This window comes from Lissotriton helveticus, chromosome 7 (genome assembly GCF_964261635.1).
Source record: "Lissotriton helveticus chromosome 7, aLisHel1.1, whole genome shotgun sequence".
Lineage (NCBI taxonomy): Eukaryota > Metazoa > Chordata > Amphibia > Caudata > Salamandridae > Lissotriton > Lissotriton helveticus.
The window spans coordinates 94369686-95523118 of NC_136068.1; the positions used below are offsets into that span (position 1 = coordinate 94369686).

At 45.7% G+C, this 1153433-nt stretch overlaps 1 protein-coding gene across 1 annotated transcript; it reads left to right on the plus strand.

Moving 5' to 3' along the window:
* The first annotated feature begins 170613 nt into the window (after nt 1-170613).
* CDH4 (cadherin 4) lies at nt 170614-918912 on the plus strand. The gene is made up of 14 exons (XM_078651582.1): nt 170614-170840; nt 296693-296869; nt 523287-523442; nt 537567-537711; nt 558102-558274; nt 722005-722142; nt 798473-798658; nt 818072-818325; nt 821270-821412; nt 848862-849092; nt 854011-854244; nt 869996-870135; nt 897517-897681; nt 915673-918912. Exons 1-14 carry the CDS (start codon nt 170634-170636, stop codon nt 915877-915879), a joined length of 2556 nt encoding a protein of 851 aa, XP_078507708.1. The 5' UTR covers nt 170614-170633; the 3' UTR covers nt 915880-918912.
* Nucleotides 918913-1153433: the final 234521 nt, after the last annotated feature.

The following is a 1153433-nucleotide window of genomic DNA, read 5'->3' on the forward strand; positions in this document are numbered from 1 at the left end:
ACTTCTACTTTCCAAGTATCTGGTATTAATCTAGTCATCAGTAAGGCAACTGTATTGGTTATGCTCAAGTTGGAGCCAGTGAACAGACAAGCGCTGGCAAAAAGGAGTGGGTATCACTTTTTGGACCTTTTAACTTCGTCAATGCAGTTTGTTGACGCTGCACAGCATCAGCAAAAGAAAAGAAAAAGAAGGCGCGGTAACGTGACCACTGTCATTCTGTAAGTGCCACCTTCAGAATTATGAGGGAATCACACAATGGTCGGAGAGAAGCGCATGAGGGAGAGACCAACATGAAGCACTGTGGCAGGGAAGTTTGGGGGAAGCCCACCAGAAAGAGAGCAGCACACGAGGGAGAGAGCACCATAGAGCATATAGAAAAAAGAGAGAAAGCAACTCACAAGGTAGAGAACAGCAAGGAGCACAGAGGGTATTTGAGAAGGGAGGAAGCACATGAGGTGGGAGAGGTGGAAAACACATGCACTTTCATTGAGAGCTTAACCAAAAAGAAAACAAAGTAGTTCCCTAACGCGACGGAAGAATGCAAGTCAGCTTATCAATGGATTGTTGAGATGCTTTACTCCAGGGAAGGGATAAACAAGACTATAAAGCGAGGCAGTGTTAAGCAGCTGTAGGTCTACTCAGCTCACAACAATGGGTTTCGCACAACCAGACATCTTGTGCTGCCTGGTACGTGAGACCTAAAAATGATAGCCAGAGATGGGGAGCAGTGCTTAATTTGAGCCAGTGGAATCTGGTGCTCAGGAACGGCACTTAATCATCAACACCAGCGCTTTTCATGAGCACCAGTTAAGAGCACTTTCATTTTTGGTGCACTCGGGGAGATGAAGTGATTTGCACAGAATCACAGGATAGTGAGCCCATGCCGAGACTTAAACCTGGATCCCCATCTCTGAAGTTGGCAGCTCTGGCCATTACGCCACATCCTAACACCTCCCCCCGCCTTCATGGTTGTTGCTTCTGTTTTAGGTGGTACTAACAGGAGGAATGGGTTGGTGCAAGCTGCCTCCTGAGGAGAGCCTATGGTTTTTACAAGTTAGCCACTGGAAGAACCTGATTTCAGGGTGGCACCCATATACACATATGCAACATGTAAACACATACTTGTCCACAATCACAAACTGAGAGAAAAAAAAACCCATGCATATATACCTGCATCATACCAGCACCCAGGCACTAGCTCACATGTAGACATTTTCTGTCTTACTCTTTTTGTAGAACTGGTGGCGACAAATTAATTTTTTTCTGCACAGTCGTCATTTTAGAGACCTGTCCCGGATAAAAAAGCGCGCCCTCTCCTGTGACACTGTCTATCTTGGCTGGTCCTGTCCTCGCTGCTTCCCCGCGCGCGCCTCCCTCGTGGCGCTCTCATCCGCTTCCCTGATTGGCTGGCTGCTCCCCTTCCCGCCTCCCCACGCTCCGGGCGACGCTCGGCTGAAGCACAGCGGGCCGGAGGCAAGGGACGGCTGGCTGGTAATGAGCTGGTATCTGCGCCGCCGTCGCACGTACGCGCGCGCTAACTGCGGCGAATAATGGATGTCACTCACTGGTCTGCAAACACGGCCCCGCGCGCGCGCTGTCCTCCCACGTGCCCGGAGGGAGCACGCGGCGCTCCCGCCTGTTTGTTTACTCTAGCTCGCGCCTGCTGCACTCAATCCTGTGTTCACAGTAACTCGCAGATGGACTTTAAGTTAAGGCAGTCACTGCGGATATAAACAGTCAGTGCCACAGGTTTCAGGGACACCAGCGCGAGCGCTTGGCACACCGAGCCTTCTCATTGGCTGGTGGACACACTCAAGGTTGGCATTCATTACGAGTGGCCTTTAGTACCATTTAGGGTGGAAACATCATTATCTGCCCCAGATGGAATAAAGAGAGAGACAGGAAGCAGAGGAGGGTATAATGAGGAAGAAAATGATGGAAAAACAGTGTAAAAGGGAGAAAGCAGAGTGAAAAAGAACCTGCCAGAGTGTGATATAGTGGCAAGGAGGGTAAAGTGTTGGAAGCAAAGGGGGGTATAATGAGGAAGAACATGATGGAAAAACAGTGCAAAAGGGAGAAAGCAGAGCGAAAAAAGAACCTGCAAGAGTGTGATGAAGTGGCAAGGAGGGTAAAGTGTTGGATGAAAGAGGCATAAGGTGGAATCAAAACAATACAGCCATCGTAGTCATCAGCCTCCATTTTCTGAATGTGGCGCCAACACGCTTCTGAGAAAAACTTTGGACTCCGGCACTTATTCTTTTACAAATTAAGCACTACCTGTCCCATCCTGGTAGATCAGATCTGGATCGCTCTTTAGACTCAACTTCCTGGTTCAGGAAAATAGCCCTGTTGTGGGTTCCCACAAGAGCGCAGACTCCCGAAACAAGGCCAACATTGAAGAACTTTAGTCGACTGTTGCAACACTGCCAAGAACAGAGCATCTTTACCAGATTCATCACGGTCACTTCACTCTCAACTTAGTGAATGCAATTGCAACTCTACTTCCAGGTTGTGCCACTAGTATATCTTATGGTAGAACATCTCTTTGACTGTTCTTACTGATTTAATAGACACCAGTGCTTTTTGAAATGCTTCTGGTCATTTGTTTATATCTATAGATACTGGAGATAAATGCAATTTCTCAGCATAATATTATTGGTCCTGAATAGTGACGTCTGTTTATGCAGCAAGCCTGCATGTAGACTTAAAGTAGAAATTAAGTTCCAGGTTCCAAGTCACTCCAAGAACATATCGTTTCTTACTACCAGGACTAATATGTATTAATTAATGAACATATTTGTCTGGTGGTTTATATAGCTTCACTGTTTTGCTTTTGGACAGCTGCAAAGTGCTTTGACAGACAGATGGGGCAGGCAAAGAAGCTGAAGAATAGATTGGGGGGGGACAAAAAAGGGGCAGGGGATTAAAGCACAGTTGCAGAAGGAAAAGGGACACCGCAGAGCTCTTCAGGATGCTGGAGTGAGTTGGGGAAGATGGATGGATTAAAAAATAAATAAAATACAGAGAGCAAGAAAGAGGATGAGGGAGAAATTGGCTAAAGAAGGGGTAAAAGAAAAAGGGACAGAGGGGGCTCAAAGAAAAGCTTGGGATCCTGAGAATAGGTGTAAGGGCTGGAGAAAAAAACAGACTTTGATGTTCAACATTGAGAAAGGGGAAGAAGGCATGCGCGTTGGAAGCAAAGGAGTGCAGAGTAGAACAAATGCTCCCTCTCTTCCAACAATCTAAAAGCTTCCTTCACTACCCAAAAACTAAAAGCTAACCTGCAGAGCAAGCGCTGTGGATAGAGTTGGACAAAGGGAGAAGCAGAGGGACGCCGGGTGCATACATTCTCGTTTACGCTTATACAGTGCTTGAAATGGAAAAATAGAAGTACTGGTACCCTGTACCAGAGTGCAGCACAAAAAGATGATGGACGGAATGTTGAACATTGTCAAACATTCACCCCCAGTCACAGACCTGGTTTAATCCATCGTTATTTTGCTCACCACGCCACCCCAGTTCAGACACAGCCATATGCAAATCAGTCTTGACCCTGTGCCGCCTCATAGGAACAGTCCAGACCGAACTGCCAGGCCATGTCTTCCCTGAACCGGAATCAAGCATCCTAGGACCGGTTTCGTGTTTTCAGCCCTCATCAGCCAGGATAGCTTGACTCCAGTGGCGTAGTGAGCACGGGGGGTCTGGGCATACCCATCCCACTTAGGGAGAAAATGCAGCACAAAAAGATGATGGACGGAATGTTGAACATTGTCAAACATTCACCCCCAGTCACCTTTGCTGCACATCAGATGTTGAATTTGAGGTCCTTATTGACAGAATGATTATTTGTTGATTTAAATGCTGCCGATTAGACGCACTACTTTGGTAAACACACTAATGAAGCAGGCTTATTGGTGAGGATGCGGATATTCCCCTCCTAGGCATAAGAACTGGTTGGCCATGCAAGAAGCTGGAACTTTGTGGGAACACATAACTATATTGCATGCCCATTCCCACCATGGAAAGACACATATATCACCTGCTACAGAAGGCACGTGTAAGTGTGCTTCCAGGATGTTACAGAGTATGTATCATCCCTTCGTCTTTCTCAACATCTGAGGATTTTTGTATATCTTCAAAGTGTCGGGTAAATCCTGTGGTCATAGAAGGAAGCCTGTGATTCAGAGATCTCTACGTTTTTACCTATTATTTGAAATATATTATGGTATGTTAGGTTTTGCTGTTCAATGTTAATTTATGCCATGTTATGACATGTTGTACCATGTCATGTCATGTCAAGAAATGTGCATGTGGATTACACTTATTGCCATTTGTACGGTATTGTAGTGTATTCATTTACAACCTCCTTTTGATCTTTTTGGCAAGTGTATGATGCTTGTTGGTGTTTGATTGTGTGGAATAGTGCAGTTTGTTGGATGTTAAGTTTAGCATCAGTTTGTGTAGGGTAATGCAGAAATGTTGTATGTCTGTCCAAGAATCTGTCAAAGGGCTTTTCCATCTTTAGGTGTGGGCGTAGCCAAGACCTTTTGTCTTACAAAAATGTTATAAAGAATAAGCCTATATACAGGGGTTTTCAGCCAGCTTTCGGCATCCATTGGTGTTTTGTGGTGTCATTCACATGTTTCTCCCACCCGCTACAGCTTACAGAATGACTCAATCCACTTCAGGCATTGACTTAGTTCACTGTGAGTGATGCATTCTGCTTTTTCACAAGAAGCACACCCACACCAAAAGTACCTATCTTCAGGAACATGGATTATAAATGCAAGGTGTGGTTTTTGAGACCAAATATATTTTTTAATTTAGCTGTTTATTATTTTTATATTGTCGCAGCTCTGCTAGCAATAAGGTTTTGACAAAAACTGTGACAAAACAAGCACTGGTGAAGCCGAAATGCTAGCAGCCAGTGCCTAAACTATTTGTTGTGCCAGTGCTTGTTTCTTTTGGTTGGGTGGTTGTCCATTGCTAAGCCGATGTAGAGTGTTCTTTAGAAACTGCACAATTCAGGACATGAACCATGTGTCTGCATTCCAATAACACAAAGTTAAGTCTTCAATGTGCAGGGAACTAGCAGAAACGCTGGAGGGTGTTCCCTCTCTTCCACCAGGGGCGGCCTTAGGCATGTGCATGCTGTTCACCTGCACAGGGCCACCAAACCCCAGGGGCCACCACGCCAATATATATCCTTAATATAATAATCCTCTGAGGATGGATACATATTTGCGTGGCGGCCCCTGGCAGGAATTTAGCGGCCTCCGGCTCTGTTCCACTTCCAAACACCCTGATCCCCCCCCCCCCCTCTTCACTGGCCTCCGCGCTCCCGCTCCGCCCCGCCCGGACCCCCTCTTCCGGGGCCCTCTACCTACGCTCCCTGCCCAGGCCGCCATGAGCCTAGAGCCGCCCCTGCTTCCACCATCAGACCCGCCAACTGAAACAGAAAATGTACTGTGTGAGAAGGGGGCGTGGCTTTGAAGTGGGCGGTGCCTCATGCTGAGAAGTACCTGAGAGCCATTTTTGCCCCCACCCCTAAACCTCCTTCGCCAAAAAAGAAAAAAAACGCTTTCTAAGGCTGGTGCTGATGCCCTGGGGTATTTTAACACCCTTTAATGGATGTCGGCAGTTCAATCCCTCCGAAAAGAAGCTGAAAATCCACCGCTTGCAGTGGTTTTCAATTAGTGTTCCATGGCATCTTGTTGTATCGGCTCCTCACCGGGTGACCATTTCAAGGAAGCCGATATCGTTTGTCACACGGTGGCACCGTGTGAGTTGGCAGGTATGCTCCATCCTCTCTACTAGTAAATATCGACGGATCGCTTCTCATGCAACTGTCTGCCTGAGTCTCTCCCTTGCCGTCCTTTTATCCCTTTCCTCATCTCTTCTGCTTAATTCAAGTGTGTCTTTTTGTCGGCTTGTTTCCAAGTGACTGAACCGAAATGCTGTCAGCCAGGGTGATAAGATTCATTTAACATCCGAAATGTAAAGTCACCCTATGAATGAAGATCGTGTAATCTCCCCCGGTGCTGCTACATTCACTCGTGTGTGCCTGGCAACCCCATGCAGGGGGAAAATGGATTTCATAATAGATGATATAGTGTCAAAATTACACTTCTGGAGATAACACATCTCTCTCTCTCTCTCTCTCTCTCTCTCTCTCTCTCTCTTTCCCTCTCTCTCTCTCTCTCTCTCTCTCTCTCTCGCTCTCTCGCTCTCTCTCTCTCTCTCTATCCATCTCTCTCTCTCTCTGCCTCTCTTTTTTTATTCTCTCCCTCATTTCTCTTTCTTTCTGTCTCTCGCCTCCTCTCCCTTCTTCTCTCTTCTGCCTCCATTCTTTCTTTTTCCCTCCCTCTCTGTTGCCTTTGAGCCTGTTCTTTCTGGCGCACTCTAGTTCCCATTTTCTTATTCTCTCTCCCACTTACATGCTCTATCTCCTGTACACTCTTTCTCATTCTCTCTTTACATCCCCTTCTAGGCCTCGCTGAACAGTGGTGTGAGAGGTATTGTATACAGTAAAAGACTTGGAGCCTGCCCATTACTTACTGTTTGCTGGCTTGATTGTCATTCTTTATAGCTGCCTCATAATTGCCACCATATGCCTCACGTCACTTCCTTTTATTTCTCCAGAGCATGGACCAAGTACTTATTGATTTCATTTGATTAGTGTCCTTCCGCTTTTCTTCTGCTGCTTGTGCTGTAATTCAGCGTACCACCATTTCCACTTTCATGATACACTTTTGGGTTGCTTTTAACTTCCGTCCTACAGGATTGTTTGTTGTTGACTTAATTTTGGGGGGAATTCAGCAATTCCGTTTACAGCCCAAAATAAATGGCAAGGATTATTAAAACATTTTGTGACTTTGTTTTATAGTTCGACTCTTCCTCTTATAGCACCAAACAAATGGCACAGAATAGTGTCTTTTTAAAGTGCCACAATTTTGGGCCAAAAGGGGGTGGTGATGGACGGAGCATCTGAACCAATCAAACACTCACACCCAGTCAACAGATCTGGGTTTAATCCATCACCGTTCTTTAGCCCACTCTGCCACCCCAGTTCAGACATGGCCATATGCAAATCAGTCTGACCCTGTGTCTCATGGGAACAGTCCAGCCCGAACTGCCAAGCCATGCCGTCCCTGGACCGGAAACAAGCTTCCGAGGACCGGTTTCTGGCATTTCAGCCGTCTTCAGTGGAATCATCAGCTGCAGGCATCTGCCGAGGATCACACATCTCAGGTGAATGCGCATTAAAACCATGGGCCGGATTCAGGTAGACATTTGTATAGGTAAGTCTGGAAGGATTTGATCTGATCTCTGTAGGTAAGGAGTTCCAAATTCTTGCAGCAAGACCGGAGAATGCACGGTTGTACGATCTTTTCTTTTTGAATCTTGGAGGATTCAGGAGAAAGGTGGACATACTTCTGAGGTTTTCTTCAGTCGCAAAGGGGCATCAATTGATGTACAAAAGTATGTGTTATTGTTCAAAATCTACTATGTCTATTCCCTGTGTCTCATGGGAACAGTCCAGCCCGAACTGCCAAGCCATGCCTTCCCTGGACTGGAAACAAGCTTCCGAGGACCGGTTTCTGTCATTTCAGCCGTCTTCAGCCCAGCTTGCTTGAATCCAGTGGCAAAGTGAGCAAGGGACTCACGTCTGAGCATACCCTGAACAAAGTGGTACAAAAGGGGGTGGTGATGGAGGGAGCATCTGAACCAATCAGAAACTCACACAAGCACAGGGTCAGACTGATTTGTATATGGCCATGTCTGAACTGGGGTGGCAGAGTGGGCTAAAGAACGGTGATGGATTAAACCAAGATCTGTTGACTGGGTGTGAGTGTTTGATTGGTTCAGATGCTCCGTCCTTCACCACCCCCTTTTGTACCACAATTTTGTGCAGCAGCGCTGCAGTTAATCCATTTGTCCTTCATACCTATGTCCTCTGTCTTATATGTATCCTCCCTCTTCTCTGTGCCTACAAAAGTATATATCTGTTTCAAGGGAATCGCTAAATGTGTTTAAGACACATTCGTACATTGCTGTCTGCAATTACCTAATAGTGAATTGCCAACATTTGTTATTAGATAATCAGAAACACATTGCTATGTACATTTGGCCCTTGGTTCTGAAAGTATTCTTCACTGATGACCCCAGTTCCTGCAGTTCAGTATAAAATCTGCTGTAACTTACCACAATTGGAAGATTGGAAAAGTGGGCACCAATTTGGAGCCGCTGGAGCAGCTATAGAAGCAATGTGTGTAACGATCTTACCGCCATCAACTCGTAAGACTTGCCGTCTGTTGTGGTTCAGTCGTGTATGTTGGCGGTTGTGGTGGGGGGAGATGGGGATGGATAGGATTGATGCGTTGAGTACGACACATTTGGTGAATCTAGCAGTGCACTGTTTGATTCTTAATTTTTTAAATATTTTGTTGAAATACCAATAAAAAATTTATAAAAGAAAAACATCTGCGGTATCTTTACGGAGCATGCCACGCGGAGACATCTGCGGCTTAAAAATCCTGAAATCTCAGGGTAACGCGCCAGGCAAAAGCATACAGGAATCGGGCAGGAACACCAGTTCCCATATATTATTTAACAAAATCCCAAAATCAGTATTATTTCTGTCTACAGAGTTACTGATACCCCAATATTGGTGGCTCTCTGGCAAGGGCTACACGGAGGAAACCACCCGGCTTGTAATGGGCTTCTTGGTGCTCTCATGCAGAATCCAAAGAGCCATTGCGTTTAACCTCCAGTGCCACAATAAAGCAAGTAGTTTCTGGCTGCAGGCTGCTCATAGGTGATTGATGGTGCTTCGTTGTTGACACGCCCTCTACTTCATGAGTACAGTTACTGAAGACCCACACACTCATCATCAGCTGTTACCCACAGGGCTGGGGCTAGGCATGGGCAGTCTGGCCAGCAACCTAGTGCCCGGCCCACCAACATGGGGCCCAGCACCAGTGCAACAGCTAGGCCGCAGCACACTGGTCTTCCCGTGACCCATGCCCGTCTAATTAAGAGAGGGGTGTCCCAATGCAATTGTGCCCAGGAAAGGGGCCCGCCATGGCCACCACCCTTTCCTGGGCCTTGCAGCCATGTAACCTAGGGGTCCCTCCTATTGGCTCAGTTGCAAGGAGACACATTCTGCAGGTTTGTCCCTCAATCAGGCCTCCAGCCCCCCAGCTGACCATAGAGAGCAGGTCCAGACTGGACTTAGCAGGCACCGGGCATTTCCCCGGTGGGCCGGAAGGGCGGGGCGGGTTTTGGACCAGTGGGGGCCATTTTTGTTACTGGGGGCCGGTTTTGCAGCAGCGCTGCAAAATCAGCCCCCAGAAATAAAAGCTCACACAGCAGCAGTGTTCCTGCAAGTACCATCCGCCCCTGACACCCCCTCTGCCGCCGATCGGACCTTATTGGCAGGGCTGGTTTGCGATCCCAGTCCGGCCTTGATAGAGACGCACCATTGGATACCCATTGTCCTGCAGTTTAATGCTCCAGCAGTCTCTCAGACGATAAGCAAACCTCACACCTTCAGCCTTCCATGAGCTGTAAGAGAGGAGCTTGCAGGTGAGCGAGAGGGAGGAGGCTGCAGCACAGGAGCGGTCTGCACGAAGCACCTTCTGGAGCAGGGTCATCTAGTGAGATGCAAACAGCCCTGAATGTGACACGTTGTATGCAAAGTAGAGGGGCCTCATATATTCCCTTTCTGGCCAGGACCCCCAAAATCCTAGAACCGTACCAGATTGAGTAAGTGTTTGAAGGACGCCTACTCTACTCCACAATGGCATCATTTCCATCCCCCAGACTGGACATTTTTGGAGGGAGCCTCCATTCCAGGGTGCTGATACAGTAAAGTTGTCCTGGTGGCTAGTGAAGTAAGGTCACATGTAAAACCCTCGGCCTTGTCCATAGGCTCTGCACAACAGCATCACAAAGTACCTGGCCAAAGAACAGGTGCTGGAGATTGACCTCCCAGAAATGTCATGCGCCACTACCATCAAGACACAGACATTATCAGGGAAGGTTCCTCGACTTTCAAGGCCCAGTGCTTTGGAACTCACTACTGGCCCATCCTCACCCGAGGTGGACTTCAGAAAATATCAAACATTCTCAACAGCCTACCTCTTTCACCCAGGATGAAGAGTTGAATCCCTGTGTGCCTTTTGGCTGTACCCCTGCCCTGGTTACAGAGGTGCTCCAAAACCACTGTTTTATTGGTCTAGACCTATGCAAAACCCAATAAGTTACATAAATATTCCATAAATGCTAAATTCTTGAATGCTACTAAACTCATAACTGCTGAATTAATTAAATATATTACTTGTTCACTCACTCGCACTTCACAAATATTGAAATTGGAGAACATTTTGCTTTTTTTTTTTTTTTTTGCTTTGTACTTTTTGTGTTTCAGGTTACGCTTAATCTTTATTCCTGTTAGGTGCATACTACCTAGGGTGCATACTACCTAGGATTTATAAGCTCCATGTTTCCTAGGATTTAATGACAGGTTCTGGTGTACTTCTGCAGCAGGTTTATGCATTCACACCATTCCCTTATCTTTTGATAAGTTGCTTTATAAGCCCTACAGCCCTCCAACAACTAGTCTGCCCGGGGATGTGATCACGTCGTCTAGGTGTCCAATGAGGTCAAAGTGGGATGGGTGGATTATCAAAATGCTTCCTTAACCCGTTTGTTGCTTGGAACGCTCTGCGCCAGTGCTGAACGTTCGAAGAAACGGGTGCAGCCGCGTCGGCCAACGGGCGTGCGCAGCACTGGCAAGGTAGTGCTCGCGACGACCGTTGGCCAACGGCAGCACTAAAGGGGTTAATTTACAGATTCAGATTTATGAATTACAGGAATTCACCAAACTTTCTAAAACAAAGCAGTCGCATGTTTCCAGGAGTAATTCTGGAAACATTTTGTGATTTCTCAATTATGTCTATACCAAGTCAATTCGTCATGTGCGGTTGCGCGTAGTGTACAATTTTGCATGTGAAAGTGCCTTAGTGTAAGTAGAAGTGCACTTTTTTTTTCTTCTACATGAGGAAAATATTTTTCCTCATGGAGAAACCCCTTCTCCTACACCTCACCAATATTGGGAGTGCTCCCTTCGCATTCTCACTCTTACACCCTTGACAGGAGTAAACTAGCAACTGTTTGCGGGGGTGGGGGTTACAGACAAGTTTGAAAATACCCACAAAATCTATATGTTCGTGTCTGTTCCAGCACAATCTATAGCACTGCTTAGACGCCTACTTCCCTCCTCAAAAAGTTGTTTACAAATGCTTCATATTAGACCACACTGGGACAATAGTGCCTGTTTTTATGGATTTACAAGTGCAACTTAACCTTTTCTGGATATCCTGCACTTGCAGATGGACTCCTTTGCTTGTGTAAATTTGACTTACATATGTCTGCGTCAATCCGGTCCATGGTTTTAATGCGCATTCACCTGAGATGTGTGATCCTCGGCAGATGCCTGCAGCTGATGATTCCTCTGAAGACGGCTGAAATGCCAGAAACCGGTCCTCGGAAGCTTGTTTCGGGTCCAGGGAAGGCTTGGCTTGGCAGTTCGGGCTGGGCTGATCCCATGAGGCACAGGGTCAAGACTGATTTGCATATGGCCATGTCTGAACTGGGGTGGCAGAGTGGGCTAAAGAACGGTGATGGATTAAACCCAGATCTGTTGACTGGGGTGAGTGTTTGATTGCTTCAGATGCTCCGTCCATCGCCACCCCCTTTTGTACCACGCTGATGATTCCTCAGGCACCTGACAGGAACCCGGCAGATGTAAACTTCTCGTATCAAATGACATTACAACTAATAGACACTTGGCCCAGTTGTGCCCAGCCTGACGCATTCCACTCATGTGCCTCGCGCGCAGGCTCCGCGGTAAATCAAGTCATGTTCCAGCCTAATTGGTTCCCAATCAGCATTTTTTCCTTGGTGGTGGAAGGTGCCCGAGCGCGTGAGAGACGGATAATGAAGGCCCCCTGCACAAAGCCTGCAGCGGTTCCAGGGGGACCACTCGATTATTAGCACATGATCTGGAATCCGTGTAGGGCCGTTCAACAATTTCAAAATTCATGTCGCCTGCCTGCTTCGCTATTTCATCAATTGGGTAATTTGGACGGCGTCCAGCTGGCACCGGCGCGCGCCTGTCTGCGCGGAGTCATTCCCCAAGTCTATTGGAAGGCCATGAATCCCGGCCACTGTCATGGCGTACAGTGAGGTCACCGACTTGGCAGAAAATGGCCGCCTGCCAGGCATAACATGAATGAACTCAACTTCCAGACAGGCGGTATCCTCCTATCAGAAACCACTGAGATGGACAGGACGGAGGCGTAACATGGGCTCCTGCAGCCCCCGTGGTGCAAGGGAGCCTCCAGGGCTTTAAGTGGGCCGGGTCTCACCGGTGCTGAGCACTTTTTTTTAAAGGAGGCATCGAAACGGGTCTCTATCGGGCTCTGTTTTGTGCCCTGGCACAGGCGGGCTCTGTTTTGTGCCCTGGCACAGGCGGTCCGTTTTTTCAGGATTGCAGTGGCAGCAGTCACATCAATGTGCGCATGCTCACACTGCTCACTTCTCACTAGTGGAGTTATGGCATAACGTCATGCCAGGTTAGTGTTGTAGGGGAAAGGAAATCCTTTAACCTGATCACTGGTGTGCGAATTCCGCCGCAGTGCTGAACATTCCGATCGCGGGCGTGGTCATGACGGCTCCCAGCTGTCCTCAGCACACGCCCACCGTGACTCATGATGGCCGGGAGCCGTCAACAGCGTCGAAGAGGTTAAAGAGAGTCCTTTTCTCTCTGGATTTGCCTTCTCTTTTTGAAACTCAGGACCAGTAACATCGTCGTTGTGTCACCAGGACTTTAAGTGGTAGCTTTTTCAATATTATATACAACAAACCATAGTTGCTGCTTATTTATCTTATGCAACTAATAACCACTGACAAAGCCAATAGTCCTGACTTGTTGTAGGTATGATTTTCCTTGTCGTATCATATATCTGAGTGCAATGACAGAAACAGCAAAATACAAGTTGGGCGGCACACTATGCTAAGCACAGATTTTTAGCTTACATGTTTTTAAGCCACGCCCTTAATTACATTGGCCACGCCCCTTTGAGAGACCCCTAGTTTTTTCATCCCACTTAAAGCCCTGGGAGACCCCAATCTTCAGCCTGAGGCCTATGAATTTCTATGAGATATTTGAGTCTCAAGTGCCTCTCAACACATCCTACAGGGGAGCCCCATCATTCTGTGTTACACTACTGGGACAGGAGCTGCCTCATAGCTGTTCATTACCCTCTCAAGGTATGAATCTGCAGAGAATAATTGATGAATATTTAATTATTGATAGATATACAATCCTTTTGAACTTCTGTAGCTGATTTGAAGTTCAAAGGTAACGCAGAGAAGCCCGGTGTTGGCCTTGGATGCAATGTGGATGTAAAAAGGGTAGAGCAAGCAAGGTAAATCTTGTTATTGTCCACCAGAATAATTTTCACCACTAGAGGGGGAAGTTGATTTAGACTGTAGGTCCTTACGGACTGGGCAATCTCCCCCTGTCCACTCGTCTGTCATTCATGGACAGATTTGAGGGTTGAAGACTTCCACTGTTCGAAATGTTGAGGTCACATCTTTACTACTAGAGGATTGACAGTGTGCACGTGAATGTTGAGGTCCTGTCCTGAGGCGGAAGCCGGGACTGCTGTACGAGTGAGCTATTGATTTTACTGCTTTTAAAGATTTAATTTTAAAGTGTAATTGTGTATTTTACCTGACTGATTTTAAAAAGACTCACATTTTAAAAAGCGAAGTTGTGCACCTCGATCTGAAGTTGATATTTAAACTTACCGATCGCTGACCGATCGTTCACTTGGGCATATTCTTAACCTCTCCTGTCCCGACCCATTAATCTTGCTCGCCCCTGCAGCCGATTAGGCGCTGCCGGGGCTTGAGCGCAAGCCGCCATATTAGGTGAGGAGCAGGCGAGCGGCACAGTGCTCGGCCCCTCCCACCTTTGACCAGATAAAAACGCCAGTTACGACCACGTGCACCGATTGACAGTGTGCACGTGAATGTTGAGGTCCTGAGGCGGAAGTCGGGACTGCTGTATGAGTGAGCTATTGATTTTACTGCTTTTAAATATTTAATTTTAAAGTGTAATTGTGTATTTTACCTGACTGCTTTTAAAAAGACTCACATTTTAAAAAGCGAAGTTGTGCACCTCGATCTGAAGTTGATATTTAAACTTACCGATCGCTGACCGATCGTTCACTTGGGCATATTCTTAACCTCTCCTGTCCCGACCCATTAATCTTGCTCGCCCCTGCAGCCGATTAGGCGCTGCCGGGGCTAGAGCGCAAGCCACCATATTAGTTGAGGAGCAGGCGAGCGGCACAGTGCTCGGCCCCTCCCACCTTTGACCAGATAAAAAACGGCAGTTACGACCACGTGCACCGATTGACAGTGTGCACGTGAATGTTGAGGTCCTGAGGCGGAAGCCGGGACTGCTGTACGAGTGAGCTATTGATTTTACTGCTTTTAAAGATTTAATTTTAAAGTGTAATTGTGTATTTTACCTGACTGCTTTTAAAAAGACTCACATTTTAAAAAGCGAAGTTGTGCACCTCGATCTGAAGTTGATATTTAAACTTACCAATCGCTGACCGATCGTTCACTTGGGCATATTCTTAACCTCTCCTGTCCCGACCCATTAATCTTGCTCGCCCCTGCAGCCGATTAGGCGCTGCCGGGGCTAGAGCGCAAGCCGCCATATTAGGTGAGGAGCAGGCGAGCGGCACAGTGCTCGGCCCCTCCCACCTTTACGGCCATAAAATGGACCCCCTCCGAGGAGGCGCAGCGGACGAGCGCAGCGGGCGCGTCGATGGCGCGCCGAAGACGCGCCAAAGACAAGCCCGTCTGCGCCCGTCCGCGACCTACCGGGACCTGGGGCGTTCCAGACTACCCGCCCTACCCACTACTCCAGGGCCGATCTCATGGCGTATAATAATATGGCACGGGGCCTTCTTCCGACTGAAACACTCAGTCGGCTTTGCAAGCTTGGCATCCTGATTAAGGGCTGCCACCTGTCAACCCCTCCATATAACCAGGTACAGGCTGACCCACCCCCTACCTTGCTCACGATTCTTTACTTAAATACCCGCTCTCTGGTAAAACACCAGGCTGACATTTTTCTGCTGTTAGACTCGGAGATGCCGGATATTTTACTACTATCAGAAACGTGGCTTACCCCTGACTCCGCCCCCGACATAATAGCGGCACTTCCACCTAACTATTATATCATCCAGGCAGACCGTGACACAGGGAAGGGGGGGGGGTCGCGGCAATTATCCGCACAGATTTGGTTGTTACTAACCTGACTTGCCTCACTTTAGTAAATACAGACAACCTAGTCTTAAAAATGACTACCTCCCACACGACTATACTCGGTGTCCTCCTTTATAGACCCCCCAACTCGATGCCATCATTTCCCATGGCCCTTAGCGACCAAATAGCTAATCTGTCACTCGACCATGCTAGAATTTTCATAGTAGGTGATTTTAACTACTGGTATAAAGACCCCTTGGAGGGCCCCCACTCGGCTGAGCTGAGTGACCTGATGTCCAACCTGAATTTCACTCAATTGGTGCTTTCCCCTACCCACCGCAAGGGCCACATCCTAGATCAGGTGTGGTCTAACACCACATGTGTTACTACTCCATCTATTCTGCCATGTTTATGGTCAGACCACCTAATCCTGAAATTCAACCTACGTATTACTCCTGCCAGGCCCACTGCGCCAGTCACCGGCGGGCGTGCAAGAAAGTGGAATGCAATGGACAAAACCGCTTTTTTACAAACACTAATACGGTTCCTCCTCTCCCTAGTGACATTAATGCCTCGGTATCTACTCTCTCAGATTGGCTACAAGCGGCTAGTAATCACCATGCTCCTTACAAAACCATCAGATTGGCCCAACGTGCCGACGCCAACAGATGGTTTTCCCCGACCTAAAAATCCGGAAATTGGCCCTGCGGCAGCTAGAACGCCAATGGCGCCACGAATACGATTCTGAGCTAAAAACAAAATACACCAGGGCCAGAAAGGAGTACATGAATGCCATCTCGGCCGCTAAGACGACCTACTTCTCCTCCCGTATCCTAGACTTCTCTAACAGATCTAAGGATATTTTTTCTATCTTCAACGAATTGACGAATTTGGACAATGTCCGCCCCAAGTAATCCCCACCCAGTCTCTATGCGACTCACTAAATACCTACTTTAGCAATAAAATAGCAGACATCAAGGCCAGCATTCCTCATTCTGGGTCCCCTGTCTCCACTGGCATGACAATTAAGACAAACCCGGCCATGCTTACCAACTTCCCGCCCATAACCCAGGACCAGTTTTTGGATCTCTTGTCGAGAGTTAAATCTGGCGCCCCATCAGACAACTGCCCCCCTCGTATCCTGAAAGAGTGCTTTTCCATCATTCCGGCCCCTGCCCTTACACTCTTGAACGACTCCCTGACTTCTGGTACAGTCCCTCTAGCATTTAAAGAAGCCACGGTTATACCACTCCTGAAAAAACCTGGGGCTGACCCAGCTTGTAAGGCTAACTACCGTCCCATTTCATTACTGCCATTTCTGGCAAAAGTCTTGGAGGCCCATGTGGCTAAATGCTTATCTAACTTCCTTGAGGAGTCTTTCTGCTTTGACCCCCATCAGGCTGGTTTCTGTCCAGCACACTCGACAGAGGCAGTTGTTACCACAGTCCTTGACACACTGCGGGACTGCGCCGACAGATGCTCCCCCCAGGCCCTGGTATTACTGGACCTGTCGGCAGCATTCGACACGGTCGATCATAACATCTTGATCGACCGTGTCGGACAAGCCGGCATACGGGACACAGCGGCCTGTTGGCTGAGGTCCTTCCTGGAGAACCGTACTCAAGCGGTGCGCCTTGGAGACCTAACCGGAGTCAAACAGTCCATCACGTGCGGAGTACCACAGGGCTCCTCCCTGTCACCTCACCTATTCAACCTGTATATACTCCCCCTGATCCAGACCCTTAGAGATGATCAGGTGAGGGTCTTCAACTACGCTGATGATTTACAGCTACTCTTCACGATTGACAATACGGCTGACTCCATCCTACACTTCCAGTCAACCATGAGATTCATTAAAACCTGGATGGACCAAAACCAGCTGAAACTAAACCCAGGAAAAACCGAGTTGGTCCTTACTGGGGACAGCGCTAGGCACTGGGGCCCTCACTATTGGCCACCAGAGCTGGGTGTAGTCCCGACACCCTCACCATCGGCTAAAACCCTTGGAGTTGTCGTGGACTGCGACCTCTCGCTAAAAGCACAAGTGAGCCAGGTGGTCTCTAGATGCTTTTTCCAACTAAAAAAAATCCGAAAGGTCCGGCGCTTACTCACGACGGAGGCAATCACCCAGGTTGTGATTGCTACTGTCATGTCCCACCTGGACTACGCCAATGCCATCTACCTGGGCCTCCCTAAATATCTATCTAAACGGCTACAGATGGTTCAGAATTACGCCGGGAGGCTAATCCTGAGTCAACCGAGGTGGCATGCAGCTACTCCCCTACTTAGGAAACTGCACTGGCTGCCGGTTTCCCAATGCTGTGCTTTTAAAGCAGGCTGTATGATCTTCAAATCCCTGTATTGCAAAAGCCCCAAATTCATTGATCAACTAATCACCAGATACGTCCCTTCCCGCAACCTCTGCTCTCTCCACCAAGGCCTCCTCCAGACACCATCCTTCAAACTCAAACGTGCTGGAGGCCGTAGGTTCGCGACACTTGCTCCTTGCCTGTGGAACACCTTCTCTCGGGAGATCCGGAACTGCCAAGATCTTCTCTCCTTCCGGAAAGCCTTGAAGACCTGGCTTTATGGACAAGCTTTTTAATAAACTCCCCACCTTTCATCTATGCTACTGTTGATCTCAGCGCCAAGAAACTAATCAGTGATAGTGCGCTTAAGAAATATTTTAATAACATAACATAACATAACATAACATAACATAACATTATCAACATATATCTTTTAGACACATAACCTCTTTCCATGGTGAAGTCGCTGATGGAAGAGTCTGCAAAGCACCATATACAAGTTCATACCTGCCAACTCACACGGTGCCACTATGTGACACACAATATCGGGTCCCATCACATCGTCTCCCGGTGATTAGCCAATAATACACGGTGGCAAGGAAAACAAGCTGAAAACTCCTGTAAATAGTGGTTTTCAGTTCGTTTTCTGAGGCTTTGAACAGCCAACGTCCATTAAAGGGTGTGAAAACACCCCAGGACTGTAAGACCAGCCTCAGCAAGCTTCTTTTTTATTTTTTTCAGGAGGAGGCGGCTTGGGTGCGGTTAAAAAGTGCCTCTTAAGTACTTCTTGACTCAAGGCCCGACCTTTCCAAGGCCCCGCCCCCTCCTCACACTGTAAGATTTTTGTTCAGGTTGGCAGGTATGCAAGTTACTTAAAATGTAAATGCTAACTCCTAATGTACCCCACCAAAGTATCTGTACCACATGTGGAGCTCCGAGATTTCAAACCGGGAGAGTGGAAATCGATTTTGAACAATAACACATACTTTTGTACATCAATTGATGCCACTTTGTGACTGAAGAAGGGATGTATGACATTACAACGCATACTTTTACAACGCATACCTTTACAACGCATTTTTTACAATGCAACATCCATTACAACGCATTCCATTACAACGAATATTTTAAAACTACCTTTACAAATCATTCCATTACAACGCATACTACCTTTACAACGCATACCATTACAACGCATAACATTACATTGCATGTATGGTAAGTATTGGATAGTGTAGGGGTAAAAATTACTATTCTAACTCCAGGGGGTGCAACAGTAGGGTAAGTGTTGGAAAGTGTAAGGGTACTATGTTTTGTAATGTTATGCGTTGTAATGGTATGCGTTGTAATGACATGCGTTGTAGTGGTATGTGTTGTAGTGTCATGCGTTGTAATGGTTGCGTTGTAATGGCATGCGATGTAATGGGTGTTGCGTTGTAAAAGTTTTGTTGTAATGGTAGTGCGTTGTAAAAGTTGTGGTGTAAAGACTGTTTCCCCTGAAGAAGAGTGGAAATGTTGGAGTGTCCTATTTATATGGCCAGATTCTCCACTGAATTTAGCCATTCCCCCACAGATCAGAGTATTTTCTGTTACCACCCAACTCCAAACCAGGTCCCGGGTCTTCTGCATTTCGCGTCTGTCTGATCGATACAGCTCAGCTCGATGAGCTGCGGGTCTGTATCTCACAGCCAGCAGTGACCTGGTTTCAAAATGGAATATTATGAAAGCAGATGAAATGTTTGCATTGATCATGGTGATTTTCATTTCCTTTCTTTATGGGTGAGTATCCAAAATAATGCTATTAGGATATTGATTCCTTGGATGTTTGCAGCGTATTGCTTCCTCGAGATCATTCATGGAATCGATAAGAACCTGGCAGTGCAAAGAAAGTTCCAGCAGCTGAGCTGGGAGGGCACCCGGCTCCAGTGTACCTGGTTTGGAGTTCATGGATAGTTGGCCTGTGAATCCTAAAGTTTGGCTTTGGGCTTCCACAGTCATGAAAACATAAGCCACAGTTGTAAGTAAAGGAGAGATAGGGCAGCATTGAGAGAGGATGGTCCTTGTATGTATGTATATGGTGTTTCTATAGGGCAGACCCAGCCAAAAGGCAGTGGAGCACTGTACATGGTTAAAGACAAGATTAAAGTCAACAATTAAGAGTAGAGGAAACTGGGTTGTGGATGGTTAATGTTTTGTGATGTTGTGTTCTTCTAAAGTAGAGCAGTGTTGAGACCATCCTGATGAATACAGGGATGGTGTTGCAGATCCTGGGTGCATGGATAGAAAAGGCCTGCTGTCTTGTTTTTGTCTTTTTTTACACTTCTTAGGCTGTGGTCGGGTGGTTTCTTTACTGTGGGTGTGCTGAGATCTATCAGAGATGGTGTGCTTGTCTGCGAGATAAGCTGGGGCGCCGGTTGTGATACCTTTGTAAATTATCTAGTTTTCTTTGAGGATGGTACAGGCAAAAGGGAGAAATAGAGTTCCATCAGGACAGGAGTGCTTCACCCAAAAATGATGGATTTTCCATCCACTCTCTTCTCGGTACACCCACCTCACCAAGATTGTAGTGGTACACAGTTTTCCCCATAGTGGTGCTCTGCAGTTGGGCAACACTTGCGGCAGACCAAACACAAAGGGCAATTGCTTCTGCACAGGGTTTTGGGGAAGCAGGTGAGTGGCGCTCAGGCAGGTAACCTTACAGGGTACTGACAGAATGAAGAACAAAAAGCCTATGGTGCTGCCATGTCAGAGGAAGACTCAAAACCCCTGAGTGAGGGAAGAGCTAATAGCCAATCGCCAGACAAACATGAACATATCCTGGGCACACGTGTATATTTAACAGTAAATACAATGTTGAAAATATGATACAGTCGACACCGGTGGTTTTCTTAAGGGTTTTTTATGTGGAGATGTTCATGAGAAAAACAACGCAAGCCGACACGTGTTTCGTCAACAGGTCAATGCCTGTGACTCTTCAGGGCTTAAATCGCGTCAAAAAGGTATCGAAGGGCCGGTGATAGTTTCAACCCGATGTACAGGTGCAGAAACAGCCGTGGTATGGCCGTCAGGGAATGGTAGGTCAAACGGACGGATACGTCCGTGTAAGTTTGGATCCTGCCGTTACTCGTCTCGCCGAAGGAGTGAATCGGAGCAAGGGGCAATGTCATCGGAGGAACCAATGCTTAATTTGAACCAGTAGTTGCCACTGGCCCTCATTTCTGGGGACTAACACTTCTTTTATGTGATCAGACATTTTCGGAGAGCAAGAGAGGGAAAATCACACAAAGAGGAAAGCAGGAGACAAGAAAGAAGGGAAACCGTCTCAAAGGGAGAAAGGAGGGACCTGCAAGAGTGAGATAAAGGGGAAGAGAGTGTCTGGAGTGGATTAATGAGGCATGAGGAGTATTGAAGACTACACAGCCTTGCTATTATGTGCACTGACATTTAATAGCGTCGTTCATCGGGCTTCTGAGCACAGCTTTGGGCCCAACACTAATTTATTTTACCAGTTATGCACTGGGGAGTTTCTCACGTCCACCTGTCTATCCAGTCTATTCTGTTTCAGTCCAACATGCCAGCTGTGGTGGTCCTGACCAGAAAAGGCGCAGAAATGTCTGACTCACGGTGTGAGCAAACTAACATTACTTTGGGGGAATTCGTTTTCTCTGAAAATGAACCCCTGATATAGGAATCTGTCTTTGGAAGAAAAAAAGAAGTTACCAAATGTCCGTTATGCCATCAAAGAATGTGAACTTAACTTCATAGGTTTTTTTTCGACTGGCAAGCAAATCCATGGAAAATCTCTGTATTGTGGGGTGGTTCGACACCCCCAAATAAGGTAATCCTAAGAAATTCGATGGTATTCCCTTGCACTGCTGGGCATGTGTAGCAATTCGTGAGGAATTCTGTGGATTCTTCAGGGTCGACGGCTCTCTGCCAAGTGATGTTTCAGTCAGGCAACCAGGCATTGGCATGGAACAGCTACATGTACATTCTATGGCTGATAGCTGCCAATGCTGGGCCATTCTGCAACCAATGGCTTGATGCCCTTGAAATCAACCGCAATTAGTGCCAGCAGCGCATAGGGGCGATGGCAAAGATTGGCCCTGGGCAGTATCACCGGGGCCAAATTCAATGCTTACTTCCTGTATTTTCTACTCTGTTTTTTTGCACTTTTATATAGCGCGAACTTGACCCAACGGTATTAGAGCGCTTTGCATGAGCACCAGTTACGTTACACAAGGACGCATTCATTTTTGGTAGGCACAGGGAGTTTAAGTGATTTGCCCAAAATCACAGAATGTTGAGCTGACACCAGAATCGAACCTGGTTCCCCAGCTCCAAAGTCGGCAGCTCAGGCTGTTAGGCCACATCCTCTCAGTAAACTGTCCAATAAGCTCCTAGCCACAGAATAGGAGACTGCAAAGGGGCTGAGGTTAGGACAGCCCCAGTTGGAGTTAATCGACGATTAACCGGTACTTGTTTTCGCTACAGCTATCCCTGGCTTATTCATGAATCAGCGGGCAAGTGCCGTGCCGCGACTGCAAGCGCTGCATTTATTCTAACTTTAGTGAGTTTAATTTGTGGGGACACTATTTCGCTAGCGTCATCATTATAAGTGACATGCACACTAACACATAGAGACACTGTACGTGGGTCCCACTGACAGTGCTGCTGATTGTTACATAACACTAAAAGCGAATGCAGACGTCTTTCAGACAGCCGCGGCCGGCAGTGGGAGTACCTGCAGGGCAGTGACGTGGGGAGGGGGAGGGTCAGGGTGGGGGGTAGTAATGTATGGATTACGGAGCTTCCCAGGTAAGTAAACATTTAAATAAATCAAACGAATTTCGTTTTGCATCACCAAATGCGATGCAGTGCGCGCAACAAAATTAGTTTTATTAATTTAAATGTTTACTTACCTGTAAAACTCCTTAATCCATACATTACTACCCCCACCCTGCCCCTCCCCCTCCCCACGTCACCGCCCTGCAGGTACTGCCACTGCCGGCCGCGGCTGCTTTCATACTAGGGGGTGGGGCTGAATTCTCAGGGGTGGGGCATGCTCTGACCAAGAGGAACATTTATCATGCCCCTAGGGACCAGAGACAAATATTATGCTGTGATTTTAGTGAAAGCAAACAGAAAGCAGGGAGGCCCTCTGTGATGGGCCGTCAGTATGTCTTTTTTCATTCATATCCTGTAGGGTAGGTGTCTTTTGTCCCATTTCCGATAGAACACACTGTCGATACTTTTACACCATTAGGGAGTCCCGGCTGCCCCTAGCATGTTGACCATCATATATGACATTGCATTTTTATAAAATGTATATTTATATCATTTAATATAACATTAAATATGTATGTTATTATTATTTTTATTATTTGTATTATTATTCATAGCATTCATAGAGGCAACGTTAATAATTATAACAAAGTGTAATATATTATATAGTAATATTAGTATATAATATTACATAGTGTCAAATCATATATATTATTGATATTTGTCTTGCTGCTATGAATGTTATTAATATGAGCAATAATAACAATACATGTTATTGTATATTCTATTATGTAATATAGTTATATAATTTTAAATAGCATTAAAGAATTATATTATTGTTAATATTCTTCATAGCATTCATAGAGGCAGCGATAATAATAACGTATATTATATTGTAATACAATTGTGGTATATTATAACATAATGTTAAATCAGATATTATTATTGCCACTATGAATTTTATTAATACCAGCAATAATAACAATACTTGTTAGGATGTATTCTGTTATGTAATATTGTTATATAATGTTATATAAAGTTAAATATGTGTATCACCATCATCAGTCACTGTGAATTCACGATAATAATCGCCAGATCTAGGAATGGCTCAGCGCAGTGACTGCGTAGAGCTTCACAGCCTGTCGATATTGTCAAGTCACTGAGCCTCCACCGTGGTACTGTCCTCAGCTTCAGGAGTCACATCACGCACAAGACCAGAGGAACTTGGTTTAAAGTGTCCCCAAGAAGCGAGTTACAGCCCTTCCATTCAGAAGGAAGCTTCTAAACAGCTGCCCAGACCCTGTTCCAGCGCCGGCAATGTTCTCTTGGCCAGAGACCACCGATATCTCAAAAAATGGTTATTTACACGATGGACTCCACCCCCAGACTTGAGACAGGACATATAGGAAGGAAATGACCAGAGGCCTGGCCTTCTCCTGCTGTGCTCCAAGGCTGTGGATCTCCATCCTAGTCCTAATCTACCAGACAGCTTCCCTCATACATCTGAGAAAAAAAAACAAGGCCATGTATATCAGGCAACAACGCGTCACTCTCTAACTTATCAGTGAACCGGCAGTGTGCAAGTGATCCGTAACCACAGTCCTGCCTTCACCTGTCCCTCCGCTCTCACAACATCCAGTATGTGCCCCCTCCTTTAACGTATGCTCCACCCACTCCCCGCTTCCCCCTTGAACCACCTCTTCTTCAGACCAGATCCAGCCACCCACCGTGCTGCTGCACACAGGCCTACTCATTTCACCCGCCATCTCCACAATCCCTCGTTCAATCTCCCCCTTGCTCCCCTCACCCAGATTTGCCATTCTCTCACTCCTGTTGCACCGTCACACTACTACTCCTGTGCTTGCTAATGCGCTGTCTGTGCTCTCCCCCACCCTCTCACTCTTACACCCCCAGTAGCACACCTTCTAGAACTCCTGATGTCTGTACCTCTCATCCTCAGTACAGTGATCTGCTGCTTTTAGTTAACTTTGATCTACACACATCCACATTACCCAACAGAATTGGTATTCATTTTGCCAGCCTTATTAGGAGCAACGGCCAAGCCAGTTTGAAAGATTTTGAGCTTGTAACCCATATAAGCACGAGAGAAAGTCCCAGAAGAGCCAAAGGCGGGTGTCTTAACAAGGATGCCAGTTGAGCACGAAGCCATTCGGCTCTGAGAGGAAGAGCGCCTCCAATGCCCCCTAACTTTCCTACATGCTTGTCAAAGACCATCCAGATACATTTTCTGTATCATACTTTGCTGTCACTCTGTTTCCCTCAACCTTCCCTTATGTCCCTTGTTATAAGTAGCTGCAGCTCCCGGCATGCAACGCGACCAAGCGAGAGGACGGGGACTGCAATTTCCTCGCTATGTCAGACAGCTTTCTTCCCAATTACTAGAGCTCCTTGTCTGGATCCTCCTGCTGTTTGATGAAGGACTCCTCGGTAAATTCTAGCATTCTGCAAGTGTGATAGGTGATATCTGAGCTCCATACTTAGTGCCTCAGTGAACCCAGTGGCTGCCAATTACTGTACGTCCTGCCTGTGCTTCGCTTCGATCGGCGTCGAGTATGGCGGCCATGATGGAGCAGGCGCAAGCATGGGGCCCGCGTCTTTGTACTGAATGCTGAACGTGCTGTGTATGCATATATAACTTTCTTTTTCCAATTCTATGTCCTGATTTATTTATTTTTAAGCACTTTTTCAGCACTGGACTTGAACCTGGATAGACGATCACTTTGTTTATCTTTGTGTTTTATATAGCGCCAACCTTTTACCACCTTGCTGCACCTGGGGATCACTGTAAACATATAGAATTTTTTTTTTTAAACAGAGGGTTTCTGAAAATACAGATATCCTCTGCAAAAATTTTATGTGCTATGATTTGTGTTTTCTGTATTTATTTTTGGTGATTAATAATGGAAAATTTCTAGAGTTTTCACAAATTCTGGAAAAGCGTGTTTATTAATATATATACATTTTGTTGACAAAAAAATATTTTTGGTAGACTGCGTTTTTTCAATTGTGACAAAATAAATGCACATACATTTCTATTATGACAGGACTGTCTTTAACAATAAGTGAGGCAAATAGGAATTTCAATTGATTATGTTTTGCACGTAAGCTGTGTGTGTGTGTGTGTGTCTCTGTGAGAGTCAGTAAAATCAAAAATTTGAATTAAGTCACCCGTAAAAACAGAAAAACAAATGAAGACCCTGCTCTGCCATTCATAAGACGGTTGAATGTAGGCTTACTGGACATCAAGCCCAGCAGGCGTGCGCTGCATGTGGTGGTCAGCAAAAACATGCCCCCACCGCATAAAAAACACGTGGGCCTAATAAGGCCCCAAGCCATGCAAGTATGCCCCTCCCTCCACCACAAAAGGATAGTTTGCAGGGACCCTAAGTTCAACATGAATGGGCCTCATGGGGGTGGGAAATAAAGTGCCACTAAGCTCCCACCTCAATCAAAATAATGATGTCCGCCTGGCCTAAAGCACGGCAGTCATGGTCCCCCGGAAGTAGGAAACAAACTGTAGGGACCCCATGCCTGGTAAGCATAGCACCTGTAGGTTGGTAAAAAAAAGGACCAACTTGACCTTGTCCCTTTAAAACATGCAGACCGTCTCTGATCCAAGCACAGCAGGCGTGGCCCCTTGGGGTGAGAAGCAAAGTGATAACATGCCTCCGCCTGAGCACAAAGGGAAAGTTTGCCTGGCCCCCAAGCTCAGCGGGAATTACTGAGGAGTGGGTGCCTGCGCACCTCGCCACACGCTGGGCTGGCTATTGCGGTTGCCTTCTGTGGTCCTTGGTGGAAAAGACGCAGTGATACCTCCACGGCCTTCTCTCGGCAATGTCTGCTTATTGCCCTATCACAGCGGGTATGTGTTGCGGCCATCTTGGAACAGCAGAATGGAACTCCATTGCACAGCACACCCGCCCCCTGGCATCGCCTCTTCTCCCTGATGGCCCCATCACAGTGAACATGTGCGGGCGCCATCTTGGAATGGTGTCACAAGAGGGAAAAAAAACTAGTTTCACAATTAAACCTAAAATGTTAATCTCTATTTATGCATGTTATAATTGGACATTTTGTGATTAAGTTGAAAACCATAAAGCACTGTAATCCAAAGCACGTGAGTGTTGCCTTTCGCTTCTCCCCCACCTCGAGTTCAAAGGTTATGAATGCAGTGGCAGGAAACAACAAGGTCAAAGGAGCCAAATTTGAACCTCATTGCCCGCCTTGTAGCCCCTCAGTAGCAAATAAGATTATTTTGAGGGGTGTAGGGTGGAACATAGGTTCTACTGTGAGGCGGCAATCAAAAGTCGAGGATTCACCTCTGAATTTGCTTTCATTTTGGTAAAACAGTGTCCTTGCAAAGATGGTAGTTTTGAAAGTCACTGAATACAACTTTATGTTGCACCAGTTTGCATTCCTACTGACCTACTTGCATTGTTTGTGTGCAATCAATGTGTGTCTTTTTTTTCTCTTTATGTGTCGTAGCCACTAGCAGTTGCTGGTTTTGCGAAGTGATGGGGAGAGGGGGGTCGAGGGGGTGGGGATACAACCTAAAAAAGACAAAAATATAAAAATATAAAATTACATCTACCTGCTCCGATGCCCGCCGCCTTCCTCCCAATCCTAGCCTCTGTCCAGTAACTGCTGCACACTGCGAATGCTCCCAAGGCCAATCCCAGCGCTGCTCTCATGCTGGGAATAATATTCCCAGAATGAGAGCAACGCTGGGATTGGGCTGGGCACCCTGGTTCGGCACTCAGACAGTGCCTGGGAGCCTGTGTTTGTTCTCCACCCGGCAGTTTAACACAGCTCGGGTAGGAGAAAGGTTAAGTGCGCATGACAGGCTGGCCCAACTGTCATGCGCACTAGCAGTGTCCGCCCCTCCTCCCTGGGATTGCATCTGCAGCTCAGTATGGATGGCCCCGCCCCTTCCTCAGCTTGCAACCTGCAGGACTAGAAATAACAATGTTTTATTATCATTTTATTTTGTCGTTTGCCGCTGCTGGCTTTCAGTGGGGGGGGGGGCGGGGGGGGCGCCCCTGTTCATAGCCACTTCTGAAAAATGTATGCGGAAAATGTTGGGGCGAATTCCTTCCTGTGGGGCCAGTGGCTGTTTCATTGCTTCTCAAATGGACTTCTGGGCACTGAGCTGAAATGCTTGTTCTTAAACTTCCTCCTTCCTATGTATGTCCATCCTGATATGGAGAGCAGGGGTGAGTGGAGATCCCAACAGGTCTGTTACTGCCCCCACAAGAATCCACCCAATCATGGTGGAGCGAGCAACGGTCAATAAGGGAGTAGCCAGAAAAAATGTACAAAAAAAACAACCCCTCCCTCCCCTGTCAGCCAAATGGAACGAAATGTCCTAGCAAAGTGAGCGATTCTGACCTGTTCCATTAAGGAGACAGTGGACATTGTTCCCCAGAGGAAAAAGCTTCAGAATGATGCATTTTACAGCATAATTTGGGAAGAATGTGGCCAAAAACTGCACATTTACCAGCATCGACGTCTTTCTTTGATGTATTCTTTCCTTTTTCTCTCTGCATCTTTCTTTCCTACTTTTCTTATTTATTTCTTCAGTTTTCATTCTCGTCTCATTCCGTTTTTCCATCTTTCTTTTGTTCTGTTCATTCTTCTTTCTCGTGTCTTTTGAGATTTCTGTACTTCTTTATATTCATGTGTAATTTCCCTTCCTGCTTTCCATCTTTCCTTTTCATATTCCCATTCGCACATTCTTGTTCCTTCCTTTCTTCTTATCATCCTCATGTCCTTCCTTTGCCCCTTCTTTCATCCTTCTTTCTTTTTACATTTCTTCAATTAGCTCATTCTTTCTTTTCTTTCATTCCATCGCCCTTCCACCCTTCTCCTATTTTTTCTTTCATTCTGTTTTCTGCTTTTGTTTCTTTCGCTCCTCATTTGTATTTTTTTCTTTTTTGTTCTTGCAACCACTTTTCCAAAATGTCAATCTTTTACCCCCTCCCATTCTTTTTCCCAGTCCATCTGTCTATACTTCCTTCCATTATTCGTTTGTGCTCAAGTTCCTTATCTACGTCCCTTTAAATTCCCTTCTTTCTTTTCTCATCTGCATTCTTCAGCACTTCCTTCAGGCTATTTCATTGTATTTGCCATCGAACTTATATCTTTTATATTCAAGACATTTCTCTTCCATTCTGTCACCATTTTAAGCTTTATTGAACACCTCCACCCTTTCCCCATTCCACAGTTGCATCACTGTAATTTGTTCTTCCGGAATTTATAGGTCGTTCCTTCTGCCTTGCAATGACCTGCAAGCCAGAGATGAAAGTTAAGAAGGGCCATGAAATAATTTGATGTGCACCAGGCACCCACGCTTTTGCTGGCATAGCGAGGACTTTGAACGCCATTGCTCCTCAAGCTAATTGAGACTATGTTTAAGATTGCGGCAGGAAGGAGGGTGCTGGCGTTGAATAGGCGATTGAGCTTCTAGGTGCATCCCCTCGTACCTTCCCCAAAATTAGAGATGCTGATGGATCCCATGTATTTACTCATACCTTGTGAGTGGTTTCCCCGGACACTCTAGCCCTAAGGGGACACCACCAAGCCAACCTCCATTTATATCTACCTTGCATATCAGCCTGGAATGTACTCCATGGATTAGTATATCTTGGGGAGCAACTCGACCCGGCGGTGGTGAACTACCGTCTCCAAGCGGCTGTGCGAATAGAAGATCTGCATAGCGGTAGCTCTACCATGGCTGATTTTTGACATGGCATGGCTGTCTCTTAAATGAGGAACATTGGCCGCCAGCCCCATGATGGGTGGTATTATGCTACACACTTAGGTGGAGAACCAGTTGCCCACAACTAATTATTCCAGTGAAGGTTTCAGCTGGCATCAAATGTTCACCTGTCTAGGTGCATGTGCCCCTGATTTGCACCTTCATACTAGAGGGGGCCTCTCTGCAAGTCAAGTGGAGCCCCCCCACCAGGCTCAATCAGGAGCTCTAGAGCCAGAGTGCTGTGCTGAGGGGGCCCCTGCAGCTTGGGGGGCCCCGGCACCCCGGGGGCTGCGGGGGCCTGTGTTACGCCCCTGCTTGCTACCCCTGGTCTCAGAGGTCATGGATGCTGTTGCACAGACAGAAAGTAAACAGGGCTGTCACATACCTGATTATTTTCTGTAGTGTCACTTCCTTGCCTTTCCCCTAAATTCTTAGTAACCCATAGGAGGCTGTTGAGGTGCTGATCCTGGCACAAGGGAAATGCTTAATTTGAGCCTGCGGTATCCCGTGCTCGGCACCAGCACTAAATTGCCAACACCGGCGCTTGTGACAGACTGCCACAAGGTAGCGCTGTCTGGTTAAATTAGAGATGACAACAACAACAGTTAATTATTAATTCAATGTACATTAAAAATGACTGTTACCTGTCGCCCAAGCCATTTTTATACCTTTGGGGGCCTGGAATAGCCTGGTTAGTAGGTGTGTTGTTACTATGATTAGCAGCATGACATGACAATGTATGATGGAAGGTGCAGTAGCCTCCTGCAGGAGGGGTCTTCCTGTAACGCGTAGGGGAGGGTAAAGGAGGCATTATGTTACTTTTGCACCCAAGTCCTACGTGAATCGCCCCCTTTGTATATTTTTCTTCCACACCCCTGACCCGGCCGAATTCTCTCCCACGGCCCTGGCTTTTCACAGAACTCCTGCAGATTTACAAGCTGCTCTATAGCGCCTTGAAAGCCTCTTCCCTGCGGGCGCTCTCCAGCGCTGCTTTATCTATAGATGCTCGACGTCTCGCCTCTTTGAAGTCGGGTGTTAGGCTAAAGCGGCGCCGTTTACTTTAGAGGCAGTTTCCAGGCAGCTGGAAATAACATGAAACCACAGGAACACAGTTTTTTTCTTTTCGCAGTGTTAGCTCCACAAAGCACCGAGGAGCAGGGGGCGCGCAGCTGTGAACTGCATCCCGGGGGTTACACAAAGGCCATCAGATCAGACATTACTACAGCCAGAACCCAGACAGCACCACCAGGGGGGGGGGGCGGAGGTGTGAGGAGGGGCCGACAAAACTCCAATCTGTTTATGAAATTACTGGAATAATACCCTTGCTGCCAGTAACTTTAAGAAAGTCAGATGTCTGTGCTGAATGTCCATTCCTCTGCGGGCCTGAAGGGGGCGTCTGGCAGCAAACCCTCCTCCGAGTATGCAGGGACCTTGAGAAGGATCAGAATCAAGTGGAACGACTTTCCTTTCTTGAAAAAACACTGAACTTGTGAGGACTCTCCCACTAAGACCAGGCCACAAGTCCTAGAAAAACAAAACAGAAGTGGGGGTACTCTTCATGTTAGGTAGTATCACAGGAAGTGACATCGCGGTGCCTGGCACTGCAGGAAGTGACATCACAGGAAGTGACATCATGGAGCCTGAAAGGTTCCTTTACCCAAGGATTGACAAACTAACTCTGCTGCCAGCCTACATCACCAGGCGTAATATTACATGTACAGCACATTTCCATGTTGATGTGATTGCTTTAGCTGCCTGGTGGTTAACACATTTGATGGAAAGATTTTTCTAGTCCTTGTTTTGACTTAAAGTAGCACACAGGGTTAATGCGCCTCCTGCAAAGCACATCATGTAACATGCAGATGGCGGTTTTTATTTAATGTAGATAGGTAAGTAGGTTACTGTTTTGAACACAGAGATACTTTTGTTACATGCAGTTGCATTGTAATCCTTCTAGTATAGAACAGAAAGCTATGAAGGATGATATGTGACTCGTACACCCAGTAACCCTCACTGTCTTAACCCCTCCCATGCACACAGCGCCCCTGTGCTCGTGACGAGCTCAGCTCGTCATGAGCCACGGTGGCCGTGTGCTCATGACGAGCTGAGCTCGTCACGGCCACACTCGTTTCTGTAGAACGCTCATACAGCAGGGGAATTAGCGGGAATTGAACCCTGGTCCCGGGCCAGACTTCTGCAGTAGGGTCTGCCGCTCTAACCATTGAGCCACGCTTCTCCACATTTCCTTGTTGGAGCTTGAACAGTACAACAATACATTCTGCAGGATGGAAGCTTACAAAACGGGTAGCGCAAGTGTGCCAGCGTACCACCCAGGAGGGCCTAGCTGGGTCCAGCGAGAGTATCAGGGTACTCGGATCCCAATTTCTTTTTTAATTTTACTCACTAGGGGGTCCCCTCTTGATTCATCCAAGAAATGCCTGGGGGTTAGTGTGGGCATTTAACATGTCAAGAGTGAAGTAATACGTGAAGCGATAAGCAGTGCATAACTGATGAATTTCATTGTTTCTTGGTTTTTTTAAACGTACGTTTTTGTTTTAGTTCAACACCTAACTATAGAGTCACTTTAACCTTTGTTTTTTCAGGGAATATTATGTTTTTTTAACATAACCTCAGATCTTATTACCATACCTAACTTTGTCACTTTAATCTTTTTGCATTGGAAAAAAAAAATATATATATATATATATATATATTTATATATATATATATATATATATATATATATATATATATATATATATACACACATATATATCCAACACCGGTCCAAACTTTCTTTGCAAAGAAGGCGCCAACTCCGTGAATAAATCCAAAGTAAGATCACTTTATTCCGAATTACAGCCCAAACGCGTTTCGGCGTTATTCAACCTCCTTGCTCACTACATACATTACATTGCATCAGCTAGGTTGTGTCCTGGTTAGGCATAACTCCCATTGTTTGTAACTACAGCACATTAAAGAACTGCATGGCTTAGACCATACATGCAGATACGCAGAATGATATGCTTTTTAATAACAATGTTGAGAGCGGGGGGGGGGGGGGGATCATGACCCACTCAAGGTTTAGCCTCTCCTGAGTCACGGACCCCCCCCCCCCCGCCTCCCCCCCCCACACACACACACACAATAGTATTACACTGCGCATCTGCACACATATTAAATACGTCTGTGTGTGATTTGTTTGATAGCGGTTTGTAATATTGCATGCTTGTGATATCTGTATTGCGTACAGGCATAGCATGCAAGGAGTTGCAAAAAGGAACAGTTAGAACTGCATAGGTCATGAGATATGTGAGCTTCAACGCTTTATGTCAAATTTTTGCTTGAATTTGCAGAAATGCAGGGCTGAAAAAAAAGCGATAAATGTATTTTAAGAAGAGAGGAAAAGATAGCGCCTTTTCCCTCCCACTGCTGAGCTAAGGACGTGAATACTGTCACTTCACTGGCTTTGGTGAATGGGAGACTCTGTGTCTGCTGAACAATGTGTAGAGATATCGAGGCACTTTGTTATATGACATTATCTTAAATGGGTGCTTATCCCTTGTTTCTAATGGCTTCTTGGTGCTTTTGGGTGTTTTGAAATCAGTTGATAGTTTATGTCAACCTCTGTGGGTTCCATCAGCTCCAACTGATTGTTACTTGTTCATCCCCCCACTTTTCAAACCCAGCCTTATGGAAATCAGTCTTGACCCTGCTCCCCATGCGAACAGTAAAGCCCAAGCTGCTAGGCTAGGTCCTCGCTGGGTCGGAAACAGGCATCCTGGGACTAGTTTCGGGATAACACCCTTTATTAGAGAGGCTTGCTTGAATCCAGTGGCATGGTGAGCACGGGACCCACGTCTGGGCATACTCGTCCCACTTGGGGTGACAAATACAAAAAGAAACATTGATGGACAGAATGCAGAACAACGTCAGACATTCCCCCTCAGTACAGGTTGTAAGCAGTGCATAAGCACCGAGTTTTATTCCCAAAACAAATGTAGGCTTTGATACTGTAAAACCACTTTTTGCATTTGCAAAAAGTTTTCATTTGTGAAAAGAATTACTCATGGAAACATTATTGTGTGGGTAAATCTGTTCGGGCTGGACTGTTCCCATGAGGCACAGGTTCAAGACTGATTTGCATATGGCCATGTCTGGACTGGGGTGGCTTGGTGAGCAAAATAACGATGGATTAAACCCAGATCTGTGACTGGGGGTGAATGTTTTGCATTGTGCAACATTCCGTCCATCATCTGGTGTGTTCTGGGGATCAGAATATACAGAAAAAAATCCCCATATTTGGTGGGTGTGTAAAGGAAGTGTCTGATCTGGAAAATATTTCCCTTGTGGAGAAATTAAAAATATTTTCACTTGTACAATTGCAACCTATGTTCAATATCATAAATAGGAATCCCTTTACAGTGGACTAAGTTAACTTCTAAGAGTAGTCCAGGAAATATTTGTAAATTGAAAAAAAAAATAGAAAACCTACTTGCATGTAAGGTAATAATCCCATGGTTACATGTTTCCAATTTGTTTGCTCAGAATTGGAAACTTGGTATCTTGACAAGCTAAACTCAGCAGTGGCCCTTGAGCGTAGAATCTCTTTTTCACTCTCCCAGACTCCAGAGGAGGTGAGATATTCAAAGGAACTGTTTTGTCTTTAGACAATCGCTCCTTTTCTTTCTGTAAAGATAAGAGTAACCAGCTGTCTAATCCCTTCCCAGTTCCAATGCCAAGAATTCAGGTCAGAAGCATCCTTACAAGTGCAGGCTTGGAGATGAGCAGCGTGTTCAAGTGAAACATCTCAGAACAGCTGGTCTCCTAAGCTGCTTTGCAGTAAATACTTCAGTTCTGCTCCACTGGACCTGGCTTAGGTGCTGATGATAAGAAGGACTAAGGCTTGGAAATGGCTGAAGGACTTGTGCCTGGCCAGCCGCTGCGAGTCGCTGCATGGAGTTTGCCGTCCATCACGCCCTTTGCCGCGCGGTTGCCTGGATGCAAATGTTGGCCAACGGATGTGGACTTCAGGCCATGGTCAACGGCGACTCGCAGAGTAATACAGATTTCCTAAAGAAAAGGGGTACTTGCCCCATATCATCCCTCCCCAAATTTACTGGTTTCTTAATAGGTATATTTTGTCATTTTTTATGCCTTTTTTACGTCTCCTCACCTAATTATCAATGTCTCTGTGCACATATTCGTCCCAATTTACCCTTTCCTTAGGAGTTTTAGAAATGCTCACATGCCCAAAAATGAAAATACAAGTAGACATCTGACTTTAAAATCCTCAGTGCAGCTTATTAGAGACTGACATATTATTGTAAGTATTTATTCAGCAACAGATCTAATATTTATGTAATATATACATACAAATGCACACTTCATTAAACAATATACTGGGCACGTTTTGCAAAGATTTTGCACACCTAATGTCCACACAAAAAGCAACTTGCAATCAAACATTCTGCATCTTGAATCGGAATTTCAGCATTTGTGGGATTTTATCTTTGTAAATTTAGATTTGGGTATAGAAATCAAGGAATGCGTAGGAGGGAGAATGTAAAATGGCATGTACGCTACAAAAACATAAGTTTGTGGGTATTAAATAAACATCTGTGGCAGATTCCTACCTTGTCAAAGGCAGAAGTAAATGCATTTCTATGAAGGAAACAGTAAAATACCACCGTCATTTTCATCTCTATTTTTTTAATTTTATTTTTTTATAAAGAATACAATCACAACCGCTGTTACAGGGTTTGCCAATAATGAGTAGTAGTCGTGTAAAAGAAAGTGTTTCTCCACAGGGGCATATTTTCCTGGTGAGAAGAAAAAAAGAAAAAGTTACAAGTGTAAATACATGCACATTTTTCACATAATGGAATGGCTTAGCTGACAAAATTATATTTGCCCTACCATGTTTAAATGTAAACCATCTGTCTGAGATGTATGTGCATATAGATGAAGAACAGAGTGAAAAAGTTAAACAGATATACGAAGTAGGTTTAAAAATTATGGGCCTGATTTAGAAATCGGAGTATGGTACTTACTCCATCAGGGCGACATTGTAAAATACATTTAGAGTTGCCTGCCTGCCCTGCAGACAACTCCTCTCATTGACAGGAATCACCGTCACAGTGGGTCTTGTCAATGAAGTAAAAGTTTGAGTACAGCCCCATCAAATGTGATGGTAGCCTTCCAAACTTTTAACTTGTTTTTGTTTCTTCAAAAATAAAATACTAATGCTGGATTTTGTTTTGAAAAACAAAAACTAATTACCCCACACCATGGGAGTTCTGACCCATGGTGGGCGGGACATTTAAATATTTTTTTACTGTTCCTTACCACCATGTTTTTTTTACCACTATAAAGAATTGTAAAAACTGCCCATTCGACCCTCCACTGTAAATCGGGAGGGTTGTAGAACGGCTAAGCCTCTGACAGCCCTTACTCCGTCTGGCCATCGAAGGAGTATGTCGGCCACGGCTCCGGAGTAGGCTCCTTCGCTTACAACTGTAAATCAGGTGGGCGAATCTTCAGTTTGGTGGAAATGGTCCTTCATGGCTATTACAACAGAGTACCCTCTCTGCCAAGCTCTAAATCTGCCCCAATGTCTTTGTACCTTTTTGCATATTTATGTGACTTTATGAATCGTTCAACAGAATCTTAATTATAAAAAAAACAAAAGCATTCAGCTGCTGTTTCTGGATGATACAGTGTGCTCGGTTCACAAAGACGTACTCTTCTAGTACTCCTGGTTTACTATTGAGTTTCAAGAGTAAGCCAAGGGTACTCTTGGCTTACTCCTGGAATTTAAAAGTAATCTAAGAAAAAGTCTTAGCAAAATCCTTGGGAATTAGGCAAAAATATGTATTTAATACATTTTGCATTTAGCTCAGGACCAGTATGAGAAAAAAATATTTGTCTTCATTATTTTGAAGAATATTTCTTACAGAAGATTGTATATAGTAGATGATGAGATCCATACACATAAAGGAAGTGGCCTTACTAGTGTTTTCTTAAAGCTGTAGGTCTTGCAATGTCTTTGCATATAACTTACGTGCTAGAGAAAATACTGAGCTATAAGGTGCGTGGGTAATTCAAACTGCACTTGTTGGAAACTTTGAAACGTTTCGTTTGGAATGCATGTAGTTGTAAAGCAACACTGAGTAACCTTCCATTTGAAAATCTATACATGCTAATGAAAAAAAACGTGAGGCCTTATTTACAGCTTGCGGATGGGTTACTCAGTCAAAACCCTTCGTCTGCCGTATCACAAGTGCCATGGTCTATAGTGCACTTATATCACGAAGAATGGGACATGTACCACATTTGTAACTAGGTATCCTGTCGGCCAGACTCTAAACAAGGCCATACGTTCTCACTCATATAGTTTAAAAATATCACATATGCAAACCAAATTCAAGTTGCTTCTTTCACAAAAGGTAACATGATGAGTCATTTGTAAGATATTTCTAAAGAATTTTATCATGCACATGTAAAGATGTTTTTAAAAGTGCTTTTTTACTTGCCTTGTCACTAATTTAGCACAGTAGATGTATTATTCTAACTCTAGTATTAGGCAGTATAGACGCTAGAGCCAAGGCATTGTCCAGGTAAGTAGCGGAACGATCAAAGTTTAAACTTTTTGATTTAAACAAAATACTTTTCAAACTCTGTGGCCTATTGGCAAATGCATTTTGGGAAATGTAAAGTAGTACTCCCGTTTACTCTTTTACGTACTCTTATATTTCTTTTAAATTGGTCTCCATGCATATAAAAAGTAAATATTCCAAGAATAGCCATATACAATTTGTACAGATAGAAAGTCCTTTGCTCTCTCTACGTTTTTTACTAACAGGGAGTTTGTTGTTCAGGATTAATCTACAAAGGCATGTTAGTACATAGGATTACTCCTGAGTTCCTAAACTGTTTTTAACCCTTTAACTGCTGCCGTCGACCGTTGGCCGTCGCGAGCACTACCTCGCTGGTGCTGCGAACATCCAACAGCTGACACGGCCCCGCCCATTCCGCGGAACCGCCGCACTGCGGTGAAATAACGGCCGCAGCTAAAGTGTTAAGATTCAGCCTCTAAATGTTTCAAACTCTTTGCCCCGTGCACACAAACTCCGCACAATGCAGCTAAGAGTGTGATTTTCTGCTACACTTGCTGTCGTCTAATTGAGGAATCTGTGATTGCTCCTCAACGCAGACCACAAAATGTCAGACCCTGCCATGACCCAGCTCTTGAAGAGCCAGCCTCCTTCTGCTGCTGGTGTCAGCAACAAGAATTGAGCTGATCATTCTGCATGTCCTCATTAACATGCCTGCCGGTGGGGCGATTCATCATATCATAATGAGTAATACTTCACCACTGGCTGCGCGTTGACCTTCCGCATCTGTTTTTTAATTGGTTGGAGAGTCCATTCTTCCGTAAAGGTTACTGGTCTGCAGCATGAGGTGACGAGAACTGACCAGCCAAACAAATTACAGAACATCTAAAGGTCATTGGCCGGTGGACCCACTGCTCTAATTCATAGCATCGCCAATCATCGCGGCGGCGGTGCCGCGATCTCGCGCTATCGAGGGTAATGGAAATGGACAAAGGCCCAGTGTGAACTCACTGGGGCGACAATGATTGTAATAGGGTGAGGACAAGGTGTGAATGTTGCTGCAAATTGAAAGCTGCACTATAGTAGCCCTCCCAGGGACCTCTCGCCAACGCTCGTCCTTCATTAGCCTCTCACTTCGCTCCTCTTCCAGTGTGTCAACCTCTAGAGCAGCCGGATTGTCTCTTTAGAGGATTCTCGAAGCGGTCTGTGACCCCTTTACCAGGCTGCAGCAGAGGATAGGAGAGACAGTGAGATTTAAGGGACGAGAGAAGCGGCTGAGAGAGAGAAAGGGCTTCTGTAGAAGTAAGAGAGTTCTGAAGTTGGAATAACCTACTCAACGGAGAACAGAGTAAGGCTTGTTGAATCGTTGACGCGATCATTCGATGTCGCTTCTATGACCGGCTCAAGTCATAGATGGAAAACAAACTCACACAATCGAAAATTCAAAGGAAGTGCTGGGTTCTTGGGCAAAGTTACTGCAATTCAATTAAAATAGCAAACTGTGGTCCGAGGAATGGGAGTTCAAGTTTGGGTTGTCCAAAGGACCATGTGAATCTTTGTTGGTGCTCCCCACAGGCTGATGTATCTGCCAAATGTATAGCCTGGGGTTCTATTGTTAATTTGGAGCAGACCCAGAGGGATATCAGAACAAGCACAAAGGTTCTAGCTACTGAATGATGTACATAGAATAAAACCACTCCAGAAATATGGCGCTTCGTCACCTAGGCGAACATTTGTAATAACGATTCAGTTTTATCGTAACGAAAACAAATGAATGGAAATGATGGGAAAGGTCAACATCGGGCTGATTGTGAAAATCTGTGACTGTTCTAGTCGGTTCTCTGGGTCTCCTACCTTCCTCCTCTGCCCTTCCAACTCCCTGCCTTCCACCCCTACCTTATTGAGTTGGTTTATCCCTACAGTTTATAATGTTAGTGAGTGTTTGTTGGCTTTTGAAGGAGCTTGGAGTGGCGGAATATAGATGCACTCTTACCTCGTAGGGTCGTACCTATCCCCCTAACTTACTGAGTTGGTACGTCCCGACAGTTTAGAATGTTAGTGAGTTTCCGCAGGCACTGCGAGGGAGCTTGGAGTGATGGAATAAAGATGTACGTTTACCTCGTAGTACTATTCCCCTACCTTATTGACTTGGTACGTCCCGACAGTTTCGAACGTGAGTGAGTGTACGTTGGTGCTGCGAGGGAGCTTGGAGTGGTGGAATATAGACGTACTCTTACCTTGTAGTGTCGTACCTATCCCTCTAACTTACTGAGTTGGTATGTCCCGCCAGTTTAGCATGTTAGTGAGTGTACGTTGGTGCTGCCATGAAATCCTTTGCAAGAGTCGTTTTCTCTCAGGATTTCTCTTCTCTTTTCGGAAGTCAGGATCAGCAACATTGTTGTGGTGTCACCAGGGCTTTAAGTGGAAGCGTTTTCAATGTTATATACAAGCCGTAGTTGCTGCTTATTTATCTTATGCAACTAACAACCGTTGACAAAGCCAATAGTCCTGATTTGTTGTAGGTATGATGTTACTTGTATCATATATCTGGATGCAATGACAGAAACAGCAAAATACCAGTCAGGCGGCACACTATGCTAAGCACAGATTTTTAGCTTGCATGTTTTAAGCCACGCCACTAATTACATTGGTCACTCCCCCTTGAGAGACCCCCCCCCCCCAGTTTTTTCATCCCACTTAAAGACTTAAAGCCCTGCCTATACCCTACCTCATTGAGTTGGTACGTCCCGACAGTTTAGAACGTTAGTGAGTGTTCACTGGCACTGCGAGGGAGTTTGGAGTGGTGGAATAAAGACGTACCATTACCTCGTAGTGTCGTACATGTTTTACACCAGTGACGCTTGTTCCGAGATACAGCGTGTAATGTGTGTAAAAAGCAGAGATGAGGTACTGATAGAAAGGTGTTAATGTGTCCACTGGCGCAAGTGAGAAAGGAGGGATCTACAGGCTGTGTTACAGTTAGAGTGCCCACGACACAAACGTAGGACAATATTATGAGGCAAGATTGGTCAAAGAAGGTATCAAGTTGAGCAAGGAAGTCAGATGTTGTGAGGTAAGACGCTGCCCTTCAGGAATCTGGACGGAGGTGAAGCAACTGACCTTTCTTCTAACTCCCAGCAGATAGGAGCGGTGTAGAGACATCGGAGCTGTTTGAAGATTTATAAAAATAGGAGCTGTCCCGAGATAAGTGTGTTGGTCAGAGACAGGAGCTGTTCAAAGATACGGGAACTATTCAGAGAGGAGCGATTCAGAGACACAGGAACTGTTTGAATATTTAGAAACCTCGCGTTGAAGTGCTGGTGCGGAGCTGTTTGAAGATTTGGAAACACAGGAACTGTCCACAGACACAGGTGCTGTTCGGATACATCGGAGCTCTCCAGAGATGCAAATGTTCTTCAGAGACCCCCAGAAGTTGTGGGACACCAGCTGCAGGGAATCCGGCGTGTCTGGTACCAGCAAAAGGACTGTGGGCCATATGTATGAAGCTCAAATGGGTTCGCAAACGCCGAAATTCGCAGAATTTTGGCGATTGCGAACTCATTTTCGCTAAATGGTATGTATGAAAGAATTTGGGTGCAAAATAAGGAATCGCAAAATTTACGATTCCTTATTTTGCGATCGCATTTGAAGAATCGCAAATTTTGCGATTCCTTAAATGCAATGTATGAAGCAAAAAAAATGTGCAAATTGACCTTAAGGAATCGCAAATTACCACCAACTTCAAGTTGGTGGTAATTTGCGAATTCCTTGAAAAATGCACTTTTTTGCATTTTTCAAAGTGCACTGTGGAGCACATACATGCCCTTAGGGCATGTATGTGCGCCACATGTACACACATGCTAATTTCAGGGGTGCAACAGGGTGTCCTTTGGACACCCCTGCACCCTTGAAATTATTCTCAATTTGCGATTTTCAAATTGCAAATCGCAAAATTGAGAATACCTTCCCATTCATTCCTATGGGCCTCCTGGCCCATAGAAATGAATGGGAAAGTATTCCTTAATTGCGATTTGCAATATGCGAATCGCAATTAAGGAATACTAAGAATTCGCAAAAAATTTGCGAATTTGTACATACATACCAATTTGCGATTCTGAAATAGCGATTTCTTAAAAATCGCTATTTCAGAATCGCAAATGGGTACTTTGATACATATGGCCCTGTATTTCTTACCATTGCCCTTACCCTGAGGGACAGTAGGGGACCCCAACAGTGGGTGCCTTTTAGCGGCTGCACACACTATATTCCCCTCAGTGAGTTGCTCCAGGACTTCGGACAGAAGTGTAAGGAGTCAGGGGTCAAAGGTTGCTAAGAAGCCGTGACCTGCGCAGGACTTCAGATGCTGCAGGAACATTTGCTCGTGTTCATGCAGTGCCCGTTCCTATCTCTAGGTTTTTTAAACTTCGCCAGCTTTGCAGTTCATAGTTCAAGCAAAATTAATTAAAATTGTGAGATGCTTGTCTGTACAATGAACGGACAGATGGAACAAACCTTTCAACAGTCTTCAGGAATGAGGAAGAGCTTTTTCAAAAGGTGTAGCGCCTCTAATGCCTTTCAGCTAGGTTTGCGCTATAGAAATGTCATATACAAGCCTACACACATAACTACATACACTGTTTTTTGACATTGCTCTGGACAACCCCAATCAACAGATGAAAACTGACTGTTCGGATGAGACATGGGATCGATGAAAATTTGACACCTCGTTTGGTAATGTTGCCTGCCAAGGGTATCAAGGGAGTGTGGCAGGATGACTGATATGGAGGGGTCATTGAATACCCATTAATTAATTAATTCATTCATTCATATTTATATACCAAGGAAAGGGAGATGGTGACATCAAGTCTGGGAAGTTTGGCAGATTCATCTGCATCATCCCAAATGCAAAAATCGCAATTTTAGAAATCGCTAAATTGCGATTATTTGCATTTAAGGAATCTCAAATTGAGATTCCTTAAATGCAATGCATGAAAGTTTTTAAAATAGCGAATTTGCTAACAGGGCACGCAAATTACCATGAAGTACAACTTCATGGTAATTTGCAAAAACTTTGAAAAATGCACTAATGTGCATTTTTCAAAGTTTCATGTTGCGCGCACACACATGCCCTAAGGGCATGTGTGTGCGCAACATATGTGCACATATCAATTTCAGGGGCGCAACAGGGTGTCCTTTGGATACCCCTGCACCCTTGAAATCGCAATCTCAATTTGCGAATCGCTAATTGCGATTCGCAAATTGAGATTGTCTTCCCATGAATGGGGAGGTATTCCTTAATTGCGAGTCGCAATTTGCGAGTCGCTATTAAGGAATTCTAAGAAATCGCTATTTTTTAAGTGATTTCTTGATGCATTCCATTTTGCTATTCCTTAATAGCGAATCGGTATTTTTCACTATTAAGGAATCGCAAATTGGGTTGTTGATGCATCTTGGGGATAGTTCACAAATCATGCAGAATGACTGCTCGTTTTTCTAAAATAGTGGTTGGAATATTATTTACTCCGTCTAAACGTGTTTGGCTAAATTATTGTGAGGCATAAATTACAGCCGTATCAAGGTTTCAGCGACTATGAGTGGCTTAAGGTCTGGTAGGAGCTTGGGAAAGTCTTTTGAGATGTTGGTGGCTGAAAGAACACCACTGATGAAGAATGAGACCTTAGCGGATTTGATCATAAGTTTGTAGGCTTGAAATAGTTATAGTTTTGCTTATTACCTTCAGCATCCCCGTAGGTAAACTATAAGTGTTTACAAATTGGGACAGTAGGAGATAAAGTGAGTAATACATAATGAAACATTTTGGTTGAATTCCATAGTTTAGATGAGAAACCAGTTCTCCACGGGAACTAACTGCTGACAAGAAATCCTTCAGACTACACTCGACAGATCAGGCCCACTCTGGCCAAAACCAGTGTTAGGTTGCTTGTGTTTCAGTTCTGACGAGATGACCTGGCTTGACAGTTTGGGTTGGACTATTCCTATTGGAGCAGGACCAAGACTGATTTGCATATAGTTGGGTTTAATCTGAGTTGGCATGGTGGCAAAAAACAATAGTTTAAAACGCTACCCTAGATCTGTTGCCAGTGATTAGACAAATTGCAAGCAGCCTCCCATCACCTTCTCTGTGTTTGATGTACCACCATAAGTGGGCTAGGGTGCCCAGAAGTGGGTCCCTGGCTTACTGTGCCACCAGAACCAAGCTACACCTGATTGGAGGGACCTATTCAGGGCAAGACCAATTTTGGGCTCTTGTGTTCTGGTTCTGAGTGGACCTGGCTTGGTAGTTTTGTGCTGGTTTGTTCTGGGAAACATCCATTACAACGCAGTCATTACATCTCATTGCTATTACAATGCAACTGCCTTTACATCGCATGCCATTACAACACATGCCATTACAACACATGTCACTACAACGCATGCCATTATAACGCATAACATTACAATGCGTGCCATTACAACTCATTATAAGGTAAGTAATGGGGATTGTTTTAGTTTTAGGGTGGGTATGGGTTTTGGGATAGATGGAAATTGTAATTTTTACCCTATAACTATCCAACACTTACCCTTCTGTTGCACTCACTGGAGTGGGAATAGTAGTTTTTACCCCTACATTATTCAACACTTTCCCTACTGTTGCCCTGGAAGTATTATGCGTTGTAATGGTATGCGTTATAATGGAATGCATTATAATGGTAGTTTTAAAAAATGCGTTGTATTGGCATGCGTTGTAAAATTATGCAATGTAATGGTAGATGCGATGTAAAAACCGCGGTGTAAAAACATGCATTGTAATTGTTTGCGTTGTAACGTCATATATTCGACTGTTCTACTTGGACTAGGACCAAGGTTGGTTTGCATACTGCTGGGTCTTATCTGAGGTGGCACGGTTGGCAAAAGAGCGATGGGTTGAAATGCTACCCGAGTGATTGGCAGTGGTTAGACAAATTGCAAGCTGTACGTTTGCTGTGAAGGGTTAATCTTTTCATCAATAGGACACAAAGCATCCGACTGACTAAAGATGGCCACTGACCACATTGCTTTCAGGACCGGACTTAGCGGGGAAGGGAGGTAAAGACAGAGAAAGAGGCATAATTAGAGAGAGAAGGAAACAGGGGAGAGGAAATGATAAAGATAGAAAGAGGAGAGAAAAAGAGGAAGGAGAGAGAAAAAACAAGAGGAGAGAAGGAGAAAAAGAAATGGCGAGAGAGCTGGTGGAGGAGAATAGAGAGAAATGGAAAAAGATGCAGAAACTGTAAGAGTGAAAGAGACAGCGAGAGAGAGGGATAAAAAGAGACACAGAGAGTGGCAGCCGTCGGACCCTGTAATCAGGCCTCCAAGCACCGCCATAAAGCCGGCGTTTATATTTCCTGTATGTGCAATTAGAGTTAACAAAGACGGATTGTTCCAGCTTTTCCAAAAACCAGTCCCCGCTCGTCTAGTACAGATGAGCCCTCCGTGTCCAGGCGGGATTCACGTGTTTTGTAAAGGAAACGTGAGAGTCGACATTTGTCAGCCATAATTATGCGAATAAAAGGCAATTGTTTTTGGCTTCTGAAGCCCTGGTAATTGCAGATCTTATAGCGCCTGCAAATCTACTTGTAGCACAGTGGGGTGAGCGGTGGCAGGCGGGAAAGTGATGTCTGCAGAGGAGTCCGGGGCTGTGGGGGAGGGGAAGGTACCAGGAGCTGTTCGTCGACACAGGGGCTCTTCAGAACAAGCATTGGCAACGCATCGCCTGGGGGGGGGGGGGGGGAGGGGGGTGTTGGCTTTTACAATTATTTTAAACATAGGTTCCTGTATATACATTGTATGTTCCAGAGAATTAAAGACTGAATTTAGCATTTGTAAAATCTCTTTGCTTTAGTGCACTTTTGAATTGTAACTCGAACTGACTTTACTAAATATTGGTAAAGCGAAGAGGTCTCCGCTCCAAAAGGCTGGGCTTTTGGTTTTTTCAGTATGATTTCAGTGTCGGTGATTTCTGGTTGTGTGAAGTTGTTCGTTATGGGGCACAATTGAGAGCTCAGTCGCTGAGGCTGAATTCAGTGTGATTCAGTGACCCATAATGGTATTCAGATGCATGCTCATCCATTCCTTGGCCTCGCTGCACTGAGCACATAGGGATGGTCACAGATACCACGGGATACACGCATTGGTCAGAGACTGTTCTGAAGATAGGAGCCTTTCAGATGCAGCTGAGCTGTTTGAAGATTTAGAAAAACAAGAGCTGTATTGCGATAAGTGTGTTGTCAAAGACACTGGAGCTGTTCGGAGACAAGAGAACTATTCGGACAGGAGCTGTACAGAGACCCGTGAGCTGTTTGAAGATTTAGAAACACCGGTGTTGTCCCGAAGTACATTCGTTGGTCGGAGACACAGGAGCTGTCCAGAGCCACCGGAGCTGTTTAAATGTTCAGAAAGAGGGAGCTGTCCAGAGATACAAGTGCTGTTCAGACACACAGGGGCTGTTCAGAAATACAGGCGCTTTTAAGAGACGCCAGAGCCGTTCCGAGATGGAAAAGCACCGAAGATGCCCCGAGACAGGGTGTGCTTCAGAGATGTAGGCGCTATTAAGAGACAGAGGAGCTGTTTGAAAATGCAGAAAGCTCGAGCTGTCCAGGGATGCAGGTGCTGATCACAGACACGAGAGCTGCCCTGATATACAGGAGCTGTTCTGATATACTAGAGCTGTCAAGAGACACGGGAGCTGTCTAGAATACGGGTGCTGATCAGAGACAGATCAGCTATCCACACATACAATGCTGCCAGAGACACGGGCTGTGCTCAGACACCAGAGCTATTATGGTATACAGACTCTGCCCTGATATACAGGAGCTGTTCTGCTATACAAGAACTGTCAGACAGAGGAGCTGTTTGAAAATACATAAAACTCGTGCTGTCCAGACATGCAGGCGTTATTCAGTGACCGAGGAGCTGTTTGAAAATGCAGAAAGCTCGAGCTGTCCAGAGATACAGGTACTGCTCACAGACACGAAAGCTGCCCTAATATACAGGAGCTGTTGTAATTTACAAGAGCGGTCCAGAGACACAGGAGCTGCGTAGAATACAGGTGCTGGACATAGACAGATCAGTGGCCACACACACAGATGCTGTCCAGAGTTACTGGTGCTGTGCACAGACACCAGAGCTGTCCTGATATGCTGGACCTGTTCTGATACACAAGAGCTGTCCGGAGACAAAGGAGCTGTTTAGGCACACAGGTGCAGGCCAGAGACCGATGAGTCGTCCACACAAACAAAGATACAGGTGCTGTGCATAGACACAAGAGCTGTCCTGGTATACAGTAGCTGCCTTGATATACAGGAGCTGTTCTGCTATACAGGAACTGGCCAGAGACACGGGAGCTATTAGAACACAGGTGCTGGCCAGAGACAGAACAGCTGTCCACACATACAGGTGCTGCCAGAGATAAAGCTGCTGTGCAGAGATACAGGTGTTGTGCACAGACATACAGGTGCTGTCCAGACATACAGGTGCTGTCCAGAGATACAGGTGCTGTCCAGTGATACAGGTGCTGTGCACAGACACCAGAGCTTTCCTGATATAAAGATGCTTCCCTTGGACACTAGTGGTGTTCTGAGAAACAGAGACACAGGCGCCAGACACCTCGGCTGTCCTCGGATGCCGGTGATGTCCAGAGCTGTATAGAGATTCTGGTGCAGTTTTGAGACGCACGAGTTCTCCAGGTGTGCCAGTGCGGCTCAGAGACACAGAGGCTGTTCAGAGATGCACAAGACGTCCAGAGATGCAGGTACTGGCCAGAGGCATCAAAGCCGCCAGTGACACAAGGTGATGTCCAGAAACAGAAGAGCTGTACGCAAATAGAAGCTGTGTATAGCTATGGATGACGTCTAGAGTTACTGGGACTATGCAACAATACTAGAGCTGCCCATTGGCCCTGCAGGTACCCAGAGAGGTCAAGGGGCACCGGAGATGTCTAGACATACCAGAGCTGTCAATAAATATTAGAGCCGCCCACTGAGGTACTTTTGAGCCGACCAGCGACACTGGCGCAAGGGCTTGAGCTGCTCAGGGGGGCGGGCGTTGTCAAGGGACACTGGAGGTATCCAGAGGTGCTGGCGTTGCTGAACCTATCCAGAGTTACTGGAACCATTGGAAGATACTGAAGTTTTCAAATAACAAAGGGTGCATCTAGGCCCTCTAGAGCCAACCACAGATGCCGGAGACCGCGAGCCATTTAAGGATATCTAGGGAGGCTAGAGCCTACCTGTGACACTGAAGCTACTGTGCAAAGTTACTGGAGCGATCCAGAGAAAAGGAGCTGCGCAGAGATACTGGGACCATCAATGGATACTAAAGTAAGTCAAGGATGCTGTGGTTGACTCGAGTATCCCTATACTAGAGTCAACCACAGATACCGAAGCTGTCCAAAGATACTGGCACTTTCCAGATAATAGGAGGTGTCTAGAGATGCTGCCATCGGTAATGGATACTATATCCTAGTATATAAATAATTAAGTGATCCTAGCACAAAATGTGCCCCAAAGTACAGCATAATTTGCCAATTTTGCCACATATTTTACTCAATCCTGCTGCATAATTTGGCCCTCCACTGCCACATAATTCCAGTGGCCCTGCTTTTTTGGATCTTGTTTAGAGGGCGGTGGTAAGGCAGTAGTGTGGTAGTCGAATTCCTAGCATATTTTACCCCTTTAATTCGTAAACGCATGAACGGCCGTTCACTTGGCTGTGGGATGGGGAACATCTTTTACAACGCAACTTTTACCCCGCACTACCATTACAACGCAACCATTACAACGCAGGTCATTACAACGACTTGCGCTGGAGGGCGCTGTAGGATAGGGAATAGCTTAATTTTCTATCCAACACCTTTCCTACTATCCACGGGGACTGGAGTTGGAATAGAAAATTAAACTATTCCACTATCCAACGCTCCCCAACGCAAGTCGTTGTAACGACTTGCGTTGTAAAAACTGCGCTGTAATGGCATGCGTGGTAAAAGCATGCGTTGTGATGTCATACAACCCAGGCATATCAAGGCTGAGAACCCTGCTCAGCAGAGACCCGCCTGGCTCCGCCGTCCAGGAAGGCGTCCGGCGCATGGATTTCGGTGTCATTTCCGGGCTCCGGTTGATGTCAGGAGATTCGACTTCCCGTCCGCTCGAGCCGCGTGTGCACATATTTATACCTGTTCCATAAACTGAGCTTCGCTCTCCCCGTCCCTGGCCACACGGCAGACATCGATTCACGGGGAAAAAGAAAATGAAACGCCGGCAAATCAGCATTGATCCGGAGAGAAGCCAGTCTCAGGGCTCCAGCCTGAACACAAGACTGCGCGGCGTGTGTTTGCCGATATGTTTCGTGGTTTGAGGGTTTCTGCAGCCAGACAAACAGGGGTCACGTGGTCAGAGCACTGGTACCTGAGGCCGAAAGGTGTCAAGGGGTGTAGCTTGCTCAGTAAGATTGGGGGAACGGGGGATTTTCTAACAATCGCACTCAAGCAGGGTGCATGAGAAGGGCTAAAGAGGCTGTGGAAAGGGAGACGAATGCAGATTGGTAAGAAGTGAGAGAAAACACAATATTTTGTAAAATAAATAACATTTTTGAAGACTTTTACAGCAGAGAGGGAGAGAGTGTGTGTGCGTTTTTATCTGCATGTATGGATTTCTGTTGAAATCCGACAGACACTTCCCCGTACCCAGCTGAAAGCACCTGAACCCGACTATTTACCAGAAAATGCATTTACTAGGGGGTGGGGGGGTAACACCCCAAACACCCCTTGAAGCTATGTCCCTCTGTACCTACCTGCATAGGCCCTTTCAGCCTGCGGGGTTCCCTACTCAGAAACAACCAATGGAGCATTCCAGCTTCTAAAGTCCTCTGCAGATATACATTTACTCATTTCAATGCAAATCCGGAGGCACAGGTTCACCCAGTATTCCATACCCTGCAAGTGATCACCCCAGACTATCCAGATTTCCACACCTTGCCAGTGATCACCCGCAGGGCCAACCTGTTCCCCATAACCCCGCAAGCCCATTCAGTATGTCATACCCCTGCAGGTAATCACTCCTAGTTCCACCTGCAATTCCATACGCCTGCAGGTAATCACTCCTAGGCCTACCCGCAATTCCATACGCCTGCAGGTAATCACCACTACATCTATGCAGTATTCCATACCCCAGCAAGTAATTCCAGTATCCTATATATATCTGTAAGTACCCCATGCACATCCCATACCCCTCAATGTAAGTATTCCCCAACCCAGTATGTACTCCATACTCCTGCGGGTGATAAATCTCACGCCATTCAGTATCCATATTGCTGAAGGTAACCACCGCCCCTCCCCCCCCAGGTCCTTCCAGTGTCCCATACCCCTGTAAATAATCCTCCCTAAGCCCATCCAGTACTGCATACATCTGTAGGTGATCCCCCCAGGCCGGTCTAACGTTGTTACAACGCATGCTTTTACTACGCTTGCCTTTACAGCGCAGGATTTACAACGCAAGTCGTTACAACGACTTGCGTTGGGGGGTGCTAGATAGTGAATAGTTTAATTTACTATTCCAACTCCAGTCCCCGTGGATAGTAGGGAAGGTGTTGGATAGTAAATTAAACTATTACCTATCCTAGAGCGCCCCCCAGCGCAATTCGTTGTAATGACTTGCGTTGAAAAACCTGCGTTGTAAAGGCACTGCGTGGTAAAATTTGCATCGTAAAGGATGTTTCCCCCCCAGGCCATCCAGTATTGCATACCTCTGTAGGCAACCACCCTAGGCCCATCCAGTATTGCATACCTCTGTAGGCAACCACCCTAGGCCCATCCAGTATTGCATACCTCTGTAGGCAACCACCCTAGGCCCATCCAGTATTGCATACCTCTGTAGGCAACCACCCTAGGCCCATCCAGTATTGCATACCTCTGTAAAGAATCCCCCTAGGCCCATCCAGTATCGCATACCTCTGTAGAGAATCCCCCGAGGCCCATCCAGCATTGCATACCTCTGTAGATAACCCCCTCAGGTAGTCATTTAAGACTCGGCCAGTAGTCTACACCCTTGCAGGTAAGCACTCCCGGGCCCATATCTCTAAAGGTAAGCACCCCCAGGCTCACCTTGTGGGTAGTATCAAATACCCCCTAAAGTTCTCCAGGACACTACAGTATCCCATACCCCTGTAGGTAAGCGCCCTCGGGCACACCTGGCATTCCACAGCCCATATAGCATTCAAATTCCTGCAGGAAATCACTTGCAGGCCTGTAAAACCTAGGGTCGGGGACAATCGATATTTGCCCGGCGGTATTGCCTCTGTAACCCACGAATTATTAATCAATGAAGAGGCAGGCGCTGGAGACTGGAAAGCAGGAAACAAGGTTTTATTCTCTCCGGAGGAGAACACAACAAAACAGACAGCAGGTATCGTCATGAGGTGCTCTAACCTCCCCTCCGAGGCCTGGCCCCTTATATACAGGTTTCATGGCTTTTATTACAGTTTACATATTCATGGCAATGCTTTGATGTACGGAAAGACATTCCCGGGATCTCCCCTACGGGCCCGTTCCCACACACATTTACAGTAGAAGTCCCCACCCCGGTCACAACAGGTGATGGTTATCGCGCAGCTGGATATTCCGCCGATTCATGGAATGTGGGAGGTTCGATTGGATCTCGAGGGGTGGGGGCTTTGATCAACTCGGGGGTCCCTTGATGAGGGAAGCTTCCTACTGTACGGAGAGGGGCGAGGAATAGTATCGGCAGAGCTAGGTGTTGGCCTGGGAGCAAGGAAGACAAACGGGCACAGGAAAAGGGGGTTTTTGTATCAAGGGGCCGGGGACTATAAAAAGAATGAAGGGAGGGGGTCGCGCTGGGAACAGGATGGGGCTTTGAGGCAGAGCTGCGCTGAAGAGGGGTTTATGACTCAAAAGCATGTGCGAGCGAGGGGGGGGGGGGTTGGTCAGCGTGCAGGCTTGGTGAGGGCGAAGGGCTATGTCGGGGGCCAGTGGCATGCAAAAGGGATGGTCCTGATCGAGGCACCTAAAATGGCGGGCGCGCACGACAAAAGTGTGGCAACAGGGGAAAAGGCAAGATGGCGCAGATAATGTTCACCAAACCGTACTAATTTTCCACAGTCCTCCCTTTAACATATTCAAGACATCTTGCTGATCTATTTCCTATTCAAGTCTATTATGGTGGGCATAAGAAAAAGCAGTAGGAACCCAGGTGAAGGAGTCGTAAACATTACATTTAAGATCTCTAGTTTTAGGAGGCGGGTCTATTGATAAACTTTGATAAACTTGTTTGCAGGAAAGTCACAGTAATGTAATACAAAAATGATTCTGTAGCGAGCAGTGAGTACATTGCATACAGGTTATTATATACGGGCTCCACATATATTTGGCTAGAGCATAATCAATACAATGGTGGCTGGGAAAGAAACGAGACGTAGCAGAAACGATGATTGAGGGTGTCAATGTTCGAAGTTAATGAGTTCTCAGTACTGTTTGTCGTCCTTTGTTGGCGCTGTGGAGCACCGGCGGTGGAGCTAAGGGTCCAGCTCTATTCTAGGTCCCGTGTTGCAGGGCACGACCTTTTCCTCGCGCTTCTGGTCAAAAAGGTCTTTTTCGCCCTGTGTCCTTTGGAGTCGATAGTCAAAAAGTTCAGATGGAAGAAGAGTGTAAAAATAGTCCATAGGGTAGGTCGGAGAAAAAGGGGGATGGAGCAAAGGCCAGACCGAGGACAGACTAGGGGAACGGAAAATTTCAGGTTGGCGGGCTCATGACCGAGTTTAGGGAGCGGGGACCTTTCGGCACACATTTGAACATCAGGCAGGGGCATCAGGTTAGCCCTTTCCTCTCACTTTGTCGGAAATAGTGCCTCGTCCTGCAGCTCCTTTCTGTCGCGGTCTCGCCTCAGCCAACGTCGCAGGTGTTCCAAGATCTGTAGTCAGGCCACGTGCTCCCACATCCGGTTCTTCTTTCCTCCGACAGTCGTACCCTTAAATGAGTTCGAAAAGACAGTCTTTAGAGAATTGGTAGAGGAAGGTAAACACATAAGTCTATTTCTCTTCCAGCTCCAGGCACGAAATGAAGACGTCCGTTATATTAAGATTCACAAGTAACATATAAATGGCCGGTGATGGGCCTATTGGATTTACTATGACTTTCCTTTACAACTATTTATTACAGTTTCGACAGTTCATCTGATGGAGACCCACCTTCGTAATACAAGCCTGACAAAGCTATACCGTTCTCTAGGGGTTCATATTTAAAAAGGGTGTTGTGAGCTATCAACAGGGTACTAATAGGTATCTCGCTGAGGGACGAACATAGGCTAAACATTTTTCATTTTATCAATGCATCCTGCCTTTCAACTAAACATTTTTGCTTTCCACAAGATTCATTGCAATGATTTTCTTCGTTTCGGTCTAATCTTTAACTTTGTAAACCATCATTCTGGTTCCTATGCAGTCTCTCACGGCCTGATTACTAAATTAGAACAGACAGGGGTCTCATGGGAAAATAGCTAGGGACATGGAAAACTGCGATGGGGGGGGACATCACCTTACTTTTTGGGTTATAAGGGTACTATCGGCAGAAGGCCACAGTTCAGTTGGTGAGCGTTCAGTGGCATTTCTCGAATTCCAAACTCTGAAATTTGCCTATCAAAAATCACTTCTAGGAACCACAGCTGGCCTGCGTTAGTTGCAAGTCGGCTCATCTTTTACAATCGGGGGTGGAGGATAGTTAAAAACTCTTATCTGGGGCAACTGAACACAATACTGGGTGCGTCCTGGGAAGATGGGAAGGTTTCGATTACCTTTACGGTTTGGGGATTGCGACAATTCGGAACGGGGAAGGTCGCGTTATCTGGGGCACTCTATTCCATCAGGGGAGCCGCTGACATGTAGTTCCCTTATTACGGGTCAGATTAGGGAACCTCAGTCGTCTTACCTGTCCTTTCCTTTATGGCCAAATCTCGGTTTCGTCGAAATATTTTTTCGGAAAGGAGAGGTGGTGACACAGCGTTAGGGTGATTGCATTAAAGACAAGTTTTGAGCAAATACTGGCGGTATTTGAAGCCAATTGGGTGGTGTGCTAGGGGCGGCGGTTTTGCCAATTTAGGTGCTAATCGCTCGGAAGAGTGGGAGTGTGAAGGAGAGAGAGAGAGAGAGAGAGAGAGAGAGAGAGAGTGCAACAGCAGGCTAAATAGTACACGTGCGACATGGAGAGTGGCAGTGTATTTAAGAAAGGCTATTTAGTGCATTACACAGCGAAGGGCATTTACGGGTCTGTGTTAGAATCGTGAAAGCATGCAGTTTGAGGCGGACGAGCATTAGACAGGGTAGAGGGGACATGCTTTGAGAAAAGGAAAAAGGGTACCACTGTGTCGCACTTTCTTGCATTCTTGGTCCTTCGACCAGTTGAGTCAACGCTTCAGTCACACACACACATTCTCTCAGAGTTTCGAACATACGTAACATGGGTTCATTCGTGCAGCATGGGTTAAGGGTGATCATTTTTCATCAGATCATACTAAATTTATGGGCTCGTTAGCTACGTGAGTAGGTTGTGGGTGTGCTTAGGTGCCACCTTGCGGCGCTAGTCTGCTTCGTGTATCAGACATGGCAAGGCTTCAGATCTTCGCCACACCTCGGCTGTGATCTCTGATGTAACCTGCAGAGGGAGGGAAAAGAGGGGAAGGGAGGGGGACAACATTCGCGCATATCAAATACATGGATTCAAGGGTCCTTTACTTACCTCATACCCGTCTTATCTCCTCGGGATAGAATCCCTGAGGTTGTGGTTTCTGGAGCCAGGGGGGGGGTGGGGGCAGTGTGTCCTTATGGGCTGTGAGTAGGAAAACGTTAGAGAATCAGAAGTACTTAGCGCGAAGTTTCTAGTTGGCAGGTGTATTTAACTATCGGGGTCCTTAAATCTCTTTCAACGCTGTGACGTTCTGAGGTTCTTCAGTTCTTAGGTCCGCTCTGTTCCCTAATACCTTTGAGCGTCGTACCTTGTAACATTTACATCGTTTTATTTTACCCTACTTTTACATTCCATCATTTATACCGTTTCGTTTTACCCATCCTCAGAAGTCGAGGTCTTTCTCCACGCGAGCGTTCATGAGTCAGTCGCATACCTTGAAGGCAGAGTATCGAGTCGTAGATCCGATCCTTCCTCCGGGGCTGGGCAACCATCTTCTAATAACCTTAAAGAGAGAGCAGAGTAGGGTGCACAGAAAAGAACTCTCCCGCCGATCCCACATTTTTAAATAAAGCATGCAGTACCCGTTCATAATTTCGAAAACCTTTATTTTGCAAAATCATTTCAGTACGTGGATTTATGAGGGTGCAATCGTATTTGGCCGGACACGGCAATGGCTAAAGTGCGTACGGTGGGGGGTGTTGCTTTGCAGCAATAAAAACATTAGAAAGTTTTATCAATTCATGTGTAGCAAACTAAAACGTCTATCAATTGGCTGGGGGGTTCGGGGGCATTTACTTCATAATTTAGAAGCATAGTCAGACTAATTGCAATCGGATTTCCTATATGCATACCGTGTGCGTGCGTCATAAGCGAGGTTATACATCAGCTATATATATATAAAAAATATAATACATTGTACATTTGTAATCATCATTTTAACGGGATCCTTTTTACATGTTCGTCGAGTGAGCTCTCCTTTCTTCCTGTCAAGTGTACAAAGGATCATATATGTCTTAGAACATCAAGTTTTGTATTAGTAAAAAGGAACACCACGAGGTGTTCGTAAGTTCCTATCGATACCGGCGCCATTTTGGGCGGGGCCGGGTTAGTCCGGAAGTAGCATCAGGAAAAAGTTTCCTACAACCGGCGGTTGGACCAGAGTCCTTTTCGGCAGTTCTAGAATTCATGCTAACAGAGGGAGTGGCAATGTCATGTTTATTTTGTTGGCGATCAAGGCAGTTGTCCCTTACCGGAAGCCTGCAGGAGCCGAGGGCTCCGCCGGGGACTTTTGTAGACTCTTCAAGGCTGCGGAGATGTTGTCGGAGGTGGGAGCTCGTGCTCCGGTGGGCAAGCGACCGAGTTACATTGCCGTTCAAAGTTACTCTAGCGGCCGAGGGCCGCCTTCCAGCGGGCCCAGACGCCAATTTGAGGCCCTGCAGCAGTCCCCTCTCGTCGAGTCTGCAAGAGTGGAAGAGACCTTTCTGAGGACAAATAGGGGATGGAACTCTGTGTTGTGGAAGCGGGACGTTCGGCTGGGGTGCGGCTGTGATGCCCCCACCTGGGGGGCGAGGGAGTCTCGTTCGCGCCGTCTCCTTCTCCTGGTGCACTCCATGCTGCTCTTTTTCATCGGCCTGCACGAAGGTCTCTCCACATCCGGTGCTCCCCAAGTCTCGTGCTCAGTGCTGTGGGAGTATGGCCACCTGCGGCGCACATTCGGTGCTGCACAAGTATCGGTGCAGCCATTGCATATTCAGTGCTCCGAAAATATGGGCACCATTGCACGTTCGGTGCTGCGCAAGTACTGGGGCGCCACCATGGTACGTTCGGTGCTACGCAGGTATTGGCACCGCCGCCTGGCTGAGGGAGTTCGGCGTTGGGCCGGGGGCTGGGAGACCTCCTATCTATGGAGGTGGGAGAGGCTCGTCCGCGTCGCCTCTCCCTCCCAGCCCAACTTGGACTAAATTCCATGGAGGTACGAACAGGACGTCCCGCCGTCCAGAGCTGCTGCGGCTGTCACGGAGGGGAAAAGAAAGAGGTGTCTCGTTCTTCTCTGGACCGGGCTTCCTTAGGTTATCGGCTGCAGCCGGACTCAGTTGGCCCCGGTCTCTGGCCATTGGTGGCCGGACCGGGAGGACATGTGGCGGGACTGCCTAAAATTATCCAGGGCCGCTGCGGCTGGGCCGAGGAGGCATGTGGCGGGACTACCGGCAACTACCCAGGGCCGCTGTGGCCGGACTCCGCTGGCCCCTGCCTCTCCTCCGGCTTCCCCATACGTTAAGATTTCCTGACCAAGTGTTGGCAGCAGGGCCCGCCTTATATGGGTTGCCGCCGGTTGGGCGTAGCCGTAACCCTGCCCTATTTTGGAAGGTTCCAGAATGGGGGGGGGGGGGGCAATGTTCTGTTGACTTTCATTTTCTACAGTTTACCATTCTTGTTTCTAGCGTTATTGTTTCTTGCTTGTTATGTTAAAAATAAAAGTTCGTGTTCATCAGTGGCTTACTGATTTCGTTTCCCATTCCTTTCTTTCCAGGTCGTTTCAAGCTAAATTTCTGTTAACAGAGTTTATGTAACACGAAAGCATGTGTAGTGGGATGACGCAGATTCATACATTACGTACACACAAACTCAGACGGGGAGACAGTAAAAGTATGACATACAAGATCCAAAGACAAGCATAAAAACAGTTATCGGCCATAATTATCTTTTTCCGTCCGTTAATTTAGGGCTAGGCTGGGTTCCCGTCTTTACATTGTCCGACCTAGGAAAACTCGAACATGTCGCTGAAATTGTTCTGGCGAAATCTGTGCCATCGGGCATAATCGAACGTGGTGGTTCTATCTGGTCTGTCCATGTGAGTCTGATTCTTCTTTGTCTCGCGCCTTTTCCCTTTCTGTCGGCCTGTTACTCCTGTCGGCCCTCTGTCCCTACTCACGCTCAGTAGAGTCGGGCATTGGGCTTTCCAGTGTCCGACATATCTACAAAAAGCACATTGGTCTGGCCCTAAGTCTGGCCGTCCTGTGCGTAGTGTCGGGGGATAACCTTCGGGTCGTGGTGTCCAGGGGTTGTCTTGTTGATATGTTCCTCTACCTGCTCTGTCCTCGTCTTTTTTCTGTCGTTGCATTGCCTCTTTTCGCCACATACCGAGACTGTCGAGCATAATAGGCGTTGTCTTATTATTACGAAGGGCTATTTCTAACGTTTCTATTTTATCAAGGTCGAAGGATCCTACCAGTGGCCACTGTTTGTCTTGACTTTCTTTGGTATACCTGTGCCACAATTTATTATAGGCTATGGTGACTAATCCATAATTTATGAACATGTCCTTATTAGGGGTACCTTCCAGCGGAGCTAGATGATCCACCTCTAATAAACGGTCCGGGCTGAACCAATTATCAATCAGTGGGGAGAAGACAGACATGACGGCTCGCAACGAGGGACAAAAAGTCAGCACTGCCTATCTTATCACTGTGTGCAAAGACTAGACAGAATATTTCTATTCTACGTTGTTTGCAGGCAGTGAATACCTCATGAACCAATAACAAAGAATAACCAATAACAAAGAACAACCAATAATAAAGAACAATCAATAATAAAGAATAACCAATAATAAAGAACAACCGATAATAAAGAACAACCAATAATAAATAACTAGAATAAAATCAATGGGGAGAGTAAGCAGGGGCGCAAAAGTCTGCGTCCTCTACCCTTTCACTATCCGTAAAGAGGAATCTGTTATTTCCTGTTTGCAGACAGAGAATCTCCAGAAGACAATCCGTGAACAGTAGTTCGGGGTCAAAGAACCCAGTTAATCAGTGTGGGAGAGGGAATCTCCTGAGAACCGTTAATAAATAATAGAATCAGTGGGGGAGAAAAATAGGCACGACGGCTGCGTTACCTATCCTTCACTGTTTGCAAAAGGGAAAGAGCCTACTGTTTCTCCGCGTGCAGTCAGTGAATCTCCAAATAAGTTTACCAAGAGTAATACTAGTATTTTCCGAACGATCAATCAATTATTTTGCAGTTTGTCGTGCTTACACGACCTTACCCGGACCGTATGGACAGTTTCTTGTCTTCCGAATCCAGCGCCCGTTCGTCCTCTTCTTCTCGTATTTCTCACGGCACTCCTAATGGTTCCCAGTCAGGACCGTAGATCACTCGAGAGAGGTCTGTTCGGAACTAGTGAAGTTCGGATGATCGGCTGCCAGACGAGGGTCTATTGGGCAAGAGCTCTCCCGATCGTTGCAGTCGTTCACTCTGTCGTCGGGACCTCTCCCACTGGATCCACGAGTCGCTGATGGGCCCCACGCTTGGGACGCCAATTGTAAAACCTAGGGTCGGGGACAATCGATATTTGCCCGGCGGTATTGCCTCTGTAACCCACGAATTATTAATCAATGAAGAGGCAGGCGCTGGAGACTGGAAAGCAGGAAACAAGGTTTTATTCTCTCCGGAGGAGAACACAACAAAACAGACAGCAGGTATCGTCATGAGGTGCTCTAACCTCCCCTCCGAGGCCTGGTCCCTTATATACAGGTTTCATGGCTTTTATTACAGTTTACATATTCATGGCAATGCTTTGATGTACGGAAAGACATTCCCGGGATCTCCCCTACGGGCCCGTTCCCACACACATTTACAGTAGAAGTCCCCACCCCGGTCACAACAGGTGATGGTTATCGCGCAGCTGGATATTCCGCCGATTCATGGAATGTGGGAGGTTCGATTGGATCTCGAGGGGTGGGGGCTTTGATCAACTCGGGGGTCCTTTGATGAGGGAAGCTTCCTACTGTACGGAGAGGGGCGAGGAATAGTATCGGCAGAGCTAGGTGTTGGCCTGGGAGCAAGGAAGACAAACGGGCACAGGAAAAGGGGGTTTTTGTATCAAGGGGCCGGGGACTATAAAAAGAATGAAGGGAGGGGTCGCGCTGGGAACAGGATGGGGCTTTGAGGCAGAGCTGCGCTGAAGAGGGGTTTATGACTCAAAAGCATGTGCGAGCGAGGGGGGGGGGTTGGTCAGCGTGCAGGCTTGGTGAGGGCGAAGGGCTATGTCGGGGGCCAGTGGCATGCAAAAGGGATGGTCCTGATCGAGGCACCTAAAATGGCGGGCGCGCACGACAAAAGTGTGGCATCAGGGGAAAAGGCAAGATGGCGCAGATAATGTTCACCAAACCGTACTAATTTTCCACAGGCCCATACAGTATTGCATACCCCTGCGGGTAATCACCCCTAGCGGTCCATAAAGTATTGGTAGTCAGTGCAGTGTGCACCTCCTGCTTCCACATCCTACGCATGCTGTGAACGTTCTTGAAATGGTTGTCTCAGAACACCAGATGGACTGCCATGCAAGCACTTATCACCAGCAGACTGAACTATGGCAAAGGTTTCTATGCCAGAATCTCCAAACAACTCCTAAACCTGCTCCAGAGCATCCAGAGCACAGCCATAAGACTCCTACTCGACCTTCCATGCTCCACAGACATCACACCATACCCCAGGAAGCCTCACTGGCACCCCGCTCACGAGCACGGCCAATTCAAACATGCCACACACACCTACAAAGGCATACACAACACAGGACCAGAATACCTCAACAGCCGCTTACACGTTCACCAACTCACCTGACACCTATGCTCAGATTCACTCTCTCACACACTCCTGCATCCATTAAAGCAAAACTGGAGGTCGCTCATTCTCCTACATCGGACCCTAGGCATGGAATGACCTCCCTCAACACATCAGAGCCTCCAACTCACTTATTGAGTTTCACAAAAAGCGGAAGCCCTGGCTCCTCATATAAGTACCTTGGGACCACTCACCTGCATACATGCCAAAGCGCCTGAATACACTTTCGGGTGATTAGTGCGCTATACAGATAAACATATCATAACATTCCATTCCCCTTCATCAACGTGGAGGTGTAGCCTCTGAATTCGGTTTTTCAGGGGACAGCCTTAGTTATTGGGTATTGTAAAATTAAGAGTGTAAGTACAAACCCTAATGGGTACGGCCCCTTGTCCACAGTTTGAGTTAAAAAAAAAATCAAGCGCAGGTTTTGAGTTTTTTCAAGGCCTTCAGTTAGGAAACAGTGGTTGAAGGAATATAATGATGCTCGGCCTTGGAGTTTTTGTCAATCTTGAGCTTAATGATGCTAGTTATGAAGATGTAGGGTTTATTGTCCTATCGGTATCGATACGCCGTTATCAGCATGCATGGTGGAGACACAAGTGCAGCGGTGGCTCCTCCGCTTAGTCGGAGGAGCTTTGCCCCACACGAAAAATAAAATGATAATATCATAGCGTTATTATAATTGTATTCTTACAGTACTGGCCCAGTTTTGTTTAAGGGGTGGTGCTTGGCTGGGTTGTCGATAGGCAGGGGGAGGAGTGGTATGTTCACTTAAGTGTGCATGATGATTTGGCCGTCGTCTCGGGCCGGCCAAACTGTCATGCACATTTTGCATGGTTTCCACCCACAGCCTGGGTGGAGAACATGCCCAGGCTCCCACAGCCTGTCTGAGCACCGAACCACAGCGCTCAGACCAAACAAGATGCTGCTTTCACCTGTATCGGGATTGGCTGGGAGAGTTTGCGAGCCTGGGTGCTTCCTGTTCCTTTCATCTGCGGAAGAAGAACAGAGGAGAGGCGGTGGCCAGGTAAGTGCAATTTTCTTCCTTTTCTTTTAACCCCCCGTCCTGCCCGACCACCACCACCCCATAGCAGCCGCCACTGCCCAAGTGTCCAATGTGGTCTGAAGGTTGGTCTGGCCTGCCCGCCACAAAGGGGCAAAACACGTGTGGTTGTGATCTTCTGGTGCAGAATAATCAAGAATAAAATAACTCATCCATCACATTTTCAGTCTAATCGTCATGTCTTTCTATTGTATATATTGATTTGTGATGCTATCACTTACTCTAATTGGACAATATAGCCAAATGAAAAAAATTCTTAGTGAAAGTATTCCTTACCCCTGCAGGTAACCCACAGTACTTAATACCTCTGCAAGTATCCCCGCAACCCCAGCAGGGTGGGGGCCAAGCTAAAGTACCTTGGCCTGAGAGCTCCTGACTGACTGCGGAGGGGGGCCCTCCATATACTTTGCAGGGGCGCCCCCTCAAGTTTCGTTACGCCACTGCAGAAGATACACCAGACTAGAACAGGAGGCAGGATGCCACACTGTCCTGCCTCTTCCTTTGTTTGTCCCTCTCGTAGGCCATAGATTCTTTGTTTTGATTGGACGGCTTATATCCTTCCATGTCTCTCAATAATGGAGTGCATGTGTTTTCCTGCTTTCTCTCCTGTGTGCTACTTCTGCCTCACATAACTGCCCCCAACACTCTCTGTATTGCTGAACCCAAGCTCGTCTGCTGGTTCCACTGCCCTCATGTGTCCCCCACGCCCTTAGTTGGCATGTATCTGCACCCCTTATAGCCCCCACCCACACAGTGTTGATGCATCGCCCCTCCCCGTCGTGTTATTTGTTTAATATATATATATAAAAAAAAAATCGGAGTGCGGGTAGCTGCAGCTCGCTGCTGGGTGCTCCTTTCCAAATAAGGTGCTTTAGTACCATTTTTTAGATTATTTTTTATTTTAGAGAAGTGTCTGTAAACTTAGAATGGGAAATTTTAAGGAAAAAAAAAGTGGTCGCCGCAGCGTCATGATGCATACATGTACACAAGTGATGACGCGTACGCATGTTTACATGACTGCGTTGTTTTTTTTCCTGTAGCTGTCCAACATCAGAAATCATCATTTCATCATTCATTCTGCCAATACTCTGCCTAAGCTTGTTTGCAGGGAAAAGACTAACATGCTGTCACCTATTAATCTATAAATAGATTAGTTGTGTTGATCCCCCCTGAGGGCTTGAGATGTCTACGCCTTCACGCTCTCTGTGATTTAAGTTGGTTTAACTGTGCTTACAGTAATAATATAATGATGGTGAGAGTCTAAAAAGCACACGTCACAGACTGAATTGCCTCTTGCGCTCAGTAATAAAAGAGACTAAATCCAACTCATCAGCACTTATTTTATTTCTCTGAAAATCAGGGTTGACCCTGTGTTATTTTAAGCTCTTTCTTCATATTTGAATCCATTTTCACTCAGATCTCTTCCGCAGGCCCTCTATACACTGTCTCTCACACACTCAGAAGGGGGAGAGGTAAAATCTCCCTACTCCGGCATCCCCAATCACATAGCTGTAACACACACTGAGGAGTAGCGAATAGTGATCCAAAGGTAACATATGCTATGTGAAAAAATACTGCCCTCAATCCCAAAATTGTGACATGCTCCATCATTGGGCTAGCTTACAATACACCCCTGTCCAGACCAACGCCTGGGGTGGAGCAACAGGAGGGGAAGACAATACAAACATGAAAAATATATTTATCAATGTGCATTGGGTTCATCGAAAGAAAAGTGCAGTGAAGGTTAAAACTAGCTCGGTGAGGTCTCTGTTCAACAATTTATTCCTGGATCTACCGGCTAGGTCTAAAAACATGAAGGATAGTGGTGATAGGAGATATTTAGGAGTTCCTGCAGCCCCTCCTTACTGCCAAAGTGTTGACATGTTTTTGCCGTGTTAAAAGTGCCCACAGTGTTGGGTGAAATCAGCATTCCTGAGGACCATTCAGATCCCAAATTATGTATTTTCCCTATGTATCTGGGTTGGGTCTCCATGGAATCTGTTGTTTCCAAGGGGAGGGTACCCCTCGATTATAGAGTTTCATCAAAACAATGCTAACATTGATGAGTAAATGGCAGAGACCCCCTGTAGTCAAACTTTTATCAAGGGAGGTGCTCTGCCCGGAAAATGTCCAGTTCTTGCCGTGAGGCAGTACTTTTTCACATAGCATGTGCCACCTTTGGATCACTAGTCGCTACTCCTCTGTATCCATACGCTGCAGCCCTCTAATATAGCCCTAGACACCTACATATCAGGCTTTACCTGCCATCAAAGGCCCACTTTCGGCTCAGGCCTTTAACAAGGGATTGGGACTTTAATGACCGGTAGAGCCCACTACGGAGGGCTCTAAGGCCATTAGAGGATTCTGCCCCTAGAGGGCACAATGTTCTTATTTGTAAAACAAATTCGAACCTGAAACTGAAACCTGAAATTTAAATCTCTGTGAAGCCTTTGTTCACGGCAACAGCTGGGAACAATCATTGGAATGTTGATGTTCCGGGCTTCTACCGGCCATTAGAAGCCTGGAGTACTCCATTGTCTTCAGTGGAGCGCTCAACATTCTAATATTCTGATTGCCCTTAAATAATATTTTGGGTAAACTTAAGGCCCCGTTTGGATATTCAGGATGTTTACTTTCTTGTCAGGCAGAACTTGCCATGCGGAACAGATCAATTCTAGCTCTGGTACAGTCTTGCATCCTTGTATGGTTGGGCTGCTCCGGCATCTAGTCTAGTCCCGGGAAGTCTCAGATAACTGCTGCTGCTCAGGGGTGCAACACAGGCCCCCCGCAGCCCTCACGGTGCGGGGGGCCCCTAGCTCCAAGGGGCCCCCTCGGCACTGAACTCTGGCCGGGAGAGCTCCTGATTGAGCCCGGAGGGGGCCCCCTAAGTACTGTGAAGGGAGGCCCTCTCACTTTTCGTTACCCCAGTGCTGCTGCTGCACCCGATGTCTCCATAAAAGAAGCTCTCGGACGTACCGCAGCCTCTCGCCTACAACTTACATTACTTCAGGAGATGGGGAGGGCTACCAGGAGCCTAACACACCCACAGTGAAGTGCTCAGGTCCCCTCCACCTGTAAGCTCTGGATGTACACACCAAAGCCAGGGCCAATCCATTTACGTATAAGTTCGGGGGGTGCAGGGATGCTACCATTACACAGAGTTACAAGACGCCAGTGCTTCATTTAAAATATATTTATACAAATGCAGGAAATCATGTTTATAAGTGTTTGAAGTCCCTGGTATTCCTTTTCCGAAACCACAGTATGGAGCCATAATTGAAAAAAACAGATAATATTTTCATTTAACACCAAGACTCCCAGGCTGAAAGAAATAGTTCCAAGTTCATTTATATTACTAAATCCCAAAACTGTACTACAGACAGCCTGGTGTGGTATTTGCCCACATCAGAAGAATTCCAACATGGTATCAGCTTTCCCTCTTAACCCCTTGACCGCGGCGAAAATTTCGCCGCGGTTCGGGTGATTTATGGCGTGGGCGTGGTTCGGACGGCCCCCGGCCGTCCTCCGCACACGCCCACCGTGACGTCGGACGGCCACCGGCCGTCCGACGCATGGAAGGGGTTAAAAATGTGCTTTCGGAGACCAACTCTGGCGGCTACATTCCAAGACCTAACCCTCTCAGGCGACTTGCTGCTTCACCGTCTAACGTACAACACTCTGGCCCCATTGAATGACATCCTTCACCGTGCAGCATGCCCCCCAATGGGCTGAAGAAGTCTGACTGCATCAGCTCAAGCCTGAAGCAGCTAGACAGGCTTCTCCTTCCAGCCCCCAATTTGAGCCGTAGTTGCAGTGGGGGGCTCAACCCCACTCCTTTTTAGGAACCGGCTGATATTTTTTTCCTTGTCAAATTTTAATCCAGGGCAAGAGAGAGAAAAACACAAAATGGCAGAAAGAAGGAGGCAGAGAAAGATGGAAACACCCAAAGGGGGAGAAAAGTGGTGAAAAAGAACACTCAAGAGTGATATAATGATACAGGTATATATACATATATATATACGTATATATACAGCCTGAATGATGGGGCCAAAAAGTCTGTTCGTAGAAGTTTCCACTATTTTTGCCTGTCCAAAGAGTCTTTGTCGCTGCATAATTTCATCAGCATCAAAAGCAAGTGCAAAATTACGTCCAACCACGTGGATATGTAGAGTGGAATTAGTAACCATAATTTAAATTTTATTGAAGAGTTTGATATATCGCAAACTAGTCATGAGAATATCAAGTATCGGAGCACTTTATATGAGCACAAGTTTAGTTACAGATGGACACATTCATTTTTGTTAGGCACGGGAAGATTACGTGATTTGCGCATAAGCACAGGATGTTGAGCGTCGTTGCTAATCAAAATTACACTTTGAGCTAGGAGGGGTAATCCATGGCGTGTCTATTAAAATCATCTACTTTCTAGGATTCTGGCACAACCTCAGTGGCTACCTTATCTGTGACCTAACCTCTCCGTTCTCTGTATTAACTTTCATGTGTATCCCATACCAGCTACATTTGGAACTGATCGGTAGTTTAATGTATCATTTACAGAGAGGCTGATAAAACATTGAGAAATTATCACTAGGAGTTATAAGGTGACTCCTTGAAGACATATTTGTTTAATTCTTTTTGGGGAAAAAAGGTGATTTTGGTGGGATAAAATTGGTGAGATATTTGTTCAAAATTCTGGTCCTCTTTGAAAGCTATTCAGAGATCTGTTTGTGGAAAAATGTGTGCAATACTCAGTTAGCACTCCTGTGACTCAGTCAATCCGCAGTGCGCTCACATCACAAGGTGATGGTAATCAGTAGAACATGGTGTGTGTTTATGTACTCCCCAAGGATCACATTCCAGCTTCTTCCATTGTACACACTTTTGGAAGTGTGAAAGGGATTTGACATTGTCCTAAAAAATTTAGAACATTGAAATATTGAGAGCTCTACTGAAGACAATGAAGTGACTCCGGGCTTATATTTGCTGGTGTAAGCCAGGTGCTCCGTAATTCCAATGTTTGACTTCATGTTTCTCCCTTTTTAATTTAGAACTTTCTACCCTCAATGGGTGGAATGTTCTAATAGCCTTATAACCTTTTGCCTCTGGCTATACCGGTTGTTTAAAGGTGGTCCCCGAGGTTGCAGCTCGGGCCTATAACTCGGGTTCAGGGCCTTTAACAACTGGTATAGCCCTCGTCAGCGGGCTATGAGGCTGTAATATAACTAAGGCTCCCTGATTTCCATTTTTACTGATTTTTACAGATACATACTTACAGAAAACATTGTGTTTCTTGCCTGTATTTATTTTTAAAAGTTGAAAAATACAGATAATTTGGCTTCTTTCGAATGACTTTCTGTGCCAAGATTAATGAATTTCAGGCCAATTGCTGTACATATTGGCAGCATGGGGAGTGAGAAAGCGGAATGAGATTTGCTTAATTTCCTGCATATCTCAGCAGGTATGTGTGCTATTATGCTAATTGCTTTTCATGTGGGTTTATTATTTTATTATATTTTGGCTGTGTAATGTGCTAAAACCAGAGAGGCGTCAAAGTTTGATTGCACGTTTATCCATTAAATACATGTGGAAATATACAAGATATCACCTCTTCTGTTCTCAAAATGCAAAATAAGTATGGATAAATACCAATAAGATGGCTAAAAAATAAATATGGATAAATACTGACGGAAATGTAAAAAAATACCATAAAACTGGGAGTCCTAAATATAATTGATCAAATTAGCTGGAAATCACCAGTGATATGCTCAGAAAAGAAAGCCTCATACCGAGATGAAATTTGCGGCATGCACTGTGAATTTTGGCAAAAGGACCAGAGAATATTCATGGATTGGTAAGGGTACAATAACCGCTTAGCCAGTGAATCTTTACCTGCCAATTAATACCCGTAGTTCCGGGTAAAGTACTCCAGTGAATGTTTATGTTAAGATACTGGATACACCTCTTTGAAGCTATATTTTTGGGACACCTCCAAATACATCCACAAATGCTAGCCTCATTACTGGAACTCAATGACCAAGTCCTGTCCTGCTCTATCCTGAACTTCAAAAACGATTGTCGTTTTATAGCTACGAAAACTGACAGTGATATGGTGCAAAACGTAACACCCCAACCAAGCTAGGTCAACAATATAGCCAGGGTGAACTGATGGCTTAGTGCATGAAAGTGATGACTTAGCCTGGGTAAGTTGATCTAAGGGCTCTGACATTAAGAACTTTCTTCCTGCCGTTCTACGAGATGAATATTGTCTTCAAAAATTCAGGAAAAGTTGTAAGACATATTCGTTCAATTAACTGCCTGTTTCTAGACCTGTGTCAATCTCTTGTGCTGCCCAGTGCATTACCTATCCAATGCTACTCTCCTCATTTGCTTTGATGGGGTTAAAAATTACAGATAAATAAATACATTAAGTATATTACACCGCTGCCAGATTATGCTGCGGGCCTAGCCAGACCACAACGGTGATCAAAAGAGAGTGCAATAATGACTGAGCCTTAGTAAACATGGCTAGAGTAGAATGATTATATTAACACACCCTAGTGGTGAGGGTAATAGAAACAAAATAGTTTTTTTCCCCACATTCATGGTTGGGTTAGGTACAACCTTTCACTAGAGAGTTTTCTTTACCCCTTCTCACATTGTCCTCTACCTCGGGCACAGTTTACTCACTAGCACAATTGACCACAACGTGGTCAATTGGAGTATTTTTTGTGATTAGTAGAGTAGAATGATGACTTAGTAAGAGGACATTGACGAAGGGGCCAAGTTGAAGGACTTGCACATAATACTTTGAGGTGGCCAGAGAAGTATGATGGTTCATCCAGAGTACACTGATGAAATGGCTGGAATAGAATGAGGGCTTAGCCAGAGTACATTGATGAAGCAGTAAGAGTAGAATGGCCTTCTCCTCTGGCCTGTTGATGAAGTGGCCAGAGGAGAATGATGACGCAGCCACAGTGGATTGATGATGTGATCAGAATGCACCAATGGGGTAGATAATACATTGGCGAGGTGGTCAGAGTATGTTGATGAATTAGCCGCTCACATTGTGCAAGTGGCGAGAGTACAATGATGAGCTGGCCATAGAATGCTGACCACCTACCTAAAGTATCCTGAATACCCCCCAAATTGCAATTTAGCAAAAAGAGAGCGCTCTCAGGTGAATCTATGCTGATAGTCTCTCTGACGAAGCTCGGGGATGGGGGGACGGGGGGGGATTCCTAATGTTTAAAGGGACTCTCACCCACTAAGGTTACCCCCAACTCTAATTACCTACAATATGGTATTAAATATTCTACATGCTCTGAACTTAGGCCATTCAGTTCTGTAACACCCCCAAAATACAGCCACTTGGATTCTGCCAGACTCATTGCTTGAAGCAGCACTATCCCCCTTTTTGCAACCACAATGCCACGTAAGCGTGCCCCGCGGGCCCTAGGGTGGGCATGCTCTATCGGCCCCGCGTCAAGTCCTGCCTACTCCAGCACTATGTGAGCTGTTTTTCTTTATCCTGCCTGGCTTTTCTCCTCGCGTTTGCCTTTTATCACTCCTCGGTGGCTTGTCTGGGAGCAGATTTGCGGCACTGCGTTTGATTCATTCTCCATTATTTATGCCCTGTTAATGTTTTGCTCAAATTGATGTGCACTCTGACAATTTACCAACAACAATAAGCAGAAAACGACCATAAACTGCACGGGGAGCTCGGCCTGTCAGGTTGCGCTCATTAGCATTAAAATCTAATTCAAGAGACCGAAGCTCAAGCGCGCTTTAAAATGCAAAGGAAGGAATAAACGCTCTCCGTGTGTGTGATCTCACTGCCACCTCTCCACAATCCATAGACCCGCCGTCTCAGCGTGACATCCCACCCAGAGAGCATCTCGGGAACTCTGCTAATTAGCATATTCCCCAACTCTGAAGAGAAAGGCTCGCTGAGCACGTTCGGAAGCCATTTTGAAAACACGACTACATTAATATTGGTGGTGATTCTAATCTGATCCTCTGCCGTACCCGTAGCAGCTTGTTGACACTGTTTATTATTAGCAGTTTGTTGACACCCTGTTTATTATTCTAGGCAAAGGGCCTTGGATGTTGCTGAGGCTGGTGTTTGTTGTGATGGCATCAGTTGCTACATACAACTGTCATAAACCATTTTCTATATTATCCTGTTTATGCTGTATATGTAGAATTCTTCAAGGGAATCAGTGAATTGTTTTGAATTTTTTGGTTGGCAAAAATACATTCTTCGAATCTATTGCTTCGAAAAACAAATGGCCACAAATTGTTTGCGAAAGGCAATCAGTTAACACTTTTGCTGCGGCGGCTATTCCGCCGCAGCGCTAAGGGGGTGGGGGGCCGCGCAGTGCTCACACGCTGGTGACGGAACCGCTCCGTCACCAGCCTCGGGTGAGCTGTGCTGATGACAGAGCGGTTCCGTCATGGCCCCGCCCGCTCAATAGAACGTGCCGCGCAGGCGTGAAATCGGTGCCGCGCAGGCGTGTCGGGCAAGCCATGATGGAACCGCTCCGTCATCAGCACAGCGCCACGCCACCGTGGCTGATGACGGAGCGGTTGCGTCATCAGCGTCGAAAAGGTTAAAGAAAAAGTCAATAACGAATGATAAAGATCAAATTCGTCATTGTAGAAAGGAAAAGTAGTAATGCGAATTGTGCGCTCGCTTAAAACAGTCATGCAAGACCTCAGCAAGCTACATTTCACTTTAAAAATGTATTTTGTATTACTTTGTGAGAATTCTTTTTTACATAATTTCACACACTTCTTGCTATGGAGCAAAATGAATGGTTTCCACTGACAGAGGAAAGTAGCAAAATCATAAAGGTGTGTACTAATAAGAGATAAAATGTGTCTTAAGGTCAAAAAATTAAAACCAGATATAATTTTATGTAAATACATATTTTCAAATACTTGATTTTTCAAACAAATTAAACTAAAAAAGTTTGTTTTTCAAACCATATGATTTGAACTATTCACACCGATTCTTTAAACTACGGCTCTGATTATCTTTACAAATCTCAATTACAAGTTGGCCCACTCTGATGTAATAATGAATGCATCCTGTAAAATTGTAACACTGAGGTGTTCAGAATTTCTCGGATGAGACAATCAAATTCTGTTAGATTTTCGCAGATACCATGTGGATCATGGTGGTTAATGCACCAAAATCCACATGTCTTGGTAAGTACTTGGTCTTTTTCCCTTTGTTAAATTCCAACAGACTTGACCTACTGATATTTAACACAGGGTGAAATCGTTATCGCACCTGGTAATTATCAGGTATATACCACAAAAGGTACAAAGTTCCCCGGGGGAAAGATAAATTGTGTGTGTGTTGAGGAGGAGAGCATAGGCAGGGAACAGGGTGTTCCCTTGTTGGAACTAGAAGACCTCACACACCCAGTCAGCTAGATGTCATGCTTCATCATTGGTCTCCTGCTCCTCGTCAGACTGGCGCTGCAATGTCCGACGGGCGCCAAATAGGCGCTCTTTGTTGGGGTTCTTTTGTTCCAGCCAATGGTTGAGTGCGTGTGAGGGGTCTGGTGAAGGTGTAGTCGTGAGGGATTAGTGAAATTAAAAGAAGGTGGGTCAGTCCACAAGGGTCTTTATTCATGTGGCTTACTCCCTTGATTAAAAAGGTGGGAGGGGAGATAGGGACTGTAAGGGGCACAGCGGACTACCTCAACCCTCTAATTAGGTCGACATGTTTCTTGCCCAACTGGCAATTCTTCAGGACCTCAGGTGCTCAGTACTACACGGTGATAAAAAACAACAAAGAAAAGATACAACCTCTCTGGGTCAGTAAGGTGGCAGGCCAGAAGGTCCTGCTCTAGCGGTGTGACCCAAGGAGGCCCCGCAGTCTGTTCCCGTGGGGCTGCACAATAAGGTACGATGCCTCTAGTGCGAGCAGCCAGGGCTCGAAAACCTACCCACACGCGTAGCGCTCCAAAGGTAGCGCGGAACAGCTGATGAAGCATAACATCTAGTTTACTGGGTGTGTGAGGTCTTCTAGTTCCAACAAGGGAACACCCTGTTCCCTGCCTATGCTCTCCTCCTCAACACACACACAATTTATCTTTCCCCCGGGGAACTTTGTACCTTTTGTGGTATATGGTTGACTAGACATGTACACTGGACCCCGTTAAATATTGTCCATATGTGTTTCCCATTTTTGTATTGAATAATCAGGTATAAACATGATACCACTTGTAATTGTGATCTGTGCGGAAACAATCCTCGATTTAATGGACCACTTGTAATCAGGCCGAAAGTCAAGTACGGATTGCCATGTTATGTTTCATAGTGCTGTTTACAAGCTAGAATTTCCAACTCCCTTCTCTCCTTTTATTACATCAGATGACCTCTCGACTTTCACCACAACTGGAACTATTATTCAACCAATATTTCAGTCAAAGGATTTCTCGAGGACACATTTCACTGATAACCACAATCTTGACCATCTCTTTGGTGTATTTATTTATTTATTTTTGTGTTCTATAGAGCGCGAACTTGACCCGTGAGGGTATCAGAGCACTTTACACTGTATACAGTGGCGAACAGACAAAAGTTTAAAGTGCAGAAATATGCAACATCAACAAGAAGGATGGCGAGGGGTCGGGGTGCTGAGAACATAGGGAAAAAGGGGATTCAGGTGTATGCTTACAATCTTTGGATCATGTTTCATCTTTGTACTGTAATGTTTGGCTTCAAGGCTTATAAAGTACCTGGACTTCTCTCTTGAACTCTGTTATTTTACAGAAGCTACAGCCTGTATTGTTTTGCCAGGGAAAGAGATACCTGCAAAAAGAACAGTTGATGGACGGAACAATGTCATACATTCACCCCAGTACAGAGATCTGGGCCTAAATCCATTGTTTTTTTGCTCACCATGCCATTCCAGTTTTAACCCAGCCATATGCAAATCAGTCTTGACCCTGCGCCCAATGGGAACAGTCCAGCCTGAACTGCCAAGCCAGGTCCTCCCTGGACTGGAAACAAGCATCCTGGGACCGGTTTCAAAACAAACTAGAACAAATCACCAGTTTCATTAGTATGTAGAACTACAAACCTAAAGTCACTGACGCCAGAACTTACATACAATATCTAAAGTCCAGGGTCCCCTGTTGACTGCAGGCTATGACTTGGTGTCATTGCAATCTCTGATAGAAATCCTGTAAAACAAGATAGTTCAGGCCCTTTCCTGGTTTTTGTTTCTAGATTGCTAGAAAGATTGTCTGCTTCCTTCTAGGTTTATCACCATTTGAAATAACAATGAGAAAGAAGTGGTTTGAGGTGGAAGAGATTGAATGCGAGAAGAACCTAAATGGAGTTAATGGTCCCTCTTGTCATGACCTTGGAGAGGAGGTGTTTCCAAACTCATACATGTTTATTTTCCACACTTGCTCTGAAACATATTAGTTGTGTGTGTGATAAAGTAAAGTCATGTTCTTGAAGCTATAGGGGGCTATGGACAGGCCTCAGTACTAACAAAGTTTCATGGTCTTTAAAAAGGTGATTTTTAAAGCCAATAAATTAATTTTGCGAAGAGAGATTGACAAGAGACAAATCACAGCCAATAGGGGTTTAACAATGTAATGCTGTGTAGTTGATGGTTCTGGTATTGACAGTAATATTTCTTTGCACATTCTTGGCCATGATCTGAATCCTTCCCTTTCTAGCTTTTTTGGCAGGGAAGGACAAAGGGGCGAAGCGATTGGACATCAAGATTTTCAGGAACCTTATGTTTTTCTTGTTTGCATTGCTCTAGTGGCAGGAGTACCTGGATGTAAAGCTACAGATTACTCCTCTAGGGATACTGCATTGTATTAAGTGATCAGAAAATATGCTTCTATCATGTCAATTTTTTCTTCACATCCATCACCTTCTGGGAAACCCAGAATAAGGTGTGTTGGCCCCACACTGAGGAAGGATTTAGGTGGTCACCGGGATTTAGCTGTCGATCACCACTTTACAAATGTACAACTTATCACCTAGGCGATGGAGACGGCTATAGTAGCACAAATAAAATTACCTACAATCTACTTTCTGTTCATCCCAAACGTGGGACCATCAACTCCTTGTAGAGATGTGGGATGCTCTTCAGAAATGGTCAATGTGGGCGGGCCAAGACAGCTAATATAGTTTGACTTGCCTATAGTACTTGATAATTTGGATCATCTTATTAAGTTGTAAGAGTCATCCTTTTTTCCATGGTTCCTCTTATCAGATTAATGTTGGCCTTCTTTTCTATAGATGGCCTCTCAAGATTTGATGTTCCTAAGATCTCTACCCTTTCACTGTGTTTATCAATTTTTGCATGGTCCTGTTTGAGATCAGCCTGAATTTTGGGAGCGTTGGGGTGGGTCCAGGACAGACGGTTCATCATGAGCAAGCATCCTTGGAAGGCCACCTCGGTTGTATGAGAGCCGAGCATGTGCACTCGGACTCCCAGCTTCGCTCTGCTACATAATCACCGGGTGCCTTTGTGAAGCTTCATAATACAAGTTAGTCATTGTACTACTTAAGCGAGGCATTGATTTCTAATTTAGAGCTAGAACACCCCACCTCAGCGACTGTTGCCGCTACTATATGAATCCAGCTATCAATGCGACAAACATTCTTGGTCTTTTATAGGATTCTTGATCAATATAGCATTAACTCAAGAGTTTAGTGCCTGTGTTTCATTGTATGTGGGAGTCATGAATTACGCGGCAGATCTTTATTCCTCCCTGTCTTTTATGCAGTTCAAGGCCATTAGACAGCGTACGATGGCGTACATCGTGTTGCGATGAATATGTAGGTACCTATTATGTTCGTCTGTGCTCGCTAAGTGCCATATTACAGCATTCAGCACGGCAAAACAATTGTGATATTAACAACTAGCTGGGCTTTATGCCTTGTCACTTCCTTGGAGTTTGACAGAGATGGTTCACTTAGGAAAATAAAGCAATTTAAATAACTAAGCGGCTGCAACCGTTCCAGAGTAGCGGTGTAGAACATAGGCCCACAACAGAACGATCCCTACCGGTTTTTCAGGATAACCACTGGGTGTGTAAGTAAGTTTCTTTTTTGAAAATTAGTATGCAGATTTATCTTATTTTGGAGAATTTCCATTAATCGGGCATGGATCAACCCCCCCTCCTCAACCCAGGTTGAAACCCCTGTGGTAGGGCATATTTGGCATCTCTAATGGATAAAAGACAGATGGATAATTTCATTACTCTGATTTGCCTTTCATCGCAGCAGTACGTACACTGGGATTACGTGAATGAGGTAGACAGGGAGGTACTGGCAGCATGAGAGCAGCATCAGAATTGACCTGAACTCACTCAATGTTCACTCCTGGGAGAAACTGGGAGCCTGTGCCTGCTGTCTCCAACTCAGCAACGTAGTTCAGGTTGGAGATAACTTTAGTGCGCATGTCGATTTGGCCGTCATGAGACGGCGGGCCAAACCCGCATGCACCCGGAAGGCAGTGTGTGCAACCACTCTCCTCAGTGCCTGTCATCCCCTATGGCTCCTTCCCCAAAGACTCAGCCAGAAAACAATAGAAAGCAATAATGAACCCTGGTTTATTATCATTTTCTTTTTCTTTTTTTTAGGCTGCTGACAGGGGTGGCGGCACTCCACCATAGCGGAGGAGCTGTCACTGTAGTACCTGCAATGCATATTTGGTTTGGCTAGAGTGAGGACTCATACAGTCTAATGTGATGAGTAAGCAGTGCGGCCCACAGGCCCGCCCTTTATTTTTTGCTTTGCACAAATTTGCCCTCTTTTCTGACTGTAAGTCATTCCTCCAGGCAGAGACCTGACTTATCTGCAGCACCTTCTTGCTCGGCACATGCGCAGTAAAGGCCTCTTTTTTTCTTAGGGTGTGACTGACAGTTTGCTGATCAATATCTAATGCTCATTGTATCCTAAAGTGCCATTGCTATTGTAACTCCTCCAACAACTAAAGCAAGTTGTAATTGTAATTTTAAACTGTATGTATATATATATATATATATATATATATATATATATATATATATATATATATATATATATATATATGTGTGTGTGTGTATATATATATATATATATATATATATATATATATATATATATATATGTGTGTGTGTGTATATATATATATATATATATATATATATATATATATATATATATATATGTATATAGGTGCGCGAGAACTTTTGCTCTGATCCGCCATGATTTGCCACTGAAGAAGGGAATAATAGGACTCCTGAAACGCGTTTGGCATATTATTACTGATGCATGACACTTGTCGGCTGCCTGTTTGCAAGTTCTCCATTAAACTTCGTGAACTACGATCTTCTTGCGGTTTTACTCCTATATAGCGCGTTTGCTACAACGGAGGAGGTGGCAAAGTGCTTTTTTCCCCATAGAGTTGTCTGTCCAATGACTCAAATAGAATTAGAAATATTTCTATTCACGTCTTTTGTAGAGTTCCTGTTACCATCGACAATAGTTTAATAGGTTAAATAGGTGCAAAGCAATTCATCACACACCTGTCCTAAAGCATGGAGTGTAGAATGGGCAGTGTTCATCATAGAGCAGCTGGCCATTGTAATCCGAAGTAGCCTGCCTTCAGATGACAAATCCTGCTGTCTGAAGGCATGTATGACTTTACACCACATGCAATTTCGAGGCATTCTTTTTTCACGCAATCATTACCCCAAATTCCCTAACGACGCATGGCTTTACCACGTATGGTAGGTTTATGTAAGGTTAAGTATATATCATTTTTATTGTTTAATGACTTAATATTTTTAGGGACGTCAAACCCCTATACATATGTATTAGAGAGAGTGGTGGTTGCCACTTTGTTGGCATAGTTACAACTTAGTTACCATATGAAGAGCATTTTTGGTTTGCAAAATATAACAGCAGTGCCACAAAAACGGGGAAACAAATTACACCAAATGTGGCAGAAAGCTAGATCTTGGCTCGGAAAGCATGATTTGTGTGATTTGTTGTAAATCCACTCAGTAGTTTTCCAGAAGTTTAAGTTTAAAATCTTTGTATATTTGGACCGTTGGGTTCATGGACTCTGAGTCCTGTGAGAATTGTGCAATCAGGCAGCCTCATAAAATAGAGCCATCTGATTGAGGGGGCTTTTTTTCTCTTTTGCCCAACTCACTCCTGTGGGAGTCATGGCTCCCTCTGGAACGAGTACTTTGATTGGCTAGCCATAAAATGAAAGAAATGTGGTGGTGGCCATTACAAGACTAAGTGACTTGGCCTGATTTAGATCTCGGCAGACGGGTTACTCCATCACAACGATGGCGGATATCCCGTCCCTGAAATATAAATCTAAAAGGATATAATGTAAATTATATTTCAGCAGACGGGATATCTGTCAGTATTTTGACAGGGTAACCCATCCGCCGAAATCGAAATCAGGCCCTTGGACCCCGTCCTGAAAAAGTTTTAAAAAGCAATATAAGGGCCATCTAGGAATAGCCCTTTTTCCATGATCCCACAGTTACTGTGTTGGATAGCGGTACAAATAGAAATAATTGCTCCTGTTTTGTTTTTTGTTTTTAATAGGGGAGGATGGTGCTCTGCCCTGAGCCGATTTCGGCCTCCTGGACCCCATAACCCTGGCTTGACAAAATTTAAAAGGTGAGGGGGCATGGGGCCCTCTTTCCCAATGCCTTAATGAGGCCCGGGACCCCCTTTACGGGGGCCATTTCCAGATTAGGGGAACGTCATGCAGCCCCCTACCCATGCCGCAGATCATCCCAGTGCACCCCACCCCCCATGGCCAGATCAACGCACTCTATGCCGGAATAAACAAAAACCTCACCCGCAAGCTAAACAACATCCAAAACACCGCTGCAAGACTGGCCCTCAACCTGCCAAGACACTGCCACATCTCCCAGCACTCACGCACACACTCAACTGGCTCCCTATCGAAGCTAGAGTCACCTTCAAGATGCTAACCCATGCTCACAAGGCCCTAAACGACACTGCATACCTGAACAGCCGACTCAAATTCCACGAACCCCAAAGGATCCTACATTCAGCCCAGCTCTCCTATGCCGTGGTCCCCCGCACCAGAAAGTCCAGACCCGGAGGCCGCTCCTTCTCCTTCCGTGCAGCTAGAGCCTGGAACAACCTTCCGCTCCACCTCAGACAGACAGCATCGCTCCCCATCTTCGCAAGAAACCTCAAAACCTGGCTCTTAGACAGACCCCCTCCTTGATGGACTGGAACCTGCGCCCCCCCCCCCCAAGCGCCTTGAGACCCTTATGGGTGAGTAGTCACGCTTAACAAACACCTGATTGATTGATTGATCGATCTAAGCAGTGTCCTGGGGACCCCTTCCCGCACTCTCCCAAGCAGAAAGCACATCTTTGCTCCCACCTGGAAAGGAACAGTGATATCAGCTGCTCCTGCCTGAATGGGAGCAAACGAGAATGATGCCGGCTGGCTCCTACCAGCCCTACAATGGGGTGCTTGCCGGAGAGCTGATTGGGGCCATGGGTCTCCCACTGCATCCCCCAACAAAGTGTGCATTTTGGGTTCCCTAGAAGGGCACCAGTGCACCCATTTAGAAAAACAAAATTGCTGGCTCCCAATCGCCTCAACATCGGGGTGCTTGCCGGAGAGCTGATTGGGGCCATGGGTCTCCCACTGCATCCCCCAACAAAGTGTGCATTTTGGGTTCCCTAGAAGGGCACCAGTGCACCCATTTAGAAAAACAAAATTGCTGGCTCCCAATCGCCTCAACATCGAAAAAAGGTGTGGTTACCCTGGGTGGGCACCAGGCCACTCACAAAAGTGTAAAAACTTTTTAAAACACACAAATAAAAAGAATAATAAATGAGCAGCGTACAGACATTTATTATTCCTTGGCCCTTGCAAGGGGTGCCCCATAATGCCCTGCACTGACTTTCTAATCTTTTTTCGAGCTTGGTGCTGTCGCTAGAAAGGGCAGCGGTATGGATAAGCATTTTTATCAATGTTGTAGGGGGGCTGCAGGGAGTGGAGCAGCCCCCCAGAAACTTAAAAAAAACACAGTAAGTCTCCTGGATCATTGAATCCATGACCTCCGGGAGAGCCTATCATATTTTTAAAGCACTCCAAGCTGAAGTTGTATTCTCATCAGCTGGAGTCCAGGCTCCTCTTGTAGTCAATTCTGTGGCTGCACTTAGTGGCCTGTGATAGGAAGTTCTTCAGTGAGTAAATAAGTAAAGGTATATTTGGATACACTTTTCATGACTACTGACGAAATCTTTTTGTGAAACACTGTTCTCTAAATGCAATAATTTAGCCTAATTTCTCAAAATAATTTTGAGCAAAGAACCCCACCCAATTCCCATGATTTGTGGGCTATCCTCAGTTCAAAATTAATATCACATTTTTCAGGGTTCTTTTAGGTCCCAGTCTGGCTTGGTTCCCATTGGCGGAAGAGGGAGCCCAGTACCACTCCCTGCCCACTGCCTGCTGGCATCTTCACCTACGTCTTACAGGCCTTGGGTCACAAATAGTAACACGTGGCCAATTGTATTGGAATGCTATCAAATCTTCATCTAATTTGCTTGGTGACCACATCAGTCACAATCTCCTTATTGATAATGCTATATTTCCCATTAATAGTTGGTCCAGGTGCAAAATGTACTGTGTATCAAATACCTGCCTTCAGAGACTTCCATGACATGTGGCTGTCATTGCTGCTGCCCTTTCTGTTGCTTGTCAAAAGGAAAGGAGCTCTGAGGCCTTCCTAAAATATAATGGCAGGCTGATCCAGGTCATCGCCGCACCATAGGAGAGACTCTTGCCTCCCCAACTAGCCTTCTTTATTCGGGGAACGGCGACTAGTCCTCCTTCGGCGGAACGCAGCTCTCTGCCCGGAACGTACCATTCAAAGCACTTAGTCAGAAAACCCGGGACAGTGCCGCTCAAATCCTTAAAAACCGTGCACAGTGCCTTGAATTGTGCTCGTTTTATAACCGGTAGCCAGTGCAATTGCCGGAGTCCGTCTCGGGCAGAGGCAAATCTAGGTATCCCAATTAGCAGTCTTGCCGCTGCATTTTGCACTGTCTGTAGTCTGCCCAGATGTTTTTTTTTACAAGTTAAGGTACAGACTATTGCAGTAATCGAGGCGGAACAAAATGAGGGCTGAGACAGCTATCCTGAAACCATCAGCTGGAAGGAGAAATTAAAAAAAAAAATGTATTTATTTATTTTTTACTCAGCAGCAAGATAGCCTTGAGTGTATGTACACTCTATAAATAGTAAATAAATAGCATAAATAAATTGCAAAAGCTTGCACAGTGATGCAGCTCTGAATCAAAGTCTGGAACGACTTCCTCCCCCAACAACTAAGACATAGTAAAATCCTTCATCAACCCGTGGAACTCAGCTGATGGAACCTCTTGGCCATAGCAGCGCCTGACGAAGTTGAGGCCATGGCTTTGGACCAGTGGCCCAGAGACCATGGCTCACTGGGGAGTGATTCAAGGCAGGAGCCAGGGCTGATTTTGTGCAAGTGCTATTGTGGGACTCTCAATAAAACGTATGTTCAGCTGAGCTGCATCCACTGTGTCTTACAGAAGAAAAACTGATCAGGCATGTCTTAAAAAGATTCACACTTTTTGCTTTGTACAGGTTTTTTTCCCTTACTAATTAGATGTTTGTGCCCGCGCCAGCTGTGACATACTCATACAGCTGTGCGACTCCCACTTTACCACTGTGAACAGAGCAGCAGGACAACTAGCAGTGGCGTGCCATTGGACTCCTTTTGTCGACAGTGAAGATCTTGGACATCTGTTGCCCAGAGCTGCAGCATAAACTATAGATTCCTCATCCAGTATGGGTGAAGAGAATAAATTGCAACCTTCATTTTAAAAAGTGGATTAGAAATATTGGTGTATTGAAAGACATAATGGCAATTGTCCCCAGACCACTAAGACCTATTTTGGAAATATTTTGAATAGACATTGACACTTTCATGAACAGTGGTTATATAAATGTAAAGCAATGCCACAGAACTCAAGAATTGAATATGTAAATACTAATTATCGGGCCAAACAAATGTGAACGTAGATTACAGGTACAATACATGTTAGCTGGGATTCACAATTAACACTAGGATAGAACAACAGCGATTCATTTAAATATTTGTTTTATTTTATTGGAGAATTTAAGGGTAAACATCCTTCACAACGCGGTCAAAACACCGTGGTGCCATTACGACGCGTCTTTTACAACGCAAGTCGTTACCACGACTTGCGCTGGAGGGCCCTGTAGACTAAGGAATAGTAGATTTACTATTCAAACACCTTCCCTACTGTACGTAGGCTGGAGTTGGAATAGTAAATCTTATTATTCCTAAGTCCAGCATCCTACAGCGCAAGTCGTGGTAACGACTTGCGTTGTAAAAGATGCATTGTGATGTACCGCAATCATTTTGATCGCGTTGTAACATCATACATCCAATTTAATTAGTGCAAACCTGACACTGAGGGTCAGTAGAGCACTTTACAGAGCAGGAGGATCTTATGCCACTAAGTGCCGGTTACAGAAGCATAGATGGATGTTTACGAATGGTCTTCGAGTAAGACTAAAGCCAATGTAGAAGGTGTATACAGATGTTCACATAGAAGAGAGCTGTCTGTATAATTAGGTGGGTCAGAATGTTAGAATATACTTCAGAAGGAAGTGAAGACATTTTTTTCTTCCTTGAAGGACTGAAGTATTTGGCCAGCCTAAGATGAATGGGTAGTTTGCTCTAGATGATGGTGGCATAGAAGGTGAAATCTTGCTTTTGTTTTGTTTTCTTTGTTTGCCACTGTTTCTCCAAGTTTCTGCTGAGCGTCATAAGGCTACGGCCAGGGAGGTGGCATTTGTCAGCTAGGTAGTTTGATTTGCAGATACATGTGGATTTGTAAATAATGCAAAGCAATTTGAACTGAAAGTATGGAGTTGTTTTGGCATAGTGTGACATGTTTTGGCCAATCAAAATGTGGAGGGTGAATTGATGACTATCTTTTACAGGTGAGTAATAAGTCTTTGAGGCCTATAAGCAGAGTATACTCTTCATCGATAAGCTAGAGAATGAGAGTGCACGCTATGGAGAGGAAGATGTACATTGTGAGGGCGGGTTTCATTCTTCGTAAGCGGTTTAGCTGGAATAAAGCCATCTCAGCTTCCTTTCTCATGTAGTCTATGATTGAAAGGCAACAATGACATTCAGGTTTGGATAGTATTTAGACTGCTTCTTCATTGCAGAGTTGCTTGTCATTTGTGTGATGCCCTGCTTGACCAGTAAGACCCCAGTAGGTTCCATATAGAGATGGTAGATCACTGGAAGAAAAGATGGCACCATGGGAAGTCCCTATTGGGCAGAATGTTATTAAAATTGGGAAGACTCCACCTGGATGTATTGTGGTTTACTAGCTAAGAAGAAGGTGAACCAGTAGAGCACTATTTGAGTTATGCCCATTTGTGTGGACAGTGTGTCATGTAGGAGTTTTTGGCAATCGAACCATTTTAAAGGCCACCGAGAGATCAAGGAGAGCCATAAGGGAGGGCTAACCTATGTCCAACATATTAAGAGGCACCATCATCAACCAGAATTGTGCCACGCCTGGAGCGAAACACCCATTGATATGTCTGAAGTATATTGTGGTCATTAATGTGCTCTGGAGATGAAGACGTGCATGTTCTTTGCAAGACTTCAGTGGAAAAAATGGAGGTAGGTTATGGTTTGGTAGTTGACATGGCCATCAAGGTGCGGGTGACCTTTTTAGGTCCTGCTACCTGACAGCTCAAGCTGTCTATTTGGAAAGGACCTATTGTGGCTTATCAAGAACTTACTGTGGGCTTACACACCGCCAATTGCTTATCATTGGTTGGCTTTACTGTCACTCTTTTGTTTCCTTTTTATTCCAACGCTTTCCTTCTCAACCTTGTTCCATCTTGCCTATGTCCCTACACTGAAGAGTATCCTCTTTAGCATCCATGGGCATGCATGATTTGTATCCTTCCACTGCTCACTTCTAGGGAACTCTTTTTTTTATTTTTGCTTATGCACGCCACGAGAGTGCAAGTGTTTTCCAGCTCCTTCCCGTGTGTGCTTCCCCTGTGCTCCATGCTGCCGTCTCTCTCTTGTTGCAAGCTCCCTTGTGTGCTTTTCACATGCCAAATTGTTTTTATCCTCGCCGCCTGCTGCTTTTTCACATGTGTACTTCTTCCCCACCACCGCTGTTGTCCACCCACTTGTGCTGCTTTTCCCCTCTCCTTGACCACTCAGATGCTCTTCCCTACCCTCTCCTCTATTGCCCCAGCCTCACCCTGTGTTCTTTCTTTTTTATTATTAAATATTGTTTTTTTTTACCATTATTATTTTTTGGGAGGGCCAGGCAGCAAATTGTTGCCCGGTCCCTCTTTCTTGAAAGAAGCACTATAGTGCTATTTCTATTTTATTTTTGATCTATTATGAGATAGAGTTTCGAATTTGTGAGGGGAGGTCATTGGAATGCTCGTGAAGGGGTGGTGATCACAACATACATGAGTGGACATTGTATTTGTTATTCTGTAACTCAGACTCATGCCCTTTGTCATAGTTTGTGTCAAGTCTGCATTCGTTTTCTGTGCCGTCTTCGTGTATCTTGTAGACAGTTGCGTTTTAGCCTTCTGTTTGTGTTCCCTGCTGTTGTATAATTTTCAGCCATTGCTCTGTCATCAGATTTTAGGCTAATGAGTCTCAGATTTAGAGCTCATCAGTAGAGCTAATTGTTTCTTATATCTTTCCTCCCTCTCCGAGTTTCTTTCTATGTACAATAATTAGGCCTGGGCGAAGCAATACGCTAGGCTCGCGTAGTTTGCGAAGTTTGCGGTACTTCGCACTACGCGAACTGCACGTAGCACAGTGCAAACACGCGTAGCGTAGTGCAGCGGTCCTTTTATGCTTGCTCGCGGTCCTCAACGTCAAGTTGGCGACAGCGAGCAAGCAAAATGACATGCCAGCGAGACTTTTTCCTTGTTCGCGATCAGCAACATCAAGTTGCTGATCGTGAGCGTGGAAAATAAACCTCTTGGCGAGATTTTCAACGCGGGGAGGTCAGGTTTCTCATTGCGAGTGGTTGTGTATGCTTACAACCGCTCGCGATGAGAAACTACCAGTCCGCGTTGAGAAAGCTGCAGCGCGAGTAGATTTTTACTCGAGCTGCAGCTTTCTCAACGCGTAAAACTACAACTCGCACTGTGCAAGATGCCGTTTTCAATGACTGCACAGTGCCGGATGCTTGTCTGCACTGTGCAATCATTGCGAACAAGCTACAACGCAGTAGCTCGCGTAGTGCAAAGTGCACTTCGTGTAGCTTCGCGACGCGCTACTTCACAAACTACGCCCAGCCCTAACAATAATGGGAAAATCAATGTTTGTGTTGAGAAGTTATAGAGTGACTGGTTTCTTGTTTTGGGTCACTGTTTTCCTGCTCAATAAAACATAGGCAAGCCAAGAGATTGATTGTGCAGCCTACTAAGTCTACTTTGGGTCAGTTAGTCTTGGAATTTTTTTTCGACTGAATAATGTTTCTTGACATGAAATTCACTGATAGACATGACTTTGATGCCTGTTAATTGGAGGTGTGTGGATAGCTTACTTCCATGGGCCAGGTCCTAGGTGTCAAATCTGTTTCTACCCTTGAGTATGGCTGAGTTAAGTGGATTGTTGTCATCCCTGTTAGATGCAGCAAAGAAGGCGGCATGAGCAGCAGCAATGGGCCATCTTTAGCGAGGCAAACAGTCAAGCCAGACTTTCTGAGTCTTCTCTACCGCTGTTTTTATCGTCTCCACTTCTGCAAATTGTGTTGATAGGATTATGGGGCATTTCATTGCATTGAAAGGGAAGGCCAGGCTAGAGCCAAGACTGTGTTAGGCCACTCTTATACAATGTGGGGGGTGTATGGAAAGGTCAGTCATTCTTCATGTACTGTTGGTGTTAGGATGATTTTCTGATAATGTTTCTCAGACAGGTAGGCTTGTTCCTATGATAATTTGGAGGCTTATTTGTGATATTTTGGTGTCTGTGATTGCCTTAGTTTGGATAGTGTGGGTGAGAGCACTTCTGATATAGTTGCTAGTTGAGGAGTGGTCCTCTAACAATGTACTAAGTCGTAGAATCCTTGGTTTAAGGCTTGCTATGCAGAAGGTGTTTGCTTTTTGGAGAAAGTTATGGGGTCTTGGGCACATATTTTTGGTAGTTTGACACATCTGCACTGCTTTTCACTTGTTTGACCCCTCAATGAAGGCCTCTAGGCGGGCTCTGTTATGGTTGTGGATCACGAGCTCTTACCTTGTGGAGTGATATTTGGTGCCATGTGGGGATATAGATATTCTTTAAGATTCTGTATTGCGCAGAATTCCTCATCAGAACTTGCCCTTTGATCCTTTCTTCTGCTCGGAATAGGTATTGCGTGATTAAGTGCTTAATTTGTAAAAAAAAAAAGTACGTGCCAGGGCCGTCGGCAGGAGGCCACTGTAACTTGCACCACTCGCTGCCCGTGAAAGCGCTGCCAATTACAGTACCTGTGTTTAAGTGTAACAATTCCGACTATTTGAGGCCCCTGAAACTGTAATAATGGCTTGAGCCACAGGTATTAGTGGTTTTTTACTGTATAAATAACTGTTGTTCAGCCATTCTCTAAAAAACCATAAATAGCGCCACCATGTGGCAGCTGTCTCAAGTGCCAGTATTGACAATTAAGTGCGGGTGCCGAGCACCTGATGTCACAGGCTGAAATTAAGGACTGGAGTGACTGGATTCTGAGCCACTCTGGTGAATTTGTGGCCACCACACTCTTCACCTGATGTCAGTAGATGAGCAGAGAGGTTGACTGTTGTTATGCAGGCCTGCCAACTTCAAAATAAATTTCACCGTGTAAGAAAAGGGCAAGACCCTGGAGGTTGCGGGAGTGGATTAAGAGTCACTTCTGCCCCCTATCCTGCCAAGTTCTCCTCCCACCCCAAAGTAAATAAAAGTTCTCTTAAGCGGCCGCTGATGTCCTCGGCGGTGCGGGTACCTTCATGGACTTCAGCCGCTCAAGGCCTTGGAAGACAAGCTGGAAACACACTCAGTGCAGTGGCTTACAGATCATCGTCTCTGCCACCATGTGATATCGGCTCCTTAATGTGTCATTGTGTCAAGGGAGCCAATATAGTGTGACACATTGTATTGTAATTGCATTTATATAGCGCCCCTGATGAGGCGTTGAAGCGCTTTTTTGGCGAGTAGCACGCTACTCCGGAACCCATAAAGGATTAGTGTTGAATTAGTATAGTGAAACATGAAAGTAATTTGAGTGGTGGATAGGTTAGTCAGTTATTTGTATTCATAAGGATAGCGGAGGGATAGAAGAGGGAAAAAGGTTTGCCTTTTTATAGTGCTGGTTACCCCTGATGGTGTGTTGAAGCACTTTTTTCGGCAAGTAGCACGCTACCCCGGAACCCAAAAAGGATTAGTGGTGAATTATGAAAGTAATTTGAGTGGTGGATATTAGTCAGTTATTTGGATTGAGAATGATAGCGGAAGGATAGAAGAGGGAAAAAAGGTTTGCATTTATATAGCACTTGTTACCCCTAATGGGGTGTTGAAGCACTTTCTTGACGAGTACATGGTGACACTATGTGTGTTCATTGGTCTGGTTGTGTTGAAACCTCTGGGTGAAATGTGTTCTGTGGTTCGGTGGAATACCATGGTGAGTTGATAACCCACTAAAGAAGTCACAGGTTTGTGACCAGGGTTTACCTATGTGCAGGGCTTTAAGTGGGATGAAAAAACTGGGGGCGTGGTCAGTGTAATTAAGGGTGCGGCTTAAAAACACGTAAACTAAAAATCTGCCTTTAGCATAGTGTGCCGCCTGACATGTATTTTGCTGTTTCTGTCATTGCATCCAGATATATAAAACAACGAGTAAAGTCATACATACAAGTCAGGACCATTGGCTTTGTCAATGGTTGCTAGTTGCATACGATAAATAAGCAGAAACTATGGCTTGGATATAATATTGAAAAAACTTCAACTTAAAGCCCTGGCGACACCACGACAGCTCTGCTGCTCCTGAGTTTCAAAAAGAGAATGGCAATCCAGAGAGAAAATGACTCTCTTTAAAGGATTTCCCTTCCTCTACAACCCTCACCTGGCATGACGTCATGCCATAGCTTCTCCACTAGTGAGAAGTGAGCAGTGTGAGCCGCGCACACTAGTGAGAAGTGAGCAGCGCACATCGATGTGCCTGCTGTCACTGCAGTCCAGGGAAAAAAACGGACTGCCTGTGCAAGGGCACAAAATAGAGCCTGATAGAGACCCGTTTCGAGGCCCCCTTAAAAAAACTGCCGGTGCTCAGACCCGGTGAGACCCGGCCCACTTAAAGCCCTGCCTATGTGTGAATTAAGATCCTGGGTAGGCAGATTGGAGGGTACAGCGTCCTGATGTTGAACGGCCAACAGGGTTTTAATGGTCCAAGATGCATCCATCGGATGCCTGTGTAGTTTGCTTTCCACATCAATCGTTCCGGTTAGCATTGGCCGCTTTGCTTGTACATCTGCTTGTTTGCTGAGCATAAAGCAATAAACACAATTAGCAGCATCTTTCCTTCCCGGTCTGCGGAAGATGGAGGAGCCTGCCCCGGAAACGCCGCTTTATCTTCTCAGCAGCCCTTCCGCGCTCCCTAGATGAGATCAATAGCCCAGGAAGGCGCGCGCGAGCCGAGGCGCCATTAGCAGCAAAACGCAGCCAACTGCTGTGATTACTTTCTCTTGGAATTGTTGGATGATAAACTGCCCTTTAATAGAACATTAACATTAATCTAAACAAGATTAGTGGTGCAGAGCATTGTGCGAATGGGCCCGCTCAATTAAAACAGATGCGCGCCTCCTGTATGGACGCCATGACACCCATGTGCAGAGACGCTTCGCCTTCCCGACACCCCCCGCGCGCGGCGGCGGCTGCCGAGAGCACATCATGGCCGCCTGTCCTCGGCTCGCCTGCAGGAACTCTTCAGTGGAGATTGTTACTGGCGATTTCTCTCCCAGTAATGCACAAAAAAGCTGTTTCTGGCCCTCTCTGATTATCTGCTTTGCAGTTCATTTCCAGCCCCTCGCCCGCTCTGACCCATTCATGGGAGGAGGGAGGGCGAGACAGACTGCCAGTGATATAGCCGGGTAATTAGAATAAGCAGTAAGCACCATTGTCTGTGTCCAAAAGCGGCGGGGAAAAAAAAATCTGAGGCTGCAATGATGAAATTAGCAATCAAAACATGCATCCTCGCATCTAAATATTGTGCTTGGGAAAATGGCTTTCCATTTGAAAGCAACATATAATCACACTTAAATATGTTTAGTTTTGATGCTTTTAATGAACATAGTGGCTGTGCTAGATGCCAAATCATCAGCACAGTGCAGAAGCCCTTTGCTTACCAATAAGGCAGGACCGCTCAAGTCACTAGAACTGTCCTCAAACAGCCACAAAAATATGCCACTTGTTTTGTCTATTCAGAAACAGTGAATTTCAAAAGGCTTTTGGGATTTTGAACGGGCTACATATAGGGCCAGACAGACTAAGAGGGCCATTAAGAGCCTGGCTGGGAACCTGCCAGGTCAGCAGGGATCTGCCAGAAATATCTGGAGACGCTTGTCTGCCTGGCAACGATCTCTATGGCAGCAGTGCGTCCTTTAAGGAAACCCGCCAAGTCAGCATGGGACCGCCTACCATATCTGGAGACCCCTGTCTGCCTGGTGGAGCTCTCTTTGGCAGTAGTGCGTCCCTTAAGGAATCCCGCCAAGTCAGCATGGGACCGCCTACCATATCTGGAGACCCCTGTCTGCCTGGTGGACCTCTCTTTGGCAGTAGTGCGTCCTTTAAAAAACCCGCCAAGTCAGCATGGGACCGCCTACCATATCTGGAGACCCCCGTCTGCCTGGTGGACCTCTCTTTGGCAGCAGTGCGTCCTTTAAGGAAACCAGCCAAGTCAGCATGGGACCGCCTACCATATCTGGAGACCCCTGTCTGCCTGGTGGAGCTCTCTTTGGCAGTAGTACATCCTCTAAGGAAACACGCCAATTCAGCATGGGACCGCCCACCATATCTGGAGACCCCTGTCTGCCAGGTGGAGCTCTCTTTGGCAGTAGTGCGTCCTTTAAGGAAACCCGCCAAGTCAGCATGTGGTCCGCCTACCATATCTGGAGACCCCTGTCTGCCTGGTGGAGCTCTCTTTGGCAGTAGTACATCCTCTAAGGAAACACGCCAATTCAGCATGGGATCGCCCACCATATCTGGAGACCCCTGTCTGCCAGCTGGAGCTCTCTTTGGCCTTAGTGCGTCCTTTAAGGAAACCCGCCAAGTCAGCATGGGACCGCCTACCATATCTGGAGACCCCTGTCTGCCTGGTGGAGCTCTCTTTGGCAGTAGTGTGTCCTTTAAGGAAACCCACCAAGTCAGCATGGGACCGCCCACCATATCTGGAGACCCCTGTCTGCCTAGAGGAGCTCTCTTAGGCAGTAGTGCGTCCTTTAAGGAAACCCGCCAAGTCAGCCGGGGACCGCCCACCATATCTGGAGACCCCTGTCTGCCTGGCAACGAGCTCTATGGCAGTAGTGCGTCCTTTAAGTAAACCCCCCAAGTCAGCATGAGACCGCCCACCATATCTGGAGACCCCTGTCTGCCTGGTGGAGCTCTCTGTAGCAGTAGTGCGTCCTTTAAGGAAACCCGCCAAGTCGGCTTGGGACCGCCAGCAATATCTGGAGACCCCTGTCTGCCTAGAGGAGCTCTCTTAGGCAGTAGTGCGTCCTTTAAGGAAACCCGCCAAGTCAGCCGGGGACCGCCCACCATATCTGGAGACCCCTGTCTGCCTGGCAACGATCTCTATGGCAGTAGTGCGTCCTTTAAGGAAACCCGCCAAGTCAGCATGGGACCGCCCACCATATCTGGAGACCCCTGTCTGCCTGGTGGAGCTCTCTTTGGCAGTAGTGCGTCCTTTAAGGAAACCCGCTAAGTCAGCATGGGACCGCCCACCATATCTGGAGACCCCTGTCTGCCTGGTGGAGCTCTCTTTGGCAGTAGTGCATTCACCAGTGAGACAGGGGCACTGTAAGTACAGCTGAATGCTGAGTGTGTTTTTTTTCCTCCTCCTTGGAAATTTTTGTTTTTCTCGACCATCCGCGAGTCAGAGTTTGAGAAAATCAGAAAAATAATCACTGGGGAGGCACTGTGGCCCAGCAGTCCAGTGGCTTTAGGGCCATCAGGTCATGGGTTCCCAATAGCAGGGCCAGCTGAATCTAGTGGTCCGTCGGCTAGACTGCTGACTTTGGTGCTGGAAACCAGGGTTCGAGCCTCGGGGTCTTGTCCACATCCTGTGATTCTGGGCAAATCACTTCATCTCCCCGTGCCTGAATGTGTAATGTAAATACGGTGCTCATGTAAAGCGCTCCAATACCTTCGGGTCGAGTTCGCACTATATAAATATGCAAAAAAAAAAAAACTCAGTCGTTCCCTAACCTGGGAATGGATTGGGGAAACCATTAAGTTCATGGGATGGGCGCCCTGACAATTTATGGTGCCCCATGAAGTTCTTTCAGACAGATATTTAGCCCATAATACACCAGGTTCCATTGCTTGGACGGAGGGTCGGAGAGGATCAGAAATGACTCAATCAATAGAGGAGAACCCGTAGTCCAAGGTTGAGGTACTCAGTGATGGATAAGTCAAAAAAACTGGGGCTTTAAATTCTGCTGGTGCTATTGGGCCAGACTATAATAGGCAGCGACAGCTAATAAATGTAGCTGGTGGCATTGCCTAAGCTGAGGTACCCGTGCGGACAAAAAGTGGAGCTGTGAATAAAGTAGGGTCCAGAATTCTAGGTTGAGATACAAGGGGACAGACGAAAAGAGAGTCCGTAAAGTTCTGCACTCACCAAATAATTGCACGTAGGGACAGAAAGTAGAGTGATAATGCAGGAGCCATAGCTGAAACTGAGGGGACAATGTGGACAAGAGTTGGAAAAGAAATAAAGTAGTGTCTCTGATCTAAGACTGAGGTTCCTACGGACGCAAAAAAAGGAGGTCTTTAAATATTGCAGGTTCTAAGGACCTTTACCAAGTAAAGAGAGAGGATGCTAAACGCAGAGGAGCCATGGACCAAAACTGAGAAACCTGTAAGAACATGAAGTGGGTTTATAAATCTAGCTGAAACCGCGGGAGCCCTAATTGTGAGAGATGAATTTCATTAGCTTGATCATGGTGTTTACCTTGCTCTAGTCACCAAGTGGATAAAAGTCAGTCAGTAAAAGTACGTTGATTAGACCGTAGGTCTCTAAACAGCATGATACATATTACAATAAATAATTTGTATAATATTTGGATAATACTCAATAACCATGGTGTACAAAAATAGTCATAGTGATCTCAAGATGGACGAGCTATTGGCCCTTCTCAGCCATTGCTGCGTTTATGCAGCCTGTAAGGTCATTGCACATTGGGGCAGATGTTCTTGCATCTCTACCCATGGTCCCTTTCACCGAAACTGGGATCTTGACCGGTGCTGCGGCACTTAACAGGACTAGTACATTGTAGGGGTGGTGGACAGGCGTTGCTTGTTCCAATTATGGGATAGCATGCCTTCTCTGAGACAAAATTAACTAAACTGACCACAGAATACTTTTAGTTTAGTAAGTAGACTCATTTTGCAGCAGCGGCCGGCACGGATCGGAGGTAGGGAGCGGGCGGGAGGGGTGGGGGATTCAGAAAGTTGGGGGGTAAGGGCAGGAGGGGGATGATGCGGGCTGAAGCGGGGAAAAATATATAAAGTAAAAACTTACCTTCTCGCCGCTTCCTCGCCTCCTAGTCCTCCCTCACTCTGCCTCAACAGGGAGCACACCCAGGCTCCCAGTCAGCCAATCACAACACTGCCTTAGCAGAGTTGTGATTGGTCTGAGCGCCATGTTTCGGCGCTCAGACGCTGACTGGGGGCCTGGATATATTCTCCACGTCGGCTGTAATGCAGCCTGCATGGAGAACATGTAAACTGGCAAAAAATGTATTGGGCTGCACGAGAGGGCCAGCCAAGCAGTCACTGCGCACTTTAGGAGGGTGCTACCACTCTTCCCTACCCCCTACCCTCCTTACGCAAAGCTGCGGGTGGAAGCAAGAGAAAAAAAATGATAATAACACAAGTTATTATCATTTATTTTCTCTTTGTCTCACTGCAAAAAAAGCAGTGGGGCGACACTCATCCGCTATTGTCCTTTTCGTAGCAAACCTCAGTGACACATGATGTGCATGACAATTCTGGTTACCTTTGTAAGAAGTTCGACTTACTGGGTCATGTGGTCCAGTCAGGAAGTACCTTTCACAGGAAGCGAACCAGTTGTCGTCTCATGGGTAACTTGTAACATCCCTCATCGGTCCCTGGTAAAAAGGTGTTAGAGGGAATGTTGCTGCGGTAAATGACCACACCTACCTGGTTCTCAGAAAGTTACTCGATGGATGTAAATGTTCATAGTCCACCTTGGACCATGACACCAGCCACTATCATACCTTTATTTTTTAATAGCTCCCTGACATTATCCAAGTGGAAGTCAACAGAATTTACAGAGAAGTGAGGGAAGGTAATGAACGATTTTAATACTCAGGTCTGCTTTAGTAACGAGGAGTCCCTTATTTGTGCTGCGGCGATGTCAGACATGACTCCGGCTCATATCTGCACACAGGGCCGGCTTTAGCACTGGTGGCGCCCGGTGCGACAATCATTTTCGGCGAACCCACACCCAATGACCACCTCCTCGGATTCTCTCACTACCACCGGGCAAAAGTGCCCGTCATCTCTAGGGGTGGGTGGAATTTGCATAATCGCGTTACTCAAATCTCTGCGAAATGGTAAAAAATCTCTGCGAACACGCAGAAATTCCGCTAACACGCGGAATTGCTTGTTCGCGATGCTTTTTTCCTGTTCGCAATTGCTGTTTGCGTGCTCGGGGGGAAATATCTCACGAACACGCATTTTGAGAACGCGAACAAGAAAAAAAATTCACGAAGTCACAGAACGCAGAAATTTGGGCAATTCTGCGTTCTCTGCGGAACGCGAAATTTCGCAAATTCTGCAAGCAGAACGGAATTTACCGCCCAGGCCTAGTCATCTCTCCAATTATAAATTATTGCTAAACACAGCCCCCCCCTGAGGTCAGCGCACCCTCCACGCACTCCCCTCCACAGGTCAGTGCCCAGTGCGGCCACACCAGTCGTACTGCCCTAAAGCCCTGTCTGCACATTACGACGTCCTAAATCTGAAAGACGCCGGCACAATACCGCCCACCGAGACCCCGCGAACCCTGAGACGCTTGGAAGTTGGAGCAAGCATCGTGCTGACACCAGTTTGATCTCCCTTCACCCAGGGCAGCCTCGACGGCGCCATTCTGCCGCAGACTACAAACCCGACAAGCTTCCTCGAGCCGTCTCTCGGCTCGCGTGCCAGGGCTGTGGTATTTCTTCCTTTTTTTCCCTCGTTGATTCATCTACGAACCTGTTTTAAGTTCTCTAACCTTTTCCTGGATTTCAGTGTACACGCTGGAGGAAAATGTCATGAAAATGACGTGACATTTTAAGCGCTGGGTGAAATCCCTCACGACTTCAATGGTTTGTTCATTTATTCATCTTTTAAGCCCTCTCCGCGCCGGGCTTACTTACTAAAGACCAAACATTTAAATCCTCTAAATAGCTATCTATGCACGAGCCAAGATTTGTGCAAGGGTGCCACGCAGCAAGCTCGATCTGAGCGGCAGGCGTAATGTAATGAGGGGTTAGCAACAAGCAGTGTCACCCAGGGATCACTTCCGGGGATTTCAAAGTGGTTGCTATTACAGAGGGAGCAGGGCTTAATTTGTAAAGAAATAAGTGCCAGGGCTCTCGTCAGGACTCAGGAGGCCATTGCAGCTTCCACCACACAATCCCATCGCTGCCAATGACAGTACCAACACAACTACTAATCATCACACTCGTACAAGCTTGACAACTCGGACTATTTCAGGCCCCCAAAGCTATAAGAATGACTTGGGCGGCAGGTAATAGTCATTTTTAATGTAGACTGAATTATTAATTAATTGTTGCTGTGGTAATCTCTAAATTAGACAGGCAGCGCCACCTTGTGGCAGACTGTCAAGCGCCGGTATTGACAATTAAGTGCTGGTGCGGAGCACTGTAAACCACCGGCTCAAATTAAGCACTGAGATAGAGATGGGGCAGGGGTGAGGGTGTTGCAGGAGTGCTATAGAATACAACCACACAGGAACATTCCTACAATTGTGGTCAGTAGAGGACAAAAATATGTAAGGTAGTTCTGCCCCCCGGGCCGGACTGACTGTAGAGGACATTGGGCGTTTGCCTGGGAGACTGGAAGGGCAGGGGTCAGTTCTGGAGCTGTGGGGGGCAGGGGCGTAACACATGCCCACGCATCCCCCGCAGTGTGGGGGGCCCTTAAGCTCAAGGGGGCCCCCTCAGCACTGCACTTCGGCCTGAGAGCTCCTAATAGAGTCCGGAGGGGGCCCCTCCACGTACCTGACAGGGGGGCCCCTCAATTATCGTTACGCCACTGGTGGGGGGCGGTTATGTTACTGGGGGACGGTTTTAGAGCGATGCTGCAATAATACCCTCCAGTAACAAAAGCAGCAGTGCTGGGGGCCGTTTTTGTTAAAGCAGAATTGCTTCACGCTTGTCCCCGGTGGGTGGGGGGGGCGGTCCCATAAAATTGCCAGGGCTGCTTTAGATTCCCGGTCCGGCCCTGGCCGCCACAGACAGCACCCCTGCTTGATAATAGGTGCTAATGAGTCAAGTGCATGGGCAAATAGCCACAACAACATATTACAAATGTCTGGAGCGCAAAAGATCAGTCCAGAGTATTGGGCATCCCGGCTGAAAAAGTAAGTTGCTGAGTTGAGAATCCATTAAAGTAGATTGAAGCTCAAACAGCCCTTGCTAAGGAATATCGCCAAAAGGGGCGGTAATGGAAAATTCACAGACCACACCCTTGATAAGGGGAGTCCTTGTGCCAAATCCATCGGTAATGTCAAGATTCACGTGTACTGCATGTGACGCCCCGCACATCAAAGTGGTGGCGTAATCATCAGAGCCACTCATCGGCATTTTGGGATGGTCTTCAAAGCCACACATCGGCGTGGAGAGGTGTGGTGCAGCGGCCAGTGCAGCTGCCTTCAGAGCACAGGGTTCACAGTTCGATCCCCGGCTCCGGCGGCAGCTCAGCCCAGCACTATGTAACTCTGGGCAATAGCTCACCTAGTTTCCACGATGCCCCCAGCGCCTTGAGACCCGTAAGGATGAGTAGTTCACGCTTTACAAAATACAACTACGCAAATATGTGGTGGCATAGTCTTCAGTCATGCATCTGCATGGTGGCATGGTATTTAGGGCTGTTTATCATTGTGGTGGTGTGATATTCAAAGCCAAACATCAGCATGGTGGGTTGATTTTCAAAGTCACCAATTGGCATGGCGGCATAGTCTTTAGATACTTATGAAAAGACTGTGCACCGGGTTCAGTGCTGATTAATAATAAAATAGCGCGTCAACTCTTGACATACAACCACATAATACACATTATCACAATTAAATTAGAAAAATATTTTTGATTTTATTGAATATTTTAGTATTTTTTTATAGATAAAAATTATGTATATCGATACATTCCGAAGGTACACAAGAGTGTAACGGATCCACCTCTAAGACCCATAGTAACAACGATAGGTTCAGCTACCGAGCCTTTAGCCAAATATATTGATGCCATTTTATGCGCCCACGTATCTCGGACCGCAGCCTTTGTGCAAGACACAAGGCATATTATCAATCTTGTGGAGAATATGACGTTTTGTCCGGAGACCCAATATTTAGTTACAATGGATATAGAGGCTCTTTATAGTAATATTCCTATTGATGGAGCCATAGCAGCTGCCCACTGGTTTATCCAGAATTATAACATTAAGTGCCCTACCCTGTTTGGTCAGCTTGGTTGTGTGGTGTTCAGAGCCACACATTAGTGTGGTGGTGTGGTCTTCAAAGCAACACACCTGGGTGGTGGTGTGATCCTCAGACCCACGCATTGGTATAGAACCATGGTCTTCAGAGGTCTTCAATGGGACGAGTGCCTGTTTCCAGACACCTCGCACAGAAAAAAACAGGAACCTTGAAGAGTGAGATAAAGGGGTAGTGAGTGTTTGGCAGTTGATTAAAGAGTCATGAGGTGGATTTAAGACTACCAGCCTTGGAATTTGGTGGAGCGATGCTTAACTGACCGGTTACAGGCTTCTGAACATGGTTTTGGGCACTTATACGGAGCACAGCAAGTTGTTGACATCCAGGCGGTTTCCGCCGTATTCAAACGGAGACACGAAGCTCCAGAAAGTACGGAGTCGCCTCACTTTTATCATGTCTATATCCAAGTGTAAGATCTAAATATAGAGAGTCCTGCGGGAGAGTGTTACACCCCAAGTTTATTTTTGAACTCCAGAAAGTACTGAGACGGAACACGAGTATTATGAACTTTGTCCCAAACCTATAATCAGCTTATAGAGCTATCCACAGGAGTGAGAGATATGTTCTTCTTGAATTTTTGTGCAATAGATGGTTCCCTGATGAAGGCAGTAATGCCGAAACGCGCTTAGTTTTCATCTACCGCTTGCCTCCATCAAGTTCTCCTCCACTGCTTGTCCTAATTATATGTCAAGTATTTGGAAATGAGTATTGATTGTATCAATGTGAGAATATATTTTTCTTTATTTTATGTTTGCATCTAATTTATCTATTCACTGATGTTGTTGTCAATTTTTGCGAATAGATATTCTTTGTAAACAAAATGTAGTCAAATGAACTAAAAAGAGATTTAAATAAACAAAAGTATATATTTCTTTAATAGCAGGTGTTTATTTATTGTATGGTATGTAATGTGGTTACTGTTTTATTGTACCTAGAATATCTTCATGTGAACATATAGAAGCTTGCTATTGGTTTCTTTACTTACTCAGAGTTCCGGGCACCTGCAGTCGTTCTTTCACAAATTAACCACTGGATGCAGCCTCTGGTCTATTTGGAGGGGACATATTGTTGACTTTCCTCAATACATGACACTCTCCACCCCCCTCTCCTTCTTGGCCCCACTCCCTTCAGAAGGTTCAGAGGGGTCAGAGGAGGGACAAAATCAAGTCTTGAATCACTGCACCTCTGGTGTGCATTTTGGGGTTTGGTGGGTGTATGTGGGCACTTATCATGAGAGGCCAAGAATATTCCCTGTTATTTCACTCCCCTGGAATGTACTGTTACCAGATCCATTCGAACTTTCGAGCAATTCGCAATAAGGTTTTGGTATTTTCCAAAAGGGAGGGACAGGTTGAGAGTGCAGTGATGAGATCACGCCTTCTATGTCGGATAACCACATGGTCAGCTTTCTTCCTATATGCCCGATATTTTAATGTCCTGGCCAAGGGAAGGGAGGCTTAAAAAAAATCGAAAAGTCCCCTTACCTGCCGGCCGGCTGCCTTTCCTCCACCCTCTTCTGTGAACCGGAAGTACACAGGCTCCCCTAGCCAATCACGACGTGACTATCGTCAGCATGTCAGCAGTTTTGTGATTGGTCTGAACCCCGTGGCTTGGCGCTCAGACAGGGAGTGGGAGCCTGTGCATGTTCACCACCCAGGCTGTGCAATACAGCCAGGTGGAGAACAAGCTAAGTGCGCATGACTATTTGACCGGAGCAAAACGGCCGACCAAACTGTCATGCACACTTAAGTGCATTCACCAGTTCTTCCGCTGCCCACCCCAAAACTAGCTTCAACGGGGTAAAATAAAATGGTAATAACATTGTGTTATTATCATTTTATTTTTCCTTTTTTATACTGCTGAAAAACAGTGGGGCAACGCTCCTCCACCTTAGCGGAGGAGCCGCCGCTGGTCCTGGCTGGTACAAAAAGTATTCAAATAAACTGAAGTTGGTATTTTTCCTGCATATTAGTACAACCTTCAAGCAGCAAATATAGGAACAAAGCACTAAAGCTGCATTAATGATCCTTGACTGATAATAAGAGTAATCAAAGACATGTTGCAAATGATTACAGATGATTTTATATAAAGTCATATTTAAGTATTATGTCTGGGCCTTTGCGGTCTCTTAGAAAATTAACAAATGGCAGATAGTCTTCTCTTGGAAAGGCGCCAATCCTACTTCTCTCACAGCACCTCTTCTGAGTATGTGGGGAGCAGTGTTTGGTAGTTGTGAGGGTGTAAACTGCAGAAAGTTGGTTGTCTTGATGCAGGGCCACGATCGCCTTCTGAATCAGTGCAAGATTAGTTGCAGTACCTAAGACGTATTTCATGGGGGTGGACAGATGTCTGGCCTCCAAAGGGCCAGGGCAAAGGGTTGGGCTGTTCCCTATCCAGAAACACCCTACGGTTTGCTACCTGTGTATGTGGTGACTGGCTAGTGTATGTCTATAGAGAGGTATAGGAAAGTGTCCTTTTGGTATGGTCACTCCCTCACTTTTTTCTCTAATGCTGATGGTTTTGATTCTGAAAGTGCACTGAAGCCCCAGTGTGAGTTCCCCGCTCCCTAAAATATAATGAGTGTGAATTGGTAACCCCCATTAGCATGGACGTTAACCCACTTTAACCTGGTAAATGTTACCAGTAGTACCCAGGACATGGGAGGTAAAGAGGTCACCAGGGCCTGCAGCACTGGTTGAGCCACCCTGAGTCACCCAAGTAAATAGACGACAGCAGGTCTGCCATTGCAGACTGCATGAGCAGTTCAAATAGCTCGATCCGTGAGTGGCAAGATCACAGTACCATTTTTAATATATGTCAGTCACTCCTAAGGTAGGCCTCCTGAGCCCAAGAGGCAGGATGTATTATATTAAAGTTGTGGTCATATAAGTTCATGCTTACATGTCCCAACAGTAGCCTTCTTCCATTAGAGGCTACTATAAGTGTTCAGGGTGGCTATGGGATAACATGGCTAGCAATTGGACACCGCCAGGTTGCCAGCACCATTATAGTCCCACAGAAAAGTGGCATCTTTGGTATCAAACCCAACCCTTTTCTAAGTCTGATTTAGTGTGACATGCACCTAGCTGGCTACCTTAGAGGTTGCCCCAGACTTTCCTCTGCCCTGGCTGACAACCCGCAGCTGCTGCCACAGAAACAGGAATCTGACCCCCTGCCAAGAGGTGTGAACTCTCTCAGAAGGATGAAACAAAGGCCTGTCTGGTTGGGAGGAGTCATATCCCTTCCTGGTAGGATGGCTAATGAAGTGGCACATCAAGCTGGTGAGCTTCAAAGCCTTTACTGCTCTGATCTGCAACCTTCCAGAGAAGAAAAAAGCCCGCCCCCTGCCCCAAGCACATTTGCAACCTGGGCAATGGAAAAATTAGGTAGTCAGAGGTGTACACACCCAGAAAGCTAGTTTCAAACCTTACGGTGGGTTACCTGCCCTGCACAGCAAAAGAATGGTTCTGCCATTTATTTTTAAAGTGAAAGTAGTAGGGACTTCTGGGTAGAAAAGGTGCCACCCTCTACAGAAGTGATCACTTCATAGGTGGATTAGCTGCTGGGATGAGTTGCCCATTGGCCACCGGAACCCACTCCCCTAATGCCCCTAAATCTAAGAGTTAAGGGGCTCCCTGGCACCAGAACCTCAAATCTGCGTGGATTGCAACTAAGGACAAAGAAGAGACCCATACGTACGACTTCAGGACCTGCACTAAGCAAAGGTGCAATACTCTGCACCTGTGGCAACCACCCTGCAACTGCAACAGCGGCTCTTCCTGGACCAGAGACTGGCTTCAAAGAAAGACAAGAGGAACCTCTCTGCAATCCAAAGATAACCTCAGAACTCCTTTGGACTAGAGATATTAGTCCCCTGCAACCCTCAGACAAATCGAACTCCCGGAACAAAGAATCACTGGCCATCGGGCCCATTGAGGGATCACACAAAAGTAAATGGTCTGGTGCATTGTGGTAAATTTAGTCCTGACCTCTGGCATGTTCCGGTGCTACTCTTCAGCCCGAACTCCAGGACGTCGACGTAACCGAACTATGTGTTTTCTACTAGCAAGGCTTGTTGGTGGCCAGTCAGGTTACTACTACTTTTACTTGATGCTGCACCTTGAAGGAACTCCACAACACCTTCAGCCCTATACCCCAGTGGCCGGTAGTTCAGCTTTTGTACCCCATATTGCAGTGTCATTCAAGCATCAAAACCAGCTTCTGTGTCTCCCGCATTCAGACCAGGGGCAGCCAGCCCCACTCTGGGCCCTACTAGCCAGGTACAATTCAACTGTCAGAGCCTTGTCCTGTGACCTGCATCACCTTAGCACCCAGTAGTTTCATTGGACTTGACCTGCAAGTGACCTAGTATCACTAGTGGGGTTTTTTCACTGACCGCAACATTATCATTTTGCAAGAGTTAAATGCACTGATTTATTTTTCCTTTTAAAATCCATAACTTCAGTTATACTCATCCGATTGTCTTCATGTTGATGTCTTAACTCATATATGCAAAGAATACTTTATTTTTTATAAATTGGTGTTAGTTTTCTTTCGAGGTGTGCCAATTACTTATTTTCCATGTTGGTACTCTGAAATGCTTAACATATGTTCCTCTAATAAAGCCTGGCTGCTCTGCGCCACACTACCAGGACTAGGTAATTATGTGTGTGTTAAATATCAGTTTTTTTAAGTTTGAGTTTCTATAACATCACTTTAACCTTTTGTCTTTTTCAGTGTCTTGTAATACATGTTAATAGATAACAACACCGTTCATGGTGGATGTATGTCATTACAACGCATGCTTTCACAACGCATGCCTTTTGTTTTACAACGCAAGTCGTTACAACGACTTGCATTGGGGGCGCTAGATAGTGAGAAGTTTAATTTACTATTCCAACTCCAGTCCCCGTGGATAGTAGGGAAGGTGTTGGATAGTAAATTAAACTATTCCCTATCCTAGAGCGCCCCCCAGCGCAAGTCGTTGTAATGACTTGCGTTGTAAGAGTTGCGTGGTAATGGTATGTCGTTGTAATAGTTGCGTTGTAATGGTTGTTCACCTTCATGGTCAGATGTAAGTTATAATTGCTTTAGGACACAAATTATAGTTACTAGGGATTTATTAGGGTGAATCCAAAGGACCTATTTGGGGTACTGTGAAGGTATTGCATAGTGAACCAGCCTCACTACATAATACCCCACTTTCTTACAAGAGGGATGTGTAGGAGGGGTGTGTGAGAGGCAGGACTGTGTCCTGAATCAGTGTTTGGCTTGCTCCAAGTGCATCAGTTATGCATGAGGGCGTATGTGGGTGAAGGAATGTAGTATTTTTCAAAGGAAATGGGAAGGGCAGTTGATGCAGAATCATCTTGTGAATCCGCTAAGGGTTGGTCACATCACTTGGTGTGTTGGCAGTGGATGGGTACGGTGAGGGGCAAAGCTGTGGAGTTGGCTGAGCACTGCCACTCCAACAGCACAACCCATCCCTCACATAAACTTACTTCAAGAAATGATAAGATGGAAAGTAAGCCTCAACCACAAACTAAAAGCAACTATGTAACCTTACATCTGGCAAAAGAATACACTTCAACAACAGTAAGGCTTATGATTTAGAAATGGACAACCATTCAACTTTGTGACACAAATTAAAAGGTAAAGTTCTATGGCACACTAACCCATACTCAAGATACTCCCTAAACAATTTATAAGATGGTCTGATCTTCACTGTGCAAAGAAATACACTCACCCCTTATTAATTCGATGAAAGAGAAACTTATAGGGTCATATGAAAGCCAAAAAGACTCCAGAAGTGCTAGAAATATAAACAAATGATGAATATGAGCAGTACAAATACTAATATTATAGCAGTAGGGAGGCCTGAAGAGTGGACAGGATCTTGTCCAGAATGAACCTATCATTTGGTCACATGACCGTGCATATATTGGCATGCAGTGTAGAGGCATATTGAGGTGGCTAAGCCTTGCGTTTCTGCTCTTCTGATGATCGCAGTGCCTTCAGTTCCTGCAGAACCTAGTGTTTCCATTTTGAAAGACTCTACTTCCATTGAAAATTGACGCCTCCCACGTTGAGCGCGTCTGAGCCGCCGCGCGGGTCATTTCTGCTGTAAGAGGATCGCTTGTTCTTCGAAGCGACGCGCACCTTGAGCAGGTGGTGGACTCCTCCGCTGCATGAACAAGAAAGCATCTGGGCGAGAAGGAGGCCCTGGGCCTGACACTTCGCTCCCAAGTGGCACCGCGCATTCATTAATCGACGTGGGAGTTGGTGGCGCCGACTTCTTTGAAGTCTTTAATCACATGTGCTGGTTCCCACCAGAATAGGATGAGAAAGATCTTGCTCAGTGCTTCTAAATGTCTGCGCGTGACTCATAGTCAACCCTGCCTTTTCTTTGTAAATGGTGTCATTACATTCTAAAGGGGATGTTCAGTCACATAATGAGCAGATGGCATTGAACCCCCATGTTCAGGTTCTGTCTTAAGGAGGCACTTAAGCTGCTGACCTCACGCGCCAACGTCCATGGGGAAAGCACTTGAAGCGGGGACATCTCATTGTGTTGACTTGTTTCGACATTGATCGGCCAACCCAGATTCACAGCATGCACGTTTCGCGTCTGTCTAAATGGGTTCAGGGGGTTGTAGTTTGCTGTGAAAAACTAATGTATCAAATGTGATGGTGGTTGCTGGTGGGGAGCACAGGGACTCATTTTTGAGGACCAGGACTGAATATTCCTCATCAGAGTTTGACCCAGAGCAAAAGCAATATGGGGACGCAGGAAACTGGACAAAGGGAGGGATAAAACATGGATGAAGATCAGGGCTCGAGTCGGGGTACCACGCGGGTGGACGGCGTACCCCATTTATTTTACCGGGAGCTTGATAACTATAAACTGCAACTGAGTGCAAGCCACCTTTCGTGACGTCACTTCCTGTCGTGACGTCAGCGTCCCCCCACTTCTTTTTTCAGGAATTGTGCCCTGATGAAGATGATGAACCTGAAAGATTAAGACAAAATAAAAGGGAGTATGGTGTGGTCGAAGGAAGAGGCGTGAAGTGGAATCGAGAGAGGCAGATTTGGCATTTGGCAAACCCAGCATCTATGTCATGCATTGCACTCTCCACTGCATAGAGTCCGCAGCACAGGCATATCAGGGCTGGAGAAGCAGATACCAGCAGACAACAAAGATGTTTTGGGTCAGGTAATTTGAAAGCATAATCTTTGTACGTACAGCACTCCAGACCTGCCATTCTTGAAATGAGTGTTACTATGTTAGGAGGGCAGTGGCCGCTGGCATTTAGGAAGAGTGGGCGGCGTGCAGATGGGCAGGGCCGGCTCTAGGCTCACGGAGGCCCTGAGCAGGGAGTGTAGGTAGGGGGCCCGAGGCCGCCAAATCCCTGCCAGGGGCCGCCACGCAAATATGTATCTAAGGATATATATTGGCGTGGCGGCCCCTGGGGTTTGGCGGCCCTGTGCAGTGCACAGCTTGCACATGCCTTGGGTGCATGCGAGGCGAGTGTAAATAAAAAGAAAAAATAACCACTTACCGAGCTTGCTGCACGGCTCGGAGTTCCTCCTCACTCCATGTTCTGGTCTGTCTCCTCAATTCCCCTAAGAAATCCTGGTGCTGTTCTCATGCTGGTAATCAGCATGAGAGCAGCGCCAGGATAGGATCGAGCGGGCTGTCTGGACGCTCCTTCTGGCACTGGAGGCCTGTGATTGGTCTCCACCCAGCAGTCTAAGAGAGCTGGGTCGAGAGCTTCAAAGTGCGCATGTCACTTTGGCTGGGTCAAGGCAGCTGGCCAATGTGATAGGTACACTTTCGAGCATCCAGGCAGCCACTGCCAACCAGCTGTTTTCTAAAGAGGTCCTCGAAACAGGTCTCTATCGGTCTCTGTTTTGTGCCCTGCCACAAGCGGTCCGTTTTTTTCCAGACTGCAGTGATAGCAGGCACATCATGTGCGTGTGCTCACAGTGCTCACTTCTCACTAGTGGAGAAGTTACAGCATGACGTCATGCCAGGTGAGCTGTAGATGAAGGGCAAGCCTTTAAAGAGAGTCATTTTCTCTCTGGATTTCCCTTCTCTTTTTGAAACTCAGGAGCAGCAACATTGTTATGATGTCACCAGGGCTTTAAGTGGGAGCTTTTTCAATATTATATATAACAAGCCACAGTTGCTGCTCATTTATCTTATGCAACTAACAACCATTGACAAAGCCAATAGTCCTGACTTGTTGTAGGTATGATGTTGCTTGTTGTATATATATCTAGATGCAATGACAGAAACGGCAAAATACAAGTTGGGCAGCACACTATCCTAAGCACAGATTTTAAGCTTATTTGTTTTTAAGCCATGCCCTTAATTACATTGGCCACGCCCCTTTGAGAGACTCCCCCAGTTTTTTCATCCCACTTAAGGCCCTGCAGAAGAGTACACACCCAGCATGTCTCTGGGGTCGGGGCTGGTGCTGCTGCAACATGCAAAATGGTAAAAAATAAAATGGCAATTAAATCTATTCATTGCCATTTTATTTTATTCTGCACCGCTCGCAGCGGGCGTGGGGGGGAGCGCTCCCCGTCCTCTTGAATAAACCGTCGCTGAAGGAGGGTGCTGGCGTCAAAAGGTCTGAGTATGGTGTCAGAAGAGTGGCTTTGAGCCTATCTCTACTTGCTCACCATGGAGGGGATGGGCAGGTTGAGGGTGCGGGCGTAGAGCCCAGCACTGTGCAAGCAGACCCCCACCCAATTCTCCCCCCCCAAAAAAAAAAAACTTCTGAGGTTGTACCCGACATCCTGAGGAAGTTATAATACCCCTAATGGAGACTGGCTACAGAGAGCTTCCACACGGTGAGCTGGTGGTGGAAACTTGCTCTCTGCAGGGATTTTAACCCCTTAACCGCGGCGGCAAATGCACCACGGTGCGGCGGTTTAGCGGAGTGGGCGGGGCCGCGTCGGCCAATGGACATTACAGCACTACGGAGGTAGTGCTTGTGACGGCCGTTGGCCGACGAACGCATCAAACGGGTTAAATTCCCTATGTGCAGAGAGGTATCATGTGACACACATTGGTGCTGTGTGAGTTGGCAGGTCTGACACTTTTCAACGTAATATTCGGGGTGTTCGAAATCCCCATAATTTGCTTCTGAGTAAATGCACAAACTTTCAGCAAAAATGAAGCAAATTCTGCATAATTACGCAAAATGCAAATCCTTCACTTTGCTCTATATTTTAGTGTGAAATGGTAAGAAAATACATTTAAACCTAAACACTGCAAACAGCAGCCGCGCACTTTCTGTTATGTGCGCTTGTAATAAATAGCCATTCGCTGTAAATTTTTACCAGGAAGGGCAAGCAATTACGTGCAGTATACATGCAGCATGGTTTAATTTCCGACATTTTTAGTAAACCAAGCATAATACTAGATTCCCAAAATTATAAATTGTACCCAGTCCTACTATACAACTACTGGCGGGCTTTTCTAATATTCTGCAGTTAATTAACATCCATATTTGCAAAGGTGGCGCGAAATAGAAAAACTTCTTTTCTTTGACACATTTCAATATGTGGAACTTTAAAACTCGTAAAAAATCGGCACTCGGCGTAATTGACCCAAAATGGAAAACGTTTCCTATTTCGCACAGTGGCCTGGCGCCGGAAATGTTTCACAATTCCAAAATGTCTACAGATCCCAAATCTTTGCTTCCTCGAGGAAAAAAAAACAGTTTGCACCTTGGAGTGTGAAACATATCGAATGTGAGATTATGAGTTTAGTGCGCTTTACAAACCTAATATTCATTCATTGCAGGGTCTTTAGTACATGAAAGAGCGCTCCCGTTTAGGGAGCTGAAATGTAGGCGGAAGTGACGTCACTTGTCGGGCAACCAGTGGTAGCTTCTTTGGTTACCTTGGACTGTCCCTACTAAGGACAGCCACAGCACTCAAGCTGTTGTATCATTTTTTTAACATCTTTTCATACAGCCTTATAGCCCGTCGTAGAGGGCTATACTGGCTATTAGAACATTGGAATGTTGGGAGCACCATTGAAAACAATGGAGTGCTCTGGGCTTATAATGGGTGGTATAAGCCTGGAGCTCCAACATTCCAATGTTTCTTTGTTCACAGCTCTGGCTGTGAACAAAGGCTTCAGGGAACCTGAGGGGATTCCAATCCCCTCACGCTCCCAAAAGGCTTTGTTTTTTATCTTAGAACATTCTGTCCTCTAGTGACAGAATGTTCTAATAGCCTTATAGCCCTTCGTATATGGGCTATACCGCTATTAAAGTCCCTCTCCCTTGTTAAAGGCCCCGAGCCGAAGAGGGCCTTTAATAGCCGGTATAGCCCTCTACGGCGGGTATAAGGCTATATTAAAGGCCCTCTCCAGCGTTAAAGCCTTTAACAAGGGAGAGGGACTTTAATAGCCGGTATAGCCCAGCTACGAAGGGCTATAAGGCTATTGGAACATTCTGCCATTAGAGGGCAGAATGTTCTAACAAAAAAAAACAAAGCCTTAAGGGAGCGTGAGGGGATTGGAATCCCCTCAGGGTCCTTGAAGCCTTTGTTCACAGCCAGAGCTGTGAACAAAGAATCATTGGAATGTTGGAGCTCCAGTCTTATACCAGCCATTATAAGCCCGGAGCACTCCATTGTTTTCAATGGAGCTCCCAACATTCCAATGTTCTAATTATATTTACAGCAGGGCAGTCATACATAAATAGCTTCCAGGGGCAGAGTCAGCACAAGCTTTGTACGGACCTACACGTGGCCAAGACCACAACTCCTAGCGGCTCTTAGCACCCTGAAGAGGAGAATTTCTCCGTGTAATCAGGAAAATGAATCTGTGATTACCTAAGCACATGAATACTGCACAAGTTGTGTAAGTACACTTCACTTTGCTTGTATTTGTCCTGACGAAAGCTCCACAGACCCGGCTGGGCCATAGGGAGCTGAAACATGTCGACTTTTATCAACCAACTGTATATGATAATCTAGTTACACGATTACCGAATATACCCGATTCTTTTAGCCAACAGTTCTCACCTTTTTGAATAAACTTGCCTGTGGTGTGCAACTGTTTTTTATCACTTCCCTCATAGTCTGACCTTGTGTTCCTTTACATTTGGAGGTACCACTTCTGATCTCTGGACACTTCTACACTTTTCCAGAGGTGCCTCGGGTGAGGCTGGCATACTTTTACCTTTGACCACCCGATGACTATGCCATGACGCTTGATGAGGGGCGGAAAAACAAATATACCGCATCGTCAAAATAATCTTCAGCGTCTATGAGGGTTGTCAATTTGAACCAATGGTTCGTGTAGATACAAGTGTCCCTTTCTCATTGATCAATCAAAATATTACCCCTGGGGAACTGAACGGGACAAGATTCCTCATCCCTCTTCTTTGATGAATGAATGATGAATGAATGAATACATAAATACACCACAGCAGTCTTATAAGTAATTAATGATCATAGACATTGCATTCGTATTGTTGGCTATGTCCTGTGTTGACAGTTCGACATTTGTCCCTCCCGGGGTACAATTAACACCTCCCCTCTGGGAATGGGGCATTACATTGACATGATTATGGGGGCAGTACAAGGACTCCCTCTGTAGGCATTCCACTTGCCCTAAACCCTCTCCCATTTCTTGGTTCAACCCCTACATTCACAAACCACCTTATCTGCTACCATACACCAATCCATGTCTCTCTTCCAATCTCTGAGAAGTGGGGCGGATGCAGCCCCTTTATACGGGCTATGTTGCGCTTAGCTATAATCAGGGCTCAAGTCGGGTTACCACGCGTGTGGACGGCGTCCCCCCCACTTATTTTACCGGGTGGACGCCGTCCCCCCTGCCAAACAGCTGGACTTCACTCTTTGGCCTCTCTGGGACGAGATCGGAGCCACCTTTCGTGACGTCACTGCCTGGTGTGACGTCGCTCCCGGTGACAGCGTCCCCCACTTCTTTTTTTAGGACTTGTGCCCTGGCTATAATCATGACCAAGGATACCCAAATTTAGTCTGTACGATGCAGGTTAGTGGCTTCTCATACATTGAATAGGCAACATTTAGCAGAGAGTGTCAAATTACTGCCTTATACGTTATTCATGCATGTCACAACGGATTCCCAAAAGGTCTGGATCACCAGACAGGTTCTGAAGAGATTTTGATATCAAGTTGTGTATATAATTGATGATGTTTTTCAAGAAATATGAGATGTTGAACTTAAAATAAATATAGCACAAAAATGTGATGTAAAAAATAGTGGTGTGTTATTTCAGACGCATGTCCACCACATAGATCTTTACCCAAAAAAGTGGTGGTAATACCACTTACAACTTCGCTTTACTCTCATGCGGAAGGCAGATTAGACGTCAGAAGGCGTGAGTGAGTAAAATATCTTATTCTTCCTAGAAAGTGGAAGACTGAGGCTGAGAATTGCCAGCTTTATCTTCTTGGTGGCAAACATATATATATGTTTTTAGTTGAGAAGTTTTAAAATTAAAATAAAATTTGAAGGAACCTAAACAAGATGAGAATTGTTCTGTTTTTGTGCCTGGTCTGTAAAAGATTGGGGTGGAACCATGTGATAAAACTGGACCTAAAAAAAAAAGAAATGATTGGAGTCGTGCTGCTTTTTTTGGGGGGTGGGGGTTTGTTTGGGTTACATCATGACTACACACCACAATGACAGCTGGTGTCCACTCCTAGACTTTCCCATTGCAAATAATTGCATGTAGGCGTTTCAGTGCAACTGACCAACTAAGACTACGTAGCCCAGAAAGCATTTCTGTTGGAAATGGAACCCTTGCACTGGGCACCAGCTATTTTGGCAACATGCCCCTAGATGCATCAAGCATCCATTTTGCGATTCCTTATTAGCGAAAAATAAGGATTCGCTAATAAGGAATAGCAAAATGCTATGCAAGAAGAAGTTGCTTAAAAAATAGCGATTTCCTAAAATTCCTTAATTGCGACTCGCAAATTGCGAGTCGCAATTAAGGAATACCTCCCCATTCATTCCTATGGGCCTAGAGGCCCGTAGGAATGAATGGGAAGACAATCTCAATTTGCGATTCTCAATTAGAGAATCGCAAATTGAAATTGCAATTTCAAGGGTGCCAGGGTGTCCAAAGGACACCCTGTTGCACCCCTGAAATCTGCATATGGGTACATATTGCACACACACATGCCCTAAGGGCATGTTTGTGTGTTAAATGGAACTTTTGAAAAATGCACTTTAGTGCATTTTTCAAAGTTTTTGCAAATTACCATGAAGTTCAACTTCATGGTAATTTGCTCCCCCTATTAGCAAAATCGCTAATTTTTTAACTTTAATGCATTGCATTTAAGGAATCTCAATTTGAGATTCCTTAAATGCAATAGCAATTTAAGTAATCGCAAATTTGCGATTTCTTAAATTGTGGTTTTTGCATTTGGGATGATGCAACCCAAATGCAAAAATACCGGTCACAAAGGGGCAGATTCTGAGAATCAGCCCCTTTGCGAGCGGATTTTAGCTTGATGCATCTGGGCCATGGTGTCATACCATAATGGTAACCTTAGATAGACGATTTCCATAAGTGTCATCCCATGGTGTCAAACTCCTCCAGCAAGACCGGCCTTTCAGAAGCAATGATGGCATGTGATTGGCCAGTCCTTCGGAGGCAATGATGACATGTGATTGGCCCTGCCCTTCGGATGCAATGATGACATGTGATTGGCCCAGCCCTTCGGATGCAATGATGACATGTGATTGGCCCAGCCTTTTGGAGGCAGACTTAGCATGCGTTTGGCCCAGTCCTTTAGAGTTAGAGATGGATTGTGATTGGGCTAGCCCTACCAGCCTTGCAGAGACCCAACGGTGTCGTGGCATGAGACGACTCTGACAGAGGTCTACTAACCTTTCAGAGGCAATAATGGTAAAATGCATGAGAGAGGAAACATGTAATATAGAAGAGCGTTGTGCATCTATATGGTGTGTTAACCCCTACCAAGATGCCTATAACAGAACTACATGTCCCAGAATGCAAAGACCTTTACCTAAAATGCCAGTACTGGCTGAAGATTTCTCACATGACAGGGTCAACGCAGCAGCCTTATGAAACATGGTGTGTTCTGGAATGTTCTATGGCTTGCATCCACAGGCCTTCCAGTGGCCTGTGGTGACAAAGCAGTGGGGCTTTGAAGGTTAATTCTTGTGGCAGGCTCCAGTGAAGCAGCTAACGCTTGCTGCAAAGAAACTGATGTTTCCTTGGCAGCCATGTGTTTCTGTGTCACTCTCGCGAGGGCTTCGGCTTCTTGCACGCTTTCCTCCTCACGCCCTTTTCCTTTAAGGCCTCTAATTAGCAGGAATTATGTGGAAGTAGAGGGGCCCAGGCAGTGCTTAATTTGTAAAAAAAAAAAAAAAAGTGCTAGGTTCCTCATCAGGAGTCCACTGCAACTTGCAGTCCATTGCCCCTGTCAGCACTGCCAATTACAGCATCAACACAGCTACTAACCATCACACTCCCACAAGTGTAACAATTCAGACTATGCGAGGCTCTCAAAGCTATAAGAATGCCTTGGGATGATCTGACGGGTATGAGGCATTTTTTGATGTATATTGAATTATTAAACAACTGTTCCTGTGCTCATCTGTAAATTAGGCAGACAGCGCCACCATGTGGCCGACTGTCATAAGCGCCAGTGCTGACAGTTAAGTGATGGTGCCGAGCACCGGACACCACTGGCTCAAATTATGCACTGGACCCAGATAAGCGGCTTGGTATTGTACAGTACCTGGGAGGAAGAAGAGATGGGAGCTCAACTGAGTGAGCCGAGAAACCTCTTCCCTTCAATAGAAACCAAATGAAATCGCTTGCCGGCGTGTACTTAGCTGGATACTATTTAGAGGACTCCCCGAAGTGCATTTAAGGTATTATTGTCCTGGTGCCTCGCAGATGGAAGCATTCTTTATCATTTGTGTCTTCACCTCTAAGAGACGGTTGTTATGGGCACACAGACCCATGGCGCGTGGGCAGAGGAGGGCAGTGCGTTCAGATACAGGCCACGCCCAGAAAGCATGTCAAGATATTCAGATACAGCGCTTGCGGGCATGTTATGCAAAGACATGCAGATGTTAGGCATGCAGGAAAACCTTGCCAAGATATTCACATGCAGACCATGCATGCAGATCAGGTCAGGATATTCAGATACAGAGCATGCAGGCAGATCATGTGAAGGCATTCAGATACAGGGCACAGGGTCAGATCATGTTTACATACATGACATGCAGGCAGATTTAAGTCAAGGTATTCAGATACAGGGTAAGCAGGTAGAACTTGTTGAGGCACTTGCAAATAGGGCACTGCCCATACTGGACCACTTAAAAGCATTTACTTATAGGGCATGGGGTCACAGTATGCCAAGGCATTTTTTAGATACAGGGCACAAGAGAAGTTCATGTCTGGGTACATACATGGAAGACACAACTGTAGTTTATGTTGGTGCTTTTACTTACAGGTTGATTGTGGAAAGGCACACACCTATAGGTTACACAGTCAGATCATATTAACCTCTTCGATGCTCATGACGGCTCCCGGCCGTCATGAGTCATGGTGGGCGTGTGCTGATGACGGCCGGGAGCCATCATGACCATGCCCGCGATTGGAATGTTCAGCACTGCGGCGGAATTCACGCCGCAGTGATGAGGTTAAGACATCCACCCAAAGGGCGCTACTCAAATCACGCCAATGCTTTTGTGTACATCTGAATGCACTCAGATGAGGGTGCAGCTATCCAAATGCTAACATGTAGGGCACATGGACTGGTCATGCCAAGGCATTCTCGAACAGGTTCTAGAGTCCATCATATCATCTGTCATATATATGTCTGTAATCTACAAATTCATCACATCTGGAAACCTCCACCAATCTAACACGCACAGGCACCATCAAGTAGTGCAAAAGAGAAAAGCAGAGAAAAAGGCTTCTCCATCTATGCACCCAGCATCTGGAACAACAGCCTCGAATGCATCAGGATCAGTTAAACCCTGCTCTGATTTAGGAAAGAGCTGAAGACGCACCTCTTTAAAGAACACTACGGGGCAGATGTACAAGCCCCTTGCGCCTCTTTTACGCCGCTGTTGCGTCACTTTTGTGACGCAGCGGCGGCGCAAAAGATGCGCCATGGTGCGGGGTATTTACAACGTGACGCATCTGGGAGATGCGTCACGTTGTGAAGCCCTGCGCCAGAAGGAGGCGTTCGGGCGTAGGGTGGGAGTTCCGGCGCAGGAACGCCTCCTAAGAGTGGCTGAGTGAAATCTACAAGATTTCACTCAGTCACTTTGGGGCCCATGCTGCGTCAAAACCCTGCGCCTGCTTGAAGCAGGCGTAAGGATTGATGCAGCATTAACAATATAGGGCCCCCCAGAGCATTGCTGGAGCTGCGACGTGCTTGCTACGCAACTCCAGCAATGCGCCGCCTTTACGGCACAGATGCGTGACGCATCTGTGCCGTCTTTGCACCATGGTGCGCCGCGTTGTAAATGTGGCGCATCAATGGTGGTGGAGGCATGGCGCACAATAAGTGGCGCATCCCTGCTGATATGCAGGGATGCGCCACTTATTGTAAATCTGACCCTACATCTTGACGCTGTGCGATTCTGCTTCTGCTCCCAGACCTCAGCCACCTGGCCAGTCACTCAGTTACTATTGGCCACATGTATCAATGTTCCCGTTTGCGAATTCTTAATTGCGAAAATTAAGGAATCGCAATTAAGAATTCGCAAACGGCTATGCATCAAGAAATTGCAATTTTTTTGCGATTTCTTAATTTTCCTTAATTGCGATTCACAATTAAGGAATCGCAAAATGAGAATGCAATTTCAAAGGTGCAGGGGGGATCCAAAGGACCCCCCCTGCACCCCTGAAATGTACCTTTAAGTACATTTTTCACACACACGTGCCCCAAGGGCACGTGTGTGTGTAAAATGAAACTTTAAAAAATGCACTTTTGTGCACTTTTGAAAGTTTTCGCAAATTACCATGAAGGTTAACTTCATGGTAATTTACCACTACCTATTTGCGATTTCGCAATTTAAAAAAAATCATGCATTGCATTTGAGAAATCGCAAAATTGCGATTTCTTAAATGCAATCGCAATTTAAGAAATAGCAAATAAATTGCGATTTCTTAAATTGCGAAAAAAGCAAAAAGCTTCATGCATCCCAAAAAGGGGATTTGCATTCGCAAACGACCGAATTTTGCGATTCGCACCGTTTGCGAATGCAAAAACCCTTGATGCATGTGCCCCTATGTCCTTTTCTCTGACCTGGATAGAAGCCCTTCCTCTGCTTCTATTAGCCATGTGCTTTGAGTTTTGAACAGGTGGTAAATAGGAGATGGAGGATCACTGCAGATAAGAGTAGAGCACGTGATTTAGGCCTGGGAACAGTGGACGCTGTTGATGGGCAGGGGGTCGTGCCATGCTCCGCCTCATATGTTTAAGCATTAGGTGAGGGTCAGACTATGTCACTGGCTGCAGCCCCTGCCCAGACAGGCATGTGTTTTTACCAAATGTGTTTCTGCACCCAATAAATTCAAGAACGACGTTCCCAAACCCGGTTTATATAATATAAACATAATAATACAAAGACATATGCACATCTGATATTTAAGTACATATCATCTGTTTTTTAACAATCCAAGCTGGCAGTCTGAACATTGATTGTCCTGGCAGTCACCACTGACAGCCTGGAGTTCCATTCAAAAGAAGCAGTGTTGTCTTTAGTTTTCTCCTTTTTAAAAATAAACCCAGACAGTGTTTTCCATTTTTATGTTTGTAGATTTATATAGCACGGCTTATCAGGCTTATCACCCGTGAGGGTATCCAGGCGCTGCTCATGGGCACGGTGATATTAAGTGATTTGCCCAGAATCACAGGATGTTGCGCCGACGCCGAGACACAAACCCAGATCCCCAGCTCCAGAGTCAGCCTCTCTGGCCGCTGCGCCACATCCTCCTCTATATGTAGTGATCCACAGATTTAGTGCCATAGATCTAATGGGGCGGTGTGTGGACTAAGGAGTGTCGGGGTGCAGAGTAGGACTGGATGTTTACATCAGCTTTACATTTGTTACTTATTATTAATCCAGATGTGATTGCTGAGATGATCCTGTTGTCATCTCTGGCATGGAGGGGGAAAAGGATGAAGATGAAGATTTGCTGGCAGTGGAGGACAATGTTATTAAAATTACAGATGTGTGGCAGCTGTTAGTGAGGGCCTTCTGCAGCAAGCTAAATGCAAGGGTTTGTTCTAATAGGTTGGCAGTGGTTAATTTGTCAAATAAAAAGTGCCGGGGCTCTCCTCAGGAGGCACTGCTAACAGGAGAAATATGCTGGTGCAAACTGCCTTCTGACTAGAGCCCCGGGACTTATTATTCCAGAGAGAACGTGGCCTAATGGCTAGAGCTGCCGATTTCGGCGCTGGGGAATGGGGTTTAAGTCTCGGCATGGCTCAACATCCTGTGATTCCGTGGAAAATCATATGCCTTCCAAATGAGTGTGTCCTTAACTGGTGCTATAAGCACCGGTGCTGAGGATTATGTGCCGGTGCTGAGCACCAGAAAGCACCTGCTCAAATTAAGCACTGGAGGTTGGTGAGTGTTACATGTTAGTATTTGGCTGCTGGAGAGAAGAAGGATGGAAGTGGACACTTGGGGGGGGGGGGGGAGGAAGGTTTATCTGGAGATGTGACAAGTTGCAGATCCAGAGTAAAAACTGGTAGGGTGACCCAGGTCTGGTGGCTCAGTCCACTAACACATCCACTGCTGGGGTGTGTGTGGTTGACTCCATAGACCCAAATTCAAATCCCAGTGGGTCAACTCAGCCGGTCATCTTTCTGAGGTTCATAAAATGAGCAGCATTGAGTTGGGTAACAATAAACAGCTGCTATCTTTCGAAAGTTCCAAGAATCCTCCCTGGTGAGCAGCATGCTCTTGAAACCCATGTTATGTTAGTAGCGATGGAATTGTCAGGATGGGTTGGGTCTTTCTATAAACCTTTGTGTCAAAGATGATTGCTGCGTGCCTAGATTGTGAAATGGGGCGGTGCCACTGCATAATGGCTGCAGGTTGGTGCTGGTGGGTAAGAAGCAAGGAGAAAAACGCCTGAAGGTATATGGCAAAGTTGGGGGAAGTAGTTGCATGCAGAGTGAATTTGGGGTACCTTGAGTAGTTTCAGGGCGCGTGCTATCTGCCATTCATGATGGTGACCTTGGGATATTTCTTGAAAACCTGGAAAAAATTCAAAGCCGTCTCAAAGTTAAACCGAGTTGTAATATCAGATAAAACTGTGGATTTTTGCAATGTTTTTAATATCAAAAAGACATAATCTTCATCATTTTTTTACACTATAGGTGAGCTAGCCACTGAAAGCTCGAGCCTGAAGCCTGGCTCTGTTCGAGCGTCTGTTGGAACATCAAGCCCAAAACTAGCCCTGCTTTCATGTGGCTTTTGCCTGCCTCCCCCCCTCTAATCAGGATGTGGTGTTATGGCCAGAGGTGCAGACTGAGGAACTGGGAAACCAGGTTCGAGTCTTGGCATCGGATCAACATCCTGTGATTCTGGGCAAATCACTTAACCCCTTGAACGCTCATGACGAGCTCAGCTCATCATGAGCCACGGTGCTCGTCGCTCGTCATGACCGTTGGAACACTCGCACGCTGGGCTAATTCCCCTGCTGTGCGAACGTTCTACACAAACGGGTGTGGTCATGACGAGCTCAGCTCGTCATGAGCACACAAGCACTGTGGCTCATGACGAGCTGAGCTCGTCATGAGCACAGGGGCGCTGTGCGCACAGCACAGCGCGGGAATGAGCCCCGCATGCAAGAGGTTTATCTTCCCGTGCCTATACACAATGTATGTGATCTTGTGTAGTGTAGCTAGTGCACATGTAAAGCTCTCCAATACCTTCTGGTCAAGTCTGTGCTATATTTTAAAATCTGCAGAAAAGTGCACTAAGAGGTAAAAACAAAATCTCAACATATGGAAATATAAATAGATACCCATTTTCTGGTGGAATTATACAAAGTAAAACCAGAAAACCTGTTAAATTGTGGCTTACCGCTCAAATTGTATGACCTTATGCAACTATTGAATTTCACCAAAACTCTTTTTTCTTCACTATAACGTATAAAATCACTTTCATATATGTGAGTTCAGACTGCCGGTATTACAACGCGATCACTACTTCTCACTTCAGTGCTTTAAAATGTGCCATATTAATTAATGTCAAAACTTCCACATGTTAAAAAAGGCACCTTTTTAAATTTGAAGAGACTTTATCATATCTTACATGGTATTTTTAGGGCTCAGCTCACGCACGGGCTCGAAGATAGGAGTCAGACCCTAGGCTCAGCCCTTCCTTTTAATTTGTTGGCTCGCCCACCACTATTTTACACAATTGTGATTTGACAAACCTTTTCACTTGGGATTATCACCCACAAGGAAAAGGCAAGAAAGGTGCGCACTAGCATACAAAATGTCGCTCTTCGTATATTGAGAAACAGGAGATGAGAGAGAACGACAAATGAAATTGTAGGCTTCAGTTTTAGACTTATTCTGTTACATGTATAATTTCAAGTGAAGGCATGCTATGCTGGACAGGGCGTAGGGAGTACTAAAATGGCCACCTCATTGCTCAGCACACATGCACTTGACTGTTAAAAACTTTGCACAACCCTACTACAGGGTAGAATCAATCAATTGAGGGCTCGTATAGCGCAGCTACTCACCTGTGAACTACTTTAACCCCTTGGCCGCGGCAGTAATTCCACTGCGGCGCTGGGGGGGAGGGAGGGTCGCACGGAGCCACCATGCTCGTGGCGGAACCACTCCGTCCCAAGCCACGGGCGCGCTGTGCTAGTGACAGAGTGGTTCCGTCACAGCCCCGCCTGCTCATCAATTCGGCCGCACAGGCGCGGAATTGATTCGGCGTGGGTGGAGTGGCCGCGGCGTGACGGAACCACTCCGTCACTAGCACAGCGCGCCCGTGGCTCGTGACGGAGTGGTTCCGTCACGAGCATGGAACGGGTTAAAGGGGCTATTCAGCAAATGATGTGACAGAAGTACTCAGAACCCCAAACAGACGTCATCAAACAAAAGAAAATTCTGGAACGCCTATTGTTCTTTATTAATGGTGATACCAGTCTGGGTGGAGAAAACAATTTTCCTTTGCTCTACACCGGATGGCCTTTTTAAGAATAGTGCACGGTAAATGCACTCTTATAATATACCACCCAGGGCAGCATGCTGCAATGGCCCGGGAGAAGATGGAAAGGCTGCCAGGGCTGGACTGGCCATAGCGGGCACCGGGCAATCCCCCGGTGCGCCGCACGGGTGGGGACCGGTTTTGGGCCCCTGGGGGCTGTTTTTGTTACAGGACCATTTTTTGCAAAATCGGCCCTGTATCATAATCAGCCGAAAACCGGCCCCGGCAAAGAGCTTAGCGCCACCTCCAACCCCCCGAGGCAGGGGTGGGGTGCGGGTGGGGGGAGGGGGTTGGCTGAGCACTTTGCCAGGGCCAGTTGTGGTTCCCAGTCCGGCCCTGAAGGCAGTAGGGCAGAATGCGCCCACGACACATCGCAGCATTGCTCATCCTGTCCGCTGATATCTATTTGAATAATTTGAATAATACTCCGAACAAGCGCGCGCTGAAAGCTCCCCGTGAGCTGCACATCAGCAGATGGCTTAATTTGAATGTGACTGCCTTTCACCGAAAAGAATTAGAAGAACAGAGAAGCCAGTCATTACCCATTAACAGTTCCAGCCTTCCAGTGCTTATTAGAGAATTGTAATGAGGAGAGGCCGGTAAATCTTCAGCCTGGGAGGTGGGAGGCCTGTGCTGCACCGGGAGCATCATTCACCACCCGACCCCGCTGTCCGCGTCGCCATTTGCTTTATTCTCAGGGTCTTTGCAAATGGATTCCGCAAATAGAATGGCGCTGCTGAGAAATATGGCGGGCGAGGAAAGTCTTTCATCTCTATGGTACACGTGCAGCCCACAACGAGGCACTGAGCAGGAAATGAATCTCAAAGAGGCCTGGCCTGGCGGTTGGGCCTGTAATGTATTCTCAACCGTTGACAAAAGCCGCCATTCAGGGGGCTAATCTGTGAGAGGCTCCGCTAAGGTTCCCACCACCTCAATGCGTCTGTGACTGGGGCTCTTGAATGCCTTTCCTTTTTGGTAAGGGCCGTGACCTCTCTTCACAGACTGGTGTCAGTCCATGGAAGAGGACGCGCTCCACACCCATGGGAATGCTCAGCACGTGCCGATACGTTTTGGGCCCAGGTCCCGCCTTTTTTACGTTGAGTCTTTTCAAACCGGTCCGCAACACAGTGTTGAGTGCCGGACTGAGAGCCGAAAGAAGTCCTGGCAAATTTTGTCGGACCAGCCCCCTCATTGCATGGTCAGTCTCAAGAAGCTCTTAGGGCTCGAGTCGGGGTACCACACGGATGGACGGCGTTCCTCCACTTATTTTACCGGGACGGTGTCCCCCCTGCCAAACAGCTGGACTTCACTCTTTGGCCTCTCTGGGACGAGGAGTTTGGCACCTTTCGTGACGTCACTTCCTGTTGTGACGTCACTTCCGGTGACATCGTCCCCCCACTTCTTTTTTAGGTCTCGCCTGTCGATGCGCATGCGCATCGAGCAAGCGAGAGTATTGCGACTTATCCACTCTTTATCCACACTGCAAGGAATCGTGGCGATTCCTTGCAGTGCCCGTGACTTTTAAGGTCAATGCGCATGCGCATTGAGCTTATGCGCATGCGCATTGACCTTAAAAGCGCGTGCACGTCCGTCTTTGTTTACCCGCTCCGCCCCCTCCCCTTCCCGCCGTCTCACATTTCGCAATGCCCTCCTAACAACACACACACCCTCTCCCCCGCTCCGCCCCCTCCCCGCCATGTCTGCCCCCTTCCCGCCGTCTCGCATTTCTCCTCCCCCCTCCCCTCTCTTCCCTCCTTAAAAACAACTTTATGAAAACCATCGACTTGCAAAGGTTTGTTGTTTCCATAAATATTATTCAGTTGCTAGAGTTTTTTTTACTTCAGCAGTTTGAATAACATATTTGCTTGTTATACAGAGCCAGGCTCCCCTTTTTCCACTCCCCTCCCCGGCCCCGCCCCTTCACCACATCCAGATTGGCCCCTTGCTACCACATCACACCCCTCGTGACACACCACTTCCTGGTATTCAACTTTGTCGACCGGCTCCACAGTAACCCTGCCGAAGCAACAACGGCCCTTGGATTGACTCCATGAGAGCTCCTCTACTGACTCAGGTACACAGCCCGCCGTGTTCTTTTACCCCCCCTCTCCTCGACCGTCCTCCACCAGTCCTTATCCTTAGCCTTTCCCCTCCCTTTCCTCTGCCAGGTATTCTACCACAACGCGTGGAACGCCGTACTGCGAAGCACCTGACGTCCACGGATGTGGCACCGATCGCCCGCGCTGTGCCTCCCGCTTTATTCAGGTATTTACACGCTCCCCCCAGCTCACCCGCCCGGCTTCACCAATGTTCCCTCGTCCCTCATTCCACTCCTTTATTCCCCCACTACAGATGTTGCCCATCCGACTGGAAGCACCTTAATTACTGATCTTCCGATCTACATTGTTTTTCCAGGTAACTCTGCCGCCTAAGCGCTTCATCTGGCCACTTCTCTTTCGCACTGCTCCGGTATGTCACCCCACCCGGTCCGACAACTTGGCCATGGTTTGAGCGCTTACTTCCAGATGCCGCCACACTGATACTATGCCTTACGCGAGTGAATCAGCCCCAGGATTTCGACATCCCTCCTCCTGCACTTTGACCTTACTAACCCACGGCTTTTGTACTTCCCATTCCTGGCCCCCACCTTGAAACTGTTCGTTGTCACCCTTAGTCTGACTTAATTGCACATCGCGAGTTCGGGTCCTTTGCCTCTCGCTATTCCGCCTCGGTATGTTCTTCTAGACTCACCTACCTGCCGGCTTCCTAGCCCATTACCATGACGTGATTGCAGACGTTGAGGCTACTCTCTTCATTCTGTTCTTCCCGCTTACTGCACAGCCACCGTGAGCTTCTTCGCCACTCTGTGTTTCACCCCTTCCCCCCACCTGGCCGCCCTTGCTCCCCTACCAATTGCCTACTCACCCAGATGCCCCAGAATTGACACACAACCTTATGTCCAGGCTCTTACTTCACCACCCTGGTAGTGTTCATGCCCCCTGCTCTTATGCGCAGCAGTCTCTTAGACGGCCCACCTAGGAGCCGCTCTATAGTCTTGCACGCACCTCCTACCCTCCCTCACCTCTTCTTTCCCTCCCACAGCACCCTCTAAACAACACAATCTTGTCCTGTAGACGATCCCAATTGACGAGGATCGAAACGTCGTCGACAACACAGCGCAAGACATGGCGCAGTTTTCCATGATGACTCATTTCAAATCAATAACTCTCTAAATTCTTTCACCTCTGTAATTCATTCTTGAGCCACTTTTTTCACTGTATATATTGACACTATCACTCACCTTGCGCCGCTCACGCTGTCCGTTTCTGTTACTTGCGTCGCCACCTATGTCACCTGCACATACCTGAGCACCAAGTACAATCGGGTTGTTTTTGATTTGTTCATACAGTGCTGCCATAACTGTATAATTGTTTATTTGTTCTTTTTTCCCTCCTCTTGTTTAACATATGATGAATAACAAATCAAGTCCTTAAATTGTTCTCAGTCTCCTTATTTCGGTACTAGTAATGCTTTTAGCATACATACTTAATTGTCTCCTAAATATTACCAGTTGGGATATTGTTTTTTTTCCTCTACCTGCCCTTCAGCTTGTCACGTGCGGCTTGTCATAAATAATATGACTAGCTGGCTTCCATCTTTTCCTCTGATAATATCGCGGCCCCTTTTGGACGAAGCGTCCACGCAGTTCATGGATAATTCAGTGGATTTCTTTTTGGGCCTAAATATTTTTTCCTGAGAATCGTAGGTAGAAACTGCTGTCCTATTTCAGAATACTCTGTCCGATGATCGACTGTGTCAAGTGAGCGCGGGAAAACTCGATGTGCCTTTTGTTAATTTACCCAAGCAGTCTATAGTTACGTTTGTTGTTATGACATGAGCTACATTTTTTAACAGCTTTAAAGTAGGCTACATTTTCGAAAGAAAGAGCTTAACTTCCGTATTGTAATAAGCCTGATTACAGATGATTTTACACACGCCACTCCATAATCTAAGCTTTTGCTTGACAATTGTTAGGGTGGAATTCTGTAAGAATGTAATGTGGAATAATCGTTTCCATTGTTACAGCACTGCAAAAAAACACAAGCGCTTTTTACTTATATACTGGCTTGTTAGCCAACGCCGTGGTTCTTGTTTGTCTACTTCAAAAGGATGGAATGCTAGGCAGGCCCTGTATGGATTTATACCTTTCACCTACAAATATTTGGAGAGAGCGTTTAAACAAACTATCTCGCATGCTATTACCATATGTTTTGGTAAACACACCACTGCAGCAAATTCTTTCAGTTCACTGCTGTGCTTAAAACAAAAACCTTATCATCACCGGAATGCACATAATAAAAGAGGGGCACCTTTTATTATAAGTGTGCACATAGACTTTTTTGTGCTAAGTGCAAATTGCAACTTTTCAATAAATATTTTACTCTGAGTGATAGAAGGGGCTCTGTTAGTAAAAAGCTGTTACGTACTTTAGGATGCAATTTAATCACTTGTTGAGTAACATTTTAAACCCCTCACCCTCCCTCACCCACCCTCACCCTCACTCACCTTCAACACCTCACCCTCACTCACCCTCAACGCCTCACCCTCACTCACCCTCAACACCTCACACTCACTCACCCTCACCCTCTCTCACCCTCTACCCTCACTCACCCTCAATACCTCACCCTCACTCTCACTCACCCTCAATACCTCACCCTCACTCTCACTCACCCTCACACTCACCCTCACTCACCCTCACCCTCACTCACCCTCACTCACCCTCACTCACCCTCACTCACCCTCACTCACCCTCACTCACCCTCACTCACCCTCACTCACCCTCACTCTCACTCACTCTCACTCACTCTCACTCACTCTCACTCACCCTCAACCCCTCACCCTCACTCACCCTCAACCCCTCACTCACCCACCCTCAACCCCTCACTCACCCTCACTCACCCTCAACCCCTCACCCTCACACAGTGCAATAGGTCTCGGAGCATTTGAGTTAGAGCTTTTAGAAATGTTTATGGCTTTTTTTTTTTAAATTCTTTAGCATTGGCTACAGGAAACAAAAATGCTAAAGATTTACAAAAAAACCCATAAACAATTCTAAAAGCACTAACTCTAATGCTGCGAGACCTATTGCATTTCCAATGCTTGTTTAGGACTTGTGCCCTGGCGCTGAGGTTTGTATTTTCATTGCATTGCACTGCTGGAATTACTGTGTCCCGTCCAAGCCTTTTGTGAGAGTGGGCCCGAAAGGTGAAACTCAGCCCCCTGGCCTGCAGCCTACCAGGGAAACGCCCGATGCCCGGTATGGCCAGTCCAGCCCTGGCTGAGTATGCCTTGTTAATGCCATGCACATACTGTTCCTCCTTTAGTCTCTGACCCCTGCTCACTATGTGTGCACGCTTTGCTTATGGAATTGCTGGACTGGTTGATCGCTCTTGAGGGTACTATTGGTTGGGGGCTGCAACTTGAGATTTGGCCATTAACGGTAATAGGACTGGCTGACAGAGATATTCCTAGCCAGGATACCCTCACGGGTGCAGGTGTGCTGCACAAATTAACATAACATAACATAGCCATACATGCCAACCGTCCCGATTCAGGCGGGAGACTACCGATTTCATAGCTAGTCTCCTGCCTCCCGATTCCTGTATGCAAAAACCCTAGTTCTGCAGACAGGGACTGGTCATGTTTGACTCGGAGTATGCATCGCCAGTAACCTGCTCCTGCAGGCCAGTGCACAACATTTTTTTGTAATACTGTTTCTTCCTGCTGTAGTGCTTTCTCTGTGCTCCTGAAAGGTAAAGGAAAAAAAACTATGGTGTCGATTAGGATGGCGGACGGACTTGCGTCCGTCCGCCACCCCCGAGGTGGAGGGACCGTCCGCAAGGGCAGCGGCGTTCCCTCCATGCCAATTAGGATGTGACCGCCACCCTGGCGGTCACATCCTGTATCTTTAACATTGTGGCGGGTGCTGCTTCAAACAGCACCCGCCACAATGTTAAAAATGCATGCATTGCATTTGCATGCACAAAGCGGCAGGCACCTGCAGGGGGTACCATAGGTACCCCCCATGTGCACCCCCACCCCCCCTTCACGCTGGGGGCCCGCAAGGGCCCCCCAGAAGCAAAGGTACACATGCTTCTCCACGGCGGAAAAACCGCTGCGGAAAAGCATGTTTACACACGCTTCCTAATTTGCAGACACCGCCACCAAATAGCGGTCTACACCCCGCGGATTAGCGGCGGACGGACCTGCCTTCCGCCGCTGATCCCACCGCCATCCTAATCTGGCGGGTGGTGTTGTCAGGGACCGCGGCGGTGAATCCGCATCCTCCGGGCCGGCACTTCCACCAGCCCGGAGGATGCGGATTCACCGCCATCATAATCGACCTCCATTTAGTCCCAGTACATGTCAATAGATCCGATTCAGGCATCAACGGAAGTCAATGAGAGAAATACATTCTCCCGATGTATTTATTTTTAAAAAATCACTCTGTCCTCTTCTAAAATGTTGGCATGTATGCATAACATGATATATAAAACCATTTGTTAAAGAATTGAAAGATTGGCCCTTGGATCTGCTTTTTTACAAACATTAATCCCTAGAAATCTAGCCCTATCTATATCCTGGAACAAAGTTGCGCTGTAAAATTGGCCGGAGCCGCACATTTGTATATTAGTGTGGTGACCTACTACATCTTGCATAGAGATTATGAAAATATAGATATACTGGTCTTCATAAAGGTTTTTACGAATTGTTCGAATCTTCCTCCTATGATCCTGTGCTGAGGAAAACACATTATAAAAGATTATACCACTGAAACATTGCATCGAAGATTTATTTAGATTATTGATAACACACTGGAAAACCCCTTCTGGATGGAAATAATATCCACAAATGTGCTCTGATGTAATTGCAGTGGAATCTCTACTTTTATTGCACAGTTTATATATGTGACAATTTGGTGTAGGATATCTGACATGTATTTTTTAGGGGTTTTCTTTTAGAACAAAAATATTTAAACAGTAAATTATTGCGAATAATCATTTGACGATTTCTGTGAATTGTAGTTTCCAACCCAATTTTTTAGGTGGGGGTTCCTTTTGGAAACACTGATTTTCCTTAGACACTCTGGTTAAGTGCAGGGCCTCTGTAATTAAGCAGCGATTGAGTACTAAATTTGGAGGCAGGTTTGTCTGAATTTTGAAGCAAGGAAATTGCAATAATGCGGCGCTATGTGACATATTGTCTGGCAGAATGATTTCACTATTTGACATTTTAACACACAGGACTATCTGGGCCAGAGCTTCACGTCATTGACACAAGTTCAACACCAGAATATATCAGTTACCAAATAAAATTTGTCAGTTAACCTTGGAAAATACATAAAAGTGACCACTTTCTGTGTAACAGATATACCAGGATTCTGTGCCTTCACGTGAACTGTTGACACATTTTAGCAGTTTTAATTATTTTTGTCCAACAGCATAAACATCCCTTCTGTGTTAGTGCTGCACCTAAGAGCAGGTTTTGGGTAGTTTCTGTAGGACATCGTATTTTGTGTGGCCACAGATACTGTCCTGCACAGAAAGGTATTCTCATTCAGAAGCGCAGTCTAACCTCCTCTCGAGTGAATTTAGTATGGGCTGTTGATGTTTACACCAAGGGACCATCTCCAGTAAGATAAATTTACTGTTTTATTATTAACCCCTTGCATGCTCGTGACGGAACCAGTCCGTCACGAGCCACGGTGGGGCTGTGCTGGTGACGGAATGGCTCCATCACGGCCCGGCCGCCGCGCAGGCGCGGCGCTGCTTTCGCACCTGCGCTGAGGGTTCTATTAGGCGGGCGGGGCCGTGACGGAACCATTCTGTCACAAGCACAGCGCCACCGCGGCTCGTGATGGAGTGGTTCCGTCACGAGCATGGCGGCGCCGCGCGGCCCCCCTCCGCATAGCGCCGCGGTGGAATTACCGCCGAGGTCAAGGGGTTAAACTGGACGCAGGATCAGGGCTCGAGTCGGGGTACCACGCGGGTGGACGGCGTCTCCCCACTTATTTTACCGGGGGACGCCGTCCCCCTGCCAAACAGCTGGACTTCACTCTTTGGCCTCTCTGGGACGAGGAGCTCGGCACCTTTCGTGACATCACTTCCTGTCCTGACGTCACTTCCGGTGACAGCGTCCCCCCACTTCTTTTTTTACGACTTGTGCCCTGCGCAGGATCACTGGTGTTATACAGTTCTGCAGCCATGGAGTCTTCTGCACATTTTTTGATTTACCGCACTAGCTACTTGTTCTTCCACTAGCTGAAATAATTTGCAGATTTCAATCCTAGAAATGTTTTGAGCTCAAGTGATCAAAAATTACTGAAAATAAGACACACTCAATGTTCTGTGTAGTGGCAAATGCTTTGCAGAGGTTACGTGGTCTAATTTTTGATTGTTGTAGGCCTCCATTAAGTTGGCACGAATTAAAAGAAACCTTATGCCGGACATGGTTAATGTGTGTTACAATTACATAATAGTGAAATGATAATGCCACGAAAATTTGCCTTTTCTTGCCACATAATTTAGTCAACCTCTACTTATAATTTGGTACTCCATTGCCACATAATTCCAGTGTCACACATAATAGTGAAAAGCTACTGCCACGGAAATGTGCCTTTTTCTTGCCACATAATTTAGTCAACCCCAACTCATAATTTCGTACTCCATTGCCGCATAATTCCAGTAGCACAGATTATAAGGTAGTCTACCTGCCATGTTGCATCTGTTCTCGAGTATGGTGCACTGTCCACCTAAATGGGGAGTGGACCATCCTCACTGCATCTCCGGTAAGTTTTCAAGCCGGGGCTCTTACAGGTGGTGTCTCCTGTAGGTTCAAATTGAAAGAGCGCACCTGTGAAACTCTCGGCAACCAATCTGTGCATTTTGTGATACCCATTTATGAGGCAATCCTAGAGATCAAACTGTAAGTAAAAATGGAATCCCATAGATCATATTGTATTGTAATTGCATTTATATAGCGCTTACTACCTCTGACGAGGCGTCGAAGTGCTTTTTCAGTAAGTAGCACGCTACTCCGAAACCCATAAAGCATTAGTGTTGAATTAGTATAGTGAAATATGAAAGTAACTTGAGTGATGGATAGGTTAGTCAGTTACTTGGATTCAGACGGAGAGCGGGGGGAAAGAAGAGGGAAAAAGGTTTGCATTTATATAGCACTTGTTACCCCTGATGAGGTGCTGAGGTGCTTTTTTTTATGAGTAGCACGCTACTCCGGAACCCATAAAGGATTAGTGGTGAATTAGTATAGTGAAATATGAGAGTAATTTGAGTGCTGGATATTAGTCAGTTATTTGGATTGAGAAGGATAGCGGAGGGATAGAAGAGGGAAAAAAGGTTTGCATTTATATGTTGCTTGTTACCCCTAGTGGGGTGTTGAAGCACTTTCCTGGTGAGTAGCATGCTACTCCGGAACCTATAAGGATTAGTGGTGAATTAGTATAGTGAAATATGTTGAGACAACTACATCAGTTCCCGCAGACCGAGACACAATCATTACCCAAAATGAGACGATGCCAAACGCACCAAGTGCTGGTCAGCCGGCGAGAATAGGCCTTTCAGAGGGTGATAGGGCCTCCCGTCTAGTCGGTTCAAGAGGAAAAGGGTATGATGCCACACAGGGCACAAGTCCTAAAAAAAAGAAGTGGGGGAGGCTGTCACCGGAAGTGATGTCACGGCCGGAAGTGACGTCACGGAAGGTGCAAGGGGCGGGAGCCGGTGGTGATTGGCACATGTGCTCTGGGCTGGGATACAGTGAGGGGGCTTGTAGAAGCGAGCGAAGTGATGGGGAGACGGGCACAGAGGAGGAGCAGGCGGGGGGCGGGGGTGGAAGGGTCACGGGTTCCTTGCAGGGAGGCATCTACCGAAGACACAGTGCAGCGTCAGACTGAGCTGCCCCTGTCTGACACCTCCTCCCCCGCTCAAAAGCGAAGGTGAGCAGCGTGCTGTGAGCTCCGATCTCGTCCCAAAGAGGCCAAAGAGTGAAGTCCAGCTGTTTAGGAGGGAGGAACGGCGTCCACCCGGTAAAATAAGTGGGGGGACGCCGTCCACCCGCGTGGTACCCCGACTCGAGCCCCGATGCCACATCTTTGTCTGGTGAGGGTCAAGAAAGGAACTCCACAATCCTAAAACCCCTTGCCACCCGGCCAGGCTTTTTGGGATATCTGACCTCTTGCACACCTTCTTCATACAGCATTCATGGAAAAGCACCCAAAATTGTCAATTTTTAAGGATAAGGCTCTGTTCTCTCAGAGGCCCTCAACATAGGCTGTAGGCGGACAGCGCCTCTATATTCCACTCATTGCACTTGGCACGCGGTCTCAAGATGGCTTCAAAAAGCCGCGCGCGCCTCCCCCTCCCCTCAGATGTTTCCAGGAGTTCAGAAATCTCAAAAAGCGAGCCGGCTCTGACTGCTGCGAGAGTGATGGCTGCTCCCACCGCCTGATCCTTTAGTAAGCATTCCATTCCTCTCTCGGAACCTAATAAAAGGGGGTCCCAGGCGGCCGCCGGAGTGCAGGCCTCGTCGGCGCGCGGAATATGATCCGGGGAAGCGTTTTCGCAGACTTCAGCTGCTCCTCAGATCACGGAGCTCCTGAGACCGGACTCTCTCCACCAGGCCCGCGCCTTTCATTTCAGGAAGGGGCCGTCCTGGGGCGCCGCCCGCGCATGCGCCCTGGCGCAGAGTGGGGTCGTTGGAGGCCGCGTGCTCACGCACGTGGCGTGGATAGACTGTCTGGCTTTAGTGTAAGATTCAGGCCAAGCCTGGCATGAATACACAGTCAGAGTCAGACTGGGACAGATAATAGACTTCTACACTAAAATAAATGTGGCCCTTATTAGACAATCAAATAGTCCAGGGCTTGAGTCGGGGTACCACGCGGGTGGACGGCGTCCCCCCACTTATTTTACAGGGAACTCGATAAATGGAGCCACACATTCACTATTTGGCCTCTTTGGGGCGAGATCGGAGCCCATTAAGAACGCTTCTCACGCGCTGACTTCTCTGATGCAATCGCATCTAAGGGGGGAACGAGGGGAGGCAATATGTCTGATGGTGCAAGCCACCTTTCGTGACGTCACTTCCTGTCGTGACGTCCCCGTCCCCCACTTCTGTTTTTTGGGACTTATGCCCTGCAAATAACTAACAAGAATATAACATTTCCAAATCTGTCAGTATTTTTAAACTCCTAAAGGTACGGTGTATTAATGTTTTGCAAGGTGTGTGAGACTGCATGCGTTTGCGATTGCTGCTGGCAATGTTTGTGGTCACATCAGGAAAGTCATGAGCAAAAAAAAAAGGGTCAGCAGCCTAACAACCCACAAACAACCAAAAAACCAGCCCAACTCCGACCTTTCAGACCAGCCGGTTGGGGTACTGCCAGGTTGCCCTATAGGGCAAACCGACCCAATATACAGGAGTCTGGACCACTTACGAATTACCTGCTGCCCACATTATAGCAAGCTAGGATTGGAAATACGAACAGCGTCCGAAAATATCCGGGCAGGACCACAGACATCACTACCGGGCTCCATTATTTCTTAAAATTGGACACAGATGTTGATTCTACGAAATTCCAGTCGTAGTGGAAGTAACAACATGCACCGTTTGACTTAGGGTAAATCACTCCAGGGATAGAGCCTGCCGATGATGTGTTGAGGCCATTATAGACAGCTGCCTTAAGGTGCCACCGCAAATGGCAACAAGAGGTCAACACATCATAACAATTGACCTCTTTTCCAGGGGATAGGGAGCACTCAAGTTCCAAAATGTAATTTTGCCTTCACTCTAAAAGCCTTATACTGGGGCTTTTACTTTAACTAATATTATGGTACACCCTTGTATAGGGATGAGTTAATTAGCTGTCAGGGAAGCTTGCGAGATGGCAGGGCATGTGTGGGCAGTGCAGTAGGGAACATAGCGGTAAAGCTATGAATGGAAAAGGGCAGAGACAGAAGTAGAGTAAATAGAAGAGAATAAGAGATGCAGAGAGAAAAGGAACGTGCTCAATATAAGATGTTCAGAAAATAGACAGAGGTGCCAGTGAGAGATCAGTGTGATGAGAACAAGAGGTGGCTTGGAAAGAGGGGATGTTTGAGTATAATAAGGGAAGAAAAATAGGGTGACCAGGCGTCCCGGTTTTGCCAGGACAGTCCCAGTTTTTAACCAGCTGTCTCAGCAAATTTCAAGAAATGTAGCTCATGTCCCATTTTTTGGAGAGGGTCGATAGAAAACAGTGGGAGGTGTTTTTATGTTTTACAAAGCAGGGATAGTTTGCAGTTGTTTCAAGAATGCAATTTAATTAACAGGCAAGCTACTAGGTTTAAAAATGGCATTGTGGTCTTACTGCCTGTTCTGTAATTCTCTGCTGAGGAGCGCGCTCATCGCTTGAAGTAAAATTATAGTCCTTCTTCTATTTTTGTGAAATGTTCCGGTTTTTGGCTTTAAAATTCTGGTCACCCTAAATTAAAAAGACAAAGGATAATAATATTAATTTGTAGCCATTAAAGAAGTCTTTCTACATCCTGTAAAAAATTGGTGGCGGAAGATCTATCAAATGTTTTGGCCTCTCGCCCCATGAAGGCCCGTGACAGCCCTGGTGCTCCCCTTCAGTCTTCTCTGAGATCAGCGCTCCACTTAATTTGTAAGTAAAATAAGTGCAGATTTTCAAAGTTTACCTTAGGAGCTAGCCATCATTGCTGCCAAATGCGTGTTGTTGCTGCTCTAAGTGCAACTGGTATGGCCAGACGTAGGTCCCATTCTCACTGTGCCACTGGAATCAAGGTGTACCTGTCTGATAAACCCGTAATAAGGACGAAACTTGTCCTGGGTTGCTTGTTTTCTGGTTCACAGGTGACCGGGCCTAGCAGTTCTGGCTGGACTGTTCCGAATGGAACAAGGTCAAGGCTGATTTGCAGATGGCTGGGTCCAAACCGAGGTGGCATGTTTGCCAAACAACAGTGAATTGAGATACGGCCTGAGTGATTGCCATAAGCTACGATCAATACAAGCATTCCATTTATTACCTTGTTGCAGTTGCTGCCAAATGCCCGGGCTGCAAAATTCAAAGGTTGCCTAGCCTAGATTCCACCTCATACCTCCTTCTTCCACCACCCCACACTTCCTGTCTCTTTATCTCAGTTATTGCAAAATCTTTTTTCATCCCCGCCGTCACTCTTGCCACTGTTTTGCCGTCTTTCCTTTCATCCTTCTTTCTCTCTTTTCTGCCTTCATTTGCCATTTTCGGGGTCAAAGTGAAGTAATGAAACATAAGCTCCTGGACCCAAAAATGACTGCGGGTGCCACCACCTACAACCACCCGCGCAAGCTGAGCAGCACATCAGTGTGATCTCACCTCTTCTATTTGCCCGTTCCCCGTGTACCCTTTCCGTCACTGTGGTCCCACCCTCTCAGCACGCCTATACCACCTTGGGCGACTACACTTTGTACCTTTTACCTGTCGGTGTACCATCGTCCTATAAGTGTGCCATCTCCTCTTGGGGTTCCTTTGGCAACCCATTGTGCTCTTACTATGACTAGTTGTGTGACCCTGCTATGCTAGTTTCACTGTCACACCTAATAATTATGTCCCCTTCCATTTACTGTAGTTTATCGTTTTAGTCTTCCCATAACCGCACAGCTTCCCTCATGCTCCTCCCTCTCATCGCTCATCAGTGTGGTGTCTCGAGACATCTGCCTGTATCTCAAAGTGGAAGACCCGCAGGGATTCTCGCCATCCATACCCATCAAACACTACAAACATCTTTGACAGGATCAAACACATTGTACTTTCACATTACTAACACATCGGTGAAATGTTGATAGGGAAACGTGTCAGAGACCTACATACCTGCCAACTTGCAGAACAATCTGACTGTGTGAGGAGGGGCGGGAATTGAAAGGGGTGGGGCCTCGTGCCGAGAAATACCTATCCATCACCACCCCCTTTTGTACCGCTTTGTTTGCCATAAGTTGGCAGGGTATGCTCAGACGTGAGTCCCTTGCTCACTTTGCCACTGGATTCAAGCAAGCCGGGCTGAAGACGGCTGAAATGCCAGAAACCGATCCTAGGAAGCTTGTTTCCGGTCCAGGGAAGGCATGGCTTGGCAGTTCGGGCTGGGCTGTTCCCATGAGGCACAGGGTCAGACTGATTTGCATATGGCCATGTCTGTACTGGGGTGGCAGAGTGGGCTAAAGAACGGTGATGGATCAAACCCAGATCTGTTGACTGGGTGTGAGTGTTTTATTGGTTCAGATGCTCCGTCCATCACCACCCCCTTTTATACCAAGAAATACCTATGAGGCACTTTTGAACCTGAACCTGCCCCCAAGCCCCCTCATACCCAAACAAAAAGCTTGCTGAGGCTGGTGCCGATCTCCTGGAGTGTTTTTAGACCCCTTAATGGGCTTCGGCAGTTCAAAGCCTCAGAAAACGAGCTTGAAAACCACTATTTACAGTGGTTTTCAGCTTCTTTTCCCTGCCACCTTGTGATATTGGCTCCTCACAGGGAGACCGTGAGATGGGAGACGATATTGTATGTCACAAGGTGGCACCGTGTGAGTTGAAAGCTACGATTCTACCTAAAATATCACTGGGAAAGTAGAGTTAGAACTAAAAGCTCACTGATGGAAGCCATATTTAAAAAATGACCCCTGTACCTCAGCAAGGACACCAAAGGTGGCATCACCTCAGATATTGAATGTAAACTGCAACAGACCAGAAGGGACGGAGAAAGTGTGCTTTCCGGGGAGGTTTACTGTGTGGAGATTGTGGACATGTACATCACTCCGATTCATTTCCATGTGCAAAATAGCGATTTGTTTTTTCTCATAAACTTCACATATTTCTTTGAAAACTATGCAAAAGTCACAAAGCTCTTTGTGAGTGGGGCTTTCACTTGAAGTGGGATTTTAGAAAGCATTTAGTATGCAAGAGCAATTTCTGTTTAGTCACGTGGGAGAAAAAAGCTAAGCAGTGTAGGCACACACACATGCAAAATGCTGACAAGTGACAACTGACATTTCTAAGAAAAAATTATACAATTGAGTAGGTGTTGTAAATTGGGAAACTCCGTGAGCAGGCTGATAATGGAGACATGTTCAAGAAAAGCTTGTCACACCTCAGCATCACTGATGATGTGCAGCATGTCTAATAAACAGGAAACAAGAAGCATATGTGGCTTGCTGTGCCGTTTTACAGGCACACGCGCCAAGCCTGCGCGTGCCAACGAAATAACTCAAGTGTATTTTTTTTTACCTTTTCGACGCTGATGACGGAACTGCTCTGTCATCAGCCGCGGTGGCACTGTGCTGATGACGGAGCGGTTCCGTCATGGCCCGCCCGACGCGCCGGCGCGGCGCTAATTTCGCACTTGCGCGGCACGTTCTATTGAGCGGGCGAGGCCATGACGGAACCGCTCCGTCATCAGCACAGCTCACCCGAGGCTGGTGACGGAGCGGTTCCGTCACCAGCATGTGAGCGCCGCACGCCCCGCCCCGCCCCCTTAGCGCTGCAGCGGAATAGCCGCCGCAGCGAAGGTGTTCACCAATCCTATTTAAGCCAAAAAGCAAAATAACAAGTAACACCTGTGGATGGGGAAAAGAATGTTGGTAGGGTAAGAAAGCAGGTGTGGGCAAACAACAAAGAGGGCGGGATCCCAGAGGTTGGGGAAGCAACGGGAAGGCAGTAGGGATGTAACATAGAGGGCAGGCGGAAGCAACATGATGGTGCTTGGTCGGATAAAACACAAAAAGGGCATGCGAGTGACACAAAATGGAGGGCATGTGGAGGGAAGTAAACAGAGATGGAGGATGGGTGGAAGCGAATAAATAAGGTAGCGCCACTTGGAGATCAAGGGTACAGGAGAACGGATCAGAGGGCAAAGCTGTATAAAAGTGAAAGTGTAAGTAAGAGCGGCTCAATGGACAAAGTTCTGAAAAGTTAAATTTTAATAATGTTATGAAAAGAAATGTGCTGAGAGAAGCGGGCAAACACGCCGAATGGTAAATACACACACATTCTCATTGAAAGTTTTTGAAAAATGAGTTGTATGTTTTTTAAATTATGATAATATTAACCCTAAAAATTGAAAGAGCATGTGAAATTATAGATGAAGTGGTTTCAAACTGATAGTGTCCAGGAGAAGTGGAACAACAAACCTGTAAAAAATTGGAAATTCACTGACAGCGGCTGCCGAATAAAGGTCTTCGAAATAGACCTTGTTTAATGTTACCCCATCGCCGCGGGGCTAATTCCCCCGCGGCGTGGGGGGGAGGGGGTGCCGCACAGGGTGCCGCGGTGCTGATGACGAGCTTGGCTCGTCATGCAGCACGGTGGCACAGTGCTGATGACTAGTTGAGCTCGTCATGGCCACGCCCGCTCAATGGAACTCCCAGCACAGCGGGGTAATTATCCCCGCGTGGGCGTTCCGCGGAGGTCATGACGAGCTTAGCTCGTCATCAGCACAGCGCCACCGTGCTGCATGACGAGCTCAGCTCGTCATCAGCACAGTGCCACAGTGCTGCATGACGGCCTCAGCTCGTCATCAGCACGCAAGAGGTTAATGTGTTGGAAGAAGAAGGAAGACAGAGAACCAGTGAAAATTGGGCACTCTTAGGGAGTGCTTTTTGCAAAGAAAAAAATAGTTCCCAAAAAGCAGACACTTGGGAAAAGATAATCTGAGCCAACCACAGAAATGGTAAAATTACTTTGCTCCTCAGGAGGGACAAAGACTACATGGAAGGGCTAAAATAAATAAAACCATTGAATAGTAAGCAAGAAAATAAGAGTGACAAAACAAAATGCCAATGGGAAACCAGGGGTTGAGTTGACTTCCAGGTCCACTATTGACTAGTCCACAATAGGTCTTTCTCAACCAGACCACCTACTGTCTGTCAGTCTTCGACCAAAAAAGAACAATATTGGATCAAGAATTGCTATATGCATAAGTCCCAGGACGTTTAACAATCCGGAGAGTCGTGATCAGAATGTTAGCTGGAATGGACATGACATTTAATGTTCAAAAAACCAAGAGCTGCAGTTTTCAGTCTAACCTGGAAACACCGGAAGCCGACTCCCTCTCCCAGTTCATACCTTGCCCAGGAGGCACTGTTGTTGCAACCCAGTGCTGTATCTTGAGTATCATCAGTGCTTAATTTGAGCCTGTGGTTTCTGGTGCTCAGCACCGACACTTAATCATCAACTCTGGCGCTTTTCATGAGAACCAGTTAAGGGCACGGCCGGACTGGCCATAACGGGCACCGGGCAATCCCCCGGTGCGCTGCACAGGTGAGAGCCGATTTTGGGCCCCTGAGGGCCGTTTTTGCAGCACAGCTGAAAAATCGGGCTGTACGAAAATCGGCCAAAAACCGCCCCTGGCAAAGAGCTCGGCGGCAAATCCAACCCCTCGAGTGGGGAGGGGGGGGGCAGCCGAGCACTTAGCCAGGGCCAGTTGTGGTTCCCAGTCCGGCCCAGGTTAAGGGCACATCCTTTTATGGCAGGCATTGCGAGATTAAGTAATTTGCCCAGAGTCACAGGATGTTGAGCCAACGCTGAGACTCGAAACCTGGTTCCCCAGCTCCGAAGTCGGCAGCTCTGGCTATTAGGCCACACCCTCTCACTTTCATGGTTTAAGGCAACTTTAATAGGAGAAATGGGCTGGTGTAAGCTGCCTCCTGACAAGAGCCCGACACGTATGTTTTATACTAATTAACCACTGCGTATCACATACAAAATACATTGGTTGCCATTCCCATTTCTGCTTCCTATTCTGTTGCAATTCACTAAATGACCCAATCAAATTAAGGACCTTGGTGAACAGTATTCTCAAGACTGGTGGTCAAACCCACTGCCCCACGACGATCCAGAGCCTGCCATACTCAGGAGAAACCTCCTTGCATACCTCTTCTCCAACATAAGCTCAAAATTTCCTCTACTCAGTGCTTATTGTATTGGAGTTAATAGCATCGAGATCGCTGGTGCTTGTTTTATCGACCTTCAGAGCATTAAGGCCGAGTTTGCTCCTCTGCCTGGACTTTTAGCAGTTGAGTTGCAGGCTGCACACGAATCTCAGATCACTCCGCTGTCTCAGGCCTCTTCCTTGCATGCCTTCATTCTCGTTTTTTAATGTTTTAATATTTAACTGCCAATGTATAATGTTCAAATGTTCTACATTTACGCGGCGGCAGTGCCTAATTTGTAAAACAAATAATACCAGGTCTCTCCTCTCACCAAGAGGCCTCTACAGCTTGCACCACCCATTGCCTCTGCCATGTTGCCAGTGATAGTAACAACACAACTAATAAGTTCTACAAGTGTGACAATTTAGGCTATTCCAGGCCCCAAAGCTATAAAAATGGCTTGGACGGCGGGTAATAGTAATTTTTAATGTATATTGAATTAATAATTAACTGTTGTGGTCAGCTATAAATTCACCAGACCGCATCACCTTGTGGCAGACTGTCACAAGCTGTTGACAATTAAGTGCCAGTGCCAAGCACCGGAAGGCACCAGCTCAAATTAAGCAGTGCATGGTGGTAATAAGCTTCCTAGAATGAATACCACCCTCACTAATAGTTTGTGGGCCTCCTCTCCTCCTCACCCTATCTAAAGCCCTGTAATTATTCATACATTCATTATCTCCTGTCCAACCAGTGTCATAGGCCCTAAAGCAAGGAAGGAAACAAGCCCCTGGCCCCTGTTTGAACTGTGAAACACATCAGTAATCAGGATTCACTAGTCCCTCCAGACCTCTGGGAGCTGGTGCCACTGCACCCGCTGCACCCATTGAAGCTGCACCCCAGTTGGGGTGATTCTTTTTCTCCTGTATATTTAAAAGAGCTCGGCCCCTTGTATGTTCCTTCTGCGGGTACAGTGCACGCGGCTGACATCTGTTTTTAATCTCACTTCTAGGAAATATTACCTTTTCGCCATTTTTTATGGCCATCTGGAGGTGAAGTGGAGATGGGGAGCGGGGAGAATGGAATACAATACTCTGTGACTTCATGCACGCGCCCTGGGATCATAGGCAGGCGCGGGGCTTCCCAGACAAGAAAGGCCTTGAGTCCTTTCCAGACATCGCACACCTGGCCAGCCCCTGGGGTCCCATCACTTGGACCACCTGAAATACAGATTAGCTTCCTGCAGATGGCGTGTGGACCCCGGCTCTCGCGAGGCCTGCACCGGAAGTCTCAACCGCTCCGCCAACACGGAGTGAAACCCAATCGCTGTTCGGCTCTCGCTGTCAAGGAACCGGTCCTATAGAGACATATAAAGTGTTCACAGGTTCAGATATCCTAAAAACAAAACAGAAAGAGACGGAGACAGTGGCGTGAGTCATAGATTCCACACTTCACCGTCCCCCTTTGAGGATGGTCCAGCCATAAGTGGCTGTCTTTGGAATGTGGTACACGTAGTGCGCCCCCGCATCTGCAAACCTCTGGAAATTCACTCTGGCAACCACTATAAAAAGAAGCATTGGCTAAGTCAATAGGTCGGTGCTAAATGAGCGACTGCATGTATGGTTAGCATATTAGAGCGAGATACACAGTAGGAAGGGAGGAGGAGTGGACAGATAGGGCTATAATTGCACGGAATGCAATTCAGTGCATGTGCTGGAGTTGGGGCGGAAGAACACTCCCAAACAGCCAATAACATGAGGTGAGAGATGACCACTGGGCTGAGCAAATGGATGATTGACAAAGTCTCGTGCCAACGTCTTGAAGAAGCTGGTCAAAGAATGAGAGCCTATAGTTGTAAAGGGGGACTTGAATATATATATATATATATATATATATATATATATATATATATATATATATATATATAATTTCCCAAAAAGTTGCCTTTATGCGGAGTGCACTCCCACAAGACGTGGAACACCCTCCCACTGAGCCTACGACAGACCCAAGACCTGCTGACCTTCAGGAGGCTACTCAAGACCTGGCTGTTCCATCAGTAGCGCCGCCCCCCAGCGCCTTGAGACCCTCGCGGGTATGTAGTGCGCTTTACAAGTGATTGATTGATTGATTAATATTCTGTAAAAGAACAACTTCAATGAATATAAAATACAGATAGCAGCATGCCTTGCCTGACGCGTTTCAAGCTCAAATGTTCTTTTTCAAAGGCAATGTTCATTCCATCGTTACTCCAATTGAAATTACCCCAATTAAATTCATCCTGCCCATGTGGGCCTCTCAAACTGCATCATGGGAATTGGAGTCCAAATTATACCATAGTGGGTCGGAAAATAATGAACTTGCTCACTTTTTAACTTTTTAAAATGCATGTTTTCTTTTCAGCTCTCCGGTATTCAGAAATTCCGAAGTTGTTCCAAAAATAACATCCCACTTGTTGCTCCCAGTGTGGCTGCTTTTCCTCTGCAGCTACGGACTTGTTACATCATTCTATATATATATATATATATATATATATATATATATATATATATATATATATATCCTCTTTGACCCTCTGGTTGGTACATAATCTACAGAAATTTAAAAGTGTCTTAGGCACTTAAGAGGCTTCACTAGCTCCCAGTGAACCAAAGGTTTAATTTCCAAGCTCTCTGATTTACTCAAAGCTTTTCATAGGCTTAGCTCTCAATGTATGTTGACTATATTCCAACCACACACTTCCTCAGACCACTGCCTTCCAGTTCTCAGTTTCAATGATTAATATGTAAAATAATAAGTTCCAGCACCCAAAGTTTTGCTCAGAAGTCCCCGGCCTGTGCTACAAATACTGGGGGTGCCTAATACTGAGTTTGCTTAGTCTTAATTCCACCTCTTGTCTCTTTCATCCACTACCAGACAATCTTTGCCTCTTTTTCTCTGTTTTGCAGGTTCTTTCTCATTCCTGTTATCTCCCTTTGTCGCCGTTTTCTGTCTCTATTCCTCTTTCATCCCCCCTTTTGTATTTTTCTCTTTTTTTACTCTGGTTGAAAGTCTAATGAGGAAAAATAGGTGCTGGTGCCCAAAGATCAGCCACCATGGCAACCACCAGCTCAAGTTAAGCACTGTCAAGTGCACATTGTGTGGTGATTTCTGTCTTGTCTCATCCACTGTGGAATTAACTCCCAATGGGGATTAGCCTGGTCAGCAATCAGAAATCCTACCGGAAAGTCAATAAGGACCATTTTTTTGTTAGCATGGCTTGTATTTTTTAGGCCTAGGAAGAATTTGGATGATACCGGAGTAATCGGTGTAATTTTGGTGAAAATCCTACCCAAGCATATTTAATGAGTGCGAACAGCTGTTCGCTATTTGTATTCTGTTGCACTTAGCACTGTTTCTTAACTCAAAATGTATTCTCGTATCCATTTAGGATTTTTTTGCATTAGGGAGTAGCACTAAACGCAAAAATACTCTTCTGCTGTAATTCGCGCGTAATCTTGCGCAATTCCCAGGTAATGCCACATGATTATGCGACACTTTATTATGTGAGTGACTACCACTCCTAGTGTTTTTTTTGTTTGGTTGGTTGTGTCTGCTCCATCTGTTTCAGTTTTGTCACTAGTGAATGGATTGCGAATAAGATGCTTCATACATAACCAACTCCACACTCACTCACTGTTATATCCAGTAGTTTCTGGCTGACTGGTGCGCATCGAAGCCAGTCAGAATCCACCATCCTACATTGGAAGAGTATGATACACGTGTCCAATAACCTGTGCTCGCCTTTGGGTAGCTTGGCATTGTGCAATCAGGCTTATCCTCAGGGCCCATGTTTAAAGTGTTGGCACAACACCACCCTCGCAACACACTGTGTACTCTACAAAAAGACTCCGCACCTTATGTATAAAACACTGGTCTTTGTATTATATACATTAAAATCAAAATGAGATACACATTGTATAACACTTTACAATTATATGCAATCGTCAAACTTTCCCATTAGCAGCAGAACCGCATGAACACATATGCCCTATTCAGAGGTATTCATCCAACACAACGTTCCCCAATATTGCATATCCCCAACTGGTGCAATGGTCAAGCAATCATAAGTCTTTGACTACACCTTGTGACCCAACCCCACAGTCACTCATCTACCCCAACTAATGACACACATTGCCCCTGCTGGCGCCACGTTCATGAGACATACGGAACCACCTAAAACGGAAAGAAACTGTTCCTTAGTTTTGTCCATCCGGATTAGACCTCCAGCTGCACCTGCACGAGTGTGAAATCGGCATTCCTCCCATAGGCAATAGTTTGTGACCAAGAAAGCTGGCATGCCCCCATGTCTGGAGAAATGTTCCCCCTTCAAGAGGAGGTGCGAGCTGCCGTAGATCCCAGCAGCCAGTCATAGGTGCCCACAAGGCACAACGCATACCCTCTGGCCCCTCACAATTTCCTCCACCATAAACTATCTTGTGGCGTGGGTCCAGGGTGATGGAGCCAGTGCCCTCAGATGGAGGCCGCGATGTCAGGCACTGTCCTTCTCCAGGTATGGAGATCAAAGACAGTCTCAGCTCAGATCCCGACCACCCCTTGGACACCACACACTCCGGATTGCAAGCTAGCATGGGTCCCCTGGTTGCAAGCACGGGTCCCTCAGACTATGCACGCTTTCCCCGCACTCCTCCAACTCCTCTCGTCCTGGCGCCTCAGGTGAGCTGCTGCTCTTTATGTGCATACTCCTCTGCACAGTGTGATGACAGTGTCCGGCAAGACTGTCCTTGTTCCTACCGACATTCACTTCCACCCATTTCCTCTGCATCCTGCGCGGTCCTTACGATCTCTTGGAAACTGGGAGATCCGTTGTGTCCCAGGGATCTCGTGGACACGAGACCAGCTGACCTGCCCTTGGAGAGTGCTTAGGGCCACAACAGTTGCCACTTAGCTGCAGGCCAGCAACGTCCAGGCAAAATCTACCAATTGATAGTCCCCTTCCTAGAGCACAACAAGTCCCATGCCACCACAAGTCTGCAGATAATCCAGTTGCAGTCCCTCCTACCTTAATAATTCCTCTTGTTGATTTTCCAGGGTGAATCAGCGTAGTATGGATCCAAATCCAAAAGCGTCTCTAATTTCTAAGGCCAGAGCCCCAGTAGTTATACCCACAATGGCCTTTTAGGATATGATCAGTTCAAAAGGTCCCCTTTGAAATGCACAGATCCTCTCTAAATGTTGCCCTGCCTGCCATTCTACCCTGGGAGGTGTGATCATTATCTTCAGCGGGGCCAAGACCCTGTGCCTTGGAATGTAGGTGTCAATTCCACCCCCTCGTATACGTCCCAGGAAGGCCCCGCAGAGTCAGAGGTCTGCGGCTTCCCTTGAGCCCCTAGTTTATGGCCGTCTATCGGGAATGCACAGATGTAGGTGTCCCCCAAGAACCCAAATGTGAATTGGAAACAAGCACGTAGGCACACAGAGCCATGAGAATCAAAATGCCCACTTTCGAAAAGTGACATATCCACATACGTAATGCCGGATCCACTCGCACTACCGGAGAGGATTCGCCATTCGCCAAACGAACTCATCAGTATCAAACACAATAACGCTACTATTCTGTGCGTAGGAAATACTGCTCAACAGCCTTTCCCTACATTCCCCCATGCTAATCCAATGCAAGAATCAAGCCCATTCATACTGAACACACCATCCGGTGCTATTCACGATCCCTTGCATGTAATGCCCATACGGGCGTGCCCTACATCTACCTGACACCGCACCCTGTCCCCAGGAAGAACTCTAATATAGCAAGAGGCATGCAAACCATGATACACAGCTTTCTAAATGCCAAACCGAGTAACGGTAACAAGGTAACACCAGGGCAACCAGTGGCACAATCAAGAAGCTCCCTCTGTGGATGGTACAACCAGTGCTGCAGACCCAGGGAGGAGCATTTGAGTTACATGACCTGGGTATGTCTTACCCCTTGACAGGGGACTTACAGCAAACTTGAATCAGCAAATGATGTATACACCAAATTCCAATATGTATATGACGAGCACAGCGCTTTGGCACTGAATGGCAGTGTCAAATGCTCTCAAAGTCCTAAGCTAGCAGGTTAAGGTCCAAACATGAGGTCGGAAGCCAAAACGGTCAGGGGAGACCAAGCCAAAAGATGCCAGGTCTAACACTGACTAACTCACTTGTAGACACCGGGTCACACATAGGGGCTTCTCTATGTCTACAAGAATAAGTTACGCCTGGTCACAGCAAGATCTGAATTAATCGGTTCATCTCTTTGCAGATAGTGCTTGCTGCCTCAATTTTGTAATATATATATATGTGTGTGTGTGTGTGTGTGTTTTCTACATACTTGAATTGTACTCATTTTATCAACCTAGAAAGGATGGATAGCTAAATCAGAATGAACTAAGAAACTACTGTTTGGATGTTGTTTTTAGCCACTGCTATTATAACCAGCTGAGATAGTTTCCTAGCTTACAGATGGGAGTAACCAAGCCAGCACTGGCCCTTTTCTGTTTTTTGTTTCTTTTCATACAGTCTAGGAAGCCACAAATGCTCTGCATGGCCTTTCTGTGCCTGTCCTCTTGGTCGTTATCTGCCGTCCTCGCCTGCTGTTCACTTGATTAGAGTATATCTAGGGTCAGCTCCTGCTTAAAGGCTTCAAACTCTCCTTTGGAAAACAGAAATAGTCTGACTGTCTCTCTTTGCTAAAAAGAGCAATTAAAAATGATGGAACTAAACTACTGCATTGCCTTAATGAGGGCTCCGGCCTCTTGCTCTGGAATGCTGAATTCAGCAAATCAGATAAGCTTCGCTGAACATCTCATCACCGTGAAGACAGAAAAGAGAAAACCAAACTAGTCTTATACTGTTTTTTTCTCGTTTTAAATGGTGAATGTTTATGGTTTGGGTTGCTGTCTAAATGAAGCAAACTTTCTACATTTACAGTATTAGCATGCCACAGTCGTCTTTTTAGAAATTGTTAAACAGGAAAAAAAAGAGATTTAACTTCATTTTGTTTTCATTTTTGTGTAATGAATGCATAAATTAAGCTCCATAAAAACAAAATAATTCTGAAAGGTCAGATAAAGTGCAGGACAGAGATCATGTGAGACTATCAGAAATTAGTTTCATTGAGACGTTTTTAAGGATTTGGTTCTTGTTGGTATATCTGCCTACCGCGTGGTTAGTTTCTTCTGTGGGTCTACAGAGGTTAGAACTATAGTGGTTTCACGTGAATGCATATGTTTTTGTAGCTTCATTTAATGCTTTGTGAACAGTGACAAGGAGCCCTTTCTGACCTACTTTACCCCTCTAATTTTATACAGAGGTGTCATGTGTGTATGTGCCTCTGGAAGAAGAGGCTGAGTGTCGCTGCAAAGGTGGTTAGTGACGTACCATCCTTCAAAACTGCCAAAGAACCCTAGTGCACATCAGAGATTTTAGCACCCCAAAAACAACCACCCAACTTCAGTAGTCTGGATTGTTGTCGATTCAAACCTTTGCCAAGATGGCGCCTGGGGTGAATCCAAAGATGGCACCTCTCCTCATCCCCATCTTTGTCACCTCACATAAACAACCCCCGCCTACTCACCTGGGCCGCCTTTCTCCCAATCAGTTGTACAAGACCAGTGCTAAGTGGGAGGTGAGAATCCTTAGGAGGGGATGGAGATGAGAGGAGAAGGAGATACCCTTCCCTGAACCGAGTGGTTCTGCCTCCTTTATCATACCCCGTTGGCCATGTCTGGCCCTTGGAATACAGGTGGCGTTACACCTGCACCCAGTGGACATAATGGCTGGTGGCTCACTACATTCCTTACCACTTTACAATGTCTGGAGAACCTTGTTTTTTTACTAGAAAAACTCTGAAAGAGCAACCTAATGAAACACATTAACAAATGTAGTATCTGAGCTGCTTGCTTGGCCTATGGTGGGACCGGAGATCAAGCCGTATCATTGTCGACAGGCGATAAAGTTTGTTGACTTTGTCGCGGGTCTTCACACTCTTCAGTTCCGAGCTCATAGTCTTGCCCGGTCTAGATCCATACACCACTTGAAGTTAATTAATCACTGCCCGCTCAATGCCTAGAGGTTCATTATCCAGCCACGCCTGGTGCGAAAAGTAATTAGTGCCCCCAAAATTGCCCCTGTGAATCCTTTATAAAAAACTTAATTCTCTGAACCTTTCTGGGCAGTGATTATGGTTCTTTTCACTGTGGAAACTGTCAAGAGCTCATGTTCATATGAGATTTAAGCTTCCAACATGGATGCCGATCACGGATTAATACCAGTTAAGGACACATTCTGACACATCCAGGTCACCAGGACACAGTCTGATGGTTTATTCTCTTCAAAGGTGACTAGCATGTTCAACCGCATCTTTCTTTCTTTCGTGACATGCTTTGATGTCCATTGGAACTGGTCTCCATTGAGGCACAGACAGGAGGGTATTCCTCAGTGGCCTACCAAAGAGCGATGTAGCCAGAGCACAGGAGATTGCGCAGTGGAGAGTGTTCCTGTAGATTCTCAGGAAATGGTGCATGGCACACTCCTCATCATTGCCTCTGTCAACCCTAATCCAGAAAGCTTTGTTCAGTGTCTTCATAAATTGATCCACTTTCCCATTGGCTTATTGAGTATGATTTTGCAAAAGTGTATCCCAGTTGTATCAAACAGTTCTGAAAGTCAGTACCTAGATTACCGTTGATATGCCATACGCGGCAATTATCTTCACTAAATTTTGGTTTCACATGCTCAAATTCAGTAGACATTACTATCTCCACCGCTGGATGCTTAGTTCAATAATCGGTTACCACAAGTGTTTGCCATCCATTTGGAAAAGCACAGAGGTATGCACTCACTAACATCCGAGGTTCATTGACTGGTCTTCTGTTATCACCGGATTGGAGCAGTCCTGATCACGGTTCAACTGGCAGAATCGACATGCCACAACTGTCTCTTAAACCATTCGATCCAAACCAAGAACCCAAACTTTCCTTCCCAGCCTTTGTTTTGTCTTTGCTATGCCTTGGTGCCCTTGATGGGCTAATGCCATCACCCTTCCTTGCACAATTAGAAGTTCTCTCAGAACTACTCCCTCTCTGTAATTTTAAGGTCATCTTGTACCCATCACAGTTAAGATAAAGTTTGTCGATATATGCGAACACACTTATGGGTGTTACCCACAAAGGTCTTCCAGATTCCATCATGCATGCCTTGCCTAACCTTCTGGAGGCAATAATCTTCAGTGGTTTCCTGCACTATTTCTTCCATCATCATGGCTCGTAGCCATGCGCCTAGGTGGACACATGGGTCATATGCCTCAGTCAAGTCCTCTCTCTCTCTTTCAATACCAGTTGGTCATCTGACAGATGCCGGGAGGAATAATCGGTAGGGTTCTCAGTCCCTGGTATGCTTATGACTGTGAAACGGTACTGTTGCATTATCGACCTCTTGATCCTTGGAGGAGGGCGATGAGATACGCCTTCAAACAAGTTAATCAGAGATTTGTGGACCATGTTGTAATCCCTGCAGGACAGGTACAGATGCAAGTGAGTGCCCCAGACTTGTAGGCCAAATCTTTCCTCTCAATTTGTGAATATCTGGACTCCATGTCAGTAAGGCCCTTGTTCTCAAATGTAGTGGATGCTCATACACCCGTTGTCTTCTGAACCAAAACAGCGCCTAGTCCCATTAGGATAACATATAATATAAGTTCACTGGGCATGTGTCAAAATTCATCATGGTGATACCATATTGGAGCGCATCCTTGACTCCGACTGGACCCATCGTGTGTATTCTTGGTCAGTGCTTGCAGCAGTTGGATTAAGATGGTCAGGCTATGAATACATTGACCACATTAGTAATTGTTCCATTCTCTGGAGTTTTCTATAGTCGCAAGGTTTGGATTTCTGACCCTTTGGCACTAAGGACTCAGTGTGCCAACCCGAATAGGAAAACCAGTTGAACTGCAATCCATGCACAACCCACTGAGCAATGTTTGCATAAGATGTGTTTCAGGTAACATACAGTCCCACGATACTAGATAAACATGGTTATTGGAATACCAAATCTTCTTTCTAAAATGAACCATACACTCAAGGATTATTAGAAAACAGAATGCACATTTTAAAATGTGAAAAATAATCTACTGCACGCAAAGTAAGCTGTTACCCCAATGAAGATAAAAATTAGGAAAGGAAGAAGGCTCATTAGTAAATTGTACTATAGAAAATACTCAAACATTTTTGCTCTGGGTTCTATAGCTCTAATACCTCAATTTACTACTAGTAAGTGCTATTCTAGGTCTAGCACATTAGTGGCACATTATTAATAAAAGCCTAAATCTGAGATTCAAAGATGGTTCACACCCGGGTACCTGATTCCAGCACAACAAGATCTATTTGCAGCTCAAAAGGCTCATAATAAGAACAATCAACAGCTTTGCCGGCTGAGACAGCTAGCAAAGGCTGGGTGTGTGTCTGGGTCTCTGTCTCCTGGTGTGAAGATTCTGTCTGATTCTTAACTCTCAAGAGCTAGTCTTTATAGATTATTCAAGGCTTAGTTTAAGACTTTTAGAATAACCAATCAACACCAGTGGTGTGATACCCTCTCAGCTATTTTCACTCTATCAGGCAGTGTTCGTCGTAGAAAGGAAACAAGTGTAACAAGTAGCTATCAACATTATAGAATCTCTATCGTTTCGTAATAATGATAAAAGATTAAAAAAAGATGAAAAACAATGACTAAATACAACAAATATATTTATGTAAGCTTGATTACCATATTTGCAGGAACAGAATCATATAAGAGAGAATTTGCAGTTGATTTAATCACATGTATTCACTTTTGATTATTAGTAAGTGCAGGTCATTCGCAGAAGGGGAATTCAGGCCTTAAAATAGGAAGACAAAGCATAACATCTACAACATCATGCCTAGAAAACCCCTAACCACCCTTCCCGAGGTGGGCTCGGGGGCTTTGCAGGTGCAATCTCACTTCTTTGAGTCAAGACGAACTCCTTCTCTGCAAAACACATATCCCCCAAAATTGGACATAACTAAAAAAAAACAAAAAAAATCTTTTGCCCCTACAAAGGTCAGATAATGTTTGCTGCATGGCCTTTAGTCGGTGGTGGTGTTCCTCTTTGGTCTTCAAAAATATCAGGATATCATCGCTTAAGTTCAATACCCCTATATGTCTAGACCACACTTTTGCCATAGCAGTGATCTCTTTACCACGTCACCTGTCTCCCGAAATGCTCTTAAATAGTTACTCAGCTTCCCCAAGCAGTTCTTCCATTGAGGCAGCACAGAAGCTGGATCTACCAGTTCACTCAATGGCAGCACAGATGGCGCACCTTGAGTCGGAGCTTGCCAGGGGGCACCAAGCCGGCGGCCCAGAATTGGACAGTGCCAGTCTTTGAAGCTTTACAGCAAACAAATGATGGATGGAATATTGACAATGCAAACATTCTCCCTCAGTCAAAAGATCTGGGTTAAATCCATCGTTCTTTTGCTCACCATGCCACCCCAGTTTAGAAGCTAGTCATCAGCTACAGTTCTCATGGATGAGTTGGTAAATCGGAGTAGCACTTCTTCCGATATGGCAGTATCCAGTCAAAATAGTTTAGGTTTCTCTTGAAAATATTATCTTCCCCTTCACAGAGGCATTATTTTATTTCTTGAATGGGCCCACAGCTTAGTGCCTTCTCCTCCTCTCTGATAACAAGCTTGACATGTGTTCTTCAGGGTGTGGCGGCAGTCACCTATCACTAGTAGGTGGATGGAGTGCGCATCTGAGCCGGTGTGCTGCACAGCAGATTGATTTTCCGCATGGGCCACCATCAGTATTTCATGCGACAGCGCTCCAGTCTCCGCTGTCGTGAACCTCACCAGCTTTGCTTCCCACCGCAACAACACCTTTGGTGGCTCAAAGCTCCACGCGCAGTCACGCGGCACCCGATGCCTTTGTCGGATTATCAGCAGTAGCAGCAGGTACATTCTCTATCTCAGAAGCGTAACACAAAATGATGGGGCCACCCTGCAAAATGTGATGAGGGACCCCGTCGTCTACCAGATCGAACAGATATTCATTGGTCTTGGGCTCTATGGGGGCCCACTGAAGGGTTGGGGCCCCCTGTACTGCGGGTGGCCTTCTCTTGACTTTCCTGAGCGTTTACCTATTTCTTAGTCCACCCCATTGCACCCCTTCTGCAAGGCATTTAATGGCATGGTTTTGTGTGGTGGGGGGTTCCCTCCAAAACAAGGAACACTAGGGGTCCCCCTGCATTGCGGGGGCCTCTTTTACACCCTTGCTCTAACTTCAGAACACAGGTCCAGGGTGCGGAGTGCGTTCACCATCCTTGTCGCTGGTGTGAGGTGACCAATGAGGTCATCAGGGTCAAGTCCTCCATCACAGGCACTTTGCTTTCTCAGGTCAACACTGGACCCCAATTGTCCATTCCCCAGTCATCATATCCCCGTACCCCGGCCATCGCGGGGCCTGTGTGTGCCAGGCAGCTCTCTACAGGGGTGAAAGAAGAACAAAACAATTCTGAGGAAGTAGATTTTTTTGGGAGCCTGTAGATATCAAACAGTCGGCCGCAACCTGGAATAAAAAAAACAATGATTTAAAAAAGTTTGATAAGTCTGCCTCTGAATGGTGGGCCCTGTGCCGAGCTTGCGTATGCCTAAGGCTGCTCTCAATGGGGCAATCCACAGTCACGTGAGGTGTGTACGGGTCAAATTAGAACCTCCACTTGGCACACGTCAAGACACACTTTAAGTTTTAATATGAAGGTGCAGTGTCGCACATGAGGGTTTCATGTGCCCACATTCACAAGCAAGGGTTTTAATACAAACACAGACACCATAACGTGCAGGTATACAGAGCGCGCGCGGGGACTCAGAAGGGTTTTATATGAACTTTCTGTGCCACTCAAAAGCAGTGCTGGAAATGGAAAACTGTACCCTGAAGCCTGTAACTTGGGGGTAGCAGAAAGGGGGTGGTGTCACAATGGGTGGTGCATGTCGAGGGGAATCTGACAGGCAATTCCTACATTTATTATTTGTAAACTTTGCCCCAAAGAAATTGGCATCAAGGGCACATTCGTAAATCTTTTTTCCGTAATTGATCAGAACCAGGCTGCATTTTAATATAATTTGCAGGCTTAAGGCACGTGCTGCAGAAATCTTTATGTACCCAGCAATTTCCAGGGTAAAATAACAAAAAGTTGTTAATGCACCTGAGCGACAGATCAGTGTGCAGTCGCATAACAGGGTTGACTCATCATACAATCAATTTCATGGAGCGTTAATGTGCCTGCTGCAAAGTGCAATGTACTTCATCACTGATTTGTATTTCAAGTAAATAGCTCAGTGGGTTGGTACTGATGCTGTTGGGAGCCTTGTGTTACCTCTTTCAGTTTCTGTATTATAGCAGAGTGAGTGAAAAACCGGCGTCCAGGAGCTGCATGCAAACTACTGGACATATGACCTGAACCTTTTTTACCTTAATCTTCCAGTATTCATATCATGATAAACTGATTCTTTTTGGTACTAAGAAAGACTTATTAGAACAGAGAACCCCAATCACTGAGGTCTGTAACACCACACATGTTAAGGCCTAACTCTGTGATGACATGTGACTCGTACACCTTGTAACCCTCATTGTCTTGCTATTATTTTTTATACTGACTCATACACATGTGTGATTCATTACTATGCCAAGGCGTGGACTTCTGCTCGCTGAGTTTATGGAGATTTTCCCACTCCGCAATCTCAGTAGCACGCAGCGTTCCATATGCGGAGGAGAGTTTTTTCCTCGCTCGCCTTGGTGAACGCGAGCGAGGAAAATCTTACTCCGGACCACCTCCAGGTGAGATTTCTCTAGTAGGGTGGTCGCGGATGGCCGCTACCGCTCCCGTTGAAAAACCTTCCATTCGCACTGAGGAAGGTCCCGCACGAGTAGAACTTCTACCCGAGTGGCAGAAAGAAGCACCGCCCTCTTGCGCTGAACATGGTGCAGTCCGCGCTGATTTTCCAGCGTGTGGCAAACTCCTTGCGCTGAAAATCAGTGTGAACGCTGCGACCTAATGCACTCCACCTCTTACGGAACTCCGTGTAGCGCGGCAGAGTTTTTGGGTCACTTTGCGGAGTTCCACGTAGCTGAAATTCGCGAACTCCGCCCAGGCCTAACATTACCTCTGTATAATATCTGTGACGTAAATCGATCTGACTCCCTATGTCAGGATGAGTAGCGCTATAAAAGAAAATAAAGAAAAATAAATGAGTAAGAACTATATAAATGGATATAGATATGTACATCTGACGTTCTTATAATGCATATCTCTGATATACTGGGGCTAGAATATCAAAAATGTGTCCCCAAATCATACTTTGTCCCTTCTGCACTTGTGAAGTGACAACAAGCTAAGCGCCTTTGCTTTCTCCGTAGCATTGGAATCAATGTGTAAAGCTTCAAGCTAGTTCCCAGCCAACATTTGAACAAAAAGTGTAACAATGGCCCTTTAAGTGAGGCATTTGTGTTGGGCCTAGCTGGAAGTGAAAATAAGAAACCTTGCACCCCCTGCAGGTTGCTGTTCTGAACGTAAAGCAGGAAAAGCGTAGGAGTTTGTCAAGGTGTTCGAGACTTGGTAAATGGCACAGGGGTCAAGTCAGCATACGTCACTAGGAGGCGGGGGGCGGGGGGGCTTGATCGTGGATTCCCCTGAATCTCCTTAATTTCCTCCACTGCTCATAATGGCTTCTTGTTCACACTCATTGTCCCAGTCTGGGAAATTTTAATATGTACGAAGCAAGTCACTTACGGGATTTTATTAAGCCCTCACAATATCACACTTGAGGGTTTAATAAGTGGTGTGTGAAATTGCGAAATTTTATCCTCGACTTATACATTCCATTTTCGCATTTTATGCTTATTATGTGAAACACATTTCCTCGGTAATGGCTTTTCAGATTGTACTCGGCGGATAGTTTACATACAAAAATCCCATGAGAAGCCGGCACAGGTGACAGTGGATTATGTTTTACCCCGTGGTACGCGTCACTTTCACTGTTCCCGCAAGACAGTTTCTACATGAACGAGCCTCCCTGGGGCCACGCACAAGTTACGCGTAAAAACATAAGCAAAGAAAAAAAAATGACATAAAAATTCACACAATCCAGCATTTGGGAATTGCACGAGATTTCACTCATGTAAAAATAAAGTATTGGGCTCAAGTTTAATATGCGCACACAGTGAAATCTGAGCCTATACAGAGATAGCCACACTTTAGGGTTCACAATGTGCTCAAATTGTCAGCCGTGAAGGTTTAACTTGACTACCCAAATCCACGTTTGAGAATGTACTAGTCACAGACTTTCACGTGTGAAGGTTTGGTGTACCCATGCATTGTCACACGTGACGGTTTCACGTGCACACAGAAGGTTACAGATGACGGTTTAACAGTAGAAAACTTAAAGTATCCAGACCCAACGGGCTCAAAATTGGCTTACGTGGCGTACCCCGCTAAAGCGCGGGAAAGGAGGCAACTCCTTTTTGTTAATTAACCCTCACACACCCTTTTGCTGTCATGCTTCATCATCGGGTTCACCCTGACTCCTAAAGGTCGGGTGGGCTAGATCATATTTCAGGGAGCGCTTAGGAGATGTAGGCCAAGAGGTCTAAAGATAAAAGTCCTACTACGTTCCCCAGGTATCCCTTTATTCACGGGGACGTATTGGATATTGAAATTAACCACATCCCTGCGGCGGCTATTCCGCCGCAGCGCTAAGGGGGCGGGGGGTCGCGCGGCGGGCCCATGCTGTTGACGGAAACGTTCCGTCACCAGCCGCGGTTGAGCTGTGCTCATGATGGAGCGGTTCAATGGAACGCCCATCGCAGGCGTGAAATCCGCGCCGCGCAGGCGCGGCGAGCGGGCCATGACGGAACCGCTCCGTCATCAGCACAGCACCACCGCGGCTGATGACGGAGCGGTTCCGTCATAAGCATGGAACGAGTTAATATATACAGGGGGTCATTGGGAGGTAATGGTCCTATGACCCTAAAGGTGTGCCAACATGTTTCCGCCCTTAGTCAATGGTATGTAAGGTTCCGGGCTTAGAGTGCAGTGCTATAGGGTAGAGTGGACTGGTGAAGAGTGCAGTGGTGCATAGTAGAGTAGAGTGCATTGGCATAGAGTCGAGTGGTGCAGAGTAGAGTGCAGTGGCGCAGTGTGGAGTCGCGTGGAGTGGGGTAAAGTAGAGTATGCACCGTGTCATAGCGCGCTGCCATTACAGAAAACACGCCTATAATTGTAATGACCATTACGTTTGCATAGACACAGTGTTTAACTGATAAAAGAATACAGCTCACAAACGATAATATGTGGAAATGTCATCATCTAGTGTATTGATTTGAGTTGATGGTGTTAAATTATTTGTTTAAACCACACTTCAGAATTACCAAATTTGCGCTTCATTTGTGCTTTTCGAAATCATATATATTCTGAACTTCTTTCTCAAGCACACCCCCAGCAGCCAGCGTGATTGTCACATAAATCCTCTCACTTTGAAGTCATAGAAAGAAAAGTAAACACCAAGCTCCCTCAGAAGACAGAGCCTGACATTTAAAATTGGTCTTTGAATGCTCAGCAAATGTGTAGCAGCGGCTGCTACCGGATGGGGCTGGTGGGGCCGGGGGGTTAATGTAATTAAAAAAAAAACATAACTTTAACGGCTGGCTGCCGCCTCTCCTCCGTGCTCATCCTCTTCATCTTCTTGTTCCGGCCGGAGGCAGCAGGAAGCATCCGGGCACACAGGCTCCCCTGGGCCCATTGCAACGCTGCAATGCAGCTTTGTGATTGGTCTGAGCGCCGTGGATTGGCGCTCAGACTGAAACAGGGAGCCTGTGCATATTCCTAACCAGGCTGTGTAATGCAGCCTGGTAAGAACATGCAAAGTGCGCATGAACTGTTAGGTCGGCCCAAGGGCCGGTAAACAGTTCATGCGCACTTAGGGAGTGCACACCACTCCTCCCCTGCTCTGGCCAGCCCCGCCCACCACTGAGTGCAATAGGGAAAATAAAATGCTAATAACGGTAAGTTATTATCATTTTATTTTTCCTTTTGAGCAGTGGCGTGACGCTCCTCCGCCTGCAAATGTGACAAGGTAAGAACAAGATTTACGGCCTGTTTGCAGAAATCCGGCACTAGTGGAAAAATACAGTAAATAGCCTCTGGGTAACAGAAGGGACAAACTCAAACTGGACGGCCTAAAACAAATAAAGTCAGCAAATAGAAAGCAAGCAAATGTGAGTTACAAACCACAAAGCCATTGGTAAGCAGTGGGTGGAATGCATTCCCAGGGAAGCAGTGGCATAACGAAAGTTGAGAGAGCCCCCCTGCAAGGTGCACTGATGGGCCCCCGCTCCGAATTGAATCCGAAGCTCTCAGGCCTGAGTGATGTGCTGAGGAGGCCCCATGCAGCTCGGGGGCAGCTCGCACCGTGGGGGCTGCAAGGGCCTGTGTTACACAGCTGCAGGGAAGCTACCCGAATGTCAGTAAGACGTCATTAGCAAACCAGATAGCTACGCTGTCTGCTAGACTTCGACCTAATGAGCACATGCAGAGTCATATGTAAGAATCTCACGTGTGCATAAGGAGTAGGCCTGGGCGGTAAATTCCGTTCTGCTCACAGAATTTGCGGAATTTGGGTAATTTTGTGTTCCGCGGAGAAGACAAAATTGCCCAAAATTCTGCGTTCCGCGACCTCGCAAAATTTTTTGCTTGTACACGTTCTCAAAATGCGTGTTCGCTATATATTTACCCCCGAGCACCCAAACAGCGATTGCGAACAGTAAAAAAGCATGGCGAACAAGCAATTCCGCGTGTTCGCGGAATTTCGCCGTGTTTGTGGAGATTTTTTACCGTTTTCCGGAGATTTGCGTAATGCGATTACGTAAATTCCGCCCACCCCTAATAAGGAGGCATGTGAAATGGAGTCATTTCTCGGTGCGTAGTCACAGGTGAAGGTTACACATTGACGAACACTGAAATACATGGCGTGAGGTTTTTACGGTGCGTACAGAAAGCCACGCATGAAGGTTTAATGTACCCAGGCAGAATGGAATGTAAGGCTGTAATGTAAGCACAGAGACACATGAGGTTAGCGTGCACACGCAAAGTCAAATTGACATGTGAAGGTTCAATAAACACACACATCGATTCAACTGAGGGCCCAACATGCAGAAGTATGAACTTGCATTGACATGTGGGGGCTCAGTATACAGACATTTTTTGACACTCGTCAGGGTTTAATATATATATGCACATTGATATGAGCGAAGATTCAGCATATGCATACACATTGACGCATCCTGGTGTAACTTGCTTTCCGTGTTCAGAAGCACTTCTGTGTATTGTACATCCCTAGGCAATTATACCTTTATGACTGTTGTAAATCTGTAGATATATTTGTCTTATCAGTACATCTTATTTCTGAACTCAGTGTAACAATCAACCAGAAAAAAACAATATCAGACAATTACTGTTTATGCCATGCGTTGAATTTCTCTATTTTATGTAACTGTTTTTTATGATTAAACATATGTATTTAGATGTCAATTAGATATATAGGACTTGATACGTGTCACAAACTGAATTTTAAACTTGTAATAAATTAATGTTTTTAATTAGAACAAACTGCTATTGTATTTTTCTGTTTGATTGTTACACTGAGTTCAGAAGTAAGATGTACTGATAAGACAAATATATCTACAGATTTACAACAGTCATAAAGTTATAATTGCCTTGGGGTTGTACAATACACTGTGTTAGTGCCCTGCCCTAGGAATTGTTGTATCAATTCGACAGGGGGTCCTTGTTATTTTTCACTAAACAGAAGCGCTTCTGTGCCACACCTATGGTTAGTAAGCGCTATACAAATGCTACAATACAACATATAAAAATAAACAAGAAAAGAGAGGTCAGATCAATCTCTGAAAACCACAAAAGACGGAGTCAAATAAGGTTCACACACCCACTTTGGGTGGGAAAGAAAGCCCTCACACACCGACCTAGTCAGTGTCATGCTTCATCATCGGGCCCCACCAAAGAGGCCGAGTGCCTCTTTGGTGTGCTGCGACGCCAGAAAGACTGCGGAGCTGGTTATGTGAGAAGGGCGTGCTATGAAATAAAGTAAAGGTTAATAGTGCCTAAAAAAGGGTATCCAAAAAGTAAAATTTTTAAAGTGATCCCTAAGGCACAGAACAAGGAGTATTATGTGTCTGAATTTAGCTGCCAAGGTATTAGGGTTGGTTAAATTCAGAAATACTAATATTAATAATTATCAGTCAACATGTTTCTGCCATATGGGTGGTTTTAATTTACCAAGGCATTCGTCAGGACTAAACCCCGGCGGTATGGACTCTCTAATCGCCCACCCTAACCTGGGGACGTGAAAGTGAAAATTAAAAAGGTGAAAAAGTGCTTAAAAAAGAAGAGCGGGTTGCTCATTCAAAAAATACTCCAGATTTAGGAGTGTTACAGCACCTGTAATGTGAAAGACATAGACAAACAGAAGACAAACATACATATTATTAATATCAGCCTTGCTGTTTAATCATAGTGCTCCATAATATGTGGCATATATGGTGTTCCCAAAGTAAACACTAATTTTTAACACCATCCGGATAGCCCCGAGGGGATGATAGCGAATAACTCTGGGAGGTGAAGTGCTAGAGGTGTCTATTTACAAGAATTAATCTAAAAAGGGTTAAAAACACGATCTGTGTACTCCTTATGAAGGGATCAATGGACCAAAAGGTCAGTGACCCCTCAAGATGGTATCTCAAACTAATATCTCACTTTAAAACGGGGCGCTACTTGCACCATGGGTCTCGGGAGGGGGGTTGGAGCGAACCTGGCACAACCTGGAAGGAAAAGAGGTATGGTTGGAAAATACCATGTACACGAGTAAACACTTAGCTTGATTTGCAGGATTTCGGCGATCTCGGCAGCGTGGTGTACTCACGCCCTCAGCGCTCTCAACCCGCCGTCAACCTAGTTGTGGCCTCAATACCGGACCCCGAAGATGACAAAACGGGGCCGGTTGCTGTGTGTTTAAAGGTTTCCATTGCCGCGCGTACTGCTCTTCCGGGTGGGCGTGTCCCGCCAAACCGAGGCTTGGAACACGCCCGCCCTACCTGGGGAGGCGCGGCCAGGATCCAGAACGAGGCTAGACTGCCATATCCAATCGGATCAGCGTGTATGCCGCCAGCATGATGTTATACATTGAATTGGGCATTAGTTCATTGAATGTGCATCTCGAGAAATCAGATATGATTGCAGAAATACTGTCTAGATAGACCATGATCCAATACAACATATGTCAGGGTTTAAAGTACATACAGTTTGGCACATGTAAATATTTAGTATGGACTAATATTTGCACATGTCAGAGCTCAATATAAAAAATAACATTTGTAATAAACTTCTCTTCACCAAGTCACCATCTGCTGACATTCAATAAGAAACTGAAAACGTAGTTATTCAAAAAATCAAGTTACAGTTGGTTTCAGTTTAAGAAACATGTGGACGTTCTCTAGTGCCAAGACACCATAGTGGGTATTTGCGAATACTTTAAAAATACATACCACAAAACATAGCATTACAGACATGTTCATACACATTGACGCGTGAAATTTCAATACACACACACATTAATACATGTGAGGGTTTAACATGCAAAGGCATTAACACACCAGGGACTTCATGTACCACATACTAACACATGAGTGTTTACTATGCACATATGACAGATGAGGTTTTAATAGACATATATGTTGATTACGGAGATATTAATATGCAAACACAGGCACATGTGAATGTGTACACATGTAAGCATGTGGAGATGGTTCACATACACACACGCTGTATTGGTGTTTATACAATGTGATTTTCACATTATAAAAGTGGTGAATGATGGATTTTGTTTTTACACAACACGTACGCATTATGTCATTCTCTTCCTAGCAACTTTGAAAATAAACTTTGAGTTTTTCCTGATTACAAAAAAAGCCTAAAATGCTGTTTATGTCATGAAGCGGCTTGAAGTCGTGACATTTGTAATGGGCAGAGTGTGCCTCTTTAGCCTATCATTCATCTACTCACTCATTCACCTATTGACAGTTCATCGTCCTGCTCTCTGAGCCCAACTGCCTCACTATAGCCTTATAGCCAGCCGTAGCAGGCTATACTGGCCATTAAAGACCCACTTCAGCTCGGGCCTTTAACAAGGGAGCAGGCCTTTAATGGCTGGTATAGACAAGCTACCGCGGGCTATACGACTATTAGAGCATTCCCCTTCTAGAGGGCAGAATGTTCTTACAAATAAAACAAAGGTCTCACAGAGCCAGAGGGGATTTAAATTTACCAGCCATTATAAGCCCAAGCTACTCCATTGTCTTCAATGGAACTCCCAACATTCCAGTGTTCTAATATATATTGATCCAATTTTCCCTCATCCATCTATCTACCCATTGATTCTTTCGTTATCCTGTCTCTTCCTCTATCCATCCTTTATCCAGTTTATTGGGTCCCAACCCCTCTGCACCCACCTCATGCTCTTTCCGCCATGTCCACTCCAGGGGCGGCTCCTCCATTAGTGCGGAGGAGCATTGCCCCACTGCTTTCTCGCAGTGCGGGAAGCAGAAACATGAATGGTAAAACTACCATTTTATGTTTCTGCTTCTCGCACTGCTAGAAAGCAGAAGTGTTTGGTTGGGGTTGGGTGGGAGGGTCTCCTGGAAAACAGGGAAGGAGTAGCTAGCCCAATGGTGTGGGCCCTAACTTTTAGGTCGGCCCTCTGGGGCCAACAAAACCAGTCATGCGCACTCTCTCTTTTCTCTATGTAGGCTGCATGCACCCAGGAATGTAAGTTTATTTAAAAAAAAATGTATTAGCCCACCCGTGAGTCATGCCAGCCGTGACTGGTCCACTGGATGAATTCCACTTTATTGGTTGAGCATGGATAACCATCAAACAAAACCATTGTTGGTAAGAACTAACCCTAGCTTGCTAGGCTTCCTTTGCTGTTCCCAGGCTCTGGGGTGATGGAGGAGGCAACAGTCTAAGGGTCCTATTCGGAAAGGCATTTTGGAGTATATAAAAACATACTCGAATAGTACTCTTTTACACATTGTTAGAAGGTGGTTCTGACACTATGGGCTGCCCGGATTTTTTGCTTTTTGAGCACCTAATTGTTGAGCTTTTACTGTGGGGGAGCCTCATCAGTTGGGACTCACCCACAGTGAACTCAGGATGTAAGAGACTGCATGGGGATTTTACTGGTGTCCCCCTGGCTTGACCAGGCCACTGCGTAGCAGCTGGAGTAAGGCACACCTGGCTGGTTACATGCAGGCACATGTGTACATGCGTGTGCACATGTTTAGGGGCTGCGCAGGGGAGATTCCCAGCGTGTGCAGTCCGGGAGCAGCTAGCCCCCCGTGATGAGGAAGAAGGGGGGCGGGGGAGCGCCATCGCGCACCCCCCGCCAAAAGGTGCCCAGGGGCCCGGGACTCCATCCCCGGGCCCTGAAGAAGTAAAGTCAGGGGAGCGCATAGACGGGGGTGGGCTCCCTGGGCTGCCCTCAGCCCAGCAATACACCTGGGGTGCCCGGGTGGAACGCGCACCCCGAACGGCCAAGAAAAGGGGCAGGGGCCCGGGTGTGACCGGGCCCGACAATGGGCATAAGCGGCCGGGGGTGGGCTCCCTGAGCCTTCTAATACACATGGGGTCCGGGCCCCCAACGTTTGAAGGACACGGCCGATGGCCCACGTCGTGGCTCTCCCCAACCCAGCAGAAAAGCCGCTACTATAATATTCATAAGGAGGAGCTGAAGGGCCCCATAATGCCTTGCCAGGCATGGGGAGCTCATCGTTTTGATGCCTGGTGGCCCCCCAGAGGAGGGAGTCTCCCTCAATTGTGTAAAGGTGCTAGGGGGAGCTGCTGGAGAAGCGCAGTCTCCGCCCCCGGCACAAAGAGACGTCACTCCCTAAGTTTCCTGGCGAGTTAAAAGGAATAACTCCTCAAGGGCTCACCCAGCATTTAACACCTTCTGGGCTGGAACTTTTGTTCTACAGCTGAGGGTGTATTGAGAAGTTCATCATGGAGTGAAGGGCTGATGTGGGGATGTCTGGAGAAGGGCATTTCCTGGAGGTGAAGAGGTGTAATTGCACCGAAATGCATGAACTAATGGTTATTTCCTTTAGAGGGACTGAAGTTCACAGTGTTTATTGTGAAGTTCTTGATAAAGGTGGTGTCATAAGCAAAGTGGGGTTATGTTGTCAGACATTCCTGGTAGGGTGGCTGGCTGTGTAAGCGTAATCCTGTGATTTCATCTGTGATGCCTTTAGGGGCTGTAATTGCAATGCATTCTAATGATACCCAAATGTACTATCTTTCTAAAGTGATGCTTATAAATGTATTCTTGCTACTGCGCTTAGGTGAAGAACCCAGACTGCTAGGCCTTAAGATGTAGAGTTGTATACTTCATGATCAGTAGGAAATGCTCAGTCAGGGTTGTGTGTCGCCAAGGCAGGATTACCTATTCTGAATGCTTGTTGAGAAACTGGGGGGGGCCTGGGTCGCCACTGGGATAGTGCCAGTGCGCAGGGCTTTCGCTCCAGGTTATGTTCAACTAACTGCATTGGGGGCAAGATGGTGTGCCTACATGGGAGTGGTGGTACTAGACCCCACACCCCTGCGCGAAGGGTGCAGATGTTATGCAATGTCACAAAGTAATTCCAACAGCTTATGTATATTTGTAAATTGGTCCATAGTATTGAGTAGCGTGTGTGTTTAATAAATGTACTCTTACTTTTATAAAGCAATGTACAGGCTGGACAATCGAATATTGAGTGCTATTTTACGCACCTGCAAATGGCGATTACTAGCCAACACCACTTCCCTTGAGTAAGCCTCAGACTGCTCTGCAACGCTACCCTCTGAGAGTCAGGCACTACAATTGGGTGTTTGGTTCCCAGTGAAGGACAAATGTATTCATGTTATTTGTGCAGGCCTCACAGATGCTGCCTCGTTTTCCAACACACGTCCTTACACATGTTTGTTCATCAGCCATGAAACTTCCAACTTCCTATTTATTAAAAGTGCAAGGAGGATACAGTCCCTTTCTATTTGTACTAATTGTATAGGAATATTCCCATTACTTTCCCATTTTAGATTTTCAATAATGCATGTAAGGGCGCATAAAAAATGCTATAGGAGTATGTTTTTACAAATTCCAAATGGCCTTTTTGAACAAGCTGCCAATTTTCCACTCTTTCCCCTTTGCCTGTCCTTACAGCAGCAAGCAGGACGCTCTCAGGGGATCACACCTGTGATGTCATAGTGATCATAAGGTCTGTGATCCTACCTTCCCTGTCCCTCATGGTGGATTATACCTGAGCCATCAGAGTCCAGTGGACACACGTGTAGCCAACGGAGGGTCTGCAGAAACACCAGTCTTTTCAACTGCAATAAAATGGAGATTCACCAAAATACTACTATGTTTAAATACAACGATCTACAGAAATGTCATCCTGTTTAACCCCACTCAACAACGATTTACCCAAAATACTGCTATATTTCATCACAACCAATAGAGGATCACTAGAAATACCACTCTGTTCAACCTTAACCAATAAAGATTCACCAAAAATACTGCTATGCTCAATCACAATCAATGGTCTATCTCTGAAAATACCATTTGGTTCACACCCAGCCAATGAACATGCACCATAAATACACTCTATGTGCAGTCACAGCCAATGGAGGATCTCTAGAAATAACATTCTGTTTCTGCACACTCAATGAATTGTAGTTTTACCATTTTATGTTTCTGCTTCTCGCAATGCGAGAAAGCAGTGGGGCGACGGTCCTCCACCCTGGTTGAAGAACCGCCTCTGGGCCTACCTTTATCCATAAGAAACGTTTCATAGTCAACCGCAACCAATGGTGGCTCTCTAGAAACAGGACCCTGTTAATCTACAGCCAATGAAGATTCACCAGAACTACTGCCATAGTCAATAACAGCCAAGGGAATATCTCCAGAAATGCTTCTGTGTTCAACTCCAGTCAATGGGGCCTGATAAAAAACACCTTACCATTCAACTATAGCAAACAGAAATCACCCTAGGCACTGCTCTGTTCAAAAGACAATGGAAGAGCTCTAGAAATACTACTCTTTTCACCCCCAGCCAGTGGAGACTCACCATGAATACCACTCTATTCAATCAAGCCAAAATAATGCTTTCCACAAATAACACAAATTACAACCCCAACAAATGGACCTTTGCCAGCAGTACCAAAGTTTCCAGCCTTAGCTAATGGAAGCTCACAGGAATTGCCAACCCATCTATCTAGAAGTTTGCTAAATACTCTATTCTTCATCCCAGCAAATGGAAGAGGGCCAAAACAAATGTCCTGTTTTATAGTTTTATAGACGGGTACACCATCACAAATGTGATGGATACCCTGTCCACCTTATAACATGTGCCATAGGATGCAATACACTTTTAATAAAGTAGACAAGTTATCCATCATTTTTGTGATGGAATAACGTGTCTTCCAAATTCTAAATCACGCCCAAAGTCCTGTATGAACCCAGTCTGTGAAGGTTCATCAGGAATACAGTGTGGATCAAACTGAGCCATTTAATGAGCTACAGGCATACCACCCAGAGTAATCTCAGCCAATGGAAGATCTACAGCAATGCCACCTTGTCCTACCTCAGTCAGTGGAAGAGCTTCAGAAATAACACTCTGTTCAATCTCGGCCAATAAAATATCTTCAAGAATACACCCTGTTCCTCCTCGACCAATGGAAGATATCCTGAAATACAACTTCGTTCTACCTCAGCCAATGGAAGTTCTCCCTATATGCCATCCTTCTCAACCTCCGTCAATAAACAACCTCCATAAATACCACTGTTCAACCTCAGCCAATGAAAGATCGACAGAAATACAACTCTGTTGAACGTCATCCTACGCCGGCGCTCATGCTCCTAGACACGGCTGAACAACGTCTCTAGACACACTTTAGCACACGCACTAGAAGGACAGGTGCCCAGTTCCATGTGTCAGTAGATAACCCACTGAATGTTTTTAGGTCTAGCCTAGGCAGCACTTGCGATGTCTCTGCGAGACGTGTTGCAATTAGGATATGGGATTTAAAAGCTACGCCCATTTTCAAGGACTTCCCCTGTTACATGTGTTGTTACTCAGAGCTTCTGAGCACTATTTCTTTCTTTAAGCTGCAGCACTGGAGGCCAGTGCTCGTGGCTTACAGAGCTCTGTTGTAAACAGGGCTGTAAATATTGTTCTTATCTTGCCACATTTGCTGTGCATTCAAAGACCGAGGTCTGTTTTGGCTGCAGCTGCCTCCTCCTCCCTCCTGCTTTGGAAACCCTATGGCTGATGTCTACTCTGGCTCAGCGCTCAACAAGCATTTGCAATGCAAAAGGTCTTGACTTTGCGAGAGTTTGAGCTATTGGCACTGTAAATGACAAAGCCTTTTATTTATGTGTTTTGAAAACCTGGAAGCGGTGTTTAATTTGCACTTTGTACTTATAGTTGTTGCTCACGAGAATCCAGGGCAGTAATTGCGCCTCTTTTACTGCCAGCCATGCTTCTCGTAGGACTATAAGTACAAAGTGGATGTTTACACACCGCTTGCATGTTTTCAAAATAAATAAAATACATTGTCATATACAGGGCACAAGTCCTATAAAAAGAAGTGGGGAACTGACCAAGTAAGACAATATGCAAATGATCTCATGACGTCACGACGTAGCGCTATAAAAGAAATAAAATAGTGCTATTTAAATTATTTGTGTAAATACTGGGACAGACTAACCCATCTGACAGTCTTATAGTGTCTGCATTCATGTACAGGGACAGAACAAAGGCAAAAGCATGCCTCTCTTAAGTAACTGTGAAGAGAAGGCAAGCTGGGTGCCTTTGTTTCCCTCTGTGGCATTTACATTTAAGTGTGTAGTTCCAGGCGGCCCCCAGTCAGCATGTACAAACAAAAGGAGGCCAGATGGCCGCTTAACTTCGGCCCAGCTAGAGGTGAAAAATGTCTCCCTCACTGATTGCACGTTGCTGCTGGGAATGGAAAACAGGCAACGTGCAGGTGCTGCTGAACGTGTCCTGGTGTTTGAAAATCACACCGGGACAAGTTCCGCATATTTTTGTGGGGCCCAACTTCTTGGCATGGGGGACGGCGTCCACCCTGTGAAAAGAGTGGGGGAACGCCGTGTACCTGCATGTACCCCCGACTCGAGCCCTGGTCATATACAATGCCAATAGCTCTAACTCTTGCAAATGTGAGACCTATTGCATTGCAAATGCTTGTTCTTTGAAGTTTATGGTTTGCTGTTCTGTATATATCATTATAAATCCAGGACTACAAATCCCAGAATGCCAAGAAGAACTTGGACTAGATAAACTATTTATAAATGGATCTGGGAGGCATAATCTGTAGTAATTTTGCAGTTGAGAGCACGGCGGGGGGGTGCCTACAGGAACTCGCTATGTAAGCGCGCCTCTACACTATCGGCCACATGCATCATTGTTGCCGTTAGCGATTTCCTAATTGCGAAAATTAAGGAATCGCAATTAAGAAATCGCAAACGGCTATGCATTAAGAAATCGCAAATTTTTTTGCGATTTCTTAAATTTCCTTGATTGCGATTCACAATTTGCGAATCGCAATTAAGGAATCCCTTCCCATTGATTCCTATGGGCCTAGAGGCCCATAGGAATGAATGGGAAGTCAGTTTCAATTTGCGATTCGCAATTTGCGAATCACAAATTGAAAATGCAATTTCAAGGGTGTAGCACCCCTGAAATATAACTTTAAGTGCATTTTTCATACACACATGCCCCAAAGGCATGTGTGTGTGTAAAATGAAAAGTGCATTTTTGAAAGTTTTCACAAATTACCATGAAGGTCAACTTCATGGTAATTTACCTCTCCCTATTTGCGAATTCGCAAATTTAAAAAGTTCATGCATTGCATTTAAGAAATCTCAAATTGCGATTTCTTAAATTGTGAAAAACATGATGCATCCCAAATTTGTCAATTGCATTCGCAAGCTGCCGAAAATTGCGATTCGCACCGTTTGCGAATGCAATTGAGAATGATGCATGTGCCCGTATGTATTGCACACGCCTTCGGAGTTTAAGGCACCAATCTCGACGGAGGGGCGTTCCGGAAGGAGGGAAAGTGTAAACTGAACGACCCGCTGTGCCAGTCAAGGCGTTATTTACATCTAGGCAAGCATCACGTTAAGACGAACAGCAAGAAAGCATCCACTTCATCAAGAGGAGGCTTTTTTCTTTCTTCAGGTTTCAGAATAAATAGTCATTACATCATGAGTAATGTGACAGCGGAACTGCTTAAGAGCGACCCCTCCCCCTTTAATTGTTCAGATCCCGCCATTTTTATAAATACGGAGTACGTTTATCTATGGCTTTCAGCAGCACGGCCCGTGACACCCGCTGACGAGGCCTCGAGATTTATTGCCGCTTTAGGTGACACTTTCCAGCAGCACACGTATATGAAAAGGCGTTAATGCGTCCCCGTCGGGGAGAGCTTTCTCTCTCTGCAGGCGCCGAGCAGTGCTCGGCTGAGCCGGTCTGAGGCGAGGGATGTTTTGGAGAGAGGTTTGCTTTGGTGAGAGGTTTCTTCTGGACAGAGGTTTGCCCTGAGAGGGGGCTGTCTGGAGAGGGAAGTGTTTTGGTGAGAGGTTTGTTCTGGACAGAGGGTTGCCAGGAGAGGGGTTTGTCTGGGAGAGTGGATTGTTTTGGAAAGAGGTCGGTATTGGTGAGAGGTTTGTTCTGGACAAAGGTTTGCTTTGAGAGGGGATGTCTTGGAGAGGAGATTGGTTTGAGAAACTTTTCTTATGGATAAAGGTAGCCCAGAGGTAGGGTGACCAACTGGCATGGGTGCAAATTCAGGATGGTCAGTGTGAAAATTCAGGACAAAGGGTCAAAATTCAGGACAGAAGGTCAAAATTCAGGGAACAAAATGTGGGACAAAATATAAGTTTTACAAACCAGATGAGGTAGCACAATAATATATAAGTAAGTAAATAGACAACCAAAATAAATGCAGGTAAAAATAAGTTTATATAAGGTTGAAACAAGCGTGCACTTCTCAATTTTTCAGTATGCGCGCAGCTTTGCAAAGCGGCATCGGCCCCTTGTGTTAATAATCATTAAATAGTATTTTTTTATTTGTATGTTGAAATCTGTCTTTTAAATGTACATTGAAAACGCTGTTAGTTATTTTAATTTTATTTTCTCCAGCATGGCGCCAAGACAAAAGCAGAATGCTTTGCCCTAGTCCCTTGCAGGAGAAGGCACCCCACATGCTGTCACTACAATTGGGCGCATTAGCACTTATAGAATGACAATCAGCTGCCATCTCAGACTGACAATGGGCCACTCCACAGTCCGCTGAAGGCAGCCTCTTCATTTTAAAAGATAATTGCGAGAGGCCCCGAGTGAAATCTTTTAAACTCATGGGGCCTCTCGCATGGGAAACAGCATTCCTTACTGAAATTTCCCATTTCGATTTTAGTATGTCTGTAATTAAAGGCTTCGTCCTAGTCAGTGGATAAAATATCAACTCTAAAAGTTCATTCAAAACATGGATGTAAATTCAAACATGTTTTATTTATTTATTTTATTTTCAAGAGTTTTTTTTTATATAGCGCTGGCTAGACCCGGAGGTATCAGAGCGCTTTACATGTACATCAGATCATAGTTACAGGTTACATCATAACAAAGGTTACATAGTTCTTAGAGCATGGCCACATAACTGGTAAGGTCGAGATAAACAATAAGCACAAATACGTAAGGGGAGAAGCAGGCAAGGTGAGAGATTCCTGGGAGGGGGGGTTGGAGCAGGGGAAGTAGACAGATAATGAAGGCGGGAAAGAGGAGGTTAGGGTGAGAGACATAGCATGGGAAGAGGAGGGGAAGGGTGACTGGTACACAAACCGGTAGACGAGTCAAGGCAACGTCCAAAGTCCAGTATGCTGTGATCCCAGGGGAAGTGGTATCCCTTCCCTATCTCTGTTGCGAGAGGCTCCCTTTGCGCAGTGGACTCTCTCAGAGAGGTCTCTGAGACTCCAAGGCCTATATACTGGATCCTTTCCCAGAAAGGGGAGAGGGAGTGCTTTGGCAAGGGGTGCCATACCATACCTCAAGTGTGAGTGGCTCCCTTGGCGCAGTGGACTCACTCAGCGGGTTCGCTGAGACTCCAGAGTATAAATATTGGATCTTTCCCCAACAAGGGGAGAAGGAGTGCTTAGTCAAAGGGCACAAAGGACAGGGGGCTAGGCAGAGTGGCAGGCAAGGGGAGAGAATTCGGGGGAGAGGGGATAGGAGCTAGGGACGAGACAATGAGGAGCATAAATGATAACAGCATTAAGAAGAATGTGGGTGGTCCTGGCCTACAAACAGATGTGTGCAAACATGTCTCTTGTATATTCTGCTACAACTTTATGAATATTTTCCTAACTTTTGGGCTTCACGTATTTGACCAGGTTTGGGAAGATTTGCAAATTAACAAATTGGAAGATAAAAATAAGGTAGGTGTAGGGTAGAACATTTCAGAAAAAAATACTATGCAAAGAATTTGTTAACCAAAATATTTTGGGAAAAATTTGTTGCAGGCCAAACCAAAGTAGGGTTTCGATCTGTTAATGTGTCTGACTACTTGGCCCTTACTTAGAGTTTATTGGATGTGATACGTCTTCAAAACATGATGGATATCCAGTATGCCATATTATAAGGGCTGTAGGCTATAATGCACATGTAATAGGGAGAACGGTACATCTGCCACGCTTGTGATGGAGTATCCTGTCTGCCAAACTATGAATAAGGCTTTTAGGGGCATATGTAGGTAATTTCCATTTTGCGATTCCCAAATAGCGATTTTTAAGGAATCGCTATTTGAGAATAGCAAAATGGAATGTAGATAAAAATCCGCAATTTTTTTGCGAATCTTTAACATTCCTTATTTGCGATTAGCAAATTGCGAATCGCAATTAAGGAATGAGTGTCCCATTCATTCCTAAGGCCCATAGGAATGAATGGGGATACATTCTCAAATTGCGATTTTCTGTGTGAAAATCGCAATTTGAGAATCGCAATTCCAAGGGTGCCAGGGTGTCCAAAGGACACCGGTTGCACCCCTGGAATGTGCTTGTAAGTACATGTGGCGCATATACATGCCCTAAGGACATGTCTGTGCGCCACATGGCACTTTGAATTTTTTAAAAAAATGCATTTTTGAAGGAAACCGTAAAATACCATCTACTTGAAGTAGGTGGTATTTTGCGATTCCTTATGCAAAAATCGCAATTTTTAAAGCACCCCTACATAGCATTTAAGGAATCGCAAACTTACGATTCCTTAAATGCTATTAGCAAAATAAGGAATCGCAATTTTTGCGATTCCTTATTTTGCTAAGTGGCACCTACATATCAAAATGCTGTTTGCTATTTGCAAATGCCGAAATTCTGCGAATTTTGGCGTTTGCAAATCGCAAACGGCTACCTACATATGCCCCTTAGTTTCCTATCCCTTTAAGCACTGGCCGCATTAAGCTTGTATTCTGTGATGGCAGTCATGGAGAAGCTTTCTCTTTTGATATAATCAGGCCTTCCCATCTTTTTCATTATGGTTGCGACTGCCACAGCTTGTTTGACAAAACCCTAATAAACACCTGGGAAGCTAGACTGGGCTTTCCTTCTTGCTGGTGTAGCGATTCATGATCAGCCTCCAAATCCACTGATTTGATTTAATACTCTGCATTTATTCGTTGTCGTCCTGCAGAGTTGAACCAAGCTATGATATCAAAGGAGAACCAAAGCGTGATATCAAAAGAATATCAGAACTTTGCAGATGTTTGCGGTGGAAAGGAGGCAGATGCCTTTCCACTGAGGATGGCTCACCTCTGCAGAACTGATTAAGAGTGAATTTTCAGATGCTGTTCACGAAGTTTTGGTTCTGCTTGGTGCTGTGCAATAGGTAATGTTTGAGCACTTTAATCAATTCAATTTCAATTTTGTTACTTTATTCGGTTAAACAGCAATAACCATAAAAGTACACAACATGACAATTCATTACAAAGTAGTATCATACATAATACATTATAAAAAGACAATTTTATCCTTAAAAGACTATTAAAATTCATCCATACAAATTGATTTACGTAATATAAGAACTTTTTTTAAAAATTCAGAGATAAGTGCAACAATTAATATTGTATCCATTCTCTGCAATTCTAAAAATGCTGGGCGGCATCGCATTAAATTCCTTTCCTTTAAAATTGGGATAATTAGTTTCCTACAGGGTAATGTATAAAATTTACAAAAAAATAAAATATGAATATCCGATTGGGCTGAAGAATCATCGCATGGGCACTCAACTAAATCATGGGACCAAGTATTCATAACAGGGAAACTCACGAGTCTAAAAAGAATATTTTACCTGAAACGTGTCAGGACAAACCTCTCATAGTTAGACATATTTAGAGTTAAATATGGCTGTAGTTTGCCCTGAGTTAATATCAGTTGGTGTAAACATACAGTCTTTTTCTTTACTTCCTCATTGACTCTTTTCTCTTCTAAGTACTCCATACATTGTTTTTGCAATATCTTTCTCAGGATATTAGCTATTGTGAGAGGATCATCATAGTAATTTTGGCAGTCAATTTCAGTAAGGAAACATTTCACATAGACAAGCCACTTGATCCTATTCACAGAACTTTAAACAATATTGTTGGTCTACGTTTGCTAAGGTTTTTTCTATCTATCCTTGCTTTTAAACCTGGTCTTTAGAGGAGGGCATATATACTATGATGAACTTACTCAAACACCCTTTATTAGTTACTCACTTAGAATGAGAGATCCCACTACTGTCCGGCAGTGATTGTATCAAGCGGCCAATTAAGATATTGTCAGATTGTCACAATTATATGTAGTAACTTGGTGAGGTCCAAGTCTAGCCCCGTCAGTGCGTGGTAGGTCATGTCCACAGGTTATTTCCTGGAGAGACATGGAGATGAAAAGGGCATCCCTTTTTTCAGCATCCAACTCGGTTGTGGCCTGTTGCTGTATCATGAATGATGCAGTGTTCTTTAAAGAGGTGTGGCTTCAACACTTTACTGAATTGGAGAAGGGCTGAGGTAACCCTGGTGGATACCTGGATGTCATTGCAAATCTGAGATGCATAGAAAAGGCTTTTTTCCGCTTTTCCACTTCTTAGTCTGCAGTCTGATGGTGTCCTGTCTGCAGGGGTTGCGAGAACCACGAGCGATGGTGAGCTTGTTTGCAAGATAAACAGGGGCGCAGGTCATGATGGCTCTGAAGAGGGTACAACAGGTTTCCTAGCAGTCAAGAGGAGTCAGTAGGCTTCCATTGCAGGAGCCACTTGTCATAGTTCCTTGCAGGTTTAGCTTGAGCCGAGATTAAACTAGGTCCAGGCAAGCTTTTTTTTAATGCAATCCTGATGCCAGTGGACTCCAGATTACCATAATTTATATACCCTTTGATGATTTTTGCCCTCTTATGCATGTGGTTTTTCTTGTGGAGGTTTGAGCAGAAAATGTCTAGGGGACCATGTATTGAGTAGGCCTGGGCGGTGAACTTTGCTCCGTTCACAGAGTTTGCAGAGTTTTCTGCACTCCGCGAAGCTCGTGGAGTGCAGAAAACTCCGCTTCGCGATGTGCAGCGGAGTTTTTTCCCGGCTCGCGATGGCAGACGGTAAGTTTGCGATTGCGAACGGTAAGTTTGTGAGCGCGAGCTGACGCTCGGGTAGAATTTCTACCAGAGCAGCAGGAATACCTGCACAAACTGCAGTTCGCACTGCACTCTGGAACTTTGCAGAGTTTTTTTGTAACTTTGCGGAGTTCCGCATAGCAAAACTACGCGAACTACGTCCAGGCCTGGTATTGAGGTTTGCATGCACTTTGCTAACAATGTCCACCTGGTGACCTTGGCCACTGTATTAAAAATACACTGAGATGCTTTGTTTGATTTGGGCAGCCAAGCTCATGCCTCATGCACATTTTTCAGACAGACAACTGCCAAGCAAGATTTGCTTAATGGAAACAATATTCCATGTGTCAATCATGTTTCTTACAGTTAGGCACCAGGAGTGTTTGGAAAACGCTTCAGAAATAAGCATGAAGGTTTGTCGTTGGAAAGAGAAGCAAATTCATGTTGCAGCGATACATTTCATGAAAGGGACCAGATGTGTCCTCTGCTCTGCGTAGAATGACTCACTCGAGGCTCTTATGGGGAGTAACGGGTACATTTGAGCTACATAATGCGCACACTGTGGATAAAAGGCTGCTCTTGAATTTGGAGTTCCAGAGGCGGCCTTAGGCATGTGCAAGCTGTGCACCTGCACAGGGTCACCAAACCCCAGAGGCCACCACTCCAATATACATGCTTAATATAATAATCCTCTGAGGATGGATACATATTTGCGTGGCGGCCCCTGGCAGGGATTTGGCAGCCTCTGGCTTTGTTCCACTTCCAAACACCTTTCTGAGCTCCGGGGGGCTCTGCCCCACCCGGACCCCCTCTTCTGGGGCCCCCTACCTACGGTCCCTGCTCAGGGCCGCCATAAGCCTAGAGCCGCCCCTGAGGGGACAAATGCATTTGAGGAAAAAGAGAGCAGCTGTGTCTTGCACCCAATGAAACGGCCCCAGAAGGTTCAGAAAAAAGGAAGGCTGGGAGAGGCTTTCATTGGATAGCCATGGGTTCGGAGGTACAATGCTAGAGACCTTATTCAATCTCCCGCGGAAAAAACCCTATTCAGGGCTATACATGGGGCGGTAATAGATGATTATCTTGCATTCCGAGGTCTGAAACTCAGAGAAGTGCCGTGATAGTGAATCGATTTAATACAATGGTGCATCATCCTCATTGTTTACGTAGCGGACCCACAAGGAGGTTTTTGTATAATTATTAGGTTTTGATAACTTCTATAGCCCATCCGCCCTAGGGGATCCTTCTGGGCTATAGATGAAGTGGAAGTTAAGCACCACTAGGTAATTAGCTTAAAGTAATTCGTGTGTGAGCCCTCAGAAGGATTCTGGTGGGGTTGGACCAATATTATGGGACTTTTTTTTATATTTTATTAGAAATGGGAACATCTGTTCACAATCCCACATGCTACGAAACTAAGTGGAAACCTGTATTTTAGGAATTAATTTTATATACTGCTTTTGTAGAAAGGATAATATATGTATTCAAACAAGATCTCAATCCACTATATCCTATCGATTGTTTTTCCACATTTTGCAAAAAATACTGTATTTAATTGTTCGGCTGAGCTGCATTTTAGATGTAAGTTAAATGAATGTACTTTGTTTGCTTATGTGAGTGAACAATATTCTGACAGCACATTCTTTTATCTGTCTTATTGTATCTCGGTTTTACGTTTTATGGCATCTTTTGTCAAATAAAGTTTAAATTATATATACACCGTACCCAGTTCTGTCAGTATTAGCAAGTGTGCAGTTACCATCTGGGATTTCATGGAAACAGAATTGAGCTCATGTACAGCATAGGTGAGCAATGCTGACTCGTGACGCCCAGAGGAATATGTGTTGTTATCCCGCAAGACATTACCCCGCATACCATCACCCCGCATTTTTTACAACGCAAGTGCAATTACTACGCAATACCATCACCCCGCAAACTTTCACTCCGCATATGACTTTACCATGCATGCCATTACAACACAAAGGCATGCGTGTTGAAGGCATAAACTGTGTAAAAGTGCTTTACCTATATATATATATATATATATATATATATATATATATATATATATATACATACATATATATATATATATATCAACACATATATATGTGTGTATATTACCCAAAATTGTTAAAAAAACTCATACCACCCCAATACCTATACACACTTAAATCTTAAATTACCCTTGGCACCCCAAAACCACCCTTTACCCTAAAATTACCCTGCACACCCCAAACCCACCCTGATCTCTAAAAATACCCCTGCACCCCAAATCCCTAAACCACCCTGACCCCAAAAAATACCCCTGCACCCCAAAACCCAAACAAACACAGAAAAGTAAAAATACCTCTGCACCCCAAATCCTAAACCCACCCTGTACCCTAAAAATACCCCTTCACCCCGAATTCTAAATGCACCCTGAACCCTAAAATTACCTCCTACACCCCTGCACCCCAAAACCCTAACCAACCCTGACCCCTAAAAATACCTCAAACCCCTAAACCCTAAAAATACCCCAGTACCCCAAAACCTAAACCCTAAAAATACCCCAGCACCCCAAAACACAAACATACACTTAATCCTAAAATTACCCCTAAAACATATACCCCTACACCCCAAACCCTATACTTACCTTATACTTATATATAAAAAAAATATGCTTTTACCATTCATGCATTTACAACTAATTTCGTTGTAAAAGCATGCGTGGTAAAAGCTTATAAAATCTAATGCCATGCGTTGTAATGGCTTTGCAGAGTATTGGTAGTTGCGTTGTCATGGTATGAGGGGTGATGGTATGTGAGGTAAAAGATTTGTTGTAATGGTTGTTTACCGTCCAGAGCCATGTCAGATTTACAAGATGTCGCAACGGAATACATTTCCTATGATTAATCTAAGAGGAATAATTTACATCGACAGTTATCATACACATCTGGCATGGATTCGGCTCTCCTGTGGCAATAGTGGCCGCCTTTGCTAAACACTCATGGCAGAAGGTCATGGAACATGGTAGACATGTTCAATGTGCATTGGAGGTCTTGGCTCACTGCTGGAAGTGAGATGCCTACTTCATATCTATTGATCATCAGGTCCAGTGCCAACTTCATCAACTTCTTCTCTGCTGTCTCTTTTCAGTGCGCTTCGACAGCTGCAACACCACCATGAGCATGGGGTTTGAGACGAACAACGCCGACTTCAAGGTGGGCCCTGATGGCACTGTGTTCGCTGTCCACCGAGTACATATCCCCTCCAAGCAAGCGGTGTTTCTGGTGGCCGCAGAGGCTGAGGACCACCAGACCCCTGAGAAGTGGGAGGTTGCAGTTCGACTATTGGTGGATGAGAAGAAATCAAACCATAGTGCTCATAAGGTAAGGGGCATCTTTACAGTTCGCGAATCCTCGTAGAGCTGTGTTTTGTCGTGTACTCATGTCTGTAGGTGGCATCCGCGGCCCGTGCAGGTAAGAGCCGTGGGGACCAGTGGGGGGATTTTCGAGAGAAAATTAAATAAATAATTCATTTTCCCTCGTCATCGTCTGTCGAAATCCCCCCCCATTGGGTCTCGCCACTCATACATGCATGGGGCGCGGCTGTTAGGTGGCGTTTGCAAAAGGCGCAAGATTGGTAACGGACAACAAAGCCAAAATGTAGATAGACAACAGGTGCTGAACAGTTATGTCGGACGTACCGCCCTGTTTCCACCCTGCTTGTATGTCTCTCAATTAGAAGTGTGCTAAGTTTATTTTCCCGCCATTGAAGTTATGCAAAGTTCTTGATTTTTCCCTTGATCAAGGTTGTGACGTAACCTGATTTAACTTTGTTTTATTCTGCATTGTAAGATAATTTTCACAGCATTGCAAAATAATTTTCACTCATCAACACAGCCAAAATTGTATGCAGATTATTTCTCAGCAAGCATATATTTTACAAAGATTTGTGCACAGTGGCAAATGTTTGCAGAGTTTGAAACCTTAAAAAATTATGACGTCTGCCATACAAATAACATTGGACAGACTGAAGAAAAAAAATAACTTTATGCGCCCAAGCCTCAAGCTGAGGCATGATGAGGTTATAATCTGAGCAGTGGCAGCTGCCACCGAGTAGCACGGGTGGGGCGGGTGTGTGGAGGGGGTAGAAAAATACATGTTATGTTATGTTAGGGTTTTTTTGTAAAGCGCACGTACGCCCGTGGGCTTCATGGCGCTGCTGAAGGAAGGAACATAACATAACAAATCTACTACGGATATGCTTGCTTATATAGCCAGGTCTTAAGAGAGAGCCTGAAAGTCAAAAGATCTGGGCTTTGCCTGAGAGTCAGCGGAAGAGAGTTCCACAAAACAGCAGCTAGGTGGTGAAAACAGCTACCACCCTGGCGTTTCCTGTTGTAAGAAGGAACAATCAAGAGGTCTTTATTGGAGGAGCGAAGATTCAAAATGGGCTTGTATCTGGTGACCAGCTGAGTGATGAACTGTGGCCCTGTCACATTAAAAAGCTGCTTACCTTATTGCCAGACCACTCACTCATGTCGTCCACTTCTGTTCCTGCTTGAAGCAGCAAGCACAACCAGGCTCCCCTAAACCGATACCATGCTGCCATGCAGCATTGTGATTGGTCTGAGCACCGTGGTTCGGATCTCAGAAATACAATGGGAGCCTGTGCATGTTCTTCACAAGGTTGTGTATTACATCCTGATGGGGAAAGTGCAAAGTGCGCATGACTGTTTGGCTGGGCCAAGACAGCCGGCCAAACATTCATGTGCACTTAAGTGCCTACCAGTCCTCCCCTTGCTGGCTGTGATGACAGCCAAGCCCCAACTTGTCAACCTGCCCAACAATGAAAAAATAAAATGATAATAACCTAATGTTGTTTTATTTTTCCTTTTTCCACTGCGCAAAATGCAGTGAGGCGGCGCACCTCCGGCTTAGCGGAGGAGCCGCCGCTGTATATGAGAGGCCTGGAGTCCCCAATGCACTGGTTAGATTACAACTCCTCAGTGGTTAATTTGTAAAAAAAAAAAAAAAGTGCTGCGGCTCTCGTCGGGAGGCAGCTTTTCTCCTGTTGGCGCCGACTCAAACAGGACCACCACCATGAAATGTCTTTAACTGGTGCTCGTGAACAGCGCCGGTGTTGATGATTACGTGCTGGTGCTGAGACCTGGAAACCACCACTGCAACTCCTAGCCTACAACTCAAGGCGTATTTGCATTTGAAGCACCGCGTGGTGATTAAAGAGGTTCTCATTTATATCTGTAATCTTTGACACAGGTTGTACTTTTAGCAGCTGCAGACACTTGTAGGAGGGGCAAGACCTTTCTCACCGCCCCCTATCCAGGCGCGCAACACCCATTGTGCTCACGGGGCTTCAGCCTCCCCCGTCGTGTGTGTTAGCCCGGTCTGATACAGCTTTGCGGGCTGGTGACTTTTCTAATTGCAGCCGCACCCGAGTACTTAACAGGTCTTTAAAAGATCATTTACTTGTAAATTAGGCGTTTGTTGTGTTTTCACCCCTTCTTTCAGTCACTCTGTCTATGGTTGGAAGAATTAGCCCCCCCCCTCCCGAAATATTTTTCAGCCCCCCCCCCCCGAAATTTGGCTCTAGTTGCCCGCCTGCCCCTATCCCTCCATCACTCTCTCTTCTGTTTATTTCTAGAGTATTTTGTGCAGCTATGTCTTACCCTTGCAAGCCTGAGGACCCACACAGCTGTACTCCCAGAAGGCTCTAGAAGGGAAATTGCATATTAGTGCACTATGACATCGGATTGCTGCATTTTTTTTTAACTTAATCTGAACTTTGGTTCTACCTTTAAGTTTTCTAAATATGTAACCATAAGTAGGTTTATTCACAAGGTGGAAAGAGAGAAATGAGACACATGAATGAAGACAAATGAGCGGGAGGTAATGATTACTGGAGTGACGGATAGATAAAGCGAGAGAGAGCGGAGAGGCTGGTTAATTTACTGAAAGCTGTAATTGGACTGAGTGAAATTGAGACGATAGTGGTGGAGCGGAGAAGGCTGTAAGTAGACGTACGGAGAAAGATTGATAATGCCAGTGAAAAGTAGATAGTGTGTTTCAGCGATTGCAGGTCTGGCGAGAGACAGGGAAGAAGATTGCGCGGTAGTGAACGAGATCTCTAGTGGTACACGAAGACACCGAAGCAGAGAGCGATAAAGAGAGAACGAAGAGGTGGTAGACAGAGACAGACCAAAGTAATCAGAGGAAGGTGTAATAATGAGGTCTGCATGGAGGTGGAGTGCGATGTATGTCAATAAAGTGAGGGAATGACTGGGGCGGGTGCAAAGAAGAGACAGAGATGCAACGTTAAACCCCAGGAGAACGGGACACTGGGTAGGAGGTGGTTCTGTAATACCCAGACTGCTCAAGCATTGGTCTGGAGTGAGTGCATCTGAGTCTTGGTCAACTTCTCTGTCTCCAAGGCATGTGCCTGCTTTATGGCATGTGTTACTAATGAGGCTTTTATATGCCTTACAGGGTTGTTTAACCCCTCCCATGCTCATGACGAGCTGAGCTCGTCATGAGCCATGGTTGCCGTGTGGTCATGACGAGCAGAGCTCGTCATAACGGCTCCAGCGCTCGCACGCGGGGCTAATTCCCCGGCTGTGCTGAGCGTTCCAATGAACCGGGTGTGGCTCATGACGAGCTGAGCTCGTCACCAGCATCGGGGCGCTGTGCGCGCCCCTCAGCACAGCGGGGGAATTACCCCCACGGCCAAGGGGTTAATCAATAACATGACACAGCACAGTGCCAGGGATAGGAAGTGCCTGCTCACTTTGTTGACAAAGGACACTGCTTTGTGCAGTTCAGCTAGCCCTAGACCACCACTCATGACGGAACGCTGTGAAGCTGCCGCATACACGCCACAGGAGGATAAACATTTGTTTGGGAAAGATACGGACCCGCAAACAGGAATTTCATTAAAAAAAAAGAACAGACTACACTGGGATTGTGCATAAACAGGCTAGGACTATCATTGAACGCAGTGAGCATTCAAATTAAGCCCTGATGAAGTTGTGATTGCAACGAAACGTGTTGGCTAATGCAAAGTTGAATAAAGCCCTCGTATAGAGCATGATTGAGCACAATGACTGGAGATTGAATTATTATACACTGCGTATGCCATAAGGATGTATAGATTGCCCACCGCTCATGCCCACCCCAAATTCCTGTATGCTGTGAATAAATTCCAGTAGAAATTATTTTGAACTTCTCAGCATGGTCTTCTACAAAGTACCAGCTATGGATGTTATAAAGTGCTTGGAGACCACCTCAATTTCATGTGTGCACTATAAAATTCTCAAACGTGCTTGACCCATATAGGGGTTAATCATAGGGTTGAAAGACGCAGTTGACAGCAACCAGGGGTGTACAATGTACGTAAGTTTCTGGTTTATTTCAGCGAGGGAAAATCACAGTACCGGTGCAACATTAAGTCCATCACAGGCATCAGATAATGGTGCCACTACAAATGGTCAAAACAGGGCACTGGATTGCACCAAATAGCTTTGATGAGATGGTAGTCTTGGACAAAAGTGAAGGAAAAGTGAAACGAAAGCAGATCAGGAAGGGGTTAAAACGTAGGGAAGAAGACTGGTACAAAAACCATGTCCAGCAAGGTAAAAAAAATAGAAAGAGATGAGAAAAGAGAAACACTTCCCACATTCTCCAATGATCCAAAAATGCTGGATAGGACCCTATGAGAAAGACCCAAACCTGTATCCATAAGGCTGTGGCTGCTTAACAATAATTATGCATACCCAAATCTCTTTCTCGGTTGGATTACAGAACATTTTTGGGGCACACCCAAGGCCACTAAACCCAAGCCCGCAGCCATCAAGCTCTTCACCACTTTGCTTTTGGATGTATGTGTTGGTCACTGAATTATTGACAATTATACTGTTTGGCCATTCCTGGCCAGGATATTTCACCATTCCATGATTTAAATAGTTGAACTCTGAAACATTTTTCCAAAACAAATGGTGCTTTTTACAGAGATGTGTGACTAGAATACATTGATCAACAGTCTTACATTATCATGAAGCTAGAACTATTAGAGTTCTGGGACCATAACTCTGGAGTAGTTATGCCCACGGCCGAGGTTCCAAACCAGAATCTTTAAAAATAATAAGACAATCAGGCTAGCTTGACTCCAGTGGCATGGTGAGCACAGGATCCATATCTGGGCAATCACGTCCCACTCGGGGGAAGGGTATCCCCAGATGTGGGTCATACAATCCCATAATCACTGCTCCACTGTTTTCAAGCTAGCATGGCTGATGAGGGGTGATACCCCGAAACTGGTCCCATGATGCTAGTTTCCCGGTCTGTGAAGGACCTGGCTTGGCAGGTTAGGCTGGAATGGTCCCATGTGTGGCAGAGTCAAGACTGATTTTGACATGGCTGGGCCCAAATTGGTGTGCCCTGGTGAGCAACAAAACAATGGATAAAACCCAGATCTTTGTTACAGAGGGTGAATGTTTGCATTGTTCAGCAATCCGTCCATCATTTGTTTTTGTTTTTTCTGCATATCCTGATGGTCTATCAACAGGCTGCTGGGTCTTCCTGAGCTAGAGTGAGAGGGAAGAGACACTTGCACCTGAAAAGGGCTATGGCTGTCCCTGCACAAAGAGTTGCACACCAGTGTGTCTGGAGCCAGGGCATGGTCTTGTGCACTACAATGACGTTTTGAACTCTCCCTACTTCAAAAGCTAAACAGGTATACATATTAGACCATATATTTATCAAAGAGAACTTGCTATGAATGACTTGTTTATTGGACTCTGAAATATCTTTTCAGGAGGCACCTGTTAGGTGTCTTCATGAAACCCTCACCCATCAACCTAGTGTGCTTCAACGTCTGATTACAGCGAAGCAGATCTTTTACTGAGTGTGCTGTGTGGTGGAAAGTGAAGCACTTTTTTATGGTCCTGAGGAAAGCCAGCATTAAGAAAAGGCACTGGCTGAAACATGTCGACCAACACAGGATGTAGGAGGTCGTAAGTCCGCCACCACAACATCCATTTGCCTTGTTTTTAACCGCTGACAGAGGCCCATTTATTAAAATGTAATTAACCCTCGGGTATTGGGACCACTGCCAAGCCGTTTTAATCTCACTTCACTTTCCATCACACTACACACTCAGTAAAATACCTGCTCCGCTGTAATCAGGCGTTGAAGCACACCCGGGACACATTAGGTGTCACTGGGTGGGCCCGATGATGAAGCATGCCACCAACCAGGTTGATGGGTGAGGGTTTCATGAAGACACCTAACAGGTGCCTCCTGACAAGATATTTCAGAGTCCAATAAAAAAGTCCTTCATAGCTAGTTCTCTTTGATAAATATATAAATCCTTGGGGATACGGACTAGCTACCTAGTCCCCTCTCTCTCTCTTGATACGCCAATACATATTAGACCACCAACAACATTCACTCAGAACACTTCTGGAGCTGAGGACATTCTACCACGAATAAGAGCTGTTGTGCTACCAGGAGGGACTGCCCATTTTCTCCTTTCTTTGCTGTGTTGGCCTGCTGCTTCTTGCCTGGGAGTGAGAGGACTGGACTTGACTCCCTATATCCTGCATCTCTAAAGGTTCTCCAAGGGCTTGTTGGGCTTGCCTCCTGTTTTTGAAGTCCCAGGGATATCAAAGACTTAATCTTCATATTGCTACCAACACCTGGGCTCATGTGTTGTGAGTCCTACTATGCCAAGTGGTACCAAATCCAGTCCTCAGCCCTTGGAAGTGAGCGTTTCGGGCTGCAACCCAAGAAACCTGCATTGATCGGAACCTGCGCATATTCCATTGATCCTGACGCATCGCCATTGCCTGCACTGGAGCCACGGACACCGCTTGCCGAGTGTGCAATACAACAACTGTGACCTCCTACGCAGCCTGAACTTAGGCGACGCAGCGCCTCTGCATTACCACTGCTGCCCGGACACCGCATTGCAGGACCCCGACGCTACCCAGCGGTTCAACATTGATTCATCTTCCCGACTTTGGAAACGACGCATCACCTTCAACAGTGACACATCCCCTCGTTTGCTCGACGATTCGTCCCTGAGCTTTGATTTATCCAAGGTACTGTCAGCCGGTCGGTGTGACTCCTGTGTGTGGCCCGCGCTCCATTACTGTTGTATTGAACTTTTGGATTTGCCCCAGTCAAACGCAACCAGATAGCCCCGCTTAGTACTACTGATTTATGAGCACTGTGTTTCGAATTTAGTGTGTGTGTGTGTGTGTGTGTGTGTGTCCCCGCCTTAGTTTAGCCTGACTTCTCTGTGCCAAGGTAACGGAAGTTACGCACAGGTAAACCTTTAGTATGTACTACACTTACCCTGACTGGATTTGTGGTTCCTGCTTGGACATGGTTAGTACCTCTGCCAACCAGAAACACAACTTTTAAGAGACAGTCTTATTAATTTTAGTTAACATTGTATTCATTTTGACACAGGCCATATTCATTTGATGAGGTGCCCCATCCGTTTAAACATGTTTTATATTCATGTCAACCCTTGTTTTATTCATTTCGATGTAGGCTATATTCAATAGAAAATGTCTCATATTCTTTTCAGTGCATGCTATATTTTTTAAATACATTTTATATTTATTTCAGAATATGTCATTCATTTTAAGCATGTCAAATAATTCTTAACTGAGGTCCTATTACTTTCAACGCATCTCATATTCATTTCACTGCATGTCATATTCATATCCGCTTAAGCCATATTTATCTTATTACGTGTCATATTCCAGTGAAGAGTGGTCATACTCATTTCAATATATCACATTATCTCTTTAATATATCTAAAGTTAATTTCAAAGTGGATCATATTGATTTTAACGCATTTAAGCATAGATTATATTAATTTTATCAATGGTCATATTTATTTTAAAACGTTGCATAACATTTTAATCCATCTCATAGTCGTTTCATTTCAACACACAACCTACTAATTTCAGGGTGTGTCATTTTCCTGTTAATATCCTCTATTTTGATTTCAGTGCATATCACATTAATTTTAGCGTAGATCATATTTGTTTTAACTCGTTTCAGCAAATTGCATATTCATTTGAACACATGTTTCAATGTGGCTTTTGGTTATTTCAACATATCTCGTGTTAAAGTTCACATGTTGTAGTTATTTTAAACGGTATCATATTCATTTCAATACGAGCCATATTTATTTAAATGCAGGTCATATTCATTTTAACACCAGTCATATTCATTACAATATGTGTCATGCTCATTTCAGGGTGTATAATATTCTTCACAACTGGTATTATATTCACTTCAAGTGCTATATAAATATTTTAACGTGCGTCATATTCCTTTCATTGAAGGTTAGATTCATTTAAAATATCATCATATTCATTTCAACATGTGTCCTACTTCTTTTAACACCTGCCTCTCACTTCCGCAATTATCATACTCATTTTAATGCGCCATATTAAGTTCAGCGTTTGCTATATTCTTTTCATTATAGACTATATTCTGGGTTTGCTGTTTCATATATTGATTCTGCCATGTATCATATTGGTTTTGAAATATGTTATATTCATTTCGGTTTGTGTTATTTTCTTTTTACTGTGTGTTGTGTATTTCAGGGGGTGTCTTATCAGTAGAGCAGGAATTTTGACATGAATGGCTTCCCATATTACTCTCTGATGATTTCTTTCTCCAGGATGTCCCGTGGGCAAGATTTCCAGAAACAGGAGATTGGCAGAAATGCCAGATCATGTTTGAGCTGCTTGTAAAGTTTTGGAGGCATTTTCTCAAACTTTGTGAAGGAAAAACATTGCAGGCTCACACACACCTTTGCAAAGGTTAAGAAAAATTGTGTGGAACTTTGCAAATATTTTCGGTTTGCCACATCCTAGTGCAAACCATGCCTTTTCTGTCAATGTATGACACACATATCTTTATTTAATGTTAACAAAAAAGCTACATCTATGGAAGGAGGTGTCCGAGAGGTCCACAGACAATGGTCTCAGCTGAAGTTGCCAGCTGAGTGCCAGTTCAAGGTGAACCTCAGGCTGTGGTGCATTTAACAAGGGTTGAAGTTGGGGTGTTGGAATGTAGCTTTGCTGCAGGCTTTGGGTGGGACTCCAAACAAGGCATTTGACACAGCTCTCAGGTGGATGGGTCTCACCATTCTCCGAACTGCACCTTGGTGGCAGTGGGAACATGTCCCACTGCCACTTTCGAAGCAGCCCCAGTGTTTTTGTATTCAGGCGCTTTCCAAAGGATGGAACTTCCGCCTTTTGTTCTCGAATTTGGGGCCATATTATCAAGAAAGGGCGATACATTATCGCCGCTTTTATCGGCAGGAAACTGCCGCTAAAGCGTCGATAATGGGCTTGATAATATGCCCTTGTGAATTCCCATAGAAGCCCAGGTTTCTTGATAATATGGCCCCACGTTCATTCACAAATTTGCGCAGCTCTTACAGCAACTTGCCCGAATATCATGCCTGCCATGATGGGGTGAAAATAAAAAACAAATTTGTTATCCATTCGGTTGCAGAGATGTACCCTGACATCGAAGAGCCCTTAAGGGTTTGCAACAAGAGGGGAATTGTTAATAGAAGTAGTTCGAACCATTCAGATGTATATCACTACATGTTTTGATAAGCTCTGCGAAGCCATGAACATGCTTTTCAAATCACATGAAAGCAGCATGTACGTGGAATGTCCTTGGGAAGCCATTAAGGGGTGTAAACATTGGGTTCTTTTACAAAAGATCTGAGATGAGTCAAAGTGAACAAAAAGCAGCGGATTAAACATTCAACAAAGCAGCTTCCTGGTCTCTGGGAGCTGTCTGTCATCACCAACGCAAGGGCCTTGGCAAATGGATGCCAATCACTGGTTAGAAGAGAAGGGAGGAACCACAGGTGGCAGCACATGTCTGAAGTGCTCCTTACCAATAAAGGATATTGTAGTGATGTGTTGAATGTTGAGCTGTGTCTGTATAGTAATTTCATTTATAAAGCGCTTACTACCCCTGATGAGGCGTCAAATCACTTTTTCGGCAAGTATCATGCTACTCCGAAACCTAAAAAGGATCAGTGGTGAATTAGTATCATGAAATAGGAGATTTATTCGAGCGGTGGATATGTTGGTCTGCTATTTGGATTGAGAACGGTAGTGGAGTGATAGAAGAAGGAAAAAGGTTTGCATTTATATAGCTAGTGCTACCCATGTGGTGATCTGTTCCATCCTTATATTGATGGAGCGTGCGGTGCACTGGGGATGTGATTGTTGGCCATTTCATGCCGGTACCGATGGGTCAATGGATGTGCAGTCGTGTTAACAGGTCATTCCATGCCTGCACTGATGGGGTGGTGGGCAGAGTCCTGTTAAGTTGTGTTAACATCACTTGTAGAGCGCACTTTCACCTCCAGCTCTCTATACACTGTTCCAGCTGTAGGTGAGAATAATAGAGTACCCGCTACTCTAATTTGCCATATGCTTGCCTATATATCCAGGTCTGCAGGTGACAGCTAATGGCACAATAAAATTGTGTGTGACCCATTCCATCCTGTGCTGATGGGGCTGTGAAAATAGAGGTGGAGTCATGTGTACTGGCCCTTCCATGCATGTAGTGGTGGACTGGAGGGATGTTTGCAGGCCGTTCCATATCTACACTCATGAGGGTTCCTGGTGGATGTGGAATCTTGGCGTTTGACCATTCCATGCTTGTACTGAAGGAACGATGGTTGTGGACCATTCCATGCCGGTAGCATTTGAAGAGTGTATGTGGACCACAGATTGGCCACTGAAGGTAGACCCTGTTTACTGATTGGGCTGGGGAGGTGGACAATTCAATGCCTGCACCAATGGGGCATCAGAGGTGAGGTTCTGTCTGCAGTGGCGGCCTGCGACTTTTGAAAGTGGTGGGGGTGAATTCTGTCTGCATAGCGACCACAATATCCAATTCAGCTCTAGGCAACTTTGAAAAACAAACAAACTGCTGTGCACTTGTTTCTAACCGTATGGCAGGAGCCTATCTTTTTCCAATACCTGGTCCCTGCACTGCTACTTAGGTTGGAGCAGCTCAATGGTGTCCGTCCTGGCTGCAATATAGAACCAATGTGCACGACAGCACACAGGGCCTTTCATTAGTGCCTGATTTGAAACCCTAACACTGCTGCTTTGTTCAACCACTCCCACCAGGCTAATGTCACTCTCTTCGCTTGTGCTTCGGGGTCGTCCAGCCAGCACATGCCCAGAAGGACTCGACCACACAAAAAAATATTATTTTTATTTTCAGTCGGTTCACGGAGGAGCTCCAAGCAGTGAGTGCCGTGAAGCAGCAGTGGATTGCTGAAGCCTCCTTGTCTCTGCCTCTGACACCGGACCTGCTTTTTACCTCGCCGGACCCGCTACGCGGGTCCCGCAGCGGGGTATTCTTCAAAGGGCTGCTGACTTTGGGACTGTTCTTTGGACCGGCAGGGTTGCGAGCGAAGCAGGGACTCCGTGGACCAGGAGCCCCTGCGAGCCCCATTACCATCAGCTGGGCTGCTCTCCCTGCCGGCCGTGACCCCGCCCATAACGCGAACTAGTATTTTAAGCCCTTAGCACGCCCGCTGCGCGGGAGCGCGCGGGAGCGTCCCGGGAGAAGCCCGGGACAAGGGCGGGGCCGTCTGCGGCCGTCCTAGGCCGGAGTAGGCTGGGCTGGGCCCACCCTCTTGGTTGTGCTATTAGGCGCTAAATTTTGGCTCCTGTCACAGTGTTTCATACACTTCACTACACCTTAGACGCCATGCCATCCCCGATTAGGGAAAGCACTCCTAGGAAACAGGGTGGGCCAAAAACCTTAGATAATTATTTTCCCCGGGCTGTGGGAGATGGGGATAAAGAGGGCACCTTAAACCGGCTGAGGGTTGAACGGAGACGTTCAATAGATATCTTGAAAAATAGACCCTTGTCTGATGATCGTACCGCGCCTAATGCAGAATTGCCCCCAATAGATGATGTTCCCATCCTGTTGAGAGAGGGTAGTAAAACTCCGGTAACTTCCCCAACGAGCCCTACCCCTGCGAGCAGTACATGCTCCAACAAGGTGACTATTGATTTAATTTCTCAACGTTCCCCGATTTTGCAACCTAGGAAAGCCAAACCGAAGTTTGTAGCTGCACACGCAGCCTTTGGGCCCCCATCAAAACGTAGGAGAAAGGCGAAGGGGCCACAGGGGAAACATAGACCTAAACCCCTTATTTTTGAGTTTGGGAAGTCATCTAAGCCCATTTCATCACCTGTGTCAGTAGTGGAGGCGTCACAGATAAAACCTGCTGCGCAGACTAGTGCGCCCACCGGTGTGTTGGGAAACACAGCAAATAATATTGTTAATGTCCCCCTTTCTGTTGTCCCGTTGGGAAACTTGGAATTTCTACTGAGGTCACTATTGCTACCCATCAGTGAAAGCATAAAAAAGGTGGAAATTAGATTAACCATCCTAGAGGCCACACTAAATAGCCTAAAACTTCCAGCTACATCTCAAGGAAGGGTATCAGAGCCCACCGCCATACCAATAGCCCCAGGCAAACAATTGCCAGAAAAAGGAACGAACCCTGTACCTACGCAGACAGTAATGGTGGCCGCACCCCTATATCCCCAGAGTAACAACTCGACCCGAGTGGAGATATCCAACCCTAATGGGCCTACCCCTCCAGTAAAACCCACCACACAATCACAGCCTTTGGATAGAGCTGTGTTAATGCCCCTAAAGAAGCCTCCCCCTAAGCCACGTAGACCTAATTTACCCCCAGAGTCAAATGACTTTACTGTAGTGATGGCGGGTGTTCCCCCGTTAGAAGAAGGTGAAACAGAGGATTTTTGCATCTTAAAAAGTAGGGTAATTAAATGGCTTAACTTGAACAGACCCCTACCAGAGCACTTAAATAACGAAATTATTATGGTCAGAAGGGTCCCTTGGGTGGGGAGAAGTCGTAAATCTATAAAAGGGGACTGCATATTGGTCAGCTGTAGGGATGCGAGAACTGTCTCTTATATATGCCAGGGAAAGAACAGATCGCTAGAGTCAACCATCCAAACCCTGCATGTGTCCTTTTTCTTTCCTCCCACCAATGTACCTGCACATGTGACCCGGCCATATAGCAACTGGGAAAGAGTGGGTCAGAGGGGTGTTCATTATGAGTTTAACCCTAGACCATTATTTAGCCGCCCAGAGTTACCCTTCCACACGTCAAATCGGTTTCATTGCCTGGATGGCCTTGAGGGGGTAGATTGACAAATAAATGAGGGCACACGGGGACTAGGGGGTAGAGGGGCTCTGTATGATGATCAGGAGAAGCACAGTTCCGAGGCAGAGCAAATTCCATCAAGCTCTGCCCGGATACAGCGGCCTGATGAATGTAGGCCTATAGATACTGCCTGTATAGGCGGGGTACAGGGGTTGGAAAAGGAAAAACAAGGGTGCGATCCAGTAGGAGGGCTATTGGGAGGAGGGGCACAAGGGGGTGAGGCTTTAAGGATAATCTCATGGAACATAGCAGGCCTTGCCGGGAAATTCAATAACATGGAGTGGCTTGATTATATTAAAAAATTTCATGTGATCTGCCTGCAGGAAACATGGGCCCAGGAGAATAACTACCATTTGCAAGGGTACAGGTGTTTCTTTGTACCGGCTCAAAAATCAAGATCAGGGAGGGCAATGGGAGGATTAATTATATATATAGACCTGTGCCTCCCGGGAAGTCATACATGTCTGGATTGGAACTCCCACAGGATTCAGGCAGTGATGTTCTCTGGGAAAGGCCTCAGATTCGTTGCAGTTAATATCTACAACGATGAGACATTAGGATCTAATGTCTCTTTGGCTGAGGAATTAGATAACAGGTTGGGCCAGGCTATTTCAAATCAAAAAAAGGGGCAGCCATATGGGCTGGTGGTCATGGGAGACTACAACTGCCACCTGTGCCCGGTTTTGGTCCACACAAATATTGATTGGTCACGATGCCCCAGGGAGAAGGGCCCGCATTTTTCTCACACACTGTTGGGCTCTGCACTTAGAATGCTACGGCTTAAGTATGACTTAGAACATACTATTAATATGATAGGGACGCAGTTGGATGGTACACTCCCTCCCACATTCAAGGGACGAGGATGTTCTTCTTTTATAGATTACATTCTGGTCTCAAGGTCCCTAACTAATAAGATTATCAGTGTAGGGATCGAATGGAGTGGTTTCAGTGACCATAATCCTCTTGTCCTGGATCTGTCGCACAGGGTGGGCCCAAGTACTAGAGTCCAAAGTACATTCTCTGAAAGAGCAATAGACCAGGGCAGGAGATTAAAATGGGCAAAAATAGACGGGGAAAAGTTCTACAAGGGCCTGGTGGACGCAGGGAAACTCGCTATTAATGATTGTCTGGACACTGAGGTCCAAGGGTCAAGGGTATTAGAAGCCTTTGATCAGATTGCTAAACTGGTCGACGGTCTATTAAAGACCAGTGCGCCTCTGAAGAACCACGGAAACCCGCGATGGTTCGACAATGACTGTTCTAAAGCTTTGAGGGAGCTGAAAAACTGCCTTAAAATTAAGCCAAGGGTCCCCCAAACAGTTAAGAAGTGTAGGGACACTTACAAAAAGGAGATCAAACGGAGGAAACTTGCTTTGCAGATGGAAGCATGGGCAGATTTACGGGAAGCAGGGGAAAGAAAGGATTTGGCAGGGTTTTGGAAAATAATTAATAACCCAACGTTTCAGGAAAAAGATGCCCCGGATATAGGGGCTAATGTTCTCCCAGAGCAGTGGGTTACCCACTTTAGGAGCCTGTATAATTATGAGTCTGGCTCTAGTGAAGAGCCGTTGGCCATCTCAACTGAGGCTCCATTAGTAGAATTTTCCATTAGGGAGATCACTGTAGGGATGGAGGGCCTGACCAGAAATAAAGCCCCGGGGCCTGACGGAATCCCCCCAGACTTGTTCCTGAGTAATATCGAACTTTGGGCCCCTTTAATGACAAGGGTTATTAATACTGCCATTACCTGTGGCCTGCCCCCGTCTTGGTCCACGGCGGTAATCGTGCCAATTTTTAACAAGCATTTACAATGCAATGGTTTTGCCTTTGTTAAAGTTAGAGCTATTGGCATTGCTCTTGACACTCTGAAGCTCCACTCTGAAGCTCCACTCTGCACTCTGAAGCTCCACTCTGCACTCTGAAGCTCCACTCTGCACTCTGAAGCTCCACTCTGCACTCTGCAGCTCCACTCTGCACTCTGAAGCTCCACTCTGCACTCTGAAGCTCCACTCTGCACTCTGAAGCTGCACTCTGAAGCTCCACTCTGCACTCTGAAGCTGCACTCTGAAGCTCCACTCTGCACTCTGAAGCTCCACTCTGAAGCTCCACTCTGAAGCTCCACTCTGAAGCTCCACTCTGAAGCTCCACTCTGAAGCTCCACTCTGAAGCTCCACTCTGAAGCTCCACTCTGAAGCTCCACTCTGCACTCTGAAGCTCCACTCTGAAGCTCCACTCTGCACTCTGAAGCTCCACTCTGAATCTGCACTCTGAAGCTCCACTCTGCACTCTGAAGCTCCACTCTGAATCTGAAGCTCCACTCTGAAGCTCCACTCTGCACTCTGAAGCTCCACTCTGAATCTGAAGCTCCACTCTGAAGCTCCACTCTGAAGCTCCACTCTGCACTCTAAAGCTCCACTCTGAAGCTCCACTCTGCACTCTAAAGCTCCACTCTGAAGCTCCACTCTGCACTCTAAAGCTCCACTCTGAAGCTCCACTCTGCACTCTAAAGCTCCACTCTGAAGCTCCACTCTGCACTCTAAAGCTCCACTCTGAAGCTCCACTCTGCACTCTAAAGCTCCACTCTGAAGCTCCACTCTGCACTCTAAAGCTCCACTCTGAAGCTCCACTCTGCACTCTAAAGCTCCACTCTGAAGCTCCACTCTGCACTCTGAAGCTCCACTCTGAAGCTCCACTCTGCACTCTAAAGCTCCACTCTGAAGCTCCACTCTGCACTCTAAAGCTCCACTCTGAAGCTCCACTCTGCACTCTAAAGCTCCACTCTGAAGCTCCACTCTGCACTCTAAAGCTCCACTCTGAAGCTCCACTCTGCACTCTAAAGCTCCACTCTGAAGCTCCACTCTGCACTCTAAAGCTCCACTCTGCACTCTAAAGCTCCACTCTGAAGCTCCACTCTGCACTCTAAAGCTCCACTCTGAAGCTCCACTCTGCACTCTAAAGCTCCACTCTGAAGCTCCACTCTGCACTCTAAAGCTCCACTCTGAAGCTCCACTCTGAAGCTCCACTCTGAAGCTCCACTCTGAAGCTCCACTCTGAAGCTCCACTCTGAAGCTCCACTCTGAAGCTCCACTCTGAAGCTCCACTCTGCACTCTGAAGCTCCACTCTGAAGCTCCACTCTGCACTCTGAAGCTCCACTCTGAATCTGCACTCTGAAGCTCCACTCTGCACTCTGAAGCTCCACTCTGAATCTGAAGCTCCACTCTGAAGCTCCACTCTGCACTCTGAAGCTCCACTCTGAATCTGAAGCTCCACTCTGAAGCTCCACTCTGAAGCTCCACTCTGCACTCTAAAGCTCCACTCTGAAGCTCCACTCTGCACTCTAAAGCTCCACTCTGAAGCTCCACTCTGCACTCTAAAGCTCCACTCTGAAGCTCCACTCTGCACTCTAAAGCTCCACTCTGAAGCTCCACTCTGCACTCTAAAGCTCCACTCTGAAGCTCCACTCTGCACTCTAAAGCTCCACTCTGAAGCTCCACTCTGCACTCTGAAGCTCCACTCTGAAGCTCCACTCTGCACTCTAAAGCTCCACTCTGAAGCTCCACTCTGCACTCTAAAGCTCCACTCTGAAGCTCCACTCTGCACTCTAAAGCTCCACTCTGAAGCTCCACTCTGCACTCTAAAGCTCCACTCTGAAGCTCCACTCTGCACTCTAAAGCTCCACTCTGAAGCTCCACTCTGCACTCTAAAGCTCCACTCTGCACTCTAAAGCTCCACTCTGAAGCTCCACTCTGCACTCTAAAGCTCCACTCTGAAGCTCCACTCTGCACTCTAAAGCTCCACTCTGAAGCTCCACTCTGCACTCTAAAGCTCCACTCTGAAGCTCCACTCTGCACTCTAAAGCTCCACTCTGAAGCTCCACTCTGCACTCTAAAGCTCCACTCTGAAGCTCCACTCTGCACTCTAAAGCTCCACTCTGAAGCTCCACTCTGCACTCTAAAGCTCCACTCTGCACTCTAAAGCTCCACTCTGAAGCTCCACTCTGAAGCTCCACTCTGCACTCTAAAGCTCCACTCTGAAGCTCCACTCTGAAGCTCCACTCTGCACTCTAAAGCTCCACTCTGCACTCTAAAGCTCCACTCTGAAGCTCCACTCTGCACTCTAAAGCTCCACTCTGAAGCTCCACTCTGCACTCTAAAGCTCCACTCTGAAGCTCCACTCTGCACTCTAAAGCTCCACTCTGAAGCTCCACTCTGCACTCTAAAGCTCCACTCTGAAGCTCCACTCTGCACTCTAAAGCTCCACTCTGAAGCTCCACTCTGCACTCTAAAGCTCCACTCTGAAGCTCCACTCTGAAGCTCCACTCTGAAGCTCCACTCTGAAGCTCCACTCTGAAGCTCCACTCTGAAGCTCCACTCTGAAGCTCCACTCTGAAGCTCCACTCTGAAGCTCCACTCTGAAGCTCCACTCTGAAGCTCCACTCTGCACTCTGAAGCTCCACTCTGAATCTGCACTCTGAAGCTCCACTCTGCACTCTGAAGCTCCACTCTGAATCTGCACTCTGAAGCTCCACTCTGCACTCTGAAGCTCCACTCTGAATCTGCACTCTGAAGCTCCACTCTGCACTCTGAAGCTCCACTCTGAAGCTCCACTCTGAAGCTCCACTCTGAAGCTCCACTCTGAAGCTCCACTCTGAAGCTCCACTCTGAAGCTCCACTCTGAAGCTCCACTCTGAAGCGCCACTCTGCACTCTGAAGCTCCACTCTGCACTCTGAAGCTCCACTCTGCACTCTGAAGCTCCACTCTGCACTCTGAAGCTCCACTCTGCACTCTGAAGCTCCACTCTGCACTCTGAAGCTCCACTCTGCACTCTGAAGCTCCACTCTGCACTCTGAAGCTCCACTCTGCACTCTGAAGCTGCACTCTGAAGCTCCACTCTGAAGCTCCACTCTGAAGCTCCACTCTGAAGCTCCACTCTGAAGCTCCACTCTGAAGCTCCACTCTGAAGCTCCACTCTGAAGCTCCACTCTGAAGCTCCACTCTGCACTCTGAAGCTCCACTCTGAAGCTCCACTCTGCACTCTGAAGCTCCACTCTGAAGCTCCACTCTGCACTCTGAAGCTCCACTCTGAAGCTCCACTCTGCACTCTGAAGCTCCACTCTGAAGCTCCACTCTGAAGCTCCACTCTGAAGCTCCACTCTGAAGCTCCACTCTGAAGCTCCACTCTGAAGCTCCACTCTGAAGCTCCACTCTGAAGCTCCACTCTGAATCTGCACTCTGAAGCTCCACTCTGCACTCTGAAGCTCCACTCTGAATCTGCACTCTGAAGCTCCACTCTGCACTCTGAAGCTCCACTCTGAATCTGCACTCTGAAGCTCCACTCTGCACTCTGAATCTGCACTCTGAAGCTCCACTCTGCACTCTGAAGCTCCACTCTGAAGCTCCACTCTGAAGCTCCACTCTGAAGCTCCACTCTGAAGCTCCACTCTGAAGCTCCACTCTGAAGCTCCACTCTGAAGCTCCACTCTGCACTCTGAAGCTCCACTCTGCACTCTGAAGCTCCACTCTGCACTCTGAAGCTCCACTCTGCACTCTGAAGCTCCACTCTGCACTCTGAAGCTCCACTCTGAAGCTCCACTCTGAAGCTCCACTCTGAAGCTCCACTCTGAAGCTCCACTCTGAAGCTCCACTCTGAAGCTCCACTCTGAAGCTCCACTCTGAACTCTGAAGCTCCACTCTGCACTCTGAAGCTCCACTCTGCACTCTGAAGCTCCACTCTGCACTCTGAAGCTCCACTCTGCACTCTGAAGCTCCACTCTGCACTCTGAAGCTGCACTCTGAAGCTCCACTCTGAAGCTCCACTCTGAAGCTCCACTCTGAAGCTCCACTCTGAAGCTCCACTCTGAAGCTCCACTCTGAAGCTCCACTCTGAAGCTCCACTCTGCACTCTGAAGCTCCACTCTGCACTCTGAAGCTCCACTCTGAAGCTCCACTCTGCACTCTGAAGCTCCACTCTGAAGCTCCACTCTGCACTCTGAAGCTCCACTCTGCACTCTGAAGCTCCACTCTGAAGCTCCACTCTGAAGCTCCACTCTGAAGCTCCACTCTGAAGCTCCACTCTGCACTCTGAAGCTCCACTCTGCACTCTGAAGCTCCACTCTGCACTCTGAAGCTCCACTCTGCACTCTGAAGCTCCACTCTGCACTCTGAAGCTCCACTCTGCACTCTGAAGCTCCACTCTGAAGCTCCACTCTGAATCTGCACTCTGAAGCTCCACTCTGAAGCTCCACTCTGAAGCTCCACTCTGAAGCTCCACTCTGAAGCTCCACTCTGAAGCTCCACTCTGAAGCTCCACTCTGCACTCTGAAGCTCCACTCTGAAGCTCCACTCTGCACTCTGAAGCTCCACTCTGAATCTGCACTCTGAAGCTCCACTCTGCACTCTGAAGCTCCACTCTGAAGCTCCACTCTGAAGCTCCACTCTGAAGCTCCACTCTGAAGCTCCACTCTGAAGCTCCACTCTGAAGCTCCACTCTGCACTCTGAAGCTCCACTGAAGCTACACACCGCGCAGGGCAGCTCTGGATGCTGATGCGAGAGGCCAGCTGGGAGGCGCGCTGCTCGTCTTCCTGCTCGTGCTGACTCGGAGAGAAAACTTGTTTTCATTGGGAGAGCGGCCTTCAAAGACCCGGTCACTGCGCCTCTCCGAGTGTTTAGCTTGGGATAAAATGGGCGCAGTGTTGTGGTGATGACAGTAGAGCAAGGGAGGTGCCGGCAATGCCGGACCAGACTCGGGGGCGTTCCCGGCGTCGCGTGACGTCGGCAAAAGGCAAAGAATGTCAGGAACGCCCCCGTGTCTGGTCCGGCATTGACGGACAGGCCCCTCGTCCAATGGCAAGGCTCCGTTTACGGAGCCAGCCAATCAATGACGAGGGCCGACCCAAAGCACCCTACAGTTCTCAACAGGATTTCGCCTGCGCGAAAAGCTGCGCAGAGCGCAGCTTTCGCTAGGCAAAACCTAAAAAGGGCAGTAGGGATGACCCGAAGTGTTACCGTCCGATCTCCCTGATCGATGTGTCGGCAAAACTTTTGGGAAGGGCAATTCTTAATAGACTGTCCGAGTGGACCGAGGAAAATAACATCTTCTCGGACACTCAATATGGATTTAGGACAGGGAGGTCGACTAGCGACCAGTGCCTGAACCTCTATATGCTGACTGCCAAGTATACCATGGCTAGTGACGATTCCGTCTACATGGGTTTCATGGATCTGGCAGCAGCATTTGATCACGTCAACAGGGAAAAATTGTGGGGTATGATGCTTAGTATGGGGATAGAGAGGGGTTTAATTAATATATTGAGAGAATTGCACAGCGACACCACTGCAAAGGTTCGTTTTAACAGGGAGGGGGGACTGACTACCTCCTTTCCCTGCATGAGTGGAGTCCGGCAAGGTTGTATCCTTGCCCCCTTTTTGTTTTCCCTTTACATTAATAATTTGGAGCAGTTTTTGTTAGGTCTAAAGGCAGATTGCCCAAAGGTTGGGTCGCGTCATATTCCTGTTCTGCTTTACGCAGATGACGCGGTCCTGATCGCACGCACACCAAGGAGCCTTCAAATCTTGATAGATGGATTTGTTAGGTTCATGGGCGCCCTCGACCTTTTTGTTAATCTAAGCAAATCATATGTGCTTTTGGCGGGGAAAACAAAGAAAACCTCCTCTACATTCACATACACAATAGGAAGTCATATTGTGGAAAAGGTTAAAACATTCCCCTATCTTGGTGTAACATTCGATGGTGCCCTGAGGTTCGATACCCTGGTCGAGGAACGACGTGGTAAAATGATTGCTTCTAACGGGGCAATTGCTGGCTATGGCAGGAGGCTAGGAAGATGGTCCCCGGAACAGGTGATAAACCTGTACAGCTCTGTATCATGCTCCAAGGTAATCTATGGGGCAGAAGTATGGGGCTTTGTTAATACCACTAGTATCCAACGAGAGGAAAATAAATATCTGAAATCTCTCTTAAGGGTACCACAAAGTACTGCTGGTATGATTGCCCACAGGGAGTTAGGTAGACCCTACATAGAAGATCTGATAAAATTGAGGCCAATTATTGCTTGGCTAAAAATCTGGGTTAATCCCGATGCGACACTGAGCAGAGAAATTTTATTGGACTGTCTTGAGAGGGACAAGTGTATGCGCATCCCCTGGCTCTTTTATGTGAAGAATACCTTGGAGGAGCTAGGTTTTGGGAATTTGTTTACGCACCCCACAACTATTGTAGCCCAGAACAAACTGCAGGTAGGGAGAATTTTTCTAGAGCGGAAAAACCTACGCAGAGATGAGGCTGAAGGGTGTAAAAAGACAGTAAGGGCCCATTTCCTGGTGAAGAGCAGGGAAGGTATGGAGCCTTACTTGTACCTCATGTATAATGCACAGGACAGGTTCTTGATGTGCCGTTTCAGACTGAACCTACTCCCATTTATGTTGGCATCACCAGCGGGGTTCGCTACGTCAATTGAAGAGAAGGGGTCCTGCGGCTGCGACAATAGGTCTCCGCAGGACTCCCTTCACTTTGTTTTACTCTGCCCTTTTTATTCAATGCCCAGACGTAGATACCTTGTAAACCTCCTGAAAAAAGCAAACTTGGTCCACGCGAGGGAGGCACTAGTATTTTTACAGACAGCTGTGGATCCGTTAACACTGTGTAGCATTCTGAATTTTATCAAGGTAGCTCTCCGCTTAAGGCTCACCAGAGGAGAAGATTGAACTGTTTTTACTGTAACTTTTAATAGTGCCAATAATGGATACCTGGTTGTATTATGGTATATATTTTTTGTATAAAGAATCATGAAATGTTTAATGACTTTTTACTATGTATATTTGAGTGTGCTTTTATGGTGTTTTTTTAATCACCGAATAAAGATTCTTGAATTGAATTGAGTGCCTGCTCCATGGTTTTCATTCTCTCCCTTTTGTCTCCTCCCCAGTGCTGGCAGGGCAACGCACCCTTCGCCCCTTAATGCCAGCCGCGGCTGTGTGTCTGTGGGATGTCCCATGCCAGTACTGGTGGGGCATTGTAGGGAATCTATGTTATGGCTGTACTGATGGTGCAGTGGCGGTGGGACCATCTCTGGGGGCTGTTCCATTTCTGAATTGAAGGGACGGTGAAGGCTCAGCCATATGGACTGCGACACACAACGGTTGAACCTGAGGGCCACTTGGCCATATCCCCCCACCTCGAGAGTGCACTGATTTTGGCCTATCCCACCATGAGGCTGCTAACAGCTATAGGTGCAAACACAGCCTTAGAAATTATGGTTGCTGTGGCAGATCAAAACTCCATCATGTAAGTTATTTAGATGGGCCTGTGGTCTACAGCTGAATCAACCAGCTGGTCATTTTATTAGTGCTACTGAATCTGCCAGTCTGCTTTTTAAGTCTATGCTGCTATATAGTGGATTTTCTTTTATTCATTCTTTATGTCAAGTTGATTATAAATTAAGATTTTCTGGGTTTTATTTCCTGTGTTGGTTACAACAGTGCGTCAAGTCTAATTTTTTAATGGCCTTTGTTATTGTGTTGACATACAAGGTGTTTCTCCAGGGGAATGCATTTACAATACCAGATGTACAAAGCAATTTAGCAGTCGCAAACTCTGTGATTCACTAAACCAGAGGGTTTGCAGCCGGTAAATGGCTTTTTGGAATGTACTAAATAAATGTTACGATTCGGTAATCGTTTACCGAATTGCGCAATGGGTTTTGAAGGGGACAATAAATCACTGTTTTGTAGGGGCATGTTTGGGGCATCACTTTCTAGCATCAATTTGTCGTGGTATAAATTAATGTTTTTCGACTGATATCTGGTCACACAACATTGAAATTTTACTGGCTTCCAAAATGGGGTGATAAACCATTCACAAAGGTGAGAGGTTCCCTCTGAACCCGATCCACTTTGAGAAAGTAAAAAAACAAGCATTTGCAATGCAATAGGTCTTGAATTTGCAAGTGTTTAAGCTATTGGCATTGTAAATGACAATGCCTATTATTGATGTGTTTTCAAAACCAACACATATATAAAAGGCAACGTCATTTCAAATGTCAATAGCTTAAACTCTCGCAAATGCGAGACCACTTTGATAGTGTCTGCATCCCTTTCTTTGGACGTTGCTGCTGTGTCTTAAGTCTAAAAAAAAAGGGCGTGCCCACCTTTAAAGTGAAAGCACGTCATGGGGCGCTTTTACCCCAAAAAAATGTGTTCACAAATAAATCCCTAGCTGAATACAGCATGCCTCGCAGAGCCTGTCATGGGCTGCCCAGGCTTGACCCAAAAACCTTACTGTGGGACAGGCAGTGGTTCAGAGGGCCCAATGTCTACTCTGAAACACATTTTTCAAAAGTTAATATATGTTCTTTTAAACAGAACCTTGTTTCCTATAAGGAAAACTGCCTGCATTTAAATAGAAAGAAATATTTAAAAAGCAGTCACAGACATAGCTGTCTTCTGAACCCAGCAGGCCACCCTTCTTGTTATGGCCAACGTTCGTACTGAGTCACAATTTGCGATTTACCTCAAGAAAATTAATGAGTTTGGTAGGACTGCGACTCACCACGATTCAGAATTTTGTGAACTGACCTATTAATAAATAGGTCTGTTAACAATATTCCAAATTGGTAAAAATAGTTGTCATATGTTGTGTTCAGTGTTTCATACACTTGGTCATTTGATTGGTCTAAAATGGAGGACAAGGATGTTCCTCTTTTAATGGGACAGAATTAAAAACGAATTCCAAAAATCCACTAGCTTCACTTTATTGGCTGTATTCTGCCAAATTCTGTATGTTCAATATGTGTCAGATAATGTCATAAGCAAACAATATTCAGGCTAAGCTATTACTGTGGCCAAATGAGGTAATTATCATCTGCGCCTCAAGTATTGCAGGGAGAGCAACACTTGACACATGTTTCGCCCTTTTTAAAACTTATCAGAGCAACAGCCAAGGGCAAAGGAATTATGTGACAGAGGAGGAACTAATTATGCGGCAGGGTTGACTAATTTAAGGGCAAGAAAAGACAAATAATGCAGCACTTTTTTGTGATAGTGTTACTTCATTATTTGGTCATTTTTATACATGCTGACACTGTCTGGGCAAAGGTTTGACCTCATTAGTGGCAAATCATTACCCAAATACAGCAATTAGCAACTGAAATGTGACGATTAATCTTTTGAAAAGGACCTTCTACTGCAAAGCAACATATGCAGGCCTGTTTAGTGACCTTTGATCTGTCTGATCAATAAACAATTTTCCGGTTAAAATCTGCTATTTATGCAATTGATGATGGATTATATGGCACATTTATGCGGATTATGGTACGACCACAGAATTGCACACATTCAGCGGTTCTGAGAAAACCTTTATCCAGACATGAGCAAAGATCTCCGTACAGGGTAAAATAAAAGAAATTGACCGAAATGATTACTTGAATTGACAAATTAAGCAAGGTGGACATTCTATCGTGGAAAATCGAGCAATGCTGGTGGGCTGTCATGTCCTTGTCAATGAAGTGCGCTCTTCCCAAGAGATGTAATACATGATCAGGTGCCAGGTATGGTTGCTCTTCACGCTGCCAAGAAGTGAAGTGCTGCCAGCAAAGTTGAGTTAATAAGTGCCATGCGCCAGGTGCCTGTGCAGATCTACCCCAAGGGATTTTTGAAAGTTGTCTTGCACCTCTTGATGCCACCATTGCAAACTGATCCTGGAAGGAACCTTATTTATTTATTTTTTTAAAATAATTTTTATTGGTATAACAGTAAAGTACTAAAGTTAGCAGAAAAACATAAGATGGAACAGTAGAGTGATAAAACGTATATCATCAAAAGATATTATAGCAAGGAACAATCTGATACAGAGATAATGAGAAAAAGGGGTAAAAAAACATCTTATGAATGAGAAAATGAGTAAGAATAGTTATGGGTACATATTAAAACAGGTGGTAATGGAATAACAATTTTAAAAGTAAGGAGTAAGAAGAAAGAAAAATGGGGAGAAGAGAGAAGAAAACAAGAAAAGAAAAGGAGAGAAGAGAAGAGGGAAAGGGGAAAGGGGGAAGGATGAGACAAGTAAATAATGTATGGAAGGGTTGGAAGATAGGAAAGTAGTAAAGGGAATCCAAAGTAAGTCAGACTTGATTTTCTGAGATAACGTTGATGATGAGACAGTAGAGATTCTATGTTCATTGCAAATAAGGTTCCACCACATTAACGTACACATTTTAGAATTATCTTTCCAACAAGTTAAAATAACTTTAAATGCAAGTGAAATGAAAAGGTCAAACAGTTTCAACTTTGGTGAGGAGTCCAAAAGATCAAAGGAAGGAACCTTATTGAATGTGTGTGTCCATGTGGCTACACATAACAACATAGCGTGCATTTGTAATGCGCACTTTCACTGAAGGGTATCTTGGCGCTGAATAACAGATGTTTATTTTTACCCAACTCAATGGTACTCATTGTATGGACCTCAGAAGAATGAAAGGCTGAGTGGACCCGCCGGGATTTGAACCTGTGACCATGAGGTTGAACACAGGCCCCTACAATGGACGCATTAGTCCACTAAGCCACCAGGTCAGGCTGACACAGAAATGCCAAAGTGCCATCACGGGCTTCAATGAATATCTGGCACTATACACTCCCCAGTAGTGCAAACCTGCCCTCAGTCTTAATGCAGGACACTGCACGGCTCTCTGAAACGCAGAACTGATCCCACAATAAATGCATGCACTGTGTGATCTGGGGAATGGAGCACTTGCACCACAATTAATCCAATGGACCCCAAGGGCTACAGGATTCTTCATATTGAATGCATGGCACCATGTCTATGCCAGCTCTGCAGGACTGCCTACTGAATGGATGCATGCCACCAAACATCCTTAGGCATGCAGACCTGTTCAAACAATGAATGCATAACGCCAGTGTCCCAGAATGATACAGGACTGTCACTATCAATCAATCAATCAATCAATCAGTACATTTATAGAGCGCACTACTCACCCATGAGGGTTTCAAGGCGCTGAGGGTCGGGGGGGGGGGGGGTGCTGCTACTGCTTGAACAGCCAGGTCTTGAGGTGTCTCCTGAAGGTGAGAAGGTCTTGGGTCAGTCGGAGGTGTGTGGAGAGGGAGTTCCAGGTCTTGGCGGTGAGGTAGGAGAAAGATCTGCTGCCTGTTGTTGTTCTTCTGGTGCGTTGTATGGTGGCGAGGGCGAGGCTGGCTGAGCGGAGTTGGCGAGTCGGGGTGTAGAATGAGAGGCGTTTGTTGAGGTATTCGGGTCCGGCGTTGTGGAGCGCTTTGTGTGCGTGGGTGAGGAGCTTGAACGTGATCCTCTTGTACATCACTGTCTCCACCTGTCACCCATAGTGCGGGACTGCCCAGCCATGACAAGTCACCACGTGCAACATATGTCCCACATGAGTGCAGAAATTCTACACTCTTTGAATCCATGTCAACATGTGACTTTCAGGATTGTAGGGCACCAGACGTGTGCAAGACACCACATCTCCCATGTTAGCAGGCATTCGCATTAAAAAATGCATCTCACACAGGTCCATCAGACATGAGACTTCCCCACTCAGTGAATGCATTCCATCAGTTCTCCTCCAGACCCGAGACTTCCACAGACAGTGAATGGCAGTGGTTAATTTGTAAAAAAAAAAAAGTATAATAAGTGCCGGGGCTCTTGTCAAGAGGCAGCTTGCACCAGCCCATTTCCCCTGTTAGCTCCACCTAAAATAGAACCAACTACCATGAAAGTGAGGAGAGGATGTGGTATAATGGCCAGAGCTGCCGGCTTTGGAGCTGGGGAACCAGGTTTGAGTCTCGGCATCGGCTCAACATCCCTTGATTCTTGACAAATCACTTAATCTCTCCGTGCCTACCGTAAATGAATGTGTTCTTATGCAATGCAACTGGTGCTCATGTAAAGCGCCGGTGTTGATGATTATCTGCCAGTGCCGAAGACCAGAAACCACCGGCTCAAATTAAGCACTGATGAATGGATGTTAACACATGTCCTCGAGGTGTGAGCCTACCATACAAAGTGAAAGTGAACACGACACTCCATGTCCTCCACTGGCGCCATTTTTTTACTACAACAAATAAATATTGCCTTGTGTCCCTCAGGGGTCCAACACTGACATACACTGAACGCTTGGAACCACATGTCCCCAAATACTGGAGAAAGTCCCACCACAATGAATACACATCACCACGTGTTCGCCATCTGTGAGTCTTCCCCACATTGAATGCATGCTCGTAACTGCATGTTCTCCAGAAAGGCACTACTCCTCCTACAATGAATGCATGGCACCTTGCCTGGCACTAGCTGCCCACCAGTAATGCATGGTTCCCTCCAAGCATGTATGCATGCCCCAAATGCACCCCCTAGTGCAGGAATTCTGCACACAATGACTGTGTGTTACCAAAGGCCCCATAGGACACAAGACATTACTCTAAATAAATGCATTTCACCACATGCCCTACAAAAGTACGAGACCTCCCTGCACAGAAAATTCATTGCACAACATTTCCCCCAGTAGTGCAGAACAGATTTCATCCACCAACTATCTCCTATAAATTTAGGGCTCCCCCCCCACCCCCAATGATTGAATGGCAGGACATATTTTTATTTTAATGTATTTATTTATAAAGCGCAACAACCATCCCCTAGGGAATATCTCGGCACTGAATGACTCCCAATGTTTCAGATGAAAGAACCCCACACAAAAAAATATTATTCTGCTGTTTCAAATTAATAAAGCGCTTTTCAACCAGACTCCTCTCGGACAGCGCAATTTATTCCTTTTTGGCCCCCCAGAAACCCTCCCAGGTGATTAGCGCACCCTACAAATCCCTGTAACACACCACTGAAAGGTTTTTGGGCCTGACAATACCCTGCAACGAGACTTTGTGTCCCCCAGCAGCTCAAGAATGTCCCCACACTACGCAAGACAACATGTTTCCCTAGAGTGCAGAAAGAGGGTGTGGCTTAACGGATAGAGCGGCCGACTTTGAAGCTGGGGAACTAGGTTGGAGTCTGGCTGGAGGGTCAGACATCCTGTGATTCTGGCCAAATCACTTAATCTCGAAAAATGAATGTGTCCGGTGATCTTGTAAAGCGCTCTGATCCTTTCAGTTAGCGCTATAGAAAACTGCAGAAAAAGAAAATAAACGTCGTCATCCGTTTCCCAGTCACACATCCCTAGGACCCTTTAATGACTGTTCCCTGGCACGGGCCTTAGGCATATGCAAGCTGTGCACCTGCACAAGGCCTCCAAACCCCAGGGGCCGCCAGGCCAATATTTATCCTTAATATAATAATCCTCTGAGGATGGATACATATTTGCGTACCCCTGGCAGGGATTTGGCGGCCTCCGGCTCTGTTCCACTTCCAAACACCCTGACTCCCACCCCCCTCTTCACTGGCCTCCGCGCCTGCATTCCTCCTGGGGCCCCCTACCTACGCTCCCTCCCCAGTGCCGCTATGAGCCTAGAGCCGCCCCTGCACTGTTCCAACACCATTTGCGACTGTTCCAACACCACGTGCAGCGCGCACCGCTCCACGTTTGCGTGCCCTGCTCCATTGTAGGGCGCGAGCGAGCGTGTGAATGTTACGCCTGGGACCAATTCCCCCGCCCACTCTGAAAGGAATTGACTGCAGTTCACGAAAGTGAAGATGGTATTGCGCGACCTGCATCAGCATTCTTCCGAGCTACGAGCCTCATATTCTCAGCAGGAAATATGGCTCACTTGCTCTTTCCTGTTTTGTGTGATGTGCATTTTCTTGCTTTTAAGAGCTATATAAATTGACTTTTATGAAGACGAGGAGCACATTGAGACAAAAAGCGCCCCGCAGGGAGGAGGGAAGTTTAGTCTCCTTGAAAGGCCAGAGCAGTTCACTCGGTGAGCGCTTCAGCTTGTGAATGGTGCAAGGGAAAATAATTCTCCAGATCTAGGGACCAACGATTCATAACTAGGGGGTTGTTTAGAGTTTGGCGGATGCTGGCCAACTGCCCAACATTTGTGGATGCCCTGACCGCCATATTTAGAGTGCATACACTGATGTACACGGTACATAGGGCAGTTGGGATATCCTCCAATTTTTGACCAGATATAATATTGCTGGCATGCTCTACGCGAAATGTGTATCGCACCCGATGTAGAAAAAAAGTCTCTGTAGCAGGCAACGTAGTCGAAGAACCAGTGCAGATGAATCTTGAGGGCAACTCGGCCCCTGAGCTTGGGAAGCAGGGCCGGACGGGCCGTAGCGGGCACAGGGCGTTTCCCCTGGTTTTGGACCACTGGGGCGCTGTTTTTGTTATCGGGAGACAGGAGTGGTGCATCTAACTAGCACCCCCTGGCCCTCAGATGCCGGACGAGCTGTTTGCCAGGGCCTGTTTCGGTTCTCAGTCCGGCCGTGTTGGTAAGTAACCTGCACTTCAGTTCAATTTGTACCCGCTGAACAATGCTTAATTTGTAAAAAAAAATGAAGTGTAAGGACTCAAGAGTCTACTAGCACTTCACGACCCATCACCCGTGTCTACTCTGGGAATGCCAGTGCCAACACCACTCCTAACCATCTTTGTACTATAAGTGAGACAATTTGGACTGTTCGAGGCCACCCTGAGACATATCGGGCTCCGATACGCGTCCAACAGTGATAAGCCTACTGGGAGGTACGTAAATATCGAGGTTCTACATAACTCTTCTTCTCAATGCCCCGGGTCTTCTTATGGGGGTGAGAGGTGCTTGGGGGGCGATGTATGTGAGATAGAAGAGGACGAGTTGTTGGAGGCCAAGCCAGGGTGCTATGTAAATGTTGTTGTGTAAATGTTTTTGAGCTTGTAAAGCGCACTTCTACCCGTCCATAGGTCTCCTGGCGCTGTATAACTCTGGGGAACCCGTCCTGGCTTTCCCTGTGGGATGGTCCCTTGCTGGGAGTCCCCTAGGTGGAGCCAGGCATCCCCGGAATTGGTGGGGCCGTTGTGGAGATTAGGCAAGCTAATGCCCAGAGTTGCAGAGTGGAACCCCTGATTAGAGTAAGCACCGAAGTGAGAATTATCGAGTCCGCTGACCAAGGTCCACGACCCTGCCGCGTCGGGAATTGAACCCTGGTCCCGGGCCGACTTCTGCTCTCGGGCCTGCCGCCTCTAACCAGTGAGCCACACTACTCCACCTATCTGTTCCCTCTAACGTATGGATGGTGTTGTTTAATTGCTTCCACCACTTATAGTACAGTCCAGACAGGTTGTGGAAAATGGAGGCATCCTCAAATTTGACGTGTCCATGCTCATACATTGCACATACCCATAGTGATGGAAGCCGAGGTGGCACTTTTGGGGTTGGTGGAGGGCTGGGCAGACTCCTGAAGTCAGAAGACACTAGCAGGTGTTGGCTTCCTTGTAGCCAAATGCATTATTGCTGAACACAGGAGGTCAGCAGAGCCACCGTCCTCGATGTTATGGTCCAGGGGCGGCAGCACAGCAAGTGGCATCCACTTGCCTCTTGTCAAATGGCGCTATACTCCTTTACTTTTCCCTGAATCCTGGAAATCCTATGGTAGTACTTCCGTGATCAGGGAATGGCAGTAAAGAAGCCTAGATGCTGTCAGGGTAGGTGGCTGACGTCATCAGAGTAACAACAGTGAAGCACAAATCCCCGCAACCCCACGCCCCATCCATGTTTGAGGAAGCATGTCTGCCAGTATTGGCGGAATTAAAGGACACCACCTCCTGGAATTCTGCAAATGGTGTACTCCTTTGTGAAGTACGAAATTATACAAATTCACTAAGCATGGGTAGAAAATTCGTTCCGCTTGCGGAATTTGTGAATTTTTGGCAATTTCACGAATCGCGCGAAATTGCCCAAAAATCCGCAATTCGCGAGTTGGCTTATTTTTTTTTCTTGTCCGCGCTTCAAAAATACAATCTCGCGCCCAAGGCATTGACTTACCATGATTCTGCGTGTGCTGATGAGTTTTCCTCCCTGTCCACGTCCACTTCGAGATTTTGGTAGCTGGCCAAGCGACGCCGTGATCGCGAACACGTCATTGCGACCCGAAACAGGAAATTGCGAACGCGAACACGTCATTGCGACCCGAAACAGGAAAAAGGCATCGCGAGCAGGCTGGTTAAGTGGAAACAACATGTTCGCGACCGTTGCAACCGCATGCGCAAGTTCTCGTTCCCAAACTAGTAAAAATATCTCGCAAACTCGCAAGCTCGCGGAATTTGGTGGATTTTTGCAAATCGCGATTACGAATTCACGCGAATCCGCGTATCGCGAATTCGCAAATTCCGCCCATGCTTAAAATTCACCCAGCTGTACATACAGGTGTAACTTAAAATTCCACCATTTTTGTTTGCAGTTTTAAATAGCGCAAACTCAACCCGAAGGTATCAGAGCACTTTACATGACCACCGGCTGCATTACGGATGAACACATTCATGTTTTTTTAGGCACGTGGAGATTAAGTGATTTGCCCAGAATCACAGGATATTCTAGCCTCCTGCCAGACTCGAACCTGGTTTCCCCGCTTCAAAGTCAGCCGCTCTAGCCATTAAGCCACATCCTTCTAGATTTTATTTTATCGCAGTGGTTTATGTGCACTAAATGCCTTTTCTGCCCAATGAGAACCATATAAGACAATCACAGACCCCTTCGATGGGCTAAGAGCGGGGATGCTGAGATGAATCGCATGCATGCTTGTGTTACTGATCTCCTAGGAAGGCAGAAGAAAGGTCACAGCTAGTCCTTTCTACAAAAACACATTCCCTTAGAATATTAACAACTTTCACCTTTTCTGCTGACACATCAGGCAATAACCCTCTCCAAAAACATCTCTTAACACAAATAAAGTGGAATGTACTCATGCATGCCCCAAGCTAGAACTTTTAAACTATGTCTTCTGCTGGATAAGTGAAACATGACTTCTAACTAGTGCTGGGCTTGTCCTGTCACTGAATAGTAAAATCCAGGCCGGTTTTCAGAATGACCTACAAGCATGCAAATAATCTGCTTGGAAATTCATTATATGTTAAATATGTTTCATATGCATTCATAGTGAATATATTGAAACTCTGACTGCATTTTTACAATTCAAAGAATGATGTGTCCTGCCTTATGTAGCAGATGAATCAAAAAGGTCAAGAATTGTTCTCTGTCAGTTCTTAAAGTACTATAACTTGTACATGCAGCGATGACAGGAGCACTACTGGAGCACTATTTGAGTAAATATAATCTGAAACCAACATCACCTATCTATAAGACCATCAGAAACATCATTGCGACAAACCTGGCACTGAAACTAACCACCCCAGGTTGTCAGGATAACACCAAACTGGAAATATAGAAGTGGAAGAGGATCTTGGCCATTTTCCATCTACAAACCCAGGATTTTCTATCCTCCTAAGATCCAGAAAGGAACTGAAAACACATCTCCCGGAAGAGCACCACCACACCACTTAACAGGAAGCTATGGCCCTGGTTTAGAGTAAGGTGGATAGGTTGTTCCTTAACCCCTCCTATGCTCATGACGAGGTCAGCTCGTCACGAGCCACGGTTCTCGTGTGCTCATGACGAGCTGAGCTCGTCATGACCGTTGGAATGCTCGCACGCTGGGCTAATTCCCCTGCTGTGCGAGCGTTCTATGAAAACGGGTGTGCTCGTCATGAGCACACGAGCACTGTGGCTCATGACGAGCTGACCTCGTCATGAGCACCGGGGCGCTGTGCTGTGCGCGCCCCCCAGCACAGCGGGGGAAACAGCCCCGCAGCCAAGGGGTTAACAAACATGACGAATATCCTGTCAGCCTTATTGTAAGTGCATTATACGCTATGACCCTTTTAATAATGAGGACAAGATGTCACCTCTGCCTTATTAAAAGTGTATTGTATCCTGTGACCTGGATGTCCATCATCTTGTAATAGAGAAACCTGTCTACCAAACTCTAAATCAAGTCCTTTGTTAACCGCCTTCTTGCGAACAATCTTGAATTGTGTCCTAGTGCACACACTTTATCCACTGCTCTCGCTTATTCTCCAACTACAAACAAACCTGTTAAAATACTACTGCATACATACATGCGAAGTGGGTGTTGTTTGAATTACTTACTGGTAATTCCATTTATTACTCTTGAGTCCAGTCCTAATTGACCCTGTCAATACACAATGAGTTGTGCACTCCTTATTGTGTGTATTCATCAATGTCCCCTTGCTGGGGAAGTGTGCAAGGAAGGAGTGGGATCCATGAAACCACACAAAATGAGGCGCGGTTGAGGTTCCATGTTGTCAGCCAGGGAATTCTCATTACTATGGTAGTGGAGAAATGTTTTCAGTGCCAGCAACATTTCTTACTCTGCACTGCATTTGAACACAAAATGTAGGTGATTGCCACTTCCGCTGTCTTCGATAAAGTGCCTAAATGTGGCAAGGCACTTACTGAATGGTACATCCCAGATATGAGCACGGTGAATATGCCAACCCTTTTTTTCAAAATCTGTAATTTCAGCTAGACCATATATCAGCCATGCAGAACTGACTGTTTCCACTCTCTGACACCAGGTGGTACTATATGGGGTTGTGTTCTTGTTTTGTCGCATCATGGTATTTTGGGTGCTGTACCGAGGTGTACTTGTGTCAAGAAGACATAAAGAGGATGTAACTTGGGATGTACGATGTTACAACGCGATTAAAATGATCGCGGTACATCACAACGCATCTTTTACAACGCAAGTCGTTACCACGACTTGCGCTGTAGGGTGCTGGACTTAGGAATGGTAAGATTTACTATTCCAACACCAGCCTACGTACAGTAGGGAAGGTGTTGGAATAGTAAATCTAGTATTCCTTAGTGTAGAGCGCCCTCCAGCGCAAGTCGTGGTAACGACTTGCATTGTAAAAGGCGCGTCGTAATGGCACCGCGGTGTTTTGACCGCGGTGTAAAGGTTGTAGACCTGTAACTTGTTATACGACCATTATATCTTAGCAATCCAGATGTGTCTTGCATAGAATAGTCATTCATAAGTCCCATCTTTGAAGTGACTGATGGGTAGTGTTTCTTGTTGCTCTCTCCAATGGATCCTCAACTCATGATCACTTTGGACAGAACTGACTGGGCTTGCCAGCACCTTTGGCTTTTTCAGCAGGTCACACTGTGAGCAATGGTCACCCCAGCGCAGCTGCATTAAGTAATACACATTCATTCTTCGGCCTCCAACCCAGCAGATGGTATGAGGCACTTGCACACAGGAGTAAATTGGACTCGATATTCAGACTCGACTGCGGTGCTCTTGAGTAATGATACAAAAGGGGGTGTTGATGTACGGAGCATCTGAACCAATCAAACACTCACACCCAGTCAACAGATCTGGGTTTAATCCATCACTGTTCTTTAGCCCACTCCGGCACCCCAGTTCAGACATGGCTATATGCAAATCAGTCTGACCCTGTGCCTCATGGGAACAGTCCAGCCCGAACTGCCAAGCCATACCTTCCCTGGACCGGAAACAAGCTTCCTAGGACCGGTTTATGGCATTTCAGCAGTCTTCAGCTAGGCTTGCTTGAATCCAGTGGTAAAGTGAGCAAGGGACTCAGGTCTGAGCATACCCTGCCAACTTATGACGAACAAAGCGGTACAAAAGGGGGTGGTGATGGACGGAGCATCTGAAGCAATCAAACACTCCCACCCAGTCAACAGATCCCCTTTTGTACCGCTTTGTTCGCCATAAGTTGGCAGGGTATGCTCAGACGTGTTGTTTCGGTCATCTGGGTCATCTTCGGTCATCTGGGTCTGCAGCTGTTTGTTTTTTTTAGCAAGGGGGCGATTTGACCTAGTTTAAGGCAGTCAGGCATAACTCCATTGCTCAGGGAGCCGTTTATTATCTTAGTCCAGATAGGAGTTAGGGCGTGATTCACAATTTTTGCCGAGGAGGCTAGGAGAGGGTCTGCTAGGCGGCAGGAGGGCTTGGATTTCGCAATCATCTTCGAGATGTCGTCCTCCGTGCGCAAGTTCAACGTCTTCCAACTCCTGGGAGTTGTGGGGAATGCTGGAAGTTGATTGAATCCTGCGGGCTCAGGGCGGGAGGCTGTTTCTTGGAAGTTCAGATGTAGCAAAAGTAGAGAGATGTCAGTGGTTGGCTGGATGTGGTGGTCTAGGGAGAGCTCCATCTTTGTGATTTTATCGTTGAAGAATTTGAGAAATTGTCACAGCATTCTTTGGAGACATGATGATTCTTTTTTGATGGCTTAGAGGTTTGTTGATTGATGACTTTGAAGAGTTCCTTAGTGTGTTTTTTTTTTTTAATCTAGTGCACTGCGGACAAATGTGGCTTTTCCTTTTACAATGTTTTTTGCATTTCCAGCGTTCCTATCTGAGCTACAGGAGGTAGGTTATCCACATCGCTGCGGCGGCTATTCCGCCGCAGCGCTAAAGGGGGCGGGGGGGCCGCGCGGCGGGCCCATGCTGGTGACGCAACCGCTCCGTCACCAGCCGCGGTTGAGCTGTGCTCATGACGGAGCGGTTCCGTCATGGCCCCGCCCGCTTAATAGAACGCGCCGCGCAGGCGCGAAATCAGCACCGCGCAGGCGCGTCGGGCGGGCCATGACGGAACCGCTCCGTCATCAGCACAGCGCCACCGCGGCTGATGACGAAGCGGTTCCGTCATCAGCACGGAACCGGTTAAGGATGGATTGGTTCTCCAATGTCTTTCTGCAGCTCTAAGTTGCCTTCCTTCAGAGTAGAGGTCTTTTTTTTATCAGAATCTCGAGGGGGTATTTCGGATTTTTTTGAGGAACTGTAGAACATTGTAGAAAACTGTAGAATTTTAGAGGAACTGTCATGATGTGTTGTCAGATCTGGACATGTACAAAACTGACAGTATACCACTAAAAGGGCTGCCGTAAACAGGGTGGTCCCTTTGATGCCAAATACACCAAACGTTTGCCCTGATGAGAGGCTTTTCCCGAATGTTGTTTTACTGTCAAGTAAACTGCTACCCTACCTCTAAATAAGATGAGATGAGACAGGTGGTGGGCAAGGCAATTGCCTATTTTTTATGAATCGTTCATTACCACCCACCTTTAAATGGTCCCCTAGGACCAAACCTCATCTCAGGGACCAACATCACTGCTCCAAAATATAAAGCTATCAAGGTAATAACTAAGGCAAATATATGTAAATCGAAAATGACTTGTGAAGAAGACATTTCACAGATCCTATAATACTAATTGTCACCTGCAGTCGATTCAGGGCACTTGCCCGCCACATGGTAATATTAGAAAGAGTTTAGTCTTATAAAATGTTATGAGGGGCGTTTTCCCAGGTGGATTAATGACTGGCACCTGTAGTAGTACAGAGATTTGCAAGTGGTGTGTTTTTCATACCTTGTAGCTTTTTAGGTCACATATCCCACTAAGGGTTTTACCATGAAATGGAGATTTCTGAAAAGAGAGCCGATTCCATTATTGCTCAAACCAGTGGTTCAAGAGAAGCTTGTGCTTTCCGCCTTATTTTTTCCTATTGTACAATCAATTGTGCAGTTTGCTCCCACAGTTTAGTATCATATACCTCTCAAGCTACATTTTCTCACTTGGATCTGTCCTGAATGCTCAGAGTGGTATCCAAATACCACCCTCACAGACAACAGAACACCTGCAACTAAATCAGCAGTAGGAACGCCAATGAAGTTACATAGCCTCCAGCAAAGAGGGTCTGCTGTCTATCATCCCAGACTAATGGGCTGGCAGAGAGGTCCAACTGCAAATCAAGTGAGAACATACAGACAGCTATATCAGGCGGGAGCTGTTGGAGATTGGCTGTGAATGAAAAGGTCAACACATACATTTAATACCCCTTGTCAGCATACAGGATTGTCAGAAACTTTTGTATATCTCAGGACACAAATGGGACTTGGAGCCCCGGTCCGGTTTTATGGAAACACCAAATAGCAGCTAAGGTTACCTACTTTATCAAGAATATATCAAAAAAGCTATGTAGGCAGTGTGGCGCTCTGAAATGAGAAGGGCATGGGGCAAATAGCAAAGTCAAGTACCCAGTGCCCATGGAAGTGGTGTAGAAATGCCACCAAAGATTACAAACATGCAATGGATAAATGTGGAACTTGTAAGAGGGACAGCATTCAACTAGTGGTCTAAGGTAGGTTACGGGGAAGAAGAGACTTAGGGGCATATTACCAAGGGCCATTATCGCCGCATTAGCGGGACTTTTTCCCGCTAAAGCGGCGATAATTTTATCACCCATTTACCAAGCTGTCGCTAACACCAGTTAGCGACAACTAAAAGGCGATAGCGAGCATCTGGGGGCCCACTTTGCATGTCAGCGATATTTATCGCTAATGACATGCAAAGTGGGCGTGCCAAGATGTTAGCGACTGAAAACAGTCGCTAATATCACTATCTCCTATTACCAACAATGGCTTTGTTTTGGAAATATTCGTGCTAAGCGCGAATATCTCCAAAAGCTAACGCCTGCCCAGAGCAGTTCTTAGCCATGTTATCCAACGCAAGGTGGATAACATGGCTAAGAGCATTGTCACGATAATGTGTGAATATCACTGTATTTACAGCGATATTCACGCATTTCGCCTGTTTTTTATCGTTTTAGAGATAAACCTTGCTAATAGCAAGGTATCTCAGCGATATAAACAGGTGAAGGGCGGCGATAGAAAAATTCCCGCTAGGCCAACTTAGCGATAATAATCGCTAGTTGTTGGTAATATGCCACTTAGGTTTTGGAGAAGGAACCTAATCTCCTGCTCCAAGGGAGAATGAGAAAGTACCCACTGGCCAGGAAGCCATTTCTTTGAGCTGTTTATGTTTATGAATTAATTACTTTCTCTATAGAAAGGAAGCGATTTTGTATCTTGTCTGCGGTGGGAGTTAGTGGGTGTAACTTAGAGTACATGGCCATGTCTGTGTCAGTGAGTAGATGTATGGTTTATAAGCATGTGCAAAGGCTGATTTGCGTCACTGCATGTGGGCTGCTCAATTGGTTGTTGGTGGAGAGAGAAGCTATTTATGCAGTAAAAGGGCACTTTGTTTATGAACAAAAACATTTTGAGAATTGTTAATTTTTGAGTGTGTGGATATTGTTCTTGCTTAGTTACCCCCCTCTTACTGATAAAACACAAATAGGACAAAAATTTGACTTTTGTTAAATGTGATTAAAGAGTCTGTCTTTGGTTCACAAAGTATCCATTGGCACTGCATGTCGTGAGTCAAAAATCTGAAACATTTATTGAAAAAAATGTAATACCACCGCCTTCAGAGCTTTTGCTTGAAATGATGGAGTGGTTCTATAGGGAAAATGTGCGCACCCCCACCTTAAATGTGTGCCTTGAACCTTGGGTGAAATTTTTTTGGTAAACGGCAGCGGGAGATGCAAAATTAAGAAAACGAACGCAAACATTTATTTTCGAATTTATATTTGAATATTTTACGCAGTGTGGTTGCAAACTGTATCTTTGAATGGACTCGAGCGAACGCAGAGTGATTGTGGCCTGTGATTGGTTGTGAATTACCCCGTTCGAACACTGTGTTTTTGGCGACTGTGATTAATTGTCAATGGCTTACTGTGGCTGGTTGTGAGTGGGCACGTTCGAAAACAGTATGACTACACACTGTAATGACTAAATGGCCTTGCTTAAATACAATTTGAATCTGACCTTTGATTGGTTGTGAATGGCCCTGCTCAAACACAGTGTACTGTGAACTGTGTCTGATTGTGAGTGTATGTGCTTGAATTCAGTGTGATTCTGGGCTGTGCCTGATTGTGAATGTGCATGATCAAACGCAGTGTGATTGTGGGTTGTCACTGACTGGAGGGGCAGCTCCTCCATTAGGGCGGAGGAGCGTCGCCTCACTGCTTTCTTGCAGTGCGAGAAGCAGAAACATAATATGGTCTGCTGGAGTCCAGGGGAGGACAAGCCACTCTGAGAGGGCTGACTGTTTGGTTGACTCCAGGGCCGACCAAACCAGCCATACGCACTCTGCATTTTCTCCATGTAGACTGCATGCAGCCTACACGGAGAAAATACCGCCTCAGCCAAATCACAACGCTGCCATTGCCACGTTGTGATTGGCTTATGGGAGGGGAAGGATGCTAACTGCTCTGCCTTCTTCCTGTTCAGCAAAACGCTGGAGCTGAGACAGTAAGTTCATCTATTTATTTTTATTAAACCCCCCACCCGAACCCCCGTGCAAATCATGCCGGCCGCGACTGACTGACTCTGAATGGCTCTACCCAAACAGGGTGTGGTTGTAAAGTGTGGCTGAGTGTGAATAGCCCTGCTCAAACTTCGTGTTCTTATGGGTAGTTTGACTGATTGCGTTGATATATACCCTAACACGTGCATTTTAGGACTATGGCCAATTGCGGTTGGCCATTATCTAAAACAAAGGGATTTTGTGTTGCAGACAGCATCCATGCCAACATTTTGGAAGAGTAAAGTGGGAGATTTTTTTAACAATAATCGGGAGAATGTATTTCTTCCATTAACGTCTGTTGCGGCCTGCATCGGGTCTATTGGCATGTATTCTGCTGCAGGAGTGAATATCAGATATGTAAATATTCTTTTTAGGGCTCGCCCAGGCAGCACGTGCGCGGTCTCTTCGAGACATGCTGTTTTCAGGATATGGGCATTAAGCTCCACCCACTTTCCGCCCAGCTTTCTAATTGGTTCCTGTCCTTTGTAAATGGTGGCTTTTCATTGGCCAATAAGCGTAGTAGTCCATCCTTAGTGCCGCCTTGTCTCTTCTTGTAACCTCCTATGAGGAGACCCCCTGTTACATGGGTTGTTAATCCTTAGGTTTTAATTACAGCCTCAAGGCACCCTTGGTCCTAAGCTAGGTTGGCAGTGGTTACTTCACTCACTAGAACATCTCACGTTTACATGAGACTGTTTATAAATTTCCCTTCATCAGCTCCACACAGGGTACAACCTAATCCAAAATTAATGTAATAATTATTTTGTCACATTTCAAAGCTACTGATTGTATTTATGGACAAAGCTATTAGAATGTACTTGTAATGCTGTATTGCATGCAATGCATTATGGGTAGGGTGAATTTACCATATCTTCTGCAGGGTGCAGAACCATATGTAATCAAAAGAGGTCCCCTTTTGGCCACATATGGTACTGAACCCTGCAACATGGCTAGGTAAAAAACATTGCCATTTATAATGCCAATAACTCTAACTTTGTAGACATGCAGTGCTGGTGCCTTGCTTACTAGGGACCTCTAGGAGCAGCTTGCGGTACTGCACCTAGGCATACAGTGCTGGTGCCTTGCTCACTAGGGACCTCTAGGAGCAGTTAGCGGTACTGCACCCAGACATGCAGTGTTGGTGTCTTGCTCACCTGGGACCACTAGGAGCAGCTTGCGGTAGTGCCCGGGGACATGCTTTGCTGATGCTTTGCTCACTAGGGACCTCTAGGAGCAGCTTGCAGTAGTGCACCTAGACATGCAGTGCTGGTGCCTTGCTCACTAGGGACCTCTAGGAGCAGCTTGCGGTAGTGCACCTAGACATGCAGTGCTGGTGCCTTGCTAACTAGGGACCTCTAGGAGCAGCATGCGGTACTGCACCGAGACATGCAGTGTTGGTGCCTTGCTTACTAGGGACCTCTAGGAGCAGCATGCGGTACTGCACCTAGACATGCAGTGCTGGTGCTTTGCTCACTAGGGACCTCTAGGAGCAGCTTGCGGAACTGCACCTAGACATGCAGTGCTGGTGCCTTGCTTACCAGGGACCTCTAGGAACAGCTTGCGGTACTGCACCTGGACATGCAGTGCTGGTACCTTGCTTACCAGGGACCTCTAGGAACAGCTTGCGGTACTGCACCTGGACATGCAGTGCTGGTACCTTGCTCACTAGGGACCTCTAGGAGCGGCTTGTGGTACTGCACCTGGACATGCAGTGCTGGTGCCTTGCTTACTAGGGACCTCTAGGAGCAGATTGCAGTACTGCACAGAGACATGCAGTGCTGGTGCCTTGATCACTAGGGACCTCTAGGAGCAGCTTGCAGTAGTGCACCTAGACATGCAGTGCTGGTGCCTTGCTAACTAGGGACCTCTAGGAGCAGCTTGTGGTACTGCACCTGGACATGCAGTGCTGGTGCCTTGCTCACTAGGGACCTCTAGGAGTGGCTTGTGGTACTGCACCTGGACATGCAGTGCTGGTGCCTTGCTTACTAGGGACCTCTAGGAGCAGCTTGTGGTACTGCACCTGGACATGCAGTGCTGGTACCTTGCTCACTAGGGACCTCTAGGAGAAGCTTGCAGAACTGCACCTGGACATGCAGTGCTGGTGCCTTGCTTACTAGGGACCTCTAGGAGCATCTTGTGGTACTGCACCTGGACATGCAGTGCTGGTGCCTTGCTCACTAGGGACCTCTAGGAGAAGCTTGCAGAACTGCACCTGGACATGCAGTGCTGGTGCCTTGCTTACTAGGGACCTCTAGGAGCATCTTGTGGTACTGCACCTGGACATGCAGTGCTGGTGCCTTGCTTACTAGGGACCTCTAGGAGCAGCTTGTGGTACTGCACCTGGACATGCAGTGCTGGTACCTTGCTCACTAGGGACCTCTAGGAGAAGCTTGCAGAACTGCACCTGGACATGCAGTGCTGGTGCCTTGCTTACTAGGGACCTCTAGGAGCATCTTGTGGTACTGCACCTGGACATGCAGTGCTGGTTCCTGGCTCACTAGGGACCTCTAGGAGAAGCTTGCAGAACTGCACCTAGACATGCAGTGCTGGTGCCTTGCTTACCAGGGACCTCTAGGAGAAGCTTGCAGAACTGCACCTAGACATGCAGTGCTGGTGCCTTGCTTACCAGGGACCTCTAGGAAAAGCTTGCGGTACTGCACCTGGACATGCAGTGCTGGTACCTTGCTCACTAGGGACCTCTAGGAGCAGCTTGTGGTGCTGCACTGAGACATGCAATGCTGGTTCCTGGCTCACTATGCAAGTATTTGCAATGCACTATGTCTCACATTCCTGAAAGTATGAGCTATTGGTGTTGCATTATTTGCAATGCCAATACCTCAAACTATCAGTAATGCAAGACCTATTGCACTGCAAATGCTTGTTTTCCTTACCGTTATGAAGCACAGAGAAATCGCTATGGCAGACAGAGAGAGCATGACGAAAATGTTGTGCACTTGCCTGCGGGAGCAGGTTGCTGGCAGTGCATAATCCGAGTCACACAAGACCCGCTCCTGCCGTCTGAAGCCCGCCGAGGAATTGGGTTTTTGCATTCAGGAATCGGGAGGCGGCAGACTAGCCTTGAAATCTGTAGTTTCCCATCTGAATCAGGAGGGTTGGCATGTATGAGACAGTTGTGAATAGGCGCGATCTATCAAGGTACGATTGTAGCCGGCAGCGGATCGTAGATGGTCATGCTATAACCCAACAATGTTACCACGGGCTGTGACTGACAGGACAATCAATTTCTAGAGCTGTGAACTTTTGCATTGGGAAAATTTGTGGAGCACTACGCCTTAAACCTTTTGGATCCTGGGATTTAATTTTGGACGTCAATGCTCTTGATTGTTGTGGCATATTAGAGACCGACTTCCTCGCTATAAGGTTGAGATGGCACGTGGCCATGTTCCTAAGCATTAGGATTGCGACCATTTACTCCTGTTGTAGGGCCATGCTGTAATGCAGTGGGATTGAGCTGCTGTTTTTCAATGTGGTTTGTTTGCTACGGCTGCCATCTTGTTTGCTTGTCTTCAACCAGATCCTGAAGTTTTCATTTAGGGCCATATGTATGAAGGTACCCATTTGCGAATCCCAAATAGCGATTTTTAAGAAATCGCTATTTGAGATTCGCAAATTGGTATGTATGTAGAAAATCACTTTTTTTTTGCAATTTCTTAAAATGCCATAATTGCGATTCGCAAATTGCGAATCGCAATTATGAAATACTTTCCCATTCATTTCTGTGGGCCAGGAGGCCCATAGGAATGAATGGGAAGTTATTCTCAATTTGCGATTCGCGATTTGAGAATCGCAAATTGAGAATAATTTCAAGGGTGCAGGGGTGTCCAAAGGACACCCTGTTGCACCCCTGAAATTAGCATGGGTGCACATGTGGTGCACATACATGCCCTAAGGGCATGTATGTGCTTCACAGTGCACTTTGAAAAATGCAAAAAAGTGCATTTTTCAAGGAATTCACAAATTACCACCAACTTGAAGTTGGTGGTAATTTGCAATTCCTTAAGGCCAATTTGGATTTTATTAATGCTTCTTACATTGCATTTAAGGAATCACAAATTTTGCGATTCCTTATTTTGCACGCAGATTTGCTTAATACATACCATTTGGCCAAATTGCATTTGCGAATGCAATTTGGCTTGATACATATGGCCCTTAGTGTGTCAGGTAAGCCTTACTGAAATTTGCGACTTTTTCTCATTGAGAAGATTGCAAAGTTTCTGAGTTTGACTACGCCAGAGGATTCTTTTTTACCACTTTACAAGATAGTTGTTCGCACCCATCCAGATCATTTACACTCATTAAACCCAGCAAAGCTGGGACTCCTATGTACAATACTTATGTACACAGATATGTGAGCTACAGAAGCCATGCATCTCTATGGGATTGATTACCCGTTGCGTAGTTGTTTTAGGAATTTTCCACCCCTGGGAAATGCCATTACCACGGGATAAGGTATTTACAGCCTGATTCATCAAGCTAAATTGCACTCGCAAAGGGCAAGATTCTCAGAATCTTGCCTTTTGCGAGTGCAATTTTTGCATTTGGGATTCATCATCCCAAATGCAAAATTCGCTATTAAAGAATTCGCACATTTGCGAAGAATTGTATTTAAGGAATCTCTATTTGAGATTCCTTAAATTCAATTCATGAATCATTTTAAAATTGCGAAATCACAATTTTGCGCCGCTATTTACCGAGAGGTCAGACCTCGTGGTAAATAGCAAAAACTTAGAAAAATGCATTTAAATGCATTTTTCTAAGTTGCATGTTACACACACACATGTCCTTTTGACATGTGTATGCGCAACACCAATGTAGATTACATTTCAGGGGTGCTACAGGGTGTCCTTTGGACACCCCTGCACCCTTGAAATCGCATCCTTATTTGCGAGTAGCTAATTGCTAATCGCAAATAAGGAATAACTCCCCATTCATTCCTATGGGCCTGTAGGCCCATAGGAATGCATGGGGAGTTATTCCTTATTTGCGATTAGCAATTTGCTACTCGCAAATAAGGAACATGTAGGAATCGCAATATTTTTTGCAATTCCTACATGAATCCCGTTTTGCAAGTCCTTAATAGCGATTCCTTATGAATCGCTATTAGGGGCTCGCAAAACGGGAGATTGATGAATCAGGCTGCTAATCTCCTATTGCGAGCTCTTGCCCTGAGAATGAGGAATAACGGCAACTATATATAGCAGAATCTGCAGGTTTTGCTTCTCGTGCGGGCATTTTCACCCAGTGTGTTTCACCATGTTTTTCCTGGCTGTATGTGTGAGGGGAAAACTGAAAGTGCGAGAATTATCTCACAAGTTTTTTTGGGGTCTAAATCAGAGTCGGACTAGTAAGCAGGCCCTTTGTGTGCAATGGACCGAGAACACACAGATATGTACAAATGTCATCATCCTTGGATGTTCATAAAAGATCCTGTGTACATGGATATGTGCAATTGACCATGTATTTAGATGTTCACAGTAAGTATGTTAATGTTATTTCTATTGCGATAACCTAGCCATAAGCTATTGGAGCAATGTACATCAGTTCACAATGGTGAGGCATTTAAATGTTCACAGTCGACCTTAAATGCACACATTTGTGTAAGTTTCCATAAGTGCTTGCTTATTATCCACTATGGCCTTTGCACACATGTATGTGCATAACAAACCCTTATATGAACAACTATTTTACTAAATATCCTATCGGTTTGCTCTGAAACGCCAGATGCAGATATATTTTTCACAGCACCAATATACATGAATGTGCACCAAAACCACTGTTTGCGTACTCGTGTGTCATCTTATTTCCTCGACGTATATAGTTGTGTCGCCATCATTTTCAAAGATACCCACAGATCCAGACCGCCCTGGCATCTGGCTCCAGCCAGCCAAGAATGCAATGTTTGTCTGGGAGCCAATTAAATAGAATTACCTCTCTGTTTACAATAACAACCGAATTACATCAGGAAACATTTTTAATGAAATTGGCTACTTAAGCCCAAAGGAATGATGGTTTTGATCAGCTAAGTGCGTGGCTGCACAGCAGCAGTTCGCATTACATGCAATTAGGAAGAAAAATTGTCATGTTTGGCCAAGCACGGGCATTTTTCAGGATTGTTTGGCTGAGCAACGCCACTGTGAGCTGAGCACAGAGCCTCTCACACAGGAAAAAAAAACGGATTCTCAGAGCAGGAGCTGAGATGCTGAGGTGCAGAGGTATGGTCTGTGATTTGTGGGAGACAAGCTGTGTGTGTGTGTTTTTAACCACTGCCCAAAGGGTATGGAAGCCAAGTTACTACCTCCTGCTCCAGGGGTCTGTCTCTGACACCAGCAGACAGCACCCCTTGGCTGTCAGTATTTGAGAAGAAGGTCAGCTCGTTGCCCTTACTGTGTGCTGCATTTAATATCAAACCCCCCTCGAAGTGGGTTCCAGGAGAGATGCTAAGGGAGTGAGTGAGAGTGTAACTAGCGAGAAACTGAGAGGGCTGGGCAGAGAGAGGTAAACACAAGAGGAGGGATTCGAATGGAAGAAATGAGACAGAAAACAGCAAACAAAGAAGTGGTGAGAAAAAAACAAGAATCATATAAAGATGGGAAGGCAGACAAATGTATTTAGCATCGTTTTTTGAGGATATTTTTTTGGATATACCACACATGTTAATTCTGCAGCAGTCTGTTGAACCCATTCATAAACAAAAGGTGTATGTTATACACACTGTTGGGTGTGGTGTACACAGTCTTATGGGCACATGCGCGTACACACAGTTTGTTATAGACATAACGTATAAGTAGTAACACTATTTTGCACACTTCGCGTATTAAGGATCTGTTTAACCCAGTATTTTGTTATGGGCACTGGTGTTCGGTCTGTAGAATGTTATGTTATTTTATTCTAAATTTGTTAAGCGCACGGGCACCCAGAGGTTTCATGGCGCTGGAGGTGAGGAAGAATGACAAAACAGTTAACCTATCCCGAAGCTTGCTTGAATAGCCAGGTCTTTAGTGCACCCCTGAACTCCATGAGATTGGTACATCTCCTGAGCGACAAGGGGAAAGAGTTTCAAACCTTTGGGGCGAGATAAGCAAATCGACACCCGCCCAGGCGCTTCCGTTTGAAGGAGGGTAGAGTGAGAAGGGACTGATGAGCAGAACGGAGATTGCGGGTCGGTTCATGTTTGATTATTAGGCTGTTGATGAACGAGGGGCTTTTCCCGTGAAGAGCCTTAAAGGTCAAGCATCCTACTTTGAATATTACCCGTTGGGCTATGGGAAGCCAGTGAAGAGTTGCCAGCAATGGTTTCGCCGAGCTCCTACCTCGGTTCTTGAAGATTAATCTGGCCGCTTGGTTTTGCACAATTTGCAGGCGTTTAGACAAAAACAGGGGGAGGCCTAAATAAATAGAGTTTGAGAAGTCTAATCGGGAAAGGACCAAGGCGAGAACCACCTGAATGAGGGGAGGGTGAGTGAGTAGGTGGGCAATTTTTCAGATTTTGCGTAACTGAAGGAAGCTAGACGAGATCACTGCTCCCACCTGACTTTTCAGAGAGAGATCGGAGTTAATGGTGATCCCGAGGCTTTTCACCGAGAGAGAGGGGGAAGGAGGGGATCCCATTGTTGACGGGCAGAAATGAGGGCCCCAACTGATCGAGCTTTTTCCTGGGAGTACCAGCTCGGTCTTCCCGGAATTAAGTTTTAAGTAGTTCAGCTCCATCCACCGTTGAATGTGCAGCATGGTGGCCTGGAATTCCACGGCGGAGTCGGTTGAGTCCAGAGGGAAAATTAGCTGCAGGTTGTCGGCATAGTTATAAATCGTAACCCTCCTGTTTTTTAAGGAGAGTAATAGAGGTTTGAGATATAGGTTAAACAGGAGTGGGGATAGAGACGAACCTTGCGGGACGCCGCAAGTGGTGGATAATTTGGGCGCTAAAAAGTTCCCGAGCTTGACTGCCTGGGTCCGATCGCTTAGGAAGGACTTCACCCAGCCGAGGGCCGAGCCTCGCAGACCGGCTTGTTCGACACGGTGAAGTAAGATGGTATGATCCACCGTGTCGAACGCTGCCGACAGAATGACTTATGCTTATAGAGAAAGTGCTCACCACATCTATGATCAAGACCTACAAGGTGATCTGTTAAATTAGTTTTCCCAACATGGAAAAAAAACCACCCTATTGCAAGAATTAACAAACTACGCAAGCAGGTCGGAGAACATTTTGTCACCCAACATGCCTAGACCTTCTTGACCAAAAAACCAAGGAACTCTACCAAGGATTATCCAATTTATAAATTAATGAACTAACCAAAGTATAGCGGGATATATCGCAGAACTATTTCTCAACCAGATGGTCCCTGATCAGGTGAAGTTCTGGTTAAACAGCCAGCAGCCACCTGATACTGCCCTCACCTTCACGTCTCAGGTGACGTTCTGGTTAAACTGCCAGAAACCCCCTGACATTGCACTCACTCTCACTTCCACAATAACACCATGCAAAGGCATTTGTTACTTCACCTGTAAGAGACACCTGATCCCCATTAAAATTCTCAAAGTGTAGTGGTGTAAGTGAGACCACCCATCATGTGCATCGTAAAGTGGTCATTCAATGCAGAAAGAACCACAAAACAAGATTTTGCCACAGTATTTCTCAAATAAGATAGCTGTAACTCCAAAATTACCAACCACTACCCACCAACAACTTCGCAACTATCTTGAAAATCCCAGAGCCAAACATAGTCACCCAACTATGAAGGTTCCTTACCCTCCACAAACTCCTCTATACCGCTCAACTCACAAACCCACCAAGTCCTTAGAGTGGGAGCTGTCTATTGAACACTGGTGGAAACCCTTGAAATGATACCTGCCTGCCACTGAGTCCAGGCCACCTAGTTATGGTGAGAAAACATTATTAGATTTACCTGCATGAGGTCCTGGATTGAGTAATTGTTCACTGCCCATCTCCTCGCATTGCCTAGGATTTATAGAGGTCCTCTCCAGGTAGGTGGGTATCTTGAGTCTTGTTGGCAGTCCTCTACCAGGGGAAAGGAGGTCAAAGCCTCAACTGACCTTGCAGGCTGGCACTTGGTCCAGTGATTGTCCTCTCAATGAAAGCATCTGTCTTCTAACCCAGCCATACCACCTTGTTTTTGAGCTGCAGGATGAAGTTGGGATCATTTTGTGTACACATCCAGCCAGATGCTTCCAAGGTAATGCCAACATACAGCAAGTATATGGATCTCTTCACCGACAGATGACGAGATACTTCCATTGCAAGTCGTGTGACTGGCAGGAAGGAGGCCGGTGAACAAACTAGATTATATTGTCTGGCTGAGACTGGTAGATGCCCTATAAAACTCCAAGACATATGTAATGCTTAAAAACTAACAAAACTCAGTTGAATTTTACAGGTCCTAGGCCCCTCTCTGGAAATGATTTTATTGAAAAATATATAAGCTTACTATGCAGTCAGAGAGCTTTTCATTGGCATTAATTATTAATTTGACTGTAGCCATATCATTTGTGCTTGTGGTTTAAAGCAGGATTGTCCACCGTGTAGCTTGGGAGCTGTTGGTTGCTCTCCAGCTCTATGGAAGAAGCTCTCCAGTGTGCAGCACAACCTACTTGTTTGATTACATGATTATTTGTATCCCAAAATTGAAAAGCATGTATTTGAGATGAAAATTAAGGGCGGGCGTAGCAGGCGTAGTGCTTCTACGCGTATTTCCACGGAGTTAAAAAAAACTCTGTGGAAATATGCTATGCTCCGCTACACCACCTCCCAAAGTCCTTCAAAAATTATTTAAAAAGCCAATTACCTGTTGTTTGTCGCCTTCGCGCTCCCCGTCCGGCTCCTTGCGTCTTCAATAATAAAAAAAACTATGTTGTACGTCTGAGGCGCGTGCGAATGCACACTTACGTGAGACGTACGAGGTAGTTTTTTTCTATTATTGAAGAGGCGCGAGTAGCAGGACGGGGAGTGCGAAGGCTGGGGAGGCGGCAAACAACAGGTAAGTGCCTTTTAAATCATGTTTAAAGTACTTTGGTAGGGGGAGGGAGTGGCTAACTCCGCTCGGCCACAGAGGCGTAGTTTTTGCCTACTCCGCGTTCGCCACGGAGCGCGGAGTAGGCAAATCTCTGCAGACTCCGTTGGCGGAGCGGAGCTGCCTGCCCAGGGTTAATGAAAATGTGTCTATTTTCAAAATTCATAACTGATGTTTCCAGAAAAAATGGATTTCCAAAATCAATTTAAAGCTGATACTTGAGTAACTAGTCATACAATATTACTGAAATGACTACCTTGGTGCCGGGAGCATAGCAGCAATGGATGTCATGTACCCATGTAGTGGCATGCCTGCCAAATTGAAAAGCTTTCTTGTGTTACTGCTAGCCACACTGCCTGATGAAGTGTTGGCAATTTTGCATGTGGTGGCCACTGGTGTAATCTTGTCTGATATTGTCCCTAATATACCACTAATAATATTAGTAGCTCGGTGATTTTCACAGAACATATGTAGCTCTTATTATAGAAAAGTTAGATACCCCTGGTTTAAGTATGGGCATTATACTTACCAGCATGTGGGTGTGTGGCGAAGGCTTGAACCGTATCCTCAGCTGAAGTATCTTTGTGCTGAACAGTGGCTGTACTTCTGGGGCTGACCATTAATGAGGAAATGTGACAATTAACAAGGAAGAGCTTTGCGTGGCCAATCTATTATGCCTTGTGCTGCACATCCCGTATGTGGTCGGGCAGTTTGAGCAACTAAGCATGTATTCACAAAAAACACAACAGACGGGTAAAAGTGATCATCAGATCCACTCCTGAATCTTTTGTATTGTTCAAAAGTATATATATCAAATGCAGTACAACTCAAAGCATCTAATAATATGAGCCTTACATATGCTCATTAGGACACAAATGCAAAAGATACTTAGGTATGTACAGTGCTCAAGGTGACATGAAAAGAAAAGAAGATGGGGATAAGGTGTTTATGTGTGGGAGGGGGACACGGAAAAGTAGTGGTGACATATATACATCAGTATGATTCACTGTATACGTTTCCATACATGATTAAAATGTTCCCATTGTCATACATAGCTCTGCTGGACCCTGAATTAATCTCATTTGGTGTCACTAGAGTTTGTATACCGATTGTAGTCGACGTTTCGACCCCTTATTACTGGTTAAGTGGTGGTCCTTGTGGTGGGGTCTTCATCAGGACTGGGGGAGCACCTGTGGAAGACAGACCGTGTGTGAGGGAATATATTTACCACTGTTTTTGTGTTGAAATAACTAAATACGATATGGATACCTACCTGTGGTTAAAATGGAGGTAATAATCACATCAGCACCTTTATTATCTTCATAGGAAATGTGCAGGAACCTACCACTCGTTTGGAGTCCACTACATCGATGAGATACTATGTCAGCAGCACTACACTGTGGAACTATATATAATACAAGTCTTATAATGTAAAAAATAAAAGTTTGAGGGAAAGGCTAATAAATTACAAAAGTAGAGTAAAGGTAACTTAAACAATGCACTATTGGATTATGTAATGTCTCCCGATGTTGTGCTGGCGAAGGTAGTGATGTACAACATATGTGTTGTTAAAAAGATGCTGGACCATCCATCAGTGGCCACTGAGCAGACACTTTGATGCTCTATCCAGTGAAGTCATATGCAATTCACACAAGAGTTCCACTGAAGCATAATTTTTCCAGGACCACAACTCATGACTAGAAATGACTTAAAGCTTTGATTTCGTTTACACAGTGAATTACATGTGATGAGGGATGGAGTGAGACAAGAAAATAGGAGACAGCAGAAATAGGACAGAAGAAAACAAAGCTAAAGAGAAGAGCAGATGAAGCAAGAAAAGATACAGGACGAAAGAAACCGAGAAGCAAAGTTGGAGAAGAATGATGAAAGGAGTGTACAACAGAAGATATCTTCTTTCCTCTTCTCTGATCCCCCCCCCCATTTCCCCGCCTCACTGGGAAAACACATTAAATAACTTCTGCTTGGTGCCATTCAGGGCTCAACCATTCAGGATTCTTGTAAAGCACGACTGCTCACCTGTGAGGGTCTCAAGGTGCTGAGTGAGGTGGAGAGGGGCTGGGTCTGCTGTTCAGTCAAAGAGCCAGGTCTTGCGGTCCTTTCTGAATTGTGGCAGCGATGGTGATTGCCTGAGGTGCTGAGGCAGGAAGTTCCAGTTCTTCACAGAGAGCTAGAAGAAGGATCTTCCTCCAACCATGGTCTTTGGGATCCGCGTGATAAACTCCTTCCATGAAAAGGAAAAGTGCCCAAATGTGTTAAAGCTAATCAGTTCTAACATCATCTAACAAAAATCGGTGCTCTGCTTTGCCCAACATTGTTCACCAATTGTGGTGTGAAGAATGTGCCTTTTTAATTTACAAAGCCCAACAAAGAGCTATCTCAAAAAGGTATCATCTTAAAAAATGCATACCTGATACTGGAGAACAAAATTACTTTTGACCTGTACTCAGCATGTCCTTTTAGCTAGATGTCTGGAAAGTTGTGTGTCTCCACAAACTTAGCAATTCATCCAGGACAAAGATCTTCCAGACAATTAAGAGCAGGTTGCAGAACCTGGACTGCTGTGCTGCAAAGAGTGGATGATCAGCTTCCTACACCCATCTCTGGGGGCTCTCAGTTGATTATTCTCCTTGACTTATCAGTGGTCTTTGATATCAATCATCACTTCTCTTCCCTTGAAAAACCCTTAAGGATCTATGACTATTTAATTAACCATCCTCGGCAAACGAAGATTGGAAACAATGTCTTCCCTTGTTCTCCTACAACATACAGTCTCTTCTTCCATCTATATAAGGAACCTCCTAGATATTGTGCTGAATTGTGTACATATTTCTTCTCCCCTGTATGCTGATAATACTCTGGCTGGATTGAAGTGACTTCTGAAGAGGTCACCCAGCTTGTTTTGACTCGTGAGAAGATCCAGATCTGGATATTTTTTTTAACATTTTTATGGCTAACCTCTTAACACAGAGATCTGGCTTACCTATCACACATCCTCAGTGTAAGACTCTGGTATGGTCTTGCCTAAACTTGATTGGCATGCTACATTGAAAGCCATTTCATAGTAAGAGTGTGATATCTCTAGGATTCATTGTCAATAAGAGGCAGATTGTTTGTGCATGTGTGCATCATTTATCAGAAATGTGTGTACCGCCTCCTGGAAGGAGGAGGCCACAAAGACTTCTATGCGGAATAAAACTAGGGGTGTCGCGCTACTCAAAGCTCAGCGAAATGGTAAAAAATCTCTGCGAGCACGCACAGTTCCACGAATATGCGAAATTGTTTGTTCTGCCCATTCGCGGTTCTTTTTTCCTGTTTGCAAATGCTGTTTGCGTGCTCCGGGGGAAATATCTCGCAAACACTCATTTTAAAAGCGCAAACAAGCAGAAAAGTTTGCAACACTGCGGATTGCTGAATTTTTGGCAATTCCGCGTTATCCGCGGAACGTGAAATTACCCAAATTCCACGAGCGGAACGGAATTTACCACCCAGGCCTAAATAAAAGCTTTGCCTCTCGAATCTCGCTTAAAGATTTTGGCGGAGTCTCAAGTCTTATCTAGACTTTGTTATAAACGATATGGCTATGGAAATTCCTTTCTCACTTGGATTCTAAAGTTCACCTTGCAGGCTGGCTCTCCGAGGCTAGACTAGTCACCGGGACTCTTTGTTTCATTCACATTACTCCAGTTCTTCTTACCTTTTAGTGACTTCTGATTGAAACCAGGAGCATCTTCAAACTAGAACAGGTCACACGGGCTTACGCTTTGGTTCCCGTAATTATCTGCTGCAGGAACAGACGTTTTCTTTCACATGGGCCACCAGCCATCAAAGAAAATGGTGTAGGACTCAAATATTTTCAGGTAGAGCTCTAAAAATGTAGAACTCCTGCCCTCTCCAATGATCTCACCTACCTTGTGTTCTAGAAAGACCTCAAACTTCTTGTCTTCTAATAACACTTCCTTTTATGGGTTGTTGCTACCTTAGATGCTACATCTTTGCTGTACCTCAGGCTATCAGGTCTAGCATCATAGGTCACCTTTTACTAGTTGTATAGCGTATTGTAGTCTTAAGGCCTCTGTTGGTTACCTCCTTCCTTGTTCCCATAGATACCAGTCAAGAGGTCTGCACAGGTCCTGGAATTTTCATTCCTGAGGCTGCCGATAGCACTGAATTACAAATCATTGTTGTCTTCGAAAGCACCATTTGCAGGACTGGGATGCTACGGCCTGCTGTGGTTTGTGTGCATAAGAGCCATATCTATTTATGCTGCCTTGTCTTCCTGTGCATCAGCCACAGTGTCAGAAGGGCATCTCTTAATTTCAGGTGTTCAGCATGTTTTTTGAGCCTTTTGCTTCACATTTAGACAATGAGCAAGGGGGATCCATGCAGCTTCCATAGGCACTAATTAAGGGTAACCAGGGGTAGCACCTGCCACTTGTGTACTCTCGATAGATTCCATCCCTTGTCCTTTCCCTACTCTCTCAACCATAAATAAGAGGCTGTTGAGATTCTAAGGGTTGGAAGCGACAAACATTCAACTGTCATCAAGCAACAGAAGGTGCCTGGTGCCCAACTACCCCAGACATTTTGCTACCCTAGGCATTGTGCTAACCCGATATCCGTGGCAGCTCCACCCACTTCTCCCTTTTTCCGTCTCTCAAATTACATCTCCAATCATTGCAACAGGTCAATTTCCTGCATGGTGTCCCCAGTTACTTTTGTTTGATCAAATCTTAGAGATTACAATGGTCTGTTAATCCTCTAATTCACTTCGACCCCTTGAGTTACCAATAACTGGGGTAAGCAGTAATTCTGGGTCCAGTTCCCCCAGTAATTCCTCATTTCTTCAGTGACCTCAGCTACTTTTAGCGGCTGAAATCTCTATGTGAAAATAAACAGCTTATCGGTGTTACCGTGGATCTCATAATGTCGATGGTGCTGGTAACTGCTGTTACCAGTCCCACAAGAATTGAGATAACTTGTAACGAGTGTCTTAAAAGTGAAATAAAGACATTAGAAAACACAAGTTGTGAGAACGTGGGTTTAGCATGGATGACACCGAGAGTGAATTGGTGGCGGCTGCTGCAGAACAGGGGTGGCGGGGGGGATGAAAAATAAACATAAAGATGACTTACCTGTTCACGCCGCATGCAACTCGTCATCCCCTGCTCTTCCTTGCTCCCGAAAGCAGGAAGCACCCATGCTCCCCTTAGCCAATCATGACGCTGCTGTCACCATATTTAAACAAAACAACAAGAGCAACCCTTATGTCCATGCGAACGGGGTTATCAATTAATCCTTGAAAGAAAAAGTTCACATGGAACTCATTTTAAACATCGGCATATAGGTATCACAGATATTTCTATGCAGACTAAATCAAAAAACATCAATGTAATATTTCAAACATTTAGAAGGAGAAATAGTAACTCAGCCAGTACGTAGCACGGTTCAGCGGAACCGAGGCCTAGATGTATCAAACCTTTTGCGATTCGTTAAGGCCGAAATTCTGCGAATTTCGGCCTTAACGAATCGCAAACGGACATTTTGCATCTTTAGGAATGTATGTGAAATTAGCAAAATAAGGAATCGCAAAAAATTGCGATTCCTTATTTTGCTTAAGCATTTAAGGAATCGCAATTTTGCGATTCCTTAAATGCCATGTAGGAAGCTTTTTTAAATTGCGAATTCAGGTTAAGGAATCGCAAATTAACACCAACTTGAGGTTCGTGTTAATTTGTGAAATCCTTTCAAAAACCAAAATTTGGCAATTTTGAGGGTGGCATGTGACACACATACATGCCCATAGGGCATGTATGTGCGCCATATGCACACACATGTAAGTTTCAGGGGTGCAGCAGGGTGTCCATGAGACACCCCTGCACCCTTGAAATAATTCTCAAATTGCGATTAGCAAATTGCGAATTTCAATTTGAAAATTACTTGACAATCATTCCTATGGGCCTCCTGGCCCATAGGAATGCATGGGAAATTATTCCTTATTTGCGAATTCGCAAAATGCGAATTCGCAAATAAAGAATAATGAGGAATCGCTAAAAAAAGCGATTTTTTACATACATTCCATTATGCGAATTCTAAATAGCGATTCGCTAAAAATCGCTATTTAAGATTCGCAAAATGGAATCTTGATACATCTAGGCCTGAGTTTATTCAGAACACATACATTCTGACATCAATTACGTTGTGTATAGTGAGAGCGAAAGTAGTATCAGCCCTGAAGTGTGTTGTCAGTCAAGACAAAGGAAAAATTGAAGGAAGTGAAAAAAATGGAAATAAGATAGTGAAGTGATTGCTGATACAGCAAATTTAGGTACAAAAAATAATGGATACAATAGTGTAATAATTGTATCTACAAAAAGCAAGAAACGTTGTCAGTCTCTATACTCGTGTCGACGGCGTTTCGACCCTTTTAGAATAATAAGGTCTCATAAGGACTGGAGAGAACAGGGGTCTAGGGAAAAAGAGAACTGAGTACTAAATATTTGTGGATTTATTAATTATATTGAAAACCTAAATGGTAATTATAAAGTACATATTAGCTTCATGGAAAGTCTCTGGCAATAAGAAGGTTGGGGGACATCAAATGAATGTAGCATCCCTAAAAGCAAGAGTAAAAAGCTTTGATAAAAAAGAAAGAAACTGAGGGAGAGCAATAGTCAGTGGGGAATTCCACAAATTGACACTCACCTCAGTCCACTGGAATGTGGACCGAACAGTGCTGGTTCGACACTCTCAATGGAATACGTTGATGTCCAATATAAAAATTAGCCACAATCCTATAGTCCACTAATGATGAAGGCGGAGAGCTTGAATATGGCACAGAAGGGTTCAGTAATAATTGAATCCCTGCAGGCAAAATCAACGGGGACAAGAAATTGTGAAACCGATAATGAGGAGCTCTAGGAAGTACCTATGTCTGTAGAAGTGCTCAATCTGCAATAGTACCTTTTGGAGCCTCAATGCTCTAATAGCGCGGCCGATGCTGCTTAATGCTGATACGGTTTCTACTCGCGAGTGCCGAAGATAAGCATTCAGCCTGTTATGTTAATTAGTTTTCTAACGCGCGCAGCTACTCCAAGGAGTGTTCCAGCGCGAGCACAAAGGGACTGAGAGCACGTCCATACTAAACAAAGAGATGAGTTTTTAACAATTTTTTAAAAGCCAGAGGATCTTCAATATTGCGGAGCGCAAGCGGCAGAGCGTTCCTGGCTGGGCCGCCAAAATGGCGAGGGAGCAGCCACCCAGCCTGTGCCGATAAAAGCGGGTAACCTTTGCCAAGCAAAGAGCGTAGGAGGGGAGCAGTCTCCCTGGAACATAAAAAGAAAACCGTTTCTGCAAGTAGGTTGGCCCAAGGCCATTCAGGGCACGATGGGCAATGGCAATAGATTTTAATTTGGCCCAGGCCGCCATAGGAAGCCAATGAAGAGAGCGGAGATAACCTCACATGCTACTTCTTAAGGTAATCTCTCCCAAAGCCGTGCCGCCGCATGTTGCACCACTTGAAGTTTGTTAAGGGAGTATGCCGGATTCCCCATATAAAGCGCATTAGCGTAATCCAGGCGGGAGAGAATGAGCGCGCGGACTACTGTCTCTTTTGACGCCTGTGGGAGAAGTGGGAGAAATCTTCTCAAGATTTTGAGGAGGCCAATGCAGCACGCTGAGAGTCTCTTTACTTGGAGGGCAAAAGATAAATTATCCTCAAACTAAGCTTCGAGGTTCTTAGCAATGCTACTGCTAAGAGATGGAGGCAGAAACTCAGACGGCCAGATCAGATCTCTAAAACCAGAGGGAAAGTTACCATACAAAAGTATCTCCGATTTGTCTTCATTGCATTTTAATTGGACACCCGCAAGCCACTTAATTACCGAAGACCGGCAGAATTGAACGGACGCCACGGATTCCTCATCCTTTTTCCAGGTGAAAAGTAACTGGGTATCGTCAGCATAGGCGATCACCTTAGCCCCCAGATCCTTAGCCGATATGACTAGAGGAGTGAGATAGATGTTAAACAAGAGGGGGCTAAGGGACAAACCCTGTGGGACCCCAGTAGTAACTGGCAGAGAGGCCGACCCCGCCAGTGGTAGCCAGGCTTGTTGTACCCGACCCTCTAAAAAGGACTTAATCCAGCCCCAGGCCGACCCTGAAACACCAACCTCCGCGAGTCGGTCAAGCAACAAAAAATGAGGAAACGTATCAAATGCGGCCGACAGGTCGAGCAGCACTAAGGCTGTTCTCCCGCCGGCATCAGGGCACTCTCGAATAGCCTCAGACACTTCCACCAGCGCCAATTCGGTACTGTAAGAGGACCGAACGCCCGACGACGTGTCGCATCCTCGTGGAGGGCGTATCACGCGGCATGCCAGCAAACGCTGTGAAACCAATCACAAGCGGGAAGCCTGCGGGGACATGGCATGCCTGTGATCTTATCAAAAATGTTGAAAAGGATCATTCCAGCCAAAGAGGAAACTATATTATAAATATTGTGAAAATGTATTTGCAGGGGCGGTAATCGAAGCATAATAACAGTTGCGGAAAACCTCAACGCTAACGTGCCCGCCAATGGAGAAGGCCAGCGGTAGGCTACTTGGGCATGTACCGTGTCATAGATCATTAAAATGAAGAAGGGAATAGGCACACCTAAAAAATACCGGTGGAGATGAAAGGAATGTGCATCTGCTAGTACAGGCGAGCTATCTGTGGTGGCGTATCGCATAAAGGAAGGCCCATGGACTAGTGTTATGGCGATATTATTAATGCAGGGGTGGGGATTGAACCCATGTTGGTAATTTCATACTCAATTATCAAGGAGAAAGAGAGGACTAGGTAGCTAGTCCATATCCCCAGGTATTATATGTTAATCAAAAAGAGGACTAGCCTATTTGTGGACTATACAAGACTCAGGACTGTATGACAAGAGGGAAACCATTAGGTTTCTTCATGAAGCCCTCACCCACCAACCTAGTTGGTGGCATGCTTCATCATCGGGCCCACCCAGTGACACCGAGTGTGTCCCGGGTGTGCTCCTATGCCTGAATACAGCGGAGCTGGTACGTTGCTGAGTGTGTAGTGTGAGTGACGTGAAAGTGAAATTTTAAAGGGCTATACAGTGGTCCCAGTTCCCGAGGGGGTAATTACATTTTAATGTCTGGGCCTCTGTTAGCATTAGAAACAAGTTTAAAGCAAAATAAGATAATCCTCAAAGGAAAAGAGATATGTTGTCATTTATTCAACAACACAGGATAACAATTTAAAGCAATGTTTGCAATCATTTAGAAATAGAACGAGAAATCAGAAAAATGAAAAAGCCCCAAGAAGGGAGGGAAGGAAGTGTGCTCAAAGGCTGTGTGAAAGATTATAAAGATAGTACACAGACTTAAACATAATGTACATATATCCCAAAATCAACAAAGAATTACAAATTATTCCAAGAAACCAAAACGGCCTACATCAATTAAGGCAAGTATTTGGGCAAGTATTACAAAAGAGAAATGGGGCATTCCACGGTCACATGTATAAATCAATCATATAAAGGAGATGTGCCGGATGTCCCAAAGTGAAGTGGTGTCGACGTTTCGACCCCTGTGTGTAGGATAAATTCAGTCCTTTGCCGGGGTCTTCATCAGGACCGTAGTACTGGGGGAGGGACGAAGAGGGGCCGTCCTATCTGAAAAATGTAAACCCATGTCAGGGGATGGAATATAAACTTTAAAAACTAAACAGTCTTTGTACTGTACACCAAGGAGGTGACTTAGTTAAAAACAAACTAAAGCCATGGAGTCCAGGTCATAGGACCTCTGGACAAAGGGACCAAAAAGCAGAATATGTAATTTATCCATAGACATGCTTATAAATTAATTATAATATACCATACATACGAGGCAAACATTAGTGATGTCCACACCAAATGGGGGACCAGTTGATAATTCATGTGATGATATGGGACTCAGATTGACTCTCAATCCAATGAAGACCTTAGTTCCAGACTTGGGTCTCAATGTGTAAAAAGAAGAAATATAGGTGGTTACCTGAAGTGGAATAGAACACACTCCGTAGAATTCAACTCAGGGAGCTGCCGGTTATGTAATAATTATGCAGCTGGGCAAGTCTAAGTAAAACCATTGGGTTCACGTTAGTTAGTGTTACCTCTGCGGGTATATAGTATTATCTAAGACACTAAAACAGATGGAGTTACCTTCCAGACCAAGACCTTCACCCATGGACAACAAACTTTCAGACTAAAACATCACACTAATTGTAATACCGACAATGTGATTTACATAATAACATGCCCATGTAGTAAAGTATATGTGGGGCAAACTCAGCAAAAAATTAAATCTCGGATTTCTGCACATTGCAGCAGACTACGCTGTAAGGTTTTAGGTGCCCCCCTGGTAGATCACTGGCAGACAGCTGGGCACACTGTGAAAGATCTACGGTGGTTGGTAATCGAGAAAGTGTCCTTAGGGAGGAGAGGTGGAAATCTAGCTGCTGTGCTTAATGTACGAGAATGCAAATGGATGTCTTTTCTGGACTCCATTAAAAATGGCCTTAATGAACAGGATGGCAGCCTTGCACAACTGGCCGCACTGAGATGACAAATCAACCCACTGTAACATATAAGTCCTACTGGTTATTCTCATTCATTTAACAATTTGATTAATCAAGGTAACTCGTCTACACCATCCTGCGAGACAGGTGCACGAGTATTTTCCCGCAAGGGTACCATAGAATATCAAGGGTTAAGATTGAGTGTTAATATTGTTTGTTTTTATTTTCCTAACAAACATCTAATGATTGGTAACCAACCAGTGTGTCCTCTCGCTTTCACTCCCTTGCATGGGTTGTGCGCGAGTGTATATTTTCTGACAATTTCTTCTACCTATATGTGCAAATCAAATTTTCGCTCGCTCAGATGGGCTTCATGTGAGCGCTATTTTTCCGAAAGGTTTTAATCATACATGTAAGCTAATATGCTAATACTGCGTGAAATGGTGGTTCCCTCTTTTATAAATTTCCAACTATTATTATGAGCGATTAAGGATAGGACCATGCTCCTACCACTTTCGAGTCTTTCCTCTAGTTTCACTGACTGACACTACGCTGTAGCCCCGCCCCCAAACTCCGCGTAGCGGTCTGTGGAGTGTGGTGAATTTCCTGGCTGCTCCACGTAGCAGTTGAATAGTGTTGGGAGTCACGACTGCAGCAAGACGCTCTGCTGCCTCGCGCCCGAATTTTGAGTAAGTAGAGTACTCTTAGGTCCCGTTTGGATACGTTTTCCTGAAGAGCTAGTATTCAGTCACTTACGATCCCTTATGGTTGTTGCAGGACCTGATTGCGACGACTGACTGACGCTACGCTGTAGCCCCGCCCCCAAACTCCGCGTAGCGGTCTGTGGAGTGTGGTGATTTACCTGGCTGCTCCACGTAGCAGTTGAATAGTGTTGGGAGTCACGACTGCAGCAAGACGCTCTGCTGCCTCGCGCCCGAATTCTGAGTAAGTAGAGTACTCTTAGGTCCCGTTTGGATACTTTTTCCTGAAGAGCTAGTATTCAGTCACTTACGATCCCCTATGGTTGTTGCAGGACCTGATTGCGACGACACGGAGTCGACCGGTCTTCCTGTTTCCATTTCTCCAGTTCGTAAAGCTTTGTACGAACGTTAAAAGGTACGGACATACGCGAATGTGGTGTCTGTTTGTCAGACCTTCGCATTGCGATCGTATGTTAATCTATGTGTCTACACTTTAAATTTACAGCTAATTGAATCAGCGCAGCGCTTTCACCTACCAGCCATACTACTACCAGTTGGATAGAATAGACTAAGGTAACTCCATCTGTTTTAGTGTCTTAGATAATACTATATACCCGCAGAGGTAACACTAACTAACGTGAACCCAATGGTTTTACTTAGACTTGCCCAGCTGCATAATTATTACATAACCGGCAGCTCCCTGAGTTGAATTCTACGGAGTGTGTTCTATTCCACTTCAGGTAACCACCTATATTTCTTCTTTTTACACATTGAGACCCAAGTCTGGAACTAAGGTCTTCATTGGATTGAGAGTCAATCTGAGTCCCATATCATCACATGAATTATCAACTGGTCCCCCATTTGGTGTGGACATCACTAATGTTTGCCTCGTATGTATGGTATATTATAATTAATTTATAAGCATGTCTATGGATAAATTACATATTCTGCTTTTTGGTCCCTTTGTCCAGAGGTCCTATGACCTGGACTCCATGGCTTTAGTTTGTTTTTAACTAAGTCACCTCCTTGGTGTACAGTACAAAGACTGTTTAGTTTTTAAAGTTTATATTCCATCCCCTGACATGGGTTTACATTTTTCAGATAGGACGGCCCCTCTTCGTCCCTCCCCCAGTACTACGGTCCTGATGAAGACCCCGGCAAAGGACTGAATTTATCCTACACACAGGGGTCGAAACGTCGACACCACTTCACTTTGGGACATCCGGCACATCTCCTTTATATGATTGATTTATACATGTGACCGTGGAATGCCCCATTTCTCTTTTGTAATACTTGCCCAAATACTTGCCTTAATTGATGTAGGCCGTTTTGGTTTCTTGGAATAATTTGTAATTCTTTGTTGATTTTGGGATATATGTACATTATGTTTAAGTCTGTGTACTATCTTTATAATCTTTCACACAGCCTTTGAGCACACTTCCTTCCCTCCCTTCTTGGGGCTTTTTCATTTTTCTGATTTCTCGTTCTATTTCTAAATGATTGCAAACATTGCTTTAAATTGTTATCCTGTGTTGTTGAATAAATGACAACATATCTCTTTTCCTTTGAGGATTATCTTATTTTGCTTTAAATTTTTTATTGTCTGCATATAAATAATTCCTTCTCACGGGGACCCCTCTATATATTTACTACCTGACGCCCAGGTCCCCACGACTGCATGGGTTCTACCCCCCCCTTTATAATAAAGCATTAGAAACAAGGCAGGTGGATGTTGATGGAGTGAATATTAAGAACTCCCACATCCAAGGTGTGGTCTACATGTTTCAGCCAGGCCTTTTCTATGAAACTGGCTTTCCTCAGGACCGTTAAATAAGTGACTGTGCAATCTATACTTTAAGTGAGTATGTGATCGAAAAAATGTGAAGCACACGCTAAGGTGCTATATATGTGGGAGGGGGATTCCCTCTTCAGGCATTACTGGACATATAACACGTATGACGGACAAACATACAGGGGAGAGTCTTAGCATGGTTGCATGAATCACAACAGAACATATTTGCCGGCAGTATAGTGCAATGTGAGCGGTAAAAATGCGGCAAAAGGTGTAACCGTACTGGTGGTGCGGTCATGGTGAGATTATCGAAATATGTACATGTGGTGGGCTAAGAGACGTAAGCACACACTCAGGTTAAAAGTGGATACACTTAAGAGGTATCCTGACACTAGCGGTTTGCTGCAAATGCCCCAAATGAGAAGTCCGGCAGAGGTGTTGACCCTGAAAAGAGAGGAGGGGGTCGTGGGCTGTTAGAGACCTGCAAAAGAAAGGGAGCTTACCCGGTCAGGAGAATGTTTGTACAGTACTCATGACTCTGGCAGCCAAGACCTGCTGGAAACCTGTTGTTCCATTACGGACCTGCGAAGGAAGTGATCCTGGTTACTGCTGGTGTTTAAGTATGTTGCATGTAATTGGCTTCAGCTTGGTCAGAGTAGCATCCGAGTAGCGTCCCTGTGCAGGAGACATAGAAAAGAGACTATGCGCGCTGGCTGCTAGGCGTGTAGTCAGGGTGTCCACCGTGTTATTCTATTATGGCGCATTTGCAAGGGAGATGGACGCTTTACCATGGTGATGACGCGGAGTTTACGAGTGCAGTGGCCTCGTGTGAGCTTACTCGAGCGCCTGAGGTGCAGACTCGTGCCGCCTCGCAGGGTCAATGAAAAGATGATGTAAAATCAAGAATGTGATGGATAGGGAATTAAAAAATTAAAATCTGAAAGCAAAATAGCCCGTGGTCCACTTAGGGATCGGAATGTGGAGATTGAGGCGGATCTGGGTGACTTGGTGTGAGCCTGGGAGACGGAGCTGTGTAAGGTTCAAAGTGGGTAGACTACTAGGACCTCATAAGGAGTACAGAAAACATGAGTTAACAGATTTTTTAGGGCTTCAGTGAGCACCAAGGGATGGAATCATTCAGGCCATGGTGCTGTGTGGATAAACGGTAAATCCATCGCTGTTCCTTTGTCAGGAGAGTGTTTTCATTGTCACGTTGGTTATGATCGAATTGTTCAATGACCGTCCATGTCATGTCATTGGGGGTGTGGTGATTTTGCAAGAAGTGGTTCATGAGTTTGCTGATGTTCTTTTTGCATCTGACAGTGCTCTGGTGTTCGACCACTCTGTTTCTGACCTTTCGTATCGTCATACCCACATAGCGATGTCACTGGGTGAGCCCGATGATGAAGCATGCCACCAACTAGGTTGGTGGGTGAGGGCTTCATGAAGAAACCTAATGGTTTCCCTCTTGTCATACAGTCCTGAGTCTTGTATTGTCCACAAATAGGCTAGTCCTCTTTTTGATTAACAGGTAATGTCATACTACTAGCATGGAAAACAACAGCACTAATGCGCAAGTCGGTGGTGAAGGCCAATGGTTAGCTACTTGAGCATATACCATGGCGGAGGTCAAAACAATGAAGGGAGGAACCAGTGCGTGCCACATATCCCGGGGGATAAAGGGTGTGAGCAGCCACTATTGCAGACGATCAGTCTGCGGCAGCGGATCGCAAACAGGCCTATGCGCTGGGCACAAATGGGCACAAAAAACTCCTCTAGGCTAAATAATACATGTAAATGGGGAGTCAGCTGAGGAAACAAATGCAGACTATCTAAATAGACATGATGGCAGCGTTGTGATTGGTCTGAGTGCCCTGGATCGGCGCTCAGAAGGGGACTGCGAGCCTGTGCAAGATCTCCACCCAGGCTGTGCATTACATCCCGGTGGAGAACATGCAAAGTGCGCATGACTGTTTGGATGGCCCAATACAGCCGGCCAAATTGTCATGTGCATATACCACTTCTACACCTGCACTGTGACAGAAGCCCAGACCCACTCGACTCAACCGGGTCGATAGAGAAATATAAAATGGTAATAACATCCTGTTGTTATCCTTTTATTTTTCCTTTGTTGCATTGCTCAGAAGCAGGAGGGCAACACTCCACCGCCTTAACGGAAAAGCCACCGATGGATGTGAGAAAAGAGAGTAAGCGGGAAGGAAGTCGTTAAAATAAAAGTTAGCATAACAAGTGAGAATCGGACAAGATCAGAGAAATCGCATAAAAAGATGGGGCGAAACCATGAAAAACAAAGAGGGAAAAGGGTAGAAGTATTGAAATAATGCAAAGAACTAAAGAAGTGAGACAATAAGAGAAATGAAGAAGGTGGAGGGAAGGAAAGAAAGAATAAGGAATACATGGGGAGATAGGTATGATCCATAGAGACACCCATGGAATTAAAGAAAATAGATTGGTAGAAAGGGAGATGCAAAGAAGCGGAGAGAGTAAAGGAGGAAAGTGGCAGCTTTTCTTCTGCGAGCCCTCATTATCTTCCATCAGCTCAGGAAGGATTCTCCCTCGAGGAGATATGAATAAAAAAAGAAAGATTGTGCATGTTGGGTGAGACAAACAGATCTTTCAAGCTGCTGCCGCCATCTGACTGATAGAGGCAATTGTTGTTGTTTTTGGGCAGGATTCCTGCGAATGTTTACTTTGTCAAAGGGACGAGCTGTTCTGCAAACAAACTTTCCGGAAATTATATTTTTTTGTTTTTATCTTCAACTTGTCCTATTTTAGATTTGCCAAATGATGTCCTTTTCCAGAGCAACTATGGAAACCGTCTAAAAATCATGCCTACCATCCTCTCATTAAATACCTTAAATATACATGCCGGCAGGCATTCCCGTGTGGCATTTTTCAAGCCTTCGCAGAGCGAGGATAAAGGGCCCGTGCTGGAGATATATAGTTTAAACAGAAAATCTAATTATCTGTGCTGAAATACAATATTGAGGTTGACATTTTGAAAAAAGGGACTTTATTCGCTCTTTATACCAATTTTATCTAAGCTGTGCGAAGAGCAAGACATCATCCAATAAGGGTTGTTGCATAAAGAAACTTTGCCTGCATTCTTAGTGCCTAGAATTAAAACAAGCATTGGCAAATGGTCTTGCAGTTTGGGCTTCCAGTGCAGGCCAAATTAGGCAATGAGGTTGCTACTGTTGTTCAGCATTATCAAAAAGAGAAAAGGAATGGTTATTGACAATGCTGAACAGCATCGGCAAAAAAAAAAAAAAGTCTGGTGTTTTTTTATGCATGCATGTAACATCATGCACCGTAGCGTCCACCACGTATGACATCATGCATGCACAGGTGTACATCATGCGGTACAACAACTGCCACGTGATGGTGTACATGCATGCATGCATCACCCTGCATTCATGCAACTGCTTTGTGATGAGACAGTTATTTAGATTTTTTTATTTTTATTTATTGTCTCCAGTTTGGAAGCCAATTTTTAATCGGTAAATTAAAAAGAAACAAGAAGGTGCATGGAAACCTGGTACCAAATTGCGAATGCTGCTCTCTCTATACCTATTTTTTATTTTCAAAATAAAATGAGGCATTGCCGGGCTAAGGAGCAACAAAGGATGGCAGCACTTAAAACTTTTTTTTAAAAAAACAAAAAACAAAAAAACAAGGCAAATGGGGGAACCAATGGAATAACTATGGGGGAGGTATAAGCAGCATGTAGGGCAAGGGGTTTGTGGGAGAATCAGCACAGGAAGGACAGAGCAAGAAAACACATGTACTCAATGGAATTCTAGAAGAAAAAGAAAAAAAGTAGTTCCCTGAAGCGAGCACTAGCTTGACGTAAGTTATCCAATAAGAACACAGTAAAGCAAAAATGCACAAGACACAGGACAAGCAAAGAGTTGGGAGGAAAATTATCAAATACGAAATAGGTAAATGATGTAGACAAGAAAGCCATCCAATCAAGAGCAAGGAATTGACCTACAGCCCACAATATGTTTATATTTTAATTTAGACAATAGGTCGTCAACAAAAGATACCTGTCCGTAGGCACCATCTAAAGTATAAGTAACACCTGCAGCTCTGGCTAGCATGTGTTTTGGATGACTTAGTGAATGAACTAGAGCCAAGACATATACACTGGAACCAAATCAATTAGGTGAGTGGGTAGAGGGCTTTTTTAAATGAGTTTTATATAGCGCGAACTCAACCTGAAGGTATCAGCATTTGGGCACATTAATTTTTTTTAGGCACGGAAAGATTAAGGGATTTGCCCAGAATCACAGGATGTTGAGCATCCCTGCTATGATTCAAACCTGGTTCCCCAGCTTCGAGTTTGCCTGCTCTAGTCGTTAGGCCACATCCTCTAGGATAAGGTTGATATCGTGACCACTGGGAGTGTTTGGTCCTCTATATTCAGGGGTTATTTTTTAAACATTTTCAGAAATGTTTGTCTTCCTAAATTAATTTTGTTTTCTCTTTTTAAAGTTTTAATCAGCAAGAGTGCTTTACCTGTGGGTGGGAGACTTGGGACCGCTCAGGTCAATTTACTCTTTTTTTTTCTCCCTGCTGCCTGGCCCAGCCTGGTCTTTGGTTCCTGAGCCCATCAGCATTGACACAATAGAGCAGTCCCTACTCTGTCGCCATCTTGGATGAGGAACGGTGAAACTGAACAGCAGCTATTGATACTGTCATTATGGTATGGGGCACCTATTTAAACATGGGTACTGCGCATAATGGATCCTAGGACACCTTACTAACGGAACTAGAGCTAAGACACATATACGCGGGAGTCAAATCAGTTGAATGAGTGGGGTACAAGGTTGACTCTGCGACCACTGGGAGAATGTGGTCCTCCTCTGATTCTTTTTTCTGACTGTCGATTGGGTCAGACAGGTCTTTAGTTCTCCGAGCCCATCAGCATTGAAACCATAGACCAGTCCCTGCCCTGTAGCCATCTTGGGTGACAGACGGTGAAACTGACCAGCACCTGGCGTTCCTGTACTCGGGGTACAGTGCACCTATTTAAATATGGATGCTGCACATCTGTACAGTGAGAGCAAGAGTGGTGTGCCAAAGATGTGCTAAACGCAAGCTCGTCGACACCTGTCCACGCCTTGACCTGTCCAAGAGCCAGAACCGCTTCATCGCCTATCCCAGAAGAAAGCAGATATTTTTTCTGTCTCTATGAACCGCCCCAGGTTATTTGAGCCAGTCTGACTCCATCGCTGAGGTAAATAGAGACCCTTCCTGGTTAAAACCTCACTCTGGTGCCCTAATAGTACCAGAAAGTAGAGATGATTATAAAACTTGTTTAAGGGCGCGTTCCACTCTGGACATACTTCAAGCGGTGCAGGCATGGTACCCATGTTGATCACCCAAGTTGGAAATCCACCCCTTCAAAAAATTGCCTATTGTAATTGCCGAATATATGGCCCTCGCCATTAAGATATCAGAGAAAATCACTACTAAATGTCTCCTGATCTAGAGACTCCCAGGGTCAATCACAAATGTCATTGATCGAAATCAGTTGAACTCCTGTCTGCTTAGTCCCAACAACCCAATAGCCGGGGGAGATTTTAATTTTAATTTCAGATGACACGAATTCTCAGACAATTACAGAAACCCTGAACACCATGAATCTCAAATCTACCCACACAGAAGACATACACACTGCAGGACACTCGTTGTATAAAATCTTTGACCCTACTGAGCTAATGAAATGGTTTGGACGGATCACAAATTGATGCGTTTTTCAAAAATGTTACACGAAAATGTTACAAAAAATTTAACATAATACCGGGGCCAAAGCACAATCAAGATCCTAGAGCAAACTAAATATTAGAGATTAGGAACTTAGGCTACAAACAACAACTCCACTTCACGGTACCTCAGATCCAGGACTAGCTTCTCAGCTTATGAATGATTGGTTCAGGTCTTAGCTGGATCAGTTGATCTCACTGCTAACTAGGACCAAGAAAAGAAGTGCACCTTGGTTTAATGAGAAAGGAAAATCCTCAAATAAAACTGCAACCGTCATGAAAGAAAATTGAGAAAAAATCAGATCAAGGGAAAATTAGCATCTCTATAAAGTAGAACTGAACACATAACAAACTGATAAAAACATACAAAGCAGTCTATTAGGATAGGAGAATAAAGGAATGAAAACATGCTGCCAAAGACATCTTTAAAATATAGTCTTGCTTGATCAGAAGACGTAGTGGGACACATACAAACCTCAAAGGAACTGTGTGACAGCATAGCTAATTATTTTGAAGAGAAGATCGTAGCGTGTATCCAAATTAGGAAGCATACTCCATTCTGCATGAGGAAACACAGGCATTGATAACATGGACTGAGTTTCACCGTGTAGAGTTTGAAGTGATGAAAAAACCAAGGGTAAGTTACCTCTGCTTCCCCAAACGACCCATGTCCAGTATTGTTGCAAAAAAAATAATAAAAGGGACCAATAGTGTTATCCCGGTTGTCACTGGACTCTGGCACATCTCGACCGACAGATCATGGGCGATTATCGATTTATCTCAATTCTCCTGCTAGATTATCGACTAATCTCAATGCTCCCGCTATTAAGTAAGATTACTGAGGTGGCAGTGATAACCTTATGCAGAAACTCAAGGCTTTCTACATCAGGCTCAGTCTGGTGTTCGGAAGGGGCTTAGTACCAAGACCACTGTTGTCGAAGCTATAGAAGAGATGCAGGAGATCTTGGATGATGGCGGACGCAATGGTACTGCTGGATCTCTCAGCCACCTTCGATACCATTCTGTATGAAATTCTCTTGAAGCAGCTGAGAGGTGTTGGGTTATCAGGATTGCCACTAAAGTGGTTTGCCTCCTTCCTATCATAACGAATACAAACAGTACGTTTGGGTGACTTCAGCTCCCAGGCTAAACAGATACGAGTTGAGGTCCCTCAGATGATCGGCACTGAGCCCGACCCTGTTGAACCTATACGTCTCCCACTTAGCAAGGCTGCTCGACTCTTTTGATATGTCTTCTTTACCTATGCTGATGACCCCCAACTGATCGTGAGATTAGAAAAGGATCCACCGAACCGGCCCAGTTGCTTAGTAGAAGTAGCGTATGGTTGAAGAAAAACGCCCTTATAGTAAATGGGGTAAAAAAAAGGGAAGTAGTGTTTTTTTAAAAATCAGCACTATAGAGCCTGGCCTGATGGACAGCGGAATTACGAACTCTTCCAGCACTGGATGAATCCACTTTCACAGCGCCCCATCGGGCCATTGACAGTATTTCTTGATTCACTTCCTTTACAGCACCCCCTGGGGTCCATGGGAAATATTTTCTGATTAATCTCTTTCAAAGTATCACCTGTTGACAATGACAAGTATGTCTTGATTCCCTCATCCATTCACTTCTCCTCGTGTGGTCAATTAGAACACATTTCTGATTCATCCTTTCACAGTGCCCCCTCTGGTCAAAGAGAGGTATTTCCAGAATAATCTCTTTTCACAGCAAGAAATGCAGTCAGTGAGAAGTGTTACTTGATTCACTAGTTCACATTCCCCACTCTGGTTTATAAGAAGTATTTTGGGACACATGTACGACCCAGTGCCCCTGTTATCAATGAGTAATATTTGAGGCCGAGAATGCACAGCTACAGTGTTGAAAAACCCATGGTTTAAGTACACCCAATTTAATTACCTGCACCACATCACACATACCTCTCCCCTGAGTGACTGGGGAAAATATACCAAGGAGCAGAGTCTGATTGCCTTTAGGTGCAGGACAGCGGCTTCACACTTAACATATGGCAGAGTAATGTTATATAATCTCATAGTTTGGAGAAAATATAACCAATGTTCCTAATGATATTACCTGGACTCATTTAGGTGTAGGGATTACTGGCTAAATACTCAACGTAAGGCGCAATATTTGTAGTATACTATATGGTAGGTGGAGTTACCAAAAGAAGCTGTTTGATTGGATGATTGAGATAACATGGTGGCCACTGCTTTGACAGGTTTACTGTAGGTACAGGTTTATAGAAAATGTTAGGAACTAATTTGAATGTGGTAGGAGATGACATTGAGTTATAATAAAATGAGCACGTGTGTGCTTTCCTCCCGCACCTTTAGAGCATTTTCAGTTGATGGAAAAGTAGCATTAGGTAGAATAAAGTTTGTTACAATCCTTCAATCTTTTGTAATTTCCAATTGGATTGTAATATTGTACTAATGTGTGATCCTATTTAGCCACAAATGTATAACACTAAAAAGGGTTTTCTGCCTCTTTGCAACTGTTGAGCATGAGTATGCCCTGTCATAAAAACTGTTAGGCCTGGTATCCTTGGTTTGGTTTCCCCTAACATTTTGCCTGCCGACCTCCTGTTTTTGCTGTCTTCTTTTTTGCTGGCCTTAAACTCTGCCCACTGTACCACTGCTAAACAGTGCTAACGTGCATGTGCTCTCCTTAAAGCACGTTAGATTGGCTTCTACCTAATCACCATATTTATTAATTTATAAGTTCCTAGTAAATTGACACTACCTGTGCCCAGGGCCTGTAAATTAAATGCTACAAGTGGGTCTGCAGCACTGATAGTACCACCCACTTAAGTAGCACTTTACACATGTCTCGGCCTGCCATTGCAGCCTGTCTGTGTGCAATTTTAAACTGCTGTTTTGACCTGACAAAGTAAACCTTATGCCATGCCTAAATCTTCCTTTTTAATACATATGCCATCCCTAAGGTAGGCCTGGGACAGCCCAGAGAGCAGGGTGAAATGTATTTAAAAAGTAGGACATCTACTTTGAAGTTTTGCATGTCCAGGTAGTGAAAAACTCTTAGACTTCTTTTTTCACTAGTGGGAAGCCAATCTCTCCCTTTGGCCTTCTTATAATTTATAAGTGTCATTTCCTAATGGAAATAGGAAATCAGTTCATGGTTGTTGTCGCTGGAATCATAATTTACAATACTAATTTATGGTGAAGTCAGATTTTAAGTCACATTTCTGAAAAAGCCACTTTTAAAGTTTGCATTTTCTTGTCTTAGGCATTTGGTGCCTGCAGCTTGTCTTTGGGTCACATGACTGAGTGTGGGTGACAGTTGGGCTCCTCCTAGACAGCTACACACAATGGGGAGCTTAGGCATGACTGGATGGGCCATCACTGGCAGGATGGGAAGGAGAAGCAGGGCCCACTTATACTTGAATAGGCTGTGTCCTGTCTCTGCTGGACTGCTGCTCTTAATGACTGCTGCCCTGCTGTGCTGACCTTTTGCCTGCTGCCCTCTTGCCTGGGTGAGGAGGACTGGACCTGCCTATTTTGATCCCAGAGTGACTCTATGGGCTAGTTGGCTGGTCTACTCATCTAAAGCCTAATGTGCATAACAGACTCATGTGAGTCTAACCTGCCAAGTGGTGCCACCCTTGTCTTGGACCCTTGGAGGAGGGCTTAAAGTGCTCTGCCAGCCTCTGGATCCATAGGAACTGGCACATGTCCTCTGCTGTGTGGCGCAACTCTGAGCAGAACTGTTGCATCACTGCTGCTGCATGGATTGGGCCCATTGCAAAACCATGCATTGCATTGGAACCACCGCTGTAGAACACAGCCTCGGAGCAGGCCCTCGCATCCCTCGTCAACGACAATGCTGTACTTCACATCACAGCCTCGCAGCTCCTCAGGACTGATGCCTCGTTCTGACTTCATGCCGTATCCTCAACGCTAGACTTTGCATCACAAGTCCTGACCACCGGATCCTCAATGATGATACAGGCTTGCGCATCGCAGCCTCGCTACATCTCAGAACTGACACACCGCTTCGGCTGAGCAACTTACCTTCAACGCGGATCCTCGCGATGCTTCGCAAACCAGGATTTAAGGTTTTCTGTTCAGCATGCCTAACTGGGTCCCTGTAGCCGGCCCGCATTCCATCATGGCCAGACTGAACTTGTGGAGCTGTCCAGGTCTGTTGTGACTAAATATCCACAGCTGGTGTTTTGTGCTATTTGGTGCTGTTTTTACTAAAATCTTTAAAATTGCATATCTCCGGTTCTACTGATTGCATATTTGTTGTTTCGGTCTTGTTTTATTTATTAAAAGAAGTTGTATTTTTCTAACTTGGTGGGGATCCTTTCTGTGTGTGTTTTCACTTGATTACTGTTTGAAGTGTTGCAAAAATCCTTTACACATTGCATATAAGTTAAGCCTGACTGCTCTGTGTCAAGCTACCAGAGTGTTGAGCACAGGCTAATTTAGTGCCTTGTCCTCACCCTAACAAGGACTGTGGTTGCTGCTTCACCAGTAATACCTCCCCATTAATCTTTTTGGCAGCATTTCCTGTGGCCAATGAGCAGTGTTTCGTGATTTGTCCCTTCACAGCTCCGCCTTTGTTATCCAATAAAAGTATTTTTGATTCCCTTCCTAAACTGCGCTCCCTGATGTCAATCAGCATTTCCTATTAAATCTCGTTCACAGTGCCACCTATGATCAAAGAGAAGTATTTCTTGATTCACTCCTTTGCAGCAAACCCTGTGCTCAATGCAACTTTGTTTTTGTTTCACTCCATCACAGTGCCCCCAGGTGTCAATAAAAAGTATTGCTTCATCAGCTCTCTTCAACAGCACCCCCTACAGCCAATGGGAAGTCTTTACTAATTTCACCCTTGATAGCACCCCCTTCAGTTCACAAAAAATATCTCCTCCTTAACTCCATCTTTCAAGGCATCGCTTCTGCACAGCAATTGAAAGGCTTTTATGATTTTTATTAATCGAATAAAGTGGTTTTAAAAAAAAAAAAAAAAATTGAAAGGCGGAGAGGCTCGGCTACATATTCCATTCATAATGACCCAAAAGCGGCGTTTTATTTATCGAAACATTAATGTGATCCAAAACATAACACAAATTATAGAGACACAAAAGCTGATTTAATATTCTGGAAATGGTTGGGAGCAACGCTCGGCTGGATAATAACTTCCAGATGTCTCTGCAGCCAGAGGCGCCCTTACATGGAAGACAGGTTGGCAGCGAGAGAAGAGCAGCCAGCTGGCCGGACTGGTTACTGCTAAGCAGTGCGGAAGGGAAAGCCGGTATTATTTCACACTCACTGCTTTTATTTCTGTGCTAATAAATTGCAAAAGGACTGCGGCTTCCACCCCTCTGCACATCTATCTGTAGGCTTTTGGAAGCAATTCCTTTGCAGGTTTTGTGTTAACGTTCAATGCATACAAAAAATTGGGCAAGCACGCTTACTGCGACAGCTCAGCGGCCTACACGTTAGTAATGGCGGCCATGAAAGGCGGCGAGTCGCTAGGTAGCCCTCCTCTTCACGCAGCACGGCCTGTACAGCCCCCTGTTACTGTGTATACTGACCTGCACCAGGGGCTTCCATGATCTCTTTTTCTAACATTTATTGGTTACTGACATATTTTTGATTATTAGATTACTTTGTATAAGTGTTCTGTACGGCAAATAAATTTAATTTGAAATTTCATTTCTACATCTATATTGAGAGGACATGGTTGAGGGAATCTTGTAAGACATATTAGAAGAGATTGATTTTGAGAATTTTGTTAGGCAGAATTTCTTTTTTTTTTTACAGACTGTTGATTAAAGTGACAATCCATGGGTTAACTGCTACAAATGTAATCAATTTCTTGCCCACCATGTGTGTCCAGTGCCCACGCGTGAAGATTGACCAAGCACAACAGTAGTGCCCTAAATATGTTTTTCAAATTTTTCAATAGGATTCGTGAATTTGAAGAATCAAAGATTCACAAATCCAGAATAGGATTCAAAAATCCCTCAATAAAAATACTTCAGTTCATAATGATGCACAATGAACAAGTTCAGCTTGGTTACCAATGAAGGAGGTACGAGGATGCCTTTGACCAAAGGTGGCTTCTTCGTTAACTATCACACAAAAATATGGTGACTGCATCAGAACCGTCAGCAGAATTCAACTATTTCACTTCGCGGGGGGGTGTAGCTGGCTTTGCCTTCTCCAGCAGTGAGAAACCGGCAATGCATTAAAGATGGAGCTGTTACTGATCCATATGGGATATTTAATTTTGTAATCTAAGGATATGCAACTGAAGTAACAGCCTCGTTAGCATTATTAGTTTTGCTGATCAGGAATTGCTAGAACTCCAAAATCACGATTATTTCCACCAGAAGGGACGCAATGGACAACAAATAATGCATAAAACTGCGAGGGGTGTATACATAGTACTAAGGGGGGCAGGAAAAGTGGGTGACGGGAGGCTTGGGACTAAGTATGGTTTGATTGTACCACACTAGGAAATAAAATGGCTCCATTGTATGGGATGCATGGTCATTTCCCACATCTCACATTTGGCAGGTAGGGTGATTAGCGAGAAGCCCTTGTAGTGAACCAAAGCCCTTTGCCGCACGCAGCATCGCCCATTGGCTCACCCCAATTAAATAACACAGAAAACTGTGGGGAGCAGCAGCACCACAGAATTGACATTCTCCCTATTAGCACTTCATGGTAAGACAACAGTCCTGCAGAATTTTCGTTAAATGCAAAGATAAAATAGATTAGATTAGATATAAAGATACATAATTAGATATAATAATAGGATACAACAATTCGATAGAATAATAAGAAAATAATAATTAGACAGAATAATAAGATAATAATAATTAGATATAAAGTTAAGATAATCTTAGATAAAGATTAAATATAACAATAAAGATAATGTATTTATTTATTTATAAAGCGCAACAATCATCCCATAGGGATATCACGGCGCTAGCGTAGCGGGAGGGTGGTGAATTGAGCGGGTCTGTAGAGATCGGTGGCAACAATCCTAGCGGAATAAATGAGTTTTAAGATTCTTCTCTTTAGTCAAAATGTTACCGGGGCACTGAAGTCCTCCTGTCATCTAAAGTTAGAACCCTCCACCAAATTAATGTCCGTGTTCATTTCACCAGGATTTGCCCGATGATGAATACACAAATATCTACCTGGCCGTGAAAGCGCATGGTTATTCGCACCCCCTCCACATTGCTAGTTTCTGTCCACTGAAAGCAATCATTGCTTCAGCATTATTTGTCGTCCTGATGAAGACTATAGATGATCCGATGAAAGGATTCTTGATCATTGGTTTCAAGGTGATAAATTTATATAAATGCACAATCGCGAGCCTTCAATAGATGGAAATGCGTGTTTGTTGATGTCGGCTTTGTTATCTAATTGCTGGAGTCCTTCACCGTACACTCGCTCTTCAGTCCTTCCTGTTGTATTTGCTTCTGTCCTTCAAAAATTGTGAAAGACGGGTTTATGACAGAAGACTTCCCTATATTGTGTCATTGTGTTTTTCTCTGACAGCTTTGAGGTGTGAAGGCTGCAAGTGGGTCGGCTTCCATGAATGCAATCCTATCAATAATGAGCAAGAAGAAAGGCTCTACACTGAATTCACCTGTAGGGGATTATAATTTTACAATAACATTTGCTTTAAAAAGAGTTTCATTCCATGGTATATGTCACAACCAAGCAACAATTGGAAAAGAAGGGCAATTGCAGGCTTGAGGACATTTTGGGGATTTGATTATTTTCAAGGCCTAAATGAGCAAATGGCATGGTTTTAGTGAGCCAGGGAGTAGGTATGACAATAGTATATATGGTATTTAATCATGTGTCACAATACTATCATAGCAAATAAATCAATGACCAACCTACCAACAAGGTAGGTATATAGTAAGTATAGGTGCATCATTCATACTTACTTAACTCCTTATATATCTACCATTGAGATATATATATATATATATATATATATATATATATATATATATATATATATATATATATATATATGTATATATATATATATAATCATGGTAGGTATATGGTGCATCATACTTAACGCCTTATATATCTACCATGATTACACGCACACAGATATATATATATATATATATATATATATATATATATATATATATATATATATATATATATATATATATATATATATATATCCACCAACACAAGTTGAATGCTGTAGGAAGGGCCCAACACTCGGTAATAATTTGCCACAGATCTTTATTGAAGGAAGTGATGCGGCAGTACAGCTCAGTCCAGCATTAACAATCTGCCCGACGTGTTTCGTGATATTCATCACTTCATCTGGGGCTCCTGGCTTGGGCGTTGCATAAATATCATTGTCCCCAACCCAGTGGGCACGGCCACCCCAGTGGTAGTTGTAGTGCCGCAGTTAACTCAAGTGAGTTGCCGTTCTGTCAGTTCATAAATGCCCACACATTGAATCACAGTGGATTGTGGTACGGAGCTGCAAAATAACGCACCACCTGCTTGCTCCTTCAAAAACAGGCACCCAATGTCCTTAAGCGGCAGCGCCGGTTGACGCCACCACAGGACTGCCGAGAACGGCAGCCAGGCTCTTTCCTGCAGCTCAGGCAAGCCGCAAAACATCCACCAACACAAGTTGCCCGCTGTAGGAAGGGCCCAACACTCGGTAATAAATTGCCACAGATCTTTAATGAAGGAAGTGATGCGGTAGTACAGCTCAGTCCAGCATTAGCAATCTGCCCGACGCGTTTCGTGATATTCATCACTTCATCTGGGGCTCCTGGCTTGATACTGGCGAAAGCGGCAGTTTTCGCGGAGCTGCATAAATATGATTGTCCCCGCCCCAGTGGGCGCGGCCACCCCAGTGGCCTGTGGTAGTTGTAGTGCCGCAGTTAACTCAAGTGAGTTGCCGTTCTGTCAGTTCATAAATGCCCACACATTGAATCACAGTGGCCAGTGGTAGTTGTAGTGCCGCAGTTAACTCAAGTGAGTTGCCGTTCTGTCAGTTCATAAATGCCCACACATTGAATCACAGTGGATTGTGGTACGGAGCTGCAAAATAACGCACCACCTGCTTGCTCCTTCAAAAACAGGCACCCAATGTCCTTAAGCGGCAGCGCCGGTTGACGCCACCACAGGACTGCCGAGAACGGCAGCCAGGCTCTTTCCTGCAGCTCAGGCAAGCCGCAAAACATCCACCAACACAAGTTGCCCGCTGTAGGAAGGGCCCAACACTCGGTAATAAATTGCCACAGATCTTTAATGAAGGAAGTGATGCGGTAGTACAGCTCAGTCCAGCATTAGCAATCTGCCCGACGCGTTTCGTGATATTCATCACTTCATCTGGGGCTCCTGGCTTGATACTGGCGAAAGTGGCAGTTTTCGCGGCGCTGCATAAATATGATTGTCCCCGCCCCAGTGGGCGCGGCCACCCCAGTGGCCTGTGGTAGTTGTAGTGCCGCAGTTAACTCAAGTGAGTTGCCGTTCTGTCAGTTCATAAATGCCCACACATTGAATCACAGTGGATTGTGGTACTGAGCTGCAAAATAACGCACCACCTGCTTGCTCCTTCAAAAACAGGCACCCAATGTCCTTAGGAGGCAGTGCCGGTTGACGCCACCACAGGACTGCTGAAAACGGCAGCTGGGCTGTTTCCCGTGGCTCAGGCAAGCCGTAAAACATCCACCAACACAAGTTGCCTGCTTTAGGAAGGGCCCAACACTCGATAATAATTTGCCACAGATCTTTAATGAAGGAAGTGATGCGGCAGTACAGCTCAGTCCAGCATTAACAATCTGCCCGACGCGTTTCTTGACAAAGGATACATTAACATTATGGTTATTTTCAGATTTCATTTGTTGCAAAACCTTAGAAATTCAGCAGTTATAGTTAGCGGTCCCCCCAATTTTGGCCCCGGGGGCCACATTCTCCATGGACCAGCCATTTAAAGATGGGGGAGGTGGGCTGCGGGGCACCCCAACCGGTCCACATTTGGTGCTGGAGACCTCAACGCCCGGCCTCCGTTCTGTGTCCCTTGGTCCCACCCAGGGCAACTAGTGACTTTTGTTGGGGAGGCTGAAGGCCCCTGAGTTCCCTGCCATCTCTCCACCTCCTGCGGGAACCGGCATTGGTTTCAGACATAGGGAGCTGCTAAAAAGCAGATCTCTCTGTATGAAAGTAATTCTGCTCCACTTCCAGTTAGCACGAGCATTTTCAATGCTCTCGCATGCTGGAAGTGGAGCATTTGCTGTGGCCTGGTGGGAGCGGTAAAGCTCCTGCCAAGCCACAGCAAACAGCTATGTCCTAGGGGTGGGCACCCCAGGACATAGCAGGAGCCAGCCCAGGGGGGGTGGAGGTTCCCAGGGCCATTTAAGGCTCCATGAGGGCCCCCCCCCCTCCATTGCACGACTAAGGGGGTGGTGGTGCCCGCCCCCCCCCCCCTGCCTTAACCTCTTGCGTGCTCGTGACGGCCGGGAGCCGTCACGTGTCAGGGTGGGCGTGTGCAGGGGACGGCCCCCGGCCGTCTGAATCCTGCCCACTTATTTAAATCCCCGCACAGCGCAAAAATTTGCGCGGCACGCAAGGGGTAAATGTTATATTTAGCCAAGGGGGGGTGGCAGTCCTCAGGCCCTGCAGCCAACCGCCGCCGCACATGGTCAATACATATCATAATACCCCTATCATTTTGACAGAGATTACTATGAATGTTGTATCTTTTATTGGCTTGAGTGTGGGTTGTTGTTTAATTACAGAATAAATAGTGTGAGGTCATGAGCATTGCATTTGGTGTTCATGTTATGATCTGCATGGCTGCTGTGCAAGTTATGGATAGTGGCCTAAGCACAGTGGGAGAAAAAGCTCTCCCATCCAATGGTATACCTTTAAGATTTGTAGTTGAATTTTCAAATCCTCAGTGTATTAGTCAGATATCTCTCAAAGTTAACCTCTTCCTGCCCAGATGGAGCACTTTTTAAAAGCTAATTTGCCAAAAAGTGCTGAACGGATTTACAGCAAAAGTAAGCAAAGGCACTTTCTCGATTTAGTAAAGATTTCTTTGCATGCCAAAGTTCATGTAAATTCGGCCAGCCTTTTTTTCTCTATACAGGAGCAAATCATCGTTGGGAAGGTAAAATGGAAATGTCACTCTTGGGACCCCCTTATTATTAATACCATGAAGAACCTGGGAAAGCTTTGTGTAGGCTCCTCAAACAGCGGCAGCGTTATTAAGAAAACCTTTTCAATGGAAACTTTAACCTGACCACTGCTACAGAGGCGCTCTGTCCGCCTCTGTAATCTATCTATCTATCTATCTATCTATCTATCTATCTATCTATCTATCTATCTATCTATCTATCTATCTATCTATCTATCTATCTATCTATCTATCTATCTATCTATCTATCTATCTATCTATCTATCTATCTATCTATCTATCTATCTATCCATCTATCCATCCATCTATCTATCTATGTATCTATCTATCTAGTTACGTATCTGCCTATTTACTTACCTATCTGTATAGCTACTTACGTATCTGTATATCTACTTACCTATCGAAAGGAAGGTACATAGATAGATAGACAGATAGATAGATAGATAGATAGATAGATAGATAGATAGATAGAGTGATTGATTGATTCAAGGTTTCAAGGTATGTAGATGTAAAGTTAGTAGAAGTGAAGGGATACTTACCTATATACAATTGCCTTCTCGATGCTTTGGTTGTTGGTATTTTTTATTAAGATATAATGGAAGCAAGATATAATGGAAGCACGATATATAACACTCGTTATTCTGACACACAATAGAGTGAGTGAGTGAGTGAAGTTTACATAAACCACTTTCACAGATCTGAATGTTTTGAGGCACTGAACTTTGGTGTAGGGCTCTTCAAGACTGGAAGAGGTTTGTTCAAAAGTACAGATGTGAAATCCCAAAAAGTATTTGTGAGCCCACCTAAAGTGAGAAACCAAAGTAGACTTTATTGTAGAAGGGAAACTTCAGCCACAACTGAGTAGGAAGAATAGTTCACATCAACTGCTTTACATTTAACTCCAAACATTCCAAAACAGGCCATGGCGCAATCATGTAGGTAGGCCTTGGAGCAAAATAACAGGACATAGCAAAGGAAAAGACAACAATTCCACATAATCTCTCATATAAATATATGGAAAGAGAACCCCAAAAATCAAGAAAACACATACAAGACATCATACATATTACTTTATCACCACAATTCTATTAAAATTCCACATGCATCAGTCATCCAACGTTGCAGCCCTCCGAAACACACTGATCACATTATAAGTTTTGCTAAAGGGAGAACGTTGCATTGCCTTTGATAGTTAGAACTTCACTTAACACACATCGACCTCCTATTTTCTTTTCTCTTGCAACAAGAGTTAATTGACATGGCTCTTCTCAAACTGCATTTTTTTACCAGGGAAGTCTCACAGTAACCTTCAACCCAATGCGGTCACATCCTAGTGCAAGGTCTGCATTTCTTAAACAATTCGAATGGACTTGAGCCAGTACTGGTAAGAGAAGTTAACTGATACTACACCACTCTCTTTTTCACCATTTCCACTCAGCTGACACCTAGGTCCATGGTTTCTATCAGAGGTCGATTAGATCTTTTCATGTGCCATTTGTTTCAGGGTGATACAAAGCACACCTTTTGTGATGGATACATCTCTCTCAACCAGAAACCTCTCCATCTCTTTAGATGTAAACTGCACCCCATTATCTGTGAGATTACACTTTGATGTCCCCCTCTCTAGAAAATACATCAGTCAAAAACTTGATCACTGTTGATGAGGCAACATCACTATTAACCCCCATTTCCGGCCGTCTAGTGAGCATCTCCATCAGCACTAGTATACACTTAATTGAGCTACCCACACATCACATACTGTCAAAGGCTGCTTCGTCCTAATCCACCTTCGGTTATCTACTGACAAAACATAGGGGATGTTCAAAGGTAGTTCAGATACCCCAGACAGCAGTCTGTCCAAGCCCTCTCCACCATTGCGATGTAATCAACACTGAGGATACGGAAAGAAAGAAGTAGTTTTTAGCTTTGTTTTTTCCGTGACTACCTGAGAGATACTACAGAAAATTGCTTGTGTACAACAGCTGGTTCCTCCTTGGGTACTGTACCGGTGATGTGACCTTGTGCGCCCATATCCACGTCTGTCTGTGATACTTTGTTCCACAACAATGTGCCTCAACAGCCAATTATCCACACTCTCTCTGGCACCTAGTCTTGTAGAATTTGTTATAGTATTCATGTTGCATTTTTGTCTCCAAGCATCCACTTGTGTTCCAAAGGACCCTGTCACGGAGTCCGCTTAGAAACTTAAATCGATCCCATCTATTGTCCTCCAAGGCACTTGATGCACAATGCTCCATTATCTTCACAAAGACTGGTTACATTGCATCTTAAGCAATGGTTCCACTGTCGGCTTCATTGTCACTTTTTCCACTTCTGATGCTTAAGTTGCCTGCTGCGGCAGGTCCTTATATGCATTGCTTGAAATGGATGCTGCTTCAGTGGCAATAGCATTCAAAATGGATTCTTTATCATCTTTTCAATTTTCATCTTCGATTGACTCTGTCGGCGATATCGGTGTCCAGAGCTTAGACCATTCTTTTATAATTAATGTCTCTGTAAAAGGGCCAGCTATCCCTTTCTCGCTTCTAATTGAATTTGGCTCCCACCGCACAATTCTTTGGAAATAGCAATGCATTCCATGATTGATTGACACCAGTCAACTAGCAGGATAAGCAATTGCCTGGATTCTGGCGATAAACTGATGAACATATTTACACCAGATCAATGTTAGGGGAGCCACCATTACTTGGGCCACCAAGCTTTCCTGTTGCAGAAGGAGAACAGATCACACAAGTGCTTTCATCTAGCCAGTCATGGTGCCCTCTACAGCAGTTTGAATGACCTGCTCCACTTGTCTTCAATATATATCCCAAGAATATGTGACATTACAACGCGATCAAAATGATTGCGGAACGTTACATCGCAGTTTTTACAACGCAAGTCGTTACAACGACTTGCGCTGGAGGGTGCTGGACTTAGGAATAGTATGATTTACTATTCCAACACCAGTCTACGTACAGTACGGAAGGTGTTGGAATAGTAAATCATACTATTCCTTAGGTTATAGCACCATCCAGCGCAAGTTGTTGTAACGACTTGCGATGTAATACCTGCGATGTAAAGGCATTGCGATGCAATGCCCGCGTGGTACTGGATGTTTCCCATATCCCAAGAAATTCAGATCTCGGCACTTGTCTACTGGAGGAGCAAAACTTTGTAATACTAAGAGCAAGAAACGCAACATACGAAAAACCACACCGTCTGTTAAAAAAGTAGGACGTGACATAGAGGAGGGTAGTAGTAAGGAAAACCACCAAACTTACAGGATTTACAGCCACTCTGCACCGCTATGCAAATGATGGTGGATATTCATGGGTGAGTACTGTCATTTAAATGTAGATATTATTACAAATGTGTGAGGAACATTGTCAGTACCTCAATAAGTTGAAGGGAATCCTACCTTGAGCATTAAACTTTGTAGGACATTTTCCATTATTTTCTCCTTCATAATACCTCTTCCTATGATAGACAACTTTACATCTGATTGGGGTAGGGGAGTATTTTTCCCTTGGTAGAACATTTTGATACACCATATTGTAGGTGGAGATGGCCTCTGCACCACTTCAGCAGACCTGAAATCTGCAATCGGAAACCTATAAGGACCCGTGCTATAGCATAACACACAATTCTTCCACGCCGTTATCCACACTATTTACCATAAGTCTCCTGGGTCCTGTTGTTCTCTGCTCCTCTGTAGTAACGGGATTGCTTGCTTGTTTGTTGTTTTTTAGAACCTCGGGTGTGAAACCAGCTCTCCACAAAGGAAAGACACAAACTATAAATTTCAGACTGGGGAGATTGAAAAATGCATATACATTACAGTTACCCTTAATTGTAATTAAATGCTGGGGTTGTTGTGAATGTTCACTTTCATGCCTCACGTCATCGTCCACTCCCCTCCTTCTGAAGACCCTCACACCTGACCCCAGGGTATAGGAAATATATTTGAGGGCTTCATTACATCAGACAATTGACTTTTATGACCATAACGTCTTGCCTGATTAAGGGCTATCCTGGCTTGAGCATCCCAGATTGGGATACATAGTCCTCAGCATGCTAATATAATCCCTGCTAGAGCATAGTTGTGATGGCATCCTTTACTCTTTTCTCTTCCCTTCATGAGGTTGTCTTGGTAAGTTAGTGTCCCCCATTTTTTGGCATACGTTTCGCTAGACTAACTTGTTGGTTGCTTATTTTGTATTTAGTAGCATAGCGGATGTGGTTGGCAGCAGTGGAACCAAAACACTAACACCTTTGCATTTCATATTTTTTCACAAGCATTTATATTTGGAAGCTCTCCTCTTTCCTGCCAAGCTTCTCTTATCGCCTTTGCTTTAGACTCACATCTCTTCTCTTCTTCACTTCCTTTCTCACCAGTTCAAATGTTTGGTGCTGTTCTGTACCTTAGAATACACAGTAATGAATTAAAATACACAGTAGTGAACCACTCAGCAAAACATGCCACAAGGAATTCTCTTTTATAAACTACGTACACATAATTTGCTTTATTCATTATTAAATTACATTTTGTATTATTGCTTTTCTCTACAAAGGTATGTTTTTGTTAAAAATGTGTAATACAATCACGGGTCTCAAGTGTAGCCAGGCTGTATACACACAGAAACCATGAGAAAAGAATATTCTGGGCATCTCTTTATATATAGCACACTTTAAAACAACACAACAAACACACAACCAATAGTTATATTGTACATTTAACTATAAGACGGTATACCCACCATTTATGTTGGCTTTCATATTAAAATGCTGCTAGTCCATTTGTAGCATATTTCTTTATTTAATAGTACTGAGAAGACCATATCACGAGGTTCAACATAACCACCATAACATTATGCTAAGAAGTTTACAAGTTACATTGTGTACACAATTCCATACTCTCTACTAGAGCAGAAAACAAGGGGAAAGGAGGTAAAGGTTGTGCCTCCCAGTAACTACAATGGGCGCTCTATTTGGCTGAAAGGTTCCATTCACCTGTTCTTTTTTCCAGGATTGTGGTATGCTGTATGCATTACCATGCAGTTTGAATTGGGTAACACAACTTCACACCATAGTGACCTAAAGATGAAGAGTCACCTTGTAGAAACCAATGACTTTTAACACCATTGATGTGCAAATTTTGATATCAAGATAACAAGTATTCACTGAATAGTGGACATTGACCTCAAAGTCCTAAAGAATCAATGCAGATTTATTTTTTAGTAGATTAGACTCAAATTTGGATGCTTTAAGTATGTTACATAAATCAGTATTGTGCTGAACATTTGAAAAAAAAGCAGGCGAAGATATTAGTAAGTATGGGCGTAAAATTTGTTCCGCTTGCGGAATTTGGGGATATTTGGCAATTTCACGATCCGCGAATCGTGCGAAATTGGCCAAAAATTCACAATTCGCGAGTTGGCGGAATTTCTTTTCTTGTTCGCGCTTCAAAAATACAATCTCACGTGTGCGGCATTGACTTACCATGATTCTGCGTTCGCTGATCAGTTTTCCTCCATGTGTGCGTGCACGGCGAGATTTTGGTAGCTGATCGAGCGACGCCGCAGTCGCGAACACGTCATTGCGACCCGAAACAGGAAATTGCAAACGCGAACACGTCATTGCGACCCGAAACAGGAAAAAGGCATCGCAAACAGGCTGGTTAGGTGGAAATAACATGTTCGCGATCGTTGCGACCGCATGTGCAAGTTCGCGTTCCCAAACAAGTAAAAAAATCTCGCGAACTCGCAAACAAATAAAAATTCACAATCTCGCAAATTTGGCGGATTTTGCAAATTGCGATTATGAATTCGCGCAAATTCGCGTATCGCGAAATCGCAAATTCCACCCATGCTTTAGATATTTGTCAATATGGAATTGGATCAAATGTTGCTTCAAGGCCTTTTGGGAGTTTGATACTGGAGCCAGAGGAGACGTGATGCAGAGGAGATGTGAATGAAAAAAAGAAAAAAAATAGAAGAATTGAGAGAAATGAAATAAAACTTGTTACAACAGAATGACAAGCTATTTCTTTTTCTTATAGAGCTCCTTTCTGATCTCTGTTCATTAACCAGTGCCTAGAAATGTGACCTACTATTGCAGCGGATGTTCACATTTTATTAAATGAAAAATGGCATGTACTTACAGTTCAATTTCAGTAATTCATGTGAAAAGTAATCTGCAAAATTATTGCATATCCTATTAGTTTCCAATTGTACATTGTAACATTTCTGTCTTCTGGGATTTGGGCAATATTTCTTGGAGGTCCTTAGAGGCTTAGTTAATTGACTTTGGAGCCAATGAGGAGGCGAGAATGAGGGGAGGCGAGAATGAGGGGTGGCGGGATGAATCGCGGCGAGATGAGGAGCGATGAAAGCAGAGGGAACAGGATACAGGAGGGCAGCTATAAAAAGAACACTTCACCATAATGTCTCAAACTTGTTCAAATTTTTATAACCTACCTGTCTCAATCTTTTAACTGATTGAGACAAATTTTTACCCAGACCTCAGTGCTTCATTGCATTGGATGAATGAATTGAAGAGCTAGAAAACTGTGTACATTTGAAAGGGAACTTGTCAAAAATTGCAATCAAACCATGTGTGTCAGATAATTGAACCTTCATTGTGACAGCTATTCTATGTAACTAGTGGAACTGGGTTCAAATTTCATAACTTGTAGAACTTTTTCTATTTTATTTTTTTACAAAGAGTGCAATGAAAACTCATTGGAAATATTCCATTGAGGGTGTTATTAAAGGGAAACTAATTGTTTATCAAATTAACCACTGAACTTTAGCAATTATATTTCCCATGATGTCGCTGCTTGATACATGTATTCACAAAAATAATAGGTTTAACCTCTGTGCACTCAGACACACAATAGCCATGGACATATTGACAAAGATCACATATGCGTGCAGTCTGGGCAACATACAGATATCCATGCAGAGAGTGAACACGCCTACATGCATCCATGCCAAGAAAGCGTCACTCAAAATGACACTCATGCTTATAGGGCTACAGAGACCCGTGCACACAGACCAACCAATATGCAATCAGCCATGCACAAAGTATAAAAGAGATATTTGAAACTTGTTCACTCCTTACATTTAGCAAAGTCATCAACCACTAGAGGTAACAGGAGTGTAAGGAGGGAAAAAAGTTAGCGAAACATGTAACCGCACACATAGTCCCACACAACCCCTGTACTGTCAGACATCACTCAAGCAGGTGCACTGAGATGGGTCAAGAGAACAGAGGTGTGGAGACTCGGATGGATAGTTGAGGAAAGAGGATGGTCAGTCATTCCACTAGATATGGAATTCCCAAGCCCTCCTTGGAGTGATCCTCTGCGGCATGGACGTCAATTCGCAAAAATGCCCGGTGTAGCGGAAGTGACATCGCCCGCCATTTGACCTTTACTTTGATTCACACACACATGCTCACACAAACTAACACATTCACACTATCGCACATAAACACCCTCTCACCCATAAGCATGCCCAAGCATATATTTAATATCATTTTTTACTTGTTCTAGGTTCCAGATAGGGTCTTATTCCAGCTAATGTAACCCATTTGTTTTACATTAATAGTAAATATTATTCTTCAGTTGTTTCTTCTTGGTTCTGCAGCGCTGGGACGCTTTATAAATCAAATTTCAAATTTATAAATCATGCGCTTTATAAATCAAATTTCATTTCATTTAATTTCATTCACTATTTGTATAGTAAATAAATTGACAGAAACCAGGCAAGTGGAGCTCCAACCAGCTTAGGAAGAGCTGCCCCTGTTTTCCAGGCACTGACTTTGCCACCTCTGAGGCCAGGGGTTGCAAGGGGCAAGGTAGGGGTCACAGCTTCGACCCCTAAATGGCGTCCATGCCCTGTGGTAGCAAATGCACTTTTCTCTCCATGGCCCTCCCACCCAATTAAAGGTTCATAGCACTGCAGTTCTGTACCTTCAGTTCTTGAATACTAACACTGACACAATTAGAGCCCATGTGCACTAAACCAAGCCTATTTAGTCCTGGACCACCCTCTCACAAGCATTGTGATCTGATGCACTGAATCAATTGAAGCAAACATCTATTAAAATAAAGTCCTGGGTCAAAACAAAGTGTTCTCTGCCCATGCAGCAGGCTAGCAGCATGGATGGCAGACTCATAACGAATTCCATCTTTCAGATGATTTGAATGAATGCATCTCTTTATTTGGAAACAGGAGGGGAAAAGCACATGCTAGACACTTCTTGAGAAATCCTTCACTGTGCAAAACATACATTTGGTGTTCATGAGATCTCATTTCCTGTGTTTGCTTTCAAGCCAGTGACGTGTTTTTCAACTGAGCAGCACGCTGGAAACTGAAGCAAACGCTGCACAGATTTGTTTGGATTCATTTACTGTGCACAGCGAATACATCTGTTTATTTTTCTTGCCGATGCTGGCATCATAATGGGCCAGGGATGTAAGACAGCGAGCCCTGCACTGAAAATGAAAAACGTTTTACCACCAGCCAGCAGGATTGATAAGAAGCTCCCAGTTAAGGCAACTAATGCCTTCGAAGTGCTGTCTGTACATACCGCACTATATTTCCAGTGTTTTATATTGTAGTTGCCCAGTGGTTAATTTATAAAAAAAAAGTGACAGGGTTCTCATCAGGAGGCAGCTTGCTGCAGCCCATTTCTTCTCTTAGCACAGCCTAGAACAGAATCAACGACTAACCATGAAAGTGGGGAGAGGATGTGGTGTAATGGCCAGAGCTGCCGACTTTGGCGCTAGGGACCGAGGTTCGGGTTTCGGCGTTGCTTCAACATCCTATGATTCTGGGCTCATCACTTAATCTCCCTGTAAATGAATGTGTCCTTAACTGGTGCTCATAAAAAGAGCCGGTATTGATGATTAAGTGCCAGTGCTGAGCACTGAAAACACCGGATCAACTTAAGCACTGTATGTGCCAATGATGATGCCAGCCAGTGCATTAGAAACAATATTTTAAATGGGCAGGTATTCAGTACCTGCACTTCTTGAATTTGAAAGCGAGAGTACCAGCACTTCTCAACAGGGGGGGCATGACTTTTAAAGGGAGTATACCAGCACTTCTCAGTATGTGTGTGAGCCACTGGAAGATAGTACAGGCCTATCTTTTTATGCGCTGGGTTCTCCACCCTGACTGCGGAGTATCCGCACTCGTAAACTTACTATAACAATGCAGTTTGTGAATACAGAAAAGGCGAAACCTTGAGTTTACCTTTGTGAATCAGGCCCAAAGTGGTAAAAGCAGAGCATTAATGTTGTGAGATAAAGAGAGACAAACCCCCATTTAGTAATTGGTTTGTACTAAGTGAAACCAGAAAACATGGAATTTACCCCGGCTTTCCTGCTTAACCAAATTGTGTTATTGTAGGCAAATATTTTATATCCCTGATCCTCCTTTTTCTCCATTACCACATATGCAAGAATGAATGAAAATGTTTTTATTCTGCGCATACTTTGCCCCATGGGCGTCAAGGCGCCTAACATCAGAAACACAGCTTATCACTCCAGGGAACGTTCAGTTAGAGATAAGACTTCCTAAAGAACCATGTCTTTAGCTCCTTTTTGAACAACTCAATAGATGGCAACCTCTTAAGCTCAATGGGAATCGAATTCCAGAGCTGAGGGGCCACAACTGAAAAGGCCCTAGCTCCCCATCTTGCCAGCCTGACCCGTGGCACGACAAGTTGGAGCAATTCAGCGGATCGAAGGCCTCTAACTGGAACATAGCGAGCGAGCAAGGAACTAATCCCACTCATTGATCCCTCCGCCAATGCTCTGTAGGTCATGCAAAGAATTTTAAAAGAAATTCTGTGCTGCACTGGAAGCCAGTGAAGATCTTTCCTGGCTTTAGTCGCCGAAGCCACCTTAGGAAGGGCCAATACAAAACGTGCAGCCGCGTTCTGCACAATTTGCAGTCGATGCACCAAGCTCTTGTTGGACTCCATGTACAGGGAATTGCAATAATCCAGCCTGGAGCCAACAAGAGCGACTGCAATTTGTTTCCGAGCTTGGGGAGAAAGATATTCACGGATTCTATTTAGAGTCCTAATCACACCCCAGCAAGTGGCCACGGTCCTGTTTACTTGAAGGGACATAGAGAGTGAGGTGTCAAATATCACACCTAGATTTCTGGCTGATTGGGAGGGAGAGGGGCAGGTGCCAAGAGACGAAGGCCACCACTCGCTCGACCAGACATCCTGGTTCTTTCCAAAAACCAGTACCTCTGTTTTTTCGCCATTGAGCCTCAGGGAATTAACAGTCATCCAGTCTGCCACCAACTGCATGCATACCCTGAAGCTCAAGGCAGATGTCACCACAGAGGAATGAGCCAGAGACACCATGATTTGAGTGTCATCAGCGTAGGATACTACCTCCATCCCCTGCGATCTTATAAGTCTAGCAAGGGGGGCCACGTAGATGTTGAACAGGGTCGGGCTCAAGGCCGACCCTTGTGGCACCCCACATTGCAAAGACTTGGCAGGGGAGAGGTAGTTCCCAAGCATCACTCTCTGCTCTCTTTCTAAAAGAAAAGAGTTCAGAAGACTCAAGCAAGCACCTTCAAGTGTGCAAGTTTAGAGTAAGAGTTGGCCAAAAACATATTGTGTTTAATTTAATAACTATAACATTGCTCTGTCTATTAGAACTTGGACCACATACAGGGTGCACATGACAACATGTCTTACCTCTTAATTCACTAATGGCGTTTTCGCCAAGGAAGGGCCAGAAACGGTTCTACGTTCACAATGCAAAAGGATCACTTTTAATCAGTAATTCTTTGTGAAGTAATATAACATAATGTAGTAACTAATTTTGAAAAGACTATGGGCCATATGCATCAACATCCTGATTTGCGATTCTCAAATAGCGATTTTTTAGAAATCGCTATTTGAAAATTGCAAATAGGGATGTATGTAAAAAATCGATTTTTTTTTTGCAATTTCTTAATATTCCTTAATTGCGATTAGCAAATTGCGAATTGCAATTGAGGAATACTTTCCCATTCATTTCTATGGGCCAGGAGGCCCATAGGAATGAATGGGAAGTTATTCTCAATTTGCGATTCGCAATTTGAAAATCGCAAATTGAGAATAATTTCAAGGGTGCAGGGGTGTCAAAAGGACACCCTGATGCACCCCTGAAATAAGCATGGGTGCACATGTGGCGCACATACATGTATGTGCTTCACATTGCACTTTGAAAATTTTTAAAAAGTGCATTTTTCAAAGATATCACAAATTACCACCAACTTCAAGTTGGTGGTAATTTGCACTTCCTTGAGGCCAAATTGCACTTTTTTAGTGCTTCTTACATTGCATTTAAGGAATCGCAAAACTTGCGATTCCTTAAATGCATTGCAAAATAAGGAATCGCAAATTTTGGGATTCCTTAGTTTGCCTTAATACATACCATTTGGCAAATTTCAGCGTTTGCGAATGCAATTTTGCTTGATACATATGGCCCTATATCATATTTCACATGACCTTTGGTGCATGATTTACATGGAAACACTTTCAGGGCTCGGCTTGTGCAGGAGCTCTAAGACCCAAGCCTGGCCATTGGCCCGGCTCACCCTCTTAATCTGTTGGCTCGCCCACCTTTGATTCTTAGTAGCTACTCTGTACTCAGGGATAATGAGTACCTGCACTTCTATATTTCCATTTGAAGCATGAATAGAATGTAAACAAGTTGAACACCTTTCATGAGCCAAGACTATTCCAAAGCTTCTTCACTCGACCAATCACAGCCTGGGCCATGCCACACACACCAGACTCCCCTCCCCTTCTTGTATATTGCAGGCAGTCATTGACATGAATGGTGCAAGGGCTGTGAAGTCACACCTCAAAACAAAAGAATACATTGACAAAGTGCCTTCAGAGCAACACCAAGGTCAGAATATACAATAACTATTTTGAAATTAAAATGTTATGGTGAGCTCCGAACTAGTCATTTTTATGAAATCACATTACTCGCTGGACTATGAACTTCCGCAGGATGTGCACTTATTCCACAATGGATATCTGTGCACACAAACAGTGGCGGCTAGCATCTATGGGGAGGAGGGGGCAGGCGCGCGTGCACAAAAGAAAATAAAACATTTAAAAAAATTACCTGAATGCGACACAACGTTCCATGCTCAGGTCCTCTTCTCACCACCGGAACTGGAAGCAGCAACTGTCTTGACCAATCAGGCCACTGCTCTCATGCAGCATGAATTAAAAACTCAGTACACTGGACAACTGTCTTATCTCATTTATAATGGCTTCTAAAAAGGCTATGGCACAAAACTAAGGGTATTTTGCAAATCCACAGTTGAATATTGTTTTAACTAACAACATTTTAAATTAAGTAACCAGTATTAAAGTGGTACTTCAGCAGGACGGACGTTAAGAGTACATAAGGGTACAACACAAAACCTAAAAAACAAAAAAATAGAAATTAACTAGATAAAAGTTAACTCCACTACGCCAGTGGTTAATTTGTAATACAGTAAGTGCCAGGGCCCTCGTCAGGAGGTCACTGCAGCTTGCACCACCAATTGCCCTGTCAGCGCTGCCAGTGACAGTACCAACACAACAACGACCCATCACACTCCTACAAGTGTGACAATTCAGACTATTCCAGGCCCCCAATAGTTGTAAGAATGGCTTGGGTGCCAGGTATTAATAATTTGTAATGTACATTAAATTAATAAACAATTGTTGTGTGCTCATCCCTATATTACACAAACTGTGCCACCATGTGGAAGACTGTCATAAATGCCAGTTTTGACAATTAAATGCCAAGCACTGGAAACCATCAGGGCAAATTAAGCACAGCACCGAAACACTATCCCCCAGATGCATCAAGCATCCATTTTGCGATTCCTTATTAGCGAAAAATAAGGAATCGCTAATAAGGAATAGCAAAATGCTATGCAAAAAGAAATTGCTTAAAAAATAGCGATTTCTTAAAATTCCTTAATTGCGACTCGCAAACTGCGTGTCGCAATTAAGGAATACCTCCCCATTCATTCCTATGGTCCTAGAGGCCCATAGGAATGAATGGGAAGACATTCTCAATATGCGAATCGCAAATTGAGAATGCGATTTCAAGGGTGCAGGGGTGTCCAAAGGACACCCTGTTGCACCCCTGAAATTGATCTGTGCACATATGTTGCGCACACACGTGCACCTGTGCGCAACATGAAACTTTGAAAAATGCACCTTAGTGCATTTTTCAAAGTTTTTGCAAATTACCATGAAGTTCAACTTCATGGTAATTTGCGAGCCCTATTAGCGAAATCGCTTTTTTTTAAACTTTAATGCATTGCATTCAAGGAATCTCAATTTGAGACTCCTTAAAATGCAAGTAATCGCAAATTTGCAATTTCTTATTTTGCTATTTTTTCATTTGGGATGATGCATCCCAAATGCAAAAATACCGGTCGCAAAGGGGCAGATTCTCAGAATCTGCCCCTTTGGGAGCGGATTTTACCTTCATGAATCTATGCCTATATCCTTCCTCCCATGCCCTCGAGATGCCATGAGCGGTACAAAAAGGGGATGGTAATGGACGGAGCATCTGAACCAATCAAACACTCACACCCAGTTTAAAGATCTGGGTTTAATACATCACCGTTCTTTAGCCCACTCTGCCACCCCAGTTCAGACATGGCTATAGGCAAATCAGTCTGACCCTGTGCCTCATGGGAACAGTCCAGCCCGAACTGCCAAGCCATGCCTTCCCTGGACCGGAAACAAGCTTCCGAGGACCGGTTTCTGGCATTACAGCCGTCTTCAGCCCGGCTTGCTTGAATCCAGTGGCAAAGTGAGCAAGGGACTCACGTCTGAGCATACCCTGCCACACTTATGGCGTCCAAAAGCGGTACAAAAAGGGGGTGGTAATGGACGGAGCATCTGAACCAATCAAACACTCCCACCCAGTCAAAAGATCTGGGTTTAATCCATCACCGTTCTTTAGCCCACTCTGCCACCCCAGTTCAGACATGGCTATGTGCAAATCAGTCTGACCCTGTGCCTCATGGAAACAGTCCAGCCCGAACTGCCAAGCCATGCCTTCCCTGGACTGGAAACAAGCTTCCGAGGACCGGTTTCTGGCATTACAGCCGTCTTCAGCCCGGCTTGCTTGAATCCAGTGGCAAAGTGAGCAAGGGACTCACGTCTGAGCATACCCTGCCACACTTATGGCGGCCAAAAGTGGTACAAAAAGGGGGTGGTAATGGACGGAGCATCTGAACCAATCAAACACTCACACCCAGTCAAAAGATCTGGTTTTAATCCATCACAGTTCTTTAGCCCACTCTGCCACCCCAGTTCAGACATGGCTATATGGAAATCAGTCTGACCCTGTGCCTCATGGGAACAGTCCAGCCCGAACTGCCAAGCCATGCCTTCCCTGGACCGGAAACAAGCTTCCGAGGACCGGTTTCTGGCATTACAGCCGTCTTCAGCCCGGCTTGCTTGAATCCAGTGGCAAAGTGAGCAAGGGACTCACGTCTGAGCATACCCTGCCACACTTATGGCGGCCAAAAGCGGTACAAAAAGGGGGTGGCCATTACATCATCAATAATAACATATTAACATAGAAGAAACAGTGTATGGTCCTATAAGGTCATCAAGGGCCTTTGCAGTACCAGAAGGGGCAAAGCTGCAAAGCTATGTCTCTAAAATGGAAACCAGTTGCTGACCTCACCACTTCCCTTTGTTATCCCTGAGAGTAGTGGCACACAAGACATGACATGTTACCAAAAGTTTATGTGCAACGTTATGTCTATGTTACTGTTCACCGTTATTAAAATCAATATAGTATATTTGAAAGAAAAAAAATTAAAAGCAAAAAAATGAGATTTGTGATTTTCCTCAAATCGGTAATTTACGACACTCACGAAATAGGGCCAAGTGTCGTCCTTTGGTCAACATGTGAACGTTGCTTTTCTCTTACAGTTTAATTAAAATTAATGAATTCTAAACATCGCAATGTGGTAATAATGCTTGCGCTGTTCAGGGAGTATAAAAACCAACACGATATATTACTAAATTTAAATACTGAGGGCCAGATGTAGATAATTCCTATTTCCCGACTCTTAAATACCGACTCATACCGAATCGGTATTTAAGAGTCGGTAAATAGGAAGGATGCAGATGTAGGTAAAAAATTACCGATTCTATAAGAGTCGGTATTTACCGAATCTGTAAATACCGATTCGGTATTTCACATTGATTCCTATGGGCCTTGAAGCCCATAGGAATCAATGTGAAATACCGATTCGGTATTTACAGATTCAGTAAATACCGAATCCTGCAAGGGTGCAGGGGGTGTCACTTTGATTCGGTATTTACAGATTCAGTAAATACCGAATCCTGCAAGGGTGCAGGGGGTGTCACTTTGACACCCTCTAGCACCCCAAGTACAGGCATGTGTGCCATGTGGCACACATACATTCCCTAAGGGCATGTCTGTGTGTCACATGGCACAGGTGTGCATGCACAGATGTGCATGCACACCTGAATTCGGTATTTTACCACCCAATAGTATTGGGTGGTAAAATACCGACTCCTAAGGGCCTGTGGCACTCTTAGGAGTGTCACCTACATATGGATTTACAGAATCGGTATATTTACCGATTCGGTAAAATACCGAAGTGGTAAATTTACCGAATCGGTAAATATACTGATTCTGTAAATTCAGACCCACCTACATCTCAAAAGACAAATACCGGTCGGTAACGGCCGAAATCGGCCGTTACCGACCGGTATTTGGCGACCTACATCTGGCCCTAAGGGCCTTATTTATGAAGGCCTTGCGCCGCCGGTGCGTCACTTTTAAAATGGGAAAAAGTGACGCACCGGTAGCGCAAGGCCTTCATAAATAAGGCCTTAAATTAACGTCGTTATTTCATTTCAGTCTAATGTCAGCACAGCATCTATAGAGCCGTGAGTACATCCATGACTTACGGCAGTTTTCCGACACTCGCAGTCCCTGGAGCGCCGTTCCAGGTAGGGGTGTTAAAGCTGCGAATTTCTTTTCTCGCAGCCTTTATGACACCCTGCCGAAAACATTGCAACTTTACAAACCTGCAAGTGATTAATTTTTTACACATCTTAGTGGAAATTTGAACTTTTTCAGCAGTTTATGCTTTAAAATGTCAAGTGCTGAGGAAAACTGTGTTCGTTCATAGATAACTCTGCAAAAAGTAAACTTGCAGAAAAAAGTCTGCATGTTTTCCCATCTGACGCTGGGTTTGAGAACAGTAAAAATTGTTTTGCAATTCAGGGAATATAATCTTGCAATTAAAATTGGAAAGTTCACAAACTGGAAATTTTGCAAAACTTCGCTGGCAGAAGAAATAAACCTTTGTACACCCCCAAGGTCTAGGTGGGAGGAGAACAGATGTACCATGAAAGGCAGAAATTGCCCTCTCCCTGCCCTCCAAACCTCTATGGCCTTTGTGGATTTCAGGCAGACGTGTGAGAAATGTTGATTACTCATGCATAATTTCACTTACTTCTTGACTTTCTCGTTATGTGAAATGTTTAATAATTTCCCCTTATTGTTTGTGATTTTTGCTTGTGGGTGTCTGGTTCGCGTAGAAAATGTCTCACTGAGGGGCCATTTTCCCTGAGAAATAGATATTTTTTTAAATCGAAACAATTTCCTGACTTTTCTGTGCAAGGTGTAACTTTGTGAAGAAAAGTAACCCACGTCACCAATTAAAATTATTTCATGTAATATGTGTCATTATGCAAACAATGAAGCGGATTTCACGAAATAAAGAGACTAATTGAACAGAGCCCTCATTTCAGGAGAGCTCATTGGGTCCCAGGAACTCTACCCCAGATCTTTTTACTGATCAGGAGTATGCCTGTAATAGGCGATATGGAGGCCCCCCGCTGGCTCCCTCGCAGAGCAAGAGAGATGCTATGGTAGCTTAGAGGGAGCTATAGTAACCAACCAAAAAGCCTGCACGCTCAGGTTGAACTGGAGTTGGCTATGTAGATTTATCTGAAGTGAGTTGGCTTTGCTGCTGCAGAGGACTAATGATCCCGGGTTCTGTGGCAGATCCTAATGTAAAATGACAAAAGTGTGTGCCATTTTATCCAAAAATTGCTTCAGGAGGAAGATAAATCTCCCAAACACCCATGTAGACGAGTAGACTGTCTCTTATTCACTCTTCATGAATTATGTGGTTAGGGTGACAAGACGTCCCCGTTTTCCCAGGACGGTCCCCGTTTTTGGAGACACTTTTCTCCAAGTGACTCAAATGTCCCTGTTTTCAAACAGTGTCCTGGTTAAACACAGAAATGTCCCTGTTTTTCATTGTTCCGGTTGAGCATGCGACGGGCATGCTCTCTTTGCACTGTTTACGGCGTGTGTCGTCAGCCAGCCTTTGCGACCCTTAAGACCCTCAGGGCCAGATGTAGGTCGCCAATTACCGGTCGGTAACGGCCGAAATCGGCCGTTACCGACCGGTAATTGGTTTTCGAGATGTAGGGGCAAATATTCTACAGATTCTGTAAATTTACCGAAACTGTAAATTTACCGAATCTGTAAAATACCGAATCGGTAATTTTACCGATTCGTTAAAACCCAGATGTAGGTAGCACTGTTGACAGTGCTACAGGCCTTCAGAATTCGGTATTTTACCACCCAACCCAATTGGGTGGTAAAATACCGAATACAGGTGTGCACCTGTGCCATGTGACACACAGACATGCCCTTAGGGCATGCCTGTGTGCCACATGGCACACATGCCTGTATTTGGGGTGCTAGAGGGTGTCAAAGTGACACCCCCTGCACCCTTGCTGGAATTGGTATTTACCGAATCTGTAAATACCGATTCGGTAATGCCCATTGATTCCTATGGGCTTCAATGCCCATAGGAATTAATGGGCATTACCGAATCGGTATTTACAGAATCGGTAAATACCAAATCTTAACGACACATCTCCCCCCCTCTATTTTACCACTTCTTAAATACCGATTCGGTATGAATCGGTATTTAAGAGGTGGTAAATTAAAATTACCTACATCTGGCCCTAAGTCAGTAATACCTGGAGAGAAGTGTTTTTCTTACATTGGTCCATGACTGCCCTTTGGCAATTTAGCATTCCGCAGCTTACCTCCCATGCTTTTCTGTCATGAGCAACTAAGCAACATTAGTGAGTTGTACTTTATGTGGTGCTGATGCGCAGCTATAGAAACGAGCATTGATAAAGCTAGTAAATCTGCCGTGTGCTAACCTGTGATGTTTTATTGATTTTTGGCAAATATATGTTATAGTACTTAAAAGTGTAAATGTAATAAAAAGTACTAATGCTGCTGCGTAAAGGAGAGGAGTGCCAATAAAAGACCTCGGATTTGTTGTCTGTAATACTGAATCTCGGTCTGTGGAGGTAACTGCCATGGTAGTAATTGTTCTATGTCTATGACAGCTGTCAAATAGTCCTACTTTTATGTCGATGGTTACAGCAAACCATAGTCCTACTTCTATATCTATGACCTGTCCCCGTTTTTTGTTTTGAGAATCTGGTCACCCTGTATGTGGTCGATATTACAACATCTTACAGGACTTTTCTGTTTCTAGCCCCCGTGCAGTCTTCGGGACTACGGGCGAGTTACGAAAAGCACAGCGTCCCACTGTGTCCACTCTGACCTAATCATAGGGCACCAGAAAAACACAATGCCGATTTAAGGGCTAAAGTGATGTCATGAAAGCAGATGCGAGAGCACCCTGCATTCTAAGTGGCCGGGTTGGCTTGATAGCAGTATCATGCTGCCGACATCCTGACACGAGAAGGCCCTCGCCACCACCAATAAATTGTACGAAGGTGCAACCTCGTAGTGAACTTTCCTAGGTAAGGGTTCCAATATCTCTGTGATGGTAACACTGCCTTGCAATTCTGGATTCATTTCTTCAAATGGAGAATAAATTGCTGCCTTGCAGGGTAGAGAATGGGCAATTCTTTGAACAAAGACTTTAGCAGGCAGAACATTTTTTAAAAGGCAAGCGTAGTTCTATCAGAGATCTCTTTATGCGGTGGAACAGATTAGCCTTTGAAAATCTCTTCTAAAGAAGCGTGATTTCTGGCAGGATGGAGTCTGAATAGAGAGAAATTAGCACAGGAAGAAGACCAGAATGGGCCAGTCCTGGAAAATGCAGTTCTATAAATGGAGACTCCTGTTTGCTTTTCTAAACAGAGTTGTGTACCTGTTTCAACCATAACAAGCCATTTCAGACCTAATCAGTCAAATATTCTTCGAGCACAATTGGCCGCTTTCTTGTACCTCCACGGAAAGATGTAAAAAATGCCGGCAAATTGTGCGCCGGAATGCTTCCAATGGAAGTTATGTTTTTGTGCATGTGCTTGAAGCTATTGACAGCTTGCCCCCATTCCACTCCCAGCAACCCAAGCCTGTCATTATAACTTTTAAACAGCTGTTGGAAGGACGAGAGAAATCAATGGAGCCGCAATTTGTTGTTTTCTGAGCCGCGCGCCTTATGTCCGCGCGCGCCTCGCCGCCAATTCAAGACGGCAAAGCGGCAATAGTTTTGTAAAAAACATTGACCTTTCATCACATCGATTTATTTTCTGGTTTTGAGAAATATCACGAGCTTGACAGGAGCTTGTAAAGTAGGGCCTGTGTATTTACACTTTCCCTGGACCACCATTTTCCCTCCTCCCTGTTACAGAAATCATAGTCTAGGCAGCCTTCTCACTGCTATTCCAGCAAACAAGCCACATTTCTCGTGCTCATGCCAGAACTACATCCAAGATACAACCACTCACACTTCAGCCGCCGTGGTCCTCCCATATGGATACATACATTTTTCCGTGCTACGCCACATCCTTGTACAGTCAATACTTGTCTAACATAAACATGTATGACCATAATATGAGCTCTGTCTGTGAGTCAAATGATCCAATATTGCTGCCTGTTTGGTGAGGTTCAAGCTCAGATGATATCACTTGTTGAATTACTCAACCTACCGATCACATGACTTGTTCAGTTACTCAACCGACTTAATTGGCCGTGTTTCAACAATAACTTTCCCAAGCTCACCATTCTTCATATACAAAATACTTGAGTATCTGTGCACTGTAGTCCTACCCTCGCTTATTTAAACCCATCACAGTTTCTCCAAACAATGGGCACACCTTATTAGTCCATCAAAATTCAATGCTATATATGTTTCAGTCCATACTATTGTTACCTGCATCAGGACAAACCAAATGTGCAATAAGACATTTAGGCCCCGATTATGAGCCAGGAGGATTCAATGTGGAGTTTCCATGTGGCTATGATTTCTGACACATGCAGGAATCTCCAGATAGAATTCCTGCATTACAAGTTAAATCCCTCAGAATTCCTGCATTACAAGTTAAATCCCTCAGAATGGGGAATCATTGTGCAGACTTACAATTACCTACATTTCCTATACTGAGAAGTATAATTCACACATTTATAATGTGCTCTTACCAGGTAGAGACTGTCTGCAGGACTTTTGTTCGTGGGCGGGAATGAAGGGAAGGGAGAGAGGGGTTTGAGGGTAATCAGCCATTTCTCAAAGCTATTTTAACAGACAGATTCTCCATATGGTAAAAAGGGTCCAGTGCTCCTGACCAGTTTTAATGGGGATTTCTGAACTGGGCTGACATGTTGGGATATTGAGGGATCAAGTGACTTGACTTGTTTCTGAAAGTTATGTTCACTCTTCTGTAAGTTCTCCCCTAGGAACACAAGCCACTACATTTTTAGATTTATGAACTAAATACTGTGTGTCACATATTGCAAAACCCTTGAGTGTCATTTCCTTGCCCATTTGTTGACGCGCCACTATACTCTTTTACTAAGTGGCGTTGCATCCTGTATCATTTAGACACAAGCTCAAATATTTTTGTTTTCATATAGCCCTGCTTATCTGTCTTTTGGACCTTGCACAATTGATGAGAGGATAACTGTTTGATTGGATGTACCACTGAACAATAAAATGAATGATCTGTTTGGCTGTGCTCACTGGATGAGCGAATGAATGACCTGTTCGACCCTGCTCCTTAGATGAGAGACTAAGTATTCTATTAGCTATGCTCATTTAATCAGAAGATGAATGACTTATTTTGATGTACTGAGAGGATGAGATGGGAGGCATCTTTGCCAGGTCTTGAAGTCAGACGATGGATGGTCATGGTCTGGTTGGCTTTGTTCACGGGATGAGATGATGGATGGCCAGTGGGCCCTGCTCTGTGAAGAAGAGGATAAATGGCCTGTTTGGCCATGTTTAGGAGGTGGGAGGATGTCCTTGTGGCTCCACTCATCAAATAAGTGGAAAGTTGGCCTCTTTCGCTGGAGCACAGTTAATACCATTCCAATTCTGCATGTGATAAATGGTCTGAGTGTAACTCCAGAACTTTCATCGTCTCGACAAATATCTACATACATTTTAGGCTGTGTCCAATCATAACCGAGAAAGCTCTTCCTTCATTTCTCCCTTCGATCTGTAGTACAAAGCTGGCATGTACTGTGGGGCTGCAGATACGGATGTATGACATTACAATGCATGCTTTTACCACACATGCCTTTACAACGCGGTTTTTACAACGCAAACCTTTACAACGCATAGCGCTTTGGGGTGCTGGATAGTGAATAGTTTAATTTACTATTCCAACTCCAGTCCCCATGGACACTAGGGAAGGTGTTGGCTAGTAAATTAAACTTATTCCCTATCCTAGAGCGCCCCCCAGCGCAATGCGTTGTAATGGTTTGCGTTGTAAAAGTTGTGTTGTAAAGGCACTGCATGGTAAAAGTTGCGTTGTAAAGGATGCTTCCCGCAGATACATGACCCACTGTTCATTTTACCAGCTCTTCTTGCTTCCTGCACCGGTTCAGGAGATGTGGTCTGGCTGTGTGCATTTAAAGACCACATTTTGCATCATTTGTAATCCCACGAGAGCCTGAGGAAGGACCATACTCGGGTTGAAACATATGTGCCAGCAGGGCAATCTAGAACTGTATCAACAAACTGTTGCCTCCTGATTTTAAAGAAAAAAATTTAACTTTTAATGAACCTTTTATGGAATGCCCATCCATTGCAAGGTGTGTGCGGCGTTAGCATTTGGTTGAATAGGGATTACGAGGCCTGTGGTTTGAACAACTTTATAGTTCCATGTTGTATAAAAGTTTTTATGCATAATCCACTAATTTATTAAGATATTTTATATAGCTGAACATTGTCCAAGAGTGTCATCATGCTTTACCTACATCAGTAGTGCTTCCCAGGTCACAAAGAGCAATTATAATTATACAAGTGAAAGTAAACATATCTTATGTACTGAACAATTTGAAAGAATTATATGCAAACCATAGTGACATTGATTCAATTTGTGTGTTCAGAATGGCTGTTTCTGTAAAATCAGATTGATTATTGTCCATAGACTAACATTATGTAAGGTCGTGTAATGCTATGTAGATTTGTGTAGCGCACTAATCAATCGAGAAGGTATCCAGGTGCTTGGGCATGTGTGTAGATTTGTGGTCCCCAAGGTGTTCATACAAAGAGTCAGGTCTTCAGTTTCTTGCGGAACTCAAGAAGTGAGGAGGAGGCTCTGATGTGTAGAGATCGTCTGTTCCATGTCTGGGATGCGTTGTAGGAGAATGAGCGACCTCCAGCTTTAGTTTTGCAGATGCAGGGAGTGTGTGCGAGTGAGAGTGAGGCAGAGTGTAGGTGTCTGGTGAGTTGGTGAAAGTGTATGCGGCTGTTCAGGTATTCTGGTCCTGTGTTGTGTAGTGCTTTGCATGTGTGCGTGAGAAGTTTGAATTGGCTGTGCTTGTGAGTGGGAAGCCAGTGAAGCTTTCTGATGTGAAATGAAATGAAATGAATTCGTACTTGTATAGCGCACTTATACCCTGAGGTGTCTTGGCACTGTACGCATACCGCTGTGGAACCCTTCCTGGCTTTTCCCTGTGAAATGCCCACTCCTGGGCACCTCCAAGGTGAATCCAGGCATCCAAGCGCTGCTGGGGCCGTTGTGGAGATTAAGCAAGCTATTGCCCAGAGTCACAGAGTGGGACCCATGATCAGAATAGGCACCGAGGCGAGAATTATCAGGTCTGAGGAAATTGAGCCCAAGACCCGCCGAGGCGGGAATTGAACCCTGGGCCCGGGCCAGACCTCTGCATCAGGGTCTGCCGCTCTAACCATTGAGCCACACTTCTCCACTTCTGTGTGGTGTGATGTGGGTGCGGAGAGGGAGGTCGAGTATTGAGTTTTGCAGCGATGTTCTGGATGGTCTGGAGTCTGTGTAGGAGTTGTTTGGCGATTCTGGCATAAAGAGGGTTGCTGTAGTCCAGCCTGCTGGTGATGAGTGCTTGTGTGATGGTCCGTCGGGTGTTCTGAGACAACCATTTAAAGATTTTTTGCAGCATGGGTAGGATGTAGAAGAAGGAGGTGCATGCTGCATTGAGTTGAGCTTGACATCTAGGATAATCCCTAGATTTCCTCCCTGGTCTGTGAGTATGGGTGTTGGTCATAACTCCGACGGCCACCAGGTGTAGTCCCATGGGGAGGTCTTGTTGACGACGACCAGTATTTCCATCTTGTTGGAGTTGAGCAGCAGGCAATTGGTTTGCATCCAGTCTGCTACCATGGTCATGCAATTGGTGAAGTTCGTTCTGGCGGTGGTTGTTTTGTCCATCAGGGAGAGGATAAGTTGGGTGTCATCGGCGTAGGCGTTGATGGTGATGCCTTGTGATCAGATGATGTTGGCAAGCGGTGTCATGAATATGTTGAAAAGGATGGGGCTGAGGGACAATCCCTGTTGGATTGGCATATCAATTTCTTGATCCCTGATGTAAAGGGTGACTGCCTCACCCTTGGCTTTCTTTACATGAGGAAGGAATAGATCCATGTGGTAGCGTATTTTTGTATGCCAATCTTGTGGAGTCTTCTGATGAGGGCATTATGGGAGGCCGTGTCGAAGGCCGCAGAGAAATCGAGCTGGATGAAGGTTGCTGTTTCTCCTTGGTCCAGGATAATTCAAATTTCATTGGTGGTTGCAATGAGTGTTGGTTCGGTGCTGTGGTTCCTTCTGAATCCTGATTGAGTGTTGTCTAGAAGATGGTGAAGTTCAAGGTGGGTTATGGGTTGCTTGTTGATGGCCTTCTCAATCACTTTGGCTGGATATGGAAGCAGGGAGATGGGCCGGAAGTTGCTCAGTTGATTTGGATCAGCCGTGGGCTTCTTGAGGAGGACATTGATTTCTGCAAGTTTCTGTTCATCCAGGAAAGTGATAGAAGTGATGAATGCATTGATGATGTAAGGCAGGGTGGTACTGATTGGTGATTTTCCCATGCTGTAGATGTGGCAGGGGCCTGGGTCCATTGGGGCCACTGAGTAGATGGTCTGCATGATTGCCATGGTGACATTTTTTTGTGAGGGTTGACCCTTTGGTAAGGTGGCCGTCTTGCTTGGTGGTGAAAAGGTTAGCAACGAGTTCTCTAACGTTAGGTTGGTGTGCGAAGTTGCTCTGGATGTTTGTGATTTTGCTGTGGAAGGAGTAAAATCGGTTGTAGCAGAGTTTTTGGGAGTCAGCGATGCCGGTGACAGTGACTGAGGGCAAGGTGAAATTCCTAATGATTGAGAAGATCTCCTTGCAGCTGTTGGAGCTTCCTTTAATGCGCTCCATTAGTGTTTTTTCCTTGGTGTCTCTTATTTGCTCTTGATAGCATCTGAGTGCAGTCTTGTAGGTATTTCTTTTTGTGGTGTTGTGCCTGGCTCCCCATTTCCTTTTCTATCTGTTTACATTGTCGCTTGGTGTCTCAGAGGTCTGTGCTCTATTATGCTTGTTGGGTTTGATGGGTGCGAGGGAGTCTGCACAGTTCTTGATCCAGTTGTTGAAGTTGATGATGTCCTTGTCCGTTGTCTGTGTGAGTCCAGTGTTGCTCAAGCTGTGTTGCAGGGGTCTTTTTGTTCTTCCAGCTGAAATGAGTTCACTGAGGAGAATGTAGCTTTGGAGTGGATAGTGAGCAGAGTGGTGGCTTGTGGTCCTGGTGGTAGGTAGGAGAGGGTTCTGGTCATGGTGACATTTTTGCAGATTTGCAGCTTGAAGTGCAGGTATTCCATGAATGGGGTGGTATTCTCTGTGGATGTTGTGCATTTGATGTATTCCTTGTAGATGATATTGAGTCCTCCTCTTGGCTTGTGAAGGTGGTGCGGTCGAGCGATCTTATAGCCCGCTGGTATTGCAGTGGCACTGTCGTGAACCAGTGAGGGGTTGAGCCAGGTCTCTGTGATAAAGAGGCTGTTGTGTGCGTTGCTACTCAGCAGGTCCCATATCTCGGTTGTGTGTTTGCTGAGTGAAAGTGTGTTGAGAAGAATACATGCAAGTAGGTGTTGACATGCAGGTTTGCTGTACCGTGTGGTGTGGTGTAGGGTGGGAGTGTTGGCAATGTTGGTGCATTGTTGGGGTGGGGGTTGGGAGGTGGTGTTGAGGGTATTGATAGCATTTGCATGGGAGGAGGTGTGGCTGTTAGAGAACCAGCACTGTTTATAAGCTATTTCAATTGATTTCTAACCACTCCCGCGCCGCACGGCCACCAGCTGCTGCGTGTGCCCCCTGCCTGCCTTCTGCCTCAGCGCCGGCCTCGCTGCCGCCTTGCTCGCTCCCCTTTGGTTTTCGCCGGTTTTGCCCTAAATTTGTGCTTGTTTTCTTTTTGTGCCGTATGATCGTTTCTTTAGCTGTTTTCCACTGTTTTGCCCGCCATTTGTGCCTGTATTCTTTGTGCCGTTTTCCTTCCTGTTTTGCCCTCCATTTGTGCCTGCTTAATTGATTGTTACCTCTGTGCCGTGTCTGTCTCCTTCCTGTTTGCCCGCCTACCTCGCCGCCCTCCGCTCTCCCTCCCCGCTTCCCGCTTCCCGCCACCGCCATTTGCCCCGCCCCTTTTCTCTTCTGTTCCCTCCCCGCTCCCGCCTCCCAGCTGCTCCGCCCACCCGCGCACTTGGACTTAAATGGCGACCGTGCGTACGCGCAGCGGTCACGCGCAGCGGTCACGCGCAGCGGGCGCGCCGATTGTGCGCCGAAGGCGCGACAAAGGTAAGCCCGTCTGCGCCCGTCCGCGACCGGATCGCGACCAGCGCCAGGACCCCTGGCCCACGAAGACCCCGACCGACCCGCCTGACGTACTCCGCCGCCTCCCTCATCGCACTCAACACCGGCCGACACCCAGAATGCCATCAAGCCACTCCACGACGCACCCACGGACCTTTCAGCTGCCACGCCTGCAAATTCTCCTGCATCCGGACCTGCCTCGCACCAGCACCCGCCAAGTCGAACACCAGCAGCACCCACCTCAAGTGCATCCTGCTCAACACCCGCTCCGTCCACAGACACGCCATCGAACTCTGGAACCTCCTAGACGCCACAGCCCCTGACGTTGCCTTCCTCACGGAGACCTGGATGAACGCCTCTTCAGCTCCCGACATCGCCATCGCTATCCCAGAGGGCTACAAGATCATCCGGAGGGACCGCAACGCCAACCAGATGGGAGGAGGCATCGCCATCATCCACAAGAACACCATCCGCCTCACGACCAGCACCGACAACACCCTGACCACCGCCGAACACCTGCATTTCCAGATCCACACCAACCCGAACACCACCCTCAGAGGCACCCTGATCTACCGACCTCCGGGACCACGCACCCAATTCAGCGAGGACATCGCCGACTTCGTCAGCCCGCTTGCCCTCCCCTCCTCTGACTACATCCTCCTGGGGGACCTCAACTTCCACCTGGAGAACAACAACGACCGCAACACCACCACCCTGCTGGACAACCTCGCCAACCTGGGACTCAAGCAACTGGTGTCCACCCCCACCCACCTCGCCGGACACACACTCGACGCAGTCTTCTCTTCCAGCACAGACATCGACTTCAGCCACGCCACAGAGCTTCAATGGACGGACCACAGCTGCGTCCACTTCACCTTCAAGAGAACGACGACCCACCACCACCAACAACAGGCCGCCCGCAGAAGCTGGAACAAGATCACAGCAGACCAGCTCGCCACCTCCCTGAGCCAGCACCCTCCTGCCAGCTCAGCGGACCCCAGCCAGGCCGCCGACAACCTCACGAAGTGGATCAGCATCTGCGCGGACGAGCTCGCCCCGCTGAGGACCCCGCCCAGCAGACCCGGCAGCAAGAAAGCCCCGTGGTTCACCGACGAACTCAAGAGCTCCAAGAAGAACTGCCGAGCCCTCGAGAAAGTCTGGAGAAGGGAACCCACACCGGACAACAGGACCTCCTTCAAGCTTGCCACCCGGAAGCACCACCAGCTGATCCGCGCCGCCAAGAAAACAGCATTCAAGGAACGGTTGGACAACAACGCACACAACTGCAAGGAACTCTTCAACATCGTGAAAGAGCTTTCCAACCCCAGCGCAGGAAACAACGACATCACCCCATCGCAAGACCTCTGCAACTCCCTCGCTTCATACTTCCACAACAAGATCGCGGACATACACAACAGCTTCAACAACCAACCAACGCACACCATGACCGAACAATCACCCCCCACCACCACCCTCCACGCCTGGACCCCGATCAGCACCGATGACACCATCCGCACGATGAACTCCATCCACTCCGGATCACCGACCGACCCCTGCCCTCACCACGTCTTCAACAAGGCCGACGCTGTCATCGCACCCCACCTGCGAGACATCATCAACACATCCTTCGACACCGCCACCTTCCCTGAGAGCTGGAAACACGCCGAACTCAGCGCTCTACTCAAGAAACCAACAGCAGACCCCACCAAACTCAAGAACTACCGCCCCATCTCGCTCCTCCCGTTTCCAGCCAAAGTCATAGAGAAGACCGTCAACAAGCAGATGGCCGCCTTCCTCGAGACGAACGGATCCCTCGACCCCTCACAGTCCGGCTTCCGAGCAAATCACAGCACCGAGACCGCCCTCATCGCCGCCACCGATGACATCCGAGCCCTGATGGACAATGGAGAAACAGCGGCCCTCATCCTCCTAGACCTCTCCGCGGCTTTCGACACGGTCTGCCACCGCACCCTAGTGCAGCGCCTCAGCAACGTCGGAATCCAGGACAAGGCGCTGGAATGGATCATCTCCTTCCTCGACGGAAGAACACAGAGAGTCCGCCTACCACCATACAAGTCAGAGGCCTCCGAAGTCATCTGCGACGTCCCTCAAGGATCATCTCTGAGCCCCACCCTCTTCAACGTCTACATGAGCCCCCTCGCGGCCATCGTACGCAAACACAACCTCAGCATAATCTCCTACGCCGACGACACCCAGCTGATCCTCTCCCTGACCAACGACCCCGCCTCCGCCAGAGCCAACCTGCACGAAGGGATGAAAGAGGTAGCCGAGTGGATGACGACCAGCCGCCTGAAACTGAACTCTGACAAGACGGAGGTCCTCATCCTGGGCTCTTCCCCCTCCACCTGGGACGACTCCTGGTGGCCTCCCGCCCTGGGCACCGCACCCAAACCAACAGACCATGCACGCAACCTGGGCTTCATCCTGGACTCCTCCCTCTCCATGACCAGGCAAGTCAACAACATCTCCTCGGCGTGCTTCAACATCCTACGCATGCTACGGAAGATCTTCCGGTGGATCCCCACCGAGACCAGGAAGACCGTCACCCAGGCCCTCGTCACCAGCCGACTGGACTACGGCAACGCCCTCTACGCCGGTACCACCGCCAAGCTCCAGAAGAGACTCCAGCGGATCCAGAACGCCTGAGCCAGACTCATCCTCGACATCCCACGAACCAGCCACATCACCGGACATCTGAGAGACCTTCACTGGCTCCCCGTCAACAAAAGAATCACCTTCCGCCTCCTCACCCACGCACACAAAGCCCTACACGACCAAGGCCCGAGCTACCTCAACAGCCGGATCAACTTCTACGCTCCCAAACGCCACCTCCGATCAGCCAACCACGCCCTCGCCGCCGTCCCCCGCATCCGAAGAGCGACTACAGGAGGAAGGTCCTTCTCCTACCTGGCCGCCAAGACCTGGAACTCCCTCCCTCCCGACCTGCGCCTGACCCAAGACCACCTCTCCTTCAGGAAGATGCTGAAGACCTGGCTGTTCGAGCAGTAGCGGCACCCCCCCCCCCCCCAGCGCCTTGAGACCCTACGGGTATGTAGCGCGCTCTATAAGTGTCACTGATTGATTGATTGATTGAACCAAGGTGACCAACATGCTCACAACTCTGGAACATAATCATAGAATTAGAACAAGGTTAGCAGTGACCATTAAGGTGCTGGATGGACTTCCGGGGGCTTGTTGCTTAGCCTCCAATGTTTCTAGGATGTGAACCCCATAAAATTGGTCACCAAGCATCACTCACACACTTGCCATCTCACGGGGTGTATTCTTATGCTGTTAACCACCACAGTTAAAAAAAAGGGGAAACTCCATCATTTCACCGCTGTGTGATCACCAATTTTTTTTTTTACCTTTTATTCAGTGCCCGACAAATTACAAGCTACTGACATTGGTTTCACTCATTAGCCACATAATTACAGACTTCTGGGCAATACGTGTTTCATTCCATTACAAAGGCATCTTCGGAACTTCATCAGGGCTTCAATAGATGACAAGTGACTGGAGTAGCCAGTTTGAGAGATACACAGTGAATGGAGAGTTGTTATTAAAATATTCAAATTCTCTGCTTTTCTTTTCAGAGTCTTTAATTAGAGGCTGGTGGCTGGTTTAACTACTAAAACCAGTTTAAGGGTCTATGTTTACCCATATCAACTTGATTCAGAATCAAAGATATGTTTTTGTAGGACCTTCTGGCAGAGCAAAGTTGCCATAAATCCATCTTTGAAGGCACACGCTGTCTCTCCGGGGCAGCGCTGCCGGAGCTTTCAAAGATGTCGAAACAGCTCCCTGCTTGCGAAGCAGCGGTAAGTTGACTTGATTCAACTGGGATGGGGAATCCTTTCTTCAACTCCCCCCTGGGGCCAGCGAGGATGCAATGTCATCCATGGCATCTCTGGCAGTCCTCCGCAGTGATTTGGATGCAGTTCCATCGCGGGTCCAACCTGTGAGTCGTAGCCTCAGTCTCTCCTTCGGATGGCAGCCTGAATGCTTTTGCAGCATTGGTACCAGCAGTCCTGCCTGGCATACGTGGTGAGATGGGTGCAGGCACTTCCATCCTCAGCGTCCTAGCCCAGAGAGTCACAAGTCTTGCACTCCTTAATGTGGCCCCCTCTGGCATACAGTCACCCCAGTGGTACGGGTGTAGCAAGACCCACACAGTGCTCAAAACACAGCTCAGTCTACGGCAGCCCTCTCCTGGCATATGGGAGTAGCTGAAAACAATCTTGCACACGGGCGATGTCCCAATTGGTGATCAGCCGAATCGTCATGTAGGGCTCATCACTGGACCATGCTCCCTCCAACACTCTCCTCTTCCTCAGCAGGGGGGCGTTGGTGCTCCAGACTCCAGGGAAGGTGGTCTTGGATTCCTTTGATGATGTCCCCTGCCCAGCAGGTAGACTAGCAGCTTGGCCCCCAGTCCTGGTCACAGGCAGACGTCTTGCAGAGTTTCCCCTTCTCATGTAGCTTGTCTTCCTGCTTGGCAGATGACAACTGTTTGGGGACTCAAACTTCCCTTCTTATAGTCCTTTCCCAGACAATAAATGTGATCTAGGGTATGGGTCTTTGAAGTTTTATGTTGGGGTTCTGCTTCTTTTGAAGTGGACACTTGTTCTTTGCATCTTTCTTCATGAAAGAGGTCTGTCTCAGCAGGCACAACTTTGAAGCTGATTGTCCAGAACACAATTCATGGGAGTGACCAGAGTTCACACCTGATGTCAGCCACTGTGATGTGTGCATCAGAAGGTTAATGCCAGAACCCCAGCCCATCTCTTTATGATTCTCTTATCAGCTCCATCTCCCTTCCTGAGAGGTGTCCAGGCCCCTTCCTTGTGATCTATCCCTGAACCAGAGAGCTTGCATTTGGAATGTAGAGGGAGTCTGTTCCCTTTCCGTCCAGTGTGTCAACACCCAGCTCACAGGAATGCAGCAATTCACAAATCAATCTGGTGGGATTCCTCTCCTCCTCATGTCTTTACCAGGCAGACCTGGTCTTCCCAAAATGGAGCCCAGGGTCCTCCATACCATGTACCATTGCAGGCACACTTAGCGTACTTTCACAGCACACTTTCAGTTCAGCACTGTTCTTCCATGCATTGTACCTTTCCATGTACCCATGCATCCAGCACATACGCTCAGTTTGGACGCACTGTTCTGCACTGAAGCTTTTCTATACTTAACCAGAGTGTGCTCTTTATAGATGCACTCACTGTCAGCACACACACTCACTATGTGTGCACTGCACCCTTCATATTGTACTCCATGCAAGTCCGCATACACTCAGCACATGCTTTATCCACACATGCACTATATCTCTCATGTAGTCCTCTCAGCATACATACACCCGGTACATGTACTAACCACACATGCATTGCAAAGTACTGCTCCATCCCTGTACCATCCCTGTACTGCACCCTTCCCAGGCAAACATACAAGTAATGCAGACTCACTAATCCTGTGCTGCACAGCACTCCTCAAATTACCTGATGTAGGTCAAGGGTGAGTTAGGCACACAGCAGCTGAACTTTTAAAAAGATGAGTGAGCCTGTAGGCCTCACTCCAGAGACACAGGATAAAAAGGTCCTGTTCACTACCACTGATCACTACATGGTATGCTGCCAGACCGCGCTCATGCAGCTCAACTCCTGATGAAGGCGTTAGAAGTCCACCATGCTTTGGACACCCCTCCTGGTCCAACAAGACCACAATCCATGAGACAGGCCTATGTCAAGGGGCACATGCATGATCCGTGTACACCTATGACAGAAAAGTCTGCATTAAGGGTCTTGGCAGCAGCACAGGTGGACACTCAGGATAGGTGTACACGTCATTAACCGTGCAAAGGACTTTTCCTGCCAAACATAAACGTTACGTTTTTCAATTAAAAACTTGCATTTGCTTATGGGGCCTCCTCCTTAGAGATTACTTATGTAAAGGGTCTGGCAAATAATGCCATCGTGAGGTTCTATCGGTGAGCCTCACAAGTAGATTCCGAGTCGAGTCCTGATTAGGTATGCGGCTCACGTGCTGTCTATGAGTATTCTCTCCCTTTTAATGGACGCGCAGAGTGACTTATTCTGGCGGATAGACAGTTCAGAGAAATTCTCCTTGACAGCCCCATATGTTTCTGTCACTGCAGCTGACTGAAGGCTCATTCGCAAATGTGTTGTAGCGCCAGGCTATAGGACAGCGACGTTGGCCGAATCAAAAGGCCCTGTCGCGCCACGTCACGCCTCATCTCAGTAAGCGGAACAGACAGATGTACGACGGATAGGCAATGGTGCATTTTTTTCTATAAAATCGAGAGTTCTGAAGACCTTAAGGAAGGTGCTGTTTAGTGGTTGTGAGTGGGTGATGAGTCAGTGAGTACTGTTGCGCGGCTCTAAGGTTTTTCGATAGCTCGATGTATATATGGTTTGCAAGGTCTATGATAGTGACAAGAGGGTTTGTATATTGTATCTTGGCCCTGGACTTTTTTTATCACGGTTTTAAAGTTTTTTGTCTTATTCTGTTTTTTTAGATAAATTATCGTGTATTGGGTGGATTAACTTGACGAACCTCTTTTGTAGTGCTGTAATGTTATTTATACGAGAATGGAATGCTTATGTTTTTTTAATATGTACAGTCTTTTATGATATGTATATCGAAATAAAGACTTCTTTGAATTGAAAAAATAACAAGAGAGTTTGTCCCAGGTAAGGGTGCTCTTCTGGGGTATTTTAGTAATCTTACTGGCCCAATCCATGAGTGTACATCCCTGCCCACCAGGAACACACTTACCATCAAAGCAACAAGTCATTTTCAACCCAGGAGTAGTTCCAAGTAAGTTTACTAACGATGTAGGTATGGATAGTTAGCATAGGTGCTACTAGGCTACTACAAGTGCAATAAATGAAATTCCTGTAGGTTTACATTTGGAAGCAATTCTCTAATTATGAAAACAACGTTAAATATATTTATGACTTGTAAACCCACATTTTGTGTCTACATTATCTGTGTATGTAAACTGCAGTATGTCGTGCCCACTATCAGAATATTCAAAGACAGGTGGCAAGAACATACCTGCGACCTCAAAAATCCTGATTGTAAATACCCACTCCCGCTTGCTATCTTGGTCTTGCGTTATGTATTTTGTGTCCTTGATTTGTTGTGTTCCAAAGACTGGTGGTTTTTTTCTGTGAATAATAATATGTTTCTTTGTAGATTTCAAGACAGTGTGTTCTGGCTGTTCTTGGTGATTTACTTTCAATGCTGTGTGCTACTTAGTGGAGGCTTAAAGCCTTCTCCCACCCTGTAGGCGTGAGATTGTGAGTCATATCTGGAGGTGGTAATGAAGGTGTTGGGCCTCAATTTATTTTCTGTTTCATTTATTTTTGTACTTGGTTAAAGCACGAACAAGACCCTTTGGGTATGTGAACACTACACATAAGAACAGTTTAAGTTTGCATATGATTTAAATCCTATAACAACAGTTGTGTAGGAAAAATTTGAAATTAAGCTTGATATAACAACAGTTTCTTTACTGTGTCAGAGCAGTCTACTGAAAAAAATATTTGCATGAATTCCATTTTATCAACAGCTACATTTTTCCATAAGAGTAAAAAAGCATAGCAATAGAACTCATTTCCCATATGGTGTAATGACCAGATATTCCTTGTGAGCAATCAGTTCTGGAGGGTATTTATTCGGTTTATAGCTGGGCAGTGAAGACAACAAGGTGTTTAATCGGTTTATAGCTGGATAGTGAAGACAACAAGGTGTTTAATCGGTTTATAGCTGGATAGTGAAGACAACATGGTGTTTAATCGGTTTATAGCTGGACAGTAAAGACAACATGATGTTTAACAGGTTTTTATCTGGACATAAAGACAACCTTTTTCACCAAGGATGGCCGGTCTCGTAAAGTTAGAGGAAAATCATGAATGTACAGAAGGGCCGTCTCTGGTTGTATTCTAGCCCTTTGAATTGTGGGAGCAAAACCATGACCGCCACCAAGGAAATCAGGCTTGACTTTAGTAGAATTGGAATGCATCAAGCAGATCTCCAAGTGCCGGGTACCCTGAGCTATTCTTCTGACAAGGCTCCCTAGGACAATATTCTGTTGGTGAGTACCTCGCAATAGATTTCATGCCGGCAGGGACTACCTGACCAATCTCCTTTTTGCCAATCATCAGTAGGCGAGTGTTTAATTTCTGCCTGTAGTTTCCGGAGCTCAGCACCAGTACTTAATTGTAGCTCTAGTGACAGTCCACCACATGGTGGCATTGTCTTTTTAATTTTGAAATGAGCACAACAACTGTGTTTATTAACTCAATATACATTGATTAATGAATAATACCAGCCTTTCATGCCATTATTCTAGCTTTGTGTTGCCTGAAATAGTCTGAATTGTCAAACTTGTAGGAGTGCAACAGTTCGGTGTTATGTTGGTGCTGCCATTGGCAGAGTTGGCAGGCTATGGGTGGTGCAGGCTGCAGTGGTCTTCTGAGAAGAGCCCTGGCACGTAATGTTTTACAAATTAAACACTGCAGTAGGCAGATCTCTCCTTGCCAAGCCCAGCTGTATTGCACAGGATCCAGCCCTGCGCAGGAGGTGGCTAGCTGCCGGCGGCACATGCAACAGGTGGAGTGAATCCTCCTCCGGCGTCCGGATCCTACCCACAGCTATGTGCATTCACCCTGCAGCCGCAGTGGTCCTTTTCGCAGGGATCTGCGGCCCTTCTAAGCACATTACCAGGCTGGTAGAAACTCCTATGAAAGAGTCCCCACCTTTTACCACAGTTGCCCTCATCATCACTACAGCTTCAGTTGTGCAACGTCCTTTGTGTTACCCACCGGAGCCCGTTGTCGGTGGCTGCCTGTAATTTGGGGCTGACTTGGAGTGTAATGCACCAACCTTTGTACTAATAGAGTTTCCTGATTCTTTACTGCTTTTCTGGGCTTTTTGTTGAGTGTTTTCAGGTTTGCATCTTTGACAACACTTTTCTGGAGAGCAGGGAGTACTTTGGAGGTTTTTTGAGGTGAAATTGCCTGGAATATTATTATTCCTAGAGGTCAGCTTCAGTAGATGATCGCTTTGTACTTCTTCACAATTGTGGAGTTCTCTGACTTTACCTGACTACAGAGGAGTAAAAAAAAGTTTGTCCACCAATCTGATAGGAGGAATTTGCCATCCCTTAACCAACATACTTCCTCCTCCTGCCTCCTGCTTTAGTCCTTATTTGTGTGTTATGCATTTAGACCCAGATCTACCATGGGTTTACGCAGAGGTTCATGGTGCAAAGTGGTGCAAAGGCAGCAACAATCAACTTATGGAGCTAAGGTGCCTTAGAACCAAATGTTGACCCTCGCACAGTCCCAAACACTTTACTCTGTGTAGCCTGATACCCTGGAATGTGTCTAGAACAAAAGTATCAGGTTGGCACAGCACCAAAGAAGGATCAGCAAAGTTGCCCTACTCAGCTTTGCCTCAAAACTGCATGCCAAGTGCAACAAGGTGCAAGGAATGGCCCACGCGCTATATCACCTGATCTCCCTATGTGTAACAAGTTTACTACATGAAAATGCACATCTCCTACAATTGATTCCTCTGCCAGTGGCGTAACAATACTTGAGGGGGCCCCCTGCAACATACCATGGAGGGGAACCCCTCCCGGCCCATCACCTACCACTTTAGTGAGAGGGTGCCCTGGATCTTGGGTCCCCCCTCCACTGTTGGGGCATTGCCCTGTGTGGTTGCATCATATAAAATTTGTACTGAAGAATACCTATGTGCAAACCCTGCCGTCACCGCTGACTCGCCTCCGTTCCTTAACACAAGGTAAGACATCACACACCACAATCTTTTTAGCAAGAACACAGCCAATGACGACATCGGCAGGCGACTCCATGTAAATCTGGCACTGCACAGTTTTCTGCCATTTGTACAATGCAGCGCTGCAAGTGAAGCGAAGTAATTCTGGGCCTTAGAGTTGGGGTAGAGAGAGCAGCACAGACCACTGACACCAGGATTGTGTGAAAAAGGCTGCTTAATTGAAACAGGTACACAATAACCTAGGCCTTTGCCTCACAAAACTAAAAAACTCACTATACAACTTTATACACCTATGTTAAGCTAGCCCCGTCCCGTAAATCTCCCTCCACCGCAACTTAATACAGTAATATTGTACCCACTCAAGATTTGTTTAACTGTAACTATGACCTTTAAACTCCCCAACCCTTTACTACAACTATTATCCCCTACTCAAGTAGACTTCCTACATAACCTTGAACTTCATGTGGCCTCCAGGCCTGGACTAATCTACCCGTTCCCTTTCAACCTGAACTGGCGTGTCAACAAGAATAAACTTTGTTTAAACGATGGCAACTTCTCTGCCACGCGCCTATGCACCTACTCCAAAGCAACAACCCTAAAATAACAACAATAAACAAATGCGCAAGTGTTCGAATGAAGCCAGACCAAACCAAAAGCTCCATTGACCTCAAACCTCCCCCAACCAATAAAAACAAGGGACGGGAGGAGGAGGGGAACTACCACTAGCTAGATACCAAGACACCGTGTTACCACGACAAAATGGCGTCTGGTACCCACAAAATGTCCGTCTATATACACCTTGAGCTACAAACTAGCCTCAAAATCACCCAAACTCTGAGCAGTCTTGAACTGCTCAAAATTACCCGGGGGGGGGAAGGGAGACCTCCCTGCGGTCGGCTGTCCCCCAAATCCCATTGGCACGAGGACGGTATCGCAACACTAATGCCGGTTTTACTCAACTGCTGCGATTTCTAGCAACTGGAGCGTATCATTCTATTCAGAGTAGCTCCAAACACCTCCAGCATAATTCTGATTTTTATGTGTGATGCCAATTTCACTCTGACTCTTCACATCTGGGTGGACGTGAATTTTTTTCCCCTGCAGTTTTCACATTTGAAAGGGAAGGACGCACTCGAGTGGAAAAACTGCGCAGGGTGTTACAGCCTCGACTGCTTAGGCTACCGTAATTGCCGATTTTAATGCAAAGCTCCAAGCAAATTCAGTTCTGCTCCTTGCCACTTCTGATAAATGTCTTATTACAGCCTGTAACGATGACCATGTGAAGCGCTCTGATGCCTTTTAGCTTGGTTCGTTCTATAGAAATACCATATACATACATACAAATATACATAAGCAGAAGATAGTGCGTGCACAAACCTTATGCCCCAGCAACTTGGTTCCCCATTTCGCTTTGCTGTACCAGCATCTTCTGCACCTCACTCATGAGGCCCAAAAAAGCTGAAACACATCTCTGGTTACTTGTATTACTGTCCTGATGGAAACTGTCCCAGTAGTATGGACTGGGCTGTCCCTTTTGTAGATGGAACCAAGATTTGTTTGTGTATGACCTTTCCTTGGCTGTAAAAACTCAGTGAGCAAAAAAACAATGGAATAGAATCCTCCAATGAGTGAATAACATTGGCTATCCATCAATTTTTGTTTTCCCTCCCTAGCTGTTCTTGATGACGTGTGTTTGGTGCAGTGGCTAACTGTCCTATGGTGAATAAGCCACACTTTACTGATGGTGCTTAAAGAATCCATTGTAATTCTTTTTTCACTTCTCCTCTCTCAAGGAAAATGCACTCTTTTGTTGTTTTTGACTATATTGCTCAGGCGGACTAAGAGTGCTTCTTCTAAGATTACCTGAAAACCCTCTCTCTCCTGTTGTTCATTAGCCTAAAAAGGTTGAACACCTGTGGGTTTGCCTGGATTCCTGTACAGAAGGGACATGGCCTTGCAAGTCAGGTTGCCCCTTTCTGGGTGGAGTGAAGACTGATTTGCTTAAGGTCGGTCTCTGTCTGCAGTGATACAATGAGCAAAAATAGCTAGAATGGAATGTGCTCAGAGTAGTTACCAATGTTACCATGAATGCAAGCATTTCCATCTATCGTTTTTTCTTTTCCTGAGTCAGATGGTGTCTGGGCAGACAAGAGGCTGGTGCGGACCCTACTCGTTTCTATTCTGACCGCCCCTGATTGAAATCTAGCTGGTCGTGGGTGTGTCTGTAAACAGAGAGTAAATACAGTCTCTACATTGTTCCTCCGCAATGCTCTTTATTGTTGAGGACTAACAGTCCTCCGCAGTAAACTGAGGGTCATTTCCCTGGCATAAACACACAAAAGGTGTTGGTTGGGGGAAAAGAATGTATGAAGTTACAACGCATACATTTACAATGCATGCCTTTACAATGCAGTTTTTACATCGCAACATCCTTTACAACGCATTCTTTTACATAGCATGCCATTACACTGCATTTTCAGAAACTACCTTTACAACGCATTCCATTACTTCGCATTATACCTTTACAATGCATACAATTGCAACGCATACCATTGCAACGCATACCATTGCATTGCATTTAAGGTAAGTGTTGGATAGTATATGGGTAATAATTACTATTCTAGCTCCAGTGAGTGCAACAGTAGGGTAAGTGTTGGATAGTGTAGGGGTAAAAATTACTATTCTAACTCCAGTGAGTGCAGCAGTAGAGTAAGTGTTGGATAGTGTAGGGGTAAAAATTACTATTCTAACACCAGTGAGTGCAACAGTAGAGTAAGTGTCGGATAGTGTACGGGTACTATGTGTTGTAATGGTATGCATTGTAATGGTATGCGCTGTAATGACTTGCGATGTAATGCCTGCGTTGTAGTGACATGCATTTTAATGACATGCATTGTAGTGACATGCAATGTAATTGCTGCGTTGTAATGACATGCGATGTAAAGGATGTTGCGATGTAATGACTGCTATGAAAAGGTAGTGCGATGTTTTGACTGCGTTGTAAAGGTTGTTTCCCAGGGGAAAGGCTTAGAAATAGTCGAAATCACTGGAAAGCACTCTAGGTAGCATTCCAGTCCATTATTTTTCACCCACTATGCCACTCCAGAGGCTCACCATAGACAAGCAGTTCTAACACTGCTTCTTATGGGAAGAGTCCATCCTTGCGAGGAGGGCAGCCTGCAGAAGGGAATGCAAGCAACCTCAGACTGGTTTTGGCATTGTCAGGCCTCATCAGCGCGACACAGTGTAGATCCTAATGCACAGTGAGAACGTGATTAGCGTCAGGTCTGGTGGCTCAGGGGACAAATGCATCCACTGCAGGGGCCTGTGTTTGACCTCATGGTCACAGGATCAAATCCCGGCAGGCCCACTCAGCCTTTCATCCATCTGAAGTCGATAAAATTAATATCATTGAGTTGGGTAACAATAAACATCTGGTATTCAGCACCAAGATGCCTACGGGTGAACGTGTGCTATACAAATGTTATGTTATGTTAACCCGTGGCCATTTAGATCGTCACATCACACGGTGATGGTATAAATGCATTCAGATAGCCTAGACCATTGGTAATTCCTCTGGGTAGCAGTACAACCCGTCGTTTTATTTTTGCACACTGTGCCATCTCTATGGGCCATATGTATCAAGCCAAATTGACTTCGCAAATGCCGAAATTCACAGAATTTCGGCGTTTGCGAATGCAATTTGGACTAATGGTATGTATCAAGCAAATCTGCTTGAAAAAGAAGGAATCGCAAAAATTGAGATTCCTTATCTTGCGATTGCATTTAAGGATCGCAAACTTTGCGATTCCTTAAATGCAATGTAAGAAGCACAAAAAAAATAGCTAATTGGCCGTAAGGAATCGCAAATTACCACCAACTTCTAGTTGGTGGTAAGTTGCGAATTCCTTTCAAAATGCATATTTTTTCATTTTTCAAAGTGCCATGTGACGCACATACATGCCCTTAGGGCATGTATGTGCGCTACATGTGCACCCATGCAGATTTCAGGGGTGCAACAGGGTGTCCTTTGGACAGCCCTGCACCCTTGAAAATATTCTCAATTTGCGATTAGCAAATTGCGAATCGCAAATTTCCCCTTCATTCCTATGGGCCTCCTGGCCCATAGAAATGAATGGTAAATTATTCCTTAATTGCGATTAGCAATTTGCTAATCGCAATTAAGGAATTTTAAGGAATCGCTAAAAAAAAGCGATTTTCTACATACATACCATTTTGCGATTTCTAAATAGCGATTCCTTAAAAATCGCTATTTAGAAATCGCTAAACGGAATGTTGATACATATGGCCCTATACCTCTATGCCTTATGCAAGTTAGTACTGACCCTGCTCCTTGTGGAACAGGTGTGAACTAATCTTCCAGTTCGACTTTCAGCCTGAATTGGCGCTATCAACCAGAATAAACTTTGTTAAACGATGCCAGGTGAGGCCCCCTTAAAAGGTTCCCCAAGCACCCTGGACCAGTTTCAGGTTTGCTAGGCCTTCTCAGTAAAGTATAGCTTGGATCAGGGTCCCACGCCTGAGCCTACCCATAGCCGCCTATGTCATTACATCACATACATAAAAGGCAATAGAAGGAAAGCCTCCAAATATGGCTTTGGCTAGTTGCAAGCATTCCTCCTAACACTTTGGGTGTTTGATGTAACAGCTTCCTCCCTTGCCATGTTCTCCATATTTTCTGCAGCATTGTGTGGTTTTGTAAGCAGGGGTATATGGTTCCCTAAATCTAGGGCTGGCAGCTTTGTCTCTTCACGTGCAAGCTGTTGAGTTTAGTAGGATAGTATTGTAGTCTGTGTGAGAAAACTGAAAACCCACCCCCTTGCTGCTCGTGTTTTCTAAAAGCGCCTTTCCCAATGTTGCGTTTCATGTGTCGACTAGTGCTGCGCCATGCTTTGGAGACCCTTCCAGGCGCTCAAGGGTGTTAGAACCCTGCACAGGAATCGGTTCCCTCTTCTAGTCACTGCACAGCTGTCTATCAGGCATCTCCCTTGCTTAACCTCATCGCTGCTAGTGAGTTTCCCCTGCTGTGCTGGACAGCAATAAAAACGGGTGTGGTCATGACGAGCTCAGCTCGTCATGAGCACCTGAGAGGTATATGCCATGACGAGCTGAGCTCGTCATGAGCATGGAAGGGGTTAACAACAACCACCACCCGCTGCCTGTGGTTCACTCTAAGCTTTCTCCCACACTTCCAGGCCTTTCTTTTTTGTTTTCAGGCTTGTTTCCATTCCCCACGGTGCTCTCCATCGCACATAGATTAATTGTTTACACTAAGTACATTTGGTTGTCAGACAGCAGGCGGAGTATGTCTCCTGTGACTAGCTGTTAGAGTCTCCCTGCTCGCTCATCACCCAGCCTTCTACTTTTCAGGCTATTGTTCCTTTTCCAAATGAGTGTTTAGCAACTTCTTTAGTGTTAGGAATTCCCCGCCCTTCGAGGGTCTAACTTATTTTATGTAGGGATGGGTGGAATTTGCGTAATCACGTTACGCAAATCTCCGCAAAACGGTAAAAAAATCTCTGTGAACACGCAGAAATTCCACGAACACACAGAATTGCTTGTTCGCGATGCTTTTTTCCTGTTTGCAATTGCTGTTTGCGTGCTCTGGTGGAAATATCTAGCGAAAAAACACATTTTGAGATCGCGAACAAGCAAAAATTTCGCGAAGTCCCGTAACGCAGAATTTTGGCCAATTTTGCGTTGTTCTTGGAACGCGAAATTACCCAAATTCAGCGAGCGGAACGGAATTTACCTCCCAGGCCTAATTTTATGTTTAGTACCATCTGCATATTTATGTTACATTGTAGAACCTGCACCTGTCGTCCTTCTGTCAGTTGTTAATTTCTCGCTTCACATCTATCTTCAGTCCTATTCTTTTTTAGGTCTTGCTAAATACACTTTTTTGACAGAACTCACGTTGCCATAAAAACGATATAAAAATCAGGATAGAAAGGGAGTTTGGTTCCACTCCATTGTTGACTTTCCTCTTTACAGACATTGGTTGGACGTGTTTTAGAAGAAATTCTGACCTGAAGAAAATAGTCCAAACCGCGTGTTTTCGTCGAACCGTCACTGACGACTACTTTTTTAAATAATTGTTCTTATCCGATTGACGTAACCACGGTAAAAGCCATTCTTGAAAAAACATTAATTTCTTAAGGTTAGTTTTTTTGTGTGGCTTTTTTTAAAGCTGGCTTTGCCCCCTTAAATCGCTGTTTTTAATTTCTTAGTTTTAAGGGGGTTCCCCTTCTTTACCCCGCACCCAGTTACTCTCCTCCCTTAGTATTCCATCCTTAGTTCTCCACCCTTTCCCCCATCCTTAGTACTCCACCTCCTCCCACCTTCCCTATTTTTCTTCGCCATACCTACCTAAGGGACCTCATGCACGACTTTCCCCATGCGTTTTTATAACACCCTTTTACCTTCATCGTTCTGTCTTTTTTGTCATCTATGTTGTTTTTAACTACTGGGTCATGGTAGCCACAAAAGAAATACTGCAACAATTTTTTTAAGACACTTTCCTTTTCCACAAAAACATTATTTTGACTTTTCTCCTTAATGGAATGTTGTCAGGTTGACTTTTTTCATGATGGAAATTCGTCCAAATGTCAGAATTCAGCAGACATTTGACTGGACGAACAGTAGTGTCAGCGCATACATGAAGTAGCTCCATTGGTCATAACTGATGAAGAACTTTCTAGGGAAACGCGGCGTCAAAAACAGTATTAAGTGGCTTCGGTCTTCTTTAATACCATGACACATAATGTAGGAAGTGTTCTTCCATTGTGAGCCTTCCGGTAAAGACAATATGGCGGGGTTTACATTGTGAAAACCAGTGCTTAATATGAGCAGGTGGTTTCTGGTGCTCAGCACTGGCACTTAATCATCAACACCTACTCACACCAGCCTAAAGTCACTAGAGTTCAGACAGGAGCCATAGCTGAATTTTGCAATAGGTCCTAAACCAAAGCTCGGAGTCGTTTGTGTACATTTAAGGAGCTTTGTATCCTTTATTTCACACTACAATAGGACACGGCACACTGCCTCGTCTCAGTATGCCTGCACCGCCTCCCAAAGTCTGCATCATCACCCCATGGCCTACACTAGGCTTCTTCAAAGTCAGTCCTGGAGGGCCAGATTGTTAGCATATCCCCATTTAGATAAATGTAGTTATCTTAAATATCCTGCATGGATCCTGCCCTCCTGTGTCCGACTTTGGAGAACCATGGTCTACACTCTTGCTATGTGCCCTCTACTACTTCTCCAGACTGGGACTTTACACATAGAGTACCAAGCTTCTAAATTACTGAAATGACTTCCTAAGTCCTCGGACTAGAATGTTATTTATGGCTTCCTCGCCAAAAACATTAACTCTGTGGTTATTTTGTGCCGGTGGTTGCCGATGGGCACTGCCAGCATTTATTTCAGGGGACCAGAGCTCTTTGGCTTTTCTTGCACTGTTCCAGCCTCTCTCTGTACAGTGAAATTCAGCAGATTAGTCCTTCTTTTATTTCCAACCGATATAGAAATAGAAGAAATAGAAGAAGTACAGCCAATACTCTGCATAGGCAGCACTTCAGCAATAACAAGGACCGCAATGCAACTGAAAGTAGAACTATTGCTCCCTCCCTCCCTCCCCCTCTCTCTCTCTCTCTCTCTCTCTCTCTCTCTCTCTCTCTCTCTCTCTCTCTCTCTCTCTCTCTCTCTCTCTCTTTCTCTCTTTCTCTCTTTCTCTCTCTCTCTCCCCCCTCTCTCTCTCTCCCCCTCTCTCTCTCTCTCTCTCTCTCTCTCTCTCCCTTTCTCTCTCTCTCTCTCTCTCTCTCTCTCTCTCTCTCCCTCCCTCCCTCCCTCCCTCCCTCTCTCTCTCTTTCTCTCTCGCTCTCTCTCTCTCTCTCTCTCTCCCTCCCTCCCTCCCTCCCTCCCTCCCTCCCTCCTTCTCTCTCTCTCTCTCTCTCCCTTTCTCTCCCTTTCTCTCTCTCTCTCTCTCTCTCTCTCCCCCCCCTCTCTCTCTCTCTCCCTCTCTCTCTCTCTCCCTCCCTCCCTCCCTCCCTCCTTCTCTCTCTCTCTCTCTCTCTCTCTCTCTCCCTTTCTCTCCCTTTCTCTCTCTCTCTCTCTCTCTCTCTCCCCCCCCTCTCTCTCTCTCTCCCTCTCTCCCTCTCTCTCCCTCTCTCCCTCTCTTGTTTGGGGTGCATGCTGCTCACCGGCCAGGCTGACTGAACAGATGATGGGTGTGCAGCTGGTAGAGGTGGTCAGTAGCTAAGGGATGTACTTATACTGCAGGTGAGGCCCGCCTCCCTGCCGACTCACACTACCTCTTCAGGACCATTATGAGGATGGCACTTATTTTTGAATAAATTAAGAGCTGGGTAAACTCGAACTTTGTCTGTAACCATAGCCTAGGACACATTCTTGGATGACTGCTGTGTGTTTTGGTATTTAGAGTGTATGTGCAACGCATCCAAATCTAGAAGGGGCGGGGGTTGCAAGCTATTGGAAGAGTTTGAAGCAGTGTATAGCTGGGCTCAGTCCGTCTGATCTGAGTGGAGCCAGTGGAAACATGACTGCGGTTGTAGGATTCAGACAAGGGTGGATGCAAGGACGTCAATTCACCAAAATGCCAGGGGTAGTGGAAGTGACATCACATGCCCTTTGACCTTCACTTTTACTCACACACACAATCTTACATATAAACACACATTCACACTTACACACACTCACACATAAACACACTGTCACCCGCAAATACGCACACAACGCTTATTTAAAAGCATTTTTACATACCTCAGCTGCTACAGAGGGTAATGTTTCAGCTAAATGAACTCAATTTTTACAACACTAATAGTAAAGAATATATATATATATATATATATATATATATATATATATATATATATATATATATATATATATATATATATATATATATATATATATATATATATATATTCCAAGAAAGAAGTGACTCAAACATAGATTCACCAAACAACAAAAATATATTTCCACTACAACGTTGCAGCTTCCGCCTTCCTCAGGTAGTACAAGATGGTTTGCCAAGATGGTTTGTTCAGTGGCTGGTCTCAAAGGCAGTGCCAGAGATAATAAGGGCCAAGCCAGGGGTCGCAGCTGTGACCCCTGGCGACCCGCAAATGACGTCCATTGATGCTGGGGATAAAGGGATTTAGTAAATACAGATGCCTCGCAGCAATTAGTAGCATAAAGGAAATAATTATTTTCAAGGTCTACCAAGCACCAGTGTGAACTAGCCTTGGAAATGCTTTTACTGCAAACAGAAGGTCACTGCCACTCTTTAACTTCTTAACAGAAAACTGAATCTGTGGACCATTAAAAGCAAAGTAGTGAAATTCAGTGCCAGATGTGCGACGCAATTTACCTAGTTGCAAACTGCTCATTGGGACGTTTGCAACCGCTAAAATACATTTTTAAATGTACAACGCCCTATTTCGCGAGTCAGTAACCGATTACCGGCTCGCAAAATAGGGTTTGCGAGTCGCTACTAGGAAGGCGCGTGCCAAAGGCGTCCGTTCCTAATGGCGAGTCGCACTGGTTTATAGAAATGTTTTGCGACCGTGAATGTGGTAGCAAAACATTTGCAGTTTACCACCAATTTTAAATTGGTGGTAAGCCATTTGCAAATAGGAAGGGGTCCTTAAGAGGTGCAAAAAAAAATCAGAGCTGACAGTGGTGTCACGGACCATTGTCTATTCTGATAAAAATGAAACGAAAATTTTTCATTTTTGAAATTCATACTATTTTGATTTAAGAAAAAATGGGCTGCATTTAAAAAAAATTGTTTATTTAAAAAAGAAGTCACAGACATGGTGGTCTGCTGACCCCAGCAGGCCACCCTCATTGTGAGTGCCAGCCATTCCCAATGGATCACGAATTGCGACCTGCCTCGTGAATATTAATGTGGCAGCTCCCTTGCGAACCATCTGGGAATCACAGACAGTGTCTCAGACACTGTTGTACATCAGGTTGTGCGTCTCGAAAATTGCGAGTAGCTAAAAATCGCAATTTGCGAGTCACAAATCCTGATGGTCGTTCATCTGGCCCAGAGCCCAGTCGCTTCAACCCTTGGATACGTGGGAGCCTGATTTTTCTAATCACTGGTAAGGTGTTCGACATCACATCCATGCTTATGATAATGCCTCATCTGTGTATCCCAACCCCTATCTTTGATGATCTCAAGTCCCTGACCCTGATAGTTGGCATTAGTGGTCTAGCCTTGTGTTTAGCATTTGCCACCGCTGTAATGCTGAGCACATATTTCACTCATTATCTCTTTGATTCCTGCATAACAGTTGCAGGGCTTACCACAAAGGATACCTTAGATAAGATATCAAAAAAGCACATTATACCTTTTTCACCAGAGCGACTTCAACTTGATATTCGTATTTTAGAAAAGTTACTTTTAGGTTGTCAATTTTAATTGAAAATTGCTGTGATCCTATGCTTGACAGATAATTTTGATCAGTAATTTGTAAGAATTTCACCTATTTTTTTTTCTTATTGCCCCTTCCTACAACCAAAAACAGTGGAAAGGAAAGAGAAACACCACTCCAGATGAGGCATATCTGCCACCTGATGCTTTGTTACCATGGCAGCAACACCAGGACGCCAATGGACTCCGTCGACAAAAGAGAGACTGGGTGATCCCGCCCATCAACGTACCTGAAAATTCACGCGGGCCCTTCCCGGAGCAGCTCGTCAGGGTGAGTTCCAACAACACGCCTCAGCCATCCTTAAAAAAGCTCTGTGAAAGAAGGTGGTGTGTTCCATGAAGAGTTTAGCAAAGGAGATCTTGCCTACAGGTAAAACACAACTTATCAAAGTCCCTAAAAGACTGATTTGTATGAGAAAGACGGCGTCACGAGTTGAGTTCCGCTCTTAGACACTGGGCAGGTGGTAGAATCCGTCTCATGTAAGGCTTGTGGGGGATTGGAAAGTCTCTGAATCTGCTCTATTGCGGAGTTCCTGGCTAGACGCAGTCCAATTCAATGAAAAAAATGTGTGAAAATCTAATGAAATTATTTTAAGTAGGTAAAATAGGTGGGTTAACATAAGAATTGACAAAAGAGAAGTTAAAACACACAAATTAATGTTTTTAGATACATGCCAAAAAGAATGAGAAAAGTACATCAAAAGGCATCCTGGCCATTTATTTCCAGTATTCCTAAACATATTAAAAAAAAATGAAGTTAGTTGAAATAGGTCGGTTCTCTGTCCTCCCTTGCATACACCTCTCTTTAGGTACATCTCTCAGCAGCTACTCCGTATCTTGATGCTCGAGTATCCGCGCCCTCACTCACTTTCCTAGAGGTCACTTTGATGTTTGTACATCAGTCAGTGCATAAGGGGTGGGCACTCCCTGTTGGAATGGATAAGTGTTACTAGAGAGAGGGTGGTAGTTTAATATGCAAAGATACAGATAGAATTTACTGTAAGTGTTCCCTGGAATATGGTTACGGCCATCCTGGTTTAGAGGGGCCAAGGTGAGACCCGATGATGACGCATGATTCTATCCAATTAGCCTATCATTATCCCTGATGGTTTCTCCTATCTGGAAGAGTTTATACTACTAATTGGGATCTAGTAATTGGGTGGTAGGATACGTTTGGTGTTGTTGATTAACGCAGGGAGATGATATCCTATGCCTCACTAAAAACCTCATTCCCATCCCCAGAAAAAACCCAGAATGCAATCCAGTTTTAAGGGCCTGATATAGATTTCGGCAGACGGGTTGCCCTATCACAACGTGACGGATATCCCGTCTGCCAAAATATAAATCCTATAATATCCTATGGTATGTATATTTCGGCAGACGGGATATCCATCTCCATTGTGACGAGTAACCCATCCGCCGAAATCTAAATCGGGCCCTTAGAGTAGAAATGTTATTTGTCCATGTTATGCAGGTTATTCAATAGCTGTTTTACAAATACTGTATGTTGTTCGGTATTTTGGTTATGTTACTGCGTTTTCAAGACGTGTTGTATGTTTGTGAAGAAATGGTTTATTGTGTATGTGTTTAGCACAAACTGTTTGCTTGCCCCTTACGTGTCGGCTTCAAACAGACTCATAGCAAGGCGCAAATTTGTTTTCCTTTCCATTCCTGAATTTGGCGGTGTCCAGTAGCCTCATCATTCTGCATAGCAGAGAGGCTTTAGGTGGCTATTTAATGTACGTATCTAACCACTGGAGTGGTGGCGGCCCAGCTGCCGGGTTCTGTATTTCAGCTGGTGCAAGTACCTAGTAGAGAACTCCAGAGTCCATGGGCTAGGCATCAGACACTGCCTTCTATGGCTGATGTTTAGAGTAGGGTGCGATGGGCGGACCATTGATAACGATGAAGGATAAACTCGTTTTTCCAGAAAAAAATTAGCACCCCAGTTCCTTCTCACAGGAGAAAGACCACTCTGTGGTGTATCTTGCCCCATTAGAAAACACCAAATTGCAACCTCAAAAAATGATCTCTTATTTTAACTAGTCATTGCAATTATCACAGCTTGTTCATGTCCACCTCCAGCTTCTCCAACCTGCACCATGGGTCCTCCCAGATGTGTAGAGAAACCAGAGCCATTTCCCGCCTTTTAGCCCGGGGAGTAAATGTCATTGGCTGCAAACTGCACATTATATTAAAACATACATTCTCTCCTGAATGGGATTGAACGTGAGCTGGGTTGTTACCCTGTCCAACTCAGTAAATACTAAAGCTGTGACAAAATCCTTGCAGGATCAGGAAGATGTTGTTTGCAAATTTTGCACTTTGTCTTCCAGCTCCCGCCCACCCTCCCCCACTCTGGAAGATGGGCTCATCCGCCTCCCATGGGTTCATGTGACGGTAGCCTTTTCTTCCACATTCAGATTTCTTCCTGCCTTTTCGGCTTTGTAAAGAGACATTAGCAAGGTTCCCTGGGGTTCCGCAATGCTTTTTTTTTCTTTTACTCGCAGAAATAATGGCTGGCGTCTTTTGTCTTTTTCTACAGCGTATTATTTCCTATTGTATTTGCTTCAAAGAAACCAATTTCTGCTGTTGAACCACGGAAGTTGTTTGCTTTTGTTATATTTTAGAGCGCTTGTGCACGCGAGCACTTCAAGCGTTCCTGGTAACTTTGTCACAATGTTAGGGAGCGCTTCATCCAAAGGGGTCTGGATTATGAGAAGCCCAGAACAAGGAATGTATTTTCATAACTCCTGAAGTTTTTGCTTTTTATACAGTCTCATTTGTAAGTCACTAGTCGCATAAAATATAATAAAAATCATCAATAAAAATACAAATATAGATCAATTAAAAAAAGTGGGTTTAGGTCAGCACTCCTCATCCACTGGTCTCATCACTTGTCACTCACATTTTGCTTCCACCCACTACAGGATGCAACAAGGGACAATGGTCAGCCCTCTTCAGCCATTGGCTCTCTTGCACTGGGGTTTTCCCTTGGTCATATGTTCATTTTACCCCAAAAGAAGCGCAATTCAGTGTCAATTCGTGTGGGCGAATACTTTACCAATGCTTTTTTTCTTTCCATTCATTGTCCTTTATATTTTTTTAGTAATACTTGTATACTTAAAATATTTCCCAGTTTACCTCAATTCAAATTCAATATATCTTTTTTACTGCACGAATAAGAATCATATTTTCCTGTCACAAGCATAATAACGAAAAAGGGATTCTATAGGTTTTAAGTGCACCTGGATGCCTGGAAGCACCCCTTCTGTTTTATTAAAATGATATGCGATGCGAAAATGTATTACCAGTATATGGCTGGCTGCCACGTTCAGGCCTTTTCATATATTCTTGTTTTTTCTTCATTTTATTTTTATTGCACTTGCGTTCAATACAAATAAAAACAAAATAACCATTGCACCAGTTTCCTCAGACAAAACGTGTTCATTTTGCCAATGTCTGTTAAATTATGCAAAGGCCTGAGCTTGTCTCGGCCTTCACCCGATTCTGTTAAAATGTTAAACCCCATCTCTGGGTAAACATCACTTACAACGAAACTTTTACAACGCACTACCATTACAACGTGGTCATTACAACGCATTGCGCTGGGGGGCGCTCTAGGATAGGGAATAGGTTAATTTACTATCCAATAACCTTCCCTATTGTCCACGGGGACTGGAGTTGGAATAGTAAATTAAACTATTCACTATCCAACACCCAAAAGCGTTATGCGTTGTAATGGTATGCGATGTAAAAACCGCGTTGTAAAGGCAGGCGTTGTAATAGCCTGCGTTGTAACGTCATACATCCCCATCTCTGTAGTGACTGCACATGAGTGGCATTAATGATCCATAGGTCAGGCCTAATGATGTCTACATTTGAATTTAGTTTTTATATAATAAGCAAACACCAAACATGCCTGGCACATGAGCTCTTACTGCAAGATACTTAGAAATTTGGGACTGTAGGGAGAACTGCCCTTTTCCCCCATGGGCAGTATTTCTGTAATGTTGCTGTCTCTTACCTGCCCCAAAACATCCACATTGGGCCTGTTGGTCAGTGTATCAAATGTATAATTGCGTGATAGTGGCAGCTATCTTCATAAAAATTACAAGGTGTTTGCAATGTGCTTTTAAATAAACACAGTTCATATTTATTTGGGGGCATCGTGTTACTAAATATTTACTTTATAAGCGTTTAAGATTGCTGCTTAACCTGAATGCACAGATGAAAATAGTTGAACCCTTGGGATTACCTCATTGACCAATGTGTGACTACAGGATTGACCCTCCCCTCCCCCCCACAAGCCTATAAAGGGCACCATCCGCAAATCGGACTAATACAGTAAGACCTATCTTTACCTTCAATACAGACTAAGTCAAGACTGTGACATTCTAGAGATCCTTTTAACCCTGATGAAGGCCCAGGACCCTCCTGCACTTTAAAAAGGGCTGAAACATGTTTGTTAGAAGAAAGAGGTAAACAGTATATCCCTGCTCATTCACTCACTATCTTTAGTCAAGTCAAGTCAAGTCATAAAATTTATATAGCGCACTACATACCCAGAGGGTTTCAAGGCGCTTGGGGAGGGGAGGGGGGTTATTTGTCAAATATCCACGTTTTAAGTTGTTTTCTGAACGCTAGGTGATTCTGGGTGAGGCGAAGGTAAGCGGGGAGTGAGTTCCATGTTTTGGCAGCCAGGTATGAGAAGGATCTGCCTCCCATGGTGGTTTTGTTGATGCGAGGGACAGTGGCGAATGCTTGGCTGGAAGATCGAAGTTGGCGGGAGGGGGTGTAGAAGGACAGACGAGAGTTGAGGCAATCTGGTCCGATGTCGTAGAGTGATTTGTGTGCGTGGGTAAGCAGTCGGAAAGTGATCCTCTTATTGACGGGTAGCCAGTGGAGGTCTTTAAGGTGACCAGAGATGTGTTCGTTGCGTGGGATGTCTAATATGAGCCTGGCTGAGGCGTTTTGGATTCGTTGTAGTTTCTTCTGTAGTTTGGCGGTGGTACCTGCGTAGAGGGTGTTTCCGTAGTCCAGTCGGCTCGTGACCAGAGCATGGGTGACTGTTTTCCTTGTTTCGGTGGGGATCCAGCGAAATGTTTTTCTGAGCATGCGAAATGTTTTAAACACTGCTCAGTGCACTCTTTAATAAAGAGATATATTTTGGGGTTTCACTGAGGCAGTTTTATTATCCAATCTGGGTCCCTCACCTATCCAGACCTAAAAAGTCTTTAGCATCTCTCTCTTCCTTGATGTTGAGACCACCTCGGTGGTATAACCCAACCAAGGTGGGACAGATTTGCATATAATGAAGCATGCCACAATAAGGTGGGTACAGTTTTTCCATCCATTATTATGATGCTCTCGTTAGGATTTTGGCAGTTACTAAATTGATGTATAGCTTCCTTCACCTCCATACGTTTAGTGTGCATTATTTCAGCCTTGGATCATTTATTTCAGTGAGTTAATTCTTCTTTCTCTCTTGTGATAGGGAGTGCTTAAAATTCCAACCAGACCTCAGTAAATAAAATAGTGGATGCCTGAGGTTGTGAAAAACAATGTTACCAAGCAAAGGGTTTAGAAGCGAAAATTACTAACACCAAACCATAAAACCAATATCAAACGTTACTATAACAAAGCATAAATCCAGTGGCGCGCAACACTATAGCCAAGCCATAAGACTATCAGGAAACAGCAAAGACACCAGTGCGAATGCATACAACATGTTAACATGCCCCAAAATGGCAAGAAAGGGCACTACTGCAGGACTCTGGCACCATAAGCTGACCCAGAAACGTAGTGTACATGTGCAGAGCCACACAGAAGGGATTTGGGGAAAGGTAAGAAACCATAGGCATGAAATAAAAAATGATAAAACCAGGATGAAGAAAAGTCAAAATTATTATTTTGCGGGATGGATGTAGTTGGAGAGCAATAATAGAACAAAAATTAATTGAAAATATTTACAGTTTCATTTAATAAAAAACTATTTAAATTGGGACATTATGTAAAATGGGAAAGTGTTGGAATTTGAATGAGGATAAAGGTGATATGTAGGGCTGGGTTCAGAATTAGAGGCTAAATTGAGGCTCATGGGTAAGGTAGGCATTAGGGTTAGGATTTGCACAGGTTATGGTTGGGGATAGCATTAGTATAGTTTTAAGGTTACAGTTAGAATTAGCATGAGGGTTTGTGTTGGTGTTAAGATTTGCACAGGATTAAAAAGGACTGACTGTTAGGGTTACAGTCAGATTTAAAATTGGCATGAAGGTGCGCGTCAGGGTTATGCTTAGCACATGGTTAAGATGGGGATAAAGGTAAAGTTAGTATTAAGGTTCATGACAGGGGCAGGATTAGTGTTAGCGTTATGGTTAGGGATAACATTAGTGTTCGGGTTACAGTTTAGGGTTTTAGAATAAGTTTAGGGTTAGGTTTAGGACTTAAGATATCACCACGCGTTAGCATCAATATCCAAATCTCTTTATTATCCACTCTGCATTGTACATAACATAATGTTAATTGAAAATGTCATCACCCTGAAGGCCTTAATCTGGATTATTTCTTTATCGTGAATTTGCTCCTTTGGACATAGTTCCGGATAGTCAGCAGAGAGCGGCAGTGAAAAGCATCATTACTGGTCCTGGCGCATTCTTCGCCCGGCTCTAATGCTGTAATGCTCTCTTTGGCTACATCTGGAGAGCTTCTCTGCACCAAGAATTGCTTAGATTGCAGCAGAATAACAAAAAATGCTAATTCTGTAAAGAGCCATTTTTACCACTCCTAAACCTCATAGTGAGGAATTGCCTAATTCCCCTTTCCAGTTCTTGTTCCTGCATTATTCACAGGCTCTCAGAAGCCAGGGACTGCAAAGCGGGGGACGGTTTCTGTGAATGGAAGATCCTCTTTCTCTGGCTAAATTGCAGCATTATACGCTGCCATCTGCTTTTAGTTCTTTCCTCAAGTGCATTAGGATTGGCAAACGTCTTTTAGGAGCCGCTCAGGCGGATTCGGAGAGTCTGCGATTCTCTCCCTAGTACCTTTAAAAGGCCTTCCCTAAAGTAGATGGCATAGAATGCTTGACTGGCCCATTATCATCTCAATGGCAATTATTTTTTTACTAAGGATTATAGGTTGTGGAAATGGAAGTAAGAAGGCTGAGCGGAGGCATATTAGCTCCTTTTACTGCTTCAAAGTGCGCTGCTCAGCACATGGAGAGCCCGCTGCGGCGTGTCATCCCCGCTGGCGGAGAACAAGGCTACGGCTTCTGCTGATGAATTCAGGTGCTTGTTTTGCTGTTTTCACCTCCTGCTCATCTGGCTGCCGCTGCATCGGGTCTACTGACCGCTGCGATCACCCCTGTGGTGATGGGCAAGCGGTATGTGGAAGCGGAGTCTGTGTTCATTAAATACAGCTTCTTAATGGGTTGGAAGAGATACAATGCAGTGGTAGGCCTCACCCTTCACTTAAGATCCTCAACCTCCAATCCCTCTTAGGGTGGTCATTGCCTGCTGCCCGGTGGATCCAACTGTGAACACATGTCGGATGCTCACGCGCAGAGGAGGTCAGGTCAGAGGGGTCAGCGCTAATAAGCATGATTGCTCGAGCTTTGCAGGAAATTACAGTTTCTCCACATTTATCTATATCCATCTTTAACCCCTTCGCCGCGGGGCTAATTCCCCTGCGGTGCTCGGGGGAGGGGGCGCACGCAACACCACGTGCTTGTGACGAGCTCAGCTCGTCACGCTGGCGCTGTGCTCATGAAGAGCTGAGCTCGTCTTGACCACACCCGTTTTCGTGGAACGCTTAGCACAGCAGGGGAATTATGCCCGCGTGTGTGCGCCGTGCGGGTCATGACGAGCTCAGCTCGTCATGAGCACAGCGCCACCGTACCTCATGACGAGCTGAGCTCGTCATGAGCACGGAAGGTGTTAAAGTTATCCCTGCTTTTAAATTTGATTCAGGGTCTCATGCAGATGATCTGGTGAATCCAAGTTATTTACTGTTTCTGTTCAAGAAGAAAAGTACCTTTTTTTGACCTAGTGGTCTTATTTTTTTCTTAAATGTTGAGTCTATCAGCTGGAAGCCCTGCTGTACCATACACTTTGGGCCCGATTTCCAAAGGTAAACTTAGAACCGAAGCCTAAGTTTAGACCTGAAGTTTAACGTTAGACTTCAGGTCTATACTTAGATTTCAGGCCTAAGTTTATCCTAGTGAATCTGGCCCTTTATCTCCACCATACATATGGAGACTTCCACAACTGCCATAGTCACCAGGTTTCAGCTACTAAATACATGCAAAAGATCATATGAATATTACCTTCCACAGAATTAACACAATGATCTCCGTCCCAGCCATAAACCTGAGATCTGCGGCAGACTGCTGATGGAGTGACCCCAATACTCCTTCTCCCCATTGGATAAGGTGCTAAATGTCTCCACAAGGACCCTGTTCAACATCCTTAGGCACATGCTAACCTTGTACTATTACCAAAGTCTCTTCTTGCAACTTAAACTAAGCCAGATGGTGCTGACAATCAAGTCACACTTTCTTGGGCTGAGTTGGTGGACTGTTCCTTTAATCTAGTGGGACCTCGTCAGTAAAAGTATATTTCCGCTGTTCTGCATTTTACCTCCTCACTAGAGGTGCATAATTCTTTAACTACTTAGATTTAGTTAGGTGAATTCGATTTTTGTGCTTCAGAGCACAGTTTCCAAATTTGCCAGCAATCAGCATTGGTAAATTTGCCATACCGTTGCTACGATATTTCTGTTTTATTGATTCACCGATTTCAGGGGTGAATTCCCAAGGTGTGATGTGCTTATCTTGTTAGGTTCCCTCCCTTGGAGCATATAAGACATGTGTGCAGGAGATCCCATGTACACAGCCTTCCAGTCACCTCAATGGACCTACAAATATGAACTACATTTTCATCTGGAGATTTACAAACTCGCATGGATTTAAGATTATGCATTTTGAAATATTTACCAAGGTTCCCATAGTTACACCTGATAGCGTCTTACTGTCGGAAGGTTCTATGTGTATGTTTGTGAACATGCAATTGCAGCCCAGTAGCGGAATTTTCTCATTTGCACTGGTACACAGTGTGCATGGAGGAATACCATTGCCTTTTTGCACTGCCATATTTTTGCCACCTGCAAAATGTTTCCCCTTGCCAAAATACCCTTCCCCTACACCATCACCATTTGTGGGGTCTTTCCTCTCAGTGCCCACCCTAGAAAGACATTGAGAATACACTCATTCTCGAGAGTTTGTGTCTGTCCCCAAACTTTCCAAGAAAGCCTTCGACAGTAATGCATACTTCCACCCCTTGAGTGGTATTTACCAATGCTAAACCATCGTGGGATATTACCGCAGCTGCACAGTCACTTTTAAAACCACCTTTCCATAGACAATTATGTGGTTAAGTTGGCCATAGTCTTGGAAGTGTATTTGTCACCTGGGCAAAGTATTTATAACTAGGTTTCACTTCCACAAAGGGCATATGTCAGAGAGTGCCTTAAATTCACGAGTATAGAGTGTGACTTAAATTAGGTTTGCTCCTAAATGTCCTTCCCCTCCCCTTCACTCTACAAGATTGCTCAAACAAGACATGTGTCCCTCATTTCCAGGGCCATGCAAAACCCATTTTGGGCACAAGTGGGAATTTGCAAGATAACGGGATTCCAAATCAGGCAAAAATTGTGTGTGCAAAGGCTTCGCCCACACAATATTTCTCCGCTAGAACTCAGTAATGATGCAGGTATACAGCACAAATGTATAGTTTGCATAGCGGAAATCCTATGCAATTAATTGATTTTCCCTCATTTCAAGGTCTGAAACTCGAAACGGTATGCAAATTGTGCGCGCAATAAATATTGTACACCGTGGCATAGATGTTTACCCGAAGTGCGACCTTCTCATGAAGTTTCGCACCACTGGGAATGAGGGTCTTACATATCTAGTCAAAATGAAAAAAATACATCACAAAATCATCAACTTTTACAACCTGGCAATAGTAGGTATGTGTATGTAGAGGTGAATTAAGTAAATTCACCTCAGGTTTGACCATTCTTATTCCTGGGAGGGGAATTTAGAACCCATCAAAATAATGTGAAATTGGCATTGAGCTACAAGTCAGGAAATTGAGGATAACTGTTGTGGTGAATAAGTGGCAGATATTTCCATCCTGTTGCTGATGCCCTGGTCCCAGAGGAAAGAACCGCTGTTCTAGAAGAACTGCATGAGGCTTGTAATGATGTGAAGGTCAACGTGAAACTGATCCAATCTCCTGATTAGGGATCAGACCACCCTGTGCTCAACCGTAGTTTGGACAGATTGCAATACTCATATCATATCATCACAGGATAGCTCAGATGCCGGTCTGTGAAGGAAATCTTGGTATCGCATGCTGAGTAGTAGTGTGCAAAACTATGGACTTATTTCCTCTCAAAAGTGTGTAGAAATGTAAGAATATGTTTCCAAATTTACTGTTCTGCTACAAAATTCAGTTTGTTGGTATCTTGCATGGCTTTTTAGAAGATGCCTTACAAGATTCTGTTATGACACTGCTTCAAGCAGTCTGGTGCCAGCTGGAACTCATAGAAACACACTGTCTGCGCAAAGCAACCCCCCGCAGGCAAAACAATAAGCAAAATTGCACAGTTCAATTTTTTGGGACATATTTAGCGAATTCCACCAAATTAAACATGTGGTAATTTCACAAATTTCATCTACGTAATTACAATATCATCTAGGACTTTTGTAAAGGTACCTCTTGGCTGCCGACAGTGCTAAAGGTCTAGCTGATAGTATAACGCCCGCCTATTGGTGATAATGGGAGCAATAGTTCATTTTTCCAAGTTAATGCATGCCCTGCTGTGTAAGGGAGGTTCAGGGGAGTGCAGTCAGCCTGGCCCCCTGCCTCCTGGAGGCTCAGTGCTGAGCTACTTCGAGCTGGTGTGTAATCAATCGATCAATCAGGATTTATAAAGGGCGGCTAATCACCCAATAGGGTATCCACAATTTGGAGCATATAGAATGACTGACCACATAAAGAGACAGATTGGTCCCCTGTGGCTGTTGCCACTTGTGAAACTGACAAAGTACTGTGTACTGCATTCATGAAAACAGGGAGACTAATTGTCTGATACTGAGATCTAAGCTCACCATACTGTGAAGTGCCGTGGAAGGCAGTTGTGGGTTCTCAAACACAGTTGTTGTCTCGGTCTCGGCCCCAGGCACATCAGGTGAGACTTGATTTCTCTGGCAGACGTTTCACCACTGACTGTGACACATGTGAATTTCCACTGCGGAGCCCGAACACTGGAAGTGTGCATTGTCAGTGACCACTTATCAGGTCTCCCTAACTTTCCAGAAAGTTGACCAGAATTTTAGAGACACAATACTCCCCTTTTATCAAAGGTCTATTGCAGAATGTTAACTCTATCAAAATGGCATCTGTGAAAAGGGCATCTAAATCTGTATGTGGTAGCATCATAACCTAGCTGGCCAGTGGTGCAGATGGAGTGTCCTCACCTTCAGGGCATTTGCCAAGGTCAGAGCTCTCAATTGGGCAGAGAAGCCCTGAGAGCCGGGGACGGACGACTCAATGTTTTTGGCAAATCCTCTCTTACTGCCCTCCTCTAAATGAAGCATAAATGCTTTTTCGGCTGCATTGAATCCTATAATAGTCTAGCGGCGCAGTGCATTGAAAGAAGGTTTTCCTCAAGACGCTCGCGGGTGATATGCTGTGCTCTAAAAATGTACTATTTGATTGAAAGATTGCGCTCTGCAGCTGGCTGAAAGCAGAAGGGGAGGGTATTGCTTTGGTAATACTGGACCACACCGACGTAGCTGCTTCTACGCAGCCATACCAAAATCATCGTAATGCTAGAGCACTTCTTCAGCTGCCGCTTCTCCCTACCGCACAACGCCTCCAACACATGGAGTTGAGACTTTGATTCGACACATCTAAAAAATTCAGCATATGCTTCAAGACACCGGGTCAGATTTTTCATGTGTGCTAAGGACACCATAAGTTCTGAGCTTAAAAGCTTTAGAAGCATGGATAAAACAAGCAGCGGCGCCGTCTGCTTGGTTTTATCCTCCATATGCTGGTGGATGTTGCAGAATGTTCACAAACTCAACCCTTTCGAATCGGCAATCGTTCGTTCCACTTAGAGATCTCCATTCTAGCATCGCGATCCATAGCTGCTATCGATGGGCAATGCCCATCAAACTGTTTCGGTGTGAAATTAGGGCATAGTTGTAGATTCTGAAATGAACTTCAACCAATAAGGCAGATTTTTCCAATAGAAAAAGCTTTGCAATGTCATTCCTTTCCTGTACTTACCTGCTGTGTCATGGCATGAATGCATTTGTTTATCTTCCTCTGGACTTTGATTGCAGTCTCTACTTGGGCATGCTCTCTGATATTTCTCAGGCAGTAGTGGGAACAGAGAAGGGATAAGCAAAGGTGCAAAGTCCTCTGCTACAAGATACCAAATTGCTTTTTTTCAAATTACACCTGGGGCAACTGTTTAGCATAGCCTAGAGCAGCTCCATGCACCTCTCCTGTCAATCAATGCTGCCAGAATATGGGGATCTTACATGAAAATAGAGAAAAGACTGCTGCGTTATGGTGGACATTGAATATACATCATACCAATCACATCTAAGACAGCCCTCAGTGGCAGTGGGTAACATAATTACCTGTAAGCCGGTGTCCTGTTCTTCTGAAGCTGACATATGCCTGTATGGAATATGGAGAGGAAATGCAAACTTGGACCTGTCCGTACCCAACTTCATAGGCGCCGGCAATCACTTTGCCCAATACTAGTAATAGCATTTTGCATCATGCATTTTTTAATTTATCTTAGTTTGCAGTATGTGAATTAATGTTATTCCCTAAGATCCCAGCAGGTCCTTAGTGGTCTCATTAAGGCATTGCATTTGGTTTGAAAGGAGATCATTTGTGGTACTGCACATCCCTTTGTTTTGCATTTTGGGTAAGCAGAGAGAAAGCTTGTCCCCAAGTCCACTTAAAGATCCAAAGAGTAGCATTCCGGTATTGTTGTTCTTACATTTTAGCTGGGAGCTTTTCAGGGTGTTTAATTCTGGCCTTTCTTTCAACTCTTCTTTTTAGTTCTCAGTTACAGGCAGCTTTAGCTGTATGTTGACCAGACATATTGTTTCCTATATATGAAGTGTAGGCTTTGCATCAGCCCCTTGCTGATACTTAGATGTCTTTGTTGTCTAGCTCAGTGGTCTCCTCTTGATTCAATGACTTTTCTCCCCGTTCTTGTATTTGTCCCAATTGGGAACATTTAGGACTCATCTTGTTCTTATGGGTTGTCCTGTATAATTCCACTGTTGCTGATGTTGATTGCTTTCAGGCAACTACATTTTTCGTTTTAATTTGAGCATTCTATGGCTGTGTCTTCTTTCTCTTCAAATGGACTGATTCGAACTTTGCTTTGCCCCCACACCTCCTCACTCTCCAACGCGGGCGGTTGAGACCGTTCACGGTCAGAAGGCTGGCACTCAAGTAGAAAATCTACTCAAGCAGCAGCAAAATCAACTCGAGTGCCTGCGCCTTCTAGCACGCCACGTAGTGCTGTTCGTGCTGATATTTCATCATGGATTGCGCTCCTGGCGTTAAATTACAGCGAGAGTAACGTGACGTGCCTATTTCCATCCATTGGCAGAACTCCGCGGAATCTTGCTGAGTTTTTATGTATCAAATCTGCTCGGTTCACCCACCCTTAGACAGCACCACGCTACGTAGAAATACCATTGCCTGTCCTGGCACACACAAAACCACATTATGCATCCTGGGATTTACTAGCCTTCGCTCATTGTCCTGCATCAGTCGGCCTGGGTTCAGCTGCTGAACTCCAGCGTCAGCATCTCCCACTGGTGATTGAATGTGGCAGTCCAGATACTGTCACGCCATCAACAAATACTAAAAATGAACAAGAAACAAGCCAGGAATTTGTGAAGGATTGCTCACCATCAGGTTAAAATTGTGGAGTAGCAGTAACCTCTGAAGCAATACGAGGTATGGCCGATCCAATAGGTGACTACCAAAAGTAAGCCAATGGGAGGTGTTAGGGAGCAAAAAAAAGCGATCTTTATCTCCTCACATGCATGAATGGCCCCTTAAAACATATGCAGAAGGGACTAGCATAAGCACAACCTGGCCCATCAGATTCCTGTTTTCTCTACAATTCTTTCCCTGTCCTTCCTGGAACACTTTGTGCCATATCTCTGGGCATGACATGGCTGTCACAGCCTTCTCTCCCCTAACACAATGCCCCCAAATAGATATTTGGTGCACTTTCCCACACTTAATGGGCAACTCACACCTGGACCGCTTTGGACCACACACACCTGGACGACCACTCCCACCTGTACGACTTAGGACCACTCCCACCTGTACGACTTAGGACCACTCACACCTGTACGACCACTCACACCTGTACGACTTAGGACCACTCCCACCTATACGGCCACTCACACCTGTACGACTTAGGACCACTCACACATGTACGACCACTTACACCTGTCCGACTTATGACCACTCCCACCTGGGTGACTTACGTGTAATTGAGATGTCCAGAAGCTTTGCAAAATGTTTTTGAGCACTCTCAAAGTTATGACTGTGCAGGTGTTTACAGTTTGTGTATTGTATTTGACTGACTACTCCACCTACACACCCTTGGCACACTCAGTCCAATATAACCTCAGCCCCAAGTGTAGATAGGCGTCAGTCGTCTACACCATACACACACAATACCAGTCCATATGTGTACAGAACAACTGAGAATTATGCATATTTTACTCATGCGTCCAATAAGTGACCACCACCTTTCAGGTGATTAAGGACAATGTTTCTAATCTTGAACTTTTGTGTGCTCGTCTAATGCATTCTGGAGGTGGTAGTCTTGCTTTGCTACTGTTAAACTAATTAGAGTACTCCACCTAGTGCTTAATTTGTGCCAGTGGTTTCCGGTGCTCAGCTCCGGCACTTAATTGTCAACGCCGGCACTTATGGCTGTTTTCCACATGATGGCGCTATTTGTCTGATTTAGAGATGAGAACAACAACAGTTTCTTTATTAATTCAAAATACATTACAAGTGACTAATACCTGCTGTCAAGTTGTTCTTATAGCTTAGGGGCCTGGAAGAGTCTGAATTGTCACACTTGTAGGAGTGTGATTGTTAGAAGTTCCTTTGGTTCTGTTGTTGGCAGCACAGACAGGAGCAACGGGTAGTGAGAACTGTGGTAGACTCCTGATGAAGGCCCTAGCACATATTTTACAAATTAAGCACTGCCTCCACCTAATATTAATGATTTGTAGTTTAAAATTTAAGGATTGGAAACAGTGCCCCTAATGACCTGGAGTGAGGTGGTCACCCTATGTCTTCACTATTATGTTTTTAAGGATTTTTTTACACAACTTTTTAAAATGGTCGCCAATAATCTGTGCAGGGTAGAAGCCACATATGTTGCTCCTATAGCACACAGACTATGGGATATTTATGAAAAACAGTGAGCCATTACAACATACACAGTTTTAAAGTGACAAGACTCTTTTAATTGTATACCAAAAATATGAAGACAATTTTAAGGCGCCTTTTCATTTTGTACCAAAAATATGAAGACAATATTTAAGGCTCCTAGAATGTTGTGCCCTTCACTGAAAGATACATGCATCCGGATGTGCACTTAAAACTTTTTCTAGTTATCTCTTAAAACTTTTTGGAGTCGGTTCAATTCGGTTCAGATGTGTAGACTGACCTAATTTGAAACGAATTGGCAAGTCCTTTGAGTTGTCTCCGTCTGCTGGCTGCTATTGTGAAGGGGCAGACTTCTAGCCTGTGCAGGCTGATTAGTCATGTCCTCCTTCCCAGACGGTCTAGCTTCCGGATGGAAGATGGCTTTGTGGCAGAGGTCGCGCGTGGCCTTCTGGGACAAGACATCCCAGCGCGCGCCATTGTCTGCTGTGGGCGCCATTGCTTCTAATTCTCATCAAGCCATTCCGTTTGGATAACAAAGTATTGTAAATGGAAGCTTTTTGGAGAGAAAAAAACCTGCCAGAGTGATGGCGCGCTCTTCTGTGGAAACAATGGTTCGTTTCTCAGAATTTCAGCTCTGCCTGGAAGTTTTGTCGCTTGGAAAGGCTGCAGCCGAGGAGCGGCGCGCGCGTGTGGGAAGACGTCTACATTGTCACCTCGTACACACACCAATAGACCTTTTCTTCTCTGAGAATATTTCACTCGCTTTTCAGTCAAAGATGCAGGGTTTCTCGGAATCTTGACAGACTTGCATTAAAGTGCCACTAGAAGTGTTTGTTTCCCTAGAAAGAGCAAACATTGACTTTCTACTTGGAAACATCAGCACTGAGATCTAGGTGCACAGCCTGTCAATCAGAGCTAAAGAAATCGGTCCAATTGACAGGAGATTTTCTTCAAATAGTGCTCACACTACAATAGAAGAAGCACCGGCAGCATAGAAAAAAATGAAAACTAAATTGCACCATTTTGAAAGGATTCCTGCAATAATTCATGCCAGTTTCTGGGGAAGCTTGGCTACAGATTATTCAGTTTCTAATCACAACTAAGTTCTTTCCTTGGTTGTGATTTGAAAATACAGAAGGAGTTAGTTGGTTGCCTTTAAGTCTGCCAGCAGTCATGCTACTACAAATATACAATAACTTAAGCAAGCGCTGTGCAGAGCTAGAATAAAATAAGTCACTGGCTTGTCGTGAGCTAAGGTAACATTACTCAAGGGTTAATGCTGATCCATTGTATCATAACTCAAGGGCCGGTGGAGATCCGAAATACCATATCCCAAGGGCTGGCGGGGATCGAATATTCCCTTACTGAAGGGTTACCTATCTAAATGACACCATAACCCAAGCACCGGCAGGGATCAAAGATTCCCTTACTGAAGGATTACCCTAGCTGAAGGACACCATATCCCAAGGACTGGCGGGGATCGAAGATTCCCTTACTGAAGGGTTAGGATTGAAGATTCCCTTACTGAAGGATTACTGGAGCTAAAGGGCACTATATCCCAAGGACTGGCGAGGGTCTAAGATTCCCTTACTGAAGGGTTACCGGAGCTAAATGACACCATATCCCAAGGACTGGTGGAGATCGAAGATGCCCTTACTGAAGGTTACCAGAGCTAAAGAACACCATATTCCAAGCCATGGTGGCGACGAAGATTCCCTTACTGAAGGGTTACTGGAGGTAAAGGACAACACTGGCGGGGATAATGGCGGGGATAAAAAATTCCTTTACTGAAGGGCTACCGGACCTAAAGGACACCATATTCCTAGGACTGGTTGGGATCAAAGATTCCCTCACTGAAGGGTTACGTGAGCTAAAGGACACCCTATCCCAAGGAGTGGCGGGGATTGAAGATTCCCTTACTGAAGGGTTACCGGAGCTAAAGAACACTGTATTCCAATCACCGGCGGGGATCGAATATTCCCTAATGAAGGGTTACCGGAACAAAAAGACACCATATCCTAAAGACTGGCGGGGATCGCAGATTCCCTTACTAAAGGATTACTGAAGCTAAAGGACACCATATCCCAAGGACCGACAGGGATCGAATATTCCCTTATTGAAGGGTTACCGGATCTAAAGGGCACCATATCCCAAGCACTGGCAGGGATTCAAGATTCCCTTACTGAAGGGTTACCAGAGCTAAAGGATATCATATCCCAAGGACTGGCGGGGATCGAAGATTCCCTTACTGAAGGGTTGACGGAGCTAAAGGGCACCATATCCCAAGGACTGGCGGGAATCGAGGATTCCCTTACTGAAGGGTTATCAGAGATAAAGGACACGTATCCCAAGGACTATCGGTACCATGACTCAAGGGCTGATGGTGACAGGGACGTAGACTGGTCAGTAAGGTTAGAAGGTGGTGAGCTTTAGATTTTCCAACAAACACACTGGCATATCATGTTGAAATACATTATATGAGAAGCACGCATTAGGGGGGCTTAAGGGGCAGTGGAAAGGGAGAGGAGTGCAGATGGTTAGGGGCACTTAAAATATATATATATTGTTGCAAAAGTAAGCTCCCACACAACCTCATTTATAAAAATAAAAAGTTTATAAAAAAATTAAAAAAACTTCATTTCTAAATACAAAATCAAGAAATAACTACAGAAGTTGATGTGTGGAGACACGTTTTTGAATTTGCCCCAGGTTTTTGAGCTTTAGTAAGCCAGTGGTAAAGCAATAGAGGTCGTGTGGGAGCTTGCTTTTGCAACAATATATATATTTAATCACTTCCCCCCTTCTCCCAGACCTATTCAATAGGGGGTTGCCTTTCCTTTATTGATTGGGGCACTTAAAACCCATCATTTTGTAAAATAACCAAGGTGCCTCAGGGCTGATGGTGATTCATTTTTACTATAACCCAAGGCCCAGTGGGGAGTTAAAATACCATAACCCAAAGGCTGGTTGTAAGCCGAGTTACCATTACAAAAGGGTTGGCCGTGAGTTAAGGTACCATTACTCAAGGGATGATGCTGATCATTTGTGCTATAACTGAAGGTCTGATGTAGATGAAGATACTGTGACTCATGGCATGGTGTAGATCTGCTGTACCATACCCCATGGGCTGGTGGGGAACCAAGATTCCATAACTCGGGCTGGTAGGGAGCTAAGTTACCTTAACACCAGGGACGGCGGTGTTCTTAAATACCGTAGCTGCGAGGTTGGTCGATATAAAGATTTCCATAACGCAAGGACAGATGGGGAGCCGAAATACCTTAACTCAAGCTCTGATGGTTTTTATTTTTACCTTGACTCAAGGGCTAGTGGTTATTTAAGGTTTCTTACCTCAAAGGTTAGTGTGGTGATCCAATATACCATAACTCAAGGACTGGTGGTGATCCATTGTGCCGGAGCTCAAGGTCTGGTGACAAGACACCATTAGTCAAGGGTTGGTGCCGATCTACTGTACTATAAATCAGGGTCCGGTGGAGACTAAAGATATCATAACTCATAGGCTGGTGGTCATAACTGGCTGGTGGAGATAAAATATACTGTAATTCACGGATGATAGGGAGCTACGAAACCATAACTCAATGGTTGTTGGTGATTCAGTGTATGATAAATCAAAGGCTGGTGGCGACCCATTGTACCATAACTCAAGGACAAATGGTGAACAAAAATACCATATCGCCAAGCGGTGGTGGTGATCCAGTAAACCATAATACAAGAGCTGGAAGCGATCTATTGCACAGCAAGTAAGGGGCTAATGCCTTTTCTCAATGCCACTCATTTGTATCTAAATATGTTCCTGGCTTTCAACATGTCTAGGGAGTCCCAGTGGCTTCACGTCACCAGGTCATCACGTTTCCAAACTTGGATGTTGCTTTTTACACCTCATTATCATATGTCACTCTAATTGGCTCGGTTAAAACGAACCGAGAGCCACTCCCTGAATGGACTGATGTGTAAACCCAAGACCAGTAATGGAAAAGTGTTTCCCAGAAGACATGAAATGATCTGTTCACCCTAATTTATTTGTGCAGCCAATCAAAACGTAGCGAATGAGAGGGTCAATGGAGCGGAGACTGCGTTCGGCCGGCCTTTCATTGACCAGAACAGAAGAAGTCCCCACTGTGCCTCCCACAATGCATTGCTCGTTCCCAGGAATACACAGTACTTGTGGGAAGCTGCGCGTGAATGTGCTGTGTGCGCTCGCGCCGCCTGCTGCCTCCCTCGCGCCCTCCTCCTGCATCCCTCGCGCCCTCCTCCTGCATCCCTCGCGCCCTCCTCCGGCCTCCCTCGCGCCCTCCTCAGGCCTGCAGTCAGCAGGCGCCGATCCCCGGGCCCCGAAGGCCCATGGATTGGAAGAAGCCCCGCAAAGGATCCTTTTAAAATTCTTTTACAGCTGCGTTCAGGCCTTTACTGTAATTATACGCAGTGCATTTCCCTGTATTCAGACCTCTGGGGACCCCACATTGTCCTCCCGCGAGGCAGAGGGACCGAAGAAAGCAGCCGCTTAACGATCCCGCTGTCTCGGGCCCCGCGACTGAATCCATCACACGGATGAAAATGTGACGATTCTGCAGGAGGCTTCAGACAATGAGCCCCTTTGTGCGGGGCGTAAGCAGCTGCATCCATGCAGCTGGAAAGGGTTCTTTAGGAATACATGCGAAATAGCTGTCAACACCTGAGACATCTTTCTAGAAGTAGTCTTGGAAGTGGCTCGAAATAATAAAACAAGAAGAAAAAATAAATAAATATATATATATATATATACATATATATATATATATATATATACACATATATATATATATACACAAACACGCAGACACACATGTATTTATATTTATTTGTGTGCTCGCAGGTATTGCAAAATGCAGAACTTTACTCAGAAATAATACATTTGTTGCTGTGTTGTACTTGAAAAGGAGGGGGGGTTTACTGTGTGTTACAGCTCTGTGAAGCTGGGATGGCTGACAAACAGGGCTGAGATTAAACGTTTTTATTTGCTATTAACTTTAGGACTGTGAGACAAAGCTACACAAAATGATGCAAAGCGTTAAATGGATGGGATTAATTTTCTATTGGGTTGTCAAATTTGGTGAGAATCTATTAAGGGGGACACATAAACAGGTAGAGGCAATACTTTTCCTTTACTAATAACTTTTCCACTGCTTCATAAATCAGTAAAAGAGGTGGCATTCAGTTAGCAAGTTACACTGAGTGCTAGAATTTGAGGTTATGCACAGATACAATGATAGGGCAAAGTTGAAGGGGGTGGGGGGGTCAAAAGAATTTCCAACTACTAACTTTAGCACCATTTGCTGAATCTCCCTGAAATTTGGAAGAGACTTAGCACGCTTAACCTACTATTGGTATTCTCATTTTCATACAGGACCATCAAAAGGGGGAGTATTGATAAGTGGGAGGAATAAAAAGTTCATTTGATAGTAAATTTAGCATTTTTTGTTCAGTCCGTATTACATTTTTCAGACGTTTACCAATTTTAGCTTTACATTGGCATGTTTAGTTTTGAGTGGATTTATAAAGGTGGGTAAAGATCAATGGGGGTGTATAATGAAAGTTTTCGTCACTAATAATTTTGGTGCATTTTGATAAAAGTGCTTGGCATTTTACAAACTAGGCCCTATGCTAGAATAACAGCATTCGTGCTGATCTTATGGTGGATTCGTTAAAAAGATACATGACAAGCGAATGCAGTATGTCATTAAAAAGCCCAGAAAAAACTGAGATAAAGACTAGTTATGGTTCATTTGAGATGTCATCAGTGATGTCATAAATTATAGTCATAAAACATGTTATGAGTGATGTAATGTGTGAATTCGTAAGCAGTGCATGGCGGGTGGAGCAAGTTACAGTTAGCTCTGCTAACTATAACTGGTGAATTTCTGTGTTTCTATTACTTCAAAACGTTGATGTTGTCACAGTCATATTCACCTAACTTTAACATTACTTTCACCTCTGGTTTTTTCAGTGACTTTCAAAGTTTTTTTTATACAAAAAAAACATCTTGTTAACACAATAACTATAAATTTACTATAGCCTTTATTATTTTCTGTGAGTTTCCAGTTTAAAAAAAAGTAAAGTAATATTTTATTACCATACATAAAGCCAAACTCCGCAGCGCAAGGCCTTTGGCCGTGAGCAATGGGGAGTTGTTCGCAGGGCTCGGCCTGTGGCCAGGTCCTACAGCCAACTCCCAACAGGCAGCCTACCTCACACTGCGTATGGCCTTGGTGCCATGTACAGCAGGGTGTTGGCAACAGGGCCTGGCCACCTGGAGGCAACCAAACCACTACCCTCAGGCAGCCAACCTCACATTGCGCGCAGCCTTTCATCGTGTGTGGATGAGAGTTGGTCCAACTCCCCGGAGGCAGCCAACCCCACGCCATGTACAGTCTTTGCTCGTTCATGGCGTGCGGTTAGCCGCAGGGCCTTTGCTGCAGCCAGGCCCTCCTTTCAACTCCCCATGGGCAGCCAAAACCATGCTGTGCACTGCCTTTGGCCGCGTGCAGCGGGCAGTTAGTCATGGAGCTTAGCCTGCTGCCACGCCCTTTGGCCAATCCTCCAGCCGGCTGCCAATCCCACACCGTGCACATCATTTGCATTGTGCAGCGTAGGGTTGGCCTACAGACCCCATCCCCTGGGGCCAAAACACATATATTAAGGGGAGGGGGCATGCAGCCCCCTCCCTGACCCTTTATAGGAAACCGGGACCGCATCTCTCGGGGCCTTACTGTGCCTTGTTCAAATGGGTAGGGGTCCGCAAGGACCCCATCCACGGGGTGCCGTGTGTTTGTTATTAAAGGGACTCAGGCGACCCCAACCCACGGGGATGTCTATTTTTTTCAAAGGGGTGGAGCGCAGCACGGACTCCATCCCCCAGCCCCGTTAGTACCTGGGGACCCCCATCCCCCCAGGGCAGTATTTATACTAAAGGGGAGGATGGGTGGGCGGCCCCCTCCCTGAGCTTAATTAGGCCCCGGGGACCCCATTCCCCAAGCGGGAAAAGGCTGTTCATCTGTTTCTCTGCCCGTACCAGTGCGGGCAGAGAAAAAGAATACAAGTGTGCTCCCAGCCGGCGGAAGCATCTTTAAATGCCCAGTGTGCTAGGAGCAAACTTTGTGTTAGCTTCCGTTTGGCAGGAGAATTGAAAATGATGCAGCCACAAGAGCGAACATGTTTCCCTGCCCGCGCCGGTGCGGCAAGGGAAACTATTGTGTCCCCGGTTTGGGCTCCCTGGGACTGAGCAAGTTAGGCGACCCTGGGGGATGGGATCCCCAGGGCATTTTGCGGTTCGGGAACAGTGTTCGACTGACGACTTCGAACACTGCCCCACTACAGCATACGAGAAAAGTTTAGACGCGATCAAATACATTTCCCCTGATGAAGGGCGCTGTCCCGAAATGCATAGGGATGTATATTTTGGAATGAGAACAATGCACATGATGGAAATATAATCCGTGCAAAGAAAGAAAGATATGAATAAATCATTAACATTGTGAAGCAACAATGGAATTGATACAATTAAAGATGAACATTTGAATCAAAAGAGGATAAAACGAGTTTTTGTATCATTCTTATTTTCATAAGTGGAATAAAATTTGCAAACCATCGTGAGACTACGTCTCCTAAGGAGTGCCAATTGGGCACAGTGTCATTTAGTTGACATTGCATCTTCGCTATTTCAAGTTCAAACTCCCCAGGCCAGAGGGAGCTACACACTGGCACCCAAAAACATTAATAAACCACAGCAACACGTCAATAAGAAGCAAACCAAAGAGGAATACAGTGTGCCACACACCGCGCACCACGTTTGCAAAGAGACATACAACATACATTGGTGGTCTCATCTGCTCTCCTCTTGGTTTTCCGCACCTAATTTAGACTGAGGGGCAAGACAGAAGTCCTGATGGCAGCACTACCATCAGAGCCTCCGTAGGAAACCTACTTTCAGTGGACTGGTCTTGCAAGGGCCACACAATTTAATGCTGATGATTTGATTACATTTTTACAAGTGTTTTTGTGTCCGGATCCTTCACGTAAACCAGAAACCAGGGGATATCTTAAAATGTACCCAGAGCATTGGAGACTTAGATTGAGTTATCCATGAAGTTAGCCCCCTAGTTCAGAGATCCATGTGAGGAATAGCCGATGTGATTAGATTTCCGCCATTCTGACATGACAGACCTACTAAGCAAACACAAGGAGATGATGGACGGAGTGCTGAAACTTTTCAGACACTCCCCCCCCCCCCCCCCGTCACAGATCTGGGTTGACATCGTTCTTTAGCTCACTTCGCCACCCCAGTTCAGACACACTATATGCAAATCAGTCTTGAACCTGTGCCTCATGGGAACAGTCCAGACTGAACTTCCAAGCCATGTCTTCCCTGGACCGTAAACAAGCATCCTGGGACTGGTTTTGATGTAACCAGGGTGATAAATAAGCATTGGTCGATTTTGAATTCTGGTAAAATGCAATGAGAAAAACCACTTTTCTCGTTCAAAAAAGCAAGAAGCATTAAAGATGCAGTGGTAAATACCAGACCAGTAGTAAAAGCAGTACAAAATGAGACAGTGCTAAACGCCTGGGGACTACCAAAGGTAACAGGCCATTATAAGTGTGGTAATTGCAGTTTGTGTCCATTCACGACAAACGCAAAGACCCTGAATCTAGAACCAGGTAAGATCTGGACAATCCGAGGCCATACAAACTGTAACAGTGAGAACGTAGTGTACAGAATTACGTGCCCATGTAACCTGCACTACATCGGTATGACCAACAGAAAAGTGAAGTTGCGTATAGGTGAACACAGGAGCACCATCAGGTGTAAGAAGTCCATGACTAGATTGACAGAACACTACCTAACTGCAGGACACACACCTGATGACCTGCAATGGACTATCATTGAACAGATAAACACTGGGAGCAACCTGACTCAACGCCTTTTTGAGAAGGAACAGAGATGGGTCTATAGGTTGTCAACACACAGGAACGGTCTAAACGACAATATTCCCTGGAATTCAGTCATGGGGTAAAAGTGCATACAAACAATAGGATAGGACACCGCAGAACAAACAATATGTGTCTTTAAAAACTACAGCTGCCCATTTGATAATATAGGACTCTGTCTGACCATAATCCGAGATTTCCTTGTCTGTGGTCTGTGGACGTATCCTAATTACCATAACAATTGTGAAAAAAACCCTCTTGGGAAATGATGTGGCACATCTCAATTCACTATTCAAGTGGAGCATTAATATTATGGCTAGACCATGCTCCTTTGCTTCTGATGCTCTGTTTTTTAATCCTCCTGTTTTTTATAAAGAAAACGCCAAATCCGCGTCATAATTGTAACCTTCTAAGTGCGCTTCCGAACATTCCTCGAAGCGCCCTCGGTTACCATAGAAACTGAGTTTCAAGCCTCAGTTTCATATATCAATCCGCCGATTGGCTGAGCGATCCACGTGATCAGCCGGACAACGCCCTTTCCAGGAAGCAGAGCGCATACCATTATAACGCCCCTGCACTGAAGGCAAGGGATTACAACGGGGCGTATCATTTATGGAACCAAGTAGGTTACCAGTCCGAGGATCAGAAGCCGCAAGTAAGTCAGGCCTCACACGATCTCCTCGGATTCCATTTTCACGCACGAGATGACGGTCAGTCACTCATCGCATTTTCTCGATCGTGTTTTGTCCGTTACTCCTTAGATTACGCGAGCATCACCTTTGGACCACGAACGCCCATGAGGCGGATTCCTACCGCTTTATGAGTAAGCTGAATGTTTTACCACTATCCGTGCGTGATTTTGCTACATCACAAAAAGTTACGATCAGATCCTATAACTGGGATAATTGTATGTGGCATGCATGGGTATTTTGTGAGACATTACCACCTCCCAAAAAGAAGCCGTTTATTCACCATGATATGCTTAAATTGCACATTGTTTACCGCAAACCAATTTTTACCGATCTAAAGGTTTGTTTAGCCAAAAATCTCTCCCCCACAAGAGGCATATATAGCGCAATTGCCTTTTGAGAACAGCAGCAATATCAGAGCCACATACAGATGAGCTCATTGGCAGGATATTCCTTGAATGGAGTAGATATATGTATGGCTAATCCACCAGCTTTATCTACTGATCACAAAGAAAAAATCTTTTTCTTGCAATCTACAATGTATATGTTATATGTACAAGCAATGTTTGTCTTGTAATGTGTGTTCCCAACTACCCTTTCCTGATATTTTTCTTTGCAGGTTTTTTTCTTCCAGAGTGGGGAGAAGACTACATTTTGTAGGGACACAATTTTTGTGCACCCATCTATCACGGATCTAGGGCAGGGCGCTCCTTAGCGTGGGCGGACCACCCAGGTCCTTCTCTTTTTTCCTTTTGGTCCTGACGAAAACCCACAATCATACGAGGTTGAAACATGTAGACCTAAGAGCTATATTTTAATCACATAGCACACGTCGCTATTTTTACAACACAACACGTCTTAAACATCGAAGTCTACCTAATTAGACAAAGGTGTTACAGTTTTTTAACCAGGTGTCCAGTCACTCAGGAATAAAGTCTTGAAGTGAGTAGATCTGGCCCCTTTTAAAACACGTACCCCTCTTTTATCACTGCACATATAAAAAGAGAAAATACCTGCTCCACTGTAATCAGGTGTCGTAGCACACCCTGTTGGCACTCGGCCTTCGGGGTGGGACCCCGATGATGAAGCATGTCACCAACCAGGTTGGTGAGTGAGGGGTCTTCAAAAAAGACATGTTATGTCTTATGTTAAGGTTGGGCACAAGTGCTTGATTAAGCCTTAAGCTTTAGGCGCAGAGACTTTCTCTGTCTCGCCTCCAGGGGGCACTCCTCCTTTTGTTTTTGTTCACTGGTTTCGGGCTAACAGCCCTCATCAGCCAGGCTAGCTTGAATCCAGTGGCAAAGTGATCAAGGGACCCATGTCTGGGCATACATTGCCAACTTAGGGCGAACAAAGCAAACACAAGGAGAAGATAGGCGGAGTGCTGAAACTTTTCAGACACTCTCCCCCAGTCACAGATCTGGGTTGAATCCATTATTGTTCTTTAGCTCGCTTCGCCACCCCAGTTCAGGCACAGCTATATGCAAATCAGTCTGACCCTGTGCCTCATGGGAACAGTCCAGGCTGAACTGCCAAACGAGGTCTTGCCTGGACCGTAAACAAGCATCCTAGGACCGGTTTTGGGCTAACAGCCCTCATCAATCAGGCTAGCTTGAATCCAGTGGACAAGTGAGCAAGGGACCCACACCTGGGCATGCCCAGCCAACTTAGGTAAACAAAGCAAATTTTGTTTTTTGATCCTCCAAAACGGCTCTTACTTAGGACATGGGAGCTATTTTGGCGGGGAAAAGATCAGGCAACAAAGTGTAAATTTTTTAATTTGTTCACCTGGCTGGACCAATAATACAACAGTGTGGCTGCCAAACTCTTCAGAACTCCTTGAACCTGATAACAGGTTGGTCCAGCAGTCCTATAGATGGCTCCTCCTTATGCCTTTGACCTCCCAGAAACCTGCATCCCTAGGGAAATGTGTAGCCCCTGCTCAGCAGCCCTCCATATTCAGCTAGCTTCAGGAGCCATACGTATATATCTCTATTGAAGACACTGCTTGAACGATCTGATTGGACACTGTGGTGAAGGGAGAATTGTATCATCATGGCACAAAAAAGAATATATTATGAAAAACACAGAATAATTGCAAATTCTTGAGAGTCATTTGACCGTGGTTTGGCATAAAGTTCTATAGACATATTATGCAAAACTCCTCAGAACATAACATTTTGCCCTTTGGCATAACATTGAAGACTACTGTGTACAAACCATATTTGGGCCTGCTTTGCTGGCATTGCTTATGCATTTTTCCCATTTTGCAATGTTTCACAACTGTTAATTCACACAAATTGAAAAACAGGGCTAAAATAATTTGGCCTTTTTTTTGCAAAAATACCGGTTTAAGGGGATTCAAATACGAGTCTAACTCTTTAACGTTTCTATTAAATATAAAATTCCTAAAGGTTGGATTCACACTTGTATTCTAACCACACAAACCTCTGTTGTCTCTTTGTGCCCACATTATAATATCAATGAGTCTGATCCAATCTATTTAACAATATGCATCTTCTATCAGGTAATAAGTATTTCCATGAATCAACATTGAATAAGAGCCTAAAAAGCAGTCCACCATTTATTTGTGTATACTGGAGTTTATTACATTAAAATGTTAGTCCTCTGAGCAAATCACATCATGCCATTGATTCATTCTAATGGACAAAGATTTTCCACTAAGCACTTAAAAACTCAAGCGATGCAATATCAGCATGGTTATTAAGAATTACTGCATGCAAACTCCCAGCCCGTCAGTCCTTAAGTACTTTCCTTTTAAACGGTATAGGTCTGGATTTCCATTATGGAAAACTCAATCTTTAAAGCAACTATGAATTTTCTTTAGGATGGCTTTCAGAAATAATTTTGAAAAATGGTTTCTGGAATCATGTCACAACTACTATTCCAATTGAGGAGTCAATACTTGCTTAGAGACATTTCAGAGGGTAGAAACAGAGGTAATTTCATATTATGTATGTCATTGAAGTTGGAAAGTGTCAGCGTATCTAGCTTTTCAGCATGAATTGTGTAAGGATCTAGTGAATGCATGTCTACCAAATGTGTATCTATGACAAATTGTCTGGATAACCGGTGGACTACATACATGATTTCCGTTTAGATAGATTGTGTGAGCATTTTTCTCAAGTGGATATCATGAAAATTTGGCATGGCTCCAACCTCAGCCTAGTGAACTAATGTTGGACAACCCTCCGTATGTAATAATGACTTATAGTGGAATGTGGCATGGTGGAAATATACTCTGCGTACAACATTTGTAAATTCTCCCCAGAAGCGATCAATATTCTGTGTCGTTATTCTACCATCCTTGCTTAACAAAATGATCATGTTTCGTTTGAACTCATTCCTTGTCAGGGATGACGGGTGAATGAGCGGGTTTGATGATTTGATTAGCGTGCACTGCCAAGCAAGCATCCGCCGTGCTTTTCTCATTTGGTGCGCAGTAAGGTCAGGATGTAAATTGGTATTCCCTCACTTCTGTCTCGAGCAGCAGGGGATGACCCACCAAGAGTACGTTACCTGGATTCACCAAAGTGGTGCAGTAATTAAGCGTTATTGCCCGCACCTGTGGCAATAATGGCCCTTAGTTAATCTGCCCTTAATTATGGGTCCATAATGAGGGAAAGATACATCAGATCTATTACTGCTCTGTAGATAAGGGCAATAAGGCTATTAGCACTCCACTTAAAAAACTTAAGGAGCTTTGTGGGAGTGGAAGCTGTCTCTTAGATTTTTGGTGTCATAACCATATGAGTTTTAGCAAGTACAATTGATCAATTTCCAGTATTGCAAAAATATCTGTGAACATATAAATTACTATCATACAATACATTTCTAGAGAGCAGTACATAGCAACCTGTCTCTAAATGAAAAGATAGGGGGGGAAATGCTCTTTTTTCCTGTGGCACCCCCATAGCCTCTTCAGAAGCAGCCACGGGTTCATTGACAGCTGTACCAGTTCCTTCCTTTGATTTTTTTGAAAAATAAGCTGAATCAGCCAAGATAAAAAAAAGTTTGTTTATATTTTTCTACCTTTTTGGCTGATTTATTTATTTATTTATTTGAGAGTTTTATATAGCGCTAGCTAGACCTGAAGGTATCAGAGCGCTTTACAACAGTAAACGTTCACATCAAAGATAACAAGTCTATTCAGCGGGGCTTCCCGCTCAGCTAAAGCAAGGGGAGGAGCCAAGACAGCCGTGTGTGAACTGGTAGCTGCATTAGAACTGTGTCGAGTAGCGCTGCGGAATAGTGGAGTTGTTGGTTTTTCAAACTGTCTTTAAGGTATGAAGCACCTCCTGCTCCCACTGCGCCCCGAGGGTCCACGGCACTCCAGAACAACCTTGGGAGTTGGCGGCTCAGCATGCTTACTTTGCGGGCCCTTAACGATATATCCTGCAATAGGAGAATCCTGATTGACTGGCAAATCCCAACGTTCCATTCAGGGTGCCAGTGAAAAATCATACCTCCAGGGGAGTTTGGCAAAGGAATCCCCCATGTTTTGCAAGATGGGACTGAGGTAGGATTTGCAGATGGGCAAGTACATTATTCAAGGGAGATAACCAGAAAGATCTAAGACATGCTTCTCCAACGAGCAGCTCGCGAGCTACTGGTAGCTCTACAGTTACCTGGAAGTAGCTCTCCTGTGTTTAGCACAGTATGCTGTATTAGAAACTTTTGTTTGGTTGAATTAATATATGCATCCCTAAATTGAAATGAGTGTCTTTGGAATGAAAAGGTGTGTTTTTTCAAAACTCATAAGCTAACGTTTGGAGAAAATGGATTTCCAAAATATATTTAAAGCTTATATTTAATGATAAATCATGAAATAATACTAATATTAACCTGTTGACTGGGGCATTGCAACTGTTACTGCCAAGTATTACCCATGCAGAGAAATTAAAAATATATATATTTTTACAATAGTACTGGCACCTCCGCATGATGATCATTGCTGGTAATCCTACATGGGGTGGCCAGTAAAGTATTATCTTAAGTGGTCACTATTACAACACTAGCAATATTAGTAGCTCAGGATCACTTTAATTGAACATAAGTAGCTCTGGTTCTAGAAAAGTTAGAAGACCCCTCATCTAAGACAATATACATATCTACTTGTTTTATTTTGTTTTCATTTAAATGTATCTTATTCTATTTTATTTTAAATTTGTTCTCCTACTGAGTGTTTAGGATGCCAGATGGCTGATTAAAAGTGCTAATTAAGGAATGTGAGGGAAGGACAGGAAAGTGTATGAGAATATACATCAGATTTCAGTAGTCTGTGGAGCATATGAAATGATGAACAGATGCCACTTCAATGGTCCTTTGCACATCAAATGCCCATGTTTGAGGTTGATCTAGCTTGGAAGAGAGGTCCAGAGAACCTTGAAAGTGGATGACTCACCACCAAAACAGGTGCTCTACAGGCACTGGATGACACCAGGGCTTCAATAGCCAAACATAGACATCTGATTGGCTGACATCAAGGAGTACTTTGGTGAAATGGGTAGGTGTCTGGTCATGTAGTGTTTTGTGGATATGGCACAGTATCTTGAAGATTTCTCAAGATGTTTGGTTGGTACCCAATGAAGGGTTTTAGTAACCCATTGAATATGGATTGACGTTTGCATTATAAAAATGAGGTGAGCACCCTAGTTTTTAACACGCTGTAGTTTATTGTGTTTGATGAGGATACTAGGGTTCCTAACATGGAGTAGTTGAGCGGTAACATGATAGCTGCTAGCATCAGGGCTCTCTTTCAGTTCACACATAAGCCATAGATGATAGAAGCCCACTTGGTAGCAGCATCCATTTGCTGCATGAAAATTAGATTCAGCATTAACAATGACTCCAAGTTTTTGGACTTTATGATACAGAATGGGGACAGGCCCACTGTGAGTCACCCAGGGGCGTAACACAGGCCCCCGCAGCCCCCGCGGTGCGGGGGGCCCTGGGTCTTAGGGTGACCCTCAGCACAGTACTCGGGCCTGAGAGCTCTGGATTAAATCCGGAGCGGGGGATCCTCCGTGTACCTTGCAGGGGAGCCCCCTCAACTTTTGTTACACCACTGGAGTCGTCTTATAAATGGGGAAAAGTATGTGTCCCCAGATCAGATAAAGACAACCTTAGATGCATCCCAATATATGGAGTTGCTGGTCACCCAGCCTGGCGCTTAGAGTAGAGAAGGCCAACCTCCAGCACCGTCAAGTAGTTCGTGGTACGGCAGGGTTTTATCAGCTTACACATGGACTCAATCTCATAAGTCCTGTTGGTTTGCGTCAGCAAATAATATAGATGCTACAGAGGATCAGCACAGAGCTGATCACTGTAACACTTCACTATTGCAATTTGGTCTGGGGTTCATTAGGGACCCATCCGACGGATGTAGTCGGTAAGAAAAGAAGCAAACCAATAAAGTGATGTGCCCTAAACGTCCATTTAGTTTTTCAGAAGGCAGAATAATATGCAGAGACCGATCTATCTATCTATGTATCTATCTATCTATCTATCTGTCTGTCTGTCTGTCTGTCTGTCTGTCTGTCTGTCTGTCTGTCTGTCTGTCTGTCTGTCTGTCTGTCCGTCTGTCCGTCTATCTATGCTGTGAAACTAGGTAAGTCATAGTCTTATCAGGAAAAACTGTATAATCTCTTACTACACTGAGGGGGCGATTCACAAGGCATTTTGGAGTACGTAATGTTTTACTTCTTTAGTACTCTTTTACGTCCCTTTACAAGCCTTTGTGAGTTGGCCCCAAAAACATATAACATGGGATTACTAATTTACAAGTGGTACAGATACAAAAGATTGTGCCCACTTTGAATATTTAGCTCTTGCCTGGGAAGGGGCATGCGCTGTCGCTTACAGAGATCTTTTATTATTAACTTAATTTATTGGGGGCGTACAGCCCGCCCATTACTTACCATTGGTTAGCCTAATCGTCACTTTCATTTCCTTGCTTCTTATGTGTCAGCGTGTGCTGGTTTCACTTTTTGTTTGTCCCTTCGCTGGAGCATGGACCAAGTACTGATTAATCTCTGTATTAGAGTCCTTCCGCTGCTCGGGCTTGGATTGAGGTACTTTTTTCCCATTGCTTTCCTTGTCGGCATTGCTTCCCCCGTCATTGTTCCTTGTTGCTTCACCCTCCCGTATTGTTGCTTACCCGTCGCTCCTCCGCCTGCTTGTTGCCTCATCACTTCCTCCCCGTTGCTTATTGCCCTTCCCTCCCGCCTCCATTGGAAGCACATAAGAAGGCAGCAGAGGATATGCTCAGCGGTAGCCTGTGCTATGGGTTATCTCCTCGCATAGAGACCACACTGGAGGAGACATAAGCTGCATTCGTTCACCCTGCACTGTAGACATTAGTCACTGCTCACACTGTGATTGCAGTTATCACAAGTTTTTATGTAATAGCTAAACAAATCTATGCAAGTACTATTCTTTGTTAACCCGTTGGCTGCTGCCGTCGGCCAACGGTCGTCATGAGCACTACCTTGGTAGTGCTGCGCACGTCCGTTGGCCGACGCTGCCCTACCCGTCCAGCACTGGAGCTGAACGTTCGACGCAGCCAACGGGTTAAAGCATACAGAGTCATGCATAGTTATCAATACCAACTTTCCTGCTGAACAGTATTCACCTTCTCATCAGAAGTGCCACATGGCCTGCTGCTCCATCCCTCCTATGCCGTTGCTTGTTCCACTGTCCCTTCCGCCTCTTAGCTTGTTGCCCAGCACATGGCTAAAACAATTAAAAAAACAACCATTGGCTAAGTCTATGGATCTCACCCATATGAGCTCTATTGGCTTTGTCAATGTTTTTTTGTGGTGTGACGGAGGGGCAAGCAACACAGGATTGGTCAGAGGGGGTTGAAGGGGGAAGCAACAACAGGGCAGGGTGCTGCAGCTCAAATAAAATAAAAACAAAACTGTAGAGTTAGAAAAAGGTGTTATGGTGCAGACAGCTCTAGTAGTGTAATAGCACTTTTTTCTAACATTATATTATTGTTTTTTTATTTTATTTATATTGTGGCACCCTGCACATTTTTGCTACCGTTTCCACCGTATGGAGTGATGTTGCTTGCACCTCCCACCCTTTCCTGCGTTGCTGCCCCTCCAATCATGCCACAAAAATTGTTTGAAAGTGAAAAAAAGGGCTGTTGCAGCCAGCTTTGACCATGTCATATCACTTTTTTTTTTTACTTTCAGCCATACTGCACAGCAGATGCACTGCTGTAAAACATGGCTAAAACAATATAAAACATTGACAGAGCTAATAGATTTTGCATAGAGGAGACCTATTGACTTTGCCAATGTTAGTTAGTGAAAGGGAATTGGACTTTTCGGGCTGATTTACAAAGTAAAGTATCAATACATAAATGAGTTCTACTTCTTGCACTCTTAAATGCTTATATGAATCCGTTCCTTAGCATCTCTAAAAAAGGCTGAAATTTACTAATGTCTCCAAGGAGTGTATAAGTACAATATTCTGATGGGTCATTCATCTTTTATCCGTGCAAAGTATAGTGAACAAGTGGAGCCTCATGGGCTAGACCAAAGATGCATTGGGACTACTGCCTTGTTTATTCAGAGGAGTACACTATAAATAAAGGTGGAAGAAAAGCAGCCAAGTATAATCTGTTTAATATTAAACAGGGTGGTAGAACTAATTGACCTTCATTGTGGGTTACTCAGTGAGGTAATGTTCTGCACACATAGCATTGTCTATTTGATCACAGGCATTGGCAGTGCTTAATTTGAGCTGGTGGTTTCCAGTGCTTGGCACCAGCACTACATTGTCAATATCGGCGCTTGTGCCAGTCTGCCACAAGGTGGAGCTGTCTGGCTAATTTAGAGATGACCAGAACAACAGGTATTATTAATTCAATATACATTAAAAACGAGTATTACCTGCCTCTTTAGCCATTCGTATACCTTTGGGAGCGTGAAATAGTCTGAATTGCACTGGCGTAGCTAGGGGGGGGCGAGGGGGGCGGTCCGCCCCAGGCGGCACGATTTTAAGGGCGGCAGCCGTGCAGCACTGGCCTGTAATAATTTATTTGGCCATGGGCTGAACTGACTGCGCAGAAGTCATTATGCTGACTTCTGCGCAGCCGAGTGTTAGCTGCTTTCACGTGACATGGCATCAGGACTGCAAGAGCGTGCTGAGGGAGTCTGGAGTCGGTGACAGGAAGTTCACTTACTCCTGAGACAGGCAGGGCCCCAGTGCGAGCGGGCTGTAGTTACGATTTCTTTCTGTAGTTAAAGTGGCAGCCTCTCACTGCTCGCAGGCCTGTGCCAAATTGGACACGGTGCCTAATCATGCTGCTCTGCGTCGACCGGACCTGTTTGGAGAAGAGAGGTCACATAATGTCATCAGAGAGGCGCTGCCTGGCTCACTGAGGTATTAATAAATATTTTTAAAACTAACAGCCTGAGAAACACCGAGCCTGTTGCTCTGCTCACTGCTCTCCAGGCTCATGGGTGGTGCCACGGTGGGTTAGGCTCCGCTCCATTCCGATGATTTATTTACAGATTTCATTTAGATTTTGAATACCATTTTTGCCCTAATTTTACCTTCCAGCAACCTGCTTTTTTCTGAAGTATAACACTCTTTAAACTTCCACCTGCACTTCACATGGTTTGTTTCCACTCCTGGTCATTTTACCCAAGAAACGTATGAACAAAAACTTTTTACCACTAGTCTGCTTTCCGTTTTTTTAAAAATCCATTCTGGCTATTTTATTTTAGGAAGTGTATAAACTGCTGCTCCCAGCTTTTTGCACATGACTGTTTTTTAACTGCAGGTGTAAAGTATAGGATGAGAGGGGATTCCACATGTGTGAGAGCGTTTTTGAAGAAGTGTTTTGAAGGAGTATGTGCATGGGAGAAAGCAGAAGAAGGGTGTTGTGTTGCTGTTGGCACCTGTTGAGAAGAACTGCATTTCCATTTCTGGTACTTTGCAGCAGTTTTAAGATAATCTTAAAGTTTCTCATTGCTTAAATGGGTGTAATTTCTTGTATTATTGTTTCCCTCGTCTTCATTTCTTGATTTTGCTCGCAAGAAAGTGTCACTCATAGTCGTTGAATGTCACTCATAATGACATTGAAATTCTGAAAATGTCACACATAAGTAATCTGAAACCTTGGCAGCTATGCGCAATACGTTTAATTGGAGAGTTATTGGAGAGTACCAGCACTTCTCAAGAGTGACTAGTTGTTTAATTACAGAGTACCGGCACTTCTCAGAAACAAGCAGGTACTCTGGTACAGGGTGCCTGCTCTTCAATTTTTCCATTTCTAGCTTTGGAAGGCATAGGTAGGTAACATGCCTCAAGCTACTGTACATTTTTCAAGGACGAGCACAGGAAGTGATTTGTTTTTGCTTGTTTCGTCCTACATAAGTTCTTTCACACCTAATTCCAGAGCTCAGCTTAGCAGCGGGCTGCCTGTGGAGGAGAAGTTGTGAGCTTCACCTGACTATCAGCGGCGATACTATGGGCCAGATTTATGTCGGACTTGCGACACTTTTGCGGTGCCATTGCGTCACTTCTGTGACGCAGTGGCGGTGTAAACCATGCGCCACGTTGCGACATACTTACATCGTGACGCCTCTATGGAGATGTGTCACGGTGTAAGGCCCTGCGCCACATGAAACCTGAATCAGGTTTCATGTGGGCGTTTCCACGCAGGATGGGCGTTCCGTCGCAGGAACGCCCCTGAAAAGTGACTCAGTGAAACCTACAAGATTTCACTGAGTCACTTTCCCAACGCTGATGCTTCAAAACCCTGCGCCTGCTTGGAGCAGGCGTAAGGCTTGACGCTCCACGTTACAGATAGGGCAAGTTGGAATAGTGCTGGAGTTGCATGCCGCACGCAACACAACTTCAGCACTGCGCCACCTTCACGCCCTAGATGCGACACGCATCTGTTTATTCCTGCGCCATGGTGCGCCGCATTGTAAATGCGGCGCATCATGGGTGGCGCAAGGATAAACTTGCGTGTCGTATCTTTCCTGGCACATCTCTGCCGATTTGCAGAGATGCGTCATGCAACATAAATCTGCCCCAGCGTGTTTTTCAGACCTCTTTCAGGTGCTCGCCGTCCTTTTTCCCCAGCACCCGCCAGGGGGGCGGCAATCTGAAGGGTAGCCCCGGGCGCCACAAGCTCTAGCTACGCCCCTGCTGAATTGTTACACTTGTAGGAGTGTGCTGGCTAGTAGTTGTGTATGTACTGTCAGAGGCAGCTCTGTCGGGGGCAATTGTGCTGCAAGCTGGAGTGGCCTCCTGACGAGAGCCCTGGCATTTATATTTTTTTTGTTTTTTCTTTTACAAATTAAACTCTGGATTAAACCCAGCTACTAACAACATGCTCTCTTGTAAGTCAAAGGGAAGCTATAACATTTAATAATTAAGTACTGGGGTCTGTTTCTGATTCAAGAGAAGGTTTAAATGATTAATCTTGTAAAGTCTCGACTGAGTTTTTTTTAATGAAAGAGCTTTGGAAGGTGACTAGTGTGGAATATAGATTGGATGAACATTTAGGAAGATCAGTGTCACCATGGCTACCGCATCTCCTCACTTGTTTGTGCAGTTAATATTCTACATTGGGTAGCAAGGTAGCAGCAAGAGATGGGGTCACATCTCCAAGGCCTCGCAGATGCTCAGGGTATTGAGAAGTTTGATTGTCACGTGACTGTTGTGTGTGGCAGGCAGATGGTGAATTGCACAGGTCTGATGTTGTGGGAAACTTCCCATCCTTTAAACACGTGCAACTTTCAGAATTTGCAATCGTAGGCGATTTATTTTTAGACATTGACATCTGGGAAGTTAATAAGGTAATTAATGCGAGAAAAAAAAGTAGTTAACTTCAGTGATTTTTTGATAGGACATCAGTGAAAACAGATTTTGCAGAGCAGATGAAGTTGCAGTGTTTGTTTGTTGATCATTTTACAGGCATCCCAATCTCTTTCAGGGTTTGTGTCATTCTCAACTTTTGTGTGGAGATTTGACTGGATTCTCTAGTTCTTCCTTCCTGTGTCGGACAATCTGTGATGTGGTCCCTTTATCAATCAAACATGACACTTATAAAGCGCACTACATACCCGTGAGGGTCTCAAGGTGCTGGGGGGGAGGTGGGGTGCTGGTAGTGATCGAAGAGCCAGGTCTTGAGGAGTCTTCTGAAGACCAGTAGTAGGTCTTGGGTCTGCCGTGGGTTGGTGCCCTTTCGTCCACTTTTCTATCACTTGCCTTTAGTCGTTGCTTTTTGACTGCTGAACTTTAGTTGTTATGCTTTAGCCGCTTCTCTTTGGTCACTTCCGTTTGATCAGGTTGTATGACAGAGGCACGCACGGCTAAACCACGCGTGCCTCTACTACGCGGTCCCAATAACGAATGCGTCTTTACAGCACATTCCTTTACCACATAATTTGGTGGTATAGGCATGACTGGTAAAGGGATGAGTGGTAAAGATCACACCCCAACCCCTGCCCGGAGCCCTAAAAACTACCTGCCTCCCTTGAGCCCTAAACGCTACCACAACCCCCTCTAAGATGCAAACATTACCCCGGGCCCCCCTCTAAGTCCCGAAAACTACCCCAACCCTCCAGAGCCCTAAACACTACCCATGATCCCCCTGAGCCCTAAAAACTACCCCCAACCATTAAAACCTACTCCCCAAAACCCGGCCCCAGCCCCACTTACCTCACCGCGTACTCTCCCGATTCTTCCTGTTCCTGGCTCGCCCATCCCATTATCGGGACCGCGCCCTGCCTTAACCACGCATATGCATGGTGAAGGCGTATGCATTGTTAAGGCATGCGTGGTTGAGCTTGGGTGGAAACGGCACCATGTTGTAAAGGCCGTTGCCCCTTTGATCTGTGCCCTTATTTCAGTGCTCTATGGTCACTGCACGTTGGTTGCTGGTCTTTGAACAGTGTCCTTTGGTCATTGCCATTTGGTCACAGCACTTAGATTTCTACTCCTAAATGTGTGCATTTGATCTGTGACTTTTTGTTACATCTGGCTATTAGATATATGGCCCTTGATGGATGTCCTTTGACCTCTCTGCCTATTAGTTGCTGGATGTGGTGAGTACTTGCAATCTCAGATGAAAACAGAAAATCGACCACTGTAAAAATGAGCCGAGGATGGTCTACTTTCTGTACATGCGTTTGAGCTGCTATTGCCCCCTGTTAATGGTACGGGGGTAATAGCCCTATCCAACTGACTCAATGGACAGGGGATTAAGGTAACCCGGCCTCAAGAGTGAATGCCACTACTTCTTGCAGAGAGAACGTGCTCGGTGTGTGTGCTCCTGGTGGGTTCCTCGGGTGTCAGTGCCGATCCCTTGGGGTGATCTTTTTGTGAGGCCCTGGCTATGAAGGGACTCCCAGATGGGACATAGATGGCCCAGGAACCTGACAGGGAGGCAATAGGCTCAGCTGAGCAGCTACCCAGTATTTCGTTCAAGATACTTGGAGAGAGTCAAACTATATAGGGGGCTCATCAAGGAGGCATCAGACCTGGGTTCTAAGTGAGGAAGTGCGGATGTTCAGATATTTGCAAAGCAATCGGTCTCGCATTTGCCAGAGTTTGAGCTATTGGCATTGTAAATGACATATTATAACGAATAATGATATACTATATATCCATTTCAGGATTTGCCTTGCATGCAAGAATCTCTTGCAAGTCGCTCCTGCAAATCTCCAAGTTCTTTTCTACTCTGTCCCGGGCAGGTTATCTTCTTGTTTCTCATCTTCCCATCACACCAACCCCTGATCCGTTTCTCTTAACATCTTCAATCTCTCTTGGGGGATTTTTTTTCCCTTCTGGGGTTTTCCATTTGACCGACCTTTCTTACCTCACATGGTTGCCCTGTGTAGGTGGCATTGTGGCTACAGGATGGAATCGTGTTAGCCTCAGGCAGCACAAAAGTCAAGACAGAAGCCTCAGTCCAATCCAGAGCCAGACAGGCTTTTTGGAGCTACTGCCTCCGGCTACCTGGCCCGTCTCGGGAGATATGTCCTACTCAGCCTGTATATGCCAAGCAAGAAGACGGCACTACCAGTTCTGAAGAGCAGCGCTGTACACAGAGGTTCAAGGCTAAGCAAGCTCAACTCATTCCCAGTTCTCTGGCTGACTGTTCAAAAGTCTTCAGTGCAGCAAGCTTCCTCAGCTTTAAACAGGTTCTCTCCTTGCATTGGCTCAGAGTGTACAGACGATAAGCTAGTTTACTATGTATGGTGTTCATTCCAGTGCATCATTTGTGAAAAATGAAGTGCCAGGGTCCTTCTCGGAAGGCCATTGAAGCCTGTACCCCGCAATGCCCCAGCAAGTGCTGCCAATGACAGTACCAACATAACACCTAACCATCACACTCCTACAAGTTTCAAAAGTCAGACTGTTTCAGGCCACACAAAGCTATCATAATGTCGCAGGAGGCTGATATTATTCATTTTTGATGCCATTTTACTTAATAAACATGGCCGCTGTGCTCATCTCAGACAGCCCCACAATGTGGTGGACTGTCACTAGAGCTGGTGCTGCCAATTAAGTGCTGGTGCCGAGCACCGGAAACCACCAGCTCAATTTAATCACTGGTTAATTCTATAAAATTGCTGTTCCTCTCTCGTGCAATTCTTGTTTCATTAACAATCTTTGTAACATTAAAGCATCCCCATTGTACCTTGCAGCTAAAATCCAAGATGGTCAAACATTGCCTCGGCTGTGCAGCTCTCTCTGTGTTTCACAGTTCCGAGCATGGCCATTCACGTTCATCCCAACAATCTACTTCTAGCACCTTCGGTGCTCATAACGAGATGCGCTCGTCATGAGGCACAGTGGAGCTGTGCTCTTGACAGGCTGAGCTTGTCATAACTGCCGTGGAATGCCCACGCTGGGATAATGCCCCTGCTGTGCTGGGCGTTCCATTAAATGGGCGTGGTCATGACGAGCTCAGCGCCACCGTGCTGCATGACGAGCCGAGCTCGTCACAAGCCCCGCGGCGACGCGTGTGGCCCCCTCCCCCTGCATCATGGGGGAATTAGACCCGCGGCGAAGGGGCTAGAGCAGGCACATGGTCTTGGCCTAGAAAATACAGTATGAAGGTAGGGTGATTCCAGGTGGAAATGTGTATGGAAATGAAACACTCTCAGGTTGAGTATAAGCACAATATAGATCAGGAGTCTACAACCGCTTCTGTAATAGGAGCTACTCATGTTCAGTGAAAATCAACCTAGGCTACATATATTACGAGTGCTGTAATGGACAAATTACATTAGTGGCCACCATTTGCAAGATTACTAACAGTGATCACCTTAATGCATCTGGCAGGGCAGACCGGCAGTAATGTAAAAAAGCTGTTACAATTTGGAATGTCTCTACATGGGTAATGCATTACAGCCATAGCTATAATCTGTATGCCACCACAGTAATAGTTTCATTAATATACCATGATTCATCACTCAAATATCAGGTTTAAATATATTTTGAAAACCCATTTTGCTCCAGACATCAACTTATGAATTCTGAAAATACACATATTTTCATTTCGAATACATGCTTTTCAATTTTGCGATACATATTCAAATTCAACCAAACAAAATCTCCAAATTTAATAAGTTGTGCTGCAAACAGGTAGCTTGAATACTAACAATTGCTCCCAAGCTACTCGTTGGCCAAGCCCCCCAAATAACACTTTCTAGACTCTTCCCTCTTCCATCCCTCCATCATCCTATCTAAGCCAACTAACCCACCCGCCTGTCCACCGCTCAAATTAACACATATTTCCCTATGTTAATCCATCACTAATCCTTTTTGGGTTCCGGAGTATTGTGCTACTCGCTGAAAAGCACTTTGACGCCTCCTCAGGGGTAGTAAGCGCTACATGAATACAATTACAATTATCAGCCGTGGCCCGTGCAGATAAGAGTGGTGGGTCGGGTTGGGGGAGATTGGACAGACGACCACAAGGGAAAATTAAATAACTAATTAATGTTCCCTCGTCGGCATCTGTCGAAATCCCCCCCCCCCCCTTCCACCCGGCCCCACCGCCTCACTGCTCTTACCTGCACGCTCCGCAGCCGACAATTACACTAAATGGCATAATTCATAAATGCACTGAGTGTACAAGGTAATGGGAATCTAATTTACCCATTGGGCTTTTAAAAGCAGGTTACAGGTATGCTGGAGGTATCGTTCTGATAGTGTTTTCCAATCAAATGTTAAACATTAAATGTTATATATTATTTTATTAAGAAGATATATTTATGATTAGACTGTAGGGTTGAAAGGGGTCACATTTCGAAATGTCCAGAACAAAAAGGAAGGGGAAGCTCTCTAACATGATACAATTGCTCACAGTTACCATTACATCTAATACAAGTGATTAAACCTTGGCACTTATTCAGGTGCCACTAATGCCAGCCAACATGCCAGCACTTCACCCCAGTGCTTTCAGTTCTGCCAGGCAAGAACACACACAGTTGCCATGCCTTTAAAACGTTCTATTCAAACAAAATAAAAATTGTGCATGAACATACCTTATTACCAGCATAGTAAAACAATAGGTGCTATTACTCACTGCATGCTAAGTTATTGATCACTTTCCCCTTCCTTTCTGTCCCACACTATTGATGCTGGATTTCACTCTGCACTTAGCATTGCACTGTCCCACACTAGCATTGCACACTCCGTACCAAGCTATTATAGTGCCCCACATTATCACTATTGGGTGCACTTCTATACGGACCTTTGCTGGGGATTTTTTTTTTTTTGCAGAGTTTTATATAGCGCGAACTAGACCCGAACCGAATCAGGTATCAGAGCGCTTTACATAGCACCAGTTATGTTACATGAGGACACACTTTCATTTTTTTAGGCACGGGGAGATTAAGTGATTTGCCCAGAATCACAGGAGGTTTTTTGGGCGTCGTTACCGAGACTCGAACCCAGATCCCCAGGTCCGAGGTCGAGCGCCTTAGCCGTTAGGCCAACCCCTCACACCGACTCACGTAATTATGGACTCTGCAGCAAACTCTACTTCTGGGCACACTTAGAGTCCAGTGGCAGCTCCTCCGCTATGACGGAGAAGCGTCACCCACTGCTTTAAAGCAGTTCAATGTTGTCGTTAACGTAAAGGAAGCATAAAATGATAACTTTAAGATATTTTCTTTTTATGTTTCTGTGCTGCTTAGTTTGTGGGCGGGCGAGTGGGCGGGGCTGCTCTCGAAGCAGGGCAGAGGAGGAGTGATGGCTGTTTTGTCGGCCTCCTCTGGATGCCCAAACCAGTCATGCGCGCTTTCCCCTTTTTCGATGCAGGCTGCATTACAGCCTGCGCGGAGAACATGCCCCATTCCCTGGTTGAGCGTCGAACCATTACACTCAAAACCAATCACAACTCTGCTTTGCAGCATTGTGATTGGTCAGGGGAGCCTGAGTGCTTACCAATTTCAAAGCTGCATTGCAGCATTTCGATTGGTCAAGGGAGCCTGGCTGTGCTTCCTGTTCCTCGAATCAAGACGAGGAGACCAGGAGCAGAAACGCGGGACCCGTCGGCAAGGTAAGTGTTTTTTTTTTTTTACATTAACCCTACCCCCCCACCCCACCCCGCCACCCGCGAGAAATGCTCGCCATCAATGTTCGAGTCTTACATTCTGTTGAATGCTTAACTGTACTCACAACAACTAGACGTTTCACAGTCCCACAATGCCATTGTTGGCTCTCTGCTAGTCTTCAGAGAGCCCGGCAGGAATCTACATATAACAAGCCGCTTCATCAGTGCATCCTCACTTATAAAGCTGCTGACTTTTAGTCATTTTAGGGCAGGATACATTTGAGATATACTTATTTTAATATAAACAATTTTATTTCTCTTTTCAATCTTGGATGGGACTGCCTTTTAGGTCTGTCTCTACCCAGGGGTCTGTTGTAGGAGGAGTTGAGTCATTTCAAACAACAGAAGTGCCAGGGCCTTTGTCAGGAGGCCACCACAGCTTGCACCACCCATTGGCACTGCCAGCATTGACAGTGACAGTACCTATATAACTACTAACCATCACACGACTACAAGTGGTACTATTCAGACTGTTCGTACCCTCGAAAGCTGTAAGATTTGGGCGGCAGGTATTAGTCCATTTTAATGTATATTGAATTATTAAACAACTGTTGTTCTGCTCATCTCTAAATTATACAATCAGCGCCACCATCTGGCAGCTGTCATAAGTGCCAGTGTTGACAATTAAGTGGTGGTGCAGAGCGCCGTTAACCACCAGTTCAAATTAAGCACTGGGAAAGATTTGATAATCAGCTCCTTCCATGATTGGCTACGGAAGTACAATGTAGCTAAGTTCTATTCCTCATAACTTTATCAACGCCCGCAAGCCTTACATTTAAATTCACAACCACAAAGCTGGTAACGTTTTAAAATAATTGAGAGCAAAAAGGGTCTAACAGTGCAGTAGAAACATCCCTTCTGCAGTAGAAAAACACTAGTCTGCGGCTCAGCTGCCGCTTCATGTTTTATTTTAGCTTCTCTCCATACCTCTCGGTTGCGCTTGCTGGAAGTCGCAGCACATAAAGTAGATGGAACAACTGCTGAGCAGCGACTATTGTGTTTCCCTGCTGGCGCTTAGGTGACAGAAAGGAAACACAATTCCCTGCAGTCTGATGTGTCCTCTAAAGAAAAACTACACCTCTGATAAAGTTGGAGAACATTGCACTACTAGGTAAACTGTGCAGTTCCCCCAAATCACTGTTATACAGGGCCTGAGTATGATGGCGGTTGTACGAGTGCCCGACCGCCATCGCTTCGGGCAGTTGACCGTCCCACAATGTTTCTGCGTTTCCACCTGCCCAATTACTATAGGACCACCATGCATGCATACCTAAAATGCCTTTTTCAACAGCGGCTTGTGCTGCGGCACAGGAAAAGGGTCGCAGTTGAAAAAGGCACTCTGCGCACATTCATGCACCGTGTGCCGGGCAGCATGTGATGTCTGCCACACCGTGCATGGATGTGCGTTGGGGTACCACAGGCTCCCTGGGCTACTGTACAGTGGCCCAAGAGGGACGTGTGCCCTGCTTGTGGCCCCCAAAGTCCTTTTCCGACAGCCTGTACTTGGCAATTGGACCGCCATGAACAGGCTGTCGGAAAGGGACAGTAACACTACCGTAGATTGGGGGTCAAGAGGGAAAGTTTATAGACCACTAGGTATATATTCCCTAGTACAAATGTAACAACACAAGGTATACCTATAGTCTAAGAAATGTGTCGATAAGCATAAGTGGTGTGTCTCTCAAAATTAGCCACAAGTGAAAAAGTTAAGGGGAAGGGGGAGACATCCCTTAAGGATAAGAACCCTCACTCACCCGAAGGTGACATGCTTCATCATTTGAGTCCTCCTTACCAGTGTGGAAAACCTAGTCAACACTGGGAGCTACTACTTCAGGATTAATTAAAGAAGGAGCTCAGAGATGTTTTGATTGGTAAGGAATAGGATGGTAATCCCATATGAGAGCTGTAAGGTGTAGTGAGGTGTGCAGTGCTGTGAGAAGAGTAAGTAGTGACGTTAAAACTATCTAGGTAGAATCACAAGAAAATGCTTTAATTATGTGTTATACCTGACAGGATTAAAAGAGGAACAGCACAGTGGTATTGATTTAGAACCACTGTCACTATGTGGTCAACATCTTTCAGCCTATTGATCACTACCCGTGTATCAGCGGCTTTCTTCAGGACCAGATGGACTGCGTGATAATGCTGCTGCACTGCTAAGTGTAAACCATGTAAAGTGATAATAAAGTTTATTTATACAAAACCGGTATTCCTGCTTGTCTTTGTCTGTCAGGTCATACCCAGGTATCTATAAATAAAAACACATGTGGTAGAAAAAGAGAGAGACACACACAAAACTCATACTATGCTTAATAATCACATTTACTACACTTGTCATAGAATCACAAGTGTCATACCATTTATAACTGGTATCAAGGACTTACCCTCAAATGTAGGATAGTCCTGCCTCACCTCTACCTGGCGGACTGCTCTGGAAGGAGGCCCCGCACTGCGGGAAAAATTATATATATAAGTGTCTAAAATAGTACACTCATCTGTATACACAAACTTATTTGTTGTCATATATATGAGTGTCTGATGCACTACACCCATATCAGAACACAAGCCACTTAATTCAGAGACCTAAGACAACCAGCCCCAGTTATGACAAAGTACTATATCATTGATCACTAGAGGCAAGTATATATGGCATGGCCAGAAATTTATCAAAGACAGACCTATTATTTACAAAGTGAAAAACGCTTGGATATTAACACTGAGTCAAGACCTTACCTATCCGTCGGTACCTCAACACCCACGAGAGCCTGTCCGGGAGGTACCGACTGGTAGGTCGACTGTTGCTTAAATAGTATGAGTTTAATTGCTCGCAGCCTTGAGAACGGGGTCCTAGCGAGCTATAGTAGGCTATTGATCGCCTGCATTCCCACTGCGCATGTCACTGTGAACAATAGTTATTCGCGCGTGCGCTTAGGCTTCATGGTTCATAACGCTAGTTACTCGCGCATGCGCTTGGGCTACTAAGTACGTGACGCTATTATACGCCCTCGCGCATGCGCTCAGGACCTGCGTTCAGTACTCCAAAGTGCCGACCCCGTGTATCCCTATGCTCAAGCAACGGGGTAAACAGGACGGACGTAGTGTACCTGAAATTTTCACCGTTGACTATGTGAGCGCTTATTTCCTAATATGTGTGGAGAAGTTCACAATAAAGGTTAATCCGATGCCAACTGATAATTAAGTTTAAAATATATGTAGTGATGATTACAACTTGATATTAGAAACCCCATTTCCACAGAATAAAGGAAGTCGATCTCAAAATTAGAGATATATTGGTAACTAACATAGAAATGTTAAAATAAAGAAAGAAAGAAGGAGAGACTACCATTGATATTAGGTTGTGATAAGGGGACAGACATTCTGCTCATTCTGTCGCCCCAGAAAGTCCTCTCCATCAAATTTGCAGACATGTAAAGAGTGTCCCCAGAACTAAGTACGTAGATCTCTATATTGAGTTGCTAATGGAGTACCAAGAAGTCAATTCCTACATACTAGATGGATGACCAGGGAATTTCATCATTAAGGCCCAGGATGTCTGTTCCAAGTTTGTAAACCCATTGTTGTTCCTTTCGGAACAAGAATTTCGTGGGGTCTGTTAACTGTGGTGAAATCCACGGTTTGTCTAATACCACCCAACGCAAGTCAGTATCAGCGTGTCCTTTGTCTAGAAAATGATTAGTGAGTTTTATAGATCGTTTGCCACATCTGATAGTGCTTTTATGTTCCTGGATGCGTGTCTTAATTTTTCTAGTGGTCATACCTACGTACCGAAGTAGGCAGGGGCACCATATCAAGTAAATTAGTTGCTCACTATAACAATTAGTGTGTTTGTTGATTTTCCATGGGCAAGATGTGCCTATATCGATCTCGAGGGTTCTCTCTGTTGGTGGACACACTGTGCAGGTACCACACGGGAAGTGTCCTACCACTTGCGGCATGTTCCACAATGTCGTCTGTAGCCCAGTGTTCTTCTGCCCATGTGGGCGTGTGTGAACTAATTTGTCCCGCAGATTTGTACTCCGTTTGTACGCAGACAATGGTCGTTCTAAAGTATTATTAGCCAGATTAAGAACTCCCCAATGTTTATTGATACTCTTTTTGACTGAGTTGGAAAAGCTAGAAAAGGTGTTGACAAACGTTATTCTCTGGTTGGTGTCTTTAGTGGGTCTTTTTTCTAATAGAGCTTCCCTGTTATTATTTGCTGCTCTTTTTTTGGAATTGCGAATGAGCTGTGTGGGATAGTTCTTCTCTTTGAGATCTCGTGTCAAGCTCTTGGCATGTTCTTCATATTTTTCTAATTCAGTACAGTTCCTTCTGATACGTAAAAATTGTCCGAATGGCAAATTTTCGCGAAGGGCTCGTGGATGGTAGCTGTAGAACGGCAATAGGGAATTGCACGAAGTTGGTTTTCTGTAAAGTTCTGTTACTAGTACTCCGTTTTTAGGTTTGATCAGTAGATCCAGGAATGGTAGACTCTCTCTTGAGCATTCCAAGGTGAACCGTAGGAAATCGTCCTGCTGATTGAGCCAATTGTGGAACGTTTTTAAAGTGTCTTCGTCACCTCTCCAGATCACAAAAATGTCATCTATGTATCTTTTCCAGATACATAGATTTCCAAAGAATGAGTTGCCCTGTGTGAGTATAGTCTCCTGTTCAACCTTGTGAACATACAAATTGGCCAAGCTAGGGGCACAAACGCTGCCCATACATGTACCTGAAATTTGGAGGTACAGTTGGTCCTCGAACTTAAAGAAGTTCTCTTTGAGGACTTTCCTTGCACAGAACATCACAAAGTCGATAGGTGTTATGCTATCCCATACCTGGGTTTCAAGCATGGATTTGATGGTAGTCAGGGTTTCCTCTTGTGGAATACAAGTATATAATGACTCCACGTCAAATGATACAAGCCACTCTGTTTTGTTGTCAAATGGTAAATCTTGGATGTCAGTAAGTAGATGCTTAGTATCTTGAATAAAGGTCGGCATCTGTGATACCAGTGGCCGAAGGAACGAGTCCACAAATGTCGATAGAGGTTCCAACAAGGAACTTAACCCTGAGACAATGGGTCTTCCTGGAGGTGGTCTAGCAGCCTTATGTATTTTGGGCAATACATAGAAGTAAGGTATTATAGGTGTGTTCACCACTAAATAGGAAGCCTCATGGTCGGTGATCCATTTCTTCTCTTTGGCTTCATCCACTTTATTGCTGATCTCACTTGTCAAGCGTTTGGTCGGATCCATTTGTAACTTTCGGTAAGATTTGATGTCAATTAGTTGTCGTAAGCACTCATTTCTGTAAGTGTCTTTATCAAGAAGTACCACTGCTCCCCCTTTATCAGCGGGTTTTATAACTAACTCAGAATTGTTAGCCAGATTTTGTAGTGAAGTTTTCTCAGTTCTAGTAAGATTTTGGAACTGTTTTGGGTTGCTGTTCATAATTAGTCATACAACACAGCTTCTTCAAAAGCGATGATGCGTGCAGGGATCAAATGTGTAGGTGGATTAAAAGTTGATTTCGGACTTAATCCTGTGTTAACAATGCTAGGTTGTCCTGCATCTTTATCTTTGCAAAAAGCATTCAAGCAAATTTTTCTGAAGAAGGCTGCTAGTTCTTGCCGGGTTTGGAAGGCGTCTCCTCTGTTGCTAGGCACAAACCCAAGTCCTTTCTTCAGTACTCGAGTCTCTTCTTCAGTGGGTATATAGAAGCTCAAATTCACTATCATTTGCTGATGCCGCTCGTCGTCGCTGTTCCTGGTGTTGGTACCGCCGAGGTTGTTACCAATGGGGAATTCCAATTCACCCTGGTTTTCGATCCTCTTCTTCTGCCTCTTTGGTTGTTGCGACCAAACCCTAAAAAAGGCTGGGGTGGCATCATTTGATTGTAGGGAGGATACGGAAAAAATGGTTCTTGCTGTTGAAGTCCTGGTGGGCCAAAAGGTGTTGGCGGCCCCCACGGATTATATCCTTGCCCGAACTGGTTTCCCCTTCTAGGACCTCTTCCTCTTCCTCGTCAATGAGGTGGTCTATTGGTCTGACCGCCATAGTTAGTGTTATCATCAGAATAGGACTCATCCTCACTTGATGATGTTGAGTAGTTGGATCTGTATCCACCACCTCTCTGATTGGATTGTGGTTGGACATAGTCGTCGCTTGTGTATGGATAAACTTTATCCATAGCGAATTTGTCTAAGTCCTTCTTGAATTTGGCTATTTTCGTTGTTAGGATTGAGTCCTTGAAATCTGTGTTACTTTTATTTGTATCTTCCACTTGTTTCTTGAAAGCTTCTTCAGCTTGCTTTTTATCCGATTGTTTCTTGTACACTAGATTTACAATGGTTGCCCTGATACTAGCCTCCAAGGTTTGTATTTCCACAAGTACGAGGTCCGCTGCCTTCTTGGCAGTGGTGATGATTAATATTAACCAGTCTCTAGTGCATTTCCATGCAATGTCGGAAAGGGACATCCTAATCCCTACGGCAGAGCAGGCACCGCTCTCTTTGTAGGGATAGGAGTCCAACCACCCTGACGGGATCCTTGATCCTGTCCGACGCAACGGTCTTTTCCCCGACATCCAAGCTCCAACTGCCTGAATCCTAATATGGCAGTCTGACCGATAGGCTGGATGTCGGTGAGACTGCCTCTGACGGCCTGTCGGTGGCGGTCCCACCGCCATCATAATCAGGCCCACAGTGTCACTCTGCCACTCCTGACCTGCCACATTTCTTTGCACAGAACAAATATGTCTGATTAACTCTATGAAGTTTGATTAGATTCCCAGATTGGACTAGGCCCTACAATTATTATTATTATTATTATTATTATTATTATTAGCGATTTGTAAACGCGCAACTAAACCCAATGGGCATCAAGGCGCTGGAAGATAGTAAACGGAAAGACTTTGTGCTCATTGTAGTTACACCACTGATGGACCCAGCACCAGAAAGTGAGATTGACTGAATTAAGCAGAGAAAATATTGGGTGTCTGGGGATATAATTAAAATCTGCGGACCATTTTGAGTCTGAAATCTATCAAGCGGTAGGATGGTGTATAGACTAGATAGCTCGCATGTCCCTACCCCTCATTAATACCAATATTTTTTATTTAATGTTTCTTCATGCCAAGATTCCCAATGTAAATCGAGAAAGGCTAGGTGTGTGCCAGATTTCAGACTATCCACTCAAGGTAGCTGTACATAGCATTAATGTAAATGGAAATTACTTGCTTAGTTATGCTGAAAATCTGGCATGGATCCAGCCATATATATTTTGGACTACCTTGATTAATATAATAGATAGAAAATATATTAAATGAATCAGCTAGACAAATAAGTAAATCTCTCTTTTTCTCTTTCCCTCTCTTCCCCTTCCTCTGTCTCTTCCCCCTTTTCTTTTCCTCTTTCTCTTCTCTCTTAGAACCAGGTGAGTACTTCCTGCTATCCTTTGCGATAACACGAAAGGCGGCTAGAGAGGGCATCCAGTAGACAAGAAGCCCCTTCACCTGTCCCTGGGCGCAGCTTGGCAGCCCTGAAGGCTGGCAGACCGAACGGCCAGACTCTCAAGAAATCTATGCAGTATCAAGCTGCTCCCCACCATGACAGAATCACCTGTGTCACCGGTTTCGGAAAAAGGTTTGAGCAACGTTTCTTCTGAAATGGATGACATTGTGATTTTTTTTTAAGTCAGTTTGGTTGATCCACTGTGTCCCTGCCACCACTTCAAGATGGCTGCCAGGATGTAGAAAGCATGTTTGCTGAGTTGTGGTTGATGACCTAGTAAAGTGAACTGTGTGAAGATTGTTGTTTGGTCTAATGAGGGTTGTAAATTTGTCTAATGTCCCATCTAGACTTCTTGAGGCACTATGGGCCTAATTTATATCTTGGGGAATGGGTTGCTCGGTCACAACAGTAAAGGATATGCCGTCCACTGAAATATAAATCCCATTATGTCCTATGAATTTATATTTTGGCTGATGGGATATCCATCACCTTTGTGATGTAATCTAAATCTAATTCAGTTCCAATGTGTTGCTTCATCCCAAGCTTGTACACATTTACTTATATGACTTTGTATTAATAGTATAATGTGCATATCCCATTGACCATTTAGTTGGTTGTCTCAACCTCATTGGGATATTTGCATTCTATTCAACACCACCTTGGCTTAAAGGTAAACCGCACACAGTCGTATGTAGCCTGATGAAAGCCCTGATTGAGTGTTTGTGTATGCAACTGAACTAAAACTAGCTTTTCCAGATACTCCGTACCCACGTAACAGTAGCTACGTTAATTGTACAAATGGCAACCCAAAACTCTTTAGTCTCAATATTAAGAAAAAGGGGGAATTACTGTAAATAGATCAAATGTACAGCTGCCTCTTACAGCTGTTTGAACCAATCAATGCCTGGTTTCCGCTTGGATGAGCTGTAAGTCCTCCGAAATGTTATTCCGCATCTAAAAGTGGGCATCGCAAAGATGCTTCCTTCTTCCCTTCTTTCCATCTATAACGCTGTCAAGAATAAGTAGTGTTAGAAGAAAAGAGAGCATGAACAGTACAGGAAGGGTGTTGATGAAAGTTCACTCACTAGTAGCAGTGTGAAAGACCCTTTCATAAAGCTCCAGCCCGCCTACAAGATGAGCCCTGGTGCTATGACTGAGAAGCCGAGGTGTGACTGCCGATGGGTTATTACTCTCAATAGATGGGTCTCCAGCGCTTAATTTGTAAAATATACATGCCGGGGCACTCATCAGGAGGCCACTGTAGCTTGCATGACCTGTTGCCCCTTCCAGCATTGCTAATGACAGTACCAACACAACTACTAACCATTGCACTCCTACAAACAGGACAAATAAGACTATTTAAGGCATCCAATGGTATTAGAATGGCTTGGGTGGCAGGTATTAGGCATTTTTTATGCATATTAAATTAAAAAACAACTTTTGTCTTGCTCCTCTCTAAATTAGACAAACAGCTCCACCATGTGGCAGACTGTCACAAGTGTGGCTGTTGACATTTAAGTGCCGGTACCGAGCATCGGAAACTACCGGCTCAAATTAAGCACTGGGTCTGACTATATAATTGAGGATCATGACTCTTAGCCCAAATTCACTCTATGGGTTTTATTGCTATGTCAAGTTGAAGAACTTAGTGGCATGTCCGTGTCCTCATGTAGGCGTGACGGAGTTGCTCATTGGATGTGTCCAGTCACATATCTGAAAGGGTGTGGCAGTGATATCAGGGTTCTAGGGAATACTGATGAAAGTTGGCTAGTTGACAATGAAACTGCCAAAATAAAGAAAGACATTCCCAAAGATCTGATTATAAAGAATATTTTATATACCAAAATGCATTTTAGGATGCCTTGATAGCTTTGAAGAAACCATTGTGGAAAACACAAGAATGAAGACTATCGGTGATACCAACCACCGACCCTAACCCTCCCCTTTCACTTCATCTAATATTTCCGTAAATGCTTGCTTTAATCAAAACCACTAATCCAAGCCCAGTACTCTAAACCTAATTCAATCCTAACACTTTAACACAACTCTAAGCATAACCATACCCCTAAACATTACAATAACAAATTCTCTAATACCAACCCCTGCCCTTGCACCAACCCAGTCCAAACCGTGAGGTCACCTAATTCCCCAAACCCACCACTAAACTGTAACACTTGAATTCAAAGTCCATAAGTCTTCAAACAACCTTTATGGTATCTCTAACCCATCCACACCCTTCAGTTACTAACATCACCAATATGGAAATTTATTTATTCCAATGTTTAGTTGATTTGATTTATTATTAATATACTGTGGGAAGGGGGGTCGGGGGAAGGAGAGTCGCCACAAGTCTAAGGGTGTCTTTAACCGGTTTTTATTAAGTACTTCACTAATACCGGTTTGATTGCAAGCAAAAAGGGGTAAAGAACAGTGAACATAGGCGTGGAGTCTCTTCAGCGGCGAACTGTCGAGGTCTTCACTTCCGGTCTTGCCTCAATGAGAGATGGCCTGCTTGCTCCGGGGATTTACTCGAGAAAAACAGAAAAGAGCCACATTAGGGACTGAGAACGATATTTACAAAGGGAGAGAGGGGGGTAGGGTAGTGAGGGAACACCAGGGAACTACCACCGTCTGTAACTGCGTATGTGGGAAGGATGACAAGGCACGGTGAGAGTGTCCACCCTCAGGCTACCCGGTCCCACCCCGTGAGGTAAACAACCCCTGAAAACGCCCTCGTACCTTGTGTAGCCACACTTCTCCCTTGGAAGTGTGGCGGGCGGCTCATGGAAACGTTGGCCTCCTGGCTTGTCGAGTCTCTGCTCCAGGGGTCTCAACAGCGGTTCCACGACGGTTCCTCCTTCTTCCTCCTTGGCGGCGTCTTCCTCGTCTTCCGGTCCACTTTCCAAAGGATCCGCGCTGCAGGAATGTAACGGAGCTTCCTTAAACGCCCCTAGCTCCCGTGATTGGACAGCGGTAGATGACGTCCAGGCACCTGAGTGGTTGTGTGCAGATGCAGTCGGAGAGTACGCCCCCAGCGTCACGGAGGCTGGACACGGAAACTGACGTGTCGGAGGCAGAGCCGGGGAAGCCCAGGAAACGTCACAAGGATCCTGCGGACGGGGTGGAAAGGAAGAGACGTTAGCAGGCACACCCCGTCCGTCTACGTCAGGGAGCTCGTCCAGGTCAGGGAGCCCGGCTTCGTGACACATCCCACCCCCAGGATTGACCCGATCGGGGGGAATCGGATACCGGGAGAGAAAGTCAACATTACCCTGCAGGGAACCCTTCCTGTGACGGACCTCAATCTGGTACGGCTGCAGGGCTAGGAACCAACGCAGGATGCGGTCATTGTTCCCACGGTTGCGTTGGAGCCAAGTCAAGGGAGCATGATCAGTATACAACACAAAGGGCCTCCCCTCGAGATAGTACCTCAACTTCTCCACACCCCAACGGACAGCCAGGCATTCTTTCTCGATCGTGGAATAAGCCTGCTCCCTCGGAAACAGTTTGCGACTGATAAAGAGCACAGGCCTTTCGGCTCCATTCGCATCAACCTGGGAAAGAATCGCACCAATACCCACTCCAGAGGCGTCCGTCTGGAGTATGAATGGTTTGAGGAAATCAGGAGACACTAGAACAGAGGAAGAAGTCAAGGCGTCCTTCAAAGCCTGGAAGGCCGAAGACTGCACAACAGAAGGGGAGGGGAGTGCAGCAGACTTGGTGTTTTTCCCAAGCAGGTCAGTGAGGGGTCCAGCCAGACTAGCAAACTGAGCAATGAAACGGCGGTAGTAACCCACCAACCCCAAGAAGGCCCTGAGTTCTTTCTTTGTAGAGGGGTAGGGTATTGCTTTGATTGCTTCCAGTTTCTCAGTCTGAGGCTTAATCTGTCCATCCCCCAAGAGATACCCGAGATACTTGACCTGCTGGAAAGCAAATCGGGACTTCTTTGCATTAATGTGGAGATTGACCTCCTTCAGACTGGTTAGTATGTTCCCAAGATGTGTCAAGTGGTCCTCCCATGTCTTACTGAATACCACAATGTCGTCCAGGTAGGCCGATGCATATCGTAAGTGAGGTGCCAGCAGTGTATCCATGGCCCTCTGGAACGTTGCTGGCGCCCCATGCAGTCCAAAGGGGAGTACCGTGAAATGGAAATGACCAGAAGGGGTTGAGAACGCCGTCTTTTCCATGTCTTGAGGAGCAAGGGGTATTTGCCAATACCCCTTGGTGAGATCGATGGTGGTGATGTACCGGGCCTCACCGAGGCGTTCCAGCAGCTCATCGACTCTAGGCAAGGGGTAGGCATCTTGTTTAGACACCCGATTAACGGCCCTGAAATCGATGCAAAACCTGATACTACCGTCAGGCTTTGGTACCAAGACCACCGGAGAGCACCAATTGCTGTGGGAAGGCACTATGATCCCGGATTTCAGCATGCTGTCTACCTCGTCCTGGAACGCTATGCGTCTTGCTTCTGGGATGCGGTAGGGCTTTTGTTTTACCACTACATTGGGGAGAGTAGGTATACTGTGTTCCGCCAAGTGTGTATGGCCCGGTTGATCTGAGAAGACCGCTGCATGAGACATGAGTAGGTTTTTCACTTCTTGTTGTTGGGTAGCGGACAGCTCAGGGTTGATAGGAGCATCACCAACTGTGTGACTTGTATTGGAAACAGGAGACGCCACATTGATAGCCTGAGGAGGTGTTCCTAGCCATTTTTTAAGTAAGTTGATGTGATACATTTGGGTTTTACCTCTTCCTAATTGGACTAAGTATGTCGTGCGTCCTATTTTCCTCACAATCTTGAAGGGTCCCTGCCACTCCTTCCTCATTTTGTGTGTAGAGGAAGGTAATAATATCAAAACCCAATCGCCTTCGTCTAGTACTCTCCACTTTGTACCCCGATCATAGAGGGTTTTCTGTTTGGTTTGAGCCACTGCTAAGTGGTCGTGAGCCAGGGTCCGAAGTTTATGTAGCCTGCTCTGTAATTGCCTGGTGTAATCCAACAGGGCCTCGGCTTCCTGTGCTCCCACAGACTCCCAGCTGTCTTTAGTGATTTCCAGAAGTGTTCTGGGGGGTCTCCCGAACAACAATTCAAAAGGCGAAGTCCCTAGACTAGACTGTTTCTGGCTACGGAGGACAAAGAGAGCCAGAGGCAATAACTGATCCCAGTTCTTCCCGTCACCCGACAACAGCTTTTTTAACGTCAACTTAAGGGAGCCGTTGTAGCGCTCAACCAAACCGTCTGTTTGTGGGTGATACACAGACGTTTTGATGTGTTTGATGTTTAATTGTTTGCACACCTGTTGCATCAACCGTGAAACAAACGGGGTGCCCTGATCGGTAACGATCTCCTTCGGAAAACCCATACGAGAGAAGACCTCAACCAACCTCTGGGCTATCGTTGTAGAAGTAGCAGCCTTAAGGGGAAAAGCCTCGGGATATCTCGTGGCGTAATCAACTAGGACTAGGGCGTACTGATGTCCTCGGGAGGATTTCGGCAAAGGGCCGATCAAATCCATCCCTATTCGGTCAAAGGGAACACCTATAATAGGCATGGGCATCAGAGGGACAGGAGGAGGAGTGTACGGGTTACGCTTCTGACATATCCTACACTCCTGACAATATTTTTGGACTTGGGCATAAATGCCTGGCCAGAAAAAATGACGTAAGATGGACTGACCAGTTTTGCCTATCCCTGAGTGGCCGGCTAACAGATGCGCATGACCAAAAAACAAGATCTGATCACGAAAACTATTCGGGACCAGCAATTGGGGGTCGGCGTCCGCCTTGGCGAGCCTGTACAGTAGGCCATTCTTTTCGACAAAGGTGGGATAACTTCTGGTGGCCGGGTCTTGTCCATTTCGGGCAACCTGCCATGCATTGCTAAGGCTTGCGTCATTTAATTGGGCTGTCCTAAAATGAGTGTCCGTGGCCCAGGGCTCTACGGCTAACAAGGCCTCACTAGGAAGGGACAGGTGGTGAAGAGCTTCTAACAACAAAGTACTAAAGGTGAGGTTGTCTGTCCCTATGATTACAGGCTCGGGTAGACTAGCCATTACTCCTACGACTACGTCCATTTGTGTCCCTGAGGGCGTTGTCAACGTGACCTTTGCCACAGGATAATCCTTGACGTCCCCATGGACACAACGGATACTGACCCATCTCCCTGCAAGGAGAGAGGCATGTTCTACCAACTCCTTTCTTATAACAGACTGTTTGCAGCCGGAATCCAACAACGCTCTTACTTTGGTACCGTTCAATAAGACACGTACATAGAAAGTGGTTCCGGTTTCTTGAGCGTACAGGATGGACCTGGGGGCATAGCTCACGTCCATGGGTTCTTCTTCTCTTTCCTTTTTTTTCCGACAAAAGCGAGCGATATGACCCCACTCTCCGCAATCATAACATTGAGGGCCTGTATTAGGAAGTTCAGGTCGTTGGAACCGCGCTTTCACGGGTTCAGGAATGGGTCTTTGGTAAGTCTTTTTTTCGGTTTTGATAGGAGGCAACAGCTTGGCATTTTTTTCTGGTTCCCTCGTATAAGGCCTACCCTGGGCTCGGGCGTAACAGGTCGCCATTTCTATAGCGTGATCCAGTGTTAACCCGGCATGTTGTTTAAGCCACCTCTGAGTGCTATAGGGAAGGGACTCGATGAACTGTTCAAGGTATACCTTGTTCATTATGGCATCAACGTTTCCTTCCTGGGGTTTAAGCCACAAGTCCGCAGACTCTTTTAGTTTGAAAAACAAAGTTTTGGGTAAATCCCCGGGTGAACCCTTTTCTTGACGAAACCTGAGTCTATGGGTTTCCTCGTCCACCCCCAACCTGTCGAGGATATACTGTTTCACGACCGCATAAGCCGTAGTCCCATCACGGTTCACAGTCTGGTAAGCTGCCTGGGCCTCCCCAATCAATAATGGCGCTAAGTAGAAGGGCCATCTATCCCCAGGCCAGGAACTGGCTCTTGCCGCTCTTTCAAAGTTCAAAAAGAAAGCCAGTGGGTCCTCGCCTGGACTGAATTTTTGTAGCGGCACAACAGTGCCTGGAGGGGGAGCTGAAGTCCTTCCCTGTCCTATCACAGTCATCAATTGTGTTTGTCCTTCCGCCAGTTTCATAAGATTGTCGGACTGGGTCTGAATGGCTTGGGTAAACGCGGCTCTGTCAGCTTCCATTTGGGTCAACTGATTCTCCATTCTGTTTCGAATGGCGGGGTTCACTGAAGGATCCGAGTCACGGCACCACTTGTGGGAAGGGGGGTCGGGGGAAGGAGAGTCGCCACAAGTCTAAGGGTGTCTTTAACCGGTTTTTATTAAGTACTTCACTAATACCGGTTTGATTGCAAGCAAAAAGGGGTAAAGAACAGTGAACATAGGCGTGGAGTCTCTTCAGCGGCGAACTGTCGAGGTCTTCACTTCCGGTCTTGCCTCAATGAGAGATGGCCTGCTTGCTCCGGGGATTTACTCGAGAAAAACAGAAAAGAGCCACATTAGGGACTGAGAACGATATTTACAAAGGGAGAGAGGGGGGTAGGGTAGTGAGGGAACACCAGGGAACTACCACCGTCTGTAACTGCCTATGTGGGAAGGATGACAAGGCACGGCGAGAGTGTCCACCCTCAGGCTACCCGGTCCCACCCCGTGAGGTAAACAACCCCTGAAAACGCCCTCGTACCTTGTGTAGCCACACTTCTCCCTTGGAAGTGTGGCAGGGCGGCTCATGGAAACGTTGGCCTCCTGGCTTGTCGAGTCTCTGCTCCAGGGGTCTCAACAGCAGTTCCACGACGGTTCCTCCTTCTTCCTCCTTGGCGGCGTCTTCCTCGTCTTCCGGTCCACTTTCCAAAGGATCCGCGCTGCAGGAATGTAACGGAGCTTCCTTAAACGCCCCTAGCTCCCGTGATTGGACAGCGGTAGATGACGTCCAGGCACCTGAGTGGTTGTGTGCAGATGCAGTCGGAGAGTACGCCCCCAGCGTCACGGAGGCTGGACACGGAAACTGACGTGTCGGAGGCAGAGCCGGGGAAGCCCAGGAAACGTCACAAGGATCCTGCGGACGGGGTGGAAAGGAAGAGACGTTAGCAGGCACACCCCGTCCGTCTACGTCAGGGAGCTCGTCCAGGTCAGGGAGCCCGGCTTTGTGACATATACATTATGCTTTCTTCATTTTTACTTTTCTTCGTTTTACTTTCCTTACACTTAGTTTCTCCTCCTGTCTTTCCTTCACAATTAGTTTCTTTCTACTCTCGTCTTCCTTCTTAACTAATGCTGTTACTTGGATGTGTAAGGGAATAGGACGGATTGGCCCTGGCTTTCATGGATTCTGTGGTGCTCACAGGATGTTTCCATTACATGACTGAAATAACATGGCTGTGAGCTCATGGGTTTCTTGGCAGGGAGTCATCATTGGATGAGCATGTTCACATGACTGACTCCATGTAGTTGCGATACTGAAAACACTTGCAGATGGCAAATATCTTGATGTGTAAAACCAACCTTTCCCTTGAGTTGTGGAATAAGTCCGCACCAATAAGTTCTCCACAAGCGGCATCTTGAAAGCACATTTAACCCCTTCTGCGCTCATGACGAGCTGAGCTCGTCATGAGTTGTGCCGCTCGCACGCTCATGACGAGCTCAGCTCATCATGTAACGCGGCTTTTTGAAAAAAGCAGCGCAGCGCAAAAATAACTGCTGCACGCATGCGGTTAAGAAACACAAGCAAAACCCATCAGAAATCTTCGCATTGCCCTACGGATGGTAATCGAACTCATGCCAAATTTTTTGCATATCCCCGATTAGGTAAATGTAGTTATCTTAAAAATCTGGCATGGATTATTAGCTCCACCACTGACTTTGGAGAACCCTGCACTATGCGTACCGACACAGTCATCAAGGCAGAATTAACCCCTTTGCAGCAGGGGTAATTCCCCCGCTGTGCTGGGGGGGCGGGGGGCGTGCACAGCGCCCGGGTGCTGATGACGAGCTCAGCTCGTCATCAGCCACATTGCTCGTGTGCTGATGAGCTGAGCTCGTCACGGCCACGCCCGTTCCTTAGAACGCTCAGCACAGCAGGGGAATTATTCCCGCGTCTGAGCGTTCTAACGGCCATGACGAGCTCAGCTCGACATCAGCACACGAGCACCGTAGCTGATGACGAGCTGAGCTCGTCATCAGCATGGGAGGGGTTAAAGCGATTTCGATGTTAGGTGGAAGGGGATGTTGTTGGTCAGGAGACCCAGATGAAGTTACACCCCACGGGTCTTGTGCTACGCCTTTGGGACGTGGCACAGAGAGACCCCACGAGAAGCCTACATCTTAACATCTTTCTGGTGGCGGCATCACTGCTGTGTAAGCCGCGTGGCACCTGAGTTGAAAGCCAAGTTTGTCTGCCTACCATTTCCTCCCTCGTGTGATTAAAAATCCCATCACTTTTGCAATTTGGTTTTGATGAGCGTGTTCCGGTGGGGCTGCTGATAGGGCTTTTGATGGCGCCGTGTCTGCTGTTAATTTCCACCAGTTAACAGACACTTTACTTGCGTTTTATTGTACTGAATAAATATGTTCCTAATCTTGCACCGCATTAGCTGTCTATAAACGTGAATCCTATTTCCTTCCATCAATTTTTTAATCATAGCGGCCCCGAGATCCTTGTTTTCCCACCGGAGCTCGGTTTTATCGCCTTTACGGGCTGGTTCTCAGCCTGAATTATAGATCTGATTTGAGATGGAAGGTTTAACGGATTGTGGCATTTATTTAAGAAAAACGTTGTCTGGTCTCTTATCTTTTTCTTTTTATTAGTTTTACTAAAAGCATTGACGACACCCAGGGCCACTAGAATTATGCGGCGGGAGTCTGCCAAATTATGCGGCAGGGCTGAGTCAATTATGCGGCAACAATGTCACTTTTTGCGGCATAATGCTGCAGTTTTTTTAATAGTTTTACTTCATTATTTCTCAATTTTTAATTTTTTTTAACACAGTCTGGACATTGATTGCACCTCACCAGGACCAGTTTAACCTCTTCGACGCTGATGACGGAACCGCTCCGTCATCAGCCGTGGTTGAGCTGTGCTGATGATGGAGCGGTTCCGTCATGGCCCGCCCGACGCGCCTGCGCGGCGCTGATTTCGCGCCTGCGCAGCTCGTTCTATTGAGCGGGTGGGGCCATGACGGAACTGCTCCGTCATGAGCACAGCTCAACCGAGGCTGGTGACGGAGTGGTTCTGTCACCAGCGTGTGAGCGCCGCGCGGCCCCCCGTCCCCTTAGCGCTGCGGCGGAATAGCCGCCGCAGCGAAGGTGTTAATATCCATATATAGCAGTAAGCATCAGGAAGGTGATTAGTGCATCTTTGCAAAGGGCTTTCCACTGTGCAACAACACATGTTGGTGCATTTTTAGTAACATTTGAACCATCTGAGTGAGAAACGATTTTTTGTTAAAATCTGAAGATTATGCGGCAGATGACGGATTATGTGGCCAATGCGGTAAATGTATAATTTTGCGAAAATCGCCGCAGCCCCACAATCGCATAAATCCAATACCCTTCGCAACACCGGATCGTCATAGGAAAGAAACTAATCTTCCCTCATATAAATGGCTGGGGAATATTTGATGGAATGCCCAAGGCCAATCAGCAAAATTCTTATTTTTTTGTTCATAGTCGTTCCACCGAGCTCTTTGTGGTCATTTAGTGGCAGGACTCAGTATATGGGGGAAAAATGAAGTGCTAGAAATCAATGATACCTAGTCTTGGTTCCACCCCAGGCCTCTTTTTTCCAACACCCTGCAATTTATTTCTCTTGATTTCACTCTTGCAGGCAGGGTCTTTTCCACCAATACTCTAGCGCTTTTCTTATCTTTCTCGTCCAACTGTCTAACTTTTCTCCCTTTCTCTTTTGCCGTGGGTTAAAGTTTGACGATTAAAAGTAAACATGGTCCCCAAAAATGATATCAGTGCCCAAGACCTACAGCTACTGGCACAAATTAAGCACTGGCTTGCAGTAGACACTGCAGCGGTCCCATTCCATGGGCCTCGCCACCATGAACTAGAGCTGCAAGGTTCCTTACCCATGGACCTCAAAGCCATATTTTAGCACTGTCAGGCCACCGGGAGGGCATACCACTCCCTGTACGTCACACTATGGTCTTCGATGCAAGACCCAAGGGAGCGTAGCCGCTTTCTATGGGATCTCAGCTATGATACAGTGCTGCACACCAGAGCCCCCCCTCAGCCATGGTCTAGCGCTGTCAGGCCCAGGCATGGGTTTTCCCATTCCCTGGGACTCACAGCGCTGGTCTAGTGGTGTGAGACCTAGGGGAGGGGGTGTCACTTCGCTGGACCTCACAGCCATAGCATAGCACTGCAAAGCACATCAGACGGGAAGTGTGGGCCATGGAAGGGAGCTCTCCTCCCTTGGGCCTTGCAGTACTAGCCTCTGACTGCGAAGCCCAGTGTAGAAGGAGACGCTCCACTGGGCTTCGCAGCGCTAGGCCATTGCTTTTAGACCTAGAGAAGGAGGACCCCTTCTCTTAGGTTTCACATGTTTGGCCCAGGAGGAGATGACCACCTCATCTGGTTCTTGCGAGCCGTGGCCTAGCGCTGGGAGGCCCAGAAGAGAGTAATCTCTTCCCAAGGGTCTTGCGGCTGTGATCCAACTCTGTGAGGTCCAAGGCCACCCTTCTCACTCATAGCCATGATACATCTTTTCAAGGCCCAATGGAAGTGGTCCTGCTCCACTGGACCTTGCAGCCTTGATTCAGCGATGCAGTCATGGTCTAGCGATGCCAGGCAAAAATGAAGGGCCACAGCGTTGGGCTAGCACTATCAGGCCCATAAAAGCATGCCCCTTCCATAAGCCTTGGAGTTATGACCCAGCACTGTCAGGGGAGGGAGGCACCATCCATTGTTTAGTGCTTCGAGGCCCACAGCAGGGCATCACACTTCCTGGGGTCTCCAAGCAGTGATCTAGTGCTGTGCGGCCCATGGGAGAGAGACCCTTTTTCCTCTCCCTCAGCTGTGCCTCACAAATCTGGTAGATAAGAAACAGGAGAAAAACCTGTCAACCTTGTTGGGATTGGGGTAAGAAGTTATGTACAATGAACACTATCCCAACTGGTGTTATTTAAAGACAAACATCAAGGATATCTATACAGCATTATCCAAGAAGGAACAAGGAGACTCAGTTTGATTTTTCATATGTGCTCAAGGCATCATTTTTATCAACATTTTGAAGAATATAGGGCAGAAATAATTACAGTTATGTTATGTTATGTTAGCCGGATTTATAGAGCGCACAGATGCCCCAGCAAAGAACAGCGTGAACGGCGCAAGAAGTATTGGTGAATAATTATATACAGTGAGTAAAAACAGAGTGGTTTTCAAACAGTTCAATTTATATTTTCCATTTTTTCAAGAACCACTGAGTGAGGGGCGCCTAATATCTTGCTGGTAAGTCGACGGCGTTTCGATCCGTATGAATAAGGATCATCATAGGACTGGGGGGCCGTTCACGCTGTTCTCACTGTCACTTGTGCCGCCGTAGTGCCACTCACTTTTTGCACTCGTGCACCTTGTAGAACTCTGGGCTGTCACTTGTTATTTATTAAATTGCAGTGCTGATATTAACTGTATTTATTTCTGCCCTATATTCTTCAAAATGTTGATAAAAATGATGCCTTGAGCACATATGAAAAATCAAACTGAGTCTCCTTGTTCCTTCTTGGATAATGCTGTATAGATATCCTTGATATTTGTCTTTAAATAACACCAGTTGGGATAGTGTTCATTGTACATCACAAATCTAGGTCATAGTTACCTGATCCAGGAGTTGGGGGTCCCCTCCACTGGATCTTGAATCTGTGAACAAGTGCTGTGAGGCTTGGGAGAGGACCCACCCTTGTGCCCACCCTCCCATTTGCCTCAAAGATAAGGTCAAGTACTGTAAGGCCCAGTGGAGGGCGCTTCCGTTCCCTAAACCTTGTAGCCTTGGTCTAAGCGCCCTGAGGCTGGTGACGGGGAACCTTTCCTCTCTCCCAATGCTGGGCTTTATAGCGCGGCACTTTATCTGCGAGGCACAGGGTGATGGTTCCCTGGCATGGGACTAGCACTGTGAAAAATAGAGGAACCCTGGCAGGTTCCCGTAAAGATGAGCTGAGCGCGTTGCCCAAGCCAGCTGCCCACACTACCCATGCCTAGCGTCGGCCCTGTTGCCAACCTTACGGATTGAGTTGGCGGTCGTCCTCCTGAGGGAATTGTTTTGGGCCCAGAATAAGAAGTGAACAGTGCCGCCCTGCTGGATTGTAGTAGTCCTGCAGGGGTGAGAAGGGGAAGTTACAGGTTTACACAGTGGTGGAAACACATTGCTAATATAAGGTAGGAATAATGGTTTACAGCTTCCTTGAGGCAGGGAAGAAAGAGTTGGCAGGCCCAGGAGGAGGCAAGCGGATAGCGCTTCCTGATTGAGGCATTTGCAGCAGAAGGGGAGCTACTTCAGAATAAGAGAGCAGGAGGTTGAGAAAGAGTCATATGAGGATACGCCAAGCATCCTCAGAAAACGGAACACCCTCCAGACGGCGAACGGTTGGGTTGCAGCCCACCGGTGTGTGCTCTACCTCTCCAACAGGAGAAGCTGTCAGTCTGCTCCTGAACGGATTCCTCTTGTTCATGTATTATGCATATATTTATTTTTATAGCTGAACACATTCAGATGTCAGCAGAAACGAGGCAACACACTGTCAGCGTTCAATCTTCGCCGCCCTCCTGCCACCGTCAACGCAGACACCGCCAGAAGGCCCACACGGAACCTGCAAAGTGGCCAAGCAGGGACAGGACCATCAAACCTGGTGTTTAATACACAAGCTGAGATTTTACTGCAAACCTGGAATAATTCATGATGAGTTTTAACATATGTCTATTTTACGCTTCAGCCACCAAGCAGCGATGCATGCGTAGTGATGACATTCAGCATAACGCCTTGCTCCCTGGATCTCAAGACATTGATCAGTTTTTCCTGGGAAAAGAGAATGCATGCATTTTAGATCCAGATTATCGTCTGTTCCAGTTTAGAGAAAGTTAAACTTGTTCATGACATTGACAGTTGACTCGGGGTGAAACAATTACTTCCGGAGTTTGATTGCTTCTGGGATAAAAGGTGTTGGTTCTAGAAGGTTGATTTCCGGGTCATAGTTGACTCACAGCCTTTATCCGGCTGAGTTTTTGGTAGCTGTTTTTTAATGCATCAAGTGCTACCTGGAAATCAACCACAAGACATATGTTAACGAAAAAATACCTTATTAATTATGCAGATTATACTAAACAAGGGTACAGGAGGCGCATGTGTGCCAAGCCTTAGCATAATGTCCCTTGAGCCACATCCATCCCACATGCAAAAGTCTTGACCTCATGTGATAGTTTTGACGCACATCAATATATAGCCATCTGCTGGGCACTGTTTTGACCTCCAGCTAAAGAGCCGTGCAAAGTTTCATCAAATTCAGTCTCCTGGATCCCGTCTGTGCCTGACCTCAACATGGCCTCTTGCTAAGACACCCCATAGATTCCATTGCTTTCTATCCCCAGCATGACCAGCACTCCAGTTACACTCTGAGTTCCTGGTGTAGGTATTTCTTTGTAGTAATCACATTGCAAGGGCTTGAGGAAGCTGCATCAGCAATGGAGCATGATGTGAGCAACCCTAGCCTTGCGTTCTATCTAACTAGTGCTGGGCCAGTAGGCCGCTTGTGTCAAGGGGCCTGTGCGGCACCTTTCGTTGTATTCTACCACGCCACCTGCTATTTCAGCGCCAGAGTAACAAGTACATAGGTAGGCGGCATCTGGGAAGATAGAGAAAGAGTGGTCACACAAAGTGAAAGTTATGCCTTCCTGGACTTGATAATGTAAGGAGACTTGACACAGTTCTGGACTGTGACTCCTCTCTGATGCTGATAAGAGAATTTTGAAAGAAGTCACTCATGTGTCCACACCCGTTCTGCTTCCTCCTACCTGAAGTACGCATACCCTTCAAGTAATCTTTGCTCAGTGACAACTGACAAGCCTTTAATACTTGACTGTCTCCACACAAATAGACACATGCTCACAAATAATTGCCCACACGCGTCCCATTCCCCCCACACATGTCAACACATCACACGCATACCATCAAACTTTATCACATACTTTCGCACACACATATCACCGCAAATAATGTGTCACTCCATTACAACACACACATACAGGATAAGCATATTCTACCACACCACAAAAGAGTCACACACTCCGCCTTTCTCTTATCTCAACAACAATGATGAAAATTGTCAATCCCTCTTGAGAATGACCTAATCTTTGTATTGTAGAGATAGCTTATTTGGTTTTGGCTCAGATTTGGGCAATTCTATCACCCTTTTGGAGAAGAGTGGGTGAACTAAAGGATGATGATCGATCATTTATGGGCTTACTACTTAACCCGGTTACTGCGGCAGACATTTCGCTGCGGTGTGGGCGTTCTGAAGAGTGGGCGGGGCTGCGTCGGCCAACGGTCGCGCGCAGCTCCAGGGAGGGAGTGCTCGCGTCGGCACGGAACGGGTTAATTCCAAGAGTACGAAAGGATTGTACCTATAGGAGCACTCAGGCTAACAACTGAATTTTAAGAGTAAGCCTGCGGTATAACGGGCTTACTCATGGAATGTAATAGTAAGTCAGGAGTACTTGCAGAATAAGTTACTCCTATTCACAACAAAATCTTTGCGAATCATGTCCTTCGAGTGCAGGTCTCTCGATGTCTGGGCCAATGACTCTGTGAACAAATTAGCCCTAGATCTTGGTCAACTGGAGGTTTGCACCACTGGTGAATGAACAAGCATCAGTGGCCATACGCCTGGAGGTAGACCTTAACCCCTTCCATGCTGATGACGGCCCCCGTCCGTCATGCATCACGGTGGGCGTGTGCTGATGACCGCTGGGGGCCGTCATGAACCCGCCCACTCATTAAAATGGCCGCACAGGCGCAGAATCGCGGCCGCGCCAAAGGGGTTAACATGATCCCGCGATTCTGGTTGGATCTCTCATTCATCGTCGCAGGCTGTAAACCAAAGATTAGTGGGGAAGTCTCAGCCCTGTGAGATACAGTAACACAATACTGACTCCTACAAAACGTCATCAGAGTGTTCCATACCATCTACTAGCTTTCACTTCAGAGGAGGTCAGTCCATGCTGCATCCCAGTAAACTATTGAGGAACTCTACAGAGCTCTACAGAAGATACAAACTTTTTGACCACCGCCCCGATTTTTTAAAATAAATAACTCTCTAATACCTAACTCGGCGCGCGACTGAAGAGCGCTATTTTGACGTGAAGTTCCGTAGTGGGTGGTGGACTTTGAATAGCATATCTACACTCTCCTGTCTACAATATATACTTTCATATTATACATTTCCAGGAACTTCAACGATAGTTCGCTGAACACCCCTAATTTTTTTGACATCTTTTGCATTTATGATCGGAACAGCCTTCATTTGCCTCTTGTTCTTTCTTTCTTCTTAACTCATGAAAGAATAAGTACAGATAATGTGAAATTAATATAGTAGTCTGTGGACCTTTGGAACACAATTCTGCTTTATATGAATCGTCTCCTGTTTTTAGGCCTGACATGATAGCACAGCCCAGAGCAGTGCTCCACTCTAATGTCATCTGATTGGCTGTTTGGTGTATCATTCCACCTCCTATCAAGTGCTCGCACTGCAATGCATGATAGACTGTTTTGCACCTCAAAAGTACACACTTTCCGTTTTTCCCCTGCAGCAAGTTATTTTAAACATTTCTTTTAGGACTTAAAGTAAGTCAGACATGTTGGCTTTCACAGTGCCTATTAATACGGGCGGGCATATTTTGCACCTCTCAGTGTGTGAAAGTTTCTGCGCTCTGCTAAAGGGATCAAGGTTTGCTGCATAAACAACATTTTGATGAGTATTCCTGCTATAACGTTCTTATGGAATAATTCTAGAACAGAAATTGTTTGCTGGGTTTTCTCACACAAAAAAATACTTTTTTCAGATTTTCGTCTCTACTTCTTTGCAAACTTTGTGAAGTTTACAAAGTTTAAAAAACAATATTAAAAAATCTAGTTTGTGTAGCTCTTCACTGGCCATCAGTCTGAAACTGATGCCTCTTGTATTATTTTATGTTTTGGGTGTTTGTGTAGCGTTAACATGTTATGGTTGAAATCTTTATATTTTTGCTTGAACTTAGGCATTTGTGATTATGTTTTTGGGTTTCAAAGCACGTGAGGTGTTTTGTACTCTGGAAGACATTGAGTTAGGGTACTTTGTGGTTATGTAGGTTGGGGGTTCATGCAAGGAGATTGGAGCTACATGACAGAAGGTCACACCGCCTTTGGTGCACAGATTTTTATGGATAGACAGTGAAACTGTCTTTCTTTATAGTACGTGACGCACCACTGGTGTTATCTTTGGCAGGTGATGGTGAAAAGCTTATTTATTTATTTAAATTACTTATAAAGTGCAACTTTCATCCCCACAGGAATCTCATGGCGCTAGATCACTACAAAACCATGTAGCCAGTTTACACCTATTTGTAAGGAAAATAGCGGCTGCCAGATGAGTGATGGAGAGAGTCCATTCATTTTGTTTTATTTTTAATATGTTTGGTCTTGACCACAGATAATTTGGCTGAGCGTAGAATTCGTGCTGGCCTATAGAAGTCCGCTCGGCTACGTAAGTTGGCTGGACCAGTATCATAAGGTGCTTTGTGAATATGGCATAACAGCTTGATTTTAGTTCTCTTGCGGACTAGCAGCCAATGAAGAGTTTTTAGACAAAGTGATGCCGAGCTGTAACGGGCGCTATTACAGATGAGTCTAGCTGCCGCGTTTTGGATGGACTGTAGAAGAGTGAATAAAACATCTTCCATTTCCCAGATAAAGGGCAACGCCATAATCCAGTCTACCTGTGATCAATGCCTGGACTACTGTCCTTCGTCAGTCCTCTGGAATCCAGCAAAGGAGCTTGCGTAAAAGTCTGAGTAGGCTAAAGTATTTGTCACAGGTCGCAATCACCTGCTCCTACATGGAGAACGTATCATCTATCAATTCTAAGCTACTCGCCTTGGTTTTGGCGCAGTGCCCAGGGACGTCGGCCACCATGAAGCGTAACTGATGCTGCAGAGTTCTCCAAAAAGTAAGATCTCTGTTTTGCTTGCATTAAGCTTCAGACAGTGTGCTTTCATCCAGGTGGCTTGCTCTGACAGACAAACTGTGAGGTTCTCCCGGGTATCCCTGTGTCTCTCCCCTTTGGAAATAGCTAGCGTAGTAACACCAGCAGTGGAGCAGATCTCAAAGCCCCAAGCACTGATGATGCCAGCCAGGGAGGAGACATAGACATTGAATAGCGTCGGGCTAAGCAAGGAACCTTGTGGAACTCCACACTTGGATATATGGGAGGAGGATCTGAAAGTGGCCATCTGAACTGACTGAGTTATTTTTTTTAAAAAAGAACCAAATCACTCACCCTGGCTGGGAAGGGCTCTTCATTTAGTGACCTCTGGTAGCTGTTCCTCACTCTGCTAGCTCAAGATCTCCGGGAACTGTCTTGCCGTAGATACCTGTGCCTTCTACGCCTCACCACACCGGACCCCTCCACATAGATGGACCTAGCTTATTATATAACACTAATTTGTACACAGCGCAACACCGATGTAACGGACCGGGAGGGTGGGTGGTTCTCCTTATTTTCTCTCTTTGTTTTTCTTCCTTTTCTATGTGGGTGGCGGGTGGTATGGTATTTGCTTTTTGTCAATTTTTGTACTATTCATGCACTTATCAGTGACAGCGCTGGGCCTTGTACGGCCCGTTTTGTATACGCTTGGTTTCTGCATTGTTCAATAAAAAGATTTAAACCTAAAAAGGAACCAAACCATTGTAAGGCTTTTGAATGCACCTGGCCTCATGCAATCTCTTGATCAATAGCCAATGAGAAACTATGTCGAAGGCCGCGGATAGATCCAACAGGATCAGAACCGCAGTCCGCCCCTGATCCACTTCTAATCTAATGATGTCAAGTACGCCCAGTAAAGTGGACTTTGTGCTATTATCGGCACTGAAACCAGTTGGAAGCACATCCAGTAGATTATTATTTCCTAAGAAAGGTGTCCGCTGGACATTAACTAGTCTTTCAAGTACTTTAGACACATATGACTGCAGCGAAAGCTTACAGGTGGTAGTGGCTTTCTTTGCATTAAGTGTATTCATCTCAGTACTGGTGTGATGTGGGCTATGCTGTGTTTGACGTGTTCCTCATCAAAGATGGCTGACAAAGTGCTCCATAAGAAATGCATTGTTTTGAGTGGTGTCAGCAAAAACATCAACAACAAAAATATATTTCTAGTAAGTAAACATCATTAAGGTCAGATGTACTACTCTTTACTGCACAACTACATACTTTGAAGGTCCATATATCATTAAGGCACATGCAGCCAGATTCATCAACGGAAAATCGGCTCGCAAAGGGCCAGATTCTGAGAATCTGGCCTTTTCGAGCGCAATTTTTGCATTTGGGATTCATCACCCCCAAATGCAAAAATCGCAAATTGCGAAATCGCTAAATTGCGAGGAATTGCATTTAAGGAATCTCTATTTGAGATTCCTTAAATGCAATTCATGAACCATTTTTGAATTGCGAAATCGCTATTTTTGGCCGGTATTTACTGCGAAGTCCGACATCGTGGTAAATAGCGAAAACTTAGAAAAATGCACTTTAGTGCATTTTTCTAAGTCGTATGTTACACACACACATGTCCTTTGGACATGTGTGTGCGCAACATCAGTCTACATTTTCATTTCAGGGGTGCTACAGGGTGTCCTTTGGACACCCCTGGCACCCTTGAAATCGCATCCTTATTTGCGATTAGCAAATTGCTAATCGCAAATAAGGAATGACTCCCCATTCATTCCTATGGGCCTTTAGGCCCATAGGAATGAATGGGGAGTCATTCCTTATTTGCGATTAGCAATTTGCTAATCGCAAATAAGGAAGCTGTAGAAATCGCAAATAATATTGCGATTTCTACATGAATCCTGTTTTGCGAGTCATTAATAGCGATTCCTTAATAATCGCTATTAAGGACTCGCAAATCGGGACATTGATGAATCTGGCTGATGGTGTATAAGACAGTACATCTACTTACTTATCTACACTTACTTAAACAATATTTTTGTAGTTAGTATTCTTGCCATAGTAAATTTGTAGCACAATATTTAGGACTCATTAGTCTGATAGTATACCTAGATGGAAAATGCCATCTGAGTAATTTCTATATGTGCTCCATGGTACACAAATATGCATTCAAGTGAAGATGTTGACCTGCAGTTCTTGTGCGATCTTTGTTTGAGGTGACCACAAAAACAAGGGTAGGTTCATGTCTGTTAGATGTTGCAGCACTCTGGGAATTTACGTTTAGCACCCCGCTTCCTTATCCACATTTCAGGCTTCTTCTTACAATCTAGCACCCCCTTGTGGTCACTGTCAGTCTGATAGGCGGCTGTCTACTGTTGCCTTAACGCAGTGCAGGTATCTTCTGCCTTGCTTATGGAACACTAGAAGGCACAAAAGAGGGGGCTTCTTCGGGACCAGAGAGAGATGGCGTCCATGCTGGTACTGAGTCATCGTGCCACCTTAAGAGTTGTAAACTGGGTGCTGTCTTTGCCCATTGCATCAGGTGATCAATCCTATGGACAAATTAGAATGGTGAACATTTATAAAATTTAGGGAACAGGAATATTGGAAGCGAACATTGAAATGCTTCCTCACTACTCAGGATGCATTTATCATAGAATCTATTTTCTTGGTCCCTGGCTTTACATCATGAGGTTTGCCACTTTATACAGATACCATTTACATACACTAACCTTAATTAAACTTTGAATTAGGCTCACCAGGCATTCCAGATTACCTGGAACAGTCTTGGTTTTTCACTACCAGTTTAGCAAAATACAGTAAACTTGGCACATATCCCTGTTTTCAGGGAAGTTTGACTGAAACCAAAGGGAGGTATGTTTTCATGTGTTCCAGTTCAGGGTTTGTTAGCAACCCTTAATAAAAGCAATTTAATTCACATGGATGACACTGTATGTAAAACTTGCAATTAATTACCTCGGTGTTCGTTGTCTATGGTTTCTGTGTTCAGGAGTGCTATCAATCAAGCCATTCTTGCCCCTTGAGGCGATGCTGAATTATAGACCTTCTTCTATGTTGGTAGAAAGTCACCGGTATAGGTTTAAACCCCACTTTCAAACTTGAACCCTATCGTGGGCTCCCCCATTTTTGGTAACGATAGAGACTTCCTCGGACACATTTCATGAAGTCTGAAGCACTTTGATAGATCTTTGGTCAAACAAACCTTTTTAGTAGGGGCTGGCTTAGAGGACTTAAATGAGAAAGACCAGGATAGGGAGTAATGAAGATTATCCATAATTAATTGCTGCATTATCTAGCAATCTGTGGAGCAAATGAATCCCCCTGTTTATGCACATCTGCAAATATATCAGATAAAGTTGATTCTTGGCTTCTGCAAAAGTTTCCAATTTAACTTTTGCTAACTGTGTTATTTAAAACAATATATATTTTAAAAAAAAAGTTTTGCTAACCTTATATAGTTAACAATTATTTGATATAAAAACAGGGGTATATATACTGCAGAAAATAAATTTCTCTGGTCCAAAAAGTAAAAAAACCTCAATTGTTTGTGAGAGAATTTGCTACAACTTTAGGAAGAAAAAAATCATCAGCAAAACCTTTTTTGTAGGACATTTCACTTATTGGCATACTTATTTACCTTTTCAAAACGTCTGTCACAGAATTATAAATTTGCATTCTCCTTTATTCTCGGATTGACCTTTTTTGCCAGACAATGACACCTCTTATGTTTAGCATTGACAAACTCTCTCCTCTATTGCCCCTGTGTCCCTTTAATTTTAATTTAGATTGATGAGACCTCTCAGAAGAGTGAATTTACCAAATGAAAATGAGAAGACTCTAACTTTTCTCCTTTGTGAATGTCGTTCATCCCAAGGTCAGATCCAAAAAGAAGTGAGACAGAATCTCTAAATCTGTTAATTTATTTATTTATTTATTTATTTCAATTTATATAGCGCATTATCACCCCAGGGTCTCTAAGCGTTTGTACAAAAAGAAACCAGTCCCACTAATAACAAATGTCAGACTTATAGCACACCCCATGCTTCCCGGAAAAGTATTGTTTTTAACATTCGGCGAAAGAGCAAAAGATTAGGCTCCTTCCGAAGGTTGGTTGGAAGTTTATTCCATGCTGTAGAAAGCAGAGTGGAAAAAGTGCGTCCACCAACAGTGGACAGGCGGAAACGTGGATTAGCCAGAAGAGTGGCTTCAGAGGATCGTAATGCCCTACCCGGAATGTATCCAGCCAGTCTGGTTTTAATATAGCTGGGCGCATTACCGTAAAGTGCCTTGTGTGAGATACACAGACCTTTGAACAGTGCCCTCTGTCTGACAGGGAGCCAGTGTAACTGATGCAGGAGAGGCGAAGCACGCGTTGTCCTAGGCTTCTTAAAAATCAGTCTCGCTGCATCGTTCATGACCGTCTGCAGCCGCGTAAGTAATCGCTGGGGAAGCCCTATATACAGCGCATTGCCGTAGTCCAGGCGTCCCAAAATCATGGCAGACACAACGCTTCTTAAGGTGGAAAAAGACAGCAAGTGAGAGATCTTACGAATCTGTCTCAGAAGACCATCGCATGTTCCTACCACTACAGACACCTGTTTACTCATGGACAGCATGTTGTCGATGTGAATTCCCAGGCTCTTCACCGCGGTTGCTGGTTCCGGTGTCTTGCCCAACTCCCTGGGACAAAAATCCTCAAGATTCTGGGTTGGCCTGTGCATAATTTGGTCTTGTCTACAGTCAGCTGTAGTTATCTGTTGGCAAAGAGATTTGTTGACTCCATTTTGACTTAGTGTGGGATTTGGTTCAAACCTTTGCTCATGATTGCATGGGTTTCTTGCCTCTCTCAATTCTCAGCTGCTGGTTTGATGACTTTCACCACTGTTTGTTCCACCCTTTGAGGACTCACTATGTTTTGATTGGATGATTTGTACCCCTCACTGTTGACAGGAGATGACTACTGTTTTCCTTACTTTTGCTTTCTCCACTCTTTAAAGTACGTCACTTTCATCATTCTCTTCCTTTATTTTCAAAATTATTTTTATTAGGGTTTGGAAGTTCCACTCTACTACCAGGCTGCTCACATGCCCCAATTTCTGCTGCATTACCCCGCATGCTTTATTCTTTCATATGGCATTCTGAGATGGCTGTCCACCATCTTGGAATGGTAAATTAAAAATAAAATCTAAAAACGACCACAGGCTGTACATGCACATGCACAGTGGCCATCTTTAAATGATTCCTCTTTTCCTTAAGTAAAAATCATTAAACTATGGCTGCTGTACTCAAAGATGGCCCATGTGCACGCATAAGTGATAGGCCACAGCGTATGTGGTCACAGCCACAGCGGCCATTTTGGGATGATTTTTCTGTAGGTAAAAATGGCTCCCTTGCAAAGGAGGCGGCAAACTTGGGGTGGGATGGGTGAATGTGGGGAGTATTGCCAATGGCAGTAGAGTTCAAAGGCGACACCTATTGTCTTTGGGCAACGGTTGTTATTATTACTTGTTTTCAACAGGCATTGGTCCTGAATATTGTGCTATTGCGGCTTAAGTAATTTTGTTTATGCTGACCTTGTAGATTTTGCTTGTGGGAGATGTGGTACAAACAAAAATAATTTGATAAGAAATAAGTGGCCTGAACTGTGAACCACCTGTGCACCATACTAGTACGTTTCCCGCATAATTTTACAGAAATTGGACAGTGGACAACCAAATCATTACAAGATGTGTGTCTAAGGCACCATGGAAGGGCTTCGGTTATGGCAGCCCAAGGCTGCAGCAGGACCACTGCTCAACCCAGCTTGGAACTCACATAAACTGCTGCAATACATCTGGCTCTGAGTCGGTGCCATCTGTGGAGCAATCTTGTGTACATTTCTGCTTCACCTACTTGTCTGCACTCATTCCTCCACCCTCTCTGATCCTTTAACACACTTTATCTGCTTTAAAGACCAGACAATCTGCTCATTGTGTCCAATGTTTCCATAATCTGCACATAATTTCCTAAATCTGCTCTGATGTAGAAATCTATTTTACGCAATTTTGCACGGTTCCTGCTCTTTGGCAACAGATTCTGGGGGCGCTTCTCCCACCTGCCCTGAAGTTTGCCAGGGATTACCCCCAGTGGACCATATATCTTTTCAATGAAAACAAGATAGAGGACTTTACTCATTTGTCAGGATTTAGGTAAGACCCCTTGAATAGAGAGGAACAGTGCACACACTTTATTCAGTATTTGTGCATTTGGGCCAGTGACAGAAAGGCAGAGAATGGAGAAAGAAGGGTGACAGAAAGATAGGAAAACCATGACAGAGTGAGAGAACAGGTGTGGAAATAAGCCTGCAAGAGGCTGGAAGTGTAGGGTGGTGGAAGAAAGATGTATATGGGGCAGGGCCACTTGAATTATGCGATTCTATGGCTGCAGGGTTTTACTTTTACAGATAATTATGCATCTGCTGCATTTTCCACACATTTGCTGGAAAATTTGCTGATTTAAAAAAAAAAGTTTCTAGCTTAACCCCTCCCATGCTGGTGACCGAACCGCTCCGTCACCAGCCACGGACACGCTGTGCTGATGATGGAGTGGTTCCGTCACGACCCGCTCGGAGCGCCTGCGCGGCGTGGATTCCGCGCCTGCGCTGGATGTTCTGTTGAGCGGGCGGGGCTGTGACGGAACTGCTCCGTCATCAGCACAGCGCACCCGAGTCTCGTGACGGAGCGGTTCCGTCATGAGCATGGGAGCGCCGCGCAGCCCCCCCCCCCACCACCCTAGCGTTGCGGCGGAATTGCCGCCGACGCAGCGAAGGGTTTAAATGGATCAAAAGTTAATAGAAAAAAAGCAGCAACCCGTGTTACTGGGCAGTGGAAGGCTCTTCACAAAGGTTGACTGATCCCCTTTTAGTAGCTTATTGCTGTATTTGGGTGTTAAAGTGATACTAATGTGGTGACACCTTTGGTACAACAGTGTTAACATGGATAAAAATGACAAAATAATGAAGTAATAATATAAAAAAGGAACCATATTACGTCACATGATTTTCATGTTCTTGCTGGATAATTTAGCCAACGCTGCCACATAATTTAGTACTCTCCTGCCACATAATCCCAATGACCCTGATGGTGTCATCACGGAGAATGTGCATGACGGCAACCTTGTATTTGGCTCCTAAAAAAAGTGCTTATATTTTTATAATTTAACTGCTCATTCTTTCCCAAAGAGACAGTCTTGCTATTTCAGAGGTTTGAATCCCAGCTTCCAACAGTGTTCATTTGGAGCCAGCAGTACCTAAATTGTAAAGAAATAAGTGCCAGGACCCTTGTCAGGAGATTACATCAGCCTGCACCATCCATTGCACTACTGAGTTTAGAAAGCTTTATTAAATAGGGTATACAAAGTAAAACATCATAACAAAAATAAATGGCAATGAAAAAAGATAGAAATATTAAAAATGTAACAATATGTAATGCAATCCCCAAAAGAGATATAAAAACTGTACCAAGGAACAAAGCTTTTTAAAGGTATTTTGTTTTGTGGGAGGGAGAGGAGAAAGAGAAAGAAAGAGATCCATTGCACTACTGACATTGAACATTCAGACTTTTTAGATATTAAAAAGGACCATTACCTGCCACCCAAGCTATTTTTGTAGCTTTGGGTTGAAGGTATTAGTCAGTTTTAATGTATATAGAATTATTAGACAAATGTTGTGTTGATCACAGAATTTGACAAACAGTGCCACCATGTGGCTGGCTGTCATAAGTGTTGATGGTGACAATAAAGTGCCAGTGGTGAGCACCGGAAACCACTGGCTCAAATTAAGTACTGGGAGCCAGTAGCCATTGCCAGTGTGTAATGGACTCTTCATTTTGGTATCAAACAGCCTCCAGCTGGGGCGTAACCTCAGGAGTAAGGAGAGGTCTCCCTCGGATTTCACCTGGGATTTTTACATAGACACAAACATAACACAAAGCTCAGCTCCTCCTCTCACATGGTGAAAGATGTTTAGAAGTTGCCACGTCTACATTATATTCTCTACTACGCGTGATGCTTTCCCACTTGGGTTATTTGATTGTTTCCTTTGTAAATAAATAAAGTAAAAAAAACATAAGTGCAAGGGTCCAGAATTTTTTCCAGGAGCCTACAGCTGGCAACACAGGATATGTTAACTCCAAAGGCTGCCATTAATGAATCCTCTTCATGCTTCTTTCTTCCACCACCCTACACTTCCTGCTTCATTTCCTCAGTTTTTCAGGTCCCTGATCTCTGTTTCTCCCCATTTTTACTGTTTCCCTAGCTTTCTCTTTGTTGTCCCTTTCCTACCTTCCTGATTCTTGCTGCGGTCAAAGTCTTATGATGTAAAATCAATGTCGGTATCACAAATGAATGCTGGTGCCCACCTCCTGCAGCCACCGGCACAAATTAAGCACTGTTTAATGGGAGACCGTAGCATCAGCCCTGCTCCTTTCCATTCGTCCGCTCCTTTATAAGGTGCTCCACATACGACAAGTCTATTTTAACCTTTCCTTAATGATGCGATAGAGTCCATTCCCGCCGTTCATTAATCTACAGTGGGCAAGCCGCGTGAATAGTAAACACAGCCTGCGAATGCTGGAGCCCTGTGAGCCATACCATTAATGCACCGCAGACTTAATCAATGGCCGCCGACTGCATTATGTCTGACACAAAGCCCAGAGTTCACGGCAGCCTCCACACAAGAGCACAAAGCGAGGAGAACAAATGCTCCCGGAGGATTCTGGACCAGGTGCTTTGAGGTGAGGCAGCAGTATAAACTCATACCTGCCAACTTGAAGAACAATCTCACTGTGTGAGGGGGAGCGGGCCTTGAAGGGGGCGGGCATCATGCCAAGAAGTACCTACAAGGTACTTTTGATCCCCACCCTACCCCAAAAGCCCCCTCCTCCCACAGAAAAAGCTTACTAAGGCTGGTGCCAGTGTCCTGGGGTGTTTTCACACCCCTTAACCCCTTGCATTCTCATGACGGAACCATTCCGTCACGAGCCACGGTGGTGCTGTGCTGGTAACGGAATGGTTCCGTCACGGCCCAGCCGCCGCGCCTGCGCGGCGCTGATTTCACACCTGCGCGGCGCGTTCTATTGAGCGGGCGGGCCATGACGGAAACATTCTGTCACAAGCACAGCGCCACCGTGGCTCGTGACGGAGTGGTTCCGTCACAAGCATGTTGACGCCGTGCGGCCCCCCCCCCCCTAGCGCCGTGGCGGAATTACCACCGCGCCCAAGGGGTTAATGGATGTTCGCAGTTCAAAGCCTCAGAAAACGAGCTGGAAAACAATTATTTGCAGTGGTTTTCAGCTCGTTTTTCCTGCCCCTGTGTGATATCAAAAGACACACAATTGATGGACGGAATGCAGAACAAATCAAACATTCACCCCCAGTCAAGAGATCTGGGTTAAATCCATCATTATTTTGCTCACCATGCCACCCCTGTTTAGACCTGGCCATATGCAAAGCAGTCTTGACCCTGTGCCTCATGGGAACAGTCCAGCCGGAACTGCCAAGCCAGGTCCTCCCTGGACCTGAAACAAGCATCATAGGACAGGTTTCGGGGTTTCACCCCTCTTCAGCCAGGATAGCTTGATTCCAGTGGCATAGGGAGCCCAGGGCCCGCGACTGTGCATACCTGGCCCACTTAGGGCAAGAATGCAAAAGACACACAATTGATGGATGGAATGCAGAACAAATCAAAACATTCACCCCCAGTCAAGAGATCTGGGTTAAATCCATCATACTTTTGCTCACCATACCAACCCAGTTTAGACCTGGCCATATGCAAATCAGTCTTGAGCATGTGCCTCATGGGAACAGTCCAGCCCGAACTGCCAAGCCAGGTCCTCCCTGGACCGGAAACAAGCATCCTAGGACAGGTTTCGGGGTTTCACCCCTCTTCAGCCAGGATAGCTTGATTCCAGTGGCACAGTGAGCCCAGGATCCATGTCTGAGCATACCTGGCACACTTAGGGCGAGAAAGCAAAAGACGTGGGTCCTGGGCTCACTGTGTCACTGGAATCAAGCTATCCTGTCTAAAAAGGACGCATAGAGGACAGGAGATCACTTGCGCCAGCTGACTGGCATAGTCCAGCACACACACCTGTAGCAGGGCAGGTGCTGGTCAAACTTTGCACCATCAGCTCACTTAGAAAGGATGTGCATCAAAATCAGAACCTGAAACTATTGGAAATTAGAAGTTGCACCACCACAGAAGGGGTATGCAAGGCTTTGCGTCGTTCCCTAGCTGGGATTTCTGCTGGTCCTTGAATGTAGTGTGGGGAGTCAGAATGTGAGATCATGCCTTTTAGCTATAATTAGTTTGAGCAGGGGCGGCTCTAGGCTCATGGCGGGCCTGGGCAGGGAGCGTAGGTAGGGGGCCCTGGAAGAAGGGGTCTGGGCGCGGAGGCCAGTGAAGAGGGGGGGGTCAGTGTGTTTGGAAGTGGAACAGAGCCGGAGGCAGCCAAATCCCTGCCTGGGGCTGCCACGCAAATATGTATCCATCCTCAGAGGATTATTATATTCAGTATATATATTGGCGTGGTGGCCCCTGGGGTTTGGTGGCCCTGTGCAGGTGCACAGCTTGCACATGCCTAAGGCCGCCCCTGGATTGAGGCCGGGCCTGCTGGATCTCATGGCATGTTGATTTTGCCCAGGACAGCTCTGTGGGATTGTGGATGCATTCAGACCTCCTAGTTAACCTGCTGTGCCTTTCGCCCATGGTGTCAGCCAATAGGGTTTCGCACGAGGGCCCTTGTGCTCCTTTCTATGACGTCATGTCCGTTCACGAGCAGGACGCCAAGCGCATGCGCAGAACATGGAAACACGTCCATCAAGGATTAGTAATGCGTTCCAGCTTAGGGTGAGGATGGCGCTCTGATTGCTAAATCTGATCCCTCACACATGCACAATGTGTGCCTCTTTAAAAGCCTAAGTGCGGTTAAACCCTTTTATGCAGATGGCATTAGATTTAAGCTGATGCCTGCTTAAATCAGCTGGGCTCGAGAGGGGTCTGGCAGGCAGCGGGGGCTTAGCGCGCGATGCAATGACACTGCACTTAGGGCTGGGGTTGGGGCGTCAATCGAGGGGGCCTGCATTTACATTTCATCCAGTGCTAAGCCATGACATTCTCAGCTCCAGATCAGGGAAATCAAGTCTTGAAGTAGAGCCTGATGGAGGCAGTCCACTTACACTGCTCGTTAAACGAGGACGTCTAACGAAAACATGGCTGCTAATTAGCAGCTAAAAGAGGCAAACCGGTGCCACAGTGGTATTAAAATTAACAGGGAACATATTGTACCCCCAGGTGCTCGTTATAAGGATACTGCAAGACACTTCTGAGTTCTGTGGCAGGCACAACTTCCTAGGTGGCGGGAGAAACTGTGTATTTCTTTTTTTTTTTTACAACACGCCAATCAATCAATCATTTGTAAAGCGCACTGCATACCCGCGAGGGTCTCAAGGCGCTGGTGGGGCCGCTACTGATCGAACAGCCAGGTCTTGAGTATCCTCCTGAAGGTCAGCAGGCCTTCGGCCTGTCGTAGGTTCAGTGGGAGGGTGTTCCATGTCTTGGTGGCGAGGTGGGAGAAGGATCTCCCACCGTGGTTGTTCTTTGGATGCGTGGGACGGTGGCGAGTGAGAGGTCGGCAGAGAGTAGCTGGCGGTTGGGGATGTAGAAGGAGAGTCGTCTGTTGAGGTAGGCTGGGCCAGTCTTGTGGAGTTCCTTGTGTGCGTGGGCGAGGAGCTTGAAGGATATCCTCTTGTTGACGGGGAGCCAGTGATAAATTTAATTCTAATGAGAAGTGTGTAGTTTATTCAAACTATACCAGAGTAGTTCAGCCTTCAAAATAAAAATAGGGAGTGTTCTCACACAGAAACGTTTCTGAAGTTTACCCCCATCAAACATGAAGCAAAAAACATGAGCGCAGAGAAAGCAAAAATTGAGACTGAGAGGCTAGCCCATTAATTGGTGTTCATATAAGATTATCAACTCCCAAGAATTAGGAAAGCTATTATGATTGTATTAATTTTAAAATAACATTGATGATGTATGAGGCGTATTACACCCATGCATGTTTCATCATCTGCTTTGAGGTAGGAGTGGGTAATGGTCTGTCTACACTGGTGATGCTTGGCAACGTTCGTGATTGGTTAAACAGTTCTACTTTTGCATTCGCTCTTGCAAAGTTCATCGCCAGATATCAAAATAATTTTCAATGTTTAGTAAGATACATGTCACTCTAAGGGACACATCCAAGATGGAAGATCTATGAAGATTGGGTTCTTTTCATGTTTTCCCTTTGTGGCTCTTTTTATTTGCAAAATGGTACCACGCAAGAGAAATGTGCTAACGTTTTGCTGAGAAGTAAAGTGTACTACGACTTTCAAATGGATGTAGCAAAGTGAAAAACTTAACAAAGTTCTGAAGTTTTGTAAGACCCTTCAGGAGGTTGGCAAAAAAAGTGCTACTTCGCACACACCCTTATCCAAGGATATTGGGTTGAGCTGAGTATTAACACCTTCCATGCTGGTGACGGAACCGCTCCATCACCAGCCTCGGTCGCGCTGTGCTGGTGACGGAGCGGTTCCATCACGGCCCGGCCGCCGCGCCTGTGCGGCGCTGATTACGCTCCTGCGCGGCACGTTCTATCGAGCGGGCGGGGCCGTGACGGAACCGCTCCGTCACAAGCACAGCGCGCCCGAGGCTCGTGACGGAGCAGTTCCGTCACGAGCATGGGAGCGCCGTGCGGCCCAACTCCCCCTAGCACTGCCGCGGAATTGCCGCCACAGCGAAGGTGTTAAATAAAGACTTAACATAGCGACCTCAAACGTGTGCCTTCCATTGAAAAGCTGAGGTTGAGCATCAAGGCTTCTGCATGGAAAGAGTTGGATCTGTATCGAAAAGCTTGTACAAGTCTGTTCAAGTGCATTCCAAATATTCCAGTCGTGTAGGGTCTGATTCCCTCTCCCTTGACAGAATGCTGGTCAGGGAAGGCCCTGCCCTGTTTCCAGGATGAGCATAGAAGCCTGGAGAAGTGATGTGTACCAGGCAGGTACATTCTGCTGTGGCCGGATGTATGACGTTACAACGTATACTTTTACAACGCCTACCTTTCACAACGCATTTTTTACACCGCAACATCCATTACAATGCACACCATTACACCGCATGCCATTACAACGAATTCTTTGAAACTACCTTTACAACGCATTCCACTACAACGCATACTACATTTACAACGCATACCATTACAACGCATTACATTGCATGTAAGGTAAGTGTTGGATAGTGTAGGGGTAAAAATTACTATTCTAACTCCAGGGGGTGCAACAGTAGGGTAAGTGTTGGATAGTTTAGGGGTAAAAATTACTATTCTAACTCCAGGGGGTGCAACAGTAGGGTAAGTGTTGGATAGTGTAAGGGTACTATGTGTTGTAATGCTATGCGTTGTAATGGTATGCGTTGTAATGACTGTGTTGTAATGGCATCCGTTGTAGTGGTGTGCGTTGTAGTGTCATGCGTTGTAATGACTGCGTTGTAAATGCATGCGTTGTAATGGATTTTCCGTTGTAAAAGTTTTGTTGTAATGGTAGGGCGTTGTAAAAGTTGCGTTGTAAAGGTTGTTCCCCACTGTGGCCAGTTCAGGCTCTAAACCTTGTATATTCCTTTCAGACAGACCATGTGGCAAAAGCGACCAGAGGGAAGAAGTCGGGGTTGATCAAACCCTACTGTTTCTCTGTGGGCTGCAGCTATCGTCAATCTTACACTCCCTATCCATACAAAGATATGCCTGAGGTCATCTGAGGGTGACCACAACGACAGGTACACTGAAAGTGACCGGGATCAGCCTTCCATCCACACTCATTAGGATGCTCGCAATCGGTATTTCAGTCGCAGTCCAGGGAGTTATCACAATCATTCCCTGTCATTCAAAAATTAAGCAAAAGAAACAATTGATGGACGGAATGCAAACATTCACCCCAGTCACAAGGATCTGGGTTTAACCCATTCCAGTCCAGGGTGGACCTGGCTTGGCAACTCTGGTTGGACTGTTCCCATGAGACACAGGGTCAAAACTGATTTGCATATGGATGGGTTCAAACTGGAATGGCATGGTGAGCAAAACACAAAAGATTTAGGCCCAGATCTCTGTACTGGGATAAATGTATGACATTGTTCTGCATTCTGTCCATCAACTGTTGTTTTTGTAGCTTTGCGTTGTGGATGAAGCTGTGAATCCTGAGAGTAGCTGTGTATCGTGGCTGAAGCTGTGCATCCGGAGAGTAGCTGAAGCTGTGCATCCGGAGATTAGCTGAAGCTGTGCATCCGGAGAGTAGCTGTGCGTTGTGGCTGCAGCTGTGCATCCTGAGAGTAGCCGAAGCTGTGCATCCGGAGAGTAGCTTTGTGTTGTGGATGAAGCTGTGAATCCTGAGAGTAGCTGTGTATCGTGGCTGAAGCTGTGCACCCGGAGAGTAGCTGTGCATTGTGGCTGAAGCTGTGCATCCTGAGAGTAGCCTAGACTGTGCATTCTGAAAGTAGCTGTGCATTGTGGCTGAAGCTGTGCATTCGGAGAGTAGCTGGGCGTTGTGGCTGAAGCTGTGCATTTGGAGAGTAGCCTAGGCTGTGCATCCTGAGAGTAGCTGTGCATTGTGGCTGAAGCTGTGCATCCGGAGAGTGGATGAAGCTGTGCATCCTAAGAGTAGCTGAAGCTGTGCATCCGGAGAGTAGCTGTGCATTGTGGCTGCAGCTGTGCAACCTGAGAGTAGCCGAAGCTGTGCATCCGGAGAGTAGCTGTGCGTTGTGGCTGCAGCTGTGCATCCGGAGAGTAGCTTTGTGTTGTGGATGAAGCTGTGACTCCTGAGAGTAGCTGTATATTGTGGCTGAAGCTGTGCACCCGGAGAGTAGCTGTGCGTTGTGGCTGCAGCTGTGCATCCGGAGAGTAGCTTTGTGTTGTGGATGAAGCTGTGACTCCTGAGAGTAGCTGTGTATTGTGGCTGCAGCTGTGCATCCGGAGAGTAGCTTTGTGTTGTGGATGAAGCTGTGACTCCTGAGAGTAGCTGTGCGTTTGTGGCTGAAGCTGTGCACCCGGAGAGTAGCTGGGCGTTGTGGCTGAAGCTGTGCATCCGGAGAGTAGCTGGGCGTTGTGGCTGAAGCTGTGCATCCGGAGAGTAGCCTAGGCTTTGCATCCTGGGAGTAGCTGTGCATTGTGGCTGAAGCTGTGCATATGGAGAGTAGCTGAAGCTGTGCATCCGGAGAGTAGCTGTGCATTGTGGCTGAAGCTGTGCATCCGGAGAGTAGCTGTGCGTTGTGGCTGCAGCTGTGCACCCGGAGAGTAGCTGTGCGTTGTGGCTGAAGCTGTGCATCCTGAGAGTAGCCTAGGCTGTGCATCCTGAAAGTAGCTGTGCATTGTGGCTGAAGCTGTGCATCCGGAGAGTAGCTGGGCGTTGTGGCTGAAGCTGTGCATTTGGAGAGTAGCCTAGGCTGTGCATCCTGAGAGTAGCTGGGCGTTGTGGCTGAAGCTGTGCATCCGTAGAGTAGCCTAGGCTGTGCATCCTGAGAGTAGCTGTGCATTGTGGCTCAAGCTGTGCATCCGGAGAGTAGCTGAAGCTGTGCATCCGAAGAGTAGCTGTGCGTTGTGGTTGAAGCTGTGCATCCGGAGAGTAGCCTAGGCTGTGCATCCTGAGAGTAGCTGTGCATTGTGGCTGAAGCTGTGCATCCGGAGAGTAGCTGTGCGTTGTGGCTGAAGCTGTGCATCCGGAGAGTAGCTGTGCATTGTGGCTGAAGCTGTGCATCCGGAGAGTAGCTGTGCGTTGTGGCTGCAGCTGTGCAACCTGAGAGTAGCCGAAGCTGTGCATCCAGAGAGTAGCTTTGTGTTGTGGCTGCAGCTGTGCAACCTGAGAGTAGCCGAAGCTGTGCATCCAGAGAGTAGCTTTGTGTTGTGGATGAAGCTGTGAATCCTGAGAGTAGCTGTGTATTGTGGCTGCAGCTGTGCAACCTGAGAGTAGCCGAAGCTGTGCATCCGGAGAGTAGCTGTGCGTTTGTTACCGAAGCTGTGCAGCTCAGGAACAACTGTGCATCGTGGGTAAAGCTCTGTATCCTGAGAGCGGCTGTGCACGGTGGCTGTGTAGGTTCACTGTGGCGTGGTTACTTCAGCACGCCACCGCAGCAGCTGTGGGTGGTGGTAAATGGGCGCGCACTATATCAGCATCCAGCACCGCGTGCCACACTTAGTTTCACAGCCACAGACTCTCGCTCCTTTTACCCCCAGAGTCCCTTGCTGCTCTCTGCCTTCACCTCGATTGACTCGCCCACCATAGGGCGTTCGGTTCAGCGAAATTGCAGGAAATTGCAGCGCTGCCATTTTCTGCCATTTCGCGCAAATAACCCTCATAAAAGTGTATTGAAAACACCTTGGAGGTGCAGTACAGCAGCCTCGTGCCGTCATCAGGGCGCGGAGCCTGGCTGCTTCCCAGAGTGGCGGGAAAGCGATTAGCACCCGGAAGTAATGTCCTCGCGGGAGCGTGAAACCGAGGCTTGGAAGCAGAGAGGGGCCCCACTGGCGCCTGAAAGGTCTCTCACTCTGTGCTTCCCACCATGGGGGAAGGCGGTGCCACCTGCCGTCCCAAGTAATGGCACTGATTAACCTGCCAGCGCCTGGCACCGCCATCAGGCCCTGCGGGGCACCAGCTGCCAGGGCCGTTTATACCATTAGGCAAGACTAGGCGGCCGCCTAGGGCGGCAAAAGGGGGAAGGCAGCAAAAAACATGAGTCTGTCCCTGTGGGGGGCGTCGCCTGCCCCGCTAATGGCGGGCTGTGCCGGCAGGAGCGGCCATTTGCTTAAAACGAGATTTGGTTGAAAGTGAAGGTTTGCTGTGTAAGAGTTTAAGGCTAAAGATTTTTTTATTTTAGGGTAGAATAGACAAGGAACTCTGGGAAATTCTCCACCAGGGTTGAATACAGAAAACATCTGTGCAGCCCTGCAGTTTCAACTGAGGCCCCGCTGCCTGGTGGACCTTCAGACTGGACCTCATAGCAACCCTTTAGAACAAGTATTGTAGTGTACTGTATTGCACCTTTTATATAGTGCTTTCTATCCCTTTGCGGGGCACTGAAGCACTTGCATGCATGGGTAGCACTCTACACCATATAGAGTGTGGAGTTGAAATGTCTCTGTTTTGATCATCCTATGTGAGTAGCGTTTTTATGTTGTGTGTGATGACCCCTGACTGAACTGTGACCCAGACTGGACTCTTCTGGGCGTGAGAACTTAGGGCCAGATGTAGGAACCCTAATAACGGTCGGTAATGGCCAAAATTTCCGAATTTCGGCCATTACCGACCGGTATTAGGCATTTGGGATGTAGGTGGCTACATTTCAGATTCGGTAATTTACCGAAACAGTATTTAAGAATTCGGTAAATTACCGAATTCTTAAATACCGATTCAGTAAATTACCAAATCTCAAATGTAGGAAGCACTCAAGTGAGTGCTTTTCACCTGTAAGGATTCGTTATTTACCACCACCTATAAGTTGGTGGTAAATAAGGAATACCTTTGAAAATGCAAATCTGTGCATTTTCAACTGTGCCATGTGGCAGACATACATGCCCTTAGGGCATGTATGTGTGCCACATCTGCACACAAGCACGATTCAGGGGTGCAACAGGGTGTCAAAGTGACTCCCTGGCACCCTTGAATGTTTCCCCCATTTTACCGAATCGGTATTTACCGTGTGAGTACGTTCGGGGGGGGGTACCCCTATTTTTCTTACTAAAGGGAAACTTGCGTCACTCACTGCTGTCTGTGCTGTAGTACTGCGCCCCGCGTGTGAGGAGGCTTGCAAAGCAGCTGTGCTGTAGATATTGTGTATGGAGAACACATACACCCTTGTGTATGACTTGCATTGTGATTCCATTCACATAGCGCTACTTGCCTATGACAATGCCTTTTATTTATGTTTTAAAAGCAAAAACATAAATAAAAGGCATTGCCATTTACAATGCCAATAGCTCTAACTTTAATAATGCGAGACCTATTGCATTGCAAATGCTTGTTTCTTTTTACTCTTCCTTCCTTCCATCTGTCCTTTCTCTTTTCCTTCTTTCCTGTGTTGGTTCTTTTCTTTCACATTTTCTTACTTTCACCCATTATTTTTGCCTTTTCTCATATCCTTTCCTCTTTCTACCTTCAGTCTTCATTTCATTTCTCATCTTATTTTTGCCAGTTAACTTTCTCTCTCTTTTTGTTCTGTTTGCTGCCTCCTTATTTCAGATGTTTCCACCATTTCTTTTTCTCTTTCCTTAAATGAATGCATTGCCTCACTTAGCAGCCATTGACCCCATCTCAGGCTTGACAAAGTATTCCCGTACTGCGCTTTTATAGTCTTTTGTCTGCAGAATTCAAAACGAAACAAATAAACCTTTCAGTGGGTCGATTTACCAGGACATTGTGTCAAGTGGTAACCCTCACTTTAGCTGCTAAAGAAGGGGGCTCACAACGCCATAACAGTGTGTGGTGGGTGGTTATATTTCAGAAAGTGAAGAAGCATTTAATACATTTTTCAATCACAGACACTGCTCAGAGATGTGATTGGGTTAAGGAAAGTCTGAAACAAATGTTTTTCAGAAGTTTCTTGAATCCCATGTAGTTATGCTCAGATCTTGTATTCGGCCAAAGGGATTCCACAGTCTGGGTCTTTCAATGCCCAAAGATTTTCTTCCGCGTTCCATCCTCTTGAATGACTGCGGGTTCATCCAATGGGCACACACTGAGACAAAGGCTCTGCATGAGGTGTTAGGTGCCAGATTTTGCACGTATTCCAAACCTTTGCCCATCCATTATGGCTAGAGCGTAGATCTTGGATGCCCTCCAGAGATTGGCAGGGATCCAATGAAGTGTTTTAACCCGTTGCGTGCTCGTGAAGGAACCGTTCCGTCACGAGCCTCGATTGGACTGTGCTGGTGACGGAACGGTTCCGTCACAGCCTGTTTGCCGCACCTGCGCGGCGCGAATTCCGCGCCTGCGCTGAGCGTTCTGATGAGCGGGCGGGGCCGTGACGGAACCGTTCCGTCACAAGCACAGCCCACCCGAGGCTTGAGACGGAGCGGTTCCGTCACGAGTACGGGAGCGCCGCGTGGCCCCACCTCCCCCTTAGCGCTACGGCGGAATAGCACACCCAATGAGAGAGAGGGTGCATCGAAGCGGTGGTGGCTTTCACCATAGGAGTCACACTGTTCCATGAAGTGACGCGCACACCCGGCGAGGATATTACTCTTCGAGGCATGCGGCTCACACCCAACCTCTGAGCCTGTACTCCTTACACTGTGCTCTGCTGCCTTTCCGTACCTCATCGTGTGAGTTTCTCCTCATGTGTGTGCTCTTTTACTCTGTGCTTCTTACCCAGCTCCTCTGATGTGCGATCTTCTGCACGAGTTTTGTAGCTTTCTGCATCAATATGCAGGTCTTCTAGGCACTGCACACACAGGTGCACTGGCACAAGCAGCCCATGCTTCCTGTCCATTATGGATTTTATTTATTTATTTATTTTTGTAAAGTTTTCTATAGCGCAAACTTGATCCCGAAGGATATCAGAGCGCTTTACAATTTGAGGCAAAGGTAACAAATCAGTGTGTCTCTTTTTTACGGTTATGTGTTTGTTTAATCATGGAGTGCATGTAATATTAATTGCAATTTTGCTGGATTTGATAGGTTGACTCTGGTGCCATCCTAGCTATGCACACAATTCTTTTGTAAATTTTTTTTTGCATGACTGCTCACTAACATTTATATAGGTTTAGGACCATGGCAAATATGCCTTGATCTTATCAGTTTCATGTGGTTGCTGTATGTGATATAGCATGGTGTTGGGATTTGCAGATCTCACTTAAAATTCTCTGCCATGCCTACAAACATATATCGAAACTCCTGCATCGTAAGGAAAAACATCCGTATTTTATTTCCCCAGCAGATGTTTAAGAACATCTGAACACACTGTGTTTACCATTCCTAGGACGGTTATTCGCAGACAAGGCCAACAAAGGGTTTCTGTGATGAGACCAATAGAGTGAATTGCACCGCAAGTGGAATGAAATAACTTACAGCCTGATTCATGTAGGTAAATTGCACTCGCAAAGGGCCAGATTCTGAGAATCTGGCCCTTTGCGAGTGCGATTTTTGCATTTGGTATTCACAATCCCAAATGCAAAAATCGCTATGTAAGAATTCGCATATTTGCGTGGAATGGCATTTAAGGAATCTCTAATAGAGATTCCTCAAATGCAATTCATGACACAAAACAAAAGAGCGATTTTGGACTTTCGGGGCCGCTATTTACCGAGAGGTCAGACCTGTCGGTAAATAGCAGAAACTCAGAAAAATGCTTTTAAAAGCATTTTTCTAAGTTGCATGTTGCACACACACATGTCCTTTGGACATGTGTGCGCGCAACACCTGTTCGAATGTGCATTTTAGGGGTGCTACAGGGCGTCCTTTGGACACCCCTGGCACCCTTAGAATCGCTATCTCATTTGCGAGTAGCAAATTGCTACTCGCAAATGAGGGATACTCCCCATTCATTCCTATGGGCCTCTTGGCCCATAGGAATGAATGGGGAGTATTTGCGAGTAGCAAATTGCTACTCGCAAATAAAGAACATGTAGGAATCGCTATTTAAGTAGCAATTCCTACATGAATGCCGTTTTGCGTGTCCTCAATAGCGAATCGCTATGATTCGCTATTAGGGCCACGCAAAACGGATTGTACATGAATCAGGCTGTTATTTCCCCTTTTAAGTTTTAGGAGCGCTCTTCTTGAATGCCACGTTTCGCAGTGAGAGGCTAGTTAAGTAGTAGGGCCAATTCTGCTCCTCATTTTTTTTTATACATTCTCATGTACAAGCGGCAATCTATTTTGTAGTTCCTACTACATAAATAAATAAAAATAATGGATATGCAATTTGTTCCTTCGTCTTTGGTTCATAAATGACCTAAATCAGCATTTTCGATAGTCTAGTTGTATTTCCTACATTAGTGGTGGAATGAAAGTGCACTTTTTAGGAGGACGCCTAACAACTTCGTGTGGGCATCCTGAAAGCTTCCCTGGGAATGCATTCCGCCCATTGCTGCCCATTGGCTTTGTGGTTTGTAACTCACATTTGCTTGCTTTATGTATGCTACCTTTATGGGGTTTTTTAGGCTGTGAAGCGTGAGTTTTTCTGTCTGTTGCAGCAGTGCCTGTTTACTGTATCCTTTCTCGCCTGTATATCTTGATCTTATCTTGCCACATTTGCTGTGCATTCAAAAACACAGGATATAGGAGCAATGTCAGGCTCCATCTTTGAGGGAGCTTGATGTTTACTTTTTTCTCTGACTTCAAAGTGGCAGATTTTATGTGGCAATCTTGCTGGGAAACTAAATACTTTTTTCCAGCACGCAACCAAAACAAACTGTGCTGATATTTCAGAATATACCAGAAGTAGGAAAGTACAAATTAGGTTTATTTTTTTTTGTAATTAAGAAGTGTGGTGGAAGCAAATATTTGGAATAGGGACAAAACACATAAATACCCTATGCAAATACATTTCTACACATCATTTGGACGCAGTAAAACTGTGTCTATGCACATGTAATGGTCATTTCAATTGAAAATGTGTTGTCTGTAATAGTGGTGAGGTACAACACCATTCACATTCCACCACTGCACTCTACATCACTACACACTGCAATACTCTACCCCCTCTATGCCCCTACACTTTACACCATGCCGTTTTAAGACAGTCCTCTCCACTTTATGACATGCCACTCCATTCTACAACACGCCATGTCACTCCACGACATGACAATCCACTCTAGGCTCCTCCACTTTAATACACACTACGACACTCCACACTACTCTACTCTGCGCCACTTGACTGTACGCTACTTTACTCTATTCCCCTCCGCTCTACTCTACACTACTTACCCCACTCCACTCTACCCAGTCCACTCCATTGTACCCCACTCCATCACATTCCACTCTAATCTACCTCACTCCACTATACTATACTCCACTCCTCGCACTCCACTCCAATCTACCACACTCGCTCAATCAACCTCAACCCACCCCACTCCAACCTACCACACCCCACTCCAGTCCACACCACTCCACTCCAGTCTATCCCACTCTACTCTAATCCACTCAATCTACCTCACTCCACATCACTTCAATCTACCCCATTCTAATCTACCCCGCTCCTCTTCAATATACACCATTCCACTTTACCCAAATCTGCCCCATTCCACTGAACATCACTCCAATATATCCCACACCACCCCAATATACCCCACTCGAATTTACCCTACTCCAATCTGCCAAACTCCACTCATTCTTCCCCAATCTACCCCACTTCATTCTACCACAGTCTACCCACTGCAATCTACTCCTTCCAATCTACCCCACTGTAATCTACCCAATCTATTCAATCCCAATCTACCCAACTCCACTCTACCCACTCCACTCTCCCACAGATTACTCCACTTCACTTCAATATACCCCACTCCTATCCACCTAAAGCTACTGCAACCCACCCTACTCCAACCTACCCACCCCTCCAACCAAATCTACCCCGCTTCAATGTACCCTGAGTACCCCACCCCACTCATTCTACCCTACTCCAATGTACCCCAATCTACCCCACCCAACTCCAGTCTACTCCAATCCACTCCAATCTACACTTGGTTCTACCCCAATCTTCCCCACTCCACTCTACCCTACTCCAGTGTACCCCCTCAAATCTAACACTGTCTACCCCAGACCAGTCTACCCCAAACTACCTCATTCAACTCCAATCTACCCCATTCCACCCCAATCTATCCCATGCCACTCCAATCCACCCCACTCTACTCTACCCCAGTCCACCCTAATGTGCACTGCTTCAATCTACCCCATTCCAATCTACTTCACTTCAATGTTCCCCACTCCAGTCTATCCCACTCAACTCCAAATTACTGCACTCTGCTCTACCCCACTCCACTTCAGTCTACGCACAATTTACCCCATCTATTCCACTCCAATCTACGCCACTCCAATGTGCCCCACTGAACTTCACTCTTCCCCACTCAACTCCAAACTACCCCAGTCCACCCCACTCCACTCAACCCCACTCCATGTAAGTCTACCGCACTCCACTCTACCCCACTCCAGTCCAATTTACCCCACTTCACTCAATCTACCCCACTCCAATCTTCTACAATCTACCTCACTCCAAACTACCACAATCTGCCCAACTCTACTCCAATCTCCACTCCATTCTATCTCACTCCACCACATTCCACTCCAATCTACCCCAATCCACTCCAATCTACCCCACTTCAATTGACACCAATCTACCCCACTCCAGACTACCACAATATACCCCACTCCACCACACTCTTCCTCACCTCACTCCAATCTACCTTACTCCACTCCCCTAATCTACCCCACCCAACTCCACTCTACCCCACTCCTTTCCAATCTACCTGACACCACTCAAATCTACACCACTATACTACACCACAATCCACCCAAATCCACCCCACTCCAATCCGACCAACTCCCCCCCAATCCACTCATGTCAAATAAAACCCAGCCACTCCAATCTAGCACACTCCAAACTACCCAATCTACCCCACTTCACCCCAGCCTGCCCCACTCCAAGCAATCTACCCCAATCAACGTAACCTACCCAACTCTACCTCACCCCACTCCAATTTATCCCACTCCATTCTACTCCACTCTATCCCACTCCATGCTACTCCAATCTTTTGCAATCTACTACACTCTAATCCACCCAATTTACCACATTCCACCCCAATCTACCACACTCCACTCCACTCCACCTCACCCCACACCACTAACGTTTTGCCATGCCGAACAGCAACCACACTGGTGTACAACACGGCTAAAACACATTGCCAATAGCTCTAGCGTAGGCGACACCGATTGGAGTTGCCAATGCTTGTTAATTTTCAGTCAGTAAAAGGCCCGTATCTTCATCCTGTTTTCTGTGCTGTGTTGCCGCAGAAGTAATTAGTGCCTTTCTTTCTGGAGTTTTTGGCTAGAGGGTGGGTGAGCCCACAAATTAGGAGTGAGCACCGAGCCAAGAATCTGACTTGGCTCTAAGAACACCCTCGCGAGCCCAGCCTTGAAAATACTCAGTATGTAAATCAAGCAACAGAGATCATGTAAAAAAAGAACTCTTCAAAATTGAAAAAAAGTATATTTCTTTAACAAACAGAAACCTTTTACCCTAGTACATCAGATTTGATTATTGCATTGAGCGGTATTTGTCAAGGGTAATACATAAAGATATAAACATTTGAGCCCCTCACCCCTGTCCTGATGAAACAATGCCATTAGTGAACTAAGAAGCAAGTCAGTTGTCATGTGCATGCTGTAAGTGGCCTACATACAGTTATCACACAATGTCCTGAAAGGTAAAAGTCAGTAGGCAGTTATAAATAGCATGCACATAGCATTACTTCGGTGAACAGGAAGGAGATTACTCATTATTTTGAATCAAAAGATAGTTAATCATCTTTATGTTGTATCATTCATTTCATGGTTGGAAGTACACAGTTAAGAACAACACTGCATAGAATGTAATGACAACCACATGAAACTTGGTGATAACTGTATCTTACCTACCCAGTCCTGACTTGGTCTATGGGTTATACTCCTGTCTTATTTACAAGTAAGTGGCCTACAGTCATATTATACTTTGAGGAACATTATAGTCTTGGAATTCAATGCAAGAGGTGTTTGTACAGGGGACATCCTGACCTCTCAGGTTTGAAGGTGATCTCATAGGTGCTGCACAGTGGGAAGCAGGCTGGATAATTGTTATTCTCTGTATTTGGGGGCCCCACTTTACATTCTTCGGGGGCTACAAAGAATCCAGTCTGCAGCAGCTAAATTGGCCCTGGGTAGGCAACGTGGCTCCTCTACAACTTTGGCTTTGAGGGAGCTACATTGGCTACCAATAATGGAAAGGGTTCATTTTAAAGCCCTTTGCCTGGTCTTTAAAGCAGTGCACAAGTTAGGTCCTGTTCCTGTGCAGGAAAGGTTCTCTTGGTATCATCCCACAAGGCAGCTTCGCTCCTCTAGTGCCGGTCTACTGACGGTACCTAGATTTAAACGGTCTAGGTTAGGAGGTAGGGCATTTAGTGTGGCTGGTGCTCGTTTGTGGAATAAACTTCCCCATAGCCTTAGACAGCTCAGCTCTTTACTAGAGTTTTGCAGGCACCTAAAAACCTGTCTCTTTCCCAAGGTTTAGCCCCAGTCCCCTTCGGTTCTTTCTGCTGGGACCTGTTTCCATCTTGGTCTTTTTATACTCTGAAGAGCCAGGATACCCGTGGGGTGACAGTACGCGCTATATAAGTCTTAAATCAATCAATCAATCAATCAATCAATAGGTGATAATGAAGAAAGCCGAGGCTGGTAAAATAATACATTTGCCTAAAATTGTACAGTTTAGTCAGTCGCGGAAGCCTGAACTGAGGATTTATCCTGTGTTTTCGGGGTTCACGGTGTGCAGTTCTGCCATTACTACAGTGTCTGTTTTGCTCTCTTTTGTTTACCTACATTGCTTTGTTGTTAATTCTTTGCGCTGCGATTGGAGCGTGGGTGGCAGGCAGAAGCCAGGAAAAGCTTGGCTTGCTTTGAGGTTCAAAAAGAACCTCGAGCTGAGCCAGATCCGGGAATGTGGCGCTAGCGTTTCTCGAGCTTTCTGTGGCTTGCCCACCACTGTCTTTGGTGCACACATTAACCAGCCGCGGCTGGCAGTGGGAGTAAATGCAGGGCGGTGACGGGAGTGGGAGGGGCAGGGTGGGGGGTAGTAATGTATGGATTACGGCGTTTTACAGGTAAGTAAACATTTAAATAAATAAAACGAATTTCGTTGAGTGCACTGCATCCCAAAATGCGATGCACGTCACCGTCCTGCATTTACTCCCACTGCCAGCCGCGGCTGACATTAACTCAAAATATCTTCAAGGTACTGTATGTTTTGTTGACAAAAAAGCTCAGAAACACAAGGCCGCAACTGCTTCTTTTTTTCCAAATTCTGCTGTCAGCAAAACATGCACTAACTCAGAGATATTTTGTGTTAATGTGCGCGCTGATAACACCAAAAAGAAATACACAAATCCACTCCATGCCGGCACAGTGCAGAAAACAGGATCATGATATGACCTACGGTGTTTGAGTATCTGTCTCTTGAGTAAGGAAGAAAGAAGCAGAATTAGCCCAGGCATTAGGTTATACATGCACAGAAAAAGGGCAGTTTTTTAGGCCTTGTGAACTAATTCAACAACCCCACTGGAAAGCTTTACCTCACACTGAAAAATGTTCAGAAGCAGTCCTGCTCCCATCGCTTGTTTTCGACTCACTCTACCTTATGCTAGTTTGTTTATGATCAGCAAACGTTTGGGTTGGGCATTTTTGCCGGTCACGCATCTCTTATGGACATCCATTGGTGTCAGAGACACTGAGGGCCAGATGTATGACTACTCTAAATTGTGACTCGCAATTTGCACTCGATTGCGAGTTGCAAAGGATTGCGATTCTCAATGGGCTCGCAAAATGTGAGGCTCATGAATATTAATGAGCCACTCGACTTTTACGACCCCATTGGAAATGGCAGGCCCTCTCAGGGATGGTGGCCCGTTGGGCTCAGCAGACCTCCACGTCTGGGTCTGGGACTGGTTTTCAATAAAGCAGTTACAATTTTTTTTTTAACGTTTTCGTTTAATTTCTTAGGAGCAGGTAGTGGTCCCTGGGACCATTGCCTGCCCTAAAAAAAAAATTCCCCTGCATACGCAAAGGGGATGGGGGTCTCTTGGGGACCCCTTCCCATTTGTGACTGCATTATCACCCTCTCGAAGAAGGCAGTAAATTACGAGTGTTTTGCAGACGCAATTGCGGTCGGAAAACATTTGCACATGTCTTGTGAGTCACTATTAGGAAGGGGACGCCCCCTTCCTAAAAGCGAGTCGCAAATCACTATTTTGCGAGTCGCAATTTTTTACGACTCGCAAAATAGTGTATGTACATGGTCCTATCCGATTTAGCATGCCAGACGGGTCACAAACCCTTTTGCGCATGCTAAAACTCGTCGTACATCTGGCCCTCAATTTCTAGAGAGGTCAGGGGCATGTTCGGGGTCTTTCCATTGATCCTATAGAACGAGTCCATGGTCTGCGAGCTGCATGCTTCCATAAACATACACAAGTACATCGTTTTGGAAGTGCTACACAGTGAGAAACACTGGCATATAATCACAGTTTGCAAGTTTGCTTTATGGTAATTTACATTCTGCAAAGTAAAGACCAAATGTGTTAAAACATTAAAATTGCAACTTCATTCACCAAGCAAAAAAGGGAGGGAGGGACAAAAGGCAGAATAAACAAAATGTTCTTAGTGACTTTCCCAAACCTCAAAATGCAACTCGAATAATCAGAAACCATTCTTTCTTGCTGTAATCATCTATAATAAAAAATTGACCTTTAGTTTGAATAGCCAAATAGTTTCTTGTGCCTTACAATGCGGAGGACAAATTATTTTGCTATTGTCTGTATGTCAACTGGCTACATCATCTCTTTATGTATGTTGCATATGGCAACATGAAACTATCTTTTGCGGGACATAGCTGACTCTGGCCATATATTCAGGCAGCAGAGACTATCTAACGGCCACATGCATCATTGTAGGATTTTGCACTTCCTAAATTGCGAAAATTTTAGAAATCGCAATTTAGGAATTGCAAAATCCTATGCATCAAGAAATCCTAAAAGTTTTTAGGATTTCTTAATTTTCGGAAATTGCGATTCCTTAATTGCGAATCGCAATTAAGGAATGGCATTACATTGATTCCTATGGGCCTAGAGGCCCATAGGAATCAATGCCGTTTTGCATTTCTTTTTTTTTTTGAACTCGCAATTTGTTGATGCATTGCAAGGTTGCAGAGGGGGTCCAAAGGACCCCCCTTGCACCCCTGAAATGTATTTTAAAGTGCATGTTTCACACACACATGTCCTAAGGACATGTGTGTCTGTAACATGAAAGTTTAAAAAATGCATTTTTTTGCTTTTTTAAAGATTTTCGCAAATTAACACGAGGGTCAACCTCGTGTTAATTTGCACTTCCTATTTCAAAATTCTCATTTTTTAAAAAATTGATGCATTGCATTTATGGAATCGCACAAATGCGATTCCTTAAATGCATTCGCATTTTTAGGAAATGCAAAAAAAAGCGAATTTTGAAACATTGTTTCATGCATCCCAAAAACGTATTTAGGAAGCGCAAACGGCCGAATGTACCGATTCGCACCGTTTGCACTTCCTAAATAGGTTGATGCATGTGCCCGTAAGCTTCTTTCAGACTCACATGAAGATGCTGAAATAACTTAGAGAAATATGTAGTACGGTCTCAACCTTTGTAAATGCTCTCTCTATTGGATGCACTTTTAGAGTATGTCCGAGACTGAAGAATACTTGAACATACTTAGTAATACAGTTATTATCAATTGTAATATATAATGGAGATGAGAGTAGCAAAGGGTACATTTATTTGTATTGAGCAAAAGTGTCCATACCATTGCCAGTTAAGAGCACTTTTCAAGTTGTTTATGTTTGAATGCCTTGCTGGTCAAAACACTGAGGAAGATTAGGAGAATCTATCTTAAAATGCAAAATACTGCAAGTGATAGTAATCCTTGATGGTAAGAGGATGACATTTTTCTGCTGGTCCATCATCTATCCTTTTAGGGATTCATAGAAGTCGTGGCACTTCAAGTGACATTAAGACGGTACTTAGCAGTCATGTGGTTTTTGGATTTGAGCAGGCTGTCGAAAGACTCATCACATTGGAGCTTTAGTTTTGGAAATTTTGCTGCATTCACATCATCTAGTAGACCTGATATAGTCTGCTGGCCTCCCTGGATGGCAATATTCAAACATTCCAGGAGCTACATTGCTTGGAGAGGAAGCTGAAGCCCTAGAAAAGTTGTTCCTTCCTGAAAGTTTGCCAACAGACCACAGGCACTATCAAACACGTTTCCACTAGCCTTGCAATTTGATAACCGTCCAAGGTTTCCAGAATAGGTGCATAATTAGCCAATACTCACAAACCAAATATCTGAAGACACAGACAAACATGAGATGCCTTAAGAGGCACATATGCAATAATCCTTGTGAGATGCCCACAAAAATGAGATGCCATGTGTGTTGGAGAAAGATGCTTTACAAATATGAAAATCTTTCTTGGAAAGAAACACATATAAAAAGTTTAGTATTTGAGACGATTGCAAAAACCAGTTGTAGTTTTTGTGTGTGTGACATGCTCGCAAAAAGGAGTGGCAATGAGTGTGGCAGATACTTAATAACACGAAAACCCTGCTGTGCTTGGGAAGCTTAAAATATTGAAGTGTAACACACGCTAGTGAGATGTTCACATTCATGTTGCATAGTGAGATATGCAGGCAGAGGGCTTAGGATGGGGGTGACCTTCATGACGTCTGTCTGATTGTGTTACCAGCAGATTGGTCACAAGTACAGGGGGTTTGGTCAGAAGGTCAAAAGCAGGGCTATCATAGACAGCACCTTTGCGCGGTAATGGTCCTGCAAAACATGGAATTGCTTGACAGTTCTTTTTTGTCCCATATGTCACCTCCATCCTGGCCCTCTGCCCCTCACAACCCTCTACACCCATGAGAACATCTGTCATTTTGCCTTTCTAGAAGTTAGCAAAAGGTATTGTGCCTTGGCTTTTCCCTACAAACCGAGTTAATGGCGTAGCAAGGTTAGGTGGTACCTGGTGTGGAAAATTTCTTGTCACCCCCGGCTTGACAAAATGGCAAAAATATGTGTTTAAAACACAAAACACAATATTGCCATTTCGTCACCCCCCTCGGTGATGACACCCGGGGCGGCCTGCACCCACCGCACTCCCCTTCCTACGCCACTGGTTGGAGTGCATTGAAGCTGTATCGTTGGCATAATATGTCGCATTGGGGTTGATTCCCTATGCGGCAAGGTGCGGGCTGCAGGGAAGGATGTTATCTAGTTTCTATAGCAGCCCAGGGCCTCCTCCAAAAAGTGCACAAGTGCGGTATCGCGGCTCTAACATTTTATGCCTCGTTACATCTGCTCATTCATTTTCCGCTGTAATACCTCGCCGAGTAAATACAGATACCAATGAGTGTAATATTTACTTGGTGCACAATCACCACATAATTCTGAGTTCTGCCTCTTGTAAACTGTGTTGGAATTGGAAACACTTTGCTCAGGGAACCCATAAATTGGGGTTCAAGGTGAGCATCAAAAAGGGGGTGGAGTAACAAGGGGTGGAGTCGTGCAAATCAGTCTGACAGTCGTTATACTTTTTTTTGAACTTCTGTTAAAAAAAAATGGCACCAATGAGAATCGTGAAAGTAAATCTGTTCTGGCTTAATTGGTTGCAAATGCTGCATTTTAAAGTATGTTATGTGGTTAAAGCACCTGTGCAGAGAGCTTTGTCTGCCTAGTAATTCTCTGGGTATAATGATAATGGTAAGATAACTCTGGTGATTAAAGCACTTCCCGTCAAATAAAGTCAACTTTATTGACTTAGACCTCATCTGAGGTTGACAATTTAAAACAGTAAGAAAAATGTATTTAAAAGATTTACATACAATCATTCATAACCCACATCTGAACGGTCGAAACAATTAAAAAAAAGATTAAAGACATTTAGAAAGATTATGACATGCTAACGTGTTTGATGGAAATTTTTATAAAGTGAGTTCCTTAACTTTTTATTTATTTTGCATTTGTAATACAATGGAAAAATAAAATGACTCCTAGCTTCAACAGCAACCACGTCTGGACAGACAAAGAGTACACTCCTTAGATTTTGTACCCCACCGCAACAAACATCACATGCTCTGGCCGTGTTGCCAGTGCCAAACCAGTGCCTTTTGTAAGCATTCAAAGGCAAAATGGCCAGTCATTAGCATTTTTCATCTTACACTGTGGTCCAGAGATGGAGATAAATATCTTTGTGTTTTAATAAAAACTACTATATTGGGAAATGATTTTTGTATTTGTAGAGACAAACAGTGGGTGATGTCAGCAGAGTAACTTAGTCTATCCCCCAGATTCATCAAAGTCCCGTTTTGCGAGTCCTTAATAGCGATTTTTAAGGAATCGCTATTAAAGATTCGCAAAACGGGATGCATGTAGAAATCGCTATATTTTTTGCGATATCTACTGCTTCCTTATTTGCGATTCGGTAATTGCTAATCGCAAATAAGGAATGGCTTTCCCATTCATTCCTATGGGCCAATGGGGAGTCATTCCTTATTTGCGATTAGCAATTAGCGAATCGCAAATAAGGAAGCGATTTCAAGGGTGTCCAAAGGACACACTGTAGCACCCCTGAAATGGTAAGGTACACTGGTGTTGCGCACACACATGTCCAAAGGACATGTGTGTGTGTAATATACAACTTAGAAAAATGCACTAAAGTGCATTTTTCTAAGTTTTCGCTATTTACCACGTAGTTAGACTTCACGGTAAATAGCGGCCCCAGATTGCGAATTCGCAATTTTAAAATGGTTCATGAATTGCATTTAAGGAATCTCAAATTGAGATTCCTTAAATGCAATTATTCGCAATTTAGCGATTTCTAAAATTGCAATTTTTGCATTTGGGATGATGAATCCCAAATGCAAAAATAGCGCTCGCAAAGGGCCAGATTCTCAGAATCTGTCCCTTTGCGAGCCGATTTCGGCTTGATGAATCTGGCTGTAAGTTCTGTAATTTTTAAGAACAGATTTATTTAGCCAGGAGACTACATCTGCAAATGAGCTATTGTACACAATTGTATAAGGGCAACCCAGAGGTTAATGTTAAAAATATAGTCTTTTGTACTTACATTGAAGCGTTCTCACCTCATTAGCTTGTATTAGATTATATGCCCAAATAAGAACATTTGCCATAGAAATAAAATATGCACTAGTAAATGCAAATTCCAGACGCAGGGCTTGCTCGACTAAGGGGGAGTCATTTTCGAAGAATCTTCCCGTAGTATAAATTCAATGGTAATTTATGAAGGGGAATCTACTCAAGAGAATAAGATAAAATGGGAAGGTTTTTTACACTACAAAGTTCCAGCAGAAACTTAAAATAGCGCCTTCCAGAAGAATTATAAAATGTGTTCAGTGCACCTATATGGGCAATAGCCTTGTTCACTTTATGCAGTAGGTGCCACATGTTTTCTAAGGTCTGTAAGAAGACTCTACCCAAATAGATGTATGTTTTTACAATGCCTGAAGAAGTTCTGCCAAGGTTCCAATTAAAGGAACAGCACTGCTTTTTACCTCTAAAGGGCATCACCTCTGGCTTAGTGATGTTTATTTTCAAAAAGATTTTCCCTGCAAATAAATATAAAGCATTTAAGTTTGTAGGAGACCAAGTGGAGTAAGATGAAAAATGACAACATTGTCTGCATACATCAAAACATTCACATCTTGTGCAGCAGTTCTCAGAGGGAAATTCTTGTTAGTAGTAAATTGTGCTGGTAAATCACAAAGGTTAAATGGAAAACAAAAAAGTAACTCAAATACTACACTGTATCAAACCATGTTTGCAACAGCAGTTTATCAAATTTTCGATACAAAGAAATATAAGCCCTACGGAAAAAAGGGAGGAACATTCACTTTATGTTTAACAAAAAATAGTAGCCCCAAAACTGGTTGAATCCAACTCCAATCTATATATATAACAATATATATATATATATATATATATATATATATATATATATATATATATATATATATGTATATATATATGTATATATATATATATATATATATATATATATATATATATATATATATATATATATATATATATATATATATATATATATATATATATATATATATATATATATATATATATATATATATATATATATATATATATATATATATATATATATATATATATATATATATATATATATATATATATAAACAGACCAGATTCCTAACAAAAGGATTTGATGCGCACTCAGATAGAGGGTAAAACTCGCCAAAGTTTTATTATTCAGAAGTCGCTACGCGTTTCGAGACCCACCGGTCTCTTGATCACACGATGATTGCTTTGTCTCCCAAACCGTGCATACATAAAGTTTCAAAGTGACTGCGTGAGTAAACACAAAGAAAAGACAATCATAACCACATGCTGTGAGCCTGTGAACATGGCGGCCATTTTGTAGTGGAGTATATAATGTATACTTCTCTAGTCATAGTGACTGGTACATACATAGAAAACAAAGACTGACATGCCTGAACTTAAAAAACGACCAGTGTCTGTATTGCATGCATACTGGCCCAGCCTTATAGATGCTGCTAAATAACATTTAACATTTGAATAACATAATTTTTCTGATTATTCTGTGCAGCAGACTACCATTATTAAACAATGTGGTTCATTTTAGATCCATCATTTGCGCAACCAATGGCACTATGAAAAGCTCAGTCATGAGTGCTTTGTCTCTCACATTTGGAGAAAGGTGAACGAAACCATGTTTTGTATTCGGACTAGTGCCCCTAATACAGTTGTCAAATTAAATTCAAAATCAATTGCATCTCCCATGAACAGAAAAAGTACTGTCTATATTCGGACTAGTGCCTTTGGGACATATGTAACAAATCATAATGCCGCTAGTTTGTACACTGCTATATATATCGGTCAGTGGTATCCAATGTCTTTTCTAAATTTCATATCCAGAATAGATATACACCCAATAAATTTACCTTAGTGCATATTATGTGATGATTTTAGTGATTTGTACCAAAATTGTGAAATAAATTCTCACCAATAGACATTACTGTGTCATAAGGCCAGAGAATTATTGAAAAATTGAAACAGAATTCATCCCTTAACTACATGTCCTTCCTGTACCTTACAGCAGGTTTAGTCATGTGAAGAAAAAGGGTAGGAGGCCGTGCATCTTTATCAAAAGTGAGTTGTGAAAAGGCCCCTTCCTTTTCCTCCTGAAATTTAAACAGAATGAAAGGAAATAATTTAAATGCTGTTAAAACATATGTACATCTTAAATCATCAAATTTCTTGTAAAACAGACTTATTTACTTTTTCACAACATGGACTAGCAATTCATCAAGTATCGTATAAATGTGATGCTAGCTCCTCATCAAGGTTATGTCCCCCGGGATACCTCGTTTCGAGCTGCATTATCCAGCTTGATTCTCTTTTCCGCAAAGCCATGAGACGATTGCCCCCTCTACCATTTGTGTGTACTTGTTCCAGAGCAAAGTATTTCAATAAAGCATTGTTAGACTGATGATGTGTCTGGAAATGGCGTGCAATGGGATAGTTCTTATCAATATTAGTGATTGCACGCAAATGTTCCTGCACCCGTTTCTTTGCCATACAGATGGTACTACCCACATACTTGAGTTTACAGGGGCACTCTAGGACATATACAACATAATTGCTGCTGCAGGTGAGGAACTGTCTTATACTATGTTTTTTGTTGAGAGCACCTGGTATCTCCACTTCTTTCACCATGGTACTGGTTGAGCATGCTCGACAGTGTCCACAAGGATAGAAGCCTTTGAGATTATGTGGGCTCGCACTGTTTCTGGGGCTAATGTCCCCTTTCACCAGGATGTCCCTCAAACTTTTACCTTTCCTGTAAGTGACTAATGGTCGATCACCAACTTTGGCACCAATGACATTATCACTTTTTAAGATATTCCAATTGGCCAACAGTACTTTATTTACATTCCTAGAATCTTCAGTGAAGGTTGTGATAAGCCTTGTGATAGGTTCTGTCTCTGGGATTTTGGGTTCTAAGGTACTCTCCCTAGTTCTTTGACTGACTTTGGTGACTGCCTTGTTGAGAACCCATTCTGGGTAGCCTCTCTCACGAAATCTCTTGAGCATCGTGTTTTTTTCCAGCTCATAGAGGTTTTCTTCGCTACAGTTGCGTTTGGCTCGTAGGAGTTCCCCGTAGGGGATACTCCATTTGAGACTCTCGGGGTGGGCGCTCTGGGCATGTAGTAGGCTATTGCCTGCTGTATCTTTTCTGTACAATTGGGTTACTAGACGTCCGTCTTGTACTGTGACCTTCGTGTCCAGAAACTCAATACTTTGGGTACTGGTATTCAGGGTAAGTTTAATGTTGTAAGGGTTACTGTTCAGTTTCATGACAAAATTCTGAGCCTCTTCTTCGGGTCCGTCCCACACAATGAAAAGATCATCTATGTACCGGACCCAGGTCCTGACTTTCCTGAATTCTTCTGTGAGTGATTGATCTTTGTGGAGCTCCTCCTCCCACTTGCCCAGAAAAAGGTTCGCCAGGCTCGGCGCAAAGCTCGAACCCATGGCGGTCCCACGTACCTGTCTAAAAAGGTCCCCATTGAACATAAAAATGTTGTTTTTTAGACATAATCTGAGCATCTCCATGATCATGTTGGTATGATCAAGGTACGCTAAATCTCTTGCTTGCATGAAATGTAGGCACGCTTTTATGCCTTGTTCATGATCAATTATAGTGTAGAGTGAGCTCACATCCATTGTCATGAGTGTGAGCCCTTCCTCCCACTTAATTGCAGAGATTTTGTTCAAAAAATCCTTAGTGTCCTCAATATGCGAAGGCAGAGCGTTGACATAACCACGTAAAAAATGATCAATGTATTTTGAGATATTTTCATTCACACTGCCTATTGAGGACACTATGGGTCTTCCTGGTGGTCTTCTGGGGTCTTTATGGACCTTTGGAAGAAGGTATAGGATAGGTAACTTTGGATAGTCTTTTTTCAAAAAGCAGTATTCATGCCATGTGATAAGTCCCTCATTCTGCCATTTCTCAAGATTTTCCCAAGTACTGGTGATACATTGGTTGTATTCAGCTGTGCTACTTTTGCAATAATAGTTGGCATCATTCAATTGTTTCTGAGCTTCAGCAATATACATTTCCCGCCCCCAGAGCACTATGTTGCCTCCCTTATCCGAGGGCCTAATGACAATGGTATCATCTTTAGCTAGTGATAAGATGAAATCTCTTTGTGATTTGGTTAAGTTGAAATTATGTTTACTATTGTTTGCACTCTTATGTTTCTGTTTTATCAATTCTTTGGGCACAACCTCATGAAAAGTGTCTATACTGTCATGGGGCATGGTAGGATAAAACACAGATTTAGGTTTAAAGTTTGTATGTGCTGCCATGTCAGTTCTAAGTGCATCTGGGGTGTGTAATTCTGGGGTATTGCCATCATCCTCAGGTATTCCTCCTAACTCAAAAACAGTGTGTAACATCTCATTATCCCCCACAGTGAGTTGTATTGATTCAGATTGGTCATATTCCATATATGGTGGCTTCCTGTTGAACATTGTATGCCACTTTTTAAGTTTCAATTTCCTTATGAATTTAAAAATGTCAACACGAGTGTTGGAATAGTTAAACAATTCTGTCGGACAGAATGTGAGGCCCAAGCATAACGTACTTTTCTCTGAGTCATTTAAATGTTTATCAGATAAATTGATAATTGTTCTATTTACCATATTGATGTCCATCATTGTTTTCCCTTTTTGGAGCCACCACGCACGTTTCCCACGGGCTTTTTGTTTGTTGTTTCTTTGCTTTGCTTTGAGGCGTCTCTTCTTGGAGCGCCCCTGCCTCTTGGTCTTCCCCTTGCTCGTCCTCGTTCTTGTGTTCTCTGTGGTGTGCTGTCTCTGCTTTGTATCTGTTCTTTTTTCCGCCGGGACCTGAGGACCCTGAACTCGTCTAAAAAAGTCGCCTGCTTTTTGGTGACCACTACATCCGACATTGTGCTTGTTGTTTGGATGGACCCCTCTGTATCCGAATCTGTGGCTGATGTGAGATCTGGGTGATCATCTCCACTTTCTACAGTTTTCACTTCATCACTTTTATCTTCTTGTTGTCTGTACAAATGATCATATTTGGGACTGTAAGTGAGAATCCTCCCACTCTCGTAATCTCCACAGTCCCTGTGTAGCTTTCTCTGTTTTCTATATTTTATATCATCTTCATATCTTTTCAATTTGTTTTTTAATTCTTCCCGAAATTTTATAATCCTATCACCTTCCGTGCTTTTTTCCACTCTTCTTCTATTTCTTTCAATTCCAAGAGTATTTTTTCACGGTCCTCCCAAGCATACTTTATCAAAATGCACAACATGTTTCTTGAGCTGTTTGCTGAGTTAGTCGCCCAATCTTGTAGCATTTGTGGGTTCATTGCTTCATGTGAGGGGGTGATGTAGATTCGCAGACCTTGTGGAACCATTTCCTTGTCCACGTAGTCCTGTAGTGAAATGGCTTCCCACCATTTAGATGCTTCCTGTTTTTTCAGTTTTTCGTATCGTTTGAATGATGCCGTCATAGTGTCACTTTCAGGTTGTTCTAACATAACTGTTACTCCTGTTGTTTTGCCTGGTGCTCTGGCAAATAATGCTAACGCCTCCTTTCGCCTGGCGCCCTCTTCTTCCATGTTGTGATTCTGTATTCTTTGTCTGTGGTAAAAGGTCGTGTTGTTGTTTGGTTGCACGTGCTGGCAGAGCTCTGAAAGCTGTTACCGCAAGCGCCTTGCTTGCGGTGCAGCAAGTGTCTTTCAATGGCAAGTTTACCCTCTATCCCCACTTGAAATAAGTGGTTCCTGATGCCACCTTGTTAATGTCCGTGGCGCTGGTTTGTGAAGTTAAATGTTCGTCACAGGTAAGTTGCAAATTGCTCTTTTCTTTCATGTGGGGCGATCCCCCGTTATGTCTCTTTTTGGCAACCACCGGACTGTCTTTCAGATATAGCCCTACGCACACCTTAGGCTCGCATCGCAACCCGGCATAGCCTTGTGAAGGATTCACGGAGCGGTAAAACTCCAGCGTTTTACTCCACTACAAAATGGCCGCCATGTTTACAGGCTCACAGCATGTGGTTATGATTGTCTTTTCTTTGTGTTTACTCACGCAGTCACTTTGAAACTTTATGTATGCACGGTTTGGGAGACAAAGCAATCATCGTGTGATCAAGAGACCGGTGGGTCTCGAAACGCGTAGCGACTTCTGAATAATAAAACTTTGGCGAGTTTTACCCTCTATCTGAGTGCGCATCAAATCCTTTTGTTAGGAATCTGGTCTGTTTACATTACGAACCGGCACAATGGATCCTGCCGGATTATGCGCCACCTGACACGGGAACCATTCAATGAGGATCTTTTCTCTGCATCTGGATATATATATATATATATATATATATATATATATATATATATATATATATATATATATATATATATATATATATATATATATATATAATATATATATATATTTATGGATTTGATTTGATTTTATTGGCTTATTGGATTGATAAAAGCACTTGCTGGAAAGGTCTGTGTTTTATGAAGTCACAGTTTTGACTCATAAAGTAGCAATGAGTGTTAATGTGTCTCAGGCAAAGCACATCGTGTAACAAGATGGCAGATTATTATGTTATGTAGATAGATAGGTGTGTCACTGCCCTTGACACAGAGATCTTTTTATTACTTGCAGTTTATAAATTGCAATCCTTCTAATATAGCACAATGAGCTATGAACCAGCATCTAGGACCTGCATGCAAACTGCAAGACATGGGTTAAACACCTTATTAATTTTTCTCCATCTGCTCTTATAAGTCTGCTAAAAATTGTTTATTTGGGTAGTAATCAAGGGCAACACCAAGCACTGTGTTACATTTTAAATACTGACTTTGTGTTTCTCCCGGCCATACAAATTTACCATATAATCCCTAATTGTAAAGACTATGTGTGACTCCTACACCTTGGGTCCCTCTTATGTAAGATCCTGTACATTGATTTACACTACATAGTTGTATTATTTATTGTCAATGTATAATTTGTGTGTGTGTGATAAAAAGCGCTCTGACACCCTACACTGGGATGAAGAGTGCTATAAAAGTATTAAATTAAAAAAATAGTAAGTGCTCCTCAAATTGTTATTTGTGGAAATACTCATACATATTGATATATCTGACATTCACAGTACAGGGATATCTTTTACATATAGGGTTGGCACAAAGTAAAATATCTGCATCCAAATCTCTTCAGTACTTGTGAAGTGATAGGAAGCTGTGTGCCTTTGTTTCCCCTTTGCATTGGTATCTAGGTGTTAGGCTGCAAATAGCTCTTAGCCAGAATTCTACTCCAACAAAATGGTGGCTGACGGCCCTTTAAATTCCCATTTGTTTTGGGCCCAAGCTGGAAGAGGAAAAAAATAAACCCCCTCACAACCTGCACATTCCTGCTTCTGGTGTTGGCAAATTACACAGGGACCAATTCAGTATTTTTCATTGGGGTCAGATGGATCCCCGATCCGGCTGAATAATATATGCCGGAACCCCCATCATTCCAGCACTGCTTGAAATGAAGATAACGTAATGCATGGTGTTTTCCGCCAATCTGCAGGGTGTAAAGTCAGAACAATGTGTTTTTTTCTGTGATCAAAGTCCACCCAGGCCCATCAGTAGGCCTTTGTTGGGTGAAGCAATGGAGGCGTTATTTCATAGTTTCTGCAAATTTTTTTTAACCCCTTACATGCTGATGATGGCCCCCAGCCGTCATGGCACACAGTGCTCGTGTGCTGATGACGGCTGGGGGCCGTCATGACCACGCCCGCGATCGGAATGTCCAGCACAGGAGCGGAATTCCGGCCGCGGGCAAGGGGTTAATGGACCTCCCTCATGCTGCAACATTTAGGGCCTTATTACTCTAGCAGATGGTGGGACCACCGACTACTATCGCGGCCGTCAGGAGACCTCCCAACAAGCATGGGGCGGTCTGACCACCGCATTATGATATGACAGCCATGCCTGTGGTCGGAAAGTGCTCCATACCGTGGCAGGTTGTGCTGCAGCCAAGAAAAAGGGATGGAGCACCTCTTGCACCATGTGCCGCGCACCATGTTGTGAATGGCACACGGTGCATGGAGGTGAGTGGGGGCACTACATGGGCCCCCAGGGCCACTTTACAGAGAGCCCCCAAATTCTGTTTCCGACAGGCTTTTCATGGCGGTCTTCCCGAGATGAAAACGCTATCAGAAAGGGATATCGTAAACCTCTGCGCCACTGCAATTCGGGAATACGATTCTGACAGCCGCCCCGTTGGGATCACTGATCCTGGCAGAGGCCGCGGTCCTCCCCCTCTGTTGTACTTAAAGAAGTCCTTGAGCAAGGTATATGTAACATGCTGGATTTAATAAAGCTTAGTTCCAAGTTAGGTTTCAAGTAAATAAGTAAAGATGACAAAAGCCCAACCAGGAGCTGCTTCCCTGCCGCTCAGCCTGCCTGCCATCAACTGCCACTCCACACACAAGCCAGGCACCCAGGATTCTATGATGACATCAGGAATTCCAAGACCCACACCAGCTGAGCAGCAGGGTAGTCACACCAGCTAACTATAACACCCTCCCACCACTGTGGGTCAGACCATAGGAACTGTAATCTGGCTGTCAGATTGAAGGTCTTGCGGCTGTCGGACTGCCACCAACATCCTGTCGGTGTGCGGTCCGACCGCCATCGTAATCAGGGCCTTATTTATTGATTCAAAAGCTAGCCTGCTCTATTTATTTATGACTAGGCTTCAAACATTACTAATACCAGTAGATGGCGCTAGATTCTCTGAGTTTGCTAAATCGGGCCCCACAACATTTTTTGACATAGCCAAGTCCCCAATGTTTTAGCGGATGGATGTTGTTTCGTGGAAAGCTAGCGGGTGCAGCTATTACCACAGAATTTGGGAGTCACAATTCAGGGCACAAACTGCTTGCTGTAGCTCACAAGACTCTGTGTACTGTCTCTTTGGGAGAGGGAGGAGTCACATCTTTGAAAACTGGTGCATTTTGGATATCTTTCAAATCTAAAATCTTGCTGCTGGTAAGGAGAACGCGCAGTAGCTGCTGAGGCGACACCTCCCGGGCTGCACTTCGATTCCGCCTGCTCGCGCCGTGCCTCAGTAAACTAGCTCATTAGCATACGTTGATTAGCTTGAGAATAATTGCAGCTGTTTGTCAGCATATTTTGTGAATATTAAGCTCCTGCCAGGAAAGAACAAATGGCCCGGTGCATTGTGTGAAGCCCCTGCAAGAAGAAGCTGAGTCGAGCTCTGTGGTGCATGCATCCTGATACAGCTCGGCAGTGCACACCTGTGCAGCACTTCATCACACCACGAGTCCTTCAGGGCGCCTCGATGCAGCCCTTCAGGGCACCCAGGTACAGCTTTGCAGTAACTCACCCTTCTCGGTACAGATGTACTTTAACACCTTCGCTGCGGCGGCTATTCCGCCGCAGCGCTAAGGGGGTGGGGGGGCACGCTGCGCGCCCATGCTGGTGACGGAACCGCTCTGTCACCAGCCTCGGTTGAGCTGTGCTCATGACGGAGCGGTTCCGTCATGGCCCCGCCCGTTCAATAGAAATAGAATATATATCATAAACAATAACACACAACTGCCATCAAATCAGTGTATGTAAGCAGATCGACGACCTTATTAGTGGCATTTAGGACTACAGGCGCCCCCCGATCACCTTAAATCAAATCACAGAGATTGTATGACCAGTAATACTCAAAGTGATAAACACCTCACTTCGTACAGGAACCGTACCTCCCTTAGGGAAACAGGCTAGGGTAAAAGCTCTCCTGAAAAAAACAAATCTCGATCCTGATGATTGGGCAAATTACCGACCCATCTCTCTGCTACCTGGAATTATAAACTAGCAGAAAAACATGTGAACTCCATCCTCTCCAGATTTCTGGAAGAAAACAACTGCCCCACCCTTTGCAGGCAGGGTTCAGAGCTCAACAGGGTACGGAGACTGCTCTCCTAGCCGTGATAGAAGGAACAAGAGAAATCCTCGATGCCGGAGGCTGCGCTGCCCTAATTTTATTGGACCTCAACGCAGCCTTCAACATGGTGAACCACCAACTAATGATTCAAAGACTTGGGGAAGTGGAAATAACCGGAATAGCATTGAAATGGTTACAGTCCTTTTTGGAAAATCGAGTCTTCACAGTCTTTGAAGAGGAATTTACCTCAAAGCAAATACCCCTGAAATGTGGAGTCCCCCAGGGATCCTCTCTTAGTCCAACAATGTTCAATGTTTACATGAGTTCCCTGGCTGGAATGGTATGTTCAGATGGGATACAGATGATCACGTATGCCGATGACACCCAGCTAGTGGTCTCTCTCAATCAGCATGATAAGGCAGGCCTGGTCTGGCTTCATGTCTTGAGAAGGTATCCAGGTGGATGGATAATTCTTTTTTAACCGCATGCGCGCTAGCGGTTTTTCCCGCTGCGCGCTGCGTTTTTTAAAAAGCCGCGTTACATGACGAGCTCAGCTCGTCATGAGCGTACGAGCGTCGTAACTCATGACGAGCTGAGCTCGTCATGAGCGCGGAAGGGGTTAAAGCTCAACGGAGCAAAGACCATCCTAGATCATTCTGCCCCATTGAACATAGACCTTCTTTGGACCACTTGTTTGGGCACGTCGCTGGTTCCAAAAAAACGGGGAACAGCGTTTACAACGCAACTTTTACAACGAAGTACCTTTACGTCGCAACCATTACAATGCAACTTTTACAACGACTTGCGCTGGGGGGCGCTCTAGGATAGGGAATAGTTTTAATTTACTAGCCAACACCTTCCCTACTATCCACGGGGACTGGAGTTGGAATAGTAAATTAAACTATTCACTATCCAGCGCCCCCAACGCAAGTCGTTGTAACAACTTGCGTCGTAAAGGCATGCGTTGTAAAAGCATGTACATCCCCAAAAAATAGATTAAGAGCCTGGGGGTCTGGCTTGATGATAACCTCAATTTTATGCAACAAGCACAAAAAGTTGCAGCCAGCTGCTACGGTCTCCATAGAATGATCAGAGGCATCCTTCCCCTGCACCTTCTGGGGCTAAACGGCTATTAGTCCAAGCCTTAATTTTATCGCGGCTCGACTATGCCAATGCCCACTATTTAGATGCCCTCAAGTCTCAACAAAAAGACTGCAAATTGTGCAGAATTGTGCAGCTCGTCTCCTACTCAATATTCCGAGATGTCTCTCAGCAAAACCAGCCCTCGCCACTCTACATTGGCTACCAATTCTAGAGAGAATTACATTTAAGTCATTATGCATTGCACATAAAGCACTTACTGGCAAGGGCTCAGCACTGATCCACTCTATGATTCAACCCTACCGATCAAGCAGGACACTCAGATCGGACAAAAAAGGCCTAATCTCAATACCAAAGATCAAAAGAGCCCGAACCGGAGGCCGCCAATTCTCATATAATGCGGACAAGATCTGGAATCGTCTGCCCGACCACATACGGCTCGAACCCAATTATCTGACTTTCAGAAAATATCTTAAAACTTTCCTTTTCCCCTGATCTCTTTGTAGCTTAAGGGCACCATGGATAGCGCTGGGATGCCCGAGGGTAACCATCAGCTTTACAAATGCCTTTTTCATTTCATTTTGTTTCATTATCTGTGAATCTGCCACGCGGTGGCACGGTATTCTGATGGTAAATTGGCTTTTTGCAGTGTACATGGAGTACACCATATTGTAATCAGGGCCAATAATTGTTTTTAATGCTGATCTGGGAAGATGGTCAGTGGTTCTCTGGTTGTGGACGGCAGAGTAAGAATCTCGCGTCTTTGATTGGCTACAAGAGGGAGCGACCAGACATTCGGACTGCTTTGGGTTGTATACATTTGGTTATTTTCTGTTAGAGGTTTTATATAGTGCACATTACTGTATTATTGTGACCATAAAGCGCTAGAACGGTCGGTACCTCCCACTTTGATTTTGAGGCTTACAAACTAGGCCAGAGTCTGGTCGAGTTCATCAGCTGTAACCTCAGAAGTGTGTTAGTGCTTGTGTCATTGATTGCAAGAGGTGGTTATGGTGATTTATGGGTGTGGCTGCAGGTCTGAAGCATTTAGCTGTTGCCGGGGTTATTTGATGTGCTCTGCATGTTGTAATGTGGTGAGTTAACTGGAGACATTAATGTTTTTTGAGTGCCCTAATACCATTGCTTAATTTGTAAGAAAGAAAGTGCCGGGCCCACATCAGGAGGCCACTGCAGCTTGCACCACCCATCACCCGTAGCAGCACTACCAATGACAGTACCAACACAGCTACTAACCTTCACACTCCTACAAGTGTGACAATTAAGTCTATTCCTAGTCCCCAAAGCTAAAAGATTGGCTTGGTTGGCAGGTATTACTAATTTTAATGTATTTTAAATTAATAAGCAACTGTTATTGTGCTTATCTCTAAATAAGACAAGCAGCGCCACCATGTGGCAGACTGTCATAAGTGCCAGTGTTGACAATCAAGTGCTGGTGCCGTACACTGGAAACCACCAGCTCAAATTAAACACTGCCTGATACTCATTTACTGCTCTACGTCCCTTGAGTGTAAGAAGTTGTCTTTAATATGTTCTATTGTAGGGATGCCATGTGATGTATAAGGCCGATTGAATATATTGTTGTGAGGATGGTGATACCAATATCTGGGCTCTATTAGATGCATGTATTGTGTGCTTGACCATTGGCTGTTTGTTGTTTATAACTGGTTTGTGCTATCGTGATCATGTTCATACCTAACGTTATGGCATATCAACGCCTTGTTGCATGTGTGTGATACGTCCTGGTTAATGCTTTGTGTATGATGTTGTCATGTGTTTTGTTTCTTAGTGGAAAGTGCTGTTGTGTGCACTGTGATCCCCAACTTTAATACATAGCTGGGCTCTGGCACATGCTTGTCCACCAGTCTGTCTTCTGTAGGGTGTTGTGTAGGTGTTAAGTGACGTTGGGTCACCTTAATAGACCTCTAGGTGGGGCCTCGGGGGAGTGCAGCAGCCCCCCCCATCCTCCTCTTCATGTCAGATCCCGGGGGCTGCCCCCAACAGAAGCTAAGACGGGGAGCTCCGTCGCGCTCCCCGTGAAGATGGTGAAAAGGTGTCCGGGATCCCAACTCCAGGCCCCGCTGGAGGCGGGGGGTGCCGTCGTGCCCCACGAAGATGAAAGTCGGGGAGCACCATCTCGCTCCCCGTGAAGGAGCCCAACCAGGATGCCGGGAGCCCATCCTGGCCCCCAGCGACAACGGAGTGCGGGGAGCGCCATCCCGCCCCCCGCAAGGAAGCCAAGGGGACCCGGGATCCCACGGGCCCGTCGATGGTGCTGAAGAAGAGGGGGGCTCGCCGTCACGCCACCCCACTCTCAGGCGAAGAACAGCCGGAGAGCGCCATCGCGCTCCCCGTGAATATTGTGCAGGGGCCTGGGACCCCAACTCCCGTACCCGATGGGAGAAGTCCAGCCGGGGAGCACCATCGCGCTCCCCATGAAGTGTTCCAGGGGCCCGAGACCCCATCTCCGGGCCTCGAAGCGAGGAAGACGCTACCCCTGTGAAGTATGGCCCCTGGGGGCCTGGGACCCCATTCCCGGGCCCCTACATGAAGAGGAGGATGGGGGAGTGACGCTGCACTCCACCGAGGCCCCACAGGACTGGCAGGAGACTCCACGTCTGCCCGCCGGAGCATGCAGACTGAAAGTGACTCACCGGCTCACGCGGCAGCACCAGAGGATGTGGGCCGGGCAGGGAGCGGGAGGGAGGCACTGGGGGTGGGCTCCCCAAGTGGCTTTCCAACGAGCCGGCAGTGAGGGGCCCAAGTGGGATCGGGCCCCCGAAAATGAGCAGGAACAGCCGGGGTGGACTCCCCGAGCTGGATCACTCACATTGGGGTCCAGGTGAGACTGGACCCTCCAACGAAGCCAAGAGGGGACTGGAGGCCCAAAGGGTGGCTCTCCCTGCGCAGCGGGGGAACCGCTGCTACGATATGCACGGGGTTGAGGAGAAGTGTCCCATAATGCCTTGCAGGCCCAGACCGGCCTGGAAGCGAAAGCAGCTTTTTCTTGGCTTGTTGTGGCCCCAGGAGGATGGGATCACCGCAAGATGTGTGCAAAGGTGCAGTGTGAGCTGCAGGAGCAACACAGTCTCCCCAGCACCTAAATGGAACGTTCCTCCCTAAGTCTCATGGGGACTCAAAAGAATAACCACTCAAGGGCTCAGCCAACCATTATCAGCATCCCCATGGCTGGAACTTTTGTTCTGCACCTGGGGGTGCCTTAGAGACTGCCTCAAGGTGTGAAGAGCTGAGTTGGTGATGTCTGGAGAAGGGCATCCCCTGAAGGTGAAGTGGTGTAATTGCACCAGAAATGCATTTACTAATGTTATTTCTTTTAGAGGGTCTGAAAGCCACATGTGTTATGTGAAGTACCTGTGTAAGGTGATGTCATAAGCAAAGTGTGGTTATGTTGCTGGACATTCCTGCTAGGGTGTCTGGCTGTATTTGCGTAACCCTGTGCTTTCATCAGTGATGCCTACTAGAGGTTGTAATTGCAATGCATTATAAATTTTACCAAGTCTAATAAGTACCTCATTTTAAAGGAATGCCTAAACATGTATTCTTGCTGCTGCGTTAGGTGAAGAAGAACCCAGACTGTTAGCCCCTAAGATGTAGAGGTGAATACTTCATGGTTCGTATGGGATGCTCAGTCAGGGTTATGTGTCACCAGGGCAGGCGTGCCTATTTTAAATGCTGGTTGAGATAATGGGATGGTGCCACTGCACAAGGCCCCCTACTCCAGGTTATGTTCAACTAACTGCATTAGGGGGCAAGATGATGTGCATACATGGGTGTGGTGGTGCTAGACCCCACCTCCCTCTGGGAGGGGTTGAAATGTTATGCAATGTCACAGAGTAATTCCAACAGCTTATGTATATTTGTAAATTGGTGCATAGTATTGAGTAGTGTGTGTGTTTAATAAATGTACTCTTACTTTTATAAAGCAAAGTACAGGCTGGACAAACAATTATTGAGTGTTATCTCTGCGTACCTGTAAACGGCGATTACTAGCCCACACCACCTCCCTTGAGGAAGCCTTAGACTGCTCTGCAACGCTACCCTCTGAGAGTCAAGCGCTACAACTGGGTCTTTGGTTCCCAGGGAATGACAAATGTGATATTTTATTTGTGCAGGCCTCATATATACTGTCCCATTTTCCAACATCTGTGCAGTGTGGTATGCATATTAAGTGCACTGTCCATAAGTTTGTTTAGGGTGTTGGGCTGTCCTTTGGGGCAGAGCAGCCAGTGCAAGCCGTGCAATCACAGACGAGAAGAGCGCGTAGACTTTACTTCACTTGTAGTAAAGCATTGATAGAGGAGAAAGTATGTTACTAATGTTGAACATATTAATCATGTATACACCAGCAGAAGTAACTGAACACAACGAGCTCCGGGTTTCCCACCGTGCTCGTGCACACTGCGCACGCCGCATAGGCCCGCTTCACTTCACTGCTCTCTTACTGATGGCGAGTGCGTTTTAAGCGCTTGACTAACTCGCGAGTCTGAGGAGTCAGCGCGTGGCCTGTAATGGCTATGTGCCTACTGCGGTGGGTAATGCCCGGCCATGATACCCCTGTCAGGGGTCTGCTGCGGATTTCCGCTTCCCGCGGAGAGGCTAAGATGATTGACTGCGATGGGTGGGGTCAGAGGCAGAACGGAAGTCCTGCTGGCTCTGTAGGCCGCTTGTCCCGGCGGGATGCCAAACCTCGCGAGATCGACAGCTCCTCTCGCCGCGCGCTCTTGAAATGGCGGCCTGCAGGAACTGTCCTCCCTGAACCCATCGTGCACTCTCTGTCACACATCGGTCAGTCACTGGCAACATTGCTTAAGGAGAGACAAGGAAGGGTTGAGAGCTCAGATCTCCTGGGCACCGTCGCTCCCATCAATGTCACATAGACTGAGGTCTGGCCAGCTTTGAGCACAGGGACGTTTCCAGAAATCTCCAATCTGCATGGGTCTTTCGCCTGTCCTGTCGATCATTGATGTTAGGGCAGTGGAGACCACACCCGCCTTACTCTATATAGGGGTGTGCGAAGTGGAAACTTCATGAGGTTTTTTTTTTAAATCTTCTGACCTCATGAAGTTTGTGAGTTAAAAAGTGTGAGAAGAAAACTTCAACCAGTAGCAGTTTTGAGAGAGGAAGACAAAAAAACATATAGCAGAAGAATTAACTCCCCAAAATCTTTTGCATGTGTAATTTTACTCTGGTGCAAAGCACCGCAAACAGTGCCACGTGCAAATTCACTGACTTTGGTCAACTTCGAAGGCCACATGTGAAAACGTCCACACCAGTAATATCTTTTAACTTTGAAAGTGGCTTGTTGACTGTTAACCCCTTCGCAGCTGGGCAAATTCCCCTGCTGTGCCCTGCTGTGCTGGGGGGCGGGGGGCGCGCACAGCACCCCGTGCTCATGACGAGCTCATCACGTCATGAGCCACGGTGGTCATGTGCTCATGACGAGCTGAGCTCATCATGACCACACCCGTTTCTTTAGAACGCTCGCACAGCAGGGGAATTTGCCCAGCATGCGAGCGTTCTAACGGTCATGACGAGCTCAGCTCGTTGTGAGCACACGAGCACCGTGGCTCATGACGAGCTGATCTCATAATGAGACCTGAAGGTGTTAACATCTGCTTCCAAATGTTTGCAATATGCTCATTGGATCCTTGGTTTACCCTTCTCCCTCTCTCGCTCTCTCTCTCTCAGCTCGAAGCAAATTATTTAGGGTACTTGTGAAATGATAGTGTAAAATAAATCTGTACTTCAGTAAAGTGCTGCATTAGGAACCCTCTCTCAAAGGTGATCAGGCTTTACACACAGGGGACATATTTACAAGAAATTGGCATATGGCAGCATCACAAATAATTTTGCTGCGCTACCCTACGCCAATTCGAGAGGCTTGGAATGCACCTTATGTACAAGATAACCTGCATTCTTGTACTTTCAGCCAGCGCTGGTGCACATTTTGTAGCCATGTGCAAATGAAGGCACTGTTGCTCCATGGTTTGAGGGTGTCTGTGTTGTTGGCACGAATGTATTTGTGCAAGAGGCCACACCTTTCTGCACAAAAACAATCACAAGTGGCGTTTTTCCTCTTTCTTTGTGTGCAGCACATGTGGAAAGAGGAAAAACAAGGAGAAATGTACACCCTCGTGGCTATGTGTGATTGCACCTTAAGACAACTGTTAGTTATTTCTTCAGTGTATCACCGGCCAAGGGTTATCCCCACCCTCCACTTCGATTTCTGATTGGTTGCTTCGTTCTGTACAGCTCCAAGCAATAGATCACAAGTCTTTAACAAGGGGCTCACGTCTGACTCTTCAAGGCCCTTTACTACTCACCGGCCAATAAGGGGCGCCTGAATCCATCCGTTCATTCCATTGTAAATGCGCTTCGTCGCAGCCATTGCTTTAAACCGGCAGGTACTGACTGGTACTCAGTACCTGCACTTCTATCATTTGAAAGGGAGAGTCCCTGCACTTCTCAGCACTGCTGTAGTACATTTAATGGGAGTTCCAGCACTTCTGAGAGAGAGAGAGGGGAGGTGTGGCACAGCTGCCAGAGCGGACTGACTCCGGAGCGCAAGGCTCCTGGTTCAATCCCACGGCGCCGTTGGCAGCTCAGCATCATGTGACTCTGGCCAATAGCTCACTTAGGGCCAGATATAGGTAATGAAGATTTACAGATTCTAAAATACTGAATTTTACAGATTCTGTATTTTAGAATCGGTAAATGGGATGTAGGTATTTATTCGGTAAGTATTACCGAATCAGTAAGATTCGGTAATTACCGAATCGGTATTTACCAATTCGGTAAAAGGGGGAACACATTGAAGGGTGGCAGGGTGCCACTTTGACACCCTGTTGCACCCCATAATCGTGCTTGTGTGCACATGTGGCACACATACATGCCATTAGGGCATGTATGTCTGCCACATGGCACAGTTGAAAATGCACAGATTTGCATTTTCAAAGGCATTCGGTATTTACCACCAACTTATAGTTGGTGGTAAATAACGAATCCTTAAAGCACGTAAGCACTCTTAAATGTGCTTCCTACATGCCATTTACCGATTCGGTAAATACCGAATCGGTAAATAATGATTCGGTAAATACAGAATCAGTAAATACCGATTCGGTATTTACCGAATCATCACCTACATAGCAAATGGCTCAATACCGGTTGGTAAGCCTGAAATGTACCGAATTTCGGGTATACCGACCGGTAATGAGCCACCTACATCGGGCCCTTAATATCCCCAAAATCCCCCCCGCGCCTGGATACCCTTAGGGGTGATAAGTCGCTCTTAACAAATATGAGATCTATAATTTTGATTTTTACCTGCACTTCTATATTTCCATTTAAAGCACTGCTGTCAGCTGATCCGAACTAGATAGACGAAGCGCCTTACTACCAGGAATGCTTCATTACCGTATTGACTGGGAATGAACATGATCCCCGCTGGATGAATGGATCCCAGCCATAATCCGCTGGAGCGAATAATCCATATGGTCAGTCGATGTGTCTGTCCCTGACCCAAGCCCTGCCTGGCATCGAGTTTCTTCATTGTTTTCATCGATGTAAATTTCCAATAACACTAGTTCCCAAGTTATTGTCAACTTTATCTTTTCCTCTTCTGTGTCATCTAGGAAAAGGCATTATTCTATTATTGAAGGTTGTATTTCAGAATAATGTATACAAATATGTTTATATAACTATTGTGTTACAAATATAATTGAATAAAATATTGTCCGTTAGTGTGTATATTTTCTAAGCAGTATTTAGGACATGACGTTTATGTCAGGTGATGTTTTGACAATGCTTTTCTTAAATCACGTCGCTTTACAATGCCATGTTAATGTTAGGCTCGCTTTAGGATTGTAGTTGGCAAAATCGTCTCGGTTCACAAAGATATATGCATGTGTAATTTTAGTTTACATGCGCAAATCCTGTTTTTCGCCAGTCCAAAACTCTTCTGGCATTCACAAAAGATGGTGTTACACTTCTAAATGTATTTCATGGAACAAAGATTTTCATGTGAGTAAAAGTGCTCCTGTGGGTAGAGAGTGGGTGGTTCAGGATAGAAATGTCAAGACAATGTGAGCTCACACGAACGTAGATTTATGGGTATTAAATAACATTTCACTTGGAAACTATGTGACCTCCTAAAATTGAGAAATATAAACCCATGCGAAGTAGGAGCAGATGTTGGAATTAGAAAAAAATATAGGGACCACTTGGACTTGTTAAGGTTAAGCAGCCCTGCCCACTTCATCTATACACACAGTACAGGTAGAAGATATTGAGCAGCGTAAACTTCTCTTACACAGAACAGTTCCATCACAGGTAGGAATAACAGTGCAAGCTTCCCTCACACACAGAACAGACCCATCGCAGGTAGCAGTAACAGTGCAAGCTTCCCTCACACACATAACAGTTACAGCACAGGTGGCTGTAACAGTACAAGCTTCCTCACACAGGACAGCTCTGTCACAGGTAGCAGTAACAGTTTAAGCTTCCCACACACACAGACCAGTTACAGCAGAGGTAATGGTAACAGTGCAAGCTTCTCTTACACAGAGCAGACCCATCACAGATAGCAGTAACAGTGCAAGCTTCCCTCGCACACAGAACAGTTACAGCACAGGTAACAGTAATAGTGCAAGCTTCTCTTACACAGAACAGACCCATCACAGATAGCAGTAAGAGTGCAAGCTTCCCTCACACACAGAACAGTTACAGCACACATAGCAGTAACAGTGCAAGCTCCCCTCACACACAGAACAGTTACAGCACACATATCAGTAACAGTGCAAGCTTTCTTCACACACAGAACAGTTACAGCACACATAGCAGTAACAGTGCAAGCTTGCCTCACACACAGAACAGTTACAGCACACATAGCAGTAACAGTGCAAGCTTCCCTTACACAGAACAATTCCATCACAGGTAGCTGTAACAGTACAAGCTTCCCACGCACACAACACAGTTCCATCACAGGAAGCAGTAACAATGCACGCTTCCTCACACACAGAACAGTTCCAACACAGGTAGCAGTAACAGTGCAAGCTTCCCTCACTCACAGAACAGTTACAGCACACGTAGCAGTAACAGTGCAAGCTTCCCTCACTCACAGAACAGTTACAGAACACGTAACAGTAACAGTGCAGCCTTCCCTTACACAGAACAGTTCCATCACAGGTAGCAGTAACAGTGCAAGCTTCCCTTACTGCTACCTGTGATGGAACTATTCCGTGTAAGGGAAGCTTGCACTGTTACTGCTACCTGTGATGGAACTGTTCTGTGTAAGGGAAGGCTGCACTGTTACTGCTACCTGTGATGGAACTGTTCTGTGAGTGAGGGAAGCTTGCACTGTTACTGCTACCTGTGTTGGAACTGTTCTGTGTGTGAGGAAGAGTGCACTGTTACTGCTATGTGTGCTGTAACTGTTCTGTGTGTGAGGAAGCGTGCATTGTTACTGCTTCCTGTGATGGAACTGTGTTGTGTGCGTGGGAAGCTTGTACTGTTACAGCTACCTGTGATGGAACTGTTCTGTGTAAGGGAAGCTTGCACTGTTACTGCTACCTGTGATGGAACTATTCCGTGTAACAGTGCAAGCTTCCCTCACTCACAGAACAGTTCCATCACAGGTAGCAGTAACAGTGCAAGCTTCCCTCACTCACAGAACAGTTCCATCACAGGTAGCAGTAACAGTGCAAGCTTCCCTTACACAGAATAGTTCCAACACAGGTAGCTGTAACAGTGCAAGCTTCCCTCACTCACAGAACAGTTCCATCACAGGTAGCAGTAACAGTGCAAGCTTCCCTTACACAGAATAGTTCCAACACAGGTAGCTGTAACAGTGCAAGCTTCCCTCACTCACAGAACAGTTCCAACACAGGTAGCAGTAACAGTGCAAGCTTCCCTCACTCACAGAACAGTTCCATCACATGTAGCAGTAACAGTGCAAGCTTCCCTCACACACACAACAGTTCCAACACAGGTAGCAGTAACAGTGCAAACTTCCCTCACACACACAACAGTTCCAACACAGGTAGCTGTAACAGTGCAAGCTTCCTCACACACAGAACAGTTCCAACACAGGTAGCAGTAACAGTGCAAGCTTCCCTCACTCACAGAACAGTTACAGCACACGTAGCAGTAACAGTGCAAGCTTCCCTCACTCACAGAACAGTTACAGCACACGTAGCAGTAACAGTGCAAGCTTCCTTCACACACAGAACAGTTCCAACACAGGTAGCTGTAACAGTGCAAGCTTCCTCACACACAGAACAGTTCCAACACAGGTAGCTGTAACAGTGCAAGCTTCCCTCACTCACAGAACAGTTCCATCACAGGTAGCAGTAACAGTGCAAGCTTCCCTTACACACACAACAGTTCCAACACAGGTAGCTGTAACAGTGCAAGCTTCCTCACACACAGAACAGTTCCAACACAGGTAGCTGTAACAGTGCAAGCTTCCCTCACTCACAGAACAGTTACAGCACACATAGCAGTAACAATGCATGCTTCCTCACACACACAACAGTTCCAACACAGGTAGCTGTAACAGTGCAAGCTTCCCTCACTCACAGAACAGTTACCACACACGTAGCAGAAACCGTCCAAGCGTCCCTCACACACATAATAAACAGAACACAAGTAAACATGCATTGCTTGCCCTCAGGCATCTCTGAGTTCCCTGATGGGACAGCCTCAAAGTGTGTAAACAATGTGCTAAGATCTCAGGCAGAGCAAGGAGATTGTTGGTTCCAAAGGGAGAGGTAAAGGAACCAGCAGAGAACGAAGGTGGCATCACACAGGTCAGTGCAGGCATCACTGTGAAGGTCTCATCTGGAGCACTATGCCACTGCTAGAGGACTCATCTGGAATACAGTTTTACATGATCTTTGTCTCACCACGGTCGTTTTGCCTGATTTACTGTTGCTGTTTTTAGAAGACACTTCATGGATGCTGGGTTTGAATTTGGAGACCCCGCTTGCACCTTTAAGTGCACTGTATTGACCCCCATAGTTGTGATCTTGTTGCATAAAGCTAAAGGCTGTTCCTTTATCTCACAATGTCTGAGATCACTTTCATGACATAGAAGGAGTTAAAGAATCCTGTGACATTTCTCTTTACTGGATACTCTGGAAACTCCCAGGGTGCAGACCCCAACAAGGGCACCTGCTACAGCTTCTCTAGTGCTTATAGCATATACAAGCCCCTCCAGGCACTCTGCCTCCTGTTGTAAGGGGGATTATTAGCCTTTCTGAACTCTGCAGCACAGAAACACTATGGTCCGCCTTCACCAAATGGGCCATGATGGGTTAAGTGCCATGCTTTCTAATGGGCACTTTATTTGCCTTGGTGTGGGTAGAAGAGGGCATATCATACCACCTTGCCTGCCTTCTCTAGTTCATTGCATTTGCCATTATAGCCCTGAAGCTCTTGCCAAACCCAAATATAACAAGCACTGACAAAGTCAATGGGTGTCACCTTTTTAACCTATTGGCTTTGCAAGTGCTTTGTGCCGATGCTCTGCAAGATGGGCAAAAAGCAGAATGCTTTTAAGCAAAATTTCCTTCACTTTGCCAGCTCCAGGATTTTGACCCTGGGTGTCCCATGTGTGAGGAATAGGTCTCAGTGTGGTAGCCCCAGCATTTTTGCCTTGGGTCCTTTTATGCTTAGAATTAACACCATCATGCCAGCACCAGCCTCTTGCACAGTGTGCCAAGATTTACCTCCAGTATGCTAACACCAGCAATCTGCATGGCTGCCCCTTATACTAAGAATCACGTACAGTATACCAGCCTCAGCATTTTGGCACGGATGTCCCATATGCTAAGAAATACCAAAAGCGTGTAAACATTTGCCATGGGTTCTGCCTATGCCAATTATTGTACCCAGTCTGCCAGAGCCAGAATTGTGCCATGGACGCTTCCAGAAGCAAAGAAGTATCTCCAGTACACAGAGCCAGCAGCTGGCTCCCAAGCTAACACACATACACTCATTATTCTCACCCCCGCACGCTCTCAGACTGCCTCATTCAGTCTCGCTCACTCGGACAGTATCACTCACACTCACTTACCCTTACCATCACCTTCTCTCAGACTCATTCTGCCATTCTCACATAGTCTCACCTATCCTGACTAAGTCAGTCCCAGTGTCAGTTACACTAACTGTCAATCAGGTTTAACTTATTTTCTCTCACTCCACTGTCATTAACTCAGCCTCACTTATTTTCGTCCATACTCACTTGGCCACACTCTTTTTCTCTTTCTTGTTCACACACTCACTTATTTTCCCTCATTCTCACTCACTCACTCCCTCATTCTCACTCACTCAGTCCCTCATGCTTTCTCGCACTTCTTCATATTCCCTCACACTTATTTTCCCTCACTGTGGGGAACATCCTTTACAATGCAACTATTACCCCGCACTATCATTATAACGCGGGGATTACGACGAAAGTCGTTACAACGACTTTCGCTGGAGGGCGCTGTTGGATAGGGAATAGTTTAATTTTCTATCCAACACCTTCCCTACTATCCACGGGGACTGGAGTTGGAATAGAAAATTAACCTATTCCACTATCCAGCGCCCCCCCGTTGTAATCCCCGCGTTGTAATGGCATGCGGGATAAAAGCATGCGTTGTACTGACATACAACCCTCACTGTCGTACTCACTCACTTGTACTCACTAAGGTTCTCAGTTTAATTCTGTCTCACTTAATCTCTCTCAGTCTGACTCCCTCATTGGCACTCACAGCTACCTTCACTGACACTTGCACTCCCTTTTTCTCATTCACTTCCCCTCATTTATACTCATTCGCTTTCACTCTCACATGTACACTCAAAGTCGACACACATTCACACACACACTCATGCATGTTCTCCCCTACACACACATGCATTAAACATCTGCGAGCTTGCACCGGTCTAATGCAGCTCCTTAGCTACCGGTGCAGGGCAGATCCTGGGGCAGGCACACAGCCCCCTCCTTGTCAATCACCGAAGCAGGTAACTGAAAGCTGAAGCCTGCACAGGGCATACACCAGGCTGATGCAGTGCACAGGGTGTAGTTTTCAACCTTTTGCCTTTTCACTTCACCTTCCCCCATTCATTAACAGGGTGGGGGTGTCAGGAAGGCTCCTGTCCCATACCAACCTGGGATCAAAAAGGAGAGAGTGGTAGTGAGAGAGAGGTGATAGTCTGATTGAAACATTCACTGTACACTACAGGTGTGGAGAGGAGTTGGCCTAAGGGCTAGGGCGGTCGACCTCGAATCTGGGGAACTGGGTTCGAGTCTCGGCAATGACGCTGAACATCCTGTGATTCTGGGAAAATCACTTAATCTCCCCGTGCCTGACAAAAATTAATGTATCCTCATGTAATGCAACTGGTGCTCATGTAAAGCGCTCTGATACTCGATTCGGGTCAAGTTTGCGCTATATAAAACTCTGTAAAAACAAAAGGGCTGAATTGTAAAGCACCTGGGGCTACCTTTATCGGTGATGCTGGAGTGTGCTCCAATTAAAGGCGTCTGGGCGTGTCTGGGCGTGTCTGGTCCCTGATCCCAGAGCTGGGCCTTCTCCAGCCCTGGTCAGCGTGCCCGATGGCTGGTGTAGGTGCCTGTATGCACCTCTGCCTGCCATCAGACAGATTCAGACCCGAAGGCTGCTGCCTGACCCTGGCTCGCAGCAAGGGATGGCAATATTTTAATATACCGATAGTTTATAATAGGCTTAAAAAAGAGGCAGTAAACAAGGCGGCCAAAGTCCGGACGTCCATATAGACGAGCTGCTCGAGTTTAGATGGTTTTGCCAGGCATCCTGCACCACATCAGGCTGCTGTGGGGCAGTTAATTATGCCCCATCAGACAATTGCGCCGGTAACCCTGTCCCATATCAGGCAGCAGCACAGGTGGTCATGACACCATTGACCGGGTCGTCCTACAGGTAGGAGTGTCTCCGTAAGACTAGGGTTGTGACCGTAGCAGTGTCTCTACCAATAAAGTTGACGTGCAGACTACTCTGTCTGCTTTAGATGGGCTGGTCACCATATCCCCGGGATATAGCTGTTGTGCCTTTAATCGCTATGTCCCACCAGACAGCATATCTGTTGGTTGTCGTGTCTCCTCTGTCCCTGGTGTGCTGCTCAAGTACTACTACACACATCAGTACATGCATGTCCCCATTTACAATACTCAAGGGGAGGATTGCAGGTTCCAAGCTGAACAAGGATTGGATGTCCAGGAAAAGTGTGGACCTGCGGAAGATGGGAAGAGAGGTTGCTGTGAGAGCTGCGGTACAGAAGAAGTATAGCACTGTGGCTTAGTTCCAGAGTTTCTCCTATTCGGGTTGGTGATTGGGTGATAATCAAAAGGGCAGGTTTTGTTTGCAAAGGGTTATCACGCTTTTCTGCACCCATTTGAGGAAAGGAGGTGAAAGATTGTGTGGTAGTGTTGGAAAATGGGCAAACATGGAATAAGTGTGTGATCTCTGTGGTGCCCGAGTCTAAACCCGGTTAGGTGAATGACAAAGAGGGTGTGCATCCTGATAACATTCATGTTCCCAATAGAAAGGTGAGAACTACTCCGGCCAAATTTCAGGACTATATCATAGCCTTATAGCCCGCCAGGCCCGCTGCAGCGTTAAAGGCCCGAGTCGAAGGCGAGGGTCTTTAACAAGGCAGTGGGACTTTAATAGCCGGCATAGCCTAGGTACGAAGGGCTATAAGGCTATTAGAACATTCTGCAACTAGAAGGCAGAATGCTCTAACAAATTAAATAAAGGCTTTAGGGATCACGAGGGGATTGAAGTCCCCTCAGGCTCCCTGAAGCCTTTGTTCACAGCCAGAGCTGTGAACAAAGAAGCATTGGAATGTTGGAGCTCCAGTCTTATACCAGCCATTACAAGCCCGCAGCACTCCATTGTTTTCAATGGAGCTTCCAACATTCCAATGTTCTAATATGTGTTACCTTTATTTCTTGCATCAATAAGGTGTTATGGCTATTTTCACCCTGCCAACTTATTTTGTTCTATATCTCTCAATTCTGTGTTCTTGTGCTACTTATATGATATGCCTATATTTATGCTGCCAACATATTGTGTTATATTTACTGTTGTCATTTGTGAGGGAAGGGGGTTGTGTTGGGATCGAGAATGTGAATCTGGAATGTGTCTCGTGGGGTTCCCTCCATTGAACTTTGGTGGAGGTCGGCGCAGCAGTTGCTGCCGGGGGTCGAGACACAACGGGGGGAATAAACTGGAGGTACCAGTACCTCTGTGTGACCTGCTTCCTTTCATAATGGTGCAGCAGACATCACTTTTGTGGCCGTTATCCTTCCCCATAAATCCGGCTCAATCCCCTTCACAGGCAGGCAGACCGTGGAGCTAATGGGTGTTATTTTCCAAATGAACACAGTCAGAAAAACAATTTATTTCCGTCCTTATGTGTGTGTATTTATCTATTTAAGTGGAAAATTGGGAGCCTTAATTATAATCCGTCAACGCTAAAATGAATACAAAGCTTTCACTAACCAAATAATTCTTTTGAATAGAGGGACTGTAGACCGCGAGAAAATGGCTCTCTTAATTCAAACACGATTTATGTGAGATTTGTAACAAAATCTTTCATCCCCTCCTCATTTCGACAACAGTAATTTTCAATGGGTTCTGAGGAACATAGAGGCCCACGCTGATGCTAATGGCCCGTATAGACAGAGCTCGACACTACGTCATAGTTGATAATAGACAGGATGACGTCATAAGCAAGTATCCAATCCAAGTAGAAGCCTATCAAAAAACTGCTGGTAGGACAGGGGAACACCTCTTTATGACGTTAGACGACCCTTTTTGTGATGTCATCACATAAGCAGTACCTTTTATTTTATGAGATCCATGTGCCGCTGCGATGAACATGGGCTTTCCTCCATCTTAGACAACTTTGAGCCCGATGTAGGTATCCAAATACCGATTGGTAACGGCCGAAAATACAGATTTTTGGCCGTTACCGACCAGTATTTGGATACTGAGATGTAGGGGCGTAAGAAAATGCAGATTCGGTAATTTTACTGAATCGGTAATTTACCGATTCGGTAATTAACATTCATTCCTATGGGCCTACAGGCCCATAGGAATCAATGGCAAATACCGAATCGGTAAATACCGATTCGGTAAATACCGATTCGGTAAATACCGAATCCTACCGATTCGGTATTTTTTATCAAAATTTTACCTACATTGGATTTACCGATTCATAAATACCGAATCTGTAAAATTCGGTATTTATGAATCGGTAAATCCAATTTACCTACATCTAGCCTTTTGTGCGTGCCAGGGCAACATCGACTCTCACCGACATTCAGATATGATGTTAGAAGTACCCTTTAGGCAGAGCCTTCGTAGTCCGCCCAATCTCCACCAAAAGCACCTTACTCTCTCAGCTGGGAAGCACATGGCATTCTATGGCTCCACCCACTATAAGTTCTTAAAGAGACACTACAGAGGCACATCAGCGGTGCCATGGGCCCATCTGGAAGCCCGGACATTTGGTGCCCGTCCCCCAATAGGTAGTAAAAACCGCATCTAATTGGGATGCAGTAAGTCTGTCCAAGCCATTGGCCACAGGCCCCAAACATTTGACAGCTGTGACTTGGCTGGCAAAGACCATCTGCAGCGCCTTCTTCGTTGGAAAAGGTTCCTGCATTACTGCGAATAGTTACGTGCACACCCAATCTTGAAAAAGGTCTGCGTGTTGGTACTCACAACCTGCCATCCTATCTATAACCGGTTCCCCAAGGCAGAGTCTTAGAGTTTGCGGTCTTCAGCTAGAGAAGAGCTTGGAAAGAGGGGTTTATCGGATTTTCATCCTGACTAGGCATGCCCGGGTCTTGTTAACGAAAGATGTGCTGATGGCTTTCGAAAGAGGTTGTATCTGTTTTCTTGTCAGGTAGTGGCGGCCATCAACAGCCACCGCAATTTTTTATGTGGCTTATGTGGCACCCTAAGGGCCAGTCTGAAATTTGGGGACTATTTTGTCGGGACTGCCTTGTTACTGCACGATGGGATTGAATGGGTAGTTATGGGTTCAAACGTGTCCCTTAAGGGAATAGCTTCTTATAATTCTACAGAAGTATCACCACTGTTACTCAATGTATAAGGCGGGCCGAAGGGTCATTTTGTTACCCATGAGCAGGGCCAGAATGCTGATGACAACCAGACGGTGGGGTGCCAAAATATCAAACAGAGAATTTCGTCTGATATAAAGTTCATATCCTAAATACAGTTATCATAAACAAGGTCAAACAGCAGTTAATAATAGAAAATGTACACCCAATGATGCAATATTTTTGCATCATTTTAATTTTTTTGCACACATTTAGGACATATGTATTAAACGACATTCATGACTATGGTATTTTGATATACAACCCAACTTAACAAATGCAGCACTCCAAGGCACCCCTGAGTAGGCGTCGTATTGACAATTTTCACGGTTGCGGAGGTCACTCTGGAGATTCATTGGTTGGATCTCAGTCCGGGCAGAAATGATCATCTGATGATAGATGCCTGTGATGGTGTTCGCCTGAATGGGATTGCTATAGGAAAGTTCTGCAAATCTACTCAACCAGTATACTGCAATTTCTTTGGTACCAAATCTGGTTTTAGAGGTGAGTTTGTGGGTCATCTGGGGTAGCTCCACCTGCAAAACTAGACAAACCCTATGAGTTTGTAGGTGATCGCATACTTTTTGTAAGTACTTTCTACCCTGAAACCATTGTATCGTTAGCCATGTCAAGGTAAGGAGTAAATCGGCTAACTGGTTCCGCGTTCAGGACGGCTCGCGGCCGTCATGAGTCACGGTAGTCATGTGCTCATGACGGCCGGGAGCCGTCCGAACATTGGCTCTCCGCCCACGCGCGATTAATTCCACGCCTGTGCGGGCGAATTAGTCAGTGGGCGGAGTTCGGACGACTCCCGGCCGTCATGAGCACATGACTACTGTGACTTTTATGGAGGTGCCGGTGAACTTCTTCACAGTGGAAAGACAAAAACATTACCACATGAAAATCCATATTTGCATCAGTCAGTAACCTTCAGATGTACATTTCCAATTGGGTAAATACATATGTGTGTGATTATTTGCAGGACTATAACATATATATAACAGATTCCAACTAGTACACATTGAATTTGACATGCATTCTTTAAAAGTAGGAAATATTCTGAAAAATTAGGGTAAGCCTAGGGGACAGCAACATTTAGGGCTTAATTCCGAGTTGGGAGTAACTCCTGATTCTTTTGGAAACCGGAGTTGCCGATTAAATCAAAATTACATCTCCCAAAGGGGAGATCCGCACCTGTGGTGTTTCCCCTCCTAGACATTTCACAAGCGCAAAGATAGTAAAGTCACTTATTTGTGAAATTCAGGAGGATTTGGAACTACTGCAGAAACCGGGTGCAGCGTGTACTAATTCTCCATTCTGCAGGATACAGCCAGGGTCCCACTTAGAACTGGGGCTTACCAAATGTAAATAGATCTTTACAGAAAAACATGTGAAGTTGTTTTAACATGGCCGTTCTGCCTTTGTTTACTTTAACTATCAGTCAGGGATCAGGGCAGCTCTGGGACAGTTTTAAATTGATTTCTTATATTTACTGTTTAAAGTGTGGACTGTCCCACATGGCAACATTTTACAAGAGAAAAGCGGGAGATATTAAAAATCAAAATCAGGGGTATGTATTATCTGCATTGACATGCATTGAATTGGAGACCATTTCAGGGGTGTACACAGGTAAAATTAAGTATTTTTCTGTTTAAAAAATCTGGAGTCTTCTGCTTGATTTAGGTCTGTTGGCATGTATGTATTGATAAGGGGAGGTTAGGTCTGTTGGCATGTATGTATTGATAAGGGGAGGTTAGGTCTGTTGGCATGTATGTATTGATAAGGGGAGAAAATACTGGCCTTAGGTGATTTTTCTGATGCTTGTACCGGCTAGGCCATTCAAATACTGGTCATGCTGGTAAAAGAAAAAAAAAACAAGCCGCAACCTAGTTTGGAACTGGTGGGTAGTTCCGTCTATTGAACTGAGCAACACAATATCGATAAATTCATGTATACAAGCCAATAGACTTCTGATTTTTTAAGCCATAAATGCTTTATTTTGGCTGTCTGCCGCCTGAAATTGCTTCTGTTTCAGTTGAAGTCAATAAACGTCAATGGGGGAAATACATTCTCCCGATAAGCGTTTTTTAAACACTCTTTTAAAATGTTGGCACTTATGCATTTGTGAAATTGTTTTCACTGGATTACTGCACCATTTCCAACAGAGCCCCTAGGAATGGACGTTTTGTGAAGAGGACGCATCGAGATTAGAACATATGCTCCCGTTTTACCTGTCTGGCACCTTTCCAAAAACTAAGAAGAGTCCCTGCTTTCTGAGAGATGGCAGCTGAAGGAATTTCCCAGAGTGGATTAGACTCGCCCAAGTGGTCTTGGGGAAGAGGGGGAGCATCACAGACCACTGACACCAGGTTTGCCAGAAAAAGGCCGCTTTATTGAAACAGGTGCACATAACAAAACAACTTAAGCCTATTCCTTACAAAACTACAGCCTCACTATACAGCTTCACTCACCTATGTAAAGCTACCCTCTCCCCTAAAATCTCCCTCCCCCTAGCAATTTAATACAGTAATAGTATACTCCCTCAAGAGCTGCTGAACTGCAACTGTGACCTTTGAACTCCCCAGCCTCTTTATTACGACGATTATCCCTTACTCAACTAAACTTCCTGAAAAATATTTAACTTCCTAGATCATCCAGGCATGAACTTATCTACCTGTTCCCTTTCAGCCTGAATTGCAGCCTTCAACAAAAATTAACTTTGTTAAAGGATGGCAACTTCTCTGCCAACCGCCCATGCACCTTCCTCAAAGCGACAACCCTACATAACATTAAGAACCCACTGCACACCTGCTCGAATGAAGAGCGCTCAAAATTAAGGCCCCAAAGAACCAGAACCCCCCCACCCTCCCAAAACCCGGGGTCATGGGACGGGTTGGAGGGCAAAAACTCTGACTAGCTAGGTACCAGCTACTGTGCCACCAAGACAAAATAAAGGCTGGTATCTCAAAATGGCCGCTTATAAACTCCTTGGGCAACAAAAGTAGCCCAAAAACAGCACAAACCCCCAAGCAGTCATCAGACTGCTCCACTTCCCCCAAATTGCCTGGGTGCAGACCTCCCTGTGGTCAGGTGCCCCCCCAAATCCCCATTGAGAGCTCGTCATTTCTGGAAGCAGGTTATGAAGGTTTCGGGCACCGGCCTTGCAGCTGCTCTGGTTAATGCGCCGTGTAGGCCGCGGACCGTCCAGCCTTCAATCAATCATTGCATTTCTAAAGCGCGCTACATACCCGTGAGGGTCTCAAGGCGCTGGTGGGGGGGGGCGCTACTGGTCGAAGAGCCAGGTCTTGAGAAGTCTTCTGAAGGCCAGCAGGTCGTGAGTCTGTCGTAGGCTGGTAGGGAGGGCGTTCCAGGTCTTGGCGGCGAGGTAGGAGAAGGATCTGCCGCCGGCGGTGGTTTTTCGCATACGAGGAACTGTGGCGAGGGCGAGGTTGGCTGAGCCTTGAAGTGGAGGAGTTTAAAAAAAGTTACGAGTTTGTGGTTGGCTAATGAACTCCAAGCAATATCAGTAGTAAAAAAAAGGAGGGAGTGAGGAGGGGGCTGTGAGGAAAGATGGCGGACAGCCTCCTTCCGTTGACAGGCTGGGAGTCTTACGCGCACTCGCCTTCCAGACACCTTGCTCGAATTAACCGAGCTTGAACTGCCGCCTTCCTTGGAATGGAAGACAGCACAGAGTTATTTAGGTGGCACCGGCAGGTGTAAAATCTGCTGACGTGTGTTTTATTATATTTTATTATGCAGTTTTATGTAGAGTGAGCCCAGTCCAGTGACTGGTATTGAAGTGTTCAAGGTTAACTGCTTGATAGCGAGGGCACAGAGGTTGTAAAGAACTGAAGCATTTGATGCAATTACTGTGTGAGCAGAACTTTACTGGCTTACCAAAAAGAGTGCCAGAGGCCCAGCAAAAAAAAGATATATGTATGCTCCCACAATGCCATGGGCCCAGAATATAGAGCATGTTGTGCATGCTCTAAACACCTGATTAAGAAAGCTCAAATCCGTTACATTTTTATGTTTCTGTGAAAAGGGACTGTTTGCAGTGGGCTTGGGAGGGTTGTATGAGAATGACTGGTCAATAACTGACATGAAGTTCTGATAGATCTAGAGACAAGGGAGTAGCCAGAAAATTAAAATACCCCCCACTTCGAACTAAAGCTCTTATGGCACCAAGCAAATGAAGCAAGCCATCACGACCCTTCCCAGAAGAGCTCTCATGTCTCTTCCATCCAAGCATCTATCCATTCATTCTTCTATCCACCTGCTGATAGCTACAATTGCACCTTTACATTCTATCATCCATTCATTCTTTCATCCATCATTCAGTCTTTCACCATTCCGTCCATTCACCCATCCATATCCAAACCTATCAATTAATCCTATCTATCCATTCATCCATCTGTCCATCTGTCCACCGTTTCACCTATTAATCTCTCCAGCACCATCTATTCCTCCTTTCACTCATACATCCTCCCTTTCACTCTTCCATCAATCCACCCTTTCACTCAGCTATCAATTGACCGTTCCATCCATCCATCCATTTAACCTTTCACTCATCTATCCTTTCACGTATTTATCCATCCACCCTCCCTTTCACTCATCTGTCCTTACATCCATCCTTTCATGCATTCATCCATCTACCCACCCATCCTTTTCCTCATCCATCCACCTTTTCATTCACATCCATCCATCTTATCACTCACTCACCTTTGTCTGCCGAGCTACAGGCAGAAGAGGCCCATCAAGAACTTGACCCTGTGATAGCTCCTTTAGTTGGAGGTTCATGCTGCCCCAGCATCCATCCTTTCACTCATCAATCTATCCTCCTTCTGACTTCGTCCACCCATCTACCCTGATACTCCATCCATCAATCCTTCCTTTCACTCACTCATGCATCCATACTTTCTCTCATCTTCCATTCACCCTTTCACTCATCCATCTCTCCACCCTCCCTTTCACTCACTCATGCATCCATACTTTCTCTCATCTTCCATTCACCCTTTCACTCATCCATCTCTCCACCCTCCCTTCCATTCATCCATCCATTCATTCTTTCAGTTATCCATCAACCCATTTATCATCCATCCTCTTTCACACAACCATCCATTCTTTCACTCATCCATCCTCACCCTTTCACTCATTCATCTATCATCTATCTACCCATCCACCCTTCCACTCACCCTTGCATCCCCCACTCACTCACCCATCCATCCATACTTTCACTCACTCAAGCACCCCCCCACCCTTTCACATTATTTATGAGACTTTGTCTACTGAGTTGCAAACAGAAGAGACCCATCAAAAACTCCACCCCCGCTGTGGCTGCTAAAGTAGGGGGTTCACGACACCCACGTGCTAAAGTCAGCATTTGGTGGTTTTGGCCAGTACTTAATTTGCAGAAAACATAAGTGCCAGGATCCAAGATATGTTTCATAAGGCCACTGCAGTTTTCACCGCCAACTCTCCCTGCCGGCTCCGCCAGTGCCACTACCAATGCTACATACTTGGCATCACACTCCTGCAAATGTGACGATAGGGACTACTCCTGGCCGTCTACAGCTGTATGGTCTGGAGGTGCGGGCATTATTATTTTGCATGGATTTTGCAATGTGAAATCGTTCTCTGATGTTTTAAGAATAGACAGCGCCACCTTGTGATGCACTGACATAAATATGTGCCCGTGTCAGAAAATAACTGTCACTGCAGAGTACTGGCAAACACCAGCACAAATTCAGCATTGCTAGTGGCAATAGATGTGTTTTGACAAAACTACGTCTATTTTCTATTAATATACTGGTCGAATAATCGCTGTATATCTGTCTCTCAACAGCGATGCATAACTGCATCCCTAGATACTTGTTATGCTTATTTTCCCCTTTAATCATGCACAGATTCAGTTCCACGCATTGCAATGGAATGGTTTAGACCGTCTTTGCCATAAATGCACAAAACAGAACACTTCCCACATGTCAGATCACACTCACACATTCCAGCCATCCCAATGCTTGCATCTGTCGCTAACTCTTTTTTGCTCCACATTTGCGCATAGGCGCAGTGGCAAAACACAATAAGAACACAGTTGGAAACAGCTTTAACAACGCTGTCATTACATCGCTGTACCATTACAATGCGGTCGTTACAACAACCACGTTATTAGTACGTGATGCATTTACATCACAAGTCATTACAACGACTTGCACAAGGGGGCGCTGAGGTATTAGAAATTAATTCCAACACCTTCCCTACTGTCGCGCAAACTGGAGTAGGATTGGTAATTAATACTATTCCTAAATCAAGTGCGCCCCCTAGTGCAAGTCGTTGTAATGACTAGCGATGTAAATGCATTGCGTACTAACATAATACATAGCGTTGCAATGTACCAAATTCGAGCGCAGTTCTCTTCCTCGTGCATATCGATACATTTTGCACACATAGTGCTAGTCGTTGTAATGACTTGCGATGTAAATGCATTGCGTACTAACAACATGGTCGTTGTAACGACCGCGTTCTAAAAGCATGCTATGTAATACATAGCGTTGCAATGACCCATATTCGAGCACAGTTCTCTTCCTCGTGCATATCGATACATTTTGCACACATTTAGGCACATGGAGATTAAGCGATTTTGTTGTGCTGGGCACTAAAGCCATGCTTGATTCGAACCTGAGTCCCCAGGTTCAAAAGCTCGAGCCTCTAGACCACATCTCCTAGACTTGGGGTTATTGGGTAGGAAAAACGCTCACGGACAAAGGGCCTTGAGTTGCCCCCATTTTTTGAAACATGTTAATTAGGCCAGTCGTCTGTGAATGCATGCTGCAAGACTGTGTGATCATTGTGGCCCCCAGAATACAGTGAAGAAGGTTGGAAGTGGCACAGAACCTTTATATTGCTGAAGTAATGGATAAGCTATTGCACCTGCTGACTATGATTTTGTGTTTTTAATGATATAAAAAATTTAAAAAATCACAAAACAATCTTTGCCTCTACTTTCTTGACTAACCAGCAGGCTATTGATGGCTAAAGATGTTGAAGTATTGAGTAGTCTGTGGAGCTGGGAAACGTCGTTTACAATGCGGTTGTTACATCGGGATGCCATTACATCGCGGTTTTTAGAACGCAAGTCGTTACAACGACTTGCGCTGGATGGCGCTCTAGGACAAGGAATAGTATAATTTACTATCCAACACCTTCCCTACTGTATGTAGACTGGAGTTGGAATAGTAAATTATACTACTCCCAAGTCCAGCGCCCTCCAACGCGAATCGTTGTAACAACTTGCGTTGTAAAAACCACAATGTAATGCAATGCGATGTATTAGCATGCGTTGTAATGTCATACAACCGTGGAGCTGGACCCCCAGCATCATCTGTGGCTGTGCTGCAGAGCATCCTGAGGGCTATTCTGTGACCCTTTGGGACACCCTACATCTTAAAGGCCAAACTCAAAGCTGTGGTGTTTGTCTGGAGTCCCCTCTGTGTTTATGTGAGTTGCTGGCTGCCTCCCACAAACATCTGTGGGTTTTTTGTTTACAATTAAATCACGGAAAATAGTAATTACCAGTTTTCAGCCCAGCCTGTGCATGCTGGGCGCACATTACTCATCCTCATCTGTCTTCTGAGAGCGGCCGGCGGGCTTCCATGGAGAGGCATCGTGTGGCGCTTCAGGACTGCCTTCAAGGCGCATTAAACACCCAGCTGCACAGTAAGCACAGCAATATCTAATAACAATGATGTGAAAATATGCAACTTTATACAAACCCATGCACATGGAGGAATGAATGAATGTAGTACAGAACGTTCTATTGAGCGGGCGGGGCCGCGACGGCCAACGGATGTTCGCAGCACTACAGAGGTAGTGCACGCTAACGGCCGTTGGCCGTTAGCAGCAGCCATGAGGTTATATATCAGAAAATCTATTGGGGGGACTGTTTTGTTTTGTTAATCATGTGGTTGCTGTCAAGAATTGAGAGCTTGGACGCAGAGAACGCTAGGTAGGGTACCAAGCAGATAGGGAGGACATATGCAAGTGACGCCCCACCTTATAAGGCCCTCTGTAGCAGAGGCACAATGCTTTAAACAGACTTCGTTGTGCAGTGGTCAACCAGTGGAGTCGCCAAACATGTCCTGAGATACGAGAACTCCTCTTTAGTCCCAGGACTTTTCCAGCTGCTGCATTTTGTATCACCTGGAGTCTGCATTAGATATTTAGGGAAGACCATTAATGGAGACTTATAATAATCGAGTCTGGAAATAATCAGGGATTGAATCAGGTTTCACTCAATTAAGAAGGAAGAGAAGCAAGGATTTTCCTCGCAATACTTAGTAGGCGGAAACAGGTAGCATCAATATGTTCCTCAAAAGAAAAGGTCTGGACTGGTTGTAGTGGGTATCGGGCATTTCCCCGGTAGGCTGGAATAGTGGGGACCGGTTTTGGAGCAGTGGGGACAGTTTTAGAGCGGCTGCAATATCGGCCACCAATAACAAAAGCAGCAGCGATGGTGGCCGGTTTTGTTCGGCAGCAATTTTTTTAAATTATTATTTATTTTATTTATTTTTTACCGAGTTTTATATAGCGGGAACTTGACCCAAATTGGGTATCAGAGCGCTTTACATAGCACCAGTTGCGTTACACGAGGACACATTCATTTTTTGTAATGGAACGGGAAGATTAAGGGATATGTATCAAACACTAATGCGTTCGCAAACGCCGAAATTCACAGAATTTCGGCGTTTGCGAACGCATTAGTGCAAAATGGTATGTATCAAAGAAATCTGCGTGCAAAATAAGGAATCGCAAAATTTGCGATTCCTTATTTTGCGTTGCATTTAAGGAATCGCACATTTTGTGATTCCTTAAATGCAATGTATGAAGCATAAAAAAATGCAAATTGGCCGTAAGGAATCGCAAACTACCACAAACTTCAAGTTGGTGGTAATTTGCGAATTCCTTGAAAAATGCACTTTTTTGCATTTTTCAAAGTGCAATGAGAGGGACATACATGCCCACATGTGCACCCAAGCTGATTTCAGGGGTGCAACAGGGTGCCCTTTGGACACCCCTGCACCCTTGAAATTATTCTCAATTTGCGAATATCAAATTGCGAATCGCAAATTGAGAATGACTTGCATTCATTCCTATGGGCCTCCTTGCCCATATAAATGAATGAGAAAGTATTCCTTAATTGCGATTCACAATTTGCGAATCGCAATTAAGGAATACTAAGAAATCGCAAAAAAATTGCGATTTTGTACATACATCCCTATTTGCGATTCTGAAATAATTTGAGAATCGCAAATCTGGTTGATTATACATATGGCCCTAAGTGATTTGCCCAGAATCACAGGATGTTCAGCGTCATTGCAGAGACTTAAACCCAGTTCCCCAGATTTGAGGACAACCGCCCTAGCCGTTAGGCCAACTCCTCTCCCCAATGCTTCACACTTGCACCCCCCTGCTGTTGTTGTGCTCATACTCAAATCGGTCAGGCAGCGCCACCATGTAGCAGTCTGTCACAAATGCCGGTGCTAAGAATTAAGTGCTGGTGCCAAACACCCGAAACCACCAGCTCAAATTAAGCACAGTCTTATAGACCTAATAACAATTGTTGGGATAGATCCTCGGAGTTTTCCGTCCCATTTAAGGATTACTTGAGTATCATTGGCATAGGCGAAAAACCTAAATCCAAAAGTGTCTATAAATCTAGGTAATCAGGCCACGTATAAGTTCAAAAGTGTGGGGCTTAGAGCTGATCCATGGGGGACAACACTTACGAGGTTAGCTGAAGATCGAAAATTGGCGAGTCGCACTGTTTAAGTGCGAACTTGCAAAAAAGACGTAAACCATTTATGTGCTGTGTCTACAACTGCAATCTTAGAAATCGATTCAGGAAGCTGGAATGAGAAATTATATCAAAGGCGGCCGAAAGATCTAATAATATCAGAGCCTCTGTCATCCGGTATAAGGCGGTTATCTATTGTCGCCTTTGCCAGGATCATTTCTGCGCTTAAGCCTTTCCGAAAACCTGTTGAGCCGGACGAACTTGGTTATAATCTTCCGAAAAGCTCGTTAGTTGCTTATTAACAACTAATTCCAATTACCTTTGCAAAAGGGGTAGCAGGGAGGTGGGTCAATAATTAGATAGGATGTTTGGGTCCAGTGTAGGTTTCATCAGTCGTGGAGTGAATAATGCTTGTTTCCAGATGGCCTTAATTATTCCAGGCTCTATGGAAGAGTTGCATAAATCAGTTCGAATAGTTGGAACAGAGTTTGAGCATTTTTTTAACTGATGCAGGGAAAAAATGTCCGAAGAAGACGTCGAGGATAAAAGATGGGAAAATATTACTAGTTTGCTCAACTGACATATATTTGAAAAATTACTAAAAAGACTTGGTAGAATAACTGTTTTTTTTTCGACTGTAATTTCTTGCCTAGCCTAAACTTGTGGTCAAATTAACAATCTTATCATGAAAGAAGTTTGGCAGTCTGTTGGCCAATTCTTGGAAATTAACAATTGAACCACTATTTTTGATCATCTTGGGATAATCCAAGATTGTGCACTTCAGAAAAAGGTCCTGTACATCTTCCATTGGCCATGCTACCAGAAGGGCCATTGGCTTACTAGGCGGGTGACATCACCAGGAAGTAGGGCAGTCATTGATGGCAGCATTGTGGATTGAAAGAAGATCCCTTATGTTGGCACTTCCAATTTGAGAACCCCGCTATCCCTCTGATCACTCGTTGACTGTATCTTTTCCTTTGGACCTATTGGGTGCTCCACTGCCTCTCGGAAAAGGTTTGTACTGTACACGTACCATACTGGGGCGGCTCTAGGCTCATGGCGGCCCTGGGCAGGGAGCGTAAGTAGGGGGCCCCAGAAGAGGGGGTCCAGGCGGGGCGGAGCGGGAGGCCTTTGAAGAGGGGGGGTCAGGGTGTTTGGAAGTGGAACAGAGCCGGAGGCCGCCAAATCCCTGCCAGGGGCCGCCACGCAAATATGTATCCATCCTCAGAGGATTATTATATTAAGGATATATATTGGCGTGGTGGCCCCTGGGGTTTGGTGGCCCTGTGCAGGTGCACAGCTTGCACATGCCTAAGGCCGCCCCTGTACCATGCACTCTCATACACAGCCGCCATGCAACGTTAAGGGGCTCTTCTCCCCAGGCTGGGACATACACAACATTTTCCACTTCCAGAGGTCATGATTTTAGCATTTATCAATGCATGCTGAGCACATTTCACTGAGTGAAAATAAATCAGTGTATCCGGGTAGCATTAGGAACAATTAGGGAATACTAAATAAATAATATAGCATTGTTTGTGAAAGATGTCCACTGTTTGGAGGGTATATCAGCAAAGGGCTTGAATCACAAAGATTTTGGTTTTTATAGGTCTGACTTACTCGAGTAGTACTTTTGACTTACTCCTGAACCCAGGAGTACCACAAGAGTAAAGCCCAGCAAAATCTTTACGAATCAGGCCGAGCGCTTGAAGGCTGTGTCTGCAGAGAGTTTAGATTTGCAACGTTGCATAAATTGGTGTAATTGCATTCGCGTCTTTTACACCTAACATTAGGGTGTTTAATCCTTGTGGCTGTACCCTCTAAATACACAAGGCATTCCAGTCTGAATGCATCCCAAACAGCACCTTAAATGGATGCCCATATATGATAGGCACTATGTTATAATTTCTGAGTACATATATTTATAGGGAGTGCACTGAGGAATGGGGTGGGTTTATGATCTGGAATATGTCTTTGTAGAGAATGTGCATAGGTTGGTGAGGCTCAGCAGCTTCCAGACTTGACGCCGAAATTCTGTGAATTTCGGCGTTTGCAAATGCAATTTGGCTTGGTACATATGGCCCTAAGTCCATGTCATCGCCACTGTGACCTTGATGTACCCTCTGCCTAGTGCAGTGACTTATTCTAAACTCGCAGACCCATTTCCATATTCCCTGCTGCGGCCAAGCTTCCTAGGATGAATGGAAAGGTAAGCACCCGGCGCCATCTTGTTGGGAGTGCACGCGCCCCCGCCCGCCGCACTGCACGCGGCGGGATTCAGCAGCGAAGCGTCCCCTCTGCATATTCATGTGTGAAGGTGCTTGATTCTTCCGTCCTCGCGCACACCCTGCCTCCCGCCTGATAAGGTGCTGCCAGGGAGCCGAGCCAGGGGCGGCTTAGAGCCAAGGATGCTGCAAGCTGGGAGGGCGAGATGACAGCAGGCTTTGTTCAGAGTTTGGCTGAAATTTGGTGTCGGGGTACCAGGGCGGCGGAATCTGCTGGTCGGTCCTGTATCCCTGCTCCAACTTCCAGCCATTATGATTTTATTTTCCCAGATAGTGGAATAAATAACTCTATCAACCTCAAGATACAGGATATACATGCCAACATTTTAGAAGAGGAAAGTGGGAGATTAAAAAATAATAATATGGGGAATGCATTTCTCCCATTGACTTCTATTGAAGGAGAGCGAATTTCAGGCGGGAGACCAAAATAAAGCAATTTTTCTTCAAAAATCAGGAGTCCCGCCTGAATCTGGTCTTTTGGCATGTATGACAGGGTTCTTTACCGGGTTCTTTTTACTGATTCCGGGATAATGGAACGCAGACATTTCCTGACTGATCCAAGCACACACTGCCCGTCTCATCCTGGGCTTACCCCGCAGATCCTCCATCTCTGCAGCGCTCCATTCACTTCACTGGCTCCCCCTTCACAAAAGGATTCTCTTTAAAATCCTGATTATAGCCTTCCGCGCCTATAACAAGACAGGCCCCAAATACCTCACCAGGCGTTTTCCCCACTACGCGCCCAGCCGTCACCTTCGTTCAACCGATGACAACCTCATCCTTCTCCCTAAATACAATCTGAAAACGAAGGGTGAGAAGACCCTCAGCTTCCTTGCATCTAAAGCCTGGAACAAACTGCCTAAAACTCTCAGACAACAAACCCAGGAAAAACCCTTTAGAAAGCTTCTAAAAACATGGATTTTTAATCTTCCGGACGACTACTCCAAAGCTTCCATCTAACCCCCTGGACTGGTTCATTTAGGTTTTCTAGCGCCAAGATGCTCCCTCCGGAGCGAACGTTGCGCTCTACAAATAACCCTCAAATATCAAAAAATATCAAAATATCAGAGTGTCAGCGGTGGTAGAGGCGTTGAGAATGGGGTCTGCTATAGGAATAGGGGGTGGGATTAACAGATCTGGTGTCTCCTGGCCTGGAATTATTGGGTCAGTGACGGAGGTGGGGAGCAGTGAGGAGCTGGGCAGACTACTGTCTACCCCAGAGGGTCATTGCCTGCACCCCATCCCCTGCTTCTGCTGAGGTCAGTCGCGGCCGGACTGTGCTGCTGTCGGCCACCCCTGCAACACCAAAGTCTGCTCTGGTGTCTCCGGGCAGGTGTTATCAAGTCTGGAGCTTTCTGACCCAATAATTCTGAACACTATGGATTGGCGGTTCCTCTGCTAAGGCGGAGGAGTGTCGTCTCACTGCCAAGAGCAGCAAAAAAAGGAAAAAATAAAATGAAAATAACGGAAGGTTATTATCATTTAATTTTTTCCTCCTGCTGCGGCAGTGCATGAGGGGGCGGGGCTGCAGGGGAGGAGTGGTAGAACATTCCTGTGTGCAATGACTGTTTGGTCGGCCCTTTCGGGCCGCCCAAACCAGTCATGTGCATGCCCCTGTTCTCCATGAAGGCTGCATTACAGCCTGCATGGTAAACATGCCCACCCCTACAGCCCCTGGCTGAGCGCCGTGTCACGGCGTTCAGACCAATCACAATGCTGCATTGCAGCTAACTTGTTAGACACAAGTTAGCAGGAGAGAAGACGTGGGACCTGGCGGCGGCAAGGCACGTTTTAAAAATATATATTTTTTTAAAGCATCACGCAACCCCCTCGCCAGCCCGCTACCCGCGAGCTGTGCCGGCCGCCCCTGCTATAGAGACTTGTAATAACGAGTTGTGCGGTTTCAATTTCACCTGGAGTTATCACTCCAGGCAAAATACCCCAACTCGTTATCATGGCCTATGTCTGTGGTTCCTGCGATGTGTGGCTGTCACCAACCTTCCCCCACCACCCCGCCAGGTCGTATTCCTTTTCTGGATTCATGTCTTTGCTTTTCTAACGCATTGCTCAGTACCTGATTGTGCAGCCGCAGGGATTTTCGCATAATTATAGATTTGCCACATTTGGCACATAATCCACCATGTGCTGCATAATCTGCTGATTTTAACCCCAAAACGATTTGTTTCTAGCTTACATGATTGAAAAGTTACTACACCTGCAGCGACACGTGTTTCCGCGCGATGGAAGGCCCTTTTCAAAATTTGAATGGTTGGTTTTCTGTTGCCTATTGCTATATTTGGGTTTTAAACTGATACTAATGGTGTGCAACCAATGCCCAGACAGTGGGCATTTGTTTAAAAATGACAAAAATAATGAAGTAGTACTATTACAAAATGTGCTGTATTATGCTGCATAATTTGCCTTTTCATGCCACCTAATTTACTCACCCCTGCCACATAATTTGGCCCTCTCCAATTGCATAATTCCAATGGCCCTGGTAAAGTTCCTCCTGCAGGACCCTTCTTTGGTACTTTAACACTCTTCAAGTGTTAGTTTATAAATAAAAAAATATTGAAGACATAAGGTGAAAAAAAAAATCCAGTGACCAAAATATGCAAATATAAATACTGTATTAAAGAGATTAAATTGAACAATGAAAACAGCTAATACATATGTTTTTATTTGTAATTATTTTTATTTATAAATAGGGAATAACGTTTTATGGTTGTAAGACAAAATATCAAAAGATAAAAACATTGAAACAAAAATTTAAAATAGATAGAACATAGACAAATCGCACTATACATTTTCAAGATGGTAGAGTAGGGAAAAATAAACATTAGAGGTGTGTCGCTACGCCAAGAAGCCAACAGACACACAAGATGTGTGTGAATAAAGAGACACTGATGGTTTATTGTAATAATCCCAACTGACACTACTAAAAAATAGGTAGCATGGAAAGTATGAAATATTGATGTGGAAGGCATCCCTCATTACTAGTATACTAATAGCATAATCCGTACAGACACTGGGCACAGGGAGCTAGTAATGCATTCACATATTATCGTTTTGCTATTATACAACATTTTTAATCAGACTTCGGATGCTAGTTTGTTTGTGCCGAAAATGGCCAGACCCACCCCTACCCTACACATAATTGGTTTGATCCGATTAGCACATTGTTTTATGCTCTATGCATGATTAGTGAATTTTGCTGTAATGTCATGCTTGCACCTCCATCACATCCCCTCCCCTGCAGTGGCCAATTCTGTGTTCTAGTGACAAGTTCTTTGTGTATGTGTTTGAGCAAAACATGCCTGCTTCACTAATGTGTCTCTTCACCTCGGTCAATGATCTCCCACTGTGATCATGTTTTCCTGCTTTTACTGAGAACCATTTGTGGACACTGCAGTAATAACAGTGCTGCAATAATGACCCCCTGTCCAACTCTCCTGCCATAAACAACCAAAGAGACATTCAGCTCTGCTATTATCATCATCTCGGGGAGATTTGTGAGCCTCCTGTCCCTTGATACCAGCAATAACTGCGATACGATGAACGCATTTCCCATAAACAACTGCGTAAAGATCGGGATGGGCCTCGCGGCGTTCTTTTTCCGAGGTGCATTGACGCCTACAATGTCTCAGTCGCGAATGCGAACGCAGTTGGGTCATAGGGGACAGTTTGAGAAAGTATTTAGAACCAAGCTGGAGAAACTTCAGAGAGCTCAAAGTCTGGCTCTTTCATGGGTACGCAAAACACAATCCAGGGCACACGTAATGAGAGTCAAAATTGGTTCCGTGCGATATGGTGAACTGAACAGGATTTTAGATCCACACCAGATAAGTAGTTTAACATGTGTTTTAATAAACCAAACTGAGCGAGAAACCAGCCGACACGTGTTTCGTCACATGTGGGCGTGATCCTGTGACTCTTCAGGGCTGGGGGATGATACAAAACATAAAATAAACTAATAACTAAGGAACAAAAAAAGGAGGGGATGCCTGGGATGTGCGACTGGCACAGCTCATCATGTGTTTATGCGGCACCATCTTAATGTGGGAACCCTAGGTGAGTAGTGCGGCACGGAACCAATTTTGACTCTCATTACGTGTGCCCTGGACTGTGTTTTGCTTTGAAATTGTGGGTTTCTGGACTCACATACATACGGGGGTTTCAAGGTGTGTTTCCTCGACCGGCATGCACCGTACATACACGCAACTTACCACACAGACGCTTGAGCGCCATTCTTCCTGCACAAAAAACCTGACATCATCCTTCATGGGTAATTTTGGAGAGGAGGTGTACCGGTGGAGCAGACCCAGAGGCAATGGCGAGCTTCAATAATAACACCTTCCATTCCTGAACTTATCCCCCCATGGGATTCTTTGATGAGCACTTGTGGCTTTCATACAGGAACACTAGAAAATGCCAGGAAACAACAGAAAGAGTGCATGCTGTCCTCTTAGGACACATTCCAACAAAGATAATTTTAAGAGTTCCTACAGGAAAGTAGTATGTCCTTCAAGAACAATAATAAAAAAGTAGGGATTGATAGCAAGCGCTAAGAAAGCTTTCTGGGGCAAATTGGAACATCCCGTACAGGCATCATGTTGGTTCCTTAGATTTTTTGTGTATTGGAGAAGAGTGATTTCCTAAGGGTGTACAGGTATTAATTGTTTAGAGTCCAGCAGCTGAGAGGGTCACCGTGGGTTGAGAGCCTATCTTGGCGATACTGGTCGGTTTCATTGAATGTCAGTCAGAAATTGATCACATTCTGGGGTCCTTGGGCTAATGGGAAAGCAGCACGGGTCAGTGGGTCTCTGGCTACGGGTTCATGGCTTGGAAGTAACAAAAACAGGGCTGCCGTGGTCTGTATACCATAGACTGTGGGACTCACTTTACTAGAGGCTCTGACTGCAGGTTGCCTGTTGGAGGTCACTGGTTCTGCGTCATAGGTTGGGCTGTCGTCGTCTGGAAGTAAGACTAAGGCAGTCGCCTTTGGGGCGATCACCAATTAGCGGTTTCAACAGGTGATTTTTCATCTGGGAATAGGGTACAGCACTCAACGTTCAGGGTGTCTGCTTTGGGGGTTACTTATTGATAGTCTGTTGGAAAATGCTCCCCGATCTGGCTGTTCTGAACTTTGCATTAGCGATGCTTCTTTAGAGAATATAGAAAGGCAGGACTTGTCTTGCACCTTTTCCTAGAGCCGGCGCAAGTTGACAGAATGTGCGTGACCCCTTGAAGGAGAATGAGGTTGGGGTTATTTAAGAGGTAAAATAAATCCTCATAGCATAGAGCAGGAATTTCTAAACTTTTTTGTAACAAGAGCTACTAATTTTCAATAAACCTCATCAAGAGCTATTAATATTAATAGTGCTGTAATAGAGACCACATCAGACAAGATTACATTAGTGGCCACTATATGCAAGATTGCTACCAGAGATCAGGCTTGGCTGACAGCAGTAATGCAGAAAAGCCTATGTCAATATGGAATGCACTACATGGGTAACACCTAACAACCACAGCAACAATACACCTGGCACCAAGATTATGACATTTGTAGAAAGTTTCCCAACTGTGACATGATTTATCACTCAAATATCAGCTTTAAATATATTTTGGAAATTCACTCATTTTTCTACAAATATAAGTTATGAGTTCTGAAATAATCACATTTATGTCTCAAAAAACACTCTCGATTGTGGTATACATTTATTAACTCAACGAAGGAAATGCTTCTAAATTTAGTAGGCTGGACTGCAAATAGGGGAGCTACTAAAAACCTGTCTTTTCCAGCAGTAATTTGAAGTAGTCTTCTTTAGGGCTTCAGGGCCGCCTACAGTACTGAGACGGCTCTAGTCGAAATATCGGAGGCTATTCGGGAGTGCCTTGACGGGGGTGGCAGAGCGGCTCTGATTTTATTGGACCTCTCTGCCGCCTTCGATACGGTGCCTCACTCCCTTCTACTCTCCAGACTAGCCGATATAGGTATTACTGGCTCCGCATTTGACTGGCTGGCCTCATTTTTAAAAAACCGCACGCAACAAGTTTGGTTGCCTCCTTTTGCTTCTACTCCTAAATTGCTTTCTACTGGTGTTCCTCAGGGGTCCATGTTAAGCCCATTGCTTTTCAATATTTATCTTACCCCTCTGATCTACCTGGCTGAACAGTTAGGGGCAAAAATTATGGCGTACGCCGACGATACGCAACTTTTGTTTACTTGGCCCAAAGATAATTTAGATACGTCGGCGGCCCAATTATGCTTATCTTCTGTCTTCCAATGGTTAGCTAATGCCCAATTAAAATGTAATGAAAGCAAATCCGAGATCCTGCTATATGGCTCTTTCCCTGAGGATTTTAGTGATTGTCTTTGGCCTACCGACCTACCCCCTCCAAAAGTTGCTTCGGGCCCAGTGAAAAATTTGGGGGTTTGGTTCGGTAAGAACCTTAAGTTTGAGGACCATATAAATAAAGTCACTGGAGTCTGTTTTTTTACTTTAAAAACTTTGCGCAGGTTTTTCCCTCTATTACCGAAAGAAGCTAAAGAGACTGTCATTCGGGCATTAGTACTTTCCCGATTAGACTATGCTAATGGACTGTTTTCTGGCCTACCGGCTTTCTTCATTCACCGCCTTCAGGTTATTCAGAACGCCGCCGCCAGACTTCTGTTTAATGTCCCAAAGCGTTCCAGTGCTCGACCTCTTCTTCGTGCTTTGCACTGGCTCCCTGTTGCCCACAGGATTCTGTTTAAAATCCTAGTGCTGGCGTATCGAGCCATTCACCACACTGGTCCTGTCTACCTGAGAAAAAGGTTTGGCCTGTACATTCCCAATCGCCCTCTGCGCTCGGCCAATTTGTGCCAAATGACTGTCCCCAAATTTAAATATTGTAGACTTGGCGGGCAATCAATCTCAGTGAGAGCAGCGAAATCCTGGAATACTTTACCCCTTTATTTAAAAACCGCCCCGACTCTTGGTTCTTTTAAGAAGGGTCTTAAAACCCATCTTTTTAATATTATAGTTTAAACCTTTCTACCTTCTGTATTCCTAGTTAGTTACGCCCCCCTAGTCTGTTCCGCCTTCAACGCGCCAGGATACTATTTTTTTAGTAATAGAGCGCGATATAAAAGCCTTTAATAATAATAATAATAATAATAATAGTAGTTTTTTGACAGTTTGCTTGGCAGTTCTTTCTTCCTTAGTCTGTCCCTTGGCGCCGGGAAACCTATTGCGGGTAGCTGTGCGCCTTATAAGTTTAAATAAATACTTACAGGTAGCTGACGAGCTACTCGTTGGAGAAGCCTGACATAGAGGAGCAAATCCAAGTGCAATTATTTTTGTATTGCCACTACCATATATGTGATCACAGCATGCCCCATCGTGCAACAGCAAAAGACACACAATTGATGGACGTAATGCAGAACAAACCAAAACATGCACCCCCAGTCAAGAGATCTGGCTTAAATCATCATTCTTTTGCTCACCATACCACTCCAGTATAGACCTGGCCATATGCAAATCAGTCTTGACCATGTGCCTCATGGGAACAGTCCAGCCAGAACTGCCAAGCCAGGTCCTCCCTGGACCGTAAACAAGCATCCTAGGGCTGGTTTCATATGCAACAGGTCTTCTGAATGTTGGCATGCAACTTGAGGGTCTGTCGAAGGTTGTACCATCCTTCATTATTTGCCACTACGTCGCCTAACTGCTGCCTTGGCTTCACTACATCCTGGGACATTATATTGTATTGACCTGGAGGGTAACCCTCTGTTTGACCTCTTCTTTAAAATTCACTTTTTTTTCTAAATAGCCCTAAAGGGGTACACTCCATTCCGAAATGTTGAGATGTGACTACTGCGCTCATCTGTCTGTACAGAGCTCCCAGCACTGACCGTGTCCACAAATGACTATTTGAAGGTCACTCCAGATTAAACTGTCACCTGGGCTCCCAGGCAAATAAAACACTTCCCTAGAGCAGAGCTTCTTCCCTTATATTTCTATCTCTAATATCGAAGCCTCCCGCGCGGCCAGCACGGTTGGGGCTCCCTGCGCCTTTCATGATTACTCCTCTTAGAAACATCTGAGAGTCGCGGCAGCCCATGAGCTGCGGGTTGGCACCTCTCTCCGGCAGACCTTCACTGTGCGCTCAGTCTGGGCACAGCTTAATTAAAAGTACTGCAGTCATCGTAAGAAGTCAGAAAATGTGATTTCAATGACAAAGCGGAGTAACTTTTTTTAATGAAGTTAAGGGTATATTGGGCAGCAAGTGATGGACGTATACCCCTGCCCTGAGTGTCTAAGCTGTAAAGGTATCTGGGTCCCTTGTGCTGATTTTTGTTGTCATGGGCAAACATGGATCATGCGTGTGCACCATGACATAGGCCTGTCTCACGGATTGCAGTCTTGTTCGACCAGGAGGGGTGCCCAAAGCATTGCCTTCGTAGTGGTCAAAGGCTTCTCCCTTTGCTAGCAGTTAAGTAGCATGAGTGTGGTGGTGTTAGCGTACCTTGTAGTGACCAGTAGGAGTGAACAGACTTTTTTAACCTGTGTCACTGGAGTGAAGCCTACAGGCTCACTCATGTAAAGTTGCTCTGCGGTATACTTAATTCAATCTTGGCCTAAATCACATTTGTATATAACGCAGTGCAGTGTTTGTGTTGTTGTATACATGTGTTGTGAGTATGTGTGCCTCTGAATAGTACAAGACTCGGGGTTCCACTGTGGAAGCCCTGTGGCTGACTGCACATACATGAGACGGTATGGACCCCCCAGACAGATCTGTAGAGTGCTGCATTGCTCTGAGCTCGGTGGGACACTTTGGAGGAAGGGAGAGCCAGGCTCTTCAGCACACTTCAAAGGGTTCCCTTTGGTTAAGGGAAAGGTCACTGGGAAGGCGCCTGGGCACATCTCAGAAAGGAGAAGGGATGATACGAGAATCCTAACAAATGGGGCTGGAGCCCTGGGGTAACCTTTTGATGCACATATCACTGTGGCTGACATCCAGGATGCAACGTCTAGTCACACCCATGAACTGTGTTGTGTTTCTATCAGATTTGGAGTCACTCCTGCTGTGACAGACTGCCTTCAAGAGGAAGAGAGGGCAGGGGTGTTGTCACTTCAAAAGGAAGCAGACCCCCAAATACAAACTTCAAAGATTCAGACACTTAATCACATTTGGTGTCTGGAAATGGACTATAAGAAGGGGAGCTCGAATCCGCCGAGATTGTCAACTCTCAATCAGCCAGTCGGGCTGTGCGAGGAAGAGAAGCTCTGCAAGACTTGGGTCAGGGCCTCCTGCCAGTATCCCAGCTGAATAAGGGGACATCACCCAGGGAAATCCAAGATCACTTGCCGCTGGAGCCTGGAAAATCAGTGCTTGCCTACATGCTGAGAGCAGTGTGCCCTGTAAGGAAGAGGAGGGTGCTTGGAGGGAGCAAGGTCCAGTGGGGGATCCTGGCTAGTGGATCCCTGCAGCGAGGCGTGAGGACACAGCTGCTGCACCGATTGAGCCATTGCCCATGTGCACAACCCATTCGGCGACCCCTTTATGCCAGGGGGTCCTAGTGAATTTAGCTTTGGTTGCACTAATCTGGCCTCAGCCCTTGTGCGAAGTGAAAGTCCGCAACCTTGTATGCCAGAGGGGGCCACCATGAAGATTCCTACTGTGCTGATCGGGCCATAGGAGTTGGTGACCCCGAATGCCAGAGGGGGCTGCTGTGAAGATTACTGCCATGCTGATTGGGCCTTAGCCCTGTGCAGAATGAAGTCAGTGAATCCAAATGCCAGAGGGGGATGCAGTGAAGAGAAATTTACTGCTGTGCAGATCGGATCATTGCCCGTGTGCAAAGTTAGGTCAGGGACCCCGTGGGCCAGAGGGTGCCACCGTGAAGAACTCAGAAACCTCAGGGAAAGACACTGTCAATTGTTCTGGAGAAGTCTCCTGGTCTGAAAGCACAATCAGTCCGACGATCAACATTAGTCTCTGTAACATTCGGTCTATTTCTATTTTGCTCTTTCAGCCGAACCTGTATCCGTCAGGCATTCATCCATTACAATACAATGTATTGTAAATGTCTCCATCAAACGTAGCCAACCAGACACACGTTTGCAAAACTTGACCCACAGGTCAAATTTTCTATACCAAAAATAGTTTGTGGAAGATTTTTCTTTAAAAAAAAGTTTAGTGGAAGAATTGCCCTGCAAAAAATATGGTGATTTCCTGTCCTAACTCAAATGCTCGAATGTTTGGGGAAAGTGTTCATGAGCTTTTGTCAAGTCCTTTAGGATAGTCCCATCATGTATATACCGATTACATACATTTCGTCCTATTCACACGACATAATGGTCCTACACAGGTAACCTTTTACCTAGTAGCTTACTTATGTCTTTTCAACACCAGGCTCTCGGTACCCTATCTTAATCCCCGTACCTGACGTACATAAACATGTCCCCAGGCACAGCAGATTTATTCTGCATAAGGGTCACCACTTTTTTCATCCCTGGCCAACAGTCAACTGCGCATGAGTATTTTTGCTTAGTGAAGGATTAGTGAATGTTTTCAAAACATATCGATTCTAGAAGAAAATCTGGAGTGACCACTTTAGTATAAAAGACCCTCACTCCCCCTTAGAGATAGAGAGGGGAATTCCTTCCAGGCTCGACCGATACTCTGCAGGCTGATCCTTCGAAAGGCAGACACCTGACATCCCTTGCAGGGTGCCATCCTCGACACACTTCCCCGGGGGGGAGACGGGGTCCTTCATTCAGAACCATCAGGTGAGGGGTTAGCACGTCATATGTAGGTACCTATGTGCTAGCAGGTCCTGCAAAGTACTGCGTTATTTTTTAAAGGGATTAAATAAATTGTTTATTAATTTCCACATTTCTGGCATTGTGTTATTTTTTTTTGACTGACACAAGGACAGGTACAATTACTACAAGTATTTATATAGGGCAACACTTTGGTAATTTAACTTTAACTTGAGATCTCTCTGGTGGGAGCTAGGATTTTGAAACATGAAAGGTGCATTTAGCCTTTGATGTAACTAGGAAATGTAATTCTTATTTGGAAAGATAATGTTTATAAATTATTTTGTATAAAAGGATTATAAATTGTACCTTTGTCCAGTCAGCCCTCGCCTCGGTCTGTAGGTCATCTTGGCCTGCTGTGATTAACTTGAATGGGATAAATAGAGTTCTTATCCTGTGATTAGTCTGTGCTCATAGTTTCTTTAATGGATTCTCTGAATTTTTTGTGGTTAGTAGCTGATAGTTTCTTTTTTTCACATGTGGTTCAGACCTTTCCTTTTTTATGTAGTCTTTTCATTAAATAGCTGCTTGGATTGGTTTATGCTCATACGCCCGACACCCGTCAGTTTAGATTTCCACCCATACCATTAAATTGAAACACGGTCAGCTTAAAGGGTTTTTGTTTTGGATCTCAAGTGACCTTCTGACCAGGTTGTCCTTAGTCGTTAGTTATAGTTCTTACACAGATTTAGGCCCTCTCCTCCAGCCAGGATAATACCTTACTGGCAGCTTTTTTTAAAGTGCAATCCTATAGAATAGATATCTAAGATGTGGAGTGTCTTAAAACAAGAATGAGAGATCAGGGTGAGTTTTGGGGGGGAAGGTGGGTAGGAGATTTTTCAAATAACAGCCTGTCTGAATGCCGGATTTGCTTTCTCTTGCCTACGGGTCAAATAAAAGCCATACCTAACTACAGGGGATTAGACTCTGAAGACCTATTTCCCAGGAATGACCCCACTTGAAAAGAGGAAGCGTAAGCAAGTGTATTAACCCCGGTGGCGAGTACAGGAAGGTCAATGCCTCTTGCTGTTTATCATTAGGCCTGGGTGTGAAATTCCGTTCTGCTCGCAGAGTTTGCAGTTTTTCCCACTCCGCGTAGAGCATTAGAGTTCCGAAAAACTCAGCGAGTGGAGTTTTTTCCTCACTTACCAGTGTTAAGTTGGTGAGCAAGAAAAATCTTACTCCAGACCACCTTCCAGCGACATTTCTCAAAGCAGGTGTTCGCGGATGGTAGCTACCGCTCTCGTTCAGAAACCTTCCATTCGCGTTGAGGAAGCTGCCACTCGAGTAGAACATCTATTCGAGTGGCAGAAAGAAGCAGCGTCTTCTTGCGCTCCACATGGTGCATTCGCGCTGATTTTACAGAGCGGGACAAACACCTGGTGCTGAAAAATCAGTGCTTACGGTGCGACATATCACACTCCGCCACTTGCGGAACTCCGCGTAGCGCTGCAGAGTTTTTTAGGTTGGAACTCCATGAACTTTGCCTAGGCCTACTTATCATATGGTAGTCAAGAGCACGATTAAATTCCTTTAGCAACCTTGGATTTTATATCAACCTGAACTTGGGGCTATATTTTTCCAGGCCTGTTCAGTCTGCAGACATAAGTATATTTAATTGCAGACTGTTCCTAAGGACTAATTGTTCAGTAGGTACAATGATGATCGGGTAACGATCCTGTGCAGCTGGGGACAAATTATGTGACCATGTTTCAACTATGGACCATGAGAAATAGCACTGGATGGTTTCCTACCAAAATATATAGGATTTAACGTCGACCTGCAGTTATATAGACCGCCTATTATCGACTCCCAACATAATGTCAAGGTAAGCAGATGTAGAATAGTATATATCGATACTCTCCAGTATATGCTTACTGTGTCAATATGTTGGAAGCGTCTGTGATGTCCAAATTTATGTCGGTTGATATTCTTCGCTTCATTCTTTTTGAAGAATACCCACTTGGTGCCATTTAAAACACAGTACATTTGATTTCCCAATTGATGTGGTGGTTTAACAAAAAAGACAGGTAGAAATAGGGTCAAGCACACCATGACCATTCATCGCATTGTTTTATCTGAGGAAAATAACCAACATTTTTGGAGCTAACTCCAGGCGGGCCGATATTTCCATTTGCAATTTTTATCATGATCTCCAGCAAGGAGCCTTCTGTTGGCTATTCCCAGATTTGAAAGTTTGCACCTACAGAGGAGGGTCACTTCTGTGGATGCCAACCTGTATGTACCCTGTGCCACTTCCCCCAAGTCCCCGATTTGCCCAATGTGAGAAATTGGATTGTTGGTTGAAGGGAGTGAAACCTTACTCAAGGAACAGCCACAATCACTGTCGGCGACCCAGCCGCGAGGGCCAAGACCGACACCCATCAGTTGGTAATTGGGCACCTATGAACCCACCCTGCTCAGAGTAGTCTGCCCTTGGTGCCCACTTACACTTCACAGCCCTCACACCAAGCAAGATCCACCTACCCTGGTGCAATCGTTAACCCCTTGGACACTCATGACGAGCTGAGCTCGTCATGAGCCACGGCGCTCCGGTGCTCATGACGAGCTCTGCTCGTCATGGCCCGTGGAACGCTCAGGTGCGGGGAGAATTCACCTGCTGTGCTGAGCGTTCCACGGGAGGCAATACACCTGTGACGAGCTGAGCTCGTCATGAGCACAGGAGCGCCGTAGCTCATGACGAGCTCAGCTCGTCAAGAGCATGCGGGCGCTGTGCGCGCCCCCCCCCAGCACAGCGGGGGAATAACCCCCGCAGCGAAAGGGTTAAATTAGAATTCACTGTATAAAAAAAAAACTGTTTTCATGCCAGGGAACAGACGGCTCCTGCTTATTTTTTATTTTTTTCTAAATGAAGGAAAGGCCTCTTGCTTGCAGCTCGGCACATATGTGTGTTTTTGTTTGGCATCCAGACGCTGAATCCGAGCAATATGCAAAGGACACCATGTGGCAACAAGCGACTGAGATGTAAGGGGCGAGGATTTTTCTATAAAGCCTTCTTAAGTGCCGACTCGGCAGAAGCCGATGGAAGCACATGAAACCCTGGAAACTTTCAGCCTGCTAATTACCGACTTCCCTGGCTTCTGTCCATCTGCCGTCCTTCGGAGTCAGTTATTAAAACCTGTTCCACAGAAGGCCTTTTCCAGGTTCCCCTGTTAAAGGCGGCATCGGAGGAGAAGCCAGTAGGGCAGGGGAAAGAGGGCATTGCCAGTAGCACCAGGTGAATGCTTGGGAAGTGGGAGAGGGTGCCTGGAGGTTGCAGTGTGGAAAGTCTTTTTGTAAAGTGCTGCATAGCTGAAAAATCCTTCGAAAAGCACCTTGGGCGTGGGAAATCCCAGTCAATTCATTGCTGGGTTTAACATCGCTTTCATTCCTACAAAGTGTTTCTGAAGCGGTGGCTAAGGCCACAGGGGCCGTTGCCCGGGTGCAAAATTCTCACGGGCGCAAAATTTAAATGTAATTTTTTTTCTTAAAATCTAATAGATGTGCTTGGAGGGAAGGGTCACAATACTGGACAAGTGGAAAGGACTCAAGAAGTGCTAAGGGTCCATCCGGGGCGCTGGCAACCCACGCTACACCGCTATTCTAAACATTGCAAAATGATTTCCAAGACGTGAAAGATAATTTACACTCTAAACAAACACAGCGGAGATGGAGAACGTATACATTTTTCTCAGCAAACGCACCTTTTGCAATATGAATTGTTGTAAGAGTCACACTGAGCATAAAAATGTGGAAAAGTTAAAAATGTTTCAACCTAAATTTTTTTTATTTTTTTCATTTATAAAGTTTTATATAGATACATTAAGTTGCAAAGTTTTGCCTATACCTTCTAGAGGGTTGGAAATAATTCATGTCACACTAGTGATGGGTAGCAGGGTTGCCACTGGGCTACACTTGTGCCCTGAAGGTGCATCACAAAAGACTGTCAAGGTGGATGTTGGAAATGTGCCCTTTCTGCAGGGTCACCCCAGATTTTTGCCTTCCGTACCTGAACCCATTGTACTTAGCATTAGGAGTCTGTGCACTTTACCTCTGCATACCAGAAGTACTTGTGCCCTCCCATCCAAACATGGGAAAATTAATGTACACTTCTGTGTCTCTACTATGTCGCACTTAATGTACCCAGGGCCTGTAAATGAAATACCACTAGTGGCCTGCAACACTCATTGTGCCACCCACTAAAGTAGCACTACATCTCAGGCCAGCCATTGCAGCCTGTGTGTGCAGTTTTAAACTGCCAGATCGACCTGGCAAATTAAACTTTTTGCCAGAACTGGACCTCCCTTTTTAATACTTCTAAGTAACCCGTAGAGCAAGCCTTAAATGCCAGAGGGCATGGTGCATCATATTTAAAAGTAGGAAATGTATACTTAAGTTTTACATGTTCTGGCAGTAAAAAAATCTCCAATGTCGAAATTCATTGTGGCAAGGCTGGCTTTCCCAGATATATATTATAACTCCAATTGGGACCAGCTAGACAAATGATTGTAAGACTCAATTTATTAGTAATTCGAAATACAACCTAATTGTCAAGTTGGATTTTATATTACTATTTTGAAAGTGGCACTTTTAGAAAGTTGTACTTTCCCTGCCAAAGACAATGTGCCTTTCTGCCATTGTCCAGGGTCACCTGGTCCAGTGCGACTAGATATCCCCAATTGGCACTTGATGCCTTTGGCACTATTTTTAACCATAAGCTTTAAAAATTCATAATTCCAGTTCTACTGATTGGATTTTTGTCATTTTGGTGACTTTATTTATTAACATTCACTCTTTGTCTAAATTAGTTTGGGATTTTTCTTATGTTGTGTTGTCACTTTATTACTGTTTGGGTGCTGTATTAATACCTTACACAATACCTCTAAGTTAAGCCTGATTGCTTTTGTGCCAGGCTACCAGAGGGCTGAGCACGGGTTCCTTTAGTGACGTTTGTGGTTCCCCCTGAAAAGGATTGTGATTATTGCTTGAGGTGGGTTCTCGCCCATCTCAATTAATACTCCAATTTCATACAGTGGACTCCACCGGTAGAAGTGAACTTGTGCAATGTGAGATGTGACTTTGACTACATGCACAACATGATTGTGCTCCATCTGTATCAATATTAGAGTGTCTTATCCCTGACAGAATGAAATTGTGTATCAATGGAACAAAAAGCCAAGCTTAAAGTATTCCTCACTTGTGCAAAAATCATACCTAGGCTCTGAGTTCCTGCGGGCTCTGACCCCACGAAAGTATACCAGGTCAGAGCCTCACAATAAGGAATTCCAGGCGAATTGAACAAGCCAAATAGAGACAGAAGAGACGGTACTCTAAAAGTAGGGATTATTTCTATGTAATACCTTAGCCCTCTTATCATACTGTGTTCGATCAGCAAAATATCTAGTGCAAGCCGAGCCAAACGAGCAGTTGAGTGAGTACTGCACAAAAAGGGTGGGTGGGTACTGGAGAACGTGCAAAAGCAATTCAAAGATTGTGCACAGGGCAGTATATGGAGAAGGCCATTAGCTTCACGTAGGAGGCACTGGGATCCTGGCAGGTTATGGCCGCATCCAGAAGGATGTTTAAGAACCATGCTGTAAATTCTCCTTGAAAAGGTAAGTTTCAGTTCTTTTCTGTGTTGGAAGATACTCGGTGAGGCTATTGTGAGCAGGGGCTTTAAATGACCAGCCTCTGGTACCAGATGGGAAGGGGTGATTGTATGGTATGGTTGTTGTTTCTTTGTTTTTTAATCAAGTCTTGCTATTTGACTTGTAGAGTTGCATTGACCTCCAGAGATGACCATTCCCCATATGCAGTGTCCCTGATGTGCCTACACTCTCCCAAAAGGTCTTAAACAGTGAGGGCCATGGATGCCTTTGTTCACTACTGATGCTGATTGGGGAATAACGCTTTTGCAGAGAAGAAAGACTTCATCGTGAATGGACAGGTCCAATCTGGAAGAGGAGCGCAGATGCCAAGATAAGATCTTGAAGAGTACATCACTCACACATGCCAGGGGAAGATTCTGAGGACACAGCCAGGTGAGGGTCCTGATGACACTGCAAGAGGAGGGCACAGAGCACCCACCCATGCCAAGATAAGATTCTGGGGACACCGGCAGGACAGGGCCCTGAAGAACTACAAGAGCAGAGCACTGACATATACTAGGGGAAGATTCTGAGGACACTTCCAGGAGAGGGCCCTGAAAAAGTACAAGAGGAAAGCCCAGAGCACTGACACAAGCCAGGGGAAGATTCTGAGGACGCCGCCAGGAGAAGGTCCCGAAGAACAACAAGAGGAGGCCACAGACACATAGCAGCCTCCCAGGTGTCCAAGAGCCAGCAGGCGCTGTGCAGAGGTCCAAAGTCTGAAGGGACCCTGAAGACTGCACAGATGGAGAGATTTTAGACTTTAACCCTTTGGGTGCTCATGACGAGCTGAGCTCGTCATAACCGCCGTGGAACGCCCACGTGGGGATAATTCCCCTCCTGTGCGGGCGTTCCATTGAGTAGGCGGAGTCGTGACGAGCTCAGCTCGTCATGAGCACAGCTCCTCTATGCAGCGTGACAAGCTGAGCTAGTCACAAGCACCGCGGTGCCGCGCGCGGCCTCCCTACCCCCGCACCCCGGGGGAATTAGCCTCGCGGGGATGGGGTTACAGGAAAACATTGTTCTTTACAGATTACATTGCAGAATGTTTCCATATGCCATTGTGTCTGCATCAAGTACGTCTGGCCTAACGGGTTAATGCATACACACATGTAGGCTACAGACGCAGAGCCACAGAAGCCTGATGGCTAGGTCGCTCAAACTAGTGTGATGTGAGTGACATGCATAACGTTTCCCCAGAGTAACATCCCAAGATCACACAACTAGTCCTCAGAGAGCCGGAAACAATAGCCCTGGAGTCTCAATTGCATACCCGTATGTCATTACATGACTAGACCTTCCCCTGGTTGCATGACAGTCCGCGCTGTGTTACGCGTCAAGGAGATCCCTTCTCGCTGTCTAGGTGGGGGTCTCACATGGCCTGGGTTAACCTGAGCTGGCCCTAGCTGAGTGCCTTGCTTGATCTGTGTCTAAATTGATTCTGAGCAGTGTTGTGTCTGGAGTTGTCCAGCCAGTCTGCTCAGAGCTCTTCTCCGTGCTCTGGCCCTGGGGACCTCTCTTGACTGTGAGTTTCGCTGGATGCCTGAGGTCGGTGTGAAGCAGCCAATTAAGGCGGAGTTGACTTGAGCGCCAGGCCACGAGGACCCTTGCGCGTGCTCACCGCGTCTGTCGGCAGTGTACAGCATGTGAATTAGATGACTGTGCTTGTTTCAGGTCAGAAGAAAAGAGTGCCCGCTTGTCACGAGGACAGCACTTAGGCCCAAGAGCCCTCGCGAGGCCTGTCAGAGGCTTTACCGCTTTGACTCCTGCACACAGCCAAGTGTATTTTTTTTTTTGGGTGGACCTTTCTGTCTTGTCAAAGCATAACCACTTTGAGCGTAGAGAAGAGGGAACAGGGATGTTGCAATGGGTGCAACGACACAATCAACAACAGACGAGGGTGCTGTGTACTAGGATCTCATTAAATGGGACAGGTCTTTGCTCCCAAACAATGCCCCTACCTGGCTATATCACCATATGCAAGGATCATACCTGGACCGAATGCATGAAAACAACCCTCCCATACATTCCCACCACCTTGAGTCTACCAGATCTGATCCAATGTAATGCACAAAATTATGCTCTTAATCATGAATTAGCATTGTTTCCCCCTCCTAACCAAAACTGTCTTACCAGTATTTCTGTGGCACGCTGAAATTGGGGAACCATCTTTTCCATCCTTTGCATGCCAGACCTAATACTTTCTGGACTCCCATTCCCTCTAGAACCCAACTTCAGTTCTGATCTGTCACACAAAACCTAGGCTTCTCTGCCTGAAGGCCACCTTAAAGTTCTCTTCCTATCTGTCACAAAAAGAACCATCATTAAACATCTCCCCCACCTCCCTAATTGACATCCCCTGCTGACCCTTCATCCACGAGAGATGAAGCATCCATTAATATTAATTAATAACTCAACTTCTATGTTCATGTCAGCAACATCACTGACACTTTTTGTTTGCTCTCCTTAGCCACGAACACTTACAAAAACTATGGGGCACATTAGGATGACGGGTGGACTTTGTCCGCCCGCCATCCCCGTGGAAAACGTTACCGCCCGCGACCTGAGCAGCGGTCCTGCCATGCAAATTATGATGCGCCCACCACACTGGCGGGCGCATCAGGCATTTGTAACATTGTGGCGGGTGGTGTTTACACCAGCACCCGCCGCAATGTGACAAATGCATGTTGTGCATTTGCATACACAAAGCGGCAGGCACTGCGCGGTGCCTGCCGCATTGTGTATGCAAATGCAGGTGGGTACCACAGGTACCCCCCATGTGCAACCCCCACCTCGCCTTCACCATGGGGGCCTGCAACTGGCCCCCAAAATAAAGACCGCATGCTTCTCCACGGCGGCGTTGCCGCCGTGGAGAAGCATCTGACCACACTCATTCTAATATGGTTGGCGGTGTCTCGCAGACACCACCACCATAGACAAGCACTTTTTCTGCCGGTCGACTTCGCGACTGGCGGAAATGCGGTGGACGGACTTTCTGTCCGCCGCGGACCCCCCAGCCATCCTATTGTGGCGGGGGTCATTCTTTTGAGGATGGAGGGCGGAATTCCCCCGCCGGGCCGGTGGTGGCTACCGCCGGCCCGGCGGGGGCAATCTGCCCGCCTTCCTAATGGGCCCCTATATGTCTAGAGCATAACCCGTCGGAGAGGGGTCAACTTGTTTGTACCCAAAATGGAAAGCTCGGACCAAGGCCGGACTGGTCATACCGGGCAAAGTGCGTTTTCGCAAGGGGCTGGAAGGGTGAGGGGGTATTTTGGTACTGGTGGCAGGTTTTGTAGCACTGTAGCAGTTTTGAAAGCACCCACTGCAGAGCTTCTTATATATCCAGTATTTTTCAGGCACCAATAAAAGTGCCAAGATAACTCTGGTGATTAATGTATCTGCAGAAGAGATATCAGAGTTTTGTTTAGTGGCAGTTCTGACTTATCTAAGGTAGTGCAGAGGGTTAATATGCCTGCTGGAAAGGAAGTGTATCATGCTGATCACAGAACAGTATTGTATGTGCATACCTTAGTGGGTTACTGTTTCTGTCAAAAAGATCCTTGTGTTACTGAGCAGTTCAAAAGTTACAATCATAATCTAGCACAGTGAGCTAAGAACAGCCATCAAAGAGCTTCATGCAAACTGCACAGTACAGGTTAGAGAGTTATTTTTTTTCCGAGTCTTTCATTATCCTAATGTTGCTAAAAAGGGGGTGTTTGCGTAGAAATTAATTCATATTTGTAAAGCCAACCCTAACCACTGTTTTACGTTCCGAATCCTGGATTTGTGCTTCTCCCTACCAAGCACTCTTAAAAAATGCCTACCAGTATAGATGACATATGAATCCTGCACTTTGCGTTTCCCTTTGTAACATTTTCTATGCACTAATTTACACGAGTATTATTCATTGCCTCTGTATTTGTGTGATATAAAGTGCTCCGACTCCCTACACTCATATGAGAAGCACTATAGAAGAAATGAAATACATGTGAGAGAGGGGATATGGAGAGATGAGAGGCACTGTTGGAGGGTAATAGTGATGGAATCTTTGAAGAGCCCCAATATAGAATGCTGCATCCTGGTGCACTCGAAGGTCATCATTTACTATGCTTTGAAAGCTAATACAATTGAATCTATAATGAAAAATGTGTTATAGAATGCACCATTTTTGCCCAAATTTTCTTAGGGAGGAGAACCCCCCAAACCCTTCTTGCAGTGGTCGGGCTCACTCGCTGCACTCACTATGCACCATACGGGGGCTGGTGTGGCAAAATTTGCCAGGGCTGCTTTGGGTTCCCATTCGGGCCCTGATAAGCTCCCCAGACACATGTGACACAACACCCACCCCACGTACAGATTAACAGAACCCCACTTGCTTCCATTCTCGACTGCACCACTAGCACAAACGCAAGTGTGGTGGGAACGAGGTTGCATTCACTTCCCCATCCTCTGGTGCCATATCAGTATTTCCTTCTCCAAAACTGAGGCCCCTCTGTTCTGGGAGGAGGCCACTCAGCATGAACCCTTCATGTGTCTGTGGGGTGGCCTGGATGCTCACTGCTGGAGGTTGGGTGGGGATAGCTCACCACATTTTGTAGGAGTAATACCACAGAATGTCTGCAGCGTTCAGAACCCTTGATGGGTCATGGCTTTCCAGATGCATAGGTGATGGTCATCTTTGGGTATGGTAAGATAGTTTGTTTTTTGTTGATCCAGCAAGCCCCCTGAATGCCTGCTTCTCTAATCCTGTGATAGGTACGCCAGTCTAATTTCAGTTTAAATCGAAGACTATTGTAATGCCCCTTATTGTGTTCACCATTTATCAAAGATCAATGGTTCAGTTTTGGTATTGTTTGTTGAATGCCTAACCTGTCTAAATGAGTTGCTGGTAAAAACTCTGTGACGCAGTCTTGTTCAATATGCCCTGGATTTCTTTGCCCCTATTGTGGTATGTAGATTATTATTGTTTTGTGCCATATCATGTGTAATATGTACACAAAGCATGAGAACCCTTTTTATTATTCTATTTTGCATAATAAAAAGTAGAGGAAGGCTAGATGCACATTGAAAAAAGTATATATGTGGCTAGTAGGTCAGTTGCATCTCAAAATATCTTAGACAATAATATTCTATGACATTAATATTGTATCCTAAATATTATTCACAAAAATATTGCCCCATTTGGTGTATATGTTCTGGTAATGTGATATTCAATACACAATATTTATGTGAAATGACATTTAGTCCACAATATGTTGGTACTATACCAGTTGTGCTTAAAGATGTGCTACACACTCAAACGTTGTGCCCAAAGGGTGAGGTTTGAAATATACTTTTTGCAACTGAATATGAATGACTGACTGTATTGTGGTAGGGCATTCATTTTTCTGTTATTCTACTAGGTTCTGTCCAGGCTGTGCCCACAACCTTGAGGGGATTAGGTATTGAGGGAAAGACTGTTCCATAAGGCTGAGCTGTAGAAAGAGTAGAATTGTTTTCTGGTCTTTTATTTCCAGCATAAGGAGGTTTCTACCATGATAGTGTGGTCTTAACCACAAAGCATGTTTTTCAGTTAGACTTGTTGATGTTGATAGCTTGTTTTTGTGTGTGGGATGTATAGGGCTGATTGTCCCCTGTTTCCATGTCTCCATGTAGCTATTTCCCTGCTGTTTTCCTGGTTCCCCATCCCAAGGGCATGGGGGCTTCCTAGCTACTTGGCCTCTTGGTGCATAACTTTTTCGTCTCTTATTGAGTGTTTATGTCTTTGTATGAGCCTTTGGGTGAGGGCATTTAAACCTTCCCATGGTCTGACTAAGTAATGGTGGTCTAGCTGTAAAATTCGGGGTTCTCTACATTGCTGTTTTGTGGAGCTGGGACTGATTTTGAAACCTTCCTACCCTAATGTTTCACTTGTGCCAGGAGCAGCCCTCAGAGCTTACCAGATGCCACACATGTTTAGACTGCGGCGGCTCCTCCGCTAAGGCGGAGGAGCGCCGCTCCACTGCATTTTGCCGAGTGGAAAATGGAAAAATAAAATGATAATAACTCTGTTTTTCCATTGTCGGGCAGGTTTGCGGGCGGGGTTTGGCTGTCGTCACAGTCAGCAAGGGGACGAGTTGCGGGTACTTAAATGCACATGAATGTTTGTCCGGCTGTCTTGGGCCAGCCAAACAGTCATGCGCACTTTGCATGTTCACCACCAGTCTGTAATAAACAGCCTTGCGGAGAACATGCACAGGCTCCCACTGCCTGTCTGAGTGCTGAACCACGGTGCTCAGACCAATCACAATGCTGCATTGCAGCATTTAGATTGGCTTAGGGGAGTCTGGGTGCTGCTTACCATCTGGGTGTGCTTCCTGCTTCAAGCAGGAACAGAAGAGGAAGACGCGAGGCAAGGCAGGGGTCCAGCAGCAAAGAAAGTAATTTTTTCATTTATTTTTCTATTCCCCCCCTCATCCGTGCTACTCGGTGGCAGCGGCCACTGTGTTCAGAGGGGGAAGGAGTGCTCCATGCACTGCCCGACAGTACTTTGGTGGACAACACATCTAGCCGGGCAACCTCACACCCTGGATTGTCTTGGCCTCTTCCTGCTCAGTGTCCCCCTCCAGAGGGGTATATCAATAGCGTCTCTAGCGTCTGACATAAATGGTGGAAGAGGCACTGCAGAATTGACCGCTGGGCGAAGAATGTCAAATTTATGATTTTTCTTCATTTGCCAATGATCACCATGACTTCCAAGAAAGGGAGGTGGATAAACCTCATAAACTGCCCCTTACAAAAAGGTAGTCTGTCCCTAGGATGTTATTTGACGTGACCAATCCCGCATGAAGTAGAGTCTTTCCTCTGATGTCAGTTCCTGTTTGAATTATATTTATGGTGGCATTTCTAAGTGATCACAGCACATTAGTTTCCTGATTTTTAGTCCCTTTCTTTGCACCTTTGCTAGTATTTTTTTGTCCCTGGTTTTTGGTACTAACAGTTGGCAATTGTATTAGACTCTACCTCTAGATGTTATATCTCTCTCTTTCTCCTTCCGCATGCCAGGGGCTGTTTGGTGGCTTGTTAAATACTAATATTAATCTTCTTCTCCAATCAAGAGTTACAAGATTGCCAAGCTGTGTTCTCATCTAGGTGCTCGCTTGGGTGCCCACACAGCATCTCTCTTCACGCCGTGCACAGAGAATTTCAAAGCACGCACACCAATGCTCCGAAAACAAAAAGGCAGCTATTACCTTTAGCAGGCTAATGCCTGCTGGCCCGGCTGGGTTTAGGCCCAGATCTCTGTACTGGGGTGAATGTATGACATTGTTCTGCATTCTGTCCATCAACTGTTGTTTTTGCATTTGTCACCCCGAGTGGGATGGGTATGCTCAGACGTGAGTCCCATGCTCTCAACACCACTGGAGTCAAGATATCCTGGCTGAAGACGGCTGATAGCCAGAAACCGGTCCTAGGATGCTTGTTTCCGGTCCAGGGAAGACATGGCTTGGCAGTTCGGGCTGGACTGTTCCCATGAGGCACAGGGCCAAGGCTGATTTGCATATGGCCATGTCTGAACTGGGGTGGTGTGGAGTGCAAAAAAACGATGGATTTAGGCCCAGAACTCTGTACTGGGGTGAATGTATGACATTGTTCTGCATTCTGTCCATCAACTGTTGTTTTTGCATCGCAGGCTGGGCCAATAGGATGTTGGGTTGTACAGCCCACTACTCTTTTAGGGCACCTTAATGCATGTGATCACGTTTCTTGACAATAACCCAGTGGTGGTTGGTGACATTCCAAAATGGTGGGGCACACAGTCAAGCTCACAATCATAAACAAGGCCACACAAACACACACAATCAATCACACAGTGAGTCTGGAAGGCAACAAAACATACAAGTTTCACTTACCTTGCATCACGTCCTCATGCTCTCCAGTCCGTGGTTCCGACTAATCCAAGCATGAGGTGACGCAGCAAATAGAACTACACATTATCCAATTCAGATGCTGCTCAGAGCAGCGTCTGGATTGGCTGGAGAAGGCTGCCTCAGCGCTCCGAAAGGCACTAGAGCCATGTGCCTGCTCTCCAACCCAGCTTTCTATGACAGCTTGGTTGGAGTGGGAGGGGGTGACGCTCCTCCGCTCGTATGGAGGCGCCGCCACTGCAATAAGCACAAATGTCCTGCTAGAGCCATCCTGCATATGCAACAACACCTTTGGTTCTGCAGTTTTCCCACTCCCTTAAAGGAATGACATCTTCTCACAAGAACTTCCTCACAATGGATGATCACATAGGGCATGACAATGCAAGAGGTTTCAGCTTGTGCTCAAATCTCTTTTCATAATTTGACCTTTCTCTGCACAAAGCAGAACAGAAAATCATGAAACCATTTAAGAAAGAGAAACATTTTCCCTTTTTAATTATAAAGGAGAACACTTCCTATTCTCTAGTGACAACAGAGCAACTTTAGAAAAGACTGGTGGTGTTCACATGTTCTACTCAGGAAGATTTGATTACCCACAGTGATTTGCAAACTTTTTTTCATATTCTGGAGATCAGTACAGGAGCGTTAGTCCACTCAACATTAAGACAGCACAAGCTGTGAGGGCCTGTGCTGGCTTGGCTGTTTTCCAGGGTCACCTTCAAACATTTTGCCTTCCTCTTCCTACTTTTTGTTGAATTTGGTTTTGTTGGCCTTAGGACCTGTAAATTAAATGCTAATAGTGGGCCTGCAGCACTTATTGTGCCACCCACTTATGTTTTACATATCCTGGTAGTGTAAAATTCCTACATTTGTTTTTCACTACTGTGAGGCATACCCCTCACATAGGATAACATTGGGGATTCCTTATTACATCACATACACTGTAATTTCCAATTGGGAGCTGGTAGCTATACCATGTTTGGTGTTTTTTTAATTGTAATGAGATACCCTCTTTAATGGTAAAGTTGTATTTTTCATTACAATTTTGAAAATGCTACTTTTAGAAAGTTGGTATTTTTTTTGTCTTTAGCCCTATGTACGTGTAGCCTGTCTTGGGTCACATGACTGGTTATACCTGACAATAAGACTTAGTGAATTCATCCCAGACAGCCACACAATAGAGGCATTAAAATTGCCTGAGTGGCCCATCTATTATTTCTATTTATTTATTTATTCCATTTGTATGGCGCAACAGCTACCCTGAGGGTTTCCCGGCGCCTTAGATCGGTACAGAACCAGGGGGAGTAAGCTATGATTCTTAGATTTGGTTGAAAAGACATGCCTTGATACCTTTTCGGAATGTTATATAGTTGGGTTCTAGGCGTAGTTTTAGTGGAATAGAATTCCACAGAACTGGTGCCATATATCCGAAGGAGCGGCCGCCCATTCGTGCTCGTTTAAATCTCGGGACGACAAATTCCGCCAAATGTGTTGATCGAAGATTACGAGCTGGCATGTATTTATGAACCAATTTGCACAGGTACGCTGGTGCTTCTCCTGTGTTTATTTTGAACATATAACATAACGCTTTAAACTTGGCTCTATTAGCCATCCTAAGCCAATGTTGATTGCGTAAATGTTCAGAGACATGCAACCTCCCAGGTAGATGTAAAAGCACCCTCGCTGCCGCATTTTGGACGACCTGTAGCCGTCGCGTAATCTCTTTGTTGGTACCAAGGAGAAGAATGTTCCCATAATCCAGCCTCGAGCCGATCAAGGCATGCACTACCGTTCTTTGCGCCCCTTCTGGAAGTTGCCACAAAATTTTCCTTAGCCATTTTAAGATAGCGAAACAGACTGAAGCTGTTTTGGCCGCGTGATCACGCATAGTTAATTTGACATCAATTATTACTCCTAAATTTCTGGCGTAAGGAACTGCTACTGGTGGAGGACCCATTTCTGTGGGCCAATGTGTTGGTCCCCAAAGCTCTTTATGTTCTCCGAAAATTAACAGTTCCGTTTTATCTCAATTTAATTTTAGCTTCTTGGAGTGCATCCACTTAGCCATGTTCTGTAACCCAGAACGGAGAGAGGAGATGGTTTTTTTATCAGTTGTCGACAGAGAAAACACCAATTGTGTATCGTCTGCATACGAAAAGATAGTAAGACCAAATCTAGAGGGGCGATATAAATATTAAATAGTAGCGGGCTGAGGATTGACCCTTGTGGGACTCCATAAGGGGAGGTTAAAATATTTGAGATGTTATTTTTAGAGAAGACCTGATGAGATCTATCTGACAGAAAATTACCTAGCCAATCTAGAGCTAATCCTCTTACCCCTATTCCCTCTAGGGTTTCAAGTAGCAATTCATGAGGCGGCACTCACATCTAAAAGAATGAGTGCCACCGTGCCACCATTGTCAAGCTCTTGACGGATAGTTTCCGTGACTCCTAGTAGGGTGGATTCAGTCGAATGCCCGGCTCTAAAACCCAACTGAGAGAGATGTAGAAGGTTATTAGAGTTAATAAACTCCGCCAACTGTCTATTAACATGTTTTTCTAAAATTTTAGAAAAAATAGGGAGGAGGGATACAGGTCTAAATTTAGAGAGAATCTCTGGATCACTATTAGTTTTTTTCAGTAGCAGTACTACCATAGCGTGCTTCCATTCGGTTGGCACTACCGCTTCCCTTAATGATGCGTTTGACAGTATTCTGATGACATGTAGTGTATCGGGATCAAGCTGTTTGAAAATTTCTGCTGGTATGGGGTCGTTGGGGGAACCTGACTTAATGCTGTTAAGGCTTTCTACAAATGTGTGTTGGTCAAAAGGCTGCCAGACTGTCAGTGATTTCCCAGGATTGTCTGCCAGCTCATCGAACCCCCTGGGACTCGGGTCTACTAATGGGGTTAGGTTAGGAGCCTCGTCACCGCCAAGAGCTGAGTAAATGTTAGCTACTTTATCTGTAAAATATTTCGCAAGGCAGTTACATTGTGTTGATGACAGCGTCTGAGGTTCCGGGTGAGTTGTAGCACCCGCTAAGTCCTTTAGCACCTTAAATAGGGTTCTGGAGTTGTTTTGTGCCTCTAAGATGGTGTTTTAAATAAAATCTCCTTTTGTTATTTTACATAACAAATGGTAGGCCTTCAGAGCTTGCTTGTAAGTATTTTTCCTGGCCGTGTCGTAATCTTTCCTCCATTGTCTCTCCAGCTTTTTACATTTGCTTTTTTCTGTTTTTAGCCTTTCGGAGAACCAAGGCACTGGAGGTCTGTAGAATTTCCGCTTATTCTTCTTGAGAGGAATGGCTATCTCTACAGCTTTGGCTAACCATTTATTGATTTTGTCCTGATCCCTAATATTGAGGTCATCTAAGTTAAGATTAGGTCTGGAGTTTGTTAGCTGGGCGTTCAAGTCATCTATATTGAGTTTTTTCCAATTCCTAAAGTAAGAATTCTCAGGCTCATCTAAAACTTTAGTTTCGGGAAATCTGATTTCGAAACCAATCAAATAATGGTCGTACCATAGTAAGGGTAGTGCCGGCTCACATATAAGGTTATCAAAATTGGCAAATATTGGATCCAGTTGGTGGCCCGCTGTGTGAGTGAGGCCTATATTGCATAAATGTACATTAAAGGACTTTAGATCAGCTATGAGGTTGACAACCATAGGGCAGTTACGGTCTTCGAAGTGCAGATTAAAATCTCCTAAAATCGAGAAAATGGATGCTTCTAACAAGACAGAGCTGCCGCCCATTCTCCAGCGGCCCCAGGGGGGCGATAGATCAGAATTCCCGTAAAAGTAATTTGTGGTGTGAGAGTAATTTTGAAAAGGCCTGCTTCGCAATTGGCCATCGTTAGGTCTTCCCATTTGCAAGAAATTTTTTCTTTATTAAAAATAATTCCAATACCCCCCCCCCCGGTTTGACTCATCCTATCTTTTCTTACAAGGGTAAAATTTGGTGGTAGAGCTATAGCAACATCCGGGCCCAAACTAGCGTTAAGCCATGTTTCAGTCAGAAACATAGCGTCTGGTTGGAGATCCATTAATAAATTAAAAATATCCTCCTTATGTTTCGGAAGAGATCTACAATTTGTGCTAATGAATGTAATATGTCTCAATACCTCGCCATTAGATTTAGCATTATTTTCCTTATGAGTCCAACCGTTCTCTCCGGTTATTCCTCGCTCTAAATGGGAAAAGGAAAATGCGCATTCATTGCATTGGGGCGTGCAGTCCTCAGGGTTCAGAATATCACAGTGTTGATAACCCTTGGGTCTTAGGTTATACAGCTCACTCTGAGCAAAGGTGATCGATTTTATATTTTGGGCAGGGGGGATGGCCCCTGGTCCCGGGCGGGCGCGGACGGGCGCAGACGGGCGCAGACGGGCTTGCTTTTGGCGCGCCCGCTGCGCGCATCCGCTGCGCGTTGAACATATAGCCTGATTATATGTTTTCCGGTAGTGTTCCCGCCCCCGACCTCTACCCCGGAAGAATGTCGCTGCGCCGCCTTCACTCGCTCCACAACAAGCGGGAAAACCCGTGGTGGACCGGGGAGCCGGCGGGCAGGTCTGCGGGTGTCTGGAGGATCTGGGCTAGGCAGTAAGTACTTTTAAAACCACAAAATCGTTTTAAAATAGTTCCTCTAAAAACATTGTATCATTAAAATAAGGCGATCCAACCATTGTGCAAAATAGCAGATAGCAATGTCTCACTCACACGGCTATTCCTGGCACCTGGTGTAAGAACAATCCAGCAAGTGCTTACTCCAAGCTCGCTTTTCTACTGTTCCGGTAGTGTTCCCGCCCCCCGACCTCTACCCCGGAAGAATGTCGCTGCCCCGCCTTCACTCCCTCCACAACAAGCGGGAAAACCCGTGGTGCACCGGGGAGCCGGCGGGCAGGACTGCGGGTGTCTGGAGGATCTGGGCTAGGCAGTAAGTACTTTTAAAACCACAAAATCGTTTTAAAATAGTTCCTCTAAAAACATTGTATCATTAAAATAAGGCGATCCAACCAACGTGCAAAATAGCAGATAGCAATGTCTCACTCACACGGCTATTCCTGGCACCTTGTGTAAGAACAATCCAGCGAGTGCTTACTCCAAGCTCGCTTTTCTACTGTTCCGGAAGTGTTCCCGCCCCCGACTTCTACCCCGGGAAGAATGTCGCTGCCCCGCCTTCACTCCCTCCACAACAAGCGGGAAAACCCGTGGTGGACCGGGAAGCCGGCGGGCAGGACTGCGGGTGTCTGGAGGATCTGGGCTAGGCAGTAAGTACTTTTAAAACCACAAAATCGTTTTAAAATAGTTCCTCTAAAAACATCGTATCATTAAAATAAGGCGATCCAACCAATGTGCAAAATAGCAGATAGCAATGTCTCACTCACACGGCTATTCCTGGCACCTGGTGTAAGAACAATCCCTGGCATGATGGGGCGAGGAATTGAGCACAGCCCCACTTACACCTGAATAGCCTGTGCTCTGCCTTCACACAAAGGGCCTAATGACCCTACATTGTCCCTTCAGCCAGTTTGGAGTCAGGGCAGAAGAGGCAGGAAATTCCATGCACTTCAATGCCACTGTCTAGAAGCTTCCCCACCACCCAGAACCAGGACACCAGAGAATAAAAGAAGGACTACAGACACAAACAATTCAGTAAACTTCTGGGCCTGTGGATACTCTGTGGAAGAAGAACTAGACCTTGAACTTCATCTTGAGACCTGGACCCCAGAGTGACTGAAAGGATGAGTCTGCTGACATCCTGAACTGAGCCTTGGGAACATAAAAGGCTCCCCAACAGCTCCTGGACCCATCTTCAGCGAGTCCCTAGCCCCCAAGTGGTGCCTCTCAGGTTTGGACCCTTGGTGTGGTTCACAGGCTCTGTAAATCAAGCTTTTGTGCTCTTCATGACTGCGTACTAGCCTGTTCGCACCAGTACTGTAACGCACGCACCGAAATTCAGAGCAAGCCGCAATCACACCACCTCTTCGCACAGCAGCATCAACAGCCCACGAGGGACCGCCAACGCTCCAGCCAGCCCATCCGCGACACCTGATCTGCTCTTTACACCACACCGACTACCGCCCGTAACACTCCCTTTGCTCCTTGTGACCCTCTCCAACATGAACGGGACTCTTGGCACAAAATTTGAGAAGGTAAAACTTCAGCTGGACTGTATATGACCCACACTCCCTCGTGGTCAGTCGTGACTTTTGACTTTTACCTGGTCCAGCGTGACCAGATAGCTGCGGTTGGCACTTTATGCTATTAGGTGCTATATTGCAGTTTATTCTTCAAGAATTCATAACTCAGTTTCTACTGATTGGATTTTAGTCATGTTTGTCTTGTTTTATTTAATAAATTACGTTCTATTATTCTAACCTGGATCTTTTTTGCATGGTGTTTTCACTGTTTTATTGTTTGAAGTGTTGCTCAAATACTTTACAAATTGCCTTTAAGTTATGCCTGACTGCTCTGCGCCAAGCTACCAGGGGGTGAGCCTAGGTTAATTTTGAGGGTTTGCTGGTGCCTCACCCTGACTAGAATTGTGGTTGCTGCTTGACCAGAGCTCACACCCCATCAACCAGTGAACCAATTTCTAACAGTCTGGCTAGAAACGTGTGTGTGCTTTACAACGGTGCACTTGATATGCACCTAGAAGTGTGAGTGGTTGTTGTCTCGCTGGCTGATCATGCAATCAATAGCAGTCTTCCAACTGCTTCTTTAAACTGGGTTCACGTTCAAATTCAGCATTAAAAACACAGCAACAGAATTCCTTGAGTGTGTGAACTTAAAGTATTCGCTGCCCTTCTGTTTAAACTCAAGGTCATTGTATTTTTTCAGATTATACTAAAATAAGTTTTAGTATAGAATGTAGATGAGTTTTATTAAAAACATACCCATATCTGCCTGCCTCCCTAAACATGCCACAAATGACTACCTGACAGATAGTTTAGTAGGTTAAGGCGACTGCTGCTGATATCTCTGTGTATCCAGGAAATATCACGGCATAACTCTATTAAAATTATTCAGGTGGTTAATGCACTTGCTCAACAAAGGAGTATGTGTAATCTTTGGCTATTGATTTAGTATTGATGGTTAATTTCACAGATGTGCATTCTATATAAGATAGCTCAATGCGTTTACTACATACATTCTTATGTAAAAGGTGGGTCACAAGTCACAACCATGGTAAAGTGCCTCAGTGAATTATTCACGTGCAACAACTGTATGCAGCCTGCTGATTGATTTGTTCAAGCACTCCATCCATCATCCCCTTTGGTATCGCTATGTAGCCTGCTGGCAACTCAAACACTTGTTAGCCTAAGGCGGGAAGATTGTGTCAGTTGACAGAGTCGGCTCTTCCGTTAAGGCGGAGGAGCGAGAGGCCTCACTAATGAAATTGCCCCCAGAAATGGAAAAATAAAATGTTTTTAAAGTTAATTTATTACCATTTTATTTTTCAAAACCCCATCCCAAGCCGAGCATCAGGACGGGGCGGGGAATGGCTTTCCGCTGCTGCCAGTCAGGCAGCATCAGAAAGCAGTGATGGGCAGGGCACTTAAAGTTTAAAGTGTGCATGTCTCTTTGGCGGGCAGTCTTGCGACGGCCAGCCAGGCTTGCATATTTTAAAGCTCTCGAACCCAGCTGGCTAAGACAGCTGGTTTAGAGACAGCATTGGGCTCCAGTGTCCTCGGGAGTGTTGCTCCCTCCAATCCTGGTGCTTCTTTCATGCTGCATGAGAGCAGCACCAGGATTGGTTACTGCAGAGTCCTGGGTCCCTCGTTGGAGCCTGCCTGCCTGGAGAAGACCCCACCGAGGAGGACGTTGTGTCAGGAAAGTAAGTGTAATTATTTTTATACTTTTATATTGACTTTTATTTTTCTCCCGCCTGCCCAACCACCCTCCATACATTCCAGCCGCCACTATCAGTTGGATAATGTAAAAACGCTGCTTATTAAGTCGAAAAAAAATGCAATCTTTAAGCCCTTACAATGGTAATTGAGTTGAACACTTACTGCTCAAATGCTGAAACATGTGGTGATCTGTAGCACACAGTCTTGGAAACTCAGAATTACTTTTCCATCATTCCATGGTAGGTAAATGAAATACTATTAAATTGGGTGATAATTAACCCTCTTAAATCAGCATTTAAACATCTGCTTACATAGAGTATAGTTTTTTTGTGTTACATATTTAATATTAATGCAATTTCCCTCTTCTTGACTGGTTAAGAGTGACTCCTTCTAGTAGCCGTGGCGTAGTCCGGCTCGGAATAGTACACGTGAAAGGTGCCAAGTGTCGCTATACTTCATCAGCATCCAGTCCTTGACACATCACCAGAGTGAGTCAGGTATGTCCTAGTTATCCCACTGGGGTCTTAAAGCCCACAATCAATACATTCATAAAATAAATCTCTTAAAATCCCAAAGCAATCAGGAGTCCTCAGCAGATACTGTTTACAAGCATATAGATCAGATGTACAGTTCAGATGCCTATAAATTTTTCTGTACTCGTATCATAGGCATACCTTTCATTGGTACAGCAGGTTCAGTGGCACCAGGGTCCAGAGGCCTGAAGGGCCCATTGAACCCTGATTATTACTGAATTTCACACTTTAAACAGCAGACAGGGGTCTCATTGTGTTCCTTGCTCTAGGGCACGTGACACTGGCTACACTACAGACCTGTAGCGTCAGACATTGAGTACAGACATCACGGCGAACCAGGGGCGGCTCTAGGCTGATGGCGGCCCTGGGCAGGGAGCGTAGGTAGTGGGCCCCGGAAGAGGGAGTCCGGGCGGGGCGGTAAAGAGGGGGAGGTCAGGGTGTTTGGAAGTGGAATAGAGCCGGAGGGCGCCAAATTCCTGCCACTGGGGCCGCCACGCAAATATGTATCCACCCTCAGAAGATTATTATATTGAGGATATATATTGGTGTGGCGGCCCCTGGGGTTTGGCGGCCCTGTGCAGGTGCACAGCTTGCACATGCCTAAGGCCGGCCCTGGGCGAACTCTGTAAGAAACGTCTTACGCTAAGGTTTGAAGGAGAACTCCAGGGGGCATATTATCAAGGGGGTTTATCTCCGCTTTTTTGGCTTTAAAAGCCAAGAAAGCGGAGATAAAATTATCTCCCTATTACCAAGCTGTCGCTAACACAAGTTAGCGACAGCTAATAGGAGATAGCGACCATCTTGGGCCCCGCTTTGCATGTCAGTGATATTTATCACTAATGACATGCAAAGTGGGCGTGCCAAGATGTTAGCGACTGAAAACAGTCGCTAACATTGCTATCTCCTATTACCAACTTTTGGAGATATTCGCGCTAAGCCCGAATATCTCCAAAAGCTAACACCTGCCCTGAGCAGTTCTTAGCCATGTTATCCAATGGGAGGTGGATAACATGGCTAAGAGCATTTGCTCGATAATGCATGAATATCGCTGACTTTTCAGCGATATTCATGCATTGAGGCCGTTTTTTATCGCATTTGCGATAAACCTTGCTAATAGCAAGGTTTATCTGCGATAAAATTCGCCGATTTGCGGCGAAAATTTTTGTCTCTAAATAAGTTAGAGACAAAAATGATCTCTATTGGTTGGTAATATGCCCCCAGGTTCATTACCTAGGCAGGAGCTGGGATTTGAGTGGGTGGACCCCTGTTTCCACCTAGTGTTCTATTGGAGGGGTGAAATCCCCTCCCCACCTTACACTAGTCCCAGCCAAGGAAATATCGAAGACCCTTGCAGCCCCGGTGGCTAAATCCTTCAAGGGGCCCAAAAATCCTTCATGCGGCTCCCCTTCAGCTTACAGTCAATGAAAGTCTGAGATATTGGAAACTCAGAGGCCACTCATCACTTTTTACATGGGGGTAAGGTGCCCCGGGTTTCCTGAACAGTCCAGGTTTTCCACCAGCTGTCCCGCCAGATCTCAGTAAATTTGGAGCAAGTCCCGGTTTTCCGAGAGGGTGGCACATTTTATGTGCTCTAAAGCAGGACGAGTTAGCAGCTCTTATCAGGCTTGTTTTGCGTTAAGCCACTCCCGGTTAAGGGGTTTGCGTAACTGGCGTAATTTTCTCTAGTTAAATTACTTAAGATATTTATGTATCGAAATAAAGCATATCGAAAGGAAAGTTAAATTACTCTTAATTCATGCGAAATTACCCGTATTTATGCATAATTGTGTAAGAAAGGCAATCCAGCATTTAGCTATATTTTTTTAGCGCTCACAGAGAAATTAACACTAAATGCTACAGGACACGACAAGCAGTTGCCAGCAGCTGCTTGTTCTCTCTTATTTCATTGTTTCTATGCTCTTGGAGCAGGCTTTTCGCCCCAAAGTACTGGTAATTTCTCAAGTTTCCGTAATTTCGGGAATTTCGCATCCTAAGAGTAATGCGTAATTACTGAAATTACTTCTCTGGCATACTTAACATTTCTCCCAGGCCTAACCCAGTGAGATTTCCTCCTTGCCACTTCCCCATCAGTTCAGCATCCCCACAGCGGCCATGCTTTTCTCTGGCAGCCGCCATCTTGTGACTCCATTCCAGGGTTCCATCTACTTAAAACTGAAGCAATTACCATCACAGTGTGTGCAATATAGTTAAAAGGGCCTGAAGGCAGAAGTTAACATGTGTGTTCCCTCTTCAAAGATTTAGGCTGGGAACCTGTTTTACCCCATAACAATGCATCCTCCACAGTGAAGTTGTTGCTGTGCAGAAGTGCTTCACTTCTAAACAATTAAGTGCCAGTGCCCTTCTTGGAAAGCCACTACAGCCTGAATCACCCATACCCCGCCAGCATTGCCAATGGCAGTGCCAACATAACACCCAACCATCGCACTCCTAAAAGTGTGGAAATTCAGGCTATTTCAGGCCACACTAAGCAATTATAATGGCACGAGAGGCTGGTATTATTAATTTTCTGTCTATATTGACTTAATTAACACAGCTGTTGTGCTCATCTCAAAATGAAAAAGACAGCGCCACCATGTGGTGGACTGTCACCAGAGACAGTCCTGACAACTAAGTGCCTGCTCCGAGCACCGGCAACCACTGGCACAAATTAAGCACTGCTTTGCAGAAAAATTACATATATATATATATATATTATATATATATATATATATATATATATATATATATATATATTCACTCAAAAAACTATAAGTTTTAGTGGTGTTATAGTTAGCTGGACATTTTACTCATACAAAACCAATGAAATTGCTCCTATATAGTTAGTTGTACTAACTATATTTCGCGCACCCGCAATCCACTGCTGATGATGTCACATATTAGATCATTCATGACATGGTCAGTGACATCACTGATGACATCTCAAATGACATCACTGATGACATCACTGATGACATCATCCAGTGAATGTGGTTTGCTTCGTTATTTAAATATGCATTATATATATAGCAATTTACATTGAAGAATGAGTGGATATATATAAATAAATATTTGGATGGAGGATTTAGTAGCAGTGTAATTGACTGTTTACTTGACCAGTTTATAATGTCTCACTAAATATAGTGGATAGTGACTAAACTGTGTGAATATCTGTATCACTTTGTCAGTTGTTGTGTAAACTGATTCTACAGTTGGTTACTAGCTATGTGAAAGTCTATATTAGTTATTGATTAATTAACTGAGTATTTGTATGGGAGTGTGAAAGTGTGTGTGGTTCGGTGGGGGGTGTGTGACTGTCCAAAGATGTGTGAATAGTTGATTCAGTAGATATATGAAGTTAAAACTACACGTTCTAACAGTTTGGGTGAGGGAATCTCTTTATGGGTGTGGTGATGAGCAAATATATTTCTCAAAGATACAGGTCCAACAAACTAGAAAAATAAAAGGCAGTGTATGTGTCAGTTGTTGTATATAAATAAGTATACATAAGACACAATGATTGTGTGAGTGACTGTATGGATAACTGTATACTTGTAATAATGATTTTATAATTCACTAAGTATGACTTACTATCTAAATGAATAGAAGAAGTGGTGTTTGTATAAGTGTTTTGCTAAGTAAATATGTAAGTATGATCCATTGTTTGCATAAGTGAGTAGGATGACTTCATATGTGAATAGGATGCGTGCTGTTGTTTAATGTCGATATAGATGTATAAGTATTTTTGATAGTGTTCTATTGTTCATTGACAGCATGTATGAGTGAATCCATAGGTAAGTGATTAGATGTGTGTACTGCTGTGACAATGGATTTAAATATGATACTCTGTATTTTACAAACAGTGATGAAAAATTGTAATAGTGTATGAAAAGGTGTATGTGATTGTCACGTGGATGATGTCATCAGTGATGTCATTTGAGATGTCATCAGTGATGTCACTGACCATGTCATGAATGATCTAATATGTGACATCATCAGCACTGGATTGCGGGTGCGCGAAATATAGTTAGTACAACTAACTATATAGGAGCAATTTCATTGGTTTTGAATGAGTAAAATGTCCAGCTAACTATAACACCACTAAAACTTATAGTTTTTTGAGTGAATTTCAAAGGTTTTTTAAAAACTAATTCCTAACTATATAACTCCTGAAACCTATGGTTTTTTCAGTGAATTTCAAAGGTTTTTTTAAATGCTAATTCCTAACTATATAAGGCCTGAAACCTATGTTTTTTTCAGTGAATTTCAAAGGTTTTTTAAATGCTAATTCCTAACTATATAAGGCCTAAAACCTATGGTTTTTTCAGTGTTTTTAAAAAAAAAAAATTGATTGGTTAACTGGCTTATTAAGTGTATCTTAGTGAATACATATATTAGCGAGTAATGTTTAAATATTTAAATATATGCATGAGTGATGTAATATGTGACGTCATCAGCAGTGCATTGCAGACGTGCAAGTTATAGTGAGTCCAACTAACTATAACGTGGGAATTTCAATGGTTTTAAAATTTCCAGCTAACTATAACTGGCGTGAAACCTATGGTTTTTTCAGTGAATATATATATATATATATATATATATATATATATATAATTTCTATGGCAAAATGAAACCCCTCATTTTGTTCCTTTTCAAATTAAATGTATTAAGTGTTACCACTTTATTCCAATCAAGATGACTTCAGGTGTGCCATACTTTTGTCATAAGTAAGACTGTTAGCGTTCTAGTTGTTCTTTAGAACACTCTGGGACATTCTGTCATTGGGCTATAGTTGGGCTACATCTGGCTGATATTTGGGCTACATTTGGGCTCTTTTGTCTCTGGTGGCCATCTTGGGAGACTGCATATCAGAATTTTTTTAATGAAATATAAGAGGATTTGAGAAGTCACTCAAAATGTGCCCTCATTTTTCTTTCTTCAGCACTAATCATAATTTCTATGGCAAAATGAACCCCCTCATTTTGTTCCTTTGCAAATTAAATGTTTTAAGTGTTAACACTTTATTCCAATCAAGATGACTTCAGGTGTGCCATACTTTTGTCATAAGTAAGACTGTTAGCGCTCTAGTTGTTCTTTAGAACACTCTGGGACATTCTGTCATTGGGCTATAGTTGGGCTACATCTGGCTGATATTTGGGCTACATTTGTTTTTTTTTGTCTCTGGTGGCCATCTTTGGGCTACATTGGGCTACATTTGGGCTCTAACATATATATATATAGCCCAATGTAGCCCAATATATATTTTTTCAAAGTTAATTTTCGTAAAAACCACTGGAGCACATATCTTGAGACATAGCAAAGGCACATCGGGCTACCAGTCCCTACAATTTTGCCAAGTTTGGTGGAAAACCATTCAGCCGTTCGGGCTAAAAGTGAGTCCAACCGCCCTATGGAAATTAACATGGGGAAAACACGTTTTGGGACCCCCTTTTATCTCGGCCCCGATTAACGAATCCCCCCAAACTTTCAGGGAAGGAGCGGAGGGCCGCGAGGCAAATTTGAGGAAAATTTCAGGCAGATTCCTCAACCGGCGCCAAAGTTATTCCCAATAGAATGTTGCGATTTCCCTATGGAAAACAATCCTAACTATATATACCTACTGGCTATCACCAGTAGGTTATATATATATATATATATATATATATATATATATATATATATATATATATATATATATATCACAGATTTCACAAAGCCCTGTTAGCGCTCTCACACTACTAGATGCACACATCATGGCAAGTCCCTCAGTTCAGGAAATGGGGAAGAACTTAGATAGCAAAGTTGAGGTGATCTGACGTATAGGTTTGTGCTACCGCATATAAACTCTACTGCATTTAGGCTCGCCAAAGGCACCCGGGGCAAACTGACTAGGGGCACACAGATCAGGATAAAAGAAGGAGCCTGTTGACTTGTAAAATGCTGCTCTGCCCAGGAAATAGGAAATTAATAAAACATAGGAAATAAAGTAAAGAGATGGGACAGAAACCATTAAATCCGACAAGGTTGATTTGTTTACAGGGAGGGTGAAGAGAAGTGATGTACAGTTCTCATTAGATGCCGACATGAGCTTGTGGGCAACAAAAAAAAATCATAGGATCCATATTAGTTTCTGAACCAGATCCCCTTTTATTTGGGACTGTGAACTAAGGTATCCTGTTAAGGAAAATTATGTTTTGAGTCTTTGATAGAGGTGGGCCAGCCAATGAAAGCTCAAGCCTGAAGACTGACTCTGGCTTAGCTTCAGGACCTGTTGGAACCTCCAGTCCATAATGAGCCGGGCTTTTTATGTGGCTTCCACCTGCCTCCGTCCCTCTACACAGGATGTGGCGTTACAGTCAGAGCTGCCGACTGTAGAACTGGGGTACCAATTTTCAGTCTCGCTGTTGGCTTAAAATCCTGTGATTCTGGGCAAATCACTCAATATTCCTGTGCCTTTAAACAATGCATGTGACCTGTGTATTGTAACTGGTGCACATGTAAAGCACTGGGCCTTTGGGTAGAGTTTGCTCTACATTTAAAAGCAGCATAAAAATACTCTCAGCGGTAAAAACAAAGCCTTAACATAAGGAAAAACAAATAGATACCCATTTACTGGCAAATTCGTTCAAAGTGAAACCCGAAAACCTGGATAAATCTGTCTTTCTCGCTTAAATTGTGTGATCTTATGAAAATATTTTATTTAATCAAAAACTGTTTTTTCTTCATTATCGCACATGCAAGCACTTTCAAATGTGTGAGTTCAGACTACCAGTAGTAAAAAAAAATTAGCACTTTTAACCCCTCCCATGCTGATGACGAGCTCAGCTCGTCATCAGCCACGGTGCTCGTGTGCTGATGACGAGCTGAGCTCGTCATGGCCGTTAGAACGCTCACATGCGGGGATAATTCCCCTGCTGTGCTGAGCGTTCTAAGGAAACGGGTGTGGCTGTGACGAGCTCAGCTCGTCATCAGCACACGAGCACCGTGGCTGATGACGAGCTGAGCTCGTCATCAGCACCTGGGCGCAGTGCGCGCCCCCCCGCCCCCAGCACAGCGGGGGAATGTGCCCCGCAGCCAAGGGGTTAATAAGTACCTCTCAGTACCACACAATTAAAAAAAGACACTTTTTTTTAATTTTGAAGAGACTTTTTCATATTTTACTTGGTTTGTTGTATGATTTACGTACCAATATTTTCAGGACTTGTCTCGTGCACAGGGTCTAAGATCCCAGCCAGACCATTGGCTCAGCTCGGGCTCGGCTCGGCCCTCCCTGTTAATTTGTTGTCTCACCCATCTCTAGTCATTGAGTTATTAATGGCTTCTTGTTGGACAGGAGCTCAGGATGGCCTAATCAGTCCTACGTGAGCCTGTAGATTATTATTGTCTCTATAGAAAAGCCAGAATATGTCTTGTTCTCCTTTAAAGTATTGATTACAGAAATATCAACTTTTATTGATCCGTTGATATCTAAATGTACTATTAGTCTTGATAATATTAACCCCTTAACCGCGGCGAAAATTCCGCCGCGGTGCGGGTGATTTACGGCGTGGGCGTGGTTCGGACGGCCCCCAGCCGTCCTCCGCACACGCCCACCGTGACGTCGGACGGCCGCCGGCCGTCCGACGCATGGAAGGGGTTAATCTAGCGGCATCAGGAGCGGGTTATTCAACAATGGATTCATTTTATCAAAGTTATTGATCCTTAATAAAAGAATGCATCATTTGATATTTTTTCATTCTACAGACTTCAAACTGTAAACAAGTTTATTATTAGAAATGGGGGAAATGAAATAACTGATGAGTAAGACCTTTAGGGCTGTAGTTTAAGGTATTGAGCAAAACAGCAAATCGATCTTTTGACAACTTGAAAGTGTGTCTGTGTATTTTTAATGTATATTTAAATGGCTGTCTCTATTGTCTGCCCTGGAGTATAGCTAGCAGCTTCGCTTCAGTGCCTCTCCTCTGCCAGGATCTGTGGCAGACATTCTTTTTCCACAGGGCTTTTGCTTAATTTCTACCTGTGGTTGCACAGCCACCCCCTTTTAAGTTGGAAGCCTACCAGACTGCACAGCTGTCTGGTTTGCTAAAGATATCTTGAGGACATTCAGAAAGCTTCCCTGGGAATGTATTCCGTCTGTTGCTTACCATTGGCTTTGTGGTTTGTAACGTACATTTTCTGGCTTTGTGTTTGCAGCCTTATTTGTTTTCGGCTGTCTAGGGTATGTTTGTCCCTCCCAAGGAGCAAAGCCGTTTCACACCAACTCCCCTTGTATTCTTCCAGAAGTGCTGCTTTCTGTAAACAGACCTGTAAATCTTGTTCTTATTTTGTCACATTTGCTGTGCATTAACCCGTTGCGTGCGTGCGTCGGCCAACGGCCGTCGTGAGCACTACCTCGGTAGTGCTGCGCAAGTACGTTGGCCGACATGGCCCCGCCCGCGCAATAGAACGTCCCCACTGCGGCGTATTTTGCGCCACGTTTAACTGGGTAAAAGACCAAGGTCTTGCCTTCCAGGTATTGGAGGCTACTGGTTTTGTAAGGGAGGACATCGGAAGGTATGGTCCATGTCTTCCAGAGAAGGCATCAGAGAAAGACGCAGCAAAGCAACAGAGAAAGATGACGAAAACAGAAAAAAGGAGGAAAATGTAAATGGCGAAACAGTGACAAACAGTGAAATCACAGATGCACAACTAATGGCGAAGTGAATGGGTATCGCCTTTGGGACCTATTGGCTTTACCAATTGTTTTTAGTGAAGCTCTACATAATTCCAATGCTCTGCTGCATTGCTAAAGAGGAGGGGGGGGGAATAAAGCTTATGATGATATGGCCGTGGCATCATTTTGATGGCACAGGAACCATGCATGATCCAAGTTGGATCTGTAAATAAAAAGTAAAAAAAGTAGCGGGTGTGGGGAAGCAACGCAGAGGGCAATGCGAATGGAAGTGACACGTAGGGCATGGGTGTGGGGAAGCAGCATGCAGGGCCGGGTGGTGCGGAAGCAACACAGATTGCCAGAGAGGTTGAAGTATTGCAGAGTGCGGGGGGGGGGGGGTTGTATGGACGAATGAAACACAGGGGGTGTTGGTGCAGGGAGCAACACAAAGGGCCCAGGTGGTGGGAAGCAACACAGAGGGTGCGTATTTTAAATACACAACACAGGGAGAGGAACGTGGAGTGCAAGGGGGAGTGGAGATGCAAATGAGCAGGAGAGCAGCATGGAACTGGGAGAGAAGCACCCAGGCAAGAAGGCAGCTCTGGAGCAAAACATACAAGGGCGAATTCCTCACAAATGGGGCAAGGGAGAATCACAAATGCAAAAGAGAGCATAATGGAGCATGATAGAGTGGAAAGAAAAGTGCATGAAGGAGACAGCTGGAAAACATGGGCACTCTCATGGAGTGCTTAACTAAAAGGGAAAAAGTAGTCCTCGAAAAGTAAGCAGGGGAAGGATACAAGTAATGAGACCATGTTCCAGGGTAATGCCAACACAAAAATAAGGAAATCCCACTCAAGCTAATAAAAGAAGGTCCACACAAGCTAAAGAATTAAAAAATATAAATGAGATTGACAATAAAACTGACCAATTGTAAGCCATGGCTGGGCTCTAAGCCCATTGTAAGTTCAAAATCGGTCTTTCCACAGACAGCTTGCACTGTCTGGTTGGCAAGACCCAAAAAGAACCTGCAAGAGTGAGATAAAGAAATATGAAGTGCAGGGTGGGGGGGGGAAAGAGGCGTGACACAGAATCAAGACAAGACAGCAATGATAATTGGTATCGCTGGCATTTGGCTGGGCCAGCAGAGGACTAGATACCTGCATTTATTTTTTACAACTCAAGCGCTTGTTAGATTTTTAAACTCCTGATGCCTGTTGGAAATGTGAGCTCTTGAAGAGTGTGAGTTCTGCACCTCATTTCGCTTTACCAATGCTTTATTTTTAATTTTGTCAACGTTACATATAGACTTAGAAGTGGGTACAAAGGAAATATATTCCAACGCATCACCACTCCTCCCTCGCCCCCAAACCCCACCTCATTGTTAAATCGATACACCAGCGGATTGACAATTTACTTCAATATTTTCCCACGCTCTTAATGCTCAACCCTAAAAGATCATTCACCATTCAGTACAGCCGTACAAAATTAGCAAATTCTATTAAGAAATGTCCCAGTGACTAATGATCAGAGACGCAAGGCCCCAGAGTTGGTTTTAGGGGGATGCACTTTACAGCAATTTGGGATATTTAACCAATGTATATTTGAAAGGTTCCGACTAATGCGTAGCAGTCAGCGGGCCAAGACTGCCTGTGCTTGCATTGATTACCCTGCACAGAGGAGGATTAGTTACATATAAGATGATATCATTAGAACAATTTCCACATTACCCAATGATCTCAATTTACTGAGCCCCCAACCTTACTGGGCTCCACTTTGTCCAAGCTCCAAATGCCACCATCTTCCAAAGACACTACAGTCAAAAGTGCCCGGATACAAACGTCTCCTTCACTGCCCCACTTCTACTGTCTGCTCCATCTGGTGTTATCTAATTTTGTACAACAAATCCACAATTCCTAGGACCATACTTTCAATGCCATCTCTTACAATACCACTATCCTCCATGCCCGGAAGGCATGGCTCATACCTTCCAATGCCATCCCTCATAACTCCACTATCCTCCAATATCAGGAAGGCATGGGCCATACCATCCAATGACATTCCTTACAATACCACTATCCTCCAATAGAAGGAAGACGTGGCTCATACCTTCCAATGCCATCTTTTACAAATCCACTATCCTCCAATATCGGGAAGGCATGGACCATACCGTCCAATGACATTCCTTTCAATACCACTATCCTCCAATACCTGGAAGGCATGGACCATACCTTCTAATGCCATCCCTCACAAATCCACTATCCTCCAATATCAGGAAGGCATCAATCAATCAATCAATCATGCCATTTGTATAGCGCACTACTCACCCGGGAGGGTCTCAAGGCGCTTGGGGGGAGGGGTATGCTACTGCTCGAACAGCCAGGTCTTGAGTTGTTTCCTGAAGGCGAGATGGTCTTGTGTCAGCCGAAGGTGGATGGGGAGGGAGTTCCAAGTCTTGGCAGCCAGGTAAGAGAAGGATCTTCCTCCGGCGGTGGCTCTTCGGATGCGTGGTACGGCTGCGAGGGCGAGGCTGGTGGACCGTAGCTGGCGGGTGGGCGTGTAGAAGGTCAGGCGGTCGTTGAGGTACTTGGGGCCCAGGTCGTGGAGAGACTTGTGTGCGTGGGTGAGGAGCCGGAACGTGATCCTCTTGTCGACGGGGAGCCAGTGCAGGTTCCTCAGGTGGCTGGAGATGTGGCTGCGTCGGGGGACATCCAGGATGAGTCGGGCGGAGGCGTTCTGGATGCGCTGGAGTCTTTTCTGTAGCTTGGCTGTGGTTCCGGCGTAGAGGGCGTTTCCGTAGTCCAGTCGGCTGGTGACGAGTGCCTGGGTGACAGTCTTCCTGGTCTCGGTCGGGATCCAGCGGAAGATCTTGCGAAGCATACGCAGGGTGTTGAAGCACGATGAGGAGACGGCGTTGACTTGTCTGGTCATCGAGAGGGAGGGGTCCAGGATGAAGCCCAGGTTGCGTGCGTGGTCGATTGGCTTGGGTGCGGTGCCCAGGCCTGGGGGCCACCTGGAGTCATCCCAGGCGGAGGGCGAAGGCATGCATCATACCTTCCAATGCCATCCCTTACAAATCCACTATCCTCCAATATCAGGAAGGCATGGACCATACCGTCCAATGACATCCCTTACAATTCCACTATCCTCCAATATCAGGAAGGCATGGACTATACCGTCCAATGACATCCCTTACAATTCCACTATCCTCCAATATCAGGAAGGCATGGACCATAGCTTCCAATGACATCCTTTATAACTCCACTATCCTTCAATACCTGGAGGTCATGTACTATACCTTCTAATGACAACATTTACATCAACACTTTCCTCTATACCTCGAAGGAATGGGCCATACCTTTCAATGTCATCCCTTCCAATGCCACTACACTCCAAACCTGGAAGCATTTACCATACAGTTCAATGTCATCCTTTACAACCCCACTCTCCTCCATACCTGTAAGGCATGGACCATACCTTCCAATGCCATCTCCTACAACACCACTAGCCTCCAATAACTCTCTGCCCAAGGCCAGGGTGATGATTGCACTGAACATGCCTTCCAGGCTATCCCTTACTATACTCCTGTCTTCCAGTGCCTCCGCTATCCAGTGCGAGGACAGTATGGAGTGTGCTTTCCAATGCTCTAGCCTTTTAATGTTGCCAACCTGCAAAGCTCTCACTTGTTAATGTTAATTTTGACCAACCCCTTCCACCTCCCCCTCCTCCATACCAGAGGAATGCAAAGGAAGGGCCTACTCACCTTGAAATGAAATGAAAATGAAATACCAGCATTTGTAAAGTGCATAGCTACCTTCCAAGAGGTGTCGTGGCGCTGGGGGCCGTCGGGAAGATTAAGTGAGCTATTGCCCAGAGTCACATGGTGCTGTGTTAACCTGCCACCGGCGACCGAACTGTGAACCCCGTGGTCCGGAGTCAGGCACCCTGACCGCTGCACCACACCTCTTCCACCTTAATGCCCTGTTGATGGCTCAGTAACAGGCTGCTGTAGAGATGCTTTCAATATTTTAACCCTTTGACTGCGGCGGCAATTCCGCCGCAGCGCTAAGGGGGTGGGGGGCCGCGCGGCGCTCCGACGCTGGTGACGGAACCGCTCCATCACGCCCCTCGGGTGGGCTGTGCTTGTGACGGAGCGGTTCCGTCACGGCCCCGCCCGCTCAATAGAACGCGCCGCGCAGGTGCGTAATCAGCGCTGCGCAGGTGCGGCGGCCGGGCCGTGATGGAACTGCTCTGGCACCAGCACAGCCCACCCGAGGGGCGTGACGGAGAGGTTCCGTCACCAGCGTGGGAGGGGGGCTTCTCATGCTGTCTGCACAGACAGACGTCTTCATTAGTTTCCTTTCTGATCTGATGCTTTGAGGCTCACAGACACAAGTCAGAGTAGGCTTGTTGCAGTGGGAGGCTGCAATCTGGAAAATACCAGCAGTCTTCTCTTTATACTGCAGTGCTAATGTATTTGTTCTGCTAGGGAAGTGGGGAGACTCACGAAATATACACAACACCTCTTCATATTTGTAGGGGGGGGGGATATTGCTTAGAAAACCCTCATATAACCCCCATTCTGAAGAATGGCCCTCGGTAGCAAGCCGAGCCCAACTTTAAGACCAATTTCTTATCTATTATTTAAGTATTAAGCCTTAAACGTGAATTTTGCTACATGGCATGGGGAACTGGTACAACTAATCACCACACGCCCCTGTGTCCCACTTCTTAGTTCACAATATAGCACTTATTTCATGTATACATTTTATTTCTTGAACTTACTGGTCAGATCTCTCGCATGACATTTAACATCCCTTTTCCATAACCAGTGGCATTACTACTCTTTCTCATTTTCAATGTATATCTTATTGAATATACCTGGATCATCCACATGGGTGGCTAACTAAGGTTAACCATCAGGAATTTTTTGAGAGTCATGATGAAAAATATACAATATTAATTTCATATTTTGTTTGACCTTCAAAAAGTAGTCTATTTCCCCTGCTATACTCAACATAATGTTGTGGCGAAACCACGGTCTGTCACGTTTGATACCACTGGTTAGTTCGGATCCATTGAATAATTTATAGTATTTTAAGGATACTGTGGATAACATTGGCAAAATGCAAAGGTATAATGATCTCGTTCAGGGGTTTTAAAAATAACTTAATATTATTTTGCTTTATCATGTAGTAAAATGTATTATATCCCAGTTAATCATAAAATTATTGAATATCTAAGTAAATCATGTATACTTTTGAAGCAGTTCCCTATGCATCAGAATATAAATCCAGACTAATATCTCAGTGTTATAATAAACTGCAGATAGACAATAGCAGGAGGATATTAATTTGGAAGACAGATGTGATATTGAGAGAACTGTTATTGCTGAAAACCCATGGTCAAGCTCTATGTCCTCCACTTATAAAACCATCTCTGCAACTTGGTATCAACAACAGGTTTTGATGACTCTCCATCACATGTATTACATTCTGAAAAGACTAAGTAAAATTTACCCAGCTGTCAAATTTAAATGTCCAAGATTTGAGACAATAGATTCTGATCATACAAACCTGTTTTGTTCGTATTCGGTGTTGAAACCATATGGTTGATGAAATAGCTAGTTTTTTAAATCAAAAATAAATGAGACATTAGCGGTGGATAAGTGTTTAGTCCTATTTGGAGTTAGTAATAAGTTTATAATTGATCATACTACAATGATTGCTTTGTTTAACCTCGGCTAGTACAAGATTATTAATTGCTATGGAATGGTAAATCCAAAAATTGAGGTATGTTACCAATATGCAATACTGGTACTATCTTCGTCCTGGATTATGTATCCATCATAGATATACAACTGAAAATCTTCTTCGGTACTGTAATGAAGCAATGGCACAGGTTACTCCGTTGGCCAATACTTATTCGAATAAGGTCGCGTTGGAAACTTTTTTATATCTTTGTATACCTTTTTATACCTTCTCTCTTTTTCTTTTTTTTTATTCACGTAATTGAAATTGAACAGATAAACTGTGAATGTACTACCCGTCTGCTTATTCTATATGAAGACTTCATAAACAGAAAGTGAAATAGCATTTATAGCACCATGTCCCACTGTATTGATTTTGGCCTTGAAAGCAACAGACATAGGTTCTAATTCAGGCTTCTACTTGTGACGTCAAATGGTGTGATTGAGAGCAATTAGCTGTATTCTGCCTACCTCAAACTTGAATGATACCTAATGTAATAAAAATGGGTAAAATTCTACTACTGACCCAACGATAAGTCAACGCCATCCGCCGAATCGTACTATGTTTTCATTTAATTTGTTTTAACCTGCCCTGGCAAGCACATTACTGTTCTATGTGATGACCCCTATATCTGTGATGCTCCCGGTGTCATCCCAAAGTTCCGTATGAAGCGCATGGCTGATCCTGTGGATTTGTCCATATTAGTCCCTAGGTTATGATGATGAAATAAGGAGTAATTGCACAGGACATTTAATGTGTGTTTTCTGAGGCTTTAGTAACAAGCATTGTTACCACTAAACAGGTGGCATTCTTTTCATTGACATTGAAAGGAAAAAAGGTGAGTTAGTCCTTCCAAGATTTGCAGCTTAATAAATCTCTACAGTGAACATGTTAACCCCCTGAACTAGTTTGACAGCGAACAAAAAACACTGCTTCATCTCCCTACTGAAGGTCATTGAGACAAATGAGCTTTTAAAGCTGCCCAGTAGTGCTTTATGGACGAGCCAGTGCTTGGGCGCGACCTATTGTGGTTGGCGTTGGTTGGCTTTGCCATCCCTAATACTAAACTCAGCTAGTCCTTCTGTTATGGTGTAGAGCTACATCCAGCATAATTCCAAGAATACTGATTGCTCTGCAGAACATCATCTTTTTTCCTCGTTACACATATAACACCCTTCCCCGTCACCTCTCCCGCCAGCACTCCTTCCCCCCACCACAGCTGATAACGCCACATACTTTAGTTGGGTACATTGTGTTGCCTATCAATAAAATTTAGACTTGTTCCACCCAGTTTCACTGAGCTATACTCCTTTAAACATCAATTACTGGAAAACAGCCAGTGCTGTAGTGTCCTGCTGGACATGTTCTAGTGTTCCAGGAATGTGCTGTCCATACACTCCACGCCCACCCGTCACAGGCGTCATTGGTCAGGTGACCCTGCTAATAAAAGGGGCAAGGCGCACGTGCCCTGGGCCAGTTCCAATACCCATACCATGGTTTCTGTGTGCATTATTTCCAAGTATGTGGGCCTAAAGCCCACTACTTACCAAGTGCTACCAGTTAAGCAGCATGTTTACAGCGCCCCCTGGTTGTGGCACCAAAGAACAGCAAAAGGCCTGAATAATGGCTGCCTTTTCTCTGTGGGGATCAACCCGGAGTCAAAAATAACACTTGGAAAACCTTCCAATGGCTTTTGTTAAGGGGTAGTTAAAGCTGTTATTACACCTTGCACTTATACACAGCTTAGATGTAAACCTCGGTGTGTGTCTGATTGCCTTGAGAATGCCATGGTGCATTTCTTTTAAATGCACGCTGTCCTCTAAGACAATATTAATAGTCTCCATTTTGAGGCTATTTTCCCAGGTGTAGTGCCCACTTTAGACCATGCTCTGTACATTGCACAGGCTCAATGTTACACATGAAACACGTACGCTGCTTTTTGTTTTTTAAATCTCAATAGATTATACCAATATACTTTCTAACCATCAAGGGTAGATCACACCCAAATGCCCCTCTTTTATTCTGCCATTACTAAGGCCATGAACGACCTACATATATATGCCTGACCATGGACGTCAATTCACCTAAATGCCAGGGGTAGCAAAAGTGGCATCACACGCCCTTTGACAGCCACTTTCACTCACACACATATTACACTAGGGGTGGGCGGAAGTCGCGGAAGGGACTATCGTGCCTCTCCGTGATATTTCCATTCCGCGAGCCCGCCCGCCCGCTGCCCACTTCCCGCCCTATTAAATTATATTTAAAGGGTAAAATGCTAACTTAAGTAAAACTTACCTTATTGAGCCGCAAACTTCCCCCATCGCGGCTTCCTCTTGTAAACTGCACATGCGCGGGAGCCTGCGCATGTGCAGTCCTGGCCAGGAATGCGCATGCGCAGTTTACAAGAGGAAGCCGCGATGGGGGAAGTTTGCGGCTCAATAAGGTAAGTTTTACTTAAGTTACTATTTTACCCTTTAAATATAATTTAATAAGGTGGGCGGGAGGCGGGCGGGAAGCGGGCGGTGGGCGGGAGGGGGCGGGCGGCCAACTTCCGTTCCGCCCGTGAACGCGCGGAAATTTGTCCCATTTCTCCGCCTTCTTTGCGGAAGGTGCACATTTTCACACATTCCGTGGGCGGAACGGAAATGTCCGCCCATCCCTAATATACACTCTCTCACACATAAACACACACTCACCCGCAAGCACGCACACAATATACATTTACAAGCTTTTTTTTACTTACCTCAACTGCCATGAAAGGGCACATATCCACTTATTGTACTCCATTTTTATTACACTATTAATGAATAATATATTTTATTTAGTCAATATTATCTTATAAAAAATTGACAGAAAATAAAGAGAGTGGAGCCCCAGGTGCCCCTGTGTTCCTGGCACTGAATTTTCCACCTCTGAGACCAGGGGTCGCACAGGCAGTGCTATGGGTAGAAAAGGGTAAGTCAGGAGCGACCCGTGGCAACCCCTAAATGACACCCATGCGCCTGACTTATATTATGCTTATGTGCTGTACTGTTGTAATAGTTTCATAAAAATGACCTCCCAGATCCAGTCCCCCCCTCTTTCATGTGGTTGGCCGCACATCTGACCAAAACCATCTCTACCAATTCTCCTAAAAATCTGTACACTCTTTGCAGTCTCTGCTTAAAGACCTAAACATATTTACCATTTTCTCTTAAAGTTTCAGGGGCTGGTTTAGAGTTTTGCAGGAATAGCTAATTCAGTCTGTATGGCTGAGTACTTTATTCCTACTGTAGCCAGGGTCATCTGACCTTCAGATTTAGAGTTGCCCCCGAAACCTGTGAACAATCACAGCAGTTCCTGTCAATGCATTAAAAGTTTTACGGATGGTACCGTCAAAATCACGGTACTGCCTTTCAAACGTTTAACATGTTTTTGTTTTTTCAAAAACAATATCCCAAACTGAGACTTTGTTTTTGAAAAATCAAAAACTAATAACCCACACACCATGGGAGTTTTTCCCATAGTGTAGAGGTGGTTTAAACATTTTTTTCTACTCTCCCTCCCTTACTGTGACTTTTTTCACTGTGGTAAGGGAGAGTAAAAATTGGCCATTCGACCTGCCACTCTAAATCAAGCTGGCAGTTGAATTGGCCAACCTCTGATGCACCCCCTCCTCAGTTGGGCCTACAGAGAAGTAAATCAGCGACAGAGTAATCTCTGTCACTGACATACTTAACCCCTTGCGTGCGCGCGCTCACTACCTCGGTAGTGCTGTGCACGTCCGTTGGCCGACACGGCCCCGCCCACTCTTTAGAACTCCCACACCGCGGCGGAATTTGCGCCGCCGTAAAGGAGTTAAGATCCTCTGGTATGTAAATCAGGTGGGCGCACCGTCAGTTTGGCAGAGAGGGTACTCTGTTGCTGATGAAATGCGATTTCGCTAATAGGGGGAGCAAAGTACCAAGAAGTTGAACTTCATGGTAGTTTACAAAAACTTTGAAAAAAGCACTAAAGTGCATTTTTCAAAGTTCTATTTTACACACACACATGCCCTTGGGGCATGTGTGAGTGCAAGATGTACTCATATGCAGATTTCAGGGGTGCTACAGGGTGTCCTTTTGACACCCTTAAAGTTGCATTCTCAATTTGCTATTCTCTAATTGAGAATCGCAAATTGAGAATGTCTTCCCATTCATTCCTATGGGCCTCTAGGCCCATAGGAATGAATGGAGAGGGATTCCTTAATTGCTACTCGCAATTTGCGAGTCGCAATTAAGCAATGTTTATGAATTGCTATTTTTTTAAGCATTTTCTACATGCATAGCCTTTTGCTATCCCTTATTAGCGAATCCTTATTTTTCGCTAATAAGGAATCGCAAAAGGCATTGTCGATGCATGTGCCAGTATGTCCTTTAATTATATTTTGATAGTCCGAGATGTAATGACACATAAGTTCCATTTGAGTAATTGAAGAGAACGATCACAGTAAAGCGAGAGTGTGTGTCATGGGCGGCAGAAGTCAGTCCTACCTCGCTGTCGTCACCAGGCACTAACGCGTTTTTCCAGCACTTCTGTGCCCTGACGCTGCCCCCATTTTCTTAACAGCATTGCGAGGGAATTGCATCGACAGACCCACCAAACTTGCTGCGTTCCTCCGCCTGTCACAATCCCTCACCATGCTGAGGGCATGGTTTAATACCTGTAGTGCAGGCTTCTCTCCCCGCGCTCCAAACACGGCTGTATTTACACCGCAGGATTTCTCTGTACACTGGAGTTTAACACTGAGAAAATGAAGGCCCTCCATTTCAATCCGTGTATGTACATATAAATGTACAGATCATGTTGGCACCCATGGTCTCTCCCACGCTGCTTGTGAAATAGGTCCTTCGCCTTGTTTAGTTCTCTCAGCACGATTCTCTACTCGTATGATCTGCTGTGGGACTAAAGAAGCATTGGCAAAGCTAATATGCACTTATAGAGCAGGCACCCAAGACCAACGTTCCTATATGCACCTATTTAGGTCTCGCCTAGGCAGCGCTTGCACTGTCTCTTCGAGACATGCTGTATTCAAAATATGGGCATAAAGCGCCGCCCACTTTTTGCCCATCTTTTTAATTGGCTCCTGTCCCTGTCCTTTGTAAATGATTGCTTTTCTTGGTCAGTAGGCTTAGAAGTCCCTCTGTAGTACTGCCTCGTCTCTCTTTGTAACTTCCCTTGAGAACACCCCCTGTTACATGAGTTGTTACTCCCTAGGTTTTAATTACAGCCTCAAAGCACTAAGGGCTAGATGTAGGTAATTGTAATTTACCGATTCGAAAATACCGAATTTTACCGATTCGGTATTTTTGAATCGGTAAATGCTATGTGGGTAAAAAAATCTGAAAAAAATACTGAATCGTTAAGATTTGGCCCATAGGAATGAATGGCAATTACCGACTCGGTAAATACCGATTCGGTAAAATAGGGATAGAGTCAAGGCTGGCAGGGTGTCACTGACACCCTGTTGCACCCCTGAATAGTGCTGGTGTGCACATGTGGCATACATACATGCCCTAAGGGCATGTGTGTCTGCCACATTGCTCTGGGCCAGAGGTATTAAATACAGATTCGGTATTTACCGAATCTGTAAATCTGCCACCCACATCAGAAAAGCCTTTTACCGGTTACGGTAATAGCCTTCCTACATCTGGCCCCAAATTCTTAAAGGGCTTCAGGCAGGACACACGCTTGGTCCTAAGCAAGGCTGTCAGTCGTTACTTTACTCACTAGCACATCTCACATTTATCTTGGGACTCCATTCCAGGGTTCCATCTACGTAAAACTGAAGCCATTACCGTCACAGTGTGTGCAATATAGTTAAAGGGCCTGAAGGCAGAAGTTAACATGTGTGTTCCCTCTTCAAAGATTTAGGCTGGGAACATGTTTTACCTCATAACAATGCATCCTCCACAGTGAAGTTGTTGCTGTGCAGAAGTGCTTCATTTCTTAACAATTAAGTGCCAGTGCCCTTCTTGGAAAGCCACTACAACCTGAATCACCCATACCCGGCTAGCATTGCCAATGGCCGTGCCAACATAACACCCAACCATCGCACTCCTAAAAGTGTGGCAATTCAGGCTATTTCAGGCCACACTAAGCAATTATAATGGCACAAGAGGCTGGTATTATTAATTTCCTGTCTATATTGACTTAATTAACACGGTTGTTGTGCTCATCTCAAAATGAAAACGACAGCGCCACCATGTGGTGGACTGTCACCAGAGCCAGTCCTGACAACTAAGTGCCTGCGCCGAGCACCGGCAACCACTGGCACAAATTAAGCACTGCTTTGCAGAAAAATTACATATATATATATATATATATATATGTTCAAGCAAAAGTCCCTTCCTTAACGGAAACACAAATCTTGAAAGAAATGGATATAGAACATAACAAACATCCAAAAACATCCTTTAGAAACCCGTCTAAATTCTGCCCAACCCTACATCCTGGCAACAAAATTGATGCATTTCATGACCTAGTCATTGCGGAACTGGACAAAATGAAGAATGTTAACAACAAAAACAAAGAAAACCTTACTTGGGGGGAACGTCAAGCACTGAACTCTCTCAAAATGAACTTAAAAATTGAAATAAAACCAGCTGATAAAGGTGGGAATATTGTGGTCTTAAACAAAACTGACTACATAGAAGAGGCCAATCGACAACTGCTAGATACGAAGAATTACACAAAATTGGCAGCTAATCCAACAGCGAGAATGACAACAGAAATACATCGTCAAATTAAAACTTGGCAAGAAAGTGGCCTTTTGAGTCAGGAAGAAGCCAAGTTTTTGACAGTAGAAAATTCCATAATACCGACTATCTACTTTCTGCCGAAAGTGCATAAGACACTGTGTAAACCCCCGGCTCGACCGATTATTTCCAGCTGTGGGTCACTGTACGAAAATATTGCCTCTTATGTGGATCATTTTTTGGCTCCCATAGTACCCACACTGAATTCCTTCATCAAGGACACTGGAGATTTTCTTCGAATTATAATGGACACACAATGGCAATCAACTTATCTGCTAGCTACAATCGATGTAGTTTCACTCTATACATCGATAGATCACCATATAGGTCTCGATGCAATTGCTTACTTTTTAAGACAGAGACCAATAGGGGAACTCAAACACTCGGCGATGCTGTTGGACATGATACGCATTTGCCTAACTAACAATGTGTTTCTGTTTAATAATGGAATATATTCCCAAAACTGTGGAACTGCTATGGGAGTTTCCTTCTCTCCAAGCTATGCTAATCTCACCATGGGATGGTGGGAGAAACACATAGCTTGGAGAGAAGAAAACGAACCATATACTGCCAAGACTGTTCTCTGGCTGAGATTTATCGATGATCTCTTCCTGGTGTGGAATGGAACCAGGGAGGAGTTGGTAGAATACATAGGAATCTTGAACCAGAACAATGTGGGCCTACAATTTACTTTCAATATCCAAGAAAAAGAAATAGACTACTTGGACACAAAGGTGTACATTAAAGACAACACAATACACACCACCCTTTTCCGCAAAAAAACCTCCACTAACAGTATCCTGCATGGGACCAGTTTTCATCCAACATCCTTGAAATCGAATGTACCATATGGGGAGTTTCTAAGAATGAAACGCAACTGTTCAGAACCAACAGAAATGGAAAACAAATTTGCAGAAACAGTCAATCGGTTTTCCCAAAGGGGATACAAGATGAATACAATCAAAAGAGGAGAAATGAGAGCACGAGAAAAAACGAGAACAGAGACACTGATTGTCAAGAAAAAAGAGGCTATTGAAACAACAAAGGAAGAGAAGCCACGCCTCATCCTGACATATTCAAAAGAAAGTATAAATATAAGAAAAGCGGTTACAAAATACTGGAGTGTATTGAAAAAGGATCCTGACATTGGAAGCATAATAGGAGATGCCCCCCTTCTTTCCTTCAGAAAAGCACCATCAATTAGTGACATTTTGGTCAAGAGCCATTTCGTAAACAGAAGAGAAGAAACCTGGCTGGAAAAAAGACAAAAAGGGTTCACCAAATGTTTGTCTTGCAAAGCGTGCAAAATCGGAAAAAATCTCAAAGCCATAACTGATCCGAAAGGCAAACCCTTTGAAATTCAGACCAAGATTACCTGTGAATCCCATTATGTTGTCTACCTCCTGGAATGTGAGTGTGGTAAGAGATACATTGGATCAACCATATGTGCCCTAAAGAAAAGGATGTTAGAACACATCAGAGCCATGCAAAATAAGGACCAAACGTACGCCATGGCAAAACACCTCATGACGCACAAAAACAAAACTTGGCTAAATGTAAGATATTCAGGACTGGCAATGATACCGGACAATGAGCGAGGCGGCAATCGCCTGCAGAAACTCAGACGTTTGGAGTCAAAATTAATAATAAAGTTCAAAACTAAGACCCCGCAAGGATTGAACGGGGACGAAGAACTATATGTACATTTATGATTATCCAATAGTCCAACATACTCACATGACTAGATGTATGAAGACCTCCGTGTAAAAAAGATAATATTCTTCTGAAATATCATTTCTCATTTAAGAGTGTTTGAATCTATGATGAAAACTTGAAACTTGAAACTTGAACCGTACGTTTTGACTCCTTTGAGTACATAATGCTTATAAGTCTGAAATATATAGGGTTAAACTGAGTACATATGTATAAGTATAAAAAACTTATTGTTTGTTATTGAGAGCGGTTATTTTAAACAATGTCAGAGTCCTGGACCAAGTTATAAATCATTGACTTTCACATTTAGCACTTAGCTATCACCCACAATGTACTATAATTGTACATGTATGCAGCGAGCGAGATAATAACTCGACTCGCTATATAACGGTTTTATCTCAATAAAACCATAGGCACTCAGCCATTATGTCATCTGAAAGCAAAAAATCAGATTGTTATATCTTGCGAAAGAGACCTGACATGGTGTATTTTCACTAAAAACTACCCCTCCCATAATGCATCCTAACTGCCATATGGGTAGGAGGGTATAAATAGTAAAAAGAAAAAATGGACTTGTAACTACCGTGAGCAAGAACAGTAATCTGTTTGAAACGCGTAGGTGAGGAAGTCGTTTCCTTGATGGATTAAACAAGCTTAATCAAAACCTAGAAGAGTGCGGTGTTTTATTTCAAGTTGCTTTTAAAAATATATATATATATATATATATATATATTCACTGAAAAAACCATAGGTTATAGACCATATATAGTTAGGAATTAGCATTTACAAAACCTTGAAAATTCACTGAAAAAACCATAGGTTATAGACCATATATAGTTAGGAATTAGCATTTAAAAAACCTTATTTTACTCACACAAAACCATTGAAATTCCATATATAGTTAGTTGCACTAACTATATATTGCGCACCCGCAATCCACTGCTGATGATGTCACATATTACATCATTCATGACATGGTCAGTGACATCACTGATGACAACATCCAGTGACTATGTTTCTGTAAAGTTAAAATATGTCTTACATATTGAAGAATGAGTGGATGTATAAGTGTCTGGACGAAGGATTTAGTAGGTGCATGACTGAATGTATGAGTGAGTGATTAAATGTGTCTCACTGAGTGCATGGGTTAGTGACTAAACTGTCTTAATTTGTGCATCATTATGTCTGTTGTTCTGTAAACTGCTGCATGTGTTGATCAGTAGCTATATGAGTAACTATATGGGTTATTGATTGATTGCCCAAGTATTTGCATGGGAGACTGAGTGTGTGTGTGGCTGGATGGGAGGTGTGTGACTCTGTACAGATCAATGTGTACTTGTATCAATGATTGTATAAGAGAGTAAGTATGTGTTAGTATATGGTTGAAAACGTAAGGTGCTCTATGTTTAACTGTATAGAGTAGAAAATGGAAGTGTGATTGATTCTTTACAGGACTGACTAGGTGTGTGAGTAACTCCATGGATGAGTGGCAGAGTGTGAGTGTCTGTATAGGTGTATGAGTGCATATGATTGTGTTGTAAACATGAGTGATTGTATGTATGAATGATTGTATGGGTGAATGAGTGAATGTGTGTGTAGACGTAGGAATCAGTGAGTACGTATGTAGTAACTAGTATTGGTGTGTCAATGGTTTCAAAAATTATACTCTGTTTTTAACACTGGGTGAAACAGAGGTTATATTAAAATGTGAGGAGATGCATTGTATTGTCACATGAATGATATCATCAGTGATGTGGTCATTGATGTCAAATGAGATGTCATCAGTGATGTCATTTGAGATGTCATCAGTGATGTCATCAGTGATGTCACTGACCATGTCATGAATGATGTAATATGTGACATCATCAGCAGTGGATTGCGGGTGCGCAATATATAGTTAGTGCAACTAACTATATATGGAATTTCAATGGTTTTGTGTGAGTAAAATAAGGTTTTTTAAATGCTAATTCCTAACTATATATGGTCTATAACCTATGTTTTTTTCAGTGAATTTTCAAGGTTTTGTAAATGCTAATTCCTAACTATATATGGTCTATAACCTATGGTTTTTTCAGTGAATTTCAATGGTTTTTTAATAGCAAATATCATAAGCTGTCGAATGTCAAGTACGTGGTAAGAATTTTTTTTTTCGTGTTTATGCACACTGATCTGCTTTGATTGCTGCCCCCCACCCCTCATTTCTATTAGGAGTACTCTCTCTTTGCAGATAGTGAAGGGTAGTTAACGCAGCCCTTTCCCCCTTTGTAATCCGTCGTGCCTGCTTCTCTCTCCATTTGATTGATTGTTCTCTTTGGTTCATTCTCTATTTACAAACAAGCACAGAGTCGCAATACTCTGTTTAGTCTTTGCAGATAGCGAAAAATCGTGTAAAAAAACAAAAGGAATCGAGCAAAATCAGTAGGCCACTAATGGGATCTCTTTTTGACCTCGCTAAAATAGAAACATTAGGAACAACCTGTTGAAAATAGCAATGCGTATGTACATAAGCGGCGTTCATTTGTGTTCACAGTACCCCTTGTTGATTGTTTCAATCGAGCATTGAATTGTTCGATGTTAATTCTCTTAAGGATCTTCTCTACCTGCAAACGAGGAAGAATAGGAATATTCTCTCTCCCTTTGCAGATAGTGAAGGGTAGGTAACGCAAGCCTTTAACACGTCGTACCTATTTCATTCCTCATTGATTGATTGATTGTCCGAACATTGACTGTTTGGGAATTAGTTCTTTTTGGAGGTATTCCCTGTTTGCAAATAAACGTAGGAAAATCTTTGCAAGTAGTGAAAGGGTACGTAATGCGGACCTTTCTCCCCCGTTGTAATCTATCATGCCTATCCCCACTGATTGATGCACCTGTTTCACCCGGACCATTTACTAGACATACGTCATCTGGCCCGACCAGAGAGCACCCCTAGTGAAAAGGACATATGCAATAATAACGAAGTGATCACTGTATCCTGTTAACAGAAACTTTAGCATGAAACAACCTGGAAAGAAAAGAATAGGAAAACGAAAATCAGTAGGCCACTGATGAACATGAACTTTTATTAAACAACGAACAAAGAAACGATAACATAACGTAATGATAAAACCTATTAATGTCCTAGAAACAAGAAAACGTTAAAATATGCCAGTGGTGAGAGACCAGAAAAACAGTAAGAGAAACCAAATCACCCCTCGCTGTCCCACCGCCTGCCACGCCAAAAAAATCGATAGACTAGGGAAAATGCAAGTCAGTAGAACATCCGCCCCCACTCTGGAAACTTCCAAGGTGGGGCAGGGTTCCGGCTACGCCCAGCCGGGAGCAGCCCATATAAGGCAGGTCCTGCTGCCACGCCTCGGCCAGGAGATCCTAACGTAGGGTGTAGCCGGAGGAGAGGCCGAGACCAACGGGACCCGGCCAGGGGATTGCCTTTACAACGCTGAACAGTTGCAGGGGGGGGGGAATGTCTCCTCGACCCTCCCCTCTCTCTCCCAGTCCGGCCGCGGTGGCCCTTGAGAGTTGCAGGTAGTCCCGCCACATGCTCTTCCGGTCCGGCCACCAACGGTCGGGGGGCCGAGGCCGACGGAATCCGGCTGCAGCCGATAAACCAAGAAACCCGTTCATGGGGCCAGAGCCAGGGGCGTCCGGCCGACATCCACCGGAAGCCCGGCCCGAAGACGGACGGGACACTTCTTTCTTTTATAATGGCTGCGACAACACTGGGGGGGGATGTCTTGCACATGCCTCCGACCCCCCCCTCGTCCTCATCGCCTGGTCCGGCCATAACAAATCTCAAGCGAGACGCCGTGGGGTGCACTGGGAGGGAGAGACGGTGCGAACAGGCCTCTCCCGCCTCCCCAGTGTAGGCTTCCCAGCTGCACCCTCAGCGGTCCAGGCGCCCGGAAAAGAGTTCTTCCACTGTGGCCATGCTGCAACGTCTCGCCCGGCAGGGTGGAGCCCGTCCGTTCATTTGACCCCGCGATCGCCAGTAGCTACCGAACTCTCAAAATGGCGGTCGACCTGGCAAGAGCGGGCCCAGCATAAAGAAATGGCCCGGTCACTGGTTGACTCCACCACCGTAGTCCTCCACGACCTTGAAGATTCTAGAGGAGCCGCGGGAGTCTCCCACCCCCGATGGGGAATGACTGCCATGATCACCCGTGGAGTGACGAAACTGTATCCGCGGGACGTCGGCGCCAGCCTCACTTTGAATTACTAGAATCCTGCAGACCTCACTTCCGGTGAAAGCACAGTGTGACCCGGTAGGAAAAATTGTTGCACCCCCTCCCCTTTTTGACTGATAGTTCAAACCACCGATCCTTTCCTTTGCCCTTTTAACGGAACTTTGGACTGCCTCCCCCTCTTTTACATTTTCTAGAGAAAACAAAACATTAACCACTACATTAGCATAGCAGTTGACACCAGAACTGTTTTCAAATTGAAAACCAACAACATCTTCAACAGAATCCTTTTTGTTTCTGCTGTGACCCTGCTCCAGCACAGGCATTGTCCCCAGCAGTAATTCTGCAATGCCGGTAAGAATAGCTGTGGTGCCTACTGGACTCACTCACCCCCGCGGCGCCCCACGCCGTTATTTGCTGGGCGGCAACTTGCTAGACATCACCTTCGTGACATCCAGATTTCAGCGCGTTCTGCTGCCTTGGAACTATTCGCACAACAGACCGCTACTGACAAGAATATTTCATTATTGGTGCTGTCAATTTCAATAAATCTATTGGATAATTCAAAATAAATTGCCACGGTCTCTTCGTTGTTTAAATGTTTTTACTGTTTTTGTTTTGTTGTATATATTTATATGTTATTAAAGTTTTATATTCCTACTACTTTGTTGGAGTGCTATATATTTTTTATGTGACACATAATTGTAAAAACTTTGATGTACAAAGAGTCATTCCTGGAATCTTCCGCTTCAGGCTCGGTCCCCTCCCCAATCACAATACAGGATAGTTTTCAGATAGTAGGAACACGTGTGGTGTGACGGATCTCATCGGGTGTGGGCCTTGATCTACTATAACTCCTTTGAAGAGGGGTGATTCTTTACAGCTGGGGCCATAAACTACATCTGCAGGGCTAGCTGATAGCCTGGACAATCGGACACAGAGGAAGAGGAGTGTCACAGGGTGCGGTAGTGAATAGGGCGAAAGGGAGGTGTCGGGCGGGCACAGTGTGATTCTCAGGGAAGAGCAGCGCAGATGGGGGGAGGTTTATTGCCCATGCATAAGACAGAGAGCGGGGGTGACCAGTGCCTGGGGAAGATGCTTGCGAGGGTGAGGAGCCATGCTACGAATCGACAGCGTGCAGAGAGTGGGTCTGGTCAAGACATCTAAAATGGCTGCCGTGCACGACAAAAGTGTGGCATTTCAAAAAAGGCAAGATGGCGCAGACAATGTTTTTCAACACTTCCTCATTTCCTTCGAATCGAACGTTAACAGACGTTGGGGCATATTACCAAAGTTAAGCGATATTTATCGCTAACGATGCTTACCAACCAATTTTTTACCACTAAGCATCGTCAGAAATTATCGAAGATAAACCTTACTATTATCAAGGTTTATCGCAAATGCGATAATAAACGGCCGCAATGCATGAATATCGCTAAAAACTCAGCGATATTCATGCATTACCGAGCTAATACTCTTAGCCATGTTATCCACCTCCCATTGGATAACATGGCTAAGAACTGCTCAGGGCAGGTGTTACTTTTTGGAGATATTCGCGCTTAGCGCGAATATCTCCAAAAGTTGGTAATAGGAGATAGATATCTTGCATGTTGTAATGCAAGTTATTGTGGTATATGGAACTCATACCATAATCTCTCAGGAAAGCAGAAACTGATCCTTTTGGGACCGCCTAAAAAGGCCTAGGGGGTGAGGAGTACTCTACTTTGCCCCCTTTTCACGTTCCGAACTATTTTATTTTACTCTCTTCTGTAATTACACAAAATACCAGCGATAAGATGCATCGGAGACACACAGTGAGAGAAAGGAGGCCGGAGATGAAGAAGACATGTCAAATACACATTGGAGATAATATAGTGGCAGAAGGGAAGTAAATATGAGTAAACTTACCATGTAACATAAAAATGTTGCACTCTATACTATAAGTCTCATTTTATACTACAATCACTTCGCTACAACCTCATAAATTAAAAATAAAAATAAATAATGTCTCAAACAATTTTTGATTTCTAAATATAAATTTATTCTTCAAAATTTTCTAAATTTGAAACAACTAGTAACATGTCCTCATCAGTAATTTCCTCTTCAATCATCTCATCTGGAATCTCCTCATTAAAAGTCTGCAATGATGATTCTTGTAACTCTATGGTCTCCAAACACTCGATAAATTCGCCATCAAGAGATTGATCAAAAAAATCATTCAAGTCATCTCCTCCTTCTGACAATATTTCATTATTGGTGCTGTCCATTTCAATCAATGTAGTGGAATCATTCAAGTCATCTCCTCGTGACAATATTTCATTATTGGTGCTCTCAATTTCAATCAATGTAGTGGAATCATTCAAGTCATCTCCTCCTTGTGACAATATTTCATTATTGGTCCTGTCCATTTCAATCAATCTAATGGAATCATACAAGCCATCTCCTCCTTGTGACAATATTTCATTATTGGTGCTCTCAATTTCAATCAATGTAGTGGAATCATTCAAGTCATCTCCTTGTGACAATATTTCATTCTTGGTGCTGTCCATTTCAATCAATCTAATGGAATCATACAAGTCATGTCCTCCTTGTGACAATATTTCATTATTGGTGCTCTCAATTTCAATCAATGTAGTGGACAATTCAAAAGAAATTGCCACGGTCTCTTCATTGTGAGCCATTTTATTTTGAAATTGCTTGCTGTAAATTGCAGAAAAAAATAATCACTTTCATTTATCGTTTTTAGTAATACATAATATAAAACTAACTTCATCAAGTATTTAGTATAACAGAAGGACTGCAAATAAATAACAGAAAACATTTTTCAAATTATCTTCAAGTGTACAACATAGTTCCCCTTACAAATTAACAACTCACCTTTTTAAAAGTAGCAGAAGTGTTAGTACTGTGTAAATCAAACACCAGAAATTCACCACCAAAAATTCCTCACAAATGTACCTCAGACAGTAGTATCACAAAATGGCTGTGGTTTCCTCTCATTTGACATATATACATAACCAATTAACTTTCATCACACACAAATACAAAACCAAAGTAACATTTTAATTGGTTCTAAATTTCAACACTTTCAAATGTGTTTTCCCCATGCAATTTTCCATAGGACATTTACATACGTCTACAGCCTGAATGGCTGAACGGAATTACACCAAACTTGGCAAAATGGTACATCAAACCTAAGAGGTCAGGAAGGATCTACTATGCCCCCTTATGGTCATTTCCCCCTTCGCTTTGGCCTCCTCTTGTCTCTCAATCCTACCGAGAGACAAGATGGCGGCCGCTACGGACTGTTTGGAATGTTGACAGACGCCGGAGAACCAATCAGCTTCGCAAAGCTCCGTAACGCGAAAAGTACGCGAAGCGGAGCGCTGTTACAGATATATATCTTTTTTTGAACGTTAATTTCTCAAAATCCACTGGAGCACATATATTGAGACCTAGCAAAGGCACATCGGGCTACCAGTCCCTAATATTTTGCCAAGTTTCGTGCAAATCCATTCAGGTGTTCGATTATTATTATTATTATTTTTTTTTGCCCCGCGGGGCCCTTTTAAAACCTCCACATCAAACCTAGGGGGTCAGCGAGGATCTACTATTCCCCCTTATGGTCATTTGCCCCTTCGCTTTGGCCTCCTCTTGTCTCTCGATCCTACCGAGAGACAAGATGGCGGCCGCTACGGACTGTTTGGAATGTTGACAGACGCCGGAGAACCAATCAGCTTCGCTTCACAAAGCTCCGTTGCGCGAAAAGTACGCGTCCTAGGACGCTGCCCGGTCCGCTGTTACAGATATATATCTTTTTTTAAACGTTAATTTCTCAAAATCCACTGGAGCACATATATTGAGACCTACAAAAGGCACATCGGGCTACCAGTCCCTACAATTTTGCCAAGTTTCGTGCAAATCCATTCAGCCGTTCGGGCTAAAAGTGAGGCCAACCGCCCTATGGAAAACTCAATGTTAAAAACACGTTTTGGGACCCCCCTTTTTTCTCGGCCCCCCCTTGACGAACCCCCCCCAAATTTTCAAGGGCTGCTCAGAAACAAAATGTGCCATTTTCCTGAAAATTTCAGCCAATTCCGTCCACAAACGCCAAAGTTATTAGACATAGAATTTTCAAAAAACCCATAGAGAAAAAATCCTAACTATATATACCTACTGGCGACCGCCAGTAGGTAATATATATATATATATATATATATATATATATATATATATATATACACACATATATATATATATATATATATATATATATATATATATATATATATACACACATATATATTATATATCTCGCAGATTTCACAAAGCCCTGTTAGCGCTCTGGCACTACTAGATGCACACTTCATGACAAGTCCCTCAGTTCAGGAAATGGGGAAGAACTTAGATAGCAAAGTTGAGGTGATCTAACATATAGGTTTGTGCTAGCGCACATAAACTCTACTGCATTTAGGCTCGCCAAAGGCACCTGGGGCAAACTGACTGGGGGCACACAGATCATGATAAAATTAGGAGCCTGTTGGCTTGTAAAATGCTGCTCTGCCCAGGAAATAGGAAATTAATAAAACATAGCAAATAAAGTAAAGAGATGGGACAGAAAACATTCAATCCGGCGTTGTGGCGACCAGGTTGATTTGTTTACATGAAGGGTCAAGAGAAGTGATGTACAGTTCTCATTAGATGCCGACATGCGCTTGTGGGCAACAAAAAAAAAATCATAGGATCCATATTAGTTTCTGAACCAGAGCACCTTTTATTTGGGACTGTGAACTAAGGTATCCTGTTAAGGAAAATTATGTTTTGAGTCTTTGATAGAGGTGGGCCAGCCAATGAAAGCTCAAGCCTGAAGCCTGACTCTGGCTCAGCTCCAGGACCTGTTGGAACCTCCAGTCCATAATGAGCCGGGCTTTTTTATATGGGTTCCACCTGCCTGCGTCCCTCTACATAGGATGTGGCGTTACGGTCAGAGCGGCCGACTGTAGAACTGGGGAACACATTTTGAGTCTCGCTGTTGGCTTAACATCCTGTGATACTGGGCAACTCACTTAATATTCCTGTGCCTATAAACAATGCATGTGACCCTGTGTATTGTAACTGGAGCACATGTAAATCACTGGGAATGTGGGTAGAGTTTGCTCTGCATTTAAAAACGGCATAAAATACTCTAAGAGGTAAAAACAAAGCCTTAACATAAGGAAAAATAAATAGATACCCATTTACTGGCAAATTCGTACAAAGTGAAACCAGAAAACCTGGATAGATCTGGCTTTCCCGCTTAAATTGTGTGATTTTAGGCAAATATTTTATTTAACAAAAACTTTTTTTCTTCATTATCGCATATGCAAGCACTTTCAAATATGTGAGTTCAGACTACCAGTAGTACAAAAATGATCACTTTTAATAAGTACTTCTCAGTACCACTCAATTAAAAAAAGACACTTTTTTTAATTTTGAAGAGACTTTCTCATATTTTACGTGGTTTGTTGTATGATTTACGTACCAAATATGTTCAGGGCTTGGTTCGTGCACAGGTTCTAAGATCCGAGCCAGACCATTGGCTCGGCTCTGGCTCGGCTCGGACCTCCCTGTTAATTTGTTGCCTCACCCATCTCTAGTCGTTGAGTTATTTATGGCTTCTTATTGAACAGGAGTTCAGGATGGCCTAATCAGTCCTACGTCAGCCTGCAGATTATCCTATGTCTCTATAGAAACACCAGAATTAGGGGCCTATTACGATAGCGGATTTCCCGCATCCTCCGGGCCGGCGGAAGCCACCGCCGGCCCGGAGGATGCGGGAATCCGCCGCGGAGGCTTGAAAGACCCACTGCCAAATTACGATGGCTGGTGGGTCTTGCAATCTGTTCTCCGCGTTTCCGCCGCGGTCGCCTTCCGACCGCGGCGGAAAAGCATTAACATGGCTGGCGGTGTCTATCAGACACCGCCAGCCATATTAGGATGGAGTTGAAAGTATGCTTTTCCACGGCGGCTTTTCCGCCGTGGAAAAGCATACGGACCTTCACTTCGGGGGCCCGTTGCGGGCCCCCTGGGTGAAGGGGGGTGCACATGGGGGGTACCTATGGTACCCCCCTGCATTTGCGTGAACAAAGCGGCAGGCACCGCCCGGTGCCTGCTGCTTTGTGCACGCAAATGCCGTGCATGCAATTTTTAACATCGCGGCGGGTGCAGCTTGAAGCTGCACCCGCCTCAATGTTAAAGATAGAGGATGTGACCGCCACCCTGGCGGCACATCCTAATCTGCACGGAGGGACCGCCGTTCCCTCTGCCCCTGCGGACGGTCCCTCCTACTCTATGGTGGCGGACGGACTCAGGTCCGTCCGCCATCATAATCGGCCCCTATGTCTTGTTCTCCTTTAAAGTATTGTTTACAGAAATATCAACTTTTATTGATCTGTTGATATCTAAATGTACTATTAGTCTTGATAATATTAATCTAGCGACATCAGGAGCGGGTTATTCAACAATGGATTCATTTTATCAAAGTTATTGATCCTTAATAAAATAATGCATCATTTGATATTTTTTCATTATACAGACTTCAAACTGTAAACAAGTTTATTATTAGAAATGGGGGAAATGAAATAACCGATGAGTAAGACCTTTAGGGCTGTAGTTTAAGGTATTGAGCAGAACAGCAAATCGATCTTTTGACAACTTGAAAGTGTGTCTGTGTATTTTTAATGTATATTTAAATGGCTGTCTCTATTGTCTGCCCTGGAGTTTAGCTAACAGCTTCGCTTCAGTGCCTCTCCTCTGCCAGGATCTGTGGCAGACATTCTTTTTCCACAGGGCTTTTGCTTAATTTCTACCTGTGGTTGCACAGCCACCCCCTTTTTAGTTGGAAGCCTACCAGACTGCACAGCTGTCTGGTTTGCTAAAGATATCTTGAGGACATTCAGAAAACTTCCCTGGGAATGTATTCCGTCTTTTGCTTACCATTGGCTTTGTGGTTTGTAACGTACGTTTTCTGGCTTTGTGTTTGCAGCCTTATTTGTTTTAGGCTGTCTAGGGTATGTTTGTCCCTCCCAAGGAGCAAAGCCGTTTCACACCAACTCCCCTTGTATCAGGGCCAGACTGGGCACCAAAACCGGCCCTGGCAAAGTGCTCGGCCGGCCCCCCCACCCCCCGGGCGGGAGGGGGGGGGGGCGAGCGCTTTGCCAGGGCCGCTTTTCAGGCGATTTTGTTACAGGGCCGATTTTGCAGCTATGCTGCAAAAACGGCTCTGCAACAAAAACGGCCCCCAGGGCCCAAAACCGGCCCCCACCCTTACGGCCGACCGGGGGATTGCCCTGTGCCCACAACGGCCAGCCCGGGCCTGCCTTGTATTCTTCCAGGAGTGCTGCTTTCTGTAAACAGACCTGTAAATCTTGTTCTTATTTTGTCACATTTGCTGTGCATTAACCCGTTGCGTGCGTGCGTCGGCCAACGGCCGTCGCGAGGACTACCTCGGTAGTGCTGCGCAAGTACGTTGGCCGACATGGCCCCGCCCGCGCAATAGAACGTCCGCACTGAGGCGTATTCTGCGCCACGTTCAACTGGTTAAAAGACCATGGTCTTGCCTTCCAGGTATTGGAGGCTACTGGTTTTGTAGGTGTGGGGTTTCGGGAGGTTTGTCAAAAAGGTTGACCGACACAGGAACTCTGGGTAAGGATGCTTTTATTGTTTTATACAGTCTTCGTTTTTGAACAGGCACTCTGTAGAAAGGGAGTGGTGTTTCCGTTTCCTCCGTTGTGGTTTTTCCTGCTCCCGGCCGCCGTTCCCACTGCCTCCTGGGAGTTGTAGGCCGTCTCTCCGCCGTCTCGATAGCCTCTCGATACCGGCAAAGGAAAAATAACAAGTCTGAGTCAGTCTGTCCTTAACCTAGGACTCGGTGCAGGGAAAAAGGGGTGAGGATTTCACACGTGCACTCCAATACCCTGAACGAGTGTCGGGGGTCAGTGAGGGGGGGGGGGGTTTTAGTGCTGAGGGTGGGTTGTGCGTGACCTCAGGGTGGCTTGCTCCTTCTAATGCCCGCCCACCCGCTGAATCTGGACCGTACCTGGTCAAGCCACACTTCGCGGGAAGTGTGGCTGGGCGATGCGTTATCCCGTTGGCCTCCTGGCTTGATGTAGTAGCTGCCATCACGGTCTCCCAGCTTCTCCGACCTCGGCGTCTCTGCCCTCAGTTCCTCCGACCTCCGCTCCTCCTGTGGGTACTCTTCCTCCGTCCTCCGATCTTCCTGCTTGTACTCCTCCTCCGTCCTCCGATCTTCCTGCTTGTACTCCTCCTCCGTCCTCCGATCTTCCTGCTTGTACTCCTCCTCCGTCCTCCGATCTTCCTGCTCGCTCAAATCCCACTCTGCTTCGCTCTCGCTCTCGCTCCACTCTCGCCACCAGTCTCCTCCGCCTCCTCCGGGTGTCTCGCACACCTGTGTGGATTCAGGGATGGGTTTTACCTCTGTGCCGGGGGTGTGTCCCAAGTCCGGCTCCGCCCACTTAAAGGTGCAGGGATGCAGTGTTTCCAACCCGGGCCGGCAACTGATGACGTCGGGGGTTTTCCAGGACTCCGTGTGCTGCACAAAGAGAGGAGACACATGAATAGGCAGGCCAGGGGGCCCCGCATCCGGGTCCCCCTCGTCACAGTAGGGGAGGGCATTGAACGGTATGGCCCATGGCTTCCAGAGAAGGGATCAGAGAAAGAGGCAACAAAGCAACAGAGAAAGATGACGAAAACAGAAAAAAGGAGGAAGATGTAAACAGGGAAACAGTGTCAAACAGTGAAGTCATGGATGCACAAGTAATGGCAAAGCAGATGGGTATCGCCTTTGGGACCTATTGGCTTTACCAATCGTTTTTAGTGAAGCTCTACATAATCCCAATGCTCTGCTGCATGGCTAAAGAGGAGGGGGGAATAAAGCCTATGATATGGCCGTGGCATAATTTTGATGGCACATGAAGCCTGCATGATCCAAGTTGGATCGGTAAATAAAAAGTTAAAAAGGTAGCGGGTGTGGGGAAGCAACACAGAGCACATTGTGGATGGAAGTGACATGAAGGGCATGGGTGTGGGGAAGCAGCATGCAGGACCGGGTGGTGCCGAAGCAACACAGATTCCCAGAGAGGTTGAAGCATCAGAGAGTGCCGGGGTGGAGGTATTTGCGGATGAAACACAGAGGGTGTTGGTGCAGGGAGCAACACCAGACCGTTGCGGGCACCGGGCAAATCCCCCGGTGCGCCGCATGGGTGGGGGCCGGTTTTGGGCCCCTGTGGGCCGTTTTTGTTACAAGGCCGTTTATTCAGTATAGCTGCAAAATTGGCCCTGTAACAAAATCGGCCGAAAACCGACCCCGGCAAAGAGCTCGGTGGCACCCCCAACCTCCCTCAGGGGGCCCGGCCGAGCACTTTGCTGGTGCCGATTTTGGTTCCCAGTCCGGCCCTGAGCAACACAGAGGGCCCGGGTGGTGGGAAGCAACACAGAGGGTGCGGATTAGAAGTACACAACACAGGGAGAGGAACGTGGAGTGCAATCGAGAGTTGAGATGCAAATGAGCAAGAGAGCAGCATGGAACTGGGAGAGAAGCACAAGGGTAAGAAGGCAGCTCCGGGGCAAAACATACAAGGGTGAGTTTATCACAAATGGGGCAAGGGAGAATCACAAATGCAAAAGAAAACATAATGGAGCATGATAGAGGGGAAAGAAAAGTGCATGAAGCAGACAGCCGGAAAACATGGCCACTCTCATGGAGTGCTTAACTAAAAAGGAGAAAGTAGTGCTCGAAAAGTAAGCAGGGGAAGGATACAAGTAATGAGACCATGCTCCAGGGTAAGGCCAACACAAAAAGAAGGAAATCCCACTCAAGATACTGAAAGAAGGTCCACACAAGCTAAGGAATTAAAACAAATAAATGAGCGTGACAATAAAACAGACCAATTGTAAGCCATGGCTGGGCTCTAAGCCCATTTTAAGTTCAAAATCGGTCTTTCCACAGACAGCCTGCACTGTCTCGTTGGCAAGACCCAAAAAGAACCTGCAAGAGTGAGATAAAGAAATATGAAGTGCAGGGTGGTGGAGGAAAGAGGCATGACGCAAAATCAAAACAAGACAGCAATGATAATTGGTATCGCTGGCATTTGGCTGAGCCAGCAGAGGAGTAGATACCTGCATTTATTTTTTACAACTCAAGCGCTTGTTAGATTTTTAAACTCCTGATGCCTGTTGGAAATGTGAGCTCTTGAAGAGTGTGAGTTCTGCACCTCATTTTGCTTTACCAACGCTTTATTTTGAATTTTGTCAACATTACATATAGACTTAGAAGTGGGTACAAAGAAAATATATTCCAACGCATCACCACTCTTCCCTCGCCCCCAACCCCCACCTCATTGTTAAATCGATACACCAGCGGATTGACAATTTACTTCAATATTTTCCTACGCTCATAATACTCAACCCTAAAAGATCATTCACCATTCAGTATAGCCGTACAAAATTAGCAAATTCTATTAAGAAATGTCCCAGTGACTAGTGATCAGAGACGCAAGGCCCCAGAGTTGGTTTTAGGGGGATGCACTTTACAGCAATTTGGGATATTTACCCAGTGTATAGTTGAAAGGTTCTGACTAATGCGTGGCAGTCAGCGGGCCAAGACTGCCTGTGCTTGCATTGATTACCCTGCACAAAGGAGCATTGGTTACATATAAGATGATATCATTAGAACAATTTCCACATTACCCAATGATCTCAATTTACTGAGTCCCCAACATTACAGGGCTCCACTTTGTCCAAGCTCCAAATGCCTCCAACTTCCAAAGACACTGCAGTCAAAAGTGCCCGGATACAAACGTCTCCTTCAATGCCCCACTTCTGTTGTCTGCTCCATCTGGTGTTATCTAATTTTGTACAACAAATCCACAATTCCTAGGACCATACTTTCAATTCCATCCCTTACAATACCACTATCCTCCATACCTGGAAGGCATGGATCATACCTTCCAATGGCATACCGTACAACACCACTAGCCTCCAATACCTGGAAGGCATGGCTCATACCTTCCAATGACATCCCTTACAATACCACTATCCTCCAATACCAGGAAGGCATGGCCCATACCGTCCAATGACATTCCTTTCAATACCACTAGCCTCCAATACCGGGAAGGCATGGACCATACCGTCCAATGACATTCCTTTCAATACCACTAGCCTCCAATCACTGGAAGGCATTGCCCATATCTTCCAATGCCATCCCTTACAATTCCACTATCCTCCAATATTAGGAAGGCGTTGCCCATACCTTCCAATTACATCCCTTATAACACCACTATCCTTCAACCTGTAGGTCATGGCCCATGCCGTCCAATTACATCCTTTACAACCCCACTCTCCTCCATACCTCGAAGGCATGGCCCATACCTTCCAATGCCATCCCTTCCAATGCCACTACACTCCATACCTGTAAGGCATGGCCCATACTTTCCAATGCCATCCCTTCCAATGCCACTACACTCCATACCTGTAAGGCATGGCCCATACCTTCCAATGCCATCCCTTCTAAAGCCACTACACTCCATACCTGTAAGGCATGGCCCATACCTTCCAATGCCATCCCTTCCAATGCCACTACACTCCATACCTGGAAGGCATGGCCCATACCTTCCAATGCCATCCCTTCCAATGTCACTACACTCCATACCTGGAAGGCATGGCCCATACCTTCCAATGCCATCCCTTCCAATGCCACTACACTCCATACCTGGAAGGCATGGCCCATACCTTCCAATGCCATCCCTTCCAATGCCACTACACTCCATACCTGTAAGGCATGGACCATACTTTCCAATTACATGGAGAAGTGTGGCTCACTGGTTAGAGGAGGCAGACCTGGAAGCAGAGGTCAGCCCGGGACCAGGGTTCAATCCCCGGCTCGGCTCGGCGGGGTCTTGAGTCCTAAAATGTCTGTGGACTCGACAATTCCCACTCCGGTGCCTACTCAATTCACGGGTTCAAACTCTGCGACTCTGGGAAATAGCTTGCTTAATCTCCACAACGGCCCCTCGCGGCGGGAGGCCTGACTTTCACCTTGCGGATACCCTGCTGGGGTTATCTCACAGGGGAATACCAGGACGCGTTCCCTAAGCAAGCGCTTAGAAACCGCTTGGTGATTTGCGCTATATAAATTCCTGTACATTTACATCTCCTACAACACCACTAGCCTCCAATACCTCTCTGCCCAAGGCCAGGATGAGGATTGCACTGAACATGCCTTCCAGGCCATCCCTTACAATACTACTGTCTTCCAGTGCCTCCGCTGTCCAGTGCGAGGACCATATGGAGCGTGCCTTCCAATGCTCTAGCCTTTTAATGTCGCCACCCTTCAAAGCTCTCGCTTGTTAATGTTAATTCTGACCAATCCCTTCCACCTCCCCCTCCTCACAATAGTGCAGAGGAATGCAAAGGAAGGGCCTACTCACCTTGAAATGAAATGGAAATGAAATACTAGCATTTGTAAAATGCACAGCTACCTTCGGAGAGGTGTCGTGGCGCTGGGGGCCGTCGGGAAGATTAAGCGAGCTATTGCCCAGAGTCACATGGTGCTGTGTTAACCTGCCGCCGGCGCTGGGGACCAAACTGTGAACCCCGTGGTCCGGAGTCAGGCTCCCTGACCGCTGCACCACACCTCTTCCACCTTAATGCCCTGTTGATGGCTCAGTAACAGGCAGCTGTAGAGAAGCTTTCATTCTTTTAAATTGTGCTTCTCAGACAGAGGTCTCCATTATTTTCCTTTCTGATCTGATGCTGTGAGGTTCACAGACACACGTCAGAGTAGGCTTGTTGCAGTGGGAGGCTGAAATCTGAATAATACCAGCATTCTTCTCTTTATACTGCAGTGCTAATGTATTTGTTCTGCTAGGGAAGTGGGGAAACTAAATATGCATAACACCTCTTCATATTTTTAGGATGGGAGGGAATATTGCTTAGAAAACCCTCATAAAACCCCCATTCTGAAGAATGGCCCTCGGTAGCAAGCCGAACCCAACTTTAAGACCAATTTCTTATCAATTATGTAAGTATTAAGCCTCTTAAAAGTAAATTCTGCTACATGGCATGGGGAACAGGTACAACTAATCACCACACGCCCCTGTGTCCCACTTCTTAGTTGACAATATAGCACTTATTTCATGGGTACATTTTATTTCTTGAACTTACTGGTCAGGTCGCCTGCATGACATTTAACTTCCCTTTGCCATAACCAGTGGCAATACTACTCTTTCTCATTTTCAATTGATATCTGATTGAATATACCTGGATCATCCACATGGGTGGTTAACTAAGGTTAACAATCAGGAATTTTTGAAGAGTCAGGATGATGCATACACAATATTAATCTCATATTTGGTTTGACCGTCAAAAAGAAGTCTATTTCCCCTGCTATACTCAACATAGTGTTGTGGCGAAACCACGGTCGGTCACGTTTGATACCACCTGTTAGTTCGAATCCATTGAATAATTTATAGTATTTTAAGGATACTGTGGATAAAACTGGCAAAATGCAAAGGTATAATGAGCTCGTTCAGGTGTTTTGAAAATAACTTATTATTTTGCTTTATCATGTAGAAAAATGTATGATATCCCAGTTAATAATAAAATCATTGAATATCTAAGTAAATCATGTATAATTTTGAAGCAGTTCCCTATGCATCAGAATGTAAATCCTGGATAATATCTCAAAATAAACTGCAGTTAGACAATAAAAGGAGGATACTGGAATGTAAGACAGGTGTTAATGACAAAATTGATACTGTACGAAACCCATGGTCAAGCTGTATGGCCTCCGCTTATAAAAACATCTCTAAAACTCGATATTGACAGGTTTTGATGACTCTTCTTCACATGCATTACATCCTAAAAAGATTAAGTAAAATATACTCATCTGTAAAATGTAAATCTCCAAGATTTGAGGCAATAGATTCTGATCATACAATCATGTTTTGTTCCTGTTCGGTGTTGGAACCATATGGTTGATCGAATAGTTATTTGAAATAAAAATAATTGAGACATTAGAGATGGATAAATGTTTAGTTCTATTTGGAGTTAATAAGACATTTATAGGTGAACACACTACAATGATCGCTTTGTTTATCCTCAGTTGATGCAAGATTATGAATTTCTAAGGAATGGTAAAGTCATAAATTGAGGAATTGAGGTATGTTACTAATATGGAATACTAATATTATTATCTTAGTCCTGGATGATGTATCTATCATCGATATCCAATTGCAAATTATTATTGCTACTTTAATGAAGCAATGGCATAGGTTACTTTGTTGACCAATAAATATTTGGATAAGGTGGCGTTGAAAACTTTTTTATACCTTCATATACCTTTTTATACCTTCTCTCTTTGTCTTTACTTTTTATTCACGTAATCGGAGAGAAATCTTGGAATTGATCAGAGAAACCGTGAATGTACTGTCTGTCTGCTTATTCAATATGAAGTCTTCATGAATAGAAAGTGAAATAGCATTTATAGCACCATGTCCCACTGTATTGATTTTGGCCTTGAAAGTAACAGACATAGGTTCTAATTCAGGCTTCTACTTGTGATGTCAAATGGTGTGATTGTGAGCAATTAGCTGTATTCTGCATACCTCAAACTTGAATGATACCTAATGTAATTAAAATGGGTAAATATCTCCTACTGTCCCAACGATAAGTCAACGCCATCCACCGAATCGTACTATGTTTTCATTTAATTTGTTTTAACCTGCCCTGGCAAGCACATTACTGTTCTATGTGAAGACCCCTATATCTGTGATGCTCCCGGTGTCATCCCAAAGTTCCATATTAAGCGCGTGGCTGATCCTATGGATTTGTCCATATTAGTCCCTAGGTTATGATGATGAAATAAATAGTAATTGCACAGGACATTTAATGCGCGTTTTCTGAGGCTTTATTAACCAGCATTGTTGCCACTAGCATTCTTTTCATTGACATTGAAAGTGAAAAGGTGAGTTAGTCCTTCCAAGATTTGCAGCTTAATAAATCTCTACAGTGAACCTGTTAACCCCCTGAACTAGTTTGACAGCGAACAAAAAACACTGCTTCATCTCCCTACTGAATGTCATTGAGACAAATGAGCTTTTAAAGCTGCCCAGTATTGCTTTATGGACGAGCCAGTGCTTGGGCGCGACCTATTGTGGTTGGCGTTGGTTGGCTTTGCGACCCCTAATGCTAAACTCACCTAGTCCTTCGGTTATGGTGTAGAGCCACATCCAGCATAATTCCAAGAATACTGATTCCTCTGCAGAATATCATCCTTTTTCCTAGTTGCACATGTAACACCCTTCCCCGTCACCTCTCCTTCCGCCCCCACACCTCACCAAAGCTGATAACGCTGCATACTTTAGTTGGGTACATTGCGTTGCCTATCAATAAAATTCAGACTTGTTCCGCCCAGTCTCACTGAGCTATACTCCTTTAAACACCAATAACTGGGAAGCAGCCAGTGCTGTAGTGTCCTGCTGGACATGTTCTAGTGTTCCAGGAATGTGCTGTCCATACTCTCCACGCCCACCCATCACAGGCGTCATTGGTCAGGTGACCCTGCTAATAAAAGGGGCAAGGCACACGCGCCCTGGGCCAGTTCCAAAAACCATACCATGGTTTCTGTGTGCATTATTTCCAAGTATGTGGGCCTAAAGCCCACTACTTATCAAGTGGTACCAGTTAAGCAGCATGTTTACAGCGCCCCCTAGTTGTGGCACCAAAGAACAGCAAAACCCTGATTAATGGCTGCCTTTTGTCTGTGGGGATCAACCCAGAGGGAAAATAACACTTTGAAAACCTTCCAATGGCTTTTGCTGAGGAGTAGTTAAAGCTGTTATTACACCTTGCACTTATACACAGCTCAGATTTAAACCTGTGTGTGTGAGTCTGATTGCCTTGAGAATCCCAGGATGCATTTCTTTTAAATGCACCCTGTCCTCTGTGACATTATTAATAGTCTCCATTTTGGGGCTATTTTCCCAGGTGTAGTGCCCACTTTAGGCCATGCGCTGCACATTGCACAGGCTCAATGTTACGCATGAAACATGTACGCTTCTTTTTGTTTTTTAAATCTCAATAGATTATACCAATATTCTTTCTAACCATCAAGGGTAGATCACACCCAAATGCCCCTCTTTTATGTTGCCATTACTAAGTCCATGAACGACATACATATATATGCCTGATCATGGACGTCAATTCACCTAAATGCCAGGGGTAGCGGAAGTGACATCACACGCCCTTTGACAGCACTTTCACTCACACACATATTACACTAGGGGTGGGCGGAAGTCGCGGAAGGGACTATCGTGGAGAGGCACGGAGATTGAACCAATCTCCGTGCCTCTCCGTGATATTTCCATTCCGCGAGCCCACCCGCCCGCTTCCCGCCCGCCTCCCGCCCACCTTATTAAAATATATTTAAAGGGTAAAATGGTAACTTAAGTAAAACTTATCTTATTGAGCTGCAAACTTCCCCCATCGCGGCTTCCTCTTGTAAACTGCGCATGCGCGGGAGCCTGCGTATGTGCAGTCCTGGCCAGGAATGCGCATGCGCAGGCTCCCACGCATGCGCAGTTTACAAGAGGAAGCCGCGATGGGGGAAGTTTGCGGCTCAATAAGGTAAGTTTTACTTAAGTTACTATTTTACCCTTTAAATATAATTTAATAAGGTAGGTGGGAGACGGGCGGGAAGCGGGTGGCGGGCGGGAGGGGGGCAGGCGGCCAACTTACGTTCCGCCCGTGAATGCGCGGAATTTGCCCCATTTTTCCGCCTTCTTTGCGGAAGGTTGCAAATTCTCGCACATTCCGTGGGCAGAACGTAAATGTCCGCCCACCCCTAATATACACTCTCTCACACATAAACACACACTCTCCCGCAAGCACGCACACAATATACATTTACAAGCTTTTTTTTACTTACCTCAGCTGCCATGAAAGGGCACATTTCCACTTATTGTACTCCATTTTTATTACACTATTAGTGAATAATATATTTTATTTATTCAATATTATCTTATAAAAAATTGACAGAAAATAAAGAGAGTGGAGCCCCAGGTGCCCCTGTGTTCCTGTCACTGAATTTTCCACCTCTGAGACCAGGGGCCGCACAGGCAGTGCTATGGGTAGAAAAGGGCAAGTCAGGGGGTCGCAGGAGCGACCCCTAGCAACCCCTAAATGACACCCATGCGCCTGACTTATATTATGCTTATGTGCTGTACTGTTGTAATAGTTTCATAAAAATTATCTCCCAGATCCAGTCTCCCCCTCTTTCATGTGGTTGGCCACACATCTGACCAAAACCATCTCTCCCAATTCTCCTAAAAAATCTGTACACTCTTTGCAGTCTCTGCTTTAAGACCTAAACATATTTACAATTTTCTCTTAAAGTTTCAGGGGCCGATTTAGAGTTTTGCAGGAAGAGCTAAGGGGCAGATGTATCAACATCCTGATTTGCGAATCCCAAATAGCGATTTTTTTGAAATCGCTATTTGAGATTAGCAAATAGGGATGTATGTAGAAACTCACATTTTTTTTGCGATTTCTTAAAATTCCTTAATTGCTATTAGCAAATTGCGAATCGCAATTAAGGAATATTTTCCCATTCATTTCTTTGGGCCAGGAGGCCCATAGGAAGGAATGGGAAGTTATTCTCAATTTGCGATTCGCAATTTGCTAATCGCAAATTGAGAATAATTTCAAGGGTGCCTTAAAGACACCCTGCTGCACCCCTGAAATTTACATGTGTGCGCATATGGCGCACATACATGCCCCAAGGGCATGTATGAGCGCCACATGGCACCTTTACAAATGCCAAAAAGTGCATTTGTAAAAGGAATCGCAAATTACCACCAACTACAAGTTGGTGGTAATTTGCGATTTCTTAATGTGGAATCGCAAAACTTGATTGCTTCTTACATAGCATTTAAGGAATCGCTTTTTGCGATTCCTTAAATGCTTGCGCAAAATTAAGGAATCGCAAATTTTGCGATTCCTTAATTTTGCGATGCGATTTTCTTCATACATCGCATTTGCCGGTTTTTTTGTCGCAACCCCTGCTTTTTTGTGAATCGCAGCGTATGCGACAAAAAAAACGGATGATACATCTGCCCCTATGTCAGTCTGTATGGCTGAGTACTTTATTCCTACTATAGCCAGGGTCATCTGACCTTCAGATTTAGAGTTGCCCTCGAACCCTGTGAACAATCACAGCAGTTCCTATCGATGTATTAAAAGTTTTACTTATGGTACCATCAAAATAACGGTACTGCCTTTCAAACTTTTAACATGTTATTGTTTTTTCAAAAACAATATCCCAAACTGAGACTTTGTTTTTGAAAAATCAAAAACTAATAACCCACACACCATGGCAGTTTTTCCCATAGCGTAGAGGTGGTTTAAAATTTTTTTTCTACTCTCCCTCCCTTAATGTGACTTTTTTCACTGTGGTAAGAGGGAGTAAAAATTGACCATTCGACTTGCCACTCTAAATCAAGCTGGCGGTTGAATGGCCTAACCTCCGATGCACCCCCTCCTCAGTTGGGCGTACAGAGAAGTAAGTCAGCGACAGAGTAATCTCTATCACTGACATACTTAACCCCTTGCGTGCGCACGCTCACTACCTCGGTAGTGCTGTGCACGTCTGTCGGCCGACACGGCCCCGCCCACTCTTTTAAATTCCGCCGCGGTAAAGGAGTTAAGATCCTGTGGTATGTAAATCAGGTGGGTGGACCGTCAGTTTGGCAGAGAGGGTACTCTGTTGCTGATGAAATGGAGTATCGTCTGCACCAAACTTGAAATCTAGTGGATGTGGCCTTACGGGCAGAGCTGGCGACTTTGGAGCTGGGAAACCAGGTTTGTGCCCCGGCTCAACACCCTGTGATTCTGGGCAAATCACTTATTCTCCCCTTGCCTACCACAAATGAATGTGTCCTTGTGTAACATAACTGGTGCTGATTTAATGTGCTCCAATACCTTCGGGTCGAGTTTGCGCTATAAAAACTGCAAAAAATAAATTAAATAAATCTTCCCCTCAAAGATAGCCCATGTGTCCTTTTATGTTGTATCAAACTAGATGCATCCCCATACAAGTGGGGTATGTCCCCTGGGCACTGGTGCTGTGGTCCTTATTAGAAACAAATACTTTGTCCTTTTATGTTGTAGCCATTACTGAGAATCATGGCCCACATGCATCAGAGCAAAAACCGGTCGCTAACAGGCAGATTCTCGGTATCTGCCCCTTTGCGACTGGTATTTTTGCATTTGGGATGCATCATCCCAAATGCAAAAATCGCAATTTAAGTAATCTCTAAATTGCGATTACTTAAATTGCTATTGCATTTAAGGAATCTCAAATTAAGATTCCTTAAATGCAATGCATTAAAGTAAAAAAAAATAGCGATTTCGCTAACAGGGGGAGCAAATTACCAAGAAGTTGAACTTCATGGTAGTTTGCAAAAACTTTCAAAAATGCACTAAAGTGCATTTTTCAAAGTTCCATTTTACACACACACATGCCCTTGGGGCATGTGTGTGTGCAAGATGTACTCCTATGCAGATTTCAGGGGTGCTACAGGGTGTCCTTTTGACACCCTTAATATTGCATTCTCAATTTGCGATTCTCTAATTGAGAATCGCAAATTGAGAATGTCTTCCCATTCATTCCTATGGGCCTATAGGCCCATAGGAATGAATGGGGAGGCATTCCTTAATTGCTACTCGCAATTTGCGAGTCGCAATTAAGCAATGTTTAGGAATCGCTATTTTTTAAGCATTTTCTACATGCATAGCCTTTTGCTATCCCTTATTAGCGAATCCCTATTTTTCGCTAATAATTAATCGCAAAAGGCATTGTTGATGCATGTGCCAGTATGTCCTTTAATTATATTTTGATAGTCCGAGATGTAATGACATATAAGTTCCATTTGAGTCATTGAAGAGAACGATCACAGTAAAGCGAGAGTGTGTGTCATGGGCGGCAGAAGTCAGTTCTACCTCGCTGTCGTAACCAGGCACTAACACGTTTTTCCAGCACTTCCGTGCCCTGACGCTGCCCCCATTTTCTTAACAGCATTGCGAGGGAATTGCATCGACAGACCCACCAAACTTGCTGCGTTCCTCCGCCTGTCACAATCCCTCACCATGCTGAGGGCATGGTTTAATACCTGTAGTGCAGGCTTCTCTCCCCGCGCTCCAAACACGGCTGTATTTACACCGCAGGATTTCTCTGTACACTGGAGTTTAACACTGAGAAAATGAAGGCCCTCCATTTCAATCCGTGTATGTACATATAAATGTACAGATCATGTTGGCACCCATGGTCTCTCCCACGCTGCTTGTGAAATAGGTCCTTCGCCTTGTTTAGTTCTCTCAGCACGATTCTCTACTCGTATGATCTGCTGTGGGACTAAAGAAGCATTGGCAAAGCTAATATGCACTTATAGAGCAGGCACCCAAGACCAACGTTCCTATATGCACCTATTTAGGTCTCGCCTAGGCAGCGCTTGCACTATCTCGACGAGACATACTGTATTCAAAATTTGGGCATAAAGCGCCGCCCACTTTTTGCCCATCTTTTTAATTGGCTCCTGTCCCTGTCCTTTGTAAATGATTGCTTTTCTTGGTCAGTAGGCTTAGAAGTCCCTCTGTAGTACTGCCTCGTCTCTCTTTGTAACTTCCCTTGAGAACACCCCCTGTTACATGTGTTGTTACTCCCTAGGTTTTAATTACAGCCTCAAAGCACTAAGGGCTAGATGTAGGTAATTGTAATTTACCGATTCAAAAATACCGAATTTTACCGATTCGGTATTTTTGAATCGGTAAATGCTATGTGGGTAAAAAAATCTGTAAAAAATACTGAATCGTTAAGATTTGGCCCATAGGAATGAATGGCAATTACCGACTTGGTAAATACCGATTCGGTAAAATAGGGATAGAGTCAAGGCTGGCAGGGTGTCACTGACACCCTGTTGCACCCCTGAATAGTGCTGGTGTGCACATGTGGCATACATACATGCCCTAAGGGCATGTGTGTCTGCCACATTGCTCTGGGCCAGAGGTATTAAATACAGATTCGGTATTTACCGAATCTGTAAATCTGCCACCCACATCAGAAAAGCCTTTTACCGGTTACGGTAATAGCCTTCCTACATCTGGCCCCAAATTCTTAAAGGGCTTCAGGCAGGACACACGCTTGGTCCTAAGCAAGGCTGTCAGTCGTTACTTTACTCACTAGCACATCTCACATTTATGGGAGACCTTCTATAAATGTCCCTTCATAAGCTCCACACAGAGTACAACCTAATCTGTTATTAGTATGATAATTATTTTGTCACATTTTAAAGCTACAAATTGTATATATGGACATAGCTATTTGAATGTACTCGTGGTACTGTCTTGCATGCAATGCATTATGGGTAGGGTGGATTTACCATATCTTCTGCAGAATGCAGTACCATATGTGACCCAAAGAGGTCCCGTGGGACCTCTTTGGGTCACATATGGTACTGCACCCTGCAACACGGTTAGGTAAAAAACATTGGCATTATTGCCAATAACTCCAACAAGTGCAAGACCGATAGCATTTCCAATGTGACAGGTCTTGCCTTTGTTAAAGTTAGAGCTGTTGGCGTTGAAAATGACAATGCTTTTTACTTTTGCTTTTTAATACCATTGGCAATAGTGTTATGCAAATATTATAACTCCACTGCAAATTAAAAAACAGAATTAAAAAGCATTGTTATTTTCAACGCCAACAGCTCTAACTTTAACAAATGCAAGACCTATTGCATTGAAAATGCTTGTTTTACAAAGTAAGTGAGATCTAAAGCCACAAAGACTGACAGGCACATATAACTTCACACAGTAAGAAGCACAGGGGGATGTGCATGAGGTGAGCACAGGATGAGAACAGCAGGAGAACCCTAGTGGTGCACAGGGTCGGGCTGCCCCATAGGGTCAATCACGCAGTGCCAATGGACTGATCTGACAGGTCAGTGGGCGGCCGTCTTTTTGCAGTTTGTGGGCCTATTTTATGGCCATATGGGCTGGTTTTTAATGTTGATTTCCCTGATAGTACCACAAGCATTGCCTACAGAAAACACAAATGCATGCAGTCTCCCATACCTTGCAAACTACCCACACAGGGTGTCTTTACAAGTACAAACCAGGCCTTGTCTGCAGATGTGGGCCACTTTTTTAGCTGTTGATTCCTAATGGGGGCTACTTTGAGTTTGATGCCTGGGCCTATTTTTTGTGGGAGTCTGACCCAGGTGATGCACCTCAGGGGAGCACCGGATGATGTTCACCGTAAGGAAAATAGTACTGCATGGCAGGAGAGCACTGGAACACCTTTGTTGATGCCGCACAGGTCAGCACAAGAGGATCCGCCTCTCTGGAGCACACAGTGATGTGTGGCAATGGACCACTGAACACTGCCCATCAGGGGCGCACTGAGGGCTGTGCATGAGAGAGATTAGTTTCTGTTGCATCAGAGGTCATTTCTTTTGGTCTATGGAGAAGAGACACAGGGCTGTGAGCAATATAAGGGCAAAAGATGATGCACAGAATGAACCCTGTTTAAGATCTGGGGTCTACCCTCTCCTATAGAAATGTGTAACAAGCCTGTTCCAATACTTAATTTGTGAAAGAATAAGTGTTGGGGCCGAAAGTCATATGTTGGTGTGCTGAATACCAAGTCTGCACAGTCTAGATTCTACATCAGGCCTCTTCAAACCACCACCAGATACCCCCTGCCCCTTTATTTACCTTTTCTGGGTTCTTTTTTATCCCCCCATTCTCCCTTTGTTATTATTTCCTCTTCTTTTTTCTTTCCCTCTAGTGTGTTTTTTCTCTCTCTTGTTCTGGGTCAAAGTCTGATGAGTCCCTGCCCCCCAAAAAGGAGTAGGTGTGGCCCCCATCGACAACCATCACTTCAAATTAAGCATACTGGTTCCACAGAGATTGCCTTAGGGAACTGATTTTCAATATGTCAGACAGGAGTTTGCTGATTCTGTAGTATAAGACAAAGGTAGGAATATTGTTGGCTACTTGAATATCACAGTCTGCAATATTCCATGTTACTTTGTCCTATACTATAAATAATTGTATTCGTTTTCATCTATCTGACTCTGTAAACCTATCGGGATGTTATCTATCAGCACAATGTCGCCTGCATAGAGTTGGCGGGTGCTTGTAAATACCAGCTATTCCCACAGAATGTAGCGGCAAATGTTGGGTGTGTTATTTAAGTGTTGCTATGGGTTGCAGTCGTGACCACTTCAAACCCTTTGTTACTCCTACATCTGCCTCTCATCTGCTTCTGTGAGATTTTGTTTTATGTTGATATGCTATATGCTTGGGTGCCTGCTCTATAAGTGCTTATTAGCTTTGCCTATAAAGGATGGGATACCTTCTTCACAATATGTATGTTTTTGATGAAAATATACAAATCCTTTTTCTTTGCATGTGGACAGAAATTGCACTCTGGCCATAGCAAAAGTCCTCTTCTGGTCAGGTTTCATAGGCAGCAGCATCACTCCGACCACAAAATACTAGCAGTGTATTCTGGAAAGTTTTTAGTAATCATTCCAGCAAAGCCATTTAATGTGGAAAAAATGGTCTGTGGAATGGTGTGGCAGTACCGCTTGCCCCTGCCTTCGGTAGGGGATGAGCTCTTTGCCCTTATTAGAGGATGTGGCCTAATGGCTAGAGCGGTCGACCTCAAAGCTGGGGAACCAGGTTCGAGTCTCGGCAGGGATGCTCGACATCCTGTGATTCTGGGCAAATCCCTTAATCTTCCCGTGCCTAACAAAATGAATGTTTTCACCTGTAATGCAACAGGTGCTCATGTAAAGCACTCTGATACCTTCAGGTCGAGTTTGCGCTATATAAAACTCCCCCCCAAAAGTATATATATTAATCCAAAATGATATATATACTGTCATTTCAACCGGGTGCTCACTGAGCTTCACTAGGAAGCTTTGTTTGAGTGTTCTCCTTATATCACTATATGTATTGCGTAGGCGTGTAGCAGTCATTCGTCTCCATTTTCTACAAAAACATGAGTTCTTCACGCCCCAAGTCCAGTTATTATCTTGGCATTAATGCCTGGCACTGGTAGACAGATGAAGGGCCTGATATGTGCACTCAATGGTGACCTTCGGATCCTGGTAAATTTGCAGGTCCTGAGGAATGTGGCATTTCACTATGAGATAAAGAGGGTAGTAACTTACACTCTCGATCCTCCGATACACTTCAGTAGGGTACTGCAGAGCACTGAGGTCTGGGATAGAGTTGGAGAGTGATTCTAGGCAGGTGGATGGGATCTGAAAAGGGGTGAACTATTTACTGTATCACAACGCAGTGTTCTTTAAAGAGGTGTGTCTTCAGCTCTTTCCTAAATTGAAGAAGAGTTGAGTTGATCTTGATGGAAACAGAGGTCTCATTCCAAGTCCTGGGATACTGATATAGTTTGCCCTCTGTGAGCACATACTTCTTTACCGATTACCGCGGCGAACATTCCGCCACGTTGCGAGCGTTCGAAAGGGTGGGCGGGGCTGCGTCGGCCATCGGTCGTGCGTAGCACCAGGGAGGGAGTGCTCGCATCAGCCATTGGCCGACGCAAGCACGGAAGGGGTTAAAATCCAGCCTCACGTGTCGATGGTAAAGTGCTCTTAATCTGTAAAATAGTAGTTCTTAACCTCTTTACTTCAGGGTACACAGATCAATGCTGGAACCCATGGACCACCAATAAATAATTATGGGAATCCGGGCATTTTTGAAGATTTGAACCACAAAACAATACACAAAAATACAGAAACAAGCATTCTTCAAACAAATCGAGAAATGATTAAGCATGTTGCGTGACTCAAAAGCCAATATAAAATAAATCAACATTTTATTTTTAATGGGAAGGTTGGACCTTTTCTGAATTCAATTGAGGCCACTCATCAGCCATACTATGATGCACTTGCACTGCTCCACAAATCAATCTGCTTCTTTATTTATATACCTTTTATTAATCTGTTAATAGTATTTCATTTTCTAAGCAGTCGCAGACCCACTGAGTAGACTTTGCAGACCACAGGATAAGAACCACTGGTGTAAAACACTGAAATTTTAACTTTGGACTCCAAATCAGACAGAGTTGGGACTAAGCCTTAGGCAAAGCCGGTCAAAGTTTCATGACTAGCCAAAGGTAAAAGTTGATGTTCCTGGTCCCTGAGTCAATGAATTAATTGATCCCTCAAGGAGCTGGGCATATGTTCTGTAATGGATTCATGCACCGCATTTAGCTGGAATGCTTGCTTCGCATGAGCTGTACCGCAGACCACATCAATCTATTTTCCCTTTTCAGTGTGTAGGATTGGATCATTGCCACGTACTCACTAAAACAGAAGGCGGTTCCCCACCCCTTCATTAACCCCTTGCCTGCGCTGAACGTTCCGCGCTAGTGCGGAATGTTCTATTGCGCGGGCGGGGCCGCGATGTTCAAGGGACGTGCGCTGCACTACCGAGGTAGTGCATGCGACGTCCGTTGAATGTCGCCAGCAGCAATGGGGTTAATATCAAATGGTGGCTCTTTTAAGGCAAGCGCAGAAAATTGCAGTTTGTGTGGGGATGCCTCTGTGTGTAAGGCTATTATAGTTTCTTATAAAGGAGAAGGGCAGCTCTAAACTAAAGACGCTCAAGCTTTCGGGGTCTTGATATTCATTCGATATAACAAAATTCTACTCAGAGGCTAGATCCAATGGTACGTAAGCGTTTTTGCAGTATATGGTCAAGGAATTAGTGGATATGTGAAGGAGGGTGAAGTATGAGACGGTACACAACAAAATCTCACATTTTCTGATTACTCCTGTCTTCCCTCTTATATTGTTCCGTCCTGATTGCTCATTTGCTCTTGCTGCACAGGAGCTGCGCGTACACAAAAGGTACTCCACCCTGCTAAACTGCTTAGTCTTTCTTTTGTGTCTTTTCTCTAGATCCGCTCGGATAAGGACAAGGAAAAGCAGATCAGATACAGCATCACGGGCGTGGGAGCGGACCAGCCTCCAATGGAGGTCTTCAACATTGATCCGGTCTATGGCAAGATGTATGTGACGAGGCCCCTGGACCGGGAAGAGAGGTCTTCGTACCATGTAAGAGCTGGTGGAAGCATGTTTACTGCATGATGTTTACGTTGGGTTTGAGAGTATGCTTCTAATACTACACAGCCACTTACTTCTTCAAATTCTGTCTTGATGTAGGTTTCTGGCACAGGCTAAAGGTTATTGAGAACTTTAATCTGTGAGTTATTACTACCATATGTGGGAAAACTGAGTGACTACTCACATTTCATAAGTATAGGAGACCTGCTCAGACTATGAAGAGTAGATTGATTGTGGTTTGTGCCAAGTTGGGAGGTGGAACAAATTTCTAAGTTTACCATACATTTCTTTTTCTTCTACTCACATCGTCTCACTCGCTTTGAATTGTTCCTCTTCGCCCTGTCGTACTGGCCCTTGGGTTCAGCACACGTTGTAAATCCTTTGTTATTACACTACCTTCAGCTACCAACCATCCCAAGATTTTGTCCACCGAGAGAAGGCTGGTGATAGATGCCCTGGTTGTTCCAGAAGCAGGAGTTGGGAAACCCTGATATTTATAAGTCTCTAACCCCACCGTACCACTACTCGTGCAGCGTTTTCAAGAGCAGATGAGAATTTTGCTTGGTGGTTGGGCTACCGTTGCCAGGCAAAGTCTTTCCCATCCTTACCTCCACACTTGGTGACCAGCAGTCCCAAGTGGTGCAGGAAGAAGACAAGTAAATCTAACCCAAAGATAATCTACATTCCTCAGACTTCTTGAGAAACAGGAAATTACAGCTGATAGACACTGTGGGCCTTATTATGACTTTGGCGGTTCTACAGAGGACAGTGCAATACGCATACCGCTATAGGACCGCCAAAGCTGTGGTGCTGCCGCCTGCCAGATTAGGACTCTAATCCTGGTCTGGTAGGCGGTCGTGCAGCGTTCCGATAGCGGAGGTCTGTTAGGTTTATAGAGGAGCCTAACATGCAGAGCGCTGACTGCACCTTCCTGCACGGTGTGGCATACATGCCACACCGTGCAGGAACTGGGGGTGCAAATCCAGAGGGGCACTACATGTGCCCCCGATGCATCCCCAAGCCCAGAGGTGGCAGGGGGCCCTGTTAGGGCCCCCTTTGTTACCTCTCTATCACCATTTTCATGGGGGGCTCACTGCCATGAAAGGGACGGTGGAGAGGCAACTCAAAGTATGCTCAACTATGCCACTGGGGCACCACCAGCATATTTCAGTCTAACCGCTGGGGGCGAACGCGGCTGGATCCTGGATCCCCAGCGGTCCTGTGACAGACCGACCAGCCCCAGTTGTAATACTGCGTGTAAGCCTGCAGTGTGGCGGTGGTCAGACCGCCACCACATCATGCTACACTACTGCTGTCAGTTTACGGGATCATGTTAGTGCTCTCCTGTCAGTCTTCCACTATCATGCCATAATACTGGCATCATGCTATTTTAATACCATTGTCAACAATATGATAATCATGGTATGCTACTTTGATCATGCTATGATACTGCCATGATGTTATCATTCTCATATCATGTCATAACACTGCCTTAATACCATCAAGCCACACCACTGTCATGTTATACTGTAATGTGAGAGTGCTGTCTTAATACTGTGCCTCTCCTCTATGTCATGATAGTACTATGAAGCCATGTTGCCACCATCAGGCCCTGTCACTGAGATCAAGTCATGCTACCACATCATGCTATGCTAATACGATCAGGTCATGACGCTACCATCGCAGCGTGTTGCGATCATCATTCCGCGCTACGACCATCGCTCCAAGCAGCTGCCTAATGATGTTTTAATCCTCTTTCCTGCTGGCATTATTCAACGCTTCTACAATAAGAACTGAGATACAGGCTTTACACGGGAATATATGCAAAGAGCCTATCACCATGGTTCTCTAGATCCACAAAGAAGTGTAAAAACACCACTGATTCGTATAAAAGTCCACTAATGCCTCTTGTTTCTAATGCATTTTCATACTGTCTTTCTGTGATTCTGTTATGCAGCAGAATGAAAATCTCCTAACAGTATCACCAGGGCCGCCTTAATCCTTTCGGCACTCATGACGAGCTCGTCATGAGGCATAGTGGAGCTGTGCTCATGACGAGCTGAGCTCGTCATAACCGACGCGGAACGCCCACGCGGGGATAATTCCCCTCCTGTGCGGGGCGTTCCATTGAGTGTGTGGAATCGTGATGAGCTCAGCTCGTCATGAGCACAGCTCCGCTGTGCAGCGTGACGGGCTGAGCTCGTCACGAGCACCGTGGCGCCGCCAGTGGCCCCTCTCCCCCCTGCACCGCGGGGGAATTTGCCCCGCGGGAAGGGGTTAATAGCATTATAGGCCCCCGGGCAAAGCAGTGCACTGGGCCCTGCCTACACAACCTCTCAGAAGAATAAAAATGTTTAATCGAAAATAAGTGTTACATTCTGGTCTGCATGGGCCCCTATGCTCGTTCGGGCCTCTGGCAACTGCCCAATGTGCCCATGTGTTAAGAAGGCACTGAGTATAACATGGCACAAGAGCAATAGCAGCGTAGCCCTCACCATCAGCACTAACCTCCCACAAGTGGTCGCCTCTCTGATGGAGAGACATCCCTCCATCTAAGAGCATTACTCCCATCTGCAGGGTGAGATCCTGAGAGGGCTTCACATGAGAGGTCTTCACATGAGAGGTCTCCCAACATCTCATCTAGAACACTGAAATGCCAGGGACACCAAAGAGCTGAGCGCGGCATAGACTGATTAGGGCCAGGAATGACCTTCTGGGTCAACTTTTGAAGGTTCTCTTTCTGTTTCTCAATGTTCCATTAACCCCTTCTGTGCTCCCAACGGCCGTCGCGAGCACCACCTCGCTAGTGCTGCGCACGTCCGTTGGCTGACCCGGCCCCGCACACTCTTTCAAACCGCTGCACCACAGTGGAATTTGCGCCGCGGTTAAAACGATACTGACCACAATGGACGGAACAATCCAACAGCATTGCAGCTACTGCTGATGATTATACCTATCATTAAATACCTTCTCTTTCATGTTGGGCAGTCACCTCCAGCTCAGGCCATTGGAACGGGTTGAGGGAATATGAGGACCAGGATTGGACTGTACTACCATAATGTCACCTCCAAATATGCTCTCTCCTGGCACCATAGAAACACAGTAACACTGGTATTTAACTTCTTGATGGAAAAGGGTGCAGCGCCCTAAGCTTTTCTGAGGTGCCAACCAATGGCACTGTCCAATGTTGGGGTTAGCAAATACCAAGGCAGACTTGATTCCACCTCATGCCTCTTTCTTCCACCACCCTACACTTCCTGTCTCTTTACCTAATAAATACCACAGCACCCTAGTCTTGATTCCACCTCATGCATCTTTCGTGCACCACCCTACACTTCCTGTCTCTTTACCTAATGAATACCACGGCGGCCTAGTCTTGGTTCCACCTCCGGTCTCTTTCTTCCACAACCCAACATTTCCTGTCTCTTTATCAGACCCCAGCAAATTTGTTTTAGCCGCTTTTCTCCCTCAGTCAATGATTTGCTATGTATCTCTTCTTCCTTCCTGCTCCCTTTTCTGCCTTTCTCTGGGTCAGTCTGATGATGAAAATATGTCATGGTTCCAAAAAGAGAGTGCCAGTGCCCATCAACCACACACACCGGCACAACTTAAGCACTGAGCAACATTAAACATTTCGTACAAGGATGGTAATTCGGCAAAGGATGCCTGTAAATATTACCTGCTGTGTGCACATCTTCCAGATTGCAAAGTGTTGCGCGCCACTGCGCACATATTCACAGAAGGCATGGAAGAAGCAATTAGTCATACATGGCAAGTCAGACATCTACCAAGGCATGGTGAAGATTCAGGATTAAATGGCAACCATAGGGTTAATCCATGCTCGCACCTACAATGGTGTTATGTACAAAAAACATGTAAATAACAAGTATTTTATGATAAATGTTTCTGCTATTGTGTTGTTGCCATGGTTACCAGGAGCCAATGTTGTGCGCAAACAGGCGATGTTATAGCACATTTACTGTCAGCGATTCCCCATCAGTATGTATGGAGCTTAAAAAAAACACAGATATGAGCTTCCGGAAGCGGGATTACCACTGCGTACGTCTACTGTACTACCAACTCACCATGTTTTTTAGGAATTCAATGTCAGCCTTGAATACTCAAAGGTAGCCCTCTAACGGAGTACCGTCGCCCACCAGTTAAACCCTGCAAAACACACTGAGCTACTGAAAAAACCTTTAACACACCCCAAAAACCCCAGCAACCGTTGCCTGATCTCCAACCTTTCATGTCCGCAACATCTTGGCAGGGGAGGATCTTGTATCATCTCAGATCTGCATCATATCTTCAGTTTGCAATGTGGCGATAAGAGGGCACCTCTTCTCCACCCGTCATGAGGGTCTACCGGTGCACTGATGTCACTCGATTTCTGCAAGATATATCACTGGCGACCCCAAAATCCTACTTGAGCCCCTGCATGACTGAAAGAGCCTGTCCGGCCATACCATGATTTAGCACCGAGTTACCCCTTCGGGGGTGATTCATGCGCTATATAAGTCATATTAACATAATATAACATAAATTGGGTGCAGTCGTTCCTCATAATCTGGAAGACCTGGCAGCCTTTAATTACGCAACATAGCCTATGCGGTCGCGCAATGGTTCTCCACATTCTCATCACATCTATTGAATACATTCATATGTCCATTTGATCCATTAATCGTAGAAAATATGTTTGCTTTCAGATTCTCAAACTATATGTAAATCCCCCTTTTCTCCGGGAGCGGGCTGAGGATTCCCTGATGATAACCCATGGTTTTCCACGGCCTATTTATGGCCAAACATTCTTGACCATAGTACACTGAGTGTATAACAGTTTGTTTTTATTGGGCAGGATTGCTTCTTTCAAATATCCTTCTGAGAAGGAAAAACTCTCGTTGAATGAAATTGCTTGAACAATCGAATTCAGTGCTGAATTTGAGCCCGTGGTTTCTGGTGCTCAGCACCGGCACTTAGTTGGTTTCCCGGTGCTCAGCACCAGCACTTAATTGTCAACACCACACTTATGACAGTCTTCCAGATGGTGGCTCTGCAAATTTAATTTAGAGAGGAGCAGAACATTGGTTGTTTATAAGTACAATACACATAAAGAATTTCTAATTCCTGCCTCCCCACCCATTTCTTCAGCTTTGGGGACCTGGAATAATTTTAGGTGTCGCACTTGCTGGCAAGAGAGATGTTTAGCAGTTGTTTTCTTACCGCCATTGGCAGCGATGTCAGGGGCATTGGTTGGTGTAGGCTGCAGTGGCCTCCTGGTAAGGGCCCTGGCACCTATATTTTACAAATTAAGCATTGATCAAATGTTATTAACCCCTTGCATGCGTCGGACGGCCCGACGTCGCGGTGGAGCTGTCCGATTTGCGCATGTGTGGAATTTCGCAGCACTGCGGTGAAATTTCGGCCGCGCCCAAGGGGTTAAATTATGCTGACAGGAATGCTTTCCTCTACACTTGCTTTGATTACTGCGAGCCGACCAAGTTGTGGGCTAAAAGTGAAGAAATTGGGTATCTTATTCAGGTATACACTCTAATTAACCCTACAAATTACAGAAATAATCTTTCAGTGTAACGTGTCTGTAAAGGTTCTCAGACGTTTGTAAACAAGCCTGTGAGTGGACCACACCAAAGCATTGATCTTGACATGGCTGGGCTATTGTTACTATATCTACACAATTTTTAACAGAAAAATATTCCAAAACTGCAAAGGATTCTGAGCCAGACAGCAAGACTAGCACAAGCCCACACAGACCTCAATTTACTCCCAGCAGAAGGTAGTATGCAAAGTAAAACCAAGTCTCCCCATACAAATTCTACTGGGACAGAGGCCCAGCTGTCTGCAAAGATGATTGGCACCCCCTATTGTCTTTCTTAAGGTTTTTGGGGGCCTAACATACTTTAGGGGCCCCTGTCTAAGACAGCTTTCTATGTTATAGTCCATTTTCTGCTAATTCAAGCCCCATGATGCCAAACAATATTGAATAATACTTTAAAAGTTCAGATGGAGAAATGGAGTGAAGGGAGATAGAGAGAACGTTTACTTTCCCACTGGGCCCTCGGAAGGTGGAGGACCCGGGCAATTGCCCATTTAGTCCATGCTTTAAAACATCTCTGTTCTAAGGGCCCACTACTGTCCTCAGATCCAACTGTACGGAAGCCAGAATTGAATGGAAGAGCTGAGGATTTATTTAAATCCATCAAGGTGCGTGGACTACCGATGATGAGCTCTGTGGACCAAACATGGAAGGTGGACCTACTGCTTGTTCTTTGGGACAGGACCAATGCTCAGGGATGTTAGGGACCAGGCTATAAAGTGCCTTTTTTCCAGTCAAGCAATCCATGGAACCTTGTAGGAACGCATCATCTGCCCCATCACACCATCAAAGTATGTGACCTGGGCTGTGTAAATAAACATTTACAACTTTTCACCTGCAGAGCAGATTGCAGGAGTAAAGGCAGTAGTCTCCTACGGATGCAGGTGACTTCACCTGGCTGCTAGGCTACATGCTGTCCTGTAAATAAAAAAATTCTATACATTCAGTCTTAAAGGGGTGACCTGGACCATAAACATAGCAACAAATTATGGGCCCCACTGATTATCACTCTGGCAGCAAAGGAAAGTCTTGGGGTCTGATTATGAGACAAACTCACAGTGGCGATGTGGCAACCGCATCACCAGCGGTCCGACTGCCATATTACGACTTTGGCGGTCGGACCGCCGCAACCGCCTGGGATCAGTCATCTCTTGGCGGTTGCACGGCAGTTTGAGGCCACAATACGCTGGCGATGCTGCTACGGCACTGTCAAGCATATTACGAAGTTCCAGACCTCCACTCTTTCCTTGGTGGTAAGCCTGCCATGAAAAGTGTGATGGTGAGGAAACTAAGGAAGCCGTACAGGGCCGCCTTTTGCCTCCAGGCCATGGGAATGCGTGCAGAGGGGCACATGGCGTGCCCCTCTAGATGAATGCACTCCCAGTTACAGCACGGCATGCTCTTAACAGTCCATACCATGCAGGAACTTGCTTTGGCATTCTCATTGCAGTGCCTTTCTAAGGCTCACCGCCTGGTACCGCCAAAGTACTGCCCACCAGACCTGGAGAAAACTCCTAATCTGGCGGGCAGTTGGTAGGTGAGTTTGTTGGTGTGGGAGCGGGGCGACGTGTTGGAGGTTAAAATATATTTAACAGTTAAGAAAGCTTAAAGATTTACCAAAAGATATTCAAAAGCACACTACTGTATCGAATATACCCAGATTAAGCAGATTCGGAGACTGCACGCTTGTCGCTTAAAAATATTAGATTTATAAAGGTCACATTTGTCACTGATGATGTCCGGAAATGTAAAATATGCAGTTCTGTCTCTATGATTAATCGGGTTTGTAAAAGTCCCATCCATAGGTCCTGATTACAGCTGTGAGACTCATTCAGTTTTACGTTTCAGGTCTGCAGAATCTGCATAATTTTGTGCACTAGAACATGTTCCAAGGCGTTCAAATTGGAATTTCACTCTATTTGCCAGCAAGATCCTGGACAAGTGTTACATTCAGAAAACATGTGGATGAATAGGGCACGATATGCTGTTTGTGTATGAGCAAATAGCACATGTGGGGGAGAGGAGGGGAGAGGAGTTGGCCTAACGGCTATGGCGGCCGACCTCGAATCTGGGGAACTGGGTTCGAGTCTCGGCAATGACACCTGTGATTCTGGGCAAATCACTTAACCCCTTCGATGCTCATGACGGAACGGTTCCGTCATGAGCGTCGGTTGGCCTGTGCTCATGACGGAACCGTTCCGTCATGAGCCGGTTGGCTCATTAGAACGTTCAGCACAGCGCAAAAATTCGCGCCGCGCTGAAGCGGCTAAACTCCCCATGCCTAACAAAAATGAATGTGCCCTCGTGTAATGCAACTGGTGCTATGTAAAGCGCTCTGATACCCGATTCGGGTCAAGTACGTGCTATATAAAACTCGGTAAAATAAAAAAAATTAAGTAAAAAATATGCAGTTAGCATGCGGGCAAACACTGCTCGACGTGTGATCCCATTCTAGGATCAGACAGGACATTGCACGCAAAATGGAAGTAGCCCCATTGGTGAGATCAGGGTCAAATTAGTAACAAGCATGGGTTGATCACTGTCATCCATCATTTTAGCTTCCAAACAAAATCAATAAGTACATTATCAGGAATTTAAACAGGTATTGAAGAGGATCCAGAGGGGGGTGGCGTGGTAAGGGATTTAATCCAAAGTCTGCCCCTCCCTGGGAATCTTGAAGATAAATCAGAGGGTAGAGACAGGGACCATTTTCTGGTATGTGACCTTCAGGTCCACAAAGATGACCCCTTTATATCCCCGCTACTGTTTCATCAAGACAGTAATTATTACTCCAACATCATACAACACCTTACAACTTCCTACAGCGAATACACAGGGCGTTTGCTAATTACTGAATTATCCATGGTTAGGTGTTTAGTAAGACACAGTGTATCTCCAGGACGTCCACCGATAGCGTGTCGAGCAGCGTACCCGTCACACCACGACACCTCATAATAGTCCTCTCTATTAAAGATGGAGAGCGACTGCTCCGCGACTGACAGGCGGAGAGCTCGCTCTTCCCGCCGCGAGACGCAGATCCAAGAACTGTGAAATGGGAAAAAGATGTGACTCGCGCTCAGACAACTTCACTAATCAGAAGGTCGGCGCGTCTTTCATTATGTTCGTGCTCGATTCTGCGTGCTCTCAGATAGCGCAGTCACTTCCATTTTGGCCCTGGAAATTTAAATTGGATCGGCGCACGGTGCTGATTCCGTAGCTTGTCTCCTACCCAGTTGTATTTGCCAGGCTAAAGGAAGTAGCAGTAGGTGGGGATTCTCCTATACTTGCAGACGTACAATTCCTATGCAGTGACCCACATGGTCCAATTCTCTGTTTCTTAGGTCTGAAAATCTGAGCAGGTAAAGTGAACCAAAATGCTTCAGTACCATACTTGTCCATACATTGGCCAAATCCATTGGGAAGACCTCTCACTAGCGCGGTTGATGTGTTTCCGAACTTTCATAATGTCGTTTTTGATGCTTGTGTATATGCACCGCCAACAAACTCACAGAATGGTGTAAGAGCCTGGTATTGCCATCAAGGTTATACAACATAGTGGTTCTGTGTTTTCCAGCTGTCCTTTTATCTTACAAACAGCTCTTCGGAGACTGTTGAGTAAAAGAGAATGTCCTCGCCGGTCCCAAGCTTAGCCTTCATAAGACCTGAAGTGAGAAATGGAAGCCTCTTCTTGGTTTCAAACACACCATTAAAGTGACCTAAATATCGTGAGCTCTTCCAATAAATCTTCTTCTAAACAGTTGCCCTTTTCTATAGATCACATCTCGTTTCTAAGTCAGCCCTGTGTAGAGTCGTACCACTAATAGGATGAGTATATTAACCCCTCCCGTGCTGATGACAAGCTCAGCTCGTCATCAGCCACGGTGCTCGTGTGCTGATGACGAGCTGAGCTCGTCATGGCCGTTAGAACGCTCACACGTGGGGCTAATTCCCCTGCTGTGCTGAGCGTTCTAAGGAACGGGCATGGCCGTGACGAGCTCAGCTCGTCATCAGCACACGAGCACTGTGGCTGATGACGAGCTGAGCTTGTCATCAGCAGCGGGGCGCTGTGTGCGCCCCCCAGCACAGCAGGGGAATTACCCCCGCAGAGAAGGGGTTAAAGTAAAGTTGACTTGGTGATACATTACTAACAATGGTCCGCCATCTTTAAATATCTCAAGTAGTAATCTTGTTTACCAAAACTGTCAGAACAATGAACTATCCGGTTTCTTTCCACTGAACTTCTTTACTCTTTCTCTCTTATTCACAGCACACTCAGGGGCAGATTTACAAGCCTCTTGCGCCTCTTTTACGCCGCTGTTGCGTCACTTTTATGACGCATCTGGGAGATGTGTCACATTATATAGCCCTGTGCCACATGTAGGCGTTCCTGCGCAGGAGGGGGCGTTCCGGCGCAGGAATGCCTCCTAAAAGTGGCTGAGTGAAATCTACAAGATTTCACTCAGTCACTTTTCAGGCCATGCTGCGTCAAAACCCTGCACCTGCTTGAAGCAGGCGTAAAGTTTGACGCAGCATGTTAGGGATAGGGCACCCCTGAGCCTTGCTGGAGCTGTGTCGCGCTTGCGACGCAACTCCAGCAATGCGCCCCCTTTCCGACGTGGGATGCGACACGCATCTGCCCATCCGTTCAAAACGGTGCGCTGCATTGTAAATGCGGCGCATCATTGGTGGTGCACGGTTGGGCAGATGCATCGCAACTCTTCTGGTGCATCCCTGGTGATTAGCAGAGATGCGCCAGAAGTAGTAAATATGACCCTGTATTTTCTACTGTAAATCCATATTCTCCACTGTCCCTCTTTCTGAGAACAAAACTGTGTTCCGCGCAGCAGGGGAAAGCAATATCAAGATGGCTGCTCATTTCAGAGGAAGTAGCACCCTATCTAAATATCACCTGGGTTACGTTTGTGTACAACTGACTCCCAGGACAATAACAGTCCAATCATACACTCTGAGGGATAAATGTATGCAATTTAAACTCCGCCTTCGATTATCAGTAATAGACCTTAATTGGCACGAAGCCTATACAAGTCCTACCCAGAGTACTTTGTAATTGAACTTCAGTTTCATGCTTCCGACAAAGGCCCTTTGATCAACATTGTACGTAACGTGTACTGCCAGCCCCCCCCCCCCCCCAATCTAAAACTTAGCAACTAGGAACTCCTTCGAAATTCCATATTTACGACACGAAGCCAAACATCTGCAGCTGCGAAAATGTCACCATCTGTTCCCATGATCACAAAGGCGGCGAATGATGTGATCTACGCTGTATCATTTGAATAAGACCACCTGGAATGAGAACCCAACACAGAAATACCAAGCGTGGTTAATTTTGCTTATTGCTTTTCCAGGCTTGGGATTTTCTGATCCTGTTTAACATGCAGATATAGGCCCTATACGGGTATTGAACGGTACAGATTATGGTGGGATAAGCGTCTCCCGTCACAGTCCCGGCAAGAAGAATTGCCGCAACTAACATGATAAATTAAAGACATTATCCATTCGTAACAACCTTCGTCTAATAGGTTAATAGTTTTCTTTCTTAATATGTATTAAACAAGGATGGTTATAATGAATCCATTTGTAGGCAGCAGGGGTGGTCATTATTGAAAGCGGCCGGAAAAGAAGAAATCCCCTGGGATTGGGAGAATGGCCTTTAGAATGTTATGCATAATCCTTTTTTTGAAAGGAAGAGAAATAAATCAGGGAAATTGACTTGTGAGTATTTCCTGCAGGCGATGAGCAATACGCTTATAGCACTTATGCGTAAAGTTACACTTAAAAAGACATAGAGTGAAAAAACCAAAAATTAGTCAATATGGACTAGGAAATGTGTTTCTTCGTACAAAAATCCTGAAGCATGTTTAGAACATTAAACAGATATACAACAACTATGCTGAACATAGGAAGCAATGTTTGCAACTAAAATAAGGGAACATCTGAATCAAAGGTAAATAATGATTTTAAATTGCAAGTCCAGCCTACAGTAGATGGATTTTCTAATTTAAAAAGAGCAGCAGTAAGGACAAGAGAACCCAAGAAAAAAAGCAAATGACTGCATTGAAATCACCAAATTTCTAATATGCGCTTGTTTGGCTCTGTGATCATGCTCCTACACAGAGGCATCTCTTCTGTGGCGGCTTTGTAAGATCCTTGTAGTAGGACTTGCTTTTTTCAGCTGTTAGTAATAAAATGAAAAAAGAAAAGTTAACAGGACATTTAAGTTTAGAGATCTATCAGCCTCTGATATTCCAGCGAAAAGACATTAAAAAAACGACCAAGTGTCTGTAATGAAGATGCATACCTTTGGTTTTGTTTGCATCTATTAAGGGCGTCTCCTGTCTGCTTTCTTATATGCTCTTTTGCCAATTCCAGGAACTTCACTTCTTACCAGGGATAACCCAACAATACTCTTTCCTTACAGATGTAAGATTTCTTTCCAAATGACAAGGTGTGCAAATAGCAGCGGCTGAATAGTTCAATGTCTTCTTTCTAGAACCAATGGAAACAAAATGTTAGCTTATCAATACAAGTGTTTTTCAAAGATTTTTTTTAAAGCAAAATGGTAACTGTATGTCAGCAGTACTCTCTCTCTTTCTCTCTTTCCTCTTGATCTCTCTTACATCTTTCCTTCCCTTGTCCTTCAACATTTCACGGTAGGTTGCAAACTCTATTTTCCATTATCATTACTTTCATTTACCACTCTTCTATATCCTCACTGAGATCGGCAAACTTTGGCTAGGTTTGGGAATATTTCTTTGGTGCAGAACCATCTTTTTAACCCCTTGGCCGCGGCGCTAATTCCGCCGCGGCGCTGGGGGGAGTGGGGTTGAGCGCAGCGCCGCCATGCTTGTGACGGAACCACACCGTCATGAGTCACGGGCGAGCTGTGCTCATGACGGCGTGGTTCCGACACGACTCCGCCTACTCACTAATTCGCCCGAACAGGCGGGGAATCAGTGCTGTGTGGGCGGAGCGGCCGCAGCATGACGGAACCACGCCGTCATGAGCACACGCCGCCCGTGACTCATGATGGCGTGGTTCCGTCATAAGCAGGGAAGGGTTAAAAAACAAAACACAAACCACACATTTTTCAGAAGCAGTTTAGATAGAATCTACACAAAATCAGAAATCGGACACACCAGCAACTATTTAATTTAGGAACAATCTACGCTGTAGTATTTAGACTTCGATACCCACGTGTAGAAAAAAACGTATGATTGATTTCTGCGTGAGTTACAAATTTGGCTTGAAATGAATCCCAGTTACACTTCCTTTAAAAGTGTACTCCTGTCACCTTTCAAGCTACTGAAGCAAAACAAAAGGCAAATGGTTCGATAGGAGTGTCAGGCCCTCACAAAAGAAAAAATAATAAATAAAAAACAAAGTGGGGAATTGTAGGAAAGAGAGAACGGAAAGCCATCCGCTCCTGTGGTGTGGTAACAGGAATTGAATAATAGTCCACTCACATCAGCACTGGAAGGATACAAATGACCCAATCAAAATGACAATAAAGAAGCTATTGTGAAGGGGTTGCACAGAAAAACACTAATTGCTTAGGCAGCTATCTAATAAACGGGTGGTAACTAACATGGAGAAGAAAGATCCAGCCTGGAGCAAGTGGCTGACCCAAAGCCACTCTCTGTAAACGGTATTGTGGGCAATAGGTCTTCGAGAACAATAGGTTCGGTATAAATTAGGATAGTGTAGCTCAGTTAAGTTAGGATAGTGTAAGTATTGTTAAAATAGAGCTTCTGTAGGTCAAGACCTAAAACAGCATTTGGAAATTCCTTTTAGCTTGAAAGGCACTTCTTAAGTAAGTTTCTGCAACGGGAGGCGTGCCATGCACTTCAAAAAAGTTGTGGAAATAAGTGTGTTGGAATACATTTCCCAGATTTGGATTATGCTTTTTGTATGTTCAGTCAGTTCACATACAACCCTACAATGTGCTTGAATGCCTTGAGTCACCTGGCTGCCAGGGGCCATCATCCCAGTGGCACTCCCAGGGCCAGCATGAAGCTGTTACTCCAGTTCTAGCACAAGTTCACCCCCAAGTAAACCAGCTAAGGTGCTGTTTCAGTCAGATGATGAAAAGACTCTGAGGATTTTGATTGCTCTCTCGACAGGCCATTGCTGTGACTGGTTACGCAGTACACCAGTGGCCTTCGAGATGCTTCAGGTTGTCTCCGAAGGCCAGTCGACCTCTTTCTTCAACCCTTGATCAGATGTTTCCGAATCACAGTTAGCAAGGCAATAGTACATACTTTTTCTACTTCTGAAGCAATGTATTCTGCCTGAATGCCTGTTTGAAGCATCTTATCTCCTGGAGGGCGTCCGGCGGGATCCCCGTCTTGTGGTCTGACACCCCGCTGATGCCTTTCAAGGGGTTTCAGGGCTGGTGTCAGCTCTGGTCGACTCCTTCGCTTGACTTGGCAGGGCTGTGTTGACGTCTGGATTCTGACAGCGCGCTCTTTTGTGTATCCTTGCAGCTCCGGGCGCATGCCGTGGACATGAATGGCAACAAGGTGGAGAACCCCATAGACCTCTACATCTACGTCATCGACATGAACGACAACAGGCCCGAATTCACCAGCCAGGTCTTCAATGGATCTGTGGACGAGGGGTCCAAACCAGGTAACTGCAGCATAGCTGAGGAAGTGACGTAACTGTGAGACGAATGAAATGGTATAACAGCAAGGCGGATGAAATGATAAGTCTGCAATACTGGTGAAACTGTCAGGATGTATGTCGTTACAACGCATGCTTTTTCCACGCATGGCTTTACAACACAGGTTTTACAACGACTTGCGTTGGGGGGCGCTGGATAGTGAATTGTTTAATTTACTATTCCAACTCCAGTCCCCGTGGATAGTAGGGAAGGTTTTGGATAGTAATTAAACTATTCCCTATCCTACAGCGCCCTCCAGCGCAAGTCGTTGTAACGACTTGCGTTGTAATTCCTGCGTTGTAAAGGTACTTCGTGGAAAAAGTTTTGTTGTAAAGGATGTTTACCAATTGTCATGACTGCAAGAGTAGTGAAATAGCATGACTTCTACACTGGTGAAGTGGCATGCCTGCAAAATAATGAGATAACATGACTCCGAGAGGTGGCATGATTGGTTAAGCGGCTTAACCACAAGACTGCAGAAAATCTAGGCTGTGTTTTATTTTTTGTTTCACCCAGATGGTCTCTAACCATGTGCATGCATGTAGCCATCTTGTAATGGTTTTTCCCAAAAATTAAGAAACTCCATTACATGACGGCTGCCTTACATGCACGGCAGCAATCTGGGAATGCTTTGGCTTTGTTAACGCTTCTGATGTAATTTAAGAAGCATTGGTAAAGCCAAATCCACAAGCGAAGCCAGTGCCAGGTATTGGGTGGCATCAGGTGTTGGGGGAGGGAGGGGGGCGGGAACATCCTGCACTCTGGGATAAGTGGTGGCTGGAGAGGAAGTAAGACAGTGAAAGTGGGCAGAACAGCATAGTGGTTACTAACGCAGGCTATTTAAAACCCCATATAACCTTGCACAGAATGCCATGGCTTTGAGGACTGTCCAGCCAGCCAATGGCAACTCATTAGAAATGCCATCAGGTAATAGCTGAAGAAGGCTGACCATAAGCCCATGTCTGTGCTCTACGTATGTGTGTTGTCCTGCATTGGTATTATGAGGTCTCCAATTGTGCCTCTGGGTAAGACCTAAAAGGGCCCTTCATAAAGTCTAAGCCACTTGGTCACCTAAATCTATGGGTAAAGGGCAAAAGTTAAACATTATTTTATCCACTAGGAACATGTTTTCCAAATAAAAAGAGAACCACGATTCTGGAATTATGTGTGGATAGACCTGAGAATACTTACCATTGTATGTAGCAGGTTTCTGCGGTGCTACCAGGCCAGAGAACAGTTACCATTGAGTGATTGAAAGAGACCAGCTTACTGAGAACCACAAAACTGTGCGTCTGTCTCGCACATTTCATCATCCCACACACCGCCACACTTCCCACATAGGATCGAAACAAAGACAACATCCCTCCAGCCACACACCCAACATCATGGGTCTTCAAACTGGGGGCGACCCCACCCCTCCAGGGGGGGCTCAAGTGTTCCCGGGGTGAGGGGGAGGGGCATCAGGCTCTGGCCAAAATGAGCATTATGCTAAATTAACCGTGCTTTGTTATAAGCAGAAAATAATGAGCTGTATTAAGCTGCTTTGTAATAGGCCATCACTGACATCTTTTATAATTTATATCCTAGCTGAGAGTATGTGTCACAAGGGAAGGGACCCCAAATATTCATAAAACCCCCCACCCCCATTTCTAATAACCTCACTGTGGATACTTATACACTCCAGTAAGGACTGCCTGACCAGAATAGTATGTTTGGAAATCATGTATTTAATTGCATTTTTAAAAAAGTAACAGAACTTCACTGCAATGTTTAAATAAGTCTAAACATTTAAATATTGGCACTTTAATAAAGTACTTGTGAAAAATTATGAGCGTGGTACGATGATATTTTTCCCCTCTGGGGGTGGGGCATTAAAAAGTTTGAAGACCACTGCCCTGCAGGGTGTACCGTGCTACCCATGTAGGCAAATACATCAGCGCTTCACATAGGAGTAGTAGGTGCCATGTAATTGCTGCAATATAATTGGAAGCGGTGTGGTGCAGCGGCCAGGGTGCCTGACTCCGGACCATGGGGTTCACGCTTCGATCGCCGGCACAGATTAGCCCAGCACCTTGTGACTCTGGGCAATAGCTCGCTTAATCTTCCCGACGGCCCCCAGCGTCGGGACACCTCTCCGGAGGTAGCTGTGCACTTTACAAATGATGGTATTTCATTTAATTTAATTTATTTCATTTCATTTCAATACAGCACAGCAGGAGAGGATTCTTGCTCCTGAAACCACAGCATTCCCAAAATATATTTAACCCCTTCCCTGCATGGCTAATTCCCCCGCTGTGCTGGGAGGCGGGGGGCGTGCACAGCGCCCCGGTGCTCGTGACGAGCTCAACTTGTCATGCAGCACAGTGGCGCTGTGGTCATGACGAGCTGAGCTCATCACGGCCACACCCGTATCTTTGGAACGCTCAGCACAGCGGGGGAATTAGCCCCACGTGCGAGTGCTGCGGCCGTTATGACGAGCTAAGCTCGTCATGAGCACACGGCCACCGTGGCTCATGACGAGCTGAGCTCATCATGAGCATGGGAGGTGTTAAAAGGCACTGAGAAAGGAGAAAAATATCAACTTTCTTTCTCCAGCCCTGCAACTGTAGCATTCAGAACCAATAGGCATTCCAGGATGTACCTCAGTTTGGTGACGTCTCCTTGGAATTGAGACATATTGTGACATCACTCACCACAAGGCCACTTTAACAGACATGCCAACCCTCCCGATTCAGGCGTGAGACTACCGATTTCAGGGCTAGTCTCCCGCCTCCCGATTCCTGCAAGCAAAAACCCGATTCCTTGAGGGTTTCATCTGACAGGGCTTGGTATTGTGTAAAGTGCCAATTCTTTCAGCAATAGTCAGAGTGGCCATGCAGGGGCTCTCGAAGGGGTGAAAAACCAACAAAGCGCCATTAACAAGGGAATGGTCTTTTAAAGACCTGTGAAGTACTTAGGGGGGGGGCGGCTGTGTGTGTAGGAAGCTGTTCAGCCCAGGCTGTCACACAGGGGGGGGTGAGGGGAGGGGGAAGCATGCACTGCCAGCAACCTGCCACGCCAGTGCACAACACTTGCATCACCCTCTAAGCCTGCCATTATGCTCCATGTGCTCCTGAAAGGTAAAAAAAACGCGTATTTGTGTTTCAAATGTCCGATCCTGCAGCAGCCACTTCCAAAGCCCATACATGCCAGTAACCCGATTCAAGGTCCCAGTCTCCTGATTTTTTATTTTTTTTTAATCTCCCACTTTGCTCTTATGAAATGTTGGCATGTATGCTTTAAGGCACCTGTTAAGGCAAGTGGGGGGTGTATATGAAAAGTGTAACTAAGCAGGAGGGGTCTGCAGACCTCACAACTCTGCAGATAAACTCCCTGTAGGAAGCAGAGCCGCGCAACGCCTGGGTGTGCGCGACATAAATCAACAGCGCCCCCCCCCCCCCCCCCGCACTCTCCTGTGCCCTGCCAACAGAATCAATACGGAAGCAGCCTCCCAGACGTGTACCTGGCCGCTGCTTGTTAGCACGACAAGCGAGAGCGAGCCGCATCCCCGGCTTGTTTGAAATCCGGATAAGCTTTTAAGCCATTTAACCAGATATGGACACTTTGGAGTGCGGGATCCGCGGGCCCGCGGTGCCGCCAGCGGTGCCGACGCGCTGTACACACTGCAGGTCCCCGGGGAGCAGGCAGGGCTGAGCTCTCTCTGCACGGCGCAGGCAAGAAACAGGCAGCTTCCTGCAGCAGCACATCAGGCCAGGGAAGAACAACAACTGGCTTGAGTTTCTGTTCTTATTGAGGACAAACTCTCTGTGGTGGCGGGAGGTTGCAGGAAAGGTGGCTGGTGAGCGACCTGTGGGCCACACCTGTAGGTGCCCTAGGCAGGTGTACCTCTGCCTTTGTCTTTACCCACACAGCTGTGCGCGCGTATGATGTTTAAATGGCACCAAAACACAGACACCCTCACAAAGATGGCGCCGACGGTCAGCGCACACGTGCAGCTGACTGTTTAAAGGGGCCCCCAGAGATGGCTGAACGCAGAGCACAGGTGATGCAAGGGTCTCGAACTCGGTACAGCGTCCATTATACAAAGTCGAATGCAAGCAGTGATTTTTCTAAACATGTATTGTTAGTTTACTTTTCTTTGAAATAACTCCTGGGGTATTATTTCCTCTTCTATGTTTTCTACATAGTCCTTTAAACTATTTCTAGTACAACCTCTGTCCTCACAAATGTTTCTATAATAACTACTTGTCAGTGATTAAGGAGCTACCTACTCTAAAGTGTGAGCACTTTAAAACACTTTCCCTAGAGACCTTGATAAACCTTTTTTTCCCTCCGAGCATTAGTTTATCTTTATCTCACCCTTTCGCGTCTTTTCCCTTTTCCTTTTCTTCCGCTGAAGTATCAGCGCACATTCTTTCCAGTCCACGTAAATCTTGGTTTGCACAGTGTGCCAAAAGTCAACAGTTTGCGCTGTATTTTGCCTGCTCCTGTTCCTGTGTTCAGCTACTCTTCCTGTGAAAGCCACACCGTGGCACTGCGCTCTCGGGTTCAGCCTGGAGTCTGTCGTCGCTCCTTTGTCCAATATCACTGCATTGGTTTGAACTTGACCTGCTCATTTGTGAATTCCAAAGCCCGGACCGCGGACTTTTCTACAACGCATGCGCCATGTTCGTATTGTTTGTCGGTGTAGCTGGGACATGAGTCACTGTGTGTCCTAGTTGTCCCAAAAATTATATTTTAGTTTCCTCAGAACGATGCTGTATAGTCTCCTCACAAAATTGCAATAATGCCGCTCTGTGATTGCCTCACAACCCACCTCTGTGATTGCCTCAAAGTGCCGCTCTGTGATTGCCTCACAACCCCCCTCTGTGATTGCCTCACAGTGCCGCTCTGTGATTGCCTTACAGTGCCGCTCTGTGATTGTCTCACAGTGCCGCTCTGTGATTGCCTCACAGTGCCGCTCTGTGATTGCCTCACAGTGCCGCTCTGTGATTGCCTCACAGTGCCGCTCTGTGATTGCCTCACAACCCCCCTTTGTGATTGCCTCACAGTGTCGCTCTGTGGTTGCCTCACAGTGCCGCTCTGTGATTGCCTCACAGTGCCGCTCTGTGATTGCCTGACAACCCCCCTCTGTGATTGCCTCACAGTGCTGCTCTGTGATTGCCTCACAGAGCCGCTCTGTGATTGCCTCACAGTGCCGCTCTTTGATTGCCTCACAACCCCCCTCTGTGATTGCCTCACAGTGCCGCTCTGTGATTGCCTCACAACCCCCCTCTGCGATTTCCTCACAGTGCCGCTCTGTGATTGCCTCACAGTGCCACTCTGTGATTGCCTCACAGTTACGCTCTCTGATTACCTCACAGTACCGCTCTGGGATTGCCTCACAGTACCGCTCTGTGATTGCCTCACAATGCCGCTCTGTGATTGCCTCACAGTGCCGCTCTGTGATTGCCTCACAACCCCCTCTGTGATTGCCTCACAACCCCCCTTTGTGATTGCCTCACAGTGCCGCTCTGTGATTGCCTCACAACCCCCCTCTGTGATTGCCTCACAGTGCCGCTCTGTGATTGCCTCACAGTGCCGCTCTGTGATTGCCTCACAGTACCGCTCTGTGATTGCCTCACAGTACCGCTCTGTGATTGCCTCACAATGCCGCTCTGTGATTGCCTCACAGTGCCGAACTGTGATTGCCTCACAGTGCCGCTCTGTGATTGCCTCACAGTGCCGCTCTGTGATTGCCTCACAGTGCCGCTTTGTGATTGCCTCACAGTGCAGCTCTGTGATTGCCTCACAACCCCCCTCTGTGATTGCCTCACAGGGCCGCTCTGTGATTGCCTCACAGTGCCGCTCTGTGATTGCCTCACAGTGCCGCTCTGTGATTGCCTCCCAGTGCCGCTCTGTGATTGCCTCACAGTGCCGCTCTGTGATTGCCTCACAACCCACCTCTGTGATTGCCTCACAATGCCGCTCTGTGATTGCCTCACAGTGCCGCTCTGTGATTGCCTCACAGTGCCACTCTGTGATTGCCTCACAGTGCCGCTCTGTGATTGCCTCACAGTGTCGCTCTGTGGTTGCCTCACAGTGCCGCTCTGTGATTGCCTCACAGTGCCGCTCTGTGATTGCCTCACAGTGCCGCTCTGTGATTGCCTCACAGTGCCACTCTGTGATTGCCTCACAGTTACGCTCTCTGATTACCTCACAGTACCGCTCTGTGATTGCCTCACAGTACCGCTCTGTGATTGCCTCACAATGCCGCTCTGTGATTGCCTCACAGTGCCGCTCTGTGATTGCCTCACAACCCCCCTCTGTGATTGCCTCACAACCCCCCTTTGTGATTGCCTCACAGTGCCGCTCTGTGATTGCCTCACAACCCCCCTCTGTGATTGCCTCACAGTGCCGCTCTGTGATTGCCTCACAGTGCCGCTCTGTGATTGCCTCACAGTACCGCTCTGTGATTGCCTCACAGTACCGCTCTGTGATTGCCTCACAATGCCGCTCTGTGATTGCCTCACAGTGCCGCACTGTGATTGCCTCACAGTGCCGCTCTGTGATTGCCTCACAGTGCCGGTCTGTGATTGCCTCACAGTGCCGCTCTGTGATTGCCTCACAGTGCAGCTCTGTGATTGCCTCACAACCCCCCTCTGTGATTGCCTCACAGTGCCGCTCTGTGATTGCCTCACAGTGCCGCTCTGTGATTGCCTCACAGTGCCGCTCTGTGATTGCCTCCCAGTGCCGCTCTGTGATTGCCTCACAGTGCCGCTCTGTGATTGCCTCACAACCCACCTCTGTGATTGCCTCACAATTCCGCTCTGTGATTGCCTCACAGTGCCGCTCTGTGATTGCCTCACAGTGCCGCTCTGTGATTGCCTCACAGTGTCGCTCTGTGGTTGCCTCACAGTGCTGCTCTGTGATTGCCTCACAGTGCCGCTCTGTGATTGCCTCACAGTGCCGCTCTGTGATTGCCTCACAGTGCCGCTCTGTGATTGCCTCACAGTGCCGCCCTGTGATTGCCTCACAGTGCCGCTCTGTGATTGCCTCACAGTGTCGCTCTGTGATTGCTTCACAGTGCCGCTCTGTGATTGCCTCACAGTGCCGGTCTGTGATTGCCTCACAACCCCCCTCTGTGATTGCCTCACAGTGCCGCTCTGTGATTGCCTCCCAGTGCCGCTCTGTGATTGCCTCACAGTGCCGCTCTGTGATTGCCTCACAACCCACCTCTGTGATTGCCTCACAATGCCGCTCTGTGATTGCCTCACAGTGCCGCTCTGTGATTGCCTCACAGTGCCACTCTGTGATTGCCTCACAGTGCCGCTCTGTGATTGCCTCACAGTGTCGCTCTGTGGTTGCCTCACAGTGCCGCTCTGTGATTGCCTCACAGTGCCGCTCTGTGATTGCCTCACAGTGCCGCTCTGTGATTGCCTCACAGTGTCGCTCTGTGATTGCCTCACAGTGCCGCTCTGTGATTGCCTCACAGTACCGCTCTGTGATTGCCTCACAGTACCGCTCTGTGATTGCCTCACAATGCCGCTCTGTGATTGCCTCACAGTGCCGCACTGTGATTGCCTCATAGTGCCGCTCTGTGATTGCCTCACAGTGCCGCTCTGTGATTGCCTCACAACCCCCCTCTGTGATTGCCTCACAGTGCCGCTCTGTGATTGCCTCACAGGGCCGCTCTGTGATTGCCTCACAGTGCCGCTCTGTGATTGCCTCACAGTGCCGCTCTGTGATTGCCTCCCAGTGCCGCTCTGTGATTGCCTCACAACCCACCTCTGTGATTGCCTTACAATGCCGCTCTGTGATTGCCTCACAGTGCCGCTCTGTGATTGCCTCACAGTGCCACTCTGTGATTGCCTCACAGTGCCGCTCTGTGATTGCCTCACAGTGTCGCTCTGTGGTTGCCTCACAGTGCCGCTCTGTGATTGCCTCACAGTGCCGTTCTGTGATTGCCTCACAGTGCCACTCTGTGATTGCCTCACAGTGCCGCCCTGTGATTGCCTCACAGTGCCGCTCTGTGATTGCCTCACAGTGTCGCTCTGTGATTGCCTCACAGTGCCGCTCTGTGATTGCCTCACAGTGCCGCTTTGTGATTGCCTCACAACTCCCCTCTGTGATTGCCTCACAGGGCCGCTCTGTGATTGCCTCACAGTGCCGCTCTGTGATTGCCTCACAGTGCCGCTCTGTGATTGCCTCACAACCCACCTCTGTGATTGCCTCACAATGCCGCTCTGTGATTGCCTCACAGTGCCGCTCTGTGATTGCCTCACAGTGCCACTCTGTGATTGCCTCACGGTGCCGCTCTGTGATTGACTCACAGTGCCGCTCTGTGATTGCCTCACAGTGCCGCTCTGTGATTGCCTCACAGTGTCGCTCGGTGATTGCCTCACAGTGCCGCTCTGTGATTGCCTCACAGTGCCGCTCTGTGATTGCCTCACAGTGTCGCTCTGTGGTTGCCTCACAGTGCCGCTCTGTGATTGCCTCACAGTGCCGCTCTGTGATTGCCTCACAGTGCCGTTCTGTGATTGCCTCACAGTGCCACTCTGTGATTGCCTCACAGTGCCGCCCTGTGATTGCCTCACAGTGCCGCTATGTGATTGCCTCACAGTGTCGCTCTGTGATTGCCTCACAGTGCCGCTCTGTGATTGCCTCACAGTGCCGCTCTGTGATTGCCACACAACTCCCCTCTGTGATTGCCTCACAGGGCCGCTCTGTGATTGCCTCACAGTGCCGCTCTGTGATTGCCTCCCAGTGCCGCTCTGTGATTGCCTCACAGTGCCGCTCTGTGATTGCCTCACAACCCACCTCTGTGATTGCCTCACAATGCCGCTCTGTGATTGCCTCACAGTGCCGCTCTGTGATTGCCTCACAGTGCCACTCTGTGATTGCCTCACGGTGCCGCTCTGTGATTGACTCACAGTGCCGCTCTGTGATTGCCTCACAGTGCCGCTCTGTGATTGCCTCACAGTGTCGCTCTGTGATTGCCTCACAGTGCCGCTCTGTGATTGCCTCACAACCCACCTCTGTGATTGCCTCACAGTGCCACTCTGTGATTGCCTCACGGTGCCGCTCTGTGATTGACTCACAGTGCCGCTCTGTGATTGCCTCACAGTGTCGCTCTGTGATTGCCTCACAGTGCCGCTCTGTGATTGGGGAAACAAATGTGCACATGTGAAGTTTGAACAGGGTTGTTGCCCAGGCTCCTGGGGTCGGACTACTTTTACAGTGTGGCTGCAAAGTAAAGGAAGCGAAAAGGAGTTTCTGATTGCAGGGAAATCAGTTTAGCATTGATCCTCAGAAATAAATAATGTAATTTAGTCTAGTTGGTAACATACTTTATATAGAAACTCCAGTTCGTCCTACCTGCAATCCCTGACTTCACGACCTTACTGTATATACCTCACTAGTTCCCAGTATAGTCTGTCTCCTATTAATGCGAAACCTTTGGAAACCCTGGTATGGTTTAAGGTTTGGAATCTAAAAAATAAATAAATCATTAAAAAGATTGTCTGCTGGATGTGGCGAAAGGGTAATTCACAACTGGGCATCTGTACTGCTCTGAAGCCATCTAACCACCCACCCTACCTGCCCCGATTTGATTGGATGCGACCGGTTAAACAATAAATAAAAGTAAAAGTAGAGATATGTTGATGTAAAACAACCAGCTCAACAGTTGTCCCTCAGGTCTGCAGTCAAAGTGTTTAAACCCATTCTTGGCTCTGCCAGTGCTTGTGAGGCCTTTCAGGAGCCACCCCTGGCCTAACTGTGCCTGCTGTCCTCAGACTCACGCATAACTCTGGGGTGTCCCCCAGTCCTGCAGGGGGATCTGCTATTCAGTATCACCCCCCACCCGCACATTGCTAGCCAGCCCCCTGCTCATTTCACAGATTGATGCTACACACACCAGCCAATTACACAACATTCTCTGATATTTACCCGGCTGCCTGACAAATAACATCTTCACACCTACCCATCACCATGACAATCTAAATAACATGTATTTCCTGCGCCCTGTCATGCTTTCAACAATGAATAATAAGTATGTTTACCTCGCTTCCTTAATAACAGCTCATTTTTTTTTAAATTAGGGATCTGGCATCCAAAAACAGAAAGTCTCACATATTTTTTTTCCTCTGCTAGTTCCAGAAGAGATGTTTAAGATCAGATGGCGCTGAACGGTGCTGAGTGAACCGTCCCTTTGCGGGTTCTTCTGTGGTTCATTCTTAGAAATCACGTTAACCCCCTGGCTGCGGCCGGAATTCTGCGCCTGTGCGGCACATTCCGATCGCGGGCGTGGTCATGACGGCTCCTGGCCGACATCAGCACACGCCCACCGTAACTGATGACGACCGGGAGCCGTCATCAGCTCCGAAGGGGTTAAAACTGTTCTCCCGTGTTAGGGAGACGCCATGAACGTGCTCTGGGTATTAACATGCATCCTTGAAAGATCCCTTGTAGGGACAGCATTTTCATGCAGTCTAGAATCAAATACAGCAACTATGTCAATAACAGGAACAGATTTCACTGTCCACAGGTTTTTAACATTTGGAGACTTTTTATATTTTGCACAAATTACATTAGTGCACTTCACACTCCTTAATTTTTCAACACTGTGGGTCTTATGCTGTGCTCTTCCAGATCACATTAACGCAGTGTAGGAAATATATAGAAAAAAAACTAGGGGTGGTTGTAGTACTCCGCTCCGTCCACGGAGTGTGCGTAGTGTTGCCTACTTCGTGATTCGCAAAGTAGGCATAGTAGGCAACACTACTTACACGCCATGGAGGAGTGAAGTTGCCTGCCACCCGCCTCCCTCCCGCCCTCTTCTAAATGCCCTTAATATAATTTTAAAACATTCTAAAACTAGAAAACGACTTACCTGCGATGCGGCGTCCCGGGGCTCCCTCTTCCTGGTACCCGCACATGCACATTTCTTGCGAGACATGCGCGGGCGCCCGCGCATGCGCATTTGTGAGGAAGAAGTCGGCAAGATACCAGGAAGAGGTAGTCCCGGGACACCGCATCGCAGGTAAATCGTTTTCTAGTCTTAGAATGTTTTTAAATTATATAAAGGGCATTTAGAATAGGGTGGGAGGGAGGCGGGCGGCGCGTAGTGGGGCTACGTGAAGTGTGTGGGTGCGCGTAGATTCCCCCCACTTCGTGGTGCTGCTGCGCGTAGCCCCATTACGCCCAGGGTTAGAAAAAACACCATTCTTTCAAGCAGTGCCCTCGAAAAGCAAGTGAAAATCCATGAAGATTAGTGTAGCTTTGGCACCCCATACTTCTCTCAAACACACAATTGCACTCTGAACTCTAAACTTAATGATGGAAATGGAAGGACAGGACATTGGGACCGGAAATTAGCAATACATTCCCCATGACTGCCCATCTGTGCTGCTGGCAGAGAAAAGGCACACACTTAACATTGTCGAACTATCTAAGAATTTTAAAATAGCATTACAGTGCCAAGTGTATGACACTTAATATCAACCTGAAACCTTGTCGCTTCCTAGCTTTAAGAAAGGTCTGAATTCGCACCTTCTCTGTAGCACTGACAAGACTGGTACAAATAGAATTTCCTTAGAATTCCTAATATTTAATCATTCACGTATTCATCCATTGTTGAATTTCAGGAGTTAACATACTCCGCTAAGAAATCCTAAATCCTCCTCCCTGATGCAGTCAGGCACATATTATTATCAAAGTAATTAATAAAATTAAGAGAAAATAAAAAAAGCCATGACATGAAAAGAAAAAAAAATGGGTGCAATAGTAGAAATCTTTGGGCGTCGTTGGTTCTTATACTTGAAACGCCATTGGTACAGGAGAAATTTAAATTTCATATTTGTTCCCTTGCGATAGCCAAAGAGGTAGCTTCTAGTCCAGTCCAAGTAGTACTAAAAAATCAAATAATAATAAAAAGCAAAAAAAAAAAACATTTTTTATATTTGGCATGGGTGTTGCTGAAGCTCGATGAATAATATTACTATGTCAAAATATTCAACACTTTTTTCTATTTATTTTTACGCCTGATTCCCCCGCCCCTTGATCCTACGGAGAGATAATTAGTTGACCCGGCGGATCACATGGGGGTGATCTTTGAAGGTCCGCGGAATGCGACAAATTTAAATTCTTGGAGTCACTGAGCTGTACAGAAAGCCTACTGTGAGGCAGAATTTTTTTTCAAACGTAAGCGCTATTTGATATTAATGAAATGAATCCTGGAAGGCACAGCTGAGAACTAGAAAGCCGACCCTCCAGAACTCGCGACACTTGGTGGGTCTGAGGTCCTTCCATGTTTAAAGTTTCAGATTTGAAGGATGGGCTGGTTTACAGGAACACTGGAATATCTCTGTATATGTGATGCTCATGAAATTAATCCTTGAAGAGGCAGCTGAGAACTAGAAAGCCAACCTTGTAGAACTATCCACACTTGATGGGTCTGAGATCCGTCCATGTTTAAAGTTTCAGATTTGAAGGCTGGGGCAGGTGTACATGAAACATTGGGATATCTCTGAATTTGTGGTGTCTTGTGGAATTCTGTGAAGTGGCACCAGTGAAGGTACATTCTAGGCCTACCTGGAACAGTCGTTGTTTGTGGGCCTCATCACAGCACTTGCCCAATTGCAAAATCATCCTTGCAAATAAACATTCATCTTTGTAAAGCATTACAAATGTTTTAATAACCAAACATTTTACAAATAATCCAACCGGTTAACAAATTATTCCCACATGCATGTGTGCAAGTAGTCCTACATGTTTACACTGACAATTTTACAACTTTACAACAAAAACTGTATTCCCACACTTATTATCACATGTTTACTTTCCATCTATTCCACTATGATTACAAATAACGAAATACGAATACCACGTTTACAAATAGGGCCATGTGGGTGCCACGTATTTGACATATTTACAAAGAATCGTTCACTTTCAAAGATATATCACAGTTATTAACAAAACATTCTATACATTGACACACAATCCCACGTGTTAGTAAAACATCTTGTTTCAAGGTTTTTTCTTTTCTGCAACTGCTTCACATGTTTACAAAGAATACCACATTTTTGCAAAATTGGGCGCATATTTGCAAATATTTTTACATATTTACAAAAGATTCCATGTGTTTACAAATCATAAAACAACATTAAAAGACATATGCCATTTGGAGTTATCTCCATTGCAGTGCTTAATTTTAGCAGGTGGTTTCCGGTGCTCGGAACCGGCACTTAATTGTCAACACCTGTGCTTGTGGCAGTCAGCCACAAGGTGGCATTGTATCAGATGATCACAACAGCAGTCAATTATTAATTCAATATACATTCAAAATGACTAGTACCTGCCACCCAAGCCATTCTTATACCTTTGGGGGCCTGGAATAGTCTTAATTGTCACACTTGTAGGAATGTGATGGTTTGTAGTTATAGTGTTACTATAGTTGGCAGCGTTGGCAGGGGCAATTTGTGGCGCAAGCTTCAGTGGCCTCCTGACGAGAGCCCTGTCACTTATTTATTTACAAATTCCGCACTGCCCCATTGTACACAAGTAGCCACACATACTTACATAAATACAACCTTAAAAAGGATAAGTGAAAGTTTAGAAAAAACCCTCTGTATGATCCCATATTTTTAGAATAAATGCCCCAGGTTTATTTAGAATCTCAAATGCCAGGTTTATGTAGAATCCCAAATTAAGGATGATTAATTGCGGTAAACATCCTTTACAACGAAACTTTTACCACGCAGTACCTTTACAACGCAGGTATTACAACGCAAGTCGTTACAACGACTTGCGCTGGAGGGCGCTGTAGGATAGGGAATAGTTTAATTTACTATCCAAAACCTTCCCTACTATCCACGGGGACTAGAGTTGGAATAGTAAATTAAACTATTCCACTATCCAGCGCCCCCAACGCAAGTCGTTGTAACGACTAGCATTGTAATACCTGCGTGGAAAAAGCATGCGTTGTAATGGCATACAACCATTAATTGCAGGTTTACATACAATCTCACATGCTTTCAAGAATCCCGAGTTTAGGAAGGAATATTAATGAGAGACTTCCATTGAATCTGGCATCTTTCAAGATTCTCGTGTTTACAAAGGAATATTCGTCACAGGCTTGCACAGAATCCTGCATTCACCCAGGAATCTTGTGTTTGCATTGAATATTAATTACAGGCTCCTATTGAACCCCACGCGTTTTCAAGCATGTTTGCAAGGGAATATTAATTACGGGTTTACATACAATTTGACACGCTGCTGAGAACCACAAGTTTACCATGAAAAAAATAAATTACAGATTTACATTTGAATCGTACAGGATTTTAAAAAGAATTACAGCTAAACAAAGGAATATTGGTCACGGGTTTGTATAGAATCCTGCATGTTTAGAGGAATCATGTTTACAATGAATGTTAATTACAAAACTTACATAGAACACATGTGATTTCAAGAAGTGCATGTTTACAAAGGAATATTCTTTAATTAGATGCCCATAGTAACAAATATTTTTAGCTGGTTTGCGTCACAATAGTGAAGCAAACCTGCACAAAATGTTTTCCTTAGAATTACTTTCCAGCATAAAACTTGTTTTGCACCTGGAATGTTACCTGAAAATGACGCAAACCATTGCAAATTGCTGCTTTGTGTTACTCTGCGTCAAGGGAGCCTTCCATTGGTGGTACATGGGCATTTCCATGCAGCTACCCATGGTGTTTGATGCAACACCTTATCTACTAACAATAGGGTTTTTGGCAGGGAACTACAACCGGCCCTGGCAAAGTGCCCCCCCTCCCCACTCGGGGAGGGGCGGGGGGTGTTGGAGGTGCCGCCGAGCGCTTTGCAGGGGGCCGGTTTTCGGCCGATTTTGGTACAGGGCCGATTTTGCAGCTATGCTGCGAAAACGGCCCTGTAACAAAACGGTCCCCAGGGGCCCAAAACTGGCCCCCACCCGGGCGGCGCACCGGGGGATTGCCGGATGCCCGCTATGGCCAGTCCGGGCCTGGTTTTTGGCTTAAAAATAACGCCTCTTGAAAGCAGGATTTAAAAAAAGAAATGCTATTATGTATCCTAACTTTCCCCACTTTGCATGCGTGCTGTACTGTACAGCACTCATACATTGTGGGAAAAGTTTTAACGTTTGTCTAGGCGTAGAACTTTGTACTGGAAGGTTATCCGTTCCGTATGCAACCTATGCTAGACTCACGCAGGCACCTTTGCACTATGGTGCAAAAGTTGGTGTGTGACGCTCGGCAGCCTGATTGTGCGCTGGCACAGCAAGAGAGCAGGATAGTGCCGTAGCTTTGTGGATTGTGCTTTCTAGCGCTCTCCCTCTCACACATCACAATGCAGCAATTTTGGGCACTGCCCTGCGCTGTGTGAAGATTTGGATATCTGGGCCTATCTTTACAAATAACCTCGCAAGTTTCCCACACATTGCCAAAGACTCCTAGACATTCAAAAATAACTTCATAATTGCACCCATTTAATCAATCAATCAATCAGAGCATTTATATAGCGCACTACTCACCCGGGGGGTCTCAAGGCGCTGGGGGGAGGGGGGCCGCTACTGCTCAAACAGCCAGGTCTTGAGCTGCTTCCTGAAGGCGAGGTGGTCCTGGGTCAGGCGGAGGTGGGTCGGAAGGGAGTTCCAAGTCTTGGCGGCCAGGTAGGAGAAGGACCTTCCTCCTGTGGTGGCTCTTCGGATGCGGGGGACGGCGGCGAGGGCGTGGCTGGTCGATCGAAGCTGGCGTTTGGGAGCGTAGAAGTTGAGGCGGCTGTTGAGGTATCCTGGTCCTTGGTTGTGTAGGGCTTTGTGTGCGTGGGTGAGGAGCCGGAAGGTGATTCTCTTGTTGACCGGGAGCCAGTGCAGGTCTCTCAGGTGTCCGGAGATGTGGCTGCGGCGGGGGATGTCCAGGATGAGTCGTGCTGAGGTGTTCTGGATCCGCTGGAGTCTCTTCTGGAGTTTGGCGGTGGTTCCGGCGTAGAGGGAGTTGCCGTAGTCCAGACGGCTGGTGACGAGGGCCTGGGTGACCGTCTTCCTGGTCTCGGTGGGGATCCATCGGAAGATCTTACGTAGCATGCGCAGGATGTTGAAGCACGACGAGGAGACGGCGTTGACTTGTCTGGTCATGGAGAGGGAGGAGTCCAGGATGAAGCCCAGGTTGCGTGCGTGTTTAACTTACATTTAACACCTTCGAGTCTCATGACGAGCTCAGCTCGTCATGAGCCACGGTGCTCGTGTGCTTATGACGAGCTGAGCTCGTCATGACCGTTAGAACGCTCGCATGCTAGGCAAATTGCCCTGCTGTGCGAGCGTTCTAAAGGAACGGGTGTGGTCATGACGAGCTCAGCTCGTCATGAGCACACGACCACCATGGCTCATGACGAGCAGCACGCTGTGCACGCCCAGCTGCAAAGGGGCTAACATGTTTAAAAACCAGACAGGTTCACATCCAGCAGGTGTATAGGGAAAAAAAAAAGAGTTGGTCATCTTTGCCTTTTACATCTGTGGTGCTGAAATATAATTGGCTGTTTCTAGGTTGACTAACTGAAACCCTAAGCGAAAGCTTTTCTCCTCTTTCCCTCTAAAAATGTTTGTCAATACATGCCTTGTATTGTCACATTTGACTGATCCATGTGAAAGCACACACATGTCCAACGAAGAAGAAGAAATTAAATGAAACCTAGCATCTTGATTTTGTTTTGTAATTATGTTCTTTGAATATACAGTTCTGGACATCTCCAATCTAAGAATCAGCCTCACTTAAACTGACCCTAGAATACTTTGTTGCTGTTGCTGCTGGCACATTTCTCTGGCTTATTTTGGTCAGCGAACAGCTCTGCAGACTCCTGCAGTAACTAATTTTTGACCCACATACATTGGGATCATGGTCACTGTCCCTTTCTCACTCAAGTGCTTTTCACATAACTGTAATCCTTGTCTTCTGTATTGTCATTCTCCACCAGGAGGTCAGGAGGGAGATGCATAGGCAACTTAGCTTGTCTGCAGCCACTTAATACCTGGTTCTCATATGGCTGTGTATTGCTTATGGTACAGAGCAACACCCTGTACATATTAAAAAACCTATTTATGAGCCAGTTTGCATTGTTCTTGCACCACGCAATGCCATACATGTGATTTATGAAGCCATGCAAGCCACTTTGCGTAGCCCTGAGGGGCTCCTTAAATCTAGCATAAGGCAACGCGGGGCAAATTGCTGCGTTGCTTTACTCTGCCCTGGGAAGGCGTTCCATTGGTGTAACATGGGTTTTCCCATTCAACTCCCATGGTTTGTGACGCATTCCCAGATTAACCTAAACTGGTAAAACCTGGGAATGTTCCAGAAAGATACTCCTACCCATCAGAGGCGTAACTAGGAGAAATATCTTTATTTCTCCTCGTTATTACTTCCATTCTGCAACACACATTGAAAGAAGAATACGCCTCTCAGGACTTTTTGTGTGCAGGAAGGTGTCCTTCCTGAACAAAAACAATCCAGCATGCAATGAAGGCCCACTTGCATTATAGTGCAGGTGGGCCTGCGTTGCCGCTACGTTGTCAAAGGGCACCAGCGCAGGGGATAAGGCAGGAATGTGCTGCATTGCCATAAATACGGCACATTCCTGTCCTTTCCCTATCACGCAGTGCAGGAAGGTGACATGCTGCGTTGCACTGCGTGACATTCTCGTAAACAGGCCCCTTAGTCTTTATATGAATGATCACTAAGCAGAAGAGTCTCTCGTCTATTTCCATGAATAAAAGATGGCATGCCATAAATCCTTTCTGCCAGATATTGTAGTTCTTGGCTTTTCGTTAACATACTATTGCATTCTGGGAGTTGTATTCCTAGTTCACAACAGTAAATCCAGTTGGACTAACACAACTGAAAACAGTGGAAAAGGAAAGCTAATGACAGAAACATGATATTCTTGATAACAGTGACTCATCTGGTGGCCTTAACTTTGTGGAGAAAATGTCTCTTTTGTTTAAAATCACGGGGATTGTAGTTGAGTCATTTCCAGATTACTGGTTTTGCTATTATATAAGTGGCATTGTATGAATATTTCTACACCATGAATAAGAAATCCATTTTACAACAATATTATCATGAAACCACATTTTCTTGGGGCTGGAAATGAACCAGACATTACCTGTACATTTAAGTGCAGGATGAAGTGAGAGGAGCATCTGGGGGGTTTACACAAAACAAAATATACAGAAGTGACAAACATAACAAAAATAAAAGTGGTGTTTTGGTAATAATGGGGTTCTTTATTTTCCAATAGATCCCTCTTAAGTGACAGCTGTTCATGATATGCCTACATTGGGATAAGGTCCATGGTCCACTGATTACTACGTGAATGCTTATGCAACAGTGGGTGGGTGTCCCAATAGAGGCAACCGTGCCACAAGACTGCGCTTACAGTCCATGGCCATTCCTTCCATATGTGGTTTTCTTAGATTCACCTTAGGTCCCTTCCTCAGACGCATCTTCCTTTTCCAGCAGCCATAGGTACATCTGGCATTTGTTCAGGTCCCACATCAGGGTGTCTAAGAATGGGGCAACGTCCCACCTGAAACAGGGCGTTGTCATAGGCATGCCACCTAGAACATCTGCTCCGTTTCATTTACTCTGCGACGCGATATCTAGAGTTGTGATCTGTCAGTCACCTCTTCTGTTCACTTCCAAGGGGTGTTAGGTAGTGACATTGCATGTCAAATCTCTCTGTGAAGCTGTCTTTTATTCCACAGCTGAGATCTTTGATCGCTCTCTCTTCAGAACATGAACCAATATACCATCTCTTACCCAATAAAGGGCATTTCTCCTAACTTTCCCTAACACTGCGACATGCTATGTACGAATATAGAGGTGCATCCAAAATTGAAGCAATATCAAACAAAACAAAGTTCCCTTGAATTTTCAGTATTTCTTCTTTTATTTGTCTTTTTCCAAACTGTTCTTAAAATTCCATATTCCCAATTTTACAGCCAACGTGTTTCGTCTACACAGTGGACTTATTCAGGGCATTAGATTTTATTCAGTAAGTGACATTAGTATTCCAGGGAGCAATTGCTCCAAACCCACAAGATAAGTTAATTCCAGAGAGGACTTACACCTGTGTCCACTATGGATCTAACCCATCCTTGGATATAAAGTTTGGGCATATGATTGGTAATTCTGGAAACTTTGATTGAGGATTCCTCTCCTCTTTAATTCAGTCTCCATTTTCTTTCGAGCCTACGGCATTTCTGCTTTTGGAGCCTGAGATTATCTGTGAATCAGGGTTTAGGGGGATGACTTTGGATAGAACCAATTGGTTAAGGTAAAAAAACAACCAAAGATGGTAGCTGCTAGCAGCAGAGTCAAGATCTTCAGGCACCCCAGGCATGATCTGGGCTACAGGTGAGTTTAGCATATCGGCGCTAAGCTTGTGCAAGGGCAGCAGGTAGTATTGGATTGAGGTCAGTTGGTATTTGGGTCACTGGTCATCCCATTGATCTCAAACATGACTGACAGGTGGTCTGACCAATCAAGTGGGTAAGAGGACATCCAATGAAGATGAGGATTGTCCTAGAAGATTCCATCGAGTTAATGGCCTGCTAATTGGGTCGGGCCCTTAAGTAGTTGAACTAAATCTAAGCTGGCCATTAGATTGATGAGGTGAACAGAGTCATTATCAAGAGAGTTTTCCGGATGGAAATTAATGTCCACAAGGATCATTAGGTCTGGGGAATTAACCTTAGTTTCCAATAGTTGACCGACATTATTAATAAATGTCGCTCTAGGCCTGGAGGGCAGTATATCAGAGATCCGTCAAATAAGCGGAATACTGAGCTTCACAATCCTGAGTGACTGGAATCTCTCTAAATGAAGTTTTAAAATGATCACGAGGCCACCACCCCTTTTGCCCATCGGTCGTAGCTTGCGGCTTGGAGGCAGAGCTTCCGGCTCGGAGGTGGGGATTTTTGCCATGCTGAAATCTCCAACTCCGGGCCGCAAGCTCCGACTCCGGGCCGGAAGCTCTGCCTCCGGGCCGGAAGCTCCGCCTACGGGCCGCAAGCTCCGCCCCCAAGCCGGAAGCTCCGCCTCCGGGCCGGAATTTACTCCCCGATTTCGGACTTAGAGTTAGTAGTCTTAAATCTATTCTGTGAATACCGAAAGTAGTAAGTTTATTCTGTGAATCCCGAAAGTAGTAAGTTCACTCTGTGAATCCCGAAAGTAGTAAGTGCATTCTGTGAATACCAAATAGTAGTAAGTTTAGGATTTAGTCTTAAGTTCATTCTGTGAATCGGGCCCCTTGTGTTGTCACTTTTGTGGGACCCATTTGAATGTTGACTCTTTTTTTCTTGCTCCAGGCACGTATGTGATGACAGTGACCGCACATGACGCAGACGATGCAACCACAGACAATGGAATCGTGAACTACCGGATCCTGACCCAAAGTCCCCAGAGCCCGGCCCAGGACATGTTTGTGATCCACAGTGAGACGGGGGCCATAAATACTGTGGCTGCTGGACTCGACAGAGAGGTAAGAGAAGACCATGAGTGGGTGCGGGCACGTGTGATGGTCAATCTTTCGAGTTGTGTCAATCTAAAGGTCTGGACCACAGTGGTAGAGGTAACGACAGCAGGTAACCGTGTCCGGGACTCAACCCTGCATTCTTCATAGCAGAAATGCCTTGCCGTCAGTGTGTTATCAGATGATTTGACTGGTAGCCTTAGTCTATGACCTTCAAAATGGCATCGGCATACTCCACAGGTAGCAGCCCTTCATGAATAGGGTGCTCTTGGAAGACCTATCTAGACCCCAGGGTGTCACTTGCAGACTCTTTTGGAAAAATTAAGTTCTAATTTTCAGTCATTCATAATCATACATCTTTGGCAACACAAGCATCATACTGCCAGGATGTTGGTGGTTTTAGCACTGATGACCGAGTATCTGGGCATCGTGGTCAAACTTCACTAGTAGCAATAAAGTGCATGAATCTGGATTTACTTGACGGTCAGTGCGAGGCGCTCATGATGGAATTTGGTTGTGCCAATGGTTAGACATAGTGACTAATTGATGGGCCAGTGCTTGTTTCAGCAGAGCAAGCTGCAGTATAATGCTCTTCACTGATGTGTTGGATAGTAAGACACTGCAAAGATATTTCAAGATCAGACAAGCCTTACAAACGATTATTCTACCCTTCGCACTCAACCAAACACCAACAGACAACCAACACTATCAAATGATGGTTCCTCCAGTTCGATTGACGGCTTTCCCAGATCTGCAGAAAAGATCACTCAGGAACAAAATGTGCTACAGTGATGTCACAATGGTGGTTAGTGCTATATTAGGGTGAAAAACAAAACCTTAACCTTGGAGAATGGTACCAGAATATCTTTTTCAGAGATTTTCTTGCATAGATACCATGTCCTAAGTATTGTTTACACAGATATCTTCCCATTAGGGATACCATCCCTAGCTAGTAAGCAATCCCAACACTATCCTACTCTATCTCTACACATTTAGATCAGTCTAGAGCAAGTACAAGCACTGCGAAATGCCGCTCCGTTCATGCCCATTAGCCCCACTCATGCTTGTTTTCAAGGGTGTTTGGAATGGGGTGGAGGGGAGCATGAGGGGCTATTCTGAGACACTGGCAATGCCCAGCAGTGGGTAGTGAAACCACAGGCCTACACTCACCTGCTAGCTCGCGAACTCCAGAATTCTGTCGTCAGGGTCACCTAGGAACATTTTCTAATGGACATGGCCTTCAATTGGTTGATCCTCTGAATGTATAGCCCAAAACGTTGCTATCTGCCAACTCTAGGGTCTTTCAGCGTGTCATGTGGGCATGGCTTATTATGCCAGCGAGGTGGCCACTCTCAGGCAAATGCACAGTGCTTCTGAGAATATCTTCAAAGCCTTTTACACCACACCTTCCTCACCTGTTTGAGATTGCTCTGGAATGTAGCCAGTGTTTTCGTATATGTGCCACCCAGCTTGTAAACTGCATTTGGACACATCCCCTTGCCTGTTTGACTCTGTTCTTGGACACACCTCCAGGACCAAACTCTGTGGTTTATCTACTCCTCCTCCCACTCGCCGCCCATTGGATGCCTTCACCTTTGCATACATAGTTCCACTCACTTCCCATTGGATGCCCTCACCTCCACATACATAGTTCCACTCCCCTCCCATTGAATACCGTCACCACCGCACAGTTCTGCTCCTCTCCCAATGGATGCCGTAATCTACGCATAGTTCCACTCCCTTCCCATTGGCTGCCCTCACCTCCACGTAGTTATGCAAAAACCTATTCTTTAGTTATTAATGGGCCACAGGGACAAGAAAAACATCTCAGACTTACTGATTTCCAAGCAAAAGTTGTCACTCGATCCAAGAAAACCCTCCTATGTAGCTAATTCACACTTCCACGGCTTGCAGTAGGTTAACAAAAGCATGGACAGAAACCTTTTAATCTTAAATTGCATTTGTTTAAATCCTACATCGCTGCTATTGCTGACGTACTCATAACAGCATTCACAGATTCACAGAGCTTCTGCATAAGGGTTTATTACATTGCTAACATACGGATTGCATACAAAAACCATGTGAGGTGGGAAAACCTTAACATTTTGTTAAACTGGTGTATATTCCTTGTGCAGATGAACGAGTGATGCAGTCTATATGGTATGATGTCATGCTAAGGAATGTTACTGAATTACTTTCCTAAGAATTAGGAAGATTAAAAGAATGTGTGCATCAAAGCACTATCCAATAAAATACCAAGTAAAAAGTAACCTAAGAAGTATGCTGGAAGAGTACCATAGACTATCTGTATGCTAATGGATAAAAGAACAAATGAAATATTCAGAGCAGCTTTCACCAATTATGTTTGCAAAAAAGTGGGCATTTAGGTTTTGCATGGAGTTAAGAGTGTTAAATGGCAATATTTAGAAAGATTGTCGCTTATTACGTGACATAACTTAGGTAATAGCTCTGTTACATAATGGAACACTACACATAAGTGGATTCACTTTCCATTATTGTAAGTCTCTCAGCATTTGTAATTCTAAAGGATAATATGTTTAGTCACATACTATATTGTTTGAAAACAGCATTGGAAGTCCTTCAAAGACTCATGTGTAAATCGTTTTAGAACACGAGGAATAATGTGTGCTTTCAAGATATCATATTCAATTATATCAAGGATCCCTAGAGTCAAAGGAACACTTAGGTGGATGTGCTAATGCCTCTCTCTGTATGGTGAAGTAAAACGTGCATTCTCTTTAAGTAAAAGGTAGACTTCCGTGGGCATTCAACTAGTGGTGTCGAAGTCAAAATGTAAAAGAAAATGGCTAGTGTAATACAGGCTGTCTCACAACCGGACAACACATTTCCTTTCAGGTGTCTGTCTAAATAAACTTCTAAAATCTATTTTGAGTTGGGAAATTTAAATAGTTTAAATAAAAACTGATGTAATTCATATCCAAATAAGAGTTTCTTGCATGTTAAGTTAAGTTGTGGTACGTTATGTTGTTAAATTATCTTGAGTGCTGCGATCATATCTCCCCCGTCCTCAAAAATCTCAAGTGACTCCCAATTGAAGGTAGATCCACCTATAAGATTGCCTGCATCACTCACAAAGCTCTCCACCAAAACACCCCTTCCTACCTTGCAACAAAACTATACAAAGCAGGTTGCTTTAGATCCCTAAGGAGCACAAACTCCCTTGTCCTAATCCCACCTAGACTAAAATGTCAAAAGACCCAATTCAGTGCATTCTCTGGTAACGCTCCCACTATCTGGAACTCTCTCCCAAAAGATATCCGTTGCGACCCCTCTTACCATCTCTTCAAAAAAGAACTAAACATACTTCTTCTCAACAAATATTGGGGTATCTAATGTTACTGACACTTTAAATGCTCCAAGTATTGGGATATCTAATGTTAATGACTCCTCGATTATGCACTCCTCTTAACTCCCCATCTCTATGCCCTTGTACTCTTTCTCCCCTTCTCCTCACCCCCCTCTCTCTCCTAACTTTCATTATCCATTTCCATCTTAATCTCTAACTCTATTCTCTCTGCCCCTTTAGACATGCTGGCTACACTATCATTTTGTAACTCGTTTTCGCTTAAATTTTAGGTTATTTCATTGTTTGTTTTTCACCTGCCTTGTAAAGCGCTCTGATACTCTCGGTTCCAGTAGCGCTATATAAAACCTTTGAAATAAATAAATACTTGTTACATGCCTTCTTGGAAAGAATCATTACAATACATGCCTGTGGTTGGTACTTGTCACAGAACTATCATAGTGATATTACAATTTTAGTAGGACTAGATTCAGTGAACAGAACAGCTCTCAACGATTGTTTTGGGAGGAAATGTATTTTCCAGTTGTATTAATGACACTTGCCAATCTACTTGAAGCAATGTCTTCCAAGGTATACTTTAATGATGTCTTGGAGTATAAGAAAACCCTACTATTCAGTCTTCATTTCAAGTTGTTACTTGTTTTCCTTTATATCAATCAATCAATCAATTAATGCATTTGTATAGCGCACTACTCACCCGGAGGGTCTCAAGGCGCTAGGGGAGGGGGGGGGTCTGCTACTGCTTGAACAGCCAGGTCTTGAGCTGCTTCCTGAAGGCGAGGTGGTCCTGGGTCAGGCGGAGGTGGGTCGGGAGGGAGTTCCAAGTCTTGGCGGCGAGGTAGGAGAAGGACCTTCCCCCTGTGGTGGCTCTTCGGATGCGGGGGACGGCGGCAAGGGCGTGGCCGGTCGATCGAAGCTGGCGTTTGGGAGCGTAGAAGTTGAGGCGGCTGTTGAGGTATCCTGGGCCTTGGTTGTGCAGGGCTTTGTGTGCGTGGGTGAGGAGACGGAAGGTGATTCTCTTGTTGACCGGGAGCCAGTGCAGGTCTCTCAGGTGTCCGGAGACGTGGTTGCGACGGGGGATGTTCAGGATGAGTCGTGCTGAGGCGTTCTGGATCCGCTGGAGTCTCCTCTGGAGTTTGGCGGTGGTTCCGGCGTAGAGGGCGTTGCCGTAGTCCAGTCGGCTGGAGACGAGGGCCTGGGTGACCGTCTTCCTGGTCTCGGTGGGGATCCACCGGAAGATCTTGCGTAGCATGCGTAGGATGTTGAAGCACGACGAGGAGACGGCGATGACTTGTCTGGTCATGGAGAGGGAGGAGTCCAGGATGAAGCCCAGGTTGCGTGCGTGGTCTGTTGGTTTGGGTGCGCTGCCTAGGGCGGGGGGCCACCAGGAGTCGTCCCAGGCGGAGGGTGAGGATCCCAGGATGAGGACTTCCGTCTTGTCCGAGTTCAGTTTCAGGCGGCTGTTCTTCATCCATTTGGCTACCTCTTTCATCCCTTCGTGTAGGTTGGCTCTGGCGGTGGCGGGGTCGTTGGTGAGGGAGAGGATCAGCTGGGTGTCGTCGGCGTAGGAGATGATGTTGAGGTTGTGCTGGCGTGCGATGGCTGCGAGGGGACTCATGTAGACGTTGAAGAGGGTTGGGCTGAGCGAGGAGCCTTGAGGGACGCCGCAGATGACTTCGGTGGCTTCTGATCTGAACGGGGGGAGGCGGACTCTCTGTGTCCTTCCGGCGAGGAAGGAGGTGATCCACTCCAGTGCCTTCTCCTGGATTCCGATGTTGCTGAGGCGCTGTACTAGGGTGCGGTGGCAGACAGTGTCGAAGGCCGTGGAGAGGTCTAGGAGGATGAGGGCCGCTGTTTCTCCGTTGTCGAGCAGGGCTCGGTTGTCATCGGTTGCTGCGATCAGGGCGGTCTCAGTGCTGTGGTTGGCCCGGAAGCCGGACTGTGAGAGGTCAAGGGATCCGTTCGTCTCGAGGAAGGCGGCCAGCTGCTTGTTGACGGTCTTCTCGATGACTTTTGCGGGAAACGGGAGCAGTGAGATGGGTCGGTAGTTCTTGAGGTCGGTGGGGTCGACTGATGGCTTCTTTAGTAGGGCGCTGAGTTTGGCGTGCTTCCAGCTCTCCGGGAAGGTAGCGGTGTTGAAGGAGGTGTTGATGATGTCCCGCAGGTGGGGTGCGATGACAGCGTCGACCTTGTTGAAGACGTGGTGAGGGCAAGGGTCGGTGGGAGATCCGGAGTGGATGGAGTTCATCGTGCGGATGGTGTCTTCGGTGCTGATCGGGGTCCAGGCGCGGAGGGTGGTGGTGGGGGGCGGTGGTTCGGTCGTGGCGTGCGTCGGTTGAGTGCTGAAGCTGTTGTGTATGTCCGCGATCTTGTTGTGGAAGTAGGAGGCGAGGGAGTTGCAGAGGTCTTGCAAAGGGGTGATGTCGTTGTTTCCGGCGTTGGGGTTGGAGAGCTCTTTAACGATGTTGAAGAGTTCCTTGCTGTTGTGTGCGTTGTTGTCCAGTCGTTCCTTGATTGCAGTTTTCTTGGTGGTGTGGATCAGTTGGTGGTGTTTTCGGGTGGCGAGCTTGAGGGCAGTCATGTTGTTTGGTGTTGGGTCTCTGCGCCAGGCTTTCTCAAGGGCTCTGCAGTCCTTTTTGGAGCTCTTGAGTTCGTCGGTGATCCATGGGGCTTTCTTGCTGCCGGGTCTGCTAGGCGGGGTCCTCAGAGGGGCGAGGTTGTCTGCGCAGTCGCTGATCCACTTCGTGAGGTTGGTGGCCGCTTGGCTGGGGTTCGTTGCGCTGGTGGGTGGGTTCTTGCTCAGGGAAGTCGCGAGCTGGTCGGCTGTGATCTTGTTCCAGCTTCTGCGTGCAACCTGTTGCTGTTGGTGGTGGATCGTGGTCCTTTTGAAGCTGAAGTGGACGCAGCTGTGGTCCGTACAGTGGAGTCCGGTGGCGTGGCTGAAGGCGATGTCCTTGCTGGATGAGCAATATGGAGTTACAAGAGCGTCTCTCCAAAGTCATAATGAAACATGTACAGTCGTTAGTGGTTTTTTTGCCAGGTCTGTAAATAATGCGTATACCATGCAACTGCATATTGTTTATTGTTTTTATCTGTTATATTATTGATTAATATGTGTTTCTTTTTCTGTGTTGGTTGTTTCTTTCTAAGCCTCTATACCATCCAGTCTGCATAATTAGCACAGTAGAAAACTCCTAATACATACAGACATGGCTGGACGGATGGATAACATGGCAAAGGCTTCTTATTGGAAGTTTACCAGTAGTTTCAAAGCTCAGATTTCACAGAAAAAGGTCTAACTAAACATTTCTTCCCTTAATTCACTGTACTGAATTAATTTGCAGAATATTTATCTTCCCTACACAAATAAAAAAGTTAAACACATTTCCTTTTTCTTACAGTGCCTGGTAAAAATTGCTTTTACAATGACAGTGCTGCTCTTAGATTATTAATGAACACACCTGAGAAGCTCAGTCTTGCAAGCCCACCCCTGACGCAGTCATCCACCAATAAATCCTCCGCAGTGTGTGAAAAAAATATTGTAAACACAGAACTCTGCCAGTAAAAAGTTACATTGTCCTCCGTTGCACTTTATTTTCTTTGAAATCAAGGATATATACATATAAGACATTGATATATATCAAGGAGAGGGGGCTCTATAAACCAAAGGGATAGAGTTCCCAATAACCATAAAGTTAAAAAAGAATTCCCTTTGGTCAAGATTTATATCGCACCATTCATGCCTCAAAGATACTCATATCCACCCACACACATCGCTTCTCACTCCGAATATATCAAAGCTCTTATATAACAACAGATTATATGAAAAATATATATATTTTAATTGGTAAAAACCTGTTAATATGTACAATTTATATCATGACAGTATATTAAAAACACTTTAAAACCACAAAAACCCTAGACACAATTCTCAAAAAATGTAATATCCTCAAGCAAAGAGAAACATATAAACAAACTCATAGAGCTACAACCTCATCGCAGTTTCTGTTTCCCATTTACCACAACTCACTAGGTGCCTTAGCATCTCGTTAGGGGCTGACCATGTGCTGGTCGATAGACAGCTATATGGGAAAGCACAACCAGCATTGGGAAATTGATCCACAGCGTTGAAGGGTTTTCGTTTTTAGAGAAGAGGTGCAAACACAAAATAGAACTGGGCAGAGGCCTATGTTATTGTCATGGTATAGACAACCAGAACAGAGTGTGAAGGCAGATTACATTCTCACTCATTATGAGTGAGACTCACACATTTAGACTTCGAGTTGAGCTATCAGGCGTGCCTGACTGAATATCACACCTGGTAAAGACAGCTAGAATGGGAACTCCGGATGGGACTGTGCAGGCTTCTGCTGTAGGCAGAGCAGCTCCTGGCAGAGGTCACAGTAAGCCCTGCAAACATACAGGAAACCTCTCTCCAATCACTTTTTTCTAAGGGAAAGATCCATTCTGAACACAATTGACCAAGGCTCCATATTTTGGCAATATTGCAGCTGGATATCTCAGCATATTATACAACTAGTGTGATTGTAATGTGGGTGTGGGTGTGTCTGTTTTAGAAAAACGTTGTGTTATTTTAATAAGTGTACATTAAGTTTGAGCATTCCTTCATTTCATCAATGTCACTAGCTATGAACTAATCAGTACCAACGTGACTTTATCATCAATATACTAAGCAGTTCTCACTACTAAGAGTTTTGAACCTTCAGACCTTTAGAAGAGGGAGACTATAAAAGTGCTGGAAGAAATACATATGGCACATTAAAGAATGCTATGTATGAACCACTTTGTGCACGTGAATGACCATACATGCAGTACCAGGAAGAGAGGGGGTTGAAGGTTAAAGATGCGTTCACACCATAGAGAGGCATTGAAAGGTGCCCCTGAGAGAAACTCGTGCTGTTTCGGTTCCTTGTAAAGTACACACGAAATCTGTATTGCTGGAGCCGCTTTCTTGAGCACTAAATGTCTCCCCCATAGCTACGTCAGGATAGTGCACACCAACGAGTTCAGATCTGCAGTCAAAGGACTGCGTACATTTTTAGTCTGGCTGAAGGCGCTCATCAGCGGGTCAAAGGAAGATGGCAGACAGTGGCCATTAAGCTAATAGGGCAGACATCTGATTGGCTATCGACAGCTGTGCCGTCACGTCTGGTCCCCTCGCGGATCCGTTGCCTCATCACTGCATGTGATCACCGACTGCCACCGACTAAAAACCAAGGGGGCACCTCAACACAAACAATATAATACCATCCTCATTAGCATGACTAAAGATGCATGTATAGCCTGAGCTAAGCTGTGCATGGCCCCTGGTGGACTCGGGGGCGCGAGAGAGGCCCCTCCAAGGCTGGTGTATCCCCAACCCATACTCCAGGGGGGGCCCATGCTCCCCAATGCCTTTGATGATCTCTGACACGTCAGATTATCTGGGCCCCTTACAACACATGTTGCTATACGCTGATTGGGCTGCAGCCTCAGATCCACCATCTGCCACCACTGTGCCTGCAGACGAATAGGCCTGGATGCCTGTGTTTCGTGTGGACATGTCAGTGGCCTCAATGCACATCCCTCAGGATAAGACCCTCAGAATAAAACTAGCAGAGAGCTGTAACAAGGTGTTGTAAGCAGGGGCTCTGGAAAACTGTCAGTAGGTGGCTGGGACTTTTTTTATGTATAAAAAAGAATATGCATCACTCGCTCACCACATAATGCAACATCTGAGGTATAATTTGAAGATTTAAAAGATACATATATTTTTAGCGCATATGGTATGTTTTTAAGAGATGTAGGAAGATAAGTGGTAGAATCAAACTTAGGAAGACAACGGTGGCAGCAAGTCAATAAACCTATAGTGTTAATGTCGTAAATGTTTTAAGAGAAACTTGTGTTCTGAACTACTGGCAATAGATAGACTGCGCGCGTGGTGTGGAATGTGCCCTTGTGCCCCTGGACTGTGCGCGCGTGCCTTGGAATGCGCCCGGTGCCCCTGGGATTCGCCCGTGTGCCTTGGAATGCGCGCCGGCAGATGGAATGTATGCGCGTGAGATGGAATGTGCGCGGGTGCTCCTGGAATGTGCGCGCGTGCTTGGAATGCGCGCGGGCCAGGTGGAATGCGCTCGGGTGCCCCTGGAATGTTCGCGCGTGTGTTGGAATGCGCGCGGGCAAGATGGAATGCGCGCGGGTGCCCTTGGAATGTGCGCGCGTGCGATGAAATGCGCGCGGGGGGCCCTGGAATGTGCGCGCGTGCCTTGCAATGCGGGCGGGTGCCCCCTGGAATGCGCGCCGGCAGATGGAACATCGCGCGTGAGATGGAATGCGCGCGGTTAAGATGGAACGTGCGCGCGTGATTGGAGCGTGCGTGCCAGCGTGAGGTGCAGTGAAGCCCTGGAAACCGTTGGGCCCTCGGTTTGTGGTGGGGCCTCGTGGAGGGTTTATTAACTCCGACCCCTGTGGCCGCAGCTGGCGCCACGGAGCCCGCGCAGAAGAGCTGAGGGGCAGCATGGGCCTGAGAGAGGGGACATCCCTTCCCCAGGGGGCCCTCGGGGCGCTTAGTGAACATGAGGTGAGTCATTCAACGTCTGTCTGTCTGTCCTTTAGCAGGCAGGCCCTGCGCCATGGTTTAAGGAGAGCTTACCCGGGCCTTTTAGGGGGATGAAAAGAGTGTGTGTGTGTGTGTGTGTTGGGGGGGGGGGGGGGTCCCTGAGAGGGACGTGGCCTATATAATTAAGGGCGTGGCTTAAACATATACACTGAAATCGAGTACCACTCTACCCGCATATTTGCACAGAATCACAACTGCACCTGGCACACGTTGCACTGTGCTGTTTGCAGAGAGGCCAAGGATTGGATGGGCAGTATTCTGAACACCTTTGTGCCCCTGCCCCTTACCGTAACATTTTTTTACACCCATAGTTCAGAAATAGATGAGTTTTTTTCATGAAATGTTAAGGACAGGAATACAGGGCCCAAAATGGACCTGTTTCAATGTCGGATTTAAATTACTATCATGACTGAGATCCGGAAGGACCCGGTCCACTTAAGCCCCTAGTCTAACTAGGGGGTGTGTCTGGGGAAACAGCCAGCTGGGAACCCCTTGATGGCAGGGGGAGGGGTGCACCTGAAAGCGTGGGTGAGGCGAGAGAAGTAGAGATCTAGCGTAGGCGGAGGTTGGAGCATAGAGAGTCATGGGCCTCCAGTGGAGGAATGGAAGCAGACATCTCAGATAGAGATGGAGGTGGAAGAGTAGAGTTGTGAGCCCCAGCAGAGGTGAGAGAGGCGAGAAGCAGAGACTTAACATGGAGCTAATGGAGATGGGAGGCACAGAGGTCCAGTGGATGTGTCAGAGCAGGATGGACCAGCTCCTTGGAGATGGGAGAGATGAGAAGTGAAAGAGATCCACCAGAGGTTGGAGAGAAGGAGTAGAGGTGGGAGAGGAGAGAAGGAGTGAGCCCAGTGAAGGAGGAAGAGGCGATACGGAGAGCGGTTCAGTGGATGTGGGACAGGAGGACCAGAGAGCTGAAGCACAGCACACCTAGGGAATCCCTATATAGAGGAGAGATGGGTAGAGCAGGGACTCCAGTGGACGTGAAGATGGAAGGGGCCAGAGCGAAAGCAGAAGGGGCAAATGGAGAATTTATGAGAAACCCTTGGTTGTCTTGACTGTGACTTTAACCAGATTCTTCCACTTCAACAGTCTGCTTTATTTTTTCCATATTCCACTTCGCTTCCTGTATCAGATGTGATGAGGTGACGATTCTTGTCTTTAAGTGGTGCCCATGCACATCAATAGTCACAGCGAGCTGAGCTTTGACATTGATAGACAGTTGAGGAGACCTTCCTTTATGTCAAGATGATCACCTAGTGTTGTACTGGACACAGTGGGTTCCAGCTTGTCTGACCTTCCTTTCCCTCTCGGAAGAGAAAGCAGCAGGTTACTATTAGCATCTGTAGCTGTCCCTTCCAGAGACCTAGGTGGCTGCCAAGACCATGTGTAACACCTGTACAGCTGGACATCTCCTCTGCATGCCCTCTGGACAGCTTGACCAGAAGCTCAGGGTGCAGGGGTGGTTTGCTCTCAAGGTAGCTGCCTTCCCAACACCTGTAAAAGAAACAATTGATGAACAGAATGCTGGACAATGCAAACATACACCCCAGTCACAAAGATCTGGGCTTAATCCATCATTCTTTTGCTCACCACACCACCCCAGTTTTGACCCAGCCATATGCAAATCTGTCTTGACCCTTTTCCTTGTTGGAAAAGTCCAGCCCGAACTGTCAAGCCAGGTCCTCCCTGGACCGGAAACAAGCATCCTGGGACCTGTTTCAGGGCATCACCCTTCTTCAGCCAGGCTAGCTTGAATCCAGTGGTGTAGTGAGCACGGGACCCACGTCTGGGCATACCCTTCCCACTTAGGGCGACATATGCAAAAGAAAGAATTGATGGACGGAATACTGGACAATGCAAACATTCACCCCCAATCACAAAGATCTGGGTTTAATACATCATTCTTTTGCTCACCACACCACCCCAGTTTTGACCCAGCCATATGCAAATCAGTCTTGACCCTGTTCCTTGTTGGAACAGTCCAGCATGAACCTGGGCATGCATTTATCAACTTTGTTAACTGTGGAACACCTTGTGACGGACTGGTAGTGTCCCACAATTCAGATTGTTTCTCAAGAATTTGTTCCTGGAAGCCATGCCTTGTGTAAATTGGTACTTACTTTCAGTCTATATGGAAACAAGGGAAATTAGTAACCCTGGGAAGAGTGATTCTTTATTACATATAAAGCGTACCGGGGCAATCTTGACACGCCACAAAGCAAGAACGTTTCGCAAATATCTGCTGTAACTCCGCCCTTTAAGTTGTAGAGTTGAATGAGGGGAGGCAATGCAGAAGAATGTATTTTTAGGCAGGTATTACATGCATACTGAGAACTATCCTCTCCTGAGCATAGAGGAGCCAAGTGGGGTTTCTCCTGGTGTGAATCATTGACTACAAGGTCTGCCCACCTCTAATGCCCTGTGAGGCCATGAAGATGAAATAATGAATGCATAATGCAAGATAGTTTTCAGTACGGTTCACATGAAAAACATGCTGTAGTGAATGTGAATGAATGAGTGGAAATGAGCAAGAAATATGTAGCACTATAGGATATAACTACCCTAAAAAGAATAACTTTGGGGATCTTTAATTTATACGGTCCTGATGAAAGCGAGTGATGTCGGAGTACACTGCATCGCCTGCTCATTGACAACACCCTTCTTTAACCTTGCCAAAGGATATCCAGAATAAAACTACAATCCTAATGATGCCTTTAGGCAAGTTTAAATATTGATACCTCCACATCAATACACTATACACTAAGAGCTCCCTTGACTAGCAAAGTTGAGCTCATCCAGATACATGAAGGTATCTGGATGAGGACTCAATGATGAAGCATGCCATTGGTAATCCTAGTGAGTGAGAGCCCTTTTTTAAAATAAAAGGATTTTTCCTGTGTTAGGCACCAATAGACAACAATAAAGGGTCTGGAGTGTGTTCGCTCTCATTGGTTTTACCAAAAATTAGCCCAAACCTGGCTTGACCGGCTAAAACCTTGATGGATCAAACCCTGACTTTCGCCCAATAGATGCTAAGTCACTCAAACTCACACCGGACACCAACTTCCCCCTCATGGACACATCAACAAGAAAGTCAAGACAGCCTGGTATCATCTCTCTCTCTGCTGAATAAATTGATACAGTTCCTATCCGAGAGCAACTTGCGAACTGCCCTCATGCCACAATACTATTGCATTTGGATGATGGAAATACCTTGCTTTATGGCCTCTTGGGATTCCACACTTGCCCCTTAAAGAACAGCACCCTACATAAAAGAACACACCTCCTCAAGGGCATTAGGACATTTCACACTCAGGCTGGTGGAACTCCATTAGCGGTCCTTACCAGCCTGCACCATCACCTACACAGCCTTCATGACCAGTACCCCGTGCCATCTTGCCAACAAGCTCATGATGCCTGATGGCTCTCAGTACAGCTGCAGCCAAAACACCACGAGACTGGAGAGGAACAACTGCAAAAAAAGACAAAAACAAGGAAAAGGACATTTCTTTATAGGCACCCACGACCTGGATCAACATCCCTGTATCCATCAAGATCGTCTCAACCATGCTGCTTCTTAGGAAAGAACTGAGGGGCATATTATCAAGGACCGGTGTTAAAATTATCACTGCTTTTATCGGCAGGAAACTGCAGCTAAAGCGGCGATAATGGGCTTGATAATACGCCCTTGTTATTTCCCATAGAAGCCCATGTTAACATCAGAACGTAGGCTTCTATGGGAATTAACAAGGGCGTATTATCAAGCCCATTATCGCCGTTTTATCGGCAGTTTCCTGCCGATAAAACGGCGATAATTTTAACACCGGTCCTTGATAATATGCCCCTGAATCCATTCCACAGTAAAGAACTGTACAAGTAATCGCCCTCTTCTACTCTCGTGACACAACTTCCATTCAATCACTTATTCACTGTATATTTGCCTTTGACACTGCTCAGCGTTCCAGTGCCTTTTGGCCAGGCTTGCACTATGCAAATTCCACACTCACCCATACATTCAAAGAAATGTTTGTCTATGACATATGTGATTCATCTGGAGGCCCACAGCTGCTTCATAGGTCTTTTATGTGTGATAGATTTGCTACCCAAGCAGAACTGTTGCCTTCATTTACTTTATTGACAGTAACTCAAAAGACATTCAAAATCCTTCTGAAAGCAGCGGGTGGTTCGTGATCTGCAAGCCCAAAATTAGTTTAAGGATCACTTGATAGATCAGAGGGGTGGGCCTGCCATGCCTTATCTTCTCTTACAGAAAAATTAATTTCTCCTGCCACACACCTAAGCCCTGATTAAGAATGCCCCATGGGGGAGCTCAGTATTTATCGCTCCCGATAAAAAACAACATCAAGGTGTTTCGAAATTTATCAGATCTGAGTATTATACACTACTATAAGATTTGTGCAAAAAATGGGGCATAACAAGCATATGTTAAAATATGCAGGTCTAAGAAATTGTCGTGCCATTTTCTCCTGTTGTATTCAAGCACGTTTGGACTGCCACAATTTAACGGGGGCTGTTGGCTTTATTGATCCAGTAATTACCAGGTGCAGTAAAGTCTGCACAGCGCATAAATACAAACCCTGCACAAACTGGGGTTTGGACAAGGGTCTGAATTTTTCAACAACATTATATTCATGACCTTAGATTTTCAATCTTGGTGGAGTCAGAATGATAGAGTTTGCTGAATTCTGGGCACTTCGAGACAGGTGTAAAGTTATATTTTCAGATTTGGCAAACATATAAATCATGATTTATTTATTTTTTTGTAAACCTTTACAAACTTTGTGGATTTGATGTAGAATATGGAATAATAAAAAACGACAAAAATTAGTACATCATTAAAATTCAAGATTTTAGTGAAATAAAAGCGAACAAACATATGTATGGAAAGTTGGGAAAAGTACAAAAAATGTCCAGCTTTTTGAAATGCTAAAGTAGTACCTTCAGACAATTCCACTGGTGGAATTGCAACTTTGCTCACTCTTAGCTGTGATATTTCCTTAACAGCCATCTCCCTGGGCATACAGTCTATAATCAAAACAAGCATTGGCAAAGCAAATAGGTCTCGTCTGTGTAACACAAACTTGTGATCTCTTCACTGTCAGTTGTTAAGCTATGTTGTACAACAGCATGGGTGCCATGCAGAGTGGCTGAAAGTGTAAAAAACAAATGCGCTAATACACAGCCAGCTTATCTGCATTATATCGCTTTTTTATTGCTAGTTGGGGGGAGGTCAGGCAGAGGTGGCAACATGAAGGGTGGGGAGAGAAGGCAATAGAATGGTTCGGGAAAAAGTGCTATTGAAGAAGGCTTGGTGGCAAACAGAAACTCGGATAGGGCCAGGAGGGCCGCATACAGTAGCACGGATGAGGGAGGGAGGTTGTGAGGGTAGGGGTCACGCAGCAACACAAATGAGGAAGGGAGGGGTGAGGGTGGGAAACATGCAGAAGCACAGACAAGGGAGGGGCGTGGGGGCAAACAGCAACATGGGAAAGGGAGAGAGGGTGAGAGGGTCAAGCAGCCGCAAGGGGAAGGGAGGTAGCTTGGGGGGGGCAAGCAACAACACAGACAAGGGAGAGCGGGCACGTGGGGCACAAGCAATACAGACGAGGGTGAGCTGGAGTAACAAGGAGGGGAGAGAAGTACAAAAGGGAGTCAGCTGAAAAAGACACACTCTAGTAGATTTTTTAACACTAGTAGAAAAAGTAGTGCCTAACAATATTAGAAATGGAAGGACTCAAGTAACGCATCCATGCTCCATTGGAGAGACAAACACACGAAGAGGAAGGATGCTTACTGCAGCTGACCATTAGGAAGCATTCAAATGAGAAAGACAAGCCAACCAATGGTAAGCAGTGGGCACCCTCTAAGCCCATCGTAGGAAAACAAAAGATCTTCCATGTGACAGGCATGCGCTGTCTTTGGTAAGACCTAAAAAGAGTCAGCACTTTCCTTCTGATCAGTGTTTATCGAATTTCCTATTGAGATGCTGTTCACACCATCTAGAGTGTCTGGGATAAATACTCTTGCCTAGCTTGTGCAATCACAAGGCTATTTCTGTTTATTTCCAGGTGAAATAATGAGAAGGAGGCCAATCAAAACTATACCTAGGATGAGGTTAGAAGGCCCCCGATCGGCCTTAGAAGTCAGCAGTGGCATTATTAGGATCCATCAGGTGTAAGATTAGAAAAAAAATACCTAAAAAATTGTGATAAATAGTAACATGACAGAAATTACATTCCTAAGAAATGAAACTTCCTAGAAAAATGTAAAGAAAAGTGCTTAAAAGCATCTTTCTGTGAAAGAACCACCACTCGCCTGCTCTGATATGGTTCACACTGCAATGTATCTCCATCCTGTGAAGATAGGAAGTGGCTTTGCAGGGATCAGGATAAGAGCCGCTGTCCGTGAAGAGAGCGTCTCTTGGGGATGGACAGAGGAAGATCCATCAGAGGAAGCAGGAAAGAAAGCATGACAATGGATCAGTGAGAAGCGAGAATGAAAGTAGACAGTGGGGAATGCTTGGGTTCAGAAGGGAAAGGGCAGGCAATTTTTGTTTTTTTAACCGTAAAAAAGTAGAAAAACTAAAATGATCAGCACCTTGAGACCCTCACGGGTGAGTAGTGTGCTTCACAAATTCCTGATTGATTGATCCCCACCAACATTAGGAGCCTAAAAAGACAGTTCAATTAACACCTTGAGAGCATTTAAGACAGCAGGTTTTCATGTGCATCTGTGACTAGGGTTGTAATTACAACTCTACTACTCTCATAATGATTGGTCTTGGACATATATGTCCACAACACTTTCATTTTCAGCTTTCACCCCAGCTGGGCTTGGGTTGCCCCTCAGCGTGTATTCTTTCTAGACAGATACAATTTCAGTTATTCGTCATCTCCCGCAGAGCACGTCTTTGCTTTTGAATTTTAAAAGGTTTGACTACACTTTGACAGTGCTGCTATACTGACAGACTTTGATTCTTTAAAACGTATGGCAATACATGTTTTCCACTTTATTGTTACATGAATACATTTGACGGCACTCAAAAGGATGAGCGGAAAGCTGTAAGTCCAGTCCCAACGCTACTGACCACATACAAGACGCCCTTTCTTAAAAAGCACCCGGGACAGCCCACAATGTAGAGATGACTCTCTTCCTTATGAAGCCCCCCCTCTAAACAGATACCCCTCAGCCCACATGTGGCACCTATCACACCTGCACGGATCTGGTGGGAGGATATAAGACCTGTCTCCACTCCTCCTCACAGTGAAACTCCTATACATTGAAATTCCACAGCCCACAAATGACTTTCTGCTCTTCAAGGCGCCCAACAAAACCAATAGGCCATTGGTGAATCGGTGAATCCTTTACTAGGCAGACAAGTATTAGCAAAATCAATTTGGCTTCATCAATGCTTGTTTTGTTTTTCGTCGTTTTTGCACAACTTTACTGTTGGAGGCACTGCTGAGCCACTATCAAGCTAAAAAAACGATTGGCTAAGAACAAACATTTATTTTGTCCCAAAAAGCACACATTACAATAGTAGTCCCTGTAGCTTAAATAGTCTCCGCACTTAACGGGGCTACTTTGTGGATGTGCTTCTTCTGAAGTGGAAGAATGTTGTCACCCCTAGTGAAGTCAACCAATGACTGAAGTGGGTTGCATTATTGCCCAATGTGGAAGAAAAATTTAAATGGCACAAAATTGACCAATGGATTAGGAGGGCTGACTGAAAGCCCCTATAAATTACTATATTATTCATATAATTATAGTGGAATCAAAAGACCTTGACAAACATCAGACCTAAGAACTTGTAGCACAATAAAACAAGCAACAGAGGCCTGCTCTCAACAGAAGCTCCTGGCAGGCCTGGCAGCAGGCTGTTGGTAAAGTTAATTTCCCATACCAAGCAAATCTTTGCTGGTAACTAAGGCTCAGAAAAGTACTGGACATTTCCTATCTCTGTGTACCAGTGGTGGAGTGGAGATATGAACCTGTCCCTTCAGTGGTGTCATTTCAAATTATTGGGCATCTCATGACGTCAGAGCATAGTCCCCCATAGGGTTTCAGCTTCAGAAATGTCCAGGCAGCAAGCGCGACAGACACAAGGGAGAAACAGTGTATTATTAGCGGAGGGACACCTGTGCCAGATACAGTCCAGCCATGCTGCGTTGGCTGTGATCCCGGATTTGGTACTAATGCAACGCCCACCACACTCCAGGTACCACAAGAATGAAATGACTCTACCGACTGCCCATGGTGCAATGGTACGGTGGCACAGAGGCCTGAGGGGTCCACTGAACCTGATTATTGCTTTATTTAAAATTCAAGCAGCAGCCAGGAGGCTCATTTCCTCCCTTGCACTAGAGCCCATGACACACTGGCTAGGCTACGGCAGGCCTCTAGAGGATTGTCTATGAAAGCAGGAGGATTAGGTGAAAATCCATTGTGGCCATGTTGTAGTATTCTTAGGAAAGGCCAGATGAAATCAAATGAACTAGTAGTGCAGTGAAAGGGGAGAGGGGGAGGCAGGACTGTGTACTCTATTCACAGAAAGCCTTAGTCGGGAGTCTAGAGCTTTGACACATCCGCCACGTCCATCTCCTAGTCTGCCTGGCCAAGATGGTATCTGCTTAATTGATTCTCATGGGCTGATTCGGGATCCCTTCTTCTTTCTGTGTCAATGCCTTTTCCCAAATCCTCTTAGCACTGAAAAGCAATTTAACCCTGAGATGGTCTACGAATGGACGACTGGAGCAGAGGGAGTTGTTAATCACTGGACGGGCGCCAGCCGGCATGGCCAATTCATCTTTGTCCTTTTCAGTAAAAACAACGAGCCTGTTGAGTAATATCTCAGACAGTCCAGTCACAGTGCTTAAAAACTAGCATTAGCTGAGGTTTCCCTGCATTTTATCTTCAATATCACAGCAGGGGCGGCTCTAGGCTTGTGGCGGCCCTGGGCAGGGAGCGTAGGTAGGGGGCCCCGGAAGAGGGGTCCGGGCGGAGCGGAGCGCGGAGGCCAGTGAAAGTTGGGGTGTTTGGAAGTGGAACAGAGCCGGAGGCCACCAAATCCATGCCAGGGGCCCCCACGCAAATATGTATCCATGCTCAGAGGATAATTATATTAAGGATATATATTGCTGTGGTGGCACCTGGAATTTGGTGGCCCTGCGCAGGTGCACAGCTTGCACATGCCTAAGGCCGCCCCTGATCACAGACATGAAGGCAGACAGTCTTCTTGCCTTGGTACTAACTGCTAAATTCCCCACACGAAATACATTGTCAACTGCAGCTAATTGACCTTCCCCTCAATATGCGCTCTCATTTTGGGCATATAATGTTGCACCCAGTGCTTGATGTCCGGAAGTGAGAATGTTAAGCACACCCTGAAAGGGGGACATGCATCACAGTCAGTAGGGCAATGTTATATAACAGCAATATTGCTTACATTCATGCAGTTGTTGGGAATTAATACATGTTAATTGCTCTTTATTTAACAGTGCGGACAGGCAGTTAACTGTGGAGGGCATTATCCAATGGTAACAACCTGTCTAAATATTAATAACAATTATTTTTTAAGATCTAAGACTCAGTCAGTGCCACAATATCTTTCCCAGTTCTTGCCCCCTCGGTCCATACGCGCTTGGCATCCCCTTGAAACATTCTAGGGCCAGGTAGGTACTGATGCTCTCAGCTCTCCTATCCTCCAGGGGGACGCCTGGGGGAGGGATGCTGTCCTCCCTAGACCTGACCTCATCCCATCCAGGAACCGCAGAGTCAGCAGCTCGGTAACTGGAGTCTTCAAGAGCATCGATCGCTGGTTGCGATAGGAATCTGCATCTCTACCCTTCTTTGCCAGTCACTTTCACAAACCACAATTCCAGTCTCCAGAGAGTTGTCCCTACATATTTAATGACCCAAGCTTTGAGCGATCGAAATGCAGAAGAATGAGGTTGGAATCGATAGTCTGTTTTTCTTATTTGGTAGTGAACTAAAACAATGTAAAATGTGCTGTCCCCATGGAATAAGAAGCTGTAGTGTAGGGGATCGCAAACTTCTTATTGGTAAAATGAATGTACCTTCTCAAGGGATCACCTTCTCATGGGGATCATCTTCTCATGGGGATCACCTTCTCACGGGGATAATTCCGGTATTGATTAACAAAGAAAAGAATGCCAGACGTAGACAAGAGATGCTCAAACCAGTTCTGCCTTCCATTGGTCCACAAGTTTTTGCCGCATCTGCTTTTCGTGCTAACCTCCAACTATGCAAATGGTTTTTACATGTAGTTCCATCATAGTCAAATTTATGCTGTGTGGTTGTCCTGAAAAACAGGCCCTGGGGCACCAGTCTTAATACTCCTGACTTGGACAATATCAGGGGAGAACAGATACTTTCGGATGGTGGTAAAAAGTTGTCTGCTTCTTGCATGGGTTTTACAATATACTATTGTGTGGGAATAATGTGTGTGGTAGACAAAAACCCTACAATGCCATTTGCACATATAAGTTAAATTTGCAATTGCAAAAGGCATGGTGGATTATGAGTGCATATTTAAGGTTTGTAATCACATAGTGTGAATTGACACTCCTAACTCTATTTTCTCACTTTATATATGAGCCGAATATGATGTAGTATGACATAGGAGTAAAACTACTCCTTTGGGTGGAGAAAGAGCTTTCCTGAGTGTGGTACCCTGCAAGGTTAGTTTACACCCACAAACGTGAGTTTGTTAGTATTTACAAATGTGTTCTTGGCAGCTTCCCTTCTAGGGAAGGTTAGAAATGTACTCTTAATATAGGAATGGGAGGAACACCCCAAAATTGGCATGGTGTATCGTAAGGAAAGAAAGGAGGCACACAGTGATTGCAAATCCACTCTTGCTAAGCAATTGCTCTTTGTTATTGATATTGTTTATCAACACTTGTGTAGCACATAGTCTGCGTAACCCGTACTATATACAATCACACACATATCTGCTTATAACTTGGAGTACTCCTGGAAGGCTATGACTGCTGTGAGCCCTTGGAATACTCTTGGAATTCACTGAGAGTTCCAAAAATTCATAAATCTACACTCACGAGTGAGAAGATACCTATGGGTGTAAATGTACAATTTTTGTGAATCACGCCGGTAGTATATTTAGAGCTCTTGTTACAAGCGTGCATTCAGATCATTATGTACCTGTACAATACGATGTCAAGCAACGTCATGTTATTGTAAAGCCTGCAATTTGCAAAATCACATGCTTTGCAACTGCAAAAGGAGATGCCACAAAGTACAAAAGCTACTCTGTGTGTTAGAAATGTATTTCCAACTCACAAAGTAACATCTTCAACATCCCAACTCGTAAATTGGTGAAACAGGCATCACCTTCCTATTGGTCAATTGCGGTGCAATGCATCACTGGTTTCAGACCTCATTTTGCGGTCGCAAACCATTGATCAGTTACCAACACATGACTTCATTATGTTAACTGATTAGCAAAGGAAATCAGATTCTTCTTTGGGAACCCTGGTTAATGGCCCACGGGGAGTATATAGGGGTTCAGGTAGCTGCTCCATGCTCCCCAACACCAAATGTTATTCTTTTCAAGTGAACATGTTTTTTCAAAACCTTTGAATGGAATGGCAACACAGTGATAGAGGTCTGCTAGGCAATATAAACTTACTGTATCAAAGCAACAATAACTGTCTTTCAGGAAATGTGTGTAACCATGGTAAACAAAATTAGCATCCAGTACCAAAGGACTTACCCATAATATCCTTACCTTCGCAATATTTTGGTAGTCTATATTCAGGTCATGGTATTTTTGTAGAACAACATTTCATTCACAATATTGTAGTACTATAACCCGCAGGTGGATCTGTGTATGTGAGAAATAAATGAACCGCCCCGGGCAGGGCCACGAAGGTAGCACAATGCCTGGTTTAACAAGCCCAGTGTAGACCACGAAGAGCCATACTTAGACGTGTTAATTGAATCTAGCGTATCCAATCAATCTTATAGTCAATAAAGCACTATTCACAACATTACAAACTGCTAGAGGCTTCCAAGATATGTGTCTTGTTTACAGATGTCGTCCCATCATCCAGCCTCATGCGTTTCTTGCCATATCCGTGGCCCCTGTATTTCTTACGCTGTAAAGAGCTAGAGAATTGCTACCATCTGTTTATTGTTGGCCTGACCATGAAGAGGGAGATGTAGCTAAATATACCCCTATTTTGATACTCTTTGCCAATGTCTTTATTGTATCGATCCTCACTGCTGCTCATTTAAATAGAGAACATAATTATAAATAACAGTAAAATGCCTATTATTGCCGGAATGCCAGTATATTATTATGAGGAGTCTCTTTCGTCAGTTTGCCCCACCATCCCATCCTACGCAGTGTCTGTCGCCATATCACAGAGACTGTCCTGGTTACGGGCGGCAGCGATTTGAGTGTCGCGCTAGAGTATAGAATTGTGTGGAGTGATTTAGTGTCCATTAACCAGTGCTCGACGGCGTAGGCACGGTCGCGTCTATCACCTTACCACCAGTCATTTAAAATGAGGAGATGGGACGCAGCATGATATGCCTGGATGTCCGGAGTCACGAGCCCCCCACAGTATGTAGACTGGAAGCACGTTCTTAGTGCGACACGCGCGGAGCCCCCACGCCAAAGGAAGTGACTAAGGACCGCATTCAACTGCCTGAACCATGTATGCAATATTGAGTAGGGATGGTTTAGCATGTTTGATATTTAACTGTTTTGGAAGGATTTGGAACTATAGAGTACAAGTGCTTTTACCTACAATCAAAGAGATTTCCATTTAGAGCTTACTTATGCTCCCTCAGAGTAGCTCATAAGCCTGCGATTGCTTTCAGACCGCCTGGCTCAGTAGATACAGGGAAGACATGAACAGTAGCTGCCCCGCTGCACCTACTGCCGTTTTACATTCAACATCTTCGTCATTGTTTTTACAGTTTGTTTGGTGCATTAGTGATGCCTTCTGTAGATGAGACACGCGACAATGGGGATCGCTTGCTCCACTGAGGTGACCCACAAAGATCCAAATGAATCTGTGAATTTGGTGCCAGTTCTTAGCGTGTAGGTTTCTGATTACAAAATACAAAGCAACCATGATAGTTTTACCTACAATGTAAATCTTTAAAAACTTCCCACTTCAAAAGCCTTTAAAATTGATTGCATAAAAGCGTTGTGTATGCCAAAGAAATGCAGTGCCGGCTCTTTCCCAGGGTTTGTTCTAACGTACAAGGTTTTCGGGGTCCGGCTTTGAGGGTATGCAGGTGCTATAACGGGTGCCTAGCTAACGAGGCGGTGTGCCATTTCGCTACCAAACCCCCCCCCCCGTGGCCCATGGCGCTCTAAATTTTAGCGCCCCCTAATAAACTCGGTTCCACTCCAACACGTTGGAATCTTAGAAACCATTTTTTATTTTTCACACCAGCAATCCCAGGTTAGGGTGGGCCTTAGCGCGCCCATACCGCCGGGTTCTAACACTACACTTAATCTTTACACTTTGGTCATGACGAATGCCTGATAAATTACATCACATAGGCTGAAACATGTTGACCTGATTACTACACATAAGGATAATACTGGACTTATAATTCTGGTCCTTTATCTTACACAGTTTTTTTTACTCTGTCCAATTGGCAAAACTAATAAATCCTTTTTTTGACTCAATTGTGACATTTTAACCTTCACCTCACATTCACAAACAACCAGCTCCGCAGTAACTCTGACGTTGCAGCACACCAGGGTGGCACTCGGTCACTCCTGGTGGGGCCCAATGATGAAGCATGTCACCAACCAGGTTGGTGAGTGAGGGCCTTCTTAGTAACCTATAAAGGTTTCATTTGCAAGCATCATAGACTGTGTGCTAGACCACTTGCAGACAAACAATTCTTTTTCTTGTAGTCACTTTAATCGTGGCGCTCCTCTGTTGATTTATTGTATTGTCTAACGTACAAGGCTTCTTACACCTTTTTCAAGTCAAATGCTCAACCCTCATTTAGTAAAATGGGGTCAGCATGTTCAGGAAATGGTCCTGATCAAAAGAAAAGAACTTAGCTGACGTCTTCAACCAATGCTTGATGATACACAGCATCAAAATATATCACATTTTGTATTGATAAGGTTCAGTAACACCTCCAAACAAGAGAAAGGCGGGCAATATTCTGCATAATCTCCTTGATTCTCGAAAGCACCTCTATTGTACAACCATCGGGCACAGAGGACCTAGTGCAGGTGCTTTAGTAGAATACAGGTGTTTTGGGCTGGACCCACCTGTCTGCTCCAGAGCAGGATCCTTCTTCAAAGCTGTGAGCTCCTGAAGGGTCAGCCCATGGCACTTGTTCAACTCGAAATATGAGTCGACATCGAACCCCGAGGTGCCAGGTGGAGCCTGCTGTGGTGCGTAAAGGAGGAGACATTAATCTCGATTCTCGCCCTGACAGTGTTTTATTGGCCTTGGCTGTTGCAGTAACACTCCCTCGTTCTCTTCCTTTTGAGATGCCACGCGAGCAGAGCTCCACATTTGTCACTGTCAAGGAAGTTAAGCCTTTGGTTATGAAATTGATTATTTCTGATCTGGGACTGATCGGTAGCTGCTTGCTCTGTCTTGCGTTTATCCATCTCTTCAAAGAGCTTTTTTCCATTTATTGACCTAAATCTAGGTTGCAATCCATTTCATCTCATCTGTCTTCATGGCACCTTTTCTTATAAGTGCATTTATGTTTGATCCTCTTGCTACATACAGTTTTATAGGCCTCACACCCTTTAGAATTTATTGTTTCATTACTTTATCATCACCAAAATAAGGAGCTTTCCAGACATGAAGTGTGTTTCCATCTTCTTCATTCTCACACATCAGCAATCACAGAAGCCAGAAAAGCTGAAACTCCACGCTGCTGCTCTCCGAAATAATCCTCAATATGAAAGGGTCTGAGAAGATAATCCTTCTGTTCAAAAGATAACAAAGAGATTAAACTATGTTCAGTAAAAAGTACATGTATGTATGTGTGTGTGGGTGGGTGTTTGTAGAGCTCAAATCTCAGCTCTAGCAAGAGCATTACTGAACAAAAGTGAGAGACCTGAGAGGCGATGAAGGATCCTTTACTGTGGGGCTAGAACTCAACTAACGTTGGATTGAAACAGCGTGAAATCAGATCCCATCTTGGCTCCTAGCAATTCACATCCACCCACATATGTGTTTAAGAATATCTATCCATGTCAGAGTATAGGCAGATATTAGAATTTCCACCCTATATATGAGTCCAAAAAATGTTCCGCAACAAACATTATACCAATAGTTGCGGGAAGCCTGCTCTGCCAGAATTTGAGTCGAAGATCTTTTTTGTTTTTGAATCCATGATAAGGAAACCCTTGAAACAAATATAGAGTCCGCTGGAATACAGAAACATTTATTTCAGAAAACCCTCCTTTAGTAGGATGCCATGTTATACCCCCTTCGAAAAGGAGGAACGTACTTAACCATGATTTGCACAATATTGGGTGCTTCTTTTTTGCAGACACCTGTCTGCTACAGTGAATGTTTGGGGTGTATCCACTCACTCAAAGCAATTCCTAATTTCTTTTATATCAATTTTCATCTCACTAATGTTTACAGACAGGTTGTTTACCAATAACATAATCCTGAGTTGCTCTTTGCCCCTTTCATACATATTTCAAAGTTGTCCTTGCAACGATGAGCAGATTTTTAGGTGCACAAATGTTCAATACAGAGGTATTTTCTATCGAGATTACTCCCATCGCCTCCCTCAGAATTACACTTACACCATAGAAGATCAATGAGTGTGAATCCCACATCCACCACTACCCCTTACATAGACACACACTAGGAAGAAAATACACCTCGCTTCAGCACCTCAGTCAGCCAATACATGTATAATGGAGACTGAATGGGGCCCAAGCTGATCCACCTAACATTTTAGAGTAGAGAGATCACCAGGGGCTGCATCATGATGTGTTTTCTGCGCTAGCGCACAGGGCATTCATTATCTAGAAATATCTTTGAGTTAATGCATGTTTTTCAGAAAGCAGAGATCAGAAACAGAAATAACACCTATTATGAGTCTTTTCCTTTAAAACGGGCATAACGTGGATATCGGCGCTTAACGCGCCATAATCCGTTTGCCAGGGTTTAATTCTTCCTTTAAATTCTGCCAGATTTTACCTGCTGAAATTTAACTTGGATTTCTTTTTTATCACCACCGGGTGCAATAGAAACTCAAAACTCATAACCGCGATATATTTTGTATCAGGAACTACAAAACATATTTGTAATTACGGCCTTTGTGTTTCCGAGCATTTGCGTCAGAAACGCATACATTAACTTGGGGATGTTTTGAGTTCATGTATGTGCTCAAGATGTCAGAAAGAAGTTCACCGGCCCCAACACGACATTTTGATCGGGCCCGAGAAAATTATCTCAAAAAGACAGGAACATAGAAGTAATAAACATATGACTGATAGACTTAAATGGGCGCTCAGCCAATGAAATATCCATCTTTGTGCTTGCAACCCTTTAGATTCAATGGACATAAATCGATATTCTGCTTATGGTAGTTCGGCATCAGGATATTTTTGCGCCCAGTAGTCTAACATACATCCCTGTGATATTAGTAGTGATCAGGTGCACAGTAAGTGCCTACAGGGGCAACTGACTTGTAATCACGGCTAAATGTTGATTAATAATATTTGAATAAAATCTGGTTAAAGGGCATAGTTTTCTTTCTCAATAAGCCAATGTGTTTTATGGTACTGATATCCCTTTTTAGCAGTGTGTTAAAATGTTGCAATTGCTAAACTATATTACCACAGATGACCGATAATGTGTTGTGTAATTTGCCGCATAATTTATTCGACCATCCAACATTCTTTGGCCATCTATGGCTCCATAATGACATGCCACTGTACATCCTGTCCAAAGTCTTGCGATTGGGTGTATTTAAGAAAGATTTACAACTTCTATAATATAATTAATTTCAGCATTCTTGTGTACTTTCTTGCACGTTTGGCCAGGGCCTCTGGGATTATGCGCCACTCGAAGACCAAATTATGCCACAGGGGTTGGGAAATTCTTGCTTCACGGAAAGGCAAATTGTGTGTCTTTTCGCCACACATTTTAGAGAACTTAATTCTAGAAAACTGCATTGGTTTCTTAATAAAGAAGAGCATATAAATTCAGTGGATCATATTGAAAATGATATTCACCAGCAAGTCATCATTTTGTCATGTGTGGAAACTACATTTGATGAACAATATCCCCATAAACTTACAGAGTAAAACCGTTTTTTCTAAAACACACACGGTCCAGTTTATCAAAAAAGTGTAAAAGTTTGGGGCAAGTTCTAAAACTCACTCTGAATGTGTTTTTTTTTTAACGTTCTTCAACTCTTAATTGCGCACCTAGAAATCTATGTGAGACACGGGTTTCCAGATGTACCATCAAACCTGTTGCAACTTTCTTAAGCTTGCCTATTCACCCTCCTCAGAATTGTTCATAATGTTCAATTCTGCACAGTGGGGAGGGAAGTCAGTTGTGCACATTTTTTACATTTTTGTGCTCTGGTTGCAAAACATTTTTCCCATTAGAGAAAGCCCTTCCACACGCCCCTAGCAAATCTGTGGGGCCATTTCCCTTCCCACTGTGGAATGGGAGTTACCACGGCCATTGGCCATTAACTTGCGTTTGTCTTTCTGATCAGGGCCTACAATGTTGCAGAACACAACCCTATGTGTATACACGTCTTGCGTAACCCAGTTATGCTTTAGAACCGGTCTTCATTTTTGGGGTTACACTGTGTTCATGCTGTGGGCCTCCAGAAGCACCTCTTTCGATTAAGAAAAGCCCTTCAGATCAATATTGTAAATTGCATTTGTAAAGTTTAAGCATTTTACTAGGAGGCACTGTAAGTTTCAAGACATGAAATCTTACTAAGAGAAGCAAAAGATTTTGTTTTTTTCTGTACTCTGTGTGCCCGCTGCAAACAATTGATATTTCTCAAACAGTGTCTATGGTGTAACATGAATTTGCAAAAGTAATAAAGCAAACCTGTATGACATAAAAGGAATTATTAGTTACAACCTGTTTGAAATACATTTAAATATGTTAAATATTTTTGTAACTATGCATACCAATGCTCCTCCTCGTCGATGAATTGGTGACATTAACCCCTCGACACTCCTATTTACTTATATACACATCATAAAAGGGTGTACCCAGGACACTCTTATGATGTGTATATACACACCATGGGCTCAAACCACAAATGTGAAGGGAATTGCCCCACCTATATTAATGCACCATGTCTGCCAATGTTGGAGAAATTATCTGGCAAAGGAATGTGCAGACACCGCGGCAGTCAAGTGGTCAGGACATTATTGTTGCCTGTACCTCATTAGTACCAGAGTAGTACCTAAAGCAGCAAGGCGAACACTTAACTTTTGCAAAGTGTCTACCACCACATCGCAGCTTGTATGCTATATTTCTGTTTTTAGTAATTTTTGATCTTTTGAAATATGTGTGAGAACCCCTTAATTACGCAAACACGTTGCGGCAACAGATCACCTATTTCCAAGGACCCTGCTTCTGGCATTCAACACTTGTTTATTTATTTATTTATTTATAAAGTTTTATATAGCACAAACTTGATCCCTAAGGATATCAGAGCGCTTTACGATTTGAGGCAAAGGTAACAAATCAGAACATTAGTCTAGCATTGGGAATCTAATGGGCATTGAATTAACTAGTACAAACATAACAGCTCACTATAACCTGAGTGCACGAGTAGGAATGGGCTATGCGATGGAGCATAGAGAGATAAGGGGAGTATTACTTTTGAATGATCTGCTCTCTTTTGGGTCAAAATGTGGAAACTATCACTGTGACTACATTATTTTGCACTATGCATTTATTCTGGTTTTAAACTGCATATGATACTAGGTATTTTTACTTTTTTTAGTCTTACGAAATAATGCAGTTTAAGATGTGTCTATGTAACTTTTTCTGGAAGTTTCTTCCATCTCCAAGTTTTCCAGTTGGAAGGTCAAAGCTGCTGAGATGTGGAAGGTGGAAGCGGGTAAGCCTCCCTGGTAGGAACTGCATTTCTTTTTCTTCCATGACAGTCTGCTCCTTGGCGCGCGGGCTTTCCGCTGGGTGCGCAGAGGCGCGTGACGCGCGCTCCCGCCTGGGCCGCAGCGTCGTCACACGATGCCCGGAAGAGATAATGGAATGTGTGCAGCACCGAGGCGGCGCACGCACAGGGCAGCCAGTGATGGAAGAGTGACATTTAACTTGCCTGGCTGCACCCTGTGCATTTCAGGGCCTGTCTCCTCCAGCCCCCGCCAGAATGAGATGTCTCGGTGGAGCAGGGATGAATGGCAGAAAGTTAGTCCGGGTATGTCATCACATGTCACACACCATCAAACGCCGGCGCCGCTGCCCGTCTCTGGCACAGAACAGGAGTAAACAACCTTCATGCACAAGCCAAGCTCAGCACGAAGCTCGCGGCGGTGGAGCACCGAGTTCTTTCGTGGGGTTCCAGCCTATGGCGATTCTACAGCACGTTTAAGACTGTTTGGAAAATGTAACAAATGCCCTATCTCAGAATTGAATAGTAGAATTTTGAATGTGTATCTAGCTAAATGTCGCGGCTCAGACTAAGTACTTCTGGGCTAAATAAATTTGACAATATCACCCAACATTGCTCCCCACCCCAAGTCGTGTTATCTTTAAGACCAGCTGCATCGCCTACATGTCATCTAGAAATAACTTCCCTGCATACACAGCAGAGAAAAAAAACCTTCTAAAGTGACCCTGCAGACTCGTCCACAGGAGCCAGGACTTCACCAAAATGCAAAAGAAGGAATGTGAAAAAACGATTTTAAAAAGGCAGACCTTCCCCAGCAACACATCCATGCATGGAATATCCCCCTGAGGCACAGGGTCAGAGCTGATTTGCATATAGCCAGTGTCTAACCCAGGGTGGTGTGGAGTGCAAAAAAACGATGGTTTTAGGCCCAGATCCTTGTACTGGGGTGAATGTATGACATTGATCCACATTCTGTCCATCAACTGTGTTTTTTGGAATATCCCCCTGAGCATCAGAGCAGCTACTATCCTCCTGCAATTCTGAAAGGAACTGGTGGCACATCTTCAAATCATAATATTAACATGCGGGAAAGAGACGCATACCCTGTAAATACCATCAATGTTGCTCCCTGTAAAAGAGTTTGAATCAACGCTCACCCACTGTTTAGAGCTTGTTATATATGTAGCTTGGTCTACATTACACCAATGCCTGGTCACTTGCAAAGAGCGGACATGGCTTAAGGACCTTCATTCCTGCAGGTGCCCCAGAACCTGAAGGATCCCAACCCCTGCACTAATGTAACGGCAAGGTCGAGAAGTGGTGATGCCAGTACAGGATGAGAGATGAAGATGTCAGCCCAGAGAAAGAAATAATGATAGCACAAGGTGAAAGAGGATGATGTCAGGACAAGGCGAGAGCTGATGATGTCAGGACAAGGTGAGAGTTGATAATGTCAGGACAAGTTGAGAGATGATGTCAGGACAAGGAGAGAGATGATGATGTCAGGACAAAGTGAGAGATCATGATGTCGGGACAAGGCGGGAGAAGATGATGTCAGAACAAAGCGAGAGTTAATGATGTCAGGACTAGGCGAGAGAAGATCATGTTAGGACAAGGTGAGAGATGATGATGTCAGGACAACACGAGAGAAGATGATGTCAGGACAAGGCGAGAGATACTGATGTCAGGACAAGGCGAGAGATACTGATGTCAGGACAATGCGAGAGATACTGATGTCAGGACAAGATGAGAGATAATATCAGAGAAGGTGTGAGAAAATGTAAAGAGATGTGTAATCAGCACAGGGCAGGAGATGATGATGCCAGCACAGAAAGGGGACATGATGATGTCCGCAAAAGACACAAGATAATGCTGATATCAGCATAGATTGAAAGAAGATGATTACAGCACATGACAAAGGTGATGTTGTCACCAAATACCAGCTCTGGGTCAGGTATGATGTTTGTCAAGGGTGAGAAATGATGATGTCAGCACAGAAACAAATGATGTCAGGGCGAGAGATGGCAGCACTGTCATATGCATGCATTTAGTGGAGATATGGACACACAGTTTAATCTGACGAGTAGTATATTGACTCTTTGGAGTCGAGGGTTTCATGACACCTGTTTTTACTTAGATGTACGAATGTAGGAGCAAACAAAATACCCTTTGCATTCTGGTTGCATGTGTGTAAACGTGCCATGAATCTCATGTTCTTGAAGGGGAACTGGAAGTAGATCTATAAAGATTACTTATCAAAAACTTCTCATCACCAAATAAATTCCTGCATGCCACCCTGGCAGTGAACTGGAGCTAAAATAGATCCGTCTACCTTGCTGTACTCATATGCTACTCTTGGAATTACCTCTTCTCGCCACCTAGTTTGCATTGAATGTTGGCTCGAGGTAGGTGACTGGCCACAGATGACTTTTGAGTAGTGATGCTCTTTATTTGTTCCTCTAGCTATCTCTCAGTTGTTGACTCTCAGTGATTGGTTCTTTCTCATTGACTGACCCTAGCTGTCTCTGCTACTGTTCCTTAATGACCTGCCATAGTTGACTCTCTATCATTGACTTTCTACAAAACAGCTCTTCCCTACTTGCATTTTAAAAGATGGTTGGCTCAGATGTTAACCCCCTGTTTTTGAATCTGCCTTGTTAACTCTTTATAGATGGTTCTGGATAGTTGACACCCCACTGTTGACTCCCTAGTTGACTCTGGATATTTGGCTACACGAAGTTGGGGTTCTCTAGGTGACCATTGTTGGCACCACTTAGTTGTCTGTCCGTGGTGCGCTCTGGATAATTTCCTGTTGAAAGAGAACTCTTGATTTTTGACTTTCGCTAGATGTCTTTACTTACTTGACTCAGTATTGTTGACTAGAGGCTTTTAGTCATCAAATGTTGGTTAACTCTTGATAACTGACTCTCACAAGATGACTTGTACGTGATCTCTGACTCTCAATAGCACTCTTGCGCTATTAACAATACTTAGTTGAGTTTTTATGTTCACGATCCTTTGATTCCTTCTCTGTTCAACTGTCTGAAGCAGCCATTCTTTTTTTGGTCTCCTTATTCAACTCTTTGTATTTTAAGATGAAAACCTTCTTTGTGTTGAACATGCTTTTTTCTTCCTATTTCATTCTGTCATTCGTTCGTACTTGATGATTAAAGTCCTACATATTCATCTATTTCCCCCTAAAATGTTCCTAGTGCTGATTGCACTTTTTCTCCCTATATATATTTGCACCTCATCTCTTAATTTCTGTCTGCACTCAAATGCCTTTCGCCTTCTTCACCTCAGATAAGAAGAGTTGGTCTTTAAATTCAATATTTCATTGTAAATCTGCTACAAATAAGCTAACCGACAACTTGCACAGCAAATCTGTGCTCTCTCGTTTTGAATTCTGTCAATGCTTCTGCTGCTGATTTTGTTCTACTATATTCAGCTGGCAAATCCCAGTTGAGCACAAGATGTAGTCAAGTCCTGGATCAGAAAGCTCCGAATGTCTTCAACAAGATCCCAAAAGGTTTAACGCTGAATTGTCTGCATCCATAAGTCGGGGACATGTCTCTAATAATAAAGCACCTTTGAAGGAGATTCCCAGAGCAGAAATGCCCTATGAAGAATTAAAGGGGGCCCTTAAACAACGTGCACAACATACTTAGAACAGTTGAGGCTGCTGATTCAGTTTTTAAAATCAACATTTGCAATGAAATGAGTATCAAAGGAGTGTCAAAAGTTGAAACTCTGAAGATGTGCATTTCCCAGATGGTCTTGCATACAAGATGATTATCTTCAATGCTTTGACCAATGTGATTTACCACATTGGCAGAGCAGAGGTAGTGTCTGAATATTTGACCCTTGGCAACAGTTTAAGGGTTTTACCTGATTACAGCTTTTTCACCAATGAACGGCCATCAATCTGTTTTTTGTTGTGATACTTAGCATTTTATATGCTAATAAAGAGGAGTAAAAATGTATTAACTGAGAGATTGTGTTTTGCTTTGTTTAATTACAACAGAATCGAAAAATCTCAGAGTCCCTCATTTGGCAAATCAAACACTCATGAAAACAAAAACATCAGGAAAACCACAGATACGCTTTTTGGGGGGGGGGGGATTAGGGTGAGTTATGGTAAGGTGAAAATAGAAATTAGAAATGGAATAGTAAAAAACAAGGAGATGGGGTTTGAGGAGGGCTCCACCATCAATTAAATACATTTAATGAAAGTAAAGAAAAAATGGGACCCGTACAATTAATTGTAAAAATCAAAATGGATAAAAGGAGAACATTTAAAGAGGTTCGGTAGCAGAGGAGGAAGAGATGGGATATGAGGAGATCCCCATACAGTCATTAAATAACTAAATAGGTGCAATAAATACAAGTTCAAAAAGGGAATTATGTCTGTAAATGAGGTACATAATGCTTTTATAGGCCAGAGAAGTAAAAAAAACACATGTTCCCTAATTTCTCTCTCTCCAGAGTTAGGATGTTATCGCACACTTTTTGATAAATAGAAGGCGGAAAACGAAGCAACCAATATGTGTTTTAACTCATTGCTAAAATGAAAAAACCTTCATGGTGTGAATTGTGCAGGGTGGAACTTCATAAGCGCAGTTTCAATGGTGTCCATTTTATTGATAGTCGTTCTTCAGGAATGTCTTTTACACATCACTGCGCATTTTACTGCTCTCGCAAGGGTCAAAGGTGAACCTTATACCTTTTAGTTATTTCTGATAGATGTGAGGCCTTAGCCACTTTTGTATATAAAAAAAACAGCCTAAAAAGGCGCTACTACTATGGTCAAAGGCAGACACGTAAACTTCTAAAATTCATCTAATTCATAGAATCTTGAAAACTGCAAAAATGTGAAAGGTTGACCAATGTTCCAACATGAAAAAGCATCTCACTTGAAACCAATATGGTTCTAAGAACAGCATCTGATTCTGCTATTTAGTTGTGGCTTACTGCGTTGGAATGTTGGACGTGTGACAGTAGGAATTCCCTACAGTGGCGCCATGTCATTCCTACTGGCAGTTGCTGTGGATTGAGGCGAGGCAGCAGCTCTCCTGTTGAAAAAGAAAGTGGTTGTTATAAGGAACTGTGTACGCAGGTATTTACACCACAAGTGGCGACAAGTTGGTCTTTGTGGGAGAGCAATGTCCTTCTAAGAAGTCAGAGGCTGATACTCCTCACAGAACACCGAGGTTAATGATCCTTGATGAGGTTTTGGTGCTTACTACTTAAAATGTCAATATTGTAAACGTCAATATTGTAAACTACGCAGAAGGTACCCAACTTATTCTATCTTTAGAGGGGGACCAGTCTATATCCTTGGAAGACTTTCATGCTTGTATGTGGGATACTGCACACTGGTTGAGAGAGAACTCGCTACAATTCAATGCTGATAAGACCGAGGTCCTCTACTGTGCAGCAGGAAAATATCCCCCGCCACTTTCCATCAACTTTTGGCCACTACTCACAGCCACTCCACCGGTCCCCTCTGAGAAAGTGCGTAACTTAGGAGTTATGTTCAATAACAGATTGACTCTTGAAACACAAGTAAATAAAACAGTGGGGAGTTGCTTCTCCATTATTAGAGCCCTTTGTAAAGTTCTTCCGGTTCTGCCAGCCCAAGTTTGAGCGCTGGTAGTAAGAAGTACCATTTTAAGCAGGCTGGATTATTGTAATGCCTTGCTGCTGGAGTCACCAAGATATTTGATTGAGAGACTCCAGAGGATTCAAACGACAGCAGCTAAGGTAGCCTTGAGAAGGCCGAGATGCTCATCTGCCTCCTTGACTCTGTTGGAGTTGCATTGGCTTCCTATATTGCAAAGAGTTCAATGTAAGTTCCTTTGCATAGTATTCAAGGCTCTGCATGGATCTGGATCCAAACCAATGCAAAATACATTTGCCTGGTATGCCCCTGCTAGGAGTCTCCGCTCTTCCTCCGCCAAGTTGGTGAAGGCACCAAGATTAAAAAAAACAAAATCAGGAGGTAGGGCTTTCAGCACCGCTACTGCACTACTTTGGAATAATCTTCCACCTGAGATGAGACGGCTGGAAGATCTTTTTCAGTTTAGGAAGAGCCTGAAAACATGGCTCTTTCCTAGAGCATAACTTCACTCAATCGGTTAGACCCCCACTTACCATACGCTCAGTTGGGCACACGTATGATAGCGCCAAGATGCCCATAGGGTGATAGTGCGCTTTATAAGTGATGATAACAATATGTGAGCGATGAGAAGCCAGATTTATCAAGCTTTTGGTGACCGGTGGTGAGTAATCTTATCAATTGCATATTGCGAGATATTGGCACTTGGAGCCGCATAACAAAAGTAGCTGTTCTAGCAGACCGCCGTTGGAGCAAGGCTCGTGAACGCATGGGTGGCATTGGGGCGAGGTGCGTGAAAGCTTGAGCGCAGCAGTGAAAGAACCCACTTGTGATGTAACTGACCATTATAGACATGGAAGCCTACCTGATTGTCATTGGCCTAAGTATTATATTGTGTGACCTTACGCAGTGGCCATTTTGGATCAGTCCAATTAGAGTCCGGATAAGAGGCTCTGAGGGAGTGAAACTTTGATTATATACTGTCAGGATTGCAGACTCTGAAATTGGAGTAATCCTTCAAAACAATACTAGAGGGGAAAGCAGTGAACCTGAGGTATTATTACTTATTTATTGATTTTTGCACATTTATAGAATGTCTCCAACAGCTGTGGTCATCAAGTACCAGTATATCATCCGTTGCAATTGACATTGTTAGATATTTAGCTTCCTCGTGAATTGTTGGAGTCTTTCACACAGTGATGTTTATTCTCAAAAAATTCAGCATGTCTGGCTAATGCCACAGTTTTTGTGGCTTACCATCACATCTATTCTTACATTCATACGGTATTACTATGTACCTCAGTGCATCGATTGCTTCCTCATAAAATCTTTTTTTGTTTTGGATTTATTTTTTTATTCTACACCTGCCTTGAGCTTCTGAGTTGGTCCCAACACAGCACCCCCTCGTGACTGCTCTGGATGCACTCCTCATCCGCTCCTCTGTTGCTTCCCACCTCTAACGGCGCTGTCCTTGAAAAAAAAACATTTCAATTTTATCAAGGGTCAGCCGCTGTCATCATTTGCTGCCAGGCCACTCAATTTCTGAAAACGTTGATTTTTTAAAAATGTTTTTGTTTACCGCTCCATATGCCATCTGCCTTTTTTTTGTTTGCATTCACAAATTGTATTGTTAATTGCATGGGCGCAAAAAAAAATGAATAAAGTTCATGTATTTTCAATTACCTCTATTTAAAAATCCATTTTCCTTTTCAATCTGGAATGAGAAAACGACTATCAAAGTGCACCGAAGTCATAAAAAATTGCTGCAATTCACTTTTTCTCAAGAGTGAATACGTTTATGCCAGTTACACATCGTGACATCTTGAAACCCTCTGACAGTAACCACCAGAAGACTTAAAATCGCGAATCCACTATAGCAGGAAACGGAATCTCGCCTAGGAATGACAAATATTTTTTGAAATGGCTATGTGCTGAAATTAAGCATTTCCTTAAAGTGCAGCGCAGGATGTCTGGTAATGTTTAAATCTCCTCTCACTTCAACTAGACCTTTCTGGCTTTTAATGACGCAAACTATGGGACGCCTGATTCCCCAAGAATTAGATCAACCCTAAATAAATCTCTACCTCCACTCCCTCTTCCCTCCACCTCCACTATCCCACCTTCACTCCCCCCTCACTCCTTCCACCTACCTCACTCACCCTCTCCCTCCACCTTCACTCCACCCTCCCCCACCTCCTCCCCCCCTGCACCTCCTCCCCCCTCCACCTCCACTCCCCCTCCTCCCATCCCCTCCCTCCCTGCACCTCCACTCCACTCCTCCCCCACCCCCTCCCTCCCTACACCTCAACTCCCCCGCCCCCACTTCCCCCTTCCTTGCATAAACAATAAAACTAGAACACATTTTGGGCGCTAATTCTGGTTTTTATTAGGATACTTCAGTGTTATATAATGTTCTCTAGGTTATATATAAAGTGACAAATGGTTATAAGACTTTTTTAATTATTACTTATAACTTTTAAACATGCTACACAACATTCACAATGATCTGCAACACATATTAAAAACGTTGACAAAGCCAATAGCTCTCTCTAAACACTTATAAGGCCCCAAAGGCAAGACATATTGGCTATACCAATGCTCGTTAAATTTACCATGGATGAACAAGGTGCCATGTATCCAGACCAAAGGACGAGGAATCTATATCAGTCTTTGGGGCCACGAGGATTAAAGAATTATAAATAAATATCTAAAGTAAAATTAATGGGTGGCAATATTAATTTTCCTATTGCGGCTTATCCAGATATGAACAACTATTTGCACCTAAGGTTTGCATAGTTATCAACCATTATAAGCAATTTCAAAGGAAATAAAATATGTATGTCAATTGATGAATATGTGACAGAGTTAAAAAAAAAAAAACTGCCAGTGGATTGCAAATGTAGTACATTTGATGATGGTTTGATCAGAGATCAGTTGGTTATGCATGTAAATAATGCTACTATGCGGTAATGACTTTGAGTGAATGGAGATTCTGCATTGGAATGCATTGTGACCATTGTACGTAAGCCTGAAACTCGAAGCATATGTGCCACTTCATTAGAACTGGATCAGAGATGTGATTACATTGTCAGAAGAATAAAAAGCTTAGAGGTCAGTAAGTCGGATTCCAAAAGTTTCAGCGGCAAAGGGAAAGTTATGGATCAAAGTAAAAATTATCTTTGTGATAGCATGGTCAATTCGACTTTTTCTAAAGCTTTTTCCACATGGAAAGTGAAATGTATTGTGTATGGTTTTTTGGGTCACTATGCCAAAGTGTGTAGAAACGGAAAGACATAGTCAAGTGTGTGGATATTACTGAGGGAAAAAAGGGGTCTTCAAAAGTGTAAAATTATGTGAAGGAGTGTCGTATGAAGTTGAAACACACTTTAGTCTTGAATATGAAACACACCAGAGTTGGATAACCCTCAGTAGTATCAGTTTAAATTTGTTTGTTGATTCTGTGTCTCTGTATACAGTCATCAATTAGAAAGTCTGGAAAAAACAAATTTGTTTTTATTGTAGTGCATAAGTGATTTGCAACTGATATTCATCCAGAGGGTGTAGTTGAAAAAGGATTGACCTGCTTGGATTCAGGTGGTTCACATTTGTATTTAAATACAGGTGTGCTCACGGGGAGTAGTATGTTGCTAAAAAAGGCCCTTTGATGTTTGGATGTTGGGACCACAAAAACTGCATATTATCTGGACCTCAATAGCCAAGAACAAGAGTTGGCTGTGGCTGAGGGTGTTACCATTATGAGAAAATTCCCAAGTGTCTTTAGTTAAACCATTGGAAAACGACATGGATTTGAACACCGAATCGTCTTGAAGGAGACTGCACGTCCTAACGTACATAAAGTTAGGAATGTTCTAATCTTGTTGAGGGGTGGTGTAATTAAGGAATTGAATTCGGAGATGCTGATCTAATTGAGTGTGTGGATGCAGCTAAAACGATTTGGCCATTGGTTTTAAAACTACGTAGTAAAAGCAAATTAAGATTGGGCGTGGATTCACACCATCTCAATAGCAATATTGTTGTGGATTGTTTCCTTTACCTAAAATCAGTGAGGTGTTAACCATGGTAAAGGGGACGAACTGGTTTACCAAAGTAGACTCATCATCTGCTTGCCACAAGATTTCACTCTCTTGATCCCAGGAAACTTATGGCCTTTATGACTCCAGTGGGTTGTTTCCAAACGTATGCCATTTGGGCTAGCTTCCACTGCGGTGGTATTTCAGAGATGAACGTTTCAACTTTTTGGACAGGAAGGTGGAATCCAATTTTTTCATGACAATACATTAGTTTTTGGAAAACTATATCAGAACGTGACTCGAATCGGCTGTAAGTACTGCATTTGGGAACTGAGGAGGTTGAACAGAATTTTCAAAATGCTCATTTGCAAAAATGGGGTCACATATTTACACAGTGCCATCCACGCCAAGCTAGAAAGTGACAATGTTTTTTGCCATTTTTACAGCAAAGTTATAAAGCATAAGATCAGCTAGTGCCATCCTTGGATGGTATTTTACCATCCAAAGCTGTAATACGGTGCATGGCACAGAGGTAAAAGTCTTTTGTCATTTTTCAGCTTGACATGGATGGCAGTAGCTGTTCCTGTGCTTGAAGACTTGCTGTAAAAATAGGAAAAGATGTTTGGGCGTATTAAGAGTCTGGCGGTCCTAGGACTACCGCAGTGGTGCGGCTGTATTGAGGCCGCAATAAGCTTGGCCCGCTCTGAGACCGCCAAAGTCATAATAAGGCCATTTGTCACTTTCTAGCTTGGTGTGGGCAGCACTGTGCTAATCCTAAGCCTAAAAACTTTAGTAGAATAACGTACATTTGAGGTGAGCAGTTTCAGAGTGTCGCTGGTGTTTTAGGGTGCTCTATATTGGAGCTGGTCTCCACCTAAACTTGGGAACTACCCAGTGATCCTTGCTTTTTTGTGTGCATAATTTATGTAGCACTCTAAGCCTGAAATTGTGCATATGTATTTATGTATGTATGTGTGTATATATATATATATATCTCCAAACTCCGTGCTCAAGACAGCAGGTACATTGCCTTCGCCACAATGGACACAGACCAAGTAATTGTGCAAAATCGTTTTTATTCCTAGTACGTCGTCATAACGTTTCGGCTCGTCCGAACCCTGTTCACATGACAATGCAACATTGGTGAGTTCCAAATTTAAAGTGACAGTGCTCATTGTAATTCATAATATGTGAGACACGTGGTAATAGACAAAGAAAATCCTAGTCATGGTTACAAATTGAGTGCAACAGGGATTTACAATTTGAGGTCAGCAATTTCAGAGTGTCGCTGGTGTTGTAGGGTGCTCTATATTGGAGCTGGTCTCCACCTAACCTTGGGAACTACCCAGTGATCCTTGCTTTTTTGTGTGCATAATCTATGTAGCACTCTAAGCCTGAAATTGTGTGTATGTATGTATGTGTGTTATTTTATATTATTGGGGAGGGGGACCCATCAAACGCCCCTCCACCTTTTAACCTTTATTGGGAGAACCTCCCTTTTTTAATTACACTGACCACCATATACTCCTGCCCACCACTAAACACTTAGATGCCCATACCACCCTATCTCCCTACCCACTCCTAAACCCTAAATTTACCCTTGCCACCTTACTATACCCTTACTCACCCCTAAACCTTAAAAATACCCTTCCCTCTGTATACATTTACCCAACCTGAACCTTAAAAATATCTTTACCACCATATACTTACCTTTTCGAAGCAGAAATCCAGAATCTATATCTACTCCTCAATCAGTTTCGTATGAATCAAAACATCCAACAATCTTCTTGACATTTTGGAGCTTTGAGCCTGGTTTTTAACATAACGACTTTCCATAAAGTCACACACCTCAACTTGTCTGCTAGCTCTCCTACTTCATCTGGTCCCCCCACCCTCTTCGGGTGTTCAGTCCTGGCACCACAGACCCGCAGAGGTATGAACGCTATAAGTTTCCCCCTTTATTCATGTGGGACTTCATCAGAAAAGCCAGGGAATTGAGTATAGATTGTTTTCCTTTTATCTTAACACATAATTTTCAAAACTTTTCTTAGTCTTACCGTTTCTAATCAGCAGTACTTTTGCACAGTTCGAAAGTATAATTTAGCAGTCATTACCTCCTCCTTGCTTCGGGTATAATTGGTTTCAATTAGAGGCTTATTACAGTTTGGCGGCTGTTCAGGTGCTTTTGTGAAGTGTATTGGTGGTTTGGTACAATTCCCAGTAGGGCTGGAGTCCTTGTCACTAAATTTACCAGCACAGCTCGACCCCACTGGCAGTCTCAGCGGAGGGTCCAAGGTTTGAATGAGCCTGATATAATTACCTCATGCTTCCAGGAGAAGTGCACACGCAAGCTGGCAGTGTGAGAGAGTGTACACTGTTGGCGCACCTGCTGCCCACCCTACGTATTTATTACGAGCTTTACAGAGGTGGGTTTTTTTCTGGAGTTTTCTGAGAGCTGGACCTAACTGGTGTGTCTTCTTTTTGCTTCTAGGTTGCCAGATGTACTGGCAACTCTTTCGTGTGACCACTGTGTCCCCTACCACATGGTGTCTTGTAAGGACAACCAGTGCCTTTAAAAGTGATAACACTTTAATCGCAACTGGCAGAAAAAACTTCCATAGCGAAAGGGATGGAGACGGTGCTGAACGCAGAACCTTCAGGAGAGGTGGGACTGAGGTCCAATGGGAAAGGAATGAGCAACGGAGCAAAGAAAAACAGAACATTCAGGATACAAACGTTGACTAAAGAGACAGGAGCTTTTGCGACAAAGTGAAGAGCAGTTTCGGGTTTCTTTTATAGTGAGAAACAGGAAATGATGGTCCAGGAAGGACCAACAAGACAAGAAGTCAGGGGCAGCCATAATAGATTGGTTAGTAGTAGCGATCCTCAATGGAAAGAGGCTCTCTTGGATTGGGGAGATATACACCACCTCCTGTCACGTGATCAAGGCAAAAAAACATCGACATGGAGGTGAGTGAGAAGAAAGGAATCTGGGGCGCAAGAAAAGTAAGAATATTAGTTGAGTTTAAAAGAAGTAAAATGTGTAGTCCATGCACTAATAACCTCTCGTTTGGACTACGTGAATGGAAATTTGGGTCTATCCCTGGGATTGATCCGCAGACTGCAGACAGTACAAACCGCTGCGGCCCGCCTTGTCTGTGGTGCTCCGCTCAGACAACACATCTCCCCCTTTTTGAAACAACTACACTAGCTTCCTATCGCTAAGCGAATTGAATTCAAGGCCCTGACGGTCTAGGGCTGGTCTATCTCAGAAGGAGACTTTGCCCATATGGTCAGACCAGAACTCTACGGTCCAACACTCATTGCCGGCTGGTCACCCCCAGATTCCAAAAAGTTAGATCCGGAGGTAAATTTGAGGTGGGCGCCACTCAATGTTGGAACAAACTTCCCCTGTACCTGCGCCTCATTCAGTGGGAACCCTTGTTTCGCGAATCCCTTAAAACTTGGCTATTTAGTCATCAGGACTAGTCTAAGCTTGGTCAGCGGCCCTGCTCTTTGTCTGTGATAGCCCCGGGACACCCCGTTGGGGTAGCTGTGCGCTTAATAAATGCCTTATTATTATTATGTTTGCATTCTCCAGAGAACGCTTTAGGCAAGTCCAAAACCGCTTTATAGATTGTCAAGTACCAGGGTTGCTTCAAGTGCAGGGTTGATAAGATGCTGGTTGACATTTTTTAGGTCTGGCTTGATGGGGGAATGGTTTGCACAAAGTATTGTTTTTTCTATAATATACATTATTGCCTTCCTGGAAGTGCTTCCCTTGGAATGCTTGAGGGACTATTTAACATCAGAAAAATAAACTCAATGTTCATGCTGTTTGTCATATTCAATACATTATCTCCTATCAGCATTCCATACAGTGAGAAATCCGAATGTCTTACTTTTGTTCTCCGAAGCTTGTTTCCAGTCCAGGGAAGGCATGGCTTGGCAGTTCGGGCTGGACTGTTCCCATGAGGCACAGGGTCAGACTGATTTGCATATGGCCATGTCTGAACTGGGGTGGCTGAGTGAGCTAAAGAATGGTGATGGATTAAACCCAGATCAGTTGACGGGGGGTGAGTGTTTGATTTGCTCAAACGCTCCGTCCATCATCCCCTTTTGTATTACTTTTTTTCTCCAGCACTGGCAAAAGCAATAAGACGAGCTTTAATTTGATAAGTATCATGTGTGCATACAACACACGTATACTGCATTTTGAGTGCCTGGGTTTGCAGGTGCTGGCACACTAAAAGCTAGACCTTTCGGCTTTGCCAGTACTCGTCTTAAATAGGAACTGTTTGATCCAATGTGTGAGCTTAGAAGAGGTATGGTACATAAGCATTGTGTGGCTGAGAGTGTGGGAAAAGGTGCAGTCATGCATGCGACCCCCTAGCGCCTTGGGACCCTCCCGGGTGAGTAGTTGCGCTTAATAAACCCTTGATTGATTCATTGATGCGACCAATCACACTTTTTGTGTGGATGTTTTTATTATTGTGAATCCTTTGTAAAGCACAACGTTCACATGGCAAGCATCTTGGCGCTACTAGCGATCATCAGTAAGATCAAGGCTAAGCCTAAGGGGGACACGATCAATTGTACTATTTTATCAAAGACGGGCTCCAGGGGTGACCCTAACCATCTACCAACGTTTAATTTTTTGAGGGGAGGCTAAACACTCAGAAGACTAAAACGATGAGGCTCATTACCTTGCAGGCTGGAAGCTGCGTGGCCACTGCTGCCATGGCCATGTTTCGGCAGCAGGACGGGCCTGGCTCTTCTTCAGGACACTGTGCATGGGCCTAGCATGCCGGGCTCTTGTTGACGAGTCTGTTGACCCCATCTGTTCCAGGTAGGCCCTGAGATCATAACATGACTGTCCTTAATGTCTCTCGCTTCCGCTGGGCCTGGGGCAGTGGGCGAGCATTCAGAGTTCCGGGTCTCCTCTTTTGGAATGCGCTGCACCCACTTCGATCTCCGCCACCTCTTGAATTGTGGGAGGTTTCATAGTGACTAGAAAACTTTTCTGTTTGCTAAATCCTCTCCTAGTTGACTGCTTTTAGTGTTCCTAGTGCAAAGGTGCCTGTGATCGAACATGCGTACTAGAAATTCATAAATAAAAGATTAATTTGTGTAACCAAGGGAGAGTCCGAGAGGATGACTGAGCCAATGTGAACATGATTCGTACATATGGCAGTAGCAGCCATGTCTAGGAGCAGAGTGTGTCTAACACCTGCACCTGATTTAGAAATAGTGATTTCAAGATCTCGAGCTCACACTCCGCTCTTTAACCATCGGTGGTGTCGCTAGGGAGGGTGGCAGGTGGGGCTGTACTGTCCTGCCTCGCTACCACCCTTCCCCCGTGCCAGCACGGGCGACAGCCAAGCCTGAGAACAGCCATGTCGTCCTGTTTAGGTTTCACGTTTTCCACACTCTTGCATGACCTAAGAGTATTTGATTTTTCCAGGATGGTGTGTTTCTGTAGGTTTTGTTCATTCAGCATATCCTTACTAAGCTGTATTACTTATTGCAATGCATATTGTGAAAAAAAAGTTGCATCTATGTGAGTTCGGGTTGTGGGTGGGTGTTTATAATGGGCCACCGAATGAGAGTTGGGGAGTTCAGGCCAAAGGCAGTGTAAATTTCTCACAGTACATATCAGTGGGCCATAAAGGGGTTCCAAATATGAGCTCATCCAATCCTTGGCCTCTCCGCAGAGCACACAGAGCAATGGTCAGGTTTACCCATAGTAATTGTGATTATGTGAAGAAATGTGGGAAAATGGTACCTCGCTGTCAAAATATCGGCAGGGCGAAAGGTAAAGAAAATACAGTGCTTGGGAAGGGAAGGAGGTGTGAGGAAGTACGTGCAGGAGAATGAAAAGAGGGTGCTGAATAGGAAAGAGATGAGGTGTGATATGCAGATGGAGTGTTTCAGAAAGATATGGGAATGAAAAGAGCATAAGTGTCTAACTGAGAGACTGCAAAAGGGTATGAACCGGAGTGACCGAGACACTCCAAAGACCACCACCCCTGCCATAGGCTTAGTAATTTTTAATTCAGTCTACATAAAATGTTTAACTTATTTTGTATATGTATCTATATATACTACACACATGGGCAGTCTTCATGATTGCATGTTGTGAGGAGTGCAATTATATTATAACATAGTGGTATTATGTGAAGTGGAATTTAATGGCATAGACTCTAGAGCATAGTTGAAATATGTGGAGTTTATTGTATTGGTTTGTAATTTGGCAGGGAGTGGAATGTTGTTAAATGGAAGTGTGTGTAGTTGAATTGTGTGGCATGTTATTAGGAGTTGTTAAAATGTGTTATGTGTAGTGGATTTATGTGGCATAGATTTGTGTGCTAAGAAATTGTGACATCTTGTGTGACATCTTCAGCCAGATCTGATGCTTTACCCAACTGCGCTTTGCATTTTGGACCTTACAGGTTTATACTTATAATAGGAAAAGTGAAACCACAGCCCCCACAATTAAAATGCTACTGAACTTCCACGTCACTTACCTACACTATCAATACTTTTAATAGTATTTTTTTTATGTCTAGCATATTTTGGAAAATAGGGGAAAACCAAGTGTGCGAGGCCTATGCCTGACCGCACTTAGCGCACCCAATAAATATTATTTTGTTTTCAGTGTGTCTGGCTGCACTGAGCTCACGATACACTATTTACAGACTGTATTTTGTGTATGCGGTGAACACATGATGCAAATTTTGCAGGATTAGGTCAATAAACTTTCCACAGTCTTACAGTCTGCTACATCTGATGGCAGCAGCAAAATGATAAGATCCCGACACTCCTACTGGAAATACTATTCACATAGACCACAACATGTAAATGGCAAAACTGAAGAGTCTGTTTAGTGAAGTCACACGACGCCCATCCCCCAAACATGAAGTGCTTGTAGCATTTTCCTCCTGGGAAACCTTTACCTTGGTAAACACAGAAACACGATAAGTCTCAGAAAAAAAGCAGTCTATGGTTACTTTCTCACAAACCAATTGCCAACTAAATAAAAAAGAAAGGGAAAAAAATTAATTACTAGGGGCCAGATGTTGGTAATTCCGATTTACCTACTCTTAAATACTGAATCATACCGAATCGGTATTTAAGAGTAGGTAAATAGGAAGGAGGCAGATGTAGGTAATTCCGATTTTCAGAATTACCGATTCTGTAGGATTCGGTATTTACCGATTCTGTAAATACCGAATCGGTATTTCCCATTGATTCCTATGGGTATTTACAGAATCGTCAAATACCAAATCCTGGCAGGTGGAACGGGGTGTCCGTTTGACACCCTGTAGCACCCCAATTGCCGGCTTATGTGGCACACATACATGCCCTAAGGGCATGTCTGTGTGTCACATGGAATTCGGTATTTTACCACCCAATAGGATTGGGTGGTAAAATAAGAATTCCTAAGGGCCTGTGGCACTGAAAACTGTGCCACCTACATATGGATTTACAGAACCGGTATATTTACCGATTCGGTAAAATACCGAAGTGGTAAATTTACCGAGTCGGTAAATATACCGATTCTGTAAATTCCGACCCACCTACATGTCAAAAGCCAAATACCGGTCGGTAACGGCCGAAATCGGCCGTTACCGACCGGTATTTGGCTTCCTACATCTGGCCCCTAATGCCATTTATATTTCATTGAGTCAACCACGGAAAACAAATACAAGTATGTATAGGCTTGCCTTCTGATCTAACCCATGGAGAGCTGTCATAAAAGAGAAACAAAGACTTTTTAAGGATGCATCCTTTGCACAACCCATAAGGCTGTAAATTAAAACAAATGCCCCAAGGGCACAATCAGAAAGAGGGTGTCGTATTTAATGGCTACCAAAACAAAGCAGCAGTGAAGGATTTTCCTGCAACCTTCAAAACCAAACATATTGCAGCAGTTCTTATGGCCCACAGTGGCATTGGGACACAGAAATGCAGATCACGAGAATGGCAAAAGGAAGGGTTTGTTATGGTACTAAACATAGTTAAACCCCAGTCCATCTCCGGCAATAAAATAAAATATAAAAAAACAAAATCAACCACTGGTTAGCAGTTGTAGTAAAGACGATCGAAAGTGGTATGATGCTTCTGTGCCAAAAGAATACAAACAACATTAATGCCAATCAGTTTAAACTAACAGTTTGCAATATATCCGAGGTCTTCTCTTCCAAACACAGGGACGTGACAAAAACACAAGCTAAAGATGGTAATGAGAATGTGCAGCAAGTCTCTGAACTTCCTATTGTGTCAAGAAATCCCAAGCAAAACAATTGTGAAAGAAGCCAATAATCAGATTTTGGAAGGACGTGGCCTCCTCTGGCTGGTTCATTCAGAAGAAATATGCACCTGCCAGGTCAGTTTGCAGTACACAGGATTCAAAAACATAATAAACATCTGACAACAATGAGAATAGCAGACCAAAAAATCTATTCCTTGGAACCACAGAGCCCACGAGTTCGCCTTGTTGAATTCTGTTTGTTTAAGAAAAAGCAGAACTCTGGAGTCCGTATAATAGTAAGTGCTGACCAGGGCCGGACTTGGAACCAAAACCGGCCTTGGCAAGGTGCTTGGCCGGCCCCCCTCCCCACTTTCGGATTGGGGGGGGAGGGGTTGGAGGTGCCGCCGAGCTCACTGCAGGGGCCGGTTTTCGGCCGATTTTGTTACAGGACCGTTTTTGCAGCAACGGCCCCAGAGGCCCAAAACCGGCCCCCCACCCTTGCGGCGCACCGGAGGGGTTGCCCGCAACGGCCAGTCCGGTCCTGGTGCTGACTGTGAAATGCCATTACACCTCTGAAGCAAGCGTTTTGAGTATGTCTAACAGTTGAGCGCAGTTCTGCTGCCATCAAAGTGGAGATCAGGCAGTCACACTGGACTCCAAGTCATCTGTTTATTAAAGAGGGGTGGACGCCTACCATAAAAGTCCAGTGTGGCACACAGAAGAACAATAGGCACTGTACACATAGTGTGGACCTTGTGCACTTGACGGTGCTGTCGCGGTCACAAAGGCAAAGAAATGCTAGTATATCCAAAGTGGACTGTGCCAATTCATAGTGAATGTATTTACGTGATTTAGCATATTCAAGTCATAAGTGCCAAACAAGTATAGTTGATTTAATGGAGGCACATGAAATCACCTATCGGCTTAGTTTAATAGACTAAACTGTTGCTCTTTAAGAATCTGGTCAACGGGCAGGATTCATAGGACATTTGTGTTGCTTCGTGGTTCACCAATGACACTGTCACCACGATGGGGGCGGAAGCAGAATGGTTCCAATTTCATGGGCGGGTGCAAAATGATTCTAATTTCATGTTTAAAAAGTATCACTTTTAATAAGTACTTCTCACTGCAGTGCTATAATGTGACATACTAACGTCAAGGGTTCCAACTGTTAAAGAAACACTTTTTTGGATTTTGAAGAAATATCGTATTTTACGCGAGGTTTGTAGGACAATTTACATGGCCGTCATTTTCATAGCTTGGCTTGTGCACAGGCTCTAATAGCCAACCCAGACCATTGGGTCGGGTCGCTCTGTTAATTTACTGACTCGCCACATCTAACCTGTAGAAGTAATGCTAAGACGACACATCCCGGTGCTCTGCTGCATCAGTGCATGCGCATGACTATGTTGTTGACGTAAACGAGCTATAAAAAGCAACTTTTAAAAAGGTGAATTTCAACCTGTCCCTTTTTGTTGTTTTAAGGTGGCAATAGTTTTCGCACACAGGTTTGAAGTTGTAATGCTTCCTACCAGCACAGGCCTAAAAAGCCAGCCATGTTTTGTTGGGAACATACCCAAGACAGACCGAAAGTAGTACACAAAGGATACAATTACAGCTACAAAACTGTGCATTCATGTGTGTATGGACTGCCTAAAAGTCATAGTGAGGCCATTAACATCTGGAAAACCTATAATTTGTTCTTGCATAATGTCTCTTTTGTATGATCAAAAATTAACGTGTATTTGAGCTCCAAAACAAAGAGGAAGAACAACACTCTGTACTATGACCACCGGGGCTGCCTCCGCACTAAACAAACTTGGTAGGAAGAACCACATTCAAAATCTCTATTGAAGCATTCTCCTCCTATACGCAGGTAAGCTATAGGAACTGCTCAAACACTCAGAAGAAAAGGGTTATTGACTGGAATTAAGCACCCTCGTTCCTAGGGAAGGATAATCTCAGCCTTCAGGTCCTCAATTGTGGCTGGGCACTGCCGCGCACCCGCAGCCCCTCCAACTCCTCCAAGCTGTTATCAAGCTCGTTATGTATCGGATTTGGAGGCCCATTGTCGAACTGTCTCTGAAATCCACCTCCGCTATCTTCTGCTTGCAGCTCCCGCTGATGCTCTGCGTTTTTTTGCGCAAGCGGGAAAGATATACTGAAAATGCAATGTAAGACCGTCCAAGTGTAGTCATAAAAGAAATACTACTATGCTGCAATTTAGAGGGCAACTGAGCGAAATAAGTGCAACTACATCCCTTCCTAGGGCAGGACGCAGAGTTAGCTGTTACCCACCAGTCCCTGACCACCACCTACTTGATGGCCTGTATGGTGGCTGCCGCATCCCTGCTGTAGAGGAAAGCGCTGACAGTGGTGCTGGAGGAAGTTAGCAACCCTTGATCTCCAACCAGGGGACGGAGGGGAACCGAAGCGAAATCGCACCACAGAGCGAGCCGGAAATAAACAATAACAAGCAGGAGGGAGGAGGAGAAGGCACCTGCAGCACTAGGAGAGGGAACCAGCATGGGCGCAAGCAAGTTCCTCAGCCTAAAGAAGCAACAATAAAAAAAGGGTGCTTGTAAGTAATAAATAACATGAGGGAGTAAGAGCATACGTAACAGGGGCAATCCTCATGGGAGGTTACAAAAGTAGAGAAAGAGAGAGTACTGGCTCTTTTACCCAAGGAGAAGCAGCCATTTACAAAGGTCAGTAAAAGGAGCCAATTAGAAAAGATTGGCGGCGCTTAAAGTCCCTATTCTAGATACAGCATTTCCCCCAAAAAAACGTGAGTGTGCTGCCTAGGTGAGACCTAAAAAAGTACTGTTTGGCCAAAACAAGCTGGGATGGCTCCAGGTAATTAAGCTATAGTGAGCTCATTATACATTGCACAGGAAGTGACTGGACATCTGCGCAGCTTCCTCGCACCAGCAAAAAACTCATCTGCCCAGAGTTCTGCATCACGTCATCTATAGAGGGACTGCCTGGCTTAAATGGAAATCTTGTGTTGCAAAAGGGTTGGTCTGACAAGCCAGTTTGTGGTCCGTTTTTGGGCTGTTTGTGAGCATGATTTGGCAGGCCAGTTGCAATGTCCATTTCACTGATGTTAGCACAAGCATTCCCTGCAGCATGCACAAATGCAGTCTCTTGTACATTCCAAAACACCTATACAGCATGTCTGTCCAAGTTCAAAAACGCCCTGGTTTGCAAATGTGGGTCACAGTTTTAGCTATCTGATTCGCTGATGGGGGCCACTGCGTGTTCAAAATGGGAATTTGCTATTTTGAAAGTTCCAGCAGTATTCAATTTGTACTTTACCCCTAGCCAGAGCTGCTCTCAAGCATTTATAATTAGGGCTCCCCGTTTAATTTGTGAGTTTTCTTTATCAATGACTTCAGTATTCATTTATTTTTCTCATCTTAAAGGGACAGCTTAACACTGAAAAAATTGAAAACCTTAAAGATTGAACGGGAAGAAATTGAAAACCTGGAGCCTTAATTATATAATTAAAGATCATAGATTTCCATTTGTACAGATTTTTACAGATAAATACAGGCAAAAATCAATGTGTTGCCTGTACTTATTTATTTTTAAAAGTAGACAAATACATAAAACTGCGCTTCTTCTCAAGGACTCTCCATACAGTCTTTAATGAATTCTAGGCCAACAGTTGAAAAGATAAACAAAGTGGTGAGTTAAAAAAAAGATGAGATTTACTTAAATACAGGCACGTGTTGACGTATATTTGTAGTGCAATGCTACTATTTACCTGTGAGTGCAGTGTTTTGTTATATTTGGCTGCTTTATCTGCTAAAATATGACAGACATCAAACGAATGCATCAATCAATCAATCAGGAGTTATAAAGTGTGGCTAATCACTAGATAGGGTATCCAGGCGCTTTCAGGTCCTGGAGGCTTATTTTAACAGCCAGGTCTTGAGGGGCATTTGGAATTCCGAAGGGAGGTGATGGTCCGAAGGTGCCTGGGGAGGCTGTTCCAGGTCTTTGCTGCGATGTGGGAGAAGGAGCTTCCACCACTTCTACTTCGGTAGATGCAAGGAGTATGGGCAAGTGAAAGGGAGGCGCGTAGTCTTCTTGATGGTTGGTGGAATTCAGGCAATGGTTAATGTAGGCTGGTCCTTGGTTTTGTAGAGCCTTGTGTGCGTCAGTCAGCAGCTTGAATTTGCATCTCTTCTGTACGGATAGCCAGTGGAGTTTCCTAAGGTGGGAGGGGTGATGTGGATTCTTCGGGGAAGGCAGAGGATGAGTCTGGCTGTAGTGTTCTGTATGGACTGAAGTCTCTGTAAGTGGTGTGTGGCAAGCCCTACGTAGAGGGCATTGCTATAGTCCTGTCGGCTGGTGATGAGGGCTTGTGTCATGCTGCGACTCGTGTGTAAGCCTAGCCACTTGAAGTTCTTACATAGTATGCGCAGAGTGAGGAAGCAGACGGAGGAGATGGCGTTGATCTGTGATTTCATGATGAGCTTGTTGTCAATGATGATTCCGAGGTTTCTGGCGTGGTTGACTACCACACTGTGGTTGAATATCATAAAACCCATGAGCACTAATTATAATTAAGATTCCAAGTTTTATAGCATTCAGTGGTTTGACTTGTCTGTCTGTATTTTTTTTGTTTGACTTTTTTGGCATTTAATTATATTTATTTCAGTAGGGTGAAAAAACATGAGTCCAGCAAGCATAATTGGCCATTTATTCAAGTGATAAATACAAAATCCCATTGCGAAGTCTGTAGGATTGATATGTAGTGAGTAACCACTTACAATAACATAGAACCACCACCTCAGTACTTTAGCATTTAGTACTCACACATTAGCACATCTTCAGCTCAGTAGGCTTTCCTAGCAAATCTCATGCTTTGTTTAACTCTATACACTTTCAATTTGTGCAGCTATTGACCTCACTGTTATAACTGTTGGTAAATGAAATACACAAATAAAAAACTGTTGTCTCAGTTTTTTCAGTTAAAAGCAAAAAAGGGAGGGAACAGGTTGTTTTCGGTCTGTATTTACAATTTTTAATCCGAAAACTGGATTCCTTAACTACAATGCAGGAGTAGGCAATGGAAGGAGTACAGTAAACATTGCAACAAAGAGAGTGTGATGCAATTAAAGGCTGAGGGGTAAATAATTTGTGGCATTTAAATAGAGTGGGAAAATAATGGAATCTTGTGGGACAGCTAAAAAGGGAGTGGCACTTAAACAGTAAATCCATTAACAGATGTGTGACAAATAAAGCAAGTGGGCCTACTAAGAGAGTGGATTGAGTAGAATAGGAAAGAGAGTGAAAATTAATCGGACATAGAATGGAATCAACAAAGCATTTGAGATAGAAAGGGAAGGAAGTAGAATGTACCATGATTTTCTTATTTCCCCTGGGATAGAGTTAGTGATACCACCCAAATTAGGTTTTAGAATGAACCTGTCTATAGTCTGCAGTCACAAAGAAGAGATAATTAAGCAAAGTTCTGAAATAAAAGTTTAAAACCTCTAAATGCAACTAATTATGTGTGCAGATGAAATTATTGTTATGATCCAAATGTTCATCTTTTGAATATTTATGCAAAGCAGGAATTTGAGAGATTTGATGAAGCAAATCTTGGCTTGCAGAGAAGCATTAATTCAGTCACAATTGTGACCTTGCCAAGATTCTTAAACATGTTCAGTAATCTGCCAGCAAAATGTCCATTGCAAAAATTGGCTCAGATGGATTTCATTTTTCTAGAGTTCATCCATGAGTAGGGGAAGAAGCAGGCTATTGTATTCAAAAGATTGCAGATGTCTAGCCCAAAGGTAGGATTTAAATTCCCAATTGTCAAAAATGATAACCCATCCATTTTCAATTTACAGGACAAATAAAACATGGCATAAATACAAAAGATAAGGAGACATTAAATAGGATCTATTTCAGATTTTTTAAGCAAATGATTCTTCTTTATATATTTAATGTGTGTGTAAATAACAACTATTCAAACCCAAAAGGGGTATCAAATGCTTCAATATGGCTGGATTCAGGAGTGAAAATGGCAAATTTTCCTTTTGATGGCCTGAGACAGTGAACTAGAAACATTCAAATAGTAAGGGCAAATTACATAATAATTATATTCAATATAGGCTTTACAGTGAAGATCAAGTAGCGTAGAGTTTTTTTTCAGGTCTGGGTTTTGACAGCCCCTCTGTCAAACAGACCTATTGCTTTCAATATACCTAAAGTGGACTTTAGATCAGCCCCTTTCAGCCATTAGCTTTATTCATCCAGCCTCTTTCAGTCATTCGCTTGAGATTTAGCCAATCACTTATTGATTCAACCCAGACATTCAGCTCACATTTACTGCTATTGGTTGTATGTGTGTATCCTTTCACCTCCACTTGAGTGCTTACATTGAACTGCAGGATACTTTGCAACTATTGCCCTCTCTGTTGCCCCTTGCTTACTTTAATGTACTTACCGTGCATGTGTTAGCACATTCAAGCAGACCCTTTGACTTCTCCAATACATGTGTCTCCAAATAATTCGCCTGTTTGGACTCAACAGTGCTTCTTTTACTTTATATCTTAAAAAAAGAACACAGATTCTTCACTCAAACTAGATGGTGTGTGTTATCAAAGGGATCATACTTTTCCCTGCAAATAAAGCTGTTGGTAGGCTTACCATGAGCTCTATGCGAAAGGGTTCATGTGAGGGGTGTGTTCCTCTATTTGGGGTTCAAACATGTGGTTATAGGTTGTGTAACATGTAGGCTACAAATGCTGTACTATTGACTCTTGAGTACAAAGCAAAAAAATTAAAGTTGGCAGGGCTATTAGAGACTTCTTACAAATGTTGTCATCATGTTTTTGCCCTTAAATGCTTCTCTAGGTCAGGACATTCGTCAAGACCTTGGTGGCCCTTAAGCTTTCACAATATGGTATGCTAACTGTTGAAATGGGGTCTCTAGTTGGCAATGATTTGCACCTTTGTCCAAGTAGGAACCCTTCTTCGTAGTCAGGTATGGGGGATTCACTTCTAAAATAGCCCTTGCTCTCCCCCTTGGTAGCTGGACACGAGCAGACAGGCTTTTTACAGAGGCAGTGTGCAAAGCGTTTGTGCATTCATACAGTAAAGCAGTGAACACACTACACATGGACAAACGAACAAGACCAAATACAACAAAAATACTGTAAAAATAGTTACTTTGCAAGATAAAATTCAATTTGCAAGAATAGCTGAAAAACACAGTTCTTCTGAGTCAGTAGCTCCGTCCGGGGTTACTGGGATGCTGAAAACGACAGAGTCTAACAGTTCCAGCCAACCACGTCGGTACGGGCCAGCAAAAGCATCTACAGATTCGTAGACAGTACCTTTTTCATTGCGGCTAATCCCGTTGGTGCGAGTCAGTCGGGGCAACTGTCGAGGATGCGATCTGAAGTGGAAGCGGTGCAGGCAACGGCTCGGTGATGGTCATCCAACAGCATCGGTGAGGCCAAGGCTTACAATGAGGAGTGAGGCTGTGCTTGATGCAGGGCTGGCAGGTCACAATGAAGGCGACAGAGACGGTCGATGTTCGGGTTGGGCAGCGATGGTGTTGGTGACGTCTGGGCGGAGTGAAGCGAGGTGATGCGGTGCGGTGCTCACAGTACGCTGTGCAAGCAACGGCTTGGTGGCGGTCGCCCAGTAGCATCAGTGAGACCAAAGATGAGGTGCGAAGTGTGGTGGTGCCTTCTGCAGTGCCTTTAGGACACGGACCCAGCAGCGGACATGACGACAGAGTCGGCTGGTTTTTTCTTCTGCGGCGACTGAAACCAGCCGTTCCAGAGACAGTGCCCAGAAGGATGGTGAAGTCTTTGCTGCTCCTGAGACTTCTTGAACAGGGGGCACGCTCTACCTCAAGCCCTTGAAGATACTTTGTCAAGCAGGATACGCACACACACAGTTTCTCTCTCTGGCAGAAACAGCTACTGCAAGCTACTCAGACAGCACGCAGCAAAGGGGCAATACTTCTCCTCCAGCTTCTCCCAGCTCTTCTCCTTGGCAGAAGTTCCTCTTGAGTTTTAAAAGTGAAGTAAAGTTCAGGGGTCTGGGCCCCACTTTTTATAGCACAAATTCCTTTGTTCTCTGGTGGCAGAAAAGCTCTTTGCCCATCCAAAATCTGTACTGCCCTCTTTGGTGCAGCTGCCCGACACGAGGTGGATACAGCATTGTCCAAGGCAGGCCAGTCCCATTCAGGTGTGAAGGAAATCTCCCCCCTACTCTGAATGCAGCCTAGGTCTATTCAGCCCAGCCCTGACTCACCCTGGAAAGGCAGGACACACCTCACCCCCCAAATGACTGTCTGAACAGATAGCACATACCCAGCCCCTGTCACTCCAAAGCCAGACAATCCATATACAACCCTAGTAGAGGCACACAGGATGGCTAAGCAAGAAAATACCCACTTTCTAGTAGTGGTAATTTCAAACTCAGAATGTAAAAATCATCCTTTCTTTGCGGTCCGATTCAGGCATACTAAACTTTACCTTCCTATCTTGTCCCCATGGAAGGTTATATTTATAAGCTGTTATAAATAACTCCCATTCTATCCTATGGGACAGACAGCCTTTCAATAGTGAAAAACGAAATTGGCACTATTTCACTATTAGGACATGCCACTCACACCAGGCCATGTCCTATCATTCACATACACTGCACCCTGCCCACAGGAGTACATTGGTCCTACCTTAGGGGTGACACACATGTAAGAAAAGGGAAGTTAAGGCCTGGCAAGCAGATGCACTTGCCAGGTCGACATGGCATTACCAAACTGCGCACAGACACTGCAGTGGCAGGCCTGAGACCCTTTTTTCAAGGCTGCTCGTGTGGGTGGCACAATCAGTGCTGCAAGCCCACAAGCAGCATTTAACTTACAGGCCCTTGGCACATGCAGTGCACTGCACCAGGGACTTAGTAGTAAGTCAAATAAGCCAATCATGGAAACACCAATCCATAATAACAATTTACACAGAGAGCATATGCACGTTAGCACTGATCAGCTGTGGTAAAGTGCCCAGAGTCATATAACCAACAAAAACAGAGTCAGAAACAGGAGGCCAAAAAGCAAAAAGTCTGGGTATAAACCCGCTGGAAAAGCCAGGTCTAACACTAACCTTATCTGGTAATAGTGGATGTAGTTGTTAGTGGTATAGAGGGTTTGCCCAATTAAGACAAGGTTGTCTCGCCTGCTTTGCAAGGTGGGAACTGTACATTGAAATAAGTAAAATTAGAACATATATTAGTTATCGTAAACTGTCTCAATGTGGTAGAACCTAGACACTCTGCTCCATACTTGGATTTCTGCTGTTCCTTCATCAAGCCTTAGTTTATTATATTGCTTCTCAAGACTGGGTGCAGTCACAAAACCGGTATAAATGGTGTTCCCACTGTTTGTGCCTTTTCGATCACTGGCACCATACCAGAGTTGAAGTGAGCTTTGTGCTGTTATCTTTGTGAGTTTTTTTGTGTTTTTGCATGCAGGTCATGACATGAGCAAGTCTGCATCCTCACGCCATAGCCATGTAACTTAATGCCATGTATGACATCATGTCAGGCGTGTACATGCGTTAATGTACCCATTTCTCTCTGATTGGTTCTTCTGTCACAGAATCTTATGGGAACTTACGGATACCATGGTCGCGTTCCTGTTAGTTTCTGATTGGTTGTTTTGTAGTTCTGCTTTTGAAGGAACTGTAGGATAAAATTCCATAGTAAAATAAAGTTGTTTTTTTTTGTTGGTAGGGTCTAACTTTGTAGTTTGCTTAATTTCTTCTTTTATGTAGTCCATGGATAATATTGAAGACTTGTTTTGTCATGTTAAATGGGCTCAGCGTACTGTAAGATGCTCCTACCCTTATGGTGCCAAGTACCCAGAATTCTTCTTTATGTCAATGCATGTGATATTTGAGTTTGCTCTGTTTTAGGTTTATCGTTTAATTCTAAATTGTTTGTTTCTGAAAGATTACAGGACATTTCACTTCATCGATGAGCCCACTTTCATAAGTGAACAGATGAAATTTCCACTTCCACTTTTAGGTTTAGGAGAAGTATCATCCCTCATATGGCTGAATTGTTTTACAGGGCTGTCCGTTTGAAACTAGTTGTGTGTGGACCTTCTCTAAAAAGTGTGTTACTAGTTTTGCTGTGAGTTTCCCACATCTAATACTGCTTTAAAGTTACAGAATTATTGTTCTTAATTTTCTAGTTGTCTTGCAAGTTTAACTCTGTTTGTTGTCCTTGCCACTGATTCCTCATGTACATGTAAGATGTATTTTGTTCTGGGTACAGTAGGTTGGTATTAGATTCATGAACCTTAGTGAAATGTTCAGTAAGTGTTGGCAAATACTGTAAGGTTCTCTTTTTTAGAATTTGCATACATGATTGTGGGCTGTGACAATCTATCCTCGCAAAGTGATAACTCGATCCGAGGACAGATGCTCATGCCAAGAAGTTCCAAGTACCAAACCCTCCTGGCCTAATCCGTAGCCACTAGGATAACTTGATCCTTCTTTATCTTTTTCAGAACTCAAAGTAGGAGAGGCAAGGTCAGGAAGGCATACAGGAGTACCGTGTTCCATCTTCTATCAAGTATTGTTCCCGAAACTCAAATGTGCAATGCTTTCAACATTGGACATTCTCAGCAGTGGCAAAAGATTAGGCAGCATTCTCTACACTGTTGGAAGATGCCCTGCACCACCTTATGATGTTAATGCTACTTGTGCTCTAACGCAAGTGGCAGCTACAGCCCGCCTGCTCACCTCACCCGCAGTAGCATTCTGGGACCCTGCCAGGTGGTTCTCAATCAGGGAAATGCCCTGCTGCTCCAATCAACCCCAGAGGGCAGGACTTCCTAGCACAGGACCTTTAACCCCACTCCACCCTGCTGGCTCCAATACCAAATGATGGTGTTGCCCTTAGAACCCGCACCAACCTCCTCTTGGTGGATGGTGGAAGGCTTTCAGAGCCTGACACATTGCATACAACTTCAACTGAATGATGTGGAGCCAGACTTCTGACAAAAACAGAGTCCACTGATCTCTACCTCTCCCAAATGACCTCTCCAGCCCAGCAGGGATGCACCCATAACAAAGTCAGCTCATGGTGGAGAAGGGAACTGCCGATGGATCAACTTCAGTCGAAGAGCCACCACTGCAAATTGTGAGCTGCCTCCTCAGAGATCTGGCTTCCATCTATCAAATTTCCTTCGTTGATGCAGGACTGACTGAAACTTCAGATTCTATTACAGAGCCTACATGTGCCCCTTTAAGTAGCATATAAGGATGCTGCAAGAGGCCAAGAAGCCTCAGAGCAGCTCTCGCCATGAACCGGGACTGATGCTGAAGTATCATAGCCTGAATGTCCTGGACTTATTGCAGCAATGGGAGGGTTAAGAACTGCACTTTGTCCATGACCGCTCCAATGAATGGAAGCCTCTGCCAAGGAGTCAGGCGCAACTTCAGCTTGTTTATAGTGTACCACAGTGATGTAACGAGGTTTGCAGTTATCTGGAGGTGGTTTACAACTTATTGTGGTGATCTCGTCTTCTACAGCCAGAATCGAAGTATGGAAAGACTAGTGTCCCCTCCTTCCAAAGTTGGGCAGTGACCACTGCCTTCACTCTCATGAACACCTGAGGCGTGCTATTGAGGCCAAAGGGGAGCACTGCAAATTCAAAATGCTCCTGGCCTACTTTCAATAACAGATACTGTGTCTTTGATGGCAGGATGGGTATGTGAAAATATATCTGCTTGAAAATCCAAAAACAATAGTTAATTGCCCAAGTCCAAGGCAAGCAGTATCTGGACCAATGTGAGCATTTTTAATTTGTCCTTTTGCAGAAAGGGAATCAGAGTTTGAGGATCCAAAATAGCTGAAGGCCCCTGTCCTTCTTCAGAACGAAGAAATAATGAGAATAACAACCCACTCTTCTTCCCAAGACCAGTACCTTCTCAGTAGCACCCCTGCTGTGCAGCACCCCCACGGCTTGCTGATGAATGGCTCATCTGATAACACTGATCTGAGTGGAATATTTGGTGTTGAAAAAAGAAAAGGCAGGATGTCCATGTTGAGCAATTTATAAGACTTATCTGTCGGACGTGATGGATCACTACCGTGGGAGGAAATTATGGTTCCTGCCCCCACTGGACATGTATGCACCACTAAGAATAAACTGAAGTAATCTGTTGGCTGTTGCAGTAGGGGATATGGAATGGGAGAACTGATGCCCCTGCTGGCCTGTGCACTGTCTACAAGACCCATGTTTAGGACTTCAAAAGACTGAGGTGTCTTCTGTACTGGTTACTGCGTCCATCTATGCCTATATGCCAGCCTCCTCGAAGAGTCTCTGATCTTTTTGAACTGGTGTGGACCCTGTTTGGCAGGGGCCAATAGACCTAAGTAACATGCTGTAGCACTACATTCCTTAAAGTGCTGAAACTCGGAGTCTGCCTTCTCACTGGAAAGGTGTGATCCATCAAAAGGCATACCCTTGAGGTAGGCCTTCACATCACCAGAAAACCCTGTATAACACATCCACACTTGTCGACGAGATACAACACTAGGCCTGACTATTCTCCTCAGGCAATCAGTAGTATCTAGTCTAGCACGGATAACATATATGGCCCCTTCTGAGACAAAGATGTCCAAAGGTCTTTTGAGACTGCCCCAAGATCTCTCTGGCCATATCCCACAGTACATGTGCATAGGGACCTAATAAGCAAACAACATTTGCCATCTGCAGTGCTAGACAGCCAGAGAAAAATATACACTGCCAAAGCTTCAATCCTCTGATTTTCTTTTTGTTGGAGTGGTTGGGAATAAGTCAGGATTTATTTTAGTGGTTGATCCATGAACCACAGTGCTGCCTGAAGTAAGATATTTGATAAGAAAATCAGGGTTGCCAGTATTAAGTCTGTGACGCCTGGCTACCTGCCTATTTATAGGCAAGCAGGAACTACTAGCCATCAATGATCTCTTCAGGAGCCTCATTAAAAGAGAGCAACGCCTCAAACAGCTGACCAAGGTTGCAACAATTCTGCCAGGGCTTTAGTTTTGGTGTCAACTGAAGGCAGCTGAATTCCAGCACTACATCTACCCTCTGGCTACCACTGCAAAGGAGGCACTTTCTTCCAATGGTGGTCCAAGTGGCAATTCAATCCCTAGCTCTGGAGAGGTGTCAAGCCCATGAGTCTCTTGCAAATCTATGTAGAAGGCATTATCTGCACCATCATCATCCACATCCTGGGGTGTCCTTTGCTCGGAATCAGAGCCAGCAAGATAATGGAGCCTCTGCTGGCATGTACCCCCTGGTAGATACACCAAGTCAGATTCAGGGTACATGATGACCAGTTGCCTTTTTGTGATTTTGTAGTGCGACGTCAGTCAAGACTGAATAGAAGTCAATTCAGTGTCTTTGCCACTAGTATTAGTTCCGAATCCCCTTGTAGTGTCGTCAGTACCATCATCAATAATTAAGAGAACATTCCAGATCTAGGAAGTGGAACAGACGTCTGTATCGATCAGTATAGGGCCCGTAATGGGTGCTTACTAGTTACTTATATGAGGCTGTGCTCCATCACTTCTGTGAATGTAAGAAGCCAGTATAGAACCCCACGGCACCACCTGGCACTGCATGGGAGCACTGCAGAAAAAAGGTTTCTGGATCCAGTCTGGTTCCTGGAGAGTATTTTAAGGTGAGGAGTATGTGGTTAGAAGCTTCCATCAGAAAATATTTTATAGTACAATGATGTCACTTTCTTAGGTTGATTGTAGATATCACAGCTTAAGTGTAACCAGAAAATTAGAGGCAAAGTTTTATACCGGGATTGCAGGCTTGTATGTATTATACATAGATCATAATAAATGGCTTTCTTCTCTTAATGCAGACAGAAACAACTAGTAACACGAATACAATTCTGGCGGTTTACCTTACTAAAAAGTCAAAAGAGTTCAAGGCTTTAGAAATACCCTGTAGAAGAGTATGATGAAACAATTACTAAAAAGGACAATCAGAATTCTGCTCACCTGAGTGAAGTGAATGGAGAAATTCGGAAAATACTCATGCCCTCCATAATGAGCGAGTAAGTGAGCAATGGTGTGAGAAGTTGGCCTGATAGGTGATGTTTCCAATTCTGGAACCACCTGTTATCAGACCAAACAATCCCTTATGGTGTCTGGTTGTAAGTCAACCTTATTAGACAAGCTATCCTAGGGGTAGCATGGACTAAGCAGCCTAAAGGCTTAACTTAAGAGGTCGTGTTAAGCGAGCTGTTTTACCACATACAATCCTGTAATACCAAATGAAAGGACACCACACAAGTATATATTATAAAAATATATGTATTTATTACTAAAAACAATCCCCAGTATTCTTTATGAATAAAGGGGCACAAGCGTTAAATCAAAAGCACTGTTTAAACATACAAAGTTGCACAATTATGGATGAGGGCAGGGGGCCACTCAAACCATATACTAAACAAGTGGTATAAGAGATGCCACTCGAGCAGTGGTTAGGCCTAGGGCCTAGGGAATCGCTGGGAGCAGTCAGGACAAGCAATGCTGAAGTCGGGAATGGCCCTCGGGATTCGGGAGATGTGCGGAAAGCGCACGCACGCACCAATGTTAACCAATGGTGCGTAAAAGTTGTAAAGTTAAAGTTAAAGGACACTTCCGCTGAACCTAGAGGAACAAAACTTAACACACAGACCCTAGAGGTGTGCACCAGTGTGGGAACACCGGCGGAGCAAAGTTACCTCACCCACAGGAAGTGGGTGCACAGGGTCGAAGTGGCGTCGGGTTCTGACACGCAGGCTCTTGGTGCTTGAAGCTGAAAGGGCTGCAGGCGGGTTAAAGATGAAGTGTCCGGTGGAGTCCAAGGGTGGACTCAAGTCGAAGGGTACCTGAAAGCAGAGGGGACAGAGTCTGGGTCACTCATCAGTGACCAGGGTGGAACCAGGACGGAACCAGGCAATGTCGGGCGCAATCAGGTGGTCGTCGAGGAGCTTCTCTCCGCTGTCACGTGGGCTCTGGGGCATCTGCGACGTCCTGGAGCAGGTCACGATCTGTCCCACGCAGGCTCTCACCGTCGGTGCAGTCGGCTTCAAGTTTGGAGCAAACAAGCCTTGGCAAGAGCAATCCACGCGGGATCGGAAGATTGCTTCTCACTCGGACCAGGAAGGTCAGAGTCGGGGCTCCTTTTCAGGGGAGCTGGTGTGGATCTGGAGCAACCAGATTCACGAGTCTTCTTAGTAGTTTCGTCGGCACAAGGACCACTAGCCAGCTGGCAAGTGACCGGGCCAACGCGTTGAGCCAAATAGAGCAGAAGGGCCCCACGCAGCACTCGTCGAGTGTGGAGGGCTGAACTTCGGCTCAGGGGTAGCTCAGGGTGGGGGCTTCTCAAACCCCGGTGCACAGCCTCGAGGGTCACTCGTGGGCTGCACGGTCAGCGTCTCGTGGTCAATTCAAGATGGCGTGCCCCACGCTTCCGGTCGCCTCCACGGGTCTCAGCTTTGCAGGGACTGTGGATCGGGCTGTTAGAAGGCAGGCAGGCTTGATCTCGTCGATCTCAGTCGCTCGAGTTCCGGCGGGAACTGCAACTAAGTAGACGTCGAGGGCTGGATGGTGCCTGCTGCTGCAGGGTGGTCACTCCTTGACCACAAGGGAGATTCTTCGGGCTTCCACGTTGAGATGGAGGGCGAAGGGTCCAGAATTTCGTTTCAAATGTTTCTTCCAGGAAATCTGATGTGCATTGGCACTGCTCCCACTCTTATTCGAATCTGGGGGGCGTGATTACCTGCTAGGTCCCCCCCTATGGGTGGGACCCAGGAAGTGGGTGGATACACCCCCTTCCTTTGATCCAGGCCGCCCTGGCACGAGGGCTGGAGTGCCCCAGAACCGGTTTGGCCGGATTATGCAAGGGGCAGCCTTGTGCGCCCCAAGCAGTGTCTGGTTTCTTTCAAACCTCCCTGCTACAATCCACTATCTCCTGTCTGGAGGGCGGTGACACCCTCCTGTGACAGGAAACCCTTTGTCCAGGACCCATTTGGTTGAGACATTTGTCTGTGGCAGAGGCATCCATTTTGTGGATCTAAGGTCTTTGGAGAAATTAACCGCGTTTAGGTAAAGCAACATGTCTTACCCCTCTAGAGGGGTGGAATGCCATCCCCGTCGCCAGAACTGGCGAGGGGATGGTATTCCAAATCGTATGACACCTTACACAACATGTTTTGATAAAGCCAAACCAAAGTTGCTATTTAACCGCAAGGATTATAAGGCACTTAAGAGTATATGGTATGGCATTATCCTGAAACAGCTTAGGGAGTTGTTCCCAACAGCTGCAGACAGGCTCAGCTCATGCTAGAGCTCCATCTCACATGAAACCACGCACTCTGCCTCCAGGATTGATGAGGCCTTCCATAGGAGTGGCTCACAGGTTTACATGTGTCCAGATATAGGTTTAGATATAGATATACTATACCTAAGCAAGGGGTGTTTACACCACCTTACCCCAGCTGAGTGATCAGCCAGTTGTGTCAATTTAAGAACCAGCCAGGTGTGGCAAAAGATATGCTGCAGCCCCTGGTAGGCCTTGGTGGCCCCTATGCCCTGGGCACCTATAGTGCATTATACAGGGGCTGACAAGGAGTCCATTTCCAATTGGTATGTGCCTATAGCACATGTGTCAGTAATTTAGTGAGAGAACAGCAGGCTGGGGGTCTGATCAGCAGGCCCACAGCCTCAGTAGTCGAAAACCAGTGAAGCAAAAAGCAAAAATTTGGGGTGACCATAGGATAGCAGACCCTACTCTCCTACACAACCCCCCCCAAACGCAGGGACATTAAACTAACCTTGACCAGATAAGTCTTCATGTTCTAAGTGGAAGTACCGGGAGAGACCATCTGCATTACCATGGTCAGTCCCTGGGCGGTGCTCCACTGTAAAGTCCATCCCCTGTAGGGAAATGGACCACCTGAGCAGTTTGGGATTTTCACCCTTCATCTGATTAAGCCATAAGAGGGGCTTATGGTCTGTTTGCACCAGGAAGTGAGTTCCAAACAAGTAGGACCTCAACTTCTTTAATGCCCAAACCACAGCAAAGGCCTCCCTCTCAATGGCTGACCAACGTTTTTCTCTTGGGGTCAGCCTCCTGCTAATGAAAGCAATAGGCTGGTCTTGACCATCTTGATTAAGTTGTGAGAGCACAGCTCCCACCCCCAACTCAGAAGCATCTGTCTGTACAATGAACTGTTTGGAGTAGTCAGGACTCTTTAGGATAGGTGCAGAGCACATGGCCTTCTTCAGGTCTTCAAATGCCTTCTGACAGCTAACTGTCCACTGAACCTTTTTTGGCATCTTCTTGGATGTCAAGTCATTTAATGGTGTCACTATAGACCCATAGTTCTTCACAAACTTCCTGTAATACCCAGTCAGGCCCAAGAAGGCTCTGACTTGTGTCTGGGTAACTGGAGGAGCCCAGTCCTGTATGGCCTGGATTTTGCTCTCCAGTGGCTGAACCTGGCCTCCACCTACTAGGTGGCCCAGGTATACAACCTTACTCTGCCCTATCTGGCACTTAGTGGCCTTGATAGTTAGGCCTGCCTTCTGCAGGGCCTCCAAAACTCTCTTCAGGTGGATCAGGTGATCCTCCCAGGTGGAGCTAAAGACAGCAATATCATCTAGATAAGCTGCACAAAAGTCATCCAACCCAGTAAGGACTTGGTTCACCAACCTTTGGAAAGTGGCAGGTGCATTCTTCAAACCAAAGGGCATTACCACAAACTGATAATGTCCACTAGGGGTAGAGAATGCTGTCTTGGCTTTTGACTCCTCAGCTAGTCTGATTTGCCAGTAGCCAGCTGTCAGATCGAATGTGCTCAGAAACTTGGCAGAAGCCAATCTGTCAATGAGCTCATCTGCTCTTGGAATGGGGTGAGCATCTGTCCTAGTGACAGCATTGAGACCCCTGTAATCCACGCAAAACCTCATTTCTCTCTTTCCATCTTGGGTATGAGGTTTTGGCACCAGGACTGCTGGGCTGGCCCATGGGCTCTCTGATGGCTCAATCACTCCAAGCTCCAACATCTTTTGCACCTCAGCCTTGATGCAATCCCTGACATGGTCAGGTTGCCTGTAGATCTTATTCTTCACAGGCAGACTGTCACCAGTGTCCACTACATGGGTACACCAGTCAGTCTGGCTGGGTGTGAGTGAAAACAAATGCCTGTGGGCCTGCAAAACTTGTCTGCAGTCCATCTGTTGCTGGTCAGTGAGGCTGCCTGCCAAGGCTACTCCATCAACTGAACCATCATCAGGGTTCTGAGAAAGCAGGTCTGGGAGAGGGTCACTCTCTTCCTCCTGATCCCCATCTGTGGCCATGAGCAAGCTCATGTCCTCCCTGTCCACAAATGCTTTCAAGCGATTCACATGGATTACCCTGTGAGGGCTCCTGGGTGCTCCAAAGTCCACCAAGTAGGTGACTTCTCCCTTCTTTGCAATAATAGGATAGGGTCCACTCCATTTGTCTTGGAGTGCTGCTCGAGCCACTGGCTCCAGTACCCATACCTTCTGTCCTGGTTGGAACTCTACCAGTACAGCCTTTTGGTCATGCCAAGCTTTCTGTAATTCTTGGCTGGCCTCCAGGTTTTTAGATGCTCTTTCCATGTACTCAGCCATCCTGGAGCGGAGACCAAGTACATAGTCCACTATGTCTAGTTTGGGTTGTTTGAGAGGTAACTCCCATCCTTCTTTCACCAAATACAATGGACCTCTCACAGGGTGGCCAAACAAAAGTTCAAAAGGGCTGTAGCCAACCCCCTTCTGTGGGACCTCTCTGTAAGCAAAGAGCAGGCAGGGTAAAAGAATGTCCCATTTCCGCCTGAGCTTCTCTGGTAATCCCTTTATCATGCCTTTAAGGGTCTTGTTAAATCTCTCCACAAGCCCATTGCACTGTGGATGATATGGGGTGGTAAACTTATAGTTTACTCCACATTCCTTCCACATTGCTTTCAGATAGCTAGACATAAAATTAGTGCCTCTATCTGATAGTACCTCCTTAGGAAAGCCCACTCTTGAGAAAACTGCAATGAGGGCCTTTGCCACCACAGGTGCTGTGGTGGTCCTTAGGGGAATAGCCTCTGGATACCTGGTGGCATGATCCACTACCACCAGTATGAATCTGTTCCCAGATGCTGTTTGGGGGTCCATTGGACCCACAATATCAATTCCAACTCTCTCAAAGGGGACCCCCACCACAGGTAGTGGTATTAGGGGGGCCTTTGTTGTGCCACCTGACTTACCACTGGCTTGGCAAGTGACACAGGAGCGACAAAACTCCTTGACATTCTCTGACATGTGAGGCCAGTGAAAGTGTGAGACAAGCCTGTCCCACGTCTTGTTCTGGCCTAAGTGTCCTGCAAGGGGAATATCATGGGCCAAGGTAAGAAGGAACCCCCTAAACTGCAGAGGTATAACCAACCTCCTGGTCATGCCAGGCTTGGGGTCTCTAGCCTCTGAGTAAAGGAGTCCATCATCCCAATACACAGTATGGGTACCTTGGGCATCCCCAGCAGCCTCAGCAGCAGCCTGCTGTCTGAGGGGTTCAAGGGAAGGGCAATCTAATTGAGCCTGCCTCAGGTCTGCCCTCGAGGGTCCCCCTGTCCCCAGAAACTCAACCTAGTCAGGTTCAAGCTCCTCAGAGGCAGTCTCCTCTTGGACTGCAGAATCAGTTTCCTCTGAAACTTGATCCTCAACCTGGGGCAAGGTGGAAGGCTCAGCCTTTCCTCTCTTGCTCCTTCTCTTGGGTTGTGGATGGTCTATTGTTCCAAGATCCACCACTGGTTCAGGAAGGCACTTCTTAGCCTGAGCCCTTGTCATGGCAAGGACATGCTCTGAAATCCCTAGCATTTCTGCATGAGTCCTGTACTCCACTTCTGACCATGCTGAGCTTTCAAGGTCATTGCCTAACAGACAGTCTACTGGTAGGTCTGCACTCACCACAACTTTCTTTAGGCCATCAACTCCTCCCCAGGAGAAGTTCACAACTGCCACACTATGGGAAGTAGTGGAGTTGCTTGCATTGGTTACTAGGTAGCTCTCTCCTAGTACAATCTGTCCAGGGTCCACAAAGTCAGGTGTCACCATTGTGACACTGGCACATGTGTCCCTGTAGGCTTGAGCCAGTTTCTCGTTAATTAAGGGAGTCTGCCTGTATTTGCCCAGGTTACTGGGGCTCACTGCAGTGGGCAACTCAATGTCCACATCATACAGGAGAACTGCCTGTGTAGGGATTCTGACTAGGCCAGATCCTACTTCAATACCCAGGGTCAACCCGGCTACACCCTTGGACTGTGTTCCACCACTGCTTACTGTACTTGGGGTTGCAGTTGCTTTAGGAGCTGTAGTGGTGGGAACTGGATTTGCCTTGGTGCACTCACTGCCCCAGTGTGAAACTGATTTGCAGGTATTACACCAAGGTGTCTTTGGACCTTTGTTCTTCTTCTTCTTGTTTCCATTTTGGGAACCACCCTCCTTACTATTAGTTTGGGGGCCTGAAGACTTCTGGTCTTTTTCTTTATCTTTCTGATTCTGATTACCACCCTTCTGGTCTGTTTTCTTCTGGTCACCACCTTGGTTCTGGGGTTTCTGCTTAATCCTTGTTCTGACCCATTTGTCTGCCTTCTTTCCCAATTCTTGGGGAGAGGTCAGATCAGAGTCAATAAGGTATTGATGCAACAGCTGGTTTGTGCAGTTATTAAGGATCTGTTCTCTCATCATAAGATTGTACAATCCTGTATAGTCTGAAACTTTACTTCCCTGCAACCAACCCTCCAAAGCCTTAGTGGCACACTCAACAAAATCAGTCCAGTCTTGAGTCTGTGCTTTTTGGGTGTCTCTGAACAACAACCTGTATTGCTCAGTGGTTAGGCCAAACCCATCAATAAGAGCACTCTTCAAAACAGAGTAGTTTTTGGCATCCTCAGGTCTAACTGTGAGGAGCCTGTCCCTCCCTTTCTCAGAAAAGGAGTACCACAAAATTGCAGCCCACTGATCCTCAGGAACCTGCTGTACCATGCAGGCTCTCTCAAGAGCAGTCATCCATTTGTGGATGTCATCCCCTTCTTTGAAGGGGGCCACAATTTTTGTCAGGTTTCTATTGTCATAGGCCCTGTCTTTTTCTCTTGGAAATTTGCTGCCACCAGTGGCATCTAAGCCACTTAATTTCTGCTCTCTTGCCAAGGCAAGTTTAGCTTGAGCTAAGGTAAGTCTAGCTTGACTCAGGGCTACCTCCTCTCTCTCTATCTGGAGTTTGACAGCCCTCCTTCTAGCCCTATGCTCAGCTTTCTGAGAAGCAGTCATGCCTCTCTCTGATTCTCTGGAGGCACTAGAAATATGAGAGTCCCCTGAGGGAGATCTCACTCTTCTGTTGCCTGGGAGAATCCCATGGTGGGTTCTGGGGAGGTGCTGGCCCTCTCCATTCCCCAGTAGGTCCAAGTTGGCCTGGCTAAGCCTGGCAACTGGAACCTGGCTACCCCTCTGATCCTGATCTTCTAAGTCCTCAACTTCTGAGTCCTCCTCCTCCTCTTCTTCTTCCTCATCTTCCTCCTGAGGGGGGTCAGTTACAGGGGGGTTCCCTCCATTTCCTGTTTCTAGGGAAGCTTGCTTTGCCCTTTCTAAGTCATCCTGCTCTAGGATTTCTACCAGGATTTGGCAGGTGGGGCTTCTGCCCCTTTTTAACCCTCTTGCTTTGCACAAGGCAATCAAGTCTCTGCGGGTTAGTTTGTCATATCCAAAAGTTGCCTGGGTAAGGTCAACTGTCACAGGAGTAGACCCTGAGGCTTTTCCTGTGTCAGACATGGCTGCTAGTGAGGTGTAAGTGGTGCACTTACCTACACTAAGTGTTTTCCTACTGTACCTTGCTAGTGAGTTGTAGTCAGGGTGTGCTACTCCCTTTAATCTACAACTACTAAGTTCAGTAGAACTTAATATGCTAAGCTTTTGATTTATATGTACCTAGAGGTACTTGATGTGATCTTTCAATTTGATACAAAGATTGCAATGGTAAAACAACAGCAAGCTCAAATCCGCACCGCTGCTCACCAATGTGAGAAGTTGGCCTGATAGGTGATGTTTCCAATTCTGGAACCACCTGTTATCAGACCAAACAATCCCTTATGGTGTCTGGTTGTAAGTCAACCTTATTAGACAAGCTATCCTAGGGGTAGCATGGACTAAGCAGCCTAAAGGCTTAACTTAAGAGGTCGTGTTAAGCGAGCTGTTTTACCACATACAATCCTGTAATACCAAATGAAAGGACACCACACAAGTATATATTATAAAAATATATGTATTTATTACTAAAAACAATCCCCAGTATTCTTTATGAATAAAGGGGCACAAGCGTTAAATCAAAAGCACTGTTTAAACATACAAAGTTGCACAATTATGGATGAGGGCAGGGGGCCACTCAAACCATATACTAAACAAGTGGTATAAGAGATGCCACTCGAGCAGTGGTTAGGCCTAGGGCCTAGGGAATCGCTGGGAGCAGTCAGGACAAGCAATGCTGAAGTCGGGAATGGCCCTCGGGATTCGGGAGATGTGCGGAAAGCGCACGCACGCACCAATGTTAACCAATGGTGCGTAAAAGTTGTAAAGTTAAAGTTAAAGGACACTTCCGCTGAACCTAGAGGAACAAAACTTAACACACAGACCCTAGAGGTGTGCACCAGTGTGGGAACACCGGCGGAGCAAAGTTACCTCACCCACAGGAAGTGGGTGCACAGGGTCGAAGTGGCGTCGGGTTCTGACACGCAGGCTCTTGGTGCTTGAAGCTGAAAGGGCTGCAGGCGGGTTAAAGATGAAGTGTCCGGTGGAGTCCAAGGGTGGACTCAAGTCGAAGGGTACCTGAAAGCAGAGGGGACAGAGTCTGGGTCACTCAGCAGTGACCAGGGTGGAACCAGGACGGAACCAGGCAATGTCGGGCGCAATCAGGTGGTCGTCGAGGAGCTTCTCTCCGCTGTCACGTGGGCTCTGGGGCATCTGCGACGTCCAGGAGCAGGTCACGATCTGTCCCACGCAGGCTCTCACCGTCGGTGCAGTCGGCTTCAAGTTTGGAGCAAACAAGCCTTGGCAAGAGCAATCCACGCGGGATCGGAAGATTGCTTCTCACTCGGACCAGGAAGGTCAGAGTCGGGGCTCCTTTTCAGGGGAGCTGGTGTGGATCTGGAGCAACCAGATTCACGAGTCTTCTTAGTAGTTTCGTCGGCACAAGGACCACTAACCAGCTGGCAAGTGACCGGGCCAACGCGTTGAGCCAAATAGAGCAGAAGGGCCCCACGCAGCACTCGTCGAGTGTGGAGGGCTGAACTTCGGCTCAGGGGTAGCTCAGGGTGGGGGCTTCTCAAACCCCGGTGCACAGCCTCGAGGGTCACTCGTGGGCTGCACGGTCAGCGTCTCGTGGTCAATTCAAGATGGCGTGCCCCACGCTTCCGGTCGCCTCCACGGGTCTCAGCTTTGCAGGGACTGTGGATCGGGCTGTTAGAAGGCAGGCAGGCTTGATCTCGTCGATCTCAGTCGCTCGAGTTCCGGCGGGAACTGCAACTAAGTAGACGTCGAGGGCTGGATGGTGCCTGCTGCTGCAGGGTGGTCACTCCTTGACCACAAGGGAGATTCTTCGGGCTTCCACGTTGAGATGGAGGGCGAAGGGTCCAGAATTTCGTTTCAAATGTTTCTTCCAGGAAATCTGATGTGCATTGGCACTGCTCCCACTCTTATTCGAATCTGGGGGGCGTGATTACTTGCTAGGTCCCCCCCTATGGGTGGGACCCAGGAAGTGGGTGGATACACCCCCTTCCTTTGATCCAGGCCGCCCTGGCACGAGGGCTGGAGTGCCCCAGAACCGGTTTGGCCGGATTATGCAAGGGGCAGCCTTGTGCGCCCCAAGCAGTGTCTGGTTTCTTTCAAACCTCCCTGCTACAATCCACTATCTCCTGTCTGGAGGGCGGTGACACCCTCCTGTGACAGGAAACCCTTTGTCCAGGACCCATTTGGTTGAGTTTCAGTCAACTGCAGGGGTCCAGACATTTGTCTGTGGCAGAGGCATCCATTTTGTGGATCTAAGGTCTTTGGAGAAATTAACCGCGTTTAGGTAAAGCAACATGTCTTACCCCTCTAGAGGGGTGGAATGCCATCCCCGTCGCCAGAACTGGCGAGGGGATGGTATTCCAAATCGTATGACACCTTACACGACATGTTTTGATAAAGCCAAACCAAAGTTGCTATTTAACCGCGAGGATTATAAGGCACTTAAGAGTATATGGTATGGCATTATCCTGAAACAGCTTAGGGAGTTGTTCCCGACAGCTGCAGACAGGCTCAGCTCATGCTAGAGCTCCATCTCACATGAAACCACGCACTCTGCCTCCAGGATTGATGAGGCCTTCCATAGGAGTGGCTCACAGGTTTACATGTGTCCAGATATAGGTTTAGATATAGGTATACTATACCTAAGCAAGGGGTGTTTACACCACCTTACCCCAGCTGAGTGATCAGCCAGTTGTGTCAATTTAAGAACCAGCCAGGGGTGGCAAAAGATATGCTGCAGCCCCTGGTAGGCCTTGGTGGCCCCTATGCCCTGGGCACCTATAGTGCATTATACAGGGGCTGACAAGGAGTCCATTTCCAATTGGTATGTGCCTATAGCACATGTGTCAGTAATTTAGTGAGAGAACAGCAGGCTGGGGGCCTGATCAGCAGGCCCACAGCCTCAGTAGTCGAAAACCAGTGAAGCAAAAAGCAAAAATTTGGGGTGACCATAGGATAGCAGACCCTACTCTCCTACAAATGGTCCCTAATAAAATGATGCATGCATGCCATTATCTCAGCCAAATGGCAATTTAATGTACAGATGAAATACAACAGCAATAAATGATGGAGTGGGTGCCAATGACAAACGTGCCCGCTGCTCTTTGGATTGTGATAGATATGTGTGATATAAGTGATCAAAGTGTGTTTCAAGCAATAAAGAACAGCCTGGCTCATTGAATATAATATTCAATGAAATGAGGCTGCGTGCAAGTCAAGGATGGTTCGATCCTAGGGAAAATGCAGGATCATCATCAGGACTCAGTCAAATATGACAAACCTGCTGTGGATCCTTGCCACTGTTCTCAGCCTTCTCCTGCCTACCCCTACATAAACTTTCTTAGCAGCAAAAGCTCCACTTTTGTGGCCATAGATGCTGTACAGATTATCCCTCCTACCGAGAAAGAGGAGAGTGCTGTGCCAGGTACTTTCTGATCCTGAAGAAGGGATTTGGGATTTGCAAACCCATTTCTAAGAAAGAAAAAACTGAAGAATGTTGTCCTCCATCCTATCCTTTGTACCCTACAATTTCTGGACTGACTTTTTAAGGTCTCCCCTCCATAGGCTCCACTTGAGGCTCTCAGTGCTTCTCACGATGATTTTCATGTCTCAGACCTGCAGATCAGCTTTGCTTTTGCCCAAGTGTGTTTACAAAATTGAAAGGAGAACCAATTCGCTTATCTGCATCTACAAACTACTTGTATGTATCCTTATCTGGAGGATTTGTTACTGAAGACTCATTGTCCTCTGTTACTTTTTCTTAACCTTGCAACCAGGACTCGATAAATCAGAAAAAGGCGTGTCCCTCTCTCTGACCCTGCAAATTCAGTTTATTTGTGCTAAGTTAGACACTTGTCGACTTTCAGCCCACTCTGTGATAGATGATTAATCAACCATCTGGCAATGGTGTCCGAATTCTCTCAATCTGATTCATATACCCAAATTTCCCCCCTAAGTACCCATTCACATCACAGTCACCCACTTATCCAAAATCCCTCAACACACCCACCACAGCCAACAAGCCATGCCATTGACTGCTTCATTCATTCACCACCCTACCATTTACTCACCTCCACTTTCACTCACTCGCACACAAATATGCTTTTGGTTTTTCACCCCCCATGCACTCACTTTCTTCACTGACTCAATCCTTATTATTCCTGTTTCTCTCTTTCCCTTTCTTCTAAGCTTTAGTTCCTGCTCCCATTCTTTCCACATTTCTCCTCTTCTCATTCTCTTCCCTTCTGCTGTCGTCCTCTTGTCGCAACTCCAATCCTTCGCTCCTCCCTCTATCTCGTACTGCTTCTGATCTACGTCTTTGTTCCTGCTCTTTTGCCCCCTTTCTGTATGTAGTTCTGCTGGTTTGCACTAGCTGCAGTGTTACATCTTCAGTGTAGCCGCACAGTATTGAGTCCCTCCTTTGCCCCGGTGACTGCTTACCAGTACATTGATTTTCCCACTGCGGCTTTACATTAAACAGCTGCAATAACATTTTATTTGTATGGAACTAAGTAAACATTTAGAAAGTATGAAAGCTGCTTGCAGAGCATCATTCTTCATGTAATAAAGCATAGCACATAAAAGAGCCTTTTTCGCTCATAATGGCCATTTGGTTGTCGTCAAGTGAGTTTTGTGTAGACAGAGGCGAAGTGAACTTAAATGCTTCCTTGCAGCCGCGTGTTCCCAGAGCAGGTGAAGCTGATCCCGTGATGCTTGTTCCTGTGATGCTTTAAGAACCTCTCACTGCCACATGTTCCTAGAGCAGGTGAAACTGACCCATAGTTAAGCTTGTTCCTGTGATGCTTTAAGTACTTCCTCACTGAAGTGTGTTCCTAGAGCAGTAGAAGCTGATCCTGGTGATGCTTGTTCCTGTGATGCTTTAAGTACTTCCTTGCAGCCGCGTGTTCCCAGAGCAGGAGAAGCTGATCCTGGTGATGCTTGTTCCTGTGATGCTTTAAGAACCTCTCACTGCCACATGTTCCTAGAGCAGGTGAAACTGACCCATAGTTAAGCTTGTTCCTGTGATGCTTTAAGTACTTCCTCACTGAAGTGTGTTCCTAGAGCAGTAGAAGCTGATCCTGGTGATGCTTGTTCCTGTGATGCTTTAAGAACCTCTCACTGCCACATGTTCCTAGAGCAGGTGAAGCTGACCCATAGTTAAGCTTGTTCCAGTGATGCTTTAAGTACTTGCTTGCAGCCGCGTGTTCCCAGAGCAGGAGAAGCTGATCCCGTGATGCTTGTTCCTGTGATGCTTTAAGAACCTCTCACTGCCACATGTTCCTAGAGCAGGTGAAACTGACCCATAGTTAAGCTTGTTCCTGTGATGCTTTAAGTACTTCCTCACTGAAGTGTGTTCCCAGAGCAGGTGAAGCTGATCCCGTGATGCTTGTTCCTGTGATGCTTTAAGAACCTCTCACTGCCACATGTTCCTAGAGCAGGTGAAACTGACCCATAGTTAAGCTTGTTCCTGTGTTGCTTTAAGTACTTCCTCACTGAAGTGTGTTCCTAGAGCAGTAGAAGCTGATCCTGGTGATGCTTGTTCCTGTGATGCTTTAAGAACCTCTCACTGCCACATGTTCCTAGAGCAGGTGAAACTGACCCATAGTTAAGCTTGTTCCTGTGATGCTTTAAGTACTTCCTCACTGAAGTGTGTTCCCAGAGCAGGTGAAGCTGATCCCGGTGATGCTTGTTCCTGTGATGCTTTAAGTACTTCCTTGCAGTCGCGTGTTCCCAGAGCAGGTGAAGCTGATCCTGGTGATGCTTGTTCCTGTGATGCTTTAAGTACTTCCTTGCAGTCGCGTGTTCCCAGAGCAGGTGAAGCTGATCCCGGTGATGCTTGTTCCTGTGATGCTTTAAGTACTTCCTCACTGAAGTGTGTTCCTAGAGCAGTAGAAGCTGATCCTGGTGATGCTTGTTCCTGTGATGCTTTAAGAACCTCTCACTGCCACATGTTCCTAGAGCAGGTGGAACTGACCCATAGTTAAGCTTGTTCCTGTGATGCTTTAAGTACTTCCTCACTGAAGTGTGTTCCTAGAGCAGTAGAAGCTGATCCTGGTGATGCTTGTTCCTGTGATGCTTTAAGAACCTCTCACTGCCACATGTTCCTAGAGCAGGTGAAACTGACCCATAGTTAAGCTTGTTCCTGTGATGCTTTAAGTACTTCCTCACTGAAGTGTGTTCCTAGAGCAGTAGAAGCTGATCCTGGTGATGCTTGTTCCTGTGATGCTTTAAGAACCTCTCACTGCCACATGTTCCTAGAGCAGGTGAAACTGACCCATAGTTAAGCTTGTTCCTGTGATGCTTTAAGTACTTCCTCACTGAAGTGTGTTCCTAGAGCAGTAGAAGCTGATCCTGGTGATGCTTGTTCCTGTGATGCTTTAAGTACTTCCTCACTGAAGTGTGTTCCCAGAGCAGGTGAAGCTGATCCCGGTGATGCTTGTTCCTGTGATGCTTTAAGAACCTCTCACTGCCACATGTTCCTAGAGCAGGTGAAACTGACCCATAGTTAAGCTTGTTCCTGTGATGCTTTAAGTACTTCCTCACTGAAGTGTGTTCCTAGAGCAGTAGAAGCTGATCCTGGTGATGCTTGTTCCTGTGATGCTTTAAGTACTTCCTCACTGAAGTGTGTTCCTAGAGCAGTAGAAGCTGATCCTGGTGATGCTTGTTCCTGTGATGCTTTAAGAACCTCTCACTGCCACATGTTCCTAGAGCAGGTGAAACTGACCCATAGTTAAGCTTGTTCCTGTGATGCTTTAAGTACTTCCTCACTGAAGTGTGTTCCCAGAGCAGGTGAAGCTGATCCCGGTGATGCTTGTTCCTGTGATGCTTTAAGAACCTCTCACTGCCACATGTTCCTAGAGCAGGGGAAACTGACCCATAGTTAAGCTTGTTCCTGTGATGCTTTAAGTACTTCCTCACTGAAGTGTGTTCCTAGAGCAGTAGAAGCTGATCCTGGTGATGCTTGTTCCTGTGATGCTTTAAGTACTTCCTCACTGAAGTGTGTTCCCAGAGCAGGTGAAGCTGATCCCGGTGATGCTTGTTCCTGTGATGCTTTAAGTACTTCCTCGCTGCCGCATGTTCCCAGAGCAGGTGAATCTGATCCCGGTGATGCTTGTTCCTGTGATGCTTTAAGTACTTCCTTGCAACCTCGTGTTCCCAGAGCAGTAGAAGGTTAACCTGGTGATGCTTGTTCCTGTGATGCTTTAAGTACTTCCTCGCTGCTGCATGTTCCCAGAGCAGGTGAAGCTGATCCCAGTGATGCTTGTTCCTGTGATGCTTTAACTACTTCCTTGCAACCGCGTGTTCCCAGAGCAGTAGAAGGTGAACCTGGTGATGCTTGTTCCTGTGATGCTTTAAGTACTTCCTCGCTGCCGCATGTTCCCAGAGCAGGTGAAGCTGATCCCAGTGATGCTTGTTCCTGTGATGCTTTAAGTACTTCCTTGCAACCGTGTGTTCCCAGAAGAGGAGAAGCTGATCCTGGTGAGGCTTGTTCCTGTGATGCTTTAAGTACTTCCTCACTGAAGTGTGTTCCCAGAGCAGGTGAAGCTGATCCTGGTGATGCTTGTTCCTGTGATGCTTTAAGTACTTCCTTGCAGCCACGTGTTCCCAGAGCAGGAGAAGCTGATCCTGGTGATGCTTGTTCCTGTTATGCTTTAAGTACTTCCTTGCAGCCACGTGTTCCCAGAGCAGGAGAAGCTGATCCTGGTGATGCTTGTTCCTGTTATGCTTTAAGTACTTCCTCACTGCAGTGTGTTCCTAGAGCAGTAGAAGGTGATCCCAGTGATGCTTGTTCCTGTGATGCTTTAAGTACTTCCTCGCAGCCGCATGTTCCTAGAGCAGTAGAAGTGACCCTTAGTTAAGCTTGTTCCTGTGATGCTTTAAGTACTTCCTTGCAGCCGCGTGTTCCCAGAGCAAGAGAAGCTGATCCTGGTGATGCTTGTTCCTGTGATGCTTTAAGTACTTCCTTGCAACCGCGTGTTCCCAGAGCAGGTGAAGCTGATCCTGTGATGCTTGTTCCTGTGATGCTTTAAGAACTTCTCACTGCCACATGTTCCTAGAGCAGTAGAAGGTGACCCATAGTTAAGCTTGTTCCTGTGATGCTTCTTGCAGCCGCGCGTTCCCAGAGCAGGTGCAGGTGAAGCTGATCCTGGTGGTGCTTGTTCCGGTAATGCTTTAAGTACCTCCTTGCAGCCGCGTGTTCCCAGAGCAGGGGAATCTGATCCTGGTGATGCTTGTCCCTGAAAATGGCCACTCTCCATATTGGGTTTGAGCCCTGGGGTGAATGTTTCCCTCCTGTTACCGTACTCGTGTCCTGGGGGGATATGCTTCCACTGTGACGGTACTTGTGCGCCTGGTTTAATGTCTTAATCCTTTGGGTCTATTGGGATGCAGGTGGGAATGTGCCAGCTCCGTGTATGGCACTTGTCTCTATACTCGGCTCTTGGGCAAAAGTTCTACTCTGGGCGACTGTATAGTATGGCCCTTTAACTCTGACTGAACACCGGTTACATGGTCAAAGCCTCCCCACTTCCAAAGTCCTGGGAGAAATAGTTGCCTTTTGTGAGAATGCTCCACCCCTGGGGTGGAGATTGTGCCTCTCTGACTGCCTAGGACCTGGAAAGATTCGCTGGTCCACCCTCTGTCACTGCATGTCTGCCATGGAGGGCATGTCTGCACTCCAGTCATAGGGTGAATGTCCATCCTCCATCACTGTGCTCGGGTCCCAGGATGAATGCCGGCCGTCTCTAGCGGTTCTACTAATTCCAAGCGGGAGAAATCACAAATTTACAAAATCCGAAGATATATAAAGCTCAGATTTTTACTCCTTCTCCAGGGCAATTGCTCTTTATTCCCGCTTCCTGTTTTGACAATGGATGTCATCTGGGGCTATAAAGAAAAGGCAACACACACCTAATTGCAAGCATATCTAATTAGGCGCAGCTATGTAAATGCAACATTTCTACATGATTATAAATGTCAGGAGGGCCTTAAATAAGACCAGCGAGCTCGAGCCTCCTTGTCTGTCTCCTCTGTGATGTCCTCGCAGCTAATCCTGTTCATCTGGAGTGACTCCTAATTGGGATGTTTACGGATTAATTAGCAGGTAGAAGTGACTCTCCAGATCTCCTACTATGGCGAGGACAGGAATCATTAGGCTGACATCACGCAGAGATTGCTGCAGTGCTTAATTAAGCAGTTTTTGTCAGATATTTGATATAACGCAAGCCAGGCTCCAAGGAGCAGCGGAGTGGTCCAGAGAGAACATCTAGTTGCTTCAGAGCATCTCAAGCGCGCGCTGTACAGAACAGGACTGTGTTCATTAAGGTCAGGTCACAGAGCCAAGATAGGCTGAAAAGAGGTAAGAATACAATGTCTTGGGTGAGGCCATCAGTGATGTGATTGTTTGAGAGATCACGAGCCATGCACCAAGGCTGTGTAGCTAGCCACAATTTAATTGGACAATTTCAATTGTGTTTGGGTCTGACATCCCAGTCATCACAGGAATCACTGCTTTTCAGGGGATTTTTATATTTACTTTGAAACATCTGCTAGTATGTTATCTAGTAAATAACTATGACTGAGGTTTCCTAGCAGGCCAGCATTTTAGGCTGTGGGTCTTAGTTATAATATCCCTTCAACTGGTTGTTTCCTAATCATTTTAGGAGTGTTTTTTACTGAAGGTTAATTGGTGATGTTAGTAAATCAAGATAGATAGATAGATAGATAGATAGATAGATAGATAGATAGATTTGTGCTGGTGGTTGCAGGTGGGGCCCCCCAGCACTTATTTATCATCAGACTGTGACCCAAAGCAAAAGAGGCAAAAACACACAAGGCAGAAAGTTGGAGAAAGACCCCAAAACAGTGATTAAGGTAAAAGCTGGAACCTGCAAAAGTGAAATAAAAGTGTCAGGAAGTGTCTGGGGTGGATTTAACCGGCATGAGGTGGAATCAAGACTAGCAGCCTCTGTATTTGGCACACTGACATTCAGGAGTGCCGGCCGCGGACTTCCAAGTAAAACTTCGGGTCCCAGCACTTATTGTTTTTCACATTAAGAGATAAATAGATATATAGATAGACAGATAGATATATAGGTGGATGGATGGATGGATGGATAGATAGATAGATAGATAGATAGATAGATAGATAGATAGATAGATAGATAGATAGATAGATAGATAGATAGATAGATAGATAGATAGATAGATAGATAGATAGATAGATAGATAGATAGATAGATATATGTTACTCCGGTTATACCAATACATTATTTGCTTTTCTTTAATTTGTGGGAATGCCATCATTCTCAAGAATCATGGACGTCATCCAATGGAAGATTTTGATAATGAGTTTTTCAGCCTGACTTCGTTCCCATCAGCTAATTAGTTTCTAAGCATAACGGTGCCTTTGAATAAATTAAACACTATACACAGCTAGCTTACTCCATACCCTTTGTTTAATTAGCACTCTCCCTATGAAAGGTGCACAAAACATAACCATTGGTTTATCTGCAATAAATTGGCCGTTATTAGTTGAACCCTGCATTGAGCAGCTGCAAACATCCCCCTTTCTAAAGGAAAATGTTCTTTTTAAACTGTCGGCGAAGGACTCACTAAAAATAAATTACAGTATCTATTCTTCTCTCCAAGAGAATACATTATTTCACTCAAATTTTTAAACACCGTTTTTAGACATTCCACAATTTTTACTTCAAACGAACCAAACTACATGTATAATATAAGATACATAGCTGTGACTCTGAGTATTGTCGTCTAAGAAAGCCATCTCAATGTTCTGGTAACGTTTATTAGAAAACGTGTCCTTCATCCTTGCGGCTTATTACCAGGTCAGCAGAACCCCTCGCCATCATTATACTATCAATAGGCACGGCTACTTATTATGTTTCCTATATAGGTTTTCAATGAAAACCACTCTCATTAAGAAAGATTATGGCTAGTTATTAAATCAACACTCCTGTCCCAAAATACAATATACCAAACACAAAAGAAGTAGGTTGCCTATAACAGTGCGCTAAGGAAACAGTGGGAAGTTATCGAAACCTCAATGTTGTAAGTCATGGCCCTCGACTGCATCCCCTTATTCCTCTCTGGCAGAACGCAATGGGCCAGACTCCCTCCTTTCCTCTCAGAACCCACACCGACCACCTGCAGAGCCCCACATAAATCCTCCATCAGCCCGACCCTGTTCAACATCTACATGGCCCCTCTTGCATCCATCGTCAGATCACATGGACTCAAAATTGTATTGTACGCAGACAACATCCTACTCATCCTCTCCCTATCCAACAAACTCAACATCATCAAACACAACTTTCAAGAGGGAATGGAAGCATTCCCCAGATGGATGAAGAACAGCTGCCTACAACTAAACATGTACAAAACAAGGTGCACATCATGGGCCCATACCCCGATGCCTGGAACAACACCTGGTGGCCCCCGCCCTCGGGAACCTCCCCGCCCCCACGAACCACACAAGCAACCTCGGAATCATCCTGGACTCCTCACTCAAAATGGATCAATGCTGTCACCTCTTCCTGCTACCACACTCTCTGCCTACTCCGAAAGATCATCAACTGGATTCCCCCCCGAACACAGGAAAACAGTCACTCATGCCCTCATCAGCAGCAGACTGGATTATGGCACTCTCGGCCGGGATAAACAAGAACCTCACCGGCAAACTCCAGAACACCGCCGCCAGACTGGTCTTCAACCTACTGCACCACTGCCACATCAGCCAACACCTACGAACACTATAAAACACCAGACCCGCCTACATGAACATCCGCTTCACGTTTCATGCACCCCAACGATCTCTCCGCTCGGCCCACCTCTCCATTGCGATGGTACCTCACATCAAGAAGACGGGAGCAGGAGGACGCTCTTTCTCCCTCCTTGCTGCCAAGGCATGGAACTCCCTCCCTCTCCGACGGATGCCATCAATCTCCAAGTTCATGAAGGACATCAAGACCTGGCTCTTTGACGGAGCTGCATCCCGCCCCCCCTAGCTTTAGCGCCTTGATACCCTTTTTGGATGAGTAGTTGCGCTTAATAAACCCCTGATTGATTGATGGATTGACATTTATAGACAGCCGAAAACTAGACAGAAAGATGCCGGAGTTACTGCTATGTGTGGTAGAATTAAATGGCTGTTGCACGGGGGAGCATCAGCTGCTGGAGATTTTAGCTTCAGTGGGTGGTAGGGGCTTTGGCAGGAGTTAGAAGCCATTTTCGGTGGTAACAGCCACTTTGTTTTGAATGAGGTGGCCATCCTCTGCAGGAGGAAGGAGTTGCTGAAGAAGATTAAATTAATTGCTAGAGGTGGGAACTGCACCTGGAGCTGCTGTCGAAGAAGAAGCAGTCGCTGGGGGTGAGATAAGTTGCAGGAGATAAGAGTTGCTCTAGGAAACAAGAGCTGTGTCAACTGGTACAAATAGCGTTTGAAGATAGCAGCACTGGAATCAAAAATTCTGTAGCTTATATGTGTCCCCTACCCCCAGCTGCTCCCTCTTTGGAAGATCCTGTAACGCCATAGCAAGCGCCACACTACTGTACCATGCATTATTTTGTATAACGGTGACGTAGAATATAACTGTGCAATGTGATTTACCCCATTGAATTGTGATTGGAGATGACTTCTTTTTGTTGTTTAATAAAAAGAATAAAAAAATGTTTTTAAAATTCTGTAGCAGTAGGAGTGGCTGTTGGAGACGGATGTTGCCGCAGCGATTATCAGCTGCAAGAGGTGAAATTGGTCGCACAAGTTGCTATAGGACCTGGAAGCTGTTGCAGAGGGAAGAGCTGCTTCTTACACAGGAGCTTCTGTAGGAAGTAGTATATGGTTTTGGCAGGAGGTTATTCTGCAGGCAAGGCCATCAGAGGCAGGTGGGGCATTGTGGCCCAGGCCTCATATTTCATAGCCTCCCACTCCTGAAACAAAATATAGTTATATATTTTCAATTCAAGGCAAGCCTGTGGTCTGTATTAACCCCTCCGCCGCTGCCAGAATTCTGCTCCTGTGTGGCACATTCCGATCGCGGGCGTGTCATGATGGCTCCCGGCCGTCATCAGCACATGCCCACCGTAACTGATGACGACCGAGAGCCGTCATCAGCACCGAAGGGGTTAATGAGTCAGCTTGAATGACCATGACCCTAGATGATGTCATATGTCATAAATGCCATATTATCTCTTTCCCTGGAGGAGATTTTTTCATACTTCAAAGATGGTTCATATGGCACCCCAACAAAAATGGAGGCAATTTCTGGTAGGTCCCGCATTAAGTGTGTGACACCCAACACACAGGCACCTCTGACAGCCCAGGCTGCACAATTCGGGTTGGTTACAGTTTAGAGCTACTGTAGGACGTTGAACTAGCTGTAGGAGGAGGGATTGGTTGCAGGAGTAACAGCTGCTGCAGGCCATGGGAGTTCTTTGATGCTGTTTTAAAGTTCTCATTATAGAGGAGTAAAACTTTCTTGGCTGGTACTCTCAGACTAAGTTAACTGAGAGATGCGGCTGTGACTCTGAAGACATAACAATCAGACAAATGAGGATAAATATAGCCAGTTCCCAAAGCTAATGAAAATAATTATCTGCCATTATCAGCTTTAATTAATGAATTCATAATTGCCGAATTGATGTAAAGTTTCAGCTCAGTAACACCATGAAGTTAGAGAGGGAGGGTTTGTTTTGACAATGAGCAGATCTGAGAATCAGTGAACAGGCTGGGCTCTAGAAGGAAATGCTCTTCACAAGATAGCCCCCTGCCTTTGCAGGTCTGCTAACACAGTGCTGAATTTACCGCTAATAAGCTTGAGTCTGTTTTTTGTTTTGGAACAAGACCTCTATTTCCAAAGCATGGCCCTTATGCCTGTCACATCAGCACTGAGGCTTTCTCACTTTCTTTACCCCAAAAGCACAAACATGATTCGAATGCAGCACGTGCCAACATGATGGCCTGTAAGTGGTCTTAACGTCACTCTAGCTAGAACTATCCACTCATGCAACATAAAAATCCTCTCTTACGCCAAGGATGCGCAACAAATTCTCTCCCTCATGGACAAGACAACCAGTACCCGGATCTAGTTCAGTGCCTGCATGACTGAAATCGCCCAATGGATGAAGATCAACTGTCTGAAGCTGAACACGGACAAGATTGAAATCGGAGAACCACTTCCTGCAATGTCCAACTACTGCTATGACCACTTCCTGCACATGAGAAGGACAGGAAGGTGCTGGCTTAGAAAGAGGCTTTCGGGTTTATACTATCAACACTGTTGCACATAAGCGTTTACTGCAGTGAAGAGGCTAGAGTGGGCAACTCTAATGCTTTTGTCATGACTTAGATGTCATGCCTGCAAGTCTGAGCTGCTGCCATCAACCAGCGATCCCACAAATAATCTTGCCAGCTTCAAAACATAAAAGCTAAAAAGACTTGCTCAGAATGAATTGTGAAACTGAATAAGCATAAAAAAGGTTCCACACTTTTTTTGTGGTCCACTTGAGTGACTTAATTCTTAAAGCATTTTAAGTCTTCCCATGAGTTGTTAGATGCATATGCAGAGTAGTATTTGCCAGATGTGTCATGGCCTGCTCCTCTGCTTCTCCTGGATGGACACATCAGAATGGGATGTAGGGTGCTCCAATACTATGAGTGTCTTCTCTTGAGTTTCTTGGCTAGACCCATCAGAATTGGCTGCAGAGTGGCCATGTACTAGGAGTTGTTCCTTTGACTCTCCTGGGACGACTCCCCAGAGTCTATATTATAGCTGGTGTACAGTGCCCATGTACTATGGGCTTCTCCTCCTACTCCTCTGGGGACTTTCCAGAGCATTTATCATTAGGGTGACAACATGCCCTGGATTTCCTGAAACCGTTCCTGTTTTAGTGGTCTGTCCTGAAACCCGACAGTTATAATTAAAAGTAATACATGGGGGCGAGGGCCTGGAGAGTTTGCACATAATATTTGAGACAGAGTGCCGGCACACATTTCCTCCGCCCATCTCCATGTTTTATAGACCCCCCCCCCCCCGCTCTGCAGATGTGTCTTAGTGAAGCAGCACAGCAGGACGTAAAGAGGGTCAAATCAGCATCTAAGACGGCCTTCAGCTGACCCCGAAGCTCATGAGTTTTCCTCTTGGTTTCAATACAACGTGTGGGAAATGAGTAGGTTTTTTTTTTAACCCCTTGGCCGCGGCGGTAATTCCGCCGCGGCGCTAGGGGGGAGGGGGTCCGCGCATCGCCGCCATGCTGGTGACGGAACCACTCCGTCACGAGTCGCGGTGGCGCTGTGCATGTGACGGAATGGTTCCGTCACGGCCCTGCCCGCCTAATAGAATGCTCAGCGCAGGCGCATAATCAGCGCCGCGCAGGCGGGGCGGCCGGGCCGTGACGGAACCATTCCGTCACCAGCACAGCACCACCGTGGCTCGTGACGGAATGGTCCCGTCACGAGCATGCAAGGGGTTAAACACAGCAAACACAACAAAACACTTGTTTGCTCTATTTTTCTTTGAATTGCAAATGAAGTTAGCAAAGTTTGATGCTATAACAAGTTTCGAAAAAAGGTCCTGTATGTTTTCCTTTTAGTTCCAGATTGTAAAAAAGCCATGGATCCTTGTGCCTTTTTCCAAATCCTTCCACTCTCTCTCATAGGCACACATTTATTCCTATTAAATCCTTGTTTTAGATTTTGTTCTGGGAACTTTCAGCTAACTTTTACGTTAATAGATGTAAAACGTGGAAGAGGTGTGGCGCAGCGTCCAGGGTGACTGACTCCGGACCCCGGGGTTCACGCTTCGATCCCCGGCGCCAGATTAGGCCAGCAACATGTGACTCGGGCCAATAGCTCACTTAATCTTCCCGACGGCCCCTAGCGCCTTGACACCTTTGGGTAATTGTTCGCGCTTTACAAATACTGGACATTTACATTATAACTCCCTGATTGCAACCAGGCTGAATGAGCAATTCATATGGCAACTCGGGATTTCTGTAATGTGGTCCATTGGCTAGGTAAAGCTTTCTGAAATGGAACAAGGAGTGCAATATCTAAACACTGACCTTGTTTCTCTTTCTTACATATAGTCTGTCTCGTATACTTGTAGAATGTCACACTGTAGTCCTTTTATAGTATTAAATATAGTCATTCTAGTGAGGTTGACTAGGCATGCTGGATTTGCTGGTTTAGTCCTTTTTTTCCCGTCTGTCTCTGCAAATTTCAGGAAACTTTTCATGTATTTCAGCGCAGAACCAATTATTAGGACTTATTAGTAAGCAATTTAGTTAACACAGATAATAGTGAGTGTAAACCTGACATTTAATTTCCAGTATTGGAGTATCTTTCCTAGATTCACATGCTTGAATCATTCCCTGTCGTCGAAGCGGGAGTCCCACGGTAAGACGGGGAATGATTCAATCATGTGAATGTATGAAAGATACCAATACTAGGCCTGGCCGGTAAATTCCGTTCCGCTCGCGGAATTTGGGTAATTTCCCGTTCCGCGGAGAACACAAAATTGCCCAAAATTCTTTGTTCCGCGACTTAGCGAAATGTTTTGCTTGTTCGCGTTCTTAAATGCGTGTTGGCGAGATATTTTCCCCCAAGCACGCAAACAGCAATTGCGAACAGTAAAAAAGCATTGGGTACAAGCAATTCAGCGTGTTCGCGGAATTTCTGCGTGTTCGCGGAGGTTTTTTACCATTCGCAGAGATTTACATAACGCGATTACGCAAACGCTTCCCACCCCTAACCAATACTGGAGAACCACAGTTTACAGGCAAGTAACTAATGTTCTTCTCCAGAATTGGGGTATCCTTCATAGATTCAAATGCGTGAATCTATGAAAGATACCAATACTGGAGAACCACAGTTTACAGGTAAGTAACTTATGTTCTTCCTCTTAATGCCACATTGTCTGTCTTCTCTGTGTTGATCAGTGCTGTTAAGTGCTTCTGTGCCTCTTAGTCGATGCAAAGTCCTACTTCTGTGCTCGGGAAATGCCCTGGTATTTGGTTTTTAAAATGTGGTCACCTTATATATCACTGCTGGTTGGACCATGCCCTCTCCAACTCCAGAAACGAGTCTCCAGAAAGTGTATCATGGTTGGTTGTACTGGGCCCGTGTGCTATGGGTTGCCTGTGCAGTTCCAGAGAGGACTCTCCACAGTATATTTCACTTCTGGTTGTACAGGGCCCATGTGCTATGGGTTGCCTCTGCAGCTCCAGGGAGGACTCTCCACAGAATATATCACTTCTGGTAGTACTGGGCCCATGTGCTATGGGTTGCCTGTGCAGTTCCAGAGAGGACTCCCCACAGTATATATCACTTCTGGTTGTACTGGGCCCATGTGCTATGGGTTGCCTCTGCAGCTCCAGGGAGGACTCTCCACAGAATATATCACTGCTGGTTGTACTGGGCCCATGTGCTATGGGTTGCCTCTGCAGCTCCAGGGAGGACTCTCCACAGAATATATCACTGCTGGTTGTACTGGGCCCATGTGCTATGGGTTGCCTCTGCAGCTCCAGGGAGGACTCTCCACAGAATATATCACTGCTGGTTGTACTGGGCCCATGTGCTATGGGTTGCCTCTGCAGCTCCAGGGAGGACTCTCCACAGAATATATCACTGCTGGTTGTACTGGTCCCGTGTGCTATGGGTTGCCTCTGCAGCTCCAGGGAGGACTCTCCACAGAATATATCACTGCTGGTTGTACTGGGCCCGTGTGCTATGGGTTGCCTCTGCAGCTCCGGGAAAGACTCTCCACAGTATATATCACTTCTGGTTGTACTGGGCCCGTGTGCTATGGGTTGCCTGTGCAGTTCCAGAGAGGACTCCCCACAGTATATATCACTTCTGGTTGTACTGGGACCATGTGCTATGGGTTGCCTCTGCAGCTCCAGGGAGGACTCTCCACAGAATATATCACTTCTGGTAGTACTGGGCCCATGTGCTATGGGTTGCCTCTTCAGCTCCAGGGAGGACTCTCCACAGAATATATCACTTCTGGTTGGACTGGGCCCATGTGCTATGGGTTGCCTCTGCAGCTCCAGGGAGGACTCTCCACAGAATATATCACTGCTGGTTGTACTGGGCCCATGTGCTATGGGTTGCCTCTGCAGCTCCAGGGAGGACTCTCCACAGAATATATCACTGCTGGTTGTACTGGGCCCATGTGCTATGGGTTGCCTCTGCAGCTCCAGGGAGGACTCTCCACAGAATATATCACTGCTGGTTGTACTGGGCCCATGTGCTATGGGTTGCCTCTGCAGCTCCAGGGAGGACTCTCCACAGAATATATCACTGCTGGTTGTACTGGGCCCATGTGCTATGGGTTGCCTCTGCAGCTCCAGGGAGGACTCTCCACAGAATATATCACTGCTGGTTGTACTGGTCCCATGTGCTATGGGTTGCCTCTGCAGCTCCAGGGAGGACTCTCCACAGAATATATCACTGCTGGTTGTACTGGGCCCATGTGCTATGGGTTGCCTCTGCAGCTCCGGGAAAGACTCTCCACAGTATATATCACTTCTGGTTGTACTGGGCCCGTGTGCTATGGGTTGCCTGTGCAGCTCCAGGGAGGACTCTCCACAGAATATATCACTTCTGGTAGTACTGGGCCCATGTGCTATGGGTTGCCTCTGCAGCTCCAGGGAGGATTCTCCACAGAATATATCACTTCTGGTAGTACTGGGCCCATGTGCTATGGGTTGCCTCTGCAGCTCCAGGGAGGACTCTCCACAGAATATATCACTGCTGGTTGTACTGGGCCCATGTGCTATGGGTTGCCTCTGCAGCTCCAGGGAGGACTCTCCACAGAATATATCACTTCTGGTAGTACTGGGCCCATGTGCTATGGGTTGCCTCTGCAGCTCCAGGGGGGACTCTCCACAGAATATATCACTGCTGGTTGTACTGGGCCCATGTGCTATGGGTTGCCTCTGCAGCTCCAGGAAGGACTCTCCACAGAATATATCACTTCTAAGTAGTACTGGGCCCATGTGCTATGGGTTGCCTCTGCAGCTCCAGGGAGGACTCTCCACAGAATATATCACTGCTGGTTGTACTGGGCCCATGTGCTATGGGTTGCCTCTGCAGCTCCAGGGAGGACTCGCCACAGAATATATCACTTCTGGTTGTGCTGGGCCCATGTACTATGGGTTGCCTCTGCAGCTCCAGGGAGGACTCTCCACAGAATATATCACTGCTGGTTGTACTGGGCCCATGTGCTATGGGTTGCCTCTGCAGCTCCAGGGAGGACTCTCCACAGAATATATCACTGCTGGTTGTACTGGGCCCATGTGCTATGGGTTGCCTCTGCAGCTCCGGGGAGGACTCTCCACAGAATATATCACTGCTGGTTGTACTGGGCCCATGTGCTATGGGTTGCCTCTGCAGCTCCGGGGAGGACTCTCCACAGAATATATCACTTCTGGTAGTACTGGGCCCATGTGCTATGGGTTGCCTCTTCAGCTCCAGGGAGGACTCTCCACAGAATATATCACTTCTGGTAGTACTGGGCCCATGTGCTATGGGTTGCCTCTGCAGCTCCAGGGAGGACTCTCCACAGAATATATCACTTCTGGTTGTGCTGGGCCCATGTACTATGGGTTGCCTCTGCAGCTCCAGGGAGGACTCTCCACAGAATATATTACTGCTGGTTGTACTGGGCCCATGTGCTATGGGTTGCCTCTGCAGCTCCAGGGAGGACTCTCCACAGAATATATCACTGCTGGTTGTACTGGGCCCATGTGCTATGGGTTGCCTCTGCAGCTCCAGGGAGGACTCTCCACAGAATATATCACTGCTGGTTGTACTGGGCCCATGTGCTATGGGTTGCCTCTGCAGCTCCGGGGAGGACTCTCCACAGAATATATCACTTCTGGTAGTACTGGGCCCATGTGCTATGGGTTGCCTCTGCAGCTCCAGGGAGGACTCTCCACAGAATATATCACTTCTGGTAGTACTGGGCCCATGTGCTATGGGTTGCCTCTGCAGCTCCAGGGAGGACTCTCCACAGAATATATCACTTCTGGTAGTACTGGGCCCATGTGCTATGGGTTGCCTCTGCAGCTCCGGGGAGGACTCTCCACAGAATATATCACTTCTGGTAGTACTGGGCCCATGTGCTATGGGTTGCCTCTGCAGCTCCTGGGAGGACTCTCCACAGAATATATCACTGCTGGTTGTACTGGTCCCATGTGCTATGGGTTGCCTCTGAAGCTCCAGGGAGGACTCTCCACAGAATATATCACTTCTGGTAGTACTGGGCCCATGTGCTATGGGTTGCCTCTGCAGCTCCAGGGAGGACTCTCCACAGAATATATCACTGCTGGTTGTACTGGGCCCATGTGCTATGGGTTGCCTCTGAAGCTCCAGGGAGGACTCTCCACAGAATATATCGCTGCTGGTTGTACTGGGCCCATGTGCTATGGGTTGCCTCTGCAGCTTCACGGAGGACTCTCCACAGAATATATCACTGCTGGTTGTACTGGGCCCATGTGCTATGGGTTGCCTCTGAAGCTCCAGGGAGGACTCTCCACAGAATATATCACTGCTGGTTGTACTGGTCCCATGTGCTATGGGTTGCCTCTGCAGCTCCAGGGAGGACTCTCCACAGAATATATCACTGCTGGTTGTACTGGGCCCATGTGCTATGGGTTGCCTCTGAAGCTCCAGGGAGGACTCTCCACAGAATATATCACTGCTGGTTGTACTGGGCCCATGTGCTATGGGTTGCCTCTGAAGCTCCAGGGAGGACTCTCCACAGAATATATCACTGCTGGTTGTACTGGGCCCATGTGCTATGGGTTGCCTCTGCAGCTCCAGGGAGGACTCTCCACAGAATATATCACTTCTGGTAGTACTGGGCCCATGTGCTATGGGTTGCCTCTGCAGCTCCAGGGAGGAATCTCCACAGAATATATCACTTCTGGTAGTACTGGGCCCATGTGCTATGGGTTGCCTCTGAAGCTCCAGGGAGGACTCTCCACAGAATATATCACTGCTGGTTGTACTGGGCCCATGTGCTATGGGTTGCCTCTGCAGCTCCGGGGAGGACTCTCCACAGAATATATCACTGCTGGTTGTACTGGGCCCATGTGCTATGGGTTGCCTCTGCAGCTCCGGGGAGGACTCTCCACAGAATATATCACTTCTGGTAGTACTGGGCCCATGTGCTATGGGTTGCCTCTTCAGCTCCAGGGAGGACTCTCCACAGAATATATCACTTCTGGTTGTACTGGGCCCATGTGCTATGGGTTGCCTCTGCAGCTCCAGGGAGGACTCTCCACAGAATATATCACTTCTGGTAGTACTGGGCCCATGTGCTATGGGTTGCCTCTGCAGCTCCAGGGGGGACTCTCCACAGAATATATCACTGCTGGTTGTACTGGGCCCATGTGCTATGGGTTGCCTCTGCAGCTCCAGGGAGGACTCTCCACAGATAATATCATTGCTTGTTGTACAGGGCTCATGTACTATGGGTTGCCCCTGCCCCTCATGGGTGGGCTCTATACAGAATATATCACTGCTGGTTGTACTGGTCCCATGTGCTATGGGTTGCCTCTGCAGCTCCAGGGAGGACTCTCCACAGATAATATCATTGCTTGTTGTACAGGGCTCATATACTATGGGTTGCCCCTGCCCCTCATGGGTGGGCTCTATACAGAATATATCACTGCTGGTTGTACGGGGCCCATGTGCTATGGGTTGCCTTTGCGGCTCCAGGGAGGACTCTCCACAGAATATATCACTGCTGGTTGTACTGGTCCCATGTGCTATTGGTTGCCTCTGCAGCTCCAGGGAGGACTCTCCACAGAATATATCACTTCTGGTAGTACTGGGCCCATGTGCTATGGGTTGCCTCTGCAGCTCCTGGGAGGACTCTCCACAGAATATATCACTGCTGGTTGTACTGGTCCCATGTGCTATGGGTTGCCTCTGAAGCTCCAGGGAGGACTCTCCACAGAATATATCACTTCTGGTAGTACTGGGCCCATGTGCTATGGGTTGCCTCTGCAGCTCCAGGGAGGACTCTCCACAGAATATATCACTGCTGGTTGTACTGGGCCCATGTGCTATGGGTTGCCTCTGAAGCTCCAGGGAGGACTCTCCACAGAATATATCACTGCTGGTTGTACTGGGCCCATGTGCTATGGGTTGCCTCTGCAGCTCCAGGGAGGACTCTCCACAGAATATATCACTGCTGGTTGTACTGGGCCCATGTGCTATGGGTTGCCTCTGAAGCTCCAGGGAGGACTCTCCACAGAATATATCACTTCTGGTTGGACTGGGCCCATGTGCTATGGGTTGCCTCTGCAGCTCCAGGGAGGACTCTCCACAGAATATATCACTGCTGGTTGTACTGGGCCCATGTGCTATGGGTTGCCTCTGCAGCTCCAGGGAGGACTCTCCACAGAATATATCACTGCTGGTTGTACTGGGCCCATGTGCTATGGGTTGCCTCTGCAGCTCCAGGGAGGACTCTCCACAGAATATATCACTGCTGGTTGTACTGGGCCCATGTGCTATGGGTTGCCTCTGCAGCTCCAGGGAGGACTCTCCACAGAATATATCACTGCTGGTTGTACTGGGCCCATGTGCTATGGGTTGCCTCTGCAGCTCCAGGGAGGACTCTCCACAGAATATATCACTGCTGGTTGTACTGGTCCCATGTGCTATGGGTTGCCTCTGCAGCTCCAGGGAGGACTCTCCACAGAATATATCACTGCTGGTTGTACTGGGCCCATGTGCTATGGGTTGCCTCTGCAGCTCCGGGAAAGACTCTCCACAGTATATATCACTTCTGGTTGTACTGGGCCCGTGTGCTATGGGTTGCCTGTGCAGCTCCAGGGAGGACTCTCCACAGAATATATCACTTCTGGTAGTACTGGGCCCATGTGCTATGGGTTGCCTCTGCAGCTCCAGGGAGGATTCTCCACAGAATATATCACTTCTGGTAGTACTGGGCCCATGTGCTATGGGTTGCCTCTGCAGCTCCAGGGAGGACTCTCCACAGAATATATCACTGCTGGTTGTACTGGGCCCATGTGCTATGGGTTGCCTCTGCAGCTCCAGGGAGGACTCTCCACAGAATATATCACTTCTGGTAGTACTGGGCCCATGTGCTATGGGTTGCCTCTGCAGCTCCAGGGGGGACTCTCCACAGAATATATCACTGCTGGTTGTACTGGGCCCATGTGCTATGGGTTGCCTCTGCAGCTCCAGGAAGGACTCTCCACAGAATATATCACTTCTAAGTAGTACTGGGCCCATGTGCTATGGGTTGCCTCTGCAGCTCCAGGGAGGACTCTCCACAGAATATATCACTGCTGGTTGTACTGGGCCCATGTGCTATGGGTTGCCTCTGCAGCTCCAGGGAGGACTCGCCACAGAATATATCACTTCTGGTTGTGCTGGGCCCATGTACTATGGGTTGCCTCTGCAGCTCCAGGGAGGACTCTCCACAGAATATATCACTGCTGGTTGTACTGGGCCCATGTGCTATGGGTTGCCTCTGCAGCTCCAGGGAGGACTCTCCACAGAATATATCACTGCTGGTTGTACTGGGCCCATGTGCTATGGGTTGCCTCTGCAGCTCCGGGGAGGACTCTCCACAGAATATATCACTGCTGGTTGTACTGGGCCCATGTGCTATGGGTTGCCTCTGCAGCTCCGGGGAGGACTCTCCACAGAATATATCACTTCTGGTAGTACTGGGCCCATGTGCTATGGGTTGCCTCTTCAGCTCCAGGGAGGACTCTCCACAGAATATATCACTTCTGGTAGTACTGGGCCCATGTGCTATGGGTTGCCTCTGCAGCTCCAGGGAGGACTCTCCACAGAATATATCACTTCTGGTTGTGCTGGGCCCATGTACTATGGGTTGCCTCTGCAGCTCCAGGGAGGACTCTCCACAGAATATATTACTGCTGGTTGTACTGGGCCCATGTGCTATGGGTTGCCTCTGCAGCTCCAGGGAGGACTCTCCACAGAATATATCACTGCTGGTTGTACTGGGCCCATGTGCTATGGGTTGCCTCTGCAGCTCCGGGGAGGACTCTCCACAGAATATATCACTGCTGGTTGTACTGGGCCCATGTGCTATGGGTTGCCTCTGCAGCTCCGGGGAGGACTCTCCACAGAATATATCACTTCTGGTAGTACTGGGCCCATGTGCTATGGGTTGCCTCTGCAGCTCCAGGGAGGACTCTCCACAGAATATATCACTTCTGGTAGTACTGGGCCCATGTGCTATGGGTTGCCTCTGCAGCTCCAGGGAGGACTCTCCACAGAATATATCACTTCTGGTAGTACTGGGCCCATGTGCTATGGGTTGCCTCTGCAGCTCCGGGGAGGACTCTCCACAGAATATATCACTTCTGGTAGTACTGGGCCCATGTGCTATGGGTTGCCTCTGCAGCTCCTGGGAGGACTCTCCACAGAATATATCACTGCTGGTTGTACTGGTCCCATGTGCTATGGGTTGCCTCTGAAGCTCCAGGGAGGACTCTCCACAGAATATATCACTTCTGGTAGTACTGGGCCCATGTGCTATGGGTTGCCTCTGCAGCTCCAGGGAGGACTCTCCACAGAATATATCACTGCTGGTTGTACTGGGCCCATGTGCTATGGGTTGCCTCTGAAGCTCCAGGGAGGACTCTCCACAGAATATATCGCTGCTGGTTGTACTGGGCCCATGTGCTATGGGTTGCCTCTGCAGCTTCAGGGAGGACTCTCCACAGAATATATCACTGCTGGTTGTACTGGGCCCATGTGCTATGGGTTGCCTCTGAAGCTCCAGGGAGGACTCTCCACAGAATATATCACTGCTGGTTGTACTGGTCCCATGTGCTATGGGTTGCCTCTGCAGCTCCAGGGAGGACTCTCCACAGAATATATCACTGCTGGTTGTACTGGGCCCATGTGCTATGGGTTGCCTCTGAAGCTCCAGGGAGGACTCTCCACAGAATATATCACTGCTGGTTGTACTGGGCCCATGTGCTATGGGTTGCCTCTGAAGCTCCAGGGAGGACTCTCCACAGAATATATCACTGCTGGTTGTACTGGGCCCATGTGCTATGGGTTGCCTCTGCAGCTCCAGGGAGGACTCTCCACAGAATATATCACTTCTGGTAGTACTGGGCCCATGTGCTATGGGTTGCCTCTGCAGCTCCAGGGAGGAATCTCCACAGAATATATCACTTCTGGTAGTACTGGGCCCATGTGCTATGGGTTGCCTCTGAAGCTCCAGGGAGGACTCTCCACAGAATATATCACTGCTGGTTGTACTGGGCCCATGTGCTATGGGTTGCCTCTGCAGCTCCGGGGAGGACTCTCCACAGAATATATCACTGCTGGTTGTACTGGGCCCATGTGCTATGGGTTGCCTCTGCAGCTCCGGGGAGGACTCTCCACAGAATATATCACTTCTGGTAGTACTGGGCCCATGTGCTATGGGTTGCCTCTTCAGCTCCAGGGAGGACTCTCCACAGAATATATCACTTCTGGTTGTACTGGGCCCATGTGCTATGGGTTGCCTCTGCAGCTCCAGGGAGGACTCTCCACAGAATATATCACTTCTGGTAGTACTGGGCCCATGTGCTATGGGTTGCCTCTGCAGCTCCAGGGGGGACTCTCCACAGAATATATCACTGCTGGTTGTACTGGGCCCATGTGCTATGGGTTGCCTCTGCAGCTCCAGGGAGGACTCTCCACAGATAATATCATTGCTTGTTGTACAGGGCTCATGTACTATGGGTTGCCCCTGCCCCTCATGGGTGGGCTCTATACAGAATATATCACTGCTGGTTGTACTGGTCCCATGTGCTATGGGTTGCCTCTGCAGCTCCAGGGAGGACTCTCCACAGATAATATCATTGCTTGTTGTACAGGGCTCATATACTATGGGTTGCCCCTGCCCCTCATGGGTGGGCTCTATACAGAATATATCACTGCTGGTTGTACGGGGCCCATGTGCTATGGGTTGCCTTTGCGGCTCCAGGGAGGACTCTCCACAGAATATATCACTGCTGGTTGTACTGGTCCCATGTGCTATTGGTTGCCTCTGCAGCTCCAGGGAGGACTCTCCACAGAATATATCACTTCTGGTAGTACTGGGCCCATGTGCTATGGGTTGCCTCTGCAGCTCCTGGGAGGACTCTCCACAGAATATATCACTGCTGGTTGTACTGGTCCCATGTGCTATGGGTTGCCTCTGAAGCTCCAGGGAGGACTCTCCACAGAATATATCACTTCTGGTAGTACTGGGCCCATGTGCTATGGGTTGCCTCTGCAGCTCCAGGGAGGACTCTCCACAGAATATATCACTGCTGGTTGTACTGGGCCCATGTGCTATGGGTTGCCTCTGAAGCTCCAGGGAGGACTCTCCACAGAATATATCACTGCTGGTTGTACTGGGCCCATGTGCTATGGGTTGCCTCTGCAGCTCCAGGGAGGACTCTCCACAGAATATATCACTGCTGGTTGTACTGGGCCCATGTGCTATGGGTTGCCTCTGAAGCTCCAGGGAGGACTCTCCACAGAATATATCACTGCTGGTTGTACTGGTCCCATGTGCTATGGGTTGCCTCTGCAGCTCCAGGGAGGACTCTCCACAGAATATATCACTGCTGGTTGTACTGGGCCCATGTGCTATGGGTTGCCTCTGAAGCTCCAGGGAGGACTCTCCACAGAATATATCACTGCTGGTTGTACTGGGCCCATGTGCTATGGGTTGCCTCTGAAGCTCCAGGGAGGACTCTCCACAGAATATATCACTGCTGGTTGTACTGGGCCCATGTGCTATGGGTTGCCTCTGCAGCTCCAGGGAGGACTCTCCACAGAATATATCACTTCTGGTAGTACTGGGCCCATGTGCTATGGGTTGCCTCTGCAGCTCCAGGGAGGAATCTCCACAGAATATATCACTTCTGGTAGTACTGGGCCCATGTGCTATGGGTTGCCTCTGAAGCTCCAGGGAGGACTCTCCACAGAATATATCACTGCTGGTTGTACTGGGCCAATGTGCTATGGGTTGCCTCTGCAGCTCCGGGGAGGACTCTCCACAGAATATATCACTGCTGGTTGTACTGGGCCCATGTGCTATGGGTTGCCTCTGCAGCTCCGGGGAGGACTCTCCACAGAATATATCACTTCTGGTAGTACTGGGCCCATGTGCTATGGGTTGCCTCTTCAGCTCCAGGGAGGACTCTCCACAGAATATATCACTTCTGGTTGTACTGGGCCCATGTGCCCTGGGTTGCCTCTGCAGCTCCAGGGAGGACTCTCCACAGAATATATCACTTCTGGTAGTACTGGGCCCATGTGCTATGGGTTGCCTCTGCAGCTCCAGGGGGGACTCTCCACAGAATATATCACTGCTGGTTGTACTGGGCCCATGTGCTATGGGTTGCCTCTGCAGCTCCAGGGAGGACTCTCCACAGATAATATCATTGCTTGTTGTACAGGGCTCATGTACTATGGGTTGCCCCTGCCCCTCATGGGTGGGCTCTATACAGAATATATCACTGCTGGTTGTACTGGTCCCATGTGCTATGGGTTGCCTCTGCAGCTCCAGGGAGGACTCTCCACAGAATATATCACTGCTGGTTGTACTGGGCCCGTGTGCTATGGGTTGCCTCTGCAGCTCCAGGGAGGACTCTCCACAGAATATATCACTGCTGGTTGTACTGGGCCCATGTGCTATGGGTTGCCTCTGCAGCTCCAGGGAGGACTCTCCACAGAATATATCACTTCTGGTAGTACTGGGCCCATGTGCTATGGGTTGCCTCTGCAGCTCCAGGGGGGACTCTCCACAGAATATATCACTGCTGGTTGTACTGGTCCCATGTGCTATGGGTTGCCTCTGCAGCTCCAGGGAGGACTCTCCACAGATAATATCATTGCTTGTTGTACAGGGCTCATGTACTATGGGTTGCCCCTGCCCCTCATGGGTGGGCTCTATACAGAATATATCACTGCTGGTTGTACGGGGCCCATGTGCTATGGGTTGCCTTTGCGGCTCCAGAGAGGACTCTACACTGAATAGATCACTGCTGGTTGTACTGGGCACATGTACTATGGGTTGCCTCTGCAGCTCCAGGGCAGACTCTACATAGAATATATCACAGCTGAGTTTTACAGTGCTTGTATACTATGGGTTGCTCCTCTGCATCTCCTGGATGGAGTAATCCGAGTACATACTATTGCTAGTGACACAAGTACTCACTCCTAGTCCAATAGCAGTATATATCTATTTACAAAATGTATCAAACAGTTTTTGTAAGAATGTATGAACACATTTTTATGATCATTTATCTTACCATCATTCTGTCATCACCATATGAGAATGACAGGGTGCGGTGACGATAAGATGTTAAACATAACAGGAAAATAGCGCGTTTGTAGCATTCATTTGGCGAAAGGGCGTGCTTAAATTTGAGTAGACGTGCTGTGGTTGACAAATATAGGTCTTCAATGTAATACTAGATGAATTGAAAAGCTATCTCTTTAAATATGATCAGTAGCTGTTTGTAAGAATAAAACAAGTCTATTTGATACATTTTGTAAAAAGATGTTTATTGCAATTTTTTCCATAAACAGTGCAAGGTTTCCTTGTGTGCTGCATTACAAAAATTAGGTGGTTGGAATACCTAACTTGGGTTAGTGGACATATGCACCATTTCCTTTAATTGTCAGATAGTTGCATTGTGTCCTTATCACATGTATATGCTATGGGTAGGGTTGCTTTCTTGATAGACGAAAAAGTAACTTGAATTCTTACGAATTTTATCTCAATCTTTGATTCTTAGATGGTCCATAAAATGAGTACTATTGTGGGGGGAGGGGGGAGTAGTTATCACATATTGAGGGCTCAAAGCAGTTGAGCACACTAGGTCATTTTTAGTATTATTATAGACCTAGAATTGCAAACACAGCTCACTTTACCTTCGGGACAGCTTGTGACGGGACCTGTAAATGCATCTTTGTTTTACATGATGGCATTCTGAGCGAGCTGGCAGGGTGTGGTGCTGTCTAATTGCACTCCCTTTCAATTCCTACATCTGCTGCAATCCAGGAAACACAAAAAAATTGAATTGCTGATTGCCCGTGATGTGATCCATTTGAAGTTAGCATGCCAGCCAACATGTGAATAACACCCATTTTTTGCCATTCCCTGTAGGCTACGGTTCAGCAAGGCGCCTCCTACACTGAATGTGCACAGTTGCAGCTATGGGATTTGCTACTTCATAACAGCGCAAGTATCTTTATGAGGGCGGGGGAGCGACGCTCACCCATCAGCGGGAAGCCGCGCTGTGTTATCAAAAAATAGCAATGAAATTATTTAATTGTCATTTTATTTTTAACCAAGGCGCGCCACAGCTTCTAGCCTGCCTCCCAGCCAGGAGGGTGTGCTCTCTGCTGCTTATTGGAGTAGTTGTGGCCACGCACTTCAAAGTGCGCATGTCACTTTGACTGGTAGTTTTGTGCCGAGCAAAGTGACATGCGCACTTTGAAGCTCTCCACCCAGTTGTCAGCTGGGCGGAGACCAAGCACAGGCCTCTAGTGCCTGAAGGAGTGTTAGGCCAACCTGCTCCATCCAATCCTGGCACTGCTTTCGTGCAGCATGAGAACATCTGGATTGGTTGTGGGGGGGGGGGGTCTTCGTTCCACAGTCTTCGGAAGGACAGCATAGAAGACGTAAAGCCTTTGGATAAGTACCATTTAAATGTATTTAATTATTATAGAATAGTTCATGCATTTACTTTAGTTTGTTTTATTTTGGAAGGAGGGGTTGTTTTTATTTGGGCTTTTGAGGCAGGTTTTATTTTTTTAGTATGGGCTTTTGTAGGGAGGGAAAAATGTGTTTTAGTTTTTTGCAGGTGGTGGGGTTTTTGCTCGCCCCACCACTTTGAAAGGTCACCGGCCTCTCCTGCTATATAACCCCTTGTTTCGAGACTGCACCAAGGCACAGTCATAACATTTCATGAATCGTGCGTAAAACGAATGATTGGAAATGCATTGCAAACCGTGTGTTTTCAAAAATAGTTAAACACATGAATAGTGTTTAGAAAAATGGCAAACTGGGCGGTTTCAGACACTGGTCCATTTTGTGTTTTAGCTTTTTCATTCTAGGTAATGTGGTTTGCCCTTTACTTGTACAGTGAAAAGCCTGATTCAAAGAGACACTATAAATACACTTCCTGGGGAAATATCTAAAAAAAAATAACGTACCTGCATGTGCAGCAAAAAAAGTCTCATGCTGGCGAGGCTAGAGAAGTTGTGTGCGTGCATTGACGCAGGCTGCCAGTTTTCAGAGCACATTAAGACCTGTTTCCAGAATATCAAATGTTATGGCAAGGCAAGGAGGCCAATATTATGCATACCTCTTTAATGCAAACTCACAGCAGTAACTACAAACAATCATAAAGAACTTATAATAGGCATCCAAGAACATACTAATCTCTATATAATCTCTTGTCTGGCAGCCATCTTTCTTCTTTGTTGCTGCTCACAGCTAAGATGAGTACTTGTATTCACTTTGTTCATTTTAAGAGACAGTTATGAGAAAGATTTGTGTAAAATGAATGTTTGGTGGTTAGGATTGGCTTATGATTGAGAATTTTAGGCTAATTTAGTAATTTAATGTTAAGTATCTATGCATTTTTTAAACTTTGTTGCAAATTTGGATTAATTACATTCGCGAGTTTAGGGAAGGTTTTACATTTGAGCTTCCGCTAAATTGAGTGTGCTTCGGGAGCGGCATTGAATTGTGTTTTTATTTGGGACTTGAAATGAGTGTAAGGAAAGCGTTTGCACCGCAACCTTTCAACGGTGCGGGCGCGAGTCGCTCAATGTTGTGAGCGTTAAGTCCAGACGTGAGCGGGCTGGCGACGTGCAGGTTTCGCTTGAGCCATGCGCGAGCTAAGCCAGGAACAGGTGCAAGATGTTCTCCTCAGGAGCCGAGCACGAGGAGAACGCGCGTGCAGGCAGGGGACGCTCCCTGCTGATGGCACAATCTTCCTCTTCAGGTTCGGGCAGTGCCTATCTGAGCGGAAGAAGTTTGAAAATAAAATACCTTGCGAAGCGTACCTCATTTTGATCTTTGCCATCGTGAAATGTGTTAAACTCCGTTGAGAGTGGAGTGAAGGCAGTTTATTTTGACCGACCATAGGAGCATCAGTAGATGCAGACGGCCATATCGGGTTGGGCCAAATAAGGTTTTATAGTACTTTTTTTAACGCCCATCTTTTGGGATCAAAAGATCGTATTAATCCAGTCAGCACGATGCTGAGGTGAAACGAGGAGTGTGGTACTTGTGGTCTTGAGTATTTCATTGGGAAAAGAGTACTTGGCTGGAATTATTTTTAGGAGTTAGCAGGTATTTTGGATAGGTTGCCTTCGATATTTTATGACAGATTTTGATATCATGGAGAATTCGGGGGCAGTTGAAAAAATGTTGAAGACAAGGTGCAGGATAGTGTTAGTAAGGCGGTTGGTGTGTAGGCAACACAGTTGGGAAAGAAAATTGAAGATGTATGGATAAGCTTTAGAGAAGGTTTGGAAATATGATGGAGAAAGAGCAATTTTGGTCTGTAGAGGAGGTCACAGAAGAGGCGACAGCTGGTGGAAGTAGTTGAAAAGCGACTCAGAAAAGAAAACATATTCGTAAGGGGAAGGTCATTAAGGAGAAAGGAGCTTTTACTCAGAAAAGTGGACAGAAGGCAACTTGGACAGAGTTGACTTGCAAGGCTATAAAGGCTGCAAAGGGAGTTCACAGAGCCATTGTCTGTGTTGAATCTTCCAGCAGTGGAGATATTGTAATTTCATGCTCATTGGAATTTGATTCCTCTGAGCAGGAGGCGGTTGTAAAGAAAAGAGTGAAAGATAAAAAAGATGATTTGGATCAAATAAAGGACCCTTTTGGGGGATTTTATGTTTGACCCACATACCATTCCACATACTATTCAAAATCACCAGAGCTGGCAGGCAAGGAGTTGGGTCAAGAGGCTAAGGGTCTTATTTTTGGGGACAAATTTATTAAAGAAATAGCTCGGTATGCCGGGGCATTCAATTCTATTAAAAAATTCTGCAGAAAGATATTATGGAAGTTTTTTTGGTGGGGCTGGGAGAATGCAAGGTTGATTTCCCGGCCGTGATTTTGGAATCACAAGAAGTTCCTTTTCACGTGGCAATTGACCCAGTGGATTTCAATCAGCTGGGTTCCAGTCATCCAGCTTCTATCCTCAGAGGCAAAGGGGATGAGGAAGATATAGAGGAGACAGAAGGGCAAAACAACAAGAAAAAGACCCTTTGTGTATTCCGAAAAAATGGATGGCAGACTCACCCATTTTCTATACAGATGGAAAGAAATAACATCAGATCCATGGGTGTAACAGGCTCTGAGTGGGTATTGGGTAGATTTTTTGCAAGCAACAATTCAGGAAAGACATCCAAGGGCTTTAAGTTTTTCAAAAATGAGGAAAAATTGGTAGCGGAGGAAGTACAGGAGTTCACAAAGAAAGAGGCCATAGAGAGAGAAGATTCTTTGTGCTTATTTGTAAGCAACCTTTTTGTTGTAGAGCAAAAACGACAAGGGCACGAGGCATGTCATAAATTTTAAGGAGTTTAAGGAGTTAAACTATTAGGTGCAATACAACGATTTCAAGATGGAAGGGACTCATATGTTGAGGGCTCTCTTGAGGAAAGCTTCTTGACCTGCTTAGATCTGAAGGATGCATATCTGACGGTCCCAGTTTGTCTCGAACAGAGAGATTATCAGAACTTTCAGTGGCGATTCAGAAGTCTTCCTTTTGGTTTGACATCGGCTCCTTGGTCCTTCACAAAGGTGAGGAGACTAATAGTTGCCTGTTTGCGGACGAGAGGGGCGCAATTGATAGTGTATTTGGACAACATCCTGATTATGTCACAGAGCAGGGAGTTTGCTCAGGAACACACGATACTTGCTGTTCGAGTGTTAGAGTGTTAGAGGATCAGGGGTTTGTGGTAATCGGGAAAAAGTCATGTCTGGAACCAGCGCAGTTGACCGTGTTTTTAGGTTTGTGTATTGAGATTACCCATAGACAAGGTAAAGAAGTTCCACAGAGAGAGTCGGAGAATGTTGATGTGCAAGTGAATACATTTGAGACAAATAGCTAGGATTTTAAGCCTTTTGTCAGCTTCCATTCAGGTGGTTTTCCCAGCCCCATTACATTATCGAGCTCTTCAGAGGCTGAAGGCAGGATTTCTGCACAGAGGTGTGAGGTATTCACAAGAAGGACAGATAGATGCAGAGATGAGAGAATTGAAGTGGTGGTGGGAGAATTTGGAAGCGTGGAACGGAAGGGCCATTTTCGGACCGGTTTCGGATATAGTGATAGAATCGAATGCCAGTCTGCAAGGCTGGGTTGCGAGATGTGGGACAGGTCAGAAGAAGAGGATGAACATCAATTATCTGGAGCTGTTGGCAGATTCTTTTGCAATTAATTGTTTTGTCAGGGACCAAGTGAGATGTTGTGTATTGTTAAAGATGGACAATGTTTCGGCTGTACAATGCGTCAACAAGTTGGGAGTTCCACGGGCAAAAGCTTTAGCAAATTTGGCAAGGGAGTTTTGTCATTTTTGCCTGAAACAATGATTATTATGATTCAAGCGCAATACATACCAGGAATGAGCAACATATAGCAGATTGGAATTTAAGGAGGTTGAAGGATTTCAGCGATTGGAAGTGGAACAGGGAGGTATCCCTGTTGATCAGCAACAGGTGTGGTTCGTTTTCGGTGGACTTGTTTGCAAACAGGATAAATGCTCAGTTGCCCAGGTTCTACGGCTGGAGATTGGATCCACAGGCAGAAGCGGTGGATGCATTTACGCTGGATTGGAGACAGGTTTGGGGTTGTGCATTCCCACCATTTGCCTTGATTCACAGATTGTTTTTGAAAGTGAAAAGATAGCATCAATTTGGCTGTCTCATTTTTGGGTATCCAGATGTCATGGAGATGTTGGTAACCGACCTGTTACTTCTACCCAGCATTCCGGACCCGGTATTGAGTGCAATGGGAGACAGAGATGAGTTGATACTGCAATGGCAATTGTGGCTGATAGCTTGGTTGATTTCAGGAGGGCCTGGCAGGTGTCAGGGTTATTGTTGGATGCTGTAAGATGCTTCAAAGCTAATCAAGGAATTGTGGGCTCCAGGGACTGCAAAGGCATAAAGGCACCTATGGTAGAGGTGGTGAATTATCTAACAGACGTATTCTTAGAAGGGAAGTTGTACAGTTCAGTAAATATTAGTAGGTCAGCGATATCTGCTGGCCATGAGCTGACAGATAGTTTAACACTGGGAAAACCTGATGTTGTTAAAAGATTGTTAAGGAGGTGCGGTTAAGAGCACCACCAGGACCTAAATATTTGTCTCTTTTGGATGTGGATCTTGTTCTGCAAGAATTGACAAGTTGGTCTGAGAATGAATTTTTGGATTTAAGAAATCTTTCTTTCAAATTAGTCATGCTACTTAGTCTAATTTTGTTTAGGAGGGTCTTGGATGCTAAAGCGTTAATAATTTCAGGGTGAAGGTATTTGCCGGAAGTGGTTTGTTTCAATATCAGACAAAGAACGAAGACTATTTCTAGAACTATCATTTATCCAAATTTGGATGAATGTAGAAAATTGTGTGTAGGGAGATGTTTGCAAGAGTATGAAAGGAGACATAGAGATTGAGAAACAGCATGGAAACGTAGTTAACAATTGCATTCAGGAACCCTTATAAAGCTGTGTCTTCACCCACTTTAGCTCAGTGGGTGAAAAACTTTGAGGAAAGCAGGAATGGATTTGACTCTGTTTGGGGTGCATTCTGCGAGAGGTGCTATGGCATCCAAAGCCTTTTTGTTAGGAGGGGGTTTAACTAGTGCTTTAGTCACTGCGGATTGGTCGACTTAATCAGTGTTTAAAAAATAATATTTTAAGCCTGTAGAGTGTGCAGTGAGGAATATTATGGCAAAGCTTTAAACATGCATAATATTGGCCTCTTTGCCTTGCCATACAGTTCAGATTTTCCACAGCTGGGGTGGGTAAGAAAAATCATGATTTTATTAAAGACACAGAGGCTAATATTATCCCACCCTGTGAGTGTTCCACCCTATAATGTGTTTGCAATTTGTTTTCAGGAGGAGGAGACTACAGGAAGTAAAAAGCATGTGGAGAAGATTACCCAGTTGGTTATAGGATATCAGTTATTTCATAAATGTTTAAATCTTATTGGCTATGTTTGCAGTGAAAGAAGGAAGATGGCTGCCAGACAGGAGTTTATACAGAGATTGGAATGCTCTTGGATTCCTATTCTAAGTTATTTTTGATTGTTTGTGGTTGTTGCAGGGAACTTGCAATTAAAGAGGTATGCATTATATTAGCCTCTGTGTCTTTGATAAAATTATGATTTTCTACCCACCCAGCTGTGGAAAATCAGAATTATTCCGGCCTGTTCCAGAGTGGCTTGGGGAGAACAGCAGTCTGTGCAACTTATCAATTGATAAGTGGGCATACCTCAGTGGGTCTCATCCAGGAAATTGAGCTGTTAACAGTGCAGCGAATGGATTGGGGTAGGGTGGAGTGGGGGAGGGGCAGACAACTTTGTGTGGGACCAGAGTCATGGCAGAGGGTCCATTGTACTCTGATGACAGTTGTGTTTTAAACTCCCCCCCACTACCTTGAGTATAATGGCCACATCTTTCTTCATCACTTGCAGTAGGGCCGTTGCACCATTCTGCGTCTCTGAATATCACTGGATAGCAGCGGCCCATAAAGAGATTAGAATTGCAGAGATTCTGAGGGCAACACATGATCTTTTTGAAGCATTTTCTATTTTCCTTCTTTGCAAACCCTGTCTTTGGAATATGTACCTGAACAGGCCACATGCCACAGTCTGATAGGAAGGAAGCCGAGAGAGTTCCACCTCAGTGTTGTTACCAGAAGCAGACAGCAGTGAATAATACGATGTGCTTCCAGTTAGGCTTCTCTCAACTATTGGGTGTGGGATTACTCTTTAAATCAAGGCGGTTGACATGCTGTTGGAAATGTCAGGATAAGCTCATGTCATTTTTCCAGTAGTTTGGTCATCGTTAAGCAGGACTTGTAAATGCATGGAAGACTCGTACATGGTCAATATGGTAGGTAGCACATTTTTGGAAGTGTCACCAATTAAAACAAGCATTTGCAAATACAAAAGATTTTGCCTTACCCAGCCCTCGTCTCAAAACCTGAGCAATGGCAAAGACATTTGACTTGGGTTTTGGAAAGGTTCACTAGGCGTGTACACTACCATACCTATACCAGATGCTCACTTCACTGGTTCTTCCCTTCACTTGCTTGAACTTCAATGTTTTCAAAATGATATGCATTGTTCCCTGGCACCATTATACTATTGCTGATCATACTTTGCCCTGGATTAGTACATTTGTGCTAGGACCAGCATTTTGCCAGGAATTAATTAATACCATGTCATGGCAAGCATTTGACCACAAGTTATCACCATTGTACCAGGGCCAGCTTGTTGCCAGGGGGAGCCAGCATTTTGGCTGGGATTTCCACCACAGTGCCAAATCTAGCATGTTACCAGGAATTACCACAATTGTGCCAGGACCAGCATGCATGTTGTCCGGGATTACCTCCATTGCACGAGACCTAGTGTGTTGCCAGGAAATAGAAATATTGTGCATAGACCAGTATGCTGCCAGAAATTTCCATCATTGTGCCAGGACCAGAATGTTGCTAGATATTACAACCATTGTTCCAGGGGTAGCATTTTATCAGGGATTGAGATCCCTGTGCCCTTGTCTGCATAGTGCTGGGGAATACCACCATTGTGCACCATCAAACATTTGACCATGATTTACCACCATTGTGTTATAGTGAGCAGATTTCCAGGGATTACCACCTTTGTGCCAGGACCAGCATTTTGCCAGGCATTGCCACCACTGTGCCTTGGCCAGTATATTACCAGAGGAATTGCCATAATGTGCCAGGGCTAGCCTGCTGCCAGGGATTACCACCATTGGGTCAGGGCCTACATTTTGCCAGAAATTACACCATTGTGGCGGGGCCAGCATATTGCCTTGGATTACAATCACTGTGGCAAAGTCTGCATTTTTCCAGGAGATCCCACCATTGTGACCGTGCCTATATGTTTCTAGGGATTACCTCGATTGTGCCAGGGCCAACAGATTGCTAAAAATGAATTCCATTGTGCCAGGTCTGGAATTTTCTGGGGGGACAAACAACTTGCTCCTCATGCACATATACATTCATATATACACATGCAGGCATGTACAAACACTTGTACGCACACAGACAGACTCACACAAACACACCAGACAGAGGCAAGCAAACACACACACTCAGGGTACCAAACTTTTTTTCAACGTACTCCTGCTGTTCCAGTGGGCCTGTCTCATCTTTCCTCATTCCAGCAATAGCTAAGCTTGACAGCAGAATCCTGGAAAAAGTCTGTGGTCTTCAGAATTTCATATCTTGCTAAGCAATGACGTGCTACCATTTTGGACCTGGCAGTGGCAAAAAAGAACGGGAGTGGAAAGGAAATTAAGAATGGTCCAGCATTAGGAATCGGACAAAGGACAAAGAGGATCTGCATGTACCATGATACCCAGCATCTCATGGTCGGGAACCTTACGAGAGCCATTGCCTCCTTGCGCCCCCAAATGACATTTAGGAGCACCTTAACCAGAACAGTTCAATGGTGTATATCATTTATTTATTTATTTAATTTTTAAAGTTTTATATAGCGCGAACATGATCAGATATCAGAGCGCTTTACAATTGGAGGGAGAGAAAGGTAAAAGTTGCTGTACATGTGTCAAATCGGGATACCAAACAGAGCACATAGCAAAATAGAACTCACAGCCCAAGAACGGATACAAATGAAGGGGTCGACAAAGAGTAAGTTAACAACTGGTACATAGCGAACTAAGGGGGGAACAAATGATTCGAGAAGGGAAAAAAAACAAGAATAGCATCCAGCGCAGGGCTTATAGGTGTAAGTCCAATGCATTAGAGCAGACAATCCAGCACCCTATTAAGGTAGGAACTTGTTCATAAGGAATCTTTTTATTTCCACTTTGAAAGTAACCTTGGAGGAGATTCTCCATATATCTGGTGGGAGAGAGTTCCAGATCTTTGAAGCAGAGCCGGAGAAGGTTTGGTGACATGTGCTCCTTTTGCGAAGGATCTGAGGTTTTAGGAGGAGAGAGTTTGCATTCCTAGAGCGTCTACCCCCTCTGGATAGCTCCAGCTTTGGCACTAGATAACTGGGGGGGTTGAAATGGAGGGCTTTGGGTGATAAGCAGGCAACCTTTAGCTGTATTCTTGCTTCGTAGGGTAGCCAGTTTAGTGATTTTAAGACTGGGGAGATGTGCGCATTTCTTTTGGTAACCGTGACCAATCTGGCCACTGCATTCAATGAGGCCCTTAGTGGGGCCAAGGTATATTTGGGGAGGCCACAGAGCGTAGCACTGCCATAGTCTAGCCTCTGCAAAACCAGTGCTTGGACCACTTGCTTGAAGTCAGCTTGTGGAATGAAAGGTTTGAGATTCCTGAGTGTCCTCATCAGGTGGTTATCTCCCTTGCAAACATTGCTAATATGAGTCTTCATGTTCAAGTGCTTGTCTAGGGTTAGCTGAATCAATAATGAAGGAGGAGCAGTTGAAGGCGGTGAGGTGGTTCATCCAGAGGTCTAACTTAGGAGTGTGATTCGGAGGAGAAATGAGAAGCAATTCGGTTTTGAAGTGTTGAGCAGGAGGTGGTTCTCAGTTAACCAGTTTTGAGTAGTCAACAGGGTAGTGTTGAGTGAAATGATGTTGTCAAGGAGGAGACTTTCAGATAAAGTTGGGTGTCATCCGCTTACATATGGAAGAGAATGTCCATGGAATTTAGAGCATTAGCTAATGGTTCCAAGAACAGGTAATTATCTAAAATGGTAATGTTCCCCTGCGTCCTTTACTTCTTCCACAACCTCCTAGTGGATATCTCACTGGCCACCTTCAGGACTCTACACGTCATGCTAGGAAACTTCATATGGAATACGGGAAGGAGACGAGTGGCACTCAGGAAATCACAACTGCCTGTAGACAAAGAGGGATTGGGAGCACCTAATTTCGAGCATTATTACCTGGGAGCACAGCTGCAGTGGCCTTCGAGGTGGCTGCTGGACTGCCTCATGGAGAGATTGGTCCACTGCCTGTGAATTGTGTACATACTATAGTCGGCTACCTGTTGCTCTCACAGGCACGTCTACCCCAGAAGTCCACTGGTCTCCTGTGCATCGCCTATGCAACCTACCACAGGGTGTTGCATCTGATGCCGATCACCCAGTACTCTCCAGCAATCAGTTTAAGCCACATAGAGCCGGTTTGTATACTTGGGCATGAGGAGGTGATGACGTGGACCGTGGCCGGGTGGAAACACTAGGGGACCTGTTCCATGAGGGTTCCCTTATTCCCTTTGACCAGCTGCAGGAAGCATGCAACCTTCCCGTGGGAAATGTTCTTGCCTATGGCAGGATGGAGGCAATTGTGGTGCGCCTATTGGACATAGTGGACTCCACTTGTGCACACTCTCCATGTCATGGGCAGCGAACGCAGGCTTATAACATGGTTTGTGCGTGCTCTCACACATACCACTTTGGACTCCCTACAGGCAACATATCAAAGGTGGGAGGGAGACATGGGCTGAGATTTCACATCCAAGGAATGGGATAGGGCCCTCCACTATGCGCAGAAGGTATCTCAGCATGCTAATTTCCAATATATCCACACCTGCAAGCCTGCATAAAATATTTGAATCTTCTCCCCTCTGTCCCTGCTGTTGTGCACTGAATGCTGATATAGTGCATATGTTGTGGAGCTGTTCACTGGCCTCGGCCCTCTGGCAAGGAGTGGTGGCGTCACAGACAGAGGTGATCAACCAAGAGGGGTTTCTCACTATGGAAGAGGTGCTGCTTGGTACATTTAAACGGAAGAAAGCACACATGGTGATCAGCAGTTTCCTGGACTTTGACTCTCCTTAAAGCCCGACGATCCATGACAATGCGCCGGAAGTCGCACACCCTCCTGACCATCCAACACTGGTGCACGGCAACCCTCGAATGGGGTAGGGCTGAGGCAGTGTCGCTACGACAGAAGGAGATGCATGGTTTGGGCAGAGTCCCCATAGCTGCCTCATGGGTCAGTTTGTTACATGACATTCAAACATTTAAGGATTCCCTGGTGGCCTAGAGAAGGCGCCTCCCATGACCTTACCACAGAGCAACCGCACACTTCCGCTCCCTTCCCTTGTTCCCAGCATTGACCTCCCATGAACGTCTTTCTCCCCGGACTAAGGTGCTTCTTTTGCCTCTTGGGGGATGTCAGCATGACTCATGATATCGGGAAGTGTATAAGGGGAACAAAGTGACACATTGCCCTACACTGCAGCAACAGTTGAACCTGTTGGGGACTCCATTGTATCTGGCAATACAGTGTTTATTGATGTGAGTAGATGTGGATTACCTCTCTGTTGTGGTCTGTCATTTAATATTGTTATTGGGCACTATTGATGCAGAGCGACCCGACTACTCCTGTAGCAACTATTCACATTACTGTGCTGTCGCCTGCACTTACTTGTTTCCTGTTTTTTTAGGTCGAGCCTAGCAGCAGTGCGCATGCGCTGCTCGCTCTGCGAGACTGCTGTAGTAGAGTATGGGAGAGAAGCCGCGCCCCCTCTCCTGCCATATTTTACATTGGCTTGTGTCATTGTCTTTCGTAAATCCTGCCTTCGGATTCGTTAATAGACTTGTTAGTCGCTCCTTAGAACGGCCTTGTCTTCATTTGTACCCGCCCATGGTGACTGGCTCCTTTATTTCTGTTGTTACACAGGCCTGTTATTTAGTCAGTAAGCACTATTTACTTTATTGAGTTTCTCTTACTGCAGGCCCGACATGCGCTGCTTCAGCTGAAATCGCTTGTGTTTTTTTAAGCAGCACGGCCGCTCCTGTAACACAGGCACCTGCTTTCAATCATTTTAACCCGGCATTATCTTGTGTATGTTTCAAACCACCCCAAAGTAAAATTGATCTAGAAGTGATTAGCGAAAGTCATTTAAATTCCGGGTAGCACATAATCCTGTGCTAATGGGCTGAAGCTGACAACAGCACGTCTGTGATACATGTCATCTGTACTAAAGCCACCTGACTGGTTGTTTTCAAAAGCCTGTTTTAATAACACCACCACCAATACTACTACCACCACCAATATCACCACCTCCACCAATACCACCACCATCAGTACCTCCAATACCACCACCAATACCACTACCACCACCAATACCAGCACCCCCACCAATTCCACCTCTACCATCAATACTACCACCACCACCATCAATACCACCACCACCACCACCAATACCGCCACCACCAAAACCGCCACCAATAGCACCGCCACCACCACCCCCAATATCACCACTAATACCACCACCAATACCACAACCGCCAATACCACCACCACCACCAACCCCCCCACCAATACCACCACTACCACCATGCGACCGAGCACTTTGCCAGAACTTTGTGGTTCCCAGTCCGGCCCTGGGAAAAGTGTATCATTCCGCTAGCATTACATAGAGCTAGTTGAAACATGTCTGTACGGGTTCTCCCTGCCCTGGTGCTGGGTGTGGTTTTCATTGGAATAGGAAGAAAGTGTGTTTCATTATTAGGAATACTGTTATGTTCATGAATGTATGGTTATTACATCTGCTACTAGTGGCGGAAGTCAGCGTTTTGTTCCTATCAGTTGCAGGAGTGATTTTGCGCGTCTGTATATAGTTGCTGTATACCTAATATATAATATATATACTTTGTGGTAACCTCGCCAAAGTGTTGTGTCTCTTTCTTCCAGTAGCGCAAACAACAGCATTCTGCTATTAAAAGTCCTAACACAGGGACCCGTTTGACCTGTTCAGCCGCTTTCCATTCCTGTACAGTGCACAGTCTGAGCTAGGCCTGTTGTTCTAGTGTGTTCCAGAATACATAAAGATGCACTGGCATAGAGAAGTCAATCCTGCCACCAGTGTCTCCATTATGCCTGCCCCCACTTCTCCAAAAACATCTGATAGCTCCTTCCCTAGGGAGGCACTTCACGATTACTCTCTCTCCCACTCCCCATATACTCCTGTTTGGTCCCCAGCCACGCCACATACTTACACCCGCTCTCCGCTCCCACCAGTACTCTTCAGTTACATTCCCTCCTCTCTGCATTCCCTTTGGGACCTCACTGCTCCCCACCTCCTTGGCCACCTCCTAGGCTACCTTCCTTCCCCTTCTCCCAGGTTACATGTCCTTCCACCTCCTGGGAGTGTCTCTTGATATAATACAAAGAGGATCATCATATCCTTAATTTGTCAAGTGTGCAAACCCAACAGTGCCCAGTATACAGCCTACGTTGACCTCTCGTCACCTTGGCCAATCAGTTTTGGCATGTATAACTTACCAAGCATAAGTGGAGTGCAATGGACGTGATGTGGTGTGTATAAATGTTGGTGGTGATACCACGCAGTTATGATAAATGTATTTACGAATGTTACAGACGTTTGATTGGTAATCTGTCTTTTCAAATCTCTCCCCTGTCCATTATGTTCTTAAATTCCTTTGTTCATTGTTTGCTGGACAAATATTTATTATAGAATTGAGGAATAATATATTCGCATTAGAACAAGGCATAAACAGCTGGTTCAAAGTCGTGAAATAAGGCATAAGCTTTGTAGGTCATGTTCTACTTTAGAATATGTTTTAATTATAAGGACATATCAGCCTTATGTTGTAATCCGTTTTCATCTGTTGCTCTGCAAAACGTTTTCAAGAGCCAACATTGTCTATAACATCAGTTAAACAAAACACAGCCTTGGATGTTAGACTATTGACATATACCTAGAGGAGTAAAATCCGATTTTTCCACTGGTGATCATAATTAATTTAAAATGAGAGTATGTCTTCTATTTGGAAAAGTCATGCCAGATATGCACCAAATGTTGTAAAGTCTAGCGGGAAGTTTAAGCTTAAACTTCCTGCCAGACTTCTTTATGCATTTGCAATAATAATCCACATTTGTAAAGCGCGAACAATCACCCGTAAGGGTCTCTAGGCGCTGGGGGCCGTCAGGGAGATTAAGCGAGCTATTGTCCAGAGTCACATGGTGCTGGGCTAACCTGCCGCTGGCACGAGGATCGAACCGTGAGCCCCAGATTCCAGAGTCAGTCACCCTGGCCGCGGCAATGTACTTGATAAGGCTTCCTTTCCTCTTTCAACACGTTCTGCTGCTTCAAAGCCCTATGTCCAGAAGCAGGAATCTGCCTGAGGCTGAAGCTGCATTAGCAAGACAGAAGCCCAAAGCGCAGTGGCGAACTCCCAGTGAACCCAGAGGAAAGCTTCACGCCCCAAAGAGAAACTTATGCGGGGGCATGAGTAGGCCAAGAGACCGCTGCAGTCCCACTCATTGAGTGTGAGCCTCATCCCTTGGAGCGGTTTCAACCACTGCTTGGGTGCCTGACTTCTAGCAGCACATCTTTTCTCACTCGAATCCCACACCCTGGTGTATGCTGTGTCTCACTGGGTCCAAGTCTTACCGCCATGCTACGTACAGCCCTCTCATTAATCGTGGTTCTCCACTCTCGGAGCTGCAGCTCACTCCTTGGAGCTCAACTCCACTCTCTGCTTGCACGTCTGACTGCTGGAAGCAGATCTTTACTCGATCACTCGGTTGAAGTCCTTCAGCTTGGGTGTCACATCAGGGGCAAGTCTTGTGATCTGGCTGCAGGTCTCTCTTATTACGTGTGAGTATCACCTTTTTATGCACACTCGTTGAGCGTGGAGTTTACATCTTGAAGCAGAGACTCACTTATTGGGTGCAAGTATTAACTCTTGAAGCATGTTCTCACTCATTGGTTGTGTTTTACTTCTTGAGAGCCTCGCTTGTTGATGTTTGTTGTAAAGGAGAAGACGTCCACTAGCCGTAGTGTATGTTGTAGAAGAAGACGTTTTATTAGATCTTTAGTTACAGGTAAGTAAGTAGATAGGTTTGCTGTTTAGTACATGGCAGACAGCCAATAGCCCCACCAGCACCAGCCTCCTTGCCGCGCAGCCCATATCTACTAATGACACTCGCCACCTCACCAGACTCTCCCGCATTCCACTGCATCACCAAGCGCTCCAGCCTGTCACTACACCACATTCATACTGGCTGAGCAGCAGGGACTTTAAACACTGGGAAGGATGCATCAAGTTCAACCCGATTTATTTTGTAATAACTACAAGCTGGATTTTCCTGCACTCACTGCCCAAGCAGCATTTGCCACTGCTCATTACCTCTAAAATGATTCCTCATTTTAACATGCTTCTTTTTGCCACCTGCATAAGGTTTTGTCCATGTTATTTATAAGTTGTCCCTGTGTCATTTTCTACCTTATTCCCCCCTCCCTCACTAACGCCTCCCAAACTAACAGGTTCCCCTCTCCCAAATCACATAGGATACCTGTGCACCCCCAATTTCTGCTTCAAACCCAGAGACCTTACATGACGTCACAGCTGTGTATGAGGCACCCAAATACTGCCTGCCCTCTACAGGGTCCCAGATCCTGCTCTCCCCCTTCCTTCCCTGGCAGCTGCCTGTCAGGCCAGCATGTGGGATGTTTTTGTGGGTGCTTGGTCAAAAGGGTCATGTAGGGACCCACATAGCGTTGCACCTTTTTCTAAGTTTCAAACATATCCTCGAGAGAACTATTTGGCAGTATTTAGTAGGATAGCCGTGTTTGCTACCTCGTTAATAAACATAACATGCTTACTTCGAAGACATTTTCCTGCTCAAGTGAGCAGCTCTGACAATGTATGGGCCTTCGAAAATAATAAACTTCACACATTCAGGAGCGATTTGACCTGAAATCACCTGTATGCACAGCAGTTGTTTTTAAAATACAACAATCCACTATTTAACCCCTTCCCTGCTGGTGACGGAACCACTCCGTCATCAGCTGCGGTCGCGCTGTGCTGATGACGGAGCGGTTCCGTCACGGCCCGCTCGGCACGCCTGCGCGGCGTGGATTCCGCGCCTGCGCTGAGCGTTCCATTGAGCGGGCGGGGGCGTGACGGAACCGCTCCGTCATGAGCACAGCGCAACCGTGGCTGATGACGGAGCGGTTCCGTCACCAGCATGCACCCGCCGCGCGCCCGCCCCGCCCCCCTTAGCACTGCGGCGGAATAGCCGCCACAGTGAAGGGGTTAACACACCAGTATTAACCATATGAATCAAGGTTTTTTGTTTTCACATTTATTCTTGTGTTGTTCTGATTATACCATCACCATCAGTGTTCTTTACATTTCAAAAGCCATGTTACAGAAAGAAATAACACAGCAACTTAAAATCATAAGTATACGACTTAAACATTATATTCAAAATTTGAACACAAAGTAAAAGAGCACATATATAGAGACGTCTAAACCCAATCCTTGGATTAATCCATAGGCCAGCGAAATCACAATGACAGAGGCATTTCGTACCTAATTCGGTCGTAATTCCTTTTTATTCATCGTTTGGTAATGCACATATGGGTTGCGAGAAACAGCCAACGCGTTTCGCCCATTCGGGCTTCTTCAGGGCATAGTTAAAGCCAGTGATTCCCCACTCGGGAATAACCTGGTGTTAAGGTGAAGCTCTATTTCAGAATGTAGTCCAAATCTCAAAGCGTCTGCATTCCAAGCTTGTTTGTAAAGTTAGAATTCATAAACCCATAACTATTGGTGCATATGTGTCCCGTGGTAAAAAAAAAAGTGCCCTGTGTGGCCGCCAAAACTTCGCCGTCGCGTCCCGGGTCCAATACAGACGCTTTGAGATTTGGATGCCTCTGTCATCGTAATTTCGCTGGCCTATGGATTAATCCAAGGATTGTGTTTAGACGTCTTTATTTATATGCCTCTCTTACTTTGTGTTCAAATGTTTTATTAAGGACCACTAACGGTGGCTGGTTCTTAGAGGTGGGCACGTTTAATGAGACCAAATAGGAAACAACATTGTAGTTTCCAGCATATTGAATTTAACACAGGTAGTGGTGCGGCAGTCTAGATACCCTGCCACCTTGAATCAGTGTGTTTGTGAATTATATTCAGTATGTTCATAGCTCGTTGTCAATCCGCACGTTGTCTTACTTTGCCTGCCCTATGCATTTCTGGACCAAATGTCCCTTCTTCAGGGGCCACTAGGGAGCAAAAAAATAGTTTAAAAAAGTTTTTTTAAAACGTCAATGTCAACCAACTTACATGTCCAGGAAAAACGACTTCCCTAACATAACTATTAAGCCCTCATGCATGGTGCGCCCTAAAAAGATCCAAGGTTTCATATTTAGCTATTTCCTACGAAAATGATGCCACATATGGCCCCCTTCTGGTGGTCCTATGGTAAAACACCGAAGGCTGGAACATCTGCCCAGTTCCCCGTCTCTTGGAGCAGCTGTGCCACCCACCCTCTATCTCCTTATTCTCATTGGCTGGTCAGTCTCCTACCAGATGCCCCCAGAGGCAGCATCATTCCCCCTGAGCTCGTCTTTCTTCCCTGTTGCCAAAAATGTTCCTCCAACATAGTCACATTCATTTCCTCACTGTACAACTGCCTGAGAGCGCGGCCACGGTTGAGCGCGCGCCCCATCACTCTCCCTGCTGCCGCAGCATCCCTCTTACCCCGTTGGATGCCTGCTCGCTGCACCCATCCATGCTTCTCTCCTCACACTCTCCTATCCCTCTCCCCATGCAGCTCCCCACCACCCTCCTCACCCTCCATCCCTCGTGGCTGCCTGCCATGCACCCCGAGGCAGGCTCCGCTCCCCAGGGCTTTTCCTTCCTCCTGCAGGATTATGACTTTCAGATCATTCTGCAAAACACCTTCGGTTTCGTGCTTCTCATTAAAACTATAAGTAGCATCCGCGCGCGCTCGTCGGCGATAGCCTGGCTGTTGTTCCGAGCGCCGTTTCACCGGAGATGCAATTTCTGAATTGACGACACAGCATTTACTTACCTATTTGTGTTTTTTCTGTAGTTGGCGATGTTTGTGTGTGAGTTTTAGAGCTCGTCAGAGGTGTCAGAAGATATCAGTGTGGGCGGTCCTCTTCTCCCATCAATATGTTCGTATTCCAAACTAGACAGGCCGCATGGGGCGTCGCCAGCCAAGAGGCATCAGATTTCCCCTCGAAGCATTAAATGTTACCTCTTTATCCGGGGTGGAAAATTCTCATTTCACCAGTCACCATAAATCCATGTATTGACCCAGTGTATTAGGGCAGCAGGGGTAGTGGTGGATCTGTGATCGAATGCATTCCCTCAAGTGGTGTGGATTTGATTCTGTCCTCCAGGTTTGAATCTTGGTGGGTGCTTTTAGTGATACAATGAGTATGTTTCAGCTGGGTATCAATACATATCTGTTATCTGTCGATGGTAGCGAGAGCCGTCCTTGGGTTTAATGTACGCTCTACAATTTTTTTAAATTATTTATTGAAATTCAATTTGACATGTTAAGGAAGACATTGATACAGGCCGTTTGCAAGACCAAAGTATCATGTGCAGACTTGCATGCAGGGCAACTTTACTTATACATGGGATTGAATGTGCTGCAGTCACAGTAAACATTGTGCAGAAACGTAAGGTGAGGACCAATCGCCCAGGTATCAGTGGGGGCAGTTTGTAGTATCACCCCAGTCACAGCATCTCAGGGCAGCCTCAGGTCACAGTGGGTTGCCGGTGCTAGCAGGAACACGTACCATCCTGTCCTCTGGATGTCCCACCCAGCCTGCCGGTGAACCTCTGTGATACGTTTTTTATGTTATGTAAGACACAAAAGCACCGGTGTCAACCCCATGGCTTCTCAGATGAGTTCACTGATGAAAGTGTGCATTGTAGTGCTGAATGGAGATAGGAATTGTGGGTTCTCACTTGGACACTGTGAATCTCTCGCTGGATTCTGGGCGGAGGCCATTGGTTTACTTCATCAAAGATACAACCAGCGTGAATGACATCTGGTCGCTCCCTTAGCCTGTCACTGGGAGTCAAATACTTTTAAAACCCTGGTGAAAATGGAATTGATGAACATTTCAGTGGACTTGTTGTCCCTGGCTTCTACTAAATGCATCTGTCATAAGGGTATTTGAACTTCTGCTGAATGTCTGCCATGTAATTCCCATTGCTTCTTGGAACTAACTGTTGGTGTAACATTGCCAAATGGGCACCAAAGGCCACATTTACAAATCTGCATTTACACGACATACATCCTTATGTTTAGGTTGGTCCCAAAGTTCAATGGAAATACCTATTGCCTAAGAATCCCTCTTCTAAACATGACAGTTGAATACCTGTTCAATCACACTTGGAAATTATTCACATAACATTTACCTACAAAGACATACATACTTGCCTATATGCATACATTTCCTGACTCATAAAATTACTTCTAGATATACCTAATAAAGGGGCATATTATCAAGGCGGCGATAAGAGATTATCGCCCTATTAGCAAGCTGTCACTAACAGCAGTTAGCGACAGCTTAAAAGCGATAGCGAGCGGTTTGGTGCCCGCTTTGCATGTCAGCGATATTTATCGCTAATGACATGCAAAGTGGGCGTACCCAACATGTTAGCAACTGAAAGCAGTCGCTAACATCGCTATCGCCTATTATCAACGCAGCCGTAGCGATGGAAATATTCGCGCTAAGTGCGAATATCTCCAAAACCTAACGCCTGCTCAGACCAGTTCTTAGCTATTATATCCAATGGGAGGTGGATATTCTGGCTAAGTCCCCATTGGCGATAATGCGTGAATATCGCTGGATTACCAGTGATATTTACGCATTTCGCCGCTAACGCCTAAAATTTTATCGCATTTGAGATAAACGTTGCTAATAGCACATTAACTCTGCGATAAAATCAGGCGAAGCACGGCGATAGAAAAAATGTCGCTAAGCTTAGTTAGCGATAAATTTCGCTACTTGTTGATAATATGCCCCAAAATTAGGATACTTGGGAGGATTCATAAAGGCAGAAAACATGCAGTGTATATTCCACACTTGGATAGTAATAGTCCAAACACTCAAGTATAGTCACACAGTTAAATGAACGACCGCCTCTTGGTTCTTCCTTCGTAGCTGCAGCATATTTTGGCCATGGTAAAAGGCTGTAGTGCTTAGAAGATCCCCAATCGCCCTTAGAGGTAAAAGCCATTGCTTCATTTATGGTTGACCACTAAGGTAATACACTCGACAGTGTTTTACCATAACCAAACAATTCCTCAAGCCTGTCTATGTTGCAAAATGCTCTGCTAGATAAGCTATACTCTCACATTTATTCATTTTAGCTGGGAAATTTAAAGGACATATTGAGTTTTAAATATCATGCAGCAAAAATTTTGACGAACGCAAGGAGATTATTGCCCCGCACCAAGCTCTAGGAGACCGACACTGCATGGAAGCTGAGATTCTAATAATAGCTGGAGGCATTTTCTCACGTGTACCCCTGCAGGAGTTCTTCAGTTCCCACAACACATATGTGAATTGTGACACCTGATGTGCTTGTTGCTCGGGTGGTGTTTATATGCACCTGGATGGTATATTTTTCTAAGGGCACAGCACATACAGTGCCCAAAGGATGTTTCCATCTGGATCTCCTTGTTGGCATGACATCCCCATGTAGTTTTCCAAATGATGCTCCGTCACCAGTCTGGGAAGGTCTAGGAAAAGCTCATTCAACTCTAACCGCACTTGGTCATTGCTGGAGAGCAAAGGACTATTGAAAACAGCTGTTTGTCAGCTCCGTTCACAGGCTTACCAGCAAAAAGCCCCCCCTTCCTAGAGAAGCTGCCCTGTTTCTCATCAAATCCACATCTTGTGGCCATACGTGGCTTCTCCATTTTATCCTGTATTGGGAGCGGTCTGCAAGTCCAATAGACCCCACTCGAGAAGTCTACACTCTCCCTTTGCATTTACATTTTATATCTGCTCCCGTCCCTCTTTGTGGCCAAAGTCAGTAAAGTTCTGCCCTCCTCTTGATGGCCAGAGTTCCGGATTTTGAGTATGACACATCTTTTCACTGGCACTGCTTCCTGCCATTGTCCTCCCAGTCTGAGATAAATCCCGAGCCCCATGAGGCAGTAGCTAGTATTTGTCCGGACTTCTAGAGAAGCTTGGCTACACCATCGAAGAGCAACATCTAACTATCAATCAATCAGAGTACTTGTAGAGCGCGCTACTTACCCGTGAGGGTCTCAAGGCGCTGAAGGGAAGGGGGGGTGTGCTGCTACTGTTCGAAGAGCCAGGTCTTGAAGAGTCTTCTGAAGGCGAGTAGGTCTTGGGTCTGTCGTATGATGTGGGTAGGGAGGGTGTTCCAGGTCTTGGCGGCGAGGTAGGAGAAGGATCTGCCACCGGAGGTCGTTCGTTGGATGCGGGGGACAGCGGCGAGGGCGAGGCTGGCGGAGCGGAGCTGGCGGGTGGGGGTGTAGAAGCTGTTCAGGTGAAAATGGAATTGAATAGAAATCTGGAAGGTGCTGTTTGTCCGAATAGTACCTTTACCTCTGGAGGAAGCCTTGCATCTGTGCGTGGCCCTGCAAGAAGATTAAACTGTTCTGCCTTTTCTGAATGGGAGAAGGAGGGGCAGATGAGCCCCTCACCCAGAGGGTAAAAGCCAATGCTAGTGAGCTACAGTTTGTGTGGACTTTTTTTTGAGGAGGGGTTAAAGAAACGCATGGGGCTCTAACTGCAAATGCTATAGCTTCTAGACAAACCTAGTTGATCGCATTGGTTTCCCAGTTTCTGTGGGTACACCCGCTCTTCCCACCAGAAATATTCAATGGAGATAGTTGTCCATGAGATTTGTGTCTCTATAGCCAGCTGTCACTGGATGACCTACCATGGGCGCTAGCCCAGACTCATACTCAGCAGCTGGCATTGACTATGTCGATTTTTTGGGAGCTGGAACAGTTCTTACCCCTGCACTGGGTCTAGTCCTCGACCAAGTGATCCTAATGGCCCCTTAACTGGACTTGATTTTTTTACTTTGGAGATGTAGTTCCCTGAAACCCTAAACATCAGGGATTTTTCTGAGGTTGGGGCTCTTGGTTCATCGTTGCTTGGTGGGAATTGTATTGTTTAAAAAATATTTAGGCTTAGTCACATTTGATACAACATCAGTGGCCTGAGCCCCAACCTAATGAGTTGACTCCCACAACACCAAGGGCCAACAGGAGCCAGGGCCAAACATATAGCATACTTCAGTAATGGCACATTATGCTGGACACCTTTGTGTCTACAGTTTGGGACTGTGACAATGCCATAGGACGAAAATGAAACCCACAGGTACATGAGGGTAGTGCAGAACATGCAAACCTTGAACTAGTGGATTTAAAATGATCTATAATTATGCGCTAAGGACAATTGAAGATGATTTATACCTTAATAAAGGTCACCTACAGGTCGGGTTATATATTGTAACGCCTCACCAGAAGCTGTGTTGTTTTTGGCATGACAATGCCTTTTATTCATCTGTTTTAAAACCCAACACATAAATTAAAGGTATTGTCATTTACACCGCCAATAGCTCAAACTCTCGCAAGTGTGAGACCCGTTGCATTGCAAATGCTTGTTTTTACTGTGGCAAGGCAGGCTCTCCCATAGAAAAGCACTAGGTTATATTACAATATCTTATAAGGCATAACTTCGGTTTGGGGCATTTGCACATTGCTACTGCCATTTGTATGGGCCATCTGACAAAAAAGAATGTTACTATGTGTAATGAAACCGGAGCTTATGTATTGATTGTATTGTAATTATAATTGCTTTTATATATCGCTTACTAACCCTGATGAGGTGTTGAAGCGCTTTTTTGGTGCGTAGCATGGTACTCCCAATCCCATGGATTAGTGGTGAATTTGTATAGTGAAATATGAAGTTAATTTGATTTGCGCCATGGACATAATAGTCTGTTATTTGGTTTGTTAAAGAATCGTGGAGGGATAGAGGAGGGAAGGGTTTACATTTTTATTGTGCTTGCTACCCCTCATACACACATATATGCATAAATATGCACACACATACACATATACATACATAGATACACATACACACACATACGTACATACACATATATATATATAAATTACCTACTGGCGGTCGCCAGTAGGTATATATAGTTAGGATTTTTTCTCTATGGGTTTTTTGAAAATTCTATGTCTAATAACTTTGGCGTTTGTGGACGGAATTGGCTGAAATTTTCAGGAAAATGGCACATTTTGTTTCTGAGCAGCCCTTGAAAATTTGGGGGGGGGTTCGTCCAGTGGGGGCCGAGAAAAAAGGGGGGTCCCAAAACGTGTTTTTAACATTGAGTTTTCCATAGGGCGGTTGGCCTCACTTTTAGCCCGAACGGCTGAATGGATTTGCACAAAACTTGGCAAAATTGTAGGGACTGGTAGCCCGATGTGCCTTTTGTAGGTCTCAATATATGTGCTCCAGTGGATTTTGAGAAATTAACGTTCAAAAAAAGATATATATCTGTAACAGCGGACCGGGCAGCGGCCCAGGACGCGTACTTTTCGCGCAACGTAGCTTTGTGAAGCGAAGCTGATTGGTTCTCTGGCGTCTGTCAACATTCCAAACAGTCCGTAGCGGCCGCCATCTTGTCTCTCGGTAGGATCGAGAGACAAGAGGAGGCCAAAGCGAAGGGGCAAATGACCATAAGGGGGAATAGTAGATCCTCGCTGACCCCCTAGGTTTGATGTGGAGGTTTTAAAAGGGCCCCGCGGGGCAAAAAAAAAAAATAATAATAATAATCGAACGGCTGAATGGATTTGCACGAAACTTGGTAAAATATTAGGGACTGGTAGCCCGATGTGCCTTTGCTAGGTCTCAATATATGTGCTCCAGTGGATTTTGAGAAATTAACGTTCAAAAAAAGATATATATCTGTAACAGCGCTCCGCTTCGCGTACTTTTCGCGTTACGGAGCTTTGCGAAGCTGATTGGTTCTCCGGCGTCTGTCAACATTCCAAACAGTCCGTAGCGGCCGCCATCTTGTCTCTCGGTAGGATTGAGAGACAAGAGGAGGTCAAAGCGAAGGGGGAAATGACCATAAGGGGGCATAGTAGATCCTTCCTGACCTCTTAGGTTTGATGTACCATTTTGCCAAGTTTGGTGTAATTCCGTTCAGCCATTCAGGCTGTAGACGTATGTAAATGTCCTATGGAAAATTGCATGGGGAAAACACATTTGAAAGTGTTGAAATTTAGAACCAATTAAAATGTTACTTTGGTTTTGTATTTGTGTGTGATGAAAGTTAATTGGTTATGTATATATGTCAAATGAGAGGAAACCACAGCCATTTTGTGATACTACTGTCTGAGGTACATTTGTGAGGAATTTTTGGTGGTGAATTTCTGGTGTTTGATTTACACAGTACTAACACTTTTCCTACTTTTAAAAAGGTGAGTTGTTTATTTGTAAGGGGAACTATGTTGTACACTTGAAGATAATTTGAAAAATGTTTTCTGTTATTTATTTGCAGTCCTTCTGTTATACTAAATACTTGATAAAGTTAGTTTTATATTATGTATTACTAAAAACGATAAATGAAAGTGATTATTTTTTTCTGCAATTTACAGCAAGCAATTTCAAAATAAAATGGCTCACAATGAAGAGACCGTGGCAATTTCTTTTGAATTGTCCACTACATTGATTGAAATTGAGAGCACCAATAATGAAATATTGTCACAAGGAGGACATGACTTGTATGATTCCATTAGATTGATTGAAATGGACAGCACCAAGAATGAAATATTGTCACAAGGAGATGACTTGAATGATTCCACTACGTTGATTGAAATTGAGAGCAGCAATAATGAAATATTGTCACAAGGAGGAGATGACTTGTATGATTCCATTAGATTGATTGAAATGGACAGCACCAATAATGAAATATTGTCACAAGGAGGAGATGACTTGAATGATTCCACTACATTGATTGAAATTGAGAGCACCAATAATGAAATATTGTCACGAGGAGATGACTTGAATGATTCCACTACATTGATTGAAATTGACAGCACCAATAATGAAATATTGTCAGAAGGAGGAGATGACTTGAATGATTTTTTTGATCAATCTCTTGATGGCGAATTTATCGAGTGTTTGGAGACCATAGAGTTACAAGAATCATTATTGGAGACTTTTCATGAGGACATTGCTGATGAGGACATGTTACTAGTTCTTTCAAATTTAGAAAATTCTGAAGAATAAATTTATATTTAGAAATCAAAAATTGTTTGAGACATTATTCATTTTTATTTTTAATTTATGAGGTTGTAGCGAAGTGATTGTAGTATAAAATGAGACTTATAGTATAGAGTGCAACATTTTTATGTTACATGGTAAGTTTACTCATATTTACTTCCCTTCTGCCACTATATTATCTCCAATGTGTATTTGACATCTCTTCTTCATCTCCGGCCTCCTTTCTCTCACTGTGTGTCTCCGATGCATCTTATCGCTGCTATTTTGTGTAATTACAGAAGAGAGTAAAATAAAATAGTTCGGAACGTGAAAAGGGGGCAAAGTAGAGTACTCCTCACCCCCTAGGCCTTTTTAGGCGGTCCCAAAAGGATCAGTTTCTGCTTTCCTGAGAGATTATGGTATGAGTTCCATATACCACAATAACTTGCATTACAACATGCAAGATATCTATCTCCTATTACCAACTTTTGGAGATATTCGCGCTAAGCGCGAATATCTCCAAAAAGTAACACCTGCCCTGAGCAGTTCTTAGCCATGTTATCCAATGGGAGGTGGATAACATGGCTAAGAGCATTAGCTCGGTAATGTATGAATATCGCTGAGTTTTTAGCGATATTCATGCATTGCGGCCGTTTATTATCGCATTTGTGATAAACCTTGATAATAGCAAGGTTTATCTTCGATAATTTCTGATGATGCTTAGCGGTAAAAAATTCGTTGGTAAGCATCGTTAGCGATAAATATCGCTTAACTTTGGTAATATGCCCCAACGTCTGTTAACGTTCGATTCGAAGGAAATGAGGAAGTGTTGAAAAACATTGTCTGCGCCATCTTGCCTTTTTTGAAATGCCACACTTTTGTCGTGCACGGCAGCCATTTTAGATGTCTTGACCAGACCCACTCTCTGCACGCTGTCGATTCGTAGCATGGCTCCTCACCCTCGCAAGCATCTTCCCCAGGCACTGGTCACCCCCGCTCTCTGTCTTATGCATGGGCAATAAACCTCCCCCCATCTGCGCTGCTCTTCCCTGAGAATCACACTGTGCCCGCCCGACACCTCCCTTTCGCCCTATTCACTACCGCACCCTCTGACACTCCTCTTCCTCTGTGTCCGATTGTCCAGGCTATCAGCTAGCCCTGCAGATGTAGTTTATGGCCCCAGCTGTAAAGAATCACCCCTCTTCAAAGGAGTTATAGTAGATCAAGGCCCACACCCGATGAGATCCGTCACACCACACGTGTTCCTACTATCTGAAAACTATCCTGTATTGTGATTGGGGAGGGGACCGAGCCTGAAGCGGAAGATTCCAGGAATCACTCTTTGTACATCAAAGTTTTTACAATTATGTGTCACATTAAAAATATATAGCACTCCAACAAAGTAGTAGGAATATAAAACTTTAATAACATATAAATATATACAACAAAACAAAAACAGTAAAAACATTTAAACAACGAAGAGACCGTGGCAATTTCTTTTGAATTATCCAATAGATTTATTGAAATTGACAGCACCAATAATGAAATATTCTTGTCAGTAGCGGTCTGTTGTGCGAATAGTTCCAAGGCAGCAGAACGCGCTGAAATCTAGATGGCACGAAAGTGATGTCTAGCAAGTTGCCGCCCAGCAAATAACGGCGTGGGGCGCCGCGGGGGTGAGTGAGTCCAGTAGGCACCACAGCTATTCTTACCGGCATTGCAGAATTACTGCTGGGGACAATGCCTGTGCTGTAGCAGGGTCACAGCAGAAACAAAAAGGATTCTGTTGAAGATGTTGTTGGTTTTCAATTTGAAAACAGTTCTGGTGTCAACTGCTATGTTATTGTAGTGGTTAATGTTTTGTTTTCTCTAGAAAATGTAAAAGAGGGGGAGGCAGTCCAAAGTTCCGTTAAAAGGGCAAAGGAAAGGATCGGTGGTTTGAACTATCAGTCAAAAAGGGGAGGGGGTGCAACAATTTTTCCTACCGGGTCACACTGTGCTTTCACCAGAAGTGAGGTCTGCAGGATTCTAGTAATTCAAAGTGAGGCTGGCGCCGACGTCCCGCGGATACAGTTTCGTCACTCCACGGGTGATCATGGCAGTCATTCCCCATCGGGGGTCGGAGACTCCCGCGGCTCCTCTAGAATCTTCAAGGTCGTGGAGGACTACGGTGGTGGAGTCAACCAGTGACCGGGCCATTTCTTTATGCTGGGCCCGCTCTTGCCAGGTCGACCGCCATTTTGAGAGTTCGGTAGCTACTGGCGATCGCGGGGTCAAATGAGCGGACGGGCTCCACCCTGCCGGGCGAGACGTTGCAGCATGGCCACAGTGGAAGAACCCTTTTCCGGGCGCCTGGAGCGCTGAGGGTGCAGCTGGGAAGCCTCCACCTGGGGAGGCGGGAGAGGCCTGTTCGCACCGTCTCTCCCTCCCAGTGCACCCCACGGCGTCTCGCTTGAGATTTGTTATGGCCGGACCAGGCGATGAGGACGAGGGGGGGGGGGTCGGAGGCATGTGCAAGACATCCCCCCCCAGGGTTGTTGCAGCAATTATACAAGAAAGAAGAAGTGTCCCGTCCGTCTTCGGGCCGGGCTTCCGGTAGATGTCGGCCGGACGCCCCTGGCTCTGGCCCCATGAACGGGTTTCTTGGTTTATTGGCTGCAGCCGGATCCCGTCGGCCTCGGCCCCCCGACCGTTGGTGGCCGGACCGGAAGAGCATGTGGCGGGACTACCTGCAACTCTCAAGGGCCACCGCGGCCGGACTGGGAGAGAGAGGGGAGGGTCGAGGAGACATTCCCCCCCCCCTGCAACTGTTCAGCGTTGTAAAGGCAATCCCCTGGCCGGGTCCCGCTGGTCTCGGCCTCTACTCCGGCTACACCCTACGTTAGGATCTCCTGGCCGAGGCGTGGCAGCAGGACCTGCCTTATATGGGCTGCTCCCGGCTGGGCGTAGCCGGAACCCTGCCCCACCTTGGAAGTTTCCAGAGTGGGGGCGGATGTTCTACTGACTTGCATTTTCCCTAGTCTATCGATTTTTTTGGCGTGGCAGGCGGTGGGACAGCGAGGGGTGATTTGGTTTCTCTTACTGTTTTTCTGGTCTCTCACCACTGGCATATTTCTAACGTTTTCTTGTTTCTAGGACATTAATAGGTTTTATCATTACGTTATGTTATCGTTTCTTTGTTCGTTGTTTAATAAAAGTTCATGTTCATCAGTGGCCTACTGATTTTCGATTTCCTATTCTTTTCTTTCCAGGTTGTTTCATGCTAAAGTTTCTGTTAACAGGATACAGTGATCACTTCGTTATTATTGCATATGTCCTTTTCACTAGGGGTGCTCTCTGGTCGGGCCAGATGACGTATGTCTAGTAAATGGTCCGGGTGAAACAGGTGCATCAATCAGTGGGGAGTAGATAGGCATGACAGATTACAACGGGGGAGAAAGGTCCGCATTACGTACCCTTTCACTACTTGCAAAGATTTTCCTACGTTTATTTGCAAACAGGGAATACCTCCAAAAAGAACTAATTCCCAAACAGTCAATGTTCGGACAATCAATCAATCAATGAGGAATGAAATAGGTACGACGTGTTAAAGGCTTGCGTTACCTACCCTTCACTATCTGCAAAGGGAGAGAGAATATTCCTATTCTTCCTCGTTTGCAGGCAGAGAAGATCCTTAAGAGAACCAACTTCGAACAATTCAATGCTCGATTCAAACAATCAACAAGGGGTACTGTGAACACAAATGAACGCCGCTTATGTACATACGCATTGCTATTTTCAACAGGTTGTTCCTAATGTTTCTATTTTAGCGAGGTCAAAAAGAGATCCCATTAGTGGCCTACTGATTTTGCTCGATTCCTTTTGTTTTTTTACACGGTTTTTCGCTATCTGCAAAGACTAAACAGAGTATTTTGACTCTGTGCTTGTTTGTAAATAGAGAATGAACCAAAGAGAACAATCAATCAAATGGAGAGAGAAGCAGGCACGACGGATTACAAAGGGGGCAAAGGGCTGCGTTAACTACCCTTCACTATCTGCAAAGAGAGAGTACTCCTAATAGAAATGAGGGGTGGGGGGCAGCATTCAAAGCAGATCAGTGTGCATAAACACGAAAATGTTTTTACTTACCACGTACTTGACATTCGACAGCTTATGATATTTGCTATTAAAAAACCATTGAAATTCACTGAAAAAACCATAGGTTATAGACCATATATAGTTAGGAATTAGCATTTACAAAACCTTGAAAATTCACTGAAAAAACCATAGGTTATAGACCATATATAGTTAGGAATCAGCATTTAAAAAACCTTATTTTACTCACACAAAACCATTGAAATTCCATATATAGTTAGTTGCACTAACTATATATCGCGCACCCGCAATCCACTGCTGATGATGTCACATATTACATCATTCATGACATGGTCAGTGACATCACTGATGACATCACTGATGACATCTCAAATGACATCACTGATGACATCTCACTTGACATCAATGATCACATCACTGATGATATCATTCATGTGATAATACAATGCATCTCCTCACACTGTAATATAACCTCCGTTACACCCAGTGTTAAATAGAGAGTATCATTTTTGAAACCATTGACACACCAATACTAGTTACTACATACGCACTCACTGATTCCTATGTCTACACACACATTCACTCATACAATCATTCATACATACAATCACTCATCTTTACAACACTATCATATGCACTCATACACCTATACAGACACTCACACTCTGCCACTCATCCATGGAGTTACTCACACACCTAGTCAGTCCTGAAAAGAATCAATCACACTTCCATTTTCTCATCTATACAGTTAAACACAGAACACCTTACATTTTTGAAACATATACTAACACATAGTTACTCTCTTATAGAATCACTGATACAAGTACACATTGATCTGCACAGAGTCACACACCTCCCAGCCAGCCATACACACACTCAGTCTCCCATACAAATACTTGTGCAACCAATCAATAACCCATATAGCTACTTATATAGCTACTGATCAACACATGCAGCAGCTTGCACAACAACAGACATACTGATGCACACTTTCAGACAGTTTAGTCACTAACCCGTGCATTCAGTAAGACGCATTTAATCACTCACTCATACAGTCAATCACGCACCTACTAAAACCTTCATTCAGACACTTATACATCCACTCATTCTTCAATATGTAAAACATATTTAAACTTTACAGAAACACATAATCACTGGATGTTGTCATCAGTGATGTCATCAGTGATGTCACTGACCATGTCATGAATGATGTAATATGTGACGTCATCAGCAGTGGATTGCGGGTGCGCGATATATAGTTAGTGCAACTAACTATATATGGAATTTCAATGGTTTTGTGTGAGTAAAATAAGGTTTTTTAAATGCTAATTCCTAACTATATATGGTCTATAACCTATGGTTTTTTCAGTGAATATATATATATGTGTATATATATATATATATATATATATATATATACATATATATATATATATACACACACACACACACACACACAAATATACACATATACATATAAACACATTCATATACATACACACATATCACATGAATGGTGCAGTGTAAGTAGAAATAGGATTATTTCTCAGACAGATAGTTAGGCAAGCAATGGAGTAGCCTTCCAGTAGGGCCGATAGTGTGAGAAACAAAGGCAGTGGAACAAAGCACAAGGTGATCTTAGCAGTTGGAGGTCCAGCAAAAAAGTTGGTCACCAAGTGTGGTCTGCAACAGTCCAGTTCACAGCAAAGTAGGCATTGTAGATTGGCATAGTAAATGTTCTCTATGCAAGGGAGAATATGATAATGAGCATTTCGTAAGCATAAAATGTATATTTTTACCAGCAGAAAAGCAATGACAAATGGAGAAAAAAAACCAATGCTTTCTAAGTTAGTTTCCAAATGTTATTCATTTGAAATACTGTGTTATGTTCACCAAAAGATCTCTGCACCAGCCCACCTGGGAGACCTGAAAAGGCCAGTTTTATGTGGATAAATGGTTCAACACATTTGCCCTCCCCACTCAGCGCAGCTTGACATATACCGTAGTCTAGGACCCTACAACCCCGTACTTTACAAGTAGACGTGCAGTCTGTTGTTTCCGAAGGTTGTATACAAGTGGGTGGGAGAATTAAACCCAGGTCCGAGGTAGAGAGTGAGGAAGGGGTAGGAAGGAGGAGAGGCCTTTTCCAACAAGCAGAGAGGGCAAAAGAATGAAATGAAGCGGTGGAGTTTGCTTTTACAAAGCGGAAAAAAAGGCATGGGAAATCAATATACAGCGGAAAGAGGTCTTGAACTCGGAGGGGTGGTGGGGGCGGGCAAGTGGGAGGGGTGAAGTGGTGTTGGGATCGGCACGGGAGATCGGGAGATGAGTCAAGGGCAAAAGATTTCTGGTCTTGTATTTGGAGCAAACCCTGCCATGTGGGTTTAAGAACAGTCATGCAGCATTGCAGGTTAAGCATTGATGGTTTTACTTTTCAATTAGTATCGTTAAAACAATGTGTAACTTCCCTGTAATTGTGCAGACGAGAACAGGCTGAGGAGGATTACATAGCTTTTTCTTTTTTTAAATACTGAATGTATTGCTTAACACTTCCTGGAGAGTGATACTGTAGCACCTTTAAGTGGCAACATGTTTATTTCTCCGGCATATGCTTTCAGTTAAAAACATAACCATCGCTCGTGCCTGTGAAGGCTGGCAGTATTAAGGGTCCGGTGCGTGGTTTTTTTTCCAACACAATGACTGTCTCCTGCCTGCAGCGTGTGAAAACGGCAGCCGGAGCATGGGTGGACACCGGCCCCCTCGCTCCAACTGAAGAACAGGGATAGCAAGCAGGCCGCATGCTTGGGAGAGGCAGAATACATGCCTAGGAACACGGAAGTGCGCTGCTGGAGGCAGCACTAGGCTGAAGCGCTGGCACTCTTAACTCCGGTGAAAGCTGCTGCCTGCCTCCTCCTGAGCTACGCTAAGCTTCGGTAAAGGGGGCCTGAGAAGGAAGGATAGCGAGCCCGCAGCAGCCTATATTAACGGAACAATTATTAGTAGTAAATGTCTGAGAATACAGTGCTGGCACTGCCACAAGCTTGATTATTGTTTCCGCCATTGTTATCAGGACGTAGGCTGTCTTCTCCACTCGATGACTGGCGGGGATGGTAGAGGTGCGGTTAGCGGGCGCGCTGAGACTTTATGCTGATGCGGAGCTGAGCTTGAGTTCCCTCTGCCTGACCAGTCGGTCCTGCAGCTTCAATTAATTGAACGAGGAAGCAGCGGTTCACACAACCCTTCGCTATTGCTACCGCTGTCTGGGACACCAATGTAACAAGCAAAAAAAGTGCTTACCCACTAATTAAAAGGACACTGGATAACGCCACAAGTAAAAGATCCAGTCCAGATGGGCTGTCCCAAAAGGACACAGGGCAGTAACAAAGAAGCCTTATTTTCAATCGGAGGCCAGCGTTTGCCATAAAGGAGGACGCCAGCCAATAGGAATGATGGGCGGGGCTTCAACTCCACTTCTGATATCTCCTCAATTACAATAAGCCTCGCAGAGCATGCAACGCTTGCGCGCTGCAACGCTAGGTCTGCGAGACCTAAAACAACTTTTTTTTCACAGCCTAGACATCTAAAACTAATTATACATGTACCATGCACCCTGCTTATGGACCTTTAGCAGTGGTGACTTATAAGTATTAAAAAGGAAGGGTTAGACCTGGCAAAGGGTTTATTTTGATAGGTCGAAATGGCAATTTTAAACTGCACTGCACACTGCAATGGTAGGCCTGGGGCATGTTTTACAGTGCTACTGTAGTGGGGCATAGTGATTGCAGCAGCCCGATTGTAGTAGTGGATTTACAGTTCCTAGGTACATGTAATATCCAGTGCTTTAAATGGGCCGGTACTCACCGGTACTGAGTACCGGCAGTTTTTCATTTTCTCCCCTTGAGTACCGGCACTTTTCCTAGAACAAAAGAGAGTACCGGTACTCATGGGCCCTGATTTTAACCCAGGCTGCGCTCCTTTCATCCGTCAACTGATACCAGGGCAGCCCCTTTAGCGAGCACTGCAGGGAATGAATCACTGGAGTTCTTGTCACCAGGACCCAGCGTGAGCTGCTTTGGAAGTCTTCAGAGCGGGGAGGGTGGGGGGTCTGCAGAGAGGTTATCTTATCCACTGATCTTTCACAGTGGGGCTGAGAGGGGGCTGTACAATCAAATGAGTGGCGGTGGGACGCACTGTTTAGGATAGAATATTCCGTGGACAGAACAAAAGAAGGTTTGCTAATGCTTTCACTATTGCCACACATGTGAATTGCCTACACTTTCTGTGTTTGTCTGTGGTTGAAAATGTTAGTTATCACTGACCAGCAGCGTTTCTTTTAAAAGTGGGTTTATGCTCCAACGGACGCACATGTGAAAGCACCGCACACCAAGCTCGCCACCTGGTGCTCACGTTAAAAGAGGTAACTGTCGCTTTCTATGTGGACTATGAAAGTGACGCTCTTCACAACCTCATGAATGGAGTGGGTGGGGTGAGAGCACTGATGGAAGCAGCATAGAAGAATCTTAAATAGGCATTCACCCCGAGTTTGTTTTCAGCAGCAGCCATTTAAAAAAGCAGGCAGTTTCAAGGATTCTAGAATTCGTTGCATAATTTTTCTAGTCTTGTCATTGTTGTGTAATAAACGAAAAAAATGAAATTAATTCTGTTGTGCTGCGGGGCGGTTACTAATTGAAAGAGTTGCACTCAAAGTCGATATACTGTAGGTTTAAAACATATTTGATGGGTGCAGAATGAAGGCTATTTGGAGCACTGTGTTCACGTGGGCATGTTTTCTGCAGAGTGCGTCCTTTTAACAAACTATTTGACTGGAAGAGATAGCAAGCCATTATATGTGTTGCATGGCTAGGTAGGATGTATGACGTTATAACGCATACTTTTACTCCGCAGACCATTACAACGCGACTTTTACTCCGCATACCGTTACAACGCATAGCGCCTTGGGGCGCTGGATAGTGGTAAGTATAATTTACTATTCTAACTCCAGTCCCCGTGGACCCTAGGGAAGGTGTTGGATAGTAAATTATACTTATCCCCTATCCTAGAGCGCCCCCAGCGCAATGCGTTGTAATGGTATGCGGAGTAATGGTCGCGTTGTAATGGGTCTGCGGAGTAAAAGATCCGTTGTAACGGGTGTATACCGGCTAGGTATGTGCGTGTTCTTCACACTCGTGGTTGCAATTTATTGCACACTGTGATCGAATGCCAAAAGCAGGAAAACGTAATTTTTTTATTTTGTTGTGTGCTCCCAGGTGATCGTCTGTACAAGTTACGCGGTACAAGCACAGAAAACATATTTAAATTGTAATATGCCCCATCTCCTAACCAGGACTTTACATCATTGGCCATATTTTGATTCAGAAAGACCATCTTGCCATTTATAATGTGATTTGAAAGCCTTTTACTTTTCTTTTTAATATTTATTTCATCCACAAATGCTAATGTAAGAATGTATTTGGTATTTAGTATAGCAAGCATATGAGGCATATAATATCAATTATTAGCTGAATTAACACACCTGGGATCATGATGTGTATTTGTATTACAAACAGTGCAGCCAGGGGCGTTCGCGGATCGCCCTCGCCAAACTGACGCTTCCCTGGTATGACGGCGGTATCGTACTTCCGGATATTAGGCGATACTATGGGCCTCTCAGCTGGGGGCGATTAATCATGCAATGTACGGTCCCGCGTTAAATCCTGCGTTTGTGATGGATCGGTGGCTGCTACTGGGTGGTGATTATAATAGGGCGCTCTCTTCCAGATCTGCTGGGCGGACACTTTCGGGACCCACTAAGATAGCGGTGCGACTGTGGCAATGTGCGAATGCGGCAATGGGATGGAGGGATCGACTGACCCGGGCGACTCCGCTCTATGCGTCTGACAGACTGGGCGGCTTGTGGCAGACAAAAGGTTTCGAGAAGTGGGATACGATCGGTATTTGCAGGGTGAGTGATCTCTGGGCCAAGGGTAGGATTAAGACCTTTGAGGAATTGAAGGTAGAATACGAGCTGAGTGATAAGGAGTTCTTCCGTTATTTACAGATTCGCCACGCGTTAAGTTCGGTTTTTCCTGCAGGTACTGTTATCCCGGAATCATCTCCACTCGAAGATCGGGTGCTTGACGGGTATGTTCCTGACAGCACTATTTCTTTGATATACAAGAAATTGATTAACGATCGAGTTGACCTGTTGGCACACCTCAGAGAGGTCTGGACCAGTGACGGTCTAGAGTTGGATGACGAGGACTGGCAATCAGCAATATCCTCTCCTAAGGAGGTCTCGATTCCGGCCCGTCTCCGGCTTGTACAGCTTAAGATCTTGCATCGGATTTATGTGACTGGCCCTCGCCTGATTCGTATGGGTTATGCTGTGGACGGGTTGTGTAAGCGTGGATGCGGTTTACTTGGTACTTTCCTCCACATAATTTGGGAGTGTCCGGAAGTGGTAGTCTTTTGGAATCGAGTGCATGATGTGATGAAGGAGGTCACTGGTGTTGCGCTGTTGCCTGAAGCCAGGCGTTGTCTGTTGAATGTGTGGGGACCAACTGATTATGACGTGGTGCAGACTCAGTGGGCGACCCTTGGGAATATGGTTGCCAAGAGAGATATTGCGCAGTTGTGGGGTTCCCAGAGACCGCCCACGGTCTCGGCATGGAAGGAGAACATGGACTGGTGTATGTTTAGTATGTTTAGAGAGAAGACGGTGTATGTGGCGCGCGGCAGACCTAAGAAGTGGGGGATAATCTGGGGCCAATGGAACTCCTACCGGGGTGATATATGTACGCCTCCCCTCACTGATATTCCCGATGTTCTTCTTCCCCCCTGATCCGACATTCCTAGTGTTGTTTAACCCTTTAATTGCTGCCGTCGGCCAACGGTCGTCACGAGCACTACCTCCCCAGTGCTGCGCACGACCGTTGACCGACGGGCCAGCATTCGTTATTCGAACGTTCAGCACTGGGCGCTGAACGTTCGACGCTGCGAAGGTGTTAAGCCTCAATGTGTTGTGACTCTAATTTCCCCTCTGCCCCCCCCCTCGCCTTGATGATTTGTATTAAATCGTAATGCACTTTCCTTCCTCCCTGAACACATATCCAGCTCTATTGTTTTTTATTGCCTTGTTTTGTTAAAAAAAAAAAAAATATTTAAAACAGTGCAGCCAGATCAGCCCAGTAGATACTTTATTTTTTCGGATATCCCATCTGCAGAGTGTTTACTCCTTCCACCACTCCTTTTCAACCTCATAAAATGGAATGTTGAAAGGGTGAGCCACCAACAGCAATGTCACTAGTGTCTGTGTGTCAGCATTTCTCATCCAGTTGCAGGGAGATAGAGAGATAGAATATGCTGCTCACTAAAGTTATACACAGTATGTTTCTAAGAAAGCAACTCTGGTTTCCAGGTTTGACAGAAACACCCACTAGTAGCGAGAATGAAAATAGTGCCAGATGAATTCCTCCCTTTTTGCAGGTGTGCATTCACCAATCGTGAGAACCAGAAAGCGGAGGTCCTTCCCATACGTAAGTGAGCTCGGTGCATCATAAGTACCAATAAAGTGGATAACTCTGGAGGTTAATGCACTCGCTAGAAAGATCTTTGTACATTCTAACCAAGGGTATAACTTACATACTGCTTTTGTTGCATAGAGCCTTCTGTAACCTGCAGGTCAAATGTTAACATCCTTGTAATGTAGCTCAGTGAGTTATGAACCTGCAGCAAGGACCTGCCTGCAAACAAGAAGGCACATATTTAGAACCTTGCTGTTTTTTCCTAAATTTTTCATATTTTAAGGATGCTAAAAAAGGCTTCTTTGGGTAGTAATAAACACTTATTACTCAGTGCCATATGTATAGTTATTAGTGAGATAAATAATGGACATATATATCTGACTTTCTAATATATGCATGCAGATTTAGTGCATACATCCATGGCAAAGTCAAAAAGCTAACCCCGCCCCTTTTTACGCCTTAGCACCTCCCTAAACTCCGCCCACTGCTCCTTTTGGTGAGTACCTGCACTTATTTTTTTCCATTTAAAGCACTGGTAATATCATCTACTGGGGACTTGTAAGTAAACATAATATGCCAATTAAGAGTATGCCAATCTACCTGTGTTTAGAAGGAGGAGCACTAGTACTTTTCCTCTGGTTAGCATGGGTAACGTTCCCAGAGTCCTTGGGCCAGGAAGAGAGAGATTCAGCAAATGGAAGGCAGAATTCTGTGGTGACCCTACAGAAAGCACCAGCAGCAAAGCATGCATGGAAATGTGATTAGTAATTCAGACTAAAAGTCACACAATTATCTTCATCGACAATACAAGCAATGACAACACCTCACATAGGAGTACGGTAAAATGTGCTATCCATAGAAAACTGAGAGCCATTACACATACACTCGGGCTCACCCGGTAAACACAAATCAGCTTTCATGTCAACAAGGAGGGATCACACACAGAGGTAAAAAAAAGTCAACACAGTCACTAATGTACCCTCAACCGTGAGGCTGCACTCATCTGAACTCAAAATTCCGTCCACGTGTATCCCTCTTTGCCCGGTGCAAGTACTGCCATCGTTTAAGTCTGGGCAAATCAGAAAACTCCGAGAAGTTCACTCAATTCAGGTGGGACGTCTTCTGTCAATTGAAGATCCAGTATTGTCGAACACAATCTATTGTTTATCTCTATAGCGCGGTACAAGTCATTACAGTGCCTTAAATTGGAAATTGTAAAGAAAGGGAAGTTATTAATTTTGACCTCGCCTCAGCCTTATCCTGCGTCCCCGAGTGCAGGGGAGACTCCGACATGATAACTTGTTATCTGAACATCTGGCAGAGCGCCTCGAACATATTGGCAAGGGCATTGACGAGGTCTGGTGTGCAGCTCTGTGTCCTTGACATTCAAGTCTCATTTAAAATTCCCGAGAGTCCCAGGCGGACTTTTCTCTACAGACGAGGCACCTGCGGCTCCCAGAGCTTGTGCTGAGGTGAACTGAAGTGGCCCCCCAAGAGGAGACAAGGACAGTTTAATAATGGCGTAAATGGCCTTTGATGCTGCTCAATTAAACGTATTTTCCCCTTTTGCCTGAGCTACTACGCACCATGGTCGCTCAAGTCATTTGCTTCTCATCTGATAAGGTGCCAGGTCATTGTTATTTACTTTGCAGCCCAAAAATGTATTCTGTCCCCTGCCCTATTCAGAGAGGACTTGCACTGCTATACCAATTGTTATGGGCCCTGTCCCGATTAACCCCTTGCCTGCGGGGCTAATTCCCCCGCTGTGCTGGGGAGAGGGGGGTGCGCGCAGCGCCTCGGTGCTCGTGACGAGCTCAGCTCGTCATGAGCTACGGTGGCCGTGTGCTCATGACGAGCTGAGCTCGTCACGACCACGCCCGTTCCAATGGAACGCCCAGCACAGCAGGGGAATTATCCCCGCGTGGGCACGGCGCAACGGTCCTCGTCATGAGCACACGGCCACCGTGGCTCATGAAGAGCTGAGCTCGTCATGAGCATGGGAGGGGTTAATAAAGAATCAGGCGACCTTTAGTAACCCATATAGCCCGGGACAGATGCTATTAGAACATACACCCACAGAGAGTAGAATTTTATAAATGAATCTGGTGGAAACAGACTGCTATCCAGACTGTTCTCTCTCCTACATCTAAAAGAAAGGCAAATACTAACTCCATAAAGGCAGAGCAGAAAGTCTATAGCAGCAATTAGCCTTGAGTAACTGCAGTATTTCCAGTGAAGCGCTCAACATTCCAGTTTCTAATATAGCATATTAGCACGCTGCCAAATGCAGTAACGTTTTGTAAAGGATATATATATATATATATATATATATATATATATATATATATATATATATATATATATATATAGACGTAGTGTCAACTGAATAAATCGCACTTTGGATAGAGCCCACAGCTCCAGTGTTTTTGTATTCCTGGATGTGGGGAGACACACATTGGTATTTATTGTGGACATTGTGGGGGTGGCTACCCCTGCCGTGAGCCCGCTGTGCAAGAGGCTCAGGTGAAAGCCATCGTTGGTATTTAGATAGATAGATATATATATATAGATAGATATATATACATATATATATATATATATATATATATATATATATATATATACAGTTTAATTTGCATATAAATATGGTTTCACATCGATTTCCCTTTCCAAATTGTACAACCATCTATCATTTTTTAGTTGTGAACTACTAAAGAAAAATTATTTTATGCCAAAAAAAGATGTTTTCTATAGCTACTTCTGACCTGCACTTGATTTGAGTAGGAAATTGTAGGGGGGCAGAACCCTACTCAAGCACCAACCACAATATTTGTCATGCCGAAACACAAGCAAACCCCAAATTAACCTGTGCTTAACCCTCTGGTAGGCTTGACACAAAAGCAGTCAGGCTTAATTAACTTGGAGGCAATGTGTAAAGTATTTATGCTGCGTACAAACAGTGTGGAAACCCAACGCAAGAAAAATCCCACACCAATTTAGAAAAATATAGTTAAATTTAATAAATTATTTGACACAAACACAACAAAAATCGAACCAGTAAAACCGGAGAAATGCGGTTTTAAAAGTTTAGGTAAAAACAGTGCTTAAAAGCACAAAGCGCCACCTGTGGTTACCTGGTTGCACCGGACCAGGAAAATGTCGCAAGTTTTGGACATCTGTGAGGGAGCGGATTCCGGATACAGTGACCAAGTTAGGGCCGCTGAACAAAGTGTCTTAAAATCGGGTTGCGGAGTGTCACAAGATCCCACATTAAGGATGTGTCCCGAACAGTGATTTTGATGATCTACAGGCCGTGGTGCGAGATCCTCCGTCGGATATGTTGCACAGCTGTGATTCCAGGGAGCTACAGGCCTGCAATGTGAGGTAGGGTGCATCGCCAGTTCTGAGGAGTTGCAGGGCTGTGATGCAAGGCCATGAGTGTAGGAGTCACAACGAAGCAGTTCCAAAGAGCTGCTAGGTCCCGCATTAGGGATGTGTCACACAGTGGCTGTTCCAATGTGGACCTGCAAGGAGATGCATTGCACTGCATCATTTCTGTCCAAGGACCACGGCTAGGCTGACAGAACACCTACAGGCCTACTTCCAGTGGATTAGGACTGGGGTGGCACCACTTGGGAGTAGTAGACTTCACAGCAGGCAGAGTCCTGGTATAGGTTTCAAAGTGGTTGGAGCCTTTTCTATCCTTGAAGCTCTAATCAGGAAGCTTACAACTAGCCCTTGGAGTCACTCTGATGGTCATGGGTTCCAGATGCAGGTACAGCCCTTTTCACTTAGGCCTCAGGGCAACATTTTACCTGGACAGCAGAGTAGCAGGACTCCCTGCAACAAAGCAGCACAGCAGTCCTGTGAAGTCTTCCACAGTTCCAGAGTTGTACTGAAGAGTTGGGTCTGAGGGTCCACTGTTTATACTTGGGTGTCCACTTTGAAGTGGGAGAAGGTTCTAGAGTCCTACAGAGGTGTATGGGATTTCCGACGTGTTTAAAAGGGCTTCTTAAATTGGTAAGACAATCAATGCTGCAGGCCCGCTAGTAGCATTTAATTTACAGGCCTGGGTACAGATAGCATCACTTTACAAAGGATTTACAAGTAAATTAAACGTGCCAACTGGTGGAAGCCAGTGATACTATGTTTTAGGGAGAGAGCACAAGCACTTCAACGCTGGTTAGCAGTGGTGTAGGGCACAGAGTCCTAAGGCCAGAAAAAATGAAGTAAGCAAATCAGGAAGATTAAAGGCATAAGGTGGGGGGAAAACAGTGCCAACGATGTCGGGTCCAACAATTTGTATATAAATTGACTTTAGAAAAGATGGCACCAAGCCATGAACAAGGCATCTAAACTCAAAAACAGTACTTGAGAAAATGTTCAAGACCGAATGCTAGTTGAAAGCGTTTATTCTTATTTATGATTTAATCAAAAAATTCACTTTTTCATTTTTCAAAAACACACATATAAAATACAATTTACTATCCACAGGACTTTCATGCAGCCGTCGCCACATAACGGGCGGGTCTTGGGCCAATTAGCCAGGTATATAAGCAGAGCAGTCTAACCTGAGCTTGCTACTGCGGAGGAGACGTGAGCCTGTGCAGTTTTGGACGTTGCTGTTTTCTGCTGTAAATTGGATACACTTAGAGCTAGTAAGTACTTCAAGCCGGCAAAACGTGCGGAATGACGCTTTGTTTGGATAGTCCTATTCAGGCTTTAACTTTGGTATTTCCACTCTGTCCTAGTTTAAAAATTATCGCTGACCGCGAAAATGAGCCGCCCTTAGGCGCCTTGAATTCCAAAACAACTGCATGCTGAAGGAATCGTGGCCACTCGCAGCTGACTTGTTTTGCTGGTAAGCGGCCGCTGCCGTCTAAAGTCTTCCGTCGCTTAGAGAAAGCACGCAGCCGGTTAATGAGGTTTTCTATTTTTCTAGACGTTGAAAGCCTCTCCGTATGCCGACGGCCCTGCGAACAAGTGCTATTGCAACGCTTCATTATACTACGTCTTAGGTAATTGATACATATCTGTTGTTCTGCTCACCACGGCCCCAGATGACGCCACTATGTGATACTAAATATGACATTTCTTTATTTTCCCAAAAGAAACGTCCTGCCTTCGAAAATGAACAGCCTGTTGATCCGTCTCCCCACACATTCTTACTAGGTGAGAGTTCCTTTTAAACGCTAAGCACCTACAATGTAACTTAACATTCCGCCCTTGCCAGAAAAAAACTTCTTTCGTTTGGTTACAGGTCCACCCCCCACCTTGGGTTCCAACTAATCGTCCCTGTGAGAGTACCAATACTCACAACTTTAGAATGTGAGTAAAATCGTTCGCGAAATCTTTAGGACGCTCTGTAGTAGTCAGGAGTGATGTGTACAATTTAGTTTGAGAAATCCTGGGTGCAAACTGAGTGTAGGCGACTGATGTTGATCTTGTGATTATATTTGATTGCACCTGTTTGATTTGTGTTCTAATCTTTTTCCCCCCCTTTTTTCTTTGTTTTTCTATTTTTTAGAAAATTCCAAAGGCCCTGAAGATAATCCCTGCAATTCATTGGGATTTGAAACGCGTAGGCCCAAGCCTTCTTATTGTCTGCTGCAGTGATAAGCGTGAATGTTATGTTAATTGTAGCTTATCACATGGTTTTCCCGTACATTATCTCCTTCTTCCAAAAAGAATTTAGAAGTAGTTTTTACATTCGACTATAGGAATGTACGCCAAAATTGTTTATATATCAGAAAAAATATTCTCTAAATGTTTTTGCAGACATAGGCTTCTTTAGTTTGTGTTGGTATTGTATTGTATGATATTGTATATATTGTATGTTTTTCTGATTGTTGTAGCTTTTTGCTTCAGTGCTTTCCTTCTCTCCTTGAATGACTGCTTACCGTATGGTTGTGATATGAGTGCTTTGATGAATGTTCATCCCCAGTTCTAATTGTGGATAGTAAATTGTATTTTATATGTGTGTTTTTGAAAAATGAAAAAGTGAATTTTTTGATTAAATCATAAATAAGAATAAACGCTTTCAACTAGCATTCGGTCTTGAACATTTTCTCAAGTACTGTTTTTGAGTTTAGATTATTGTGGTATTATCAGTACTGGCAATTTCTTTTTTGTTATGTTCTATGAAGGCTCAGCCATACTGATTAGAGCCAACCCTTAGTTGTTTATTGATGAACAAGGCATGGCACATTGAGCCGAAATTGCCAGGGCCTGTATTTCATATTAATTTATACTTGCGTTGCCTCCAATAACTACGGGCGGCAGAAGGGCTGTAATGCTATTAGAATATTTAACACATGGAGGGCAGAATATATTATAAATTAAACAGGGAGAAACAGAAGACAAACCTCTGATCCCAGGAAAAAAAATCCATCTCAGCCATTACTGGCCCTTTGCTACTCCATTGATCTCAAAAGAACTCCCAACATTCCAGTGTTACAATAAGAACTATTGCCTCTGCCAGCAGGCAATAACAGCTAGTAATTATCCTCCCTTCAGCTATTATCGCCCCTCACCGTACCCAAAATACAAAGCACCCTTGGAGCAGGGCACCCTTTCAACTGAATATTTGGTTGGAAAAGTGCTAAATTGTCCTGCTGCTTTAACTCAGTTTCTTCCCCTAAGAAGAAAATGTTTGTTTAGTTGTGTCTGATAGGGCTTCACTCTGTAAAAGCAGGAGGACGAGATGGACAGCTAACTGTGAATCAGTGACAGCTTACGAAGAGGCCGAGGGACTTCCAGAATAGAAAAGAGACCTTTGTTTCACCCAGTCATTCACAAAAAAGGCTGTTTCAGCCCCTGCTGCACTCTAGATTTCTCCATAGGGCAACAGTGTGTCATTGACAGCTATTAGCCCGGGATTGCTCTCTTTATGTACATGTAATATTAGGTATAGCATGCTAAGAAAGTATTGCGATTGGCCGGTCTGGTTCCAACTTTCTGATCTGGATTCTAATGGATCTTCAGTAAAGCGCAGCTTTCGATACGGTGGACCATAAGATCTTAATCCATCGTTTGAGCAATTTGGGAGGGTTAGGTACAGCGCGGCGATGGCTTACATCTTTCTTGGAGAATCGTACCTTCCAGGTTTGGGAGGGTGCAGCACGCTCCAAGATAACCCCCCTCGAGTGTGGGGTCCCACAGGGCTCATCACTGAGCCCTACCTTATTCAATGTCTATATGGCCCCCCTCGAGGATGTGGTAAATCCATTTGGGATTAAAATAGTCACTTACGCCGACAACACCCAACTGGTCGTCTCGCTCTCCCAAGAAAAACACTGCGCGGAAAATCTTCACACCTGTCTCTCAGAAATCCATTCCTGGATGAATGGCTCACGTCTTAAATTGAATGGGGCTAAAACGGAGCTTACGTTGCTAGGCCACCATATAACATCTTTACCTAATTCCATCTGGCCTGCCTGTCTGGGACCTGCGCCCACCCCAAAGAAGGAATTAAAAAGTCTGGGGGTATGGTTGGAGCAGGATCTGACATTTAAGACCCAAGCAAAAAAAACAGCGGGCATTTGCATAGGGCTACTTCGTTCTGCTCGAAAAATTCTCCCTCTATTGCCAGAGCATTCGAGGAGGCTACTTATTCAGGGACTGATCCTATCAAGACTGGATTATAGTAACGCTCTTCTTCTGGCAGCGCCCGAATCTACAATTAATACTCTTCAACGAGTCCAGAACTTGGCAGCGAGACTGCTTACTGGTACCTCGCACAGATCATCAGCCAGACCCGCACTCAAAGCCCTCCATTGGCTACCAATCGTGAAAGGGTCAAATTTAAGTCCCTATAAATTGCTCACAAGTCCCTGCAGGGGAACGGACCCCCCATTTTAGGGCATCTTATTCTCCCTTACAAGCCCACTAGATCGCTTCGTTCCGATCATGCCAATCTGGCAATTGTGCAGAGAGTGAGGCGGACGCGGACTGGGGGTCGCCGTTTTTCAGTGAACTCAGCGACCTTGTGGAATGCTCTCCCACCCAGGATTCGGATGGAGCCGAGCCATCCGAAGTTTCGAAAGCTCCTCAAAACTTTTCTGTTTCCCCAGGATCCCTAGACGCTGGCACTGTCCCTGGCAATCCTTGTTCTATAGCGCTGGGACGCTCTCGGGCAGCCATGCGCTCTATAAATCCATTTCATTTCATTTCAGGTCAGTGTCAACGCTGACATATAACAGGAAGATGGCCCAGTGGCTTAACTCTTGACCATACTGTTTCAGAACCGGAATTTCAAAACTGCTCCACCAGAGACTACACACTTTGTAAGGAATGACTTGTTACTTGCGCATTATTGATTGCGTTTATAAATAACTATACCCTGGTAATTGCTATTTCTCAGGTACAATGAGTAACAATTATGTGTTTTCTTAGTTAAATGGGCAATAACATGGCTTATGGTGCTTACTGCAAAAAAATTTGCATGTCCCTTAAATTTCAACAGATTTGACCTGCCAGTATTATACCTGTGGAAAACTGCAAGCGGCATGAAAAACTTGCAAACAGTTGTTTATATGGGTGGTGTAATTTTTTATGGCTGACCTATACCGAAGTGTGTCAAACCACCTTACGGTGTCTATGGTTGACTAGGACCACAGCTACTTCAAAAGTAGTTGGAGCAGCTCAGAGGAACAGCAATGAAGTCATCACTGCCACCCATCAGGAGCGGTCTGTCACTAGATCCAGCTGTTGTTGGTGTTGACCAGTGTGGCTTCAATAGTTAAAAAATAGAAAAGTGCATTTATATTCCAGCACAGGCTTTTTCGCACGCACAATTATATCCTGCAATCAATTACAAGGGTAGAGCTGCCTTTGCACATACATAATTAAGGGTTGACAAAACCTTTCGAAAAATACACATGGATGCCTGGGACTATTACGGATACCAGAGTGTAATTTGCTGTCTTTCTAAGTTCCTGAAATGAGTACATTTGCCCCATTGCAAGGCTTAAACCCATAGAATGTAGATTTACAAATATTTTTACGAATCACGCAAAAAGTGTCTGTTTGAAACTCATCCTTATCTTTATATTAAAATAACCCAACTAAGAAGGTATCAGCAGACCATACACAGCATTATTTGTATATATATAATATACACACACATAGAAAGGAAAAAACATCTGGGAAGGAATGTAAGAAGGTGGCCTTGCAGTCAAAATAATGTGTTACTAAGAACCTGATTCACAGATATTTTGCTGTGAGTAGTTGTGTTTTACTGCACGCTTACCCAACTTACTTATGAATTGCTACGAGCTGCCCCAGCACTAATAGCACCAAAAAGGCAACAGACAGCAGAAGAAGGTCTGTAGTAACCGCAAGAGGGGAGTCTAATAACCTATTAAAAAGCCGAAGTGGCAAACAGAATGGAAGTAAACTTCAAAAAAGAGCCTATAGTGAAGGCAAGAGGTGAGTCTTGATAGCCTTGCGGAAAGCCAGATAATGATCTATGCTCCGAATGTGTACAGGGAGTGAGTTCCAGAGTTTAGCTGAAAGTGAGCGGAAAGAAGCCCAACAGCGCGTGCCCTCCTTAGCGCGTGCCTTCCTTACCCGGGCGACAACCGCCAGGTGATGGCCCATCGAGCAGAGATGGCAGGTGGGAGTGTAAGAAGAGAGCAGGCTGGCTAGGATGCCAGGGGAGGAAGAATTCAAGATCCTGAAAGCAATGCAGGGGACTTAAACTCCACACTTCCAGCCACCGGCAGCCAATTTAACCGGCTAATAGCCCTGGAGGTGGGGCTGAATTTAGGCATGCCAAGAAGAGTTCTGGCAACTGCATTTTGGACCCTCTGCAGTCTCATAATCTCCGTCTTCTTAGCCCCAAGTAGAGCGAGCTGGTGTAGTCCAGTCTCAACAGAACGGATGCCTGGACAATCACCTGCCTGATGGATGGATCAAAGAAACCCAACAGCGGTTTGAGCCCACGTAGAATACCAAAACACGTTGCCGCCATCTTCTTAGTTTGAGTCTGAAAGTTAAGATCTGAGTCGACCCAAACACCTAGATTTTTCACCACCTGTTTGGGGGCGGGTGCACAACCCAAGGTAGTAGGCCACCAACCAAGAAAACATTTTTTTTTAGCAACTCTATTACTTCAGGAAATTGATGAGAAATTCACACCTAAGCAGAAACAACATATAACAGATCAGAGGAAATGCTTTGTGGAAGAGGTGGAAGAGGTGTGGCGCCGCGGCCAGGGCGACTGACGCTGGAATCTGGGGATCACGGTTTGATCCCCGGCTCCTGCGGCAGGTTAGCCCAGCACCATGTGACTCTGGGCAATAGCTTGCTTAATCTTCCCGACGGCCCCCAGCGCCTAGAGACCCTAACGGGTGATTGTGCGCTTTACAAATGTGGATTATTGTTATTATTATTATTATTATTTGTGATTCGGACTTGGAAATTCAGGAATAATGCACACCTACACCAGGATTAGGACATAACTACTCATCGAAAAAGCTCTGTATGTGGGTCCCTAGGGTACATCTAAAATCCGAGAGTATGTTTAGCACTTCCATCACGTCAGCCGCAATTTAAGGGTCTGGTTAGACATATCCCTGCTGTGGATGGAAAAAGGAGAAGGGGGATAGCTGTAAAGCAACATGCGAGTTCACGGATCGGACCAAAGCACTGATTGAGGTCCTCATGGTTTTATTTATGAATATAAATGAAACTTCAATCAGGGATTGACCTAATGCATGACCTGATGACAACGGGGAAAATAAAAGAAGGAAAACAGAATGTGATGGGAAAAATACTTGAATTAATCTCTGCCACTGATCATTATCTGACCCACCTCAGTCTATCTTTTTTTTCTGCTTGCCAGGCTTCTTCAGACAGGAAGAGCTGTATGTAAAGCCGCCTTGATGCTGCTCAAATAGGAAAAGTCCTGTCTGAACTGTCAGTACAGACACTCTCTGGATGGCAACACAAGCAAAACCAGACATGTTTCGGCCTACTTAGGCCTCATCAGTGAGGTATAGCATGAGTCCTGTGGCACAGTGAGGACAAGACCCACGTTTTGGGATGAGCTGTTCTCATGAGAAGCAGGGGCAGTATTGAATTTACTTGAATAAGGGAGTCCTTAGTCTAAAGTGGCACAGGGGATCAAATAAAATGGGTTGGAATGCTACCCAGAGTGATTGTTGATGTTTTCGACTATTTTCAATCATTCCTCCCATTACCTTTTGCGTATATGATGTAAAGCAGAAATGTGGGTCTTTGCTCGGTGGGCCGTAGGATCCAAGCTATACCTCGCTGAGGAGGACTAACAAGGTTGAAACCTGTCAAAGATGGCTTTGTTACCTTCAGAAGGAGTCCTCAGCTGGCAGTTCAAGATGGCCTGTTCCCTTTTGTGGCAGGGGCAGTACTGATTTATTGTGTGTTATTGTTTAGAGATGCACATTGGGGGAATAACAGATGTGTTGGAATGCAAATCAGAGCGATTGACAGTGGGTAGACAATTTGGAAGCATTCCCCCATCACATTCCGTGCTTCGTTGAAGGTGAGTGGGCTGTGATGGAGGGCAGGAACTGTGCTGCCCCTGATTTCAACTTAAATAACTTTTCTCTGTCCAAACAAAAATACTAAATAGATTCTGGGCATGCAGTGTATGTGTCTGGATGTCTGAGCTGAGCAATGCTCATGCTGCTGACGCTGCAGGCTGAGAACATCCTGGCTTTAGCCTGGGGCACCAAAGAAGGGCTCCATCTTCAACATCTTCTGCTCCACATGACCAAGAGCATCTGTAGTCTGTATCTTCCTTAGCAACAAATTAATTGCACAGGGATTGAAAGGCAGTGGCAGCCTTTACTATTATCAGGGAAGTGGGCGGTCGGGTCACAAACGCATACATAGCAATCACTCACACATTCACACATGCACACACCCACATTCTAACACTTCCATTTACTACACGAACTCCTTTATATTCATGCACGCACGCACCAAACATTAAAAATCAAACCATACTTACCTGCACAGCTCAGCTTGGAGATCCCATGAGGGTTGGGACTGCTGCCTGAATTCAGATTATTTTCCATCGTGCACGAGGATGTCTTAGAGGAAGACAGTGTTCATTCCGTGTGGGGCCTGTCCCCGCACAATGTCCGTTACGACCCTCACCTCGTCTACCTCTGGTGTCTCGAGCGCGACCGCGATCCGAAGTCATGCTCAAACTGTCGGGCTGTGGCTCTCTAGACCTTGCGGGAGAGGGCGTTGAAGCTGCTTGCGGCCCTGCAGTCGAAACAGTCCGAGACTACGGGGAGGTCCCAGTCCCGATCAAAGAAGAAGAGGTTGTGGGACCGCTCCTGGAGCCCAAAGTCCTTGTCGTCACGATCAAGGTCATTGGGACACTTGGGGAAGAGGCACCAGAAGAAGAAGAGGTCCAAGCGGACTTCATCTTCACCATGAATGTCATCTGTCGACAAAGGAGGTAGGGAGCACCAATGCTCTAGACACGGCTCTGCAGAGCAGGAGTCAGGGTCGACTTTGTGCCTCCCTCTCTTTCCGGGAGCTGGAGCGACCCCCGCTCAAATCAAAGAATTCTACGAGGCCATGCGTTGTGTTTTCAAGCGGGCCGGCCCCTCTGGTGAGCCCTCGGGCCCCACGTGGTCCGAAGGGGCCACATCGAACTTGACACCGTTGGCTCCGGCCTCAGCGCCGGTGGGGCCTCAAAGATCCAAACGCAGATCTGGGTCGACGCTGGTCGTGCTACTACGACCTCCCTGGCGTCAGATCCAAAGTTGGTGCCACCGGTGCCCATCAGCACCACCAGCCTCATCCTTATCTCCGACGACACGGAGTTGGAACGACGTCGCTCAACACCAATTCCAGCGCTGATTGAACCTGGGTGTTCTATGTTGTCCCCTGAGGATGTGTTAGGCTCGGGAAAGGAATGGGAGGGGTCTATGGAGCCTTTGGAACACCAGGAGCACTCTGCAAGCAATTGGACTGGTATGGGGAACTTGGAGAGGCAAGTGGACTGGATACTTCTCTAGATACTGGCATGCTCTCTGCCAACTGTGGCTACAGAGGAGGGGGCATCTTATGCCATGGTGGTCAAGTGGGCAGCTGAGGTCCTTGGACTGGAGCTGCCCTCCATGGAGGTCAGGACTAATCTCCTGACTGAAGTGCTTCAGCCTCAGAACACCTTTTTCCTTTAATGAAGCACTCACCGATGTCCTACTAGGCACGTGGTCCAAACCTAGCGCTGGGGCTCCTGTGAATAGGACAATTGCACGCCGCCATCACCCAGCTCCAAGCGACCCAAAGCTCCTCAGCCAACACCCCACACCAGAAAGTTTGGTGGTGCCGGCCTATACATCACACGGTGTGTTCCCTTCTGCCCCACTGAATAGAGAATCCAAGAGATGTGATTCATTTGGTAAGAAAATGTTTTCTACCTCCAGCCTGGCATTGCAGTCGTTGAATACTGCATGCTTATGGGGCCGTTTCTCCCATTCCGTTTGGGAGACGGTTGTGAAAGTGCTGCCACAAGTACTGGAAAAGATATCGGCTGTGCTCTCTCAGGCAGTTAAGGGTGGGAGAGATGCCACAAAATAAATAAGGTGTGGCCTTGATACGACAGATTCTCTGGGCAGATAGATTTCCATAACAGTGGCCTTGAGGCGCCACACCTAGCTTAGGACAACTAGATTCTCCGGTGATGTCGAGGCTAATTTGATGAACTTGCCCTTTGATGGAACCTTCCATTTTGGGGGAAAGGCAGATTCGGCCCTAGTGAGGTTCAAGCACTCTCGAACTACGTGCCATTGGAAGGGGGTTCTAGCTGCATCAGCCCTATCCCAGCCACCATCCTGCGCTGCTTCTCAAGCCATCCGTGAAGTGAACACGGTTCATTCCGGCATAGGAATGGAAGCCAGAAGTCGTCGGCCACCTTGCCCTTGGCAGCCGCAGCCTCCAAGCACTCCTAGTCTGACTCTGCAAGACCACACCACTCCAGGTGGCTGGAGAATCCATCACCATCTCCCCCACTGGAGGTCCATAACATCGGACAAGTGGGTCTTGCAGATCATTCAGGAGGGCAATTCTCTGCCTTTCTTTTCCTCCTCCAATTCTGCCAAATCAGGAACGGCTGACGGAGGATCATTTAAAATTGACCCAGGAGGAAGTTAAAGCTCTCTTGGCCAAGAGGGCTGTAGAAAGGGTCCTGGTTTCTGAAATAAGCAGTGGCTGTTATTCTGCTACTTTCTGATTCCAAGGAAAATAGAGTTATCGGTTTACAGGTAAGTAGGTATTTGTGGGAGTCGGTATTCTGGGGTTAGAACCAGAATTCCCCCAGGGTCAAGGATGCACTCTCAAAACACCCTCAGCGGCACTGGGGGGGCGGGGTGCAGAGTGCTGAGGCCCAATGTTATCCATTGGGGGATAGGGGGCCTCCGGTTGGTGGCTGCTCAGGAGCAGGCCACAAGGTTGAGGTAGCAAAGCTCCTGGAGTTTAGCTCAGGGCAAAGGGAGATCCGATTTAGCACCCAAAGTCCTCCCGCAGCGGCACAGGGGTGGCTGGGTGCAGGGTGCTATTTTGGCATCGGGTGCCCTGTTGTTTTCAATGGGGATTCTCCGGTTGCAACAAAGACTGCAGGCTCGGGGACGGAGATCTTCTGGAGGTGACCACCAGTTGGAGAGGTAAGTTGGGCTGCCTGGGGATGCTGGGACGCCTTCGGTTGGGCCACCCAAGGCCGTGGGACTTCGGGTGCAGGGATGTCTTTAGGCGTTGGGTTTTCCTTACCAGTTCCAGTCGCAGTCCGGGGGATCTTCCAGAAAGAAGCTGCAGGCTTTGCTAGGAGATTTGAGGCAGGTCAAAGATCACCAGATCTTGGGTCAGAATCTCCGGGGAGACCGCCTTGTGGTGTTGGGCCACTCGAACTATGGCCGTGGGCGTCAGGTGCAGAGTGGTGCAGACTCGCGGATTTGGCTGGAGCCAGAGTCTGTGGGTGAGCAAATCCGGTGCTCACGGGAGACAAAGTCTTTTCTGTGGAAGGCAGGGCAGGTCCTCTGGGTTCTTGAGTCTGCTGGCTGCAGGACACACTGGGATTTCGCTGGAGCAGGTTTATGGTGGGGACAGGCCGGTAGGGCTGGGGGCAAGTCAGTGGGCGTCCTCCTCTTTTTAGTTTTAGCACGGCTCTTCGGTCCTTCTTCTTTTCTTCCTGGTCGGTTCTTGTCTGAGCTGGCAAGGTTCAGGGGTGCCCATAAATACTAGATTTAGGGGCGTCACAGGTAAGTATAGGTTGAGACCAATGGGTCCCATCCTTTGAGTGGGTACACCCCCTATTATGCAACCCTCCAGTGGGAGGGGGGTCATATGCCTCACTCTGGTTGACTGGGTTCCCCCATCTACAAGATAGCGGGGACTGAGAGGTGTGCTTCACCTCGCCTCCCCCACCTGAGGGATAGGGTTGGCAAAGATGTGCACACTTCCCTTCCTAACTTGGTTTTCCCGATGATTCTCCCTCCCAAAGTGGGGGTCAGAACCGGTGGGGCCAGTTGCTGGAAGCAGCAAAGGCCTGGGGTAGCTTACAAAGACAGCAAGCCTTTAAAGCTTCCCCTTCGTGGACCCTGCCCACCCTGGGGGATAAGGCTTGGCACCTCGTCCCAGGATGTGCATTGTTTCAGACCCCCAAGAACAGCAGGCTCTTGACCCAGAGGTCCAGAATCATGTCTGGTGTTGGCAACTGGCGAGCAGCCAGTCAGCCTGGACACTAGTGTTAGGTCTGTTTTCAGGGGGCATCTCCAAGTTGCCCTCTGTGTGCATTTTTCATTAAATCCCACACTGGCCTCAGTGTGAGTTTAATGTGCTGAGAAGTTTGATACCAAACTTCCCAGTTTTCAGTAAGGCCATTATGGTACTGTGGAGTTCGTAATGACAAACTCGCAGCACCATTTACTCTTAATGACATTACTGCACTTACAATGTGTAAGAATTGGCTTGGACACTGTAGGGGTACAGGGCTCATGCACCTGTACCCTCTCCACTGGTATAGTGCACCCAACTAGAGGGGTGGCTTATCTATGCCAGGGCAGTGGGTTGTAGGCACGCCACACAGGGATGTGTGCTATGTCGACTCATCACTTTGTTCTGCCACAAAACACACAGCCTGCAAAGGCTATGTGTGTGTGTGTAAAGGTACAGGGCCACTAAGGGTAGCACAATAAGTGCTTCAGCCCTTAGAGGCCTTCCCTGGCCACAGTGGCCTTGGTACCTGTGGTACCATTTACGAGGGATTGACCTGTGGCCAAAGAGTGCCAATTGGGTTTTGTATTAATGCAGTTTTAGGGAAAGAACATAGGCCCTGGATACTTGTTTAGCAGTAACCCAGGGCATACTCAGTCAAAGTACATCAGCAGTTTAGCAAAAAGTGGGGGCAATCTTGCAAAAAGAGGGCACTTTCTTACACAGAGCACTTTCAGTTCGCCGTACTCTCCTTTAGCCTTACTCGCACCACTCGGGTGTTCACCAAGGTGATGGTGGTGGTCTTAGCTCATCTGCACAGGTTAGAAGGTGTCAGTCTTCCTCTAACTCGACGACTGGCTGCTGAAGGTGTCCTCGCCCCAGGCTGTCGTCTCCCACCTTCAGACTATGGCAGACCTTCTGCATTCGCTGGGGTTCTCTGTAAACATGCCAAAGTCACACCTGACTCCTTCTCAGATGCTCCCTTTCATCAGGGCTGTTCGGGGCACAGTGCAGTTTCATGCAAAATCGAATCAAATAGAAACGTTCTCAGTTTCGAAGCAAAGAGAGACACAGATGGGGCCAGGTCAGCTACTTTGGAATCCGAATGCCAATCCCAGGCTTTCAAGTAACCTTCAGAACACATCTTATACCAGCAAATCATTTTAATTGATTTTAGCAGTAAGAGCTTCTCTTGCGTAAGATGCATTAATACATGCTGGAATCCCAGAGCAGTTTGGCTTGCATTTCACAAACCTGTTTTGCCGCTCCTTGGGGTCATGCGATTGATGCCTCCCGGCGTCCTAGTGTCCAACACGCTTGATGCACTGCAGCTAAGCTGTCACTGCTGACTTCTGTTTTCCACTTGAAGTTTGCGGCTGCCTTTCCTTCTCTGCCATGGTCTTTTTCCCTTTCCATCCCTGCGTTCCCTTTTTATTCTATCCAGCCTACCAGTCAGCGCAAGTTGGCTGATTGTGAAAGACCTATTGACAATTTACAGTGGGCTTACAGCCTGCCCATTACTTACCATTGGTTAGCATTATTGTTACTCTCATTCCCTTACTTCTTAAGTGAAGCTTGACTTCCTTAGCTGGTTTTTACCCCTTCCTTGGAGCATAGTCTTTTTATGATTCTTTTAATTGGGTGACTTGTATCCTTCCACGGCTCAGATTTGAGGACAACTTTTTTCTTTTTCAATCAGCACTCTATGAGAGCGCATGTGTTTTCTAGCTCGCTCCCTCGTGTGCTCCTCTCTCCCACAAATACGTCCCAATCCATTTTGTGTTGCACCCACCCCACACAGCTTGACTGTAAAAGCACAGCTACAGAGATATTTTTCCTGGGACATAGCTGAAGAGCAGTCATTTTAAGTTTATTTTATCTCCTGCATTCCACATACAAGGCGCAAGCTTTGGCACACAAAATGGTTTGTGGTACTGGGGAAAAGGTTCTGCTACACTCACTCAGAAGACCTCTCAGAAGGCAGAAGGTGTACTTAGCATGACACTTCTCCCATATTCTACTCACTGGGCTACAACAGGACACCAGATGGCTGAACCATGTGGAAAGTAAATTAAACATTTGCAAGCTTTTCCCTTTACATTTGAACAGCTCGTTAATATTTTTTTATTTCTCTTCAGTTTGCTTAGAGGAAAATATTTGAAAAATGCCATACCATTTATAAAGATTGAAAACATTGAGGTAAACTTACAGTTTTGAGATACCTTAAGATGTGTGTTTGCTTTTCAAGTAGTATATATATATTTTTTGATTGTTTATATAATCTTTTATAGCAAACATTGACAAAGCCACCCACTGGGCACTTACTTTGTAAAGGCAAGACCTGTTGGTTTTGGCAATGTTTGTTTGCTAATGCTGAGGACACCATTTAGTTTGAGCGGTTCAAGGTTCTTTTTAGCTTTTTGCCCCATCCATTCTGGCTTTCCTTTCCCCTCTGCCACCCGACCAGCCCTCCCCACCGCAACTGTATGGTGTATATGTGGCAACGGGTGTTTTATTTGTGCCCCTTTCCCCCACATCGTGTTTGTCTCCTACTATGATATGTCCTCTGCGTAGGCTATCCATGTTTCTTCCTCCGCGCCAAGGCCACCATGTTGTGATACCATACGCTGGCTGATTTTTTTTGTGTCTCGTACCTCCTTCCTTCCTCTACCTCTTTTCATTGTCCTCCACCACCCCGTGGCAATTTCTTTATAGGGGCATTGCCCAGTATGTTTTGTTGCGCTGATGTCCATGTATTAAATATGAATTGTGTACTTAGTGCGCTGCATGGCCTGGGCAAAGGTTGCAGGAGAGTGACTAAAGGCAGGCCAATGTGGGGGCACGGGGGTGGAGCTGCCTTCTTGATTAGGTTACAGTGACACTGGGCCTCCTTGGGATGAAGTGCACATGTGGGGTTGGACAAGTGCCGTGCTCGGACCAGCCCGACATGCGCACTTACACCCTTGCCTACTATCGCAATTGTAGGAGCCTACTGTCATTGGATTGCCGTCACAGCCCCAAAGACTCCTAAGGAGCGCTGGCAGGACCTGATCAAGCCAATCCTCGCACTGTTCTCTAACAAACAGCAAGGTAGTAGCGCAACGATTGGCTCAGGAGTTGTGGGGTCGGTGAAGGTGTGCAGAGCTGCAAGAAGCCCATAAGCGACACAGTCATTGCGGTGGACTGGACCTACTTACCCCGCGAGGCACCAGCGAGCCAAGAGCAGGGTAAGTAGCGGGGCTGAGATTTATGCTTACTTCGGCACTTCTGTCAAAAACAGCCAAAGCTGATACTTCTGTGTAAAATGGACAGTTCTGGTGTGAGCTGTTGAAATGTATAGGTAAAACGACATACTACTTTATGGACTGTGCATATCAAGGCCTACTGACATTGCACAGTGCCCAAAGGCTCTGTCTGTAGTCTTGGGAGTGGTGTAGCTAGCCCCTGCCCCAGCCCCTCCAGTCTCAGCACACAAGTAGCGCTGTGACTTTTTCCTAGTGGAGAGATTTGCAGACACCCGATGTGCACACTATCTCTATCTGCCTCAATTAGATGCATTTGGTTCAATACAAGTGGGTATCTGTGACGTGGCCAGCCTCGCTACCCTTAAATGGGTATAGCAGAAAAACGTTCAAGTTGGTCTCATCTTTTGTGTCATGATACTTGCCTTTGAGAAATGGTTTCACCGTCCTTTTCATGATTAGTATTAACTCTGACCTGCTCCACGCAACTCCCTCTTGTGTGTCCCTGCTGCAGCATTTTTTGGAGTGCATCGTTGATGCACCCTGGGGGCTTGTCGGTGCTTGTTGCATGCTTTATAAACACTGATAAAGTATTAAATACCAGGGGCTTAGCTAGCTGTTGTGCTGCCCGTGGCGGTCACTGCGTTTGCTGCCCGCCTGAGGGCCTCATGAAGAGCGCGGTTCTGGCGAGTCGTGCGACGGCTGCCCCGTATGGCCACATGTAAGAGCAGGGGGATGGGGAGAAATCAGCCGCTACCCCTAAAACTCATGCCGCCCGGGGCTCACCGCACGCCCTTGCTAAGCCACTGTTAAATACAGTCTTCCGTGACAGCGTAGCATCCCAGAGGCCTGCTTCCTATTGCTACGCTGACGTTCCCTTGCACTGGCGACGCAGAGGTCCTGGGCTGTTGCCTCTCCTGGGAGGTATACCCTGGCTCGGCCCTGAGAATGACATTGTAGAAACGGTGCACTGAGGAGGTGGGTAGATATCTGCTGCCTAAGTGTTGGTTTACCATTTACATCAAGTAGTGCTGTGTGGGAGGGTACATAACCGAGGACCGGACTGAATCGGTGGTTTGTGGGGTTGTGTCCGCCTTGGGGGCGCTGGTCTGGATGGCATGGATGATCTGTGGCACTAGGGCCAACAGGATTGGTGGGTTCAATGTTCTCCAATCATGGCTTCTGTTTTATTCAAGCAGGGACAGTGCGGCCATTGGCCCTCTTCTGCATCTCTAGTGGATGGGCTGGTCTATGTTTGGTTGTTAGGTCTCGTCTACGCAGCGTGCATGCGCTGCATAGGAAAAAGACATTTAGTCATCGGCACAGCTTTGCGGGCAAAAACATGCGCATGTTGCATTGCTTTGAATGGCAACGTGTGCACGTTTGGCGATTCCCTTGCGGGAGCGAGTTTTCAAACTATATGTTTGTAATTAACTCGCTTGCTCCCACAAGGGAAACAGGCCCAGGCTCCCTCCTCTATCTACTCCCCCTGCTGCTTTTCACTATCAACGGGAGGAGCGCGCTGATGTTTGTCATGGTCTGATTGGAATTCCTCAGTGTATATTTAAAAGCTCTGTGTAAAGGACAGTATGTGAGTTCATCAGGAAAGGCATTATCAACTTAATAAGTCAAATAGACATGCTGCTGCAATAGCTGGCTCAGTGGGGATGGGGGCACCTGAAAAACATGGTTGCGTACACATAGATGGAGTTGCAGATTGCATGTTGGTGAATTGCGTGTGGTATCATGAGGGCTGTAATCTATTATCCTGCTGAAGCCCTAATGGCAGATGTCATGACGGGCTTTAATGACTAATGCCTAGCTTTTTTAAAGGGTGCGTTTGTGCTTGGAATTTGCTGCAGAGATAATAGTGCCATCAGTATTGTGGAACTTCAGTAAATAGATTGTGTCCAATTATCACAAAAGCTCTGCTTTGGGCTATTGGATGTGTGTGCTGGAAAATCCATAGAAGTGACACACTAAAATTTTCACAGCAAGTTGATGTTGGGTAGTCTGATGTAGGAATAAGGGACACCTATACCCCACTCAGACCACTCCGCTGTAAAGAAAATACATATATAATGTTACTCTGTTCGTTCCCTTTCAAATATGCTCTAGTGGGACCATGTATTAAGACGTCTTTATGAGTGTCGACTTTCAATTTCAAAATTGAAGCTCCCATTGACCATTTTGTCCCAGAGGGCCACATTTATGCCAAAGACATGAACAACACTCCCTGACTCCTTAACTCACTGCCGCTTGAAACTGCTTGCTCTACTCATTTAAAACTGCATGTCATCTGTTTCTCGAACTTTCGATACTTACTAATGGGTTTGCTCACTATTTCAACAAACTACGCATAGCATCTTTTTTCAGAAAATAGTAATCCCCTACCTGTACTCTTATCTGTAGCAATGACATTCAAACGTTTTGATTCCACAAAAAACACCATTGGAGAGCCCAGAATAACAAACATGTTTTCACACAATTACTAGATCAAGTTGGCAGCTCCGGACATATTTAACAATTCAAACACTGCACTTAAGTTTATTTATTGTTTTAAAAAATGCAATAAAATACACGATTGCTTACATGTTATTGGCAGCTTGGTGTTCTTTATAGTGTAATGGTTTATCCCAAATATAGGTTTGGGGAGGGACTTTGAGGGTTATTTGGAAACCCTCTATCTCTCACTTTGACACCTACTCTTAGCCAAGCCATGAATATAAACGATGTTCCTGATGGTCCCCTAGGAGAGTGACTCACTGCCACTCTCCATTGTTTAACTAAAAACACTTGGCTGTTTTCAGTGTTTTATCTGTCTCTGTTCCCCAGGGACATAATGTGTGCTGCACGTGGCCAGTGGGTGGGGCCCCCTATCAAATTAGACCCCTTAGGGGGCCCGCCCGACCTTTGGAAGATCCCTGACCTAGAACTATCATCTGTCTATCTAGAACTATCATGTATCCCCCTCGTGTCTCCCCAGCACCTCCCTTGTGAACTATTTCCACCGGGTTCCAACTACTCCCACCTCTAACTTACTATGGTAATTCAAGCAAACTTTAATGTTGAGAACACAAGATCAAAACAACCAACCACAAGTATTGGCATAGCCAATAGGTCTTGCCTTTGGGACCTTATAAGTATTTAGTTATGCAGCACAATATCCTTGGTACAACAACATCAACTGTTGCATGGCTAACCACTTATAAGGTCCCAAAGACGAGACCTATTGGCTATGCCAATGCTTGTTCTGAGAGGCGTGTCCATGTGTGCTACCGGTCGAGCCTCGGAGAGTCCGTGGCATCTCGGGCCATGCCGGTTTTCCAGTCAGTAGCCCGTTGTGGCATCTCCCGAGTTCCCGACTGGCCGGTCTGACCCTAGTCGCAGCACTGGTTTCTTTTTGTTGTGAATGGAGGGGTGAGACCATGCACCCTCACTCCCAATGAGTGAGACGGTGCACCTAAGTGTCGGACTCACACTACTAGAGTGAGACTATGCACCCTCACTCCCAATGAGTGAGGCTGTGCACCTAAGTATGGAACTCACACTACTAGAGTGAGTCTATGCACCCTCCCTCCCAATGAGTGAGTCTGTGCACCTTTGTCGGACTTACACTACTTGAGTGAGTCTATGCATCCACACACCACATGTGTGTCTATGCACCAAAGTGTGGGACTCACCCCACTAGAGTGAGACTGTGCACCAACGTGTGTGACTCAGACCAAATGAGTAAAGCTGTGTTCCAGAAAGAGAGAAAAAGATTGAGTGAAATTGTGTTCAAGAACCGCGATTCACACCTGATGAGTGAGGCATGTTTCGAGATCTACATCTCACATCCCTCACTCTTACATACTCGCCTCAGGGTTTACTGGTTTGGTTTTGGCTCTCATGTTCCGCTGTGTGATCTTTCTTGTTCTCCGGCCCATCACCACCTGCCTCTGAGAGATTTCTGCTCCCAGAAGCAGGACTTCATAGCATTGTAAACTGATGATGAATCACAAAAAGCTTGTACTTCAGCTCATCCTAGTAACAAGTGCACCGTAGCCTACATAGTTTCCAAGGAGCCCTATGTCACATTTGACACTTTATCAATGTTCTGGATTTTGAGCCAACTGCACTTTGCAGGAGAGGGCATGTAGGTAAAAACTTAAAGGTGGTGTCTATAAAACTAGGCAGGATAGGCCGTTACTCAGAAAGTTTAGGGTAAGAAAATGCCAACTTTCTAAAAGTAGCATTTTTAAAATTGTAAACTAAAATCTGACTTTACCATTAAAGTGGATTTTAAATTACAATTCATTTAAGTTCAAATATGCTATTTCTACCTGTTCCCAATCAAATTTAACACTTCTTAAATGTAATAAGGTAACCTAATTTATCTTATGGGGGAATTAGCGCTCATTGTAATGAAAAACAAATTTAGGAGTTTTTTCACTAGCAGACACGTCAAATTTAAAAGTAGTTATCCAATGTTTTAAATACAATGCATCATGCCCTAGAGGCTTTTTAGAGCCTGCTTTAGGGGTGTATTAATGTATTTAAAAAGGCTGTTTAGGCATGGAAAAAGGTTTATTTTTGCCAGGTCGAATTGTCATTTAACAACTGCTCAGATGCTGCAGTGAAAGGCCTAAGACATGTTTTAAAGGTCTGCTTAATGGGTGCCACAATAAGTGCCACAGGCCCACTAGTAGCATTTAATTTACAGGTCCTATGTGCATGCAGTACCACTGTACTAAGGACTTATAAGTAAACAAAATGTGACAATTGGGTTCAAGCCAATGTTACCATATTTGAAGGCGCGAGAACAAGCTTTGTAGTAATGTCTCGCAGTTGTAAAGTGATCAGAGTCCTAACAAGCATTTACAATGCAGTGGTCTCGGCATTATTAAAGTTAGAGCTATTGGCATTGCTCATGACATTATTTTTATTTGTTTTGGTTTTTAAAACATAAATAAATGGCATTGTCATTTACAATGCGGATAGCTTAATCGCTCGCAAATGCGAGACCTATTGCATTTGCACCCACACAGAGCCACACATGCAAAGCCACCCACATACAGAGCCACCCTCACAGAGCCACCCACACAGAGCCACCCACACAGTCATTCACATAGAGCCACCCACACACACACAGAGCCACCCACACACAGCCACCTACACACACACACACACACAGCCACCCACACAGAGCCACCTACACACAAACAGAGCCACCCACACATAGAGCCACCAACAAAAAAAGCTACCCACACAGAGCCACACACACACATACAGAGCCACACAGACAGAGCCATACACACAGACAGAGCCACACACACAGACAGACAGAGCCACACACACAGACAGACAGAGCCCCACACACACATACAGAGCCACACACACAGACAGAGCCACACACACAGACAGACAGAGCCCCACACACACAGACAGATTCATTTTAATTGTAGGCAGAGAGAGGTTAAAAGTTTTTTTTGCCCAGAATCACAGGATGTGGAGTTGACCTCTTGGTTTCCCAGCTCCAAAGTCGGCAGGTTAGCAGTAAGACCACATCCTCCCGGTTGGCACAGGAGATTCCAGTAGAGCCATACACACAGACAGACAGAGCCACACACACAGACAGACAGAGCCACACACACAGACAGAGCCACACACACAGACAGACAGAGCCACACACACAGACAGACAGAGCCACACACACACACAGACAGAGCCACACACACAGACAGACAGAGCCACACACACACACAGACAGGCACATTCATTTTATTTGTAGGCAGAGAGAGGTTAAAGTTTTTTTTTGCCCAGAATCACAGGATGTGGAGTCGACCCCTTAGTTTCCCAGCTCCAAAGCCGGCAGGTTAGCAGTAAGACCACATCCTCCCGGTTGGCACAGGAGATTCCAGTAGAGTACTTAACACTTCCGGAGTACAATGAGAAGAGTCAAAATGTAGGCCAGCATCAAAGACCTGGCTAAAAAGGACAACATATTATGTAACTATTTTGTGGGTATTTCATCTTCTGGTAACTGCAAATGAAATAACTCACATCTTAAATGAAAAATAAATGCAAGTTGAAGTAACCAGTGGGAAATGCACTCTTCTATGTTGGAAACCTCAAATGGCTAACGCAACCTGCAGCGTGTGTGTGCGTGTACATAATTGAATCCTGGTTGGCACAATGGGCATTAGTGACTTGTGCATTTGTGACTGAGAAAGCACTGCGAAGAAGCAAGTCATTATTTGTAAGTTGTATGACACACAATAAAAGTATCACTCTAAGTGCTTCAAGCTCTTTAGCTTTAAAATGTAAAACTCATAAATGCACCTTGGAAATGTTACAAATAAGCAGTCTGAAAATTTTAGCAGCTAGGCAAAAACCCACCTACGAGTCCCAAAACAATGTTTGCAACCTCTCGAATCTTTGAAGGTCTCAATTCTAAAGAGTACGGCTCTATCCCACAATGTATATACAGTGTGTAACCTACCTTATCAGACTCTCGCCGGGCCATTTATCCTCTGTTTGCGAGTTTATTTCCCAAGTAAAAGTGTTTGAAGGGTAGACACATAGACGGTCAGGTGGTATGAGCTTGAGAAGGGCTGAGGCAATTTGCAACACGATGGAAGTGCACATAGCAGCTTCAGCAAGCAGTGGAAGAACTGATGGAGGCAGCAAAAACAGTTGAACTGATAGACAAAGGAACGGTTAGGGATATGCGCTTCTGGATAACGATAAAGAAAATGTAGATGGACGGGGTGGGTGTGTGCATTCAAAGATCAATACATGGTTAACTGGATTTGCGAGCAGGTGGCACAGTGAGTGGCATGAACAGAGTATGCGGGATGGGTTCACAGCCAGTGCGTCAATGAAAAGTGGGACTCTCACCGGGACATGAGAGACAAATTCTGCTCCAGCATGCCCTCCAGCCACTGGGCCTGCTTGGAAATCCAGTGCTCCACACCTCTTCATCTGTAGCAGCCCTCCAGCATGAGCCTGAAGTCGGCTGTTTCTTTTGCCTGAACACTCGCTCACGGTGAGGCAGAAACCGCACAGCTTCAACATGGCCGCAATATTCACTTTGTTTAACACAGCATATTTTCCACGGTGTGCTTATTGTGCCAGCTAAAAAATATAAGTTAACAGAGGAGCAGTAGGGGATGCTTCGTAGATATTCATATATTACGTATACTACCGGTCGGTATGCGGCCGGTCGGACAACGACATGCACACCACCACGTTTCTCCGAGGCGAAGCAGGAATGCCTCAGATGCCTCAGGAATGCCGCAGCGTCATTTTCGGATTCGGGGGCATTTTTTCTTTCTTTTCTCTTCCCATTAGCTGGAATGTATAATTCCAGCCAATGGGAAGAGGAGAGAAAGAAAACAGAAAGAAGCGAAAAAACACGCCCCGAATCCGGCTTAAATGGAGTGACGCCCCTCTCCTCCAATGGCTGGCCAGCATTTACGAGGCCAGCCAATGGAGAAAAGGGGCGGGTTTAGGCCCCCATACTGTAGACATAAAGTCTCGGAGCGAGACTACGCAAGCGCAGCCTTTGCTAGTCCGAGACCTAAAAAGCCAACAAAAACGGGTTCAGAAAACAGAAGGGGTGAAGACAAAAAGTGTGGGTGTGACCTGATTTTCGATACAATGGGCTGTTGTTGCTACAGACTGAACAGACATTGGAGCACTTTTGCTGGAAAACATATATGATTGGGAGCCGTGGACAGATATCGACTTATTATTTGTGACATTGTATTACGTTTTTCCACTCGTGACTTACAAAAGGTGCCGATTCCCCATCGCGGGCCATACACACGCTTGAAGGGTTATTTCCCAGATTACTTTGCACCGTACATGTCATTGATGGGTTTTAGGCATTATTCGCCTAACCCCCACAGGCGCCCTCCCTCAGAGCATCACCCGGTGTAATCACTCTGTCAGGCAACGGATCACAACATGCAGCGCGGGTGACATGCGAAGAACTCCAGCAGAAATACCAATTGGCAATGACTTTCAGTCCAATACCTAATTATATTAAACTGCATCTGCTTAGTATAACAGAATACTGCAGCGTTCGATTTTAGGTGAAAAACAGTATTGATGTCACTTGCATTTCTGATGAAGAGTTATAGCTGTTATGCTATTCGATTTGCTCGTTCAGGAGACCTATCTTGTTTTTAGCTCAGATGGCTAATTTTACTTTATTGAGCAAATATTTCTGCTCTTGATGTTGGTGGATGTGAGGCGAGTAGTGGCATTTGGGCTGCTGGGCAATGACAGTGCTTAACTTGTATAATAATAATAATAATAAAAAATTAGTACAGGGGCCTAAAGTTCTCCTCAGGTGGCCAAGGACGGGGCTGAAGGATAATGACATAGGTTTTTGATAAAGCGGTCTGTCAAAACACCCCCAAAAAAATTCTTTTCATGAGGGTTTGCTGGCCAGAGTGGAGGTACAGCATGAAAATAAGTGAAACCTTTTGTTGCCTTGCCAAGCGAGCAAAATCGTGTGTTTTTATATTACAGTGCGGTCTAGAAAATGGAGATATTGACTGATGATTTGTTATAATTAATGTTGCTTTCCAAGGTTTTTCTCCATTTTATTAATTTTTCGGTGGGATTTTTCAAGTTGAAAACTGCAAGGTGTGCTTTTCTGTAACACTAGGAGGAGTACTGCAAACTGGCTGGCGCAACAGCTTAGTCTCTGTAGGCAGCTGGCTGGGTCGCCTTCTATGAGGATGCACAATCGACTCAAGCTGAATATTTTATGCCAAAGTGTTTTAGAAGATATATCCAGTGATGAAAAAACTAATGATTTTGTAATTCTCAGTTTGGGGCTTTCATTGTGTTAATCTTTTGGGGAGAACCTCAATTGCAATTGCTTTTGTAGGGAATGAGGGCTGGATTGCACAGTTAGGAAGACTCTTTACCCAGGGAAACAAGCCTGACTAGGAGACAGCAGTAGCATCTGGTCTACTGGGGTTCTGTTCTCCGTGAAGGCCAACACTGAAACCAGTGGGAGACGTGCGGTCCGGTCCACCTCATACGCTGTTCTGCATCATTAACTCATTTGTCCACCACTAATAGTTAATGTTGATTGTCTATTTTTGTGAGTGCCACAGCACTTTACCTGCCACCCAAGCCATTCTTATACCTTTGGGGGCCTGGAATAGTCCGAATTATCACACTTGTAGCAGTGCGATGGTTAGAAGATGTGTTGTTGCTATCAATGGCCCGAATAACAGGGGGCAGTGTGTGGCCATGGCAGCAATAGCCTCCTGACAAGAGTCCTGGCACTTATTTATTTTTTAACAAATTAAGCCCAGGCATAGGCTCTCCTAATGCCCATTCGCCAACACCCTCGATTCGGTCGTCCTACTCTCCTTCCATCTTTTTCAGGATATGTAGACTTTCCTGCCACATGGTATTCTGTTGAGTCAATAATTTCAGGCTTTATCCACAGGCTCTTTACACTTGCTTGTTGGATGTTTGAGTGTAGGATTAGAAGGTAGCAAAGCATCTCATTCATTGAAGTGTCATTTGAAATGGGTGGTGTTTTAAGAAGGTCCATGACTCTGTGATGGATTTCAGGCGTAGGTGAACCATGCTACGGATGAATACTTGAGTGTGTGTTTATTTGTGAAACGTGCTTTATTGTTGTCAGCCTTGATTATCCAGGTTTAATGAACACTCCAATGTGGCCAAATTGAAACATTTGCCAAGACATGTCATGACATGTGAACTCAAGACTTTAGCAGTCTTCTAAGCACTGTTGGAACTACTGTCTACTGTGAACTGATCAGCCTGCTCTTTTGTGAGGCCCATTGAATAAACCAGAATAAAATTAAATAAGATTTAATTAACATAAGTAGTCAAAAGAAGGGAAATGTCTGTCTCAACATTAAATCTTTCTTCGTTTCCTTTGTTCTCTTCTAGAAAGTCCAGCAATACACGGTTATTATCCAGGCCACCGATATGGAAGGGAATCTGAACCATGGCCTATCGAACACCGCCACGGCCATCATTACAGTGACAGATGTGAATGACAACCCTCCGGAGTTCACTAGCAACATGGTGAGTACATTTGTGGTCACACAACTTCCAGAGCTGAATAAAGAACCCACTCCATGGTTGTCAAGGGTCTGAGGTCTGGGATGGTGGACAAGTAGATAATGTACTGTTCGAAGTGAAGAAAATTGAATTGAAACATCAGAATGTGCATACAGAGATCTCCATCGCACCTTGGTGGGTGCAACACACCTTTGTTTTGGGGAATGCCTGTTTTCTCAAAAGAAATTGCTAAGGATTGGTGCGCAACATTAAAATTCAATGGAAAAGTTAACCACATTTTATCCTCATGATGTTTCAAGCTTTGACAACCTTGCCATCAGGGAACATTTTTGCAGGAGAATTATATCGCTAAAAACGTTTCATGAGAAAATTATTTTTGGTAGTTGTTGTTGCATATTTTCTTACTTTCTTTTTTCCATCTACATTTCTTTCTTAAACTTTGCAAAGTTTTTGAAAATTGAAAACTTTTCCAACGAAATCATGAAAACTTGGCGAAGCAAACTCAAGCAATTTTAAAGACCACCTGTCTTCATGGCTCTTAATTATTTTATACTGTAGTGCGGGGATGAGAAACTACGAAGATAAATATAACAATAACGAGTTTGTTACTGTCAAACACAAAGTCACTCTTTTAATAGATATTCTAGATTCTTGCAGTGGAAGCCCTTGTGTCTCTTCTTGTGTCAGGAAGAGGAGTGGCGCCGCGGCCGGGGTGACTGACTCCGGAATCTGGGGATTACGGTTCGATCATCGGCGCCGGCGGCAGATTAGCCCAGCACCCTGTGACTGTGGTCAATAGCAGCTCGCTTAATCTTCCCGACGGCCCCCAGCGCCTAAAGACCCTAACGGGTGATGGTTCGCGCTTTACAAATGTGGATTATTATTATTATTATTATTATTATTATTATGAGTGTGTGGTGCTGTCTTTGCAGTGCAGTGTATTTGACCCTTGATGGTTTTGGGACTTTCATACTGTATAGTATCCTTGGTAGACTTTGTTAAAACCAGACAAGTTTGGACATCAAAATACTACAATGTATGAAGTGCCTATCCTGCTTTTTCTATACTCCATTCCATTTTCATGAACCTGGCACTTTCGGGAAAGCTGAATGCTTCTCAATGACTTGGTTAAGACTTAGTATTCCTCAGCGGGCCGCTCTCTTCAAGAACCCACAGCACATGGAGCTTTGGTTGGCTGCTTTTGGGGGGCGAGGTCAACGCAACACCTTTCTCAAGCTTTGCCTAGAAATATTGAGAAGTATGAATGGAATATTGACACACAAGAGAGCTAGAATACGTTTCTTTACTGTACATAACAGATGAAAAATATGTGGGATAGTGATTTCACCTTATACACTACTGTAGTAAATGTCTTATCACAGGAGCATACTGAAGTTAAAACACATCTTTAGAAGAATAAACCACCACTACTCTCTAGTACTCGCTTATTACAAGCTCGTAGTGGCATCACAGCGACATCTATTCTCTTCATCTGTGGGTGAGGGTTCTCTGCGACTTAATGCACAGGATGGGGAGCGCTTTCAGCATGAAAGATTCATAACCCGGTGCCCATCTTCCCTACTTCCCACTCTCTCTTGATGGCCAGGTGAGCTGTGGGGCTGCCACAACTTTTAAGGCTTCCGATCCTCTCCCCTCCATAAAATCACTTAAAGGAGTTTGGAGCATTGTCAACTGCAGCATTCAAAGTTACAAAGTAGACTGGCTTTATAGAACCACCATGGCACCCTGCTTCTCTCTGCCTCTCCCTCGTTGAAGATGGCCTGCAGAGGTGCTTGGTCCAGCAGCCACACCTACTTTACAGAGTATAGGATGGACTACAGCTACTCTCACTGGTCTGCTGAGCATTCCAAGCGGAGGCTTTCTGTAAAGTAGCAAGATGCTAAACTGTTTCTGTTGCTACCCCCAGCGAATTTTGACAGCACAGGGAGGAGGAGCATTCGGAATTGCACACTCGGCCTTCAAGTTGCGTCAGGTCACTGCTGAGTAACGCTTCTAGTTCTTGTTTTTAGCTCTGTAGTCTGAGTTTTGTAGTTCTGAATTTCTGAGCAAAAAAACAAAATTACAAGGCCCAGAAAGCACTGCAGGGGGAGTGCTGGGGGTGTTTAATAATAGAAATAGAAATTGAAGACTTACCTGAAGCTCCAGCCGCCTCCTCTGTTGCGCCTCGTTACGTTCTTCTTCCTGGTACCAGCAGACACAGGGACAGGATCACAGACTCCCTGTACAATCCCCACGCTGCTTTCATTCTATGAGAGCAGCACAGGGATTGGCCTGAAAAGACACTTGCTCAGTCAGGCACAGGGAGTCTGCTGTTTCTCTACCAGCCGGGGTGGGGAAACGTAAGTGCGCATGTGTGTTTGACCTGCCTGAGACGGCCGGCCAAAGACACATGCGCACTTAAAGAGTGCACTCTACTGCTACCCCCCCTCCCCCTTCCATGGACCAGCCCTGTCCCTCCCTACACAAACTGGCTGAGCTAGCTGCTGAAAAATTAAATGATGCAGACTATTGTTTTATTTTTCAGTTGCTGGCTCCGAGCCAGTGGGGCGACACTCCTCTGCCTCTGCCTGTACTACTCATTATTCCTCTATCTTCCCCAGTTCTTTAAAATGCAGTTATTGCAGGCTTTAGCTTCATACACAGAGGAGTGTTGCTGTCTCACCTCATGCCATTGGCTGTTTGGTGAATCACTCAGCGTCCTATGATTTTCTTGCACTGGAATACATGAGGGACTATTTTACATCTGAAAAATACAGTGTTATTTCACAGTCAAGGTATTATCCTAGACATGCAGTCTACACAGAAAACATTTTTTTTCAATCTACAATAGGCTTTTCCCCCCACTGTCTTAATCATAATCATTAGCACCATTACCACCACCGCCATTTTTATCACCATTGCCACCAGTAGGGTATATGTGGGCCAGAGTTTGCATAAATGCCAGACCTATTGGCTTTGACAAGGATTGTTCTCATTGTGTGCAGTCTGTCTCAATAACCTGATCCCCGCAGCCGGTCTCTTCCAGGGATACCACCAGCAGCAATAAGACAAACTTTAACAGCCTCATAAAGGGCGGAGCTCATTGACGTCTTAGTTACGACTGGTTTTCACGTGTAATAAATGTCAAGTGAAGACGCACAAACACTGTGAACTCTTTACGAGAAGCCTGTCTCGTGAAAGCGGGGATATGGCCTGTGTAATGGGCCCGGTCCTGCTCTGATTGAGGGAACAATGTTATTAGCTAATTAAAGTTTCTGTCTCACTTGGCAGCGAAAGAGGCGATTTTTTTTGCGAACAGGTATAATAAATATTTTAGAGGAATGGGTCATTCGTCGCTGTACTTTAGCTTTGCTACAGCCAGGCACGGCTCCGATAGGCGCAGTGCAATAGGCCCCGCGCTTAAGGTACCAAGAACTATGGGCCATATGTATCAAGCAAATTCGCATTCACAAAGTTCTGCAAATTTCGGCCTTTGCGAATGCGAATTTGCTAAATTGAATGTATTAAGCAAAATCTGGTGCAAAATAAGGAATCGCAAAATTTGCGATTCCTTATTTTGCAATTGCATTTAAGGAATCGCAAATTTTGTGATTCTTTAAATGCAATGTATGTAGCAAAAAAAATTAGCAAAATGCGAATCGCAAATTGAGAATAACTTCCCATTCATTCATATAGGCCTCCTGGCCCATAGAAATGAATGGGAAAGTATTCCTTTATTGCGATTCGCAATTTGCTAATCGCAATTAAGGAATTTTAGGAAATCGCAACACACCCATTTGCGATTCTCAAATAGCGATTTCTTAAAAATCGCTATTTGGGAATCGCAAATGGGTATCTTGATACATATGGCCCTATATTCTCACGGCCCTGGACATCATGGTGAAGTTTTCTCTCTCACAAACTTCATGCAATTGCCATAAATTACACAATTTCTGTGACACTCTTTGCACATGAATTTTACCGTGACCCTCTTTTTATTTGTTGCAAGAAAAAAGGTTTTGTACCATCCATCCAGTTTCAAAGTTTATAAAATCACCTCTGGGGAAAGCATCTGGTCCATTTGCAGCGCAGGCTTGCCTGAAAATATTGTACGTTGGGCGAGACAGGGGCCAAAACATTAGGAAAATTGGAAAATTACCCAAGAATCCAGATCCACGCAAGACTTTCCTGGTGTAAAAAGTACTTTCCACAGCTCTACTACGATGCATTAAAATGTTTGTGTATTTTCACCCTTCCCAATTATCGTGATATTTTTCACATGCCTATTGGCATTGGTGAATTCGCAGTGTTTTGTTACTTTCTTGTATTTTTTTTTAAATTTCCATTCCCAGGTTTACACTCCCACTTGGACCCCCTGTTTTTAGAACAGATAAGTTGCGGAATTTTTTTTTTTTTAAATCAGAGACTTTGGATGCTGCTGTTGCCTAAGAAGCTGGTGCTGTCAGTGCTTAATTTGTAAAAGAATAAGTGCTGGGCCCAAAGTTTTGCTATAAATCTGCGTCTAGTGCTATGGAATGTCGTGGTTCCAAATACCAAGGCTGCATAGTTTTGATTCAACCTCATGCCTCTTTCATCCACCACCAGATGCTACCTGCCCTTTTATATAACTCTTTCGGGTTGGTTTTCACCCCTGCTTTCTGCCTTTGTCATTGTTTTCGGTCTCCCCCGTCAATAATTGTTTTTGTTTCTCTATCTTGCTCTGGGTCAAAGTTTGAGGGAAAATAAGTGCCGGTCACCAAAAATGAGTGTCAGCAGACCGCACCTGCGAGTCTCGAGCACCGGCTCAAACAAAGCACTGACTGGTGGACTGTTAATGAAATTCTTCTCTCACCAGTATCAACTTCTATACTTAAAATACCCATGACAAAAGACATACATTTGATAGAGACTTCTAGCTGCAGATTCCTTACCTTTAAAATTTTCGAGGCATAAGGTTGGATCCAGAAAATTTTGCTGAGGAATACCCCTTGCGCTTGTAGCTCCATTTGGCTCAGCGTGATGTCGTTGACGCCGTTAGCGTTTGTTATGATGTCGCAGTGCCTATATAGGCACCACCCAGGTGCACGGACGTCAGTTCTTTTCTTTCCGCGCCAGTTAAGCGCCGATTCGGGAAGAGCTACCCCTCTGCTGCTTTTTGGCAGGCTTTTTTGTGACTTTTGTTGAAATTTGGGATTTTTTTTCATATATTTGTGTGTGAAGGATGTCTTTAAGGAAGACCGGTTTCAAGCCGTGCAGGATTTGTTCCCGCATGATGTTGATCACCAATCCCCATCCCGTATTTCTTTGGTGTCTCGAGTGTGACCACGAAAGTCATGTTGGGACTGTCGGGCAATGGTTCCGAAGACCTTCAGAGCCGGCATTGAAGTTACTTGCGGCCCAGCAGTCGACACCATCCGCGAGACTCTGAGAAGGTCGTGGGACCGCTCATGGAGCCCTAAATCCTCTTCCTCCCATTCAAGGTCCTCGAGACACTCGGGGAAGAGGCATAAGAAGAAGAAGTAGTCCAAGCAGACTTTAGCTTTGCATCAAGTGGCATCTGTAGGCGAGAGAGGTAAGGAGCCCTGATGCTCTAGGCACGGTTCCGTGGAGCCAGAGTCGACTTGGCGTCTCCCCTCTTTCTGGGAACCGGAGCGACTCCCGCTCAAATAAAAGAGTTGTACAAGGCCAATGCGCCGCGTATTTGAGCAGAACAACCCCACTGGTGAGCCCTCGGACCCCGCATGGTCAAAAGGGGCCCCATTGACTTCAACGCCGGCCTGGATTTATTGAACCAGCCGGGAGAGAAGGCGTGCTGGATTTGAACACGCTACTAGTCAGAAATCTTCCTCATTAATGGGATGGATGGAACAGGAAATTCTGAGCTGATAATCAATACATAATTTGGAGCCCTGATGATGTCCAAGTGCGGACGAAACACGTTGGTTGAGTGATTTGTTACTATATTGTGTGGAGCTAACAATTTGAAAGGTTTTTTAAATAAACCACAAAGTTTGAAATTCATCAAAGACTGCCTATGAAACTTGTTTTTGCACAAAACCGTTACTTGAATAATAGATTTGTGAACATTGTGAACCGAGGCGCTCCTTTCAGGATAGGTTATGAATTCTTGTTGATTAGTGGCCTAGTGGCGGTGGGACCATTGAAAGTTGAGCGTGGATGAACTACCTAATCGACTAACCGGTAATACACACCAGTGCGCACATCTCCTAGCCCTCACCACCTATCGAGTTGGATGAATCATAACCCTGTTGGTTCAACACCTGGCAGGTTCTCTGAATGCCAGGATGGACAAACTCAGCCGTCGATGCCTAGGGGATCAAGAGTGGCGTCTCCAATCAGAGATGACACAGGGTCCCTGTAGGAAAGGAGGATCTGCTTCTTATGGTTACCCCCACTTTTTGCTTGATGTGATGCAGTTTTTGAATAGTCTGACTGGAATCCTGCTAATAAGGACCCTAGTCTACCTGCTTTCTCCCTAAACTGTTGTGTTCAGTACCTAGGTACATCCCAGATTAGATACTGGGGAACCCTTGTCAGTCCCTAGTATATGGTACCCATGTACCCAGGGCATAGGTATCCCAGAGGTCTCCCATGGGCTGAAGCATGCTTTATGCCACCCATGACAGGCTATTCAAAATGTAACTACAGGCCTGCCATAGCAGCCTGTGTAAGTTGGTACATGCACCAGGTATAAAAGATATAGGTTATATACTGTGCACTTAAAACCTATAAGTCACCCCTATAGCAGGCCTTTACAATCCTGAGGGCAGGGTGCTTGGTTCTATGAGAGAGGGGGCCCCTGCATGAGCAGGACACCTCTGCAGCCTAAGGAGTCCATTCTCCCGGGTTGTCAGTGAAGCAGTCATATACTATATAGAGGGGCACTGCGTGATCGCACGATGACCATCTCGAAAACGGCTGCAACAAATCCTTTCATGTTTGGTATCAAACATGTTGGAATCATACCTCCCAAACCATGAAAGGTGTGGGAGGTATGATTTCAAGCACTGGAAGAGCCCTCTGTTAGGCTCTCAGTGTTCCCGGTACCAGCCTTCTAGTCCTGGACAGCACAAAATGGTTGCTGCCGATCAGAGACACATTTCTGCCGTCCTGCTGCTGAGCCAAGCTAGAGCAGAGGAAGGCAGAACAATAGGCATTCCGTCACAGGGAGGTGTGACCACCTCCCAGACAGGATATAGTGTATTAGGGCTGGGTGGGTACGCTTGCCAGCACTTAAAAGTCTTCATGAGGGGCACATTAGTTGTCCCTGTGCACAGTCCAGTTAAAAATAGTCTGTCCAGATCCTCCCCTGGGACGGTCCCCTGAATTTTCCTAACCCTTTCCCGAGGGTACTTAAGGGCTTACCTGGGTGCTGGTACCTAGATTCGTCATCAGATAAGATTCAGAACTGAAACCACTGCACTTCTACCATCTGGGCACTCTGGACTTCGCTGGACTTCATTTGGGCCCGACTTCGTCTCCTTTCCAGTCTGCTGCATCATCTGTGACTGTGCATCATACAGGAACCTTCCAAGGCGTGTGAAGCATCAAGGACAACTGAAGTAATCTCCATTGGAGTGAAGGAGTCACTCCCCTGCATTCGCAGGCACTACAACAAAGACAACCGGTTTGCAGATCCCAAGCTCCAACGGACTCCATGGGCTCTGCGGGCTCTGCAACACAGGTGGTGATTTTCTTCAGCTCCTGATGCCTGCTCTACCCTCTTACCAAGTTTGAGGCCAGTAGTCCTTGTGGGGGTTGCAATAACTGAACCCCTGGGTACCATGTCCTCTTTGCAGTTGCAAAGGCATGTTGACATCCTTGCAAGAAGATCTTCGGGCTCCAAGTAGCCCCAACCTCGAGCACCTCCAGTGACCAGAATCTTTGGGTACACCGCATCGTGTGCATCTTGGCCTGCATCTTTTGGTGAGCTGCTTGAGGTCCTCTCATGACTCCTGTGCCTTTGGCCTGTGAGTCCATTTGAGGGTCACTTTTGTTTTCCTTGGGCTCCCCTGATTGCTCGGGGCCTGCCCTGACTCCCCTGCTTGTGGTGAGTCTCCTGGACCTTGCTGGTCCCAACCGGGCACCTTCTTGGCTTCCTGCGTGGGTTGCATTTGCAAAGGCTTGTTGGTGCTCCCGCTGAACACCGACCTCTCAGCACTCAACATCCTTCATGGGACAGCTCGTATCTGCCTCCTGGTCATCCTAAGCGTTGCCTGGTCCTCGCAGCTGCAAAGTCAAGATCACCATCATCCTTCCTGAAGCACCCAACATCGGAGGGAATCCGTAGTCCAATTCTCCTGGTCACCCCTGAGTGACACAGACAATGTCCCCTCTGCTTTCAGGTACTCCTCTTCAAGAATCCACGTTTGGATTTCTCCAGACACTTTCTGCTCTCCCAGCAGCAGCACTTTCAAGAAGTCCTCCATTAGGTTCGACAGCGGTTTCCAACGCCACGCCACGCCACACCTATGCACCCGGCTTCCCTGGGATACGTAACTTGGGTACCACGGTATCCAGAGGTGAGTGGCTCTCCAACCTTCTGACTTCCACGGGGTTTCTTCAGAGTCCATTGGGAAGGGTCCCTAATCTTTAAAAATCCAACCGCAACTTGCACATAGACTTGTATGGAGCACATTGACGTGTTCACACACTGCACACGCTCTCCGTGGGGTCCCTATCTAATTACCTTGGGTGGTTCTGTCGGTCCCCAGCAATTCTATGTCCTCTCGACACTGCCCTGACTCGAGTTGTGGTTCTTATACCACTTGCTTAGTATATGGTTTGGTTCCCCCTGGGGCCCACTCTGTATTAGTGCCATTTACTGTGATTTCTTTGCTCCAGTATTATGTGCTTTGTGTCTGTCTCAGTGTAGGAGCTACTGCAATGTACTAGATAGTGTTATATAATAAATACATATTTGTATACATACTTTCTGTGGTTCTCTTTTCATTTAATCTATACTATAAGGTTATACTCTGGTAAAACAAGTTGCTATACACTCCTTCAAGACTAAGCGTGAAGGCTGCTCTCCACAGCTACCACTTGTATAGCTTTCTAAGGTTGTCTGAGACCTCTTAAATCACCATAAGGATTGTCTGGACTGCTGAAATGTGCCCATTTACATTAGTGGACATCATACACCAGCCAGCTTCTCACAGTCTCTTTCAGCAGTGGGGAGAACATTGGTTAGATTTATTTGCCTCCGTGCAGTGTCAGCAGTACTGCGCGCTGGATTTTCTAAGGTGGCTATTGCTCGGCTATGCTTTTTTGTCGCGAGTGGAGCTGAGGCCTGTTGTTTGCCTTTCCGCCCATACTACTCCTGCCCAGAGTTCTGAAGACGATCAGGAGCGACTGTGCCCCAGTCATTCTTATGCTCCGAACTGGGCAAGGAGAGTTTGGTATCCACAGCTTCTGAGAATGAGTATCGATCCTCCGATCAGGCTGCCCCTTTGGGAGGATCTTCTGTTGCAGCAGCAGTTGAGGGTTCTCCACCCGAATCAGTCAACTCTGCGCTTCCATGCATGGAGGTTGAGCGGCGACAATTAAAAGCTTTTGACCTTCCTCCCAAAGTCTGTAACGTTATTCTGGTGGCCAGGCGGCCCTCCACTAAGACGGTATATGCCTGCCATTGGCAGACATTTGTATTATACTGTACAGAAAGGTACATTGAACCACTTTCTGCTTCTCTTTCTACTGTCCTTTTATTTATTCTAACCCTTTCCCATCAAGGCTCTGCCATTGGGAACTCTCAAGGGTTACCTTTCTGCTCGTTCTGCTTTTTTGGCAGCTGCCAGACCAGCTCTCTCTTTTCAAGTCTCCTATTGTAAATATATTTCTAAAAGGGCTGGCTCATTTATTTCCACCCACACCCTTTGTTATGCCACAGTGGGACCTTAATTTGGTCCTTACCTATCTAATGTGTGCTCCCTTTTAGCCTTTGCACAATTGTCCCCTCCGGCTGTTGACCATGAAAACAGCCTTCTTAGTGGCGATTACATCTGCCCAGAAAGTGAATGAGCTGCAGTCAATATCTTGTTTGCCCCCTTATCTTATGTCCTTTCCAGACAAAGGTTGCCAAAGATTGTGCCCCATTCCACCTGGGTCAATCCATCACTTTGCCCATCTTCTTTGCTGCCCTACATCCCTTTAAGGAAGAGGAGCGTTTCCATTGACTGGACTTAAAAAGAGCGTTGTTCTACCTTGACCACACAAAAAAGTTTCAAGTGGATGACCAACTCTTTGTGGGGTACGTGGGAGCAAAAAAGGGAAGTGCAGTGCAGAAAAGGACCATCTCTAGCTGGGTCGCTCTCTGCATCAAGATCTGCTATGTCCTGACAAAGAAGCAGCTACCTGAGGGAAGTCCAAGACATCTATCAGGCAGCGACGTGGGCTTCTTTGCACACTTTCACAAAACATTACTGCCTAGATGGTCAGGTGCGCAGGTACGGACATTTTGCCCGTTCAGTGCTGCAAGACGTCTTAGTTTAGGATGTGAGTCCGCAACCCACTGCCAGGATGGTATGGTTCGGTATCTGATTCAAAGGTAAGGAATTTGCACCTAGAAGTCTCTATCAGATGTATGAGGTACTTACCTTCGGTAACGCATTATCTGGTAGAGACTCTATCTAGCTGCAGATTCAAGGGTTCACCCCCCCCCCTTTTCAGGGCCCTAGTTTTGCACACAACTTCGTCAGTTACTTTGTGGCTTTGTGCTTCTGGCTTGGAAATAATGAAAAGTACTGACGTCAGCGCGCCTGGGTGGCGCCTATATAGGCACCACAACATCACAACCGATGCTAACGACGCCTAAGACATTACACCGAGTCGAATGGAGCCACCCGACGTCGCGCCTAAGGGGATTTGTCAGCAAAGGTTTCCAGATCCAGCATGACACCTGGGAAACTTAAAGGTAAGGAATCTGCAGCTAGATAGAGTCTCTACCAGATAATGTGTTACCGAAGGTAAGTAACTTGTTCTTTAGCCAGAATGCTGCACCTATTAAAGATGGGGAGCACATTGCGGGGTTCTTATCCAGTCAGTCACACCTCATTTCTAAGTGGACATGCCCAGTGCAAATGTGGCCCACTCCCGTTCACACTACCTGCTCTGTCTCTCGTTGTTTTTCCTTTCACTAAACTCTGACTCTACCCTCCTCTCTCTCTTTGCTCATGGCTGGTACCATGTAAATGAAAAATCCCTTACAGCGCCACCTGGTGTGGAACACGAGATTGTCCAGCTACAGCGAGTGACGGTAGGCTGTTGTCTGGGCTGGCTGCTTTCATGCCTAAAAGCATAAAATACTTCAGGAGCACATTCTATGTGCATATGAAAGATCAAAGATCAAAGATCAGCCACCTCTGTGGTGCATGTGTACATTAATTAAAAGCTGAACGCATTCAGCACATCAACCAATCACCATGCATTTTCCAATAAGGGACAATGCTGCTGTTCCAACCAGAGCCTTTAATTGGCAGAAACAACAAAAGAGCGGAGAAGGTAGAGTGGGCACCTCACCTCATCTCATTATAGAGTCATTTTCCAGCCCTGGACTTTTCATGTGCATGTGTTTGCTATCATGTGTGTTAATCTGATTGGGTAATGAAGTAACGTAAGGTTAAAATCCGAATGTATTTCGTGGTCACACAAGAATCCAAACCTCTGTGTCATCTTAATTATTTTTGGGCATCAGACCAAGACTTGTTTTGGGGTAACCTGTTCAGAGCAATATTTAACGTTATTACCCATTTCCTTCTAATTGAACCCCCCATGATGCCAAACAAACTTTCACAAATGTATCACATAAACACAAATAAAATAGGTATTTCTTTCTGGAGGCCCCACAAATTCTTCAGATGACATAGAGTAAAGAGAGACAGTCAGAGGTACATGTAAGCTGAAAGAAGGAGAGATGTTGAGATATAGAAATAGACTGAAATGAGATACAGGGAAAAAATGTCACTTTCCTAGCGGGGTCCTCTTAGGGTGGGGGCTTTGGGTATTGCGCAGTTTGCCCCAGCCCCATACCATCTCAGGCAGATTTAGAAATGAGGTCGCTAACACATTGTAGTGAGGTGGTCACTCTTGGGGTGGTGGCTGGACACCACTGATGATAGAGGAGGAGAGGGTGACTCTGGCTCTGACCACGCCGGCAGGTCGTCCTGAAATATGACATTTTGGTCAGTCGGCTGCTGCTCCCTGCCTTCCTCCTTCGCGTGGTCATCATCACCTTTGAGGCGCAGCACCGGCCTAGACTTGACCGCTCACACACATTCATGTTAATACCCCGTTATATAAATACAATTTAAATACAAAATTATGCAGGTGCTCATATTTTTAGATACCAGTCAGAGTTGGATCAGTAGATAAAAAGAAAAAAAGGTAGTGCAAAAGCATTTATTAAATGGATGGCGGATGGGGACAGCACAGATGGTTGGTGGGCAGAAGCAACATGCAAGGGGTGGGTGGAAAAGAGCAATATAGTGGATTGGAGGGGCAGAAGCAATACGGAGAACTGAGGTGGAGGGTCAGAAACAACATGGGCTGCTCAGGTGATGGGAGGAACACATAGGGCGAGGGGAGGGCTACATGACATGGTCTGAGAGCCAAGTGGAGCACAAGGTGGAAGAAGAGAAGCACACGGTGGAGAGGCAGCAACATGGAAGAAGAAAGCAACATGGGGTGAGACAAGCACATGAGGGCGAGCGCGTCACGGAGTGAGCGAGGAATAAGCATGTGCGTGAGAGAGAACATTATGGAGGGCGGTGGAGGGTGGAAGAGAAGTACATGATGGAGACATATGGAAAAAGCATGCACTCTCATTGAGTGCTTAAGGAAATAGAAAAACTTGTGCTTGAAGAGTAAGCAGTGGAAAGGCACAGGTAATGATGAGGGCATGTTCCAGGGGAAGGACAAACAAAAGAAGAGCAAGGAAAGCACACACAAGCTAAGAAATAAAATGCAAACAAATATAAAAGAACAAAAAGCAAAACAATGAGTGACAATAAAGCCAATCAATGGTAAGCAACGGGCGGGCTCTAAGCCTACTGTTAGTTGGCCATAGATTTTTTTTCTGCAAACAGACCTCTTGCATTGTCTGGTGGGTGAGACCTACAAACATATTTGCTTTATAAAATTCAATAAGTACCTCCATAACAACAATTATAGTATCCAACCAATCATTTATTTACTACAATAAATTGCTAAATTAATCCAATTAATTGTTTCAGTGCAGTACTGAAAAGAAGATGAGTAGCGCCAGATGTTTTTTTTTGCAATACAGCACTGCACCAACAGAAATTTTCAAAAGCATAGAATGGGTGGTGGATATGGTGAGAGCAAGGTGCAAACAAGTTATATCAGATGAGGCAAGTAAATCACGCAGGAAGGACCGAGCGTCAAAAGATCTCTTCACATAGAAGTCCATCTCTTTCTGTGCCTCTGAACGCCACTCTCCTCCTCTCCCAAAGTGATCACGGTGCCTACTGCTTCCCACAAAGCTGTACTCTTGGTTCCTCATGCAGGATGAGTGCCTTTCCCATTGGTGTTGTGAACTAGGGTCAGATTTGCTAAGGATTTGTATGGTCTTTCAGTGTTGCAAGCTGTCAAAAGGCAACACAAGTCCTTATCTGGGATTTACTAAGCCACGAAAGCCACTTTGGGTGGTTCAGTAAATACGAAGTAACGCAGCCCAAAGCACCAGCCTGCGTTACTTTGCATCAAGTAAGGTAGAGCGAGGACGTTCCCATACATCCACCCATGTATTTTTACACAAACCCAGATTTCCATTGACTTGTAAAGTGTGTGCCAAAATGCTGCGCCTACTTGACTTTGGCGTAACTAGGAGAAATATCATTATTTCTCCTTGTTAATTCTTATTTCCATGTGTGCTACATTCTGCAGCACACATAGAAAGAGGAATATGCCTTTAAAGAGTATTTTTTGTGCAGTGAGGTGTCCCTTCCTGCACAAAAACAATCCTGCCTGTAACGCAGACTCCCTTTTACTGTGGTGCAAGGGTGCCTGCTTTGGAACTAGGAAGCCCACTGTGTGCCAGCACAAGGAGAGAGCAGAAATGCTCCATATATTTGCAGACATTGAGCATTTCTGCCTGCTCCCTTTCACAAAACTCAACGAAGCAAGTTGTCTTGCTGAGTTGCATGAACAAATGGTAAACCTGCCACTTATGGTCTATTGTTAAAGCTGTACAACTTAACAGATGCAACCCACAGTGCTCTGCTGCTTCTTCCCATTTGATTAGATTTGGCCTAGAGATATGTCTAGCTGTCATCAGCCTCATGGTTTATACAAACAAATAATAATGAGGTGTATATATATATATATTTATATACATATATATTTTTTTACTTTACGATGCTCCTTCTTCCGGACCAGGAAACGAGGCGCACACCAGGGGGAAGTTTCATAAGTTTATTGCCGCAAAAAGATAACCCGACAGACGTGTTTCGGCTACACGCCTTTGACAATGAAAAAATAATAATATATATATATATATATATATATATATATTTATATATCACCAACCGTCAGCTACAGTAAGTAACTCCACGAACGGCCACTTGAATCATGCTGTTTAAAATGTCTTTATTGGCAACAGCATAGCATTACGCGTTTCGCCTCCACTGAGGCTTAATCATATGCAGCTTAATCAAAATGCAGGATGGGCTCGTTAACTTTTAAACACAACGTAACTTTAGACATTGAAGAGGGACTAGTGCCCAACAGGTGGAACTTAAAGTGGCAGTGAGGTATTTTTAATTCGTTTTACATCACACAGTGTCAGTCAGTACTCCTAAATCAGATCCGGACAGTTCCGTGAGAATAAAGTATTCCCATCATACCTGTGTGCTGACACTGTGCTAAAGTCAATACTTGTTCCCGATGTGTCAATCGGACCACTGGTCCCAGAATGCACCCTCACTGTTCCTCTTTTGCCGGTTAAGTCTTTCAATGCAGTCTTTGGCAAAGTTATTCCTTTGGATTTACCGGCAGCCAGTTTACGAGTATGTATATATGTATGTATGTATATGTACATGCAGGCAATGTAGTTGAGCCCTCTTCTTTTATTGGTCTGTTCAAGTGTCATTAACATTTTGCTTCCACCCACAACTCATATACAGCACGAGGTAATGTGCTAACCTATTGCATCCATTGGCTTCCATTTCTGTGAGTGGAAGCATTTTGTCTAATTATATGTGCACAGACAGCAGAAAAGGAGTGCAGTGCCTGGGCTCTTATTTTTATATTTTGCCATTTTTGTTTTGCTTAAGCTTGAACAAAAAAAAAGAAATAAAGAAAACAATACAGAATGTACAGGTGCCTGAGGGATTTGGAAGGAGCATCGTTAGGTGCAGTCCACATCCTTGTATGTGCTAATGAGCCGACATGCGCACGTGGCCAGACAACCACCGTCCCTCATTCTTTATGCATTTTCATTACCTGCACAAACACTGCAGACTCCACTTTGTAAAACAGAAAAGGATAATTTCCTAGGATTTTGGATGCCGCTTTAATTGTGGTAAGGTTTGTAGTAAATTATTGAAGAGAAAAGGAAAGCAGCTTGCCGGCCCAGAGAAGGTGGGGGAGGATGAGGGACTCGGATTGTTGGCAACAAGAATGGTGAAATGATTCTCAGCTTCGAGGAAAATGGAATGTCGCCTCCTGGAGCACATTTTTATGGATTGAAACTCTGAAAAAGGCTGCATCTCAGGTCTTAAGCGGCAATGAAGGTTGCACCCTTGCCTGATAGATACCTCGGCATGGTGGACATCAACGCCCCTCACACGGGGAACTGTTTGTTTAAAGTTTGGAGCCTTTGCCTTTCTCCCTTGCATTTCCAGTGAACAGATCCTGCAAGACTAGAATCTAAAACCACACTCTAGCCACATATACTGCACTGGGTGGAGAAGGGGAGATTTACACTCTTCAAGGTTTGTTGGGAGTTTTTAAGGGAGGCAGCATCTCACTTAACGAATGGGGACAAGACATGTCTATCACAGCACAATTTTCCAAATATGTTCGCAAAAAAAGCATGGTTTGTGACAGAATTTTCAAGAAGTATTTCTATAACTCAATATAGAAAAAAGTCTCTGGGAGAAAGAATGAGCTTTCAGCAGCATTAAATCACCAACTGAGTATTGACATTTTAAGTAGCAGAGATCACACAGCCTGAGTGGTCTCTTGGAAGTGAAATAATATCTTATTATCTTACTCAAACCTACCCATGTTATGCCTGCAGAAGGATGAATGGTTCATTTGGACAAAACACTGTTCATCTGTAAAGCAAGGATCTTCACAAATTCCACAAATCTCTGCACCAGGCACTCATCTCACTGAGCTATTTTACCAAAACTTCTGTTCTTGAGTTGACTCAAGATGCCTTCATTTAAGAAATGCTAAATCCTTGCCGGGTGGTGGTAAACCAATTGGATTGATGGATTCTCGCTCCACCTTCTATATGTATCTTTCGGCGATGATTCAAACCACTCAATAAAATCCTAACTCGGGTGATAACTGTACACACTATTTCTATTCCATTTCTCTTCTGCGGACTAATTTTTGCTCCCTGGTTATTGCAAATTGGCTGCAGACTTGAGGTCTGAAAAAGCTTCTCCTTCACACCTGGCTGAGCTCAGCAATTCAAGATGTCTCTGGGCCTTCCATTCCCTCCTTCCGCCCTGTTTTTTGATTAGTTCTCTCTTTCAAGACTGCTGTCTTATAAACGGACAACCCACACCATAAAAAGACGCAAAAATGATATGTAGTTTGAGAGGAAGAAAGTTAGGCGGATATTCCTTCCTTCTTGTGAAGAAGAGAATTAAAATAGAGGTCTTAAGCTGTCCCCAGAGGTCACCTCAATGAGCTCAGGAGCCGAACGATTTGATCCAATGCACAATTCAGCCCATGAAGAATGAGCGAAACGCTTGTCTGAACAAAAGTCCTCACCAGAAAGGGTGTCCTCCACAAAATAAAAGTCATGTGTTGGAATAACATTTTAGAAAGCTGTCTTAGTAATGGATTTGGCCTGCTCATGAGGAAAAATTTAATGCAGTGATTTGGATCTTGGAATAGGGAACCTTGGAGGAAAAGTCATAAGGATAATGTACTTCACATCCTTCTGAGTTTAAAAGTGTGAACGGGGAAGGGCATCTTTTTCTTCAGCACCCGCTTAAACGACAGGCTCATTACAAGTTCCAATTCTCCATGTAATTTCTGGTGCCTGAAAAAATTGTGACAAATTCTCTGCTGGTTTCTTGCAAATTTCACGCCTCTCCGTTGCAGCCGGCTTCCCAAATGAGAGTGATGAATAAAGATCCCGCCGCGCAGAGGGACTGCCGGCGCATCAGTCAGACGCGACAAGTTGTCCGCTAAAGTGTAACAACACACGCGCTCAGGCCTAATAAGTGCAATTTCACACATGCGAGCAGCGGGGAAGAGTTCTGTTGGGCAAAGAGGACTGGGATGAAGATTGAAGCCAAGGTTGAGTGGACTGTCTGCATTGCGTCCAGGGCCGTTGCCACGGGGAGGGGGTCACGGGGAGCTGGGCCAGTTCATATTAATCAGTGCCCCCCCCCCCCCCCACACACACACATGAGAGAGGCAGCACAATATTTACGACAAACAGTTTACATTAAGTTTATCCAAAGAAACTCCATTCACATTTGAATGCATACAGTCTAATGGGAAAGAAACGAGCTGAAGTTCAGAAGGTGAATGAGCAAAGAAAATGCCTTTTTTATCTTGTTACTTTTGCTGCACATTCAAGGGCAGACAGTAAATGCCAGGCTATGTGTTCTGAAATATTGTTGCGTATTCTTTTAAGCGGAGATACTGTTTACTTTTCTTTCTCTGACTGCAAAGTGCTAGGATTTTGCAAAGCTAACTATGTTACTAGGGTACAAGCAGGGCCGCTTGAATTATGTGGCAGGGCGGCACATGGTTTCACTTCATTACTGGCACTCAAATACAGCTACAGGTAACTGAAGGATGACCAGTCAACCTTTGCGAAGGACCTTCCACCGCGCAACAGCACGTGTTGCGGCGTTTTTTGTAACTTTTGATCCATTTGAGCAAGAAACGTTTTTTGCTAAAACCTGCAGATTATGCAGCAGATGATGGATCATATGGCTAATATAGCAAATTAATTATGCTTAAAACGCAGCAGAATCGCAGCATTCCTGTAGCCCTATGTACAGGGAGTGTGAAAAGAAAGACTGTAGGATGCCAATTTCATACTCAAAAACATACAAATGCCTGTAAATATACTCTACAGTTATTTCAACTCATATCATCAGTTATGAAAGCACAAATGTAGCACATTTTGTTTTGTAATCCTGAAATGTGATTAAAAATAAAAGATTTTAATAGGAAAATTTATTGAAGCACAAATGATAAATATTGTATTGCAATGTATTGCAGCATTTATATAGTGCTTACTACTCCTCTGGGAGGCATTGAAATGCTTACGTACATGGGAAGTAAGCTACGCCATATAGGGTTGTGTGAGGTTGGAAGGGTATTGTCTTTGTATTTTTTTATCCTATTTGGGAAATGTTTCCATGTTGTACACGATAAATACCAAGATGCAGTTATCGTGCATGTTATGATGTGCAGCACATAGCAGGGTGGTGAATGTGATGTAAGATACACAAAAGCCCAATTTTTGGTTTTTCAGTATGTTGGCAGTTTTGAACAGCTCTGCAGGGCTCTTTATGTATTTCCTATGATTATAGTTTGCTCAGCTGGTTGCTCCACTATGTTGTCCAATCAGAAATTTTAGGTATAGTTTGGGCCTAAGCTGACATAGTTTTTTTTTTTTTTTTAGAGTTTTATATAGCACAAACTAGACCTGAGACATTAGGTTTTAGAGTGCTTTACATAGCACTATTTCGTTACAGAAGGACATGCTCATTACTGTTAGGCACAGGGAGATTAAGTGGATTGCCCAGAATCACAGGATGTTGAGTGTCGTTTCCGAGACACAACCCCGGTTCCCCAGCTGTAAGGCTACATCCTCTCCCCTGATTGTTGAAGGGAGAGGGAAGTGGAGAGATGTGCTGGGATATGCATTGTTACTATCAACCGACATCTGAGTGCCATTGTGAGATGCAAAGAAGCGGCCATAGTGTATAGATATTTGGGATCTGCGGTTGTAGACTAGATTAAAGTCTTCTGATTGACCCGAAGTGTGACAGATCTGTTCAGTTACTCCATGGCTGTTAATTCAGTGGTTGCTGGATTATTGGTTGCACAGAAATGGTGATGAACAACCCTTGCAGCAGATATGTGCTAAGTGTATGTCCGATGTGTAAGTTAAAGTTGACTGCCGACCGCTGAGTGTTATGAATTAATATTAGTCTGGGCCAGAAATGTTACATATGAAATTACATAACTATATAATACCTTTTCTGAACTATAGGTTAGCCCTCCTGATCTTCCTGCCTATGAAAAGTAGTTTGCTGGTTGGGTTGTTTCCAGTCTGTACATTGTAAGTTGAAGATTCAGCTTGAGGGTGTGACTGTCTTTTTGGGTTCTGTTGCCAGAATGTGTGGTGGCGTAGCTGTCTTCGAAATAGCTGTTGTCAAATGTGAATAAGCTCCTGGATGCTTTGAATTCTGGCTGGTAGTGAGTTCCAGAGTTTGGCGACTTGTACTGAGAAAGCATTTCCTCCTAAGGATTTGTTTTGCAGAGACATTTTAAGGATTTTGGGAACCCAGGCCCAACTGTATTTTGGGAACTCCGGTTTGGGACATCTTTGAATTTATATTCCAATTTAAGCTCTTTCATGCCCTCTTTGGCTAGGTCACTGACAATGCACAGACAACCTAAAGAAATTCTGAATGTGTCAACAACATCTAATATTCAGGGATAGTGACACAATTATAACACAGCAGAAGCTCTCTAATATTACTGCAAATAATCTCCACAACACCCTCCCATTTCTCATATGAAACACTTTCCCCTGCAAAATATCTGGATTAAACTCTCACACATTACCCATATTGAAAATAGATTAAAGACAAAGTGTATTAAAACCAATCTGTTTAATATTCAAGCTCTTCAGGACAAGGCTTTCTGCAGAACAGAGCCGGCTGTATCTGGGGGCCTCCTGAAAGGCTGGGGCTCTGGGCCAGAGCCCACTTTGCCCATGCCTTAAAACACCTCTGCTGTTTTGTTTGTATTGCTTGAATTTAACTTGTAGGTATATCTGTCCTTTTCCTTTGAGGCTCTGTGGATAATGGAAAGTGCATTGAATATTTCCCTGATTGCTATAGGTAGCCAGTGGAGTTATTGGAAGACTGGAGTAAGTTCTTCTCTTGGGAGAAGATGGAGAAGAAGTCTAGCTGTAGCATTTTGATTGAGGTGTACTTTGTGCATGATGATTGCGGGTGCACCAAGGTATAGGATATTGGCATAGTCAAGCTTGGAGATGACCAGTGTGAGGATGGTTTACATTTTCTGTTGGTATCCGAGGTAGGGGAGGATGCAACATAGGGGCATATTTTCAACAGAATGAAGAAGCGTAGTGTTAGGCAAACATTGCCAACGCCATGCTTCTCCATTTTGAAAACGCAGGGATGCGCCGTATTCAGAAGAATGCAGCGCACTCTTTCATTTCCCCTAGCACTGGCGCCGAGTTCCGCTACCTAGGACAATGCAGGCACCCTTGCACAATAGGCAGTACACATGGAAACATCTAAAACAAGGAGAAATAATGCATTTCTACTCATTTCGTCTGTTTTAAGACTTGGCTTTCCCTGGTTTTAATTTTGGCGCTGCCGTCTATTTACGTCACCCTTGTAAAAAGGGGGTAGCATCAAAATCAATGGGTGTTGCGGTGGAACGCCCACTGCAACATCCATTGCCCTCCCCTTTCACGCTAAGTACAGCATGAGAGGGTGCTTTATTTACAAGACAAAACCAAAGGGGATGATGGACGGAGTGTTGAACATTGCAAGACCTCACCCCCAACTGAAATGGGTTTAATCCATCATCATTCTTTAGTTCACTCCACCAGCCCAGTTCAGACATGGCCATATGCAAATCAGCCTGACCCTGTGCCTCATGGGAACAGTCCAGCCCGAACTGCCAAGCCATGTCTTCCCTGGACTGGAAACAAGCAACCTGGGAACAGTTTCTGGCTAATCAGCCGTCGTCAGCCAGGCTAGCTTGAATCCAGTGGCAAAGTGAGCAAGGAACCCATGTCTGGGCATACCTTGCCAACTTAGGGCAAACAAAGCAAAACCAAAGGGAATGATGGACGGAGTGTTGAACATTGCAAGCACTCACCCCCAGTCAACTTTATTTAGTTTAAAGAAAAAAGTGTTCCACAGCGGATCTTGTAGACAGCACCTCTATTTTCCGATGTCCCTCTAATATCCAATTTGGTGTTGTGCTGATAACCTCCAGGACCTGCTGCGGTTTTGGTCCTACTGGAAATCCAGACAAAGACTTAAGAAACAGAACAGAGGCAGCACCAAGGATGAAGTAGCCAGGACCATGTAGTATCAATAAATAAATTCTTTTATTTTCTCATTTATAGGACAGCCAACGCGTTTCGCTCCCCAACCATGGGAGCTTCGTCAGGGCAAGTGTGTTGGTCAGAACTTGAAGCGACGAAAAATAACGTCAATGGAGTCGTTCGATCCAAACAGTACAGAAGCCTATGGCAAACTTTCGATATCCGGATAATATTTTAGCCACGTCAAGGGTATATATTTAAAAGACACAATTCGTCCAAGAAGTTCCAAAAATTAGTGTAAAATTTCTGGTATCCAAAGAACAGTAAATGCGCAGACCATAATAAGCTGCCACCAAAATTGCTGAAGAGCCCCTTTTCAGAGCCGATTGAATCCGTCATGGGGACACCGCTCTGAAAAGGGGCTCTTCAGCAATTTTGGTGGCAGCTTATTATGGTCTGCGCATTTACTGTTCTTTGGATACCAGAAATTTTACACTAATTTTTGGAACTTCTTGGACGAATTGTGTCTTTTAAATATATACCCTTGACGTGGCTAAAATATTATCCGGATATCGAAAGTTTGCCATAGGCTTCTGTACTGTTTGGATCGAACGACTCCATTGACGTTATTTTTCGTCGCTTCAAGTTCTGACCAACACACTTGCCCTGACGAAGCTCCCATGGTTGGGGAGCGAAACGCGTTGGCTGTCCTATAAATGAGAAAATAAAAGAATTTATTTATTGATACTACATGGTCCTGGCTACTTCATCCTTGGTGCTGCCTCTGTTCTGTTTCTTAAAACTTTATTTAGTTTGGGTTGGACTGTTCCCATGAGGCACAGGGTCAAGACTGATTTGCATATGGCTGGGTTCAAACTGGAATGGCATGGTGAGCAAACAAAACGATGGATTTAGGCCCAGATATCTTTACTGGGGTGAACGTATGACATTGTTCTTCATTCTGTCCATCAACTGCTGTTTTTGCATTTGTCACCCCGAGTGGGACGGGTATGCCCAGACGTGGGTCCCGTGCTCTCCATGCCACTGGAATCAAACTATCCTGGCTGAAGAGGGGTGAAACCTGAAACCGGTCATAGGTTGCTTGTTTCCAGTCCAGGGAGGACCTGGCTTGGCAGTTCGGGCTGGACTGTTTCCATGAGGCACAGGGTCAAGACTGATTTGCATATGGCTGGGTTCAAACTGGAATTGCATGGTGAGCAAGCAAAACGATGGATTTAGGCCCAGATCTCTATACTGGAGTGAATGTATGACATTGTTCTTCATTCTGTCCATCAACTGCTGTTTTTGCATTTGTCACCCCGAGGGGGACTAGTATGGCCAGACATGGGTCCCATGTCCTCCATGCCAAGCAGTGCTGCCTTGCTTTACCTTTCGTCAGGCAGGCAATATATTGGTGGTGTATGGGCATTCCTGTGCATCCACCCATGTATAGTGACACAAACCCATATTAACTTAAGTCAATAAACATGGGTTTTTTGCCAAATGGTGTGCTTACAAAAGGCTGGTGTTACGAGGAGAAATCATTTTCTTCTTGTTTCATCCTCTTAGCATGTGTGCTACTCTCTGCTGCTCACACACTCATGCAAAGAAATAAGTCCAAGGAATAGCTTTTGTAAAGGAAGGTATCACATCTTGCACAAATACTCTTCTGACGCAAAGCAAGCGCCCTTGTGTTTTGGTGCATGGGTTGGTGCTAGGCATCCAGAAGTGTGCCAAAGCTACGAGAGAGAAGAACTGTGCTGTATCATTACGTCAACGTTTAGTAAATCTTCCCCTTTCTGTGCGAGTAGCCAGGGTCATATTGTACCAAGTAATATATGAATATATGCTTTGGTGATTACACAGTGCATTCGTAGCCACCTTTATACAGAGTGATGAATGTAAGAAGTGTAGATGACAGGTATAGGTAAGGGATGAGGACTTTCACCTGGGACCCCCATTCAAAGGGCCACGCATGGCTGAGGTGTTGCTTGAAGAGGACCACTTCAATTCATTCCTTAAGTGAATCTTCGGGTGTAGATACCAGCAGCCCAGTTGGTGTGCCTGGGTACTATGTTAGGCTACCTCTCGTGTGGATACTGTCTTGTTCCCAGAGGGGGAAAGTCAAACCAACCAGTTGTGGTTTCAGATTTGACACACACTGGTGGCAGGCCGTTCCGAAATGCCAGAACTCCGCGTTTTGATGCTCACATCTCCCCATTCTTTCACATGATGGGCTTTGGCCTGGCACACATGACCGCGAAGTTCACATAGCTGGACCTGATTACGCACCATGCACATTAACAACATCCCTTTTATAGTATGTCTCCAGATGAGGCAAAAGCTTGTCTGTGCTGTTGTGGGGCTATGGGGGTACAAGGTGCTACAGTGGCATATGGAGCAACAAGTCGCGGTGAGAGAGAAAATAGGTCCGGCACCAAAGTAAAAGTTGCCCCCAAAATAGCTGAAAAAGTGGCCCTCATTAGGAAATGAGTTTTCAACTTGTGTAAATATTTTTCAAAATATAAGAGAGCATGTGTGCTTGCTGCAGGCAATTTTTGTGATAATAAAAGAGAAATCAATGGTACAAACCGGCCCAACAGACCAAAAATAATTTGGGGCATACACTGACCTGTCAGGCCAGCCCATCTGGCACCGCCTGATTGCCCTATAGCCGAGTCCAGCCCTGCTGGGAGCAATGGTTTCGTGGACTGGCAGTGTTTAAACATGGGCTGGGACATTCTCTGCAGGCAAGAGCTGCGCTTGCACCTACCTGCAAGGAGGTCCTGGGGATCCCAGATAGAATCGGTATAGTCTAAGACGCATTGTCACTGACCACCACCGAAGCTCATCAACAGCCAACATGTGCCTGGCACTGCCCGTTAGAGGGTATTACCACAGTGAAATCTGGGATCTCCATGGACTGCTCTTAAAGTGATCAAGTGGCAATCCACATCACCACCTGTCCCTGCAGGGAGCTTAAAACACTGCTCAAGACCTGCCAGGAGTGGCTTCATCACAGAGGAAGGAAGAACTTTCTCAAGCTGGAAATGGGATCCTATGTGTTCATCATTTGCATAGTCCAACCTCTTTTACCATGTCCCCGTGATGCTTATGTACTTCTAGAGGGCAGCAGTGTGGCCTTAAGGATACAAAAATACTTTAAATCTTACTAATAGACCTCCTTGTGGGCTGGACTGTTTGGAGCTCATATGCAGCCTTGCGCCTCTGTAATGCAACGTAAGGTGGTGCTACCACTAGGTGGTGCCAAATTCCAAACAAACTCAAAATCAATATTTTGCCTGAAGCAGTGAACTTCCTTCCAGAGCGTGTGCCATACATGAAGGCTACATGGAGTGAGCGCGGGACCGAAACCCAGATTTATCCCAGCTTCCATTGATGCCAGTGTGTCACCATTTGCCATGCACCAAATGGAGAAAGCTTGTATGATATAACTTGCGGTTTAAATTCAGACTGTCTGCCACAGTGCAGAGCATAATGTGTACAGGGATTTAACAGGGCATTGGTTTCTTCAGGAAGCTGACGTTTACCACTAACTGCGTCTGACTGCCACTGATAACCACCAATTGTCACAGACTGCAGCTGGCTGCTGTGAGAGCTGCCAAGTGGTGCCAATACATCAGCCGGCATGAGCACGCTGAAGGCGGGAGTCTGTTCTACTGCTCTCAAGTGCAGAGCCCCCTCTTTCTGGTGCATGCTGGCTGTTCTAGTGCTCTGTGCAACAAGCTCCATGTGCTAATGCCAGGTGCTGAGTGGCACAGCACCATGTGCCATGTATTGATGATTTTATTAAAAAATGTTTAGTAACCTATTGTTAGAAATTGGATTATTATATGGGATGGGTGAATATCCAGCTCAAGGAATAATCACAACCCTTGTCAGGTGGAACCCTCAAAGTCACTATTAACCTGAGCTCAACCCCCCTGATAGCTATGGCACAGAGCAAACCAGTTTAACGTAGGGCAATGTGTACAGTTTTGATGCGGTACCTAAACAGTAATGAAGTCAAAATGCAAAACAATAAATATCCCAAACTTAATTAGAAAAATAGATTAATATTTAATGAACAAAAAGCCACCAAAATAACATAACTCCAATAAGGGGAACTAGAGATATGTCTTTTTGAAGTTCTAAGTAGGGATAGTGCCAAGAAACTCAAAGAGCCAATGGTCATGGTAGACCGAGGCCTAGGTGTAATTTGAGACTTACCAATATGGAACGCTGATCAGATGCACCAGCCTGGTTTGTCCTGGTCAAAGATTTTACCTGCTGACTTAATCCTTTAACTCCAAATCCACCACAGGAGTATACTTCTAAAGCCCTTCCAGGAACTCAGGGAAGGCACTTAGAGCCTCACAGGGTGTCAGGCAGATCCCACCAGGAGGATACAATTTTAGGTACCACTGTTTAGCTAGGGGTTGCAGGAAAAACCTCTTGTTGCTTTTTGTGTCGGTGTAGCTTGAAAAAAAGAGACCAGTCCTATGGCCCTTGCATGCCACTTCTTTTCCTGGGTACAAGAGTGCAAGAGTGAGGAGGTATAGTCCATCAAGCCTCCTCTCAGATCACAACCAGCAGGTTCAGTCCTCTTCTCTTCTTCCTTAGGTTCAAAGTATTCTGAAGTGGGTGCTTGAACATGCCATATTAATGCCTGGCATGTGCTAGTGGTTGTGAATGATCCGAGGCATGGTCTAACCAATGTGGAAATAGTTTCCCGTGCTAATCCTACCCACTTTGGACATTGTCAATATGGGGAATATCTTCACCCACACTAGCTTGGGCTCGCTCTGAGGGCTGGGCTGGGTTTGTGAGGAGTGTACTATGGTAATTCTAGTGTCAACCCACATCTAACACAAAAATCCAATTTTAGACTGCTATTGTGCCCCCAATAAACCCTGAAACAAGGGTCTGGTAGAACAATAGCAGTGTTTTCCAAGCTATCAGGCAGTGGATACACAAGAAATGTCTTGGCATAGTGTATCCTTTCCTTTCCAGTGCACCCCCAGGGTTATATATAAACCCAGCAGACCTGTTTAACAGCATTTGACACTCTAGCCAGATTTTACATTTTAATGTTAAAAAGGATGCTCACAGCCCCCACCCTTCATATTCTTTTAAATTCAGGGGAGTCTTTGCGGCCCATTCAGGCCAGCCTATTGTTTGCTCGGGGAAGGCATTTCCCACTTTCTTCGCATCCACTCCTGTGCTAACCATGGTCTGGGAAAAGTTGGAGAGCACATGCAAATTAGCTTTCAAGAACGTCAAGCAGAATTAGCCTACAGGAATATGTGGCAGGAAAAGCTAGCTTTCTAAAAGTTACTTTTCCTTAATAAATATTAAACACCTGACTTCACAATTGAAGTGTTTTTTAATAACAATTAAAAAAATAGTTGTTTATTTCTCTAGCACCCCCACTTCCAAGATACAATATTAGGATGTTATTCTGTAATCCGGTTTTCTCCATAGGACAGCTAGGCTTGCCACAGTGAAAAGCAGATTTTGCGTGCTAGTCACTGTAAGAACATGTTAACATTAAAATCCTGCATGTCCGATTTTTAAATACCATTCACCCTGACTTGTGGCCACAATGCCTACATAAGGTTCATTTAATAATATTTAAAAGAGAAGCTTTGACCTGTCAATAAGGATTGCTTTTGACAGGTAGAATTGCAGTTTTTACACTGCTACAGTCTGTCTACAATGGTAGACTTGAAGCCATGTTTTAGACTGTCACTGTAGTGTATCACAATAGGTGCTGCAGCCCATTCGTGTCTTTTAGTCTACAGGCTCTGGGTACATTTTGTACCATATACCAGGGGCTGTTAGGTAAGTTAAATATACCAATTAGGAATATGTCAATTCAACCGTGTTTAAAGGTGGAGCACAAGCAATTTATCACTGGTTAGCAGGGTAAAGTGCACAGAATTCTAAAGTCATCAAAAAAACAATCTCCCTCCCAATTCAAAGAAACATACGAACATAAATCATTAAAAAAATTAAGAACTAAAAGTAAAAACACTTAATGCACCAATTCGTAGAACACTTTTTTTTTATACTGTTCTGTAAAAAGTAATAATAATTATCATAATGACGTACATAACACATTAATTAGAAAAACAGATTAACCAAGAAAAAGGTTGCCTTAACATCTAGGGTGCATAAAATATGCAATTACAATTTTAAATGTACATCACTGTCCAAATATCTGAATAAATTTATCATAGTCATATTTCTGTATACATACAGTATTATATAAATAAGTAAGAGACAAGTCTTCAGAATACATAATTAACGTGTAGAAGAATCTTAAGTAGCGATAATTGCAGTTCTTTTTGCTGCTTATTCCATGCCTCCACTGCTGTTGGGCGCCGTGATAGTGTGATGCGATATGACTACCTCTTCTCGGCAGCAGATCTTTGCATCAAATTATGCTGATGTCCCATTCCCGCCTTATCCAGTGACTGAATAATGTGCTTAAGGGTACCAGTTTCCATAACTTGAGCTATTCTCACTTTTACCAGGTGGCATGCTCGAAAATGAGCTAACACTTCTACACATACGAAGCAACTGCCTTTGTTTCTACTTATCCCCTCTTTCAACTTTTTCTTTTTTTACTTTTTTAAGTTTTTCTTTCCCTCTTTTGTAGCCTCTCTGTTTTCATCACTGCTTTCTTTTTCTTCATTTAGTTATTCCATATCTTGCATTCTTTTTTAATTATTTTTATTTATTTAAACTTTTATTGATTTTTAATTCTTTTTCAAGTTACAGGAGCATGAATATGTATATTGAATTTCGCATTACAGTGTATGGTGCAACTCACATTATATCCAATTCAGTCTACATATCACAAGCAACATTTGGTATTACACTGCACAGTACAGGATATAGGACATGTGCCGTCATACAATGATATCTTGTATATGAGGTCAAGTATGTGTGGAGGTAGAATGTTTCGCATTCTTTTAAAGTGTTTTATTTTTTTCTTCTAAGCTTCTCTATTTTTATTTGGCCTATCATGTAGTCCTTATTTTTTTCTTCCCAGTTTCTTTCTTTCTTTCTTTTTTCTTTCGTGGTCTTTCCTTGCCTTCTTCTGCAATGGTCAGTTGGTCAGTATTTCTCTAACTTCCCATTAGTTCCTTCCTTTCCGTTGTTTCTTTCTTCCTCTTTCCTTTTTCATTTCTATATTTAATAGTGTTCCATTTCCTCCTTCTGCTCTGCTTTCTTTTCTTTTTTTTTAAGATGTATTGTCTTTCATTTCCTTCGGCTGCTACTCTGAATATTTCTCTTGGTCCTCCCGGTTTTCCCTTCTTCCTTTTTTCATTCATTCATTCCTTTTTAGGTCGAGCTAGACCGTGCATGTGTTGTCTCTTTGAGACCTGCTGTAGTCTGTCTGTGGGCTTCTAGTCCATCCCCTTTCTTGCAATTGCTTTTCATTTGTCTATGTCAGTGTCCTTTAAAAATCCTTGCTTGCTAGTGGTCAGTCCTGTCTATTTGTCCAACCTTTCTCTCTCTTGTTCCTTCCACAGGGCCGGAACTTTGTACTATCTCATTCCTCTATAGTTCTTTATCTGTTCTTTGGAGGACTCTTTTTTTCGCTTGGTTTCCTCCTCTGTTATGGTTTGTCTGTGCTTAGCTTCAGCTCCTTAGCTGCTTGCATTCAAATATAGCATTCTTCCTCCCACCTCCTCTTAATGCTGCAGTTGTGTTACTGCTGCCTTTTTTACTGCTGTCTCCCCCAGTGTGGCTACCACTCCATTGTTTGTATTTTTTTTATTAGCCTTTTTGCACTTTTTGATCGCCGCCTTCATTTTGGCTTTTTCTAGTTGGTTATTTGCTTGGTTTGGGCTTCCTTTTAAGGGGGATTGGGCTTGTATTTTTAGGTAAGGCCTGCAAAGGGTTACCATCCCTCCTCCTCACTTTCCTGGCTTTTGATTGGTTCCTGTGGGGGAAGGGAGGGCACTTATTTGTCCTCAAGTTCTATTGGCTGTAGCATATTTTCTTGCTTTGACCAATGCTTGTTTATATAAACTTTGGTTCAGATGATTATTTTTGGATGTTTCAACTCTACAAACATCGTATGTGTATTTTGAACAAGAAAACAGCGTTATTTTTTAACTGAGCGGTGTACAGCTCTCCAGAATTTTTCAGGACATGTTGAAATGCCATATCATATTAAACTTGGATGCTAAGGTACCTGATATTCTCCCATGTAATTTCCATTGAAATCAATGGAAACTCCATGACGAGTTACCCTTGTCATTAGCATTCAAGTGGTTAACTAGCACTTGCTGAAATGAACCAGCACACAAGTAATATCACATCTATGTGAGGCATTCTCTCTGAAATGTGTCACTGAAGAGCAGGTTAAATAATACTTCAGTTTGAGTTAAGTTTGTAGTAAATGCCAGTCGCACATTAGCAGACACCATCTGCCTTTCAAGCATCGCTCGGTCATTGGATGAAAGGCTCAATGGCGGAGTGGGGTTTCAGAGGCAGGGATCCCATTGGGCGGCCAGACCAAAGGGCTCAGGGCAGGAAGATGGCCACCGGAGCTGAGGCTGCAATGGTGGGAGAAGGAAACTGAATCGAGCAATGAAGGTACTTGTCCGGCTCGGCGCGAAGGGCGTAGGGGAGAATACAGATTTGCCGCCTCGTGTTGTGCCAGTACTGGGACATTGGGTGGCAGGCCCAGTGGAATGCAGGTCAGTGAAGCACTTTGGGGCATGTAGTTCAGTCGTTCATGACGCCTGGGTCTGTTAATGAAACTACCTCTCCCATGAGACCAGTTCCTGGTCCTAATGTAGACTGGCACTGCCACTTCCCCGGTGGTCTTCTGGGAATTGTAGTTCTGTGTAAAATGGTTCCAAGTACAAAGCAACAACGCAGCACTGCAAGCCTCATCATTGTGGGAGTTGGCTGTCGTCCTTGTAGGTGACAAGTGTCCTGACGCTCAAGTAAACTGTAATTTAGAAGAAAAAAAACACCTCGTTCCCTGACTTCACGTAGGACTTTGATAAAAACTGCTGGCTTTTGGAACAACATGTTCTTATTTCTAACACTAGAGAAACACAGAGCTTCTTAAGCGATGTAGCGCCCAAAGCCCAAGCATGGCTTTCCGAGATAGGAGCTAACTGGTAGTCCTTACATTGACTACACATTAACTGTGGTCTTGAAATTTTATTTTATACTATACTCTGCACTACAAGTCTAGCGCTTAGAGCAGCTCCTGGAACTGCAGCTCTTGTGGAATAACAAGGCACCCTCGGGAGGATCGTATGAACCTTCCGTCCACTCTCCCCGGCCTGCAAGTGAGTAGGTCACCCAGCCGGGGTATCTTAATTACATTCTGGGACCACTTCTGTTTTTCCCACACAAAACCTGGAGCCTTATCTCATGGTCCGAGGACAGGTGGCAGCTGTGCCCCAGCGAGCATGCGCACGTGTGACCCCCTCAGCCATATGATGTCAGTGTTACTTATGATTTGGATCATGTTCAGATAACCTCCAGTCTCATGATCAGTCTGCTGTTTGGGAGGATTGCCTCATGTGCGGCATAAATCTCTCCTGTTAATACATCTCCCAGGACACATGATTGGTACATAGAGGGGGTTGTGGAACCTACCTGCAGTGAGGTTTGTTGCTGTTCTTTTGTATATTTAAAATGAAAAAAATAAAAATATAAAGTGGTTTATTGTTTTCAATGGATGAGATGATATCTTTTTCTTTGCTTTCTGGTATTTTTTGTTATTCTTTTATATGGGTACACACGGGACCTCGAGTACCAGGAATTCCTAAACTGGTTGAATTGGTCGCGCTAGGACTTTGAAAACTGCAAGTCCCAGCATGCACTCGACCTGTTAGCTCAAAAAATTAGCTGAGAGTCAGCTTCACGACAATAGGTCATTAATGTATACAAAGGTAGAGACACCTACCTACTTAAGGAAAGCGTTAAATCTATTTCCACACTTAGAAAAACACCATCAGTTTAAAATGAATGTTCCTATATTTATGATGTTGGCTAATATTGGAATCCAGATTCTTTTCAATTGAATATATATTTTTCACTGAAAATGACAACTATAGAGACATTTTGGTTCCTAATGAAAACTTAAAAGCTCCTTAAATTCGCTACATATGATCTGCGACACAAACCATAAATCACCCTAATATAAACTTCTCATGACCACACGTGATGTAGCAGAATCCATTAGATCTGACATCAGTGACATCACTGGTGATATTTATAATATAGTTGTTATGGATATGTATTATTATTCTGTTGTCTTAAGTCCAGTTGTTTAATAGGCTTACATTTTGAAGTTGTTAGGGGTGAGGTATGGTTTTCATCAGAAGGCACACATTTTTGTTTGTGTAGGAAACTTTAACCAGTGAATTTCAAGAGTTTTTAGGTTTTGAGTGGCAACTATTGCATCACGGTGATTTCATGTTATGTTGGGATTTTTAGAATGCAACAAATTCTTAAGATGTACCCTGGCACGATGGAGCTAGTAGTCAGCAAGAGAGCAGCGAAAAGATTACCTAACAAACATTGGCAATTCCAATAGGTCTGGATTTAAAGAAATGCTTTATGGTAATGTGCAGCATTACAAGTAAATAGAATGGGAATGGATATGCATTTGTGTAGAAGCAAAAAACTGTAGAATAACACTGGTGTGGCCAAAAAGGTCTGGCGACAGTTCCACTGTCAAGCCAGACCTAAACACCCATGTCGGTTAATGGCTGCCCTCCTCTCATCTGTCCTGCTGCCAGAGAAAACCAATATAAATGACTTAGTTATCTAACACACTTTAAGAGCATTGCAATGTCAAGTGTCTGCCCCTGAAATTTCAAGCTCAGGCAGCTCGATAAATAAACAAAATGATCACAGCTGTGTGGGGCAACCACTTTTCTGTGGAAGCACACAACTTCTGCACTATCAAAATATGTTCTCCTGGATCCCAACATGTAGGTGGAGCCAAACTCCATCTCTCTAGCGATAACATAATAGTCTGGTGACAGCTGTGCTGGCAAGCCAGGCCATAAAAAGGCAGGTTTTGAGTTTTCCCTGAAGGTGGTCAGATTATTAATCAAGCAGATGGAATCGGGTACAATTCCACTATCTAGCAGCTAGTTAGGAGAATGAGGGTCTGTCAAAATGACTGCATTTAATAGAGGACGCAGACCACTCTAGACAATGAAGAATGTAAATGTTTGGGAAGGATGGTAAAGAAATTCGGATTGTAAGTAATGTGAATGAATGAATACTTTATTGTTCAGTTAATTAAAACTTAGAATATTATACAATTAAAGCACAATGTAACGCATTGGTAACAAATAGAATTTTAAAAACCATCTTTAAACAGATAAAATCTTCATGATGTATTCATACCTTCAAGGTAGGAACTAGTTATTTACCTACCTATCTCATCGGCTCCCTTTCTCCTTTCCCCATTTACACTTTTTTCTTTTACCATTTTCTCTTGATCTTCCCCTTCTCTACTTTCTCCCCACTCTCTCCTTCACTTCTTTTATCTATTTCTTCTGCCTCTTAACCACTCTATCCTATTTTTTTCTCCATCTCCCATTCTCTTTCTTTTCCCTTTACATGCGTTTGCTTTTGTAACTTCTACAAGTTAAACTCATGTATGAAAGACTTATTATTTATTGACCCCGTTGTTGTCCGCAGTGTTTAATATGCTGTTCGTATTTTGTAACCGCAAGTGCATAATTTGAGGTGCTGCCTCCCATAATTCGCCACAGCCTTTAATTATTAACATCAGCGCTTTTACAGCAAACTGCACCTACGGTTATTGGAGTGCTTTTTATAAGCTCCACTTACTAACATATTACATTCCAGTGCAAACGAGTAAATTAAGTTATTTGCCCAACCTCACAGGATTTTGGGCTTTGCACATGTATAAAATACTAAATATTATTGACAACTTTAATTATACTATGTTTGCTGCCTGCATAATCAAGTAAGTAAGTCTGATGGCTTACGGGACTGATGCATTCACTGTAGGGGCCTGTGTTCCACTGCATGGTCACAGGTTAAAATCCAGACAGGTCCATTTAGCCTTTCACCCCTACAAAGTTGATATCAGTATCACTCCTTTTTTTCATCTTTCTTTTTTAAACTAATTTATAATGTGTGCCATGCAATTTAGGATTTAGGATTGTGATGTTTCTATACTGAATCACAATCAGAACAAAGCTTTATTTCGATTGTGGTATAACAATCATAAAAAAGCATGTGACAAAAAAAAGAATAAACATAGTTAGAACAAAGATTGACATCTGTGAATTTAAATAGTAATTTACATATGTAATAATTCCATATTAAAATACATTACATGAATATGTACAAAAATTAAAACAGAAACAATTTTATCAAGAGAGTGTTTGAAAGGGGCCTCCTCCACAATCCCAAATAACAATACTCTTTCTATGGTGGAGAGTTTTTTTTTTAAAAAACATGGATATCCTCCAGGCAACGTTCATTTTCTAAAAGCTGCAGCTTAATAAAAGCAGGGCGACATTGTTTCAGTCCCCCGTTCTGTAAAATCGGGATTATCCAAAACGTTCTTGCCTCCGTAGAAAATGTACAAAATATGTTTGGGTGCCGTCTTGGTGGTATTCTTCACAGCCTCTAAGTAAGGGCAATTCACTGAATATTTATGGTGAGAGACGGAACGTATTTGCAGCCCCAATAGCGATCATTACTGCTATGCATCGCCATTTGCAACACAAGTAGAAGTTCTTGAGTCCCTTTTCACTCCTCCCTCCATCTCCAACCCTTCTTGCATAAACTGCAATAAGGTGTGAACGCTTGTCAAATGGCTGGCATACAGGCAGCATGTCTCTCTTCCACAGCAACAAACAAGAGCATTTGCAATGCCAGAGTTTGAGCTATTGGCATTGCAAGAATCAAGGCTGGCAGTAAAAGAGGTGCAGTTACTGCCACCCTTGCTTCTCGTAAGCAACAACTATAAGTACAAGGGTTGTGTTTACGCACCGCTTACTGGTTTTCAAACGCATATAAAAAAGGCATTGTCATTTACAATGCCAATAGCTCAAACTCTCGTAAATGTGAGACCTATTGCATTGCAAATGCTTGTATTTCTTTGTTTCCTTTTAGTAGCCTTTCATTTCTCTCATCTCCTCCTTTCTCTTTTCACCCCTTTCTTTCGTTTGGATCAAATGAAGATCTGTGCAGACCTATATCAAAAAGAAGAGATGGTTGAACTAACTGCAAGAGGCACAGCTAGGCTTCATCTCAGGGTGCTGGCTGAGCTTCCTGGACCCCTGATGTTCTGTAACGCAGAATGGGTCCTATCCCTTCACTTGGTGTGCTTCGGCGAGCAATCTACGAAGGGCCTGCATGGAAGCACTCAAAGTTCAACAACTTTTATCCAAGGGTGCCCTTGGGGTACTGGGATGGCCCAGAATTTCTGATGTCAGGAAGAACTTCATATGCCTGGAAGAAGACAGAGAGACCACACAAACATGTCAGCATCAGCAGCTGTAATACAATCCCAAGGACTGGTCTTCAAGAGATCCACATTGCATCCAACATGCTTCTTTCCGCCCCTGTCCTTCCAGCCCACCATTTATGCCATCTCAGTAGTGCTCCCTACTACTGAAAACCTCCACCTGCCAGAGGCTAATGGCACTCTTTACTAAAATCTGTACAAAGGGTGGATCTGCACACCTGAATTCACAATTTAGTTTACTGTTCTCAAACTGTATAATTTCTTGCGTGCTCTCTAGTTATGGGGGGCGTGCCCCGCTCCCTATGTGTCAACTATGGAAATATGTGCCCAAGCAAAATCCCGAGCTACTAGATGCACAGCTTTTTGGGCAATCAGCCTTTTAGAATATAAACATATATTTAGTCAATCTTTATGATACTAATACAAATGTATTTTATTCTCATAATGTAAGGTATTTGTAAAGGTAAAGGAGAAATACAAATGATAAACACAAATATGTCACTGTAATTTTTCACACACGTTTCTGTGTAAACAGCAGCAATTCATAAGTTCTCAATGTGCAGTTTGCATCTCATATTCCAATGAAAATAACTTTAAAAAAACATAGTTTAAATCCAAAATCCCAATGCATTTTGGGTTTAAATGAAACCCTTCGTCAGGGGATGTAGATATAGAAGAATTATGAAGTGCATTCTTGAGATGTAATAGTTCTACGTTGAGATCATTTCAGGATCTACAAAACAGCAACAAAAAGGTCTGCATATAACATCTGTCATAGCGTACAAATATAGAGGTAAAAAAGCTAGGGGGTGTTGCCGGGAAAATACCAACGTGTAAGAAAAGAGTGGTATGATTAGTGTATTGTTGGAGCGGTAGCGCTCATGTATCTAATCCATGTTATTGCACCCGAATAGAAAACGTGATACAGAGATACTGTCGTGAAAAAATGAACATACGTTCAGCTTACCCGTAACGTGACAACTATAATGACTGGTGCTGTACTCACCCATAGAAACTATCCTTATGTCCAGTATTTTCGGGAATTCCCTATTCTTAGAACCTTTTTTAATTTTTTGCAGATAGTTTCTATGGGCGAGTACAGCACCAGTCATTATAGTTGTCACGTTACGGGTAAGCTGAACGTATGTTCGTTTTTGTACCCAATCCAAGCGTCATAAGTCGCCATAACTAAGTCCCTGGTACACATTCTTCTTTTACTCTAGGGCAACAGGATTGTGTTTTTGAAGAATACTTTTTTGATTGAGGCAACTGATCGTGATGTGCTGCATTCACGACAGTACACAGTAAGCGAACTCACCTATGAGTTGGTTTTCTTTTATTTACATTCAGTATTATGTTTATAGGTGGCCTTTGACTTTTTAGCACGATGGTGTGTTAACAGTGCTTGCTCTTTCGATTTAGCTTTCTCACTCTGGGTTTGACTAACATCATTTTGTTTCCGATTAGTACACATAGCAAGGTGGGTTCTTCTCTGTATCACGTTTTCTTTTCGGGGCAATAACATGGATTAGATACATGAGCGCTACCGCTCCAACAATACACTAATCATACCACTCTTTTCTTACACGTTGGTATTTTCCCGGCAACACCCCCTAGCTTTTTTACCTCTATATTTGTACTCTATGACAGATGTTATATGCAGACCTTTTTGTTGCTGTTTTGTAGATCCTGAAATGATCTCAACGTAGAACTTCTACATCTCAAGAATGCACTTCATAATTCTTCTATATCTATATCTACATCCCCTGACGAAGGGTTTCATTTAAACCCAAAATGCATTGGGATTTTGGATTTAAACTATGTTTTTTTAAAGTTATTTTCATTGGAATATGAGATGCAAACTGCACATTGAGAACTTATGAATTGCTGCTGGTTACACAGGAACGTGTGTGAAAAATTACAGTGACATATTTGTGTATATCGTTTGTATTTCTCCTTTACCTTTACAAATACCTTACATTATGAGAATAAAATACATTTGTATTAGTATCATAAAGATTGACTAAATATATGTTTATATTCTAAAAGGCTGATTGCCCAAAAGCAACAGGATTGTGTTTTTGAAGAATACTTTTTTGATTGAGGCAACTGATCGTGATGTGCTGCATTCACGACAGTACACAGTAAGCGAACTCACCTATGAGTTGGTTTTCTTTTATTTACATTCAGTATTATGTTTATAGGTGGCCTTTGACTTTTTAGCACGATGGTGTGTTAACAGTGCTTGCTCTTTCGATTTAGCTTTCTCACTCTGGGTTTGACTAACATCATTTTGTTTCCGATTAGTACACATAGCAAGGTGGGTTCTTCTCTGTATCACGTTTTCTTTTCGGGGCAATAACATGGATTAGATACATGAGCGCTACCGCTCCAACAATACACTAATCATACCACTCTTTTCTTACACGTTGGTATTTTCCCGGCAACACCCCCTAGCTTTTTTACCTCTATATTTGTACTCTATGACAGATGTTATATGCAGACCTTTTTGTTGCTGTTTTGTAGATCCTGAAATGATCTCAACGTAGAACTTCTACATCTCAAGAATGCACTTCATAATTCTTCTATATCTATATCTACATCCCCTGACGAAGGGTTTCATTTAAACCCAAAATGCATTGGGATTTTGGATTTAAACTATGTTTTTTTAAAGTTATTTTCATTGGAATATGAGATGCAAACTGCACATTGAGAACTTATGAATTGCTGCTGTTTACACAGGAACGTGTGTGAAAAATTACAGTGACATATTTGTGTATATCGTTTGTATTTCTCCTTTACCTTTACAAATACCTTACATTATGAGAATAAAATACATTTGTATTAGTATCATAAAGATTGACTAAATATATGTTTATATTCTAAAAGGCTGATTGCCCAAAAAGCTGTGCATCTAGTAGCTCGGGATTTTGCTTGGGCTCATATTTCCACTCTTTACTAAAAGGCATCTTCCTCATGGAACTAGTGTCTTTCAAGATGCTTTAAAGGTTACTTGATGCTACCTGGCCAGACATATTATTTATTTATTTATAAAGTTTTATATGGAGCGAACTTGATCCCGAAGGATATCAGAGCACTTTACAATTTGAGGCAAAGGTAACAAATCATAACATTAGTCTAACATGGGGAATCTAATGGGCATTGAATCAACTAGTACAAACATAACAGCTCATGACTGAACTTTTTTGCACAGCTCAAGTGGAACTGCCGGAGATGAGCAGGATGTCCCGGTTACCCAATAGTAATCTTCATTAGTCAGAGTCCAGGTCTTCCACCTCACAGACCTGAACCCCACCCTCCCTAATCCCTTTTGTATTTATTGGGTTGGATCTCATTACTTTAGTATTTATAGGAGGATGTGAGGTCAGCTTACAGATTTAAGGTATGCTGGGAGCAACGGAAGCCATGTTGGGAGAATAATTTTTAGTTGGGCTAGGCAAGCAATATCTGTTGGAAAAGAAACACAACTCATGAGGTAAGGACGGTATGAGGAAAATGGCCGAGAAGGTCATGGTTGACTGGGCTGGGAGGAGTTTAGACCTTACATCACCTAAAGAAAAGTTGGAAATTCTGTTTCATGCAGACTCGTATAGTTTAATCTAGCTTCAGATTGAGGAATATACATTTTAAATCCCTTCAGCATACATGTCACACCTACACGAAGTTCTGGAAAGTGGGTTTCCAAAAAGACTCAAATTGCACATGATGCTTCACGCCATAGGCAGCCGGCCTGCATTTGGCCTGATCCAGCGTCAGAGTTATAGCACACTGCCAGGAAGTGATGTAGGCTTTAGCAGTTATGGTAGAAGCTGAGATGCCCTTCTGGGTTGAGTGAGGGAGACTGCTGGCATTAGCATTACTATTGGCTGAAGAACAGATATCTTGTTGTTGGGGTAGAGGGGGATCTCCCAATGCCTAGACTCTACGGTCTATTATATTGAACAGTTGGAACTAAGGTAGAAATAATGCCTCCTGCATCTATAACGAGAGATATATTGTCCCCTTGGGTGCCATAAGTGCATAGCTCGTTCCAGGGGAGGACCCCATCAGATACTGGTTGCATGCAGGGCAATTATCTATGATGCTGTTTGTGACATACTTTTGATATACTGTACTTAGCTGTTATGCTGTCTGTAACATTTTCAATTAACTGTTTTCGTCATGTTAGTTTAGTCGTTACTTTAATCATGTAAAAATACTTCCTGCCAGGATTCTATATCCAACGATGTATACAAGTGTAGCAGGGAATCTAGTCCTCGCGTAAAATGTTTCTACTTAGTAAGGCAGAGATTGCTATATAGAACAATGCCATTATCTAGGAATATCCGACAACTATTGTTACTGTATAACTTGCTGTCAAAATATTCAATTTAACAAATAACGTTGTTTATTATCTATCTATTCTTTAATTGAATATGATCTTAGCTTTGACTAAGTTTGTAAATTTCTTCCGTAATCTATCTTGCTACCGAAGAAGGGGGTATTTTCTGTAATTGAGTTTCACACTGAACTGCCATAGTTAAGCAGTGGTGGGAGGAGGCTGGGGATATCTTTCCATCACTGTGTGTGTCTTGAGTTTGTGCCAGCAACCTTTATGGAATAAATTGTAGGACTCAATGCCATGGGTGGCTAGTCTGTACCCCCACAGGACTGTCTGTGCCTCAGAAACGTTTAATGCAGGTTAGGGCTGTAATTGGCTTTACATTGGGGTACCCTCTGCCTCTGTTTGATAACCTATGCCTAAAAAAGAGGGGGGTGGGGTGCCTGGACTAAGAAGGGCACTCTGGCCTAAAATGAATAGTCTGGTCTAAGATGAGTAGTCTAGTCTAGACAGGTAATCTGACATAAGAGCTGTTTGTCCTCAGAGGAATAATCTGCCTTAAACAGGTAGTCTGACCAAATAGGGGAAGTCTGGCCTATGAGGGGTACTCTGGATTAAGACAGGTAGCCTAACCTAAGCGCGGTAGCCTGGCCTTAGAGACGAAGCAATATGCCTCACCGCAGCAGTCTGATGCTCTCATGGGTAGTGTCTGTGACTGCTTGTAAGTGTGATGTATTTCATCGGACGTCTTCGAAGGCCTGACAAAAACACCCCCATTGTACTTGAGGGTGGTGAAAATTTGAGAAGGGATCAGGAGTAGGAGAGTGACACCTGTGCAAAGCAATGAGGAAGGTTTTATCTGAGGAGAGAGTAGTAAACAGTGACTGCTCTTCTGTGCTCACCTCCAGTTCTGGTCCATGTCCTGTATTGGAAGCATCCTGTGGACAACATTTCATAGAATTGCACTTTTTGCGTGGTTTATGGAGAGCAAACATGCACACGTTTAACCAGAGAGTGGGAGGCTTTAATTCTCCTATAATACACTGATACTAAAAATATTTACGCACAGACATTTTTTCAAAAGGCCACGTGTGGTGGATCGTATGTGAGAGCGAAAGCACGAGCTTTCTGTGTGTTCTTGCTAATGGACCTTTGTGTCTCTTTTGTTATTGCTCTGTCTCGGCGTACAGTTCTCCGCTTTGCATAACAATTTTCTACAAGTTATACAAGTTCCACGCTGTGCTATATGACCCCTACACCAGTGTTAGTCATTGCCAGCTGCAGTCAAGACAATGGCTTACCCCTTTTGGTAATGAAATGAAATGCACCAAGCAAAACTTTAAACACAAAAGCACTCCACCATTTTCCCCAAACTGATGTAGATCTATTCCAGATGACCCTATCTAACTTTTGGAAGCAAACATATGCAGATGCCTGCCTGGAGGGTGGCATGTAGAAAGGTAGATTGAAATAAACAGAAACCACAAGCAAACATTTGGAATGCAATATGTCTCGCATTACTGAAAGTTTGAGCTATTAGCGTTGCTTTATCACTTTCATCACCATTGGTCAATCTTTCAGTAATGCGAGACCTGCAAGGCATTGCAAATGCTGGTTTAATCTTGATCTTACCTCCGGGATCCCATGGCGTTTTTCAGCAGGCCAGTGGCTTCTAGAAAAGGGCCTAAATGTTCCTCCTCCAGATAACGACATGGATGGACGCTGCATTTGCAGGTAACGGGAGCAAGGAGTCAAGAGATGGCCAACCAAAAAAATCAATTGGTGATGTCCGCTTGGAGGGAACCAAGATCCAAAAGGCAAAACAGATGTACAATATTAACCAACCAGAGAAAAGGAATTTTAAAAAGCGGCCCAACTAACCAACCAAAAGTGGTGGGCGTGACCAAAGTCCCCGATAGCTTATATACTGAATACAGCATGCGTCGCAGAGTATGTGCTGCTTAGTCTGGACCTAAAAATAAGAAACAAGGGCTTCCAAAATATTGACCACACGTAAAAAGATTCCCTATCACAGATATTATGCATCTAATCCCACTATGTAGCGTTTGCCCCAAATGTAATAAACCGGAGAGGAAATAGTAAATTACTTCATATTTGCACTGATTGACAAGTGACTATGTCTAAGAATTCAAAACAGGTCTGACATCTTGCAGGAAGGTATTTACTTAGGGTCAGTTCTTTCTTCGACATGGAATCTGGTTAAATGTTGATGCAGCATTTGCCTGTATGCCAAGGCAGTGTCACAAAGAACAGGATTTGAATGTCCTTTTAACACCCCTCTTATGATGCCCCCAGAACGCCTATTCTAGTTCTAGTTGCAGTTTCTGAATTTGATCCACAGAGTGGCTCATCTGTAATTTGTTTTCTTCTATCGAAAGCTATCCTTTCTTGTAGGGCAGAATTTTGGACTGTCGATTGAGACACTGAGTGGAAATCAATTATAATTCACTATACTAATTCAACACTAATCCTCTATGGGTCCCGGAGTAGCGTGCTACCCGCCGAAAAAGCGCTTTCACGCCTCGTCAGAGGTAGTAAGCGCTATATAAATGCAATTACAATATATCAGTATATGAACATGCTGCTCTTAAGTGACCTTTAGATTCCGTATCATAGGATTCTCACTGAAACTAATTAACATAGAATGATTCCCGCCAGCATATTGGGGGTGGGGAGCCAGGAACACTTCTTCATTGGTGACAGATATTTTGAATAGGCCAGCTCCATTTTTAAAATGCAAGCAGCTTTTACTTTTTTCTCTTTCTCAGAGATAGTTATTTAGAAAGAACCAGCAATTTAGCATCTAGCTGAACTGTGTAGCGTCTAAAAACTATAGAGCCTTAAACTTCCCCTTTACAGTAGAAACAAACATTTGCAATGCAATAGGTCTCGCTTTCATGCAAGTTTGAGCTATTGACATTGCAAATAACAATTACTTTTATTTTTGTTTTCGTTTTAAAAACATAAATAGAAGTCATTGTCATTTACAATGCCAATAGCTTAAACTTGTGTATATGCGAGGCCTATTGCATTGCAAATGTTTGTTCTCAGAGTATGTGGTTTGCGGCTGTGGGGCCTTTCTTGTGCCTAGTTTACACGTGTTGTGAGGGAGTCAGGTGTTTACCTTCCTGCGGCTGCTCGCTTCCTCCTCTTGTGGTGACGTTTGGGGGCTGCAGGGGCAGTCTCCCTGAGGGGTCATGCCTGTAGAAGGAGGCACGGCCCGCCAGCATGCCGCAGAAACAAATACCCAGGGAAGTTCTTGGGACAGATCCATCTTGGCAACGACTCGGGAAAGATAGAAAGGCACCAGACCGCATCTTACAGCCTTTGTGTAAACTGGCTTTTTAAACTGCTTTTATTTTTGATGCATCGTTTAGAATTCTGAGGCTATGCTTTAAATAAACGCATGGAGAAAGCTACGTATGTTGAATATTTTGGACTTTCCTGCGTTTTGCTTTATGATAGTGGTTTAACAGCACCAGACGTAGAATATGTTTAAAAACAGAACGCAATACTGGTACATTGAGGGTTTTTGTGTATTACACAAACGCATAAGAATTGAAATAAAACTCATCCAAGATGTTTTTTAACTGGCGTACACTTGGAGATCTGCATTGTATTCGAGACTGTGTGATATTTTTGCAGCATAAATGTTGGGTCATTCGTTTTAGGCTGGAAGTACTCCGGTGTGCGTGAAGATGAAGAGACTAGAACGTTATTTTCATTCAGAGGATTGAGCTCCTGTAGAGTTCTAGTCAGTGCGGCTTCTGTTGCCTGTGCATGGAAGAGTAACGCTGTTTAAGCTGCACGTGTTTTATGTTCGAGGAGAATCCTGCCTTGACATGTATATGTGAAAGAAAAGCTTTCCCAGATAATGTCTGACGTGCGCACGCATCCTCTTAGTGCTCTCTCATTTTGTGCTGGTGAGTGGCTTGGGAAGTGCAACACCTGGAAAGTAGTACATCTGAGTGCTTCCTGGCCGGAGAAAGGACACCATGGGGTAATTAAGAGAAGTTAAGCCTGTAGGTCATCTGTTTTCACTTAGCCGCGTGTTTATAGTTGCATCGTGCTTACACTTTCACTTTAAGTGAAAGCGCTATGCAAAAATAACCATGTGGCTGAGTGAAAACAGATGGCCCCCTAATAAGGATAAGAAATTGCTTTGGGACCGCCGCAAAGCAGACGAGCCAGTCCAGACGGGCCGGACAAAAAGGCGAAAGGACGGCAACAACAATACCCCATTTCAAATGGCAGGCCACCGTTTAGCATAAACTGTGATGCAAGCCAATGAGAATGACGGGTGGGGCTTTGAGTCCCCTTCTGAAAACCTCTCATCCACACTATGTCTCGCTGAGCGAACAGCGCAACCGCTGCAACGCTAGGCAAGACCTAAAAATGAAAATTAAGGTGGCCTGCCAGGTTAAGAGTGTATTATGTCGAAACAGTCATTCTGCCTCTTTAAGAAGTCAGCAGCTTTTAGCTCCCAGCATACCTTGTATTGGCAGCCTCGATTCTTTTGAACGGTTCAGCACTAAGTGGACAACAGACCTTTAATAATGAACATTATTGACATACAAGGAGAGTGTTTATGTCAGTGACGATTCCTATGATGCAGAACCAGGATTACAGTAGGGAACATTATCTTCTGCCTCATATGATCCTCACTTATAGTCATAAACGTAGAATAGATTAGCAAGCTCATCCCTCTATGCGAATTTCAATAATGTAGAAGAAAGTTAACTAATGCCACTGTAATAATAAAATATACATCGTTAAGCAAGTAGGTTTTTTATACCTGTTTGCCCAACTGTACTATCAGCTATAGTATCTGCAGTTAAACAATAATGTTTACTGAAGGTATAGATTGATTTCCATGAGGCTGCTTTACAAATATCTTATTTTGGAGCATTCTTCAACCAAGCAGCTGTAGTCCCCCCCCCCTTCTTGTGGAATGAGATGTTGGTTTATCCCAAATGGGGTTTTGACTTTGTGTTAACATATAATACAAAAAACTATTCACCTAACAATTGTTTGTTTTGTGGACACCATCTCAGTACAGAGGGGTCAAGAGTTGGTTGGTGTTTCTGATATTCTTTGGCCCATCTAAATATAATGGTGTGACCTTTTCTAACATTCAAAGAGTGGAGTGACTGCTGAAAATTTGGACTAGTTCTTAATACACGTCTATTATGATGAGAGATTGCATAAAGTTCAATTAAGGAGAAAGCTTTAAGGTCACTGACCCTTCTAGCACAAGATATCATTATCAAAAAAAGTCACTTTCCAAGTGAGATGCTGCAATGTGGCAGAACCACGAATTCGGAAAGAACTAGATTTAGTAGGGGAGAAGGCTGTCAGTCTTAGAGGAAGTTTTCTTCAAACCGTCCAAAACTCCTTTAACAATTTGAGAACGAGAAAAAGGACTTTTGATTTAGGTTCTTTTTGTGTGGAGTAAACGCAGGCAGGTGAACTTTAATGGAGACATATAGTAGAAGTATCATGTCTTAAAGATGAATTATTAAAATTAATTCGCCCCACTGATGTTACTTGTGGGTGTGTAGATTTCCGCTACCATTGCATAGATTGCCACACAGAAGAGATATTTATTTGATTTATATAGCGCGTTATAACCCAGGGGTGTCTAAGCGCCATATATGAGTGACAAGGTCTGTAAATAGCATTTTTTTGTGCGTGAGTAGTACCACCATAGTACTACCTTAAACAATATTGCATTATAATTGCACTGATATAGCACTTATCACTCCTGATGAGGCATTGAAGCACTTTATGGCAGGTAGCATGCTACTCTGTGACCCAAGATTAGTGGTTCATCAAGTAATTATTGTTGCTGGTCATCCTAGTTAGTCTAGTGCTCTCAGGAAACTATTTGAAGCTTTTCCTCCAGTTTCTTGAGGCAGAGAGTAAGGTAACAGGAGTTGGGTATGATTACTATCAGTGGGGGTTCACGCAAGTGATAAAATGGTATACACATTTAAGCTAGCGGAGGTTTAGCTCTTGCTAGATTGCAAGGGATGGTTACATAGAATGAGAGTGTTATTTGGGAGGAGATCTATGGTTAATTTGCAGAGATCTATCAAGGCAGGTAAACGTGCAGCAGAGTAGGCTACGCTCGGAGGCCGTAAAGGCATGTAGAGGATACAGTGTATGGGGAGGATCATTCAATAGAAAGGAAGAAGAGAGAAAAATCACTGGCTATAAATCAAAGTCAATTCTTCCTGCAGGGTTTCATTAATGTGGTAGGGGTAGACCTTTTGAGATGGGATGCAAACCGAGGATGTAGAAACTGTAGAAAAGAAATGTTAATGGCTGCTGGCTGTAGGCCGGTGATATGTCGTTGCATCTCTGGTGGGTCGTTTTGCTCTTGGGGGTGCTGAAACAGACTGTAGTGAAGCCTCTTTTTGACAATTGCACAACGCAAGGTTTTAGAGTCATCTTTTGGACGTGGTACTATGGGCGCTGCCATGAGGTATCCCTAACGTTGTATCCGAAAAGAGTTAGAGTGCATTTTAGTGAGGAACCCGTCTGGAGGCCCCATTTGAATGTGGTATCTCCGGGCATTGGCTTACTGTCTAATGTCAAACGGCAATCACAAAGATGAAGAGCGGGGTCTCAGCAGTGCCACCAAAGGGGCACAGGAATGCCTTCTCTAGTGCTGCCACTGACATATGGCACATTACCAGAGGCATCTTTTGGGCTCAGATCTTCAATGGTGCTGGGTCTTTCTGTCAAATTTCACCTCATCAATTTGTTCTTTAGACTATGTTAAGGTGGGGGATTCTGTGTTTCCATAGTTACAGAGAAACAGTAGCCCAAAGACTGCATAGAGGTAATGGACACATATACTGGGCGTCTTAAGGGCAGATGGCCTGCAAGACTCATTATACAGGATTATGTAAACATTTGTGTAAATTCTCCAAATAAAATAAAATGCCCTTGACCGGAGATACCTTTTGGGCATAGTGCTGCAGCTCCAAGGCCTTTGAGGGCAACTGAGAAATCTAGCTCTGCACACGGACTTCTCAGGCATGTGAAAAACAGATTGTAAATAAGCAATTCAAGAGCCCTGCAGTTGTGTTAATTACAAAAGAATCGGAAAGGCACGACTACAAGAGAGAATCCGAAGTTCACAACTACTACAGCATGGGTACTCACAAACGTTACCTTGGGGGCAAAAAATACAGTCTGGTTTGTGGCCGAGGGCCACACCTATGGACCGGTGGGCGGGGGCGGGGTTAGGTGGGACGGGGTTGGTGGGGGCGGGGCAACTAGAGTCCAGAAAAATCACCACCTTTTCAAAACATTTCTTGACAGTGCTGTATTTCAAAAAGCAGATGTAACTATAAAGCTACAAGGGGGAGGCGAGAGGGTTGGTTACGTCTTTACTGTAGCGTAATGTTGCATGTATTCACTTGCATTGGTTCCTCTCTTCTCTGTGCCTACTTTGACTTTAATGCATTCAGAGTTATTTATGGCACCATGGTGGGAAATGGGCAAAATGCTCATGCACACTCGCGTACACACACACACACACACACACAATCATGCACACGCATACACTTTCATAGACATGAAATTGTGTATACGACACACTCACTCACTTACAAACACACAGTATTTGAGGCAGTTCAGGTTTTTTTTTACACCTAATTGCCACTGACAGGGGCTGCATCTCCCCTCCTAAGCATTTTAAGATCCATACATTTTCTAATAGTGTGGTTAGCAGGCGTGCAACCCTTCACCCCACCCCCCAATCATGTGTCTCAGCCCGGGCTGCTGCAGCTCGAGCTATTGTGGGCTCCGCTGGACAGTGTCAGGACTCTTATCTCCGGCTCGCCCGAGTTGTTCACAGGTCTTTAAAGACCATTTGCTTATTTACACACTTTTGTAAAGTGGTTACCAAGGCTTAGATTTTTTTCTGGTTCCAGTACCCCCTGCCCCCCACACCCCCACTCTGCCTTACATTTGTATTTTACATTTACTTATGTAGTGTGCGAATGCATTTCATGAAAAGGAATATAAAGTAGGGTTGCCAAGAAAAATGCCAGCCATGTGTTAAGAGTCTGCACAGACCTCCTATTGACACTAAATAGGGTTATAAATAAAAAAGTATGTACTCATTTGTAATCTGACATTTTTCTGTCTTTGTTCCCTTTAATTATCAGTCGTGGGTCATTCAGGCAGCCCTAGAACACAATTAAAAGTGCTTTCTATTTATATTTGCTGTACAAAGTATGCACAGATAAGTGCTGAAAATACGGCTTTCAGTGACTGCTTATTTTTGTACTGTCTGTGACATCAAAATAATGAGCTGGCAACCCTAATCATAAGACTGGAAGTTTGTTGCAGAATCAGCACATTATTTATTTCCTCCACCCTTGATCCCTGATTAATGCCAGAATAGCAATAGTTTAACTTATATCTGAAAGCCTATGCCACCATCAATAACATGCTGAGTTACTTCAAGTGTCTGGGAATGCACCCTGCATTCAGACAACTCACTCCTTATTCCTGCGCTTCACTTTCACGCTCACCCTGCACTCACAGTGATCACAATGCACTTTTACTGATCACCATGCATTCACACCATTCACCCGCTTTTTTCAAGCCCACGGAGGTTGATGTGGTCGGACCGAAATTAAGGGAATACAAATGTAGACGGGTGGGGCTTTTGGTTATTCTATCATGGGGGTTATTCATGCCCCGTTTTCGTTCTGAGGACGGACAACCGTTATATCGGTTGGCCTCATCTTTAATCTTGTCGGTGGGTTATACATGCCATCTTAATAATAGGAACTACAGGCCCACTACAATTGAAACAGTGAATTACCTGAGATCCAATTAGAGAGATACGTTTTTTTCAAGTGTTTTCCTACATATAGAGGTACAAATGCCAAGACTATGGGCCTTCTGGACCCCGTCTGATTTTGGAGGATTAAGGTTGCCATTTCTGTTCTCTTAAAGATTGCATAACAGGTACATGAGCAAGGACTTTGGGCCATTACAGCGTGACTTGCAGTTTGAGAACCCTCCTTTCGCCTCCTTTGAATAAAAGGATTTTTATAAGAACGTGAATCTAAAACACTTGGTTTACCCTATCTCTGACCTCGAAATTGGAACCACAAGAGATTATCGAGCCCTGACGAAGTTCCATTGTAACGAAACGCGTTGGCTGAGGCTTTTCTTTAAAAGATTGAAAAAGAATAAAGGACTTAATTTTGGCAAAACCGGAAGCTCTTTGAATTTTGTTGTCTGGTGCACCGTCCATGTTTTCAAAAAGTTTGAATCTGTTTCTACAGTGGAGCACTTGTGTGGTGAGCTCCGGATATGTTGTGCACAAACCAAGTACTTACAAATTGATTTTAAAACTGAGGTGCCTAACCATGGTCAACCACACTGTTTGTATCTGGGGACCATTCCCCCGCTCACCCTGCACTCACAGTGATCACTCTGCACTTACAATGCACTTGCGCTGTTCACCTTGTACCTCACCCTGCAGTCACACGAGCACTCCTCTTACCCTACTCTCACACTGTTGCATCGTTCACCATGCACTCACATGGGCACTCCGGTCACCCAAACAGCACAGAGGTTTAATGTGCATACAAAGAACATGGACCATGCAGACCACAGAACTGTGTGTGGGTAAACTATGTGTAGCGCTATAAAGAAAAATGAAATGTTTGTCATAAAGGTGCTATAGAGAGATGAGGTGCATTGGTGGTGAGTGGTAGTGAGGGAATAAATGGAGCAGGAGGAAATGGAGTAGGGGAGCTCAAAAAAGACTGTTGCACCGTGTGCGACCAGTGGTTCGGCAAACCTGGGATGGGGGTGTTTCCCCCCCCACCCCCGGAAGTTCGGGTCTAGTTGGGTAGTGTGTCTTATACCTGGCCCAGCACACTGTAAAACTGACCCACAAACACCCACAAAAACAGTCCATCACTGGCGTGATGGAGGCGAGGAATACAAAACTGGCAGCTAGCAGGCTGGCAAAGAAGATGGTCTGCAGGGGCAAGGAGGGGCACAGGCTGGCCCAATCCACGAGAATCCCCCTGCTGCAGTTCCAAAAAGCTGCATATGGAGTTAAATCTAGCAGGCTGTGGGTGGTGACGTCATCAGGAAAGTTGTTATCGCGCATGCTCCAGCGGCCCTCTTTTGTGTTTACTGAGAGTGTCTGTGAGCCCAGCAGCTGCAAATGAGGTTCCATGAAAAGGGTCTATGGGCCGCCTAGGAAGCTCTGCCAAATCGCTGGCGGCCGTACTACGAGTACCAGGGTACTAGAAAGATTCTGAAGGGCACAACTAAGAGAGAATATGGTAAAAGAACAACAAGCAATTGCTATCGAGAGGTACAATATGCAGCATTGAGTTGCCTTCTGATGCAACGATCCTGGTGTCAGAGTTCAAGCTCGCAGACTTGCATTGGGAACACAGACCCCAGTAGCCTCTTCAAAGGAAGTTGTAGTGAGAAAATGAAGGACGTGATAAAACACCTGGAGGGAGGATGGCCAACGGACTTTTTGAGAAAGGGTGCATGTGGGGGGTGTTTGTTGCTCGTGTTTCACTATTTACCTTTGGAGCACTTCTTACGTGCACATCATTTTTAGATTGAGCTTTCTGGACCTCATGTATATACTGAAGTATATAATTATTTTTGTGCTTAACTGCTTTTCATTCATTTGTTTCAGTGTCCTTTAAAAATCCTTGCTTGCTGGTGGTCAACCCTTACTCTTTGTTCCATCTTTTGCTCCCACAGAGCAGTCACCAAGTACTGTATCTTTATCCTTTGGCTGTTTATCTGTTAGTTTAGGGGACTTTTTTATTTCTTTGTTTACTCCTTGTGCTAACCTCGGTGCTCAAGACGGTCGGGGGCCATCCAACGTCACAGTAGGCGTGTGCTAAGGACGGCCGGGGGCCGTCGGAATCCCGCCCACCTATTAATTCTCCAGCACAGCGGGAGAATTCGCGCAGCGCCGAAGAGGTTAAGAGTGTGTGTGTTTTACAACTTTCATCTCATGTTTATCAACACCAACCACTCTTCCAAGTGTGCGTGCTTTACAACTTTCATCTCATATTAATGTCCAGCCTGCAACAGCACAGGTTTTCTTTAAATTTGTTGCTGTTTTACGCTCCCAACACCTTATTTTTTACAGTTAGTTAAAGCGCTAGCTTGACTAGAAACTATTGGATCGCATTACATGAGCACCAGTTAAACTATTTGGTTAAATTATGCATGGGCAAATTGAATGATTCAACCAGAATCGGATGTTGAGTCGACCCCCAGGACTCCAACCCTGTTCCTCAGATCCAAAGCCAGCAGCTCTGGCTGTTACGCCACATGTTCTTCCCTTCACCGTGTTGCTGCTTTTAGAATCTCCTCCCATCACGATTTTTCCTTGTTGCAGACCCCCGTCCCCTTCCCAACACTCCAAACTTTTTAAAATTATGAATAGTTTTATATGCAAAATCCGTGTTAGAGAAATAGCTGGGGGCACAGCCGGCGTTTGCACACTTTCTTTTCTCTCCACCAGGCACTTTGGCCTTACAATCTCTTACAAAGAGGAGAGATACAGTGGTAAGATATGCTTCGCAGATGACTGGACAAAACTCTATCTTATCCAAGGTGTGTAATATATATATATATATATACATATATAGTGGCAAAGCTAAATGTTTCCCTCACAGACCATCTTATTTTAGTCATTGGACATAGTTCCTATATATTCAATAGTATTGAATATGAGACTCAGCACTAGGTCGACGCGCGTTTCGGTGGATTCGGGGTGTTAAGACCACCTTCCTCAGGACCTTTCCAGATATAACACACAATTCCCAGGGGACATAATGCCAAAGGGAGATATATTCACAGTACAACACTGTCACTGGAGTAACAGTGTTGTACTGTACATATATCTCCCTTTGGCATTATGACCCCTGGGAATTGTGTGTTATGTCGGGAATTGTGGTGTATTATTAACTGCTTCTTGCATCTGGTGTCATCAAGAGGGCTTCAGTTTTGAATCATCATATTCCCATAGATGAGCCCTTCCCTTGCATGCTTAGTCTATTCTGTGGCAGAGCGCAACCTAAGCGGAAGGCAACAGACCCATCGCGAAAAGAGGTTTGTAATTAAAATCCAAGCTAAACAAATTCTTGTAATCCAGAACAGTAAATAACAATCAGTAGAGTTGTAGAGCGCTTCTTATCACCCTTGAGGGTAAAGAGGCACTGAGGGAAAAAAATCTGTGACTTCTGTATGGAACAGCCCCACATTAACTGGACGTGTGAGAAAGAAAACACTGGAAATATTCCATTTGTATGACAGTCACACTTGAGGTATTTTCCACATGGATACTAATCTGATGCTTTAAATTTTATTTCCATAATTGAGGACATTGTTGGATATAAATCCATCTGTGGTACACAATGAGTTGTAGTTCTGACTTGGTACCTTCCGGCATACCTGGTTGTTTGGTGTGACATACCACCACACAATTCCACACCACATAATTCACCACCACCCAACATAATTACACTCCATATAATACCACTCAACGCCACATGATTTACCTCCACATAATTACACTCTACTCAATGCCATATTAATACATTCCACATAGAACAACTCTGTCACATAGCAACAATCCACATCAATACACTGTACCCTAGGCCACATAATTCCAATCAGCATAATTTCACTCCACACCACACAGTTCCAAGCCACACAATTCAACTCCACACATTTCCATTCCACACCACATAATTCAACAACAAACAACATAATTCAACACAACAAAACAATTGCATAACACAGCTCATACATCCAATCTATGCCACAAAATTCTACATCATGCCACAAAATTCACATAATTAAACTCCACTATATACCACTCCACAACGCAAAATACAAATATACATAATTACACTCTATGACACAATTCCAGTACACTCAATACCCCAATGTAGGAAGGTAGGATCCTTGTAGCATGGTTACCGCCACTTTTTGCCTGGTGTTAGTGTATTTTTGACCTAGTCTGACTTGGATCCTGCTAACCAGGACCCCAGTACCTGTGCTTCCTCCCCTAAATTGACCATGGTGAAGTACTTTTGTACCTCCACAATGTGCTACTTGTTTACCCTTATAAGCCCCTAGTATATGGTAGTTAGGTACCCAGGGCATAGGTACATCAGGGTTCCCCCATTGGCCACTGGGCTACAGCATGCATTGTGCCACCCATGGGAGTCCACTTAAACTGTGACTACAGGCATGCCATTGCAGCCTGTGTGAGTGGAGCTTGCACGACTCATGATAGATATGTTCCCTTATATCTGAGGTTACTGCACTACAAATCTATAAGTCACCTCTATGGCAGGCTCTTCAATCCTGAGGGCAGGGTGCCAGGTTATGAGTGTGAGGGTGTCCTGCGTGAGCATGACACCCGTACAAAGCCCGGAGTCGATTCTGCAGGCTTTGTAGATGCAGTCAGCCATTCTAATACATATAGTGGGCATCAGTCTTCAAGAGATGTCTATGTATATAGTGGCTGCACCAAACCCGGTCATGTTTGGAATGATATCATGTACTGAAGGACTCCCTTGGGGTACCCCCTATACTCACAGTAACAGCCTTTCAGGGTTTTCCAGCACGTTAGTGCTGTTGACGACCACAGACCCGGTTCTGCCATCCTCCTGCACACCAGGCTGCTTTGAAGGGCACATTTGGTGCCCTCCTTGCATACTCCAGTTTGAGTCAGTTCAGGGAGCCATTGGCTCCCGCTCTGGAGCGAAATTGGACAGAGGGCATGGGTGTATCATCTCCTGTGTCCTGCCCCTCCTCTGGGAGGGACCTCTGAGTTGTTCAAACCCTTTGCTTAGGGTACTTAAGTGCTGACCTGTTGGTGGTTCTTTACATTCATCATGGGACTAGACTTAAGCCTGAAACTACTTCACCCTTCGACCGTCTGGACACATGGAGTTACTTGGACTTCAAATGGAACCAAGCCTGCGCCAAGGAAGACTCCTGATCTCGCTGTTCTTCAAGTCTTCTTCATTGTCTGTGCCCTTTCCAGGTTCTTCAACAGACCTGTGGGCATAAAGGACACCCAAAGTAATCACCCTTGGAGTGAAGAAGTCATTCCCCTGCATCTGCAGGCAATGCAATGAAGCTGACTGGTCTGCTACTCCTGTCGTCCTACGGACTTCCCGTGGCTCAGCAACACTGATGGTGGTTCTGCAACTCCCCTGAGGCCTGACCTGTCCTCTCTGCAATTTTGAGGCTATTATCCCTCTCGGTACCGCTAGGACCGAACCCCTATGCACCTTATTGAGTTGACATTGCCAAGGCTTGTTGGCTCTGCACTCCAGAGAGAGATCTTCAGGCTACAAGAAGCTCCAGCCTCCAGCATCTCTTCCTTCCAAGATCAACGTACTCACCGCATTCTCTGCATAGTGGGTCTTCATCCTTGGTGAGGTCCTCTTGCGACTCCTGCGCCTTTGACCCGTGGGTCCTCCAGAGGGTCTTCTACTGCTTCAGTGGACTCCTCTGCCTGCTCAGAGCCTGCTCCGACTCTCCTGCTGTTGGTGAGTCCCTTGGACCTTGCTGGTCCCAACGTTGCTCCTTCTTTGTTCTCCACACCAGTTGTGACTACCAAGGCTTGTTGGTGCTCCTACCAGACACCAACCACCTAGTCACGGACACCAGACTTGGGACAGCTCGGTCTTCCTCAGTGTCACCTGATCCTCACAGCTGCAGTTGCATGGTCACTTTCTACTCTCCTGAACCTCCCAACATGTGGGGATTGTGTCTTCGTGCCTCCTGGTCACCTCCTAGTGGCATAGAATCTGTCCCTTCTGCTTGCAGGTTCTTCACTTCCAGAGTACACCCTTGGATTCGGCATCTTTTTCTGAATCTTCCATTGTTGTCTTCTGAGCTTTCCGACATCTCTTCACCCCTATGCACCTGGCTTCCCTGGTGTAGCTAACTTGGTTTCCGGGGCATCCATGGGTGGGGTGGCTCTTCAAACTTTCGTCCTCGAAGGGAATTCTTCAGGGTCCTCTAGTAAAGGTCCTTCTTCAAAACTGCAACCCCAACCTCTTTATTGACTTCCATTGGGAATGCTACTGTGTTTCCACTCTGTACACAGCCTCCGTAGGTTTCCTGGGTACTTACCTTGAGTGGTTACTTATGTCCTCGGCTCCTTTGTTTCAAGTCCCATCCTCCCTTGCAGTTCGCACTCCACTTTCTTAGTATATGATTTGGTCTCCCCCTGAAGACCACTGTATTTTGTGCTACTTACCTGATTGCATTTGAAGTATTTTTTGTGTATTGTGTGATTGCATTTGAAGTATTTTTGTGTATTGTGTTGATATATCCGGGTAGGACATATACCAATATGTTAGTGACTGTTGTGTAATAATTAAAAGTATTTTTAAATAAACACGGTGCGGTTGTTTTTCTTTTAACTTACACTAGAAGATCTCATTGATCGTTACAACTCTACGAGGACCAAAGTATTTGCCCAAGTAGCCCCACCTAAACTCAAAAGAATACCAGACAAAGACAACAACCTGTAGTTCAACAGAGCCCTGAATAAAGAAAGACGTGAACTAAGACTAACTGAACAGAAATGGAGACAACATCCCTCCTCCATTCAACTCAAACTATTAAGAAAATCTAGACATTTCAATAACAAAAGTATTCTACAATCAAAAAAAGACTTCTTCAGATCGGAACTAGACAATGCCAAAAATAGACCGAAGAAACTGTTCGAAATGCTAAAACAACAATCAAATAAATTGTCCAACACCGCACCCATGACTTTGAAATTGCAGCTAAGTAGTGAAGAATTTTCTTCATTCTTCACAGCTAAAACCAACTCCCTCCAACACGAGCTCAGGACGGCAGCACACAACTCAGCTACCCTAAAAACCTCACAAGTTGAAGATCCTAATCAGCTTGATCTGCCTTTGCCCAAACATAACTCTCATTGGTCTACCTTCAAACTTTATGATCTCAGTGATATTACAAAAACCTTAGGGACTATCAAACCTAATAACCACTTCAATGACTCTCTCCCCTCAAATTGCCTACCTCCCATCTACCATATCATCTCCCCTCTCTGGACCAAGATCATCAATGCTTCGCTCTTGCAAGGTCACATCCCGGATTGCCTAAAAATTGGTCAAGTCACCCCTATCCTAAAAAAATGACAGAAAACCCCTCCGACCCTAATAACGTCCGACTAATAACCAACATTCCCATGCTAGCCAAGGTTTTGGAAAAATGCGTTCAGCAACAATTACACCAACACATCACAGATTTCAAGCTACTGGACGATTGCCAATCGGGTTTCAGACCCGGGCATAGCACAGAAACAGCAATTCTTCATATAGTCGACGACGCCCTACTCGCTCTCGACCAAAATGAAACCTGTCTACTAGTCCTGCTCGACCTCTCGTCTGCCTTTGACACTGTTAATCACGACAAAATTCTAAAAAGACTGGAAAACAGGATGGGACTATCTGGCGCAGTCCTTCAATCAATCAATCTATGAATCATTTGTAAAGCGCGCTACTCACGCGTGAGGGTCTCAAGGCTCGGGGGGGGCGGGGCTGGAGCAGCTACTGATCGAACAGCCAGGTCTTGAGAAGTCTCCTGAAGGTCAGCAGGTCCTGGGTTTGTCGCTGGTGGGTGGGGAGGGTGTTCCATGTCTTGGCGGAAAGGTGCGAGAATGATCTGCTGCCTGTGGTCGTTCGCGGATGAGTTGGACAGTGGCGAGGGCGAGGTTAGTGGAACGAAGCTGGCGGTTTGGGCTGTAGAAGGTGAGTCGTTCGTTGAGGTATGCTGGTCCGGCGTTGTGGAGTGCTTTGTGAGCGTGGTTGAGGAGCTTGAAGGTGATCCTCTTGTTGACCGGGAGCCAGTGCAGGTCACTCAGGTGGGCAGTGAAGTGGCTGTGGCGAGGAATTCAGAGGATAAGGCGTGCAGAGGATTTTTGTATGCGTTGAAGTCTTTTCTGGAGTTTGCCTGTGGTTCCCGCGTAGAGGGCATTGCCGTAGTCCAGCTTGAGACTGATGAGGGCTTGGGTGACTGTCCTTCTGGTTTCAGTAGGGATCCATCTGTAGATCTTGCGGAGCATGCGGAGGGTGTTGAAGCAGGAGGAGGAGACTGCGTTGACTTGCTGGGTCATAGAGAGCATTGAATCTAGGATGAACCCCAGGTTGCGAGCGTGGTTGATGGGTGTTGGGGCAGTTCCCAGTGTGGCCGGCCACCAGGAGTCGTCCCATGCGGAGGGGGTGGAGCCGAGGATGAGGAGCGCCGTCTTGTCAGAGTTCAGTTTCAGGCAGCTGGTCTTCATCCACTCTGCAACGGCCTTCATTCCCTCGTGGAGGTTGGATTTGGTGGGGTCGGGTCCTGGTGAGGGAGAGAATCAGCTGGGTGTCGTCGGCGTACGAGATGATGTTGAGGTGGTGCATTCAGATGATGTTGGCGAGAGGTGCCATGTAGATGTTGAAAAGGGTCGGGCTGAGGGTGATCCTTGGGGTACGCTGCAGGTGATCGTGGTGGCTTCTGATCGGAATGGGGAGGCGGAATCTCTGGGTTCTGCCGGCGAGGAAGGAGGTGATCCAGTTCAGGATTTTGTCTCGGATCCCTGCATCATGGAGGCGTGTGCGCAGGGTGTAGTGGCAGACGGTGTCGAAGGCGGCCGAGAGGTCCAGGAGGATGAGGTCCACAGTTTCGCTATTGTCCAGCAGGGCCCTTATGTCGTCAGTGGTGGCAGTGAGGGCGGTTTCCGTGCTGTGATTGCTATGGAAGCTGGATTGGGAGGAGTCCAGAATGTTGTTCTTCTCAAGGAAGTGGGTCAGTTGTCTGTTGGTGGTCTTCTCAATAACGTTCACCGGAAACGGGAGCTGGGAGATGGGTCTAAAGTTCTTGAGGTCCTTTGGGTCCACCTTGGGTTTCTTGAGTAAGGCGTTGATCTCTGCCTGTTTCCAGCTCTCCTGGAAGGTGGCAGTCTCTAAGGAGCTGTTGCTGATCTTCCGGAGTTGGGGTGCGATAATAGAGCTTGCTTTGTTGAAGATGTGGTGGGTGCAGGGGTCGGAAGGTAAGCCGGAGTGATGGTGTTCATAATTGTGATGGTGTCTTCGTCGTTGACATGGTTCCAGGAGAGCAGGAGGTCAGTGTGTTTGGTGGGCGTTGGCGTCTGTTGTCGGTGTCTGGGTGTTGAAGCTGTTCTGGATGTCTGCGATATTGCAGTGGAAGAAGGTGGCCAGGGACTCAGAGTTCTTGCGACGGCGGGATGTCATTGGAGCTGGTATTGAAGAGTTCCTTCACGATGTTGAAGAGCTCTTTGCTATTGTGCACGTCGTTGTCGATGTGCTCCTTGAAGGAGGTCCTTTTGGCGTTTGAGTTGGTGGTGCTTGCGTCTGGCGTTATTGAGGGCTGCGTGGTTGTCTGTTGTCTGGTCGTGGCGCCACTGCTTCTCGAGTCTTCGGCAGGTTTGCTTGGAAGTCTGGAGGTTGGCGTTGAACCACATGGCTCTCATGCCAGTGCGCCTGTTTGAGAGTTTCCTGATCGGGTGAGGGTGTTGGTGCAGTCATCAATCCATTGTCTGAAGATGTGGGCCGCTGCGTTGGTGCCGCCTGAGGGCTCGGATGGAGGGCTTCAGGTGAGGGTGGTGATAAGCTGGTCTTCAGTGACTTTGTTCCAGCTGCGGTGTGGGATTCGTTGAGGTTGGTTGTGCGCGGTGTGTTTCTAAAAAGAGAAGTGGATGCAGTGGTGGTCGGTCCAGTGGAGTTCGGTGGTGTGGTTGAAGGTGACGTGGTTGCTGCCGGAAAAGATGGGGCCGAGGGCGTGTCTGGCGGAGTGGGTGGGTGTGGTGTCCTGACGAGCTGTTTGAGTCCGAGGTTGGTGAGGTGAGGTTGTTGATCAAGGTTGTGGAGTTGCTGTCGTTTGCGTTCTTGAGGTGGAAGATCAGGTCTCCGAGGAAAATGGAGTTTGTGGAGGCAAGGGCGTGCTTGCTGATGAGGTCGTGATGGAGTTGCTGAACTGCGGTCGTGGTCCCGGGGGTCTGTAGACGAGGGTTTCTCTGAGGGTGGTGTTGTGATCAACATGGATCTGAAAGTGTAGGTGTTCAGCTGTGCTGAGGGAGTCCCGTGTTGGTCGAAATTCTGATGGTGTTCAAGTGGACAATGGCGATTCCTCCTCCTGGTTTGTTGTTTCGGTCCCTGCGGGTGATCTTGTAGCCGTCCGGGATGGCTATGGCTATGTCGGGCACTGAGAAGGCGCTCGTCCAGGTCTTTGTCAGGAAGGAATGTCCGGAGAGGATGAATCGGGCAGGTCCCAGAGTTTGACGGCGTGCATGTGGACTGAGCGTGTGTTGAGTAGTATGCATGGTTCAAATCCTTTCTGGAAAGCAGAATGCAAAGGTTTATGGTGAATAAAAATCTTTCTCCCTCATCTCCTAATCTAGTAGGAGTACCACAATGCTCAACTTTATCCCCGCGCTATTCAACCTCTATGTCGAACCCCTAACTGAACTACTACAGCAGGCGAATATCTCCTTCCACATGTACACGGATGACACTCAACTGTACATCAAGATCACTTCCATTGAAGAGATCAAGATCATAAATCAAGCTCTTGAAAAGACCGTCCACTGTCTAACGACTAACTTTCTCAAGCTAAACTCACGAAAAAATGAATTTCTTCTTGTTTCCCCTCCAAAAAACTCTTCAGTGATAAAGGAGTGGACCAAGATGATCACTGCTTCTGGTGGATTCCGCCAAATATCTTGGAATCACACTGTATAAGAACCTTGATATGCAAACACACATCAACCTATTGGCTACAAATGCCCACTTTCACCTCAGCTATCTCAGAAAAATTAAACCATTCATTGAGAACCCTGACCGCAAAACTGCAGTTCAGGCTTTAGTCATATCGAAGATGGAGTACAGATGTACTACCCTATCGGGCTTTCCCAAAATCTCAACAGCCCTTTTAGAAGATTGTCTCAACACAGTAGCAAGACTCCTAACAGGATCTAGGAAATTTGACCATATCTCGCCACACCTGAAGGCGCTCAACTGGCCACCGTACGGAGCTAGAATTCACCTAAAGATGGCCTGCATCACTCATAAAGTGTTACACCACAAAACCCCCCAATACCTATCCCAGAAACTTACTATATCTGGAGGAAACAGACACTCTAGGAGCTCCGACAATCTACTCCTGAAACCTTCACGCTTCCGCAAGAAAAAAACTTTTGACAGAGCATTCTCTGGAGCTGCACCAAGAATATGGAACTCACTCCCTTCGAGTATCAGAAAAATCTTTTCACCGCCATCATTCAAAAGGTAAGCTAAATCCTTCCTGATGAGCAAATTCCTCTCTTAACTCCTTAACAATCCTCACCATCCTGGGCCATATCAATCACACCAGTAAACTCTCTGACCTGCCCTTCTCCGACTCCGAAAAAACTCTACTCTCGATATTACTCCTGCCTGCATTGAACCAATCAACTACTACAAACTTGTCTCTATACTGCTCATCATGACACCCTCGCTTATATGATTTGCTCGTACTTGAACTTGTTCCTACTGCATGAACAAATCATCTGTTATTGTTTTGCTCCCTGCCGAACCTCATATTCCCCACATACCAATTACTCGAACCCTACTAAAATGTTTTTATACTTGTTTTGCTCTGTATTGTAAAGCGCTCTGATACCCTACTCAGGGTCTTGTTTGCGCTATAGAAATCACTAAAAATAAAATAAAAAATACGATTAAACTGGTAAAACAAGCTGCTTAACACTCCTTCAAGATAAGCCTGACAGCTACCACTTTGAGAGCTTTCTATGGTTATCAAAGACAACTAAAATCACCATAAGGGTTGCCTGGATTAGTGCAAGGTGCATCACTTGAATAAGTGTGCACCATATATTAAGCCAGCCTCTTACACACATAATTGCTATTCACATAATTCCATTCACCATAATTCCACTACACAAATCCACTCCACACCGCACAATTCTACAACTAACCCACATAATTCCACTCCACACCACATATATCCACTTCACTCCATAACAGATGGGTAAAGGATATTGTCATTTACCACGTCAATAGCTCTAACTCTCGCAAAAGCGAGACCTATTGGCTTTGCCACTGCTATGATATACATGGCCATGCTGTACCCTATCCCCACCAAAGCAACGCTTTCTGGTCCTAATGAGTTTGATGTGCCTGAATGACAGAAAAAGTGGCAACAGTACAAAAACAAGCATTGGCATAGCCAATAGGTCTCGCTTTTGGGACCTTATAAGTATTTAGTTATGCAGCACAATATCATTGGTGCAACAACATCAGCTGTTGCATGGCTAAACACTTATAAGGTCCCAAAGGCGAGACCTATTGGCTATGCCAATGCTTGTCTTCACTGTCCTTAAATCCCTTGACAAGTCCATCATGTTGTACTTGACATGTTATGAGGAATTGGCAACGTGCATGTTTCATTGGTAAGCTTGCGAGCTAACTCACGTTTTCAAAACTGTTTACTGAATTGATTTATTTCAAACAACACTGTTTACTGAATTTATTTATTTTAATCCGTTGGAGATGCTGGTGATTGAACCCGGGGCCTCATACATGTAAAGCATGCGTTCTACCACTGAGCTACATCCCCTTCCGTAGTGACGTGCTCAAATCAGAAGTATTGAGGAAACAAAAGCGGCTGTGATCTTTCACACTCCATGAGAGCTAACTGACGCTTTTAACACAGTTTACTGAATTAATTTATATTAAGCGGCACAGTGGTTTAACTGAAATCAATTTTCGAGAAATACAGATATTTAAAAATAAATAACAAAACGTGGAGATGCTGGGGATTGTACCCGGGGCCTCATACTTGCAAAGCATGCGTTCTACCACTGAGCTACATCCTCTTTCGTAGTGACGTGCTCAAATCAGACGTATTGAGGAAACAAAAGTTACAGTGCTGTTATTTCTGAATGGTAGTGAAAGAGACACAGAAAAGCGAGATAGCGTGCCTGGACAATAAAATAATAGCAATCAAGAGAGCGCTCTCTCCCGTCTGCTTAAGAATATGACATAATACTTGGTATCGAGATTTGTTTATCGCATCTCCTTTGCCCGTCTTTTGAAAATAAAGTTATATGAAGAAACACAGCAGCAGATCTCAGGGTTACGTTTCTTTATGAAATGTTTTTCAGTTTGTAGCTTTTACTTAAATTTGAAGAAACGTTAACATATTTTCCTTCAGCGCTTTGCCCGTTTCAGGAGCGCTGCGCTTTATCTACTTGTTCAGAGCGCTTCGAACCAATATTCTTCAAGCACGCTGAAACAGAGTGCACCTTCGAGAAATTGTAAACAAACGGCGCTGTTATTTAATAAAGGCCTAAGGGCATGTTGTGTCAGAGGTGGGAGGTGTCTGGAAGCGGCACTGTTACTAAATAAATCAAGGAGCACAGGCATGCTGTGGCGGAGGTGTGAGAGGTCTGGCAGGGAACAGATGGCCTGGCCGTGAAGCAGGGGGCGGGGCAGCGCTGGGGAAGCCTGTGGGAGGGTGATTGATGCCTTTGATGTGGGGAGGGAGGAGAGCCTTTTGCGAGCCTTGTGCAGGAGAAATGAACAGATGTCCGTGAGGTGTGGGAGGAGTGCCTGATGCGCGTGCTTGCTGCTGTCACGTGGTTCACATGAACTTAAAGGAAACCGCAGGGCAAGAAGCCCTTAGTTTCACGAGGATTTTGGCTACTTGAATTCTCGCTCCGCTCGATGCGCTTGCGCGCATCGATAGGTCGCGAGACCTAACAATGTTTGTTGTTTGTCCTGCAGCAGCCTTAGTCTGATATCAGAGAAAGAAGGACAAGCGCCATGTTCAGACCTAGCCGCCCACATTAGAAATAGGGAATATTCCCTGGTGTAATTCAATTCAGTAGGTTTTGCTGTAGCACTGCCTAAAAAAAGTCTATGGAAAATGTATGGGGAAATTCGGTTTTAGGCCCCCCTCCTTTTTTTCCCACAACCCTTGCATGACGATCGCCCCGAAAATTTTCCTGAAGGAGTTGAGGTAGATGAGCATTTCTTTGGAGAAAGTTTCATGAAGAATTGCCAATCGCTGCCACAATATTAGCAAACGGGAAAACGATTTTTTAATGGAAATGCAGACCTAACGATATTCTCCTCTGGGATATACATATATATATATATTTATAGAAATTGATGGATGGATGGATAGATTTAAAAAAGCTCTGTGAAAACATTGAAGAAAGTGTCTGGTACAGGAGTGTGCATACCCTCTGGGAGTCACAGAGTTTAAATACTATTGGCTACTCTACATTTCTTCAGTGTGATTCTATGTGACTAAAGCAAAAACTCTGTGTTGATACGAGAAGGTCTGTATAATGTGCCTAATTTGCTCTTTTTCGAATTCGTGTGCACCTTCCGCTTCTACTTCCCCCATGAGTTGTAATTTCAAGCAATGTAAAGGATGCACGTGAAAGGGCGAGATTTTGATCGATACCTTATATCTATTGATCCAAACCTCGATCTGGTCGACTGAACCTTTATTGCCTGTCTTGGAAGGAAACAGTACACCTATCTGCAAATTAGTTCACCCAAGAAAGGACTCTACTCTCAAAGATCACGGACAACTTCTAGGTTTCAAAAGTTTATTGTAAAGATATAATGAGCTGCAAATACAAGCATCTCAGAATGAGATTCACGAGATACACAGGTCCAATTACATACATGTGCTCTCGAAAAGCCCTCAGACGAGCAACAGAAATCACTAACACAAGTTCTAAAAATAGCAAAGCTATCAGCATAGACGCATATCTCTCCTTCATTTAGGTTGGAGGAAAACAAACACAGGTTAGGCGTCCCTACCCTGTTCTAGATGGTATCCCTACTTAACCAAATCCCAACCTAACAAAGGTGTCAGCAATGAATGACCCCCAAGGGAAGTCACCCACTCTAAGTCTCTTGGTGAAAACCTAAAGTTCTCCAGTCATGACCCCTCACTGCCTACCCATCCGCTCTCTAAAGGGTCCTCAGGTCTCTGCTCTAACTCCACCCAGGGGTGCTGTCCCTAATACAAAACAGTCAACAACATTTGAGACGCCCCTTGCGAAACGCCTCTCACGTGGTGCAACTTCAGGCTTTTTCCATGATGCTTTGTATTGGGCCTCAGACGTTAGAGTTGACCTTGCTTCTCAGTCTCTTCTCCGGCCCGCTGATACCCCTTAAACATTCCAGAACCCTCCTCCATGTCTGGGCCGTCTACTGAACAGACCTCTATTCATTCACTTATAATTGGATCCCCCCTTTCCTGTTGCAGACAGATATCTGCCGCCAAGAACCCAACTCTCATAGACTTCTAAAAAGGCTTGCAACATTTCTCAGCCCAGACATGTACGTGTAAATCAATGCTAAAACATTTCAGGCCTACAATATTTCACATTATGATTATAGCATTCAATTTCTTCATTTAATTAAAGCATGTTAAAACTCTTATTCTATTATTTAGAAAACATTACTCTAAATCATGGCCCATTAATGCAATGACCAAAAACGTTAAACAATCTGTGTCGTGAAAAGAAACACCTTCCCTTTTAGCTCCAACTCTGGCCCTGAGGCCTACCACGTTCTGCGTTTTACCACAGACCATCTTATATGTTAACAGCTACACGACATAGATTCAAAATAATCACGTCTAATAAAATCATATAATGTCACACATTTCTGTATTAGTTCCACTTCTACTTAAATCTCTATATTAGCTATACATTTAGAATATAATTTCAGATACTATTAGCACTCATGGCATTTCTCATCATGACTTGTGCTTACTATAGGTAAGTGTGATGTACTCATACATTTATATCAGTTTGCGCTCTCTCAGTTCCCCCCTTTGATGACCTCTCGGGGTCATCACTAACATTTAAACTGCAGTTATTGCTGGCATTCTCTGTGCTTCCAGAGCTCTCAGGCTCCTGTACTGATTATCTTGTATGGCAGCCAATCTCTGCAACTGTTCTCTTTGGGCCCTTTCTGACCTTCTTGCTCTGTACCATTTGAATACCCTCACCAATCCCCACAATATTATCCCACAGATCAATATTATGATGATAGGCTTTAGGATATACCAAATAAAGCTTTTGCCTAAGGTGGAAAACCACCCTCCAACTGTACTCATTCCGTGGCCCACCTTTTCCCAGACATTTTCTCTACTCAAGTCTTCGATCTCTTTGTGTATATTAGTTATGTTCTTAATAACTTTCTCAAGGGGTTTTGAAAGGTCTGGAATGTAAGTGCAACATTCCTGAACCTTCAAAGCCTTACAGACTCCGCCCTCTTTTGCTAATAAGACATCTAATGCAAGCCGATTTTGAAGAACCATAGCCCTTATCGATTGCATCTCTCCTTCTACCAGCATTAAGGACTGAGCAGTGCTGGCAGACAACCTGTCGACAACTGTTGCCAGTCGTCTAATTTTAACATCATTAAGGATTATTCCCAAAAGAGGGAACATAGCTCCAAAGACATCTCCAACCATTTCTGCATCTCCTAAATCCCTCCTTCCCCTCGATGATGTCTGGCCCTCAATGATCAATAAGTCTTGTGCATGATATATTTTGGGGAAGACAATTGCCAAGTAACATGATCCATACCAGTTGTCAGGTAGTCTCACGTAAGCATTTCTTCCACATACAAAATACACATTTGGAATTACTTGCATTCCCTTCAGGAAATCCTTAGTGTAGTACTCTAAATTAAAAGCATGTTCACAGTCAACTTCACCCACGTATACATTTTCATAATACGTTTTGGCTCGGTGAAGACATAACTTTCCTCTCTGCGCTTTATCTAAAGCTATTGGACCACTACTACCCTTTCTCTTATGTGACTTCTCTTCCTCGGTCCAATCTAATTTCCCTTGTCCTGATTTTTTCAAAATCTTTTGTCTCCTGTAACGATCATCCACCTGCCCTATGAACTTTTTCTCGACTTCTGACACCTTGCATGTCAGATTATTTCTACGGGCATGTGAAGTATCTAAGGTAATCCAAGGAATGAAGAATTTGGCCAATCTGTCTTCACTCTTCCAGTAATCCCATTTATTCATCTGCTTATAATTCGGGACTTCTGGCAACACAGAATCATAATTGGAGAAATAGTATTCAAAACTATCTCTCTCATAAAATATACTAAGCAATAAGCTACATGTAATGCCATATGTCAGAGGGAGGTGATGATATCGAATTCCTTCATCTACAGACGCAGGCAACTGCATGCAGACGTAGCAATCCTTAACCTCCATGGCATCCACGTATTCATACAAAAGTTTAGCGTAAGCATTTGACCTAAAGTCTCCTTGGGACTCGTCTACATGTAACCTGCGGGCTTCTGCAGCCAATAACGCTTTCTCTTGAGTGTTTTCCCTTTTCTCACCTGCAACAGTGGGTGTAAGTGTTACTACAGAATTCGCATCAGTTACCTTTACCTCTTCCTCATGTCCCTTTACATAAGAAATTGTTACCACTAAAGCTATTAATATTATCACTCCTACTATTAGTGTACCTATTATACATTTAGCTCTGCGGTTCGGGGTGCCGGCCTCCATTTCGTCAGACAATCTAGCTTTTCCCTTTCTCTTTGTAAAAAAAGTTCTTTTCCTCTCGTTCCTTTACAGTCTCTTTCAATCCTTTTTTGTCTTTAGAATCCACACAGCTGGAGGCTGACAGCCTTTTTCGCAAAAAGTCCTTTCACAGTTCAAAAAGACAACCCTAGCCCTTCTCCATCCACTCAAGGGGTTCCCTAAAATTCTCTGCTTCCTGGGCGCTAGGTAATCTTCTTTTCTTCTGCTTGCTTTATTTACAAAGTCCTTTAACAATCGACTATTAGATTTGTGGTTGCAGCTTCAATAGCATAGTTCAATATTTCCAAGCGAAGAGTGTGCTCTTCATGTGCTGTTATCGTGGTACCAAAGTCGGGGAATTTCAATTCTGTAAGAAACATGTGTTTTAACTTGCTGAGGCGGGGAGGTCTGGGGAGCACGAATGTTAGTGACCCTTCTTGTTCGACACCGGGTACCAACAGTTGTATTTCCACGGTGATAATGGGCTCAGAACTGGACACCACCACCGCTCGGATCCTCCCTGTCTCCGGTTTCACAGACATTTGTCGCCAGATATGTCCACTCAGGTGTGGAGTATCTTCTGTTAGGCACACGCACTCTTCTTGACCTTCTTCGGTCTGGTGCTTCAGCGCCCTGAGCACCTTCTTCTGGGTCTGAGTCTTCTGATATCGGAGGAAGGGTTGCTTCTGGAGTTGACCTCAGGCTAGAACTTCTTCTTTGCGGCCAATTTGCTTCTCCACGTGCCCTTCTACTCCTTCTCCTTCTGGTCTGTTCTCGCTCTCTTTCAGACCTGTCAGGGTCAGACTCGTACTCCCAGCTGTCTTCTCCTTCTGTAGCGTCTTCTGTTTCGCTGTTGTACTGACCGTCCTCAGCTTGGTCAGACTCGTTCCCTGCTTCCACTGGCACCTCTACAGCTTGGCTAGCCCCCTCTATGGCTTCTTGGTCCTCAGCTGGACGTCCATCCGAGAGAGGAGCTGTTTCCAGAGGTGCTGGAACCCTTTTCGTATGCGACGCGTGTATCCAGTTGGGCAGGCCTCCCACCTTTACAGCTGTACTTGTGATCAGGATGACCTGGTAGGGCCCACGCCAACGAATATCCAAGCAGCTTCTTCTCACATGTTTCTTCACCAGGACCCAGTCCCCAGGATACAGGTCATGGCAAGGGCCCTGGCACGCTGGAACCTCTGCAGCCTGCACCTGAAGGGACACAGAACGCATGGCGTCAGACAGCCCCTTACAATAGTCCAGGATCATATCATCTGTGATATTTAACAGTGCAGTAGCTGGAATAGATGGCAGTCTCATTGCTCTCCCCATTAACACCTCATGTGGTGACAACCCTGTTCTTCTGTCTGGGGTACTACGAAGGCTCATGAGTACTAATGGCAGGGCGTCAGGCCAATTCAGGGTCGTTGAGGAGCAAACTTTCGCTATTCTGGACTTGATCGTGCCATTAATTTGTTCCACAATTCCTGAGGCTTCTGGTCGGTAACTGCAATGGAGCTTTTGGTCGATATTCAGTGCAACACAAATCATCTTCACAAGCTCGCTGTTAAAATGTGTTCCCCTATCTGATTCCAAAAAGGCCGGCACCCCGAACCGAGGGATAAGTTCTCTAAGCAGTAACTTAGCCACTGTGAGGGTGTCGCACCTACGTGTAGGGTATGCCTCAACCCATCTGGAGAACACACAAACAACCACCAAGACATAGCGGAGGCGGTTGCATCTTGGCATTTCAATGAAATCTATCTGCATTCTGTTGAATGGACCTCCAGACCTTCCTATGTGACTTAGCGCAACTGGTGTTCTTTTCCCTACATTCAGCTGCTGGCAGGTCACACAACGCTGGCACACTGCTTCTGCTGCTATTCTAAACTTAGGATTGTACCAAGTCTGTCTAAACACTCTCAGCATAGCATCTCTCCCTAAGTGTACGGGACCATGTATGAGTCTAGCCATTGGACTCACCATCTCATTGGGCAACACTGCTCTGCCGTCTGCTGAGACCCAAAAATGAGTCTCACCCATTACACATCCTGCCTTTACCCATGTTTCCTTTTCTGAATCAGGAGCATTTTCTTGCATGGTTGACAATTCATCCCAAGTATCAACAGTTTCCAGTATCATGGCTAATTCAGTTCTCACATTTATTCCACCCACATCCACCTCTGTGAAAGAGTAACCTTGTTCTGCGCAATACCGCGCAACTTCATCAGCATATCTATTGCCTTTCGAAACAAAGTCCTCATTTTTGGTATGTGCGATGCACTTTACAACTGCGATACTTGCTGGACATTGCAATGCTTCTAACAACAAGCGCACAAACTCTCCATTGCGAATGGGAGAGCCTGAAGAAGTCATGAACCCTCTTTGAGACCATAACTGCCCGTAATCATGAACTACCCCAAACCCGTATTGGCTGTCGGTGTAGATGGTGACTCGAATTTGATTGCCTGCTAAGCAAGCACGTGTTAGGGCAATAATCTCGGCTACCTGAGCGGAGTGTACTCCTTCCAGGCACCCAGCTTCCACAACTCCTTCAATTGTACAAACAGCATAAGCTGCTCTCAACTGCCCAACTTCGTCTCTTACACATGAGCCATCGACAAAGAAAACTTCATCTGGGTCCGTCAGTGGCTCATCCACAATGTCGGGTCTGGGTTTGGTGCATAGTTCAGTCACATCGAGACAGTCATGGTCTGTATATTCATCATCATCATCAATATCATTTGGAAGTGGCATTAAGGTAGCAGGGTTCAAAACAGAGCATCTCTTGAGGGTCACGTTCTCTGCAGCAAGAATAACTTGCTCATAGCGCGTGAGCCTGCTATTGGTCAGATGCTGTGTTTTGGTCCTGGTCATCAACAGTTCAACAGAATGTGGCACGCACACCTCTAACGGGTGCCCCATAACAATATTTTCACATCTCTCAATGCTGACACCCGTTGCAGCAACGGATTTGAGACATCCGGGCAACGCTGCGGCTACTGGGTCTAAAGTAGCTGAAAAATAAGCAACTGGTCTACGGGCATTCCCATGGATTTGGACCAACACAGACAACGCACAACCTTCTCTCTCACAACAGTAAAGAAAGAATTGTTTATTGTAATCAGGCATTCCCAATGCCGGAGCACGACACAGGTCCTCTCTCAGCTGTAAGAATGCCATCAAACAGTCTTTGTCCCATGGTACCGGATCACTCACCTCTTTGTGCGTCAGTTTTTGCAAGGGCTTTGCTTTCAGTGAAAAGTTCACGATCCACTGTCGGCAATAACCCACCATCCCTAGGAACATCCTGACCTCTCTCTGTGTCTGAGGCGCGTTCATTTTCATGATCGCCTCTATCCTGTCTGGTGACACTTTTCGTTTGCCTTTCTCAATTCTGTGTCCTAAGTACTGTACTTCTGTCAGGCAGTACTGCAATTTTCCCGGGGACACCTTGTGCCCATTGGCAGCTAGGTGATTTAACAAAGCAATGGAATCTTCCCTGCAAGCTTCTTCTGTTTCTGACGCCACAAGGAGGTCGTCTATGTACTGGACCAGAACTGACTTCTGGGGCAGCACTAGACTTTCAAGATTTTTCTTCAGAAGCTGGTTAAAGATCGATGGACTCTCTGTATACCCCTGAGGGATACGACACCATGTTAGGACGCGATTTTCCAGCTTAAATGCGAAAAGAAAATGGCTATCTTCGTCCAAAGGGATCGAAAAGAAAGCCTGACAAAGATCTATCACAGTGAACCACTCTGCTTGGAATGGAATCTGAAACAGTATCACTGATGGATTCGGTACCACTGGACAACATGAAACGACTATGTTATTAATCTTTCGAAGGTCCTGCACTATCCGAAATTTCCCATTTGGTTTCTGCAGACCCATAATCGGGGAGTTACATGGACTACCCACGATTTCTTTCAGTATTCCCTGTTTAATCATGGACTCGATCACGGGTTTTATGCCTGCAATCGTTTCTGGAGTCAATTTATACTGGGGTGTTCTTGGGAACTCAGCATGCGGTTTCACTACAATTTTCACTGGGTCCACCCCTTTGACTAATCCAATCTCTTCCCCAGTGAAATCCCATACCTCTGATGCCACTGTCTCTCTCAAATCCCAGGGAAGCTCGTCTACTGTCAAAGTAGGGTACAGCTCCACACATATTCTTGAGTTTGCAACTTTGAAATCTGCATCATCATCATTAGTCAATACCTCCACTCCCTGGGGTGTACAATATATAGTACAATTCAATTTGCACAACAGGTCTCTTCCTAGCAGACACACAGGGCTTGAATCGCAAACCACAAATTGGTGCTCATCGCTGTACTTCCCTATTTTCACCTGTACCGGTTCTGTCAATTGGCTGGTTATTCTCCTGTTTGCGACCCCTACCACCTGTATGGTCTCTCCAGACATGGGCAGGTCTGGAACTGCAGCTGATCTGATCGTGGATCTAGTGGCTCCTGTGTCCACCAGAAATGTCGTAGGGCACCCTGCTACTTCTGCTTCAACATAGGGTCCCCTCTGATCTACCTCTAAGGCTGCCCCAAGGGTGCAGTCTTCTCTTTCCACTCTCTGTCCGGTTAATGGGTCCACATAATAGCATTCTTCACCTTCCACAAACAGGGGCATTTGTCTATAGGTCTTACCCATACTCCCTACTCGAGGAGGTTGCGGGAACTGGGCTCGGGGAGGAGCCCCCCCCCCTTTGAGCACCTTTCCTTGGTATGGCGTCGCCCCTCTCATAGGTGCGCTCTGGACCTCTTCCTCCTCTATCTCTTGCTCTCCTATCTCTACATTGTAAGGGCACTCGCGTTTCCAATGCCCCAACTCGTTGCACTGGTGACACCTAGTCGTTTTCTTCAAGGTAGCTATGTCTACTCTGGGTCTGAAGGTAGTACTCTCCTCATTACCCTTGTTCTGACTGTACTGCTTCTTACCTCCTGTACCTGTCCCTTGCTGCTGTTGTTGCGGTCCCCCCTTTCCTGCTGCCTGCAATTGTACCACCATCAGCTTCTCTTTTAGTTTCTTAGCCTTGGAGTCTACCTCATCACAGCAGTACCTGGCATATCTCAGTATTTCATCTAGGGGTCTACTTTGCCAACAAATCGAGTGTTGCTGAATCATTAAACTAATATCCGGTCTCAGTCCCAGGACGAACTTGGACACAAATTGCCCTATGTCCTTTGGATCCATTACATCCAAGCCGCTATACTGTTTAAACGCCTTCAGCAATCTCTCGTAATATTCATGGACTGTCTCTTTGGGTTCCTGTCTCGTTCTGTCTATTCTGACCCAATCTATGTCTTGCATTGGCACTTTTTCTTTCAGCCAAGTCATCACTCTCTCGAATTTTGCCATCACGATCTCGGACGGCCCATTAGTCCTAGCATCTCTCTCTGGCTCCGTTGTGGGCCACTCAGCGCTAACCTTGCATGCTGTCCACAGATCTCCTGGTACTACAATGTCAAACAGCGTGTTCAGATCTATCCATAGGACTTTTGAGATCTTCACAAACCTCTCGACTTGCTTGTACCACTCCACGGGGCTCTCTCGTAACTTGGGGAAAGATGTGGTAAAAGCAGCTAAATCTCCCCTACTCCAAGGGACATGTACATAGCTCCCATTGGCAACTTCACGCAAAGGGTAAGCTTCTATTCCCTGCTGTCCTGGTGTTATACCAATCATGCTTCTCCTGCCGGTCCCTTTCTTGGACCACCTCTCTTCCCATTTATCTAGTGCCCTCCATGTCCTTATTCCAGTAATCAGTTCCCTTATGTGTGTTTTCAGCCCAATCGTTCTCCTCTCATCTAGATCTCGATCTGAGTAATGTAGCCTGTGGTTACCCTGTAATGCTTTGGTTCTTGACAAGTCCACCATATATTTGCCTGCTAGTTCGACTAACTTCTCATGGACTGCTCTCGCTTTTCGTGTGATGTCCTTTGCCATATACAGTATTTCATCCTGTTCATACATTTCCATTCTTTCTAAAGGCAGGGTACCATCTACCATGTCATCCAGATCTGACCTTAAGCTGGAGACATCAAGTCTCTTGGCTTTTATCTCAGCTCGCAATATGTCTTTTGAAGGGGGCTCACTGGTCTCCCTCCCATCCCAACTTCGGGCTCTGCGTTTGGGCTCAGGAGAATTAATGGGTGGCCTCCCTTGCTCCCATCTCTCCAGGTCCCATGCTCGGCCATCCAATCTTGGAAGGTGATGGAACACGGGCCTTTTATCCCTACTCTCTCTCTGCCCACTCTCGTCTTCTTCTCTCCTCTCACCGCACATCTCTCTGTTATTTTCCCTCTGGTCGCTACACTCCCTTTGCCTCGTATCGCTCAGTATCCGATACGATCCTTCCTGGTTCCCCATATTCCCTGGGCTGCGCTCATTTCTGTCATCACAGGGACTATGGTGCGACCTCTCACAACTCCCATTCTGTTCTCTGGTGCCAGGCACACAGTGTGGACACTTAAAGCTGTTCCTGTACTCTTGCGCTCTCCTCTCCCCTTCACTGAGTATTGGGCACGCCACCCCTTCACTCCCGGGGCCCCCGTTTTCCAGGTCTGTTCTACCTCCATTTCGGGCCCAATGGGTGACTCCCCTACTCCCTCTACAGTCCCACTCCGGGCTACTCTCCCCAGCCCCGCAGTGAGTTCGTGCTCTGCTGTCCTGACTTTCCCTTTCTGCTTCTGCAGCATTGATGCACTTTTGAGCCTTCACTGCCTCATCCCACTGCTTCATGTACTCATTTAGCTCTTGAAAGGATTTTCGTCCAGATCCCCTCAGATCCTTTGGCCATCTAGGGCCCCCAGGATCTCCTCCTGGGTCCCCTGCTGTGTGCATCGGGGTACTCCACTCTCTGGGTATTGGCATCTGACTTGGGGAATTAGTGGTATCGTTCCTCCTTGCCTGCTCTGCTCTTTCTCTGTCTTTCCGTTTCCGTTCTTCCCCTTTTGCTCTCTCTTGGTCATATATCGATATTATAGGACCTATGGTAACAGGTACCTGTAGTGCATCTGGTAATGGGTAGGATGTGGCGCTTTCCGTTTCCGGCGCTCTTTGTACCACAAACCTACCGACCACCTGTTGCACCTGACTAGGCTGGAGCAACTCTTTCTTTGGCTCAGGATCCCACTCTGAACTGGGAAGCGGTCTATGCTCTCCTGCATTGCCCCCCTTTTCTCCTTCAGTATTCTCGACCTCTCCCCCTGCTCTATTATACGGGGGTGGCCTGTCTGTCAGTAATCTGTTTATCAAGCTATCCTCTGTTTCGCTCTCATCATCTTCTTCTAGGGGGCTTTTATTTACTGGCGCCTCTAACACTGGGTACAGTTTATTTATTTCCAAATTATGCACTCTCCATCTTTTAGCATCCGCATCCCACCTGGCATCCTGTACTGCCCTTACCGAGCGTTTCACCCTTTCTTGCCGTCTGTTCATATTCCTTTCATGCGCTGCCCTAAGCCATGCTTCAAGGGCTTCAAACTGGGTTGGTCTAGGCAAGGGTCTCTTTGAGGTCATGATTGATTTCAATCGATGTAACACCTCTAATCTGAACGTCCCGTACTTCGGGAACGTCAGTTCCTCATTTCCTTCAGTAATCTTACTCCACTCTGATATCCAAAGGATCGTATGCAACCCAACATTTACTGCCATATAACGAGCTGGCGTACCCTCCGGCGGGGCTTCTTCCCCTTCATACGATCCTCGCCTCTCTTTCTTAAACAGTGCTTTCAACCATTTAAAACACTTCATAATTATGCGCGCAAAATCCAGCCTCGCTACTCTGTTTACTTCCTGATGACAATCCACCAATCCTGTCGCGGCTTTGCTAGCTTGGCCTATCACAGCGCGGTTTTTCTCCTGTTGGCCAATCACGTCGCGACCCTGTATGACGTGTTCGCTAGCTGGCCTATCACAGCGCGGTCTTTCTCCCGTCAGCCAATCGCTGCGCGACACCACCTGACGTCTCTTTTCTCCGCTTCGCAGCAGCACCCCTCCTTTCTCAACTCGTCTCCCGGTTATGCATGCGTCCCATTCATACACTGAAAAATGACTACTTCCGACCAAGCGGTCACTTCTCTCGACTGTACGTCCACAGTCTATCTGTAATTGTCAACACAACTGACGAGATGTCTATCGTCTTTCTGATAGGTTACTTACACACACAGTAACTTCCGACCAGCGTCCGTTACTCACGCACTCACTCTTACGTTCCCCCTATCTCGGTCTCTCGGGTGATCAATGGTACCTCATGACCCCCTTCACACTAGTTGACAATTACTCTGGGTGTCCGATACACCCGAACCACTTAAGCTCTCCTTGAACTTAAGATTTCCACCGGTTGCGCGCGCTCACAACCTGTTCCACAGTCACTCTACAGACATTCAACTCCGCCAGACATTACAACATAGATACAATACAAAACACCGCAATCTAACACGCATAACCCTTTATACTCACTCTCTCTGATACTGCTGCTTTTTCTGTCTCACGTCATCCGGATCTTCATCTGCGGGCTGTTCTTCCGATCATCGATTTCTAGGGGCCTTGGGGTAAGCTAACCTGGCCTAGGTCACCGTCCTCAAGAAGGCAACCATCCTCTATAGCTACCAACTGAAAGGGCGAGATTTTGATCGATACCTTATATCTATTGATCCAAACCTCGATCTGGTCGACTGAACCTTTATTGCCTGTCTTGGAAGGAAACAGTACACCTATCTGCAAATTAGTTCACCCAAGAAAGGACTCTACTCTCAAAGATCACGGACAACTTCTAGGTTTCAAAAGTTTATTGTAAAGATATAATGAGCTGCAAATACAAGCATCTCAGAATGAGATTCACGAGATACACAGGTCCAATTACATACATGTGCTCTCGAAAAGCCCTCAGACGAGCAACAGAAATCACTAACACAAGTTCTAAAAATAGCAAAGCTATCAGCATAGACGCATATCTCTCCTTCATTTAGGTTGGAGGAAAACAAACACAGGTTAGGCGTCCCTACCCTGTTCTAGATGGTATCCCTACTTAACCAAATCCCAACCTAACAAAGGTGTCAGCAATGAATGACCCCCAAGGGAAGTCACCCACTCTAAGTCTCTTGGTGAAAACCTAAAGTTCTCCAGTCATGACCCCTCACTGCCTACCCATCCGCTCTCTAAAGGGTCCTCAGGTCTCTGCTCTAACTCCACCCAGGGGTGCTGTCCCTAATACAAAACAGTCAACAACATTTGAGACGCCCCTTGCGAAACGCCTCTCACGTGGTGCAACTTCAGGCTTTTTCCATGATGCTTTGTATTGGGCCTCAGACGTTAGAGTTGACCTTGCTTCTCAGTCTCTTCTCCGGCCCGCTGATACCCCTTAAACATTCCAGAACCCTCCTCCATGTCTGGGCCGTCTACTGAACAGACCTCTATTCATTCACTTATAATTGGATCCCCCCTTTCCTGTTGCAGACAGATATCTGCCGCCAAGAACCCAACTCTCATAGACTTCTAAAAAGGCTTGCAACATTTCTCAGCCCAGACATGTACGTGTAAATCAATGCTAAAACATTTCAGGCCTACAATATTTCACATTATGATTATAGCATTCAATTTCTTCATTTAATTAAAGCATGTTAAAACTCTTATTCTATTATTTAGAAAACATTACTCTAAATCATGGCCCATTAATGCAATGACCAAAAACGTTAAACAATCTGTGTCGTGAAAAGAAACACCTTCCCTTTTAGCTCCAACTCTGGCCCTGAGGCCTACCACGTTCTGCGTTTTACCACAGACCATCTTATATGTTAACAGCTACACGACATAGATTCAAAATAATCACGTCTAATAAAATCATATAATGTCACACATTTCTGTATTAGTTCCACTTCTACTTAAATCTCTATATTAGCTATACATTTAGAATATAATTTCAGATACTATTAGCACTCATGGCATTTCTCATCATGACTTGTGCTTACTATAGGTAAGTGTGATGTACTCATACATTTATATCAGTTTGCGCTCTCTCACACGTTAACACTGAAAGCCTCATTGTGAGCATAGACTATTGATGGTCGGATGACCAAGCAAGGTAGATAACCTACATCCTCTCTGTTTATGCGTTTCTTCCTTACCCTCTCTGATCTGATTACAGATGAGTTTAGCCCATGACTCCTTACCCATGACTCAAGTACAGAAAACAAAATCATGCATGTAATATGCGCAATGCAACAAACATTGCTTTCTGTGTGGCCTATATGTATTAACAGAGGAATCTTCTCTCTTTCAGTTCATTGGCGAGGTGCCTGAGAACAGAGTTGGTGTTGTGGTTGCCAACTTGACTGTGGTGGACCGGGACCAGCCGCATTCGCCCAACTGGAACGCTGTGTACAGGATCCTGAATGGAGACTCGTCCGGCCACTTTACCATCCACACCGATCCGGTCACCAATGAGGGCTTGGTCACCGTGGTGAAGGTCGGTCTCCCACCTTATTCCTGTCTTCTCAATGTACCAGTTCTGGGCCATCTCTTGGGCTCCCTATGTTCTTGTCCCACTCCTTATGAAGGTCTTCCAATCTTCTACTACTATCTCCCATGTTCCAGCTTTCCTCCACTTCTCTTCTCCCCTACCACGCTTTTTATCTCTGTCTCCATCTCCAATAACTCTTTCATAATCGGTTCAAAATGTTAAACCTATGCGAGAGTGTGTGCTCAGAACCAGAATTGTGGACAAATAAAGAATGCAGAAAGAGTTCACGGGACATGGAGGAGTGGTTGAGTGTCTGTCTCCACTAATGTCACGGGGCTGGCCAGCACTCGTCCTCACCTCTCTCACGCGTGTCATCATTGATCATCTTCAGAAGAGATCTTCACCCCCCCTTCCACCCCAGGCAGAAGCAGAGTGGCCTAGATGGAAAGTTATTGTGGTGGCAGGTTTAAAGGCTAGTCAGGCCGGGACAGTGTGTCAGCCATTTAAGAAGTCAGTCACTTGTAAGGTACTTGCCACTAATGACTGGTATCATGACTGCCGTGCAGCCTCACACCAGGGGGGTTACTTTCGCCTAGTTCTGGTTTATCAAGAGCTTTAAAATGATGAGCTTTGTAGACCCACGCTTAAAAAAGAGCAAATAAACTACAAGTTTCATATGCTGTTGCTGTTAGTCAAAAACATGGTCATGGTAAAAGTCTAACTCCTAACATTGGGGGAGTTTGCACCTACTAATAACATTCCAAGTGGCCACATGGCAAGTGTGACAGTCTCAGCCAGTCCTTTTTAGCCAAATGTACTTTGGAGGCTGGTGCCTGAGCCCAAGCCTACAATATTTAAAACAAAACGGTAGTCTCAGAATGCATCATACGGGTGGATCAACAGCCACGACTGGCTAAGGGTGTAAGATTCGAACAAAATGTTCTTTAATTTATAATTTCAACTTTTTTAGCTGTTGCAAAAAATGGACTTGTAACAATCAGCATTTGATGTATCAAATTACCCATGTTCAAAAGTCGTCAGAGTTATAATCATGAGACTCTCGCACCAACAGTGAATACATAAATGGGACAATCAAAATACTTGAGGACATTCTGCGTAATAATTCATTTGGACCTGCCGCGATGATCTTCGTACCTTTGTCTCGAGTTTAGGGAGCTACTCTCAAGTTAGATAAGTCAATGCTTGAGTAGCTCTTCCAGTTCAGGTATTTGCTTTACCTTGTAAATCTAGAATGAGAAAAATAGCATTCAAAGTGCCAGAATGGCAAGCACAAATCTTGTCTGGGTGAGCTCCTCGGACACTGGCCGGGCACCCTTTAGAGGTCTGCGTTCAGTAGCCAACGTACAGAAGATAAGAAAATCCTATATAGCAAGCAGTGGCATAGCTAGACCTTGTGCTACCTGGTGGCTGCAAGTTTGTGGGGGCTGGTGATTCCTGCGACGGTCGCAGGGAAGAGAAACTCGTGCCGCCCGGGGCGGACCGCAATTGCTACGCCACTGGTAAGAAGTAGGAAAGTGCAAACATGGAGGACCAGAGCGGTTGTTTCTGGGAGGCCCTTGATTGAACGGTGCGGCAATCTTCTGCAGCGGTGGGGAACTGCTAGAAATCATGGTAATCTATTCTTTAATCAGACTATGGCTCTAAAATGCAACTATTTCTACCAAATACCATTACATTTTAGACAGGAAGCACGTTCACTTTAGCGCTGGTCAGCAGTGGTAAAGTGTCCATGGTCCTAACACCAGAAAAAACGAAATGCAGCACACAGTCAAAGAGTTATACAAGGATAATATGCATTATATTTGTCAATATGTGACTGAAACTCTTTGTAACATTTTTGTACGAAGAGAAGGAAAACAAAATAAGAAGAATTCATGAGAAAGTATAATAAGAAAAGTAGATCATAGTGCAAGTAACACATGTTTGCAGCAACAGGGGATATATATAAAACTCCCTTAGAGACAATGGGCCAGATGCATCAAAGGGTTTTCCCATTCTGTGTCTATGGGGAAATGTATTCATGCATATGGCCCAATATCTAAATTAGGAGTAAGAGAAAACCAAAAAGATTCTCTGTTAACCACCATAACAGTGAAGCCCCAAAATGCACGTTCTAATTATAATGATAAGAAACTGTTCTACCATGCTTTAAAGGAGGTTTTTGATGAAGATTTCCAATTAATCGTTATTTGTTGGAAAGCGATAGCTAATAAGAGGTCAAACAGATAATTATCAAATAATATCTCATCATCATGATCAGCTAAATTACCTAGAAACACAGTAGTGATATTGAAGGGGGGATGGGATGAGGAAGATCAACTGAAGCGGTTTTCAGACTATGCAACAATGACAATGAATGCAGACACCAAAATAACACATGAAATAAATCACTGTTGGGTTGAGCACGTGGCCAACAATTTCAAGACCTATTTTGAGAAAATATAGGTCGTATTAAAGGAGTGATATACTGTCCATGACAGAGGAAGAACAGTGTCTGTGTACGTCATTAAGGACAGTGTCTCCACTACGAATCATTGATTTCAGGTGTGTTAGTCTAATTAATTCAGTGAAAACAAAACTACACCTAGAATGTATCAGGCGATCACAAAAAAGTCCAAGGCTGGAGACAGTGTCTGTATTGATCTGGAGTGAGGTGGTCACCCTGTGACAGGCCTGTTGATACATCTCCCCATTTCCAAGAAAGGCCTTTAGACTTCTCATCTTCACAACCTCCTCTGCATCGTGCCTGAAAGAAGGCTGCTTCATTTGTGTTGAGTGCGGCAAACTGCTGTGATAAGGCGCTCTTTCCATGCTGCCGTTAGCCTGCTGAGGCAGCGGCATCAGTCCCCGCCTGTTTAGTGCTAAAATGATGCTCCTTCTACCAAGGGTGATTCAATGGCAAAGCAAACATTCTTCACATTGCTGGATATTGGATGCCAGGCTGGGGGTGGAAATGTCTGTGCAATCTGGGAAACAATAACTAGATGCAGGAATAAACCGAGGCCTGACATCCTCATCGCTCAAAGAGCAATCGCAGAAAAGCGGTCTTCCCGGCAATCTCCTAGCTGCAAAGGCCAGCAGTGTCTTCACTCCTAACCTTGTTCAATATTCCATACGTTACATTACGTCAACTGATGAGCAAGAGTGGTTCCCCACTGGTGGCCTGGACAGCAGCCAAGTGGGAGAGCCCTGTAGGTGCTCAGGGTGGCATTGCTACACAGCTCTTATGTGGTTCCTCTCCTTCCCTGAAACGATTCTCATCTGTATTCCAAGAGCAACATTTCAACCATGTATGCCATAGCTGGCAAGTGGCCCCTAGTTACGTGACACAGATTTACCATCTCATTGGTTTAAAGCACTCCTCACTTTGCATTCTGGGATTTGTCGTTTTCCTTTTTGCATTGTAACCATTGTAACCATGGGCCTACAAGTCCCAGCTTGCATGATGAGGTTGACTGAACTGACTCAAGATGACATAGAGCAATAAAATGCAGCCATGTCTGGCCATGGAGCAAACTGTCTTTAGATCTGGAAAGTGGTGCTTCTTGGCGGAGGATGGGCCGTTAAAGTCTCTATTGAGCCAGTGTACAGAAGGCATCGTACACGTGGATTGAGCGCGCCTTCATAGCAAGCCTGTTCTGTGATCCTTGAAGTGGTAGGACAACCGTAGCAACATCCAAAGTGAGGCTGCATGTCCTACGCCCACCAGGACATTGGGTAGTGGATCTGCCGTGGATTACTGGGTACCAAATCATTGTAGAGTCTCTGGGATATCTTGGCCTAGTAGTCAAGTCTTGGTTCAGACAAAGTGGTGTGAAGTTTGAGGCAAGATAACGCAACCAATAAAACCATAGTACATGTGAAATGCATAGTCTTGGCTGTTACTTTGAAAAAGAAATAATACTTTCAATAAACATCTCAAAATTATCAAAAAAACAATTAATTTTGAAAGCATGATGACTGACATTACCCGTTATAAAAATTTGACACCAAATATGGTTTTTGCCTGACTTCCCAGCTGTTTAAAAACTGGCTGATATTTTCGCTTTTGGTATTGTAATGCAACATTCATATAGCGCCTAAAGGCCCTATTTGGAGCGCTGAAGTGCTTCCTCGAGCCTCTTTGAGATTTGGGTTTGTGGTCCTCTCTGCGCCCCGTACACACAAAACAATTGATCAACGTTCCGATGTAAAGCGTCATCAGCGTAGCTGACCAGGGTGCTGAACGGATTCAACACGGGAGCCTATTGGGACGCTCCTGTGATACAGGTTAGTGAACAAACGCGTTTCTGTACAACAGTGCCGCGGGGGAGCAAGCCTCATGTCGTGGTTAACTCTCAAAGAATTGTCTCTATCCCAGAGAGTCCGAGAGGGCGAGCAAACACGAGAAAAGAGGCCAAGCCTTTGAAACAATTAAGATAAAGGCAACCATTGTTGCTGAGGATAATTTCGATACAAAAGGGGGTGGTGATGGACGGAGCATCTGAGACAATCAAACACTCACACCCAGTCAAAAGATCTGGGTTTGATCCATCACCGTTCTTTAGCCCACTCTGCCACCCCAGTTCAGACATGGCTATATGCAAATCAGTCTGACCCTGTGCCTCATGGGAACAGTCCGATTCAGAAAAGGGGGTGGTGATGAACAGAGTGTCTGAATTAAGCAGACCACTCTTACCCAGTCCAAAGATCAGGGCTTGATCCATCACCGTTATTTAGCTCACTGCCCCATCCCAGCTCAGAACCTGGCTATATGCAAAATAGTCTGTCCCTGGTCCAGTGGGAACAGTCCAGCCCGAACTGCCAAGCCATGTCTTCCCTGGACCGGAAACAAGCTTCCGAGGACGGGTTTCTGGCATTCCAGCCGTCTTCAGCCCGGCTTGCTTGAATCCAGTGGCAAAGTGAGCAAGGGACTCACGTCTGAGCATACCCTGCCACACTTATGGCAGCCAAAGCGGTACAAAAGGGGGTGGTGATGGACGGAGCATCTGAGCCAATCAAACACTCACACCCAGTCAAAAGATCTGGGTTTGATCCATCACCGAGGATAATTTCGAGTAATACATGGAACAGAGTCACAATGAGCTCCGATTAATATTGCAAATGATTTATTCATATATTTGTGCAGTCTGGATTTTCTTCAAACCTTTGTTCTGTGTATTATTTTAAAAAAACTACTCTTCCAACATTGGAAATGAACCTTTACAAATTATGGTTTCTGTAATTTAGTTGTTTGAAAACGGCATTCCTTGTGTGATGTCTAGTTACTGATGGGTTATGTTGTGTGTTGTGATGTTATCAGCGGTTCTACAGTGCACAGCCACCATTTGGATTGTTCATGAGAAGCCCCTGTTACCACACATGGTGTCAGTGACTGTGTTCAACAGACTGCGACTGGCCAGGCTTCTCTTACAAGTCACTGGCAACAAATGAACTGCTAGGACCTGCAACTTTAATCACAAGACGGACTTTTTATGAACAAAACCTCCTTCGACCTAAAACCTGTAAGAAACCTTCACATAAGCTCTAATTTGCGGATTCATGTCAAATTCGTTGAGAACAGGTGAGGTCTACGGTCATTCCGCGGTCAGCTCGCACTTGCACCCTTTATCTAGAGAGGCCCCCCGCTGGTGCGCGTGTCATTGAACATGTTCTGCTCAAGCTGTCTTCCTGTTTGCGTTTGATCAGATATCGTCTGTGCCGCTTTTTAATGAAAACCCCATCTTTTTCAAAAGATACCAGCGCAGACTATCAAAACTTTGCATCACTGGAAACTCGGGCAAAGTGTCTAAAAGCGACACAAAGTCGTGATCTGGTATTGGCTTTGTTGTGTCATGGGTATTTTTGTAGCTCGCTAATCACCTGCGAGGGTATCCAGGCGCTTGTGGTGGGTGTGCGAGGCCAGCCCTGGAGGGCTTACTCAAAGAGCCAGGGCTTCAGCTTCTGGTGGAATTTAAAAAGGGAGGAAGAGGCTCTGATGTGTTGAGGGAGGACATTCCAGGCTTCAGGAGACACATATGAGAAGGCACGCTCCCCCAATCTGCTTGTGTATGCGTGGTTTGTGTGCTAGTGCGAGTCCAGTGGAGCAGAAGTATCTGGAAGTTTGGTGAAAATGAATGCAGCTGTTCAGATAAGCAAGTCTTGTGTTGTGGAGAGCTTTGTAGGTGTGTGAAGAGTTTGAAGTGTTCACGCTTGTGTATCGGGAGCCAGTGAAGTTTGCTACAGTGATATGTGATGTGGGCTCGGCCTGAGAGGCTGGGGAAAAGTCTGACAGCTTCCTTCTGGATGGTCTGAAGTCTTTTGTGAGCTGGTTTGCTATTGTTGCATACAGGGCGTTCCTGTAGCCCAGTCTACTGGTGATGAAGGCTTGGGTGACCACAGCTTGGGTGACCTCTTTCCTGGTGCTGTCTGGTAGCCACTCAAAAATCCTTTATAGCATCCCCAGGGTGTTGAAGGAAAATGAGGTAACTGTGTTTACTTGTGCGGCCATGTCATTATGTTGTCGGTTATAATTCTGAGGTTTCTTGCTTGCAAACTGGGCATAGGGGTGGGACTCCAGGTGGAGTCCCTTGGTGAGATGTCTCACCCAGATACCACCACTTCAGTCTTCTCTGTGTTCAGCTTGACGCAGTTGGATTTCAGCCAGGTGGCCCTTCCGATCATGCATGCTGTGTACTTGTTCTTGGTGTTTCGTCTGAAAGGGACAGTATCAGCTGTGTGTCATCTGCTGATGCGAGGATGTTTATGTTGTGAATCGGGCAGACATCTGCAAGAGCGTTGAGCTGAGTGAGGAGCCCAGCAGGACTCCACAAATGAGTTCCGGTGCTTTAGAAGAGTAGGGTGACATGTTGACAGTTTGGGTTCTCCCAGTGAGGAAGGTGCAGATCCACTCAAGGGCTTGTCTCTAAAAGCGGTCAGTCCAGAATGGGGTGGGAGACGGTGTCAAAAGCTGCTGACAGGTCTGGAAGGATGAGGGCTGCAGTCTCCCCCCTGTCGAGGATCATCCAATTGTTATCCGTTGCTGCTGTTGTGATAGTTTTCATGCTATGGTTGGGTCTAAATTCTGATTGTGTGGTCTTGAGAAAAGGGACAGAGTGTCTGCACAGTGATCCAGTTGTTGAAATGTTTAATGTTGTGTTCTAGGTGATCTGGGGGTTCTTGTTTTTTCTTGTGAAGGCCCAATCCACTTCTGCTAGGTTGTTCCAGAGTTGGCGCACTGTACCCGCTGTGGAAGGTCTTCTGTGTTGGCGAATGTTGATTGTAAAATTGACTATGAGGTGGTCGGTCCAGATGACAGGCCTGAGTGTGTTGATGGTAATGCTGTTGAAGGAAGGGAAGATGAGGTCTAGGATGTGTCAGATGGCGCGGGTGGGTGTCTTGTTTGACGTTCTTGTATCCGGTTGAAGTGGTGGCAGCAATGTCCAGTGTCAGTGGTGAAGTCAGCCATGTTTCAGTGAAGAAAAGGAGGTCCAGGGCGGCGGCATCCAGCAGCTTCCAGATTGCTGTGGGATGCTTGCCGAGCAAGCAGGTGTTGAGGAGCATGCATGTTATTGGTGTGTGTGTGTGTGTGTGTGTTTGCGGGTGTTTGTGGGTGTTGGAGCAGTGGGTGTCGTGTTGCAGGTGAAGTGGCAGGAGTAGCAGGTGGAAGCTCCCTCCATGTTTTGTAGTGTGCCAACAGAGAGCAGTGTGGCATCTGGGGTTCAGCGCGTGAAGGAGAGTGGTAGGTCAGTGGAGCACCAGTGTTCCTGGCACTGTTGATGCATAGATGGGTGAGGCATGCCAGTGGCAGACCTGCTGCGTGCATCCTTGTTGGTAGGTTTTGGGATGAGGGAGGAGCGCTGGGCGGTGCTGAAGAGGAGACTGGGTAGGGGTGAGAGGCACGAGGACCATGTAAGGAGGCGGTGCGCAGACAGGGCAGGAAAGGTGTGTGCAGTAAGGGACACACAGTCAGAGAAAGCGTACACAGCCAACAAAGTAGAGGAGCAGAGCACTGACCGGATAAGAAAGAGTGAGAAAGAAAGGGCACATAAGGTCCCAAAAGAGTGAGTGAAAAAGCAGCACAGGAAGGTCACAAAGAGAGTGAGAGGAAAAGTGACACAAAAAATGGTTAATTTGAGACTGTGAATGATGGCACAAAAGGTCAAAAAAGAGTGAGAGCAGTGGCGTAACGAAAGTTTAAGGTCCCCCTGCAATGTACATGGAGGGGGCCCCCACTCCGGATTGTATCTGGAGCGCTCAGGCCTGAGTACTGTGCTGAGGGGGCCCCCTGCACCGCGGGGGATGCAGGGGCCTGTGTTTCTCCACTGAGTGAGAGAAAAAGCTCAGAGAGAGTTGAGAGAGAGGCATAAGGGTGGGAGAGAGAGAGCGAGTGGGAGAGAAATAAGGCAGGTTCCTCGAGGCGCTGGACCTGGGTCTGCAAAGGCTTTGACTGGTCGGAGGACCGGTCAAAAATGAGTCCAGGGAGGAGCTGGGCCTATGCACCGGTGTACAGCTCAAATCTCCTTTTGCACTGGAAAAGTGCCCTTTTTCTTAACGCAAGTGGCACTTGTACTACTGTGCATCAAGTGGGTGTTCCACAGGTGGTATTCGGATGTTCCTGCTCATTCAGCCATGGTCCTTGACACCCAGTCCGATCTACTAAAATCGTTGCACCAGGCTCAACATTGAAAATAACACTTCCTTGAGGTGTGCGCAAAGTAGGAGAAATGTTTTTATTTGTATTTCTCCTTACATTTCACACATTACATGTGTCCTGTACTGTAAAGCACACAACAGAATTCTGTGGAAACAGCAGCAGTGGCTTCATCACATTGCACACACTCCACTGGAGGCAGTGCCGTGATGCGGTGCTCACCCTCTTAAGGCTTCAGCCGCCTGTGAACCTCACCTTATTCCTCAAATGCGATATATAAGAGGAAGCACACGACATTCCAACTGTTTTAATAGCCAAAGTATATATTTAAAGTTTTAATTGCAAATCCAGCAGTTCTCTGTCAGTCTCCCCCATACTCACCCCATCGCCCCCAGGGCTTCTTGCACTGGAGATGGTCACACTATGATTCCACCATTGGCAGAGAACGCAGGACGCTTTCATCTGTGCACGCTTCTCTTTCCCTGTGCACCCACGGAAGCAGGAGGGATAGCTGTGCTTCCTCCCTTCCTGTGGAGTGCACATATTTTATGTATTGATGAGATGTAAGCGCCGGTGGATCACTGCTCAACCTTAAATGATCAGATTGATGAATATTTTTCTTGTGGATTCTTTTTCCACTTGGGAGGCCGCTCGCTCAGTCAACGAGCATCTCCTGAACAGGGTTCAGCATTCACGCGCTCGAGTCCCTGAGGCCCCCATCCTCCGGGAGTTGAGCTAACTCTGTAAATGATACAGGATTTGTCATAAAAAAGTCTATCGTTCCAACTACTCAATCTGTTGATCAGTTCTTGTTCATGTGTGAGCCGGGGAACCATGCCGCTGGGATTGGAAAGAGGTGGACAGATCCCAAACTTGGGTCCCACTGTCTGGCAGTGAAGCTGGGTTTCGCAGATACTACGACAGTGCTGCCCTAGGTCCCCAAAGACGATCTTGAAGTCCAGGTGGGCCTCCAGTTCTTGCCTAGTCCAGACAGAGGAAATCCCAAGTAATATGACAAATATAAATGATGACCTTTGGCTCACTAAGGAGTATTACCTACTCCTCGGCTCTGCGTTATGTCATGGATTCTATTGTTAGCGCCATCTCCATAGTTCACAGTCTGCCCTTATTATGTCCTTACAGCGCCGACGGCAGCCCAAAGGTGCATACATATATATATATATATATATATATATACATATATATATATATATATATATACATATATATACATATATATATATATATATATATATTTTTTTTTTTTTTTTTTGATGGGTCTGCTAGGATTAATCTTGTCGCTGGGTGTTTCAGTGTTTCATTTATTGAGATAATATATATGATTTTAAAGGTAAGGAGGTGTGGCTTCTGTATATCTTTACTTTAGCAATATGTGCCTCTTTCAGAAATGCCATCAACACATTTTGGAGTGAGAATATATAACTGGCCATTTTTTTCGTCACTCCATAAAATGCAGTGAAACTTCTAGAGACAACCCTTCTTCACCACTGGATTTATTACATGGTCTGTCAGAGTAGCAGTCTGTTGGGTCTCGTGGGTGTTTGGAGTGCTGGGGAATGTTGAGTTGGTGAGGATTGCTGGCACGGCAGTTGCTGCCTGGGGTGTTGATGTTGACAGCTCAATAAAAGTCTCTCTTACACACTTGGGGGCAGATCTACAAGGAAGGCGTGGCACCCCAAGCCCTGTGGCTGCGCCACGCTGCGGCACTACCAAAGCATAGGGATGCGACATATTTACAAGAATATGTCGCATCTCTGTGCTTCCCCCTGTGCTGGCGCACAACCTGCAGCCATGCGCTGGCGCAGACACCCTTGCCTGCGTCGTGGGGAGATTTTTTTTGTGGAGGAAGGGGCACCTTCCTGCACATCTTGCTGGGCAAACTTCAGCGGGTCCAAAACTTTGCTGCAAATCTGGCACTCTCCCGGCGGCGCCTTGATTCCTCTTCAGCCGCACTCAGGGATCTTCATTGGTTACCCATTCCCCAGCGTGTTGAGTTTAAGGCCCTGTGCTTGGTCTTTCGGGCTCTCCAGGGTTTGGGTCCGACTTCCCTGCAGGAACTGTTCCGCTGGTATACCCCCACCGGATCTCTTCGTTCTGCCTCGGCTTACTTAGTGACAGTCCCTAAGATCCGGAGAATACGGATGGGTGGCCGTTCTTTTGGCTACACTGCATCTAGGGCATGGAATGCGCTGCCACTGTCCCTCCGAAGCTCAGGAGATTTCTCCTCTTTTAAAAAGGGATTAAAAACCTTTCTTTTTCCAAGGACATTGTAGCCTGCCGTCACAGTAATGCTTTGTGTGTACAGACCTTGAAAGATCACAGCGCCAGGATACCCGCCGGGTGACAGTCGCGCTTAACAAGTATGCCATACATACATACATACAAAAACAATCACTACAGGCCTTTTCCTCTTTCAATTTATGCTGTAGAATGAAGCACACATTAACCCCTTCCATGCTCATGACGAGCTTAGCTCGTCATGCAGTACACTGCTCGTGTGCTCATGACGAGCTGAGCTCGTCATGAACAATGGGATGTAAGAGACTTTGCACCTTGTGAAAATACCTCTAGCATTGAAGGTGTTAAAAGAGGAAAAAACAAGGAGAAATGAAAACAAAAACATTTCTCCTGGTTGTGCCTCGCTACGCCACCTCTAGGGTGGCGTAGCATTCAGACACATCCCCAGATTTACCATTTCTCGTAAATCTGGAGATGTGTCTTGTTCCATGGATGTTGCGTGGGAACACCCATGGAAGGCCCCTTCAACGCAAAGTGCTGTATTTGAAGGGGCGTTATTTACAAGGAGAGGAACAGTCACGCAGGGTGGCTTTTCCTGTCCTTGTAAATATGGAGGAGGCCCCTGCGCCACCAGTACATCACGAAAAGTGATGTACTGGTGGCGCAGGGGGCTTGTAAATCTGTACCACAGTGTTTAACCTTCTCAGTGGCAACGAGCGCTGTTGCCACCAACCCATTTCATCAGTTTATGCTCGGGTGGGGGTGCATCCACGGTGTTGGTGGCATGGTAGTGAATTCCAAGATAAAGAACATAAGGAGCAGCAGTGAAGCCCTTGGTGGAGTACATGCTTGCTGGTGGAGTGATTCAGCTTGATGAAGCAGAGTATTGTACCAATGTTAGGCCAACTCAGGAGCTGTTATTGCCCTAGGTGGTGCGACACTAATGCCTTTGTCACAGGTGACGTATGCTGTGTGGGAGGCCATTATGGTAGTCAATCGGCTGTGAAGAGTGAAGCATGAGTGTTGATGTGGCAGCCATCTTGACCGTGACGCATACGCCTGGTGGTGATGCTAGTGTTGTGGATGTTGTGAGAGTGGGATCCATAATAAACTCCTAGCAAAAGAAACCACTTCATTTATACATTTCCATCAATGGGAAAGTAATAAGGGTGATGGCAGATCGTGGGTCTCCTTACACCTAGATTGGGGAAGAAGAATTTATGAAGTTTCCTAATGGTCAACTTCAGGGGTCTTATATTAAAATGTTTGTGTATGGTGAAAAAAGAATGAACGTTTTGGGAATGTTCGGAGACTAATTGAGTGTTAAGGTTTGTGTGACAGAGGGTGGGATTGATGTGGCCAGGAATAGATCCAAGTTGTTGGGTTGGGATGAGCATTGTGATTTGAACACACTTCTGGATCCTAATGACCCTGACCCGGTGGTAACTAGGCAGAAACTATGTTGGTACTTGTGCGAGTCAAGTGAATGAGAGTAATTAGGTTAGTTTGTATCTGGACGTATTTACTGATGAATTGGGAAAGTTAAGAGGTTTCCAACATAGAATCATTTTGAAGGAGAATGCTTGCCCGTAGTAGATAAAGTAGGTAAAGTACCTCTAACATTGAGAAAGGAATTAAAAGCCGAAATGGATACATTGTGCGCCCAGGGTATAATTGAGCCTATTTAGGGTTCTGAATGGCTATCTCCTGTGGTTTTGGCACACAAGGCATACAAGTCCTTGAGGTTGTGTGTCGATCTGCAGGATTTCAACTCCAATATTTGTGTGGATCTGTAACTACTGCCCAGCATTGAAAGGAGCAAAGTTCTTTACATACCTTGATATGTCTGTGTCTTACCATCAGGTGGAGTCAAGAGAGATTCAAAGCACCTCACATCATTTGTGACACTGGAAGGAGCATATCATTATAAACACATACCATTTAGGACTTGCGTCTGGATCTGCTGTGTTTTAACAACTGATGGGAAGTTTGCTCAAGGGAATGTCCGAAATATTGTATATCAAAGATGACATTCTCATCTATGGCAAGGATCAGGAGGAACATGATGTGAGAGTGAAGGGTGTACTCAATTTCATCAAGAAAAGTGGATTAACAATCAGGAAGGACAAGTGTAAGTTTAGTCAAACTGGAGTAGATTATTTGGGCCATCACATATACAACAAAGGAATAGAATCTACAATTAAGATTTTAAAAGCAATTGAAGATGCACCTTGTCCCAGGAATAAGGACCAGTTGAATAATATGTCAATGTGTGAACAATTTTACTATGAAAACGGTCTGTTTACGTTCATTACTGAAAAAAAGAATGTTACATATGATTGGAGTAGTGATTGTGAGGAAGCATTTAATTCCATCAAGCGTGAAATTGTTTCTGTTGGTTCCCTTACGTCTTTTGACACTACTGATTTGTGCATTATTACCACCGATGCTAGTAATCATAGATTGTGGTCTTTGTTAATGCAGAAGAGGAGCAGTGGGAGTGAGGAGATAGTTGTGTTCGCGTCAAGAGCTATATGTTGTTGAGAGCATACATATTACACAATTGAAAAGGAAGACCTTGGAATGTGGTGGGGAGGTCACTACTTCGGAACATTTGTGTGGGGTAATGAATTTGTGTAGCGCACAGACCATAAACCTTTGGTAGATTTATTCAGGACAAGTTGTGAGGGGAGAGCGATGACGTGTATCATCAAGTGGCAGTATTGATTACAAGAATTCTGGTACAAATTGCAGGAGTACTCAGTTTTGCTACAGATTTCTAATCAAGGTTGCCTTTGGTGGACCAAGTTGATGATGAGGAACATTATGGGGATGAGGTGTAATTTGTGTGTTCTATGGATACCAGGTTGACTTGAGTAAGGCACTGTCATAGGATTAATGTAGAGAAGCTGTCAAGAGTGATACGGTAATGCAGAATGTGACGAAATATTTAGCTGGGAGTTGGCCAACTTCCAATGACATTCATGTTTGTATTGTCCCTTTTTGGAGAGTGTCAGAAGACTGGTTCATTATGGATGGTTACACAGGTGTGAACTTCTAGTGGTTCCACTTGGTCTGAGTAATTAGCTCTTGAACCTTGCCCATGAAGGTCATGTGGGCACATGTGCCATGAAGCACAGTGTGAGGGAAGGTTTTTGGTGGTCGGGGTACAGAAAGATGTTGCACACTGTGAGAGGGAAGGTTATGAATGCATCCTGAGAGACAAAATGCAGGTAACTGTTCCTAGTGCCATTACCGCTGTTGAATGTCCCAGTGTGTCATGGAGCAAGTTAGCGTTTGACATCTCAGGACTGTTTGGGGTGATAGGCCGTAGCCCTAAGTATATGTTTATTCTTGTGGACTACATGTTCAAGTGGCCTGAAGTAAGGATTGTTGACAATTTGAATTCAACGGTGGTTAAAGAATTTTTGCAGGATATATTTGTACGGGAAGGTTATTCTGAGCAATTGGTAACAGACAATGGAACCCAGCTGGTGCTGAGAGAGATGTGCGAGTTTTTAAAAGTTGCTGGAACGAAACATATCAGAATTTCATTGTATCACTCTTGGAGCAATGGATTGGAAGAAGGGTTTAATCGCCCAATTCAGTATCAATTACAGTTGGCACTGGTGAATGGCTTACAGGGGAAGGTGGCGGTTTGGAACATGTTGTCGGCTGTTAGATCTACGCCTCAAATTAGCTCAGGAGTACCACCTTTTCCTCTGTTAAGAGGAAGGGTGGCAGGCTCGAGGTTGAGCAAAGAATGGATGGGCGAGAAAGTGTTGGGCGCTGCCAAAGTTGGGCATGTATTGGATGTACAAGGGGTGGTGCACGGAAAATACAGTACTGTAGGTAAATCATGCTGAATAGTTCCAGTTAAACTCAGAGACTGGGTGAGGATAACAAATCCATGTCATGTGATAAGGGGTTTTTCAAGATTTTCTGCACTGATTAGGGTAAAAGAAGTCAGGGACCATGTTGTTGTGTTGGAGAATGGGAAAGTGTGGAACAAGAGCATGTTGGTGATAGTTGCAAACTCCAGGTCTGGTCATGTGCAGAAGAGCTTGATTGGGGAGGAAATGGCTGTGCCTGATTAAGGCCATTATGAAGAAACAGTGCAAGCCAAGTCCTTTCCTATTAAATTTAAAGCTTGTTATTTAATGTAATTTATCATTTGTTCTGTTATCTCTTTAGCACTAGGTTTGAGGTTCTCTTCCTATTGCCCACCGTATACGTAAGCGCAACGTTTGTGGCCCATGAATGTAATGTTACTCAGTTCCTTTAGTATGGACATCACTAAATTTTGACATTGGGGTATTTTGTTTCTTTTACCTTTTAAGGAAGAGAGGTATGTTGTGTCTCTGTAGGTGTTTGAAATGTTGTGTTGGGGAATGTTGAGGATTCCTGGCGAGGCAGGGGCCGCATGGCGGCGTTGGCGTCAACAGCACAATAAAGGTCTATCTTACCCTCTGGGTGTCCGGCCTTTCCACAGTCCATCCTCCAGCACGTGTTTTCCATTATAGACCATTAACATGTGTGTTCAAATCAGCCCTTGTATGTGCCAAAAGGAGCCGTCCATGACTGTTGAGTAACATCATCCCATCTGCACAAGATGGTGAGGAAATCGAGACGTATGCCCAGCCAGTGGGCATCAACTGTGCAGTGTCACCTGTGCATCTTAATATAGTGACCAAAGAGCCTCAGGTGTTTAATCCCCCTTGGTTTGTGATTGTGGGGTTTAGCATGAGGCCCAGCCTTATTATTTTTTTCTGTCATGGTTGTAACAATTTTTGTGGCAGGTATGACGCAAAATGCTAGTCGATATTTACAAAGCCACACAAGGGCTGCCTTGTGTGGCTATGTAATTTTTTTTTTTTAAGGAATGTAACGGAGAGCCTAGCGCTGCATTGCGTTACACAGCTTCGGGTAGTCATTACATGGGGAAGCACAGGTGTTCCTATGCTTTCATCCATGTATTTTGACAGAAACCCAGATTTACCAAAGGCAGTAAAACTGAGTTTGTGCTAAAATGATGCGCCTACCCGAGAGATGCGTAACAAGGAGAAATGTCTTCGTTTTTCCTTGTTACTTCCTCTTTCCATTTGAGCTGCAGAAGAGGAATAGGTCTCTAAGGAATGTTTTTGTGCATGAAGGGATACCTTATTGCACAAAATAATCCTGCCCGAAACACAGGTGTCCTTGCACCATGGCGCAAGGGTGCCTACATAAGGGGTCCACATAATGGAGCCCTTTCATGTTTGTCATTGAGGTGTAGCTTGCATCCCTATGCAGTGCTACCAAGGTATCGACTTGAGGGGTATAATCCAGCTGAGTTTTCACTGAGTTGCAGTTTGAGTGCCTAGCCAGAGCGCACGAGGGATCCGCATAGGTTAAGCCTCTGAGTGTGTCATTGAGGTGTAGATTGAGGAGCAGATGTATTATTCTTTCACACAGTGCAACGCAGCAAACACCTTGCTGCGCTCAGGGAAAGGGCAGGAAGGTGCCTCATTTACCATTTTATGGCGCATTCCTGTCTTTTACTAGTGCTGGCGCACTACTGGCTGCCCAGCATCAACGCAGGCACACTTGCATCATGTTACAGGCAGGATTGTTTTTTTTGCAGGAAGGCACACCTTCCCGCAAAAAAATAATCCTCAGAGGCATTTTCCTCTTTAGAAAGAAGAAACCACAAGGATAAATAAGGATATTTCTCCTTGTTGCACCTCTGGTGGGGAAGCATGCCACTCTCACACATTCCCAGTTCTACCAAGTTTGGTAAATTTGGGAATGTATCAGAAACCATGGGTGGATGCTTAGAGACACACATGCTCCTCTCACAGTACTCCTCTGCTGCAGAGTAACGCAAGGCTACTATTTATGCTGCCTTACGTTACTCTCGATTTATCAAGCCACTCAGAACCACGCAAAATGGCCTTGTGTGGCTTGATGAATCTCATTTAGGCTTTGCGTTGCCCTTGCAAGCCCTTGGGTGGTGCAAGGGCGATGCAAAACCGTGATAAATATGCCCCTGAATCCGAATGCTGAGAGATCAAGAGGTCCACTTGAAGCTGTAAACCCACTGAGTTAGTCACTGAAGTGGGACTTGGTTCCCTATGTCCAGGGCCCAAGGAATCCACATCAGAGTGTAATCCCTCTGTGTTAGTCATTGAACCCTGGCAACGCATGGGACCTGTGTTTGTGAATTAGGGGCCACCAAAGATAGCAACAGCTACCCTTGTCCTTGCCTTATACACCATTGGTGTCACCCTTGTGACACTGGTCTTGGAAGTCAGGAAGGCAGTAGTATGTTTTAAGAGCTTTGCTTGCACTCTGTCGTTTCTACGGCTTGCCCATTCCCTAGCTTTGCAGAGGCAAAGAAGAAGCTAGCGAGGGGCAGAAGAAGCTAGCGAGGGGCTACTGTTGGGATATTGGAACATATCTATGAAGTCATGGAGGGCCCATTGTGCGTCAGATAATCTTGTCTATGTTTGGTGTTTCAGTGGATGCTTGACCTGGCATTATTTTCCTTGTTTAATCGTGCTGCGCACATGAAAACCCACACAGTTCCACGCAATATTGGCACACGTCACACAGTCACCTGTTGAAAAGCCAATATCACTCTGTGAGCACCAGGTGATCTGCAACACTCCCCATTACACAGTGCATTTCCAGCTCCTTATAGGAGGCTGTGTGCTCATGTCCTGTAGAGAGTTCACATCCTCCACAAGTCACACACAAGCCCCTGTGTGTTTTGGCCCAGGTAAAAGTGGTGACCCTCTCTCAAAGCGCCTCCCCCTCCAGTGCTCTTTCAAGGTAACAAGCTGTGATGACCTGAAAGCCCCGCCCCCATCTCTAGTTCCCGCCCCCATCTCTAGTTCCAGCCTCCTCTTACTGTGCGATAAATGTTTCCAGGTGGGCCCGTCTGATGCTCTACCCACCACCCCCGAGGTTACCAGCTCCAGGGCGTAGCTCGAGCCAACTCTCCGGGAACCAGTCCCCTCTAACACCATGAGCCGCCCGCAGCTTTTGGCGGGACGCATGGCAGCTGGCCCAGGGATGATTTGAATGCAGTCCTTGCCGTCTCCTTCCTAACCCAGAAGGTTTTATCTCTGAAATCAATCCATATGCAGAGCATTAAAATCCGCACCCCGGGGAATGGGCAGACTTTCCAAATTAATAAATGATGGCGGAGGGCTCATTAAATATACGAAGGTGTGCGATCCCGCCTAATAATTGTTTGAGTGATATATAGTCAACCACTGCCCTCTCAATAATTACCGACCGAGGCGGGAACATTGCTCTTCCTCAGACATCGAGGCGCGCGCTCACTGCTCGGCCATCGCCGCGCGCTCTCCAGGAGCCACGTGGCCTCACGGAGACGTCTTCCGTCTGGACGTCAGGGCGGCTATAGTCTATGTGCAAGGCTTTGCCACATGTGCTAGCTGGGCCCACGCCGCTGATCTCCAGAGTAGTGCTGAAGCTTTCTGCAGAAGTCTCTAGAACTAAAATACAAAGAAAATGATGTTTAAATACTTTTTCTGGAGGCTCACGCTCCCTTGTCTGCTTTTTGTTTGGTTTTCTTTCCATGGCGCTCCTTACTGTAGGGCTCCCCTCACCTTCCACCCATTTCTCCCAAATGTTCAAGACAATTAAAGAGAAGAAGTGAGTGGGCGCGCCGAGTTTGGTTTCGCCCAGTGACTAGCTCTGCCAGAGGCCCTGTATAATTAAATGGACATTATGCAGCATGATTCAAAAAAGTTCTCCAACCAGTGGATAAGAAGTTGCTAATCTTGCCCACACCTCCAGAGTGCAGTAAAAAGAGATCTGGGCCTATGTCCCTCACCACAGTGAGTTCAAATGTTGACCTGCATTTCATCAGCACATAGCGCCCTGTATAGCCTTTACAAGATGCTACAAAGTTCATGAGATGAGTGTGTTTATTACTGTATGTAAAACCCTCTGTGTCAATTCCTTAGAGCCCTGCTTCATTTCTAAGAACATAAAGCCATTTTCTCCATGGCTGCTTCCTTAAGCCTGTCCACCTCTGCACCATCACCACCCCTCAAAGGCAGATCTGAGCCTCCACAGCCACCAGTATTGAAAGAAAGGTAGTTCTGTCTGCCACGCACACCTGGCGGACGTGGAACTACCTCCACATTTACGGCAGTGCGTAGATCCAGTGGGTACAAACACTGAAGCCCTCCAAGGCTTTACTTCCCAGAGAGAGAGGAGAGGTCTACAAACCCTTTGACCAGGACCCCAAAGAAACTCCCACCTCACCTAAGAGTTCCCAAGCCTGCTGCAGTAACTGCACATACCTTGACTGATCCCAACACATGAACCTCCCTGGTCCTGCTCGTCCCCAGGTTCTTACACTATACGGTAGCATTGATGCAGGAACCAGGCGGGACCCTACACTCGTCCAGTCCTCGTCGCATGGGCGCACATCAGGGAGATAACCTGAGCTGGGCCTTGTCCTGTCTAATACTCGTCTCTTTTCTCTTTAGGCGGTGGACTACGAGTCAAGTAAGATATTCACGCTGAATGTCATGGTGAGCAACCAGGCGCAGCTGGCCAGTGGGATACAGATGTCCGACCAGTCCACAGCCCGAGTCACCATCTCCGTCTTGGACATCAACGAGGCGCCCACCTTCCCGAGCAGATACGACCCTATCAAGCACTACGAAGGGGAGCCCGTGGGCAAAGTGCTGAGCACCTTCTATGCTGTGGACCCCGATCGCTTCATGCAGCAGGCCCTCCGGTGGGTAGCGTCAGACAGGCTTTGACCGTGCTCATGTTAGATGGTCCCGAAATGTGGTAGCATCCGGCAGGTATTAAGTAACCCTGGGCAAAGCACTACGCTACGCTCGCGGAGTTTGCGAAGTTTTTGCAACTTCGCACTACGCGAGCTGCACGTAGCACAGTGCGAACGTGTAGTGCAGCGTAGCGTAGTGCAGCGGTCATTTTTTGCTTGTTCGCGGTCCTGAACGTCATGTTTGCGACCGCGAGCAAGCAAAATGACATCCCGGCGAGATTCTCAACGCGAGGAGGTCAGGTTTCTCATTGTGAGCGGTTGCGCATGCTCGCGACCGCTCTCAATGAGAAACTACCTGTTCGCGTTGAGAAAGCTGCCGTTCGAGTAATAATCTACTCGAGCAGCAGAAAACTACAGCTCGCACTGTGCAAGATGCCGTTTTCAATGCTTGCATAGTGCCGGATGCTTGTCCGCACTGTGCAATCATTGAAAACGCATCTTGCACAGTGCGAACATGCTACTACGCAGCTCGCGTAGTGCTACGTGAAGTTCGCGTAGTGCGAAGTGCACTTCGCGTAGCGCTACTTCGCGAACTACGCCCACCCTTAATTAAGGGAGCCAACATGAGACAGACTTGAGACCAGACGTGCAAGAGGTTGTAACATGAGATCGACTGTGAGTGGGGTGGTGTCTAATGAGCTCTTGCGAGGTGGAGAGGGCGGCCAAGATGGTCCTCTAGCAGGAGGTCAGGCCGGCTCAGGGACAAAGATGTTGCTACCAAATGTCTTCCAATGGCATGATTTTCCTCCTGCAAATTGTCCTATTTGGCAGGTCAGGTGATTACTAATCGAGGGGGGGGGGGGGACCCCAGGCACATTGTCCTCTATTTCATAAGCAAGCTCCTTGACTGCTGGTGGGAGATGGCTAAACATAACGCTGTACATCTTTCAAAATAGTTCCCCCGAGTGGTTAACTCCCCTGATCCCTCTTAAGAAGACACTCGAAGGTGGTCTTATTTCTAGACTATGGGGCACCGGCATGTGTGTACCAAAGGGGCAACATCTATAAATGCCAACGTGTAAAATCCAAACACCCCTGTAACCCGTCACATGGACTTTCTTTATCCCACCCTCAGTGCTGAAGGGTAAGTAGTATCTTCCCTCCCTCTGTCTCAGTGGCTGGAATACACATCCAGATCCAATCGTAACAGGGGTTGTGTGCCTAATTCGTGCTGAAAGACAGAAAACGTGCAGTCTCCCCTGACAGACTGGCACCGAAAAGTCTGATCCTAAAAAGGAATTCGATTCTAGCCAAATGTCTTGCTCTGTTTAGATGTCTTGGCCTGAGGTTACCAACTCAAACTTACTTTGTTTTGACCTGCATGGGACTTGGTTGTTTTGAAGATTTGAAGCTCCATTCCAGCTGCTTTTCTGAGATGGGACCCAGCGCATGGCCCTGCTAATCCGCCTACCTGTCTGCCAGCGTTCAGGATGTCTGTGGACCTTCAGATATGCCCCTCAGTTTTCAGTGCCAGGCTTGGCTTTTGGCCAAGCCCTGCACTCAGTCGGTCTATGCTGTAACCTTGGTGATGTTCTTTGGCCCCATTCAGCAAGCCCTAGGTGACCTCCACCCCTTCCCTGTTTATTTGTATATTTATCCCCTCCTGCAGCACCTCCATGTATGTTTTGTCACTCGATAGAGAAGTTGATTTCTTAATAATTAGCACTTTTGTTTGTGTACATGGAAGTTCATTTCATAACCAAGAAGAGATTCTGGTGCTGAAACCTAAACAATGTGCCTCAAATGTGCCTTTTCAGTGTCAAATGGCATTTCCAGTGTTAGGGTGCCTTTGCTCCTCACTAGTACCCAGTAGAGTCGAGGAGAAATGAGGCCCATCATTCCGCCTCAAACCAAGAACCCGTCAACTGGTTAGTGAGGAACACATGAAGTCCTATAATTGTACTACTAGTTGGTCCGTACACCGGTAGGATCTGGAAAGAAGACTAACACGGGCCCTGGAGAAGTTAAAGTCATACTGGTCCAGGGAGGGTGATGTTAAATGACCCAGAGTTGGGTAAAGTTAAGCAGCCCACATGGCAGGTGATGTGAGGGGGTATCAAGGAGACTCATGTCCGACAGGCTTAGGCTGCGTGAAGCCATGGGGCGGGCCCCGAGTAGGAAAATGTTGGACAGCTCTCACAACTTTGCATAAAGACGTGCAAAAGAAACCAATCTACTTATTGGCAAAGAAACTGATCTCCCATTGGCCGGTAAGTCCTCCAAGATCCTGTCGTCTCCTTCATATTTCGCTCCTCAGAACGAAAATGGCCTTTGTGGACTGAAAACCGCGGACCCACTGACTTTTACCCTGAACCCAATTTACTCCATTGATGTGTGCCCTAAAACCTTCCTTTCCTTCTGTTTAATCCTGGTAGCCCACGGGTGATGTGCTTCTCCAGCGCCAAGAAGCTTTTGGGTATGTGCGCTTCACAACTAAAATAGCATAACAATACATCCTATGTCGGTGATGTCAGCCAGGGCGGAGGCCGTCAGGCAGAACACACTGCCTGACCTCCTCCGAGGTCCTGTTTGACCCACTGAATAGCATCTTCCTCATCACCTCTCGTCTGGCTCTTGCTCTCGGAGGCTCAGTTTCTGTTGAGGCAGTATTGCATCCACCCAATCCAAACAATAGTTTGCTTCTTAAAGCGACCAACACAAACTACATACAGTGGTTTAGGAACCCTCTAGGCCTGAGTTCTTTTAATGTATTCGTTATGTCCCATTGAACCGTGGGAGAGGTTGGTAGCTCTGGCTGTTTTATCCTTATCAACAATGTGTTTTTTTTTCTCAAAGAAGAACGTCGAAGGCCACACCTCCAGAGACCTGAGGGAGGGAGGCGCTTGATCCCGAGGGATTGTATGACTGGTGTTCTCTGCTCTCTCCTCAGATACTCCAAGCTCTCAGACCCGGCCAACTGGCTCCGCATCAATTCCACCAATGGGCAGATCGTCACCACCGCGGTGCTGGACCGCGAGTCTGCCTACATCAAGGACGACATCTACGAGGCCACCTTTCTGGCCACTGACAACGGTAATGAGCATGGCATGGGCTTGCATATAGCCAGTGCTTTCCATGGGGGAAAAACAAGTGCAGGTACTATTTAACTTGAGCTAGAGGTGGCTAGTGGGCGGGATAAGAGATGATACAAAAACACTTCTATTGAGTATCCATTTTCCCTTGCATTGCCATTGATAGTTGTGTAAAACTCTGTATATGTGCAGATTAACAGCTACATATGCTTATAAAGGGTGGTCTGGCGACCTGGGAACAATAGAAGGCGCTTCTAAACTCTGAATGCAGCCAATCCACCATTAGCACCATTAGCACTTTCAGGTTAATAATCAGTGTGCCCCAGTACAAGAGAGACAAGCATAGCATCACTAATAATGAGTTCTACACCAAAACATGTGAGCAGTGTATCAATGTAAATACACTGTCTAAACTCCTTACACAAAATGAAGGCCTTAACCAAATGCCATTGTTTCCTTGTTTTGTAATATTTGCAGATTCTTAATGTCACACTGTTCCTACTTGCTTGTGTTTGCTGCAATCCTTATATATTCAAGAGTGCGCACACACACACACACACACACACACACACACACACACACACACACACACACCCATACACACAGAAACAAGCATTCCACGCATTTCTTTTCAAATACCTCCCGAGTTCTCGATTTCTCTGATTTCCTTTCTCTCTCTCACACGAACATACACACAAGCAGGCAAACACACAAACAACTAGACCAATATTCTTTATCAGTCTTCACATCTCTGGTCTCTCAACCCCACCCCACCCCCACTCATTTCTCTCCCATATGTATCTAATTCTCTCGCAACTCCACTCTCTACCCCAATTGCATCCTATCATTCTCTACATCACTCTATTTCTAATCTGCTGCCTCCGCACTTCTCTTCCTCTTTCCATAGCCATCTCCATCTCTCCCTGCACTTACCCCTACTGTCTCTCTCCATCTTTCTCCCCTTTAAATAAGGGTCAATAGACGTCCTCCCGCCTCACCTGGGCTCCAGGGAGGCCGCTTCTCTCTACCACTTTATCCCCGCACACCATGGACTCAATGTCCCAACAGGTGGAGGGGTGGTGGAGATTTGCGGAGGCAAGTGAGTCAGGGGAAAGACAGTCAGACCCCAGTGGGAGGCCAAGGGGTGAAAATGGACCTTCTTACCCAGGTTCCTACATGGCCACTCCTGCACAGGCCCTGTCCCCTCTCACTCACTCTGCACATATCACTGTGCCGCGGGCAGCCAATGAAGGGGCGCAGTGTGGCTTTCAATCTATCGAACACTGAGCGCCAGAGAAGTAGAGGGTGCTATGTACCTCGCATTGTAGAGGCGCTGTGTCATTTCAGTGTACAAGAGGCTGTGTTATGCAGTGTCTAAGGGAATGTTGTGGAGACAGGCAGCAGTTTGGGAGGTGTGTCGCTAGAGGTGAAAAACATGTTGTGTGGTTAGCGGTGTAGGGTGTGCTGCAGACCGCAGGGGTGTAGGGGGTGCTGTGTATCTAGGAGGGCAGGTGGTTCTCTGTCCGTAGGGGCGTAAGGGATGCTGTATTCCTCGGGTTGTAGGGGGAGATGTGTATCTAGTAGTGTAGAGGATGCAGTGTACCTAGGAGTGTAGAGTGTATTGTATGCCTAGGATTGTACGGGGTGCTGTGAGTCCAGGAGAGTGGAGCCTTCTGTGCGCAAAGGGGTGTGAGGGAAGCTGGGTAGCTTGGGAGAAGGGAATGTTGCTTAGCTGGGGGTCTAAGGAGTGGTGTATTGGTAAAGGTTGAAGAACATGCTGTGTTTTCATCAGTGTATGGGATACTGCATGTACTCGGTGCAGTGTGGCTACGAGTGTAAAGAAGGCTGCATAGGCAGGGATGTAGAAGAGTTGTGTAGCTGAAGTGTAAGGGCTGCTGCATAGCTCGGGGTGTAGAGAGGCTGCATAGTTGAGGTGTAAGGGATGCTGCATAGCTAGGTATGTAGAGTGATTGTGTAGCTGGGGTGTAAGGGACGCTACATAGCTAGGGATGTAGTGAGTGTGATGTGGCTAGGAGTGTGATGTGGCTACGATTGTAAAGGAGATTGGATAGCTAGGGATGTAGAGAGGTTGTGTAGCTGAGGGGTAAAGGAGGCTGCATAGCTAGGAATGTAGTGGGTGCTGTGTGGCTAGGAGTGTAAATTAGGCTGCGTAGCTAGGAATGTAGGGGGTGCTGTGTGGCTAAGAGTGTGAAGGAGCCTGCATAGCTAGGGATGTAGTGGGAATTGTGTGGCTAGGAGTGTAAAGGAGGCTGCATAGCTAGGGATGTAGTGGGAGCTGTGTGGCTAGGAGTGTAAAGGAGGCTGCATAGCTAGGGATGTAGTGGGAGCTGTGTGGCTAGGAGTGTAAAGGAGGCTGCATAGGTAGGGATGTAGTGGGAGCTGTGTGGCTAGGAGTGTGAAGGAGGCTGCATAGCTAGGGATGTAGTGGGAGCTGTGTGGCTAGGAGTGTAAAGGAGGCTGCATAGCTAGGGATGTAGTGGGAGCTGTGTGGCTAGGAGTGTGAAGGAGGCTGCATAGCTAGGGCTATAGTGGGTGCTGTGTGGCTAGGAGTGTAAAGGAGGCTGCATAGCTAGGGATGTAGTGGGTGCTGTGTGGCTAGGAGTGGGAAGGAGGCTGCATAGCTAGGGCTATAGTGGGTGCTGTGTGGCTAGGAGAGTAAAGGAGGCTGCATAGCTAGGGGTGTAGTGGGTGATGTGTGGCTAGGAGTGTAAAGGAGGCTGCATAGCTAGGGGTGTAGTGGGTGCTGTGTGGCTAGGAGTGTGAAGGAGGCTGCATAGCTAGGGATGTAGTGGGAGCTGTGTGGGTAGGAGTGTGAAGGAGGCTGCATAGCTAGGGGTGTAGTGGGTGCTGTGTGGCTAGGAGTGTGAAGGAGGCTGCATAGCTAGGGGTGTAGTGGGAGCTGTGAGGCTAGGAGTGTGAAGGAGGCTGCATAGCTAGGGGTGTAGTGGGAGCTGTGTGGCTAGGAGAGTAAAGGAGGCTGCATAGCTAGGGATGTAGTGGGTGCTGTGTGGCTAGGAGTGTGAAGGAGGCTGCATAGCTAGGGCTATAGTGGGTGCTGTGTGGCTAGGAGAGTAAAGGAGGCTGCATAGCTAGGGATGTAGTGGGTGCTGTGTGGCTAGGAGTGTGAGTGAGGCTGCATAGCTAGGGCTATAGTGGGTGCTGTGTGGCTAGGAGAGTAAAGGAGGTTGCATAGCTAGGGATGTAGTGGGTGCTGTGTGGCTAGGAGTGTGAAGGAGGCTGCATAGCTAGGGCTACAGTGGGTGCTGTGTGGCTAGGAGAGTAAAGGAGGCTGCATAGCTAGGGATGTAGTGGGTGCTGTGTGGCTAGGAGTGCGAAGGAGGCTGCATAGCTAGGGCTACAGTGGGTGCTGTGTGGCTAGGAGAGTAAAGGAGGCTGCATAGCTAGGGATGTAGTGGGTGCTGTGTGGCTAGGAGTGTGAAGGAGGCTGCATAGCTAGGGCTATAGTGGGCGCTGTGTGGCTAGGAGAGTAAAGGAGGCTGCATAGCTAGGGATGTAGTGGCTGCTGTGTGGCTAGGAGTGTGAAGGAGGCTGCATAGCTAGGGCTATAGTGGGTGTTGTGTGGCTAGGAGAGTAAAGGAGGCTGCATAGCTGGGGATGTAGTGGGTGCTGTGTGGCTAGGAGTGTGAATGAGGCTGCATAGCTAGGGCTATAGTGGGTGCTGTGTGGCTAGGAGAGTAAAGGAGGCTGCATAGGTGGGGATGTAGTGGGTGCTGTGTGGCTAGGAGTGTGAAGGAGGCTGCATAGCTAGGGCTATAGTGGGTGCTGTGTGGCTAGGAGAGTAAAGGAGGCTGCATAGCTAGGGATGTAGTGGGTGTTGTGTGGCTAGGAGTGCGAAGGAGGCTGCATAGCTAGGGCTATAGTGGGTGCTGTGTGGCTAGGAGAGTAAAGGAGGCTGCATAGCTAGGGATGTAGTGGGTGCTGTGTGGCTAGGAGTGCGAAGGAGGCTGCATTGCTAGGGGTGTAGTGGGTGCTGTGTGGCTAGGAGTGTGATGGAGGCTGCATAGCTAGGGCTATAGTGGGTGCTGTGTGGCTAGGAGAGTAAAGGAGGCTGCATGGCTAGGTATGTAGTGGGTGCTGTGTGGCTAGGAGTGTAATGGAGGCTGCATTGCTAGGGGTGTAGTGGGTGCTGTGTGGCTAGGAGTGTGAAGGAGGCTGCATAGCTAGGGGTGTAGTGGGAGCTGTGTGGCTAGGAGTGTAAAGCAGGCCATGGCAGAGAGAGACACGTTGTATCGGTTGCTTCAGGAAAGCATTAGGACACTAAAGGCTGATTTCTAGAAATGTTGAGGCTATTGTGCAATACAGGGGGGTCGTTGCATACCTGGGGTCCAGGGGTATTCTGTGGTTCAAGGCGAGACATGAGAGCACGGTGTAGCTCAGTGATTTTAGTGCTGAACTAAAGCCCGCCATTGCTTTCCCTTCTGCTCATCCCCACCTTCGAGGTCGGTTTGGCATCCCCTATGCAGATTCTCTCTGTAGAGGACACATTCTCTCCTTGCAGAGGCAATCCTGATCCTTTCTGGCCAGAAGAAAAGTTCCTCTTTCTGCACATGTCAGAGCAGTAAGCTGAGATCAGGAGTCCTGGCTTTGTCCCCCACTTGATGGTGAGAAATGGACCCCAGCACAGAAGACTTTGCTCTGGATTGGTGCACAGATTTCCTGGGGAGTCCAAAGGTGTTCTAAATACTGGCATGTTGGGACCCGTATTTACCCCACTTGGGTGGTTGAGGAAGGAAGCCAGAGCTAACACAACTGTTGTGCTTTTCCAATCTTTAGGAGTGGAATTCAGCGAACAAGGGACTTCCACCAAAGACGGGTAGATGTCTTCCCCATCAGCTTTAGAGCGCTCAGATGGCTACAGACTATAAATAGGGTGGCCTGGGCATCTGTCAATTTTTGACTGATGTCCTGAAGCCGCAAATATATAAATAGGGGTCTGCATCTTTTAACTATTAAAGTTAAGTGCTTGATTTTTGGGGGCTTCAGGAGCTGGGTGTTTCAGATGTCATTAGTTTAGTATTATCAAGGGATGACCTTGAAGTGCCTACAGAGGACGATGGGGTTCAAGAAGGAACTTTTCCGCATTCCGAGAAGGTCTTGAGCCTCCAGACAGTTTGAGTTTATTCGCCAGATAGCGAGGGGAGGAACAGTGCAAACCTTTGTGGGTGACGCACGCTGTTTTGTAGATACCTCTAGCCTCGATGGGAAGCCATCAGAGAGAAGACAGGATAGGAGTGATGTGGTCACTTCGTTTGGACCCTGAAATGAAGCGAGCTGCTGAATGGAGGACGGATTTGAAGGGGGAGAGGTGAGATTTGGGAAGGCCAGTCAGAAGAGAATTACAATAGTCAAGTCTAGAGAGAACTAGCGATTGGACCAAGGTTTTTAGGTTATTCTCCGGAAAGAACCGACGAATCCTCCATAAAAGTCGCAGTTGATAACGTGCGCTCTTGGCCATGGAGTTGATGTGTGAGATGAGGTTGAGTCTTTTGTCAAGTATGACACCTAAGGATTTAGCGCAATCCACAATGATGGGTTTACTGTTGAGTAGATTTGATTGATCCATCCAGGCTAAATAAATAAAAATTTACCAGGCAAAAGCCAACTGCGTGAATGGGTAGATGATGAGAGCGGGGCAACCAGGCTCCAAGCAGGAGACGGGTGGATGACTCCTCCAGTCATCAGATAAGATGGTTTCTGGGTTTGAGGCATGACCATTTTTCTCCTGCCTTTTAGCTTTCTTGTCCATCACAGACAAAGGTCAGCCTGCAGCAACCGAAGCGCACAGTGTCACAATGGACACTGCAGTTCACTCCTGTTAGCAAACCATGATCTGAACATGAGGAGAGGCAAGAGACCCTTAGCATTGGGGTCTGGATGGACCTTTACTTGGGAGAGACAGGAAGTAGTTTCCCAAAGGTGGGTAGGTAAAAGTGCCTCAGCTGCTGGGCTCCAATCCCGCCACCACCACCACCAGTCACTTTTTGGCCTGAGAGGAGAAGGAAGTGGTCACCATCACTCAGTGTAGTTCACTTTGACAGGCACGGCTCCTCCTCTATGGAGGAGGAGCGTCGCCCCACTGCTAAAAAGCAGCAGTAAGAAGAAAAATAAAATGACAAAAAAATGTTATTGTCTTTTTTTTTTTTTTACTTCCAGCCTGCGAAGTAAGGGGCAGGGCCAAGCAGCAGTGTCACACAGCAGGGCGAGTGGTGGTAGGCAGGTGCTAAAAGTGTGCATGTGGGTTTGGCCGGCCGTCCACATGCGCACTAGGATACCTCCAGGCTGTTCCCTAGGAGATATGGTGGCGCTCAGGTGCACAGACTCCACCACCCTGCTGGAGCGCAAAATGGGCCCGCTCTGCCCAATCCTAGCATTTCTTACATGCTGGGAGAAGCGCTGGAATTGGGTGGGGTTTTGGAACCGGTGCCCATGGGAATTGTAGTGTTGGCAGGAGCAGCGCTGCGCAGGAAGAGAAGATCGCTGTGGCCGGCAGGAAAGGTATGTTTCTATTTACTTTAAATGTAAATAGATACTTGTATAGCGCACTACTCAGTTCAGTTAGCTTTATTCGATTTTTGTTCCATAAAAGCGTCAACAATACATAAATAAACACCATAAAGTTACATAAAACATCATAACATTTCATTACAAAATTAATAAAACAAAATTAAATAAGTATATCGAATCAGCTAATCAATATGCATAAATTTCATTTTCCGCAGTTACGTCCTACCCTGTCTGTAATTTCCTCTTAGTGATGGGGTTTTAAGAATACAATTTTTAAACAAAAGTTGAAAACCGTTAAGGACTAAAAGATTAAATGGCTATTGGTGTAACTAAATATATCGGGGGCTCGGATAAAAATCGTACAAATCCCAAATTTGAATGGTGCCATGTCTCTCCTTAGGGGGGCGAAATCGTAAATAAGGGACGATATTTCTGTTCTTAAATTCGACTAGCACCAGATCCCCAGCGATGTCCTTGGGCAGCGAGCCCAACCACCCCACCCCTCCTGACACCCAAAATGCCACCATCCAGCTCGGGCGGCAGAGGTCTATTTTTCCGCAACCAGACGATGGCCTTATCTAGCAGGTCCTGCCGTGACTCGTGTGTTCCCTTGCTGATGGCAGGAACCCCAGAGAGGACAGACACGTATGGGGCGGCCTGTGGAGGCAAGTGGATACATGGCATTCTTGCCAGGGCTGGACGAACCACTGTATGAGTTAGTGACGGGGGTTTTGAAGTTACTTTGTGGCCTATCGGAGTTGGTATACAGGGGGGCTGTAATTGAGATTCGCCATTTTTACAGATATTAGACTTGTACTTTTCAGGGACGGTGGGAGAGTTTGGGCAGGCGGATACATCCATTTTGTTATTTGGAAGAGGATACTTTTTGATTGCTTCCTCGATGCTAATCAGCCTATCCCCCAACTCGTTGATTTTTTGGACCAAAGGTGAAATGACAGTTAACAAAAGTTGCTCAATTTGAGTCAGTAAAGTCATTTGGGTAGGCAAGACAGGGTCATCTTGTTTGGCCGCGGCCGTGTCCTGCGTTGATGTTATTAATTTGAAGGGAGATAATGTAGGGCCGTTGCACAGATTTTGTATATTTACATTGTTCGCAGTGACAATGTCGCTGTCATGCTTCCCTCTAATGATGTGATCCAGGGGTGAGGCATTTACTTGTTTTTGGTCTTTTAATACAGGTGATGTTGAGTCCCATGGGAAGTCATTCGAGATAACACAGTTAGTGCCCACAGTAGGGGAGGTTATGACATCTGGTGCGTACTTTGTGCCACACAGGGCGTTGAGCTCCTCCCAGATGGACATAGTGTCTATGTTAATGATTAAAACGCCAGTATAGTCAATATGAGCAATAAAGCATCACAATACCTCCTCCCGTGGTAGAATCAAGTGGGGTGGCCCGTCCCGTCCTCCTCGGGTCCTCTGAGGGCCACAGAGGGCCCGCCCTTTGCCCGGGCTTCGCCCAGCGTCCCGCGGAGCGCTGCTTTAAAGGCGCCTCCTGGCGCTATCCCGGTGTCAGAAGGCAGCGCGGCCGCTGAGGCTGCCGGGAGATGTAGTCCCGGGGCGGCGGCGCTGTAAACAACAAAAGCCTCCTGGCGGTGGCGGCTGCAGTGGGGGGCCTCCTCTCCTCCCCCCTCCGAATTGGCAAAATTTTTATTGTCTTTTTTTTTTTTTTACTTCCAGCCTGCGAAGTAAGGGGCGGGGCCAAGCAGCAGTGTCACACAGCAGGGCGAGTGGTGGTAGGCAGGTGCTAAAAGTGTTTAGTGGGTTTGGCCGGCCGTCCACATGCGCACTAGGATACCTCCAGGCTGTTCCCTAGGAGATATGGTGGCGCTCAGGTGCACAGACTCCACCACCCTGCTGGAGCGCAAAATGGGCCCGCTCTGCCCAATCCTAGCATTTCTTACATGCTGGGAGAAGCGCTGGAACTGGGTGGGGTTTTGGAACCGGTGCCCATGGGAATTGTAGTGTTGGCAGGAGCAGCGCTGCGCAGGAAGAGAAGATCGCTGTGGCCGGCAGGAAAGGTATGTTTCTATTTACTTTAAATGTAAATTGATACTTGTATAGCGCACTACTCACCCGCAAGGGTCTCAAGGCGCTTGTACGAATACCGCTGTGGAACCCATCCTGGCTTTCCCTGTGAGGTGTCCACTCCTGGGCACCCCAAAGGTGGAGGCCAGGCATCCTTAGCGTTGTGGAGATTAAGCAAGCTACTCTGCCCAGAGTTGCAGTGTGGGACTCCATGAATGGAATAGGCACCGAGGCGAGAATTATCAGGTCCGTGGAATTTTTGAGGCCAAGACCCGCCGAGGGGAATTGAACCCTGGTCCCCGGCTAGACCTCTGCATCAGGGTCTGCCGCTCTAACCATTGAGCCACACTTCTCCACTTCAGGTGTATCTCTGGGAGGAAAAGTGAACCACTGGGATTACTAGCCTCTGATGACGAACAGCTGATCGAAAAGGCCCCAGAGACCCCAGAGTCCCTCTCCCGGTGATTCACAAAATGATCTGGCGACAGCTGCACCATCCAAACATACTCGTAAGAGTGTGTGAAGCTTCTCCAAGCCATGCCGGGAACTGTCGTCCTAACAGTGGGGCAGGCAACTTTGCTGCCCAATGAGATTGCATTTCCGGCCCGGAGCTTTCTTTTTGCCCAACTCCTTTGAGGTACTTCGCCCAGTACTGACTTCGCCTCCAGTGGCATCAAACGGGCAGTTCTCGGGGGTGTCAAACGCGCCCGCAGAGCCGGCTGCAGCTCTAACTGGGTCAATCCGATCCAGCAGCGGTTCACGCAGAGTTTACGCGTCGAGTCATCACGGATTCCATCAAAGGCCCAGAATCCTTTATTTTCCAAGGCGCTAATGCCCATTCTCCCTCACTTCCTTTCATGTCTGCGATTTGCGATTCGAAAGGCATTCCGGGGAATATTCGGAGGATTAGAAATCATTTTTATGAGCGCTGCAAGAAGGCGTCCTCTTCAGAGGGGCGATTACCAGATTTCTGGCGAGGGGGAGGTTGACATTCAACCCCCTTAGAGGACAAACTAGCAGACTGGCCGGCATCGGAGTACGGGGAGTATTACCAGGGCCACTGGAATTATGTGATTTTCGCATAAATATAGATTTGCCCAATTTGCCACATAATCCATCATCTGCCACACAATCTGCAGATTTTAACAAAAAAACGATTTTGTTTCTACCTCAAACGGTTCAAAAGTTATTAAAAATGCAACCAAATGCGTTGCTGCGTAGCGAAGGGCCCTTTGCAAGAGTTGACTACTTACATTTTCGTTGCTTATTACTATATTTGGGTGTTAAACTGGTACTAATAAGGTGCAACAAATGCCCAGACGGTGTTAAGTTTGAAAATGGCAAAATAGTGAAGTAATACTATCGCAACATGTGCCACATTCTGCAGCGTACTTTGCCTTTTCTTGCCACGTAATTTACTCAACCCTGCGGCATGATTAGGTCCTCACCTGCCGCATAATTCCAGTGGCCCTGAGTATTACTGTGTGTGGCTGGCAGGTTATGCGCTCCATGGGCGTCCAGGTAGGTTTGCATCTAAGCTGAATTTTACCACATTTGGAAAAGTTGTTACGTCTGGTTGCATATTCCTGTAAAATTCACATTTCAAAACTAAGGTCAGATGCATTAGCCTCCTTTGCGTTCGGTTTTCAGTCTGCTGCGGTCTCTTCCCCTTATTTTGTAGGAGGTATGTTTTATGGTTGATTTTAGAAAACATATTTTCCAGGTCAGATTCAGAAAAAATGTCTTGCCCTATGAGGGTCTTTCATATATGGCTTGGACTCGAGAAAGCTTGCTGGAATAGTGCTTGCCCTGCTTGAATAAAAAGTGATCACCACAAATGATAAATCGGGCTCAAGTGCAACCATGCTCCCAGGGCACAAGTCCTAAAAAAAGAAGTGGGGGACGCTGACGTCACGACAGGAAGTGACGTCACGAAAGGTGGCTTGCACCATCAGACTCATTGCCTCCCCTAGCTCACCCCTTAGATAAGATTGCATCAGAGTAGCCAGACTTGTGCCTTGCATATCACCCTCTCTCTATGGTGTGCCCTGCCACCAAGATGGTGTTTTCCGGCATCAACCTGTAACGCTTGACACCCCACACAGATGATGCACGGCAGTCTAACAGCAAAGTGTAACACTTTGGGAACATTCCAGGGTCCCGTAGGCTCCTGAAATATGTTTCAACTGCACCCTCCAGCCTCCAGAGGGAGAGGTGATCCTCTGGGGATGATGATTGGGGTGGAGAGGAAGGGAGGTACTAGAGTTCACTTCACAACTTTCCTCTTCATTTGGTTTGTGATCACTGATCAAATCTCACAATTTTAGAATCCATTTTCTCTCTCACTGATGTAATCCAGATGATGCTTCAGATGATGCTGTCAGCCGACATTTGCTTCGCAATCTGAAAGCTTGAATTGATAGTATGTCTTTATTTGGCTATCGATTATTTTTATTTTTTGGGCATTGAGTAACTTCTTAAATTATTCTCTCTAGTTTCATCGCCTGTCTTGTTGTGAGATTTTATATATCTGGGTTTAATTATTAACATATTAAAGTGTCTGCCATTTATACAACAGTGCCCAGGTGGCAAACCTATGAATCGTAAGAAACTACTAAAAAGAAATAAATGAACCAAGAAATTAGATATCTGGTAACAAGATAGGTGAATAAAACAGAAAGAGCATATTTAAAAATCCATGCAATAATGAAAATAATCAACCTGTGTCAATAGAATGTCAAAAAGTCAAGGCTCTCGAGCCGTGGAGAAACTATGCAAACTGTGAAAAAGTTGTTGATAGACAACATGACATCAATAACATCAAAAAAAAGAAAATTAAAAAAAAACACAACATGAACTGTGATCAGTAAATATGAGGCATATTTATCCTAGGGTTGTGTCGCTTTTGCACCACACAATGGGGTGCAAAAGCACCGCAACCCTTAGGTTGGATTTATCAAGCAACACAATGCCTTGGGCGCACGTGGGCTGGAGTGGCTCGATAAATCCAGCGCAAATTGCTGCGTTGCGTGACTGCCTCGGAAGGCGTTTCATGGGTGGAGCATGGGCGTTCCCACGCATCCACCCATGGATTCTGCAGCATTCCCAGATTTACCAATATTGGTAGACCCGGAAATGCATCAGAATGCTACGCCGTCCCTGGGGAGGTATAACGAGGAGAAATATCTTTATTTCTCCTCGTTACTTCCTCTTTCTTTGTGTTTTGCGTTCTGCAGCTCACATAGAAAGAAGAAAATGCCTTGGGGATTGCTTTTGTAAAGGGAGGTGTCCAGAAACAATCCTGCTTACAACGCAGGCACCCTTGCACCTTGATGCAAGAGTGCCTGCATTGGAGCTAGGCAGCACATTGTGCGCCCGCACTGGGAAAAGACAGGAATGCGCCGTATTGTGTTAAATACGGCACATTCCGCCCCTTTCCTAGTCTCCCAGTGAGGTGACCTGCTGCGCTGCATGACTTTGTTAAATATGCCCCTATAGCTTTAAGCAGAACAAGCCCGGAAGATAGTTGTCGGGGGTCTCCGATTTCTCTCATAAACCAAGAGATAGGGGCACATGTAGGGAGATTTGGATTTGCGATTTCCTAATAGCAAATGTTTGTGATTCGCTATTAGGAAATCACAGACAGCTATGTACTACAGTGTGTTTAACAGTGGGCCGCAAATGACCTACCTCGTAAATACAACATTAAAACAAAAAGTATTCATGCAGCTCGCAAACGGGATGAGTTTCAAAAATGAAAGTGGAAGGAGTCCATTGGAGACCCGTTTGCGAATGTGTTAGCACCAAATAGAAATTGGTGTTAAAAAGCAAATGTTTTGCGACGGCATTTCAGTTGCAAAACATTCGTACATGGCTCTGCAAGTCGATATTAGGAAGGGACGCCCATAACAAGCCCCTTCCTAATACCAAATCGCTAACCCAATTTGCGATTCGGTAATAGGTTACCAAATCGCAAAATGGGCCTTTGCACATACAAAAATGTTTTTACTGACGCAATCTGCCCAATTCTGTGAATCGGGCCGTTTACAAATGAAAAAAGCTTTGTACATGTGGTCTATAATCTCATAAGGATATCGGAAGTAGGAAAGCGCACAGAGAATAAAAGGCGCGGGATCGAGTATCCGAAACAAATGCAAGGGAATCACAAAAGGTAGTGATTTGATTTGGTTTCAGGAATCGTCTATAAACTTTATATGAGATTGTCTTAGTATGGAAATATGATAATCAGAATTGTGTGAACATCATATGTCACGATTTTAGATGAAGCAACATATTGGTCAAATCAGACAGCTTACTTCTGCTCTTCCATCACCAGGGTGTCAAAGATGCACTTTACTCTTATAGTGAAGGCCCAGTAGAGCCTTGAACACAGCTATTAGCAGGTCTTGTAATGTTGACAACTCACTGCTGGCACTTATCTGCAACTGTTTTGTATGACCCCTGGACAGGCCCCTGTCGAGGCTTCTCATTGAACACAGGGCAGGCCAACTACTGATGCCTTTCTTCGACTCCATAGAGCCCCTCTACAGATGCCACTCTGTCACCCCAGGGACCACCCCTACAGATGCCTCTCTGTGACCCCAGGGACCACCCCTACAGATGACTCTCTGTGACCCTGGGCAGGTTTCCCCATGGTAATGCCTGTCACCCCAGGGCAGGCTTTCCTGATAATCCCTCTCTGTGACCCCAGGGACCACCCCTGCAGATGCCTCTCTGTGACCCAGGGACCACCCCTACAGATGCCTCTCTGTGACCCAGGGACCACCCCTACAGATGCCCCTCTGTGACCCAGGGACCACCCCTACAGATGCCTCTCTGTGACCCAGGGACCACCCCTACATATGTCTCTGTGACCCAGGGACCACCCCTACAGATGCCTCTCCGTGACCCCAGGCACCACCCCTACAGATGACTCTCTGTGACCCCAGGGACCACCCCTACAGATGACTCTCTGTGACCCAGGGACCACCCCTACAGATGCCTCTCTGTGACCCAGGGACCACCCCTACAGATGCCTCTCTGTGACCCCAGGGACCACCCCTATAGATGCCTCTCTGTGACACAAGGCACCACCCCTACAGATGACTCTCTGTGACCCCAGGGACCACCCCTACAGATGCCTCTCTGTGACCCCAGGGACCACCCCTACAGATGCCTCTCTGTGACCCCAGGGACCACCCCTACAGATGCCTCTCTGAGACCCAAGGGACCACCCCTACAGATGCCTCTCCGTGACCCCAGGGACCACCCCTACAGATGCCTCTCTGTGACCCAGGGACCACCCCTACAGATGCCTCTCTGTGACCCCAGGGACCACCCCTACAGATGCCTCTCTGTGACCCCCAGGGACCACCCCTACAGATGCCCCTCTGTGACCCAGGGACCACCCCTACAGATGACTCTCTGTGACCCAGGGACCACCCCTACATATGTCTCTGTGACCCCAGGGACCACCCCTACAGATGCCCCTCTGTGACCCAGGGACCACCCCTACAGATGACTCTCTGTGACCCAGGGACCACCCCTACAGATGCCTCTCTGTGACCCCAGGGACCACCCCTACAGATGCCTCTCTGTGACCCCCGGCACCACCCCTACGATGACTCTCTGTGACCCCAGGGACACCCCTACAGATGACTCTGTGACCCCAGGGACCACCCCTACAGATGCCTCTCTGTGACCCCAGGGACCACCCCTACAGATGACTCTCTGTGACCCAGGGACCATCCCTACAGATGCCTCTCTGTGACCCAGGGACCACCCCTACAGATGCCTCTCTGTGACCCCAGGGACCACCCCTACAGACGCCTCTCTGTGACCCCAGGGACCACCCCTACAGATGACTCTGTGACCCCAGGGACCACCCCTACAGATGACTCTCTCATGACTCTCCGTGACCCCAGGGACCACCCCTACAGATGCCTCTCTGTGACCCAGGGACCACCCCTACAGATGACTCTCTGTGACCCCAGGGACCACCCCTACAGATGCCTCTCTGTGACCCCAGGGACCACCCCTACAGATGCCTCTCTGTGACCCAGGGACCACCCCTACAGATGCCTCTCTGTGACCCCAGGCACCACCCCTACAGATGCCTCTCTGTGACCCCAGGGACCACCCCTACAGATGCCTCTCTGTGACCCCAGGGACCACCCAACAGATGCCCCTCTGTGACCCAGGGACCACCCCTACAGATGCCTCTCTGTGACCCCCAGGGACCACCCTTACAGATGCCTCTCTGTGACCCACGGACCACCCCTACAGATGCCTCTCTGTGAACCAAGGGACCACCCCTACAGATGCCTCTCTGTGACCCAGGGACCACCCCTACAGATGCCTCTCTGTGAACCAAGGGACCACCCCTATAGATGCCTCTCTGTGACCCAGGGACCACCCCTACAGATGCCTCTCTGTGACCCCAGAGACCACCCCTACAGATGCCTCTCTGAGACCCAGGGACCACCCCTACAGATGTCTCTGTGACCCCAGGGACCACCCCTACAGATGACTCTCTCATGACTCTCCGTGACCCCAGGGACCACCCCTACAGATGCCTCTCTGTGACCCCAGGGACCACCCCTACAGATGCCTCTCTGTGACCCAGGGACCACCCCTACAGATGCCCCTCTGTGACCCCAGGGACCACCCCTACAGATGACTCTCTCATGACTCTCCGTGACCCCAGGGACCACCCCTACAGATGCCTCTCTGTGACCCCAGGGACCACCCCTACAGATGCCTCTCTGTGACCCAGGGACCACCCCTACAGATGACTCTCTGTGACCCCAGGGACCACCCCTACAGATGACTCTCTGTGACCCCAGGGACCACCCCTACATATGCCCCTCTGTGACCCAGGGACCACCCCTACAGATGCCTCTCTGTGACCCCAGGGACCACCCCTACAGATGCCTCTCTGTGACCCAGGGACCACCCCTACAGATGCCTCTCTGTGACCCCAGGGACCACCCCTACAGATGCCTCTCTGTGACCCAGGGACCACCCCTACAGATGCCTCTCTGTGACCCCAGGGACCACCCCTACAGATGCCTCTCTGTGACCCAGGGACCACCCCTACAGATGACTCTCTGTGACCCCAGGGACCACCCCTACAGATGCCCCTCTGAGACCCCAGGGACCACCCCTACAGATGTCTCTGTGACCCAGGGACCACCCCTACAGATGCCTCTCTGTGACCCCAGGGACCACCCCTACAGATGCCTCTCTGTGACCCCAGGGACCACCCCTACAGATGCCTCTCTGTGACCCAGGGACCACCCCTACAGATGCCTCTCTGTGACCCAGGGACCACCCCTACATATGCCTCTCTGTGACCCCAGGGACCACCCCTACAGATGCCCCTCTGTGACCCCAGGGACCACCCCTACAGATGCCCCTCTGTGACCCCAGGGACCACCCCTACAGATGACTCTCTGTGACCCCAGGGACCACCCCTACAGATGCCTCTCTGTGAACCAAGGGACCACCCCTACAGATGACTCTCCGTGACCCAGGGACCACCCCTACAGATGCCTCTCTGTGACCCAGGGACCACCCCTACATATGCCTCTCTGTGACCCCAGGGACCACCCCTACAGATGCCCCTCTGTGACCCCAGGGACCACCCCTACAGATGCCTCTCTGTGAACCAAGGGACCACCCCTACAGATGACTCTCCGTGACCCCAGGGACTACCCCTACAGATGCCCCTCTGTGACCCCAGGGACCACCCCTACAGATGACTCTCTCATGACTCTCCGTGACCCCAGGGACCACCCCTACAGATGCCTCTCTGTGACCCCAGGGACCACCCCTACAGATGCCCCTCTGTGACCCAGGGACCACCCCTACAGATGCCTCTCTGTGACCCCAGGGACCACCCCTGCAGATGCCCCTCTGTGACCCAGGGACCACCCCTACAGATGCCTCTCTGTGACCCCAGGGACCACCCCTACAGATGCCCCTCTGTGACCCAGGGACCACCCCTACAGATGCCTCTCTGTGACCCCAGGGACCACCCCTACAGATGCCTCTCTGTGACCCCAGGGACCACCCCTACAGATGCCGTTCTGTGACCCAGGGACCACCCCTACAGATGCCCCTCTGTGACCCAGGGACCACCCCTACAGATGCCTCTCTGTGACCCCAGGGACCACCCCTACAGATGCCTCTCTGTGACCCCAGGGACCACCCCTACAGATGCCTCTCTGTGACCCCAGGCACCACCCCTAAAGATGCCTCTCTGTGACCCCCGGCACCACCCCTACGATGACTCTCTGTGACCCCAGGGACACCCCTACAGATGCCTCTCTGTGACCCCAGGGACCACCCCTACAGATGTCTCTGTGACCCCAAGCACCACCCCTACAGATGCCTCTCTGTGACCCCAAGGACCACCCCTACAGATGCCTCTCTGTGACCCCAGGGACCACCCCTACAGATGTCTCTGTGACCCCAAGCACCACCCCTACAGATGCCTCTCTGTGACCCCAGGGACCACCCCTACAGATGCCTCTCTGTGACCCCAGGGACCACCCCTACAGATGCCTCTCTGTGACCCCAGGGACCACCCCTACAGATGACTCTCTCATGACTCTCCGTGACCCCAGGGACCACCCCTACAGATGCCTCTCTGTGACCCCAGGGACCACCCCTACAGATGCCCCTCTGTGACCCAGGGACCACCCCTACAGATGCCTCTCTGTGACCCCAGGGACCACCCCTGCAGATGCCCCTCTGTGACCCAGGGACCACCCCTACAGATGCCTCTCTGTGACCCCAGGGACCACCCCTACAGATGCCCCTCTGTGACCCAGGGACCACCCCTACAGATGCCTCTCTGTGACCCCAGGGACCACCCCTACAGATGCCTCTCTGTGACCCCAGGGACCACCCCTACAGATGCCCCTCTGTGACCCCAGGGACCACCCCTACAGATGCCTCTCTGTGACCCCAGGGACCACCCCTACAGATGCCTCTCTGTGACCCCAGGGACCACCCCTACAGATGCCTCTCTGTGACCCCAGGCACCACCCCTACAGATGCCTCTCTGTGACCCCCGGCACCACCCCTACGATGACTCTCTGTGACCCCAGGGACACCCCTACAGATGCCTCTCTGTGACCCCAGGGACCACCCCTACAGATGTCTCTGTGACCCCAAGCACCACCCCTACAGATGCCTCTCTGTGACCCCAAGGACCACCCCTACAGATGCCTCTCTGTGACCCCAGGGACCACCCCTACAGATGTCTCTGTGACCCCAAGCACCACCCCTACAGATGCCTCTCTGTGACCCCAGGGACCACCCCTACAGATGCCTCTCTGTGACCCCAGGGACCACCCCTACAGATGCCTCTCTGTGACCCCAGGGACCACCCCTACAGATGCCTCTCTGTGACCCCAAGCACCACCCCTACAGATGCCTCTCGGTGACCCCAGGGACCACCCCTACAGATGCCTCTCTGTGACCCCAGGGACCACCCCTACAGATACCTCTCTGTGACACAAGGCACCACCCCTACAGATGCCTCTCTGTGACCCCAGGGACCACCCCTACAGATGCCTCTCTGTGACCCAGGGACCACCCCTACAGATGCCTCTCTGTGACCCAGGGACCACCCCTACAGATGACTCTCTGTGACCCAGGGACCACCCCTACAGATGCTTCTCTGTGACCCCAGGCACCACCCCTACAGATGCCTCTGTGACCCAGGGACCACCCCTATAGATGCCTCTCTGTGACACAAGGCACCACCCCTACGATGACTCTCCGTGACACAGAGACCACCCCTACAAACGCCTCTCTGTGACCCAGGGACCACCCCTACAGATGACTCTCTGTGACCCCAGGGACCAACCCCTACAGATGCCTCTCTGTGACCCCAGGGACCACCCCTACAGATGCCTCTCCGTGATCCAGGGACCACCTCTACAGATGCCTCTCTGTGACCCAGGGACCACCCCTACAGATGCCTCTCTGTGACCCAGGGACCACCCCTACAGATGCCTCTCTGTGACCCCAGGCACCACCCCTACAGATGCCTCTCTGTGACCCCAGGGACCATCCCTACAGATGCCCCTCTGTGACCCCAGGGACCACCCCTACAGATGACTCTCTGTGACCCCAGGCACCACCCCTACAGATGCCTCTCTGTGACCCCAGGGACCACCCCTACAGATGTCTCTGTGACCCCAAGCACCACCCCTACAGATGCCTCTCTGTGACCCCAAGGACCACCCCTACAGATGCCTCTCTGTGACCCAGGGACCACCCCTATAGATGCCTCTCTGTGACACAAGGCACCACCCCTACGATGACTCTCCGTGACACGGAGACCACCCCTACAAACGCCTCTCTGTGACCCAGGGACCACCCCTACAGATGACTCTCTGTGACCCCAGGGACCAACCCCTACAGATGCCTCTCTGTGACCCCAGGGACCACCCCTACAGATGCCTCTCCGTGACCCAGGGACCACCCCTACAGATGCCTCTCCGTGACCCAGGGACCACCCCTACAGATGCCTCTCTGTGACCCCAGGCACCACCCCTACAGATGCCTCTCTGTGACCCCAGGGACCACCCCTACAGATGCCTCTCCGTGACCCAGGGACCACCCCTACAGATGCCTCTCTGTGACCCCAGGGACCACCCCTACAGATGACTCTCTGTGACCCCAGGGACCACCCCTACAGATGACTCTCTGTGACCCCAGGGACCACCCCTACACATGCCTCTCCGTGACCCAGGGACCACCCCTACAGATGCCTCTCTGTGACCCAGGGACCACCCCTACATATGCCTCTCTGTGACCCCAGGGACCACCCCTACAGATGCCTCTCTGTGACCCCAGGGACCACCCCTACATATGCCTCTCTGTGACCCCAGGGACCACCCCTACAGATGACTCTCTGTGACCCCAGGGACCACCCCTACATATGCCTCTCTGTGACCACAGGCACCACCCCTACAGATGCCTCTCTGTGACCCAGGGACCACCCCTACAGATGCCTCTCCGTGACCCCAGGGACCACCCCTACAGATGCCTCTCCGTGACCCAGGGACCACCTCTACATATGCCTCTCTGTGACCCCAGGGACCACCCCTACAGATGACTCTCTGTGACCCCAGGGACCACCCCTACAGATGACTCTCTGTGACCCCAGGGACCACCCCTACAGATGACTCTCTGTGACCCCAGGGACCACCCCTACAGATGACTCTCTGTGACCCCAGGGACCACCCCTACAGATGACTCTCTGTGACCCCAGGGACCACCCCTACAGATGCCTCTCTGTGACCCCAGGGACCACCCCTACAGATGCCTCTCTGTGACCCCAGGGACCACCCCTACAGATGCCTCTCTGTGACCCAGGGACCACCCCTGCAGATGCCTCTCTGTGACCCAGGGACCACCCCTACAGATGACTCTTTGTGACCCCCAGGGACCAACCCCTATAGATGCCTCTCTGTGACCCAGGGACCATCCCTACAGATGCCTCTCTGTGACCCCAGGCACCACCCCTACAGATGCCTCTCTGTGACCCCAGGGACCACCCCTACAGATGCCCCTCTGTGACCCCAGGGACCACCCCTACATATGCCTCTCTGTGACCCCAGGGACCACCCCTACATATGCCTCTCTGTGACCCAGGGACCACCCCTACATATGCCTCTCTGTGACCCCAGGGACCACCCCTACAGATGCCTCTCTGTGACCCCAGGGACCACCCCTACATATGCCTCTCTGTGACCCCAGGCACCACCCCTACAGATGCCTCTCTGTGACCCAGGGACCACCCCTACAGATGCCCCTCCGTGACCCAGGGACCACCCCTACAGATGACTCTCTGTGACCCCAGGGACCACCCCTACAGATGCCTCTCTGTGACCCCAGGCACCACCCCTACAGATGCCCCTCTGTGACCCCAGGGACCACCCCTACAGATGACTCTTTGTGACCCCAGGGACCACCCCTACAGATGTCTCTGTGACCCAGGGACCACCCCTACAGATGACTCTCTGTGACCCCAGGGACCACCCCTACAGATGCCCCTCTGTGACCCCAGGGACCACCCCTACAGATGACTCTCTGTGACCCCAGGGACCACCCCTACAGATGCCCCTCTGTGACCCCAGGGACCACCCCTACAGATGACTCTTTGTGACCCCAGGGACCACCCCTACAGATGTCTCTGTGACCCAGGGACCACCCCTACAGATGACTCTCTGTGACCCCAGGGACCACCCCTACAGATGACTCTCTGTGACCCCAGGGACCACCCCTACAGATGACTCTCTGTGACCCCAGGGACCACCCCTACAGATGCCCCTCTGTGACCCCAGGGACCACCCCTACAGATGACTCTCTGTGACCCCAGGGACCACCCCTACAGATGACTCTCTGTGACCCCAGGGACCACCCCTACAGATGACTCTTTGTGACCCCAGGGACCACCCCTACAGATGTCTCTGTGACCCCAGGGACCACCCCTACAGATGCCTCTCTGTGACCCAGGGACCACCCCTACAGATGCCTCTCTGTGACCCAGGGACCACCCCTACAGATGCCTCTCTGTGACCCAGGGACCACCCCTACAGATGCCTCTCTGTGACCCCAGGGATCACCCCTACAGATGCCTCTCTGTGACCCAGGGATCACCCCTACAGATGCCTCTCCGTGACCCAGGGACCACCTCTACATATGCCTCTCTGTGACCCCAGGGACCACCCCTACAGATGCCTCTCTGTGACCCCAGGGACCACCCCTACAGATGCCCCTCTGAGTCCCCAGGGACCACCCCTACAGATGCCTCTCTGTGACCCCAGGGACCACCCCTACATATGACTCTCTGTGACCCCAGGGACCACCCCTACAGATGCCTCTCTGTGACCCCAAGCACCACCCCTACAGATGCCTCTCTGAGACCCAGGGACCACCCCTACAGATGCCCCTCTGTGACCCCAGGGACCACCCCTACAGATGACTCTCTCATGACTCTCCGTGACCCCAGGGACCACCCCTACAGATGCCTCTCTGTGACCCCAGGGACCACCCCTACAGATGCCTCTCTGTGACCCAGGGACCATCCCTACAGATGCCTCTCTGTGACCCCAGGGACCACCCCTACAGATGCCTCTCTGTGACCCCAGGGACCACCCCTACAGATGACTCTCTGTGACCCCAGGGACCACCTCTACATATGCCTCTCTGTGACCCCAGGGACCACCCCTACAGATGCCTCTCTGTGACCCCAGGGACCACCGCTACAGATGCCTCTCTGTGACCCAGGGACCACCGCTACAGACGCCTCTCTGTGACCCCAGGGACCACCCCTACAAACGCCTCTCTGTGACCCAGGGACCACCCCTACAGATGCCGCTCTGTGACCCAGGGACCACCGCTACAGATGCCTCTCTGTGACCCCAGGGACCACCCCTACAAACGCCTCTCTGTGACCCAGGGACCACCCCTACAGATGCCGCTCTGTGACCCAGGGACCACCCCTACAGATGACTCTCCGTGACCCAGGGACCACCCCTACAGATGCCTCTCCGTGACCCCAGGGACCACCCCTACAGATGCCTCTCTGTGACCCAGGGACGACCCCTACAGATGCCTCTCTGTGACCCCAGGCACCACCCCTACAGATGCCCCTCTGTGACCCAGGGACCACCCCTACATATGCCTCTCTGTGACCCCAGGGACCACCCCTACAGATGCCTCTCCGTGACCCCAGGGACCACCCCTACATATGCCTCTCTGTGACCCCAGGGACCACCCCTACAGATGCTTCTCTGTGACCCCCAGGGACCACCCCTACAGATGCCTCTCTGTGACCCCAGGCACCACCCCTACAGATGCCCCTCTGTGACCCAGGGACCACCCCTACAGATGCCTCTCTGTGACCCCAGGCACCACCCCTACAGATGCCCCTCTGTGACCCCAGGGACCACCCCTACAGATGACTCTTTGTGACCCCAGGGACCACCCCTACAGATGTCTCTGTGACCCAGGGACCACCCCTACAGATGACTCTCTGTGACCCCAGGGACCACCCCTACAGATGCCCCTCTGTGACCCCAGGGACCACCCCTACAGATGACTCTCTGTGACCCCAGGGACCACCCCTACAGATGCCCCTCTGTGACCCCAGGGACCACCCCTACAGATGACTCTTTGTGACCCCAGGGACCACCCCTACAGATGTCTCTGTGACCCAGGGACCACCCCTACAGATGACTCTCTGTGACCCCAGGGACCACCCCTACAGATGACTCTCTGTGACCCCAGGGACCACCCCTACAGATGACTCTCTGTGACCCCAGGGACCACCCCTACAGATGCCCCTCTGTGACCCCAGGGACCACCCCTACAGATGACTCTCTGTGACCCCAGGGACCACCCCTACAGATGACTCTCTGTGACCCCAGGGACCACCCCTACAGATGACTCTTTGTGACCCCAGGGACCACCCCTACAGATGTCTCTGTGACCCCAGGGACCACCCCTACAGATGCCTCTCTGTGACCCAGGGACCACCCCTACAGATGCCTCTCTGTGACCCAGGGACCACCCCTACAGATGCCTCTCTGTGACCCAGGGACCACCCCTACAGATGCCTCTCTGTGACCCCAGGGATCACCCCTACAGATGCCTCTCTGTGACCCAGGGATCACCCCTACAGATGCCTCTCCGTGACCCAGGGACCACCTCTACATATGCCTCTCTGTGACCCCAGGGACCACCCCTACAGATGCCTCTCTGTGACCCCAGGGACCACCCCTACAGATGCCCCTCTGAGTCCCCAGGGACCACCCCTACAGATGCCTCTCTGTGACCCCAGGGACCACCCCTACATATGACTCTCTGTGACCCCAGGGACCACCCCTACAGATGCCTCTCTGTGACCCCAAGCACCACCCCTACAGATGCCTCTCTGAGACCCAGGGACCACCCCTACAGATGCCCCTCTGTGACCCCAGGGACCACCCCTACAGATGACTCTCTCATGACTCTCCGTGACCCCAGGGACCACCCCTACAGATGCCTCTCTGTGACCCCAGGGACCACCCCTACAGATGCCTCTCTGTGACCCAGGGACCATCCCTACAGATGCCTCTCTGTGACCCCAGGGACCACCCCTACAGATGCCTCTCTGTGACCCCAGGGACCACCCCTACAGATGACTCTCTGTGACCCCAGGGACCACCTCTACATATGCCTCTCTGTGACCCCAGGGACCACCCCTACAGATGCCTCTCTGTGACCCCAGGGACCACCGCTACAGATGCCTCTCTGTGACCCAGGGACCACCGCTACAGACGCCTCTCTGTGACCCCAGGGACCACCCCTACAAACGCCTCTCTGTGACCCAGGGACCACCCCTACAGATGCCGCTCTGTGACCCAGGGACCACCGCTACAGATGCCTCTCTGTGACCCCAGGGACCACCCCTACAAACGCCTCTCTGTGACCCAGGGACCACCCCTACAGATGCCGCTCTGTGACCCAGGGACCACCCCTACAGATGACTCTCCGTGACCCAGGGACCACCCCTACAGATGCCTCTCCGTGACCCCAGGGACCACCCCTACAGATGCCTCTCTGTGACCCAGGGACGACCCCTACAGATGCCTCTCTGTGACCCCAGGCACCACCCCTACAGATGCCCCTCTGTGACCCAGGGACCACCCCTACATATGCCTCTCTGTGACCCCAGGGACCACCCCTACAGATGCCTCTCCGTGACCCCAGGGACCACCCCTACATATGCCTCTCTGTGACCCCAGGGACCACCCCTACAGATGCTTCTCTGTGACCCCCAGGGACCACCCCTACAGATGCCTCTCTGTGACCCCAGGCACCACCCCTACAGATGCCCCTCTGTGACCCAGGGACCACCCCTACATATGCCTCTCTGTGACCCCAGGGACCACCCCTACAGATGCCCCTCTGTGACCCAGGGACCACCTCTACAGATGCCTCTCTGTGACCCCAGGGACCACCCCTACAGATGCCTCTTTGTGACCCCAGGGACCACCCCTACAGATGCCTCTCTGTGACCCCAGGGATCACCCCTACAGATGCCCCTCTGTGACCCAGGGACCACCCCTACAGATGACTCTCTCATGCCTCTCTGTGACCCAGGGACCACCCCTACAGAAGCCCCTCTGTGACCCCAGGGATCACCTCTACAGATGCCTCTCTGTGACCCCAGGGATCACCCCTACAGATGCCTCTCTGTGACCCAGGGACCACCCCTACAGATGACTCTCTGTGACCCCAGGGACCACCACTACAGATGCCTCTCTGTGACACAAGGCACCACCCCTACAAACGCCTCTCTGTGACCCAGGGACCACCCCTACAGATGACTCTCTGTGACCCCAGGGACCACCCCTACAGATGACTCTCTGTGACCCCAGGGACCACCCCTACAGATGACTCTCTGTGACCCCAGGGACCACCCCTACAGATGCCCCTCTGTGACCCCAGGGACCACCCCTACAGATGACTCTCTGTGACCCCAGGGACCACCCCTACAGATGACTCTCTGTGACCCCAGGGACCACCCCTACAGATGACTCTTTGTGACCCCAGGGACCACCCCTACAGATGTCTCTGTGACCCCAGGGACCACCCCTACAGATGCCTCTCTGTGACCCAGGGACCACCCCTACAGATGCCTCTCTGTGACCCAGGGACCACCCCTACAGATGCCTCTCTGTGACCCAGGGACCACCCCTACAGATGCCTCTCTGTGACCCCAGGGATCACCCCTACAGATGCCTCTCTGTGACCCAGGGATCACCCCTACAGATGCCTCTCCGTGACCCAGGGACCACCTCTACATATGCCTCTCTGTGACCCCAGGGACCACCCCTACAGATGCCTCTCTGTGACCCCAGGGACCACCCCTACAGATGCCCCTCTGAGTCCCCAGGGACCACCCCTACAGATGCCTCTCTGTGACCCCAGGGACCACCCCTACATATGACTCTCTGTGACCCCAGGGACCACCCCTACAGATGCCTCTCTGTGACCCCAAGCACCACCCCTACAGATGCCTCTCTGAGACCCAGGGACCACCCCTACAGATGCCCCTCTGTGACCCCAGGGACCACCCCTACAGATGACTCTCTCATGACTCTCCGTGACCCCAGGGACCACCCCTACAGATGCCTCTCTGTGACCCCAGGGACCACCCCTACAGATGCCTCTCTGTGACCCAGGGACCATCCCTACAGATGCCTCTCTGTGACCCCAGGGACCACCCCTACAGATGCCTCTCTGTGACCCCAGGGACCACCCCTACAGATGACTCTCTGTGACCCCAGGGACCACCTCTACATATGCCTCTCTGTGACCCCAGGGACCACCCCTACAGATGCCTCTCTGTGACCCCAGGGACCACCGCTACAGATGCCTCTCTGTGACCCAGGGACCACCGCTACAGACGCCTCTCTGTGACCCCAGGGACCACCCCTACAAACGCCTCTCTGTGACCCAGGGACCACCCCTACAGATGCCGCTCTGTGACCCAGGGACCACCGCTACAGATGCCTCTCTGTGACCCCAGGGACCACCCCTACAAACGCCTCTCTGTGACCCAGGGACCACCCCTACAGATGCCGCTCTGTGACCCAGGGACCACCCCTACAGATGACTCTCCGTGACCCAGGGACCACCCCTACAGATGCCTCTCCGTGACCCCAGGGACCACCCCTACAGATGCCTCTCTGTGACCCAGGGACGACCCCTACAGATGCCTCTCTGTGACCCCAGGCACCACCCCTACAGATGCCCCTCTGTGACCCAGGGACCACCCCTACATATGCCTCTCTGTGACCCCAGGGACCACCCCTACAGATGCCTCTCCGTGACCCCAGGGACCACCCCTACATATGCCTCTCTGTGACCCCAGGGACCACCCCTACAGATGCTTCTCTGTGACCCCCAGGGACCACCCCTACAGATGCCTCTCTGTGACCCCAGGCACCACCCCTACAGATGCCCCTCTGTGACCCAGGGACCACCCCTACATATGCCTCTCTGTGACCCCAGGGACCACCCCTACAGATGCCCCTCTGTGACCCAGGGACCACCTCTACAGATGCCTCTCTGTGACCCCAGGGACCACCCCTACAGATGCCTCTTTGTGACCCCAGGGACCACCCCTACAGATGCCTCTCTGTGACCCCAGGGATCACCCCTACAGATGCCCCTCTGTGACCCAGGGACCACCCCTACAGATGACTCTCTCATGCCTCTCTGTGACCCAGGGACCACCCCTACAGAAGCCCCTCTGTGACCCCAGGGATCACCTCTACAGATGCCTCTCTGTGACCCCAGGGATCACCCCTACAGATGCCTCTCTGTGACCCAGGGACCACCCCTACAGATGACTCTCTGTGACCCCAGGGACCACCACTACAGATGCCTCTCTGTGACACAAGGCACCACCCCTACAAACGCCTCTCTGTGACCCAGGGACCACCCCTACAGATGACTCTCTGTGACCCCAGGGACCAACCCCTACAGATGCCTCTCTGTGACCCCAGGGACCACCCCTACAGATGCCTCTCCGTGACCCAGGGACCACCCCAACAGATGCCTCTCTGTGACCCAGGGACCACCCCTATAGATGCCTCTCTGTGACCCAGGGACCACCCCTACAGATGCCTCTCTGTGACCCCAGGCACCACCCCTACAGATGACTCTCTGTCACCCCAGGGCAGCCCCCCTGATGATGCCTCCCTCTGACCCATTGGCAGGTCCCCTGCGACCCTTGAGAGAGCACCCACTGACGCATCTGCCTCTCTCACACAGGTGTGCCTCCAGCCAGTGGCACCGGCACGCTGCAGATCTACCTCATCGATATCAATGACAATGCGCCAGAGCTCATACCAAAAGAAGCCCAGATCTGTGAGAGGCCCAATGCACACGCCATCACCATCACCGCCACCGACGCCGACCGAAGGCCCAACGGCCTCCCCTTCAACTTCGAACTGCCCCCGTCGTCCCCAGCCAAGAGGAACTGGACCATCTCGCGGATCAATGGTAAGAGTTTGCCCTTAAGTTATGCACCCTTTGCCTTATAACTGTGACATACACTAATTCACCCTCGTTTCCAGTTTATTTAATCGCTCGTTAAGGTCAGTGGTCCAATCGTCTGTAACTGTCTCAGTGAGTCCTATATTGTAGTGATTAAGTTGGCAACAGGTTAAGTTGAGATCTTGTATAGTGGATACGTTAAGATGTAATTTAGTGGGTAAGTTGCTTTATAGTCCAGTGGATAAACACAGATGTGGTCTAGTGGCTTAGCCATAATATACTTAATCGGGCAAGTCGTGACTTGGCCTCGTGGTGAAGCTGGATGGTAATTTGATCATTAGACTGATATTTGTTTGCGTTACAATGCGGCCTAGTTGTTAAGTTGTGTTCTATAGCTGGTGGTCAAGTTGAGATGTTAGTGGGGTAGTTCAAATTTGGATGAGTTGGTAATTGGACTAGTGGTTAGACTAGGGCATAGTCTATTTGTTAGATGAGATTTGGTTACCTTTATATGTGGTCTGGTGGTTAAGTGAGCTGCAGACTAGTAGCCAGGTTATCCACTGTTGATCCTAGGACTTGAGTACTAACCCTTGATTTCCCACTGGACCACTCATGACAATCGCCCAGAGCTCCAGCTGCCTAATTTTCTAAATAAGAGGGGGGCTTCGAAGAGGGCTAAGTGCCACTGTTGAGTGCTTTGTAATTATGTGGACATTATTAGTCGTGGGCACTAGAAGACGGGACAGCCAGGCCCTGATGCAGTGAGCAGAGCTCTGCCCTTTACAGCTGCTCATTACTAATATGTTTTCTAATGTAAGCCTTGTGCAGGCACTTAGCGACAGACTGCTGGCTATTGATCCTGCCGCTCGCACTGAGCACGGCATTCTACATAATGCATTAGCTCCGCATGCATATATCGCTAAGTAGGGCAGTATTTAGCAATGTGTAAGAGCAGTAACCTAAGTAGTGATTACCTCCATTCCGTAGGTGAATTTTAATATTTGTGAGCTGTATGCAGTACTAGCTTACCCGTTGCGCGTTGCTGCGAAAGGAAATTCAAGGAAACTCGTTATGATAACATTTAATTTACATTGTCATTTTTTTTTTAAAGTGTTTTTATTAATTTTGCACAAACCATCGGTGAGACAATTAGCATGTACATAATCCAAGGTTACATTAAATTTAAAACGATCTTGACATAGATTCTCATCTTCCCTAGTCCCTCCCCAGGCAATCACAGTGTAAGCCAAAATGCACTCTCCCCACCCCATCCCTTTAGTCGTCCCCTGATTCATCGCCTGTACTTTCGCCTTCAGATTCAGGAATTGGGTCACAAATGTCCCCCCCATAAGCGTTCCAGGCAGCCCATATTTTGGTCCACTTTCGGGGGCATCTTCGATTTATATAGACAGTCCTCTCAGTTATCATTTTGACGTCCATGTCCCTACACCAAGCCTCCAACGAGGGTAATTCAGTGGCTCCCCATTTCTGCGCTACGTTCCATTTAGCTACCATGAGGCCCAATGTCGCCCATGTTTGTCCTTGTCGTGACAAGTCATTAGGTTCCCATATATTTAGAAGGCATTGGCGTGGCTCAGGTAGCAAAGAGACACTCACAGTCTGGGATATTGTTCGCAGGACCTTACGCCAGTAGTCAGTTATCAGTGGGCAATCCCAGATTGTATGAAAAAAAGAGCCTTCCCCGCATCCCCGAAGGCAGTATGGATGCTGCGCCCTGCCTATTTTATGAAGCGTGCTCCTGGTGACGTAGGAGCGGTGTAGGATTTTGAGTTGGACAAGCCTGAGTCTTGCCGGAATCCCCACCTCCTTGGGCGAGGCTAGTGCCTCCTGCCATTCTGTCTCGTCCATGGCTCCAATGTCTGTGGTCCACCTATCTTTTAATGTTGTAGTGGGATCTGGTAGGTTATTAACCAGTTTGCGATATGTGAATGATGTGGCGCGTTTAGGCATAAAATCTGTAAGTAGCCTGTCTTCTGGGGAGAAGCCTCAGGTATGTCTACATCTTGTGGTAGTACTGCCAGGAGTGCGTGGCGAATTTGTAGGTAGCGGAATGTTACGGTAGGTGCAAGCTCGTATTATCATCTAAGCTGATCAAATGGGATAACCGTCCCCTTGTCCCATAGGTCGCCCACTGTGGATATACCTATGTTGTCCCAGTGTTCAAAGCCCCTGCTGTTACTAAGTGTCCCTAACTGCTTTGCGTCCCAAAGAGGGGTAAGTTTGGTGATGGTCTCCCTCCACCCCAAACGCGCTTGCGCTGCGTACCATAGCATGGCTGTGTGTTTCGTCGGGCCCTCTAGCTTCATCGCCTGCCTCCTATTATACAGGGCCGCCATCATATTGTCTGTGCCTAGCTGCGCCCTATCCGCCTTGTATGCGGGATCTGCCTGAGAGGCATGTATCCATTGGTTGATAATTTTAAGGTGCGCCGCCCAGTAATATAAGTGTACGTTGGGAAGTGCAATGCCACCGTCGTACCAACTGTGGTGCAACTTAGCCTGCGCAATGCGGGCCGGCCTACTACCCCACAGGAGCGTGGACACCAGCGGTGGTATTTGCTTAAAATATTTCAAGGGTACCGGAAACAGCGTGTTTTCTAGCGCATATAAAAATCGGGGCAGGGCCATCATTTTAAATAAAGCTGCTTTTCCCAGCAGTGTCAGGGGTAGAGATTCCCAGTGCGCCACATCTCTTCGTAAGCGCTCCAAGGGGGGCACCAGGTTTTGGGCGAAGAAGGCCAAGGGATCCTTCGTTATATGAATGCCCAGGCACTTAAAAGAGTCTTGGGACATCGCCAGTGGACAGTCTGGGGGAAGTCGAGGCATCGGTCCCATAAGTATGTACAGAACTGATTTAGACCAGTTTATAGTATATCCGGAAACTGTCCCAAAAGTGTTGCAAATCTCAAGGAGAACTGGTAGTGCGCTTTCTGGGTCTGTAAGATACACCAGAATATCATCAGCGTAGAGGGACATTCGGTCCTCCCATCCCTCCGCCCATTTAATACCTCGCAGAAGAGGGGTCCCCCTAAGCCGCGCCACCAGGGGCTCTAATACCAGCGCGAAAAGAAGCGGCGATAAAGGGCAGCCTTGTCGAGTCCCTCTTGCCAACGGTATAGCTTCAGATAGATGCCCATTCACCGCCACACATGCCACCGGTTCGGTGTAAAGGAGCCGGATCCACGCACAAAACTTTGGGCCAAAGCCCAAGTGCGGAAGCGCCGCAAAAAGGTAGGCCCATTCCACCATGTCAAAGGCCATTCTCGCGTCAAGGGAAAGGACCGCCGACGGTTCCAATAGGACATGCGTCCGAGCCAACGCGCAATGTAGGCGCCTGAGATTAAGTGCTGTATTTCTGTGCGGCATAAAGCCTGATTGGTCCGTATGAATTAAATTTGGAAGGTGCGATTGTAATCTATTTGCGAGCACTTTGGCTAGTATTTTTGCTTCCGCATTGAGTAGCGAGATTGGGCGATAGGAGAGACACTCAGATGGCGGTTTCCCGGGCTTCAGAATAGCCACAATCGTGGCCATTATTTGATCCAAAGGCAGCTGCCCCTCTCCAGTCTATCATTGAACATATCAAGTAGGTGAAGGCAGAGAGTATCTGCCATAAGTTTGTATAGCTCCATCGGGATCCCGTTGGGTCCCAGTGCTTTACCCGACTGTAACGATTTGATAGCAGCGCGCATCTCTTCTGCCGCGAGCTCGGCCTCAAGCTCCAAAGAGGCTTCCGGCGCAAGTCCAGGCATTGCTATGTCTTGTAGAAAAGCCACTGCCTCAGCCTCTGATGTAATCGAGGATGAAGTGTATACCGCCCGGAAATGTCCTGCTAGTGCGTGTGCTATGTCCCCCGGGTCCGTCGTGAGATGGCCCTTGGCAGTCCGCAGTTGCGCTATAGTCCTGGTGCCACGCTCCCGTCTATCCAACCAGGCCAATAACTTCCCTGCTTCATCTCCTACATCATAGATTTTGTGTCTGGTTGCCGTGAGGGCTATCATCGTCTCGTGACTAAGGTGTTCCCTATATTGTTGTTGTTTTAAGTGAAGGGTGTGTGCCGAAGCGAGTGTTGGGTCAGTCATATGCTCGGTGTCTGCTGCTTGCAACTCCTGTTCTAAGGTTACGAGGTCTTGTTGCTTCTTACGCTTGTGTCTACATTGTGTCATTTTTATTGAGACTTATTCATTTTAATATGGAAAACATTTCAAAGTGTCGTTTTAATTCTATTTATTTATTCGAGTGCTTGTGGATACACGATTTTTTGTTTTTCTGTCTTGTGCGTACATCAGTATTCAAAAGATTATGAGGGCCCTGGGGGACCCATATTTAAAAAAAATGATGCCAGAAACTTTCGCAGGAGTGTACTCAACAACTTTCCAAAGTTTCATGGCGATCGGATGAATGGTGTAGTAATGCATAAAGGACAAACAGACAGACAGACAGACAATACATACATTCGTTTTTATATATATAGATATATGTGTTTGATTGATGCTTTGCGTGGTTGTGGGCGCAGGCCTTTATTTAAGCAAGCAAGAATCAGAGGTACACTTATACGAGACTCCCGACATTTATGAATTGATCAATCTGGAATATGAATATATATATTAGAGGCACTCTATGCAGATTGTTTGAGAAGCTGGCATTGGTGCACAGTGTGGGTAATCTGTATTCTAGAAGACTTCACCCACTTGAACTTTCAACCTTGAACCTGTATCGAGCCCACACCCTTAATTCTACTAATCAGTGATGGACAAATCTGTTATCAGTATTTAATATACAACAAAACACACAAATGATCAGCTTTGTTTGCTAAACGTGCTGTGAATGTGCATAGTGCTGTTTGTGCCCTCTCTGGGAAGTGGCTAAAGCTGCTGTTTCTTTTTTAACCTTTTGTTCCCCAGGCACTTACGCACAGCTCAGTCTACAGCTCGCGTATCTGGAGGCAGGGGTGTATGATGTACCAGTGATAGTAACAGATTCTGGGAACCCACCTATGTTCAACACCTCCATCATAAAAGTCAAGGTGTGCCCATGCGACGAGAATGGCGACTGCACCACCATCGGGGCTGTGGCCGCGGCGGGACTGGGCACGGGTGCCATCATTGCCATCTTAATATGCATCATCATCCTGCTGAGTGAGTACTGTCCAGTCAGCCTTGTCCAGCATTGGGTGGTCCAGGATGTGAAATTGCATAAGACTGGAGGGAGCTCATGTGTGAAAGTGTTCATGATTAGATGTGGCTGCACAAGGGGTCCGGTGTGAGACTAGTCCACAGGACTCGTTGCCACACATGGACTGCCGTGTGACAGTTGTCCACGTTTGCTGTGGGCACACAAGTGGCGCATTGTGTGACTAGTCCAGAGGTGGCTTTGGCATACATGTGCTACTGTGTGACAGTTGCCCACTTTTGATGCAGAAACACATCTACTGTGTGATAATAGACCAGATGTCATGGTGGGAACAGATGCTTGTGGGATTTGAAAATTGTCCCAAGGTTGGTGTATCCACAAATGTGCAACTTTTTGATCATTCTACAAGAAGGGGCTTTCAAGGGGGTACATGTGTGCCTTGGCTAGACTAATAGATAATAAACTACCAACCTTAAGCAGAACCTGGCAAAGCCCAGAGTCTCACCGAGAGCAGGACGTGGTGTTACTCATTTACTACCCTATGGCTACGCAAAGCAGAGTGTGCTACTGTGCATGGAGGCCCTTCTTAGCCGTACAACCTTTCTTTCTTTCCTTTAAATCTATGAACCTTGAAACAATTTAAGATTGAGCCTTATCCATTTGTCACATTGGCAGGACCAAGGTGGATCTGATTATTCACACATGGGTTCCAGGACACTTAAAACAAGCATTTGCAATGCAATCGGTCGCGCCTTTGGGACCTTATAAGTCTTTAGCGATGCAGTGGCAGCAGTCTAGGGGGTTGTGGACGATAGGGATGCACATTGTCAGATAGGAAAGTTGAGGAAGGGCAACCCACAGGGGCTGCACAAAGTAGGCCATAAAGAGGCATTGCAAAGTAGTAGAGGCACAAAGAAAGGCTAGAGATGCAGGCATGCAAAATAGAAAGTGCTGAGGGAGGGGGGTGAGAGACACAGAGCAGCATTAGGACAGGTGAATGGCATGCAGAGGGACTGTAGTGTGAACAGTGGCACATCGTTTGCCCAGCAGGAGGGGAGGTCGATGTCACACCAGGGCTGTAGGGCTGGCAACACAGAGGACCTCCAGGGAATGGGGGCACATAAATGGGCTGGAGTGGAAAAGCAAGGTGGTCTGGGGCACACATGGTACAAGTAGAGTCAGGGCAGGGTGACTCACAAAGTGGCTGCAAAGGCGAGGCTGACTGGCATGCATGAAAGCCGCTTCGTGCACAGGGACTGCAGGCCGAGTGCCAGGGCGGTGCCAATAGTGGCTGAAAAGTGATCAGGGGACAGCAGTGTTGTGATAAGTTGTCGTACAAATGTCGGAACATAAAAAGGTGAGGTTACACCCACCATAATAGTTGAAAACATTCACCAGCACACTTAACATAATATCCATTGATAAGCGTAGTATATATGCAGCTTTGCTATTTAAATTAAAGCATTCCCTGTTGAATCTGACCAACCACATTTTATTACACTTTTCAAATGCTAAAGTAATTAAGGTACAGGATGACAAATGAATTACTTTTAAAAAGTACATTTAAAAGCGGACATTCTCAAGGAAGACAGCTTAGAATAGTTTGGCTTAAATTATAAATGTCTAAGTTGAAGTTGTTATTGTTAGGTAGTTTTGTATAGCGCACAGCTGCCTCAGTGAAGAGGCGTCCTACTTAAAACCAATACCCAACAGAATGCAATAGTGATATTTGTGCTGCGAGTTAAAAACATAATCGAAAGGCAGCTTACCAGCATTACAAACCGGTGTAACAGCAGCTACCTGTGAGGGACGACAGGCCTTCCAGCTACTGCAAGGACGCAGGCTTGAGGGGTTGGCAGTGCGAGCGGCGCAACTCCAGGCATGATGCGAGGATGTGACCGATGTCCCTGCTTCTGAAAATTGCTGCATATGGGGGAGGTAGGGCAGACCTTGTATCTAAAGTTCAGAGGGGCAAAGCTCCACAGATCCGCAGCACTCGGGCGGCGCTGGGGGCTGGTCATGAGACCCACTCCTGGAGCCCCAGGCAGACCCAAGCACTCAGCAGCACCCTGGTGGGGCAAACAGAGGGCTGCTCAGGGGGACAATCCAGAGAGCAACTCCTGGAGTTTTAGGCAGACCCAAGCACACAGCAGCACCTTGGACGGGTAAACATACAGCTCCAAGAAAGGTGCCTTCCCATATCCTGGTTTATGAAGACTCTCAATATGAAAGTCTCTTTGGTGCAGCATGTAGCCCTTCCAAGATTCATGTCAAATTCCAGGACGATTCTGATGAGGGTGACTGCTGTGAGCAAGAGTATTATTCCCTGTAGGAGCACTACCAGCACCTTCAACAATACCAAGAAGACATGGTATGTCTTCCATCAGTACTTGTTTTGGACGTACAATTCATGCTGTCAGATTACAGGAAAAGGTTTCTTCCAGCACCTGCTCCTGGTCAACACTACCCAGCTATGACCGCTTCAGTGCCTCTTCAGCCATCAACTCCTCCGCAGCATTTACCTCCGCCTTCATCAGTAGTCCATTCTCCATAAGAAGTTCAACTACATGATCTCACCACGTCGCAGGAGACAAGAGAAGAAGGTATACTCCATGACCACCATGATGAGTGGAATTACTACATGTTGCCAATGCTGTCATCTCCATCACCTCCCCTAGTGGATTCTCCTCCGGAGGTTTCAGTGTTCCACAACCTCTTAGAAAGAGCACCAACATGTTTTGAGTTAACAATGCCCACAAAACAAAATCACTGTTTCCTTTATGATTTCAAGGAACCTTTTCGGAAATTGGTCAGGGCCATGCTCATCAATGATTACATATGGGATGAGGGCTTAAAGGTTATGTGCAACCCAGCCGCAGTACCAGCAGAATTGCCATGACTTGATAAAAAAAAAAAATACAAGGACCTGGATGATGCACCAGCCTGCCCAACAGGTCACCCCAAACCAGACTCTGTCATTTCCCAGGCGGCACAACGAAGATCCAGGAATCCTTCCACACCCCTATCAGCACCTCCAGAACAAGAGGGTAGGCGCCTCATTAACATCGGGAAGCGTTTTTTAGCCAGGTCGGTGCTCACAGTGAGAGCAGCACATTCCCTGGCTCTACTTGGCTGACACGATCGGAAAATTTGGTCTAAAATTGCCCTGTATCTGGACAAGCTTCCAGACAACAACAAAGGGAGGAAAAAAAGTATTGCTAGAAGTTGTGCGCCAATAGTCCGAGATAATCGATTGTGCTATGGACATTGCCACCACTGGAATCAGTCAGCTGACTGGTTCAGTGGTATTACGCCGTCAAGGATGACTTAAAGTAACAACTTTCATGCCGATGTCCAGACCAAAATATCAGATTTACCTTATGAGAGAGAGGCTTTGTTGGGAAACACATTGATGATGCTCTCCAGGCAATAAAAACGGGCACAGACACTGCCAAGTCATTGGGGACCTACAATATAAACAGCTTCCCTTTCGTGGCGCTCAAGAAAGAGGGCAACCATCTTATAGAGGGGGGATACCAACAATACCACTATCCCCCATATTCCTCCACTAACCAACCATTTTGGTACCAATACCACCAATGACAACCACCATCAGCAGCCTACAACAGACCTCCTCCCAGAGGAAAATCTGGATGACAAGGCAAGGATACCAGCTGCAGACAACGACTTCATCCTGGCGCTGGCTACTTCCCTCCCTTTTCCAGCCAAGGTAGCAGGGAGAATAACCAACTATCTGCACCATTGCAAACAGATAACCACCAACCAATGAGTTCTAGATCTGGTTCAATTTGGACACTCTTTGAAATTCATCCAAACACCACCCCAACCCCACCTCAACCTTCCATCCAAAAACATCTACGCCTTTTCAAGTGGGGGATCAAAATCATGCAAAATAATTGGGCTATAGAGAGAGTTCCCTTATTTCAGAGCAGAAAATGTTTCTACTCCCATTTCTTCTTAATCCGTAAGAAGTCAAAGCAGTGGAGACAAATTCTGGATTTAAGAAAACTCAAAAAAATACCTAAAAAAACAGTCATTATGCATGGATACATTGCAAGGTATGTTGCAACTCCTCAACAAAGGATATTACTTGTCATCCCTAGACCTTTGGGACGTACATTTCCATATCACCATTCAATTAAAACTCAGGAAATGTTTCAGTCTCATGGTAGCTGGCAGCCACTATACATTCCGGGTGTGCCTTTCGGTCTCAAGTCTTCCCCCCACATTTTTACGAAATGCCTAGCACCTGTAACAGCTTTCCTCAGGCAACAAAGACATCAAGTGTTCCCATATCTTGATGACTGGTTGGTCAAGGTTCCTTCCAACCAATCCGTAGAGGTGCCCACCATGGCCTGCCTACACCAAATCAACGAACTAGACCCCACTCTCAATCCTGACAAATCAATCCTCCAACCGTTGCAACACATAATTTGCAGCTGCCAACTCAGAGAGCCACTGTGAGCCACTGTGACCCCCCTGCCCCCCGTTGAGTGGGGGGAGGAGAGTCTCCGGTACCCTTCAAGTAGCAGTGAGGCCAGCCATGCTCGTTGACTGTCTGTTGGGCAACAACTTGGAAATCTCCCCTTGGGCTAAGGTGGAGAAACAATCTCATTTGGAGATGTTGGGTCTGCCTGAGTGGGCATGTGTGACCACTCGGTCAATGGTAGCCAGTAAGGGTTTTCAAGAAGACCTGGAGCCCGAGAGAGTGGCCCAGGTACCTGCCTTAAAGAGAAGAGGTATGGGGCACTGGAAACTGTCCCCATAAGTTCCCACGGTCCAGGAGGAGGCAGATGAGGGGGATGCCCTTGAACCTACAGGGGAGCAGGTTACTGAACTAGGAGACCTGCCTGAGCTGACCCATTGGCAGCAAGAAGGAGGTCTCTCCAGGGAAGAGTTCTGTGAGGAGCAGAACAAGTGCCCTTCTCTTGTGTGTTTGCGCCAACAGGCCACAAACCAGGCAGCAGGTGATCAGTCTGGATCACATTGGATCTACTGGAAGAATGGTCTCCTGTATAGTGAGCCTAAGGTTGCTGAGCCTGGGTCAGCCCGTGTGCTGGTGGTACCCCAGCGCTTCAGAGCCTTCCTACTGGGGCTGGCTCATGATGTGCCATTTGGGGCAGGACAAGACCTTTGAACGGCTTGTCACCCACTTTTATTGGCCCCAGATGCGCAAGAGTTCAGACACTCATTGCAGGACCTGCCAGACTTGCCAGGCAAGTGGAAAGAGTGGGAGGATTCACAAGGCTCCTCTCCAGCTATTCCCTGTGGTCAGCACCCCCTTTGAAAGGGTGGGCATTGACATTGTGGGGCCTCTGGATCACAAGACAGCCATGGGCAACAGGTTAATCCTGGTCTTGGTGGACCATGCCACCCGGTACCCAGAAGCCTTCCCTCTCCGGTCGGTTACTGCCCTCATGGTGGGTTGTGCGTTGATGGGGATTTTCTCCTGTGTGGGGTTCCCCAGAGAGGTGGTTTCAGACTGTGATACAAACTTCATTTCCAAGTATATGAAGTCCCTGTGGCAGGAGTGTGGTGTAACATACAAGTTCACCACTCCCTATCACCCGCAAGGTAATGGGCTGGTGGAGAGACTCAACCGAACCCTTAAAGGTTTAGTTATGGGTCTTGAGGAACCCAGGAGGCATAAGTGGAATGTCCTCTTGCCATGCCTTCTCTTTGCTTACCGAGAGGTGCCACAGAATTCCCTAGGGTTCAGCCCCTTTTAACTTCTTTATGGACACCCGATAAGAGGACCTCTGAAGGCTGAGAGGAAGCTCCCAGGAAACCTTCCCAGGATGTATATAGCAACATTCTGGCCTTCAGAAACCAAACCCGGAATTTCAGGTAACTCGCTCAGGCGAATCTGGAAGCCAGCCAGGAGTAGATGAAGCGGTGGTACGATCAGAATGCCACTCCTCTGATTGAGCTTCAGCCTGGTCAGAAAGTGTGGGTGATGTCCCCAGTGGAGCCCTGTGCGCTCCAAGATAAGTGGACCGTACCCTTTGAGGTGGTGGAGCGCAAGACTGATGTCACCTACTTGGTGGACTTGCGGGCTCCTAGGAACCCTTTGCGGCTCCTGCATGTAAACCGCCCGAAGCCCCACTTTCGGAACTAGGACCCTCACACACCCAGCAAGCTAGGTGTCATGCTTCATCATATGGGTCTGCTCCTCGTCGAGCCGGCACTGCAATGCTTGTCGGGCACCCATAAAGGGGCTCTTTATCGGAGATCTTTTGTTCCTTTCCGAATAGGTGCCGTCGGTGTGAGGGGCCTGGTAAGATGTAGACGTGGTGTGTGGGTTAAAACAGGTAAGGGAATACTCTAGAATTATTTTTATTCTGAAGAGATCACAACCTGATTAAAAAGGAAAAAGAAGAAGGAGGGCGACTATTTTGTTTTAATCTGACAAAAATTACGCTCTACCCCTTAGTGAATATATACACACGCACATATATATATGAACAAGCTCCCCTGTGGAGCGAAACGCGTCATCTTCTATGGAATAAACCGTCTTCCTTCTAACTCATTTCGAGTAGTGATTATTTTGCTGGCTATATTTCGCTGCATTGTGTGAGATTTCTGAGGTCCAGACCTACTATATTCCGCCGTTACTTGACGGAGTTGGGACTGCTTTCTTCATATATATATATATATATATATATACACACACATATATATATATATACACACACACACACACATATATATATATATATATATATATATATATACACACATATATATGGTTTTTTTTCATCTTTTTGGGAGGAGAACCTCCAAACCCTCAAACTTACCTTAAATGTGTGGTAAAGTCATGCGTGGTAAAAACTTGTGTGATAATAAATGTGTGGTAAAGGCACTGCGATGTAAAAATCACATTGGAAAAAGTTTCCCAATTCGAGGCAGGGCTTCTGGCAAAAGGAAAATGAGATGAAATGGCTGCTGAGTGACAGCCATTGTATTTTCCCACGGCCAATCTTGGCTAAGTCAGACCTAAGCGACTGCGGGGATCAACAATTTTTTATAGTCTGATGTTCAGTCCTCGTTGGCAGGACATTCAGCTGGAGGAAATAGGTCGGGTAAACTGAAACTATACATCAAGTATTGTCCGATAACTTAGCAAAGTGCATAGTTGATGGCTTTTCTACTTCATGGGGTTAGGGTTTTTTTCTGCACACCCCTCTTATTAACTCATGCTGCTCTCTCTTGCTCTCCTTTCATGTCCTCTTTCATCTCATCTTCCAGAAGGCAAATTATACTTTGATAAAATGACAGTACTGACTGAACGTGTCACTAGATATGGAACAACTTGGCATCAAAATCTAACCTCTCTCCTCCATCCCCCCGCTCTCCTTTCTCATGGCTCATCTTCCCTCTTTGTGCCAGGCACTCCCCATGCAGAAGATGTCATTGAGGCAAGCGATCAGGTGTGTCTTTGAATAGGTGCAGTATCCTAGGCGTGTTTTGTCTTCTATGGACGCAACACCTATTGAAAGAAATATCACACCACCAGCAATACATGTACTCGGTATACGACAAGTCCTCTGTGAACCTAATGACACTATAAATGTCCCCTATGACTGCAAGGCAGGAATGTCTAACATAGGCACAGACCCGCGCCACATTTTCAGTACCTCCACATTAAAGAAATGTACAAACCATGGATCTAAATGCAACTCATTTACATAGTCAGTGATTATCCTACAAATCTGGCATGTACCCCTGTGTGCCTCGGTTGGACGACCTTGCTGGATGGTCAAGGAACTCCTTGGCAATTGCTGCTATCATGACTAGGTTTGGTTGCTTGGACTTTACTCAACGTAAGTTGTGCGATTACACTATTCCCACCCTCCCAGCTAAGCCGTCACCACTTGCGCGGGCAATATGCCGTCAAGGGAGGGAACGTAGAACAGAATTACCCATGGTAAGCAGATCCCACCCCTCTCAGCACAAATTGATTTGCAGCACTTGAAAGTCCTTCAGCTTCAATGGATTTGGTTTGAAAGTGGATTGTAATACCTCTTTATTCCTTTCAGTCACATCCACTGTGGCACGTTTGTTTTGGGTGTTCATCGTCAAGACATATTTTCTGACACTCTCTCTAATGCTCGGATGTTCTCGCCTTCAAAAGCTTTCGAAGTATGCATCAGACTTGAAAGCCGCTAATTTGTCGAGAGTAGGTTCTCTTTTGGAAAAAAGTTTGACACTGTTTTGCTGTTCATGATGTATTTTGACTGCTCAGTAGAACAAGCTGACAGAAAAGGTCGGCTCATTCCCAATGCAGCCTCCGTGCGATTTTGTTTTAAACTGATGTTGTGCGCACACAGGCTGACACCGGCGGATCGATGGCTACCTCTTTGGCGGCCTACAGGTCAGTAGCGTAGCTAGAACTTTTGCTGCCTGTGGCGGTCCCTGCTTTTGCCGTACCGCAGCGGCCTCAGGTGAGGGCCGCCGCACCAAAAACTTGTGCCGCCGCACCAAAAACTCGTGCCGCCCTGGGCGAATCACCCCCCTTGCTACACCACTGCTACAGGTTGTATGTCAAACCATGGTTCCAAACAGATCATGCTACCATAGTATCATAGGCAAAATATCGAGGGCCAAAATATGGAGAAGGTTAGTGCATGCTAGTACGCATAGATTTACTATTCTTAACTCCACATCTACATACGTCAAAGAAATATATATCTATATAGTCAAGGTACACATACGAGGAATCAGGTAGAGCCAACCCATACTTGTAGAGCCAACCCATAATGTTTTTGAAACCACTATTACGTGAGAACCCAGCCTGCTATGAAGGGACCAGGTTCAGCAGGGATTAGGAGGTTATATTTCACTTGTGGTTAAACTCACCAGATGACTCCATGCCACTAAGGATGCAGTGTTCTAGACCTGGACTTGCCTCTGAAACCCTTGAGCATTCTGGGAGTTGTGATACATTTGAACTAAGATATCTGGAAATATTGGTACATAAAGGAAATGCCTCTGAAGAAATGTGTTTGTGCTGACTATTGCAAGTCGAGGAGTTGCTCTGTGATCTCTACACTTGCCAACTGGAAACTACCAACAAATGCAACACTCTTGGTCAGGCGGAATAATGCTATTGGTATGGTTATAAGGCACACCCCCTTTTACATAGTTTGCAACCAAACTGCTGCTACGCAAAAAATCATGAGTGACTCTACCCCAGCCCAAGCGGCCATTAAAAGGCTCTGATAGGCCTCTCGTGGTGGGGATTCTCCTAAAGCCTGACAATTGTTCCCATTTTAGTTGGGAGAAGCAGACCTAGGAATTTGAAGAGACGTGAGCTGGAGCCTCTGCGGTGGAATTCTTGCGCCACCACACCGCTGTAGTCCTCAAGCTTCAGCAGGTCCACTAATTTGTTTACAAAGTGGGTGCTAGAATATTGCACACCCGTAAACAGGAAGAAAAATGTTCACACAAGGTGAAAGTTACTCTGTAATAGACAAAAGATGCAAACCTTTAAGGGCCTCATTTATGAGAAGTGACGCGTCGCTGCGTGAAAGCAGCCATGCGTCACTTCCCAGTGCGCCCTCCTTGCAACATGATGGATGCGTCATATCTACTGTCACGCATCATGTCACAAGGAGTTACAGATACATCAGTATTTCTGACTTATCGGTCTCCGCAAAAGTGATGCATTGCTGGAGTATGTCACAAAAGTGACGCATCTCCAGCAAGGTGTCCTTTCCATGGGGCAAGCCCCATTGGAAAGGGCCTGCGTCAGTCTTACGTCTGATGTGAGGCAGGTGTAAGATATTGATGCATTTGCGACCTAGAAGCGGCGCACTGAAATCTCAGATTTCACTGCATCAGTTCTACAGGGCTTACTTGGGAACGCCCACCCCTGCATAAATTATACCTGAGGCAGGTATAATGTAGCGCAGTTGTTTACAAAGTGACGCATCTGCTTAGATGCGTCACTTTGTAAATAGGGCTCAACAGTGGGCATGTTTTACGCCGCTAATGCGTCACGAAAAGTGACACACTGGCCTCGCAAAACTGACGCAAGCCCTCATAAATAAGGCCCTAGATCTTTATCAATGGTGGGGCCCTTCATAAATAGCATAAATTGAAAGGTGTAATAAAAAAAGATCACAGTTGATGCCTTGTAAGAATGCCTACCTACATCACTGGCAAAGAGTTCTAAGAGGGGACCATCTCTTTATGCCAGGTTGTTAAAAATAGTCGAAATTATGATAAACAATTAGGAAACAGAGTAGCACACACTTTTGCAGCGTGTAGTTGCAACAAACGATCTATCTGTAGGTTGTAACATATGTCTAGTCTTTACTCACCACTGTAGACATCAACCGGAGGCAGAACCATGTATATTGTAGGTGCTTTCCCACAACACCTCTCTAATTAAAACAGAGGAAATGTTGGGGTAGCCCAGTGCTCCGATAAATGCATTTCCCAAAGCAGCACATCATAGAAACAAACCATTCCAATGGCAGAACTTCAATTAAAATAGGTTATTTCCACGTGCAGCCGGGGACTTCAGAAGCAAGCCCTTTCTTTGGAATAGTAGTACTTGCCCTTGGCATCCTCAACGTAAATACAATGATATTTCCCAGAATTTCGCACACAAATACCTCTGCGACCCACATGCTGCTGGGAGGGGCCAGCCCTTATTAAAAAGGGAATGCAATGGTTGCAGACTGGATTATTTGCAGCCTTGGAGAAGAGCAAACCTTTAGCTTCCCTGTGCACCTCAGGCATGCAAATCAGAAAATGTCTCAAAAGCCGATTCCTTGCAGTCTTTCTACCGGTCCTGACTGTACCACGTCCCTCCATATCTCATACCTCAGTCTTGCTTCTCTTTATTCGTATGCATCTATTGCCTTACTTGTCACTGTAAATGGGACCGCATGTTTCTGTGTCCTCACATGTGCATGTCGCTCTCTACTCACATGTTCTGCAAGTCTCTCTACCATCGCGTTGGCACACATTCTGTTGCTATGCACAGAAATCTGCTGTGCTTCTGCGCTAGGTTCTAGCTTTAGAATGGCCCTCAGTAAAATAAAATAAGAGCCTTACTGCGGTTATTTTGAGAATTTGCAGTGCCTTCTGTACCATCAAGGATTCCTCTATCAGCAACACCCCCATTGGCAGCAGCACCTGCGCCAACAACAATACCATTGACTGTCCCATCAGACTTCACCTAATAGAAAGGCTGTTTCATTGCTCTTGATCCCAGCCAAAAAAACTTTGCTCCCTGAAGGCATGGCATCCAAAAAGGTACCTTCTCAGCTTCTTGAAAACAGAAGATGAGTCTGAAGAGTAGAACTCTTCAGTACTGCCACCAACCAGCTCTACTCCGCTTCAAATAAAATGTCACGAAGATGACGATAACAACCACTGCGGGTGTGAAAAGAAGCTGCCCGCGGATGATACGTGTAAGAGGACTCTCACTGCAGTTATGGGCAACCCTCGTCATGTTAGACATTAGGAAGAGTACTGCAAGGACGGCGTGCTATTGTATTGTAATTGCATTTATATAGCTCTTACTACCCCTGGCGAGGCGTCAAATCGCTTTTATGGTGAGTAGCATGTTACTCCGGAACCCATAAAGGATTAGTGGTGAATTAGTATAGTGAAATATGAAAGTAATTTGAGTGGTGGATATGTTAGTCTGTTATTTGGATTGAAAAGGACAGTGGGGGGATAGAAGAGGGAAGGATTTAGAACTTTCTTTTGGTAAGAGGAGGCTTGGGATGAGTACATGGGAGGTGGAGGAGGAAGAGTCAGAGGGAAGGGTTTAGAAAGGCTTGTTTTGGGAGATCGGAATCGTAAAAGAGGTATGAGATGATGCAAGGAGGGGTAGAGGAGGGAAAAGTCTAGAAAGGGTTATTTTGGGTATCAAAGTGGTATGGGGTTTGGCATGAATACGAGATTGGAGGTAGAGGTTGTATTGGTAGAGGTATAGGGTGAGAAAAAGGGTAGTGCATTGGATATGCTGAATTAGAAGAAAAGTCATAAAAATATAGATCCATAAGTACATGGAAGGTATACAGATGCATAAAGGAAGGTAGTATATGTAGATTAAAGATGCATTAAAATAAACTCCCGCTTTCAAGTGTTGTTGTACTTTAAATGCTTGGTGTATGAATATAGAATCTGCTGGAAGTATTTGTGCCATTGCGCACTTGTGCTGAGTGAATTATATTTAATTTGTACATGGTGAGTCTCTTCAAACGTCATTCTTCTGCCTAAAGACCATGACTCTCCTGGTCAGCTCATACTCCCTGTGAAGTGCAGTCCAAGGCTCCAAACCAGAAGCCAGGTGTGGACGGATGCTGTGACACGGGCTCTGGTGAAAGGATTAAAAGACAGAAAGAGAGAAACACTGAAAAGTCTGGTAAAACACTGGATTTACAAATAAAAAAGGAAAGACTAGAAGAAAGAATAATCCAATAATATTAAAAACGAAAAGGAGAATACCAAAGCAAGGGAAACAATATGGATAAAAAAAAGAGTGGATGATTAAAGAAATTACAACTGTGCAGAATCCACACCTAGATTAGGCTGTAAAAAGCACAAAGTCGAGAGAGACAAGAGGAAAATAAACAGAGATCCCCAGATTGTAAAGAGATAAAGGCGGTATACAACCAAAAAGGAATAATCCTAGGTTAGAGATTCCCACGCATTACTCTGACGGGTCCTGAAGAAGGTGGTTTCTAACACCGATTATACCACCGAAACGCGTTGACCAAGTCTATTATTGAATCCTACGGAATGTAGTGAATCTACTGAGATCAATAGATAAACAACTGAAACGTGTTAACTCGTACAGACTGAGTGCATTGTATGTAGAGTGTGTATGTAGTATGTATGTATGATGTGGGTTGTATGTTTTCTCTAACCAGGTGTGTGCGTTTATTAGTAGAAGTTTTATGTACAAATAATTGTGCTATACTGTAATTTTGTAAAAGTAACTGATCAATTTACACAAATACAATTGTGGTTAAAAAAAGAGAAAACAATGTTTTAAAAGAAATACAAAGAAATATACAATGATAAATAAATAAAATGAAATAAGAAAAGTGAAAGTAAAAATTGGTTTTCTGGTATTTGTTAATGCCGGAATGTGGAAACTGTAACTTGATTCTTAAAGTAAATGGGTCGTGAGGGAGAGTTCTTATAGATCCAAACCAGAAGCCATACTTGCTGTGGGATGTTTCGCGCATTGTTGGATGCAGCCTGCCGCGGCTGCTCATCGCTCGGGGTTACCAGACCGCCATTTTCAAGCTAAGGTTCGCGGTTTAAAATGTATATAATTTTCTCTGCTGCGGCGGAGCTGAATGGCACCTCCCAGGGGTTCTGTGTGAAGCCTGACTCTGCAGGTATTTACAGTAGCATTAACCTCTGCCTCTGGTGCGCACATTACATCAATAGAAGGTAGGACGTGGGAGGGGGCGCAGACTCCGGGGGCTCGCCCCCTCCCCTGGGCACGGCGGCTGTTCACCGGGGTAAGCATTACTTGTAATGAGCCATATTGCTTTTCCTCGTGGTATGAACTCTCAACGGTGCGGACACCTTCGCTCCTCGGTCAGACGCATTTATGACCTTTCGAGGCAGCTTTTTTTCCCTCTTCTGATCGGAAAACTAAAAGGCGCTTTAGCTGTTTATGAAGCAAAGCACAGATCCGCTGCATTAAAGGTCACGTCCGGTGGCAAATTATGGGGTCGGTGTTCGCCGGTTTGACTGGACCATTTCAGATGACATTTATATCTCGACACAAAATCAGTTTTTATAGTTACGGATTCCACCCATATTCCTATGCCATAACGGTGCTCGCCACCTCCACTTCCCTCCCAGCTGGTTATATACCGGGTCTGATGGCTGAGTGGACTGACCCACTCCAGGAATCTGTGTTAAGCCTCCAGCTCATAGGTTCGAACCCTAGTGGGTCCAACTCAGCCTTTCATCCTTCTGAGATGGATAACATAACTGTAAACCTCTGTTATACAGCGTCAAGGTGTCCCAAGTGGAGGAACACATGCCTTCAAATACCCATGTAATGCTGTTAAGGCTGACCCTGCTGCCTCCCTCCATGATAGCCCATGCTCTTTTCACCCCACTACAACCTGGTAAAAGAGGCGGCTTCCTCCACTACTTCAAATGAAAGAGCTGAATGTTGGATGCTTCATTAAGGTGAATGAATCAGCAATTGAAAGCCAACGCCTGTAAGTGATCAGCAAGCCATGGTTTATGCTAGTCTCATCCAGTTGGTATTTTTGTACTGGCACTCTTCATTTTTAGGTCTTGCCTACAAGACATCGCGTGCAGGCTGTTGAGGGACGTGTTGTTTTTAGGCTTACTGTCCATCCACTGATTGCCATTGATAGGCTTATTATCTTTCTCATTTGCTTGCTAATTATTCAACTTGTTTGGGTTTTCCTTCCCCTTCTTGTGTTTGGCCCTTTTCTGGTCCATGGATTCATTGCTTGTGTCCTTCCACTGCCCTATTTCCCAGCACTACTTTTTTCTTTTTTTGTGTAAGCACTCTGCGAGAGTGTATGTGTTTTCCACTGTTTCCCTAATGTACACCTGGTCCTTCTGTGTTGCTCTCACTGTTCCTTTTTCTCATCCATGGGCTTCTCCTAGTAAGCTCCACGTGGCTCTCTCGCGTCCGTTTTTCTCACCCTCTGTGTTGCTCTGCCCCTGACACCTGCACCCTCCACGTTGCTTCCAGCCCCTGTGCCCAATGCTGTTTCCCCACCTGCACCCTCTGTTTTGCCTCCACCCTCCCCGCGTCTTTTATGTTGCTGTCACTCATCTACCCATGGCCCTGTGTTGCCACCACCCCACCCACTTAAAAAAAAGCCGTATTGCTTCTTTTTCCTTTTAGAACCAATCCAACTTGGATCTGTCCCCAAAAAGAAAAAAAAAAAGCTGCGTCATTTTGTTGGCATGGGTATGAGTGGTGCACATGCCTACAATCTGACACATTCAGCTTCCTCAAAGGCTTTTTCTTAATTCTGTACCGATGCTGCATGGTGTCAGGAATGCGGTGCAGCTTAGCTCAAAACCATTGGCAAAGCCAGTAGGTCCCAAAGATGAGACCTGTTGGCTTTGCCCATACTTTACCCTTTGCAGCCTTTAGAAAGAGGTGCTTTATCCTAAAAGTAGAAGACAGTAGGGGAAATAAGAGAGGAATGATTCAGCAAGGGGACATCTTTTACACCCGTGTCTGGTTCAGCGACTGGCCTGTCAGAGGAAAAAGATTTCAAGTGGGGTTTCTAATTTGGACAATGAGGCGCCCATTGTATAAGGTGAACACATATCAGTTAAGTAAGGAATGCATAAAGGTAGAACATAAAGAGGTACTGCGTGGGCATCATTCAACAAAATGCCAGGGGCTGTGAAACTGACATCACACACCCTTTTCTCCCTTGTCCTAATCTAAGAACATCAACAGCCTCTGACTCCTAGCAGAAGAAGTACTTCAGATTCCTGCTGATGGCCTCATAGACCAAGGCTAGTAAGAATAGTTACAGGGATATCAAAGAACATATTAGGAGTAGCAATCTCGATGACAGGGAATGATTCAGGCATGTGAATCTATGAAAGATACCGATACTGGATAACCGCAGTTACAGGTAATTAACTTACTTTTGTCTGCCCCTGGGAGTGAGAGGTTGAGTGGGCACATGGGTGCTCCATCTGTGTACTCATGCATGTTTCTCTCCTCCCTTGCTTCAGCTATGGTCCTGCTCTTCGTGGTGTGGATGAAGCGCAGGGAAAAAGAGCGACACACAAAGCAACTCCTCATTGATCCAGAGGACGACGTGAGGGACAACATCTTAAAATACGACGAGGAAGGTGGAGGGGAGGAAGACCAGGTGAGGACAGTGTTTGCAACACAAGGAGGGTGAGGAAATGATGTTGACTAGGTGAAAAGCAATTTCTCACATGAAGGCTAGGCTATATTTTATTGTAATATTTGGACTTTTGCATCAAAATGCAACCTTGCATAGCATTACCATACTTCTGCCTATTGCTCTATTTGATGCATGAAAAAGGTACACAAGAGGTGTACACTAGGCATCTTATAATGTAAAACATTTGCGTGGGAGAAAAATTCCATGACTTGCACAGGCACTCAAAAATGTTTTTGGTGAGTGTTAAGGATCTAAATATCCATTGAAATACAAAACTTTGCAAAGAAAATGTAAGTGCAATGAAGTGTCGCTCCACTTCTTTGAGACAAAATGTGGGAGAACCAATCAGTCAGACTGTTGGGCACAATAAAATTAACTCTGTAGGCATATCAAATGAAAGGAACTATGGGAAACTCATCTTGCAGGTTCTACGCGAGACTGCGTATACGTAATAAAAGCAGCATAGCAAAAGCAGACGAGGGACAACATCGTAAAATACAGTGCGGGTGGTAGAGCAAAGCACAAATCCTACAATACATTAAGGAAGTGTAGAAGAGAGCAGGCGAAGGATTAACTGCTAAAATACAGGACTGTGAGAAGGAAAACATCCTACAATGAGGGGCAGAGAAGCCAAGGAAAATCAGTGGTAAGATATCTCAACATAGGACCATGCCGGAGGGAGTAAGAGTGCATGGAGTGAGCAGAGATAATGAAGGAGGGTCGATGGAGGAAGCCAGCTGAAGTAGGGGCAGAAAGACCTGGTGAAGGACAGCATCTTCATATACAAATAAGGAAGTGGGGCATAAGTTAAATGTAAAGTCACTGAATATGGTGACCAGTAGAGAGAGAAGAGCAAGAGATGGCAGACCCTTAAAATACGAGGAAAGAGGTGGAACACAAGGCGAGGGGCGGATTCCTAAAATATGGCGAAGGGGGAGGCAGAGGCAGTGAGTGAAAGATGCTTAAAATTTGACAAAGGAAGAAGTGAGCAACAGCAGGTGAGGGTGTGACTTAATATATGACATGGAAAGAGGAGAGTAAGAAAAGGTGAGATTGAGACTCAAATTATGATGAGTAAGGAGGGAAGAACGAGAAGCGATGGGCAGACTTTTAAAGTATGAAGAAGAAGGCAGGGAAAACAGCAAGAAAATCCAATGAAAGATAGAAGAAAGAGCAAGGGAAATCTGACAAGGAAGGAGGGAAGAAAGAGGAAGGGAAATCTGACAAGGAAGGAGTAAAGAAAGAGCCAGGGAAATCTGACAAGGAAGGAGGGAAGAAATAGTGGGTAAGTGAGAAGATCTTAAAAAGATGGGGTGAAGTACAAGTGAAGGATTGACCCTTTAATACAAGGGGGAGGGGGAAGAGTAGGTGAGGATAGACTCTTAAAATATGATGAAAGAGACTGACAGTCAAGCAAGGGAAGGGGGAGAGGAAGAGCAGATTAGGTGCAGACACCTAAATACAAAGGTGAAGCAGGTGAAGGACAGACCATACAAATGAGGAGGGCAGGAAAGAGCAGGATGAGGGTACTACAAGCAAGGAGGAGAGGAAGTGCAGATGAGTGTCAGATTCTTAAGATACGGTAAGGAAGGCAGCTCAAGTGACTGGACAGACTATGAGGAGGAAAACCAGGGGGCATACTGAAGGGAATTTGGCGGAGGGCAGTGCAGCAAGTCACTTTGATGCATCAAAGGGAAAGGCAGGAATGTGCAGTATCAATGGCAAATGGCACATTTCTGTCCTGTCCTCCTGCGGTGGTTTCGTTTCGGCAGCCTAGCGCCAACACAGCCACCCTTCCACCATGGTGCAAAGATGCCAGTGTTGCATGCAGGATTGTTTCTGTGCAGGAAGGGGTTGTAAAGAACCCTCACTGGTTCTCTGATAGGGGATGTGCATGCGATGCAGTGACAAATTGCACCTGTGATACTGATGCCACATGACAGAGCTGCAGCTGCCATCAACTGTGGAATGACAACGAAAACAACGGTTCCTTCAGAAACCTTCTAGAGAGTGTTAACTTTTAAAGAACACAAAATCATTATCCTAAAGAATGAATCATACAGAAAGCCTTAAACCACACACACCAGTTGTAGATCAGCGATATATATTATGAAAATACATCACATAATATTTACAACTGAGAAGGGTGCAAAAAGTGAATAAATGATGCTGCAGTGCTGAGGTGATAGTCTTGTGCAAGACAGCGAGAAGATAATATTGTGTGGCTACAGTTTTTTGTGGGGGATCACAGGTGAGTAGCTATGGTCTACTTATCCAGTATTGGGGTATCTTTCATAGATTCACATGCCTGAATCATTCCCCGTCGCCGAGGCGGAAGTCCCGCCTCCCGCCTCGGCGACGGGGAATGATTCAGGCATGTGAATCTATGAAAGATACCAATACTGGATTACTGTAGTTACAGGTAAGTAACTTGTTTTCTTCTCTGTTATCTACCAGACATCACAGGAGAAGGTCACTGCCCAGCAGATAGGTAGTGGGGAGGAGGGGGCAGAGGAGCATCCTGCCATTGCTAGGTTTATGTAAACATGTATGTGTACATTTGCAAGATTTACAAGCCTAGCACACGCAAGCACACACACACATACACTCACACAACACGCACACACACACATTTAAGTAGATTTTGCAGTTGTACGCCTGCAGCCTGAATGCCAGGGGTGAAGAATACTCTGTGTCAACAGCTCAATTATTCAAAGCTCCCTTCTTTCCAGGCAGGGAAGTCGAATGACACTGTCCTTTTGTGACAGGAGAGAAGGGAGCTATTCCACTTTATTCCACTCCAGTATACCAAATTATACTGCGCCACAGTACAATTTACAACACTATCCTTCATTATAGTCGACCAGACTCCGCTCCACTGAACTGTACCAATATTACACATTTGTTATGAACATTTGAAAAACATTGAAATTCACACCAAAATCAAAGGTTATTAATGCAGTGATTTCACATGCTCTAATGTCTGTAATATGCAAGGGTGTAGGCAATGCACAGAGAAGGGGCAAGTTATAGTTAATGTAGTGTGGCGAGTAATGTCAAAAGACTGTATGGAGGTGTGTGAATTTTCTGAATTTTAAGGTGTTGCATAAGTATAAATGTGAGTTATAATTATGGCATATAACTTTGTAAGTGGTGCTTAGACGAGAAATGAAAGATGTAACTATAACAGTAGAATTTCTCATGTTTGTGTAGTTTAAATTGGGTTTGGATACCGAACATAAAAAACGTTTTCCTAACTATAACTTGTCTTGATCCTTGTTTTTGTGTGTGTGTGGTGTATATATAGGTGTATGTGTGTGTGTGTGTTTGTATATATGTATTTCAATGAAAAACACAAAAGGTTAAAGCTTACTTCTAGTTAGGAAAACATATTTTCTCTATACAATCAAGTTTAAACTCCACAAACTTTAAAATTTCTGAAGTTATAGTTATAACTTTATTTACAATGTATCCACCACCTTCAAATTATTATAAGTAGGGGACCACATTACTCACTCTTTTCAGCTCGCTAACCAGACAGCACCAACTATAACTCACCACTCAACCATGCACTGAGTTGTGACAAATAATGTCATTTGAGTAGTTATAAGTGTAATGAATGCAAGGGGCTGTGCAAAAATAGGACAGGCCAGACATAGAAATGAGACAAAGGACTTCAGTCCTACTTTTATGTCTGACCTGACACGGTTTTTCCTTCTCAAGAACGGTCTTACCTGTAGATAGGGTCTCATAGAGTTGCACTGGAGTTTGCTTTAACAACTAACCCATATAAATAGGCTGTGAAACTATAACTGTCCGGAAAAATAGTAAGACATTCTATGTAAAGCCTGGTAGAAATAATGGCGGCCCTTGCACAGGTAAAATGACCAGATTCTGTACTCACCGAGCAGTCAGAAGATGTTTTTGCAAGGACTCTGAGACACCTTCCTTCAATGGTAACACGCTTCAGAAACTTTCCCAGTTCCAGGGGTTTCAGTGGAGCCCCTGAGTTTTTTTACTAAATTATGGCAGGGCACCAGACCAAAGTTGGGGGCAGCTACTCTCTCCGCTGCCCTGGCAACCCCTAACAACATACAGGGATCTCAGAGTGAGACCACAAGCTTGACTCTGGAAAAAATATATAGGCCACATAAGAGTCTGATCTAGCAGCCACCTGGGCATTGGAAAAGCAGCCAAGGCGCTAGGTGAAGATGGTGGCACCAAAAAGAGAGGCCACACTAAAAGAGTGGTGCTTCTAGCGAGTTCTGTTGGGGTGGGGGTTTCCCCTTTAAATACAAGCAGGAGGGTTTGTGGCAGAACAAGGTGGAGACCTTTCATGTCTTCGCCGTATTTGTGGTGCAAGGTGTTAGAAAGTCACTCCATAGTTCACAATAATCCTGTCAGGCACATGTCTGAGTGTGTAGGCAGTGCGTAATCAATGTGCCTGAAAATGCTGACAGCATGGAAAGGCTGCTCCGGGCTCCGGCACAGAGGCAGCCATGCTGAAAAAATGACAAGCCAAGCACTAGCGATTTGCAGTGGCGGCTCCTCCGCTAAGGCAGAAGAGCATCACCCCACTGCTCTCGGAGCGGTGTAAAAGGAAAAATAACATGATAATAACAGAAGTTATCATTTTATTTTTAGTATCTTGCAGCCAGGTTAGGGCGGGACGAGGCTGGGCACCCATGATGTCAAGGGACGAGGTGGGGTTGCTGAACCTTAAGTGTGCGTGATGGTTTTGATGTTCGTCTTGGGCCGGCCAAACATTCATGTGCACTTAGCATGTTCTCCACCGGGCTGTATTGCACAAGTGGAGAACATGCACAGGCTCTCAGTCCCCATCTGAGCACCGAACCACAGCGCTCAGACAAATCATGCCTCAGCTGTTTTTTTTCCCCTTCTCCGCCCCCCTTCCTCCGCCACCATTGTTCTGTACCGGCCGCCACTATCACTACCTGTAGGCAAGTGGCAGTTCTAAATGAGGCACACACCCTCTCTACAATGGTCACATTTACACATGTGGTCTCTTTATTACTCAGTGTTAAACGGACACTGATCTGTGAATAAACAGAATGAGTCACGCTAAAGTGTGCTTAGAGAGCATGTAACAAGGATTGTGCTTAGAATGTCTGTGGCATACTGAAGTGTGCAAAATAGATTAATGACCCACTGAATTGTGTGTGGAGACTGTGTGTTACACTCGACTGTGCACAGAGGGTGTGTGTCACCTCAGCATGACACACAACCTCTATGCACAGTTCAGTGTGACGCATATACTGTATGCACAGTCGAATGCGACACACCCTCTGTTCACAGTCGAGTGTGACACACACCCTCTGTGGACACTAGTGTGACACACACACTCTACCAACATTCCAGTGTGAAGCACAACCTAATCACCATCAAGTCATCGTATTTGGTTACCATAAAAGAGATGCAAGTAATTCAATTTGCATAGTAATATAAAAATATTACAGCCAAAACTTCCACACAATAGATTTGTTTGCTGTATGGGCCACTTGAAGACATAAAAAGCGTCGAGGTCCCAAAATACATAAGATTTATTGACATAGAACCCCCTTTGCTCAGCACCCATTAATGTTGTGCTATTGACTGATGTTTTAAGCAGACACTATAACACATCACTACTGTCTAGGAGCTGCAGAAAATGGGTTGCCTTTGTACATTTTTGAAACGCTAAGGCTTTTAAGGTTGGTTTAAGAAAAGATAAAATAAAGTCTATACAATTTGCAAAAGAATGTAAAATGCAGCAAGGATTGCTCGGACAAACCATCACACGGACAAACACACACCGTTCCGCATATAGCTATATACTTCTGAGAAACACAGGAGTGGCTACACAGTGCCAACCAGGGGCGCAACTAGACCTGAACTTCGATGGGGGTTAAGACTCCCAGCCAGGGTGGTCACACACAGCGCAACAGTCTTTTTTTGTGCCCCTCCCAAGTTTCTTCCTTCTCCATGAATTCCCTTACTACCACTCACCAATAATGCACCTCATCTCTCTATAGCCCCTTTCTGACAAACATTTAATTTTTTTATTGGGCTACTCGTAGTTTACTCACACTCAGTTTTAGGATCTGCATGGTACATGTTCTTCGTAGCAGGCACATTAACCCTCTGCACTGTGTGGGGGACAGGAGTGCCCGTGTGAGTGCACGATGAATGATGAAACAGTGTGAGATTAGGGTGAGAGGAGTGACTGCAGAATGATTGAGGGGGCCATATGAATTGGGGTGCGGATGTAAGTGCAGAGTGGGACGAATTAATGTATGGTTAGTGATGGGCTTGTTTGAGTGAGACTGCAGAGCGAGCAGTGAGGCGGGGCAGGTTAGTAAAGTCACATGAGTGCAGGGTGAGTGGCGTGCTCATGTGACTGCAGAGTGCGGTACTGGGTGAACAGCTCAAGTGCATTGTGGGTGCAGAGTGATCCCTGTGAGTGCAGAGTGAGTGGTGTGCTCATGTGACCGCAGGGTAAGTGGAGGGAGAACTGTGTGAGTTCATGGCAAGTGGCATAAGTGCAGTGCGGTCACTGAGTGCAGGATGAATGGTGTAAGTGCAGGGTGAATGGTGTGAGTGCATGATGATTAGTGTGAGTGTATTGTGATCACTGTGAGTGTAGGGTGAATGGTGTGAGTGCATGGTGTGCAGGGTGAGTGTGAAAGTGAAGGGTGAGAATGAAGGGTGAGAATGAGGAGTGAGTTGTCTGAATGCAGGGTGCATCACCGGACACTTGAAGTAACTCACATGTTATTGAGGGCTGGCGAACGGTTTCAGATATAAGTTAAACTATTAGCATTATTTAGGATCAGGGCCGGACTGGCCGGAGCGGACATCGGGCGTTTTCTCAGTGGGCAGGAAGGGTGGGGGCCGGTTTTGGAACAGTGGGGGCCGTTTTTGGTACAGGGGGAAGTTTTACAGCAGTGCTGCAAAATCGGCCCCCTGTACCAAAAGCTGCTGCAATGTTTTCCACGTGCATCCACCCAGCGGCCGGTCCGACTCAATTGCCAAGGCCGGTTTGTGTTCCCAGTCCTGTCCTGTTCGGGGATCGAGGGTGGAGGAAATGGATATTGTGCTCATCCTGCAACAAACTTCCAGTCTTGTGATTAGGGTTGCCAGCTCATTATATTGATGTCCCAGGCTGTACAAAATAGGCAGTCCACTTTAAAGCCTATTTTCAGCACTTATCTGTACCTACTTGGAACAGCAAATATAAATAGAAAGCAGTTTTTAGTGTTGTTTTAGGGCTGCCTGAATGATCCATGACTGATAATTACAGGGAACAAAGACAGAAAAGTCACATTACAAATGAATACATACTATTTTGTTTATATCCCTATCATTGCCAAGAGGAGGCCTTTGCAGGCTCTTTAAATAACTAATTCCTGGCATTTGTCTTTTGGGAACCCTACTTTATATTCCTTTTCATTAAATGCATTCTCACACTACAGCAGTAAAAGTTAAATACAAATGTAAGGAATAGGCAGAGAGAGGGCCCAGGGGGTACTGGAACCAGAAAAAAACGAAGCCTCGGTAACCAATTTACAAAGGTATGTACATATGCATATGGTCTTTACAGACCTGTGAAAAACTCAGACGTGCCCGGAGAGAAGACTCCTGACACTGCCCAGCTAAGCCCACAGTAGCTCGAGCTGCATCAGCGCAGGCGGAGACACACGATGGGGTGGGGGGGAGCTAAAGCCCTTTCAGCCCTTTGGGTGTTGCGCGCCTGGTGCCAACTCAGATGCAAAAACAAAATAATTAGCTCGGAAGGAACGTTTCCTGATTTGATTCACGCGATCATAAAAACAAAGTTCTAGAAAACGGGACTTCACCATCAGCTTATCTGACTTGGCTAAGGTGTCCGGTGCAGACAAAATATCTGGTAAGAAAAGTTCGGAGAAAGAGTTGCATACGTATTTCAACCAGATGTATGAAAATTCCATTTTGCGAGTTTCAAATTGTGACGTTTGGCGACTCTTAATTTGCAACTCACAAAATGGAATGTACAACAGTGTCTCAGACACTGTTTGAGGTTCCTAATGGGGTCGCAATTGACCTGCCTCATCAATATTTATGAGGCAGGTCGCAATTTGTGACCCGATAAGGAATGACCATCACTTGCAGGGATGGTGGCCTTCTGGGGTCAGCAGACCACCATGTCTGTGAATGCTTTTTCAATAAAGCAGTTTTTTTTTTAAAGCAGCCCCTTTTCCTTAAAGGAAAACAGGATGCATTTAAAAAAGAAAAATGAAATGTTTCGGTTTCATTTTTTGATTGATTGCTTTATTTCGATATGCATACATCATAAAAGCATTACACAAAGATATTTAAAACAGCACATCGTAAAACATAGACTGTACATTAAAAACAACAAGTAAAAATAGCAATTAGACATAATAAATAAATTTAAAAAGGCATTAAATCGATATAGACAGTCTTTTTAAGCGGATCAACCAGGCCCATTTTAAAAATTTAGAAACAGCGCAAACAATGGGAGGAGCTGTATCAGTTAATAGAATACGTAAAGCCACCGAATACTGACGAGTACCCATCTCTCTACAAAGTGGTTTGAGCCAGTGAAATCTGGGTCGCACATAATCCGGGCATTCAAAGAGAAAGTGTGCCACAGTTTCGGGTCTGTCAGTGCATAGGGCACAGTTGCGTGATACCTGCTTATTCGAATTCCATCTGGAGAGGAGATCGGCTAGGGGTAAAGTCCCTAGTCTAAATTTAATATAAAGGGCCCGATCCATTGGGATGGTAATAATGTCCAGAAAGGGTTCAAAGGCAACAACATCTTTTATTCTCAGGTAAGCTGCGGTGGAATTGCAGTGATGCGGATTGCTGATGAGCTTTGAGGAAACCCATTCCCAGTATATTTTTTTCAGAGTCTCCTTTGGGGGAGCTGAGTGTGTGGACCAGCAAGAACCCAATCCCAGGTCCCCAAGCAGGTGCTTAATGTCCCTAAGCCATTTAATCTTCAGCCAGCCATCCGAGTGCATTACCTCTGCCAGCCCGTCTGCATAGGATTTTAATTCCGGGACCCTCCACAGGCGAGCCCACAGTAAAAGAGGCCGGAGGCGGGCCAGGTCCTTAATTGATTTACAGCCCGCGTCCATGAGCACCGGAACTGTCGGGGTGCTCATCGGGATTGCCATGAGGTCCTTAATAAATTTATTCTCTGCTTTAGACAGAGACTCCATGTTACCCAGACCCCATAACTCTGCTCCGTAAAGTGATGCGGATTCTGCTCTAGCCTTGTATATATCAATTATCGGAGCTACACAGTGTTTGGATGAATTGTTGTACTCCTTTAACAAGGCTCCCCCCACCCTTTTGTGGCCCACAGTCATTTTATTGATGTGAGGAGACCAGTTCATAACATCACTCAAACGGATTCCTAAATAATCAAATTCTGATACTCTTTCAAGAGGGATAGAATTCAGAATGGGGGGGCGGCCAAGTTTGCTGGGGGGGTGCATGATTAAGTACTTCGTTTTGTCCACATTTATGACAAGTCCTCTGTTTACACAAAAATCCTGAAACCGGTTCAGGAGCTTCTGGAGGCCTTGGGGGGTTTTCGAAATAAGAAGGGTGTCGTCGGCAAACAACAGGGTTGGAATCTTGACGCCACCCAGTGTGGGGGCGTCTGCTGGTTCTTCAAGCAGATGCTCTACCACCCCATTCACATAGAGAGAGAATAGGGTGGGGGCTAAAACGCAGCCCTGCCGGACACCCCCCTCAACCCGGATCTTATCAGTCTTTTCCCCGTTCAAACCCCATCTAACCTGGGCATAGTTGGCATTATGCAATTTCATGAGGAGGTTTAAGATGTAAGGGGGCATCCCAAGACCGTACAACACCCTCCAGAGTTCCTCCCTAGGAACCAGGTCAAAGGCAGTCTTCAGGTCTATAAAGGCCAGATAAAGACTGCCTTTGCCCAGCTCCACCACCTTCCAGTAGAGTAACAGGAGTCTAAAGACTTGTTCTATTGTTCCTGTGCCTGAGCGAAACCCAGCTTGCATCTCGGACAGTATGTGGTTATCATCCACCCATGAAAGAATCCTCCCCAGAATTGCTTTTCCCGCCACCTTCTGGGTCGAGTCTATAAGGCTTATTGGCCTATAATTTCCTGGTAAATCCCGACTACCCTTTTTAAAAATTGGGACTACCTCTGCCCCTTTCCAGGACTCTGGAACAGATCCTCCCTCAATAATAGTATTTAAAAGTGCAGAGATCAACACCCCCCATTCACATGGATATGCTCGAAGAAGGTCCCCTGGTAACCCATCCGGGCCAGCTGCTTTTAGTGGAATGAGAGTTTTAATCAGGTTCGTGACCTCACGTGCAGAGAAAAGATCCATATCTCTGTCCAAAGTATAGGGGGGAAGGATAAAATGATCGTTAAGTGTGCCTTCAATTGCACAATAGAGAGCCAAAAAGTGGTCAAACCACGCCTTGGCAGTGATGGTACAGGTCCTCAAGGTGTCGTCAGGACGATTCCTACTGCCCACCAAGTCCCAAAACCCTTTGGCATCTCTCCCTCGACTGGCAGTCAAAAGATCCTGCCAAAAGTTATCCTCCCATTCTTTCTTAGCGGTTTTTTGGCAGTGTGAGTATAACCTTCTGGCCTCCCTAATCCTGATTTGTGATTTAGATTTAACTGCGTCAACAAGCAGAATCTTTGCCTCTCTACACTTACGGTTAAACCAGCCTTGTCTAACCCGGGGACCTGGTTTCTTCCCATTGGCGCTACCTGGAACAATAAAAAGATCACTAAGAGCCTGAGTTAAGTTACAAAACCTGGCAGGCACATCCACCAGCCCGCCCCCCAGAGAGTCAAGGTTTTCTAGGGCTGCAGCTAAAAGCTGCGTTATAGAAGATATTTTCTCCACTGAGAGCGACAGCTTAGCCCACTTTAGCCGTCGACCCCAATTAGATACTAATGACATATCCGGGACAGGAGAACAAAAAGTTCTGCTCCCTATACCGTCTAGCCACCTATGGGTCAGGGTAAGCGAGAGAAGGTTATGGTCACTCTCTACAGAGGGTATGATAACCATATCCTTTACCATGCTCCATAAGTGGATGTCAAGGAGAAAATAATCAATTCTAGACATATGCGCGGGCCTATTGTATGTATGGGCTCCCATTTTATCAGAACTAGTCCTGCCATTAAGGGCCCTCAGGTCAAACTCCATTGTTAGGGAATTAACCTGGAGCACCACTTCCGTCCATTTTTTAATTGGGCTAAGCTCTAGGGCGGGTATACCCCACCTATTATCGTCGACCTCTTGATCCTGTGAAACTTCAGGCCAAGAGGCTCGAAGGTGCAGTTGAAGTCGACCGCAACCAGAGTGCGGTGCTTATATGGAGAGGATCGAAGCAGGGCCTCCAGGCGGGCTATAGTAGGTGATTCTCTACCCCCCTTCATACCTCGGGCGTAAATATTGAAAATATTTACAATAACCTGGCCCTTGGGATTTTTCAAGGTGATATTAAGGAGGTCCGGACACTGGGTATCATGCTCCTCCACCCTACAATTAAGTGCAGAAGCTACCCAAACAAGGAGGCCTCCCGAGGGACGACCCCTACCAGTCTCTAGTTGTACAGCCGGTATATGGTGGGATGAATATCCCACCTTGTGAGAGGGCTCCCTGCACCAGGTTTCCTGGAACAGGCATATGGAGTATTCCTCCACAAGAGCGTTCCAGTCGGGCAGGGCCAATTTCCTGTCGAGACCGGCCACATTCCAACTGAGAACCCTAACAAGTGGGTCCGTCACAGCCGAAATGCTACCGGGCTCAACAGGACCCACCATGTCTGTGTCTCCCGTGGGAGGACAGGCAATGGTAGGCTCAATTTGGACCATCGCCACCCCTGCTTCCCATATGTCACCAGGGGCGACCTGCTCCCCTGGAGTAGGCAATAGGTCGTTTCGTAATACAGAACTGGAATTTCTAGAATTAGATGTTTTATCCACTCTATTATTAGTTGTACCCCTACTATTTTTCTGGTGATCAAGGGTTTGTCACCATCCCCTCCCTAGATCTTGCCAACCACCCGAAGTATTAGTTAACAGGCCAGAAGTATGGTTATAGTACTGTGGCGGTGGAGCTGATGTAACAATCCCTGGCCACAGACAACTTGGGGGGCAATTTTGCTCGTTAAACAGACAAGTCGAAACACTGGTGGGACGTGGGTAAAAAAAAGTGAGGTCAACAATACCAATTCCTCCTTTACTTGTACACCAACCCTGTCTTGTTAGCCATCCTACCACCCTTGGGTCTTGAAAATTAACCACAATCCAGTCCCCCCCCAGGCTTTGGGTGGTGGAGCCTATCCAATCTATTCGCCTCACCCCCAATATGAGACCATCACTTCCCCTGGTAGAGGCCGATTCACCCGCAGCCAGTGCATAGCCTTGTTTTTAAGCATCTGGAAGGTTTCTCTCTGTCCTGGTGGAAGTGGTGGGACATTTATTAGGACTGCTACAAAGGGGAAGGAGTCTGGGGTGAGGTTGATGGGGGCTTTCTTGTGGGGTGGCTTTGTCGGGGGTGGTACGGACGGTCTGGAGACAATAGAAGTAGGGCGGGATATAGGTTTATTTGCTAAAGGTTGATTGCCAGTAGGTAGGGCAGATGATAAGACAGTACCCTTTCTAATGCCCACAACACCCCCTGCTACTACAGTGGCCAAAGTATTTGGGCTGGGCGGCGGTTGTTGCGCCGCAGTCTGAGCAGGTGCTACAATAATGGGAGGATTTGAGACAAGTCCCAGTGGTGCTAAGTTAGGGGGCTTCATAGGTCTCTTCGCTGCCGCACTATCAACCTTTGCAGGTAATGGAGAGTTGGATTGTTGCCTTTGTCCCTTAGCTTGTGGTGGAGCTTGAATAGTGTTCTGGCACTTGCTGCTTTCATCCAACCTAGCCTGAACTTTTATCAATGCCTTGGTAGAAAAGAAATTGTCTAATGTTACCTGCTCAAAATGTTCTAAGCGGTCAGAGAGCTTACTAATACGTTCCTCTAATGGGAGCAATATTGACCGTAACAACCTTTCTAAGTCAGGGAGCAGGCTGCTCAGGGATGGCTGTTTATCAGCTGTTACCAACCCTGTGTCTATAGGAATGGTAGAGCTAAGATCTGGACTATCCAGTGTCACAACAACCCCCTCTTGCATACTTTCCCTACCGCGGCTTACTTCGGAAACAGCCTTACTAGAGTACATACTTTTATTAACTTTTCTAAGTTTGTGTGGTGGCTTAGCTGGAAGGCATTTTCTGGATACAGTATTACTTTTTCTTTTTGAACCTGATTTAGGGTGGATCAATGGGACCTGAGCACATAATTCAGCTGTACAAGTTATAGACTCCTTATGACTCACACAAGAAGGAATCAAATCGCCCACACTACCCTGGTTCTCCTTATTAGTAATTACATCATGAACTAAATAGGATACGGCAGGTAAATTTAGTGATGACAGAGGTGTAACTAATGCAGGATAGATTTGTGCAGAGCGCTTATCCACAGGATTTTTTAGTAGTTCGATAGATAATCTCCGCTCTGCATGCCTCTCAGCAAGCGATATTTCTTTGTCAATCAACAGAGGTGGGCGATTGAAAAATGTATCCAAGGGACCAATAACTGGTTGCCCGGCATCGCCCGGTGGTGTCATCAAGGCGGTGCTACTCGGGAGTTCCGGCATTCCTTAAGGTTATCAACCCTTTTTCAACAGTTACTAATAAGCACTTATGTGGCACAGCAATGCACTAAGGGATATAATAATCGTTTGGAATCAATATCAGAGGGCTGGCCCAGCCCGGCATCCCTCGGCCCCGGACGGCCACAGACGGTCCCGCCCTTGTCCCGGGCTTCTCCCGGCGCCCTCCCGCGCGCTCCCGCGCAGCGGTAGGGTGGTCCACTTAAGAGGTAGTTTGGACAAATTGGATTAGTTCTTTTAATCACCCGGTGCTCATGGGGGCGGGGCTAGCAGGGAGAGCGGCCAGGTGTGCTCAATCGGCCGGCAGGGACTCCTGGAACATTGAGTCCCTGCACTTCCTCGCAGCCCTGCTTTGCCCTTTCTGCACCCCGAATGGTCCTTAGCGCTTCCTTGGTCCTGACAGCGGAGCGGATCCCGCGAAGCGGGAACCGCGAGGTGTTGAGGCAAGAATCCGGGGTTTGATGAGCTGGACACAGAGAGCAAACCAGTAGCAGCAAACAACACGAAAGGCAGAGGGTACCGCTGATAGAAGGAAGAGGTGGGTCTTTTAATCACCCGGTGCTCATGGGGGCGGGGCTAGCAGGGAGAGCGGCCAGGTGTGCTCAATCGGCCGGCAGGGACTCCTGGAACATTGAGTCCCTGCACTTCCTCGCAGCCCTGCTTTGCCCTTTCTGCACCCCGAATGGTCCTTAGCGCTTCCTTGGTCCTGACAGCGAAGCGGGTCCCGCGAAGCGGGAACCGCGAGGTGTTGAGGCAAGAATCCGGGGTTTGATGAGCTGGACACAGAGAGCAAACCAGTAGCAGCAAACAACACGAAAGGCAGAGGGTTTCATTTTTTAAGAGTAGGCAGTAGTCCCTGCTTGCTTTTCAAATATATTTTCGAATCCATGCACAAAGGAGAAAGGGTCCACTGGGGGCCTCCTTCCCATTTGTGAGTGGCTTGCCATCTACTTGAAGTAGGTGGTAAACTTTGAGTGTTATGCAAACTTAAATGTGGTCGCAAAACAATGGTACATATCATTCTAACTTGCTATAGGAAGGCACACCCTTGGCACAGCCTTCCTAACAGCGACTTACAAACGCGGTGACTCTCAAAATAGTGTTTGTACATACCACCACCCTTTTTTGTGGTTGCAAATAGGCCAATTTGGACCACAAAAAATCTTGCCCAAAGAGTCCTTGGTTATCACCCTGTTAAAACTAGGCTTAGCATTGGTCCAGTCACTAATCCAGCTTAGCTCGGAGTGTAAAATATTGTAGGAACTGGTAGGAAGAAGATTAAACAGACGCCTTCAGATACAATTTTCTTCCACTTGTAAAAGAAAAGAATTATGGTAACCCCAAACCCCAGCATCATACAGGGCCATGGGGACACACTGAAGATTACATACTTTAGTGTAGGGGGGGTACACTCCGCACTCTGAAAGATATTAAAAATAAATCCAGCTGCCCTGTTTAGCTTCAGGCAATAAATGTAAACTTGCAACTGCTAGGAGTCTGCTGAGTCAAAGGTGACACCAAAGTAAGTAAAATTACTTATGCTGCTCAAGGGGTAGCCCTTAATTGGCAGAATCATAGTGTTCTTCCTACCTGGGCCACATACTATGATGTGTGATTTCCCATAATAGATAAACAGAGCCCGACTGCTCATGAAGGTCCCCACTAATTTACACAGGGGTCTCGTGGTCCTAGTCATTACAACATTGTCGTCCGCATAGAGGAACAAGGCAAGTTGGCAATTCTAGGAACATTGCTGGTGGCAACAGCCAGATGAGAGCTCAGAGTGTTGATGTAAATAAAAAACTATAAGGGAACCAAAATGCAACATTGGCGAACCCCGCTAGTTAAGGGAAAGTTTCTCCTGCTGGACCATAGTGCACTTTTGCCGCCAGATCCTCATGTAAGTTGTGCAGAAAGTTTATCAGGGTGACTTCAGATCCAAATCCAACAGTAACAACCAAAGCTCGATCATAGTTACTCAATCGAAAGTGGTGGATAAGTCCATGAAGGCCAGGTACAATGGGCAGCACTTGAAGATGGTATATTTGTCCAGAATCAAATGGCAGTTCAAGCACTGTTCTGTTGTCCCCAGCCCAGGAGGAAGACATATTGATGAGGGGACAAAATGTTGTTTAGGTTTTCCCAAGAGCTCAAGCGATTGAAAATCACCCTCCCAAAGATCTTAAAGTGCTATCAATGAGTGAGATCAGGCAATAACATTTTGGTAATTTACGAACTTTTGAAAAAAACGGTACGATAAGAGTGCCCAGGAGCATGAAATCGTACTGAGGAGCGAGTTATTAAAGGGCCCAATCAATCGATATCACATTTAAAAAGATCAATGGGTACTCCGTCAGGCCAGGAGCCTCCCCCGCCCCGACTTTTCCTGATGGCGTCTTCCACTTCCAACAAAGTGCTCATCAAGGAGGAGGGTGAAACACACCCTAGTCTATGCATAATGAAGTGTGTGACACTGCACACAGTGCAGTCTGACACATACCCCCTATGCACAGTGCTATGTGAAGCACACATTCTACCCACTTTCTAGTGTGAAACATACTCTGTATACACAGTCCAGTGAAAGACATGCCCTGTTTGTCCAGTCGGTTTGACACACACACCCTCCACACGCAGGGCAGTGTGACACACACCCTTCATGACAGTTTCACTTGTTTCCATACACCTGGTAAATGCAACTCTGTCTGAATCGCCAGTGGTGGCCGGTATAGAATGGGGTGGGGTGGGGGGGGGGATTGTGAGTGGGGTGAGAATTGGAGCCTGGTTGAGAACATACTAGTGGTGCATGAATGTTTGGGCGGCCCAAGACAACTGGCCAAACTGTCATGCGTGCATATACCACTCCTCCCCCTGCTGGCTGTGACGACCGACAAGACCCGCCCCAAAATTGAAGTCAGCAAGGAAAAATAAAATGGTAATAACAGCTAGTTATCATTTTAGTTGTTCTTTTTTACACTGCTGAAAAGCAGTGCGGCAATGCTTAGCGGAGGAGCTGCCGCCGGATAGTGAGTACATGTGTCACTTCCACTGAACCAATTGGAACGACACATCTGAAACAGTAATTTGTAACTCAAAATACAGGTCAGTGAACGTGGCGTCCTTATCACACTGAGGTAGGTGGCAGCCTACAGGGCTGTGTATAAATTGAACATCACTGAACCGTGCATTGGTTTTTACACAGTTCAATGCTTAATTGCTTCTAGGTGCATCTTTAAGAGGCAGAGTTCATCTAAGTAGGATATTATTACATGATTTGGCTTTAGATTTTGTTTGAATCCTTGCATATCGCTAAATATAGGTGAGACGTTGCACTGAAGTGTGCAATTGAGGCTTATTACTCTGACCTGTGCACAGAAAACATTTCACAATGAACTGTGTATGGAAAGTATGTTTTGGACACCTGAGCATATAAAAAGCATGTCACTTTGAACAGTGAATAGGAGGCATTTCACATTGATGTGTGGACAGTAGACTTAAAGATCCCTTCAGTTGGTCTGCTGCAAAACACTCCCTAGGCGATGGTCGCCAAAACTTATATTATTTGCACTGCCGCTGCTTTTAAAAGTATCTTTTTAATATACCTTTTGCACAGTTGATATTTTTAGATTGATAAAATTGACTTACTTTTTTTTTATCCAATACCTGTACTTTAGTTTGCATCCCAAACCATAAAGTGTTGAAGAGCTGTATTTTATCTTTCCTGAGCTCTTCACACACCTAAGGGAGTCCTTGGCCTCTTTCTGCCAGCCCGGCCCCATAGGTAGAGCCCAGTGTATTACAAACTGTTTGCAGACTAGATTATGACCGGCAAATCAGACGCGACATTGGCTCGCCAAAGACAAGCCCATCTGCGCCTGTTCCCACCTAGGACCCAAAACACTGGTTTTCATAAGGTTGAAATATCCACTCGCTTTACACGTTCAGAAGTACTGCCCTGGCAACAAAAAAATAGGACAGGTATCAAATATTGTCTTTAGTGTGACAGTTCACCACAATTTAAATGTGAAATTTGTGAATTTAGGACTACCCCAGCTAACTCCTTAAGAAAATATACTAATATCATAGCCAGACATTCTGTTCAAGATATAAAAGGATATCTTAATAACAGTAGATCCTTCGTTAAAATAGACCTGAATTATATGAACTGATTGATTACGTGGCTATCAAATTAATGTAAACCTGAAATTGAGGCTTCGATACTGCCAAATTATAAAATCTTCAGGAAGACAGAACAGACCGGAAGGCAGGAGCTGTTGCTATTGTATATACACACAAAAAAACATGCACTATCTTAAAAACAAATATTCCATGCTCAGAAATTTTAATATTTTCTACTAAAACTAATGCCAATACTTGTTTTTGGGACATTGGTCTATCGTCCCCTGTGTGCAAGATCAAATGTCAATGATACCACAGGGGGATTTTCTTGCACAGATAGCATTTCGCTTCTCCAAATTCAACTTATTAGGAGATTTAAACGTACTCCAGTATTGGAACTTTCATAGATTCACATGCTTAAATCATTCCCCGTCGTTAAGATGGGAGCCCCCGATATATATATAAAATAGCAATGCAAAGCCATTACAAACTAGAAACCAGGCCTAGGCCAATGCCAGTTTTGTAACACCTCTTTTTGTAAAAGAGACCAAATAAAATCAACATTCAATCAGATTAGCCTCACCCTCTAGAACCCTCCTGAGAGAACCTCAGTCCTTCAGATTTTCTACCGCACGTTGTGCTAGGGACTCTACACTGAGCTCTGCTCAGTTTTTTCCTTCTTACATTACTCGAGAGTTTTTCAACAGTTATTTCTTCAACAACTTCTTCAGCTTCGAATTCAACATGACTGATCAAGAGTAAAAAGGCCTTTTTAGAGCTTGTGCCACCTGCTCTAAGAAAAAGGCTTTACGTGGATGACCCTCACAAGGACTGCATCTATTGCCTGTATCCAGATCACAAGGCCAAAGATTGCAAGGTATGCCATACTTTTTCCACCAAAACCTTGAGAGACAATGAGGGACGTCTCCTGACCTGGCTCCAGAAGCTAAAGTCCAGGAGAGAGCCAGTCTCCAGTAACGATAGTGATGAGGCCTTATCAGCTTAGTCTTCAAGGAGATCAATGAAAAGGGGGAGATCTGACTCTTCATCTTCAGAAGACCATCCTGGGATGGCCTCTAATGGGTCTGACAGGCTAAGTCCAAGCAAATCTCCTCACCGAGGTATAAAGGAGAGGGAAGGACTGACTGCAGGAGACACTATAGTGAGGAAATCGAGCTCTGTACCTCCATCTTCTCCTCCTGAGGGAAGCAAAGCTCAAAAACCCCTCCTCTGTTCCTTCTGATGGAAAACAGGCTAAAAACGTCCCACTGTCGACAAAGCTGTCGACTACACCATTGAGGAAGAAACTGTCATCGACAACACGCAGTGAGACGGTACAGTCTCCTCAGTCTATTCCAGCTCAAACGACGGGATCGTCGCAGAGAGTTTCCTTGCATTCCACGACCACAGTGCAGCATCCATCGTCAACGGCGATGACGACTGATACAGGGTCAACAGTAACGGCGAAGATGTCGTTGTCAATGACGAGAATGACAACGGCCATGGTGACGACAGCTACTTCAGCGACGACGGCGACAACGGTAATGACGGTATTGGTGACGGCACTGACGATGGTAACATCTACATGTTGGACGACCTTGTCGACGAGAGAAAACATTTCTGGGGAAATTATCAGGAAGCGTCACATATCTCGTGAGCTCACTTCCCCTAGCAAAGTGACACCTCTGCTGCCCACTCACCTCCTAGAGGAAGAAGATTCGGAGGAAGAAAGTCCTTTTGGGTACGCACACAGCCCTTCAGAATTCTAGATTCTGAAGATGGATATGGTGAAGAACAGGAATATGACCCTCCCCAGGACTATCATAGATGTTATCAAGGGATGTATGACATTACAACGCATGCTTTTACATCGCATGCTTTTACAACGCGGTTTTTACAACACATACCATTACAACGCATAGTGCTTTTAGGCGCTGGATAGTGAATTGTTTAATTTACTATTCCAACTCCAGTCCCCGTGGATAGTAGGGAAGGTGTTGGATAGTACATTAAACCTATTCCCTATCCTAGAGCGCCCCCCAGCGCAATGCGTTGTAATGGTTTGCGTTGTAAAAGTTGCGTTGTAAAGGCACTGCGTGGTAAAAGTTGCATTGTAAAGGTTGTTTACCGTTATCAAGAGGAGATGGTCTGCATGCCCTCCTCCTTGATTTCAGATTTGCAGTTCATATTCTCCGACTATAAAAGGAAATTTCCGACACCGTCTTCGGCTCAGGAACATGTATCAGTTCCTGCTGGTCCACCTGCAGGGCTTTCCACTCCTCAGCTGCCACTGCAATTGATAGTGGAACCACCACCGCCTGCTCCCCTTATGTTAAATGTCGTATACTTGTAAAGCGCACAGCTGCCCCAGCAAAGGGGCGTCCCGGCGCTGTATACCGCTGGGGAACCCGTCCTGGCTTTCCCTGTGGGATGGTCCCTACTGGGAATCCCCAAGGTGGAACCAGGCATCCCCGGCGTTGATGGGGCCGTTGTGGAGATTAGGCAAGCTAATGCCCAGAGTTGCCGAGTGGGACCCCAGGTTAGAGTAGGCACCGAGGCGAGAATTGTCGAGTCCGCTGACCCTGGTCCACAACCCTGCCGCGTCGGGAATTGAACCCTGGTCCCGGGCCGACTTCTGCTCCCGGGTCTGCCGCCTCTAACCAGTGAGCCACACCACTCCACAATGATACCTCTGATGATGACCAGAGAGACACAGATCTCCCGGACCCACATAGGGAATGGGATGATTATATAATACCTACTCCGGGTACCCCTTCACTGGTTCCAGTAGATTCTCCACCTGGGGACATAGGTGGTTTCCACAATCTGTTAGAAAGGGCAGCCAAATGGTTTGATCTGCCGATGCCTTCGGTGCAGTCTGGGTGCTTCTTGTACGACTTTAAGGAGCCCTTTAAGAAGTCGGTGAGAACAATTCCCATTGTCAATCATGTATGGGAAGAGTGGCTGAAAGTCATAAAGACACCGGCCACGGTGATCTTGGTGCTTCCTCGTCTGGAGAAGAAATATAGAGCCCCGGAGGATAGCCCGGCTTGCCTTGTGAGTCAGCCAAAACCGGACTCAGTTATATCTCAGGCAACACAGAGGATGTCTAAAAATCCAGCAGCTCCTCTAACAATGCCTCCAGATAAGGAAGGGAGACGCTTGGACAATGCTGGCAAAAGATTTTCATCTATGTCAAGCCTGCTCGTCAAAGCGGCTAACGCTTTAGCCATTTTGGGGAGCTATGACAGCCCGATGTGGTGTGACCTCTCTCCCTACCTAGGCCAACTTCCTGAAAACAGCAAGGTGGAAGCGAAAAAGATCCTCCAGGAAGGGAAGAGGGCCTCTTCGGAGGTGATTGATTGCGCAATGGATACTGCAATAATTGCATTCCGTTCCCTAGCTGGAGTAGCATTCCTTCGTTGCCAGGGATGGCTTCGAGCAATCTCATTTAGATCTAAGGTTCAGAACAAAAGTTTGGACCTTCCATTTGATGGAGAGGATCTCTTTGGTAAGCACATAGATGATGCGCTCCAAGACATCAAGAAAGACATGGACACAGCAAGGTCTTTAGGGACGCTTCAATACTGCAAGGTCTCTTTTCAGGGCACATGGGGCAGAGGCCTTCCATCATACAGAGGTGGTTACCAACAATATTGGTACTCCTCATATACTCCTGCCTCTCAGTCTTACCATCCACAATACAACCAGCGGCAGGGTCAGTCCATATCATATTCAAAGACGGCACCCAGAGGAAGAGCAGGACGTATGGGGAAGGATTCCTCTAGGCGTCAATAGTGGCTTGCTGGCTCTGTTCCTCCCCCTCATCAAACACCTGTGTGGGGCAGGATCTCCCTATACTTCCAAAATTGACAATGAATAGCATCGGATCATTCGGTTCTCAATATAGTCCAAATTGGAGTTTGTTCATCCTCCTCCAACCAAATCCCCTCGCTCCAGCTTAACAAAACGTCTTCATCTCCTACACCTAGAAGTCCAACAAATGCTGCAGAGAGGGGCAATAGAACCAGTCCCTGTCTCCCAAAGAGTGGAGGGTTTCTAATCCTGGTTCTTTCTAGTCGAAAGACTGTCGAAAAGTGGCGCACTATTCTGGATCTCAGGGAGCTCAATACCAATATCATTGAACAGTCGTTCCAAATGCTCTCCTTGCAGGACCTACTTCGACATTTAAATTCAGGAGATTTCATGGCCACTTTGGCCCTGGAGGATGCATATTTTCATGTTCCCATGCCTCCATCGCACAGGAAGTTCCTTTGCATCACAGTAGCCAAGAGCCACTTTCAGTTCAAAGTTCTCCCCTTCGGCCTCAGGTCGGCACCAAGGATCTTTACGAAGATGCTAGCTCCGATAGCGGCGTTCCTAAGAAAACAGCAGCACCAGGTTTTACCCGACCTGGATGGCTGGTGGCTAAAGGCTCCTACCAAGTCAGCAAACAAGAAATCGGTGGCAGCTTGTACAGCACTGTTTGAAAGTCTGGATCTTACCCTCAACAGAGAAAAGTCAAATTTGTGCCTGTCCAAAAACTCAAAATTCCTGGGAGCCATACTGGACACTTTCCTAAACAAGGCATTTCCTTTACTGGAAAGACAAACCGAACTGATGTTGATGGCCCATCTACTTCTGGGATCCATTTCGCCCTGCATTACTCTAATCCCTCACTGCAGCCTACGTATGTGTCCTCTTCAGGAGCAACAGGACTGACAGTGGCGTCAAGTGGAAGGATCTTTCGAGGACATGATCAAGATCACTGTGCCCATGAAAGACGCCACTTCATGGTGGATTCACAATGAGAATATTTCCCAGGGTCTCTCCTTCATGGTCACCTCAGCTCCTTAGATAATTACAACAGATCCATCTCTAGAGGGCTGGGGAGCAGTCTTGCAAGACCTCCAAATAAGTGGTCGATGGCTGCACCATCATCGTCTTTTGCACATCAATCTGCTGGAACTCAAGCTTTTCTCCCAAGAATAAAGGATTTGTTGGTTCTAATAAGAACAGACAATACTACGGCCATGCATTATATCAACAAGCAAGGCATCACAAGATCCCGTCTACTGTTGGTGGAAGCTCAAGCTGTCTGGGAATGGGCGATCTTACATGGGGTCTCGCTGAAGGCGGAGCATCTCCCAGGTAATCTCAATGAGACAGCGGACACACTAAGCAGACTAAAGTCAGTCAGCCACGATTGGGAGCTGGACTAGAAGACCCTGGAGGACATTTTTCATCTATGGGGCAGACCATCCATGGATCTCTTTGCTACACCGGAGAACAAGAAATGCAGGTTCTACGCAAGCTGGTATCACCATCCTGGATCCTCGGGGAATGCGTTTTCGATGGCATGGTCAGGCGCCTTTGTTCATGCTATTCCCCTCATTCCTCTCATCCCGAGGCTTCTCGGGAAGCTGTAAATGGAACCCTGCAAAATTATTCTAATAACACCGTCCTAGCCTCGCCAGTACTGGTACATGGAGCTCCTTCTCCTATCCTTGGAGCAACCAGTTCCCTTGAATCCTATTCCATCCTAAATGATGATGTCCCCGGGCCAAGTACTGCATCCCGATCCCTGCAATTATCAGCGTGACTCCTGAGCACAGAGAATTTCTCAACTTAAAGCTCTCCACAGAATGTAGAGAAATCCTCTCTCAGGCTCATGCTTAAAGTACTAACAAAACCTACAGGATGAAGTGGAAGAGGTTTTGTCTCTGGTGCCGAGAACCGGGAGTTCACCCTTCCTCTTCTTCGGCACATGAAATTCCACCTTACATCCTTTTCTTGGCTAAGGCTGGCCTGGCTCACTCATCTATTAAGTTCATCTCCTGGCCATATCTCGCTTCAGAAGGACTTCTGCAGGCCCTTTGCTCTTGTCAGCAGAATTATTAAGCAATTTATGAAAGGACTTTTTCGTGCCTTCCCGCCGCGTAAGCCTCCTCCACCGCTGTGCACCTTAATGTGGTTTTGACTCAGCTCATGAAACATCCCTTCGAGCCGATACATAAAGCGGACCTAAAATTCCTGTTGTGGAAGGTGGCCCTTCTTGCTTTGACATCAGCGAGAAGTGTTAACGAATTGCAGGCTCTCACTATACAGGAGCTTTTTCTTCAGTTTCAGAATGAGACGGTAGTACTTTGTACCAACCCTAAGTTTATCCCAAAGGTACCTTCCGATTTTCACTTAAATGAACCTGTGGTCCTGAAGTCTTTTTTCCCTCAACCTAAGACTCCAGCTGAGAGATCACTTCACTCACTTGACATTCAGCATTGCCTGAAATACTATCTCGAAAGAACAAAAGATTTCAGGAAGTCACCTCAGCTCTTTGTGGCTTACAGCACACCTCGAAAAGGTTTTCCCCTTTCCAAACAGGGGATTGCACGTTGGATTTCCAGGTCTATCCAATATTGTCATCAGTTAGCTGGAAATCCCCTCCAGGGGAAGGTCCATGCTCACTCCACAAGGGCAATCTCTTCTTCATCAGTCCTCTCCACTGGGGTACCTATCCGGGACATCTGCAGGGCAGCGACCTGGAAGAGTATCCATACCTTCACCCGACATTACTGCTCAGACTCTTCGACACGCAGCAACGCTGCAGTGGGCCAAGCAGTCCTGAGGAACCTGTTTCAGTAAGGGGTGAGCTTTCCCTCTCATCCCTCCTTCCTTTTCCTTCATAAGTCCCTTGAACATTCTGTGATACAGTTTATCGCTTTTGACTATTTGGTATGCATACTCGTGCATGTCACTTGCATATAATTTTGAGGATAATTTTGTTTCCCTACTACTTCTTTAAATTTTGGTGTGTTAGATTTTTTAGACTTCAAGTTAAAAAAAAGGAGGGGGGGGGCGAGAAGTCTGAATTGCCGAGAGGCTTATTCTTTCCCTTTTTCTAATCTGGTTAGGCATTGTTCATAATTGTTCAAGATAACGAAAACACAAAATGTGCTCATGACTGCTAGCTACTCTGATACAAGCATGCAAATCTATGAAAGTTCCAATACTGGAGTAAGAAAACAAGTTACTTACCTGTAACTTTAGTTCTCCGGTATTGGAAACTTTCATAGATTCATATGCGACCCACCCTCCTCCTATGGGAAAGCTCGATCTTCGGCATCTTTATGGCTATCCTGTGGCACTACGGCTACGAAAATTTGAAGGTCTGAGGTTCTCTCAGGAGGGTTTTAGAGGGTGAGGCTAATCTGACTGGTTGTTGATTTTATTTGGTCTCTTTTACAAAAAGAGGTGGATATATTCCAAAACTGGAATGGGCCTAGGCCTGGTTTCTAGTTTGTAATGGCTTTGCATTGCTATTCTATATACACCGGGGACTCACATCTTGACGACGGGGAATGATTCAAGCATGTGAATTTATGAAAGTATTGAATACTGGAGAAATAAAGCTACAGGTAAGTAACTTGTTATCTTCCATATGAATAAGACAGAAGACCCAGAGACCATTATTGTAATTGATTGTCTCTCAGGATTAGAGTTCGAGCTGCTTGTGAAAACATTTACTCATAAAACAGGTCACATCTTAGACCCGGTCTGTGCTTATCACCTTTTTATCAAGGTAAATCCATCTATGCAGATTACATTGTCAGACCATGCCCCAATTCATTTCTGGTTTAAGATCCCTTCTACTACTAGGATTTCAATCAACAGCGGCATTGAAACAAGTTAATCAGGGAAATTGGAGCGAAGCTTTAGGAAGCTTAAAACAACCTAGTGAGAAATATTATTATTAAAACCATAGAATATGATAACTGGATTAATGATCACATAAATCGTAATAACATGCCAAGAAGAACTCGCCCATCATCTTTAGGGTTTTCAGGCTCTCTTAGGGGTGCTAGAAACTAGGTAACAAGTTATAAGGTAAATGGAGGTAAGCGTACAGGAAGAAGAACACAGTTATAGGGAGACAATCCCAAAATGTAAATCTCAGATTATAGCAGCTAAAGCTGAACATTTCAGCCAATCTATTTCTAACCCTGAAAATCCTGCCCAAGAGATTTTTTCCCCATTTTGAACTCATCCAGAAGCTGGAAATAGTTCTCTGGCTTTCTTTGAGGAAAATAATTTGTTTTAAAATCATATGCTTTGCTCATAAAGCATATTACAACCCAGGATCTAGCTACCTTAGTTGTAAAATTCAAAAATATATCCCTGTGTCTCTCTGTGATCAGGCAAATGTTCTAGTTTGATGTCTTAGGTTGAAACAAATCAGATAGTGTGGCTGACCTTAATCTTTCTTGGCATCCAGTCTCTGGAACGCACTTCCACAAGTACTCAAAGAAAATAATGAGCATAACTCCTTTTAGAAGCAGCTCAAGGCGTGGCTTTTTCAAAGCAATTAATCCTCGTTTTCTAATAGCCAGACTTTACCTCTTTCTAATGGGTCTCAGCGCGGGACACCCTTGGGTAGCTGTTTCACTTTAAAAGTCTAATTTTATTCATTCAGCATTTCACACTGAAATGTGCACTGGAGGCATGTCGCACCAATCGGTGCACAGGATGTGTGGGACACTGAACTATGCAAAGGAGTCATGTTACAATGAATTGTGAACAGGTGTCGTAGACCTTAACCGGTACATAGTGAGCACTTCACACTGAACTATATATATATATATATATATATATATATATATATATATATATATATATATATATATATATATATATATATATATATATATATATATATATATATATATATACATTGTAGGGGTCACACAGTATTGTGCAAAGGAGACATATGGTGAAGTGCGTGGTGGTGTACAAATTAAATGGTAATAGGTGTGTCACACTTAAATGTAAAAACAACAGTTGATGGACAGAATGCAGAACAATGTCATACATTCACGCCACTGCAGAGATTTTGCTGTTCCCCCTATGTGGGAAGGGTATTCCCAGACGTGGGTCCCATGCTCACTACACCACCGGAGTCAAGCTATCCTGGCTGAAGACGGCTGATAGCCAGAAACCGGTCCTAGGATGCTTGATTCAGGTCCAGGGAAGACATGGCTTGGCAGTTCGTGCTGGACTGTTCCCATGAGGCACAGGGTCAGACTGATGTGCATATGGCCATGTCTAAACTGGGGTGGCTTGTTGAGCAAAATAACGATGGATTAAACCCAGATCTGTGACTGGGGGTGAATGTTTTGTCATTGTGCAACATTCCGTCTATCATCTTGTGTGTTTTGCTATTCACACTTAAATGTGCCTTGACTGTTTGTCACGGTATTTCTAGTTTTTTGCCCTGAGCTGCGCCCTCAAGCGACACTTTCTCCAGTTCAAAATTACTACTTTTCAACCCTTCCCCAAAAACTTAGGGAATTTATAACATTCCAGGCGTCTGTCACCCTGCTCTCTCCTGACCCCAACAGGTAGCCAGAAATCTCGTGTGCTGACCCTTACCTCTGTTCAGAGTTGTCATTGGCTGGTATTTTATAGTCTTCCTGTCGTTTCCCCCAGGACTATGACCTAAGTCAGCTCCAGCAGCCAGAGACGATGGATCACGTGTTGAACAAGGCCAACGGTGTGCGGCGCGTGGACGAGCGGCCCATCGCGACAGAGCCGCAGTACCCCGTGCGGCCGGTCATCCCGCACCCCGGCGACATCGGGGACTTCATTAACGAGGTAGGCCTTTGGCGACGTCATCAAGAGGTCAAGCGTGCGGCATTGTATTAGTGTAATATGCTTTTGGGGGCTTTTATGGATGATGTAGGCTCCCGGACACACAGACACAGAGGAAGGGTCTTACAGCAGTCTTTGATAACGAGGGTGGATTGTGGCGAATTTATTAACATACTAAACCATTGAAGGCGCAGAAACTAGAGCTGCAAAAAGGTAAATTGAGCTCGGCAGGGCATAAACTGAGCATATAAAGACATAACATTGGTTATATTAGCATAATGCAGCCAGTTGTGAGCCTCAGATCTTCGACAATGCTTTGAGCAATGTGGCACAAAAAGGGCGGTAAAAAAGAAGAAATGACAATTCAGATCAAAGGAAGATGCCGGCACAGCTCATCGTCTGCAGGGCTGATTGTACACAGGACTTGTTTATTTATAAGATGCACTCTGCACATTTAATTGTCTCTAGGCGCCATCTCATTTGATAGAAAAAACACAGCTTTCTAACTTGAAAATGTTACTTCTCCCCCAGGAGAAGATAATCCATGTGAACATAAGAATTAATTACGGAACAGGAATGTTTTAACCGCTTGACTGAAAGTCAGCAAATTTGGATTGATGTCCCCCGGCAGTGTTTTCCATATCGAGGTCCAAGAACTCAAAATCTAAAGTGCTCCAGCTTTTTAAGTGGGTTGAAAAAAGTGGGAGGTCTCTAAAGGAGGGGGGTGGGTAGTCTATGTAATTATGGGCGTGGCTTAAACATGTAAACCAAAAAAATCTCTGATTCCCAAAGTGTTCTACCCCAACCAGTATTTTGCTTCTTGTGAAGCTTCCTGTTGTTGCATCCAGATATATAATGCAACCACGGACGGACTGGCCGTAGCAGGCACCGGGTGTTTTCTCGGTGGGCCGGTTTTTGAAAGGTGGGGGCCGTTTACTGAGGCCTGTTGAAGGGGTGGTGGTCATCAAAGTCTCTCAGTCATTAGGTGGACTCTGTTAGACATGTTGGCTCCTTTCTCTCCACATCACCTCCATCTGCACATCTCACACCTCATCTTTCCTATTCAACCAGCTCTTTTCACTGTCTCCTGAATACACATACTCCCATCTCCTTCACTTCCCCACCCCCCAAATACACAACATATCACTCACCAGTAAGCACTGCTATTCTTTTACTTTCACCTTGTCCATATTTTCAAAACTGTATGCCTCCGTCACATACATTTGCACAGTCACAATTGCAACTGCAATAAGTGGCTATTGCTCTATGCACTCTGCAGACTTCAAGTATTAGATGACCATGTATTCCGAACACCCATTTCACCCACTGACAGGTAGTGTGAGAAACGCACGCTGCCTTCAGCCTCAACTGCAGAGCGCTCAGCCGTGGCCTGTTGTAAACACATATAGACGATGCAACGAATAAACATACAGAAACAAAATATCCTGGAAATAGCTAACACTCTTAGGGTTATATAAAGTAAAACGTGAAATATGACCAGAAATTAAATCGCTGGCATGGATTACCTAAACGTCTTTTACATTAATTTTTCAAAAGCCGATAATTTTTTTTTTGCCATTATAGTTAAAAACATAAATATAAGGCCTGGTTTCAATGTCTTTATTTGACTACTACTGGGTCTGAAGGCCAGAGGGATCTGGCCTGCTGAAAAAGTCTTGTAGCACCCCTTTCAGTGGAGACTGTCAGCGTGGTCCTTGTTAATGCTATAGGATTTTCAGTCTTTAGCATATGCCATCTATACCGGAGCTCTGCGTGTAGGCATCTAGCTTGCCAATTACCAGTGGCCTCCAGTTCCTGCTTTTTGCGCCTGATCTAATTTCCTTAGACCAAGTGAGACCACTGCTGCCCGGGTTTCCCGCCCACCATTTTTCCAGCCAACAGAAGCCCCGGCCACCCTAGGACCTACTTAATGCAGGCATCAGCGCATCCACGCTGGCGGCGTGCCGAAGGCGAACCTGTACATGCCTGGACCGTGCCCAGCACCAGGAACCCTGGCCCCACAACTATCCAACGCAACACCACAACCACAGCCGCCTCCATAGCCAACAAATGCCTCCAATACTCCTCCACGACATCAACAACACACACCGGCAAACATACAGCTGCCATGCATTCCCCCAGCACCACTGTAGGTCCTTTCTTCTGTATCCATTGCGATTTCACCTATGACACCTCAGACGATGACACTGCCAAACAATCAATGCATGCCACCACCACCCCACACCAACTGTCCACAGTGCTCCTCAACATCCGATCCCTTGGGAAACACGCCACCGAAATCTGGGACATCCTTAATAGCGATACACCTGACCGTCTCTTCCTGCCCAAAACATGGCTCGAACCAGCCTCCAACCTGGACATCGCTGCAGCCATCCCACCCATCTACAAAATCATACACCAGGACCAAACCCACAACCCAAGCGGAGGGCTTCTGATCACCTACAAAAAAGACGATTGTCTGCACCACCTCCATGGATTCAGACACCAACCTCATGCAGCACCTCCTCTTCAAAATTTGAATGAACTACAATGGCACCCTTAAGGGAACCCACACCTACTGTCCCCCAGACCACTGAGCGGAATTCTGCAACCACATCACAGACTTCATCACCCCTCTCTCCAAAAGATCAACCAACTACATCATCCTCGGGGACCTACATTCCCATGTGGAAGACCCCACAGACCCCAACTCCATTGCCCTCATCGACATCCTCAGTAACCTCAGACTCGTCTGGCTCGTCCAAGGACTAACCCACAACGCAGGTCACACCGTCAATCCTCTTTTCTCCTCCAATAACAGGATGACTATCACTCACATGACCCCCCTTACATGGTCCGACTACTACATCATACATTTCAAGATACCCACCCACCAAGCCACCCCACTGGAAAAACCCAAAGCACCATCAAGATAGAACGCTCACCCAACCGCACCAGGAACCTCAATTTTAACACCAAGCTCTTAAATAAATGACTTACCGACTGTGCCAACCGCACTGCTCCCACCAGAAACAAGAACTACAAAACAACAAACAACCTAGCTGGTACACGAACAACATCAGGGATTCCAAGTACCACTGCAAACAACTTGAGAGAAAAAGGATACTCAACAAAAACACTACCGCAAGATCCTCATACAAAGCCACCCTCAACCTCTACTACCAACAACTGAGAGATGCAAAGAAAAAGGCCCCAACTCCCAGACTCGAAGCCAGCTTTAACAACGGCAAAGAACACTTCACCATCGTCAAGGAGTTCTCCAATCTAGCCTCTGCCAACAATGACATCATCCCATCCCAAGCACTTTCCAACGGCCTCTCAAACTTCTTCAAAGAGAAGATTGCCAAGATCTACAACACAGTCGACCCACCGCATACTGATACAAACTCCCCCAGGTAGCTGGACTCCTCCATCTCCAAACAGCAGCAAAGCAACTAGACGCACCTCTTTAATGAAGAGACCACAGCCCTGATAAACTGATGTCCCCACTTCATATACAACCTTGAAAGAACCATCATCTCCCACACTCTCACCGCCATCTGAAAAACCTCCATAACCACCACCACCTTCCCCTCTTCCTGGAAAACTGCAGAAGTCAACACCCTATTGAAGAAACCAACAGCGGACCCAAACACCCTCAGCAGCTACAGACCCATCTCGCTCCTGCATTTTCCACCTAAAGTCATTGAGAAAGCCATCAATACCCAACTCACAGACCACCTAGAACTACATCAACTCCTAGACAGCTCTCAATCAGGCATTTGCATCAACCACAGCACAAAAACAGCCCTCGTTGCTGCCTCTAATGACATCAGAAGCATCTTCGACTAAGCTTTCGATAGGGTCTACCACAAGCCACTCATCAGAAAGCTTAAGCACTTGGGTGTCTGCGGACTGGCCCGTAAGTGGATATCCTCCTTCCTCATTGACAGAACTCAATGAGTTAGACTTCCTCCCTACACCTCAGAACCCAAGAAACTCCTCTGTGAGAACCCTCAAGGATCGTCACTCAGCCCAACACACGTCAACATCTATATGACACCCCTAGTGGGAATCATGAGATCCCACAGATTCAACAAAGTATTCTACACTGACGACATTCAGCTCATGCTCTACCTTTCTGACTCAACCAGCACTGCCAAAGCAAACTTCCCCAACTGCATTAGCAACGTCACTGCTTGGATGAAAAATAACTCTCTCGAGCTCAACACAGACAAAAATCAAGTCCCAATCTTCGGCAACAACCACTCCCCCTGGGACGCCTCTTGTTGGCCATCCGAACTTGGCCCTCCACCCACCTCTGCAGAATCAAGAAGACGATTACAGAAACGCCCTCTACATGGGATTATCAGCCCACGTCTAACACCAATTCCCAACCACCCAGAACGCCATCACCCGACTGAACCTGAACATCCAGCGAAATAACCACTTCTCTACACACCGTAACCCTTTCCGTGCTGATGACAGAACCGCTCCTTCATCAGCCACGGTGGCGCTGTGCTGATGACGGAGCGGTTCCGTCATGGCCCGCCCGACGCACCTGCGCGGTGCTGATTTCGCGCCTGCGCGGCGCGTTCTATTAAGCGGGCGGGGCCATGACGGAACCGCTCCGTCATGAGCACAGCTGAACCACGGCTGGTGACGGAGCGGTTCCGTCCCCAGCATGGGCGCGCCGTGCGGCCCCCCAACCCCCTTTGCGCTGAGGCGGAATAGCCGCGGCAGCGATGCGGTTAACAAATCGCCACTGGCTACCATTCAAGGACAGTTGTAAGTTCAAGCTACTCACCCATGCCAACAAAGCTCTCCACAACACTGGTCCAGCTTACCTCAACCATCACTGCAACCGACCAGACACCTTCGATCTGTGTCCCAGTCAAGAGCACACCTCCCTCGCATCAAGAAGACCTGAGGGGGAGGACACTTCTCATACCGCGCAACCAAGACCTGGAATGACCTCCCGAAACACCTCAGAAACCTCCCCCTCTATCGTGAACTTCCGATGGAACCTCAAGACACGGCTCTTCCATACGAAACAGGCATGCTCCCCATCCCCAGGCCTGCCCTACTCAGCTCCTGGATACCCCCACAGGTGAGACCATATCAGTGACTTTGTACCATTCTCTCTTTCAGTGGACCTGCTTATGTATGGCGCAGTAAGCTGATTGCCCACTGCTGATATCTTCAGTTATCTGACGGCCATGAGTTTGAATCCTAGCAAGGCAGACTCCGCTTTTTATCCTTTCAAGACCAGTGAATTGAGTACCACATTTTAGGGAATAGTGACATCTGGTTTTGCAACACTTAGGGCAGCAGTGCAGTATGAAGCGCTATGTTAGAAAAAAATGTGTTATGACTGTGTGTCCAATACATTGCACCATACCCTTTTATGTCACAGCTCCATATTTTCATCTGAGACCCCTGTGACCATCTTTTCTTGCATATGAGCAGCCCATTTAAGTCAGTGACTCCGGCATAGTGCTCCCTTACGAAGCAGTGAAACGTGCTTGTGCTACCGGCACAGTATTCTCACACCCAGGACCAGTGTTTGGGTGCCTGGGCCAATACTCTTTTAAAGAGCTGCACAGGTTTGAATCGAGCCACCTTGACAACTTTCACAGCACCGGTTGAAACACGTGCATCTATAACGCCAGCACTATGCTCTCTTACACCGGAGCTATATATGTTCCTGTGCCTCTCTGAATGGCACGCTCTTTCACATGGGCAGTATATATGGGTCTATGAGCAGGGTATGTGTTTCTGTGATCCATATTACACTGGAGCAATGTTTGTGTCACAGGAGCAGGATCTGGGTCTGTGACAACTTTCCCTCCCCCCCATCACAAGACATCTTACGCAGAAGGCGTCTACAAGTGTGTTACTCTCTGCACCGTGCCCTCTGTCACAGGATGGCTGTGTGCATCAGTGATCCCCTTCACCATGCTCTCTTACACAGGGGCAGGATACTGCTCTGTGACAACTGCTCAACACAATGGCATAATACCCAGGAGATGTACATCTGTGTGTCTGCGACCCTGCCCTGTGCCACCTTACATAGAAGTATAAGTGTGGCTGTACACCACATTTTTCTGTGACCCACGCACACCTCACTTTTACACGTTACCATTATAAGTCTGTGACCGCCCCACCGCACTCTCTCACACAGGGGCAATATACATATATTTGCGACTGCTGCACTGTGCCCTCGCACACAGGGGACAGTCGCCGTACCCTCTCACTCAGGGGCAATATACATACTTCTGTGATTGCTGCACCGTGCCCTCTCACACAGGGGCAGTATGCCTCTATCTGTGATTGCTGCGCCATGCCCACTCACACAGGGGCAGGATACATGTATCTGTGGCCGCCGAACTGTCCCCTCTCACACAGGGGCAGTCACCGCCCCCTCTCACTCAGGGACAAGAAACATGTATCTGTGACTGCCGCACCGGCCCTCCCACACAGGGGCAGTCACGTGCCCTCTCACACAGGGTGCAGTATACATCTATCTGTGATTGCTGCGCCGTGCCCTCTCACACAGGGACAGGATACATGTATCTGTGGCCGCTGGACTGTCCCCTCTCACACAGGGGCAGTCACCTTGCACTCTCACTCAGTGCCATGCCCTCTTGCACAGGGGCAGGATACAGCTATCTGCGACTGCTGCACCGTGCCCTTTCGACACAGGGACAGTATACATCTATCTGTGACTGCCACACCTTGCCCTCTCACTAGGGTGACCAACTGGCATGGGTGCAAATTCAGGACAGTGAGTGTAAAAATTCAGGACAGGACATCAAAATTCAGAGCAAAACTTCTGGACAAAAGGTACGTTTTACAGACACATCAGAGGAGGTCGCGCAATAGTATATAAGTACGCCCATCTATATCCAAACATATTCATCCATTTGCAAACCTATCCATCATGTATCCTTCCATCCCTCATTTCACTCATCCATCCCTCCATCCACACTTTTGTCTTATCCATCCATACACTCATCCATCCACTGTTTATTATTATTATTAGACTGATTTGTATGGCGCAGCTAATCATCTCCAAGGGGATCTCTCGGCGCCTGAGAAGAGACACCCTATAGACAGGAAGATCTTTAGAATAGCCAGGTCTTAAGCATTTTCTTGAATTGAGATAAATTTGGAACAGGCACGGATCTCGTCGGGAAGACTGTTCCAGTGGCTGCGGGCCAGATGAGAAAACGCACGCCCACCCATTTTGGCTTTCCTTATTGTGCGCGTGCAGAGCATATTACGATTGCTAGATCTCAACTGTCGTACGGGTTGATAACGTTCAATTTTCATCATCAGATAGGCCGGACCAGTCCCCTGGAGAGACTTAAAAACCATACATAACCGCTTAAAGTTAGCTCGTTTCCTGGTGGGAAGCCAGTGTGATTGGCGCAGGAGAGGTAAATAGGGGGTCCGCGCTGGTTTAATGAGGGCAAGGCGGGCTGCCGTATTGTGAACCATTTGCAGTTTAGATAACCGGTCTTCCCTTATTCCAACCAGCAAAGAGTTGCCATAATCCAGTCGACTAACTAAGAGTGACTGAATGAGAGCTTTCCTGGCATTAAGCCGGATCCAAGGGAAGATCTTTCTAAGCATCCGCATAGTTCCAAAACAGGTGCCTGACAAGGTCTTCACCTATTCTTCCATAGTTAGTTTAATGTCAATTCTGATGCCTAGGTTCTTGGCCCCTTCTCTTGGAGAGGGTGCCTCTCCTAGTTCTGGTGGCCATCAATCTGGGGTCCATAGATCCTCCGCTTTACCAAACAGCAATATCTCTGTTTTAGAGGAATTAAGTTAAAGGAAATTCTTCCTCATCCAACTTGCTATACTAATTTGTGAACTTTAGTTTGGTTACTGCAGGGTTATCCTCTATGGGGACTATCACCTGCGTGTTGTCCACCCCTCCATCCATTCACTCATCCATCCAGTCATTTATCCTTTCACCCATCCAGCCATCCTTTCACTTACTCATGCATACACCCAGTCACCCTTTTCAGTCATCCATCCTCCCTTTCTCTCTCCATTGACCCTTTCACTTAGCCATCCCCTTCCTTCCATCCATCTACTCATGCACTTGTGAATCCATTGGCCCTATCACTCATCCATCTACTTTTTTACTCTTTCACTCATCTATCCATCCTTTTGTCATTACATCCACCCTTTTACTCATCCATTCTTACAACCACCCTTTCACTCATCCGTCCATCCATTCACTTCTTAATTCATCAATCCATCCATCATTGCACTCATCCATCCACCCATTCATTCATCCACCCTTTCACTCATCCATCCATCCATCCAGCCATTTACCCATCCATCTACCCTTTCACCCATACATCCATTTACCTTCTCTCTCATCCATCCTTCCACTAACTCACTCATCCATGCTTTCTATCATTATCCACCCATCCACCCTTTCATTCATCCATTCACCCTTTCACAAAACCTTCCAGCCATTCACCCATCCCTTCACTTACTCACTCACCCAACTTTTCATATTCATTATGAGCTTAGCCTTTGTCTGAAGAGTTCCAGACAGAAGAGGCCCATCAAGATTTTCACCCTTGCTGTAGTTCCTACAGCAAGGGGTATGGTGGGGGTAGGGTTCACTATGCCCCTGCACATAGGCAATCTGAAAAAGTGGAAGTCATGAGTCATGCATGATGCACAGTGCCAGGCCATGAGGTGAGTGTGACATGATGTTGTTTCCAGGGCTTTAAGCAGGATGACAAAAATGGGGGGGGGGGTTCTCTAAAGGGGGCTGTTTGATGTAATTAAGGGTGTGGCTTAAAACACCTAACCTAAAAATCTGTGCTTAGCATAGTGTACTGCCATACTGGTATTTTGCCTCTTCTGTCATTGTATCCAGATATATAACACAATAAGTAACTTTACACCTACAACAAGCCAGAACTGTTGGCTTTGTCAATGGTTAGTTGCATAAAATAAAAATGGGGCAACCATGGCTTTGTTGAATATAATAAGGAAAATGCACTTTTTTAAAATGAAAAGAGACTGAAAGAACTCTAGCCCCTTCTTTTTAACTTGTTTCACCACCTTCTTTGAATGAACTGGATTGTCACGTTGCAACATTGGCGTGTTTGCACATTTCTTCCATCTGACAGAATACCCTGCCCTAGACCGAGGCTGGAAGAGGCCCACCAAAGCCCAGACTGGCCCATTGTCATTCTGTCTTTGGCAATCAGCCCCATACAGATTGACAATGGGCGCGGTGGGGCTGCTCTTGTGCTCAGAGTAGTGCGAGGTGGCCCCATCAGGGAGCTGAGACTTTATGCAGGGGAACAATGTTGTTCCCCAATGCCCAAAATTATGGACAAAAGGCGTCCCTAAAAGGGATCATCATGGACAATGGACATGAGATCCAAATTTCGGACGGTCCGTGAAATTTACGGACAGTTGGTCACCCTCCCGCTCACACAGAGGCAGGATACATCCATCTGTGACTGCCGTACTGTGCCCTCTCACACAGGGGCAGTATATATCTATCTGTGAATGCCGCACCTTCCCCACTGACACAGGGGCAGGATACATGTATCTGTAACTGCCGCACCGTGCTCTCTCACACAGGGGCAGGATGGGAGACATCCATTACAACGTGGTCTTTACACCGCAATACGTTTACAACGTGGTCATTACAACACAAGTCATTACAACGACTTGCGCTGGATGGCACTATACACTAAGGAATAGTATGATTTACTATTCCAACACCTTCCCTACTGTTACGTAGGCTGTAGTTGGAATAGTAAATCATACTATTCCCAAGTCCAGCGCCTCTAGCGCAAGTCGTTGTAACGGCTTGCGTTGTAATGACCGCGTTGTAAACGTATTGCTGTGTAAAGACCGCGTTGTAACGTCATACATTCGGGCAGGATAAATCTATCTGTAATTGCTGCACCGTACCCTCTCACACAGGGGCAGTCACCGTGCCCTCTCACACAGGGGCAGTAGACATCCATTGGTGACTGCCGCACCGTGCCCTCTCACACAGGGGCAGTATACATATATATGTGACCTCCGCACCGTGCCCTCTCACACAGGGGCAGTATTTATCTATCTGTGACTGCTGTATCGTGCCCTCTCACACAGGGGCAGTAACTGTGCCCTTTCACACGGGGCAGTATACATATATATGTGGCCACCGCACCGTGCCCTCTCACACAGGGGCAGTAACTGTGCCCTTTCACACGGGGCAGTATACATATATATGTGGCCACCGTACCCTGCCCTCTTACACAGGGAAGGTATACATATATCTGTGACCTTCACACCGTTCCCTCTCACACGGGCAGTATACATATATCTGTGAGCTCTGCACCGTGCCAACTCATACAGGGGCAGTATACATATATCTGTGGCCACCCCACCATGTCCTCTCATACAGGGGCAGTATACATTTATCTGTGACCTCCCCATCGTGCCCTCTCACACACGGGCACTCACTGTGCTCTCTCCCACAGAGGCAATATTACCTATATCTGTGGTCTTCCCACTGTGCCCTTCCACACAGGGGCACCCTCCATGCTCTCTCACACAGGGGCAGTATACCTATATCTGTCACCTCTGCTCCATGCCCTCTCACACAGGGGCAGTATACATATATCTGTGACCCTTGCACTGTCCCAACTCACACAGGGACAGTATACCTATATCTGTGACTTCCGTGCTGTGCCCTCTCACACAGGGGCAGTGTACATTTATCCATGACCTCCCCATCGTGCCCACTCACAAAGGGGCACTCACTGTGCTCTCTCCCAAAGGTGTAATCACACAGGAGCTCAGAGGGAAAAGTAGGGTACCTACGGGATAGCCCTCCACTCAACGAGATTCAATAACAAAAAATCCCTGTACCCTGGATTCAACCCCTTCGACGCTCATGACGAGCTGGGCTCGTCATGAGGTAGCCTCCTCGCACGCTCATGACGAGCCCAGCTCGTCATGTAAAGTGCGCTTTTGAAAAAGTCAGCGCAGCAGCAGAATTCCAACCGCACGCATGCGGTTAAGTTAGCAACTGTCTAATCGGCATGAGAACAAAAACTGATGGACCATTACTTGGATTCCAACCACACCTCCTTTCAATTTAGGATTAGGTGTACGTTCTCTAATGTCATACTATCCATACCAAACCACTGTTTGTAAATGTAAGTAGGAGACTCCAGGTAGGATTCAACTCGACACATCCATTGAGGTCTGTCTCACTGAAACAGTTCATCCATCCACACTCAAACCATAAAAAGATGAAAAAATGTGTGGCGGAAAGGAAGGCACCTCACGGGCGAACAACCCCCGGGATCTTGGCAGATGTTACCAATACTCAGCCCCCTTTCTCATCATTGGTTGCCATTCCTTTTCCAAGAAAAGAAAAGTGTCAAAGCATAAATAAAGGTGCTAAACAGGAAGCTCAGGCAAATAGCTCCCTGATGTGACAAACAAAGAAAAGTGAAAGTTAAAATCAACAGACACACCAATTGTACAACTTTTATTACTAACTCAGGTGTGTGCTGGTGAATTAAAAAGGCTGGTAGCTTACTGTCGCATACCACTACCTGTAACCGACATGTTTCACTGCCCGGTAGACTTTATGGCAGATTCATCAGGGTTCACCACTTTGTCACCGCACCAGTGTTGGACATCGTTAGATAGGAAACCTCAACCAGCTATGTCCATTCATACCAGCTGGTCAGGACAATTCTCCGCCCTGTAGTAGATTGTTATATCAATCGTACAGTTAGGAAACCGGGACCGTATCTCATCCCAGGAACCCTCTGCTCCATGCCCTCTCACACAGGGGCAGTATACATATATCTGTGACCCTTGCACTGTCCCAACTCACACAGGGGCAGTATACCTATATCTGTGACTTCCGTGCTGTGCCCTCTCATACAGGGGCAGTGTACATTTATCCGTGACCTCCCCATCGTGCCCACTCACAAAGGGGCACTCACTGTGCTCTCTCCCAAAGGGGCAGTATTACCTATATCTGTGGCCTTCCCACCATGCCCTTCCACACAGGGGCACCCTCCATTCTCAGGGCTTTAAGTGGGATGAAAAAACTCGGGATCTCTCAAAGGGGCGTGGTCAATGTAATTAAGGGCGTGGCTTAAAAAAACAAACTAAAAATCCATGCTTAGCATAGTGTGCTGCCCGAATTATCTTTGGGGGCGATCTGTGAGTAATACTGCCCTGCATATTGCAGACTTTGATGCCTCAGGTTTTTTATAGGTAGTTCTTTAAGTAAGCAGATACTGACAGGTAATCAGTGCCTGAACCTTTTTCTGTAATTTGAGCTGAGAGAGTATCTGCTCTCCTCAGCAGGGGTGCAATACCTTTACTAGCACTTCTCAGTAACAAACCAGTGGTAGAAGTGGGCGGGATCGGAAGGGTACGCCGTGCCCCTGCTTTTTAAATTTAACTCAGTCTGCTCCCCTACTTCTTTATTTAAAAAATGCATCTCATGACAGCAGGGATGGTCTGAATGTAAAATAAAGTGCGTAATGGTCCAGCCGTGTGTGATGCAGACTGAGGAAGGCCTCTGAAGTCGCCAAGACCTCCCCCCCCTACCCTTCTGTATGGGAGGCCAGGAGCCTGCCCAACAACACTGTAGGAGAAGTATTTGACTGTAGGAGTAATCAATCAGCAGCGAAAACTGCTTCCTTTGGTGGCCATGCTGCTGCAGTGATTTACACCTCATTTAGTGACGAGGCCCCTTGCCTGCCCCCACTGTGAACAATACAATGGTCACATCAGGATGCATTTTCGGCACCACCCTTGCTTGACCTCATCTGCTCTTTATTTTGGGGCTCACCCAGACTGACGACGCCACAAGGAAAGGAAGAGCATGCCAGGTGTGGAATTTGTGACAGACTGTGCCCAAACCTTGGCGCATTTAAAAATAAGCATTTGCAATGCAATAGGTCTCGCATTTGCGAACTTTTAAGCTATTGGGATATGTCATTGTTAATGACAATGCCTTTTATTTATCTGTTTTCAAAACCAACACAGATAAAAGGTTTGTCATTTACAATGCCAAAAGCTCAAAGTCTCACAAATGCAAGACCTATTCCACTGTTAATGCTTGTTTATGTTTGTGAAGAGCAAACTTTGACAAACTTGTATACTGAGCTCTGTATAGTAAATTCGAAGTTAAAAAAGCCCATACAAAGAAAATCACAATATTCAAGCAAAAAACAGCAAACAAAGCAAGAATTTAAAATGTATAGAGAACACGAGAGGTTTCCATACAAATTATTATGATCTCTTTCCAACTGCACCGATCCTTCTAAATCTATTCATGAAGAAATGTACAAAATCTGCCCTGAAAAAACAATTACAGACACATGATCAGCGGTTATTGAACTGAATTGCCTCACTGCACCTCTATTAATTACAAATAGTTTCACTGGGACCCAGTTAGAAGCATTAGGCAATGCAGTTGTTAACGGCAAAGAAAAAGGTTTAAAACGTGACAACAAAAATCCCAAGAAGAATGAATGTTGTCCAGCAGGATTTTGGAATAGGCTGGAAACAAAATGGAGAACATCTAAGTTCACTGCAGCTACACTTTTGAATTTGGATCTATTAGTCTATATTGATTTAAACTAGTATTTGTGTTTATCCAGTACAAATTCCCTTCTTAATTACATACATTCTTTATTTTATACATTTTGTATTTATCATATGTACAATAATACACAATAAATAATGGATAGGATGTAAATGGATCCAGTTTAAACCACTACATAATTGTTCAAGTATAACCACTTATAATTGTTCAAGTAGAATTTTCACCACAGTAAGCCACCTAACCACAAACTAACAATTTAAAGATTAACAAAGGTGGTTTCTAAACAAGTTCTGACAATTCACAGAACTACAGTATGAAATAATAAAGTATTTGTTTAATGTGGTGACCACTCTGGCATGGCATACAGCACACAAGGTCTGACCGACCCCCTCACCCAGGAAACCCACACAAAGTAGTGAGCCATCAGCCACACATAGGGTGAATTACAAGAGTTTTTCAAGCCTAGCCTACGAAGCAACTCAGAGTCATTCCCTTCTACCTCGCCGAACGGGTAGTGGCTTTGAACACCACTATTCATTCCATGAGATCAGCTAACCATCATCCTCTCACAGCGAGAAACCCTTTCTTGCCCTCTTATGTGCTCCCTCAAAGTTCTAACTCTTTTGACTACTCGGAAGTCTTCCATGGAAATAAATGTCTTCCAAATCACATCAGGGGCACGCTCTTCCTGACGTAATTCAAATAAATAAATATCTCACCTCACTCAAGCGAGACCTAACTCGACCTTCAACCTCCCACCACTAGCCCAGTTCTTAAATGTCAGTATGTATATATAGTATATAACAGTAAGTGCATTATCATTATTCGTATGCATGGACGTGCAATGCTGCAACGCCTCAAAAATTTTTTTTTACTACTAGCAGCTATTCAAATAACTATCCATAGGTTTAAAACTAAATAAAGGGAAAGCGCTATACAAAAATAAACATGCGGCCGCCATCGCCATGGCCAAAGCCGGCAGGGGGAGCACAAAATAACCACTGGCTTAGAAGCTGGCGTCCCACAAGTGTATTTAAAGTAAGTGGCAGGCATTATTAAAGCGAAAGCGCGCATGGCGCGCTGCTGCAAATACAAACAAGAAGGGTGTCATTTCTATGAGCTCCGACGTTCCTGCTTCAGCAAGACGGGAATTAAGTAAATAGTGCATCCAACCTCTTAATGAAAGGTAGAGTGCAGGGACACATGAAAGAGGGACAGTCCTGATGGTAGGTAACAACAGGAGACAGGAAGGTACTAAGGAGGGACTAATAAGCCTATTAACAAATGAAAGTCCACCATTTACAAAGGACAGTCACAAAAGCCAATACAAAATAGGGGCGGAGAGAGGATGCAGCTTCAAATCTATAACTCAGTACAGCATGTCTTGAAGAGACAGCGCAAGCGCTTCCTAGCCAAAACCTAAAAATAACTGTAGAAAACATTTAACGTCTTATCAGCTGTTTTCCTTATTTTATTTTATAAAATGTGTAATGCTGCTCTGTCTGTGTTCAGGGATGTGGTCTTTTCAAAAATACTCTTTACCTTATTTAAGAAAAAGAAGCCCTAGGTGTCTAGTTCTGTGACACCTGAGCCACTTGTGTACCCCATCCAGGGTGGGACTGTGAAAACAAATAGGCCCAGGCACCAAGGCCGGACTGGCGTAACGGGTAGGAGGTGGGAGGCAGGAGGCTGGATGGGTGAGAGACTGGTTTTGTTACTTGGGGGCTGCAAAACCGGCCCTCAGTAACAAAACAAGCAGGACTGTCCAGCACAATGACTCACTTCTCACTCTCAAAAATTGAGTCACATCCAGGTGTTCATAACTGGGCACAATTGGTTTGTAGCTGAAGTCAGTGCAAATTTATCTCAGTGGGGCAGAAAGGTGTTCGAGGGGGGCGGAGAGGGGAGAGATGTAGCACTACGGCCAGAGCTACCAAATTTGAAACTGGGGAACCAGGATCAGGCTTCATGACCAGACCACTCTCCTGAGGGAGCACATTCCCCAACTAGACCATAGAAGGCCATAGAGGGCCTCGCTAGGCCATAGAAGCCCTAGTCTCTTAGCACCAGCAGGTGGACCCTTCCGGTGACCAGGATGGGTTAACCTTGAAGCTCTGTCCACCACAATCCATACTGTTCACCTCCAGTCTTGCAAGCAGGCCTGTGAAGCAGCACACCCTAGATAAACAGAGACTTTGTCACTGAGGTCACAGGACGCTTGAGGCCAGTCCGTCTCACCCATTGTTGCCTCTGGTGGCTTTGTACCAACAGTAGTAGTGAAACTCACCAAGGATTGACAATGCAGGATTTGCACGCACATAAAACTAAGGGGCAAATTTACGAGGACCATGCATCATGTTTGCACCACAGAACGTGGTAAATGCATGACGCAAATCTCCAAGTCATATTTATGAAGCCACTTATAGCAACTTTGCATGGCTTTGAATGGTTTCATAAAGATGGAGTAATGCGACACAGCGCATATCGCTGCTTTGCCTTCCTCTGAACAAGGGACGCATTGTGGTGGGGGTTCCCAAGCAACTCCCGTGGTTTTTGATGCATTCCTAGACTTACAAGGACTTGTAAACCCGGGAATGTATCAAAATCTTACGCCTCCCCAAGGGAAGCACAACAAGGAGAAATATCTGTATTTCTCCCTGTTTTTTTCTCTTTCTATATGTGCAGCACACTTAGAGAGAGGAAAAAGCCTCTCAGGATTGTTTTTTTCAGGAAGGTGCCCCTTCCTGCACAAAAACAATCCTGCATGCAACAGGGTGCCTGCATTGGCTTTAGGCTGACGAAACAGTGCCAGTGCAGGGGGGTAATACAAAAATGGACTATATTGGATGAATACGGTGCATTCCAGCCCTTTCCCTCTGACGCAGGGCAGCCACAGCAAAATAACTTGCTGCGCTGCCCTGCGCCACCATTCCCGTACATATACCTATAAGTGCGCAAACTTCAGGGTCTCTACTTCTTGCACAAGCACTTTTAACATGTGCTGCCTGCTTTGGGGCCACTGCAATTATGCAGTAATGGAGTACAAAATTATGTTGCAGTGTTGACTAAATTGTGCAGCAAAGAAAGGCTGCAGCGTAATGTGTGGTACATTTTCAGATACTTTATTATTTTGACTTTTTTACACATACTAACAGTCTCTGCAAAGCTTTTGCCTCATTAATACCAGTTTAACATCCAAGTGCAGCAGTGACAACGGTGACCAGTCAACCTTTGTAAAGGCCCTTCTACTTCACAGGCATTACAAGTCACGTGTTTTGATCCGTTTGAGCTACAACCATTTTTTTGTTAGAACCATCAGATTATGCAACGGATGATGTATTATGTGGCAAATATGGAAGAGCTATAAGTATGTGTAAAACATAGGATATATTGCCATTCATGTTTGAACTTCCTCGTGCAGTCTCTGCTGGGTAGTATTTCTAGACACCTACAGTTCTTGTGGAGAGACAAAGGATGAAGTTGTCTAATAGTGGTTGGAGAGGATATTATACTGAAGGGAAGAAAATAACTGATTGAGATAATCCGAGGTTCACTACCTATTTCTGACTCTACCACTGTTGGAGTCTCATAATTTCAGAATTTATACATTTGCAATTCTCACTGCTAACTAACTTGAGTAGTAATTTCACAAACTACTAATATAATAATTGTTTCTCATTCATCTGATATTGCTAAAAGCATCTGCAAAACCAACAGGTCTGGGTTGTTTAAGGTGTATATATTCATTTTTGAGTGCTATTTCTAGATAAAATGACAAGAAACCAGGAGGCAACGAATGGTGACTTCATGGCATGTTGCGTGAAGCTCATAAAAAATGTAGGACTACAATTTAGAATTGACAGAGGAGCACAGAATGATGTATTCAACAGTATTCCCCAACACGTTGGGCCTCCTTTCATAGAATTTAAACCCAAATTTTATGTTCAGAAACGGTTATAAAAAAGGGAGAAGTGCTGATGAACGAAACTGAATGGCTTGGAGCCAACTTGGGTCTGGTGCCACTTATAAGCGTATTTTAATGTAATTAACGCAATTATTAAACCTTAAATAAACGTGTATCCATTGGTTGTATTAGATAACATTCGTTATAAGCTGTAACTGGTCAGTGAAATGCCAAACATACTAAAAATTGGTATGTTTTGTTCTTTTTTGCCACATCTCTGACTCCGCCCACTGACCCAATCCTCTGTTATTCCCACCTCCTGATGTTCCGCCCACAGTTACCATACTTTTTTTCCCCACTTCGACCACTGTATAAACAAACAGATACTTGGGGATAGTGAGTACCAGCAGTTCTATATTTCCATTTCAAGTACTGACTTCAGTTAACTCTGTCTTTATTACAGGGGTTGAGAGCGGCGGACAACGACCCAACGGCACCACCGTACGACTCGCTGCTGGTCTTCGACTATGAAGGGAGCGGCTCCACTGCAGGGTCCGTGAGTTCCCTCAACTCATCCAGCTCTGGCGACCAGGACTACGACTTCCTGAATGAGTGGGGGCCCCGATTTAAGAAACTGGCGGACATGTATGGGGGAGGTGATGCTGACTAGCAACCCACTGACTAGTGCATACCAAGTAGCACCACCTACCTGACCAAACAGGAGCAAGAGGATAAGAGACTTGTACAAAGTGCCAGCGGCCTGCTGACTGTATTATTTTTAGTGGTGTTCAGAATCGCCGCGTAGATTGATTTCCCCCTATTCTTTTGAATTACCCTCTTAGCCCATTGAGCTGCTTGGCATGAATGCTTCTCGTCTCTGCTGCCTTTTCAATTTTTTTGTTTAGTTTTTTCTTTTTACCATTTTTATCGTATTTTATTTTGTTAGCACCAGCAGGGAACCCCGCTTGTTTCATCTGCATTACAACTTAAAGAGTGGTGGGCACTCTTGTCTTAACTTGAACTTTTCTTAGAAAAGAAAGCACTGTTTGTAAGAAAAAAAGCGAAAAAACGAAAAAGAAACAAGGGGAAAAAAGCTGAAAATGAGAAAAAAAACATTTTTGGAAAAGTGCCTTTTGGTACGTGTATCAGATTCCCTCTATCTCAGGAGTGATCAGGAAACCACATAACAATCACAAACAAAGCAAGTGTTGTTTAATGACGGGGCATCCAATACTGGTCCATTACGGCCAGATCCATTCGTGATTTTTATGATGGCTACCGAATATGTCAATTACTTCAGCTTAGATGAAATATATGTAAATCTATCCGATATGGATAACCTGAAAGTCTGATATAGACCCACCACCTGTGTACCAATGTTGGACCCACTGGTTTTATGTTTGTTCGGTGCCCACTCTGCCCCCCCCCGGGCCTTTGCGTGTGGGAGGGGGGCAGGCGGGGGGGCTGGGAGGGGGGGGGGGACAACCCCTGTATACCCTACCCTTACCTTTTTTAAATGAAGTTCCTCTCATTTAAAAAAATGTACAGTATCGTCACGCCAAACCTGCTGGTAAATGAATTATATTTTGGTAATGGGGAAAAGCGCGAGTTGCTTCAAAAGCCCCATGAAGGACTGAAAATAAAAGCTTGTAATTTGCAAGGTCCCAATCGGTGGCAGTCGATACTTAGCCCCCCCCCCCGCCAAAGATTTATTTTGGGAATTAATTCCTGTCCCATTAATTGTGTGATCATACATACAGAAAGCTGTTTATATGGAAAAAAGTGTATGTACAGCTCTGGCGGAATGTACAGGTACTGACCCATTAATAGCCCTGTGCCGCCTGGTCCTGCACTATTAGAAGCTCTGTTGGCAGACACAGACACCGGTCCATTTAGAGCACCGCATCATTGCTGCAAAAGCTGCAGTTCTGTTTAATAGTGTTTAAAAGTAGGAGTGTTTTACCTTTAACCCGTTGGACGCTCATGACGAGCTCAGCTTGTCATGAGCCACGGTGCTCGTGTGCTCATGACGAGCTGAGCTCGTCATAACAGTCCGAACGCTCGTACGCGGGGCTAATTCCCCTGCTGTGCTGAACGTTCTTAAGAAATGGGTGTGGCCGTGACGAGCTCAACTCGTCATGAGCACACGGCCACCGTGGCTCATGACGAGCTGAGCTCGTCACAAGCACCGGGGCGCTGTCTGCGCCTCCCCGCACAGCGGGGGAATTGCCCCCCCGCGGCCCACATGTTAAACGGCCTGACCACACATACCTAACTGTGCTTGCACCATTAGGAGCACTGGTGCTGGCCTATTAAATAATGCAACTTCTCCCTACTGTGGAACCTTTGCATGGTAGATGCTGGCTGTAAAAAGGGGGCTCCATGTTGCATGACATTTGGGCTGTGCGTTTGGTGACCAGTGTCATTTGAGGGGATCTGGGAGTGGTTTGTTTCACCCCGTTTGTACAATAGTGCAGTGATGAAGCCGGTGGAGACTTGACATGGGTGTCGACGTGCGTGTGCTCCTCTGCACCTTCTCTCATACAATAGAGGACTTTTTCACTAAGCATTTATAAAGCCTAGCGGAAACTTGAATGGGGAGTAGATGTGTGATTGGTCTGTTGCACCCCCTTTCGTACAAGAGTGGGGTTCTTTCACTGAACAATGCTGAGGTATAGTGAGGATATGTTGCTGTAGACCAGAAAAGGCTTCGCTTTTGATACAGTACAACACTAGTGCTTCAGGGAGTACGGAACGCGGGGCTCAATTCATAGAATGTTGTACACACACTGAAGTGTAATTTAGGAGCACAATAACGGATAAAAAAATCTGCAACTATGTATGGGATGGGGGCATGTATGAGGGGTTGATAAAACAGAGGTGAATTTGTGGGTAATCACAATCCTGCTGCACCCGGATTACTTACCGGTATTCTTCATTACTCGTTGACATACTTGTCTTCGTGCCCCAATAAAGGACTGATCTCGTGGTCCAGCATTTCCTGGAGTTGAGAAGAACGCCAAGGGGTCTCCTGCAACTCTTCCAGTGTCCAGAGAGCTTTCAATGTCTCTTCAATTGATGGGACATGAAACAGCCAGTCATCAGGCTGGGGATATGCTGGCCATCCCTGAAGATGGAGGGATGCAATTAATGGAGCAATGATGTCTGTAAACACCTAGGGGCAAAATTCAGTAAAAAAAATGCAAGCGCTAGGGTACTAATATTGACTGTCCGGAGCACAAAACCACAGAAGTGTTTGTGGTGTTTGCCAATTGTTGCACGGAAGCACAGATCCTGTACATCTATCGCGACTCAAAGACATTGTATGATAGGGGCCCAAAAGGTTATTAATTATCGACTTATATTTTGGCACCAGGAAGATGATGGAGTAGATGGCTGGACCTTTCAATTTCCACTTTCCCTTCCGAATTAGCAACTGAAGGGCTTCTGATAGTGCTGAACACTTGATCTGGTATCGAACACCAAGGGGGCAGGTCTAATTCCAGAGTCTGGAGGTAGATTCAGAAATTCAGAGGCTGTATCTTCTTCACCACTTGAAGGTACCATTTCCTCATCCCTCCCAAAATGGTGAATTCAAGCTCCTACCAGAATTTCACGAACCTCTGTGGCAGTACAGATTTTTTGCATCTTAGGTCAGCCTGTTTTGGTTTCTTGAAATGTGTCATTAAATTCTTTTTCTGAACTTCTTAGACTGTGTGTGTAAGATTGCTATCCTCAGGAGTGCTGATGAGAGTTTTTTTTAACTCCATAAAAAGAAGACTGCTGCTGTTAAAAGGAGCAGTGGGTTCCTGTGCTGACTCTGCGTGCCAGTCTTTCAGCAGTAAATTTCCTCTTGCTGGCATAGAAGCTTCAGTGACTTCGTCCGATGCCCTCACATCATGAAAAGGAATATCAGGCTGACGGGACTCAGTGGGGGCTCAGTTCTTTCCATTAGAATCGAACATTGTGTTCCATTTTGAATGGCATTAAAGAGTTCCTTAAAGTTTGAAATACGCCGGGTCATATCAGTGGAATAAGTTAGCACTGACAGACAAGCATTGCAAGTTTGCAGGGAAAAACACGAAGCAGGGGTGTAGGCGTAGGAAAAACAAACCTCCATGTACTACGGGTAGGCCAGTAATCGGGCTCTATGCAAGTCTTTGCTCGTGTGATAAATTGGTTGCAGCCCCTGAGTGGCTGTCCGCCGCTGCCAGCCAAAGGTCACTCTGGAGTGGTGTGGCTCACTGGTTAGAGGCGGCAGGCCCGGAAGCAGAGAACGGCCCGGGGCCAGGGTTCAATTCCCGACGCGGCAGGGTCATGGACCAGGGTCAGCGGACTCGATAATTCTCGCCTCGGTGCCTACTTTAACCATGGATCACACTCGGCAACTCTGGGCATTAGCTTGCCTCATCTCTACAACGGCCCCCCACATTCGCCGGGGATGCCTGGTTTCACCTTGGAGATACCCAGTAAAGACCATCTCACAGGGATAGCCAGGACGGGTTCCCCAGCGGTCTACAGCGCCACGCCTCAGGGCAGCAGTGCGCTTTACAAGACACATACATTTACATTTACTCTTCTGATGAGACTTCATGTCGGCGAGGGGTGCTGCCTGCTGCACCCACGCCTGCAGGGGTAGAAGAGCTGCTCTGGAGCTGGTCGTAGTGTCTAAGCAGGAGCACAAAGCCAGCACTGGGGTGGATTACAGGGGACTGGAGCAATCAAGGGAGAGTCTTTTAATGATATAATTGGTCTTAATTAAATGCACAGGCAGTAACTGTAGCTGGTGTTTTACTGTCTGAAACAGGTGTGTTTAGCTCTAGGGCGGAATAATGCATCGGGAAGTGGCTATAACAAGGAGCTCATTTCTAAGGTAAAAGGCCAACCAATCAAAGATAGAAACTATACATTCATCCCACTGTCGTGAACGACCGACTGACAGTATTCAGGATACGTCATGCGACAGCCTCCTTGACAAAAATGAGTCTGTGGTTGGGGTGCTTTGCAAATCAACTCTGGGGCCTGGACAGACTTGCTGCATATCCCACCACCAGGTCAAGGGTGCCTTTCTAGGGCCATTCTTGGGGGCTGCTCTTACGTCTCATCTAGCCGGCAGCCTTACGAGTCGAGTGGCCACAAATGCTCGTCGTACAAAGACACCATCTTACCAATCCTCGATTTGTGTGTTATAACTCATTATCATTGGTATCAGTCCACTTGGACCAACAGAAGCATTCCAGGACTACATACACCTCCCATAAACATTAGATTGTCAAATGAAAGCCAAGGACTAGAAGGTCAGTGTGTCCAGGTGACATAAAGTGAGCTGGCATCGCCACCTTAAGCCAAGGCCAGCTGATACCCTTGGAAGTATAGGAAACAGGAATCTTGATTACCTTTAAAGAGGATACCAGATTTTAAGTGATCAAGATATCCCCATGTCTCTAAGGATTCATCCATCCACTCCTAGGCTTTCTTTTACAAATCATTGTTTTCGTTGGGATTAGTCAGTGCTTTAAATGGGCAAGTACTATCGGTTATTCAATCCCTTCACTTCGTTAATTTGGAAGGGATAGTACTTCCTTTTCCAAATACTTCTTCAAAGCTTTTAAGGGGAGAGTGCCGGAAATTCTGAGAGGCAAGCAGGAACTCTGGGACAAGGAGACCTCCATATTTCCATTTCAAGCACTGGGGTTCGTTCACTTGGAAGTGAGCCCGGTTTACAGCGCCCAGAAGGCATTTGGTTATTAAATGAAAACCCAGTAGTGGAGCTCAGCATCCTTGATGACACTGGGTCATCTGCCCATGTAGGCAAGCGTTACAGCGCCCACCATAGGGGGGGTAGTAAGCGATGTATAAATGCTGCAGTCCAGCCTGTAATCTTGCCCGTGCCGTATTCATGCACACAGTACGTGCCTAGAATGGGAACGCATTGCATCCAATCTGCAAGACTATAAAAGGATACACATCTATCCCTGTGCATCACCAGCTCCGGGTCATGACCCTACTTCAGTCTAAAGAGGTGGCGTCTAAAAGTACAAAGTGGTGAGTTATCTGTGCATGGTACTTTGTGTTTCTACTTGCTCGACCTGAAGTCCTGTTACGCCACCACATTTCATGGATTTCCTGCTCCTGTACATCTAGTTTTGCCAAGCCCTGTATATTTAGGTCTGGCTAGAGCAGGTTTCTCTCTCAGAGTACCTTGTGGGCTACTGGTAGCTCTCCAGCTACTTGTAAGTAGCTCGCCTGTGTGCAGCCCAGCCTACTAAAGGAGAAGCTTTTGCTTGGTTGACTTAATATATAATCCGACAATTGAAATGCATAGAGTTGAGACAGAAATTTGCCAAACTCATATGCATAGCTGATATTTGGAGCCAAATAGCTGGATTTCCAAAATATATTTAAAGCTGATCTTTGAATAATAAATTATGAGGCATTGGGGAGACATTACTTTAAATTATTACCTTGATGTTATGGGTAGTGCAGCTTTTGCGGTCGTGAATTATCCTGATGCTTTCCCAATTGATAACCTCATATTCACATTACTGATGCCAACTGCACCTGATGCACTGAGGCAATCACGGCTAGTAATCTTGGACGCCATGGCCATTATCTAATCTTGTCTCACAGGATGACTATTAAGTCGCTAAAAATATTAGTAACTCGATATGATGTTCATTAACCCGTTGCGTGCTGTTGACGAGCTCAGCTGTGCTGAGCATTCCATTAAAACGGGCGTGGTCATGACGAGCTCAGCTCGTTTTGAGCATAGCGCCACCGTGCTGCATGACGACCCGCGCACGTCATGAGCATCGGGGCGCTGCGCGCACCCTCCACCACCCAGCACAGCGGGGGAATTATCCTCGCAGGGGAGGGGTTAAACATAAGTAACTCTCATTGCAAAAGGGGTGGGAGACCCCTGGACTGGAGACAGCTTTACCTGGCTGCCAACGCTCATGTGAGCATCAAACACACATCCCAAGAGGGGCTTTGAATCAGCCCTTTCATGTCATTGGCTGTGTCGAGTCTGCCTTCTTTCGTCATGATGATGAAGTTGTAGGATGAGAAGCCACTTTGTCTTTGAATGTGAAAGTTTAAGAACCGATTGCATGTCAATCGTTGAGCTTGTCCAGTGCTCAGTCTGAGGGCACAAAAGACCAGAGCTTGTGTCAGGTGACTACAGTGCTCGTGGGGCTCCATCCACCTCTGCATGCAGGTGTGTTACGCACTGGCCCGCGCCATTCACTAATTTTTTTTCAGAGGCAGTGGGCCTGGTCTGACAGGAAACACCCCGATTGCTTCATGTTGCAGAATGAATCCGACAGAAGGTGCAGCCAAAACTAACCCGTACCTGAAGGCCCTGGGGCTCCAGGCGCTGTACCTGAAGGCTCCGGGCCTCCAAGCACTCTACCTGAAGGATCTGGGGCTCCAAGCACTGTACCTGAAGGATCAGGGGCTCCAAGCACTGTACCTCAAGGCCCCAAGCACTGTACCTGAAGGCCTCAGGGCTCAAGGCACTGTACCTGAAGGCCCCAGGGCCCCAGGCGCTGTAACTGAAGGCCTCGGTGCTCTAAGCTCTGTACCTGAAGGCCCGGGGCTCAAGGCACTGTACCTGAAGCCTCGGGGCTCAAGGCACTGTACCTGAAGGCCCGGGGCTCCAAGCACTGTACCTGAAACCCCTGGGGCTCCAGGCCACGTACCTGAAGGCCCCGGGCTCCAAGCACTGTACCTGAAGGCCTCGGGGCTCAAGGCAGTGTAAGTGAAGGCCCCAGGGCTTCAAGCGCTGTATTCTGAAGGCCCTGGGGATCCAAGCACTGTACCCGAAGGTCCTCGGGCTCCAGCCGCTGTACCTCAAGAGCCTGGGGCTCCAAGCCATGTACCTGTAGGCCCCGGGACTCCAAGCGCTGTACCCAAAGGCCCAAGGGCTCCAAGCGCTGTACCCGAAGGCCCAAGGGCTCCAAGCACTGTACCTGAAGGCCCTGGGGCTCCAGCCGCTGTACCTCAAGGCCCGGGGCTCCAAGCGCTGTACCTCAAGGCTCCGTGGCTCCAGGCGCTGTCCCTGAAGGCCCTGGGGCTCCAGGCGCTGTACCTCAAGGCCCCAAATTCCTCATACACCGGAAGATGAAAGGCTGCATTTGCGGTGTGTTTTTTGTCCGCGAGCATAAATGGAAGAAACACTTTTTTAAATCTAGGATGTGGCTCTCTCTCCTCGCGCCTTTCATGAAAGGGAGAGAAAATTACAATAATGGGTCCCGCGCTGACATGTACTAATCACCGACAAGCGCTAAGTGCATTCCTGTTATTTACTAATTCAGTCGCACTCGGCAGGTTGCCATAGTGATGCATCAAACTATATATAAACTATTCAAACCTAATGCTCCCCTCGCCCTGCTGCCACCAATAAACCCATAATTGTACATTTAAAAAAATGCAGACTCTTAAAACGGGGATAAAAAAAGAGAGGTCGGAATCTACCAAAGGGGGATGCGATTCAACAACCGTCTCTGAAGCTCTCCCCCTGGTAGGGTGGTGAGAGATCGCGCACGGGCTCCGTGTACCTGCTCGGAAACCGCAGATTTCACCATTTCCAAAGTGCACTGTGGCCCTGCAACTACTCCCCCCACATCTGCGCAGCTTGACCTGTGCAAAAACGACATTTGCACCCGTTAAACTGTAAAGGAAGCATGGGCCCTAAACTACAAAGCTATAATATTTAATCTGGAAATGCGGTGCCTCGGACGTGATCCCTGTAACTCGTGCGACCTGGAACGGATTAGGTCGTGGCATTCACGTGCCCCGGGGGAACCACCCACGCGCCACTTTTAACTCACAGCCACCGAGATTTATGAATATAGAACCGTGGCAGTGATGACACGCATGACTGACAGGTGGGCGACTGGCCCTGTGATGGGGAATTCGCAGGCATTCCCGTACAGCGCCTAGATAGCACACCTGGGTGAAGCCCACCCAGAGGCATCCATAGGCTAAGACACCAGAGCATGCAGGGAGTATAGCTGTGGCTGTTTTTTTAATAATGCAAAAACAACAGGTGATGGACAGAATGCAGGACAATGTCATATATTCACCCCAGTACAGAGATCTGGGCCTAAATCCATCGGTTTTTTGCTCACTATGCTATTCCAGTTTGAACCCAGCCATATGCAAATCAGTCTCGACCCTGTGCCCCATGGGAACAGTCCAGCCCAAACTGCCAAGCCAGGTCCTCCCTGGACTGGAAACAAGCATCCAAGGACTGGTTTCGGGCTATCAGCCCTCATCAGCCAGGATAGCTTGATTCCAGTGGCATGAAGAGCACGGGACTCGCATCTGAGCATACCTGTCCCACTCGGGGTGACAAATGCAAAAACAACAGGTGATGGACAGAATGCACACAATCTTGTGTGTTTTTTTAATATTCTTTTATCTTTGGTTACCACTTAGGCAACGCTCAGCGCCAGGACACCCTTGGGTAACCGTGCGCTTTAAAAGCTTCATTAACATTACATTTAGCGCCTAAACCGCTGAACGTGGATTCCAAGTAACTACACCGATTGATTCTGGATAAATGACTCCATGTCTCCCCATGGGAACAGTCCAGCATGTACTTCCAAGCCAGGTCCTCCGTAGACCGTAAACAAGCATCCTGGCACCGGTTATGCGGGGTATCCCACCCCATCAGCCAGACTAGCTTGAATCCAGTGACACAGCAAGCAAGGGACCCGCATCTGAGCATACTTGGCCACTTAGGCTGGACATATCAAACCCAACAAGATGATGGATAGAGTGCTGAAACTTTTCAAACACTCAACCCCAGTCAAAGACTAGGGGTGAATGACTGGGGGTGAGTGTTTGAACAGGTTCAACCTCCATCCATCATTTTATTTTGTGGTGTTGCTATGTGCGCCCCAAGGGGCTAAGGGTATGCCTAGACGTGGGTCCCTTGCTTCACTGCACCTCTGGATTTAAGCTAGCCTGGATGATGAGGGGTGATACCCCGAAACCAGTCTCAGGATGCTTGTTTTCCAGTCCAGGGAGAACCTGGCCTGGCAGTTTGGGCTGGACTGTTCCCATGGGGAGCAGGGTCAACGCTGATTTGCATATGGCTGGGTCCAAACTGGAATAGCGTGACAAGCAAAATAACAATGGATTAAACCCATATCTGTGACGGAGTGAGTGTTTGAAAAGTTTCAACACTCCGTCCATCATTTTATTTTGTGATGTCACTATGTACGCCCTAAGTGGTTAAGGGTATGCTCAGACGTGAGCTGCACCACTGGATTCAAGCTGGCTGATGAGGAGTGATACCCTGAAACCGGTCACAGGATGCTTGTTTTCCAGTCCAGGGAGGATCTGGCCTAGCAATTCGAGCTGGCATGTCCCCATTGGGGAGCAGCGTCAAGGTTGATTTGCATATAGCTGGGTCCAAACTGCAATGGCGTGGGATGGATTAAACCCAGCTCTGTGATAGGGGGGTGAGTGTTGGAAAAGTTTTAATACTCCGTCCATCATTTTATTTTGTGATGCAGCAAAGAGCTGCAGCATGCACTCAAATTGGCTTGTCACCTTTAAAATTCTACTGTTGATATGTTGCACTTTGTAGTAAATAGATTAATTCTGTGTGTACTTGTTTTCAAAGCCTTCAGATCCCATTAGAACACCTCCCTAATCGACGCCATCTTAATGAGGTGTCTTGATGCAGTGTAGGTAACCAATGTGACTTCAGTGACAGTCCTAAGTCATTTGTTTGTAAACCCTACCTGTAGGTAGCAGAAACAGCTGTCGAATGTTGTTTGCCCAGGTTGAGTTGCTATCACATGCTGACATCCTACGGCAAAGCCTCATCCAGGCCCTGGATATCTTTCTGAGGGCACCTCGCACAAATCTTTAAATGCAAAAGGAAATCCTACAGAATATAGAAATGTTGCACTCGCGAGAAAACATGTAAACTATGTACATTTGTGTTGCAAATACTCCAAAACAATGCTAACAGGTGCACACTTTTGCATTTCTAATTGCATGAACAGTGAGGCCAGCTGCAATTAAATTTTATAGGATAAATAAGCCATATAAAAAAGTTTTTTGTAGGACTCACTGGTCAAAGCAGAGCAGGGCAAAGGTTGAACAAAATGAGAACTACCAAATCTGTGCCATGCGGCTGTCTAGCCAAAAACAATGGAAACAGGGTAAGCCTCCTTTCACTACATTGTTTCTTTTTTTACCCTCACCTTGTAATGAAAGTGAAAGTTGTTTGGGTGGAAATTCTAGGAGTTCAGGATGATGCCTTCATATGTAAACCAGAAAGAGCAGTGGTCTGTGGGAGCTAAGGAAAGCGCTGGATTTGCATCAGGGCCGGACTGGGAAGCAAAACCGGCCCTGGCAAAGTGCTCGGCTGGACCCCGGTGGCGTTGGGGGTGCGGCCGAGCTGTTTGCCACAGCCGTTTTCGGACGATTTTGTTACAGCGGCCGATATTGCAGCTATGCTGCAAAAACTGCCCCCCGGGTCCAAAACCGGCCCCTAACCCTGGCGGCCCCTTCAAGGAAATACCCGGTGCCTGCTACGGCCAGTCCGGCCCTGGTTTGCAAGGAGGGATGAGGGCGGATGTGCACTGCCAGGAAGGAAGTGTTGGTGCTTGTCAACTTTGGAAGCTTGTGAGGGGTTTGGGGTGTGAACCCCTGCTGAAAATAAATGTCCTCTGACCTAGCAGGAGTATTTGGATCCGACGGCCTTTCAAAGACTGTGTTTGGGCCTAGATTGGAAGCCTTAATTGCACTGCAGTTTCCATCCTTGTTCATAGAGTGTATTTGTTCAGCAGTATGTAGCAACCTTGCCATTTAAGCGGGGGTGCACGGCTACTGCTCATGTTACCAACCCCATCCCTGCCCATTTGGCATCCTTTTAATCGGTCAACACCATCTCTGCCTCTAGTGCCTGGTGCTTTATGGATAACAGGGCCTTCTCTGATTGCCCTCTTTTCTTGGCAGTAAATGCGCACAGCTTCACTCTATCCCTATGGCTAGGCTGATACTGTGGAGTTGCCTCTATGCCCAAGTCTTTTTTACACTTGTAATTTGTACGTCTCTCTCATATACCCTCACACATCACACCTCCAGGCACTGCGTCCCATAGCACAATAATCACACCTCGTGGGCTTTTATGCACAACATGAAAACACTTCCCACATTGGCATAAAACAAATACAACACTTTACAACCACACACCGAGTGGATTGCCATTTAAATGTGTGGATAAATGCTCCAACATCCTAAATAGGAATGTGCAACAAGATCCCCAGAACAACAAAAACTGCACTCCCATCACACCATCCGGTAGGAGGAGTAATAAAAAAGTGCAGAGAAGCAGCTACATGGCCCATCGACGAAGAACTGGGACTACCTGTGCAGCAGAGCACAGGACACATAATACTGCTGTTGGAAATTCCTGTTTTCCAGTCGCAAATTGTGTCTACTGTGGTAAAGCAGGGCTTTTTAGACTCTGGACGCTTGTGTAAAGACAATGACCAGTTTGGTTTGCTATTGGAACCAATTCTAATCTCTTTCTTAGAAGTTCATAATATGCCCAAACCCCATATGCTTCCTACTGCATCCCTTAGAAGCCATTGGTAAAGAGGCCACATGGAAGGTAGGCCAGGAAGCCTGTACTTGAGTGCTTCAAAGAGCCGAGCACGTGTAAGAATATATATGTATGCTCCAGGCAGCCATTCTGCCTCAGCTCATAGTGTCTCCAGCTGCCCCAAGACCACTTTTCCAGTGGATGTCTTGTTCTTTCTGTTGAGGTAAGACATTCTTCCATCCATGCACCTCTGGGCTTTTCTCTCTAAAAAATAATGTCTCCCCATCCCCCTACGCATCGACTCTCCCAGAGCCATCCATGTCAACGTTCATGGTAGCCCTGCTGGGTCATAAATACAGCCACGATTCCAGGTAAACAAATTATGATGTCATCACTGTGAGACGCGAGTCGAGTGCCTGGCACCTGCATTAGCTTCTGATACCGAACTGTACCTGCTGGTGTCTGCCATAAATATACCGTAGGACATACATGTCCACAAACATTTAAAAAAACCTGCCAGGAGCCTAAAAGTGGCGTTAGAAGTTTCTAGAAGTTCTCGCTAGCCTGACAAGCAGAAATATAGAGATGTGTGTTTTCCCCTGCAGAAGAACCATGCGGAAGACGGAAGAGGAGGGGTACAGTCAGTCATGTGTGACCGCGTGGGAGCGTCGTGCAGGTAAATAATGGGGACGCGTTCAGAAGTGTCACTCGGTTTACACAAAGCCATTGCTCCACTGCACACGAACTTGTCGTGTGCGCAGCATTACACGTGGGCGCACTCTCGTTAACGTGCTCTTTAAATGCCAGTGTCTTCGGCGAAGTGGAACAAGTCTAGAGAGCCTTAAATGTTGTTTTAAAAAAACCCTTTCCACATTTACAAGCAAAGTTAAGGTGTCTTGTGTATGGATGTGCGCGTGAGGAGGACACGCATCACGCGGCCTGCTTGATAGATAATTCAGCGCGCGCTTAAGGTGCATCTTCTGTGAAATCAGCAGCGCGTGACATCTTGTAATTTCAAAAATCCCAAGGCATATGTCACTCTTTTAGACAGATGATGGAATACGTGTTTCTAAAAGTTCCTTTTTTGGTGCAAGTCCAGACTCCTAGCTGAAAGGCGAATGCCTGGTAGGATGTGCATGCTGGGGCATAGTTATGGATGGTATAGCAGGTGCAGTGACACCGGGGCCCGCGGGACCCCGTTCATTGTTGTATTTTACTGGCTGACCAGCAATCAGGGTGCCCAAAATTGCACCCAAATGTGTTGCAGAGCTCACACCGCTGGTGTGGTATTCTGTGAACCTCTGGGCAGTCAAAAAAATAAAGTGACTTTAAAAATATATAACATTTATGACGGTAAAGGTCATGTTGAAAAAAAGGAGAAAAGAAACTGATGTACGTAAAGCAGGGGTGGGTGAAATCTGAAAAAGTACAGTTTAAGTTTGTATATTATAGCTGCCTTAAAAAAATAGTCTTTTCGCTTAAAATGACTTAATTTGTGCCCTTCGTCATTGGATAGGAAAACATTAAGAATCAATCAGTCAAACAGGATTTATAAAGTGCTGCTATTCACCGGCGAGAGTATCCAGGCGCTGAGATGATTGGTCAGTAACTTGAGGAGCAGCAAGGCACCTGAGCTGGATGGTCAGAGCCGGTACCCTAAATACACAAAAAGTTACTTTCACTCCCAATCTTTCTTCTGATGCAAACAAGGGGGAACAAACGTGCAGTAAGTGCAAACGCCCCCGAGGACTGATCACTGAGGCGTGTACATACTGTAGGTATTGCTTGAAGCCACAGATCAAGTATATATGTATATATAAATATATGTATGATTGCAGCTCTGATTCTAGTGTTTTTTTAATTTGTTTTTCTGTTCTGCATGTTCCTGTTTTTGACATTGAACAATCTGTGTGTCTGCTCGCATGACGTGCTTGTGTTCGAGAGCGGCGCCCTGAGTGTGCACGGTGTGCTCACATTGAAACACAGTCGTTGCACAAAGGAAATACAAAATTAGACATTACTAGAGGAAGAAGAAAAACGTTCGGAACTAACTTTTTTTGTAACCTGTCAACAGCACAAAATATTTTGTATCGTGGTTTGTACCATTTTGTACCAAAAAGGGAAAAAAACGAATAAAAAGAGTCTACAAGGCGAAACGAGGAGGACGACAGAGGAAAAAGGCTATACATGTGTTCAGTGTGTTTCCTAGTCCCGCCGCCATCTTGGTTTGAAATGAAGTTACAGCTTTGTTGATTTATTGTGTGTCAAAGCTGACTGGGTGCATTGGCGCCAAGCTCCAGTGTAATGAAATAAAGTCCCCCCTTTTCTTAAATCGCACGCCTCCTCGTCGTCTGTTTGTGCTTTCGACGGATGCAGCCAGCAGGCCAGGAAAAGCGATGGCGTCTCCAATGTATGACAGGGTGACATGCACCCAGCGGAGGTGAGCGTTCCAGTGTAACATGAACCCGGAAGTGGATGATCGCTTCATGGAAGCTGCCTACCAGGGCCAAAGATAGGGTGACCAACTGTCATGGGGGCAAATTCAGGACGGTGAGTGTAAACATTCAGTACAAAGGGTCCAAATTCAGGACAAAAATTCAGGACAGCTAGGGGTCAAAATTCAGGACAAACCTTCGGGACAAAAGGTAGGTTTTACAGACACATCAAAGGAGGTCGCGCAATAGTATATAAGTAATCCCATTTATATCCAAACATATTCATCCATTTGCAAACCTATCCATCGTGTATCCTTTCAGCCATCATTTCACTCATCCATCTCTCCATCCACACTTTCACTTATACATCCATCCACCTTTTCACCCTATCCATCCGTACACTAATCCATCCACTCTTTCATCCAGCCATTTACCCTTTCACCCATCCTTTCACTTACTCATCCATCCAGTCACTCATCCTTCCACCCATTCACCTTTTCAGTCATCCACCCATCTTCCTTTTATCTCTCCATTGACCCTTTCACTTAGCTATCCTTCCATCCATCCACCCATCCATCTATTCATCCACTCATGAATCCATCCATTGACCCTATCACTCATCCATCGTTTCACTCATCCATCCACCCATTCACTCACCGATCATCCACCGTTCCACTCATCCATCCATCCTTTCGCCCATTATCCATCTATTCACCTTTTCAATCATCCATTCACCTTTTCAATCATCCATTCACCAATCCATCCATCCATCCCTTCACTTACTCACTCGTCCTCCTTTTCATATTAATTATGAGCTGAGCCTTCATCTACAGAGTTCCAGACAGAAGAGACCCATCAAAAATGTCACCCTTGCTGTAGTTCCTAAAGCAAGGGGTGGGGTGGGGTTAGGGTTCACTATGCCCCTGCACATAGGTAATCGGAAAAAGTGGAAGTCATGAGTCATGCATGATGCACACTGCCAGGCCATGAGGTGACTGTGACATGGTGTGGTTTCCAGGGCTTTAACCGCATGCGCACTAGCGGTTTTCCCGCTGCGCGCTGCGTTTTGAAAAAACCCGCGTTACGTGACGAGCTCAGCTCGTCATCCGCGTAGCGCAGGTTACGCTCATGACGAGCTGAGCTCGTCATGAGCGTAGAAGGGGTTAAGCAGGGTGAAAAAGGGGGGGCGTCTCTCAAAAGGGGGGTGTTCGATGTAATTAAGGGCGGGGGCTGAAAACACCTACTCTAAAAATCTGGGTTTAGCTTTAGCATAGTGTGCCACCGGACTGGTATTTTGCCTCTTCTGTCATTGTATCCAGATAAATAACAAGTAATGTTACACCTACAACAAGCCAGAAGTATTGGATTTGTCAGTGGTTGTTAGATGCATAAAATAAAAATGCAGCAACCATGGCTTTGTTCAATATAATATTGAAACTGCACTTTTCTAAAATGATGAGACTGAAAGAACTCTAGCCCTGGCCCCTTCTTTTCAACTTGTGTCACCAGCTTCTTGGAATAAACTGGATTCTGTAGCAGCATTTGCGTGTTTGCACATTCCTTTCATCTAACAAAATGCGTTGCCCTAGACCGAGGCAGGGGGAGGCCCACTGCATGCAGTAACACTCCAGACGGCCCATTCTCATTCTGTATGTGGCAATCATCAACCCCATACAGAATGACAATGGGAGGGTGGGGCTACTCTTGTGCTCGGGGAGGAGCGGCGAGACGCCCCCATCAATGGGCTAAGGCGTCTCGCAGGGGAGCAGTGCTGCTCCCTGTGATGGCCAAAATTACGGACAAAAGGCGTCCGTAAAAAGGATCCTCACGGACAACAGACGTGAGGTCCAATTTACGGACGGTCCATGAAATTTACGTACGGTTGGTCAGCCTAGCCAAAGAAGAAGATTCCACTTGTAATAGGGTATCGTGACACCCTTCCCCCAGTGTTGGTTGGGGCGGGGCATACTTGGAGCATCCATCTGACTAGGCCCTGTAAAGCCCTCTCCGCCTTAAAGCCAGGTAATGTGAGGCCTGGGGATGAGTGGGACCTGGGGAGGAATTCTCCTGATGACTCCAGGAGGCCAGGGTGTGGGAACTCATTTGGAGGGTGGGAGTGACTGTCAAAGACCCCAGTAGCTGGGCTAGAGAACTAGGCTCCTCCTTGCCTAACAGGAACCCGACCAGGTCCAGAGAAGCAAGCGCCACCTTGAAATGTGTTCAGGTCGTCCTAGAGGGTGGCTGACGGAGTCAGAGACCAGTCCCAAAGAGGAAAACTCAATCTTTACCAAGTGTAAATGTAAACCCTAAGAGGGTGCTCTCTCGAGGTAGGAAACTGTCCAGGCGCAGAGAATAGGGTGACCAGAATTTTAAAGTAAGAAACCGGAACATTTCACAAAAATAGAAGAAGGACTACAATTTTACTTCAAGCGGAGAGAGCGCTCCTCAGCCGAGAATTACAGAACAGGCAGTAAGAACATACATCAAATGCCATTTTTAAGCCCAGTAGCTTGCCTGTTAATTAAATTGCTTTTTTGAAACAACTGCTAACCATCCCTGCTTTGTAAAACATAAAAAACACCTCCCACCGTTTTCAGTTGACCCTCTTTAAAAACCGGGACATGAGCTACATTTCTTGCAATTTGCAGGGACAGCTGGTTAAAAACTGGGACCGTCCTGGCAAAACGGGGACGCCTGGTCACCTTAGCAGAGAAGCCCCTTGAGCAGTGCGATCCCCAGGAAAGCTTGGGGTTGCCTCTTTGAAACCTCCAGCCAAACAGGCACAGAGGAGCAGAAGCCCCTCAAATAGGGTATACAAACTCCAATGGTGTCCCAATCCACCCAGGAGGCAAGGTTTAAAGAGACAGACTCCTACTTACTAGTTTAGAATGAACCAAAAAAATACAAGAGTTCTGAAAACAATTAACCTAATCACCATCTATAATGATTTGAGAAATCCCGTTCTGGCCACAGTCATCTTGTGACAGCGATCTCAGACGTGTTGGCATCAGTGCTTGGAAAGGAAATATTGAAGTGCAGGTACTCCTTGTCCTAGAGCAGCTGTTTGCTGCTGAGAAGCACAAGGACTCTCCCATTAAAAACATTCGAGCATGTTCTGAGAAGTGCATGTACTCCTTGTCCTACAGTACCTATTTACCACATAGAAGTGCCGGTACTCTCCCATTGAAAACATTGGAGCAGTGCTGGGAAGTGACGGTACCATTCCTTCCAAATTAAAGTAGTGCAGGTAAGGCGTACCGGATAGTACCTGCCCATTTAAAGCACTGGTGTATCACTCTTTGCCTAATCTTCAGCAAGTCAAGTCAGAAGGGATTAGCTAAACATATATTTTAAAGTGCTTTAAACACTGCCCTACAAACTACGTTTTTGCTAACTCTGTAACAGAAATGCTAATGTATTTGCTTATAAAAAATGTAATAACATTAATAAAATACTTTGAAATAAAAAAAAAAGCACTGGTTGACATGCAGTCACATTAGGGCAATGGGGAGCAAAGGGGGCAGGGGTTGACAGGACAATCTGTTCTACACGGTGGAGGTATGGATATTTTGTGCACTTTCTCTCATTAGCATTGCCTCACAGCGCTATCAGGGTTTCTGGTGCATTTAAGAGTTGTTTATGCGAGCTTCAGGCTGACTCGACTAGTGAGTTTGAATCCAGGGTTGTGTGTTTGTCGTTCCTCAGCAAAAGGTGCCAGGTTGCAGGGCCATTGCAATACTGTATATTTTATAAATGCCAGGGCATCTGAACATATACTATACATGCCTGGGCACCTGCACATATGGTATACAAGCCCGGGCAAACGAACATATTGCAAACATGCCTGGGCACGTGGACATATAGTATACATGCCTGGGCCACTGGAATATTGTATACACGCCTGGCCACCTGAACCCATTGTATACATGCCTGGGCACCTGTGTGCATGCTTTTATCTGCTCCTTCATCTCTCTCCTCACACTGTCTAACACTCTGTTTCTTGCCACACTGTGTCTCTCTCTCTCTCTCTCTCTGTCTGCCCCTCGGTCTCTCCACACACTCCGTCTCTCTCTCTGCCCCTCCGTCTCTCTCCACACTCTCCATCTCGCTCTGTCTGCCCCTACGTCACTCTCCACACTGTCTCTCTATCTGCTCCATCTCTCTTCACACTTTCCATCTGTCCCTCTGTCTCTCCCCACTCTGTCTCTCTGTTTGCTTCCCCCTCAGTCTCTCTCCACTCTTGGTCTCTCTCTCTGTCCCTCCGTCTCTCGGTCTCTCTCTCTGCCCCTCCGCCTCTCTATCAATCAATCAATCAATCAATCAAACCATTTATAGAGCGCGCTACTCACCCGTGAGGGTCTCAAGGCGCCCTGGGGGGGGGGGGAGGGGGGGGGTGGCTGCTGCTACTGCTCGAACAGCCAGGTCTTGAGGTGTTTCCTGAAGGTGAGATGGTCCTGGGTCAGTCGTAGGTGTGAGGGGAGGGAGTTCCATGTTTTGGCTGCCAGGTAGGAGAACGATTTTCCTCCGGTGGTGGTTCTGCGAATCCGTGGGACGGTGGCGAGGGCGAGGCTGGCGGAGCGGAGTTGGCGGGTGGGAGTGTAGAACGAGAGGTGATTGTTGAGGTATTCGGGGCACATGTTGTGGAGCGCTTTGTGTGCGTGGGTGAGGAGCCTGAACGTGATCCTCTTGCTGGCAGGGAGCCAGTGCAGGTTTCTCAGGTGGGCGGATATGTGGCTGTGGTGAGGGATGTCCAGGATGAGTCGTGCGGAGGCGTTCTGTATGCGTTGAAGTCGTTTCTGAAGTTTGGCGGTGGTTCCTGCGTATAGGGCGTTTCCGTAGTCCAGTCGGCTGGTGACGAGGGCCTGGGTGATGGTCTTTCACGTTTCGGTGGGGATCCATCGGAAAATTTTCTGGAGCATGCGCAGGGTGTTAAAGCAAGAGGACGAGATGGCGTTGACTTGCTTGGTCATCGTGAGGGAGGAGTCCAGGATGAATCCCATGTTGAGTGTGTGGTCCGAAGGTCTCCCTCTTTCCCCCTACGTCTCTCTCCACACTCTCGGTCTCCCTCTCTGCCCCTCCATCTCCACACTCTCGGTCTCCCTCTCTGCCCCTCCATCTCCACACTCTCGGTCTCCCTCTTTGCCCCTCCATCTCGCCCCACACTCTCAGTCTCCCTCTCTGCCCCCCTATCTCTCTCCACACTCTCGGTCTCCCTCTCTGCCCCTCCGTCTCTCTCCACACTCTCGGTCTCTCAATTCCCCTATCCCCCTAACCCCGCTACCCGGTGTCTGCTGCTACTGGCCGCCGAGCTGGAGAAACTTTGACAGGACCAGCAGCGCACCCCGGCCTTTAAACCGTCTTCCAACCAAAGGCTGCAGCCCACTGGGGAAATCCAGAGGGGATCCACGGCCTGTCTGCCCGACTCACTGATCTTTTTACAGTGCATTCATTTGAGCCAGTGGGTTCCGGTGCTGAGCACCACCACTTATTCACCAACTTTTCATGAGCACTAGTTAAGGTCACATTCATTTACGGGGAGATTACGTGTTTTGCCCAGAATCACAGGATATTGAGCGAACGCCGAGATTCAAACCTGGTTCCCCTGCTCTGAAGTTGGCAGCTCTGCCCATTACGCCACACCCTTGCTCGCCCCACATTCATGGTTAGTAGTGGCTTATGTTTTAGGCGGCGCTAACAGGGGAAATGAGCTGGTGCAAGCTCCCTCCTGATGAGAGCCCTGGCACTTTTTTTTTTTACAATTAAACTTTTAACACCTTCTCAACATAGAAAAGACAATGGGGCAGATTTACAAGCCCCTGCGCCTCTTTTATGCCAGCGGTGCATCACTTTTGTGACGCAGCGGTGGTGCAAAAGATGCGCCATGCTGCGGGTATTTACAACATGACGCATCTGGGAGATGTGACACGTTGTAAAGCCCTGTGCCAGAGTAGGCGGTCCTGCACAGGGGGGGGGGGGGGGGGGGGGGGGGGTTCCAGGCGCAGGAACGCCTTCCAAAAGTGGCTGAGTTAAATCTACAAGACGCAGCATTATAAAGATAGGGCCCCCCAGAGCATTGCTGGAGCTGCGTCGCACTTGCGACGCAACTCCAGCAATGCGCTGCCTTTACCGCACAGATGCGCCACGCATCTGTGCCGTTTTTGCCCCATGGTGCGCCTCATTATAAATGCGGCGCATCCATGGTGGTGGAGCCGTGACGCACAATAACTGGCTCATCCCTGCTGATATGCAGGGATGCGCCAGTTATTGTTAATCAGCCCCAATATTAGTCCTAATTTCAGCATTAATCCCAAACTATTCAATCAATCAATTATCTTTATTCTGGCATAAGAAAGGCAATAAAAGATTAGCACATATACAGATATAAAATGGAACGTTCAAATAAATCATTCTACAATATATTTATTTATTTATTTGCGGTATTTATAAAGCGCAACACTCATCCCATGGGATATCACGGCGCTATGTACCAGAAAGGACTACTGATGGCGTATGCTCAGAGATTATGATTTAGGGAAAAGGTATGTTTTGAGTTTTTTTCGGAACTGAAGGTAATTTGTGGTATGGCTCAGGTCGCTAGGTAGATCATTCCATCTTTTTGCTGCAAGGTAGGAAAAGCAGCGGCCCCCAGTTCTAACTTTGTAGATACGTTTGGTTTTGGCCAGGGCTGATTGGCATGAGCGCAGGTTCCTATTCGGTACGTAAAAATCGATCTTCCCCTGGAGAATTGTGGGACCAGTTTTATGTAACGCCCTGTGGGCATGGCTGAGCAGTTTGAAGGCAGCTCTCTGGCGCATTGGGAGCCAATGGAGTTTCTTTAAGCATTCCGATGCCGAGTCTCGTTTGGCCGCCAGGTTTTGCAGGGCCTGTAGGCGAGAAAACAGCTGTTCGTTCATCCCTTTGAATAGTGCATTGCCATAGTCGAGGCGGCTGATCAGTAGGGCTTGTGTGACTGAGCGTCTACAGTCCAGGGGTATCCAGGGAAATATCCTGGCGAGAAGTTTTAGTATGGCAAAGCCTTTGCCACAGAGGGATCGGACGTGATCCTTCATGGATAGGGCGTCATCCATGGTGATTCCCAGGTTCCTGGCGTGTTGCTTGGGGGTGGGAGCTAGTCCCAGAGAGGGTGGCCACCATGTAGCGTCCCACACGCATTTGGCTCCGCCGAACAGAAGAATCTCTGATTTGCCTGCATTCAACTTTAGGCATTGGTTATGCATCCATTGGGCCATTTCGGAAAGGCAGTCGTGTAGCTTAGTTTTGGTTATCTCAGGCCCTTCGTCCATGGTTACCATCAGCTGCGTGTCGTCCGCGTATGAGCAGATGCCAATGCCCCACTTTCTTCCAATGTCCGCAAGAGATGAAATATAGACATTGAAAAGGGTGGGGCTCAGTGAGGCACCTTGGGGGACCCCGCAGCTGATGGGGTTTGGTCTTGAATGGAACTGGCCCATATGGACTGCCTGGGTGCGATCCCTCAGAAAGGAGTGAATCCAATTCAGTGCTGTGGATTGGACTCCCTTACTCCGGAGTGTGTTCAATAGACAGTCGTGGGATACCATGTCAAACGCCGCTGACAGGTCTAGCAGTATCAGTGCCACCGCTCCACCTTGATCGGTGGAGGATCTGATACTGTCCGACACTGCCAGCAACGTTGCCTCTGTGCTGTTATTGGCTCTAAAGCCAGTCTGAGAGGGATCCAGAAGGGAGTTGTTTTCTAAGTACCTAGTTAGTTGTACATTGACCAGTTTCTCAAGGGCTTTAGAGAGGTAAGGAAGCTGGGAAATGGGTCTATAATTCTCTGGATTGAGAATATCAGATCCCGCTTTCTTCAGAAGGGGGGTCACGGAAGCGCGTTTCCAGGCGTCAGGAAAGGTGCCAGTAACTAGCGATTTATTAAAAAGTTGAGTGATCAGGGGACAGAGCGTGGGAGCAGTTTTCGCGAACACGAAGTGGGGACATGGGTCCGAGGGGGATCCTGATTTAACTGTGCTCAGGACTGCTGAGACCTCGTCTACAGAGAGCGGTTCAAATCTGATTAGACAGGGAGTATTACCTGAGTCTGATGGGTCTTTAGGTACTTCTGCTCGCATAGCAGGCTTGGATGAATTGTCTAAGTTGCTGGGGGGATTTTGGGGAGTGAAGGTGGAATATATTTTCCTGATCTTTTTAGAAAAGAAAGTGCTAATACGCTCACAGGCCTCGATCGAGGGGGTGAGGGATTGTGAGGTACTAGAAGGTTTGCTAAGCTCCTTCACTATTTTGAACAATTCTTTCGCTGAATTGCTATTTTCTTGAATGCGTTGAGTGAAGTAGTCCTTCTTTGCGTTTTTGATGGCCAAAATGTACTGCTTCCGTTTATAGACATAGTTCTGTCTTGCTTCACTGTCTTTGGACTGTCTCCATAGGTGTTCATGTTTTTGGCATTCCTTTTTAAGATTTTTTAGATAGGGGGTATACCATTTTTCTGTTACGTTTTTTTTTCTGGATTCCCGCATAGGGGCTAGTTTGTCCAATGTTTGCAGTATTCCAGCATCTAATAGGGCGACGTCATTATATAGCAAGCTAAAAAAAAGTCCACAGTGCATAGCTCATCCTCGTGGTAGGATTAAAATAAATATGTTTAAAAGGAGAGCAATTGTGATCTTTGGATGGCAGTTATAAAAATAACACGACATGTTACAATTATTAACGGTACCAGTCAAATAACTACATTGAAAGACCTAAAAACATATGGAAAAAGAAACAGAAATGCAGGATGATACGAGGTTCGCTGGTGAGATAAAATGGCGCAGCCAAAGACCCCTAAGATTCTGGTGATTAACCAACCTGATTAGACAAATACGACAATCACAAATATTTGATGGACAATTAGAAATCAAACTAAAAGGCTTATCTAAAGTGCGTAATAAATTTGGAACATGGGAATGAGGCTGACCTATGTAAAGCATAAAGCTCAGCACTCAACAAGGCTACCTCAGGACTCTTCCACTCCGCCTTGAAGGCTCGGAACCCCTGGTCTGCCGATCTTTTTAGATCTACCGAAATCAGCATTCAACAAGGCTACCTCCGAACTCGTCCACCACTTCCATAAGCCTTAGCACGCTTGGACTACCAAATCGTTCTGTTCTTTTTGCTGACAATTACTCTAATATGCTTAACTACCTTGAAACAATGCTGTAAAGCGCTCCGATACCCTCGGGTCTGATCAGCGCTATATAAAACTCCTAAAATAAAAAAATTAAAATAAATTACGGAAAACATCCCCTGTTGATACAATCAGGCCAGGCGGTCACGACTGATGCACGACTAAAACAAAACTATCAAATAAAGTGCATGGTGCGTGATTTCCGCCTCATAGCTCCTTGTATAAAACATGCAGTAGAAAAGCATACAAGCTCCTTGGGCAGCAGATACACTAGTGCAAGCGAACTTATTTAAAATGCAAACCTCTAAAAAGATGAGCAACAAAACTGCTACAAAGCAGTGGAGGTTCCTCTGCAGTGGCGGAGGAGCGTCGCCCCACTGGCTCAGAGCCAGCAGCAAAAAACGTAAACAATATTTCGTTATCGTTTTATTTTTGAGCTGCTGGCTCAGCCAGCGTGTGGAGCGATGGGCGGGCTGAGGCATTAGAGGGGGGAGGAGAAGTGCTATGTGCACGCCCTAAGTGCTCATGTGTGTTTGGCCTGCTGTCTCAGGCCGACCAAAACACACATGTGCACTTAGGTTTCTCTAACACGGCTGTACTGAACAGCCAGGCTGGGGAAACCCCACTGACTCCCTGACCTGAGCGGAGCGTCTTTCCAGCCAGCTCAATCCCCCGCTGCTCTGCAGCGCGTGGATTGGACAGATAGTCTTGACGTCGTGTGTCTGCTGGGACAAGGACATGCCAAACCGCAACCCATCTTACCAAAGGGTGTACAGGTAGATGGACGCTGAGAAATGGTAAACCAAGCTCCTGATGTAGTATGTAAGAGGGGCACACATTTGGAAGCCTTAGCAGACATTCACTAAAATTGTTTTCAATATTTTGTAAACAATATCTGCCCACATAGCCCCACACATCACAACAGTAAGAAACCAAGGAAACATAACATAACATGTATTTGTAAAGCACACATTCACCTTTGGGTATCTTGGCACTGAATAACAGATGTTTGTTGTTACCGAACTCAATGATACTCATTTTATCAACCTCAGGTGGATGAAAGGCTGAGTGGACCCGCCAGGATTTGAAACTGGGACCATGAGGCCGAACACAGGCCCCTGCAGTGGACGCATTAGTCCACTGAGCCACCAGACCCGGCAACCCAGAAACATACTTTGCTTTGTATATCTCAACCATTTGTTCCATCAGAGTGTCCCTTTGTCTCACGGAACTTTTTCTATACACTGATTTATACCTGTATGATTCATTGTCTGTATGTGAATGTGATGTAAATTGCTCCGACACCAGAATGAGAGGCGCTATAAAACAAAACAAATGAAATACAGGTGAGAGAGGGGCTATGGAGAGATAAAGCACTGTTGGTGGGTGATAAAAAGGACCCTGCAACCGTGTGTTCCATAGGCAGCTCCGAGTACGAACAAGTATTGACAAAGTGACCTGCCAATCAGTCTTACATAGATTAATATTGAAGTCACCTGCCAAAACCAGAAGATGGGCTAGGAGATGCTGGGTAATAGTGATGAAGGAACCCTTGGTGCTTGTTCAGACTTTCCAGAGGACGACAGACATTTGGTGAGTTATAAATATTTTCAAAGAGCGTACGGTGAAGCCTGGGACTAGTTCACAGCACAGCCTGGATATTAGGAGGGTCTGTGTCTTCCTTCACTGAGCCCTTGATTAGGGTGACCAGATTTTGAGAAGCAAAAACCGGGACTGGTCAGACATAAAAGTAGGACTAAAGACTTTAGTCTCACTTTTATATTTGACATGTCCCGTATTTTGTGTAGCCTTGGGAACGTGTATATATAAACATGCATGCACACACACACACACACAAGGCAACCTTTGTTTCTATTCAGCTAGTTTAAACAGTGAATTTAAACACACGAAATAATGAGGATGGGCATTTGGTGATCACGCAGATAGGGAGAGTCAAGATATCGCAAATTGAGTGTAGTGGGAAACACAGGTTAAGAAGAGTCACTTTGGGGCGGAGTTTGAACATAGATGCTTAAATAGTAAATTGCGGGTGAAACACAGTTAGTTAACCACCTGGGAGGGAATGAGATGGATGTTTGTAAAGGTAAGGAATGTGATGGAAGAGACTCGGCTTGAAAACCAACTGAAATATAGTATCTGAATTCGCTCACGTATAGGAATTGTTACAATTAGCTTGGAAATTAAATAGAGGCATTATATTGCATCTTGTATGTTTATGATAATTACACGGGGATGTATAAATTCAACTATACATGAGGAGAATGAGGAAAATAAAGGGAGGGAGACCTAGACATTAATTGACAATTTAGTGGTGGTTTATGATCACGGTTAGCGGTAAAACGTTGAAAGGGTTATGAAATAATCGCTTTGAAATGTGTTAAAACATGTACTAAGATACGTTCTTGTATTAAAACATTGTTTTTTAATTGTAGAAATACCCCTGACGAAGGGCCATGTCAAGGTCCGAAATGCATTGGGTTATCGTGATGAAATTATGAAGATTACTTGCATACACTCCTAGCTACTGATTAAGGCCTCGGCATGTCTGTAGCTTTTGAGGTTACAGTGATGATAGTAAAATGTCTTGCAGGTGACCATGGATAAATCCTAGATTCCGTGAACAACTTTGATGAACTTTGAATAAACTTTGGAACCAACTTGGTTTAAAGCGTTGCATTATTGAAATGCTCCCATTATCGCTGTGCGTCCGGAAATGGGGTGAGAGGTTGACCCATTGTTTCTAGAACCTTTAAATAACATCAGACATGGCTTTACCTCCACCCTGTGCCCTCCTCCCCACTCTGTCTCCCTGCTGGGAGCAAGGAGCGCACCTTCTCTGGTGATTCCTGGCAAAAAAAGATAAATTATTTCAATTATTTCAGACTTCAGGGGCATTCCTGTGGAAGGAGAGCATACCTTTAATTCTCCAGGATGAGCGGAACTTTGTCCCAAAAACCGGGACATATATTTAAAATTACCAAAAGCGTCGGGACACTGGGACAGGTCTCTGAATACCGGGACTATCCGGGGAAATCCAGGACATCTGGTCACCCTACCCTTGACGGATAACTACACTAGCGTCAATAAACGCCCTCTTGCTCACCCCGCAATAGACGGGGTTGCCAACACATGAAAAGCTCTAAATCCATCCAAATACAAAGCCCTCCTGGTCTCCCATGTTTCCTGGAGACAGATGACATCAAAAACTTTCACGTAATCAATCAAAGGGCGTACAGTCGTCTTACTTTGTAATCCCATGATAGTGCATGACGCAATGTCCAGGGTAGTAGAGAAGCTCACAGAATTTATAGAGGGAGATATTGACTGTGTGTTAGCCTCAGATTCACAGAGGGGGTCAATTGAAATAGAGGTGAAAATAGTCTCATGGAACTTGAGAGCTTCTAATGACCTATTAGTAACAATATCTCAGAGGGATTCCCGGGATGGCAGAAGGGCTAGGAGGAGGTTGTATGGTGGGAGCTATTGATTGGGCGTTAGCTGCAGTCACAGAAAGAAGGGAATCAATAAGAAAATGGAAGAAACAAGCATCTCATGGGGCTTTGATGCTTTTTGAACCTTATCAGTGACAAGAAAGGGCTGGACAGACAGAGAGAGAACCTGTGTGTCTGGGCGTCAATCGCTGCTGTCTAAAGAGCGGAGGATGTCAAATCCTTTGGAAGCTGGCAGGGGAGTCACACTCAATTGCCCGCTACCAGCACAGAATGGGACCATTAGTGGGTTAACATGAGGAACCAGATGTGATGGCTTGTAGAAGAAGCACAGTGGGAGAGCACCTATTCCAGAGGTCACCATCAAACTAAAACAATAAGTCACTTGCCAGCCCAGCTTGATTAAATGAACCCCAACATAATCTCCCTTAGAAGTCTTAGGTGAGCAATCTATTCCTGGTCACTACTGTACATTTGAACATTCAGATAATACAGGTGAAATGGGCTCTGTTCGCTGCCAGCCCTGCAGGAGCCCAAACTTTTACGAATGTCTTATGGCCAGTTCACTCTTTAAATCACAAGTCCAAGATACTCACAGAGCTAACTCCATCAAACACAATCACAGGTAGGGAAATGTAAAGCCAGCTCTGGTACAAACAATACCCGAGAGTGCTTGGTTACCTTACCTACCGAAGTCTTTGAAAAGGGGTCTTCACATCAGGCTTCGGAAGAGTCCAGCTGTAGGTGGACGAACAGCTTTTCTGTGTAGGAAAGATTTTTTTTTATATAGAACGTATTTTAATAATTTTTAGCTGGCAGTAGTACATTTAATACTTACAACCATATTGTCGACCTGTTTCAGATAGGCGAAAAGATTACATTACGCTCGTAATACAACATATTGGTCGGGACGGTTAAGACAATAGGCAGCCATATGTATGCAGTTACACAATTTTGCTAAAAGAAAACAAAACAGTCATAGCCAAAAAGAGTAAACAATCAAACCCTCCTTGCCTAAACGTGGATGGTCTGGTAGGTGCATAGTGTACTTGCTATGAGGCGACGCGGGCCCCGCTTGTTGGTATGATGGTATATGCCCCAATGGATGAGAATCAAGTGGGAAGAATAGTCGTTCCCTATGTTCTTTATGTGTCAGAGGTATATGCCTGGAATTGCTCCAACAGGTGGGCCCACTCCATCGATATAGGCTTCTTACGAAGCCCTCTGTATTCCTCTCGCCCGAGGGCCACGCCTTGTGCTGTGGCCCAAAGTTTGACTTCCTCTCCCCACGCCCCTTCTCTGGTGCCTTATGGGATTTTTAATGTTGTGTTAGCATCCTTTTTGCTAATAACAGGGAGAGGTCAGTAAAAAGGCATAGGACCTAAGCTGCTTGGGGGAGTGGGTACAAGCCCAGGATACAGGATTTGATTGATAACCAGGAGGGTATCTCCGATAAAGGTGACAGCCCCCCCATAACTTAACCCCAAAAACCCAACAGAGAGTGGCACGCCCAGAGGGTAACTAGACATAATATCGCAAAAAAAATATAGAATGGCCGTAATATCGAAGTGAAAATATAGAATGGACAAAATATCCAATGTTTGCGTATCAAGTAAGAGAGAGAGGACTAGAAAGCTAGTCCGTATCCCCAGGGATTTATGTGTAATCAACAAGGACTAACAATATGTGACCGTATAATAAGACTCGGAACTGTATAGTCAACAGAAACCCATTAGGTTTTTTATGAAGCCCTCACCCACCAACCTAGTTGGTGGCATGCTTCATCATCGGGCCCACCCAGTGACACCGAATGTGTCCGGGGTGTGCTGCGACACCTGAATACAGCAGAGCAGGTATGTTACTGAGAGTGCAGTGTGGTGATGTGGGAAGTGAAGTTAAAAATGCTATACAGTGGTCCCAGTACCCGAGGGTAAATTATATTTTAATAACTGGGCCTCCGTTAGTGGTTAAAAACAAGGCTGGTGGATGTTATGGTGGTAAGATTAAGACCTCCTACATCCGGTTGTGGTCTACATGTTTCAGCCAGTGCGTTAGGTTAAGCTGGCTTTCCTCAGGACCGTTAATAAGTTTGGGTGCAAGTTAAAAACAATTAATTAAACAACTAAGTGAGTGTTTTGGGACTATGTGTCGCACTCACTAAGGGGCTATAATTGTGCGAGGGGGATTCCCTCACCAAGCATTCGCCAGCGATTTGCCACAAATGTAATTTTGCTTTTTAGTTCTGTAGCGGGTTGTGGGTTCATAGGGGAATGGGGTGGAAAGTAATTTAATTGTCATTAATTCATATTTTTATTTATTTATTGGTATTCATTTTGAATTTGTTAATTATTTTTAATTGGTAATTAATTTTTATTAACTGATTAATTGATAATTATGTTAATTTTATTAATTTATTTTCAGTAGCGGGTTGTGGATTTATAGGGGAATAGGGTGGGAAGTAATTTAATTGTAATTAAGTAAATACATTTTCTTTATTTATTGGTATTGATTTTTAATTTGTTAATTAATTTCTAATTGGTAATTAATTTGGATTAATTGGTAATTAATATGTATTAATTGTGTAATTGATTATTATGATAATTGTATTAATTTATTTTCCCTAGCAGATTGTGGGTTTATAGGGGAATAGGGTGGAAAGTAATTTAATTGTAATTAATTACATATTAAAAATACTTTTTTTGTATTGATAATTAATTTACTGTTAATTATTAATTGGTATTAAGTTTTATTAATTCGTTTTTGTTATTGAAAATTAATTAGTTAATTATAAATAGGTCATTGGTTTTAATAACTAATATTTATTTGTATTTCTAATTAATTATTACATACTATTACATTGGTAATTATTGTAATTAATTTTTTATTGGTATTGATATTTAATTTATTAATATATTAAATGATTACTTTCCCTACTGGTAAACTCACTAGAGTGGGAATAGTAATTTTTATCCCTAGGTTATCCAACGCTTTCCCTACTGTTGCACTCACTGGAGTGGGAATAGTAATTGTTACCCCAACCTATCCACCGCTTTCTCTACTGTTGCATTCTCTGGAGTTGGAATAGTAATTTTTACTCTCCCGCTATCGAACGCTTTCCCTACTGTTGCACTCACTGGAGTGGGAATAGTAATTTTTAGCCCTGCGCTATCCAACGCTTTCCCTACTGTTGCACTCTCTGGAGTGGTAATAGTACATTTTACCCTCCCGCTATCCTACAGTAAAAATATTGTATATTTTTTATTAATATTACGTTAATATATATATATATATATATATGTATTGGGGGCGTGGCTAGGCACGCAATGGCGGCGGTCGCACTAGGGTAGAGCTCCGAGTCGAGCTCCCCTTCCCTGGGCCGATTCTCCGCTAATTTCTCCTGCAGCGGCCTGAAACCACGAGCGGTCCATTGCGGAGCTGACACCGACCCACTGGCTGACTTTCGAGCTGCGGAGCCGCTCCTGGCCGCACCAGGCCTTTCTGAAGACCTCCTGCGGGATTTCTCGCCGCCCGGCCGGCTGGGGTGATCACGAGAGGCCGCAGCTCGGAGCAGACAATCGGGCCCATGCATGTGGCCCACGAACTGGCGGTCACAGCCTCTCTGCTTGCCGGACACGGGATCTGGGCGCCCCCGGACCACTCCGACCCCTGAACGGCGGTGCTTCAGTAGGACTGCGGAGGACCCAAGCCTGGGGGGAACGGACTCCCACCTGCCGAAACTGCCATTTACACCGGTGAGGATTTGAACTGCAAGTGCCACCGCCCAGCTGTCGAGTGCCGTGGTCGGAGGCGCCATGATCACCCGGAGGGCTACAGTCGGCGCTGAGACACCAGAGGAGAGGACCTACCTCCGGAGCTTGACACACGGTCGCGGATGTGCGACGGGACCCCCTCCTCACTAGTGGATGCCGTCACTACGAGCTGAAGACCCCACCGGGAACCTGAATTGGACACCAGAGCTCGTGCAGAGTGGACGCCGGAAATCTACCAGGACCATCACCCTGAGGTGAAACGTGCACTAGTGGCACCCTGCTGGCGAGGACACTGCCTGATCCCGATCACTGTGAGACTCCTCTGGACCCCAGGCGGCAGGCTAACCCGGGGGTGACTGAAGGGAGGCGCCATCTTGCGCATCTGACAGAGGGTTGGTGCCGACAGGTAACACGCGAGTCACCAGAGGAGGGCCTCCGCGCTGGTGGGGGGGTGCGGGCCACATGTGACCTGACCAGCCCGGTGTAGAACTCTTGGACATCAGTGGACACTCGGTCCCCTGCGACCGACCGGGGTGCCGTGCTGCTGTGACCGCTGTCCCTCAGGTCCACTGGAGGCCCCCAACAGACCCCCCCCCGGCTATCGCAGCTGCCTACCAGCCACCATGTCCGCACGCTGACTGCTGCCCATGCCGCTACAAGGATGAGTTTTAACACCTGCTGAGTCGCGCAGACACGCCTGCCTGGGCTGGCGACCACCCTCACCGACGCACACGTAGGCCCCCCGCTGGTTGCACTGGGGCCGTCACACACCCTGAGGCCCTTCTGATCTTGAGACCCACCTAGCCTCTTCAGGACTGTGAACTAGGGAGCACCTCACTGCCAGGGCCTCCTGTGGACTCTGCCGGGCTAATAGTCACGTCGTTCTGCTCATGTCCGGAGGGGTAAAGACGCGCACCGGAACTGGGGGTGCCCCGCCGAAAGGGAAAACCGACAAGGCGCCAAAGAAAATGGATGCTGACCAGGTGACCACGAGACTGGATAGCGTGCTCGCTGCAATGGAGCGCCTGGAGGAATCGCTACAATCGACCAGGACTTCGCTGGAAACTAAAATAGACAGCGTTGCCATAGACCTCACCCACCTCAGGGAAGATCACAAAAAGCTGGCAGATTGCACCAAGACACTGGAGGGGGCGGTGGCGGACATTGAGCCCAGAGTCAGTCAGACGGACAAACAAGTGCAAGACCTTCTGAACAGGATCGAGTTTTTGGAAGACCGTGCCGAGGATGCGGAAGGACGGGCACGACAGAACAACATCAGGCTCGTGGGAATCCCGGCGAAATGGGAGGGCACCAATCCAGCCCACCAAGTAGAGGACTGGTTGAAGACCATTTTACCGGAGGGCACGCTCTCGCCCTATTTCGTGGTCGAACGGGCGCACCGAGTACCGTCGAGGCCACTTCCCACAGGCTCCAACCCGAGACCACTACTCCTCCGGATACTGAACTATCGTGACCGGGATTCTGTTCTGCGGGAGGCTAGAAGGCTCGGAGAAAATCACATAGACAATTCCACAGTGATGTTCTTCCCGGATTACACTGTCCAGGTGCAGCGTCAAAGACATTCCTTCCTAGAGGTAAAGCGACGGCTCCGCACGGAAGGACTCAAATATTCCCTCCTCTTCCCCGCAAAACTGAGGGTGGTGGCACAAGATAAAACCTATTTCTTTACTAACCCCGAAGGAGTAGCTACCTGGCTTGATGAAGGCACTGGCACGGCACCCAGACAAACACAGGGCCTCGTGGCGAGACCAAGGACACGCGGACAAGACACCGCCGTAGGAACAGAGACCATCAGACTCGTCGCCCGGAGGAAACGGCACGTCACTCCCCGCCGGCGGACCAAGTTCTCCAGGAACAGCGTGAAGCACTCCGCAAGGTCTCCGAACTTAGCAGTTCCCCGACATCGGATGCCATGCCGAGCACCAGCCCAAGAAGGATTGCGAGCGATGATGAAGCCATCTATGGTATACCAGACTCTCAGCTCTCTGTGGACCTGACAGATATCACGCCGCAGACGGCTGACCTGCTTAACTGACATCGCACGGAGAGCCCTGGCAGGGCTCGCCAAAATGAAGGTAACGGGAGTGGGAGCTGGATGGGTGCTGCTGCACTGCTGGAGCTGGGTGACACCGGGAGTGCCTTCCTTGCCTCTGGGGCAGACGGTGGGGATAGGACACAGTGAGTATCGTCCCAGTCACCTGAACTCTGACACAGTACTGTAAAGGGGAGACCTCCTTGCACCTCCCCTACCCACCGGCCTATACTCACAGGTGACTGATCGTTTTTTATAGCCTGAAGACGTGTGGTACGCTTTCCTTTATTCCAAAATAGCTAACCAGGTCGGGACTCCGGCACCATAGGCTGAATCATGCTTTGCTCAATAGACTGGCCGTGTACTGCCTACACCACATGGCTCAGGGTGGGATAACGCTTTCCCTCCTCATCCAAGTTGTTGTACTGCTGAGACTGTGCCTAGCACGTAACACCCACTAGACTTGAAAAGTTGTTCCTCTCGATCGAGAGTATGGACGGTGTCATGTTCCGCTACTGCCCTTTTGGCATTCATACATGGTTCATCCCCCTTTGGATAGTTGTGTTCTTTACCCACTGCTCCCCTTTTGTGTATTCCTGGGTTATGGGAACTGTGTCAGTGGAGATGGCTGTGGCTATGATCGATGGGTGGGCGTGGCGGACTCGGGGTCAACCAATGTATTGCGGGAGGGGAGGAGGCTGTCTGAATTGGCATCATGGCTACGATAAAAATCTGCACTTGGAACATTAGAGGCATGCACACACCTTCACGCCGCTATCAAATATTCTCATACCTCAAACAACACCATGTCCAGATCGCGCTTTTACAAGAGACACATTTGAACAAGGCAGAAGCAGTGGCGCTGCGCCGACGATGGCGGGGGCAATTGTATGCCACGGAGCACTCCTCATATGCACGTGGGGCACTACCGTGGGTGAGAACGGGCACTCCCTTCGCGATGACACAATCTCACACCGACTCGGAGGGCAGATATGTGCTTGTGCACGGCCGTCTGGATGGGCAACCTGTAGTTTTGGCATCCATCTACTCTCCCAATACAGATCAAGGGGGCTTTCTTGCACACCTCTCAGAAAAACTGGCGTCCTGGCATGGAGTCCCCTGGATACTCGGGGGCGATTACAATGGCATACTGGACACAACATTAGATCGTTCCGCTCCACCCCGAACTAATGCCCCGTCTTGTAGCACAATGAGGGCACTTATTCAATGGGCAGCGCAATGGGACTTACAAGACGCCTGGCGCACCCGCAACCCCAACACCAGGATATACTCCTACTATTCGGGTGCACACGCTTTACATGTATGATTGGACAGATATATGGTATCATCAGAACTGTTACCCCTCATCACAGACACACAATACCTAGGCCGAACGCACTCGGATCACAACCCACACACGCTGAACATTGCATGGGAGCGCCCACACCCTCCCGTTCCCACTTGGCGCTTACAGCCCGCCCTCCTGCTAGATGCCCCCTTCCGAGCTTCCCTACAAGCTTGCGTAGCGCAATATTTTGCAGACAATTCTGGCACGGTGTCCTCCCCACAGATAGAATGGGACGCCTTTAAGGTTGTGATTAGGGGACACTGCCTAGGCACACGGGGGCATATGCAGAAAAAGCTAGAGGTAGACCTGCGCCGGGTGGAGGCTGATCTACTCCGCCGGGAACAGGAAGCGGTGGCAGGAACTGATGGGCCTCTATTAGAAGCCCGCGAGGAACATGCAAACCTGTTGGAGCGCCTATGCCATCTTAATTATGCGGCCCACTCAGTGCGCGTACATCACCATAGCGACAAACCCGGGAAACTATTGGCTTGGCTTGTCAGACAGGAGGACCGCACTGCACCAGTGACTGCCATTCACACGGCTGAGTGAGGGATGGTGTACACTCAGAGCACAATACACCAAGCTTTTGTACAACACTACCGGGCCTTATATCGATCGCAGCTGAGAGCCCCATCTGAGATCCTCACAGAATATCTCACAGATTTACAGCTGCCATCCCTTACAGCTGCGCAACAGGGAGACCTGGTGGCGCCGATAGGGCCGAAGGAAATGCGCGAAGCTATTTTTGCTCTTTCCAATGGCAAATCACCTGGCCCAGACGGGCTGACTGCCGAATTTTTTAAAGCCTGCTCAGAAACCATTATCCCAGAGTTACTTAAAGTATACGCCGCCTCGACGCTACCTGACACACTCAAAGAAGCCACTCTTGTCTCGCTCCTGAAACCTGGCAGGGATGACACATACATGGGCTCATATAGACCCCTCGCCCTATTAAACAACAATTACAACATTTTCACTTCTATTTTAGCCCGGCGCCTAGCCGCCGTGGTCTCGACCCTTGTACATCACGACCAGAACGGTTTTGTACCTGCGAGGAGCACCTCTCACAACATCCGCCGCCTCTTCCGGATACAGGAAACGACTACGCGGCTCTGGCCGAGGTCGGGGTGCCTTGTGCTGGACCTCGAAAAAGCCTTTGATTCTGTGGAGTGGCCCTACCTCAAGGCAGTGCTCGAAAAATTCAGCCTGGGGGACGCATATGTTGACATGGTCGGATTGCTCTACCAGAGACCCAGTGTACGAGTGCGAACGGGTGGGTTGCTTTCGGACAAAGTGGCGGTGCGTAGGGGAACTCGACAGGGCTGCCCCCTGTCGCCGCTCCTCTTTTCTCTAGCCATAGAGCCTCTTGCGGCGATCCTGAGAGCGCAGGGAGCAGGATGGGGGATTCCAATGGCAGATGGTTTGCATGTGGTCTCGCTCTATGCTGACGACCTGCTTCTGTATGTGCGCGACCTCGCCTGCGTGCCGTGTTTATTGTCGGAAATATTCCAGACATTTGAGGAAATGTCGGGTCTTCGGGTTAACTGGGCTAAGTCCAGAGTGTACTCATTTAGCTCTGACACACAGGAATGCGATGTTCGCCTTGGTGGTGTTGAGCTCGCTTGGTATTCTACCACATTCAAATACCTCGGGATGTACATTTATAGAGACTCGTCGGCCATACTGGAAGGCAACCTGATGCGGGCAATCTCATCATTGTGTGCACAAATGACCTTCTGGAAGACACTACCCCTAAATGTGCCCAGCAGGATAGCGCTGTCCAAAATGATAGTGCTGCCAAGACTGTTATACCACTTCGCCAATATTCCGATGTATGTCCCTGCCCAAGTGTTCCGCGACCTAGCGGGCATGCTTCGGAACCTGATATGGAACGCTGGGCGACCACGAGTTGTTTTAGCGAAGCTTTACTCACCTACTGAGACTGGAGGGCTGGCGGTCCCCAACTTAGAATTATAGTATCTTGCGGCGCAGCTGCAATGGGTGAGGCGCTGGCTGAGTGGCGCAAACTTTGATGACCCCGCCACCGATGCCACTATATGGACCCACGCGTAAATCTGCGAACTATTCCACCCTCTGACCAAGGGGCCCCGCCCGTTATCATTACATGTAGCAGTAGCTCGCAAATGCTTCCGCCGCAGCCTGAAACTGACACGTGAAGTCAAACCTTATGCTCCCGCACTCCCCCTGCTAGGTACTCCCAGACAGGGTGGTACGGTAACGCCACGCATGCTAGACAATTGGACAACAGCTGGTGTGGAAACCGCAGGTGACCTTTATGTAGATGGAACTATGCTTCCATTTGGAGAACTGGCGGAAAGCACAGGCTTACCGGCCGGACAATTCCTTCTCCATGCATCCATGATACATGTCTACACGGAGGCCCGGGGTGATATACACGAGGAATTGCCGATGCACCACCTTGTGCAATACGTGCATGTTATGGGTAATGACTCACACCATACATTGGCTGGCACAGGCCCTCCTTGTGCATACGCAGCGATCCACGCAGCCACTACGAGATAAATGGGTGGCCCCCCGAGGGAGGGAGTGGACAGACAAGGAATGGACAAAGGTGTTAGCCAGCCCCATTAATATCCCACACAACCCTTGTTTCAAAATAATACAGTTTTACATATTACATCAGGCATATCTGTCGCCAGATAAGATAAATAGGTATTTCGCGATCACTGACGCCAGCTGTCCCCAATGCAACCTGACGGGTGCGGACATAATACACATGCTCTGGCAATGCCCCACTCTCACTACGTACTGGGAAGAGGTGACGTCCCTTCTGACACACAGCACAGGCGAGGGCCTACCCCACACATGGGAGGCATGCCTTTTGGGGCTCTGTAAGAGGACTAAATTGAATAGAGTACCAGCCAGATTCTGGGACCTGGGGCTCATTACCGCCAAACGTATGATTACTAAACACTGGAAGAAGAAGGAACCTCAGCTCGCCAAGTACTGGTGCCTTTCCTTTCTTAACTGGGCGAGGGCTGAGAGTGATACACTGCATCGGGAAGAAACAGCAGGTTTAAGGAAATTCCCAATCGCACAACTATGGGATGACACCTTAGGTTCCTTCCAACGGGAGGGTGCAACCAGGGGACTCACCTAGATGTCGTTGCACTAGAAGACAACACGAGCTGAGGTGATATGATGACACCACAGGACTAAATTGTATTGCCTTCCTGACACCCAAGAGCCCCGGGAGCTGGTGATGTGGCGCCTCCGGGCTGACAGTGGCTCAAGCCCTCCCGACCCCATTGACCGATGATAGCAGCATCCTCCTGTCATTTTGGCCGTGGGCCCCGATGTTCACTCATACGACTATCCACTGATGTATAACATGTCACGATACTCCCCCTGACACACCCCATCTCCCTAATATCCCCCCCTCTTCTTTTTTTTTTTTATCTTTTCCTATATATTTTCTCTTTTCTCCTGATCTCACTTAGGAGACAGTCAATGGGACTTGAAACAATTGTTTTATTTCTTTCTTTCCTTTCCCATGGTTAATTGCCCTGTAGGGCCTTTTGCCCTTGACTGGGGCCAGTTTGGAAGTTACTATGGCAGGTTCAACAGCCATTATTGTTAGGTTACTGAATATATTGATTTGGAAGTCTAGATACACCCATTATTCGATGTACCTGACCACACGATACACCTGTCGATACTCCACACTGTCAGCCAGGCATGAGGGGGATGCGCACAAGAGTCACACATCCATGCCGCCTCCTACAAGACACCAACATATAACGCCCCGTGAATTCATTGCCCTTCCACTGGAGTGATATTACGTACAATGCAGCTATATTCATGTACTAAACTGCTCTTACCCCATCGCTATAGGGCTTGACCACTGTAGTAATTATCTTGCATGTTATGTACCTGCATTACTCACCTGAAATAAGATTTCTCTTATGTCACTGTATTCAAAATATTACTCGCTGTTATATATTGGCAATGCATATCCATGTACTGGCAAACTGCTTATTTGAACCAATAAAATATATTCAAACAAAAATATATATATATATATATGTATTAAAAAATAAAATGTATGTTTATTTTTTTTTTTACTTACATTAATTATTTATTAATTTTAAGGTTTTTTAAGTATTTTGAAGTATGTTTTAGTTAATTATATGTATTATTTTTATTTTTTTTTAATTTGTTTTTATTGCAGAATTATAGACAATCTTCAATGTCAAACGACCAGTCATCCTCTTACAACGCGAGGCACCACATCGTAACAAAATAGTACACGGCCATTTAGCCCACATCCCGGAGGCCGGGCGGCGTACCAATAATCTCTTTCAGTCTGTTCCACATAGCTTAATTATATGTATTATTTCATTAATTTTAAATTACTTTTAAGACATTTAAAAAAATTCGATATTTTGACTATTTTTTACAACAATATTTTTGATCCGATATTTTTGTACTTACCTGTTTGTAGATAGGAATTCGATATTTTTGCATTCTATATTTTGTCAACGATATTTTGGTAAGTCTATATTTTGGTATTCTATATTATGTCAGTGATCAGTCCAGAGCATATGAATTAATTCTGCGTCAGGCATATAACATCGGGGGCACCCTGAAGTGGCTGATGTGTAGATTTCTATGCACCTTGTGTGGAGTGAGATATGCTCTGTTTAAAATTGAGAGCTGTATGAACTTGAATCGGCTATTACAGGAGACCTGTTTCAGCTACTAGAGAATAGTGGCCCCTTCCTTGTCAGTCAGGACTTTATCTATATCAGTTTCCCATTTCTGCTTTAAGGTGAACAGTGGGGTAAAGAGATGTTCCCTCAAGCCACGATACAGCCAGCGTACTAAGTTACACCCGTGTCTCATTGTGTGAAGTGCACAAATTAGTTCAAATGTTGGGGGCTCTTTGTTCTCCACTACCCAGTGTGGCCGGACATAATGCAATATACTAGCATGGATTAAGAACAGTGTATTGGGAACGCCAGGTGTGTCATAAGGGTTCCATCTGCGAACTGGGACCCAACCGTTATGACCCCGGCACTCTACAGGGGACCAGTCTGTGAGACATCAGAATACCCTGAGTTGTTGGTAGTTCACTAAGCAGAACGTATGCAGCATATGGGGTGGACCGGTTAGTGTACTTTAGGGCCGTTTTCCAGTAGTGTACAGGGGTTTTAAGCAGCAAGGGCCTGCCTGCTGTTTCGTGGGGTCTGGGCAGAGTAAAGCTTGAAGCATCCCTCGCCGATCTCGAACAAATTGTGAACTACTAGACAGTACAACAGCCACTGAAGTTGTCCAATTATACAATACGCTTTAAAGTCCGGGGACCCCCATACCCCCCCTAGTCGCTGGTAATTGCAGTTTAGAAAGACTAATCAGCTCCCCAGATCATGCCTATCAACAGACAATCCAAGAGTTTGAATACCCAGGCAGGGATCACCATTGGCAAATTGACAAAGTGATATAACAATCTAGGCAGCATCACCATTTTGGCCACTGCCAGACAAGGACAATGGTAATTTTACTCAGAAGGCCACCTGTCATTTCAAGGAGTTGATTGTGTGAACTAGATTCCTTTCCTAGAGTATCTTGTGTGTCTCTCTATATCTTGATGCCTAAGTATCTGAAAGTAACTGGTTTCACCCTGAGCTACATCGGACCAAACTGTAGGGTAGGCAATGTGTATGAGGTGTAAAAAAAAAGTATGTACACGTTTTGGAGGCATTAATCAGTAATCCTGAGTGGGGTGCCGTGTCAGCAAGGAGGCCAGTGTATGTTTGTCCAGGCATAGATCCCTGAGATATAAGAGCATGTAATCGGCGTACAAGGACACAGTGAGTAACCGGGCCCACCGGTATCCCACATGTTTCCATCGCTCGACGGAGATTCTGGACGAGGGGATCTACTGCCAATACACAAAAAAGCGGGGCTAGGGGACAGCTATGGCTAGTCCCCTGAAATATTCAATACAATAGGGAGATGTTTTGGCCAGTTTTAGCTCTGGCCGTGGGCATATCCTAAAGCAACTCTACTCAGCGGCAATATTCAGGGGGGATCCCGTATCATCTCAATTAAGCATGGGCGGAATTTGCTAATTCGCGATACGTGAATTCGCGCAAATTCGTAATCGCAATTCGCAAAAATCCGGCAAATTCCACAAGCTTGGGAAAAAAAAATTTTTGCGAGTTCGCGAGTTTTTTTTCCAGTTCGGGAACGAGAACTTGCGCATGCAGTTGAAACGGTCGTGAACATGTTGTTTCCACTTAACCAGCCTGCTCGTGATGCCTTTTTCCTGTTTCGGGTCGCAATGACGTGTTCGCATTTGCAATTTCCTGTTTCGGTTCGCAATGACGTGTTCGCGTTAGCAACTTCCTGTTTCGGGTCGCAATGACGTGTTCGCGATCGATGCGTCACTCGGCCAGCTACCGAAATCTCGCAGCGCATGCGAACAGGGAGGAAAACTCATCAGCGAACGTAGAATCATGGTAGGTCAATGCCACGCGCGCAAGATTGTATTTTTGAAGCGCGAACAAGAAAAAATAATCCGCTGTGACGGGGCGGCGGGTCACCCCTGTGAAGTACTGGATAAAGAACCCGTGTATAGAGACTGGTGGTCAGCTGTCCCTATCTCGCCCTTTTCTCTTCCCCCGCTGCAGCCGTCATACATACCGGCAGAGGAGTGGCCCGACCCGGATTCTGTTTACCCTTGGGGACGCGAGGTAGAACCCGAGCAGTGTACCTTTAAGATTGAACGCATCGAAGACGAGACTCCGCCCATCGTGACGACAAAAGCAGGAAGAACCCGGAAGATGCCGGAAGACCTTCCCCTGGAGGACGAGAGCGAGGAGGAGCAGAGCACGAACAGCCCAGCTGAAGTCGACAAGCCAGGAGGCCCACGGTTCCGCGAAGCGCCCCACCACGCTGCCACGGGAGGGGCGTGGCTTACAAAGGTACGGGGCAAGGTTGCGGGGTGGGCGGGTTGGAGTGGTTAAATCCACTGTGTACATACCGCCTAGACGACCCCCTGTCCCCCTACCTCACGAGCACTACGTCACTACCGCCTTGTGGATAATCACTGAGCACCAGGTTTCCCTCACCCCCGGTCCCTAAAGAGAATGCACTGGTCGCTCCCCTGATACCTTGTTTTTCTGTTCCTTTCCTTTTGGTCGGTGCTACCACGGACTTCGCCTGGAGGTCGCTGTGACGTCATCATTCTGGCTGCTACACCCCCGGGACAACGCCGCAACACCCTGGAACTACCGTGTTTCCCTAGAGGCGTCAGAACGGAGCCTGACGAGATAGCCCGCATAAGACTGTCCAATCGTAGAAAGAAAGCATACTTAAAAATAAAACCCTCTCTAAAAGCACTTTTCCAGCCTACTGACTCCGTTCCTTCCCCTACCGTCCCAGACACGGTGACAGTGGTGTCAGAAGAGGGATTTCCATCCAAGCCCATCTGTGATACCGAGATGGACGCCCTAATTCAGCATTTAATCAAGGGGCAGGAAAAACTGGAGTGGGCCGTCGAGAGACAATTGTCGGCGGCTCAGGCAGACCGAGACCTCTTTAAGAACACCATCACAGCCCAACTGGAATATATGCAAAAGACAGTGCCAACCCCAACAGGCATAGTGCATGTAGAGAGTAGAAGCCATATGTCCAACCCCTCAGGAATTGCACTCCAGAAATACGTGCGCGGCGAAGATCCCGACGCGTTCCTCATGAATTTTGAGAGAGCAGCGAGAGCCCTGGGTTGGCCGGAAGAGAAATGGTCCTTTTTCCTGGCACCTTTGTTAACAGGAGAGGCTCAGTTTGCGTACCAGGTTGCTAATCCTGCAGGCAACGCTCCATACCCTCTTATTAAAAACGTGATCCTGGACCACTTGGGGTTGGACTCCGAAGCGTACCGTGTACGATTCTGAAAGGAGAAGGGTGCCGTAGGAGAAAACCCCAAAACTCTATTTTTCAGACTTAAGATGATGGCAGACAAGTGGCTGAAGTCTGAAACCAGATCCAAAGAGGAGATTTTGGCAAAAATCTATTTGGAGAAATTCATGGAGGCCCTTCCATATGGGTCGCAGAGATGGTTGAGGCAACATTCGGGGCTCACCGTAGAGCAGGCCATAGAAATGGCTGCAAATTACGCCCGAGCACAACCCCGTGGGTCGGTGTGGGAACCTGAGAGACTCCCCAAGCACGTCATACCTTCTAGAAACGAGAAGAAAACAAAGATGGTAACGGAACCAGTGAGACCCAGACCATTGAGACTAGAATCCCCAATGACTCGTGGTCCTCAATGTTTTGATTGTGGGGAATGGGGCCACATTGCCCGGATGTGTCCTCGGAAACATCAGGCGGATGAACCTATGGAAGTGGGCTATCTACCAAAGGCAGTCCTATACTCCGCCGAGATCGGGACTTCTTTCTACGTGAGTATTTCCATTAACAAGAAGGAGGTGAGAGCATTATTAGATTCAGGCTGTAGACAATCAGTGGTGCAAAAACGCCTGGTTCTCCCCAAACAGTACGTCCCCAACACCCTAGTTCATATACGTTGTGTTCATGGAGACGTCAAGCCATACCCCTTAGCCCAGATCACCATCCAACCAAAAGACAAACCGGCCTGTCTAGTGAAAGTGGGAGTAGTGGACTCTCTCCCCGAGGACGTGATTTTAGGGGTAGACAACCCCGAGTTTCTTGCCCTGTTTAAGAAGAAATTGAACGACCAGTCACCAAAAGTAGTGAGCCCTCAACCGGCTCTCATACTCCCTGAACCTTGGATCATGGATCGCAATTTCAAGTTTGCGCAGGCTGAGGACAGAACCCTGTACAACGCATGGGAAGCCGCTCATGCTACCCAAGACAAACCTGATACTCCTTTTCCCAGGTTTGTGATAAGAAAAGATCTCTTATACCGGGAAGCAGAGTCAGAAAGTACACCTCAACTCTTGGTACCTGCCTCCTTCAGGGAACAAGTGTTATTCTTTGCCCATGCCCACTTGACAGCAGGTCACGCCGGTAAAGAAAAGACCACCGAAAGCATAGTTCGGCACTTTTTTTGGCCAGGAATCCACAAAGAAGTCCAGGAGTACTGCAAAAAGTGTGACATTTGTCAAAGAAGGAACACTCAGAGACCTCCGGCTGCGCCGTTACAGCCCATGCCCATCATAGGAGTGACCTTTGAGAGGGTAGGGATGGACTTGATCGGGCCCCTGCCAAAGTCAACCCGGGGTCACCAGTACGCCCTAGTGCTTGTTGACTACGCCACCAGGTTCATAGAGGCCTTTCCCTTACGAGCCACTACCACTGCCAATGCATCAGAGAAGCTGGTAGAACTCTTTGCCAGGGTAGGGTTTCCAAGAGTGGTCCTTACGGATCAAGGGACTCCATTCACATCCCGCATGATGAGGGAGGTGTGCAAGACCTTCAGTATATGTCATATAAAGACTTCGGTTTATCATCCCCAGACCGATGGCCTGGTGGAACGATATAACCAATCCTTGAAGTACACCTTGAAGAAAATGTTGTCCACTGAAGGACCCTCGTGGGACCGTTTGCTTACCCAGACCTTATATGTGCTTTGAGCGCAAAAGCAGAGCAGTCTAGGATGTTCCGCTTTCGAACTACTCTATGGACACCTCCCCAGATCGTTGTTAGAAATCACGAAAGAGGCATGGGAAACCCAAGAGGCCGAAGAACAGAAGGCGCTCCTGGAATACACAACGCACTTGAGAGCAAAACTGGGGAAACTCCGAGGACTTGCCGAGGCGAATCTGGAACAACAAAGACTGAAACAAAAACGATATTATGATCGAGGAACCAAATTGAGAAGTCTCAAAATCGGAGACTGGGCCCTAGTGCTCCTTCCCACTCTTGCTAACAAAAAGGAATGGATAGGGCCCTACGAAGTGGTGGAAACCATAGGGAACACCACTTATAGGTTAAGACTCTCGCCAGCAAAAACACAAAGCTACAACATCAACTTGTTGAAAAAGTGGATAGGCCCCGTTCCACGGGGCAACAACCTGGCACACCGTATGGCGGAAACGTCTACCTTAGAGCACCTAGTAATCAATCCTGATCTATCCGATGAGATGAGAAAAGGACTCTTTGATGTCCTACGACCCATTTCCCCCATTTTTCGGATCTCCCTGGAAGAACCAAGCTGGTGGAGCATTGTATCGAGACAGTCCCGGGTAAAACTGTGAAGCAACGGCCATACCGGTTCCCCGAGGCCAGGCGTGAAGACGTGAGGAAGGAGGTCTTGGACATGCTGAACCTGGGTGTTATCCAGCCATCGAAAAGCGAGTGGGCCTGTCCTATCGTGATGGTTCCCAAACCTGATGGGTCCAAACGATTTTGCATGGATTTTAGGGCCCTAAATGCAATATCTACATTTGACGGATATCCCATTCCCAGGGTGGACGAACTGGTGGGAAAGCTTGGCGATGCTGTATACATCACCACGCTCGACCTCACCAAGGGATATTGGCAGGTGCCCCTCCGTGAACAGGACCGGAAGAAGACTGTTTTTTGCACAGATGAAGGTCTCTATGAGTTTACGGTCCTCCCGTTTGGGCTCCATGGCGCCCCTGCCGCATTTCAGAGGCTCATGAATTGTGTATTGAACCCCTATTCGTCATTTAGCTCAGCCTATCTAGACGACATTGTTATATACAGTAGGGCGTGGGAGGAGCACCTGACACACATCCGCACCATATTGACCGCTTTACAGCAGGCCGGCTTACATGTAAACTCGAAGAAGTCCCGGGCAGGTTTTACTCGAGTCAACTATCTGTGATACGTCCCGGGTGAGGGCACCATCGCGCCACAAGCCGAGAAGATCAAAGCCATCAAAAACACCGGTTTCCCGAGCAGCAAAAGAGATGTAAGGGCTTTCCTCAGATTGATCGGATACTATAGGCTTTTTATACCAAACTTTGCGGAAATCGCCTCCCCTCTCACGAACCTTCTACGAAAGGATGTAAGGCCGAAGGAAATACAACAACCGTCTCAAGAGGCTCAGGATGCCTTTGTGCGATGGAAATCCATCATAACAAGCGCCCCTGTCTTGGAGTCACCCGACTTCAAGAAAACCTTCATCCTAGCCACTGATGCGTCTAACATGGGATTAGGGGCCATACTGTCACAACGCGGAACGGACGGAGAAGAACATCCCATCCTGTATGCCAGCCGAAAGCTGTTTTCGCGGGAATGCAAATATTCCACAGTGGAACGAGAGTGTCTCGCCATTAAATGGGCCATCGAGAAATTACAATACTACCTAGAAGGTAAACCCTTCATTCTCCAAACGGACCATGCCCCCCTGAAATGGATGTCCCAGAACCGGACAGTGAATGCAAGGGTCCTTAGATGGTTCCTTTCCCTTCAACCGTATTCTTTTGAGGTGCAGCACAAACGGGGCACGGACAATGGCAATGCTGACTATCTCTCTCGTGCCTTTCCTCTCCCCGATCGGGAGAAGCCAGGGGGGGGAGGTGTGTGACGGGGCGGCAGGTCACCCCTGTGAAGTACTGGATAAAGAACCCGTGTATGGAGACTGGTGATCAGCTGTCCCTATCTCGCCCTTTTCTCTTCCCCCGCTGCAGCCGTCATACATACCGGCAGAGGAGTGGCCCGACCCGGATTCTGTTTACCCTTGGGGATGCGAGGTAGAACCCGAGCAGTGTACCTTTAAGATTGAACGCGTCGAAGACGAGACTCCGCCCATCGTGACGACAAAAGCAGGAAGAACCCGGAAGACGCCGGAAGACCTTCCCCTGGAGGACGAGAGCGAGGAGGAGTGGAGACCGAGTACGGAGCAGAGCACGAACAGCCCAGCTGAAGTCGACAAGCCAGGAGGCCCACGGTTCCGCGAAGCGCCCCGCCACGCTCCAACGGGAGGGGCGTGGCTTACAAAGGTACGGGGCAAGGTTGCGGGGTGGGCGGGTTGGAGTGGTTAAATCCACTGTGTACATACCGCCTAGACGACCCCCTGTCCCCCTACCTCACGAGCACTACGTCACTACCGCCTTGTGGATAATCACTGAGCACCAGGTTTCCCTCACCCCCGGTCCCTCAACAGAATGCACAGGTCGCTCCCCTGATACCTTGTTTTTCTGTTCCTTTCCTTTTGGTCGGTGCTACCACAGACTTCGCCTGGAGGTCGCTGTGACGTCATCATTCTGGCTGCTACACCCCCGGGACAACAACGCAACACCCTGGAACTACCGTGTTTCCCTAGAGGCGTCAGAACGGAGCCTGACGAGATAGCCCGCATAAGACTGTCCAATCGTAGAAAGAAAGCATACTTAAAAATAAAACCCTCTCTAAAAGCACTTTTCCAGCCTACTGACTCCATTCCTTCCCCTACCGTCCCAGACCCGGTGACATCCGCCAACTCGCGAATTGAGGATTTTTTGGCAATTTCGCGCGATTCGTGAAATTGCCAAAAATTCGCAAAACCGCGAGCGAAACGAATTTTCTACCCATACTTAATCTCAATGCTGTGAGCATGTAGTCCCAGCTCAGGGTGTCAAATGCCTGTCCAATATCTAGTGACAGGCAGCCAGCGTATGGGATTGGTCACGGGCAAAGTCAATTAAACTGAAGAGGCGGTGTATGTTCAAGGAAGTGTTTCCACCTGGTATAAAGCCACTTTGGTCCGAATGTTTAAGCTTAGGGAGCAAGGGAAGAAGGCAGGAGGCTGATATTTCACTGAGTTTTTTGTACTCGCAGCCTTTGGGGACATTTCAGTGGATCTTTGTTTTTTAAAGACGCTTTTTACTTGCTGCCTTGCTTCCTGCTCCTGATCGACGAGGACCCAGGTCACAAGCGGACGCTGCCGGGGCCGGGACTGCGAGACCCAGGGTGCCCAGCGCTTCAACAACTCAGCGCACCTGGTCCTCTTCCCGCCCCCAGCCCTCCGCCCTTCAGTGCTCATACCAGTTACTTAAGGCTCGCGGCCCCCGCTTCACGGGAGCCGCTCGCAGCCTTTGGGGACATTTCAGTGGATCTTTGTTTTTTAAAGACGCTTTATACTTGCTGCCTTGCTTCCTGCTCCTGATCGACGAGGACCCAGGTCACAAGCGGACGCTGCCGGGGCCGGGACTGCGAGACCCAGGGTGCCCAGCGCTTCAACAACTCAGCGCACCTGGTGTCTCTTCCCGCCCCCAGCCCTCCGCCCTTCAGTGCTCATACCAGTTACTTAAGGCTCGCGGCCCCCGCTTCGCGGGTGCCGCTCGCAGCCTTTGGGGACATTTCAGTGGATCTTTGTTTTTTAAAGACGCTTTTTACTTGCTGCCTTGCTTCCTGCTCCTGATCGACGAGGACCCAGGTCACAAGCGGACGCTGCCGGGGCCGGGACTGCGAGACCCAGGGTGCCCAGCGCTTCAACAACTCAGCGCACCTGGTGTCTCTTCCCGCCCCCAGCCCTCCGCCCTTCAGTGCTCATACCAGTTACTTAAGGCTCGCGGCCCCCGCTTCGCGGGGGCCGCTCGCAGCCTTTGGGGACATTTCAGTGGATCTTTGTTTTTTAAAGACGCTTTTTACTTGCTGCCTTGCTTCCTGCTCCTGATCGACGAGGACCCAGGTCACAAGCGGACGCTGCCGGGGCCGGGACTGCGAGACCCAGGGTGCCCAGCGCTTCAACAACTCAGCGCACCTGGTGTCTCTTCCTGCCCCCAACCCTCCTATTTAAGCGTAGAGGTGAGCGCGCACGCGGGAGGCGCGCGGGACATAGCCCGGGGCTAAGCCCGGGCAAAGGGCGGGCCCTCTGAGGCCCTCCGAGGACCGAAAGGACTGGACTGGCCACAACCCCTTGCAAGTTTTATAAATTGTTGTTGTCATTGATGTGTTATATTTTGTATGGGATGTCATTGTTTTGTTTTTAGCACTATCGAGTGTATTAGTTTTATCGTAGTAATATTCAATTTATAGGGGTTGTTAACTAAGCTACGTCCTTTTATCATTTAACTAGAGTTCCCCGTGTTAGTTATCTACTGGTGCAATACAATGTCAACACGGAAAACTAGAAGTCAGGCGGTGGCGGGGATAAAAAATACTAAAACCAAAAAACTTACTAATACCTTGGATAGTTTTATCCTCCGCACTAACACCCTAATTGATGAGGGCATTATATTGATGGAACGGAGGGTTTCTCAAGATTTGCTCCAGGCCAAAAGATCGTCACTGGGTAATATAGCCCTGGCTTGTACTCCGAATAAACATCTGCGTTTATCGGATACGCCCCTTTCATTAACCACTCATGTGACCCCTGTATTGACTATGGCCCAGCCTCAAAGTATAAACATATCTCCGGTATCTATATTACCATTACCCACAAATGAGTCTGTCATCCTCACTGCTCCCATGGTTACCTCAGCTATTATACATACAGACCCTCCAGAGTTAGAAGGGCTCCCTGTTGTAGGGAAAATATCCTCCCCAATATCATGAGTTACAGAGGTGTTTAGTGATACCGTAGTTAACCAAAATACTTTAGCCTGTATGGGGAACACAGCTGGTGTGGGAAATGGTTCACAGGAGGGAGGAATAAGTGCGGATGCCCCAGTAACCTCTGTTAGGCCACATCGAGTATCCCACCCCCTACCCCTAGAGTTACCTGGCGTAACTGTATCCGACACTAGCTTGGCTAGTATTCTTGATAATGGTAGTCCTGATGAGTCTGTAGAGAGTGAAGAGGATGAGGATGCGCCCTTTTTTGATTCTCTAGCGACCCTTATTAGGTCTTTGCTTTCGCCCCTGGAAGTTAGACTCCAGGGTATAGAACATCAACTTGGAATCATATCAAAGGAGCTGAATTGTAAGGGGGTAAAAGTAACTCAAGAAATCCAGAAGAATACCCCCGGTACATCGGGAAGCCCACTGCCATTGGTCAAGAATCCCTCAATAGCACCCATCCAGCAAACCAAGACCTGTCCAACCGTTACAACTGCACGGAAGGTTGGTAAAGTGGTCACTAACCAAGTCTCTGCAGATGTTAATAAACCTCCGGGAATAGCTAGTTCTACCGTTCCAAGCATTATCCCGCACCCACCCCCTGTTAAGACACCAAGGGTACGGCGGAATATTAGTTTACCGTCTGACGCCTGCCCATTTGTGATAGTGTTAACGGGTGTCCCTGAGCTTACCACAGATAGCCCCGAAACATTCTGGGGCCTTAAAAATAAAGTTTGTCACTGGTTGGACAGGAATCTCCCACCCCCTCCCAATATTAATAAAAATATTCTTATGGTACAGAGAGCACCATGGGTGGGTGAGAAAAAGAAACATCTCAAAGGAGATTGTGTGGTAATCACATTTGAAGACCCATGTATTGTAGAGTTTATCTGCTCTGGGCATAGCCGTAACAATGACTCCGAGATCCTTGTTAAACCCGTGTCATACTTTTATATGCCCGCGGGGAACCATGACAATAGATGGAGTTGGCTAAGGGCAACCCCGCATGAAAATGGTTGGAGGAGATTTGAAACCCAAGGGAACCAACGCTCCCACAACTGGGGAGGGGCTGGAAATGGAGACTGGCAAGAAGTGCGAAGAGGAAGAGGTAGAACTTACCATGGTGGAAATAGGCTTAAGGAGGGATGGTTGGGCCCACAGTTGGATCACCCTATCCAATGTTATAATCGTTTTAATGGCTTGGAGGAAGTCGATTGACTTACCAACCAGCCCATCAAGCGATTGGGTAGTCGGGTGGTGCAGGCCTTATCCGGAGATCAAGTCAAATCGCCTGTAGACAGAGTGGCTATTTCAGGCTTCATCAGTAATGGTACAGATATTATTGAACCTTCGGTTGTAGTCGGTAACTGTATGCAGGAAATAGTTTCTACAGGTCAAATGGAACCTAAGCCCCCGGGTCCCCTTATTAATATTTTATCATGGAATATTGCAGGCTTAAAGAAAAACTTAGCAAATCCTGATTGGAACATTTTCATCAACAATTTTGATATTTGCATGTTTCAAGAAACGTGGTGCCTATGCCCCGAATACATGAATGGTTATTCTACCTTTTATGTTCCAGCTGTTTCATTAGGAAGAGGCCGCCCTTCTGGTGGGTTACATATCTGGGTGAAAACATCTCTGAATTGTAGTGTTATTACTAACAAGTATGATTCTAATGACATCTTGCACATTACTTTAAAGAACAGTGTAGGGGGCTATAGTTATGAAATCTTCTGTATTTACGCTAGAGGCCTCCAGGGAGGGCTTGCTTCGCCAACATTGGAAATGTTGGATGTGGAGTTGTCAAACCTCCCGTCCAGATCTAAAATACTGGTCGGGGGGATTTTAACTGCACATTCGAACCTCTAGATGTAGAAGAAGTATTGGGACCCAACGCAGTGGAAGGTAATCAAAGCTTACCCCCGCTAAATCTTAGTCCAATTAAGAAATGGTCATCGAGAGTCATCCAGTTGAATGCCCTGGTGTTAGATCATAATCTTTGGGCTCTAAATGGCCGTACAAAGTCAGATCGCGCAGGAGCGATGACCTTTAATAGGCTGGGGTGCCCCTCTCGTATCGATTACATCCTTTTAGATGAACATTCCTGGCCCGATTTAATTGACATGGTGGTTAGGGAGTCCTCCTATAGCGACCACAACCCCTTATGTATGCAGCTTAAGTGGGTAAGTGGCCTAGATCTCAGCCGGGTAACTGAGATGATAACCAAAGAAGTCTTCCCTGTAAATAATAATCGGAAGCTAAAATGGAATGTCGTCAAATGTGATGAGGGGAAGCTCCAAAATATCAAGGATTTAGTATCAAAAGAAACTAGTAGATTGACAGCTTTAGCCTTCTCCTCAGTTAATTTAGTCGGTCCCAGTTTGTCGGTATCCTATAGTAATTTAATAAGCAAATTGGGAGCCCAGTTTTGTAAGAAGCCAATGGCAAAATCACGCCCTAATGGTACTAAATCTACAAGTAATCCATGGTACACGAGGAACTGTAGATCCAAAAGGAAAGCAATTACTAAAGCAATACGAAGTAAAGATTCTGTGGCCGTCCGGGCGGCTAGGAAAGATTACTCAAGTAGTATAAAATCTGCAAAAAGAGACTGGGAGGAAGAGCATTGGCAACAGCTGAAGGAAGCAGCACGTGGGAAAAATGCTGTTATTTTTTGGAAATTAATTAATGTTCTAGATAGCAAGGGAGCAGGACCTATTTTAAACCATATTACGGATCAGGAATGGTATTCCCATTTTTTAAAATTGTATTGTGAGGATAATTTGGATAGCTCGATATCACAATCAGCTACTATCCCCGAAAGTATGCCTTGTGGAAATTTGATTCACAATATAGACCCATTTTCCAAGAGAGAAGTTTTAGATGCCATCTCTAAACTATTGCCCGGGAAGGCCCCAGGCCAAGATGGTCTCCCAGGGGACATGTTAAAATACGAACCAAATGTGTGGGCTAAGTATATATCGTGTCTGATGAATTTGATACAGGCTGGTCACCCCGTTCCTGATTCCTGGAAAGGTGCTGAGGTGATAACTATTTACAAAAAGGGCGAAAGGAATGACCCCTCTAATTACCGACCGATAAGTCTGATAGACATTATCCAGAAGGTGGTTGGAAGGGTGATCATAAATCGCACAGAATCTTGGCTTGTGGATAAAGGCATTTTGTCCCATTTTCAGGCCGGGTTCAGAAGCTATATAGGTGCAATAGATCAGGTCTTCAGATTTTGTGCAGTCTGTTGGAAGTCAGTGTTAATTACTAAGGGCAGTCTATACCTGGCTTTTATAGACTTGAAGACAGCATTTGACGTCATTCCACGGACTAAGCTCTGGTCGGTTTTATCCGATATGGGTTTTCCTAGTTACCTCCTACAATTTATTATTAAACTCCATGAAGGGAATTATGCTAGGATCCGCTGGGGATCCCAGGGTCAACTGACTGAGAAGATTCCGGTAAATAGGGGAGTGAGACAAGGGTGTGTGATGGCTCCAACCTTGTTCTCCCTCTTTATTAATGGGGTGGTAGACCATTTGAGGGAGGACCCGGCTGATGGCCCCGTCCTTGCAGGAGAGAAAACACCCACTCTCCTCTTTGCCGACGATACCCTTCTTATGTCTAAATCCCCCATGGGTTTGCAAAAACTGCTCGATCGTTTTTGCAGTTTTTGTAAAGATAGGGGGTTGACAATAAATACTTCGAAAACAAAGTTGATGGTGCTAACTACTAAAAAGAAACACAGGAAGGTTAACCTCTTGTTGAATGGCACCACGCTGGAGGTGGTACAAGAATTTGATTACCTCGGAGTAAGACTTTGTAATAATTTGAGTTGGTCTGCCCATATTGCTAAAATGGTTTTAAACCTCAAAAGGGTTGCAGGAGTAATTCTTAAGAACCAGCGACGATCTATTAGCAGACCCATAGCCCCTACCCTGGCAGTCTATGAAGGGAAAGCATTGGCAGCAGCAGTTTATGGTTCAGAACTTTGGGGGGCGGAAAATGCAAAAGCCTTAGTAGTGGCGGAAAATAAGTTCATTAGAGACATGGTTTCGCTACCTTTATCGTCCCCCTTGAAACCTCTATTTTTAGACCTGGGTAAAAAATCGATAGTTGATCTGGTGCAAATTCGCCCCCTGTTATTTTGGGTTCGTCTTAGAAGGACCCCAGAACTTTTTAACTATGCCAAGGTTTTGGATGAGCTGATTAGTTTGAATGTAGCTAATAAAATTAAATGGCTGAACAACCTAAAGAGGCTTGTGAAATCTATAGGTCTGGAGGAGAGTTGGATTTCACAAATGCCACCCCCAAAAAGAATGGTTAAAAAACTATATTGGGATTGGGTAGTTGCTAAAGAACTTAGGAATCCAAATTGGGGCCATCTAACTAGTACCTTCCTTGACCACAAGCCTCTTAGAAAGTTAGAGCCCTTTTTGGACTTTATCCAGATCCCTCGCGATAGAACACTGTTTCTGAAATTCAGATATGGTATTTTACCCCTCAACACATTCAAAGAAGGCTGGAAGGGATATAGTGGAACAGAGGTTAAATGCCCAGGTTGTCCCTGCCCGAAAGAATCATTGGGCCACTTCCTATTTGCATGTGTAGCCTACAAAAAACCAAGAGATAGGTGGTTGAAACCTGTTTGTAGGAATTTAGGGGTGAGGGAACATAGATTAGCCATGCGTATCATTCAAACTAATGTCATGTCAATGTACTTGGTCTGTGGGGTGGCTAAATATGTGGCGAATGCTTGGTTCATCAGGTCTAAACTTTTGCCCATCGTCTGAATTATTTTATGTATAGCATATTTTGGATACTGTATATTGTACTTTTATGAAACTTGTTTCAAATAAAGTAATTTCAACCAGAATTCATAAAGGCCTATAAGAGGAGAGTTCAGTGGGCAGTTTACCGGGTTTTAATAATGAGGATATCAATGCCTCCCTAATCGTTGGTGGCCGGGCTCCCTCTTCCAGGGATGCTGAATATAATTGCAGTAGCTTTGGTACCAGCTGAGGTACAAACGTAGAGTAAAACTCTATGGGAACTCCGTCCAAGCCCGGTACTTCATTGCAAGCTAACTCCTTAATGGCTCCACGAATCTCTGCTTTTGTTATAGTGGATGCCTGTTCCTCAACAGCTTTATCAAAGATGACGAGAAGGGGTACTGCTGCTAGGAAGTCGTCTATTGTCTCCAAAGTTGATAACGATGGGGTGGTGTGTAGGTCTGTGTAATAATCTTAAAACACTGTGTTGACATCAAGTTGCGTAGTCACTAGCCCGTGGAGTGGGGTGGCGACTGATAAGATAAGCATGGGCGAAAGCTGAGGTTGTGTTGTATGTGCCAGTAATGTGCCAGACCTGTCAGCATCAGTTCGTTGGGTGTAGGCATTTAGTTCAATTAGTCTCAAGCGCTCTAATAGTTCTGCATATCTCACTTTAGCCTCCCGCAGCTTCCCCCAAGTGCGTCATCCTGGGCAGCTACCTCCAGGGACTGTAATTTTGATCCTAACTCTGCAATATCCCAGGCGACTTCCCGCCTGGGCGTCCACCACTGCACTCATCGAGACTCCACGGACCACTACCTTGAAGGCCTCCCACTCTACTGGCTGACTGGAGGCCGTGTCTACTTTTTCAGAAAGGTATGAGGCGATTGTTGCCAATCTGTTTTTGAATACTAATCTTCTAATAGTTGGGGTTGCAGATGCTATGTCGGAATCAGGGAGGGGACCTGGCTCAAATACAGTGTAAGTTCAGGCGGGTTGTGATCCGAGATAGTTTTGCCCAGATAGGTAGTGTGTCACAGCTGTAAGCAAAGCGTGTGTGCACAGAAGTCGGTCCAAGCGTGAGTGGAGACCATAGGAATGTGAATAATATGCCAGACATCATCTAAATTAAACTGTGTCATCCACTGGCGTAGGACCTTGGCCTGATGTATTATGGCTGTACCTGGGAGTGGAGGGTGTGATCGATCTAATTCTACATCAAGGACCGCATTAAAATCATAGCCTATTAGCCAGGGGTAATGTGCCCAATCCACCAGTGCGATTGATAGATGGGTCAAAAAAGCCTCATGATCAGAGTTAGGTGCGTATATAGACCCTAATACAATCTGCTTCCCATCAAATATGCCGTTAAGCAGCATATATATGCTTTGGTAATCGATCTTGGATTCTGTTACTACAAATGGGACCCCCACACTTATTTAATCAATCATGTGTTTGTTAAGTGCGAATACTCACCCTAAGGGTCTCAAGGCGCTGGGGAAGAGGGGAGGTGCAGGTTCCAGTCCATCAGATAGGGGGTTTGTCGAAGAGCCAAGACTTGAGGTTTCTCATGAAGATGGGTAGTGATGTTGTCGGTCTGAGGTGGAGCGGTAAGGCATTCCAGGCTCTGGCCTCGAGGAACGAGAAGGAGCGGCCTCCTGGTCTGGTCTTTCCTGCACGGGGACCACTCCGTAGGAGAGCTGGGCTGATGGTAGGGTCCTTTGGGGTGCGTGGAATTTGAGTCGGCTGTTCAGGTATGCTGGTCCGGTGTTGTGGAGGGCTTTGTGTGCGTGGGTGAGGATCTTGAAGATGTTTCTAGTCTTGATGGGGAGTCAGTGGAGTGTGTGCAGGTGCTGGGAGATATGGCAGTGTCTTGGCAGGCTGAGGACCAGTTTTGCTGCGGTGTTCTGGATGTTTTGCAGCTTGCGGGTGATGTTTTTGTTTATTCCGGTGTAAAGTGCGTTGCCGTAGTCGAGTCTGCTGGTGACGAGGGCGTGAGTGAAAGTCTTTCTGTGCTCGAGGGGTATTCATTTGAAGGTCTTGCTTAAGAGGTGGAGGGTGTGGAAGCAGGAGGATGCATCAGAGTTGATCTGGCGGTCCATTTTGAGCTCGGAGTCCAGGATGATTCCAAGGTTTCGTGTATGGTCCGTGGGGGTAGATGGGCTTCTGAGGGCGGGGGCCACCAAGTGTCCCAGGCATCGGGATGTGGGCCCATGATGAGTATTTCTGTTTGGTCAGTGTTGAGTTATAGGCAGCTGCTTTTCATCCATTTGGTGGCAGCTTCCATTCCTTCTTGAAAGTTGTGTTTGGCTGTGTTGGGTTCATTGGATAGGGAGAGGATGAGTTGGGTGTCGTCTGTGTATGAAACAATGTTGAGTCCGTGGGTTCTGACGATGGGGGCGAGCGGAGCCATTTAGATGTTGAAGAGCGTGGGGCTGAGGGAGGACCCCTGGGGGACTCTGCAGGTTGTTGGTGTAGGGTCCGAGAGGAAAGGAGGGAGTCTGACCACCTGCGTTCTGCCGGAGAGGAACGAGTGGATCCAGTCGAGGGCCTTGTACCGGATCCCTGCGTCGTGGAGTCTGTGTGTCTGTGTGTGTCCCACTGTGTGTCGGTGGGAGACTGTGTCGAAAGGCCGCTGAGATGTCGAGGAGGATGAGGGCTACTATTTCTAATTTGTGCAGTAGGGAGCGGATGTTGTCTGTTGCAGCGAGGAGGGTGATTTCTGTGCTGTGTTTCTATCTGAAGCCGGATTGGGAGGAGTCGAGGATGTTGTGCTATTCGTTGAAGGTGGCGAGGTGGCTGTTGATGGCTTTCTCGATGACTTTCACTGGGAACGGGAGCAGGGAGATGGGTCTGTAGTTTTTTAGGTCAGTGGGGTCCGCCAAGGGCTTCTTCAGGAGGGGGTTGACCTCGGCGTGTTTCCAATCCACACCGCGGCACCCCTTGAAAAAGCCAATTAGCCAGCAGAATGAAATTGTTTCCTCCACCTTTTACTGAGTTTGAGGGCCTCTGTAGGCATTAGGTGCGTTTCCTGCAGATATACTATATGTGCACGGCGTGCAACTGGGCCAAAACTCTATGCGTTCTTTGGATAGAGCCCATACCCCAAACATTCCAGGTGATTAAGGTATGTGATTTAACTACCGCTAACATGGGGAATTTGCATTAGCACATTTGGGCCCGTCCCCCTGCAGTGGATGCACCCTCAAAGTAATTAAAAACAATGACCACTATTAAGCTTAACAATTGAACAGATACCCAATACTCGGTCAAGCGGGTTAACAATTTTCAACCAAACTTTTCACAAACCAGAAACATGCTAAGCTGTAAGGTAAAGAGTGCTTTTCGCTTTGGGGCTGGAACAATTTCCTAACAAGTAGAAAAATTATGGGTTTCATCCTATTGGCAGTGCCTTATAGCTCTGTCCGGACCTCAGGGTGGTGATCTAACATTATGTATTATCGCTTTGTTTGGAATATATAAACACTATAAATAACGGGAGGGAACATTGCGATAAGTGCAGGACCTGGACAATTTCAGCTTCTGTAGTTCTACACTATTACTCACAGTTCAGTTCCATTGTATATAGCCCAATGACTCCGCCATCCCCCCTGAGCCAACTCAGCAACATCAACAAGGACATTACTCAAGTTCTCGGATCAGTGGATCATTGCTCATTTGAAGAGACACAGAGGGGAACAAAGTGACTCTCCCCCCGGATTCTGAGTTTGATGTCGCAGTCTGTGAGGGACTAGAGCTTATGGGTGGTCTGGAAGACCATAGCGTCGATGCTGAGTGGAGTGCCTCCTATCTGCCCTCCAAAGCTAATCTAGGTAATGGCGACCCGCGAGGCTGTCTTGCGTAATAAACCCTCTTCTACACCTATGTGGGGGTCTTTGGGATTTCAGCAACGACTGCATGTGGTGCCCACCTCTGACAGCGCTATGGAAGTGATCTTCCAACAAGTCCCGCGCACTTTCCGGAGTTTAAAAGAAATGAGAACGCTGATTGTGGAGGATTTTCAGTTTAGCCAGAAAGAGGAGTGCTAAGGTGATGACTGCAGTACAGAGATGGGTTTTTGTGTCATGGAAAGAAGAGCATTTCCGATGCATTGTTAGCGTATAATCAGGAAATATAGAGACTTTGGTATTGTTAACCAGAAGGGGGCCTTTGTCACGGATGACTTGAAGTAGATCACAATCTCTAAAGTTCAATATTTTTGCTATTATTGGACGTGGATTTTTTAGAGGGCACACAGTGTGCCCGTTCCACTGTAAAGAGATTGTATAGTCCTATGGGGGCCACTGTGGTTTTAATCCACTCCTCGATGAAAAACATTGGCCGCAGGCCCTCCGACCCCTCAGGGAGGCCAATTATGCGCAAGTTGTTTTGACAGGACCTCCCCTCCGCATCATCTGCTCGAGCCTGGAGAATCTCCACCTGTTGGCGCAATTGAAGCAATGGAGTATAATGATCTTTTACACTTGTATTCACTGTTTCCAACGTTCCTACAGTAGCATTGACTCGGTCTGAAAATTTCTGGTGATTGTACTTTAGTAGGCTGAGCTCGGTGGAGATCGCTCCCAATTGTTGTGCTATGGCCGTCCTAGACTCGCAGGTCTCCGGAAGAATCATGTCTAATTTTTCCTTTGGGGGGCTTATAGTGTCAGTGTCCCCAGGTAGGGAGTGAGCACAGGAGAACTATGAAGGTGAAGACTGAATACGGATCCTTGCCAGTGGTATCCCCAACTTCGGTCTTTTGCGCCCCATGGCCATAAATGAGCCAAGTATATTGTGCACAGTCCGCAGGGGATGAATCACTGGTAGTGCAATGACAGCTGCGGCCCCACTGATGACAGGGTATTGAGGAGCCACCAATTCACCTTCACCAAAGAGATCGTGGGTAAGGGCTGTTCAGTGATGCAGACTCACAGAATGAGGGCCTGTCAATGTGAACTGGGTAATGGCAAGATAAGCGGTGCACTCCAGTAATAAGATGTGCTAGACAGTGGTGCACTCCCAGACGCCCGATCAGCAGGTGGCCCTGTTAACTTAGTTAAGCCTGTATACTCGGGTCCAGAAGATTACAGGCTAGTACAATAGAATAGGTTCTGGCTCAGGTGGCACTGGAAGCAAGTCGCTTAGGGCAGGACAGGTACCAGTCACATAGTTCCTGATAGTGTAACTGGATGATGTAGTATGATCAGTCACCTCTCATGACCGTGAGTAGACAAGGAAAAAGGCAACCAGGGGGGCAAGGGTTCAAATTCTCGAGGGGGGGTTTGAAGTTGTGCGGGGGCCACTACAAGTTTGTGTCCACATTCTCACAATCCAAGGGCAGGGACACCCTGCCTATGGATTGGGTGTGGGTGCGGGATGCGGGTAGATCAGCGCCTCAAGAGGTGGCAGCAGGGCAGTGGGGGCCCCCTCTTCAAGACCCATGGGAGATACTGTATGTAATATAAGAGGGTGATTCTTGTACACACTTGGCAGTCTCCGTCAGGGGAGGTCGTGTCGGGAGGGGGACGTGTAGGCTCCAATGCCGCCCCCTCGCAACAGGCTGCCCATGTGTGCCCGATGAGATCCTAGGACCAGCAGGGAAAAGGAACGTAGATGGCGGAGGGGTCACAGTCCCTGCTCCTCTCCAGAAGTGGGCGCCGCAGGCGAGGCAGCTCCACACTTCGGCATTTGCTCTGCCTCCGACAGGTCTCAGGCGATTAGTCTGGCCACGCTATCTTTGATCCTTTCCCAGGGCGCAGCCAACCACAACTGATGGTGGGCCAACGGGCCTCTGCAGCAGCGCTGCCAGTAGCTACAGACGAGGTACATCCAATCCGTGCCCCACTTTGCTACTCTATCGGACCTCAGGTGTCCGTTTCAGCCCCACTAACACAGACCCTACTCTGGTGTTCGGACGACCACGCCAGGCAGCAGGCCGATGGGCCCTCAGCAGTCACATCAATGCAGTGGTAGTTCGTCCATCCCAGCGCCAGCATGCACACCCGGGCTAGCTCCGATTCCATTCAGGTAGGACTGCTCACCAGGGCTAGGGGCAGTTGGGCGCCACAACACGGTGCAAGCCCGGTCCAGGCCTCAGTGCGTCATGCTGGATCTGCAATTCACCGGTCTCCATCTTCACACTACGGGCGTAATTTGCCACAGGCAAGCACTCAGGTGGCAGACAGTGCTCCAGCATGGCTTAGCGGTACTTCCTCCCCGGATTACATGGGATATTCATAGGTTAACTGTCCCGAGTCTGGGAGCTCGTCGCTTATGCGACCGCCATCTTGGGCTGCTTGCCATGCTCCCCTTAGGTAAGAATTAGAAAACATGGCTGGAGAGTACAGCGGTGCACCATCTTTGTTGTATTATGTTATGTTAAGTAAATTAAGCGTAGGTACGCCAATGGCTTCTTGGTGCTGGAGTAGCTAAAAGGTTATGATGTAGCCCATCAGAAGGCCAGTTGGAATACAGCATGCCTAATAGCAGTAGGCCTGTCCCAACAACTACATTGTTGAGTTCTTCCGAAAGGGGAGAAAATCAATTTGCAATCCTAGATGATAGGAAAGGAATTCCACAGCACAGGAGCAAGGACTGAAAAATCCCACCCTCCCAAACGAAGTCGATAGATCCAGGGGATTTAAGTGTTATAAAGTATTTCTTAATTTTCCTAGTTACTAAGCCAGCTGGCCGTGCTGCTGAAAGCTTTGGAAGCAATGCAGCAGGCCTCACACTGCATCCTGTTTTACTGCAGCCAATGCAGCTGTTTCAGTAAAGGTGGTTCATTGTAAGTCCTGGGGAGTCTGTTATTGAGGCGAGCAGCCTCATTTTCGATCAATGTAAGCCAATGGGTGACATTATTAGGGAGACCTAAGTTGGTGAAAGTGAGGTAGTCCAGTCTTCATATGATGGGAGCGAAACAAAAGGGGATGATGGACGGAGCGTTTGAACAAATCAAACACTCACCCCCAGTCAACTGATCTGGGTTTAATCCATCACCATACTTTAGTTCACTCAGCCACCCCAGTTCAGACATGGCTATATGCAAATCAGTCTGACCCTGTGCCTCATGGGAACAGTGCAGCCCGAACTGCCAAGCCATGTCTTCCCTGGGCCGGAAACAAGCATCCTGGGACCGGTTTCGGATTCATAATCCTCATCAGCCAGGCTATCTTGAATCCAGTGGCCAAGTAAACAAGGGACTCACGTCTGAGCATACCCTGCCACACTTAGGGCGAACAAAGCGAAACAAAAGGGGCTGATGAGTTTCTTCAATGAGCCTTTGATTAGGGTGACCAGATTTTGAGAAGCAAAAACTGGGACTGGTCAGACATAAAAGTAGGACTAAAGACTTTAGTCTCATTTTTATATTTGGCCTGTCCTGTTTTTTGTGTAGCCTTGTGAATGGGAAAATATAGACACGCACACACACACAAACACACACACAAGGCAACCTTTAAATAACATCAGGCATGGATTTACCTCCACCCTTTGCCCTCCTCCCCACTCTGTCTCTCTGCTGGGAGTAGGCAGTGCACCTTCTCCTGTGATTCCTGGCAAAAAATATACATTTCAATTATTTCAGACTTCAGGGGCTTCCTGTGGAAGGAGAGCATACAATTCTCCTGGATGAGCTGAACTTTGTCCCAAAAACGGGACATATATTTAAAATTACCAAAAGCGTCGGGACACTGGGACAGGTCTCTGAATACCGGGACTATCCGGGGAAATCAGGGACATCTGGTGACCCTACCCTTGATGGATAACTACACTAGCGTCAATAAAACCCCTCTTGCTCGCCCCGCAATAGACGGGGTTGCCAACACATGAAAAGCTTTAAATCCATCCAAATACAAAACCCTCCTGGTCTCCCATGTTTCCTGGAGACAGATGACATCAAAAACTTTCCCGTAATCAATCAAAGGGCGTACAGTCGTCTTACTTTGTAATCCCATGATAGTGCATGACGCATCGTCCAGGGTAGCAGAGGAGCTCACAGAATTTATAGAGGGAGATATTGACTGTGTGTTAGCTACAGATTCACAGAGGGGGGTCAATTGAAATAGAGGTAAAAAGAGTATCATGGGACTTGAGAGCTTCTAATGACCTATTAGTGACAATATCTCAGAGGGATTTCCGGGATGGCAGAAGGGCTAGGAGGAGGTTGTATGGTGGGAGCTATTGATTGGGCGTTAGCTGCAGTCACAGAAAGAAGGGAATCAATAAAAAAATGGAAGAAAAAAGCATCTCATGGGGCTTTGATGCTTTTGAACCTTATCAGTGACAAGAAAGGGCTGGACAGACAGAGAGAGAACCTGTGTGTCTGGGCGTCAATCGCTGCTGTCTAAAGAGCGGAGGATGTCAAATCCTTTGGAAGCTGGCAGGGGAGTCACACTCAATTGCCCGCTACCAGCACAGAATGGGACCATTAGTGGGTTAACATGAGGAACCAGATGTGATGGCTTGTAGAAGAAGCACAGTGGGAGAGCACCTATTCCAGAGGTCACCATCAAGCTAAAACAATAAGTCACTTGCCAGCCCAGCTTGTTAAATGAACCCCAACATAATCCCCCTTAGAAGTCTTAGGTGAGCAATCTATTCCTGGTCACTACTGTACATTTGAAAATTCAGATAATCCAGGTGAAATGGGCTCTGTTCACCGCCAGAACCTGCAGGAGCCCAAACTTTTACGAATGTCTTATGGCCAGTTCATTCTTTAAATCACAACAAGGCCAAGATACCCACAGAGCTAACTCCATCAAACACAATCACAGGTAGGGAAATGTAAAGCCAGCTCTGGTACAAACAATACCGTAGAGTGCTTGGTTACCTTACCTACCGAGGTCTTTGAAAAGGGGTCTTCACATCAGGCTTCGGAAGAGTCCAGCTGGTGGTGGACGAACAGCTTTTCTGTGTAGGAAAGATTTTTTTTATAACGTATTTTATTATTTTTTACCTGGCAGAAGAACATATAATACTTACAACCATATTGTCGACCTGTTTCAGATAGGCGAAAAGATTACATTACGCTCGTAATACAACATATTGGTCGGCACGGTTAAGACAATAGGAAAGGCATCCATAGGTATGCAGTTACACAATTTTGCTGAAAGAAAACAAAACAGTCATAGCCAAAAAGAGTAAACAATTAAACCCTCCTTGCCTAACCCCTTCGCTGTGGGGGTGGTTTTCCCGCTGTGCTGGGGGGAGGGGGGCGCGCACGGCGCCCGCATGCTCATGACGAGCTCAGCTCGTCATGAGGCACGGCGCCCGCATGCTCATGACGAGCTCAGCTCCTCACAGGTGCATTACCTGCCGTGGAACGCTCAGCACAGCAGGGGAATTATCCCAGCATGCGAGCGTTCCACGGCTCATGACGAGCTGAGCTCGTCATGAGCACCGGAGCGCCGTGGCTCATGACGAGCTCAGCTCGTCATGAGCATGGAAGAGGCTAAACTAGCTTGGGTGGTCTGGTAGGTGCATAGTGTACTTGTTATAAGCTGGGTCTGGTGGCTCAGTGGACTAATGCAGCCCCTGCAGTTGCCTGTGTTCGACCTCATGGTCACAGGTTCAAATCCTGGCAGGTCCACTCAGCCTTTCATCCATCTGAGGTCGATAAAATGAGTACCATTGAGTTGGGTAACAATAAATATCTTTTATTCAGCGCCGGGACACCTATGGGTAATCGTGCGCTTTACAAATACACGTTATGTTAGTGTACTTGCTATGAGGCGACGCGGGCCCACGCGTGTCGGTATGATGGTATATGTCCCAATGGATGACAGTCACGTGGGAAGAATAGTCGTTCCTTATGTTCTTTATGTGTCAGGTGTATTGGCCGGCATTGCTCCAACAGGTGAGCCCACTCCGTCGATATAGGCTTCTTACGAAGCCCTTTGTATTCTCGCCTCGCTTCTACGCCTCGCCCGTTTTCCTTAAATGAAAACGGATGCATTTAAACAAATTAAAATTAAACGTTTTTGTTTCATTTTGTAAATGCAGGTAGTGGTTCCTGGTACCACAGCCTGCCCTTAGAAAATATTTTCAGAGCCTGTCACAAAGGGAAAGGGGTTCCCTGGGGACCCCTTCCCGTTTTCGACTCCATTACCACCCTCGCTAAATAGGCTTTGTACATGGCCCATGAGGTTTTTGCATGCACAAACGGGTCACAAATCCGTTTGCACAAGCAAAAACGGGTGGTACATCTGGCCCTAAGTGACTCTTGTGTCTCATTGTGTGAAGTGCACGAAGTAGTTCAAATGTTGGTGGCTCTTCGTTCTCCACTACCCAGTGTCGCCAGACATAATGCAATATACTAGCATGGATTAAGAACAGTGTATTGGGAACTCTGCGTGTGGCATAAGGGTTCCATCTGTGAACAGGACCCAACCATTATGACCCCAACACTGTCCCATGGGACCAGTTGGTGAGACGTCAGTTGTAGGTAGTCCACAAAGCGGGATGTATGGGGCGTACGGGGTGGACGTTTTAGTGTACTTTAGGGCTGTTTTCCAGTAGTGTATAGCCGTTTTAAGCAGCAAGGGGCCTGCCTGCTGTTTCGTGGGGTCTGGGCAGAGTAAGTCTTGAAGCGTCCCTAGATGTAGCTGTGTTGGTGTGTAGCTGATTTCGAACAAATTGTGAGCCAGTACACCAACCATTAAAGTTGCCCAATTATACAATACACTTTAAAGTCCGGGCCCCCCATACCACCCCTAGTCTCTGGTGATTGCGGTTTAGAAAGACTAATCAGACGGCGACCGTCTCCCTTGATCAGGCCTATCAACAGAGAGTCCAAGAGTTTAAATACCCAGGCAGGGATCACCATTGGCAAATTGACAAAGTGATATAACAATCTGGGCAGCATCACCATTTTGGTCACTGCCAGGTGGCCTCCCAAGGACAATGGTAATTTTACCCAGAAGGCCACCTGTGATTTCAAGGAGTTGATTGTGCGAACTAGATTCCTTTCCAGTGCATCCTGCGTGTCTCTACATATCCTGATGCCTAAGTATCTGAACGTAACTAGTTCCACCCTGAGCTGCACCGGACCAAACTGTAGGGTAGGCAATGTGTATGAGATGTAAAAAAAGTATGCACAGGTTTTGGAGGCATTAATCAGTAATCTTGAGAGGGTGCCGAATCGTGTTAGTAAGGAGGCCAGTGTATGTATAGATGTCTGAGATATAAGAGTATGTAATCGGCGTACAAGGACACAGAGTGAGTAACCGGGCCCACCGGTATCCCAAATGTTTCCCTCGCTCGACAGGGATGCTGGTCGAGGGTCTCTATTGCCAATACAAACAAAAGCGGGGATAGGGGACAGCCTTGGCGAGTCCCCCAAAATATTCGATACGATGGGGGAGATGTTTTGGCCAGTTTTAGCTCTGGCCGTGGACATAGTGTAAAGCAACTCTACCCAGAGGCACTATTTATGAGGGATCCCGTATTGTCTCAATGCTGAGAGCATGTAGTCCCAGTCCAGAGTGTCAAATGCCTGTCGAATATCTAGTGACAGGCAGTAAGCATATGGGAATTAGTCATGGGCAGAGCCAATTAAACTGAAGAGGCGGCGTATGTTCAAGGAAGTGTTTCGACGTGGTGTGAAGCCACTTTGGTCCGCATGTATAAGCTTGGGGAGCAAGGGAAGAAGGCGGGAGGGCGATATTTTACTGAGTTTTTTGTACTCCATATTTAGAATTGATAAAGGCCTACATGAGGAGAGTTCAGTGGGCAGTTTATCAGGTTTTAATACCTACGTTACTAATGCTTCCCTAATCGTGGGTGGCCAGGCTCCCTCTTCCAGGGATGCTACATATAATTGCAGTAGCTTTGGTACCAGCTGAGGCACAAACAGAGTAACACAGTATGGGAAGTCCGTCTGAGCCCGGTACTTTGTTGCAAGCTAACTGCTTAATGGTGCCATGAACCTCTGCTTTTGTTGTAGTGGACGGCAGGTCCTCAACATCTTTATCAGAGATCACGGGAAGGGGTACTGCTGCTAGGAAGTCGTCTGTTGCCTCCAAAGTGGATAACGGTGGGGCGGTGTATAGGTCTGTGCAATAATCATAAAACGCCGTGTTGACATCAAGTTGCGTAGTCACTAGCCCGTGGACTGGGATGGCGACTGATAAGATAGGCTTGGGTGAAAGCTGAAGTCGTATTATATGTGCCAGTAATGTGCCAAACCTCTCCGCATCCGTTTGCTGGGTGTAGGCATTTAGGTCAGTTAGTCCCAAGCGCTCTAATAGTTCTGCATATCTCACTCTAGCCTCCCACAGCTCCCCCCCACCCAAGTGAATCATCTAGGCAGCTACATCCAGAGACTGTAATTTTGATAATAACTCTGCAAAATCCCGGACGACATCCCACCTGGCCCCACCACTGCACTCCTTTAGACCTCACTGATCACTACTTTGAAGGCCTCCCACTCTACTGGCCATCTGATTAGCAGAGATGCGCCAGAAGTCGTAAATCTGCCCCTGTGTCTTTTTTGGATTTAGCCCATAACACAAACATTCCAGGTGAGAAAAGTATACAATTTAACTACAGTTAACATTGGGAATTTGCATTAGAACATAAAGGCCCTGTCCCCCGGCAGCGGATGCACCCTTAAAGTAATTAAACACCATGACCACTATTAAGCTTAACAATTGAACAGATACCCAATACTCGGTCAAGCGGGTTAACATCGTTCAACCAAAGTTTTCACAAACCAGAAACATGCTAAACTGTAAGGTAAATAGTGCTTTCGCTTTTGGGGCTGGCTAACAAGTAGAAAAAGAATGGCTTTCCTCCTACTGGCAGTGCCTTATAGCTCTGTCTGGACCTCAGGTGGTGATCTAATAGCATTATGTATTATCCGTTTGTTTGGAATATATAAAAACTATAAATAACGGAAGGGTACATTGCAATCACAAGTGCAGGACCTGGATAATTTCAGCTTATGTTGTTCTACACTATTACTCACAGTACAGTTCTTTTACGCATAGCCCAATGACTCCGCAATCCCCCCTCATCCAACTCCTACAAAGAAAAAAAACAACAGTGAGCAACAGCAACAAGGCCATTACTCAAGTTCTCAGATCAGTGGATCATTGCTCAGTTGAGGAGACACAGAGGGGAACAGAGTGACGCCCCCCCCCCGGATCCTGAGTCTGATGTCGCAGTCTGTGAGGGACTGGAGCTTATGGGCGGTCGTTGATGCTGAGCGGAGTGCCTCCTGTCTGCCCTCCAAAGCTAATCTAGGTGATAGCGCCTCGCGAGACAGTAATAAGCCCTCTTCTGCGCCTATGCGGGGGTCTTTGGGATTTGAGCAGGGACTGCATGCGGTGCCCATCTCTGACGGCGCTAGGGAAGTGCTCTTCCAACCAGTCCCATGGACTTTCCGGAGTTTCAAAGAAATAAGAACGTGGATTGTGGAGGATTTTCAGTTTAGCCGGAAAGAGGAGTGCAAACGTAATGCCTGCTGTACAGAGATGGGTTTTGATGTCTTGGAAAGAAGAGTATTTATGTTGCACTGATAGCATATAAACAGGAAATATAGAGACTATGGTATTGTTAACCAGAAGGGGGCGTTTGTCATGAGCTACTTGAAGAAGTAGATCACAATCTCTAATGTTCAAGATTTTTGCTATTATTTGATGTGGATTCACGGCTGGGTTTTTTAGAGGGCACACAGTGTGCCCGTTCCACTGTTAAGAGATTGGATAGTCCTGTGGGGGCCACTGTGGTTCTAAGGCACTCTTTGATGAAAAGCATTGGTCACAGGCTCTCTGACCCCTCAGGGTGGCCCTCTATGTGCAAGTTGTTTCGGCGGGACCTCACCTTCGCATCATCTGCTCGGGCCTGGAGAATCTCCACCTGTTGGCACAATTGAAGAAATTGAGCAGAATGATCTTTCAAACTAGGATTCACTGGTTCCAATGTTTCTTCAGTAGCCTTGACTCAGTCTGATAATTTCCGGTGATCGTCCTTTATTAGGCTGAGCTCGGCAGAGATCGCTCCCAATTTTTGTGCTATGGCAGTCCTAGACTCACAGATCTCTGGAAGGATCATGTCTAATTAATCCATTGGGGGGATTATAGTGTAAGTGTCCCCAGGTAGGGAGCAAGCACAGGAGGCCTCCGAAGGTGAAGACTGAGAACGGATCCTTGCCAGGGGTTTTCCCCGCCTTGGGTCTTGTGCGCCCCAGGGCCATAAATGAGCCAAGTATGTTGTGCGCCGTCCGCAGGGGATGAATCACTGGTGGTGCAATGACAGCTGACACAGGGTATTGAGGAGCCGCCAATGCACCTGCACCAAAGAGATTGTGGGTTAGGGTTGTTCAGTGATGCAGACTCACAGGATGGGGGGCCTGTCAATGTGAACTGGGTAATGGCAAGATAAGCGGTGCTTGACAGTGGTGCACTCCCAGACGCCCGATCAGCAGGTGGCTAGTTCAATAGTATAGGTACTGGCTCAGGTGGCACTGGAAGTGAGTTGCTTAGGGCAGGACAGGTACTAGTCACACAGTTCCTGATATTGTAACTGGATGATGTAGTATGATCAATCACCTTGCACGACCGCGAGTAGACAAGGCAATAGGCGACAGGGGGCCAAGGGTTCCAGTTCCCTAGGGGTGGGGGGTGAAGTTGTGCGAGGGCCACTCCAAGTTAGTGCCCACATTCTCACAATCCAAGGGCAGGGACCCCAGAGCCTACTCCGCTGGTAGATCAGCGTCTCAAGGGGTGGCTGCAAGGGAGTGGGGGCCCCCTCTTCGGGTCCCATGGGAGATAATGTATGTAATGTAAGAGGGGGATTCTTGTACTCACTTGGCCACTCACTTTGCTACTCTATCGGGCCTCAGGCATCAGTTTCAGCCCCACTAACACAGGCCCTGCCCTGGGGTTCGGACGACCACGCCAGACAGCAGGCCGATGGGCCTCGGCAGCCACGTCACTGCAAAGGTAGTTCCTCCGTCGTGGCGCCCAGCGCCAGCAGCCACACCACGGCTGGCTCTGCTTCCATTCAGGTAGGACTGCTCACCAGAGCTAGGGGCAGTTGGGTGCCACAACACGGAGCAAACCCGGTCCAGGCCTCAGTGCACCATGCTGGATCTGCAATTCACCGCTCGTCCTGGTCTCCATCTTCACACTACGAGCTTCATTTGCCGCCGGCGAGCACTCAGATGGCGGACAGTGCTCCGGTGTGGCTCAGCCGCACTTCCTCCACGTATTACATGGGGATATTCACAGAATAACTCTCCCGAGTCCGGGAGCTCGTCGCTTATGCGACTGCCATCTTGGGCTGCTTGCCACGCCCTCCTTCTGTGTAGGAAAGAATTTGAAAACATGTCTGCAGAGTTCCGTACTTTAAACTCCAGGTATCTCCAAGTTACTTTCTTGAGCGAGGCAATTTATAAACCCTCTATGCAGTTCTGTTGCCCACCAATTTGCACTTCGACACCTTTGCACTAGGGCTGATTACCAGGGGGTTCCTTTCACTTCTGTTGCTTTGTAAGGTTGCCTTACATTTTTTTCCCTCCACCCATTTAATTTCTTAGGGTGATGTTGCTAAATGTACGCAGCGGGTCCCGTGCTCTCCATGCCACTGGAGTCAAGCTAGCCTGGATGAATAGGAGTGAAACCTCGAAACCGGTCCCAGGATGCTTGTTTCTGGTCTAGGAGGACGGGGTGGACTGTTTCCATGGGGGGCAGGGTCAAGACTGATTTACATATGGCTAGGTCCTAACTGGAATGCCTTGGTGAGCAAATAAAAGATGGATTAAGGCCCAGATCTCTGTGCAGGGGGTGAACATTTGACATTGTTCAGCATTCCGTCAATCAATTGTTCTTTTTGCAGTTGTTAAATTAAGGGCTGTCTGGAGATGCCCAGTGTGAAGAGAATGAAAGATTTCTCAAACGGTGGGAATAGAAGAGAGGTTGCTCACTTCATACGTGCTTTGACTGAACCCGACAAACTGTGAGCGGGGTCACACCATTGCAAACCAGCCTTTCTATCACGGTGTCAACAAACTATGTCTTACCAGTGGGCTGACACAAACACTACTCTTAAAAGGCAAGATTTGTTTAAGGACTCAAATCAAACCAGAAGACTATAAAGTACTAAAAAAGGAATAAACGTTGGAATATTGAATATTGAAAAATAAGGATTTACAATTGAGAAGTGGCAAACTAAATAGAGAACGTTTTGAAAGAAATAGTGTGAAGTAGAAAAGGAAAAGGCCCAAAAACAGACAATAAAAATGTTTTTGGAGTAAAAAGTAATTTGAAACGGAAAACCAGAAACAGGCAGCACCAACCCCAGCGTTTTATCAAGAAATGCCAACAAGAGAACAGCGGAGCACCATGTTTGCTGTATTATGTTATTTTATGTAAATTAAGAGTACGTACACCAATGGCTTCTTGGCGCTGGAGTTAAAAGGTTAAGATGCAGCCCACCAGAAAGCCAGTCGGAATACAGCATACCTAATAACAGTAGGCCTGTCCCACCAACTCCATTTTTAAGTGCTTCCAAAAGGGGAGAAAATCAATTTCCAATCCTAGATGATAGGAAAGGAATTCCGCAGGACAGGAGCCAGGACTGAAAATTCCCGGCTTCCCAAACGAAGTCGAGAGATCCAGGGGATTTAAGTGTTCGTGTGATAAAGTATTTCATTTAATTTTCCTAGTTCCAAAGCCATCAGGCCGTGCTGCTGAAGGCTTTGAAAGCATATAGAAAACTTTATCAATTAAATTAAATTAAACACAGCAGGCCTTACACTGCATCCTGTTTCACTGCAGCCAATGCAGCTGTTTCAGTAAAGGTAGTTCATGGGCAGTCCTGGGGAGTCTGTAATTGAGGCGAGCAACCTCATTTTGGATCAATTTCAGCCAATGGGGGGAGACCTAAGAAGGTGAAAGTGAGGTAGTCCAGTCTTGATGTGATGGTAGCCATGATTAAAGGTTCTATTGCTTCTGATGGTAGGAGGGTGACTGGAGAGCCACAGTAGGTCATGTGTGTTTACAGAAACATATCTGGCCGGACTAAAGTCTTCTCGGGGCAGATGGGCAGAGCTTCTCTGTGGTGGTGCTGCAGGCGCCCAGTGTGAATTTTGGCACTTCAACCTAGGGATATGGAAGCTCTTCAGGGTCTAACAAGCCCAATCCCTGTAGGATTGCAAAAACCACCTGTAACTGGCAATGGTGTAACTTTGGGGGACGGGCGCGTATTAGGGGAGCCACACCCCCTAATAAATGCTTCCAGTGGCTAGTTAGGGCAGTGACTCTGTTTGCATTCAGCAGTGTTGGGTTGGGAGAGAGCAGGGTCACTTCAAATGGTCTTCTATTCAGTAGCTCTTCTGTTTTCATGGAAAGAAGGGGGTGCAGATTGGTGGACCAGGACAAAGGCACACAACATCCGTCCTTGTACTTTTATGCTTCACAGAGGAAAGTAGCAGATTTGCTAAGACTTAGATACCTTCCTGATACAAGATCAAACTTCCCAGCAGCCTTTTGTAGCAAGGCACCCCTTACTTTCAGGATTTTACATTCTAGAGTGAAAATTCACATTAGCCCTTTTCTCTGTACAAATGTATTCTGCAAATGTTGCAATACATTTGTTTTCATTGATGGAGAGCTAAGTGGTGTACCTGGTACCATGCTAATTACCAGCTGATTCCTGTGATTTAGCTAAAACCCACCTCCTCATGTCAATCTTCTTTTTGGACTCCACCACAGTATATACTGTTCTTTACCAGCACCCCTTGAGGCTTGGGATGCTCCTGCTGGTAGAAAAATGCTGTGTGGCTCTACATGGTCCATTGCAGTTAGTTTCCTTTTAAATATCGAATACCTTTGTAAAAGAACAGTATTGAGGCTGTACACACATGCACTCATCCATCAACACACAAAACATGCACGCATACACACACAGTGGTGAGTGCATAACCCTCCAAGCTATCACACACCATTAAAAGCAGACCTTAAACTTGCTACACACAGATCACTGCAACAGATGCTCAACTTTGCAAATAATGTCATTGCATAGTAAACAGTAAATTGAACGTGACACAGATTCTATAGCGTGTGACAAACTCATCAATTTTCATCCAGCTGTTATCAAACTGCATTCCATACTGAATAACCACAGCCCTGAATGGCTTCAAGAATGTTTGATACTGTTCTTTATATTGACATCCCTGTCTTTGTTACCCTTAACTAAAGAATTTACCCATCCCGTACCTGTCACTCAGTCTTGCAAACCCCACCACTAGACCATCTTTTTTAGTTGGGCACACTGGGGAGGGTTGGGAAATATCTGAGGTACAACCCCTGAATCTCACTCACTATGCTACACTCATGGCAATCAGTCTAGAAGTTTCCCCCTAGCACCAAGATCATGTTGCAATTAATCATATGCAGGTTGAAAGTCAACCAGTCATCAGCACCACAGAGATACCAGGCTGGCACTGCCAAGCCTGATATAAAATATTGAAATCACAGAGAGGTGTCAAGGGAGGTTTATTTTAAATATTCACGATAAACCTGAGACCACTAATTCTGAGGTTTTTGAGCATTTATTCTGCATAGTTTTGATACTTCAAAAATACATTCATAAATCAATTGAACATGTCTTTTAAAAGGAAACATCACATTAGTAAATCACACAATTGCAACACATTTGTATGCATGATTTAGAACCATTTCTTTTGTGAGGCAATATATAAAACACATACATAATACGAAAACGTTGTTTGTGACAAAAATATATACAGCAAACTAATGATCACAAGACAAACATCGATAAATTATGTGTGCCAGCCTGAAATTAAACCAGTCCTGCATTTGCACAAGAAAACACAAGGCAGACAATTTCTCATTCAAAGATACATGTCTACTATCCTGCCTGTGGGAGAGTGGGGATGCATATCCTACTTAAGGGTGTTGACAACCTAGAAAGAAGGGGGACATAATTTCTATAGAGTCCTGAAGAGAATCCCGGAATTGTTGGGGATTCGAAACGCGTTGGCTGTTGAGTGTGGGGGAAGGTAAAACAGGTGTGCCACGAGGGGACTGAATGTCTTTTTGAAGTATCAAAACTAAGCAGAATAAATGCTCAAAAACCTCAGAATTAGTGGTCTCAGGTTTATCGCATATATTTAAAATAAACCTCCCTTTACACCTTTCTGTGATTTCAATATTTGGGTGGTCCAGTCTTGGGGAGTACAGGACCCAAGCCTTCCCTGTTTTCACTAAGCCTGATATAAAAGCACCAAACCGCAAGATGAAGAGACCACTAAAACCAGGGACTCAACAGAGCCTGTCAGTCAGACCATAAGGTTGGCTTCTCTAATACTGGGAACAGGTCTTAGACCAGCGGGACTCAGGGTGAACCTAAGATAAAGCCCCTTAAAGGCCTGAAACATTCTCCTGGTCTTCTGTAAAAGGGTTATGATCCAAAAACACAAAAGCAAGGAAAAGTGGTAGCCTGTTATAAATTGCTCCCAAATCAATCCGTAGAAGTCCCTCAAATTTAATCACTGCAAAATCTTGTGAAGGTAGTTAAATGATGCCCCCCTCCTAAATTGTGGTTAGGGCAGCTTGAGTCTCCCATATCTTACAAATATGCTTTGGCTTTCGGCTGAATGGAGGCCTCTTAAAGGCTTGGGGGCCCACTTGAGAGTTTGTGGCCCTCCTGTGCAAGGGTTACAGGGGCTTGGGTTATGCTCCTGGTTCAAGCAACACTCAGTGGCAGCTTTTCCCTCACCCAAGCTGTCCAATGTCGGTCTTGGACAGTAAGACACTAGTACTTGTAAATGCCCCACTTTCGACAAAGCAAACCTGTTCGCCACACACCCCACTAGTGGCACATTTGTGCCTGTCGCTGCGATTGGGGGGCGCCAGCGCAAATGTTTTCTTGGGCCAGGACTTATTTTTCATCACCAGGCTTTCTTCCAGAGCAAGAGAGAAAGGAGGAAAAGGATGAAAAGGGAGGAAGAGAAAGATGGGAAAACCGTGCCTGAGGGAGAATGTGAGGATAACAAAAATAGCCCACAAGAGGTAGTTAAAAAAAGACGGTAAGTGGAAGATGTTGGAAGAAAGAATCATGAGCAGGAAATCAACACTAAACCGTCTTGGTATTGGACAACCTGGCATTCAGTAGAGCTGATGGTGGATAACTTCTGGGCACTGGCACTTATTTACTGTTTTTTTTGATTTATTAAAAATTAAGCTCTGCCAAAACAAGGAGGACAAAAAACAAAAAGTTTTAGGAAAATACCCCTAAGAATGGCCATGTCCAATAATGGCCCAGTACTGTTTCACTGTACCTCTCACTGCACATGGCTTACCACTCTTTCACAGCACCACTCCTAGTAAATGGCTCACCAGTCTCAATGTACTACTTCTTGTACATGGCTCAGTACTCTCTTTCACGTGGCTTGGGCTGCGTGGTGGAGGCACACGAGGTTTAGCCATGAGTGGCTCTATCATACAACCCTTCTCCAGACACGCCACAAGGTTATGGAACTCTCTCCCACTAATCACGTCACGTCACCTTCAAAAAACGCCTCAAAGCCCTTCTTCAACAACACCCGAGCTAACCCGCTCCAACCCCCTCTCGCTCAAGCCAAGCGTAGACCAACCTCAACCATCATGAAGAACCGATGACCATCTCACGGTACTGTACCACCTGTTTGTCGTTGCTATGTTTTGCGAGTGAAGCTCTACCCTATGGGAGGCTAACCTGGTGTTCACTCTACCTTTAATCTACATATATCCTATATTAGTCATTGATACGTTCTGCTTTTGTATAAAGCGCTCTGATGCCTTCGGGCAGTGTCCAGGCTATATAAAATCACAAAAATAAATAAATGCCTCTCCTTGCAAATGGTTCTTCCCAGGACTTTGAGTGGGATAATAAACTGGGGGGTCTCTCAAAAGGGCGTGGCCAATAGGCTTAGGAGCATGTCTTAAAAACACCCAAGCTAAAAATCTGTGCTTAGCATAGTGTGCCACCAATTGGTATTTTGCTGTTTCTGTCATTGCACCCAGATATATGATACAACAAGTAACTACATACCTACAACAAGTCAGGACTATTGGCTTTGTCAATGGTTGTTAGTTGCGTAAGATAAATAAGCAGCAACCATGGCTTTTGTATAGGATTGAAAAAGCTTCTACTTAAAGCCCTGGTGACACCAAGACAATGTTGCTGCTCCTGAGTTTCAAAAAGAGAAGGGAAATCCAGAGAGAAAATGACTCTCTTTAACACGTTAGCTGCGGCCGTTATTTCGCGGCAGTGCGGTGGTTCCGGGGAGTGGGCGGGGCCGCGTCGGCCGTTGGACGTTCGCAGCACCAGCGAGGTAGTGCTCGCGACAGCCAACGCCGACGGCAGCAGTTAAAGGGTTAAAGGATTTAGCTTCCTCTATCACGCACGAAAAAAACGGCCAGGGCACAAAACAGAGCTCGATAAAGACCCGTTTCGAGGCCTTCTTTAAAAAACTGCCGGTGCTCAGACCCGGAGAGACCCGGCCCACTTAAAGCCCTAGTTCTTCCTGTCTTTTTTCATTGCACCCCATCAAGCAGGAGGCTCCCCACCCTCACTGTAACCCACCCTTTTGCACACAGCATTTTACCTCGCCTTTCACACATTTCTTCCCCACCCCTCTGTCTATCCCCCCCTTTCCTTCTGACTTGTCGTGGTGTCCCCGCGCCATGATAGATGGCCTCTTTCTTCAGCTGACATTCTCCACACTCGCTATCAGCGTCCATCCCAGTGAATTATTTTCTGCTGACGGCGATAAGTCAGGCTACTCTGGAAAGCAGAGACGCGGAGTCTGCCGTCAAAGACGTCTCGTCCGTTGTCAGTCTCCAGGGGACGGGTCTTCCATGTTGGGCCCGGTTCCTTGATCCGATACGAGGCACTTCAGAGCTGTTCCCTCCTTCATGATGGCTGACACTCGAAGCCCAAATCACCATGTGGTCCGTCGGCTAGACTGCCGATTTTGGTGCTGGAAACCAGGGTTCGAGCCTCGGGGTCGCGTCCTCATCCTGTGATCCTGGGCAAATCACTTAATCTCCCCAGTGCCTGAATGTGTCATGTAAATACGGTGCGCATGTAAAGCGCTCCAATACCTTCGGGTCGATAAATAAATAAATAACATGGTGTGTCTAAAGCGTACCCGTAGATATCTTGGCGCTGAATAACAGATGTTTATTGTTACCCAACTCAATGGTACTAATTTTATCGACCTCAGATGGATGAAAGGCTGAGTGGACCCGCCGTGATTTGGACCTGTGACCTTGAGGTCGAACACAGGCCCCTGCAGTGGATGCATTTGTCGACTGACCCACCAGACCTGGATAATTAGATCAGTGCCCTTTAGCATGCGGGAGCTGGGCCCAAGCCCAGGGTGCCGACCTCTGGAGGGGTGATCCTGTGTGGAGTGCAAAAAAACGATGGATTTAGGCCCAGATCTCAGTACTGGGGTGAATGTATGACATTGTTCTGCATTCTGTCCATCAACTGTTGTTTTTACGTAAGCTCCCTGTAGCAGCCTCCCTATGACTTAAGCCCAAAGAACAGTAGCCTTCATATCATACTCTGGGAGAATGAATACCTGAGTGGGCCCAGTGGTATTTAAACCTGTAACCTCCAATAATGCACACGTCTTGGTAGCAGGCCCTATCCCGGGGCCAAATTCAATTAAAAAAGGGAGGCGGTCAAGCGGCCCCTCCGCCCTAGGCCTCATTAGGACCCAGGGACCCCCATCTCCTGCAGCCAAATTCAATTAAAAATAGAGGAGGGGGCCACATGGACCCCCCTACCTGAGCATCCTTGAGCACCGGGGCACATGTGGGAGTCCAAGGGTCATGGGTGGAGCCCCATGGCCCGAGCTACCCCCACATGGTGGGCCTGCATGGAGGGAGCAGCTATCTATGCTTGCCCCCTCCGGGCTGGAGCAATATGTGCTCTGTCTCTGAGTGCGGGCAGGCAAACAGAACAGAAGTCCGCTCCAAGCCGGCGGGAGTATGTTTAAATCTCCTGCCAGGTGGGAGCAGGTTTACTCCAGTTTGGAAGGAAATTTAAAAATACCCCCGCCAGGCAGGAGTCAAGAAATACATTCATGCCCACGCTAGAGAGGACAGGGAACTGACTGCGTCTCAGGAGTGGCGCAAAGGTGCACAGTAACTGAGCCGGTCCTGGGGGATGGAGTCCCCTGCCACCTTTTTTTTTTACCTCAGTCCCAAATGCTCTGGTAGGGAGACCCAAAATAAATCCAAGTGTTGCCCCCCAGACCTTGGCCAAGCCCGGGTGTTAATTTTTGTTTGTAAAAAGCACAGAGCCTTTGATTGGTTTTTTTACACGCAGATTTTCAGCCCTACACTGTCTCTATGTCACCTGAGTATTGAGTCCTAAGATAGCAGCCTCCGCTTCCTGGTTAAAGTGGCAGCAGCCAATCAGATATACGCAGGAGATCACTTGGGTGCGCGGCATGAACTATACAACGTTTGTGAGCATTAATTGCTCAAAAACTACTTAACGGATTTACACCAAATCAAAAATAGCATTCTTTCTGGACAAAGATCTAGCTTTCTGCCAAATTTGGTGTAAATTTGTTCAGTGGTTTGGGTTGTAGCTGTAGCTAAAATACCTATTTATTTATTTATAGGAAAAATAAATGGGGAAAAGACATTTTGGGACCCCCTTTTTATCGGCCCCCTACTTGACAGATCACCCCAAAACTTTCCATGCGCAAACTAGTCAAAAAGTAGCACTTTTTTGGGAAAGTATTGTGGAGATTCATCAAATGGCGCCAAAGTTACTAGCAACAAAACAAAGACCTTTCCTATGGAAACACAGTCCTAACTTTAGCTACCCAATGGTGACCACCACTGGATATATATACATACATACAGAGCCCAAATACATTCCCTCAGAACACCGAGGAAAATGTGCCCCTGTAGGTCGTAAGGACATATAAATCAAATAGGCCTGCACGCTTGACACTCACCTTCAAACGCGCGGGAGCAGGGATGCACCAAAACACGTCGTGCAGGGACCATGATTAGGAAAAAAGAGGTTACAGACTACTGAGCGGCCACAAACATATACACTTGGAGTTAGGAACTCTTCCATGTCTAAACCGGCATGGAAAAGACAACAGTCATTTAGTTGATTTAGATTAACCACTTACAGATAAATTGTTTAAAATTATTTTGACATGAGATATACACACACTGACATGAACCATTAATTGTAAAGAAGTATTTACAATGTTTTACGAAGTTTATGTTTGATGTGTCACAATGACTTGCATGTTTTACAGCGCAATTAACTCTTCTATGTTTACAGTCAAACACCTAATTATGTCACATGGTTGTTCCAACACCTATCAAACATGCACTAGTATAAATAAGGCTCACTAACTTGGTGTAAAGCAGATGAAGTGAACAAGGTGGACTTGTCCGCCGAAACGCGTCTGATCGTATGTATTGGTGAATAAAAACCTTTGATTTGACCCACGGAGTTGGTGCCTGTTCTTCTGAAGCCTAAGTCAGGATTGGGAAAATATATATATATATATATATATATATATATATATATATAACGCTCCAATTCTCCTTCGCTTTGACAAAAGAAGACAAATATATATATACATATATATATATATATATATATATATATATCGTTGTAGAATCTGTTGTTTTCTTGGCGCTTTCTACACCACACAGACAGAAGGACCTCCAGAAGCAGGAAGATTACTGGTGAAGATATTTAATAGCTCACAAGAAGTAGTATTCTCGGCATATATATATATCTCCAAACACTCTGTCACTCCTCTGCATTCATACCATGGACGGAGACGGACTACGATGTCGTGCTGCAGTATTTTATTGCTGTTACTCGGATATAGAGATATATATATATATCAAGAACTTCGTCTCCACATCCAACATCCCGGACAGACGAAACGGACATATATATATATATATTTACATAGAATGACCTTTCTGTGAACGTTTTCCTTTTCTCAATCCTACTTACCTTTTTCAGTTTCTGTTATTTATATATTTAGGTGCCGCAATGCCATTAGCCTAGCTTTAATACAGTGTAAGATAACAGCACACACTAGAAAACATTTAAAAACAGTTTCAATAAATATAATTTAAAATCTATATCATAGTGCAAAGTAAAACCTGTATGATAAGAGCATGCAAACAAAAGCTAAAGATGCTGAAAGGTGGGGCTCCCAGAGTCTAGCAGTGTTTTTAAAAAATTGGAGGAGGTACAGCTTGAGCTTTTCTTTGAAGAAAGGCCAACCATTCTTTAACACGAGTCTTTTTGAATCCTCGTTCCACATTTTGTCACTTGCACCCTTCAAGTGTTTAAGTTCCGTTTTGGAGCAGTCGGTGTTTGATCATGATGAGAGCGAAGGAGTCTTCCCAGTTAATGATGGGAAAAGGGTGGCAAGTACCTTGGTGCTTTGTAGTTCAATGCCTAACAAACAGAACTCAAGACTGTACAGGGTCTGATGGTCTATAGGCAGCCAGTGTAGTTAGTTTCTTTTAGGGGACACAGTTATTGTTCTTTAAACCGAAGATCATACTTTCTGTAACTGTTGGACTTGCAGCTGTGATATTATCCCTGCTTGGCCTAATAGAAAGCACATGCAGGTTGAAAAGAAGGGTAAAAAGGGTAGTGTCTTGGAATATTCATGTTTAAAGGGTTTCTACATTCTTTAAGATTCTCTAAGATAAATGGTTTCGAATTTCCTAGCACCGAGAATTCTTTTTCTCTAGATAACTTTATTCCACTACCACCCCATTCCTGCATGGCCCTTCTTCTTGGCTTTAAATTCGCTATAACAAATCCAATGTTGTTTTTGCTTAACTTCTTGTTCAAGAAATATTATAATTGTCCTTCATTGTTTATCACTTTGGTTGGCAAGAATCAGTGAAGAAATGAGTCCGTGTGCTTTCATTCTTTCAATTGCATCTTTACAGATTCACTAAATTGAATATTTGTCATGTTACTCCTCCAATTCACAGAATCTGTAATGCATTGGGTCATTCTCCAGTGGCTTGCACTTTTTTCTACCCTCAGTTTCAGGTGCATGAGCTATGTTGTAGGCCCAAAATTTAATTTTCTTTATTTAGTCTCCATCATTGGAGCAGCAAATCTCATAGCCTGTATATTCTAGTCACCTGCAGCTAGATTCATCAAGCCGAAAACGGCTCGCAAAGGGCCAGATTCTCAGAATCTGGCCCTTTGCGAGTGCAATTTTTGCATTTGGGATTCATCATCCCAAATGCAAAAATCGCTAATTGCGAAATCGCATATTTGCGAGGAATTGCATTTAAGGAATCTCTATTTGAGATTCCTTAAATGCAATTCAACAACTATTTTCAAGTTGCGAATTCGCAATTTCTGCCCGCTATTTACCACGAAGTCAGACTTCGTAGTAAATAGCGAAACCTCAGAAAAATGCACTTTAGTGCATTTTTCTGAGTGGTATGTTACACACACACATGTCCTTTGGACATGTGTGTGCTCAACATCTGGCTACATTTGCTTTTCAGGGGTGCTACAGGGTGTCCTGTGGACACCCCTGGCACCCTTGAAATCGCATCCTTATTTGCGATTAGCAAATTGCTAATCGCAAATAAGGAATAACTCCCCATTCATTCCTATGGGCCTTCTTTGGCCCATAGGAATGAATGGGGAGTTATTCCTTATTTGCGATTAGCAATTTGCTAATCGCAAATAAGGAAGATGTAGGAATCGCAATAGTTTTTGCAATTCCTACATGAATCCCGTTTTGCAAGTCCTTAATAGCGATTCCTTATGAATCGCTTTTAAGGACTCGCAGAACTGGATAATGATGAATCTAGCTGCTGGATTCATAGATTTTGTGAATGACCATATTATGTTCTTCGCCTGTTAACCTAATGAGGTCACATGTGGGATGAGTGGTCATGAGATAGCCTCATAACTTGTATCTTCGTCAATTGCCCACATGCACCAGTTAAGTTTGTGCCCTATCCTTTTCTCTTCTGTGTTTGCCTTCATTCACAGGAGCTGTCACTCCCATGCTTTATCTTCATCAGTGACCATGATTCACCAGACTGCTGGATCACAAACGATACGTCATTGTGTCATCATAGTATTGTTTACATATTCTGTATTATCCAAGGTCATTGTGATGTCACTATACCTTTGGAACCTCTCTTCAGCTGCCCTTGATCATCGGATACACGAGTCATTGTGGCAGTGCTTTGCAACATTTCCCTTCCTTAGTTCACATTTTCCTACGCTGGTGGCAAGAAACTATAAATTCACCCGTTTCTAAACTTTTAAATCCATGAAAAACATACAGGTGATTCATTTTGCAGTACTAACTTGCTGGGTAAATTTCTGTAACCTATTCTATCCACTATATAAGCACACACACACACTAACACCGTCACACACTCAGTGGTGTTATAAGAACCATTAATGGCCATATAGTTGCTGTGGGGGACAGATAGTTTACAGCTTATTCCTTAAGTGACTTAGGGCCTGATTAACTACCAGTTGCAGTAAAGTTTGCAACAGCCCTTAAATTTCAACAGGTCAAACCTGGCAGAATGTAACAGGGAAGGAACCGGTATAGACCAGAATTTGCAGATTTTGTTGCACTAAGCACCACAGTTTGCATGCTAGTCCCCAGAAAGTAGGAATAGACTATCATTACTGCACCCATTAAAAGGGCCCTCGCAATGAGGATCTTAACGTTCCAAATGTGCAGGAAGTGAACAGGCTTCTGGCCAGTCGCTTCTCTTTGAATGCTTTCAGACAATGCATTTTATTTCACATTTACTGGAGATCTGCAGACAGAGGGGGGAAAGCTCTGGAGTTTGTTTCAAATAAAAATAAATGAGCTAAGACTGTAGGGAGCCTCTGGTTCCGGCATTAAGGTCTGCCCACGACCTCTAGTCTGCTATTACCGGCCCTGCAGTGAATGCAAAGCCTGTGTTTTGTGCACACTGTGAGTAATGGACCGGCACTCCTGTCCGTCACCCCCGCAGACACGCTTTTCACCAGACTAGCCCGAGGAGGGGGCAACCTCACGCCAAGCGGCAAAATACTTCGTTTTCCATGTTAATATGCTGTGCCTGCGTTCCTGCAGAAAGCCAAGACTGCAGTGGGTGATGGAAGACCGTCAATCTTTTTCAATGCTGGACAGGGAACATATTTACAGCAGGGACCAATAAATTGAGGAAGACGAAATGGTGTGGCACCATGAGAATCAGCCTACGGTTCACCTGCAAATCATGGATACCTGGCACGGGTGTGGAATTTAATAAAATATCTACTTGTCCATGCGCCGGGTTGCTTCATAAATCTACTTGTCCTGTAGCAAAATCCACTTGTCCCTTTTGTGCCATGTAGTGCAGCGGCAAATTATGGCAGCAATCGCAAGACTTTACAGAAGGAGGCCAAGACATAGTGCTCTTAGAAAATATTTGTGAACTACATTTTAGCATGAGCAAATATCCAGGTGTACATTTGCTCATGCGAAAATCTGAGTGTTTGCAAGTTCACTTTCCCTCCAACCACTTTTTTCCCAACCCTGGAAAGGATTTATGTCTGCCATTATCAGGAGTAAATATCCAACCTTTCTCAGTCTTGGAAAAGATTAGAGAAGAGTTGGTGAAAACCCTTAAAACATGCAAGTTAGTAGGTTTGCACAGACTCAAAAGGACATTACAACCCTGAAACTGTTGCTTACCACTACCTTCAGCCCCAGTATTAACATCTGCGGCAACGTGGCAACATAAGGGAAGTGCTAGTATTCAAACCCTTCTATGGAAGGAGCCCTGGCATAATCAGAGAGGCTATTTCAGAGCTGTTATATATAATGAGATTGCTGCCATAAATTGCCTCTGCACTACATGGCACAAAAGGGACAAGTGGATTTTGTTACAGGACAAGTAGATTTATGAAGCAACCCGGCCCATGGACAAGTAGATATTTTATTAAATTCGACACCCCTGGTCGTATCTCTGCTCCTAATCCAAGCACCTGGGTGCACTTTATTTAATAATCAGGCCCCTAATTAGGTCTGCCGTAACCATGACCTTTTATGTTCATTAAAGTTTTGTCTCTCTCTCTCTCTCTCTCTCTCTCTCTCTCTGTCGATCGACTACATTCACTGCGACTGACAGCATTCTGTTCTTCCACAAGGAGCATATTGGCACACAGTTGTTTTGTTCAGAGCCCGGAACTACTGTGCAATGTGCGCTTTTTGAAACCAAAACAATCTTTGCTTTTGCCAATGCTTGTTATAATGGTGATGGCCCGGCAGCTCCCACACCAATAAGGTTTTACAAAAACCATGCCAAAACAATTCATGCATTGACAAAACCAAAAGACGGACCAAAAATTTCAGACCTACTGGCTTTACCAATGCTGGTTTATTTTTATGTTTCCCATAATCTTATTAAAACTGGTTACAATGATTTTCCATTATGAGTATTTTTGGGCAATACTAGCTTACATCAACACATTTTACTAAATGATGCTGCAAAGAAATGGTACCTGCATTTTATCAGTAGTTTAGCTAAATGTTTTCGCATTTCTTTTGTGAACATATTATTTTGATAGCAAATAATCATCAATCTTGCTAAAAATGTAAAACGTGTCTACACATTTTTATACTCTAACCACTGTCAGTAGTGCAGTCTGAGCTCACAACATTTACTTAGAGCACTCACTCTAATAATAAAGCCTTTGCATTACTGAACCATAAATAAAAGTTTGAACAGCATTAACACATTGACCTAAATATTACCTTAACTGCAGGCAATGCCTTTCCCTGATCCACAACGTGGTACTTTAAACTGGCAGCCAAAGGGTTTGTGCTGTAGTGGGTTGGGCCTACTTGTCCAAAGGACTAAATACATATGAAAACTTCTTGCCCTTGACCCTACACAATATGTCCCAGGCTTCGGGCTATAGGAATTCCATATCCCTGCGGATACCTCCACATTTTTGTTTTACCAAGAATGTCCCAGAGAAATTATCCCCCACAAAAAATGTGATTGTTAAACAGATCCAGCTTACTTTACTATCACAAACATCATCATATTTTATAGTGTGTTCATGGGTTAACTTCTGTAATTAAATTGATAGCAGACACTTATTAATGTCATCCACGAGATAATAAGTTGTTTTCCTCATATATATGAGGTTATAATGGTAAAAACCGGTGTCATCTTTATGGGGCAAAGAGGAATATCACACTGACGAATTCTGCCAAATTGGGTTCAATGCGAGATACTTGGTTCCTATTTTTTATCTACCCATCTCATTATTCTTTACAGGGTAGACAGCTTCTATTTCATTAGATCTTCATTTCTCCATTTCTACAAATAGTTGATTCTATAGATGTCCTCTGCCCGGTGACACCTACAGAATTAGCGGCCCTCATCCTGCTCGACCTCTATGCAGCCTTCAACACTGTCTCCCATAACACCCTCATCAGAAGATTCCATGAGACTGGCACACAAAGATCACTCTCAAATGGATCTGTTCTTTCCTCAAAAGAAGAAAGCAAAGGGTTAGGGTGCCACCGTTCACATCATAAACCAAGTTACTGATAAGCGATGTCCCACAGGGATCGTCCCTCAGCCCCACCTTTTTCACCATATACGTGACACCGCTCGCCAACATCATCCGATCACAAGACAACACCGTCATCTCCTGCGATGAAGAGACCCTAATCAGCCTCTCTCTAACGGACACGACAACCACCCCCACAACCAACTTCACCAACTGCATGACCATGGTAGCAGACTGGATGCGAATCATCTGCCTGAAGCACAACTCCGACAATATGGAAATACTGGTCTTTCGGCAACATGTCCTCCCCATGGGATTCAACCCGGTGGCCGTCGGAGTTAGGACAAACACCCACAGACCACACAAGAAATCGGAGGATCATCCTAGAGAACAAGCTCAACAAGACTGCTCAAGTCAACGCAGTGAGCACCTCCTGCTTCCACATCCTATGCAGGCTGCTTCAGAACACCAGGCGTATAGTAACGCACTCATCACCAGAAGGCTTGCCTAAGGCAACAGTCTCCATGCCAGAATCTCCAAACAAGTCCTACATGGACTCCAGACCATCCAGAATGCAACCGCAAGACGCATACTCGACCTCCCACTCGGCACTCACATCACACCACAGCTCAGAAAGCTTCACTGGCTCCCCATTCACGAGCGCGGCCAATTCAAACTTTTCATGCACACATAGAAAGTCTAAACAACACAGGACCAGAATACCTGAACAGCTGCATAATCTTTCATCACCCCAACAGATACTATGGTCTGTCTCACTCGTACACATGCCCTGCATCCACAAAAGCAAAACTGGAGGTTGCTCATTCTCCTACATCGCACCCAAGACATGGAACGACCTCCCTCAACACATCAGATCCTCCTTCTCACTTACCCCATTCTGCAAAAAGCTGAACATATAGGCACTTTGGGACAACACGCCTTCACACCTTGCCCACACCCCTGGATACCCTCTTGGGTGATTAGTGTGCTACACAAATCAAAATAACGTAACTGCATTTGTAGCTAACTTAGGGGGTTAAGGCACCTGCAGCAGACATTTTATCTTTTCCGGAATGTCTCCAGGTATGATACTCCTAAGACAGCCTAGGTGGTTCGTGCACTTGCTGTAGAGTTTGACGTGTACTCTCAAGTCACAACTTTGAACCATCATAAAATAACTTAGGGGGATGAATGTGCCATTCATCTTCTAAGTGCTTGTATGTGGTTACAGGTCTGAAGGTTATAGGTCTGTGTTCTATATAAGATAACTCAGTAGTTAATAAATGCTTATTCAATTCCAAAAACGCACTGCTTATCTGCTTTACAAGTGGTTAAAACCAGTATAATTGCACAAACTCGGAACCTCAAGAGATGGCTCTTTCAGACGTAAAAGGTATGATCTTCTCAGGCCTGTCCTACTCAGCTCATGGATACCCTCACAGGTTTTTACCCTCACTCTACATATTCATACAACACACTAACTTTCCCTACAGAGCACGAGAATGCAAAGCACACTCCCAAGTCCATCTCCTTTCTGACTTTTGTTTGAAAGTTACATTGAGAGCTCCTCAAATGAAACTCCTGCCCGCATCCCCATCCTCCGACTGCTGGCCAGATTCTGGTTCCAGCTAAAAAAGCAGATCAAATGGCTTCAAATTTCCAACTATCAAGATCTTGATTACCATAAAAATACCAAGCTGTGCAATATAACCTCAAATCATCTTAGGGTCTGATTCACAAAGGTAAGTTACAGTTTTGAGTAAGTTTACAGCTTTGAGTAAGTTTACTACTTTTGAGTACTCAGAGTGCTAGTTATCACTTGCCCTACACATGGTCGGTCACTGGTTTTGCAACATCTGCACATAGAAAATAATAGAGGTAAGGACTTAAAATAAAACCCTACAGGAAATATTGTTAAATTAATTAAAATAGTTAGAAACATAAATAAACATACATCAATATTACATAATAAAGGGAGCTTGGCCAGGCTGCAAGATGGCCGCTCTTTACGGAGGCTCTGCTGGTCGAACACTCAATGCAGCATATATCCATCCAACAGCGGGCCCAAATGGACCATGACTCATAACAGTGAAACACTCACCTAGTGGGGCATCAGCAGTGTGGGATGTTCAGTGTCCCGGCCTACTTGGGGCAGAGTATTTGGGGCCAGGGACTGGTGCTGCCCGGCTGCCTTGTGGGCTGCCTAGAGGCACTGGCAGCCCTGGGGCATACCTGAGGCAGGTGCCAATTCGCTCCTGGGCCCCCAAGACCTGGACCACTTATCGGGCTGTCCTCCCCGCACTATTGCTTTACTGCAGCTTTGCGGGGATTGTGCCCTGGCTGTGGGGGGCTGCGCCGTGGACCAATAATGGGCATGGCCTAGTTGGACCTTGCCATCGGCCAGTAGCCATGCTGGATATCACAGAGGGGGTACTCTGTGTTCGGTGACCCAAGTGCTAGCAGCATCTGCAAGAGACCCATTGCTGCCTCGAGTGGACAGGGAAATCGAAGATTCCTGCCCCCAGGTTGCCAGCATGCAGCTGTAAGGTACAGGGAGCTTGGCTTGCATTCATGTCCACTTGCGGGGAAGGCTGCACAGCGTTCTGCGCAGGTGACTGTGCCCCTGCTGCCTGCAGCCCATTCCTCTGGCATGTGGGCAGCGGCTAAAGGAGATTGTGATCCCTCGGCTGAGACCAATTGAGATCACCTGCTCGACAGAAGTGGAGAGTGCCCCAGCTTGCCTTGAAGTGTGCCAGAACACATGGTTTCCCTTGCTTTGCGGCCCAGTGGGGGTGTGGAGCCATACCCTGCCTTGACTGTGTTAGACCTGCTTATTATATAAGTTATCCAGGGGTCTGGAATGGTCGTCGGCATGCGTGCAGCCCCCCTTCCACCCTTGCTGCCCGGCCTGATCACCAGTCCTGGACACTGCGCAGGCTAAAGGTTTCCCCCTTTGCACCTTCCAACACTTGCTGGTGAGTGCTCCTACACCATTTGTCTGTTGTGCTGCACTGTTGGGGGACTGGATCCCGGGTTTTTTCCCCTCAATGTCATGGAAATCCTGTCCCAGGGTGGTGTGTCTGTGCCCATTTTCATGCTTGCCTGATGGTGACTGACCTCAGCAAGGTGGCTGCGGGTTCCAATCATTGACTCCCTTCATGCTCATTGTGTAGGTCTCTGGAACGACAATCCAAGCTCTGCTTTGAGGGTAAGTGCCTGGGAATTGGGATTGGAGAATTCTCCTGACCACCCTAGTGGGGACGAGCTGCAGGAGATAGAACGCAAAGAGCTGCTAGTGGAGGTTAAGATAAGCCTTAAAGCCATTGACAGCAAGCTCGATCTCCTAACTAGTTACCTGGATCAAGTCAAACAGCAGGTGGATATACATGAAAATAGGCTAGACCTCCTTGAAAATTGTGTTTCTGATGTAGATAACACTCAGACAGATTCTAAGGAACACTTCCTGCATATAGACAAAGTACTTGAAGTTATCAAAGTGAAAAATGAGGACGTGGAAGCAAGGTTGTGGCGCAACAACCTCAGGATAATTGGCATCCCACAATCTACCACTATCTCCAAGAAGGAGGACTATGTGGAATCCATGCTTCGCAACCTCTTTGTTGAGGACCTGTACACAAACTTTATTGTCTAGCGAGCCTACTTTTCATTGGAACCCTGACCGGCCCCCAGGCGCCAGTGCCCCTATTGTCGCTTGGTCTGAACTATTGAGATTGAGATGCCATAGTGCGGGCTGCCTGGGATTGGAAGGAGATCCAATATCAGGGGAATGCTATATCGCTTTATCCAGACTTCACCCTGTCGGTTCAGGGTGTTCATCCAGCGTTGGCTACCAAATGCTTGCTCGAAAAGGCTGACATCCCCTATGCTATGTTTAGGCTTTCCTGTTTTCAGTTTCTATCTTTGGTAAGTACTGGTAGAGTTTATTTAGTGTTTTCAATACCTCAAAAAAACGGTGTTTATCAGTGGTTACAAATTTTCGTGCCACTAAAAACAACAGAAACTGTTTTTTCCGGTGATTATGGTACCTTTTGCTTTTATTATTGCTTGCTTTCTGCACTGATAGTACATATGTATAGACAGTGAGCATCCAAGGTGTATGAGGATCCATTATACATTTAAAAAAATCAAACTTACTGTAGTGCACCATCGTAAATACTTCTTTAATGAGTCTTTGGTCATGCACACTTGCTCTTTCCTTCCCATGTAAACATTTATCTGTGAAAAGGCCCACTCAACATTGGCCCTTGAGACAGGCAACGCCAAAACAGCCAGTACACAATTTGCTAACTCTGGCCACTGACATAGCTTTCCATGCCAATACTGGTGCACCTGAGGATTGCGTTTGTCTGGGACAGGTTCTGCAAAATACGTGTTGAACTGGGCGCATATGCCCTCAGTTATTGAAGCGGTAAAATTCCCATTTACAGAAAGGATCTAAAACATGTACAGAGTACCTCAGTGAGCCTTCATGGACTTCAAATGCCATGGTTGGCGAAGGGACATTTATAATTATCATTGCCAGCCATTTTTCATGCACTGTAAAATGGAGTTTCCTGAATTTCTCCTCAACATTTCTTTGCATACTCAGTGGCAAGTATTCTAACATGGAACATGTTGCATTGCCAAAGTCACTAAAAGTGACGCCTAGCCAACACACAAGGAGATGTTTCGCATCTACACTAATTACGCTGAACACTTGGTAGACAAGGGTGTTTTCAGACTCTAGTTTTTTTATTATGTTCACTACAGCGGTCATGTTTTCTTGTAAAAATCTAAGAATGCAGTAGAGTGTACTTCTTTTCACATCAGTATAAATATGCAACCAAAGATCCCCACATTTCTTGATTTTTGGCATCATCACTAAGCACAAATTCTGTAAACGGTCCGCACATGGATAATATAGCATTCATGACCTCTAGGACTGAGATTCACCGGCTAAATGACACAGTTGGGATTATTCTTTCATTGATGCCACACAAAGCGAAAAATATTTGCATTTTAGTTCCCGCGCAAAATGAAACAGTGCACCAGAATGGAGTACAAAGTCAATAGCATTTTTCATTAACTCTGAAGATTGTAAAGATGCTTTCAGCACACCATCTAGCAAATGGCAAGGATCTCTTACAGGGAAGCACTTCAGCTCAGATATTGATTTTGACAGGTCATCACACATCTTTTTCATATACGTAGCTGAATTACTGCAAATACAAACAATATCCTCAAATCTTTGTTGAACTTGGTAACTTTTAGCAGCAGCATTCCACGTGACAATGCAATTATGCTTACTATCAATATTGACTCTCTAGAAAAGGGGGCTGTTGTATCAATGATGTAATAATGTACCTATTCTTTGTCTGTGGGTAAATGTGATGGTACATATTGGGAAAGATTTATATGAAACCAGCCAGTTTACCTATCAGTGAAATAATCAAATGTATTTCCTTATTCTCTGCAATTTATAAAATAATTAAATAAGACCTAAAACCTGCTTCTAAACCCTACATCATTAGACTAAAGACCACAAAACTGAAAAAAACAAAAGGAACAAGAAACAATATTTTAGTGACATCCCTAAACAACAAAACTAAGCAGAATAATGGTAGCCCAGTCTTTCTTGCTGCTGCCTTATATAACAAAGTTATATTGAATTGACCCCTTCAGAAAGAAATAAAAATTACTCTTTCACTCACTTTTTCCTTTCTTTGAATAGCATTTAGCTTGTGGTTGCAAAGGTGTTTTTCAGTATTTATATGTTTACACTGGTGAGGGCTATTTCCCTTTCGGTGGTGTTTTATCAGTTATTATAGGTTTAAACCTAAAACCGGACAGCCTAGCTATGTTGTACCTGGCTAAATTACATATCTCTTTCGAATGCTAACCTAATTTTTACGGATGCAAATTATGCCCTCAAATTTGCTCAACACGTGACAAAATGGGAGCGCTCGCCCAGGGACTCGCCACACGCCTCTGACGCTACTCAGTGACAATGATTGATTGCCTGTCTGTCCTATTGTACTGAGAGCCCTGCGGTATCTTCCATGCCCTCACTGACCCTCAATGGCGGTCACTGGTACCATCTGCGGCATGTTGTTAATGCTATTGCTGTGTCACTGTGATTCTTCCTGCAGAGATGGGCTCTATTTGCCCACTTTTGCATGTCCCAAGAGGGTGTTCCCTCTACGTCCACTGAGCTCTGGTTGGCTTGGTTGTTCGCTTGACCTCAAGGCATGACTCCCAATTGTACTCTTGAACATGCAATGGGTTTGTGGGGAGTGGGTTCAGTTGTCTCAACCTTGGGATTGGGTCAGAGAGGGTGGGGGGCAGTATGGGGATGTTCTTTCAGGTAGTTGATTATTGATGTTTTTTTACACCCTTACCCTTGCCACAACATGACATTAAATCTCTCCTCATTCACAGGTATACCCCTATATTTAACAGGTGTGCCCAAATTATATTCCCTTACATTACTGTGACATGACTTCCACGACATGTCTAACCTTGAGCATACGGGGTCTTAATGACCACATAAAAGCCCACTTAGTTCATGCCTACCTCACCAGACACAAGATTGACATATGTTTCCTAGAGGAACTGCAACTGAGCCAGTCGAGGGCCTTGGCACTGCATGCAAGGTGTTATGGAGAAACTCGCATCACTATACACCAATTACGTAAGGGGTGTGGCAATTCTTTTATGTAAAGGGCTGCCTTGGCAGCTAATGCACACTATTACGGCTAGGGAAGGGCACTTTGTTATACTTGCTGGAGAGCTACGCAAGCGGCCCATACTGTTGCCGGCTGTATGTTGTCCGAACGTAGATGGCCCTGACTTTTTCTAAGAGATTTGGAGAACGATCTTGGTCATTGGACTGCGCGCAATAATATGGGGGGACTGGGGGGTAGACTTCAATGTGGTGCTAGACGACCAACTGCCAGTACAAAAGAGGGGGTTGAACCCATGCAGTCGCGGGGACCTGGGCATTATATGATATACCAAAATGGGGGTCCCCGCAAGGAGAGAGTGTTGTGTACGACACACACTAAGAACTAGAAAAACTTAAATCCCAATTACTTATGAAAAATATTGTCCTTTATTTAACAATACCAGATTTCATTTGTAAAACACACATCGTATTTATAATTAGTCATAGGCCCCAATCGGGTAAGGAAGAGAAGGAAAAGGGTGTGCTCAGGACAGTGAAAAGTCGTAAAGAAATAGATACATTCAAAAAAGCGCAATTGCTAAAGTTTACATAAATTTCGAAATGACTCAAAATAAAGCCAAAATATTTTAAGGCATCATTTGAAACCCATCAATTTAAGAACATTCTACGGCTATATACATGGTTGAAAAAAATCATGGGCATGTGCCGGATGTCCCAACAACAAGAAGGCGTCGACGTTTCGACCCCTAGCCGTAGATTACTTTTGATCCTATAAACGGGGTCTTCATCAGGACAAGTGTGGGGGGGTGTGGGGCATTCGAATCTGGAATTTAAAAATGAACATTAGATCGATTCATTGATGCGACCTGTTGCATGTCGTGTTATTTGACATCAATTATATCACAGTTACCATGGTCTAAAGATTGGATGAACCCAGCTTACAGTCAAGGTCTTGCGAATTGTTAATCAATATTCATATTGGAGGAGGGAGTAACCATTAATGCCTAAGTTCAGGCAGTGTAGTAACTTTTAAAGAAATGACCATGCTGGTGGTCAAAAGACAACTAAATAACATTAACTATCCACATTCAAGAAGAAATCGCTGTCACATAATTTCGGACAGTATTATGCTTAATGAACTTACATCAAATTTAGACACGAAGTATTGCAGGATGGTGGTAAAAAATTTTTTTTCGTAATTCACACCCGGGCAAGGTATCAGTTAGTTGCACGGATTCTAAATTAAAATAAGAAACTCATTTAGGAACATGACAAACTCGCTACTGGGCCAACGAAAAAGCATATAAGTAATCTGATCACTTACATTAGATACAGGAAATAAAGCGCTGTCAGCCTTTACCCTGGGAGTATTTAATTCTGAGGTGGTTGGGTAACGTGGTTTTAATATCTGTGAATATAGATTACAAGACCAGCTAGTACCACAAGGGCTCGGTCGGAATATCATAGTAAAGCATAATTTACACAAAAGAACTTACATAGGAACTCAACTTGGCAGAATACCGTGGCTGCAGACCATATAGGAACCGTTATTTAAGTTGCGCCACTGTAAAAGACAATCATAAAGGATTTGTCAATAGCAGATCTCATACGAAGCTTAGTCCATGACCAGCACGAGAAATCACATACCTATGAATGTGTACTTGTATTGCGCTCTCTAAATTCAGGCGAGGCGGGGTATTGCTGCGTCCTCCGACGTCAGAATGTTAGCCGCCTCGTCGCTTCCCATGCGAACTTTTTCAGGATGCCGACCTCGTTGGAGAAGCTGGCCTATATGAAAGGAAAGCAAACAAAGTTGCCTTACTGAGACCTATTACGAAGCGGACTATCAAGGAGGAATTCCCGGGAAGAGAAATGAAGCGTTACCAGTTACTCGTGGTTGCTGCAGTCGACTCTCACTCGAACCCAGTTCCGTCAAACGACTTCGCGGAGTTTAGGGGTGGAGATATAGTACAGACTTTAATGAACATGAGAGAAAGACTTCTCTCGTTCTGTCGGCTTCGAGGAGTAAGGGTTAGCGATTATACTACTCGAGCTAAATAACCGAGATGGAATTCAAATCTAACATTATAAATACATATGAATTATAGTAAATGACCTGATTTCAAATACATTCATCCTAAATCACACATGTACTGTAAAAACAAATTATACTCGAGCAACTCTCTCACAGGAGGTTGTAATCGAGTAACTTGGACAAAATTGTCATCTAACCACAATTCTAACGCATAGGCAAGGGGATAGTATCTCATACAATGGCAAAACTCAAGCAACTCTCTCACAGGAGGTTGTAATCGAGTAAATGTAACGATTTGTTATTCTAGTGCCTGAGATGTGTAAACAAGCATGATGGTGTCTCATACAGTAGCACAGCTCGAACAAATCTCTCACAGGGGATAGTTATTGACTCATTGCTAGATATTAACCCAGGGCTGCCAATTGAGCCAAACTGCTGTCATGTTCGTTAAGTCCATTTTTAATCGTGTCCAGAAGGGACATCCATTTGGATTCTCGTGTATTTAGAGCTATACGTAAATTGCCTCCTCTCCTCCCCAATGTGACTTTTTCAAGGACTAGCCATTTCAGGTCAGACACTATGTGTCCTGTCTTTTGCCAATGTTCTACCAGGGGCGCTCCTAGTAAATTGCATCGCAATCTGCTACAATGGGAGGAGATACGAGATTTTATTTTTTGTTGTGTTTGGCCGACATATACAAGACTGCACGGGCATTGTATCATATAAATTACACTAGTCGAATTACAGTTGGTATAGTGCTTAAGGGTAAAGACCCGGCCATCATGGGAAAAAGATTTGGTCTGGATGGTGGTATCACATGCAGTACAATTGCCGCATCTGTAATGTCCCACCACCTGTGGCAAATTCCATAGAGTGGTTATACTGGGTTGTCGCTCTGGTTCCAAAAATGAATGGACCACCATGTCACGAATGTTTTTTGCCCTTTTAAAGGAATGGAGGGGGAGAGATGGTTGTTTTATCTCATCAGCTACTAAGGGCCAGTTTTTGTTGATAATTTGTTTTATTTCATTGCTGCGTGTAGAAAAGGTTGTAACACAAATGATGCGTTCTGATTGTGACTGGTTGTTGATTTCAGGGTTCAGCAGACTCTCGCGTGGGTTATACCACGCTCGTTTCCTTGCACGTTTAACCATTCGTGCTGGATAACCCCGAGAAATGAGACGGTCATTTAAAATCTCAGATTCCAATATGTAATTCGCTCGAGTCGAGCAATTTCGTCTGATTCTGAGAAATTGACCCACCGGCAGATTATCTTTAAGGCCTCTGGGGTGATGACTCACATACTGCAAAAGGGAGTTGCGCTCAGAGGGTTTTCGAAACAGAGTGGTGTATAAATGGTCTTCCTCAACGTAGATTGAAATGTCTAAGAATGGTATCGTTTCATTGCTTGATTCCATAGTAAATTGAATATGGGGATTGCAAGAATTTCACGTTTGGCTGAACCTCAACAATCCCCATATTCAATTTACTCAGAATCAGACGAAATTGCTCGACTCGAGCGAATTACATATTGGAATCTGAGATTTTAAATGACCGTCTCATTTCTCGGGGTTATCCAGCACGAATGGTTAAACGTGCAAGGAAACGAGCGTGGTATAACCCACGCGAGAGTCTGCTGAACCCTGAAATCAACAACCAGTCACAATCAGAACGCATCATTTGTGTTACAACCTTTTCTACACGCAGCAATGAAATAAAACAAATTATCAACAAAAACTGGCCCTTAGTAGCTGATGAGATAAAACAACCATCTCTCCCCCTCCATTCCTTTAAAAGGGCAAAAAACATTCGTGACATGGTGGTCCATTCATTTTTGGAACCAGAGCGACAACCCAGTATAACCACTCTATGGAATTTGCCACAGGTGGTGGGACATTACAGATGTGGCAATTGTACTGCATGTGATACCACCATCCAGACCAAATCTTTTTCCCATGATGGCCCGGTCTTTACCCTTAAGCACTATACCAACTGTAATTCGACTAGTGTAATTTATATGATACAATGCCCGTGCAGTCTTGTATATGTCGGCCAAACACAACAAAAAATAAAATCTCGTATCTCCTCCCATTGTAGCAGATTGCGATGCAATGTACTAGGAGCGCCCCTGGTAGAACATTGGCAAAAGACAGGACACAGTGTCTGACCTGAAATGGCTAGTCCTTGAAAAAGTCACATTGGGGAGGAGAGGAGGCAATTTACGTATAGCTCTAAATACACGAGAATCCAAATATATGTCCCTTCTGGACACGATTAAAAATGTACTTAACGAACATGACAGCAGTTTGGCTCAATTGGCAGCCCTGGGTTGATATCTAGCAATGAGTCAATAACTATCCCCTGTGAGAGATTTGTTCGAGCTGTGCTACTGTATGAGACACCATCATGCTTGTTTACACATCTCAGGCACTAGAATAACAAATCGTTACGTTTACTCGATTACAACCTCCTGTGAGAGAGTTGCTTGAGTTTTGCCATTGTATGAGATACTATCCCCTTGCCTATGCGTTAGAATTGTGGTTAGATGACAATTTTGTCCAAGTTACTTGATTACAACCTCCTGTGAGAGAGTTGCTCGAGTATAATTTGTTTTTACAGTACATGTGTGATTTAGGATGAATGTATTTGAAATCAGGTCATTTACTATAATTCATATTTATTTATAATGTTAGATTTGAATTCCATCTCGGTTATTTAGCTTGAGTAGTATAATCGCTAACCCTTACTCCTCGAAGCCGACAGAACGAGAGAAGTCTTTCTCTCATGTTCATTAAAGTCTGTACTATAACTCCACCCCTAAACTCCGCGAAGTCGTTTGACGGAGTTGGTTTCGAGTGAGAGTCGACTGCAGCAACCACGAGTAACTGGTAACGCTTCATTTCTCTTCCCGGGAATTCCTCCTTGATAGTCCGCTTCGTAATAGGTCTCAGTAAGGCAACTTTGTTTGCTTTCCTTTCATATAGGCCAGCTTCTCCAACGAGGTCGGCAGCCTGAAAAAGTTTGCATGGGAAGCGACGAGGCGGCTAACATTCTGACGTCGGAGGACGCAGCAATACCCCGCCACGCCTGAATTTAGAGAGCGCAATACAAGTACACATTCATAGGTATGTGATTTCTCGTGCTGGTCACGGACTAAGCTTCGTATGAGATCTGCTATTGACAAATCCTTTATGATTGTCTTTTACAGTGGCGCAACTTAAATAACGGTTCCTATATGGTCTGCAGCCACGGTATTCTGCCAAGTTGAGTTCCTATGTAAGTTCTTTTGTGTAAATTATGCTTTACTATGATATTCCGACCGAGCCCTTGTGGTACTAGCTGGTCTTGTAATCTATTTTCACAGATATTAAAACCACGTTACCCAACCACCTCAGAATTAAATACTCCCAGGGTAAAGGCTGACAGCGCTTTATTTCCTGTATCTAATGTAAGTGATCAGATTACTTATATGCTTTTTCGTTGGCCCAGTAGCGAGTTTGTCATGTTCCTAAATGAGTTTCTTATTTTAATTTAGAATCCGTGCAACTAACTGATACCTTGCCCGGGTGTGAATTACGAAAAAAAATTTTTTACCACCATCCTGCAATACTTCGTATCTAAATTTGATGTAAGTTCATTAAGCATAATACTGTCCGAAATTATGTGACAGCGATTTCTTCTTGAATGTGGATAGTTAATGTTATTTAGTTGTCTTTTGACCACCAGCATGGTCATTTCTTTAAAAGTTACTACACTGCCTGAACTTAGGCATTAATGGTTACTCCCTCCTCCAATATGAATATTGATTAACAATTCGCAAGACCTTGACTGTAAGCTGGGTTCATCCAATCTTTAGACCATGGTAACTGTGATATAATTGATGTCAAATAACACGACATGCAACAGGTCACATAAATGAATCGATCTAATGTTCATTTTTAAATTCCAGATTTGAATGCCCCACACCCCCCCACACTTGTCCTGATGAAGACCCCGTTTATAGGATCAAAAGTAACCTACGGCTAGGGGTCGAAACGTCGACGCCTTCTTGTTGTTGGGACATCCGGCACATGCCCATGATTTTTTTCAACCATGTATATAGCCGTAGAATGTTCTTAAATTGATGGGTTTCAAATGATGCCTTAAAATATTTTGGCTTTATTTTGAGTCATTTCGAAATTTATGCAAACTTTAGCAATTGCACTTTTTTTAATGTATCTATTTCTTTACGACTTTTCACTGTCCTGAGCACACCCTTTTCCTTCTCTTCCTTACCCGATTGGGGCCTATGACTAATTATAAATACGATGTGTGTTTTACAAATGAAATCTGGTATTGTTAAATAAAGGACAATATTTTTCATAAGTAATTGGGATTTAAGTTTTTCTAGTTCTTAGTGTGTGTCGTACACAACACTCTCTCCTTGCGGGGACCCCCCTTTTGGTATATCAGACGACCAACTGGACTGATCTGGTACCTATAGAAGCTCATACCCTTATGCCGCATGGATCTTACACACGTTTATTAATAACAGCAATGGTATGCTGAAGGCCATTCATAGGAGGCTGTTGCAGCTAGCAAAAGTGACATCCAGGCATTGGAATCAGCATATTTTCAAACTAGCGATGATGCCTTGTTGGCCACTATTCGGAGCACAGTAACCAAATTTATGGACTAGGCTGACCTCTTTCCTACACCGTGGTGCGCAGGCCCATTGCAACGGAGAGGGTGACCGCCTGGGCAGTTCACTAGCTGGTCTGCTTCACCCACTGTGGGTGTCCTCTTACATTACAGATCCACTGGATGAAGATTCCAATCTAGTCTCCTCTCCCCTGGAATTGCTATACATGATGTCCTCCTTTCATACTGAATTATGCACCACCACCCCTATGCTAGGCCTGTCCTAGTTGACCGTGTATCTTGATACCCACCAATTGTTGTGGTTGGACTGAGCCCATCGTGCTTACTTGGACTTCCGCAAACTTATGAGTAGAGATGGTCCAAGTTATTCAAAGCCAACCCAGAGACAAGGCCCCAGGGTTAGATGGTATTACTACTGCCTTCTACAAGGAGTTTGTCTCTCTGTCGGAGCCTCACCTCCTGGCAATGTTTAAAGACTCTATAGGGACGGGTACCTTTTCCCCCTCGGTCAGAGAGGCAGTCATTTGCACACTTCGTAACCGGACAAGCGGGCCTTCCCGTGTGATTATTACTGACATCGCTCCTTGATAAACGTTGACACTAACCTTTTTGCCAAAATCCTGGTGAATACATTGCTACCACTTTTACCCCACATAGGGCTAGATGTAGGTGGGCTAATACCGGTCGGTAACGGCCGAAAATCGGTAAATTTGCCGTTATCGACCAGTATTTAGCCCTTTGCGATGTAGGAGGCTGGATTTAAGGATTCGGTAATTTACGGATTCCTTAAATTAAGGAATCGGTAAAAGACCGAATCCTTAAATTCTATGTAGGGAGCACTCAAGTGAGTGCATTTTTGGTTTAAGGATTCGTTATTTACCACCAACTACAAGTTGGTGGTAATAAATACCAAATACCTTTTAAAAAGCAATTTTGGGCTTTTTTAAAAGTGCCATGTAGCAGACATACATGCCCTTAGGGCATGTATGTGCGCCACATGTGCACACATGCACCATTCAGGGGTGCAACAGGGTGTCAATGTGACAACCTGCCACCCTTGAATATGCTCCCCCTATTACCAATTCGGTATTTACCAAATCGGTAATAGTGAATGGCTTCCCATTAGGAGGCCCATAGAAATGAATGGGAAGGTGATTCCTTATTACCGAATCGGTATTACCGATTCGGTAATAAGGAATCCTACCGAATCGGTAAATTTTACCGAATTATTTCCTACATCACAATTACCGATTCTTAAATACCGAATCGGTAAAATGTGGTATTTAAGAATCGGCAATTTGTGATTACCTACATCTAGCCCATAGTTCGGCCAATCAATTCTCCTTCATCTCAGGATGCTCGATACCGGACAACCTTCGCACCATTTTCCGCAGTTATGCACCACCCAGACCCCCCAAGTGGCCACAATAGTGGCTCTGCTCAATGCCACTAAGGCATTCGATACCCTGCAATGGCCGTGCCTCTTTCCATTACCTTGGTCTCAGTCCGTGCTTCATCCGACACGGTTGCAAGCCTACCGACTAGTTTAGCTGTACCACGACATACAGTCCCGAAGAAGACAAGGGTTTTAGAAGCCATCAAAAGCTTAGAGAATTATCTGTGTTACTACAAAGACCAGCTTCCTGGGTGTAGTACAGTCGTGCCCCCTCCCCTTGCTGAGATTTGTTGTCAATTTGGGGACTCGATAATCGTCTAGTTATCTGATAAATTTTTCATCTGTAATAATATATATAAATTCTTATATGCTGGTTATTCAATCCAATAACCTTTGGCGACGGGTCCTGCCATGTGGTGTTGTATTTTCCTTTTGCCCATATCCTGGTGAGGCCTGAATGTGTGTGCCGATATGCGTTGACTCTACAGATCAGAGGAGTCCGACAGAATATTAACATCTCAAAAAGAAATTGGATACACACTCATTTGGACTGAGTGGAAGGTTGATCTGTCCCGTCCTGTGTGTATTGGACTACATCAATGTTGGATTGCTCGAAAAACATGTAGCAGCCATTCTGTTTAAGAATGGGTTCAAAGGAATTATGACTGTATAATATTGATTGATTTGTTTGTCCTTTTGTATGATTTCCAATTTAAACAATTATAAAGATTTACTCATATCTAGATTTGGTTGTGGTATGTGATAATTGAAAGAAGTGTTAATAACACTAAGGGACTAAGCACCTACAAGTAGGAATGTATCTGTGTTCTTCCTGTTGTAATTCGTGTGGTATCTATTCCTCTACATCATCTCGCTTTTTTGTCAGTTCATTTCACATTCAGCTCCTCTCTGCTCTTACTAATGAGCGAATATGGCTGAACAGGCTCTTGTCAGACCCCTTTCAGATCACACGCGGTACACAGCAGGGTTGCCCATTCTTTTGCGATCGCGATGGAACCGCTTGCAGCCAGACTAGCACATCGGACCATTGGTTTTACATCTAGGGGTCTGGTAGTCTCACTATATGCAGATGATATATCACTGTATGTCTGTGACGTGCAGGTAAATATGGTCCCCATTACGCGTGAAGTGGTGCGTTTCAGCGGTTATTCTGGCATATGGATTAATTAGTCCAAATCTATCAAACTTCAGTATATGGACAGCACAACACCATTTCTATCCAAGTACTCTCTAAAATGGGCGACTGACCCGGTGAGATACCTGGGCATTTGGCTCAGCCGAGATCGTGAAGAACTTTGGCATGCCAACTACGGCCGGGCTGTGGCATGGTTGGAAGATAGGCTCCCAGTGAGGATGAAGCTGCTCCTATTCACTGAGGGATGTATAGCCATCACGAAGATGTTGGTTCTGTTTACATTTGTTTACCTTTTTCTTAACATTCACATTCCTCTTACGGCGCAGTTTTTCCGGCGTTTAGGGACCGCCTAGGTGGCCTTGGTCTGGGCAGGTTAAAACCACAGGTGTCATGGGATTTCCTCACATTGCCGCTTGTGCAAGGGTGCCTGGGTGCACTGGACATGACTGTGTATGCCCACTGTGCACAAGCCCAATTCTCACGCTACTGGATCCACCCTATGTCTTTCCAGCCCCACAAGGTGATGGAAAGAGACCAGGCCGCCCCATCGGCACTGACCACTGCACTCTTTAAGCCCAACAGGGCGCCAAGGGTAAAAATGGGCACCGTCAGGAATGTCAGATTGGCTTGGGAGGGATTGAGTAAGAGGGCACGATTGCCCTGAATCTTTGCCCCCTCACCTCCCCTTGGCAATAATCCTCAAAGTTCCACCACTGCAGGATAGGGGTGGCAGGGAGTGGGCGCATCTTCACAGTATTATAACCTAGTCTGACCTATACATGGACGACCACTTTATTCCGCCTTTTGAGTTCATGACACCTCAGGCTCCCACAATGATTGACACTCTGCTCTACTACCAACTCAGAGCTACCTGTCGCACATTACACAATATGTTCCCGGCCCCTCCGCTGCAGCTGCCTGCACAGGAACACTTGATCACTACTGTTTCGCTGCTCAAATTGATAACCCACCTTTATAATATTATGCAATCCTCTGCACCACTCAACACCTGCGGCGTGTGTGGCATGGACTGCTGACACAGACCTGACTGATATGAAGAATTGATGCTCAAAGGGCATGTTGCTGTAGTCAGCTTCAGCTGCTTTCGCGAAACTATGTATTATGATTAGGCCTGGGCAGTAAATTCTATTCCGCTCGCAAAATTTGCAGAATTTGGGTAATTTCGCATTTCGCGGAGAACGCGGAATTGCTAAAAATTCTGCGATCTGCGGCTTCGCAGAATTTTTTGCTTGTTTGCTCTTTTAAAAAGCATGTTCGCGGATATTTCTCCCCGAGCACACAAACAGCCTTCGCGAACAGGAAAAAAGCATTGCGAACAGGTGGAACAAGCAATGACGCATGTTTGCAGAACTTTTGCGTGCTCACGGAGATTTTTTACTGTTTCGAGGAGCTTTGCTTAGCGCAACTATGCAAATTCCGCCCACCACTAGTCATTCATTTCAACTTCCTACATCGACTATCGTACTCCCTTGCAGCTCTCTAAAATGGCCCGACTGACGACTCCTGGTGCCTCAGATGCGCCTCACCTCAGGCATCTTTGATCCATCAGAGATACGTTTCCTCTCCAGCATCAGGGGATGATTGACATGAGCTGGCCCACACTGTGACATGTTCCCTTGGATATATGCACACTACGACATCTTGCACTGCCTTTTTTCCTTTCAATCTTACGCTGGACTCAATGGTTATGTCTCCTTATGTAGGGGTTCATGTTATGCTATGTGAGATTGCTGGGGTTGCCTATTTCTTTTTGATTTGACATGCTGTGTATGAGGTGGGTGGGTACCTCTGACTCATTATTATGTTATGGATTACACTGTGGCCTTTTTCCTTCACTTCACCTTCCTTCCCCTCCCTGTTACTTTGCCTCCCCTTCCTCCTGCTTGACTTGTATAGTTTGCCCGGTTGTAATGTTTTTGGATCTAATTGACAATAAAAAGATTTATAAAAGATTGTTGCATTACAAAGAAATAGTACATGTGTATTATTTAATCAAAATATTTTAACAACCTATTTTGAATTTACAAAATGTAAAAACATTTATTGCAAATAATTATATTTGAATTAGTTTTCTCCATCGCTTTTAATTATTAATGCACATTTTTATGGTGGAATTTTTTATTTAAAATTAAGATTTTTTTAATTTATTTTGATATGTTTCAATGAATTAAAGTTTTAATAAAAAATGTATGTAATAGTTCTGTATCATTTTAATTTGTTCTACAATTAAAGTAATTATATAAAAGGAATTCATATTTAAGAGAAGATATTTTTATATTTATTTAGTCACAGAAATCCTTTTGTTATTTGTAGTTCATAGCTTACAATCGTAATATAGCACAGTGAGTTATGAACTGCCATCAAAGAGCTGCATTAAAAACTACAAATTGAGAACTTCGCTAACACTGTACTTATTAGGCCATGATAACACTCTGGGCTACAGTAAGGAGGAAGAAATATCCTTATTCTTGGGTATGGCTGTGTTTCGGATCATACTGGCGGCCCGATGGAAAGAATCAGACCCCCCCACTTTCCAAATGTGGCTAACCCGGCTTCTAGGGATTTATAGACAAGAGACAGCTATTTACGAAGCTAGAGGGAAAAAATCTAGAATACGTGGGGCCCAGATATGGGCTCCAATCACTGCCTGGTAAAATGATGTAAGGAATGTGTAATTGTCAATTATAATAGGATTATGAATTGTATATTCTTATGGTGATTTTATTCTTATCCTTCCTTATAATGTCTTTATAATCGGAGACTATGATTTTATGAGTCTTGATGTACTATCTGGTTTTTAATTATGTATTCTATTTGTACTATTTGAATCTTTTGTACTATTTCTGAATTTTGCTAAAAAAAAACAAAAAAAACTGCATGGTACAGGTTTAAAGCGTATATTTTCCCACCAGTCTTTCACTATCCTATTGTTGTTAAAATTGGTTTGGGTGTAAATACATTTTTATTAGTAAATTCAACCACAACTACTGTGTTTGGATTTGAGGCCTGAGTTTGTGCTTTTCCAGACCAAACACAAGTTAAAAAAATGCCTACCTGTATGGATGATGTGTAAATCCTACACCTGGTATTCCCTTTTGTCTTATGCAACATTTTCGATACACTGATTTACACATATATGATTAATGTATGTGTGTGTGTGCTGTAAAGTGTTCGGACAGCCTACACTGATATGAGAGCCGCTGTAATAGCAATGAAATACATGTGAGAGAGGGGCCATAGAAGGGTGAGCGGCACTGTTGGAGGGTTATAGTGAGGAAATCATTGAGGGCCCTAACAATCATTGCTGTATCCTGGTGAACTGTAAGGTTATCATTTACTATGCTTTAAAAACTAATACAATTGAATATATAATGAAAAATGTGTTGTAGAATGCACCATATTTGCCATTTTCCCCAAAATTTTCTTGGGGTAACCCCCAACCCCTCTTGTAGTGGTGAGACTCGCTGGCTGCGCTCACTCGCTATGCACCATATGGGGGGCTAGTGTGATAAAATTTGCCAAAGCTGCTTTGGATTCCCAGTCCGGCTCTGCTACTGGGGGCTGCAGCCAGTGCATAATTTGAAAAATAAAGCATGTGGGTGCTGCCAGAAGAACTACCCTGCAGCTTGAAGGACTGCTCTGATGTCTGAAGAAGGAAGTTTGGATCTTCTTGCCTTAACCCCAGGCTACCCAGAGTGACTCCAAGGATCAGTTGGATGGCCTCCTGTATGACCTATAGGGGCACCACAAGCTTCATGAGGCCTCCATGTATCTGCCCAGATGATCAGCTGCATCTGGACCTGCCTGGCCTTGCCTGGACCTGCCTGAGCCCTGCTGCTGGCCTCTGCTGGAGTGAGTCCTGATCCCCAAAAGGTGCCCCCAGATCCTGAACACTTGACTGCAAAATACACACAATTACAGGGGTGACTGTATGACATTGTTCTGCATTCTGTCCATCAATAATTGTTTAGAAATTTCTCACCCCAGGTGGGACGGGTATGCTTAGACGGGAGTCCCGTGCTCTCCATGCCACTGGAGTCAAGTTATCCTGGCTGATGAGGGCTGAAAGTCCAAAACCGGTCCTAGGATGCTTGTTTCCAGTCCAGGGAGGACCTGGCCTGGCAGTTTGGGCTGGACTGTTCCCATTGGGCGCAGGGTCAAGACTGATTTGCATATGGCTGGGTCCAAACTGGAATGGCATGGTGAGAAAAAAAACGATGGATTTAGGCTGGGGTGAATGTATGAATTTTTTCTGCATTCTGTTCATCAATTGTTGTTTTTGCGCCTGAACACGTGACTTACATCAGTGACAGCTTCTCCAAAAGAAAGAGGTGAAAATACTTTTGGGCTCTTTGTGACCATGAATGGGCCTTCAAAGTGGAACCCCGAAGGTTTAGGGCCATACCCCAATAATCATATCAACCCAAAATCTTCAGAACCTCACCAATTACCTCAGGAAGTTCCACTCCAGGTTGTTCTTGTGTAAAAGAGCACCCCTCCAACATCAGTTTATCAGAAAATCTAAAATAAATACCTGGGACCACTCAATAACTGAGTTCAAGATCGAGGAAAAGTTAAAGGGTTTTATTACAAAAATCTCAAAATCGAGCAGTACAGAATAAATGCCAAAAGGCTCAAATGAAAAATTACAATAAAAAAAGTCAAAATCAGAAATTATTGTAAGTCTTAAATGAACAGCAGAAAACAGGATAGCACACCTATAAGCATCTAGGAAAGCTAAAAAATCTTCTGGCGTATCCCCAAAATCAAGGGGGGGTCTTATACACAAGTCTTGCACAGAAAATTAGATAAAGCTCAGATTCAGTATATGTTCCCATGCCTCAATTCTTTTGGCAAATCAGAATAGGTCACGTCAATTGCATTAGATGTTAGCACTGACACATGTTCTAAGCAAGCGCTCTGCTTTTCAGTGATGTTGTCTTCCGGAGACTATTCAAACATAATTTGCAACATTTAACAAAAACTTTTCATGAGCATGTGAAACTGAGCCGAACCGCGGAAACAAAGCAGAAGAGACCTTGAAAGTTGCAAACTACCTTGTACATTAGAAGTTTAATTTGAATACGCCTTTTGCATACATGTTAATCAAGAAAACACATTACAACAGTTGTCTTTGCTTTCCGCGGAGGAGATTCGCAGGTGGAACATGATGGGAGGGGCCGAATGCAGGAGTAGAAACCGACAGAAAGCGCATCCATTTTAACTAGCTTGTCGACTTCACTTAAATGTTGTCTAACTAAATCATGCTCATATACACACTTTTAAACAATATATTAAACTCTTTTCAACTGTATGCATACAAATCCAACATTTGTGTATTTAATTCAACATAAAATTATTACTAATCAATATTATTGGTAAAAAAAAAAAATGCCTACCGAAAATGTTTTTACAGGCTTGTTTGCGCTGAAACTCTGCCGCCCGTGACGACAGCCAACGTGAATCTCCAGTGAGACCTGCTCTTCACGCTATAGCAATAAGGGTTAGACACAGGTTAATTTTGTGACTTTTGTAGTTCACCCTGACAAGAAATGTGGTTGTTGCCGGAGTGGGGCTTCCATTCACCTCAACCAATAACCCAATTTCTTTGTGGGGTGTTGAACCTGGTACAGATGACTTCAAAAATTGACACGATAGCCATCTTGTTTCATGGACCGCCCTTTGAATATTTGAGATGTCTATTTATTCTGCATCCTGCATCTCTTCTCACACATAGGGAGACCAGACTGATATGAAAGCTCCTGGGGAAAAGGCGCTCTCTCTTGCTCTGTGCTTTATGTGACTTGGGCTGGTCCGGCCCTAATGCTTTTGCTGAGGTTTCCAAAATGCCAAATAATCTTGTCACACTTCCCCATTCTCATGTGGGCATACACAAAAACACACATGAACAAATCAAAAAATCTATTAACATATTTTGCAGCCTTTGCTAGGTCCATTAACCGTAATACATTTACAAATCACATGTTGACTTAATAAATAAGTGTAGAATATTTCTTAGGAGCACACAACTGGTGCTGAGGAATGCCAGAGTTACAGGATAGCAAGACAGCCTAGTTTTGATATAACCTATTCCCTGCAACAGCCTATATCTCCCGTCTCATCTAACTGTTACAGTATTTAAGCCCAATTTCTTCCTTTTGTCATTGATTTTTAATCCCAGTTTTTCTTCCCCCCTCTTTCTCTTTTCAACTTTTCTCTGTCTTGCTTTGGGTCAAAATGGGATAACAAATATAAATCTTGCTCTGCAAAACATTGGTGTTGATACCAACCACTTGATGCCCCCTCCACAAATTAAGCACCATTTACAAGTAAAAATATCATGGTAGACCGTGAAAGAGCTACCTGAGGATATATTTCCCATGCAGCTGTGAAACAAAAAGTATGGCAGGGATTCCTTTCAGGAGCTATGCATTTTTATTTATATTTAAAACACATCAAGCTTATATCAGGGATACTTTAAAGAGATATAGGTGACATGGCCACTGGATTAACCACTAAACATGGGTTCCAGAGCAGCGTGCTGCCCAGCGAAGTCAGGCGTAGTAAGCACTATATAAATGCGATGGGATCATTTTTACACTTTTGTTGCTCCTAAACAGCACCCTGGCTCCTTGAACACGATTTAAGAGCAAGAAATATAATGCATGCACACATAACCCGAAAGAATATTTAGGAGTCATTATCACCTGTAGTAAATCGCCTGTATCTCAAAGGTAAAGCGATAGATCCTGAAGTTTAGAAATCAAAGTGAAACATTTTATAAAGACAGAAGGAGTTTTTCATGTATTAAATATTTTGCTTGAATACGATATTAACACAAAAACGCATTTGTTATTTGTGGAGAAAACACGTGCATTTGCTTTTCGATTGACCATCGAAAAGGCCTGCAATTTAAAATGGCTAATGTTGATTGCTATCTTGCTTTCTGACAAATGAACATTTTATTTCTAGGTGAAGCTGGAGTCCTGATTGTCGAATGCAATGTTCTTTTGCTTTCTTTCCCATGTGAAATGTTTTCTCTTTGTGATAATCATGGAAGGTTTTAATGAGTAGCATATTCACGAAGACACCTACAGAGTACAGGCTGACCTCTGAAGCTCATCTTGCTACAGTACTTTGTGCTTTATAACGATGCTGAGTAAATAAAATATGCTGAAGCAACGTGCTCATTTTGATTTGTACATAAATTACAGTTTTGTGCATTAAGAGGAAGGCAAGGTTATGAATCACAGTGGTATATGTTTTTTAATAGCAGCCTTTTAACCATGGATAACACCTTTACAGGTTCCTTCAGAAACCACAACACTGGCATTCGTGCATCTATGTTAGGATTAACCCTGGGCGTAGTTTGCGTAGTAGCTAGTTAGGATGAAAAGTTTCCTAGCATGAAAAGATTTAGCTGCCCCTCAACTCTTGATGCCAGAGGGGAATGGCTGCTTGTGCCAAGCTGCAGGGATGACTGAATGTGGTTACCTCTTTTCTCCCCTGCTTAAGACCACCATGAGTAAGTGTGTACAGGGTGAAGGGAGCTTGCCATAACCAGGCCCAGACTGGCCGTTGTGGGCACCGGGCAATCCCCTGGTGCGCCGCAAGGGTGGGGGCCGGTTTTGGGCCCCTGGGGGCCGTTTTTGTTACCGGCCGAGGCAAAGAGCGCGGTTGCCCCATCAACCCCCCCCCCGGGGGGAGGGGGGGTCAGCCGAGAACTTTGCTAGTGCCGGTTTTGGTTCCCAGTCCAGCCCTGGCCACAACCTCCACCAGTCTGCCTACACCCTAAACTCTTCGCGAGGGTACGCGCTGCGTGGAAATCCATTCCATCCCTGAAAGGGAAGCCTTAGCCGGGGCGCCAGCTGGAATCATTCCACTCGGCGAGTTCGGAATTGATTCTGTTCATTATAAAAGGCTTGAACATGTTAGATAAAGTGTGGACTCGGCAAGGCTGTGCTCCCATATTACATTTTACTCAGAATTCCGTCATGAGCCAGCGAAGCAGATCATTTCTTCTAATCATTTAACAGTAAAATGATGAAGCCGACAGAAACAAAAAAAGCAATTGCTTTTTTTTTCACGTGCTGAAAGAACGGAAATAAAAGAGCACGCATGGCGGCAACAGGAAGGTGTGCCGATGCGCATGCGCGCACCAAGAGCTACAGAACAGATATCACAGCTCTGTGCCGCTGGAAGTAAGTGCAGATGGCCTGACGTCTAGGGTGTCAAGTCGAGGTGGGCGAGTCACAGCGGCGGTTTCTTCGTGGGAGCGTCCCTCCAGGGCCGGACTGGGAACCGTAACTGTCCCTGGTAAACTGCTCGCCCGGCCCCCTGGGGATGCGGCAGAGCTGTTTACTAGGGCCGGTTTCGGACGATTTTGTTACAGGGATCTGATATTGCTGCCTCCCTGTAACATAAACGGCCCTGCATGGGCCCAAAACCGGCCCCCACCCTCGCGGCCCACCTGGGAAACGCCCAGTGCCCACTATGGCCAGTCCGGCCCTGCGTCCCCTCCCCACACTGCTTGTCAGAAAACGTTAAAAATAAAATGGGAATAATTGATTTTATTACCATTTTATTTTTCTGTTCTCGGACTGCAAACGGAGTGCGATAGCAGGTGGAGCCTGTGCATTACTGTTTCCAACGATTGCAGCAGCGAAGAGTGGCATTGCGCATGTTGGTTTGGCCGGCTACTTTGGTACTGCCAAACCGACATGCGCAATTCAAACCTCTCCAACCCGCCTGTCTTGGACAGTTGGGTTGAAGAGCAGGCCCTGACCTACAGTGCCTTTAGGAGCATAGAAAATACCTGCTCCAGCCAATCAAGATGCTTCACTCAAGCTGCTTAAAAGCACAAGAACAGAGTCTTGATTGGATGAGAGAGTTGTCTGTGGGCTTTGCACTATGAGGACGTGCTGCAGAACATCGAACGGCAGCGTAGGGTACGTTTTAGACCTGCCATCCTTGGCATGGTTTCCCCTGTCTTTTTGCCTCAGTCTCCTGGATTTTTGATGTGAGCTGGATTTCGTTTTTGCTGGTCTAGATGCTTTGGGCACTTTGCCATTGCTGATCAGTGCCAAAGTGCAAGTGCTCCCTATGTTAATTGTGTTTATGGATTGGTGTTTCCATGATTGGCTTATTAGTTCTACTTTTAAGTACATATTACAGTGCACGGTGCTTGCCCAGGGCCGGTAAATCAAATGCTGCTAGTGGGCCTGCAGCACTGATGTGTCACCCACACAAGCATCCCGTCAAAGGGGTCTCAGACCTGCCACTGCAGTGTCTGCGTGTAGTTTTACCTGCCAAGTCGACCTGGCATATGCATGCACTTGCTAGGACCAAGCCTTCCCTCTTTTTACAAGTTAGTCACCCCTAAGGTAGGCCCAAGGTATGCCCATGGGCAAGTGAAGTCTGTGTGAAAGTTATGGCATGTACTGGGTGTGTGACATATCCCGCTAGTGAAATAATGTGTATTTTGTTTTTCGCTATTGAAAGGCGATCTGTCCCGTAGGATAGCATTGGAGATACTTTGTAAAATATTACACGTATAACTTCCCATGGGGACACGATAGGAAGATGGAGTTTAGATTCTCTTAACCCAGAATTTAATAACACATCTTTTAGGAAAGATGGTTTTAAAATTGTGGGTATGAAAATACCACTTTTAGAAATAGAACACACCACGTCCAAGTCCTGCCGAAAACCCCTGACTGCTGACGAGGTTGGAAACGCGTTGACAACAGTGTCTGGGAAAAGCAAACCCTGTTGGCTTAGGAGAAGGCTTAATTCATTCCCTCCATAAGCCACTATCAACCAAATTCATGGGATACCCAGAGCTATGCATCTGGGCAGGAGTTTGAACAGTGGTATTAAGCTGTGACTTGCTACTCCGCCTTGATGCTGTTTTTAATTTATGGATTTTTGTGTTTTTGTAATTGTCCTTTGATTACACACAACTTATTAATGTATTATACACATTTGCAAATACGGTTTCATATTTGTTAATTGTTTTTGTATTTCCTATGTTTGAAAAATGTCATCAGTTTATGTTGTCCTTAAAGTTTGACATGAATTGAATGTTGTTGCTTTTATAGAATAACCTAGAAAAATTGTGAAATAACTCACAAGAGCCTATGCATTTATTCCATTGGCTCTTTTATTGATTAATCTTTAAAATAGTAGCTACTGGATACTTTCAAGTATATAATTATTAGTGGTCTATTCCAGTTATCTTAGGACCCAAGCGTTCCTTGTATTACAAACTTTTAGAAAGAAGGTATTTCCTTGCTTGGCCATCCTATGTGCCTCAGCTGAGTTGTGGATCGACTGTCTAGTTTTGGAGTACCAGGGGCTGGGGATCTGTATTCAGTGCAGACAGCCACTGGGTGGGGGTTCAGGTGTGTCCTGCCTTTCCTGGATGAGTCAGGGCTGGGCTGAATAGACCTGGGCTGCATTTAGAGTAGTGAGAGGAGATTTCCCTGCACCTGAATAGGCCTGGCCTGCCTTACACAATGCTGTCTCCACCTCCTGCCACGAAAGTGGGCCAGAGAGGACAGACCTGGTTTGGACTGAGCTAAGAGACTCTCTGCCACAAGAGAACAAAGGGAAATGTGGTATAAATATTGGGGCCCAGACACCAGAACTTTATTTTATTTCTAGATTCTAACAGTAGTTACGGGGCTGAGACAGGAGCCGCTAGAGATTAGACGGGGCCGAGCCGGGAGCTGCCGGGACTGAAGAGCCGTGGGAGCCTCCTGAGTTCGCGCATTTCTCCTTATAGGAGTAAGAACGGCAAAGAACTGCAATTAGGTGCATAGTCCTTCTATGTGTGTACTTGCGGTGCGAGCAGCATACGAGGGTGACCCGGGAGCCACAGGAGATCAGATGGTGCGAGCAGCGCATGGGGTTGAGCTGGGAGCGGGGAGCCGCCGGAGATCAGCCGGGTCTGAAGTTCTCCGGCCAGAACGCCCGCCAGCACTTGGAGTCGGTCTCCGTTAAACCCCACGCCTTCTCTACCCATGCCATAAGGGGTGAGGACTACATCACCCACCAGCCCTAGCGATGTGCCCGCCGTTACCGGTCACCACACACACCAGGAGGCACCAGGAGGCACACTAAACAAGGCCAGGGCTCCGGCATCTAAGGCCCGTTCACGCCAGAAGGAGACTGTGCTGGGCCCGCGACAAACCTTGAAGGTAATGTGTTCATTGTCCAAACTTTTGAATTTTGACTTCATTTCTCAAAATGAGCAAATGAAAGGGAACAAAAGAGAAGCCAGGGGGTGGTGTTGTTGGACGCCTTTCTCATGAGAGCTTAGTCTGTCTGATCGAACGAAATAGAATGGACGGAGCAACGACTTTCTTTGAACTCTCTCATGCAACAAATGTGTTCCCCCCTTGGTATCTCTAGTACTGTCAGTACGGTGCTTCCATTAGTGCTTCCACTAGTAAGTTCCACAAAGCAGCTTGCCTCCAACTCGGCCGTTGACATTTCTTCTGTCCCTTCTGCCTCCCCTGGAGTGACACCATCTGGTACTATAGCCAAGTCAGTACCATCTCAGCCAGACCCAAGTCAAAGTGCACCTCCAGGCAAGAGAAGAAGGGGGGGTGGCCCCACTAAGCAAAAACTTGCAAAAGGACCCTGTCCTGGTAAACGACCTAGGACAGACGATCTGGATGTGGGCCTATTAGAGCCTGTCAATTCAAGGGACCCAGATACTCTCGCTATAGCCATACTTATGAATTCACATGAGGTGGACTTTTTGAAGCGGATAGAGACTATGGTTTCCGTTTTATTGAGCCCTGTCTTGCATAATCTAACTAGAATAGAAGAAAGATTGTCGTTACTGGAGGTTGGTTCCAGATTGCAAAGCACTCATGATTCTAGATCCTAGGCCAATGCAACAGTGGGGTGTTGGCACAAATACAGACTACTCCGGCCATAGTTGCATTCCCTGGCCTGGAGACAGATAGCCATGCCTCTCACCAGTCTTCTGGGCCCACCGCATCCACAGTGGGGTCAGCTCTCCATACAACGAAGGGAGCTGCATTGACTACTAATAATATCAATAACCCATAAGGTGAAACTCTAGGAACCAGAAGGGATTAGAAGAATTTAGCCTTGGCTTCCACTAGACCTACTCCTTTTACTAATCCCCAATTGGATCAAAGGGGTGGTGGCGATTAAGCAGTCAATGAAATACAGTATATGAATAGTGAGAACCAACTTCCCCGGCAGCGATGCCATTAGTAAAAGTACTGAGAAATGGCCCACCTTTGAGGGAGGGTCAAGTGGAAACTACTCTGCAGCTGATAGACCAGTCCCTTCATTGGCTGAATTGTTATGTAGCAGGCCCTAGTAGTGGGGGTCTCATACCTAGCGAACCAAATCATTATGGCCAGAAGGGCAGGGTTGGTGGGCGCATCCCATAAAACTTCCTTTGGCGATTGCATTGTGATTAATTTTAATAACTCCTATGCCGTATAACTTCTTTTGGATCATTTGTCCAGATTTCCTCCCTTTGGGACGCAGATTATCGCAGTTCCGCTAGGTTATTTTTATAGGCCACTTTCACCTCCTGTGTTGGGACTATCACTTCATATTAGGAAAAACCTAGGAAATTTGAATGAGACGAACAACCAGGGAATCCCGCTGGAGAATAGATTTGCCCCCCTTTCAGGGTTAGATCTGTGCGATTGACATACAGAGAGCAGAGAGATGGGGCAGGCGGTACCGCCCATAACAAGTCTCACAAATGTAATTAATTGAGAAGTGACTGTAACCCTGAGTAACACTATTAGTAGGCTGTCAGAGGTAATAAGAATAGAATCCTGGAATGTCATAGGTCTTGCAAACAAACTTGGGGATGCCCAATGGCCCTGTCTGTGGCAGGACAATGACATCAGCTGCATTCAAGAGACCTGGGCCATAGAAGATCTCTTTGTAAATGGTTACCGCTCTTTCCAAACAAGAGCCACTCCGTCCCCATCGGGAAGAGCAAAGGGGTAATCACCTTAATTCCAAATACACTACCAGTAAAAGTAAAGATGATTGGAAGGAACTTCCCCAAGTGTTCATCTCATGATGTTAGAGTTTACGATTGGAGACCAATGGCTTTTAATACATTTTTATAATAATAATTTTGGCATAAATAGCTTTAAAATCTTGAATGAAGTGAGTTGTGCAATTGACAAGGCAACTATCTATATTAAAAAAAAGGCGTCCCTTAATATTCTATGGCTGGGAGACTTTAATCTACATCCGTGCGAACACAATTTAGAGAGGGTTTGTGGTGTGTGGGATATGAGTGGCAATCCTGTCCATCACTTTTGGCATAATACTTATGGAAACTCTCTCAATACCTTAATGTCAATAAGAAATATGGTTATGGTCAACAACTTACCCACTAGAAATGATACCCTATTGCCAACGTTTCGTAGGGTTCAACAGGAATTGACAATTGACTTTATACTGGTTTCATATCCTTTAAATATTAGATGTAGTAAAGTAACTACTGAATTCAATTTTTTTTAGTGATCATGCGATTTTAATGTGTGAAATTAAATTCACCCTCAGGTAACTGGTCAAGCAATATTAGCAAGGCGAAATGAATACCAACTGAAGTGGCCAAACATTGATAAAAAGAAGGTCATAACAAAAATCATCAGGAGTGTCCTTCCCACCATTAGTATTTGTTTAGATCCTGACAACGACCCCTAGTCTGTGATATCTTCCTTTTTTGACTTTCTAGAATATATAAGGTCATCACTTGTCAAGAACAGTACTAACATGCTGAAAAGGGGAAGGGCTGGTTTGACTCTATTTGTTCCCAGAAAAAAAAGCGCTTATTAAAGCTTTAGGGGTCAAGCATAGAAATATGTCAGAAATTTCTATACTTAGAAGGGAATATAAAACAGTGAGGAAAAACAGGGAAAAGGAACTTAAAATAGAAATCTGGGCAAATTTAGATAAGGCCTCAGGCAACTCAAAGGAGTTCTGGGAAAAATAAATGACCCGCATTTTAAAACTCCAAATGACCCAGACCTTGATGTTAATGTGGGGGAGGAGGACTGGGTGGCTCATTTCAAAGGCATTTTTACCCCAACTGATTATGTATCACCATCGGTAACCTTTACCCCTGAGATTCATCTTTCATTCAACTATAATGAAGTCAGGAATGGGATTGAGGCATGCAGCAGTGGGAAAGCCCGAGGCCCGATGGTGTCCCAATGGATTTCTTCTTTGAGAACATGGATATATGGGTTCCCTTTTTAACTAATGCTTTTAATAAAATTGCTATAGTGGGCCCCCCTAGGTCCTGGAAAACAAGTAATATTGTCCCCATTCATGAAAACGGAGACAAATAATCCCAAAAATGACGATCGATACGACGGCCAAACTTATGAGCCGCCTACTTTTAACGAGACTAGAGGCATGGGCGAGGAGTAAAAACATCTTAATGGAGTCCCAATATGGATTCCAACAGGAAAAAGGAACAATAGACCAATGCTTGAATTTGTCATTGATCATGGATAGATATGCCACAGCTAAGGGTGGGAAGATCTATCTCGCCTTCATGGACTTATCGCAGCTTTCGACTGTGTGTGTCCCACCCTAGACTCTGGCAGATAGTGGAGGAGATGGGAATAGATCAGGCATTGGTGGACTTCATCAGGCAGTTGTATTCTGGCACCTCCTCCTCAGTCCGCATGGGAGGAACAGAGAGTGCACCCGCTCATTTAAGATCTTGAGAGTGGTAAGACAAGGCTGCGTCCTGGCACCATTTTTATTTTCCATCTACACTAATGGTGTGGGAAAACATCTCGAGGGCGCAGCCTTGGATGTCCCCGCCCTTGCCAACCATCAGCGGTTACCAATGCTAGCATATGTGGACGACGGCGTATTGATTACGAGAACTGGGAGGGGGCTCCAGCATCTTCTATCTGTGTATGCAACTTTCATGGAATCATTAGATTTAAAGGTCAACCAGAATAAAACTCATGGCGGGGGTGGCGAGACACGACAGACCTTTTTTTATGGACTCCGGTAAGATTGAGGTGGTGGACTTTTTTCCCCTATTTAGGAGTCATTTTTAATAGAAATCAATCATGGTCTAAACTACTCGAGGGAAGAGCATTGGGCATGCAGAGAAACCTTATGGCATTGAAAACATTCACTAAAAGGCTGGGAGTCAAACCTCTGATACCAATGAAAAAAATGTACCAAGCCAAAACTAAGGCGGCAGCAGTATATGGTGCAGCGATATGGGGGATGGCTCCCTGTGATACTCTGCAGTCCATAGAGAACAATTTTTTTAAGTCCTTTACTTCCGTTCCACAGTCATACTCAAACTATGTTTTACACATGGAACTGGTTTTACCATACATCCTTGACACAATTAAAATGGCACCACTCCTAATGTGGCACTCTATCTGGCGCAGGGTGACAGTCCCCCTCACGCAAAACTTGATAACACTCATTTTAAAATCAGATAATTACAGTAGGGTTAAGTGGCTACAGTATGTGGAGTCGGAATTATCTGCCATTGGTTTAAGCCGCCTTTTTAAAGACCCCTCTACTTGTAAGTCCATGTCTAAGCAAAAACTGCTTGAGATATTTATTTTGAGGGCTGAATTTCGGAGAAAGGAAAAAAACTCCCACACCCAGACGGCTTGTCTGTATGAACTAACACCTGTGTTGATGGAGGGAAGTTTTCTGTATTTGGCTGATGTCACACTCTCACACCACAAATACATTTCACTGAGATTTCGCTTAAATATGATCCCTTTGATGATAGCATCTCCAGGGAAGCAATATAAACATTCCGATCTCTCAGTATGTCCTTATGACAAGTCCCCACAAAATGATCTCCATGTCTTGTTTTTTGTGTTTTTTATTGTAAAGAACAGCATAAATTTATTGTGCCAATTTGTAAGAGTCACAATTTTACATTTTGCCGTGTAGCTATGTTCCTCAAATCCTTGCAGAATTTTTATATTTGTTTTCTCTAGCCTCATTTCTCTGGGCATGTCTGAAAAAGAGAAAGCAGCTGGGCCCTGAAGATATAGCAGGATGGCTTATCATGTTTTTATTGTATACATATTGATGAATTCGTTTTTATGATATAATGAATGTTTGTATTATTTTTATACCTGGGTTTATGATCATTTTTAATATGTCTTTTATAAACTGTGACTGTTAAACACTTTTATGATCTTATGAGTAAGATCGAAAAAGGATTTTGAGGTTTGTTTTTTTGAGTCTAGAAATAATATAAAGCTCTGGTTTATATTATGAAAACCTGGTTTTCTAACTAAGGGCAGTTACACATTTGGCAAAACAAAAGATGGGGGAAATCCAACAGCATGACCCCTCTTCACATCAATGATTGAGACCGCTGTGGCAGAGCATCCACTGTGAAAGCTGCTTGAAGTACTGTTTATCCCCTGCAGGTAGGAGCTGTGTGCAGATGGGGGTTCAGCTCACTTTTGGCTCTAAGGTTCAAGAGGACCTTGAGGTGTCATAACAGACGAGTGAAAAACCATTTGTGAGAGTGCTCAGACAGAGCCTTAGTGATGTGCAAGTGTGGTAGGTGACAGCTCCTCCCCCGTTAACTCAGGGTAGCCTGTACTGCCAACACCTAGCTTCCCTTTGTCTCACTGTCTAGGAGCAATGCACAAAGACCACCCACCAGCAACACCCAGTCATGTCACCCAGGGTCAGGCTGGAGGTACCAAATTATTAGGACAAGTAAATGCTGATTTCCTAAAAGTGACATTTTCAGAATATTGAATAAAGATCCGCCTTTTGCATTAGAGCATTTAATTACAATTTTTATACACCAAACTCATTCTGCCTACCAGCTACCAATTGGACGTTATCACTTATTAAATGTAATAAGGTAACCTAGTGTTATCCTATGGGAGAGGTAGGCCTAGCAGTAGTGAAAAACTGATTCAGGAGTTTTTCACTCCCAGGATATGTAAAACTTAAAAGAACATGTCCAACGTTTTAAACGCACTGCATCCTGTGCTCTATGCTGTTCAGGGTCTACCCTTGAGGTGACTTATATGTACTAAAAAGAAAGGTTTGGGACTTGCAAAAGGTTTATTTTGCTAGGTCGAATTGGCCTACGTAGGCTGCAATTTCAGGCCTGAGATATGTTTAAAAGGCTACTTAAGTGGGTGGCACAATCAGTGCTGCAGGCCCAATAGTAGCATATTATTTACAGGTCCTAGGTCCATGTAGTACCACCGTACTAGAGACTCACTAGTAAATTAAATGTGTCAATTGGGGTTAAGTCAAATTCACAATGTTTTAAAAAAGAAAGCACAAGCACTGTAGAAGCCTTTGAGTAGTGCTAAGGTGCACAGAGACGTAAAAGCCAACAAGTTCAGAAAACAAGAGGGGGAAGGCAAAAAGTCTGAGGATGATCCTGCAGAAAGGGTCGAGTGTAACACCCTTACATAAGTGTTGAGCCACTCCTAAAGTCAGGAGTCGCTGATCGCTTCTGGTGATATCATTATAAGGAATCAACCATCCCTTCTCTTTGTAATTTTATCCTGAAGACGAGTTTTGCCAACTTGATTTATCGTGTAATAGGGTACACTTATTTAAAAGTGCTCTAGTTTGGTTTGACAAAAAAATTAAACACAAAGCATTAACATTTGAAGTAAAGTTTTAAAAGAATATCTGTCTAGTAATGATTTGCACAATTCGGATTAGGAAAACTGTGAAAAATCCCAGCCTTCTCACTCCATCGACTGTGTGACCCTAGGCATTTATTTGAAATACATCAGTTAAGGGTGTGTGCTGCTGTATACAATACTTTAGTATATGTGGTTTAGTAGACTAAAATGCTGTTTTGTTTATAATAACATCCTAAACCAAATACAGAAGTCACATGACACCTGACTTCCCTCTCATGGTTCACTAGTGCCTCAGTAGTCAGTGCAGAAGGGGTTTGCCTCCAAGTTCATCTTTAGAAACTCACTTCTAATAATTGCCACTTAATGCACTGATATACTCTAATGTACTAAAGTGATGATGCCTACATGTTGTTCATTTCATGATTTGCATGCCAAACATTTTCATGTCTCGGCTTGTGCACAGGCTCTTAGAGCCAAGCCAGACCATTGGCTTGGCTCTTACTAAAAATGTGCTGGCTCGCCCAACTCTAGTGACCAGGGGTCATAGATATTCCAGTACCATCCAGTTTTTTCACAATATGTTACTGCAAATTTCGGAAAATTTAGCACATGTCCCAGTTTTCAGAGAAGTTTCACCGAACAAAGATGTAGGCAAGTTTTTATGTTTTCCAGTGCAAGATTACTTAGCAACCCTAACCAGAAGAAAGCAATTTAATACACATGAAACTTTGTGTGAAAATTGTGTAAGACGTCCCTTTAGTACCCAGTTGTGTGTTTCATGCAAAATTGTAGTCTTCCTTCTATGTTTGCAGAATGTCCCGGTTTTCAATTTCAAAATCTCGCCACCATAGTAAATTTGAAGAGATCACCACAAACCCGCGCAAACTAAAAAACTAAAAAAAAAAATCAGTTTTGTTTGCTCGAACGAAATATGGTATTGATGGTCACCATCATGTATTCAGTTTAGGGTGACCACATTTGGAAACCAAAAAACAGAGCATTCCAAAGAGACATAGGACAAAAATGTGCATTGACTTTGGGCACAGAATAACTCAGTTCATAGGTTTTACCAAGAGAGATAATTCAGATAACGAGAAACGATTGTTAACTAATGGAACTAAATGCAACATTTATACGCAATATCATCTGACCCAAGAAAACTTTGAAAACTTTATTCTCTATGTGTTCCGTACGCTCTCTCTGAAAACTGGGACATGTGCTAAATATACTGAAATTTGGGGAGGCAAATGGTGAAAAACAGGCACATGGGGCAGCAGTGTCATCTAGTGGCTAGAAAGAGTACGCCAGCGTTCAGGGAAAAGAGGGATGCATCACTGCAGTGCCTCCTGGTGGCTGGTAAATACAGTCGTCATTGGCATCCATATGCCATACTGATAGTCTGCGGTTAGTGGGCCCTAGTACTACCTACCACTGGTTGTCTGGGATGCTGGCCATTCCATGTCAAAGCATCCGTCTCAGGCCGAAGTCTACAAATTCCGAAGATGCTATATTTTAGTTGCTCTGGTCCATATACAGAATTGTGTGGCTTGCAGGTGTGAGTTTAATTGTTGGAGTGATGAGTGCAGAAAAATCTAGGGTCCTCCTGTACAATTTTGAACCACTGAGTTGTGGATGTATGCTCCTGGTGTTAGAGAAAATGCACTGCCAAGGTTACTGATTGCATGCAAAACATTTAGGCCAGTAGTATGCCAGTGGCCTGTCATTTAGTGATACCTTGAGCTTGCCCCTGATATTTAAATAGGATGAGAGAGCTGGCAAGCAATGTTTCCAAAGACAGGACAATGGCAACCTGGCACAGTGAAAGGAACACATGCCACCGAAACGTGTGGCAACTGACCGGTCACAAGTTTGAATCCTGGATAGGTCGACTTAGGGCGCCATATTTCTGAGAATTGTTAAGGAGTACCTTTAAATTCACTGCACTTCCAAAGAGCAGAAGTACTGTACGGAGCACTGTATCACAAACAAGTTGCTGTGGTTGTTATATTCTCATCACAACTAATGGAACTGAAAAGAGCGTTAATCTTTTTTTGTCCAGTTTTATCGCACTGCCCATGGTGGTCTTCCAAAAATGTTAATTCAGAAACTTCAAAGAATTTTAAATCAGATGGCAAGAGCATGCCTCAGTCTCCAAAAATGCGAACAGAGGATAACATCCAAGCTACTATGCATCATGCACAAGGCACCTTAAGGGAAAGGCCCCACCCACTGTCCAAACCAGGCCACACCTCAACACCCCTCGAGGAACACACAACGAGCTTCAGCTCCTTTCGCACAAGAATTATTAAAGATGGACGAAAGTCCATAACGTTTTTGGTTCTTCTGCAACTATAGCGATTCTAATTTTAGAAGAACTCGAGACAATTCTGAAAAGACCGTAGGACCGTGATTTCCACATATTAGAACCGAGGGCTATCAAATAATCAGTCTCCGAGGTTCGTCCACTCCTAAAGTACGGAAATATTTATTCCTTCTTTCTAGTCCCACTGCTGGACTAGTTTCGCTTGACCGTGTATTCACCCACTCCTCCATATTCTGCGACCCTGAGTGTCCTTTCTCATACCACACTGGTCATCAGGTGATAGCTTTAGCACTTATAACACCCCTTAAATAAATGAATACATTAGCAGGAGAATGCAGACGAGCAAAGCAGTGGCGTCATGTACTCAAACTATAGTGTGAGTAGTGCCCGAAAGTAACTCAAGAAGTACATGTCTATGCAAAGTCTGAATTTGGGTGCAGGCATCCCAGAGCACTGTCAGCTGGAAGAAGGAAATGTGCACAAACCAGAGGCGCAGTAGCTATGAAAACGTGTGTGTGTGTGTGTAATGTATGTGTTACAAAAAACAGTACCAAATTTACAAGATTCCTCACTGACCGATATATTAATCGTGAAAAAGGTTTTGCTTGTGCCATCATAGATGATATCACAAATGACTTTATCACGCCCAGCTAGTAAGGAAGGAAAGACTCCACAGGAGTGGCTGCTTGTACACCATATTAGGTCTACAGCCTACAAATGCAATCAAAATGTAATAAACAGAGCAAAAACTGCCAAAGAAAAACACATGGGACAACTATGTAGCAGCAAACACAGCTGTGGTGAGTGGCGATCCAGAGTACGGTGCACTGACAATATTTTTTTTCTGAATTACAAATAGCAACAAGACACAATTTAGAGTTTTGACAGTGGATTTTCCGCCCGTCAATTGTGACGGATTTCCGCCTCCACTGTCACGGTGGAGGACATTCTTCAGTTCTGCCTAAGTGGACGAATCCCCCATTTGAGCATGGAAGCTTTGTGCGGAAAATATACCAATACTATTTTTGGATGGAAAATAGTTCAACACTAAGGGCCAGATGTAGGTAATTCCGATTTACCGACTCTTAAATACCGACTCATACCGAATCGGTATTTAAGAGTCGGTAAATTGGAAGGAGGCAGATGTAGGTAAAAAATTACCGAATCTGTAAGAGTCGGTATTTACTGATTCTGTAAATACCGATTCTGTATTTCCCATTGATTCCTATGGGCCTTGAAGCCCATAGGAATCAATGGGAAATACAGAATCAGTATTTACAGAATCGGTAAATACCGAATCCTGCAAGGGTGCAGGGAGTGTCACTTTGACACCCTCTAGCACCCCAAGTACAGGCTAGTGTGACATGTGGCACACATACATGCCCTAAGGGCATGTCTGTGTGTCACATTGCACAGGTGTGCATGCACAGATGTGCATGCACACCTGAATTCGGTATTTTACCACCCAATAGGATTGGGTGGTAAAATACCGACTCTTAAGGGCCTGTGGCACTCTTAAGAGTGTCACCTACATATGGATTTACAGAATCGGTATGTTTACCGATTCGGTAAAATACCGAAGTGGTAAATTTACCGAATCGGTAAATATACCGATTCTGTAAATAACTGCCCACCTACATCTCAAAAGCCAAATACCGGCCGACCGGTATTTGGCTACCTACATCTGGCCCTAAGTGTTGACACTGGAAATTGGAGTGGGTGGTACATTACAATGACCATGTTGTTATTATGTTAATTCTGGGGAGGGTTTCCAAGCATGTTATGCACACTTATGAGAGTCTGCCACTCTTTCAATGAGGACACTTCAAGGAGAGAGCTACAGCTGAGGTGAGAGCCATGAATTAGTCACTCTGGACCAAAGGACTGATGCACCACAATGGACCGGAGCCAGCATCTCCAAACCTTGGCTGTATCCCTAAAGTGGTGCCAACCAGCAAGCTCAAAACTGACATTTATGCAATCAGCAGGGTGGTGCCAAGAATCTGCTGGGTGGTGGTGGATTTACTCTCACCACCTTCTAATCAGACCCTAAGAATCCAACTTTGAGGTAATCCACAAAATATCTGATCTCAAAAGGAACGTCCTCCATTTTCAGCTATTTAATTTTTAGGGCACTTAAGAGAATTCACTCCTTTATCGCATATGCCTGGAAATTTACTATGATCTTTCTGGGCATACTTCTATACAGGTTCTTTCTATAAGGGTCCCAGTGTACCCTTTGAATGTCTCTGAAAATATCTTGCTCTGACTCTTCTATTTGAACCCCTGTTTTAACTAACTTAACCACATATGCTTTCAAATCCTCATCCTCCGTCCCTTCCGGGATATTCAGTAGCCTCAGGTTATTTGTTCTTAAAGTGTTTTCCAAAGCCTCTAGCTTCTCCGGACACTCCCTTTCCCTCACCTTCAAGAGGCTGATTTCAGCCTTGTTCCTCTCCACTGCGGCTTTCAGTTCTTTCGCGGTATTCGAGAATCGAGGTCCTAGGAGCCAATGGGTCTAATTTCTTCTCCAGATTCTCACATGCCGCTTGTATTTCTTTCTGATTCATTTCGGAGACCTCAAACCCATTTCTTATTCTCAATCTCTGCAATATAACAGATTGGTGACTTTCTTTTCATTTGCAAGACTACTCCTTAATGTGTACCTAGCCTTCTTTCCCTGGACTCTCCCACTATCCCTTTGGCCCGCATTCTTAGTGTTTATACCAGTTTCTCCATAGGCTCCATACTTCTTTACCCCTGTGCTTTCTCCTCCGCTCAGCCCAGGTACCGGGTCTGTGTTTGTCTCTATCTATAGGTGATGGCTGGCTTTTGCCTTCTCACATCGCCGGCATGCACCGCTGCTCGTTTGCAAGTGCATCTGAATCCTCTGTCCTGGAAGGAGATCATTGCTAAAGCCCGTGGCTTAGCTTGAGTGCGGCTCTCAACCCGCGCTCAACATTAGTCTTGTGACCCACAGTGTCTGCCGTGATTGAGCTTGATGCACAATGCTGGCGCCGAGCCGGGTGGCATCTAAGCACCGCAAACTAAACCTGGTGAGTTGCCAAAACAGGCTTCCTCACGGCCAACTATATCAAAACATACATTTTCTTTCTTCTCCTTTCGCAAACGTTTACATTTGCTCAGTTAGAATTAGATGCATCTCCATTAAGCGTGCCTGCGACCTGCCACTAGCCGGCCGCCATGTTTTCCACCAAAAAACGTATATGGAATCGATTGGGACTTGAATTTCTTGAATGAGTGAGTCTTTGATTTGCTCATTCTGTAGGATCTGAAATTAGGGGACAAGGAAGAAGAAGCCAGTGAATTTGCACAAAAGGACTTAGGAAAGATGCTGTTGTGGAGAGAACTGCGAGTCAATCATGGATGGAAAGAGACAACAAGATGAGAGGAGTTACAGTTTTGGAGGGATGGAGTTTGAGTAAGTGGGAAGACATGCAAGTTTCACTTGCATCTAGGCAATTCTCTAGAACTTTGTGTCTGACTCCATAATGTTTGGGTAATTGGACCACCTATGCAGGAAACACAGGAAATACAAAAAAAATAATTTCTTAAATTAGGCTCTCCCTGGCACCAGCCCCACAAACATATGGACTCCCAGGTGCAGAAGATGTAAATTCACCAATTCAGACCGAAATCTAGGCGTGCAGATTTCAGCCTGCCCATGTCTTGTACTTCTGTTTGCCTTGGCATTTTGAAAAGAAAACCTTCTGAATGGAATTATGCAACTCTCATCATTATCCAAGCAAAGGTCTTCTTTCCTGCACTTACGTCTTGTAGAATAGCTGCACAATCCTTAAATCAGCTTGTTTGATGGCAGACAGGACATTTACAATGATGTTTCCCACTTCTTGCTTCACAGGGAAAATTATTTTCACTGTAAAGAAACCCCTTCCCCTGCAACCTCACAGAACTGAGCCTGATGGCCCCCTTTCCAATCCTGCAAACACACAACTTTTTGTAGCTTTGCATTTAGGAGTGTTTGTACAGTGGGAAAGTAACCACAATTTGCTTATGAATCACTTTGCATGGTCACCAACATCAAGAAACAAGAATGAGATTCCATTGACCATTACCTGATGTCCTCACTGTCATTAGTAAGCAGTCATTACATGATCAAAGGGTCAGACGTAGAAAGGTTCCATTCGCAGAGCTGTGTTTGCTCAGCGTCTTTGAAGCTGCTCTGCCATTCACTTGCATTGTGTCGCGTGTACGGATCAGGCACACCGCAAAGAAAGCCCTTCACCAAGAGATACAGAAACCCCAGAAGCATGACGACTTCCATGAATCCTTTCAGGGGCTGTTGATGCAGAAACGGAAGCCTGAAAGGGACATCCATCTCAGCATTCCATTTGCAAAAAGTCTTTGAAGCCCCAACGCTTAAAGACGCATGGCCAGCTCTGACACAACGATTAGTCACACTATGAAATGACATTTGCAGAAGCATGCAGTAACAATGGGACCACTGTCTTCTTCAGATGCGTGCAGCTGCTATTCACAGGGTTAAAGCCCTCTCTCACAGACATCTTAAACTTTTCAACTGGATACCGACTGCTTTCATAATTTAATGGTATTTCACCGTTTGAGACCTGAAACCACTGATAAATTTACTACCAGCATAGGCTTTTGCAAAAACATTCTCATATAAAGCCCTAAAAGCATGGGGCCTCATTTATGAGGCCTTGCATCACTTTTACTCCGCCGGTGCGTCACTTTTTGTGATGCACCAGTGGCGTAAAAAATGCGCCTTATTGCACCATATTAACAAAGTGACGCATCTAGGTAGATGCGTCACTTTGTAAACCCCTGCGCCACATTATACCTGCGCCAGGTATAATGTATGCAGGGGGGGCGTATTGACGCAAGGAAGGGTCGTAGAAGTGACGCAGTGAAATCTATGAGATTTCACTGCGTCACTTTTAGGACGCCGTTGCGTCAAAATCTTGCGCCTGCCTCACAACAGGCGTAAGACTGACGCAGGCCCTTTCACATGGGGCTTGCCCCATGTGAAAGGACGCATTGCTGGAGTTGCGTCACTTTTGTGACACACTCCAGCAATGCGTCACTTTTGCGCTTACAGATACGTCAGAAATACTGACGTATCTGTAACTCCTTGCGACATGATGCGTCATACATTAAATATGACGCATCAGGTATGTCGCAAGGAGGGCGCACTGAGAAGCGATGCATCGCTGCTTTCAATGAGGCCCCTGATATGTACAAGAAAGCCTACCTTATTTTTCAAAAGTGATGTAAATGACCAAATCATTTGGTCATAATAACAGGGTTTGCTTCCATATTATTTTTAATTGGCACAACTTTCTGAAAAACTGCTGACACGTATCCCGAAAGTTCCATTCTGCGTCCTTACAGTAATATTGGGCCATATTATCAAGAAAGGGTGAAACATTATCGCCGCTTTTATCGGCAGGAAACTAAAGCGGCGATAATGGGCTTGATAATATGCCCTTGTGAATTCCTAAAACAGCTCAGGTTAACACCAGAACCTGGGCTTCTATGGGAATTTACAAGGGCATATTATCAAGCCCATTATCGCCGCTTTGGCGGCAGTTTCCTGCCGATAAAAGCGGCGATAATGTATCGTCCTTTCTTGATAATATGGCCCGTTGTTTTTTAAATAATATGAGCATAAACCTAAACAGTCATATAAATTAGAATTATCCATACTAATTTATTGATAATGTTCCATATCACGTAATTTTCCTGCAATTATAAACTATGATTATATAGGTTTATGTAATTTAGTCTTTACAGAAAGTTGCAGAGAGGACGCTAGTAACTAGCAGTGGTACAGGAGCTTTAGGCCTCTTGTTATGTCATACACGATGAGTTGGCAGCAGTTTTATGCATGATATTACTGGTCAGATCATTTGTGACGTCACCAATGATGTCATCGGTTATGTCAATTTTGGTCATGTAGCTCACCACGCATGCCAAATTTCAGTGCACTTAAAAAATAATATAATGGAGCACATTTCATTTTTCCCAAGAATTCAATGACAAAGGCCTTTGGCTGTATCGAGGAAGTGCTGGACCCTGGGTGCTGTTGCAAAATATATATGTATATCCATATAAGTTCATGTGTATGCACTTCAAAATATGTCATGCTTTGCTAGATCACACTAACATGAGGCCTGGAGCTCCAAAGGGCTTCCTATCCGACCTTGACTGGACAAGCTTCAACAGCTATTCTGAACCCCCTTAGAGGTCACTTTGCCTGTCCTTACTTCATGATAGTTCTTCATATGGTTGTGCAAGTTGCTTACAGAGTGCCGAGCCAGCCTATCTGGTCTGCCCATATCTAGCGGTTTATAATTGGCATGGTGCAGATCTTGCACATCCCTGTTAGCCATATTTGGCTTGGTACCTTATTCTAGTTCTGCTGATATGGCATTTCTTAAATGCATATAGCACCCAGAAACCAGTCATTCTGGGAAGAAGAAGTCTGAGAGACCCTAAGGCAGGAGACCTGACTTCTTCGTTGCTAATTAGCAATGATGCATGCATTTGGTACATGTAAAATACATTTCACTCTGTTTCTGAGCAAACCTGCTATGTACGGTGAGTTTCATTCATTTGCTCCTGGGAGGGTGCCAGTATTTCCCCATCAGGCGCGGCCTTCAGCCTTGCCCATTTCAATCCCATGCCCAGACCCATTTGGGCACGCCCTTATGATTTATGCAGCAGGCCTGGTCTTGGGTCTTCTGGCGTTCTCCATCCTCCAGTATGGACTGGGAATAATCCTCGGTTAATAATTCTTTATGGTAATTTCAATTAATAATGCCCCCCTTGGTACCCGCTGAAAATGTGTCTGTTTAAAAGCGATCAGCATAGAGTGTTCCAAGGCCAAACAGAAATGGACATATTTTGGGGCTCATTAGGATGGCGGACGGACTTGCGTCCGTCCGCCACCCTAGAGTAGGAGGGACCGTCCGCATGGGCTGCGGCGGTCCCTCCGTGCAAATTAGGATGTGACCGCCACCCTGGCGGTCACATCCTGGATATTTAACATTGCGGCGGGTGCAGCTTCAAGCTGCACCCGCCGCAATGTTAAAAAAGCATACATTGCATATGTATGCAGCAAGCAGCAGGCACCGCGCGGTGCCTGCCGCTTGCTGCATACATATGCAGGGGGGTACCACAGGTACCCCCCATGTGCACCCCCCACCCCCCCTTCACCCAGGGGGCCCGCAACGGGCCCCCGCAGTGAAGCTCCGTATGCTTTTACACGGCGGAATATCCGCCGTGTAAAAGCATTTCTTTCTGTGCATCCTAATATGGTGGACGGTGTCTGAGAGACACCGTCACCATATTACAGCTTTTCCGCCGCGGTTGTAAGCCAACCGCGGCGGAAAAGCTGTGGACGGAAACCAGGACCCACCAGCCATCCTAATGTGGCGGTGGGTCTTTGGTGGGTCCGCTGCGGTTTTTCCGCATCCTCCGGGCCGGCGGTGGATTCCGCCGGCCCAGAGGATGCGGAAAAACCGCCATCCTAATGAGCCCCTTTGTATTTAGAAGGTTTTGTACAGATGTGTCACCTAACGCCAGTGTCAAAAGCAATCTGAACAAGCATTGGCAATGCAAGTACATCTGGCTGGGCTGTAAAGGGTTTGCGTTATGGTAATGTGAAGCATTGCAAGTAACTAGCTTGGGAATAGATATGTATTTGAGTGGAAGCAAATCACTGAAGAATAATAATAGTGTTGGTTAGGAGGTCCGATGACAGTTGCCAACCAGACCTAAAAATCCATTTAGGTTAATGATTTGCCTTTCTCCAATCTATGCTGCTGCCAGAGAAAAACAATATAAATTATCTTCTTATCTAAGACACTTTAACAGCATTACAATGTCATGTGAGTGCCTCTGAAAGTTCAAGCTCAGGTAGCTGGATAAATAAAATGATAACAGCTGCGTGGAAGGCAAGCACTTTTTTTGTGGAAGCACACAACTGCTGTCCAATCAAAACATGTACTCTTAGCACCCAACAGGAGGGCAGAGCAAAAGCCCCTCTCCAGTGATGCTCACATAATTGTCTGGCAACAGCTGTCCTACCAAGCCAGACCATAAAAATGCTTGTTTTCTGGCAGCACTCGATACCAGTATGTACCAGTACAACTTGTTCTGGGGACAGGGCATAGCCATGGGCGCAGTGCACACTGCTATCAGTGAAGTGCTCATGTTAAACTTTTAGAAATGAATGGGGTAGGCTGAGCTTAGAGTTTAAGTTACTGTAAAGTGCTTTGATACCTTATCGGGTCAAGTTTGCGCTCGATTAAACACAAAAATAAAATAAGTAACGGTAGGAGCAGAACTATCTTAATGCCTTTTCATCATAAGTTTGTTTTGAAAGAATATATTTTCATGTGGTCTGCAGATTGTTTGCAAATGCAAAATATGTTCATTTCCATGCCAGAAAGGGTGTTTCTAACCCTTTTCGATAGCTCTGCAATCGCTCTAAGGCAGTGGTGTAATGTAAAGGCCCCGGAGAGTCTCATTCGTAAACCTTGTGCAGAATGGGGCCCTCCTGCAGAATAAGAAGCAGGGACCCTTAGATCTTCATATCTTAAATATGAACTGGGCCCCTGAGAGTTTAATTTCTTATATTCATTGACCTTTGGCTGAATGGGGCCTCCGGCAGAATATGAACCAGAGCCCATGAAAGTCTCATATCCTAATTTTCATTGACATTTGGTTGAATGGGCCCACCTGCAGAATAATAAGCAGGGGCCCTTAGAGTTTCATTCATTGACCTTTGGCAAAATTGGGGCCCGCCTGCAAAATAAGAAGCGGGTCCTTGAGAATCTTCTATTTCTTGTCTTTTGGCTGAATGGGGCCCATTGGAAGGTTGGATGGCCCCTGATGAGATAGGGCGGCCCCTGATGAGATAGGGCAGTCCTTGCAGAAGGGCCGGCTTTAGGGCAGTGCAACTGTTGCAGTCGCACTGGGCGCTGACCCATAGAGGGGGGCGATTTGACCTCAGGTGGGCGCTGTGTTTAGCAATATCTTATGAAGGGAGAGATAAGGGGCACTTTTGCAGGTGGTAGCGAGAGAATCCGAAGATGCGGTCATGGGATGTGGGGGCGCCAAAAATAATTGTCGCACAGCGCTAAAGCCGGCCCTGATCGCAACACCCCACATAGGAGTACGCTGTGCCCAGTCAGCGGTCACTCTCCCATGGCCGCGCGGATCACCCAGACCAATCAATGTCCGTCAGCGTTGTATCTTTCCAGGAACATCACGTCACAATATAAAATGTCAAGCAGAACAAAATCATTACCTTCAAGAAGGATAATTATCATTCACATCAACTCATAAAACCTAAAGGTCTTTCCTCACCAGGAAAACTGGACACTTTACTGGACAAATATGCATAAATGTTCTTTTAAAATGGGAAAATAATCAGTGAGGAGAGGGTTAACACAAAAAATGAATAAACACACAATTTGCTTTTCAAAAATGCATAAAACTTCATTAACTTTAAAGGAAATGAAATCATCAAAGGCAGACATCAATGCTTGCTTTGTGTCTTTTGTGTTTTTTACAGTAAAGCCATAACATATTGGAGCCAGTCGCCTTTTTCCGCAGATTAAGCACTTTGCAGCAAAGTAAAAGACTGTGTCAAATTGATTCGCTCAAGCGTATGCAAAGTTGGCGCAACCTTTCTGGTTGCTTCGCGATTACGCGCACTCCCTATGTACCAAACCGCAGTGTGAATACAATAAAATCTTACAGAATGTCAATGTCGCTGTGGACTAATAATATGCTTAACGTACAATTATCTCAGCGTACGTGCTGCAGGCTAGAGACACACATGTGCCCAAATTTATTAACACTCAGGCAGGGCTGCGTCATTATTACCGGCACCACATTGGCCGAAAGATTAAAAAAAAGAAGTTAAGTCATTTATTTTTTTATGCATTTTTATATAGCGCCTACTTTACCCAAAGGTATCAGAGCGCTTTACAATAGAAGCAGTTTCATTACATAAGGACTTCAGAGTACATGGATTGCATATAAGATACAAAACAGATCCATGAGTCTAAACACAAAAGGAAAATGTTATAATGGTGTTTACGAAAGATGTGCAATTTAAACTAAGAGTGTAGATATAATCTTCCAGTATTGGCAGGAAGTGAGTGCAAAGAATATAGAAATAACATAATGATATTATATAGCATAACATTATGGTCTCGGCAGGTTGGTTAGATCGAAGATAAGTCCAAACACCGTTCAAGGGCCCAAGCCAGTAGTCCTGTCTCGACGTTTGCGCTACATAGGGGAGAGCAAGCCAGGCTGTAGTCAACGTGCCTCAAGCGGGACAATCTTCCCGGTTGTCCCCCGCAGGGCACAAGTCCTAAAAAAAGAAGTGGGGGGGACGGTGTCACCGGAAGTGACGTCACGGCCGGAAGTGACATCACAAAAAGTGGCTTGCACCATTGGGCTCATTGCCTCCCCTCGCTCACCCCTCAGATGCGATTGCATCTGAGAAGCCAGAGCGTGTGCAGTGTGCTGTGAGCTCCGATCTCATCCCAGAGAGGCCAAAGAGTGAAGTCCAGCTGTTTGGCAGAGGGACGGCGTCCACCCGGTAAAATAAGTGGGGGGACACTGTCCACCCGCGTGGTACCCCGACTCGAGCCCTGGTCCCCTGACACTGCACCAGGCGTCAGTGTGGCACAGCAGTCCGACCTCTTTACTGAAGGTCGGTTAAGCGTTGCATCCTGGGGGAAGCTGAATCGCAGAGGTGTGCAGCGACGGTCTCCTCACATCCAATATTGCTACCATACTATCACCATTACCCGCACCGGCAGCTTGAGGCATCCCAAAGACTGGAGCGTCAGCAGCAGCCTGCCACGGCAGTTGGTTCCGGCTCAAGTTCATCTCCTTCCTGTGGGACAGGGACTCGCCTTTACCCCGGGGGGACAGGGGAGAGCAGGGAAAGTAGTGCTGGTGGCAGTCCGCAGGCACTCAGCAGGCAGCGAACGAGGGCATCGGCGGGCACCTCTGGAGGTGCCCATCGGCCTAGGTTCCTTCCTGCATCACCGTTGTGAGAGAGCACAAATCTGAAAAATGTAGAAGTGCACCATATTTACAAGCACGTTGTATTAGTCTAGTAGAGAATATACAGGAGTGTCAAACTTATATAGAGAAAATATATTCATGAGTGTTTAATTAGAATAGAGAAACATATATCAGTGTGAAAAACTAATGTAGAGATGTAGAAATGTTAGAATGATATCGGAGTCTCACGTTATGGGGCTGTGTGAAAAAGAAATGTAATTCTGCAAACCATGGAAATGTGTAGGCCACATGGCATTTCACAAGAAACGAAAGATGCTGCTACACTTTTAAGTAACTTGGATTCTAATGTCACTTTACTATAGAGTACTGTTAATCATAGAATTGAAATAATGTTTTAAATAGATGTGTTACATTATAATAATGTGTGATAGTTAGAATATTGGTTAAACAAAGAAATTAAATGTGCATATTGCAGAGGCCCGTTTCATGTAATTCTAGTAGGCCTGAATAGATAAAGTCGCTTCTTTGATCTGCATGTGCTCGTTAAGGAGAGGTCGCACAGAGCACGAATGAAAAGCCTGTCCAAAAATAGTTTACGACCTAAGATATGGTGGAGGCCGGAATTTGGGGCCTACCGAGAAAGTGTCTGTTTGCAGGTGCGAGGGGGACTTAATCAGAAATGACGAATAGACTTTTGTTCAGAGACGCCAGGCACAGGCCTGTAGGAGTCTCCAGGAATTTTAGGGGGTACCGCCTGGTCGGAGAGAAGCCTGGGAAGCAAGGTCAACTTTAATGAAGGGTCCCGAGGAGCACCAGCATGGAATTTGCCGCCAGAAACTACACCACGTGAGAGGCGTCTCCAGGGGCGTTCCTATTGGAAATGTGATTTTGTATTAGGGACAGCACCCCGGGGTGGAGCTAGAGCAGATGATCTGAGGAACCTAAGAGAGCGGATGGGTAGGCAGCTAGGGAACTGCAAGACTTCGACTTTGAGACAAAGACTAAGGGAAGTGTGTGATCTTCTTTGGAAGTCACCACTGCTGACACCTTTTTAGGTAAAGATCTTGTTAAGTAGGGATGTCACTTAGTCTAGTGTAGGGACAGCCTAACCTGTACTTTTCCTTTCTGTAAATGACTCTCAAGTTGCAACTCATAGCGATTCTTGCAACTCTCATGGTATTTGAGATATTTTTGATAATTTCCTTTTGCCGATTAAGAGCATTCAGAGAATATCTTTTTATATTGATACCTGTATATCTTTTGAATCTTATTCTGGGATGTCTGTATCTCCAGATACTTTTGGCTTTACAATAAACTTTTAAACCTTTTCTAGTGGTAAGTGGTTCTTTAGAGTGGTGTACGTTCTTTCTTGATTGACCTAGAAGTGGATTGCCTTTTACTCAATGACAGGTACCAACGATTCAGTCGACCTGAGCTGGGATCTGGTAAGGTAACAATAGACCAGAAATCCCGCTTCAGCAGTTGGTAGCAGAGGATGATTATCTTCTTGAGGAAGGTAATCTAGGCTAGGTTAGTTTACCCCAAGGTCCCTAGAGTTCGAGAGGTGGCCTGCCGAAGAAGGCACTGACGGAGAGAGAAAAGCAGCAGTATCGGACGAGAGTGAGTATAAAAAGGGTCATGCGTGGACAGATTGCGGTGTTTTGTGTTGTATTTGTAGTGTAATGTCATGCGGAGTTGAATGCCTGTAGTGTGATTGTGAGAAGGTTGTGAGCGCGCGCAACCTGGTAAAATCTTAAGTTCGGGGTAGAGCTTAAGTGGTTCGGGTGTATCGAACAACCAGAGTAATTGTCGACCAGAGTAAGGAGGTCATGAGGTACCATTGACCGCCGCAGGACCGAGATAGGGGGAACGCAAGAGTGTATGTGTGAGTAACGGACGCAGGTCGAAAGTTACTGTGTGTAAGTAACCTATCAGAGAAGGCGATTGTCTGGACGTAAACGGAAAGACATTTCGTCAGTTAAGGTGACAATTACAGTTAGACTGTGGACGTACAGTCAAAGAAAAGTGATCGCTTGGACGGAAGTAATCATTTTTCGGAGTATGAATGAAACGCATGCATGACCGCGGAGACGAGCTGAGAAAGGAGGGGAACTGCTGCGAAGGGGGACGAGTGACGTCAGCGAGAGTCGCGCTGAGATAGGCCGGTTAGTGAGAAGCCGTGCCGTGATAGGGCGGTTGGTGTGACGTCAGTGAAAAGCCGCGTTCTGATAGGGCAGTTAGCAAGAACCGTGCTGAGATTGGTGGATTGTCATCAGGAAGTAAACAGACGCGGAGAAAAATAGAAATTTTGTAGGTTTAGAACATGAAGTGTTTTAAATGTTTGAGAGGGATTTTTAAGAGAAAAAGAAGGAACTCTTATTACGGGGAAGAGGCACCGCCAGAGGGTACACCAGCTTACTATATGGCAGCGAATGTTGGCTTGCATACGATACTATGGATTAGTGAATGGAATAAGATTTCGGAAGGGAATGAGGAACTGACGTTTCCTAAGTATGGAACGTTCAAATTAGAGGCGTTACATCGGCTGAAATCAATTATGTCCTCATCGAATCCTCCGCCTAGACCAACACAGTTTGAGGCCCTTAATGCGTGGCTTAGGGCGGCACACGACAGAAATCTGAACAGGCGCCAAGAAAGGTTGAAGCGATCAGTAAGGGCAGTGCGAGATGCCCAATGGGATGCGGACGCCAAGAGATGGAGGGTACAGGCTATTGAGGTGGATAAGTTATACCCAGTGAGAGAGGTGACAGGAGAACAGAGGCTCATGGAAGAGGATGAGGAGAGCGAGTCAGAGGACAACTTGATAAATAGGTTGCTGATAGATAGACCGCCTCCGAACGTTGGGAGAATGGAAGATAGGGGACTCGCAAGGGATGATGGGCCTGCCATAGAGGGGTATGTACCACTCCCTGTATCAGAGTGGACACCTACCAAAGGTGAGGAGACACCTCAACATAGTACAGTACCAAGAGTAGTCGGAAGGTTTGTGGTGCAGAAGGTACCAGAAACCGAGAGGGTTGAGTCCTATGGGTTGCCAGACGCTCTACAAGTACCCGTTACCATAGGTCCTATAGTATCGATATACAACCCCGAGAGAGACAGAGAGGAAGAACAGATGAGGTTAGATAGAGAGAGAGCTGAAATGGAAAGGAGAAACAACACGACAAATGCCTGGAAGCAATTGCCAGGACCAGTGACGTGGAGCACCCCATTTGATTCAGCAGAGGGTCCCGCAGCAGAACAGGGGGGCCAGAGAGGACCGATGGACCTGAGGGGACCACGGCCGAAATCCTTTAGGGAGTTGAGAGCTGACTTGAGAGAATGGGATGGGTCCACAGAAGCACCAGCCCACAGGTCAAGAACAGAGGCTGATTGGGGAAGTCGAGGCAATGGAACATTGTCTCACTGCGGGGCTAGCGCCAGTAGTCAGGAGTGGGATGGTAACAGTCCGAAGAGTAGAGGAGTTATACGTCATACTGACGGTGGAAATGAGCAAGAGAGACGTGAGAGAAGTACAGGATGTGGAGAGACGTCCCGTCTCATAACCAGTGAGGGAGACAGAAGGACACAAGAATACAGGGATAGGTTTAGATGTACTCACCATGCACCTAATGAGAATGTACAGCATTGGAGTCGTGGGAGCATGGGGAACAGTGAAGGATCTTGCCATGGGTCGAGAGATCAGAGACCACCGGCAAATGATGAAGAAAGGGGGAATAACGGAATGTCTTACCATGCATCTAGGGAAGCCATGCAGAATGGGACATGTGGGATTATGAGAAATGGGAAAGTGTTTCACCATACACCCAGAGAGGATGGAACTGCATGGGACCTGGAGAGATGGGAACATGGGAGGACTCCCCATAACTCGCCTGAGCCTAGACGTAGGACTCGGAGCTGGGATGGGAGAGATGTGAATGGACCCCCTAGAGCTAGCATACTGAAAGCTGCAGTAAAGGCCAAAAGACTCGATGTCACTAGCTTAAAATCTGACCTGGATGAGATAATAGATGGGACGTTGCCTTTAGAAAGGATTGACCTGTACGAACAAGATGAGTTACTGTTTATAGCAAAAGATATTACCCGAAAGGCAAGAGCAATACATGAGAAACTGTCTGGACTGGCAGACAAGTATATGGTAGACTTGTCCAGAACAAGGACATTACAGAGTAACCATAGGTTGCAGTATTCAGACCAAGACTTAGACGAGAAGAGAACTACAGGATTAAAAACACACATAAGGGAGCTGATAACAGGAATAAGAGCGTGGAGAGATCTGGACAAATGGGAAGAGAGGTGGTCCAAAAGGGGTACTGTCAGGCGGAGCACGAGTGTGATGTCTCCGGAAGGAAGGGTAATGCAGATGGAGGCATTTCCTTTGAGAGAAATATCGAATGGGAACTATGTACATGTGCCCTGGAGTAGAGGAGATTTGGCTGCATTTACCAATTCATTTCCGAAGTTAAGGGACAATCCCGTTGAGTGGTACAAGCAGGTAGAAAGGTTTGTGAAAATCTCCAAGGTATTGTGGATTGATTTGAACACTTTGTTTGACATTGTGGTGCCAGGAGATTTGTGGACAGCATGCAAGACTAGTGTCGAGTGGCCAACTGTAGAACCAGAAAGGAATGCTGCTACAAATGGACCGTCTGAAACTGTAATGTTGAAATATGAAAGCGTAATCACTTGGTTGAAGGAAAAGGTCCCACCACAAGACATAGATTGGGTAAAAATAGACCGAACAAGACAGGAACCCAAGGAGACAGTTCATGAATTTTATGAGAGATTGCTGAAAACATTCAAACAATACAGTGGACTCGATGTAATGGACCCCAAGGACATAGGGCAGTTTGTGTCAAAGTTTGTTTTGGGGTTGAGACCTGATATTTGTTTGATGATTCAGCAACATTTGATTTGTTGGCAAAACAGACCATTAGATGAGATTTTGAGGTATGCCAGGTACTGCAGTGACGAAATAGATTCCAAAGCAAAGAAGCTAAAAGAGAAGCTGATGGTAGTACAGATGCAGTCAGCTGGAAAGGGTGGACAGCGCCAACAGGGAACAGGGACAATGGGACGAAAACCAAACGGACAGAATAGAGACAGCGAGGAAAACCCGAGACCTAGAATAGACCTTGCTACGTTGAAGAAAACGACAAAGTGCCACCAGTGTCATCAGGTGGGACATTGGAGACGCGAGTGTCCCTATAACCCTGAAAACGGAGAATTAGAAGTAGAGGAGGAGGTTCCAGAGGTTCCAGTTCAAGGGGTGCCAGTGCCGAGAATCAAGGTGGCCAAAGGGGGGACTTCGGCTCCACGAGCTCAGTTTCCGAAGCCACCAAAGATTTCGACAGGGGGAAAGGTTTTTAGACAAATGCCTCTTTTCGTAGATGAGGAAAATTGTTACTACATTGATCCCTTGACGGGACAACGTGTAAGCAAAGAAGAGGACTGTACCCTCGGGGCAGTTCTGGAAGTGGATCAAAGAGGACCATTTGTAGAGGCAGAAGTGGCAGGGTGTCCCACAACATTCTTGGTGGATACACGAGCTACTCGGTCAACTTTGAGATCAGCAGTGGTTCCGGATCTACCAATGTCGGGGGAAACAATTCAGGTGGTAGGAGTCGCAAACAAGAGAATGACTAGCCCTTTGACGGAACCAGTGTCAGTGAAAATAGGAAACTACACGAATAAACATCAGTTTGTGGTGTGCGATTCTAGTCCTGTGTGTCTGTTAGGAAGGGACTTATTGTGCAAACTGAACTGTACTGTATACTGCACACCCCAGGGAGTAGAGGTAGAAACGACAGATGATGATGCTACCTTCAAAATTGTGAATTCAAGAACATGCATAGAACTGTATCCCACTCTAACTGTGGAGGACCTTCCTTGGGACTTACGTGAGGCAGTATCATCAGAAGTATGGGATTTTACAGGAGAAGAGATAGGATTGGTCAAAGGGGTAGAGCCAGTGAAGATCATAGTGAAACCAAATGTTGATTATCCAAGAACGCCACAATACAAGCTGTCTCAAGAGACGATTGCTGGAATAAAACCCGTGATCGACTCTATGATTAAACAGGGAATACTGAAGGAAATCGTGGGAAGCCCATGCAATTCCCCGATTATGGGTTTGCAGAAACCTAGTGGGAAATTTAGGATAGTACAGGACCTTCGAAAAATTAATAACATTGTTGTTTCATGTTGTCCAGTGGTACCGAATCAATCAGTGATACTGTTTCAGATACCATTCCAAGCTGAGTGGTTCACAGTGATAGATCTTTGTCAGGCTTTCTTTTCAATCCCATTAGACGAAGAGAGCCAGTATCTCTTCGCTTTTAAAATGGAGAGTCGCGTCTTAACATGGTGTAGAATCCCACAAGGATTAACAGATAGCCCTTCAATCTTCAACCAGCTGTTGAAAAAGAACCTTGAAAGTCTGGTACTGCCCCAGAATTCGGTTCTGGTCCAGTACATAGACGACCTACTTGTTGCGTCAGAAACAGAAGAGGCTTGTAAGACAGATACCATCGCCTTGCTGAACCATTTAGCTGAAAATGGACACAAGGTATCTCCGAGCAAATTGCAGTACTGTCTGACAGAAGTACAGTACTTGGGTCACCGGATAGAAAAAGGAAAGCGCAAGGTGTCACCAGATAGAATAGAGGCAATCATGAAGATGAACTCGCCTACAACTCAGAGAGAAGTCAGGATGTTTCTAGGAATGGTTGGTTATTGCCGACAGTGGATAGCTAACTTTTCACTGAAAGCAAAACCCTTACAGAAACTGACGCACAAGGAGGTGAGCGATCCGGTACCATGGGACAATGAGTGCTTGATGGCGTTCCTACAGCTGAGAGATGACTTGTGTCGTGCTCCGGCTCTGGGGATGCCGGACTATGAGAGGCCATTTTCCCTCTATTGCTGCGAAAGGGAGGGCTGTGCTTTGTCAGTTTTAGTGCAAGTCCATGGAAATGCCCGTAGACCAGTTGCTTACTTTTCGGCTACCTTAGATCCAGTAGCCGCAGCGTTGCCCGGATGTCTCAAATCCGTTGCTGCAACAGGTGCCAGCATTGAGCGTTGTGAAAGCATAGTGATGGGACACCAGTTAGTGGTGTATGTACCTCATTCTGTAGAACTGTTAATGACCAGGACCAAGACCCAGCACTTGACTAACAGTAGGCTCACGCGCTAAGAGCAAGTTATTCTTGCTGCAGAGAACGTGACCCTTAAGAGGTGCTCTGTCTTGAATCCTGCTACACTGATGCCACTCCCTAATGACATTGAGAGCGAAGACTGTGAAGATCACGATTGCCTTGATGTGACTGAACTATGTACGAAGCCAAGACCAGATATTGTGGATGAACCATTGATCGACCCCGATGAAATTTACTTTGTCGATGGTTCATGTTTAAGAGACGATACTGGTCGGTTGAGAGCAGCTTATGCTGTTTGCACCATTACTGGAGTTGTGGAAGCCGCTTGCCTGGAAGGAGTACACTCCGCACAGGTAGCAGAAATCGTTGCATTGACACGTGCCTGTACAGCAGGCAAGAAAATTAGAGTCACCATATATACTGATAGGCAATATGGTTTCGGTGTAGTTCATGATTTCGGACAATTGTGGTCTCAGAGGGGTTACATGACCTCCTCTGGTTCGCCAATCAGAAATGGAGAATTTGTGCGGCTGTTGTTAGAAGCATTACAGGGTCCAGCTGCAATCGCGGTTGTAAAATGTGTAGCTCATACGAAAAATACAGATTTTGTGTCACAAGGAAATAGATATGCAGACGAAGTTGCCTGCTATTGTGCGGAGCATGGTTATTCTTTCACGGAGGTGGAAGTAGGTGGGGCTCAGGAAAGGACAGAATTAAGCATGATGTTAGAAACGGTCGATACCTGGGAAGATTTGAAACAAATGCAAGACAATGCACCAGAATCTGAGAAGCAGGCATGGGAAACAGCAGGGTGTGTGAGAAGCGAAATGGACTTTTGGGTTTCAGCAGATGGAAGGGCAGTGTTACCTGAGGAGTTAGCGAGCCCAATGGCACGACAGATACATGGTCCAGTGCATTTAGGAAGAGATGCCATGTTGAGGGTGTTTAGGCAGACTTGGTATTGCCCAAAATTTAGGATTGCAGCAGAAGCAGTGTGTAAGCGATGTGTTACCTGTCAGCAGTTGAACATAGGGAAAAGAACACCAGTTACACTGAGTCACATTGGGAGGTCTGGGGGGCCTTTCAACAGAATGCAATTGGATTTTATTGAAATGCCAAAAGTCAACCGCCTTAGGTATGTTCTGGTGGTAGTATGCATATTTTCCAGATGGGTTGAAGCATACCCTACACGCAGGTGCGATACACTCACAGTAGCAAAGTTGTTGCTTAGAGAGTTGATACCGCGCTTCGGGGTGCCTGCCTCTCTGGAATCGGACAGAGGGACACATTTTAACAGCGAAGTTGTGAAGATGCTTTGCTCTGCATTAAACATTGATCAGAAATTGCATTGTAGCTATCGACCAGAGGCTTCAGGTATCGTGGAGCAGATAAATGGGACGTTGAAATGTCGAATGGCTAAAGTGTGTTCATCAACTTCCTTAAGTTGGCCTGATGCTCTTCCTTTGGTCCTTATGAGTATGCGTAGCACACCCGACAGGAGGACAGGTCTCTCTCCACACGAGGTGCTGATGGGGAGGGCAATGAGACTTCCAACTGTCCCAACAACTGCATTACTGAACATTACAGATGACCTGATCCTGGATTATTGCAAGGGGTTGTCTGACGCCATTCATTCTGTGTCTCTTCAGGTACAGGCCGCAGAAGTTTCACCTTCAAGAAATCAGTGCCACGACCTGTGCCCAGGAGACTGGGTGCTGGTGAAGAAGCACGTCAGGAAGAACTGCTTGGATGTGCACTGGAAGGGTCCTTACCAGATAATCTTGACCACGAACACTGCCGTGAAGTGCGGAGGACTGCCAAATTGGATCCACGCTTCCCATACTCGAAGAGTTCCAGCACCTCTTGAAGAAACAGCTCCTCTCACAGACGAAAATCCAGTAGTGGAAGAAGAGTCACAAGAGGGGATCGGTCAAGCTGTGGGGGTGTCTGAAGAAGTTGGGAGTGTCACAGAAGACGAAGAAAGGCAGGACGGCAGTGAAACCGAAGTTGCCACTGAAGGAGAAAGCTGTTGTGAAACCAACTCAGAGACAGAACAAATCCAGAGTGATCAAGAACTGAGTAAACGGACAAGAGATAGGAGAACAAGGCGTGGAGCAGCTACCTGGCCTGAAAGAAAAAGGAGGCCAAGCTTGAAGCTAGCTCGAGAGGAAACTCTTGCTCCTATATCCAAAGACTCAGATCCAGAAGAAAGTGCACAAGGACAAGAGCAGGAAGATCCGAGAAGGTCAAGGAGGGTGCGAGTGCCTTGCAGAAGATACGCTACTCCCGAGTGGACCTACCTCGCTACAGATGTCCTCAGCAGGACGCAGAACTGGGAGGGTGAAGAAAGTGACCCTGACCAGAACTGACCCCTTTCATAACAGTGGAAGTAGAGTTGGTGGTACCAGGAGTGGAGGTCGAGAGACTGCTGACACTTAACATCGTCTATCCTCCTCTTCTGAGCGGAATAAGAAAGTTGATCCTAGAGACAGTTGAATTTCCATGTTGTTGTTCGAGGTGTCCAATACTTGAGGGAATCCTTCTTCGTATGGAAATATTCGAGCAAGTGGTGGAACTTCTTGGAACACGCATAGTTTCGGATTACTAAAGACTTTGCAAAGAACTTTGTAAATACAGGTTGAGAGATAACCTAGTGCGAAGAAGAAGAAGAAGAAATTAGGGATTTCCATTTTAGAGGATGGAGAAGGACTAAGGTTGCCTGTTGCTACAGAACTCAGAGACTGTTTTGCGGAGGGGATTTTTCAGCTTCCAGGTGTGGTTCGAAAGATTGGAGGAGCAAGGAAAAGAGACTTGTGCTGTGAAAGAAAAACAGAACTACACTGTTTTGGGACCATGGAGGCTGGCAACCCGAACCGCAGGGCAAAATGCATAATAGGCACACTTTTAGTGGTAGTGATTTCTCTTATAGTTTTAGTGGTTACTGTATCATATGTAGTAGGACATGAAAATGATGTAAAAGCAGAAAAAGAAGCAAAAAGTGCATCAACACAGAAGCCTCCTACGATTGGCAAACAGGGGGAAAACACAGAGAAGGAGAAAGCTTTGTTAGATGCTGAAATAAAAAGATTACATGCAGATGAATCACAGGGGAATTTTAAAACAAATGCTTATGCCAAATTGCTTTATGAATATATTGATGTTATGGAGGCGAAGAACTGCTACGTCTGTATGCAGTTGCCAGCTTCTGTAGATGAAGGCATCAGATATCACCATTTTCCGTTGACTTATGGAATATCATGTAGTTTATTGTTGAGCATATTTTATGAACGTGAGGGGTTTGAGTATTACTTCTCGAACTTCGATTCGGTACTGCCAGAGGTGCCGAATTATAAACACCTAAATAAGTGGGATTATTATAAGTGTGAAGACAGGTTACAGAAGTTTTTCCTTCCATGGAGAACTTTAGATACTTCACATGCCCGAAGACATAATTTGACTTGTAAAGTATCCGAAATTGAGAAAAAGTTTATAGGGCAGGTGGATGATCGATATAGAAGACAAAAGATCCTAAAAGCTTCAGGACAATGGAAAACAGATTGGACCAAGGAAGAAAGAGAACACCAAAGAAAGGGTAGCAGTGGTCCAATAGCTTTAGACCGAGAGAAAAGGGGAAAGCTATGTATACACAGAAGTCGAACATATTATGAGAATGTGTTTGTGGGAGAAGTCAGTTGTGAACATGCTTTCCAATTAGAGTACTATTCTAAGGATTTCCTGAAGGAAAGGCAGGCGATCCCGAATGCGTATTTTGTTTGTGGAAGAAATGCATACGTGAAACTACCAGATAATTGGTATGGATCATGTTATTTAGCTATTGTCTTTCCCAAAATATACCATGCTGAGGACTTAGAAACCAAAAAGAGGGGAAAACAAACCAGGAAGAGGAGGGGTGTAAGCGCTGAGGAGGTAGTTGGAGATGTATTTGGTGCTATGTTCCCTATTTTGGGGATAGCACTAAATGATGTTAAGATAAGAAGATTGGCAACAGTTGTAGATAGACTATCCGCCAGTACTGCTAGATCTTTAATGCTGGTGAAGGGAGAGATGCAATCGATAAGGGCAATGGTTCTTCAAAACCGACTTGCTCTAGACGTTCTGTTAGCCAAAGAGGGCGGAGTCTGTAAGGCTTTGAAGGTCCAGGAATGTTGCATTTACATTCCAGACAATTCAAAACCTCTAGAAAAGTACATTCGAAATATTACTGAAATACACCATGAGATAGAAGATTTGACTAAGGTAACAGTGTGGGAAAAAGTAGGTCAAGGAATGGGTAAAGTTGGAGGTTGGTTTGCCAACCTGGGAAAGAATATCATTTGGTACATATTGAAACCTATCATCATAATAGTGATTTGTGTAATCACTTTGTGGGGGTTGGTGAGGCTGTACAAATGGTTTCGAGCAAACAGATTGCAGAGATCCATGCGAGAGCAGGGGAGGAAATTAGCTGCGATGCAGGAGAATCAGTACAGGAGTCTGAGGGCTCTAGAGGAGATGAAACGAGGGAAGGTTGCAACGACTTCAGTTTGATACTCTATACCTTAGAGAGGGTGTTGTGATGATGATGACTACTGTAAGTCATCAAAGGGGGGATTGAGAGAGCACAAATCTGAAAAATGTAGAAGTGCGCCATATTTACAAGCACGTTGTATTAGTCTAGTAGAGAATATACAGGAGTGTCAAACTTATATAGAGAAAATATATTCATGAGTGTTTAATTAGAATAGAGATACATATATCAGTGTGAAAAACTAATGTAGAGATGTAGAAATGTTAAAATGATATTTGAGTCTCACGTTATGGGGCTGTGTGAAAAAGAAATGTAATTCTGCAAACCATGGAAATGTGTAGGCCACATGGCATTTCACAAGAAACAAAAGATGCTGCTACACTTTTAAGTAACTTGGATTCTAATGTCATTTTACTATAGAGTACTGTTAATCATAGAATTGAAATAATGTTTTAAATAGATGTGTTACATTATAATAATGTGTGTTAGTTAGAATATTGTTTAAACAAAGAAATTAAATGTGCATATTTCAGAGGCCCGTTTCATGTAATTCTAGTAGGCCTGAATAGATAAAGTCGCTTCTTTGATCTGCATGTGCTCGTTAAGGAGAGGTCGCACAGAGCACGAATGAAAAGCCTGTCCAAAAATAGTTTACGACCTAAGATATGGTGGAGGCCGGAATTTGGGGCCTACCGAGAAAGTGTCTGTTTGCAGGTGCGAGGGGGACTTAATCAGAAATGATGAATAGACTTTTGTTCAGAGACGCCAGGCACAGGCCTGTAGGAGTCTCCAGGAATTTTAGGGGGTACCGCCTGGTCAGAGAGAAGCCTGGGAAGCAAGGTCAACTTTAATGAAGGGTCCCGAGGAGCACCAGCATGGAATTTGCCGCCAGAAACTACACCACGTGAGAGGCGTCTCCAGGAGCGTTCCTATTGGAAATGTGATTTTGTATTAGGGACAGCACCCCGGGGTGGAGCTAGAGCAGATGATCTGAGGAACCTAAGAGAGCGGATGGGTAGGCAGCTAGGGAACTGCAAGACTTCGACTTTGAGACAAAGACTAAGGGAAGTGTGTGATCTTCTTTGGAAGTCACCACTGCTGACACCTTTTTAGGTAAAGATCTTGTTAAGTAGGGATGTCACTTAGTCTAGTGTAGGGACAGCCTAACCTGAACTTTTCCTTTCTGTAAATGACTCTCAAGTTGCAACTCATAGCGATTCTTGCAACTCTCATGGTATTTGAGATATTTTTGATAATTTCCTTTTGCCGATTAAGAGCATTCAGAGAATATCTTTTTATATTGATACCTGTATATCTTTTGAATCTTATTCTGGGATGTCTGTATCTCCAGATACTTTTGGCTTTACAATAAACTTTTAAACCTTTTCTAGTGGTAAGTGGTTCTTTAGAGTGGTGTACGTTCTTTCTTGATTGACCTAGAAGTGGATTGCCTTTTACTCAATGACAGGTACCAACGATTCAGTCGACCTGAGCTGGGATCTGGTAAGGTAACAATAGACCAGAAATCCCGCGTCAGCAGTTGCTGCATGGTCCTCGTAGTGAACCCCAGCCTCGCTCGTTTCAACCCTGCAGGATCGCGGGCGGCTTCCCACTGATCCCGAGGGACGGCGGCTCGAAGTGGGGGGGGCCTCTTCTGGGGATCACTACCTATCGTGATCCCCGGTCGGGGAGCTCCCTAGCAGTCGGCCATCTTGCAGGAAGTAAGAGGCACGTGCTGATAAGGTCATGGTCACACTTGCACTTAAAAGACAGAGGACATTACGCTTTGATCTATGGTGCAAAGGCGAGCAAGAGCGGCCATGTATGACATTTTACTTGAGGTCACCCTCCAGTGCAAACTTAAACCCAAGGACAAGGGTCTATGGGTAAATTTTATGAAATATAAAATTTGGCATAAATTATACATTATGTATATAACTATCACACAACATTGCACCTTGTTTCTACCTAATTTCATTTGACCTTATGAAAAATGACAGGTTAAGCTTTTTTTTTTTAGTAAATCTGGCTTTGCGTGAAAACCTGGTAGTGTTTGCACTGGTCCTGCAGCGTCATGCACGCCTCTCCGTCAATCACAGGGGGCTGGAGTTATTTACCACAAGGGGCTGGAGTGATTTACCGCAAAAGGATTTTGGCTCCGACTGCACTTATAACAAACGTCAGCACAAAATGGTTTGTGTAGACAGAAATTGATTGGCACTACCAAATGCCCAAGAAAGTTTCCTCTTACATGTGAAAGCTGCCTTGCAAACGTATAGGACATTTGGGCCCTAGTCATATTACAACTGTTTTCTAGTCTGCGCCACAGGATCTTTGTCAGATCCCCATCACTCAGTGGTTTGTTTGACTGGTAACTTATGCTGAGTCATCTGAAGCTCAGGAATGCCGATGTCAGATTTGGCAAACAGTGAGTCTGGCTAAAGCCTGCGTTCCAAAGCGTTCAGATGGTCATCTCAATTAGTTAGTGATGCATAATATAACAAGCGAAATAGAAATAGTTGCTTCCATTAGCAAAAAGCTTACCTATAAATGACAAAAACTAAATATGAATTACCCCCAGGTCCCTCCGTCCTCGACACCTTCATATACAAAGTGAGATAATCCATCTCACTGACAGAAAAAAAGAACAAAGGAATGCTGGACCTACCCTCCCACTCCCGCTGGGAGTACATAAGCGTACAGGTCCCAGCATTCCCTCTGTTCTTTTTTTCTGTCATTCTGACAGGGATTTTGACGTGACAGGAGCGTGTGCGCTCCTGTGGAATATTGGACTTATGTTTGGGGTTGCTGTTCGGTCCCTTGATGTTTTGCCTCTCCCTCCCTGCCGGGCTTGGGGGGAGTGGCACGGGCTGGCTGGAGGACTCCCTGAGCCGCGCGGCGGTGTAATACCGCGTGGGCTCCGAATTTGCCTGATGGCCGCCCCTCCTGGTCTGCCGGGCTTACTGGGGTGCGTGCCTCTCCGTGTCACCGGATTGGCTGGATGCTGCTGATGCCTTCCGGTTGGATGGTGCCTGCCTTCCGTCCTGAAGGGGTTCAGGCGCTTCACTTTCCGGCGGTTTTGCTCCTGGTGTGCCGGGCCGGTGGGGTGAGTACCGCGTAGCTGTCTGTTTTGCCCAAGGAGGTGAGCTCTGTTTATCTACGGAGTATCCAGGCAGGATGCCCGAATTCAGTGATACTTGCTGTCTGTGTTTGGGTGTCCTTGACATTTTATGTTGTTCCTGTGATTCTGGTGGCGAGCGCTGGTTTTTGGGTGCTGTTTCGCCTTGCCTGTCCATGTGGTTGCTGTTCCTGGTTGTGGGGGGGGGGCCTTGTTGTGCTGTTGGCCCCCGCCCTGGATGTTTTTTCTCCCTGTGCTGGTGCCTCGCTGCGCGCGGGGGACTCCTGGGGATGCCGGGATTTGAATCCGGGGCCTCATGCATGTGGTGCATGCGCTCTGCCACTGAGCTACGTTCCCGCTTCTGTCCTCCATGGTGCTACAGCTCCTGCGGCTGCCTCCTGGTGCTCTGTTGTCATGGTTCGGGGTGGTGGTATGGCGCTGCGGCCAGGGCGTCTGCCGACGGATGCTGGGGCTCCGGTTTCTGTGGAGATCCCTGGCACCAGTGGCTGTCAGCCCGGTTCCGTGTGTCTCTGGGCTTTGGCTTGCTTGCTCTTCCTGTCGGCCCCCCGCGCCCGGATGCCCGCGGGTGGCTGTGCGCTTTGCTTTTCTTGGGACTGTTTCTTTTTTCATTTCCTATTGCTCAGGGTTTCAGTTCTTGCTTGTCCTACTGCTGCCTCCGCTCCCCCGCTGCTCCCGAGGGTTGGTTGCCCGGGTTGAGTGTGCCTTCAGTTGGGTCTGTACTTTCTGGGTGGACTCCTTCTTGGTGCTCTTTGGGGCTCTCTGCCCCGCCCCCGCCTTGGGTGTTTGCGTCTGTTCGTGTGGTGCCGCCCTGCCCGTGTCTTGACGCTGGCCGTCTGCCTCCGGGTGCTTCTTGTTCAGGAGCCTGCAGCCATTTCGTCCTACCAGCGCCTGTTCTCATCTGCTCTCAACTCGCTGGTGGTGGGTTTGGCGCTGCTGTTCTGGGTTCCCTTACGGTCAGTCGCTGTGGTTCCGGGTTCAGTGCTGATCGTCGGCGCTGGTTCCTGGGCTCATCTCCCTTGGTCTCCATGGCCTGTGGCCTTGCCTCCTGCTCACCTCTGCTCTCTCTTTTGTTCTGTGGGGTCGGGCGTGCTGGGGGTCTTCTGCCTTTGGGTCGCTTCTTCCTACCTGGTATTGGCATGGGTTCCTGTCGCCTCGGTGGTGGCTTGTTCCTTTTTTGGCTGGCTATGCTTGTGCTTGCTTCTTGGATTCCCTGTGTTGTTGGTGTCTCCCTGCCTGCTTGCTTATGCCTTGCGCTCTGCTGCTCTTGTGTCGTCGTTGCCTCTCGCTTCTTCATCAGCGGCCTGTTGGGAGTGCGGCTCTGTTCCCTCCTGCTTTGGAACGGCTCTTCCGTGTTCGTGGCTGCCTCCCCCCTGCTGGTGGTGGGTCGTTTTTTTGCTGCTTGGGCCACAGAGGGTGGGGATCCTGTTACCTCCCCTGGGTTCCTGTTGGCCTGCCGCGGTTTCTCTGCTTTCTTTGCTGCCCCTCTGCATCCCTGCTTCTCGGTGTCTCGCGGGCGTGCCGGCCCTGGCTTTGGGTATGCTGCGTGCACAGTTTTTATTTTTCTGTGCCCTTCCCCCCCGCTGTGGGCTGGCTGTTGTGGCCTCTGCTCCGCTTGGGGGTCCTGGTTCTTCGCCTCCGCTTCCTGGCTTCTGCTTGGTTAGTTGGACCTCGGTCAGGTTGGCCGTGTGGTCTCGGGCGCCGGTCTCCTGGGAGCTGGCTCTGCGGCTTCGCTGTGCCTTCTGGTGCCCTCGGTCTTGGGGCTCCTGGTTCCTGGCTTTGTTGGTCTGCGCCTGGTTCCTCCTGCTCCTTCCCGAGTTTCTCCCTCGCTCCATCCTGGGGCTTCGGGTGTTTGTCCCGGGGCCTTCTGTGTGCTTGAGTTGCTTTGGGGGTCTGGCTGCTTCTGCCCTGGCTCTTCCTGTTCCTGCCTTTGGCTTGCTTCTGGTGTTCCTGGCCGCCCCTTCTGGTTCTGTCTTAGTTCCTGCCTGGTTGTTCCTGGCTGGGGCGAAGGCCTCCTGCAGGTGTCTGTTGGAGGTTTTCGGGCTGGGTGTGTTTCGGTGTCTGTTCTTCTTTCCCTGCCGTCCTGCCCGTACCCCCCCCACCTGGTTTGTTTCCGGTGGTGGTTCGCCTTTTGGTCCCTGGGGTTCATGCCTCTGCTGTCTGGGCCTGGTTGTCTTTGCTGCTTCCTTGTCCTGGCGTGCCGCCTGTTTTTCCTCTTCTGCTGTTCTCCGGGTTGATGTCCTGTGGTTGTGTTCCCCTTCTGAGCCGGCTTCGTCCGCTCTGTTTTTTTGTGTGGTCAGGGTGGGTTGGTCCCTGCCTGGCCTCCTGGGATTGCCGGGTACTGTTGGCTTCTTGTTCCATCTGTGCTCTGGTGTGTTTGCTCCTGGGTTGTTCTGGTCTTGGCTGGTTCCCGTGGCTGGGTGTCTGCTGGGGCTTTTCCGCTCCTTGTGGGGCTCTGATTCCTTGCCTGGGCTCTCTTTTGGGTCCTGGCGGGGTGCTCTGCTGTGTGGCGGCGTCCTGTTGGGTCCTTCTGGGGTCCTGTGGATCCTGGTCTGCGGGCTTCCTGCTGGTTCGGGCTGACCTCCGGCTGGGCCTTCTGGGTTCTTTGGCTGTGCTGCCCCTTTTCGGGCTGCTGTTGGGAGTGTTTTGTCAGACGTTTCCTGTTTTTTTTTCCTGGTTCTAGTGTCCTGGCTCGCTTCTGCCTCCCTTGCTTCCCCGGGCTTTGTTCCTGGTGTGGGTTTGTTTGGGTGCCCCCCCCCTCCTTCTGTGGTTGGGGTGCGGTTCTGTGGTGCTCTTGCCTCTGTGGGACTCTCCCTCCTGGCTGCGGGTTGTCTGGGGTTTTCCTGATGCTTGGCCCTCTGCCTTTCTGCTTCCTCCTGCTTCCGCTTGGCCTTCCGTGTGGTCCTGCGGTGTTGGGCTGGTGATTCCCGGTTCCTCTGGCCCTTTGTTTTGGTCTGGGCACTGCGTGGGCTACTTCTGGGGTTGTTGGCCCTGCGTGTCCTCCAGCTTGGTCGGGTTGCTTTGCTCTGGACCTGGCTTCCTGGTTCCTTTGGCGTTGTTGCCCTGCCTTTTGCTGTTTGCTTGGCTCCTCTCCGGTGTTGCTGGGTTCGGGCCTTGTGCTTGTGGCCTGGTTGCTGTGCACCCTGGGGTTTTCTTTTCTCCGCTGCTCCTGCCCTTGCGGCTTGCCTGGTCTGGGTGTGGGGTGGCTAAGCGGTTCTGTGCCGTGTGTGCGCCTCCTTTGTGCTGTCCTCTGTGCCTGGTTTTGGGACTGCTGCGGTTTCCCGTTTGCTCTGTGCTCCCCTCCTGTCTTGTTTTCCCTCCCTTTTGGGGTTGGGTTTTTCGGGGGGGTTGTGGCCGGTGGCTCTGTGCCAGCCCTTGTTGGGCTTCTTTGTTGTTGGTTTCCGGTCCTGTTGGCCTCTCCTTGCTTGGTCGTTTTTTCGGCTGGGGTCTGGGGGCGTCTCTGTGCGTTGTTCTTTGGGTTGGCCTCCTTTGCCCATGCTGTTCTGGGTTTGGTGGCATTCCTGGTTTGGTTGGTGGCCTCCTTCCCTGTGGGATATTTTGGTCTTCTGGGGTTTGGGGTTTTTCCCCTTCCCTGTCTGTCGGTTGGTTCGGGTTCTCGCTCCTGTTCGGCTCCTGGGTTCTTGTTGCTTCCGGGGCCTCCTCGGCCGGCTTTCCTCCTCTGGTCTCTCTTTGTGCCGCCTTCTTTTGGTTTGGTGTGGTGGGCCGGTTTCTGGCCTGTGCTTCTCCTTCCTTTTGGTCTGGGTGCTTGTGCCTGCGCTCTGTTGACCGTCTCTTTCTTTGGCGTTCCTGGGGGATGTCCTTGTGTAGTATGATATTCCAAGTTTTCTGCCTGGTGTATGCTGAAAACCAGGATTTACTGTAGGACTCAAGTTTACAGCTCGTATTTCCCACTGTAATCCTCCACCTTTCTTTCCATTTCTCATGCTAAACTGCCCGACATTCAGCCAGTGACATGTCAGGGAGGCGAATTAAGGAAAATGCATTATTTTTGCATTTTTTTTGTAATTATGGATACAACTGCAACTAGTGTTTATGGATGAATCTGTAAATGCACTTAATATGTCACGGAACCCATCGTGAACATTTCACACCTGAGGTATCAAAGAGGTTTATCCATTCCATTTCCATGGGGAAATTTGTTAATACTTTAGGCCTTAATTTTCTATATAACACACTTTCACTGTAAAGCAAAATAGTTATGCTGTATGCACAGGGGTTACAAAAATTCCCTACCATTTCAATGGTCTAATGTTTGTGAATACCCAAAAACGTGTGCTCTAGTGTGATCACAATCCAGGTGAACATTCCGTCCGCTCCCCACCCACAAGAGTATATTTGTTAACTTGGAAAACTCTGCGTTGGTAAGTCAATTTTACGGATTTAAAAAAGCAACTTTCCCGAGAAGTGAAAGTGTTTTTGCCGTCTTAAATGAAGCTATCTGTGCGTGTAATTCAGATTTACCAAAGCTGACAGCTTGAAGACTAAAGCACCGTGAATTTTTCCTTTTGAAGTGATAAAAGCTTGTTTTTTTTTTGTTAAGCAATTTTACCTAGAGAGCTTCCCATAAACAGCTATGAATGCATTTATTATCCCAGCTAAACTGGCACTCGTTTGATTGGCCTTTTAAGGGATAAGTTGCCCATGCCGCCATGTGAACCTGTGACATGGAGATCACAGACAGCTCTCTCCATGAGAGAGGCGCTTTAATGCTACACTTCAAGGAGGGGGGAATAATTAGATATATAAACATGTTGTGTGACTAGATAGAACAGTCAAGTGAACTAGTAGGGCCTGGTGTCCTGGAGAGGTGTACAAAATGTACAACACCCAAAAAAATCCGATACCCCCGAGTTCGGAATAAATTCTGTCTGTTTTGAGTTTTCACTCGGTTATTTATATATTTATTTATTTAATGCGATTTTATGTAGCGCGAACCTTACCCGAAGGTGTCAGAGCGCTTCACAAAAGAACCAGTTGCGATACATAAGGATTTAGGATTACTTGAGGTACAGAATAGATGCAAACAGAAAAAAATAGCAAATGTACAAGCTGTGGCACTTTTCGATTCTTACCAGTAAATACTGGTCGACGGGGAGCCTGTTAAGGTTCCAGCACACACATATTTCGGGGAATTCGGCCTTTAGACGACCCCGGCCTGCATCCAGCTTGTCCTAACCGCAGCGCCCCTACCCTCAAAGGCCTACATCCCAGCTGTGCCCACGCCCAGGTGTGTCCACCAGCCCTTGCACCGACCGCGGCCCACTCCACAGACCGCGCCCGTCCAGGGCCCGCTCCCGAGCATCCTTTGCCTCGCACGGCCGCGGCGAGGTCACATTTCCCGCCAGTGAAGGCGGCCCCGGCTTCTTGTCCTTGTGTCCTTGACGGGGCGCCGAGGGCGCGGGCGCGCGTTGGGTTTCTTGTCTGCGTTTTGGAAACGCACCTCAGAGAGGTGTTATCGTCGGCGCCGCCGCTCGGAGTTCAGGTGAACCCGCCTCCTCCGCGGAGACACCTCGGTAATTGTTCTGTCACTTCCCTGGGTCTGCTGCAGACATGTCTCCGCGGCTTTCGCGACGCTCTCGAGACGGCCGGGAGACCGCCCGCTCGCGGGGCCTCGAGCTCTGACCTTGTTTATCTAATTGGGCAGTGGGAGCCACGAGGCAGGCTCCCCCGCTACAGCTGCGGGGTCACGTGGTTCCTGACGTCCCAGACCCATATACACACCTGTCTGACTGAAGAGAGGGCCTCTCCAAGACCTTGCCTCGGGCATAAACAGGCCAACTACTGTCCCATATGTATCACCTTGCTGCGCTGCGTGAATGGTAAAGGGCATATACACGTCATATTTAAAATTATATGGAGAATTCCCAGGGCACAAGGCCTAAAAAAAAGAAGTGGGGGAGACGCTGTCACCGGAAGTGATGTCACAACAGGAAGTGATGTCACGAACGGTGGTTTGCACCACCGGGCTCATTGCCTCCCCTCGCTCCCCCCTTAGATGCGATTGCATCTGAGAAGCCAGTGCGTGAGCAGCGTGCTGTGAGCCGCAAGCTCCTCCTCCCAGAGAGGCCAAAGAGTGAAGTCCAGCTGTTTGGCAGGGGGGATGACGTCCACCCGGTAAAATAAGTGGGGGCGACACCGACCCCCCGCGTGGTACCTCGACTCGAGCCCTGATAATTCCTTTCCTGGTGATGGCGCACTTTTGGCTGCCTAGCGCCAACGCAGGCACCCATGCGTCATGGCGCAAGTCTGCCTGCGATGTAGGCCGGATTGTTTTTATGCAGGAAAGAACACCTTCCTGCATAAAAACAATCCTGAGAGGCGCTTTTTGACGCCTCGCCTAGGAAGGAGTACCATTTTGACACATTCCCAAGTCTACCACCAATAGTAAATGTGGCAATGCGCCAAATTCCTTGGGTGGGTGCGTGGGAACACACATGCTCCACCCATGGTATGCCCGCTTGGGTCAGAGTAACCCATTGCAGCGCAACGCGGCGTCACTCTAGATTTACCAAGCCATGCAGGACTATGCACGGTGGCCTTGCATGGTTTGATAAACCTCACTTAGATTTTGTGTCACCCTTGCACTGCCTTGTGTGGTACAAGGACGACACAAAACCTTCATAATCTGGACCTCCATGTCAAAAGTTTCCTTTCTTGAGGGCAGAATTAGGCTCGCTCTCTAATCATGTCCCAATGCAGCTAATGCATCTTGGGCCTGATTTTAAAAACTCTGCATTCTCAAAGTCACTGCAACTGACAACGTAAATTCAGAGTTCACAATCTAAAAAGGTGTTTCATTACGAGCCGCGTGTTATTTGGTGCAGGGATAATAATAATAATAATAATAATAATAATAATAATATAAAGACATTTATTAAGCGCGCAGCTACCCCAAACGGGTTGTCCCAACATTATAGCAGACAGAGAGCAGGGTGAGGAAATGCGCAAGGGTTAGTCATTCCGACGAAAGAGCCAGGTTTTCAGAGACTTGCACAACTCTTGTTCAGACTGAATCAGTCGTAAATGAGAGGGTAACTTATTCTAACATGTGGTAGTGCCCCTCTCAAAAGATCTACCTCCCATTCTAGCTTTCGAACACCGAGGGGTGGCAAGGAAGTGTTTGTTGTTGGACCTTAAGGATCTAGATTGTTGATAGGGTCGGAGTCTCCTTCTTAAGTAGGCCGGCCCTCTTCCTTTATCTACCCGAAAAGCGAATGTCAAAACCTTAAATGCGATTCGCTTGGCAATTGGCAGCCAATGAAGTTGTCGAAGATAAGGAGAGATGCGATGATGGAGCGAGACACAGCATTTTGGACGATCTGGAGTCTACAGAGCAAGCCCAGTGGGGGACCCAGGTATAAGCCATTCACATAATCAAGTTGGGAAGTTATCAACACATGGACCACGGTTTTGCGGGTTGCATTAGGCAGATAGTTGATGGATTTCCTAATAATTTTGATTTTACCGAAGCAGGCGGCCGAAACCGTTTGAACCTGCGTCGAGAGGGATAAATGATTGTCCCATCTAACGCCCAAATCCTTGACCGAGTCCTTAGGTGAAGGGGCATTGCCTAATTCATCAGGCACCATAAATTCGAAGGGAGAGGAGAGTGTTGGTTAAAAAACAAGACCTCGGTCTTATCCGCAATAAGTCTTAAAAGATGCGGTCCATCCAGGCGGCAGTGTTCTTAAGGCACTCTTTTAGTGGGTCAAAGGTGGAAGCTGACACAACACTAAAGGTGAACAATAACTGGGTATCATCAGCGTAGGATGTTATTTTGATCCCAGTTTTAGAGATAAGCTCTGCCAGGGGCGTTAGGTAAACATTTAAAAGAAGTGGGCTAGGGATAGAATGGGGCCAGAATCTCTCATTCAGAGTGGACATGCCTGAGGGCTGGAAGCCGGTGGGGGGGGGGGGGTTGGAGGCCACAGCAGGGCAGGATAATGCTGCGGAGAGCTATTTCCACCTAACCTCCAGAATTAATCGGCACAAGTCCTAAAATAAAATAAATGTGCAGAGGGTCAGGAAGACTTTGTTGCAATCTTAAAAACTTTATTTAGTCAATGCATATTATCATAATTTATTTATCTGCTCACAAAATAGAGGAAACATCTGCTTAAATTATCATCCAGGTCATGCGTTGTGTCGTAGCGGGTGTCTACGATAGTGCAAACAGTGTTAAAAAATAATATCATCTCATTCACACACATACATATCTATCACACACTTATTCATACCACTCTAAGTTCACAAATATATCTATAAAACAAATTTTGATCAGTGTTCGACAGTTCTACTTTGCACAAATGTTTACTATAAACATGAACGATAATTCACAATCTTCCAAATATCATCCCACATTGCGTGGACTATTACGTTGAGTCTTCATATCTCTCTTAATCTTGTATAGTATGCAATTATTGTCCATTCAATTCTTAGTCTCTTGGTTACTAAGTATTGTGACTTTTATTTTCCTAAAATATTTCATATTGTAGCCTAACCCCTTGCCTGCTTATGACGGAACCACGCCGTCATGGGTCACGGGCGGCGTGTGCTCAGGACGGCGTGGTTCCGTCGTGCTGCGGTCGCTCCGCCCACGCAGCATTAACTCCCCGCCTGTGCGGACGAAATAATGAGCGGGTGGGGCCATGACAGAACCACGCCGTCTTGAGCACACGCCGCCCGTGGCTCATGACGGAGTGGTTACGTCACGATCACCGAAGCGCCGCACCCGACATGCACCCCCCCGCGCAGCAGCGAAATTCGCGCCGCGGCGAAGGGGATTAATGGATAATCATCAACACACATTTTGGCTAAAACTTCTACAGGAGTGCCACAAATTAGACACCACATAACATCCAGATAGCTGCAAGAACGTAATACAGAGTATTGCTGAGCCGTATGTACGTGATATATATATTTTTTACACTCTATTGTCCGCAACGGTTAGAAAGGCCAAGACCAGCCTTAGGATATCCTCCACCAAACATTGGTAAAGGATCATGGTAAAATCATACCCTATCAATCCATACGAAACAGAAAATAGAAATGAGATAACGCCAAAGTGAAGAGTGCGTAAAGAACATACATTTGTGACTTTTGTGCGAATTTCGGTAAAAATCCCAAGTGCTCGTGTCAGAAAGCAAGCTTAGAGGTTGCCATTATTTTTGCCTACCAATGGGGAATGGAATCTGGTGTACTGCTGCTTCGCGGAAAATGACAAATATATGTACAACACGAGAAATTCCAGAAAAGTCCCACTAATCGGCCAGGTAGGCTTGGATCTCTGGAACATACAGGAGTAACGTTTAGTTATAAACATAAACGTCAGTCTAGCTTCGAAGGGCAAAACAAGAATGAAAGTCCAAAAACACTACCCGATTTCCAAAAGCTTCTCCATGAGCTCGCGTTTTCATGGTTTCAATAACAAGGGGGGGGAGGGGTAGAAAGGGATAGCCTCTTCCAAAGGAGATTCTCAAAACAATCTGAGGAAGACATACACATAACTGATATGTAAAGCACCAGAGTGACTCTGTCCCTAGATTAACTAAAGGGACTGACCCTTGGTCAACTATATGCACCCTCACTCAGGATGTGGGGAGCCCCCATTGTCCAGGCCCTGATACTAGGCGCCTTTCAAAATGCGACTTGACAACAATGGACCTGCCTAGATGCTGCAGATGTGGGCCCAAGTGCTCGCTAACTTTCTATGCCATAAAACATGGAAACCTATTACATCACAGTTGTTTTGGGCTACCATGGTGGTCTACTGAGGTTCACGTAATAGAATAAAGTAGCCCCAGAGAAATGGAAAACAAGATAATTGCGGCCTGGTTCTCTACTGCCTCGCGGTGGCAAATATCGTAAGCTTATCGTTTCCAACCGGTACACGCTTGCGCAATCATGAGCGTTTTGCATGTGCCATGCAATCTAAAAACAAGGCGGCAGACAGCTCTTCGCACTACTTCACAGATGTGGTCAGGTACCAAATAACGCTGGTTTCTATGTTAGATATCGGCAATGTGGGGCACTTTAAATCCAAAAATGTTTGCAAACCGCTTGCTACATGTCAACTGTCCAGTAGTTGGCTGTCTTTAACATTGCCTAGCCGGGGTAGCTAAACTTACATAGACATGCTAGTGTACAGCATAGAAAGTGCCTGGCCTCATGTACGAGTTGTGCATTTTCCGCCCGAGACCAACTTCAATGGGTGTGGCTCCATAATCCTGCCCCCCTAAATACCACAGTCGATAAACCAATCAGGTCCAATGGTATCTAAACGCCGCTTCACTACACTCAGGGTGAGCCAACATGGCAGCCATTTTAACAGGCTAAAAACCAAACAAAATATAGGCATCATCTTTTGCAAACAAAAAGTATATAAAGTGAGGTAATGGACATTTTTGGTACTGGTCCACAAGATGTGTAACAGATTAGACAAACCAGTGCCAGAAAAAGGCAAAGTTGCTCTACAGTAAAGTACAGAAAACATTCCAATCTGTAATGATACTTCCTGAACAGATAAGGGGGACTTAAGTGGGCATGTACTTTATAGAACAAAAGAAGTGCCAAGTAAGGCTCAAGGGCCCTGTGTGCAAGAAAATATTGTACATCCCTCCGAAGTAAACTCTGGGTGGGAGATGCTAGCTATAACAGATAACATTTTCCAGCGAATCTTATTATTTAACCCTCGGGACTGGGTTTGGGGTGTAAAAATCCAAAATACCTATCTCACTCTCCTGACATCAGGTAAATCCTTCCCTCCTACTGATAGCATTTTATCTACAATGAGCCATCTCCGGTTGATGCCCCATTTCCCAGAAATGTTGACCATTGGTGCCACCAGTTTTTGTGTTTTGATGGCTGATCTGTGTTCAGTTAGGCATGTGTGGAAACTTTGGCTTGTCTCACCAAAGTAACCCAGACCACAAGGACATATGAGTATGCATTTGACATTTTGTGTTTCACAATTGTGTACCCATTATGGACAAATGAATCCGTTTTTATGACACTGTCGCAGACCATATATTGATTTCATCTGAAGTTACCTTTAATAGAATTACTTCCATCAATAGTTTTTTTTAGTTTTTTTTTTTTAAAGAGTACCACTCTTTTTGAGCCAGGATCCAACTAACTTGTCCGCAAGATTCATGTTGCGGCAATGGGCAAACATTGGTTTAGGGATCTTGCTGGGGGTTTCTGGATTGGTGTTTAAGATGTGCCAGTTTGAATTGATCAATTGGCATACCTTTTTATTTATCACTGAATGTCTAGTGACTCAAACCAATTTCGGGTAACTTTTTACTCTCTATGAGAAGGTCTCTATCATAGAATCTCACCCTCTTGTAGGACTCTCTGATGAGTCTTCTGGGGTAGCCCCTCCTGAGAAACTGTTCATGCATGTGATGGCCGTCTCATCAAAATCTTTAAGATTGCTAAAGTTCCACCTCAATCTTTGAGTTTAGGGGAGGCCTAATTCTTCAGATGAAAGGAGTCAGCATGGGAGCATAGCTAACACCTTTATAAGCCATTTTGAGGACAGATTTATCCACAATCAACGTGCCCCCTTTTATGAATCTGTTTTAACTTGGTCTCGATACATAGATGACATCTTCTTTATCTGGGAAGTGGAAGAGGAAATTCTTAGGGAGTTTCTAGAATGGATCAATTATTGTGATCTCAACTTAAGATTCATGGTCAATATGAGCAGATAATAATTGAAATTCTTGGACGTATGGATAAAACATAATGAAGGCAAACTTGAGCTAGACTTGTTTGTGAAACTTACTGAACGCAGCACATTGCTACACTTCAACAGTTCCATTCAAGGAACCAAAAGCAGGGTATCCCTTTTAGACAGTTCCTCAGAGTGAGACGCAATTGTAGCAGTCTCAAAGATTTTGATAAAAAGGCCAACACAATGTGTTGGACATGGCCTCCTTAGGGGAAATTACCCCAAAATGTTTAGCTTTTTCCTCCTAGTCTTTGTCAACTCTCCCTGCATAACCTTAGGAAACTGGCCCTTATATGGCAGAGAGAATGTATGCGCACCCATCTCGCCCACATTGGGCTGGGGGTACGGATATGATGGAGTTTTGGTGTCATACCCCGTGAGTACTGCACAGATTAAGTAGTGGCACGTCGCATCAAGTGTGCGACTCACCGGATAGCCATCAACCCTATAACAGGCCTGCTCAAAGGCCTGGCATGGCATGGCAGGCCTAGGGGGGGCGCCAATGAGCCCCTGCCTAAGTTGGCATCATTTACGCCTCAACCAACCTGGAGTAGGTTGTCCCATATCTTGAGGGCACCCCCCCTGGGGAGAGACCGACTCTCTGGAACCACCACAGGGTCCTCCACACATCTTTACTGTCAAAGCCGTGGTGTGAGAGGCAGGCTTAGTATATGGTGCTCACTTATCTATGAGTAGCACCCTGGCACGTCCAGACAACCCTTATGGCGATTTTAGTGGCCTTAAAGATTGTTAGAAAGCTCTCTAAGTGGTAGCCGTGGAGAGCAGCCTTCAGGCTTAGTCCAGAAGGTGTGTAAAGCTGCTTGTTTTACCAGTACTTAATCTTATGGTATAGGTTAAGTGAAAAAGAACCACATAGTGCAGTTATAAAAAAGATGTATTTATTATTAATGCTCACTAACACCATGTATTATCTCCTACCCAGTGATATAAACACAATACTTTGTCAATAGAATATGTAAATAGCACAGAATACACAGTGGTCACCAGGGGCCAAACCATATACTAAAATAGTGGAATGCAAACGACGACCCAAGTTGAGAATGGACCCAGAAGATGTAGAAGAGCAGTGGGACTCATGGAACCACCCATGGTGAGTATCTAGGAACCCCACGGAGGTTGTGTGCAGAGTGGGAACACAACAGCGTGCTCAATGTTAGTCAAAAGGTAAGTCGCGTTGCAATTTTAAAGAAGGACCCTTCCCAGCGGACCCTGAAGAAACCCCGTAGAAGATGGAAGGTTGGAGTGTCACCCCAACTATGGATACCCCAGGAACCAGGATCCCTACACCAGAGAGGTCGGGTGCAAGTGATGTTGGAAACTGATGTAGACCACAATGGAGGACTTCACAAAGATGCCACTGGTGAAGAAGGTGAAAGTGTCCAGTGGAACCCAAAGGTGGATCCAAGATGAGAGGTACCTGCAAGCTAAGGGGACAGAGTCTATGCCACTCAGGAGTGACCAGGGGGCACGGAAGATGAAGGCCCACCGATGTTGGAGATGCAGGAGAGTTGATGGTGCCCTTGAATTTGCAGCTGTGTGGACCAGGCAATGCAGAGGAGGACTAGGAGCCGTGCACGAGCTGTCCCACATTGGTCATCAAGAGCCAAGGGGTCAGTGTCTGGCAGGGGCACCAACAAGCCTTGGCAATGGCAACCAAAGTGGTTGAAGAAAAGGGTGCAGTGTCGGGACCAGCAAGTTCCAAGTGACTCACCACGAGCAGGTAAGTCAGAGCTGGCCCTGAGCAAGAAGAGTAGCCCACTGAAGCCAAAGAAGACCCTCGGAAGGACCAAGAGCCAAAGGCAGAGAGTCGCAAGAGGACCTCGAGCAGCTCACCAAAGGATGAAGGCCCACAGTGCAAAGGATGCAGGCAGGCCGAGATCCTGGCTGCAGGAGATGTCTGAGGTTGGAGCTTCTTGGAGCCCGAAGATCTATGGAGGAAGAGTCAACAATTCTTGCAACGGCAAGTCAATGCGGTGCATAGGGGTTCTGTTCCAGCGGTTCTGACGAGGGATACTGGCCTCAAACTTGGTGAGAAGCCAGTGAAGGCATCGAGGGAGTTGCAGAACCACCACCTGTGTTGCGGAGCCTTTTGGAGTCCGTGAGAGCCTAGGATCAGCACACCGGTCAGCTTTGTTGCGGTGCCTGGAGGTGCAGGGGAGTGACTCCTTCACTCCAAGGGAGATTCCTTCGGGTGTCTTGAATGTCCAAAAGCCCTGTGAAGAACCTGTATGGAGCACGGGCACAGACATTGCAGCAGACATGCAGGACAAGACCAGGAGCAGCAGGAGTCTTCCCAGTTGCAAACCCGGTTCCTAACGCAAAGTTCAGCGAGATCCAGAGTGCCCAGACGGTTGAAGTTGAAGTGCTCTGTGATCGGAATCTTGTCCCATGACAAATCTAGGGACCTACCCACGGGTAAGTCTTTAAGTACCCTAAGGAAAGGGTTGGAACAATTCAGAGGTCCCTCCCAGAGGAGGGGCTAGGCAGTGGGTAGGATACTCCCATGTCCTTTGTCTAGTTTCACGCCAGAGCAGGAGCCAACGACTCTGTGAACTGGTGTGGACTGGAGTATGCAAGGAGGGCACCAAATGTGCCCTTCAAGCAGCCAGAGTGGTGCTGTCAAGTGCCCCCACCCTGTCCCAATACACTAAGTCCTGTCTGGAAGGTGGTCGCACCTCCCTGTGACAGGATACCGATTGTCCTGCCTTCCTCTGCTCAAGCTTGGCTCAGCAATAGGAGGGCAGAATCGTGTCTCTGGTCGGCAGAAGCCTTGTTGTGCTGTCCAGTTCTAGAAGACTGGTACCGGGAGCACTGAGGGCCTCCTGGAGGACCTTCACAGTGCATGGAGTCACACCTCCCACACCCCTTGTTTTTGAATCCAGGAATTCATGAGCTCATGGCGAAGCTTTAGGAAATCAGGTAGTGTTTTTTTACATTCATTAGTTTTTTTTGTGTTTTTTTTTTGCAGAGTTTTATATAGCGCGAACTAGACCCGAACCGAATCAGGTATCAGAGTGCTTTACATATTTTCCAGTTACGTTACATGAGGACACACTTTCATTTTAGGCACGGGGAGATTAAGTGATTTGCCCAGAATCACAGGAGGTTTTGGCGTCGTTACCGAGACTCGAACCCAGATACCCAGGTCCGAGGTCGAGCGCCCTAGCCGTTAGGCCAACTCCTCTCCCCATTTTGCACATTTTAAGCATATAGACACATTTTAAGCATATAGACAGAACAGTGTTTATACAGCCAAAAGAGAACGGTGGTTGCCAACTGTAAGGTGCCTAGTACCTAATGATACAAAAGGGGACAGATGGGTATATCATAGTGGCTGCGAAGGGCCGCCACGCAGTGTCCATGGACAATACATATCAATGTCGAAGTGTTTCAGCGCCAGAAGGCTTGCATGAAGACAGCCTAAATATAGTGCAAATTGAACCAAACTAGGGACATAGGGCACAACAAAAGGACGACAACACATAGCAAGGAAGGGTGGGGGGAGTCGCTTGAGACCTGCTGCCGTGTCTAGTGCAGTCGGGGAGGCCAGAGCCAGCGGGATCAGATAAAGAAGGAGTCTTAATACAGTAGGATCATTGCGATCAGGAAGTCAGTGTTACCCAGCATCCCCTCCAGTGGGAGATGGACTACGGACAGCGGCCCCAGAGGTCGTGCTTGGGTCCCCTGTGTTAGTGACCATTTCCTGGAGTGTGGAAACCATTATGTCCCATTGCGGCGTTAGTGGGAATATACGAATGCCGAGCAGGTCTTCCCGATGCAGTGCCATCCCCTCCGCCCTAGCCCAGTTTAGCAGGGAACAACGCCAGGCTAGTGTATGAGGTGATAGAGGGGATTTCCAACGCTTGGTAATCAAGCGTTTGGCTGTTATGAACCCCAGGTCTAAGAATCTATTGGCAGCCCTGTACCACTTGTTACATCCAAAAAGGAGCAGTATGTGGACCTCCCAGTTAGAATGAATAGCACCGGATGTGCAGGCCATCATGGTAGTTGTTACGTTGCTCCAATTGGACTTTCATTCTTGCTTTGCACTTTGAAGCTAGACTCACATTTATGTTTATAACTAAATATTACACCTCAGTGTTACAGAGATCCAAGCCTACTTGGCCGTTTAGTTGGACTTTTCTAGAATTTCTCTTGTTGTACTTATGTTTTTCATTTTCCGCGAAGCAGCAGTACGCCCGATTCCATTCCCCATTGGTAGGCATTAATAAATATTGGCAACCTCTAAGCTTGCTTTCCGGCACAGTGCACTTGGAATTTTTACTGAAATGGACACAAAAGTCACAAACTGTTGTTCTTTATGCACTTTTCACTTTGGCATTCTCATTTCTATTTTCTGGTTGGTATTGGTTGAATAGGGTATGCTTTTACAATGATCTTTTAACTATGTTTGTGGATGATATTCTATGGCTGGTCTTGGCTGTTGTAACCTTTATGGACAATCGAGTGTAAAAGAAATATACATCCTATGCGTGCAGCTCAGCAGGACTCTGTATTATGTTCTTGAAGGTATCTGGACGCTATGAGGGGTCTAGTTTGTGGCACCTCTGAGAAAGGCATTTTAGCTAAAATGAACATTAATGATTATCCATTAAGCCACAATGTCAAATAATAAATAAAATATAAGCCACAATACAGATTAACTAATAGAATAAGAATTGAATGGAAAATGAACAACTTACTTCGCCTGGGTAACGCATTATCTGGTAGAGACAATATCTAGCCGCAGATCCCTTACCATTAAACTTCCCAGTGTTAGACTAAATCCGGAAGATTTTTGCGTGAGCAGTACCCCTGCACACCATTAGGCGGCGCCCATCGGTGCCGCGCGGCAGTGTGGTTGTCATCTGCGCTGAAAGTGCCGTCCAACTTGGCATGCAGATGTCAGTAACTTTTCACGACTTTCCATGCTAGAAGCGTGGAGCCATGAAGTGCACCGACACTGGTGTGTCCAAACTAGGACCTGAAAGGATCAGCCCCAGCCCTAGAAATCTGCCCTCAAAACAGGGAGGATGGGTGGGTCGCTAAGGAATCTTCAGCTAGACATTGTCTCAACAGATAATGCGTCACCTCATGTAAGTAACTTTATCATCTGACAGAGACATCTAGCCGCAGATTCCTTTGAATAGATACCCAAACAATTCTGTCCCCGCTGGAGGGCTGCAGACAAATACTAAACTAGAAAGTCCTGCAGGACCGAACAGATGAAATGCCCATCCCTGTGAACCTGACTGTCCATGCAGTAAAGTTTGGTGAACGTGTGCAGAGATGCACACGTTGCTGGCCGGCAGATGTCCAGGACTGCGACTCCACGTGTTAACACAGGGGTCACAGCTTTAGCCATAGTGGAATGAGATCTAAACCCCCCCAGGGGGCTGCTTCTTGGCCAGTGCATAGCAGAATTTAATACAGAGAATGACCCACCGGGCAATTCTCCAGTTCACAGGAGCCCCCGTGCTTGGCTTGGACCAGGTTCCCAGAGGCTCCTGGATTTAGCACTTATGTCAAGATGTTAGACTTGACTGACAATGAGGGTAAGTCGAGGACCCCCGCTTCCCTCTTCACCACCATGGAATATGATGCTCCTTCCTCCGTGGCCACAGTAGGGGGGAGAAAGCAAACCAGTATCTGGAGAGGTGTCCAGACCACTGGCCACACCGTGATCCTCACACCAGTCCATATCCTGGTATTCTAAAGGATCTTGTGACCTCTCCCATTTTTATCCCATGCCCAGTCCCTCGGAATAGGGCTCAGGCTCCAACCTAGGATGTGGGGTCCTGTCGGTACCGGCATCAGTCAACATGGCTCCGACTCCATGTCATTGAGTAGCATAATCAGGCTGGCAGCATTGGGAGAGTCAGGCCAGCGTCAGGGAAGGTCGCAGTGGTATGACCGGCACCGGTCTGGATCCATAGGGGCCCATCAGAGCCGAGGCAGGAGCAGCCGGTGCAGAACCAGTTGAGGCCACCTCTGGCCCCATGGGGTTGAAGGTGCGCCGGAGGGGTTGAAACACTCAAATACACGGCACATGGCTTCGTAAAATTATTTTATCTAAGTAGGGGTCGCTTCAGCTCCCAGAAAAGCTAGGAGGTGCGGAGTCGACTCCAAAGAACCATGCATCGAATGTCGATGCTCCTTCACCTCATCAACCAACGGACGAGTTGAGGTCGAACCATGCTTCTACTCCTTGTGCTTCATCCTTGAATGTTCCGATGACTTGGAGTGGGAGGCAGAAGACTTGGGCTCCTGAAGTGGTCCTGCGACCTCCCTTTCGATCTAGACCAAAATCTCAGAGGAGTCCTGCGATGCGGCGTCACCTGCCTGGCTGCCAGCAGCTTCAGGGAGCTCTCCCTCAACCCTTCTGGCAGAAAAATGTCGACCACATTCACTACGGTGGGGGGACAATAGAATCCCCAATGCACCGATCACTTATTTTAATTACCATATAGATGCCAGTTATATTAAAGTTGATCTGACATCTATAATGGCCTTTTAAAACACACTGTTTTCTTTAAGGGCCCCCACTAAGTTTTAGAAGTGCATCCCTGTCGTCAGGTCTATGCCCGCCCTATATCAAACCAAGTTTTTAGAGGGCGAGGTCTGGTCAATGATGAAGCATGACACCAGGTGGTGTGTGAGACCAGTCTTTCACTTTTTTTTTAGATGCCTGCACTCACAAATTAACACTGTAGCACCTTGGTCCCCTGACTTGGAGCGGTCCCATTTGTGCTGAACAACCTCTCCCTCAAAGCCTTTGGTGCCATGGCCCAGGAGTTCGAGCATGGCTGGTGTTGTGGTCTGCTCGAAACGCTAGAGACACATGGCGTAATGACAGGTGCCACATGGTTTGAACTCTGTCTTTCTTGAAGACCTCCTTAACACAACCAGGAGGAAGAATTAAAAAAGAACTTAACAAAATGTCGAAAAACTTCTGTCAAAAACCGACAGAGGGGGATTTTTCTCCAGATCAGCGCTAACTGGCGCAGATAGAAAAGAACTGATGTTAGCGTGCCGAGGTGACACTTATATATGCGAATCAGACGTCACTTCTGGCCTGGACGACGATGACGTGCTGAGTCGATTGACGCCACCTACTGGCACGCGAAATCTTCTGGATTGAGTCTTATGCCTGGGAAATTCAAAGGTAAGGAATCTGGAGCTAGATTTCTCTATCACATAACTGCATACTATTTAAGAATAAAAGGGATATGATGACCCAATGTAATAGTCTACCCATTGTAGAATGATATTTGATATTTGGAAGATTTTGACTTGCCATTCATGTTTATAGTTCAAATGTGTGCAAAGTAGAGACCCTCGAACACTGATCAAAAGCTGTTTTTTATGTATATAGATTTGTGAAATTACAGAGTGGTATGACTAAGTGTGTGCTAGATATGTATGTGTGTGAATGAGTTGATATGGTTCTTTAGTCTTGTTTGTACTATTCTAGACACCTGCTACTTCATGACGCATTACCTGGATGACAATTTAGGAAGATGTTTCCCCTACTTTGCGAGAAGATAAATACATTATGAGAGTATGCAGTGACAAAATAAAGTATCTAAGATTGCAACAAAGTCCTTCTGAGTCTGTGCATGCTTATTGGTTTTTAAGAAATGTACCGATTAATTTTTTAGGGTAGCCGGGGGTTCTTCTTATGTATATTATACCATGTTCCCTGCCTGTTGCCCTATTTATAGTAGGGGGTCCTGAATCTTGAATTAAATGCTGCGGAGATTATCATCTCCACCTACAGTGCAGGATGGCAGCATCTGTGGTTTCACAGGGTGCAAGTTCATACATGGTAAAACCAGGTCTGGTATTCTAGACCTAGTATTAACGGGTCAACAAGAAACATCAGGTTACATGTAGTTTCTCAGAGCAGTATCACATCCACATCTCGCCTTCTCTCCCATTCTCACCCCCCAGGAATATTGTTCCAGACACTCCACAATGAGGCATAATGTGCCTTACAATTCGTAGTTACAATTTGAGAACAACTACTGTGACCCCCTGTGAATCACATCAAAACAAGGACAGACAGAGGGGTTGCTTGCTTTGAGATTTGCAAAGGTATGCAGAGCTGCTTCAATACTATTTTTCTGGTGACAAAACATGAAATGGTTAACATCTGACGGGGAAGGAGGTAGTCATGCATAACGTGTCAACTGCCTGCAAATATTTCGAAGTGCGGTCAGTAGTCTCAAGGACCGCAACATGATCTCCCTAATATTTGAATGATGGTGTGCCACTTGAAGCCACTACTCCTGTTCTTTTTAGTTGTTGCATGAGGCAGCCCATGAATGTCACTTGCGAGGCATTTTGATTACGCACAAGGGACTTTGAGTCCAGCCATTGCTTACCATTTGTTGGCTTCATTGTCGGTCTTATTTGCGGACTCTCGTTTAGTCAGTGTGTGCTGGCATCAATTCAGGTTCACTTTTTGTTAGTGTGTTTCCTCCTACCCAGGAGCATGGACCAAGTACTACTGCTTCTTTTTTGGGAGAATCCTGCCAATGATTCTCCTGTCTCTCTTGCCCTATTTTTTATTTCTTCTACTTGCAGCACTTCCTAAGAGTGTATGTATTTGTATGTTGTCTTGCTCCTGGTGTTGGTTTGTACTGTTGCTTTAACCAAGGGGTCCCCAACCATTTCTGTAGTGAGAGCGATTTCTGTTCAGCGAAAATCATTGTGAGCTACTGTAGGAAAGTGGATTATTGGTAGGGGCAAATGTAGGCCTACCACTAGCAATAAGGCCACTAACACATGGTAGGACTCACCATAGGTCTTAGAAAATAATTCCTATGTTCAACCCTTGGTAGCTTGGCTGCGAGCAGGTAGGCTTAACTTCAAATACAGGTAGGTAAAGCATTTAAAAACACCAATTCAGTAAATTAAGACACAACACATAATAAAAATCCAATACCAATTCATAAAAATAGGAAATATTTGTATCTTTAAAATGACACCAAAACGACAAAAATCCAATGTAGGGAACCAGATATATGAATTTTCAAAGATTTAGCAAAAGATAGCACTTAGAAACATATAGCACCTTATTGGGTTATCTGGTTGCGATTGACTGTCTCAAAGTAAAAGTTTCAGGCCGGCCGCGATGAAGCCCTGAGCGGCTACAGCTCGCGGCAGGTCCCGGTCTCAGTTTTTACCTTAACACTTTTCTTCCCGAGGCCCTCAATGCTCTCAGCCTGTCCAGATTAGGTGAGGGTTTGCCGGCTTGCCTTTTGATGAGCTCCGGGTCAACTTCCCTAGAGCGGACTTAGAAAATGTTTCTTTAGCGCTTCAGTGGGGCAATCTAGGAATCCAGGCCGGCCCGCGATGGAAGGCAGGTGGCTTGGCATACGCAGTTGCTCCCGGTCATATTTTCAACAAGTGGACTTAGAAACTTTTCTGGAGTTTTTTCTCGTGGGGTCTCTTGATGCTCTACATGTAGCCGGATCCGGTGAGGATTCACCAGCTTCAGTTTTCTTCTAGTCCCGGTCAATCTCTGGAAGTGAGACCTATGGAGCTTTTAGCTGGACGAACCTGGATGGCTTGGCCAGCTTGCAGTTGAAGGCAGGCGGCCTGACTGGCCAGGTTGAGTCGGTCCCTCTATGGAGCTTTTTTCAAAGTTGCTCTAAAGTTCTCCAAACTTCTTGAATTTCTTACTGAAGTTCCTCAAGGGGTCCAAAAGTGTCTCCAACTCACTCCAAGGGTCTTGAGGCTCCAAGATGGTCCTTGAAAGTTGAAGACTTCAGCTCCCACAATACACTGGTACACAGCCCTTCCAAATCCACTGTTCGGATTTAGTTGGTGATATTCCAGATGAGCTCTTTTAACCTGTAGCTTTCAGAGAGCCCACTCTTTAGTTCTTTTTCAGCCAGATAATCCACACGGTTGTAGTTTCAGATGGTGCAGTTTTTAGAGGTCAGGCCTTAGAAATCTTTGCACAGCAAAACGTCTCAACAGGGCCCTTCTTGCTTCAGTATGTTTCAAGCCGCAGATCTGAGAGGCTCTGCCCCTCTCAGATACTTATTCCCAGTTCTCTGGGTCAAGCAGGAGGTCACTGCTGACCAATGGGAGCTGGTCAACTCCCCAAAAATATGACCACATCCTGCAGAGTGTGGCATTATTTTGTCCCAGAGTGCACCAGATCTTCCAAATTCATAATGGCTGGTTTTCCATCAGAGCATCAAGAGCTGGCTAAACACACCCTCTAGGATGGCTTATTTCCATAGACTCTCCCCCTACCACCTGCACATACCTTCCCTAATCCTAGGTCTGGTTGGGGTCAAAAGTGTAGAGTGGAAACTGACACTGTGGCCATCCCTCTGCCTTTGAAGACCATGGTTTACGACTCCTCCCCCTCCTCTGGCATTCCTGTGTAGCAGCACACTGCCCTTCCAGCAGAGCTGGTTAACCCCAGGGACTCTATCACCCCTCAAGGCAGCCCAGCTAATCCACTTAACTCTGACCAATCAGGGCAGACCACTGGAAGGCTGAATTTGGACTTACAAACAAGGAAGTCCTATAACCTCTTGTATGTACACTTTAGGAGAAATTCAACAATATGATATCGTTCGATTTATTAATACCATTCTGGGAAGTCTTTAATTTGTATTTCTAGCCTGTTCCAATCAAGAGTTATTAGTTACTAACCTCTTGTCATGTTAACCTATGTGGCCTGGGATTTGCAATGGAGAAAATGACTTGGGCATTTTCCAGCACCAGGGCTTATGAAAACATATTTCATAAGTGCTACTCTGATTTCTACTGGACCACCCACCCCATGTGCAACTAGGGGAGACTTTAGGGGTTCTGAATCTGTAGAAATATTGCAGATCCTCCCTCCACAGTGCTCCTAGCATTAAAGTCGAATTTGAGCAGCACTTTAACACAACGTGGGGAGTGAAATGTGAAATTTCACTTAACCCAGGACATATAAAACTCATTTTATTAAGGTGTACCTTATAAATATCTGACCCCCCCCCCCCACCTCTGGGACACCTAGTGGAGACCCTGGGGGATCCTAATATGCCAAAACATTGTAGGTTATACATGTTTAAGTGCCCCAAAGTCGAGTTTGGGCACAATTTACTTTTTCAAAGCAGTCCTGGCACCAAGGACTGATTTTAAACTGACTTCAGGCTTCAGCAGTGCACACATGTAAGTGCAAAAAGAGCTGCTGGCCTCTAACCTGCCATGCCCTAGGGTACTAGGGACTTCTAGGTAGTTTCAACCCCCCTGCCCTATTATATACAAGGGGCTTATAGGGTAGGTCATGCCAATCACAGGTGTACCCCACCATACTATTGTGTACCCTAGTGTATGTAGGTGTTTTAAATGTATTCTAATGTGTCTCTTGCAGCGTAGCACTGGCCCTGGGCCTGGTTAGGCAGAGCCCAGGGTCAGTCAGAGTCAGTTACCACCAGTATCAGTCAGCAAAAAGTTGGGGGGTGCCCAAGGCACAGGATGACTTTGCAACACCTACTGAAGGCCAAACCGCTCACACAGTGTTACAAGACCCCCGCCCACTCCCAGCTTCATTGCCTTTAAGCCTAATGTCCATAGAGCCAGATGTGACGGTTTGAGCAAATAGTCAAATTACTTTGACTAGAGCCGCTATGACAGGGCTGTTGTGTGTGTTAGTGAGTGTGTGGTCTTTGGGGATGTATGAACATATTTGCACATGAATGGGATATATGTGTATGGGTGACTGAGACCATGTGTCCTATGTACCTCTAGCACAGACCATACCTTTTAATCAAATTTGACACTGTTCCATGTATAACACAAACAACCATTTTTTTTAAATGGGAGAAATTTAAAGTGCAGAAAAATGTTCTGCAGAAATGCTCATAATGTATAAAAAATGTCTGCACTTTAAATTTTTCCCACTTAAAATAACAGCTGTATTTTGCAGTTATAAATATAGCACGTGTCTACTTGCCACTGGAAGCAAGATGACTGCTGTGTGCAAAGATGACATGGGAGAAAATTAAATTGAAGAGTTAATTTTGTTTATATGGATTCTATAAAACTCATCATTTACATTTTATTCCATTTCCAAGTGTCACATTTGCAAACACGAGGGCTCTTGCGCTCTCAGTGTCCGTAGACACAGTGCCTTATTTATAACAGAACAATAGAGCCATCGGTTTAATTGCAGGGAATTCAAAGTGAAGAAACATGTTTCATAAAACATTAAGACATAATTGGCTTAGTTGAATGTGGAGATAAACATTAAGACTCCATGTTTCTTAGCAACATGATTCTCCACCTTAAATTGCTTCCATTTAAGACCATTTACTGCATTTTTCTGTTATAAATATGGCGCAGTATCTACTGGCTTTAGGAAGCTATAGGCTTGCTGTTTGTAAATGTGACACTTTGAAAAGGGAGAAAATGAAAATGAAAAACGTAATAATTAAGGTAACTTTAGATTCTAATGTTCTCCCATCTAAAAATATTCAAAAACATCACTCTGTTCTCACACTCCAATATTGAGTTGACAGGGACTTTTATTTAAAAGGTAAATACCTCAGTGCTTCAGTTCTTCACCTCTGTGATCCAGCCCCTGTAATATATCCGACTAAACCCTGCTCATTAGCAGGCCCTGCCATATGCAGCCAGACAATAATGGAAAAGAAACACAGCCTTCCTTTAACTGTAAAAGGAAAATGTGACCATGTGCTTATTTAAAAATGAACTCACGGCTGCGAGCTACTCAGAAAGTGTCTGCTTGCAACTGGTTGCTTGCAACTGGTTGGAGACACCTACTTTAACTATTCGGTTTCCACGTTCTTGTTTGTTCCCTTTTACTTTTCATTCTCTCCCCTTCTACTCTTTGGTACAGCATAACACCAGCAGGCCACAGCTTGCTAGCGTCGAATTCAACAATGATTTCCAAATAAATTAATGGCTTTGCGCAATTGCTAATAAGTAACCACTAGTGTAGTTATTAAGAAAGTGTTTTTTCTTACATGTTTCATGTATTATAGAATGCTTTGTACATGATTAAAATGTTTTATGCTAAAAATAGGGTCGGTTTTAAAATAGTTTATAATTGCTTAATTACGGATTGGATAGAACATTCTAGTGTGAAAATAACATTTTAAACTACTTTTTTGCTTTTTTCACCGTTCCTATTGCGCTTCTAGCTTAATGTGTACATTGGAACACAGATTATCATACAATAGAAGGCTACACCATACTATACAATAACAGACCATACCATACCATAGCATGACAGGCCATAAAATACCATACTATACTATACAGTGACCAGCCATTCCATACCATATTGTAATAGACAATGACTTACAATACTATACAATGACAGGCTATACTATACCTTACTATGTATTAAAATGATGAACCATACCATACAATGCTATACCATGCTATACCATGCTATACCATGGGGGGCCATACAATATAATGGCAGGTCATCTCATACCATCTCATGCCATACCATCTCATGCCATACCATCTCATACCATACTATACAACAGGCCATCCCATGCAATACAATGGCAGGCCATATCATACCATACAATGACAACCCATATCTTACTACACAATGACAGGTCATACCATGCCAAACTATACAATGGTATTCCATACGATACTATGCAATGGCAGGCGACACCATACCATTCCTTACCATAGCATACCATACAACAGGCCACACCATACCATACTATACAATAAGTGGTCATAATATATAATGACAGCCCATACCATACCATAAAATACAATGACCGGTCATAACACACACTATACTATATAACAGACCATACAATACAATATCATACTATTTAGGTGGAGGCTGGAGGGCACGCGCATCGGTCTTCCACTGCTGTGAAGCTAAACTTTATTCAAAGCCATCAGGTAGCTACTGCCTAGAACGCCGGCATCTAGACACTCGCTGGTTTGTCTATTTGAACTTTTTTAGTGCTGTTTTAGATATGTTTTAAGTATTGCCGCACTATTGCACTTTGTTTATGCCCTCACCTCGCCTCTTGGCACATTGACGTGGCTTCCCCGGTCCGCCACGGCTTCATGCCGATTGAAGTAGAGGGAAGACCACACATAGCCGGCACTTCCGGGGCTTCACTTCCACCCCGGTTAGCGCTCTAGTCTTCAAGGGCACCTATTTAGGTGCAAGCTGGAGCGCACGTGCAGCGGACGCGCTGCTGGAGCGCCAAAGGTGCGCCTAAGGCAAGCTCGTCTGCGCCCGTCCACGCATGGACCGGGCCTAGGGCCAGGACCCCTGGCCCTAACACTAAAATCAAGCCCAGACTTAATTATTCAGAGGAGAGCCTCCGCACGTTTAGGCAGCCTAGGGGTAAGTCATGTTATCAATTTACCTGCTAAGAATAGAACATCCTCTTTGTTCTGAAAAAAAAAAAAAAAGAATAGAACATCCTCAATGCTCAGAATGTCTCACTAAAATCCATAGGAGCTTTCAGCCGACGCAGAAACCCGATAGAAACTTGGTTACTTCTAGCACGCGTAATATAGAACTCCAGTTGGCGATCATCAATGCTAGGTCCTTGATAAAACATAAGGAGGAGATTGCAGACTTTATTATTGACAATAAGTTGGATGTCTTGTTTGTCACGGAAATCTGGGGCGAAGAAACATCTGATCCAGATTTTAATATTGCAGTTCCTTATGGGTATAAAGTATTTAGACAAGACAGACAACTAAAAAAAGGTGGGGGGCTTGCACTAATTCACAGGAGCGAACTTATATCACAATGCTCAATATGATACTCAGCTGATTGCGAGGCCATCCTTTTTAAAATTACTCCTCTCGAACAAGAGACATTCAAAGGAGTATTGATTTATCGTCCACCAGGGCCATGAAGTAACTTCCTGAATAACTTCCATCCTTTATTAGAATTAGGTTTTCAATCTAGATGTTTCACTATTTTAGGTGATATGAATTTCCATCTGGAAACATTAGCTGACAGAGATACACAGGAGCTTCTTGATATTACATCTGAACTAGGACTCCGACAGCTTGTACAATACCCCACGCATCAAGCAGGACACACTTTAGATGGTCTTTTTTGTAATAACCCAGCCATTTCCATCTCATCCATTCTCCCTCTTACTTGGTCTGACCAACACACTATTTTATTCAGCTACAAATTGCCTAGATCCAATACTACCAATGTGTCTATCACCAAGTCTACTGGGAGATCTTGGCATACAATTGACCTAGGCCTACTAGGACACCAGTTAGTACAAAGTCAACCAGAGCTGGAATCAGAAGTAGAGGTCTCAGCCAGAAATTACCCTACCTGGCTGGAGTCCAACTTTGCTAAACTAGCACCTGTTACAGTGACTAATAAAAATAGAAAGACCCCCTTCTGCACCCTGGTTCTCTGAAAGCCTGCAGATTAGACAAACAAGCCTGTAGGAGGCAAGAAAGAATTTGTCGGAAAAACTATGACGCAGCTGATAAAAATTAGTATATATCGATGTTGGCAGACTATAAGAAAAAGTATTTGCTGAGAAGAACCAATAATTTACGCTGCAAATAGAGAAGGCAGGTAATTCGAGCAAGGAACTTTTTAAGGTCATAAATAACTTGACTACAGCCAGAAATGCCGATGCAGCCAATTGTACTCAAGATTTCTGCAACACACTTGCCCAATCCTTTAAATCAAAGGTGAATCAAATATATGATCAGATTGTCAATCACAAATTAAACGCTAATGTTACAGAACAGGAAGCTAGACTCAAAATACAGTTTTTAAACTTTACCCCTACTTCTTTAGCGCGAATAGCTATGCTTCTCTCAATGACCAAATCTGGATCTCTGTCCTCCCAGAATCCTGCATAACATCAACTATCTCATTAGCCCACAGCTATCTAGCATGTTCAATCAGATGCTTCTGCAGTCACTCTTCCCAACCATGTGGAAACAGGCCTTCATTTTGCCACTCCTTAAAAAAATCCAATTTGGACATAATGGACCCAGCCAACTACCGTCCTATTGCGATGCTCCCGCTTCCCGCTAAAATTGTTGAGAAAATTATAAATGTTGAACTTTCCACCTTTATTTCAGACAAACAAATCCTAGACCAGAGCCAGTTTGGATTCAGAGCGTGTCGTAGCTCTGAGACAGCTCTGATAAAGACCACGGAGAAAACTCGCACTGCGCTGGATGGCGGAGGGTCGGCGGCCCTTATCCTCCTCGACCTGTCCGCAGCGTTTGATACCGTGTACCACGCATTTCTGGTCGAACGACTAAAGACCATAGGTTTAAGAGGAAAGGCCCTTTCCCTTTTAACGTCGTTTTTATCAGATAGAACTCAAACAATTCACCAAGGCAATTTTAAATCTGCACATTTTATCTTGCCTTGTGGGGTGCCGCATGGCTCCTCGTTGAGCCCTCCGCTTTTTAATATTTACGTTTCTGAACTGGCGCCTCTGATTAGAAGTTTTGATCTAATTCCCACCTCTTATGCCGACGATACCCAGTTGGTTATCTCAACAGTGGACAAGGATGTCAACTATTCCATCAAACTACAGGACTGTATGGTCACGCTGAGCAACTGGATAAGTAGGCATTGCTTGAGGTTGAACTCAAGCAAAACTGAGATGGTGTTCTTTGGAAATCTCTTCCCACTATGTTCACCAGCTTGGTGGCCAGACACTCTCGGCCACCCTCCTACACCAGTATATATACACATACATATACACACACACACACACACACACACACACACATATATATGCACACACATATATAAACACATATACACACACATATATACACATTCACACATATATACACACATATATATATATATACACACATACACACACATATATACATACACACATATATATACACACACATATACACACACATACACACATATATACACACACATACACATATACACACATACACATATATACACACACATACATATATATACACACACACATACATATACACACACATACATATATATATACACATACATATATACACACACATACATATATACACACACATGCATATATACACACACATACATATATACACACACACACATATATACACACACACACATATATACACACATATATATATATATATACACACACATATATATACACATATAAAAACACACATATACATATATAAACACACACATATATACATATATAAACACACATACATGCATATATAAACACATATACATACACATATACACACACATATATACATACACACACACACATATATACACACATATAATAGAATACAAAGTGAAGCCTAAACACGTCTCTCATATGTCTGGGTTGAGGGTGACCTGAGATCATAAAAGAAGCCATATCCTTAACAGCCTCGAGTCGGTGCCTTCTTCGTTGGATGTCTCAAAGGAAGTGGGAGTGTTTGTTCATATAATAGAATACACACACAAACAAAATAAGAAATAGGCAGATGTTCACTTCTGGTATATCTTCTCCTACACAAAGGGAAATCGAAACTCTTAGAATACAAGCGAGCAATATATCGCAGGACATTCCAAATACTCTACAAGTTATGAAGAAAATATTAGAAATCACAGAAAGGACTCAATCCAAAGTCGAACTCATTCAAGAATCAATTATTGATATTCAAGGAAAAAGTAAATGGATAGCCATGCCTTTATCGAATAGACCTAATCGACCGTACACAATTCTTAAATATCTATTGGAGGAGGAGACTCATGCCCTACTCATCTCATATGAGTCTACATTCATCAGTAAAGATGAAGAAATTAAATCAGTCCTGATCGTTGCAAATTGATCTTCAATGCCTAATAACAGAAAACGTAATCCTAACAACCTAAAACAAGTCAAGTTAACCACCAGTGTTCAAGAGATGAACTTGGGTAACTCAGGGAAACCACTTCTTTGCCTACTGCTAAACTGAGGTTATGTAGTAACACACGCATCAGACATTGCTGCCCTCACCATTAGTCAGGAAGTAGACATAATCTTAACAGAAACATGGCTTACGGAGTCTTCTTCCCTTACATGGACCTATTGGTTCCTCCACAATATAACATTGTGAGGCTGGGCAGACAAAAGAAGACAGGAGGTGGTAGAGGTTGCATACATCGCTTGGATATCTCAGTAAGCGAAATACAATCTGATCCTCTTGAATCCTGTGAATACCTCGGTCTCACTATAAAAACTGTTGATAATCAAAGATGCAATCTGCATGCACTCTACCATCCACCAGGAAATAATGCATCCTTCATAGACCAGCTAATGGAGATCATCACAGCTAACTCTAACATTCACACTAATGATATATTCCTAGGTGACTTTAATTTACACTGGGACGATAATAATGACAAACAGGTCAACAGACTCAAAGACTTCTTAGCAGACCTAAAACTTACTCAAGCCTGCACACTGCCAACACACTCGAAAGGGTCAACTTGAGACTGTGTGATCTCAAGAGTTAAGGCTACTACAATGCACTCAATTGTTCGGTGCGACTGGTCAGATCATGATGGCATAACCTTCTATATATCTACTGTAAAAAAGAATAGGACCACACAACCGATCAAACTCAAACAGTGGATTCGGGACACCAATGACCATAATATTGAGTAATTAGTTGCACGATGTGAGAAGGATCTTAATCCACCCAACAATTTGATGAACTTTAGCAAACTCACAAATCACTACAACGTACCAATGAGGAACATAATAAACTACAGCACGCTGCTAAAACTGAAAAGAATAACAGAGAAAGATCAAAATCCCTGGTTTAATGGATCGCTAAATGAAGAAAGGCGTAGACTAGGACTAGCAGAAAGAAAATGGAGACAGCACCCATCTTCCCCCCATCTGAAAACTCTCAGGAAAATTAGAAAAGACTACAACAAAAGCATTCTCAGATCCAAAAAAGATTTTTTTAGAAATGAGCTGGATAATGCTAAAACAGACCATGGAAACTATTTGAGATGTTAAAACAACAATCCAATAAACTGGCCAAAACTGCTCAGGAATCAACTAAAACCCAATTGAGCTGTGAGGAGTTCTCACCCTTCTTCACAGACAAGGACTAATCTCTAGAAAGGAAACTTAGATTGGCAGCTGACAACCTCCATAGCCAATTAACATCACAAACTGATGTTTCCATGCACATCACTCAAGCTATGAAGAAAAATAAAGCACAATGGTCGACATTCAAGCTGTATGACCAGAATACTATTGCCAAAATTCTATCAGAAATCAAACCAAATAACCACTGCAATGAACCCCTCCCATCAAAATGCCCCATATGGACGTAAATCATCAATGCCTCACTGTCTCAAGGCAATCATCTGAAATTAAATGCCCAAAAAACGGAATTCCTACTAATATCCCCTCCAAAAAGCTCTGCCGATGTGAAGGAATGAACCAAACTGATCACAGTGCTAAACTGCACCCCTATTCTAGTTGACTCTACCAAATCACTAGGAATCACACTGGATAAGAACCTAGGGATGAAAGCCCACATCAAATCAATGCCAAAAAGTACCCGTTTTCACCTGAACTATCTTAGAAAAATTGAAACCATGTATCACCACGTTGGACCGCAAACTGGCAGTTCAGTCCTTAGTCATATCAAGGATTGAATATGGCTGTACAACATTAACAGGTCTATCAAAAATATCCACAGCACCACCAAAAGCCTGCCTCAATGCGGCCGCAAGACTCATTACAGGCGCAAGAAAATATGACCACATCTCCCACACCTGAAGACATTAAACTGGAGTGGCGGCTGGTGGATTTTGAACCTGGTGAGGCTTTTGAAGTCGGCCTCAACGAACGGGAGTGAGCGCGCGAAGCGCACGAGCCCGACGGCAATAAGGGGGGTGTGGGGGGGTTCTCCCCCCACGAAGAATTTTTTTAAAAATTGGCATTTTTTGGTGCAATTTTCCGCACTATTTCTGTGATAAATGGACTGAAAAATCAGTTCTTCTAGGCATTCATAAAAGAAAACTCATACATTATTTCAGAGAATTTCTGTGTTGCCAAGCAAGACTGACTTCTGAAGAGGGCCAGGGTACTAAGCCAGGTTGCACATCCACAAAGAAACACACTTGTAATTTTGTTCCTACCAAAAATGACAGCTGGCCATTTCCTTTTCTGCATCAGCTATTCAACGTTGATTGCCCAGTAATCTTTATGACATATTAAATAGCTACATGTATAAGAAATATCAATTTGAAACAAACATTTAATTTTTAGGAAGTCAGCAAAAGCTTTGCATTTTTGAGCAAGGCAATTTTGCAAAATAATTAAGTAAATATTGTATTTAAAATAGTTCATATAGCGCTCTGAAGCCCTTGGGTCTATCAGTATTTTAGAAAACCACTAAAGAAAAATAAGTTAGGAAATGAGTGTAATATGCGTTGCTTATATTATAAGAAATATCCATTAAAAATCTTTCATTTATTTAAGAAAGAAAGAACAAAAACGTTATTTGCATAAGCAGGCTAGGTACAAATGTTTTACTTTATTTTTAAATACTTTGCATGACACTCTCAGGCCCTTGTGGCAGTCAGTATAGTAGAAAATGGCTACATAAAAATAAATTATGAAAATAAATAATTGTACATTTTAAGAAATATCCCTCCAAAACCAATATGATATTTGTAAACACAAACAAAATTATTTTAAATAATACTATGTAAATTGTTTGAATGCCACTCTCAAGTCCTTGTGCCCTTCAGCCAGCACAGCAGAAAAAGTTAAACAAAAAGAAAATATGGAAATAAATAAATGTACATTTTAAGAACTTTCAAAACCAATATATTTTTAAACACAATTGACAAAATAAAAATAATATTTAAATACTTTGCATGTCAATCTCAGGTAGAAGGGTTCCTGTCCCTGTCAGTACAGTAGAAAACGGTTAAATAAAAATAAATTAGGAAAATAACTAAATGTTGTACATATAAAGACATATACCCTCAAAACACTAACAAAAATATTTTAAATAATATTAAAATATGAAAACAAATATATATAAATTCACAGATACATAAGCACACATATATAAATACATATCAACTGTACAGGAGTTGTATGAATATTAAATGGAATGAGAACATTTCCAACAGTACTTCCTAATGTTATCAAACAAAACAAACTGAGCTATAAACACCTGAAACTATGATCACACATCAGATTCATATTTTCTATTTATATAGAAAGTTTGCTCGTCGATCTTTAATATGAACAAACTTTTCGATTGTTCTTTTGTTGAATTCAGGTATTTCCTTTATTAGCTCTTTTTCCATTGACAGCATAGCCAAGGCATTAAGTCTAGCTTGAGTCATAGTGTTTCGCAAAAACGTTTTTACCCTCTTTAGTGTGGAAAAACATCGCTCAGATTCTGCTGTTGTCATGGGTGTAGTAATGACAACTCTTAAGAGCTTTATGGTCTCAGAAAAGGATTTCTCTAAGTTGTTTTCACACAAAAAGCTAAATAAAGCCATGGCACCACCAGTAGTTTGACGGAAGTCTCGTCTTCCATACAGGACCGAAAGTTCTGTACTCAATCTGGCTTTGTCTAACATAGTATAGGCTTCTACCGTTTCTGCGAGTGCCTCAGCTGGGAAAGATTTGTCATGGCTTTCAAAAAGGTCACTTCGCAATAGTGTTGCACTTACAAGATGCTTTGTGAAAGCAAAGCGCTCTCTGGCATGGACCACAATAATGTCACAGACTTCTTTTGCTTCTTGGGTTAAGGTATTTATTTGCAGTCTCCGGTTTACAAATGTACATTCTTGTGGCAGTGTAGAATCCAAACTGTCAATGGATTCTCGTATTTTGGTGATGCTTGTCACAAAGTCTGTAGTAGCTTTCTGGACAGACACAGTGTCAAAGTCTCGCATTTGCAATTGATTATATAAAATGTCTACCTGGGGCATTATTTTGAAAAAAAGAAACAGAAAGAATATAAACTCTCTATCATCTAATGTTCTACTAAATCCCTTAGCTTCACATATAGTATTCGACTCAAAATCACCACCGTTTGCAATGGTTGACATGCATTCAAGAAGATCTTCTCTGAATTTATAAATTAGCAATATTGCTCGAATATTGAAGTTCCAGCGAGTTGCAGACCCTCTTGGAAGTCTTCTTGAAACTATTTGTTCAAGAATTTCCGTCCTTTTCGGGGAACGTGCAAAAAATGCTGTTATACCACCAATCTCTGAAAAGAAAATTTTAACTCTAGATATTTTGGAGGAAGCCTGTTCCATAATTAGGTTAAGTTGGTGGGCATAGCAGTGAATATAATGTGCATTTGGGTAAACATCCCTGATTTTCTTTTGCACCCCACCTGTTGCACCACGCATGACGCTGGCACCATCGTAGCTTTGAGCAATTACTTTTCCTTTAGCACATTGCTCAGGGAAAACAATGTTTAATTCATTAAGAATGGCTGAGGCAATTGTTTCTGCAGATGAGTTTTTTAGATGTGTGAAACAATAAAATCTTTCAGCTACCTTGCAATTTCCATCAATGTAGCAGAAGACCAGAACTGACTGTGTCTTAGTAGAGACATCAGTTGTATCATCAGCTTGGATAGCTACATAATCAGTGGTTCTCAACTGCTGTATAATATAGTCTCTTATTACTTCCAGCATACAGTCCAGCAATTCATTTTGAATAGTTTTAGAAGTGCCTTTAAACACGGTGGCTGTTTTTAAATGTGTTTCCATAGCACTGTCAATGCTGGAGACAAAATCAACAAGGCCCCTGAACACGCCAGGATTTAGAGACTCTTCAGTTTCATCATGGCCTCGTAATGCCAATTCAAAGGCACCACAAAATCGAATACAGTCAATCAATTTTGATAAAATGTATCGGTTTTTATCCACTTCTGCATTATGTTTTCTTACTCCCACACGGTATGCTTCGTTTAATTGCTGTACAATGTCCGATTTTCCAAAAAGAGATAATTTTAACATATTTGTCAAATGGGATTTACATGAATCATGTTTTTTTATTTTTTCAGCCAGATGCTTTAGGTCAGTAACTCCTGTTTTTGTCCAGGTAACTTCACCTCCAAAGAGTAAGCATGGGAAACAGAATAAAGCATTTTTAGAAGCACTACCAGTAAGCCATTCAATCCTATCATACCGCGTACTGGTAAAGCGACGTGTGTACCCCTTCCCCCTATCTTTTGTAGACTGCTCAATTTTAATTTGAGGTTTATCAGCTCCTAATGTTTTCACTTGCAGTTTATCTGCATGTGTCAAACCCAAAAATGGGTTTATGAGTAAACTGTCAACTGTGTTCATTGTCTCCAGCAATATATCAGATTGGAAATAGAAAACCTAGCCTGTTTTTTAAAATTCCCTTGGTTGAAGACACAAAAACGATATTACGCAAAATACAAAATAAACACTAATATAAATTGTCATGCACACACAAGTAACAGCAATTATTCATCCACATCCATCTTCAGTCTGACAGGAATGCAACTGCAGCAGCACGTACAGCTGTTCCCCAAGCGGTATAGCCTTGTAAATTTTTGCAGAATTTCTCCTGGGATCCTGTTAATAATTAAAATATGGTATGAGCTTCGAGGCTAGGTGCCATAGCATGCACAACACCAGTGGTGATTTAAAAGCTTGAGCATGTCAATTCAGTGATCTGCCTAGAATTTAAAGGGTGTACTTATTAAATTTTGACATGACTTTAGATGGCAAATAATACAAAACATATTGAAAAATGTCTTCAAAAGAATGAGAGACTAATTGAGCAATACCCTTTAAAAGGGTTCTAGGCAGATCTCTGATATATCCAGTACTCATCTGTACCCAACACAGCAAAATAAATGCATAGTTTTTCAATTAAGAGTTTAACATTGCAGTTAGACCATTTTGATATTCTACACATCGATGAAATGACCTATTTTACACACAAGACAGACTAAAATTACAGCCTATAGACAGTGCTCGTCCTATCAGTGATCCTATTACTAAATGGACAACAGTCACAACTGTCACAACACATTAGATCAATTTTATATATCCAACTCACTGTACGTAATCTGTGTGCAGTAAAAATATTGTGTGCAAAAAATAGGCTGAAAAACATTGCTGTAAAAAATATTGTCGACTGAAAAAACTAGAATGAAAATAAACAGTGGCCTAAAACATGGTAAAATGCCATGAATTATAGAGCAAAGATGAGTGTACTGGGATCAGGGGTAAGAGGCATCCTCCTAAAGTAGACAGGAGCATTTAAAATGAGGTGGGGTAAAGGGGCCGGAGACTAGCAATGCATTTTAACAATTCAAGTATAGTTAGCTTTAAGGGATAGTTAGCAGATTTTAGGGTAGCACTAAGTAGTAGTAGAGGGCTATAATGAATTAGAGTAGTACTTTTTAAGCAGGAAGAAAGGATACAATATATGGGCAGTTTGGGGTTTAAAGGCTTTAAGGGTGAAAAGCATTAAGGGATAGTAAGGGATTATCAGGCCACAGTTAAATAAATGAAAGTGTATAAAAAAATAAAAGATTTCAAAATCAACATTTTGGGATTTTTCATAGTTCATGATAAAAAACAAAAAATGATTCCCTTGAACTTTCAACTCGCTACAAGCTCACACTCTCTGAACTGTTCTGCTAGGATAAGCCAACAGGCAGTCCTCCACACCTAAAGACCACACAGTTGGCATCCATATACAGCTGAATGTGGACCTTTGCCGTAAATAGAGAACCATGTCCTACCTTGTGTCCTGAGATTAAGGACCACGAAGCTGAGTTTTGATCAATGTCCTGTTACAGCAGAGTCAGAACTACCACTTGTCCTCTTTCGATATCTCTCAGTACTGATCTTGAATGTGATTATATCACGACCAGTTTTAACTCCAATTTTTCATGTGCTAAAAGAATTAAAACAATAATTATTACCAGCAATTACATTGCATTCATGTAATGTTTCAAGCCAATGTGCTTCCTGTATAATAATGTTTTACACAAAACAAATAAAAATAATAAATTCCGGTGTTTTTCAATGGAATGTGCATGAGTGCAAGTGAGCTCCTGGGTCTCTGCAAACATGGTGATGTGTGAAATTTTGTGTAGAGTTGAATATTTCTGCAAAGAAGTGCATGCCCATGTTTAAACATGAATCTATGTGAAAGAATGTGTGTGTATGTTTGAGTATGTGTGCATTGCAGTGAGCACCTGTGCCGCTGGCCCGAACTCTAGAATCCTGTTGAAGTAGTGAGCAGAGGTATGGGAACACCTCATGTGACTAGAGGAGGGATGGTGAGTTAAGGTTTTACACCGGCTACATTCAGGGGGCTAGAGAGTCAGAGGACAGATAAGCCAGTGATCATTTCCAGCAACCAGACCCCAAGGTTGAAAACTGTCAGCACCAAGGCCACTGCCACCTCTAAGTAGCCTATACTCCATCGCCTTTCTGGAAAACAACAGTTGGCATAGGGCGACCCCTTGGTTCTACGTGGAGCACTCTCTGCCAGCCGGGTCAGGATTTTTTTTTGTTTATGACTTGCGCTAACTGAAGAAAGTGTTTTACACTGTGGGAAAGCAGGCAGTTTGGCAAGAGATTGGTGATTATTTTTTCCAGGCAGTGCCGAAATGTGATTTTGGCAAGAAAATAAGTGGGACAGACTGCATGCTTTTCACGACCACGATGCACTTACTGCCAGCGTGCCTGCTGCCTAAATGCAGCTACTCAGAAAGCATGCAAGGTGGTTAGGACCCAGGTGTGCTATAGCTTGAATGAATAAAGCATTCTAGAGTGGTGATGCGGACAGCAGCACTAGTCTGACCACTGATTGAGTGGTACTTGACAGGACTACAAATGTGAAAGTGAACGCTCTTCAAAATTTTAAAAAGTGTATCTTTTTAACATTTGAAAGCTTTGACATTATCAAGTCAAATTATAGCACTGCACTAAGACTTCATTAAACATAGAAGGAGGGTGGGGCGGACACCTCCACCTGAATAGGGCTATGCCTATTCCAACACAAATAGCTATATAACCGCCTGTAGTGTGCCTGGAGCCAGAGAAGAAAGGGCAGGGGCCTTTTGAGGATCAAAGACAGCTGTCTTTTGTTGTCTCCCCCACTTGAAAGACACATTTTGGTATTAGTACTGGACCTCGCTGTGACATCCCCAAATTAGTTCACTTTGGGGTCTGGAGGAGACTCTGCAACTATGAGGTACAACACTGCTAGGAAGAACTGTCCCTTTGTCACTTGCTTTGCTGTACTGCCTATGCACTCTGCTCAGCTATGTTGGCCTGCTCCCTGCTACCTCTGCAATGAGGGACAACTGGGCCTCTATATCCTACAAGTTCCCAAGAACTTGTTAGCTTTCCTCCTGTTATGGAAGAATCAGGGCTATTTGTATGCTACTGGGCCACCAGACACACTCACATAGTCTAGGCCCTGCTGTGTTGGCGCTCGGTCACCTTTTGCTACTAGTCGTACTTGACACTGCTGTTTCTGAAGATACCGCAGCGGTGTAGACCTTTACCTTCAGTCAGTGCCGGGAGCACCGAGTGGCGTGAGCGCATTCTGGTTGCCTAGCATCACAACGATCTGAGCTCGCTCTATCCAGGCTCTTTGGGCTGAAGATTCATAAGACTGCATCTACTATGGCTGAACACCAGTCCTGCCTGCCTCTGTACCTCTTACCAACAGGAGCTCCATGTGTGAGGCCCACCAACACAGCAGTATGGGGCCACAGACCTGCCTGTGCTCCAGCGGCCATGCCAGAGCCCAACTCCTCTTCCTACCACGTGGACCCCGTGTGCGAGACCGCCGACAACGAGAGCAGTGACTCCAAGCCCCTGGGACTGTCCCGAAGGCCTGTGCAGGCTAACTTCAACTCCCACTGCATTGAAAACCTTTTCGAGGCGGAGGAGGCCGGTGGGCTCATTTGAGGATTACTGTAACTCCCTTAAAGGTTCCTGAGCACTGTGATGAGCTATTAACGTTACTAGTACTGGCATAACTCTTGATAGACTATTGAATTGCTGTCCTTTAGGCCTGCTTTTAATTACCTAAAGGTGGTCTATTTTTCTAGAACTAGTGTGGAGTGTTTTGTTTTGTCTTTCACTGTTACTTTACTATGCGTTGCAGAAATACTTTACACATTGCCTCTTTGATAAGCCTCCTCTGCGCCAAGCTACCAGACGAGGAGCACAGGTAATCTTGCATCTGAATTAACCTGAGTGGTGGTGGGTACTGCTTGGCTTAGGTGTATACCTTAGCCAAACAAAAACCCCATTTGTAACTGACACATTCAGCAGCGCCTGCTGCTGCAAGTTGCCTGCTATCATTCCGAGCTGCAATGTGCAAGTGGAGGGGGGCAGCAGCTTATCAGATTTCACCTGGGCCCATAACAAAGGCCGAAGTTAAAGGGCCTTCAGGCCTCCTTCAGTTCCAAGGAGATATCTGGAGCCTCAAACCTTAAAGCAAATGCCTCGACCAATGGGAAACAGCTTCCCTCTTCCTGCTGGACCTCTCAGCCGCCTTCAACACCGTTTCCCACCACACCCTCTGCACAAGATTCCACGATGCCAGCATCCGGAACAAAGCCCTGGATGGATCTGCTCCTTCCTCACCGGCCTCATGTCCGAGCTTTTGTGTACTGCTTATTGTGGATACAACTCCCTAAAGAGCTTGCAATCTATAAGGAACGACGTGAAAATGACACGTGAAATGTAGCACTCAGTCAGTGACCCATGACCCCGAGAGAAATGTCACCGGCGCGGCGACAACAGTGCCAGGAGGACACACAGACAGTGTCAGTCGCCGCCCGCTGTGCAAGAAGTGGCATTGGTGATGATCGCGGGCGGCGGCGCAAATTGAACTACGGCCAAGTGGGGGGACGAGGAGTGTGTCAGCAGCCAGTGTCTGGGGGTCGCCGGAGAAGAAGACTGATGCAGTCCAGCAGAGTGCATCATGCTGCCGAGCAGTCAGTGCTGCAGCTGAGCTGTGCGGCCTCGGCGGGGACCGGGAAACGTCTCTGAACTCTTCTAGTTCAAGTAAGTTTTTAATTATACTACTACATCAATGAGGTCGCATCTGAAAAATATATTAATTTAGCACAATGGCATCTCATCTGCAGGGCTGCTCACTCTCGTCATCCTTCCCAGTGAGCCTCCTGATTTAAATCTGCAGTCAGTCGGATCATTGTGATCATTACAGTAAATGCACGCGGGCCGCAGGACTTAACCTCTGTCTGACTGTCTCAGATCTGATCATAGGGGCACCAGTAAATTTATAATCTTCAGGGGTCACATAGTGCGTGACAGTTACCACCATGCAGTGTTTATAATACTACTACATCAATGAGTCATCTGAAAAATAAATTAATTTCACACAATAGCATCTCCTCTGCAGGGCTGCTCACGCTCATCATCCTTCCCAGTGAGCCTGCTGGTTTAAATCTGCAGTCTGATCATTGTGCTTATTACAGAAAATGCAGGCAGGGCCACAGGGCTTCTCGGTCTGAGTCTCAGATCTGATCATAGGACACCAGTAAGTTTATAATCTTCACGGTGCACTGTGCGTGACAGTAACCACCAGGCAGGGCTCTCTGAACAGTGGCGGGGGAGAGTGAGGCAAAACACGAACACAGGTCAGTCATGATATTGCTCACTGAAATCACATCTGGTGAGATAGTCTTATAAAAAAAGTTTCTCTAGTAGCCCCCTTGAAATTTTTTCATGAGGCTCTAGAACGTTGAGAGTTTCAGAAATAATAATAATGACTAAGCGAAGGTGGCTGTTTGTTTTTTACACAGCCTCTAATACGGACACACACACGTTTTCATGTAATCATATTCTGTTGGAGCGGAGTACATGAATATCGGCTGATTTGACAAGGATTACACAATACACATAAGTGAAGAGACTGACCACACTTATAACACTGAGGTCTCCATATTCTATGTAGGGTAGTGTATTCTTAAGGCAATATCTTAGAGCTACCTTGCTCAAAAGGGTGTCATTTCATATATTTATGTGTTTCCCTAGTCTTTGTTACGTGATTTTGCGCAGGACAAAGTGTCACTCATATTTCTTGAAATGGCACTCATAATTACACTGAAGTTATGAAAATGTCACACATGGCAATCTGAAACCTTGGCAGCTATGACTAGACTAGAGTGTGCTATATGTCAAAATAATTACAAAGTAGTATATTTAAATCATGGAAATATTGCAAAAATAATTTAAAAGAACAATAATTAATACTTCACACTTACCCCAGTTATCAGGCAGCTTCTGTCTTGGTCAGTCAGCCGGTTGATGCTAGTTGCTGGCTGGCTGTGCTTCTCCTTTTGTTGTCCAGCAGCTACTGGTTCAGAGAGAGCTGAAACAGTAAAGCTTTCACTTTCAGGATGAAAGTGAAAGCTCTACTCTGTGCAGCATGTGACACCACATCACAGGGTCATGAGTTAATCTCATGACTCTGTGACATAAAAAAAAAAAAACGCTGTAAGCATTTTATTTAAGTTAAAAGTTTATATACAATAATCATTCAGTGTAATGATTATTGTATTTTAAAAAATGACCTTTCCCAAATGAGTCGTTTTTGAGAGATGGCTGGGGTCAGTTATGCATGACCCCACCCCCTCCAGTGACGACTGATCAAAGGGTGGGGGAAGAGTGTACTCGTCATCAGGCCAGGCGCGCAACACCCATTGGGCTCACCGGGCTTCAGCCCCCCCCGTCGTCTTCTTCAGCCCGGGCTAATTGACACGCACTGAGATGACTGCGCATCGGAGCTGAGAATGTCATTGTTATTGATGCATTCTGAGAGGCCCGGCAGCCCGAGCCAGCCAGCCTCTGAACAGTATCAAGTAAACCCCCAGCCCCCCCCTCTTGTTTTCCTTTACTAGCGCCGAGGTGATATCCTTGCCTGAAGGCAGGGATTTCACCTAAGCACTTGATGTGTTCAGCATGGGGTGGGAGTGGGAAGATGCACACAGCAGGGGGAAAGGGCTGGCCAGTGCAGGTGACGCTTTTCCTTTGTAAAGGAATTTCTGCTGGTGTCATATCCCAGGGTTTGCTGTCTGTGCACTTGTATGGATGTGTATTCCATACAAGTGCACAGACCGCAAACCCTGGGCTATGACGCCAGAAGGAATTAATTTACAAATGAAAAGCTTCACTTGCACTGGACATCCCATTCCCCCTGCTGTCCATGCACTTGTAGGGAATTCACATCCACAGCGCACCTCACCAGATAAATGGTGAACAGGGCCATGTATCTTTCTCTAAAGAGGAGAGTCCCCTCCGAATATGAATATGTAGTGTAAGTTTGTAGTGTTCATTTTTTGGGGTGCTAGTGGGTAATTTTAGGGTTCAGGGTGGGTTACGAATTGGGGTGCCAGGGGGTAATTGTAGGATTCTGAGTGGGTATGGGTTTTAGGGTGCCAGGGATAATTTTAGGGTAGTAATGGGTTTTGGTGTGCCAGGGGGCAATTTTAGGGGTCAGGACTGGTATGGGGGCCAGGGGGTAATTTAGGCGTTCAGGGTGGATGTGGGTTTTGGGGTGCCAGGGGTAATTTTAGGCTTCAGGGTGGGTATGGGTTTTGGGGAACCAGGGGTAATATTAGGGTGCAGCGTGGGTATGGGTTTTGGGGTGCCAGGGGTAATTTTAGGGTTCAGGGTGGGTATGGATTTTGTTGGGCAAGGGTGTAATTTTAGGGTTCCAGGGGTAATTTTGGGGGTCAGAGTGGTAATGGGTTTTGGGGTGCCAGGTGTAATTTTAGTGTTCAGGGAGGGCATGGGTTTTGGGGTTCCTGGGGTAATTTTAGGGTTCAGGGTGGGTATGGGAATTGGGGTGCCAGGGGGTAATTTTATGGTTTAGGGTGGTAATGGGTTTTAGGGGGCCATGGGGTTGTTAGGGTTCAGGGCAGGTATGAGTTTTAGGGTATGAGGGGGTGGACATTTTAGAGTTTAGGGTGGGTGTGGTTTTCGGGTGTCAGGGGGCAATTTTAGGGTTCACGGTGGGTATGGGTTTTGGGGTGCCAGGGTGTAATTTTAAGGTTTAGGGTGGTTAAGGGTTTTGGGGTGCTATGGAGTTAATTTTAGGGTTCAGGGTGGGTATGGGTTTTCGGGTGTCAGGGGGGCAATTTTAGGATTCAGGGTGGGTATGGGTTTTGGGGTGCCATGGGGTTCATTTTAGGGTTCAGTGCGGGTATGGGTTTTGGGTTTGTGAGGGGGGGACATTTTAGGTTTCAGGGTGGGTGTGGGTTTTCGAGTGTCAGGGGAGCAGGGGGGCAGTTTTAGGGTTCAGGGTGGGTATGGGTTTTGGCAGTGGCGTCACTAGGTGGGTGCGGGGGGTGCGGACCGCACCGGGTGACACCAACACATGGGCTGACACCAATCTGCACTGCAGCCTCACATCTGCTCTCACCTTTACTGTCGCTCCCTGTGCAAGCTTGTTCCTCATGCTGTTCACACTCGCCAGCGTCTCGCAGGAGATCTGCAATTCTTGACTACAATTGTCTTTGCTCACAAGGCAACTCTATAGCAGCCTAGCTCATCTGAGGGTGCATGGTTTCCTATTTTTCAGTATCTTGCACAGTCTTCAGTTTTTCAGTGAACCAGTTCCAAATTTCAGCTTGCTTCTCACTACAGTGCAACCTGTTGATCGCACTCTTGTTTATACAAATCCAGGGAAGACAGATGGAGTAAGAGAGAGAGGGAGACAGAGGGAGCTAGAGGGAGTAATACAGAGAGAGGGCGCTAGAGAGAGCAAGACAGAGAGAGAGGGAGATAAAGGAGTAAGACAGAAAGAGAGAGGGAGCTAGAGGGAGTAAGACAGAGAGCGAGAGAGCTAGAGTGAGAAAGACCGGAAGAGAGGGAGCTAGAGGGACTAAGACAGAGAGAGAGGGAGACAGAGGGAGCTAGAGGGAGCAAGACAGAGAGGGAGAGGGAGCTAGACAGAGAGAGAGGGCGCTAGAGGGAGTAAGACAGAGAGAGGGAGCTAGAGGGAGCTAGACAGAGAGAGGGGGCTAGAGGGAGTAAGACAGAGAGAGAGGGAGCTAGAGGGAGCTAGACAGAGAGAGGGAGCTAGAGGGAGTAAGACAGTGAGAGAGGGAGACAGAGGGAGTAAGACAGAGAGCGGGAGCTAGAGGGAGCTAGACAGAGAGAGGGAGCTAGAGGGAGTAAGACAGAGAGAGGGGAGCTAGAGGGAGTAATACAGAGAGAGAGGGAGCTAGAGGGAGCTAGACAGAGAGAGTGAGCTAGAGGGAGTAAGACAGAGAGAGAGGGAGCTAGAGGGAGCTAGACAGAGAGAGGGAGCTAGAGGGAGTAAGACAGAGAGAGAGGGAGACAGAGGGAGTAAGACAGAGAGAGGGAGCTAGAGGGAGCTAGACAGAGAGAGGGAGCTAGAGGGAGTAAGACAGAGAGAGAGGGAGCTAGAGGGAGTAATACAGAGAGAGAGGGAGCTAGAGGGAGCTAGACAGAGAGAGGGAGCTAGAGGGAGTAAGACAGAGAGAGAGGGAGCTAGAGGGAGCTAGACAGAGAGAGGGAGCTAGAGGGAGTAAGACAGTGAGAGAGGGAGACAGAGGGAGCTAGAAGGAGTAAGACAGAGAGAGAGAGGGAGCTAGACAGAGAGAGAGGGAGCTAGAGGGAGTAAGACAGAGAGAGAGGGAGCTAGAGGGAGTAAGACAGAGAGAGAGGGAGCTAGAGGGAGCTAGACAGAGAGAGTGAGCTAGAGGGAGTAAGACAGAGAGAGAGGGAGCTAGAGGGAGCTAGACAGAGAGAGGGAGCTAGAGGGAGTAAGACAGAGAGAGAGGGAGACAGAGGGAGTAAGACAGAGAGAGGGAGCTAGAGGGAGCTAGACAGAGAGAGGGAGCTAGAGGGAGTAAGACAGAGAGAGAGGGAGCTAGAGGGAGTAATACAGAGAGAGAGGGAGCTAGAGGGAGCTAGACAGAGAGAGGGAGCTAGAGGGAGTAAGACAGAGAGAGAGGGAGCTAGAGGGAGCTAGACAGAGAGAGGGAGCTAGAGGGAGTAAGACAGTGAGAGAGGGAGACAGAGGGAGCTAGAAGGAGTAAGACAGAGAGAGAGAGGGAGCTAGACAGAGAGAGAGGGAGCTAGAGGGAGTAAGACAGAGAGAGAGGGAGCTAGAGGGAGTAAGACAGAGAGAGAGGGAGCTAGAGGGAGCTAGACAGAGAGAGGGAGCTAGAGGGAGTAAGACAGAGAGAGAGAGGGAGCTAGAGGGAGTAAGACACAGAGAGAGAGAGAGCTAGAGGGAGCTAGACAGAGAGAGGGAGCTAGAGGGAGTAAGACAGAGAGAGAGGAAGCTAGGGAGAGCAAGGGAGAGGGAGACAGAGGGAGACAGAGGGAGCTAGAGGGAGTAAGACAGAGAGAGATGGAGCTAGACAGAGAGAGGGAGCTAGAGGGAGCAAGACAGAGAGAGAGAGAGATCTAGAGGGAGTAAGACAGAGTGAGAGAGAGATCTAGAGGGAGTAAGACAGAGTGAGAGAGAGCTAGAGGGCGCTAGACAGGGAGAGGGAGCTAGAGGGAGTAAGAGAGAGAGAGAGGGAGCTAGAGGGAGTAAGAGAGAGGGGGCTAGAGGGAGTAAGAGAGAGAGAGAGAGGGAGCTAGAGGGAGTAAGACAGAGAGAGAGGGAACCAGAGGGAGCTAGAGGGAGTAAGACAGAGAGAGGGAGCTAGACAGAGAGAAGGAGCTAGAGGGAGTAAGACAGTACCTAGCGCCGTACATTTCTGACAGAGGTGGTCCATGCGGTAAGTCGTGAGGGGGTGACACCATGAGATACCCGCACCGGGTGACACCAACCCCAGTGACGCCACAGGGTTTTGGGGTGCCAGGGGGAGAATTTAATGTTCAGCATGGGTATGGGTTTTAGGGTGCCAGGGGTAATTTTAAGGTTCAATGTGGGTATGGGTTTGGGGGGCAAGGGTGTAATTTTAGGGATCAGCGCGGGTATGAGTTTCTGGGCTTCAAGGGGGTGATTTTAGGGTCCAGAGTGGTAATGGGTTTTGGGGTGCCAGGGGGTAATTTTAGGGTTCAGGGTGGGTATGGGTTTTGGGGTGCCTGGGGGTAATTTTGGGGTTCAGGGTGGTAATGGATTTGGGGGGGCAAGGGTGTAATTTTAGGGATCAGTGCGGGTATGGGTTTTGGGGAGCCAGAGGTAATTTTAGGGTTCAGGGTGGGTATGGGTTTTGGGGGGTAAGGGTGTAATTTTAGGGATCGGCGTGGGTTTGGGGTTCTAGGTGGATGATTTCAGGGTGGTAATGGGTTTTGGGTTGCGAGGGGGTAATTTTAGGGTTGCATGTTTTCTCCACTTGACCTGAGCATTAATCGATCCCGTTTATCTGACATTTTAGCCCCGCCCCATTGATTAACATTAGCCACGCCCCTTCATTTGCCATGTTAGCCCCCCCCGAAATTAAGACCTAGTTGCGCCCCTGCTCGTCATCATGCCCCAGCCTTCATGTAGAAGATTACACTTCAATGCAGCCTCGGGCTTACACTGTAGCCGCCCGAGGCTGCTGTAAATTTATGAGGCTGCTTTGCGTCATTTCTGGGCGGGCCCCAAAAGGGCCATTCTTTATATTCCCGGGCTGGCACCTAATGCGCCCGGTGTTTACACTCCGGCAGTCTTTTTAGCCTTAAATTGTGACACATGCGCAAAGCGCATGTGTCACAAATCACCCCACACGCTGCCTCCATTTCCTGCCTGGCCTGCCTGCTGCTGCAGTGACGCTCGCTCGAGTGCGTCCTAAACTGATGGCAGGCAGGCAGCAGGATGACAGATGGCCCGGGGCTCTGATCGGTGCATTTCGGTTCGGGATTTAAAATGGTAAGTAACATTGCTGTTACTTAGCATTTTAAATCCCTGACTTACAAGTCGATAGGGAGGGCGGAGCCCCGACGCCCTTGAAAGAAAACCGCCACTGTTAAACTGGCTACTATATGAAGCTGGAATTCAACTAAAATTGGCATGTATTACCCACAAAGTGCTCCACTACAAAACACCAATGTAATTGAATTATCAGGTGGAAGCAGACCTTCCCAGAATGCCAGAGACCTGTTGTTGAAACCTCCCATCTTTCAGAAGAAGAAAACATATGACAGAGCATTCTCCGGAGCGACCCCCAGAATCTGGAACTCAGTCTCTGCAAACATTAGAAAAATCCCAAAACGCATCAACTTTCAAAAGGGAGGCAAAGATATTCCTGATGATCAAGTTCCTACCCTAAACAATGATAGATCACCATCTGCATCGTGATCAATAACGAATATAAGGGCAAACTCACCAGTTAGCAGCGAAGACACTGTAGACTGTTCACTAATACAACAAATGGATCTTTTTGTAATATTGTTAATAATAATGATATGAGGGCACCCATCGGAACCTTTCGTATAATACTACTGTTATACCTTGTAGACCTAATTGATCCTAATTGTTACCATAGAAACTGATACGAAAGACACGTACCGGAACCATGGGTATATTACTGCTATACCCATTGTTCTCTAAAAGATCTACATCATGCAACTGTGAAGCGCTCGGATACCTGTGGGTCATGTCCGCGCTATATAAACTCTAATAATAAATAAAAATACCCACACACATATACACACACAGCCATACATATATACACACACATACACATATACACACACATACACATATATACACACACATACATATATACACACACACATACACCCATACATATACACACACAAATACATATATATATACACACACACATATATACAAACACACAAATATATACACACATACATGCACACAAAACACACACACATATATATATATATATATATATATATATATATTACACACACAACAAGGGTTGCCCAATGCAGAGAAGCCTCACGGGTAGGTTTTCAATAGTGCTTTATTCGGAGCAAGTTTACAAGCGCTGGACAAAGGACCTCACCAAAAGTTCAAGATGCCTGACGCGTTTTGTGCGCACAGCGCACTTCTTCAAAAGGCAGAAATGAGTTTGCTGTTGTTAATCTGTACCTTTTAAACTGCTCCGTCATACTGAACGAGCGTTGACGCCCCTCCGGCATTCTGGTCGCAGTAGTTCATAGTTATCTGCTCCAGTGAGTTTTTGCAGCAGCGAAATGGATCCAAAAATGAAAGCCACAGTGGGTTGGGAAGGCTTTTCATCACAGCGTCCTGCACAGTGTTACTTCTCCGCACAACCTAACTCTCTTAAGGTGCTGCCTCCCTGGATGCAACACGAGTCCACATGGTAATGGCAGAGCTTCTCCCCGACCCGGGCAGGCCGGTCAAAATTACACACACAACAAGGGTTGCCCAATGCAGAGAAGCCTCACGGGTAGGTTTTCAATAGTGCTTTATTCGGAGCAAGTTTACAAGCGCTGGACAAAGGTCCTCACCAAAAGTTCAAGATGCCTGACGCGTTTCGTGCGCACAGCGCACTTCTTCAAAAGGCAGAAATGAGTTTGCTGTTGTTAATCTGTACCTTTTAAACTGCTCCGTCATACTGAACGAGCGTTGACGCCCCTCCGGCATTCTGGTCACAGTAGTTCATAGTTATCTGCTCCAGTGAGTTTTTGCAGAAGCGAAATGGATCCAAAAATGAAAGCCACAGTGGGTTGGGAAGGCTTTTCATCACAGCGTCCTGCACAGTGTTACTTCTCCGCACAACCTAACTCTCTTAAGGTGCTGCCTCCCTGGATGCAACACGAGTCCACATGGTAATGGCAGAGCTTCTCCCTGACCCGGGCAGGCCGGTCAAAATTACACACACAACAAGGGTTGCCCAATGCAGAGAAGCCTCACGGGTAGGTTTTCAATAGTGCTTTATTCGGAGCAAGTTTACAAGCGCTGGACAAAGGTCCTCACCAAAAGTTCAAGATGCCTGACGCGTTTCGTGCGCACAGCGCACTTCTTCAAAAGGCAGAAATGAGTTCGCTGTTGTTAATCTGTACCGTTTAAACTGCTCCGTCATACTGAACGAGCGTTGACGCCCCTCCGGCATTCTGGTCGCAGTAGTTCATAGTTATCTGCTCCAGTGAGTTTTTGCAGCAGCGAAATGGATCCAAAAATGAAAGCCACAGTGGGTTGGGAAGGCTTTTCATCACAGCGTCCTGCACAGTGTTACTTCTCCGCACAACCTAACTCTCTTAAGGTGCTGCCTCCCTGGATGCAACACGAGTCCACATGGTAATGGCAGAGCTTCTCCCCGACCCGGGCAGGCCGTCATACTGAATCACGCTGTGATTAAAAGCCTTCCCAACCCACTGTGGCTTTCATTTTTGGATCCATTTCGCTGCTGATTAACAACAGCGAACTCATTTCTGCCTTTTGAAGAAGTGCGCTGTGCGCACGAAACGCGTCAGGCATCTTGAACTTTTGGTGAGGACCTTTGTCCAGCGCTTGTAAACTTGCTCCGAATAAAGAACTATTGAAAACCTACCCGTGAGGCTTCTCTGCATTGGGCAACCCTTGTTGTGTGTGTAATTTTGACCGGCCTGCCCCGGTCGGGGAGAAGCTCTGCCATTACCATGTGGACTCGTGCCGCATCCAGGGAGGCAGCACCTTAAGAGAGTTAGGTTGTCCGGAGAAGTAACACTGTGCAGGACGCTGTGATGAAAAGCCTTCCCAACCCACTGTGGCTTTCATTTTTGGATCCATTTCGCTGCTGCAAAAACTCACTGGAGCAGATAACTATGAACTACTGCGACCAGAATGCCGGAGGGGCGTCAACGTTCGTTCAGTATGACGGAGCAGTTTAAAAGGTACAGATTAACAACAGCGAACTCATTTCTGCCTTTTGAAGAAGTGCGCTGTGCGCACGAAACGCGTCAGGCATCTTGAACTTTTGGTGAGGACCTTTGTCCAGCGCTTGTAAACTTGCTCCGAATAAAGCACTATTGCAAACCTACCCGTGAGGCTTCTCTGCATTGGGCAACCCTTGTTGTGTGTGTAATATATATATATATATATATATATATATATATATATATATAAACCAAAAGTTGCCCCACTGAGAGAAGCCACCACACTTCTTTCGTTCGTTTCAATCTTTTATTGCAGCTTGCAAACAGGAGTTTTGAAAGCGCTCGCAGCAGTCTTTAGCCATACGCGTTTCAGGATGTGAGTTCCCTTCGTCAGTGGCAGGTTGTGGAAGCAATCAGGAACGAAAATGGCAACGCCTAAATAGTTTGTAAAGTCCTGCCCCAGAGGGCGTGGTTTTTACTCGGCATTATGGACTATGTAGTCCTCTCAAGTGAGTCCGTTTTCAGTGCCCCCAATTTTAACACCAATGAAAATCCAAGTGGAGCTGTGGGCATTCGATCAAAACTGGCTGTCTCTGCTTTGTAGCAACAATACACGAACCTCATGCTGGGCAGCATCGTGTCTCCTTCGCTAACACCCATCTGGCGCTAGCATGGACCCGTTTGACACGGTGGGCTCCTCTCGTAGCAGCTGGGGTGTCAAACGGGTCCATGCTAGCGCCAGATGGGTGTTAGCGAAGGAGACACGATGCTGCCCAGCATGAGGTTCGTGTATTGTTGCTACAAAGCAGAGACAGCCAGTTTTGATCGAATGCCCACAGCTCCACTTGGATTTTCATTGGTGTTAAAATTGGGGGCACTGAAAACGGACTCACTTGAGAGGACTACACAGTCCATAATGCCGAGTAAAAACCACGCCCTCTGGGGCAGGACTTTACAAACTATTTAGGCGTTGCCATTTCCGTTCCTGATTGCTTCCACAACCTGCCACTGACGAAGGGAACTCACATCCTGAAACGCGTATGGCTAAAGACTGCTGCGAGCGCTTTCAAAACTCCTGTTTGCAAGCTGCAATAAAAGATTGAAACGAACGAAAGAAGTGCGGTGGCTTCTCTCAGTGGGGCAAAGTTTGGTTTGGATATATATATATATATATATATATATATATATATCTACACACACACATTCATATACACACACATACACACACACATATACACACACATATAAACATATATACACAAACATATATATACACAAAAACATGTATATATACACATATAGAGAGAGATATACACACTTATATATAAATATACACACATATATATGGATAAATATACACACATATATATATATATAGATAAAACTACACACATATATATAGGTAGATATACACACATATATAGATATACACATATATATATATTACCTACTGGCGGTCGCCAGTAGGTATATATAGTTAGGATTTTTTCTCTATGGGTTTTTTGAAAATTCTATGTTCAATAACTTTGGCGTTTGTGGACGGAATCGGCTGAAATTTTCAGGAAAATGGCACATTTTGTTTCTGAGCAGCCCTTGAAAATTTGGGGGGGGTTCGTCCAGTGGGGGCCGAGAAAAAAGGGGGGTCCCAAAACGTGTTTTTAACATTGAGTTTTCCATAGGGCGGTTGGCCTCACTTTTAGCCCGAACTGCTGAATGGATTTGCACGAAACTTGGCAAAATTGTAGGGACTGGTAGCCCGATGTGCCTTTTGTAGGTCTCAATATATGTGCTCCAGTGGATTTTGAGAAATTAACGTTTAAAAAAAGATATATATCTGTAACAGCGGACCGGTTAGCGCTCTGGTTCGCGGACTTTTCGCGCAACGGAGCTTTGTGAAGCGAAGCTGATTGGTTCTCCGGAGTCTGTCAACATTCCAAACAGTCCGTAGCGGCCGCCATCTTGTCTCTCGGTAGGATCGAGAGACAAGAGGAGGTCAAAACAAAGGGGGAAATAACTATAAGGGGGCATAGTAGATCCTCGCTGACCCCCTAGGTTTGATGTGGAGGTTTTAAAAGGGCCCCGCGGGGCAAAAAAAAATAATAATAATAATAATCGAACGGCTGAATGGATTTGCACGAAACTTGGCAAAATTGTAGGGACTGGTAGCCCGATGTGCCTTTGCTAGGTCTCAATATATGTGCTTCAGTGGATTTTGAGAAATTAACGTTCAAAAAAAGATATATATCTGTAACAGCGCACCGCTTCGCGTACTTTTCGCGTTACGGAGCTTTGCGAAGCGAAGCTGATTGGCTCTCCGGTGTCTGTAAACATTCCAAACAGTACGTAGCGGCCGCCATCTTGTCTCTCGGTAGGATCGAGAGACAAGAGGAGGCCAAAGCGAAGGGGCAAATGACCATAAGGGGGCATAGTAGATCCTCGCTGACCCCCTAGGTTTGATGTGGAGGTTTTAAAAGGGCCCCGCGGGGCAAAAAAAAAAAATAATAATAATAATCGAACGGCTGATGACCATAAGGGGGCATAGTAGATCCTCGCTGACCCCCTAGGTTTGATGTGGAGGTTTTAAAAGGGCCCCGCGGGGCAAAAAAAAAAAATAATAATAATAATCGAACGGCTGAATGGATTTGCACGAAACTTGGTAAAATATTAGGGACTGGTAGCCCGATGTGCCTTTGCTATGTCTCAATATATGTGCTTCAGTGCATTTTGAGAAATTAACGTTCAAAAACAAGATATATATCTGTAACAGCGCTCCGCTTCGCGGAGATAAAATTATATGTGTATTACCTAGCTGTTGCTAACACCAGTTAGCGACGGCTAGTAGGAGATAGCGACCATCTTGGGTCCCACTTTGCATGTGAGTGATATTTATCACTAATGACATGCAAAGTGGGCATGCCAAGATGTTAGCGACTGGAAACAGTCGCTAACATCGCTATCTCCTATTATCAACTTTTGGAAATATTCGAGATAAGCGCGAATATCTCCAAAAAGTAACAGCTGCCCTGAGCAGTTCTTAGCCATGTTATCCAATGGGAGGTGGATAACATGGCTAAGAGCATTAGCTCGGTAATGCATGAATATCGCGGAGTTTTCAGCGATATTAATGCATTGCGCTCGTTTTTTATCGTATTTGCGATAAACCTTGATAATAGCAAGGTTTATCTGCGATAATTTCTGACGGTAAAAAAATCTTTGCAATGCATCGTTAGGGATAAATATCGCTTAACTTTGGTAATATGCCCCAACGTCTGTTAACGTTCGATTCGAAGGAAATCAGGAATTGTTGAAAAACATTGTGTGCGCCATCTTGTCTTTTTTCAAATGCCACACTTTTGTCGTGCACGGCAGCCATTTTAGATGCCTTGACCAGATCCACTCTGTGCACGCTGTCGATCCTTAGCATGGCTCCCCACCCTCGCAAGCATCTCCCCCAGGCAGTGGTCACCCCCGCTCTCTGTTTTATGCATGGGTAATAAACCTCCCCCCATCTGCGCTGTTCTTCCCTGAGAATCACACCCTGTGCCCGCCCGACACCTCCCTTTCGCCCTATTCACTACCGCACCCTCTGACACTCCTTTTCCTCTGTGTCCGATTGTCCAGGCCGGTCCTAGGCTATCAGCTAGCCCTGCAGATGTAGTTTATGGCCACAGCTGTAAAGAATCACCCGTCTTCAAAGGAGTTATAGTAGATCAAGGCCCACACTCGATGAGATCCGTCACAGCAGAAGCGTTGCTATTATCTGAAAACCATTCTGTATTGTGATTGGGGAGGGGACCGAGCGTGAAGCGGAAGATTCCAGGGATGACTCTTTGTACATCAAAGTTTTTACAATTATGTGTCACATTAAAAATATATAGCACTCCGACAAAGTAGTAAGATTATAAAACTTTAATAATTTATAAATATATACAAGAAAACAAAAATAGTAATAACATATAAACATTTTTAGAGAAAAACAACGAAGTAGCGGTCGGCTGTGCGAATAGTCCCAACGCAGCACAACGTCCAGATTTCCGGCGTGGGGCGTCGCGGGGGGTGGGTGATCAGTAGCAAACTGTTGTGCGAATAGTTCCAAGGCAGCAGAACGCGCCGAAATCTAGATGACACAAAAGTGATGTCTAGTAAGTTGCCACCCAGCAAATAACGGCGTGGGGCGTCGCGTGGGGTGGGTCATCAGTAGCAAACTGTTGTGCGAATAGTTCCAAGGCAGCAGAACGATGGCACCAAGGTGATGTCCAGTAAGTTGCCGCACTGGTTTTGGTATCCTACAATGCTGCTCCGAATAACGGCGTGGAGCGCCCCGGGGGAGGCGGCGTGAACGGGCCTCTCCAGGTGGAGTCTCGTCTGTTGTAGTGGGGCGCCCCTTTACCGTTTCAGTTGCCATTCCGTCCGCTTTTGGTCCACTGTGTCAAAATCCGCCATTCAGCTGAGTTGCGCCCACTCTTGCGGTGCAGCGATAGGCGGCTGTCACAGGACTCTCAAAATGGCGGCAGGCTGTTTCCTTTTTGGGCCTGGTCCACTGAAATGGCCCTGGGACACCTTGGAAATCGGACGCTTGTCTGCTAGGTCTTGGACCCCATTCTCGAAAGCGTCCCCTCCGCCTTGAGAATTCATCAAAAGTTTTGGGGGCCCCGACTCCTGCAGGCTTCTGGTGGGGAGCGGCTGCCATGATTGCTCGCGGAATGACCACGACGGAGCTACGAGATGGTGGTGCTCTCATGGTGACGCCAGCTTCAGTCTGAAACATCCAGAAACAAGGTGGGGCTTTCATCGTTTGGGGGAAAAAAAAAGTTTTCATCCAATGAAAAGTGTTGTTTTTAGGTCATATGATCAAGCCTTCCATCATTAGGAAACCAAAAGTAAAATGAACCAATGAAAAGTTTTATAAACAAGTCACATGACCTGTTATGCGGCATAGGGTATAAAATGCGGAGAAAATACGTTGGCACGTGAGGCGGCGTCAGTAGCGGACCGATGTGCGAATAGGCCGAAGGCAATACAACGCGCCAAGATCCGGATGGCATCGAGGTGGTGTCATAGTTGAGAGTTCTGAGCAGCGGTTGTAACACTGTCTGAAGCTTATTTGCAGCTGCTGCAGCTTCACTACGCGCCAAGATCCGGATGGCACCGAGGTGGTGTGTAGGAAGTTGCCGCACTGGTGTGGCCATCCTACAATGCTGAAAGTCGGCGTGGGGCGCCCCGTTGGCCTGTGAGTTTGCGTCAGTAGCGGACCGATGTGCGAATAGGCCGAAGGCAGCACAACGCGCCAAGATCCGGATGGCACCGAGGTGGTGTCTAGTAAGTTGTCGCACTTCTGTGGCCATCCTACAATGTTGAAAGTCGGCGTGGGGCGCCCCGTTGGCCTGTGAGATGGTGTCAGTAGCGGACTGATGTGTGAATGGGGCCAAAGGCAGCGCAACAATATTTTCTACTATATTTCCGGTGTAGAAGAGACCACAAGGCGCTGAGATGCCAAGATCCGGATGGCACCGAGGTGGTGTGTAGCAAGTTGCCGCACTGGTGTGGCCATCCTACAATGCTGAAAGTCGGCGTGGGGCGCCCCGTTGGCCTGTGAGATGGCGTCAGTAGCGGACCGATGTGCGAATAGGCCGAAGGCAGCACAACAATATTTTCTGACTGACACCACAAGGCGCTGAGATGCCAAGATCCGGATGGCACCGAGGTGATGTCTAAGTTGCGGACTGATGTGCGAATGGGGCCAAAGGCAGCGTAACAATATTTTTTGTATGGAAGATACCACTAGGCGTTGAGATGCCAAGATTCGGATGGCACTGAGGTGATGTCTAGCAAGTTGGTGTGGTCATCCTACAATGCTGAAACTCGGCGTGGGTCGCCCCATTAGCCTGTGAGATGGCGTCAGTAGCGGACCGATGTGCGAATAGGCCGAAGGCAGCACAACGCGCCAAGATCCGGATGTCACCGTGGTGGTTTCATAGTTGAGAGGCACTTCATCTGCAGTGGGGCGCCGAGATCCGGATGGCACCGAGGTGATGTCTAGCAAGTTGCTGTACTGGTGTGGTCATCCTACAATGCTGAAACTCGGCGTGGGTCGCCCCATTAGCCTGTGAGATGGCGTCAGTAGCGGACCGATGTGCGAATAGGCCGAAGGCAGCACAACGCGCCAAGATCCGGATGTCACCGTGGTGGTTTCATAGTTGAGAGGCACTTCATCTGCAGTGGGGCGCCGAGATCCGGATGGCACCGAGGTGATGTCTAGCAAGTTGCTGTACTGGTGTGGTCATCCTACAATGCTGAAACTCGGCGTGGGTCGCCCCATTAGCCTGTGAGATGGCGTCAGTAGCGGACCGATGTGCGAATAGGCCGAAGGCAGCACAACGCGCCAAGATCCGGATGTCACCGTGGTGGTTTCATAGTTGAGAGGCACTTCATCTGCAGTGGGGCGCCGAGATCCGGATGGCACCGAGGTGATGTCTAGCAAGTTGCTGTACTTGTGTGGTCATCCTACAATGCTGAAACTCGGCGTGGGTCGCCCCATTAGCCTGTGAGATAGCTGTTCTTTGGATTTGGGCCTGGCTCGTCTGCTGTAGTGGGGCGCCCCTTTACCGTTTCAGTTGCCATTCAGCTGAGTTTCGGCTGCTCTTGATGCTACAGCGACAGGCGGCTGCAACAGGACTCTCAAAATGGCGGCCTGTTCTTTGGATTTGGGCCTGGTCCACTAAAATGGCCCTGGGACACCTTAGAACTCGGACGCTCGATTTTTTTTTCCTTTCCTGTACATGCAAAAAAAGGTAAATGCCCGGTACGTTACACGCTTCATCTGCCACGATGAACTCTCCAGAGGAACCGAAAAAAAATATAGTTGTGGTAACTATACCATGCATCGTCATATGGAGAGGTGGCACCAATTAATTATAGTGCTGCATAAAAGAGAGATTTGGAGGAGAACCCCTGACCTGCTAGTACATTCATCAAAGAAGTGGCACTGAGAGCTTCAGAGGCAAGGGAAACGGTCCCAAATATTTAGAAGAACTTTGGAAAGATTAAAATGACATGTTTAGATTGTGGCAAATTAATTTCATGTGGACAGATGAGTGTTACTCTAATAAATACAGCATATGAACATCATCATAGTCGATGGTTGGTAGAGACATTTTGACTATATCCTGGACCTGCCCGTCCTCGCCCAAAATGGCGCCAGAATAAATGGGACTCGTAACTCCTTGTTGTGTACTGGTTGCAGAACCTTGAAATCACGAGATACGTATGCAGTTTTGAAGCACATGGCGGGCGGGGACGAGAATTGATTGAATATTTCGACATCCCTATTGATATTAAGTTCTGATGTGTTATTGATTACTGTACTGTTGAAAGTTCGAATTAACGTCACCCATGGTACTTGCCCGCAAATGTATATCTAGATAATTTTATTGTAACTGGCCCTGTCGTATTTTAATTATAAAATGTACGTCCACCGATTCCGTAACTGTTAGACACCTTAGTTCTTGCAACCTAATGGCCCGCCCGTTACGTTCCTCTACAGTGTAAATGTCTATTCATCATATACGATTACAGTTTGCTCCGTGGCCGGCCCACGTGGTTATAGGCTCGTATTTGTATAATGAAATTTTCACAATAAAGGTTTTTAAAAGAAAACATGGTAGTAGTATATACATTGGTAAAGTTTTTAATAATAGTCACTGTTTTAGAATCATTAAAAGGCAAGTGAAATAAAGCAGACCAATTACATGAAGGGTAAAAGGTATAATACGAAGGAACGCAGTAAAGATAAATGGTCAAGGGCTGTTGTGTTTTCTATTCCTGCAACATAAAGTGATCGATAAGAATCTCATATTCAGGCGTATCGGCGACTAAGACAGCAGGTCGACCCTCTTTTGCTCAACGGCTCCGTCATGGGACGAAGAAACGCTCTTTTTCTCGAAAAAAGAATATATTTTACTTGCAGGACAGTTGTAAAATTTCCGGGAAAGTACATTAGCCTGGAACATTATAACATATATTTAAGAAAAAATAATGTTCGGAAGTAATGAAAAGCGTAATTTTTAGGTCATATGACCAAGCCTTTCATCATTACAATAAGAAAAGTAAAATGAACCAATGAAAAGTTTTATTAACAAGTCACATGACTTGTTATGCTTACGTTACGCGCTGCGCGCCCCGGATGACTTCCGGATGCGCTAACGCGGCGCGTCATATGACGCATTACGCGACAACGCAGGTACAGAATATAGTCAAAATGTCTCCACCAACCAGCGGTCGGAACACAACCCCTTTCAGCAGGCTAAATAGTTCTGTTAAATGACAACAGAAGGGACAGGCAACAAGAACCATCAGTCAAAGAGGGGAGGGCTAGTTCTTCTCTACCGGGTTACATTGGGGCGCTACCGGAACTGATCGAATTGGTAGTCTACAGTGTTTCTGGATGTTTCAGACTGAAGCTGGGGTTAGCATGAGAGCAGCACCATTTCGTAGCTCCGTCGTGGTCATTCCGCAACCAATCATGGCAGCCGTTCTTTATCGTTATTTTGGGCGGGGTGGGTGGCGGAGCCGAGCTGTTTTGCAGCCATCATTGTGTGGAGTTCAGTTCATCTCACTAGTTTTGTATTTGTCATGAGGGGTTGTTCCTAATGTTTCTATTTTAGCGAGGTCAAAAAGAGATCCCATTAGTGGCCTACTGATTTTGCTCGATTCCTTTTCTTTTTTTTTACACGATTTTTCGTTATCTGCAAAGACTAAACAGAGTATTGCGACTCTGTGTTTGTTTGTAAATAGAGAATGAACCAAAGAGAACTAATTCTAAATCAGTAAATACTTGGATAACAATGAATCAAATGGAGAGAGAAGCAGGCACGACGGATTACAATGGGGGCAAAGACCTGCGTTAACTACCTTTCACTATCTGCAAAGAGAGAGTACTCCTAATAGAAATGAGGGGGGGGGGGGCACCATTCAAAGCAGATCAGTGTGCATAAACACGAAAATGTTTTCACTTACCACGTACTTGACATTCGACAGCTTATGATATTTGCTATTAAAAAAACATTGAAATTCACTGAAAAAACCATAGGTTATAGACCATATATAGTTAGGAATTAGCATTTACAAAACCTTGAAAATTCACTGAAAAAACCATAGGTTATAGACCATATATAGTTAGGAATTAGCATTTAAAAAACCTTATTTTACTCACACAAAACCATTGAAATTCCATATATAGTTAGTTGCACTAACTATATATCGCGCACCTGCAATCCACTGCTGATGATGTCACATATTACATCATTCATGACATGGTCAGTGACATCACTGATGACATCACTGATGACATCTCAAATGACATCACTGATGACATCACTGATGACAACATCCAGTGACTGTATGTTTCTGTAAAGTTAAAATGTGTCTTACATATTGAAGAATGAGTGGAAGTATAAGTGTCTGGACAAAGGATTTAATAGGTGCATGACTGAATGCATGAGTGAGTGATTAAATGTGTCTCACTGAGTGCATGGGTTAGTGACTAAACTGTCTTAATTTGTGCATCATTATGTCTGTTGTTCTGTAAACTGCTGCATGTTTTGATCAGTAGCTATATGATTAACTATATGGGTTACTGATTGATTGTCCAAGTATTTGTATGGGAGACTGAGTGTGTGTGTGGCTGGCTGGGAGGTGTGTGACTCTGTGCAGATCAATGTGTACTTGTATCAATGATTGTATAACAAGGTAAGTATGTGTTAGTATATGTTTGAAAATGTAAGGTGCTCTATGTTTAACTGTATAGACAAGAAAATGGAAGTGTCATTGATTCTTTACAGGACTGACTAGGTGTGTGAGTAACTCCATGGATGAGTGGCAGACTGTGAGTGTCTGTATAGGTGTATGAGTGCATATGATAGTGTTGTAAAGATGAGTGATTGTATGTATGAATGATAGTATGGGTGAATGAGTGAAGGTGTGTGTAGACGTAGGAATCAGTGAGTGCGTATGTAGTAACTAGTATTGGTGTGTCAATGGTTTCAAAAAGTATAACACTGGGTGAAACAGAGGTTATATTAAAATGTGAGGAGATGCATTGTATTGTCACATGAATGATATCATCAGTGATGTGGTCATTGATGTCAAATGAGATGTCATCAGTGATGTCATCAGTGATGTCATTTGAGATGTCATCAGTGATGTCATCAGTGATGTCACTGACCATGTCATGAATGATGTAATATGTGACATCATCAGCAGTGGATTGCAGGTGCGCGATATATAGTTAGTGCAACTAACTATATATGGAATTTCAATGGTTTTGTGTGAGTAAAATAAGGTTTTTTAAATGCTAATTCCTAACTATATATGGTCTATAACCTATGGTTTTTTCAGTGAATATATATATAGATATAGATATACACACACACATATATAGATATACCCACATATATACATATATATACATACAATTTGGCGCAGACTGGTTGTGACGCTGAGCTTTGGTACCCAATAGTTTAGTGATAGGTGCTGACGTTTGCACTGTGGAGCGCTGCTTTGCATTGCATGATCCTTTACATAAATATATGGTAAAGATGTGCCCTTGTGCAGGTTTATTATAGTTGTAATAGCCTGGCTATGGGTTTCGTCTAACAGTGAAGAATTTGGTGTAAAAAAATGAATGCTCTTGCCTCTCGGAGTTTACGGGTTGAGTTGAGGTTTACTTTGCTTCATTCTGTTTCTCGTTCGAGCCATTGTACAGTCTTTAATGAATAGTGGATAGCAAACAAATACATGAATGGTAATGCGGTTTACATTTGAGTTTCTCTCCATAGAACCGATTTATCCTTAGAAGATATCAGTATCTTTGCAGCCAGTTCTCTTTCAGGACATCTGCAGTTTTTGTGAAACTGGTGGACGTTTCAGATGCTTTTCTTTGGGTCTGGCCAATTTTTGCACTTTACTGGAAGAGTGCCAGAGCACTTTCTGACACCCACTTAAAGCTTTGGATACATGCAGCCTGGTAGGCTTGAGAATGGCCATCATGATTTCGATTTTTCTACGTATCGACTAAATTATTAATTTTTAGGAGTAGCTCCAGTTCGGCCAATAGTGCTTGCTGAATCTTCACAGTGCCATTACTTTAGCACAGTTCAGGGTCTAGTCCTAAACAATCAGGAAATATTGTTTTACTTTTAGTTGTCCAGATGTTCTCAAATTCTTTTAGTGTAAAGTTGCCACAATGCTTAATTTGAGCTGGTGGTTTCCGGTGCTCAGCACTGGCACTGACGAGAGTCTGCACACAGCGGGAAATATTTGTCTACTTTAGAGACGAGCACAACACCGATTGTTTATTAATTCAATATACATTAAAAAGGATTAATATCTGCTGCCAAAGTCGTTCTGATAGCTCTGGGGTTCTGTAAAAGTCAGAAGTGCCACAACTGTGAGCGCGATGGTTAGTAGTTGTGTTGGTACTGTAGTTGGCAGCGCTGACAGTGGCAGTGTAGGCAGAAGTGACATCATGAAGAGGGCCCTGGCACTTTAAACATTTTTTTTTTTACAAAGTAATTACTGAGTTGCCGTAGGGTTCTTGCCAGGCTTTCAGTTGTTTGTGGCGACAATGGAGAGCTGTAGCGTCCCAAATGCAGCATCTTGTAACAGAATCGTCCAGCTGGTACTCTATCTTGGTAAACGTGGACTTCCAACCCTTCCTGCTGGGCCTTCAGCACAGGTGGTTGAATAGCCAGGCCTACGTTCTACAGAACTGATTTTGTGTGGAGTGGAATACAGTATAATAGAGCAGCACGAAAACCACCCACTTAGCAATACTTGGATGGCAAGGAATTGTCTGAAGCTAAATGGTACTAAGACTGAGGTACTGGTAATAGGGAAAGCTCCGTCAGTTTGGTCATCGGCATGGTGGCCTCAGACGCTGGGCCCTACCCGTACACCATTGCGAACAAGCAAAGAATCTCGGTGTATGGGTGGACAGTAAGCTGTCTTTTGATTACCACACCAGATGGGTGACAGGCGCCTGTTTCGGCATTCTACGAGTTATTTGGAAAACGCTGGATACCCTTCTCATTGCATCTAGAAGGATCATGGTGCATGCTCTGGTGACTTCGCACCTGGATTACTTCAATCTCCTGTATTTGGGTGCAACTGACAAGTGCATACGGAGATTGCAGTGTATCCAGAATGCAGCGGCAAGACTTGTTCTTATGTTACCAAGGAGAGCGTCTGCAAAGAAGGCACTTGCCTCTTTGCACTGGCTCCCCATTAGGAAGAGAGTGAAGTTTAAGGCCATGTGTGTAAGCCACCGGATTTTACAAAAGAAGAGTCTTGTGTATTTGCACAGCCTTCTTACTCCCTATGCACCTACCAGATTGCTTAGATCAAGTGGGAAAGGAATGGTGCATGTCCCTTATATTAGGAGGTCAAGGATGGGCGGATGCTCGTTTCGGTATGTGGTGGCCCAGTTGTGGAATACCCTTCCTCAGAATCTCTGGCTGGAGGAATCTGAATCCACCTTTCGGAAAGGTCTGAAGACCTATTTGTTTCCAGGGGTTTAATCTAACATGTCTTCTGGCTTCTAGATGATGTCTTTGGGTTCTATGGCTGTTACCTAGCGCGGGGACACACTGGGTCAGTGTAACCAGGTGCTCTACAAATACAAATAACATAACATAACCCAGGCAGACCTATATACTTAAAAATATGCAGCTCTTTAATCTCTAAAAAACATTCCACCGTAAAGTTCTACAACAAAAGTAAAAAACCGTACCAAATGGAATTACCAATTTCAGAGTTCTATCAATGAATCAGAAGCATATACAGCAGAGGACAGGCGCTCTTCTTAACCTAATAAGTGACAGCAACCCCAGATATGAGGGCGGTAGAAGCAGTGGTGAACTAAAGTATTAGTTTGGGTAATGTGAAGTTAGCTGCTCGGTCAAAGAGCCTCCAGAGGAGATTGGGGAATAGGAATCCCCAATGTACACTCTTCTGAAGTGGACCGGAGGCCAGGGCGCCCCTTCACCATCACCTCTGGTGGATACAGACAAGACTGATTGTGGTCAGGGCAGTATAGCAGAACTCTGGACAGGAACCCTTCATGAAATGGGACAACCCCTGCCCGTGCTGCCTCAACTGGTTCAGAACCACAATGATTGTAGAGATTATCCCTGCAGAGGGCGCTCACAGCACAACTCGCAATCTATGTAGACTTACAATGAGGGCTTTAAGTGGGCCGGGTCCTGCCTGTGCTCAGCACCGGCAGTTCTACAAGCAGGTGCTGAGAAAGGTCCCTATTGGGCTCTCCATTTCTGCCCTAACCCTCAGGATGAAAAAAAATCCTAAAACTGCAGCAGTACCATCCTCTACACTGCCTTTGATGTAACTTCAAAGACACTCGTCAAGGTCTCGTCAGGACTGAAGCATTTTCAATATTATATGCAATGAAGCCATAGTTGTTGCTTACTTATCTTATACAACTAACAACCATTGGCAAAGCCAATAGTCCTGGCTTGTTGTAGGTGTAATATTACTTGTTGTATTATATATCTGGATGCAATGATAGAAGCAGCAAATTACCAGTCGGGCGGCACACTATGGTAAGCACGGAATTTTAGCTTACTTTTTCAGCCACACCCTAATTAAACCGGCCACGCCAGTTTGAGAGACCCCCCCCCCAGTTTCCTCACCCCACTTAAAGCCCTGCTTATAATGGTTATCCGCTGTATCATGTAGAAGGTTCAGCGTTTCCTTCACATACTTGTCCCCCTGCTCATAAGTCTGCCCAGATTTCCTCTCTCTCACTCTCCAAGAACAGTCAGCAGCCTCAACACGTGGCCCATCCATCCACATAGAAAACAAACATTTGCAATGCAATAGGTCCCGCATCCTCAAGAGTTTAAGCTATTGGCACTGTAAATGGCAATGTCTTTTATCTGTTTTGATAATTAACACATAAATAAAAGGTGTTGTCATTTACAATGCCAATAGCTCAAACTCTTGTAAATGCGAGACCTATTTCACTTCAAAGAAGCAGCTGTTATTGTCCCGGGCTGCTTGGAAAGTGAAAGTGCGCATGGCACGCTAAATGTTGCAGGAAGGCATGTTTTTTTGCCTGCATTAGGAGAAACTCCTTAAAGAAAATAGTGCTTAGAAACTAAATAAGACATACAGTGTAACAACAGAAGTAAAAGGGTCAGTCCTCGTGGGAGGTTATAAAGGAAGACAAGGCGGTACAAGGATGGACTACCAACCCTACTAACGAATCAGAAGCCAGGATTTACGAAGGACAATGACACAAGCCAATAAAAAATATGGGTGGAGAGTGGGCGGGGCGTCAAGTCCATACTCCAATACAGCATGCCGTGCAGAGCAGCGAATGCGTTGCCCAGGCTCAACCAAAAAACACAGGGTAGGGGTTCCTGTTTCCTAAACGTCCTTAAAGGACCTCTATTTACCAGTTCCATTTATAACAAGCACCCTCGGGGCATTTGTTCCCCATCCAACCCCTCCCACAATGTGCTTTTATTTTGGAAGTGCTGCTGTGATCTCTAGATTCCTGCTTACCCAGGATGCCACAGACACCAGGAGATGCTTGAAGCTAGAATCACCGATGAGGGTCGAGTGTCCAAAGGGTTGTCACTGCGAAAGCACAACATGACTTGAACTGCTGATTGCAGGTACGGCCACAGGGACTTACTTTTGGGGACCGGAACTTATTTATTATTGTCAGACTTTGACACAGAACATGTAAACAAAGGGCAAAAAAGTAGGAATGAAGGAGGAAGAAAAAGATGGAAAAACAGTGACAAAGGGAGAAAGGCGTTATAAAAAAAGAACCTGGAGGAGTGAGATAAAGGGGAATGGATTGCAGTGTGGTGGATGAAAGTGGTAAGAGGTGAATCAAGGCTAGACAGCCTTCATTTTGGGCACCCCGACATTAGTGTACGGAAGCCGCTGGCCTCCGACTAAAACTCAGAGTCCCCGCAACTCTTCTTCTTCAACTGAATTACTATGCGGGTGGCATTTTGGAGCAGATCGCCAGCGTCTAGTGTGGAAACCAAGGCATCAGCAAAGAGCCTGTCTTTGCTTTCAGCTTTTAAATCCAGACAATTCATTTCCAGCAGATGGTGCTTTACAGCAGCACCACAGGAAGGGTGGGGTTTAAGGGCGGAGGCCACACCTCAGGGGGCGTTTGTGGTGGGTGGTGACGTTCTTAGCACGCTCCATCGTTTTAGTGAAGTTTGAATGTTTATCCATTAGCACGGGGAATATTAAATCTGCACTTGTAATACAGTCTCCGCCCTTTCACTACTATGTCAATTGACCTTTGACTGCTGTCAATCATAGACGTTGAAAATAAAAAAAAACTTAATTTATTAACCTTTGACATTGTTGTATTGTAATTGCATTTATATAGCACTTACTACCCCTGACAAGGCATCGAAGTACTTTTTCGGCGAGTAGCACGCTACTCCGGGACCCATGGAGGATTAGTGTTGAATTAGTATAGTGAAACATGCAAGTAAATTTTAAGTGGTGGATAGGTTAGTCAGTTTTAGGTTAGTCAGTTATTTGGATTTGGATTCGGAAAGATAGCAGAATCTTGAAGCACACTACTATGGAAACCCATAAAGGTTTAGTGCTGAATTAGTATGGTGAAATATGAAAGTAATTTGAGTGGTGTGGTTGTAGAAGGACACATTAATTTGGGTGAATTGACGTAAGGGCCAGAGCTGCTGACTTTGGAGCTGGGAAACCAGGTTCGAGTCTTGACGTCAGCTCAACAGACTGTGATTCTGGGCAAATCACATATTTTTCCCGTGCTTCTGAAATGTAATGTGTTCTTGTTTAATGTAACTGGTGCTTATGTAGAGTGCTCCAATCAGTGCTCTAAATGGGCCGATACTGCCCGGTATGGAGTACCGGCGCTTTTTTATTTTGAGAGGTAGAGAACCGGCACTTCACAAGAGAGATGTAAATACATTCAATCGGAGAGTACCAACACTTCTCAGAAACAAGCAGGTACTCTGGTACAGAGTGCCTGCACTTCTATGCTTCCATTTCAGGCACCGGCTCCAACACCATATTGGCTCAAGTTAGCATCTATTAAAGAAACTTCAGTTATGTCTTTTCAGGGACCACAATACTGCATTCTGGGACTTGTAGTCAATGCAGAAATGGTTGGTGCTCGAAACTCCTCCGAGCCCATCCCATTGGAGTTGCCTTGGGAACTGCTACAAAGCCTCCCCATCGCACAAGTACTTTCACTTTTATCCAGTGCTTCGCCCTTCCAAGAGAACCCTGGCCGGGCCTCCTTGGACCCTGTGCACTCATGTCCAGTCCTTTTCTCAGACTTCCTTATCAAATCAATGCTTCTATTTCTCTTGCATTTTTTTGCTATATTTCTCATGCACTGCAGGTAACATTTTGGCACCAGACAAGTACCCAACAACCACGCGACAATCAGGGGCGGCTCTAGGTTCATGGCGGTCCTGGGCAGGGAGCGTAGGTAGGGGGCCCCGGAAGAGGGGGTCCGGGCGGGGACCTGGAAGAGGGGGGGTCAGGGTGTTTGGAAGTGGAACAAAGCTGGAGGCCACCAAATCTCTCCCCGGGCCGCCATGCAAATATCTATCCATCCTCAGAGGATTATTATATTAAGGATATATATTGGTGCGGCGGCCCCTGGGGTTTGGCGGTCCTGTGCAGGTGCACAGCTTGCACATGCCTAAGGCCGCCCCTGCGTCAATGCCTCTGCTGAGCTGCAGAATAAAAAGTCAAGCATTAGAAAGCTCTGTGATAGGAGAATGTCAATTCATCTTGCAGCAGTGGCCCCTGCTGATGTCGCCGCTTTTCTGTCCTCCATTGAGAGAGGCAGGGATGCTGGCCTGCCAAGACAGGCTCTCTCTGGCACGCGCTCTTCGCCAGTGCCCACAGTGGGGCAGGCAGGCTGTGCAGACGGGTTGTAAAGTACCCCGCTGCTGAACACTTCATAAAGGAATCACTGTGCTTCGGCACTTTCTGTCCAAGTGGAAGGACGGCAAGCCAAACAGCTCAAGGGAGGCCAGTCAGAAAATACATGATGGGATGAAAAAATACCGACTGCCAGCAGAACAAGAAGCAAAGCCAGAGCGAGTATCAGACGTACTGGTTAATGAGAGGATTAATTCTCACTGAACAGCAACACTAACAGCGGAGGGACACACAAGTAACAAAAAGAAAGCCAGGCTCTTAAAAGGGTGGGGTAGGGTGGCCCTTCTTGGTATCCAGAGAAAGAGGGATAAGGGGTGAGGATACAAGAAAAGGGCGATAGAGACAAAATGAAAGGGGCACAAGATGAGGTGGAGAGAGAGGAACAGAAAAAGCAACAGAGAAAGGACATAAAGAAAAAGTGATAATCATTGTAAAAGAGATGAGGTACACGTTCAAGTGATGCAGGTAATTCTAATGAGTGGGATGCAGAGTAATGGAATATGGGGTATCCCCCTTCTCAAAAATTCCATGGGAAACTCAAATGGATAGGACACAAAAAGGAATTTTACTTGGTTTTCCGATCTTAAACCCACCAGTAAGTTTCACTCTGCCATATTCTACAGCCAAGGACTGAACCCATCCTGAGTGCAGACCCCCTCTCTTTGCCGCTTTGGAGCGGGGAGCCACATACGTGGCTGTGGGTGGGGGACTGAGCTTTAGAGCAATGGGTTCTTTTGAGTGGTTGTACGACATTTCATCACATGCTTTTACCAGGCATGGCTTTACCACGCATGTTATACTACACATGCATGTACCACTTGTCTCCCTTTACCATGCAGGAAAGTGTAAACCAGATAAGTGAAAAAATTGTAATATATATTTATATGGGATAATTAAGTACAGATTTATCTGAATGTATGGGTGTTCAATACACATACCAAAATTACAGAAGTAACAAAATATAATATGACACACATTGTCAAAAGAAATAGCTCGTATCATGGAATTGTACTTACACAATGAAATGCAGCATAACCATTGTTGCCATCCATTTATGTTTTGAACAATAATTGTGTAAAAAGTAATTGAAACGGTAAAGTACAACTGTTTACGGTAACATTATCAATATAATACACACATATACACACCAAATAAACTTTCCAAAGATTAAAAAAAGAGGCTATAAGCAACAAATAATCAAAGACGCTCTACATAAGATGCAAAAGAAATCCAGAGCAGAATTCTTGAAGAAAAGGGAACAAAATACAAAAAACATACAAAAAGAAAACCCTGATGTAATTCGTTTTATAACAACGTTCTCAACTGCAGCAAAAGGTATCAAACAAATACTGAGAAAAAAAACTGGAATATTTTACATCTGGAACAAACAGTGGGCAAAATTACTCACCATCATCCCAACATCACTTTTTTTAAGAGCAAAAAATCTAAAGATGATTTGATGCACCGCTACTTTCAAGCGAAAAAGAAAAACACCTATTGGCTGAAACAAACAGGGTTTTCAAATGTAATAACTGCAAGGTATGTCAAATAGTGGTTAATACAAAACAAATAACAATGGCAAACAATAAAAAATGGACAATCAACCAAAATATCCCATGTAAGAGTCAATATGTAGTATACATTCTGGAATGTTCATGTGAACTAAAGTATGTAGGAAGCACCATTTGCAAACTGAAAAAGAGAATGGAACATGGAACTTCATCATGTAGGGGACTAGAAAAAACTTAGATTTTATGGAATTGCGAGAATAGACCCACTCTACCGAGGAGGGGATCAAGAACAAACATTTAGACAAAAAGTCTTGACACATACTGACACCACAGGGTTTAAATCAAAATGAAGAACTATTTATACACCTTTGGACATAATTGATTGCTTAGCTGGTTTCGTAACATTTATATCACAATTACACTCACATGTAGATCTGGTATTAAATATGAGATCCACTAGAGGGTTTTAATTAATGGTACATCATAAACTCTAGAATATCACACAACAGCGAACCAAGAAAGTGATCAAATAATATAATCAAAAATTAATTATAAATATGCAATGATTTAGTTGAGTCCAAAAAACACACTAGAGTGTAGTATTGACTATCCCACAATGTGATATATAACTCATCCTGGGGAATGGCAAAAGATGGACTGGCCATCTAATGTACAATAGACACTAATGTCCATCTATATGGTAATTAAATACCTGTCTCCGTAGTCATTCAAATTTCAAATGTTAGATTTGGAAGGGGGCACTTATGACCGCCATGACCAGAACGATAATGATCCGTTAAACGGCATTTGCTGTGCATACGATATTGAGATCAGATAAATTAACTAAATGTCCATTAAAGTATACCAGACACTGCACTTTCTTCGCCTTTTCTTTGTTCATACTTGAACTAATAGATTGAATAATTAATTCACTTTCAATATACATTTTACATATATTTCAACACGAAAGAGTGCTAAGAAAAAAACACAAGGGCTATCAATTGCTCAGTTAGCATTATAAATCTACATATCCCATCACACCTGATGTTCATGACAGGAAATGAGCAAGAGGTATGACGCTGTTATTATGAGCCAAGAGCACTAATCACACACTCGTGATCAAGGTCTCTATAAAACCGAAACGTGTTGAGTTTGATACAAGGATATGGCTTTGGAACTTTGAGGAAAGAATAAAGGAATTATATCCACTCTCTGAGTGTGACCCAAATCTTTCTTTACTTACTTAAAGCTTGGAGGATTTATATGGAGAGGCTCTGCCGTGTTATGGGGCCGCACCAACAAGTGCGCCGACATATGCATTTATGGAGCCAAGCGGAAGGAGAAAATATATATATATAATATATAATATATATATATATATATATATATATATATATATATATATATATATATATATATATATATATATTCCAAAATATTTGTCTTTTCTTGGGGGAAGACATCTCAAGCCACCCATTTAAAAAAAAAATGTCTTTTTTATTTTTACCACCCTATACACTTAATAAAAAATAACCATACCATATACTCCTAACCACCATTAAATCCTAAAAATACCTAGTGCCCTTACTCACCCCTAAAATACATTTACCACCCCATACCCCTACACACCCCTAAACCCACACAACCCAATGCCCTTACCCACCCTTAAAGCCCTAAAAATACCATTACAAACAACACCCACATCCACCCCTAAACCCTAAATTACCCATACCACCCAATACCCTTACCTTCCCCTAAATGCATGTGTGGTAAAAGCTGTGTGGTAAAGGCACTGCGTTGTTACAACCGCGTTGTAATAGAGGTTTCCCCTTTTGAGTAGCATTAGTTTTTGGCGTTCCTGGCAAATTACTAGACATTCCCTTGTGGTCCAGATAACAAACCTAGCATTAAGGATCATTATTTTTTGGCCCTGTGGGTTCCCCCCCCCAGTCCCCAAGAGGCCTAAGGGGTAAGGGTGTTTCTAACCTGCCCCCTTTTCCTTTTGTTTACATTTTTTTCTGCAACTCGTCTCAAGCCGAGTGACAAGATGGCTGCCAACACTTCCAGGTCTGAAGTGTTGGCTGCCAATCAGACCCTTAGCATTACCAGTTGTAGATCTGAAAAACCTTTAACACCTTCAATGCTAAAGGTATTTTTCTCCTGTGCTGCATGCCCAGATTTACCATTGTTCATGACACGGTCAGCTCGTCATAAGCACAGCTCCAGTGTGCCTCATGACGAGCTGAGCTCGTCATGAGCATGGAAGGGGTTAAATAACTCTGAAACTACTGAACGGATTTACACCAATTCACAGTAAGGTTGCTGATTCCTGGACCAACAGCTACCTTCCTGACAAATTTGGTGTAAACCCGTTCAGCAGATCGGGCTGTAGCCTTGTCTAAAGTTCTTATGGAAATTAAAATGGGGGAAAACTCGCTTTTGCCCCCCCTTTTTTCAGCCCCGCTTGATGGATCACCCCAAAACTTTCAAGACAGCAGCTGAAATGAGCTTCAAAACTAGTTTTGTAAATTCTGTTAGGATTCGTCAACGAAGCCAAAGTTATTGGCAAAACAATAAACGCTCTTCCTATGGAAACTACATCCTAACTATAATTACCTACTGGCGACCGCATGTATATCACATGTTTACAAGGCTACATTTACATAACAGAACCTCCTTCTTAAACATCCCTGCTCTCCTCCTATTCTGTCATCCCTTATGCTGGGTGCAAGCAGATGACCACCTTCTGCGCTGCCTGAAACAAAAAAGATAAATTACAAAAAATGCATAAGCTATTTCTATATTTAGAGGACCTGAGCATTCCTTTCAATTCTCCTTTCCAGGATGGATTGACATTTGTTTAAAAAACCGGGACATGTATTCAAATTTAAGGAAAGTGTCGAGACAGTCCTCTGAAAACCGGGACAGTTCCTGGAAATCCGGGACATCTGGTCACCCTATACTTTGTACCCCAGCTGGGATACAACTGAGTGCAGTACATATTTTAAAGTAGGGGCACTGCTATATAATGTAAGTTGAAGTGGACGGGATCCCTTCTTCAAGTACAATGGGAGGAGTCGAGAGATTTAGTAATGCTGGTAGAGGCTACAACAGTGTTGGCTCCTCCGCTAAGACGGAGGAGCGTCACCCCACTGCTTGTTGATGGTTCAAAAGAAACATAAAATGATAAGAACAAGAAGTTATTTATCATTTCATTTTTCTTTGCGGGACTCCAGCCAGGTCAGGCGGGGCTGGGCTTGCCATCATCAGAGGGAGTAGGAGTGGTTTGCACTTCCTCCCTAAGTGTGCATAACAGCTTGGCCGACCAAAACGTCATGCGTACTTGGCATGTTCTCCACTGGGCTGTGTTGCACAGCCCAGTGGAGAACATGCCCATCCTCCCAGGTATTGCCTAAGTGGCCAAACAGGCCGCTCAAACCAATCATGACTCTGCTCCTGCAGCGTCGTAATTGGCTGGGACAGACTGGGAGCCTGGGTGCATCCGGTGGCAGGGACGATGACGAAGGAGAGACGTGCGACAGTGGCGGTGAAGGTTAATTAATTTTCTCTTTTTCATGCCTATCCGCCCTCACCACCCCCGTACAGAGGCAGCCGCCACTGGGCTACAAGCCGCCTCTACTTGCACTCAAAGAGAAATCTGCTGTGTTTCTATAGTACCATTACTCCCACATGCACCGCCTCATCCCCGTTCTGCTGCATGCCTAACCTCCCTGTCCTTCTGTTATCTAGTCTGGACATGAGGTAATATTTCAGAGTGTGAACATGAAATGTTTGAATATGGGCAAAAGTGTGGAATGACAACTTGAGCAACATTCTGTTGCTTTTGAACACATCACTCAGAACATTTTCATTACAGTGAGGAAAAATCTCATCTATATTTAATGCAATTTAACTAAATAATATGTCGCACAGGAAGAACCACTTGAAGCTTATGATATTTCAAAGCAATACAGTAAATAATTCACATTCACGTGAGCACCAGCTATTTTAAACTTAGCAGCAGTGATATGTGAAAAAAAAAGGTTGAATTTTTTTTCGGATGTTGGCAAAGGGAGAATAAATAATGTACAAATTCTGTAAAACAAAAACACAAGTGGGTTTATTTACAAAAGCAACTTACACTTGTGAGTAATTTACGTATTTAATTTACTCTTACACTTTTAAGTAACTTTACTTAATTGGAATGTAAAGTTACTCTAAGTGTGGACTTAAACGTACATATCCACCCCCTGAAAAAGGGAGTTGTGCTAAACTTACGAGTGTAAGTTACTACTGCCGAACTCCATAAGAAGTCATGTTAAATTAAATAAAAATAGTTAAAAATATACATAAATATAATAAAATATTTTCTATATAATACACACACACACATATACATATATACACACAAAAATTAATGTACAATAGTTTTTAACAAATATGATTTTACTCATTTTTTTGCGAAATAAACTTTTTACTTTTTACTATACTTTGATGCAGGGGAACTCTACAGCTTTAAAAGTATAATGTATAAATAATTTTATTAGAAATATTTTAAATTAATTTAATACAAGTATTTGGAAAGTGGAACAAAAGACAAAATGCTACAGCACTACTTAATTTTTAAATACTTTAAGTATATTACATTAAAATTGTTGTTCTGACGGTCAAATTAAAAAATACATTTTCACCTAAAGTGTAAAAACATTATGCATTATTATTAAAAGTGCTGTACATAATTACAAGTAATTTTATTATATTCTATTAATCTCAAATTTTAAAATTCAGAAAGGTTAAAATATTTTATAATTAATTGTTTTTATATATTTTGACATTAAAATGATATAAATGTATAATTTATATAATTTAATGTAATTTACCATTATTCCCAACGGTGTTGTAGCCCGGACGCCATTATTTTCTACAGAAGAATGTTGCAGTACAGTGGTTGGCCTTTTGTGGTGCTGAACTTACTATAGCTCTGAGCAGGAGTAATTCACTACTGTTTTGGTCCCTTTTTGACTGTATTACCTTTAGAAGTGCAGTTTGCGAATGGGCTTACTCTTTGGTAGGTGGGTGCACGTCCCTCTCTAAACCCCTCCTTACTCCCCCTTATCCACCCTTTAGTAATAAGTTGTTGAGATGGAACAGCCTTCCACATGGTACTGAACATGCACCCTGCCCTGAGTGCCCAAGCTCTACTGATGTCTGGATCACAAATACTGTTTTTTGTTGTCCTAGGCAAGCATGGATCATGCATGTGAACCTTGACGTAGGCCTGTCTCACGGATTGTGGTCTTTGTGGACTGGGAGGGGCGCCCAAGCATTGCTCTCATAGTGGTGGAAGGCTACTGCCTTTGCCAGGAGTGAAGCAGCACAGGTGCAGTGGGGGCAGCATACCGTGCAGTGATCAGAAGTGAACAGGTCCTTTTTATCCTCTGTCTCTGTTTTGAGGCCTACAAGCTCACTCACCTTTTTAAAAGTTCTGCTATTGTGTGCTTAACTCCCCCTTAGCCTATGTTGTGTTGATGTGGAGTGCTGTGCAGCTCATGAGTGGTCTATATTTGTGCTGGGTGGATGTGTGCCTGGGAAGGGTACAATGCAGGAATAATGCAGCACTGTGAGCGGGTTAAATGCATGAGCTGAGTGTATTTGTGCCTTGAGTGGTACAGTACATAATGGATTTAGTGCTGTGCTGTGTGTGCATTTTGAATGCATGTGCTGGGTGTATGTGTGCCTGTTAGTGGACCAGCACAGAAGGATACAGTGCTTTGCACTTGCACTTCGTATGTGTTCAATGCATGCACCAAGTGTATGTGTGCCTCTCAAAGGTACAATACATGGCAGACTATGGATTCCATTTTGCAAGACCCAGGATTGCATGGTGAACCATGAGGCGAAAAGGTAGAGGAATACCCCTAGACAGATTGTGTATTGCTGCATTCCTGCAAGCTGAGTGGGACACACTGCCACGCGGAGAGTCAGGCTTCCCCCGTACACTTCAAAGGGAGGGTTGTAGGAAGCTGGCTCTGTATATACTATACCAAAGTGAGGTATAGTGTGTACAGAGTTCAGTGGAACCCCAAAGGTAGGCAGAGGTAATGTTAGATAGCACCTCACTCTCTATTTGTCGTAGTGTGGTCGAGCAGTAAGGCAGTATCAGAGGACAGTGTTAAGCATTTGTTGTACACACTCAGCTAGCAAATTATTTCATACACTCAAAGACTGAACTTCAGACCAATTGTTTTTGTTTAAAAATATTCCTTTAGTTATTTTATTTTCTAGAACCAAGCAAGCCTAGCACAGGTAAGTGATAAGTACTTTGCAGTAAGTATACATTTTGTAACACAGTTTGGATTGAAATTGTAAATGTACTTTGTTTTTACTTACAGTATTGTTTCTGAGAAATGAAATGCTTTGCAAGTATAGTACATATACATTGTATAGGATTTTCAGTAAGATTACAGGTAAGTTACTTTTGAGATTACTTTTCTTACACAGAGTAGTATACCAGGGTACTACTCTGGGACATTTCCTGCAAACAGGTCAGTAAAAACGTTTATGTTCAATAGTCCAATTTTAAAGAATTTCTTTAGGTTTTCAAACTTCATACTTAAAAACTTTCCCCAGAAAACAGTAAATGTTATCCTATGGAGGAAAATAGTGTTATTGGTCTTAAGATAAGTATATGGTAGTGGGAGTTGAGGTTCTGGGGGTAGACTCAGGGGCCCCTAGGTTCAGGGATGCACTCTTGTTACACCCTCAGTGGCACTAGGGCGGCCGGGTGCAGAGTGCTGAGGCCCAATGTTATCCAATGGGGGATAGGGGGTCTCCGGTTGGTGGTGGCTGACGAGCAGGCCACTTAGTGTGGGAGCAAAGCTCCTGGGGCCTCATTTATGAAAAGTGACACATCGCTGCGTGAAAACAGCGATGCGTCACTTTTCATTGCGCCCTCTTTGCGACACCAATGATGCGTCATATTTACAGTATGACGCATCATGTCGCAAGGAGTTACAGATACGTCAGTATTTCTGACGTATCTGTAGGCACAAAAGTGACGCATTGCTGGAGAGTGTCACAAAAGTGACGCAACTCCAGCAATGTATCCTTTCACATGGGACAAGCCACATGTGAAAGGGCCTGCGTCAGTCTTACGCCTGCTGTGAGGCAGGCGTAAGATTTTGGCGCATTTGAGTCCTAGAAGTGGCGCAGTGAAATCTCATAGATTTCACTGCGTCACTTCCATGACCCTTTCTTGCGTCAATACGCTCCCCTGGCATACATTATACCTGGCGCAGGTATAATGAGGCGCAGGGGTTTACAAAGTGACGGATCTACCTAGATGCGTCACTTTGTAAATATGGCGCAACAAGGCGCATTTTTTACGCCACTGGTGCGTCACAAAAAGTGACGCACCGGTGGCGTAAAAGTAACGCAAAGCCTCATAAATGAGGCCCCTAGACTTTAGCTAGGGCAAATAGGGAAACAAAGTAGCACCAAAGGTGCACCCTAAGCAACACTAGGGCGGCCGGGTACAGGGTGCTGTTTCGACATCGGGCGCCCTGTTGTTTGCAATGGGGAACCTCCGGTTTGCAAAGGCACTGCAGGCTTGGGTATGAAGGTCTTCTGAGTGCGACCACCACTTCAGGAGGTAAGTTGGGAAGTTGGGGGTTGGTTAGGCACCATCGGTTTGGCCACCCAACGCCGTGGGGTGTCGGGTGCAGGGGTGACTTTTAGGGTCAGATCTTCTTACCAGTTCCTGGTCGCGGTTGGGGGGACCTTCCAGATTTAGGCTGCAGGCGTCAGCTAGACGTTTGAGGCAGGTCAGGGTTTGATGGATCTCTGGTTAGGATCGCTGGGGGACTGCCTCGTGGTGTTTGCCCACTCGAGCTCGGGCCATGGACGGTGGGTGCAGAGTGGTGAGGATTTGCGGTGTCCGGCCGGAGCCAGAGGTTGAAAATGAACAAATCCTGTGTTCACGGGGTACACCGTTTTTGTGGTTGCAGGCAGGCAGGTGTTCTGGGGTTTTTGAGGTTGCTGGCTGCAGGGCACACCGGGATTTTGCAGGAGCAGGTTCGAGGTGGAGACAGGCCGGTCGGGCTGGGGCCAAGTCAGTGGGCGTCTTCCTCTTGTTAGCTTCGGCACGGCTGTTCGGGCCTCCTTCTTCTTTTTCTGTTACAGGTTCTGGTATGCGGAAGAAAGGCTCAGGGGTGCCCCTAAATACTAGATTTAGGGGTGTTACAGGTAGGTAAAAGGTTGGGACCAATGGGAGCCTTCCCTAGGGTGGATACATCCCCTACTATGCCACTCTCCAGAGGCTGGGGGGCATAAGCCTTTCCCTGGTTGGCTGGGTCCCCCCATCTGCAAGATGGTGGGTACTGAGAGTTGTGCTTCACCTCGCCTCCCCCACCTGAGGGGTGGAGTTGGCAGAGGTCGGCACACCTCTCTTCCTCACTTGTTTTTCTGCCAGTTCTTCCTCCCAAAGAGGGGTCAGAACCAGTGGGGACCAGTTGCTGAAAGCATCAAGTGGCCTGGGGAAGCTCACAAAGGCGGAAAGCCTTTAAAGCTTCCCCTACGTGAACCCTGCCCATCCTGGGGGAGGAGGAATGCCACCTCGTCCCAGGATGTGCATTGTTTCAGGCCCCCAAGAGCAGCAGGCTCGTAACCCAGGGGTCCAGAAACATGTCTGGTGGTGGCAGCTGAAAGCAGCCACTCAGCCTGGACACTAGTGGTAGGTTGTTTTTCGGGGGGGCATCTCTAACATGCCCTCTGTGTGCATTTTTCATTACAATCCACACTGGCATCAGTGTGGGTTTAATGTGCTGGGAAGTTTGATACCAAACTTACCAGTTTTCAGTGTAGCCATTATGGTGCTGTAGCGTTCGTAATAACAAACTCCCAGCACCATGATCTCTTAATGGCAGCACTGCACTTACAATGTCGAAGAATGGACTTAGACACTGTAGGGGTACAGGGCCCATGCACTGGTACCCTCACCACTGGTATAGTTCATCCAGCTAGAGGGGTGACTGATCTATGCCAGGGCTGTGAGTAGTAGGCATGGCACACAGGGATGTGTGCCATGTCTACTCTTCACTTTGTTCTGCACCAAGAAACGCAGCCTGCAAAGGCAGTGTGTGTGTGTAAAGGTACAGGACCTTTAAGGGTGGCTAAGTGCTGCAGCCCTTAGAGGCCTTCCCTGGTCACAGTGCCCTGGGTACCTGTGGTACCATTTACCAGGGCTGACCTGTGGCCAGAGATGCTAATTGGGGTTGAGTTTGTTTTGGGGAAAGAACACAGGCCCTGGGAAAACCTGACTGGCAGGGACCCAGGGCACATCAAGTCAAAAGTGCATCAGTAGTCTGGACAAAAATGGGGGGGGGGGTTACTGAAACAGAAACCCAGCTTCTCACAAGGGTGCTCTTTGATTCAGTGAGAAGTCACAAAGCAGGGGCCTGGATAGGGGAATCCAGCAGTGCTGAGCGTCTGGCTAACCTTTTGTCCCACATCACTGTACTGACATCCAGATGTGAACCTCTAGTCACTCCCATGGCCTGTGTTGTGGGGCTTTTAGCTTTGAAGTTGCTCCTGCTGACATACTGCTTTCAAGAGGAAGAGAGGGTAGATGAGTGGGCACTTCGAAATTGAGCAGATCACCCCAAAAATCTTAAAAACCATGTCTCTAAATCACATTTGGTATCTGGAAATGGAGTTTAAGAAGGGGACCTAAAAACTGGCATCTGCTGCACAGTGACACAGGCTGTGTGAGGAGGGGAGGCTCTGCAAGATTTTGGTCTGTGACCAGGACTGGGGGACATGGTTGGCTAGTCTCCCTGCTAGGTGGGGAGACAATACCCAGGGAATCCAAGATCACCTACTCTTGAGCTTGGAGCACCAGCACCTGCCTGCTTGCCAAGGCAAGCGTGCCCTCGAGGAAGAGAAGAGCATTGGAGAGAGCGAGGTCTAGTGGGGAACCCTGTCAAGTGGACTTTCTGGGGGAGGTGTGTCGAGACAGATGCTGACCGAACAGGTTGTTGCCCGAGTGAAGGAGAAAGTGGGTGGCCCTCATATGCTGGAAGAGAATGTGAATTGAGCTGTGTGCATCACTGCACCAATCGTGCCAGAGCCCATGTGTAGTGAGGAGATGGTGACCGGGTATGCAGGAGGGGCCACAGTCAGAGGACTGCCGTACTGCAAGGGCTATAACCCATGTTCGGTGGTGGGCAGCGGCCCCGGTATCCAGGAGGGGCCATGAGAATGTTGATGTGCCGATCAGACCGGAGTCCATGTACAGGGAGGGTACGGTAACCCAATATGCCAGAGAGGGTCACCAGAATCAGCAAAACGTGTGACCTACGGCAACGCCCTTTACGCCAGAATCGACAAAAACCTCCTCCACAAACACCAGACCATCCAGAATGTCGCAGACAGACTAATCCTTGATGTCCCACAGCACAACCACATCACCCAACACCTCCAAGACCTCCACTGGCTCCCAGGTGAAAGACGAAGAAGTTTCAAGTTGCTCATACATGCCTAGTAGGCCCTCCACAACATCAGACTCCAATACCTCAACAACCGCCTCTCCTTCCCATACCCCAAGAGGAACCTCTGCTCAGATGACCTCGCCCTAGCCACCGTCCCACGCTTTTACAGGAACAGAGTGGATGGAAGGTTGTTCTCCTACCTTGCAGCAAAGACCTTGAACGATCTTCCCCTTCACCTCTGGCAAAGCCCGACATCACACCAATTGAGGAAAGACCTCAAAACCTGGCTCTACGAATTACCCCAACGGAGTTGCACCCCCCGCCCCCCAGCACCTTGAGACCCTAACGGGTGAGTAGTGCGCTTTAAAAACCCCTGATTGATTGATTGATTGATTGATTGATTGACCTGGTCAGAACAATCGCAGGAGAAGGGAGGCCAACTTAGAAACCCCTGCTCACCATCACTAAGGTGAGGGACTCACAACAGGATCGTTGCTTCACCCTCCTGCACTACCCTCGCCAGAGGACAGACCAAAAATGTTTCCTTCATAGAGGAACTGCAAACAACACTGTGGCACGAACACGTGTGAGGATCTCTACAACCGCCGAGCGCAGTCTCCTGTGCCGCATGCAGCAAACTCACCTGAATCAGCTGCTACAGCTCCAAGTGCGCGGGGAAGGGGTGCACTCAGGGACTCTGGTCGCTCCAAGCCTGTTGGTGCGGCCTTGAACGATTCGGGGCATTTGGGCCAGAGGGAAAGCTTCCTTGCTAGATAGTACTGCAGTGCAGAACAATGTTGAATTTAATATAGAGTCGGAGTGGACTCATGAGACTCGGACTACTAGTGGGGCTTACCCTGGATGTTGCCTATAGTGAATGGGGAATAACCACCATCACTAGTAGCAAGGATGAAGTGGAACTGTGGGAACCTCCTAAAGGGACACCATAGCCCTGACCTCAGGGGGGACTGTATAGTTGTTTGTGGAGATCATATTTACCTTTGTACTAATAGCGGTAAATTAAAAAACCTTTATCACAAAAGTATTGAGCTGGGCAATCATTTATTGCTGCTGTGCGCTTGTTCTGTTGTGAGCCTGTGTTCACCCCCCACCCCGTATCCACCTCCCTTCCGGAGGGAGCCTTGGACTGCTCGGCCCACACTATATTCCCCAAGTATTTTTAGGAAAGGTTGAAAAGTAGTCATTTTTAATTGAAGAAAGTGCTGCTCTGAGGGTGCAGCTCAGGGCAAACAACTAGGCATGTCTCACTATTACAGAGAGTCAAATGCTGAAGGGATACCTGGTCCTGTTCTTCAGGATCCACAATTGGTCCGACCCCGGGACATCAGGAATTAAAGTCCTCAACCCCCACGGTTCTACCCTATATCACACCTGTTTGATCTCTGGCCCTCTGAACAGGGCTGACATAAGGCTTCCCATTTTCAAGCCATCTCCTCTGTCCCTCCCACATTTACTACTAAAAGATATATTTGTGTGTGTGAAATTTCTACAGTCTGGGAGGAGATCTGTGCACAGAAATAGATATTCAGGTGGAACCTCCACACGCATATTTGTGAATAGCAATTTGTAGTCCTATTGTAGTACTACAAGACACACTACAAAATGCAGTTTATGCATAGGCCCCAAAAAAAATATATTAACAACATAGGTATTTGGTCATTTGTGTTTGGTTTTTAAACTACATTTGCTCAATAATGGTCAAATATACTACCTGCCTCTTTACAAGTGGCCTGATAAAATCCCTGTCATAGACCCTAGTAATTTCTGCAGTGGGAAATGACAAACTCTTGGGAAATAACATGTGAAAATGAGGTCTGTCTATTTTCCCTGGAGCATCACACAAAGATGACCATCTGAGAAAACAACTTATAATTTGGATGGGCCAGTAAGTGCTTGTGAGAGGGTGGGGGGATCGGGAAACCACTTACCGGCAGACAATTTGGTGTTCCCACGATGTCCGTGTTGGCGTACAAGACGGCCGGAGGCTTGAAAAGGAAAAAAGGAAAAAAAGTTAGAAAGAGGGAAAGGAATAATAGAAACTAAAGCTGAATACTTGGAAAGAGAATTGAAAAAGAAGAAGGAATACTGAAATTTAAAAGAATAAGGAAAAAAGAAGGAGAACAACCAGAAAACTTTCTTCTACAAAGAGACTTGGGGCGCCGAGAAGGTCGGGAAGATGAGGAGCACTCTTAAGGACCATGCACCTAGAAAACGGAAGGAGTTTTGTCCTCACCATGGCGAAGTGTGGAAGCAGAGACAGTGTCAGAAGGTCTACCTGGGGATCCCGCATGTAGAGGAAAAGAACATTATTGGTGGATGCCAGACCTCCACCTGTAGTTCTACTCTTATAATGGTTCAGAGGAAGAACTGTGGCTTCCCAAGCAAGTAGTAGGGAGGGCAGATGCCATTTTTGTTCCCTCCCCCTACTGTTGGGTTCTTTTTCCCATTTAAGTACAGTTTTTGGCCCAGGCATAGCTTGTTTGAATCCACTTTGCCAACCACTAACCCTTCTATCAAACTTTCGGGTAGAAACAAAGCACAGACATTCCCTCTCGCCAGACTAATACTAGTCTAGTCTCCTCCCATTGTCAGGAAATGCACGTTCAGCAGTGATCTGCCCGGATGGCTGAAATGGAACTCAAGGGCAGCTGTTTAAAGCATCATATTTATAGCATGCTCTTTAAAGACAGATGTTAGCTCTTCTGGAGTTTATTAGAATGAACTCATTTGCTCACCGTTCCTCTTTTAAATGTCAACTTCTAAAATATATCTATATGTATTTCCCAGCACCAATGCCATTCAAGGAGAATGTATTTGGTATGCACCACTGGCTGACAATTTCCAGACTCGCAAGCACGCTTCACTGATGCTTGCAACCCACATGTGACATCCAGATGTGCTCCCCTTCGACACGGACCCCAGTCTCTATTTGAAAAACATATTGGATTTTTAGGTCTGGCTTTAGCCATGAACTTTTGATTTTGCTAAAATGTACGTACTTATCTAGGGGCATATTACCAACAAGTAGCGATATTTATCGCTAAATAGGCTTAGCAATGATTTTTTTTATCGTTGCCTATCGCTGGATATGTTAGCGGAGAAAACATGCTATTAGCGAAATTTTTCTCCATTGTGCTAAAATATCCAGTGATAGCACCGAAATGCGTGAATATCGCTGAGAATACAGCGATATTCATGCATTAGCGACAAAATGCTCGTAGCCATGTTATCCACCTCCCATTGGATAACATGGCTAAGAAGAACTGGTCTGAGCAGGCGTTGGTTTTTGGCGATAGCGGGAATATTTCCATCGCTACGCCTGCCTTGCTAATAGGCGATAGCGACGTTAGCGACTGCTTTCAGTCGCTAACAGGTTGGGTACGCCCACTTTGCATGTCATTAGCGATAAATAGCACTGACATGCAAAGCGGCCCCCAAACCGCTCGCTATCGCCTAAAAACTGTCGCCAACATCAGTTAGCGACAGCTAGCTAATAGAGCGATAGAATTATCGCCGCTTAGCGGCCGAAAAAGGCCGCTAAACCGGCGATAATTGCCTATCGCCACCCTTGGTAATATGCCTCATAGTCTGTTATTGCATCATTTATTTCCCAGCCACTAAAGTCTAAAGCATGGAGAAACGGGTCCGCTCACTTCAGCCAATGGATAACATCACTGCGAGTTATCGCGTTTTGCCCTCTCCCAAACACCACATCCACACAAAGTCGTACCCACAAGTGCCAGATACAACAATGTTAAAGTGTGCTTTTGTGGCCAAACAAAGTTTGCTTCTAGCCATTTTTAAAGATTGATGATGGCCAACAGCTTGCCCTGTAATAAAAGTTTGTGAAAACAAGCACTGACAAAGCGAAGAGACTCCTGGCCAATATCTGACCTACTGGCTATGACAATGTCGGTTTGTTTTTAAGTTGCACGTTTGAAGCAATGTGTAGCAAGCGAATTAACCATTTGTATTACCTACTATGAATAGGTTTGATACTTTCCATTGAGAATTCAAAATAGATTTTTTTCGAATAACTTTTTTAATCTTATAGTACGGTTCATTCCACCAGTATTTAATAGCTACCTAGAATTCGGATGTGGTTACATTTGATGTTTGGTAAACATTGTCTAAGGATTTTACAGAATAAAAGATGATTTTTTTATGTCAGTTTGTGTACTATTTTAACATGAGCTTGTCGAGGAAAAATAGGCCTCTGCGGTTCACTTGAGTTTGAAAGTTTAAATCTTATAAGTAAGTCAAAGAACAGTAGAACAAGGGTTTTTCCAGCAACTACTTGGAGATTGAGCCTTTAGAGGCCAAAGAGAAGTACACATTTATTCCTTAGCACAGAAGTTTCTAGAAGTCGTCATATGTATCATTGGTTTCACTACTAAAAGGAGTAGGTGCAAAAATGATCTCATGAGAAACAAGAAACAGCTTTCAAAGTATCAACAGGTGAAAAAATTTCTATAGACAGCAACATTTAAAAACCCTGGTTTCTGATGTCAGGGGGCACTCTGTATCTTGGCTTGGAGAAGGGCACTGGTAACCGGGTTTAGCATGGATAGTTACTGCAGGCAACCAGTTGTGATAGAATTCCCATACTCGGACAAGTTTGTTCAGACAATACTTTCAAACACAACTTTCTCAAAACTACCGCATTAAATTTGACTAAAATGGACATGCACAATTAATATTCTGTAAGAAATAGTAAAATTGTCTCAGTCTTTTGAGACACCACACTTGAAACATGTTCACAACTTAAATATAGTTTTATCATGTGCAGAGAGAACTAAGTCACATTTGAGTGAGTTTCTATAAAAACATGGTATTTGACACAGGCATTAACAATGATACAATGATTCTCTGAAGGAAAAATTCAATTTTAAGCAAAATAGACAGGTCCAGTCTTAAGACTACTTTGTTCCAAGAAAAAAAAAAGAAACTTTATGCAAGGGGAAGGAAGAGTCACAATTCCGCTTATCTACGCACTGATTTGACAGTAACCAAGATGAAACTTCTCAAAGAAAGGAACTTCAAATTGATTAAAAGAAGAGGCTCAGACAAGGTTTCCTGAAAAAAACAAGGACTAGTTGTAAATCTCATCAAGGTACAGGTGGTCTGTAACACCAACCGTCTAAAAAAGAAGCTCTTAGGAGTCAAGCCACCACAATGTCAAAGATTAGACACTCTAGTGGCTTAGATCGATGCCCATAGATGCAGAGACAACAAGCAGAAAACTATCCCTAAGGCATTTAAGAACATTTACCACATTCACAAGATGAGTCAGAATCCCTTTCATTGTACACCAAGTACTAACATGTTTCCAATGTCATGCATACAAGCTTATGGTACTTTGCCTTACACAGTTTTGGATAAACTAGGATACCTCAGCAGAACACCCCGAGGATTCTAGTCTTAACCTTTCAATTTCCAGACCAACACAGATAGGCCCCGAAGAGGAATTTCAGACAAATCAAGAGACGTCAAAGGGGTGGAAAGACCGAAAAAATCCAAGAACGCTGGATTGACAGTTGATGAAGAAGTGGGAGCAAAGGACTGTGAGACCAATCTGGGGCTACCAAAATAACTCCATTCTCATGTCCCCAACTTTGCGAAGAATCGCATTGAACATGGCAAATAGATGGAGTGCTTAAAGAAGTCTCCTGGGCCAATGGGGACTCATTGCTTCCAGAGTGGAAGCTCTGGTCTCTGCAATTAATATGTGTAGATAACCCGATGAGGTCAACTTAGAAGATGCTTAGGTGTTAATTCCTGAATATAAAAATTAGATCCGATGGCCCACCCAGGTGGTCGCTGCCAGTGGGGCTAACAAGCCTACGACTTGAAGAAGGCGATGAGCACCAGAATTATTTCCCGTTATAGCCGACTAAATCAGGATGCCTGGTGGCGGCTATGGTCTCGCAGCTCATTGTGGGTTCACTTGGTGGACCCTCGGATCTAATTCTATATTAAGGAATTAACACCTAAGCGTGATCGAAATGGACCTCTTTGGATTTTCTACACATATTAACAGGAGACACTGGAGCTTCCACTCTGTGCCTAATTCATATTACCTTAGTCGGAAGTTCATCATTAAGGGCTAGATGTAGGTAACTTGGAAATACCTATTCCTACATACCGATTTTTACCGATTCGGTATTTAGGAATCGGTATTTCATATGTAGGTAATGATTGGGTAAAAAATACAGATTCATTAACATTCCTTATTACCGAATCGGTAATAAGGAATACCTACCAATTCATTCCTATGGGCCTGGAGGCACATAGGAATTAATGTGAGGACATCCGGTAGTACAGATTCGGTAATACCGGGAGGTATTTCAAGGGTGCCAGGGTGTCCAAAGGACACCCTGTTGCACCCCTGAAATGTGCATGTGTGCACATGTGGCACACATGCATGCCCTAAGGGCATGGATGTGTGCCACATGGCACATTTCAAAAGTAAATCGCTATTTACCACCACTTGGAGTTGGTGGTAAATATTGAGTCCTTAAGGCTGAGGTGCACTGTTTTAAGTGCTACCTACATTGCATTTAAGGAATTGGTATTACCGATTCCTTAAATGCAAGGCCATAAGGAATCGGTATTAAGGAACCAGTATTTACCGATTCCTTAATACCGAATCCCCCCTACATCTCAAATGCCTAAATACCGGTCGGTAACGCTGAAATTTACCGATTTTCGGCATTACCGACCGGTAATTAGCCACCTACATCTAGCCCTAAGTTTTACAAGTCTCCAGCATGCTAGCCAGTCCGGCAGCGCAAGGCGACTATGCTTCCCACACGGATTTCCTTACTATGCGTATTCCTTGGTAAATTTGCTTCTCCTACCCCAATAACAATAGTAGGTTCTCACGCACCTTGTCCTGATGATGATCTCAATTTGATGAGATCGAAACACCGTCGACCACAGACCAATTTGACTCCCTTTTATTATATAATTAACTGCGGAAAGGAGTTGAAGCATCTTGTTGCTTTGTATTGCCAAATGTTCCTAATAATTTCACTTACCACTGCATGTTTTCTTCACGTAATTGTGAGCACCTTAAAACATTACATACAAAAAAAGTCTAGAAAAATATATATGCAATGAATACATTCATTGAATTACAAAGTTAAGTACTGTCCTCCGTTTAGAGTTGCCTTCTCTGTATCATAAAATGTTGGATCCTCAAAAACTTGCCTAAGACCCTTGGTGTTTTTAACACTCGAGACCATTCAGAATTTTAGGCACAGGAAATTGGAATTTACTTTCTCTCAATTTAAAATTGGACAGTCTCTTGAAGGCTTTTCTTTCAGAAAAATAAAGAAATTACATTTGACCTCTTTCCTCCTCAGATACTAGTATCTCTTCCCCTCTTTTTATCAAGTCTTAGATGTCCTTCCTTAACCTTCGACATTGATCTGAAGAGTGAGGGGTCCGAGTACACTTTCAGTGTACTCACAAGGACTATCTGATAATGATTTTGCAAAATGTTAAGCACCCAAACTTCCTTCAGTGATGCTTGAAGAATATCTGAGAAGTAGTGACACATTCCTCCCACTCTCTCAGCATAGTCATTACTTTGATGCTGCAAGAGTGGAAGAGGGGGAAATGCAGTGCTTTATTTGAGTTGGTGGTTTCAGATACTCAGCACTGGCACGTAATTGTCAACACAGGTGCTTACATCGCGAACTCGACCGAAAGGTATCGGAGTGCTTTTCATGAGCACCAGTTAAGGACACACTCATTTTGGGGAAGCACGGGGAGATTTAGGGCCAGATGTAGGTCGCCCAATATTGGTCGGTAACACAGTCGAAATAACCGAATTTCGGCCGTTACCGACCGGTATTAGGATACTGAGATGTAGGTGGCCTGAATTGCAAATTCGGTAATTTACCGATTCGGTATTTTAAGGAATCGGTAAATCACCGATTCCTTAAAATACCGAATCGGTAAATTACCGAATTTGCAATGTAGGGAGCACTCAAATCAGTGCTCTTCCCATTTTAGGATTCGTTATTTACCACCAACAATAAGTTGGTGGTAAATAACGCATACCTTTGAAAATGCAAATCTATGCATGTTCAACTGTGCCATGTAACAGACATATATGCCCTTAGGGCATGTATATGTACCACATGTGCACACAAGCACTATTCAAGGGTGCAACAGGGTGTCAATATGACACCCTGCCACCCTTGAATGTTTCCCAATTTGACCAAATCAATATTTACCGATTCGGTAATTCACATTCATTCCTATGGGCCTCAAGGCCCATAGGAATGAATGGGAATTACCGAATCAGTAAATACCGATTCGGTAAATACCGAATCATACCGATTCGGTAATACTTACCGAATATTTACCTACATTGCATTTACCGATTCTAAAATACAGAATCGGTAAAATTCGGTATTTTAGAATCGGTAAATTTCAATTACCTACATCTAGCCCTTAGTGATTTGCCAAGAATCGCAGGATGCTGAGCCTATGCCGAGACTAGAACAGCTCCAAAGAGTGCTGCTCTGGCCATTATGCCACATCTTCTTCCCACTTGTAAGGTTTTCATGGTTACTAGTTGGTTCCATTACAAGCGGCGCGAATAGGCACAATGGCTTGGTACAAGTTGCATCCTGACGAGAGCCTGGCACTTATTTTTTCGCAAATTAACCACTAGGGAAATTACAGCTTTGAGCTGCGACTAGTCAGAGAGTGGGGTCCCCAGCCATGACCCTCCACCCTAAAAAGGCTTACCAGAACCCCTTTTTTAGAATAAGCTGGAGGTCCAAAAGCCCGGCGAGATCTCAAACACTCATTTGAAGCTGGGCCTCTGAGGATGGATACATATTTGGGTGGCGGCCGCTGGCAGGGATTTGGCGGCCTCCGGCTCTGTTCCACTTCCAAACACCCTGACCCCCCCTCTTCGGGGTCCCTCCCGGACCCCCTCTTCCGGGGCCCCCTACCTACGCTCCCTGCCCAGGGTCGCCATGAGCCTAGAGCCACCCCTGATGTCAAGGTCTTCTAGTTGAAGATAACTTTACTCTGCTGAATGGAAGAGGACTCAACAATGCCTTCTGAGAGTTGTCAGCCTTCCACTACCTCCACAGGTATGGTGCATGGGCCTATCACGAGAATGGATGCTTATGCAGCGTCCATCAAAACATGCACTGCTCCGAAACCTTACTTGTTGGTCCATCAAAGACGCAAAGTGCAATCATTACCCTGCAGCATCTCTACTGATAACACATGGAAATCACGTCACTAAGAATGGACGGTTTAGGTAGCATAGGTTCCTGACTACAAGGCAACATTTGGGGACGTGTACGCTATTGCATCCGAAGAGGCTGCCTACTCTGAGATAATGGTACTACAGGCCTATCATCAGTGAATCCACTTTCATGGCAGTAGGAAATTAATTCTAAAAGCTTTCTAGAGTGTGTCTCCTTGTGAGAAATATGGAAAAAGTGTTTTTTTTTTTTTAAACCAGCCCATTGTCTGCACTGGACCGCTCTTACAGCTTTATGGACTGACAGAGGCTAGGATTCCATGTGCCTGGACTGCGAGAGGAACGGCTCCTCATCTTCCTGCACAGGTGGCACGGGGCAGTGGCAGGATTTTTCATCAATGCTGACCCACCTGCATAAGTTCAGCTCCTTTCTCACATGTTCCCTTTGATCTACCTCTTAAATCAGAGAGATTACTGCCCTGGACCAGGTCCCTAAGGAGTGGAATGTGGTCCTGCTCTTTATCTAGGAGAACCATCTCGTTCTAAACAAGCATTTGCAATGCAATAGGTCTCGCATTATTAAAGTTAGAGCTATTGGCATTGTAAATGGCAATGCCTTTTATTTATGTTTTTGCTTTTAAACATAAATAAAAGGCATTGTCATTTACAATTCTAATAGCTTAAACTCTCGCAAAAGTGAGACCTATTGAATTGCAAATGCTTGTTTAAAGGACGCCCCAGACACTTCTTCCCCAACCTACCGACCTTCAGCGATAGGACAAAACTGCAAGCTTATCTTAGCAAGTCCATACCTGAATACAGCGTGCTTCGAAGAGCAGCACATGCGCTGCTCAGGATCGACCTAAAAAGTCTCTGTTTTAATAGCATTATACAATATGCTCGGGTATACAGGAAAGAGCTGGCAGTGTTGATTAGTTGTCAGGGGCTATTCATTCGTTTTTGTGTTAAGCGCTACACATGGAACATTGTTTAATGTAATTGATACCTAGTGTTAATTTGTCCTTTTTTTCAGTGACTTTGTGTGCATGCATGTGTGTGCATATATGTATGTGTGTGTGCGTGTGTGTTTGTGTTTGTTTGTGTGGGTTTGTCTGTATGTATGTGTGCGTATGTGTGTGTGTATGTATGTGTGTGTGTATGTATGAGTGTGTGTATGTATGTATGTATGTGTGTATGTATGTGTGTGTGTATGTATGTGTGTGTGTGTGTGTGTGTGTGTGTTTCTCTGCAGATTATAGGTTCACATCTCTGCTGGGCAGCCTCTGCCTTTCATCCTTTGGTGTCATTCGCCCTCTGACACGTCATTGGTTTCACACGAGTCTCACTGTGGTGAGAGTGCTGCAGGAGAGTACCAGGTATACTGGGTCTCTGGATGACAGTTTGTGTGGAATAATGTTTTTACTAGAAAAGTGCTTTAGACCGATGACCCCAGAGCCTGCTCCCTTCCAGTGTGTGGTGATTCGCCTGTATTCACCTGTATTCACCTGCCTAGCGCTTGGGAGCGCTTCATTTCCCTGAAGCGCCTGGGAGCGCTTTGTTGCAGGAGGCCGGTGCCCACCCGGCATTGGCTGCGGGATTTGCCTCCTTAGCGCTTGAGAGCGCTGTGTTTGCCGTTGAAGCGCGTGATGCTCCAAGCCGGTGCCCACCCGGCATTTGCCCCAAATTGTGGCGTATTTCCACTTGTAGCGAGTGTCACCTCGCTTTATAATTAAATTCTGGAGGGAGCCCAGTGCTTAATTTGTAAAATATTAAGTGCAGGTGCTCAAATCTTTGTCAGAGGCCACACCTACATTTATCTGGCTCCACCCACTTCCTCAATTGGCCCACCCACTTCCTCTATTAGCTCCACCCACATCCTCAACTGGCACTGCGAAAAGACAGAGTGCGTCGTGCGAGCAATTGTAAAACAATTCTAGCCACACTAAAAGTATTCATGCCGCTCAGACTCACTCAGTACATTGAATTAGACATTTTACCCAGTACTGATTTTACCCAAGCTAAAGATGGACTGTCTTGAACATATCAATCAGGCCATAGCCAAGTAATCACTAGAGTAAAGCTGAAATATTGAACAGATCGATTACTGCACTAATAAGAACACCTCATTTGATTGAAACTTTGCTTTAACAAAAATAAGAGGTCAGATAAATAACGGTGACCTGAAAGAAGACGTTTACAACTTGGTGCGGATTGGCACGGAAATGGCTTTCAAAATGACCATATTGACTGATGTCACTGTCACATTACTTTGATACCATTTTGATTTTTGTATTGTGCGATGTTATACATTGTCAGTTCAGTGGCTTCTGAAGTCTCTAGTCTGGCCCCCTAGTGCTTGGCAAGGAATCACCGAAAACCAGCCCTGCATTTGGAGTTTGCATTTCTCTTTTCAATGTCCTTATTCCCATGAGAAAGCCGTTCAGCTGCTGATCGAAATTTGTGTCAGTCACGTGTGCTTGTCCTAAGCAGTGTGGGTAAACATACTACTACAAAGTATTAGGAATTTGGTAGGGGTTAGGCTAGCATTAGATTCTTATTACCAAGACCACACCTTACATCCTTCAAATGCCATGAAAGTTGTACATTCGCTCAAAACATAGATTTAAACCACGTGATAAAATGCGCAGCTTTAATTCTGGGAGTTTTTGAATCGACCTGGTAGATTGCTATCTTTAGTAGTGCCTTGTAGAGTACTTCGGGGCTATCTAAATGCATACCACGCATCTTCCCGTGGGCCCTGCCTCCTAGATGGGTGAGGGGGGCTGCGCCCTGGGTCCAGACCCTTGTGCCCCCAGCAGTGCCTGCCGGAGGCCCAGCTGTGCTTAATATGCCAGCCGGAAGGGTGTGACAGGAAGTGTGCTTTCTAAGAGTCTAGCAACTAAAGAAAGGAAATGGCAGCATTCCTACAACCCCCCCCCCTTAACCCCCACCTGCTCCCCTTACACCTGCAATCGGAGGATAAGACGCCCAGACCTACAGCTGCAACCCCTGCTGGCTGCTATAAAGATGCGAGCTCCCTGGAGCTTCGGGTCCGGGAGGGGCTGACAAGAAGGAAACAAAAATACTTCAAGAGGAGAGGTTTCAATACCAATTGCTGCCTTGCACCCTTTCACCCCACCACATGACTCAGAATCCCGTAATGCAAACCTTGCAAATGAGGGCAGGCAACTTCGATGGCTTAGAGCTTTAAGTAATATTCATACCATCAACAGGATGTGCACTCTGCACTCAGATGTCGACAACGACTAAACACAAGAACAATGAAGCCTGCGGGAATCAATTAAAAAAGTTATATATTGCTGCCTGCATCACTATCCGTTGCGACAACGCCACACCACACCCGAGAAAGAAAGTGATACCATTACCATCGGGATTGCACCAGTTTGGACAAGACAGTCAGCGAGCGGCTGGGTGGGTAGACTAGGGCTGCAGGGCCGAGTAGTTTTACTTAAACCGGAGCCTGTGCAGGTCAGTACAGCAGTAAGTACTGTGGCGCCAGCACAACTATACACCGCTACAGCCGGGGGGCCTTTATTGAATCTGAATTGTTGCATCATTTGCATCCTATTTTTATTCCTAATAAATAAACAGTATTATGGAGCTGCCTCTTACCCACCCCCTTCCTCCCTCCCCCCCCCCTCCCCACACCGGTGATCTTACAACCGGACCCTCAGTCGCACAATACCAAAAATAAAAATACAGCGTTGGTTTGATTTTGCACGGTATTCAGTACTGACGGTATTGGAATGGCAAGAAGTTCGTTCAGTTTTCTTAGCCGCTTACAGTGCTTGCTTAGCTCACTTAGTAGTCAGTAACAAACTCACTGTTTTATTAACTAACTTCAATCTTACCGTTACTCGTGTGGTGGGTGGACGGTCCGGCTCAGAGTAACTG

Excerpts from the sequence above, each read along its gene's own strand:
- CDH4 (XM_078651582.1), top strand. The coding sequence starts at position 170,634 with ATGAGCATGGGGTTTGAGACGAACAACGCCGACTTCAAGGTGGGCCCT. Across the intron at positions 170,841-296,692 it reads CAAACCATAGTGCTCATAAG|TGGAAAGGAAAGAGAAACAC; the intron begins GTAAGGGGCATC and ends AACCAAAAACAG. Across the intron at positions 722,143-798,472 it reads CGGAGTTCACTAGCAACATG|TTCATTGGCGAGGTGCCTGA; the intron begins GTGAGTACATTT and ends TCTCTCTTTCAG.